The sequence below is a fragment of the Melospiza georgiana genome, chromosome 3 (genome assembly GCF_028018845.1).
Source record: "Melospiza georgiana isolate bMelGeo1 chromosome 3, bMelGeo1.pri, whole genome shotgun sequence".
NCBI classification, from domain to species: Eukaryota; Metazoa; Chordata; class Aves; order Passeriformes; family Passerellidae; genus Melospiza; species Melospiza georgiana.
Window position 1 is genome coordinate 84083932 of NC_080432.1, and position 1153433 is coordinate 85237364.

The window sequence follows — 1153433 nt, forward strand, 5'->3', positions numbered from 1 at the left end:
GGGCAGGGCTCGCTGTAGCGATGGTGCCCGGCGGAGCGCTCCTGCGGGGGTCTCGCCGGCCTTTGCCCCCCGTGTGCCCGTGCGGAGCCCGAGCGGCGGAGGGCTCGGGGCGTGTGCGGGAGCGGGGGTACCGGGGGTGATGCTGCAGGCGCGCCGGGCACACAGGGAAACCGAGCGCCGCGCTTCAGACCGTCCAGACAGCAGGACGCGGCTGAGTGCGAGCGGAGGGTCGGCATTTCCCGTCACAAAGAGCCATGGAGGAAGGCATCCGTGCTCGCACATTACGTGTGCACACTGAAGGGAATGTCTCCCCGATTCTGCTGGTGAGCGGCAGCATCGGGGCAGTGGTACCCACCGCTGGGCAGTGGTACCCACCGCTGGTGACTGACCCCACACTGCAGCAGCAGCAGCGGCAGGTCTCCAGCAGGCTGGCAGTGACCTTGAGATTCAGTGCAAAACAGTTTTTAAGTTCTTGTTCATACCCACGTTTTAAATTGGAAAATCTATTTATGTATGGTGTTCCCATGATGTGAGATTACATATTCAACCTTGCTACAACTACTTCTGTGGAGTGCACCTGAAATAGACAATTTCCTCATGCACTTACAGTGTATTTGAATCTCAGGAGTTTCCACTGCCTCTAAAGGAATAGTTCTGTTCGCAGTTCTGTGTTTTCTGAGTTAAAAATAAAAATGGAACCACAACATCATCAGTTTCCCAACTGAAAGAGCTGTCTATAGCCATCTAATTCCAACCTGCACTTCTCTGACATTACTTCTTCAATATTTTTATCTGTTACAAGCTGGGTTCTCTTCAGGCAAAAAGATCTTCCTCTATATGGGCAGTTGTCAGGATGACTGAACTGAGGAATTACTGTGCTGGTTTGTAGATGTGATAATGTGGCCCTCGCATGCATGCTCTGAGCTACCCTGACATCTCCACACAGCTTTTCACATTACTCTCATCAGACTGTTCCTTCACCCGGGTGCTCGATTCTATCTATCTTTCCTCGTGGGCCAGATACTCTGAAATACCAGGGCTGGCTGCCTGAAGTTCCCCAAAAATGGGCAAGTGAGGAAAATCATGAGCTCACACAAGTTCAGAAGCAGTAATGAGGCTTGAACATGGATTCCTTTCACCTGCCTCCCATTCTAGTGAATTCTGCATCTTAGGTAGCATGTACAGAATGAGCAGGCACTTACTGCAGTTTACAGAGGAGGTCTGTAACAGTGGAAATTCTGAAAAGGGATTCTCTTCCATTGCCAGTGTCAGAGTGTTGTTTGATTTCTGATCGGTAGAAAGATACTAAAAATGCATTTGAAAAATAGGAAAATGCCAGGTAGGAGGCAAGTGGCACAGAAGCATTAAGAACACATGAACATTGCTAATTCCAGAGGTGCCTCTGAGTCATTACAGAGCAAAAAGGACAGCACAAGAAAAGCTGAGTGCATGAGGGGAGTTATAAAGGGAAATTCTAGGTACATGGTGTCCTATTCGCCCTCTTGACTTTACTAGAAAGGACTGCTTTCATCCAGGCTCCAGGTAGATGTCTGTGTCCTCTCAGATGATCAGAGCATCAGAAGGCATAAATCCAATGAACAAAAGCAAATGATTCTTTGCTGGGTTCAATTTAGCTTTTATAATTACATGTTTCCTTTGATCAGGCCACACATCTCTCCACGATGGGAGAGAAGCTGTTCTCAAGTTGTGTCTTGTGACAGGAGATTGGACCTAATCACATAATAGACATAGTTCAGACAGGATCACAGAATATCTGCTGCAAGTGTCATCACAAGTAATAGGCCTTAAAGGCAGACCACAGAATCCTCAGGCAGACTGACAATCATCATAAAAGAGCAAAGACCACCAACAGCAAAATTCAGAAGGGACAAAATGGGATTAGGAGGGACCAAGCTGTGACCGAAGTCAAACATGCTGCATCTACAACCATCCTATCCCACGGCCTCTTGCCCCATGGTGAGACTAAATGTTTCTTTTGGGCATGAGGCTAATTAGATCCCCCACACTCATATTCCCAAGATTATGGAAAGAAAGGTAAGGCCAATTTCCAAGACAGAAAATAAGGATCTGTAGAGAGCATATCAAAGTTGTTGGATGAATATGTTAAAAAATCTTTGACACCACAGATATTGAACCAAAAATAATGTTATTTTTCCCCTCACAGTATTCACTAGAGGCATCAAGATCCTTAAATATGTGTTAACAAGTCTGCAGCACATGAAGATTTTGGAAGAGTAGACTGAAACAAGGAATGCCCACATCTTCGAAAAGGCTCTGAAGTACAAGATGAAGTGGTTTTAAACTGGCAGGAATTGGAAGGGAAACAGAAAGGACAAAGGGACTAAGAGGGAAAGTTCATGACCAAGGAAATGGCTAAAACCAAATTATCAAAGCAGACCAGATTAGTGTATTAAGAATGCTCTTTGAAAGTCATTGCATGTCATCCACCTCCATCACCTTTGAGATCCAGAGTATCTGTATAAAAACATGTATCAAGGGCAAAGTCCAGTGGTCTCTCTCTCCAAAGCTCTGTAGAGATAATGTTCCTGAAGAGTTGTTTACCACAAGACCTTCCCATAGCATGTTTTTCTATTCTGGCACCAGAAAGACTGGGCTGGAAAAGTGGGGGGTTCTCTTGACACTCATTCCCAAATGTTTTGATGATGGAACCACACGACTCCAACATCTAAGATTACTCCGTGGTCACAAAGAGGACAATTTGCCACAATCATTATGAGAAAAACCCAAAACCTCAAAGTTTAGCAGGGGTTTCTTTAGTTCAAACCCCTATAGCCAGCACTGTTTACAAAATATTTGTGCATTTCCACTTTTAGGAAGACAAACAAATTTTCAAGTTTTCAAATTTTTTAGGGTGTTTTAACTTAGTTCATAGTTCCTATATTGTGAAATCCCATTCTTCATTGTTTTTAAATCTACAAAGGATCTACAAATCATGTGTAATAGATTCCATATGCACACAAAGAACACACCTGGAAGGCAAAGGACTAAATTGCCCAAAAATGGAAAGCACAAATTCTGAAAATGTAAAAATTCAAGGAGGCCACAAAACGCCCCCAACAATACACATTTCCCTCACCAGCATCCATGGATAAAGAACCAGCATTACTTTGAAATCCGACCAGTGTGATATGAACAGTGAAAACAAACTAAAAATGTGTTACTAATACTGACCTTTCCATCCAGTGAACCAACATGTGCAACCAAGTAATTTTAATCCCAAAGTGTACAGGTCATGCAAAATCAGCACCTCACTGGAAAAAATCCTGACCAAAATAAACAGCAGCCTGCAGAGCTCAGCAGGTCATGTCACTGCGAATGTTCCTGTGCACATGAGCATTGACAAAAGACAGTCAACCAGAATCCCTGATTCCTCTCAAAGCACATGCTTAGGGTAAGTCTGACAGCACACCCACAGTGACAGCCATGTGATTGACAGATTAAACCAAAAAATCTCCACGTGCCTGTCTCACTTCTCACCACTGCTGGTTACCACAGGTCTGCAGCACAGTCACCTCCTCCCAACTGATACTTGTTCCAAATGCCTCAAAACAGAATAAAATTTCCTCCTGAAGCAATCCTCATCTGCCTCTTGGAACTCCTTATCCACATCTGTATCTATTGACTCCTCTTGCAGCTGTAGCTCTGAGTGCAAAACGGCAGCTGGATTTTTTTTCAGTAGCACTAAAACTGCCTTGAAAGCCACCACCTCTCTCACCAAGCTCTTCCCAACTCAGATATTCACATATTCTCTCTCACTTTTATGTGAGTCATTACAAAGGTCTTAGATCTGATCTTCAAAGCCTTTTACAGGACCAGGTGAGGTAACCTCAGGTATGCACAGGGAAGACTCCAGCTCAGAGTCAAGGAATTGGTAACTTGTGTTCTGGAATGGAGGCAAAAATTCCACAAGCCCAGGATCTTAATAATGGATCTTGCTTCCAGAAGAGATTAGTGCAATTCAACACTTCCAAACCCACATGAGTTTCAACAGATTCATGGTCTCTCAGACTTGTCTCCCCAGTACAAGAACATACTAGAGCAAGCCCAAGCATTCCAATGTTGTTACTGGCTGGAGAGCGTGGAGAGGGGGATCTGGGTTTGTTCAGCCTGCAGAAGACAGAGAGAAGAAGCATCTCAGTTACTGTCTAAAACTACCCAGTGGGTGGAGAGGATGGTGTCACACTCTGCTCAGAGATGCCCAACAAAAGGACAAGAAGCAATGGACACAAGTCATAGCAAGGGAAATTCTGACTATATATAGATTTAAAAATCTTCACAAGATCAGTTATCAAACAAAGCCTTAAGGAACCAGAAAAAACTGATGTTAGCCCTGTTCCAAGCAAGAAATTGGACCATATGGCCTCCAAAGATCCCTTCCCCTAAACCGATGTATGAGTCTGTAATATTTTTCATGCAACACGGAGAAGGACATTAAAAAATGGTAGTGAGGTTAACCACAATTCCAACATTGACTGCATGATCCTAAATCACCTTGGATCTCTTTGCAGTGTGTAATGCTCCAAAGTGGCTAATACACTAGCTAGCACCTCAGATGCAATATAAATATGAAATTGCAGAATCCATCCAGACTAATTAGCACACATGCAGATTGCTGCAGTGATATTGCTTCACTGCCTACTCTTTCGAAGGCAGCTGGCTGAATTGAAGACATGTTCTGAATTGCTCTGTGTCTCAGTATTTAATTCATATAAGAAGAATGATCATTCTACCTCGTTTAGATTCCAAATACTTCAGGGGAAGAGATCCTCTTTTATCACAAATAAAAGAGGGCAAGTAACACCTTAGGGCAAGTAGCAGAGCCTAAACTCAGGGTCACGCAATGCAGTCTCACAAATAAAATTTCCAATAATAACAATATCTTAAGCAGACAGTCCAAGAGGATTTGATTTTCTCTTCCACCCAATATTTCATAGCAAAAAATTGATTAATAAATGTAAGTAAATCTATCTTTCAAATTGTGGAAGAGTACTGGAATTACATATATTGCATCTATTCTGTAAACTAATTATTCTGGCTCTGTCATTTCCTTGCCATGGAAGTTACAGAAAGACATCAGTGACTTTGAGAAACTTTGTATTTACAGGGCAACACATTTGCTGCTTTCTTCAGTAAAACTATTTCTCTGTAATTTTGGTATTTATTCTGCTCAGTGGAGAAATGTCACTGGCAAGACACATTGGAAGCAGTTCAAACAACAGGAGAAAACCAAACAAGCTGCAAATATTAGCTACAAGCTTTTGATTAGTCTTTCTAAGATTTTGGAAAATGTAACTGTGGAAATGAAATTAACTGGTGTTCTCAATCCTCCAGATAAATGAATCAAGGGAGTTGGCTAATGGACTCAGAAAATTAAGGTTGTATTTGTTTTCCTTCATTCTGTATGTGCAATTATAACACTATTTAATGAGTTTCTAGAACCTCCTGACCAAAATGATCTGAAGTCATAACAAAAAGTTCAGCAGCCAGAGAGGCGGATTGTAACATACCAAGGCAGCTACAAGTAGCAGAGCACAGAAAGATTGTAAAAAGTTGGGGTTTTTTCTTTGTGATACTCCAGGGACAGCTTTAATTCCAGGTAAGTGTCAACAGATCAGTGACAGCCACTAAAAATCTCAGAGTTTTTACAATTCATCTCTAGGAGAAACACAAACACTAATCTCTCTGGTATTCAGCCCCCCATCAGGGTTGACCCAGCATTTGGCCTTTAGCTCTCCTAGAGAAAGACAAGGCGGAATCAGCCATTTTAGATTGTCTACCTATGGTGGCTGAATCCTGGAGAGCAAGCATTTAGGCTTAAACTGACCAAATGGAAACATTTCTAATCCTTCCTACTAGGAAAGCAGGAAAAAGTATTTTAAATTTCATTTTCCATTATATTCGAAGGCCTTATCTAAGATAAAAAAGAGGGACAAAACAGAGACATCACAGTCTTTCAGTAAAAATGTAGACCCCACTGGACCTTCAGTACAATTCTAGCTAATGCTTCTGCTATCTTAAGGGCTGTGGATTAAAAATATCATCCAGTATTGCTCAGTTTCAGCCTACACAGACAGTTACAGGTGAACTACTTAAACAAGCAGGTGGATAGCAGCACAATGTTACCACTGTTTCATTTTAATTAGCAGGTTTGTGTTAGAACACATTCACCAATATTTTTGTCTATATCAGGGAAATAGGGAGATCCTATTCAGTATAACTATCAAGAAAATTTCTATGGGGGACAAAGTTAAAGGTGTTTTATTACAGGGTTTACAAATACAGCAGGGATTCAGCTTTCTTCAGACACTTCTGAAATTGTCCCAAGTAGAACCAGCAACGGCAAATTATTCAACTGTCTTGGGCACCAGAAGATAGTATGGGGCGTGTTTTGCTCAATGTATGGGGTGTGTTATCACCAAACACACCCCATACATTGAGCAAAATAAGAGAGACCCCACAGTCTTTCTCAATCAATATTCTCAAACACAGTTTAACTGCCTGAATATATGCTAGAACCCATGTGATTCAGAAGTAACCCATTTTGATATATTTTATAAAATTTGCTTTCTAGTGCCCTTTCCAAAACAGGTGTTGCTAAGAGTTTGACTCTGTCATTGTCAACCAACCAGTTTGGATACAGGATTATGTCCAGCTCATGCTGTCCTGAGTTCCTTTACAATAATAAATTATTTTCCCAGAGCTGACAGAGTTTAGTGACCTCTTCAACTTACCAAGCTGGGACAAACATGAATCTGCTAAAAATATTGCTATCCTTTGTTCTTCTTCAAGTCTCAGTGGGTTTTCAATTGGGAGTGATCTAACTGAGTATGCACACTGTGGCAAAGAGCATTTAGCCATGCAAGAGGTTCCTGAGTTATCTGATGTGTCTGCTGGGAATTATAAAAATGTCACTTCAAGGGTATAAATTTACATCATGTAAAAAAGAAGGTACTAATAAGAGACCTCTTCAAAAACAAATACATTTAATGTCTATGAAGAAAAAGACTGTCATAATTTGGAAGCTGAATGTTGACTTACAGATGGAAAGACCCATTAGATCATTCATTCCCTCTCTTTGCCAAGACAGAAATATATCCTAAAGAACATTTCATACTCTTCTGCCCAGTATAATTTTTGTAACATAAGTGCTAGAGTTTCTATTGAAAACCTGATTGCTTTATAAAGTGTGCACAAGAGATTGGCGTGTGCATATGGGAGCATTAAGTCAAAAAACAGTGGTTTGAGACAGAGAGGGCATTGAGACAGAGAGGGTGTGAGCAGAAATCATGTAGCTCTAGCAAGAGCTATTGGTGGGCTGATCACTGACAAATGTTCTAGTTAGAACAGATGCACGTAATGACTACACAACCATTCCTTGGCATTCATCTGTCCATACCCATTTCCTATCCGAGTACTTCAGCTAGACTCATAAAGCAAGAGTTGTTAATCTATTTTAGGTACTTTAGGAGGGAATGAATCATGCCCTAAAAGTATCTATTTCTCACCACTGACTTTTAAGTGAATCAGGAAGGGTCTGACTTAGACAACTGTAGTGTGTATGTGCAGAGATATGTTGGAGAGCTGAGGCTCCATGCTGTTGCCTAATGGGAGCTTGGTACTACCTTCATGTAGATAGCTATACCAATTTACTTTAATGCAAAAATACTAATTTGTGGGATGAATCCCACACCTACAATTAAATGAGGCATGAGTCTCATTCTCTGCGACCATGTTTGCATAATCATCCTAATTGCTCACCAGTTTTGCTTTAGCATTGTGAAGGCCCAAAAAACATTAAGCCCTTGATAAGAGTGAGAATTAAATGGCCTTCTGAAAAGATTTGGTTCTCTTCTCTCCACTCCAGTGGACTAGAGTGTCACTCTAAACTATAAAAGGGAAGGCTTGGGTAATTAACAACTGCTTCACCAACTTTACTCCCTGCAATGTGCTGGATTTCTGTGTTAGAATTGCATATTTGCCTTTCTGTTACAGAGGAAAGGGAGTTCCAAGAGCCACAAAGATCAAGAAAGTTGTTGAAAACACACCTGCAAGAATGATGGACAGCTCCAGTTCAAATGATGGAGCATCTCTGGTGCCTTCCCTGAGACCCAGAGGGATCTCAGAGAACCCAAGGTCCAGTGTCAGAGTGGTCACTGCAGTCAGTCATACACGTATGACATGTGGAGAGTTGCCATCTAGCAGCATATCCCTGAGAGTAGAAGTGAGCTCACAGAATTTATAAACTTCTACAAAAAGGCAAAACTTTTGTCTTGTTGTAGCAGTGTCTTGTCCATCATGTGTGTCCCCATGCTAGGTGCCTCTATTTAGAGATGACAGATGAAGCCAGCCTGGTACCTTTGGCCCAGGCAGTTGCTCCAGAAAGGTAACAACAAGGGTCTGCACATATGAAAAAAAACAGTCTTAGAAAGAAGTGGTGACTTTCCTGCCTGAAGTCTCCTCCTGCCTCCTGAATGTAGCCCACATAGAAAAGATGAGGGACTTGCCTTAACAAAATAATTTGCATTTGTTGTTTTTTATTAATTAACCAAACTTCTCAGCAATTTCTTAAATAAATGTATGTAAAAAAAACAGTATTTCATTAGGTGTTTCCCACTTTACATGACATACATACAAAAAATGTGCAGTTGGTGAGTAAAATCCTATTCTGAGAGCGGGGAGAGCACACAGACATATCCCTGTCAGAAGAGCCCACAGATATATCCCTGTTCAGATTTACAAGGCGTGGATCAGTGGATCTGCTCTGACAGATTACGTATTTTGTTTCTTTATTAACTGTGCATAATTTTTACATTCTGTTCAAGTTAGCTTATGACAGATAAGTACTTTTTAAAATCAGATCTTGAGGCAAAGAAATGTCAGTGTGAAGGAATAGAGACATTTAGTATGCATTTATTACGTAAATAAATACTCAAGCTTCTCAAAAGTGTTGAAGTAAATGACACACCTACTTAAATTGGTGAATTCATGGTGAGTAGCTTTAAACAGACTTACTTTTGAAGTGAAAATACCACCAAGTATTAGACATTTCATGAAGCTGAGCTAAATTAATATTAGAAAAAATATTACTCTTACATTTTTATTACATATTGAGCTGAATCTCTCTTCCTCTGAAGTCACCAGGAATATTAACATCTATTTAATTAACTTGAAGCAAGATTTAGCCTGGAAGAGTTATTTTACCATGACTAAAGGAGAAAATGAAGTCTGAAATTCAGCTTTTCCAGCAAGGCACTGAACTCGGATCCACAGAAATATTTAGACATCTAAATATTCAATCTCCCACTGTGATAGACAAGAGATAGGTAAATATATTTAAGAACCTGGAATTCATTAACTCTAATCCATTTGGACACAAGAAATTTTTACACTCTCTCTGAATAGCAAGTAGAGCAATGTGTAAAAATATCAATATAAATCAGTATTATAAGAAAAGGCAGCTCACCCTCTGCAATGATGAAGGCTGGATTAATTTTCCAACACTCATTATGAACCATGACAACTCATATCTACCAACTGGCAGCCATGTGCAATTCAGTGTTCAATTTATGTACTTCTAAAAACCATCTCCTCCAAAGCACCAAGGACTGGCTGGAATTACTCTGCAGGAGAGAGCCAGCCAAGGTGCCACCAGTGAAACATCTTGTTTAAGCCAAAGGTGACATTCTGATCTCAGTTACACCAGACCTAATCAGAGGCTCAGAGATGCTAATAGATCAGAATCTAGCTTACTGTAGGTGTAAAGACTGTGGTTGCTCACTGAAGTGTCTCAGATTTCTAACTGTGGTGTTTCCAGGACAGTTTTCAATTACAGGCCTTTATTTTGAGTATGTGCTATAGAGATCTGTGCGTACCAAGGTGATGGGATTTTTTTTCAGAAAAATATGCTAACTGAATGAAGGGAACTTCTTTTTCCCACTCTTTTTAATCCTGTTTTTTAAAAAATGATGTTGTGCCAAACGAAAGTTCAATGCCTCTTTTATTCACTTTGTGCCTTCTTTGATCCCCAGTACAACTTGTTCAAATCCATAATCATGACATAATTTAGGATTCATTCCCCATTGTATATTTTACAAGTCTTCCATTATTTCCAGTTTTTTAAAGATACAATCTGAAATATAACCTTATCTCAAATTCATTTTCTCATACGTGGTGTTTATGGGGGTACCAAAGGATTCTGTTCTCACAGAAGTTCCTTCCCCACATTATTGCCTCTCACCAGACCCACAAGAGGAAATTCTCCTTGAGATTCTCAAATGTTATCCCAAATGGATTCTGAAATTCCAACTCAATTGCTACAGAATAGAGCTTGCAGTGTGCCTAAACCCTGCAGATTTCAACAAACACTGAGCCTTAGAGAGTTTTGAAAAGGCCACAGCAAATTCGTACTTACTTGACTCCCCAGCTCACTACCATGCCAGTGGCAACATCCAACTTTGTGGATGTTGCCATCTTTGTATCTGTGTATCTCAGATAATTAATTAGAAATAAGTATGTTTCAGATGAAGTACATCTTCATATGTGTGTTGTAAGTATGACTTCAGATGAAGTCCTATTTCCCAAAGCCTTCAGAGATAGATGAAAATCTCACTGTTGCTCTGCTGCAAATATTTTTCAAGACTTCAGTGTTTCTGAGATGACCTGAAATCCAAAATTGAGGTTGATTCTGACAAACTTACTGGCAAACCTCACATATTCAGCCTTGTATTATCCTCTGATAATGTGACAGACACTGCTGAAGAGCAAATGTTTTACGAGATGATGAAATTAAAAAAAAACCCAACAGCAAATCAAGTCCAGTTTTCCACACAAGTAATCATTCCATGCTCTCAAGATGCCAGCATAGCTGGCAGAATACACATTATCCCTAGCAAAACATCTGAGCATTTCAGTCACACTGAGGCAGAAGTTTCTGCATCCAAACCACATTTAAGGTGGCTAGGATCCAGCTGTGACACAGTTTTGTTAGGATATTAAAAGCACAGTGGTGCAGAATATAGATGAGATACTGTGCCAAAGAATAGCTTTATCAGTTTCAGCAAAATACACCCAGGAGACAACAAAGCAGTGAAACACCAATATTTTAAAGTAAAATAAATATATGTTATACAGACTCTGTCAATTTATGGAGCTGCTGGGATTGCATTTTAATGCAATCTATTCATTAGAACTACTATGAGTAAGAAACTTTCACTAATATAGAAAAAAAACAACAATCCTGCTACAACTTGGAGGAAGTTGTCAGAACTCCTGGTGAAACAGGTATGGCAGAGTGGCCTCTGTGCCACAAAGGGTAAGGTAAAATCAGACAGAGACCAAAGAATTTATGAGTCTTGCGTAAAAAAGGATCTTCTAACCTGTATATTTAGCTTTTTAACTTTTACCTATTCCAGTCATCCTTGCTGGCTTGTTCTTGAAGAATATAAAAAAGGGGTTTTTTTTAATGTAGTCTTCAATAAATAATTTTAAAAAAAAGTAGCTGTGAATGAGCATGTGATATAATTATACCAATTTGGGAGATCTTTAGTGGTAATAACCATCCTCAGTAAATACACATGGAAAAAGGGTATTAAAAATTCTTACAACAGAGGTCCAACTGCCTTCAACTTTTTCCTCAGGTGGTAATATACAAATGCATGATGTATAAATGAGTTAAGGAGGCAGAAGGTGTATTGTTAAGTCTTACATCTTTAACCACAGTGATTATATTGATAGCTTGTAAACCTTTGCCCAGGTTTAATTTATTCCCTTTTTGATAATTTACAAAGCAAGAGACACAGGTTAAATGGAAGCTGAAAGGAAATGCACTGGCAAAACAAGAATTACAGCAAGATGCTGAGGATGGGATTCACTTACCTGCTTATAAGCTTCTAATGCCATCTTAGGCAGCCCAGGGACTATCTGGGGATCATCTCTTTGTTGCCAGCTGCCACCCTAGATTGGCACTACTCTTCTCTAAGTCCTGTATTGTACCTGCCAACTCAGTGTGGCTGTCTGAGATATCCTGGGGCGCTGAAAATAGTAATGGTTGCTTATATTTAAGTTAATTAATCCCACCCTGACTATTTCTGCTCAGCCATACACACCCTCTGTCCAAGCTAGGCCCAGGGAGGGCTGTGCTGAGGAGGGAAGGATGGAGACACCCAAGTCCATCTGGCCCAGCTCTGGGCCTGAAACAACACAGCCCACCCAAACTGCTGTATCCTCCCACAGCCCCACTGCGCTACAGCAATTTATTGGTTTGGTCTTTTGGTCTTTGACAACTCAAGGATCTTGCATGATGTTATGTTACATATTGTGGAAAATGCAGGGTTAGGAGAAACAGGAAATTTTTGGATTCCTCTCTGCATTCTGTCTGTATAATGAGGGAACAGCCCTCAGACACAGGTGGCTAGGAAGACCAAGAAAGAAATCACTATATATTTGTGGCTAGGAAGTATGTCCCAGTAAAATGAACACTAATCACTAATCCGCTCTCTTTGCTTCTAGACTATGTATTTGGGGCTTTTTAGTTTGGGTGTTTGTGGTTTTTTTCATGTCACCTTCCTCTGTTCCCTTGTAACTACTAATAGAACAGAGCATGATTTCCCTTTTCTACTTTCCTTTCATAGCCATTTCAGATCTTGTCTCTTTGAAAGATGCTGCCCATCACAGATTGCAATCTGCCTTGTACAGTTCTCAGTTATGTTTAAATCTTCTTTCATCCTTCAAAGGCTGGCTGAAAGAAGTGTCAGGTCATTATTTCAGGCTGTAGCTTAATACTTAGGCTTACCAGTATATGATCTCTCTCTTTGGTAAAGACCTTCATTCACTGAAGGTCAAGGTATTAGTGTTATTTTTAAATTTATTCCCAGCACCGAAGAGTTAAAAATAGCCTTCTACGAAAACGCACAGTAATTGGTTAAACCTTGTTAGCAATCACATGAAGATGATAACTCCTCCCAGGAAAAGACATAGCCAAAGCAGCTTTGACATGGATTTATACTTAGAAGAGCAGCTGCAGGCCTCCTGAGAAGGAGTTCACAATATAGACTCTTGGATTATTAGCAGAAAATTAGCAGCTTGATGCTGGAAAGGAAGGGAAGGAGACGTGAGAAAAAAACTTTCTCATGGTGATCTGCAAGCAAATTCCATGGATTCTCTATTTTGGAACTATCCTTATTAGAAAGAAAGCCTAAAAGATGGATCTGGGAAAGGCAAAGCTGCTGAGAACCGGCCTCAATGCTTTATATCAAGCTATCCACCCTGTGCATGGAATTGCCTGGACAGATGGGAAGCAAGTGATACTGACTACTTTATACTATCAAAATGGAGAGCTGAAGTTTGGAGACTCAAGCATTCTTGGTCAATTTGAACATGTGCATGGGCTTTACTGGGGCCCATATTGCTCTACGGACACCCCAGCTCTGCTCGCTGTTCAGCACAAAAAGCACGTAAGCATTTGGCAGCTGGTCTACAGCAGTGCAGAGAAGAAAAAGCCCTTGATTTCTCAGACTTGTGAGGTTGGTGAGCCATTTCCACTGCTTTCTCAGGGCTGTGTCTGGCATCCTAAGAAGGAGGTCCTGGCTGTGCTTACAAAAAGAGATGCTTCAGTCTTGCATGCCGTTCGTACTGACAATACGCGGGTTAAGGCAGAGATCAAAAGCAGCGGAGTCATCCACTGTGCTTGCTGGACTAAGGATGGTAATCGTTTAGTAGTTGCTATAGGCAGTACCCTGCACTCCTACATATGGGATAATGCTCAGAAAACTCTAAATATCTGCTCCTTTTGCCCAGTTTTTGATGTGGGAGGTTATATCTGCGCTATAGAAGCCACTCTGGATTTCCAAATTGCTGTAGCTACTGAGCTTCCTTTAGATAACATCTGTGGTATCAATGCAGGCATTGCATTTGATGTGCCCTCTGGTACAGAAGCTGGTTCTTTAATCTCACAGTCTGCTTTGGTGCTTGGTGACGAGGAATACTCCATGGACACACGAAGAAAGTCCATAGATTCAGATAGATCAGGTGTTGATTCAGTTGCCTCTTCTTCATCAGGTCCTGTGGATTTGACCCATATCCTTGCAAACCACCGTCGGTCTGATCCCAGTCCTCTCATTACTCTGAAACGCAAAGACTCTGCAGCAGCAAATGGTCAAGATTCTTCTCACTTGATCTTGGTGACTTTTGAGAGGAAGGTAACAACCACCAGAAAAGTCACCATCCCAGGTATTTTGGTTCCTGATATAATGGCTTTTGATCTTAGAGCTCAGATTGTGGCAGTAGCCTCTAACACTTCTAATATTGTTCTGGTGTATTCAGTAACCTCTTCCTCCATGCCTCACATTCAACAAATCCAGCTGGAAAAAAATGAAAGACCAAAGGGCCTATGCTTTTTAACAGATAAACTCTTATTGATTCTGATTGGCAAGCAGAGGTTCCCTGATCCTAATCTCATTCCATCTTCAAGTTCAGACAGGTATGTAATGCGTCTTATGGTCAAGGAATTGATGCTGGAAGAAAATTCCTCAGCATTGCCTGAGACTAAGCAGAATATGTTTTATAACTTTGAATCCTCTGTTAATATACCTGGGAAAAGAAAATTCTTTGAGAACCTTGCCACAGAAGACCAATCTCAAAGCAGGGAGTTGATAATACCAAGAAGCACAGTTATTCAGTCTCCAAGTGGCAGGAGAAGACTCATTGAAGAAGTAAAGAGCCCTAGTTATGAGCAGAGCTCTTCATCAAGCGTGAGTGACCTGGATGAAAAAAGGCTCCCAGGTGACTCCTCGGTGGCCTTGGAAACATTGGATGCTGAACCTATGAATCGCTCAGTGTCTCTTCGTGGTTTTGGATCACCCAGCAGGATTTCCAGCAGACCAACATCCCCTAAAGTGCAGTTCAACGTGATCCAAGAAGCATCGAATTCTCCTAAAAACAACAATTTGCCAAGTGAAAGGGGAATGAGTCACATATCTAGAAATTTAGAGAGACTTTGTGGCAGTTTCAATGAGTTACAGCTGAGCCTTTCTGAAATAACAGACTTGGCTAGGAATGGCAGGAGGATTTCTTTAGCCTACCCGTGCTCCCAGGAACCACCTGTCGTGCATGTCACCTACCAGGTAACTTCTTGTCAGCTTAGAAATACTGTGATAGGAACCAAACTTTTAAACAATCTTGCATTTATTTAGCTTTAAGTCAAGAGGATGCAGTTTATTCTTATTAACCCATAAGAAATGTAACCTTGGTTTGGAATCAAGCTTAATTTAAAATGGAATTATAATTTGTCATTGGAATGACAACTCAGGATGATGTGTATAGTTTAGAGGATACTTAACATGGGAGATTTGTCTGTTTATTCTTTGATCATGTACAATTGTCTTGGAGACTGGGTGATTTTGTATGCATCTGTCAGAGAGAACAGAGCCAGAGTTGTTAATCTACAAAAGGCTTATATTTTTGTTTAGTGCAGCGATAAGCTGATGAATGGAGGGCTACAGTAGCTCACCAGAAATGTAATAAATTTAAACTTGAGCTCAAATACAAAGTCTGAAGATAGCCAGACTCACAGGAAGACTGAAACAAAGTATTGAATCTCAATTTATGGAAAATTTAAATGGATATGACATGAATTTGGCTTATTTATGCTTTGATTTCTCAACACTATTCTTTGCAAAATGAGATGTACTCAATTTGTAAAACACATAACCACTTAAAATTTTCAGAAAAAACAATCCTTAAACAAACAAAAACCTTCTAATCCATCAATATGTAATTATGATTTCATTAGACAAATATTTCAAACCACCATGTTCCTATTACCCTTGTTTTGGCAAATTTCCCCCTGGCTTCAATAAGAATTTCAACTAAGGAATGTAGGTTGGGTAATTATTTCTATCTACTGTTTTTAATATTATTCACAGGAATACTAACATTATACTGATCAGATTTTTGAACATGTTGATGGTAGTGATAAAACTGGTATCACTTTCAAGGTGTAAATGCTAATTATAAATGCATCCTTATCTACTGCAACATAAGCAGCATTATGTCAAAATAATACACTGCATTGTGAGGATGCTGAAGCAAATTTTACTTCCTTTAATTTGAAAGGAATCTATGTAGACATCTAAGTACCACTCCTTAGAAAGTCATTAAGGGAATGGTGACTCAATTCAATCATGGTCATTACTTTCTAGCAAGTGTCTACTTGGCATTTAAACAGATTCTGATGTGTTTGGTTTTCTGGATAAAAGGAATGCTTTCAATCTGAATTAGTCAATAACTTAACTTGAACACATTATACAAATTCTGGTGGAAAAGTAACATGTCTATTTTAAATAATTTAGGATTTTATTGGCCAAGAAGCAAGCCCTTCTGTTCTCCAGTATGTTCAAATTAATTTTGATTTCTTAACATAAATCAACTTATTTATTTAGCAAGCAGCCCTGTTTCTAGGAGTCAATTGGATTAACCTTTCCCAAGAGAAGTTTTATTTGTGACACATAACATTAATCTAAGATCTGAAGTTGCTGTGCACGTGCTTGCACTAGAAGTAAGAATTAGTTAACCTGCTATTTTTCTTTGGAAAGAACAACAAAAAAATTAAGTGCTTCTAAAATACTGCTAGAAAAACTATGTTTAGAAAGGAATACTTATTTATCTGAATAGGTTAGTTTCACATTAAGCCAGCAGCAAGCACTGCTAGCACCACATTACAATGACTCAAAAAAGTGCCACTAATGCCTTCCCACACACAGCTTTCCTGGGGAAGTCTCCACTAATGCCTTGTATAGTTCAGCCCCTCTTCTGAAATCTAACAGGATCACAGCATGATGCCAAAAAATAATGAAAAATAGACTTGGCAGAAAGGTCTACAGACAGACAGGGAAATATTTGCTTCATAGGCAGCTAATAATTTTCAGAGAAATAGTTGTTTTGATTAGTTTATATTCAGACATCTGAACCTTGTTCCTCCTTCAGGAGTTGTTTAGTGCACTGTGAGCTCAGAGACCAGCTGGGCTGTGAGCTCCAGCCAGACTCTGTGTTCACAGAGCAGAAAGTCAGGAAATAACTTTTTTGCCTTATGACATAAATATCAGCCAGTGGAAAACTTTCTAAACTTTAGGAACACTGCAGTCCAGTCAATAATATGCCCATTATCTTCCAGCTCTCTGTGCCAAGTGCATGTCTTCTTAAGTGTCTCCATAATCCCCAGCACGGCAGAGGCTCAGTCTTGATTGAGCAGTCTATTGCACTAAAGAATATAATTATCAGAACTGCATAACCATATTTATACATTTAGAAAATAAAATGAAAGTTTAAAACATAATGGTTAAAAATGTAGCAATAATTAATGATCAATTATGAACACTTGTGCAGAAGCGTTATTGACATATTTATGTGTACTTCCTGTTCTGCTTAGGAAACTTAAAAAACAGAAACATTTATTACTTAATAATTCATAATGTTTGCTCATTTAACAGTCTTCAAAACCTTTGTCTATCATGTTAGTGCAAGTCTGCCTGTAACTCCTCTGAAGTCACATCTATACAGTGCTACCAGAATTTGTATTCTTTGTAGCCCATAGCCATAGAAGAAAACCATGATCATTCACACTTCGGAAATGTCACTGCACTATCACTTTTGCAATAGCATTCAGCCACCAGAGGTAACTTGATCATTCAACCCTGAAAAGCAAATATTATTGCTCTTTCATCACAGGCAGGTTTGTGATTCAGGGGAATGTGGGAGGGCAGACAGATAAATGCAATAAGAAGACATTATTTAAAAAGAAAAAAAATAAAAGAGGATCTGTCACAGATTTTTTTTCTGTTTTGCTTTGCAAAAAGATACTTATACCATCCCTTTCCCCCAGAAAAGAAACAGCTGCAGAATATTTAAACTAGTCTCATTCAGAAGCTAATTACAGTGGAAATAAAGCCAATCTGGATCTCAAATTAAAGGCATTTAGGCAAACCTCTTCAGGAGGAATAACATTCATCTTAATCTGAAGAACATCTTTAAACTCCTACATTTTGTTCACAAGCAGTATGATGTCAAAAGTTTATATCACTGATAGCATATATTGCATAATTAAATAGGAAATAATATCTTTTCAGCAATTAGTCACAATTACTTTCTTTTCTTAGCACAGACCAATAATTGTACATAAGTCAATCTCTACTTTTGTACTATCTTCATACAATTTGCTATGGGAAACTTTATTGCCAGCTACAAAGGTCAGCTACAAAATAAACGTGGGTATTATATTTTTTTACACATATCTGGGAGATGAACAGAAAGGATACAAACATATGGCAGTAAAACTCTGATGAAAATACATGATGTAAAGAAGGGGAATATAAGGGGGCACAAAAAAATGAGCAAAGACCGGCTGAAATGATGAGCTGTAATAAGACCATGAACCCTTCTGAAATCCAAAGGGCAATTTTGACTCGGGTTGAGCAATAGAAAGTAAGTCATGAAAATGATGGAAGAGGAAGCTGATATGACTGCTCCCTGGAGTAAGAAACTAGTCAGCTACCCTGAAATTTAGAAACAAGAGATTTAGGATGACTGTAAAAGAAAGACCTGCAGTAGTCAAGAGAAAGTGTGATTAATGCATGGATAACATTTTGAGTAAAGGTTGAGGAATTTGTGTGATTAATGCACGGATAACATTTTGAGCAAAGGTTGGGGAATTTGTTATGAACAAATTCTGTCAACAGTGTTCTGAAACTGATCAATAGCAGACAAGCAGGGTCTGTAGAGGAGACACAATTCCTTTTGTTAGAGCGGATGATTTGTTTGTTGGATGCACAGGTACAAAAGGAAAGAAACACGCAATGTCAAAAATAGAGCCAAGTTATCATACTGCACAAAGAAAGTAGAGATCACACATAAAGATCATGGAAGCATAAAAGGTGTATCTTAGATGACAATACACCTGAAACAGTAGCTGCAGTGAGCCAGGAGGAGAGAAATCCCAGCACTGTGTCACCAGGAATGCTGATGTGCCCTATAAATGCAAACTGCACTGGGATTTAAGCACCTCTGAGCACCTCAGGTCTCTTCCAGCATAAACATTTTACAGGCTTATGTGTCTCTGCCAGGTTAATTAAGGTTGCAATTGGAATGTCCCATATGAGGGTAAGGAAAGGAAAGATATCAATATCTCCACCACAATAAAAACAGAATCTACCAAAAAGCAGGCAAGAATCACAGCAACAGTAGAAATAATGACAGGGAAGGGGAGCAGTGCAAGCTGTCAAACCTAATGAACACCACCTGTGGCAATGCTGCACGAGGCACAGTGAGAATGTAAATCATAATTCTCCTTCCTCTTCAATTCTCTCTTCCTTAGCTGTTTAAGCATCTTTTCATTGTCTTCTGGGACAGAACTCCCACATCTAGCTAATCCACTAGCTTTTTCTCACCCTGCAAGGTAAAAGGTAAAAGCAAGCTGACTAATGGGTACTAAGGTATCAAACCTGAAATCACCAGTGGAGCACAAGGCAGTTGAAATCAAGGGTGTAAAAGAATGAAAACAGAATCCTAGACAACTACAGCACTATTGACTGTACAATGCATGTGCTAACCTGATACCTTTCCCTTATAAAACAACAGATTATTAACACAAAGGAGATGAAGAATATTTAAAATACCTGTAATTCAGTACAGTACTTGAAATATGCCACAGGGGAAATTATTTGTTCAACAGCAGAGAGTAGGGATTAACAGAAGAAAAATAAGATGGTTAAGGAATTAGCTGCAATGGAGATAGTAATAGTTATATCAATACAGAAGAAAAGGGAAAAAATTACTGGTGGATTTTCTCATGGTGGATTTTCAGTGTCATCTGAAAGTTTCGTCAATGACTTGCTGAGTTATGCTTAAAAAATCTGCATATGACATAAAGTCAGTAATATTCTCAGTAAAGGATCAGGATTTCACACTTGTAAATTGATGACTATTATGTAACATCTAGAATAAATTTTAAAAAAGGATTGAAATTAATGAAATGAACTAATATAAAGTGCATAGTAATATATTCCAGGATTAAGAGATGAAATTTCTGCTTCTGTACATGTTATTTGACTGCAAGATGACTGTGAATTTAAAATACAATACTGTGGCAAAAAGAACAAAAGCAGCGTGTGGGCACATCCGTGAGGCATATCCTGCAGCAGGTGATGAGCACTGGGCACACAGCTGGCAGGTCTCATCTGAAAAACATTTTACATTCCTAGACACCCATGGGCAAGAAGAACACATTGAGACTTCAACTGATCGCTAACCCAGCGTCAATAAAAACAATTCTGAGTGGTAGCATATTCTCATTTACCTCACTGGTTCATCAGTTGTTAAATTTAAGTTCATTAAGATGATCTCAGCAGGCAGGAGAGTGTAGGCAGTGCATTAGGAAATACAAGACAAATGAAGAAAAGGTCAAGAGGCAGAACCAGCTCCAGCTGACTGCTCAGTGGGGTTCAAAAAAGGGAGAGAAGGCATGTTCACTTATTGTGCAGTATGAAAACTGCAAATATGTGAGATATATAACATGTCATCCAGGAAACCTTTTGCCTTAGTAAATGATGCTTTTCTCCTACATATTTGCAATCTGAAATGTGAGTTTTGAAAGACAGCCTGGCACTGCTGTGACAGGCTGGCTGCTGCCCAGAACACCCTTAATAGGCTGTAAAATCTGATCTGGGCAGGCTGACATGGGTGAGGGAAAACAATTACTGAATTGTTCATTTCTTTTTGCTGGGTTTTTGTTGAAGAAGAGTTGCACTTGACATACTACAGGAAGCTGGCTCAAGAAACTTAATCTGAAAATATACAACTAATGTATGTGGAAATATATTTGTTTCTTCTGTGATTAACATGTTCTTTATCTACCAATAAACTTTGTTCTAGGATAAAGCAACTAACACAAGGGATTTTAATCTTGGAATTTCAAATCCTTTGATTCCTATTGAGATAAATAACAACATAGCAAAAACAGACATGGATTTTGGGAAGAGGTATATTAAATCTAGATTTGACTAGAAAATTGTCTTTGGGTTATGGCATGAAAGTGGGAAATACCAAGGCAAGCTTTTAGTTGTACCTCTAGCTCTGTCACAAATTACTTCCATGACCTTGACTAAATCTCTTAAGCACCCTGTGTAATGGTATGATCATCTATAAAAAGGGGATACTAAGAGTTACCTGCCTCACAAGAAGGTACAGGTTTAAATCAGTTAATCTGTGAACTCATTCCTCCAAGAGAAGGCACATTATCACCACTTAAACTAAGCATTAAGCAAAAAGGCTAAATAATGAGAAAGTTATAACAGAGAAAGATTCTTGACCTGACAGAATTTGTAAAAAGTAAAAAATAAATGCATAAGATGATTATGTTTATCATTACAAACAGAAGCATGTAACAGAGAAAATAGCTCATATGAACACTGACAAGTGATGAAAGACAAACAACTGAGACTTGATCTTTCAGGTCTGTCCTTGAAAAACTGTTTAGGATAAAAAATAGGTGTTGTGCAGTTTTGAGTATACAAAAATGTCTTCCACTTCCAATGGCTGTTCCGATAATAATGTGCAATGCTATACAGGAACCAAACTAGAACAAAATCATCTTGAGTACACATTTTCATTCAACTGATTTCAAGTCAAGACAGACAGAGCTAGATTATTTTCTGATAATTCTTTAGTTGAAGCATATCTATGTGGAAAATGGACCCCTTGGGTCAAGGCAATGAGCTTGTCTCACATGCAGTCCATTTTTTTCTATAATTCATGAACTGAAGTTCCAGTTTGAATAAACTCTGTTATTCCAACCTGAACTCAGGAAAATGAAATAGTTGTTAGATGTGCTAGTCCACAAATTGCAGCAATGACAAAGCTTTGCACAAACACCTGCATAGGCAAAGAGCACTTTTGCAATGCCTATGCAAAGCACAAACTCACTGCTGAACATTCAGCCCATTGAGTTTCAGGTGTGTTTATGTTCAATAGAATATAGTACTACATAATTTGGAAATACCAAGTTTTTGGTAAATTTCCAAGTACTACATAACTTGGAAATACTTAAAAATTACCAAGAACTTTTCTTATATAGTTGCAGCTGTAACAAAAAGCTCCTATAGGTTTATGACTAAGACAATGATACTTCTTTGATGTATTCCTTAGGTATATCCTTTATTAATTATGCACCAACAAATTTCTGGTTGTTTTGCACATGGAAAAAAGATGAGAAGACATTTGAAAGGTGGAAAGTTCACATATTTAATGGAAAGATAATTTTTATGGTTTTTATTAATAAAATCACTCACAATAAATAAAAAATTAGATAAACAAACAAACAAATAAATAAATAAATAACAATCAGCCACAGACTATCTGCATGAGTAAATAATAGCAGAGTGGGAGAAAGGACATTTGCAACAGTCAGCAGACATTCTGATTTACAGAATTCAATGCAGTTGCATGACAGCACAGACACTGTATACAGAAAAGTGAAAGGGATTGATTTAGAAACGTTGTTACACAGCAAAAAAGCACACATTCACAGAGAGCAACTGTGAAAAGACAGCACAATTAGAAATGAAGACAAGCATTACAAGAGACATTTATTTAGTCAGAGGTTAGATTACTGTGCACATAAATTGAAGATGCAGTTGTGAATTCATTCAACTGTAAGTTTTACATTAGCAAGAAAAATTCAAGGGTGTGAAGTAGACAAAGACAGAGTAGGACTAGAACAGGAGTTAGGATACATGAGATCCTGTCAATCCATTCTGAAATATTACCTTGGATCCCTTCTGAATGTATGAAACAGAGGGGTCTATGAAATAGGGTAAATAGACAGTCCATTCATAACTAATATGTAAAATCTGGGGGTATTGCAAACGTAAAGATGCCAAAGAAAAAGAAACAAGCAAAACATAACACATGGAACTACACAGGGAGAAAGCATGGAAAGAACAAAATTCAGTTCACAGGACAAAGTATAGAAATATCATTTAGCAATATTTTTTAGAAGAAAATGTCCCATCCACATCTATTTCATAACAACATTTAGTCATTGGAAAATTTTCAGTGTTAAAAGAACTTTTAAATGGTAGCAGATGGGAAAATGTAAGTTCAAATATATATCCACTCCATTACCATAGTAGCTCAGCAATTTTTTTTCCTTGCACCTTGCAGTAACAAGAAAGATGAAACACAAAGATGTTGATTCTTAGGGCCACCTAAATTTCATGAAACAGAAACAAGCCACCTTTATTTTCAAGTGTGTTCTTTCAGTGAATATCAGAGCAAATTACAAGGCTGTAAATCCATACATTCTCTCGCTCTCAAAGCAAGTCACAGGATTCCCAAGCTACCTTGATGTTACAGCTTTTCAGAGACTGTTGCTAGGTCCAGTCTCTCTGCAATACTCCCTGTGCCAAAATAACCCTGAGGCTATTTTAGCAGGGTGGAATAGCTGCCCAATGGCTCTCAAACCCACCCACACATACAGCTGAAACTGAGCAGAGTACTCATTTACTCGGGCAGCATCTGGAACAACATTATTCCAGGTGTGATACATGCCCTTCCACTGAACTGGCTTCAGGCAGGGAGGCCCCACAGACACACAGATGCCCAGCCCAGGACAATACATGTACAGGGCTGAGGCAGCTTTGAGCTGCAGGAGCTCACAAAGCAAAAACCAAAGAGGCATTTTTATCCTCCTCACATGGGGCTATGAGATTGTGTTTAGAATGGTCCTGCATGATGATGTCGTCTATAAACCGTAGGAAAGACAGACAAAGAAAAGGCAAAATGACTAAAGAGCTGAAAGGAGTAAGAGCAGAAGAATGGTTATGAGCACTAAGGCTCAATGTCTCATCCATTAACTAGATCTTTTCTTTTACATACATGGATATGAAGAAAAGCTTTTCAAATGGATCAGTTACTGAAGAAACAAAAGACGTTCTCCTCTGTGATGGCAAGATCTATTTGAGTTTAGTCCAGCAGCTGTTTGATCTGCCTGTTATTGAAATGAAACACGGTATGTTCTTTTTATTTCTGCTACCTGGTTTCGCCTGAGATTTTTAGCATATAAAAGAAGCATTTGCAACAGAATAATTACCCCAGATTTAATAAACTGAGCCAACTAACTTCTTTTGGCAAGTGTGTGTTTTCCCTTGTCTGAAATACAGCAGACTCTTGAAATAATTTAAATGCTAAGTACCTGCAAAACTACCTATTAGCAGAGTAATATGTTAGGTGCCTCTGCAAAGGAAGGCTGAGAAAATAATCAGTACACTGTGTTACCTGGAAGGAGAATAGTAGAATTGCTTTCCTGAAACCTTTTGGCATTTTGCTTCACCTGTCCTTACTAGCATGTCTCAGCCCGGACAACAGAGTATAGGTTGGAGAAAAATTCACTCTCAGAACATTATATATATATATATATATATATATATATATATAAAGTAACATGTGGGATTATTTTAATGTAAGATAAAAAATGAAGCTCAATGTTCCTATTTGCCAATCTCCCATTTTTACCACCCACCACTGATTAACTCATAAGGACAGATGCAAAAGGGGCCCCAGACTGGCCTCTGAATTGCCTTGTCCCTGTCTGTTCCTTTGTGACACCCTCACAGCAACACACAAACTGCCATTTCTCTATAATGTTTCTGATGGCTTTTCTCATCACAGGCTACCATGATCCTCTTTCTGAGGTTGTTCCAGAAGACAAGGACATGCATGTTCCATATTTTTGTCAGGAATCTTCCTTGACTGTGCAGTGCAGTGCAAGCATATATGAAAAAACTCTACCTGCTTTTGAGACCTGAGCTATTTCCCAGCAAGCTTTGGCAGCAACATGATGCAGAGCTGCAGGGCAAGAAGGAGCCCATTTTTGGCCCGTATTTCCAGCTCTTGATTTTGGAAAGAAATGCCCATAATAAACAAGGGAACTGAGAAAACAAATTTTCAGCTCTATAGAGCAGTTGAATATTTAATTAGCAGAACACCTTTCCTCAATTTTATGTATTAGACTTCAGAGATATCAAAAAGATAATGTCTCAAAATCATCCTAATATGTCCCTCTTTCTGCTCGGATTTTCTGATATTGAGTCTGTATGCTTTCAACAAAAACAAAAACTGAAACAATCTTTCTAAAACTCACTAAAATCCTGCAAAATTATAAGGTTTGGAGCAGAAGCAGTTGTGTAGCTCTTTATTCAATTCTAGATGGTACTTGCTTATATTCCTACAAGTTTCTTTTGACACACAACATAAATACTAAATGTGAAGTTTAAAAATATCACTCCCATCCTTTAATACTATATAATTAAAGGGTATGTAATGAAGAGCATGCTTGTATTATAATGACAGCCTGGCATTTATTACAATGAGTAAACACTTAAGAATTAATAGATTGGAGGGAAAATCTTTGCAACTGTAAGTCAAATTCATGTCCACAGCAATACTGTTAAGATCATCAGAGTTAAAAGAGCAATGAGCTCGGCCTCATTGTTTGCCCTTTAAGCCCAGGACTGTAATACCATTACCTGTGCTAAACAGAGTCTGTTGTGTAGTGCCCTGGTAGCAGCACACAGGAGTCTCTCTTTTTGGCCTATCATCATAATAATTGTTCAAAGTAAAAGGGTACTACACTCTGCACAGAATGGTTTTCCCATTGAAATATTCCATGGGATACGCTTCCAAGAAAGTGTTATCAATGACACTGAGAACTTCCAGCATTTCAATGCATGAAAATAATTTCAAGAGTCTGACACAAAAGTATGCTTCATCAATTTGATCAACAATGGAATATCCATTTGGACCATAGAACTTTCAGGGCCACTGCTCACAGAATCTGAAGTCTGTTCAGATTTAGAAAGAAAGTATTAAGAGCAGAAGATTAAAGATCCATGGTTTGGAAAGACAATCTTCTTATGATGTAACAGGTGACATGACAACATACAGCCAGCCTGGAAAAGTGCTTTGTTAGTGGTTAAAAAAGGAGAGATTTACGTTCTCCAGGGGCATGCTTTGTTATGACTGACAAAAATAAGGATGGTTCATTTCGATTTTCTACAGTTCCTTTTTTCACATTCCATTTTAAAAACAGTTTTAAATCCCAAAATATAAAATCCCAACACAGAACCTATCAGGACATTTTTCCCCTCATATCCCAGCTAATGCCCCTGCTCAATAATGACAGAATCACATGCTCTAAGGAAAGTGTGTCATATAAAGGCTCCCTCAATGGTTTTAAGTTGCCACAGATTTTTTTTTTTTCCATACAGTGTCAAACTAGAAAAAAAAATAGAGAATTCACTTTTTTTTTTTCTATGAGAACTGCAATATCCAGAGAGAAAGAAAGGCAAATGAATCACTAAAGAAAATAAATACAGCTTCATTTTTAAGCCAATTTGCTAAGAAAAGTAAAAAAAAAAAAGAGTGGAAGGAGGTTTATTTTCTTCTATGCAATACAGAAAGAGAACCTAAAACATTTTCAAGTATTTTGGTTTTTAAATCTTGTTCCTTTTTTTTCAGAAAAAAAAGGATTAAAAATGTCATCCATATTTTGTTCATTCTCTTTAGGAGAAGACTCTATAAATAATTAAAAGACAAGAAATGTTACTGTAGCAGCTTTTGTAAATCATCTTTTGCAAATCACCTTCAAAGTGTAACTTTCTTCTATTTGCTATATGAATTTGAAAACATATGGAACAATCTTGGTTTGATAGTAATGAGACGGAGACCCCTACTCCTTTCTAGAGCAAGTACAGCAAAATCATTTTTGCTGGCCAATTTTCCAGTTTTTATAATCTCTTTGTCATTTGGGCAGAGCAGATGAGTGAAAATCAGAAGTAGATGTCATTAGAACAAAAGCCAGCTGAAAGGCTGGCTGAGTTTTCAGAAGATGAAGATACTTTTAGTTTATTAGAACTAGCAAAGATGTCTTGTGTTTGAACTTAATTTAAATAAGGGACCAAATGCCTCAAACCTTGCAAGACCTTTCATTTAGCCCCTCACTGCTTCTGCACAAAGGTGTGTTGAGCATGGATTGTCAGACCTTAATGTCATTAGTGTAATAAGGCTTTAGTGCACAAAAAGAAACCCTGCTCTGCCTGCGTGCTCACTGGCTTTTCAAAACGTGCTTCTACATTTACGTAACCACAGCAGTGCACTCATTCTCCTTTTCTTGCTTAATTTTTGTAGGCTCTTCTTGGATTGTGCTCACTGCAGACAAGGACGGCTTTGTGCCATTAATATTCAAAGCCACACAAGAGATAATCATAAGGGATGGAACTGACAGTTCAGAAGTCTGTGGAAGTCGCTCCTACAAAAAAAGCATCCCAATGCGACCACCAAGCAGAGTGACATAATTTCTGAACAAAGAACCCCAATGACCTTCTTTTCTCCTACACCACAGAGACATTCTGTGCTCTCAGACACTGAGAGACTAGAAAGCTGTCTTCACTACTTTCTGTGTATTGCAACTGCAAAATCTGTGGCTTGGTTACATTATAGCTGCATCCTCGGGTTGGCTGCACCCTCACTATTCCTTTGGACCTACTACAGTGAAGTTCACCACAGCTGCTGTTATTAATGGCTGGAGCCAAGGGACTTTTGTCTACTTTGAGGCCAGGATGTTCTTGGAGGAACAGTATTATGCTAAAATCACACAGTAACAACAAATCTAGCTGGTGCTGATGTACAATTTAACATAAAACCCAAAGAAAATACAACTAAAGAGCTTTTATATTCATTAAGGAAAACCAGGATAGGAAAAAAAAAAAAGAAAACTGTCTCAGCCTCTTTTCTGTTCGAGCTGGATCCCATGGAAACCTGCAATATTTTCAGAAATACCTAATTTTTATATGAAAAATGTTTAATTACTAAAAAGGCTGCATCACTGTCTCCTGTCAGTGTCTTATACAGCATGTAGATTTATACATGCACACAGAAGAGAAAGAAAAAATCTTGCAAGATAAATTGAGGATCAAAGATGTTGAATGTAAATTTCATTTGGCTAAATGCAGGTGTATACACTGAACATTTCATCTACACTCCTGCATGATCAGTCAGAAAAAGAAAAGCACTTCTACAGCAGATTATTTATGCCCTAACAGAGATTTCTAAAACGGATTGTGGTGAACTGCCCCTGTTAAATAAGTAAATAAGTGCCTGTTCCTTTCCACTGACTGCAAACACAAGCTGAGGGACCGGTTTGAACAGAAACATTTGCTTGTAGCCAGGTGAACCTCCCCCTGAGAGACAAGAGACAATACAGACACAGGTGAGAGTCAGGCAGGCAGGTCCATGGGAATGAAACTGTCGTGACTGTGGTGATAGAAATAGGCATAAGGGAAGAAATTAATGAGCTCCCTAACTTTTCCTCATTGAAATGCAAAGAGAAGGATAAAGTAGAGTGAGCAGCCATGTGTGCAAGGGCATTTTGTACTGGAACCATGGAAAGTCATGCCTGCTTCACCCTGTACAGCCAGGGAAACAGACAAGGAAGGACATTTAAGCTACTATTAGGAGTTATTTTTCATACTGTGCATTTTGGGTCTTGTTTATACTCCTGGGGAGCCTTTTTTCTCTCCCTGGGAACTATGTCAAGAACATTCATAAGGCACAGATACTAAAATCCAGTTATAATGCTTCACCCCATACAAAAGCTGGATCAAGACAGTAGAGCTATGCTCTGAAGGACCTTAAAGGGTTTGGAGGTTTGGCATCAGTACCATTGCAGTGATGCAGCCAGGAATCTCATAAGGAACTATTTCAATTCTTGAAAGAAGTAAACAGTTTCATTTCATTGAATTAAATGTCTTCTTCATGCAAGTATCTTCCCAGGGACAAAGGAATCATCATTCTAAATCACCAATAACCACAGGTATGCAATACCACGGAATATATTTGTACTATCTTGTTTGTAAAGATATCTTTAGGCAGCCTCAAGAAGCATTCCTGATTGTAAAAAAAAAATACTAAACAACAAATAAATATGACTTTTTAAGTATTAAACACATCAGTTACTTTTTAGTTATTGGGTTAATTGGATTTCCTGCTTCTTTGCATTAGAATTGTGTTCAAATGAGTATTTGTATTACTACTGCTTTAAGAATTTGATGTAAGTCATGCTTTCCTTCATTGAAATCAGCACAAATCACTGAAATCAAATAAGTAACACAAAGGTTCACAGACATAGCATGGTGAGGGTAGACATGATCAGATTTCTAAAGGACACAGTACATTTCAAGGCAGCAGATGTATCTAATCCTGCAAATACCCTTGAATAACATCCTTGTGTCTCATAAGTCTCGGGTATTTACAATGCTTATGTTACGGCCAAGCAAAACAAAACTTAATTATAACTAACTAGAGTGATGGAAGGATCTATTTTAGTGTACTACTTAGGGACAAATAAAGGAAAAAACTACAATGAAATTGTTTTCACAAATATTATCTATTATGGGTGCTAATCTCATAGTTTGGTCCGCTCGAATTGAAGCTACTGAAACACAAAAAATGTTACAGGGGAACTCTAGGAAGGTGGAAAACTGAACTAGCAGAGATCAGCAACTATCCAGGCATTAAAGATCCCTCAGAACTTATAACCAGGCATTTATTTGTCATTCTGTCATATTACCATTTTAGTTTTTCATGCATTACTCTTCTATAAAACAACCTGAATGTTGAGGAGATCAGAAATCAAAGGAGATTCTTTGAACAGCCATCAAAGTTTGGTTTGGTTCTGTTTGGTGGAGCTAAAAAAGAGCAAATATTCAGATGACAAAACAGTTCATTTCAGGGAGTAACTAGTTATAAAATTCAAAACTTAGTTCTGGATTTGTTATATATTGGTGACATTGTTTTCCCTGCTATGATTCAAAGACTAAGTAGGAGCCAAGTTCGTTACCAGACTATTTTCTGCTGGCTGATGATGACACTTTCTACCTGAAAGTGCCATCATCAGCCAGCAGAAAACAGTCTGGTAATGAACAAGGATTCCAGTTTATCTTGTTGGACACTTAAAATTTTATAGGAAGGCTTAGGAAAAATACTGTACATCAATTAAAACTGTATAATCTTAAAGAATAGAACTGCTCCCACATTTATGAATATGCTGTTATGTAAATATGCTTGAAAACAAGGGTTTAAATCATATAGATACATTCAAAAATGGACGACAATTGAGCAAAGAAATATTTGTTTTCAGATAATAATTAAGGAGAGCAGCACAGTGCAGAGTTATCTTATCTAGTGTCTATAACAGGGCTGTAAAGTTAAGATTGAAAGCAATAAAAGCACTGGAAGAAGTGCTGAAGAGATTTATGCAAAGCAGAGGATAAATTTTCAGGTTTGGTTTGGATGGAGAACAGATGGAGAATCAGTGAAGTAGAGAGATAAAAGACGATTGTTCTATTAAGCACAAGCTGTACAGAAGATATTTGCAAAAACAGTGATAAAGGCATGTGGAAAGAGAGAGAGTTTGTACTAAACAAGTTGAGCAGAGAGGAGATTGTGAAAAGGACAAAAGCATAGACTGAGAAGCCTTCACCATCCTCCCCAAATGCTATTTTACAGGACCAAAACTGATCAGTGTAGGAAAGGGGAGTTGTTCAGATCATTCAAATGTCATGAAGCACCAACCCCTTTTTCAGCTCCTTCTTTCACCAGCAGAAAGGACAGTCACCAGACTAGACAGTCACCAGACTAGACAGTCACCAGACTAGACAGTGCCCCCTGGAAGAATAAGGAGACTACTGGTGTTAAGCTCGTGTCCAGAGCCACCCAGCAGGGAAGTCTGCAGTCTGTAATTAAACCAGAGGAAAGCCAGGAAGACTGGGAGCTTAAATTAGAAGTGGAAGCAAAATGACAACACTCAGTACACCAAACCAGTGGCACTCAGAAGTCTAAATGGGGTACCAGCTCCTCCAAAACATTTCCCCTGTGGGGAATAAACAACATACCACAAAGTCTAAATTTCCATTTTAATTACTCTGCATCTTTAGTCATCACATTTATATGCATCCCAGTATATTTTTAGGAGTTGCTACAGTTTTCCTTAAAAGTATAATCTGCTTCAAAGTTAAAACTCACACTTTCCATAAGTTGCCTGCTAAGCATGCAACAGTCTGCTTTCTTTTCATGTTTTTTTTTTTTCTGGTACTGGCCCACTTCTTGAGAAAGTGCTAACTACAAAAGTTCTGTATTCCACATGGACTTTTTCTTTTTTTGATTTTTAAAATGGTTTCATGAGAACAATAATAAAACAATATACAAATGAAACCCAGCAAAATCAAAGTAGTCTGAAATTCTGCTGGCCAAATTATGATGCTGACTATGCACAAGGAAATATTATTTTGTTATTCTTTATAGTAGCTAAAAAGTGAGATATCACAGCAGGAAGTGTATAAAGGAGGCCCTGCATTACCCTCAACTAGTTCTTCCATTCTTCCCTCTATTACACTAGAATAGTATTTTCTATACTCATGTGAATTTCTTTAATATATTTTCAATCACTGAAATAAGTATCAACAGTATCATCAAGCCTAACTTCCTTTCCCCTGATTCTCATTTTCCTCTGTATTTCCAAGCTTGGATGATGAACTTATTTTTAGCTATTTTTACTTTCAGGTTTTCCTGAAACAGAAAACCACAAGCCCTGGACCCTTTTCCCACCCAAAATGTAGCTGAAAAGACTATCTCTCTAACCCAAAACAGTGCCAGTTATTCTGAAGTAACTCCTGTCAGATGTTTGTCTAACTTGTTAAAAAAACCAACATACAATACCTGGTAGCACTGACCCATGCTTTAGAGCTGAATGCATCTGGCCTGACTTTAAAGCACATGAGGTTAGGCAAGGTAAATCCCAGGAGTTATGAAATTTCACACATGCAAGTATTACTTTATTTTCTATTGTCACACACAACTGAAATTAATTTATGTATTAGTGGTTTAATGTTAATAGTAATTTTATATATTTATATATATATTTATTAATCAATGTCATGGTTTCATTTTTTTAACAGACTGAGGTAATTTCACAATCTTGATGTCAAATGCAAACTCACTTTGCTGAGGTTCAGTAGTTCCTGACAGTGTTATTATCTAATTGATGAGGAGAGAGCTGCCATTACCCCCCAGCTAATGACATTGGTGTACCCCTCATTCGAATCTCCAAAGTGGGAAGGATCCACCCCTCTTGTGCAGGTACCATGGCATCTTACCATGCCAGGAGAGCATCCAAACACCACGGGATGACACTACAGACAAAACCAAACAAACTCTGGGCAAATGCAAACCTTTAGGTCACTTCAGAGGCAACAGTCACTTCCTTCCTGTCAAACACACTTAATAAATTTAAAAAACATAAAAGGCAGTGTAGAAAGACACAGTTCTCAAACATTATTTTATAAAAATATTACAAAATTCACAATGATTTACTAATTTTAGCCATCAAAAAATAAACTTTTGCTGTGTAAGAAAAGGTCTGATGCCCTTATGGAAATTTAGCTGGAGGTGAAGTTTTCCAAAGCAATACCAGTGATAGGAGTTCTCATTCTCCACTGGACCCCTCTTCATTCATCCTGCAGTCACCGAATGGAAATACACAGACCCAAACATTTATGGGGCTAAAAATACCAACCAAAACACTTTTAAAGTGGATCCATTTCTCAATCCAACCCACAGCTCAGCTGCACAGTTGTGCCAGCAGAGAAGGCAGACCAACAAATACTAACCTGCCTCCTGCTATCATAGCTCATTCCTTTTATCTGTCAGTGAATTCCATGTCTCTCTAAATATCAATAAATTTCTTTTTAATTATAGCACTTCAGAGCATTTTCAATATGGCTCATTGCATTTATTATGTTTCCTACCTCAGACAGCATAACACCATCTAATTTGTGTAATGCTAATTGCTTCCCTTGCTATCTTTCCCTCAGAAACTTAGTTCACCTAAGTCAAATGAAGAAAAGTCAGAATACTGGTTCCACTGCAAAGCACTGTCAAAGTTTCCCTTGAACTTCAAACAAGTCACGATTTCATTCAGTTTGTAAATATTCTTATGCTCATGTAACTTGTACACAGCTGTCATCTCCATTTCCACGCCTCCCTTTCCTCATTAACATTTTATTTAGATATCAATGATACTGTTATCAGCACAAAATGTAGTGACACTGATCTTCATTGATACACTGTTATCTCAAAACACTTGAACCTCTTAATAGCATAAAAGAAAACTGTGCATGACAACAGTGTGCCAGAAATGCAGGATTAACCTAAGCAGCAGCAAAGATCAAAGAAGTACTTTTGCAGATTAGCAACATATAAGGAAAATAGAAAATTTATGTGTAGGAGACAGAAGTATCTAGGACTGAATTGTTTACAGGCACAAGGAAGGGTTCTCACAGCAACATTTACGGAGAAGGAGAAAAGATGTGTATATATGGTGGCACAAGGAAAAGGGAATCCAGATGCCTACCAGAAAGATTAAGATTTGAACAATCTCTTTCACAAGATATTGTTAAGTATCTGTAATTATGTGATTTGTGTATCAGCTTGGTTCAGGATTCAACCCAGTTACAAGGATGTGTAATTTAAAAGAAGATACTGTTTGCTCTGAAGATGTATGCCTGGAAATGCCCTTGCAAAGATTATTCCAAAGGAACACTGTCATATCAAAAATCCTTGTTTACAATATGGCTGATTTACACTCGATTTTAAAATGGAAAGACTCTTAAGAGGATATCTTATTTTCAACATACATTATGCTATTCTGGTTTTGTGTGTTATTTATACAGCAAACAGAGAAGCCACAAGACTGATTTTTACTTTGTAGTACTTCCACAGCAGCACAAGAGTATTAGATTGGCATAGAGCTTTATTCCAGGGTCTTTACTCCAGGTCTGGAGGGTCTGTTTTGACTATTCACAGTTTGGATCTTTGTTTGGGGCAGCTGTCTGTTGAATACTTGAAAACTTTTCTGTCCACTAGGTCTCCCTTGAGTTTCCTTTTCTCTATGCAACACCGCTCTTCAGCTCCTCTCACAGATTTCCACCCTGGATCTCATTTCTCTGCCCTATGCCAGCATGCATTGTCTTTCCTGAACTGCAACAGAGTGGGCAGAACTCAGCTGAAGGCCTGTTTCAGGCACTGAAAAGCACTGGTGCAGGTTTTTACACACAGAAAAAATAGGCTGTCACAGCGTGAACCACTGCAGGGGGTGATAAACATTCCTGTGTGAGTTTTGTACATTTCCCATGCCTTCTTCCCAGTGTAGGAAAAACCAACTGTTTGAAAACTAATATACACAACATTCTGAGTGTCCTTTGTCTCTACAACAACCAGCAAAGTGTTGTACCTGTGCAGTACAACCTGCTAGGGCAGGCTTCAGGTGACCTGTACGGTAGCTGCTTTAGGAGAGGTGTGGTAGCTACAGCTGCAGAGAAAAGCAGCAATTTCCACCCTGCCGCTGTTCTAACCACCAAAATTTGCACGGATCCTCTCAATTCCTCAAAGCAGGGAGCCACAAGGAATCCCCTGCAAGACTTCATGCTACAGAGCACAAAATTCATTTTTTCCTGTGCTGTGGAAATCCTGTGACCCCGTCTGGCTGTACTCAGACAAGCCGAGCAGACACAATACAATGATCCTGTTCACATACCCCCCAGCACTGTCTGACTTCTTCTGACAACATGATATTGACTCAGAATGAGGCAATTTTCTGCAAAATTGCTCATCTTATATTATTTTCATTACTAATCAGCTCCCAGAATGAAGAAGAAAAATTTTTAACCTGATAATAAAAAACACATAAAACATCTGTATCTTTTAGCTGCTGATCCTAGGCTTTACTATATCATATTTTAGAGGTCTAAATTACATGGTAATGCCTCATTAAGTTTTCCCATTAAGAAATACAATTATGAGATCAATTTGCTCATTCAGTAGTGTCCATAGACTAGATTAAATATATTTATGTTTTAAATTTATGCTTATGAAGCTAAGAGAAAGTATCTTTAAATTTTTATTTTTCCTTGTAACATCATGTTCTTCAAATGTGTACAAGTTCAGTAAGAGCAAAGAAAAACTCTAGATAGCAAATCCAGCAACTCTAAATATCTCATCACAACCATTTCACCTTCCTTCCCTGCCATTCCCTCCCTCCAGAAGGTATTCATAACTCTTCTGTCTCTGACTCTCCTATATTCTTATTAATGTTGTGTTTCAACTAATTCAAAAAGCAGACACCCAAATGATACAACAAATTAGGTTATGAGAAGGCAAATCTGCTCTCCATGCAGGGCCTGAGAATAGATTTGTGAGTCTGCTCAGTGTTTAAGGATAAGCCTGACTCGATGCAATCACATGTTTTTAAAAGCCAAGACGTGTGCTTTAAATGAGCATGACCACAGGAAATGATTTCTCTAATTTCAGCCTTTTAAAAACACTTCCTTTCATAATTTCATTGAGCCATTTTCTACCTTACAGACTTACCCCAGGGGGTTATAGGTTGTTATAACCCCCAAAGTCACAGCCACATTGTATGTATCAGCAGTGAACAGCTTGGAAAGTCTGGAAAAGAAAGAAAGAAAACCAAAGATATTTATTTGCAGTACAGCTGCTGAGGAACAACCACTGTGCCTATGCATATTGTGGCTGTGTGACCAGCCATGGCTCATGGCTGCTGGCCAAGCAGCCTCCAGCCTTTTTCATGCTGTTTTACATGTCAAAATAACCAGGCTGTGGTTACACAAATAAGACACACACTGTAGGGCATGGAAATAAACAACTGGTGTAATAATAACTACCTGCACACCATTCTGGCACTCTCATAGGTTGAGTCAATTCCGTTTCAATGGAAATATTATTTTGCAGATTTTCAACTAACTCTGAGTTTTTGTCATATTTTCAGTTCATTTGTTGAACTCTATTAGCAGTTTACATATAACACAAGTTACATGATGACAATAAGTCTTCAAAAGTACTTAATTATATAATTATATGCATAGGAAACAAAAATAGACATTTACCATGAAAATGTCTCTGAGGTATTCTTAAACTGTGGTCTCTGTGGTTTAAATGTTTATTTCTGTTTATTAATATGGATGGTCAATTTAAGTTTTATATTTAAAAAATAGTGAAATCATTGCTGTTCAACAGAATTCTTTGTGAGACTAAAAGTATAGTCAGAAAACTGTTTTTGTCTAATAAAGCCAGCTGGTGGCTCAGGGTCCCAGACACCAAGGGACAATCCTGCTTGCTCTGACTAACCACTGAGGAAAATGGATATTATGAAGGTAAGAACAGATTACACATTTGTGTAACAGAACTTCTTGGGAAATTGGCTTGACTGAGCTGTTCAGGTAAGCCAGTGATGGAGAAGGGGGAGGTGGGAATGTCTTTTGCCAAATGGTTTCAAGGCCAGGCTGTATGGGGCTGAGAAACCTGGTCTAGTGGAAGGTCTCCCTACCTGCTACAGGGAGTTGGAATGAGATGATCTTTGGGGTCCCTCCCAACCCAAACCATTCTATGACTTACTATTTAAAATTGTATATCTCTGAAAATTACCAAGATTTAATGTGAAGATGCTCTGATGGCAGTTTGGCCAGTCAGACCCACAGATGTGTCTTACATATTTGAATCTGTCCACAGCTCTGTGTTAAACCTTCCTTCATTAACTTCAGAGCTTTTTTGTGCTGTTGTTTCCCCTCTGTACAGGCACTCATGCTATATGGCCAAGTCACCACCTAGTGTTCTTCTTTTGCCAAGTTGGAGCAACTTACATATTTGACCTTGCAACTATTTTAAGCATTTTGTTTTTCCCACACCTTTGGCAGCTCTTTTTATGGCACCTTTTCCAGTGTTCCAGCATCCTAGCAGGAGTGTGGGTTTCAAAACTGGTACAAGGATCTGGTACACTGCTCTGCAGTGCTGAGGAGTGGCAAAGTGGCACAGTCGCACAATATAATTAACTTTTTTAAGGGCCTCAGAGACTTATAAAGAGCTATGCTCAAAACAATAAATCAGGACCAGGTAGGTTGTATTGCAGTAGTTCTGCATTGAATTCAGATGGCTTCTCACTTCAGTGTGACCACCTCATGGGGTGGGATACACAACACCAGGGCCTGGATGTTCTCGCTCTGGAGGCATCTCTGCTCTTCTGTGCCACTTCCACAGGCCTCTCCAGGAGCCACACGGGGGTGAGCAGGCTGTGGGTCCAATGTGGAAGTGTCACACCGTGGATGACCCCTGGGGGCAATGGAAATGACAAGAGCAGGACTATCACCTTCTTAGCCTGGCAGGTGATGCTTTGCTTGATGCCAACCATGCTCGGGGGTGCATCAGGCACAGCACTGACTGCTGGTCAAGGGAGGGGACTGTCCCTCTCTGTTCTGCTCTGGTGTGGCCGCACCTCGAGTTCCATGTGCAGTTCTGAGAGCCACAATATAAAAAGAACATCTGGAGGAGGGCCACAAGGATGGCAAGGGTATGGAAGGAAAGTCTTATGAGGAGCAGCTGAGGTCACTTGGGTTTGTCTAGCCTGGAGGAGACCGAGGGGACATCTCATTGTGATCTTCAGCATCCTCATGAGGGCCAGCAGAGGGGCAGACACTGATCCCCCTGGCAAGCAGTGACAGGAGCCGGGAGAATGGCATGGAGATGTGTCAGGGGAGGTTTACACTGGATATCAGGAAAGGGCTCTGCACCCAGAGGGTGGCTGCCCACTGGAACAAGCTCCGCAGGGCAGCGGTCCCAGCACCAAGCCTGAGCTGAGGAAGCGTTCTCTGGCACACGGTGCGATTCACGCGGTGTGCTGCGCACAAGAGCTAGGCTCGATGGTCTTCCTGGGTGCCTCCCAGCTGCGGACATGCTCTGATTTGAGAGCCCCCATCACCTCCCGCCGCCCGCCAGCGCCCGCGGCCCCTCAGGGGCGCTGCGGGGAACGGGGGCGGCACCGCTGCGAGGCGCCCACCCCGTGCAGGCCCCGCCCGCGGGGCCATAGAGCGCCGCCGCCGCAGAGCGGCCGGGCGGGCGGAGCGGCGCCGGCGCCCCCCGCGGCCGGGCGGAGCTGGGCTGTGCTGGGCCGGGCGGTGCAGGAGGGGCGGGCCGGGCCCTGCGGGAAGGCGGTGCCCGCCACAGCCCAGCGCCGCCGGGGCTGCAGGGCCCGGGGCCGCCTCAGCGGAGCCGGGCCGGGCCGCCGGCAGGGCGGGTGAGCGCGGCCGCGGCGGGGCGGAGAGGCGACGGGCGGGCCGGCGGGAGGCGGGGAGGAGCGGGGCGGGCGGGCCCGCGCAGGCAGCGGCGGCGCAGGCGGGAGGTTTGTGCGGGTTCCCGGGCCGCCGCTGCCCTGGCCGCTCCGTGCAGGGGGGTCCCTGCAGCGGCTCCTGTGTCCCTGGGGGTGGGACGGGCACCGCGTTTCGCCGACACCCGGCCTGTAGTGTGACACCTGCCCTGCGGTGTGACACCTGCCCGGGGAGCTGCGGCCGGGCCAGGCGCTGCAGGAGGCGGTGTGGCTTTGGGCACAGGAATGCACTGGCCACTCTTGCTCTATTTGCTTTTCCAGGGCAGCTGGGATAGTGAAAACGCCCGTTGTGACACAGGAACCTCTCCAGACGGCCCAGGAGGCTTTAGCATCTTTCAGTGCCTTGTGCGGCACGTTATCTCGCATCTCCCTGCCATCAGTAAGTATTGCCCAGCAGTGTGGGTTCTGAGCACAGGGAACATCCAATGTTAATTTTCCTGGAACTGGTCACTGCTTAACATGACTGAGTTTGGTTGTAGAGGAGAGGCCGGGTAAATGGTGGAGAAGTAGCACTGGAAGTATCTTGAGTACTCTCCTGTGAGGCAGGATTCAGTGTACTTAAACTTATCCCTGACAGACATTTCCTTAATTGGCTCGTACAGATTATGAAATTCATGGAGTACCTTCCCCTCCTCTCCAAGGTAACCTGCTTCAATGCTTAGCTGTCACATATAGTCAGAATTTTTCCTTAATAGCTGACCTAAATCTTTGTTTAAACTAAGCTGATTATTATCATGCCCTGTCCGGAGTATACCTGGAGACCAGTGGATGGATGTTCTGTCACTGGGCTGGTGAATGTTCTCTGGTTCCCACTCACAGTCTTCTCCAGACAGAGAACCCACCTCCTGTGTTTCTCTGATCCCTTAGCCTTGTTGGGCATTTCTATCGTCTTGAACTCAGAAGTAGGTTCAGTGGAGGTGCTGTTAGCAATGAGGAAGTAGGGCAATTATCTCCATTGCGTATCTCCATCCCTCTTAAAACATTCCAGAATGAATTATTCTTACTTTGCAACATATCTCACACTACTGAAATATTCAGCTTGTGTTTCATTGTAAGCCACATCCTTTTTTGCTATACCTCTACCTACAGGTTTTGTTTTTTTTTTTACTAAGTATATTGTTTTGTACTTGTTATTAGGTTGAGAAGAAGTTACTTTGGTCATAATAACATAACTTTCTATACAATTTTTATATTTGAAATCCATTCTTGCAATCCTCTTCCTACGAGTTTAGATTCATCCACAAATAATTAAAATACTGAGTGGTGCCAAGGCCCTGCACATTGTGATAAACTTTTCCAGTTCGACAGTTTTTAGTCTCAAACAACTTTCTTCTTGTTCTTTCTGTTTCTAACTAAAACTGCAACTCATCCTGTGCCATGGCTTTACATCTAAACCAAATTTTGTGGAGATCTGAAATTAGGAAACCATCAATTCCTTTGAACTGCCTTTTGTGCACAGAGTAGGGATTGCTCACAGCTCAAAAACTAGAAGTTAGTGTAAAATCCTGAAGTTTTCCCAAGTGTTGATGCCTTGTGTATGCCTTCTTTTAAATTCTTTTTTCTTTTATTTCCTCAGAAAAATCTGCTCTCCTCCTAATTCTCTTCAAAATTGCATTTGCTTTCTTAGACAGCTTTCTGGGATAACCACCCAAATGCCTCATTCTCACATGCTTAATACAGGATCAGATTTGTAGATAATACATTAATGCTTGGTTATACTTGTAAGGGGTGACTTTATCTGACCACAAGTGCTCCGGGAAGTTGAGAGTGAGCAGCAATATTTTGAGAATTGTTGATATTGAAGTAAATAGAAAATATTCTGAGAACAGCAAGTTACTGATTAGAATGAAAGGACTGGTCTTGTGATGAAAATGCAGCAGAAATCTGACAGTAAGCCTATAGAAACAGCAAAGTTTCTTCCTCTTAAAATTGCATTTCATGATGGAAACATCATAAACAAAAAAATTACTGGGTTGTGAATTAAGCATAGGTGAACATTATGTTTATATTGACTTCACTGGAAGGAAGAGTCCAGCACTGGCAGGGTCATAAGCTAAGTAATCATCCAGGTACTTTCCTCTAGAATAATTTATTTTTCCTTCTCATTCTGTGTGTGTAGATGTTCCACTTTGAAAGCCATGGAGCTGGGAAAGGCGAAGCTCCTGCGCACCGGCCTCAACGCCTTGCACCAGGCCATCCACCCGGTGCACGGGCTGGCCTGGACGGACGGCAAGCAGGTGATCCTGACCGCGCTGCACCTGCACAACGGGGAGCCCACCTTCGGCGACTCCAGCGTGGTGGGGCAGTTTGAGCACGTGCACGGGCTCTACTGGGGCCCCTGTCCCGCCGAGGCGCCGGCCCTGCTGGCCGTGCAGCACAAGAAGCACGTCACCATCTGGCAGCTCTGCTTCAACGGCGCCGACAGGAACAAGCTCCTGGTTTCCCAGGTGTGTGACATCAGCGAGCCCTACCCCGTGCTCCCCCAGGGCTGCGTGTGGCATCCCAGCAAGGAGGTCTTGGCCGTGCTGACCACCCGGGACGCCTCCGTCCTGCCCTCTGTCCACCTCGACAGCTCCAGGATTAACGCGGACATCAAAGGCAGCGGGCTCATCCACTGTGCCTGTTGGACCAAGGAAGGCAACCGCCTGGTTGTGGGGGTGGGCAGTGCCCTCCATTCCTACATTTGGGACGATGCTCAGAAAACACTCAGCGCTTGCTCTTTTTGCCCAATCTTTGATGTGGGAGGCTACATCTGCGCCGTGGAAGCCACGCAGAATTTACAAGTCGCTGTTGCCACCGAGCTCCCTCTGGACAAGATCTGTGGCTTAAATGCTGGTGTTGCCTTCGAAGTTCCATCAAGCGTTGAAACCGAGTCCTTCCCCTCGCAGTCCAGCTTGTGTGGGGAGGAAGAATATTCTTTGGATGGGGGGAAGAAGTCACTGGAGTCTGAGAAGCCCTTGTCTGTAGTTACATCTCCTGTGGATCTAACTCACATACTTTCTAGCAAGCAGAGTGCTGATTCCAGCCCTCTCCTTCACCTGAGGCCCAAGGATTACCTGACGGGAAGTGGCCAGGATTCCTCGCACCTCATCTTGGTGACTTTTGAAAGAAAGGTTACCACTACTAAAAAAGTGAGCATCCCAGGCATTCTTGTTCCTGATATAATGGCTTTTGACTCCAAAACTCAAACTGTATCTGTTGCCTCCAATACTTGTAATGTTATTTTAGTCTATTCACTGACTTCATCCAATTTACCCAATATTCAACAAATTCAGCTAGAGAAAAGTGAGAAGCCGAAGGGGTTATGCTTCTTGACCAATAAATTGTTACTGATACTGGTTGGAAGACAAAAATTCTCTGACCCTGCTTTTCTTCCTTCCTCAAGATCAGACAAATACATGATCCGATTGATGATTAAAGAACTGATACTTGAAACGTGTCCTTCAAAGGCTGTGTCAGCTGATGGCAGCTCCAGTGTGAACCTTTCCAGTGTTACTCATGATCCCTCTAGGGATGTCCACCCACTCAGCCGTGGGCTCCTGATTCCAGATCGCTCTGCCCTCCAGTCCCCCACAAGCCGAAGGAAGCTCATTGAAGAAATCAAGAGTCCTGCTTATGAGCAAAACTTAGTGTTGAACATCAGTGACTTCAAAGAGAAAAAGATTTCCATGAATTTTCCTCCAGCTGTTGAGACTCTGGATGCTGAGCCAGTTAATCGGAGCGTGGCACTGTCTAATGCTTCAAACAGGCCAACGTCCCCAAAAAGGCAGCATGAGGCAGCTTCCAAAATATCCAATTCTTACAAGAATAACCTGTTCAGTGAGAAGGAGGCGAGTTACTTTTTGAGAAATGTGGAAAAATTGTCTGGTAACTTCACAGAATTGCAGCACCATCTTTCTGAATTAACTGAGCTGCTAAAATCTGGGAAGAGAAATCTTCCAGTGTACCCATCTTCTCAGGAGCCATCATTTATTAAAATCACCTGCCAGGTAATTTTAATATTGGAAGCCTTAATGGTGAAACCTGTTTATGGCTGTATGTTCTTTGTAATGCTCAAGTAACAGTCAGTAGGATTAGATTTCCAACCTGTTCCTGCAGGTAGTTATATATGGTTATAAATCCCATTACTCTGCAGGCTTCCAGTGTTTTTAAAGCAGTGGGATATCCTGGAATGTGCAGCTCCCTGCCCCACCTCACACTGGGCCAAACCCCTCAGCTCTGCAGTGAGGCTGCTGGGACTCCAGAGGACTCACATATTGCAGCCCAGCTGCAGAATTAAAGCCCTTTATAGAGATCTAGGAAGGGAATGCTTTTCCTAGGCAACATCTAAAGCTTTCTGTATAGAAATTTAGACAAGTGAAGATTTCCATGTGTGGGAATTGGTATCGATCTCCCGCTCTCCTGTGAGGAAAACTAAAATAATGGAGACTGAAACAAAAGCAAATTGCCCTGGCTTTGAAACAGAAATGTTGCTAATTAGCATTGAGAGCACCATCCAAGGAGGAAAGAGACCTTTAGGGACACAATAGATAATTCCATTAGCATGGCTTAAAAATGGATTTAAAGTGAAATTTCACATGAAAAACACATTGTTTGGCTGAAAGATTTGCTCTTGCAAATCTCATGCTAGAAAGGGTAAATCACCTGATTATCAAAACCTGGCAGAGATCTACTATGTCATTTCTAGAATTCAGATTAATTAACTTTAGTCAATATTCAAAGTAATTTAACCTGCCATTTTCCTTTTAATTACCTCTTACTTTTAAGCTTTATTATTGAAAAAAAGTCCCAACTTTTGTAGCATTGAATTCAAGTTCTAGATCATATTCCCTCACTCTCTTCACTGTTTTCCATTGTAAACATTTAATAATTGTAATAACAGATTTAAAGAATGCCTTCCTGTGCCCAACTGGGCCTATTCTTTGAAGATGCTTTTTGGATTTAAGGCTAGGGGCAGTGATGGTTGGGGTGGGACAGATAAGCCCTTCTGACTTGTGAGTCTGTTCCTCACCCCAGCATTCATGAGTAGGAGTTCTCACTTCTGAAGTTTTGGATCAGGGATGGGTGGGGAAAGGTGGGGGTAGAAAACCTGAAGCTTTACAAGCTCCCTGGGGAAGTCCCTCACAGATGGAAGGATGGGGATGAGGATTGTGCTGTGGATGAAGCTCATGGTTTCTCCAGCAGCAGTGCATGATTTTCTCCCCTGTTCTGACGTGCTGGATAAGGGCTGTTCCTTGCTGCTGTCACTCATGAGCACTTTGACAGCTGAGACTTCAAAGGATAAATCTTGCAAATGGGCCTAAATGTGTGAAGCATTTGACTTTCTGTAAATAATGCCACTGAAGACACGTCTGTGATCCTGTTGTGATTAATGCCATTTTAACTATACATCACAGTAGCTAATGACTGTTGCTTGCATTTTCAGAGGCAGCTTTCCAAAAGTGATGCAGATGAAAGTCGGGCTGTTCTCCTCTGTGGTGGTAAACTCCGCCTAAGCATCGTGCAGCAGATATTCAACCTCTCCCTTGTAGAAATGCAGCACGGTATGTTGGGATTATCCAAGACTAAAACACTTCATACACCTTACCAGAGAAGCTGGGCTGCTCCATCCCTGGAAGTGTCCCACAGCCAGGTTGGATGGAGCTTGGAGCAGCCTGGTCTAGTGGAAGGTGTCCATGCCCATGGCAGGGGAGTGGAATTGGATGAACTTTAAGGTCCCTTCGTACCCAAACCATTCTGTGGTTCTGTGTGTCATTTTTAGTGATCAATAGCAATATGCACATTCCATCCAGGGAAAAACCCAAGAAATAAATAATGAAAGATGAATAAAATTTTGCCTTTTGTTTTTTTTAATAATGTGAAAATTCTTCTCTGATTCTTCTTTTACTGAGAAGAGTCTTTTCATTATTGAAAAAAAAAGAAGGGCAAACTTACATATTGATGCCTTTATCAAGTAACTAGTTATACAGGAAAATTGCTTTCAGCCAGTGTTTTACTTGTTTTCAGCTGCTCTATAGAGAGAAGTCTGAGTAGCAAGGAGAGTAGGGTTGACTGATTTGGGAGTACAGTGTTCTATATTTGAATCTGTGGCTTCAGCATCTAGACTTGCTGTAGGAAATCCTGTAGCACAGAAGCAGCTCTGTACACTTCAGCAGTGCATTTCACATCAGGTTTTGCTGTGAGGAAAACTGCCTCTCCTCCTGCCGTGTTCTCCTCTGCTGTTTCCAGTTCATGCTGTGCCCATTCCACATGTCTGTGTACATGTCAGTTCTGAGTGGCTCACTCTGGGCAGAAGTAGAAAACACACTTTGGGGTATGATTTCCCACTGCTCCAGGTATTCCCTGTGCTATATTCCATCTACTTGCCCCCTGTATCTGCTCTCCCCCTGCTTGCAGATCGCTGGGCAGCCATCCCAAAGCCTAAGGCTGCTGTTCTTGCCATTGTCCAAGTTTTATTTCTCCTAAAGAATTCTAGAGGGAGTATCTTTGTTTGAAATATACAGATGCAAAGTAGAAATGGTATTTTCAAATCCTGAGTTGTATTGATTTTCAAGTTTGGTCCAAATTAAGCCAAAAGATTAGATGGTTGTGTGCTTTTAAGCTACAATCTTCTTGTGACGTTACTTGTGACGTAAAGTTACATAATACAAATTTACAAACAGCTGGAAATGCTCCTCTGAATTCCCTTGCCCCTCGTGAGCTCTATTTTCTTGCTTTATCAGCTTAATGGATAAAAATATAAAAATTTTCTAGTTTATTTATGTTGGCAGAAGTCAGGGTTTCCGATTCAAATTGTAGACAAAAAAAACTAGTGATGAAGTCAAATAGCAAATGGCCCAGAGGTTTTGGGTTTGTACAGTATTGTGAAGTGTTCCTTCCTTGTATTTCTTGGAATTAAGTATAGGGAAATTATGTAATAAAAGCAATTTCTAAATTGTCTTTATTACAATAATTTGTCATTTAATTTACTAAATCTCTGCTTTTTATAGTATCTGCATAGCTTTAGCACTGTGAAGTAGCTTATCAATACCTAATTAAAATCAAGTGTGGATGCTTATGAATTCTGCTCAGAATTTCAATCCTCCTCCTCATTTGAAGCATTTATTATTGTCTCCTTTCCTAATGTCAAAATCCATCATAGTTGCCAAGTGTCCTTTATTTTTGAGATTGTACAACCTGTATATTTTCATACTTTTTCTTTTCTACAAAGTTGTAAATATACCGAAGCATTTAATTCTAGAAGAAATTTGATTTTTACCGTAAAGGTACCCTAATTACACAAAGATTTATCAACAGCCATGTGCTTGTCTTCCCAGGTTCCTCTTGGATCGTCCTCACAGCAGACAGCGAGGGCTTCGTCCCGTTAATGTTCACATCCACACAGGAGATCCTCATCAGAGATGCCACTGCAAAAGGCTACAGTGCCCGCTCCTCCAAAACTCTGGACATCATCAGTTCCACACAGGGGTGTAGATCCACTTCTTCTGAAAGCCTGGACATCACCAGTTCTCTGGAAGTACTGAGGGACTGCTCCTCCAAGACCTTGGACAGCATCAGCCCTTCAGAACAGCCCAGCAATAAAATGTAGTTTTTGGCAGTGGTTTTGCAATACCTCTTTGATGATGGGAGGCTTTTATGTTTACTGTATGGGACTGCAAATTATTAACAACAGTCTCAAATGTCTGTACAATTTCTATAATTTTTGTTGCATTGTAAATTATTTATTTGATCCTTGGAAATGTTAACTTTTTTTTTATACTGAGCACTGTTTTTTAACTATGTCTCTTGAGGTACAGATGAGGTTGAAAATGTGCATTCTTACAGGTTTCTGAGCTCAAGTTTCCATCTTGGTCTTTAATACATTGGTGGTTTTAGATAATAGTAAACTTGGATAATAAAGAAATCTTTGAAAATGCTGCATTGTCCCCCATTTCCTCTTTTCTGCCAAAGCCTGAAATATTGCGCAGATGTTGTTTAGGAGTGCACCTGGGTTTGCACTGGTGTAAGCACCAGTGGAAGGTCATGGAGTTTGGGACAAAATAGGATTATGAGAAATATCCATATTGTGTGAAGCAAGATCCTTTTCCCCTCCTGCACCTGTTCTCTGCTTCCATCTCTGGATTTGGGGAAGTGGTTGCCACATGTCTCATCCAGCTAAAGTCTGACAGAAGAAAATGTTCTATGGGCTTTTGTAGTGAGACCAAAAATGCAATGGGGAGATGTAGAAAAAGTTTATGTAAGCACAAGTTTATGTAACATGATTGCAGCGCTGAAGAAAAGACTAATCCAAGATTGCTCCCCATAAAATCACAGCATGATAACTTTAAGCAGTTTATCAGGCTTTCACAGTGGCACTTACTGTGTGAGAAGGCATCAAGCAGCTAGATTATAGAATTGGAGCTCCTGTCTCAGGACAAAGATAATCTCCTTTTTTTTTTTTTATTGCCTATTTGGAAATTTAGCCGCTGTCAAACAAAATATATCCACAAAAACACAGTATTAAAGATACAACACTAGCAAAAACTGCAGAGAGCACTCAGCATTGAGTGGTGAAACTACAAGTTAGAGTTTTGATGAACGGGGAAGAAGGAAAACAAAGTGAAATATTTTGGCAGTTTAGGACTCAATACTTTACATATCATGTCTTCTCAGTAATGGTCACTCTTTCATCAAAAGGTGGACCATGATTACACCTGTCCTTACCAGAAAGTCACTGACACCTCAGCACTGAGTGTGGGTTCAAAGCAGGCTGGATGCTGGGGACGGCCCATGTTTCTTCACAGCTGCCTGACAGTCCTTTCTCATGCCTGTTCCTGATTCCAACATCCCACTAACCCATGGGAGGAGAGGGTCAGGGCTGAGCACTCTTGGCTCTGCAGAACACCTTGACTTTGAATTTCTTATGCCTCAAATGCTGCTTCTGTAATTTTGTTATGTAGCCAAAGAGTGTATAAAAATCAGCTGCTTATTTTGGAATTGTTCCTATTTGTGTTAGGTTGACAAGAGAAAGTCTCCCACCAGAAGTGTGTTCAGTCTCAGATTGCACCAAACAGACCTGTGGAGTTCTTCCAGTTCCCCAGGTGAGCACCAAGGGCTTACCTGTGCACAGGGCAGTGCCGTGTGGGGTAAGTGGAGCAGACACAGCAAGGGCAAGACACCTGCTAAAAGCTGTTAATAGTTTGGTCAACAGATTACGCTGGCTCTTCATGATATGCTCTGTGCACATGGACGAATACCGCATTTGAAATATAATCCTAGGAATCTTGGAAGAATAAAATTCTTATGTTGAGGGACTTGCTTATTTAATGAAATCACAGAATCATGTGGGTTGGAAGGGACCTGAAAGATCATCTAGTTCCAACCCCTGCTGTGGGCAAGTGTAGGGGGATAGAATATAAGAAAATAAAGATAGTGTAGAAAGTAATCTTACCCCTAAGGAGTTGCAGCTGGGCCAATTAGCAAAGATTAGGAACAGGCCTGACTTTAACAGGCCACAGCTGTAACCAATGAGAAGAAGAGTGCTATAAAAGAGTGGGGTGGCTGCTTGAGAGAGGAGCTGAAGTCAGTTGGCTACTTTGTGAAGAAGGAGTCAGTGCTCTGAGGAGATGTCCATGAGAAACAGTAAGAAGATATGAAATTTTGCAATAAGGAGACAACATTATGGAACCCCTGCAATAAGACGACATCAGGCAGGGACACCTTTTACTAGACCAGGTTGCTCCAAGCCTATCCAGCTTGGCCTTGAACACTTCCAGGGATGAAGCATCCACAGTTTCTGTGAGCAATTTGTGCCAGTGCCTCACCACCCTCACGGAAAATATTTCTTTCCCAATGTGTAAACTAAACCTGCTCTCTTTCAGTTTAAAGCCATTTCCCCCTTGTCTTTTACCATGTGCTCTTTTAAAAATTCCCTCTTCAGCTCTCTTGTAGGCACTGGAAGCTCTAAGGCCTCCCCTGCTTCTTCTCCGTACTGAACAACCCCAACTCTCTCAGCCTGTCCCCACAGCAGAGCTGCTCCAACCCTCAGAGCATTGTCATGGCCTCCCCTGAACTCACTCCAACAGGTCTGTGTCCTTCATATATTGGGGCCCCAGAGCTGGACACAAGAGTTCAGGTGGGTTCTCACAGGACTTCTCCCTCACCTTCTGTCCATGCTGCTTTTGATGCAGCCCAGGACATATTTGGCACACTGATGCACAACAAAAGCACATTAATGCACATTTGGCTTTCTGGGCTCTGAGCACACATTGTCAACTTATGTTGAGCTTCTCATCAACTAACACACCCAAGTATTTCAGGGCTGCTTGATTTCAAATCAAAGTGCTATTTCTAAACTTATGGGATGATTTTCACCAAAGCTGAATGTTAAAAGAAGGCCAAATAGTTGGAAAAGGTACCAAGCCTAATCCAAGAAACCTTAAGAGAAGTCTGCAGGTTTTAGCAATCTCTCTTCTCTTATGGCTTTTCCTTCATGCCTACAAGTCCCTTTGAGAATTCTGGAGTTGCCCATTCCCTCTGCTAGGCCAGCTCAGTACAGCTGAGACTTTGCCAGGAGTCTGGGGTGGCTGCAGTTCTGCTTCATCCCACACTGATGTCAGCAGGTACTTCCATGCACCGACACTCACGATCCAACATGTCCAGCAACTGTGGGAATTGTTGAACCTGCTGGATGTGGAAATGTGCAGATTCTATTCTATGACTTTGAAGGTGACCAGAGGGCGAGTTTATTTTGGAAACACAAGGGAAGTTAAGTCCTCATGGGCTTCAGCCAGTTTGAACAGAAACTTCTCAGCCAATGTAAACCTGTTACATCATCACAGTGACAAGCCCTAGGCAGACAAAAACATCCTCTAGGTGAAACAGATGAAATTCCATGATGGAGAAAGGTGAGAGGGAAATTCTTCTGATCCTTTTCTGAATGTAGATGATGCCACGTACATCAGCAAAAACAGGCTGGCACGGGATGGATGCTGGGCCTCCAAAGTGGAGCTTTATCAGTGAAGCTGAGCAAACGGCCATCATCAGTTCCATGAGACCTGAGCAACTCTTCCTCATCATGTACAGCAGAGCACAGCAAAAGTGAGGACAGACATCTGAATGGTGTACCTGAAATTCAGTCTCATCTAAGATAATTTGGAGTGAGAAATAGAACAGGAAATAAAGTTTATTTCTGCTTCCACACTTCCAGAGCAAACACATGTTCCTCTACCATCCGGCAGTTCTGCTGCTCTCCAGCTGGGCTTGGAGGCTGCCTCTCTGTAATGCCTCTAAAAGTGGTACTGAGGACCAACCCCTCAGAAAAGCACCACAGCTTAAAAGTGTCCTCTCTTTGTTCAGCTCTGTCGTGTCAGTTTGTGTCTTCAGAGACTGTAAATTCTCAGGTGCTACATAGCAAAAAGTTTCGTCCTCTGCCTTGGGACAGATGCTGCTGCTTCATCTTCTGAATGAAGCTTCTCAGTGAGTTAGCATCTGGTTTGTGCAGCAGGTTTGCTGTTTGTGAAGTGAAAGCCATCTGATTTCATACTTTAGGCCTACAGCATATACACATTCTTGTAACCATAACACCCAGCACTCTTTCTGAGTAGCTGAACTTTCTGAATTGCAGAAAGTTAAAAAAAACCCCAAACATTCAGTGAAATTGCATGAAAACAAAATTCCCTCCTGCACTCACCCGTTGTATGAGTCCAATTGAGCTTTCTATCAGTCCAGAAGATTTCTTAAGGAAAAGGCTACTGTAACACTTTGAGACTGTTTTTACACAACTATGATATGAAATTCATATGACGTATGTGATTGACCACTAAACTGCTGTAATCTATTGGATGGGGCTTTGAGCTAACCTGCCCTCTCTTCTTCATCTTACAGCTGAACAACAGATACCAGGTCTGAAAGGATCCAAGTTTCCTTGGTGGAAACTCCTCCTCTCAACAAGATTGATTTAACTCTATGTTTGCTGTCTACAGCCCAGAAAGGCAAGAAGAGAAGTAAATGAACAAATGGTACTTGGAAACAAACTCAGAACTCAAAAGCACTTTGCTTTGAAACATTTTCCTCTTCAACTACTTTGCTTGGAATGCTGAAGGTGAACAAAGATGAGAGGATGCAGCAGGGATTGAATCAAGCAGCAATTCAGGTTCAGGAGTGACTTAAGGAATTAGTACTCAAATCTTCAGAGCTCTTCCTGAAAAGCCAGTGACCTGACACAGAAGGCCCTGGCCTTCAGAGACTCCCCAGGGACAGATGTCCAAGGTGGTGCCCACCTGTTAACGTGGGGGACTCAGCAGAAGGGATCTGATCCAGCTAAGCCAAGGTCGGTCAGCGAGCTCAGGGGCAGGCAGGGGACAGTGAGGCAGCAGGTGAACACAGAGGCACAGCTGGTGGCCAACAGCAACCCTCTCCACCAGTGCCTGGTGGGAACAGCAGCTTGGGTATGGAGTTACCTGATCACCAGCAGGAACCTTTGGGGAAGTGGGGTAACCTTGGAAGGTGTCAGCATTGTTGTTAGGCAGGAAAAGCAATGAAACTGGAAGAGAAGACTGAGTTGATGGTTAGACTTGATGATCTTCAATGTCTTTTCCAACTGAAGAGATTCCATGATTCTTTGACTGGTGACCAGCTCAGCTATTGACTGCCAGTAACCAGCCCAGTATGGAAGATTTGGGCTGCCCTCACTACACTTCAGTAAGGAATTGGACATGGTTTGCTTACAGAGCAATACCCAGTGACACACCACTCTGTTATCCTTGTCTTTCTTCCCATATTTGCTGGAATTGCCTATGTGCAGGTGGGAAAGTGCTGTCCCTTATGCACCCAGCTGGTTTAATCCAGTCTCCCATATTCTTATTAATGTTTCTGGATATTCCCTGAAGGAGAACCCCTGGGAATTAAACCTGGCCCCTGTTACTGCCAGTCAGCGGGAAGGCAAGAGGTTTACATTAGATTAGCATTTAATCTGAATGCTTGTCAACATAAAAAATTGCTTATTTCGGTCACATGTTCTGAACATGCATAAGGCATACACATCATTTAAAACTGACAAGAGACATATAAATCTCTTTCATTTTACTGCACCAACATTGAGTCTAAGAAAAGAAACGTACAAAAATAATCTTATCCTGCACTTAATCCTCCATTCTTCTGACTTGCAAAAATACACCCATTTTCTCAACAAAATTACATCAACGTTATATTTCTGATAATGAAATAAAATAATGAGATTTTCAAAATATAAAAATAGTCTGCTTCACTTAATCTACAGAAGCTTTATCTTTTCTTTTGGCAGTTCCTGTTGGTACCATATGCAAAGTGAGGACTGAGTATATTTCAGTGAGATAAAGATCACCTTGTCTCTCTGGAGAAGAAGAAAACAGTTTACAATCAGCCAAGTTTACCTTCCAAGAGTCTGAATTCAGACTGGGTGTTATGCAATTTTAGAGGCAACTGCACAACTGATCTAGAAATAGTATTGCAAGTCACATTCAAACGGCTTCACTCAACCCCAGCCAGCATTTTCTGCAGCCCTTTTATCACTGGGCTGAGTGTTCAGTTAATACCAACTGACACAGACCCACTGCCTTGTAGCTACAGGTTTATAGTAGCCGCAAACATAACCCATTAAAAAACATTAACAGCCTTTACTGAGCCTTCTGGTTATTTTTAAACGTGGCTATTCAGAAATACACAAATATTACAGAATAAATTGAATGCCCCAAACTGTTCTCTGTGATGTTTTGGAGCTATGTGATATTGCTACATAACTTACCTACTTCAAAGTGCAGTAAATCTGCTATTTCAAATTCCATCAGACTCAAAATTGTACACAGGCTTATGGTTTTTATTGTTGTAAACACATATGCCCCAGGCATACATATCTTGGTTTGTCCAAAAGCTGAAACAAGGAAGAAAACAAAAACCCCCAGCTCTACATGGCAAGTCAACAGAAATCTTAAATGAAGTTAACTCATACCCACACACACTCAAAACGTACCCTTAGAAGCTCCCTCATAATTAAACATTTTGAGGACAGTTCATAAGGCCTTTGACTTCAAATTTGCCTGACAAGGCTTCAGTATCAAACACGAGATGCTCCGTGGTTGCACGCTCCGTGATTTCACATCCCAGTGTCCTTCAGCAAAATCTTTCCCAATTTTCCAGCCCAGCACTGTGAGCCACTCCCAGATGGCCCTGAGCAAATCTCAGGTGGCCCCTTGCTGCAGGTGTTCCTGAACAGCAGCAAGCCCGTCCTCCAAAGGCACTTCTGGTACAGCAAAAAGGCACTCACAGAGTCACACAGGGAAGGCAGTGGGATGAAATTCGTGTCTTGTCTTGCATTGCTAATTTCTTCAAGGTGAACTAAACTCTTGAATTCCTCACTCTCCCTTCCAGATTTAGATATGTCTTCAGAGTCCCACCATTTTAGCTTGGAGCCAGTCTCTGGAACCACCACAGAAACCAAAAATGAACAGGTCTGAACTTCAGTGCTCCAGAAGGTGCCTGATATTAGGTGTGTCTTTAATTTAAAAGTGCTCAACAGTACAAATCTATAGTAGAAATGAGTTGATGTATCTAAAGCATGATAACATCCATGACTGAAAAAAAAAATCACCATTTAAAAGACTGGTGGAGCCTCATTATTACAAAATAGGTGCAAGCTGAGATTAATACCCATGCCATGTTTTTTTTTTGTGAGGCAGAGAGCCTACACCATGTGAGAAATGGGTATGGTGGTTAGTTAAAGACCAAAATTTAAAGAAAATTGAATTACATAATTTTTGGAAGGGACTTCTGATTTTTCATATCCTCAGGGGAGATGTTGATTTTGAAAACGCAAAGTTCTCATTCTCTGACAAAGATCAGTTTACAGGTTTCAGAAGCAAGAAACATCAGTAACAGGAAATTCAGGGTTCTATTTCTTATAGCATCTATTAACTTAGATTACCTCAAAATCTCTTTCAAGAATATAAAAAAAATCCGCAAAATAGGTCTGCATGAGTGTTTGCTTAATTTCAAAACAAAATAAATCCTAACTTCATATAGTATACTTCAAGTTCCCAAGTGCTTTCCAAACACAAGAGTGTGCAAGTTACAGGTAGAGATTGTGCTCAAAATCCACCCCAGCCCCCAAGGGTGAAGTAAGTATATTGTGAGTTAATATTTGTATGGTGCATCATGAATTGGACTCAATGACCCTTCAGAGGGTATTTTCCAATTCAGAACCTTCAAAGATTCTCTGGTCTTTTTTCTTCCTCTTAAGTTACAAATGCATAAAATCTCCCATGAACAAGATCACAGCTTCCCATTAATCATTGAAAAAAAAACAATCAAAATACCCAAGCCTTCAATAGCTTGCATTTCTGAACGCGTGTAATGTCTTTTTTAGCACAGTGCATGGGGTTAGGTGTATATTTGCACAATGGTGCCCTCTCTTCATTTTATTACTGGCTATGTTAGAATCATCCTTTGTCCTTTTTGGTAAAATGTGAGCAGAGAAATGACCTAGAAAACTCTCACAGAGTTGTTGGTGGGATGTGAGTCTGTATTTGGAAAGCCACTGCATTCAGAGCTTTCAGACAGAGGTGTCCTTTTCATGGCTGTCCAAGTTCTCCGTGCTTTGGTGGCTCCTCCTGGGAAAAGCAGAACAAATGAAACATGAACACACTTGTGGCTTTCACTGCTGACTCACTGAGCTGAGTTTGGCAATCTCAAACAGCTGAGAGCCCCCAGCAAGGTGTGGTTGCTCTGGACAATGACTGAAGCTCCCGAACAGAGGAACCAGTCCCATTTCAGATTGTTTACCCTGTCCCCTCCAGTCTGCACAGAGGCCTTTGTCATATCTGCCAACTCCATGCACATATCTTAGATATTTTAGGGCATGAAGTGGTCCCAGACACCCTTGCTTAGGTCCTGGAATGGACCTCTTAGCATGGAAATCAGTTTCCAATTCCAGTAAATCGAGATAATAAAACCAAGACAAAGGAACAACCTATTTATTGTTATTTTATCCATCAGTCTGCTAAGACTCTCCTTATGGATGTCCTCAAGAGTTGACAGAGGTGAATGAATTTGAGCTAGACAAGATTTTCCTTGGAGAAGGAGCAAAAAGGAGGAAGGGAGTGACAGAGTAAAAAGGGAAAGAATAGCTCAAAGCTGACCTCTTTTTTTCTCCCACAATCTTTTCTGCCTACACTTCTAAATGGTTTGGATGTTTCTTGTATCCCATAAACACCAAGAATGCAGTCAACAACATAACATTTTCTTCTATATAAAAGTAAATTGTAGCTATTCACATTACCCCCACAAATTTAATCTATGTAGAATATTCCTCATTTCTGGCCTGAAACAATGTACCACAATAGTGCTTTGTGAGCCACTCCAGAGAAAATGTAAATACAGCAGCTGAAATTTCTGATAAATAGCCCTCTAAGCAGGTTGTAGTGCACTACTAAAAAGAGATACTGGAACGCGTCGTGGTACCATTCTGTTAATAATTTGACTAAGAGCACATTGTTTTATTTTGTTGTAAGGCATATAGGAATTCATTACAACAATAATTTTCCCAGTATGATTAAGAGCTGCTGTGGGGGTGTTGCTGCTGTTTTACTGCCAGTCCAAACTTACCTTAACTCTTCAAGGGCAAGCTTTGTTTCTTTCCGACTTTCTTCAGTGATGGGGTAGAAAAGGAGTATGAGCAAACCTAAAAGGATGAGGATGGCAGGGACTGCTCCAATGAGGAGTTTCAGTGTGAGGATCACATCATCTGACTGTCTGCATATCCCTGGCTTGTACCCAGTAAACCTAAACAAATGGAAACAAGTGGTGTGTGTATGTCCAAAGCTAAAAGGCTGTTGTTCACCTGAAGGCTTCCTTCTCTCCATTCCCCCCACTCTTCAAGACTTTTCTCCCATTTTCCCTATACCTCTCTTTTTTCCTTCTCCCCACTACATTTCAAATTGTGTTTTTCAAACCTCATTTTTGTGCTCAACGTCAGATAACTGCATTATCTCTGTATTTTCTTGTTATTATATACAACACTTAAGCTAATTATTGCTGTTGAAATTGATCAAATTGCTTGCATACTTTTAAAGAAAGGATTGTGGAATCCCATGGAAGGAAATAAACCAATGCCCGGCAAGTTCCACCTGAACATGAGGCAGAACTTTTTTCCTGTGCAGTGACTGAGCCCTGAACAGATTGCCCAGAGAGGCTGTGGAGTCTCCCTCACTGGAGATATTCCAGAACCATCTGGACACAATCCTGTGCCTGTGCTCTGGGATGACCCTGCTTGAGCAAGGAAGGTTGGAAGCAGATGAGCCACTGTGGTCCCTTCCAGCCCTACCCATTCTGTGATTCTGTGGTTATGTGAAATTAATCTGTTATGTGTTTCCTATTAATATTCAGCAAAGTATTCAAGCTCTGTTTTAAAAGCATGGAAGTAATTTCACCAATTTCAACAGCAATAATTAACTTTAATTTAAACACACACTTAAGCACTCGTCTCAAGATAGACAAATTTACTCAAGTGCTCAGAGTTAGGTACACTTCACTGGTTCAGGGCTTCCATGCAGTCCCACAACTGCTGATATACTCAAATTCCTACTTCTTATTTGTGGAATGAGTTTTTCTTCTGAAAATCCACCTAATAAAAACTCATTTGGCATCACTCTGTCTTCTGTGTTCTCCCACAAACATCTGCCTTGGCAAATTGCTGGGACCCAACTGGAATGTAATTGAAAAGGGGCTAATTGGGGAACAGCAAATTGTTTGAGGCTTTTAGCAATAAGCAGTCAAAATTCCTAAGCCCAAAATGTTCAGCCAGTATTGCCTGCTATTTAGCAATTTCAGCTCCAGGCCCCGAAGCAAAACATTCTGGTTACCAGAACCTAATCTGGAGCAGAGGGACAGATTTCCATTTTAAGTATTTATTGTGTGCTGTAGCAGGGACAGGCACAGGCCCTTTCTGCCAGGTCTTGTGCAAAGGCAGGGCAGAGATGTCACTTACTCAGCCTGTCTGGTCAGAACAGACAAGACCAAATGGGAAGAGACCATAAACTCTCTCCTAAAGTGACATGGTCTAGGTGACAGGCAGAGCTGTGAGAAAGGCTGTTCCTGACTCTGATCAGTATCCAGTTCCCTAAAATGGTGCAGGAATTAGTGATCCTTTCATGCTGAACAGGTCTCTGGCACCCCCAAAAGCATTCCAGTCCATGTAAAATCCTACAAGCTCATAGAGATAGTCCAGTTCAGGTGCAACAGGGAGTGCACAAAGCACCTGTATCACCTGTGGGGGACCTTCATCTGCTGCACTTTTGTGTTTGGTTCTTTATTCATATAAGCCACTAAAATTTACATGAGTAATTGAAAGGAGGAAAATCTGAAGGGAAGTCAGGTTTTTCTGAATAGAACCATGTCAGGGCAAGTAACTTAATGCTCATTTGTCTGGCCTAGATGGCACCAATCCTGTCTTTAGTGGTCAGCCATCTGGAGCTGCTGGCGCTTTCAGGCTCAGTGCAGTGCATGCAATTAACTCCACAGGGTAAAAGTGTTGTAACCTCAGAATGCTTTCAGAGTAGATCCACTAAGTGGAAACATAGTGTTACTTACTCCAGTCCTGCTGCAGAAATTCCTAAGCCAATCCCTGCTGACATCTTGGTAAAAAAAACATAAGAAGAATAGAAAATGGTTTCATGCCCTTTCCCATGGGGATTCTGCAGGCGAAAGTTATCAACAACATCAGGCAGCATTGACCTAGAAGTGAGCAAGATAAAAGAAAAACTCAAGCCAAAATTTCTTTTCAAAGTCCAAATTTCATGAAATAGAGCAGAGCCCTCCTCCATTTCTAAGCTGATTGATGTAGCCATGCACATGAAAGAATCCAGTTCAAAAGGTTCTACTCCTGGAAAGAAGGGCAAAAAATGTGTAAGAAAAGCATGGCCATATATTGCAATGTGGAAAATCACTGAAAAGCCATCAAACACTTGAGAGGTGACAGAATTTCCTAGTCTGCCTGTCATTCCAATCAGAAGTTGTGATATTAAAAAAGAACAACAACTCCCCCCCCAACATTTCTTAAGATTTCAAGGGACTCAATGTCTGAATAGTTGCACTCTGAAATAACTCTTTTGACAAGGTAACAACATTTTCAGAAACTAATGAAACCTATTCTCTTTCTAATTCAAAGAGACTGAACTAGGTAATGGGGAATTAGAATGGAAGCTGCTTGAATGTTAATTGTGAATTGACTTTTTTCCAATATATGTAATCATTTACTGTTGGAAAAAGAAAAGTCTTCTCACCCTCTGTGCAGAAAAGCTTACATAGTCTGACAACTAATTTCAAACTATGTATTCCATGATCTCTTGGAATTTTCAAGGCATGGTACAAACAAGTTATGAAAAAAGCAGTGCTCTCAGCAATGGTCTTGCTTTCTGGTTAATGTGATCTTAATAACAATTATTCAGTCTGAAGAGGAAATGTCCTGCCATGCTCATCCTTGAGGTGTTTTTCCCCCATTATTTTCAGTCCTCAAGTGCAAAAGACCTTGAATTTTTGGCTTCTTATAATCATAACCTTGTGTATTCGATCCATTAGAATGGACTACTCAAGCAGGGACACACAGAATCATGGAATGGTTTGGTTGGAAGGGACTTTAAAGCTCATCTCATTCCAGCCCTCTGCCATGGCAGGGCCACCTTCCACTATCCCAGGTTGCTCCAAGCCCATCCAGCCTGACCTTGAACACTTCCAGGGAGGGGGCATCCACAGCTTCTCTGGGCAACCTGTGACAGGGCCTCCCCACCCCCACAGTAAAGAAATTCTTTCTAAAACCTAATCTAAATCTATAATCTTTCAGTTTAAAGCCATTACCCCTTGTTCTATAAGTACATGCCCTTATAAAAAGTAAGGTTAGACATAGTTTGCCTTGTGTCCTCTGCTACATTCTTAATTGCTCAGCATTAATTGATTTGCCTAACTTCATAATTCCTGAGGCAATGTTATCACACGTTGTACAGCTACTTAGATTATTGATTAATTTACATACTCTTGTGTACAAAAAGCAGCTACAGCTGCAGTGGATGTTAACAACAGGGCAACCAAGCTCGTATCACTGCATATAGCATCCCCTACAAAACCAAAAAAACATTCTTAGAAGAAGTGACTCTTGCCATATTCTGCCTTTTTCAGAGGCAAATTCCATGCAGTAGTACATACATGTAATGCAGAAATACATCCATTCTCCAGCTCAAATGTAAAATTCTCCTACCATGGCAACAGAAGAGATGCTGCAATGCTCAGACCAGACACGAAGGCCACGAAGTAAGCCAGGATCAGGTTTGGAATGGTCACTAGCATGACTGCAAAAGGAATCATCCACTGAAGAAGAAAAGCATTATGTCTAAGTTACAGCATGCACTGCTCAATGTCATACAGATTGTTCCCTTCAAAATATAAAACTGTGTTTCAGAACAGTACACACACAGCAATGTCTCATACTTCAGTATTTTGCTCAAATTGCATTTCCAAAAAGCCCTGAGCCAATCTGTACTTAACTACCCAAAATAATTGGAGAAAAGTAGGACAAGTGATAGTAGTGTTGTCTCTGTTAGCAGTATTAGGGCTACAACTGAGCTGGTAAATTAAACAGACCCAAGAGCCTATTTACCAGTCGTGAAGCCAACTCACAGATCCTGGCCACATTTATGGTTCTAAACACTCATGATCTCCAAAATACCCAAGGCCATATAAATACTTTGTGTGAAGAGCCCTAAAGCGGTTGATTCCCAGACTGCACTAGGTAGAATAATAGAATGGCTTGGTTTTGGATGGAACCTTTAAAAATTATCTCATTCCAGGCCCCCTGCCATGGGCAGGGACACCTTCCACTACACCAAGCCGCTCCAAGCTCCATCCAAATGTTCAAGCCCTGGCTTTGAACACTTCCAGGGACAGGGCACCCACATCTTCTCTGGGTGACCTGTGCCAGGGCCTCTCCACCATCAAAGTAAAGAATTTCTTCCTAGTATCCAATCTAAATTTACCTATCTGTCAGATAAAAGTCATTCCCCTTCGTCCTATCACTCCATGCCCCTGTAGGGAGTCCCTCTCCAGCTCTCTTGAAGCTGCTTTAGGCACTGGAAGGGGTTCTAAGTTCTTCCCAGAGTCTTCTCTTCTTCAGGCTACACAACCCAAGCTCTCTCAGCCTGTCTTCATAGGACAGGTGCTCTAACCCTCTGATTATTTTTGCAGTCCTCCTTTGGACTCACTCCACCAGGCTCACAGCCTTCTGAGGTTGTAGGTCCCAGAGCTGGATGCAGCATGGCAGGAGGGGTCTCATGAGAGCAGAGCAGAGGGGCAGAATCCTCTCCCCCAGCTGCTGCCCACACTGATTTTGAAGCATTTGGTTTTGTAGGCTGCAAGTTCACATTGCTGAACAATGTCATCTCGAGCATCTTGTCAACCAACACCCCCATTTCTTTCTCCTCAGGGCTGCTCTCAATCCATTCACTGCCCAGACTAGTTTTGTGCCTGGGATCCCCCTGACCCAGATGCAGGATCTTGTGCTTGGCCTTGCTGAACTTCATGAGGTTCCCACAGTCACACCTCTCAGGCCTGTCCAGGCCTCTCAGGATGGCATCCCTTCCCTCCAGTGTGTCACCTGCACCACACAGCTCAGTGTCACCAGCAAACCTGCTGAGGGTGCCTCAGTCCCTCTCTCCGTGTCCCTGACAAGGATGTTGGACAGCACGAGTCCCAGTGCAGACCCCTGGGGATGACACTCCTCACTGGTCCCAGTACAGACCCCATGGGATGACACTCCTCACTGGTCCCAGTGCAGACCCCTCCTCACTGGTCCCCACCTGGACATTGAGCCATTGACCACAACTCTTTGGGTCATTGACCACAGCTCTTTTGCCATCATCCAGCCAATTCCTTATGCACTGAGTGGTCCATCCACTGAATCCATGTCCCTCCAGCTTACAGACAAGGATGACATGCAGGACAGTGTCAAATGCTCTGCACAAGTCCAGCTAGACGCATTCAGTTGCTCTTTCCTTATCCATGAACACTGATAATTCTTGGGAGATTGCTAATCAGCTTGGGTGAAGATTTTTCTGCCAGTTAAATAACAGAGATGATCAAATGTCCATTTCTATTCTAGGCCACTGGAACTATTTAATTTATTATTAGAGACAATGCCTTAAAACATTCTCACACTGCATTTCAAGGGTAGTGGCAGGGCTTCAGTGGTCATTTTAAACTGTAAATAGATCATTTCACAGATCACCTTCAATCTTGATGAAGAGGAATTTGCTTTCATTTCCAATCACCTCTTTAAAGCCATACACATACTCAGCAATAAAAAACAAACCCAAAAGTCTGAGTGGTTCACTCCACTCCCCACAGCCGGATCCACTGGAGACATTGCATGACAAGCCACCGAGGTTACCCTCAAAACCAAATTAATTTGGGATGCTTGGGATTTATTTTCTGGCAGTAGTTATAGTCACTAGATTTCTTCAACTTCAACTTGAAGCAATGGCCTTACAGGACTGAAAATCCACTTTTTAAAATGCTGATTGAATGCCACTGCCCAGCTGTCCTATACCCGTCACATGCTCCATCTCCCACGCCTGTGAACCACAGGCACAGCAGCACATGTAGAATCCAGAGCCAGGGGCTTATCTACAGGGCTTTTTAATGATGGGGATTAGTTTAACATTAAGTGTTTCAATCCTCTATACGTGCAGCTTGGGAGCTGAGGGCATGAGAAGAGCTTTCACAGAGAGTGATTCCCCAAAGCATTGCTATTTACAGTTCTGTATGATAAGTGATTCTGGGAGTCCTGCAGTCTAATCCATTATGTTTATGTTTTAAATGCATTTCCCATCTAAAGCATTTGCTCCCAAGCTAAGGAGGCAGAAAATAACCTTTCCTGACTGCAAGTTCCCAGCACAGGCAGATAATCCTTGCATTAGCCCAGTGTTGTGGCAAAATCGTTATTTCACCACAAGAGAGCACTCCAGCAATATCAGATTTTATGTTGTCTATAAGCAATTTTATGACTGCCTTATGCTCCACATGGGGCACCCACTCAGAAACCAAAGCACTTAAACAAAATTCTAGATCAATAATAATAATAATTGTAACTGTAATTTCCTAGAGAAAGAGAAGCAGGGCAAGCAGGACTGAGGTTACAATGCCCTAAAGCCTCCCTCATGCAGTGGCAGCGCAGTCATGGGGCCAGTGCTCCCACTGCAATAAACAGCTAATGCAGCTCCTTCTTTCTTACTTGTAAAGCAAATACTCTGTTATTGGCATCTGCTCTCTTGCCACAGGGCTGCTGCCCTCTGAGTTATAAACAACATCCCACAGCTATCCTGTGCCTTCCATCCGTGCCCTGACAGCGTCGTGCAAGGTGACCCTGCTGGGATGCAGAGGCTGGCACTGGTCTCTGCAGCAGCACAGTATGAAGGGCAAATGAGGAAAAGGTGCAGGGAAACAAGATGGGAGAGTGGAAATGGGGCTGCAGAGCCAGGACTCATCCAAAGGCATCTCTCCATGCTGCACAGTGCTCATAGATGGCAAATAAACAATTGCATATCTGTGAGGAGGTGCTCTTATTTTTACTAGATCCTGCAAAACCCATGGCCAAAAGATATTATTGGCCAGGATGGAAGCTAGATTTGTGGGAGAGAGCCGTCTTTGCTTTTAGTCACATTGCCAAAACTATGAACCAAGAAGATGCCACACTTGTTAAAATTTCTCCTGACAACTTCACCTCCTGTCACCAGCTGAGACTCACTGAGTGTAAGTTCAATATTTGCCCCGTGAGGGCAGAGCAGACACCTAAATGAACACAGCACCTGGAAGCTGAAGGAAATAAACAGAAGAGAATAATTTCCAGCTTGTGCACCAACCTGGTTGATAGCATTCTTTCCATCCTCCCAAGGACCCTGCTTGGGAGCAGGCTAATTCCTGATAATTCCAGAAATTCTAGGTTTTAAACTTCTAGAAACTCGAGATACTTAATCAGTAGTTAGACTTGTTGGTCATCTCTTTTGGGGAAATGGGTAAAAAGGGAGAAATATCAGTGGAAGAAACCCAAGATTCTTGTTGCTTATCTACCGGTTTCTAAACTCTTTGAGGGCTCTCTTCAACATAGACTCACCTTAACAGGACGTATTAGTCTGGAGCCCTGTGACTTTTTTTTCCAGGAAACTGAATTTCCAATCACATGTTCACCCTGAAGGCTGAGTGAGGTTTTAGAGAAAAGAAAAAGTTTTCTTCCCTGTCTCCCCTTGCAGTAGAACATTCCCCAATGACAAACTTAGGAGCCTTAAATGATGTGCTTGTATTTCATAGTGGGAGAGTACAGATTAGTTGTACAGATCGCACAAGGTGGTAGGGTAGGAAGCTCCTGTGATACATTGTCAGCCACAAAATCCATCACTGAGCACACACTGAGTCCCCTGAGAAATGTCTCCAAGGTGAAACAGAGAGGTGGCTTTTTTTCAATCCATCCCCCACTTAGACCATAACAGTCAAGCAACTCAACTGTAAAATTAAGTTAAACCATGTTTACAGAGGTGCTGACAGGCTTTCCAGTCATGTAAAACTAAATTTATAGAGCCAACTTGGTTGAAGAAAGCATTTTTTGTGGCCAAGTAGACAGAGGAGGAGATTTCCTAAGGAGGAAATCTGCATTCCCAGGTCTAGTCAATGGGCCAATACTGCTTTTGGCAATTCTCTTTGTTAAAGTGGTAAAAAGAAATAAGAATGGGGCTCGAATTCCAGATGCCTACTTCAAAACACATAACACAATTCAGCATATTTGGAACTTGGGTTTTAAAGTTACTTCTGATTCTCTGGAAGTCATTACAACACAGCTTTTAATTCCAAAAATTATAATTGTTCAACTCTGTCACCAGACCTAAATTTTTCAGCTTTGTTCAAATTTTCACATATAGCTTTGGTCTGGATTTTTCAAGTCCTCCTGCTTTGTTGTGCACAAGGCAATTTTTCTTTCCTCTTTCATAAGTAATTGAAGGTAAACAGGGGGAAAATGGGGAGGAACAGGCCTATACAATAACTCACCAAGGATGATGACAGAAAATTGCTGCTGTCTGCACTAAGTAAGGGACTTCAAATAATCCATCAGTGACAAGGGCAGGCTCACTGAGCTGGCTTTGCAGAGCTGTGTCAGAGTTAAACTAGGCTTCTTTTCTCAGGTAGGTCACCTTTTTCTTTACTTCACTAATAACTGTCCCTCCCTATTCAGAGGGATGTGGATGCTCCTAGAGGGGGTGTCTAACAGACTTTTGTTTCCTTCTGTGAGACTGAATTACAGACACCTCAGCACCATATAACAAAGACAAAACAAGACTTGCACAACAGGTAACTTGTCAACACTAGGCAACTCAGATTTGAATTTATAAAACCTCATTGAAGCTCAGTTCTGAGAGCTTCAAATGAGGAGAATTTGTGGAGATTCTTAAATAAACTGGGACCTCCCCCCAGCATCAATCCGTTTCTTTAAAGTTTCCCTTGGAAACTTGGAATCTGTATGAAATTTGGTACAGTGATTTAAAACAAACTCTGGAACAGAGCAAATTTCACATAGATTGATGTTATAAGCACTTGAAAGAGCTCCTGAAGTGGCTCATTGTCAAACGAAATGAGCACAAACAGAATTTTTTTTCTCAGAGGATTTGCTTACCGAAATCCCACATGCTGCACACTTCTTGCCAAATCTCTGCAGAAACTTCTGCCAGAAGGGAACGCTCACCACTGCTGATACCTACAAGGACAAAAAGCCATGTCTGTACTGTGCTTACTTCCACTGTCTTCTTCAGCTCTGAGCTCACAGACTTCTTTTTGTCTAGTACCTAAAAGCCTGAAAGGAAGGTGAACATGCAGATTCTTGTTTCTCCTCATCCTTTGACCGACTTTTTAAAATTCATTGTTAAGCTATCCATCAGAGGGTTTTCCATAGTCAAATCTCAGAAGATAGTGTCTTAAAATTTCCTTTTCTAGTGCAAGCCACAGCAGTCAAAGCTGTGCTCATTCATTAAGGTTCAAACATACTGCAAACAGCCATACTTTGTGCTAATGCCTCTTGCCGCAGTGCCTGAACCTGACAAATGATGAGTGAATTTAGCTCTACCCCATGGTACAGGAAGAAAGCTGAAGTGCAAGATAAACCTATCCTAAGATACATTTAAGAGTACATTCCATACTGTGTGTCCCTTCTTAGGAGCAATCTGTAAGAGAAATAGCTGCTTGCAGTTGACATTATTGTTTCAAACACTGAAATACTCCCCCATAGCAGCAACAACCACAAGCAATGTCATTCACCTATGCACTGAAGTACTGCTACTAATGGCAGCCTTACACTTGACCTTTATTTAAATGTCATCTAATTGTTAGTTATATTTCAGTCTTTACTTACTTTAACTCTACTGTCTCTTGTCTCTCTTCTTGGTGACCATCACTTGCAGAGCCTTAAGATACCCAGCACTCCTCTTTTGCTCTCCAACATCTTAGTTTTAATTGGTTTGGAAAAGATATGTCTTATAATGTGGGAAAGGATAAGTATCACCTAAACAAGCAGAAGTCTATCTCTGCATATTAAGAAAAAAGATTCTGTAAAAGGATCTTTTTGTCACACTGCCAATTGCTCTAGAGAGGAATCTTTGCATTTCTGGGTATTTTAAATATTTATCCTTGCAAGCTGCCTAGCCCAGAGGAGTCGTGTGTATGAATATGCAAATTGAAGTTGTTTAATTTTCAGCACATAGGACTGGGGAAAGGGACAAAGGAGGTAAAATTCCAAACCTCCTTTCTAGAAGAAGCTTTTGCCTTTTATAGAAGCTGTGGCTTACAGGTAAAAACAACAAGGAATGAATTAAAAGCTCCAAACCACTATTTTTTTAATAAGTGCAATAGGGAACACCAGCTTTATTTCAAACAGACAATGAAGAAGATAGTGTAGCTTCCTAACAGCTCTGCTGAGACAAAAAACTCTTCTTGCCTTCTGTAATTTTGTGCCAAAGCCCAGATAATATTTGGGAGAGAAGTGCAACTCACCAAGATGGTCATCACCAAATACTGGAAGTGATTGCGGAGGCCGGCAGCGTGAGTGCAGAACAGGACAAAGTTTCCCTGCTCCAGCTGTCGAATTTAAGATATTTGGTGATCACCAAAAGACAAAGGAGAATTTTAAAAAGAGAAAAATTGCATCACACTTCATGTCAGCTAAATATAGAGGGTGACTGATTTGTTAAATGTAGGGTTTAGGAGTCTCATTCTTCCCTTGTTTGCAACAACTTAAAGAAGTATTAATTGTCCCGTTATCACTGGAATAACATGCCAGCAATGCTGGGCCAAGCAAGAGGTAAGCCACACCTAACAGAGCATAAAACTGACCAGAACAGAAATGGCCCTATGAAAAGATTCTGTCTCGAGGCTTTATTCCCCATGTCCCAGGTGCCTTGTGTTGTCTCAGCTGCAGGCTACTGCAAGAAACTCCCCTTTCTCTTCCCCAGCAAGGCCATAAATCTTTCTCCAGAAGCTCTGACTCCAAAACAAGTAACATTTCAGCTGTAATAACACTCCTGCCAACTTCCTGTAGTAAAGCAGCTGGTTTTATATGCACCCTCAGCTATGGAGAGCAGCTTTGGGTCAGATATCTCCCTACATCTGAATCCTCAGCAGATGGGAGGATCTAACTGCACTGTGTTATATGACAGGTGAAGCCACTGCCACCACCATGCCTCTGCAGAACTAAGGGGGGTTCTGAACACCAGAGTATGATAGAGGGCCAGCTCCAGCAATTCCACAGAAGCAGAGTGACAGAGGAGGATTTAATAATCATTCCACAGCAGCACGATCAATTCTTGCTCCCTTTGTATGCTTGTAGATTACAGGTGGCCAATCACCTGTTTACAAATTAGGATATCCAAAAGGTTGTATCCTGTCTCTATTGCCACAAAACCCTTCCCTAGTCTGTGTCCCTGTTTATGCTGCCCTAATTTTAGACACAGGATATCACACTCTGGAATTACAGCCAATGCATCTTTACCTGCCTATTCATTTTGCAATCCACTCTCTAATTTCCACACAATTAGTGTTGCTCCCTTGAGTAACAGCAGCAAGGGTTGCTCATACTTGCTCCACTGGAGTAACTGAGCTTCCAGCTTCTGCCTCCCCTCACACCTTCCCTTCAGTCTGCACAAACAGCAAAACAGAGAGACATGAACTGACAGATGATCTCTTCCTCTCTGGGTGCTGTCAGCAAGTAGCTGGCTGCCAGCAACCAGATGTGCTCTGTATCCCTGCTGGCTGAGAGGATGCTGGAAGGATGTGGACAATAAGGGACCTTTCATCTTTCATCTCCTCCCTGTCTCTGCAGTTGCTCACAGTACCTGCAGATCCCAGACGTGAGCAGAAATAGCTTCTGTTATTGTTTCTCACCCTTGGGTATTCCAGCAAGGACTAGCAGATGCTGTGCCCAAATCCAGGCCAACAAAAAAAGTTCAGTGCTTCTTTGGCAAACAAACTTTTAAGCAGTCCTTCCAAGGAACTTAATAACTCACCAGGACTGCTGGTGAGCACAGCACTGCTCTCTCACACGTCATTTTCTTGCCTTCTGTCCTGCTATTCCCTTGATCAATGGTTCATGTGACTAAGAGTTTCTTGGTAAAAATGTAATAATTATTTGCTTTTCAAAATAAAGCAAACTTCAGCTGTTATGTACAAGTTCAGAGTAAAATAATGTATTTACTGAATTGAACGTGTGCTAAAAGTCAGGCTTAAAAAGCCTGCTGCACATATGGGGAGTGAGGGTTTCTTACTGAGTGGCTTTTCTACAGCTCCTCTCTTTGGGAGGATGCACCGCATCTTTTCATGAGAACCACATCCAATTGCAGGTCCTCATTTCAAAATGAGCTCTACCTAACTCTGACACAGGTGAGACCTCCTGCCTCTGAATGTCTTCTTACTCTGACCTAATGCCTTCCACCACAAAAGACTCCACAAGACCCAGTTCAGCCACTACCTGAGAGCAGTCACCTCCACAAAGGAGAGGGGCAACAGTTTAAACAGGGCACACAGAGAGAGGAACAGACAGAAGAGAAAAAGCATTCTCTAAGCAACTGAAACCACAGGAGACTGTGCATGGATAACACGGAATGACCCAGACTGGGTCACTAGGACTAGTTCTTCACCTTTTATGAAAAAAAAAAAAAAAAAGAACAGAAAAGGGGAAAAAAGTCTTTAAACGGTCATGACTTTGGCTTTGCCCCTCCTTTGTAAGAACAATCTCCAGCCACACAAGACCCCAGGCACCAGAAGAGGACTTGGTTCCCTACTGATTTACAGGGGAAAGCAACACCCCCCAGATCACCCCTCCAGTCACCAGCCAAAGGTTATTTGCATTTCAGACTCTCCCATGCTGGGAGTGGAATGAGGCCAGCAGACAGACTGAGAGGGTCTGAAGTTACCTGAACTGCTGTCGAGATGAGAAGAAATGAAGCTGTAAGCTTCACATATGGACCGTGCTTCATGGTGAGTGCAAGCCCCTTACAAAAAGGAATTGCTCTGTCTGAATTTAAGGCATAAGGATCTAAGAGAAGCAGAATACATAAAATAAAAACCTTTTCAATAAAGGAATTTGAAATAACTATTATTAAATTGAGGCATATTTAAATATAACTTACCATCCCTTTCCTTTACTCCAAGAAAAAGAACGACAATTCCAAGGAGATACACACCTGCTATGACCCCTGCTGCAATCATGTAAACTTTTGCCTTTCAAAAGGAAAAAAAAGACATTGAAATTTTGACAGGAGAATGACAAATCATTAGGAAAATTTCAGTCCCTTTTTGGTAAGCCACCTGCAAATGAAGAAATGCCCATCTGCATACAGCCAAATGCATCTGCTGCCAATCTGAAAAAATGTTCACTTCTGCAGTTCATTTATAAACCACACCTGCCTTAGGATAAATTCAGGGCATATAAGTATATATTTCTTGAAGAAAAAAAGAAAAGAAGAAGAAGGAGTGAACAAAAGGGTTACTGTGTTGGCAACCTGAATGTTTTAAAAATTTGCTTATGTTGAGACTAACCACAGACATACACAGTCACCTAATCAAAACCATGCATCATCCACAGAGACATTCTAATTTTCAGTAAGTCCAGTTGATCTGGCTACACAAACTGCAATCTGGAATTTCATGGTGCATGGGAGAGTTCTCAGTACTGAGGTAAACATAGTTACTACAGTTTCTGCATTTACACATAATGATAATAATGGCACATGATGATAATAATGAATTGTAGAAATCATACTTACATGCCAATGTTTTGAGAGTATGGTACCTTGCATGCTGGTTTTCCCAGTTATTTAGAGACATATCCAAGCAAATTCAAAATCTTTGCTTCCTTTTAGCCAGGGAGGCAAAGCCTCCAAGGATACCTCCCACACCACCAGATCACATTTACTGTTTCTAACTCTGATTACACTGACTTTGAATTAAAGCTTTAAAAAATATTTTGCTTTAGTATGATGCAATAATTTACCTTATACTGTGTTATCAAAGATAGCTAATAGGGCTTTATAAAACAATGATTACTTGATATGAAAACTGAATTTCAAATTATTGGTTATATATTGTAAATGAAATTATTATAAGTCTAAGAAGAAATTGGCAAAAAAATGCAATTACAAGAATGTAGTTCAAAATATAAAGACAGTATAGGTGCAAATGCATTCAGATGAACCATGTAAGAATATAAAATTTTCAAGAAAACAGCTTTTGTTAAGATGTGTACATTTCAGAAAATAACTTGGTGAGATAAAGGATTGCAGGACTATTCTTTATATGGAATAAAGGTTTGGGTTTTTTTATATCAGAGCTATAAATTAAGTCACAGAGTACTTTCACACTGTTGGTTATGGCTTGCACAGAATACAGACTGCAGTAGTGGAGATATCTGAATTCACTTAAACAAACCTATTTCAGCCTAAAATGAAGCTGGGGCAGGAGAGAAGGGGATTAGAAAAAGGGATAGTAACAGGACTCCTTTATGATTTTCATATTTTGTTTTTATGTATGTGTTGGTTTGCTTGAAACATTTGAATTAAATGTTGTGTTTCATAGGCCATCATTAAATGAGCTTAAACTACCAAGGGTATTCATGGTCGGCCAGATAAGATTCTCTAACCCTGAACAAAACTTGTTAGCCTGTTCACAACTCCATCAATACCCATGTTTGGTTTCCAGTAATAAAGATCTATTCATAAGCTTATAGTAACAACTTCAGGAGAGCTTAAAAATTACCATTTTTTCCACTTCCTTTTTTTCAGTAAGGAGCAAAATAATGCCAGTTGTTCACTAAGTGCTTTTTAAAACTAGGTGTGCTCTTGAGCAGCTGAGAATTAGTCCCTGTGACAAAAAGAGTCAGGGTCATATTTGTGAAGGGCACTAAAAGAAAGTCAAGATTTGCCCTCTTCTAAATATTCCCTGATGGAGGTACTTCAAGTTAAATTAATCTAGTCTTGTCTTGCCTCAACTTGTAACTTAATGCCCATCAGCCATACAACCAAAATTAGGATCCATCAAGGTCTCCTCTTAACTGTGCAATTAATTAGGTGCATATTCTGCTGTGTGGTGTGAACAAAGGGCAGGTTTCCAGTCACACTGCAACTTCAGGATCTGAAAAATGTTTGTGTCTAAAAGCTTTCCCATAATTTCCCAGTTTTAGTATCTAGTTTAATGGAAGATATTGCCTCTACCTACAAACTCTGGCTACTTTAGGCTATGGATTTTTGTTAGTTTTTCAAATTAGAAAACTACTTGACATTCAAGCCATTGTGAAGTTTCTTTCTCCATCTCCCTCTGAAAAGGACAGGAAAACACATATGGTTAAGCAGAAAGGAAATAAATCAAGATTGTGTATTTTTTCCCCTTGAAAGCCATTTCAGAGGTTTCAAAATATAAATTGGGGATTTTAGTCTGAAGTAGATTCAGACAGGGAATCTGCTGTACAATGAAATTCAGCTTGCTCGGTGACTTTTCAAACTTCTTGTCTTGACAATTCACAGAGGTGAAATAAACACAGTAGTGCTCTGCATCAAACCATTGTCCCAGAAGCTAAAAAGGAAGGCAGGATGCAGTTCTGTGTCTCATTAAAACACACACTACAAGTTACCAAAAAGGCATCTCCAAAAACACATTATTCAACCAAAGAATGGCATGGCCACCTAGAGAAGCAGCCCAGCTGTCCTCAGACTGTTGCCCAGATCAGCTCTATGAGAGGCCTGTGCCAAAAAAAACAAGGATCAGGTGGCACAGAGGCAAAGAATAGTGTCTGGAAATGGGGGGAGGCAAGGCTTTGACCCCTCCCTGGGCCACCAGTGCTGATACCAGACTATGCAAATCCAAAACATAGACAAAAACATGCCTTAGCCTGTGATTTTACTGCTAGTGAAGCATGGTAATAGGAGCTACTCCACTGCATTAGGAAGAGCACAAATATGTACTTCCTCATTTGCATCAAGCATTTGAGATTAGATTCATGTCAAGGAATCTTCTTCATAGGGTATTTTATATACTGGTTGGTGCTTGCACTGACATAGCAACAGATGAAAGTATAAAAAGAAAGGATGAATCCAGTAGTTGGTAAATTGGAACCAACAATCTGCTGATTTCACAAGTGACCTAGGGAAAAAAACCCCTACACCATGTAATTGTTTAATTCAGGGCCTGTTTCAAGACCACTGCAAACAATGGAAGACTATCAAATTGTGTTAACTGAGGTTTGGATCAGATTTTAGGTTTTCCTCCCAGATACAAAACCTTCTTTGTTTCTCAAAAAATATAAAACTCAAGTATGAGGAGATTAAATTATTTGTGCAAAATTACAGGAAAAGCCTGTCATGGAAAATTAAATAAATAAGCATGGATCCCTAGGTTCATTCCACATGTTAACCACTGAGATCTGCCCCCACTAATGGCATGTTACCAATCATTTGCTTTCAACAGTGCTTTGTACCTTCACAAAAGTACAGATTGCAAATACGACTTGGTTTTGTTCACAAAATTGCCATTAATGTGTACAGATCTCCAGTGGTACCTCCTCTGGAAATCAGTGTTGCTGAACTGAAAGATCCTGCTGTAGCCACACTTTTTTCATGGAATCATAGAATGCTTTGGGTTGGGTGTGACTTTCAAAGATCATCTCATTCCAGCCCTCTGCCATGGGCAGGGACATCTTCCACTGGACTAGATTCTGAGCCACATCCAGCCTGATATTGAGCACTTCCAGGGATGGAACATCCACAGCTTCTCTGGGCAACCTGTGCCAGTACCTTGTCACTCTCTTTGAAAAAAAAAAATTTAAAAAAATCTTCCTAATATATAATCTAAATGTACCCTCATTAGTTTAAAACCATTCCTTCTTGTCCTGTCATTACAAACTCTGGTCAAAAGTTTCTTCCATCTTTAAAATCCCCTTTTTGTACTGAAAGGCTGCAATAAGTTCTCCCTGGAATTTTCTCTCCTCCAGGCTGAGTCCTCCAACCTTCTGATCATTTTTGTGACCCTCCTCTGGCTCTGCTTTAATAGATCCAAGTCTTTCTTGTGCTGGGGTCCCCAGGACTGGATGGAGTATTTCTGGAGGGGTAAAATGTGCTTTTCTTACTAAGTTTCTACAAACTGTAAATCAGCCCCTAGTGAAAAGGAAGGGTGACCAAGTCCTTCCCAGCTGCTTTATGGGTTTGGTGCCTCCTGCAAAGCTCCTCAAAGAAATTCTGGTGTCGCACTGAGGAGGGGTTGCAAGGACAGCAGAGATGGAAAGCATTGTCTGCAACAAGGTCATTGCCTGAGCTCCAGCATCACAGATTCCAAGGGAGTCGTGTTCACACTCATCCTGCTGGACATGATCTGGTATTAGAGAAACATCCCCACCCTTCTCCATAGGATATTTTAGTGTGTTCACAGACACTTACTTGATGAGACAGAAGATCTGAGGGGTCTGGAATGCTGGGAGTGTCATGCCAGGAGTCAGTGGTGTTTACTGAGGGATTCACAATGCAGTGGGGAGAGACATGAGCACTGGCCACAATCTGCCCCTGAAGTGAAGCTCCAATCAAGGTCCCAAGCACTTCCATGGTCATTCCTAAAGAATGAAAGCACAAATATGCACTGAGGATGGGAATCTTGTTCATCTGTCTCACTGAAGGGAAATGTTATCAAATCATTTCCTCTTACAGGAATGAGCAATGCCAAGAACAGAAGAACTGAAAGGTCAGTAATAGAATGGTTTCAACGGCAGAGTTTTGTCATTTATTTTCTCATCAGGTTTGAGAAGAAGCATCCATGAAAGAGCCTTTTCTATACAAGCTTCATGAGAAATGTGAATGCTGAGATTGGGAGCCACAAGGGGATAACATGGAGATCTTTCATCTTGAGGACCAGAGTGGAACTACTTTTTAAATGCCATTTCTTCCAAAGTAGGACTTGGAGTCATGATATCAGACTGTTCATCTCAAACTTGGCAGCAACTTGTGAAACACTTATCTAATCAGACCTCTGAGTCCTTCAACTGTAAAATAAAGTGATACTTGCCTCAGGTTTATGGAAATAGTACAGCTACAAAGCTCTTGGAAACAGCGGGTGCTGTTCTTAATTGCCTAAGGCCAGAGTCAGGCAGAACTATCTACCTCAACCTCAGAGAACAATTCAGATCACTAATTCTCACCAGAAAAAGGGATCATCTAACAAAAAACAACCAAAGCCTTCACTTAGGAAAACAAAAATCTAACTCTGGGGATCATCTTGTGAAATCGATCAACAACCTGACCAGGTGTTGCAGCTGTGTTAAGGCAAATGGTGAGAAATTTGGGTTCTAAACCCTCCTCACCCTGAGGGATTTCAAGCCTGCTGTGCCTGTTTCCCTGCAACATGACCATATCCAGCATCCCCATGGCCAGGAGATAAACTGAATTCCTATCCTAGCTCCAGAGACTTTTTACACATTTTGCATAATGATACATTAGGGCTGAATGCATGAACAGATTAAAGATGGGGAAAAAGTCTTCCCATTTGTGAGGGAATGCACTTCTCATTGACCCAAACTTCAGAGTTTTTTTTTCTATTTTTTTCTCTTTCAGTGGCTCCCAGGGTCATAATGTTCCTTTCTGAGGAGCACCATGGAGGATTCTGAAGGGATGCTCCCAGAGCAGGTTGTGTCCTGGTTGTTATCGTGCTCCCTCTGGGATTTGACAGCTGTTTCAAAAGCTCATAGGTTCATGTTTATTCAAGTCCCCTGATCTATAACAGCCTTCAGTGACCTCAGACACATGACTTTTTGTGTGTCCCTGTAAAGGAATAAAAATACTTCACCATCTAAAGGGAGGGCAATGCACACAGATTGTGAGGGGTTCAGACACTGCAGCAATGCAGGCTGTCTGTAGCTATGCAAGATCCAGTAAGGAGAAGAGAAGAGAGGCTCCCTAGGAGACCTGGACCTTTTAAACTATTGTTACTTTGTTCCCTAACTGAAAATACTTTTGAGTGGAAAATCGGAGGCGCCATGCAACATTAATTTAAACCAATGGGAAGTAAAAAAAGCCCCTTCCCCGAGCTTCACATCCAACATTACCAGCAATGTTGCAATTCAGTCCATGCACACATAAATCCTGGCAGATGGTGGAAATCAAACTCCAGCCTGGTCTGAAGTGTTTGGACACAAACTGGTCTCAGTTGGGCATTGCAGAGCTTCCAAACTCAGTGCAAAGGCAATGCACTCAAATCACACCTTTCATTCAAACACCACCTACACATTCATCACCTTTGTCTAGGGCTCTACATCTGCATTTTATCAAGAACTTGTATAGAATAAAACCCAGAAGCATCATTAGAGGCACCAGAAATATAACCACTGTGAAACTATTTTCTAAGTAGTGGCAAGAGCTGAGGAACAGGTATCCTTCAAAGTTCTTGTGTGCCCAGAATTTATGATGTATTATTTTCCACATCAGCCAAGAAAGCTGATCTGCCAGCAGATTGTACCCTGAAGTAGGTTATATTTTGGCCAGAATGTAAGTAGGAGTTATGTTAAAGCAACTTTGGAATCCAGTATTTCTACCTTGCATCAATAGCAACAGCAGAATAAAATTTATAATAAGCAGTTCTGCTTGTCTCCAGCAGAGGGTAATGGATCCTCTGATCCCAACCTTATTTTTAAGCGCACCCTTCATATGACACAGCTGTTTTTCTTTTACAGTTGAAGAAATGCCTGAACAACTGACTGCATCCAAGACAGTGTATCAACAGGAAGAATTCTCTATGAAGCCCAGAGAGAGGCAGAAGTGTTTAAGTAAAACACTTACCAAAAAAGGATAAGGTAAAGAAAAAGGTTCTCACATAAGCATAACCATTACAAGAACCCTTTCCTCCAAACAAATATTATATCAACATGCATAAAAATACCAACATTTGAAAAGTCAAAACTATGGTTCACTCCACCACCTTAATTTGGTTTAGGAGAACAGCTGCACACTCAAAAGTTAAACCCTTTCTGAACAATAAATGACATGGAGTCATTTTCTGGACTTTCAGCCATGGAGTTCAACAGCTTTTATGAGTACAAGTTTCACATGCCTGTGAAGCCCTGCATGGGACTAGCAGATCAGAAATCACATTTATTTGGATCAGAGCCTCTGAAGACATAAAACCAGACAATAGAAAACACTAGGTACATAGATTTAGTTAGAATTTAGGCCAGATGACTCAGAATACAGTCAGTGCCAAAGAATATAACACAACTGGAATCTCCTGCTGTTTAGTCCTGTCCTGTGGCTGTCAGTCCAGAATTTTTCTTAAAGACAGTTGATGATAATGCAAATTACAACAGTTCCTATCTCTGGAGAGGGATTGGGTTTCTCAGGGGATATCATATCTAGAATTTTTGACATTACATTTTCAGTTCTTCTCGTTATTTCACTGTGCCTCTGTGGGTCTCAACATAATCAAGGATGTTGAGAGTTAGAAGGACTAATGGAAGAGAAAAGGGATCTTGCCAGGAAGATAAAACAGATGCAACAAAAAACCCTAAAAGGTATTCTAAAGCAACACTTTCAGGACTAGTTAAGACATAGAGAAGTCTTCCATGTAATATTTGACTTTTTTCTTTTTATCTTGCTTAATGCAGTTACACAGTAAAGAAGGCATGAGAACAGAGCTGAAGAGAGTAGGAGGGGAAGAAACTGTTCTTGCATTCAATTTATGATCTATACAGGAAATCTTGAAAATATTTTCACTGCACTTTTTGTGGTCTGATTGATTTGCTTCAAAGCTAAAAGTTTGTCTGGTTTTGGTAGTTGAAGAGACAGAGATATGGTCTGGAAAGCCTCATTCTTTTAATTAATACACTCAGAGTGCTAGCTGTATTACAACAAGATCTGCCTTTGAACTACCTGGTGTATGCCAGAATTAATTTAAAAAACACAGATTAAATGAAAAAAGATATTTCAGTTGGTGTGAACATGCACACAAAATTACTTTCCTTTTTGGTGAGGTTAGGTGTCTTGGTTCTATGACTTCTCAATTTTTTTTCTGAGAACTCATAGAACCAAGAAAACCTAACCTCAAACCTGAGAAAACAGGTTTGGCATCTGAATTTATAACATGAAACACATAAATCTGAGGAAATATGAACTAAAAAAGAAGGCGACAGAACAAAACAACAAACCCCAAACAAAACCTAAACAACAAACTCCTCAAAATTACTTTTATACTTTCTTTAATTGAATGTTTCTTGGTTTTCCCCCTACAAATCACCTTGAAATTAAACCATTATTCCTTACCCTGATTTGGTTAGGAGTGATTTTTTTATTGTTTCCTCTGGCTAGCAATAAACCAAAAAGAGTTTATAGCTGATCAGACAATTTGAGACAATTAAATATTAACGTCTCCTATTTAACTAGAAAAATGCAATTCCTTGAAGACAAATTAATTTTCATCACATATTAAAACATTCTTATAGAAGTTGAGTTTAGGGACACAAATCACTAAGAACTTCCTATAGATTAAGAAGTATTTTCCATAAAACTCAGCCCAATCCCCAAGAGAGAGCCCAGATCACACTCACTATATGCTGTTGCAGAATCTCTGTCCTTCTGGTCTGTGCTGAGAAACATGGTGAGGGCAGAGTATGGTACTTGGAATAACTATGGAAAGAAAGAACATAGGAAATGTCAAGGTAAAACTGCTGTATTCCTTTGATATCCAAGAAAATGGTTTAATGGGACCTTGGAATTAATTTAGAACATTCATTCAGAACACTAAGAACCCTCAACTAATTTTTGTGCACACAGTCCTGCCTTTTCTTTCTGGTTTGAAAAGCATATAAAAGGAAAACAGTATATTTCAGAATACAAATAATAAATAATAAAATACCCAGAGGTATTTTACGTCGATGTTGTGCTCCTTCAGTTTCGTTGGGAAAACATCCTTCACTGAGAGACTCAAAAGAACTTTTCTTTCTTTGCACTAGGACACCATTGTGCTCCTAGTTCGAGCTAACTAACAAGAAGCCAAGCCATAAAGAAGAAATACAGTTTTTCACTTCATTCAAGCCAGAAGACTATACAAATACCCAAAATATTTCAAACATCTGTCTAATTATGTAAATCCAGGAGATAATAGTGAAAACTACTCTTTCAGCACCACTGTGTCACACGCTCCTTAATTTAAGCATAAGTTAAGACCACCACTGTGTCACACGCTCCTTAATTTAAGCATAAGTTAAGACCACTGCAAAGTGGAACTGGGACAGGAACCTGCTTGAATAACCAAGTTCTCTGTGGTGTTCCCACCACTCCAGAAATCTGTAGCCAAATTAAGTCTTGCACTCTGCATCCCACAATGTTTGTACAAAACGATTTTCTGTTCACCTCCATCAAAAATGGTACGTGTGTACATTTTCAAAACTGCCAGGGAAACTCTGTGTTTCTCTTTCAAAAGAAAGAGGAAAGAAATTATTTAAATTATTTAAAAGAAAGAAATTATTTAAAGAAATTATTTAAAACAATTATGGATGCCTTCTTTCTACTGGGAAAATAAAGGACTTAGGGAAATATTCAAGCTTAACATGAGAATACAGAATTCCTAATCTTCTCCTGAGAAGTTATGAGAAGTTGGATGTCCAAGTGGAATTAGGAATCTGAACATCTATACAAGAATGAGTTGAGGGCACTGGAGGTAACCTGGATGAATTAGCAGTTCATTTACCGGAAAAAGCATTGGCAGAAACCACCAACCAGCAGAGTTTGATAAAAGGGCATCTGCTTGTCCCTTAAACTCACTAGAACTAGAAGTAAAATGTGAAAACAAGTTTACCAAATATGAATGCTCTAATGTAGACAGACAACAAGCAAGTCCCTGCTGAGAACATCATGACCTGTAATCTACTTACTGTGGTCAGTGCTTGAAAAAGGCAGTGGAAAGTCAGGTACCAAGCAACTCTTCCTGAGACAAATGGAGGTAGGTACCACATTAAAAAATAGGAGATTATTGTGAAGGGTGTACATGCCAGCACCCTGAGAAGAAAATTAACACACATCAACAATCTTAAAATAATGATAGTAAAGCACATTAAATTTTCCTGCTAATAATGAATATAACACAATTTATGTGCAGTTTTTCTAACTGCAGTAATGTATGCTTTTAAATATCAAAATTTAGTGTGCATTAAATACACAGATTAATATAAAATATATTAATATTAATATAAACTATATAAATACACAGATTAATACTTTCATAAAGAGGAAAAAACCCCAGTGAGTCTGAAAGAAAAGAGCTACACTTAAATTAATATCCCACTCAGAAGCGACAAAATTTCCTTTCACATGCACTGTAACAGCACACCTATATTGCCATTCCTTGGCATATCTCTCAGATTACACATTTATTAGAAAGAATCACTAAAAAATAAGATCTCTCATCATGTCTTTGCATACTCCAGAAATTTTTACATGAGTTTACTTATTATTGAGATTCCCCCTTCTAATTTTAGTGTCTTTGGTTTCTCCCTGAACTTAGTCTCTTCACTGCTACTTCAAACAAGTGTAAATATGTTTATACACTTAAACACATTCAAAAAAGCAAAAGAGACAATGGACAACCCTTTGTGAATGCTCCTACACTGTGTCTAGTTGGGTAGATGATAATTTCCTCCATTTAACTCCTAATCACTTCAAACACAAAAGGATCATCTTCAGAGAGGAAGGTGTCTTAAAAAGAAAAACCACAGAAACTTATACTTCAGACATTGCCATTAAACAGCAATTAATGACATTAGTCTAAAACCTATTTCAGGCAAATAGCATTTGTTAAACTCCATGATACAGAACTGGTCAGATGCTATTATTTCCTAAAAGTCTGAGCTGCAGCATCAGGCCTGTCCTGTATTCTTGTAAATCAGGCATTGAACAATGTATTTAGATGACCAAGATCCTGACAAAAAATTTCCAAACACATAAAAGAGAAAACAGATTAATCCCTTCACAACAGCACTACTGACATTGGGGGTCAGCTGATTATTTTGCAATCGTGAACTGAAAACCTGGAATACAAAAGAGTAATGTGGGTAAATAGTTTAGTAAAACAATGGCTTTCCCACACTGCTCTTTGGGATGGACAGCATCACTGAGAGCTGAACATTTACCAGGAAACTGCCAGGTTCTGGTATTCTCTGCCCCTCTGGTCCCCAGCCCACAGTTCACCCACAACAATGGAAAACATAAACAAGGGTAAAATCCTAACACATCTCAGGGAATCTACCTTCCACTCCAAAAGCATGAGCTCTTCCAGATGGTGTCCAGGCAGTCATCACACTAAATATCTTCACAGTCACTTTTTCATGCAACTTTTGGCAAAAACCCTCTTGGTATTGTTCTCCCCTTTCCCACATTTTCCTTTCCTCTCTAATGCCAGGGAGTTTTCAAAGCCTTGCTGGAGTTGCTGAATATCTGATTGTCAGCTATTATCTCTTTTGACAAAATGTTAGACCAGTATTTCAAATCAATGTCTGCTTCTGTCTTTTAAAGCCATTAAATAAGTGATTGATGACTTTGTGTTATAGTGAGGACAGTATTAAGCAATAGTTAAACATTCACCTCCCTTACTAAGGTTCTCGCTTTGCTGACAAGCTTTTCTGACTGAAAAAATCCATTGCTTCATTCTAGATTGTTAAGAAGTCAGAAAAAAACCAAAATGTTAAAGTGTTTTTAAGCTAAGGGAAGACACATTTTTTGCTTTGTAAAAAAAAAAAAAAAAAGTCCAGACTCTCAAAGTCTAGGAACAGAATTTCCATGAAAATATTAGTGTTACCAAAAAAAATCCAGAGAAAATCCTCCTGTAAAGAGCATCTGTTTGATGAAAGGTGGGGTTAGATAAGCACTTTTCCTGTAAGAAGTGCAAGATGTGCTGGAGCTGGTTTACAGTGAAAAGGGCTGATAAGTTCATGCTGGTGCTAGGACAGGAATCATTCTAACATCAATGCAACAATGCAACACTAACAATAAACACATGCACTTGCTGTGTTTTCAGAGAACTTTAAAAAAGGGGGGAAAAGCATCAGAATACTTCTAATGGCATTTGTATAAAAATTTCATTGTTTTCCTTTTGGATAGATTTTTTTACTTGGTTAATTCAGTGGTCATTAAAAACCACACCACTTATCTGGCCTCCAACCAAATCCTGAAAAGAGAAACAGCAGTAAACTCCTCTTTTCCCATGAGTCTTGACAAAAAGCTTAACTTCAATCTGAAGACCCTGTTTACTGGGCCAAGAGCAGCTGATCTCAGCCTTTTTCCAATGAGTACTTGCCTTCTCTATTTTGTCAGATATAAGCTGCCCATGGACAAGTTTCTGTAGCCATAAAATTGTATAACATCAAGAGAACCAGCTAAAAACTGTGCTCATTTTCCCCTGAAATTTCAACTTCCTTGCTCAGGACACATTTACTCTTAGATTTTTGTTGTAAATCAAGTTTGTTGGTTATATCAATTAAAATTTTGCAATACATCCATATAATGTATGAGATAAAATGATGAAAGACTCCCTATTTCACAAACTCATCAATCTCCCCTTGGCTTCCAAAATACTAAAATCCAGCAAACACATGCCCTGTGGCATAGGTGAGTTCCTCTAGCATGGCTCAATCTTTTCCAATTTTTCTTGCTTCACACCTGTCAATCTCATTCCTATATGACCAACACTCATTGCTCCAACCTCTCCTTGGAGCACATGGAGAGCACATGCCCGTGGGTAAGATGTCACAGTGAAACATCACACACTTCCTTCACAAAAAACCAAAACCTTGCAGCATCTCATGACTGGTGAGAGTCCTACATGACTCACTGTAAGAGTCATGGTGGTTTTTTAATTAACTTTTCTGACTATGGGGTGTAAGAGAAGCAGGACTCTGATAAGTGGTAAGAACCCCACACAGCGCCATGGCAGCGCTGGCTGCTGGGCCCTTTGGTGCCATGGTTTCACATCTGTTCCACACCCATGCACACATCTGTTCCACAGCTGTGCATGCATCCTTCCCTGAACTGAAAGGCCCGGGCAGGAGCTCCTGGAAGGTTGATTGTGACATGTGAAGGCACTCTAGGACATAAGTAGAAATAAGTTCCAACTTATTGGAACTTATGGAAGTGAAAGATTGAAGTCAAACTAAACAAATCTAGACAAATATTAAAATTCAACCACAGACTTAAGAAAGTTTTAGAACTCAGCTTCCAGTTTTGCTAAAAAGAGTCTCTTGGCTTCATTTATTTGCATCTCCAGTGATAAAAAATCTCTTCTGTGATTTCTTGTGTGAACAAGAATTTTTAGTTTTTAGGCAATTTTTAGTTTTTATTTTATATATGTGGAATGAATACAATCCATGAGTCTAATTCAGTGGGGGGGCTATATGATCACAACACTCAATATTCACATATATATGTAAATATATGTACACACTTATACTTACCAAGGCATGAGCCGGCCAATTTTTGTCCATCTACTTTTGCTAATAAAAAAGCCAGCAACAGGATCAGTAACTGCACCTGAGGCTTTGCCAATGAACAGCACCAAAGAGGCATGAAATGGAGTAATCTGAAAGTAGACAGAATACAGTAAACAAGAGCCATTGTTTCACAATACAATGAAACAGCATAAAGCAACTTTCCAGAAAAAAACACCTCAGTATTTTAAAGAATAATGATCATTTACAAAACACGTCTGCTGCTGTCATAGAAATTCCTATTGGTTACCCATAGCAAACAAATGAGACATTGAGATTGGTGTTGTGAATTAAAGGATTACAAGGGAAAAATGCAAGGAAGGAAACATCCAGAATGTGCTTGGGATGAGGAAAACGAATCAGTCAAATAGCAAAGTTCTGGTTTTAGTCATACAATCTGACAGAGTCCCTCTGTAATTACCCTCTTGCTTTCCCCCCCGCCACATCTCCATCTCCCCATATCGTTATCTTGACGTGATCTAAAAAAATGGTAGAGGGGGCTGTTTACATGCAGCAATGTTTTTTCCTCTCCTGAGATCACAAGGCTGCCAACTGGTGGCATGGGGCTGAGGAAGAGGTTGTTGCACAACAGACTTTATCCACCTGGGACTGAGCAGTGACAAGTGAATTGCGTAAGGCACATCTGCTCAAGCCAAAGTTGCCAGCACATGTCCATCACATCTCACTTCAAAAATGTTCATGGATTACATAAAAATAAAATGGCCAAGTAGAAAAACCTCTGAAATTAACCCAAGTGGATCATACTTTTGTGCTTCTGTAGAAATACAGTTTATCCCAGGCAAGGCAGTTATTCTTTCACATGTATCTGTACAGAGCTTAGGAATTCCTATCACACAATGGTTAAAACAGGTGGGTTCTCTTCCCAGAGTTCAGTTCATGTCACTGCAATTACAGTCCCGAAAAAGTCACTGAAATCTATATAAATGTGAATGTTCCTCACATCAATTATTGAGAGAAGCTCCTGAAAGAGTCTCTGTGGCTTAAACAGCAAGAGCAGACAAGAGCAGTCCCTTCATCTCTGTGCTTCACCATATCAGTGCTCCAAAGGCCTGGAAAACAGCTGACACAACACCAAGCTTGAGCAGGTGTCCCCTGCTTTCCTGCAAAGGATGATGTCTCCCAGGCAGCAGCACCAGGAATGCAGCTGGTGCAGGTGCCCTGCCTGCAGAATTTGCTGTAGGTGCTCTCTCAGAGGTGAAAGAAGGAAGCAGTGATCTCTGAATGTCCTGGATGACCAACACAAAAGGCAGGTGCTACAGACTTCCAGCATCACGCCCCTTACATTTTAACCCAAATTAGGTGAAATTGCAGTGGCAGCCAATGTTCCTGTCACCACCAGCTCCAAGACACCCAGTCCACCCCAGAGAGTCTGTGAACAGGGAAGGACTGGGAATGGCAGTGTCCAGCAGATAACAACAGTGGCTCTCCATTCCACTGCTGCGTGGTGGGATGGAGCTGGGATGAGCACAGGACTGTGTCCCACCTTCTTGCTGATCCACCCGAGCTGGCCTGTGCCCTCCCTCAGCCACCAAAGGTGGCGAGCAGCCCACCAGCCCTGAGACAAACTCGCTGTGGGGGCTGCACCAGGACTGCCCACAGGCCACTACTGCTCCTCAAGAGACAGGGCAGCCAAAATAAGCACAAAAAGCAGTCAGAAAGATACAGGCGTTGAAATGCTGCAGTTATGAGGGGGACAAGAACAAAAAACTACAAATTAGGTGAGTTCCAGATTTGTATTTTGTTCGGACATTTTGTGAAAGAAAGCTTTGAGGAAAAAGCAAAACCTCTTTCATGTTAGGAGTGGAATCTGTGTGGTCACCCTGTCTTCATCATTGGGATGGGCTTATACATCCCTTGGCTGCATTTTCTTATCTCCTAAATCTAGACAATATCTGTCAGAAACAATGCCAGAAACTTCTCAGTGTTAATAAAATACAAGCTAAAATATGCTAAATTCACCCATCTCAAAAGGAAGAAAGACCAGAATCCTTTAATCAGAGAATTCTGGTGTCCTCTAGCAATTTGTCTCAAGGATCCCATGTGGTTTGGAGTTCCATTTATGTCTGTAGTCTACACAGGTAACTTAGGTGGAACAAAGAGTTTAAATTGAAAAACTGGAAGTTACAGAAAATTAATAGAAAATACAATTTTCTTAGGAAAGATCCAGATTATGCATGAAAGATTACACTTTGTGACTTTTACATTCTCTCAAGTAGCTAAAACAATTCTGCTCTCTAAGTGGGCAAGAAATAAATCCAGGTAGTGACTATATAATTACATTCTTTCCCCTGAAAATGCATGGGAAAGAACACAGGATTTCAGACCTATTTATTAGAACTTGAAATAAATCCTGTCCCTGCAGGACTACTTTAAAGAACAAATTAAACCACCAGGGAACAAATAATTAAGCTCCTTAATGAAAGTGTAAGTATATCACCACCAACATTAAGCAAAATTATTTGGTTTCAGTAGAAGCTTGTTAATAAAATAATTATTTTGTTGTCACTTTTTTAGGTAGTGCCCAAAGATGCACGGATGGGATCCCAGCTTTCTGGACACTGCACACAAACACAGGAAGGATCAGTCCCTTGCTTCCAGAATTTTCAGTCTGTGTGGCAAGCAAAGAATGAGGAAATTGCCATACTTCTAAGCACCCTGGGGAAATGGTGTTAGAAGCTTTCTAATTTAGTTCCTGCTTCATCATCTCCAATGGTTTGCACTGCCATCCTTCATGTCAGTGTGCAACAGCTTTAGTTAGAGCTGCTCCACCTCCCTGCTGTACCCCCAAGCTCCTTTTTCCACCTCCAGCTCCTCAGTTTCCACACCATCCACTCAACATCTTGGGCACTGCTGTCCAAAACTGGCTGCTTTTCTACATCATCTACATCTACATCTGCATCTGCATCTTCTACATTCTACATCTTTAATCAAAACAATACACTCAAGATGATCTCAGCTGTACAACACAACTTATTGTGTTGAAAATTTTATCAAGTTACAAGTCAACTTTTAATACCAGATTTTACAAGAAAACTATAAAACCTAACTTTTGGACACCTGCAGTCACAATATCATGTCTTTAGACAGCAAATGGGTAATGATATCTGACCCAGAACATCCTGGTTTTTCCTGCAAATAGGAACAGTCATCAGTGCTGAAGTCCCACGTGTAGTTTCACAGCTGTTCACACAGTCCTTGCAATTTGACCTCAGCTCCCTAAAATCCTTTTTTCTATCCTAGTACCTTGTCCTAGTTACCATGCATGCATACAAGAAAAGACAGAACAGTAAAAATTGCTTATGGATTGATTTTCTTTGTGTCTCTGCTGTTCTGAAATCTAGCTGGAGCAGCTGAAAGTCAGATGAATGGGATGACTCCTAATGCTTTGTTTCACCAGGTCTGCTTCTGCACCAGAGAACAACTGGAAGCAAAGAACCTTCAGGAAGGATAACTCAGCTTTATTTGCCACAAAATAACCTTAGACAAACAAAATAAAAATTGTGTGAAATTATCACAGAATCACTGGGTTGGAAGAGACCTTTAAAATCATATAGTCCAACCCAGCCCTAACACCTCAACTAAACCATGGCCCCAAGTGCCATATCCAGTCTTTTTTTAAACACATCCAGGGATGTGTTTAAAGACCTCTGATACCTCCCCAGGCAGACCATTCCAGAACTTTATCACTCTTTCCATAAAAACCTTTTTCCTAATATCCAACCTATATTTCCCTTGGCACAGCTTAAGACTGTGGTGGCTACTGGTTGCAACTGGAGTGATTTTTAACCTAAACCAATTGAACAAAACTTCAGCATGGTGCCGTTAACGTTTTCAGATGTCTCCTGTCTGACACACTTTGACTCCTGACACTGAATTTTGAGAACTGATTTTCCTTGTGTCTGCAAGTGTGTGAACTCTACAGCACCCATACTAAAAATGAACAACAGACATCTCAAGACAGAAAGAAAACTAGAGGGAAAAAAATTAATTCTGGACAAGTCAATGCAGTTTCCAGGATGCTGAACAGCTAGAGGCAATGACAATGAGACAATTTAAAATATTTATTAACTAATTCCTCTTTTATCATTCCGGGGACATGGCTGACAATATCAGAGTGAAGTCTACAGTCTGCAAATGTTTCTTGTGCTACTCACATGGGCTATGTCTAGCAGGTAGATCTGCAGGAAGAAGGAAGCAGCACTCCCTGCCACTTGGTTTGGGGCCCCTCCTATGGCGTAGCAGATCTTGCTGCACGTCGAGAGCCTGTGGCCCTGTGTGAGAGGAAGCAGAACAAGCCATGAGTAAACCAAGGTGCACAAGTCAAAAGCTACACAAGTGATAAGGTTAAAGTCTATAGTTAACACCATTTTGATGTATTTGCTTCACAGCTATTCCACTAATAAATCTGTATGCCCTCAACCCCTATCATCAACAAGCATTTGGGTGCTCGTTACTTTGATTTTTAATGGGTTTGTTCTCTAATTCAGCCCCTGAAAACAGATTACAGTGTTCCTAAAATTGAGTTGTGATGACCCTCAGGCTTACCTATCTTCCTCTCACAAGTTATTAAGAGGAAACAAGCAAGAAGCAGCAGAGAAGTGCTATACTATTGTTTACTATTATTTGAGCTTAGTTTTGTCTTTGAATGCTTAATTCATATTTTAAAGGTTGAAAGCTTGTACCTTAAAAAAATATTTCTTTTATTAACCTTTCAGATAATAATTGATAAATACACTCATACCACAGTAATTATACATCATTCACAGAAAGTTCCACAGACCTAACAGATCCCAAACATTTGTGTTTTGTTTCTTCCTTTGTCACAAAATGCTGGTGTGACACTGGCAAAATCACTTGACTTTGCATATCTTCCTTTTGACTTGACTTTTCTATATCTTTGTGAAAATTGGCATCATATGGTAAGTAATTTTGGGCCCAAGATTTTTTTAGAAAATCACTCCATGTGTATTTACAACATTCTGCAAAACTGTGCTCTCTCATTTGTCATTTGATGTTTGAAAAGTACCATAAGCATGCAAGAATATTCTCAAATACAATAGGCAAATAAAATAAATGTTGAAAATAAGGGTACACACCAGTAATTAAAATACAAAAATTTCTACAGTTTCTAATAGAGATTCTAATGAAGAACATAGGGTTTTTTCCCAACTGTAGAAGTCCGGGATACTGGAAAGCCCTTTAAAAAACGTAAGATTTAATTTTATGCCATAAAATTCAAAATGAAGAAAGAAAATGACTCTTTGTGAATCTGTATTCCTTTCAGAGGGACAACGCATCAAATCAAATTTTTAACTTTGAGGCTTTCAGTCTCTCTTTAAAATTTGCTGCCAACAGGAGCCAAGAAACATGAAGAGGAGCAGCAATATTAATCCTGGGTCTGTTTTCTCTCTGAACTGAGTACACAAGCCCTTAATTCTTATGTTAGATTGGGATAAAAATAGAGATATGGAAATGAAATCCACCACAATGATATTCTGACACATTACCTAATTTCTGAACATTTTTTAATTTAATAACCCATCATCTTTACTCTGTAACATTTTTGAGAAGTTGTAGATTTCTAGGCAATGCCTTTCATCATCTAAAGATTTCCCTTTGAACTGTTTTATCAGAGTGGGTGTGAACAAACAAGCACAAGTATCAGGACTCCTTCCTTTTTGTGTTTTCCCAGAAAAAGACAGGGTGGGATCCCATTACTACACCCAAGGAAAGTAGACACTGTGAGGGCATGAACTGCAAAATGTTATCACCACAGCAGGCCTCACTTTACACTGCAATTGGCAATTTTCTTCTTTGCAGGGGAAAAAAAGTGATAAACAATCACAAGACAGACTTCATAGTAACAATTATACTATTTAATTTGATAATAGATTGCAAACAAAACAAACAGACTATGTATTTGCTGTCCAAAGTAACTCTTCATTTTCCATACGTAAGTACTAATAAATATGAGCTTTCCTAGACTTGTGGGCCCACACAACTTGTTTGACTCATTCCCATGCCCTTGAGCTTTGCTCTAGGGGCTGTGTACTTTAAAATTTTGTCTCACTTTTTTATTTTTTAGGCATTCCCTTTTTTAAGTTTTATTTTTTTAGTCATTTAATTACTTTAAAAGTTTGGTTCCCTTGATACTTTCCCTCCTGATCTCCAAGCATTGGCAAGATGACTTTCACCTGAAATCAAGAGATATAAACCACTGCTATGCAAATCCTTATCCTCTGTCCTATTGCAACCTCAAAAACTGAAAAACCTTTTAGATCTGTGGTGCTGCCTTCACACTCACTTTCACTAGTAATTTTCATAGACTCACAGAATGGTTTGAGCTGTAGATCATCCAGTCCAACCCCTCTGCTATAGGCAGGGACACCTTCCTTGCTCTGACCCCATCCAACCTGGCTTTGAACACTTCTAGGGACGGGGCAGCCACAGCTTCTCTGGTCAAGCTGTGCCAGGTCCACAACCCTTTCATAGTGAAAAATTCTGTTCTTACATGCTTCTTTTACTTCGAAACCATTGCCCCTTGTCCTTTCAATAGCTAAGGCTGTGGTGAAAGAGAAAAAGCAAATGCCTCTATAGAACATACATGATTCCAAAATGTTTTTAGAAGAATGTGAAGTTCTTATGAAGTAATCTAATTAAAGCTGTGGCACACAAAATGGTCAACCAAAATCTAAACTTACAGGCTGCAGGTGGTACTCCTGTCTTTACAGCAGTTTCATGGTTAGAAAATTGGCAATCTTAGTACATATTTTTGAAGTCTCACTGCAATTCCACACACACACAGAATGCTGCTCAACTACTCCTCTGAACCGTGCTCCCCGATCTCCTTGAAGCAAAGTTAATACTTTGGTCACAGCAGTAGTTAAGTTTTAATTAAATTTTGGTTATGAATGTTATTTTCAGAATAAAACAAGCTGTCAGATGGAAACGGCATACAGAGGTGTCCTGTCTGGTCACCCACAGAAACACAGGGAATCTGCAGTTCATGAGCCCCCTGGAAGGTAAGTTACATCCTGATCACTGTTCCATACCTGTTTTCCTTTTATTTTGCCTAGTTGCTTTTAGAACTTGTTTGTACATTAAGCTGTAAACACCACAGCAGTTCTGCATGGCAATGACACGTACTGTGAAAGGAAATGCCACTGTCACTGCAGATCTGCTGCCTGCTAATTTCATTGAGTGTCCCCGAGCTTCTAGCTGCTGAGAAGCAATCCCTCAGAGTCTACATTCTGGAGTGTCTTTCAAAAAGAATCAGCCCACAGTAGATTTTTGCCTCTCCATGTTGAAGTCATATGATGATGACCACATTCTCTGCCTCAGTACCCAATGGAAAGTGGTAAAATGAAGGTAGGACCCTGCACCAGTAAAGCTGGCACATTTCCTTCTCTCTAACTTCCTACAATTAAGGGCACACAAAATGCATATGGCAGCTGTCTGCTACAGGATCTACAGCAGATGGCAGCTGTCTGCTCCAGGATCTAGAGCAGCAAGTCCCCGAGCCTTGGTTGGGTTTGCATGATACTGCTCACAGATGCTGACAGCAGCAGGATAACGCTGAGCAGGGCAGAGCTCTGGCTATCAGCAGCTCGCAGGGCTTTCCTCCAAGGGCTGGGTGTCCCTGCTGCATTGTTTCCTCAAAAAAACACAAATGCCTGATTCCTGTGAAATCCAGTAAAAGCCTCTTCATCTGTGCAGGTTTGTCAGCAAGCTGAAAGTACTCCACAAATCATTAGAGATAGAAATGCATAGGTCTAATAAGGAATGAAACATAAAAGTACTACCAAAATTTTGTTTTGAGACCCCTGTGGCCTAATTGAACATCAACATCAAATTGCTTCTACAAGCTTTAGTAGAAATGTGAGATGATGGAATGAGAGGAAAGGGGACAGAAGGTCAAAGAAAGTTACAAGTTTTTTTGTTCTCAGATTAACTTGAAAATTTCTCACTTGTACACACTCCCATCATATCAAATTTAATTGTGTTTCACAGCAAACCAAGAAAGCATAATAGCTGAGAGATTTGATTTTGCTCCTTAAATAGAAAGCTTAAACGTTGTTATGGAAAATTAATGCTTCTCCTACACTGTAGTTCCTTTATTTTTAATTCTCTTGTAAGTTAAAACCATACTTGTAAATTTTCCCTTCCCCAACAGAACAGAAATTGAATACAATATTTACAGCAGAATATCTTATTTCTACAGAAAGTGTTGCAGCTCCTTGAAAACAACTCAGCAACTGTGTTACAGGCATAGGGAGCAGCCGCAGAGTTTTGTCCTGAGCTATTCGTTATCAGTGGAGTCCAGAACTGAACCAACAAGTAATTTAAAAGCAGTAAGAACAGAGAGCGAAACCTGTGACTCAAAGATAAATGCTAGTCTAGGTTTAACTGAGAAACAATGAAATGTAGCTAGCGAGGAGCAGCTCTGGAGTCAGCTTTTCTCTCAACGTGGAATTAACACTGGTCATGTTTCTGTTCTGTGAGTGACCAAACCGCTGCCTCTTGAAAGCGCGAGTGTGGCCCCACGGGTGGCATCCCAGGTCCCTCACAAAAAGCGAGCATCTTGAGGACTGGTTTCAGGTTAGTTAGTGACATCAGCCCGCCCTTGAGTGGAAGAAAACAGGAGCAGGGCTTGTGAGCAGACACCTAGGAAAGGGAGTGTGAGTAAGGTGGGATACAGGGGTGCTTTCTCTGGGTAGTCTTTCAGCTCTGGCAATGCAGCTCTGCGGAACTCCATGAGACAAAGATGGTGCATCTGTGCAACATCTGCAGACTTATGCCGCGAATTCACCCAGATGCTTTCCAAACACAAAAACTCAAGCCCGAACAGAACATGCCAGGTGTCTGAAGAGCTCCATGGGCTGAATGCCCCCAATATGCTGTGGAAGGCTTCCTTATCCGCTCCGTTTGGAAACTGCCCCTTCCCAGTTTCACCTGGCATTCCCTCAAGAGCCATGGAGTGGGGCAGTCCTCGCTCACCCTCACCTGCCTGCCGCTCCTCCCGCGGCGAGCAGCGAGTCTGGGCAGGCAGCGTGGGATCCCCTCGCTCACATCCCAACACACCCCTGAAAATCGGGAGTTTCTGAGGCTCTGGGGGAGCGAACCCACCTGCCTCCCGCATCCCACCTGCCTCTGTCCGGGAGGCAGCCCTGGATGGGACAGAGGTGGGAAGCAAAGGCGCTTTTCCCTGGCACCGCAGCGGCCAGCGAGCGAATCCCGTGCGGGGCATTCCAGGGAAAGCGCCGGGGTCGCGGCGCTGCCCGGCGGGCGCAGGGGGGGCGGGAAGGGTCCAGGAGTTATTCCAGGCCCTGGCTGGGGCCGCGCACGAAGCCCCGCACAGACCCGGGCGGCCTCAGAGCGTCCGGGCTGCCCGGTCCCGCCGAGTGCCCGCGACCCGCCCGCGATGGAAGCGGAACGCCGGCGGGGCGGGACCCCGCTCTCGCCCAGGGCTGTGTCCGAGGGGCTCCCCAAGCCCCCCGACGGCCGCCCTGCCCCTCGCAGCCCCTACCTCCTGCTCGCCCGCCGGGGTGTCCCTCGCAGCCCCCGCCATGGCACCGCGGACATCCCACCCCGAGCGACACCTGCGCGCCCGGGGCGGGGCGGGGAGCGGGGCCCAGGGACAGCGGGCGGTGTCCTCGCCGCCCTCTCCCAGCGCCTTGAGGGGCGAAGGCGTCGGCGCTGCCCTCACGGCCCGGGACGGGGATCCCCCGCCCCACCGAGCCGAGCCCCACAGCCCGCGCCCTCGGTCCCTCCGCGGGGAGAGGAGCGGGGCAGCTCCCGGCGGCCACAGCTCCAGGGGCTCAAGGACGAGGGCCGGGGGTGGAGGGGGCCGGGGCTGTTTTCATCCAGCCCCAAAACGCCTCCTGTGCCCCTTGAAGAGATGTGCGGTTTCCCGACGTGCAGGGATGTAGAACCACGCCGGACAGAACGCTGCCATCACACAGCAGCCGCCCTTCAGCCGGGACACTGCGGGGACAGCGGTTGCTAATTCTGCCCTTAGGGTGGATAGAGACGGCCAGGGGCTGCCCGGGGAGGCGGTGGAGGCACCGGCCCTGGAGCTGTTGAAGGAAAAGACTGGATGTGGCTCTCCGTGCCATGGTCCGGTTGACAAGGAGGTGATCAGCCCGAAGTCGGACGCGATGATCTCAGAGATCTTTTGCAACCTCAACCTCATTGATTCTGTGATTCTGCTGCCCCCGAGCCAACACTCTTATCTAGGATACACCAGCTCACTACCACCCTGCCCCTGGGAAAGTGCTCTTGCATGCATGCCCTGCATCAGAGGAAATACAAATTGCATTTTGAAGTATGAATCCTTTCAAGAGTGAGGTAGCCTAAGAGAAGAGGGTTTAACGAAGCCAACAGGACTTGTGACTAGCTTGTCTTGGGGAGACGATGACTTATCAATCTCTACACCCAGAGCTCTTTGGTGTGACTCATTCGAAGGGCTCTGCTCCTGACAGGGTCACCTGGTGGGTACTGGGCAGGCACTGCAAACCATGCCATGAACTACTAACTAAAATCCTGTGCAGCCTCGTTTGGTAAGAATAATTACAGCATATTCGCAAAATTCTGAACAGGATATTAAAGGATTTTCTAAAAACCAGACCTTTAACAAAAAACTGAGATTGTGGCCCTAATACACCTTATTGAAAACTTTCTGAAGGCGGTCTCTAGAGGCTGACGCTAGATGAGGTTCAGAACAGAGACAGACTGGCCAGTACCAAGCTAAATACAAGGTATGCATCTAATATTCAAATTCAACATTTAGGTTGTTTTGTCTTTACACACTGTCTTCATAACACATTAAACACTTTCTTCCTGCATTTGCGTGTTTCTTCATAAAGGGAAAACTAAAGAAAACATTTCCTTTTGCTGTTCTTCTCTTGGCTGTTTCAGTTTTAATGTAAAATATCTTCAGGCAAGGCTTTAGTCAAAATAGCAAAGGCTTGTGAAGAAACAATGAATAACTGATGGTATTTGTGTGTTTCACAAATTCTAGCACTGATCAAGCCATTTATGCTGTTGTTTGACCAATGCACAGTTGCTATCTACAGACATACTGGTAGCTAAACCAAAACCAATTAGATTTAGGAAAGTCTTCTATTAATTCCAAAGATTTTGTCCAAATTAGGAAATAAGATATTTAATTACAGTTTGTTGCCTTTAAATAAAGACAATTTCTAATCTAGCATGGGATTAATGCAACCAGCATCACTTCAGACTTCCCAAAGATTTTCTCTCATTTTGTAATTAGGATCATAACACTTTCAAACTGCAAATGCACTCTCAAGTACACCAAAGCTGCAGTCAGACAGCTGGTTTCAGTCAAGCGCCTAACTGTCCAATCTCTTAAAATGCTGGTAGCAGACAGGAATCGACGTTGAAATACAAAACTTACTGCTCCTTCCAATGGATAGCAAGCAAAATTTACCCACTTCAGAATTTTACACTCCCCCCTTCAATTTCAAACTTACACTATTTATTTCTTCCAATTTTTGTGCTGCAAATGCATGAATAGTAGTACACTGTTACTTTTGACATTTCATGAGCCTTTTAGATAGAACAGCTGAACTCACAATCAACCACATGTGCTTTTCTAATACTATGTTTTATATACTAAGATAAATTTGAAAGCACTGATTAAAATTCCCTGTTCAGGAAGCTCTGGGTACTGAGGTTTGGAGCTGTGTCTGGACACGGTTTGTCTTTTCAATTTTACTAATGTATTTGTCAGCACCTATATTTTTGTTTTTCATATAGGAGTCAGTGCAAGAACAAAGAAAATTTAATTGTACCACTTGCTACATAAACCTGAATGGCACAGTAGCACAGGAAGTTTATAGCACTGGAAAGTGTTTAAAGGCATAGTTTCCAGAGAGTTCTTTTCTGAGGACACTAAATAGATATTTGCCCAGTTGACTTTCATTTCAAACACACCATGAGAGATGCTAAAGCAAACCAGTTTTATATATATCCCTGGGAAGGAAGGAGAGTACATCTCTACTTTGAAGTCTCACTACTTTTTAGAATAAAAGTTGCTCCAATTAAGCAATTTTCTATTTAGAACAAAACCAGGAAAACCCAAACCCAACTTTCACTTAACCACACAGAAGAAGTACAGCCCCAACAACCATCCTTCAGCAGAGGTAGCACAGAGGAGCCAGGACTTGCTGAAGATCCTGGGATATGTCTTACCTGGAGATTTTAGTTCCATTCACAAACCCACAGGCTTAGTAAACATGGTACAAAATATTTAAGTCTTTCCACTGCTTTCTCTTTTAGCAAAACATGGAATAGTTCGCTACAAACTTTATTCCTCAAGTACATGAACAGCAAAATAAAAGATTTGGATGGAAATGGGGCAAAGTGGAGAGAAAAATGTCAGTTTTCAAGTAAGGATTTTCAACAGCTTTGAAACCTGGCCACATGCAATTAGTGTCTCCATCAGCTGGGCAGTTCAGGACAGAGGCAGACAAACAGTACAAAAACAACTGTGTCCCTCTCAACTACTACTCCTACTTGGTGATAGCCAAAACAGCTGAAGTTTCTGTGTGACAAAGCTACAAGTGGGTCCCTATGCTGATGAGCTAGGTAGTTTAACATCACCTGATCTGCAAGACACCCAGAGCGGCGCAAAAGAAGCAGAAACCACTTCAACTATTGATAAGAACAATTCCTTCAGAGCTTACTTTGAGGCACTTCATATGCAGTATGCACCAAACCATCTCGTTTGTATCTTCTCACACATGCACCTACCACCATGTGGAAACTTGACGGACCATTATTACACTGCAGATCTTGTGACAAAAGTTACATCCTGAAGATTTTCAAGGTAGAGTTCAAATGTGAGCTTGCTTGCAGTACTGGTTGTCAAAGAGTTACTGTGAGAAGAATGCAAACTGCAGCAGTTTACACTACAATGTAAGTGAAATGCTTCACTTTAGTCCAAAGTGCAAAAATAAATACTATTTTTCCTTAAAAGGTAGTTAAGTATCAGTAGGTAGCTCTCAGTAGTTAAGTCTCAGATAACTGTTCCACCTAGACCCACTTATTAAATACTATGAAGCTTTTAACCTAAGGAAATTCTAAGGATGATCTGCTGTACAGTTAGCTCTGCTACATTATACAGCCAGGCTCTGAGTACCCAATGTAGCTGAAAATACCTCTATTATAGCAGATGACAGCACAGCACCCATTCTGCTCTCTAAGAGCACAGTGCATGAGGATGTGAGGGCATCCACATATTGCTGGTTACATTTTTGGTTTTGCCTAGTTCCCCCTGCAGATAATTTTTGGTCAGTTATAAAGCTAATTTGAACGTGTACTATTGATAGCATTTTTTTGCTCATTCTTGAGTTGTCCATTAGGTGTAGCAGCACTTTTGTAGTCGTTGTCAGGCGCTTTTATCACCAAGAGTCTGAAAGGTTCAGTTGTTTTCCGAAGTCTCTGAACAACAACGGCGTTTTGCAACTTTGCTTCCTCAAGCGTGAGTGTCTCATCCTGCAGCTCACGAAAAGGCAGGGAGGTGGTCAGTGTGAAGGGAACACTTCCCTCAGATCCTTGATACTTTGTTATGAAGTCTCTGACATGGCTGATTCTGAGAAGAGAGAAAAACTCAGTGTTAGAGTTTTGGTACTGCAGTCCCTACACACGTGCATAACACACACAGCCACCATGGGACAGAAATGCAACACCACTGCATGCAATGCCTGACAGCACAGAACTGCAGCAGTACAGATGAGGTGGCATCTTGAAATGCCTGATCCACTTGGGAGGCAAGGACCAAGGTCTGCATGCCCTGGGTAGTCCCAAGGGGCCGAGCATGAGTATCTTATTCTGAGCACTCAAATGCACCATTGTGGCTCAGATGGTAGTTATACACACCTACTATTTCCTAACCAGCTGGTGGAGCTCTGACCTGAGGGTTCGGTAGCCAAGAGCGAGAATAAAGATGCCTCCAGTGCGTGGTTCATGTGGCAGAACCACAAGAAAAATTAAGAAAAAGGCTTTGCAACAACTATTCGGACAGCTGACACATTGACTAGGTCTAAGCATGGTCCCATCCTCCCAAAGCAGGGGCATGGTGAAATCACTACAGACTCAATCTGTGAAGAGCCTTGCAACAGCTGAGCAAGACACAAGTTTTGCTGCGGAAGAATCAGGATCGACTCATTTCATTAGAAAATGAAGATGAGAAGATACTATGTTAACTTTATTCATACAGATGTATCAATGTCCATTCTCTGGTCCTGAGGCCAGACTGGCAGACTGTCTGCTGGCAAATTCCTAGCTCATCCTTCCTCTCCCCCATGCACAGGGTCTCCCATGAGGTTTACTGTATCCTGGGAATGGTCCACAACCTGAGCTAACAGCTGAGCCATGGATGGTTAGGTATTGACTGAGGAAGTGCTGGCTGGCTTGGGGCAATGACATCCTAACATTTTAGCAGTACAGATGCCTGACATTTTCCAAGCCTTAGCCACACTCCCCAGGACAGACACAGCCAGCAAAACAAAAACTGATTCCTGTGCAACAGACCTCAACACAGAGACACTGCTTGGTCTTGTAAGTCAAGAGCCTGAAAAACCTCAAGCAGGACTAAAGTTTTGGTTGGACACTTACAGATGTCTACATGCATTGTATCAAATTTCATTGGGTTCTAAGAGCAACTCAGGCAATTAGCCACCAGCTCTCTGCTTCTGGGTGAACAAGTTCCTTTCAGGCTCCATACTTGATGCTCCAAACATAGTTAGTGCTGAAGAGGGGACACAGCTCAATCCAGGACACAGCTCTGTGTGCTGTTCCTACAGTTCTGCTCTCCTAGCTGCTGCACTCTCATGTCTCAATTCCCCACACTGCAACACTACAATGCTTCCTGTGCTTCTGCTCCCATCTTTCACCAGTAATCAACTCACATCTAAGCCAGCACCTACACAATCTAACTGCCAAGAGCTTTAAGTCATCAATTTACCCAGACACTGGGTAATATGCTACATATGTGTTACATGCTATTAATCTATACCTTAGTTAACAAATAGCTGTCTTGTGCACTGAAAGGAGTGCTGTGTATGCAGTCATCATTCTTAAGGGTATTGCTCTAAAAGGATTTTCCCCTGGTTCTTATCAGGCTATACACAAGTACTGTGTACAGCACAAACGTGCTGGTCTTGTGGCAAGGGGCTATGTTATGATAGAATATTTATTGCACAGTACTTCAAAAAGAGCATTACACCAGTAAAGTTGTTTTCCTGCTTATCTCAGATGTTTTTTTCCTCTCAAAAACACTTAGCAGCTGTTCAAATGGTTATTTACTGTGAAGACAAAAAGCTTCTAAATACACTTAAGTGTGTGGGACCTGGAATAATTGAGATATGAAGCCCTTCAATGAAGTATTGATAATTAAAATAGCAATTTACCCTTCAGCAGTACATCACAACAGTGTTTCAGTTCATAGATCAGGCTGCTAACAGTAATAAACTAGTACAAGCCAAAGAAAACACTACAGTCATTAACCTTCAAGAGCTGAGCTTTCCTTCTGACCAGCCACGGACATACAGAGTTTATCTTGACAGCAGCCTGGGTTGTATTAAATCTGTAATACCTTTAAACTGCTTCACAGAGAAGCACAGGCAACATCTCCTTTCCACATGACATGACTGCACAGTACTCCAGTGATTTCTCAGATTCAGAACTGAGAAAGGTCTCTAAAGACAGTAGCTCTGCAATTTAATGGTAAGGTGTTAATTCCACTTTCTCAAAGCTCCTGCATGCATGTGCCGTGCTGATACCTTCTGACATTATCCTCATTTCTAAGCCTCTTTGGGAACCAGAAATTTTATTAATTAAGAATTAAACATACTGTGTGCATTCTATTCTGTCCATGTTGACATGCAGGGGATGAACCTCCCTGCCCCAGTGCACCAACTCCAGCCCTCCCCAGAGGTTTCTCTGGCTTAACTCTAAGTCCCTTTCTCCAGCTCTCACATGTGGTGCTGCCTATGCCCAATGACCAGCAGGCTTTTTACTATGCCATTTGTTCCAGATGTATTTGTTTTGTGAGAGATCTATCAGTTAAAAGCCATTTATTCTAGTAATGAGCAATATGTACACCTTAACTTCCACTAATCTACAAAGAACTCCTACAGTTTCCTCAGATTTTCCTTTACACTCAGTTATGACCTGACTTTTCACAGTTCACATTTCTCTTATGCTTGCTTGTCAGCTAAAAGATTTCTCAAATTTTCAAAGGTTTCTCAAATACAACTGAAGAGCAGTCCAATGCTAAGTAAACTCAGGAGGCAGACTAGTAATAAAAATTAAAGACTTAAATGTACAGGCATTAAGATATATAGTTCAGATGCAAATATATATGAGAGTGGTTAAATAAATCCTACCTGTGAGAAACATTGAATTTCTGAATTATCCTTTCCCCATCAGCTAACCAGATCTGGACATTGGTGATAGGCTCCAAATCATTCAAGGGTACTAAAGGCAGGTGTCTTTTGTCATCAGGTCCTGGATGATCGTCTCTCACTTTAGAGATTATCTTTGGAGTAGCACTGAAAAGAAAAGTCACATGAGGTTATGGCTTCTGTATTCACATGCAAGCTCAAACTTCCCCCCCAGACCTCTGCTTCTGGAGCTTTCTGCCCCATAGCAGAATGTGCTGATGACTTTTTATTTTAACAAATACAGGAACACTAACATAAATATCAGCTTTTTTCTTTCTTCCTTATTTATTTCCTATATGTATGCCATTATTTTCACTTACAAACTAAAACATGCTAAAGAATTTCAGTTTGCTTGTGTTTAACATTTTTATAAGATGGAAAGGAGTTTTAAATGTCAGAGGATTAAATATGAATATACAAGAGACAAAACTCTGAAGATTCCTCATGCATTTTTGCACTCAAATCACACAGGTGAAATTTAAAGGGGGTTGAGTATTGAATTTGCATACTCAAAGTTAATTTTCAGGGTAATGTGATTACAGTAATTCAATTTAACTGAATGTTGTTAGCCTTGATTTAGACTCCAGCATCATCTATCTCAGCTTAGAAGAATTACTCATCTATCAGAAAAATTGACTTAATGTGAAAAACCCAGACTGATGCACACAGCAGTTGGATTTTTTTTTTTCTAAGGCATTTTCCACAGCTGACCAAACCACAGGGGCAAAGATTCATAAAATGACTTAACGGAACACATCAACCTCAGTCCAAGTGCATAGTCTTAAAATACAAACAAAAAAACTGCTGGCAAAAAATGTTATGCTGAAGAAATGCCTAGAGCTTAGTGCTTCTTTCATGACTAAGCTTGTTTAGCATGTACAGCTTAAATCCTCACTGGGTCTGATCCAATGGGCACATTCTCAGCTCCCATGAGTATAACCAGATGTTTGCTTGCAGAACAATAGCAGTGATTTAAAGGAGTTTCTCCTCTGAGCTCAGCTGTGGTCACAGACTACATGAGCACTACATGGCAGTTCGCAGAAAAGCTCTCTTGGCACAGAAAATTGGTTGAGTTACAGCTTCTTGAGAGAAACTGGGTAACTGAAGTCCACAGAGTAACAGTTGTAACTATGTTGCACACCTGCTTTGCAGACAAACCCCGTTCTTACGTTCTTGTATCTGTATTAGTTTGTTCATAGGGGATAAACGTCAAAGCTAATTTATTATTAGCTAAAGACTTAATATGTTCAGGCTAATAAAGCTGGAGTCTTAAGTGCAAGTTCAGTCAGAGCTATTTCAAAAACTTTTATTGCCCATTTAAGTGCTGCCCTAACTTCTAGGTTATTGGCCAGCAGAGGTGCTTTTTTTGTATCTTCCACAGAAACAGCAAAAAGAATGAGAATTGAGAAATCTCATTTCCAAGTGAGCAATAAGAGATGTTTACTGTGACTGGAGACAGGTAAAAGTTATAGAACTGTTTTGCATTACACATAAATCAGCTGGGGCACAAGGACTTGGCACCAACAAATTACAAGAGGCACATCTGTAAAATATTCTGGCATTACTAGTACAGGTGATGTACTAGCACCCACCTGCCTCACAAACAGCTTCCGTTCATGCTTGACCTCAATGCGAAATAAAACTTAATTGCCCTCCAGATCAGGAATAAAAGCTTGAGTACCAGCAAGATAATGTTAAACAGTTTTGCAAGCAGAGATAAAAAAATAATTTCAAGTCATACTTCAGTCCAGCCATGCCCAGCTCTTGCTGTTCAGTTGCTGGTTCAGACACTGCAGAACTCCTGTGAGTGAGCTGCCTCCAGGACAGCAGAAGTGCAGATGTGTCCAGCTGTAGTGTCTGGCTCAGGCTGGGCTGGACTTCATCAGTCTCAGCTGTAGCTCACACAACTGCCTTGAAGGACACAGATTTTGGTGTCATTCCCAAAGCAACCTCCTTCACAGTCACATCTCCATATGCAGCAGGCACTGAAGGTGATTCTTTCAATAACAAGTGTGTGTGAGACTGAAGCCAGCACACTAAATTAAGCTTTAAGAGAAAGAGCATCTGTATTCACCAAGATCTAAAGCACTTCTATTTGTAAAAACTTTTCTCTTGCAGAACTGACAGATAAAGCCATCTAGTGGTGGGAGCTTTGACTAAAGCCAAAACCCAAGAACCTAATTCTTATTAACCTGAGATCGAAGCATTGTAATTCCTTTTAAGGCTTATTCTTTTATAAGATTATCAACAGAAGATGTAAACTAGAGATCAAAGAGACCTAAGAGCATCCTGTCAATTTTCTGACAAGAAATAGCCCAGCAGTTAGGTGTCATGCCTTACCCTGACTGATGGTTAGGCAGCTTGACACACAATGCCTCAGCCTAATGAGGTTACAGAGCAAGCTTGCTTTGCTACAAGGGATTTCAGTCAATAGTTTAATTAACATGTTTCTGAAGCTGTCTCAGAGATGCATAGATCAGCTCAATAGAAAAGTGGGGTTGAAAATCTAGTCATAAATCCCAAACTATGAAATTCAGCTGGACAGTGATAGATAAAACAGAGCATACCCATTAGTTACACAGGTTCATAAAGCACATTGGAAAATTTTGATATGTCTTACTTATTTCTCCTGTAGAACAAAAAGGCAGAGGATCAAGCTTGTCTGAGCTATATCAACATATATGTTATTTCCAGATTCTCCAACTAAACTTTTGAGAACTAGTCAATAGACCAATTCAAAATGGTTCATCCATTACAAAATCCCTCCACCTGGCATGACTTGACAAAATATACAAGATTAATTTTATAAGTCTATTTGCTAAGCAGAGGTTTAGGTGGGCTATAAGCTAAAGTAAACTCTTCAGTCATTTGTCTCTCTCATTTCTGACTAATCACATGAATGCAACTGTAGAAAAGGAGTTCTATAGCTCAAAACTTGTTCCAGGTCTCAGTCAGCTCTGCTGCTGCCCCACAAAGCTTTTCTGCTCCAAGTGTGGCGTATTCATGCAATGAACATTTATCAACAGCAGAAAGTGAGCACTACTTTATGGAGTAGGAATACTTATGGCTCATGGTTCTAACATCAGCACTAATATCTATTTGTTTTTAAGGAAAAGGCTTTGATAGCACAGCACAGAATAGACAAAGAAGAGTAGGAAAAAAATAAAAAATGCTGAGCAAGTTGCAGAATGCCTCAGTGTACAAGACCAGTGAACCGAAATTCACAGATTAGCATGTTTCTGAAACCTAACTTGCCTACTGGGAAGCAAGATCATTACTTGCTGTAGGCAGGGCAGAGCACAAGAAGTGACTGAACAACCTAGCATTTAGCACTGCTTAGCAGCAGAAACCCAGCACACTGAAGATCTTTTTGGTTTTGTTATGAACAGCTCTACTTGTAGATATAACAAGGTTAAGTTCTGACCCCTGTTTGCTCAGGATTTCCATGCCACCAAAAGCAAATCTTCCAGCATCTCACCTATCTCTCAAGGGAAGGTTTTCCCATTGTATCTACTCAATGGTCTGTACTACAGAAACAGGTGAAACTCATAAAACAGATACTTGCTTCTCTGAGTCAGCCTGGAACCACTCACCCTTTACCTTTATCAGTCTTTTGCTCTGCACATTATCATCTTCCCCTGCCTCAGCTGTTCCTGCCCAGGTCAGGCTTTCCCTCAGCACAAGCTCTGGGCCTTAGCAGCCAAACCCTTCCCACTCAATTCAAAGAAGCTGTTCACCTAAGGCTGCACCACAGCGTAGAACTCCAGCCTGCAGGTCACTCAGCAGTGCCACCTGGTCACTGAACATGTCCTGGTCCCTAGGCCAAAGCCTGCTTCTGTAGGCACACAAGTCTTGCATGACAGGATATATCAAACAGGTAATGTGGCTGGAGTAAGCAAAAGTCACAGGGATCAAATAAATGAACTCCGGGCACGTTGCCCTACAACAGCCTTCCCAAAGACAATAGTTGTTTGGTTGTAAATCAAGTCCAGTTTCAGCACTGGCATGAGCGGCTGACACACTCCAACTACATAAAGACACGGATCACTGTAGAATGCTAAGATGCCTTACTGCAATACATGCATGATTAATTACTGAACAATTTTAAGAGAATGCAAAATAACCTCTTACTTCTTTGGTTCTCTCTATGGGATTGCCATACTCTCCCCTCTTCTCAAATTATTGCCAATACAGCTTAAAAAGAGATTATTTTCTCTAAAATCATGGAATAGAAGAGTGACAGCATTTCAGCTGGAAACAATTCTGCTAATATTGAGACCTTGAACAAAGAAAGCCAAGAGCTTCCTGGCTGTATCAACACAGCAACACGTCCAGTGGATTGTGGGAGCCAATTATCCCCCAAGCTTCATGAAGAGACACCAAGATGCCTGCAGGATGGAGCACTCACACTGTCAGCAGATGCTGAGCAGCTTGCTCAGCCTGTGGAAGAGATGGTGGTCGTTGTGGGGCACATAAAAGCAGCCTGCCATGGTCTGCAGGAGGAGGTGATGCTCATTATGGTGGACAGAAATTTTAATGAGAGGCATTCAGACAGGATATAAGGAAAACATTCTTTCCCATAAGGACAGTACAGCACTCAAGGCTGCACAGCCACTGCACAGCCTCTGCTCTTATGGGATTTCAAGACCCAATTGGATAAAAGCCTAAGTAACCTCATCTGTCTCCACAGATGACCCTGCTTTGAGCAGGAATTTAGACTAGAAGACTCCAGAGATTGCTTGCCACCCGAATTTTGATCCTTCACCACAGGTATAGCTCCCTTCAGCTACTCAATCATAGATCACACCAGGCTACTCACCTTCCTAATCTGTAACCATGTCCAGAAAAGGGATGAAACATTGGCTTTTTTGATGACAAATACACCTTATCCTTTTTATCTTCCACTTTCACTTCTACCTCCTCCTTATCAAACACTTTTTGCAGCTCAAAAGGCAGTTCCCTTAAGAAAAAAAACAAAAGGTCAAAAAAAAGAGTACTATGCTGTTTTCAGTACACAAAATAGAGCAATGATTAATACCTGTTAAGCATTTGACCCTTCAAGGATGATGCTTTTAAAAACATCTTCACAAGTATTTACTAAGAGTTAGGTTAAATGCACAGCATACAAATAAGTTCAAGTTCCTGAATAGCAAATTAACTAGAAAGTATATAATTATAAAAACCCCTATGATGCAAGCTGTTGAATGGTGTTCAAGTTTACTCAGCAGTTACCACTCTAAACAAATAATGTGTAGGAAGTTCAGTGTTGCCATACACTGCTGCAAAAGGTTCAATTATTTTATCTCCATAGGACAAAAAAGGAAAAAGGCTTTTAAAGAGGAAGAACTGAGTATACACACAATGCATTTAATGACAAACACAGATCTCAGCTTCTAAAAATGATATCATCACTTACAGCTCCACTCTTTAGTGCAGTAACATCACCTTGGTAATGCTTTAACTGCATGAAGCAGAATACAACAATGCCTTTGTCTCTGAGCTCTGAGGTAGATAGTACAATTTTGGGTGGTGGGGCTCAGCTGGCACAGAGGCTGTACTGAATGCTTCTCCACCATCAATGATTATGCAGAAACCATCTCATAATTAGCATCTTCACAGGCAAACAGTGGAATAAAAGTGGCAAACTTTTGATGAATGCACACAAAGGGCTTTAAACAGTGCAGTTAATTGCTATTACAACTAACACAGGTGACAGACATACAGGAGAAATAGTGTAAATTAGTATTTTGGGTGGCCTAGCAAAATACGGAAAAGAAAAATATAATGACTTAGTAATTTCACATGCTTGATAAGGAGGTATTAAATTACATTATCCATAAAATTATATTCTTCTCTCCATTTGTACAGGGTGAGGAAACAGACTACAAATTAAAGGCTCAAAATAACACTGGTTACTATGGTCAAACTCCTTTTTTAAAGCAACAACTGCAAACTAGCAGAAATCAGGACAGCACGTAAACTTTTAATAAGGAAAAATGTAAGATGGCTATTAACACAGGAATTTATATAAGATTGTTATATATACACAACAGCAAGTTTGTACTTGGAAAATTTTCAGAAATTTAAGACTGATCAGAGTTGCTTGATGATACACAGAACATCTGTGCCCATTTAAGGCTTTTCATCAACAAAAAGACCATAAAAGCAGAAATGCTCAACCCCTTTTGCACTGAGTTCATTAGTCAAAATACCATTTGATCTGTAGCTCTTATTGGGCACTGATTTATTCTTTATTTCATTGTGCACCTGCTGTGCCCCCTGCCAACACTGGCTTTTATCTATTCATCAGCAACTGTACAACTACTGCCACTGAGAGCTATGTTAAACCTGTTGATGTTCCAACAGCCATTAGCACTGCAGGAACAAGACTGGCAGGGCCTGCGCTCCTACAGGGACACTGCAGTGCAGCAAAGCCACGTAAAAAATTTAGAGCATAAGCTAAGTGCTGCCCAAAGCACATTAACTCAGGCTGGTTAAGAACACAAAACTCACTTACCCCTTTTTAATGGACTCCAAGAACTGCTGGTTTGCAACATCAGCGTAGCTCCGAAGTTCGCCGTCATTTACCGTAAACCCGTTTTTCCAAAGTTTAATGATTACATCAACCTACAGAGTAAGAACAATTCTCATTGTAACACCGATGAAAAAGAAGCTTGGTATACACACATACCCTGTGATTATAAATCATCCACTTCATGAACTAAAAATACTGAGAGCAGGCTCACTGTAATCTGCCTTGGCCCCATGCCAACAGGCACAGCAACTGCAAGGGCTAAGTGACATTTCTAAGTATCTTGTGTCAATCAGGGTTATAAACAAACCTTTCCCCAATCATTTTGGCTTCCTAGATCAAGAACACTCCTTCAATTCAGCACAGGAAAAAAAATAAAATAGCTGGACTATCCCAGCCAGCTGCAATTCTTCAAGAGCTAATTTGAGAGCATACATGCCTGGTGTTGGAACACCAAGTGCCAGAATAGTCCAGCTGGGGACTTATGAGGGTAAAGCCTTCTTCCAATCATTCAGGAGGATTTTCTCAAAGTAAAGGCATTGAGATTATGCATGCAGAAGCCATTCACTCAGGAAATGAAGCAAGTGTCAGAAACTTTACTTTCAGAAAGTCATATACTTATATTACCCTAGAATTCCTGGGCATATTCAAAACCTTGGTGGTTAGGGGAATGAAAAAATAAATTCTCAGTAATTGCTTAACTTTGCCAGAAATCATCCACTACTCCAACCTGCAGCCATTGCAATGTTTATTGAAATCTCTCCAACTATAACATGAATATTTGAGATTGTATTTTCATATTAATTCACCATGCCATTTAAGGAAGTATTTGGTTATCGAGGTTTGATCCCTGCAATAACACTGCCTTGGCAGAGACTTGGCCACAGATGAGGGCACAAATGCAGAATTCACCTCAGTTGAAATTGAGTTTGAATGAGGCTTGATAGCACCTGACAAGTTTGTTGGTTTTGTTTTTTCCCAGTTTGACTTGTTAGGTGATTGCTACATAAATAAACAGCATGTGCAAACTGCTGAATAGAATTCCTTGTCTTTCCACTGGGTGATCTGTCAATAGAAGCAGACAGCACTCAGCAAGACTAGATTCCATCAAAACCTCTTGTGTCTCATGGCACCAATGCATATGGAAAGAGTTCTAATTTTGGGAAGGTTCTTCTACAGTGAGCCAGAATGCAAATTTAACATGGACTAATTATTCCACACCAACTTCCCATTTAAGCATTGACACAACTAATGCCATGGAACACTATTTCAGGACTGCAATTTAAGATATTGCTCTTGACATTTCATTTCTTCCAGGGTCAATTAAGGATCTATGAACATAATTTCTAGCAATGCCCACTCCAAATTTCTTCTTGTCATCTTTGTCCTACATAGCCTTTTCTCTCTCCCCTTACCAGTCACTGATGAGTAACAGAAAAACACGAAAAGGACAGAATCACTGAGATACAAACCCACACTGAACATCCCACTACAACCATAATTATATGAATAAGACCAAATGAAAAATATTTGGGCTATGCCTCTGCATAAAAAGGCTGCAGCTCCTTAAATAACTTCTTATGTAACAGTACTTGTCATTCCTTGAACTCCTGCTCACCTCACTCCTTCCTAATAAAGCAGAAGTGCATTAGCCAATGCCAGCATCAGTTCTAGAATGACTCTAAACCAACTATAAAGCAGTGAGAGCCAAAAGCCCAGCAGCAAAGGCCTGGCTGACTGGGAGATGGGAGGCTGTTCCTACAGCTTTCTGAATTCTGTGTATTTTTTTTACCGATGGACTGGAAAAGACTGCTGGACTTCCGGTATCTGTTCTCCAGAATAGTGCTGGAGTGCTGTTATAACAAACATGACTATTTTTTCTTCACTGCCTACCTGGTTCTTGACTGTAGTTGGGGGCACACACATGGCACCAACCTTCTGAGCTTCTTCAAAAAGGTTATCTACAAAGTAGTCACAGTTTTGTTCTGTACCGTTCAAAATCTGATCATCAGTTCCTGATTTGCACACCCTGCAGAACAAAGACAGAAGCATAAATGACTCCTCAGAGGACACATTAGAAGACAAGTAGGTACCTCAGAGTCTCATTACCAAGAAGTATAGAAGGCACACTCTGCTGCACCCACCTTACTCAGTTTACTGAGTATAAAACATCAGGTCAACTTTGCATTGTGCCTTCTCTATAAACTTCTTACCAATCTCTAACTGCTACAATTTGCACTTCAAAAGCACAAGCTAAAGAACATCATCAAAAAAGATGAACTAATCTATGCAAAGCTTCTAAACTTGGTATCAAAGCCAGGACTGCAAGTTAAATTATTCAGACTTCTAACCATCATACACCTAGCTGCTCACCAATGAAATGCTTTCCTTAAAGCAATTCTGTGATATGGCTCCTTTGCCATAAGTTAAAAAAAAAAAAAAAACAACAAAAAAAACCCAAGAAAATTGCCCTAGGATTTACTCATCAACCCCAACTTAAACTTCCCATTCCTAGCACCATCCCAGAACCACCATTACTGTTTTGGAATGTGCATTAGGAAAACTCAAGTAACTCAACACCACTGGAGCACGCTGAAGAAATACAATGGAAGCCTTCAACACTCTGGAGACTGCCAGGATATTAAAAAAGATGCATCAACCACATCTTTTTATAGAACACTGTATATGTGACAGCTGTTTGTAAGATTTTCACCAATCAAAATGCAGAAATATGCAACTGAATGATTATCTCAGTATAGGTTCTTTGCATAGTAAGAAGATAATGCAGCTTTTCATAAACATTGCAGGAATTACTCCTAAGGGAGATTCAGAAAAGTCTATTTTCAGCAATTCAGAAAATAAAAATCCCAGCTCTTGAAAAATTATCCAATTTTACATAAAACTCTGCATTGAATTCAAGGGCAGCAATACTTACTGGAATGCTAATTAGATACATTTGCATAAAATTGAATTGTTTGCAATGCACCTATGCACCACTAAGAATCCCTGGAGATTAACATCTTACACAAAAGAAAACCTCAATAACTTTAAAGAAGAAATTTCAAAAGTATGCTGTCCACATTTTAGTTTTCTAATAGAACAAAAGAAACTTGAAGCATTAATGTAGGTATTCACTATGCTTTACCTCAGAAACAAAACTGGAAGAGCAAACACCTCCACATCAGATGCAGAGCTGCACAGTGAGTTAGCAATTTGAAAGGCTGCCTTGCCTTTAAATATTTTAAATTAAAATATTTACACAGCTTCTTGCATCTAGGAAACATTTCAGGTATATGAAAAATCTTTTAGCAAAACAACAGGATTTTTCTGAAACTTTCTGTGTATGTGGAACAGATGAATACAGTAAAAATACTTTATTTTAGAATTTAACATAAAGTTTGAAAAGTAATGACAGGACACACAAACAGAAATGGGAAAGGAAGACAAAAAATAGGGAGAACTGGCACCTACCATTCTTTCTTTACAGTTTTGATATTGTCCATGTCTTTCATTCTGGTGCTTCCCCTAATTACAAAAAGAAAATCGTTTAAAACCAAAACAAAACAAAATGCCTATCACACTTTGTCTCCTTTTGTAGCTGAAGCACTCTTTATATTTTTTCCTGTGTTGGTAATACATTTAACCAGAAACCTCAACCTTGCCCCCCACCAAGTCTCCAGATGGTTCTTTGTTTTCCTGCAGTTTCTAATTTAATGACACATGAACCACACATCTGTTCCAGACGTTCAGGAGCAAGGTTACTTTTTCATAAATGTACAAAATACATTTCACAATAATACCAGTATGATGTGAAAATACATGCCCATACTTCTGTAAAGGGAGGGGAAAAAAAATCACAATCCTTTCTGAGTGGCATGGTTTAAAACTTCCCTGATTTTACAGAGCATTATGAGATGGTTGCAGAAAAACTGCACTGCCACTGCAGGCATTTGAGTGACCTTCACCTTAACTGTGCATTACTTAAAGGGGCAAGATTTGTCAGGGTACCCTTCCTACCTTACCTCAAGACATTGTTGCAGCAATTCAGAAACTGTGAATTATCATTTCTGGCCTACTGTCAGCTGGAATGAAAATCTTGGATTTGTAAGTACTAAATATGATACAGGATTAGTCTGCTGAGTCAAAAGAAATGAAGAATCCCACACTGATCTCATTACAGTCACTTTTGAATGCTCTGAAGAAAGTCACAGTAAGTCACTAAAAGCCAGAAACTCCCCAAAACACCCTTAAAAAATAAAATCACTCTAAAATTGGAAAAACCCACAGGAAACCAGAAATTTTCAGTTGCAACTGTGCTCAGAGAGTTAACCCTGACAACCACTGCTGACAAAGATGATGGTGTGCTCCTGGCAGGTTGAGGATTAAGTTATGACATTGTGTGTGGCATCAAACTAAGCAGTGATAGCCATCACACTCCTGAACAAAGCAGTATGCACAACACCACTAATATGAATTTTACGTGATTTTGAGATCTCTTTTAACAAGATGTGGAGTTTAGGGGAAAACAACATCCACTGCAGCACAAATTAAAAAAAAAAAAACAAAAAAACAAAAACCACAAAAAAACCCACCACATGCAGTACTAATTCTCCTTGGTACTTGAATACTGGTATTCTCTCAACTTGAAAGTTAAAACCCATGTAAAGACACATTCTGTAGAAAAATATGTAAGCCTCCAAAAAAACCCAAAACCAGTCAACATTAAATTTAACTGGTGCTGTTACACATTAAGTCAAAACATATTTTGCACACCTCTGACATGTCACACAAGATGAGGTATAGTCTTCCCCCCCCCCACAAATGTTCTGCCAGAGCCCTACATCTATCAGGCAAGCCTGTGCTGGTACATGATGATGTTATATGCACATCTATTTATTGCTCTTGGAACTCCCTAGTGCACTTGGGAAAAAAAAAGAACTCTCAGTATCAAGTGAGCAGAGTGAAACCAGAATGCTTAAAAAGTATAATTTTTTCAAACTTCTCTCAAATTCAGTTTTAACATTCTGGCATGTAGGGTTTTTTTTTGTGTTTAGCCAAAGTAATTCTTTGTGGTTTATGTTAATGTGCTTATCTTCTAATCTTTCACTCCAGTAGGCTACTCCCCAAAGCAACAAGAGCCACCTCCTGCCATCTGCTTTTGTTGATCCTCTGTGACTTGTCATCAGAGCTGTTAAAAAGAAACAGACACAATGAAGCAGCTCTTCAAATTAGCTCTTTGGCTACATTAGGCTGGCCTCAAATGTGCATGAATAGTATTCAAAACTGGTCATCTGTAAAAGCTGCTGTTCCTTCTAAAGTACAACAGCAATTACACTTAGAAGAAATGTTTGTGCTAATCTCTCTAGGTGAAGAATCATCTTATACAGCATATTGATGTTTATTATGGCCAAAAGCTGTTAGAACACAGCCATCAGAACACACTGCAAGCACTTTAGCTCAGCATGTCAACCCAGGCAGCACAAACCACCTCCTCCCACAAACTTCTGACAGACATCCCTAGCTGCTGCTGGAAATGGTAAGAATTTTGGTACGTAATTTTTGCGTCAGTGGCAAAAAGTACCTCAGAACTGAACTACCACCTCCAGAAACTAAATTTAAAACATAGGAAGAAGCTGCAAATGCCAGCAGCCCACCACAGCTACATCTATTAATTGGGGTTAGGATACTCCTGGCCATTCCCACACAGCCCCAGGGATTTCCAGCCCCACCACGATGGGCCACTGACCCAGCAATGGCCTTTCACAGCCAGGACTTCCAAACAGACAGCCCTCAATAGGCATACTTTTCCGGCCAATAATTTTATGGTCAATACTTTTGAGCTCACACTTCCAGTTATTTTAACACAAGAGAAACAAAACAGAAACTATCTATCTGTGAGGATGTCCTTGCTGTGAAGGGCAGAAATACCCACAGAAGCACATGCAGCCCCCTCCCCTGAAAGCCTGCTAACCCCTTATTAACTTTGGCAGAACAAACTGTCCAGTTGAGAGCTGCTCACTGCACAGCACAGAAATTACAGCTGAAAATTGCACTGTACCATGCCACAGAGAGCTGGGAAGCTGCAGAGAAATAGCAAGTACAAATTAATAGTGAGATGAGGATCAAAGCTAATGGCCTGAACGTGACTGATGTGCTCAGGTACAAACCACAGCATTCATGCTTCCTCTCCAGCTGGAATGGAGGAAGGAGCTGTGCTCAGAAAGAAACCTGTCCCCAACCTTGATGTCCAGGTGTTAGAAAGATAAATTATTTGTCTGTAGAATTGCCTTGTTAAGGTTTAGGACTTGACATGCTTCAACTGTCTCAGATCTAAAGGGGAGGAGGCTAAACAAAGCTTGGGAAGAAGGATATACCACTGACGGTGGACACAAAGAATGCACAATTTACAGGCCACAAGGACATTGGGCAGAACTTCCACGATAAAAAACTAATAAAGCCAGCTCAGTAACTGTGCTGAAATCACTTCCAAGTGGGTAAAAGGTAATTCTGGCAGGGCAAAATCATGACAAGCAACTTACAGATCAGCAACTCAAGAAAATCATCTACCTAAAAGAAGAGAAAGACTGAGCACGCAGGCTACTTAGCATAAGAAGGAAGAGAATAATTTAACCAATAAAGACAGAATACTCACTAATAAGAGAACTATGCAAACTTGTAGCCAGTGAACATTGAAGTCTATGCTTGCTAACACGTATAAAGCGTGAGAAGTTTTGATAGTCGCGCTGGCTTTGTGGATTTACCACCCAGTCCTTCTTTATGCTCAGAACCACAAATAAATCAAGTACCCCGGCTCTGTGTGCGGATTAGCCTCATGCACAGCAGGTCAAAGAACCTATTTTGGGAGAACCCCGCGGCTGCGACACCTGAACTCACCCGCACCCCGAGAGCCAGGCCGGGCACACGCTCCGCGCCTCCCGCCGCTGCCAAGCCAGCCGGAAGGTATTTTTAGGCGATGAGGCAATAGCACGGTGCGGACGCGGAGGCGAAACGCCCCGGGAGCGGCCAGGCCGGGTCCCCCGAGGGTCGCTCCTGCTGCGGGACGCGGCCGGTTCGGAGCAGGGCGAAGCCGCAGGGCGGAGGCAGCGGGGAGGCTCAGCCCGCCCGCCCAGGGACGGCCGCGGGCAAAGTCCGAGCGCCGGCAGGAGCCGAGGGAGCGCCGGCTCTGCGGAACGCGCTGCCCCTGCCCAGCCTGTCCCCGCAGAGAACTCACCCGCCCGTCCCGCAGCGCCCAGCCCGGGACCGACCGCCCGCCGCGGAACTCCTCGGTGTCCCGCCTGGAGCGGCGCAGGCGCGGCGGCGCCGGGCGGGGCGGGCAGAGCTCCGCCCTGGTACCGCGGGGGGAGCGAAGGGGTGTCCGTAAGGATCCGCACCCGCTGTGCCGGGGGAAACGCGGCTTCCCCGGGGATTGCCCTGAACTACACTGCCCTGTTCTCCGGGGAGAGGCGAGGGCTGGCGTGTTTGCGGCCCAGCTTTACGAGCCGGAACCCCCGCGCCGCTGCCCCTGCAGGACCAGGCACAGCACAGCAGAGATAAATATCTCTGCCCAGCCTGAGACTACGAAGGCAGCTCTGTCCCGACTGCGGAACAAAGGACACGGTCTGCGTGTCCATCTGTCAAGCCGCGGCATCTCCAAGAGAGGGGAATGGTGCCTGTGTTTGGGCACCTGGCCGGGCCCCCGGCCCCGGCGGGAGCAGCCGCACGCCGAGCCCTTTGCAGAGCGCCAATGGCTCATTGTGCGGCGAGCGCTAATTACGGGCCAGTGTTGACACATGTGAAAAGGAGCTCAGCCGAGGCCTCGCACCGAGGACAAAAGAGTGGCGCGATGTCTGGGAAGCAGAGCTCCCGAGGGTGAATCGGACGGGGAAATGGGATAGGATCCTCGGGGAGGGAAGAAGGATTGAGCTGAGTTCCCTGCGCTGAGTTTGGCCTTGTCTGCGGGACGAGGAGGTCCCGTGGTGGTGCCAGGAGCTATGCAAGTGTCCAAGGCCAACGCCGCGGAGAAGCTGCCAGCCCCTAGAAACACACACGGAGCAAGGTGAACGCATCCCTTGCACCTGCGGGCTGTTTAATACGGGTTGGGTTTTTGTCTCCCCCAATAATTAGTGATGCACCGTAAAACATTTAAAATTAACCTAAACTGAACAGCCACAACTATCTAATTCACACTAATTAATGGGAAATCCACTGCGAATTTACAAGTGCGATCAAAGGTAATTCTAAAAGCAGAGGTAATACTTCATTGAGTGTCGTCTTCACGTGGGACACGCTTCTGCAATCCCTTAATCACAACAATTAAAATCACATTGCTCAGAAATATTAAAATAAGATGCTTAGTCTCAAAGTTCAGTGATGGGTGAGTAACAGAAGTAAAATCTGACACTTGACAGCTATAATTTCTTTCTCTTTATAATGCACGTCACAATGCACTGATCCTTTTGAAGACAGTTTGGATTAATTGTTAAGTTTTAACTGGATGAGATCTAATTAGAGCTCCTACTTATGAATCTTCAGGGAAGATACTAAGAAATTTGCCTTTTGTTTCGGTTAAAATACATGGAGTTTTATATTTCAAAACACTGACTGCAGAGATTCTATTCTCCCTGGTTTTGTTTAGTGTTTAAAATACTTTGACATTTTAGAATAGAAGGTACTTCTTTGTTACAAGTGTTACTGATTCTATTAAACAGGTTTTATATATTTAGAACTTAAACCATGGATATCATGACTGTAGAGAAGGAGTTTACAAAACCCTGAGCTAAAACATCATAAAGTTGTTTTGCAGTGCTGGGCTGTTTTAAATTTTCTTTCAGTATTTTAAGTACACTATCTCCATTTCATTAAACACACAAGTTCATTAATATGCTTAACCCTTTCCTGGGGGCCCTTTCAGCAACAATTTGACCGACCCAAAGGTAAGCATAGAAGGAGGTGAGATTGGACTTACCTGGTGTAATGGTGCAGGTGTCCTGGCTGCAATCACTTATTGATTTAGAAGATTAGGTCTATTACTGGAAATCAGAGTACAGCTGGAGACGTGCTGACCTACTACAATAGGAATCCTAGTGAATTTGGTTTCTTAAAAGCTCTTCTAAGTAGTGCTGTCCTCCCTTAGGAGCCAAACTGTTGACAAAGCATAGGAAGAAATCTTAAGAAAGATCTGCAACTCTTGTATAATGTAAAATATATTTTCTTTAAAGCTGGAAATTTTCAAGTTAGAGTGTTACAATCAAGACATCACTAAAATCCTTTTAGACTCTGTGCATTTAATACAGCTTATTCTCTGGCAGTACACTAGATGAACAGAAGCAAATGGTCCTTTTCTTACCGTGTGGTGAATAGAAGCAAACAGCCCAGACTGTGTCTGCTGAAAAACCTCTAACAGGGTATTCATGAGATGAATACAACCATCTCATGCCCCTTTGTCAGACGAGATCAGATGCAGTGGCGTGGAAGATAGTGACAACCCCCAGACTTGTTTTATAATGTAGGAGTGAATCTCAGTGTTGACAAAGTAAAGTAGGATTTTAGCTGTCACCACCAGACCTGCCAAGGTCACAGAAGAACCAGCACACACAGGGCATCTAAAAACAAACAGAAAATTAATTTTGAAGGGATATTTTTAAACCTTATATTTAACAAGGTTAGCCTATGCCAGAGGACACTGTCAGCTACCTATAATTAAACATCAGCCGTATTGATTGACCTTAACTTGAGAGAGGAGCTGTTGCCTGAAGCCTTTTCTAAGTGTGGGCACACAGAGTAGGAGCACATTGTAAGGGAACCGGGACTGCAAAATAAATAGGAGAACAGGGTCTGCTTATCCTGTAAATGGCAATTCCACTGACTAAAACAGCACATTCCTCTGCATAGGATGAGTGGTCCTTGAAGGAATGTTAAACCTTCTAGGCTGCCACACAGAGGGGAGTAGCTTAAGGAACTGATGTTTCTAGGAAGTCAGCTATGCACTGGAAAAGCAAGTCATTGTTTCATGGGTGAATCAGCTTTCATGCCAAGGGTATTATCCCCATGCATTGAAAGAAGTATCCACACATTGCTGGACTCTTGGACTGTAAATACACAAGAAAACTGAATATAGCTTCAATTTTAAAGTTTGTGTGAATTGCATAAGCCCATGAAAAATTCAAGGCAGCCTGAGCAACTGTTTGTTCCAGATAACACACATTTGGAAATAATGTATGGTGAATATTCAAAGACACTTTTAAGTGAAAATACAATGATGACATGGTGGTGTACTTTATGAGCTTGTTCTTGGACCAGTGACAAAAAACCACACTTCGAAACCTAAGATTGTGTGTGAGGACTAGAGAGATTTATGAACCAATAATGTTTTTGATGGACTTGCCATGTGATCCTAATCAAGCCATTATGCATTTGTATGATGCTGAAGCTTATCTACACACGTGTTCATAAATGCCTATTTTTATTGTGAGCATTTTAGGACAGAGTCTGGTTTTTACTACAAAGCTATACATCACCCAGCATAGTAACAGGCTGGCAGTGCTACTTTCATATGATTAATGATTATAAGCACCAAAGTGAGATGATTTGCCACTTTTGTCCAAGATGGAAGTAATTTACAGCCTGAATGATAGTGAAAAACAGACCCTGCAGATGCCTGGCTGCAATATCATCAGCTTATGAGTTTCACACAATTATTATTATTAGAAAAACTATCTACCGTGACCTTAGCTCAACAGGAAAAATATTATGGAAGCTAATGGCCAGATGTGATGGCAAGATAATTTTGAAATATTAGGAGGGAAGTTTTACCACTCCTTTATCTAAGAAACCTACTCTCTGATCCCTCTTCAAGTTGCACTCATGTTATCTAGTGTGGAAAACAATATTCAGATAGGTGTGCTGATAATGGCACTGGACATTAAGTGTTTAATTTGAAATCATAACTATTATCCATTTTTAAATGACAGTGGTAGTCTTCAAATAATGAGCCTTCTATAATAACATAGCAAAATGCTTGCAATGTGGAGTGATTGTATCATGTCCTCTGTTCCAGATCAAGGTAGTACCAATCCTGATTCCTGGACACTGCTTGTTTGAAGTTTCCAAACTTATATCCCATGGACCTTTCTTCATAATGGACAATTCTCAAAGGAGTAACCGCACAATCTTAATTTCCTAATATGCCCCTCAGGAAAAAACTTAGGGTGCATTTACAAAAGCAAGATCTCTTGTGAATCTTTTTTTATTTCAAGATTCAACTGAAACCAGGAGGAGTTGACAGCATGATTGAGAGGCACACATATGAGCTTATAAATAGAGGCCTGAAAAGATGATTTGATTTCCATTCTTTGGAATGTTACTGCTATTCAGAGATATTGCAAAGTAATCTCTGGTAAATTGCCTATGATTGAAGCAAATGGTAATTCACTGAATAGAGCCCTCTGGTCCTTACTAAAAAGAAACTCTGCAGAAGTTCTGAATAAGGGAGGAAGGACTTTTTCTTTTGTTGTAATTCCTGATTTCCTGGTAAAATAGGGACATGTGACAACAAAATCTTCCATCTCCAAATATTTCTTGTGTCATGAAATATCATTCACGTAGCAAACAAGGTTTTCCATCCTGGGTAATTTTTTAACATCTTTTTACATCATGATGTCCTGATATGACTTCATTCCCCAACTCTTTTTTAATGGAAAGGGACTCTTTTGCTCAAGTAATTTTTCATATTTTTCCAATTTCCCAGCGGCGTACCTGCCTTGGCAGATGGTGTGGCTTCTTCTTAATACATTTTTCAGATCCCTTAATCTCTTTTCTGAACAACTGGAAGTAAAAGGGCATTGAATACTGCTGTAAGCTTCAGCATTCATTATAAACTGGTTCCATTTGAAATATGGTCCTTCCCAATGGCATTTATTTGTAGAAGCATTTAGACATCAGTCTGTAAGACCAAACTACAGATATAGAAACTGAATGGGCTCTACAGTTTTATTTTAATGTAATACATAGTGGACTGAAGCCACCTTCAGTCCTTCTCCCCCTAATTTTTTCATTGTCTCTCACTACTCAGAGTTCTTACTTTTTCTCCCCCCAAGCATTTCCTGCACGTAGAGTGCTGAAGGGAGTCTGAATAGATTTCTAATGCTGTTCTGTCTTCATATGACACTTGAACCAACAAGAGATAGAAAAAATGGGAACAAGTAAATTATTGGATTAGTGAAATTATTCTAAATCCCTTTCTACAGTAATTCATCTTTCATTGTAAAACCACATTTAAATCTCTAAGTATGTGTGATATAAAATATTAATCCTATGTTACCATGTTCTCTGCATTAAAAAAAAAATCCAATCAAAGCTACCCAAGCAAACCTTGTAACTTGTGATTGATTTATTTATATTGTCAGTACTAAAAATGGTGATGAGGCTGACATGGAAGCTATAAAGCCATAAGCTATTTCAGTCAAAATAACCAGCCACACCTTCTAAGAGGAACAAGACAACTAAGAAACCTGTAAATAAAACCATCTGTGAAAAGCAACACAGGGAGTAAACATCCAAAATGAAGCATGTCTTTCCATGTTTCCTACCATGCTAACATAATGAGAATGAAGCACTACAAATGTTCAAAGCAGAGATCAGGAATTTTTAACTACATCAATCTCTCCACAGTAGTCCCTTTGGCGTTGTAAAGAGTGCTCTCTGGGTATCGCTCACAGGAACGAGATCAGAACACATACAGAAAAAAAACCCAACAACAAAAAAAGGACATAACTATGGTATAAATATCTAGCAAATTTGAATAAATAGCTTTTGAGTTGGGGAATTTCTGTTCTTTCAAGCAGATCTGGTCAGGCACCCAGGAAAATCAGTTTGCTTGCATATTGACTAAGTTTATTTTACTTCTAAAAAGTCTTCACTGTTCACGAGAGGAAGAGTGCTGGTTTGAATCAGGCATGTTGCAAGCAGATGTTATGCAAGCTTCCCAAACAGCCCTGCCAATGACTGCAATCCTGAGTTATGACATTCACTGTAACTGCTGCAGCCTGGGCCCTTTTTTGGGCCACTCATCTGTTGGTTTTCCCAAAATGGGGATATTTTTGTGACGAGTACAAAAACTTGAAGATCAACATTTGTTTCTAGACCAACAGAATTTGAAAACCGTAATTGAGTTTCACGGCCTATCGGTACTACAGGACAGAAATGTTAAAGTTTACTATTTATCATTATATATATGATGTGATACTGTTACTGAACGTATCTTCTGGTGTTTGGTAAGGGGCAGTCTCTTGCAGTTTCCTTCTTTTGAAGGCTAAAAGGATGTGATTTCCAAATATCATTCACAAAACCCCTTGTAGGCTTTTAATTAAAATACTCATTTAGCCTGCAAGTGTATGAAATTACTACATCCCTTCATACCCTTGAACAAATAAATTTAGAAACAAAGGATATAAAACCTACCAAAACCAATCTCATGGAGTAGAACTACTCTAATTTTGAAAGACACTGGAGATTCTGGGACAGGAGATGAAGCACTGTTGTTAATATAGATTACAAGCTCTAAACAGAGAATGTCAGATGAGACATTACAGTTCCCATCCTGAAACGCACTGTATTTTGGAGTATCTCATAAAACTAAAAATTTGCTGCTATTCACAGTATTTTTTTGATATTTAAAAAGCTGATTTTCTTATTATAAAGCCTGATGTCATTGTTGCATATTTTCTATTTTTAAGCACACATTCTACCATACTTTTACAGACTGTAATCTTGAAGAGAAAGATGTGGGAGTATGCAGGTAAAACAGAATAATAATTTTTAAAATTTATTGTTCTTTACTAAAAGATTATCACACTTTCAATCTTTAAACGGTAAAAATACTTTGAGAAAGCTCGCTTGAGCCTAACAGTCAGAATCACGTGCTCAGTAATTTCATGATCTATTCTTTTTGGTTAAAGAAGTAAGAAGCACTGAAATGACTTGCCCAGCAGTGCCAAACCAGTCAGTGTGAAAATTAAAAGGTCGAGACTTTGTCACCTACAGCTGTATGCTTGTGTTCCTCAGCTACGTTTCTTTCACAAAGCTTTTGGTTTCCGGGCTTACGTGCAGGTACTAAGTTCTGTATAGGGCAACAAGTGGAGAGAGAATGATTCTTACATCGGCGAGAAGGGATTGGGTTCGTGAATAGGCTGAAGGGTTATAGTTTGTGAGTAATTTGAAAAGCATTTAAGCATCCGGTGTGGAGTAATGCATTGTATTCTTCGCCCCTCTGACCTGTATCTGCGATAATGGGGAGAAATGAGCTTTCCAAGGACCGAGCAAGGAACATGAAGCGCAGGTTGAGGCAAAACACAGGGGACGCTGCCGGTGGCTGGCGCGATGGGAGAAGCAAGGGCGCACTCCCGATAGCCTGGATAGCAAGGTGACTTCTTAAAAATGAGGCTCACCAGACTGTGAAAAGACTTTTCCACACGGAATTATGGAGATCTCGTCCTCGGGAGATCTGCTCGCCCAAGCTGTCCGGTCAGCTCCTGGCAAGAGCCTCCCTGGGCGAGCAGAGGCGACGGCTCCAGCCCCCGAGGACGGGCGGCCGAGCCCCTTCCCGGGTGCGAGCGCTGCCCTTGGCGCCCCGCGGCCCTGAGCAGCCGCTCCCCCTGCCCTTGAACTCCCCAGCCCTCGGCTCAACCCTCAGGGGGTGGCGGCGGTGGCGGCTCCCCCGCCCCACGGGGTCACGCCAGGCCAGGCCCGGCCGGCGGCTCTCCAGGCCGCGGCGGGGCCGTGAGGCTGTGTGCGCTCTCGGTGCCCGCCGCGGAGCCGGGGCCGGAGCAGCTCCCCAGAGACCCGCGGCCGCCGCCGCCGCCCCCGGGCCGAGCCGAGCCGGGCCGGGCCCATAGAGCGCGCGGCGCCGGGATAGAACGGCCGCGCCGGGGCCGCAGCGCCCCCCGGCGGCGACTGGCGGGGGCGGCGCGGAGCGAGCAGAGAAAGGGAGCAGGGACAGTAATGGCGGCCAGTTAGAGCCGGGCTGAGCCCGAGAGGCGGCGGCGACAGCGGCGGGAGGAGCCGGCGCGGCTCCGGTTGCGTCTCTGCCCGGCAGAGCGGCTTCCCCGGAGGGCTTTTCTTCCTTCCTCCCTCCTCCCCCCTTTCCCCCCTCTCCCTCCCCTTCCCCTCCCTGCCCGAGCCCCCGCCTGTCCGTCCTCCCTCCCTCCTCCCTCCGCGCCGGCGGCGGCGGCGGCGGCGCCCCCCGTGTCCCCCCTCGCCGGGGCCATGGTGAACACCAGGAAGAGCTCTCTGCGCCCCCTGGGCAAAGCGGCGGCCGCGGCGGCCGGGGCCGGCAGCCATTTCATCTCGTCCCGCACCCGCTCTTCTAAGAGGGGCACCAAGGCAGATGCGGCCGGGCTGGAGGAGGCGACGGCAGCGCGGGTGAGGACCGGGGGCTCCACGGGGGACCGGAGGGAGGGAGGCGGCGAGGCCGGGGAATCGCTGGGGACAGCGCCGCTGGTGCCACGGCGGGGGGGGGCTGCGGGCACGGGAGCCGGCGGGGGGCGGGTGCCGAGACCGCTGTCGGAGGGACGGTGGGGCCGGCGTCCAGCCCGCGGCAAGGAGGCACCGCGGAGCCGGCAGGGACGCGGGGGGCAGCTGCGGAGAGCCGCAGTCCCGGCGGGGCCAGCGCCGGCGCGGCGGGAGCCGCTGACAGGGGCGGGGGCGGCGGGGACACGGGCGGCGCAGCGGCCGCGGTGCCGGTGCCCGGCGGGGCCGGCGGCGGGCGGGGGTCCGGCGGGGTCCGGCGGTGCGGGGCTCCCCCTGCGGCCGCGCCCGGCGCTGCCGCCGCCAGACAAAAGTTGGGAGCTGCGCCCGCAGCAACTTCGCAGTAAACCTCGGCCCGGTTTGGTTTGTGTATGTGTGTGCTTTTTTTTTTTTTTTTCCCTTTTCCCTAAATGACCTCGATTCGGCTGGCGGCTGCGACGGGAGGAAGCTGGTGTTCAGCAAAGCCCCCAGCCCCGTTATTTGTAGCACGGAGGGTGTGATTTTTGCCGTCAAGTTTAAGTTGAATGCTTTCCCAGCCGAACTCGCTGTGATTGCTTGGGTTAGACGGGCTAACTGCAAGTTAAATTCTACAGCCCGATTTGGAGAATTAACATTTGGTAAATTGTAACTAGAAGAAAGAATTCGGGAGTCTCCTTTCTTCCTTGTCTCTAAACAGCTCTGTTGACAAAACCTGTAATTTTTGTTTTTAATTATCGAAGAATCACAGAATCAATGAGGTTGCAAAAGACCTCTGAGATCATCGAGTCCGACCTATGGCCGATCACCACCTTGTGAACCAGACCATGGCACCGAGTGCCGCATCCAGCCTTTCCTTCAACAGCTCCAGGGCCGGTGCCTCCACCGCCTCCCTGGGCAGCCCGTTCCCAATGTTTAGTGATCCTGTCTGTGAAGAAATTCCTCCCACAGGAGGAATTGTAGGCAGGACTTTTTCTGTGGTTGATGAAACTTCGCGTATTGCTTTAAAGGGATCTTTCAATAAAAGCAATAAAAATCAATAAAAGCAACGCAAATATGTAAGTGAAATTTGAGGGTCCGAGTGTTTGACAGTCGTGCACCAACTGACCATGTCCCTGCCATGCGAAGGAGGAAGTCAATCAGCCGATTAGAAAAACAGCAGCAGCAGACAGAGGCATGTCAGAAGGATGTCACCTGGAATTCTCAAAAAACCTTTTACCCCATCTATTTGATCTAAAATATAAAGCAAATACAAATCACTGATGAGATATGTATGAGATTGTACCTTCTGTGCTTCTCTTTCAAGTCTTTCATACTTCACAGTTCTTCCCTTCCCCCATCTTACTTTTCCTTGTTCCCTGTTTCTTCCTTGTTTAATTTCAGTGGACTCCTGGGGATGCAGCCCCATAGCTGTAAAAAGCTGTTCTGCTTGTTCTAGTTTGCAGTTTCTGTTTATTCATATCGTGGGTCTTGTGGTTTGTGAAGCAAAGTTTGAAGTAACCCTTACTGGCTTACTTCTCAAGGAGTTTACTGCTGCTTAGAAAACTGGCTTGGGCTTCTTTCCAAGTATTTTTAATTCATAACAGTGGTTTTTTACTACAAATCATTAAAACATTGAAATTATATTAGTGTCATGGTGTAAGGAAAGGAGATTGTGCAAAATAGTGTAAAATACTGTAAACACTTCTCAAGATATTGCCCACACTTCTAAAAGAGCATTTATTCTGAAGTTAAATGTAAATTTTGGTGTATGGGAATGAACTTGTTTCGCTTCAAGTACGTCTCATGTGTTTGAGGTGGATTTTTTCTTCCCTTTTAAGATGTAATTGCCAAAAATGAGCAGAAGTTATCCAAGAAGGTTTTTTTTCTTATTTCCTCCATCCAGTGTGTTTTATAAAATATGAATATCTCACTGTATTTTAAAGTTGTTTTTGAACAACTCTTTTTATTCTTCAGATGTAAGTACTGTCAGCAATACAGTGTCTTTCTGAGCTTCTGAATCTTCTTGAAGTAGTGCCAGAGAAGGATCTTAGTGATTAGGACATGAATAAGTATAGCAGTAGGGAGACAAAGCCTTTGCTTTTGGAAATGACTGTCGGGAGACAGATAGTGAGGCTGTGTTCAGAAAGCGTGCTGGGATCGTCTTCTTGCAGTTGTATTTTTTTTCTTTCCTTTTTTTTTTTTTTTTTTTTTTTTGCAGTTGACTGAAACAGTCTGTCCTTTCTAAATCTTTTGGGTGTCACATCAGGAAACCAGCCTTGCTACCAGCAGTTAATCGGGTTAATGAGCAGCTAGAGTTTGGAGCTCTGGCAGAGATGGGACACTTCTTGTTTGCAGTGTGTGACTTAATTTTCTTGCATGGAGCTTTTGACTGGGACTCCCTGAGAAATGTTCTTCAGTGGGAATGTTTGCAGCCACCTTTCAGAATGTGTTTTAAAAGATCATCTGTCTGTTCCTTATTAGCAACAAAAACCAAGTTAGTGACCTAATGGCATCCTGTAAGCTGCTGAGTAGACCAGAAGAGAGGATAGGACTTCTCTTCTACCTCTTTTGTATCTATTTCCTTCTTATTTTTTTCCACTTGGCTTTTTCTGATGTACTTTTTTTGTGTTGTTTTGTTTTGTTTTTTTTTTTTTTTTTTTTTTTTCATTTGTTTGGGTTTCTTGCTTATATTTATAAGGATAGGCTTGACTCTCTCCTTTCCCAAGAACTTGACTTAAGTTTCTAGTCTTCTGCTTCAATATTCTGCTGAGTTGTATGTGAATAGTGTCCTTTTCTGTTTGATCTGAATCTGGAGGCAACATTTGTGGGAATGGACTGTAATAGTCTAAATGCCTTTATCATGTTCATTGTATTCCCTCAGTAGTACTCACTCAGCTTGGAGAAAGCAATGACGTCAGGCTTTGAAAAGTAAACTGGTTTGAATTATTGATTGGCGACCACGCAGTCAGTGATGGAGATGAATACGTGTGTGTCTGTCTGCTTACCAGAAGCCAGATTAAAATGAACAAAATCCCTCACTAAATGGATCAAGGAGCCAAGAAGTTTATTGTCTGAGATGATGTCATAGCAGAGTGCATAGGGAGGGTACAGAGGGGAAAAACTGGGCTTTGTTTTCTTCCCGTTTCCAGGACTGATGTTTAGTATTGCACTGTTCAGTAGATTTTGAAGCTATGCTTACATAAATATATATTCTGTTGTTACACAAATTGTACATATGTGTATAAAAATACAGATTCTTTTCAGCATTAAAATTTGGGAAGTGTTCTAGCTTTATCTTAAAACCTTCTGACAGGAAAAGCTCATCAAAATCTTCTGCAGAGACACAGAATTTTAACACAAGGCTTATAGGTTCAGTGGACTTTGTTCACACTATGAAAAAATTGAGGATCCTGTGACCATAAGTGGTTAAATTTGCACTTTGTGTCTACTGAGGTCTGATGTTTTCAGATACTGAGTTGTGATTGCTGGTAACACTTCTTTGGCAACTGAAATGATTTTTCTTAGTCATCTCAAAGCACAAATCAGAAGTGTTGATCAAGAATTTACTGTGTAATAAACACTTAAATCATGTCAGCGTACTAGTTAGACATTTTAGCAATGTATACAAGGTTAGCTTAATTTAATTAGCCAAGAAAGCATTAGCAGTGCCTTAAGAGCTACTTGAGGGCATGGTGATAATTGTAAGGCATGATCCTCGCTAAAAGCAGTGCTGCCAACATTGTTCAAGTTGCGCGGTGCAGCCCAGAGCTCTCCATTGTGCTTAATCGCTGATGGAGCGATCGGGGGCTGCGGGAGTGACACCGGCACTGCAGCGAGGAAGGGTGCAGAGAAGCAGCGTTTCTGTGCCCTGGGATCCAGCGTGCTTCAGAGTCTCTCACTGTGGTTTCTCAGTCTGGAGCAGTAGAAGTGTTTTCTGATTTCTGGGTGATCATTTCAGCTTTTGTAGCATGAACTTGTTGCTACATTTTACTCTTCGAAAAGCGTTTAATGGTCAGCAGTTGAAAACATAGAAAATGTAAAACTTACTATGATTTCTCTTAAATTACAAGTTTTACACATAACCAGTAGAGCTTTCTAAAAATCAAGTTTTCCCTTATGAAAGACCCTGATTGGCATATTTATTTTCTACATAGTGTCTCATGGTGTTCTGGATGCTCTGGTGTTTAGAATAACACTATAGAAAAAGTTAGATTTTCCTCCTTTGGCTGGATAAATGACACTTGCTGGCCACCTGTGTAAAGCTCTTCAAGAAAAAAGCTCCTGTCCAATATCTATGTTTTAAAGAACTGCATTGCCTTTGTGTTCGAGTTTGCAATAGCATCAGTAAAGGTGCTGAGGCTAATGCTTTTACAGTTCTTTGAAATACATCCTGAAATATAAAGCCTTGTGAAGTTATTCCAAACAATTTAATTTAAAGGAGGATTCCCAGGAAAGCTCATCTTTTTGGTGTGTAATAAAATCTCTGGTTCTTTCTGTTTTAGTGGTCTGCTGCTCTTTTGGGATTTAGCAGGGAAAAATCAGTGTTCTAAAATGAGTCATGCAGGCCATTCCTTGGCTGTATGGTGTTAATACAGCTGTGAGCAGTGGGAAATGGAGCAATTGTTGGAAGCAGTCTTTGTTCAGGATTCTGTCAAGATACCATACAGTTGGCATTTGTGATCCTTTTGTGGTTCTGAAGGGCTGTCCTGAATTTGAATTCTTACGTATCGTGCCAGATCAGTCTGGGCCCCTCTCAGCGGTCAGGACATGTGAAGTGTCCGTGGTTTGTTTTGGGAGGCAGTGGTGCATCCTGTTCAAAGCTGGCTATCCTTGCTGTCACACTGTTGCAGGGCCTTCAAAGGAAGCAATCCAAGGGCTAATCCAGTGGATGGATAAGACCTCCAAAGAGTACTCAGGAAATGGTGTTGATGTTTTGTGTGCTGCATTGCTTCCTCTGAACATTGGGCTTGTCCCAAAGTATTATTAATAAAAGCTGCTTCTCCGACTACTGTCTCTGTCTGAACTTCAAACAGAAGGTTTGACCCACGGCTGTGAGACAGCCCATGACAATTTTGCAAGAGTTGCATACAGCTTGGGGTTATGCAAGATAATTAGCTCAGGTAATTATATTCTGATCACCTCTATCCCCCTCAGTTTCAGTTGCATGTAGTATGGTTTTGCACATCCTGCCCTAAATTGTTGAATGTTTGCTATGCTGTGGAAGAGTTTTAATTCCAATCTAATGATGCTTTGAATGATTTTTCTGTAAGACTTTATGAAACCCATCTTGAAACAAAGCATGCAGCAAGTAGACATCAATGAGCTGAAGCTTTCATTGCTGTGAATTTTCAATGCTGTGTGCTGTTGTGTAGCTGTGACCCTTTGAAAGATTGCTGATTGTTTATTAGATGTTTTAGCTCTAATGGATTACTTTTTTTGTGGGTAGTATCACTCATGAACCCATTTATTGCAAAGGGAACTGACAATATGTTTTTATCCTTTTTTTGTGTACACTTCATGCTTTGCTGGTTTTTCAAAACAATTTTTCAGTCTGACTTCACTCTTGAAATATTGTCTTCATTACCTTTGATGGGATTTTCATGGTTTATTTTAACCATTAATTCTGGTTTAAATTGTTCAAGTGTTGGTTTGCATTTATACGTGCTTGGATTCTTTTTCTGAATAAATTTAGTTTCTTTTCGCTTGGTAGTTACTAAAACAGGCAACTTTTTCAACCAGTTGTAAGACTAATGTGTACTCTTTTGTAAGCCTTTTCATTTTGCACTGGCTAGGTGTATGCTGTGATAGTTTCAGCTCCAGCTGGGCTAGTTATGAAAGAGGCAGCTTTAATTCTCCTACTAGAAATACAGAACTTAGAAATGTCTCCAGGTTCCATAGTTCTTGTAGCCTGTACTGAACTTTCTGGTTTTACCTTTGTGCTTCTAGTAGTGTCTGTTGATGGCCTAACTGATGTAAAGTTTGTGTCCAGTTGCACTTGGAGCAGATGCTTTGGTTTGGTTGTTTTCCTAATGTGGGAAGGGGGCATTTTGCTTTTCTCCAGCCTCCAGTCAGTTCCTTCATTTTCAATGAATAAATAGTTGAGCCAAAACTATTTAAATAACCTGAAATGAAGAAGCTGTTCATTCTCTACATGTGGAAGAGATTACTTGCAGTGAAATTTGTTGCTGTGCTTCAGCAATCCCTCATTTCAAATACTTAATAGCTATCCATTATTATTTCTCTAATGTATCGTTCAGGCTTAAAATTTTGATTTTTTGATGATTTCAATTAATCATCAAGTACATTAATCTAAAGATTTCTATCACAATTGTACGCAATTTTAATTTTTTTCTCCTTTAAAAATACTGTCTTCAAGTGCATTGCAGCTAGAGGTGCAGAAGTGTTTTTTAATCCCATGTTTTTACCACATGGAAGGCCACCTTCCTAGTTTCTCTTGCTACAGACACTTTTTTGCTTAGCTTACTGAGTCTATTTCCTGGTCATGTCCAAACCTTGGGGAGCAGTCTGGTTCAGGGCTTCTCGCTCTATTTTCCTCTTTGCTAGCCTCATTTACATAATTCTACATCTTTATTTAGGTTTATAGTAGTATTGAAGGAGGCTGTGTCCTATAAGCTTTATTTGGGATGTGACTGTTAAGCAGAAACAAGATGGATTTTCGAGGACTGAGGGTAGGAAAAAACATTTGAATGTTTTCATTTTTTCCACATTAGAATTGTAATCATTCTTGATTGTCAATTCATCACATAAATATAATTTCTACTTTAAAAGTCTTTGTTAACAGAGTCTAGAAACTCACAGAAATGGGTAATGTAGTTCTGACTAAAAATGTGTTGCTTTTATTATTCCTTCAGTGTTGAATAAGGAGGATCAGTGGTTTTAAAAACTTCCCTTAAGTGGATTTACTAGAAATACTTCTAAGTGAGGTGTGGACCCCATACAGCAAGTAGAGAACTCTTCTCAGTGGACTGGCTCTTCTGCAGGTGTGTGATTTCACATGTGCTGCGAGCTGTGAGCTCTGGCTGTGAACTGTGCAGTTGTGAAAACAACAGACTCGCCAATATTAATGCTTGCCAGGCCATTTGATCAGCGGGATCAGGATCACGTTACTGGTCCAGCTGAAACTAATCCTCTTCTCCACATCCCCTGGCTTCCCCTTGCCTCCCCTCCATCCTTCTGATTTGATTATCAGCTGAAATTTCACAGTATCATCCTAATTTTGGTGAGGGCACAGAGAAAAGAGGAGCGCTCGTGGTGAAATGCTTGGAGCGGGCTGCTGCTGATGGGAGGATACACCTCAGCTCACAATTTATGGCCTCTGTCACAGCTTGGCAGGGGCTGCTCTGTGGGTCACTCTCCCTTTCATTGGTGAACCAAGTAACCTGTAGGTTGCAAGAGTTTTTTGTGTGTCACACTAAAGCTGTTGACAGGCACTCACTCAGTATGGATGTCAGAAAGCAGGTGTCTTTTTTCTGTAACAGACAGAGGGAATGGTTGCAGGTGTGAAAATCCCTAATTAACAGTGCTTATATTTTTAACTTGTAAACTTTTAGCTTTTCTCAAAAGCTTTCACATTTATTAAATAACCTGAATTCTAGGGTTGAAGAGTTTGAGGAAATAAAATGGAAATCTGTTGAAATAATAAAGCAGATCTTCCTGTGGAAGAAATACGTTTGGGGTTTTCTTAATCTGAACAAATGGTGAAGAATTTATTATTCTGAAAAGGTCTAGATGATGGTATTCTTTGTGTTCTTAGTGGCTATTATTGACGTGAGCATTGTTCACTAAAAAAAAACCAAAAACTGAACCTGAATGTTAAAAGGATTCAGATCATCCTGCAATTGAGGCATTCTTTACTATCATTACCACTAATGAAATACATCGTTAATAGTTGTTTATTCCAAGATCATCAAGCACTTAAGCATGAACATTATTTTTCCTTAACACCTGTGGAGAGCCAATGTCTGATAAATGACTGTGTGCAAACAAGTGGAAATTAGAGAACTGCAACCAGAAGATGTGTTCTTTTAAGCTGATGTTGTTTTTTTTCAAGCTGTCAGCAAGGTTAATGCATCAGGGCCTTCATGCAACTTGGAGTTCTCACTAAGGTAGTTAATGTGCTCTAATCCAAATACATTTATTTCTCAGCTTCTTGTCATTTGAAGGCTGAGGCAGAATGAATTGATTTGGAAGGGATGTTGAAGATCATCTCTTCCCAACCCCTTGCCATGGGCAGGGACACCTTTCACTAGACAAGGTTGCTCAGAGCCCCATCCAGTCTGGCCTTGAAGTAAAAGTGCTTTCACACTGGATTTTTAGGACACAAAGGTAGGTGTTCATCCTGCAGCAGTATGTTGTGTACCATCACAAATACAGGGTGCTGCATTATGCTCGACCTCAAGTTCAGTCATGTTCCCTTCTTTCCCCAGACAAGTGTATCAGGTCTTACCTCTTGCCACTAAGCAGTCAGCCAGTTCTCCCCTACGTGAGGGGCTGGAGGCATTTGCCAGGAAAATGTGCATTGGGGTGGGGAAGAGAGGAGCTTGTGAGGATGTGTTGGTGCTGGAAAGAGTGGGTAGTGTGGTGTGTCATCCTGAAATTAGGGCATATTGTGGATGTGTAAGGCAAGGTGTGGTACCTGGTTTGAGCATGATCATGAGAAAGTTTCAGCTACTTGAAATGTTTGTATCAAACATAAGGAGAGTTTTACTCCTTCCCCCCCCCCCCTTTTATTTTTTGTTAGAAAACTCTAAAACAAAATGGTGAACTTAAAAAAAAAAAAGAAATAGGATTTGAAAGGATTTATTAGATTCTGGTCAGATGACATGATCACATTATAAGAAAATTATTTTGATCTAGTATGTAGAATTTGCAACCAAACAAAACTTAAATCTCAAAGAGATTATGAAGCCTTCTGATTTTTTAAAACTGCTTAGTATGCCTAGCCTTAAAATGCATTAGCTTAATGTTAGCAAAACCTAGCTCTTACCTAACTCTCATCAATAAATCTTAACACAGATCTTTAATGCAATTACATTTTTAGGATATAATGTTTAAATCCATATTTTTTACCTTTGCAGAAACTGGATACACAAAGGAACAAGTGTCTTTTCCAGAATGACTGGACAGACAGCTAGACAATGTTTTGGATGTATTTTTTGGTGTTTGAAATGCATTATAGTTTCAGTGAAAGCAAGTTATTTTTAACTGGATAGTTATATGAGGGCAAGGATGAGACATGAGCTTAACTAATTGGGGCACATTTTTTTCATGAATAACTGTTTCAGTTTGGAAAGACAATTTTATCTTTTTATACTGTAGGATATAAAAGTTTATTAAATGCAGTAAAGAGCCCTGAGTGTTTCAAATCTTTTGATGGACAGCTTATTTCAAGAACTTTGCAGGAGCTGGTAGGAGAAGAGGCACACCAGTTTTTTTCACATGTGTTTTTAAGATAAGAATCCGGACTAATAATCTGGGACATCCAAGAAGAAGTGTTGTTAATCAAAAGATGTATTTTAAATTAGAAAATAGAAAGTTAGAAATAACCAGGAGACCTGGATTTAGTTTCTCTAGTGTTACTAAAAATAAGATTGACATGTCTGAAATTGTTGTCTTTTCAGAGAAGTGGAAGTTACATTTCAATATCAGAAGTTTGGATTTAACTAAAGGTAGAAGCAGAGGTTTTTGAAAACCTGTGGCTGAAACATTTTTTGAAAATGTTTATTTCATTCTTATTAAGAGAAAGTAACTTTCAGGGTCTTTTGTGCTTATTTAGTGGGTTAAAAAGAAAAGCTATTTATGCATTTAACAGAATGCAGAGAAATAGGATTGGTCAGTTGAACATTGAACGTCAGTGCATTAATTTTGTGTCTTAGACATGGGAAGAGGCCATAGAAAAAACAGTTGCTGCAGCGCTGAAGAGAATGGGTTGAAAAGTTGCCTGAGTGAGGAGCTGTGTGAGCAGTGGTGTGAGTGTTCAGGGTGTGGCAGACACTCAGCAGGGTGTGCCCCACAAACTGTACAGCGAGGACGGCAAGTTTGACCATGGTGGATAACTCAGATATTCATGTCTGCATGCCTGTGTCTGAGTACAGATGAACCTGTGGCAAACCAGACAGTCTTTTTCAGAAATTGCAAGGTGTGGTTGTGGTTTGAATGTTATATCATCTCTTACTTGAGAACTCTGTGAACTTGTGTTCACATGCTTGAAGATGCCAGTGGTAGAGATGGTTTGTACTCATTCTCTGTGTCCAAGACTACTGGATTAGGATTATTTTGGGGTGTTCAGACCAGCAGTTTAAGAATACTTCTTTGGTTATTCTCTTAGCCAGGAAATTCGACTTAAACAGAAGAAACACCCCCCCCCCCCCCTTTCCCTTCAAAGATGCTATAAGTAATCTTTGTATTTTCACTTGGGAATTAATCAAATGTCATGCTTTAGCCAACTGCTCCCTGTGATACACCTGAAGACGCTGTCAGTGAGTACTGCCCTGCTATGTGTGTTCTTCAGTCTTGCTGAAAGACTCTGCTGGTATAGTTGCTGTTCTAAGAGGATAAATTGAGAAGGAAAAGGCCAGTTTTATTAATGGATTTCTAGTTTGTGTTTTCCAAAACTGAAGTACTTACATGTTTTAAATAAAACTGTTAGTATCAAATTAGTGTCTTGAAATTTAGGGATGGATAGAGAAGAGACTGCAGGTAATAATGTATAGCAGTGTATTCGTAGCTTGCTCATGGATAGGTATTAAACAGTGTTTCTGTCTTTCTCCTTTTCATACAAAGCAGAGAAAGCATAGAGATAATAGGCAGCTATATATGTTTGCTTGCTTTATTATTTATTTTAACTTTTGTTTCTGGATATATCAGTACCATCGTTCAAGTGCCTTCAGTGAAGCTGTGTTACCAGTTTGCCCCCACTGCCTCTGCCTAAATTGACTCTTGGCTCAGCAGCTGATTTGTGGTATTCATTCAGCTGTCACATTCCATTTTACTTTTGAATCCAAAGATAAGACTGTGTTTTGCCAGTCTAGAGCATGGATGGTATCCTGTTAATGCCAGTTATTTCCTTACTGATTTGTAGCAAGAGTGCTTTCTGTAAGAGGTGGTTCTGGTTGTTCTGGATCACAGCTGGAGTTTGCTGGGTCCCTCTTTTCTGTTGGATCAATGCAGTTGCACCAAATTTTGTTTCTTTCTTGTACCTTCTGACACTATGTAAAGTAATTTTTTGATTTTTCTCTGCTTGCTTTTTCTTTGTTGCTTTGGTATGCTTGAAGGCAATTTCTGACATGATTAAGATTTTATTAATTCATATTCTCTGCATTCTCTCAGCATGTGAGTGTGTTTGCTTCAGTGCCAGTGTTTCATTAGGAGCTTTGAGTGCAGTGCCTTGGTTCCTACTTCTGCAATTGCATTTTTAATTTCTTAATTTTTAAGTTTGATGCTTGTATCATATTTTTCTAGTCCCTGAACATTTTCATGATATCTAATCTGAAGTAATAAGTTTCTGGGTTGAAACTGAAGTGCTATTTTTAATCATTAAAGGTATAAATGGTTTGAGACCCAGTTCCTTGAGGGAGCAAGCTGACTGCTGTGGAATCGTTAGACCTGTTTTGCTATAAATGGGAGGAAGCAGTGGATAGACTGCTCTCTGTAAAGGCTTCCCAAACTGAAATTAATTTTCTTCTTTGTTCTAGCATATCCCAGTTTGGATAATCTCTTGAGTGTTATGAAAACTATATCTGTGTTTTACTGTGGGTAGTGAAGGTTCTGGATAGTAGTCTGATTTCATTCCCCAGAGCTTGAATTTTTAAAATTGTCTGTTAACTGGAAAATGGAGCTTGGATTCTTGGTAATGTATTTAAAATTTTAGTGATTTCAACTTTGTAGTAGCTTTGTCACTACTTCATGATAAAACATTTTTTGTGTTAGTGCATCTTACACAGCATGTACTCCAATTTGGGTTAATATTTGGACTTGAGTATCTTAAGATTTAACTTGGTTTATACTTGCTGAGTTTGTGCATAGAGTTAATATGCAGGCAAGTGAGGCTCAGCTGAAAATAATAGCCTAAACAAAGAATAACCTAATTAAATAACCCCCTTAATTGCTAGTCTGGTTCCTTAGGCATCTGCAAGGAACTGATCGCTCACGTGATCACACTGACAGCCTGCTTTTCCAGTTTCTGAAGCTATTTGCCAGTATATGTTCATTTGACAGCATTAGAGTTCTCAAAGATACTCAACTTTTATGAATTTTATGAATATTTGTAGCAGAGGGAGACCTGAAATAGCAGAATTTGTCTCCATTGTCAGTATTTTGTTTTAACTGCAAGCTGACAGGACAAGATCCTAGCTGAACTTAAGACTTGGGACCAGAGGCAAGGCACTGGAGGAAATGCAGAGAAAGGTGATGATAGGGGACTCTGAGGAGTTTGGCTTTTTGCATGAAAAGGGGTAGAGATGGGATACAGGAACCTGTGCATTACTAATTTCACTGCTGGCAAATAGTTTTTATGTTACTGCTTGTAAAGCTTTGTTACATGCTGCTTCATCTTTCCTAGTTTCATTTTCTCTGTCTTGTTTAGCCGGTTTTAAACTGGTTCTGTGGCTTACCTTGAAACTCTGCTTCTATCCTTCACAGGGGAGCTTGTGTAGTTTTGGAAAGTAGTTACTAAGCAGGGTTGTATTTCTCTAAGTTCACAAGTAAACTGATAATAAAGCAGGAAGTATATGCACAAATACTTACAGTGTTCAGAAGTGAATATGAAAGCTACTAAAATTTTGTACAAAGTTGGTATTTTGTAGTTTCAGAGTGTTATAGAAAACAGCCAGGTGCTGCCCATGTATTTTGTAGGGCTATGCAGGGTGCAGGTGTTTTGCATTTAGGAGTGGTGGTAGTTATTATCTTTTGTACTTGTGTGATCCCTCAGTGAAATGATTAAGATCACCAACAAGGTAGGAATTTCATCTAAAAGAAGGAAAGTGAGCTTTTGAAGCTTTAGTGAGCTGGTCTCTTTATGGATGGCTCAGAGAAACATCAGAAGAAGATCCGAGGAGGTTGGAATGGTGCTGTGTAGTCAGGCAAGGGAGTGCATGGGCTCTTCTTGTGTCACAGTGATGCTGAGCTGTCTTGTCAAACTGCACCCATACATTTGGATTTCACTTTCTAAATACTGTGCTGTGTTATTCTGTCTTCCTCTCTTAAAAGATAAGCCTTTTTTAAAGTTTTCTGAGTATGTGCCATGTGATGTTGAAGTATCTGGAGTACGAATCAGATTGTTGTTGTTACTAAGCCTGATGAACAAATGGGACTTCTGTGGTTATCTCCTCGTGTTTAAGTAAAACTATCTCTTTGTCATAGTTCAAGTTCTTACTAACAATTCCTGGACCTTAATATTTGAAAATTGGTTCTCTATTGTTGCAATAAAGGATGTTCAGTTTTTGAATCATAGAAGGGTTTGGGTTGGAAGGAACCTTAAAGATCATCTAGTTTGAAAAGCCTTGCCATGGGCAGGGGCACGTTCCACTATCCCAGGTTGCTCGAAACCGCATCCAACCTGGCCTTGAACTCTTCGGGGATGGGGCAGCCACAGCTTCTTTGGGCACCCTGTGCCAGTGTCTCACCACCCTCACAGGGAAGAATTCCTTCCTAATATCTAACCTAAACTTGTCAACTGTCGGTTTTAAACCATTCCTTGTCCTATCAATACATGCCCTTGTTAAAAAGTCCCTTTCCAGCTCTCTTAGAGTCCCTTTAGGTACTGGCAGGTGCTTTAAGATCCCCCTGGAGCCTTCTCCAAGCTGAACAACCCCAATTCTCTCAGCCTGTCTCCACAGCAGAGCTGCTCCAGTCCTTGGATTATCTTTATGACTTTCTCTGGACTCGCTCCAACATTCCCATGTCCTTCATATATTGTGGGCCCCCTGGCTGGACACAGGACTCCAGGTGGGATGTCAGGAGTGGGGGCATAGGCAGGGAGAATCCCTCCCTTGACCTGCTGCCCATTTTGCTGCTTTTGGCACTTTGGCTTTTTGGGCTGCAGGAGCACAATGTGGGGACCTTCTTGTCAAGCAACACCCCCAAGTCTTTCTTTCCTGGGGTGCTCTCTGTCCATTTTCCACCCAGCCTGTACTTGTGCTTGGGATGTGCTTGCCAGACCCAGATGCAAGACCTTGCGCTTGGACTTGTTAAACTTTGTGAGGTTTGCCCAGGGTCCCGCTGAATGGCATCAAGACTATTTTGATGAGCTAAAATTTGTAGTTAATAGAATCCTGGTTTTATGTTTTGTTGTGGTAGTTCATCTAAATAGAAGCAGATCCTCTGAAGTTTGGTGTCTGTCTATTTTTTGTGTACCTTGCTACTGTCTTTGAGTTTCTGTCTCTGTTACCTTTGATAAATGCAATGGAAAAAAGGCCCCTTTTGGTGTACTGTTTAGGCGCTTTTTAAAAGGTGTTAAGAGTAATGTGGTTAATGTGCATAATGATGTTAATGAACATATTGGACATCTCCTGGCTATGTGCTGGACAGTTTGATGGGTAGAACAAGGTACTGGAAAACTCTTACAGAAGGAAAATATTTAAGCATTTTAAAGACAAAAACAATATCAGCAGAATAAATCATTGCTGTGGTTTTAAGTGTCTTAATTTTTCACAGTCCTTTTCTCTCTTTATGGCTTTACTAGCTCTTTTGCAAGTAAGGTGAGAATAGCAGTGTCGTGTATCATACATAAAAAACAGAAGTTATACAAACAATACTTATTCAGAAATACAAGAAAAGTGTTATAGAAGTTTAATACTTGAAATGAAATATTTTCATAGTTTCTGGTAATGTTTTCAGAATAAACACTTTTAATATTGTACACAAATTGGTCACTGAGAGTTTGACAGACACTTTCCTTTTACTGAGCTCTGAAGTTTACCCTTTTTCTGTAAGGATATCTGCAAATGAGCCAAGTAAGTATGATCTGATGCTTTTTTTCTTTTCAGAAAGATGAAGGTAGTGATGCTAGTTTGAGTGATAGCCACATATCTCCTCCTGCTAAACGTACCTCAAAACATGCTGATCCTGTGGGCAAAGACAAATCAAAATCACGCGGTACTGGGCAGAGAGAGGAATGGAGCATCTCAACTGGACAGTCCAGGTAATTGGTGCCAAAAGAAGAAGGAACTTATACCAATTTTTTTCTGTGTTGTTATCCCATTTATGCTAGTTCTGTAGTCAGCTGCAGCTCAGGAGTGTACTTTTGAAACATGTTATTTTTACAAAATTTTTTTCATTTTAAGACTCCAGGAATGTGGATTGCATCAATTGTCTCATCTGTGTTTCCTTTCTGTGCATATTTGTACAAAAAATATAAAGTAATTTTATTTGAGATGCAGTCTGAATTTTGGATTCTTGGTGCATCCAAATTTAGTAATGTAATTGGTATTTTTATGTACTCAAGTTATAAATAGACATGAAATTTTAATTAGGGAATCAGTGTTACCATCTTTAGGGAATGGGTAACAGTCAAGTTTATTTCTATTGTTCTTCAGCCTAATAAGTAAATTTTACTGAATATAGCCTCAGTCTTGCCACATTTTTGTAACTTGGAGCAGAAGTAATTAATTTTATTTTATAAATGATTTCATAGTATTTTACAAAGCATTCTTGTATTCATAAGGTTCCTCACATGGTTACAGGTAACTATGAGACAATGTACACAGTATGTTCCTGATCCATGAACTTTCAGTTAATACTGATTATTTTGCAGATATATATTTCATATTTGTGTACATGTCAAAATCATTCTTGAAATGATTTGTATGTTAGAGTGACTGTAAGTCACTACTCCACTTTTGACTGCTAGGATGAAATTTGCTTAAAAGCTGTGTAAATCTCAAGATAGATTTACCTCTTCTTATTCTTATTTTTCTCTGTTAAAACAGAATGTATTAAATCTAGCATATTAATGTGCCATGGTAATTGGGAATGTATTGAAACTTGTGCACCTTCTGTTTCTTTTGTTTCTAAGAGTAGACTTGTACTGGAGCTCCTAGAAATGTCAATATACAAAAAAATATTTAATGCAGCTGGGAGAATTTAGATAGTTATGTCAAATGAAATTTGACCAGGGTACTGAAAATCATACTGTTGCTCATTTAGAACCCACTGCAGTGTGTCTTTGCATCTGAAGTTTTATGTTGGTTCTGCCAAAATCCAAAGCACTGTGCTTAACAGGGATCTTCAGTCACTAAGACTTTTCCCAAAAGTTCTGTTACTTCTACTGGTTTATCCAGAGTGTTAGAATGATGGTTGCCTTTGGAGAGCTATACCAAGGTTCAGTTCTGAAATTTAAGGAGAGAGTTAACAGCATAAGGGCATGAAGAAGGATTAGGGAGATTAATCAAAGAGGTGCTTTGACCGTTGTGGGGATTCGTACAATTGGTGTTGAGCAGTTTTGTCCTTACTAAGGTATTGGGCATGAAGTAGACTCTTCCAAGGCTTTGTCTTGGAGAGGTTTTGAAATCAGAGTATCACAGAGCATTTTACAGTCAAAGTTCTGTTTTCACTGTGCCTTTTGCTTGGCTAAAGAATGTTAACGTTATTTGTATGTCTGATTGTCCCATAGGCTAACTTCTCAGCCTGGTGCTACACTACCAAATGGACGTAGCTTATGTAAGTAAATTATAGCAAAGCTTTTTCTATCAGCTTTTGCATTAAATAGTTTTATGTCAATGATATTCAGTGGCATATGTTTTTGATAACTTTACTGATTCCTTTGACTGTTTTGACCAGAAAAGTTGCTGCTCAGTTTTTTCCTGTTGCCATCTTGGATACTCTCTGTGGATATGGGGAACATTTTTAGATGAAAATCCATTTCTCTTCTCAATTCAGACCTCTTGGCCATGATCTTGATGTTTTCCTTAATTCCCAAATTACTGTTATGAGCTAATTTTGGCCTTCCTCTCTCAGTTGGTCTCTTTAATTTACTTAGTCTCTTTGCTCATCTGAAATTTGGCCTTTTGTGGTTCTTAACATTACTTAACTCTATTGCTTTAGAGAGACCTGCCTTGTCTGCAGCTCCTGCTACCTTGAACAGTCTTCTTAAAAGCTTGTACCTTAAAAACTTGCCATTTCATTGCTTATCTCAGCTAAAATCACTTTGTCTTTTGTGTCCCTTTTTCATCAGTTCTGTCTTGTTTAATTTTGTGTTGACTCTATGTAAAGTGTTATTTCATTAGGCATAATTGGTATTTTATTATTTATTGTGGTGCCTAAGGAACAATTAGCAGTGGGATCTCTTTGTTTGGCATTGTACAGAGTAGCTGGTATAGATTTGCTTGTGAAGTCAGTATATTGTATCTGGTGTTTTGATACTATATTTGAAAGACTAAGAATTGAAACTGTGGGCCAAGTGTGCATTTTAGTATTGATGTTAACTTAAAAATATTGAATGCTTAATAGAATGCCAAATTTTCATAATAAAATAAAATTATCATCTAAGGAAACAAGCTTGAATATGCAGAAGTAACTTTTAAAATAACTTTGATAGGAATTAAATACAGTTCTTTAGTTCATACTATGCTTAATAATTTTTGGTTTATTGTCCTTGCTAAGTATTCTCTTATTAATTCTTGTTTGTGAAAATGTTGTTTCCTGCATTTTGAAGTAGTAATACAAATTTCTCTTAGCTCTCAAAAGCCACCCCCTTCGAGGGGAAAAAAAGGGAGATGGGGACCATGCTTGCATAAACGGAGATATAGAAGTCAGAAAAAGTTGTCGGTCCAGGAAAAACAGATTTGAAACTTTGAATCAGAGTTTATTGTTTGATCAGCTAGTAAACAGGTATGTGGGGATACTACAGTTGTATTCACAAAGCACCTTAATGATTTTTTAAAATTAGAAACCCCTGTGTTCCAGTGCCATGTCTGTGTTTTACTGTGGGGATGCACTGAGACAAGCTAGACTGTGGTTTGAGTTACAGCTGGGTCTGTGCTGTGATTGCCATGGTGTCCATGCTCTAAATGCAGAGCAGCTTCCCAGGCTTTCATTGAGGAGTAAGTTACTCTGTCCTTGCACATGGATAAAACTGTGTGTTGGCAGTTACTGCAGAGTGCCTGACGGGCTGTAAATCCACACCCTAGTTTGTTTCTTGGTAACCTGTTTATGTAGTGATACCTTAAATGTCCTGTAAATTGGTGATTAGCAGCGGTGCTTGGAAGCATTCTAGATTTTGCTTGTATGATTTGATCATAAAATATCAAAAGTTTGTAACTTTCTTTTGTTTTTGTTTTTTACCATTTGTTAATAATTCACATAGGGTGGGTGTCACTTTTTGACATTTACTGTGCAGACAAAGTAGGTCAGGGAGGCACGGTCTGGTCTGAGCATAGGAATGGGAGCCAGAAATGCTTTTTCTGAACTATTATTTCTCTCTAGCCCTGGGCAGGTCATTTAATATGTCCTGATCTTCCCACCTGTAAAACAGGTTTTAGCAGTCACATCTCTGAAAGACTGCTTTCTCCAGAGCTGGAAAATGATGTAAACATTTAATTGTCAAGTATGATCTTTATTTTTAAATGTATTCTGTTGAATCTTTTATTAATTTAATTTTTTTTCCGAACTCAGTAACTACTTGGTATCAGTGTGCAAACTTATATTGAGTTACATTTATTTTTCTAGTTGCGATTGAATCTTCCTCTCCTCATCAACAGTGGGGAAAAGCCTACCATGAAGTTGTAATTTGATAAGATCATGGTACTGAAGTCTGTATATGAGCTTTTACTTGTAACAGTGTGTCCCATAACCATTGGAGGTTTTTAAGAACAGGTTTGACAAAAGTCTGTCAGGAATGATTTAGGCATTCTGTAGTGTGCTCTTGCCTGGCAGAGCATGTTGACTTTTCCAGGTCCCTTCCAACCCTATTTTCTTTGATAGCAAACTGCAGCATGATTTTACTTGAAATGGTTCTGTCACTCATCACAGATATTTTGGAAGAATTATTTAAAATGGAGAGGAGCTCTCATAATGAAAGTGTGGCCTTACTGACTTACATCACCAGAACTTCCACTGTCTTCCTTTTAGGCAGTCTTTGACTGTTTAGATTCACTTTTAAACAGCTTGAAAAAAAGGAAATGGAGGTTTCTGTCTTCGTACAAATATTATACAAATATAGCAGAATTCCAGTTAAAAGCTACTCTAATCACCATGGAGAGCAGTAATATGGTCTTCAGGACAGGTGGCCTAATAATTGACTTGGCCTGGCTAATACTGTGCTGTTCTCTTCTTTAGCAGTGAAGCATCTTGGCCAGGGTTATCACTTACATACCACTGCTGTTTTGACAGCTGTTTACAAATACTCCAGATAATGAAAATGCTAACTAAATAGTAGATGAGAAATGATCGTGAGGTCAAATACTGAATGATGAGATTCTAGATGTTACTGATTTAATAAGAATCCTATATGTTCTAAAGTCTCTTTGAGGACAGGGTAAGAAACTGTAAAGCTTATGGGGTGGAGGCATTAATTGCATTCCCATTATTATAATTATATAGGTGAAAATCTTTACTTTCTTATTTTTCAAATTTAATCTTGCCTGACACCTAATCTAATGTCTCAGCAGTTGCAGATTTATATGCTACAATTTATACTGAGCCAAATTATTTTTAAAAGTTTGTTAAAATACTACTCTCTAATTTGAACTCCAGACTTAAATAGCATCAGCATTTTTTCTTTTACATACTTACTAGTTTATATTCTTTCAATTTTGTTATGGTTAGGTTTGTAGTTAATTGATAGACAACTTAAGATGTTGAATGCTATGTCCAAAGTTCTGCATGGCATTGTTTAAAGACTGATTTTTTGTGTGTGTTAACTGTTGCATATATTTTAGTACTGCTGAAGCTGTCCTGCAGGAAATGGATAATATTAACATCAGGAGGAACAGGCGATCTGGGGAGGTGGAACGGCTGCGGATGTGGACAGATACTGAATTTGTAAGTGCACAGTTTCTGAGATCTTGGATAAAAGTCATATCAAGGCAGAGCATGTTTTTTTTTTTGCAAACACCATACATTTATCCATAGCTCTGTCTAATTGTTTATGATTTTCTTCGATGGATAACATTAAAAAAACATGATAAACTAAAATTCAGAACTAAATTAGCAGATATACACTACATTGTTTCCTTTATTGATAAATTCATTGTCGTGCTCTCCTGATGTGCTGTGGTGGTTCTTTGGTTTGAAGCATACTCTGGTAGCCTGGAAGCAGCAGGACCAGGGACTATCATCTGCTTTTTTCATGAAAACTTGATATGGATGTTACTTTGTATTAGGTGGACTAGGTACTGTCTCAGAGATTTACTTTAGCATCTATTATATAAGACTGCTTTTGTAGTCTACCTATGGAGAGCTCTGCTGGAAAAACACTTGAGAACTAGAGATTGTGTAGAGCATTATTTACTGCACTGGGACTAATACTGAGTGACATGGGACACTACTGATGGAAGTGCATGTGAATTTTATTCCAGGAAAACATGGATATGTATTCTCGAGTGAAAAGAAGGAGGAAGTCACTGAGGAGAAATAGCTATGGGATTCAGAACCACCATGAAGTGTCCACAGAAGGGGAAGAAGAAGGTAGGGATTGTAAAAAATAGTGGAGGTTTGTCCAAAATACTTATAAAACAAAGTAATCCTTCCCATAAGATAGTAATATATTGCACTTCAGAAAAAAGAACAAAGCCTGGTTTCTAAATGTTTGTATAGTAAATTTCCTTCCTTCTGTTTTTCTTAATACTAAGTAATTGGAGCTTTCCTTCCATTCCATGTAACAGTCCTCTGGTGGAAATCAGGGTTTAATGAGTGTAGTCTACAACTATGTGTGTTCTAACTGACTTGGTGTTTCTCATTTGCTGAGTGGCAATTACCAGAAAGAATTTGTAATAGTTAGGCCTGCATCCTTCCTTTGGGGTAAGGTATTAATTAAAGTCTCTTTTCTGTCCACTGACATTTTAGGAGGCTTGTAGGTGCACAGCTGTATTTGAAATTCTACTTTGCTTTAAAAATTTGAATGAAACTGGTCAGTGGGTTCAAAAATTACCAGGAAAGAAGGGATTGTGCCTAACTTTGATTGCCTGATCAGCATCATGCTTGGGCTCCTTAAAAAATCCTATTTAAACTTCAGGCATCCATACAGGTTTCAGCATACTGCATCTCAATTTTTAATTAAAACTGCTGTGGAAGGTATGGTTTGTCCTAATGAATAAGAATGCAGTCCTAGTTCTGAGATCCATGGATGGAAGTTCTGATCCTGTTAACAGATGTACCTATGTTGTGCCTTTACACACAAAGTACATAAAGTGTATTTCTGTGTTCTTGGCTTTGTTTAAAAATGATGCTGTGAATCATAAAGTTGTACTTATTTTCATGCTGTGTCAAATATTTGATTTATTGAGGCTCCTATGGGAAAAGAGATGAAAGAAATTATCCTTAATTTGAAGGATAGTTATTGAAGGAAAAATACAGTGGATAGAAGTGATAGTTGAAGTATTTTACAACTAAAACTGTTTTGACTGCATTTATTTTTCTTTCTTTTGCCTTTCCAGAGTCTTGTGTAAAAAACTAGAACGACGTTTGACAATGTGCTGTAGATTTATCATGACCTTCAAAATTTCCGCTGATTTGACAATTAGTGTTAATTAATAAACGGGCAGTAATTCTCAGTGACTATTGAAAAGTTAATTTTTTAGGATGAAGGTAGCTTTGACATGAAGTGGAAGTGTTCTGAAAATATTTTTACCCCCCAACAGAGTCTCAGGAAGAAGATGGAGATATAGAAGTAGAAGAAGCTGAGGGGGAAGAAAATGATCGGCCATATAATCTCAGACAGAGAAAAACTGTTGAGAGATACCAGGCCCCTCCAATAGGTGAGGAACCTGACAGTGCTTGACCTGCAGGAGTACCATGGATGTGGGGAGGGAATAGTTGGATGGCTGTTTCTCACCCGTGACAGAGTAACAGGGATGCAGCGCTGTGTGATTTCCACCCTGGCCTGTTGTGGTTCACCATGTGGATGGGACTGCTGAGACACAGTCTGTCAGTTTGTCAGTGGTGGTGGCATTGCTGCCTCATTGAACTCTGCAAATACCACCCTGTGCTGGCCTCAGGGCTGGGGGTGCATGGGGTTTAGGTCAAGAAATACTTGGAAGAAAGCAATATAATAAATTAGGTGATTCCATAGAAAAAATAGTTACTGTTATGCCTGCTTCTCTTCTTGAGTGGTAAGCCTAGTTCATAACTGTGCATAAATGGCATAACAGCAGTTATCACAAATGAGAAATCTCAGGTATTTCAGTGTTCATATGCCTGGCAGCTTCAGGGCTGACAAAAAGCATGTTATTCAGGTCATTGCCCAAATGCCTCTTATGACAGGCTTGGGGCATCAACCACTTCTTTGGAAGCCTTTTGCAGTGTTGGACCACCCTCTCAGTAAAGAAATGCTTCTTCCTGTTAAGTTGGAGTTTTTCCTAGTGCAGCTTTGAACCATTTCTGCAAGTCAGAGGATCACAGAGTATGATTTCTTTGATAAAGAACTGCTGTGGTTTATTTGTTCAGAGAAATTTCAAGACATCCCATATTATCAGCTCTGAAGAGGTTTCAATGTCCTGCAAATAAACTCAAAATGATAGTGCCCTGGTTGAATTACATTCTGTGCCATCACAGACACTGCTCTAGTAATTTGGGGAGGGTGAGGATGAAATTCCTGTGCCTGCATCAAGCCAAGTATGGTCATAGTGACAAAGCCCCCTGCCCAATTCTTTCTTCAATTTATGCTTTTAGAGAAACAATGATAACCTTATTGATGAAAATTGATAATCCAGCACTTCTGTGCTGCATTAAGGTTACTTTGTTATTCTTTTGTAATTGATGTTACAGTGCCAGCTCATCAAAAAAAGAGAGAAAATACACTGTTCGATATTCACAGATCTCCTGCAAGAAGAAGCCATATCAGGTAAATGTCAATCTTCTGGTGTGTAATTGTTTGCTTTCCTTTGGTACATTTTTGGTAGCTTTTGATTTTCAAACCATTCTTGAGTTAGTTGCACAGTTCATTCACACATGTGAGTGGCTCTTGAATTGTATCCTGGATTCAGATCCTGATCAGCATCCAGACAGGGGTGTCATGGCACTCTATAAACCTGCTAGAAGCTTTGTGCTACACAGAATGGAACAGGTGTGCTGCAAGCACTGGAAAGAGTTCTGCATGGCACACTGTAGCTTTCTCTATAAGGCCATATATTAAATATTTAAATCCAATGCATCATTTTAACAAATAGCCCTTTTCTGTTCTATAAAACTGAGCAAAGCAGGTTAATGTTTTTTATTTTCTTTCTGTTCAAATTTCATGCAAGAATTTTCAACAATTTAATAAAATATTTAGCAAGCATAATTTTTGACTCTTATGTTTTGTGTCAGAGAAGTCTGGAATGTATCAAGTTGTCTTGGAAACTGTCAGTAGGCTTTATGTAACAAAACAGATGAGATTACAGCTTAAAACATTTTTTAAAAAATAGACTTACTCAAAGCTTCAAAAAGACAAATCTGTCCATGAGCAGAATCCAAGTAAATGAATACTAGTCATAGCTGAAACTCTTGTCTTATTGCTCAATTTCATGGCATAGTGAAAATATATAAAGTAAATAAAGTAATAGCTGAGTCTTAGGATTCTAAAGTTTCTCTGTAATACAGATAAGAGTTGGTGGTTTGATTTTTTTCCTTGAGGAGCATATCACATTTTTTGGGTAATATCTGGATTTGTACTTGTACTTACTATTCATATGTGAAGAGTGTGAAAGTTATTTTCCCTTTGGTTTTAGCCTGCTCATTACTTGGCCCTCATTTTATCCCTTCTTGTCATAAGAAATCTTCCCAATTGCTTGATATTCTCTTTGATATATTTTGAAATGTATCTCATTTTTGGTCATTGAACAGTAAAATTGATAGACCATGTTATCCATTGGCAAAAAACAGCTAATTCAGTGCACTATCATGTTTATACAAATAATGCAGCTTTCCATATTCACTTAAAATCCAATAGTTTTTACTATTAACCAACTTCTTCGAGCAAAAGTTCTGAGTATTTCAACCAATACCAAATTCAACACTTTTTTGTACAGAAGATTTAGTGTACATTCTCTAGTATTTCTGAAATACTCCTTTTTGTGAAATATTGTGATACTAAAATAAGAAATGGTTCACTGAGATTTTGGATAGTAATTTTACTTGGATTCAGATTAGAAGTAAAGGTGTTTTGAGAGCCTGTTCTGCTATTCAGAATTAATAACCTCGTAAAAAGAGATTATATACTTTGTGAAGTATGGATTTTTTTCAAAGAATATGTAAAGGAAGCATCAAACTGAGTAAGGAGACTTCGGTATGTTTGTTATGTTAGAGGTGGCTAAAGTAGTTGGAAATTTTCTTAAGTACAATCGCAGCTTATTGACTGAATATTCAAATCACATTGCTGAGGTAGCATGGACTGGACCACACATTTTATAGGGCTCGGCTGTTCTAATAATGTTCATGTTGAATTCACATAATCACTGTGGCAGTAAGAGCTATAGTTTCCCTCTCAAATTATTTTGATACTTGATGAAGCTAGAATTTGCATACATCTCTAACCTGAACAATACCGTACTTAGCATTTCAGTTTCATTTTTATAGAAGGACCACAACATGCCATTCCACTGCAAAAAAGACTGAGTTTTCTGTTTGTTTTGCCACTTCAATAGGAGAAAGAAGCACGCCATTCACAGCAGTGATACAACCTCTTCAGATGAAGAACGTTTTGAAAGAAGAAAATCTAAAAGCATAGCCAGAGCAAGAAATAGGTATCAAAACATCCTTGGTTTTTAGAATTGTTTGATCTTATTATTTATGAGAAAACAAGCAGAACTACTTTATAATGTTTTATGAGTTCTGCAGACTTTTGATTCTGCTGGTAATTACCTGCAGATGTGGTTTAGGAGGAGTGATGGTTATATATCAATTCAAGTTTTGGAGTCTTATGAGTAGGTACTTAATGATAGTGATAAAAAGATGGAAATATAAGAGTAGCAGTTTGATTCAGTTGGGTTATAAAAATCAACTCCTCTTGGTTAAAATTGGTGTAACTTGGTCCTAATTAATTCAGTTGTACTCTCAGCTCTTCACTCGTCCTGTTGTGTAAGAGTTCATGCATTCTAAACACCTAATGCACATTTTTTTGACCTTACTTGTATTTAGCAGTAATCTAAAAATGGAAGATCTGTAAGTAAATTTGTTCACTCATAATAGGTAGGAAAAAGGTTCCCTCATCTTTTTTCCATCTCTTCCTGTCTGCCACGTTGTTCCCTTTCCATTGCAAGGAATTCAAGCAACGTACAATGACCAGAAGTGTAGTTCTGAGTGTAACCTGTCTCTTACTAGTTCCTTTCTTCCTCCCTTTAACTATGTGTTGGCCTGATGTAGTATCTGTGTAGGGGCTTAAAGGAAGCAAATATTGTTTCTTCTGTGTTCAATCAAAACAATCTATCCAGCCTAGTTCTTCAGATTGAAATATGTGTATGGATGCATAAATGTTAAGGAACTTCCAGATATATAGCCATAGTTACCACAAAAAAAGATGATTAGTTTTGTTTACCAGTCTGTGAAGGTTATCTCTTTATGCAGTAAAAGGCATTTAATCTCTTGTTTCTTCACCTCTAAGCAATGAAAGCAGTATTTATTTGGTGTTTGTTTATTGTTGAACAGGTGCCTGCCTCTAAACTTCCGAGCAGAAGACTTAGCTAGTGGAATCCTTCGGGAACGTGTGAAAGTTGGGGCGAGTTTGGCTGATGTTGACCCAATGATTGTTGATAAATCGGTAAGTTTTGTTAGAGCTTTTTATCTTCCTTTCCTGAATTATGCATAAGCAGAATTCTCCACAGCCTTTTATTGATGTTGAAGTAAATTCATAAAAAAGCTCACTGATTTTTTTAAAATATTATTTTATTGTTACCAAAGCTTTTGTCTCCTTATTCCTTTGGACTACAAAGCATTTGCTCTGGGACTTAGACTGGATCTCTGTAGATGTCCAGGCAGCCCTTGCACAGTTAACTTGAAAACCAAATGAGCCTCATGTGGGCAGCCAAGAGTTGACTTTCTTAGGCGGTTTTTCACACATTCAAAATTCAGGGAAATCCTGTTGATCAATGCAAATTTTTTCTAATTTGTTTTCAAATGTTTTATAAGTAAAGGTGCTTTTGTGGAAAGCTGTTACAATGTAAACTTAATATGTTTTTTTTTTCCTAAGGTGTGTTTTGATAGTATAGGGGGATTGAGCCATCATATCCTTGCACTTAAGGAAATGGTAGTGTTTCCTCTTCTCTATCCAGAAATATTTGAAAAATTCAAAATTCAGCCACCAAGGTAGGTGTATTTACTCTCACTGTTGTATTTTTTTAATTAAGCTCTGAGGAATTGAAAACACATAGGAGGTTGATTCTTTCCCTGAAGTGTTTTACAGTTCAAATAGATTTACATGTTTGCTACCTAACTTGTGTATCAGAATATGTAATGAGCAGGGTGAAGAATTAAAAAAACCTAGTATATTTTTCTTGTGGGGGGAGGTAACTGTGATTTGGTTAAAGAAAGAATTTTCATGTCTTTTATTTAGGAGTACCTTGCCTTTTTTTCCCATTATGTTAGTAAATATTTTACTAGATCAAGGAAAAGGCTGATGTTTCTCTCAATAATAGTATACTGGGATTATACTATTTAATAATGTGGCATCTTGGTATGTGATTTAAATGGTGTTTAAGTCAATTGAAAAATTGGGGGTATTTTTGTCACTTAATTACTTCATTCCAAAGAAGTAACAAATATTGATTAAGGTATTACTTAAAATCTAATACTTGAAGAGGTGGTATTTAACTGATGTAGAAGAATCCTTTGGAAACTTAATATGCCTTTGATTAATGTTCTTTACAAATCAAAGTTTTACTGATTTGAAAGCATAAAACAAACTTAGATGTTATGAAGTCATGTTAATACTACAACATTTGTATAATACAATACTACTATAAAATAATAATACAAGATCTTAAGTCATTCTTCTCCAGGCTCCCTGTCTTCATTATAAAATTTGACTTGGAGTTTTTCAGGAGACATAAAATAAGTTTGTGACTGTGTTGATCCATTTATCTTCAGGGGCTGTTTATTCTATGGTCCTCCTGGAACAGGTAAAACCTTGGTAGCTAGAGCTCTAGCTAATGAATGCAGTCAAGGAGACAAAAAGGTGGCTTTCTTTATGAGGAAAGGAGCAGACTGTCTCAGTAAGTGGGTTGGTGAATCTGAACGTCAGCTTCGACTCCTTTTTGATCAGGTTAGAAGAAAATGCATTTTTCTTGATATAATTTCTCTGTATGTTGTGTTTTGTGGTTTAGGTAGCCAAAGGTATTTCCAATTCAAACTAAATAACTGTGCATTTTTGTAAATTAAGTAGGATTTTACCAAATGTCATATTTGGATGAAAAGAGTAGGGGAATGCTGACAGTAGCTTTTCTTGCTCTGGAAACTCGGAGGAAGAAGTCTCTTGATTTCTTCATTAATGAAGCAAAGTAGTTTGGGTAAAAATTGGGGAAAAAAACCCAGTCAGTTTGAGTTTGACTGACATGTTCAAGATAAATGCTACAGAGGGGAGTGCATGCTTGCCTTGGTTGTGTGTCTATTTTAGTGTTCTTTTTTGGCTTAGAAGAGATTGGACAAACAGAGTCACACAAAGCAGTAAAGCAGTAGCTCAAAGAAAAGTAGTTGTCAGACAGAGCTGTCTAAACAAACAGATTGAGTGGATAAGATCATGTCTTCTGAGTGTCAGGTGTGTGTTTGTGTTTAACCTGTCCAGCACACAGTAAAACTGGTACACTGGTGCCATCTTGCTTACTCAAAGTAGACTGCACTCTGCTTTGCTTTGAAACACTGATGGAGTTGGAAATTCAGTTTTCCTTTCAGACTTTACACTTTCTAACAAAGATGTCTCAATATATGTGTTAGTTTAGCATGTTAATGCTTTCTAGTGAAACCAGTGTTCAGTTTTGATGGATAAATTAGGAATTAACAGTGAATTCAATTTTTGTTTTGTTTATTGCATACCAGGCGTACTTGATGAGACCCTCTATAATCTTTTTTGATGAAATAGATGGTTTGGCTCCAGTTCGTTCTAGCAGACAAGATCAGATTCACAGGTAATATTTCTTCTATGCTGCCATTATCTTGGTATAGGGTATATTATCTTGGTAAACTCTTAAATGTAATTTTTTCTCATTTCACAGGAAAGCTTGGTACTTTTTCTGAAGCCCACTTATACTAGAAAGGACAGATTGGTTTTTTGGTGTTGAAAGTCATCTTTTCAGTCCTTCAGGCAAACTGTAATTTGCTGGGAATTGAATTGCAGTGACAATTACCCTTCAGCCACATTATTAACTACAAGATTTCCACAGCCATTCCTTGATTTGCTGTTTTGTGCTGTAAACAGATTGTCTGTTACCAGCCCAGTAGAATAACCAGTTGAAAAAATGTTACTCTAGCATGTTGAATTGTAATGTTCTATCAATGAACTGAGCTCACCTGTGACTTTTATTCGTAATGGTGTGATGAACAAACTTATCTTGTATTGCTATCTTGTAATTTTTTAGAACATTTCTTACAACAGTTTGCTGTTGGCTGATTTTTTTTGTGGCTGTTGATCTCAGTTTTGCTGTGCTCTGTATGGCAACACACTTGTACCTGTCATTCTATAGGTGGTGGTGTTTATGTGTCCATGTCCCTCCACTCTGCTGAGAGAAATTTGGGGCCAGCAGACCAGGAGGCCAGTGGAACTTAGGACACCTGAAACTGTTATGCACCTGTTTGTAGCTTAGCTTTTTTCTTTTGAATTTTTTTATGTTGCATTTGTAAATGCAGAAGTTCTTGCAGTGTTCCTAAAACTTTCTTATTCTGAAAACTCTCTTGTAGCTCTATAGTGTCTACTCTTCTTGCCCTCATGGATGGACTGGATAATAGAGGTGAAATAGTTGTAATTGGTGCTACAAACAGACTGGATTCTATAGATCCTGCACTCAGGAGACCTGGTCGCTTTGACAGGGAATTTCTTTTCAACTTGCCTGACAAGAAGGTAAAACCTGGAAAGGAGATTTATTAATAAACATCTGTAGTATACTAAACATTTGAATGCCTGACAACCAAGCTTATGAAATATAAAGATTCATTCTTGTTTGTAAGAATGTTTCATTTAGGAAGACATTTTTAGTACAAACAGATTGTATATATGAAATTGTATTGAGCTTCAGATCTTCAGGATATAGCTAAAACTAAACAGAGGTAAATTATTCACAATTAGCTGTATTGCTTATCTCAAAACTAGGGATTTGTATAATGAACCTTAACTATCTGGGGGCTGGAAACTTATGGTAAGACAAAATAACTTTAAATCTTGTAGACTTCTAAGCATGTAAAAAATGTAGATGCACAGCCAGGCATTACAATGCTGGCAACAGGAACATTTCAGGTTTTTTTCTAAATTTGCATAAACTCAACCATAATACTTCATGAATTTATACCTAAAATTAAATGTGCTTTGTATATGGATAGGTGAAAAAAGTACTGCATATATATGAAATTAAAAAGAAGGGAAAAGCTTTGTTCTTTGGAGTGCTAAAACTATGGAGTGCTAAGTTCTATTTTACATGTCTCAGGTACATGCCAAAAGCAGGTAAAGTAACTATAGATTCACACAAATGAAGAATATTTTTTCTATGATAGGGATTTGATTTGCTAGTTTTTTAATCTTTTTTTTTTTTTTTTTAATCAGGCACGAAAGCACATTTTGCAAATTCATACCAGGGATTGGAACCCCAAATTGTCAGATCCTTTCTTAGGAGAACTGGCTGAAAAATGTGTTGGTGAGTGCTACGTTGTTAGTACTTTTACTGTAGAGTCTTTCTCTTCTGTGTAAAACTTGGAAGGTATGTTAAATGTATCAAGATTTTCTTATCTCTGCCTTTCTAAACTTCTGTACTTTGAACAATACTCTTTTTGTAGTAACAAGTATGTTTCTGTCTTACTAAAACACAAAATGAGTAGCTAGTAGTCATTTAAAAATACAACCACGTTTCCTTTCTGTGATATCACTGTCCTTATATAAGATGCATACCCTTAAAGAGAAGCAAAATGAAGTTGGAATTGGAATCTTTAGGTAGACTTCCCATTGAAATGGTAAATTACAAAAGAGATAGGCAGACTTAGGTTTTTTTTCACTCTACTTACTGAGAAAAAAAAATAGTACTTGTGTGTGGGGTTTTTGATTTTTGTTTGTTTTTTACTGACTGGCATGCTGTCCTCTGACATAAATCCAACAAACTAACCAGCCTTTCTAAAGATGAATTTTTTTTCCAGATTGCTAGCACAGAACAACCTCAAAGTGTAGACATAGGTAGGGGAGAAAAAATGCACTGCAACATGAATACATTAAATACACTTTTGGAGCTCACAAAGACCTGCTGTACTGAATGGAGGTTGGTTGTTCAAGATAAGCCTGCTGTTTAAATCGAATCGGAAACAAACCCAAATATTTGTACAGTGAATTTAACAGAGGAAATGACCCTAAAGCACACACCACAATACCTTCTCAACAACTTGCATGCAAAGATACATCCTCTGTAAGTCATCTGCTTGGATGAGCACTGAAGTTTTCAGACAAAGAGCAGATTCAAATATCTGTGCTTTGGAATCCATCATGAGGGAATGTAAGAACTTTAAACTGATCATCAGTCCATTCAGTCAGCTGCAGTACATCCGAATTATCCTCTTCATCTGCAGGGACACCTCTCATGGAAGCAGCATCCCTCCGCTTTTGATGCACAAAGACCTCAACATCTTCTGGTGAGGAGAACACATAACTGTCCAGCAAACTCCAGTTTTAGCTTTGCCGGGTATAGCAGCACACAACAAACCCCTTTCATGTAAATTCTGCTTGAATTGTGCAAACGTGTGGTGCTGCTTAGTGGGAGAGAGGGGAATAGGTGGGAAAAAACCCACAAATGTTTCTTTAAAAATTCACCATATTTTTTCACTGAGAACACAGTATTTTAAAATTTTAGACAATAGGGAAAGCCATTTGTACATTTGGCTGGAAGACATTCTTTGTGCTCCATAAAGCCTGTCAGTTCTGTGGAAGTCAGCTAACAAAAAGAAACATCCTTTTCTGTTTTCCTTGGCTTTCCTGCTCTCCAGCTACTGCACACTTGACAGTCTCCAGTCTGTATCTTGGAATGTAAGTGTTTCCATACATCCAAGATGAAAATCTTTGAAGTATTACAAAGTCTTTTCAAAACAGCTGAAGTAAGACTGGTGTATCTTCTTCACCTTGAGAATGCCTCATCATTTCTGTATGTGAAATCTGCAACAGAGATTTAAACAGACTTTTCCAGATTCTTTGTGGCCATTACCAGTGGGACTCATTGGCACACATGTATGTCTGTGATATAGTTTATACCAGTCTGATATTTCTCTTGTGCACAAGTTTTCTTTAAAAACAAACAAACAACCTTCTCCCCCAAAAATCAACACCCTCTCTTCCCCACGTAAAAGCTGCCTAGACTTGGCAAGCTTTTGGCACATCATGGTTGATACCTCTCTCCAGTTCATCAGACTTGGCAACACTTAACTCCAAGGTTTTGGATCCTAATGAAGAAAACTGCTGAAATACTTCCAAAACAAATGCCTTTTGGGAAGCAGGTGTATGTGCAACTCAGAACTCCTTACGATCCAGGGGTGTAATTAGAAGGAAATTGGAAGGGAAAAGCCCCAGGACTTGCAAAAAATAGGTTATTTCCTGAGGGTTGATTTTTGTCCCAGGTGTTATGGATTACAACCTTTTAGTGGATTTCTGTGTATGTGAGGATTAAAGACTCCACTTCCCTGAACGGCCTGGTGACTGCAGTGTGTGTGAGACGAAGCAGCTTGGGGAGAGCACAGCATTGCTCAGAAGACCACACACTTCTGTCCTGTCTTTCAGTAAATACACATAATTACTATGTTTTTTCTCTTTACTGGAGATGGGTCCCAGATACTCTTAACTTTATAAATCCCGTCTTATCTCTCGTGCTTATTCCCTTGTTTGGGATGGTAACATTCTATAGCTAGAGAGACTTACCTATAAACTCAGTCTTGCAGGAAACAAAACGTACTAGCAACTGAAAAAGTGTGAATTCCTCCATCTGGCATTTTGCAGATGAATCTTTTTACAATGTAGTAAGGGTTATTAAAATAATGTTGTTTAATGGAATTATAAAGAAACAAACTATTCTGCTGAAAATGCTTGTTAAAAATACTCTGTGCTTATTATTGCAGGAGTGTTTTGTGGTAAAATGATACCATTTAGATTTTTCATTCCCATCCTCATGTAATGATGGTGGGGGAGATTTTGGCATTAGCATTCCTGTGTTTCACAGTTCTTTAAAATAAACCTTGTAGTTATTTTTTGTCTGTCATCTTGCTGAGTTGTTTGCTAACTCTTTTTCCCTGCAGTCAGTTTGAGAGTTTTATAGGGAGTTGCACAACATAAAGTGGAAGAAGTGGTCAAAATTGTTCTAAATGCTTCGCCCTGTTCAGTAGCACTTTGTTGTGGGGTTTAGGGTGGGTTTTAGGCAGAAGACATTTTAAAGAGGGCACAATTTCTGCACAGTAGAGGTGGCTGGAAAATTTTGGTGATCAAAGTGCATTCTTTGGAAACCTATGTAGGAATCCACTTATTTGCTGTCCTGCTCTTTGAAAATTGTACTTCAGAAATGTTCAGCAGAGTTTGATGGTGCTGGGTAGAAGAAAATGGGTTGTACTTCAGAAATGTTCAGCAGAGTTTGATGGTGCTGGGTAGAAGAAAATGGGCTACTTGACAGGAATCCTCATTTTGTTCTAAGTTGAGGTGTGCCAGTACCTTTTACTTGGCAAATTGAACATCTTTCCTGAGATGCTTTAAAAATGGAAGCAAATGCACTGAACCCTGAGTTTATGTTACAGTGTCAATTTGTGTACAATCTGCATCAGGTTATTTACTGTTGGCATGATACATTTTATTTTGTTTTGACAATACTTCACTTATGTTTTTCTTCTGCTTAATCAGTGTGCATTTGCTTCTTAGCAATAAAAAGCTCTTTAATGTTTCTCAAGGTACAGGATTTTTGCAGTTTTCTTGTCACTGAAATGGATGTACAGTATGCACAAGAGAGTCCCTCAAAAAGAGACACCAATTATTAGTCTTCAAATGTAATTGCTCCTGAGAAATGAGAGATAGAAATGGAGACTAATTGTGTATTTGATCACCTGAGAATTTAATTTTAAAAATAGGCTACAGGCTATTATTTCCTAATTTTGCAATTCTTTGGAGATGTACAAGCGGTGATTAAAATGACTATTAGAAAGTAATGTTACAGCATTTGTTAATAGAAAAGTTGGGAAGGATCTGGCTCCTGAGCTGCTGATCTTTTCACAAAGATACTAAACTAGCTTCTAAGGTGACGGGCATTCAGGGTGCTGCCTATCTTCAGCACATCTTTGATTTAAGCTTTGGTTTAGTACTCCCCTCACTCATTTTTTGTTTAATCTAGTGTGGTTTTTGGATGAGAAGTGGACCAATTTAAATGGGAACTTGACACCTGATACCTAAAGAACAATGCAAAATTTAGAACCCTGGTTTGGTTTTAATGATGCACCAGTAGCTACTGTCTAATAGTTTCATGTGGTTGGAGTGTCCCTGTATAGTTTTGATTCCATGTTAAATGAAAGCTAAAAAACCCTAAATAACATAACTTCAGTGCTGAAAACAATTATTTGTCTATTGATTAATATAGTGGATATATCTGAACATATTTGAAATGTATTCTTTATTTATTTCAGGGTAGCTTGGGAATGTGAATTGCTATGTAAGTTTTAGGTAACAGTCATGATGTGGACTCACCAAATTTATACAAGAGTAGCTACTGACCTTTTTATTGCAAAATTGCAAAGCTTTGTTTAAAAATTGCAGGAATTATTCAATATTTATGGTGATTGTCCATCTGGGTTTGTTTTTGTTTTTCTTTTTTTTTTAATTATTTTCACGTATATATAAGAAAGGTGTAATTTGAAGTCTTGTCCAATTTAAGTCACCTTTATAGCTGAAAAGTGTGTATCTTTTATTATTATCCCCCAAATTAATATATCTGAAAGATGGGGATGGAAAAGTGTCTGCAGTCCTCCATATTAATTGCTTCCTTTTTTATTTTTAAACACTGTATATGGAATTACCTTTGTTTCTTATTTCTTTATGGATCTTGTAAAAATATATGTGGGCACTGAAGGAACATCAGAGGCTAAAGAGAGAGAAGGAAGGCAGGCCTCAGTTCTGCAACCTGGTGCTGCCAAAAGACCAATCCTGGAATCACAGAATGTTTTGGGTTGGGAGGGTCCTTAAACTTATTCCAATTCCCTGCCATGGACAGTGACACCTTCCACTATCCCAGGTCACTCAGAGCTGCATCCAGCCTGGCCTTGGACACTTCCAAGGATGGGACACCTGCAGCCTCTTTAGAAAGCCAGTTCAAGTGCCTTATAGTAAAGAATTTCTTCCTAATATCCAATCTAAACCTGCCCTCCTTGTTTTTAATACAAAAATAGAGTAGAAAAAATGCAAGTAATGTAAGACTTTGTGAGGAGGAGGAAGTCTGGTAAAACAACAGTTGAATGAGAATTAACTAAAGAATTGATTAATTACTTTCTATAAACACTTCATTACAAACCCATGAACTTTTATATGGCAGTACCTCAGTGCAACACATTTTCCTATAGTGACTCTAATTCTCTAAATGACTTTTCTCACTGGAATACTGTTCCACAGTTTTTGAAAGATGGAGCTATGGTGCCTCAAAATATAGAGGCATATTGATGGGTCTTGCTGAGAGAGATGGAAAAACTTGAAATCTAATTTCGAGCTCTGGGGAAAACCCCCAAACCATTAGTACTGCAGAAGACTCAGAGGTATTAAGTCTCTCTGTATTTCATAATTATCTGATCTATGTTTTTCACTAATGATGATTAAGCAATTATAGGTAGCCACCTGTAGATACTTATGAAGATAGGCTAAATTAAAATTTTAATGCATTTTAATTTCAACCTTTGGTTATATTAGTAGAGTTATGAAACTCTTAAAAGTCTGAAACATTTCTCTTCATAGTAGAAGTTAACATTTTTCCAAGAATTCAGAGTAATGCTTTTTTTAACAACAGATTCTATCTCTTCCTATTCTACTCATGAAACATTTTTCTTTATACTGCTTATTTTCTCAGACTGTAAAAGTTAAAAGTTGGTGATGTTCAGTGTAACAGAATTACTTTGCTATTAAAGATTATATTCATGTGGAGGTATTACAGGAAAAAAGGAGGAGAGGAGCTAGCAGGTTAAAATTGCACACATACGTTAGACAATATTAAGGGGAAAGAAAGAGCAATAACAGACCTATAACCCAGGACTGGAAATACACTATATACCAAATGATATAGTGAAAATGGAGGTGATTTCAACTTCCAGTGGAATTAATTACTTAGCATTCCTTATAAACATGTCTGATTTCTTGATATACAACACTGTCATCAGATTATGACCCGATGCCTTTTGTTAGATGCTTTGTGGACCTTGACAATTCAATACTCCTGATTTGTTTTTAGCTGGATGCATGTTTGCTGCAGGTGTGGCACAGCAGTGCTGTTTCACGGACGGTATTTGTGTTTCTGTGTGCACTAGGGTACTGTGGAGCCGACATAAAAGCACTTTGCACTGAGGCTGCCTTGATTGCCCTGAGACGCCGCTACCCCCAGATCTACATGAGCAGCCAGAAGCTGCAGCTGGACGTTTCCTCGGTGGTTCTGAGCGCGCAGGATTTCTACCACGCCATGCAGAACATCGTGCCGGCCTCCCAGCGCGCCGTCACCTCCTCGGGCCACGCGCTGTCCCCCGTCATCCGGCCGCTCCTGGAGCGCACCTTCAGCAAGCTTCTCGAGGTCTTGCACAAAGTGTTCCCCCATGCTGAGTTCAGCCAGGCTGACAAAAGTGAAGGTATGTGAGGTGGGGTTCTTTTGCAAATGCTGTTTCAACTTGCAAGGATTTCAGCTTCTCCGCCTAGCCTTAAGTCTGGTGTGTATTTCCTTCGGTGTTGTCAGGGTGTAAGTACTATTTGCTTGGATGTTGCATGATTATTTTTGCTGATTCCAAGCTGTTGTAGAATCTAATGACCTGACCTATACAGAGCAAGGTCCCATAGGTGTGAGGGCCATCCATAAAAAGAACTCACAAGTAATTTGCAATTTAAATATAAGAAATGATGGGCATAATTAAAGGTCAGATCTAGGAAAAAAAGGTGAGACAATGTTGCTGAGTGTAACAGGACCTAAAATTGGTGCTCCTGTCCTCAGCAATGGTTAGCTATCCCAAGTCCTTTGCTCGCTGGTGGTACAGAAGCTTTGGGGGGCTCATAGCTCAGCAGGTGTTTAGTGCATGAACCTCTGTAATGTTTATGTGCTAATTCAAGAAGAAAGTCCTGAGTCTTCCATGTCCTTGAACTGGCCTAGTGCGCTCCTGATCCTCCAAGCTGATTCTGTCAGCTTAGCAAGTAGAGAACTATTTGCTGTTTTGTCAAGTTGGCTTTTTTTTGCTGAATTAGTGAGTAAAATGAACTCACTAAGGGGTCAGTGAATGCCAGGAACCTGCTGTAGTGGGAGCAGTGTGGGTGCACCAAGGAGGCAGGGAATAAGACAGACTGTGACCGACTGGCTGGCAATGAGTCAGTAGGTTCTGGGGTTTTTCTACCCAACTCTTCTCTCAGACATACTTTAATAATTACTGTGGTAATTTTCTTGGAAGTTAAATGTTGAACAAGATACCTTGGGTTTGAGATTTGTTTATCCTGATATAGTCTACTGTTCTTATCTCAGATCATTCTTACCCCCCCAGCTCTGTAAACTGTGCTTGGGCTTGTGTATGATTTACTTGAAAACAGCCCAGTCATAAAGCAAATCTGTGACAGCCATGACTTTTCTCTCATTCCTGTTCCAGGGCATGCTTTCAGCCTGCAGCCCAGGCAGCTTAAGCTGATCCTTTTGCTGGCTGCTGCAGTTCTCCAGCCCAGCTGTGCATTTTTGCTCCATCTTGCCACTTTCTTGAGTATCCCAGGTCCTTTGTTAAATCATTTTAGCCAGAAAACTCATCCAAAAATGATGTATTTATGTGTTTTCTGCTGACTATGGGGTATCTGGAGGTTTTAACAAGTGTTGGAGTTGGCCAGAGATGGGCCCTGTGAGCACGTGGTGGTGGGTAGAGGGAAATGAGCTGGCTTGCAGCTGCAGTTAGATGCTATTGGGCTTCTTCAGCTGAAAGTTATTTATGATGCTTAAGTCTCTGTGTACTGCTAACCTGTTAGTTGCACCCAATTTAGAGATTGTCATTCTTGTTGAAGAATTGGTTTAAGTTCACAATATTTTCTTTGGTTATATTTTTTGCATTCCTATTTATTATTGCCCATTACTGCTAACAAATTGAGTTGGAAGCTTAAGTTGATTTAAATAGTAGTTTTACTAGATCATTTGCTGCTATGGGTACTTTTAAATGTAGATAATTGATTTTGAAGATGCATGAACTGAGTTTTCTTTTAACATTTAGTTTTTTCTTCCCCCCTTAAATCCAAGAAAATAGGGAATAACAAGCTTTAAGCTTTGTTAAAACCAGAAAAATCCACTTTGAGGTACAATGATTATACATAAATGTAGATTATACAATAGGGCTTCAAATGTTCTTGAATTCAAAGTCATATATGCAGCTATACTTACAATCTGCACATCAGGTTTTCTACATTTCACTAAAAATTCCTCTTTCATGTAATTCAGTGAGTCAGATGCTTGAGCAGAGAATGTCACAGAAACCTGATGCTTGGGATTAAAAGATGGGCTACCTTTTAAAAGAATTATGTATTTTAGGGAGAGAAAGCTTTGTCCAGTGCATGAGCATAGGACTTATCTGTGTCTGCATTTGGTATTCTGGAAATTCTGTCTGTTCTAGGGACTGTCTGTTTTAGTGAGCCCAGAGATAGAAGGCCTATGTCCAGTTGATTTGGAGGTCTCCATCCTTAGCTTTAGCTAAATATCTAGCAGCTTCTGTGCCATGTTTTCTGGCTCTGGATTAGCTTTTGGCCACTGCCTGGGGTCTGCAGGCCTTTTTCATCTTTGCTCCTGAGGAATGATTGTCAGGTGGGTGGCTCCATCACATCCTCATCCCATGGCAGCAGAATATCATTCCTGCCCAGCCTGCTCTGAATTTGGTTTCTTACATCACACAGCAAGCTAAGGGAACCTTTGTTGTCTCTTAACAATTTTTCCTGGAATACTGGGACAGTTTTTCCTGTGGCTTAGATGGCATCTCCATCTGACACTTAACACTGCCTTGAAGGTGATTCCTTTGTCCCATGGTGGTTATCTGGTCATGGTGATGTGCCCAGACCTGTGCCATTGCCTCTTGAAAGTCCAACAAGTCATGCAGGGGTTTGGGAATTTCAGAATAATACTTGGATCTCTCTATTGTACACTTTTCATTTCACAGCAATCCCTTTTCTTAAATGGCTGTGGCCAACTTGAGCTGCTGTTGGGATGTCTGATGGTTGTTCTGGGCAGCAGTGTGCTGCAGTGACTCTGGGCTGCTCTCAGGAATGCTGCCCATCCATTGCAGAGCATTTTCTTGCTCTGCAGTGCTCCTGCTGCACAGCTGAATCATCCCATCACTGCAGACTTCCTTCCCTGTGGAAATGAGAATGAGTGCCAGGCATAGGGCAGAAGCAACTCAGCTCCTTTCCTGGGGCAAATAAGATCTTGCAGCAGTTCTTTCCTATTATCAAATCACACCAGGTAACTTTTAATCCCATTGCAGCTCTGGGAGATAATGTAGGTGATTTTCAGCTGTTACCTGGTTGTTCTGTTTTAGTGCCATATTAGTATTTTTGCAGCTTTTTGTCTCTGCAGTGTGTCTTGTGAATATGAGTCCTTGAAGTTTTTATTTTTTAAGGTCTGTACAGAAAGTGCTTCAGCTGATTGTGCTAATATATTAGCAAGGGAATTAAAATAGGTAAAGGTATAGTATATGAACATGGGCTGCATTGAACTGATTTTGATAAAAAGTAATTTGATACTCTTCAGCAGATTATCAGAAGGTGGAAAGCAATTCTTCATAAACATACATTGTCTAGGTAGTCATGCTGAGAATAATTTTAGAAGAAGTTTACCTATGAGAATTTGGACACTTGGAACAAGTAAATAATTACAAAATTCTATGTAGTCTGAGGAATTACAAATTTTATAGCTTCATCCTTGAAAAAACCTCTAGCTGTGAAATAAACCCAAAGGAAGCATTTTATAACAAGTTAAACTTTTTTGTATTTGAGAAGTTGTTTATCTTGATTGTTTAAAAAAATTGTAATTATGATTAGACTTCTACAGTATTTAATTTGTTTTGGTTTTTGAAGTAATAAGTCCTTATTATTCTGAAGGCTGATACTTAGACAGTTTTAACTAATTTCTTCTACATTTGAGGATTTATTATAATTGACACAAAGAAAATTGTAATATCTTGTCTTGTTTGTTGTACTTGTACTTGGAAGTGATAAAGTTCTAATTAATACATCTCTTGGAACAGATGTACCAAGTCTAATATTAGATGATAGTGAGGATGAGAATGCTTCATCAATTTTTGAGACGAGCTGTCACTCAGGATCACCAAAGAAACAGTCATCAGCTGCTATACATAAACCCTACCTTCATTTTACAATGTGAGTATTTCTCTAAATGCATATAATTAGATAGATAAACCCAAGAGATTCTTACATCAGGAGAGCTAAAAAAGTTGTTCTTTTGCTTTGGGGTGGCAGTGGTGTTCTGTAATGGAAACATGTACGTGCACAGACAAGAGTTTTAGATGTGGGGGTGTTCTTGGGAAAGGCCACATCCTACACACTGGAATCCGAAATGTTTTTCAATATATAGATTAAGAGTAAAGATGCTAACAGTAATTTTCAGTTTTAACAAACTACTTTGATTTGAAAGATTAAGAACTGAAAAGAGATGTATGTAGAAATATTTTGGAGGGGTTGTGTGCTTTTTCTTGGTACAAAGTATGGTTGAGCTTCTGTGTATGCAGCTGTTTGGAAGCATCATGTATAATGATTGTATTCAGCATTTCTAATGTGCTTTTTCATTGTTTTTCATAGAAAGTTTCAGGAAAACAGGAATTTAGAAAATATGTGTGAAATTTGGATGAGTGTTTCCTGTATAAATTTGACTTACTACAGTCATTAACAATAATTAAAATTTCTTAATTTTGTGTTAAGAATATTTTTAGACTATGTGGTAGTTTCTGCAGGGAGTTTGCTGAATGAAGAAAATGAAGTTAGAAAAACTGTTCATTAGTGGCACTGTTTAGTAGAGCCATCTTGTGGAAAACTGCTAAATTTTTTGTGCTAAATAATGCCAGAACAGAATTTGTGGATATCTATGCTTAAAAATGAGGCCTAAAGTTCAAAAAGTTGGAGGGACATAGTTAAGTATTCTAATGCTGAATTTAAGCTTTTGTTGCAAGGTTGGAAAGGGGGAAGCCAAACCCCAAAAAACCAGTATATATTTGTATGGATGTGTGTCTTTAAATAAAATAATTTCAAGACTGTGTTTATTTTTGCAAAGTATGTAAGCATCTCTCAGTCTGTTTTCTGAGCATTTCTGATTGTTACCTGTGTGTATAACACCACCACCAGAACTGAAAGCCAAAGGTCAGTGATGTTCCTTGCTGTCCCAAAATGTTTAACATGAAGTAATACCAGCAAGTCTTGTTCCACTGCCTGAGTTCACTGATGGGCAGATAGAAATGCCTTAATGAGAGAAAATGCAAATTCATTAAAAACTTTCTGGTTTTATAATCAGTTTTCTATAAATGGGAAAGGCTTCTAATGGAAAAACTTAATGCATTTTTCTTCATGTATCATTTGTCCATAAAATTGGGCAAAAACACCCAAGAGAAAGAAACAAACACAAAATCCCAAAACCCCTTCCATGGGCTTAGAGGTTTTTCTCAACAACAAAGAACCAAAAAATAAGTTTACCTTTGCAGTTTTTCTTTGAAGTATTCCTTCTGTGCAGAAGTCTACTGACTAAAAGTGTCCAAATAGGCTAAAATACACAGTGCATAGTGATGTTATTCAACCCTACTTCAGGTCCTTTTCCTTAAATAAGGAAACTATTGAAATGTTCATTGGTTCTTGAAAATCTTGGGCAGCACTTAAGGGATAAAAGGATTGACCTGGGATTCCTGAGGCTACTGAGGAGATATGTAAGTAGTTAGGACTGAACTGGAATGATTAAATTGCTGTCTTTACTGGATGTTGAGTAAGTCTTTTTATGTGATCAAGGAATTAGTTTTAAATAAACTGGTTATAATGAAAATTGTAATGAATTTAATATATGCATAGCTTCCCACAGATGAGTTTGAATTAAATGGTTGTGAAACCAAAGATAAGAGAAATCTTGAGTTACTGGCACCTGAAGCAGTATTCAGGGGTAGTCAGGTTAGTTGATCTTTTAGGCTGTTGTAGGAAGCTATTACCCATTACTGAAAGTCTAATGGATTCTAAATGATCTCCTATATATCCATCTGTTGATAATACTGGTGTGTTAATTGGCTGTTGGTTCTGTTCTGTTGCAGGTCAGCTTATCACCAGCCAACCTCTTACAGACCCAGATTACTGCTCTCCGGGGAAAGAGGTTCAGGTCAGACTTCGCACCTTGCTCCAGCACTATTGCACACCCTGGAAAAATTCTCTGTACACAGGCTGGACCTGCCAGCCCTTTATTCAGTCAGTGCCAAAACACCTGAAGAGTCATGTGCACAGGTGAGATGTCAGATTCCCCTGTAATGAGTCAAGTACGTAATTCTGCTTGTATCAATATAAAGGCAGCCAGCTGGAATGTAACTTTAGGTCCAGGTTTTTATAGGCTCCTTCTATTTTCCTGTTTAAAGTAAAGAGGTCTCTAGAGGGTGATGGAAAACTCTCTAGTGACTAGTGAATGTAATTACATTTTTAACCCGCCCCCTCATCACATACCTAGTGCTAAGTAAGTTTAATCTGGGTATTCAGTGCCTGATACTCATTTTATTCACTTGTGTATGGATTGGTGTGCTATGGTTCTAGGTTCATGTGCTTAGTTTTAAGTGTTTTACATTTCCAACTAGCTTTTGGTGAATATTGCATGAATTGTGAAACAGTTTAATTTTCATTTTGATTGTTCAGTCATAGCAAGTTTTTAAAACATATATATTTTTAAAACAAAGTGGTTGCTTTGTAGTCTCCTTGGCTCATTGACACAAAATAATTGAATTCTGTAGCTAAGAGTCACAAACACTTGTTTAAAAAGTCTTTAGATAATTCTATTCTGCTGGAACATTTGTCTAGAAAATACCACAAATATGAATCATTCTCTAATGTGCAAGAACTTTGTTACTCACAACTGCTGGTAACAATTAGTTGAAATACAACTGTTTCTTTTAATTAGATCTTTCGTGAAGCTCGAAGAACAGTACCAAGTATAGTTTACATGCCTCATATTGGTGATTGGTGGGAAGCTGTCAGTGAAACTGTGAGAGCTACTTTCCTAACTTTGCTGCAAGATATACCATCTTTCTCACCTATATTTCTACTGTCTACCTCTGAGTCCATGTTTAGTGATTTGCCTGAAGAGGTAAGTTTATCATGGAAGGAGGCATTGATAGGGGGTTCTGTGCTCTTCTGAATGCTTTAATAATGTAAAATAATTTTGTTATGTAGTGGCTTTCTAACTTAATTTAAAATATGTCAGACATAAAATGTAAAAATTACTGAATGTTAGTAATTTTCCTTATTGAGGGATGTATGTCCGTATTACTGATTTTCATAAGCTCCATGCCACTCTGCTGAGAAGACAAAGTTGTTCAGTATGCCAATTGTTCTTTTTGACAGATGACTCCACTATAATTAAATGCAGATTTCGTTTAAAGGCCTGACCTTGAACTTTACATTTTCTGAGGCTCTGGATAGGGGAAGGATTCCTGGTTTATCTCCTTAACATTTTCTGTGATTTCTTTTTCTCCCTTTTTACTCTCCTATTACTGCAGTGTTGGCCATTGTTAGGATCATGGGATACTGCAAGTTTCATTACTATAGAAAATTCAGTGAGAATTACAAGTGTTTATTTTCCCTTTGCTGTGAGCACAGCTTTAGGTAGAGTTTACCATCTCCTGTCCTGTGGCTGATTTGGAAAAGTTTGTTACTAGTATTACAATATGGTCATTATTCATGTGTTTTTCAGTGGGGGCTCATTTTTCTTATGGCTTTTTTTTTTTTAGCTGAAATGTATTTTCAGAATCCAGTATGAAGAGGTTTTTTATATTCAAAGACCAAGTGAAGAAGACAGATTGCGATTTTTCAAAGGCTTAATCCTTGATGAGGCAGCAATGCCCCCACCAAGAAGGAAACAGGCTGGTAAACTAAGTTACAGTAAAACCAATAATAATGTGATCCTAATGTTTTATTTTGTGTTACTTTCCTTTTTAAAGAGGTGTGGGTAATTAACAGTTAGTTTAATTACCATGTGACAGCATTAATCAGTACCCAGAATAAATTTCATAGTTACAATTAACAGTTGTTGAAGATGGAGAGCTGTGGGGTCAAGCATGCAGTGACAGACCCACGATGCATATTGAATACATATAATGAAATTTAGGGTGGCATCATGCAAAGAGCCACTCTGCTGTTGACGTTTCCATTGTCTGATTTCTTGTTCTTTTCCCTAGCTCTTCGTGCCCTGGAAGTTCTCCCTCTCGCCCTGCCGTGTCCTGCCCGGGAGCTGTCGGAGGCGGAGAAGCAGCGCATGGAGGACCAGGAGGAGAACACCCTGCGGGAGCTGCGCCTGTTTCTCAGGGATGTCACCAAGAGGCTGGCCACCGACAAACGCTTTAACATCTTCAGCAAACCGGTGGATATTGAAGAGGTCTTGTTTCAGTAATGTGCAAACAATGAAGTTGAAAATACTAGAAAAAATGCAGTTTTAAAAAAGGAAATGGTTAAATTAAATAGAAAAATAGATGTTTGATCCATGATCTGTCCAATCTAAGATTTTTAGCTGGTGGTACAGTCACAGCCTCATCGTCCATGCTGCAAGAATTTGGAACATGTTCTATTGCCAATGACCTTTGGAAAAACCTTGTGCATTCCTGTCCATTTTATAAATGAAATGAGCATTTTAAAATGCCAACACTCCTACCCTTGCCAGTGCTTCTGAAATACTTGAAACCACAAATATAATTCTTTAATGAAAGCTTTTACAGCATTGTAATCATAGACATGATAATATTGGGAAAGTGATCTGTGTTCTGTAATGCATTCAGCATTAATAGTGTTGTTGCATAATTTCAGCAGTAATGCTTGTGGATGCCATTAATCACAGATGGTAGCACATTACAGGGCATTAACTGGTCAATTATGGACTGTACACACCTAACTGATGAGACAGTTCGATCTGCAAATCTGTTTTCAGGGGTTGCTGTATGAATAGGATTGTGTTTGTTCTGACTTTGAGATCAGATGCTGGCCCCCTGCAAGCTTTGCAGGCTTACTAACTGAAAAGAAATCCCTAATTGCTTCTGAAGAGAGAAACATCTCTTTTGGAAGACATTAAAAGATGAATATGAGACATCAGAAGACCAGCATTGTAAAAAGCAGATTTGGAGTGTAAATTCCTTGCAGGATGGAACATCTTTTATGGGCTGGTGCAGTCCTCTCTTAATTTGAATTTTCCATAGTGTTCCATAGCTGACTGGTTTTGACAACCTGGTGAGCTGTTCAATGTGGCAACCTACAGTATGAGCATGGTCTCAACAGTACCTTGGTTTAATTTCTCTTGTGAAACTGGGAGGTCCATTATTGTGGAAACTCTTCATACTTGTAGTGTAGGTAGTTCCTTTCTGTCAAGAATTTGTGGTCTAAACTTACATGAATAAGGGCACATAGAGAAATAATAAGTAACTGTCCATGTTTTGTAGATGAAGAGAATAAAAATGTGAATTTGTTATTTGAAGACTTGCCAGAACCCCGCTAATATATCACAGCACCAGAAATCAAATGTAATCCTTTTCGTCCCACCTGCTGCATTTAAGCACAGGACTAGCCTTTCTTTTTCTACAACAGCTTGTCTGCTTGACTTCCTTAAAAAATGTGTTAGGTTTATTTCACTCCTACTTGCATTGCAGAGAATGCTGCTGTGTGATAAGTCAAGAATTTCCCTGACTAGAGCAGTAGCAATATTTACAGCTTCCAGTGAAGATTTTCTGATGCTGTGCTAACAAGAAAAGGAAGCCTGTGGCTTAGCTTTCCAATCCCTGAACCAGATACCATCATGTTTCTATAAAGGGAGACAAAAAGAGAATTTTTGCCATTTTCATTTGTCAATATGAATTTCAATGTCTGTATTTAAGGAATTAAGTGACACATTGCTGTCTACTGAAGTAATACATTAATGTTATAATATATATCTCTATATATATATGTAGAGAGAGAGACAGATGTAATATATAATGTTGTAATATATATCTGCAGGCACTATATTTAAAAAAAAATCTTACAGAGCCAATATGGCTTGACCTGAATCTGTATTTAACCCTTAAGTGCTTTGACAGTGACTGTCATATCTGGACGATTTCAAAAGAAAAATTGCAGTACTTCTTTTAGAGGCTGCCAGTGTGTTTAATTAAGTGTAATCTAAATCACACTGAAACATTGATACATTTTTTTTCTGTGAAGTTAATAAAAAATTTATTGATTTTTTGGGTGAACTTCATTACAGCAGCTGTGCTGATGCATTTGGCTATTAAGGCTGGGACCCTTATGGTATCATGAATTATGTTAAACACTTTTTAGTGTGCTCCACTGGTGGCTGAATCTCCAGTTATGATCTAAGCTCATAGTAAACCGTGACACAAAGCTTTTTCTTTAGATTTACCTTCTGTACAGCCAATCTAACATCTGAAATCAATAAAACCTGACTTTTCTTTGTTTAACAAGTGATTGAAGAAACTATTTAATAGAAGGTATTTAAAAGCTGATAATTTGGCTGTTAAGTTTAATGAGAACTTTACCTACAAAGTGAAAAAAAGTAGAGCTTCCCTAATATTTTCTAGGGCTTCATGTTAGATTGATGGATTTTGCCTTTTTAGTTCCATGACAGTGTTATAGCACCATAAAAATCTATAACTAAATTAGTCTAAAATGAAAAATGCATTTACATTAAGTTGTACTGCTTCAAAAATACTGTTTAATTAATTTTGAAAGATAAATTGGTGAGCTCCTGAAGGAAAAGCAGATTTGGAAGTCTTATGTTTTTAGCCTGATAAAACTTCCATTTTTAACATAAATTTGCTTAGAAATCAAGATGTTTAGTTAATGTCTTAGAGCTAAGCATGTGGAATGAATCCAAGTATAAAGAAGTGATTGCCAGTATTCAATAGGTCCTGTGTCATTTTTGTGTGCTGTTTGTTTATAGGTTTCAGATTACCTTGAGGTTATCAAAGAGCCAATGGACCTATCAACAGTAATAACCAAAATTGATAAACACAACTACTTAACAGCCAAGGATTTTCTAACAGACATTGACCTGATCTGCAGCAATGCATTGGAGTACAATCCAGACAAAGATCCTGGAGGTAAGAACCTACTTCTTTTTGGCCTACCTAGACCTGAAAGCCTGGTACTTAATTCCATATTCTGTTGCTATTCAGGCATTTAGATAAGCTGCATGCTTTGTGATAATTAGGATAAGCAAGTCCTAAGGGTCTAAGACGTGGAGTGCACTGGGGACATTAGAAGAGCAGGAAAACTGCAGCATTCAGAGCTGTTTTCTAATAGATGATGTTTCATAGTTTCCTTTCAAATTTGATAGCTCCTTTTGGGTATCTAGATTTTTATAGGCAACAAAACCCCACCATGATTTGGAGAATCCACGCACAATCTGGCGGTGGTCTGCTGTATTTCCATGTCAGCTTAGAACATGAAATTCATACACAGAAATCAAAATCTTCATATTTGGGGATAGAAATAAAACAGGGTAAATCACCAGGCAAGGAAGTGAGTTGCAGCTGATTAGGAGAGATTAGACAGTATTGTCTTGACAAAGTGTGATGGGATGCTTTCAATTAAAAAGGAATTTGTAGGCTGAAATGCATGTAAAAGCTGTTCACACTCCAAACTAAGGATAGAAGATCTTGTGTGCTCTTTGCTAGGGCTGTCTTACAGTGCACGTTGCCAAAAGAAAGCCTTTCAGCTGGCAGCTTCAAGAGTCATCAACACAAAGCACCCTTTTAATGTAGAGTTAATATGTGTGGTACTTAGAGATCAGGGTCCATCTACAAATGTAGTCCAATGTGTTAGAAAGTTTTTCATGAGGTCTTGTGAAATTGCTTTTGCAGGTTAAAGCCTGATTTTTCTGTATTTTTGTTTTCAAATTTTTGGTTTTGTGAGGCATTTTTCAAGTGTCTCGTGTGGACCAGATACAGTATAGTCTGCTGTACTGTACAGTCTGCTATAGATTGCCTTTTGAACCCAGTTCATATTTGTAGAAGATTAACTTTATTTCTTCAGTTTATGATGCACTATTTTCTTTCAACTAGAAAAGTCCATTTATTTTGTGTTGTGTTCTTGATAACACAACACAAAATAAATGGACTTTTTTTTGAGGATTTCTAATGTGCAGTTGATGTGAACTAATTAAAGCCCTTGATGGGCACCTGGCATTCAGAGTTTATCTAAAGAGAACCTGTTTAGGGATATTTTGATTTTCCTTCCTGTCAGAACTGAACTGGGAGAAATTGATCTGGCTCTTTCTAGGCTCAGTTTTGGATAGGAGGCAATGAAAAATTGTTCTGTCCTCTGCTGTTAACTGCTCTTCTGGCATGCAGGATTTTTTGGGCTGTTGTGTGAACACACCTAAAACAGCACATTATGGCTGTTCAGAGGAAGCATTCCATGCATTCAGATGCACTCATTAAATGAATATTAATCTATAAATGTTCACATTCTTTAAAGCTGGACATACCTGCTTGCTTGTGCTTGCAGAAAACTCACACTGTACCTTCTTTTGTCCTGTTGTTAAGTTGGAAAAGCAAAGGGCTGACCAGACTGGCTCATTTTATCTGCAGTCTGGATATCAAAAACTGGCTGCTTGGGATTTTTTTTTCCTGGTACTTTGCTGTAAAATTTCAGACAGGTTCTGTAGTGAGACAGGTTGGGGTTTTCTTGCTCCTTTGTTTGACTGGGAAATGTTTTTGAAGGCACGGGAACATAACCACTGTATGTTGGACATGAGTGTTTGCCTCACTGAAGCGCTGTCTGGGGGAAAGCCTTGCCCAGCACAGGGTTAGAGGAAGGTAGTGGTTCAAACACCTCAATTTGATTCCTTTTTATTTCTCTCCCCTCCCATCCCTTCCTCCTTTGCAAGGGCTTCTTAAAATTTATTATCTGACCAAAAGTTTCAAGTTTAATATTTCAGAATTACATCTGGTACTAATGCAGTGTGGGGGTTTTTGTGATCATAAAACATAATGCTTCACAAATATGTGGGCAAAACCTTCCAATATTCAGTGGATTTAATGGGCAGTAGTTCTCCCCAGAAAATGTTGGACTCTTTTGAGCTAGATACTGGATAGTCTCTTTCACTCAACAGTTTTTCCAGCTGTAAAACCTGCTGTTTCTAGAATTACAAATATTGTGAAATAAGTATTTAGTGATATTCTCAATTGTTGTCTTTAAGAATTATTAAAACATTAAATCTGCTGGTTGTAGAATATGTTCTAGCCATTAATGTTGATGGTTACTGTTGAAGTACCTGCAACAGCTGGAAAAAGTAATTCAGTATGGATGGATTGACAAATTAAATATGTTTGTACTGAAGTCGAACAATGACTGTTTTAGATTTCATTGAAAACCTGTGTTCTAGATGTCAATTTTCTCTGCATATGGGCTTAGTTATTAAGTTATGATTACTTTTCAAATTTCAGTGGTGGAATAATTTGTTTTGTGTGTTTCAAAGGTAGGGGAACTGGTCTGGTTTTTCCTGAGTTTCATTCAGGCTTCCAGCGTGGGCAATTTGTTCTGTTCCCCAAATAGGCCTGAAAATGTAGCACACTCGAGGCTTGTTTCTTTCCCTTTTTTTTAAAAAAAACGAATTTAAATGAGAAACAGCTATTCAATGTAAGGATTAAAATAATGTGTTTTAGCACAATTTTGATCAGTTGTTAAATAATAATTAAGCAATAATTTCAGGTTAAAGAAAAAAACAACAGGGAAGGAATGTAAGTGAGCCAGGTCTACCTTACAGATGCAGATGATGTCCAGTGTGATTGTGTAGGCAGTATAACTGTGACTATTACTAGAACCTAGAGGGTAAATTAATTCTTGGACAAGTCTCCTGTTACTTTGTGACTCTTTGCACTCCACTCCATTATACTGTGTAGATCTGCCTGTGGCAAGTTGATTTAGGTGTGTTCTTCATTCACTGTTTACATTTGTTTATAGTTGCCACCATGGATTAAAGTACCAGTTTATACTTCTATATCTCTTCAGTAGCTGGGTTGTGATTTTTGAGTGATATTGATTAATCTGCATTTTCAGGCATCTGTAATTTTTCCCACTTACTTCTGTTTGTATCAGTGTTGTAATATGCAATACAAACCAATGTAGAAATGCTAAGGAATTATTGTGATAAAAAAGTGTGCTGTCCTGTTTTCTAGATAAAATAATTAGACATAGAGCATGTACTTTGAAGGACACTGCTCATGCTATCATTGCTGCTGAACTGGATCCAGAATTTAATAAGATGTGTGAAGAAATCAAGGAAGCAAGAAGAAAAAGAGGTATGTTTAACTTCAGTTATGATAACACAACACACATAGAGACCCTCTACAGACAGGTAGGAATGGGTTCATGTTCACAAGCCCTGGGCCTTGTGGGGGGCTTCAGCCACCCCAGTATGTGTTGAAGGGACAACACAGAGGGCAAAAGCAATTCAGGAGGTTTCTAGAAAGAGTAGAGGACACCTTCCTTCTCCAAGTCGTAGAGGAAATACCAAGAAGAGATGCTGTGCTGGGCTTTTTTCTCACCAACAAGGAGGGGAATGTGAACCTCAAGAGCAGCTGGGTTGCACTGACCATGAAGTGAAGGGGTTGGAGATCCTAAAGGCAGCAAGAGGCATGCACAGCAAAATTCAGTACCTTGGACTAAAGGAGAGCAGGCTTCAGGGATCTATTTGGTAGAGTCCCACGGGATAAAGCTCTGGAGGGAAGAGGGGCCCAGGACAGCTGGTTAATACTCAAGGATTGCCTCCTCCAAAATCGGGAGTGATGTTTCCCAAAAAAGAGAAGGTTAGGTGAACACATTAGGACGCCTGTGTGGATGAACAAGTTGATGGTGGATGAACTTAAACACAAAAGGAAGGCCTGCAGAGAGTGGAAACAGAAGAAGGTAGCCTGGGAAGACTGCAGAGGAATTGAGCAGCCTGGGATCAAGTTAGGAAAGCTAAAGCCCTGAGAGAATTCAACCTGGCCAGGGACAAGGGCAACAGGAAAAGCTTCTGTATGTATATAGGATAGAATTTACAGGCCTCTATACAAAAATTTATATTTAATGTGAAATAATGAATGCATGTCAGATTCAGACAGTGCAGGTTAAAGGGTGAGTGACCTTGAAACCCCTCCACATTTTTCCTGTTTTGTGAGCTGATCTGATAGGACATCATCATCCTTTCCAGAAGAAGGATGCATTGCCTATTCTTACAGACAGTACTACAGAACCTGGTGAACAAGTAAATGCTAGGGTTGCTATACTAACTTCTGATGTGGATGTGGTGGAACCAGAGCTGTGTGCCTGTAGTAAAATATAATAAGAATTATGGTAAGGGAGAGCAGCCTTTAAGCCACTGGACTTTTAGTTCACCTTGGCTTGTGTACAAGTGTTGTTTTGGAGGTAGCATATTGATTCTTTTGGTTAAGAAACAACCCTTGTAAGTCTGTGTACAGCTTCTGAAGTGACCAGGAAAAGTTATCAAAAGTATGTATGATACTCCTGGTGTGGCAGCAGTGATCAGTTTACATAAAAAGAGTATACCTCCATGGAAAAGTTTTAAACTTTTCAAAGTTGAAAAAGGTTGAAAATCACTGAACTATAACATTAGAGCAAAATTTCATGCTGATTTAGGGATCACTGATTTCAATAATTCCAGCTTTACCTTGGCAAGTTGTTTCCTGCTTTGGTAAAAAGCTCCATTATTTGATTTCTAGGTTGAATTGGCTGGTCTTACCTTTCAGCTGCTGATTCTTGAAATACTTCTGTTGGTAGATTGAAGACCCTTTATTAATAATCTTCTTTGAACTATGCAAGTATCTATAGGCTTTCTCTCCTTCAGATTAAAACAGATAGAATTCTTTGTATTTTCCTATTCAGTCATGTGTGTTTTTGTCTAATTTTGTGCAAGCTTCCAATGTGTGTCTTGAATTGTGGATAAATGAACCAATTGTAATTCACTGTGGCTGTAAAACAGAGCTAATATAATGCCTTCATTTCTCCTCTGTACTTTTCTATTAGAACTACAAGAATATTCACAATTCTGGCCACAGCATCATGCTGTGAGCTGTGCTCAGTTAATTATCCAAGTCCCCATGACTGTTAAAGGTTATTGCTTCCGAGGTTAAAGTAAATGTTTGTAAGAGCTCTTTGTTACAGAGAATGACTCTATGGCTTGTAGTCCTTTCTTGCAAGTTTGCAAGAACTAGAATGCTGCCCTCCTTTTTGTGGCAGTGGCCCAGTAATAGATATTTCTGGAGACAAAGCCTGCAAACTCTGTTGAAAGAAGGGCAGTGTCTTAAGTCATATTTAAGGCTGATGGCATCATGCAGTGAACTTGTTAAATCAGAAAAAGCAGGTACCATTGGTGTGAGAGGGCCTTGAGGTACAGGTACATGATAAGCAGCACTGGTTTGTGGGACCAAACAACTCACAGATGGGAATGGGCAGGATTCAAAGTGTATTCAGTACATTGGCATGGAAACCATTACAGTGTCACAGGTACCTGCAGGTGACTCTTAAAGATGCTTGTGCTTCTGGCCCACGCTTGGTGGTTTCAGTGACAACTGAGCTCTGCAGTCGGTCCAGCTGTACAACGTGCAAGGCTGGGATCACTGACTGGGTTAGAAAGGAGTGCTAACCAAAGCAAGCCCAAAAGACTTGGAATGCACGGAAGAAGCTGTGTTAGATGAACTGTTTATGGACAGAGGAAAATGTATCAAGCTCCTAGAGTCTGAGGAAGCCTCCTGCTGGGAGGCAGTCACAAGGCATCGGGAGTTGTGTGAAAAGGTTATGGTGGTGCAGAGCACCTGGATGATGGCACTTCAGGAGTGTAAGTCTTGGCACTGGTCCTTGTAGTGGATGGAAAGGATGTGAATGCTGATCAGTTCTGCCATTATTCTCATTTTGATGTAAAGAACAGCCTCAGCAAGACAGCAGATCAGGTCAATCCCAGTGCATCTGCTTGTCTAGGCTTTGACATGTACCCTGTTTCGGAGCAGTTTGGGCACGGGATGGAAAAAGCTAAAAAGCTTCATATCCATTTTCTTCACAGTTTTGTCAGCAAGTTACTTAGCAATCTTTTGTAGTTGTAAAATGGAAAGTATGTTCTACATGGCTTTTTTGGGGGTGTGGGGTTGTGGTTGTTTTTGGGGTTTCTTCCTTTATTTTGCTTTGTTTTGTTTTGTTCTCTACACATCTGTCACTTTTACTTAGTACTCCGGTGACCAGATTCAAAAATACTGCACATAAACTGTACAATAAAATCAGCATGTAGAAGTCAAACTAGAATTTCTTGTTCCTCTGTTACTGAAATGAGGTGCTATTGTTGAAAAATGTTAAGCCTAAGGACAGCAAGTTTTAAGATGGTAAATAAGAACCAACTGTCTATATCTTAGACTATTGAAATTTGCAACTACTTGTGGAAACCAGCTAATAAAAAGGTAGAAGTGGTTGTTGTTTTGAGTAATGAAATATGTTTGATATGCAGTTTAAAATTTTTATAATAGTACCTAGAAACCTATGCTGTAATTATTAATTGTGAGATGAGAGATTCTGTGTCAGTATTTTAATTTCTGCATCCATCAGTTTTGGAGCTTATTTTCAGCTCTTGATTGCTTGGTTCTGGTTTCTATTAGAGATGTGTTATAACATTTTGAAGACCATTTTAGTGGATGGATGGGAAATTCTAGTTCACAAAGACAGAACTTCAGATATTCATTTATGTCTTTAAAATGTGCTTAACCAATATGAAAGTTTGCTTTTTTAGAATTTAATTAAAAAACCTATGAAGCAGTAGAAGCTATGAGATGAAGTTATATTACAGGAAGCAAACCACGCTTTTTGTTAAAAGCAGAATTGCATTTTCTTAATTTAAGAGCTCATATTGACTCTGAAATGGATCCATTTTACATAACACAGATGACAGTGACAATACAAGGTTCTTATTCAGATACTCTTTTTGATACAGCATACAATGCCGTTCTGAATTGCCACTTATTTTAAAACTGTTTAAAATAAGGAAAAGATTGAAAGGGTCAGTAAGAATTTGCATGTAGAGGAAATATGAATAGAAGGGTCAATCTTCTGGGACCAGTGGCAGTCACATTTTTCTAATCCATCAGAGCTGACATTTTAAGACCATGCAACCAGTAAGTTGTTTTGTCAGCAGAAACCAAATAATATTCTTGATGCAAATCTTTATTTTGAATGTCCAGCTAAACATTAATGGATGTATTCCTATTGCAGTATGGTGTTCCAAGTTTCTTTTTTGATTCAGTAGATTCCTGCAGCTTGGTTTATTTAAATAGGTATGGTTGTCTTTTGCGTGCAGGCTTCTCAGTGCCAGCAGAACAGGTAAATCCTCATGGTTCCACTGTACGGAAAACAGAAGCCAGAGTTGAAGAAGCATTTCGGAGCAAGCAAAAACCCACCATGGCTGTGTGGCCCAACTCTGCAAATAAATGTGCTTGTAAGTACCTTGGGTGACAACTGTGCGAAATTAGAGGTCCTTTCAATGCCAGACATTGGAAATGTGTCTCTACTGCTGCTTACTGATTATTTCCAGAAGTAATTTTAGGCATAAAACACATGGAACTAAGAAATGCTCCTTCTAGGAGTACATAAAATCCCTGCCCAAGAAGTTGTAAAGAAGCAGGATTTCTGGTTTTGTGATAAAGAATAGTTATTTTTCTAATGCAGCATGAGTATTTTGCATTTTTTGTTGTAAAACATGGTTTTCAGTATAAGACAACTCAGATCCAAGAACACTTTTCAGTGGTTTGATGAGTTTTCAGGTTTGTTTACTGTGTGTATTAGCAGATAAATACCTCTACACTGCTTAATAGTTTCTCACCTGCACTGCATTGAATTCCTGCCTTCAATACATTCAGCGTCATGCTGAAAGCTAAAGAGGAGATTGCAAATTTAACTGTATTTTCCTTTATGGCAATGGTTTTCAACAGTCAGTAACCATTACTGGAGGATGTTAAGATACACTTCCTGGAGCCTACTGAATTAATCCAGTTAAGTGATCAGAGTCTCTAGGATTGTGAGGTGTTATTGGGTAATCAGAGGCACTGCTAATTATTTTCAAGAGGTCAGTTGATTAGAACAGGTGAACACATAGCAGATATTTTCATTATAAAGCAAGTAAAGGCTATGAGAGGCAGTTAGTATGGGAGTATACTAATGGTTGCACCTGGCTTTACTGCTGAAGATGTGGAGTCCAATATTGATATATTATTAGTAGCATTATCAATTATTGCTGATTGATAGCAAACTGATGGAAGCGGTCAAATTTTCATTTTGGTCTTATGTGCTTCTCCTTCATGGTGCTTTTCCTTGATGAGAAATCCTTTTCTAGGCATGGTGATAACTGCCCAGAGATGAACATTGTTTATATATGAATGATAGTGTTGATGTCAAATGGTTTAATTAATTAGAGGTGTATGATTTTATTTCCCGAAGCTGTAATTTCTTCCGTTAAAGGAATTAAAGTCAATCGTACAGAATTATGGTTAGAATAAATTGTTATATAATAAATTGATGATGTGGATCCAAGCTGTTCTTTATTCATTTGGCAGCTCGTGCAAAACAGAGTGTAGGGAAGGGATTCCCAATTAATTTTTTTTAATTTCCTGTGAAGTCCAGGATGGAGCTTTTCCCTCTGGCTGCCCTGCAGAGCACTTTGCTGGCTGTGCATGCTGAGCAGCAGACGCTGGGGTTTATAGACCTCCAAGCTGGACATCCCTTGGGAAGGGGCAGAGCAGCCCTTGCTGGTGACTCGCATCCAAAGCAGCTCCGGTACCTCTCTCGCTTCCCCTCTGTTGTGCAGGCAGCAGCAGTTGTTTGAAAACTCCAACCATCAGCTGCAGGAAATTGCCAGTGTCTCTGTGCAAACAACAAAGTTACTGTTAAGGCACTGATCCTGTTGGTATTTTCATGATCTAGCTTGGAAGGCAAGAAAAATTGAGGCTTAGTGGTTTTTGGGTGTACGATCAAATGAAAATCTGCCTTTTAAGGCTGAGTCCAGGAAAGGTAACTAGTCCAGGAGGGATGTGATGCATCTAGTAATCAAGAGAAAGAACCAGGAATTGATGAGCAATCAGAAATCTGCAGAAAGGATTCAAGTAGTACACGGGCACTCTTGAAGATTGATGTGGTCAGTTCAGCAGAGACTAAAAATGAGGAAGAGAAATGGTCTTAAAAGGGTATTTGGAGGATAAGCTAGAAAAGGGTGAGAGCAGAACTGAGCAGATTGTGGGGAGCTCAAATAGCAGAAAATGAAACTCCAGATTGTGATTGTTTAAATGGAAGAAGTAAGTTTGGAGAAGGGATTTCTGAAGAGGGATTATTTTAGGGGGAGAGTGGAATTTTTTTATGATCATGAAATAGTATTTTTTTAAAAAATAAAATGTATTGCACAATCAGAGTAACAAGAAAAATTATTAAGTATTTTATTTAAACAGGATAAAACCATACTTTTCAATAATTCTGAAAATAATTGCATGTTTTCTGCTGTTCGAAATTGAAGTAATGTTTTCCCTTAGAAGAATCTAGAGAAAGAATGACCGATCATAACTTTATTTTCCTGATCAGTTGTTACTATTTTTAAGGGCTTTGTTTTACAGTATTTTAGAAAAGAGCTGCACAAAGATTAATTCAGATGACAAACTTGAGAACTCTAAAAGAAATTATTATCAAATATCTTCTCTAAAAACAGAGAGGACTGCAGACAGTGCAGCAGCCTTGCCAAATTTAGGATCCTGCTCAGGGCTAGTACAGTAGAGAGTGAGAGTTGGATTAATATTTGTTGGTTTGTTTTCTGAAGTTTTATATTTTGTATAAAAAATTATATAGTTTTTTAGTTACCTGTTATTTTGTGATTTATTTAATTTTTCTGATGCATTTTAGATAATTTAGCTATTTTGTTAATTTGATTGGACCAGATGGGCTGTTGGAAATGTGGTAAATAAGTAATTTTTCTGTTTGAAGGCATAGTGATACACATTCCTGAGTTACATTTCATCTGCAACTCCCATTTCCCTTGATGAAGGTACAGCTGTGTGGATTGTGTCTCACAGTATAGATGAGTTTTAAAAGTATTGAATTACTAGAAGTTGCTGAAAACCTATTTGGAGAAGTTCTGCCACAATTTAAAATATTTCCATTATCGACTGTGTATTTTGAGGAAAGTGCAAGTATTCTGGTGGGAACTTGGAATGGGACAGATGTCAGAAGGCTGATATAAATAATTTTATGATTATAGAATCACAAAATTACAGTGGTTGGAGGGAACCTCTGGAGATGTTCTAGTCTAGCTCCCCTCAGAACTGATTGCTCAAGGCTTTGTCCAGTTGTGTTTTGAAAATCTCCAAGAATGAGGGCTTGGTGTCATGCCCGAGGAACCTCTTGTAGTGCTTGGATACAAACAATAAATTCTTTTTCTTAATTTTGAGTGTCTTGTATTTTGGTCTGTGCCCATTGGCTCTTGTCACTGGGCACTGCTGGGAAGAGTTCTTACTTTGCCTTTTTATGGAGCTGTGTGGAAAAGGAAACTACCAGCAGTGTGCAGTTCAGTGTGTTTGCTAAATTAAGTGCTTTAGATACACATTAGCTCAGAAAGCATTAGCATCTCTTGAATCATTGGGATCCTGTATAATAAAACTGTATCCAGCTGCTCCGTCTTGCCAGTAGATGGGGCATGGTACCTACCATTTTAATGTCTTGCACTTGCTTCCTTTAGTGTTACATATAAATAAACTCTGTGGGGAAGATTTGGCTTTGCATTCTTATCTTTTTTTTGCAGCATTTAATGATAATATATTGTAGTGATAGACTGCAGATTTTATGTTTTCTTCATAGAGAAGATGTTTTTTATGCCATATGATAAATATCATAACTGTGAAAATGGCATTTGGAGCAAATAAAGAAAATTTAAATCCTTTGTGCTATGCAAACTATTAAAAATACAAGTTTTATATGAAATTCATTTTATGAAATATGAAGTAAACACCCTGCTAACTTTTCCCAGTAATTTAAGTGATTAGTGGCCTCTCTAGGGAAACCAAGCAAGGATCTAAAAAACTATGGCAGAAAACATTGTTTTAAAATAAGTAATATTTTCTTTGCCTTTTTGTGTTGGATTTTTTTGGTTCATTGGTTTTTGGTTTGCTCTTTTTCACCCCCAAATGGGTGATCATTGCTGTCCTGTGGAACACTTTGTTTCTGCTTTATAATGGAAAAGCTTTTGTCTTGTCTCAAGATTTTTAAAAAAAGATTTTTAGAAAGAAAAGGTCTTTCATTTACAGTCTTTCTCAGAAACTGTTTTGTTCTCAGTCTTTGTCCGATTTTCATCTGTTTAGTGTCTCTTCTTTGACCTTTCTGTGACAGTGGTGTCAGTGATTGCTGTTCTTTAGGCTTCTGGGACTGCAGCAGTGCCTTATCAAAGGACATGGCAGACCAGATGCCATATGGTTTTGATCCTTGGAACTATTTTCTCCTTTTGGTGTGGCTCTGAGTTTGGATTCAAGAATTGGATATTAGCAAATTAACAGTCATTCAGATGCTAACATGAAAATCTTAGTGGCTGCTGTTTTGTCACTTACCCTGTATTTGCTACTGTTTAGTTTTCTCCTCCTGCTTTCCAGATTTGACTTGGATTAATTCTCACTTGAGACAGAGGCAAGTGCTGTTACTTGATAAGCACCATCCAAAGAGATTTTCTGGAATGTGAAGATATCTTTACTCAGAGCTGGGACAACTGTCTCTTTTTGTCTCTCTGTCATTTTGTTTTGGGTAGCATAGGAGTTGGTATTCTGGTTTGGACTGGTTTGATGTCTTGTGCTGCCTTCAACCAGATGCTTTAAAAGAAAGTTTCAAACATTTGAGGAATAATTTTTTTTCATGCCTGATTTTGAAGGAAATACCAATGTAGCTGATGATTCCAGGTTGGTTAGCAGTTCTTTAAAACCCCATAGGCTTTTAAATTCTTCTAATTTAAAATGTAATTTAGTGAATTTGTGGGAGTTCTAATAAATCTTGACTGCCTGTTCTTTTTTGAGATCCCATCAAACTTTTGAACTCAGTGATATCTAGTGACAAAGAAATTTTCTTTCATCACTATTAAAAACCTGCCTATTGAATTAATCAAGTGTCTTTTTTCTCTGACAGAGGGCTAAGTGGGTTCTACAATTTACCTGATCAGAGAGTGACTTTTTTATATTCTCTTGTTCTCATCTTTATAACTGAGTAATGCAAGATGGCTCAACCCCTTTTAAGGTTTCCTTGAAAGCATTATTATCACCTTTCTTGTAAACATGGTAAAACCATCTTCTGAAGTAGTTTGAAGTTTTTTTTTCCCTCTAAGTGGTATGCACAAGTGATGTCATAAAACCAGTTTCCATACCAGATAGATCCCTTCCTTCCTCCCTTCTGAAAACTGTGACAATGTTTGCTTTAAATTGTTTTAAGACACAGTGTTTCTGTCTGCAGACGTAGTGGATTTTCTTGGGATTATTGTCCATTTATTAACTTCAGATTTTGTCTTCTTGACAGAGAAACCACCCAGTAGCCATGATTCTTTCTTGTGTTTGTTCATGGCTCTGTTGCAGCAGGAAGTTGTCATTCAGTTCTTAAGAGCTAGCTGAAGGTACCAAGGATGTGTATAGCTGCAGTAGTTGCTGTTGTACAGAGCAGAGGGGAAATAAGCAGATCTACAGAGATGAAAAGTCTAAAAATTATCTCCACAGATGACATATAATCTGATTGTCTTTTCTCTTTTGACTTCATTTGCCTTTTTAATTTTCCAGCATGACAGTCTTGCCATGTATTTTACTAATATAATTACTCTGGTTTCATGTAAATTATATTTTTATCTTGGTTTCCCAAGAAAATCACACCTGTGCTCTCTGTCCATCTCTGCTCCCCTAATAACTTCTAAATCATTTAGTAGAGTTCAGATAGATTTGACAGGAGCTGAGAGCTGAAAGATTAGATTCCTGCAGGTTTTGTGAAAATTGGTAGCTGGAAAAATGCATGTGTCTACTGCAGGAAAAGGAGGTAGATTTAAAATGGTATTTGAGCAGGTTAAACCTGGTATTGACCAGGCATGGCATGCACACCTCAGACATGGAGTGTGTCCTGTGTCCTGTTCAGCTGGGGTGGGGAGGAATTGGAGACACTGGGATAGTTCCATGAGAAACCCTGGGAAGAGCTTGAGTGGAGAACATAATTGGGAATGGTAGGGGAAAGCAGTTGACTGGGAAGAAAATACTGGGAATGTTGCAGTCAAGTTTGGTTTTTACTTATTTCAACTCCTCCTTATGAAACTTGACTTCTCCGTGTTGAGTAGAAACGTCCAGATTCTTCAAGTATTTGCTTACAAAACATAAGCTGTTATATAAGGTGATAAAAATAATAAATATGTGAATTTGTTGCATGCATTTCTTTTCATGTGTTTGTCAGTTCTGTGCCTTGAGTGCGCTCCATCTAGGTGAAGAAAATGACACCTTTTAGGGATTGGTTCTTCTGTCACTTTAAGGTAGTCAAACTGCAGGTCACTACTAAAGAGGCTGTCTTGCCTTGTTGCTGGTGGCATATTCCCACCGTGTTCCCTGTGCCAGCATTGTCATTCATGAGTTGGAAAGCTTAACCAAAGATGTTAAAAACTAAGCCAGAAAAAACCCCAACAACCTAATGTTTCAGATGGATTTAGTTCCCTTATCTGTTTTACTGCAGGAACAGTAGTGCCGGCACAAATGAGGCAGTGGAAATGCTATAGCTGGCTTTGGAGGGAGAAATGGCTTTGTTAGTGGAAGCTGGCACCTCACTTTGCTTTTTAAGCCATTGTGGAACTGTGATCTGTTCTTTCTTGCTGCTTATCTCTGACTGCAGTTTGGGACTTTGTGAGTAGAAACTCCAGAGACTTTCAAGTGGACTATTTAGTGCCTCTTGGTAAGGAATGTGGAGCTACTGGAGCTAAATTACTCTGTCAGGTACATAGATATCCTGGATGCTGTATAAGAGAGTGTAAGTTGCTGGTTATAAGTGATTTCTCAAGGCTTTGAGTTACTTTACACATCAGAAAGGTGTTGAGGGTTTTGATCATGGAAGAAAAACTTAAAACACGTGAATTGCTTTAAGTGGTTCTTGATAGTGCAGACTAAAAATCTAGATCCATGGTGATCTTCCTTGCCGTGAGAATCTTCTTTGGGTTTTAATCCCCAGGAATTCTTCATGAAATACAGTAACAACAGAGAAATTACTGTTTGATGGATGTCAGTTTTATCATTTACTGACAGAGGATTCACATTCTCTGATGGATTTTAAGCAGTGTGGAAGCATGGAAGGGTCTTCTCTGCAGCATGAAGTGAACTTGTTAGCCTTGAATACTGTACTGCACTCATGGCACTGTAGTAGTCAAACTAAAAAAAATTCAAGAGAAAGATCTCTGCTGCATCTTGTTAGAGTTCTTCCACATTGAGAGAAGCAGACTTGCTTGTTAATAATTGACAGTTCTTGAATAATCTAATTATGCCTGCTTTCTTTTCCACTGTTAATTTTATTTCTCTGTAGTCTACAGTTCTGTCACTGTACTGCTGGATTTGGGGGACAGCAACAGTGCATACCTCAGCCCTGAAACTTCTGTACTATTCACCCATTTTTTTGAGATCTCTTTTCCCGAGACCGTAAACAGAAAGGTCACAGTTACCTCTGGGTCTTGCAGAAATGCTTCGGAAAACTGGGAAGGAATTTAATTTTTTTGTGTCGTATTTTTTAGGATGTTTTTAGTTTTGGAGGTTTTTTTTGTACTATTTCTGTTCTTTAATAGCCAAGAACAGTGCTCTGCTCTGGACAGGGCTGGTACTTATGTCACCAGATGATGTTGTTATTACTTAGTGTATCTGACTGGAGAATCTCCAAGCAGCACCTGTCAGTGGGCAAGAATTCAGAATTTCTGAAAGTCTGCTACAGGTTTCATTTTACTTAACTTCATCTAGAGGACTAGTCCTTCTGAAGTAAGGACATTGCAGAATTTATTTTTAATCATACCTAGGAGAAATGCTGTCTGCCTTGTTCATGGGTCTTTCAGATGACTCTGAAATTGTCTTAACATGGGAATGGAAGAATTGACGAACCTCATACTGCTTAACAAAATGTACAATAAATCTCTATTCAGTGATTAATTGCATTGTATTGCATAGCACTTAAAAATGCTGTCTACATAGATTGTGCATGTTAGGAAAAAAAGAGCAGGCAAAATGTAGTTTTGATACCAACTTCACGTGAACCTGAGTGAAATGTTAGGTGTGACTTGTGGTCAGACAGGTATTTATTATTAAAAATGCTTAGTAGTGATTTGTGAAAGAGCAAACCAGACAGAAGCTCGAACTAAAATTAAGATCCCTTTGGCAAATCTGTAGAGGTTATGTGAAGATTATAGAGTGAATAGTTGGCCAATTTAGAAGGCAAGTGAATGTATTCATGTGTGAATAATTGCTATTATAATAGTTTGAGTTAGAGAAACTCAGTTCTATAAAGCAGGATTCTTCTGACAATAGTATTTCCACTGCCTCTGGCACAAATACTGCCAAAAGACTGGGTATCAATGAGGAGATTTCTGATGAGTAGTTTTAAAAGGAGTAATTGAAAAGGTGTTAAGGCATTAAGTTGCCTTTGTATGTACTGTGTTCATTTTTAAAACAAAGTTCACTCCAAGCTTTTCTTCTGTAAATAGCTGTCCCTTTCTGTTATGTGCTGGAAGCTGATAATCATGAATCATACTGAATAAAAAAATAAAAAGTTTGGCATTCTGCTCTTGATAGTTTACAATCTTCTGAAATACAAACATTAAGGTAGTTGAGATGGGATTCCAGGCTTATTTTTTAGCAGCAATCTGTTAACCCATTAGTTCCTCCCCAATGGCCCTTTGCATCAGTTTTGCATCAGTTTTACCTTGTGGTAGCTCCTTCATGCTTTTAAGGTCATAATCAACTGTCCTGTAGGATTCAGTTTCCTGCCTCTTATGGCAGCTTCTCAGATCCATGATAGTCTTGTAGTAGTGCCTTTTTCATTTCCAGTAACTGTAAAGGGGACCATAATAGGTGATGAAATCTGGTGTCAGTGTCTGCAGTTTGTCACATGTTTCTCTGGTCCATTAAACTCCTCCTTGTACCATTCCCTTAACTTAACTGGGGAATTAAGCAGGACAGAAAGACTGGTGCAGGGTTTTGTTTTTAGATGTTGTATTCCTTGCTCAACTTTTCACTAATTTAGAGGCTTGACTCTATGTAAAAGAAAAATCTGTGTTAACAATGCTTTGGTTGTTAAGGATCTGGAACCAGAATTTCCTCTGTCATCCCAAACGACATTGCTGTCTCACTTTTTTTTTTGTTGTTGCTTTGTCCTAATTAAAAACAGTAGTAGAAAACAACACCCATAATGTTTGTTCAAAAATACTGGATGAGACACTGAGTGAACTGGACTTACTGACTCTCAATTGGGAAAGACTTGAAATTTAATGAGATGGGTAATACAAGGATTAATTCCATTTTGCTTTAAAGTGATTTCTCTCACACGTAAGAATTTTAGGAATGTACTTGTGTGTTTGGGGAAATTATGGATTCTCATGCCAGGTGGAATTCACAGTGGGGATGCAACAGTCAATATTTGAAATGCAATTCACTGATGTAAAAGATGTCAAATATACTTCACAATATATCTTGTATATCTATCTGAATTACAGCAAAGTGTGCCTAAACAGCCAAAAATCAGTGTATCTTTAAAATTTTCAACTTATTTATTTATACATTTAGGATGTACTAGATTTCCTTCAAAAGACTTCTGCTCTGCTTCTGTGTTTTATTTACCCGTCTTTGGAGTTGTGCTGAGGTTTAGTTCATTGGCTAATAGAGTATTATTTTTATTTTCGTCTGTAAGTTTGCATTTCCCTGTTTAGTTTCAGATTTGTTGCTTCAGTAATTAATGAAAATCTCTTGCACAATCTAGGGAAAAAATACATGAAATCCTGAAAAGTTATGTGATTAGGTTGTAGTTTGTCACTGTAGAAGTCACTATCAGGTATTGAATATGGCTGGAGAAAGGGGATTTCCCCCCCTCCCTCAAGTCTTGCAGTTCTCCAAAGATTATTTGTAACAATAAATACACATTCCAAGTGAGAATGTTTTTATTGTAGTGGGATTGTAACTTTAGATAGCTTTAAAGCTAAAAGGTGAGGATTTACTCCTAATGTAGTTGTTAAACTACCTGCTTACATACAGCACTCATAGGGAGAAGTTCTGAAGTACAACTGTGCTTCTGAGTGGCTGTGAATTAATTCTCAACGCTTGTACCTGCATAGTGCTTGTATCTTCAAAGCAAGATCTTGGTAACTCAGTGTGTGCTTGGCAGACACAGGTGTAGGACTTAATACCCATAAATCAAAGCAACTTACGAATGTAAAGAACATTATGGAGGTGCTCAGCATAAGAGTTCACTTTGGAAGGGATGGAAACTTGTCAGTCCTGGTTACTGTTGGCTGCGATTTTCATTTATTGTAGTTGGCCACAACTTAAGCAATTTTGCAAAAATAGAGTAGTCTTTATCATTGCTTGGATTTTAATGTAGAAGCTTCACTTTGTCCCAGTGTCTTCCTTGGTCTTCCGAGCTGTGTCTAGTTAGTGCTTTTGAAAAGGATATTGACAATAGCATTAGGTTGGAATGGTCTTCCTTCTGCATTTGCTTATCAAATTACAAATGTGCCCCAAAGCCTTCAGATCAGTACCTTAGTTGTATCTCACTGCAGATAGGTTAATAAAATAAAGTGACCTTTCTGAAAAATAGTTTATTACGTAATTTTTCAAAGGCACAGAAAGTAAAACTAAGAAATAAGAAAAAGTAAAATTTCATGGAGAAATAATGAAAAAAAGGGAATAACGTGTGTATATTGCCTGAAGTTAAGTAGCACAATGTCGCCCTCACAGCTGACTCTGGCTGGAGTAATAGTTTGAATTAGAAGCTTCCTCATGTCCCTTCCAACCTGAATTATTCTGTGAATCCATGGATTGCACTTCAATTTGTTTTATTGTATAATCACTTCAAATCACTGAGGAGCTAAAAAGGGAAAATGAGAATAACTGTCTTTGAGTCCTCATTTACCCAAATGAGCTACCCAAATGACTACACCATTGCTTAGTTCTTTTTAGTAGGAATTTATTGTTTCCGTAGTTTAGGAATTGAGTAGGTGACTGAGTGTCCACTCCTTATACTTCTAAAATGCTTTGTTTCCTCTAATTTGCTCACATTCAAATCAACAGACACCTTATTTTTCCTTGAAGAGTGATGGTACTTGATTGCCTCACACAACACCACATTCTTATATGCTGGTCTCTGTACTGAGGGGTACATGTGCATCTAAAAGTGTTTGTTGGTGTTTTTGTTTTCAGTTCGAATAAGGAGAAAATCAAGGCGGCGCTCCCAGTGGGGCAAAGGTATTATTAAGAAGAGGAAAGTCAATAATTTAAAGAAAGATGAAGATGATGCAAAGTTTGCTGATGATGAAAATCATGGTGAGGACAATAAATTACTGGAAAATGGAGAGCTAGAGATCAGCACTGACTGCATTGAGGAGAATGGAGAGGAAACAGGAGACCTCTCTGTGACAAATGATGAATCCTCTTGTGATATTATGGATATCGATGCAGAGCAGAGGCTTAACAATGGGACATCAGGAAAGGAAAACAATTTTGCATCCACAGAAGAGGAGAGCTCAAATGAATCGCTGTTAATAACTGACAGTATTACCCTGGGTGCTGAAAAGGAATTGAAGAAGGACTCTACATTGAAAGGGGACTGTGTGAATGGAGAGACATCTGTACACAGCTCTGAAGGTGTACCTGCTCCAGCCTGTCATAATGGTAAAGTAGAATCACTTGATGCTGTTTCACCTTGTGACAACAGTGATTGGTCTAGTAACAAGCAAAAATCTTTATCTGAAGATCAGCCAAAGGAGAAAATGGAAACTTCCAGTGAAAATCAAGGAACTGATCTGGTGAAAGCCGAGTTACCACATTGCAGCAATAACGAGAAAACACTACAGAACACGGACATTGAAACTAAAGATGCTGAAGCAGATAAAGAAGGTATAGCTTGTTTTCCATGTTTCTGTCTTTATCTCAGTGTCCAAGTTAATGTGTGTATTTTTCACTCTAATATGTTACAATTATATATAGTAATATTTTATTAATTGCTGGCTATTTATTTGAACTCTTGGTATGCTTATAGCATTTAATTTCACATATAGAAATTAGAAGTGCAATCTTGACTTGCTATATTTTTATCCTAAGCAAGAAAGTGTATCCCCACACTAACACTACTCTGTTCATATTTGTTAGCTTTGTAGGAAATACTGAGATAACATTAAAACAATAATTAAGTATTTAAAAATATTATAAATAGCAATAAATACAATACATATTTTGGTCTGTATATTCTGCCTGATTTCTATTTTGATCTATGTGATAGATATTGACTTGTTTTGTTAGAGAATACGATAACAGTATCATTGACAGTGGATAAAAAAGCATAGAAATAAAGAATGCATTCTTTTAATAACCTGTGCGTAGCAAAAGTTGAAGCAGTTTAACTCATCACAAAAGCCAGATTGTTGTTCATCTGTTGGAGAAGGTATCTGGCTTTGGAGTCACAGTGAACACAATAACCGTGCAGGAAAATGATAAGAGAAGGAGAAGGAAAATCCTGCTGGTGTATAAAAGAAGGGGCCATGTCCTTTGAAGACAAGAGAGAGAGTTTCCTCAGGGAACAGAAGTAGAAGCCTTGTGCATGATTGCCTTTTTAATGAGCTTTCAGAATTATCTAAAAGAATGGAATCTTTACTTCAAAAGTTAGTGCTGAGATTTACAAAGTAAATGAGCTTTAATGAGAGATCTAAATTATGAGAAGATTACTGTGTACAGGTTGGCTGTGTTTGTACATACACATTTTCTCTAAGGGTAAGGAGACTAATACAAGAAGGGTCCTAGGAATATCACAAGAAGAGCATGATGCGTTAAGAGCCTTTACATTTCTGAATTTGGTGGGTGAATTTTGTATGCTTTAGGATGGTTATGATAGCAGGGGTCCTCAGAAGAAAAGGTGTTTTAAATAGTTGAGGAGAAAAATAGTGAATGAATGTAGGGAGAATATAAGGAGATAAGAAAATATTTTGGTCAATAGGTTGAATACAAAGGTGGAAGAAAAGAGAAATGTGAAACAAAAGCATGAGGTTTGGAATAGAGCAGATGTTGGAATACTGTGGTCATGAAGACATGGGATGCTTTAGAGAGAAAAATGAAGATTTGATTCATTTGAGCAGAAAGAATTTCAGCATTTGCTTAGTGTGTGAACTTGTCTTTGAAGCTGTTTAATTTGTTGTTGTTGAATAGAGATATGATGAGAAAACTCGTAGTGGGATTCAGTTTTCTTTCAAAGTTGGCACTTTGGAATTGGGTTTTAAGGATTGCCATTTTGTGTGTGCCTTCTGAACTGTGGGTTTGTGCACCTGTAAGCATTAGAATTGGCAAAGCTGATGAATAATGTGCACTGCTACAGTCTTCCTTGATTCCAAACAACCCAACAAACTAAACAAGCAAAATCAAACTGAAGTGAAGAAATAGGCTGTATTTTGTGAGTGTGACAGTGGGAGTGACAGTGCTGATAATTGTTTTTCAAATTACAGGTTTGTTCAAAAGCAAGAAAACACGAAAAGTCACTGTGGAGCAGTCAAAGCCCACTAGTTTGGAGCAGGTTCCAGAGGAACCTTCAGATCCCGTACCCTCTGTGGTTGTTGACCATGACAGACTAAAGGTAACAGAACTGAAAAAATAAATTGAACTATTAACAGACTCCATTGAAAAAGCTTTCTGTGTTCTGAAGCAACATTTCCTTTAGTTTTGACTGCAAACAAGTACTATGATCAGAGTGGCTTCTGGAAATGATTTGTCAATCAGTGTTTTTTGGATGAAAGGTTAATAAAACTACTGAATCCTTACTGTCCCATCATTACTACCCTTATAATCCAGTAATGACACTGGATTCCTAGCAGTCCACTCTTTTAATTGCCCATTTTTGCAGGTACTCACATGTGTTTATTGGCCGTCCAAGGTACCAAGAAACTGCTGGGTGCCTGGTAATAGGGAGTTAATATCATCTTTTCCTGTGTGTACCAAGGTATACTTGGTAGAGAAAATTCAGTATATTGGAAAGCAAATGGAAATTTGTGTGGATGTTTTGGCATTATAAACTGCTAGTTAATTTTCTTCCAGTTTTTTTTAAGCTTCAAGGTTTTTTTCAGTTAAAGTTACAAAAAATTTGCTGTCTTCTGTTGTAAAAAGTAGCTTGACCTACTGTGACCTATGAAATTTAGATCCCATTTTCTGTGGAATACAGATGATGATCTCTTCAGAAACCACAGAATTGTTATGACAGGAGAAAAAATAATCTTAAATGTCACTCTTTGCTACTATGTAAAATACTTTCACCTTTGTTATGAGAAACTTTGCATATGTTGTGTCCTCCTTCTCTTTTGTTGTTCTGTTTAACAACATTTGTGGAAGACCAAATGTTTTTCTGTGGTGGTACTTTTTTTCCCTGCCAGTATAAGTGCTTAAAAATGTCTGCGTTGGCCATCAAAGCAGTTTATAGGGTTTGCTTTGTTACGATGACCAACCAAGATGAAATAGGATGCAATAGCATTCCATAAGACCAAACATTGCCCCAGCTGTACTGAGTAAAAGAATCTTAAGACAAGAAGAAAAGTGGGTATAAGCAGAGAAGTGAAAGGAGGCATCAAGTCCTTTTTGTATAAACATGGAAGCAGTGGCCTTGCTGATGCCCAGGTGTGGTTCATTTCATTTCATTTGTGTGTATCCCTTCGAAGGAGGGCTTCAGAAACACATTGCATTTCTTATTTGTCCTTTAAAAAAATTAAAGAATTATTCTAGAAACCCTCTTAACTTCTCCTTTTGTTGTTCCAACAGAAACTGCTTGATTTGGTGGTTAAGAAAAGTGACAACCTGACTGTTGACCAACTTGAGAGATTGTATTCACTCCTCAGTCAATGCATCTACAGACATCGTAGAGACTATGACAAATCACAACTTATAGAGGTGATGTTGTACAGCTTCTTTTATTCTTTATCTGAATATTGTGAGATAGGCTTTTCAGAAACTGTTAATCTGTCAATTTATTGTTCTACTAGCAGGCAAAAGCCTTTAATAGTCTTTGAAGAAGGTATCTATAAAAAGGAAAAAGCTTAGTGTGGTAACTTAGAAACTGGTGGTTGTTTCTAAGAACGCTTTCTGCAGAAGAGGATTAAGAATTTACCTAGAAGAAGAGAGGAAAACGAGGAGAGAATACAGCAGCACGAAAAGCACATGCTAGCAGAGTAAAATTGAGTGGAAGCAGTTTCCGTGTTTGTGGCATGACTAACAATGGATCTAAAGAGGTGATTTCATAGGTACCCTGACCTGGCATTGCTGCTGCTGCTGCCCTTAATTGTGTTGGTGTAACTAGGCCAAAACCAATTTACCCCCCTCTGCTCCATGCAGTTGCAGATTATGACTTTCATACATGACCTTAGAAGCGTGAACACTCTCTTGATCAGTAGTGCAGCCTTAGGAAGGTCAGTGCAGCATGGTGGAAGCATGTCTGCCTTGCCATCATCCTTTGTGACTGAAGTGTTTGCCCTCCAAGGCCTCCTGTACATCAGCAGCAAATTGGTCATTTCACCATTGGCACAGGCTGGTGCCAGCTCTGGGTGTGCATTCCCTCCATCACCACTGTTGTAACTGCACAGGGGTTTGGATTAGCTTGCTGATTCAACTGATAACCAGCCCTGCTGAGAAAAGGACAACAATTGTTACTTTCCAGTTGGATCACTGAGCACTAAATATTTTTCTCCATGAATAATTTACAACAAAACCTGGAAAAGCCATAATGGGGGGTTTTGTAGAGTTCCTACAGAATACTTTTCAATCTGTTTTCATGCTATTCCCTGCCATCTTCACCTTAAAATGTGTTGAAGGTCTGAGCAAGATGTTAGGTAGATTAAAAAGGCATTTGTCCAGCAGGAGTGTGTAGAGACCAGTCTTTACTTAGATTATCCAAACTGTGCAGACTTGTGATTACAGCTGGGTCACCAACTGCAGAAGTGTGCAGTAAGACTTGAACTCATGCATTGTGCCACTGCAATGCTTTCCTAATATATATTGAGCACATTAATTATATAAGTGACCCTAATAAGCCTTGATTTTTCTCATGGACTGTCATTGTAGAGGGCTTTTCTGCATTAATGCTTCTCTAATAAGTTCCCTCTTTATCGTATTTTACTAGCAGGTAGCAGCTAATAAACAGAAGTGTCTGTTTTCATATATTTATTTGTTCAGATTAAAAATAGTATCACAGTAAGTATTATTACATAAAGTAACTCTATTCCTGTCTCTATATTTATGAATAGTTAATGGTCTGTGTCTCTTGCAGGAGATGGAAAGAACAGTTCATGTGTTTGAAACATTCCTGTGAACTCGTCAAGATGGGTGGGTTTATCCTCTCAAACTGCTCATGGGAGAGCAGTCCTCTGAGCCATTCAGTTTCCATTTGCACCAAGTATGTGCAGAGCCTTGGTCTTAAGTGCTCTCTCTTTTTGTTTCTGTTGAATTTGGTGCTATTGTCTCAGGTACCTGAAACCAACCAGCCTACAAGAACCAAACGGAACTTCATATAGTTGTATCTGATATAAATAAAGAATACAATGCCACAGCTTGGAGATTTTTGGTGCTACAGAAACTGTTCTCATACCTGCTCTTGTTCACTCTACATGCATTATCTATGGGGAAACTTCAGGCAAAGTGAAGACCAACACATACAAGAGGACTGGAAAGAGCAGATCTAAGTTGAATATTTTTAAACAGGCAACCTTTTTTATTTTTTTTCCAGTTTTTCTCTTCTCTGGGGTTATGGACAAAAAAAAATCTGTCCTAAAGAAGGCAGTGATGCATTGTGGTAGGAATCTTGAGTAACTGGATGTACAGTAATTTGAAGATGAGGCTCTCTAGAACTGCCTTTAATGTGCCTTTTAGTCAATTGAGAAAGATAAGGCTAAGCAATTTGTTTGGATTATAGCAAATGGCAATGTTAGAAAGCTGTCTGCAGAATGAAGATCTCCAAAAGGATGAATTGTATTCTCTTCATTGGATGGCAGCCAGTATTATGGTTCTATAATGCCTGTCTTACTCTACAGAACTAAACTAAGACACACTGAAAAAGCCACATACTTTACCAAAATGGTGAAATTCCTTTTTCATTGGTATATATTTTGTTTTAGAAACAAGTTACACAGTGAAACTCTTCTGTGTTGCTAAAAATGAAGCATTTTCTCACCGTGTCCTTGTTTTCCAGTGTGAGTTCTCTGAGGAAAGCAAGGTTAATACTGGCAGGTTTTGTTGGGAAGGTCTGTGATTGTAATATAGCTTGGACTGTGCAATGCAGGCAAGAAGACACTATAGTTGGTCAAAGTCCTGGAGCCCAACCTCAGCTGAAAATAAAAACTTCTCTTAGGTTTCACGAGTTGTTCTGTGCAAAGCATTGTTACTGTGGGGAGGATTGGAAGAGAGCCTTTTGAATCCATCTGTGCTAAGAGTTCTCTGGGTCTGAATTGCGTGGTTCAACACCTTTCCTTTCTGGCAGCTGGAGAGAGCAGTCTAGGCAGTTTTTATGTTTTATCACATTTAGAACATTACCTGGGCTGGTTTATTTCACTCCCACATGGAACTGTTCTAGAGCAGTTGGCTGCTGTTCCCATCCTGAACCGTTCATCGTGGCTGTCCCTATGTAGCTGCAGAAGTGTCTGTGCAGAAATATGCAATGCAGTGTGGTTAGTTTTTAATAGACAAAACAGACTACTGCAGAGATCCTGAGCTACCTCAGCTTTTTGTATTTTAGTTACCAACAGTGTTTATGGAGGACTGTAATCACGCTGCTCCCTGTACAAACCCAGGCTTAGGGACTCGTCTCCACCCTCATCCCAGGGTAGTGCTGCAGAGAGAGAAAACACGGGCCTTGGGCTACTGCAGTGATCCAAAGTGCTTTGTCCGTTGTGGTTAAACATCAGCCTATCTTAGATTTTTTTCACCCCTGAATGCCACTGTTTTTCTTCATAGGTGATAGCAGGAAAAGGTTTTAAGCATTCATGTACATCTAGTTACACCGAAATGCAACCCATGCAGAAACACTGTATTTTTTAGGTGGGAAAGTGCGATTAAAAACAACAAAAACAAGCAGAAAACACATTTGAAATGAGATTCTTTGATCTCAGATTTGATTATGGGATTTTTTTCCATGTTTCATTTAGTATTTATTAGCATCATACCTGTTTGAGATATTTATGTGTCTGGTACATTAACAGCATTTTGTATTTTGATGGAAATTGTTACAAACTTTAAGATTTGATTAAATGAAATGTAGCAGAATTTTTGTAGCAAGTTTCTGATAAAAGGGTTTTTTGCAAGTCTCAGGTTCTTGCTGCAGAATTTTTTAAAAATATTTATTCCAGTTTCACTTATTCAAAGAAGTTTTTGTTCAAGTAACAGCAGCACTTGTGGAAGATAAAACTGCATTCATTTTTAAGAAGATAATAAATTTATATAAACTAAAACAGTTGAGAATTTTAGTCACCAGTGAGTGTAAAAAGCAAGTTTAAGCTAATGCCTAGCATTAAAAAAGGTTCTAAAAGGTCAGGTTTCTAAAGGAAAATTTTTACTGTCAGTTGTTGATTGGGAAAAATCATTAAGAGGCAACTTTACTGATTGAGGAGCTGCCATGTTGTTTTAGAGAAACGTAGCTAATATCAGATGTTCTAGTGGACAGCTTACCTAAAATGATATACTCGCCTTCTTAGCCCAAATAACCACACTTCAGTTTTTGTTTTCCTTTACAGATGTCTGGTGGTTATAGAGTTAAAACAGCTGTTAATCTATCCATGTGGTCTAAACTTGTTTACTCTTTGTATGTTTTTAATTTTTTTGCCACATAGCACTGGCAAGAGTTTGTACAAATTGACCTCTCTTCCTCGTTTCTTGTTGTGAAAATTGCAAATAAACTCCTGTGTGAGTCCTTGTCCTGGACTCTGTGGAATGTGGCCAGCCAGGAGGAGGAGGAGGAGGTTTCCCTGGGGGCTGGGGGGGCTGTTTTGGAGTGATAGAGTTGCTCTTGGGTGATGACTCTGGAGTTAATTGTATTTGCAAGCTTGAATCTCACCTGTGATTATTTTGTTTTGTTTTGTTTTGTGTCCTCTGTATTGTTACTTGATTTCCTCATATGCCAATGTATTTATAGGATTACTGGGTTTTGTAATATCTTGTCTTCCTTTTTTTTTTTTTTTTTTTTTTTTAATTAATTTGGTGAGTCAGCGCTGGTTTTACCTTCAGTCTCGTGAATGGCAGGTCCTGCAGCTGATAGTCCTTTATTCTGTTTTTGTTTTATTTTGCAATCACACCATAAGCTTGAATTTGGGCTTGTACTTGCATCTTTTGTATCTTGTACATTGGGTTATTTAGACATTGGGACGTCCTGTTTGGTTTCATTAACGTGTGTCTACTTTGTGGATTAAGTAGACTTCCTTCATCAGCTATGGTATATTTTGAATTCTATAGTTTTATTCAGAATTGTGTTTAAATTGATGTTTTGCATTTTGACTTCATTTTACATTAGTTTGAAGTAAGTTATTTAATTTTTTTGAACTTCTGGAAATTTTGAACATTTTACTGTAATTTGTAATATAACTGCTGTGAAATACTTGAATAAAGATGACAAGAAAACACAGCTTTAGCTCCTTCAAAAATGTATTTAAAAGAAATGGCTGGAAACAGTCTTTTCCTTACTGGACCTCCTTGGTTTTGCAGTTCAGATGTGACACTTTGGGATCTTGCTGTTCAATTATTTTGAGCAGTTTGGTCCAGCTTCTGCTTTCAGTGCTTGTCCATTAGAGAAATGACTTCTAATTAGAGGGTTTTTTTAAAGGAAAGACTATTTCCTTTCTATTTATTATATTTAGCAAAGCTGTTCTTATAGCTTTGGCTTGTTTGTTTTTTGGTTTTTGATAGATGAACTCTTGAGGTATAGGACATGGAACACCCCTGGACATTTCCTTCTTTTCCTTTCTGTGTCCCTTAAACTGTGGAGCTCCTGGGCAAAAGAGTAGATGAGGAATTGGGTAGTAGTAACTTCATGCCTGACTCCAGTTCCACTTTTACATGCAGCTTTGAAAGCACAATTAGATATGAAATTCAATACCTGTTGTATAATGATGATTGGTGAGAGCCTGAGCTCAGCATGGGCTGCTGTGTTTTCACCTTGCAGGTTCCAGCACCAGCTTGGGTTTGCAGTGTGAATAAAGGAAGTGGAGTGTGAGGTCTTGTGTCTCCCTTTGTCTTCCAGGGGTGGGAATGGCCATGCTAACAGGGAAGAGATTCAGGTCTCATTTCTGACAGTGGCTGTAAAAATAACCAGTGGAAAGAGACAAAATATTTGGGAACTCACAAAAGGATTCTTGTAAAGATGCTTAGTGAATTTGGAGTGGTACTTCAAAAGCATGATTTAGTAAGAAATAGTTAGGGTGGGTGTTCCTCAGGCCTTTGTAGATGTTTGTGCAACACTCATATTTGTCAAGTGTTCACTGCTTAATGCTGCTTTCTTCTGCTGTTGGTTTCTGCCTTGAATGTAGTTTTGAAATCCAATTTCCCATATTTCCTTAAATTTGCAGTTCTGCACATTCTCTGTTTCCTCCTTAAGCCCTTCAGGTAATTTATTTAAATAAATTAAAAATGAGATTCTTTTCTTCTGTATCTTGGGTAGGATTTGGACTTGTAATGTATGGGGTTTTAAGCCAGCACTGCATGTGAATAAATTCTGCAAGGTAAATCAGTAAACTTACGAACTGATTAATGAAGCCAAACACTTCATTTTTTTTCCCTCCTCCTTTTATGCTTCACTTGTGGTCATGTAACTATTATGTAAAAATGAGGGATTATAAACTTTAACACTAATTAATTCAGCCTCATTCCATTTCTAGGTGAGTTATTTTTTTCCAGTGTGATAATTTGCATAGGAAGTATATTTAAGTTGAACCCACTGCCAGTAGATGGTTGTGACTACTGTGAAATTCCATTTATTTTAGAATTGCATTTGAGTTACGCTATGCTAAGCCTTACTTTTATATCAGGAAAAATCCTTTTCCTTTAAAAGTAAGATAAGCAGCTAAGATTTGAAATGGATTCATCACTTCTGGTGGAATGTTAGTGTGAACCTGGCCCTTTGCATTGTGATTGGCTGGACTGGAATGCTGATGTGCTGCTTTCAAGGCTGAGGTGCAAAAGGTGATGTGGAGTTGGGTTCAGAGGCTCCTCACATCCAGGGACAGAGGTGGGGCAGGGGCTGTTCATGCTCCACATTTGGGGTGTCAGTGATGCAGCCCCCAGGATGTGTTGGCCAGCAGATGAAGTGGGGTTGGTGCTGCTGTGCTGGACTCCTCTGGTTCGCTGGGTTTGCTTCTGTCCTCCAGCAGTCTGGATTTTGGCAGAGTGTGCGTGAGAAATGTGCAGGTCCCTCGGCCTGGGTGGCTCTGGGAGTGCTCACACCATTTTGTCATCCTGGTTTTGTTGTGGACATGAGAAAACCCTTTTGCATCAGTGTAAAATCTGATTTGTGCCATAGTCCAGAGATGCTCAACTGTGTCTACAGGAAAGTAGGAGTTTGTGGGAGGTGACCTGTCCACTTCGGGACTCTGCCTTGGGAGGAAGGAAAGACTTAGGGTCAAGTTTCAAAAGGACTCCCTTTGAAGTATTTATTCATCAAAGGGAGTGAAAGAATATAGAGGATTGATTCATCCTAGAAAATACATTAAATTTCAACTCAATTAGTTTTCTAAGAAGGAATCTTTCTGCTGTAGAAGGAAAAGAAAATTATGTTTTAGCCAAGAACCTGTTTGTGAAAACCCCAGCCACAGTTTTGTTGTAAAGATCTGGCATTCTCCTGCTGACTTTGTTACACCTTACAGAATCCCTTCTGTGTGGAGGCTGCCTGGAAGAACAGTGATACCTGATTTTGATGATAGGAAAGGAAAATTGCTAATATGTTTTAGGTTTCTAATGAACATAATTCCAACATGAGTTTTGAAGTGATACCCACTGTATTCTCTGTGACATTACAGAAGGTTTAGTGTGAGAAATGAAATGTAACATGGATAGTGGCATGTTGAATGTGGCTAACATCAGTTTAGTGATAAATTACTGTGTCCTATAGACATTTGAAGTATCATAAATAAAAGCATGTAAGACTACATTTTCATAAAGCATTGGAGATTTAACTGGTATAAAATTAATGTCTCACCTTTATACTGGGGCTAGGCTGCTTCAGAGTCTTGCTCCAAGATCTAAAGCTTGTCCAGCAGGAAAAAAAGATTTTTTTAAAAAGCTTCCTTTTCACAAGATTCAGAGGACAGCCATGAAAGCACAAGCTGAGCATAAATTTTGCACTGTTAATCTTGTCAATGCATGAGAATAAATTGTGGAAATGGAAATGAGCTGATATCTAATGATGATTTAAATGTTCAGCAATTTGTTAACAAAAATTTGGGTTTATTCACAGGGAATAATGCCAGCAGAAAACACTGGTTTGTGGAATCGGATGCTGTGGCACGTATGATTTAATCTCCTGCATGCCCAGGGCCTGCTGACATCTGAATGGCTTAACAGTGTTTTGGGAAAGGCATTTAGTCTGCAGAGTACATCTGCCCTGCTCTCTGAACTTCCATGGAGTAGTTAAAACTCGTGGGTAGAACCATGTGCCTCATTCCTCGTTTGTTTTGGCCCAGCTTCACCTTCCCGGCTCTGCTTCTTGTTGTCTCTTGGTGTTTTAGACTATTCATGCCTGTTTCTCCCTCCCATGAAGACACTAATGCACTGTGATCAAGTAGCCTCTCCATCTTCTTTTTGCTGAAGAACAAGGTTTTTATGGCTCTCACTGCATTTTCTCCAGCCTTTAAGTCAATTTTGTGGCTTTATTCTGCAGTAGGTCAATTTTTCGACATCTTCTAAAACATTTGTTCACAGAAGAAATTGATGTGATATTCCAGCATAGGTCCCACCAGTGCCATTTATAGAGGGAAAAATCACTGATTCCTATTCCCTGTCCCACTTTTTGCACATCTAAAGATCAATTTAGGCCTTTTATACCATGAAATTGGGCTGGGTACACTTGTTGTTTGACTCTTCACAGACTTGCAGCTTTTCATGATGCAGTTCTCCATCCTGAATGTCAGTGTTCCCCATTCCCACCTCTCTGAGGTCCTGCTTAGCTTTATGAAAAGAAGTTTTATGGGTCCCAGGCAGCCAGAGGAGTCAGCATCATATGTATGACTTGTTCAGGCCTCATTATCTTTCCCTTGGCTAATCTCCTTTTCCACAGGTCTGTGACTTGTGATTTATGTCAACATTTTCCTTCAAGAACTTTGGGAAAAGAGGATTCCTCCATTAGAAACACTCTGATAGTACCAAATTGAGAATTACTTGAGCAGATTGGATATTCCTCAATTAATCTGCCTTTTTTTAGCCCATTTAATATTTGCTGTCTGAATACTGTACCATGAGGAAGTTGAAGTGTTTTGTCACATGCTGTTGAAAATCTATTACCTTATCAATCAAATGTGTAATCCTGTCAGAGAATGAGATCAGCTTTGTGTGATACAGCCAATTTTCTAGAAAATCATTGTATTTCTTCTTCTCCATTTGATTCATGATCACTTTAGTTAGATATCATCTTTCCATTTTTACTTGGGCTTGATGTCAGGTGACTGCCCTGTAATTACCCGGTCATTTCACTTGCCCTTTGATAACTGTCACATTATTGGCACTCTCTGAAATACCCCCATGTTATTAAAAATGAATGTCAGCAGGGCAGAGACTTCTGGGCTTTCTGGAGATGGTTGAGTGTTAGGTTACCTCTGGGATTAAAAACCCTTTATCCAGTTGGGAAAGTCTCATGTTCTCTCCAGGTAGTGAGCAGTCTGCATGTATTGACCTCCATAGGGGATACCTCTTGCCAAGCAGTAAACAGAAATATGAGCCATTCCCAAGCTGCCACATTGCCACTCTTAATTTTCCCCAGAAAGGCTGTGTGTGACTTTTTTATTATAGAATCAGACAATGTTAGGGATTGGAAGGGACCTTAAGGATCATCTAGTCCCAATCCCCTGCCATGGGCAGGGACATCTCCCACTAGACCAGGTTGCTCAAGGCCTTATCCAACCTGCCTTTGAACACTGCCAGTTGGGACATCCTGTGCCAACGTCTCACCACCCTCACAGGAAAGAATTTCTTCCTGATATCTAATCTAAATCTCCCTTCTTTCAACCGTTCCTGTCAAAGAGTGCCTCTCTAGATTCCCTCTAGGGAATCCCTTCAGTTAGTAGAATGTTGCTATGAGGTGATCTTGTAACCTTCTCCAGGCTCAACAGCCTCAGCTTTCTCGGCCTGAAATGTTCCAATACATAAACAGGGAACTTGCAGAAAAGCTGGGCCTAAATTGAAATAGGTAGAATTGAAATTGATGTAACAAGTAATGGAGCACTGCATTCGCTGGACACAAAAATATATAACTTACTAAAAGATTATCTCTTTTAATGGAAATAGCTACTAAAATTCCAGTGGGTTTGGCAGTGTAGGCTTGCTTTGTGAGAGCTGATTATTGTTTCTGTGGTAGAAGGACAGTGATTCTGGTGGAGCATCAGGCTTAGGATACTCTTAAGAGCATTTGGTTTGTCCCCTTCCCTGTTCAATTCCCTGATCCTTATTTAGATGCTGTCCACCAGCACAGGGACATTGCATCAGAAATTAGAGACTGCTGCAGTTCCCAAGATGTGGAAGAGGGATTGGCTCATTTTTATCTGCAAGACCTACTTTTTATTAACATGTATTGTTTTTAATGAGGTGAGAAGCAGATGCTTCTTTAGGAATGTCACAGGTGACCTTAGGTAGGTGTCCACTCTTTAGCCACAAAAACACAGGAAAAAGTCACTGATGCTGGACAACAGCAGAGTTTTGATATTGCATTTTGCCATTATGAATCTTGCTGTGTAAGATCTGAGGTATGTGTGACTCCAAAGGAAGAAAGAACTCTGCTCAAAACCAGCAGATTATGAAATTAAAAGCAGGAAGCCTTTCAAACATTCATTGTACAGCCCACCACTAATGAAAAATGCAGAAGCAGATACGGCTTGATGACACCACTGGAGCTTCCTTCTCCCAGGTAGTAACTGAGCCAAAACACTTAATTCTGTGTGTAAAGCTGCTGCCGACTGAAGTAGAATTTGTTTAGATAAAGGAAATTGGAATTTATTACTCTGTGAGAAATCTACTGGCTAAACAGGACTTCCTGAAAGTAGTGTGTTATCAAAAGAAGAAACGCTGGTGACCAGCAAAGGGAGAGTTGTTTTCACTGTAGTCTGCCACTCTGGTTTTTGTTTCCAGGCTTCCAGAGCTCGGCTGAGGAGCCCACAATGTCAGCTCTTGCTCTCATGAATCCTAACCTCAGTGAGTGTTTAATCATGCCTCAAACAGCTTGGCTTTTTGGAGGAAAAATGGTGTTTCTGCTCTGGTATTGCTGTCCAGCTCAGTGTAATGAGTGATGGGAACACCATGCCTGGGATGCATCCATCTGCTTCCCTCCAGACCACTTTCTTTCTGGCCTTCTCTGCAGTCTAAAGTTATCAACACAGAACACTCACTGATGATGGGAATTTAGTGCTGCCTTCTGTACGTGCAGGCGTCTCTACCTCAGCTGAGGGCACGCTTCAGCTCCTGTTTTTGAGCTGACTTCAAATGGGAAAGAAGGCATTAAGGGGTGAGCTTAAGGGTCTCATCCAATTTAAAAAGCTTGTATTAGCATTACAAGTTAAAAATGTCCAAGTAGATACAGAGTCAGTGTCTTCTTTCAGACCTGGCACAGGTTGCAGCCTGCCCAGCCCTGACTGCATGTGCTGTGTGTAGTTTTATTTGATATTGCATTACACCACGTCATGTTTTTTCGGTGGGGACAGAGCAGCAGTGTGGTTCTGAGACCATGCCCTTGCACTGGAAACTGCAGAGAAAAGCTTTGGGATCCGCTCCCTTTTTCCCAGACAAATCCTTCACGAGAAGCCGGAGGGTGGTCGAGTACCTGGAGCCACTTGTGCTCCAGAGTTCCATCTCTGCTGATTGAACAGATCTGTGCTGCTGGAGCCGGGTGGGAGCAGCTGCTCTCCTGGCTAATCCCCGCAGCTGCAGAGCGCGGGGCTGGGCTGGCTCGCTTTGTCTGCCCCCTCCAAGGGCAAGCTGGAGTGTGCCCAGCGCTCCTAATTAAGTGCTGCTCTTACACTGTGCTAAGCTCAGCCTTAACACCAACCTGCAGTTAATTAGAAGATGGGGTTGCTGAGGTTTTATTAGTACAGTGTGTTTGCTGCTGGATGAAACAACAGGAGAAGGGAGATGACTTGTGTAAATTGTCAGGGGTGGGTGATTACCTGAGCACAGTGAGTAGCCCCTTTGGAGATCACTCTCCTTCCCAGGTGGGCCAGGGGAGGGTCACACCAGCGGGCCAAAGAGGCTGTTGGGCCAGCCTGTCCCCCTGAATTTCTTAAAGCTTTTAAGAAGAAAAATCTCTGAGCAGATATGTGCATATGATTCATTTGGCATAAGCACTCAGCCAACTTCCCAGAAGGGTACTAAAATAATTTCCACATACAAGTAAAGTAAATAGTCTGTGTCTTGTTCATCCTACCAAGTATTATTGACTAGTGCTGAGTAAGAGATCCGTGCAGAGCCTCGATGAAAGGTTGGCAACTCACCCCACTTGGTCTGGATTATTGCAGCATGGTTTTGTAATATTGAATTGCAAGGCTTTTAGTAATCTTCACAGGCTGTTCAACCTCAGCCACTAAGCCTAAACTAAAATGTTGAAAAACTGCAGTTCACGCTCTTAAATACTCTGTAAGAACTGGAGACAATTTCAATAAATGTTAGGCTCTTTCTGTTAATGTGCAGAACAGAAATTACCTACTCAGATCCAGATGAAATGTTCCACTGTGGTGGTATTTGAGACTAGTTATATTTGGCTCATCTTTGTTCCAGATCCAGTTTTACAACTACCAGATGACACCCTAATGAAACATCAAAGAAGCCATGAACAGTTGCATGGAATTGCTCTCTGAACGATGCATCCAGTGAGGTACAGAGCTCCCACACTGGATATGAAGGAATTTTGACCATAGGGCAAATGCAGCTTTCATCTTTTAGACATTGCAGCAGCAGTGCAGCACAAAATTTTGCTTTCATGTAAAAAAATGAAGAAGCTGTTTATCAAGGGTTTTCTTCAAGATCGTTTCCTAAACTATCTTGAGCCCTTCTGTTCTTTACTTAATAGTACATTTGGGAAAATAGATGAACAAAAAACCAGTCCTTCTGAATAAAATCTAAAATTACTTCGAAGAGATTTTTTCTGAAATGAGAATGAAAACACTTTGGAAGCTTCTGAGTGTTTAAGTATTAGCAATAAATTTTTGGATTTGCAAGAGAAACTAGACAGAATGAATACATTTTCATCCCTGGCTGGGTTGAAACATGAAGTCCCCATTTGTGCAGTGTTTTTCCTTGATCAATCATGACAAAATTAATCCAATCTGGATGCTGAATCTAGATCTATAAATATATTTATTATAATATAACAAGAACTTAACAGTAAACATAAACTATATACAATACCATTACAGATAACCCTGTTTTTAATATTATTCACAGAAATAGCCAGTTTTGTTCCAGTGTGAGAAATGAAGAAATAAGCTAAATTGAAAATGTCGAATGTGTTTCAGTCTTGTTGACAGGTAGCACCTCCTTTGGAGGTAGACACACACCAACACTAAAATTAGTCCTGCCCCAGGCAGTTAGAAACTTGTGCTCCAATCTTTAGGTTCACACTTGCACCCTGTTTGACATAAATACTTTAAATGACATACTAGTATATAATTTTGTTGTGCTTATTATTTTTCTTTTCTTTAAAGAATAAATAAAACAACTGCATAACAAAGGCTGGAACCTCACTGTCAAAATGAGAGGCTTGAGTCACCCTATAGCTTGACTCAGCTGACTCGAGCACATTTTCTTTAAATACTGCAAGATACAAATGTCTTTGTTTTTTTTTTTAATTTTATTTTATAAATGGTTATTAATAAAATAAGATGATTAGCTAAACATCTGCATTGATTTCCCCAAAGCTGTAGGCAGACCTCCCTTCATATAAAAAGGCTACTGTATTTGGTATGAAATTCAACTAGATATTGAATGCGAGATCTCACCCACACCCTGTACAGGACACTCCTTGAATTACTGGTATGGCATTTGGGATTTGAGTCTGCAAAGGCAAGTATGGCAGATTTTTCCCTCTGCTTGGAAGGAAACCAGACAATCCTTAGCTTGGGGTTACTTTCTACTGCTGAATTTTAAGATTCTTTCCCCGGTCCCCTCTATGTTACCCAGTCCATCTCCCATTTGTTCCTTTTATGTATAAATTTAAAAAGAATTTCCACATCACAATGCTCTCTGGATAGACAATATTTTAATATATATAAAAATATAACCCCTGTGCTGTGCATATACGTACAACTCTACATAGTAATAATTTGAAGTCTCTTACACTGGGCTTAAGTCTATGCATTTTTCTACCATGGGCTTTAAACTCAAGTGTTAAAAATCTGTAAATAAAAAGTATAAGGCTTCCACACCTAAGGAAGGAACTTGAAAAATAAAGTAAAATAAAAAACTTCTCAGCCTTTACATAAAAGATAGTGGCGTGTATCCCGACGTAAGGAATTTTGGTTGAGAGCCAAAACCGAGTGCGCAACCACAGGAGGCATCTTCTGTGTTTGATGAGCACGTGGCAAACCCACACTATGCTGTGCATTTTACTGTGATTCCAGCCAGAAGTGAAGAGTGGGTTTATCAGGAGAATGCCTCTGGAATCCAAGCTGTTTCCATTTTGCACTGAGGGAATTCACTGCCAAGTGCATCAGCAGAAACCCAGAGGAAAAGGTTTAGAAGCCTCCCACCCGCCACTGTGGGCACAGCCACATGTGCCCACACGAGAATCACCAGGAGCAGAAACTCATCCAGCCCAACAGACCTTTTGTTTTCATCATTTTACATGGAATTTATTACCAATGGCTATTCTTCTTCTCCCTAGTCCCCACCTCACCCTGCTTTTGGGCTCTTCTCTAGAGAACTGAAATATTTGTTTGATCTGATGGAAGACTGACACCAACATAAGCCATCTGTCACACAAAATTTCTCTCAGTCATTGGTATTGAAAAGCATGTATTAGAAACAAATGTAGGAATCAAAGTGGTAAGGACACTTTGACCTTTCAAATAGACTGATGCCTAAAGTGTAATAGTAAAACTAATCTGCATGGTTATTTCAAGAATCAAGCTTGAGCTCTAAAGTAAAATGCAGATTATTTTTTTCCTCTCTTCCCCAGCTTAAAAAATATGAGAAATTCTATTGCACCTGGGTTGACCAAAAGCCGATGTCCAGAACAAGTGCCACTATAACATCTAGTGACACCCTTGCATTATTAAGTTACAATATCTTACATAGCACGGAGCTCTCTGCTCCTGGTTCACCAAAAGGTGAGGATGATTTTTCTACATTCAATGTAGACACTATTCAAGACTTTAGAGCAATATGTTCACTGGCTGGCTTTGCTGCTTTTGTTCCTTAAGTATTCTTCTTGCCTGCCTTCAGCAGGTACAAACAGTTTTCCACCCAACTCCTGGGGAACATCAGCCGCTCTGAATGTACTTCTTGATTGCTACGCAGCCGTGTCGGAAAACGGGGCAGGGCATATTTGGTAGAAGTGTCCACGTGTTTGTTTTAGGGTCATAGGCTTCCATGTTTCCCAGGGCAGGTCCTTCACTGCTGACAATCCCACCAGTAGCATAGATTTTTCCATCCAGAACCACAGCACTGTGTTTTTCAAAAAAAGAAAAAAAGCTAGAGTTAGTTGTCTTACTGAGCAATTTTCTTTTTAGGCTTAAAACAAACCCAGTCTTTTATAATAATGGGTAAACAATGAATACAGCTTTTGTTCTTATCTGTATAAAGAAAGCTGTGTGGGCATTTCTCTTCTCTCTCCTTTTCTCTCCCCAAAATTAATCCTTTTTGTGTTCCTGCCAGGTCGGTAACTGTTGTCTCTAATGTAAACAACAGATAAAAGTCCAAGTAAGATCTTTCTCCAGCCCACACCTGGGATCTGCAGCAAAAGTGGCGGGGTGCTGTGTCCCTGTAATACTTTGCACATGCAAAACCAATCCAAACAATTTGGGATTCCCACCACCTCAGCTGGAATAAAATCTTTCATCAAGTTACTTCTTTAATTGTTAATGAATGCTGCAAAATGGGGAGTAAAAATCTTCAAGTGTGTTCTGTTTCTTCGGCCCCTTCCATGGTTGTGTCCTGGCATGGGCTCCTGGAGATCCTGCTGGCTTTGTCCTTGTGTACCCTGGAGTTGTCCAAGGGAAAGTGGATCTGGGGCACACAGGTGTGGTGGCCGGGGCTGTGTGGCTGAGGGTATGAGAGGGCAGCTCCTTGTTGGCATCTAAAGAAGATAAAAGACCTTACTGCTTTCCTAAAGTGAAAGTGTTTGACTTCAGATACCTCATGTAAATCAGGAATAATGGGGCTGGACTAATCCCATGGTCCATAGGCCCCTGGTAAGAAGGAAGGTGCACAGATGTGGAAAGTATTTGAAAGAAAAATTGTCCCTTGGTCTCATCTCTTCCTCTTCCTTCCATTTTGTGCCTTGGCCTCCTGAGCACACAGCAGGACACTGCTTTGGGCTGAAGAAGATGGGGCTGGGCTCCCATGTGTGCATTTGGGAATGTCAGAGCATGGCAGAGGCCTCTGGGGGGGAAAAGCAAATGCAGGGCCTGCCGTGTGCTCCGTGCTGCCTTCACACTGTGTGGGGGGAACCCAAAACTGAGACTGTCTGCTTTTCATCTGCCAGGAAACCCAAATTTGCCTTGCAAGTTGATTTAAAGATGTTGTTAATCTGGATGGGGTTGGCAGTGGTTTTTCTGCTCCGTTTGGAGAGCAGCTGGTGAATGATTATGTTGGGAAGGAAAAGGGAGACTCGGAGAGTATGTACGTGGCAAAGGATAGCAGGGAGAACAAGAGGGGGAGAAGAAAAACTAATTGCAACCAAGAAGGTGGCCTAGATCTAACAAGGCGGAAAAGCTTAGTGAACTTCTACTCTTGGTAAAAACAAAGTAATTTTGTCTGGCTAATTTGGACGTACTGGGAAGAGAAAAGATAAAAAGTGATAAAGGCAAAAGCCAGAGAGTGCTGGAAGACACAGGATGAACTGAGACTAAAATGGCACTGACAATGCCACGTGCTTCTGAAGAACACAAGACTCTGATGTCCTTGTGGAGAAGCAGAGCCTGAGGTTAAAAATAAACTCACAATGACAACAGTAAGGACTCAAATAAGCCTAGTCCCTGGGTACCGCCAGGAAATAGGAAATAATGAGAATCTTGTCAAAATAACTGTTAATCTGAAAGGAGGAGGAAGGAGAGGGAGACTTGAAACATTTGATTAGAGCCTATCCACAAATCAGCAGGGCTGGATGATGCATAGCCCAGGCTCCTGAGGGAGTTTGCTAATGAACTTACTGAACCACGGGTAATTATTTTTCCAACGTCAGGGAGAAACAGGGAAGAATAAGGACTTGAGTAACACAAGTGACGTCCTGAAAGATGGCTTTGAAAGAGAAGGAGCTCACCTCCAAAGGAGCCAGAGCTGGTGGCAGAGAGGCACTGCCTGGCAGAAACTCCTGCCAAGGCTCAGTCTCTATGCCCAGGAGGAAGCAGAGGTGGCAGGACCAGCCGACCCAGTAAATCAGAGAAATGTGCCAATTAAACAACAGTTTTGGACTTAGGATATTTGCTGAGGGGTGGAAAGCCCATCTCTGGACACGAAAAAGTTACTCTTTAGGCAGGCTGGGAATTTCAGCTTGCAAAATGTGGCCTGAGGAGGGGGAAGGATTGCCCCACCCCAGGCTCCTGATGTGATGGAGGGGCTGTTGAAATGAGCAGAATCAGAGTTGAGAGATAAGGCTCTTGGGCAGTAGTCACTGGTTTTGCTTAACTCTTTTTTTTTTTCTGGATTGTGAAGCTGAAAAAGATGGAAGCTAATTTGTTTGGGATATGCTTTTTGGGATGTGGAAGAAGGTCTAATGTCAGAGATGGACTGTTGTACAAAGCAACTCTGCTGCCTTGGTTCTCTAATGAAATGCTGATTACTAATTAAAACAGTACTTCTTCACAATGCTTGATGCAAAAAAAGGAAATAAAAATTAAATGAGTGATAAGTTTTGTTTGGTTAAGTGGGAAAAACGAAACAACTCCAAAAGAGCCCCAGAAAAGATCTGTCTAAAGAGCTATCAATAATGGGCAATTGAAACAAGTATTAGTGTGGAGCATGGAGACTGGGGCTGGTTCCATCAGTGCTGATGACCAAAGTCTGCTGTCCATGAATGGCCTTAGTTTTGATTTCCTGGTGTGGACATGCTGGTGTGGATGCTGGTGGAGGCAGCACCTCCACCAATATAGAGAGGATCTCAGTCCTCAGTCACCACTGATGTACACGGCTGGTCCACCACTCCCTGCTCATTAACTGATGAAATTCCTCTGCATGGAGTCATTCATTACCAGAGGGAAGACTCTACAGGTGACCACAGGAGCAGGAGCCAAGCAGGCACCAGCCCTTCCTTGCTGGCTCTGTGCTGCTCAGCTGAAACCTGGCCCTGAGTGCTGGTGTTCCCTCAGACATCTCACGTTAGGGCTCTAAACAGGGACGTGGGTGCTTTACAAATTCTTGTGTTGCATCTTAGCCACCCACACTCCTTGCAGTGAAATCTTCTCTGTGGCATGTTTGGTAGGAGCTACTCTGAGCCAGAGCTGCTGCCACATGAGAGCTGAGCAGCCAAGGAAACCTTCTCAAAATGATCTGGGTCTGGGCTCCTCCCCAGCCCATGCTCTGGATTTGGGGTTACAGAAAGTGGGCAAGTGCTGCCCCTGTTCTCTGGAACCTGGGCTACAGCCCTGGAAAGAATTCCTGCCCAGCTCAATCCTGTACCTTCCCATCATGGTGCTAATACAGTGGGGAAGAACTGGATGCTGAATTCCACCCTCTGGAAGACTGTATGAATTTTAAATGGTGATTAGAGCAACTTCTGCTCCCTCTGTATGCAATTCCCATAGATAAGATTGGCATAATGCTTGTGAGTCATGCCTGAGGTTAAGCAAAGCACTGAGCTGCTCCTGCCATGAAGAAATAGTTCTGAGCACACAGTGGATCCTCATGAACAGGGAACTTTGGAGATATTCAGCCATCTCTGGAGCTAAAGTGGCAGGTAGATGCTTAAGATAATTAGGAATTTAATCCTAAATTGCTGCTACTTTGTAGTATTAGGACAATCACTGCTAATTTCTAGGACCTGAGAGAACAGAAAACTCAAGTGGGCTCTAAAACCTTAAGAAAAGTGAATGGAAAGGAGTATGCTCATTGCTCTTTCTTCTTTACTGTGACAATATTTCGTTTCTCCCCTCCCCTCCATCCCATCAGCTGTAAAAACATCGTTACCAAGGCTGACATACAAAGAAAGAAATAATTACAATAATTAGGATGCGAGTTTATTGCTTGGTGCCATTAATCCAGAGAGATAAAATGATTACAGGCTGTCAGAGCCTGGGAAGGAAGGAAGGAAGGAAGGAAGCTCTGTGCCAGAGAGCCTTGCTGCAGGGACACAAACCCTGAGGGCTTTGGGGCAGTGGCTTCCCTGGCTGGGGAGCAGCCAGACCTCCACCTCTCCAGCAGAATGCCTGGGGAGAAGGTAATGGGCATCCAAATCCAGATCACTTCAGCCACTCCTTCCAAAAATATGAGTTACAGCAAATTATTACCATGCAGGCTAATGAATGACCCAGCTTTCTACTCTGCAGGTAATTACTGCTGTTCACTAGAGAGGCTTCTCCTGCCCTGTGACTGATTCTCCTGAGGTGCTTGGGCATCCTCATTTCCCAAGCAATGCTCAGTGTCAGAGGATCATGCTGTGACTGTCCCCTGACACTGCCATGGGTTGTCCGATCCATCTGCTGACCTCCATGAAGCTCTGGATCACACTCCCAGGAAAATCCCAATGAGGCTGAGGTGTGCCAAGGGCTGGTGGGGACTTGACTGGTGTGCTTGTGTAATCTAAACACCCTTTACATCTCTTCCCTGCCTATCCACCTTTCAGTCCCTGCCCAGGCTGAACAAGTCGCAGAGAAGGTCCCTCTCTGACAGCTCTCTTGATGGACAAACTGAATCACTGAACCAAAAAATCCAAAAACAGCCCAGGCAGGAAGAGACCCTGAAAGATCATCTGCTCCATCCAACCTTTATGGGAAAGGGGCACCAGATGAGATATTCTTGCATCCTGTCCAATCACATCCTGAAAACCTTTGGTGATGGGGACTCCACCACATCCCTGGGGACGTTGTTCCAGCGAATGACTGATCTCACTGTAAGGAATTCTTGCATCACGATGAAGCCTCTGTTTGTGCAGCTTTTACCTCTTGCCCCATTGTCTTCTCCCCACAGCTCCTTGTCAATAGAGAGCTTCCATCCTCCTTGTGGCTGCTCTTTTACTGCTGGAATACTCTCCGAGAGTCCCCTGAGCCATCTCTTTCCAGGGAGAAAAGACTTTTCAATCTTCCCTCATCAGGCAGGTTCTCTAGTCCTTTGAACATCTTTACAACCCTCCTCTGGACCCTCTTCAGTCTATCTGTGTCTTTTTTGAACTGTGGGAACTGAAAGTGCTGCCTGACAAGAGCTGAGTAGAGTGAGAAGATGGAAGTCTCCTGATGGGCAGTAAGATTTGGAAGCAGAGGATCACTGTCTTTATTCTCTGTGTTTGAGAGGTGAATGCCTGGGTGCTCTTGCTCCAGCATTTATCTCTCCCAGTGACATGCTGGACATAGCATCAAGAGTGGGACGACAAGAAATGGTAATTTTATTACTTCTTTAAAATTTCCTGCTCAGTCCTAAATATCACATCAGCCTCATCAGGAAATGTTAACACATAATTGTTAAAAATTCTGTCTTTTAACTCTCAGGGCTGCAAAAGATTTGACATGGCTGAATTAGTGTACTGTTTTGACTGCCTGCAGCTTAGTATCTACTGAGGCCTCAAACAATATTCTTTTCCCTCCTCATTTCTGGCTATGCATGCAGAAACACACATTTATTTCAAGCAGTTCCATGAACATTATTGAGTATTACCAGTTAGGTCGACACAGGATCTGCTTAAAAGAAGGAAAAAAAAAAAAAAAATAAGATCCCTGCATTTATTAGTGGATGAATTTCTTTCCTGACCTAAGATTTCAGGAAGGCTTTACTGGAAGTGGAACTGAATGATGCTGATGGGATTTTTGAGGTTGTCCTGTGCAGGGACAGGAGCTGGACTTGATGATCCTTGTGCATCCCTTCCAACTGAGGATATTCTGTAATTCCAAGATGCTTATCAACTGGATGGAGCTGGTGTTAGGACCAGGGAAGCCTCCAGGGTCCCAGCCCCTGTAGGGTGTGGCTCTGGGCAGTGCCAGGCAGAGCTGCAAGTGCTCCTTGAGCTTTCTGTTGAGCCTGGGATCTTTCTGAGACACCTGCACGGTGGTTTGAGGCACTGGAGCAAAAGGCATTGCTGGCCCTGTGTCCGTGGGTGGTGGCAGTCAGGGAGCCAAGGCGCTGTCCCTGCTTGGTGGCTGTCCCTGCCTGGTGGCAGTGCTGACAGCCCCCAGTGGTGGCAGCCAGGGTGTTGTGTCGCACAACGCTTGAGCTTGGGTGGCCGTGTCACGCTGCCAGAAGTGTCATCTTTACAATGAGATGGATAAATGAGGGTCCAGATTAGTCATGGTCAATTAGGAGGATATCATACCCCTTCCTGGAGCAGGATTATTAGTGTGGGTGTTCTGGCCAAGCTCCAGTTATATTCTCCCCTACTCCACAAGCACTTTCCCTTGCTAATGATCCAAAGCCATCACGTGGCACCGTTACTTGTTGCTGAAATCCAGCAGTGTTTTACTCCACAGTCCACAGCACATCAGTAATGGCCTGAGTGCTCTGCCTGTATCAGTTACGCTTTAATGCCCACCACAATCCTTCATGTCATCAGTTCCTACAGAAATTACTGCCTGCTAAGTTAGTCTGGTGCAACAGCTCCAGCAGCTCTCACTGCTGTCTGTGGAGCAGAGCCCCAGACCTATGTCTCCTTCCAGATAGGCTAGAAGGTTTTGGTTTTCCCTTCTGGACTACAAACAGCTCCAGCTGCAAGTGCTGCTGGCTGAACACACCAACCTTCCTGCCTGTAGGTTCGGGAAGCCCATGGCCACTGAGGAATGTTCCATAACAGTTTCATAATAGTTGCACCTGGGAACATCCATCCAAACAAGCTGTGCTCCAATCCCTTCCAGTGCCTGGAGTTACCATGAGCTTTACAAGGCAGAAAGGAGCCAGCCTGGGGAGGTTGTAGCTGGCGCTGTAGGTCAGCAATGCCTGGCAGGTCATTACAGGAAGCACCATGCTTTGCTTTTCAAAAACAAGTCCTTACTTGAAAAGAAGAGGTGGGGGTGGGGGGTGTGTGTATGTGTAAAATAATCCCCACAATGACCCTGGTTTTGTGCTGTTCAGCCTGAGTCAAAGTTTTATTAAAGATTTCCATTCAGCAGAACCATCTAATAAATCTTACTGGTTAGCAGTCAGAGGAGGAGGAAGAAAATGCTTTTCTGGTGTCTGTTGGGAATTGCTGGTACTAAATTAGCTTCCCTGGAATTATTGCTGGCACCACCATGCTGCCGCGGTTGCCCCGTGGAGGCTCTCTGTAGCACAAGCCTGTTTGCACGCTGCCTGCATTCTAAGCAAGCAGAATATGGAATTTTTAATCATGCACAGGAATGCATTTGGTATTCTTTTCACTTGAGGAAAAATAAACCCTTGAAGGGCACTGCAGGAAGGGAGAACTCCCACCTGCAGTGCCACGCTGAAGGGGAGGGATATCTGCAAGTCTTTTTGGAGGGAGGTGTCTGGCAGAGCAAGGTGTCATCATCTCATCCTGGCTTTTCATTCCTGTTGGCTGCTGTCCACCATCTCAAGATCCTGCAAATAAACAGGGGCTGCCAAACTGAGAAAGGGTGTGTGGCAAAAAGCTCACACTTGCCTGATGTTTGGGAAATGTCAAATATTTCCCTCACCTGTTGTGTGGAAGGTGTTCAAGCTCTCAGTGAATTTTAAAATGCTTCAGGCCTGTTATAGCTCTTTTCCCATTTAGCACCATCTTTCAAAGGGTTAATTCTACATCAGCATGAATTTCTTATTGGCTTCCATCAGGCTAGGCTTAATCTGAAAATGATCCTCAATTTGCTCTTCTGTTGATTGTGAGCTGGAGACCGAACCATTTATTTTTCATTTTTCATTAAAAGTAATTTAACTTGATATTAAAACCATTTGAATGGACCTTTAATTTTTCACAGGCAGGGAATGTCACACACATTTCTTTTCCCTCTGCTTGAGGCTATCATGCTCCCTCATCACTAACATGTAGAAACAAAGCAGATAAAAATAAAAGTGATGCGGTCAAGATTTTTCCCAGCAAATTCAGTATTGAGTGATTCCTGGTGAGAGGAGATCAATAGCATGCAGTTAATTTTTAAGTTGTTTATGTTGCTGCTTTTAAACCATGCTTTTTGTGATCCATGCTAATGAGTGGAATGAGGAATTTGTAGATTCACAGGCTAAGGTCAGAAGGGACCTCTGCGCTTAGTTAATCTGTGCTTGTGTATATGCAGGCCATGGACATTTCCCCAGGCAGCATCTCTCCTGGAAACGTATCTAATCTCCTCTTAAAAACAGCGCGTGTTGGTGAGTTCACCCCTTCCCTTGCTGCTTCTCTGTTTAATTATCCTTGCTGTTGGAAAAGTGCTTCACTTACGAGATGTGTAACTTGACTTTCCAGCCCTTGTGACCTGCTACGCCTTTGTCTGCGAGACTGAAAGCTTCTCCATTTGCTCCCAGTGATCAAGTCACCTCTCAGCCTTTCTTTGATAGACTCCTTGAGTTTCATGTCAAAGGTTTGATTTGCAATCTGGGGTCATTTTGGCAGCTTCCCTTTGAACTTCTGCTGGTATTTCCACATGTTGACGCAGGACCCAGGACCTGCACTCATCTCCCAGCACTGTATACAGCAGCACTCGCTCTACCCAGCTTTAGCTTGTTTTCATTTTGGTGTTGGGACATGTTTTATATCCCCAATATTGCACTGACCTTTTATCCAGAGGAGTGTGATGTGAGCTCATGTTGTGCTGCTCTGAGTGATCTCATTTATGTCCTCCTCTGAGAGCCTGGCTTTCTAAGGGAGCAGGGCTGCTATGAGTGTGCTTGCTCTGTGTCTTACTTTGTATTTAAAATACCACTGCTGGCTTGAGACAGTTCAACAGAGATATTCAGGGAACTGATAAAATAGCTCCTTCTGTAATGTTTTGTAGCCAGTAAGTGTTAAGCCCCCTGCAGCCTTATCAGGAGAGATTTTCTATTACCTGGATTGTTGATAGATGTATTAAATAGCATTGGAGAAGAAGAAATGCTTGCTGCCAGTAGCCTTGCTGAATGATACCTTCTCATTAACAACTACATTTTGAGATCTGTCAGTGAAGCAGATTTAATCTCTCTGCCATGTGCCTTGGTAATTCCATATAATGCCAGCCAAATACCTTGGAGAAATTGCAGTATATTACAGCATCACAGTTGTCTTTAGCAGCCAGGCATGTTGTATTACAAACCAAAACAAAGAACCAGGCTTCCCAACACCTCTGGTGGACTTGGCAGTGTCAGGTTCATGGCTGGATTTGAGGACCTTAGAGGTCTGTTCAAATCTAAATGAGTCTGTGATAACAGGGTGGTTTAACAAGCTTCATTTTCCAGAAAAGTGCATTGATTGATCTTCATTATTTTATTAGCATCTAGTTATTTGTTGATGAAATCCCAAATTAACCACTCTGGTATTTTGCAGAGGACCAACATGAGGCTAAGTGAGACCACTTACCTTGATGCTGGCACTTTGCAAAATTAATTGCTGCACTGAAATTCTCCTTTTCACCTTTTCACAGTACAGAAACACTCTGGCAGTGCCCTGATCCATCCTCAACTTGAAAAGTTATTAAAAATCAACATTAGTGGTTCAATCAGCTTCTCAATGAAGTCTCTAAAGACACCTGTGTCTAAGACAGCTGCATTGCTGGATTTGAGAATAAAATTTCAGTTTCCATCTTTCCTTGCTGCCAGCAGTAACTGCTTTTGGTCCCTCACAGCAGAACACAGACCCAAACCTCCTTGAATCCTTCCAAATACAGATGAGAAACACCTACCCAATTGGCCGGTATTTTACTTTGCTACCACATCAATCTCACCAGCAGTGGTTTTATAACTGACTCAAATTACAAATTTTGTCCCCAAAATTTTTAAGTGCCTTTCTTTTTACTCCCATTAGCCATCAGCACTGGTTCCCTGAGCCTCCTGTAGCAGCAGCAGGTTTTAAACCTATTTGTTACTGCTGATCACCCATCTTCCCTATGGCCACACACAGATTTATTTAGGTTTTGTCACAAGCTTTACATGTCTTTAGGCTGAAATCGTTTTCCTTGACTGTTTCCCAGTGCGTTCAAGAATCTTTGAAATGGTGCCTTTTTTGCTTCCAATTGTATGTATTTTTTTTTTTTGTTTCCATACATTCCACTATAAATGTAGGTTTCCTGACCACCGTTGCTTCCGGCATTAGAAAAAAATGTCATTTAAAAGTTTGAAGTTACTTTTAATGGATGGGTGGCAAATTCTACTTAAACAAAGCCCATTATTATGGAGCCCAAGCACTAGGGAACATTTGGGTCACTGGTTCAATTTCCTTGGTCATTCTGTATGTAGGGTGCAGAGCAAAGCATCTCTTCATGTCAGAAACCCTGGGAAGTTTTCAGGTGAGGTGCTCAGCCAACAGCTGAGATCAGCCATGCAATTTCCCTTGTATATTTAACAGACTCTTGCCACTTTTTACAAACCCAAGATGTTCAAAGAGCAGCTCATCCCTCTCTCTATGATGGATGGGAAGATGCAGGAATGTATCAAATGTCCAAATCCCTCATGTTTCATTGTACAGCTTAGGGCTCTAATACTGTATGGTATTGTGCCTGTTATTTCTAGTTTTGAGGAGAAAAATATCATTCTATGCTGCCTGAGCACTGCACTCCTCCTCCTGCTTTGCCTCCTGCTGGAGTGGAGGGACTGGGAGGATGTGTCCTTAGCAGGGGAACAGGGCAGCAGCCACTGGGATGGAGCTGGCTTGGGACAGAGCTGGTGCTCTGACCCCTCTGCTTACAGCAATATCTGCTCCAACAGCCAAGAGAGGGTGCCCCTTAAATTAATAAAAGGAAGGGAAAAAGGTGAAAATGAGAAAAAAAAACAGCAAAAAGAGAAAAACTGAGCATGATTTCTTAAAAGGCATTTTCTCATGTGCATTCAAGTGAAAGGCTAAATCCAAGTTAAAACATGGAGGTGTTTTTCAACAGTAGGATGGGCGCCAGGGACACTCCTGGAGCAAGGTGCAGTGGCTGAATATCTGGAAGAAGTGGATCTGCTGTGGGCCCTGCTGCTGCCCATTCTGCTCTTCCTCCCACCCCAGCCAGTGCTTTGCCAGGACAGTGCCTGGCACAGCCCCTCCACCCTGGCTTGGCTCAGTGCCTCAGGGTGCTGCTGCATCAGACATGGATGACAAACCCTCACCTGGTGCCCGTGGCAGTGTCTAGAGCCCAGCTGTGGCTTTTCCAGGGAAACCAGCAGCTCAGCCCTTCCCCAGCCTGGGAATGTGCTCTGGGAAGGGCTGGCTGTGCACAGCGCAGAACAAGCCCGTCTTTCAGTAGCAGCCATGTAAAACTATTTAAAAGGCCTTTAAGAGCTGCCAGTACCTGCAATGGCTGCCAAGTTTTATTTTTGTCAGGCAATTGGTGAAATTTGTTCAACTTGAGACCACAATCAGGGAAGGGAGCCCGAAAAGCAATCACAGGCACCTAATAAATAATAGTAATTAATACTCGTGTGTAGTGCTTACTCAGGATTCTTTTTCTTTCAAGGAACTTTCAGCTGGTTAGCAAAAACATTCCACATTATGATGGTCTCTCCTACAGAAGGTATTTATCATCCTCTAGTTGCACATGGCAAACTGAGAACAGCATTCCTGTAATCACTGGAGGAGCCCAACTCACATCCCACCCCATGATCCATCGTGCCTGAACGTGAGGAGACACGTGAACCATAACAGACTGCTGAATGGACACTTTGGGAAATGCTGTGTGCCTGAGCACGTACAGAAAAGAGATGAGGAAAAACCCCAAATGGTTCACACCTCCCTTCCCCTCTCCCCTTCACTTGTAGTAGCTTATTTGTCAACAGAAAATGTTAAGGCACCGGTAATTCCATTTTAATGTTTTTTCTCACCTGCAGAACTGCCTGGAGTGGTTCATGTTGGGACCTGCTTTAATATTGCCTTTCTCTGGGTCATAGATGGTGGTTGCTCGTGCATAAGCTCCTCCAAGAATAAAGATGAACCCATTGAGAGTGACTGCAGGAGCATATTTGTTATCTGTCAATGGAAAGCAACACTGAGATCAGTTTTAGGCTCAGGTTTGGAGACTGTTTTTTTATTTATACATTCCCCTTATTTATAGATAAGTCACGTTTCTCTAAACCTCCAAGGCTAGGGAAAGAAAAATGAGAAAACCTTTCCTGGTTTTGTTCTCCTCTCTCCAAGTTCTCAAAGGCACTTTTAAAGTTCATTACTTCTTCATCCCCCAGTATGTGCCTCCCTCTAAACTGGTAAAGAACAATTATCTTCTCCTGAAGCCTAATGGAGTCACCAAGAAAGTTCCACAGTTACACATGAAATTAAGATGTCAGATTTTTTCAGAATTTTGCATTGCTGCAAATTTTAGCTCAGGTGGTTCCCATGCCTGTGCAGCAGCTAAGTATAGCAAAAACCCATAGCACAGAGACCCCCTTAATAATATCCAATAGTTGATACTCTTTTATATTGTGCTTTTGCTTGTGGGAATGTCACCTATGCATTTTCAGAAGATTTTCTGAGACCTGATTTCTTTTTCACCTTTATCTGTCTCATAAATTCACCTGCATTTTTATTTTCAGATGTGTGTATATCTCCAAGCACTCCTGTAATTTAGCAACAAACTGTGTGAGATTGGGAGTTTGAAATTAAGCAAATCTCTCATCCTGCAGCAAGTTCAATCAGATTTTCTGAGGACACTTTAAAATTCTTGTTAGCTGTGGCATTATTAGAAATATTAGTAAAACTAATCATAAATTATTGAATAAAATAATTCTAATCTAATTAGTTGGCTTGTCCCTTATGCTGCTAGCACACCATATGCACATTATTAAATATGAGCCAGTTGGGCTGAAATTTCTCATGATGATGTCTGTCTTGATGAGATACAGTTTTTTAATCAACATTTCTGTGGAACCAGTCAGTAGTGCCTAGGAACAAAAGATGGGACAATACATTCTTTGAGTTAAAATAAGCCTCACAACCAGTTCTCTAAGAGGCAGGTGGCTCAGCCCTTTGAGGTGTGAAGGGCATGTTTCCTGGGAGGCCATCCAGGGGTCGGGGGACACACAAAAATTCTCCATTTGTAGTTATATATAAGTTAAAGCTTTTCCAAAATCTGCATTTTCATGTGCTCAGGGAAGGTTGATCCCGCTGCATCTCCAACAAGGAATCAGACTGGACACAATCCTGCTGGTTTCAGCCCCTGCAGCCTCCTCCCAAGGGGACTTGCAGGTAGAAGCTGGAGAGGAGGTGAGATACCACCTTTACTGTGCTTTTACATCTCTGATAGCAGCCTCTACATAACACCAAAGGGGTTTATATGTTCCTCCCAAAGCTACAGCATTATGACTGTGTCCTTTTAGGAACACAGAAAAGGATGGACTTAAACCAGATCTGGCAGCTTTATTTTGGGATTTGCTTACCTCTTGCATGGTGTGTTGTAACCCTGACGTTCTTGTAAAACTACCTTATTCCATTAAATATTTAACAGAGATTTAATTTGACAGGAGTTAAGCAAAAGCTGATGAACATCTCCAGAAGAGAGGTATCTCCTTAACTGCAGTTTCAGCTGGGAAAACTAGAATGAAAAGAATGGTTTTGTGCTGTCTGCTTCTGTCCCAGCAAGGCCATGGTGTGGTGTGGCTCAGTTCATCCCACCCCACACTGGCACGTGCCCAGGGGGACCTAGAGGGGTGAAGCACCCAGCAGGGAAACAGACAGAACCCGTGTGATGGGTTAAAGTTGAGCTCCTACTATGCCGAGTATCTACAGGCATATGTCAAAAAACCATGGCTGTATTAGGAAAATGTCACTGATCCCTGGGAACAGATGGCAAGAAACTAATTCATCCAGAAAATAGAACAAGGAGTATTCAGTTTCTTCACTGTGCCACTAAGCCACTGTAATTCATCAGAAAGGCTTATCTATCCCAACAACCCGGCTCGCATCCCTTTCCAAATCAGACTTGCATATGTGACATTTTTTCCACTTAAGACACTCACCAGAAATTTTCCATATTTAATTATCACATCTTCCTGGGTGTTTTTTTTTTTTTTCCTCTGACTAGCACTGTTTTGAAGGAGAATGAAGCTCTTGCATTAAAAAAATTCCCTCAGCTCCCAAATCTCACAGGGAAATTATTTGGGGCTCCCTCACGGCAGAAACAGGGACTTCTCAGGGGACTGAATCACTGACTTCACATTTCTTTTTGTTAAAGAACGAGAGGAAAACCCTTGAGTATTTTTATAGTGTCTTTTTTTTCCTTTTTGAATAGGCAGACAGTCTGATATTCTTTTTCTTTCTTTTTTAAGAGGCAATCGTGTTTGATACTCATCAATTTTTCAATACATCTCCTATCTGTTGTCTTTTTACTGCTTTTGTCTTTTGCTCTAATTTCATAAATTGGTTATCAAGTAAGTCTGAGACACAGAAACAGAAAAATCTTTGCTGTTTCTTTCAGGAAGAGAGCTGTTCAAAGAAGTCCCTAGTTACTGATGAAGATACAGCAAAAAGACATGAGGGACAACCCGCCAACAAACAGGTAGAGAGGAAGCAGCTTTGGGGGTTTTTTGTTACCCTGGGGAGAGAAATTGTTCATGGATACCAGGATTTTGGAAACCTCAAGTCATCATTCCAGATACTTTGGTGTGAATGACCACCTTCAATCTTTAACCTTACTTCATCCCAGGTGCAACCCACCCTCCTCCTGTGGTGGTGTCTTTTTCAGGGCTTGGTATGCTCATGCAAACTCTCAGGAGACTCCAATTTCTGTCAGTGTTTGAAGTCCTTAACATGGTCCCAGTGCAAGGTAGCTGCTGGGGAGCCTAGTTTGGCAAAAGCATGTTCTGGTTGGGCTTTTTGGTCCATGTGCAGCAAGCTGGAGAGGGGCTTCTATGTGTCAGAGGTTTCTGTGGGATACAGTGGGACCACTGGGTATTTCAAAAGGCTGCTGGAGAAAAGGAAGAGGGGGGAGAGGAAGCATGGAAACAGAGAACCAGCCTCCTTTCCTCTCCAAAGTATTGGAGAGAAAGTGTTGAGGCTGTTTGATATAGTAATCGATTTCACACTGGAAAATCTTAAATGGGATTTGTCCAGGTCAGCGAACACACTGGAGATTAGAAGGCAGAATAAATGTAAATGAAATAATAGGTAAAAGGGTAATCTTCTCTCCAAGTGGATAACATGGTAACATCCTTCTCCTTTTCTGTTGCTACAGGAAGATTAGCCAGTTGTTCTATTCTGTGACAGGCCATTGGAGGAAGGAGTGTGCACTCCATGACAATCCTTGAGCCAGAGGTGTCCTTCATGTGGGGCTGATGATCTAACCTGCTGCTGTGCTCCTCACTTAGGGAGGACAGGCTGCCCTTGGGATGTGTTGGTGGCTCTCACATCTCTCCTTACATTACATGGCCAAGCAGCACAGTCCTGTTTTCCCTTCTGTGATTGCTCAAAGATCTTACACCTCCTCCCAGTAATGCACTCAGTCAGAGACTGAAGGGGCACTGCAGTGAATGACAGCAGCACTTCATACAGAAAAAGGTTGTTATAACCAAGCTGGTTAAACGTTTTTATTGGGAGGAGGAAATGCAGGAGGGACACCAGTCCAGGCAGAACTCCAACCAAATTGTCTCCTGGCAGCTCTGGGTGCCCAGTGGGGAGGTTGGTGCACTTGATGGAGCAGATTAGAGAAAGGAGTTTGGTTAATACAAACTAAGCCTGCCTTTAACAGCAAGTGCCTCCTCTCCTCCTTGAACACCCTGCAGACAAACTCAAGAATGGCACAGCCACAGGATAACCAGGAGACTGTGATCTCATCCTGAACACAGCTCGTGAGGCCCAGGTGAAGCTGCTGCATGATCAGTGAGGGCTTGGATGTCACCCTGCAGGCTCAGAGCTCTCCTGGGAGCTGATCTCTTCCAGATACACAACTGGCTGCCAGCCCTATGGATTCCCCACTGACCCTTGAGCAAACCCTCCTTGGAGACCCCACAGTGGAGTGTCCTCACTTGCAAATACCACATTTTGTGTATGTGTGGTGGGCATGGACCATGCAAAAGCAGGAGGCTTCACCTGCCACCACAGGGCAGCCTTAGCCTCAAATTTATGGGCACTACGTTGGTGACCTTCAGAGTGTTGGAAAAAGAACAGCCATGGAGATGAAGGAGAGGTACGAGTGAAAGGGACATTGAATAAACAGCAACACAAAAATACTGATTTTGCAGGGCAAAGGGCAGAGAACAGGTAGAGAAACAGTGAGGAGTGGAAAAAGTAATTCTGAAGGGAGCACATGGCATGTACAGAGGAGAAATGGGTGATAAAGACATTAAAGCTCAGTAGGTTGAAAAACACTAAGAACTGGCCATGGAAAGAAAAAGACACTGAAGAATGAGATGAAACACTCATTGCTGTGGGACTTTCAGGTGAAAGGCAGCCATATTCCCCTACAAAAATACCAAACTATTGGCTTTGGGAGAGTGCCAAGACATGTATCTGATTTTTCCTGTAAAGTCAAAAAATAAATTATTATTATTATTCATTTTAGCCCAAACAAGCCATGGAACAGTGCAGTAAAAATGTGCAGATGCTTCTAGTGCTGTTTTCTAGATAGGGCTTGCATTCTTGGTCTGTGATTGTCCCACTTTGGTGGGACATCTGACATATCACTGCAGGAGTAAATTGTATGGTGAGGAACTAGATACTGGGATTAGAAACCAGAAATACCCACAGATCTTAGATCTCTGTTTTCTGGTTCTCACCATATTTTAAAAATTTAATAATTATGGTAATTAAATACTGGTTTTCTTACAATCCAAAAACGTTAATAAAAACTTTTAATTCCACACCGACTGTTCAGAGTATCAAAAAAAGGTATAATTTATTGCCCTGTCACGAAGGCACAATGTGAACTAAAAGGCAGTGACCAAGTAATTAGACTTACTTAAAATCCCTGACTTCAGCATGTCCATGGCCATCTTGTTAAATAAGACAAAGCTCAGGAAGCTGGGCATGGAATACATTTTTAGCACAGCTATATAGGACATCTTGTCCAGAAATGGAAAGGCAGATGCTGCAAGTACATAGCCCTGGTTCATTTACTCATGTAGGACTTTTGTTTTCACATCTAAAAACATGAGATGGGGATGTGCAACGTGGTTTACTGCAAACATGCAGTGTGAAAGCCCTGTGAGGCTCCCAGTGACATCCAGCTGTGGGCTGCACTGCTGCAGGAACATCTGCCCACTCCAAGGTGGGAAGGACTGACACAGGGCAGAGGATGGGGCATTGAGGAAGGCCTTCTCCTCCCCAAATGTGGATGTGTGTGACCAACACTTGCCCAAAGATTTCCACAGCATCTGCATGCAGTGTGTCAGTGAGCCTGGGCTCATATCTACTGCTCACAGGCATCCATGTCCCAACACCTCCTGACAGCTGAAGCATAAAGAATAAATGGGAACTGAGAGTGAATTCACTGCATATTCCTAGAATTCCAGGCAGAAGAGCAAGGGCTGAGCTACATGGACTTGCTATCAGTCCCCAGTGTGCATCTGTGCACAGGCAGGATGTCAGTGTCCATCCTGCTTTACCTCCACTCAGACTGGACAGAACATGAGCCATGGTTGATACCAGTGCTGCCTTGGGTTAGGCTGGTACATGATGCTTTGACAGAGATGGACCTTTTGGGTTCAAATGTGTGCCACACTGCATTCAACTCACTATCATAAAATACCACAGTGAACTGAGACAGGTGCTACTGGTCTAAAAATCTCCACAGACCTTGGGGGCTTTCAATACCTGCAGCTACTGTTGCATATCTGAGCATGCTTGAGGCATTTTTAAATAAACTGTTGCCCTATTTGAGGTCAAACAGGTTTCACTGATCTTTGGGGTGACTTTGTAACAACTCACCATTAGACATCTCAGCTTCCTGAGCTCAGAGGTACACCCTAGGAACTCACAAATCAACACAAAGAGCCTCTGATACTGTCACAGGCACCCTGGCAGTGATCATGTCAGGACTGATCCCAGCTCCATTTTGCAAAAGGCTCCTTCTACTTCCTCTTTCCTTTAGTCTGTACTGTACCTGTCACTACATCTAGTTCTTGGGGAGATACTTGAAAAATACTGGTGACACTATAGTTTCTGTAGAGCTGGAGAAATTAAAATATATTTACAAAATTCCCACTGCCTTGTAGTGAAGATCAGGCATTACACCAGTTCACATTCCCAGACATTCACCATGGTGGTGCCATTTTTCAGACTTTGTGTTATTTTAAGTTATTTGCAAGTAAATTGACCTTATGCATTACCCAACAATGAACTCCTTGTTTTATCATTTATTTTATGCCTTCAGCTTAACTAACCAACTTTGCTTACCCCAAGAAAACATAAATACCATCCTTTAACTTCACGAGTATCTTTAATGTATCTTTGTACTATTAAGAAATAATAGTACAACTCAATTAGAACAATGGGTGATGAACCCAACTCTGGATGGTTAAGATGATTTTTTTTAAGCACACATAGAGTTGATACTTGCTAGATTCTAACACGCCCAGGGGATGATTCCTTAGCTCCTGTGGCACTTGTACTATTACAGTAAGGAAGAGGAACATGACTTTACATAAAGCACTCATTTTTGCAGGTTTTTTTTTTTTTTTAATTAAAGGAGCAGCAATAGCTGTAGCCATGTGATGGAAAAAGCTGGGCAGTGGGGCTGTTTGTGCTGCTGTCTTACACAAACGTGCCTTTGTCTGGCTAACACCCTCCTGTTGGGTGCCTCACGCTGCATCCTGCGCACGTCACCCAGCACGTGGGACCGGCAGCAGCGGCGCCGTCCGGGCAAGGGAGGCTGCAGCCACGGAGCGCCAGCTCCTCCTGACCTCATCTACCAGGACCCCAGCAAAAGGCTGGAATCATTGTAACAAGCTGCAAAGGAAAAAGCAGCTTATTCTAAGTTTCTGATTTTGCTTAGGACTTACCTGAATACCTTACAGCTATCCTTCTATGATTACTTGCTATTCCTATTGCTCTAAGGCTCAGTAATTTTTTTTAAAAATGAAGTCACAGTTTCAACACAAATGGGGAAACACTGGAACAGGTTGCCCAGACAGGTTGCCCATCCCTGGAAACTTCAAGGTCAAGTTGGACAGGTCTCTGAGCAAAATGAATTAGTGAAAGATGGCCTTGGTTATTGCTTGGGTTACGTGGCCTTTAAAGATTCCAAACCACTGTATGATTCTCTGAACTAGGAGGTGAAGGCAAACCACTCTGAAAGCAGCTTCTCTGCAATAATTGTGTGTGACTTGTTTCTTTGGCCACTTGGGTGCAGCCAGACTGAAGGCTGGCAGAGCCCAGTGCAGAGCAGATGACCCAGGTTCAGCTGTCGCCTGCAGGAGCATCCTCGCCTGGCTGAGTGCTAAACCTCATGGCCAAAAGCACCCGAAACACGCAGGGTGCAAATCGACACAGAAAGCAAGTAAGTTGCAAACTTCTGAGTGCTGTTCTAATTTTGGAAGGAAGTCACCACCTCTGACATTGGCTGGCACACTGGAAAACCTGGTTTTTCGTCTTGCTCTTTATGTTTTGTGAACTCAAGGGCTTAATAAACTAATAAACAGAGTTTTAATAAACTACATCTTGAAGCTGTCAGCCTCTGAAGCACATATGACTGTGGACACCCCTGATAAATCCCAGTCACTAAATGCTGCCTGTCACTTCCCACAGGACAGGCAGCATTTTAACAAACCCATGAGTGATAATCCACTACTTGAGCAGTGCTGTGAGCCCACATGGACAACACAGGATGTCTGCATGAAGTTTCACTGCGCTTGGAGATTTTTAAAATCTAAACTGGCTAATTGTTCATATCTAGTTAACTGATCTCTTTTCTTCTCTGCTTTGAACTCATCACTGCTGTTTGGTAACTTGCGTGTATTAATGAATGACAATTGCCTTCAGCAGAAATCCAGATAATTGCTTCTCTGGTATAATACCCACACATTCCTGCCAGTATATTACAGGGATATCCCCTCCCACCCCACAACAAGGCATTCAGACACCTGTAGCACAGAGATCTGCTGTGACACCCCACACACTTACCAATCATTGGGGACTCTATGAAGCTCCAGGAGTTGGTCTGAGGGATGTAGGACTGCAGGACCCCCGCGGCTCGGCCGGCCTCGTTGACCCCTCCGAAGACGTAGATCTTGCCCCCGCACACGGTGGCCGCAGCCGAGTGCACGGCCTTGGGCAGGGGGGCGATGGTCTCCCACTGGTTGGTGATGGTGTCGTACCTGGGGACGACAGCAGGAGCAGTGAGCTGAGCTCAGCAGCACTGGGCAGCACAGACAGGCACAGAAAGGTGGCTTGGCAAGCAGAAGGAAAGCAGAGGTGGAAATTTTTTTTAACATCTTGCAAATTCAGCCACTTGGTAAACGGTGTAATGAATGCTTTTCTCTAAGATTTTAAAACATGGATAGAAGTCCAGAGAAAGCTGGTTCTGTTTTCTGTATATGCCTCTCAAATCTCATTACAGTCTAAGGTGTAGAAACTCAGGACATCTTTGTTGAGATGTCTTCCACTGATTAATTTCTTTTAATGAGTATACAATGAGATTATTCTTGCTAATCAGTGCAGAGATATCCAATAGTGACTGTGGGCAGGCAACTGTTAATATACTTCAGTTGTTCAGCTTGTGGAACACATCTCACCTGCAACATAATGCAACATGATGGCTCCTTTTACTCCAGTTAACTGACCAACAACTCTCATTTTGTGCCAGAATAAGTTGCTTCCATTTAATTTTCAGTATGCAAACCAAGCTACTGTGCTTCATTTCAGGATGCTGCAGCTGTTAATGCTGGAGTAAGATTTTACCATTGCATTTGTATTTGACATGAATCAAACAGAAAAGAGTATGCATGAAAGTGCTAAATTAGTTTTAAGGTCATCAGTATCTGATTTAATTAAGCCATTGACCATAAGGGATGTACAGTTAGCAATCCATGAATGAAGATTCATTTTAGACAACATCACAAGTACAGGCATCCCTTTTTTTTTAAAGATAATGTGGCAGGGATCCAAATAGCTGTACTAAAATGAGTCTTGGAGACAGTGGAGAATAATGTGATTTTTAGGTTTCTGTATTTCCATGTAATGACAGATGCAGTCAAACAGGAGTTTCCTGCATCGTGATTTTTCAGAATTGTTGACTGTCAGAACAGAAGCCCTCACCACCCATTCAGGGCTTTTACTCTTAAAGGCAGTGATATGCAATATGCAAACATGAAATGAATTGATGAACATGAACCCATCTGCAAAATATCATTTGGCAACAAGGGAATTCTCCCTATGTAACATGTCCCTCAAATTTTCACTGCTCAAACTTAGGGAAAATATAAGGGAGGAATGATAAAAATGGCATAAACAGCAAAAAATAATGTGCTTAATAAAAATGCACTAATGAGTTTCTAAGTAACATAACTGAAAGTAATTAACACATTCATAAAACTGAAGCAAAAGCAAGAGGGAGGCAAATTTTTACAAAAAAAAAATAAGGAAAGTCCCTTATAATGAGCATGGAGAACTGCCTTGTATGATGGTCTAAATTAGTTACAGAGAAATTAAATTCATCTACAACAAGTGATCAAAGGGAAGAAATATAACAAGATTAAACAACATGGTGCTGGGAGCATTCACAGTGACACACCTTTGCTGGGCTGATTCTTGTACCAAACCTGAGGCTGCAGATGCATTTTGACTGCACAAGCAGCTCCTCCAGGAAATCACCACATGGCTGCATCTCCTGCATTCACTCACAGCACTCAGAGGGAGCAAGACTCACATCCACCCGAGCAGATATGCAAAAGAATCTCACATAATATAAAGTTTCACACATTGCTTTTGGGACATACTTTGCTAACTCAGCTACTGCAGTAACTGGTAATTTAATTCCTGATGCCTTGTTAAAAAAATGGCTATAATTGGGTATAGAATGAGAAAAACAACAGAGCTGCGAACTGACCTAGTGCTCTTTCTCTTGTTCCCCCTTTAGGACCATTCCACCTGTCAACTGATACATTTTGTCTCACACCATCCACTCTGATTTAGCACCAGGAACATTTGTGGGCAAAGTGGTCTGAGATGGGGGTGGTGAGCAGCCAAGTCCCTTCCCTGTTGCTGGCACAAGTACCTGGCACACTTCAGCTCCCAAGACAAGGAGATTTTTGGCAACAACATTCTGGGTGTCCCAATATGTTTTTGGGAAGAAGGATTAAATATACGCTGGGGGCTGGGTGTGGCTGAGGCCTGCATCCATAAAAATACTAGAGAAAGGTTCAAATTACAAAAACAATCATCTTTTTTTTCTGGATGAATGTCCTTGCCTCAGGTCCCACAGGCCCCATTTTTAACCCACTTCCACTGCTGTCTGTTTATGCTCTGTGATGACAGAGTAGATCTTTCCTTCCCCTACTGTCCTTCACCAGCCACTGAAAAACCAAAAACGACGAGTCCCACTTTATCTGCTGAAAGCCAAAGGCTGAAAATCTACTGGATACAGGTGCATGTGGTGAAGCTTAAACCCCCACTCTTTTCTTGAAGGTCATTTGGTTTATAAATTCAGTGAACCATAAAGCAGGTGGATGCAAGTCCTTGTTTACCTAACATGGCCAGCTAATCTGGGTTGTACATGGGCTGCTTAGTGAAGCAACTCTCTTGAGTGTCTGCCCTAGTCCTGAGGCTGAAGAGGAGAAATTGATGCCTTCAAGGCTTCCTGACAGCTGTTCACCAAGTCCCTTCATCCCCTGGGAATTTATTCCTCCAGTTCACTCCATCCTTGCAGAATGGGTAGACTTGATTTCTAGTCTGTTTTGCTTCAGCTTCCACCCACCAGAAAGTTTGTTTCTTTTTCCCTGTTGGATTATAAAGCTGTCTGCTTATCAAATCTCTCTCTTTCACATATGGACGTGCAGAAAATAATAAAGTCAACTCTTCACCTTCTATGGGATAAACTAAGTAGTCTAAGCTCCTTAAGTCCCTGCAAGGCAGGTTTCCATCATTTTGGTCAATCTCAAGTCAGCTCTTAATGTGTTCACACAGGGATTTGCACCAGATTAACTAAATTGGTTTAAAAATGAATGAAGGTGAACCTTTGTAACCTCCCAGGACAGAAAATACTGACACCTGCTTTACCTCCCTGCCCTAGGGCTTTTCCATCTGTTGTGTCATCCCTGGCACTGTGATCACACCACGGCCACTGGAGCTCGTGGGGCTCCTGGCTGCCTGTCACACCAGCCCTGCTCAAGGGCCAGCAGGGAGGAAACTGATTTAAAGAATAATCACTTTGATCTCTTTCCATTAGTCAAGCTTTGCATTCGAATCCCCTGTTTGAAGCTGTAGATGGAGACATAATGTGAGCTGGCTTCAAGCCAAGCCAAGGTTTTTCTTCCCTCTCCTCCGCTGCTCCCTCCTGGTGCGTCCATGCTTGTCCTTGGCCGTGGGCCTACCGAGCCCATCCAATTTGCTGAACTTGAATCTTCAAAGACATCTCCTTTCCCATGGCTGACTCCTGGTCTGCAGTCCTTGCATGCTAGGGACTCATGTGTGGTTTTACACACTTGCCCTCACACTCCTTCCTCTGCCCCAGCAATCTGCTGGTCCCCAGCCCTGCAGGACACGTGTCCCCACCTGTCATTCATGTGTCACTTGCTCTGGGCACAGGGATCTCATCTGACCCTTGTGCACTCACTACCTTCTGATTTATGTATTATTCACACATACCTGATATATTTTTAGATCTCTTATATATGTGTATATGCACATTATCTGTATATATAATGTATATATGTATGTATATGTATAATTTATATACCCATGATACAACAAATGATCCGAATCCAGCAGAAAATACAGCTCAGGCCTAAAGAGAGCACATGCAGAAATAAAACCTTGCTGGTTTCCACAACTCTTCACTCTTAGGATTTTTTAATCTGCGGGACTGATCTTCCCTGTCCTTCATTCATTTCATCACCTCCTCCTTCCTTGCTCTTTCCCTATCACTTCAGTATTACCAGCAGCAAACCTTTCATTTCAAGCTGTGCCACTCGCTTCACTGCCTTCTTGACTTTTGATCTCTTCAGTACCTGAAAACAGTATTTTTTTTCCTCCTCAGTCTCTTAATTTCTCTCCTCCTAGGTTAAACAGCAATATGTGTATCTTCATTTATTCACATAATAAGATCCTTACATCATGGTCAGCTGCTTACACACTGACCATTTCTGTCAGTCTGCAGGAAATCCTTCAGTTATTTAAGCATTATTTAATTATGTTTGCAAGAAAGCTTCTATTTAAACTAAAGCAGTACAGTGTCTTATTGAACTGCTCTTCAGATAATTCACATATTTAAAATCACAGTAATGGATTACTATTTTTTGCCTTTTTTCTTTTCTTCTGACAGGCTTAAGAAACTATCCTAAGACAAGACAATATATGCGATTTTCTTTCATCTACATAAGATCTTTTAAAATCATTGAGTCCAGCCACTAACCCAGCACTGCCAAGCCCACCACTAAACCATGTCCATCAGCACCACATCTACATGAGTTCTAAATACCTCCAGGGATGGTGACTCCAATGCTCCCCTGTGCAGCCTGTTCCAGTGCACGGCAATCCTGATGAAGAAATGTACACCTTCCTTGGGGGAGAACCCCTAATTCCTATATGATTCTAAAACAAGAAGTTCTGAAGCAGGTTTTAAAATGTATAAAGCTTATTCTTCACATGGATTTTTTTAGGCTGTCTTCAATGTATGCACTGCCATAAAAGTAATCTCCCAATTTTAGAAAACGTTATTGCAAAAGTGCTGTCAGGTCAAGGGGATTCATCTTCTTCTGTCCTTCAAACATATAATAACCACAAAGCACCCACATTTCCACACTTCCAGTCACATACATTGTCTTGTCAGCATACACAGCCTTCTCGGCTCTCAAATTGCATATATTACAGGGCCCATCCATTATCCAAAGACCTAGTTCGTGGATCCACTTCATTTCACCAGCTCCCAACTCAACTCATATCTCAGAAGAAGACAGAAAGTGTAATACCTTCTTGCCTAACACCTAATGACTTGCTTCCTGTCACACAGAACCTTGCCAGAGGGGCTTGATGGAGAACTGCAGCCATGCTGTTATTTCCCTAAACACTCATTGCAAAAACATAACTTTCCCTGAACATATACCCATGCTCAGGCACAAAAATGGACTTATAACTCAGCCCCTCTGGCACATGCATATTATTTTAAGATGAGTAACGAATGACTTCTATTCATCTGTTCGTGATTGATAGTCCCATATTATCCATCGAGATGGAATTTTTGCTGCCTCCTTACAGACAAATGGCAGATAAAGGGTAAAGAATCTCAGCCCTCTTGAATTTGATGGGAAAACACCCGCTGTTTGAAGTGGCACCAGAATTTCTGGGTGAAGCTGCACCCTTCAGCATCAATGACACAACTGAAAGCACAAAGAGAGGGACACAGGAGCTGATGCCATTAATCATTATGAGTCCAGTGGTCCCTACTTGCTTTAATGCTTTGTAATGGTGCAGCAGATGTATGAACTGCAGGCATGTGGCATCATGTACAGCTAAGGTGGCCTGACATTTGCTTTTAAAAAGTAAGATGCTGTAAAAACCATATTTGTAAGATTTTAACCATTTAGGATCAAATATTACAAGAATTCCATGAAAAACATGTGGAGAACAAGAAAGAAACTGGGAGAAAATGCTATGTTCTCTGTCTTCAAAGACCCACTGCGGTGAGACACCCTGTAGACATCATCCTCTGGGTCTGCTCACTGGTGAGGTCAGGGTAAGTCACTTTGGAGTGGAGACATGCCCTTCACCACGCCAACAGACACACGTCAGAACCTGGCCAAAGCTGGGCATGGTCACGCTTGGGCTGACTGAGCAAGCAGAAAGCAAAATGTGGTTGGGAAAGATAAGCTGCATGTGCACCAGGGGAGGTGGTAAATGGTCCAGCGAGGGAGGATGTTCAGTGCCTTGCCCTTCACACTGTGGTACATCCCAGGACTGCAGGGTCAGGCCTGGATAAGCCCCTGCACCTCCATCTGGGGGCATAACAGGGCTATAATCTCAGAGGCCTCCTAGAAGGTGAAAAACTACCCCAAAACCCAGGAGTGTGTGTCTGCAATTCCACATTGAGGGGAGGAGTGATAGAGGTAAATGTAATTTTTGGCATTACTTGACATAGAGCATATGACCACGCCACATTATTTTAATTTAGTGCTTTTATATGACCTGCTGAAATGACACAGAGGTTTACCCCTTACTTAGAGATTGTATCACACTGTCCCATCCAAACCAACACAGTATTTGAAAGAGGAATGTGCAATCCACACAGAAATATGTTAGGAGAAAGTTGGTTTCTTTTAGCTCTAGAGGAGGAGAGGGAAGAAAAGCAGAAGCAAAAAGTGGGCATTCACTGCTCGTAACACAGCAGCCAACTCAGCAATTAAAAGTAATTTTAGTTTGTATTTTAGTGAGTTTTTTTCCCAAAGCTGCAATCCAAATTCAGAAATCCTCACTGCTTGCAAAAATAGGTACAGCAATTTAAATTCCTGAACCCTGCCTTGTCCAAATGGGAAGGGCTTTTGTGTGAAAAGGCCTGACTTTGTTCAGCACTGCTAGGAGAGTCAGCCTTCCCTCACCTTCATTTCTGACAGCAGACCCTGAAACATCCTTTCCAAAACACAGCTTCAGCCATGCTGTGCTTCACTTCTGTCACCCCCTACTGTCATTTTAATATGAAGAATAAGAAAGGAAACATCCCCAAACTTCTCTCATTTCCCAGCATAGCCCAAAGGAGGCCATGTTGCACTTTTTCCATGGCTCTGTCTCACAAGCCACTCTATAGACAACAGCAGATTAATTATAACCACGGGTTTAGCAAATCCCCATGACAAGACATCCTTATTGTGGCTGAGACAGTGTGCACTGAAATGATAGTGAGGAAATCTGCTCCTTTCCCACATCCAGGTCTCCTGGTGGGCTTGCTACAATGGAAAACCAGCACTGCTGCTCTCACTGAGCAAAGCAGGGGCCACCAAGGGCCTGAGTGTGACTTTGCAGGCTGCAATGTCATCTGTGGTGAGGGCTGGGTGACTGACATGAGAGGGGAAGGACTGGCGGGGACTCTGCTTGATTTAGGGTTCATTCTGCTGACCAACATTTTGGATGCTTTAACAGAGACAATAAGAATCAGAGCAGAGACAGAAATCAGGCCCAAGGAAAACTGAAAAGAGATAATTTAATCAATGACAACTATCAAGACTCTTCAATAGCATTCTTTTGCTGCTCATCTTTATCAAGAGATGGAATGAAACAGCATCTCTTTCCTGGGCCCTTTTTTTCCTGTGCTCACAAAAATAGTTCTGCCAGTTAAAAATGTACTGACTTAAATTATGGGATGAATACCTACAGATATCAGAAACAAATTTGCTGAAAAGGATGAGATTTGTTCCAAAGCAAGTTCCATGGGCAATGCCCACCTTAAGTTCTGGGTGAAGGAGGGGAGCAGTGTTCACATGCTGTGTTCACTGTTATGAGTTACCATTCATTCTTTGCTGTCTGCACTTCCCTGATGTCTGAGAGCATCATCACCAACACCAGTTCCCAAACTTTTGAAAAATGTGTTGTTTTTTCTTCCCCTGAAATCCTTTCTAATGGCCTATCTCTATTTGTCTTGACTGTTAAGGCAACTTTTACTGGAAAATGCCTGCTTCAAAATGTTACTGAAGAAGTATTCATATTCAGCATTTTAACTGACAAAAATACTTTTGGTTGCCACATTCACTTAGGAAAAACATTTCCCAAATATATTTCCCAATTAAGTGTTTGGGGAAGGCTAAGACTGTATTGATATTTTTGGAATAGAATATTCCAAAATAAACTGCATTTTAAAGTGAATTCCATTTTTTTAATGAAAACATTGATATAGATATAAAATCTATGGCTTTATTGAATGCTATGGGTGACAAGAAATCAGTTGGTTTTGGAATTTTACTTAGTGAAATATTTTTGTTGCACTTTTGTTCCTTCATGTTTTTTTAAGTTCCATGTGAAAAAAATGACATCTGGAATCTACTTGAAAAGAGAAATTTCCATTCTCTCCCATCTTTGTTCAGCCAGGAATTCAAAACTGTTTCCATTTATTATTGGTTGTTTTACTGTGAACTTGGCAGGTCCCAGCCCCAGGCCAAGACCACCAAAGGGAGAATCTTCCAGCCAGGTCAAGGCTGAGGTGCTACACCAGGAAAACACATACAAGAAACTTGCTTTGCTGTTGGTTTTTTTTTTGGATTTAAAAGGAAAAAAAAATACTATTGTGGTCTGTAAAGACTTTCATCAATACTAAATTCAAAAGGAGTTTATTAGTTCATTGTATAACCTGGAAAAATGTCCAAAGAAGCTTAATTCCTCTCTTCCCTCCCCTGAGCAAAGAGAGAAGCTGGCAACTTTCCTCTTTGGTTTTGAAACAATGCTTTCCACTGAAGCTTTTAAATGGAATCTAATCCTTCCACTTTCCTACTTTCTTAGCTGTTATAAAAGGTTATTTTAACACATACAGTCCATTTGATGTGTCCTTTAAAAGGCAAACAGTCCTTTAGCGTAGCATGAAGGAAAAGCTCCAGCAAACATCACATGGCTTGGTTTTGTGGGTTTTTTTTTTCAGGTGTGGGTATGGTTGTTTTTTTACCTTTCCACATGGTCGACATTGCCTGCCACACCGACCCCTCCAATGGTATAGATCTTCCCGTCGTACACCAGGCTGTTGTGTCGGCACCTCGGGACGGTCATGCGGGACACGAGGTTCCAGTTGTCCAGCAGGGACATGTAACACCAGACATCGGCCAGCGTGACACCCGCCTCCATCCCGCCTGGCACCCAGAGAAAAGGGAGAGTTACCAGAGATCCTGCCACGGCAGCAGCTCTGCGCACAGCAATCAAAGCCAGTCACAAAGTAAAAACTCTTCAAATGACATTTGACTAATTAAAATAAATCACCCTCAATACTGAGCATCTGTTCCGATGATGCATATCTGTGTCATTTATTCATGTGCCCCAAAGGCTGAGGTTTTTTTAATAAGATGACATACAGAAATCAAGATGTCAGACTACGAGAGACACATACATAAGGGGATAGACCCTTCTCAGTGTTCATAAATAACTTCCAGTCTATTAAATTACTGCAACACTTGCAAGAAGGTGTCAGGAGGCTGAGTGAATCTTGGCTTGTGAGACACAGGCCAGCCTGAAACCTAAAATGCTTTAATACAGTGATGGATTGAAGCAGCACATGTATGGGCACAATAAAGTCAGTGCTTGGACTGTAGGCCTAATTTCTAATTTTCGGGGCAAATTTCTTATTTATTTTCATTTGCAGATAAAAGACAGAACCAGCTGTACCACTCCTGTAAAACAGTTCAAGATGATCTCATGAAACATTTGTATTGATCACTTTTTAACTTCTGCTTGAAGCTTCCAAGGTTGCCACTTAGTGGGTGTCTTACTATCCTGTTTTGAAGCAAAAAGAGATGAAATTATTTGTTTGGGACCACACTCAGAGTCAATGGTCAAGCCAGGAAAATGAACTAGACACAGTTCCATGGTTTAATGAGAAAACCAGACTTCCTCCTTGGTATTTTGCTCTCCAAACCTATGCTATGCAGTGCAAGGTCCAGTTCTTGGAGCTTGCAGCAGGCCATTCTCACTTCTGTTGGCTCCCCTTCACATTTTTCCTGTGTCTTCTACATCTGAGCAATGCAAAATATCAACTGACTCTTAGCTGCATTTCCAGCTATCCTGGTTGCAGCCACCAAACACCATCCAGTCACTCATCCAGATTCAAGGGAAAGAGCTGAAATGAGCTTTAAAGTTAGGACTCTAAGCTTTCGTTACTAGGTATGGCACAGCCTAAAATGGCTGTACATATTGGAAAGCACCTCAGCTAAGAATAACTAAAAGCCAACATCTGACAAAAGCCTCCCCAGAAGACTTTTGCTCCAGCTGCTCTCAAGCATGGGCAAACAAGCATGGGGAAAAAAACATCAAGAAATAATTTCCAATCAATTCTTAGGGTCTCTATGCAGTATTAATGGAATTTAACACCACAGGCAGCAATTTACTGCAGAAAATGCACTGAGAGAGCTCGGCAAGGGAAAGGCAACAGCTGTAACCCCTTACTGGTACAGATGCCAGGTGCATCTGTGCTCCCAACGACATCCTCGGATCACACACATCCGCACCTCCCTGCCCAGCCTCCTCTTCTAATCATCCAGCCCCACTCAGGTGCCATCAGAGCATTCTTGTATTGTCTGGTGGAATTGCTATTCCCCCTCTAGCCAAGCAGAGGTACCAACAGACTGCAAAAATCCAGATACTGTGATGCTCAGGGCATGGTGTTGTCAGATACTTTGGGAGTTAAAGCCTTTTAAGGAGCATGGTCTCAGTTTCACCAAAACTAAGAAGATTATAGGGCTAGTGACTACTGTCAGAAGAGAAGTTTCAACAAGTACAAAACATGAATGCTCCTGTAAGCAAATACTTTAAGTGTAGGTCACATATTCAGCAGTTCAGTCTGTCTGTCTCAAATTCCATAACCTACCATTTAGATTCAAATACAGAGAGTATTTTAAATTGTGTTTCTATGGCACTGAAATCTCTTTGCATGCTTGATGGATGTCAGACCTATTTTCTTCACATTGCAACTGTAAAATATTGTTGTTGACTGCTCTGAGAGTAAGTTAACACTGCAGAGACATGAAGAATGATAAAAGCAGGGGAATTCCTCTCTCCCAACATTATTCCTACCTTTTTTTTTTTTCCTCCCCAGGAGCAGCTGGGTAAAACTCTGTCAGGTCCTGCTTTGTCTGGGCTGCCTGTATTGTAACTTTTCTCCCAGCCCAGTAAATCTGGGGGGGGTGTAAATGGATTGAGAACAGCCCTCTAGAGGAGGACTGGGGGATACTGGTGGACAAAAACCAGCAAATGACCCAGCAAAGTGCATTTACAGCCCAGAGAGTCAGCGTATCCTGGGCTGCAGCAAAAGCATCAGGACCAGCTGGTTGAGGAGGTGATTTTCCCCCCTCTGCTCTGCTCTTGTGAGACCCCACCTTGAGTACAGTGTTCAGCTCTGGGGTCCCCAGGGCAAGAAGGACATGGACCTGTTAAACTGAGTCCAAGGATGGGGTGTGAAAATAGTCAGAGGGCTGGAGCACCTCTCCTACGCCAACAGGCTGAGGTTGTTCATCCTGGAGAAGAGAAAGGTCTGGGGAGACCTTATGGTGACCTTTCAATACTTAAAGGGAGCTTATAAGAAAGATGGAAAGAGGCTTTTTATCATGGCCTGTAGTGACAGGATCAGATGTAAGAGTTTTAAACTGAAAGAAGGGAGATTTAGATTGGACATAAGAAAGAAATTTCTTACATTGAGGATGGTGAGGCCCTGGCACAGGTTGCCCAGAGAAGCAGTGGCTCTCCCATCCCTGTTGAAGGCCAAATTGGATGGAGCTTGGAGCAACCTGGGCTAGTGGAAGGTGTCCCTGCCCATGGCATGGAGGGATTGTATTAGGTGACCTTTAAAGTTCCTTTTGAATCCAAACCCTTCTGTGGTTCTGTTTCTATGGAATCTGCTGCTTACCTGAGAGATAGATGTTGTCTCCAGCGCTGACCACGCTGAAAAACTCTCGGTCATAGAAGGGCAGGCTGGCCAATGGGTACCACTTGTTGTTTTGAGGATTTAAGCAGGTGACTGCTGTTAGAGCACGTTGGTTCATGCCAATCATCTGGCGACCCCCAACTAAGACTATTACCTCGGCTACTCCTAGGATTCAAGGAAGAAAAATAGTATTATAAAAAAGTGGCATCTCTCAACCAGGCAGGAACCCATCCAAAAATACTCATCAGTCAGGGAAATTTTAATGTATCGTATATAAATCTGTTTTAGAGTCTGCAATCAAACCACGAAAGGTGAGAAAAAACAGGAATGTGTGTGTAGGGGGAGTGGTGGGTGAGGAATGACACTATGAACACTCTTGGGAGAACTGGGAGGGAGAATGCCATCTGGGCAAAACTTGGCGGGGGGGAAGAAATAAAAAGGCAGTTCCATGTAAAGATGTCCATTCATTTCAACAGTCTGTGAGTGAGACTTGCAGGTAGCAAATTTCTCTTCCATTGAAGAAAATGGGCATTTTGTCAAGGATTGTGGTAGCTTTGGAGCTTGGTCATTATCCAGCAAAAGCAGGTTTGTACTTTAACCTAAATAAAGTCTTCTCACATTAAAAGCTAATGTCTGGAGAAAGTGAAGCTATGGTTATGGATCTTCATCCTGACATTCTTTCTGCACGCAGTCTATTAATATATAATTTTCTGGTGGGCTATTTGTTTTGTTTTTTTTTTTCTTTTCCCGGGGAAAGCAGATTTTCCAGACCCGGAAAACATGTGCTCAAGTCACAGATCATGGTCCTGATCTACCAGGTGCTAGGAAACATGACAAAGATGGCCCCTTGCCTTAATATAGTTATTTACTGAGCTTTATCTGTGCTGGAAGAGCTCCCCCAAGCCCATAACACGCAAGGTGTCCAGCAAGCCAAACTGTCTGTTCATGCAAAACTTTCAAGTCCACATCTCTGAGGTTTTACTCCCACTTCACAGCCAGAGCTGAGTCATATCTGATCTCTGTGTTACTCCAAACTCCTCTCCAGACTCATTCCCACAGACATGGGTCACAGTATAACCCTGGGATGTTTTCTGACTCCATCCAAGAGTCAGGCGCGGGGGATGGTTGGCATTTAGCTGAAGTGCTAAAAAACCTTTTGTAGCAATTGGAAGCCCCTGTGCAATGTGCTGCCAGGAGAGGTAGGCTCAGAAGAAGGACCTGGAGGCCACAAGCTGGAAGGCATCACCGTTTCAGGAGCTGTCTCCTGCCTGGAGCCATTGCTGAGATGTGTTACAGTTCCCAGCCCACAGACAAGTGTGCACAGGTGCGGGGCAGGAGCGAGACTGCCAGCGAGAGGGATTAGGAGCGGCAGCGGAGAGAAATGCGTCTGCAGAGTAATGGATTATCGTCACTCTTCATTAGCATTTTCAAAAAATACATTTGTGTCATTCAAGCAAGGTTACTCTCTTAAAAGTTATTAAGATTAAGTGCTGTACAGTTTAAAATAAATATTTCTCAGTAACAAGAGATCATTATTTTTGCGCCGTACCAGAAAATCTAATCACCTGTGCAAGACATAACTTGATTATAATCAATGACCTCGAGAGGGCATGTGACATGCAGCGGCGAGTCCACAAAGGGTGTTTAGAGATCCTTTGTGCCTCCATGAATGCTGTTGATATGCAAAATAACATGATTCTATATAATTAGAGTCTGACCTAAAAAACTATAATCACCCTCCTTTACCCTGAGAGAATCACTTTTCCCTCATCAACAAGCTTCTGGAAATGGATCACATTACACCTACAATTTTATATACATAAAATAAGCACTTTTCAAAAATCCCTTCAAACATCACACCATTAGTCGTTTTCAATGAAAGACATTTTAGGGTAGATTGTTATTGAAAGTCCTCTACACTTCGTCCTTCTGAAAGGTGCCTTGATGAGGCAGTCTCCTGAAGCTGCAAATGCCGTGGTTTGATATGCCATCTCCGTGCCACATTAGCATCAGTGGCAGTGACAGAAAGTTTTGTCTGGCTTTCTGTTGTACTTATGGGAGGCAGAAGTACAGGCAGCATGTTAAAACAATTCACCTGCTTCATCAGACTCCGTCTTGGATGAAGTTTTCCTATGTGGCATCTGCATTCTCTGTTCAGCCAATATTTAGGACATTTCTCACATCACCGTGATATGGGCTCAGCTGGCAAGGTGGGCACTTAGGGTTCTTCCATGCATTTTTCCAAAAAGGAAACGTGTGTGAAACTTTTTAAGAGGACTTGGTTTTTCACAGCTGCTGTGTTTTTAAAAGGGAGCATGTTATGTGAGATCCATTTGTTCTGGAGGCATTAAACAGTCTGATCTAGTACTCACCAGTATAAAAATAACATATTTACACCAGCCTCACCATATAAAAATATTATACTTACAAAGGGCTGTGAAAGTGAAGGTGTTTGATGAAGATCAGACAGATGCTCCCCACAAGAGGCTCCATGGCAAAAAAATAAAATTTTACACCTATTTCTACAACTAGAGAAACTGAGGCAAAGGGCTTATTTTCAGGACAACAGAGGAACGTTACAGTCTCTGTCAAAGACAATAATTCCTCAAATTTAGGCTCCTTTTAAATCCCAGTTCAGAAGCATATTTCTGAACATCCATGTCCACCTATTAGGAGAGGCTCCTAAATTCGGAAGGAAAGTAACAATGGAAAATTGAGATGGAAATACCAGCAGATTCTGGGAAGGAGCCAAGGTCTGTGGCCTGTACCAGGGCATGTCCAGGAAATGTGATGGGTTGGTGTGGTTGAAGGAAGTTTTGCTTTACCTGCAGAGAGCCTGGGCCGGGTCCTCGGTGTCTGCATCTCCTGGCGGGCGTGTGGCAGCATGTGATAGCGCTTGGCTTCGTTCACCAGGTCCCGGCAAGCCTCCGAGGACTTTATCAACTCCTCATTGTCAACAACATTCAGCAGATAGCTGGGATGGATGAAGGGCAGCCTCACCACTGCCAGCAGCTCCGCAGCATACTGTGAGAGGGGGGAAATAATAACACATGCAGCCTTCAGGTCAGACTTCAGCCACTTGGCATCTCCACTTCCTTGCTTGTAAACCATCCCCTGTCATCCAGCCTGGAAACAAATGTGTCATGGATGCTGCATACAAACCCTGCCTAGTGAATGAGTAGGACAGAGACAATGCAGCCCTCAGGGCTCCCTGGCCCAGGCTGGGCTTGGTCCCAGAAACTAAAAATAATCTTCAAAAGGTGGCAACTCCTTTTATACAGCACCGTATGGAGGAGTTTTTGGAAATAAAAGCTCATTCAGAATTCAGGCTGAATGGAACACCTTATGCAGTGGAGACAATGGAGACAAGGAGTGAGCATTTGAGTTATCTGAATTAACCTTGAAATGTAAGTGTGGTTGTTGCACTGTAATAAAACCCCCAAACAAGTCTTTTCTGGCACTATAAATGTGAAACAGAAGTCAGTTAATAGGGTAGATTTCAACAACTATGGTAGACCCTGAATGATGTCAACCAATTGCTAAAAATCTTTCAATTAGCAGAGCTTATTTGTTGGTGAAACAAATTATGTAGCTCTAGCTTTTTGGGAAGTCTGACTCCAGAGGGTGCTATAGAAATACTGACAGTAAGTTTAATCTCCTAAACAAATACATTAAACCTCAGAGGGTAAAGGACATCTGAGCAAATGAAGCTGTCTGTCACCAAACACGGCTTAAAGGACAAAACAAAACCCCAAGAGAGAAAACTGCAATCGAAAAAACAGGAGTCCATCCCCAGATTATACTTTTTATATACAGTTGGGTATGTCACAACACTGCAGGAGAATACAGTGAAAAGCAGAGGAATGGGAAAACATACAACTCCAGAAGCAAGGCAGACAAACAGGATGCAAACTAAGGGTGAGAAGCAAGAAAAGATAATCATCTGTTGCAATAAATATTCATACAGCGGCAGCATCCAAAGGTCCCAACAGGGATTGAGGCCAGGATGCAAATAAATATTCCTGAGGTCCGAGCTGGTCCCAAGAAACTCTGGGCACCAGCAGCATCTGCTGGCCTGCAGATGCCTCTGGTCTTCCAGAAGCCACTTGGCTCTTACTTTCTTTTTCAGCAGCATGCCAGTCCCTGCAGTGTGTGAGAGCCAAGTCACAGCAGGAACAGGAGCAGGGATGAGAATGGAGCAGGGGCATAGTGAGAAGGGAGGGTAGGGATATGGCCTGAACTGGGTAATGGGCTGGCCAAGCAGGTGGAGGATGCAGTGACAGCTGTGGGGGCTTCCAGGGCCTTCCTTTTCCCCACCCAAACTGAAGAAGCAGGCTTAAATTTAGAAGAAAAACAAAGGATGTCTCCTCCAAATTCACACCGCTCTCCTACTGGAGAGCCACATCACCATGGTACAAGTTCTGCCAAGGCAAAAATGCAACAACTTGTGGGGTTGCAACAGCTGAGCTCCCAACGTGCCTGCAGATCTGTGGCCTCGAGGAGATGAAGGGTGTCAGGCTGACTCCCAGTCCCCAGCTTATCAGCTCTCCTCAACACTAGAGCTGACAATTTTAGGTACATCTTAAAGACTTGAAGCCTGGCTACTCTGCAATTGTTTGGGGATAAAAAAGTTGTTTGGTGATATAAAACGGATGGAAAAGTGACAGTGCTTCTCTTCAGGGGAAAAAAAACCCTGTGAGCAGTTCATTCCTGACTCCTTGCTACTACCTCTAGTGTGGCACAGAGCCAAGTAGGGCTTGAGATCACTTAATCAACCTCAAAACATAAAAGAATACACTCCTCCCTTGCTGAAATCCATTTCTGAGGTGCTTTCTAGGAGGTACAACGGCTGCTCCTTCCCCGGAGCCACAAATGTCAGGCACTTGGCTCCAGATATCTTAATGTCATTACCTTGTAAGAGAGGAAGCAGTGGACATATGGCAGTGGGTGGCAAATCTCTGACTTCAGGAAGCGCTTTTTTTAAGAAGGTTGGAGGCGTTTAACCTTACACGGGAGCCAAAAGGAAACGTGGCATCGGGACAGGGGAATAATGCGGAGAGAGCGTACACTGCCAGTGGGCGAGACAATCCCACGGGGGAGGCTAATTCCCACTACAGGCTGCTCAGGAAGCAGTATAAGTTGCTAAAGGCAGTTTAAATAAAGTTGTAAAATGTATGGAAGGAGCCAGCACCTTCCCTTGGTGCAGTGGGACATGCCCGAGCCTCCCCTGACAGTCCCAAGGCTGGTTTGCACTGGAAGCAGCCACAACACAAAGCGGTGCCAAACACCAGCACAGATGGGTGTGCCACTACATTGTAGGACCACACATCAGCTCTTTGAGAATGGACACCATTATGCAAAAATTTAAATATTTATGTTTAAAATGCTAGGAAAGTTTTTGAACACCATCAGGACTGGTTTTTTAGGTGATTTGAATGAACCTCACTGTAGCTCCTGTTGGGCAAAGGGAACTGCTCAGGTTTTGCACCAGCAGAAGATCTCATCCATAAAGTCCTTGCTGAGAGATGCTGCCAGATAGCCTGTGCATGGCCAGGGTCATTCTGCAGGAGCCAGAGCCCTGCTGCCACATGAGCAAAGTCTTTGTGGACAGTCACTGGGGACACAGGAGAGCAGAGGCTTCTAAGAGATGCTATCTGTCCTGCTTCAAGGTACATATTTCAGTGATCCTGAACAGAAAGCAGGATCTTCAACCAGTCTGTAATCACAAGTGCATTTCATATGAAACAGGAAGGGAAAAATCTTAAGAGATCTTTTTTTTCCCTAATTAACTAAACATTTCCGGGGAGAGATTCAGCTCTAGATTCAGACACCTAAATGGGTTCCTACAAGCCAAGTATTTACTTGTCAGCCAGACATGTGTAAACTCATGTTATAATTAAGAGAGATTTAGTCAACACACTTAACAGTCCCCAGGGCAATGTAAGCTGAGAGGATGCACTGAGCACCAGGGTAAGCAGAGATTATCAATGTCCCCTTCTGGGTCAGAACTGTGAGCCATCAGCTCCTGGGAAATGGATTGTGTTCCTCAGACCATGCCTCACACCACAGCATCCTCAGATGTCTACAATCATACGTCAATCCAAATTGGAGGGCATTAATTCTACCCTCTGGGCGGAATTTTTGTGTCCGTTTGTCCTGGGTGTGTTTAGAAGGTTGTGATCAGGCTGTGAGGAAGCCTGAGTGTTACCACTGGGTCAGTGTTGACTCTGAGGAACATGTGATCAACATGACCAGTTATACCTTGAGGCTGACCCTTTCAAGCCTTTCCCTAATAATCTGTTCACATACAAGTTACTCCCATCTCATTAGGCAGGCCAGTGCTTCAGCAAATGAGACAACAAAAGCCTCTAATGCTTTTTTTTAATTCCTGACTGGTAGTTTGAGTGAGAACATTTACTTTGTTAAACTTTTTATGACATTTCTTCTCTACTGATTACATCAGTATTACGAATGCTTGCTTACAAGTGGGCTTTGTTCTGGCATCTTCAGTTTCAGTTACAAAACCCACTTCACTATCACATTAAAAATAATCTTTTTATTCTCAAATCTTTAATCCAGTAAAATCCTCAAAAGTATTTTCCAAAAGGACTCTCATTGTACTGCACAGACTTGGGCCACAACAGTACACAGCTAGATTTTAAAGGAAGTATGTCTACTGCTAGAGTCGTATTTCCTGCTCCTTAAATGCTCCACTGGAAAGCTCTCAAGATTTTTAACATTTTTGAAATAATGCCTAAAGAGGTCAAAATAATGTTTCCCTTACGCCCTATAATTCATCTGTCTCTCTAGTTTACTGTTCTCCCTACAAACGCCCCTTTGTACTTTCTGCCTAGAGAAACAGGCTTCAGCTAGAAATACAAATACAGAAGGTAGAGTATCCACATTACTATAGGGTTTTGCTCCAATAAAAGGGCTGCTGTTTCAGCCCTTTATGCCTAATTGCAATAGTTTTCAAAACATTATGAAACAGGAATGGATATGATTCTCATTGAAGGAGATTTATGCTGTCTCATAGGAACCCTCTGTCCAGACTCCCTCACGCTGTGCACTGTGCCAGTGTGAGAGCAAGAACCTCCCTGGATGGAATAAGCCATCGGAGGCAGATCTGAAGCAGAACCAAGTCCCCACTGCATTAGATTCCTTCAAATGAGGACTGGACAAGCTAATTAAAAAACACCTGGCTGTGGCCAGGTAACAAACTGCCCAGTGGCTCATGCTAATGGTGACAGCTGGGGATGTGGCATAGTGGCCTTTCAAGCTGGCATGCTGGAAAGGCAACATGAGTGGTCCCTCCCTATCACCATCTCCAGCCCAAACCAGGCTTACCCCACAGCTCACCCAACCTGATATTGAAAATATTGCCATCTCTGAGTTGCCAAATGCAAGCCCAACAGGGAACTGGCTCATTTGGGGAAGCCAAAGCTGTGGCTGCACTGCTTTGCCATTCTCAGAAGTAAGTGTTTTTGGGCTAGATTTTCCAAGTGCTGCCCTGCTACTTGGTAATGAAGGGACTTGCTCTGATATATTTAACCCCTGGGTATTACAAAGACACACTGTGTTTCCAGTAAACTCCTGCACATTCCTACACCCAAGGTCATATCCAAGCCCAGCTAAGCTTTCTGCTGCGCTTGGAGTACTTACTAATCACCCACACTGACTTCTTGGAATTGCAATGCTGCCTTCAGATTAAACCCAAAGGCTTGGTAGCACGTCAGCCAACAGCCTCCTAATATCATGAGATAAACATGCGGCAGAAAATCTGGTTTGCAGGCACTGGGTTCAGCTGGTGGCTCGGTGGCAGGATGCCATGTGCATAAATCTCATGCCCAGCAAGAAGGAAAGAGCAGCCCCTCTGTCTTCCTGCAATCAGGTTTCAACATGACATCTTTATGGCAGCACAGCTGACTAAACACTGTAATGTCACCAGCAAGTGGCTGTCCTGGTCTCCTGTCTGCAAAGCAGCTCTCAGGTTGGTATTTCCAGCAGTAATATGATGAGAGGCTCTTAAATGCACAGGAAGATAAATCACTGATCCATCATATTTGGAATGTGCCTGATAAGGATTAAAAAGAGCCTCAGTCTTACCATGCATTCTCTAGCTTGCTGACTAAACTCTATGAAATAACCCCTCAAAGTTCCCCCAGATGATACCAGGGGTAAGTGCTGTTTATTTTGCTTATGGGCAGTCACCTATTCAAACACAGCAAACAATGCCCCTCAAAAGCACATTGCCAAAAACAAACCAGCTGCAGCTTCTCAGGAGCTTCATAGAACCAAGTAAACTTCTCCGTCCCTACAATACACTGGCATGTGAATCCATGTGCCATAACTCTCTAAAATGCTTCTTGACTAGAATATAAAATTATTTTTTTTCTGGAGGTTGGTCCTGAATGCTGGGGCCACATGCAGCACAAGGCAAGAGAGCACTTGTGAGGAGCTGCTTGTGGATGTGGGTCTTTGTGAGGCTGTTGCTTCAGCAACAGCGAAGAAAGATTTGTAAAAAACAGGAAAATGTGTTGGAAAAGACACAAATGAAGAGACTGATCAGACTGAGAGACAAGGGAGCTCCTCCAACCAATTAACACTTTAGAGAAATAATTCTGTAGATTTTCTGTCAAGGGTATCCCTTCAAAAAAACTGAAAAGTTCAGTAGAGAGGGAATTTCAGGAGCTGCTTATGTCACCTGCATCTTCTTTGTTATTTAATGCAGTTTCTTCCTCCTATATATAGCTAAGGGCATGTTCCTGGACTGATTCCATTCTGCTGCTGCCTTTTCTTCTCCCTCTGTAAGCTCGTATGGGAGCTGAGTGTCTGCAAAAGCTACATTCAAATTGGAGCTCTTTGAGCAGCCCATCCCCAGGAAATCACTGGGGTTACTACTCATCCCTTGCATTTTTCACTTTCAGAGAAATTGAAGCTTCTTGTACTTTCATTATGGCATCTTTCTGTATTTGTCTGCTCTTCCCACAAATGGATTTCAAAGCACCAGGACAGTGTGGGCTTTTCAAAGAAGCCTAATTGAAGTGTTACAGAGCGTTAGTGCCTAATTCACTTAGGCTCCCTTGGAAGCATCCTTTTTCATATTTTTTCCAACACTCTTTCCTGAAACTTAATGCCCTTGAATACACTGATTGATCAATTAATTTCTTATTATGATGAACTAAGTAATTTGTACATGCTGGTATTGGCCATCAGCTTCTATCATAACCTCCTTGTCATCACAGAGCAGAGTTGGAATTGTCATTGTTACCTGTCAGATTCTCCAATTTCCTGAAGCAAACTGCTCTTCTGCATGGAGGCTCTTTAAAATGTGTCTGAGAAATAAGGGATCTTCCATGTGCTCTCTCACAGCCACCAACCCTTTCTCCTCTGTAGCATCCTGCCTTCAAACTGCCACTCTCTGTCACTGCCACAATATAGCTCATGGGCATTTGTAGCTTTTTTGACATAAATCCTCTTCTCCTTCTCTCCATCACTTTTCCTTACCCTCACTGACAGATACAGAGCTTACAGGTGGGCTTTGTGTTAGACTAATTTGCCAAGTCTCAAATTCAATTGGTCCTTACTGTTGTTATTCCCATGCATCCTTCCAGGCAACCCCCCTCCTTGGGGCTTCAAACACTTGTAGACATTTATCCCTCTTTAGCTGTCATTAGGCCAAGTCATGCATATTCACATCTTTTAATCTTTTTTTTTTTCTCACATCAGTTCCTTCAGTCTTTTAATCATTTGTGTTGCTCTTCTCTAAATTACCTCAAATTTGTCTATGCATCTCTGGTTCTCAGACACCATGAAGATGCTGTTTAGATAAATCTGCCTCTGAGGACTCAAGTTCATAAAAAGCTTGTTAATGCCTTTATGGGGGAGACATTTTGCATTGCTGCTGGTCACCAAGATTTTAAAGGTTTGGAAAAAGGGCACATGATGGTATCCTTGCAGAGTGCAATGAAAAGTGGCTGTCATTCAGCTGAGCCTCTTGTCCTTCATTCATCACTGCAGTGTTTGCCTCTCTTCTAGCACTTCTCTGGGCAACTTGTTGGAATATTTGCCCTCTCCTCATGTCTTGTCCCTCCTCAGGTGAGAGGGAAGCTTCATGCAATGGGGACTCTGCCAGGTTTTCTGTCATTAATACACATGGTAGTGTGTTTTTTTTTTTTTTGTTTCAGAGTAAACATACAACTTTGGACTTGGAAGAGAAAGTGGGAATGTTTCCAGTGAGATGGGATGTCTATGGTTTGGACAGGCAGCAAATTGCTATGCATCCAGCAACTTCCCATCCTTCCCATCCCATGTGGATGCTGGGCATGACTCTGAGCAGCTTTGGCAGTCATCAATACCTGCGGACAGTGTGGCTCATTATCCACTGAATCCTCCCAACAGCCCTCATGGAAGACCTCCAGCTTACAAGGTAAGAAATGGGAGCAGAAAGGTGAAACAACCTGCCCAAGGCCATGCAGAGAGCTGGGGGATGTGCTCAGGTGAAGACTGTGTGGGGCCTGGCAGAAATCTTTCCTTGTTTGGGCAGCTCAGACCGTGCTGGTTTCAGACAGCAAAGCCTCCATTATGTAATCTATTTTTTGCATGAGTTTGCTGGAGTTGTAATAAGCTTATCAAGGGGATAACTGTTACGATAAAACCTACAATCTCATCCATCAGTCAAGAAGAGAAATAAATAGGAAAAAAAAGAGTAGATTCAGCTTTCTCAGATGTGTCAGTCAGATGTAGGCTCTGCACTCAGTGACAGCAATCAGAAGGACTCCTGCAACCAGTGCTCTGTGTCCACTAGAAATTACCTACTAGTCCTGACCTCACCTCACAGGCTGCTTTTTCTGGCCAGACCAATTTTAAAATGCACTACCAGCAGCACTAAGCCAGCTTCATAAATGTTACCATGTGAGCTGGGGCATTGCTCCAACATGCTAGGGGGACACAATTATTTACCAAATCCTGGTATAACATGCCACTCTCTGAACTGCCTCTTTGTCTTATGCAGATGATCAGCAACCCTTAAAGCACTGCTGTTCTCTCTCTGTAACAACCTCAGGTGCTGTCTTTTGTAATGCCACAGAGCACTTTTATGAGCACTGCTCATATGAGCACAATGTGCACAATTACACATCAGCCAGAGCACAGCTTTTCAACTTGCCTTCCAAGAAAATCCTGCTGCCTTCCCTGTCGCTGCCCTCCAGCCTGGTGAGAAAGAATTAACAAAAGCAGAAACAGTCAGACATCTGAAGAAAAGCTTTTAGAACGGCAGAGAAGAGCAGGTAGACAGCAAACAACGCCTTTCCAGGAGAACAGGAGGCTCCGTTGAAAATCTCCTTCCCAGAGGCTTTCAGCAGGGGATCGGGCAGGAGGGGAGGCAGTGATGGATAAGTTGTTGTAAGAGCACGGCATGAGGCTGCAGTGGGGGAGCACAAGTGGTGAGATTTACTGTCCCCAGGCACTGCAGAGTGACACAAAACCATTACAGCACCAGGACTTCTGGAGGGCTGCAGCTGCCCTGGGGGCAGAGGGTGCTGATTCAGAGAGAAGCTCCTCTGTGGGGATGTCTCTGCTGAGAGAGCCCCTGCCAGGCTTGCCAGGGAAGATGGACATGCAGGTGAGATGAAGAGCACAGCCCTTTCCTGTTTGTGCCAGACCTCCACCTTTGGGAGAATCACCAACGCAGGACTTGGAAGAAGCTGCCAAAGAGGCATTTTAGTTACCTGCCATTGGAGCTATTGAGAATAAAAATGTGACAAGAGACCCTGAACTGTCAAGGTAAAGGGAGATGGGGAGACAATGGAGCAAGGGGCTCTGGAAATCCATGCCTGGAAGGATTTAACTGCCAGCACGACTTCTGGGAGTGAGAAATAAAACCAGACCGGGTCACCTGAGGAGTGCAGTAGAGCTGGAGTGATGTGTTGGGACTGCTGCAATTCATGGCATCCAACAACCCTCCCAGGACACCCCAACAGTCCTGGTGTCCTCCACCCCAAAGAGTCTAAAGGCAGCTCATAGAATCTACCTCCAACATGTGAATAAAATAAAAATATCCAGGCACAGCTCCTGCAGGAAGGTTCATCCTGTGTTCAATATTGCCACAGCTGCCCAGTTCTGCAAAGCTTTGAGCAGCCTGTGTATCTCACAGGAGCTTGGGCAGTTCTTGGGATGGTGGGCTGTGCTGCACATCATGCACAAATTTTTATTCGTCATCATCTTCATTAGAAATAAGATCTTTTAGGTCTATCTTCCCTCCCATGCACCATGGAAGCTACTTGTTCCCAGGCTCTGAAAATGCAGAAGTCATTACTGTAAAGATGGTACTTTTCATGGTAAATGTGAACTCCTACTTTAAAAAAATAAGTACCTATTTAACTAAGAGCTTTATAATAGATCAGCAGTGCACAGAGTACTAAGAAAAGTGAGAGCTACTATTTAAATAAACTAGTTTAGTGGTAGGATTGGGGAGGAAAATAGTTTCTTCTTGGAATCTTTTAGAGTAATTTATTCAAACCCCTTATCTCTGGATAAATACAAATTAAAAATTAAAAGCTCCTGAAAAGTAATGCATGAAACTAAAGCACCACAGAGAAATTTGGAGAAGCAAATAGAACTGCCATCATAAACTACAAAAAGCACTTCAGAACCAGGGCAGAGGGCAAGGGAACTTGGGAATAAAAAAAACCCAGAAAAGCAACTCAACTCCAACACAAAAAAAGAGAGAGGAGGGGATGGCAGTGGTGGCAGCAAGAAAAACCACCACTTAAAAAAACAAATTCCCAACATTGCCTCAGCAGGATGCAGAAGGAAATATTTAAAACCACAATTTTGAGAACATAACCCAGACTGTCTGGTGAGTGACACCTTCTGTTGGCACCAGGCAAGGAAGCTCCTGCCGCAGGGCTCCCGAGCTCCCTGGGAACAGTCCCTGAGGTTGTGTTAAGTTCAGAGTGGCACAGAGCCATCCAACTTCAAGCACTCAGGGAAACACTCTAAAACAGTGTGTTTTTCAAGGGCAGCAAGTGCCAAGAAGGCATGCATTTCAGTGAATCCATGGTACTGTGCGAATGTTTTAGGCAATAACAACATTGGGCAATGCTAAATGGCCCTGCTGGCACATGGGGTGGGGCCCAGCACAGGACTGTCCGGCTGAGCCACAGCTCCTGGGCACACAGGGCAGCAGTGAGGCTGCAGGCTCTGGCAGGACCAGGAGCTCAGCTGGTGAAACAGCACAGGCAGCAAGGCTTGGCCTGGCATGCAGTACCCCACTGTCCTTAATGTCCTTATCCAGCAGCCTGGGGAGAGCAGGAATTACTATTTCTCCCACTTCAGAGGTGAGGTGTGGATGTGCAGCTGCTCTGGATCACGTCCAATGACACATTTAACATCCAACTGCACGTTCAGGTGCTTGAATTCACATTTCAGTCAAGAAGGTACAGATTGTCACTATGTGGGACGGCATCAGCAACACGGCCAAGTGCCTCCCTGAGATACAGTGGGGTCCATGAGCAACTGCCCACCTTAAGACAGCCAAAACTGTGACTGGGAGTCAACAGAAAAAACTCTGGCTTCCAAAGAAGGGGAAAACAATCTTCCCCTTATGGGGTCTGTGCAGAGAACTGGCCTCCAAATGGAGAGGTTTGGGGTTCAGACCACAGAGTTGACTCAAGGCAAGCAGCAGGTTTTTAGGTATCACCAGGGATGACTTCTGATCCCAAGGACAATTACCAGCCTCCAGTCACTATCTCGAGACAGTGCCAGGAAAGTTACAGACTACGTTTCTTTAGACAAGAGCAGACTGCATAACTCATATGGCAGAGGAAAGGCTAACTCTAGTAAATACATAAAACTCAAGGGATCTAAGCAGCCAATAAAGATAAAGAATCTTTATTTTATGAACTGGAGTTATACTCATTCAGTATGTGGCATCAAAAGAAATACAGATTTTCTGACAGATTTTTTATTTCCTGCTGTTACTAAAATGCATCCCCTTAAAGCAACGTCTCACAAAACTGTAATTCTTCTCAATTTATCTCTGACTGAGCCTCCAGTCAACAACTTTGTACCATGCATGTCACAAATGAGATTTTCATTCTAAATGATCAGATATAGGGATCAGATTTTTAAATTACATACATTTTGTGCATAGCTTGCATTCCCTTTGCCTTTTTTTTTATCTGAACTGCCCATCCCATCTCCCACACACTCATATGGTTAATATTGCATGAAGATGGTTTCTATTCCAAAAGAGACATTAATGGAAATGGAGCAGAGTGAGGCTGCTGAGATTATTTTTACCTGAGCTCTGATGGCGGCGTCCTTCTTAATCCACTTTATCACTGTTTCATACACCAGCTCCTCTGCTTTGGTGTTTAGGCTGTCATTGGACATGTAGGAAATGAAGTCATCTTTGGAGATATTAAGGATCTCTTCTTGGTTTGCCACCTCTGGGAAAATTTGCAGGGCATAAGCTTTGGCCATGTTGTATAGTTCAGTACACTGCATGGCTTCAGCCATGGCTAATATTCCTAAGCAGTTGCTAGCAGTCAGCTGTTTTTCTAAAAAGGGCAAAAAACAAATAAAAAAGGCAATTGAGAATTATTAAAAGCAAGATTCACATTTGTTACAGGATCATGAGAAAAATCAGTGTCATGGACAAACCTCCAACCCTAAATAATTTCAAGGGGTTAACTAGAAGCAGCACCCTGGGTTAATTTGGAATTGGGGTTTAAAGTACAAAAAGTGAGTTGGAGATGGGCAGAGAAATGCACTTTCTGAGTCTGCTTTTTGTGTAAGCCTCCACAAAGCACTGGGGAAACCTACTGACATAACAGTATCTGGGGCTTCCCAAGGGATGGGAACCCAGCCAGGAGACTGCTGCTGTTCCCACCGCCTACAATGTTGCTTTAAGGAGCAGCAAAGATGTAAACGCCAGTGCAGACACTTAAGAATAAATGCAAACAGCACTAAGGACATTTCTGAGAATGCTGCAGTCATTTTATGATAATTTTTGCCCTGTTCAGCTACTAAGCTACTTCAAATAAAAAAAAAAATTCCTCCCCTCTCTTTTTTTTTGTCAAAGGAACTTTGTTGCGGCTGAATGTGATGACATCCCTTATGCAAAACACAGATTATACTAACGCCTTCTGTTAAACGTTGTGTAGTGGGTTTCAAAGAAAATCATGCACAGAGGAGACAGCATTATCTCCTTCCCAGCAAACAGAAGCAGCAGCACAGTGTGTAGCTTTGCCTTAGAAGTGTGCTACACCATACATTTGACTGTACTTTTTTTTTCTTTCCAGCTATTTGGAAGAAAAAACCCACCAATTTTAGACATTTATAAGAGGAACTCTCAGTTTCTTTGCAGCTTTTGTTAACCAAGCCACTACTAATAAGAAGAATATATTGTTTTAAGATATAGAACTGAAAAAGAAAAAAGTAATAAGCGTGAGACTGCAACAGATCACAAAGGCATGGGCAGGCTCCAGTGCTGTCAGAGAAGTCAATCACATTTGGCAGTGTCATATCCTAGTGCACTGTGACAGAGCAATGGACAGGAATGTGCAATAGCCCCATATCTCTTCAAACAAAACTCTCATCAGATTGCTTCTGCTGGAAATGCTCAGGGATTCTTCCCTACACCCAGTGTCTGCCTTCATCAAATTGAAAACCTTCACACTATCTATATGTAGCTTTTAATAAAATGGGATTATGAACCACCTTTTCCTATTTTATTTAAATCTGACATGAGATTAGGAGTTTTGTGGGTTTGTTTTGCTTTCTTCCCCTCCCAACACTTCTTATTTTCTTTTACAGATCCAGCAGTCTCAAAACTAGGTTATCTCATTTTGCATCAGTTGATTGTACTGACTCCAAGGAGCCCATTTCTCCAAGCTGACTGCAGTAGCAGCACTGTTTGCTGTCAGTAGATTTTGTCACTCAAAGACTGCCCAGAGATGGGGTGTAAACTGATAGCTATGAAGCCCAAAGGTACCAATGTTTTTTCTTGAGAAAAGGGGAAGGGGAAGGGGAAGGGGAAGGAAAGGCAAGGGGAGGGAAGGGAAGGGGAGGGAAGGGAAGGGAAGGGAAGGGAAGGGAAGGGAAGGGAAGGGAAGGGAAGGGAAGGGAAGGGAAGGGAAGGGAAGGGAAGGGAAGGGAAGGGAAGGGAAGGGAAGGGAAGGGAAGGGAAGGGAAGGGAAGGGAAGGGAAGGGAAGGGAAGGGAAGAAAAGAAAAGAAAAGAAAAGAAAAGAAAAGAAAAGAAAAGAAAAGAAAAGAAAAGAAAAGAAAAGAAAAGAAAAGAAAAGAAAAGAAAAGAAAAGAAAAGAAAAGAAAAGAAAAGAAAAGAAAAGAAAAGAAAAGAAAAGAAAAGGAGAAAAACGAGAAAAACCACAAAACTCCCCAAAAGACCACAAACATCTTCCAGATTCCTTGCTTCTGTCTGCTGGCACAGTTTCATGGTGTACATACGGCTTGGGGTAAAGTAATCATCTACCAGAGCCCAAAACTCTTATAATTTCTTGGCAAACTATCAAGTCAAAGGCCAATCTGCCACTGTTCCACCTTATCCTCACAGGGTTAATAATGAGGGGAATAATCAATTTGGACTCATTAAGCAGCACATCATGGTAAAGACTTTCAAGTCTTTCTCTTCAGAGGACTGGTTTTGCCTCTGTCAGGAGAGATCCCCACAACATTTCCTGCTGAGCCCATGGTGTGCAGCAGAAAAAACTGCTCACAACTGATTTATTCTGATCTGGACAACTTCTCTAGCTCTAACAACACCGGGTGCCTGATGCAGCCTGGTACACTGGTCCAAGCAGCTCCATCTTGGCCCCTGGAGCTTTACTCCCTCCTCTTTCCTGAGAAACCCCTCGGTGGCGGATTCCAGTGATGTCCCTGTTTGGATCAGGAATTGTTGTGAGGCCCTGTGTAGAGGGGTCCCAGGGAGATGTGGGATGTGGGATTAGGGGATGTGCAGGAGGCTGGTGTGCAGGACACACTTCTCTGTACTTCCCTTCTGTGTGATGAGAACCACAGCAGGGTGGGCACAGCAACATCTGTTGAAGATGAGGACTGGCATGTGAACTAGAGAGATTCACTGCTGGTGAGGAAGACAGACCGTGGGACAACAGCTGTAGGTGATATGGAAACATCTCTATCCTATGAAAATAAAGACACCACCTCATCCTCCCATTTTTCAGTTCTGACTAAAAATTTGGCAGCAAGACTGGTTGACTCTCAACTTCAGCTATCGTGCAACTCTGCATTCACAATTTGTCCTGGTTTGAAATGTCAAACCATGACACAATTATATGCCTGCACACCCATAAACAAGCAATTCCAAGTAACAATTTGGTAATATTCTGGATTAATCTGGTAACATTTTGGATGACAATTCCAGAATGAGCAGAACCTTGCCTTACTAATGTCTATTAGTCCTCACTGGCTACAAAGGGCATGACTACTCAGACATAGACTTCTGCTATATAATACAGCTAATTCCAAATGACTGCAGTCCAGGGGTACTTGTCAATGCTGGCATGACAAAGACAGCAAAGGATCAGCTAAGGACCAGTTCTGCTCTGCCTGCTCCTGCGTTCCTTTGGACACTGGCATGTTTACAATAATTGTTGTTTTGCCACAGTGACACTGGGCTTGTAATGACACATTTTTTTGAAGTTTCACCTTGTGTCTGTTTAGAACACAAATGCTGACTACAAAGCTACTCTCAATGCTCAAGGACAGTTTATAACAGAGTCATGAGTGGACTTTAGGGATATCAGATGCAATCTAGTTGGTTCTCTCTGGTTTGAGACAGTGCTGGATAGCAGATTTGTTGCTACGTGTGCCACAATAATGCAGATCAGCAGCTGGTATTTTCCACTGTGTTAGATGTGACTTTGGAGCAGGATCCTGTGCACATCATCAGGAGACAATCAGCCAAGGAGACTGCTCCAACTGCACTTCTGGGAGTGGGGAGACTCGAGATAACACCAGAGATAAACGGTATGCAAGAAGGGTTACTCAGTGAGATTGTGGTAACAGTATGATGGAAACTCAGTGGTGGTTGCAAATCCCCTCTTGTGTGCATTAAGCACTGTATTTGCACTCAGAGACGCTTTCTAGATGATGATTTGGATATCAATTATAACAGCACCAAATGTGCACCTGGTGATAACTCTGTGTACATTCTGAGGGGAAACTTACTCCTCAGGTATTCCTACTAATGTCAAAAATCATGTGGAGATGGGGGCTGGGGGAAGACTATCAGATGCATTCATTGTCTAACGAATTGTCCAAAATATTTCCCTTCCCTGTGAGAGTCTTCTTCCCTCCTCCCATCTCCAGATATAGTTGAAGTTGATACATAGTTTATATGAAGTGCATATATTAGGGTTTCTCCAGGAGTGGGCAGTGCAGGTCTCCAGCTGGATCAAAATTCTCCACCTTGGATGAATAAAAAAATTGCCCATAATACTTTCTCTTGAATTCTTAAAGACCATAAAGGCCTCTTTTTTCCTCAGGTGCCTGAGGAATGCAGGTCCCATCACTGGTATATTGTTCAGTTTTTTCTCATTGCTTCCTCTAATACTCTTTCCAAACATTGATTTTGTGCTCTTTGCTCAGGACACTAAGAAAATTCAGAGCTCCTGCTCTTTCCTAATCTGGCCATGAAACTACCAGGTTCCACCAGCTTCTTTAGGCTTAAGGATGAATATTTTTACTTTATCAGCAGCAGGCTGAAAGCTCAGAACGTGTTTCCTCCCGTGATGGGTGTCCATGCACCATGGACTGAAACCATGATACTGGTGAATCACCTGAAACCCAATTAAAGCCATGACTGTGGTGATAGCAAAAAACAAATATGGAAAAAAAAAAGGCTCAAGTCTCCAGCCATATGGGTGGAGGAAATACCTATGATATCCTGACCAGTTTGCAAACATTTGCCCAGTTATCATATGGTGCCTGCATGAACCTGTCACCATCACTGCATCAGTCAGCACAAAACTGTTCTCATTTCTCATGGTCTACACCAAACCTGAGGAGACAGCATGTGGGGAAGAGAGAGAACATGGCTATAATTATCCCAGGGAAGCCAGTTAAGAAATCTCCCACTGAAATGAAACTACTTCCCTGACATATTTTGCCACATTTTTTCACCAACAAGTGCAAGAAAATTTGGGATGCCTCTTCCCAAGGCTGCTGAGAGGGCCAGGATGGACACAAAAGCTGCTTGGACATCACCACGACAGGATGCTCCTGGATCTTCATGGCCGAAAAAGGATGACCCCAATTTCCTCTGAGATTGTGCTGTGCTATGCTGAACAGACTTAATATTTTGCGTCTTTTACTTCTTTGAACTTCCCTTCTCTCCCTATTTAGACATGCACTAATGGGAAAAAGTCACTGTTTATACTGGTCAACCCTCCAGAAGCCCTGCAGGAAAAAAAACCCTGATTTTTACCATATTTTTGCTTTGTATAGCACAGAGGTGTCTGAGGTGAAAAATAAAAACACAGCCACAGAGAAGACAAAATGCATTTCCCTAAACTTTTCAGATGGCAAATGCTCTGCTGTCTCTGTAGTGCAATCAAGTCACAGCTATAAATAAAAATAAGCAATTACACTCTGTGAATTCTCCAAATGAGAATACAAAGTTCCAGTGACTCTCCATATATCACTGAACTTATAACCAACTCTACTATTTCACACCATAACATGGTTCACTGAATTAAAATATTAACTATCAGAAAAGAGAACTCTCCCAGTGATTCAGGGAAATGAATGTATTTTGGTTTTGTGGCTGAATCTTCAGTGCTATCAAAACTTAAACACATCCTGTATTTCTGGAAAGGCTGTAAGATCTAATCACTGTAAGAAGCTGGTGAAGGGAAGCTGGGAGCAAGCAATGCCAGAGCCAGAGCCTCACTCAAATTGCGCAGTCTACATGGTGGGATTGCAAAGCCTGAATTTCACATCACCAGTACACTCCCCATTTTAGAACAGACTTTGAAATAAGGGGCATATAAAAAGTTGGAAAGAAGACTACAATGCCAGGGATTCTGTACTGATGCCTGCATTGTACCAGCCTAGTCACACCACTCATCTTGCCAGTAGGCTGGCTCAGCGGTGAAAATTAACACAACAGTAAACTGGACTCATTTGAGAGATTTTTGTTGTTTTTTGAGCATAAAATTTTCTAAAGTCTCATTTTCCACATTCTGCAATAGTAGATGCGAATTTCAAATGAGAATTGCCCCGGGAAAACTTACAATTTATTTGGGTTTCAAAGAGAACAATGCCTCCCACACCAAGATGGAAGTTGAGGAAGCCCAAGCAGAAATCAGACGTCAAAAAAGGTTATCTGGTACTTACACCTGGGAAGTACATCATATAACATCAAGATGAATTTTTTGGTATTAATAAATTTATGTTGATTTTAAAATTATTACTGTCTTATGAACTGATATTACAGCTATGCCAATGAAGGAGTGGCTTGTGGTACAGGCAGGAATTTGAACCATCGTGTTTCAGTTGAGCTCCAGTTGTGTCTCCTCTTCTGCCATGCCAGGTCTGTCTGGTTCCTGTTCTGGCCAGTTAAGTTTAGCTGAGTTGGAAATCTTGGACTGTTTTGAAATACCCTCTGCTGGAAAGCAGAGGGACAGTGGAAGGAGCAGGATAACATGGTAAGTCTGGCAAGAAGAGTAGATTTCTTGTGGCCATGAGAGGATGGGCTGAGGCACTGGCAAAGATGTTGCTCTGTAGACCCTCACTGAGACAAATGCTCCCTGCACACACAGGGCACACCAGTCACAGGAGTGGGCACAGCAACCTTTCCTTCTACCCACCTTTGTGATGACATTAGGCCATAGCTCTGTAGGCAGCAACAAACCCCAGGAACATTCAATCTGGATCACTGGACATGTAAAGAAGGACTTTCTCACAAATGCAAGAAAATTGCAGCTATTGCAATGCAGTTCCTTAATTTTTTGGCAGATTTCCAGGAGTTCTTCCTCCACTGGAGCCCACCTCCAAACTCTTTTGGTGTTTGACCAAGCTGGCCTAGTGTAGAACCCAAAATATGCTGTCACAGTTATAAGTGACCTGTGTGTTACAGCCTGGTATCAATGCACATATCATCCTCTGGGAAACAAAATGTCACCAAGATTCCAAGAGTCGAACAAGATTCAACAAAATAGGTTATAGAAGATGTGAAAGCTGTTGCCACTCAAGCAACAAACTATACTTCTCCAGACCATTTTCCATTGGCCATCATGTAAGCATTGGAAATTCAAATCACAAACCAAATTAATGTTGCTTTACTTTATTCTACTCTATTTCATCTTGGGTTTCTTCATTATCTTTCAAGAGTTGTTCAAAGACAGGTTTATAAACCTTTACACAAGATTTTAAAAGCTCACTAGATGCAACGATTCTTACCTAGAAATGAAACGCAGACTTTACAGAAAGTATGAAACTGGAACTTGCTGGCAGCTTCCAGTAGTGTTTTTGCATTGGCTGAATCTATGATCAAAGAACCTGTATAAACAAACTCCAGGAGTAACTCCAGGACATCCGCAGTGAGGTTGGACATGGCCAGTTCCAGCTTCTCCCCGCTTCTGCTGCTGTCTCGTGGTGACCTGGTAACAGCAGACAATTAAATTATGGACATTACACCATCCCCATTTTATTGGCATTTATTGATTAGTGAGGGCTAGAAAATCGCTTTGCACCTCATTATATTTCTCCATTATTTTTGTTTACGGAACTGAAGAATATGAATTTTAAAATAACTGAACTTAAAAACTTTAACTGGATCTGAAAGAGAAGAGTCTTAAAGCAAGTCTTACGAAAAATCTTTATTGCTACTTTGCATTTTCATGCAAAAACAGTTGCAAAAGAAAAGGAAAGGAAAAGAAAGAAAAAAAAAGAAAAAGGAAAATGAATGATTCAACATTAATGAAAATGAGGAACAGGATTAGCTTTCAAAGGGAAACAATACATTTTAACATCTTGGTTAACATCTCATCTTCTGTGCATAATATAACTGTTAAGGAAAAACCACTCTCCAATTTCGAGAGAAAAGGTCATCTACTTTTTCAAGAATCCAGCACTAGAATAATTTTAGATGTCATGTACACTTAAGCATACATTTAAAGACCTTTTCATAAAAAATAGTAATAAAAATTACTAATTTCTATTTAGCTTGAACTTCTCAGTATGTTATATTAAATTACAGATATGATCAATATGATATCTGTGGTACACAGACAGCCATATCAAATATAATATATGCTTATTCTAAAAAATCTATTGTTCCCTTTTAGGCACTAAAAAAAGGAAGCCCTTCATGGCAATTGCTTTGAAAACTGAATACAAGACAAGCTAGACAGACAAAATGGTTAGAGCAAAGAAGGGAGAGGGGGGGGAAAACAACAACCAGCTCTGCCACAGGAAGCCAGCAGCCATCCTCTAGGAGTTTCATGACTGTGGCCTATGGTTTTTCCTGCATGAAGTGCTGAACAATTTGGGGATCAAAGTATCTCCTGCATTTGAAGTGTGCATTAGTGCTTGTGAAATTATTGGACAAAAAGAAAGTCATACTGAATTATAAAGTAAGGGCCCAGTTCTTAATGCATGGCTGATGTGTCTGCAACACTAAAGACAGGTTACACCTGAAAGACAAAAGTGATGATAAATTTGGTAACATCAAGGAGGGGAGGGGAAATCTGTTGGAGTAAGAAAATAAACTCTTTTAATGGTTAGGACCATCCAGCACCTTCTCAAAGAAACATGAGCTTTTTGTTTGTCACTGGAGAGTCAACGTCTGCTTGCTCCAGTTCTGCTCGAGTACTTGCAAAAGCCATGGCACGAGTGACACAAAACCGGCACACGATGCAGCGCGACAGATACGGACTGGCCACAGCATCACTACTCACAGGCAACGCCAGCTTGAAGCGTGAGCAGAGACTACCATGAGCACTACCAACCTCCTGGGTTCACACAGATGCCTAGAAAGGTGATGGTCAGACCTCTACTGCCATCACAGAGGAAAAGTAAACAACACACGAGGTTCATGTTTTTTCCCGCATGACACCGCAACCACCTGTCCCAACAAACCTAAATCATCTGGGGAAATGCTTAAAATTTGCAGCGGATGCTTTGTCACTGGTCCTTCATTGACCAGCCCTGGTCAAGTCAAGGGCACAGCTTTAATTCATGTGAATCTCTGACGGATCAAAACTTTAAAGAGGTTTCATTTTCAATGGAGGAGCAGCTAGCAGTGCCTAATTTCTTAGTTTTCTCTAAGGTAGTGAACAATGGTTACTCCCATTCACAGGAGGAAACTGAGGTACAAGGAGATTAAATCACTTGGCTATGATCACAGAGTCAGGAGTAAACCAAGGAATTAAACGCAATTTTTAGAATTCTGAATACTGAACTGTCCCTTTTCGTAGCAACACAGATGGGTTAGACCCTATTCTTCAAGTAGATGCTAAGAACACATGCTGGTCGTGACACCTGTTGTACCCTACAAGCACAGGTCTATGCTACCCTAAATCCTTATGCTTTATCACACCACAGTACTCTTTCTGAACACTTGCATATGAATTCAATTCTGCATCTGAGGCAGAAATCCTCTGGTGGCAAACAGAAGAGTTGCCATTTCCTAGATCCTCAAGAGGATGTCGCAAAATGTTGGTTTTTTTCCTTTCTCACACTCCCAATGATATGCCCCATATCTGATTTATCTCCAGTTTACATACATCTGGTGCTGCATTCTGGGCTGTCAAATACCTCTTGGTACCGATGTAATTCTTGCTGAATTGCTCCCAGAAGTGGTTTGTACCTGACAGTGAGCTCGTTTTCACATGGGCTGGTTAACAAACACACCACCTAAAATTTCAGGGAGGTTTGGAGGTACCCAGCAAGCAAGAGTCGGGCTCTTTGCACTGTGGGACTACCATAAGCAATTCTTTATTTAATGCCACTACTTGCACTGTGCTGGTGCCAGCCATGGGAAGGACCGTGCGTGATCTACTGGGAATCGCACAATCGCGCCCAGTGTGGAGACCAGGAGCAGCAAGGAAAGGATGATGTGACACCAATGTCAGCACAGACACATACCCATGCTAGCAACAACTGCAAGCTGCTATTTTTCACAATAATTAAGTAATAATCTCTTTTACTTTGTAATACACCGAGCAATAAACTGCTGCTGCAATTGATTAAATGCCAAAGAAAAGCTAAGGTGTTTAATCAATCACTAGAGCCACTTACGGCAAGTATAATACAAAGCTACAGAGATTATTGATATTACACAATGAGCCAGAAATGGGAAAGAAAATTATCCCTATTCCTGCTTCTGCAAGGTCTTGAATGTGTTGTGCTGTTTTCCTTGTCCTTTCTAAGCATGCAGCCCTTTGGCTCCATGTTTGGCTGGATCAAATACTGAGTACAGGCTGGATTCAGCCTGCACAGGGAAATCACAGCTACCCCGGCTTCCATGCCAGGGATCTGGTTTGGTAGAGGCTGGAGAATGGGCAGGGAATTGGCTGAAGCAGGCCCTAATGGATCAAACATTAAATGTCTGAAGGATAAGAAAATGATAACGTCAGGAAACAGACTGATGTCACTGAAAAGGGAAATTCCATGGACTTCTTTATGAAATTATTTCAGTGATTTAGGTTGAAGCATTCCCCTCAAAGCCTGAATAAAGGTTTCTGTGTTCCTTGTTTTCACAAATCTTAGAATGTATATGCCCTGTGCAGTTAGAATTCATTTATTTGGGACAGAGTCTTCTCTTAGCTCCTCTAGAGGAATTGCAATGAAGTGGCTAAAGCCATATTACAAGAATATAATTTAGTCCTGTAACTGCAAATGCAGTGGAATTGGGAAAATCTGTAGCAATATATAGAGCTGTTCCCCAAATAGCTCATCCTGTGTCACAACAGGAGGAATTCTGTTGGTGACAGCAGTAAATGCAAACATTTAGAAAAGTCTGTTACCAGAAAAGCCCTGACTTCCTGCCTTTAGAGCTGGGAGAAGTCACAGTTCTACCTGGTACATACACTGCTGTTCCCCAGCCCCTGGCACAAACAAACATGAGGTGTTTTTGGGGATTGAGAGCCTGCCTCCTTCATGTTTCAGTCTCACCAGTCAACGCACCCTTATCGTCCATGGACATCATTAAATGTGGCACATTCTGCTATTTGCCCGGCGAACTCTAAAGTTTAAACAGAATGATGTCATTTTATTGGCCTTGTAATCATTGCTCATATTATAAAGGTCACACATTTCACATTGTGGCAGAAAATCAATAGCTCTCCCAACAGCCTCTGGGGGAAAAAGTTTTGCTTCTGAAGAATAATATATAATAAACAATTTTAGTCCTTACTTTATCATGGCTATAATCTTGGAGAAAAGCTACAGTAAAAATCTGGCAAAGGCTGATATATAAACTCATTAAAATTGGGAAGTGATTTAGAACAGGACTTTTAAAAAGATTTATCTTGAGCTAAACAGCAAAGAGATTTGTTTAGGTCTACATTTAAACAAGCTCCAAGAGCTCTTTAACAGCTTAATTTTATGGTAGCTGTTGGGGAATTCTTTCAGATTTACAAATCATGTATTTCTACAGCAAGGTGATAGACCTGAGCAATGTGCAAGCAGAACTGAACCTGCAGATAAGCAGGAAGCACAGATATGCTCTGAATGGTAAGGGGGGAGTTACTGAAAAATATTCTGCATTGTCTGGAATAATTAAATCCAACAAAATCAAGTGAATGCCTTTGAACATAGTTTGGCTGCCTATCCTTCAACTAAATTGCTTCAACTAGAGAAGACAAAGGCACAGGGAGCCCTTAAAAGCAAAAGATGGTTTGATTACACTCTCAAATAACAAATCAGAATCAATGTCTCTTTCTGTTAACTAATATATAGGAAAGAGAAAAAATGTTTAAATACCTGATAGCAAGAAAAATAACCCTAATACTTCATCTGCAAGATCTAGTAGTGAAACTGACAAAAGAAAAAGTAGAGAAATCTACATTTTTTCTATTTATTTGTCCTTGAAAATAATTTCCAAACATGGAATACACACATACAAGAATCAGCCATACTGCTTTCATGTTTAATAGTGATGCAACTGAAGTTTTCTGCATCTTGAGTTATAAATAGATGCGTATCTATGCATTTTTCCTGCATTATTTGTATCAACACGTTCCCATAACTGAACGTATGTGTGACTCTGTTCAAAACATTTAATAGTGAGATGCCTTGAATTGCAAAGCCACATTGAGAGGCTGGATAAAGTAGCTGTGTAAGTGAAACACCGCGAGCGCATCAATTTGTCAATTTATGGACAGCGCTACCGCCTCTCATTCAGCCTTCCCTCATGGTTTGGATATGCTGCCTTTAACTGGCTTGCAACATTATTTTGACTGACTAATGGTTTGGCTACAGCTTCACTCAATTTTAGATCAAATACAAAAAGCTACCTATACCCAGTGCAGATGTCAGCCAACGCTCTGTTTACAAGCTACAGTCACAAAGTCAAAACAAATTCTGGATGTTCAAAATGGAGCCATCTGCACAGAATAAACATGAAAAATGTGAAACATTTTATGTAAATGTACATTACTGCCTAGGAACAGTTGGTTCAGCTTCCACCCAGGCTGCCTGGTTGAGAACAGGAGGACTGACAGAGTTTGTGACACCTATTTACATTCGATGCCATATGACTCACCATGCCGTAGACTCAGAGGTATGACGTATATTTAAGCTTTGTGCTCCAAAAGGGCACTGAAATAAATGATTAACATTTAAAATAAAGACACACTTAGAACTGTTATTTCCCTGGACAAGTGGGACTTGGTGTGTAATTGTTTCATTTTTCCTCTCCAAGGTCCACCTGTGAGCCTACTGCCACAACCTACTTCTCCTAGCAGGAGACAGCAGGAAGGAGCTGCCTCCATAATATAACCTCAATTTTGTTCATATTTCACTCAGAATTTATCTTTAAGAAATAGGAGAACACACTCGTTCTGGCAGTGTAAGAAAAAAAATTGTTGTCTTTGACTATCTATGGGTCAGGGTTTTATACAACTCAGGGATCTGAATCTTATCCACTAAAAGCAAGTGTATGAGCTGACAGGAGGCTGCAGGATTGCTGGCAGCAGGGAGGAGCTCCAGCTCCACCCTGGACTGAAGGGGCTGATCCCTCCCTGCATGGACCAAAGCAATGGCCTGTCCCATCACCCAGCTGCCTTTTGGTATCTCCACCCCAACGTCTTCCCAGGATTTGCCCTATCAGCTCAACATGCTGATCTTGCTGGCTTGTTTTCATAATCAGGAATATAAATGCTTACCCTAAAGTAATTGTGTTCCCATTATAAGAGAGCTACATATTTTCTACCAAGATAGACAGGACAATAAAATAATCAAATTGAATTGCTTTGTTCCCTGGACAGTATTTAGGACTCCAGAAAACAGGAAATCCAAGATTTTCATGTAAGATGAAGCACTTAACCAAAGAAAAGCTACTTCTTTTTATCTCTGTCAAATTATTTTGATTACTAAAGAAAGGACTGCAGACTGGGGTAGACAGCTTCTCATGAGGCTTAAGAGTCTGTTAGCTGTGTGCTCATTAGAAACTGCTGCTCAAGTCGACACAACTTAGACTGAACATCTTGTTTATTGTGGAACTTTAACTTTTTACTTTAATCCTTAAAGCACTGAAACTTCAGGCAAAGAAGAGAGTGCAATGATGCTGCATTTTAACTGTCCACTATTTGATTCTTTTATCGTCTTCAGACTGATTAATGGTTCAAAACCAGTATGTCTAGGTATTTTGGAAAAAGCAGAAAAGAAATGTTGCTAAATTATAGCCAACCTTCAGCTATGTACAAATCATACTCAGCACTCTACATAGAAAGTTGTATTTTGTACTGAATATCTTGATTTATCGTAATTATGGGTTCATGAGATATAAAAGCTTAGATGCCCAAACATACAACATATATTTCCCCGACATGCAGCAAAAAACATGTGCATACTGAGGTAATAGGTTATTTACCGAGATATACAAGTTTATGCAGCTGCAAGGTAATCAGTCATGTAAATGATGACAGGAAGGGACATTTATAGAGCAACATCATTGCAATACGTATGTCATAAGTCACTGAATGTTTTATTAAACAGGATAAAAAAAAATACACCCCAACATTGCTTCTCTTTTGGAATTTTTTTATCAGCTCAGAATGTATTAACTTGCAAATCTCTGCCTTCGTTATTCTATCTTGTAGATAAACATTATCTTTGAGCCTCAGTCACTATCCATCTGTCTCATGAGAGAAGAAAACATGTACTGAAATGGTTCTATTGTATGATTACAATAAAGAACTAGTAAAATCACAAGATTAAATAAATTACATTGTTTAAACACAGGCTTGCAAATTCGTCAGGAAAATTCACCTGCCCAACAAATCCATTTGCTCACTTTTTATCAGGATGTTGATACAAATAATGTTCCTTGTTCCAGGCAAACAAAATCTGGCAAGACTAGTGTAACTTATTAGGGTCAAATGCTGCCAGTTTGCACCTGCTCTATCAGAAGAAAATCACGAAAATTAATGGCTGTGAGCTCGGGCACGCACCAGCAGCTCCTGCTAATTCACCATCACAGAAATGATCATTACAAACCAAGACGAGCAATGGGATTAAGAGCAAACGCTTTTGTTCACGGACAACATGGCCAGAATAAAATAAAGCAAACAAAAGTCCCACGTTTCCTATATACCCTTAATGCCATTCACTGATGGAATACAATCTAAATGCTTGGCCAGGACCATTTCTAAAGGCAGGATCAGCAGCAGCCTGTAACGCTACGGTGTCGGGGATCACAGTCAGAGGCACAAATCTGGCTCCCTGCTGAGATTTAAGAATGAAGATGACGAGTTTGAAGATGCTGGCCTAAACGACTGGCAAGTGAATGAAGAAGTGAATAGCAAGTGCCCTTGGAAGAACAGTGTTTCATGACCTAGACTCTTCCTAGGGACTGAGAATAGACTGTGTCTCACAAGGTAGTAGAGGAGAAACAAAAAAACTGGGACAACTTATTAATAGTGTGGGATCTACCTTGTTTGCAAGTATGTCTGGCAGCCTAATTCAGTGGTAAAACAACCTGGGTGAGAGCTACTATTTGTTAAAGGTAAATAAAAGATGCAAGCAGGTTCTGGGGGATTATATAGGAAGGAAGATTAAAAGTAAGTTGACAGAATAAAAAATATATTCTCATCAACCTTAAAGCTCAAACCCTTACTCAACTCCTATCTGATTTCTTTTAATGATATTTATTACACCATCAAAAACTAGCTTAGCACAAAGCTGGCATGCAGCTAATAAATCTATTTCTTAGAAATGTGGTGAAATTTATACAAGTAATTATCTAGGTAGTCTATCCAAGACTCTTTCTCATCATTGCAATGTCTAGAGGGAAAACAATAATAAAATAATGATAACCACCATTATTATTTATTACTACTACTATGATTATGACAGTGCCCAAGGATCTCAATCAGTATTACAGTAATTAGAATTAATTCTGTCAGGCACTGGTTCTTTCTCCTTCAGCTAAAGGGTGTTGCTAGTGCTTTTCTACAGTATTTATAGATCCAGAGACATCAATGAATGAAAGGCATGAAGCACCTCACCTATGGCCACAGCACAGGCAGGAAAGGGCATGTGGCTCTTCTCATCCCATCAGTCCCAGCCCATCCACCCTGCAGAACTGCTGTGAGTATTTCAGACACTGAAGCTCAGCACTGTGCAAGCAAAATGAGGGCACCACAATCAGATATGATCATAGCCTGGTCATATTAATTCAAATTCATTATTCCAATCCAGCAGTGGCTCATCCTTGATGATATAATTGAAAGGAGTGAACTACTGATCCCTGGAGCTACCTACAAGCAAATTGGAGTTGGAGATTTGGTTACCCTCATTTAAGGGCAAGACTGGCTTTTGGAATTGCCCCCAAAATGACAGTTTTCAAGAATATGACTCCTGTTACTATGCTGTGGAAGATTTTTTTGTTTTCTTTGATTAATTTATCTTGAACTGCACATTTTTAGGTAACTGTTCTCTTTCAGGCCAGTATTTTAACAACAGTTAAGCCTAGGCAGGGCTGTGAGATGTAAGCAAACACAGGTAGGTCACTTGCACTGGCGTCTTGAGAGATGTTGCATGACAGCTGGGTGGCTTGTGGATGGGTAGAGCTGGAGCAGGAGAGGTGATTAGTCTGTCATTCCTTGGGTAAGATTTGCAGAATTTGTGTTTGAGTCTAGAAATTATGGGAGCAAGAAGTCCCAGCTACAGTAAACAGAGATGCTGTCAGTGAGGAAGAGGAGTGAGAACTTCAGGGATCTGCTCGGTGCCTCAACAGCTGCCATCACGGCAGAATTTTACAAGCAGAAGATTAATTTCTGTGCTGCATCTCAAGGCTTGAAAAGGAGCCCTTCTGTCCTCCTTGCCAGGGCTTCTCTTCAGAGCAGGGCACATTGCTCTGCCCCTCCTTGCAGAGTGGCATCCAGCCCGAGCCACTCACCCTCCAGATCCACAGCCATGCGTGCGGGGCAGGAAACAGCCAGGCTGTGACACCTGGGATGGGTTGTGTGGCAGTGCAGAACAACACTGAATATTTGTGAAGTGCCATTCATTTATGTAGAACACCATACATTTTTGCCTGATGAAAACACATTTCCCAAGGTCTGGCAGCTGAGAAATTTGAAGCCCAGCAGGGAGCTCTGAGGGGTGGGCAGGTGGCTGCTTGAGCAGGCAGAGTGAGCGCAGCACTCATGGAAACAGGCCACTGAGAGCAGGGGGCTTGTCCCATGCCAAGATCTTGAGCCCAACACACAGCAATTATCACTGCCTCATTTAAGAGAAAATCCTTGTCCACAGCACAATTTACACCTGCCCCCTTTCAGTAAGGGGTGAAGGATATTTTACACTCCCATGCGACCTCCCATTCTCCTGGTCTAAAAGGTTTAACGGAAACTCCTGGAGCTCTTTCTCTAGGCACAAGCTACCTCTCCTGGCATCAGAAACAAATATTGTATCTTTAACTCCCTATTTCTCTGTTTTCAACTACGTGCTATAGTTTGTTTCCACATTCATTCTGTTCTACAATGGAGCTGAAGTATGCAGATGTGGAAAGCTGCTTGCTTCTCTCCCAGAGTTAAAAGCAAGACTCTCAATAAGCAGGAAAACATGAAGAGGTCACTAAGAGTAGATTTTTCTTTCATCCTGCTGTTTCTCATTTTTGGCTTTTTAGAATGTAAACACAAACCAGACAGTCTGTTTTCCAGACACCTAAACGCTTTTGCAGTTTTGTCAGGCTGTTTCAGATGGATAGTGGCAGGTTTCTCTGTTGTGCATCCAAATGCTTCCTTTCCACACAATGGTGTAAAATGCAGAATGACATCTTCGTCTTCTGCGTAGGTGTAAAGCAAGAGGAATTTGGTCTTCTCACCCTAAATGTTTTACTTCTCCTGCCCTGCCTTCAAGCCCTCAGAGAGTACTTCAGGAAAAGAAAATCAAAAATCTGAAGACTTGAGAAAAAGGCAGAGTATTGTGGAAAAGCAATTTGGCCGTGAAGTCACTGGGTCTGCTTTGTAGGAAAAGAAGGATGAACATAGCTGGGCCAGATTACAGTGCATCCAAAATACTGCTTCTTGTGACAGAATCTCTTTGTACATAAGACTTAAGACTTCTACTCTAAGCCAGTGGAATCAGACACCCAAGATGACTTAAAGATTAAAATCTATCTTGAAAAGATAAAGCTTGTAGGACAAGATCTGTGTATCTTTAGAGACTGACCAGAGAGAAATCTACTTGTAAAAGCTTGCTTATAAAAGCAAGCATTTTGGCCAAGAAGAGACTTTTATGTCAATTGCTTCCTTTTAATAATGTCATATTTGGTAGAGATTCCAGTACTCTGGGTTAAGAAGAAGAAAGTAGCAAATTAAAATGTTCCGGTGAAACACTTTTTTGTTACGGAAATATCAGAAATTCCAGTTCTAGTTATTCAGCAGCTGCATTTGTCTATCCCAAATACAGCTGGAAATAAAAAAGATGGCTCTTTGTGGGATTTTCCATTCGTTCCTTCCTCCTGCTACATACACCCACACCGACCTTCCACCATTTCTTCTAGGGCAGATACAAAAACAGAGCTCATTTCTTTCCTCCCCCAAACCAAGAATGTTTTAAATAAGAAAATCTGTGCTCTGCAAGAGGCACATTTTTGGAGAAGCGTTTTTTGATGGATCTGGATCTGTTCCTTTTTTTTTTTTTTCTGTGTACAGATATAAGCATAAATATGTGCCATTAAGAAAACCACTAGTTGCCATAAGAAATCATTCACGTCCTTTTAGTTAACTATGATTCAGGCTGGGTGACTGGTCTTTCTCTCTGGGTCATGAAAAATAAGCACTTCAGAAGGCAAATCGTGCTATTTATTGTGAGATGGGATGTATCATCCTACAGACATTCCCATCTTTAAGTTCACTGTCTATGCAAATCACCCTCTCTTTTATAGGAAAGGGGGATGGCCTCCTCTTTCACCTCATCTCTTAGACACCTATTTTGTGGGGAGAGGTCCTGTCTCTTGGACAGGCCTGTGTCCCTCTCTGCAGACTGCAGTAACAGTCAAGTAGGTGAGATTAGACTCAACCTGCCTTAGACACCAGCCTTGGACCTAAATGTTGGTGAGTTAACACAAGACATAAACATCTTTCATTGATCCACGGGCCCGATCTGCACACAGGAATCAAAATTAGGAGAAAAAGATCCTTCAGGAAGCCTTCAAGGTTCTCCTTTTCATTGTCTGTATCATAAATTAAGCCCTTGTTTTGAGATGGCTGATTCCATGAGTAGCAAAGTCAAACAGGCTGGAGTCAATGTGGTTGGCAGTGCACTCAAAATATGTAAGATGGCCTTTAAGGGACTGTGCCCCAGTCCAGTTGCTGTTTATCATCCATGTTCTCCTGAAGCCCTATACTGCAGTAGTCCTGTATGGATCCTCATCCTTCCCCTGAATCTCACCTTTTGCCCTTTGTGGGCACAGTGATGTGGAGCAGGTATCAGGAATATTTCACACCTGCTGTTCCTAATAGACATGATCCTTTTCAGATGATTCTGCACTACAAAGGGCTGAGATTGTTTTCCATGGTCAATTGCTGTTGGGAGGGAGATGAACACCAAGTTCTGGCTTAGGCTTGAGTGCTGTGCAGCTACTGACAGGGATGACCTGTTTCCAAAACAGATGCCTGGTATGGTGCTGAGCTCAGGCTCAGGACTGGACTAAACCAAGCTCAAAAGGGCTCATATATTTGAAAGATAAATCACATAGAATGGAGAATTTTCTGGATGAGGAGCAGAATGCTCAGCACAGGATTAGCCATTTTCTGAGAAACTAAAGGGGTTTCAAAATGCACTCTCATTACCAATTTTGTTTAGTAAATAACTTTACAATTGTTTTGGACAATCAAACCTAGCTATCATCTTTTTATCAGAGAAATAAAAATAACATATTTTCTTCCCTGCTATGACTAATTCTCATCAAATAGCGTTGCTCAAGATGAGCAATAACTCTAGTTCTATTATGTTTTTTATCTGTATTTTGGTTTTATTTTGAGAAGGAAATAATTGATCTTATTTGATTTTGAACATTTCTCTTTTATTCTTTTGAGACACTACTTGCTATTCTACCATCAGATACCAACTTGAACACACAGTGGAATCAATGGCAGAATATGAGGTTAATAATAACCAGCCCGTGGCAAATAATAAGCCGAGGTAAATACTCTGAAAGATTCTATTTCTGCATGTTTCTATAGAGGTACATAGTACCTTCATGAATAGATCATATTCTCATTGATGTTTCTGGTGACACATCAGTGCCTGTGGATGGAATGACACTAGGGTTTAACCCTGGCTTGCACTGATTGAAATGGCCTTTCTATTATATTTAATATAAAGAGATCTCTTTTATTCTTTAAGAAAAACTGCCATTTCTTGTTTTGATTTCTACAATAACACAAGGAGTGCAATATAAATCACATAAAGCTTTAAGTGCTGCCTCAAAGGAGCTGCTAACAAATATCATAGAGGATTCTAGATGTATTGTATCTGTAAACATTCTAACTCTATGAACTATAATGATTGTGTATTATTAAGGGCATGATACCACAAAAAATTGAGTGCCTCTTGCAATCTGAGCCCTTGACTTCCATGGGGTTTCATAAAAGACAAAGCTTTACACTGCAAATATCCTACAAAAAGCAAGTCTTTAGAAATTCCACCCCATAGCCCTGAGTTTATTGTCTCGCAAAGACACATTTGCTCAGTTTACAGGTGAATATTTAGTTTTCTCACCTGACAGTTTTGCAAACTCAACTTGACATCAAGCTGAATTTTTTCTTATTCAAGCATCATCATCAGTAATAAAGGCATTTTTGCCTTGGATACACCTGTGCAACTCCATTAGCCTCCATCAAGGTTACATGTGCGCAGCTGAGGTTATATATGGAAAGCAACTGGGATGGAGAGACCTGATGGTGGACACAAATTGACCTCTGGAATATTTATTGCTGCTGATGATGTGAAAGAAGGCAAAAAGTGGTGAGTTTAGCAAACAGTCTAAACCTTCCACTATTTTTTTCTTGTAATGCATGCAAGCCTTATGTGGGCAGCTAAAAGACAATACATGCTAAAAACCAGGCTTTTGCTTTCACAAAATCTAGGAATTTAATTTTTATATTGTTTTCACTAAGTTCATAACAGAGCAGTGTTCAATCTAATGTATACCTCCATTTAATAACTAAATAGAAAAGCAGCAACATTCGTCAGTGTGCTTCTAGAAATAGATGCTGCCTGGTGACTTCTGCACACAAGCAGATGTCTTCACAACAAAATCCAAATGACAGTCTTTGGACAGTCAGTGATTTTGTTTCTCTAAGTTGGTTCTATAATTTTTCTTTTCCTGTAGACTCTACTCCTTATTACCCTGAAAAGCATATACTGTAGCCTTAACGATTAAATAATAATGAGCAGACAGAAGAGAAAGGACAGGAGAGATCTGGCATAGCTACTGCTAGCAATCATTAGATTTAAGAGGGGAAAAGACATGCTTCCTAGGCCAACATATTTTTTATGAATAATTGATAAGGCAGTCAGTACAGTTATATCATAGAAATGTAATATATATCCATAATTATAGAACCAGCTTTGTGCAAAAGGACACAATACACTGAAAGGAGATATCAGCCAATATGCCATCCTGAAATAAAATACAGTCACTATTGTGTTAGTTGGCAAAATTTAAATACAGCATTTGAAGCAAGCAAAATGTTCTTTAATCCCATTTTTTAGCACAGTCCAGGCTCAGTCTGCTCAGGAAAATACTGCAAGGCAAAATCAGCAGCTGCATTAATTTGCTGATGATTGAGAGAAAAATGAAAGTTATCCTCGTGTTTTTTTTTCTCCCTACTTGCTACTCTAACTTACTAATAATATGAGAGTACCAAATTATTCCTATGCAAGTATATGAAGCATACAAATTGAAAAATCAATGTAATGGAAAAAAAAAGATTATCATGCACTGTTTAGAATCAATCAGCTAGAAACAGAGGGGGGAAAATGTGAAGGTGGAGACATGATGTTTAGAAAATGTACATACTGTACCTACCCTAAGCTGAAGTGTTTGTGTGGAAAAGCTACTGTTAGTCCAACATGCAGACCGAGCTACATTTTGACCACAAAATCATCTTATTTCCGATTATTTTCTAGAGAAATTAATCAGTTTTTTCTTCTTTTAAAAGTCCCCAAATAATAAAAATATCAATCCCTTTGCCCATAAAAGCCACACAAAAGCATGTAACAAAGATTTCAGGGTGAAGGGATTACAGTACTCCAAATGCTTTATTTGCACGATGTCTCAGCACCGTTCACCTGAATGCTGATGGCTTTCTGCAGCCTGAAGCACAGACTTTTGTCGTGTGTGACAGAGTCCCTTGCAAACATTGACAGCAGTAGTTTTTAGTTGTGGACTGAATCACCATTAGCAGAGGAGTTTAAATCTTAGATCTCTCAGTGGTGGAACACTGTCTTCGGCCAAAACCAGCCTCTACTCATCAGAAATAATTACACTGTACGAGTCAGATGTGTAACAAATGGATCTGAGCCTCAGTTTGGAAATACATTCAGAGGAGGTGGAAAGAATGGCTACTGGCTCTGTGACAGGAGATTCAATCTTCATAAACCTGCAAGAGAGGGGAGGAAAAAAAAGCGACACAAATGCGCCCTACAAAAGAACAGAGCAGATCACAGCTGGAAGGAAGGCAAACCTTTTAATCAGGTCCTTGAAATACAAGCTGCAGGAAGCTAGAACATTTTGGTGGACTTCAAACTCTTTGCCTTCAACAATAATTTTCAGGTCTGTAAACTCTTTCGCTCTGCGTTGCTGGTTCAACTCCTTCAACATTTCTGCAGAACAGAGAAGACAGACAGTGCCAGGGTTCCCATTAAGAGTTTTTTATTTTTACTTTTTACTTTTCATTTTTTTGTAAAGAAGTAGAGAAACAGGAAATAATTGATATTTTTGTTGGTAAGATTGGCTCAACACAGACAGTCAGAAGTTATGAACATAACATATTAAAATAAAAATAAAAAGAAAAAAGCAGGAACCAGTAGGTCTAAACAACTGAAATATATATACACAGAAAAAAAAAGCAAAAACAATTCCTAAATTTTGAAGGGTTAAAAATGAAAATAAAATATTCCAGCATTAGCAAATCAGAAACACAGAGAATGCATTATCACAGAAAAGTTAAAATAATTTGTTATAATCAAAACCAAGAGCTAATGAATTTCTATCCAAATGGAAATAAGTTTTGAACATACTAGAATAATATTAGTAAAAATGGTATTATGATGCAATATGAACTGGATATGGGTCAAAATAATAAAACCACAAGACCTGCAAAAATAACTTATCCTTAACATAGTAAAAATGTGTTAAGCCTCTCAGTTAACATAAAAAATAGCACTTGTAAATAATATATAAATTACAGTGCATATAAAATTAGCTAAATTATCAATGCACCTTTCAATATACCTCAGCTATATAGACTACAATTGTATAGGTTTCAGAATTAGCTTTAAAGCATCCTTATGATAAAAAGAAATCTCACGCAGAGAATAAATTACTCCCTTTTATAGCAATTCCTATTTTTTGCACTCCAAGGATTTTTACCATCACAGCATTTTTATTTTTTAGCCTTCAATGGCTTCATTTACAGCAACAATCAACTTTCACACATCATGAAAGAATCATAATGATTAAAATAACCTATGAAAGTGTTTCCATCCTGCCATAAAGCACCTACCTTGTGTGATGTCTCCTTTTATAGAGCCTATTGGTGCTAATGGAATGAAAAGATAGCATGCCATGTCTCCATGTGGGGATGTGAACTACTAGGCAACCTACATGTTTTATATGCTGCCTGGACTTTTAAGGCTAAGACTTCCCTCCAACTTTGCAGACTAAAGTGGCTATCAAGATGAATAATATACTTTTCACCTGGGCAATAGCCTGGTGGTTCAGAAGCCAGTGATCAAGATGACAGAAGAGCTGATTTTAAATACTAAAGGACTTTGGGTTTATTTTATGTTTGCAATAGGTCAAGGTTCTCATTTCCTCAGTGTAACACCCTGAACACATTCCTCTTCAGACAGATCTGTAAATCAACAACAGCTCCTTACATGGAGTCCTTACATGAAGTAAAAGGGACCTCAAGGGTCTGTAACTCTAACTGTGCTCAAAGCCACTGACAGGCTTGAGCAAGAGCTGCCAAAACTGCCAAAGGGTCTCATGGTGAAACCCAGACCCAAATAATCCCTCTGTTCCCCTGCTTCGCCAAGGAAACTCAACAGGAATAATTTCAGTCAAGCACTACTGTTTAATGACACAAAAGCATGCAAATATACAACTGTTTCATGAAAAGAAATTGAAGCTCTCCCAAGCCCCAACATCTGTGGTGCATATTTTTCAGGCCTAAGTAAATAAATGTCACCTTGCACATTTATGTCTATTTAATGGAAACACAGTAGTGTCTGAAAGGCTAATTATTCTATGCTGAAATGGGTCAGTGCTCTCCAGAGAGCAAGCAGATCATTACAGAGGGCACAGAAATAACAGCAGGCTTTTGTCAGATCTATAATGGGGGAAAATAAACCACTTTGTCCTGTGGGTGCTATAGCAGGGACTATTTTTAACAAATTCAGCTGAGGTAAAGCACAATGATACATTTTGAGCAAAACCTAAGATGGATCTGAATGTTCACTCTGGTGCAGGGGAATCTCAGGCTTTTGCTGCAGGTGTGATGCCTGAAGTCTCACTGCACAAGGAACACTTTGGGCCTCAGCCAAAGATCAAGCATGGCTTGGGCACAAGGGGTGTAGTACTTGACTGAGGGCCAAAGTGACTGAGGTGTCTGGTTTCACAGGACCAGCAGCAGGTGCTTTATCAGTTGCATATATTTATGGAGGAAGCATTTTTCTGTCCCTTTTCACATATGAACAATTTTCCCCCCCATTCTCTGTCGTGGTCCATTTTCCCACTTTCATTTACAGCAAGTACATTTTCCTCACATCAATTTTCTATCATTTCATGTCTTAAAGACTGTTACTTTTCCCTCTAAACTTTCTGATACTCTCTCCCCTTTTTCAAATTTACCCAACCACTGTCCTTGACCCCCATTTGCACTTTTCCTAACGTCCTATTCAAGTTCTATTTCTCTTGTATCTGTGACTTTGGAACCTTCCTTGCAGAGGCCTTTCAGGACAAGGGTTCCATCCATGACTAAGTCATACAGGTCTAAGATTACCCTTACAAAGGGTCAATCTCCACCTCACCTCATTCCATCTCCCTCTTTTAAAGCTTATGATCAATTATTACAGTGGTCAAAGGGCACAACTGTATGAATAGCAACTGCACAGATGGATCCTGGGAGAGGAGAGGAGAGGAGAGGAGAGGAGAGGAGAGGAGAGGAGAGGAGAGGAGAGGAGAGGAGAGGAGAGGAGAGGAGAGGAGAGGAGAGGAGAGGAGAGGAGAGGAGAGGAGAGGAGAGGAGAGGAGAGGAGAGGAGAGGAGAGGAGAGGAGAGGAGAGGAGAGGAGAGGAGTTGTACTCTTGAATGGGCTGGGGGTTTTAGGAAGTGAGCTCAGGGAAAGCAGATCAGTACAGACCATCCTTGAACTCCTGACTGTGGCCAAGATTGCTGAAAAACAAGACACAAAGCTCAGCCACAATACCTATTGATGCTGTGCTCTTCGTGCTGCTTCCACTATTGTGAGAGCTGGTTTGAGCATCTAATTCCCCAAGCAGCTCCCACAGGTAATGGGCTCATTATTTGGACTTGCTGAGCACCCTTTAATTACACTCAGTCCTGGGCACAGCTTCCATCTATGCTCTTTACACACTTGAATGTGCTTTATGCTGCATGGTTTCATTAAGGGATGCAAACCAGAAAACAGGTCTGGAGCAGTGAAGCAATTTGGCTCACAAAACCCCAGAAATCAGAATAAGTTCTAATCAGAAACCAAAGCTCCTCTTCTCCCAACAGATACTTGCAAGCTGTGATTTCCTCCTTGTTCCCCTAAATTGCTATAGTGCTGCCCACAGAGAGATGACTATGAACTGTCCTGAATTTTTGCAGCTCAGTATCTGAACTAGAAAGAGGAGAGGCAGGTGGGGAGCAGAAGGAAGTCAGGAGACCGCATTGATTCATCGATCTTCCTCGCTCAGGCTCCTTTGTATTACTAAATAACTAGCAGGCATTAGTATTGGACACAAGGTTGTATCAGAATGGGCCCTCATTCTCAGAGAATTTGTAATGCTCACACTGTGCTTAGCCAGGCATTAATGATTTATGAGGACTCAGGATGAGTTGCAAAACAAATTTTTTCACCAGGTAATAATGCCTGCCGATGAGTTGTAAAAGAAGAGAAAACACAGTGCAGTCCTGGCAGTGAAAAATGACCTCAGCTGTCTCCTGCCAGGCCCTCTTCTGAGCTCCTCCTAATTTTCAGCATTTCCTCAAACAAATGGAATTTCCTGAAACCTTCAAAAAGGGATGTGCTGGGAATTTCCTACCGGATTGTTTATTCCTCTCACTTCTTTGTTCTAATGGACTTTATTTTCTTTGTTTGGTTTTTTTTTTTTTCCCTCATTTGACTATTTGTTTTATTAAGAGATCTAGGCAAAAATGAAGTGCAAGGACAGTTAAGGTGCAGAGTTTCAGCAAGATGAGCACTGATGTTTCTTCTCCTCAGGGAATCACAGCCACTGCTCTACCCTAGTGCCAGGGATTTTTCCTTCCTGACAGGTGCGTGCACACACACACACACACACACACACACACACACACACACTGGAATGAGATTTCAAAACCAAGCCAGTCCTTTCTGTCCCCTCCTTCCCTAGTGATGCTAAATCATTCTCAGTGAAAGACTGGTTGAATACTTTCTTCATAAAGAGCTGCAGAAGAGACCACCCAAAATTACATGAGCTACGTAGTGGCTGAACCTGAAGGGGGACTTGACCTGAAACCTGCAACTGAACATCTCTTTGGAGCAATTTCTGTCTTGCCATTATCATTGCTTGGGGGCATTTAATATAATTATATTGAGAGTCCCAGAGACATTATAGGTCAGAAGGTGTAAGTGACTTTCCTCAGGTCAGAAACAGAATCAGGAAGAACTCAGAAGTTTTGATTCTTGGTCTCCCTAGCTTCAGCCGTCATACCACATCTTACCCTCTTAATTAATGGACAAATTACAAATTAAACTAAAGAGCCCACAAGCTTTGGATCAAATACAGGACCAAGCACAACTGTGTAACAGTGTAGATCAAGCAAAGGGAAAAGAAATTATATAGTGAGTATTTTTTAAAAAATTATCTATAATCAGAAATAAAAAATGAACAAGGAACTTATTCCCAAAGTTTATTTATTCAGTATTTTAAGCACAGTGAAGACTGGATACTTAAAGACCCTCTCTAATGGAGATTCCCATGGTACAATGGAAGCTCTCAGGTTTCTTTGCATTTTTAATAAAGTACTCTTTACTTAAATTCTAGTAGATAAAGCTTTAAAAGAGTGCAGCAAGAACTAAAATATAATGAGCTACAAAATATGGAAGAACGAATTTTACAAATAGCTTTTAAAACAATTTACTTGGGAAACCTAACCTTCTATAAAACTGCAAAGGGTAATTGATGAAACATCACTAATTATTCTAGTGAGGAACGTGCAAGAGACCAATGCTTGCTCACACAGCCTCATGCTTTCATGACTGGGACAGAAAATGTGGGAAAGCCAAGAAAAGTTACCAGGAAGAAAATCCAATTACCTTCTTCTCTTAATAAGTATGGAGATTAATTCCCAAGGTTATGCTCTAGTTATGCAAAACAAAAATTTTAACCATTAAGCGCCAGCACTGCCCACGCTTGCTTATTTTTATAGTGGTAGAGTAGGGATAGATAAAAGAAACTAAATCATGAAGCAGAAGATCTAGAAGCCAAACAGGAGCTGTGAGTGACAGAAAGGAATTTACCATGGTGAACTCTTCCCACGTGAACCACACAAGAACTCAGGATTTTTTGCCACTTTGACAAGTCCTTCTCATCACAACATCCACAGACACACAGAGAACCCCAAAGCCTGCAGAGAACCCCAAAAACTTACTGAATACACCCTTGTGCTGTTGATACATGGCTTGGAGCAGCTGCAGAGAGGTAACAGCTCCGTGCCCAGCAGCCTCATTAGGCCAGGCTGATGAAGTTAAGCAGACAGACTTGGCACTGCCGTGGCTGATGTTGCTCTCCACTCCTCCAGACACCCTGGCCTGGCAGACCAGGATGAACATCATCCACCCCTCAAGGTATCCCCTGATGTTCAGCATGAGAGTTAGTTATTTCCCAGCTGACAAATACAAAAATCAGCTACATCATATTTCTTGTGATGTGAAGACAAGAACACACCTCTGGAGAACAGCTTTTTACTTGGGACTTAGGGTAAGGAATAGGTCCTTTAATCTCTTTTGGCCTGAAAGGAAAAGTGAAAGGGAAATAAGTGAAGCTTGGTGAGAATCACTATCAGATGAGGATGTTACAGGTCATAGAATAGCCTGAGTTGGAAGGGAGCCACAAAGACCATTGAGTCTAACTCCTGGCTCTGCACAGGACAGCCCCAAGAATCACACCACGTGCCTGAGAGCATTGTCTCAACATTTCCTCAGCTCTGTCAGGTTTGGTGCTGTGACCACTGCCCTGGGAAGCTTGTTCCAGTGCTCAACCACCCTTCGGGGAAGAACCCCTGTGATCTTCAGTTTCCTTCCTGGACCCTGAAGATTATACATTCAGTTACCTGGAGCCTGTCTCAGGCACAACCCAACCAGTTCTGAGTGCTTGGACATGTAGGATGTTCTGTCTCTCCCCAGGGATTTCCAAGACAGATTAAATAATTAGCTGGGACCAGACAGTCATTTTATTTTTTTATTTTTTTTTTTTTTTGCAGAAGGTGAGAACTAATCTGTTGCAGATAAATACTTCCACTTTTTTTTTTCTCTTATTGGATCTCAATTTCAGTTGAACTCCTTTTCCAAGAGCAGAAGGAGAAGGGGCGTAAGAAAGCTGGGACTGCCTGTGCAAGGATCCTTTATGGGAGAGATGGGGGAGGCAGACAAACAGTGAAGCACTCTCACTCTGTACCGTACTGCACTGCAAAGAGCCAGGGCTGCTAAAGGCTTGGGATGGAGTTGCAAAATACTGTCACATGATACTGGTGAGCCCAATCCTCCTCTCCCAGTCTTTGTTCATTATGGAGTTTTCACAGGACACCATCCTGCACCCAAGGCACGTGAAAATGCTCGACTGGTTCTGGATATCTCCTGCACATTTTGCTTTCCCAAGCCCTTAAGCCAGATAAAAAGAACTGAGAAAAGCTCAATACTAAACATGAGCATGGCAAGGCCGTGCCCTGACGAGCCTGTGCTAGCCAGCTACACACCCTGGTGAAGATGGAGCATATGCTGATGGAGAGGTATCACTGCTGGCACAGCTACACCAGCCCCTGAACAAAGGCAACGAGAGTCATCTTCTGCTGGGTTTTGTCAGCACAGCAATGTGAAATGCAAGGTGTGAAGCTGTCATACTCCAAGCTGGTACAGCCACGGCAGTAGGACTTTGTAGTGCAGACCAACCTGTCTAGATCTTGGCTGTGTTGACACTGTTAGACACCTGTGCTGCTAAAGAAAACAGTAACAGATGCTGGAGAGTTGGAAAATATTTTTAAATCCTGCTGAACAACACGTATGTGGTTGCATATGATAATTCTATCCAAAGGATTGTTGGCAATGAGATGCCCTGTTGTGCTAAATAAATTTTTTTGTTCGCATAGGCAAATTCTTCTCACCTTATGATGAGAAAGGGTCAGTAAAGTCAGCTGCAGTGATTATTCACTTGAGGAAGACAACTGCAGCCCTATGTGTAAATGGAACCTTTCTAAACATACTAAAAATTCAAGGAAGTCACCATATCATGTTTTGAAACTAATTTTCAGGCTATTATCATCACTGGAACTGACATTAGGAGGTACTTCAAGGCTGCCTTCACATATTACACAGTTGATATACCCCTCCATTAGGCCATAGAACTATTTCAACATACTTTCTGATTATATTCAGAGATGAACTACACCCTTAATCTCTAGGGGGGAAAAAAAGCGCTTTAGATGCAACTTTGGAGAGATTTTGGTACCAGAGTTATGCATTAAAATAATAAAAAAAGGAGTTCTGGGGGCTAGAATACCTTTGCTGCTTTGATTTATGAGGTAAAGTCTTCTATGGTATCCATGCCTGCTAATTTATAATCAAACAGGGTTACAAATGCACAGTGAGCATATGTGAGCGGGTTTGAAAATGAACTGCATTTATATTACATATATGAATGCAAAGAATGAGAAAAGAATATGGTGACAATTTGATCTCTCTCATTTTCCAACACACACTGTGATCCATGTAAGGAAAGGCAGCAAGACCAAAGGACCAAGCATAAAAATACCCACTGAGATGTTGAGATAAAGATGTAGCTTCCTATATCAGGATTTGCTGGGGTTTTTTTTTCAGGATTCACCCCTGAATAAATACAAAGTTGGCTGCAGTGTGTTCTATATTGGCCAAGGCAAACAAAGCCCAGGAGATCCCAGCAAACTGCCAGTCTGGTCCCCTCTCCACATATAACATGCAACTATGTCAGTTAACACTGTAACTTGATTTCCAGGCAGACAATAATTTTCTCTGGAGACAAAATGAGAGAGACAGGCAGAAAGAGAAGAAAAAAACCCCCCAAATCTGTGAGCACTGGAAAAGCAGAATAGCTCAGATTCAAATGGAAATTTAGTTCTGATTTGTTTTATTTACCAGGAGGTAGACCTGACTATCAATCCAGGCTTAAGGGAAGGCTAAAATATTTATTACTATGTGGTCTGGGATGGATTCAGTATTATCCTAATTGCTTGTAGCAGAAGACAAAGGGATAGCTTTTGGACCTTTTTGATCTCTGTATGTAGTACAAGGCATTAGCTAAACGTTTCCCAGTTTTGAAGGCTTTGAACAAGCAGCACCCATCTGTGAAACTGATGGTGCGATCACCAACAGTCTCCTGACACAGCAGCACCAGTGAAACACTGACCAGTTTTGGTGCCAGTTGTGTGTTAACAACAGCCACAGGCACATCTGCACCACCAGCCAGCAAAAAAAACCATGCATGCTCCAAAAAAAAAAAAAAAAGAAGAAGAAAAAAGACAGGCTTCTGAAAACAAGAAAACAAGTCAGTGATGTATCCAGAGTAAATTGCATCTATTAGAGCAAAAAACCCCAACCCCCAAGATGCCACAGCTCTGAGGTATAACACCTGACAATCAAAGACTTCAAAGCACTTAGCATACATTAATTAGCAAGGACCAGGCTGCTCCTCTGCCCATTTAAACAAAGCAGAGCTGCCCAGCTCCAACAGGGGTATGGCTTAGGCTTTTCATGGAATGTATGTAAGTGTAATCAACATAAATCTTTGAAATACATTTTTACTAGACAGTGGTAATGCACATATTTTCTAACATTCACATACTGCTGTACAGGATGCCTAATGAAAGCAAATAAAAGCATTCAAATCTTGGGCATTGAAATTTCACCCTTTCAGAAGATATTATACATCACCTATAAATAACAAAGCATTAAATCTCAGTATTTAGGCCTATATACTCTGCGGATTGTTTACTACCAGGCATGTGTTATGCACTGGGTTAAATGCATGTGACAGTATTTCTTGGTCCAGTGGACATCTCATATCATAGAGAACTGGTTTTTTGGTGTGTCCCCACAAATAAGTCTTAGTGATTCATTACACTATCAGAACAGATAAGTGTAATCAAATATTGCAAAATAATTTTTAAAAAATTAAAAAAAAAAAGAGAAAAAATGCTCTCTGTCAAATCTAGGCCCTCCCTGGGGTATTCTGCAATCCAACAACTCCACTTCAGCAACTGGTTCCCTGCTGTGTAGCTTCAGCAGCTGTGGGGGGCTGCAATCATGACTACAGAAGTTGTTGTGGTAGTTAAATATAGGGCTGTTAACTTACCTAAGAATCATAAATGACTATAAGTTTGGAAAAAAATGATAAATAAGCTAGATTTTGGACCCCCTTGAGCTTTAAGAACATGGTATTTTATGTTTAAAAAGCCATAATTTGTGTCAAGATTTTGTCTGAACATCATCCTACTTACAATAATTTCAAATCTCTACATCCTATCTGTCCTGAAGATGTGAAAAACTTTATAATTGTTTTTTCTCGCCTACATTTTAAAGCACTGTAAAGTTTTCAAAGTCTAACAGCATTGCAGCTGTTTATGAAACATTTTGCAAAATGTCCTTCTCACTTCTGCCTAACTAACGATTTCCTGTGATAGGGTAAAATCTTGATTTTTAAGCCTTTATTTTAAGCAAACTTCTTGAAATGTATTTCTGTTATTATTAAATATTTTTGTATAAATCCTAGTAAAGTCACTTCCTAGTATCCATGCCTGAGCAGGGGGTTTGTACAGTATGGCAAGAGAATATGAGCCATAACTAGCTGATAATGTAAGAAACCATTTAACTGCAAATGTTGTTTCTATTCATAGAGAATTAAATTATCAGGATGTGCTTAAGTAGCTGCCTTACCAAACTCAGAATTAAAAAAAAAAAAAAGAAACACTTTTAAGAAGTAGGTTGAGATTAAAGGACCCAGATTTATTTAATGAGTATTAAAATTTATGGGCTCTTTAAGAATTAAGCAAGCTTATAAAGACTATTTTGAGAACTGAATGGCTTTCACATAATGAAGATGGTTGATAAGACTCGGCTAAAACATTTCAGAAACAAACGAAAACAAAGGAACACCTCAGAAAACATGGTGATTAAGTCAAAATTTCAACTGCGAAGGCAATATACAAATTTCACAATCATTTCATAATCCGAAAATGCTACTCAAACCAACCCGCAAAGGTGCTGAACCTATGAAAGGATGACAACAGGCAATTTTGAATCTAGACAAGCATGAAAGAAGCATGTTTTTCTCCTTCTGTGTAGTTATGGCAACAGAGAGATATAAAACCCCTCCTAACTGAACAAGGGCTTTTTTCCCTCTCTCTGCTCCCATCCGCAACTTTACAGCTGTCACCACAAGTCATCCCGCTCGCTCCGGCACGCCAGCAGGCAGCGAGCCGGCATCTGAGGCGAGCACAGAACAAAAGAGGCTGCAACACAGCTCCAGTTCAAATGACAGCCTCACCAGGGCTCCAGCCTGCACTGGGAAGACAAAGTTATAAAGTTTCACAAAAGAATTGAAGTGAATTTCTTCTCTGGATGTCCTAGTGGGAAATCAAAGATCTATTTTAATTTAAGGTACTTGCGGCTTTTCTCGCTAATGACCGAAATATCTAGAACAAGAGCTGCCCAACAGTAGTTTGCAGGTTTACAGGGGTCCATAAAGCCACTTGCACTGATCTGAAAAGCCGCAAACACAGGAAAGCATTTACTGTTTCCACTTTTGAATGTGGGCATTAAAAATGTGGAGGGCTGGGTGGTATCTTTGAAAACTATTGTTGAAACCATGAGGATTCTGGATAGAGCTTTAGGCAAACAGAAAATAACAGGATTTAATTTAAATAGAAGATTCTTGATGGGGATTTATAGAGGTTCATCCATGGGCTACTTCACTGATCTGTGACACACAAAACCAGGACCTACAACCAAGTTAGAGGAGGGCTTCCTCTGAGGTACTCACAAAGGGCAGCCTTAAACTCAGTGATAAAAGCTCCAAAAAGGAACATACAGGATTGGAAATGAAATAACAACCACTTATTGTCTGTGGCCTTTTGAATTTTTATTTTGCATTCCTCAGGAACAGAACAGTTAGTGATCATTTACTTTGTCTTCAATGGTATGTTGCCCTATGACACGGTAGAACCTGGTGTCTCTAATCAGTGTGTGCTGTGGGTCTGAACCAGTTTCAGGGGAGGTAATTAATTATACATTCATTCCTTTTTTCTCAGGTCTCCAAATCACACACACACACACACAATGAAAATGGTGGTACTTTTACTTAAGTATGTAGCAATACAGTTTATGTGTACAAATTAACGACCCTGGGAACAACCTCATTAAAAATCTATGGCTAAACTTCAAGGGCTTTGTGATTCCACCTCTCGTGTACTTGCCCTCCCCGCTCTGACAGCAGAAGGCCAACATGTATTGAAGAAGAACAAACATCTACCTGTGCAAAAGCTGCCCTTTATGTTTCACATGAAATGTCAATATTTCAAAAGCTGGTTTTGTCTTTCCAAGTACCTGTGACCCTTTCAGTGGACTGAAGATTTCATGGACAGAGTTTTAAAAATGAAAATAGTTCTCAATTTGTTGGTTTTTTTTTTTTTTCGCTTTGTATGTACATTTTTACTTTGCTGTAGAAAATGTCATTAATAGTGACAATATGGCACAACTGTCAAGTCTCACAGTGCTGACGTCTTTAGGTTAGTTTGGAAATGGTTTTCCTAGGTCATTATTTTTAATTAATACAATGAATTAGTACATTTTTATTCAAAATGTCAAACTGTTTTAATCATAACACAAATATGAAACATTGACCTAGAAAATAGGACATTTTTATAGTACTAAATAGCAACAACATAATTAAAAGCATGACATTCTAAAATGAAAATAGTGTATTTGACCATTTTACATCTTAATGAACTATCATATCAACTTGCTATTTAAATTTCATTAAACTGGATAACAAATATAAAATACATTTTGAAACAACATCATTTCTCATAAGAAATTCTGGAAATATGTACCTTGTTAATGATGGTTAAATGACTTTTCTAATTAGTGTGGTTTGGGAAAAACTGATTAAAATGGCATTTTGCAGGAAAAAATAGTTTCAAGGACAATTTATTTCACTGAAGACACTATCAATACTCCATGAAGCAGTACCTACTTTGCTATAATCAGAGCTTGCTTCAGCTGTGTGGCTGTGCAGTGTCTTGTGGAGTTAAACTGACACAAAGCCTTTTAAAGTGACACTGAGTATTTCCCAGTTCTAAACCAGCACATCCCTTCAACCCAGAGCAGATTCTGGTCCCCATGGCTGTACTGTGTAATAATTACAGTTATAGACACACACTTGCAATACCACCAAAGAAACACTGTTTCTTGATTTCCTGATTTTTAATGTTAATTTTCTGGTCAACTTAACTTCTGTCTTTTGTTTAGTCTTTCTCTTTTTCTTTAACTGTTACACTTTTATTCTGCAGCTCCTTCTTATACACTTGTGATTTTCTCCTAGCAATAATTTTAAAGGTAGTAATATATCATTGAGAATGTGATTAAGATAATTCAGTGCATTCCTAAGGACACCAAATTGCTCAGCTGAAGTGTAATTTGGGTAGGCTGCAACTTATTTTTAAAGATTCATAATGCTGTAAATGTAAAATAAAACTGAAGGTGAAGCAGCACGTCTGGAGTCCTTGTCTGCAAGAACTCTGAGAAATGAAAAAAAACCCAACAAAACCACTGAAAATGTAGATTAAAATTTTCAAAATGCCTAAATAACATCTGAGTCTGGGACTTAACAGCTCTTGAAAATTTAACCTATCTGTAATATGTCATAGAGACAAATAATGATTTCTCTTGAAATAATAGGATCAAACTGCTTTTGACTAACCAAAGTAATGTCAGAGGTTAAAAAGACAGAGCAGGAAGGCAAGAACCTACTCTGTAAAACAGCCATTCATCAGAGCTTCAAATCTCTGCTTGTTCTCCAGGAAACAGCAATGTCAACTTCACATAAAAGCAAGACCCAAGTCCCCCTTTGAAGGGGATATATAATTCTTGTGTTAATCACACAAATTTTACATCATTTTCACAACAATCTTTAATACTGATTCAAGTAAAAGAAGTCAAAGTTCGGAACTCTGGAAGTTTGGAAGTGCAAACTCTAGCTATTCTTATGCTTTTGTTCCTTTGTAGTTGATGGACCCAAGAAATAATTCAAACCATTATTTTGTGGTTCTTAGTATTCATTGTATAAATGAGAAAAATTTATATAACTCCTTAAAAACAACTGTACAGTACTGAATAGAGCTTCAGGAAGGAAAAAAAGGACATTCAAAGAAGGACTCAATTTGAATCTACTTGAGGTGCAATCTTTTCAAGTTCTATTTAAAAGCAAAAAGATAATATGGTTGCTGTGCACCCACTTATTTGGTGGTGCACTGAAACAATGCCTTCCTTTTACCCAAAAGTTAGGAATCCACAAAGATTTCCAGTATGATGAACTTTTAAAAAAGTTTTTTTTTTTAATAACTAGCAAGCTAGCTGCTATAGATTTGTTTGGAATCTACTGACAAACAAGACTGCTGACTATATTTTTGGGCTACTTTCTTTTATTTTTCTTGGAAGAAGAAGGCCAAGTAGACTTAGAGGCAAAATTCAGATGAACAAAGCTAGGAGTAAACCTAGTGAAAAGACATCTTGGAGCAGAATAACCATAAATAAAGTAAAACTGTAAAGCAAGGGAAAAAAAGAAAAAGAGAGGACATGGAGTTTTGAAGGCTTGTGCCAAGCCATAGAAAAGGGAAGGCATGCTTTTAAGCACCAAAGGTAGAGATCAACACTATAAGGAAAACCTGACTCTGTTAGCTCTACAAAGCATAGCTGTTTCAGGACTGTGCCAGTGGCAGAAATCAGACTGCAAATTATCAAAGACACTGTTATATGTTGTAAAAAAAATATACTACCTCACATACACATAGTAAAAGTGATCCACGAACATTAACAGCAGTTATTCTGGAGTTAAATCCTAGTGGATCAGGCTAACTCTAAAATAATGCAACTGTTAGAGATCTTTAGAAGTTACAGAACTTGCTAAGTGACAGGTATGACGAGAGAAACCCTCTGCTACTTTGGACCTTCCTCAAAGAGATGCTTTTCCTCCCATGAAAACAGACTTATAACTATGCAGATGTGGCAGATGTTAGTATATGAATATTTATAAATCCAGAGGATATTTTGTTCTACCTCACCAAGCATGTTAATATTTGAATAGATTAATCAAAGCACTGAGTTCACAAAACAAACTGCCCCCTCACCTCCTCCGAGATGGAAGTGGTTTCTACTCTGGATGTGATGCTTGAGGTACTCAGTCCCAGAGCTGTGCCTGTATCACCTCACAGGGCACTTGCAGACCTTGGAAGGGAGTGTAAGGCAGCAACACTGCATTTCCAAAGGAGCCAGGGCATGACAGAACCACAGCCCAACACAGAGTGGTGGTATGTGGGCTGAACTCAGGCTGGTCTGGTGGGGCTGTGCCTGACCTTACATTTCATCCCTCTGGGAATGACTTCCAGCATCCTCAACAGATCACAGTATAACTAGCCTGAACTAGGACCTGTAACAACAAAGGCTTCATGGCACAGTACAGCACAGTTTGACCCAGTATCTTCAGTCTCCTTGAACTCAATTGCAGTAAGTCACCCCCCTGGCACCTAAAGCCAAGCACTACACATGGCCTCATGCATTGGACATGATAAACTGGGTGGAAACTTCACCACTAAATCTGAAATACATTTTTTTCATGGAACTATAAAAAAATTAGGGCTTGCATGAATAGTAGCAGCACAATAAAGCATTTTTATCAAGAACTGAACTAAGTTTCTTTTATAGAAACGTTATGTATGTGGCCACACAGACATGGAAGGCACTGACGTTGCTGTGGGAGGAATCAAAATGGCATTAAAGCAAGACTACATCTCAAATTGATTTTTGTGCCTTAAAAGCCATCAGAGGAGAACAATGTTCTCTACCTGCCTATTCATTTCTACTAGACTGGAAAGTAACACACCTTTTGCCATTTTATATATTTCGTATGTATTTTGTACACCCGTTTTCAAGTTTATAATTTCACATAAACACTATACATGCACTGGCAATACATAGTGTTAACTCTGTCTTATTTTCCAGTATTAATGGTATCCCATGTGGATCAATGTTTTTAGTAAGAAGAATCACAGTGGTCCTCGAGTGATGGAAAAATAATGGCATTATCCATATTGAAATATTTTTCTTTTTTTTTTTAATGAGAAGGGGGCTATTTGTGGAAAATCTGGAAAAAAAATAAGAAAAACATCTGAGTAGGCTGTCTTTTCTCAAGGCTGTGAAAAGCTAGAAAGATCTTTGATGTGTCAGCTTTGACAGTTGTTTCAGTCCACCTCTGTTGGCACTGCAGCAGACGGCTGAGGATGTGCTTGCTCTCCTCACCGGTCCCTCAGGCAGAGGACGGGAGAGCACTCCTCAAAATACTGCTTATTAAAATCAAATTAAGATAAACACACTTGCATACTTTTACAGAGGGTACATATTTTGGGCTGAAATTTATCAAATCCACATTTAGATGTGTAAAAGGCATTTGGCCTTAATTTCGCTCTCCAGGCTCTTTCTGCAGACAGAAACAGGCTGCTCCAGTGGGAGAGTCTTCTTGCTTCCTTGGACATCTGTTTCAGCACAGCTGGGTTTCCCTCAGGACTGTCCATCTATCCCTACTAAGTACAAAGGAGGGAGAGCTGATGAGATTTGACTACCTGTCCACATTTTTCAATTCCTTTGATCCCCCTGGGTTGATGCTCACCTACCAAAAAGGCAGAGATAGCTAGGGGCTGGCCCCATTGTTCCCAGTGGCCAAGGAGCACCTAGGACAGGAGCTACTGCCATGAAAGACACCATGCACATGCTGGCAGCTGATTAGGACAAAAAAGAGTTCTCCTGATCTTGGGAAAATCAGCAGGTGATTTTTCACTATTTGGGAAGTCACTGTGAGAAATTGAAGAGGCTTCTGAAGCCATAAATGCTCTGAAAACTCTGAAAGAAAAAGAATGTGAACTGAATGCAAAGAGACAAATGGCAATCAAATAGAAAGAGGAAGAAATTTAGGGTTTATTTTAGACAACCAAGCTGTTGAACCGGGCATAACTGATGTGGAAAACTGTTATCACCCAAAGGTTGGATGACTGCTTTTGAATGGTGGTTACATAAAAGCAAACCTTAATGGGTACTGTTTGGCTCCTGGCCTATTCTACTGTAACTTTCATTACAAAATTGCCATTCAAGGCCTAGGAATAGTTCTCATCCAAGATCACACTGGAGAAATAGACTAGTAATTCATATATCCATAGAGACTGAAAAACTGCAGTAGCATTTCAAGAAGAGGTGAGAGCTAGGTATGGATAGAAAGCCATTTATTGTTTTGAAAGTATTCAGGAATGGTTGTCTTTAATCTGAGCTACTTCTGCCAAAAAATAGTAATCTGAATGAGCACCAAAGGAAAGACAACTTAAGACTTTGATCTCCTTACATGTTTGTGCCGCCCCATTTCTTGATGGCTTTCCCATCCCCTCTCACATGCTACTGGCTCATTTTCTTCGGAGCTGTTGCTCATCCCTTTCACAGTTGGACTGCTATCCCAGAGCTGCAGACTGAGCTGGCACCACAGCCCCTCCTGAGACATTTAGGACAAGTAGAACTATTTTAAGATGAAAGAAGATAGATTTAGATTGGATATCAGGAGGAAATTATTTGCTGTGAAGGTTGGTGAGATTGGTAAAATTATTTACTGGCACAGGCTACCCAGAGAGGTCGTTGACACCCCATCTGTGGAAGTGTTGAAGGCCAGGCTGGATGGGGCTTTGAGCAACCTGGTGCGGTGGAAGGTTCCTTGCCCATGGCAGGGGATGGAAGGAGACAATTTTTAATGACCATCCGACCCAAAGCATTCTATGATTCTGTGATTTCCAGGACAGGCACAGGGCAACTTCTGCCACCTCATTTGATGGTGAAGTTGACAAATGACCTGTTCACTCTGGCTCTGGAAGTCCAAATGTGTCCTACATGTTTTTGATCAGCAAAGCAAGGTGTCTCTGTGCCTCAGAAACCACCATACATCATCTGGAACACTGAGAGCCCCAGCCAGTCTGGACTTAGCACTCCAGCTTTATCCTGCAACCCGAATCTCCCAGCTGACAATGAAATGCTTCGCTGCTGCTCTGCCAGGACATAATTTTCCCTTGCACCCAGCAACTGGCATGAAGGCATTTGAAATTCCACTGTAACCCTGACAGGTGCCCAAAGACTTTCAAGGTCAGCAGAAAGAAAAGACAGAGAGGGACTGAAAGAAAGACAGAAAGAGTATGCAAGGATGGGGAAACTACACTGAATTAGAGTTAATTAAACCCAAGCTTTGACAATGTTTAAATAACAGGATTCTACACCTAGCCCTGGAATGCCTCTATGAGCTGTCATTTAATTTAAAAGAGCACAATAGCTAAATGTCAGTCTCCAGGCAGATCTTTTGCATCTTTCTGATACTGTATTAAAAAGTTATTATAAAGCAGAAGTTCAGGATCTTTTTTTTCAGAGTTTGATAATAGCCTTCTCAAACTTCCCATCGCAAACACTCAATACAGTATTTGTTCCTATGAAACCAGAAGGAGAGTTAACCTGGATAGCTCTAGGAAACCAAAAACCGAAATCTCCTCAGCTAAATCTCACTCTAATCTGAATGTAATAAGAGGAGAGTATTTTCCTAGCAAGACAAATCATCTACTAGTAAAATGCTCCTACAATAAAATCAGTTTATAAAAAGATCTGAATCATCCTCCATTTGTAAAACATTTGATCAAAACTTAATGAATATTGTATTGCATGTTTTTAAAGAATAGTGCTAATACTCATTCAGGCTTTCATTTTTCGACCTGCTTTAAGAAGGATGGCATTAATTTTCCCGTATCCTATTCAGTGATGATTCCGGATCTCTTTTAACTGCTAGTTTTCAAAACTGTTTTCTCAGCTTGAATTTATTTGAATTAGCATTTCTAATAGAAATTGAAACAAACAGAAATTAAGTACCATATTTTAATATAAATGTCAATAAAGAAATATTTCATATTTTAAGCTACTTTCTTGAAAATTGTGTATCTTCAATGATATTGGGCTATTATTTCTTCAGTAATTAAACATCTGAAAATACACTATATTCCTAACTTTTTAAAATAATCAATCTCATATAACTCACAAGAACTCAAAAGCAGAAACATGTAAAGTTATACAAATTCTCAAATCGGTGCACAGGAGCTATATGAAAGAAAAATATTTAGTCTCTCAATAATGATCTTAGTGTATTAAGAACAGCCCTATGCGGTCTTGATAACAAACTTGACACAGCTATTTGAATATGTTTTTGATGCAATAATTAAAATAAAGTCACAGAGGTAATCCTTGGTAAAGGCTGCAGTTTAGAAGAGATGGTACTTTAGGAGCTCCTGACTCTCAAAAAATAGAAAAGAACCTTATTTTGCACTAGTCAGCTAGAAATATCACATTGGTGGGTGCCCTCCAGATATGAAATAGAGAATGGCAGCTGAGCTTCAAGTACAGATAAAAGAAACAGGATACCTGAGTTCAGTCAGGACAAGCAGAAATGTCATTGCCAAGGAGAAGATTCAAGTTGCCTGGGGACTCAGGTGGACACAAGCTCTAGTGTAACACAGAAAGTGTGTGCATCAGCACTACCTGAGAATGGAGCACCCAAAAACTCACTGGGGATTTTGCTTCTGAGGCTGCAGCTCCCTGACACCAACCCTTCTGCTCTCATTCCCAAGTCCCTGCCCAAACCAAAACAGTATGTCCCAGGGCCAGAGGAGCAAAGTCAGGGGGAAACCTCTCTAAACACAATGAATGATCAATTTCTGGCTGAATACTGGAGACTGCTTCCGAAGACAGGACAGGCTTAAAAAGCAAGACTTCTGCAATGGTTGTTTTTGATATTATTAAAATACTAGCAGAAATAAGTCAAATTAAGTGAATCTGCAGATTGCCTGATGGCAATACAGGCTGAATTTCACCCTTCCAGAATCCATTTAAGTGCATGGATAAGACTCCCTTCCTTTTGGAGGCTGTCAAATGTTAAATAAATGATGGGTTGAAATAGAGAGTGCTCTTTGTGGGCGAGTGCAGCAGCGAACGCTTAGTAGTTCTCCCTCTCCTGCATACCTGAAAGAATTTCAGTGTTGTACTATAATATGATGGGGTCACTGACACACAACATTATTCCCACTGCGAACCACAGAGCTGAGCAAAAGGTGCCAGGAAATCAAATACTGTGATACAGGACAAATGACATTTCTAAAGACAACAAATAACTCTTTCTTTCAATCTGGTGGGAGCAGAAGCAGAAAGGGACAACACACTGGGAAAAATACAGGAAATGAGAAAAGCCTGGGCTATTAATAGTTTCAGTACAAATTAAAACAGCACAGAGAGAAATATTTTTTCCCCTCTGTTGGGCTCTACTGCCCTACTAAAAATCTTATCCCTTTAAGCAGTAACCTTCACGGATCCTAACACGGGTCTAGATTTGCTTGTGTGCCTCTCTCTTGCTGAGAAATCTGTCCTTCCTAATTACTTCTAGAGCAGTGACAAAAACCTTCTTGATCTGACCAGACAAATTCTGGCAAGTAAAACATTCAGAAGTGTAACTATGAACATGCCGACTGCTGAGAGACGGGGATGATAATAGCACTGTTGATAACAATAAAAGGGACATAGGGAAGGATGAGAACTTAATTTTTGGCCATGTTCCATTTAAAGCAACTACAAAAGACATCGAAAAGAGATGTCAGAGGCAGACACTCTGACAAGACATCTAAGAGGAGATGTCAAAGAGGTAAGGGGCTGCTTACAGAGATTTCAATACCCAGCTGAAGCAACACAATCTTCCTTCTGGACTGTCTCCCCAGATACCAAACATAGGTGTAATGATAAGGAAGTTTTCTTTATATTAATTGAGGAGGCAGGACAGCTCAAAAGTATCTCGACATTATGTATTTTTCTTGCAAAACGTCATGTTAGGAAGTGTGTTGCCATCAGGAGCAAGTACTCTTTCTCTTTTCTTGAGGGAAAATATGGAGCAGTTCTGTGGTTTATTTTGGGCAGACACACTACTGGAAATGCTTCAGTGATTTACTATTTATGCTTTAAACAAAAAGAAAAATTTCCATCTCTTTACATCTTTGAACCTTGGATCAGTTGCGCTTGGTCTGTCCTCTGCAGTCTGTTACAGCATTGTAAGATTCATGCTCAAATACAGGTCCTTAGGATCATAGCCTAGATCTCCTTCCTCTCTGCTTCTTCCCCATCCAGAGGCATTGTGGCTGTTGTAACTTGAATATTGCCCACATTTCAGATGACTCTTCATTTTAATTTATTGACATGATGTCTTTTTTGTTTAAAAATAAATGCATGAATACCACCACCCTCTGCTGCTCTTCCAGGTCACCATAGTGCTATCAATTTTTAAATTTCTCTCCTGCTCTCTATCAGAATTCACCTATCTGAGATGACTTTAATATTTATTGATGAGGAGAGTGAGACTAGGGCATGGATATGAGGGAAGAATATTGAAGAGGCTGTTTGTGAATCTCACTGTACTGCAAAAAGCCTTCGTCTGCAAGAGACTCAGGAAGGCCTTGACTGTAACAGAGACTGAGTCCCAGGACTATCAGTGGTTTTGGGATTTGCTTCTCAGAGTTAGATGATTTGTAATGACTGGTGCCTTTGTGCATATTTGACTAGTACCTTTTGGGAAGATTAAGAGTATTTCTTGCCTCTATTTGCTCTGGAATGAAGATTAGTCTGTTTCCAGGATGAAGCCAATGCCTTCAAAAAGTGCAGGTTAAGCTCTTCCTGCACAGGAGGGACTGATATAACCTCATGCCAGTGCCTGGGTGCAGACCAAACTGATAAGCAACAGTATCAGGAACAGTGCCAGTAACAAGAAAAGCAAATGTATGTCCCAGAAGATGAGCAGTCAGGGATACAGAGCTACCTCTCACACGTGACTGCATTCTGGGGAATCTCCCTTGCATTACAGAGACTTTGTGTGTCCTTCATACACCTCAGGAAAGAACAACTTCCTCTCCTATCTCCAGAAGAGTTTTTATGTATACTTTCAGTGTGTGTACTATCATTCTTCTACTGTCTTGATCCTTCCAAGCAAATGTTGATGCCTTCTGGACTGTTCTACAATGACAGTGCAAACAGAAAGAACAAGTTTCTTAGAAAATCCAAGGAAGGTACTGCTACTCTCTGTTCTTCACTTGGTACAGTGAGAAAACCCTGTGATATCCACTCAGCTGCTCTAACAGAGTTTTCCATATAGTACAAATGTACAATGTACAGCACATGATTTTTACAATGAAATGGTCTTTTTTTTCAAATACCATTTAAAAATTAAAAATATGCACCCATTTAGCACAGATTCTGTTACTAACCATAGGAATATGCAGCACATTGGGGAGCACCACACCACAAAGAACCCTTTTTGTGTTTTTTCTTTTCAGTAATTCTCCAGTTGCAACACAGAATTCAGTATTTCAGAAAATGCAAATGCTGCTGAATTAGTGGTTCTGTGGCACTGAAACACCCCCTGAGCAGTATAACAGAGACAGCCCCCCACAAAGACATTTTCAGTAACTATGCTTTACTGTAAAGGAGTTATAAAAGATGCACTGCTTGGATTCTAGTCTTTGCTAATAATATCCAATATATATGAAGAGAATGAAACGTTTAAACTCAGGGATGGGGGATTAAAGGATATCCATGATGAATGAGCTGTAGAGCTGAAGAGAATTTGTTGTACATCCTGACCAATACAGCAGTGAAAGTAATCAATCCATTACCTCTCTACTGAGAGAAATGGAGGAGAGATAAGAGGATAATGAATGCCAGGCACAATACTGATAAGAAAGACACTTAAAATGACCAGCGAGAATATATTCCATAGTTAATAGTGCTGACAAAAACAGTGACAAAGTAATAATTTATTCATGGAATAAGAGCCATTCCTGTGAAAATTAAGGTAGCATTTTAAATTAGGGCAACTATTGAAATCAGACCAGTCTTATTAACCAGTAGCCATAAATGAAGTATTGTAGGAAAGAATACTTTTAAGGGCTTATTTTGCCATTAACACATGGGCTAAATTGCAAAATCCTGTTACTTACAAATGCAGATTTTTTTTTTCTCCACCAAACCCTTCTGGCTTTTTCCTTAACCCTTTTCTTTAATGTAATAAAAATTCATATGAAGCTCTGCATATTCACATGCAGCTTGAATGGCTAATGCTTTTGCCCATGCTGACATGCCCTCATCTCGGAATCTTCTGAGAGGCTGACCTAGATTTTGAGTCCTAATAATAACACTGAGTATTTCCAGGACTAAATTTAAATATATTTGATGATTTAAAATGCAATCCTTAATTAAGAAACCACACCTATCCAGAAACTATTAGTTTTTCTCTCTCTGTGCCTGAAGATTGTGCAGTAGGAACATACTGTGCAACATGAAGTGTGGGAGATATATAAGGAACAGCAGTGACTGTGTTGAATGACATAAAATCTGCGTCTGCCTCAAATGGCTGAGGTTATGACTAAGAACCAGGCTGTTCCATCCTGATTTTCTTTTTAGATTTCATTTTACCATTTCCTTAATGGCTATACTATTCCTAAGAATACTTGTGGTAATTATCTACTTGGAAACTGAACCTGTGGTTAAGTATCCTGGTTTTCTTGGTACACAAACCAGGTTTGTGTGTTGTACACAAATCACATAACCTTCTGACCTAAAGGCTGTTATTAAAACTTGAAAATTTGATTTTCACCAAAATATCTTTGAATTATTTCAAGAACGTCTTTCTCGTATTTCAGTTCTGGTGCCAGACAGAGATGGGTTTAGAGGGTTTATCACTTCCCACAGACAGTAATTTTCTCCCTCTATGTCCATAATAGATACACAGCTGTACTGTCAGATTTTTTTGTCTCATCTTAGATAGAACTAAAACATAACTTAAAGGGATTTAACAACACTTTTAGAATTCTATTTTTATATAAAAGCAATTTTATGTATCCATTATAGATACGAAATAATCTATGCTAATAAATGTGCCCATCACAAATCCTGTCCAGGCAATTACATTTTCCTACTTCTTTCCAATAACGGTGGTGGAAAGATATTGTAAGCCTGAAGTATTACTTAATCAGGTCCTCGACTAGAAAGTGTTTCAGGGAGAAAACAGTCACTAAATTAGGTAAAGACTTCTTTGGTGGGCAGCACTGAAATGTTTAGAGGACAGGGAAAATAGTGTCTAATGTACATACACACAGTATCTCCTGCTGCAGTAGAGCTCACAGAGCAGGCGGCTGCAGGACAGAGCAAACAGGCTTTAGATCCCCAAGCTGACTGTATTAACCCCCAGCCACTGAAAGCAAAAAGAGGGCTCACTGGCTACTCTGAGCACAAAACAGACTTTTATTCAATTCCATCAGAGCTCACGCAGAGATAGTGACAGTTTTCTCAAAAGGGAACACAACTCGCCTCCTCAGCTCCTCGGTGTCAGTAACGAGCCGCTCTAATCGCCTTAGAGTGGCTCAAAATAACTGGGCAAAGGAAGTGCCGCTAAAAACCTGCTGAAGTAACCCCTGCTTTATGCTGAAACTGTGCTACTTTGTCGTGCTCTGTTCAGGGTTTTCCACACAGAATTCTGCCATGTTCCCATGGGTAGATGGGAATTTTGACAGACCTGGTAATTCTCTTAGGCTCCCAATACCTTGCCTGATCACTGGCCCCTGTGGCTACAGAGCCTTCAAAAACCTGAACATTTCATACATTTGTACCCTCAACTGGGGGTTCAGAAAGCAACTGACAGACCCTTCCCACCTTCCTTCCCACACCCCTCTTCTCTCCCTCCTACACACCTTGTTTCCTGCCTTTCCCTATTTTTTTAGAAGAATCTTGTACAACTTTTGCAGCTCTTATCCTTTCTTGTAGTGGCAGAAGTTGGAAATAGGGGATTTTGTGGATTCCATCAGTTTTCATTGTGTTGTGGGAATACTCCCCACATTTTCTAAAGAAGACGCAACCCTTCACCACAATGATTGCTGCAAGGAAATTCTGTCAAGAGCACATGTCAACCATCCTCCCAATAAAAGACTTGGAGTAAATCATCTCTATGAGGATTATTTCAATTTATGAGGAATGAAATCAGGTCTCAAAATGAATGTCGCCTATTCTGGTTTACTTTGAATGTAAGTTTTGATTGATTGGGAAGAATGTTTAAAACACTCAGTGCTCATCAACACCAATTCACTGACAATGGTTTCCAGCTTACAAAGCAAGACATGGAATATGAGGAAGAAATTAAATGAATAAAATTAAAATGTCAGCAGAGAAAGTAACTAACCTCCATCAAGACTCTTATGTAATCCAGACCATTTTGCTGCTGTTATTATTCAAAACCCTTAGGGAACTAAGGATCTAGGTCATCTACAGGATAAAGAATGTACTATCCAGGAATCAATATTCACAGTAGTAAATTAAATTACAGTCCTCTCCATGCAAAGAGTTTTATTATTACAAGGAGCGTTGACAATTTAAACTCAACAGGAAAAAAAAACCCAATCTAACCCATCACAGAACTTTTTCACTATGGCATCTCCTTATATACCATGCTGTCATTTAACTGTCAATAATTCTTTAACTTTCTGTGAAATAAGATACTGCCCTTTCCCAGTGAGCATATGGCTACCATAATGATAGGCTTAGATAAGCCACTGCATCTGTTAATACTGACAAAGTTATATTGCCATTAGCACTAAAGCAACATCAGCACCATGGATGGGGCATCTGAGACATCCTACAACAGGCAATTGCCATTTGCAATGGGAAATTTAACCACAGCAGTATGATTACAGAATTTCCAATGCCTGAAATCTGATAGAGAAGTTGATTTACAGGAACACTGGTAAACCAGGCCTGACAGGTTTAGGAGCTGACATTAGCTGCAATGTCTCAGTGTAGTCTCCTACTGTTTCTTCCACATTTCAGTGGTCAGATTGTATTTACCTATGACCAACACACTAATTTTAGACCCTGCCCAGATGCAAAAGTTAAATCTTATAATAGTTTTCAGCCTAATTGAAGTTGATAGCATATGATTTGGAACTGAAGGCAATTGTACAATGTGTATCTAAGCAGTCACATTTCTGTTTTTAAACCTCCATAGAAAAGCTTCTCATTTCATGGTACATTATGGATCTCATTCATTGCATTAACTGATGAGGAAGGCAGACTGGTTTGATTGATTGCTTAAACTGGCAGAGCTCAACTCATCTTAACTGCACACTCCAGGGCACTCATGTGCTGCTCTGCACTGCACCCGGGGCTGGCACAAGCCCTGCAGCCTCTTCTGGGCCAAACCAAAACACAAGATACAGAGCTTCCACCTTCCCTCCCTAACAACACGTTGCTTCCTTGTCTAGAAATGGCCACAACTTTTTTTTATACTCAATTTCTCTTTGTAATTTGGTGAGAAAAAATGAAACGTAGATAAAGGAGAAATATTGCTAAAGAAATGCAGCACTATTCATTTATAAGAATCTGCTGATTCCCTTTCTCAAATGTATATAATCCCACACAAAAGCCTCTATTAAGCCACATAACAATGCCACTTTGGGGAAACTTCAGAAACCTGAAATTCAGAAAACTGCAAATACAGTGTTAAGATCAGACTTAAGGAAGGAGAGAAAGAATCGTTTCATTTTTAGCTCAGCAGTCATGCAAGGTTCCAATGCATCCAAGTGCCAAAGTCACAGTTTGCTGGTTTATTACTGAGCACCCGAGGCTCAGCTTGCACAGAAAATTAGGAAGGTTTTCCTTAATTGTTTCCCGAGTGTACGTATGACAACACATAACTACAATTAATATATTCTTCTGCTTAACTTGGGAGGTGAAAGACATTACTATGAACCACTGCTTCTCTTGCCAAATGAACCAGCAGATGCAGCAGGCCCAAGAGATGCTGAACCTTCTGATCCCACAGACAGCCAAGTTGTCATGATGCTTCAGCAACATCAGATGCCTTTGAGGAACACAAGAGCACCAGGCACTGCATATCAACACGTGAAATGGGCTTTCACATGCCACTCCAGCCAAAAGCATTTGGGAAATAAACACATGCCTGTCCTTCCAAGTGTGTGTTATCATCTCGCTCTTGTTTCTGTAGTGCTCCTCCACCATTCCCTGAAACTGCAGGACCCACCACACCTGTTAGAACAAAGAGCTTCTATCAAGTGCCTCTGCTGATCATAATTAAAGTCGGACAAAAGAAATATTTAGAAAAATGGAGAAAGGATGGAGCAGATGGATGGAAGTAGGAGCGGGCAGCTCACTTCTGGCTGCTTCTCCTCAGCAGTCAGATTGCAGCCATAATGATGGCCTTTCCTTCCAGATCTGATCCTAGCCAGATGATTAAATACCCCTTTTGGCCACTGCAATCTCCAAGTGACTGAGATCTCCTCTGGTTATAGATGAACTATTCTTTAATCATAGTGAAAAAAAATCCCCAAAGCTGCTACATTCTACAGCACTCTGCATTCACTTATTTGCTGAGAGCAATGCAAAAAAAAAAACAAAAAAAAAACCAACAAAACTAACAAACAAACAAAAAAAGTAAAAAAAAAAAAGCTCTTGCACATTAACCTACCTGGCCCATGAAACACATGTTTAAAAGACCATTTTAAAGGACCATTATTGTGTTTGAGCAAGCAGCACAATATATTGCCAGAAGACAACTGATGGAAAAAGCTGAAGAGCAGCCAGAGCTGTCCAGAATCCAAATCCTACTTCTGTTTTATCCTCTCTTTATCAAACTCAAATCACACTCCCTCCAGCTCTCTCCCTCCCTGTCTCTACACACATTGAGTTAACAAAAAATTTCTTGTAGCTGTTAATGAAAGCTTATAGCCTGCAATATACTGTTGAGCTGCCCTGATTCTATCTAATACACATTTTATTATTTCAGGATTAATAACATGAACAACCGACAACACTACAATATACTTACACGGAACCTTAATTTGAAGATTGCAAAGGATATTACAAAAGACTGAATAAGTATTAATATGTCTTTGTCCCTGGCCAGCAGAGAACACTGATACACACACAAACAAAATTCATTTGGGATCTGAACAAAGAATCCTCAGCTCTGAGTGAGCAGGGTGTCCATAAGCCTACCCGCATGCATAACTTTAATTATGTATTAAATACGCCTCTGCCCCATGGCTGAGGTCCTGGCAGGAGCTAAGCAGTCCTGAAGTCAGTCTGGGGTGGCTGCAGTGGGTCGTGCCCCACAGCAGCAATCCTGTGCTCTACAGCAGTGCCAGCTCCTGTCAGGCTCACCTTTACTGCAGTAACCCTGGTTTGCATGTTTCCCGAACATTTTATGGAGTTATACAGTTGAAACCAAGGTTAGACTACGGCTTTACAGTCAGGAGTTAAATGTATGGGATTCATTTGCTCTTCTGTGCTTTAGGTTTTATCAGAAAGGTCTGATTACTTATCAGTGCTGATGCCATGTGAATTACATCAAGATGAAGAATTCACATGAAAATAAGTCATCAGCACTTTGTGCTGAGTTCCATATGACTTCACAGAAAATTATAACCTTTTTTTATAATTTAAAATTTCTTCTTTAAATTTTCTTTACAGTATTCTACAGGACAGATGAAAACATTTTCCTTTCCTCTTCTCACTCTCCCACCACCAGCACACAGAAAAGGGTGTTATTCTCTGTTAAACTAGGTAACCGGAGAAGTTTACAAAAGCACATACATATTTAAAAGAAAATCGTAATTCTTATAATCGAATTGGACTGCAACAATGTATAATTTTATAGACCTTACCTATATGATTTTATACATTAGCTTAAATGTGAAAATACTTGCAAGCTAAAATGACCATTTTGAGCACACAAATTGCAATATATTAGTATAAACTTGTATCATTATATGACTGAATTGCAGTTTCCTTTTTTATGTGTAAAAGAGAAATGTAACTTATGTTCAGAATTTGAGTGAAATTATCCAATACTGAATTGTACATGTGCGTACAAATATATAATTTCATTATTTTTACACTGAATTTCTTCATCTTTAACAGCATTTATATGAGAATTAAACCCAGGTAATTTCGGAATATTTGGAAACACTCTCCCAGGATGATGAGACTCAAATGTGTTTAATTGTGCGCTTTGCAGCCCACTTTAAGTGAGCATTTGAAGTTATTGTCATCAGCAGATCTCCCATTTCCAAAGAAAGGCAGCCCCATAAAGCACAGACTCCATGCTCACTGGCTGCTCTATGGGCACATTAAATATCTGCATAAATCATTGCAGGATTAAGTTCCAAGTCAGTTTGGAGTTCAATTACTGACTGAAAGCTTTCTTTTCTGCAATAAACTAATGCTCAGTTCACTGAAAATGAACCCCAAACCAGACAAACAACATTTGGAAAAAAATTCATCTGGTATAAACCTGTTGTTCTGCAGGTTTAATGGCCATAGGGAACATGGACCATTTGAAAATGCATCACTATAAAGCAAACAAGCACCCACTCTACAGGCCAAAGCCCTGAAGGGAGGTAATTTTTTGCTGAAACAATTATAAATAACTTAAGAAAAAAATGGGTCTTGTATGAAAATGCCTCCTACACAGCCATCCCCACAGCACTGCTAATGTGCTGCTGTAATGCTTTCTGTGACTGGTTATAATTTCATCTTGGCATACCCGCCGAGTTCAGCCATTTACTTCAATTAATTGAAATGTGGCTACAAATAAACATTTGAAAAATATAGGTAAAATGCTGCTTTATTTCATTTTTCAGTTTTATACTTTAATTTTGCCTTTATGCACATCTTCCTGTTCTTCCCCCAGAGAGACACATCTTCTTCTCCTCAATTTTCTATGAGACTTGTCACTCTATTGCTCTTAGTCTGGACTTGGGAGATAGATAATAGGGCAAATTTGACAAAACCTGTGCAGGAAATGAACACTTATTCATTTATTAGTGAGTCTCACTGGGCACTATTAAACTTGTAATAAAAAAGTTATCGAAAAGAAGAGAACAAACCTACTGAATTAGAAACACAGATGCTGGTGATGTCTTCAGTTTTTTCATTAATTCCCCACAGGTTGTTAATGGACAGCATTGCTCTGAGCCACAGGGAATCAAGGAGTTAACACTTAAGGCTGACAGGGAGAAATTATGATCCCACTGTACAACATTACTTGCTCAGTATTGCTGCCAAGGGGCAGCAAAGGTTGGGGACCAGTGCACTAGTCTTACTGCATAATTATAATATTACTTTTCAACCTGTTTCTGGGAAATCCTGAGGCTCCACACAAGGTGTAGGTGACTGTACCAATCTGGAGATAAGCACCCCTGACTTTGGGAGTCTCATTTCCCTAGCCTAGGAGTGATTACACAGTGTAATTGGAGATGGTTAGTGGAGGTATGTGAATCTCTGGTAAATTCCTGGTGTAGTACTGCATTCTCAATTTACAGGATGAGTACGTGAAATACTGAGACTAGGTACCTTGGGAGATTTTATCAATATCAATAAACAAAATATAGTTTGGAAAGCAAGTTTGAAAACAGTTTTCATATTCAATAATAAATTAATTTTTAAATATTCATGCATTTTATGATTAATGCTATTAGCTGTTAATTAGCTAAATAAATATGATTAACTGTGTGAATTTCTCAACCTTCCTATCAGTTGCTTAGATAAACAGTTACATAGTGAGTGCTTTATTACGTACATAAAAAGGTCTCATAATGCATAAGTACATATTGATGTTACATTTCTTTGCTGTGATATATGCATTAAGTCCCAGGCCACTTTGAAAAGAAACTACAAATCTTAATAATTTATGTTCTAAGTTTTAGCCAGGATTATCAATGGTAGATTTTGAGCTTTTTCTTTTAGTAACATAATATATCATAGTAAAAATGCACAGACAAGCGATGTGTCAGTTTGATTTTTTCCACCTGATTCAGCAACCCAAAATTCAGACACAGCAGTTTAAGCGGAGTTGCACACTGAAGAATTTAAGTCTAAGCATTTAATCTGTTCTTTCCATAAATTTCTGCTGCTTGTGCTATTATAATGATGTTACCAGAGGAAGTTTATTTATATCACAGATTTTCAGCATCAGCACATTCAGAATACAACAGCAATCATTCATTCAATAGCTAACAGCAATGTAATAATATCATCACTAACACTCTAAATATCAAAAGAACATTTAGAGAAAAGACAATGGAAAATAAAGTCACTTTGAACAATCAGTAACACAGGATTCACTAAACCCAAAATGTATGTTTTAAATACATGTACAGAGAAGCCAGCCCAGAAATAAATAGCAATTATGTGCAGCTATTTTGGAGCAACAGGTTGCATAAATTAAACAATAATAAATAAGGAGATCTTTATGGGCCCATTAATAGGAACACACACTCCAGAAAGCAGCATATAAAGATCTTAAGCCTTTTGCATCCCAACACACCTGAAGAGATTTTGTTCATGAACAAACTATAGCCAGCATGACTGTAAAGCTGCAGAGGCAAACCTGACACCGATCTGTCTAGACTGTGCCCAACAGGATCACCCTATGCAAACATGAAATGCCGAGCCCAATGGTGACAGATATGAGTCAACCCCTCCTTTTTTTGAGACTATGCACCATAGCTTCTTTTTTTAACAGCCTCAGATCTATCATGAAAGCTCTTCTCCCCGCTGTTCCTAATATATATTGTAAAGAGCTACCAAGAACAGCACTTTAAGAAGTCACTTGTCATTCTCTCTTCCCTCCCCTGCCTGCTTCCCCAAGTATTTAGATAATAATGGACCTGGTTAAAACCATAAAGTCCATGAGCATACTGCTGAGGGTTCAAAAGGCTAGACCTGTAAAAGCACAGAAAAAGACTTCTATTGAAAATGATGTTAACAAAGCGATACTCTCAAGAGGTGAAGAAGTGGTCAATCCTTCATGTTGCCGTATTTTAAAAGAAAAAGTAAATTATTTCTCCTTATATTTTGCAGCGTGTGTGGGTGCAGAGTGTGTGGTGGAGGGAAATACTGCTTTATAGCATGAATGGGTGAGCACTGAGAAGGGCAATGCAAGTCACAATAAAGTTTGTTCAAACAATGGGAAACATGAACACCAACCTTGTAATGGAGTCCTACAGAGCTTCAGTTAAAATTGAAGCATAGATAAGGACCCCTGCATGGCTGAAAGGCAGCCTGGCTCAAGGGGAGCAATGCCTATGATGGGACTTTTCCAAGGGAAATGGCAGCTCAAAGGATGTGTGCATTAGACCTGGGATGTGTCCCTATGGGAATGCAGCTTGTGTCTAAGCACCAACCTACAGCTGCCTGTGAGCCTCTGCTAAACATGAAGGAGGAGAGTTTTCCAGATGAACTGGCAGGACAACTATGTGGTACTCTTAGGCATGTTTAGTTTCCTGGTGCAAGAAGCAGCATGGGAAAAGTGCTGGGTTGAAAGCAAAAGAGATGGTGTCTCATGTATGTCTGAGCAAAGTAGCTTCTTCATTGACCAAAAATTGGTAGACAGGAAAGACAGAGGCTTCTAAGGACCTTTATTGTGAATGCAGGTGACATATTTGATAGGGCAGAATAAAGTGAGGGCAATAAAAGATTCATCAAGTTGGGCAACCTGATGACAAGTCCAGTCTTTCCAGTCAGCTTTGTGAAAGCTCTAAAAGGAACAAGTCTGGCAATGTCTAAGTCAAAGAACATGAAAATTTGGTGGCTGAGATATAAGATGAAGAGAGACAGGAGAAGAGCTCAGGCTGTGAGAATGACCTGGAAAGCCTGTATCATGGAAGGGCAGAAAAAGCAGCAAGACTGTGATTCAACCAGACTGCAAAGAAGAAGGCACACATGTTGAACATGGTACCTGGAAAGGGCAGGTGAGAAGATGTTGTTGCTCACAGCAATAACTGATGGTTAGACATCTGTAGAATTAAAGGCCAAGATTTAAGTAGGACACACAGACTGTGACCCATCCAACTTGGTATAGATATCTCAAGCTGGGCTCTCAACAGAGGAGACGTAGTCAACAGAGCCAAAGGAGCCATGCACAGTTCACATTTAGCAGATCAGATGAATTGCCACAAATCCCCTTGATGCTCTTGTCTAGATCTACACTGATGGAAAAAAAAGCTCTGATAAAATACCTCGAATATTAACCTCCACCTGAAGCAAGGTGTGATGAATCTTACCCCAGGAAAAATGCCTGGAGCCAGGGGAGATCCAAAAATCATTAGACTAGATACACCTCTCAACAGTTTTTCAATCTTACTGCAATGTCTTCTTGGGAATCTGGAAATGAGGTGGATAGCTACATGTGGATCCATTATTGTAGATGGCAAGGATGATAGTATATCATGACAGAACATGAAATTCAATATATTTCGTGTTATGTCTACTTAAATGATATGAATAAATCAGCCTGGCCTAGCCTAGGTACTTAAAACTACAGAACAAAACAAATATAATTGTGTCCAGAGAAAGCAAACTGCCTGGAAGGTGCGGGCACAGTCACATTGAAAAATGCCACCTCATAAAGGCTGTAATCTCTCTCAGACAGATCTTCATTATAGCTAATCACTATTTTGCCAAAGGCACTCATGGCAACATATTTCTAGGGGAAGGATCAGGAAGGCAGCAGGGAAAAGGAAAAAAATTCTCAAGCCCCTGCCCTCTCACCTCAAAATTGAAGCCCAATGAGAAAGTCAAATATTTCACTTCAGCTGGAAAATTTTAAGAAAGAGTTCAAATGGAATATTGTAGCAGGTGAAATTGAAAACGGGGCAGATAAGTGGTTGCAAGGCATATACTCCCCTCTGGCAATTTTTAATCAGGAATACAGGACTCTTAGGTGGAGGCAATATCATATACTTACACAGGGTTATATGGTCCAAGCAATAACCTTGCATTGGTAATAAATTAATTTTTTTCCTATAAAAGTTGGTTTCACTTTAACACAGATATCTCCACTGAGGGGTATGGGTGGATGTTTCCACATCAGCACACATGCTCAATGCAAAATGAACAACTCTGCTCTCCCACTCCCTCCTGATGAAGCACAGACAGTCCAAGACAAAGCCTGGTTAATAAACCAGTTGTAAACAATCAGGGGAGACAGGCAGTGCACTGAGCTGTGAATTGCCTTCATACAAACTAGGGGATTGCAAGGTAGATACGGTGTGAGAGACATCTTAGAACCAAGATAAAAGAGACAATAAAAGAGAAAAAGATAGAAGAGAGCAGACAGACAGAAAGCAGCAGGAATATAATTTCCTTTAAAAATAATTGCATTCAATTTATTCTCTTACCTTACACTCCCAGTACTAAGTAATCTAATCAGATGCATATGGTTTTATTCTACAAGGTACACACGAAGCATGCAATAAAATCCCCATAAAACATGACCTGTGGTGACTCACTGCAGCTTTCAGAGGATATATCTAATTTTTTCTTCTCTTAACGAAGATCTTTTGCAGCCTTGTTTTCTTCTTCCACACTCCATCTTACATGTAAATCTCTTCCCTTGGTTTTAAATGTAGTTTGGCTTGTTTGCTCTTTTAGTTTTTTTTTTTTTTGCCTTTTTTTTTTTTTTTTTGTTTTGTTTTGTTTAGAGGCACTAGAGTCGAATCTATTTTCTTTAGACTAGAAGGTCTAGCTGAAGGACCTTTGCTCATGGCTGTGAAGTAGCCATCCTTTCTGAATCTTAATTTTGCACAGCTTCCCAAGACCAGCTTTTTACAACACTGACAAGTCCATTTGATTCTCCCCTAATTCAGTCTTAATGTGGGAGAATACACAAGCTTTCATAGGGATCTAACAGCACCTCTAAAACCTTTGTTCCCTTTGCTTTGCCAATATGAACAGGACAGTTTCTTCAGTAGCAACAGTAATATCTGAAGTGAATGTTTTCCTGTAGGAAAGCTGGACAGGTATTTCATGCATTTGTGATTTAGAAAGAGAACTCAGGAGCAGCCAGGGTAAGACTGACACTCTGTGAAATAAAGGCAACAATATTGTGAATTCACTTATTTATTTATCTCACTTGTGTATGATATATGAGCAGATTTTAAACCTTAATAAGTTTAAATTACGAAAAGTCTTTAGCAGAAAATATGCAGGTCAGGCTGTATTTCCCAAGTTAATTTATAGCTCTTTCAGATTGCCTGCAGTTGTTCAACAAGCTCTGTACCAGACCCATATTAGGAGGCAGGACCTGAAAGCAGCCCAAGTACAACCCCATCACACAGAGATGTGACATTTTGATCTCATTTACAGCCAATATGTTCCAGAAGGCAACGCTTGAGGCAACCTCCAGTGTGCCAGTTTTCTGCCTCTGAAATCTTCACCAGAGGTGCTTCCCCTAATTTCAGCTGTGATGCCCACACATAAAAGAAGGGTCTCCTTTAGACCTGTAGACCACAAATCACGTAGGGCATCACAGATCACTAAGAATGCTTTAACTCACTCCTACAACCAAACATTTTTAAGGAAATTCACAAAATTTGATTCTTCCAACTGCGCTTGCTGAAAGCTGCAGGCCCCTCCTTGTGCTGCTTAGCAGTTCTCTTCATGAGTAGCCCCATGTGTTTGTTTTATTTACTACTTTGGGTTATCTATTAACTTATACAAGACCCCAGACACCCTAACACTATTAAATGTATACATGTATCTCATGTTGCATTAATTATACAATATATGTAATTAAAGTAAATCTTGGCAGCCTTAAAACTGCCAGTCTGACAGGATCTCAGACAGTCACCTAGGAGCCTTTTTCATCTTCAAGGAATGATAGCCTTAGCCTTTCCATCAAATCTTTCTTGCACAGAGAACATCACCAAGAAGTTCAGATAAAAGAGCAGGAGAGTTATACCCAGACTCCTCACAGACCATCCTGCCAGCCTGATTTATGACAGAGGGACTAAACTGGGCACACATCCAGCACAGATACCCCAAGGGGTCGGAGCCTTAGCCAGGGTAGAAAAGGGAAATGGCACCACAGTCACAACCATTAATAGGAACCAGCAGGATGAGGATGCCTAGATCTAGCCGAAAGCATGGCTCCTGGATGGCCAGTGGGAAGGGCCCTGGCTGAAGGCCTTGCTGCTTCCCCATAACAGTACACTGTCCCACATCTCCGTACCTCCTGCCATCTTGTCCCACTGCTCCAGGACACTCCTTGTGATCTGCACTTGAACTTAGGCCTGAGCTTCTCTCCTCTGCTGTCAGCCCTGCAGCTTTCCTGTTTGCTTCTGCCACGAGGGAGGTCCTAAGGGTGCAGCTTCCTTGTAACATCTGTTTTCCACAAACCAAGTCCAACAGCTCCAAAAACGGCTCTCTCCTACCCTCACACATGGTTTAGTGGGCCACAATGGATTTCTCTACTTGATCTTCTAGCTCTGTGACTGCCACACAACAATCTAACATCCACAGAGTGTCCACCCTGAGACTAGGCTGGCTGCTCCCCTGAGAGATGGGAAACATGAGTGTCTAACACAGAGGAGGATACTGTGTCTGGATTTCCTGTTTTTCAGGCAGTGTCTACCAAATAACTGTTCTTCCTTGCCACCTCCCCTCTACTTGGACATTCATGAATTAAAGGTCCAAATGTGGAGCTTGAGGGTGTGAATCCAAGTTTCCAAAAGGAATCCATGTCTTCAAAAGCAGTGAGATTTTAGATGTACCAATTCTTTTGTTCTTTCCTGTTACCTGTCCTACGTGTGACACCCTGCTGTGCCTGCTGCCCCTTGTGATCTCTGTCCTTTAAGCCCGGCTCAGAAGTGCTCAGTGCAGCCCAGAGCCTGACTCCTGTGCATTGGTGTGCTAATGCCTAAGCCTCTCTGGGGACAGAGAATGGTCAGGGTAAAAGAAAATGAACACAAGCAGAGAGAATTGCTGTGCCAGGGCTGGAGGGCAGCAATGAGACACACTGAGGCTGGGAGGAAGCCACAGCAGCTCAAAGGGATTGCAGAAGTGTGACAATGAAAAGAGGAGGCAAGGCTCTATAGGGACTCGGGGAACAAAGGAATGCTCTGTAGGGATTCAGGGAACAAAAGAATGGGCAGAAGGGTCTGCTTCAATATCTAGACCATGCAGAAGTACTACAATCTCTTTTTCTTTGCTGCTACATACTCAGGGGCTCTCTTAAGTCGTGCATTTTCTTTCTAGGCTGCCTAATACAGCCCATTTCAGAGGTAAACATTTTTTTATCTTTAAGTAAAAACTCCTTTTATAGAAAACAACCCCAATCCCATACCTTTGCAAGGATTTTGATCCCTTTTTGGCATGCCCTTGTAACAATTTTGATCCCTTTTTGAAATGTGATGGAAATGTAGTGCAGTATCATTCTTATTCTGAATTTAATAAACAATTTTTTTAATAAACGATTTTTTTAAAATATGCAGAATTTCCAAGTTTTTTCTTCTATGCTGTTTTACCCACACACATGATTAAATCCACAGCACTCTTGGTAACAGTAAAAGTTAGAGGAACCAGAGGAAAGGAAGTGTTTGTATAATGAAAGCATGGACACAACCCCACAGATTTGTGAGTGTGGCTATTACAATACCCAACTGCTGGAAACTACAGAATGGCACATGTTTCATTTCTAGCTCCACTCTGGGAAGTAAGGGAAAGCAATCATGGAACACCTTGAAGAGAGCTCTCTGCAAAGCAGACTGTGGTAATGGGTCTGGAATTCCTGAGCAGTTCATAATTCAGTTCTTACGTTAAACAAAAGGAGACAGCAAGACATAATGAAAGGGAAAGCCCACGGGGAGAGCTGACATGGCATGGACATGACTGGCCACTTTTTACTCCTGCTGCTCTCCACTAAGAGAAGCTGAATGCACTGTTTTAAATTTATGAGTAAATATTGGTATTTGTAGAGGTTAAACAAGATGCTGTACTAGAACCTGCCAAGCCTTTATTTATACCTAGCCAGGGGACAGGATGAGCATGCACTGACAACCTCTTTTAATCCAATCACAGAGAAACCACCATAGGAATGAAAGTAATTTAGCAGGCAGGCTTGTCTGACTAGTCCTCATTCTCTACACTGAAGATTGTTTTATTTGTTGTCATTTTAGAATAAGAATATAAGCACATGGTAACAACAGAATACACTAGCATCACAGAACAGCAGAAATTGTGGTATCAAACCTCAGAGAAAACATTTTCAGAGACAGAATAATGAGCACTCATTCCACATTCAGGATTACTCAAACTAATGCAGCTTCCAGAAAAATTCAGCAGGATCCTGATGGGTAGTTTGCAAAGGCAGCTGGAATCATTTGGTCAGTAAAATCATGAAGTGTCACCTACTTCAAGTCCGTAATCCTCCACAAATATCCATTCCCTGCAGAACTCCCAGGTGCCAAGTTGAATGCCTGCAGAGCTATTAGGGTGTGAGGCAGGACTGTGATGGTATTTACTGTATCCTAACTGGGGGAAAAATGGAGCATGTGTGGCAATAATGTGAGGAGAAGCTGAAACCCTGTTGGTAAATCAGCATTAGGGACTGTGATCTAAATGAGTGTGAGTGAGCATGGGCTACTCTCATTTCAGAAAAGAGGAGCAGACTGCTGAGACCAATGGCTGTGATTCAAAGCTGTGTGACAGATCTGCTTTGTGAACCATACCAAACCACCACAACTTTGGGCCTTGGCTGCCCTGTCTAAGGAGAGGGGGACTGAGTGGGAAGGGACATGTTCCAGCCAGCAAAAGTGCTGGGGACATGCCCAGTGTCAGCCCTCTCAAACTGTTTGCCAACTAAAAAAATGATGGCCCATACAATGGTAAAATATTTCCTCTGCAGATACTTAACTTTAAGAAGCTGCATTGCTCTTCCTTAAGTAAGATTTCTTGGAACCTTCGCAATTAATTGTATTTTATACTTTATAGTCAACAAGCCAAATGCTTCACTCAGTATATCAGTGTAATGAAGTGGGGAGCAACATTTGACCACTAGACATTCAGCCAAGAAAAACATGTTGGTCTGGGAGCATGCAAGGATGACTTTCTAGGGACAGAGGCTTGTGGTTTCAGTTTCCAGTTTTCAAGAAGACTCTGCTAGAAGTGAGCCTTTACTAATGCTACTGAGATCTTCCATATTTCCAGTAGAACATATGAAGCAGTATTGAATTCTCTCTTCTCTAGTCATCAGGTATTTAGTAATATTGGGAGAAAAATTACAGTCTCTGAGAACTCTTTGCAAACTACGGCATATTACGGCTAATCAAATTAAAAACAGTGGAACAATAGTGAAATACACTGATGGTATAAGTTTCAGATCTTACAGAAGTCTTAGAAGTCTCTTTCAGTTGTCAATACAAAATGAACTGCTTTTCGATGAAAGTGAATATGATGAAATGACAATAACAAAGAAAACCTTTATAAAAAAATCAGTCAAATCCTCCCTACTCCCAGAGAAATCTTACTTACTTTTCCAGCTACCTTGCATAAAAACTAAGAGAAAATCCTGCTATTCTCATCCTTCTGCCATAAGGATTTCTTTCTACTCTGAAATTATGAAATATTAATAGAAGGAGATTTCAAATGAAAGCAATAAGCTATATAAGCCTAGGAAAGGTCCTACAAGTCTCCTGCAGATTTTCTTCTACTTTTTTTTCTAAAAATCAGATCTAACTACTGTACAAGACATGATGCCAAGGCAGACAGATCAGAGCACTGTTTCAATTTAGCTATTTTTACTCTCCTTTAACTTTTTATGTGTAACACAGGTTGATGAAATAGAATGTTTGTTTAAAGAGATGAAAGAATCACAGAATCACAGCAGAGTAAAACCCTGCAGTTGCCTCAAAGGATATCAGTTCCACAGGGGTGGTAGTTAATCTGGTCACATCATAGTGTGAAAACTGGGTCTAAAGAATCAGTAAGTAATCTTGCATAAGCAAGGTACCCCTTAGGTCTTTAGTCTTCTGCCACATGCATTACTATCAAGTTTACACACATAATTCTTGTAAATCATGCATACATTTTGTGCACATCTGCTTCTGAGACTTATACCCATATATGTCTTGCTTCCTTCAGCTAAATAAAAATAAAATATTTGTGTCTGTAGTAGTATTTCTCTCCTTCTTTCATAATTTTAAGCGAGATCACCTGTAAAATTAGGTAGGACTATAATAGCTCTATGCCTTGTAACATAATTTTTGTAGTAAAATGCTCCCTTAGTTTCAATAACCCTAAAAAATGTGGCAGAAAGACATTGTATTTATTCACTCAGCTGAATTTCCAGTGCTATATGCTGAATTCCTATCACTTCTTTGTGATCTGCTTATATCCCACTGGCATTCCTGAGCCTCTGGTATCCCGACAGACTGGGGCCTTCCAGAATTCTGCCCCCATTAGTCTATTTCTGGAGACTTTTATTGCAACCTTTGATGAACAAGGACATGGAAACTGTAATCTGAGAGCTATCCAAATCTGTTTGTAGCTGGTGGCATGATGGGTTCTAACAAAGTAAAAATAATGGCAGGGAAAAAGAAGGAGGAGGAGGACAAGGAGAATGAGGAATCCACAGTCAAAACTCTCCAAATTAAGTCAGGAAATAGTCTAGCACCCCTCTGCTTCTTCAGGAACGTTTGTCAAGTTGGGGGAATATTATTATCCCAGGCCCTACAACAGGCATTCAGGGCTGGTAACATCAGCCAGATCTGCCTGTAGAGCTTTTCATCCTAAGTAATGGCAAACTGAAGCAGCAGCAGCATCAATGCCTTTCCATGACAGTATACTGGGATTTCTAGGAAGTGGATGGGCTAAACCAGGTGGCAGATGTATCACATTCCACATTTACCTGCACTTTTCCTGTCACTGCATTCCAAAAATAAACTCTCATATTGGTGCTGATACACATTCATTTCTCTCCAGTCCTTGCATGTTGGCCCTCAAGAGAAAAGCTCTTTGCTTTTTAAATGCTTTCACGTTTGCCTTCTCATACCGGGGGATCCTCAGATAGCTCAGCCTTCTCTGAAGTTCTTTGTAATTTTCCCAGTTGGAAATGGCTGTTTATTTTAGACTAATGGCAGTCTTGAAAGCTTAGTGGATGGGGAGAGAAAGCTATCTGGGCACAAACACAGGTTACAATTAGTTTTTCACAGAGTATATTTTAATTGCAAACCATTTTTTATTTATCTTCATTAAAAGAGAAGCTTTGTTTATGTTTTTCCCATGTACCCATAGACCAATCTGTGAAAAACTGAGTGACTTTTCTAATAACAGCTAATTGCTACAGAAGTACCAATGGATTTACTTCCAAAACCATCATCTTAATTCACAGACATAGAATGTTCTTAATTTTAACAAGGAAAAATTGTTCTTATTAAACCTTTCATTTGTCTGATATGAGGTGGAAGACTGTCACACTGACACTAAAGAAAACTGAAGATGTTCTTCAGGGAAATTTTTAGAATCAAGATAAAGCAATGATAAGAATTATTTTTTTTGGTTCAAGTGAAAAGTCAAGTTAACCATAGGAAGGGAAATAGCAGGAGCTGTCAGAAATTGCTCACATTCTGAAGTTTAGGGATAATCCTCTAATGACCTTTGTAAGTACAAAGGTAATAAAAGGAGAAACTTTAATAGAAAACAAAAATGAGAGTTAACCCAGAGATTCAAAGGAATAGTCACTAAAGGGGTTCTGAATCTATACTGAGAAATTCCAAGATATGTTGGCTCTTCCTTTCAGATGTAGAAAGATCTAAAGGTCTTTAAGGCTGTATGATAAAACCTCTTTGTGAAGATGAAAGAAGTGTACTTTATATTACATTTTGGTTTGCACATGCATCATCACGGGCCATGCTGTGAAGCTGAGAGCCCTCAGAAACCCCACCACACTTTCAAATGCCTGCCTCAAGTTTTAATGAACTGGGTGGACTTCTAAAATTTGTTTATTATCCATTTGCCTCAAATAACTTGGGACTAACAAATCACAACCCAAGCTTGCAGACTTTTTATCTATCACTAGCACTAGCCCAGGGGAAGCAAGAGAATGTCTTTGAACAAGGATTGATAAGATGTCTATTGACTGAGGATAAAGCTGAGCCACGCTGAGAAAGCAAAGTAGTTCATGGTGATTTCGTACAGCTAATGTCTGATTGGTGAAAAGGCACTTCTGAAACATTCTAAAATTAAATCTGTCTCAGTGGCATAGATGGATGCAAAGTACCATTAAACACAAGATCCAGGCAAAGCAATGTACCCCCACAATGGCTTCTATAAAAAAAAAATCACTGAGTAAATACACAAATGCTTTGTCTTAGGTCAAAATTATTTTGCCTCCAAGACCTGGATTTTGATGATAAGTAATGCAATGAGATTGGACTGGGACCACCAAATTGTTTTCACTCAACATTTTTTGCTCTTGAGTACTCATGTACTCTATTGCTACAAAGCTCTGGCAACTTGAGTATTTGCTTTATTGAATAAACAAATTTCCAAACTCACAGTGTTGCCATCTACATATTTATATTTTATTTTCACTGGTGATAGCAAGCAGGAAGAGGCCAAGTGTTATTTTTGCTTTTAGTATATGACAGGCAGTAGGAGACAAAAGATAAATTGAAGAAACGAGGCATTCAGGACATGCTCTGCAGCTAGAATGCATATAACTTCCTGACTTCAGGCTGTCAGTAACCCATTAACTAAGAGAAAACTGAGTTTGACATAGATATGAGAGAGATTTAACTTGAGGGACTTTTACATTTAAAACTGTAACTTATTTAATTTCTGGGAACAAAAGAAGCCCAAAGGAACAAAGCCCTGAGAGTGGTCACCAGTGTTCTCATGCTGAAAACAGGTGTTGAGGACTAAAAGAAGCATTTTAACATCTTTTCAAAGATAAAATAACACATTAAAGATTTTTTAAGAAGTCTAATAACATATTCTGGAAAAATCAAATGAGATATTAAGACACATATGTATTTTCTTGGGGAAAATCCCCTCAATCTGTTTTCTCTAATGACTTTGTCCCACATCCTCAGGGTTAGTGCTACAGTACTGTCAGCAACTCCAGAGCTGGGGAAGGTGGGGAGGACTAAGAACAGACTGTGCCTGTTGTTTCCCCTGAGGTAGAGACTGAAGAACATGCTGCACCAGACAAAGCTACCTGGAACTCCGGGTCCCTCAGCCCCCAAGGCAAATCTGGCTGTGCACCTGATACCAACTCCCATGTCCAGCTTGGGTTTCACTCAAGGAGTGGTGAGAAGGCTGATGAAACACAGCTTCAGCCATTTGTCAGTTTTAAAAACAAAACAACAACCCCAACGAGACCAGCAGGAGTAAGTGAGCCAAGTCAGTCCTCATTCTGGCCTTTTATTGTGAGGTTTATTGCCCTGGTAGCTCAGGAAACGCTTTTGAAAGTGGTGTACTTTAACATATAGCAAAATAAAAATGCTAATCAATAGCCTCTCTATAGGAGCAACTACCTTATGCCAATTAAAGTGCCTTAGAGAAAAAGAGACTTCTAAAAACCAATTTTATATCTTACAGTGGGGTTTGAGGTTGGGAGAGGGGCTGAAATCCAATTTCCCCTAAGGCAAGATTAGCTAAACACGATTTAACAGCAAGGTCTGCATGTAAAAGGATGCAGCTAATATGCCTGTCTAGCTGCCATGTTGCAAGCCAGGCTAACAGCATTATAGCATCTATTAGGGTGTTGCACACAAATGTTACAGTTTGATCAATTCCCACTGCTGGCAGTGGTTTTTTAGCTTCGAAAGCAGGAAAAAAAAAAAAACCCTTACATGAAATAACATGCCATTGCAATGTTTGACTGCCTGTTTCTGCTGTGCTTAAAGCTACGGAAGAGGAATGGTTGGAGAATTCTGGCTGAAACGAACCCCAAAATCCTCTATTTCACACGACCTTCAGATGCAATATATTCTGCAAACATGGTGACAGTTTATTATATGCCCCATAAAAACAAAGCCATGAGACAGTGTCTGTGATGAACAGCCCATAACCAATGCCCCAGTAAGGATGTAACAAGTGAGGGTTGTATAAAACTGGCTTTATTTTATGGAAAAGGACTACAAAAACTGAATGGTAAAGTAAATAAAATTTTGTACAATACAAAATCTGTAAAAATAAAATAAGCTAAGTCTCTCCTGCCTCCCTCTAGCGGTTGATTCACAGAAACCATGGTGGTCATTCTACACTTGATTATTTAATTTGGGCAAAGAGCCAGGATTGGAAGTTAAAGGTTCAGCTTCTCTACTGGCAGATGGTACTACAGAGGATGTTGTCCATCTGATGCTGTCCGTATGTGGGCTGAGGGAACAGCATGCTGTCACTCCTAGTCCTAATGAATTAGGAAGATTTGACGGAAAGCATCACAGAGACCTTATGAAATAAGGGGCCAGAATTTGTAACAGAACAAAAACCAAACCATTTTAACAGTAAATATGGGAGAAAAACAAAACCAAAAATACACAAATGGAGGAAACAACCCACAAAAGATTCACAGAGAAGAGGGAAGACTGTGTCATTACTTGGAACTCATGAATAGGTGTTTGTAAGCTTGGGCTCCCTGAAGATATATCTGAATTAGTAATTTCACTTTTGCTAGGGAACACTCTTCTGCACTAGAACTCAGTTGTCTCTGCCACTCATATGGTTTTGGTCTCGGCCAAATAACATTCTCCTAACAGGACACGGATCATTCCCAAGAGACCATTCACACTCAGGCACCCTCTCTCGATGAGAGCATGATTTTAAGAAGAAGGATGAAACTTGTTCAGTGCCAGCTGGATGTCTGTACCAGGGACCTCCTCACATACATCCTTAATTTATTAGTGTAGGTGTGGTCTGAGGGGCTTAATTAACCCAAAAGATCCAGGTAGTACTGACTTCAGCGTCCAACCAGCTCACTACAGGAACATATAGGAAGTCTAATGGGCTTTCACACAGGAAAGCAGTGTCTATTGGATTCTGGGTGTCTATTAAATTCTGGGCAGCAGGCTCCCCCCCTTCCCCTCCAAATATTCCCATCATTTTTTTCATCTCTAAGAACCTGATTTGCCAAGAGAGAGCAAATGGGTCCTGGAGGGCAAAGTGCGCAATTCAGAGAGCAGCTGGGGAAACTTTCAAAGAGGAGATTTAAACTAGCTCTGTGACTAGTTGAAAGTTATACTTTTCCCCACCTAATTTTATTTTTAAGGAACTCTTCAAAAATTTAGACTCATAGAACTGCAGAATAATTAAGGTTTGAAGGGACCTCTGAACTGTTCAAATAACTTCTAATAGAAATATGGAAGTCCTTGCATTTCCAAAGAAGAACTTGAAATCTAAAATAACCATAAAGCACCTCTTCCCCTTAACTATGGATAAGGTGAGGAAACTGAGATCTGCAAGACAGTCTGCAAGAAGTACCAAGCTTGTAGCTCAGCATCCCAAATGACACACCTCTATCCCAGGCCAGGTGCTAAAATTTGCTGTCCAATCAAGAGAGATGGCCAGTCCTGTAGCAATGCTTTTGTCCACTGATGATAGATGGAGACCAGTCGTTGAGCCACTCAGGAGCTAACAGTGTATCTGGAAAAGCTAGGACCAGCACTTAGAAACAGATTCAAGGACCTAATCATAATTTTCCTTGCTGTATTTGAAGTAGTTGAAGTCTTGTATAACACTGTGGGTCCTGGCTCTGAAAATGCTTTTGATCAGGTACAGCAATTTAGGAAGGATATAGTCCACCAACTTTAGTGAAAAGCACTATTTTTGGCTGCAGAACCAGAGAGGCACTCATAATTCACAGAGTGTTTGGTGCAGCCACCTTTTATTTTCTCTTTTTGTGTTATAAATGCTATCTGTAAATTATTTGTATGTAAGCAAAAATAATGCAGCAACAGTATAAAAGAGCAGCTGTACAAAATAAACAAGGTAACTTGCAGGAAAGGTGCAAAAGTAGGTAGAAGCTGCAATTCTGATGTCCCTGCTAGGCATTATTAAAAAGAACTTTGTTTGAGTGGCTTTATATAAAAGCTGCTAAAACACCATTTTACTGAAGTTCTCCTTCCTTTCCCTATACCTGGTTCAAAATATAAAGTTCACAGAATCACAGAATATGCTGCACTGGAAGGGACCCAGAAGGATTGTCAAGTCTAATTCCCTGTTTTGCACAGGACCATCCCTAAGAGTTACACCATGTGCCATAAAATTGTAATATAACTCTTTTTTCCATTGTTCATGGGGTGTCTGAGATTGTTATGTTGGAAACAATGAAAAAACCTCTCTAATAACAGAGTTAGAAGCCAACTCTTTCACCATTTTGCAGCCAGCATCCAAGGTATCAGAAGACTAAAAACTATGTATTTATAAAAAGTCTTCTCTAAGGCAAATTTAGGAGAAAGATAGCAAAAAGCCATTCTAAGGAAGTATTTTTTACACATTCTGAAAATCAAGCTGATGAATCAAGCTTGCAAATGCAAACAAACCTCAACTGGGTTTATTTAAGCTTCTAAGCAGACAGACACATGCAGGTGCATCCGCCTTTGGAGGAACAACAAACCAGAGATTACTACTATTTGCATATGGCAGTGCCTTGAGGTTCAGTCAAGGATCAGATGCCCACTGTGGGAACTGCTGTCTGGACATGCAGCAGGAGGTGGCCCATTCCTCCCAACATTTGTGATTTATTGGCCCAAACTTGCAGCAGATGCTGAGGCAGTGAATGGTGAACATGATGCTTGCTCAGCACTGCTCATTCCTGGGCCTGGGTTACGCTCCACAGCAAGGTCAAGTCAGGGAATAAGGTAAAGTGAGATGGTTGTATATAAAACAGAGATGGAGTATATTAAGATGAGGAATTTTTATGCCCATTTAAGTGTTGCCCTTGAAATGGAAAGGAACACTTATTTTGAGCTGTGGAGGGCTGAACGGCCAAGAGGCACTTAGTGAAATCCTGTATGGGGACAAGGGATCTGTGCAGGCTTTTTGGGCTCCTGTCAGCTCAGAACCTCTGTGTTAAAGTGAACCCTAAGGCACCTTTAGGACCACACCCACTACTCCCTCTCCTTGCATGGTGTTTCACACCTAGTATATTTTTCCCTCTTTCTCAGCTTCCCTTTTTGTCTCCTGTCTAACTAATTCCAAGCATGACCAGCTTTGGAATTAATTTAGCTGCATGATATCATCACCACGACAGGCTCAGCCAGCTTGAGCTGCTGCAGCCCAGTGTGAAGGAGAAGGGGTGGGAGGAGAGGAGTGTGTGCTGGCCAGACGTCCTCCTGGAATGGAGAGGGACACCAGGGCCAGGGGCTTTGGATACTCGTGTGTCCTGAGCCTCTCTCTTGTATACAAGTGCAGCAGGTGAATAAAGCAAAACAGGAGTGTTTCTCCCTGTTCTTCTTACTTTCTTTTGCTTTGTTCATCCAAAGAACAGGGATAATCTTCCAATCTGCAGCTAAGCCTCCTTGACTTCACACTGTTGTCTTTCTCTGTGAGGATATCTGGCACCACCTTGAAGGTTGGCTAAGAAAAGAGGTTTGCTTTTCTGCTTCTTTTTAACAGTCCTTCAGCTAAAGCAAAAGGAGCACTCAGACTCTTCAATAAGGGGCCATGTAAATGCCTCAGTGAAATTAAAGTACTCCAGATTATCCCAATGAAAAATATTATCTTTCAGGTTGTCCTTCCTTATGCTTTACTTGCTGATATCAGTTGAAGATTAGAGAAGGTTGAATGTCCTTTTCAAACTCCATCTGTGCTAAATCTGTATAGCTTCATATTCAAGCTCTTCACAGCATTTTTGCTATTAAAAGTGCTACAAAGAATCAAGTCAAATTAAGGACAACATATCTCAGCAACTCTATGTGGCTCACAGCGAGAGACAGGGCTCTCACATGCTCCTCCAAAACATTTCAGATATGACACTCATTAGTACAGTCAGCACTAAACTATGTTGGGCATTATCTGAGGCTGATGTAGTGTGTGAGTGTAGATGCAGACACAGACAAGACAGAAAATAGAGGGTGTAAATGCCTCAAATTCCTGATCACTGCAGGGCCCTCCTCACCAATAAGAATTTTCAGAGCTGCTAGATTCCTGTTTCCCTGTTTTCCTTTCCAGTTGGGTGTGGCATTCCTAATTTCCTATATTTAACCACTTCTGCCCAGCAGCTGCTGCCTTTTCCCCAGGAGCTGGTCAGCTGCATGGATTCTAAGAAAAGTGTTTAGTGTCCAACAGGTGCTGGATCTGGACTTGCATCATTCAGTGCCAAATGGCTGCGGGCTGCTACCCAGCTCTCTAGGACAGGCACTTGCAATGCCACTTTGATTTACAACTCTCTGGTTTGGGTGGGCAACTCAACAAAACTGAAAAAGTTCCCAAACAGAAAATGCTTAATCTGCTGGTGATGATCTGGAGTCAGATCTGGGATTTCTCCCAGTTTTTTTGGCACAGTACAGCACAGTGCATTTCCATCTTTCACTACAGGTGAGAGATTTCAGAGAGGAAGGATACTGTGGCCCCTGGTATGCACTGGAATGTAAGGCAAGTGATCCTTGGACTCTCCTAAGAGATGTTTTGCACAAGGTTACCCATGACTGCAGAAGATGGGACACAAAACCCCAGGAGGTCCCTTCTAACCTTGCACTTCTAAAACCCACTGCCATCCAAACAAATAAATAAGAATAGTAACTCAGCAGCTTTGCAGCTTTCTCCAAAAGAAACAATACCTGGGTTTGTATCCTTCTCTCCTATTCTTCCTGGTTTGACTGGATCCATATTTATATAGTCATATATTTTAACATATATACAGTCTTTTAATGAAAACTCTGTCCTTCAGCCTATTTCTGGCATCTGCATGATGCTTCCCACAGAGCCACCAGCTGCTTCCCCAGCTGCTTTAAACCATACATACTTGGGGCCACTAGAGCTATGGTCCTCCCAGCCATTCCCAGGATCCACTACAGGAAGGCAGTCGTTTTGAGTGCCTGCTGGTTTTGGAGATGCTACCTAAAGACGAAAAGAAACTGTGTTTGTATATAAGGGTCATTTTTATCAAGGTAAGTGAATGAGCACAGGTGGCTCAGAAGAAACTGAGGCCAGATAGTGGCAGTTCCACCAGGGATTCCTGGAAGGCAAATTACAGAAAAGGAATTCCAAGTAAGATGAACTATTTTTTCATTATAAAGCAAGCTAACAATAAACACAGCCATAGGAAGGCATATGTTTGAACAATTTGGAGCAGGCAAGATTCTCAGCACAAATCAGTGAAGGTTCATTGCTTTCATTACATCACTGATGGTTTACACCAACTGAAGAGCTGCCCACTGTGCATAATTTCTCAGGACTGGGGTGGAAAAACCATTAGGTTACATGCTCTTTTAATTGCTAATGAAACTGCAATCAAGACTACTTCCAAAGGGATTTCAAAATTATCTGGTTCCCTTTTCAACACAGAAAAGGAGAAAGGAGCTGGACTCTTCTACCACCACCAAGGAAAGTTTTAATAGCATTAGGAGGTAGACTGCAACACAGCAATGCCAAACACAGCAATAATTTAACATAGGAGAAATGTTAATAATTCTATAATTTTTTGAAGTAGAAGTCTACCATCATTTAATAAGGAGGTTATGTTATTGTACATATTGACTGCAGTTTCTTCTGCATTGCTATAGATAGCTACTGTACTTAAAGTGGACATTAATGCAAATTTACAGTGAAACGCTGGCTGAATTACATATCACATCCCCATGAGACTATAATGAACTCCCCATAATTAATATTATTAATCATGGGCCTAGCACAGAGGGCACATATCATGCATTTCATGTCAAAGGTTCTTATTAATAAACATTCCCATTTTCCCAGATGGTGAGAGCTAGCAGCCTGCCAGAACTCCTTCTATCATTCAAACCTCTCCCAGATTTATAACCCATAATAGAGCTCAGCTCTGTGCAGGTATCTCTTCCCTCAGACTTGGGGCGGTCAGCACTTTGTGGGAGTCACCAGGCAACCTGCATGATGTCTCAAAGCTGTTTTCACTGAAACAATTCCACAATAAATCTGCATGGGGTCAATGGGGCTTGAGAAGTGACCTCTACAACCCCACACGGTGAGACATGAAATGCTGGGGATCTGCTCAAATGCTGCAGAAAAAGGAAGTTCAAAACAGAGGTTTCACTTTGATTTTAACTCTGGCTGATATGCAGGGGTCTGTGCAGTAAGTCAGCAGCCCAAAGCTATCATGTCATCACAGCCATACTAATTTCTGAGATGCAGTTTTGCTGCAGCAGATAACTTTTAAACTGCTCCTATCAAAATCTTTCAATGCCAAGAACTGAAAAAACTCCAGATTCTTTTCTCCTAGCTGCCTGTAGTTTCCATCAGAGGTGAACAATATTTTTCATGTAAAGCTTTTTGTACTTTATCTTTCTTCTGGCTTCCTCTTTACTTTTCAACGGTGATGTGATGTCAAATAATAAAAATGTCACTAAATTCCATGTTCTCTTATGAAAAATCATAGTAACTTCTGCTAAAGATAGCTCTGCACTCTGAATCATTGACAAGATAATAGTTTCATTAATGGGTACTTTGGGACCCTATAGTTATGTATCTATCTGCATGCATTCCTAAGTTACTATGGCCTATGTCAATGCCTCCTTGAGGAGCTTGGCATCTATGGAATCCAGAACAGCTCTGTGCATCAACTTACACAAATTCTATATCAGAATTCTATTTCTTTTACCATGAAGGTATTATTCCAGTGTGCTCATACTATCTTTCTCAATTCTTCTTCCTTTTCCTAAGACAGTGTGCTTTCCCCCTTGCTCCAACCTGATCTTTATTTCCTGTAATTCTCTTCGAGTGAAAACCACCAGTGGGGTCATCATGAATGTGTCTGGTCATGGTGGCTGCATCCAGCTTAAAGTGGACACAGATAACAACACAACAGCCAAGGGCTCATTGGAGCAGTGCACCCACCTAACCACAGTGATGAACAATGTCTGACTCCAGGAAAATTTGGGAGAAGTTAACATGTGTGGTTGGTATGCAAATATGACTATGAGTCAATTATCATGCTCCATAAATAGTGGAAAGCCCAGGGCCTGCTGAGCTCCCCTGCTTGGCAGCAGGCTGCACACCAGGATCTCCCCTTGGGTAGGGACACCTCTCAAGGTTACTCCTCAAAATGGAAAGATTTCTTGCCACAAGAGGTTCTTAGTAAGTGATTAACAGCATGCTAAACTTCAAAATCTTAGCTACATGATACAAAGAATTGGTTGCACACAGATAATTCTTAAAGACATAAAATGCTGGGACTAAGGCTGGATCCAGCAGCACCTAAACTCCTTTCTGAAAAGGAGTTTAGAATGCAAGCAAGTCCTTTCTGATCCTCATGACTGAAGGACAGGGTCTCCCTCACAATTTTGTCTGACCCTGTCCTCTCTACAGTAAATAATCAAGTGTATCTTGTCACCAGATTTTGTTTAACCACTGCTGTGTTTACTGTCAAACTTTCTAAAATCACTGTTTTATATCAACAAACATATTGGTGCTCAATCTTATGAGTGAAGCTTGTCACTCATCTACAAGAAGTCACTCTAAGTATCTTTGTAACAGTACAATTGCATCAATGCTGAGGAGCTGTGCTCTTCTCACTACACAAATGCAATTAATTTAAAACTTCTAGAAGACAGATCCCAACAGCCCTTCTCAGTACTTGAATACCAGAGATGGAAGAACTATCTTTTTTTCAGCGCAGTCAAGGAAAGATCAGCCTGCCTCTTAACTAAGCTGCAATAAACAAACCAACAGTTTCATTTCTGAGCCTGTTTTCTGTCTGCTCTCCATATTTAAGATGCTGTTTTTTCACAAGCTGAGAAAGGAAGGCTGGCCTTGCTTCCCAATCCTAACTTTAAATGAAGAGGAGTCTGCTGCTGAGAAACAGGAGAGCTCTGATCTCACACCAGCTCTATTTGAGGAATCTGTGACGATTGTTAACTGCTGGGACTCCTGCATCAGCGCTGAAAATGATCTGGCAGGATAAAAAAGCAGCCAGGACTAAGGAAGTACAGTCAGCCAGGCTCAGACTTCATCTCAGGCATGCATTTGCTCACGGTGTTAAAAATGGCAGCAACCCAACAAGTGGCAAGCTGAACTGCCTCCCTAAGGGCCACTGCTGACAGCTGCTGTCACCCTCCTACAGCACAAACCTCCTGGCCAGCACCTGCCTGCCTCCTCCTGCTGACCAATGCAGTTTGCTTCAGAGTTTTTGGGGCTATTTGCAGAGTTTCAAGAGTTCAAACTGACCATTTGCTCTACTCTCTGAAATCCTTCCAAGAAGCCAACTGGGAGAACAACCTAAAATCTGCCAGAATATACTGAGAGTTTTCTAATCTGTCCTGCATCTCCCAAAATGCCTCTCTGAAATAAAAACCTGTTTATAGGGAGAAAAAAAAAAAAAAAGAAATCCAATGTTGGCAAAGGGAAGTGTGAGAAAAGGGAGGGAGAGAGGGAAGTGGATGAAGACAAGCTGTCTTTTAGAAAGTACAACTGTTATTCCCTTTTTCTGTCCTCCTTTATCCTGTCCTGTGGGCATGTGGGCTAATTACCATGACTTGTTCATGCCTGCTGCTGTATTACATGGGATTTATTACACAGAAGTCTTTGCTGGGAATTCTGCCTGTGTGGGAAGTAGTTGGATTAAAAAAAAAGCAAACAAAAGTCAGAACTTTCAAAATCTAACTTTTCTTACTGTACTAGCATCTAGCGCCAGCTGCACAAGTCAATGAAAATTAACCTTCCCCCCTACCCCTCGGATATCCAGTAAACTCAGATTTGATCCGGATGTTCTGATTTCCACGGAGCTAAAATGCAATCAAATGCTTGATTTTGGGGGATAGATTTGCTTAAATTGTATTAATTCACAAGGATAAACACAATTAGTAGAGCTCATTAGCTTGCAAAATGTAATTTATTTTCTTGAATATACCCATTTCCTTGGATGAAGAGCTCCATTAGGTTTATTATATTTGCAAAGCTTATATAAAAATCCAAACCATGGCAACAAAGAGAAAATTGTTACTACACAGTCACAGCAGTCACTTTTCCATGTTAAATAAGTTTGGCATTTATTTATATTTAAATGAGAATATCTACCACTATCAAGACCAGGATATGGGGCAAGTTCTTATACAGAATATAATTAAAACTAATTCAAGCAACAAATGTGGCCTGAAATTAAAATAGCCCCCAACTTCTTTAACTGAAAAATGATTCAGTGTTCTCTCTCAAAACCCCTGTTTGCAATTGCTTAATTATCATAAGCAGCAATAGTAAAGGGACGCTGGCCATTTACAGGCTCATCAAATGGGTCTGCATTTAGGCATGTCTGCTCTGCTTAGTGCTGTGCTTTAATTTTGCTGTGATATAAAGGCTAGAGAGTGGAGAAAATGAATACATGGCAAAGTACCTGTCATTACTTGTATCATATTACTGAGGTATTCTACGTGCACAATACGAAGGCGGCTGGTCCAATTTTCACACTGTTATCATTTTTGATATTATACTGTCTAAAAGCAGTGACACACAAAAGAAATGCTTTTATCATTCTCAGTGCAAGGATGATACTAATTACATCATCTGTCATCATTATACAGCTAAACAAAACTTTTCTTTCATAGGAAACTGCCATTTAGCAAATTAACGGGTAATGACCCATAATATACAGAAGATTGAAATTTGGGAATTACACTCACATTAGTTTGTTTTCTGCTTTCCCCTCAATTTTAGTCCCTGATACATCATGAAAAGGAAGAGAGATGGAGAATTTCTTCAACTATTTAATTTGCCAATAGCCCTGTTGTCCTTTTGGAAACTGATGCAGGATCATCTCTGTCCATATCAGTGAATAGTTTCGTTCTACTTAATGATAAAGCGAGTCTGCCAAGCCAGTAAAAGCCAGATGTTGGTACAGTGATGCACAGAAACCTGCTGCTGAGGCCAGATTTTCAAAATCAGACATGAAACGATGAGCCTGTATTTGCTGCCAGATAGTGGATGGATGCTAGGAAATCAGGTCCTGGGATGTGAGTTGCCTCCTGAAGCCTGACCAGGTCACGTAAGATGATGGCATGGAGTAGGTATCTGAGGTGTCCCAGCAAGGAGCCCCACAGTAAGGGCAGGTAGGGTGAACATCCCTCCAAGAGCCCTCCTGCTGCCTGGACTCTGCTTCGAGCCTGGTGTAACACTGCATTGAGCTGTGTCTGGGGAATGTTCAAGTGCCACTACTGAAACAGAGATCTACAGGGATTACAAGACGCACAAACCATTGCGGATGAGTCCTTAGTGCAAACTCCCATGCTTCTGGGAAAGAAGAAGAATAAAGAGACTTTATTTTTGATTGTGTCTGATCATGCTATGTTCTTTACATAGAAGCGAATACAGATTTTAGGTGTCAGGTACTTACTACTAAGACAATGTAGCAAATCCATCAAAATCCAGGGAAGTACATTTTAGACAGATCTTTGCTCAACCTGAACTTCTGTGGCCCAGATCAGTTATTTTCTTTCATCATGTACCAGCTACAATGTGGGGAAAATAAAAAGGGAAATTCCACAGTGAATTAAGAATAAAAATAATGGCAAAGACTAGTGAATTTTATATGAACCAGCCATGTCAGTGGAAGATTCAGTCACCAGTAGGTGCTTCAGATACAGTAAGAGCAATTAAGTACTTGGCCTTCCATTCCCATTGTCCGCATCAGGGTGTTTAGGACTTTTCTCTTGCCCATAAAATGATTTCCTGACTTAAGTGAAATTCTGAACTGAATGTATCTGTAAAGTAAGAGGAGTTCTCAGTTCCAATTTATCATTGTTAAAGTGGATTAAAGGATTTTTTATTAGTAACACTTAGAGCTCACTTGTTCATGCACTTGGAGACTTCTACCAGAGGAAACCTTCCCCAGCAGACAGCCAGGCCAAATCAAAAGCTGAAAATGAGCGTGTGATGAGCACATTACACAGGCTGATGAGGACTGTGATGAGCTGGGAATTAGTGAGGAAGCCTTTGAGGAAAGACTGAGCGCTGGTGGAAACCCGAACACGGCTCTTGTCCTTTTCTGAGTCACTGCTGAACGAAAAGCTTAAGCCCCCTGCGGGACACCAATGATGGCTCCTCAATGAGGTATGTAAGCCTCTCTCTCAGCATTAACCCTCTTAGCAAGCCTCAGTATTTTAAACAGTATAAGACAGCACTGGAAATTGTGTGAGATAACAGTGTAAGTAGAAGTTCAACAAATCCTGAATCAAAACTGTTGACAATATATGCCCAAATTGGCTTTAGTGGTGCTAATGAAATGATGCTTGGTAAATGACTGGATGTATCACATCCACAAGTAGCTCTCCACAGGCAGAAGACGAAATCCATATTGATCACAAAAAGGGGCTTGATGTGTTTGTTTACTCAACCCAATAGGCAAATACTGTATTAATTTTAGGTAATTTGAACCAACATTATCAAAATGCTCTCCTAATACACAGGCAGTAAAATAATTTAATAAAAATTGTACTTTGTTATAATGCCAGCTCCTCTGACAGAGGAGCTATGTTCATGCTGAGCTGTCCATCTGCTGAAACTCTTGACCCTATCCATGAAATTTAAAACAGGATTGATGAATCCAAGTTGTTAAAGTGTATAAGTACCTACATCACATTTATGGAAACCTAGTTAGTGCAGTAAAGAACCAAGAGTGATTCAACTGGGCAACCAGAGGAGCCCAGAGCAGCTGTTCCCACACTGGGCCCTGGTGACCTCCAACATGTTCTGGGATGGCCAAGTGCCCCCAGACAGCCAGAACCTGTGGGAAAGCTCTGTTCTCCCAGTACTCAGCAACCATGTCAGATGTAGTAACACATCTAGGATCTACATGGCCCCAGCTGCCTGTCCTTTAATGAATGAGTGACATTCTCACTTTCTCAATTTAAGCAAGGGAAGGAATTTTAACAGACCTGATTGCTGGGTAGGGCTTTTATAACCAAGACTTCAGTTTTGAATAGAAATTATTTATCATTCTCATTTATTAACCACATAATAACAATCCAAGGTGCTACCACTGCCTTTTCTTTATTATAATGTCTTTTTTAACATATTCTGTTTTCCATTTAAGGTTTTAAGTAAATCTCTCATCATCTGGTTTTGGGACATCAATTCAAGATTCAAGGGAGGTTCCTTGAACTCTCCTGGTCCTCAGTTCCTGGCTGACAATTACCAACCCAGCCAAACACTTTCCTCCCTCCAAACTTGAAATAATGATTTCAGTGTCTTTGCACAGGCCCAGACTATGCAATTATAAGCTAGATCCAGTCTAGATAATTATAAATTATATCTTTTAAATCACCTATTTCACTTGGAGAAAATATAAGTACCCTTTTTTATGGGGTACCTGGGTTATCCCACTCCAGGGCTGGCTACCTCCTAAGCCAGTGAGAAATTACATTAAACTCCCAACATTCCCAGGGCATTTGAATAGGTAGAAATGAGACAATGTTACCAACCCAATACATGTAAAAGGACTTAGCCTTTTTTATATATGTCCCTTCTCTCATTAAAACATATTTTGATATTTAGAATTCGTCTTCTATATATGTTAAAACATTATTTCTTGATAGTTATATAGATCTTCAGTACATAAACAGTCCTTCTCTACTTTCTTTACAACACAAAAAGAAGGCTCCAGTCTCAGGAAATACCAAAACTTACTGAAATACTGAATTTACCACCTCAACATCCAGAAATTTGGACAAAAATACATGATAAAATAATTTCCTGGTTTTAGTAAAATTCTTGGTTGAGTTCACCCTTAAAGCCAAGAGGTGCTGTCAGCACCACTTTATCTCCCCAAAAATGAGTGAATTAAGGCAGCTCTGACTGATAACATTGAGACTCACTGCACAGGGTTTACCCATATGGCAGTTTTGAGAGAAAGAAAAAAAAAATAATAAAGCAATGATGGCTTATCCAAAGACATGAGGGCAGTTCCAGCAAAGGGTTGCTGAATTCATTAAATTTCTCAAGGAAGAAATTCTTATTGGTGTGGGCTTTTCACAGACAGGCTCTTGTTGAAATGTAGTGAATTTCTGCTTGTGAGCAGATTTGACTGTCCTTGAACAGCTGATCCTTGGACAAGATGTCAAATTTGCTTGTACTGTTCCAGCAAGTAACACACAATGAAGAGTTAGTTTGTTATTCTGGAGCTGAAGGAATATGAGCCAATGTTCTTGATACATTTCTACAAATGAAAGAGAGGCTCATGTATTTCTTTGGAGTGTGATGGTTCTTTACATATGGATGATTAAATATCTGCATCTGTCTAAACCTGAAATCACTTGAGTGATTCCTGTAGGAGGTACCTACTATCCATATAGAAAAAATTCTTCTAAAATGCTCCTAAAAAGTGCTTCTCTATTTGGATGTTCAACAGGGGTTCCAAATTAGAGCTCTAACCATCCTACAGAAGAACAAACAAAACCCTCAAAGAAAAGGATTGTTCTTAAAATGGCACAGTATGCCCATGATAAGAGAATATCTAGAAGAAAAACATCTTAACTCAGCAAATTCAGCCATCTAGAGAATCCACATCTGTAACAAAGTTCACATAGTATGCTGGAAAGGGCAAAGAGCAGAATCTTGTATTTCCTAGGTTACAGGCAATGGAAATCTACTACCACTGCTCCTCCTTCTGTTTTCCACAGGATGGTAGTGTTTTGTGCAAAATGATCCTTGGTTTAAGGAAACCACAGCTTGGGGATGCAAGGAATATTTCCCTCTTCCTTCACAAGGAAAAGGTCACACAGACGAGCTGAGTTTTATATTGGATTTGGATACTCTGTAAGTCAGTCAGACTGAACAGGAGTGTCAGCCCACATTTGCTCTTAAGATTTCTTTTATTTTCTCTGTATTTGTCTTTTTTTGTTCCATCTTCCTCACCCTCACCCAAATCCTTCCATGTGCAGGCTGATGAGCAAAGCACATTTTGTCTCCCTTTGAAACCTCAGAGGAATCATCAATAAAAACCATAATGTTGTCTTTAATCCTACATTCTTTTTTATTTATTTTGAGTAATGTCAATGAGCAAAACTGTGCAAAATATAATGCACAAAGTCTTGAGGGAAACCCTCCATTCTGTTCTAAGTATTGCATAGTCATATGGTGCAAACTTGACTAAGCATATTGGCACTTTCTCTAGGCAAATGCTTCTGACTTAAACTGGCCTGGTCAAGTATTTCTCTTGAACTTACAGACTTTTTCTGCAGCCCAGAGATTTTTCCAGTACAGCAGTATGTACATAAAACACTTAATGCTGTGATTTTCTGAATTTAATAGGAAAAATATTCAGGCTGCTTTTATTTGCACATCTAGATGGTGGAAGTTTTGTCTATGAGTAATCATCTCTGCAAGCTTATCTACCCTCTACCTCCTGATGATTTCATCCCCGATGATATTTTTCAGAAGATTCGAGGTGTTAGGTAATCCTATATTATTATTATTACTGTTGTTATTACTGACCATGACTCAAAGCCCGCCTCACTGTGGGACAGTGGAGCTTATCATTAGCAATCTCAAGGCACAGTAAAGTGAGGAAAGTCACTGTTTGGAAATGTTTGCATTTCACAAATTTGTTCAGATTTTTTTAATTTAACATGGGACAGAATAATTCTCATTCTGAATGCAGCGAGACAGAAATTATTCTTTTTCTTTCAGAATTTAGACACTGCTCCATGGAGGACTGCTGATTTGAAAAAAAGCATTTCCACTTTCTTGTAAGGAAACCAAAACTCATTTGCAATTTAATAAATCTGCTTCTCTGGAGATCTCCAGAGGTCACAGAATAGCCCATTTTGGGAACATTTATGTACATACATAAATGCACAGTCTGGTGCTGGATGGACCTAGCTTTTTGAGTTTGGACTGAGTGTGAAGTCCCCATTCTCTGCTGACACTGTAGCAGCTATAACTTGACTGTCCACATTTTAAGTCATGATATCAAAAAAGTGGAATTATGCTGCTGTGAAGAAGAAGAAGAAATGTTAGTGGGAAATTTTGGGAAAAGCCAAACTTATGGAGCAAACTAAATGCTCAGGAAAGGTAGCTTTAAAGCACCTCCAGGCACAGGAGGACAGAGTGAAAGGGAACTGGTATGTTTCCTGTTGTACCTAAAGGGATGGATGCAGATAAGGTTGCACCTCAGTATGTGTCAAGAGGTGAATGAGACAGATGACCAAGTGAAGACAAGGTCAAAGAAACCAGATATGAAACATGAGTTCTGAAAGGAGAATGGCAACTCTGCAAGTATTTTGACAATTAATAACTTCTAGAACATCCAAATGCAGTTCCAGCTAACTGCAATGGATTGCTGGACAGTATTTGGAAGGATGGATACATGGATGGATGGATATATGTATGGATAGGCAGACTGCCTGAAAATTTGGTCTGTATTTATAAAAAGTTGCCACTTATGCATTCTGTGCCAGAAGAGATACTAGATTTTGGTTATCATCCAGCCCCTGAGAAATTTTGCACCTTGTGAATACAGTGTTGTGTGGACGGGAGAGAAAATAGTAATTCAACAGAACTCTGCCGCCTCTCAGACTTATGTTGAATGCATTTGATGGCCACTGTCAAGGACAAAACTATATTTGGTACAAAACCACATTCTAAGCAAACTTAAAACTAGGGAGTGGGAAGGAATTCAAGACAACTTCAAATGTATCACTGTCTAATTAACTAGGTGGATCTGCAAATGATGACATAATATCTGCAACAGTAAAATGAAACTTCTTCAGCTTTGTATTTGTAACACATAAACTACAGTTGCAAATCTGACATTTATTTAAAAAACAGACCTACAAAAAATAGCAGCAGGGACCAGATGACTTTTAAAAGCAGGTTCAGGGAGTTTTGACTCACTTCATCAACGCCCCAATTTTTATTTTTATTTTTTATGATAACCCACATAAAACATTGGTGGTGCTGAGTGAGAAGATCCTCCTCCAGTTGAAATGTGAAATCTCAAGACACTGACATACTGAGAGATGTCAATCAAAAGATAATTCAATCACCTTTTTTATGCTGTATGTTTAGCAAGGCAATGTTCTAGGACGATTACAAGTCCTCTTTGACTCTTCAGTGCAGTTAATCTCTGTCTGTCATGACCTGACCGACAGTGACATTAAAAGGACAGGAATTATGAAAAAGACCCTGCTTGGACCACAGAAAGGGGAAATGTATTTCATTTTTACTCAAGTGATGGCTTAGATACTCTCATCAACTTCGCAGTCCTGTTAAGACTATTTTAATCAAAGAAGATGGTAACTAATATTGATAAAAATTTGATTTTAGAGGACCTGTTTGCTTTAAGTTTATCACTGCGCATGAACAAGCTAAAACATGAGCCAGCAGCATGCTCTTGCAGCTAAGAAAGCCAGTGGTATTCTGGGCTGGCTGAATTAGTCCAAATATTGCTATGAGATCATAGGAGGTGGCCCTGCTCTTCTACTCAGCACTGGTGAGGCCTCACTTCAAGTGGCATGTCTAGTTCTGGGCTCCTCAATACAAGAGAGATATACTTGGAGAGTCCAGCAAAGGACCATGAAGATGATGAAGGGACTGGAAAACCTCTCCTAGGAGTAGAGGTTCAGACAGCTGGGGCTGCTCAGTCTGGAAAAGAAAAGGGGGCTCAGCAGGATCTCATCAATGTATATAAATTGAAATTACATAATTGTTTATAAATTGCACCTGAAGGGAGGGTGCAAAAAGGCTGGAGTCACTTTCTTTCATGACCCTCACTTGTCAGAACCAGAGGCACTGGGCACAAACTGAAATACAGAAAGCTCCCTCTGAATATGAGGAAACATGTTTCCTCAGTGGGGGTCACTGACATTTGCTCAGGGGCTTTGTGCAGTCTCCATCCTTGCAGATATTCAGAAGTCACGTGGATGTGGTCCTGGGCAAACAGCTCTAAATGGCTGTGCTTGGCAAGGGAGCTGGACCAAACAACCTTCAGAGGCCCCTTCCAACCTCAACCATTCTGTGATTCTGTGAACTCGTATGCATCATTACCAAGCTGAGCTTACAAATGACCACTACTCATCAGTGCCTTGGTACCATTTAGGCCATCCCAGGAAATCACCACTGTTCTAAGGAAAACACAGTAAGAGACATGCACAATGCTAACACTTCCATGCTAACCTAACTCTGCTACAAACAATTGGAGAGAATGCAGTAGATTGTAGATTTCCTTCCCTACAACTATGTGGATACATATCCATATATATGTATATACACATACACATGCCCCCCATAGAATTTTATATATAATTTTATACCTATAATTTTAATACTCTATCTCTCTACCTTTCTAGACAAAAGGGAGGTTTTCCTAAGGTTACACAGGCCATGTATTCTGGTGCAAGGCAGAGAATGGAAAAGAATCTTTCTAGAGTGTTTATCACACAATATCCTTTAAGTACTGTTACTAGAATAACAAATGCTAGGTTACGTGAAGAATTTAAACACTCTCCACCCCCCAGCATTCATGTCTGGAAGTAGGTCCACTCACAGAAATGCAGGTCAAGCTGAAATCCCTTTGAAAATTCAGCCTTTTCTGAAGAAAAAGTTGACAGTTATTGACAAAATGTTGTACTCTGCCTTGTTACTATTCATGATTAAGGAAAGTAAATATTGTCTGAGGCCTAATGAGAATTCCAATGCAATAAAGTCAAGTGTGAAAGGTGCAATCAATAAGTGATGATGCAACAGTATTCCTTTGTAGTTTTGTTATTGTTTAGTTCATGCTATTTGCTGATGCTTGAAAATGAAGTGTTAAGAAATTAGTGTTACAAGGATTAACATTCAGATTTTATTTCTGATACTGTTATGTTTCTACAGTCATTACACTCTGAACACTAATTAGCATCTGCTTTCTTTTCCCACTAGTTAAGGACTGCAAACCAAAGAATTATAGAACACAAATACTATGGAAACGAACATCAGTATTTTCCATTAACATCCACAAATTAAACCCCATGATGTCCATGGTTAATTTTACACTGCAGGAGTAAGTAGTGCAATAAAGTCCTGTATTTTCCTCATTTTTTTGTGTTAGAAACTATGCTTCAAAGTATATCAAATGTATGAAGGTAGTGTATTTCCAAATGTGTAATAGATCTCAGAGCCCCAGCTGGAATGTTTATGTTCTACATGATATCATAGGTATCCACCAAGGGCTCAGTTTTGGATTTACAAGGCATGTCTATCAGGAAGCATGTTGCTCCAGGAGACAGACAAGGACTGCATCTCAGCTACTCAGTTTCTGCAAGGAAACCAATCTCTTCCAGTCCTTCATCAGACTGATTAATTCCTCTCTGTTTAGCTCAGCTGGATTGGCAGGCACATTTACATTGGTCTCTGCCACTGTGCCATAGCACAGGACACTGGTACCTTGTGTCAGAAATTGAAGGGATGATTTTCTCTCTTCCCTGCAGGCACATTGTACTAGTGACAATTTGTGCTGGCCACATCACATAGCCTAAAGATCCTGAAAATCTGTTTGAATATTCTTTGCAACTCTGTATTTTCTGAAGAAGCCACGTAAAAATTTGGCAATGAGAACTTCAGTGGATTTTCACCGAATACATTTACAATTAACATCTTTATGTTTCTGAATATTCTGCTGTATCAATTGCTCTGGAACTTTAGCTTATAGAGCAAGATTTAGGACATGGATGGAAAACAAGGGCTGGTTCTGTCCTAAAATAGTTGGTTACATACCTGTGTTAAGGTGTCATGGCTTTTGAAGTCAGCTATGAGTATTTGGCATTAATCCTTTCCAAAGGGAAACTACAGGTCAAAGCAGACGCCTCCCAAAACTCCTGTTCGTTGTGTATGGTAAAAGACCCCATGCATTTCACAAGGCAGCTCTACAGTTCTTCATACATTGCTAAAAGCAATAATTCTTTTGAAATTTTATTTCTCTTGTAATGTAACAACTTTATAAATTCACTAAGTAAATAGATCATGTAGTTAACTTTAACTCCTGTTTAAAGAGCATAACCTATTCTGACCAAGATGATTCTCTAATCCATGCACAATTTCTCTTACAAATAGTTTCAATGGAATTAGGTAAAAAATAGTTGTAACACTGGAGAATGACATATCTATTTTATATCATGGTTCTTGTTATCAAAATGCATTTTTTGCAAAGCCATGGAAATGACTCTTTCAATCACATGAGATCTCTTGACCTATTGCAAATAAGACAGCAGTGCATTTAACTTTTGGCAACTTATTTGTTTATGTGTATTTAGAAACAGCTGAGGAAGAAATCTAGTTCTGCATGAACACAGTATAAAATGGCCCATACACATACACAGCCAAAGGAAAGATAAATATGGGAAATAAAACATGATGTTTCAAATCAGCTCCCTAAGAAAATCTAAAAATATAAGAAACCCTATCATATTAACCAGAAAGAACTGTTCTTTCACTTAAGGGATAGTTGGGCAATTATTCAAACCTGGACAAGACTGGATTGTCAAGTGAAATAATAATTCAGAGTTCCACAGGATAATGAGATAGATCTCAAGGCCATTAGCAGTGGCCCTTATTATAATACTGGCCAAGGTTCCCCAAGAAAGAGAGAGAATATTTAAATGAAACTTGTAGGGAACTAGTTTGAACTTGTATATTTGAACAGCTTAATACTGTCTCCTAGTTTCCATTCATTATTGGAGAGAAAGGTATCTACCATGTAAGACTGTGAAATCAGTCAGTCTTTCGAGACTGAAATCCCTGAGGGCAGAAACTAAAACATAAAATAATTGGATAATCAAGCCACATTGAAACTCCTGGAGCTTATATTAAGAATCTTATTCTAGTGAGATTTTAAGGTCTGGTTCAGCACCCAGTTGTCTCCTCTTTCCTGATTGTTTCTCTCTCACTCAACACAAACAAATCCAACATATATCTTCTCTGACTTCAGGTGTGTCATGAAGAATTACAGCTTTAGATGTAAGGGCTTTCTAGGTTGGAAACAGAGGAAGGGATTACTTTATCTCTATAAAATAGGTCCTGCTTATGAGACATTTGTATATGCATGCTTCATTCTGTTCTGTTTGTTTGCTTTTAACCACTATGGGAATAACTCAATAGCTGGTGGTCACAGAGAAGCTCTCCAATCCCTGGAAAAAACAGTTGTCTAGCCTGCAGTTTGTGAGGTACAGTATGGGTAATGTGTCAGCAATTACCATGGATCAGAAATACTGCTTGTTTTAGTATTCTCCTTCTGATCCTTCTCCTAAGTACAGGAATTTCCAAATACAGGAGCAGATCTAGGTCTGGCATGCTTGGTATCCTCCAGTGAGGAACTCTGCTCTGCACCTTAATGAACATCTCCTAGGCTGACTGGTCTCTGGGGCACTTGGACTATTAGGCCAGACCGGGGTTTACAGCAGGTTAAGCAAAAAGGCTGACTAAGAATTTGTAAATCAAATATTAAAGACTGATTAAATATTTTACGATCTTTTTACTTAAGCTTTGATTTGAAGTTTACTTCATCTGCTAGCCAGAGATCTGCTGAAGGTTAATTGATGGAGGAAGAGTAAATAACAGCTCATGCTGCTGGCCCTAAGCATGCAAGGCATTTAGGAGTATTCCTAACCTCTAGTGTGCAGTCACTGGCATGCTCATTTGTCTCACTAGGTTAGTGTCACTAGGGCTCAGATATGTGATCAAATTACTGCCCTGAAAGTGGTTTAAGCTTATGTGTTTTCCCTTGTATTGTATATTTGCACATGTCTCCAGTGACACCAAGTAATCCCTTAAATTGCGTTAATTTGATCATGCATCTGAGTACCCAGTGCAGAAAATTGGGATAGGTGGCTATGGAAAGTGGATATGATGTTTCTTAGAAGACAAATAGTTCCTATGGAGGAGAGAGACATCCAGCAGAACTCAGTCTACCAGGATAGAGTATAAATCTCTCCCCCTTTCTTTCTCCTTCTACAAAATCAATGGTTTGTAACATATAATCATGACTTGACAAATTGCTTTTGTGGACTTTGGGCTTTTTTCTTCTTTTTTAAAGGGAAAGAACTAACAATACCCTTATAATTGTTGGTTAATTTTTGGCTATCCAACTGGGCCAGTGTCGTTTAAGGCCCATCTAGAGAGCTCAAATAAAAATTCAGAGGCTCATTATCCAGCAAAAGCCCTCACCATAGAGGTTTAGAGTTGGAAACTTAAAAGCAATCTGAATATCTGGTTTTACAAAAGTACTGCTGAGATTCTATCTGAGCTCCTTTTCAAGGGAACTTTGGTAAGGGTTTACACATACCAAAGTACAATTTATGTAAAGAGCAGGAAGAGTTATTGGACCAATCATTTTTAATAGAGATTCCTTGTCTTTAATTCAGAGCTACACAACAGAACTTAATAGCTTGTGGCAAATAAATAATTTACACATGGATTGTGTCTGAATAGAAATGCATACATAAAATATCACAGACTTAATGAAGGTGCTGTTTTTTTACAAAATCAATTTAATTGATTTTGCTGATAGGTCTGCATTAATATTTTTGGAAGCTCCATTTTGCTTCACCTGAACACGTGGCCCAATCGTGATTCGTAAGGGAGGAAGGGAAAACTCTCCAAATGCAATTAGAAACTTGTAACACAGAGAGCATTGGTAGTTTTGAAGTGTCTGGGGTAAGACACTCGGAAATAACACTCCACTGTGACCTGGTAGAGGGGCTCATTTACAAAGTACTCCTCAGAAAAGGTCAGAACGCTCATGACTATTCAGTCATGTGTTTTGCAGCATTTGAGCCCAGTGAAGATGGTAATGAAGAGTTTTCCCCTTAACGCTGAACATGTTGGGCTGTTGAGCTGCAGTCAGCTTTGACTTATATTTGGCCTGAGCTCCTACCAGAGTGGGGAGAAGACAAGGGCTGGACAAGGAGGTTGTTGTGGCAGATGCACAACTGCAGCCAGGAGAACAGTGGTTGGATGGAAACATAACATGGGGTGTCTTTCACAGGGAGAGGCATGGGATGATGGCTGCTTTACCCTTGGGAACACCAGCTTATCTGATGGGCCTGAAAGCTGTTTTTCACTGCTTTTCGCCCACAGCCTGTCGTACCTCCTGCTAACATGTTGCTTTTTGTCGTCAGTAACTCACAGAAGCTCTGCATTTTAGAAAAGCGCGTAGGCAGCCGCCGTAGCCGGCGGGCCCACAGAGAGCGGCCGGGACGCCGAGGGTCGGCCGCCGCCCGCCCCCGCTGCGCGCCTGAGGGGGCCAAGCTGGCCCGCCTTACCTTTGGGGTGCCAGGGGTCCGTGAACTCGTACTTCCCCACGCCGATCGTCCGCAGCATCTGCACCCCGTTGGTGTTGTCCGGGCCGCCCGCCGCGGCCGCGTTGGGGGGCAGCGGGGCGGCCGCCTGCCCGTTGGTGGTGGGCGCGTTGCTGGGCAGGGCGGCCGAGGGCAGGGCCGGCGGCGGCGGCGGCAGCATGGGGCAGGCCAGGTGGCCATTGCCCACCGCGCCGGGGCCTGGGTGGGCCACTGGGCCCACGCCGCTCATGGAGGGCATGCTGAGGGGCTGGCTGTTGGTGTACAATGGCTGGCTCTGGAGGTTGACCACCATGTTGCTGAGGGGCTGGGAGGGCTGCGGCTGGAGCTGGTAGTGGCCCGGCATCAGCGGGAGCTGGGGGGTGACGTGCGGCGGGAGGGAGGGTGTGACGCCGATGACGGGGGCCTGGACGTTGGCGGCCGGGCTGAAGGTGGGTGGCTGTGTCATCCCATAGGAGTGCGTGATGAGGGCGGGCTGGCTGCCCGCTGCCACCGTGGTGACCCAGGGCGCTGCACCTGCGGCACGAAGGAAGGCCGGCAATGACGGTGGGCTCGGCATGGGGGAGAACAGACATCAACACCCTCATCCTACCCCTCCCGCACTCGTGGACAGCACCGACACGCCCTGCTGCACTACACCTAATGCAGTTTGGGATCTGGAGCCCTTCCCAAGCAGTAAGTGCGTAAAATTGCTGCAGCGATATGAGCACAATTGTTAAAATACTCATCAGGTGACATGCGGCATGTTTGCGGTTTTATGTATTTTGCACTTTATGCAGCTTAAGCACACGCTTCCAAGAAAATTAACCTCTTTCCCTGCTGTGCTTTCACGGCTCCCTGACAAACACTCTGTGTGTATAATAATGGTGCTCCAGCCACTACAAAGACATTGTAATTAGGCGTCTGGCATAGTAGCACAATGTATGATATGTGTCTGGAAGCTGGAAATCATTTCAGGTAGTTCTGGACATAAAAGAAGTCCTAAAGTATTACAGAGCGCCTTTCCCTCCAGTGAAGGCAGAAAAGGATTAAAAAAAACCCACTCTAATGAACTTGCAGCATCTTAATACATTTGTATCAGCCCCAGCACAGAAGAAACTTGAGGGGTCTTTACAATGAGGGAAAACCCCTGCTAAAGAATAAAGAAAGGGCTCACAATGAAGTCTAATTTACAGAGGTAAATGGAGATAGTGCATTGAATTTGCTTTGAACGATTTTCCCTGGTAGAATTACAAATAAGATTAGAGACATACCTGGGTTTTCATTCTCCCTCATCTGTTTAGATGGAGGCTCATCAGTGTCCCAGGGCGTGGACTGATTGATGGGTGTCTGTCCCCACCTGACGCTTGTTGCAAGTCCTTGAGGCTGATTTTCAGTCTTGGAAATGCAAGGTGTCTACCAGAGAGAAAGAAAAATACAGAATAAAAATGTTTTGACTATTGGGATTAATTATGGTTCCTCATAACTAGTAGCTTGCTTGTTTGTTACAGTCCAAGAGGATATCCTAAGATCTTTAAATATCATTCATTTGGGGGTTGGACTACATGATCTCCAACAATTCTGTGATTTTGTGATTCTGTGATTGTCCTCCTGGCTTGCATGAGATGTCTGTATGGAAATACAATATATTTGAAAAAAAATTGCTTCTGGAAATTTAATAGATCTACCTTAAAAAATCCACAACAAACTAGTATTTTCAGAAATAAGTCACTTCATTTGCCATAAAAATAAAAAAAACCCCAACAAACAACAACCCAGATATGGTAATATCTACTCAGTGGCAGCTACATAAAATGGAACAATCTTCTGTTTGCTCAATTTCTTCCAAAAATAGCGAGTTTTGTTTAGCAGGAGGTAGAACAAGAGAGACTTATTTACAACTGTAGGACAAATTACTGTAGAACAGTAAAGAGAAGTCTTCGCATTTACTGTCTATCAACCCTTGAAATTGAATGCCAATAAAAAAAAGCATAACGTCACTGGCTGCTAAAGTGAGTATGTTGGCAGGTCTTCAGAGAGGTTAAAATAACTGTAAAGGAGGGGAAGGATTTGGGTTGAATAATCATCAAAGCAGACATGATCTGAAAGAGATCTCTTGATGAAGAAACTATCACATGGATTTAAATGCTACACCAGACCCCTGCTGCAATTTCAGGGGGCCTTCCCAAACAATCACGCCTTTGCTGAAGAAAAGGCTTCTAGAAAACAAGGGTGCTCCAACAGGTCTCATTTATTTAAGTCTGCTGTGTATTTCATTGCTGGAAGATTAAAAGTTTTTTGTTTTGTTTTGTTTTTACTGGTGTCAGAACCTCTAAACCAAGCAAACGGAACCAGCTGCCTATTGCTGAATGAGTATTGAGGAGTGAAGCCATAAAGAACAGGAGACCAGTCTGAGTGATTGCTTGTTTGCCTCGCATCTGGGAAGTAATTTAGCTCAGAGATGGGGGTACAGCAGCTCCATAAATGCCCTGGGTCACACTGTACCAATGAAATCTCTGTCAACACCAGCAGCCTGTTCACCCATCACCAGTACCTCAATCAACCCATGAAAGGAAGTTATTAGCAAACCCATTTATGCCCTCTGCAAATACATGCACACCTTCCCCAAGCCAATCTGTCATTCCTCCTCTCTGCAAACCCACCAGAGGCACCTGCTTCCTCCTGCCCGCCCTCCTTCCCCACCAGCACCCCCACAAGCACCTGCCCTGCTCCAGTGTTCCCCCCTTCACCCAAGAGCCTCTGATCTCTCCTGACACCCACTCCCTTTTCTACCTGAGCTTTATCCTCTGCGGGCTCCTGGACTCAGGAGTTGTGTGTGCAAACCTCAATAGACGACCAAGGTTTTGCTGTGCTGCCCTCTTTGCTCCCAGAAGCCACAATGGGATTATTTCCCCCACTAGACATGCTATACTTTGTTAAATGCAGAGGTTCACAGGGAAATGTGATTTTAATATATATTTTCCTGAAATTGTTTTTTAAATTTCCAAAACTCATGAATTTATTATTTTCCATCATTTAGGGGTTATGTTTTTTGGTTTTTTAATGTAATTTCTCTGGATTTTTTTTCTATTTTATTTGCACCAAGGACAATGATAATCTGGTTTTAGATTCACATTTACTTCTGTCTCCACCATTCTGACTACCTCGATAACTTTTGCAATTGAAATAAAAATGAGTCAGAAAAGACATAAAGAGAGGACATGCAGACAGTCAAGAGCTTTAAGAGCTCTGGTCTATTCATGGTGAAGAAAGGGCAGGAGGGGAAGAAATAAGTCTCGGTTTTGAAATGCTTTCTATTTATAAATTGTCCTGAGAAAATGATTAATATGAATACATTTAGCTTTTACATTGTACAAGGTCTTTGACACAAGAGGATATAACACTGCTGGTGGTTTACCAGTTCATTTTAGCAGTATCCCTTTGGGTCTAGCTAAACTGTTTAACAGCAGCCAAAGCACTCTGCAGTAGAAAAATAAATAAATAAATGAATATATACATAAATAAATAAAAAACCCACCACCATTCTCTGCCTATATATCAACTAAAACACGCCCCCCAGAAATACCAATATTTATTCCAAAGCAAAGCTTTAAAAAATGTACATGCACTATAGAGAAATGGACATTTTTAGAAACCAAAAGGAGGATTCATGACTCAAATCACACCCTGTGTGCTCCACGTGTGGCATTGGTGTGTTGCATTTCTTTGTTGTATCAACTGGGTCTTACCAGTGGGTTTGAAATATACAGCTGTCATTATTGTGAGGCATTGTCAAGACAGGCAGCATCTTGTTTAACTTTGTTACATTCCCAAGCTGCTTTAAAACTGTGTTGATACAAAATAAGAAAAAAAAATTTCCTCTACCTTAAATAATACAGAATGACACACATGCGACAATTTTAAAAGAACCCGTATGTTTTGTCCAGAATGGGTAAGAAGGAAGTACAGTTCTGCTAAATCCTACAAAAGATCCAGTTGCTTATTTTGGAACTTGTTTTCCAAAAACCCTAGAGCACCACACCAGACAACACATGTGAAAGTGGTAAAGTCTGCAGCCAAAACTAGATCTAAATTCCATACTTTGAGCATTAAAAAAGAGGAAGGAGGTTATCAGGTTTGCCATCAATAAATGCTTCTCCTTCACTTTCACTATATGACCGATTTTATTTTATTAAACATGCTCACAAATCCTGCTTCTTAGAGGCTCAGTGGATTTAAACATACAAATCCAGTAAGTTGCTTTCAAACTGCACTCCTGAACTTGTGTTCGTTTGATCAGAAAGTGCCAGAGATCAGTTGGTATGAAATCACAACACACATCCATGAAACACAGACAGTAATGGCGGTGGAAAGAGAGGAACAGCTCACTGAACTTCCTTTTAAAATGTATACATACTTCTGGTCTCTGATCTAATTTCTGCTTTATTTTTCTTAATACATGAAGGGTTACATTACAAGTGCTGTATGTCTCTGATCTGATTGCAGCAATTACCCATTTGCGTCTCTGGAAAGTGAAATTATTTCCAGCGTTATCAAACAAAGGAACTTTCTGTCCATTCGCTCAGGCCCACGACAGTGCTCTATTTGATGCTTTTAATGTACAACACAAATGACCAAAAAATGGCCTGTATTATGCTAGTTGTGCAGGGGGAAGAGCTGTGTTCCATTAGTGATCCACAGACTTCACAGAAACTAATTGTACTATGTTACACTTTTATCTTTAGCTTTCATGTCAGATGCTTGTTTGAATTAAACATGGAACACATGAAAAAAGGAAATGCATTACAAAATCTACTGGGTATACATCTCTGCCAAAAGTCTATTTACATGAAACGACCAAAAGGTTTCTAAAAGGTCTGTTAAAACCTGGCTAGTCAACAGCAGCATTGGCTAGTTAATTGCCTGAAATTCCTGGCAGACTACAAAGACTACTTAAGGAATCATCAGCATCTTTCTAGCACCTGTAAAATGTTCAGTTTGTGCTCTTTGTCATGGATAGAGTACCCCAAAATAAAATCTCAGGATTTTTTTCCCTCTTTAGTTGAAGCCACCATTAAGAACCAATAAAAACGTTCAGCTGAAGTCTGCATTTCACCACCTGCCACTTTGAACTCCAGAAGGGAGCAGTCTCCCAGTTTTAAGGAAATAAACTGCAATACAGATGTACAAGCAGAAGAGAGCAAGACAGAACAATTCTGGAATTACATGAGACTAACACAGACAAGTTGCCAGACTGTCAATTTTTTGCAGCTCAAGCAGTCATAAACCATGGCCCATAGGCAACAGTAATTGTTGTACAGCTGGTCGACTGAACCTTATTATATTAAAACATTAAAACCTTCAGATTCATGAGGCTTTTCAGAATATCTACAAGAAAGTTCATGAGTTCACAGCCATCAGATGATGTTAAAGATTGGGAATTAGTGATTTGGTCTATATAGCATCATGGCTGTATATGGCTACTCTTAGGTGTTGAGGAAGCATAGCTACAACTAAGTCTGACTTTAAGCCCTAAGCTTTACAAATCTGTAATGAAATAAGATCTAAATGTCTAGTAAGACCTTTTTTACATCAGTAGAAACATAAAATCTATTGTACTACTAAGAGCATCAAAGAGTATGCTAGTGGACTTAAAGAACTCAACATAATAAACACAAAAATCCAACAACAAAAATTCCAGTAGAATCTTCCCCAGGTTCAACACCACCAAGCACCTCCTGGAAAGGACTTACAAACACATTTTAGCAAATTCCCCAGAGCTTGTGGAACCACTGACATACATCCTGCTATGGCTCAGTGTGTTAAGTCCTATTCTAACAGTTTCGTGAGCAAAAACAAACTAAATCTGGAAAGAGAGATACTATTTGTGATTCCCAGCAATCAAAAGTGTTTTAATAAGGCATTCATTTGAAGTGATGGATGAGAAGTAGCGAATCTCTGTTCCAATTTTCCAAAAAAGATTGGGAATGGCAGCTTAATACCAAGGTAACGTATCCAATATGCAACCCAGTCTATTTTTCTTCCCATTGAAAATAAAAAGGTTGAGGAGCATGCATGCACAGAGGCAAACATTCCCTCCCACAGATTCAGGTTTTATGGCCTGTCATGGGTAAAAGCAACTTCAGTTTAATGAGGGAATTCCTTTTAAAGCTGTTCTCTATGCCTCTAACTGGTAATGACTGGTGGCCCTGGTTGGGTTTGAAGTCTGAATGTGTCTGAAGCACTAAAAAGTTCAGTGGTCTCTGCACCAAAGAGTTTATGGTCTAATTTGTAGTTCACACTGTTAAATATTGCATGAATCAGGTATTATTTGTAGGTGTGCATGTAAAATCTGACCATACAGGGATAAATCTTTATATGGAGCAAATTCCTACACGGTGCTGGACAGGACCCAAGTATATTTCTGAGTTTAGTCCATGGCCAAAGTAGCTCTTAAGGATGGAAGCAGAGCTTTTAAAGATGCACTGATGACAGCAATATCTCCCTAGCACTGGCTGTGTGGCTGGGCTACAGAAATTAAACTGTTGTTTTAAGAGATGAATGTACTGTAACATATTAAAAACCTAAGAGATATTGACAGGCCAGCATATAAGAGGAACAGAAAGAACAGCCCTGCAGTAAAACCTCATTCAAGGACTTGCTCATGGGTGGAGAAAAGAACTCATCTACCTTACAGTTCCCATCACCAGGCAATTCTGTGATGACACAGCGTTGTTTTTCTCTTCCCAAAACTAATGTGGGAGCCGCAAGAAAGAGAGTAATACAGTTAACTCATAGGAAAAATGTTACTACCCTGCATAAAAGACAAAAGAAGTCTAAGTTCCCTCTTGAGCAGACAGAATAATTCAATACTTAGACTCCTTAAACACCATCCAGCGAGGAGCCACCAGTCAGGGTGAGCTCCGGAGTACCATGCACAGACCAGAGACACATGGCTCAGCAGTGGGGTAAAGTCCTCACTTTGCAGCAGATTTAAAAACACTCCCCACCTCAAGGTTAATGATACAGGCATGGAGAAACCCATGAGTGCAGCGGGCCCACATCCCTGTGATGCATGCATTCCACCCCTTGACCAAACTGGGGTAGTTTGGTAGAGGTTGCAAAGGAAGTAAAGGTCTGATCCGTGTCCAGGCCAAGAACTTCTCTAGTGTGAACTTGTTCTCTGAAAAACCATTAAGGAAACAGTGACACAGTGAGCATCAATGCACATGAGCTTGGAACACTGATCGTGCGATTAACACATGAATAGCTGGTGGCTTTTCCAAGACTCATTAATCAAGGAGCAAAGAAATTTGTTGATACAAGAAGAGACATGCATACCTTTTCCATCACATGCAATTGGACTATAACCCAACCGGCTTAATTCCAGAAAATTGACAGCCTAAGTGAGCCTTCTTGAGCTCTTCTGGCCAGGCAGCCTGGATGCATGGCGGTGATCCTTCCTTGAGCTGGGACAACTCTTAAGAAGGCTCCTTGAGATAGCAAGACCTTTAACCAATGGCTGATATGTCAGGAACCTAAATTAATACTAATGAAACATTACTAATTCATGTAGCTACTCAATATTAATTATTATCAACTTATTATAGATCATTCCATTAGATGTAATCCGTTGTCCAAGTCTGAAACCTTGATTGGATCTAACCAAGGCTCTATAAGGAGTTTAGAATGCAAGTGGGTCCACTCTGAACTTTGTGACTCAACAGAAGACTCTTCCTCACTCTTTGTGTTTCTTTCATTAGATACAGACCTTTGTCTGAGACTCAGACTGGACCTGGCTGCACCTAAGTTCCACCATGTTGTACCTCATGACTCATCAGGAGAGTCTTCCTTACCATTTTCCATCTCCAGTCGCTGTGCAAAACATTCTGCCTTGATTCTAACTCAGTTGCATTTGTGCCCTTCTTCCATGCAGTAATTAATAAGGTGAACCTCACCATCAAACTTACTTAACCTTTGTAAGCCACTGTTAAACTTTGTTAAATTCCACTGAACTTATTGAACTAATGAAACATATTGCTGCTTCTCTCTTGAGTGAGGTGCATTCCACATATTCACAGGAGTTCCAGACGAGCACAGCATCAGCACCTTTACCCAGCCCTGATCCTGGCTCCACGCAGAGCACAGCTCACCACTCAGTTTGGGAGCTGATAAGAAGGCACATGTATGAGCATGTCCAGCTTCTTCCCAACACCAAAATCAACCCAAACTTTCTGGGACCGAGCCTTGGCTACTCTGATAAATAAGAAAGCTCAAATTCCCTCGCTTTGACAATGCAATGGAAGATAACTCCATACTGGGAAAGGGTCAGCTGCTTCTGTCTCATCAACTTTTTCTAAGGCTCACATCCACATTACCTGCAGGTTTGTGAAGGAAAGAGAAGGAATGAGATTATGGAAAAGAACAGAGAAAGATGGGATAGAAAAGGGTTGTGAATTGACCACAGGTGGTGTCTACTTCTTTCTCATGGCTGACTGCCCAGTACAACCACCACTCTCACACCAGTGCTCCAATCATTAGCTAGGAATGAATGCAGGACCATGAAATGACAAGAAGTGCTTCATAAATGCTACTTTGTATTCTGTCTTGGCAAATTGCACCAGCAGAGGCTCAGGTACTCACCCAGCTGCCTTCATTTCTCAGCGAGAACATCAGGGAACGGAGCTGAGGTATCGAACCAAGGTCCCGGCTGCGACACTTGCTGCTCCAGGACACCAGGGACATCAGCGCACGACACTGGGTTCGAGCACAGAAGCCCCACTTTAGCCTGAGCAGAACCTCCTCTACTAACACGGTCTGCATGCAGATCAACCCCAAATCAGAGCAAAGCTACGAACGCAAAATCATCTCACGACGGAGGAGAAAACGCGCGGCACGGGGAACAACGCGACAGCTACAGAGAACATGCACTGCGCAACGCGAGAGGGCTCTCAGAGATCCTGCAGGCATCCCATGGCACGGGCACATAAATCCACTTCATCATAAGTGCTTTTTGTCAGAGGGCTTAAGGAAATATGGGCAGTAATGGAGTAAGTGCTTGTCAGACCAGAATCCCAAGGGCGCACAAAGGATGTTACCCTTATGTACTGGCAAAGCTACTGAAGAAGAACCTAAAGGCTGACTTCTTGAAAACTAAACATTTATCTTGAATGCAAATGCTGGCCATTGGTAGGCTCAGAAGTCACTCCATACGGCATTTTCATGCCAAATTTCCCATGGAATTCTTTTAATTATCCAAACAGGACCCCAAATTTCATTCTGGATGAGGGCCTGAAGCATCAGAAAGAGAGGAATACTTAAGAAGCAAAATGCCCCAATCCCAGCAGTAAGTTACTGCTCTAAAAGTTCCTTTTTCTTGCATTGGATGCCAACATTCAAGCCCTCTGAACTCAGTATTTCAATTGCAGTACACAGTCCGTGGCAGGAAAGTGCATGTTCTCTGCCTACACAGCAGGCACATAAAAAGAAAGGGGAAAAAAAAAAAGAAAACCAATATAAGCCTGTGAGTGTTGAACAGTGCTGCGTGATATTAGTGATTTATTAACTTGGCTTGATCAATAAGGCTATCATCAAGGGCACATTTAGTTTGCACATATATTTCACTTTCTAACAAGCACTTTTGTGTGCTCACTTTAGTTTCCATAATCTGATCCAGGTTTCAGGAAGCTTTCTTTAAGGGAGAACAGAGAATTCTTTTTCTAAAAAAAGGATCAAAGTATACTCAGTCAACTCTCAAACAAAAGGACAGACAGTACTGTAGAAACAGCATGCTTACCTTTCACAGCAAAAAGAAAAATAAGCCTATAGGTTGGGGTTTATCACTGCCTTAAGTTCACCAACACCAATTAAGCTATTAAATTGTGGCTGAATTTCGATCACAGCAATTAAAAATTTCAACTTTCTTCGAGTGTCTTCCATCAGTAACATGCTAATTTAATGCATAATTTAAACTCTGCTGTCCTTTAATTCAGCATTTGTAAATAATTAAAAAAAGAACTAAAAATCCTTTTGCACTTACAAAGCTGACCCCCTCCCCCTTTTGCTACTGCAAAACAAAAAAGACTTTTCAATCAAGAATTTATTTAATTTTTTATATCTGAAAGTAAAAGCCATAAAAAAGATGAGAAACTGATTTACAAGATAGAACAATTAGCTCTGGGATATGTACATTAAGACTAATAAATTTCACATCATATTTTAAGAAGTGGAGGAGGAATCCCAGATATATTAGACTTTATTCAAATTCTATTGAAATGTTCAATTAAGAGCATCTTAGAAAGGTAAGTTATGCAGGCACTAAAATTAAGATGTGAAAAACGGCATTAGAGTGCTATTTCTCTCAGACACTATACGCTTTAATAATCCATCCCTTTTTCTACATCCAAGATAACATCGAAAATCTGGGTATTCTTGTAATTGCTCTGGTCTTGTTAAAATTTTTTTTGTGTAGAGGAAACACAGATGTATTTCACAGTGAAAAACACTACAATAATATACTGCATTCCCGTTTAACCCAAAATCACAGATCTCAATGATTCTTATTAAAACTTTTTTCCTCTGCTATAAAGACATTTTCCTCTGTGTGGACAGATGAAAATGCCCTTGAAGATTCAAACAAGTTTGTGCAAAACCAGCTCAAACCCATCAATATCCCACTGGTTCCTAAAAGAACCTAAACATTCCCCAAGCTCTTCTGACCAGACATGACTGGCAGATGCTTTTTGGGAATGTCTCAAGACACAACCCTATTTCCATTCAGATTCAGAGCTTTATTAACACAGGAACTTCAGTGCAGGATCAGGCAGTGAGGTAGACATTTAATTTGATTTACAACAGACTGCTAATATATGTTTTTTCTGGAAACACAGTAACTGTTTTGTTCAATTCTTCTGCTCTGTAGGTTTTACATCAAAGCGTTCCTGCTTGCTTTGTTTCTGTATCTCTGTGCTACCAATAGGAAGCTGCCCAGTTCTCCTGTTTTCTTTCAGCAGAACGGGTTCGTGGACTAGCATGACTGCCTCAGGTGCCTCAACCACCATCCTTCTAAAAGATTTATGGCAAACACATTGCATCCCAAGATATAAATCTACCAAATGGCTATTAGACATACTTTGCTGTCCACAGCCACATGATTTAAAGCAAAACTGATAATGGTATAGCTTGGTCTAGCATTACTGGTACACCTGTCAGAATTGTGCTACATCACCGCACATTTTTTCCAGATACCTCATTCTCATTTTGGGTGTGAATCGGATGATCCTTTAGTATTACTCTGTTCACAGCAACTTGTGATGCTAAACACTCCTTTGTCATCCAAGGATAAATGGGTACCATCAAGATTAGGCTCTACTTACATCTCTTTCATTGATATACACTCCTTTACTTTTTATTCTTTTAAGATTAAATTATTCTAAGCATCTAGTCCAATTTGAGCCATTGGACTAATTAAGAAGAGGAAATCCAGCAAGGATGCAAGTTTGGCCAAAGACTTTTCTGTTTTTGAAAACCCCCTGTTATGTATCTTTAAAAGAAAATTCATGTTACAAAAAGTATAAAACCTCACACTCTCTTTTCTCCCAGGAAGTTAACACAAAGTAAACCACCTCTAAAAATAATCTCCCGCTCAAGAAATGTCAAGGTGACAGGGAGAGGGAGAAAAGGCTTATTGTGAGCACTAAATAACACAGGTTAGTTCGGTAAGCCATGAAGGGAAGGACAGACTAAAATTAAATGACCTTTGGTAGGGATACCTCACCTACAACAGCAAGTCGTTATCTGATCTTCCTAATTCTCCTCCTCCGCTGTTGCAGGTCATGGTCCATCAGAAGCTGCTATTCCTGCTAGGATGGGTGCAGGGCAGACAGTGCCCTTGCATTCCCCCTGGATGGACTGCCAGGGAGGCCAGCCTGGGGTCACTGCAGGTAATACCCCTGAAGAGGCAGCCTGTCCCCTGCTGAACTTGCTGTGGCCTTCAGAAGAGCAAGGAGAGTTCAAGCGGTTCTTGTACAACCTTTGCCTCCAGAATACAAACCGAGCCTTGGTTTGTTGTAATAAAGGTTCAGTTAGAACACAAATCTATAAATATCTAACAGTGCAGATCAAAATGGCCAACTTTGGTCACAGCTATTGATCAGAGTGAGAGAAGCAAAATGGGACCACACACCTACTCTGAAAAAAACCCCAATAGGTATGCTTTGCACACAACAGGTGGAAATCAAAGTCATCTTTGTTGAGAATCCAAAATCTCCTTTCTGCCCATATCACAGTTTTTGGAGTGACTGTCAGCTTCAGTCACTGGCTGACTGGCTCTACCAGATTTTCCAGATGTTATTAGAATAAAGCACAGAGCCATATTTTGGTTTATAGTGATGATTCTGTGCCAAATTCAAACATAGATCACATGCTGAGTTTCTTAAAATCACTGAGTTAACAATAAAGTTGAGCCATTAAGCAAGATCTTCCACCAAACACGCCTGTCTCAGAAAGGGTCACAGAATTTGTGACATTTAGATGCTTTGAGAGGAGATATGAAGTTGGACTGAATGATAACTGTAGGTCCCTTCTGACTTAACTAATTCTTTTCTATTCTATTCTATTCTATTCTATTCTATTCTATTCTATTCTATTCTATTCTATTCCTATTCTATTCTATTCTATTCTATTCTATTCTATTCTATTCTATTCACAATTAAATAAGCATATGTACATAGATACATCTGTATGTCTTTCCCTTTCTACTACTGAGCTCTGGATGCTATAAAAAAGTTCATCATCTTTTTCTAAAAGTAGTCCAAGCTTCATATACTGGGGAAGAAAAACAAGAGGTAAAAGCTAACAGACTCACTGAGGGCCTGCTTTTCTAATGCTGCATTTGATTAATTATATGATTTACTTTCAATGACTGCTTCAATCAATCCTGATCAAATTAACAAAGACAATGATCAGAAATACCAGACTAAAACACAATACAAATTATTTGGTTCCAGGGGATCCAATCAAAGGAAACAGGATTAAATTAACCAGTGATCGGATTAAGGAAAAGTTGCTGTATAAAGTCAGAAATGTATTAGTACTTCGGGCCATTTGCTGTGTCTGTAGGTTGCCATTTCCTGCTCTTTACCTGGAGTTCTCAATACACTTTAAACAAAATTGAGTTTTCTAGGTATTACAAAGGTAATGTGGAAGAAATAAAATAAAATAAAATAAAATAAAATAAAATAAAATAAAATAAAATAAAATAAAATAAAATAAAATAAAATAAAAATAGTTATTATATTACTACTATTTCACAGTAGCATAGTATATGGGGGTCTGCCACAGTAGGCATCCTTTAAAGAAAATATACACCTTCATACACCCTCCTTCCCCAGGAGTCTGTACCTCAAGGAGTTTCTAGTCTATGTGCACTACACAGAGATCAAAACATGACAGAGTATCAGGATACAATCAAAAAGACAGAAAAACCCATTTAATTCTACAACGTTAGTAAAGTACAAAGATGAAAAAGCTACTGTTCAACAAGGAGCATTAATGAAAGTTGCCAGTGATACAGCTGAAAATGTAGTTCTTACCTAAAAATGAAAGTAAATACAAGTATCACAGGAGAAATACTTCTATTTGCTGTGTACTAAGCTGAACCTTGAGCAGCTGACAAGGTCCTACAGCACTGAACAGAGATTTACTTTCAAATGCCTTGGGCTCAGGCTGGTTCAACTGGACTAGTCAGCGCCGAGCTGCAAAGGGACTTTGTGTCCAATGTGAGGCAAAAGAAAGGCTGGGGACATCAGGAGCCAGCTCACTTGGAAGTAATTCAGAAAATATAAATGCTGAGTTACAGACTGAAACCAGACTCAATTCCTGCCCTCTTTTTCTGCTAAAAGATTCACTTAATAGATAAATGAGGGATGTAGAGAGGTAATCCCTAAGGACTGTTAATAAAGCTACTTTAGAATGCTGGCACGCTGTGCTGCTTGTAAATCCTGGCCCCCCATGCTGCACGGGATGAGGAAGGACACTGGACTGGATGTGCTGCTCACATGGCAGCAGTCCTCAGCAGCACAGAGACAGAAGAAACCTACACTGCCACTGATCCCGCTGTGCACATTAGGGGCCAAAGCAGAGGGTTCACTCATCTTTCAAAAATGGTAAGAAAAGGAGCTGCTGTAATCTGAACAAAAACAAAAGGCAAAGCAGGTGTAAGCAGGTCAGATCCTAACGAACAAATCCAAATATTTGTCTCTTATGAAAGTATTCAGGAACTGTACGGGAAGACTCCTTCACTATCACCTGGTACAGTGCCACTTCCATCTCTAAGTATGTTCTGTTGGTAACTGCCGGCAGGCATCACGCCCATCCAGGCACCTGAAAGGACTTTGGCACTTGTGATGGCCCCAAGACTTTGCTTGCATGCAGGGAACAGACCAAGCTGAGTGTTGTGGTAGCTGACCTGAGTGTGAGATGGTCTTTGTCCGAAATGAAACCACAGGAGACATGAGACAACAACTGCTGGTCAGCAAGGCAGATATTCACCCATGGGATCTGGTTTGTATGGCCATGGCCACGTGTCCTTTCCTTGCAGCTCACTATTTACACCAGGTATTTGTGCTGAAGGACTCTCCTTGCAAGACTGAACATTGGATGAGCTGCTTTACTTCCTGAGCTTGAGAAAGTATTTAGGGAAACATCCATCTCTCCTTTCCCACAACTTAAGGGGCTTAATATTTTGTCTTTGTTTTCAGCTATGACAGTGAGTAAATTTTAAAGCATCAGCTCTTCTCAGCCAAAAGACATTTGCCACTATGATTAAGAATGTATTATCTTGTCTCTTCTGTCCCCTTAAAGAGTAACTTATTTTTATGTATGGCTTTTTCTCATGCTGTGCATTGCTACACTCTTTTTTCAATCTCATCGCAATTTTTTTCAAGAGTATTCTCAGTTTCATTTTCTTACTTTATTTTCCTCGTGTCTCTGTCTCTCTCTTCACCATTTCTATCATGCTCTCTTCTAAGTGAAATCAGAACCCAATTATACTCCTGTTAGAACTGAACTTTCAAATCCATCATGTGCTAGTGGGCTCAAAATTAGGCAAATAAATTCCCTCAACCCTACAAATTAAATTGAATCTTTGCATATGTTCTTTTAAGAGCACAAAGATGTCAAGTATTCACCCAGCTGTCACAAAATATGATAAGCAGGCTCTTTGAATTCATATAGATTTTCTAAATCGTTTGTCAGATTTAACCGAAATGCTAATGGATCCAAAAGTAAATTCTAATCTATCCTAAATATCTGGTTATTATTACTATTACAGTAGGACTTGGAATTATCAGTTGAGGATCAGGGCACAATCTCTATGCATTTCATACACAAAGACAAACATCATCATAAAACTTTCTCAAGTTTTATCTCATTATTTTACAACAGCCTCCTCATAGCTATACTCAATTTCATTGAGAACAAAAGTACCAGCAGCTTGTAATGTGTTGGCTGTTGAAACCTGGATCTTACATTTGGTAAAGCCAGCAATTGTCTCCCAAATGCAGAGTCTGAATTAAAAAAGCTGTCATGCAGGTCGGGCATTGCTCAGGTTTCATTCTGGTCAAAGCTCATGATGGAAAGGGAGCAGAGCCAGATCAGCCTCAGCAAAAGGATGGGCACCTGCACAGAGCTGCTGATGCCAGGGGGTTGGACATTCCACAGTGCACCTGCACCTGCTCTGCGTGGGGCCAGCACTTCCCAAAGGAGCAGGACTTGCTGTCCTGGCACCAAACACCTGTACAGGACTTCTCTAGGGGCCAACCCAACACACTCAGGGAACCTGTGATGGGGTGAATGTATCCTGGGAGTTGTTCTCTCCATATATCCTGGCTGCTTGTCCAAAAACCTATTAGGGCACTGCTTTAAGCGGGAGGGCAGCAGATCCTGGCTGTCAGTGATAATCCACTGCCAAAATCAATATGGTTGGCAAGCTTGCTTCACAGATATTTACGATCAAAGAGCACATTTCCCAGGAATGTGTTGTCAGTCCCATTGTCTTGGCCCAGATTCAACTCCAGTAATTACATTCCAGCCCACCTAATATTCCCCTCTTGCTTTGAGGAGCTCTCTCATCCAGTCCCACACTGTTTCACTGCATCATGGCCACATTCAGCACCAAGCTGGACACATGAAGACAGCTTTCCCTGTTCACATTTTATACAGCAGGTGCTGCTTAAAAAAGCTTTGTGATTCCTAAAGAGGTGAGAAGTGTAAGATACTCTTGTTGCTGTTATTTAAATATATATTTTTTTTTGCCTCTGGAACTAGTAGTCTAGAGACATATTTTAATTTCCTTCTCTTTCATGAGTAAATTTTTACATTGCAATTATTTACCAAAGGTTGAACTAGGTAGGTCTCACATTTGCTTTCTTTTTTTTTTTATTTCACTAATAAAAGTAAAATAGCTATAAAATGTGATTGTCTGAAGCTTTTCAATACCAAGCTTGAGGGAGTTCAAGCCCTTTCAGAACTAGCCAGGAGAGCTAACTCCACCGGCAAACTAAAAACCTGCCTTTCTCAGTGGAATAAAATTCCTGTTTACAGCTGTATAGGGCATAAAATGGGAGGCTTTAAACTTGTGACATTTCCATGTCTAGAAAAGCTGTCACACACCCAGCACAGCATCTTAACTTGAGATGTAGGCCCAGGGACATCAGTAGCATTATCTGAACTGGAAGAGTACCAGAGGGAAAGAATGGTGTATCTAAAAACCTCCCCAAATCTTTTTTATATTCAGAAAACAGGTGTTTCTCCCTATGGAAAGAGAGCTCTATTTCCAGCTGTATGTGCTTCCAATCTTGCTTCTCAAAAACATCTTGGTAGTGCTCAACTGACCAACTCCTTCCCATTAGAATTTTTCTTGAGGAAGATCTCTAAATGCACAAAGTGAGAGAAAGCACTGGGTTTAAATGTTTTTTAAAAAAACATTTTCAAGACTAAACAACTGTTGGAAGCTGCTCTGAGCGAGAAACTGGTCAGATCAATGCTGTAAACATGGTTTTGTGGACAAAGGAAGGTGTGCTACCTACAAGTCATCATCAGTCGCCTTTGTCTGCATTCCCTGCACTCCTCTGCCTTCCCAAAGGGACCATTTGGAGTGTTTAAACAACTGCAGTTTTAAATAGACACCCTTAAGCATATTTTGCATTAAAATGTATAAAGAGTGCCAAACAAAACAAGCCCAGCAGAAAATAAAAACCAGAAAAGTATGCATCTGAGAAAGACTAATAAAGTATGAGTGCATGAATGTATTCTGGAACATTTGCATGTGTCAGAAGGAGTGGAAAGGAGGTGAGCATGATGAGAAAACAAGAGATGAAACACAAGGTGACAGGAAAAAAGCACTGGTTTGGGAAAAAAAGAAGCAAGGAGGGAAAAGATTTTCTTGCAGATAGGCAAAACCTCTGTGTACAACATGGGGGGAATTTTTTAAGACTGAGCTTTCATCCACTAACATCAATAGGGTTATTATAACTAACTTGGCAAGATCTAGGGGCAGCAGCTAAACAGTGTAATACAGGTACCTAATTTTGGTGTCATGTCTACTTTTCTCTGTCGGCTCTGTTAGAAGCTGCAGTCTGGCAGCCCTGGATAACAAGTGGTCTAAATTACTCATCACTCTCCGGATGGTAGGAGCCATTGTAAACTCTCTGACTGTGCCCCTGTGTGCACTGCAGCAGAACCAGAGGGAAAAAGGGAAAAAAATGACAAAGAACATCACCCAGCTATATTACAAGGAGAAGAAAGAAATTCAGGAACTCTATGAAGAGAATGATGACCTAAACCAAAGAAGATGGGATATTGGAAGTTAAATTATCTGTGCAGAGAAGCTGAATGTAAAAAGATTCAAAGGAAAATACAGTCTATGTAGCTGCAGTCTAGTGCATCTACAGGGAAAAAAGCCAACTTTGTCCCCCTGCAAAAAACCCTAGAATAAACTAAAGGGAGTACATAGGAAGGAGGGACATTTTTTTGTTTTGAAGTATCTAGTTCCTAATTTAATCTTAATCCACTCTGACATTTATCCTCATGGATAATTCAGTATACAAATTTAAGGCAGAAAAAGAATCTATAAAAATAATAAAATAAGAGCTGCTTGCAAGGACAGTATCAGCAAAAATTGCCCTTGGGTAAAAATAGTTTCTACTGCTTTGTGTCCCTTTCAGCTTTAGGCAATGTACCAAGATCCCAGGAACTACTTCTTTTCCCCTTGTGCAATCATTTGTGGCTCTCATCCAGTCTCTGATTATGCTAATTGTATTTGATGGAATTTGTATGTACTCTCCTTCGCTCTCGTCTCAGCTGAACATACACAAGATGCATTTTTAATTTTAACTCTTCAAAAATAAATATATAACACAACTTTCTCCCCAAGGTTGTGTAAAAGTCAACGTTATTACTACTTCTAAACAGCAAATATACAGCCTTTATTACTAGCAAAACAAATAAACCCTTCTATATTAATATGTTGCAACAAAGCTTTTAGTTAGTGTGAGAGGAATGTCATAATGTAAGAGTTTGCATAACACAGTCTGATCATGTCACCTAGACACAATTCCGTTTGCATTAAATTAAATCCACAATCATAAGAAGTGCAACTTTAATATAAAGAAACAGGCAAGTTGGCTAGATCAAGAGCCTACATCATTCTGAGAGACACTCAAAACCAGAGAGACGGTGAGCTGTTGTAAAACCATTCCCAAGGGTTAGCGATAAAGCCCAGGACTTAAATTCCTGAATAAATTACTTCTTTTTTTCCCTTTAAAAAGCATTCTTTACCAAAATGCTAAACATCAAAACCCACAGGATTTTGCTGAGACAAAACCAGATGACCTTAATGGCCTCAATTGCAGTTCCTTGACTGTCTTCAAGATCCCAAAAGCAGAAGTGGCTGGGTTATTTCATACTTCATGGAGCTCCTCTGAACCTCTAAATTATTCTTTCATTTTACAAACTGGAAGCTAAAGAAAAATGTAAATGCAAGAGTAAAGGACTTCCTTCCTCTTCTAAATCAAAACAGGACTGGGTTTCCAGTCTTTATTTAGGTGAATTTTAGTGTAAAATGCCCAGTGGGCTATCCTGTGCACCACAGCTCCACTTTTCCACAGCTAAAGCCTCCCCATACCCGAGTCCCTCCTCAGGGACAGGACACTGACCTCCCAGAGCACCTCAGTGTGGGACCATCCAGGCTGACCACCACAGCTGGCCCTGCCTCCTAGGGCCACACTTCTGGGGTAGGCAGGTGTCTTCAATAACACAGGGAAGCACTGCAGGGATTTCTGTAATTGCCAAGGCAGAGAGGGCTCTTGATTTCTGCCCAAGTCCAGAGAGATGGAGTTAGGGTGGCCAAACCTGAAGCCTGACAAGCCAGAGGTACCTGAAGGCCCTTGAAAGTCAGACTTAGAGAGTTTGTTACCTCCAAAAACGGGACCTGGGGGCATTGAAATATCAGCAGAAATGAGGCAGGAGATGCAAATTGTTCAGGGGGTTTGGGCACATTCCCTTCTGCCTCCCAGCCCCAATATCTCTACATGCCCACAAGATTTGGTTGAAGTCTGAAGGAAGCAGGAGTCAGCCATCACCCTGCTCATACTAGAGCTTTGAGCAAGTGTTTTTGTTATTGTCCAGGCATCTGATGTGCCTGTGCACATTACTGGTGTAAATATGAGTCCTGGAGGCTGGGTCCCCAGCCACTCACAGTTATGGACCCTCATAGGAGTAGTCAGCCCTCCTGAGATGGGCTCCTTGAGCTGTTTGATAGGAGTGAGAGCTCTCTGCACGTCAGAATCTGCCATGTGAATCTCTCTGTGGTGGAACTGGCTCTTTTCCTCAGTCTCTGTTTCTTCATTCTCCACCCTTGTACAATGAACTGATTGTCAACCACTTCTCTTGCAAGGGTGGCTGCACTTCACTGGTAAAATGTATATCATTTATTTGGAGTTCAGAATAAAAGTAACTCTATTAAACAAAAAAATAATAAAAAAAACAACCCCCAAAAAAACCAAACAGAAAGAGAATCTTCAGAACTCTTGCCATCCCTGACATACTCTTAGAACACAATACCACAGCAGCTAAAACACATAAATCATCCAAAATAACAGAAACACTTCTCTCCACCTCATGTCTGCTGTTACCTAAAGTCTTTGTGATTCTTTAGGCACAGTTGTTATATACATGCAAATTTTAATTAAGGGAAAACTTGGCTGAATACTAGATAAAATTATGTGTTGTATCATATATTTGAAGAGCAATGCATCATTCAAATAGATTATTCAACGGATATTTCCGAACTTCTATAGAAGTGTTTAGCTAATGCAAAAAAGAAAGATTAATTGAATAATTTATTTGATGGACAACAGCATTATTCATTAAATACATTATTCAACCAGTAGTATTCAAGCAATACTGATTAATTAAAATGAGAGAGACAATTGCTTTTAAGTACAACTCATTCAGATCCCAGTTTTGGCTCCATTAAAAAAAGGGTTTTGCAGAGCACTGTCTCAGTGAGACTGTAGATGGTGCAGATTTTCTTTGTGCTGAAGGAGCCCATGTCCTGAATCACAGTGTCCTTGACCAAATTTATCTGCATGACTGTGGTAGGATTTGCACCTCTTAATGAATTGCCTGCCTATACTGGGGTTGGATTTGACCATCCTCAGTTGTGGAGGTATTTTAGCACACGGAATAGATTAAATGAGATTATTTAATTTGCAACCTGCAGAGAAGGTCCAGCTTGCTAACTGCTTCTGCTATGCTCTTCTTGGGAGCTTTCAGATATGAGAAAGAAGTAATCTGGCAGCCCCTTTGCTACTTGGTTTCCCAAGTGTTTTGCATACACTCTTCCATCCCACGACTAAGACCTCCAATTACCTGATAAAGGCCCAGCAGTGTCCTTACCCAGGCTGGTGACATGCCATGCCTATGTCCCGTGGTGCTGCAGGACTGCAGAGCATTCCAAGCATCACCTTCCCAAGCTGCTGTGTCACCAGCCATGTCCCCAGCACAGCCCATGCTGCTCTGCCCTGCCAATGGGCCCCACTGGGACAAGTCAGTGAAACCACCTGTGCTTCAGACACATCAGCTGCTGCTACATCAGCACAAGCATTTTAGCAAGTTCCATTCAGCAAGGAACAATGAAGAACATCAGGCCTTAAGAGCAAAAGGATGACAACAGACGAGTCCACCAGATCGTGGGAAAAGGCAAACACCGTAAGTTTAATCCCAATAATTACCTCCTAGCAGCACACAAGAATGGAAAAATTCTCATTCCCCACAGATGAGAATACCACCATCTGAATAAAACCAGCCTCATGATCGTGACAGAAGGCACATTTAACATAGTCTGCACATGACAAGGAATATATATCGTGCTAGGACTTTATAGACATAATAAACCCTTGTTAAGTGCCCACCAAATGCACCGTGGAGAAGGCAGCCATAAAAATTGGCAAATAAAGACCCTCTTAAAGTTTAGCAAGCTTCTAAAAATATTTTACTATTTAACCCAGTATCTCCCCTATTACAAGGGGGTTCTAGGACAATTTTCAGGGAACAAGGCTCAAAACAGTACGAGAAGAGTTAGGATCACACTGACTAAGTATTAACTGAAACAAGTTTGCTAGCCTAATTAACCCTACTATTTTAAGTAGAGTCTCTTTTAATGATTCAAGACACATTTCCACTCTAATCCCCTACTCCCGTTTGGAAGGAAACAGATGAATGCGATGAAATGCAATGAAGATGATAAATTCATGCCACTCGAAAAGTGGCAAATGACATTTACTGGTCTCTCAGTTCCCATTTCATGATTGATATGGAACTATAAACAAGAAAATAAGTACTGTTAAAAATCTTTCTATACAGTGGCAAGTAGGGTTTTAATGGTGGCTTGCCTGTGCTTATTAACAAGCCATGGCAGTTGCTGCACACTGATCAGTAACTGCGTGAGAGCTCAGCCTACTGTGGAAGTCCTGAGTCTATGTACTTTCAATTTTAGAGCATAACCATCATACGCTCCACAAACCAATGAAATTTCTAATAATACAAACCAATGATGTGTTAAATTGAGACACTTCTAGCTTGAATGCCAAAAACTTCACTATGATTTAAAGGATCTGCGCTTACCTTTCTCTATCAATTTACTGTTAATTTGCTACCACTGGAGCAATTTACAAAAAGGAAAAAAAAAAAAAAAGGCAACATTTTATTTAATTTCTAATACCAATCCTGGTCATTTCCAATATACACTCAAATGCCATTTATTGTACAAAATGCAATATAGTCATTCAAGAGGAATAAGAGATGCAATGAGAAGTGCTGGGGGGGAGCAGTCAAAAAGAAATCACTCTGCAAAATATCTGCATTTAGAAATAGGTGGCAATCCTCACTGCTCCCCTTAGAAGAGGCTGAGGCATTAACAAAAGTTTAGGTCATAAATGTTTGGCTGTTTCAATTATAGCAGACATTCTATATTTTGTTTATTATTTATTACACACTTTTACTGCTGTGCTGGTTATCATCAAATTGTAGCTTCACAGATAATCTGTATCAAACAATATGTCAATGGCCTATGAAAATGTGGGGTTTCCTAAAGGTGCCTGCCACCTTATTTCACCCCAACTTCTCAAGACAGAACCTAACCATTTATTTATGATTCTGTTTGTACTTTACACCAAAATCAGACATACACCAGGTTTTTCCTCCCCCCAGGATCTTGTTCCCACTTCCTACTCAGATACTAAGATATATTGTAATGACCTTGCATGAATCACATTGACGTCATGCAGGCTAGTCCGTGGAATAATTATGAAAATACTGTTCAATTTCTGTCTCCAGGGGCTCTCTAAAAGTCCCTTAAAATCTTTGCCACATCTTTACACAGGCAGATAGTGGTAGGACAAGGGGGAATGGCTTCAAAATAAAAGTAGAGAGATTTAGATTAGATGTTAGGAAGAAATTCTTCCCTGTGAGGACAGCGAGACATTGGAGCAGGCTGACCAAAGAAGCTGTGGCTGTCCCATCCCTGGAAATGTTCAAGGCCAGGTTGGATGGGGCTTTGAGCAACCTGATCTAGTAAAAGGTGCCCCTGCCCACAGCTGGGGGCTTGGAACTTGATGTTCTTTAAGGTCTCTTCACTCCAACCCATTCTATGATTCTAAGATCTTTCCCCTCTCCAACTGGCTTCCGGAGTAAGTAAAAGGTCACAGCTTCAAAAAGAATGGAAACTGCTCAGGGTGAATTCGGGCACCTTAATACAGAACATTTAAAATTGACTTTGCCATTAAACTACTGTTTGGCCAGGTGAGATGTGGCCTTCAGCAAAGCAGGATACACTGAAACCACTGTAATCCTCTGTGCAGCAGTTGCACTGCAGAGCAATTTCAGAAACTCCAAACTTTGCTGCTAGACAACAGCAGAGCATAGCCCAAGCCAAACCAATCCCTAGCAGAAACCTGGTGAACGCAGCAGCTCTACCAAGTACAGATCTGACCCTCGGGGTTCAGGTACAAGGTTAGAAATTGATAAGGTAATTGTCCAACATCAGAGCCTGCAGTAAAAGCAGTTGCAACAATTAAATGTTAACTTTTTATATTGAAGGACAGCAGGAAAAATACCTCACCCATCATCATCTCCTCCTGCCCTCCAGCTGGCTCGGTATCATCACACCCCGACTACCTTGTTATGTGCCAAATTCAGTGCACAGTGGAGAGAAAGGGCAACCAAAGATCTCAGACCTCATTTTTGAGCAGAAGGCTCTAAGCACTCAGGTTGCCTTATGGACATAGTACTTAATAAGCTACCCTGGAATGCTGCTCCATGTGTCCATGGTTCAACACCCACTCCCTGCACTGCTGGGAAGTCCATTAGAGCAGCACAATTTACTGCAAGAAGGAAATCTGCAGGAACTGTGGCCCTGGACACAAAAGAGCAGAAGAGACTTTAAAATACATCCTGCTCTGCCCCAAAGTCAGTGTTAAGCATTTTAAAAGGCTACTGGAGGTGTTCTTAAATATGATTTTTGTCCTGTGGTTTACAAAATGATAGCACAACTTAAGATGGAAGGGTCACTTTAAGGCTGTTTGGTCCAACCTCCTGCTTAAAGCAGGGCCAATCTCCAAGACAGATCAGGTTGCTCAGGGCTTTGCCCAGTGGAGTCTGGAATATCTCCAAGGATGGAGATGCTACACCTTCTTTAGCCAGCCTGCTCCAGTATTAGACCACCTAATTTTGTTTTAAGCAACTGACTGAAATTTCCCTTGCTGCAGCTTGTGACTGTTGCCTCTTCTCCTCCTGCTGTGCTCCTCTGAGAAGAGTCTGCCCCTGCCAGACCCCTAGAAAACTCCCACGAGCCAGTCACCAACTTCACGCCATGATCACAACCATTCAAGACTTGTCCTCCAGTTAACTTTTCATCCACCTTACAATATACCACCTACCCAAAATCTAGAAATAACAGCCCCAATTTGCATACAAGGATATTATGTGAGACCTGTCAAAAGCCTTGCTCAGGTCACAGTGACTGTCTCTGCTCTCTCTTTGTCTGGTCCAGTGTTCTTCTACCATGGATACTAATTTAATTCTCCAAACTCTGGCATTAGGAATGGAGCCAGGAAGACCTGAGAGCAGAGCTTTCTTGGATGTAGTGCCCGATACTCATGCACCGAGAGTATGTCCTTGTGTGCGAGTTTCTTGGGCAAAATCTGAGATTAGTCTGGGCTTGATGAGCTCCTTGATTTCTAAGAACAGAACACCATCTAAAGAGACAAAACTACTGGTGTTTATATCTAAGGAAAGCCACTATTTATCTGCTGCCTTCTGAACAGAAATAAGCACTAAGGGACACAAACCTTTCAGCAAATCACTTGAGTATGGGGTAATGTGGTGAAAGCCCTGTATCACTTGGTCACATCTATACCATGGGAAATGTGGGCACTAAGGCATAAACATCCTTTATGTCTTTTATCTCCATCATGCCATTTCTTTGGCACTGCAAAGGTGCAACCCCTGTGGGACTCTAGGGGAAAGCAGGGCTAGGACAGAGTTGGAGAAATCAAAACAGGAAAAAATGCATAACAGGCTCTTTAAAACAAAGTAGTCTATGGCTATGAATGACAGGGATGAGCTTAGGTGACATTACCTGATCTTTCATGAGTTTTGGATGCTCCACAATTTAACTGAAGGCTCCCCTACTCCTTTCAAGAGGAGATACCTTTTGGTTTCCAATGCTGTTTGCCACTTCTGCACACACTTCTGTATTTATGCATGCAAATGTACCCTAATAAGTCACCCTTTTCTACAGCAAATATTCCTTCTTCATCACTTATAAACTTGCAACTACCTAAATATTGATTCCTGACCAATTTCTCACTATTATACACAACAGTTGTGCTGCCTGTATTGCTTTTACCAACTGCCAAACTTTTCTCTGGAAACAAAAGGATTTAGAGACACAAATAACAGTCACTGGCTGCAAAGTCTTAACTGTACCTAATATTTTCTTGTCTTTCTTTTTTTTTTGAACACGAACAAATGACTTCTTTCAGGCAGGGAGGTGATGCTGACTGCCTACTGTAAACTTTGATTCAACAAGTTTAACTGCATGCTCTGCCTCCAGCTAAATGGTGAGATTTTTTTCACAAGCTTCAGCATTCCAGATGTCAATGCTTGTGTTTCGACACACATTCTGACAGATGAAAGTTTAGTCACAGAAGAATAAACTTCTTAAATGGCTTTAGTTGTGTCATGAGCCACAAGATTTGCCACTAAAAAAGTTTCTCTTCTATAAAAATAATACTAGTAAAAATGCTAAGAAACAAACTGTTGGTTGCAATACAGTTCAACATCTCTTTCAGGTTTTTTTTTAAACTTAAAAGTGCTTTTCATTTGCAATGAAATTTTCATCCATCATACATCCCCCCGAAGTCATACAATCATTAAGGTTGGAAAAGACCTGCAAGATGGAGTCCAGCCGTTAACCCAGCTGTGTTTACCACTAAACCACATCCCCAAGTGCCACATCCAAGCACTTTCTGAACATTCCCAGGGATGGTGATTTCACCACTTCCATGGGCAGCCTACCCCAATCCCTAACCATGCTTTAAGTGAATGAATTTTTTCCTAATACCCAATCTTAACCTTCTCTGGTGCAACCTGAGGCCATTTCCTCTCATCCTGTCACTTACTGTGGAGAAGAGACCAACACACACCTGGCTATGACCTCCTTCTAGGGAGCTGTAGATAGAGTCCCCCTGAGACTCCTTTTCTCCAAAATTTCAAAGTGACTTTGAAATAAGATCAGCCACACATATCACTGGAAAAAAAATCTTAACATTTTTTAAAAGAGGAAAGAAAAGTCCTTATTTTCCAATGTCTTTTTGTGTTAACTTTTTTTGTTACCCCCTCTAAAGAAAGCTATGGAGGAACATGGGTGTCTTGCTCGAGCAGTGATAACTGTGATGCAGAAACAGAAAATATCCAGCACTTCAGCAGAAACACCCTGGGATGTTTCTTTGAATGCCTTTCACACCTGTTCCATCAAATACTTTTCATCCCATTTAAAACAGAAAGCTTCCTTATAGCAGGTCTTGCTCCCTGCAGACAACCAACCAGTGGCTCTGCCCTCCCTCCACTCTTCCACAAAATGACCTGGAGCTAAAAATTCTCTTGTTTTCTCATGGAGGTGAGAAAACTTCAGAACATAACAAGTTCCTAAATACCTTTAAGCTAGCTTTGAAGTAATCAGTCCTTACTAAACCTGTCTGTTCTAAAAGGTAAAAGTGAAAGCTAACACCAGCTCTGCACCTATTGAACTACATAAATTCTTTTAATCTTAATGACTGTAAACACAAACTATACACTCCCATGCCATCCTCTTCTCCATCACCTCTTACACCTCTCTAGATGCTCTTCTTACCTTGATACACATCTCCTGAGCTCCTGTCTCCCTCCCTGTATTTAATAGCAGTGTTCATTGACCACCCCATCATGTCAATATATCCACAGAAAATTTCAGAACATTAGACACATTGCTATTGCTTGGACACTTTGCTTGAGTACTTTCTTGCCACTCATCATCTCTTGGGTTTTTTTTGTGCATAAATTACATTTTCAGTTGGATCAAGGCAAAACTGTCTTAAGAACTACTGAGACAACTGAGCATTCATGCCACAGACCAGGCTGTGTCTGTTCACTGGCACTGCTTAATGGCAAACATGCCACCTGCTCTCACTAAAGAAATACATTTACAAGTAGTCTCTACCCACAGGTTTTTGCCATGAAACTGTTTTTTTCTACCACAGATATTCAATTGCAGCATCACTGTCATTTTCAAAAATGTAAGCTCTCAAAATGTTATCTGCTGTTAAATTCTAAAAATGGTCTAAAGTAATAGCTGTGTTTGTAGAAGTTCATCTTCATTTATGGATTCTGAAAAAGGATGTCTATACTTCCAGCTGCCTGAAGTGACAAAAACCAAAACCCTGAAACAAACAGATCTGTGAATTCTCATTAGAGCACCAAGAAGTGAAAGGACTGAGGTGTTGGCATATTTGAGGTCAGGGAAGGCACAAAGGAAACACCCCATGAGCACAAGGACTGTTCAGACTCTGCAGAAGAAGCCCAGGGCTGAAGAAGCTGAAAGAGTTTTAATATGAGCAGCTAAAGACTTCCTGCACTGAGCTGGCTATGTCTTCCTAAGCTGGAAAGGCAGAAGGGCAGGCAGTTTATGCACTGTGCACCCAAAGACTAATTCAATGCCCCACATGCTTCCCCACAGCCATTTCAATGACTCCAAGGGAGCTATTTTGCCAAAAGTGTTATGAGAATATTTTTATTTCAATAAAATGGCTACCTTGTCAGAATTAATTCCAGCAGATGTTTCAGCAATTATAAAATCACTTAACTAATTATCTCAAATACCTTTTTGGCTATCTCTACTATGATAAACACCTCTAACTAAATTATGCTGAATAAAATGCAGTGGGATTGTACAAAACCTTGGCTTTGGGAGAAACAGGATGGAAGTTAGTGCTTGGCACTTAATGTCATCAGCATTATAACAATTCAGCTAAAGTATATATAATTTTGTTGCTGACCTTACATTATTATATAATTAAGGTAATTTAAGTAATTACTTGCTAAAAAGACTAATTTTGTTCATCAACGTAAAGACTCTCAAAGCACAGCAATATGAGGGAATTAGATTCCAATACAGCAATTTGGGAAGAATTAGAACCTCCAGTGAATAAAGTGAAATGGGAGTAAGCAGTAAAAGGGAAGAAAGGACAGTAAAAGTTCAGGAAACTTGGTTACTACTCTGTATTTTGACACAGACATCCCCTGAAACTCCCAAGTACTCTAAACATAGTAAAAATTTTCTTGTCACATATAAAATATCCACCATGAGACTTGAAACTGTAAACTTAAATTTAATAAGGTGCTAAAACTCTCCCAAGCCAGACAACCAAAAATATTTCCTTAGGGATGTCTATAATCAGAGTGATTCTGTGACTCTACTCAAGACAATTTTGTCTCTCCCCTTTAAAATATGATTATCCTAGAAGATGCCAACAAATTAACTCTTTAATTGAGCACACTGAGAATGCAGAAACCTCAGTTATTTCAAGCCATAAGCTCATCCATAAAAATATCCCACCTAATTCCTTCACAACAATGTAATTGTAAACCACAGAGCTTTTCCTCTGAAGAAATGTCTTATTATAAATGATAATATAAATGATACAGTAGTGTCTTTTGCAAACTTAACAAGAATTAAGAGGATGTAAAAAGAATGGTACATTTGAGAAACTTCAAGTGAAGCTTTTTGGATTAATGTAAATTCATTACCTCTTTTAGAGGTGACAACCTCCTTGTTTACCTGTGTTCAGACTATTTTCAAACTTTTTTCTATCTTTCAACTTTGTATTAAAAAAATCCTGTAACAGAAAATAATATATCCAGCTTTAAACTTTCTTGTGGTTTAACCTTGATGCTGTTTTGAACTGGATGATGGCAGGTACCTGCTTTTATGACAGGAGGAAGATTCTGTTACAAGTAATCAGTATTTTGTTTGTTTAATAACTAAGGGATTGCTTAAGTATATAACTGAGGAGTTAAATATTTGGCAGGGCTATGAAACATGTTAATTAAAATTTTAAGTTACATGAATCCTACAGAAGGATTTAATAGAAGAAGCTACACTTGAAGAGACTATTTTAGTACTTCAAGCAAGCATGCCATGCTAATAATATAAAGTTTCAAAGTACTTTATCTATAAAGCCAGGAGACTTTGATATACACAATCTATATTTTCTAATGCAAGTGAGAGAACTTTCAAACACTCTTAAGAACGTCAAGCGTAAGAATTTATGGGACTGCAATGATATTGCAAAGGATACAGTTTTTCAAAACAAAATTTCAAAGGCATTCTAGAACCTGGTGAATTAGGAATGGCAACTACTGTCCAGTTCAAATACATCACTGCACACAGAAAAACTCACCACTGATCATATTTTTAAGATAGAAGAGGAAAAAGGAGGATCTCAAACAGCCCCCAAAGTATCCAGCTGCATTTTTGAAAACAAGCTGCACCTGCACTTAGACATGAAGAAATGACAGCACTTGTAGAGTTTTACCTGTAATTGATACTGGTTTTAGTTGAGCATTAAAATGTTGTTGTAACTTGAGTTTTTTTAAAGGCTTCTTGCATTAACCCCCAAACAGCCAGACAATGAGAGCCAACAAGGGTAAGACAGAGTCCATGTGAGATCTAACTTGAATTCAAGATGCTTGATTTTCATTAAACTTTCTGTCTCAAGTAATTACTTAAACAAACTGGAAGTTAAACGATATTGAGGTTTTAAGTGAAAACTTTCAGAGTTGCTTCATCAGGTCACAGAATTAAAGCTTTCCTCTCATTACAAAGCTTCCTGTTTCTCACAACATTTTCAGTTTTGCTAGGTCAGAAAAAGACCTTTTTAAATAGACTTGTCCTTAGAACTAACTGGGTTATCTATGATAATTATCTGTGCTCCACTTTAGGATTTAATAGCACTTTCCTCCACAATAAACACAGGTATGATTTGCGTGGGTGATGCAGTTCGCATCTTTCTGGGGGAATAACGGAACAAATGACAAGTTTTATCGCTTTTTTTTTGACACCTTTTTATATGAAGAAAGAAAAAAACCCATAGATTTGTGATTAATAGCTTTGTTTGACTACTTCTGTCAGGTTTTCCTCCAGGGCATAATAAGAATCTTTACAGTATGACACTAAAAGGACTGTCATGTCCCCAAAATTGCATTGCATAAACAATCACATGTAATTCAGCTCATGGCTTCCTCAGAGGCTTCCTCAAAGGCTACATTATTTGGTTTCTGACTCTAAAATATCTTCTCTGTCATGTTTTCCAACACTAAAAATGATAAGAGGAGACTTTATCAAAGCATAGTGCTACCTTACAATGGGAAAAGCCTTTTAATTCTTTAACATAGGGGACAAAGACTGAAGGGATCCATTTGTTGGGAGCTGCAGAATGGCACATTCAGAGGGGAAATAAGATGAAGATTTTGCAATTAGCTAACCCCTGGAACATACTGTCAAGGAACAAAGAGAACCGTCCATCATGAATTAGACTAAGAATGAAGGATATTTTCAGGCCATGATCTTTGTCCATCATTAAGTATGGGATCTGTTCCAGGACCACTGGATCAAACTATTGCCTTTCAGAAGGCCACAGGTATCACCTGCGGCCCCAAACTGTACAAATATATGGAAGAACTAAATCTCTTATATTTTGGCTGAATTGGTTATGAGGAAACAAAATGTGTCATAGACGGCAGAAACAGTCAATAGTAAAAGGAAAACAGCAGACTACTAACAAACACCATTGCCTGGCGTGGAAAGAGATCATCTCTAAGTGCTTTTTATTGGAAAAATGGTGGATAAGTTTGGCTTTGGGCTAATAAAATACAGTGGAAAGTGACAGGTGTGAGGAGTAAAAAGTCTGGAGAGCTTAAAGCAAAGGAATACTGAGGAATTAACTTCTGATGTGGAAATAGTACCTTTTCCTTGACCTCCAAATATTTTTTAGCAATTTTAACATTTATGTGAAACAGAACTTTGTTTATTTGTCTTTACCGTCTTCTTGTGAAGCAGTGTTGCTCAAATATTTCCTTGTGTATCAGTGTCATCACCCAAAGAACATCCAAAGATCCTGTCTGAAAGATTCAGTCCTTTCATGCACAACCGAAGGACTGAAATGGTTTGAGAAGTACAACCAGGTCTTATGGCTCTGAGCTCCATGTCAGCCATCTACAAACATTTGTGTCCCAGTAAATGATAGGCAGCATTAAAGAGAAAACGAGAAAAATTGTGTAAAACTCATGCAGTCCAGGTTTTCAATGTGAGCATTAATGTGCTCATCATTCTTCAGAATTGAGCCACTTCTCAAGGAAGTTCAAAAATAAAATATAGCAAGCAGGATGAAATATTTTCAGTCATGAAATATTTCCACTGCATCTTACAACCAGAGAATTCACTGGTTGAAAAATGTATTTCGAGGAGTAAAATAAAATAATATGACAATGTGAGAAAATGATTGTTGTAAAGTGTTTACTCCCATCCCTGAGCATGCAGGCTCCTGCTGTCCTTGGTGGGGATAAATTTGACAACCACTCTAGCAAGTAACGTGAACAAAAGGTGTAAAGGTGTATCATATCCACCAGTGTGAAAAAACTGTCTTCACGACCCACAGCCACAATGTCTGCTGATGCTGATTTTTTCAGCTAATTCTGTATTCTCCAATTGACACTCAACTTGTTTCTTTCTGGAACTATTAGCATCCTCTCTACAGCTTCAAGGCTATTTCCTGAAACTATCCTTTTTATAATATTAGTCTAGGAAGACTGGCACGAAATAAAACCCTGACAAGAAATCAAAGAGTAAGTTATTTCTAAAGGAATTTCCCTGGAGAATCAGGTCAAAAGCCTACTTCCAGCCTTGAACACTTGGAAGACATGAAAGCAAGCTTTGTTTTAGAAGCTCAGATGTCTACACACAAAGATGATAATTGTTTTCTCTTTTTTTCTGTTTATTGCTTTTGAAGAAATTCAGTTCGAGACCTGGGATACATCAAAGGAAAATGTGTATTTGGATGAGCTTTGTTTGATGGCAGGAGCTTTCCTTGTTAAGTCATCAAAACAGCCTGGAGTGAGAAGGTAGCAGAAGCTCTTCTGGAAAAAGAGTACCAAGCATCACTGAGGACAATCACGGGCACAGAAACTCAACTGCTTTTATGTTCTCTCCTTTTATGTGCACACAATTAGGGAGCTGGATGTCACACGTGTGATGAGCCAAGGCATCTGATCCAAAACTCATCAAGTCAATATAAGCAAGCCCTTTGACTTCGGATGATCTTGGGATGAGCCCTCAAGGATTTTACGAGTCAGAGCTTTTCAGACTTCATTTGGATAACCTTCCAGGTGGGGGTGGTGGAGGGTGGTTTCAAAAGCAGACCTGAGCTCTGCGTATTGGTTGTGACTTGATCAGTCAGGGATGGCTTTTTTTGCATTCATTATTGCAGTGCAAAGCCCTTTATGGGAATACCAGCATGTACTCACCAAACGAAATTCTTATTGCAACAGTCTAGAACACTGATAATGTGTTTCTGTGTTACAACAGACTCTCATGGCTTTTGTTCCATTACAGCCTATGGATATTGCCCATGGAGTGAACAGGGACATGCTGCCTATGACCTCACTGCCATTACTCAGAAGGACTGGGTTATCTCCCGATCCTCTTTAGTCTTCTGTGCCTTGTGCATTAAAACAAACAAAAATCAAACCAACCAAACAAACAACTCCCCCCAACTGAATAATCCAAACCACTAACTCACAGTTGCACAGAACATTTCTCTCTGCTGCAATCAAACCTAAGCCAGTTCAGCTTGCACCAGTCCATTTCAGGGACATGTAATGAAAATGCAAAGGTGTCCTTCAGATTGTGCAGATAGAAGGCCCAGGCTGGAGGTGCCTTTCCCATGAAGGCATGGTGTCACCGAGCTCTGTGTTTCATGCAACATTCTTATTTTTATTATTTTGTTTTTGCTTTTGAGAGATAATCTCTATTATCACATTAATTCCTGTTCAACACTTTTTAATGCATGTATTATTTATCTTCAGAAGATCCTTTACGCTCTTGTGTGAATTCCAATTGTTATGGCTGGTTTTAATTTCCTTTAAGGCCCTTGGCCACTTTTTCTGTTGCAGTATGGCTGGTTCCACTTAATAGAAGCTTTGTTATGCAGATACATGAAGCTTCTGTGCCCCACCTTTGAACTTCTGAATAAACTGCACCACTTCATCGGATATATTTTATCCAGTCAAATACAAAGGAGATGACAGAGCCTAAAGCATGGGCAAAGTCATGCTTAACTCTAGCATGTACAAAAAAAAGAATTTAATTTGGGATAGGTGTCAAACAATTTAATTTTTGATTTATTTTTCCTTTTGTCTGATTCGGATGCAGATCTATATTGGTGGTGATGTATATACATCTATCATGTGGCTGTGCATCTGGCCCAGATAAATCTTGTTATATCCAAAAATCTTCATCAGAGGCACACTGTAAATAACAAAATTCTACAGCAAAGGAAGATGCTTCTCAAACTCAAGTCAGTCTCAGAGGATTTGATCTCAAGACTGCTTCTGACGAATACTGATTTCTGAACATTAGATATTCAAGCAAATGGTACTGTTTGACAATACCACTAGTAATTTCAAGTGTTTTCTCCTGTGTAATTTTTTTTCACAGTTTATCATATCAAAACAGTTTGAAGAGAGAAAATAGCCATGACTTTTCCATTTAACCAAACCCTTGTTTTCTCTCATTTATTTGTTGCCTCTAATCATGACACAATGAAGTCAAGTATTTGGGTAAAGGCCCTTCCTTTCATTGTGTGTAACATCATTAGGGACTGTGTGATTTGGATTTCCATGTCTGAATAGAAATAATTAGAAAATATGATTTACACTTTTTATTTTGTCTGGGAAAGCTATTGGGATAAATTTTCCCTTGCTCTGTGTGTGGTGAGAAAAATTAAATTGGGTAAAGGGCTCAAAGGCAGTTTAGAAAGCTGTATCTAAACTTTCAATTAGCTCCAATCCCTCTGCCACGGGCAGGGACACTTTCCACTAAACCAGGTTGCGCGAAGTTCCATCCAACCTGGCCTCAAATGCTCCCAGGGATGGGGCACCCACAGCCTCTCTGGACACTAAGGACAGGGGTGAACCAGATAAAGAAGGTTATATTTGCTCAGGTTTTAAAAGTTACAGGATTTGAAACACAGAGCTTTTACAGCCACATGCCTGCCTATGAATGAGGAACCAGTCAGAAGGCAGATGTAATGCTGTGAAGCATCTACTCCTTATCTAAACATGTGCAAGTTTAGAGCAATTATGTTCTCCAAATTGACATCTAAAATATTTTCATAGGTGCCCCAAACCAGACAACTGAATATACTTTGTTCCCCAGCAGAGGCCAAATTTAATTCAGTATATTCTTGGTGATCTTTGACCACCGCAGTCACCTCGCACCAGAGCAGAACAAGAAAAATAAAATCATGCCTCAAATCCCTGAGATTTCATCAGAAGGAAAAAGATCACAGCACTACTGAGAGCAACTTAAGTGTCGAAGTCAGGTAGAAAAGATCGCTCTTTGGGAGCCTTCAAAGCAACTGTTTCTCCCCAGTGGCTTTATAAGGAATTTATGCACTTGCTTTACAGGGACATCTTCACCAGAACATAAAATTTAGGTGCAAATTAGGCATCTACATTGCTTCATATGATGCGTCGTTACTGGCTTGGCATAGAGATTTGCAAGAGATTGAATAAAAGAGCCTGAAGGATGTACAAAATACATGCATATAAAAATACACAGAGATAATGAATGTTACAGCTATATGCACTGACTCCTAAGACAAAACTGACTGCAGCACAAATGCTCACAGCAGCCAGAAATAGGAACACTCAGATTTGGAGTCAGGCTGGACATATCGCTCTGCATGCTGCACATGAGGGTGGGGGGCACCAAAACCCTTCACAATACTGTCTGATATTTGTTCAGTCCAGATAAAAGAAAGGGTTTGAAGCTTGGGATTCTGCCCTTCTCTCTCATGCTCAACCCCAACGCTGCTGATTTTATAAGATATCCAAAGACAGATACCGGAGAATGGAGGGAGGAACTTGCCTCAAGGCTACTGAAATGTTCTTGGTAATAGGTTAAAAATGTGAAACATTTAAAGTGTCTGATGTTCCTTTTGATATTCTCCAGGCAATTTCCTAAATCAGCTTCAAATTTTAGTCATTTTCGGCTTTAGAACAAGCAGCAACACAAATGATTAAAAGAAACAACAACAAAAAATTAACACACACCCAGATGGTAACTATTATCTGAGCCAGAAAATAGAGACAAATACATCCACTTAGGGCAAACTAACATATTGTATTATATCACTATGATGTACTGTAATGGGATATGATTTACATTAAAACTTGTGAATTAGAGATTTAACTTATGGCCTTTCTCCACAAATTACAACAACAAACAAGAGCAGGAAAATCAGCTCTAATAACAGTATGCATCCCATCACAATTTGATGGATTATTTCTAGACCAAAGCCATGGATAAAATATTCAAAAGTGCAATTTTGTAACAGTATTCCAGAAATATGATTTTAGTGAAAATCCTGATTCCCTGCAGTCAGTAAAGTTTTTATGGCAATCTTCCCAAGAATTGGGGTGTTTTACGTGAGAATTTGACAACAAAACACTCCAGAAGAGTAAGGCAGATGGTGTGACCATGGCTTATTATGTTAAATGTAAAGGTCTCAGTTGTGCTCCCTCCATCTGTTCGCTCATCCACCTCTTGTGTGGTATCATAACATCCTAAGATACTGATTTCAGGGACTATCTTCTAGCTCAGTGTGCTGAAACCCCCAGCACAAAAGGAGACAGTGCTTTGGGTTTCTCTTTGTTAATGCAGCTGAGCTAAACAGATAAACAACTTGACAGGGATGAGTTTGCCAGATTTATTCTCTGTAGCAAATTGTAGTTCTAATTGCATAAGGTTCTCTTCCCTGCGTGCTGTCATCTGGTTTGTGATGTGGTGCACCTCTTAAGCACTGCAAAATCCCCCTCTGAGACAGCTGCATTTTGTGATGGATACTACACAAACATACACATAAACACAACACGTTTCAGTTCCCTAATTTATATAACTGCTTCTTACAAAGAACCTAGGACTGAAAGTTACTCTGAGAGGGAGAATGACATGGTAAGTGGATTCCAATGATTTGAAGTTTTTTTTCTCCCTAAATGACTTGCCAGAGCCAAGCTCATCTGTATGCACCAATATTCTCTAAATAATAAAAAAAGGGGATAATGTTTCCTCTTCTGACGGATGTGCACTCAACTTTATCCACACTGTGCTTTAGCAGCTCTGAGAGAATGTAAAATAGCAATCTAATATCCTGCTTAAATTTGCTAGAAACAGTCACCGAGATCACGGAAGGCAACTTGTCCCTGCTGAATGTGTGCCTGCCTGAAAGCTTGAGACTGGGAGGGGAATGATGAGCATCCACCTCAGTTAAAACAGCTCTTTTCCTTCCTGATCTGTTGCAAAGAGGGGGGAAAAACCAAAGAATTTATTTGGATGGTAACTGGGAAACAATTACAACTGCAGCACCTCCAGCAGTACTGAACCAATGTTACTCCAGCTCCTTGGGTACCAGGTGATGCTGGATCCTCAGCCACACAGTGAGCCACAAAGGGCATTTACCCTGCTGCACCTCCCCTGTTTTTGTTACAAGCTGCTGTGATTAAGGCTTGGATGGTGTCCTGACTTGTACCACAATCACAGCTCTGTTTACAGCATGGACTGACCTTTGCTTACTGACTGTAGAAACATGAATGATGTATCTCTAAATGTTAGGCCTTCAAAATAAGAAAGATAAAAAAGGAAAAGGGAAAAAAGAAAAAAGGATATAGCTGCCTGTGTCTCCTTGGCTTTGGGAGAGATTCTCCCATCAGTTAGTCCTGATTCCTGAAATGATGATGGTAAAGAAAAGACATGTGCAGAGAAGGGTGAACAACATCCCATTTGGGATGGGTGTATCAGATAGCCAGGCTGGTGAGACTGCTCTGCTTGGGAAAACAGCTGAGATAGCTTTCATTTCTTTGAAATTCGTGCTCACTGCCAAAGGAAAATAAGGGCAACAACAATGAAACAGAGATAACAGTATTATAAGAACTATGCCAGCAATGAAATGACAGAGGAAACAGTAACTGGAAGCAGAACATGTCAAGGAGAGGTGGCAGATCATGTCACTGTGGTTTATTCTGTGGCAAAAGAGAGATCAAGTTTTGCAATGCTCAGGGTCAGGCAGTAATGAGGTAGGAAGCAAAGCCACAGAAGTGACTCACAAGCAGGAGGTTACACTCTCCTGTGAAAACTGGAACTTCTCACAAATTTCATAGTGCCAAATCCATTTTTAGCAATTACCCTGCAGACTAATTTCTCCCTCATTTGCAACTGCCTAATGTGCTTTTAGCAACTGCAGCTATCCACAAGTTAAAATAGAGAAGGCAGAGATTGTTCTTGCTAACATTTTTAGAGTTCTGTCCTTTTTGGATGAGATGAATCATAATGTTTACTATGGTCTTTCATTTTAGTCCCCTGTCTTATACTCCAGCTGGAAGTGGGTAGGATAACCAGCACTCTGGCCCAGTTAACTCACAGTTGGTGTTAAGAGAGGCATAGCACCTGAAACAGGATGGAAAACACACGTAGGAAGGCAGAGAGACATGCCATGGGGATTGCTCCTTTGATGTTATGCTCAGAGGGACAAACTCCTGCTCAGCAGGGTGATGGAGACCCACCAGCTCTGCTGCTGTGGCTCCCGCCAACCCCAGTGTGAGTGTGGACCCTGCCAACCTCCCCAGGGCACCAACCTCACCCCTGCTACAAGAAACTGAAAGGACAAAACTCATGTAACATTTGGCTCTCACACAGTCTCAATGGCAAGCTTGTGCCTTTCCCCCACAAACTGAGCAATATCCGTCAGGAGAGCAAGGAGTAGAGTGTCATGACAAAGCTTTGTCACAGAGCTGAACTGCCAGCTACACGTGTGGAGAAAGCATGAGTGCCAAAGTGTTAAAGAAAAGCAAACAGAAAGCAAAATGATATGAAAAAGAAAGAGTAATGGTAACAAGAGTTAAAAATATCTCATGTAACTTAGAATAGCAAGCAGGATTTAATGCATGCTACCCTTGTTGGTGCTGTATAAATGTCTTGTTCTGTTCCATTCTGGTGCTATTCCAGGATCAAGTATATTCAGTGTCCTTTATAATCAAGCTGTCAATATACAGTCTTGATGTTATACATTGATTTTGTGCCACAAGAAAGAGGAAGTTATCCCTTTGTGTGCAGCACTGTCACAGTGACTTAATATTTCTTAGCCCACAGTATTCAGTATTACCACCAAGACCAAGGTATCTGCCTGGCCCCACACATTTTGCCAGCAGTTTATACACATGTATGTTCATCACAAACATGTTGACCATGTAATGTAGCAATTTATTTAAAAGCAATGGGAAATCTGTGAGGTTCCAATTTGCACCAATAAACTAGTTATACAAACTTCTGTGAACTATAGGGAAAGGGGAAAGAAAATGCTCCTGTAATCCTCTTAAGGAAGATATAAAAATGTAGCACTTAAATAAAAAACTGTGCACAGAATAAATGAGAATAACAATAATATTTAGCACTTACATGGCTCTGTCTCTCTTCATTACTCTAAAACTTCCCAAGAGAGATCAGACTGAGCCTCAGAGAGGCTACATAAAGTGAAGAGTTGTATGACTTGCCAAACCCAACTTATAACACAGCCAAGAAAATCTGCACTTTCAGTCTCATTTCTTAACATTAAGCAGGTTGTTTTCTTGCCAATTTCCCCATGTCTTTTTAACAATGAGCAGGGATGATGCAAAGGCTCTTCCACCTGAACTCCCAGCTACATAAACAGAAATGAAAGCTTGTAATGTTTTTTCTATTTAAATGTTAGAAAAAACAGATGTTGCCAAAGCAATTCTAAAAGCACAAAAATTCCATCATAATTGTCAGGCATGTTTCATTACTTTATATCCAGACAGTATTTGTCATGAAATAGGTTACAAGTTAAGGAAGATGAATTCAGCAGGAATGGAGGTGCAGGACTGAGCTTGCCCAGTGCCAACACTCTCCCATTACAGACTGATATTGATATGAGCCCAGCCTGAGAGGTGTTATCAGAAAATGGAACAAGTAGAAAGCCAGAAGGAGCTCAACTGGACACCTTAAAGGTGGTACCCACAAACACAGCGTGACCCTGGTGTACACATCTCATCATCACTGAATCATACAATGGTTTGGGTTGGAAGGAACCCTACAGATCATCTACTCCAACACTCCTGCCATGGGCAGAGACACCTTCCACTAGACCAGGTTGTTCAAAGCCTCATCCATCCTAGCCTTAAAAAACATCTACAGGGAGGGGACATCCACAACCTCCCTGGGAAGCCTGTGCCATTTCCTCACCACCCTTAAAGTGTTTCTTCCTTCATCTAATCTAACCCTGCCCTCCTGCAGTTGAAAGCTGTTTGCCAGTGTCCTGCCTCCATAAGTTTTTACAAGTCTCCTGAGAAGACAATTCAAGACCTTGCCAAGGAGCCCAATTCAGTTCTTAGCTGTATTTGTCACCACACTTTCCTACCATCTGACCTAAAGCTCCTATTTCAGGTATCACTTCCCAGCCCCCAAATTCCCTTTTTATGTCTGTGCATTTTGTTGGGGTTTTTTTCCCCTCCTACTTCCACATCTGTTTACAGAGTTGCCTTGCACTGATAAACCAAACAGTCAACAGAAAGTCACCTCTGTACTCTCCAAGCTTTCCTCTCCTCCCCCTGAGGTGATCATCCACATGTGAATGCCCCTGAGACAAGCAGGGGACAGCCAAGCCTTGGGGCCAGCCCAGGCCTTGGGGTTGTCTTGGGCTGCCCTCTCAGCTTGACCACTCCTCCTTGTTTTACTTGAGAAGATGTTACATGTGTCCATATCACCGACCTTATTGCCTTAGTCCCAACAAACCACCTTCACCCTTTCCTTCTCACCTATCAGAGGGTGCCCAACACCCTGCAACATGCAAGCAGAATTAGTTGGTCTTTTACTTTGTCAATAAACCCCAGTGAATAATGTTTAAGTTACTCTCAGTGAAAGGCTTCTCACTAAACAACATATTTGCTTCTCTCTCTCTCTCTCTCTCTTCTTTTTTTTTTTTTTTTTTTTTTTTTTTTTTTTTTTTTTTTTTTTTTTTTTTGTGTGTGTGTGTGTCTGATAACCTGAAAGGTTTTAAGTTCCCAGCCCCAAATCCTTACGGAGCTGGCTGACTCACAGTCTTCTTCCAACAGGATCCTGTAGGTCTCTGGATATTTGTCATAGGTGGTTCCCATTCCCAAAATAGACAGGGAAACCCTTTGAACAAGATCCACAGAAGAGTAAGATCCATCTGCCTGAATAAGGTCCAGCTGAACTGTTTCCAGTGATTACCAGATATGTCTGAGACATTTAGTGGCCAGTGTAACCTGGCTTGCAGATAAATTGTGAGGTCTACTTTTGAAACAGGAATAGTTCAGATGATGGATTTTTATCATTTTCATGAATTATGAGAACTACCATAAAAAAGAAAAGTTGGGAATACATGTGTATATATTTCATAAAACAGGACCACACACTGGTAGCCTGGGATATGTGACTTCTTCAACTACCAACTACTGACATGAAAGATGAGCTGCTTTTCACTGGGGCTCTTCTATTCAGAGCATGAAGATGTTGGTCCCCAGGTGCCAAGTTACCCATCCCATCCTCCCTCAGCACATTTCTCCTACACCTTTTTGACTGAAGATGAAGTTTTCATCACCTTTAGATTAGGCATCATGAATTGCAAGTGATCACCATGCATGCTGAGTGGCACGTTAAAACTACTTTTTAATGTCTCACTATTAAACTTGCTTTCAATATCAAACAAAACATTAAAGATCCATTATTTCTCCATACCAGCTAAAGACTTTTTAATGAGATTAATTACAAGAGAAGAGAACGTATTTTTCAGATCAGTTTAATAACACATCTAACGTTTAGTAACTTTAAATATCATCTATTAGATCTGATGTTATTTGAAAAATGCCTGCGAATATTTATAGTATTTCAAAGGTGTGAGACTAAACACACCCTAAACCTGCCCAAAATAAACCTTCTGATTTTTTTTTACGAGCCTAATAGAGCTGTACAGCCGGGAAATTATTTGATTTTCCAGAAACACATAAATAAAATGTCCACCACGATCTGTACATAAAATCTGAGATAAGGGAGAAGTCATCAGCATTCATCCCTTTTGTTCTGCTCACAGAAAAAGACAATTTTAAAATGGCTTTGTAGGATGATGGCTCTACCACAATAGTGACAGGCTTCCTGCATAAATGACCAAATAGCAGTTAAGGGGCTGTGAAGAAAGAAATGTATGTGAAGAGTGAAATTTAGAAACACTATATGCGGGCAGCAAAGAAAGAGTATTTATGAGTTTATTTCTTAATCTCATTTTAGGCAGGGAGAGAAGAGACCAAAGAGAGGAAATGATGCTTCATTTGCTCACTGGATCTCCTTGAGGATACCACAGACTTCTCCAAAAAAGATCAGCAGAGATCACCTATTTGGATTTCTAACCTCCCCTCATCTTTCTTTCTTGCTAAAGGTCAATGACTGAGTGAAAAGGAAAATTGACATACTTCTATAAAATCCCAAAGTCAAATATAAAGGGCAGTCTCAAGTGAACCACAGGATCACAGAATGGTTTGGCCTGGAAGGAAGAGACCTTCAAGATCATCTTGTTCCAATCTCTCTGCCATAAGCAGGAACACCTTCCACTATCCCAGGTTGCTCAAAGCCACATCCAACCTGGCCTTGGACACTTCCAGGGATGGTGCATCCACAGCTTCTCTGGGCAACCTGTTCAGGTGTCTGATCACCCTCATAGTGAAGAAGGTACTCCAGCCCTTGGACCATCTTTGTGACCTCCTCTGGACTCACCCCAAAATGTTTCACATCCATTCTTCATTCAGCCTAAATCTGTGCTTAGGACTTCCCTGATGTATGTGAAAGATACTTTTCCAGCCAGAAAAAGCTGCTGCAGAACAAGCAGAAGCACCAAGACTTATTTTTACTGCTATTTTTATTATTAGAACAATCTGTATCTGCATGAAGAGTTCTAACTTCGCCAGAGATGATAAATGAGAGAAAAGGAAATTATTAATGCATAAGGACTAGGATAAATCAAACATCTGAGCACAGGGAACTTTATGCAAAGCAGCAGAGGACTCTGCTACAGTTCCTGGGAAAAAAGGAAAGTAGCCTACTTCCTACCTGCCCAACTAACAGAAAATGTGGCAAATCTGTTCTCATCAAGATTCAGAGCTGCAATGCAAGTTGGAGATGGATGGCAATGGTTAAATGCAGTAAGAACATGGAAAGCCCCAGTTTGGATTCATCTATACAGTCAACTGGGCAACCATCCTTGAACATGAAAGAACAGCAGACATCTTTGTGGGAGGCTTGGCTTCAGACCTTGTGACACAGCCAAATGTGATGGGTCCACCAGGCTCCCTGGTACCAAACCTGAGGCATGGATATGTATTTCTCTGCACATGCAACTGTCTTTCCTACTTATTTCAGAAAAAACCCATCATATTCAGGACACTTCTAACAGACCTTTGGTATTAGCCAGCAGGAAAAAAAAAAAAAAGGCAGCAACCAAACATGTCTCCTCACAGCTTCACAGTTTCACAACTGAGGTTTTCCCCTTTCCAAATCACACAGTACTGCAAAACTTGCAATCAAATCATAAGAACTGGCAAACTTGAAGATATTTACAACATTACAGAATAAACTGTATCTCAGAGACTTGAATATCTGGGAGAGACATGTATTCTACAGCCTAAGGACATGGAGGTGACCTTACTTTAAGAGAAAGGACAATGCCACAGTTGATAGATCCCTAAATTAAAATCTAGTCCAGAAAATATATTTTTCTAATGGCCATCCGATTCTGATAAAATCTATCAGTCTGCCAAAGCAAGGGCTTCAAGATTATTGGATTATTGAAGTGTCAACTACAATTTATGCCCAAGATACTTTGCTGGCCTTCTCTCATGTCACACGCTGCCAAGACTCTATGTCACCCATTCTTCGGGGTCTCCCAGTTTATTCTGATTGAAGTCAGGTCTTCTCACTCCAAGGACTCTGATGGCAGGGCCCCATCCCAGACCATGCTTCCCAGCTTCTTGCTGCTTTCTTCTTCAAAAAATCAGCATAAAATCAAGCCAGGTGGGCTATTCTTGCCTATTTAAATTTTCTTTTTTCCTTAATGCCCGACTGCTCTGTTCTGGGGAGTTGCAAGAACATCTGCTACAGGAGCAGACTTGTATTAATTTCTGCTTTCTGCTGTATGATGCCACGTATATGTACAGGATGTTTTATGTGTTTGCTGCACAGCAGAGCTGATGTGAAATGGGAGAGATTAAAGGAAAACAACTTCGATATAGTCCTCTTGAGAGGAGGGAAACAGTGGGAGCCTTGCTGCAGCCCAGCTCTGAGGCAGATGCAAATCAAGACCTCCACTTTCCAGGAAGAAGTCCAAACTCCCCTGTGGCTGCAATTCACTTTGTGGAGTCTGTTGGATGGAAATACCTGCACTATTCATCAGGAGGGAGAATATGAAGGTGTGAGTAATGTCATGGTGGGGATGTCCCCCTTGCTGTCTGAGCACCCAGACCCGTGGCTGGGGCAGGATGAGGTGCAGAGTGGGTGCACAAGGCTGGCCACTCACAGGGGGATGGATCCAGGCTCTACCAGGCAGGAAAGGGATGGGAACTCTGGTCAGTGCCATCCTGGGCGCAGAACTGAGTTACCAGGTGAAAGGGCAGCCATGCACTTCTCCCTCTTTGTGAAGTCTGCCTTTCTCTCCCCACTTTTCAAGAAAAGGAAGCCTTTTCTTGAGCGCATTGGATTCCTTTGTTTGACGGTAAAACCTCATTCTCCTTGTACTTTCTTTTTCCTCTTCATTTTGCAGCCCTTGTGCTGATGAGAAGAAATAGGCCCAGTGCTGTTTAGTCATCTAGGAGCATTTAACTGGTGTTGGTGATGATATTTTTCAATTTGGCAGTCTACCAGATGGATCAGTTATTTGCCAAGCCCTAATTTTAAAGCCATCCACTGTACAAATTGCAGGTCAGGACAGTAAGGGTTTGTTTTGCAATCAGCTTCTGGGCAAGAGCAGGATTCCTCAATATTACAATACTCTAGTGGCTCTTGAGCAGAGAAGCAGCTGTGATGTGCAGACACACTCATGAGCACAAACAAACCCAGAACTCTCAGGTGGTGCTGTTGGTTGGTCACCTCACAGATTAGTTGCTGTTATAAGTAGGCAATGTCCCTTGGAGACAGCAATTTTTCATGTATTTAAATATCCTGCTTGTTCAAGAACATCAGGGACAACAGGCAGAAAAGCAGGATGGTGAAATAGGCCTGTGGGCACCTCTAGCAACACAGTGCTGCTACTGTAAATTTACAATATCCCTTCTTTCAAGCCCCCTCAGAGCCCTGTTTGCTTCCACACACACCTGCCCTGAAAGTGCCAACAGTGCTGTATCAAAAGCAGCAGACTCACGGACAGAGCAGGGCTGTCTGGTTCCACTGCAGCTCACGCTCTTCTGGTACTGCCTGGATGTCTTCCACAATGCCACTCCCTTAACTGCAACAGCTACCTAAAGTACCCCATTTTGCTTTATTTTACTCCCAGTGGGCAAAACCCCCCAGGATGCTTCATGCAACTCAGTGGAAAAGAAACAGCAGGGATCCAGGTGGGAGGGGAGGAGGAGGCAAACAGCACCCGACCAAAGTTCCACCTCACTGCTCAGTGCCCTGCTACTGCCAGGGGTTTGGGCATGTCAGAGGCGAGCATGGCAAGAAAGCTGGGGGGAAACAGCCACATGGAGCTTACTCAGATTAGCCCTGCTTGGCCCAGCTGTGTGTCAGAGCACTACAAGTCCTTTCCTTCCTTCTGGGGATGTTGTAAGATCCCCCACACCCATGGTGGGTTCAGCTGACATGAAATGCATCAGCCTTCTGCTCCTCACTTCACCCTCCATCTCACCCAGTCTCCAGGCTTAGAAAAAGGAAGTGGTATTGGAGACCACGGTGCCTTCTTCATCAAAAGAAATTCCAGCCTTTCCAGGAAGATTCTCCACAGGGAATCTGTGGTTGATTTTTAGCCTGATTTTGTGCAAGGTGAGCTCTCACACACTGAAGAATGCAATTGCAAAAGCTTAATGGAAGCACAGCAAAAACATAATTTAAAATGCAGAGAAGAAAGCAAGGAGAGACAGTCTTCAACTGTGAAAAGTTTGGGGTTATTTTGAAATTTTACTATAGGATGCAGCAGACAAATCTGGTGCTATTATTTATTGAGAAGTGTCCCATGTGCACAGTAGGGCTTTGCAAACAAATGAGACAGTGTCTGCTCCAAGCCGAGACACAAACAGTTTGACATCTGAATACACCAGAGACAAGCTCTCTGTGAAGTGGTGTGGATATTTTCAGAGATCATTGCTGGAAGTCTTAAGGGAAATGGGGTGTTTGCAGGCAGAAGGCATTTTGTAGAGCAAGGCATTTCTCACTGAATACATAATGCAAAGGAGTTTCAACTGTAAACAGGACACAAAATGGGCAGATAGCAGACATTTGGGGGAAAATGAAACATTTAGCACAAAATTGTTAACAGAGGGAAATTAGGAAAGAAACTACTTAAAGGACATAAGAACAGAGGGCATAAATGAAAGAGACATTGGACAAGTCAGTGTGACATGACTGAAGTGGTGGCCAACAGTGACCATGGAGCTCAATTCAGGTCTGATGTCGCCCACGAGCCAAGTGTCCCATGGGTAACACCACCCCAATACCCTCATGGAGATAGGCTGGCAGGCTTTCCTATTTGTGAAGCTGTGAGTGCTATGGACAGGAACATGGGGCCCTGTCCCGTTTAGAAACCCTCTGGAGACCAGGATGTCATCAACATCATCTGTATATAGAAAAGGCACATGTGGAGGATCACTTGTGAGCCCCCCATCACCCCTTGGCCCGCAGTGGATATGCCCAATCATGAAGCAATTTGATCATTTAGGGGTTAAAAACTCTACAGTGCAACAGTCTCTCTTGAGTCTGAGTTTGGCTTTTTCAAATTCCAACTGAGGAAGGTAAGAGCAAAGGCATCACATGGCAATGCTACAGGGAGACTGAGACACGAGTCCTGATCCATGCAAGGATCTGGTTTTGCCAACTACTTGCAGTGGAAGGAAATGCTATGTGAAGTCAGGCTGTTGCTTAAGGATGCAGAGGACAGTGGTGTGATGAGCTGACAACTGCCAGAAATTGCTTATCAAATGCTTGGTGCCCAAGTCAGACCACCCATTTTGTTCTGAAAGAAACTATTTGAACAATTATTTCTTTCCAGCAAAGTCCCTGTCAACCCACTGAAAAGACACTCCCAGAGCTAGCTGGATTTTCCAGGCCCTGATGTGTGGGGAAGTGAGGACAACCCCTGCCATCTACCACCACCTGCAGAGGACCCCCAATTCACAGGATGCACTATCAACAACCCGACTTCTTCAACCCCATAAAAATGAAAACCAAAGAACAGGAAAAGAGCACGGGAAATTTTTCTCTCCACAGTGAACTCCCTTGGAGCTGGACATTTTAGCTCCCATTTCAATTTGTCTAGTGTGTTTATTAGCCATAAAGCATACACATTCCTTTTGCTGGAGAAATGCAGCACAATTGGCTCATCAGGGTTTAGTGGAGTGGCTGATGCTATTGAGTTGCCTCAATCTGCTTGCCTGAGAGGTGTGCTCAGGCTCTCCCAGCTTGCCTCATCATCTCCAGGGCTCTGAAGGTTGCAGCCATGGGTATGGAGCCTCAGCTTGAAGAGCTGCCTCTTTGCTATTAAGCAATCCACGAAACTAAGGGTGGAAACACACAAAAACACACACCTCCAGCCATCAACCCAGCTCAGTGAGTTGTGTACTACAGGCTTTGCAAAATCCTGTTCTTTAGGATAAAAAAATCCCTTTAAATATTGCAGCAGCAAAGACTGAACATCTCAGAAGGACTTTTTGTTTATTTGGCTTGGCTCCTCCTTTCTTTGGGAGAAAAATCTTTGACTGATACAGGCAATTCTTAAATGCCAATATACAGTTTCAAATGCATGGTCCACTTCCGTGTTACTTCAGGGAACTGACAGGACATCAAGTATTAATGAGTATCGATGTGTGGACATGTGCACACACACAGAGTGATGGTGCAAACCTGATGGCATGAAGCTTTGAATAAATGTGCCATGAAAAATAATAAATCAATATTTAAGGTGGCAATAAATTATTACATGTCTTCTATCTTGCTACATCTGGTAGACCTAAAAGCCAGCACAAGAGTGACTTTTCTCCTCCACTCCTAAATAAACCTCAGGGGCTAAGCCCCCCAAATGTAGAGTTAGAACACCGCTTCAATAAACATAATGAAATGCAAAGCAGAATAGTTATGTACAAAAGTGCTGAAGCTGCCCATAGGAATCATGAACCAAAAGTCATGTGGGTGGTCAGCTCCAACCATCCTGATTGAAGTCAATGCCAAAGCTTCCTCATTTCAGCTGGGCAAATTCTGTCCTTAGTTTTTATTGAAGCAGCAATTTCTGTACTTGCTGGGGTCAGAAAGAAATAAAACAGAGAAGAGGAGCTCTCCTGATATCTGCACACCATGCCTGTCCCTCTTTTAATGGCTGCACAACTGCAAGTGGAGAAAGTTCTTCTGAGACCGAGCAGAAGTCTTTCATTCCCTCTCATTTTGGAGCTTTTTTTGGGCTGTGGAAAACATGGCCAGCGATCTTGGCTGAACTAAAACCTTCAAGTATTTTTTGACGCTGCCCTGGCGCTGCCTTTGCAGACCTCAGAATCCCTCTGTGTATCATTTATAAATAACCCTGTCCATTACAAAAGGCAGGCACATCACCCCGGCTGCACTGGGAGCACACTGACCAGCTCCTGGCCTTCCCTCTTGACCTGACAGTTAACTTGGAGCTGCTGCCTGCCTGGAGCATCCCCTCCATGCTCTGTTTCACGCTGAGAGCAGAGGAAACTGAGAGCTTTCAGCTTTCCATTTCAGCATGGGTGGGAAAAAGGATGATTTGGAAAGGCATTCACAAGCCAGGCTGTAAGCAAGGTATTCCCACAACGCTGCAGGAGCATATGCAAGTTAAAAAGAGATGGTGAGGGATGTGACAAGGCATTTTTACCCAGAGCAGCTCCTTCTGAGTGCATAGAAATCATCATATAAAGACATGGTTTCTAAGGCACCTTCAAAATCACCTCATTCCAACTCCCCTGCTGTAGACAGGGACACCTCACACTAGGCCAAGTTGCTCCACGCCCCATCCAACCTGGCCTTGAAAACTTCCAGGGATGAGGCATCCACAACTTCCTCCATGTGCCTGCTGCGTGGTTTTGCTTCTGCTTCTTTGAGTGAGCCACCCCACAGCTGTGCTCACTGGCATGCCCCTGTATTTACAGGGCAAACTCAGCAGGGTGTTAAAAGCCAGGGCTGGAATAGACAAAGGAGGAGAGGACATGCTGCCGGCTTCTTAGCCTGCTCTTGGGTAATTTTAGTCCTTTCCTTGAGCACCTAGGTGTCATGACAACCTCAGACTATGGCCACCACTGTTAGCACAAAGAATTAAGTACATAAACTACATTAGCTATAATAGTGTTATAATGTACGTAACCTCTTACTAGGGAATTGGAAATTTAAGCTGATGTTTTCTTTTGCAGCAGAGGTAGAAAGCCAAGACAGCATAGTTACGTGGTGAAAGTTAGAAGGGAAAAAGAACAGTTTTTTTCTGACGCTTACTGCAGAGTGCCTACAATATTGTACAATAATAAGCTGAAAATACAGACTTTATTTCCCTTTGGAATTCAAACGCTTGTACATCAACAGGGCATCTCTAATATCTAAGTAATAAGCATAGCTGCTCCGTAAGGACACTATTGAAACCCAAATTCCCTCAATACAATTTCAGATTGAGAGTGTGAGCTCGGGGAAAGAGAACTTTATTACATTTCATAAGGTTCTCTTAAGCATTTTCTGAATTTAAAGCTAAAACCACGACCTCCAGTGGGAGAAAGAACTGCATTCTCCTCAATCTGCATTCCTTTATCTGATATGCTGGACAAAGTAAAAATGCTTTTATTGTATCTGCAGACCTTGAACACTACATTGAAGAGTTCTGAGGACAATGACTGAGTAATATATATGTATTAGGCTACTATTAAGATGTTCAGATTTGTTTGCTTTGCTTTGGTACATATAATGCACCAGCAAAGCTGATAAAAATTTGTATATTTTTCCTTTCTTCCTGATTGCTGATTACACCAGGCATGTTTGGACAGAAAGCATTTGCTACAGTGCTTGAAAAACCTAGGTACAAACAATTTCTGGGCCATTAGGTGATGAGATTTGTTAGTGAGTGGCACCAGTGAAATGAATGTCCACACAGCAGTAACTGAGGAGTTAATGTTTTTCAGTTGTCCCCAGATGAGTGCAGTATTTCTGTATCTTCTCAAAGTTTAAGATTAAACAAGCTAGTCAAAATAAACAAACTGCCTAACCAAATAGCAGATGCCACTTATTCTCTAAATAAATACTATAGCATTTCATACCACTACCTCCAATAGTACTGAAACTCCTTTATTTGTTTATGGTATCCCTGGTTCAAATGGCAGCACCTTCAGATCCCATTTAAAATGCTGAAGAGGTCACTTAGAATTGTTGACTGCACACGGATCAAACCATAAAAGGGACTTTGTAATGAAATAAATATTTACTAATCAGATTATCTACCCAGAGCAACAATCTTTGTTGGTAGGCTGCCATTTATTACGCTTTCAATCAACCCTGTGGCTTCTAATAAGCTGTGTTTTCATGTTTCCCTTAATATAGAACTGCTTGTCATTCAGGGCTGGACAAGGCTCTGTTGTGTTCTGGGAGAGCTGCAGTGCCTGGGGCCAGGCAAAGGCTGACGGAGCCACTCAGCTCCTTCTTCTCCCAGACTCACTCTTCCAGCAGCTCCACAACAAGCTTTGGCAGGACCTCCAGCGTGCCTTGGCAGAGCTCACGGTTGGTACAAAAACCCATTCCCAAAATAATGTTAGGCCATTTTAGAGATGCAAAGGGGGAAAAAAAAATGGCTGCTGTGGAGAGCATCCTTTCACCTGTGCAAGGATGAACGTGTTATTATCCATGGATGAAAGCGTTATTATCCACACGAGGCAGGGATGGGCTGCTAATTAAGAAAATGAGTTAGAAAAAGGCTTCATGAGGTGCATAGGTAACGATCCAGGTGCTCCTAAGTATAAAATATGCTGAGAAAAATGAGTCCTCACAGAGTTTGAGGAGATGGAGTATCAAAAACACACAGTTGCGCTGACAAAACATACACATCTGCCTTGCCAGTACAATCAAGATTTCTGCACTCAAGAAACAGGGAGTGGGATAAATAATTACACATCCTTATGATTACTGCTGTAAGAAAATACCTAATACTTTGTATTAGTTCCACTTCCACAGTAAATGCATCCATCCATGACATGGCTGCTGGCTGCAGCTGGAGGATGCAAATCAGGCCACCTGAAAATTTCTGAAGTCACAGACCTGCTAGAAAATGACTCCCTACCAAAATAAAGTGCTCCTTACCCAGAGAACTTAGCAATTTTATACATCCACGATTAGTAGCTTCACAGAAATTCCCTGCATTTCTAAATCCTCAGTCTGTGTATTTGAATCCTGCCTCGTAAGCCAGGCAGAGACAGATCCAGCAAGGCAGGCAGAAGGCTACAGCCATGTCCTTAACTCACCGCCACGTGTGTCAAAAATCCTACAAAGCTCATCAGCAGTTAATCCGTCCTATCGAAAGTGCCACGGTACGCTGACAAAATTAGAAATACAAGTTTGTTATTTTAATGAGTCACTGACATCTGCTGCTTATTCTTAGTTTTCAGTCGCACTCCCCTGCTCTGACATCATGGCACACGTGATTTTATTCAGATACTGCTCTCAGACTGGCTCAGTTCTTTGGCTTACTTTGACAGCATTTCTCCTCACTCATTATTTAACAATAACTTTTGCTTACCGAGCACATTTCAACGCAACTAACTAAACTAATAGCATGTCCTAATCCTTAATGAAGCCCAAATGCTTCTCCTGGGGGCAGGTAAGTATCATCATCATTTTCTGGATGGGAAAGCAGATATTAAGTAATTTGCCAAGGTCATGTGGCCTGTCTGTGCCACAGATTGGGAATTAAGTGCTCTCAGGAGCTCTGACTGTCTGTCCCCAAGTGTAAGCAACAACCTTAACCAGCTCAGGCTACTCCAGACCGAGAGCAAGTGCACAAAAGAAGAGGTTCTGCAGTAGGGTCATCTCATCAACAGAAGGCTGTGAGCCTGCACAGTTGGCCAGTGACAACTTTCATTATCAGATCATTCTCAAACAAAGAAGTCAGCGCCCTACTCAGGAGCCCTAAGGTTGAGATATTAAGTGTTTTGGGTTTTTTTTGGTTTTTTTTTTTAATTCCTTCATTTCTCAGTCTCTTTTCAACCCCATGTTTTTAACAATGATGTTATTTAACACATGCCAGTATGAATAAGTTTATTCTTTATTCTGAGCTGCTCCTATAAAAGGAGCTTGTGTTACACAGACTGCCTATAATTCATTAAGCCAAATTCCCTTCCATCTGGAGGCTTATACAGTTGTTGAAAAGCTGTCACTATAACCTATTGTCACTGCAACTTTTTATGAACCAACCTACATTTTTATGTCAAAATTTATCTCAACAACTTTGCTGTACTTACTTTCAATTATTTCTATATCATCAGCCTTTAGGTAATGCTGCATTCAAGATGCTGGGATTAACTTCTCTGGCTCTGCTCACACTGAAAATAAATATAGTTGTGGATTTCAACAAGAGCTACACAGAAGCAGACAGAGCTTCATGTGAATACCCCAGTGGATGTACAAACCAATAGCACATACTGATTTCACCCAGTCTCAAATGAAACAATCACAAATAAATGCAAGCATCTATGTCAGAAAGTAAGAATTTCTGTAAAAATGGATTTTTTCTAAATGAGAAGAAAATGAAATTAGGATGTCCTCATTTCATTTTACAAGAAAAAAATCACATGAGCATGAAAATTCCACATGTTGATTTCTTGAAGAGCCGTCTCTGTCTGTTTGTTCTTCAGTACATTTTTAAGATGACTGGTGAAGATACATCCAGACAGATAAAGGGTTACAGTAAATCCTACGTGATGGACAACTCTAGGCTGTGGCTGCCCCATCCCTGGAAGTGTTCATGGCCAGGCTGGATGGGGCCTGGAGCATCCTGGTCCAGTGGAAGCTGTCCCTGCCCATGGCAGGGGAGCCGGAACTGTGGGATCCCTTAATGACCCTTCCAACCCAAACCATTCCATGGTTCTACAGTTATGTGATATTCCAGAGGGCAGATACACAGAACAATGCACAGAGGTAACAAGGCCAAAGACCAACAGCGGTTGCTTCATTTATCTCAAGCTACAGTTTACAGAAAGACCTATTTTCCTCCTGTCATCACACGCTCTGCCAGACCCACCTGAGACTTAAGAGGAGATTAATAATTCAGCATGCAAGGGACCAAAACATCCTCAAGTTCTGGCCAACTTGGGAAAGACTACTGAAATTCCAGCAGCTAGGTCATGGCCCTAATCCTAGAACTCTGTAATAAAGTCCTTCACACCACTTTTTCTGACCTTTCATAATGGCTTTAAAACAGACTATGGCACTGCCTATACTAGAGGCTTGTACTGACATAAGCTGTACTGATATGACCAGGACTAATTCTGTAGCAAAGAGAAAGCCAGAATGTTCACATAAAAATTAGAAACAACACAGAAACAAGAGCTGATGGGTAGCAAAACAGGTTTTGGCACGCCTCTCCATCACTGGATCAGCCAAGGGTGTATCTGTGTTTGTAATATGGCTTCATCCCAATATCACTATGTTTACTAATAAAATAAAAATCACAACCTAAACTGGCATGTAAGTCTTGACTAAACCCTTGAATTAAAATACAGTATCAAAATGGGGTGAAGCATCAGCCTTTTCCAAAAGCTCAGTTTTGTCCAACTGAAATAGTTTAACAGGCAGGACTGGAAAAGGAAGTGTCAGTTTTGGAAACGACAAAGATCAACACGTCTCCAATATGGTATATCTGGCAAACTGCTGTGCAGTAAAATTAAGCATGACACATAACTGCTGAAGCAGTCTCGGGCCAAAACTCACGATTCTTACTCATCTCGCAGTAAAACAAAACTCTGTAATTGAAATGACGGCGAGAAGCTGAGCTGCCTGGGAACAGTAGGGCTTGGCTCATGCAATATATATATATATATATATGTATGTATGTTCTGTTGGTAGCTCAGCTGCAGACCACACAAGTAATTTGAGGTTTTATTTCTTTGGTAGAAGTATGCATGTTTGGGTGGAGAACAGAAGCAGATGGAGCCAACGCGATCGCTGTCAGGTCGTATGTTCCTAAGAGTATCTGTCTGCATATAGACACAGACACCCTCCCCACATACTGCACTTTCTTCTGGTAGCACCTACTACCCTATGAGCTCAGGAGCAAGGCAGCATTACATGAAATCCTGCACCAGCCAACAGCAGCAGGATGGCCTTGTGTCCCTGTATCTCTAAGGAAGAACAGGACAGCTCAAATTCTCTTGACCAGCCCTGGAACAGCCTACAAGGAACAAGCAAAAACCCAGTAGCTCAAATCCTGTTCAGCTAGGTTACACTAAAACTGCAGGGATTCATTTTATCAGAAATGGAAATAGAAATTCCTTAAATCTATGGATCAGGGATATCAGCCCCTCATGCTTGCCATGGTATTGGTTATGTGCTCAAAGGCCTTTCACCCTGTGCTGGCTTGGGCTTAATTGCTGTGGTTTTAGATCCACTTTAAATGCTGAACCTACAGTGGTCATTTCAAGGACTGATTGAGCTACAGAATCAACAAATGGGACTGTAATAGCACCCATGGGGGTACCAGGAGTGTGCACACACACCTGCCTTGACCTCACAATACCTCCCCCACTCGACAAGCTCTCCTGGCTGTATTCTGGATCTTGGCAGCAGACATGCAATGAGTTTGCTTGGTTGCTGCACTGAAAGGAGTATGAATAGGGAAGAGAAAAATACCTCAATGATCTCAAAAGTGCTTCTCTTGTTTCTGTTTTTGGGACAGTGCTGCTCACAGTTGCAGTTCTAAGAGAATTACACTTCACCTTTTGGCTGTGTAGTAATCTAAAAGAGAGCACGTTCAAAGTGGTACAAGTGGATTTTTCTCCTTCTGTCTTCATCCAGAGAAATCTCTATGCAGGACACCCTGGGCAATTTTCTTACCTTCTTAACATGCTGTAGCTCTCATGCTGTGGGCTCCTTTCAGGTCCATTTTTCATAACTCTGACTAACAACAAAACTGACAGGATGTCAACAGGAGGAAGAGAAACAAACAGATTAGATAATCTATTTAATATCCTCCTGGTGAGCTCACCAGGTCTAAATAGCAGTGTTTTTTAGCAGGCATAACCTCAGTCTAAAAGCTACAAAACTTATTTCCATTGGAAATAAGTTCATGGTCCAGTCTGTCACCATGGAAGTTGGATCTTGCAGGGAGCACATGGCAAGGAAGCTGTCAGAAGAGAGATAACAGTGTGAGGTTGTATAATTGCTCCCTGCTAATAGGGAGGTAAACAAAAAATGAGGTTTTTCTTTATAGGAAAAGGTCATGACATGCCATTGAACACACCAGCAGAAAAGTGGAGCTTTGAAAGGGCTTCCTTAGACAGTGGTGGAGACTGAAACTCCTGGTCACAGTGCTTCCAGTAACATGATTCCATGCAATATCAAGGGCTTAGATTCAAGGAACAAAGATCCTTTTCAGGTCATCTTATTGGTGGGGGCGGGGGGGAAATGCTGTATTTCAGAACACTTTAGACCAGTTTCCACATAAATAAATGGAGGTCCATGACCACAGGAGCAACTCCCTTTAGATGGTTTAATACTCTTAAATGCTAGAGGAAACCCAGCTTGGATGTAATGTGGCTGCAGGCTGGCACAATAAGCATATTTAGCTTTTTCCAGCTAGTTCATCTCACCACAGAATTTTTGCATAGTTTAAAATAAAAAGACATTACAAAAATCTTCTTTTAATTAGGGTAACTGATGTTCTGTGACCACAAAACCCACAGGTTTCAAAAGAACATGCAGACCTCTTTGGATGCATAAGGGAAAAAAAATCCAGCATGTGCTCTCCAGGGAAGGTCCTTTCTGGCAATTTAACTTCAAAAAACCAAGATCAAGACCTTAAAGGAGCACAGGGAAGCCATCACCCACAGCCTTCTCAATGGAACAGCCTTATCTACAAAAAGATAAAATTGTTCTGCAATATCTGAAGGGGATATTCAAAGGAAATAGGACAGAAAGATTTTAAAAAATATTTTCTTTTGCTTTAATAATGAAAAGATCTGAAACAATGAGAATCTCTGAGTTGACCCTTGCAGGCCAGGAGCTGTAGTGGGAGCTTCTGCTGCTACCACAAGAGAATCCTGCTCATCTGACAGTTCAGACACTCTGCAGGAAATGGAAGGTCCATTATGAAATGAATGTCTGCCTTTGGCACCCTCTGTGTGTTCTCTACAACTGCCAAACTGAGCTGCACTCCTTGCAGGGACACTGGATCTTGGGAGGAGAAACAACTGGTGGAACAAAGAAGATGATTTAAAGTAACACTGGATTTTGTAATATGTGATGGCAACACATCAGCTTCTGGATGTTCTAAGGAAATGACAATCAGAGATTTCTTTATCCCTTGTAGCCTGCCCTCAGTGTCTGCTGAAGAGTGAAGAAACTCAGGGTCCTCTGGGGGTCTCTTAACATCTTTGACCTTTGGTGAGACCAAGGTCTCTTGGAAGGTGCAGTTCAGCCTCTGCCCCAACAACCCAGATCTAATCTTGGCTTTTGGCTAAGACTGTGGGATGAAACTCTTTTGTCTTCACCAGCATCCCCCTGTCCTTTGCTGCCCTGAGTTTATACTTCTGTTCCTGTGATTAGGCAGCTGCCACCAAACAAAGACATCAAGAGGTACTGACTGTAGAAGAGCCCAGAAGGCAAAACCTTTTGCTTGAAACTCTCTCATGAGACATGACCACACTTCTTTCCCATGCAAGGGAAAATGCTGTGAGACTGAATTAGGAGACAAAATTAAGTGAATTCAGGAGGCTGGCAACAGCCAGCTCTGTGTTCCCACAGCTCAGAGATGGTTCCCTGTGATGTGCCTCCACTGACAGCCTGCTGCAGGAAGGCAGAAAACGGGGAACTTGTATTTTCCTGTAAACACCCAAAGAGCCCAGGATGAACGAACTTGAACAATGGAAGAGTATTTCTCCAACTGGTTTCAAGAGGAAAAGCTGCCTAGCAGAAACCTGCCTGAAATGGAAGCCTATCCAGCATTTTCAGAGGACAGTGTTTGATAAACGTTAATGGTTAACATTCACTTTTATAGCTAATGAGGAGTTTATAAAAATAAATGCCTTTCACGTAGCTTAGGAGCTAACCACTCTCCTCCTCAGCCACAACGGAAACAGCTCGGACCTTTCCATCTTCAGGGCAGACCCCAAACCCCATCAATTTGTCAGGTGGTTTCTAGAGGCATCTGAAGCATGGAGAAACTTGGTTAATTATTGTTGCTTAACAGCTCTCCTCCCTTCTCATCTTTGGATAGAATTTGTCTTTATTTTTGCTATATTGTTGTTTTCTTTGCTACAGATTTTGCTTGTGATGCCTGCTGGCATGATTCAAACATTGAAGACATTTTTTAAAATGCTGAAAGGAAACTAATAATCATAAATAAATAATTCTTTAATTTCTCTGAGGAGTTGTCCAGCAAAAGGAGAGAAATTGCTGAAGTAGTTCAAATGTACAAAATAAGACAGGACGAAGAAAAATGCATTGCAGAATGTCCCTCCGGGCTTTCTTTCAATGACCCATTGCAATAAAACCAGAGAAAATAAAAGAGTAAAAAATCTGATTTTTCGTTTATACTGTGAAGGTGATCTACCCAAGTCCAAATTTAGGCTTGTTGTGTATGATAGAAAGCAAACAGAACCCCAAGATCCCTTTGGGCTTATGCCTTTACAGACTGTGTTTGCAGTCAAGGCACCAAGAGGACAAAGCCACTGTGGATTTGAGGGGAAAATGAAGCAACTCAAATAGAGAGATGCTGCTCTGAAAGCCCTCGGATGTAAAGGTGATAAGGAACATGTATTACTTTTACTTCACTCAATATAGTTAGTCAATACATGTTTCTTGTTTCCTACAGTCTGCAACTATCACTTAAAACTTTGCAAAGAAAAAAAAATTAGGCAGAAGTCAGAAGTAAAAATAGTCTTTTGCTAGAAGACTTCTACTATTGCCCATCATTCAGAGGGACATCTGTTTACCTCCCTGCTTCAGGATGAGCAGGGATGGGACGTGGGTTAAGCTGAAAGGACGTTAAGGAGTCAGCGACATGAAATGAAAACATACTTCTCTGACAGCTGGAAGCTATATTTTTTTTAAGTTGTGCATTAAGATTTTGGTTACCAAATCTTAAATTCTATGTAGCGTAGATTTTATGGCACTCAACATTCAGTAATAAGGATTTTTTTAGCTATAAAACAATTTGTGTTTTCCTTGATTTACTCAAACCAATATGTCTCATTCCAGTTTAATTCCTCCATGTCAATCCCCTGTTTTTTTACCCAACTGACAGCACAAACACATGAAGTTAAAATGCTAAGGCCTCAGGACTGACACACAATACAAGCAAAACAGCACCATAACAGATGTAAAAAGGCTGAACTAAAATGAGAATTTAATGGAATTCTTTTGAATTACAACAAATTCTTCTACACAGAACTAAGGTTATACACAGATGACCACAAAAAATCAAGTTACTGTAAAAAAACAAGTAACAACCAAGCTGCAGTAACATATCATTGTTTTCTCTTAGTGTGCCCCTCTGGAGAAGCAAAAGGAGCTTGAGTCACATGTGTACATTTGAAATTTAAGCTAACTTGTTTGCCTTTAGAAGTGAGGCAGGTTAAAAAGTGGCTTTTAATTCCTAAGGGAGCTGAACAAGCCTCAGCAGAAAGCGAGTGAAGCACTGAATTAGGAGGCTGTGCTATTGGCTCATTATTTAAAAAACCCTTTATTTAAAAAGGTTTGCTTATCTGTAGTCTTTATATGTGTGAGCTGTTAGAGAGCTCTTCATTTTTTATTTATACATGTGCCCGTGGCTTCAAAGACTGTGAAGAATTACTGCAGCAACAAAGGATCTTCTTCTCACCTGAAGGGAATGGGCTATTGTCTTTCCCTTTGGAGAACGATGGCTTACAAAAATCAGCCCAAAGTGAACAAAGCAAATAAGCCAAAATAATTAATATGTGCCTTCCCTCATTCAGGAGCTGCTTTCTTGTTTTGTTCAAGTTCTCCCAGCCCCACATTGTTCTGATGACTTTTTCCATCTACTCAGGGCTCAGACCTCACTACTGAATTTCAAAAAGTATAGCAAAGACACTTTGGAGAGCACAATTAATTCTGCATGTCTCTCACTGAGACGTGTGTTATGGTTTGTGTTGAACAATTTTTCATTCCTTTACTGGACAACGTAGACTAAAGAAATTCCAAACTGGTAAGAAGACCAAGGCCATCTCAAAACAAATTTTATACCCTGCTTAAGAAACCTGAAGTAGTTTCTCAAAAAAATTCATGAAGACACACAATCTCTTGTCCTAAACGTGCACTATTTAAAATACATACAACACTCTCTCTTCTTACTGGCATGAACAACTTCTATAAAAATGTAAATTAATATTTCAAGCTTCCAGAAGGTTTGTCAAAATAAACAATGAAGTTGTTTACTATAAATTTGCAGGAGTTATCTGCAGCTTACATTATGTTCATTCAATGTTTATAAAATCATACTATTTAAAAATTATTGCACTTAATTGCTACATCTTATAACCACTGTAATCAAATTAACTCCAGATTTATTCTTCAAGTGCCACTGAGCTATTTTAAGTATTCTAAGTAGGTGTGATAAAAAACCCCATGTATGAGGACACTGATCAAGCAGTAGGATATTGTGGGTGAGAACAATAACATCAAGAAAGAAAATAAGACAGGTGAAGCAGACAATAGCAGCCAGCTTATTTTTTGCATTGCCTGAAAAGGGAATCCTCCAAATCTGATAGTATAAAACAAAGAACATTTCTGCCATTGTTGAATTCTGAAGCTTACAGAATTCATGTAAAAGAATTCTTTGTACCCTGAAGTTGGAAGGAAAATGTTCCCATTCACAGAATTAAGTGATTTGCTGAATTACAGTTTTGCCCAGCATAATCTCAGTTTTCATTTACTACAGTGCATGATAGTGTTTCTACTGTGAAAATTATTCTTCAGGAACCTTTCTAAAGATCATGCAAACTTTCCATAAATGCAGGTCTATTAAGGGTATGAACAGGTGTAGTCAAGGTAGAGAGTCATTCTTCCTACCCTGCCACAGCAACTCAGACTTTGAGGGGTCTCTCTGTGCTAGCCCAAACACATGGGATGAAATTCTGACTTCTACCAAGTCACTGATTCCAGCTGGGTTGGCACTGCACTTCTGCAGGTAAGGGCTGGGTTTTGTCTTAGCCTGAACAAACTGCATGAAAACAACAATGTATATATAAATCCTTAAAGAGCCTTCAACCCACCCTAAACCATCCCAAAAGTTCAGCAGTCTTACACACTGCACCTCTCTGCACAGCTCCCAGCAGAGCATTCAGCAGCGCCTCATATTTGGTACAGGCAGGTGGCACAGCTCAAGTGAAAGATGTGTGTGCACTGGTACATCTTTGTTTACTCTGAGTGTGGGGGCTGGTTTGCGGAGTTTATTTGGTTTGCTACATTTTTTCCCTTGCTCTTGGATTTCTCGCGATTATATTTGTTGCTATGCTTGTTTACACTAGAAAATGCAAGCAGAAGAAATGCACCTTGCACTGCAGGCAGGGTACAAATGACCTGATATGTATTGCTAAGGGGGTATCACCTCCCAGCTCGGCCAGCAAATCCAGCCTTACTGATGAAATAGAAGTAATATCCTTCAGAGCTACCTCCAGCTTTTAACTCTACCCACACAGAGGTCTGAATCCACTCATGATGACCTTTAACTTTTTGGGTAGTGCTGAAGTGAAGGTGTATTATTGCTAAATAAATATGCAAGGCAAAAGTTCTCTGTGCATTTGCAGTAAACATCCTCTGCCCAATGCTGCTCCTGCAAACACAGGATATCTTCTCCATCTCCTTGTTTGCTTTGCATTATACAAACAAGCATATACCCTTCCCAGAGGTTCACTAGATGCTATCTTACCTATGCAAGTGCTTTTGCAAAAAGGACAGGCAAATTCCAGCAGAGCCACGCTTATCAGTGCGAGTCTGGCAAAAACCTAAAGCTTGAGGGGCATTTTTTTTCTAACACCTATGTGTACACAGCATTTTTACAAAAACAAAACATGTTAGCGGGTGTAAGGACAGAAAGGTGTTTGTTTAAGTGCTGCTCCTTCTGCAAGCAAAACCATAAATATTCACAGAAAAAAGAAAACACCTGAAGTGAACTTGTATCAGACTTCTCCATCCTGCAGGAAATGTGCGAGCAAATGTATTTTCAAATACAACTATTCTGAATTATTCTTATGTTCTAGGGAATTAGCCCTGTGTCAGCACCCCCTCCTGCAGTACTGGGGTCACCCACTTTGCGTTTGTGGGGTCATATAAAACCTTTAAGCTTTAAGTGGGGATCTCTTGCCACCAACCTAAGACAGATCACAAGTACCAAAGACCACACATTCTCCTTAGCCTTAATGCCAGGTTTCTTGCTACAGCATGAGATTACAGAGGACCCCAAATGCAAATTTGGGATGAACAGTTTGTAGTATGCATTTTTTTACACCTGACCTTAAAATACTTGTTTGTCTCTTGGTTACCATGGTGCTTTCTGTAGATTACTTCATATGAGGCATCCTTAATTACAAATCACACTGCAGCAGGCAGGGACTCCAGAAATCATGTTGACAATAAGCAAATAAATCAACAAGGGCATCTTATCAGAAAAGAACCACACAGGCCTCATGTATAACACAGTGGTTTTGTACAGATTATCATAATGATTTTTTTAAAGATGGGTGTACCTTTGGAAAGTACCCGGTGATGAGAAAAAACTTTAGGATCCTGGTAATACTGAATTATTGAGAAGGGGGTGATGCACCAGATAGACTATTAGAATTATAAACTGTCTTTTCTTTCAGCAAGGAAAAATAAGCCTCCAATTTAAACCTCAAAAAACCTAACCCCAAACCCAAGAAAAAAAGACCAAATCTCCCCTTAATTATCCATGTTTAAGCACTTTGTGTTTCTACAACAATTAGAAAAACATTAATAGGTGTAAAATTGTACTTAGGGGGTACCAACCACCAGTGTTTGCAGTGCTAAGGATTATGCAAGTTCTTCCTCAGATGCATATTTGCAAACACTTTTATTTGGATACACACTTTCCATATTATAACTGCTTGATTACATTTACACAAATGCTAAGATGTTTTATGCATGTTTTTATTTGATGCTATAAACAATTTTTAATATGAGGCATCTGAGCATAAAACACTGTGTTAACCGGGAAACTAAAACAAGGGACTAAGAAGAGAAGGAACTGAGACTGCAAGGCACTGTAAGGAAAAAGGGTATTAAAATACTGAGTAATTAGTTGAGTTGAAATTTGGAGAATTCAGACATCTTACTTTCAGAGATGCATGCTTAACTCTTGGGAACAGGAGTGGAGTTTGATTGAGTTACCCCTGACAGAACCACAAAGATAATTCTGAAAACGTCCTGATTAAACAAAAGGTGGAAAATTTTCCACTGAAGGAACCAAGGCAATCCCAACCCTGCTGATGTCTCACCCTCCCAAACCATATCCAGGAGTGGAAGAAGCTTGCGAACCAAACCTGAGAAGAGGAAGGGCATGGCTAGGTCTGAATTCAAGCAGACAAGTGACTCTGCAGCAGAAGTTCTCCCTGAGCTGGGGCAGGAAACAGCAGCTGCCTCATCAAAACTCCCCTTGCTTGGCTCCTTCCAAGCAAATGTTCTGCAGCAAGAAACTCTCAGAACAGAAGACCCAATGGAGCTACCAGGAATCTGCAAGTCCAGCACTTCTGCACCTCCTTAGGAACATTTAGGCTTCAGCATCACTGGTGAGAGGCACTTACCAGAGTACTTCTGCTTAGTTTGGGTTTTCTTTGCTTCCTCTTTCCCCCCCACCCCCCTTTTTAACAGCTTTGTAAGCTCCAATAAACCATCTACTTTTAATTTCTTTTTCACTGCTTTTATAATGGCATACTGAAATATCTTTGCAATTTAACAGAGTAGCAGCTTTTGTTATTCTCTGTCAAATCCCAGGTTGCACAGATTATTACTTCTCAGAGAGGGAGGAAGAGCAGGACCTATTGAAAAATAAGATTATTACTATTAGCACATTTACTATCTCGAAGGCTTCTTTTGGTGCTTCCCTTGAAAGAGTTCTTTCAGTCTCTGTAAGTTAGCTTACCTCTACATGTTTATAAACTGATTAAAAAAGAGAAGTTCTGCAATGAAATTTAATCTGGGCTAAACTAAAGTTGATTAAGAAAATATTGACCCAAAGGAAAAAACAAAGTGAAATTCCATTGTCATTCTTAACTAAATTAATAACTGTGAGTTATTCTGAGGTGGCATTAACTGCTGATTTTGGAAATAAGATACTTCGATCTAATAAAAGTTAATTTGGACGCTGCTTAAGGAATAATCTCTACTGAAGAATTTTTAATAAAGAGATGTGAAGTGTCTCCAATGAAGAAATGGGAATGCAACAAACTTCTGATCTTCCAGCTGAAAATCCTTCTCCTTCCTTTTTTAATAATAAAAAGCCATGTTTCAAGCTGTGATGAATCTACTATGCTTCAGCCAGTGAGTCACCAGAAGGAAAAACATAAATGTGAGTGATAAATAGTACAAACTGCATCTTTTAATTATAACCAGAAGGGACAATTATTGATATTTAGTCAACCCCATCTCCTACCTCTGGACCATGAATATCCAGAGCAGTATTCTAAGAGGCTTAAGCACGTGGAGCTCAGCAGCAGAGAAGCTCCTGATGTCTCACACCACCTTCCTTGAAGAGGGGGCATTAACTGGAACCTCAGATCAGCAGTGAAAACACAGTTTCCTAGAGAAAATTCAGTTTAGACATTGGCTCTTCCACTCTCACACACGATGAGGACTAACTCCCTCCCTTGAGCACTCCGGATTTTCAGAGTGATAAATTCCACTGACTCAAGATGCAAGGTAGATGTGAGGGCCACCCCTTGGTGCAAGCAGTGGAGTTGATACATCCTGCTAAAATGCATATTTTTAGAGATGTGGGGCCCTGTGTTGTCTCCTGGGGCTGTGGAGACATGGAAGGACTGAATATTAAATCAAAAGGCAGCAATGTTTATGTTAAAGGATGTAGAGTGCTGGCAAGCTGAATTAAAAGAAAAGTGGAGGCTATCAAGATTATTAATATTCAGGCTATGGAAATGTTTTTGTAATCCAACCTCCTGACACACCTGAAAGGCTAGCTTTGATCTGATAGAAGTGGGTGGTTAAAGTGGAGAACAAGCACATGACCTGGAATAAATGTGAAATGGACTCTCCTGGAGTATGACCGAAGCTGTAAATGATTGTTTTCATTTACATGGATGAGCAGCATTAAACCTTCACAAATTTAAAAACAATACTTTATTAACAACATGTACAAAAATGTAAAAGTTCAGTTGCTAGCAGCTATCCAGAATTACATGAGTAGCAGCAAAATAATTAAAACTACTTGTGTTTCAAAAATAATAAATATATGTCATGACCCTAAGCAGCAAAACAACATAAAAATCCATTCTGTATGTAATTTCACTCAAATGATAACAAGTCACATACCCCAAAAAAAGAAAAGGAAAGAAAAAAAGAAAAAGAAAGAAGAAATTATTTATTACATAAATTACGAAAAGAAAATCAAAGAATGTAAAAAACTCAGTTGTGTCTCTGCTCATTATTTTGCTTTAATTTCATCTAACTTTCTGAAATGCCCCATGGGCTAGGGACATTAATTTCTTGCTTTTGCTGTTTTACTAATTCCTAATGGAGAATTACAAAAGTATTTCAATCATGGGAAGAACTGGAATCATGGGAGGGAATGGGAGAGAAAATTGAAGGAAACTGCAGGATATCTAGAAAGCTAAAAATAAATTAGTATATTCTAAATGACTTTCAAAAAAAGAGGAAAAATGCCCATGTCACACACACAATCTGAGCTGATTTCAGCACCAGTGAGACAGAAAGAAAATAATCTAGAGGAATTTAAAAGCAACAAATCTCTAGGACCAGATGGAAGTTATCCCTGGGTATTAGAGAAGATCAAGGAAGGAACTTTTGGGCTACTGGCAGACATCATGGAAAGGCTGATAAGTTCCAGATGGAATACAAAAATCAGTAAATATGGCACCAGATTACAAAGTGATATGGAATAACATTTTAGTGTGAAATTAGCAATAAATACGGTTTGTAACACGGCAGCATATCACAATTTTGACATAATTTGACAAGTCGCAATATAAGACACAGTGTCAGAAGCTATCAAAGCAAAACAAAACACATCTCCCAGGTGGTTTGCTGGGAGAAAAGCAGTTATTTCACTCCAAGTTTTCACACAGCACTTCCCAATTTCCTCCTGCCTAGGCTGGCAGTGTATTAAAGTATTACTGCTTTCAACATGGCTTGGGGTCCAAATGTGATCCCAGCTGTGCTGGGCACTGGCACAGCACTGCAGGAGGCCACCCAAATCTAGTGACCTTCTGTCCTAAATGGGTGAGATGGACAACTCCCAGGAGGAGGTGGCAGTGCCAAAAGTCCAGCAAATTTTTCAAGGTTACAGAGCTGGAGTGAGGAAAAGAACTCTTATTTTCTCAGTCTGGATGACTGTACCCAAATGCCACTGCCTATGTGAGCATTCAATGACAGCCCTTCATTTTCTCTTTTTGCAGAACTATAATCCTATCTCACTCCTGGCACTCTTTCCAACTTAGCAACTTCTCCTTCTGAATCAGAACACTCAGAAGAAAGACGGTATATGGAATAATATTCCCATCTTTATAGTTTTTCCCTTGCAAAATCACTCCCAGAAATCTGCCTTCTTTTTCTCCAGCTGACTTCTCCATCTCTCTCTGCTCATCACCTGCCATGGTCGCTGGTAGCATGACAATATCACTGCTTCCATTCTTCCTCCCATCAAGGACAAGCTCTCAAACAACACAGTGTCCACGAGTCTCAAGGGCACATTTGATTAATTCACTGAAGTCTGTAACAGAATTGATGTGATGTTCAGCTGAGGGACATATATGTAAAAGGACTGCAAAATAAATGACCAAGAAACACAGCAATTGCATCTACTCCAGTATTTGAAAGTGGGAAATTTTGACTTGGATTTCATTCCCTAGCATGTGAATGAAGTGTCCCAGGCATGTTGTTCCCAAAGCTCCCTCTCTGGTCAGCGATGAGATGGGTCAGACCTTTGCTGGGCACCCTCCTCTGATTATATGGGGATCATCCTAACTTTGGCACCTTAAGTGTCTAATTAAACAGGATGCACCTGAGTCTCTAAAAGCATACTGTGAAATTCACACCAGAGTATGATATGAATCATAGAGAAAAGTATAAAAAACAGACTTGAAGCAATTATTTACTGCCATGATAACCATGGGGTGTAGATTTTTCATCCTAACCCTCTACCCTAGGTTGTGATCAATGCCATGTCTATAAAAAAAAAAGTAAAGAATTAAGGACTTCAGTGTTTGGCAGCAGAAAGAGGGACAATGAAGAAGAATCATAAAGTTTTTATGAAACAAAGTTTGACAGAAATATAAAGCAATGTACTGTGGTCTCTGAAGTAGGAAACACATGTCAAAAATAAATGGAATTGAACTTGACCACAAGAAGGACTTTGAAAGCACCCTGGAGTAATAGCAGAATTCACTCTTGCAAACACCCTGGCAGCATTAGAAAGAGTCAAACAGCAGAGCGACCGGGAGGCAGAGGGCTGAGGCACCAATGTCAGACTCAAAATAAAAGCCAAAAAAAGCAGTCCATCACAAAAAAGCACACTGAGAATAATATTATGGACAGCATTTAATATGCAAGAAGGAATCCAGAGCCAAGGCTTATAGTCCTGCTCTCAAATCAGCTGGAAGTCATATTTTTCAAGCTACTAATTTTGGGACAGAAGAAGGTAAGACATGAACCCTAATGAAGTAACACTGATGGACACCTCAGCAGATTCCCTCTATCTCTTCTAATGGAAGAAGTTGTATCATAAAACTCCACACTATCAAGGCAAGACCTTCTAATCAATCATCATCCTCTCCTAGATCTGCCAAGTCCTAGCCTTATTTTCAGTCTGAAACCTTTCTCTTCCCCCTCCCAAGAATGTTTTAACTGATGTTAAGGTATAAGAGAGAACAAAGCTGCTTTCAGGATTAAAGAACAGAATCTATGAAAATCACTCCAAGAAGCTTAATTCATGTAGCTGAGGAAATAAATAGAAGATATAATAAATCTACTTAATTAAAAAAGTCTTAAGACCCAATCCTGAACCATTTGAAGACACTAGAAAACATATAAGGAATATATAGGGATCAATCAACCTGGTAATAAACAGAACTGTGATCTGCATAAAAATGTCTTTTTCAGTGATTACCAAGTAAAGAAATTGTGACTGACTGAAAGAAAAATGCAGGGGTTAGGTTGTACCAAGCCCCTCTTCTCTTTTTCCACAGGAAAGGTAGGGAACTTGCTCTTGCTCTACTGCAACAAGAAATGCTTGATGGAAAGGAAAAAAACCCCCAAGAAACAAAAAACAAACCCTCCACAGTTATCAGGGGGCTCTGAAAAAGTGAAATGTCCATGTGGAAAGAACAGTTACAGCTTCAAGATCTACCACAGCCACTTTCAAGTCTTTTTATCTGCATTGGTAAAAATAAAATCACAAGCAGCCATCCCTAAAATGTTTTAAGTTTGTGACTGCATTAGAAACACTGAAGTACTGCATCAGGACTAATGTATTACACACTGGCAAAGTGTTCTGTGTCTCATGTCAGTGCATCATAAATTTTACTTAGTTACAGGAGTCATTCTGAGCTTGGTTATGCTACGCAATATAAACTTTGCCTTTTCACAATGTGATACTTATTTTCTGGGTATACAGACATTTTTCCATGCATTAGGCTTTAAGATATTCTTCACACTTCTCAATTAATGTATTTTATTAATTGCAGCTGTCTTGGGAGCCTGAAAATCTGGCAGCTGAGCACGCTTATTTATTTTCCTTCGATGACCTCTGTGTAAGATTTGCTTAGTTTTCTCTCTGTCAAGCACCTTGGGATCCATATTTCAAGCTGGATACTTTTTCTTCTTATCTCTAGTTATTATTATTTGTTTGTTTGTATTACAGCAGCCTCTTACAATCCCAGCTGGGGCTAGACACACTAGGAATACATAAGAAAGAGTACCTGCCTCAGGAGGGAGTCTCTAGCTCAAAAAAATTACAGAAAAATGAAGAGATGGGGAGAGGATGGCACAAAGGAGATGCACAGAGGTGCTGTGACGTCCCTCATGTGATACAAACATAAGAGCTGCATGGGCCCCATCCTATCCCATACCCACTGCATTATGAACCTTCAACAACATCAATAAAAGTAATTAATTTTAGACTTTCTCAAGTACATATGATTGACTATTCTATAGCAGTGTGTCCTGCAAATCAACAGAAGAGGTGCTATTAACCTGTACTCATGCATGAGAGAAATAATCACAGTGTCTTCACTTAACTGGTGATAAAAGTCCTGAATATTACCTATCCCAGTTACTATGGTTTTTGTCTCTAAGAAAAATGTCTCAAACAGGAGCCTTAGCCCACATTTCTCTCAGATCTGAGATGGGGTTTCTGAACTGTCTTCTTCAGCCTCCACAAAACTGTCTCTAGAAAATATGTGTTTGAGGGACCAGAAGAACAACAGGACTGAAGTAAAAACAAAGAATAAAATAAATAAAAAACATAAATAGTGTTGCATTGCCTAACCTTTTAGGTGATTACAGGCACTAAAAGCAATAATTAGAGATGCTAGGGCAGCACCATATATCCTGCTTTGTTCCACGCAGTACATTTCTGGAGGTGCCACAGCTTTGCAATGTAGAGTGACAGTAAAACCACAGGGAATTCTCCTGTTCTCCATCCTCCACTCACCCTCAGGCCACAGAGCAGCCAGGACCAAGGCAGACCACACACTTTGAGTGGCCTGCAGCCACACAAACTGCTCCGTGCTGGGGAGCAGCTGGCTCAGAGCCCTGGGCACACGGCACAGCAGCGGCGGCTGCAGCGCAGGTGGTTGTGCACCAGCAACACCAACCAAGCATCACAGGCATGGCCCAGCACATCCTCTCTGTGGCTCCTGCTTCTCCTTCCCAGCAAACTGCACTTTTAATATGAGGTCTTGGCCGCTGTCTGAGCTGCTCCGGAGCCCTGTTCCTGAAAACTGGAAAGACTGAGCCAAGTTGTTGAATGAGGATGGCAGTCAACCACTCAGCTCATCAGGTGAAGGCAGTGGCCAGGCAGATGCAAAAGGGAATCCCGCCCCTCTCCAGAGCAGTAAAAAGCATCACTACTCACCCCACAGCTCCCGGTGGAGGCTAAATTTCTTTGACTTGTCATCACCAACAGAGATGACAGCAAGGTAAACCAAACAAACTAACCAAACAGCCCACAGCCCTGCAGAGTACATGCTGCCCACCACTACAGTGCCAGCTGTACAGGAGATAAATGAAAGAGCAATTCACAGGTGAACTAAGTGACATAGGACTTTGGATCTAACTATTTTAAAACTATGTCCTCAAAGACATCAACAGTGAGATAAATTGCAACCATGTGGGTTATGAATGCATATTTAGCCTGCCAGAAACAAATTTTATTTTCTTAACCTTACAAAATACAGTGTGTCTCAGTCTCCAGCACAGCTGCAGTTTCTTAATAGTGTTTTGAACAATCTGTTAGATTCCTTCAAACATGCTTTTTCAATTCATTTAGCACCAGGCAAGAGGAGAATTGTATTTTATATAAACTGTGATTTTTTTAATTTTTTTTTTTTTTACAGAGAAGGCCAGAAGAGACCTTTTGAAATTACCCAACATGACCTCTTGCATAATAGAAGCCACAGAACTTCCCTGAATTGATTGTTGTTTGATCTTTAGTGTATCTTGTAAAGAAGCATCTAATCTTCATATAAAAATCAACACTTATGGAGATTCAGTGCAAAAAACTCCTCATATGTTGACCTCTTGGTCAATTTTCCTCACTGCTGAAAATTGAGACTTAATTTCTGAATTTATCTGCATTTGTCGAGGTTCAGTCTCTCAACACTTTGTTTGGCAGACATATTACTTTTGTTTCACAAGGATAACACATGCATTGTTTATAACAAACAAGGCAGGCAGAAAAATGCATCCAACAGCTATGACTAAATATGAATAAATTCCCAAGAGCTGACTCATTCCCACACTTCAGTCAGGGCTGGTGCTAACAACTGCCTCCCTGGAATTTCATGCCAAATGATCTGCTGTATCAAACTGAAGACGTGGTTCCACTGTGGTTATAGTGCCTCTAAATGTGCTACCCTGGTTCTGGCTGCAGCCTGGCCCTTACACACCGGGCTGGTGGAGGAGGGAGGGAGGGATCTGCTGTCTCAGACCAAATGTGGATGGACTCTGTGCCCGTGCACACAGGAATAACCCAGGATGCTTTCTACAACTCAGCCCAAGGACCCTGGCAGCAGCTACAATTCAGCCATACCCACGGGCAGGGAGGAAACCTCTCTCCCTGCTCTTGGCACCTTCTGACCTCCCAGTCCAGCTGCAGAAGCCCAGGGTCCTTCAGTCATGGGATGCACGCCCTGACTCTCCTGGCCATGGAGATTTCTGTAGGTGTGAATACATCAGTACTGAGTGGCACTGGTCTGGCAAAGCTTGTTGGGAACACTTCCATCATTGGAAAAATTCTTAATAGTCACCATATTGGTACCTAAATAGCCATATCCAGTACAACAATTAACAAGCTACAGTCAAGAACAGGCCTTTGATCTTGGCCAAGTAATACTTTTGTTCACTGCTCTAAAAAGGTTCAAAATTAAGCCTGCCTTTACCCATTGCTTATCTTCAAGTGATAACTGCTCTCCTCTGCTGAGTTCAGAGTAATCTTCCCTCTACTGCTTTTATGCAATACTTTTCTGCTGTTTCGGTTTTTTTTTCCATTGGAAATCTATTTTATTTTCCAGGATTAAAAGATGAACAGAAGGCTCTTATGCCTGACCTGACCAGAGTTCCAGTTTATTTCCCCAGAACCTTCTGATGAATCACTAACACCTAAAACAAAGCCCGACCTGGATCCTCTGTTCAGCCTTGGGCATCGGTGATTCATCAAGCCCTGCACAAGATGCAGCATCACTTTCAAGTCAGGACTTTACAAACGCAGAAAATGCTGTTTAAACAGTTTGCTTTAAAACACACTTGAGAAGTTCAAGGCTACACAAATATGCTGCTAACAATCCAATGCATTAAAGTATTATTTTAAAAAAGAAGTTATTTATTGAAGCGATTTCACTACACTGCTAAGGCACTGGCTGGCTAGTTTCAGCAAGGCTATTTTTCTTTGTGGATGTGCTGGTTTATAAATCACTCACTCATTGTGAATCCTGCTGGATACCAGAGGAATCCTATTTAAGCTTCTGGTAAGCAATTTGCTTGGTTTACTATATTTTCCAGTCACACGTCTATGCAAAAGCCGCTTTTGCTTCCCACCCGAATCCTCCTCTCTGCCCGCTATTTGTCTTTGCCACATCTGTGTTTGTTGTGTGGCACAGGTGATGCCATGCCCAGGCAATGCCTGATAACCACCACACATCCTGGCTGCATCTCAAGGCTGACCTGCCAATCAGGCTGCCAAATTTTTCCATTCATTTCAGGCCACGTGAGCCAAAGCCCAGCAGAAAAGCAGGCGGGAGGGAGGCAGTGCCTTGCTGCAGCTTCTCCTCTGCGTGGGTGGCAGCTTCCCCCAGCCATGGCTGCCTGGCCCCGCGTCCCAGAGCGTCCCAGGTGAAGCCTTGAAGTGCACTGCAGCCAAACTTTCAGTTTCCTGCTTTAGTTTTCTCCTCATGCCGTGTGCTTCAGTGTTGACAGTTAACTCGCACCTAAAACAACCCTGTGCAACAGAGCTGTCAGCTGGAAATGTATCTGAGCCACACAGACCCTTTAAAATTCTTCCCTGGCTGAAGGGACATCAGTCAGCCAGGAGAGACCCTTACCTCTGGGTTAGGAGTCTGAGGGAGATACACAGCATAACCTTTTTTGTTGTTTTTTTTTTGAGTGGGTTTTTTATTCCAGTGTGACTATGCAGAAAAGCTTGAAAGCAAACAAAATCAGGCAAATGGAAGGGAGAACATGGACTGTGTTCCTGAGAGAAGGCTCTGCCCTCAGCCCACCACCTTCCCCCAACTGCTGTTGATCAGCTCCAAGCCTTCTGATGGGGTTTGAGGCACCTGGGCCTTCTGCAAGGGTCATTATTTTACTGAATGGGGACATTTTCAACCCTCTTAACATAGTCTATTCCTGCAGTCAGCCTTCAGCCAGGGTTCAACACATAACCCCAAAGTAAGAAACTTGCAAAAGGCATCTCGTTTGAGAAAGCAGCCCAGAAACTGAGAAAAAAACTGTTCAAGCAAGCTTTTGTCCGTGTATTAGAAGACACATGGACAACAACTACTACAAACCAGACTGGCCATATCAATAATTAAATATAGGTTTTTTTCCCCTCCAATTTTACCCAGCTGAAAACAGTTTGATAAAGCTCTTTATGAATAATCAACAGCAACAACATTAACCCTGCAAGGTATAAATAAAATAAGTGAAATAGAGATTCCTCTGACACACATGCCACTTGGGAATGACAAACTAAGACAAAATCAGAATGCAGGTATTTCTATGTGAGAATATAACTGCATTAAAAAAAGAAAAAAAATAAAAGAGAGAGAGAGAGAGAATGTAATACAGGGAAACAACAGGAACACCTCCAGCTATCTTTCATGTCAGATCTTGTCTTGTCCAGATACAACAGGTGGCCTCACACTTATCATGGAGCGTCCTGTAACCTTCCCTGACGTCCCATCCCAGCCCCGTCAGGCAGCACTGGAACACAAACCAGCACTGACAGACACTGTGGGCATTTGCTGAGCGGAACAGGAGCCTCTCTGGAGCGTCTCATCTACTTAGATCAGGGCTCTGTGCTCTGATTACTGCTTCTTGTTGCCTCATCCACACTTCCTGAAGATTAAGGAATAGAACCAAACACCCCTGAACCCTCAGGAAAACAAACTCTTGTTAAGCTAAAAAAAGAGAAAACTCCCACAGCAAAATGTTGATGGTGCTTTTTGCCTGTTTGCCTTTGAACATTCTTTCTTCATCAAAACACAGGGTGAGATAATAACTGGGTCTGATTTTTAATATTTCCAACTATTTGGGTTATTTTAGATGTGTATTTGATAGGTCAATGTAGAGTTGACCTATTCCCATATCAAACCCCACTTGATGCCCTATGAATCTGACCTGACGGAAATCAATCCCCCACGGTTTTCCTGTCAACATTATGTTAATTTACCAAGCTTATCTCTAAGAATCACTGAAAATTTCCAAATGTGAAACACTCTTTTATTCCCTGTTCACCAATTATATTCCAGACCACGGCAGCTCCACACAGCATGGACTATGCAGCACAACAGGAGCTCTGCCAGTAAACTAAAATATTCATGAGATGTAGGGTTGTGCAGGACTATTAACATGACTTGCCTCTCATTTAGCACACCACTGGGCTGTACTGATGGCAATGTCACCACTTCCAGATGACTCTTCCAGGAGCCAGAAAACAAGGCAAGGAGGGAAGAAATCCTCCATGTGCAAGCACAGGGCTCAGGGAGAAGAGTGAATGGAGACGGGTGTGTGGGAATATTTAAGGGATGCTTCCTTCTCTTGGTACTTGCAGACCTGCAGACATGGATCACCTTAAACCCACAAGAAAAATCAATTCCCTACCTAAACCCCAACAAAGACGATTAGAGGTGCTGAACACACAGCAGTGAGATGGTATCAGCGTTTTGAAGACTGCAGTGGCACAAAGAAACGCATCAGCAGGAAACATTGGGGGAAAAGCAAATGTCTATAAAAGTCACATTCTGCTGCAGATGTAATGGAGGAAAAATAAAACAACTGAACTGCTGGTTTCCCAGTTGGCAGGTATTTTAGAATCTAAATGGCCCTGAAAACTTACTAGAGTATAAAATTGCTGTAATTTAAAAGACTTCTAATTAAAAAGCTATAACATTAACTTTTGGTCCTCTCCCAACCCCCTACTTCTTTTCTTTAAATATTTGCCTCACCAGTACAATAAAAATGAAATAAAAAAATGTATGTAAGAAGCTACATCTGGCTGAAGACTTAGAGCAAAGTAAAACATGCCAGAAAATACACAGAGGTTTACATTTACTCAAGACTGCTAAAATGTACAGCAACCCAAAGCCTTAATTTTCCATGAAATCCACTATGTAATTTCTTCTTCGCTCATTCCAGCTAGAACATCATTAGCTTACCCAGTTGTCTCCTAACTTGGGTTCTTCAGCAATAACCCACCCAATTCTGCAGTCGTGAGTAATAGGGCTCCCTCCACATTGCAGTAAAGCTCACTATTAGCAGCTTTCCCCTTGGCTTGGACTGAAGTTGCCCCCTTTCCAATTTTTCTGCCAGTCCTCAAAATGCCACCCCTCCCTGGGGGAATCTGCTGCCCCTCGGTGAAGGACAGCAATGGCCACGGCCGATGGCTGGTGCAGGGGACACACAGGTGCCTCAGTGCCCTGTGACTCACTCATCCCCACAACTGCTGACTGGCTGCATTTCTGCTGCCTTTGCAAAAGTCTTCACAATTTAGTACTAAATAAATTACCAGTGGTGGAGGCTCAGCTGCCTATACTTTAGTGTTTAATGCTGATTTAAGTGCCTGAGGTAACTCGCACATCTGCAGCAGCCTGGATGACACAGCACAGGTCCTATAGGAGATCTATACCCTTGGGAAGCTGAAGACCTGGTGGGTTTGCCTGCTGCATCTCTAATATCTATAGAAACTTGTTTTTAAGGAAACTGAGTGTCATCCTTTCTTCTGAGGCAGAAGAAAGGTTTATTTCCAGTGAAAACCTCAACAGATTATCTGTTGAGTACATGCTACACTAACCCAGAGCTCCTCGGAGGTACATGATGATACAGCCCACAACTGAGATCAGCTACATTTACAGGCTGGAGAGTCACCACAGCTGTGGACTGCACCCCTTCTGGTGATTCGTGGGGTTATTCCCCTGTTCACACTCATCCAACTTGTGTTGCATTGCCCTTTTGTTGGAAAAGAAATGAAATTTAGCAAAATATTTAATTATAGTGAGTTGTGTGTGAACTGGTTTGTTAAAAAGCAGTTTTGTAGCCGTTGAAAAGTGTGTTGAGTTTTGTGTGTAACCTAGCAGGTAGTCTTAGGGATTTAATAAATAATTAAACTAGTGCAAGAAAGTAAGAATGCTAACCTGTCTAGAGGCAGCATACAATGCTCTTAGAATAAGATAAGCAGAGGATTAATGATCTTGTTTGTGAACCAAGGAATGTATCACAAGGGGTCTGTGACCAGGCAAGGGGAACGGGGAACTGTTCCTTGGAGGCTAGGCAAGGGGAACGGGGAAACTGTTCCTTGGAGACTTTGTTGTGAATCGCATGTATAAGAGGGAAGCACCCATACGTGAATTTGGGGGCTTGGACTTTGGGACGTGAGTCCCCCAGTTCCCCGGGCCCTTAATAAAGCACCCACAAAACTTATCCGAGTTTTGTGTCATTTATCAATCGGGCAACAGTTTTCTGGCGACCGCGGCAGGACTCCGAGGGCTGCTGGGGCGGTTCGCGTCCCGATCCACTCCAAGCCGGCACCGAGCACTTCTCGGGGAGTCATCGGTCGTGCCCGACCCCCCGCGCCTGTCGGACAAACTGCATTAAGGTAAGCCCGAAGGTGCTTTATATTGGAAAAAAGGTGATAATTGGATTTGGATTTGGTGGTTGGTAAAAAAAGCCTAGGCTCCGGCCATAAGACGTCTAAGGACGCAGGACCGGAACTCGCCTCCTGTTTGTTTTAGGGAAGGACGGCGAGAAGGTATATTGGTTTAAGGTATATTGGTTTATTGGGATTAATAGTGGAATTAAACGTTGTAATATGATGTCTTTTAAAACTTTTAAAACCTTAGTGCAAGCCAATGGTAAAATACCTGGAAATACACCATTAGGTTGTATATTGAAACGGTGGAAAAGTGAGGGGTATTATCAAGAATTGGATAAAAGCAAAATGATAGATTATTGTAATCATTGGTGGCCTGAATATGAGATTGGGGAAGTGGGATGGCCGGTGAATGGTACACTGGAATTGGGGATAATGGAATCTTTGATGCAATTTTTAAGGAAGAATGAGAAATGGGATGAAATACCATATTTGGATTTGTTTTTCGTTTTATATCGGAAAGAGGAATGGCAAAAGGAATGTGGTATTTTGGTTTTAGAAGTGAATGATGAAAGGGAGTGTGTGGGATGTAAAGAAAGAAAGGAGCGTAATTTGTATCCTTCAATCGAGGAAGATTTGTCTTATTGTATAGCACCTCCAAGGGTTCCGGTTGCTCCTAATGTGCCCCCTGCTCCCCCTGCGGATATAGCTATAAAAACGGGATCTAGTGAGAGTGATAGTGATGGTGGTGATGGTGAAAAGAATGAGAGTGTTAAAAGAACTCCGTTAGCAGGGCGGACGCGCAAGGGAAGGAAGGGGCAGAAGGGGCCACATTTAATTGCGCCGTTAAGGGAAGCTGTGGGACCACAGGGAGAAAGAATACTTATAAAGGTGCTTTTCTCCCCCGGGGATTTGGTAATATGGAAGAAATCAGCGGGGAGTTATCGGGAGGATCCTGAAAGGGTGGCAAGGGTGGTTAAAATGGTAATAAAGACTCAGGATCCGGACTGGAATGATTTACAGGTATTATTAGATACTATAACATGGGGAGGTTGGATCCAAACCAGTGTGCGTTTTGCCAACAATTGGGACACTGGAAAAATGAATGCCCGGTTAGAGGAGGTATGGGCATGGGAAACATGGGATTAAGGACAGCCCCAGTGGGAAATGCCCCTGTGGGAGGATTCACGGGAGGACCAGCAGAAGTCGCTCAAGCACTAGTTTTGGGAAACTATCAGAATCAAAGCTGACTAGAAAAGGATTTAAGGGTAGTTTTAGAAATAGATGGAAAGGATCAAGAATTTATGGTAGACACTGGAGCTACTTATTCTGTACTCAATAGACGATTGGGACCTTTGAGTGACACAACGGTACAGGTGGTGGGGGCAACAGGGAAGCTAGAGGAACAACCATTTTTACAACCTTTAAATCTTAGGTTTGGGGGGAAGGAATTAGATCACCAATTTTTGTATATGCCAAACTGCCCCACACCCCTTCTTGGCAGAGATCTGTTGTCCCGACTTAATGTGAAAATAATATTTGAAGGGGGAAGGGTGAAATTGGAAATACCTGAGGAACAAATAGCAGGCATTTTTGTAATCAAGGAAGTGGATGCCTCTCCTATTCCAGAAGAAATTGAGCAGGCTGTAGTACCCTGGGTATGGGAGTCAGGGGTCCCCGGAAAATCTAAAGCCGCGCAGCCAGTAAAGGTGGAACTAAAGGAAGGGGCCCGACCAGTGAGGATAAAGCAATACCCCTTGAAGCTTGAGGCAAGGAGGGGAGTAGCCCCATTAATTAAACAATTTTTGGCTCAAGGAATATTACAGGAATGTGAATCGGAGTATAATACTCCAATTTTTCCAGTAAAGAAACCTAATGGTAAGTACCGTTTGGTACAGGACTTAAGGGCTATTAATGAAATAGTGAAAGACATACATCCAGTTGTTGCTAATCCTTATACTTTGTTAACATCTGTATCAGAGGAGTTTAAATGGTTCTCAGTGATTGACCTTAAAGATGCCTTCTTCTGCACCCCACTGGCAGTAGAGAGTAGGAAATATTTTGCCTTCGAGTGGGAGAGTCCTGATTTTGGGAGAAAGAAGCAGCTTATGTGGACGAGACTCCCACAGGGATTTAAATGCTCCCCTACTATTTTTGGAAACCAACTGGCCAAGGAGCTGGATGAATGGAAGATAACCCAGGTAACAATATCCCCATCCTTGTATGTAGTTCTGCAGTACGTGGACGACATTTTTCTGGCTACTAAGGAAAGGGAAATGTGCGTGGAATTAACAATTAAATTACTCAACATGCTTGGCCAAGCAGGGTATCAGGTTTCTAAGGAAAAAGCTCAATTGGTCAAAAATAGATTTATTTACCTCGGTTGTGAGATCACACAAGGGCAGAGACGTTTGGGAGTAAACCGAATAGAGGCAATATGTGCTATTCCTTTGCCTCGTAACCATCAGGAATTGAGATCTTTTCTAGGAATGGTGGGATGGTGTCGACTGTGGATCATGAATTTCGGTCTCCTAGCCAAGCCACTATATGAGGCCTTGAAGCAGCATCGGTTGGAGTGGACGACACAGCAAAAGAAGGCCTTCCAGGAATTGAAGCAGGCACTAAAGGAGGCCCCAGCCCTAGGACTCCCTGACGTGACCAAGGAATTCCAGTTGTACGTGAATGAGAGGCAAAAACTGGCATTGGGGGTCCTCACCCAGAAGGTGGGATCCTGGAAGAGGCCTGTGGGATACTTCTCTAAACAACTGGATTCGGTAAGTTCCGGGTGGCCCTCGTGTTTACGAGCCGTGGCGGCAACAATAATTCTTATTCAAGAGGCCCGGAAATTGACTTTGGGGGCAAAAATGAAAGTGTTTGTTCCCCATATGGTCATGGCCGTTTTGGAGCAAAAGGGGGGTCACTGGCTATCATCCAGTCGAATGTTGCAATACCAGGCCATCCTGAGAGAACAGGATGATATTGAAATAAGGACTACTAATCATGTTAATCCAGCAGAGTTTTTACGCAGTGACCAGGAAGCTGGGGGACTGGTGCATGATTGCGTAGAGGTAATTGAACAAGTATATGCCAGCAGACCCGACCTAAAGGATGAACCATTGGAAGAACCTGAATGGGAACTATACACTGATGGATCCAGTTTTGTCGAGAATGGGACTCGCTATGCCGGGTATGCAGTGGTAACATTGGATCGGGTAATAGAGGCAAAGGCTTTGTTACCTGGAACTTCGGCCCAGAAGGCAGAGGTGATTGGACTCACCAGAGCCCTGTATTTGAGCAGGGACAAAAGGGTTAATATCTGGACAGATTCTAAATATGCCTTTGGTGTGGTTCATGTACATGGGGCGTTGTGGAAGGAAAGGGGGCTTTTGAATTCACAGGGAACCAACATCAAGCACCGGGAAGAAGTGCTACAGCTACTGGATGCGGTACACAGTCCCAAAGCAGTTGCAGTAATGCATGTTAGAGGACATCAGACTGCGGAAGGAGACGTTTACAGAGGAAATCGATTTGCTGATGTTACAGCTCGGCAAGTGGCACGGGAAGTATGGACTCAAATGGCATTGGTACCGGTAAGAACAAATCCGGCTACCCCATACCTGAATCAGGAGCCCAAATATTCAATAGAAGATGGAAAACTAATAAACTTGCTAGGGGCACAGAAGAATCAACTTGGGTGGTACGTTACACCAATGGGACAAATAGTGGTACCTACCCGCATAATGAAATTTATTTTGGAATCAGAACATAATAAATGTCATTGGGGGGCAGAAGTATTGGTAAAATTTTTGAAGAATGAGATAATCTCTAATCAGATGTTAACAATGGCAAAAAGAGTTAATGCAATGTGCCCAGTATGTTTGAAAAATAATCCAGTAGTTAGGAGACAAATACAAATGGGAAAGTTGCAAGTCGGGCCACAACCAGGAGATTACTGGCAAGTTGATTTTTCTGAATTGCCTAGGGCACAGGGATACAGATACTAGTTAGTGTACGTATGTACATTCTCAGGGTGGCCGGAAGCTTTTCCATGTAGAACTAATCAGGCTAAGGAGGTGGTAAAAACCTTGTTAAAAGAAATAATACCAAGATTTGGAGTACCTTTAGGATTGTCATCAGATAGGGGTCCACATTTTATAGCCGGGGTAGTGCAGGAATTAGCACGAATGTTAGATATAACCTGGAATTTGCATACCCCCTGGAGACCTCAGTCTAGTGGGCAGGTGGAAAGGATGAATCAAACCCTGAAAGGACAAATCAAAAAGATTTGCCAGAAAGCTAAACTGCACTAGCCTCAAGCTTTGCCTTTGACCCTACTCAAGATTCGAATTAAACCAAGGGAAAAGGTAGGCGTAAGTCCATATGAGATATTATATGGCAAACCATATCATGCAACTGTATTAAAAGGGGAGGTACATGTGAGTGGGGACCAGGCGATTGCAGAGTATGTTATGTCACTTAATAAGATCTTGAATTCTTTAAGAAATACGTTACAGTGGAATAGACGGCTCACGCTGGAGAATTCTGTCCACGACATCCAGCCTGGGGACCAGGTGTACGTCAAGAAGTGGATCACGGATCCGCTACGGGAATCATGGAGCGGACCTCACCAGGTGATGATGACGACCTACACGGTGGTGAAGGTCCAGGGGATGGATGCTTGGATCCATTACACCAGGGTAAAGAAGGCACCGTTCCAGTGGGAAACCCAGATAGTGTCTCCAACCCGGATGATCTTCCGCGCAAAGCTGCCTTCTTAATTATATTACTGCTAGTGATCATGAGACTATTACCCGTTCAAGGGTCTACTCTTGTACAGGTTGAAGAAACAAAGGTTACAGTCATGGAAGGGATGGATGTTCAATTAACTTGTGTTATCTTTGACAGCCAGAAAGTTGAGGCCAGTGAACTTATTGCAATATGGCAACGGGGGGCTGAAAGAAGCCGAGGCAAGATAGGAGTTGGTTGGGATCAGGATAAACAACAAGGAAACACGGTACTGAATCTTACCAAGGTAACCACAAACGATACGGGAGAATATACATGTTTGGTCAAAATACGGGATAGTTTTGATTACAAAAGAGTGAGTATGAGGGTTTTGCCATGGACAGGGGATCGTGCTGAAAACATAAAGGTTAATCCAGTATCAATGGCAGTGGACATGTGGGATGGGCCACCTCTCAGAATAAATTGTTCCTTCCTAGTAAGATCAAGATATCAAAGGAACCTTTGGGTCAAATGGTGGAAGCAAAATAGGGAACTGACCTGGGACAGAATAGAGGACGGGACCAATTGGTGGGGAAAGGAAGGCAAAGGTTGTGGGTGGTCGAGTGTCACTAATCCTAGAATAGGAAATGCATGGTGGAGGCATGACAGAATGATGTTATCCTTACAGAGACACGGTAGGAGTAGACGGGAGGTTAATGATACAATAGAACGAAATACTGAGCAGGAAAATTTAGTGGTAGGATTAATCAGAGATTTTGGGATCATGCAGAATGTGACTAAAATAACAGCTTGCCTGCCATTGCCACAGGCTGCAGGTGAACCAATTCCCTGGGGAATAATACCAGTAACCAAAATGCCTGAAACATTCAAGAATGTTTCATGGTCCTGCCAGTCAGTTCCCAAACCAGTAGATGTATGGAGGGATTTGTGTATGACCACTCGGGCTATGACTAGAGAGGAATGTGAAAAGAAATCCAATCATTATGGTTGGATTCAAAATACCAGGAGGTGTTTAATTGCAACCCCAATAGATGAGCCATGCAATACAGTACGAATAAGAACGAAATCCCAACAAAATGAGATGAGTTGTCAGAATGTCACACAGAATTTTGACACCTGGAATAGTTGGAAGACATTATGGGGACCTAGTGTTTTGGAACACTATAATTACCTTGGGGAAGTACAATGGTGCATCCAATGGTCAGGAGTAAAGAATCAGTCACATTATAGGGCCCTTATCACGTCTACATCTTCCCGAGAGTTCAGACCGCAGAAAGAGGATTGGAATTGTACTGAGGTTTTTACATGTGATACACCGGAAGACCGAATCGGATTGGTACCGGTGAAAATGGCATTAAAGTGGGGATGCGAGTGTAGGGGGTATGATCACACGGTTAGCAGAGAGTCCATGGATGGGCCTATAGATTGCAGATATACTACTGTGCATAGCCCTGGAAATCTAGTCTGGGTGTTGGGACACGGACAGTGGACCACACATTTACCTCTAGATGGATCAGTAACACAAATCACCCTAGGGGTTCCCACATTGTGTCCATACTGGAAACAGAATAGATTGATCCAACGGAGAGGACTCAGAAAGAGGGAAGAATCCCTAGAGGAGCAGTGGCATGAACCTGGCTCAGGAGTGCAATTTGGATGGATATTGGAGTCATTATTCCCTCCGGTAGCGACATATCGAAACAGGGAAATGCTCAACAATTTGTTAGGACAGACAGAAAGGTTGGCAGCAGTTACTAAGAAGGGATTTAAGGATCTAAATTTGCAATTGCAAGCTACATCAAGAATGACCCTACAAAACAGAATGGCATTGGATTTGCTACTGTTAAAGGAACATGGAGTTTGTGGTTACCTGAGTAGGAGAATAGATCATTGCTGTGTACACATTCCAAATGTTACACTTGAAGTTGAGAAAGATATTTCTCAACTGGCAGAAGTGGAAACAAAAACCAAGGAAATTGAAAGGGAAGCACAGCATAATTGGATAGGAGCAGTATTTGATTCTTTGGGGCTTCACCTGTCTGGCTGGATTACGTCTGCTATACAGTATGTACTAATGTTTTTAGTATTTCTAGTGACTATATGGATTGTATATAGATGCCTCTTAGGTGTGATCGAAAAGGAAAGGAGGCGATCTCTCCGGTTGCTGAAGGCGATGACCCGTGGGCGGCAGAATGAAGAACATTCCCCACCTCGTTATGAAGATGTTACTGTCAATACTGTTGATTGAGCATCCTTGCAGCAGGACTGAAGGATGCTCAAAAGGGGGGAAATGTTGGAAAAGAAATGAAATTTAGCAAAATATTTAATTATAGTGAGTTGTGTGTGAACTGGTTTGTTAAAAAGCAGTTTTGTAGCCGTTGAAAAGTGTGTTGAGTTTTGTGTGTAACCTAGCAGGTAGTCTTAGGGATTTAATAAATAATTAAACTAGTGCAAGAAAGTAAGAATGCTAACCTGTCTAGAGGCAGCATACAATGCTCTTAGAATAAGATAAGCAGAGGATTAATGATCTTGTTTGTGAACCAAGGAATGTATCACAAGGGGTCTGTGACCAGGCAAGGGGAACGGGGAACTGTTCCTTGGAGGCTAGGCAAGGGGAACGGGGAAACTGTTCCTTGGAGACTTTGTTGTGAATCGCATGTATAAGAGGGAAGCACCCATACGTGAATTTGGGGGCTTGGACTTTGGGACGTGAGTCCCCCAGTTCCCCGGGCCCTTAATAAAGCACCCACAAAACTTATCCGAGTTTTGTGTCATTTATCAATCGGGCAACACTTTCTGACCTGTCCAGGCACATTGCCATTTATTAACACAACTGCATTACAACTCACCTTCTAATGTCGGTCCTGCTGCTTGGGAAAATATGAGACTGGCTGCTGTAAAAACAATGCAGCAAGATGTCAATTTACTGTCTTTACTGCTCTGTCCACCTCAGTCCTGCATCAAACTTATTACTAGTCCCCTGTCTTTTCTGTGTGAAAAAACACTGGATTTACCAGTGTTACCAGGATTACGTACAAACTGCTTAATATTTTCATTTAGTGTTGCATTTTGATGGAAGGCTCTGAAGATTACATACTAAAGTCTGGATCCAGAATAACCAAGTGCCATATTTAGGTACCTAAATAAATAGTATTCTCACCATCTCAACCTCATAACATCAAAGACTTCTAGAGTGGGATGCAACAAATAGTGTGCTTCTACAAAGCATAGATTTCTCTGCACCTCAGCAGATGGGCTTTCTCTGAGCTTCCTCCAACCCCTATCTATTACTTCAGCTATAATAAAACCTTTTGGTGAACCCCAGAGTGTAGGACTTGCTTGAATAATTTTGCATTTAAGAAATATTGACCATGTCCCTCAACCAGTTCAGCTACCATATGTAACCTGGACAGGTACACCGAGATATTTGTATTAAGTGATTGTCCTAAAAGTTTGGATTTTTCCCTATTGCACCAGAATTTTATTACCTGACAGTGTGTGCACATGGACCCTTGCCACCACAGAACGACAGAATAGTTTTGGTTGGAAGGGACCTTAAAGATAATTTAGTTTCAATCCCCCTGTAATGGACAGGGACACCTTCCACTAGACAAGGTTGCTCTGCCAGTTGCCTCCATTAATAGAGATGGAATTACTAAGAATTGTAAAGACAGTAAAAAAATCCAACAGTCAGGACTTTTACACTGTTCTTTAAAACACAGATAGAAAGTGAATGAGAAAGTACAGCTCAGGTAATTTCCTACAATCAAAAAGTAGAAAACTGACACTGATTAATCTGCTCACTTTGTGGAAGTGGTGACAGCAGCAGGATAGAGGACTAAATAATTCAGCTTAACTTGCAAAGTAACTTTCAAAACACCACATTGTAGAGTTTTTAATAAGACTCAAAGACTTAGTTCCCATGGCCAGAAATATGGACCAAGAAACAGATCTTCTTAACATCCAATTAAAAATATTCTCAAAAATCCCTCTAAATAAATCCAAGAAAGATCTGAATGGAAACAATGCAAAAAATGAGGCAAAAAGTCAAGCTCACAGATCTTCATCCTCATCCGAAGAAACAGAAATTCAGAAGCAAAAGTATTCTTAACCTTTACCTTCACAGTAGCACCATTAATCCTTATCCATTCTCCCCTCCTGCATCCAATGCCCAGTGGCTCATGTCTTGTCCCAGCACCATGTCCTGCATCTGTCAGCAGGGTTGAACTGGGAGCCACAGACCACCCTACAAATATTCTGATGTTTGTTTCCAGTCCCTTCTAGGCACTCTTGATACTGCTGCAGATTTTAACCAGAAATGCTCTGAAACCAGAGCTTTAGAATTTCACTGCTGAAGATGTGCAGGACTGAGAACTGGAGATTATTTCTGTGGCTTCATCTTATATGGAAGGACACAGGATTTTTGGACCATGCTTGCTTTATCCATGTTTTCCTTATCCAAGAAGAGCCCAGAACACCATGTCAGGCATTTGGACTTCATGTACCATCTGTATGTATATTTATAAGTGCATATAGATGCATGTCACGCAAAACCCAGCAAACTGAGATGAAAATTCCCAAAAGGCAAGAACCTCATTAAGTATCTGGAGCCCAGCAGGAAAGCTGGGGGAAGAGTGAGTCTCAAATCCTCCTGCACTTCATTTAGGGTTGTGTGGCTCTGCAGCCCTGCTGTGGGATGGGAGCTCAGAGGCCCAGGTTTGTATCCTTGCTCTAGGAATACTGAATGTTGTTCAGAAACACTGCTGTGTTATAAAACAGCCCTGGAGAATTAGAAGTGTAAGTCTGAATCTCCTCAAACTGAGAAGGCAACTGAAGTAGGTCTTCTATTTCATAAGCTAGTGGTCTGATACTGTGGTTATTTTATAAAATTAAAGGATTTTTTTACGTACTGCTTCAGTATTTGTAACAATCTGGGGCTTGACTGGTGCACTGAGAACTTCTCTGCCTCTAACAAGAGCAGCCTGGCTGCTATCTACAGGGAAATGCTTCTCTCCAGGGCCCAGCAACTTGTGCTGCCAGCTCTCTTACAAACCCTTGTTATTCAGATCGAGATAAACCCACCTCCCAGGCTGGCAGGTTCCCTGACGCATGCTGCTGTAATTGGATTTTTCACCTCCAAAGGACACATGCATCCTGGATTTGCAAGCTTCAGTCTGACTTTTAATAACTGAGACTGACTCTCACTGACTTGAGAGTGAAAACATCACAAGGATATTCTTGAAAGACCAGAAGTGTTATTCCATTATTTGTGAAGTCAAAACCGTATCTATAAAAAATCAATATAACCCCGTAAAATTAAATGTATAATTAAAGCAAAATCCTTTCTTAATATTATATAACAAAGTTATGTGCCATATCATTTTGACTGACTGAGGAACTTTTACCTTTATTTTACTGCCCATAGGATCTGAACCCCAAAATTGCCCTGCAGGTCCTGAAGCCTTATTCCCAGACTTTGGGTTTTGGCAGACTACCTTTTTCCTTCTTTTGGTTTAATAAAGGATAATTTGCTGTTGTTTTTGTTGTTGCTTGGTTGTTTTTTTGTTTGTTTTTGTTCTGTTTTGCTTGTAGCTGGGCTTGCCTTCCTTTTGTCAAATGCAGGACATATCCCTTCATTCTTCTTCAGACCTTGGCTTTTTCCTTTCCCTTTTACAAATAAGCAGAGCATCCACTGCTAGGTCTTGAGGGAAAAAGCTTCTCCAGAGAGCACACATCTGACTGCAGAGCAGAGATGATGAACCTGCCATTGGAATCTCTATCCAAAATTCTCCTTCCCCACCATTTTTGACAGTTTTAAGATCTCCTGGAGCTACGCTGTTTGCAAAACAAGACAGCTGCTGCTGACCTGAAGTCTTGTACTCAGATTTCCTTAAATCCCTTATTTTGTTTTTTGAAAGGCATACTCTGAGAAATGCCACTTTGTTGATTTTGTTAAAGGACCACTTGGTTCCCACATCCCAGTAAATTTAACTCGAAGGAAGGGACAGGTCTTGCACATACAGATTTCTAGCTGAAGATGTCAGGAGTATTCCAGATTTTCAAAAAGTAAGGCATCTGCAGAGCTTCCAGTTATCCCTTGGGTTAGGCAATAGGAAGATTTAGGGTTAAAACTTTGGATTTTGTTCTTTGAACTTTACTTCCCTCATCCCCCTGGGTGCACCTTCTTTTATGGCTGAGTAGAAGTGACATGGCTACAAATGATTCCCAAAAGCCACCTCTGTTTTCATTCAGAAAAAGACAAACGTTTTCCAGCCTTGATTGTTACAAGGAATAAAATGAAATGCAACCTGACTGTATTCCAAAGTCTCAGAAGCCATAAAGAAAACAAAAGCAACTCTAAATTTATTATGCTGTAAAAAGCTCAAGACTTTGAGGACTTTGTCACAACATTGGAACATCTGGAGCCGGCAACACTAGAAATCACAAATGCTAACAGGATGAAAAATGTTATAAAATAGATAAGCAAGATGTACCTCAACAGGGCAGATGCTTGAGTATTTTATAACTATGTAAACATTTCACTGTTATGAGACTAAATGAGATTTGTCACGACTCAAAAGTCCATTTTTTTACTGCTGTCACAATACACCTACCTATAAGGCTCTCAGAAGTTTGAATCTGAGAAATGCCAAATACTGAGTAAAAACAAGGCAAAATCCAAAAGCTGAATGAAGCATTTTGAGCCCCAAACTATACCACCTTGTATGGACCTTACACCGTATTCACCATCAGCTCAGCAATGTCACCAAATGCCTTCACTGCCACCTTCAGTGATGTGACAGTGCCTAAGATGTGTCATGCAGTGTGTGTTCACCTCCCTCTCCTTTTGTAGCCAGGTCTTACAGAAATATCTACATGGGTTAACATATTGTCAGACACAAGAAATGGTCTCCCTGGTGCCCCACTGTGGAATGATCCTCAAACACTCAGCACAATCTAAGTAATTGTGCCTTATGTTAACAGTTTACTGAGTATAGTCTTAGTTATGTTACTGACTGTTAGATAAAATGAGCGCTATGATTAAAAGAAATATTTACGAGCCATGAAGGCAGGGGGAAAAAACCTGGGAAGAAAATAGTATTATAGAAATAAAAATGGTGGAACAAAAGGAAGAAATCAAATGTGGATGTTTAGCAACTGAGGACCTTGACATTCGCAGTAGGTCTTGAAAAAAAAATTGTGGTAAAGTGCGAAGTAGGATTAACACAGCAGTAAGATTAACACATCTTTCTCTAAGCATAATTTTAGATCCCAAACAGTGCTTCAGCTACAAGAGTTAAATTTTCAGCCATTTTCCCTGCAAAGACTTTCACCCACTGACGTTGGCTTATCCGGTCAGAGCATGATGCTAAAAATCCCAAGGCCACAGGAGTGATGCCTGTATGGGCCATTCACTTAAGAGCTGGACTCCATGATCCTTGTGCGTTCCTTCCAACTCAGAATATTCTGTGATTCTGTGAGGTCACATCATCCAATAATCTAGCGTTACAAGAACATAGCACTCATGCACACACTGAAATATACAGAAGGAACAGCAAGAAGTTTAAAATCAAGAGTTTTCATGGCAAAAAGTTTAAAATTTTTAAAAAAGGAGAAATATATATATATATGTATCATATATATAACTTGCTTCCCCCTCATTTCTGCAACTGACTGTATTTCAAATGAATCAGCTAAATATTTATTACTACTGCAAAATACATCTTCCAAGTGAAGACCTACTCAACTGAAAACCTTTCAAGAGGACATCAGAGGACACCACAGTAGCTAGGTGGAAGACTGTGGTCCTTTAGTAATTTAAAAGTGAAGTTTTGATCAAGTGTTCTAGTTCTTTGAGATTCACAACCTAAGGCTGGAAGAAGGGATCATTTGGGACTATTTGATTTCCCAGTATCATCTCACTGTTCCTCAGAGTCACTCAGTATTGTTTGCAAGGTTTACATGTTCTCCACTTCAGCTGTTTTTCCATTTGTCAGCTCCTAAATAATCATCTTCCAACCTCCCTCAAGAAACTGAATAGACTGAAACACATTTTTATGGCTTGCTCTCCAGGCCTGGATAGTTTCTATGGTCCTCCTTGAGAACTGCTTTAGTATTTTTCCATCTTCTTCAGTCATGAATGTCAAAATTGGGCAGAGTATTCAAGCATCAGCCTTACTAATGGAATGGACTTTGATTAAAGAACTTTCACTACTTTTACTTGATATTTCTCCTTTTATGCAACCAAGGTCTTTGCTGGCTCTCGTTAATTATACTGTTACACTGACAGATAATTTGGAGGTGATTATCTAGCAAGTTCTGGTGCCCTTTCCCGAGGGCTTTAAGAACAAAGCCCTGGTGGTTTCAGCCATGAGATCCTAGGCACTGCTGGTTCCAAAGTGCATCCTATGGGTTAGCAAATACAAGGTGCACCAAAGCTTCAACTGCAGCAGCTGAGCAGATTGGCTCTATGTAGAAAGATGGGTTTCTACTCATAAATCAAACCCCAGCATGGGCAACCAAGCTGGACTTACACATCCTCACCCTGCAGGCCTTGCTCCAAGGGAATCCATGGCAAATGGGCAGAGAGCTGACAGTTCTGTTTAAAAATGGTCCCACTGTGCCTCCCAAAGTTTAGAAACTCTTCCCAAAGTCTCCAAAGCATAGAACCATGTTCTTGCAAACAGAATCATCCTAAAGACATCACAGTGTCTTGGTTTCTTGCTGTCTTATTTTGTGTTCTCCTGGACCATTTGGTATTCCCGATTTCATCCCTTTATTTTCCCAACTCCCTTCAGCAAGCTGTAATTTTTTTCTAGCAAGGTGATATATTACCAATCTATAACATCTGGTAGAATTTAAATCAATTTGCCTTCACACTGCTTAGCACAATTTGGTTTTGCACTGTTCAAAAATTTAAAAACATTGGGGGCCCATGTCCTGTCTGACTGTTCAGGGTACAAGTATGGATGAAGCCTTGGAGTCCCTTGTCATCTCTTATGTGTATATCCCCACAAGCCTTGAATGGCTGCATTCCCCTCTCTCACAGGCACCAAAACAAAACACTGAAGTCCAGCTCCAGAGTTGTCCACACCTGTATTTTAGGGAAATCAGGTTTCCATACATTGTGGATGATTTACCCAAGACTGAGACCTCTGTGAAGGACATATTCAAGAGGTAAACACAAACACCTCAGATCTCCTCAGCCATTTGGAGTGGTTCTCTCACCACTCCACGACTGCAGTGGTCACAACCCTTCACTACCAGGTAGCTCAGATGGAAAATGTTTACCTGCCTTTATAGTGGTGCAAGTTAGACATTTAAAACAAACAACTGCACCTCCTGCATTATTCAGCATGGTGTCCTGTCAGATAACACACACTGGAAAGAAGTACAAGCTGTGATTGCTGTAGCTGAGCTCCCTCCTTAGTATTTCAAAGCCAATCCAATGGTCTGGCTTATTTTTTGTCCCTTCTCAGTTTGAAATCAGTGTCCCATCCCCTCAATAGCCTCAAAACACCATTGTTCTTTTTTATTCACTTTCCAGCTCCCCATGGCATCTACAGATTCTCCTAGTCCTTTAATATATTCCTTTATAGTCTTTCCACAAAACTGAAAATGAGCAATTTGGTCAGAAATGGTGAACTGCTTTATTTGTGTGGTTTTACCTCAAAATCTTGAGGTTGAGTGCTGTATCTGCAGAGAAAATAGTTTTCTAACAACAAACTCCAATGTGATAATGTCAGCAACAACCCAGAATGAAATTTCCTGACACTTTTCTGTTCATAAGAAAGAGCAAATACCTTGTTTATGACCAAGCCATGTGTAATGGGCCAAGCGCTTCCTACTAGCATCACAAATGAGAAAAATTTGCATTAATGAAGAACAGCAAAAGGAAAAGCATAACAAACAGGGGAAATAAATGTATGCAGTGAAACACTAGGCAAAGTTTCTGGCACTCGAATGATTCAGTATAGGCAAGATGTTATTTTCTGTTTCCCTCAGAAGGTGGATAACAATATTAATACTGATATTAATATTTACAGTATCAATAACCATTTATAGAATGTGCATTCATTTCACATTTAGATCTTTAAGATCTAGAGATCTTTAGATCTTTAATAGCTTTTGCTGCCACAGATGGATAAGATGATGAAGAATGTGAAGATGGGTTTCATTTCAATATCAGATTTCCAAAAGTGATCTACAGGGTCCCTCTGTATCCAATGGGAACAGAAAAAGATACCAAAGTAGACCTCCAAACCACCTACTGCAAGGTGAGAAAAATCATCTTTTGTAGAGTGCTAATCCTCTCTGCTGAATAAAAAGAGGGGCTACAAGCCAACTGCAAACAGATGCCTAACATTTGGATGGATAATGATATATGAAATGAATCAAACTTCAAAGATTCAACAGAAGCTGTCAAGTGAAACAGGATCAGGCTCTGTGTTTTCCTAAACTTGTTCTTATGCCTCATCTGCTTAGCCTGTTCCCAGGAATGCAACAGAGAGCTTTCAGGTACCCCACACTGCTGGAGGTAAAAATAAATGAAAATGGAAGGAGAAATAAATGGAAAGGCATGGAAATAGATGAGAAGCAAAAAAAAGTGCATTACATATGACAAATCTGTATAGTAGGCACAAAAAAAAAAAAAAGCCTTCCAAGATCAGGGAAAAAACAACAGATGAGCCAGTTCATTTATGTCTTATCTATTTCATTTTTAGTGCTTAAGTAATAAAACAAAACAAAAAAGATCAATGAAGCAATTGGAGATTTTCTGATCTCATACAAGAAATTTCATTAAAAAGAAACAGCTTTTTCCATTATTTTTTTTTTCATTATGAAGAGCGCAAATACAGCTGAAAGACTTGCTGAGTCAGGAGAAAACTCAGCAGAGAGAAGGGAGGTTTGTCAGGACCAGGAGAGAGGACGCCGACATGCCGAAGGCCGAGTGAGCAGCAGAGGGATTGCTGTCTGCGGGAACGGCGCCTTTCCAGGGCAACACTGCCAATTCCTGCCACGAGACACAGCCCACGAGCTCAGCCCTTCAGCTGACAGACACAGCCTCGTGGCCAGGCCTTCAGGACTTGGTCTTGATGACACTGTCAACTTCTCAGCTGGCTTCTCAACTTCCCAAGGACTGACAAGCTCGACTTGGGCAGCGGAGCACGGCACGGAGCGCTGCTGCTCTGCTGCTGACCTGACATCGCTGATATTTCCCCATCTGAAGACAAATGGACTTGCTGCAAACTTGTACTTTCGCAGACACTACTCTCAAAGTATCTCTGTTTAGTTTTAGATGAGCCTTTTCCAAAGCAAGGCTGCAAAGTCTATACCAGTACCCAAACGGAGAGAGATCAGCATACAAAGTTACGTGACCGTGGTCCTGCCCTATGTCAAGGAGAAGTTTGCCTCGTCAAGTCAATTTTTCAAAACACTCATGCTTAGGCCAACTCACTTTTCAGGCTCTTCAAAAGACCTTCCAAGATGGAAACACCTCAAAATGGTCTGAATATCAGCAAGAAATGGCTCTCTCGCTATGCTTGAATTTCAAAGGTGTCCCTATTCAAATAGCTCCTAAGAGCTGCTCAAGCAATCCAACAGAGCCAGAATAAGGAAAAGTAAATAATATTAGTCCTGTATCTGCAGGAGGTGGAAGCTAAAAAATATAATTAGTGGGAGTCCTCAAGGACAGTCACTAGCTACTTTCCCTGAATCCTGCTGCTCCAATATTGTGTTGTGTTGCAAATGTCATTGATTTTCATTTTCTCGGTCTGAAACCCCAAACCTGTAATATTAAATAAGACTGAGGGAATTTCATTTTGTATCCAGAATACACTAAGCAGACAGCAACCCACTACTGTCTGTCCTAGCCCATTAACTTTATTAAAAAATTCAACAGAGCCGATTTCTGAAAAAGCAATTTATCAGTCTGCAGTACAAATACAGTACCAGTTCAAAGTTATTTTATTTGGATTTAGGTGTTCCTTGCCCAGCATGTACCATCAGACTTTTTAAGCTTGTCAAGATTGATAAAAAAACAGGTCACAAGTGTATGATAGGTATAATTGCCTTACTCTTCCTTAAGCCCCCTTTAAACAAAATGCATAGGCTTGTATTGCATTTCTTTACAGAAGAAGATAATTATTGCTGTCACTGTCACATTCACTTCTCAGTCTTGATAACAAATGAATTAAACCTGGCACATGACCAAAGGTCCTTCAGTTACCCTGTCAGTGCTAATTCAGGATACCATACATTTTGCATAGACTGGAGAAAGAAAGGAAGGATGGATACAGCCATTATAAAGTTCAGAATTTGTTTAACAAGGAAGGCTTTGGCCCCCAGTTACACTCTGTGCTCCAACACAGTAGGTGAGTCTCCAGAATGAGGGAAAAAGAATTCAGATGACAAGATCCCCTGGACATTAATGGGTATCCCATTACCAAATCCTGAAACTCAGCTGATGTACACTGCCATAACATTGCTTGACCTTTTTACACCTAAAAGTCCAACAGGTAGGTTTTAGATTCACAAAAGGAGACAGACTGCAAGAGCAGCTTGAACTCATTTATGACTTACTGTGGTTACAACAGCTAAAATAGACTAGAGACAAAAATAATCACAGCTCATGCTTGAGAGTACTCATTAAATTGACAGGGAAATCTCCCTTTACTCAGTTTGCTGCAAATTTATTGAAAACACTGCAAGTTTTTTCCCAAAAACTTACAGTTTTACATACAAACTACTTAGATGAGATATCACATACAGTCTATCAATATTCTGTCCAATACACAGCAAGTTCTAGTTTTCTGAACATATATTTATCTAAGCTTTTGGCACTGGCAAACTTTTTAAGCAGCTGCAAGCTTTACTGACAATGTAGAACCAAATAAAGGTTTGCCTAAGAACTCCAATTCATAACTCGATGCCAAATTAGCATAAGTGAAATATGAGTATTTAATATAATAAAACATGAGCCGCAAGCACTGAGCCCATCCCAGGAAAAATGTGAAACCAGAAGGTATTTTAATGAAAATCTGGAAGCAAATATCACAGTCTAATATTTAAAAGTCATAAGAGTTAATTTTAGTTTGAAAGGAAATCATTTTTCAAAGTTCTGTATTCTGTTTAAAAACAGATTGAGCACGTTTATTAAATTAGCAGACCACTGCACTTATGAAATCCATAAGTCAGATCAATGGTGCACAGTCAGCTCTACAAAGTAATTGCTGGCTTCTCTCAAAATGGACAATCCAAAAACTTCCAAGGACTAGTTTTTCCCTTCATTATTTATAACGAGCAAAACATGATGCAATAGATCGTAATTCATAATGCTTTTTTAATGTTTTTATAGCACAACACTTGGACTCATTTCTAATCCTTTTGAATGACAGGTTGCCATTATTGAATTTCCATTAATATGAATTATGAGTACAATACATTTTACCTAATATTTTCTATCCCAGGACTAACGTGGTTCTACAATAAAAAAAATCCCATAGTCAGCAATTTTTTTTTAGAAATAGAAATCACAGCCATCAGAGATTAGTCTTCCTGCATCACCATGTATCTGACCTCAATCTTGCATCCATTTGACTCCACAAACATAATTTACATGCACATTTATGGTCACAGAATCATAGAATACCTGGAGTTGGAAGGGACCCACAAGGATGATCAAGTCCAACTCCTGGTCCTGCACAGGACACCCCAAGAATCACACCATGTGCCTGAGAGCTTTGTGCAAACGCTTCCTGAGCTCTGTCAGGCTGGTGCTGTGACCACTGTCCTGGGGAGCTGCTCCAGGGCCCAGCCACCCTCTGGGCAAAGAAAGCTTTCCTAATATCCCACCTCCTCCTCCCTGACACACCTGGTTGTTAAAATACCAGCACTTAGGGAAGTGTCCAGCTATGGCTCCCAGGCAGCAAGGCAAGGCTTGCTCAGCAGGCTCAGGAAATTACTTGGTAATTTGGCCAGGGAGTACAAGATGGACAGACACAACCAAGTCCTGTCCCTATGCATGCCTCCAGGCACTGATGTGAGCCTGAGGAACTCCTTCTCCCTTATGGAAGCAGATTGTAAGGATCAGGCAGATTCAAGCACACTTCAGATCTTTTTGTTTTGCTCACAGCAGCCACCTGCCATGGATATCTCTCCCTAAGAAACAGCAATTCATCTAAATAACGAAACCCATACTAAACAGTAGGGATGAGGACAGCCATCCTGAGCTCAACAGGGCTACTTGCCTGCTTGCAGGCAAGCCAATGCTTCATGTTTTATCACGTGGCAGAAAGACAAAGATACACGTGGTAAATGAAATCCCCAGGGTGCAGCTGTGGACAGCACATTCTGGGGAAGGATGCACCCAGTGTACCTGCAGTATCAATCCTACTGGAGGCAGAGTACTGAGCTGTATGAATGCACAGTCTAACCTACCATGACTGTTCTTACCTTTTATGAACTGATTTAGCACTACCACCATAAAACATGCTTTAACATTATCACAGTACCAGTGAAATATGGCAGCTGCTTTGGACAAAAACTGTTTTTTAATGGTCACCAATGAACTTTGCACAGACTTTGCGGTACCAGGGCAGAAAGGCAACACAGCATTTTTCTTTGATTTTCTAAACACATGTAGCAATAAAAATCTATCAAATGAAACAAAGAACTTCTCAAATGCCAGGAACGGTCCAGTCCCTGCCCTGCAGAGCTCACATCCAAAAATCACAAAGAGAACGACATGTGATGAAAGTAACACAAGAAACAAGCAAGTAGATGACAGGTAACAATGTCGAGTAGTACCATATGTGTTTCTGCACACACACTCCCAAAAAAGTATTCGGCAAAGTCTGCTCCTAAATACAGATGCATTCAGAAATACTCACAATCCAGCCATAATCAGAGGATTAGTCTTTGCCAGCATCATGGTGATAAATAGTTCTTTAGGAGAAATCCTCGTACAAAGAAGCCGAGGGGCTTGCAAACAATCTCTGGAAGCACATGCCAGGCATAGAGGATAAACACAGCATTTATCAGAAATACAAACAAAAAGGTAATCAAAACCAGAGTCCTTGGAAAACAGATGGCAGGACTCAGGACACAAAAAGATACATGGGTGGAAGCTGAATAGGGGGTTGCTTGAATGCTTCTGACATTTCTTTAAATGCCAGCTCATAATTACAACATCTTCACTACCACCTTGGAGGTAATACAGCCCCTCCTAGCAGAGGCCCCACGTTTTGTGGAGAGCTGCACTTCAGCATTTTGAGCTTCCGTCGTGTTCTGTCTTTTATTCTGGTGAGAATGAATAAGCAAACAGCAAACTCCCACTGAACACCTACTACTTCTGCTTCCATTCCAAGGTTTCCTCGTTGTTCAGTTCAATCTCTGGGTTCATTATACAGATTCAGATGAAGAGTTACACACTGAGAAGCACTGGTAGATAAGTGAGAGAAAGGGCAATATTTAAAGAAGTTTGAAGCACACAGCATACTCCATAAACACTCCACCGGAGAAGGGGAAATGAGTGGGGTGTAATCTTCTGCATAAGTTTACATGTGTAAAACCTATGCTAATAAAAATCAATCCTCATTCACTATTTGAACACAAATCCCATTAATAATTCCATTAAGCTATCACTTCAGCTCATTATTTTACCAGTTTGCAGTTCACTATGTTCGCTGACAGGATCTGCTGCTTTCCCTGAGGAAGAGGGGGGACAAGGCCACGCAGTCACATTCCTGTTCAATGCTCTCCCTCTGGCTGGCTAGTGAGAGGCACTCAGAAAAAGGGCATTTCCACTCTGTCCTACCCAGAAACAGGGTACACGGCCTTCCAACACACCCAGCACCCATCCCACCACTTGCCATCCAACATCCGTGCCCGAATTCAGATTGCCCAATTATCAAAGCTACTCAGCATGCTTGCTCTACACTTTACTAAGTAGATGCCTTAAAAAGCAGGAGGGAGGGAGGGAGGGAGGGAAGAAAATCGGAACTGACATACAGACAGTAATACATAACAAGCAACACAGCCTTGTATTTCACACGTAAAAGCTTAGAGGGTACTGTGGACACAGGACAGATCTAGACAAAAAGAAAAACTTCCCTCAAAACCAAGTCCCACAACACAACACTTAAAACATGCTAAGCATTCAGGGAGGCAACAGATAACATAATCACAATGCACAGCAGGGTCCTCAGTGAAAAATGCGTACACGACTCTTGAAAGGTTATTACAGCAAATTTAAGCAAACCAATTGCACAAAGACCAGAGAGCAGCCAAACAGAGGTTTTCAGGTCTTGTGTTCTGATCACCGAAGCTCATTCCACACGGCTCAATTTGATCTAACAATCAAAAAGTCAAATGATATGAAGAGAGATATTTCCTCCAGTAAATTGAAAACGGTGGAGTGGGAGCTTATTTAGATTTGCTTCTTGCAACAGCATTTCTTTCCTTCTGTCTCCCTCCAAGCAGTGCAGCTCTCATAAAAAGATTTCAGCAGTGGAATGCACATTTGCACACTGGGCATCTCTGTACTCTCATTCTGTCCAGGAACACTCACCTCCAAAGGGAAAGCAAACAACCAGGGCACTGAACACAATGAAGCAGAAACACAAAGGGAAAAGAGCTGAGAAAAAGAAGCTCATTTCCAACAGTACTGAACAACTACCCCAGGCTAATATTGTTACATTTGACTGAACCTGACTGGCAAAACGCCCCACTATTAACCCCTAAGCTCTTCATCAAATAGACTCATGAACTGTTCTTCTACAAAGTATGATAGATTCAGCAGATTTTATGGTTGATTGGATGAAGAAAGTGAGTCCCCCAGAGGTCTTCAAAATCTAACACCAAAGGTGAGGTGCTCCAAAGCTTTGTTTCTACAAGCTTTGTCTCTCTTCTGAGGGGAACTATCTCAAACATAACATATGGTCATGGATTTCTATCCAGATGTCATCACAAATGGACCAGTAGACATTTCCTATGAGAAATGCTTCAGATAAAATATCTGGCACTACAAAGTCTCCAAATTTGTCAGTACTGGTGGAAAATCAAGGCCAAATCCACTCCACAAGAAGACACACTTACTAACAGTGCTGCTCTAATTTTGTCTGCCCACGCTGTGGCTGTGCTAGAAGGAGTGTGTGGTCTGAAACAGCCACATGTGGGAACACTAATTTTGGTTCATATGATGACTAAAATGCTGAAGCTGAACCAAAACCTCAGGTCTTTCTTGTTGCAGTGCTAGTAAGATGTGCCAGGAAAGTGGTCTGGAGCTCTCTGCTCATGGAATCAGGCAACTTCCATTAATAAAAGGCATTCATAATTCATCTTGAAAAAAATCAAGATGCATACATAACTGTACCTCAGGCAGCTGGAAACAGAAGCATGAGGATGAAAACAGGGCAGGACAAAAGGATACAACCACATTTCTGGAATTTACCCAGTCCTGGCAGCTAGCATAGGTTTATTGGGCTTTCATTGGTAGAAAGCAGTACTGTTTTCTATTCATTGCTGTGGTGAGAAAAGAAGAGACAGGCTACTAAACAAAAAAACAACTTTGCAGGTAGTGAGAGGTGTTTCTACTTCAACACTTAATGGCTGTCATGATCTTTCATACCAGATGTATGTTAACATCTGTCCAATATCTAACACAATCTCTTATTTCCAGATACAACTGAAAATACCAAAATAATTTCCCGGCACAAGGCACATCTACAGAATGTATTCATTTTGATGCAGAAACTCAATTTGCCAAAAACTGGTGGCCCATGTGCAAAACCTTGAGAAAAATTTCTGAAAACCAACTGACAAAACTCCGTAGAAGATACATTTCTAGACTCCCTTAGATTATGCATTTCCATTTTTTAATTGAAAAGTGAGTTCACAAACTATTCAAGTTGCTGTGACAATTTTCAGTAGGGTCAGACTTTATCATTTTAGTGCACAGGTACACTGCCCTAAAGCAAAGACAAAGTGGAGATGTGCTTGTGTGCTCCTTATTGTTCAGATACAACTCAGTCAAGTATGAAACTGTGGAGTCAAGTAAAACCAATTACACTTGCCTCAAACACAAAATTGTCCCAATAACTAGAAAACAAAACAGAGCCAGGACCTGTTATACGGCTCTAAGGCCAAATTATATGGCCTGGCCACGTTCACAGGATTATACACTTTTACCCTCCAAAACAAGGTGGCTATATCCAAACTGCCAGTTGGGAATGGCTGCTGGCTCTTGCTAATCCCTAGGTCATGCCTGGGAATTGTTTATGACAGCACTAGCCAGTCCAGGCTGAGCACAAGGCAGAGCCTGTGCTAACAATTTAATGGTATAGATGGTCAAGTTCCAGCTCTTGGGCTTGTGCCCTGGCACTGCTTGATCTGCTCAGGGAGACCTCGCCAAACACAGTTGTACTGTGAGCAGAGCTGGCTGGAAGACAGACAAAAAAAGAGCATCCAACCAAATTTAAATCTTGAAGCGTTGTCATGATTCCCTTCGTTATTCTTCGGGTTTTGTTTTGTTTTTGCTTTTTTTCCTTTGTTTTCCAGATAGCCCTATTTCCACTGAGGTGTTGCATTTGCCAAAATAACAGAAGGTCAAAATAGTTGTGATACGTGCCCAGTGCGTTTCATTTCTTACCATGATTCAGTGGCAGTAGCCAACAAGTGATGGTGCTTCCAGTACAGTCAGGAATGCTGTGGGAAGTGTCAGAAGAGTTTAAATCAAGTGTCTGATGGAAAATGGGACAGGACGGGAAAGATGTCGAGACTGAAGTAGAAAGGTAAAAAGATAAATGAATTAAATTAATTGGTCCACAAACTTTGCAGCATTGCCTAAGCTTTGCTTTGTGTCCCAGTTCAAAGAATTGGATGCAAAAAGCGCACTGCTCAACAACTGCTCTGACTGCCTTATCTCTCTCTGGTTTTGAACCACTTTCTTTGATCCATACCAAAAGAATGATACAAAAGGTCTTTCCTGCAGAGCAAATTCACTCCCTTGCCAACAGCTCAGAAGGTGAGGTGAGCAAGACTGCCTTTGCAGACTTATAGCCAAGGTCAAGGTGACTTCCATAACTACCTTTGTGTGGCACGTGCCACCTCTCTCTTCTCTGAAGGAAAAATTTTAGGAGAGTCTAGCGTGACTTTCTTCCAAGACTTTTCCACAGCTTTCACCACCAAAAAATAACCAACCTGGTTTCACGGGAAGGGGCTCTGGAAAGTGACCATGTATAATTCCTCTTCAGAGCAGGCAAAGACAACACTGGATTGCACAGGGCTTTGACCACTTGAATTTTGGGTAGCTCCAGAGTATGCAGCAACATCTCAGTGCATTTGCGCTGGTATCTGGCTATCCTCAGTGTGAGCTAGCTTTCTTTCTTTCTTTCTTTCTTTCTTTCTTTCTTTCTTTCTTTCTTTCTTTCTTTCTTTCTTTCTTTCTTTCTCTCTCTCTCTCTCTCTCTTTCTCTCTCTCTTTCTTTCTCTCTCTCTTTCTCTCTTTCTCTTTCTCTCTCTCTCTCTTTCTCTCTCTCTTTCTCTCTCTCTTTCTCTCCTTTCTTTTCTTTCTTTTTCTTTTCTTTTCTTTTCTTTTCTTTTCTTTTCTTTTCTTTTCTTTTCTTTTCTTTTCTTTTCTTTTCTTTTCTTTTCTTTTCTTTTCTTTTCTTTTCTTTTCTTTTCTTTTCTTTTCTTTTCTTTTCTTTTCTTTTCTTTTCTTTCTTTCCAGAAATTCCTTTGCTGACGTTTGTGTGCATTGTCTTTTCTCTTTCCACTTCCACTCCTGAGAAGACTCCACTGCACTATTTTATAGGACAGCCACCTAGCACAACCTGAGGAATAACATAGTCCACAGGGAACTGAAGGGGAACACAAAGTAAAGTTGGGGTCTCTCTGGGTCAATTTAGAGTTGTCACCCTCTACTATTTGACTTCTGGTTATTTTAGAAGGGTCCTCTGTCACCCCACTTGGTGCACTGCATCCAAGAGCACCCCCCAGTCTCTAAAGAGCACTGACACCAGACTTGAACTGCCCTGTCCCTTTGCCAAGTAACCACTGGCAACTTACAGGAAAACTTGGGAATGATCCACTTAACACAGAAATGGAAATGAGCACTAAGAGAATTGGGATTGTTCAGCCTGGGTGTTATTTAATTGCAGCATTCTGGTACCTGAAGAGAGCTGACAAGAAAGCTGGAGGGAGACTATTTTACAAGAGCGTGGAGTGACAGGACAAGGGGGAATGGCTTCAAACTTAAAGAGAGTAAGTTTTGATTAGGGATTAGGAAGAAATTCTTTACTGCGGGGGTGGTGAGGCACTGGGTGGTGAGTTGTGGCTGCCCCATCCCTGGAAATGTTCAAGATCAGGTTGGACAGAGCTCAGAGCAACCTCCTCTACTGGGAGGTATTCCTACCCATGGCAAGGGGTTGGAAATAAAAGTCCCTTCCCACTTAAACCATTCTATGATTCTATGGAATGAATTTATTGTAAAATTTGTAACAGCTGTACAAATCATAGCTGAGATGACAATTTGAAATATCATTATCCTGCAGCGCTCCTGAGCTAAACTTTATTGCACAGCAGTACCATATTTCTAAGCAGACTGAGAAAACAAGGTGAATGGCAGCTTTGCAGGTTGCAAACAATGCATGTGTGATCCATATCTTCAAAACCTCTACACATCTGTGTCTTAATCAAAGCAGTGCATCTGAGATAATTATTCATATGTATGATGACCCTAAAAGTCATCAATTCTACACATCAGACACTTTGGTCACAGGAAAACTATCAGTAGGATTATTGTGAGCAGTAGAAAAAATGTTTATGAAATGGAGTTTAAAACTTCATAAGCAAGAATGGAATTAATACACTCAAATTTTCCTCTATAATCCAGCTTGAAGAACCTTGCAAAGATAAATGCTAGACCTTTAAAAGCAGGGATGATAAAGATAATTAATGGAAGCTTAGAAAGATAATAATGTCTCAAATTCATGTGGGGTATAACTATTGCTCAGCTTTTGAGGAAAAGGAAGATAAATTATTCAGTCTTACTCCATCCCAGCATGAAGTAAAAATTCTAAAGGAAACAAGCTGTTCAAAAGCAAAACTGTGATGACTATGCCAAGATAGGAGTTAGGCTCAGAAGACCTAAAATAAATCCAAAGTTCTGGAATTTATTGGCCAATGAGGATTCTGGGTATTGTTTTAAAGTAAATCAACAAAACCTCTGCCTCAGGAAATATACTGAAGAGTTGATTCAATTCTAGGATTTTGTCAGGATATTATAGAATGCTTTTGATTGGAGGGGACCTCTGCAGATCATTTGGCTGTCTCCTGCTCAAAACAAAGCACATTTTGATGTTAGGTCAGAGCATTCCTTGTCATGTGCAGCTGAGTGTGCATAATGTGTGCATCTTCCTATGGAGATTATGCAGCTGTATTGGGACTTTCCTCAGTTCTGGACCCTGCACCTACACTAACGTGTAGCAAACAGGAGGAGCTTGTAGCAAGGTGGAGATCAGTCTCTTCTCCCAGCAGACAAGCAATAGGACAAGAGGAAAGTTGCACCAGGGGAGTTTTAGACTGGATATTGGGAAACATTTCTTCATTGGAAAGATTTATCAAGCATTGAGAACAGGCTGCCTAGGGAAGTGGTTGAGTCATCACCTCCAAAGGTATTAAAAGATGTGCACATGTGGCACCTGGGGACATGGCTGAGTGGTGGCTGGGCAGTGCTGGGCTAATAGTTGGATTCAGTGATCTTAAAGATCTTTCCCAACCTAAATATTCCTGTGATTTTATAAACAGCAAGAAGCACTGTTTTACTGAGAGGATGACAAAGCACTGTCGCAGGTGGCTCACAGAGGATTGGAGTCTCCTTCCTTGCAGATACTCAAGGTCCTCTGAACATGGTCAAGGTGAACCTGCTTGAGCAAGGGGGCTGGACCAGACAATCTGCAGAGGCTCCTTCCAACCTCAATGATTGTTGTGTTTCACTTGCCAGCTGACAAATGTTTCACTTGATGTATTACTTCAGTGGTTTTGAAAGCAGGGGCTTTGTATAACCCTTTAGAATTAAAGGATAACATTAATTATATATAATATTATAATGTAAGCAGTATATAATCTTAAACATTCAAATGATACAGCCAAGAAAGCTGCTTCTTCTGGGTGTGTTTGTGCAAAAACTTAGACATAGTAAATATTATTCACATACTTCCCAGTGCTTTGTTTCAGGATTACCACAAAAGACCTGGGATCATAAACAGTAAGAAATAATGCTATGATATGAAGAATTTATTACTAGTTACTATTCATTATTTATACGGTGGGTGCATATCATTTTACACACAAACACCAGTTCACAGACAGCATTTATTTCTCTGCAGAACTTCTACAAGCTCTGTTTTCCACAGTGAACCAGTCTGGTCATGCTAAATTGTAGTGGGTAAGAACCACATATGTTTCATCTTGACAGGAGCAGAGAACAACCAAAACCAGCAGAGGCAGACCAGCCTTCGGGAGAATTTGGAATAGTCGGTTCCTCCAAACCAAAGCAAACGTGCATTTTGTTTCCTGAAAAGTGCCCACTTCATCCAAGAACAGCGTGTTACAGCAGCTAACCATCACTTGAACACTCAGTAATGCCTCAAATTCCAAGAGAAACCCCAACAAAATAACTTGGTTATCCTTTTACACACGCTCCTTTTAAAAGAAATGTGAGATTATAAATCTTCATCAGAGCCGCTTCTACAGAGTGAAACCAGAGTCAGGGAAAAGTGTGAGGAATTCCTTCCATGGTCTCCCTTACAGTGCTCTCACAGGCATTGACAACTGTGTAAATCCAGGGCATTGGGAATATTTCTCTGTCTGCTCTGGGGTGCCCTGACCCCCAAGGGAGCACTGACTTTGACCCTCATTCATGAAGAAAGTTTCCTAGACTTCAAGATAGACTAGAATCCACAAAAGTGTGAAATGGATTACAGAGATTAGTGTAGGTCTATCACTTAGTAAGAAATTTAAGTTTTAAGATTTTTAGTATGTTGTAGATAGAAGCAAAAGAGAGATCACAGAGTGTCATCCCAGGTTTCTTCTTCATGCTTCTTCATTCTTCTTCATGGGTTTGGGTGGCATTTTGTAATTAAGCAGAAAAGTCCGCATTGCGGGCTCTTTGAAATCAGTTATTGAGTTAAAAAAATAATAATCTAAGTGTCAATTATCAATGAAATAGTTTAGTCTTAAAAGACCTTGTAACAAAAGATTGTTAACCATTTTGTGCCTTCTAATAAAAAGCTGCCAAACTTGCAGTAATGAAACTGTTTTGCTAATAAAAAATAATAAACACTGAAGTCCAAACACAAATTACTATCTCAAGTGCCTTCAATCCAAACCCAGAAAAACTGACTAATACCCCCAAAGACAATGAACCTGTTTGGTCCACTCCCAAGGAAGTGGGTCCGTGTATTTCCATTTCTGCAGGAGATGTCTGCACCTCGTGGCACTGTGGGGACGGAGGGACATCGCAGCTGTAACAGGACTCCTGGCACTGCCGCCCTCCCTCGAGCAGCCCAGCCTGCCCACACCTCACGCCACAGAGTCACAAGATCCCCACGCTCCTCCTCGAGGTCTGGGCATTTTTTCAAGAGGATTTTCAGGATTGTAGACAGGGCAGTGGTGATGTTTTACCGTCAGTCTGGAGTGTCAGCCCTGGCTGATCAGAGCTCCCCGGTATGCCCGGGGCACTCCAGCCCGTGTCCGGGTTTGAAGGTGCAGCACCCCCTGTTCAGAGTGCAGAGTTTAATGTCCTGTTTATCACTCCCAGGGACACATTTATTTTTGTGTCTGTCAGCTTCACAGACAAGTGCTGCATCAAGGAGGAACTCAAGGCCCATGGAAATCACAGGGAGAAGTGAAGCTTTTCTCCCTTCTATTTCTTTCTTTCTTTTTATTCATTTGGTTCATTTGTTTTGCAAGCTGAGGAAATCGATGTCATCAAGAAAATACTACATTTGTCATACATATAATGCATTTTCCTTCTGCTGTGCCTTAAAACTGCGTCTTATAAAAATTACCATTGTTTTCCTGTTGTAATAAAAATTATGGTATGCAGACATCCCACCCAAACAGTTGAACAGCCCTCAAACTGTTTACATCAGGCTCCTTTATACCTCAATCAAGCCATCCATCCCCTCAATGATTTCTGACATTACCCTCTTCATGCAACGCCAAAATCAGAAATTACCTTGCTGAGAAAGTATCAGCTTTCTTGAAAATAATTTCCAGGCCCTACCTATTAAGCATTGACAGCCAAATAATAGGAAACCACCAAGTGATTCCCTGCAAAATTCTTTTTGCGGCCGTGTTTGATGCTGACAATAGCATTACATTCCTAAATTACAGCAACCAACCTCAGGATTATATGCACCTATGACTCAGAGAACCTGCCCTCCTTTAGAAGTACTGCTCCTTGGAAATAAACCCTCTAGTAACCCACATCAAATCACAGGCAAGGCAATTCCCAGGCCTTTTTATCTTGACAGGAGGCTGGGACAAATTTTATAATGAAACACCCATGACTCCTAAATGACAGAAGTATATATTTTGCTTTATTTTGAATGGACAATCTGAAACTAATACATGTGAAAATGATGCAATGCTGAGAAAGAAATAAAAAATAACTCTTAATAATTTCAAAGAAACAGGCACTTAAATCCTGGCCAACACAGATTTTATTTAGGTTTTATGACTGATATTTATTCCTTTTGGAAGTCAAGAGATTTTTTTCTTTAAAGTGCCAAAGCCCAGAAATACTCCTTTTTCTTTATCCAAAGCTGTCGTGTTTATGACCTTGTAAGTATTTGGCGATGTCAATTAGTGCTTCAAAAATGCTGCCTTTCATCTTCAAATGGAACTGGGCCTAGAAACTGGCCAGACCTCTTAGCTCTTTCAACAGATGATAAACACACTGCAAGTAAAAAAATCCCAGCAGCTTTCTATGACTTTACAGATTAATGAGCATGCCAGGGCTTTCCAACCTATTTTGGTCCAATAACGTATTTGCTAAAGTTGACAAATAAAACCTGCATTTTGTATGTTCCAATTTCTACAGTACTAAAAAATATGTACAGATGCATCTGAGAAAAAATCCTGAAATGAGAGGGTAGGAGGAAGTGGCAGATCATCAGCACAGTCTAAGCCCTAGGGCCACAGATCATTAGGAACAACCTTTTAGAGAGGAGACTGGAAAACACCTAAGACATCTCCACTTCCTTCAAAGGGAAGAATCTGTTCCTCTGCTTCAATACCTTCATCATATCAGTTCTGGAACCCATCACCAATCTCCCTTTGCTCTCTTCTGCCCTGGTGGTATGAATACAGCCCAGGAGTTGTAACTTTTCTGTAGTGGCATAATGCGATTACTTCAGCAGAAGTCATTGCTCAGATCAATTCACAGACATTTTTTGTCAATTTGTATTTAGAGGAAAGAAGAATGTGTCCTGAGAGTCAATGACCAAATCTATCTGCTTCCTCCTCTCATTCCTTGTTCATGCTGTTGATTCCTCAAATGCAACTCTGAAAGTAACTCTCTAGTTTGAGGATACAAATACGATACCATAATAGGCTTTTTTTTGGGGCACTGCTGGTTTCAGCCTTGCTGGGCTGGTGTGATGGCACATCATGGCCAACGTAATTCACTCTGTCTCTCTCTCCTTGCTTGCAGACTACTCACAAAAGCCTCAGTCTGGCAGCTGCAATCCAGTTAAATTGTGTGTCAGCCCAAAATGTAAATTTTACAAGCTTAGTGAGTTTTCAAGCCTAAAGAACCAGGAGAATGTGATTTGGGTGCCAGAGAAAACCTGTCCTTTTGTTCTATTACAAACCATCAATGTTATGTACTCTGGGCATTGCTCTGATTTCCTAAGCATTCATGTCATAGTCTGCCATAATCAGAGCTTCATGAGCATCAGAAGTCTCTGCTTAGGTGGGAACAGACTTGCATCTCATTGACCAATGAAACATGACTCTATTTTAGAAATGTGTCCAGAGGTAAAAATGTGTTTCTTGAAAACAAAAAAAATCACTGCTACAATTTTACATCCAGCAACTGAAGCCTTGTGTACCATCACAGTCATTTGCCAAAAGAATCTGAGGATCTTTAAAACAGCTTTTGCCACTGGACTGTGCTTGGGCTGGTCAGCTATGTCATGTCCACATCAAAGAATCACCAGGCTGTTATCTGAAATGGTGACAAAAATATGCCAGCTCTCAGTACAAACCCTAGGGGAGGGGAAGAACAGCTTTCACAGAGAAGCTGGAAGAGCAAATCCCATCTATTTCATCACTGCATATTTTGACTGTTTTCTAGCAACTGTTGTATTCCAATATTTATAATCTCTCTCTTTATGCAAGCATCTTATGTTTTATAATAAAATGAGTACATAAATTTCAGTTACTGTAGCAAAGCAAATTGTTGTATGTAATTAGTCATGTACAACATAAGGCGTAACTTGAAAAACAATTCGTGTTTATTCTTCCTCTGCTTAATCAATATTTTAAATATTTGTGGAAGCTGTACACCAACTTTGCAAATCACCACCTCCTAAGTGAGAGAAACAGAACACACAACACAAATCCTGCAACCTACTGCAAATCATCAGCATCTGACAGGCTGCTGTTCAGGGAGCTACATTTTCTTGGCCCGTGAAAGAAAGAAGAATATAACATTTTACTTCTGAGTTGTTTCCCTTTATTCCTTCTTACAGTGCATTCCTCAGCCACACTGACTTGTTTTTGCTTTACCACAAGAATTTTCTTCCCTCTCCACTTGTTTTTAATGCTATTTAGTTAGCACTGATGCACAAAGTCAGTGGTGGCTACTTCTCCGCCTGCAATTCTTTCCTGACTTTCCAGAGAGGTTAACAAATGTTTGATCATCACTGTCTTCCCTCCCACTGCATAACCCGTGGCTAACCACAGTGGGATAAACTCTGGTAGCAAAAACACACAAGTCTTAAATACTAAAGGAGTACTGTGAGAACAGGAGGCCACAATCACACCTCAGTTACACTATTTAAAGACTTCAAACTGCACAGCTATCCCTGAGCTCAGCTAGAGAAAATTTTATCAAAACTGAAGACCGGCGTTTTTGTAAAATTTGTCATAGGTTTAACCTTGAGAATAACAAATCATTAAGTGTTGGGGGACTGAAGAATCAATTTATGTTCCAAGCAAAGGGTTTTTAAAATTAAGGTTGAAAAAAAATTAGATATCGCCTGGTGGTGCACAGATTCTGTTGATGTATCAATCTTTTCAGGCATTTAAAAATAATATAGAGATGATAAAAGTAAATGTTCTATAACCAAAAAATCTCTTGGTAATAAAATTTCAAATTACAGCCCATGACAACACTTCTAAATTGAAGCTGTGATACAGGAGCTTTGATGGAGAAAATTGTACAAGTAACTCGCAAAGTAATTCGGAAAAGCAACAAAGAATGAAGGTGCTGCTGAGATGAACAGAAAACATAGCTGGAATGGTGTGCAGCATCCTTAAATGAATTTCAGACTGTTTTGTTGCCAATATCTTAAGCAGTGCTGTAATCTTATAAGGATTTCTTGGATAGTTTCCATCGACCAATAAATAACCTCACTACAGAAAAAAACCCAAACCCCACCAAGTATAGAACCAGCTCTGAACTTAATCATAATACATGGCTGAGCTCAGAGCCTGGAAGATTGATCCAAACACAGAGTTTATTGGTGAGATTTCCCCATTCCTATGGACTACTGGTAGAGGGGTTGAGGAAATATCTCTGACTCATCCCTCCAAACTGTGCTGCCTCTGGGTGCCAGTCTGTGGCCCAACCCTTTGGGTACAGAATCAGGGTAGAAAAACCTAATTGAGTAAAAGAGTTGAAACTTTGCTCATAGTGGCACAGAATGAGCAGAAAACCAAAAATCACTACCTCTGGGTGCCTCACTTTCCCTGTCAATATACTGGCTGTGCAGCATCAAACTATTTCTTAGAGGTTGATGAGGCTTAAATAGTCTTTCTGATATTTTCTGGCAGTCTCCAATGAAATGTGTTATAGCAGTGCAAAGTATCATTTTGTTCAGCAAAAAAGTTGGGAATAGACAGCCTTTCTGTTTAAATAACTCAGACCAAACATCCATAACCACTTAAAGGTGGCAGATCCACTAAATGTGATTTGTACCAAAGCATCTGTGGTAAGAAGGTTACAGGTACGCTTTGAGAATAAATTTCAAAGGTCTGCAAAGTATAATTAGTTCTAAAGTTCTCCTACACATTAATAATTAGTAATAAAAACCTTCTAAAGTCCTCCACAGAAAGTAAAAAGCTCTTCCAGAAGCCTGAGAACACAGACCAAGCCCAACCCCCTCACAGCTAGTCTTACATATCCTAAGCTTCCCCTGATGATGACTTCATTTTTTTCTCTCCTTTCCAATGCTTTTTCTATTCATATCACGTAAGTCTGGCAAAGTCTTTAATCTTACATACATTTACATAATTTTAAAGACCATGGTTCAGCCAGATTAGGTAGACTAGTGGTCCTTAAAACAATTTATCTATAAATTCCCTGAACAATTCCATCATGCAGCAAGTCATACAGTCCAGTTACATGTCAGAGAGAAAAGAAGTTTTTTCCCCCATTTTGAATTTGTCACTTTAGGATTCAGTTAACCTTGAGCTGAAGGATGGGAACATGACCAATATCTGCCAACGCAGGTACCCAGAAGACAGATCCTGTCAAACAGACTTCGCTTCAGTCTTTGACAATACTATGGCTGTTTGATAATTCATAACTGAGGACAATGCCATGTATATGTATTTTTAATAACTACTGAATTAAGCACTTTGGCAAAAAAAGTCTGAAGCAATTATTGGCTATAAAGACATGGAAACAGAGGAAGGGAGCAGTTTTATCCCCATACAAAGGAATGGTGAGTCTGATGCTGAAAGGATGCATATGGTTTGGGTATCTAAGTTTTAGCACCCATATGTTCAAAGGCAAATGAAGAATGGAGGGGATGCAAAAGATACAGAGTTATTTGAAGGCTACTGAAACTGGTCAATAGAAGGAAACAAGAGGAATCACAAAAGGACTGAGAACAGACTAGTTGATTTACAAAAAAAAAAAAAAAAAACAAGCAAACTTTTAACTGGGAAGATAACAAGCAATAAGGAACCCAATCTGAAGGGCTATAGATGGTAGCTCTCTGTGGTTCGAGACTGTCAAACCAGCTCTGGAGGATATAATGAAGTCAAAACTGGTACCTGCATGGGAGAAAGAGCCCCTTCTGACCCCAGCCTGGGGCAGCACTGGTGGCTGTACTTATCTCCTTGGACAAAAAGTCAGGGAGAATCAGGCTATCAATCTTCTGGCTTCACGACACCTATCCAGTGTTCACCTCTTGTGTGGGGGCACACCCTCGCCGCTGAGTTTAATGACCTGCCATAGTGCTGGGGGAGGTCCAGCCTGCAGAAGGGCAGCTCAGCAACCAAATATCTCACTCCCAAAACAGAACTAACAAATCCAGCTGTTAGATGTCACCGATCCCCCATGACCTGGTACCCAATAAAATTACTGACACAAATTGTTGCAAAAGGTAGGCAGGCTGTGATCTCTCCATAGCTCAAGGCAACTAAGCACATGCTTGGTTTATTGTTAAAGTATTGTTGCATTTTTAATTCTTATTTTTTATTTTTAAAAGAAAGCAAGTAACCACATTGTTTTTCTAACTTGTGATCTCTTCAATATATAGATGCAATTTGTTGTGCCTAGCCATTAGCTGGATTCTCCCAGGGAAAAGCCTTGGCTGGTTACACTGCTGACCACAAGCGTAAGTCTGCTGTGTGTGAGGGAGAGACACAGGCAGGCAGGGTGAACAGAAGTGTGCATGTGCACCTGATGTTTTTTGTGACACCATTTCACATTATTAGTAAGAAGCCTGCTAGGCACCATACCCTTACATCTCTGTTTACCCTACCTACCTACCTACCTACCTACCTACCTACCTACCTACCTACCTGCCTACCTCTCTTACTTCTTCACAATTTTTCCCTATTCAATACATGCAAGTTTGAATTTTTAGTTAGAGCTCCTTAGTTGATTGAGAGCAGAAGAAGCTGGGGCAAAAACTCTATGCATTTTTATACACTTATTTTATGGGAGATTACACAGCTGATTAACAGTTCTCAGAATAAAAAGTGTCTCCGGTTACCTCCATTCTTGTCTATTTATTGCTTTTGATCTATTCATGCCAAAACATTCTTACTAATCAAAGTCATCAGAAAATTGTCTAATAAGGTAATTTAGAAGACAGTTCACATCTAGCATATGATCAAAAGGCACTTAACTTGCTGTTCCTGCCTCCTCTCCCCCAATAAACACATGGTTTACTAGCACTGATAAGCTTCAAAATGGTTTTGAACATCTGGGAAAAGGGCTGATCAGCTCCAGACAATTGTTGGACTCTAAGCAGACCCAGGAACAAAGGTCATGATAAATGAAACCACTGCTTTAGCTCCAAAATTGCTTCAATCATCTCCAGACAAAGCATGATTGAAATGCATCTATCACTGGATAGCATCTGGAGAACACTAAAAATGTTTTGACCAGAATCTGAGTAGCTTCTTCCAAATGATAATAATTTTAAGATGCCATGGCAAATTTTTACAACTACACTTTAGGCTAATGTTTCCTTCTGTAGCATTGACCTTGTTTTTCTAGTGTGAAAAAAATCAATATAATAATGGTACTGCAGCAAAATTTCAGCTTGCTCTTGGCTTACTTTAAATAACTTCATTGTCTCCTTTCCCTCTGTCTACATCTGCTGCATTTGGCACTTTCAGTTATTAAAATGAAACCAAGTTGAAAGAAAATGTTAAATATCATAAAAAGAAACCCAGCAGTGCTTCTGTCTCACTTTGCCAGCACTGTGGTCACCTTTACCATTTGCCAGGTTGTTCTGTTTCCAGCTGTTCTACTTGAATCTGCATGCAAAAAGAAACCCCAGCTTTCTCCAAAAATACCAAATGTACTTTGCAGTTCTACAATGAGTTTGTTGCTTATTTTTTTAAAGGAAAATGCACCCTCTTCCCTCCAATAATATATTGGAACAAAAAAGGCCAATAGTTTACGAGTGACTTCTGTTCTTTGGTGCTTAACATTTTCTCACTCCCTAGTGTGCATTTTTGCACAAATGAGCGAGACTGGTTAGAGCAGTTCCACAGATTCACTCCAACCTGCATTAAGAACGAGGCTTTGAGAACCTTACAGGAAACTATCAGCTAAAGGGAAAACACCATTCAGCCAAAATGATGACTTTTAGACACTTTCCACTCCCTCTGGATGAGAAGCACATCCAGTTGCTGTCAACCACAGCTCTGCCTTGGTCAACAGACAAGAAGAGCATTCCCAAAATGGGAAAAAGGGAGCATTAAGTTCCAGGGGAAGCCAAAGAAAGCCCAAACGTAGGCAGTGGTGAAAGGAAGGAAACATTTGCTCTGCCTGGGCCTCTCAGAAGCATGGAGACACTCAGTCTTGGAGCAAGAAAGACCTACTCTGGTGTATGTACAACACAGAAAAGAATTAAAAAGACACAGACTGCCGAAATAAATTCATTTTCCTACTCTTGGCTATCCCATGAACGCAAGCCTTACAAAGGGACAGACGACGCTCCATCTCTAACATCCCTTCAAGTTATCAACCCCGTTTAAAAAAAATAAATAAAAAAGGCAAAAAAAATAAAAAAATCTGGATTCTTACTTTGGTGCTGGAAGCTGGGGAGGAGTTGGCCACCAGGCTGGTGATGACCTCGCTGCTGCCGGTGGTGCAGGCGGCGGTGGCGGGCGTGGGGAGGCGCGCGGGCACGATGGGCAGCGGCAGCAGGCCGGGCCGGGAGCTGCTGGTGGTGCTGGCGGCGCTGCTGCAGCTGGTGCTGCCCACATGGGTCCCGTTGGAGCTCCAGTCCCGGCGCTCCCAGCCCGCGCGGTAATCTCGCTCGAAGCGGCTGTGGTGCCGGGACATGGCGCTGGAGGGCAGCTGCGGCTCGGGGGGAACTCGAGAGCCTGCCTGCAAGGGTAAGGACACACAGGAGTTAGGGATGAGGGCCCAGCACAGGGACTGCGCTCTGCAACCACCAGGCACCACCCTGTCGTGCCTTCTCTGCCTCAGGAGAGCACTGCTTCTCCTCTTTTCCCAGCAGAACAGCAAGACACTATTCACAGTGCCATAGTGAATATTGATCTAGAACACAAATGAGAATTTAGACAAGTACAAGGACACAGTGGAGAGCTCAGTCCCATAGACCTGAAGAAACACCATCTGCCTCTTCATCAAAATAACAAGCAAAAGCACACAAATTGTGATAAGCCAAGTTAGAAGAGAGTCATAACTCAATATTCTGACAACAGGAAAACATTCCCAGCAGCTCTATCTTTCCATTTTCTCAGTAGCCTTCACATTTTTTCTGCAGCTTCTTTTCTGTACCTCACACACGACCAAATACAGATGCTAAAGATCAAAGAGAAAAACAAATCTACCTGCTAAATCTACCCATTACTTCTCTATTTTCAAAACCAATACTGCTTCACACAGCCCCTTGTTTGCTAGACTCCTCACTGGAAGCTCCTCCAGGAATATTTCACTCTGTGACACCTCCCCACAGCGAGGATGTCCTACAGGAGGCAGCCCAAGATGTTCTGTCTCCTCCCGTGTTTCTGGCTAGACTTTAAACTCTTAATACACATAGGTGATCTATGACCAAGTTGTTCTATGATCACTCTGTCCTTATCACCCCTCAGTCTTTGTTATCTACAGATTGTATCTGCCAGGTGAGGGATGTCTAAACACAATGTTGTGGGTCAAGACTCCCAACATCTAATCTTACTTCTCATAATTATATGTTACATAGCCTAGAGCAGTTACTGAAGTCTTCCTGGCAAGGTCTCCTAATGTGCAGAATGGTGGCAATAATGCTATTTTCCCAGCAGAGCTCTGAGTAAGTGAAAGTTTACAGCATTTGCAATAGAAGAAACAGTATAAATAAATTCTAAATGTATTTATTTCCATAAATAAATAATGAGTATCTAGGTCACTGCAGCACCTGATTTATTTTATTTGCATCACACAATCCACTAAGTTCTTTGTAATAATGATATCAGGTCAGTGGAAGCAATGTTGTTTCACGAATTCTTAGATACAAAAATGGATGGTAAGAATATCTGTTTATAAGGATTGTGGAGGGAGCCAGAACTAAACTCACCCAGAAACTTTAAGGTAAGAAACTTTTTAAGAGAGATAAAAAACTTAGAAGTGTTATAAAACAGTGTGCCTATCGCCAACATTAGTTATTCACCTGGTAGAAATTAAAAAGGCAAAGAAAACCAATCATTATGCCTAAAGGATGAAAGATTCGCCTGGTTCACTAAACAGCTGAGAGTAGCTGAGAGCTGGTTCACTAGCTGAGACAAAGAATACTCTTCCTCAGTTAAAAATTCAATAATATAAATGTATATTACCTAACCAAATCGCCCAATAAGCTGCATATCTGATGTCCCTCTCCAAGAATGAACACCTCCAGCAAGAACCTACACTGGAGACCACACCATAGTGTAGTTGGTATTGACCGAAAAATTAACATTCCTCTTAACCCAACTATTTTCTTCTCTAATAGAATGTGATGCAATGTTTGCCTTGATGATTTGAGGGCTGATGGTTCTGGTATTTACTTAGATTCCTCTGTCTTTCATATTTTTTTGTAGCCATCTGATACTTTCGTTCAGAAAGCTAATTCTGTATTTTCCAGAGGACCATGTGAGCTCAGCTGTACAATGAGCACAGGAAAACCCAGAGACACCAGTGCTGTGAAAGCTGCTGTAATGCAAAAAGAACCTTTTCTTTTAGTAGAGGTGAAGAAAGCAAACTTTTTCTCTAGTGAATACTATCTCAGAATAAATTCAGTACCTAAACACAGTGTCTTTAAAGGTTAGAAATTCCACAGGTATATAACCACTCTTTCATTTGTTTTATAACCATTTTGCTAAGTCAGGCAAAAAAGGAGCCTGCAAACTGCAAGCTGCAATTTCAAAATATCCTTTATTATTCCTTGCCTTCAAAAGAGTTTCTTTTTAATCCCAACAGCCTCCACTGCTGTATGAAGCTATCTTTTGTGACTGTTTGGATGGTGGCTGACAACTGAATGCCCTTCTCCTCTCGAGCCCGAGGATCTCCATTAGCTGTATTAGTGTACTCCTTGACAAGGCAACCAGGGAGAACCAAATCACATCTCCCCCACCCACCCACCCACACTCCTGAGCACATCTGACATTTCATTCAGCGGAGAGCAGCGGCACACATGCACACAAGTCAATAGCAAGCAGTTTTTGCCACACGATCCCAGGCACCCTGCCCCCAGCAATTCTTCTATCAGATGAGACTGACAGGCAAGCACGTCAATAACAAGCAGGAAAAAAGCCTGTGACTAAGCCATGCATTAAGCAGTTTACTTAAAACCCAACACCCTCTTCATGAGCAATTCACTTCTCAGTCCAGCTACTGTACTTCATATTTCCAATGAAAAAAAAAAATAAAAGCTGGGGCTAAACATCAGAACAGTCTTCTTTTTTTTTCTTCTTTTTTTTCTTCTTCTCCCCCCCCCCCCCCCCCCAAAATACATGGCATTAAATATACACCACTTGTTTCAAGATGTCATTTTTGTCTGGGTACAAAGTTACTTGACAGTGACAAGATGTGCAGAAAAACCGGAGGGGATAACTATCTAATAAATGAGTATTCAACTGCTAGTGCTTGCTATTTAAAATTAGAAAGAATAGAAAACATTTTCATAAATAGCTGCTGGGTGAGGTAAGAAATGGGTTGTGAACAGACTAGCTAATTTTTAAGTGTATTTTTAGATCCAGAGTTTATGCTTTGTCTAGACTATTGATGTTGAGGATCACAATCATAATAATAATGCTTTAAACACATTCTGTACTCATAAGAAAAACTTCTCCAGCAGTGTGTCCCAAGTCAAGTGTAATCATCGCATTCCTCTGCACAGAACTTGACACAGGGCAGCATAAACCATCGGGAGAAACAGCAGAGACAGAGGCCAGTGGGAACCTCACTCAAACAGCAGGGAGGGCAGCAGTCGCTGCAGTCAGAGATCACAGAATCCTTAAGGCTGAGAAAGATCTCTAAGATCATCAAGTCCAGCCACAACCCTAACCCTGTCACTAACATTTCCACAAGATCTGATTTTAGGCTACAATTTTCCAGACAGGTTCTTTGACATTTTTTTTCTCTAAAAATAAACAAAACAAAATAAAACAAAAAGAACCCTTTTTGAGGGTTCTTTCTGTTTCTCCTTCTCTCTGTCGCTTTGCAGAGACAGAGAGGAGAAACATCAATGCCTAATACTTACGAACACCAACATCAATAGTTACAATTAATTCATGTATTTTTACCTTTTTAAGGGAAGCTTTCCTCAACATTCATGTGTAGATGTTTTCTCTTACCTAGTTTTAGACCCCTCTAAACAGCACAGAGGAAGAGAAAGAAGATTTTTACCTTGTTTTTGAGGCACTGCACCAGCTAAGCCCTGGCTAATTACAGATCTATCAACCTCAGTTGTGGGGTTGATTTTTCAGCTAGCATGATGCTCCACACTGTCACATGCAGGAGCCAGTACTAGAGCAGATAAGCTCTGAGCTATCTCAGATATGTCTACCCTACATCAGAGCCACAAATGCAGAATGCAGACACAGCCAGCAGGAGAGAGAATGTATGATTTGTGCATCTCAGACTCGTAGTCCATGAGGAGGCACACTGCACCCTGTTATTGCTGAAAATCCCTCTGTACACCCAATTCAGCTGACACACTGTCTGGAGAAGGTGGTAAAGTCAGTGAGACAGGCTTTCCCTCACCCTCTACTCAAGATGTAATCACTGGAGTAGCTGAGTCTTTAATCTCTACTAGAAAGGAAATGCGTTCCCGTTTGTCACATAGAATCAAAGGATTTTATTGTGCAGCCAAAAGGAACAAAAACTCTCTTAGAGGGGAAAAAAATCCCCCACTCTACTAAAGAGAGAGGAGAAAAGAGAAAGAAGCCCATAGCAGTTACTGGATAAACTGATAAATTCAAAGCAAAAAAAAAGAGATCAAATTGGTATGAAGGGAGGGCTGTGGAAAGGGCTATAAGCTGAAGAAGAGAGATCGGGCAACCAGAGGTAAATACAAATCCCATGACAAATGTAAAATGAGATTCAGTGATATGGCAAGGCAAGAAGTCCCCCAGACTGCATCACTGTGCATGTGCTGCAAAAAGATTGCCAGACCAGCCCACTTTGTTTCAGACAGGGGTTATGCAGGAGCCAGGCATAAGGATTATACATGCATCTGGGCCCTTCCTCCATCATTTACTCTCAAAGAAAGATGGCTTTGGCAGGGTAGACCAGGAGAGGGTAACAGACTGATGAAACAACACCAAACACCTCCTGAGTGATGGGACAAGGCCAAAACATGCAATGCACAGGTGAGAGAGAACATAAAAAGGAGTTACTTTAAACCTATCCCTCTCAAGGCAAAGTAGAATGTGAATGTACCCCTGCTAGAGAACATAACTTTTTCTACAACTAGGAAATTTGGACATATCTCATACTAACAGCTTTCTCAAAAACAATATTTAAGAAAGTTTTTTGGCAAAACGAGAGTGTCTTCGGGACTCAAATGTAGAGCACTTACACAGATGACAACATCTTGCCTCCAAATTTACCCTGAACACTTTGGCCATTTGGAAATCCTCCAGCCTTCTTAGCACAAAACCACCCTCCTCCTGGTACTCATTTTTCACCACATCTCTTATGCAAGCTCGTTTGTTCCTCATTTCCACAGCTTACACACACACACACACACACACACACACACACAGAGGAAAGGAAAAGGCCAGCGGCGTGTGAGATAGCAGCGTGCTGTCCTCAGGGCTCTTACCAGGTTCAAACAGATCATTGCTGAAGATTTATTAAACTCAAGTGCTTAACATTTCATTTTATGCTCGATACATCTAAACACAGCCCTTCTTCCCCCAAGCCCAGAACACTCACTGTTCTGCAGAAAAAATGCTTCCTATTCATGTTCCTCTAAATGACAGTCCGGGCTCGAGCCTTGGAGCAGCTCTTTCCCTGCTTTCCACGCTTATCTAGTCAAGGTCTCCTTAAAGTGTCTGTCCCCACAGATATAAATATAAGGAAAAACAGGCTTTCAGCCAGTCTGAAGCTAGAGAATCAGATTTCTTAGACTATTAGTCAACTTCATTAAGTGACTTCAAAAATAAAGGTCAAGCTTTTAATTTAAATTTTTCCTGGGTAAGCATTTGTTTCTAAATTTACCTTTTAAATAATAACATTACAGAAACATGATAGGCGAGAGACGTTGGGAGACAGTGACGGAAGTGGAGACATGGTCATTAGGGAAATGGCAGAAAAGGAGAAAGAAAGAACCTGAAGCTTTAAAATAGGCAGCTAAATAATCTTACGTGTTTTCAGACAGGATAAATGGAAGTACAGGTAAAATAGCCCATCAGAGAGCTTTAAAAGCAGTTAAGTGCATGTAATGCCTTTTTTTTTTTTTTTTAATGCCACACATTAAAAAAAAAAAAAAAAAAGAGGAAGAGAGATTTGCTGGAATCAGATCTAGCATGGAGCACTGTAACTGATAAAAAGGAAGATGTCTAAGTACCTAAGCTTGAATGATTTCACATATATGCTGCAGGGGAAATGTTACGACATGCAGTTTTATCAGAGCCTACCGACACAACAACCTCTCCCCAGGCACAGGTCTGCAGATGTAATTTATGCACATGGCACCAAAATCACATTGAAATATATCAGCCTTTCCATAAATTCTGGATATAACTCAGTCGTCAGGTAATATACGTACACATCTTCAAGAAAATCAAAATAAAACAAAGTACTAGCAGTCCTGGCAGCTTCAGGAGCAACTCTTCGGCAATGTGCCAAGCAAAAGGTTTTATTCAAGCTCACCATTTTTATAACCTACAAAGACTTTCTTAGACACATATAGAATCATTGTTAAAAGACTACATGGATCTGACTAATCGATTTTCACAATTTTTACTGAACTACTTTTTTTTTTCTGTTTGGGTGACTTCAATGAAAGAACTCTGTTAGACAAGTGCAGAAAGAATGCAATCAAGAGATTCTGTAAAGCTGAACTACAAGCAGCTGTGTAGAAAGATAAGATCCAGAAATATTTGAGAGGCAAGGAAACAACTTTATTATCTAGCAAGGTCTACTTTTGTAAACCCCTGATTTAGTCTTGTAAACAGTTGTAAAGCTCTTGTAAAATCCAAGACAAGGCAGAGAGACTTGAGCTGCTTTGCTACAATCAGATCTTAAAGAAAAAAAAAAAAAGAAGAAAAAAAAAGCCCAAATCCTAACCCTGTAAGTGATAAAGGAGCAGTAGATTAAAGAGATTATATAGGATTTAATTTTCCAAATATATGCTGGAGGTGGTGATGCTTTGGGACATATTACAAAAAAAAATCTGAGCATGAACACAACGGTGTCTTCTCAGCAGAAAGCTCACTATGAAAGAAACAAAAATGAGATTTTTGCTTTGCTATCTCAAAATATTGTAAGTAAAAAGATAAACTAGACTATCCAAGTAAAAAAGAAAAACCCAATCATGATGCAAGTGAAACCATACCTTGGAGTTTCTTTCCTTCACAGGTGACAGAATATAACCTTCCTAAATCAGGGGTTACTAAAAAACCTCTAAGTGTATGGTTTATTACTAAGCTTCTCGGACATTCATCTTCACTGTGATAATTTCCTATCTATAGTAATTTGCTTTTCAGACACTAATATTTTTACAGTCTGAGCAGATTGTGTAACACATCCTTCAATTCATGGATCCTGAGCACTGGCAGGGTGAGAAAAGCTCCCAAAGTTTCAGGGTGGTTGGGATGCTCACACTGCTGGAATAGAAGGTGAAGACGAGTCCTGTCTTGAACCCTGTTGCTTGCCAAACCTGGACACACACAAACTCATGAAGTTTACACCACGTGCAGGGGTCTCCTTCTGCAGATGCTCCTGACCAAACAAGTTTCTTGGACTATTCTAGAAGGCCTCCATCAGATGTACTTATCATCAATTATAAATTGATAGAAAATATGTCAAAATATACCGGTTTGGGATACGTATTTGGGTAAAATTCCTAACTCTAGGAGAAAACAACTAAATCTACTTCTCTCTCTTCAAGCCTCTGTTGGAAAGATCTCATATGGTTCTCCTCCGTGGCTTTGTTGCAAACCATGCCCACAACCTTACAAAAAAACTCAGCACAAAATTCAACCCTCACCACCCTCCAGCCCCCAAAATAAATTCTAGATGCCACTTGCTGCAGATTCTTGGTCGTTCCAAGGACCTTCTACAGCAACAAGACTGGAATTTTATGCAGAAGTTTCATAAATTAAAATCCAACAGAACTTTACACAAAAGCAAAATAACTTCCTCAGATGTCTCTGCAGGGTCCAGGGTAGCTGGCAGTGTCTGGAACCCAGCCTTGTTAAAAACAGAGAGAGAGAAAAACGATTTCCCTCTGTAACACTCCTGCTTGCAAAACACTGCCCAAAACATTGTCTTCCCTAATTAAATTATCTCATTAGCATGAAAAGCAAACGAAAGGAAGCCAAATGCCAAGAGCTGCCGTGTTAAGGGCCAGTCCGTGCAGGGTTTGTGCAGCAGGACTCGCACGGCAGAGCCGGTGGCCAGCGCCTTGGCACGGGGGCTGGCAGGATGACAGCTGGTGGCCAGGGTCCAGGGGTGCCTGCTGGGGACAGGTGGGGAGGGGAGACAGGGACACGACTGCATTTCTTCTGGGGAAATGGGCCATCTTCTCAAAACGTCTGAAGTGGCTGCCAGGACCTGACATACCTAATCTTGCCTAAGACTTTGTGGTTAATAAAGCAGAAATGTAGAATAAGCTACTGTCAGTGTGGCCAAATGTCACAAAATAAATCCCACAAAATTTAATTAGCAGGATTTTGGCTCTTTTGGGGATGGTTTCCTAGGTGGGTGGGAGGGGGGGGGGGGTGGGAGGAGAAGGGGACTAGATCTTCAAATTACATTTTGGACAAGGTAGAAGAAATTTCCTTTTGTTTACTGCTGTTCTATATTTTCCAGACCCTAAAGGAAGATGATCAATCAGTCAAAACTATTACAGGAGAAAGCTCTCTGCCCAGGTAAGGGTTAAATGCAGTGTATTTTACAGCATAAGATATCTGGATCACTTGCAGTGCTGCAAAATGTTGTAATAAAGAAAACGTACTTCAAATTTCCCTCTTAGAGGATATTTTTGGGTCATCCCACCCCATCACTGTTCACATTTAAAAAGCTTCAGCCAGCACCAGGTGATATAATAAATTTTCTCTTTCAGGACTGATGTTCCTCTGACCACACAGAATCTTCTGACACACATTTTGTTAAAAGGAGACATGTATCACTCCCCCAAATCAAGAGCACACGTACACTTACAGCACAAAACAGTCCCTAACCATCTGGTATATAAAAAGAGGTTATTTCATGAAAAGTGCCTCAGGAAAAAAAATAAAATAAACATTAAATCATAGAATCAGAGTCATTTAGGTTGCAAAAGACCTCTACGATCACCAAGTCCAACCATTAAACAGTGCCAAGTCCACCACTAAGCCCCAAGTGCCACATCTACATGTTGTAAATGTACAATGTTTTTTACATTTACTGAACATTAGACTAGCACAGTCCATAGTGACAGGCATCCAAAGCCCTTCAAGGCTTTAACATGACTTGTGGCATCTGAGGTATGAAGGTGCAGTTATCTCAATCCTCCAGTAAATAAGTGAATTCCCAGAGAAAATACAGCATCTCTGACCCAGAGAGAATAACTAATTTTTCCAATTTCTGGTGCCCTAAATGTGTGACTGCCACTAGCCTCCATTCAGAAAGCTTGCTCTTCACTTCAGGAGACACCTGTATTCTTGCTCTTCTTTCAGAGATAATGGAGAGTCTGGAGAGGAGTTTCTCTGCATATTTCTGTGCTTCCATCTTTTTGCTTAATGGCACTGGTACCATTAGCGCCAGTCCATCAGCACCCAGCACCCTTTTATCTGGCTGGAAATACTGGGCAGACACCTGGGGCTTTAGGATCAAAACATTCCCACCACAGTGCATGGCACTGGAGTTGGCCAGAGCCCACGTTATCTGTCCATCTGCAGTCACAGCTCATCACCTCTCGTGGCCTAACCATGTTTCATAAAATGGACTGACTTTATTTTCAGCTGGTTCAATAGAGTAAGTATCACTTACATCCACTTGCTATTTATGTTTTGTTTTGAAAGGCGATGCGTCAAGAGCCAGAGGGACGGTGCCACCATGCTAATGAATTAATACCACAGCAGTATCAAAGTTAGCTGCCTCTCTGCTTGCTCCTCTGCCTGTTATAAGCTATTCCTGTTACCATTTCTTCCACCACCCTTTCTTGCATCTCATTTAAATTTGGCCCAAGTGACTCATGTTTTATCTTTTCAGCTGCTGGATGAAGGCTGTTTGCTGAATGCAGGAAATCAGCATCCCACCTTTTCTAGGCCAGAGGTCTGCAGCTTTTAATTAGCTGCTTTAGAAGTAACAGGATCAAATAATAAACAGATCATGAACCACTCACCATATCCCTCTCAAGATATGTTAGGTGATGTAGAACCTTTCAATACTACAGAGAAATCAAATCATGTCTGCCAAGCACCTACTTAAATACGCATTTAAGAATACCAAGAATCTAGTTAAAAATATAAGTTGAAAACTGCTAAATTTGCAAGCACTCGCCAAAATGTTTTGCATTTTATTCTGAATAGCAATAATTCATTTTCATTCCACCAAAGCTGTCAAAAACTCTATATGCAGTCTTGTACCAAGGCTGTTATATACATGCCAAATGCCCGTATAGCAAACATCTGGACTTGCTTCTGTTCCAGGATTTGCCAAACATAAGTCTATCTATTGTTTTTTCTTGAGACTTTTGTTTTTTTTTTTTCTCTCACTGCTGTGCCTCAGGTCGTTTTTCTTAAAATGAAATCATTAAAACAGGCAGAAAGAGCGGAGGAAGGAGGAGTAAGAAGAGCTCTAGCATCTGAGTAATCTTCCAGTGGGACTAATTTTACTAAGTATTTGTGCTACTGCTACCAGTCAATCACTACAAGTATTATTGAGAAGCTAACAAAAATAAAAATTAAACCACATTTAGGAAAGTATATTGGCAGAGAGAAAAGGAAAAACACATATGCTGTTCTATAAACTAGAAGCTCCGTTTACTGAAATATCCTCAATATCAATATAAAATGTATTAACATAAAAACCCAACTTGCTCTTCCCTGATTTTGCATTCATTTTACATCCGTACTTCTCCGAGGCAACAGATCAGAATGGTGCATTGCCTTCCCCTCAGGCCAAGTGTAATAAACAGGCAGGTGTAATATAAGGCTGCAGTGTCTCAGCTCTCCTCCCCAACAATTGATCTTCCAGCCCAACGGTGTAATTCCGTCTTGGTAGCTCCTTTCATATGCCTCACTCCTGATCGGTCAATTATTTCAAATCAAGCAGAATTAAAGTGTTATTTTTGTGAGGGAGGATGATATTCACCAGTGACCAACGTGAAACTAATAAACTAATTTCCCTTTACTGCCTCGGGCAAAACAGAAAAATCCAGGTCTATGGGAGAAAGACAGCAGCTGCTTCATCAGTCTGTTGCCCAAATGTGTTTGCCATTTACTATCTTTAAATTGAATTTTTGCTCACAGGACAATTTTGGGAACAGAAGACAACAAAAAGAAAACAACAAAAAAGGCAGTGGTGAGGATGTATGACTGTTCAAGACAGAGCTGAGAGGAGGGGACAGCACTCTCCTGTTCTCTGAAACAGAGCATATTCCTCCTGTCAGTAGCAAATTTATCCAGTAGATGTCAACACCAGCAAAAAATATGTGTAAAGCCAACCTTAACAGCAACAGTACTCACTTCAATTTACAGTAGCGCATCGGGGGACAGTTTAATATTTGGAAGCACTGCATATTTATTTGCCACCATCCCATCCCATCCCATCCCTACATCTTCTTGAACGGATCTGGCCTGGCTCATCTGTCCATAAACATGCGTAGAGCAAAATAATTTGGTTTTTGCTTTTAGAATAATTTTGTCTGGTCTGCTGAAAAATTGCTGATGAGTACGTGATTACTTTCGGATTGGATCGGATGAAATTTTTCTGAGGAGGCACAGGAAGTTGGGGGGGGGAAAATACTGTGCAGTGCAAAGCACCTACTAGGAGCAAAATCTTCATAGTTACTAAATATAATCTGAAGAGGTCTGTTCCTTTCTGACCTTCCACTTGCGTGGTTAAGCAATGCAATGATTTCATGGATTTTGCTCTTTCCTCAAGAAGCTTCTCAGCCTACAAGAGTGACCTGCGATTGCCAGGCTGACCCCAGGTCAACAGATACTTGTTGTTCCTGTGAGGTTTTTTTGTTTTGCAGTACACCAAGGACAGTCTGTTGTAAGCCTTTTAGTGCTATTATCACTCAAAAGACTGCATTTGCTGACAAGTTTTAACCATGCAAAAACACAAGGCCATTGCTGTTGACACTTTTAAATCTACTATTAAGATCTTACTGTTTGAACAGCTTGTGTGTAGAATCTGAAGTACAGATTTCTGTTTCCTTTTTGTTTATTTTTAGATAAACCTTGTGTTTCTACTCTGCAATGTTTGCATTTGGCTGCTGAGCATGCAGTAACTGCATACATTATATGCATTGCTTAGAGACACTGCCTCACAGCCCATCAGGTTTTTGGAATAGATGAAAAGAGAAGGGAAATAACAGATCATTTTCCTGATTGATTAATCTTTCTTCACGTTGCCATTTCCCCATACACATAAGAAGGATAACCAAAAGTATGTTGTGACATCTAATAGTGAGCTGTTGAAACAAATTATTTTACTACTGCTACAAAAACTTACTATGGCGTTTGTTTTCGGAGATCCAAAACATAACAAGGAGACATAAATGAAAATATTACAGAGACATCACTGTGAGCATTTATTCCTCACATGCAAAACCTTACAGCTTTTATGAGAAGCATCCATCCAATGATGCTGTTGCAGTTTAACTAATCAGTCTAGCTTAAAATTTAGGCTCTCTGTGAAGGCACAAACAGTCGTCAAAGGCTGACACTGAGAATTACCATCATCTAAGCAATTCTTAGGCATCGACAGAAGCAGGCAAGGGAAGATCAGGCACAGGTACTGCACTCCCAGTAAATAATCCCAATAGATGAAGGCACTTGAGAGAACAAAGTCAGCCTCTGGACACCAGGGGAAAACATCAAATGCCAAATCCAGCCCCATGAGGCACGAGGTGCCAGCAGCACACCCCGCTTTGGGAAGCCACGTCCTGCTCCACAGCTCTGGGTGCCAGCATGCACTACCCAAGACAGAGCCATAAATAGTTTGGAGATAAGACGCATATCTTATGAGGCACACCACAGCTTCACAGCCAGGGATGAGCAATTCTTTTAATTACCGTCAGCATTTTCTCCGAATCTCCGTCTCAAAGAAGAGATGGAAACTTTTGATTTGCTGTGACACCTTGATTGCTGCACGGATGAGTCACCACACCACTCCTGTAAGTCTTATAAAATTATAGATTTTTAGGCCAAAAAGCGCAGGAGGCTGTTACAATTGCTCTGCTCTCCTGGCTCCTCCAGCAGCCTGCCTGCCGGGCACAAACAGGGACCAGCAATGTCGTACATAAAATTATAACACATGCCTAAGCTTGCCTGCGAGCACCACAACAGTTCCCTCTCAAAAAAAAGGAAAAAAAATGTAAAATTACTGATCACTGAATGTACACTCATGTATTCCTTTAACACCTTTCTTCCTTGCAGTTTCTCTGACTGGGAGAAGCTGCAGGGATTCTATAAGGGGGAGGCAGGGGTGGCCCTGTGCTGCCCACAGCCAGCTCCCTGTCCCCACTGCAGGGAACCACAGAGCCCTGCAGCCAAACTGGTGGGGCCTCTGTGAAACATTCCTAAGAAGAGGGCAAGAACACTGCACAGGCAGTGAGGATTAAGGAAAAAAAGTATAAGAAACAATCCTGCTGATATCAAGATCAAAGAGGGAGGAGGAGGAGAAGGTGCTCTCAGTACTGGAGCAGGGGTGACCCTGCTGCCGATGGAGATGACCATAATGGAAGCTGACCATAGGACCCTCATAGAATGGTTTAGGTTGGAATTGACCTCAAAGACCCTCTATTTCCAACACCTCTTGCCACTGACAGGGACACCTTCCACTAGACCAGGTTGCTCCACTCCCCATCCAACCTTGAACCCTTGTAGGATGGAGCATCCACAGCTTCTCTGGGCAAACTGTGCCAGTGTCTCTCCATCTTCACAATAAAGAATCTCTTCCTAATATCCAATCTAAACCTCTTTTATTTTCAAGTCATTACTCCCTGTCCTATTACTATGCCCCTGCAAGAAGTCCATCTCCAGCATTGGTTTTTTCCCCCCATGTACCCACACTACAGCCCATGGAAGACCTCTCCTTACGGAGAGGTATCCACTCTGAAGCAGGATTCAGGCAGGAGCTGCAGCCTGTGGAGAAGGATCCATCCTGGAAGAGGTTTATCTGGAGGAACTACAGCCCTGCCGATATTTAAGTTTCTCCCAGAATCTCCCAGGGAAGTTCACGCATTCATCCTCTGTAGAGGTAGAGAGGAGGGACAGAAAGGACTGAGTATTTCTGTATCTGCAATATATTAGTGTATTTATGAAAGAAACCATGGAGAAGACCTTCTACATAATTTCAAATGCTGGGGTTTGCTTAATTTCGTGCTTTGAAGACATGTGCATTCCCAGTTTCTTTCATTTTTTTCCCCATGCATTCTATTATTATCTTTTTGTCTATCCACTTGTAAACAATTTCTAAGATGATGAAAGTGAACGAACTGCTTGGAATGATCTTCACAGATGGAGTGCTCTTCCAGTTGCTTTCCTGAATAAAGTACATAGCCATACCATTTCCTTGATCTTCTAGGTAAGTAATCACATCCACTGAGGATGGATTAGACATACACTTCGAAAGGATGCCTGTCTATAACTAGATGTCTTATTTCCCAGCATTCCCATAACGGCCCCATTGCATGCTTGATTACTGTGGCAGGGCTAAACAGAGCCATTTGTTGAGAACTTTCCCTTCTTTTCTTCTTTATTAGCAGGAAAGTCCAACTTGCTGAATCCTATGATGTTCTGAAAGTATTTTCAATGTTCTTGAAGACTGCCTCTGCTCATTCTTTAGAGACAGACTCTCCAGTGCATTTTGTAAAAAATTCTTAATACTCAATTTTGTAAGATGTCCCTTCTTCTCCTGCTCTGGTCCTCATTTGTAAAGTTACAGTATCTAGCAAATTTCTCCCACACAAGGTTACCCAGTTCATTGTATTTTAAGACAATGATAAGCATTTTTGTGGCACTCTTTGTCTTCAAAGCACTTTACAAACATTAAATATTTAATGCTTATGGTATCCTTCTTACTCTCAACCCCATTTTACAGTAGGGAAAGAGACTCACAGGTTAAGTGATTTTGTTTCAAGTCACATCACAAGTTACTGACAGATGTGAGACCAGAATATATGAGCTCAGATTTCCAGTTCCGTACTCAACACTAGACCAGCCTTGTTCTTTCACTTAAAATATAAATAATAATGAGAATTCTTGCTCTTGTTCAGAGAGAACTTAGCTCTTTGGAGGTTCTAAATACAACAACAACAACACGGGCAAAGCACCCCAAAATTGCCCAGGAGGGCAGCTACCAGCTTCATAACCCTACCCAGAAGCTTTGTCTTCCTTTTCCAGTGTTTTAGAGGGAAACCCACAATTGAACATTATCAGGAAAGGGGTCAGCATGTTTCAGGCATTTATATATAGCCAAATGCACACACACACACTCTCAACCACTGCCTAAACCAAGAACACAGACCTTCCAGCCAGAGAAGAATATGCAATTTAAAAACTGAAGTACATTTCAAAATGGCATCACTAAAGAGCTTCAGTATTTGATAAGAAGATTACAGTACATGCAATTGCATACAGCAAAAGCCTTTTAAAATAAGGTACAGGAATAGTGAAGCCAGGCATTTGCAACTAGATAACATGGAGCTAATCGGGCAGTGTGAAAGGTGTGCCCTGCTGCAGGGAGCATGCAGGAGCCAGGCAGCTTTTGGAACTCAAATAATGAGGGGGTTTTTTTAGCTTTAACATTTTTCATAATCTAAGCAGGAGGTCTAAACACAGGCTGTATGCAACACTAACTGTATTTCCCTTTAACAGGCTCCTATGGGAACAAATGTTCAGTGTCAGGCTGATACTATACGTCCATTTAATTGAGCTGAGAGAACTCTACTGCCCTCGAAGAAAGCTCATCTCTTCTCTCCGTGGATGTGACTATAGAGCTAGCAGATAATATCTCACTCATTATTTATACAACCACGTAATTATCTCCCAGAGACTCCCCATTTTGTAGAAGTTTCTTTTTTGGAAACATCATCTGTTGGCTGAATGGAAAGCCAAATCCAGCCTCAGATACTGTGACATCGAGTGCCAGAGCATCCTCTGCTAACACACGTGGGAAACAGCACAGGGAGTCTGCAGTACCACTCACATGGGGGATGTGCTCCTGGCATTACACTGGATCTCTTTAATTCCTCTGCAAAATGCAGGCACATGTGCAAGACCAACAGTACACACTCAGAATTTTAGAGAAACATGGTAATGGTAAGAGTCAAACATAAACAAAAAATAAATCTGCATATTACACAATTGCCTCCTCTGTGTCACTGGATTCTGTCTCACTGTTTACACTGCTCCGGTGCCACCATAACCAAATACCCTTGATACTTGTTTAAAACTGACAAAATCTTCGGAGGTCAAGAAAGTTATCCCTCCTCTTCAGCTGATGAGATAAGGATGGAAAAAATATGGACCAAAACTAGAAGATGCCCTCAGGTAGAGAGAGCAGAGGTCAGACATTATATCCAATTCAAACATGTGCAAAACCCCTCTAGGCTTATGTACCTGAGAATCTGCAGGAAGCCACATTATTGCTAACAAAGCTATTTAGGTGCCCAATGTCCTGCTGTTGCATAAACCAAAGGGAACATCATTTGCCCATTTATCACTGCAGGATTGCTGGAAATTCCCAAATGAGGTACCACTGCCCAAATCCTCTGGTGTCATGTCACTCCCAAACACAGGGATGCTTTGAGTTGAGCACCAAGGGGAGGTAATGCATTGTGACTCATCCTGCTGAGGGGTCTGCCTTCCAGCTTTGGCTCCCCATATAACTGAAGCACAAGGCGTCACAGAAATCTGCTGGGCTCAGAGTTTCCGTGCCAGAAACCGGATGACGATGAGCCCAGCATGGCCATGCTCAGCACTGGGGCTGAGCAGTCTTTAAGGTGATGCTGCTGGCTTTTAACTCCAGCTTTAGACCCAAGACAAGGAGTGGGTATAATCCTCTGCTCTTTCAGATGTCCAATGTCACTCCAGGTTTGGCTCAACAGAGCACCGGAATTCGCTGGAGAGACATGAGAAAAACAACCAAGGACATGGAAAATGAACACCACGTCCCCATCATGTTCTAACAGAGCTTTTGGGCAGGCTTAGCCAACACCCTCATCTCAGCCAAAGCTCATGAGAGAGGGCACTGGTGTTTTTGCAGTTCAGCAAGCCTGCCACTACCTTCCCCAGGCAACCCCATGCTCAGCTACTACACGAGGTACAGGTTTCTGCCTTCCTGCTTCCATGGAGGCTGGTTTGTTTTTTTCTTTTTTCCCCATTTAATTTTGAAGATTATAGGATTTACACTTATTCTAGTAAAATATTTTGTAGCACTGCCATGAAAGAGCAGAGTGGAGGCAACACACACATATTATGAAAGCTCTGGCATTATAAATGTAGATTTTCTCTTATAAATTACATTGACCAGCTAAAGTACAGGTTACAGTAAAGTCTGCACAAAGTCATATGGTGGGAGTAATGCACATATGGAAGAAAAAAGAATCAACAATTTTCTTGTGCATTTTAAAACACCTAGAAAAATGGCCAAGATTGAATTCCTCGTGTAGGGAAAGCCAAACCTTACTCATGAAGTCACTGTGGTTTTGGTTTTTTCTAATGAGAAAAACAACCACGCAGTTGTCACAACTAGGGAAATACCACACACCACTGGATTAAAGTCCTTTTCAGGAATTACAAAACACAGTTCGGTGTTACTGCCTTTTTTTAATCTTGAACCACTTGTCTTTCTGAAGCAGCCAAGGAAACATCAATCATACTCACTGGCCCTACAAGCTCTCTAGAAGGTACTGTGCCCATCCTTTCACCCCTCCAATGCCATGACTTGGGGGAGCTCAGGGCTCTCTACCCTGGCAGCACTGGCTCCCCAGAGTGAAAGGAAAGGCTTGAGGAAAGCTCAGAAAAGGACATCCCAAGTTAGATTGGAGGAAGGCTGGGAGGGCGAAGGAGCAACAACAACCCACCTTCAGACACAGCTTAAACCCAGGACTCTGCAGCCCCCAATGCCTTTCCCACTTTTCTCCTCCAGTGTTAATTAAGCTTTCAATCAAATTTTCCCCTTTATTCTCACCACATCTCCTATTTCTACTCACCACCTTCTACCACATCCAGGTTCCCTTTCTCTCTTTGCTTCATGTCCAAGGGAGAGTTCCTCCAAGACCTTCCCCAGTCCTCAAACAAGACTGACTCAAATAGGTGATTTGCAAAACTTCCTTTACTTATGTAATTAGACCTTTTTCACCTTGTTTTATCCAACTTAAAATCCCTAAGCGAAATCATTAGGTAAGCAAGAGTGACCTGATGTACCAAGAATTTGGCAAGTTCACAACATTAAAAAGAAACAAAGGACTCGTATCCTATTCTCAGATGAAGAGAGGAGAAAACTGAGGTGAAGAAGCAGGTGTGAATGTAGCAGTGATGAAATGGAAGTGACAAGCTTATAATTTATTAAGTTTTTAAGCATAGTTTCATCCAAAAACCAGGGGCAAAAGAAGTTCCTTCCTAAATTAGGTATTGAGCAGAAACCTTTAAGAGAACCAGCAACCCCATTCTGTTCCAATTCAGCTGTCTACAGCTAACCCCTCATAGGGGACTTTAGTTTTGGACAATTAATTTTATTAGCTTAGAAGGGAAAATGTAAGCAACCAGCAGGAAAACCTGCCAATCGACCAACCATTTCTATTTGTGATGGAATTCATGGAGTTAATCCCACAGTGCAGCTTGTTCCAGGAGCATCCCTGCCACATCTCAGTGCTTGGGTGCAAAAGAAGGGCCAAAACAGGGGATTATAAATTTGTAAGTAAAAACAAAGCACTGGCTCTCAATAGAATCGTTTTAAGGATGGCATACATTAATTTATTCTCTTCTGCACTGCCTCTGCATACCCGCTGCTGGCAATGTGACAACATATAAGCACTGAATGTTGTGCTTAGTAGCTTAAGAGCTCCAAGACAGATTGTCATTTTGCTCATTCTTCCTGGGCCAAAATGTGTTTTCCCAGAAAAAAAATAAATAAATCCCCTCTTCCCAAAACAAATACACCCCCCTTCCTCCCCCGCAGTCATCTTCAAATTTCGAGAAGAATTGGAGTGGCACCACCCTTGGAGGAGGCAAAGTAGGGAACGCATCCTCAGGAGGTTTTTATTCTAGACAGAGAGCCTCTCCCCAAGACAGCGTTTTGCCAACACATGGAGAGTTTTGAAAATGAAGGCAAAAGCCTTCCATTTGAGTGAATTCAATGGGAAGGCAGCACGGCGCACAGAGCACCGGGGCAATTTGCTCTTGGCAGCCTCTCTCGCTAAGTAGGTGGGCTGCGCTCAGCGCCAATTAGGGCTGACGCTTTTCCTCAGGTACAATGCGCTGCCACACGGCTCGGACTGCTCCTCCCTCCCTGCATCTGTGTTTACTGTGGCTGCTCATTTTCCCCCTTGGCAAGGGGGATGTTTAATAAAGCAGGCCATTCCCCAGCTACAAAGGCGCTATATCATCCTTGGGTGTATGTACACATATGGTATGAAACTGAATGCAGCTAAAAGTCAAAGCAACTCCTGCCAGAAATTTCTGATGGCAGCGCTGTAAAAGCGGCGTTGGGCAACGATGCAGTTCTCTGTTTTCTGATACTGGGTGAAAAGAGGAGAGACAGCACGGTGGGTTTAGCTCCAAAGTTAAAAGGGAATCATATGAGTGAAGAAAAAGAAGCAATATTCAGATTTCTAAATCCCCTGTTCCCAGTTCAAGGTCTAAGTTTTCTTTTGGCTTGTGCTGCTCTGCAAATGGAGCCAAAGAGGTTCTTGATCCAGCTTTTGATTTCCTGCTGTGCTAAGCTACAGGAATGTTCACATCTAGGCTCTGCTTTGGTCCTGTCTTTAATTAAGGCAGCTTATTTTTTCAAACATGGTACCTGAGACCTCCTGATGTTGCTCCAGGTCATGCAGCCATGCTTCAAACTGCTTTCTAATATACCTAATAGTGCCACAGTGATATGTTCAGCTTATTACTGTTACAGAAGCAGTTGGGTCATGGTATTCTCTGCAAAATACTTCTGTAATGGAGTGGATTAATTTAATGAATGCCATTTACTGCAGCAGAAGTGACAATGATTTGATGTTTTGTTACAATTAAGACTCATTAGCCAGTGACTTTTTTCTTAGTTGTCTGACAACCATATTAGATGTAGCACATCTCGGATACAAAAGTTCTGAACTTCCTTCTAGTCATTTTTAATAAATATGAAGGAAGTGAGAATGAAAGGCTTGGCACTGGGCAGATTGAAGTGACCTGTTTGAGCAATGCCACGTACACCTCCCTGCCCAAACTACCGAGAGGAAACTGCACCAGCTTCCAAGAAATCACTGGATCATACCTGGAACTGCAACTTTCAACCAAACAGCTCCAAAACATCTCACCACCTGGCTAAGACACAAAAAGGCTTTGGAGAAAGCAGAGCCAGGTCCTGATGCTTTTAACAAGATCCCAGAGCTCTGCCAAGACAGGAATCCCTGCACTGGAGAACCTGCTGGTGGAGGGCCCAGTGTGCTCTGCCACAGGACTGATGGTAAACTCAAAATCAATTTTAGTAACAATCTCTCCTTTCTCAGTCAGCATCTGAATGCTGAGGAATGATCCCCACGCTCTTCCACCAATGCAAAATCTTTTGTTCCTTGGGAGCACAACTCCTTTTCTTTTGCAAATCCTAAACAGCAGTATGCAGAACATGAAGAAACAGAAACAAAATCCCCTGAAAAAGAAAAAAATGCATTGCCAAGTAAAACCAATATTGGTCAAACCAATGTCACTAGACTCCAGGTTAAGTTTTCAGGCTACAAGAAGCCAAAAGCCAAAATAATATTTTTGCAGATGCAGCATTCCCTAGCATTGTTGGGGACAGAAGATCATGCTCAGCTGTACAACCTGCAAATATATCTTACTCAGCACAGAAGTGAAGGAAACTACAAAACTAATTTAATTAGTTGTCTAAGTCAAAAGCATTTCAAATCTGGATAGCACAAACAGTATACATATTATTTTTAAACCCTCAGCACTTTATAAATATCCCCCAAACCCTCAGAAAGGCCCAAAATGCAAAAGGTTTAATTAAAAAAAATAAATTAGGTAATATTTGAAGAAAAAAAAATCCTAAAATGACAAATTATATATTATTCCTTTAATATTCAGCAACAATATTTTCTGAATGTTTTCTGAGTCACTCACACTGATACTTTTACTTTAATAAAAAAAAAGGAAACCTAAAAACTTTAACTTTTAGTTAAATCAAAGTAATAATTTGGCTTCCCTAGATGCTGTACAGGAGATGACTTCAGAATACAAGGCTGTGAGTGAGTAATCCAGCAACAGCAAAATGCACACACTCCAAAAACCAGTGCAAAAATGAAAAGTGGCTTATTTGCCTTTGAAACCTAGAATAAGAAGCATGAAAAAAATATAAAAGCTGGGAAGTCAAGGAAAGAATCAATAGCATGTGTTATTGTTCTTGTGCAAATTCAGTATCATTCCCTCCCCATTGTACCTGGGATGGACACCTACAGAGACATGAAAACACACAGTGTGGCCAAAATCCCCAGCTCCTCAGGAGTGACAGGTCGAGCCCTGGCAGTGTTTAGATGTAAGAGGATAGCAACAAGTAGGAGAGAGGGATGAGGTGACTCAGCAGGCAGGACTGGAAGCCTGAAACCCAGATGTTTGACAGCAAAAAGCATCATGTGGGGTGTGTTTTAAAGCTTCTCCCACCCATGGCTTCTCCAGCTCTTCTGAGCACGACTTTGGCAGGAAAGATTCTCCCTAAAACTACTCGCAGAACCTGACATTTAGACACTGCTGACTGCAGCCTGAAAACGAGCCATTCATGCAAATCCCCAACTCGTTCCCACCTACCTGCAATCTCTGTTAACTCTCCCTTGCAGAAGCAAACCTGAGCAGTAATGAGCAGTAATGTGCTAATGAAAGGAATACAAAATCTGGTTTTCCCTTCTATTGTAGAGTGAGGATAAAAATCACACTCCTGCTCCTTCATCCCATGCCAGAAGAGTTATAACCCCATGAAAATCACTTGAGTTAAAGATAAGCTGGGAGCTTCAACTTTATATTCATTTTTATCAAATCCTTGAAACTGCTTCATGGGGTTTATTTTAATAGGTATTTCTACTAACAATAATAACCCCCCTTATCTGTACTAAGGAAGAGAAAAAAGCAGATTGCATCATAAATCTTAGTCATGCCAGCTAATAATCTTCAAAATCATCCTTTTAACACGGATGGCACCTATTAAGTCAAAGTACTTTTATCCTGCCGGTTTAGGAATAGAGTCTCATCCCAGCTCCCGTTATGAAAATGAAAGATTTTCAACAAACTGCACTGGCAGCTGCAGAATCATAAAATCCTTCAAGGGCCTGTGAAGCTGAGCTGTAAGCATGGCACCCCTTATCTGTAATTAGGGAAAGGAGAATAAAATCTCTAGAATGCTCTGTATAACCCCACAGCCCCTCACTGCAGGGCTTTGTACCTGGGTTTTTCTAATAAAAGAGTTTTAAGTATCAGCTGCAATGTAATCTTGTTTATTAAAAGCAAAAGACTTATGGCAATGACTGTGTCAAACCTGAACTACAAAAAGGAACATGTATTTGCAGTCTTTTTACATAAGGTGCACTGATAAACATCATTTACTTCACAACTGCCTATGATATGCCATACAATGTACATTTATATATGTTTAAAGCAATTTTATTCTAAGAGATGTATATCTGATTTCAGTGAGGGTATGTTTTCCAAGATGCATTAAGGTCTAACTAAATTTATTTTTTAAAAGAAGAAGTGGAACTTATTACAACAGTGCAAACTATTATTGTCATAACAATGTAAAGTACCCATAGATTTAATACTACAAGGCTCTATTCATCACAATCTCATTTGGCAATACTGTCATTTCACAGTATTTTATTATCCATACATTTCTCCAAGAGTGATGCCATCTCATAGCAGAGGTGCAAAAACCAGGGCACGTTCACTCCAAAGTATCTGAATTGTAGTTCTTTATCAAATTCTTTGAAAATAAATGCAATCACTACTCTAGCATTTCCATTCTTCTTCCAAATATAGCAAGGATGCAAAGTTTTCAGCTCTAGAGTACAGAATATTTCATAAAAGCAGGGTAGATTATGATCTTGGCAAGATGGAGAAATTAAAGCAGGGAGTAAGTGACCTACTCAAGTCCCAAACTATGTCATGAACGGATTGCCATAAGAGGTTTGAGATCCAAGTGCAGCCACTGGGCCATGCTGCTTCTTCAGCTCTCAGATGCTATCAGCTGTATTTCCATTAACTATTTCTAACTAATGCATTGGCACAATGGACTAACATCAAAATCTTTGCTGTAACAGGGTGATTTGTTAGGCCATAATACCATGTAATAGGGTGATTTATGAAGGTTAACAGGTGGTATGTGACACCACTATCAAAACTTTCATTGTTTCCCTGGCTCTCTGTGAACTGACTTTCTCCCATGCCACAGCATGAGATACTCAGTATCCCTATGAGGATCACAGGGTAGGGACTGCATTCACAGCCAGGCATAACCTTGGGAATTACCACTAATGCTCAATGCCTGCTACACCCCAAACTACAAGTCCCCCCAGCCAATAAAGGAACCTGAAAACAAGGGAGCAGACTGGGAGCCCCTCTCCAGAGTAATCAGGTGAGCAGTATCTTTCAATCACTCATGTAACTGCCCAAGGCAACCCAGATAGCCAGGTCCAAACAGGATCTTATGTCAAAAGACTTGGATAATTCAAAAGAAATTTCCACCATGAGAGAGAAAAATTGCATCAACACATACTAATAGAAATGTGAATGCCAATATCTGAGTGTGAAAGGATAAACTCTGAGATATCCTTTAAATGTTCCTTTTCAAAATCCTGGGGGTGTTCATAGTTCAGGCACTGAAATAGTTAATTTATAGCACTTAAATTATTAAACTGGATGTTCTCACCACCTTTCTTCCAGCCTTAAGCCCCCCTGACATATATGCCAGGCATCTCAGAGCTCAGACCATGCCACCCTCTCCTGCAAAACCCTCCACGAGGGTGCAGCTCCCCAGCCTCACCTTTGGGGACCGGCACTCTTCACCCCCACCCAAGTCTCCCCCTCTTTCCCTGCTCCCTGGCTGCTGCAAGATTTGCAGCTCTCCTGCAGCGCCCTTCCCACGTCTCCCTCTCTCAGATCTCGCTGCGATCATGGAGCCTAGCAACGTTAATCTGCCACTCATTTATCATATTTCAAGCTCAGATATACAAATCCGCTTTCCTTTGTCCGTTCGGATCATTGTGATTCCGCTTCATGGTCTCGATTCCTCTTTTCTAGTCCTTTGCTTATGGGCTGTTGTTTATTATTATTTTCCTATCTGGAAGTTAATCTCTCTGAAGCCAGAGTCCTTGCCGCTGCCTTGCTCCGTTCAGCATGAAGCGGGTGCTCTGTCAGGGCTTGATAAACCATTTGTCATTCAGGCGGCGGATAATGCGGCTGCACACATGCCCATTTTAAGCAGCATATACTAAAAGCACTGAGAATAAAAGTGTTAAAATACCACTGAAAGATTTATAAATATATGTGGATTTTTTTTTTCTCCAAGAGAAAGACTGAAGGCAGGAGATGCTTTGCTGGGCCAGGCTTGAAGAGGTATTTAAAACTTGCAGCTCCTTGTTCCAACAAGGGCTTCAGTGACCCTGGACTTCTGTAGAAATCTCCCTTTTGACTCCTTCAGCTGGACAACAATAATTAGAAAGACAAAATGAAAGCCAGGAACTTCAATTCTTTCTCAGCTTCCTTCTCCATACTGTAGAGTTAATACTTCTCTCTGTTGTCCACCCACGACTGGAGGTCAAGTTAGTGAATGGTTGGGAGGAGACAAGCATTAAGGACCAACCTTAACTACAACCATTTCTCCCTCTACGTCCTGGCAGCAGCAAGGGTGGCACTGGCAGCTCCCTGCAGTTCAAATAGAAACCTCCCTTTTACACAAATAATTTGGTGTTCTCTGTATTTTTTGGACATCACACTGTGTGTCATGTCACTGTCTGAGGAATTAGTTTTACTTATACACCATCATATCTGCTATCTGATGTGGTCAGTGTTTACATGTTAAGTATCTCACAACCCAAGGGATATTTAAGAGACAGGAAGAGCTAATTGCTTTAACTCCTGCTGGGCAGGAGAATTACAGTTCCATTCTGAGATTTCTGAGGTGCCAAAAGAGGGAACTTTCTAAAACATTTGTTGAATACTTTCCTAGCAGCTTGGCCCAGGAGGAGCTGGAGAGAAACCATCCTCCCTTTCCACCTCGGTTGTCTGCAGCCGAGTGGGGAAGCTAATGGGCTTTTAAGATCATTTTAAGAAAATACAAACCAAACAAAACCACCTAACCCAAAGCAGAAGCAGTGTTTTAAACCAGAGTTTTGATGTGTTTTAAACCAGAGTTTTAACTTGAGTTCCCTCATCACTTTTTCAGAGGCATGTTGGGATGGCTATGGGCAAACACAGCAAGAAACTAGGATACAGAAATACAAAACTTCATTTTCAGAGATTTCAGGAGATTTGTGGTAAGCAGAGGCTGCTCAAGACCCTCAGGGAGGAAAAAAAAATTTAAAAAATCAAAACAACTGTGTTCAGGTGTTATGAAGTTCTCCTTGATATTATCACCAACAGGCAGAAAGAAACCTTCCAAAATCAGAGGCTGTGAGGAAAGTGCCTGTGGGGTCTGGAAAACACAGAGAGACCAGGGCAAGCGCAGAGTTAGCAGGCATTTTATAACATCCCCTTTAATTTCACCAGAAAAGAGTCTGGGACTTCATCAAAGCAAGATATACAACATATTTGAGTCTTTTTTGTTTCTTTTTTTTTTTTTTTAATTTTTAATAAAGCCTAGCCTTTGCTTTTCCCTTTTTTACTTGTGACAATCTGAGAAAAAAGTGACAAGCAGGTCCAAGAGTTTTTCTCTGTGTTTCTAACATTTTACCTGAGGGAGTAAAACTGCAAATGCCTGAAATGGGTTTTTCAGTTAATATATTAGAACCAGTATTAAAAAAAAAAAAAAATTTGAAAATAAACAACCTCCCACCTGTATTACTGCCATGTAAATGTATGTGAACATTCAGATTCCAAAACCAAATTTGCCACAATTTTTTTTCTTTAGAAAGTGGACTTTTACTATCTCAATACAGGCTATATTTATTCTGAAATTAGGGCCATCCATACAGAAACTTGCACAACTATAATTAAACTAATTTTTTTTGAAGTCCAGTTTAATTACTTTGGTGACAATACCAGCATATCAGCTTTTAGTTTTATAACTAATTAAAAATGAAAAATTTACCTTTTAAAAAGGTCTTTCCTTGAAGTAATTTCCATTTACAGCAGACATCCATTTAGAGTTTCTAGTATGGGTTAGCTATCTGCTTCTGGCATGGAGAAAGACTAAAAATATCTGCTTTAAATGAAAACTAAACCATCCCTCAAACTATTCTTACATGCCTTTTCATAGGCATTTTACTTTGTATCTGGAATATTCCCATATATTACAACATACATCAGAGGCACCCAGAGGTTTGGACGGCCACTCTGGTTGACATTTATATGATACTGAAAGCTAAACAATAAAGCAAATGAAGAAGCAAATATACCCCACTTTACCCTCCCTCCTTGCAGGTTTTACCAGACAACTGGACTATAAAACTCAATCTGTTTAATTTTCTTTGAAATCTCAAAACAAATTCTAGTAATTTTTAGGAGTGTTTAAAGTACTTTTTTTTTTTTCCTAGTAAAAGCTGTGTGACATTGTGGAAGAATAGGGTCAGATTTGGTTTGTGAAATCTGGATGCAGCTTTGGCTTTAACAAGTCTACTCTCTGTATCACACCAGTGTATCTCAAGGTTCCCTCCCCAAGTGCATTAAAACTGAGGCTCATGCTACCACTATGCTGTGTGAATTATGTGTATTTTGTCCGAATGCTGTGAAAGTCATACTGCTACTTCTGATCTGCTGAAGTGGTTTTTAGTTCCTACTCTTCAATGTAATCCTATGCTGATTTCTCAGTACTTGTGAAACCCAAGGTAGGGGAGAAAGGCTGGGGAACAGGTCTAATGTATGCACATCAATTTTTAAATAGTTTTTTTTTATGTTCTCTGGGATGAAAGCGCATGCGGCTTGGCTCATTTACGAAAGTCACAACATCCCCCAAAGCCTCCTTCCCCCAGCTGTGTCACTGGGGCCATCTCACTGGAAATCTCAAACCTTATCAAGGTCAAGGGCTGCAAGGCAGCAGCCTGGTGATCTCTTCAAACGGCTGCCACAGGGATTATTTTCCAGACTGCTTGCCCTCCCCATTCCCCACTGTATCTGTGTATGCATCTCGGTCTTCATGCCCTTTTGGGTTGTTATCCCCTCTGTGCCCCTGGTGCGCTCACTCCCACCTTTGATCAGCCATGCCAGCCCTCATCACCTCACCACAGCACTCCAATGTCACTCATCTGTCCCACACTCCTGCAACATTCACAGGACAACTTGTGCCAGGGCACAACCAACCAAAACCTCCCCCTCCTTTCACAATGCTTGGTGCCATGCTCAGAAGATGTGCCCATCTGACACAGGGTGTGCTCCAGCTCCTGCTTATCCCTCGGAATAATTGCTTTGCTGTGCTCTAGCTCACTGCCACCCTTGGCCATGCCCAGCCCATCTTTCCAGCATTACACTTTGCACACGGGATGCTTGGAGGGAGATTGAATGCTGGTTTTACTCCACATGCACACACCTTCTAATATAACAAACCCATGGCCTGGCTTGGGGCACTTTCTGCGGGATTAAGTAAAGAAAATACATAATCAACTACATTTACTACTAATAAAAACAATGTTGAACAAGAGCAGCCGACACCTTCCTCTGACCTTTTTGCACCATGTTGTAACCTTCTTCTCTGGACACAGCATCCAACTTGGCAGTTGGGAACTTTGGCTGCTCCAATTCCATCAGCATCTGACTGACTACAGTGATCTCTGCTGCTCAGCTAAATGTTACTTTGTGCTGCTCCCCAGCACTAAACACCTTTTATCATAGAATCATAGAATATGCTGAGTTGGAAGGGACCCACAAGGACCACAGAGCTCAACTCCTGGTCCTGCACAGGACACCCCAAGTCACATCATGTGCCTGAGAGCATTGTCCAAATGCTTCTGGAGCTCTCTCAGGCTTGGTGCTGTGAGCACTGCCCTGGGGAGCTGTTCCAGTGCCCAGCCACCCTCTAGGTGAAAGGCTTTTTCCGGATATCCAACCTAAACCTCCCCTGACTCTGTGTCATGGCTCATCCTACCTCAGGAGTCACTCACTGTCTATTGTGAGATTCATCTACAAAGTTTCCACACTATGCTGGGATCTCCTGCCAAAGAAAGGAAACCAAGAGGAGCTGGAGAGCTTGGGGACCACAGTGGCACCCCAGTACCCTAACTGCTGCATGCCACTCATCTAAGTAGACTGTTCCTATCTTCAAAATAAAGTCAAAAATGAAAAAAAAGTGGAGCAGAAATTCATGAGTGAATGGAAGCTTGTCTGTCTCAGTACTACACTGTGGCAATCAAAACAAACTCAGATTTACTAAATAAATATAATATTGAGTTCTTATCTTTAAAATACTCTGGGGTGTGTACACACATTAAAAGTAAGTATGATTCTAGGGTAAGTACTGATTAGATGTTTCATTTCTGCATTTCATTCTGCTTGGAAAGTACACTGCTCTGCTCCAATTCTATTCATAAGTGGTTTCAGTTTCTGTCTTTCATCCAATGGCACAGCTCTACAGTCATTATTTTTTTAAATATTTAATGTAGCTGAAGTGCTATAATATGGAAGAGGTTTCCAAACTGAAACAACAATTGTAAATATTTTCCTAAAGGAAACTGGAGCTTTCACTTGATCAGAGAAGGCATTTCTTTAGTATGTGGAAAAACTGCTAAGTCCAAACAAAATTTCTTCCATTGGTTCAAATTTTCCATTTTGCTAAAAAAATTGGTTTTAAACGGTGAGTTGGAAAAGGGACTTTCAGTGATTAAAACCAAACTTGCAGGCCAAAATACTGAACACGGCTGTTTCAATACTCCAGCATAGACATCTATTTTCTGCCTCCCCTGCTAAAGGAAGGAAGGCTCTGCTGGATTACCACAAAAGCATTGCTATGGAGTGAGAAAGGGGAAGTTTCTCCATTCACAGCTTAAAACTATTTGTGAAAATGAGGTGGATCACTGCAATTCCTGATGCATTCAGCAGATGCTGTGAGAGAATTATACCAAAGATCACAGCATCTTTTGCAGGAACTGAACTCCCTAAGTCTGGACACAGAAAAGCTTGAAATGCAGCCACATCGCTGGAACGACCTTTGACACATGGCAATAGCAGTTAAATTCCAAATTCTTTATTTGACTAAGCCTTAAGGGTCACAGAGTCACATAGAACACAGAACTGCAGAGGCTGGGAAGCACCTCTGGAGAGAGTTCAGCCCTCCTGTGCCACAGAAGCCAGGTTATGTACAACAGGTGTCCAAGGGCTATGTCCAGTCAGGCTCTGACCATCTCCAAGGACAGAGACTCAAGAATCACTCTGGATAACCTGTTCCAGCATTTGACTCTCCTCATAGTAAAAGGCTTCTTCTAGGTTCAAATGGAATGTCTCAGATTTGTCAGTAATCTGGATCTGAAATTCAAATTCAAAGATGTCCTTTATGTTGAGAATGTGAGAACAGCTCAGATTGGCTGCACAGCTCTCCAACAGGAAGGGCTGATTCCATTGCCTAAACACAGGCATTTAGCACCACTTGTGACCCTCCAGGGTATATGAGACATCTTCACAGAGCCAGCTAGGCAAACATGACAACAGACCTACAGGAAACCCATACCCATATGGCATGGCAAGCTGGAGGCACCACAGGAGACCCTGAGGCATCTTAAATGGCACTGGATGCCTGTGTTGGGCCAACTGAATTGGGACACAAGCATTCCAATTCAGAAACTACTCATTTATTTATTTCAAATGCTCTTATGCTTATACTATTTACAGGGTGACATTTTCAAGTTCCACTCCATGTCCACATGGCTACAAACCAAAATTCCCAGCTTTTACCAATGCATTTTTAGCACGAAGTCACAGGAATCCAGAAGAGTGAACAACAGCAACAAATACACAAAATATTGAGACTTAGTTTAGGCATCCTGAGCTGGGTCCTGCAACACATTCTGCCTGAACACGGTTATCACTACTATATTTGGCTTTAATCAGCTTTCTGCAGACTGCCTTTTGAGCAAGCACCATGGGCTACCAGCAGGCCCTGCAGCCCACACTGCCAGAATCTGTGCCTTGTGACTTTTTCATTCATTCCCTTCAGGACCAAACATCATGGAAACCTGTAACACGATTAGAGAGCTACACGCTGGGAAGTATTAGTTATAATACTCACAACCTTGCCTTCAAGTTCGTACATATCTCCACATTTAGATACCATAGGTCTACATTTCTTTTTTTTCCCCCTCCATTCTAAGTCAATTGAATCTCTGTGATGGAGTGGATAATAAGGCTGTGTAAAAAAGCAGAGGATGTACAGGAGGGGTGAGAGGGTAGAAGAGGAAGGTGGACAGGCTGCAAACTGCAACACAGGAGCTGCAGGAACCTCTGAACCTTCCCTTGAGGAAATGCAATGCAGAATTACATGTTAAATAACACTGCAGAGCTTTGAGACATTTGAGTTTGATTCACGATGCTGGCTTCTTATGGAAGGGCTATGCCTTCCTCTGTAAAACATACACTCAAATGTACTGCTCCCAAATTATAATATTTACTTCTCAGTTGGATGAAGAAGCTTTTTTTTACTGTGCTCCTGCCTGGAGATATTTTTCCCTACTCCACCCTGTGCGTTCTTTTTAATGTAAATATTACTTGAAATTATTGCAGTACAGATGAACAACCATTAATTAAAAGTGAGGAAGATTTATTGCATTAGGCAGTGCTGCTGCAACAGATCAAACAGCAGAAGGATATGAGGCACAATGTGTTGCAATTGAAAGCTTAATGCCTTTTAGATCACAGCCCCACAGTGTTTCATGGGTGTCAGGGTGGGCTTGCACCCCACCACGTCTGTGTTCCTTGCCTGCTTGCAGATAAACCTATAAAATAAAACCACAGCTTGTGAAGAAGGGTCAGATAAAAACACAGTCTTACAAGACAGCTGCAAGAAAAAAATATCCAAGCTGATTCTGGAGCAATTTCCTGGCCTTGTGCTCACTCTTACACTCGGCCTTAGGAGGCTTTAGCAGACGATGGTTTCATTACCAGGGGTTTCTCAGCACTGTGATCCACCCTGTGCTGTGGAGAGCTAAGGAAGATTTGCTCTGAGCTCAAGTGACAGATGCTCCAAGACCAAAAGCACAGGGCTTCAGAGCTGTAGCCCTCGTGCTGCTGCTGTGCATTTGCAAATAGCTCTGGGCGCATGTAATGAGGACCTGGTTGGCACTCCTTTGTGAGGCTTTTTACTGTGCTGTTGCTGCAGAACTGCTGCAAGACCTACCAAGAGGTTTTAAGCAGCCCTGATGCCTGCAAACATAGAGAGTGCTGGCACTTAAGACCAGTCATCTCTTTGCAAAATGCAGAGGGTACCTCACTGTGAGGAGTCCAGTATCACCCGAGTGAGATCCGGGCATGAAACCTCAGGAACAATCATCAACCTCCACCTACAGCAGCATCACAGAGGAGAAAACAAAAATCCCCAGATTAAGCATTTATTAATCAAACAGGAATTCAGATGATACAAGATTCCTGATTACATATCATGTACAGAAGCAGTAAGCCACATGGAAAAATCAATTTCTGAGATTAATAAAATGATCAATCCTAGTCATTAGCAGCTGTTAGGTCTCTAAGACAGATACTGAACTGAGACCAAACATATTACACAAATGTTACCTATCAACCATAAAATAGGAACAACCTGTTGTTGATTCAGCTCAGATCTGGGGTAATGATTTGGGGGTTAAAGAGCCATCAGTCTCACAATGAGTTCATTGAGCCAGCCTCTGACAGTTGTGTGTGTGGGGGGAAAAAAACACTACAAAAAGAAGTGGAAGATCTTTTCTACAGCTGATTAGTTATCTGCCCTTTTTTGCCTGACTAACACCAAGTGCTGAGAAGCCGAGACCTGTTCCCAACTTGTGTGCTCACATACTTACTGCGGTGACAACTCTGAGCCTCCTCTTCTGAGTGTAAGAAAATGTCTGCACATATGTGAGGCAAAGAGTTATTAATTCTTCACAGCTTCAGCTTCGCTATTTTAAAGCTCACACCAGCTTCAAGCTTGGGCATGCTGATGGGAAATGAGAGTTACATTTCTAATTATCTGCTTCCTCACCAAAATAAATAAAATTTACAGATTCAGGGCTATGTATGCACAAAAAAGATACTGCTATTAGAGACAGGAAGGCTGTGCTAGAACACCCCTAGGCAATCAAAACAATTCCTTTCTCAACCCTCTCTCCTCCTTCCAAAGACCTTCCCATTTATAGCCTGTCACTTACAGACACACTTCCAGCATTTAAAAATACTCCCGGTGTTTGTGGAGCCATTTTCCAGAACAAAACGTTATCATTCATCAGGAGCAGAGCTGTTTGCAGTGTGAACAATTCGCTTTCGTTAAGTACCATATGGCTGCCCGTAGGAAAATGCCAACATGTTTCAACTCTACAGCTGGGCCACGCTTCCTTTATTCATCGTGCAGATGGTTGTAATTGACACCACTACTAAAACAGGTCTCGAGCACTTCTGTAGGATCATTAGAGTAATTAGTTATTAAATACAGTTACCATTTTTAGAAGGAAGGTTTTAAGACTTGGCATGTAAAATGCAATATTTTGTTATAATGAAAGAGACAGGCTAAATGTTACAGGGAGGGGTAAAGCTTATGTGATCCTTTTTAGTATTTTATCCGAGAGGCTGTGGAAATTGCTAGAGCAAAGTGAAGCACACAAAATTATTTGCTAAGGAAATCAGCTGAAACCAGGAGTATTCTTAAATAACCTCCTTGCACCACTGCATACTAAACTTCTGCAGAAAACAAACCCAAAATTCCAGGGGGGTGAAGTGAAACACAAAATTTCACCACTGAACCCAACCTCTAATGACGTATGTAAAGCACAGAAAAGATGACTACTGATTCTGTACTCTTGATATTCTGATGCACATATTTTCAGGATTAAAATGCATTTTTTAATGGAGTTGCAGGGTCAAATGAATACATATTATTATATAATAGGTCTGCAGAGTAGCAAGACAAGATTGGCTAAAGCTCCTTTCACTTGTAGACCAGCAAAAATTCCTTGTAATAGGAAACTAGGTTTGTTTTTGAATAAGATGTTTGGGTAAAGCCTCACAATAAATCTCAGTGGGAAATGCTATCATTGGAGTCACAAAGTCACATCTCAGAACTCAAAACTTCAGCAGGAAACATGCAGCCCTAAAGAGTAGAATTATACATGGCTTTTGAGTGCTGCTGGTCTTCAGAGACAAGAGGAGTCAGAACAAGCAGGCTAGGGTAGCAAAACTGTTACCGGTAATTGCAGTAGCTTCTACTCCAACAAAAACTCAAGTTTTTCATTACAAACTGAGTACTGGGTGTTCCACACTCTATTTTAAACATTCATTGGAAGCATAAATCTGGTAAGGGCTTTCAGACATAACCCAGTATTTTCTTTCATGGCTGATGAAAATAATCTAGAATTGAGGGCCCCAACTGTACACTACAAAAGATACTGAAAAAATAACATTGAGAGATCATGTTATAAACCTCCTCTAAAAAGAATTAGGTTAGAAACCAGAAAACTTCTAACCACAAGACAGGAGAAGAGGGAAATAGCTTCCAAAAGCAGTTTTAAGCTGAAGAGTTTCACAAGGGAGCACAGTAAGTTCACGACATGGATCTTTCTCTTAGCCAGGACTTGGAGGCTCAGGAGCTCTTTTGGGCTGCCTGTTTCCATGCATTCCACTTTTCAAATCAGATTGAATTAAAGCACATTACATACAAACTTCACAATGAGTATCAGAAAACCTCTATATAGCACAGCAGAAAGTAAAGCCATTTGCTAAGGAAAAATAAATGCTGTTTAAAAGTGAGGTTAGTTATCCGAGGTGGCTTCTCTTGAGTGCTTGCTACTGGACGGGGTTTTGCAGCTCTTCTTCAGAGCTGTTCAGCAGAGATTGTGAGCCCCACAGTGAGACTGATGGTAATTATCCTGGGAGCAGCAGCACTCACCCCAGCTATCCTGGTCAAATTTGGATCATAACCTTCTGCCCACCTGCATTCCTCACAGAGGTTCAGCTAAAGGTGGGGTTCCTGCAGGGGCCACCCTGCACAGTCCCACAGGGTGACTGGGTGCTGCTGCAGGGAATGTTGTGCTGCTCCTCTGTGGGAGCTCAGTGTCTGCCAAGCTAAGTGTCTGCCACCAATACAATTCATACTGTTGGTGCACATTTTTCTTTAAGTTATACATTTGCTTATTAAAAATTGCTAATTTTTTTGTGTCTTTGCATAAAAAGGACTTTAAAATGTAGATTTTCAGCTTTGCATATTAAACTTTTTCAGCAAGTCTCAATTCCCCAAGCAGAAAATTATGGCAGGATTTTTAGCATAAACACATATTTCTCTCACGCAGGAGCTGAATTGCCTGATGTCAGAAATATCAGTTCTGGGTATTCTACTATTTACTTGGAAGCTATTATGTGTTTTTCAAACTTTCTAGCAACTTTCTATCAACTAGATCTCAAGAGTTTATATGGTTATGATAATCAATATTAAACAGAGCTATCATGGTAGGAGAATTCTAATATTCAAGCCACCCCTTCTTCCTTTAGAAGAGGCTGGGGAAATCAATACTCCATTGCTAAGAAGGGGTTATCATAAATTACCAACTGAGCATTAGATTTCTATGCAATGTCGCAGTTATGCAGTTGAATAAATCCTTCAGTATATAGGAAAAATATAAAGGATAAGTAAAGTCTGTACTGCTATCTCTACTATAAAGTACAGGAATTAAATCAAAAAGTACTCAGTAAATAAGATCTGAAAATGCACAGAAAACTTGGCTTACAAAGAACAGGCTCAAGAAGCACGATGGTATCAAGGAGGAGGTTAACAAGGTTTTTGATCAACATCTCTAAACACAGGTCTTTAAGCCATTGGAAGATTCAGTGGGAAGACAAAATCAAAATTAAAAGTAAGACAGAAATAGTTAATACATATTAAATACCAGTTGTTTTCATGTAGTAATTAATCACTGGGAAAAAAACATAAGGATGGTGTGGACTTTTAATCGCTCAGAATTTGTAAACCAGACAAGTTAATGTCCTAAAAGATCTGCTATAGCTCAGACAGAAATTAAGGGTTTGAGGCAGAGATTACCAGGAAAGTACATTAGACTTTCTAATCATTAGGATGTTGATTAGGTTTGTGCTTTGGGATTTGGATCAGGCCCTCAAAAATAGATTGAGAGGCATTTTGTTGTTATTGGGGTTTTTGGGTTGTTTTTTCCTTTTAGTCTTTATTATTCCTATTGGGAAGTTAATGTAGAAACTTAGTAAAATGGTGCTTTCAAATCTGATTTCCCATTTCCAGTTTGAATTTTATTCAGGATACATTTATACACATTTGTGCGCTGATACCATGGAGATCCACCAGCAGTGACTGGACATAGTGAGTGAGAGCCCTTCCAAGCCTGGCACTCCCAAGCCTTACAGCCTGAAAACTGCATGGAGAACTTCCAACATCTCTCTGCTTCCTTAAAATTATGTTTAATCTGAGACACAAAGCAGTGAAGCATATTCACCCCTGCATATTCAGGTTGCTGAGGCATAACTGACAATTTGACTACCTGCAAAATGTTTCTTAGGCCATGGACAGGAAATTAGAAGGGGAAGGAAAAAGATAATGTCTCATCTGAGCAAATTAGTACAGGAAATAACAGGGAAAGGGCCCAGATTTAGACCCTTGTTACCTGAACATTCAAGGCCTTACTATTTTGACATTAATTCCAAATTTGAGGTCTAACTGACCCCAAAACAATGTAACTTCTTAACTGATTATAGTGTGAACACAGCTTGAAATCAGCATGGAACTTGAAGTGTTAACACAAAAGAAAGCCAACTTAAAAAAAAATAAATAGTACCATTATGGCCCCTTTATAATGTCAGAAGGAAGTTGTTAAGCTGTCATTCCACAGATGTTCATCCACACATATACAAGAACACAAACAATTCTCATGGGATCCCTAACTTCATGTGTGGCATACATAAACGTTAAAACTCTTCCATCATCACACATTTCCCCTTCCTCCTGCTGCGATAACAACATGGGGAATAAAAGCACACCACTTCCAAAAAAAGGATTAATCGAGCTCAGAATATACGGACCAGCCCAAGAAGGAGCTAATGAAAAAGCACAGCCAACCTGGAAATTCACAAGATAAACTACACTGAAATTACAGAGGGAAAAAAATACTGGCTTATATGGGTACAGCAATTATTCTAAACTACTACAGGTCTGCATATTCACATCTGTTCTGATGGATGTTTCTTTGTCTTTAAAAAAGAGAATAGCAAGAATTTTACTATATAATTATCTTTTTTCCCTTCAATAAAAGTTTTTTTTTTTTCTTAATTGCAGGTAAAATGACAAAACTCTGCCATTTAGGCAAAACAGCTTAGAATTAATTTCCTGGTTTGAAACACTAGCAAACAGTAATAGGCTTCTCTACAAAACCTTCTGAACATCAACATGTTTTTGTCCTTGTTGGTGATACCACAAAGATCATGAAAGAAACAGAATGCTTCTCATTTTTGTCAGGATACACGTAGTAAAATTTGGGAGAATTTCTCATCAGGAGAGTTTGGAAGCAGTTTGGGGGTTTTTTTTTGTTTGTTGTTGTTTTTTTTTGTTTTTTTTTTTTACTTTTTAATGTAGGAAATTAATGAGGAAAGTTGGAAATTGTATCTTCAAATTCGACTATTTCATCAAGTTGTGGCTGCTCAATGAGAGCAGACTGCAAGGCTAAGTCCTCAAATGACTTCAGCTACCCTGTCATAAAAATTATTATTTCTAGATAACAAAAGATGCTCTCATCAGTGAAAGAGAACAGCTGTAGCTGAAAAAATATCCCCGTAGGAAGATTCAGTTGACCAGAAAACAAGACATGTATTTTGATGAAGAAAAATCCCCATTGCCTATGATCAAAAAGCAGCTGAACCCCAAACCCGATGGCTTCTTTCGTTTACATATTCCCAGTATTCTGCTGCCTGTCATTTTGAGCCAGTACAAATTTTGCCTCTCCTTAGGTGTTTATTAACTTCATATCCTGTAGCAGTTGGGACTGTATGAATAACAGGGGTTGGACACAAAATTGGTGGCTAAGCAAAATAAAACATAAAGCACAAAGCAAAAGAATGCTTTGTTTATTAATAAGAAAATGTTTGGTTTGGCTCACTTTTAGTAAAAATGGAGATGCTCCTGTAAAATTCCCCCCTTTCTTGGGTGGGTCCTTCCCAGATTTCTGCTTTGGAAGCATCTCTGCTGTGTGCAGAGGTGGGGGGGCAGCCAGCAGCAACACCAGTGGCCCTAATCCTGAGGCTGAGAAGTCTCTCATTCGCTCCAACTCCATAAATGCAGAAACACTGCACGGAAACCAGAACAGCTTTACTGGCAGAGACTGACAGAGGCTGTCTGGAGCTCTGTGAGAGGTGTGAGATCTCCCTTCACATCCCGTCACGGACCCACAGAGAGCAACCACCACCGTCTGGCTCTTCGGGGTTTTTTATGAATGGCACTAAACTGTCCTTTTATCAGAGATTTTAGTCAGCCCAGTGCTGTCAGCAGTATCAACACTGCCTGACAGAGGTGTGAGGGCAGCAGCCTGGTTAACCCCAGCAGGCAACTCAGCCCTGCACAGCCACTGCCCCCCGTGGGGTAGGGGAGAGGTCAGAAGGGTGAAAGTGAGAAAACTCGGGGGTTGAGATAAAGACAGGAAAAGCAAAACCCATGCACACAAGCAAAGCAAAACAGGGAATTAATTCACCCCTTCCCACGGGCAGGCAGGTGTTCAGCCATCCCCAGGAGATCGGGGCCCTTTCACGTGTAACAGTGACCTGGCAAGACAAATCCCATCACTCAGAACATCCCCTCTTCCTCCTTCTCCCCCTTGGAATGCTGAGCACGACACTCCATGGTCTGGGATACCCCTGGGGTCAGCTGTCCCAGCTGTGTCCTGTCCCAGCTCCTTGTCCACCCCCAGTCTCCTCGCTGTGGGGTGAGGCACAGGAGTGGCTCTGACTCTGTGGAAACCCTGCCCAGCAATAATGGAAACATCCCTGTGTTATCAGCACTGTTTCAGCACAAACATAACACAGCCCCATACCAGCTATTCTGAAGAATATTAACTCTATCCCAGCCCAAACCAGCACAGCCAGCTAAGGAGTGTTGCCCTGCTCTGCAGCATCAAAGTCAAATTTATAGCCTCCCTCCTCTCAGGGAGAGCATAGAGCTGTGAGCTCAGCATACCCTCACAGCAGGTGGGAAAGCTGAACATCCAACCAGCCCAACATCTCTAACAACAGCTAATAAGACCTTGAGAAACTCTGATGTGAGGATGGTGATGTTGTCCAAGCTTTTATCAAAGGGCAAGTAATAGTCTTGTTGACTGAGATGCTCACAACACAAAGGGAGCAGGTGAATTTTACTTGGTGAGACTACAGAGGAGAAAAATCTTTCCTAGTGGCTCATACGGCTGAACAAAGCTTCAGCAAAAACAATGGGTTTTTTAATGTCTCATGATAAAATAAAAATCTGTTGTTCCATGTCAAACTTGCAAAAGTGGGGGAAAAAATGCTGGAAAAGGAGATTAGAAACTGCAGTCCTGATGTAATATTGCCTAAAGCTATTTGGAAGTTACAATTGTAACTAATCAATGAATGCAAACAACTTTCTCCTTAATAAGAATTACAAGCTCAGGAGAGCCAAAAATAATGTTCAGATATTTTATATCTGAATTTTCATTTTAAAATGCCATTACCAAAAGTCAGTACCATACAGACCAGAGAAAAATCTTCACACAGTCTAACAACTTGATGAGCCTTTTAACAAATGACCAAGTCTACTGTTCACTAGAAATTAAATCTTCCTTTTAATGTCTGCCTTTTCTTGAAGCTGTACAGATGAGACTGAAAATAACAACTGGAGGAGGGGGAAGCAAAACAACATAGTATCTGGGAAAGATGAGGAAGAGAAAAACTACTGGATATTCCCCTACTTTTAATTCACATTAAAGTATTTATAGACAGCAAGGGCCACTGGTAGTCTCACTAGTAAACAACAGCAGGTGGTTGAAACTGTACATCTACAATTTCATTCATTTTATTGACAATGAATAAATTCAGTGAATCAATGCCAATGTAATACAGTGTCTGCACAGAAATATGAAAAAAAGAGTTTACAAAAAACAACTCTCAGGAATTACAACAGGAAAATGCCATTATGACCATATCTGAGTCCATCTATACCACCTGGATTTAACTCGCTCTATATTTAAAGCCTTTCTGGTAGAGTTTTCTGCCTTGCAGCTGGTTTGGTTTTTTGGGTTCTGTTGTTTTGGTTTGGTTGTTTTTAAGCAATCACAACAATAAATGTATTTCTGCCTGTATTATTTTGGTACAAGGATTAAACCCCCAGTGTTGCTGACTGTTCCCTCCCTGCTTACTCAGTGGTATGTCCTCATGACCTCCCTGTCTCCCTCACACCCGAATTAGCAGCACCGCGTTATCTGACAGGGAATCTCATGTTTCACTATTTAATAGGTTTGTGCTCATTATCCACTACAGCCACTTGCAGCCACAGTGCAAGTCCCTTCTGGAAGCACTCAGCCTCTCAACAGTGAATAAAAAGCCTGCACATCTGAAGCACCAATAAGTGAGTAAGCAAGTAGTGCAAGTGGTGGCTGCCATCACAGCCATCATAGCTAAAGCATGTGAAGATGATGGTTCAACAAATATAGGATGCCTTACTCTGCAAATATAGGATGACGATGCTCTGGAGGTTTCTGAAAATTATCTGAAGCTTAAAGCACTTGTTCTGAGCTGCAGGAGGAAAAAAACCACTGAAGAGCCCCACTCCAGTGTAATTTTCTTGGTAGAGTTGGGGTTTTTTAATATGTATGTCTATGTGTATGACACAAGTAAAACTAGAAGTAAATAAAAGTAGCTATTTACAGAGCCTAAAGTGGCTATTAAAAAGCAAGGCTCCTTTGTGTGGCTTTATCACTATATGTGTGAGAAGGAGACTCTGGAGCGGGTCTGACCACCAGTCAGATCCCAACTCAGCTCAGGGAAATCTGATTCAGAAGCTCAGGCAAGATTATGGATCTCGTCTGTCCTTAACAGAAGATTTTGCTCTGGAAGCAGCAAAATCCTTCATGGCAGGACACCATCTACCTGGAAGATGTTGAGCAAATGGATACTTCTCTTCCACATGAAAGAAAAAGGTGCTTCAGTGTTATGTGAATAAACAGTATGAAAGTAAAGGTCAGGTTTGGAATTTTAAGCTGTGAAGTCTTCCAGAGCACTGAAAAGGTTTCCTGGGACATCCAGAACAAACCAGCTCATGCCCATCCCATCCCACTGGCTGCCAGCTGGGGTTAACCACGTGTGGTCTGGCAGAAGGCAGAGCACAAACAGAAAGCCTGGCACCAGGAGAACCTCACAAGGAACTGGCACAGCAGCACAGTGCTGCATATCCCCAGAGCTCTCACCTCTCTGCACTGCTGCCCACCAGGGAGAGGAGCAACCATGCCCTATCTTACTTCTGTACACACCAGCTTCTGGAAGAGTCTGGCATCATCCTCTCATGAAAGTCACCACTGGAATGTGGCTTTTTTTTGTTTGTTTGTTTTTATCCTGCCCTTCCCAGAGCTAATACTTAAGAGACTTCCGGGAAAGCAAGGTTTGCCTGCTCACAAACCCGACACTGCTCTACCCAGCGAGTGGGCACAGATATACTGGCTTTACACAGCTGGGGCAGAGCAGGGGCTACATCTGTTGGCTCTGCACAGTTCAAGCCATGCCTTTAACTTCTCTCTTGTGTAAATCTGGCAGGTAGGGAAAAGCAGCAGCTCTGCTGAGCTCCCTGTGGCTGTGGCCCAGCAATCCTGCCTTGCACCACAAGGCACAGTGACAGTGGGAACACTTCCACAAGGATAGAAACTAGTCTGGCTTGCACCAAGCAAACACAGGGCTTTCCCCTCACTCCTGTGCAGCAAGAGCCCTGTAAAGGCAGGCTCTGGGCACAGGCAAGCAGCAGGGAGCTTCAGGGCTGCACAGCTGTGCTCAGCCATATGGCCGCGGGTCCCCAGCGCAGAGCAGGCCGCAGGACCTGGGGGCACAGGGAGAATCAGTGTGTCACTACAATTAGTCCCCAGCTCCCAGGATTTCAGGCCACTGGAACTCTCTGTGTCTGGTATTTCTGAGCTGCTCCTGAGCTGGCTCGAGGTCAGAAAGCACACGAGGTTCTTGGCTTGCAGCAACCAGCACAGACCAAGCACCAGCTCTGCACCACACCCATAGCAGTGACCTCCCAAAACATCACTCAAATTGAGAGACTGGGGGTGGGGGGGACGACCAACAAAACAAAAACCCCACTCTTGGGTAGCCAGATATGAGTACTGAAATACAGCCAGTACTCAGAAATCATTACATGGCCCAAATATTGTAGCAGCTACTTTTTGAAAGCATAAATTAAAGAAATGAATAGGATTCTCAGTCCTTTCTTCCTCCCTTTTCCCTGTTCAAAAAGAAGCCCTGGGTCAGTGACCAGCACTGGCCACACAGAAACTACAAATGCAGGGCATCAGGCTGCTTACAGAAAATGTACAGACATATTTTTAAGAGAACAGTACCATTTTTTTTCATCAAACAGACCTGCTGAAGACCCAGATTTGCTGCACATTTTCCACTAGATCAGGATGCTCAAAGCTCCATCCAGACTGTCCATGCACATTTTCATTATAGCAATGGCACTGTCCTGGATCTGACACAGCCTCACAGGTCAGACATGCACAATGATGGGAGACTACAAATATGATCAACACAATCTGTGATATGGGGTAATCAATGTAAAAAGGTGTCAATTGCAAGACTTTTTCTATCTTTTACTCAAATAAGCAAAATTCCAATGCAAATACCCATTTTTGTGCTTTTCACATACATCACTGGTTGCACCCATGAGCTACAGCTTCTTCTGGACTGTGGGAAAATAGCTGGTGTCACCATGTGTCCCCAGTGGACACCCACTATCAGGGTCCTTGTTCTTGTGCATGGAAAACATGGCACATGATGGTGAACCCAGTGTCAAGCCACCTCCACAGCAGGCACTGTACGCAAGAGCTAGGAAATGCTACTAAATCCAACAAAACAGTGCCCAGGACAGCTCACTGTCATGTCATTTCAGTCATGTGTCTGTTGGCAGCAGACTGGGGACTGTCAGTCAGACCAACCCTGACAGTGGAACTGTTTGCCTAGTATCCACAGCTTCTGGTGAAAAGCTATGTCCTGTAACTTGAACAACAACCCTTCCACTTGGAAAAAAAAAAATTCAGGCATTTTCTATTTTATTCAAAATTCTGCCATATGCACATTACTTATTTATTGGTTTATTTATTTAGGAGGTATAGTATGAAGCTGGAAACTCTGTGACCTGTGTTCCCCTGCTAGAGAAACACCTATCACAGTCTCCCTTGTGCTGTTCCTGGCTAAGCTGAAAGGTTGTAATTCACCCCTACTTTTGTTGACCTTTCTGCCACTTTCCTGGCTCTGATATTTTCCTCTCCCTTGTCTCGCTTCCCTTTCCAGGGCTGTCTTTTCAGCATCTTCTCAAAGAGAGAAGATAAACAGGGGAGGCTCTTCAGAGCCAGAATCCAGGGTGACTAGAGGGGACCAAGAGCAAATCACAGGCAGCCAGCACAGCTCATGCACGGGCTCACAGGCTCAGTGCTTCCAAATGATTAGAGGGGATGTCTGTAGCCACAGCAATGGGGTATGGGATGGCTCATGCATATGCAGCTCCCAGTCTGTGTGCACAGGAGCCAGGTGTGTGCTTCAAACCACACTAAGAAGGACTTCATCTCAAGGACTCTTATTTTTTATTTCCCACTGTGCCTAACCCCAGCAGGGTGAGTGCTGACTTCTCATGTTTATAAGGAAAAAGAGACAACAGAAATACAAATGGCCACTTGTGGGATGCTTCAAAGCTACCAGAATCTGCTTTTATATGGAAAACACAAAAAAAGGATGACAGGTTGTAAGAGGACAGTAAGTGGAAGGTAGCAAAATCAGGAAAATGGAAAGAAAAGGTAAAAAACCAAAGTCAGGAAAATGTGCTAGAGAGCAAAACATGAACTGCAGCTGGGTAGAATCCTCCACGAATCTGTGAGAGCAAGAATCTGAGAGAAGTTACTGGAAATCACTGAAAGTGCAGGGCTGCATGTGATGAAAAAGTAAAACTGTTGTTAAAAGTAGCTACTAAGAACACGAAAAGCAGGAAATCAGTGGGAGACCTGTGGTTTGTGCCTCATGGCTTCACAGCAACAGGGTAGCAGGGGAGGAAAAACAGGAAAATCCCACTTAGGAATGACTGTGAAGGGAAGTTATAATAAGCAAAAAGGAGAAAAAGAGCCTTGGATGGTTGAAGTCACAGAATATGCAGGAAGGAAGCCTACATCATGGATCACAGAAGGAGATCAGAAAAGAAAGTGTGCAAAAGCACCGAGGTGCAAGAAGATGCCACTTTCAAAGAAGAGAAAATTCATTACCGTTTGAAGGTCAGGTCAAGGTCAAAGCAAAAAACCAGAAAAAAAAAACAGGAAAGAAATGGCATACAAAAATCAGCAGAAGCCATGAGGCTAAGTGCTCCCAATGGACAAAGAAAATAAGAAGGAAGAGGAACCAAGCATAGTGCTGAGGTGAAGGAGAAATGGGATGCTGAAGCAAGCAGCAGTAGGAGCTGCTGAACAGAGCAAGAGCAGAGAGACAGATTCTCACCAGCATCTGCAGGCAGCACAAACCTCAGCTTCTTATGCTGGAGAAACATTTCACTGTTCCAGAAGAAAGAATTTCTTCTGGTACTTGATATCATTTCTTCCCTTTCTGAATACAGAATAGATGCACTTTTAAATAGGATTTAAACCTGGCAGCAGCAAGTGTTAATATTTATATAACTAAGTGGCCTTAAGACAATGGAAAAACTATACACCGAAAAATGTGTGATTATCTGATATTTGATAAAGGTATTAGAGGTTACCAAGTTTTTAAAATGACTTTATGTCATTAAGTAATGATTCTTTCAAAAGCAATGAGGAGCAGGCACTAGCTGAGGGCAGTAATTAGAAAGGCCCTCCTTAAAGGTGTGAAAAAAATCCCAAGGTCCACCTTGCAGGACTGGCCGTGGTACTCACAGACCAAGCAGCTCCAGGGGCAGCTGGCAAGTGCCCAGCAAAACCCAGCCAGGCTCCCTGGAAGCTGGACAAGCAGCAAGCCTGCTGTTAGTCCTCCTACAACACTGCACTGCCCCAAATGCCTGCTGTACTGTCCAACCTTGGGGATCTGGATCTAGAGCAAATTGCTACTGCAGCAATATCAGCTTGCACATCTGTGGGAACTAGGAAAAAGTCAGTCTTCCTTAGCTTCTAGGAAAACAAAAAAGCTAAAAATTTCTTAATAATAGATACAATTTAGATGAAAAAGCTCTCAACTTGCCTTTGGATATCCCTCTTCATCTTCTGCATAAACTCAAGCCCATCCATGCATACGCTCACCAAGATGTTTTGCAGGAGGAGATGTGTGAAGAGCTTTGCCTGGAGGGACCAGGTCTTCAGCTCCAAGCCAGATCCCCTGGCTCTGGCGTTGTGTTTCCCTGTCACAGCGCTCTGCTCTGCTAGCAGCTGAGTATAATGCACTAAAATCCTAATCTCTAAAGCACTGTGTGCCAGGGCTTCAGAGATCAGCATTTCAGTCAGTTTTACTTTGCTGCTGCCATTGCACACCAGAGAGTGACACAGCGGGGGGAAAGCAACACAATATGCAGTGATGGAGAGGCACGCTCGGCTGGGAGGGGCAGGGGCAAGAGCACGGTAATGCAATACAAAGGCACAGGGAAAATAAAAGAAAGAAATGGGGGGAAATAGGACTATTGTGCATGAACAGGAACCTTAGGCCCTCTTTTTCCCAGCAGCCCTAACAGCAGGATGTCTCCAGCCTCAATAAATCCAGCGTTTTCTGAGCAAAGCCTTGAATGACCTGAAGGGTTTTTTCCTATCTCTTTCCTTGAAAATGGAAAGATTAGGAAATCTCTGCTACAACCCGTCTGTGCATGTGAGTATCTGTGAATATTTTAAGATTACTCCCTCCTGCCTCTACCATGTGCTTTAAAATTAAAAACAAAATGATACTGCAGAAGCTGGAAGAGCTGAAATCTGACCCAGGTACTATCAGGGTGCAGGCTATTCTGTCACCTAGTCTGGCACAGTGCACACGGGGACACAAATACTCGACTGACCAAGCAAAAAACACTTTCAACTTCAAGGCACAATGGTCACATCTAAGGGAAAAAAAGCAAGACCTCAAAGTAATAAATTCTATAACCAAACACTAAAATAGTCAGGAGAATCGAAAGTAACTGGGCAATAATTTTAATATCACAGAGTTCATGGCATGTTAACTATTGAAACCTGCTTGGGGCAAAGCCTCATTTCCATCAATCAGAAGAGCAGTGTAATTTAAGAAAGTCTTTCATGCTATCAACTTTGACAGCATCTTAATGTCTTTGCTAAACCAGCATGGCCAATCCATGCCACCAAAATCTACTTCACGGTACCTATGTCAGGCTGGAGTACCGTTACATGGGATTAGTGCAACACACTGATAATGCTCTTTGGAATAAAAGCTGATTGAACTTTGTCCCTTAAGAGTGTTTAGACAGTCTAGTGGTCTGCTAACCCACATGGGCTTGTCCATGGTTCCTCCACTACAAACAGGCAGAGAGCATCTCCGAGCCTCTTCTGCAAACCCCTCCTCATCCTTACTTATCTGTCACGCATGTAAGAAAATGCTCATCATCCTCACTCCAGAAGCTGTTTTAGTCACTGATTTGGAAGTTGCTGTGTAAATTCTGTATCAGTTGATGTCCCTTTTGTAATCCTGCAGAAGGATATTGCCTTTTATATTAGAGTGTTCTGACAGATATGCTCTTGCAGATTTAGTGTCTGTGGTTTAAAACATTATTGCTCTGGCCTTCTGCAAAGGTTACTGTTCTCAGATCAACAGTAGCCACACGGGATGTGTGTCTCTCCTCCAGCACTCACAGCAACTGCTGGTAAAGGTGGGTTTGAAAAAACCTATCAAGTACAGAACAACAGCACGGAGATACCAGAAAGCAGCTGCTGCAAGTGTGGGAATTGTCATAGAGAGGCATGGTGAGAACATCTGAAAACTTCTACAGCAAGGTGCATCAAAAAGCAGATGCCAAGTCTGAAGTCAAAATTCCTAGGGGAAAGATATTTTATGGAGTTCCTACATCTCCCCAACTCTCTACTGTCTTGTTCCTATCCTTGTATACCATTGTGTCATCCCTTGGTTTGAGCTGCAGCAACCACCTGTGGGTCATCCTGCAAAGTGATGACCTAAAGCAAGTAGGAAAAAAACCCCAGCACCCCTCCCATCCTCCCTATGCTGAAGGATTATTTTTAGCCCAGACCAGTTCATAATCTGTTTCACGGCATGTCTCAAACTCCAGCATCAGCACCACTGAACAGGCAGCCTGAAAAGGCTGCAGGGAAGAAAATACACAGAGAAAAAGGGTGAAGTCTTTAAACCACTGCTGCTCCTGGGGCTTTCAGACTGCAAAGTCAGGGTACTTCACTGGTACCTCTAAACTGCCAAATAATCCATAATCCAATAATAATCTAAGCAATCCAATCCAGAACTCCCAAATTTCCTCAGCCCTGGTGCTTTTCATTCCATGTAAATGTTTTTGAGATCAAGACTACAACCAGTGGTGGAGACAGTAAGCCCAGACTGGGATGACTTTATAGGGAAAGAATTAGCCAGCAGTCTAACACTGCTGGAGATGGATTTACATCTGAAAGCGTCACACACGTGGTATAAATGTCACTCCTTCCTTGCTGCCCCCATTCCTCCCAAAGTCACTGGAAAACAAAAAACCCACAAAAAAATTTGGAGAGAGGAAGCTAAAAGTGGAATCAAACCAAACCAAAAGTAAATAAAAATGTTTTACCTGGCTCCCCTGGGCACGCAACAGCAGGCCTGGCAATAATGAGAGTGAGGAATGAAATTTTAAAATGAATGCAAGAGGGAGAAACTGCAGAGAAAATTGAGACAGAGTTTCAGTGTTATTTATCCCAGACAAAGCATACATGCTCAGCTCTGAGCAATCCATGGCACAGGAACAGCTCCAGGATGGAACTCCAACACAACTAATCTTCCTTTTCTATTCCCTTCTGTGCTTTTGAGAAGGAAAGAGGAGAGAAAGCAATTTAGTGTAGTGATGCAACTTGTTTACTTCTCTGTACCTGCTCAGCTGTGTTGCCTGAAATATACTCTGGGAGGTGCAAAGGGAAGAAAAGAGAAAGGGAAGGAAGCAGAGAGGGAATTACAGGAGTAGAAAGAAGAGCTAACTGTAGGACAGGCCTCCAATTCTGCCACTGCCCAGCAGTCCATGCAAGCAGCATCCATATGGCCACCAGCATGCCAGCAGAATTACATGGGTTAGTTATCCAAGCCTTGCTGTGCTTGAACCGTTTAAGCTCTGGCTCATTTGGAGGTGATGGAAATGCCCAGGCGAGCTCTGATGGGACTGGCCTGATCTGCCACCCCTGCACCCTGGGCTCCTCCTGCTGGGACACGCTCAGGCCTTGGGAATTCAGCTCAGGGAGCACAGGGGCACCCTCAGCCTTTGCCATGGGGAACACAGAGGGGGCCGGAGGTCACTGCTGCTCCCTGTTCGGGTCCCAGTGGCTGCAGAGGAAAGAAGGATATGCAGAATATGAATACAGGGGACATTTATTAGCAAACGCTCTGTCATTTCTCCCATCGTTCTCTAAGGCTTTTGGCTTCTCCCTAATAAAAACTAAATGTTATTAGAAAGGCAGAAGTGGTCTCGTAGGTGAAGAAAACAATAAAACCTACCAAATCACCAACTTCTGATCGCTTTGGAAGACCCTCAGTAGACCTGATACACCAACATTTACATGACAGAACCCTTTTTATTAGAGGCAAACCATTCTTAAAATGTATTAACAACCTACATACCCAATGGGTCTTTGTAGTTTGCCTAACACTTCAGAATGTGTTAAAATCACATATAAAAGTTAAAGTAGCCTAACATTCAGGAAATAAGAGTCCTTTAAAGGTTTAATTCAACCACTAATGGATTTTTTCCCAAGTTAGAAAACATTTATATATTGCTGATTTACTGCAGGTGTGGTAACTGAATTTGGCTTTACATACACCAGCTGCAAGCAAATCAAGGAAAAGGCTTCATAAATCAGTTTAAGGCACTGTAGGCTTCATGGTGCTTGGACTGGGACAGAATTTCCCCACACAAGCACACAAAACAAATGGGAGTTTATAATTTTCTCTGTCATAGCTCATAACTTCTAAAGGTTAGAAATCAAAGCACCACACAGAGTAATTTTATACAACTGAATGGGATGGACATAAGGCATCCCAGAAGATGATTTATATCATCCCCTCTTCACACAACAAAAGAATGAAAAATGCAATGGTGACAAAGGTATTGCCTAATCATGTTACTTGGTAAATACCTTCTCTTGAAATTTCTCTGGACACATCAAGATTTTTAACTTTCTCTTTGCTTTATAGACCGTTCTCCAGCAACTACTCCACCTTTTTAATTGCATCTTCCGATGCACACTATATTTTGCAGGTTTTTTTTTTTTTTTCAACAAGTTACACTGGCTCAGAGTCAGATATTGTGAGACAAAAAGCCACAGTGACTTTATCCAAGAAATATGAGGTGGCAGAGATCCAGTACGCCCAGCACTCAAGGTGAAAGAACAGCATGGAAAAAGATTCACAAATTAATTGTCAATTACGGAAGACTGCCGGAGTGAACACTAGATACATGCATGGGATAATTTAGTCAGGCACCTGCACAACTGAGCTGTGGATAGTGCTGAAGCAATTACTCAATTTTTGAAAAGAATGAGATATCATCATCAGAAAATGACATAAAGGAAAAGGAGCAAGTTTAATTTTTTTCCAAACACATAAAATCAGTGCAGTTAAGCATCAAGGACCCAAGTGGATGATGGTCCTCTGGAAGAAGGGGAGGTCAGAGTACCTGACTGAAGGAAGCTGCCTGTAAGAAGTGAAATTAATTGCTTATACAGTTTTTCCACAGCATGCAGGCAAGCCAGAAGATGTTGTTGTACCCACAGCTCCAATATGGGCATCCTGTGGCAGCAGGTGGAAAGCACTAAAGTCTCATTTCCCATACTGCGTCACAGGGAAGTCACCAGGTGGTGAGGGCTTCCACCTCCTCTGCCGCAGGTGTGGCTCTGACAACGAGCCTGGGTGCGCTCCACAGCTGTGTCACTGCTGGACATGCTGCACAAACTTCAGATCCTTCATGAACAAACCTAAGTGAACCATTTCTTGGCCTCAGGGATGACACAGATTCAGATTCACTTCTGGATCTGTGTTCTTCACACGGCTCCTTGGTCCTAGCTCCCACTGGCATGGCACAGGAGTGGAGGAAGAACTAGAGAGATTAGAGGCAGGAGAGCAGCTGCTCCCCTGGCTCTCTGAATACAGGGAAAATAGCTTTTGCCCAATGCATGGGGAGTGGTATCAAGTTAGCAAGCCAAGAACAGAAGGACTACATCAAAAAGGAAACAGGAACAAGAACTTCCTCTTTCAAAGCAAAACAGTCTTGCTTTTTTAGAGCAAAATCTTTGCCTAAAAAGCTCTCACAAACACCTCATGGGAGGTTTAGACCATTTTCAAGGGCTGAAAGAAAAACAGTCCTGGAGTTAGAGTGGTAACCTGGATCTGAGGAGACCCACTTCAGTTCTTTGCTCTGCCAAGCGTTCTTGCATGACCTTAGGCGAAAACACTGAAGCTGTAGTTAGCGGATACCTTGGCTTCAAAGGCAAAGTCAGCCTAAGAAGTTCTTGCCTGCCCCCGCCTGTCATTTGCTGCCTCCACACTCGAGCTGCCCCAAGAGCCCACAGGCACTATCCTGTAAACCAAATTACTGAACGGGATGATGTTAAAAGCAAGTTTTGGTTGTCATTTACAGGCAGAAGGGTAATTTTGCATTGGACTGATGAAAGGATCCACAATCAATAAGCTAGAGCAGCTGAAGAGGTGAAGCTGGGGAAGCCCATCCATGGCGGCACAAGGGCTGGAATAAGCAGGAGGAAGGCTGCAAAGACAAGGTGCTGTCCAAGACTGGTGAAAGAACCTCCTCAGCACTGCCAGATGCGTTTGGACAGCGTCAGCCACTGGTGCTTGTGATGAATGTGGCTCCCTCTCTCCAGCTGCCTCTCCAGCCCTCTTGGCAGGGATGGCTGCCCTCCTAGCAAGGGCAGCAGAAGGAATGATACATCAACACTTCACCTGCTGCTGTCTGGAGGAAGAAACAGCCAGGAATTTGCTGAAACCAGCACCAGCACTGGATGCAATGCACTGTTTAACCTCCTCCCTAAGCCCTGGATTCCCAGGCATCACCTAGCTGGGGATGGAAACACCCTTCATGTGCCCAGGCTGTTAGAGGGGATAAATAGAGTCAAGGTGCTGAGACACCCCAGGTAAATGAGGGTCATGGGGATATCAACAACAGAAAGCAGCAGCCGGGCTCATTTTGATAAGCTCCCATTTTAAAAGCTGACATGCAAATCTCTACTTACCCTACATAATATGAACATTCTTTTACAAACCCAGCTCCTGATTAACTCAGTACATCACTTGCCAGCGCTATCTGAATGAGCCTGTGAGCCCAATTAGCAGCAGATGCAGCACTAACACTCCTCACCTGCTGTGCTTACCAGTCTTCAGATCAGGAAGGGAAGGGAATATATCAAAGACTTGCGAAGGGAAGGAAGCTTAGAAAAGGCTCAGAAAGGATGAGGGAAATAGATGTCTGCAACAGTTCCTCAGGCAAGGAAGCAGAGCCCTAGACAAAAGGGAAAACATATGGGCCAAGGGAAAACACTGCTGCAGATCATGAAAAATATCCAAAGGGTTGCTGGAGCATCCCAGGGGCGTGGTGCAGAGTGTAGCCAGGAGTGCTGCTGGGGCTCGGGGGACCTTTGCCTTGCCTGAACCCCGGGGAGCTCTGCCACATGCAGAGCTTCTCTCCACAGGCTCTGGTACATCAGCACAGGAACCTAAGTCATCCTACATTTTCCATGAGTTTTCCTTCACCTGTCAGTTTTTTCAGTGCCCCAAAGAATAAGGAAGGAGCCTCTCATGCCTACAGCTGCAATATTATTACAACCCAGACAGGAGCCACCTAACTGAAGTTATGTGAACTCCCGAACTTCACAGCTGCATCTGAGTTTCGTTTCTGAGCATCTCTACCAGTGAACTGACTGCTCCTACCCACCAAAGCACCTGTCAGCTTTTGTACCTCAACTGCTGGCACTGGTTTTGTAACAACAGGAAAAAAGAACATCACATGCCAGTTTGGATTTTTGGTCAGAGGAGTAGAGAGGCTGCCTTTGGGAAAGGTCCAAAAAATAAGATTCGAGTAGATGGATGTGAATGCCTGAAGCTTTGACATGTTGGGGGAAATGGATTTAGTGCTATATTTAATGCTATGGTTTTCTGGCAACCAGCAGAAGGCAGCCACATACTCAAGGCAAGAAGCCTAAATCTCTCTGTTGGGTAAGGAGAGCCCGGGCATGACACGTAAACCATCTGTCCCAATTTATCAGCAACTTCTACATGTCCATCTTTTCTAAACCTCAGCTGTTCCACCAGTAAAAGGAAAATGGATTTCCTTTTTTTTTTTTTTTTTTTTGTTTAAATACTAAACATTTCTTTTACATATATAGCCCATATTTGGTGAACCTTTCTTGTTGTTATCCTCAAGACAGTTGTGGCTGTAGGATATAGATATAACAGAAACACTTTGAAAGTCCTATTCAGTTTTAGTCAAACAGCCCATCTAAGGATCCTACACTTTTACAATTTTACTGCTCTCTAGACATTAAACTAGTGGCCTCCAGTGACTGCTGACCAGCTCCCAAGTGCTGCCCACATGTCACCCACTGGTTTGACAGCAGTCTCAGTGGAGAGGCATCACCTAGAGCAAACTGGACTGTGCAACACAGAAAAACTTCCTGCAGTTACTGACAGCTATTTCCACAGAAAGTTTTCTGGTTTCCAAAATATACCACAAACAGGCAATGTTTCCAAGGAATGCTCCCAACAGAAACACAGTGAACGAGATGGTTTAGTTTTCTATGGATGCATTCTATTATCTTTGAAATGGGAATGATGGTGCATTTTCAGAGAGAGAAATTAATGTCTCTGTCACTGGGCTTTACAACTGTATTTGCTTTTCAGACATTTATTACCCATCTTCAGCATGTGAAACTACTGCCACAGGTTGGCAAAGAAAGCTGTCAGAGACGACCATGCCACCAGGGTGAGACACTCTAAACCACATCTGATTTTCACCCTGGCAGGTCTGGTACACAGATCAGAGGTAGGGACACAGGTGTAAAAGAGCACAAGCAAACAAAGAGTGAAAGAGATTTTTTTGGCCAATAGAAAGACATTTTAAAATTACTTTTTTTTTTCTAGCCTTTCAAAGCAGAAAGAAGAATGAAATTCTAATTTAAATTGAAAGGTGAAAAGAAAACCCTGTCCTTAATACTGAAAATAAAGGAGAAGAGCTGATGCAGCACCCTGCTTTTTAGTTTCTTTAGAGTACAAGTAACAATGCACAGCAGGTCCAGCTCAAGGTCTACCATGGATCTCCCAGCTGTTCCAGGAGCCTCAAGACTTGGCATGACCATGAGGGCTCCTCCTCTTGGCAGAGGGCAATGGTGTACCTTGGTTTCAAGTCTTTATGTTCTTCTAAATTATTGGGATAAATTTAGCAGCTAGTAGCATGGAAGAAGGGACAGAGAGTGGACACCTGCAGGCCTGTGTGGACTGCATGTGTAAGACAGCTGGTGCCTGTTCTTGTACAGTACTCACGTGATCTTACATTTCTTGGCATACCTGTCATGACCTGAAGAGTCTGACATTTTTAAAATCCTCTTGACCAACTACCATTTCATTTTTATAGCACCAGAACATGCACAAGCATCTGTGAAATGAATTCCACCCAGCTGAGCAGATAATATCATTGTTCCATGTCTCCAACCTAGACCATTAGCTTTCGCTGCAATTTTGAAAGACTTAAGTAGGCTAGTCAAGCTTGGTGAGAGTCCAAACCAGCCTGCTCCTCTTGCTCTTGGACATGCTGGTACATTTTTCTTGACTCAGCATCATAATCACATGATTCAATATAATTTGTGTTACTACCAGGCATGTGTAAGTCTAAGGGACAAATACAGGAAGAAAGGATTTCAAAGATCTGACATTCAGATTGTGCCATTCCTACAGGCACATTCTGCAAGACAGTGAGCATTTATAGTAAGGTCCAGACTTAAGACTAATTTAGATTAGTCTTCTCATTTTAAGACAAGCTGTCACAACAGTCCAGACTTGTATTATACAAAGTATTCTGAGTTCAAAGGAATTTGGGTCATAAAATTCTGAGGAGCAATATTTTCTTTCACAGGGCCTACCCTCCATTGCTTTTGATTTAAAAGCAGAGAAATGCTTTCAGTGTGTTCCCAAAATGGTCCTTTCAGATGTGATCCTCCCCTTCCCTCCCCTGCTTTTGGGGAGGTTAAAGGTGTAGCCCTTGTGGCTGTCCAGCACTCACCACCACTAAGGTTAGCTCCTACCTAGTCAAATGCCTGTACCCTGACCTTCCCAGTACAGATGGAGCCTTAACAGACAAAACCCACAGAACAACTCTCTCTTTTGGTAACCTCATTCCTCATCTTGCAGGGATTGCAACATGCAGTTTTGCCCCTAACTAAAACCATCTCTGCTGGACAACAGTGGGCAGCTCTCACTGAGCCAACATCTCAAATTCTTAAGGATTCACTTCATTGTGTCTGGATGGTATGAACATGGATGGCTTCCAGTGGAACATGTCCCTGGCATGGCATGGGGGGGCTGGAACTAGAGGATCTTTAAGGCTCCTTTCAATCCAAACCATTCCATGACTTTATGACTGAGGCAGCTGGCAGAAATGTCACAACCACGAGCCTTGGCCAGCATCACCAGTACAAAAAACAGGGCAGCAGTAAGGCTCATCTAATATCAAATTAAACCCTGGTCATGGTGGATCACACTTCTCTGTTCTTGACTGTTGTGACTGCCAGGAGGACTGGGTTGTTGACTGCTCTGTTAGCATGAAATGTGACACTACTGGAGAAAATCAAAATATGAAAATATTATATTCATATTTTTCTATCCCCACAAAAAAGTTAATATATTATAAACTGTAAATAAAAAATAAAGACACAAAGCCAAGCACACCCAAAAATATACAGCTGAATATATCTGAGCTGAGATTTCATAGCTGCAATTTGGGATTTTATACATAATTTGGGCTTTTCTGTTCTTCATTCCTCATGTGGGAAATAAAAAAAAAAAAAAAAAAAGAGCTCTAAAGTGGACTGCTAGAACATGGAAAAAATGAACTGTATGATCCATTTGCACTTGGCTTGTTGATTGTTGTTTTTTAATCACAGAGGGAAAAAGACCCAATTACTGTTCTGAAATGAAAGATTCACTTTGGAGAGTCAATGACACTTGTCAGACTGCACTTTATAGCTTTTCTTCATGACCACCAGCACAATAAGCATCCACTGTTTGACTTTCAGTGAAAACATTTTGAAACGTTAAGTACATGGAAACATTCTACACAGAGTTTGTTCCTTATATTTCCTAAATGTCCTCCAATGTTATTCAAAGCAAAATATTTGTTCCAAGATATGTAAAAAAGGGGAAAATTTGATGTGATGCTACTTTAGATTAAAACCAAGCAATTTCATTTTATGTTTTATATGCTCTCCAGTCCCACTAAGTATAATTATAGACTTCTGTCTACTTACAAATCTCTCTGTACAATGGAAAAAGCAATAAACACAGGTTCTGCCAGCAATCAGATAACACTTATCGTAAACAATAGCTTTTACGATCTGTTTGAAATGGGTTCAGCTGCTACAACTTAAGATTTGGTTATTTTTGTTTTCTTGTTGGATTTGCAGCAGGTGGTAAGGACATGATAGAAGTGTTTAGTCACAAGAGATTTCAAAAAGGGAATAGCATTGCATTGCATATGAAATATGACAGAGATTTATTTTACAAAATCAGTTTTTCCTCTCCCAGGGGTCTCTAACTAGTTTGTAGAGGCTACTTCTGAAACTTTGTTCTTCTTCGCTCTCAGCTCTGCCAGCACCTCATACAGCCTGATGCCACACAGAGGGTGACCCACATTCAGAAGTGATTCCTTATCAGTTCTGTGTGCCAGTTTCCCATGCAAGTGGAAAATTGTACAATGCCCTGAAGTAAACACTTGCTGATAGAGGCCTAGCAAAGATGGATCAAATTTCCTGTAAATTGGAGAAGTGGGATTTATTGTAGCTCTGGAAAGCTGGGAAAGAGCCCTCAGAAGTCTGTATGTCCTGCTCTGAGTGGATACTGCCCCATGAAAATGCTACACATCACAACTGTGTGAGTGTAATATCACAACCGTGACCCCAGCAGGAGATCAGTCAGCAAGACAGGGACAGATCTGCAAAGAGCACACAGAACCTCAAAGGCTGGGGGCACAGGGTAGTCCCCTACATGGATCTTACCTCTTCAGAGATGCAATGCTTCCAGCTTGCACCCCACAGATGTGTTCTCCTACTCATCTCCCCATTTCCAGCAGCCCCAAAAGTGTCCTACATGGGACACAAAAATGCTTTACACACTCTCCAAATGAAAAACTGCTTTCTATCCCATTTTCTCAGTCTCAGGGAGAGCAGATCCAGTAGGTCCATTCACAACTTCCATGAAGACAAGGGATGTTAGCACCAAAATTAGTGGTCTAGGATTCAACACTGAAGGAGCCACAAAAAATTATTGCAATCTCTCTCTCCCTCCGAATACTTTGAGTTGCAAGATACTTACAGTTTGTACTTTGTTTATTTTGCTAAAGCAGATTAGCAAGAAAATGGAAGGCTAACAGAACATTAAGGTCAAGAATTTAAATGAAGTAGTTAGGAAAAACAAGGCTGTAATTCTCCTAACCACTCTACGTCAACCATCTTGCACATATACAGAAATTAGTGTTGTTGTAGAGGCTGGGGAATTTATGCTGCAATATACTTGTAACAGGAGAGTCACATTTATTGCAGGAACTTTTAATTTCCTAACTTGCACATTAAATTCCCAATAAAGCTTCATACTAACTGTCTTTTGGTTGTGGTGTTTAGGTTTTTTTTTTTTATTTATTTAAAAAAAACTGTTATTTCCCATGCTTTTAAAATAAATGAATGAAACAGTATTTGAATACTGAAATAAATGCAGATACCTTTTGCCAATTTTTATGTACAATTTACAGACTAAATGTATCAATCCACCTCACATCTATACCTTTCAAATCAATTACTGAAACAACCACAGTTAGTGTGCAGAATCCAACAGCACATGTAATTGGAGCCTTGCATATTAACACTTAGAGAAGCCTTATGGATGTGTGACTAGAACCTCAACAACCTCCAGAATTACTTCACACAGCTCAAAAAGACACAACACAGTTAAGGTTCAGGGTGGGAGAAGGGGACTTGGAAATCCAAAAAGCCCCACCCAGAGAGAACTGGTTCATGTTGTTAGCCTTCCTTCCCACCCTTCCCAAAACCCCTCAGAATCATGACTAACACAGTTTCATTTGACAATTTTTTCTGTAACTGAGTTAATAAAATCTGTGGGCCAAGAACACAGCAGCAGCTGCCCCAGCCAAGATGCCACCTACGCCTGCTTGAGAAGCACTTGGTGCCTTTAGTGGCCACAGCTTTGACTTGAGTTTTTCCCACCCAATTTGAACATTTATGCTTTTTCATTATATACTTAGCAAGGCATTTCTACCCTGATTAGAAGTTTTTGAGCCTCCTACAAAGGGCCAGCAAAATTTAGTTTAAAATGCTCTTTTTCTAACAACTCAGTGAGCAGGCTTTCTTCAGTAAGACATCAAATGCAAATATCTAGCACAAACTGTTTCACCCTAATTCATATGGGTAAAGGGAGAGAAAGCCCTACAGTTCCCCCCATCCAGGTCTGCCTTCAGGTCAGCATCTCTGCCAGTACAGAATCCTCACTCCCACACACTCCTTTCTTAAGTTCACATTTGCTTCAGGGAGGAAAAGATGCATTAAAAGAGGGATCCAGGACAAACAAAAGACCTCAGAGCTGACATAACCCAGCAAATATCTTCAAAGTGTTGTCCTTCCAAAACTAGGACTAAGGTACAAAACTATTTAAAAGCTCTTCTTCTTCAGTCCAAATTTGCAAGCCAGTCCAAACAGCAAAAGAACAATGACACTCTCACAGCAAGAAATTATTTCAGAAATGGAGGTTAGCAAGTGACAAACATTTCTATTTTGCAGCCTCGAGGTGCAGAGCAGATCCCAAATACCATTTAACATTGTTCATAGTTCAGCCCAGTTTCAAGAGAGGCTCTGTCTTTGAAATGACTGCTACGACTCATCCTACTTTCCCAGACCAAGGTTTTAAAATCCCAAAATAGCTGTAGCGAATGTGCTTGGTACAGTCGTGGGGAAGGGCAATCTGGGTCGTCTTCTCCTCCCAGAACAATGCTGAAGTCTGAAGTCTGGCCAGACTCCAGGAATGCACATTTTCCTACAGATGGCTACAGGAACATTTAACAGTAGGAACCATAAAAGACTTCCACTTCTAATTATGTATATTATGATTTTATTTTTTTAAGAGGGTGGGCTTCTCCCCTCTACCCTTTTTTTTTTTTTAAATCCTATTTAATGGTAGTCACCACATGCTCAGATTTCCCCTTTTAGAATTTATTTAGCTTTAAGATACCTCAGGCCAAAGAAACTTTATCTGTTCACTATATTAAAGTCCGGTACACTTCAGGGCAGACAGAACACTGCCACAGTACTATGTAAATCAAACCCTCATGCTAAGGAAAACAGCAATGCATGCAATGAGTGCCAGTCCACAGCCATTCAGCTTTAAGTGTCACTCCCACGTTTATCATATGAATAGATGAAGATTCCCTCAAAGCAACAGAATCTTAATTCTCTCCCCAGATTCAAATGTATGCATTCAGGAAACACTTCAAACACCAATATCTTTTCCTCCTAAGGCACACTTCTTGTCTGTAATTAGTTTCCATTGGTCAAGTGGGTTTGCCTCTATATACTGGGCTATAGGAATGTTTTAAGTGATGCTTTATGATTCATTCTACACTAATATGATTTTTTTTTTCCCTGCTAACCCAAAGTAGGAAGAAATGGAGAGAAAAAGGAGAGAAGTGAAAAAAAAGATCACCTGCAATCATATTGTTACACTGTGCACAGTTTATGGCTGGCTCACATCCAGTTTGTGGTTGTGATAAGAAATGTGTAATCCTATTATACGGAGAGGAGTCAGAATGTACAAATAGGTCCTGGAAATAGGAACTTCTCCTGTAAGATTATTCTTCTCCATAACAGTTCTGCAAGTAGGTCTAGACGGGAGCTCCTTGCTCTTCTCCCCACTGCTTAATGGAAAGCCAACTGTCAAAACAATTCTCAGCACAGGAGCGTAGATTTTTGCAGAAGACAAAAAGAAGTGGTTCTGTGCATTGGTGTCCAACATCAGCGTTAATTAGAGCAAGGGCTCCAAGCCCTCACAGGCTGGCACGTCAGGAGTGGATCCCATCACATCAAGGGAGCCCAGCTTGCTCCAATGCTGTCACGTTCTCTGAAGTTGCCAAATCCTGCACATTCAGCAGTTTTAAAGAAACATTAACTGCTTATCAGTGACAAAATCTGGTTCTCATGGCATTTTGCATTGCAGCTCCCTTAAAAGGAGCACAGGGCACTTGGGCTGCTAGAAATATGCTCTTGCACTGGAAGGAGGAAACCAAGTGCCACCTGTGCAAGTCAGGATCCCCTGGAGTTAAATTCCTGAATAACTCCAGCCCGATTATCTATTTTTCTAATTTCCTTTGTAAGACAATATTGCATTACTGTGGTTATGATTCAAAAAGGGGGTTATGCATTCCCAGGGTGCCCCACAGGCATAAGTGCTTTTGACGTAGGATAGATAAATTAAAATACAGGACAGTGCTCTCCTCAAAGACTCTCTTCACAAGGACCCTTGCAGCAGGGATGTGATGCTATCCATGCCACAAACAGCTGTGACCCCTAGGGAACCAGGCCAGTGATTAACCTTACTCCTGTCTGACCAAAATACACATTAACAGAAATAAGGGCTTTTGAAATGCAAAACGTTAAGAAAGAAGGGCTTTTCCTAGGAAAAGGAATAAATAAAACAACCCACCTCCAAGTATGTCATGCAGGAATAAAGGACAAGTAATAGAACAAGAGGTTTCAAGTTGCACTAGGAGAGGTTTAGATTGGATATTAAGAGAAAACTCTTCACTGAAAGGGTGGTCAAGCATTGGAGCAGGCTGTCCAGGGAAGTGATAGAATCACAATCCCTGGAAGCATTCAATAAACATCCAGATGTGGCACGTAGGGACACAGGTCAGTGATGAACATGGCTGTGCAGGATTATTGGTTGGACTCAGTCATCTCAGAGGTCTTGTCCAACCTCAGCAATTTTATGACATGGTCATAGGGTTGCAAGGAAAATACAAGCACCATAAATCAGCTGAAGCAGCAGCAGGGTACACCAGCTTATTATGAACCCCATCAGACTGTGGGTAGAGTAGTACAAGCTTCTGAACGAGCTGGTTTGATGCATTTGAAGATACCAAGCTAGACTGGGTGTATTTGCATGACACTGCAATTCCCTCTGTGACTGCAACATCAACCTACTCAGCAAGTACCAACAAAATGCCTTTAGCATCCTGTTTTCCAACTTGCTGCAGCAGCAGTGCTCACAGGTAGAAAATATAATTCTCTTCTGGGTAAAAAAGGGAATCTGAGATGAGAAAGAAAATACATAGTAGTATGAAAATCAAGATACTCTACAGTTACAGGCATAAAGGACAGTACCTAAATGGTGTCCTAGGTCAGGGGACCACACATTCATTTCCCTGAAGGATGCAGAAGGATATATGTGTAAACCAGAATTTAAGCATTTTAAATAAGCATGGTATATTTTTTAACCTTAAATAGTACTCTCCCAATAAGATCACTAAATTCTGGATTTTCTCAGCCACTCCATGAACAAAGCATTAGGCCATACAGACACAGGGCAGCCTCAGGTTGGACTGGATATCAGGGGCCTGCCAACCTCAGTGGTTCTGTCAATCTCTGATAAACTAAATAATATTTATTCCTTGGAAAATAAAGGTTGAATGTCACAAATTCTAAGTATAAAATAACAGTAAAGGAATCAGATTTAAATGATTCTGTTGAGTTAAAGGGAGCAATAATGCTGTGTTGAAACCCAATTAGCAAAGAAGCTCACCCAGATGTCATTAAAGTGCCTTTTGCACCAAACTACCTTCACCTGATCTGACAAATGGCAAATTACCTGATGTAGCTGGACTCTGTTGCACATTAATTAGAAGAAAACAGCAGAAGAAAGAGATGGAAGGGAACTGCACAAAAGCTGCATAATTTTCCTATTAATATAAAGCTAGTGTATTAATATGAACCTAGCAGTCTGCAAAATCTTTCAGTAAAAGGAAAGTGATGAGTAGTTCAAAGTAGTGAAAGACAACAAAAAAAATTAGAAATCATCCTGTTAAAAAAAATCATGAGACTTATTAAAAGTGAAATATGGATTCTTTATTTCTTCTGTGATTTTTAGGGTGTTGTTTCATTTTTTCCTAGCTTTTCCTCACCACACTTAGAGCTGGTACTGCAGAAAGCAGCAGCAGACACTGATGCATGCTCACAAAGACACAAATCCTCAGCCATTATTCAGCAAACAAAAGCAATGTCTTAGCTGCCCTGTGTGGTAGGGCAGGGCACTTAATCAAAACAGCCTTTAAGAAAAAAAGAGCAAATCATAATCATCTCCTGGGGCTCAGTCAGGGTTTCCCGAAGGCACCCATGGCTATCTGTTAATCCATGGCACTGTGGGGCCAGCTCAGGAAGCCCAGGAGGGTGCCTGCAGCCCTGGAGGGAGGGCCAGCTGACTCAAGCGGTCACGGCGCAGAGTGAGGGCAGCAGGGTGGCCCTGCCCTCCCTGACACTCAGCACCTGCTGTGGGAGTCACACACAGCCCACAGCCCGGGGGAAAACAATGGCACTGCAGCTCCCAAAGTCCCGACCACAACCCCCAAAGGCTTCAGACTCAAGCTGTCCTCTCCCCATCCATGCAACACCATCTCCAGTGCACATCCCTGGTACTGCCATGCATGTGGCATTAAATAAAGGTGTGCAGCTAAGGCAGGTCCCCTACCTCCCTTGTACAATCTCCTTGCAATAATGACCTCCTGGAGACCATCCTGTAGCATCAAGAGGCACTGTCATGATGACAGGGAACAAGCTGTCACCTGGGAGGTAAATACAGTTGTATTTTTGGGTGGAAACCACTGTACTTTGCAGATGTGCTTTCTTTGAAACGCTTCTATCCTTGCTTTGGAGGGGTAAGGATGATTAAGAGTCATCCTCTGACTTCTGTTTTCTGTGCTGAAATTACATTGCTGGTTTTTGATATCTGGCTGAAGTGTAACTGTCGTCATTATCAAAACAGAGCTATAGAGAAAATGGAATCCACCCTTTTGCAAAATCCTTCAGTGAGGATAAATCACATTGCCTCCATGTTTTTTACACATCAAAATGTACACAGGCAGAAATAAACCAGCAGCTGGGGCTCCAGCATAATGCACTCACAAAGAAAGATCCTTCCACATCTTTTCCACCATTTTCTGACAAACAGGCAGGCAGGTAACTGGGAAATTTTGTCTGAAAATTTCTTGATGATTTGGAGGGTGTTCTGACACCTTAGATGCTGCTTAGGCTGTGGAAGAACAAACACTCTCCTTGTACAAGCATACATCACCACAATACCCCTTTTCCATGTATGTTGGAATGGAAAAGACCATTTACGTAATTCTTAGTCCATATAGAGGACTAGAAAAAATAAAGATGTTTGCATAATTACAGGTCATTCAACAAGCCATGTTACATCAGGAATGCCTAAGGAAAGGCAAAAAGGATTTGCAAGCTTTAAGGACAATGTACATGATTTTTCCCTCCTCTTCCATTTGGTCCCTATTTCATTGTATATTATACAATCATGCATTTTGATATTTGTTTCAACTGCACAGAAAGGAAAAACGAAGGGAGGACAAAAACGTAGAAAATAAGTAAAGGGTGCCACAAGAAGTGTGAGGTTAGAAGTTAGTAGTGGAGTGAAAAGGAAAAGATTGTACACTGATCTACCAAAAAAAAGCAAAACATACATGAGCTAGGAAAAATTAGAGATTAATAAGAATTAGTCAGTAATTGACAGCAGGTTTCCCACTGACCAGTTATGATCTGGACAATTATGGTAGAAACAAACTTAATTTCTTCATTTATTCATTTAACAACTCGAAATACGGGAAAAATCTTCAGATGGAAGCAGTTTTTTACAAGATCTCTTTTCTCTGAGAAACAGTAAAAGCCGAGCTTGCCTATTAAAAAGCCTACTCCTGTTCAAATTGCCAATTTGAAGACTTCAGCCCAAGAAAATTCAAGTATGAAGAAATGCCTCCCCACCTCTGCAAGCCCAGCCAAGTCCCCTCATCAGTCTCCAAACCAAACAATGCCGTGCGAGTCTACCCAGAAGAACGCAGCTGAAGTCCCAGCGCAGTTTTCATACGGCTCATTGTTTGAGCTAATTTAATTAAAAGAGGGTCCAGATGATGATTATCCTGGCAAAAGGAAACTGCACAGACAATAAAATGGCAGACTGCCATGATCACTGTATCTTAGCTCTGAACAGAAAACAGAACTAAAGGAAGAGGATAAAACAAGCGCACCTTGCTAACCTTTAAAGCTGACATACTCCTACCAACCCCACAGGCTGGAACAAGACTCAGCTGTTGCCCAGTGTGCTAATTTTTGGCACTCCATTAAGTGCTGTGAACATGACCATGATCAGTTTAAGCAGGAAAATCTACCATCACAGTGTGCTGCAATGACAGCTTAGTCACACACACCGTCCATGCCAGGCACTGAAGGGGGCATTATTTATGGTCCAAGCCCTGGTGGGAAGTTCAGGTGGTTTAGGTTCCACTCCCAACACCATGGTGCAATTTCCCAGGGAAATGCAGTGCTTGCCTCCACCTACAAGAGCAAGGTCGTGTCAAGCTTATATGGTCTATATAAATATTTAAATATAATAAAATGATAAAATTTTAAGAATATATAAAAAGCTCAGGGACTGAACTTCAGCTGTCTACAGAGCTCCACCCAAATCAGAAGCAGTAAGCCTTCTATGGATACCTTTCCAAAAACCATTCTTGGATTAGGAATATTTCATAAAACTCTGTAGGGACATAAATCATTGCTGCTGATCTGCACACTCTCGTAGTTCAAAGTCTAGTAGTACCAAACTGAATTTCACTGGCTGAGAATAACTATTTCCATGAGCAGACATTTCTAAATTAGGGACGCTTTTAGGTTTTTCATAATGACTGGAAGATATTTTTTGCATGCAATTTCAATTCTCATCTACACACTCCAAACCAAAATTTTTTCCTGTTAATGTTGTACAAGTATATAAAAAGAAAAGGATTAAACAAACAAATTCAGCCTCTGCCCAGCAGATGTATGTTTTTTAATAGAAAAGCAAAAACGTAAGGAAAAAAAAGGTCAAATTATTCGATCAATGCCAAAAAGCAAGCTAGTGGGGAACTGGGAGTGAAGGTGAGCACATGATTTCAGCTATAGATTTCAGAGTTTGAGGCCAGCAGCTTACCTGATAGACCTCCTCTTGGCTCTTGGGCGTCTAAATGCATAGTCCACCTTTATAAATAAATAAACATACCTAAACCAGAATGAAGACACTTTGGTTTAATGCCTGAGAGGAAACTAGTTGCTACATTGAGAAGAGGTTCAAACCTATTTCTCTCCAACAGCCTTTGGGATACCACACAAACGATGAGAAAGCCAGAGATTTCAGTAAAGCAGCAGCTGATCACTTTGTCTCAGGTACGTCTCTGAAACAGAGAAAACAGATCACTGCTCCCAGATTAGGCTTTACAGGAGGCACACTGAGCAACTCCAACATGATTGTTTTGGAGGAGAGCTACTCTAAGCACTGACAGAGCCTAAAAGACACTGCATGATGAGGCAGAGGGAGTGTTCTATAAAGCTCTAACAGAAATACAGTCCTTTCAGATTGGTGTAGTCATCCTGTCTGTTTATCTCAGGTTAGAGGAACATGTGGAAGAGAGACCATAAGGCAACAGGAGCAGCCATCAGTCATCTTCACCTCCCGCCATTCTCCACTCCCAGTTTCAAGTGCTTTCTGCACTAACTCACACACCATGGGCAGCTGCTGAAGCTGCTACACCATCAAGTAATTGTGAGTGCTGGGAGGAGAGCCTCCTGCAGATACATCCTTTCCCAAACACACCTTTCTAACAGCAAGAAGTTTGAGACTTTTCTAGCTCAGACAATTCTTTGACACGGAATGATAAAACCCATCCACACAGCCAAGGATCTGCCCTCAGCCAGCAGTAATTAAAATTAATCATTCACAATTATTTTCATGGGTATGTTCAGAAAGAGACACCACACCGCCAGCTCGCTGACTCCTCAAAGCTGACAGACCTTGAAATAGGCTGTGGTCAGGTACAGCGTGTCCCTGGGTTTCAAGCAGTTAAAAACATGCTTTGCATATTGATTCACCCCTCCACCCTCAGTGCTGACAGCCAGAGCCACCCCTGTCCTCCAGCCCAACACCTGAGCTGGCATCAGCGAGAGGGATTGGTAAGAAAAGTGATTTTTCAAGTAAGTACTGCTATCATTATTGCTGCCCTGCTGGAACTCAGGGCCCTGTGAGTGCTAAAATTTCTTATTCTTGAATCGCAGTATCTTCTGAACTCAAGATTCTTCCCATTTTCCACACCTCTGTATTATGTTTTTAATCACTATCTTCTTTCCTTTCAGCTTCACTGGTCACTGCCTATGCTATTCTAAGGTAGAGAGGTTTTGAAGGAACAGAGTAGCCTGAAGGTTATCAGTTTCCATGCCTCAAAAGCCACTGAAGAAATTAAAGAGGTAAAAGAATTAATGAAATTCAACATAAGGCATTAGGACTGTCACTTTCTGGAACACTGTTTACTTATACAAGCAATTTTTATGGGACTGAACATTTACTATTCATGATAGCAGCCTTGATCAATTCTGCTTATTTGAAACTTACTGCAGAAACATAAAAGCATCTGTCTTACGTATATAAACCCAAAACGTGTAAGCAGCAAGACCAGGACTGTAACCAGTGCAAGGAGGAAGCAGTCTCACACCTAACAGACTGCAGATCCCTCAGCATCAACCTGCATAGTGCTCCTTCCTTCCCAGCAACTGGAATATTGATTTTTACAATATCTACCAGAAAAAAAAAGGTTTTCAGCAGATATAGAGAAGGAGGAGCAGGGTAATGGGATTGTCTGCTTCCCACACCACATGTGTTCTGTAGTTGGAGCTCAAAGCTGAATTAAAAAAAGAGATGGTGGAAGATCCAACTTCTTACATAAATCAGCTTGGCATGGCTTTCAGTCAGAAGACTTGAAAGAAACATATTCTGCCTTTGCTAAAATGGAAAATTGTCAGATAAATACGCTTGCCTTTTTAACTAGAGTGGTCTTTGTAAGTAGGTATACTGTTGTGCAGGAAACAGGAGCACTGACTGGAGAGTGGAGAGTTATGCAGGCAGGGCTCAAGAAATGTCTCTCTTTGGGAAATTATAAAATTATGTAAACAGTAGAACAACAGCAGCACTCAAGCTCAAGAGTCTCTCTGGCCATCAGCAGCACTACAGCAAGTCTGCAAACATCACCCCTGACTTCTTTATGTTTTATGCAGGGTACCCACCAACCTTATTTTTCCTGTATTGTTTATTTACCCCATGCTTCTCTTGTATTGTTCATCCCAATCATTAATCATCAGTTTCCTAATTCACACTAGACTCTCCTTAAGCCACTTTCTCACTGAAGATGGTATTCAAGGTGTAAGGACACTAAAATTTGGGGCTACCCCTACAACCTCTCCTTTCTGCACCAAAAGCCCTGCACACTTGCACTTGTAACTTAAGACACAATATTGTGCCAACTCACAGATTGGCTCTCACTTCATCCCCTCCTTCCACAGCCATGAGTATTCTCAGCTCACAAGAGCAGTAGGGATCAGTGTCTCCTGCCAGGCTGCCAGGGAAAGTCCCACCAGCGTCCCAGCTTCTCCCCTGTCAGGGCATTTGACTAAAAAGCCTAATTTTGACTTGTGCAGAATTTATATATTTTTATATATTTTTGCCCCACCTCACAAAATTTTGAAATTATCTGGGAGAAGGAACTCAAAGGTGTGAATCAGAAAAATAATTTAAAAGGGCAGGAGCCTGATTTCATAATATATTACAAGCACTTATCCCTTTGGAAAGTCAAGACTAAATTAATCACAGTTAAAATATTTTACAAGCTTGTACAAACTCAACAGGGACCTTGACTGAACTCTAGAATATGGGGAAAAAGAAAAACAGAGAAAGTGGAGAGGGAACTGATAGAAGCAGCATGAAGAGCTCCAAAACAACCTTGGGAAACCAGAAAGGGCACCACAGAATGGTTTGGATTGGAAGGGACCTTAAAAGACCACCTAGCTCCAGCCCCTCTCCCTTGGGGGACACCTTCCACTAGACCAGGCTGCTCAGGGCCCCATCCAGCCTGCCCTTGAACATTTCCAGGGAAAGGGGCAGCCAGAACCGCTCCTCAGGAAACAGCCAGAGCAGGGAGAGCAGTTGGGTAGGCACACATGCACATGGGAAAGACGCAGCTCATTGAAATTTCCTGGCTGCTCAAAGGAAAAAGAAGAGATCCCAGATGAGCAGGCATGGACTCACTCTCCCCCCCAGAGATGTGGAGCAGCTCTGTCTGAGTAGAGATGAAAGCCCTGTATCCTCTTCCAGCAGCCAGACAATCCTGCTAGTAATGGATTAAAGTGATTTAAGTAACTATACATTTAATAAGGTGAAAAGGGCAACGACACAATTACATTTTGATTGTTTTAAACTACATATTGCTTTGCAATTCTGCTCCTGTTTTAAATAAAAAGGCAACACTTTTTGCCAGAGCTGACATGGTATGAGTATATAAGCAAGGCAAAGAACACAAAAGAGAAGTACCATCTTCTATTAGTCAATTGACAGAGAATACAGATGAGCTTTCAGACACCAGGACCAGCAGACAGGAGATCTTCACAGAGCAAGGACCACTGCTCTCTAAATACATAAACACAAATGGACATGTTTGTATACACACATATATAAAAACTTCCTACCTTGCTTTAAAATCCAAAATGCTTTCTCAGTGCTGCCAATAACAAATAAAGCTCAAATTTCCTTTGGTTGGAGAAAGAAAATCACAACTAAGAAAAACAGACGACGGAAGACCCCAGCAGCAGCAGAAGACGCCATTAGCTATTACCTACTGTGATTATGGAAAAATGCTATTTTTGTATTCTGCAGCCTCTCTTTGCCATTCTTTTCATCCACCTTGAAAATGATTCCAGGATTTACGTAAATACGGTCATCTGGGGGTTGCATGCTCCTGGCTAAACCTCCCTGGCCCCTCCCATGGGAAAAAAATAAAAAATTCAAGCAGCAACAAAGAAAAGTTTTCAATGTTCTGACAATTTCTTCCCCATTTCCTAATGTAAACTCTGAGCAGTTTCTGTAAAAAACTTCACACCAGTAAATCTACATCAGCAATTTCTTTACCCTTTCTTTGAGAAGTTGCTGCATATAAGATCTATTGCTGCCTCATGGACAAACACACACAGAGCCTTTGGCACCAGAGAGAGATGTTTCAGGGCAGTGTGAGGATTTGATGGCTGTCTTAGCTTTCCTTGCACCCTGAGCAGCCTGCATAGCCTAACAGCATTAGCTTACTAACAGATATATTAATAGGTGTGGGGGGAGGGAAAGGAAGAGGGGAAAAAAAGCCACTAAAACACATTCCACCTACACATCTCACTACTAATCATAAACTCAGGTAGAAAGCAAATTGCTTCTCCAGGACCAGGAGAAGAAGAAAAGAACAATAAGACAAAAGAGGGGAAAAGCAACTATTTTCATCTTTTTCTGAAAATATACTAGTTGCTGTATTTATCAATTCATGATAAGGAATGAGAAAGTAAAAAGAAGAAAAAAACACAACCAGCACACCAAAAAACAAACAAACAAAACAAAAAAAACCCCACAAAAAACAAAACCCAAAAAACAATGGAAGAACTGCCACAACATCTTGCTGTTAGTAATTTCAGAGTGATAAATATAATGTTGGCCTCAGACTGCTAGAAGGATTAGATTTAGCTGTAAAACAAGTAGTGCAGTTAACAGTTGCTGTTGGGTCTGGTGTTAGGATTAGAAAGCACCGCTAATCACAAGAAATGTAAAAAGATTAAGAGGTGATGGTTGCCAGTAAGGTTTTAAAAGCATGTAAGTGCTGGAATTCATTTTGGGATTAAAATTCCTCAAGTGAAAAAAAAAGTAAAGGATAGATCATAAATGGCAGCCAGTTCCACCTGCACTGCCCACAACCCTTTCCCAAGCATTAGGAGAATTAATTGTGGAAAAGTGAAATGCATGCCATGGCTTATACTGAATGATCCTAGGGCAGCTTTAGAGAGGAGAAGCAAGTATTCCTATTCTGGTATCTATGAATGAACTATGGCAATCTAAAACCTGTTTGAGTTCAGAGATTTTGCTTACCAAAATCTTGCCTGGACACTGGAGTTGCAATTTTTAAAGGCATGGTAAAAGGAATGGTGATGGCATTTTGTATCTGCATCCTTTCAGCAGGCAGGATAAGACAACATGTTGATCTCCTAGTTTGCTTCCAGCTTGTGTAGATCCACCTCTAAGATCAGTTTATGTTCTTAGTTACCAAGGATAAACAAAGCTCCCCATGTAAAATAATCTGGAGTGTGCGAAAGAGAACTCCCAGAAAAAACAAACAAATAAACAAAAAACAGAAAGGAGAAAAAAAATATCTTGAGAAGACCTCTAAGTAAACACGAACTTTTAATAAACAAATTTGAATTCTGGATGAAAAGTTTTACTAAAAAAGCCTTTTAAACAGTGCAGACCACAGCATCTTGGTCAGATTCCCTTATGACAGAGTGGTCTCCATCAGCATCAAGTGCAAAGTTCATTGCTGGCACCCCCAGCCACCACCACCCCAAACTGCACAGTCAGAGTACAACACCTCGAGGAGAACACAGACTTCTGCCAAGCCCACCAGGTTCCCAACAGGCCTGATGGACAGCCAAAAGCTTCCTGGTGGTGAGGCCACCTAAAACTTGCCTCTCTCCCAGAGTGTCCCACATTTATCCAATGATTCAGAGTAAATTTCAAGTTTATCCAGGACATTCTGTGAGCACTGCCTCTGCACAGCCCTCCAAGGGGCTCAGACGCTGATTCAGACCTGCCTCTCTCCAGTCATTACTTAACCCTCTGTAAATCTCAACCTTGCTATTACAGGGGTTGGGGAGCAATAAGTAAGATCACTTCATCATTTTCTACACACCTTTCAGTTAAGTGTTCCTGGTGCATCTTCCTGGATGATTTTCAGACTCCCTAAGTCTGTTTTCCCTTCTGTTGCCCGAAAATGAACATTTTTTCCAGATGCTCGTAGCAGCAGCAGAAATAACCATCTTCCAAGAGTTATAAAACAGTTGTATTTAATAATAGAGGTGAAAGCATTGTGCATGATTTCTGCAGAAGTCTCTTCAGTAGAACAGATGAATTTATTCACTGCATTATGGAACAGTTTGAGAAAACAAGATCATACAATGTACACTGCCTCTATTTAAATTGTTTCATTTCTATTCATGAGTGCTCTGATTAGATACACTGAAAATATCATCAGTAAGAAATAAATAATTCTGCCAAATTAATAGTTGTTGATTTCTTTTACCTGAAAATGTAAGTAGCATCTCATTCACACTAGACAAAGCTACTATAATTTGGATATATCGATCTTGTTGGTTCAAGTCCACACAGCACATAGAGGCAGGTGTGCATCTACATTTTCTTAGCATCGAGCAACTTTATAAAATTGTGAGTTCTTTCATGAGTGGAGAAAGGCTAATATGCACTTTGCATGGAGAGGCTTTGTAGACAACTAGGGTGTTTTTTTTCCTCTAGCTGTTTTCCCCAAATAGAGGGTTGAGAGAAATAAATTGCTTTAAATGCAGAAAATTGTTTAGAAATGGTATTTCAGGGAATACAGGTGAATTTTCTGTATCACACAAAATTAATCCAAGCTCAGCAAATGCTCTTTAATTAGAAACACCTTTAGAAAGGAAGCAGCCAGAAGTAACCCTCACAAACATCTGTATATTAAGGGAGCTACTAACCAACCCCGAAACAGCTTCTCCAGGACCTCCCTCCCCATGAAGTATTCTCCTGGAGAAGCACAGAAAGGGGTGGATTTGTGCAAATGGAGCAGAATGTATTATTTAGCAGAAAGATCTGACTAATATTTTCTTTAGGAAAAAACAGACTAAAAACATAGAGTTAATATTTTGTTTTAGACATCGCAGAATGATGAATGCCAAATGTCCGCTCAGCTTATGAACATCTGAGGAAAAACCCTCCACAATCTGAAAAATTTTTCCAGTTTGAGTCAACAATGAATTCATCTAAGAATCAAATATAATTGCTGTAACATTTCAAAAAAATTTAAATGCACAGCTCAGTACCTTAAGAACAGCTTGTTTGCACAGCAGCCAAGTGATACACCTCAGAGAGCTACTGTTAGCTACTGCAGGGAAGATAAATCAAGAAAATGCTGAGTTGAGGTGCAATTTGACAGTTATTAGCAGAACAGGAGTAATTTGATGAAGGAAAAAAAATCTGACAAAATCTCAGTTCACAGCAACAGATTTTGGAAGCCTATTTGCACATAAATTGGAAAAAATAATTCTTGCATTAGAAACTGATGAAGATGAAACAATATACCCTAAATCCTAACATATTTGAAATTATTTTCTTTGATTCAAAGCCGATAATCCTGTAACAGGCAGTAACTAAACAGGAGCTTTAACAGACTTGCTCTGCATGTTGAAGCGACTGCACAGCCTGATCTTGATCTGGGGCCATTCAACTATCAGAATAACTGGATTTACTGCCATTCGCACCTTTGTTTTTGCCATTTGAAAGCATCTCCAGCACGCAAAACACTGGGCTGTGTTTTAAGCATTAGCAGCATAAATATCCCCTGGTGTACCGTATGCTTCACCACTGCTGCCTTCCCGTAAATCAAGCACACAGCCAATCATCTTTTTTATGTTGGGACTCTAATGGCAACTTTATTATTCAAAGTCAGGCTGTACAGAGCCACGTCTCATGGGGACACGAAGCAGCTCAGGAGCAGGTTTATGACTGAGCAAAGGAAGATTCAAATCTGGCCATGATCTTCCCACTACAACCCCACCACCTCTTCCAATTTATCTGCATCTTTCCATTTATCTCTTCTGTGTAAAAATCTTTTTAAAAAAACCAAAACTCCCGTAAGCAGGAAAAACAAATCAGAAAGCCTTTTCTGCTCTTCAGGAACCACCTCTTTGTGTCCCCATAAATGCTCAGCGTAAATGTTTTTGCTCACATACTTGTAAGCAGATAAGTTGTTCTTTACTGCATTCCAATTAAATACATAGATTAAGAGATACCTTTCATGTCATTATATCAAACTCTTCTACAAACATACAAAGGCATTTTATAGACTGTTGTCTTTTCTGCTTACTACTGAATTCTCACACTCAGCACAAGACGCAGTAAAAGTGAACGATACCCTTCCTGTGTTTACTGTGCCCACCAAGAACCATTAAAAAAACCAAATAAAACAACTTAACTATGATTTCAACAGCACAAACTGTTCTCCCATGCAGTTCTTCTTTTTCCTCTCTCCCCCCACTCGTCTTTCAGTTCATGAAGATAGGGAACATGAAAACTAAATGGATTTATGTGTAAATAATTCATCTTTTCAGACACATCAAACTAATACCTGAGTTCATCCAAGGGGTTCGCCAGATGTAGCTGATTCTAGTGGTATTTTTAAACAGCATTCTGGAGAGCTGGTCACAAAAGGCTGCAAGGAAATGCTGAACAGCTGTGTTGATAGAGTTGTTTTTAAACAACACGTGTTGAAATTCTACCTATCCTTACTGAACACAGCTGACAGGGACACATTCCCAGCCGTCCTGAACTGCCACTGCCTTCTGGAGACTCGTGCCTGCACAAGACAGGCTTTGTGAGTGGGGTGAGCTCTGGCACATCTTGGAAGATGAAGAGAATTACAAAGGCAGAGCATCGTTTTCCTGCCAAGTAGCAGGAAAACATGTGGCAATATAAAGCATCTTTAGGAGCACGAGTCCCACAGGGCAGGCATCCACACAAGCTGAGCTGATCCTGTGAGCCAAGCTGCCTTAAACCAAGATCCCATAGGGACTGGGAAGTGAAGTGATGGTAGTAACTCTGCTTCTCTTTAAGCCATGAAGGAAAGTAGAAAGTATTTTGCGCATTTTTAAACATCCTAAGTACAAACAATGGATTAATTCTTGCAGGAAGTCCAACAATTAACCTTTACTATACTTGCACGTCAAGTCATGTTTCTTGTGCTAAATAAACCATAGCAAACTCCTGCAGCTAAAAAGGGCAAAAAGAAAATCTAGGGACTTGTGGTTTTTGTTTTTACTCTTTTAAAAGCCAAAATCTAAACCGTTCCATTCTGCTTGCTTTAATAACACCAGTGATCTCTCTCCTGCACATGTTAGAAGAGGAGTCTGCAAAAGAGGAGGAGGGAAATAGGTCTTGCACACAACAAAGGTCTGTTCCTCTGATTTACAACAACTTCTCATTGTACAAACTGAATTAGAAAAACCTGCAAAGAAATACAATTAAATTTCAGAATATAACAACCATTTTAGCAACAGTGCTTTGTCTGTGCAGGAAATGGTTCCTTAAAGTGAAGAAATCATTTTGCCATTTGGAAACCTTGAGCAGGTTAGCAACCCACTACTGTACCAGAGATTAATTTCTGCAGACAGCTTTGTATCTTCAAATTCACTGAAGTGGAGATTTATTGTAACAAAAACAGAGAAAACCACTGGAGGGATATGTTGCAAGTGGAGCAGGGCAAAAGGAAAACTAACACTGAAAAGACAATATTCTTGGATTTGCAGTACAACCATCCCTGATTTATTCCAAGAGAGTTTGTGTTTCCAGTCTAAATTAACATGGCTACTACTATAACTTATAACACACAGAGATAAGATGTGATGAAGAGTAAAGTTTTGCACAATGTTCTTTAGATAAGTTTCCTTAGAAATAGCTCAAAATAACTTTAAGAATTATCATCTTAATGACATGCTTACCCTTGAGGGGAAATTTTGAGCCCTTCAGCAGAAAGCAACCTCACTGCAAGAAGGATTTTAATGGCTATGAGTTACTGTTTATGCAGTGGAAGCCCTCTTTAAATCAAGCATGTTTAAAAGTGTCCTTGTTCTGAAGCTGCCTGTATTGGGCACCCTATCACAAATTTATGCCCTCATGCTTGGCAGGGCAATTATGTCCATGGACCCACATAAAATGTCTGTGAGCAACATGGACTCTTCCACCCAGCTAATCTTCCCACATCACATAGAAAAATTAAGTGTTTCATAGTCCTTGTGTATGGAAGCCACTCTAAACCCAAATGTGCAACATTTTCTGTCTGCAAGGTACGTATAAAATACATGTGTGATGAGGACACATACATTAATTGATTATGACAAAGAACCACCACAAAGCAGTCCATCATCATAATGAAATGCTTACAGTAATCCCTATGGAATTATAGTCCTGATCTTTGGTGACGTGGAAAACAGTATTTATTCCCTACTTCAAAAACTAAGAACACTTGCAGCAATCTCTTGCTTGGAAGTTCAAAACTGAAATTCTTCTTACTCTAGCACAGCTGACAGCATTAGCTGCGGAGAAGCTTGCTTCCAGTAGAAGTGGAATGTAAAAACAAAGTTGCTGTGACCTTAACAATAATCCTGTTTGCATATTACAATACATTTTCCTACTATAACAAGGCAAAGTCCCTGGTGTTCCGGTCAGAAAAAGTCATCTTCCAGTAAAAGCATACTGTGATCAATAACATTTTCTTAATATATTATATTATCTCCCACTGAAACACTTTTTCACTTGGCATTTCAGGCTGCCGAGTAGGGGAAATTCATGACAAAACTAAGATAGTAAATGAGATACTGCAAATTAATTCCATCCAAGAACAATCTTTTCGTTCGTGAGCAATTTGACAAGCCAGTGTTGTCTGACTTCAGCAGAAGCTTTCTCAGCTTTCAAATACACAGGAAACAGAAGAATCTGCTGCACTACCATACCCAACTTCACTTCAGCCTGCATAATTTTGTGTTAAAATACATTAGACTTTCAACAGCCAACTCTGAGAACAGAATTAGTGGGGCATACTTTAAATATTAGTTTAGAAAATACACTGAGAAGTCTGCCACATCAACCCTGTGAATTTCTGTTTTCAAGTTACAGCCCAAAGCATGGCAGGGCACAGGAATTCTGCACTTCCTTAGAGGATTTGCCACAAACTCTCCTGCAACCCAGGCCCAAGTGATCACAATGCCAGGTGAAGGATCTCAATACAGCAAAGTTCAAAGACAGCTTTGTCACATGGGCATTACAGTAAAATACTTCTCCATCTGCACATCTGAAGTCTCTTTTGCTGTGATGAGTAGCAGCTTTATTGCCCCGTTATTGTCCTCCCACAGGCTGAAAGGATGACCTGGTGGCACACAGCCAGGAGCAGAGCCCGTCACGATTTTAACAACAGCAGTTGTGGATTTATTGAGAGCAGCTGGTGTTCAGTGTGGCCCAGGAAGGTGTGATCCCTCAAGAAGGCTGGGCTGTGTGCAGGATACTGGGATATTGTCAGTAGGATTACTGACAGGCACCTGATCTTGGCACGATTAGGGGAAGAATCACTGCTCTATTAATATTTCAGCATAAGGAATAAGGGGCAGGCAGCTGTTGAATATTCATGCTGTAGCAATGCTCTCTGTATGAATTCTCTAGCAGGCACATGTAAAGGCTGCACCATTACCCCAAAGAGTTTACCATCCAAAACCCCAATTAAAGAGATACTTTAGCATGTACCCTGCTTTAAGCTCACAGGGCAGGCTCACTGATTAATTGTATTCTTACAGTGAAGGATGTGCTCCATTTTTTTATTAACTCAAGACTCATGTTGAAAACAACATAAAAGGAGTGGGAGAAAACAGATGAAAATTTAATTTACATCTGCAAATCCCAACACATCATGAGATCAGAAACATGTAAAGGGCCAAACAACTCATCTACCCAAGAAGTCATTCATAAAAGATAAACATCCTTTTTAAAAGTGGAGGAAACTCATGCAGGGAAGATGCACAGTACTCAACTACAAAATAATTCCAAGAAGCTTCATGTATACTTCTGAGGAAGAGGAGGCAAAGTTAAGATTGGTGCCACTGATAAGAATGAGCACAGATGACATCTTAAGCAAACTAGATAGGAAGGACAAAATAATCAAGGCTTTGAAGGACAGGACTACGTTTATGCAGGTTCCTGGTTGTGGAGTTTTGTGGGGTTTTTAAATTTTTTTTTAAAAACAAAATAAATTAGGCAGAAAATCTTCATATAAATGAGTACTTATAAAAGACCCTTTCTAAGTGAATCATTTCTTTTACGATTAATAAAATCTGCAATCAGAGCAACAACATTCTGATGACTTTTTGCCATTTGCAATTATCGCTCATCCCAGCACCAAAAAGCTCATTATTATTAAAGCTGACAGAAAGAATACTTAACTGCTTTCATAAAAGAACTTACTTTTTTAAAAAAGAATCAAGTTTCTAAGCTTTCTTTCTACTTCCAAATCTTCTGTGTGAAAAAAGGCTATCCTAACAACCCCTGTGTGTGTCACCTTTGATTTCCAACACATAATTTGGATAAAAGCATCCAATTTGTACAGTAACACAATGCATTGCAGAATAACACTTCTTAGGTTTAAAAGCAGCCTACAAAGAGTATAGAGTTAACATAAATCTGTAAAAGTACAAATATATAGTTTATACCATAAAAATACATATTTTAACCTTTTTTATAGCAGTTTTCTCCTAAGTAACTAAAACCATTAAAGATACTGTAGGACTTGTAGCATTCCTACAATTCCTGTGAATAAGAGTGCATAATCTCTATTTTAAAGGCATGGAAGTTGAGGCACAGCTATTACTAAGACAGCTGTGGAAGAGACAGGAATGGGAACCATATCCAACCCCAAGCTCTTGTGACTAAATCCATGTCTATTTGACATGTATTATCTATAGGCAGAAATGAACACAGGTATTTTTGTTTTGGCATCTAAAGAAATGTTAAGAGTGAGTCTTGTCTGTGCCTCACTCCATCCTTGCTCCCCGACATAACAGCACAGTAAAATCAGAGTTCTCTTAAAAAAAAAAAGCAAAAAAACCCAAACAGACAAAAAGCCACAAAAACACACACAAAAAAAAAAAACCTCCAAAAAAAAACCCAACAAAAAATCCACCAAACCCCCCCCCAAAAACCCACAGGCCAACTCCCTCTGAAAAACAACCAACAACAACAAAACAACCAAACAACAACCCAAAAAAAAAACCCCAAAAAAACCCCAAGAAATGGATGCAAAGTCAGAAAATACTGCCTGACTCATAGATGCTTGGGAAGCACTGATTTGAGCTTTTTATTATCATGTATCCCCAGTTTGTCATGATTTAGTGGATGGTTAAAGGTGTGGAGCATGTGGTGAGCCAGAACCTCCCTGGGGTGTGCAGTAAGAGAGGTAACAGGTGCAAGCTGCATCAAGGGAAAGTCTGGGAAGGGATAAGGAAGAGGGACTGAGAGCAGATGCTCAAGCAGCAGAATGGCTGTGGGGAGGCTGCAGAGCCCTCATCCTCTGGGATATTGAAGGACTTGCTTGGACACGGACACAGCCCTGAACAACCTGCCCTGCCTCTGCAGTTTGCCTGATTTGAGCAGGAGCTTGGGCAAGATAATCCCTCCAAGGTCATTCCCAAACTGAACTGTTCTTTCAACACCATCCCAAAGACAAGTGAGGTTGCCGTTTGGTTTCTCTGCTGCATCCCAAAGCTTATCACAAATTCACCCAAGAAGTGTGACCCTGGATTTCTGTGATTAACTTTTTTTTGCTTTATTTGGCTTGCTCCTTCTTCTGAAAGGGATAAAATGGAACAAATCCAAATCTTTGCTTTCACTCACTTGAAAACTGTGAAAAATGAAAAGCAAAACACAATCACTCTGCTCAAGCTCCTAAACACACGTGGTCATTTGAGGTTTTGCTTAGAGTTTACACACCTTCCTGACTTCTCCTCCTAAGAAATACTCCAAAAACAATCAGTCTGCTGCGTAGGGAGACCCACAGTTATTAAAATAACTTCATCACCAAAACAGCTCTCAACATCATTTCAAATTCCTCCCCACCACCCGTACTATTGTAAGAGATGCTGCATATGGTGAAAATTAATTCAGTTTGAACCAGAAAACACTGGGGTTAAGTACTTCTTCAACTGGAATACAAAAACTGCAACCACACGTGACTGTCAGGATATACAGGGCTACAGTCAACATGCAGAAATACTATTTATATCCTTCAGAAAAACTAAGTTAAAAGGCTTTTTAAGGGGAACAGCTGAGCTAGGAATATCCAAAAATGGGTGAGACAGACAAGCGTGCAACTCCTACGTGCAACTCACTACCAGAAGGAGACAGTGGGAGCCCATCCTGAAACTCACAGCCTTTTCCAACAATTTCTCTCCTGCAACAGAAGCCTCGAAGAGGAAGCCTGGACACAGCTGGCTTCTCATTTCCAAATTACTAGTTTTTAATTCTTTTGTTACACATATGTTATATAACCAGATCACAGCCACCGTGGCAGAAACGCCCATGGGCATCCTACAGCTCAACAAAATCACTTTGCAGTAACTGGATATTCAGCCTAAGATTATCCCAGACACTTCATACTGATGTGACTAGGCAATGTGGCAACTTATCACAAGCCAGATTTACTAGACATTCCCCACCACAGAAAGTGAATTAAACTGTCACTCATCACCGTATGAGCTGCACTAGTGTAACAACTACTTCATGAGTTGAATAACACTCCTCTGAATTAAAACCAACACACTTTCTTGCAAGTCTTTATCCTCCTTTCTGCACATTTTCTTTTCCTTTCCACTTCTCTTATTTTCTGCTCAATTTTTTCCTCCCCTGACTTAGTATGTTTAACCCTCTTTGCTCCACTTGCACTCCAGTGCATTCTTTTGTTATCCTTGGCGGATACAAACAGAGGGATTTGCACAGGAGCTCCAGCCACCCTGGCCAAACTAGTAATGAATAACTCAGCACTGGACTACTACTGTCCTCTTGGTGCTTCCCCTAGGGAATCAGACAGCAAAGCTTCCAGGAAGACAGGACTACATCTCCTTTCCCCAAGAACCATCTGATCATCATGTCAAGCTAAGGCTGAGACTGTATTCCTGGGTGTTTCTTCTCTGGTATATCTCCCAACATACATGCTCTACTAAAATACAGAAAAAGCAGATGCATTACTCATCGTGAGGGCCACCAAAAAAAGAAAAAGAGCAGAACGTTTGATTTAACCACTACTACAATTACAGTTGTTGCCATCTGCAATTTGTAGCATCACACACACGCATGCAGGGACAAACATAAAGAAGGAATATAAAGTAAGTCTTGTTCATAACTCAGACTTGATTTCCAGCAAGTTTCATATACATATTATTATTATATACACTATTTATGGTTGTGTACTGGCAGTAGAGAAAAAAGGATTAAATACACTCTCTCATGCACACTTGTACACACCCAAGCATACACACAATTTCCTGATCTATTGTGAATATATTAATGAGAGGAATTGAAAAAGAATTTTAAATTATTAAAGTTACATGGAAAGCTTTAAGCTAGCTAGCTTCCTTTAAGCTAGCTAAGCTTAAAGAAATAAACTGATTTCCAAGAGAGTTTCACTATTTCCAAAGTGTAGCTCATGCACATTTATGGGAAGAGGTTGCCAGAAACATTGTGATGAAGGTGCACTGGGGATACCAAGGTGTTCAATAAGGAATCTTGTGAAGAAAGAGCAAATGCTGGAAGTAAGGAATGCATGACAGTGTATAAGAAAGATCAAACAAACTGAAAATATTAAAAATAATATGGGACTTAGTAGTCTTGACAGACAGTGGGTACAATCTGAGCCAGCAACATGCCCTTGGCACAAACCCAAGTGTGTCCATTCTGAGCTGTGCTGGTGAGAGCACAGCCAGCAGGCCCAGGGAAGCAATCTTCCCCTTTCCTGAAGGATTTGTGAGCCCTCCAGAACACAAAGGCTTTGATATACTGGAGAAAGTCCAGTGGAGGACAGTGGTGTCTGGAACAGAGGTCTCCCTCAGATCTTACTGCGTTTTCTAATTCCCCAAAAGGAAGGTACAAAGAGAACAGAGTGAGCCTATTCTTGAAAGGGCAGTGATATAACAAGTACAAAGAAGCTACAATGAAAGTTCAGGTTATAAATGAAGAAAATATCCTTCATGAGGTGGTGAAATATGATAACAGGGGTCTAACAAGGTTTGGGAGTCTGCATCCTTGGAGATATTCAAAATCCAACTGTATTTGGTCCCCAGCAACCTGCTTTAAAAGTGACGTTGCTCTGAGCAGAAGGCTGAACTAGACAACTGCACAGGTGTTTTCCAGCCTGAATTATCCCCAAAAAATTACATATCTGGATGGAAGAAGCAAGAAAGCTGGTTGAAGGAGGCCAAGAGGACAAAAGAAACAGCATAAAGGCACAGGATTAGCTCCATAATGAAAAAACAGAGAAGTGCAAAAAGAAGCTAGAAAAGGGAATAAGCAAGAAAAATAGCAGGCAGGATCAAGACTGAGGAAGAAGCAAAAAAAAAAAAAACCTCAAATCTCTGTTCACAAAATTTGAACTTTCCTCCCATAGGCAGGAGGTGAAAAATTCCACAAGAGTCATTCAAAAATGAAGTCAAGTATTTAAGTTTCTACTGTAATGTGCATAGTAGATTTGGATAAGAGAGGGAATCAGTTCTTTCTTTTCCCTTCCCATGCCCCTAAGAAACCAACTAACCTTTAATCTCCCTTTTCCAAATATTTGAACTTAATCTTGCAAACTTCACAGATATTTTAACTATGTACATTATGAAGAATGTTTCATTTGTAATATAAAAATACATGCACTTTTATCAGCTTAAAACTTAAAGTTCACTACACCCAAATAAACCTCTTACAGCTTTTACAGTTTTATAAGATATGGCCCCATGAGTCTAGGCCTATACACACAGAAAACTTTGCTCTCTCTTGGAGCTACACCACCAAATTAAAACACTCCTGATCAGGTTTACAGCATTAACATTTATCATATTACAATATTTTTCTATTATAACACAGATGCTCAGTTGCATGTGCTGCAATAGAGACTTGCTGCAGCCACTGAAATGGAGAGCAATGCCCAAATTGTGTTTCTGTAAGCAAGGAAGAGACCGTGAAAGAAAAAGCCACAAAAAAAAAGAGACATCTGCACACTTACCCGGCGATATCCACAATCTGTATCAAAATCAGCCTCAGGTATAACAGTCAGTAAACAGGACAGCAAACCCTTGCATTGAGCAGAAGACTTCTGGGAAGCCAGATTACCTAGAAAGAGTTGAAAAGAGTTACTTTAACACACAAAGATGAAATCACCAACGTGTAATGAGAATAGGCTTCAAATGAATCACAGCACCAGAATAAAAAAAAGAAAAAAGCTGCTCAATGGGAGACCACCATGATCAGAATAGAGAACGCAAACCCCAGAAGGTGACAGAAATTTGTTCCAAAGCACAGACAGTTAGATGCTGGTAGGCACTCAGGGTTTAGCAAAGAACAACCGATACCCAAGATAACATGGTGTTAACCCTCTAATCAAGGATGTGGAGGAGACCAGAAAGAGCACGATATTTTGCTTATTTAGTTGCTATCAAAGAGAGGATGAGTTCAAGCACTTGCAAAAACAAGGCAACCTAAGACTATTTAAAAGTTTAATAGTGTTCTAGAGTCTTTGGTAACACAGAGTTTGCCCATGAAATCAAAATAATCCCTGGAGATAAATTTAAAGGAATATATCTCATTTTAATGCACAGAGTAAAATGACTATTCATTAAAGCAAAGCAGTTTTATCCCTACAGTCTCCATCTCAGATGCAATATATATTGAAGTAATCTTTATGACAGGAAGTGGCATGTAATCCTGCAAGAATGAACTGCTGTTGTTATCTGCAAATCAATACAAATTTTTTTTAAGTGGATATAACTGTGCCTATTGATTTCATGTTTTTAGGCCTAGAGTTTCAGTTTCTACCAAGAAGATTCTTACAATGACAAGATTGCTGCATACATGTAATTGAGTTGATACAATCTGAGTGTGAAATTTACAGTGCACTTCCCTCTGCAATGCAATTGGGGCTTCCATCCCATTGCCTCAGCTTAAGCCTTTTTTCCTTTATATAAACTTTATGTATTTATAATAATTTTGAAGTGGTAGAGTAACACTTCACTAATCCAACCTGCCAGCTCTGGAAACTTTAGCACACAAAACATACCCTTGGAAGTTATCTCCCTACACTGCTAGGATATTATTTCAGAATATATGCATGACTTTTGCTATGTTTAAATAGCCTGACCAAATAATTTCCCTTGTGAAAGCCTAAAATTGGTTCAGTGCTGAATATTTACAGCCCAAAGAGGTGGGGTGAAGGTGAGGATGGTAAGGGTACAAGCACATAAAAAAACTGAATGACTTATTCAAGGTCACTTTGTAGATCAGTCAGGCAATGAGCTCCATTAAGAGTTTAATAAAACTGCTAAATTCCTACTATATTTCTGCAAATGAAGCATATAGCAACTTTGGCTTGACTAGCTGACCAAATGGCTCATGCTGCAATGAATGATCTGTAATGAGAGCTGGCTGAGAGGCACAATGCACCATCAGCCTGAGAAATGGGGGAAAAAGACGGAACCACTAAAAAAATGTTTAAAAGCATGGGCCAGATGAATGACATCCCAAATCAGGTTAGGAAAGCTGAAGTGCTGATAGAACTAAATCTGGCCTAGGACATCAAGGGCAACACCAAAGGCCTCTATAGGTACTTTTGTAACAACAGAGAAGACTTGTGAAAATGTTGGCCCTCTCCAGAAGGAAATGGGAAACCCAGTTACTTGGGATATGGAGAACATTAAGATACTCAATAACATTTTGCCCCAGTGTTCATCACAGGTGCTCCACCCACACTGCTCAAGGTGCCGGCAGGGACTGGGGAAATGAAGAACCACCCACTATGAGAGAAGATCAGAGCAAAGACCATCTATGGACCTGAAGGTGTTCAAGGCCACCTTTGGGTTGGAAGGAAATTTAAAGGTCAAACAGCTCCAAGCAGAAAAAACTCTGTGCTGTCTAAGCACTAGCCAGCTGCAAACTAGTTTCTTGAAAACATAAGATGATGGAAGAGGAAACACATGAAAGGCTGGGCAAAATGTGGAAATGTAAACAACATTATCCCTCATCATTACCGTTGAGTCCATCAAACAGAGCTCCATGCTCTTCCTGAGCCTGTCTTCTTTACAGGTCTAGACTCATTTTGGAGCTAAGGCTTTTCTAATAGCTGGTCTACTTATTTATTTATTTATTTAACACTACTTGAATAAATTGTTGCAACTTTTTAATTTAGTATTTCTGACTTTCACAAGATAATGAAGGAATATACCATGGACTACCTAAAAATACTGAAACAAAAAGGGAATATTATCTTTGTTTAGCTTTTAGTTTGCTGAAAACCAGCACTGTTTTCATGAGGCACTTTATGGAAAGAAGAAAAGGGAAATTACTCGAGGGAGTAATTTCTGTTTTGCATAGTGACTCATCATATCATAGTTACCCCATCATCTCCAAGGGCAACACTAGGCCAGAGCAACTCTGAAAGATCTCCTTAGGGAACCACACGCTTCTCAAAGCCATCTCAGGACTCTTGTTCCAGAACTTCACAGAATGGCAAAAAACATTTGAGACTAATAAAACGAAAATGGGTTTCAGATAGGGAAGAAGCCTGGGTAGCCAATGACAGTTTTACATGAAGGAAAGCTTTTTCTCTCTCACCTCAGTAATGAAAGACATGAAGAATACTGACAAAGCACATGGCAGGCTCTAGACAGCAGTGTGATATAGAAAGGCAAAACAACTCACAGCTGGATATGGGACACCTGAAGAAAGAAGAATCAGAAGGAAATGAAGGAACAAGAAAAGCAATTACTTGTCACCATGAAAATGGTACGCAAAGATGGGCCAAAGTTCAAAATCTGTTCGCTTACTCTTGGACATACAATTCCAGAGAAGTGTAAAAAACCACTTGGGAAAATACAAAGGCATACTTAATGGTCTTTAACATACTGCAACTTACATGATTTACTAGCATTTGGGTAAGTTTTCTTTCCCCTGCTTTAGAAAATCTTGGCTCCTTATAGGAAAGGATTTTAAGCTTACCAGAACTTTACTGCAGTTACCATTGTGGGGGAGCAACACCTGCCAGGCAGTTCTGAAGCACTAAAATAAAATATTGAAACTGGAAAAGGCAGAAGCACAGCAAGGAGCTTTAACAGCAAACCCAGGCTGTCTCTCATCATAGTGCACTACCCTGCACAGAGGTAAAACCTGCATTCCCTGCATTAATTCTCATGAAGCTGAAGGTGCCTTACAGGCAGCCTTATCTCTCCTTTGGGAGCCTAACTACTGCAAAATAGACAGGTTAAGGATTCTGTCCCGTGCCTACGCTTCTAAATTAAGTGACTTGAAGCAACTGGATCTAAAGCTATCTACTTTAGATACTGCATCTCCTCTTTTCTGAAGGAGAGAGCTCTTTCTTCAGGTTAAATCAGCTGCAGGCCATGGTATGAAGAGTTGGCGTCAGCTCACCTCTCATCAACACAAGTATCTTCACAAAGAGATGGAATAATCAGAAGTGCCTTTGGCATGAAAGACCTGGTCAGTGAGAAGCAGGTCTGATCTTTTAAAGGGAGGAGCTGCATCTGTTGGACTCCCCTCTACAGTTGTGGGTTGGCCAAAGAAGAGTTCAGCTGCACCAGCAAACAATGAGATATGGGAACAGCACAAGGAGCAAGCAGAAAGCTCAGCTTTAAATAGTAAATTACAAAAGAAGCGCCCAAAAGGCAAGAGAGGATGAGGGAGACAATGATTTCATACAATGTCAAGCCAAAATCACAATTTTCTTACGCAGCAATACAGTCCTTCAGAGCTTCTCTGTCACAGACAAAATATCCAAAAGCTATACAGCAGATCTGAAGAAAGGCAAGGAGCAGGCAGCAACATTTGGCAACTCAGTACTGCAGGGAGGGACTCTTTGTTCCAGAGCCTCCCTGAATAAGAGATCACTTTCCCTGAATAAGAGATCACTTAGCAGCAGAGCTGCACAACATCAACCTCAGTGAGGATGCAATGCTCCATGCAGTGCCCTCCCATGTCTCACCTGTGGTTGAAAAACGTATTTGGACAAGAAGAAGGATGAAGCCAAGGATGTGGACACAGTTATTGTAGGTTAATTACCCAGAAAAAGTTTAAGACAAAAATATTCTATGAAAGCCTGCCTATGCAGACAAGCTATAAATCAACTCTGAAGCATAAAGTGCTTTTAAAATGCCCTTTACAAGATGCTCTGCCCTGCAAACAACCTCTCCTAAGTCAGGTACCACAGCCTGGGGCAGGGGCTGAAGAACAGGAATGAAATACCAGACACAGAACACCCTCTCTGCAAATAAACAAGGCAAAGGAAAGCAAATCAGAGGGAGGGGGAAAAGCCAACTCCAACATAAAGTATGAGCACTTGCTAGGCAGGCTAAGTGGAAGCTTTACAGGCAGCAGAAGGGTGCTATAGGCTTTGTATCTGCCAAATCACATCAGTCAAAGAGCTGAGCTCACATGGCTGGGAAGTTGTATGGACACGGGAGGTAAGGACAGACCAACACACCCAAAGGTGTCAGTGCTGCCAGGCTGGGGACAACTGTGTGTTGCTGTCTTTATCTGTTATCTTGAGCATGTTTACCATGAAAAGCTCTATAATGCCTGGTAACCTGTTGTCCTACTGCTGCCAGAAGCCAAGCAAGTGGTTTGAGAAGGGAGTAATTACAGATCCCGTAAGAGCTACACAGGCTCTGAAGTTCAGCAGAGCTGCAGTCAAGAGTTGCAGGCTGGGATAAAAAAATAAAACACAGGGCTGGAAATGAAGGATGCATCCATTTTCACAGTCCCATCTGACTTTATGGAAAGGAGTGACTGCTCTGCACCACGATGTCTGCAGAATACTATTGTTCTGTTTACCCTAATATATTATTTATTACAGAATTTACAGCTCTCTCTTTTCCCCAACTGACAACCAGCCAACTACTAATTTGCAAGCTAAAATGCTGCGAGGTCTGCAGATCCCAGGGCATTTGGAAGCCATAAGGATTCTGAAATGCTTGGGGAAAGCCTGGCAATGCTGCCAGTCCTCACTAAGGTCCAAAGAATTTAAGCCATATCCACCTAAACTAAGGAACTACATGAGAAAAAACTACTAGAGAAGGATGTCTACACACACATAATGTTCAAATATTTATAGAAAACTTTTTAGCAGCAACAAATGAGAGCATCACTGTACCATCAGCTCTGGGTTTGAAATGATAATTGCTAGACACCTAAGGCTACTTGCTATGTTTTACTGAGTTTCTCGCAATCGTGCTGATCTCTCTGAAAACATGCTGGGAACTATGAACATCTCTTTATCAAAGATTTAGACACCCAATAACCCCTAAGGTCACTCTGTGCAATAGTTGAGGTCCCCAGACTCAAATGCTGGCCTGTGTTTTGAAGGGTTAACAAGTGGAAAGGGAAGAGGAGAGTAATATTCACTCAGTATTCCCCCTGTTCCATAACATCGACAAATTAACTCCTCCTGTGACATCACATAAATTTTGAGAAAACATTTGTGGTTTAGAACTGGCTGTTGAGTTTGTATTCCTGCCTGGATAATCACTTCTTTAAAAGGAAGTATACATCAATAATATTCATGGGGAGCTTCATAAGAGCTTGGCAAACAGTTCTGACAAAACAAAAACCTCAAACATAAGGATTACTCATAAAATGCTACATCAACAACTCTTTTGACAGACATCTGGATTATGCTCCTTTTTAAAGGGGAAAAACAAAGATGTCACTTCGAAGTTTAAATGGAAACAGTGAAATATGCCATTAAAAATACCACATCATAAACAAAGCTATTTTTGCAAACTCAAACGCAATGAGCAATTATGACAAAGTTTGCCAAGATGATTTACAGACACATTTTCATTTTAAAAAATGCTTTCAAAATACTAAAAGATGTACAGATATTACAGGTTAGTAGTGAGTTTAGAGACCTAGAAGATCAGCTAGTCAGCATTAATAGTCTGTCCAGTCCCATCCTTTTTTTTAAATGGCCTTTAGTTGATGCTGCAAACGAAGTTAAAGAATACACACCAAACCAACTAAACAAAATTCCAGCAAGAAATGCAGACAGACACTTTAGGAGCCCATCCTTAGAGGATGTAATTCACTATTCCTCCCCCAAACCATGTTAAACATAGAATTGCTTTATCCAGATGACATTAAGTTCTGTGGTATGCTGTAGTTAAGACTCAAAATGAGATCACTCTTAGGATGCAAGTAAAAACTTCTAACTCATTCCCAGTTTATTTACTTTTTAACTCCCATTAAAAGCTCAAAAAGAGCTGCTGATATGTCCAGGCTTCAAAAAGGGATATGTAAAATATTCCCATGTAAAAATAAAGTACTAAAAAGATTGTTTATTCAAAAATTATGGAGTTTTAATGGATTATAAATGTTCAGTTAAAAATTCCTAATAGTGAAGGTTCTTGAACAACAAATACATACACTAGTGAAAAAGTAGATTGCCCTGAAGTAGAGTCAACTTCACAATTCATTGAAGTCCACTGGATTTGCTGGAGATTGGAAGAAGGTCACAGAACCACAGAATTGTCTGGGTGGAAGGAACCCGAGAAATCACCTTGCCACACCCCCTGCCATGGGCAGGGACAGCTTCCAGTAGACCAGATTGCTCAGAGCACCATCCAACCTGGCCCTGAACACTCCCCAGGGATCCAGGGGCAGCCACAGCTTCTCTGGGCAACCTCTGCCAGTGTCTCACCATCCTCACAGAAAAAAATTTCTAACACTTAATCCAAATCTGCTCTTGCGGTTTAAAGCCTTTCCCCCATGTCCTATCACTGCATGTCCTTGTAGGAAGTCTCTCCCCAGCTTTTTTACTGCTGCCTTCCAGTACCTAAAGGTACTACCCCAATTCTCTTAGTCTTTCTTCACAGGAGAGATGTTCTAGCCCTCTGATCATCTTCATGGCCCTAAGAAGATCCTTGGTGACTTTGCAAGTGCACATTGTTGGATCCTGTCCAGCCTCTCATCCACAAGCACTCAACTCCTTCTCCACAAGGCTGCTTTCAATCCATTCACTGCCCAGACTGTTTTTGAGCTTGGAGTGACCCTGATCCAGGTGCAGGACCTTGCACTTGGCATTGTTGTAACTCCACGAGGTTCCCACAGTCCCACCTCTCAAGCCAGTCCAGGCCCCTCAGGATGGCATCCCTTCCCTCCAGAGTGTCACCTGCACCACACAGCTCAGTGTCACCAGCAAACCTGCTGAGGGTGCCTCAGTCCCACTGTCCATGTTGCCAACAAAGATGGCAAACAGAGCCAGTCCCAAAACTGACCCCTGAGGAATGCAGCTCATCATCGCTCTCCATGTGGATGCTGACACACTGACCCCAACTCTGAGTGCAACCAACCAGCCAACTTATTATCCATCAGCCATCAAATTCATGTCTCCACAGTTTGGAGGTAAAAATTTCACATGGAACCGCATCAAATGCTTTGCACAAGTTCAGTAGGTTACATCAGTTGTGCTTCCCTTATCCACCAATGCCCTTAACCCCATCACAGAAGGTCACCAGATTTGTCAGGCATGACTTGCCCTCAGTGAAGTCATGCCGGCTGTCACCAGTCATCTCGTGATTTTCCACGTGCCTTAGCATAGTTTCCAGGAAAATCTGCTCCATGACCTTGCCAGGCACTGAGGTAAGACTGACTGGTTTTATAGTTCCCCATGTCCTCCTTTTTCAATGGGAGGTATGTTTCCTCTTTTCCAATCAGTAGGAGCTTCATGACACTGACACAACTTACCAAACATGATGGATAATGGTTTAGTGATGTCATCCACCAGTTCCCTAAGAACCCATAGACACATTTCATCAGGTCCTATGGACTTGTGCCCCTGCAGCTTCCTTAGACGTTCTCAAAGTCATAATCTCCTACAGCAGGTGGTTCTTCATTTTCCCAATCACTGCCTTTTCCTTCTGCAACTCAGGCAGTGGGGTTGGAACACCTGTCAGTGAAGACCAAGGCAGAAAAATTACCTGTCCCTGTCCTCCCTTTAATCCTGCCCCATAAACTCTCAGTCAGCTTCTCATCAATCCCCACCCAGGCAGATCTCCATGCACTCCCCCTGGCCACTAACACTTCCTCATTTCCCCCTCCTGCACTTTGTGAAGAGCCTACATCCTTCCATTCAAACATTTCAGTCACAGGAACCATCCTGGCATGTCTCCACCAGGCCAGTAAGACCACAGCCCTGCAGGCACACATGTCTCTATCTCTTGTTTATTCTCCACTTCTGCACAGTGGCATTAAGCTGGGCCCCAGAGGAAGCTGGCTTGGATTCAGGCACTCTCCTGCAGACCTGCAATTCCCTCTCCTGGCTCTGGGCATCTCCTGCTGGCATTGCCATCACACTGATAGGAGTGTGGTGGATTGAGATTCCCCTCCACTGACAACTTTAGTTTAAAACCCTCTAAACTTTTAGTTTAAAGGTAGCAGGCAAGGAAGTACATTTGTTGAAGTATCTTTTATTTCTTTGTTGAATCAAAGACCAGCAAAGATATCTTCTTCTGAAATACCTTGAAGGCATTGAGATTAAAAGACTGAAAGTTTTGGGACAGCTTGACTAACATATTTTCTCAATGTCAATGCTTCACTGAAGCAGCTGGAGAGACTCACATTAAAAGCACTGAAACATTCGAGACTGAGAAGACCTCAACTTATTTGACACCATGAACTGACTTTCTGCAGTTCAATGTCTTTTCCAGATATTTGTCAAAAGCCAACAGAAGCAGAACAAAACCTGTTGGTTTGCTATTTCCTGATGGTTTTTAATACAAAGCCCTACTCTTCTAGTAAGACTCTCAGAGAGTGCTGGGGAGTCAGGTAACACAACCAACTGCAGGTGATGTTAAGAGCAGCCAGATCCTGCCTTTTGTAGTGTGGGAGAAATGCTATGAGGCAGCTGCAGAGCAGCAGGATAGGATCAGGCTGCTGCAAAAAAAATCAGGATGGTGGCAAAGTAAGTACTTGGCTCTTCAGTGTCTTTGTGTCCCCCCTGTCTTATCTGAAGCCTTGCACAATGCCAAGAAACCAAGCAGGAACTGCACTTGGTTCATGATGTACCGGAGACATGAGGGATGATGACAGCTCATTCTGTTGGGTCTGATGCTACAAAAAAGGGAAGGGGGAGCACAGTACCATAGCTTGGAAACAACAGCCTGTGCTCAAAAGGGCAAAAGCAACCACTTCTGCTACGATGTGAACTAACACTGCCATATGCCAGGAGAATGCAGCATCCCTACGCAAATAAGGCTCTGAGAAGCTGACCAGACCAGGGAAAACCATATCCTCTTCACAGGGACCAACATACTTTTAACAGACTGCATAATCACAGCAGTCCTTTTTTGACTTCAGTCTGATTCTCTTGCGCATTATAAGGCACATGACTTAATTTGTTGCTTTTTTCAGGAAGAAAAAACCCTCAGACTGGAATAGTTACCAAAGTTCTAGTGAGGCCTTCTGGTGCTGGCAAAAGATTTTAGTGATTAATTATTCTGGCTGTCAAAACCTATTTGGGTTTTTTTTTCATTATTTATTTTGAATTTTCTTGGCTTTCATTTCTAGACAAGGAATCTTGCTATATTTTTTTAAAGAGACTGAAGACTTTTCCTTTCTAGAAAATCTAATAAATTTATTCTTTCTCTTGGATTAGGGTAATGAATGTCTGCAAGAAATCCCAGTGGCTGTAATGTGTGTTTTTCCACCCTTAGCCACCATCATCACTCTTCACTCTACATCTAATCTCCTCACTATCTCAGCCACCTCCTAGAGGTGCAGACAGTCCTGAACACAACATTCTGGGAATGTCTGCAGTATGGACAGACCCAGATTTAGCACAGCCTCCCTGAAGTTCTCCTATGGACCTACATAGAGATTGTTGACACAGGCAACAAAATCTCTTTCTACAAGCTCGTGTTCCCCTACTGTCAACCCGGGGTGGAGCAATGGCACTCTCTCCTCTTCAGCGACTTCAGAAGGAGACCGGGACAATTGACTTAGGAGAGGATGCAAAACTGAAAAGTGAAGCTGGGCAATCTCAGTTCCCATCCCTCAGACCCGCAAAACCAAATTATACCTATGTTTCTATACTGTTCTTGTTTCTTAATCAAAATGGTTTCACCAAGTCAAGTTTCACCAAGTATTTATGGCTTCACCTTGCAGAAGCCATAAATATCAAACTTGCAATCACATTAAAAACACTTAATAAGTACCAGCTTAGTTTGACAACATCTGTTTTCCAGAAGCTCTTGTTGACCTGGCATTAATTATAATTCTCTTAATTCAACCCTTTACAAACTGTCCCATTTATTACATCCTAATTCACTGTTAAAATGAAAAGAGTGAAACCCTCACAGCATTAAGGCACAGATCTTAGCCACTCTTCCAAAGGAATGAACCAAACTTCCAAAACTGACTGCCAGTAGCACACCAGAGTAGTGGAGCCCTAAATCCCCTCTCTCCCCCTCCCAATGGCAACACTATAAAAAGACCTGTGGCTTAATTTGTCATCCCCAAAGAAACAGCAGAACAAGCAGATCACTTACAAAAGATCCCCTTGAGAGAAAACAAAAGAAAGCAAGCAAAGACAGAAAGGAAGTGTGGGAGGTGCGCAGGTTACAGTCAATCAAACTTTGGATTCCATGAGAATAATTTGAAAAAGAAGCAATTCCTTCACAGTGAGAACTTGTTCTCCAGATGTAAATTGTTGAATTTAGCACATATGACCATCACAGAATTCATTCAATTGTGTGAGGACATCATGCTGTTAAAATTGAGCTGCTAGATTTAATTTAAGAATTAGGTTATATAAAAACATAGGGTTTAGGGTTTTTACATATGGTGCCAAGAAACTTGCAGCAGTGGGTAGCCTGAGCACTAACCTTCCCTAAGGAGAGTCAGCACTGCTCACAGTCATCCAGATGCCTACATACAAGATAAGTGGAGAAAAATAATTTTCCTAGAGGATTTATATTATCCTGGCCATCACATATTTTCAGTTGCACACTAGGTGGGTGACACATCACTGCTACCTCCAGTACCTCCCAACTAGCAAGCTTCCTCAATAAGCCTGGACGACACAAAACTACTTTGAATTGAGGCATTACAACAAGTAATTTTCCATCATTAAATTATTGCCATCTTCCTCATGCTTTGCCATATCTGTGGAGACAAAGTGCAGTGCTTCCCTTGTAAACTCCTGTTTACAGCTCTGACTAAAACACGTGCAAGTTCAGCAGCTGCACAGGGAGCAGAGAGCTTGCCTGTGTCTAACAAACCAGCACTGGCACAGGCAGGAAGGTACTCATTTTTACAAGTCAGATAGCACCCATGGAGAAGAGCACTGTTATTTGTCTTACAGCCTCAGGCAGTGTCCTGCAGCCTGTCATCAAAGGCTTTGAATAAGACTACCACACTCCCATTTATTGACATAGAGAATATGCTGATGACAGAGAGAATGTACAATGATCATGCTCCAGCACCAGGGATGCTGCTGTTTACATCCTCATTTTTTAACTCATGGCCTAACAGCAATGTCAGGATTAGTAAAACGGCCTTCATTCCCCAGCTTCAGCTCTCTGGTGATGTACTTTTCAGGTGCAAGCTCTCCATCTCATCTGTTGCCTTCATCCAAATGCTCCCCCCTCAGTCTCCTCTCTTACAATCCACATTTGTCATAAGTATAATTCAGAGACTATCAAAACACTCCCTGCCTTCACATGACTAATCCAGACAATTCTCTGGTCCAAGACAACTTCCACAAATGCCATGCTAGAGGTACACACCATTGAGAAGAAAGTCTATCAAAACTGTTTTGCTGAGCTGCAGGGCTTCTGTAATAACTAGGATTCAGAGATGTGCAAAATAATGAATTTCCTAACAGTCCATGGATGTTGTCTATTCTTCAGAGAACTTCAAATATGCTGGTCTCTCATGACCCATCAAACAGGAAAATCTAGTTACCAGTAAAAGAGAAAATGCTTCTTGTCTTACTTTTAACCAATTCTTCCCTCTTTCACATCAAATCCCACTTTGGGTGTCAATCCATCAGTTACTAGCTGCTGAACAACATGACAGCATTTTTTATGAAAACATGGACATGACCTCAAGCCTCATGGAAAGAGTCAATTTATCTCTGATATCTCAAGCACAGAAATTACAGTTGGACACCAGGCCCTCAACTAAGATGCAGTGTGAGTAAGCACCCATCACCTTCAGAAAAAAACACTATTGTTCCAAATTCTAGAACTGTGACTAAAAAATGGTCATTTTAATCAAAATATCAAGGACAGTGCAGGATCTTAATCTATAGCTCAGTTTACACAGATCTCTGTATGATTCACCCATTTCTTTGGACTCATTCTCCCAAAGTGCAGTAGACAGGCCCAGAATTAATCTTTGTGATTGCAAGGCTAAGTTCTTACCAGGAGAACAGCGTGGCCATGGGTTATTAATGAGTCCTGATCAAGTACATATTCAGTTCAAATCACTTGCTAAAAAGTTATCCTCCTATAGGCTATATAAATACATAATATATCTACATTAACCTGGGTGACACTAGAGCAGCCTTTCCAGCAATCTGGACTACTTTATCTCCAAAGTAGACTCTTACAGCTCATTTGAGTGAGTGAGCACACATTTTAAATAATGACGAGAAACTCCAATTTTCACATTTTCATGGATGCAGTGTCAAATCTATTTGTAATAGGATCATCTATTATCTGTCAGTACTGAGCAAACTAGGTGAGAAAATAATGGTTTGTACTATATTGTCTGGAATCTTGATGAAAATTAGCAGGAGGTAAGTGAAGTTGTTGAAAAACAAAAGTGTTACTTGTTGATTGCTTAATGCAGCCTGACTTGACTTCAGCTATTTCTAATAGAAGATCAGAAGTCATTGTTGGTTTTTTTTGTTCAGCAGAAGTTAATTTTCTCCACCCATTCAATTTTAAACATGGAATATTTCATCCACTGAAGCACTCTTGTTCTTCACACAGCAGATCTGTTTCAAGCAAAATTTAGACCACTGCCAGAGAGGAAGAAATGTTGCTATCAACTCATCAGAGAAGTACTGAAGTTATGGGTCTCACTCATTTCATCCCCCTTTTGTGGCCTCCATGTGGACAAACACACTACTCTTTATCCAGACTCCCCATAGGTTAAGAGAAAGAGCTGGAAAGCTGGAGTATCTATCTCCTTGTTCATTTTCTCATCTCCAGCCTACAAAACCAAGGTGAACACAACCCAGTTAGACTTACTGCCCCGAGGTTTTCCTTCTTGGAGGAAAAAAAAATAAAAAAATATATATATATATATCAGCACATATTTGTGTGTCTACATGGGGATTAGCAATATAGCAGATTACAGACCACTGTAATCCCCAATGCAGCATCAACTTCTCTGAAACCAGGAGTAAGAAATACTTGGTGGTAAGGACACACATAGCTTGCTTGGTCTCTTATCCCTTCTTCATTTCCATAAACTGTGTTCAGGTGTGAGCTTCAAATCAGTTCTGTGGCAAGAGGACCCAACAATAACCTCTGTCACCTCCTACCACAGCTCAAGTCTTCAGTTGCTTTCAGGGCTGCTGCTGAAAGCAGCACTGGAAAAGCTGCTGGGAGCCAACACAGACCGAGGAATTGGGATTTGCTTCCCTCAATCCACTCAAAGCTTGTGCTGGCCAATGGGAAGAGGGTGAGGAATCCACACTGAGGGAGAGGACTGGTCTCCTGCTGAAGTTACACACTGGAACAGTGGAAACAGGACCTGAATACACCCACATGATCTTTTCTTTGGTTTGCTCACAATACAGTCAAGGGTTGGGGGGAAAAAAAAGTAACCAAAAGAAAAACTGTACAGTAAATGGAAACATGCTGCTTTGGAGCTGATATGAAATTTTAATGGATATTTTTTGGTCAGGGCCATTAAGGCAATCCTCTGAGTTACATAAAAAATACTTTTATTTTTAGTAGCTATAAATTAGACAGCCCACTAAATGGAAATATTGTTATGAGACAGTGAAATGATCTTTTATCCCTTAAGAAAGCATAATTAAATTCATACTATGTTGTATTAAAACAAATATTTCTCAGTTACATGAGATTAAAATGCAATAATTTCAGATTTAATTTAAAAAATGAAGTATTAAAACTTTGGTTTAATATAAGGGTTTAAACAGATTAAGGTTTAAAGAAAATTTTATTGGATGTGTTTTATGATCTTTAAAGTCCCTACCAACCCAAACTATTCTGTTATTCTGTATCAGTGAATTCTCTTCAGATTATGACCAAAAAGATCACAACTTGAAATTATACATCTAGTCAACTCAAGCATGTTTGTGTATTAAAAAGTAAGTTACTTTCATAACTGCTAATATATTTGTCTTTCTCTTTGGTAATCTTTCTCAGGAAGTCTTGTTTTTTCAGCCTCAGCCATCCACAAGTACACTTTTATTTTGTTTGTTTCAACACAACCAGCTGTTACACAGAAAGTGTTTTCTTTACTGGGACCAATCCACTGAGCATAAGACCACGGCAAGTTAATTTCTCAGTCACAGGCTGAAAAAGGGAACCAACTGGGAAAGATAACGCAGCCTAATATCAAAGCCTTACAGGCAGGAATCCCTATAATAACCTATTTACGTCCCTAGAACTAAACTACATGAAAGCATTTTTTAAAAATCTGACTACAGCATCTCAGTACACAGACACCGGAAGTTTACATAAATGTAATTCTCTGAAATAAATCAAACTTAACTCTAAAGCCTAAAAACACACACACTATGGGCTAGGTTTTGACCCACGGAGGACACTGGTATCCTACACAATTTTGGCATGTTTTACAAGTTTCTATCCATGGTGATTACAGTTCTCATCCCTCTGGAGTATTCCAGAAGCCAGGATGAGATTCTGGCCTGTGGTCTGGTGCCATAACCATCCAGTCCTGTGAGTCATAACCACCAGTTCTACTTTATTCTGCATCTCTCCTATCTCTACTCAAAACAAAGAGTTCCACTGATTGTAGCTGCATAAAAAAAAAAAAAAAACTTGCCATAGATTAATCTGTTAAAAATTTAATAAAGGTACATTGTTTGTTACTTTGAGAATATAAAGCTTTAAAACCTAATAGTGTGCAGAGATAAAAGCATATTACTACAATTAGAAAAGAGTGGTGTAAATTTAATATATTTAGTTGCAATTCATAACATTTCAATTATTACTAACTGGAGTATATTATGAAAATAAGTTATATGCAATACAGAACAAAGAGAAATCAATTACTTCTATGACGATTTCTTTGTTTTAACCCTAAATAATTTAAAGCCTAAAGACTGCAGTAATTCTGATTTAGAGCATTTCACCCTGACATACATTTGGCGTAAAAAAGAGATTTGTAGTAAATCATCTCTAAAGTAACTGGGTATATCAGGACAGAGAGAGAAAGGAACTATGCTAGAGATCAAAAACACTTCAAGAAACTATCAAGGCAAAGAGGAAAAAGCTGGACAGGATATCAGTAAGAAGCAGCTTCATGCCAAGAAGTACAGGAGCACCTTAATCAGTGAAGCAAGAGCAGGAAGGCAAGATGATTCTGGGTGAGCTGCACTGCAGCACATGTGGCCTGTGTCAAATTCCTGGGGTCCATCACCCTCTTAATGACCCACCAGAGGGGAACAAAATGTGCTTTTGCTGAGTGCATAACACAACTGACAGGTGAATGGAGGTCTGCAGCTTTATTCTGAATGTTCACCTGAATGCTTAATGGGTCGGGGAAAAAAAGCCATTTGCGGAGTTCTGCATTATTCAGTAATTTCTCTAATTATAAAGTGATTTCAAGTACTGCTATTGTTGCAACCAGTCTTTTCCTATTAAGGCCCATTGTTTAAGAAGCTGTGTGTGAGCACCGAGAACCCCCGCACAGTGGAGTGAGCATCTCCTACGTGTCACTTCCACCCAGCCATCACTCCTCCAGCAGGTAACGCACGCATTATCTACGCTGACCTCTGCTTAATTTATAGCACCTCTGTGTCATAAAACAATTATCCGCATTTGACACGAGCAGCACTTGGTAGCTTGAAAAGCAATTAAAATTTAGGAGCTGTCTCTTGCAACAAAAAGGCACTCGGAGAAGCAGCGCTCCGGAGAAGTTGCGGCACGCCAGCCATCAGTCTGATTCTGCCTCTATCAATCACGCGAGGCCTCGCTAAACAGTGAAGCGCCGGCAAGCAAACAGCAAATGTTTACGAGGTGCAGCTGGTGGTACTTACGTTAACAGCAAAAGCAGCATCGGTTAAATTAACATTCTTCATTCTTTCATTGCTCATTATGGTTTGACAGACATACCCGCAGTCCACATAAATGACTTAGAGCAAGAGAGCTGTCGAGCATCCTGCCATGAAACAAGACCACCTAATGGGAGCAGCCACTGTAATTAAAACTCTAAAAACCAAGATTTATACCAGTTTAAGGATGCAGTGGTGGGTATTATGACCTACTTTAAATTTATTAAAGGAATCGTGAAAGCCTGAGCCGTTACTCAAGTGAAAAGTTAAGAGCCTACCATTTATGATATTTGTCCGATAAAAGGGACTCAAGCGGTCTTTTGATCTAGGAATCATTTCTGTTGTTTCAGGTCTGGAGATGCAGGGGGAGAGGAAAGAAAAATGTATTACTCAAGTATTAACTAATCAGCTTCCCCAGGAGAATGCTCTCTGTAAGTCTTACTCGTTCAAGTCCACAAGATTTTCTTTGATGGAGAATTGCAGCAACTGGTTCTGCTTAAAAATTTACAGCCACATTTAATCTCTTGGATCAAGAAAAGTTAATTTCATTAACTTAAGGCTGTATTTCATGGAACTCTTTCAGATATTAACACCACACTAGAAAAAGGGGGTGAAAACCCACCACTATTTTTACAAGTATCTCCAAAGCACCAGAATGAGATTTGACCGGGTAACAGAATCAGCTCAGAGTACTGTAACTCAAGACCATTAAGGAAGAATTAACATAAACATCAGGTAAAGCACGTTTTTAAAAAATAAAAACCACACTGATCTGTAGTTATATGCCACCTTTAAAACAGTATGAGAATGCAACTTAATACTCCTAGCTCTTAAAACAGATCACAAAAGATGATTCAGTGTTTGCAGAAAGCAAACAGCAGGGAGGCAGGGCTTGCCTTGTGGCAGGGCAGTGCTCCACTCCCCACCAGGCACCATGTGAGGCACATCAGGGCAGGGCTTGCACATCATGGGATACTGGGTGGCCAGGAGACTAGCATAAGCCCAGGAAAATACTATGGAGAGGAATAAATAATGAAATCTGACCTTTTGCAGGTAGGTAAAACCCTCACTTCTGTTTTTTAGGAGTGATCTCCCTGCTGGAATTTGCTCCATTTCCTCTCCCTTCCCCTCTGCCAAGAGCAATAAAAAGTGGAGATTTTTTGCCTTTTCCCCTTACGCAGTTAGAAAGCATTGTTCCCTTTCCCTTCAATGCCTCAGTGGCTAAAGCATTTGCCTTAAACACAGAGATCTGTGCTTCAAACCTCTCCACTGACTGAGACCTGAAATCCCACCTGAAATCAGCCCCAGGAGCCAGCTACAAGCACCAGGCTATCAAAGCATGGTATGGGATGTGAGTATGCATGTAAACTCTTCCCAGTTCTCCCAGCAGAGAGGAAAGCAAACCTGCTCCCCACCACAGCTCTCCCACATGGGGCAGAAACAGCTCTGCCTCTCATGTCACACACCTGCTTCTACACACACAGGCTTGTGAGCTCCAGGCATCAAAAAAAACCCCTAAACAGAACATCAGAAAGGCTTCTTGACTTTAATAAATATATGACACCAGTAAGATGCATTTAGCAGATCAGTGCCAATTCTCTGGTACACTGCAGCTGCCACTCCAGTTGCCCGAACTCTCCCCCAGGATGCATTTCTGTCCAGCCTGTTTCCACAGATGTGGCCACACCTGGGCATGATTTAGGGAAAGCCCTCACCCAAAACCCAGCTCAAGAGCATGTGGAAATCACCCAAATGCACAAGTACACTTGAGCCTGTGCCTTGGCCCTCTTTAGTCTACTAATATAGAGACAGCTATACAGAATCAAACCAAAATAAAATTACAGCATTTAAAGTACCTTCAGGAATTCAGAGCCTAAAAAAGGACTGTAACAGCAAACATCTGGATGACCTAAGTCACAAGTGAGGCCTTCAGCCCATGCTGCTTTAATTGCAGCTCACAATCACCAAGGCTGGAAAGGACCTCAGATTGTGGAGTCCAACCATTAACCCACCACTGCCAGGACCACCACTAAACCTAAGCACATCTACACTTCTTTTTAAAACACTTCCAGGGATGGTGATTCTACCACTTCCCTGAGCAGCCTGTTCTAATGCCTGCCCACCTTGTCGGTGAAGAATTTTTTCCTAGTTTTCAATCTAAACATCCCCTGGCACAGTTTGAGGCCAATTTCTCTTGCCCTACTGCTTGTTAACCAGGAGAAGACAACACCTCACCTGGCTCCAGCCTTCTTTCAGGATCTTGTAGAGAACAATAACATCCCTCCTGAGCCTCCTCTTCTCCAGGCTAGATACCCCCAGCTCCTCCTCAAAACACTTGTGCTCCAATTTAATGAGGTCAGTACTGGGTGAGGAACGAAACCCCTCAAACCCCACATTTGCTGTGATAGCTGCTCTATTTCCTGTGAAACACTCCCAACTTCTTGCAAGACATACTAGGCAGGGAAGGGAGTTAATTACAAAAGGGCATGTCTGTGTTTAAAAGCTCTTCTGCAAGGACCCCACTGCTTTCTCCTCTGGCTCAGCTGCTTCTCACCCAGAAGAAGACTGGTTTACAACAATGCAAGAGGGCTGAGCAAAAGCCCCCTCGGGAACTTGTTAGCACCAATCTTGTTTTCTTCCCTGGTATCTCCAAACTGCTGGGCAAAGGCTCTGGTTGCCCCAAGGGAGAACACACAGCATCTCCCCAGCAGCTAGGGTGACAGTCTCTCATGCCGAGATGGAATTCCCAGCCAACCTTCACATAAAATATTTGCAACTTAATTCACCAAGAAAAGCTTTCTTTTTTTTTATTTCCCCTGGGAAGTTCAGCAAGTTCCAGGAAGTTTCTTGCAATATTTGCCTGAGGGCTGCAGAGAATGGATCTAGAGTGACTTGCTCCCACTCATTTCACTGAGATCCCTTCATCAGGGACTTTGCTGCATGGGAGTATAGCTTTGCTTTTCCACAACGAAATGACACGAGTATCTGTAGATGAATGCCATTTGGGACAAACACGGGGAGAATGGCTGGAAAATACAGAAGTTTGTGTTAGTTTTGCAATATAGCTCATCCATAATTTAATATAGGTAATTCTGTTAGAAGAATGTTGCCTGTCACAGAAAGATATGAAGAAACAGTGCTCTCCATCTGTTTTATTACATTGTTGTGGTTTGCTTTCTTTCCCCAAGAGATGGTAAAGAAGAACTTAACCTGAACAACTGACATAGTACAACTCCTCTTATATATTCCTCAGCCAGAACAGATATACTCTGCTTCCTAAAAACGTGTTTACTCAGTGCTGGAACATGGAAATGCTACTTATTGTCAATCAGAAGACTAAGAACAGACTCAGATATGTAAACTGTGGAGACTTATGTTTTCTCCAGATGACACATTCAAATTTCAGGGGTCATGTGCTAGAATGCCATTCAATTTTTTTTCTCCCCTCTCCACATCAGTTTGTAATATTAGAGTTTCCCCAAATTCTGCTTTGCTGGCATCTTAGAAGCTCACAGAGATACTACCAAGAATCCTATATAAACTCAATATACTTTCTATCAGCAAAATTAATAACCCAAACTAAGTGGTGGGGTGGGTGGTGGGGAACAAGAAGAACACAGGCCAAGTTTTTAAATCACTTCATTGTTTCTAGCATCATAGGACCAAGTCCAAATTTCCCAAACATAAAACATCCTTCTCACTGATTTTAAGGAATGTTTCATTCAGCTTTATCAGTCCTTTTCTGTCTGCAGAAGAGCTGCTATGAAGGACCTCAGTAACTGCTCCATGGATATTCAAAGTTGATGTAATAACCCAACCTCTAATCAAACAATTAACTCATCACAGCTACAAGGATCCTCCAGCCAGCAAGCTTTACCTTTTACCAAAAATCCTCACACCTACAGTGGCACCTCATCTTCTGCCTACCATTTGTGACAACTGTCCACCACTACTGTTTAACAGACAGAAGATACCTGCATTTTAAACTTCTCCAGATTACTTAATTTGGTAACCAACAAACACAACAATACATGTTTCAACTTCTTTGAGTTGCAAAGTACTGAGTACCTCAGCACAGAGCAAGAATCAGCTATTCAAACTGAACCTCACAACCCAAGAAACAAAGCAGCACATGCTGGTTTTTTTGTTTTTTAACCAGGTGCAAGCTTGTGGAAATGTGTTAATGTGTTGCTAATAGCAGTCACCAACTGGGATTTCATAAAAGGAGAACTAGGCTTCATCTACCCCAGAAAGGGACTCATGAAAAGGCTGGATAAGGAAAGAAAAAGTACTCAATGTAACAAACAACAAGAGAATTATCCCCTGCAGCAGAATCTCAACCTGTGATTACATGTGTTATTATTAATCTGTAACACTGTCCAACATCCCAAGGAAAGCTGGAGATGCATGCCTGCACATTTTTTCCACTGCAATTCCCTGTCACATAAATGAAAAAGACATTCAAATAATACTCCTGCTACATTCAGGAGACACTCTCTGTTTTTTAAATATATGACATACATATAGCTTTATATGTATTTACAGATTTAAAATGACAGCCAAGAAACCTGCATGTGGTACTGGACTGGAGATCAGCATCCTCTACTACATGACAGCAAGTCAAGTATCATTTCTGACTTCCTTAATAGACAAACTTCACAACTGCAACATGAACACGTACTTTCCTGCCACACACACAAAGCAGGATCTAAAAAAACAAACAAACAACAAAAAAAAAAGAAAAACAAACAAACAAAAAAACCCCACAGCAACAACACAAGTATAAAAATTATGCAATCATGGCCACTCCTCAAAAGTGCCTACTTTTTGTATGAAAGGACTGAGCACAATCAGGAATAGGAAAGCATCCATCTCTAAGTAGAGAAAGATATAATTTAGAATTTAAAATCACGTGGGCCAGTGGTATCTTCCTGAGGATCTACACGTGGACATGCCAGAAGAGACCACAGAACATCTTGGGAATCTCCCAAGCTACACCAAGAGCTGCAACTTTCTCCAGTAAGCCAAGTCAGGTAGGTCAAGAAGAGCAAAGATCACACAAAAAAGCAAGTCATTTTCTGTGTTTCAGACCCACCAGGTTCCAATCACCCCCAGGAATGAGCTGACCTGATAAGCCAGCAGAGGCACCCAAGTAGGGCAGGTTAACTCAGTAAGCCAAACAAGGCTGGCTCTGCAAGAAACCATGCTACAGGAATATCTCAAGGATTGAGCCTTTAGAGAAATTATCTGGGTAAGGAGGCTCTGACAAGTCAGTTGTGCCTGTGGACATTCACAAGCAGCTGAAGACAGCTACTGTGCTCTGCCACTCATAATAGTTACCTGTCAAGTAATGTTTTCATCTCTACTGCACTTTGCAAGCCTCTTCTCCTTGCCTGGCTTAGTCAAATGCCTTTCAATGACTTCTCAGGCAAGGCTGGCTGACAAAACTGGATGCTGGAGTGCACCCATCTCCCCTTTACTTGCAGCAGAGCACCACACAGCTGGGGAAGGCACAGAGGAGAGGCAGTAACATATTCCAAATGCAACAGCAATTTCCAAAATGAGTGGTTCTCTACCAGCTACAATTATAGTTCTCTGGGATGCTAGAAATCAGCAAGGTCAAAAGCCATACAAGTAACAGAAAACAGAGGAGTGTGTTCTCAAAATCCACAGCTTATGTTGATGTTGAGGAGTAGGTTAAAAGATATAGCTAAATATAAGAATTCATTATAGACATGATGAAACAAAATGGGAAAATGGTTCTCCCTCACTGCAGAAAGAACATTTAACTAGGACTTCTAATGCTGAAATGCTGCTGGTGGACTGGGAGCCAATTAGCAGCCAACTTCTGCATTTCACATGTTTTCACAGGAAAACAACAATTACAGGATTCCGCACACTGAAAAATGACTGCACTGCTGAATCTTACAGCAAACTGTGTCTGGTCCTCAGCCATGACACCTGCTTACACTGGAGAGGCCAGACAACAACCAGCATGGAATTCATAAGCACACTTGGAAATAAATAAGTACATAAATAAATAAAAATAATATTTAAAAGTCATTATGGCAAAAGACTGACAGAATCGCTCTGGGGTTTCTTGTTGGTGGAATATTCATTCCTCTAGTAAGATATCTACCCATAGATCAGATTAAAAACCCGTCTACTGGAATGAAAACGTAGCTCAACTTATCCAGGATATTAAAGTGTGTAGTGCAGCTGACATCTGATCTGATTACCTTTCATGCAAAGCAAGAACAAAACCCCAACTTTAAAAAGGCAAAATAAAAAGTACTGAGAGAAATCCACGTTGGGGGACTAAATACGATTACAGCAGCAATTTCAGATCAATATCAATAAAAGATTTTATGGACTGCAAGATGCATATCCAACACAATTCAGAATTGACATGTTTTAGGCTGTACACCAATCACTTCCCACAATGGAAATGAATTTTGGAGACGCAGAAATCAGAGGAAGAGATATCTCTGTAGGAAAGATGATACAACATATTCAAATCCTCATGCTCAAGTTCAGAGAAATCTGCAGCTGACACAAGGAATAAATTGAAAAGCAGAAAATACAGCCTGAAAATAAGAATTAACTACACTAAACTAGTAGTTTTTGAAAGAAGCTAAAAGAAAATGCCTTCTAAATTCAGGGGCTTGACCCAGACATCTGCTGTCACCTAGAAAGTGAAAGCCTGCATCAAAACAGTAAAGGGAGGATGTCCACCAACTTCGGAGAGGTGCTAAGCAAGCCAAGTCTATTCAAAAACATCAGCTTTAACAGAGAAATTAAACAGTCGTGGCTAAGCTGCTTAACATTTCGCAACACAGACAATGGCACAAAAGATACAATAACAGCAGCTTAAGGGAAAGCTGCCAGTGGAAACCAACTGGAGAAAATGTTGAAACTCTGGGATAAAGAGATGACTGATAAAAAAAAAAGTCCCCAAATTCTTCCAGATCTGGAAAAGCACACACAGAAAAAAACAGGAAAATTAAATTATACTCAAAATATCAAACCAAGATGACTTAAAGAGATATAGGCTCCTTCCATGAGTAAACAAGACGTTTCCTTCAGCATCATCTTAACCACTGAAAAAGGAAGCAGAAACCCAGAGTTAACCTACAGTCTTCCAGCTCAAAATCTAACAAGTGCATACCAAATGGAAAACTCTCTTTTCTACAACTAAAGAGACAGGATGACCCCCCCATGATGCCCTCATGTTGTAACATGGAACAAAAGTAGAAGATCACAGTCTGCATTTATCCTGTATGGTTAATCTAAAAGAAATGGTGTTAAAACAGTTACTAGTGCCAAATCCCAACATCCAATCAGTTCCAACATGCCCTTCTCACACCAGAAAGGCACTATTACCCCAGACCTCACTCCAAAATGTATGAAAAATTACCCACTACTGCACCTCAATAACATCTTGAGTGAAGCCCTGGCACAGGTTTGCCCTGGCCCAGCAAAGGTGTGGCTGCTCCATCCCTGGAAGTGTTCAAGGCCAGGCTGGATGGAGCTCTGAGCAACCTGGGATAGTGGGAGGTGCTCAAGGCAGAAGGGTTGGACTAGATCATCTTTAAAGGTCCCACCAAACCCAAACCAATCTGTGATTCTGATTAGAAGAATGCAATTTACTCATAAGCATATCTTCTCTGAGTAATGACTCAGCCAGTGCAGAATAAAGATTGAAGTATGCAGGGAAGGGGAACCCATCCAGCATTAAGTATTAAATGAATTTACTTTTGCATTTGACTTTTTAATATTTTTTAACATTAATTAGCTGCAAAACGCAATGATCAGTCTCAAGTCAAACATTTTGAAAGAAGGAAGAAGAATACAAATGCACAAACAGTTCATCACCAAGAAGAAACAAACCCTTGCAGCACAGACAGGACACATGCTGGCATGATCGGATCACTGGAGGAGGGATAAGGGTGATGACTTTAAAGTTATTTCCAGCTTACTGCCTGGCAATGAAAGGAAAATCTGAAACTACAGCTGGACATTTGAATACCTTCAAAACAAATCCCCTGGAAAGGATCAAGTATTAAAATAAGTGAAGTCAATGAATAAACAAGAGTCACCATAACTGGTACTTCCCAGGCAAAGATCAAAATATTTCAAATCTGTCATATTGATATGGCCACAACATCTGCCAATATCTAGATGGGTAGCTAAGCCAGTGTGGAAGAATGCAGAAATGGCTGGTAAAAATTCTGTTGTACCTGAAAAGTAATTGTTATTTGGCAAATTGAGACCAGATCACATCAAAGACTGCTGGCCTTGGTGTCATAAGAAAGAAGCAAGCTTAGATAACCCAGAATGCAAGGCAATTAAAAGATTCACATCAGAAATATATACAGGGAGCTGAGCTTTAGGTATGTGGCATTTTTCTGGTTCCCTGCTCCATGCTTTTAATTTGCCCATGTGGGGCAGGATGGCTTTCAGGAACTTGAGCTGGAGATGGAATGGACAGCGGGACTCAGTGCTTGCTGACTGTGGTTCCTCACTGCTTTTCTGATACACACCAAAACTCTTTGAAGAAAAACCAGTAGCCTCCAGTACCTACAGCTCACATTCACACCAAAAACAAAACTAAGAACACATCTCTTTTAGCATAACTTATTTTTAGCTGTCAACAACAGGGAAGATAAAAAGGGCATTCCTTGGCTTCCAGGAATTTCGGTTTATAATTAGTGAGCAGATACCAGATCAAATTTAATAACTTTCTCCTAAGATTGATGCAATCCTCAGCATTTCCATGGGTTTCCATTCCTATCAGGATATCTTTGTCAAAACATATTTTGTTTTCATGTTAATGTAGAACTGTTTCTTTTGAAAAACATCCTGAGCTGTTTCCTAACTAAATGGAAGACAATGAGGCCAGATATCATCTCTCATCACTGAGCTATACCAAGTAGTAAATGAGAATGGCAGATTGTTCGGTGAAATCTGTTGCATCAGAAGAAAGTCAGTTGTGAGGAAGTGTGAGCTCTGCAACCTCTCAGATACAGGGTACACAATTTTTTTAGGATAAGAAAGCAACAGAAAAGTACTTTATTTTCTGCTTTAACCCACACCCTTCCCCTTTCTCCCCTCCATTCTTCCTGCACCAGTTTATAAAGTGGAAGATGGGCTGAGGTGCAGGCTGGTGCATCCTGCACCATGCAGAGCCCAGCAGCTCACGCTCCACATTTGCTGATTGTTATTCGGCGGCATCGGTGACAGGACTCCATTTCCAGCCTGTGATTATTTGTTACTGTTGAAAATTATTTTCAAAAAAGGACAGGTAAAGCACAGACCCAAGTGTTGTCTGATAAAATGATTGCTTATAAAAATGGATCAAAAGTTGAAAAAAAGTAGTTATCTGTGACAACATAGTGGCCCATTTCTACAATTTATATAAGCCCTTCCAAAGATTTTCCTCTGAGCATCTCATTAAATCTAGGTTCCAAAGCTAGAATTGAGTGCATTTATATATTTCAGCTGTTGAATGCTGTCAGGATTCAAAGATAAACTACTTTTTCCAGACAATTTAGATTTTATAATATTTGTTGTCTTCACCAAAGATGAAAGACAGTTGTTGTTTTAAATCATTGCTTTGTACAATCTGGTTTGCATACATTTAACAGAGAGCCATTTACAGTCCCATCAATGTCTGGAGCATAGCAAGAGAAAGGTAAGCTGCAGCTGGGTACTTTATGAAGAAGAGCTTGATTTTCAGATAATCTTGGGTTTTCCTGGCTTTTTTCCCCAATTTGATTATTTGGAAGAAGGGAGGATTTTGCTTTAGAGTTCCTCACACATCTGCTTTACTGAGGGTATGTTTCAACCATTTTTTCAGTGCCATAAACTTACTATAGAGCAGTCTTAGCAGGTACCAAAAAACTCCACCATATAAAACCACAACTCTCCATCCTCCTCTACAAAACAGCATTTCAGGCCAAAACTAATCCATCCACATACCACTTGCACTCATTTAAATAGCAAGTGACAGGCAAATTTAACTGTTTTTCAAAGGACAAGTAGCTATAGTCTGCTGTATCTACTCCATTCACCCAATCCACTTCCCAGCTGTGGATGTTTTTGAGGCAGCTCTGTGCTGAACCACTCACACCTCAAGTCAGGCAAGATGAAAACAAGCCACAGGCTACCAAACATTTTCCTTCTGCCCTTCCAAAGGAAAAAGCAGTGAGGGCGCACTCGATACTGTCTCAACAACCCCTCTTAATGACAACTAATGTGAAATAATGATTATATGAAAACACAGGTGAGGAAAACCCCTCTGCTTTCCACCTCTCACATTACATTTTTCCAAACAGCAACCTCCCAAGCACTCCTCCCTTGCTTCTATCTGTTCCCTACAGCTGCCAGAGACAAACCACAGTGCCCAGCTGCGGGACACAGAAGAACTCTTCCCTCTCCGTATGACAGGCCTGAAAGCTGGGCTGGTGGCCAAATTCCTACCAAGTGCCTGCTTTTCCTCAGCAGCACATCCAGGGCAGGGCTGAGGCAGAACTCAAGGAAAGCCTCCTGTGTGCCCATCCTTGCAGGACAGCTGCCCCACACTCCCTGCACAGCCGGTCCAAGGCTGCAGCATTCCACCTGGGCACCTCCACACCGGCGCCCTCAGAGATTTCAGCACTCAAGCAACCCCCTTGTTTGGGAAAGATGAGGAAACACAGCCATGCCAGTGCCTCTTCTGGCCTGACTGAGGATTCCCTGAGCTGACAGAGCCACAAACCCCAGAGAATGTCTCCCCAGGCCCCTGAAAACCAACACCAGCAGCTCCCAGTCACTAACGAGCACTCACCCACGAGCCAAAGTGTAATGTTTGATAGCCTGTGAGAGCAGGGAGATTAACTTCTTCATTTGACCAGCTGCCACTGAGGGACTTTCTGTACTCAGCTGAATGCTTATCTAGGCCAGTTTCAAACATTCTTTTTTGATACTGCACAACTTTGGTATAAACAATTACAAAAACCCCAAACTTTTTAATTTTTAACAATTTCTGTTAAGCCATTCCCAGGCTTTAAAAAAAAAAACCTCTTTTCAGCTACAGGAAAAAAAATTATGTTCATTTTTACATCCATAAGTCTTCAATTTTTATTTATCCTTGCAAATCGGTCAGCATTGTGATATGGGTATGCCTGGATGGCATCTGCAGCTTTTCAGTCCCAAAGATTTGGCTGAAAAGCTACAGGGCCTTTTCTGGTGGACAACAGAACTATCATTTTTCCTTTCTAGTTTATTCTGCTTAAATTAAAAAATATTCCAGCCTTAGTTAGTCTACCCACTTTTACTTTTCTTGGATGGTTACTTCTCCTCTTTTATAGAAAATCTTATTGGTTCATTCACGGAGTCTAATGTGGCACTACACTGCATTTCATAGTTTTAATTAATAGCCTAACAGAGCTACTTGATTTTTTTATACTGTGAGAAGCTACAATTTTCCTTCTTTCATAACTGTTGCTGTGATATTTACAGTACATTTGAAGGCAACTTCCAACAGCATTCTTCCTATGACCTAAATATTATCCTTTCTCTATAAAATTCTAGGAACTGGCTCACTGAAAATAGCTGGAGGAAAGAACAATTTTCACATTTCTAAAAGGAAGAAAAGTCCAGACATTAAATTACAAAGAGCCTGTCTTTGAAAGAATTATGCCAAAATCTCTTAAAAAAAACCCAAAAAAACCCACAAACTAAACAAATTAAGCACATAATTCTCTTCAGTGCAATGCATTCATTTCAGCTTGCACTTCTGGTGAGAAGTTGCTCTCTCCCCACTACATATATCAATAGAAATATATATTACATTAGCATTATCTGAATCAGAAAGATCAGTAAAAGGTTACCACTCTTAAAACAATGCTCATCTAAAACAATGAAGTCAAATACCAGTAGCCCTTAAGAACTCCAGTGATTTTGCTGCAATATCCTTATGCATAAAACCCAATCCTAGAGAAAAGAAACATACCCAGCAACCAGCCAGGCTTACTGTATATTTACTACCTACGTTTCCACTCAGACTTCATGTCAGACAGATGGGGTGTTCACAGACCCAGCAGGATCGCTCTCAACAGCCTCAGCAACAAGAAACCTAAACAACAAGCATCTGGACAAAGTTAAATTATCAAATTAAACACAGGATTTGCAGGACCTCCCCAGTGACCTTGCAGATGAGTAGGAGAAGTTGAATTGAGAAGAGGCAAACATCACCTGAGAGGAACTGCCTCTTGTTCTTTTATGGGTATTTAGATTTTAGTAAGGTTAGCACGCTGCACTTACTATTCTCATGTTAAAATCATTTGGGACAAACCACTGTCATAGCTTTATCTGCAATGCACAACTGGCACTGCCTGCTCTGTCAAGCCCATCAAAATAGCAGAGATGGCAGCAGGTGCAGAAAAAGAGGCAGACCCTACAGGAAAAAAAAGGCAACAAGGTTTATGTGAGTGATGTCATTTTTCAAATCCTGTTTAATTTTGTCTTGATGTTTCTAAGGCAAAGAAAAAACAGGAGGAAAAACTGACATAGCAGGGAGGATGAGGGAAGGTCTAAAATCCATGTTAATAAAAGAGCAAGCAAAGGACACTGTGTGGAAAGACTGGAGAAAAGGGCTCCAGAGAAACCCACAGCTTCCCTTTAGCCCCTGCTGGGAAAGGCCACCCCCAGGACATTTCTCCATCCACAACCTCCACACTTTTCTGTGGGACAGTGAACATCCTGTAGATCTTGGTCCTTTTCTCTCTTTTTCCAAGGACCTTGCTGCAGCATCCTTGGAACGAGTGCTTCCCTTGGGTTGCTCTGCCATGGAACCCTTCCCAGAGTTTCCTCTGGAAGGGATTATGAACTTGCCCATTTCACAGCTTCAAAGGCAGGCAGACAGAAAAGTTAATGAATTATCATAGGCAGTGGTGGATTAAGACTCATGACCTAATGTCTCAGCTCTATGCTCATGCCATTAAAATGCAGAGTCCTGTTTAATATTAGAACCAGCCACATCCAGAGATTTATGGTCACCACCACATCTGGAGGTAGGTTATGGAGGAAGACCATGCACTCACTCCCTTTTAACACCATTATTCCCTCCCACAGGCAGTATGCTTAGGGCTTCCATGTGTTGAAATAACATCACACAGCTGTAGGAAGAGCAGTGTATGTTACTTTAATTCTGTAAGAAAGTTCAGTATCACTTATCTCATTACGCTGGCCCCATGTTCCACCACAACTCCCAAAAACAAGGTCGGGTTGCTTATCAAACCACAGCCTAAGGTAGAAATACAAACAGGTGGCACCTGCACAGAGCAAGTCCTGAGGAATCCTGCCTGACCACTCATTTTGGATAGAGGCAGCACTGCCTTCATAAGCTTTACCACACCTCCCATAATGTACTACACAGAATGAAGAAAGAGACCACTTCTCACATTCCTGAAAAATTATTATGAGTCCCCAGATGGTGGAATCATCAACAATTTTTTTAAAAAACCTTAAACAGAAGAGGAAGACTGTTAAAAATCCCATGTTCACAAAAACACTGTTCAGACTTATGTATTTGGGTGCTCTTCTGCAACCTGCAGGATACCACTATTGTAGGTTAAAATTAAAAAACAAACCTACTTGTAATTGCTACAATGAATATTGGTAATTTAAGAAAACAATTAAGTGAGATGATGAATTTAGCAGAAGTGTCTTTTAAAAAATACTAGTTATTTAAAAACTCCAATGTTTTCCTTTGTTTTTTAATACAGTTTAGGCATTTATTGTCAAAATACTGCAAACATCTATCAACCATCATAGCTGGAGAACATGCTCTTTTTTCCATTTGAAATGTGGGCTTTCAAAGCCTCTGTTTATGCTTCCATTTTGGCAGGTTCTGCAGGATTATTTTATTTCCCCAGTTACCACAGCAGTAAAATTATTCCAACTTAAGAAAATATTTCCTATGCTTTGGCTGAAGAGATAGTCCTTCAACCTTCCAGCGACATTTTAAATGAACAACCACAAAATTTCCAAGCAATGACTTTAAAATAGGATGCTACAAACTAAACTTCATGTATCAAGGGGGAGATGGGACGCGAAAGGGCATTGGAGACACAGGTAAATGTAACAATAAATACATATTTAAGGCTGTGGTCCCTCTCCGAGCTGTCTGCAGACCCTTAAAATTACAACCTAAGGGCTCAACTTCTTTGTTACCTTGAGAATCTCAGCTTGGCTCGATGACATTCTTTTCTTGTCCTAAAGTTGTGTCCTACTTAAAAACTACTTGGTTTTGCCCCAGAGACATCTGTATTTCAGTTTTCTGGCTAATGACCACAGGGACTAAGTTGTTGTATGACCTCCATTTGCAGCTCGCAAAGTGCTTTGGGCTTGTTTAGAATAGGCAGAAAAAATAAAAGGAGGAAGGGGCCTGTGTTTAATTGCTACGTCTAAGTTTTCAAAATCCCAATATTTAATTGGATGGGTAGATTTCTTTTTATTCCTTTTTTTTTTTTTTTTTTTTTTTTTTTTTTTTTTTTTTTTTTTTTTTTGCTTCTTGAGGGAGAAGCCTTTAAGGCACAAAATGGCCTGAATTCACAGAGAACTTGTTCCGCAGCCTTATCAGTTGGAGGCAATTTTCACAAAATGGAACATTCCACATAGAAGAAACTAGTTTCAGCTTTTTTTCTTGTGCTCTTCCCATACTCCAAGCAACCAGCTCTCTTCCAAGTGGACGGAAAACAGTACTTCATTTGAGTGTACATGGACAAGAAGAGGAGGTAAAAAGAGACTTGAAGAGGCTATGTGATATTCCAGATTGACTGTGCTTCCAGGTTTCTATCTCAAGTCTCAGTTTACAAGAAAAAGATGCTCTCTTAATACCCGCACAGCACGCTCCTGAGTCATGCTGGACTCTTTTCTCACTGCCCATCACTCCCAGCAGTGCTGGGAGCACTGGCCAAGCCTGGGGACACCCCTGCACACCCTCTGTCCCCACAGGATCACGCAGCGGCCGCCAGGCACAGCTTGTGTCAGTAATTCCAATTCCTGCACCTGCCATTCCCCCTGGATCAGCGCTCTGCTAGCTCTGTGAAACCAAAGGGAGCACAGCATGCATCAGGAGGAAGGGGGAGAAGGAAGCAAGAAAAATAAATTCTGAAATACAGACTAGAAATTTAGCAGGTCTGCTAAGACCTGCTGGGCAAGACTTCCCCTTTTTACAGTCCCTTTCCTGACAGCAGCTATGTTAACACTTATTTTCCACTTTCTAGAAACTAAAGTTACTTTTTTTTTTGTTTTTTTGTTTCTGAACAATTTAAGCCTCTGGATTCTAAGTTATCAGCTAAGCAATTTTACCAAGGACTTTTATTATTTTCCAACTTTAAAATATGCTACATTTTCTGCACATTACTGGGACTTCAGAACATACATATTCACTCTGCTTAGATTTATCAAAGTTGAACAGCATTTCATGTATAGCAAAGCTAACTTTAAGAGTCCTTTATAGGTCAGCAGGTAAAATCCTGCTTTGATGGAAGTAAACAACAGTACACTTAAAGCTATTTCTGCCTTTAAGGCAGTAACTAAATTATGTATCAGGAAAGAGATAGATCAAAATTACAGAACAGGAATATATTTTGGTATCAACCAAATAAATATAATTTGTTTTGCACAACTGCTCAAACTGAAATACCCATGAAGGAATAAAAGCCCACAACTACCTCCAGCTTCACAAAACTTACAAAAACATTATTAGCATTGCAGTATAAATGACTTAATTTCTCCAATCACACAGATTCTTGATCAAGTCATTGCAAGTCACTACATGATAGCAAGACAAGTTCCGAGCTGTACCCTCTTTGCTTGCAGGGAATAAGGTAAGTCTTTAACTGCTGTCTTCTGACTTTAATTCCCTTGACTGTGTGGCAAGTTGTACATGGAACTGTCACAGGCAAGGTGTTACTGCTGCCAGGCCTGGGTAACAGCCAGGATCACCTGAACTGTGTCAAGACCAAAGGATACCCACGGTGTCTCAATGCCATGCTCCTCCACACATTGGAGATGTTGTACATCCTGTTTCCAACCAGCCTGAGAGGAAACAGAACTCGAAGCTCTCACTGCCTCTTTTACCAGGGTCTCTGGGATTTTGGGCCAGGCCACCATCTCCCTCCTGGCCTCAAATTCAACTAGTAACAGAAATACCTCCTTAACATCTCAAAGGATATGCTGATATGCTCGTCCACTTAGCAATGTCAACCTATAAATAAAAACACTCTAAAAGTTCCTATCATCCAAACATCTCACAGTATTTCCTTTCCCATAAATACACATTTTTAAGGCAAATCAGATCAAGTAATTCTCCAGACATTATGTTCTGTGTTGCATTTAAAGAGACATTGCTCTTTAGACTCTGTGGTAAGGAGAGGAAATGGAAATAACTAGTGTATCATCTTCTGATACCAAAGGACTAGGAGAGACAGGCCCATATATTGCAGAGATACCAGCCTGCCAAAATACAAATATTTGCAAGTTGCTGTATTTGGGTTCCTTATTAGAGAAATTGATATCATTTCCTGCAATGAGAGGGGAAAGTTGGAAGCAGTGATCCTATTAGGTTGTCATACTGGCACGTAACAACATAGTGTGGTAACATTTTTGTGAAGACAAAACACTGATGTTAATTCACACTGCAGACAGAGGCATGAGCCAGAGGAAGTATTTATATACATACTCTCTCATATTGCGTTCAAAACAGAAGCTCTGGAAACTGATATTTTTGTTTAAAATGAAGTGTCAAGCTTTTACCCTGCCGAGAACACCAAGAAGGCTCGCTGGAAGCAAGCGGCACCACAGAGGCAGCCAGAGAAAGTTTCATGCTGAATTTGTACCAAATGCAGCAGCATCCCTACATCCCGTGGAACCACAGACGGACCCAAGAGTGATTTTCTCTAAATCACCATTTTTTCTCCCCGTCTGAATCTTGTTTTCTTTCCTTACATGCAACCTAAATTTGCTGTCCTTCAGTTTTAAGTTGTTATGCCTTGTCCTGCCACTACAGACCTTGGTAAAAAAGCCTCACTCCAGCTTTCTTGTACATCCTTTAAACACTGAAACACCACAACAATATCTCCTCAGACCAACCCCAAGTATCTCAGCCTGCCCTCAGAGGAAAACCCTTCTAGCCCTCTGACTATTTTCATGGCCCTCCTCTGGAGCTACTCCAAGAAGTCCATGTCTGTTTTGTACCCAGGATCCCAGAGCTGGACACGGACCTCCAGAGAGAGCAGAAGGGCAAAATCCCCTCCCTGGACCTGCTGTCCCTGCTGCTTTTGATGCATCCCAGTGGGGTTTCTGGGCTGCAAGCCCATGTTGCTGGGTCACGTCCAGTTTTTCACTGACCAACACCCCCAGGTGGCACCACCCAGTCTGCACCGACCCTGACCCATGTGCTGGACCTCACAGTTGGCCTGGATGAATTTCATGAGGTGAACAATAGGAAACAGTTACATCAGCACAAACCAGCCACAAGAGAGAGACACTGAGCCCATCTTAAGCTCAGCACCAATAATTTCACAACAGGCACATGGTCAGGGCAATCTATTTCTTTCTCCTGTCCATGCAGGCACCCTGGGGCAAGGAGATTAAACTTAGATATCTGAGGTAAGGGGAGACAAATCCCACCCTCACTGACTCAAATCCAAACAGCTTTTATTTTAAGAAAGGTGATCAGTGCTAGAATGTGCTTGAGTCATTCTCACAATCCAAGGCCACCTCTCAAATTCTCCTCCGGACCTCCAGCATTAGGGCAGACTCCCTCAGCCTGTCTGTGCTTCCTACCACAAGACATTATCACTGTCCTGTGCATCCCTGTGACCACCACCTGCTTTACCAGGACAAACCTCCTGCAGCTGGTGCAGAATGCCAGAAAAACTTTTTTATAAAAAATTTTCTTTTTTTTTTTTTTCTGATCTGTCAGCTACAAACCTGTAAGCATCATTTATGTGGAGTGTTTACCAGAGGCAGGAGAACAAAGGAGCAAGCCCTCACTGATACACAATTTTGAAGCACATTATTTTGAAGCACATTATTTACTACTAATGATAGCTTTGTTTCTTGCAGAAGTTTAATTTCTTTTCCCATTACAGAGAAAGACACACTTTCCCCAGGCGTGTCCCTATAATCTGTGCTTGTGGTGCAAACCATGGCCACATGAAAGACCCTGCTCCATAATAACATTAGTGAGATCAGTCAGGATGACTAGGTGCATCTGCAAGACTTCATTCGTGCAGAAATCATTCACTACTGAGGAATGTACTTCAGGTACACCTTCATTTCTCCAGGTATAGTACCAAACTGAATTGCCCTCAAAAGCCAAGTAGGGCATACACAGGTTTGCTGCTACTGCTATGAAGGTTTTGGACCTTAACTGGAAGAGGTGCTGTGTTGCTGTGTAGCAGATGCTCTAAAAAAAAATTAAAAAAAAAAAAAATTCTTATTGAGACTTAGTATAGAACTAGCCTGAAAAATTACTAAAATCAGTCAGAGCAGGTTGGGTAGCCAGTGGTCCACCCTGCCTGGGCAAGGTGAGTGCACCTGCACTCACTCTGTGCAGCCTCTTGCATCAGCTGTTCCTCCATCAGGAGCAGCACAGCACGCCCATTTTTATACATTCCACTGACCCTCAACCAAAAGCACCACCACACCCGCTCTGCTTTCTGTGCCACTATTTCCCCTCACCAGCCAGCAGTTTCCTGTTGTAATCCTGAATCTTTGCAGGTATTTCTGATCATTTCTTTCAGCTTCACACTCTTCGGGGGGGCCCAGGGGGGAGGAGATGAGAGAATAAATCTGCAACCTAAATTGCGACGGAGTGAAGAGGACACTCCAGTTTGGATTGCTTTTACCACTTAGGAAGCTCCATGGCAGGTGGAGCTGTCATTAATCACACACAATGACAAGCTGCTACTCTCAATCATGCTTTGTGATCAAATTCTGCACTAATCAGGAGCTTCAGAGCAGGCTGGCTGTTCAGCAAGGTTAAAAATTCAGATGATATTTTCCTTAAGATTCCTCTAACATTTAGTAACAGAATCAGAGAGACAAGAAAAAAAAATACCCAAACAATCCCACACTGGCAAACATCCTACATGTGAAAAGGAGCAGCTACACCACATGCTTTCAGCTGGACTGTTTTCTATCATGCACACAACGTTCTTAAATGGACCAAAATTTGTCTTGTAGTTTTAAGGGTAACCAACAATCCTCTGTCAAAGCAGTTTTACAGCTGCACTTAAAAGAATAAACAGGTTTACTTAAAAATATCTTTGAAAAAATGCCACGTTCTTATAAATAAAAATTACAACCAAAACATTTTTTGTCAAGTCAGTATAAAGGGACCTTTATCTGTTATTTCAAGGTAATTAGGTATGTCAGGAATCATGTGTAACACAATGCACAAATACACAGTTAGCAAGTTACCTGTCAAAAGGCATTTACTTGTCTCGAGAGGGAGAACATGCTGTTCTCAATGTAGGGCCCCATTTTAGTGGATGAGCTGCCTGCAGGAGCAGCCTTGTTCAGATTTCCCATCACAGGCAGTTTACAAAAACTTAAGACTATACAGGTTTTTGAAAGATCAATAGCTAAGTTTCAGAACTAGCTAAAGTAAAAAGAAAAGAAAAAATTGTCTAGGTATCTTCACTTGGGGGAAGCACTCTGACAAAGCCCCTCTAAAGGCACTGCTTTGTTGGCTGTGCCAACCAAGAGCTCGTATGTGCCAAAAAACCATTGTAAGCTGAGCCTTCAAAGAAAACAAAACTTTACTAAATGCACACAAGGAACAAGAGCTCAAAATGGCAACATGGATATGCATGCCATGACACCACTGCTGCCAAAGTCATCTTGCAGGTAGGGATGTCACTTCACTCTTCCTTTTTCAATTCTTCTCTCTGCCACTGAATTTGGATCCATCAGTGATGTAACACAGGAAGAGACTAATGTCTTATAAATGCTATTTTCTCTACCCATCCACATAAAGGGCATCCTGCCACTGTTGAGCCTCTTACCCACACAACTCAAAAACAAATGACAGAAAATGTGTAGCTTAAAGAATTTTTCTTTTTCTGAGAAAGCACAGCTGAGTCAGAACAAGTTTTAGAACAAACATTACCAAGGTTTCAATTATTTATTATCTCTAATTTAACTGAAAACTCAGAAATTAAGTGACTTACTCTTCATTAATAGCTGAGAAATATAATTTAAATTTGGCTACTTACTTCTATATAGGGAACATAGTAACATAATTAAAGAAGATGACTACAGTGATTGTAAAAAGCTGCCTGCCCAGTTGGGGTTTTTACCAAGTCACACTAACGAGTTGTAGGTTAAAACCCTCTGCAAGATCTCGAGTGACCACTCACCAACTCTTCTTACCAAGCAATTAAATTAAAGCTCTCCTCCCACAGAGGGGAGAAAAGCAAAACAAAAACATCACAGACAGTAATGTCATGAGATCATTTACCTCACCAGCCAGTTACTGTCAGCTAAGACAGCATACAGAGGACTAAAGGGGAAATAAAACCCTCCAGCAATGAAACTGCCAGCATTTCAAAATAAAAAATAACAGAGAAAGGACTGTGACTTCATTTAACTCAACACTCAGCCCTTTGGTTTGCAAAGCCATTGCTGGTCACATCCTGCTGGTTTCGCTCTTTATTTCCAGCTACCAAATTGCATTTAGAGACTTACTTAGCATGCTTTCTGTTTGTGCATCCTCAGGAATTACTGACACATTCAGAGATGGAAGAGGAACAGAACAGGACTTCAAACACAAAGACCTTATACTACAAACATGGAGATTAAAAAAAAAAAAAAAATCACAGAAAAAAATCACAGGGTAGGGAGGAAGACACCAAAGACAAGGCCAGGCTGGATAAAGCTCTGATTTTGAAGTGTCTCTTCTAAGCTAAACCATTCTATGACTCTGTGAAAGGAGCAAGCACACAGCAACACAGAGAAATAAGACATAAGTGTGAGGATATAAACACCTTCAGAAATTTGATGCCACTAAAATGAGTTGATTTTATTTAACTATATTCTTTTTGCCCCAGGAGCAGTGATGACTGAATTCCTAAGACCCAGACAGCTTTACATTCATGCAGGTCTTACTGCAATAATGAATAAGCTTGAGTTTTCCAAACTGCAATAGCTTTAAAGTCCTGCTAGGGGAGAGAATTCCAGGAAAACAAGGCAGAAGGCAGGAGCCAGGCTGGATGCGTCCTCTTGGAGAAATAAACTGACTAATTTGCACATGCTGCATACACAGCTCTTCCACAAGGGATTTACATCTTATGAGTAGGTACTGCTAACTTGCATTTTCAAAAAACCCTAATTCTACTTCAGACATTCAGGCTTTCCTTCTATTTCAGGGGAGTTTTGTTACAAATTGTTTAAGACATGGAAAAGGGATGAAAAACAAAAAAAAATATATGGTTCTACACACAATAACAATGACATTGCTTAAATGCCCAAGGGAGTTCTAAGCCAATGAGATACCAAGAGATGCCATAAAAGATAGGGGAGTAAAATGTCTTAAAACTCATCTTTGTGACTAAGTTTCCTTAGGCCTCCTGCAAATTGTTCTTGGGATCATCAACAATGCAACACCAATGCAAGGTTCTACCTGAAGTCTCTGAAATACATGCAGGCTCCCTTCTGCTCTGCAGAACTCCAATTAGTGTCTAATCAATAAGTTTATTTGCCTGCCTAAAAGTAAGATCCAACTTCTGGTTTATGCAGGAAGCATTTTTAATGAGGCTGATGCAGGTACTCTTTCTGGAAGGTAAATTGTTCTTGGAAGCTTTCCATTAAGAGACAGCAGAAACTCCACCACTAACTCTTAATTAAGTGCTCTATTGCTTTGGGTTTGTTTTTAATTATTTTTCTTTGTAGATAAGTCATTAATAATTGAGTATCTGCTTGCCTGAGTCATGACACTGAGAATGTAGTAAGAAGAAAACCTGTGGCAGTTGTCCATCCGAGCAGCAGTCAGTAGAGCTTTAAAGTGGTCTAGAAGGCTTCTGCTCCTCCAAACTAACTTTAATCAGTTTTCCCCCACCCTCTAAAAATAAGCAGAATGGAGAGGTTTCTGCTTTGGAAACAAACTCACCTTGTCAAGCAATGCACACTGCCACAACTGTGTACTTATTTTTGCCTCTATACAACAACAGGCATCCACGAACTGCCCAAATGCTTTGAAGATAGATGTGCACACAGTGACATCCTCACATCAGCCACCCCAGAGGGTTGTACCCACAGGATGTAGCATGTGCTGCTGCTGCATGAACAAAAGTGCACCTTGTTCATATGGCACCACTTCCCTTGGTATCCAGATTTTAAAAAAATAAAAATCTCTACTTAGGGCCTAAGCATCTAGGTAACAGAAACATTTCTTCTCTTTAATAACCTACTTCCAGACATAAGTCTATGCAGGATTGTACATCCATGATTTGATCACAAAATTGCTCTGCAGCAGAAATGGTGGAGCTGTCCCTTTGTAAGGGACAAAGTGGATTTTGGGAACCAATGCTTTTGAAAATGAATATTCTCCTACGAGTAAAACAGTCTCAATCTCCAACAGACAGAAAAAAAAAATCTTTTCAGATCTCCTCTTCTGGTCAGCCCTACTAAGCTGTTGATGCTAATGATTTCAAATGGCCTCATGGAGACAAACCTGCAGGTTTGGGTAGGGCAGGGGGAAGATGCTGCTTCAGTCACTTCATAGTGGCTGTATCATTTGACACACAGTCAAAATGCTATCTATTCAACACAGTGTGCAGCTAATCTAATCTAAAGCAGCAGGCAGGCACTGCTGTGCTATGGAAACATTCAACAATGTAAACATGATTAGCCACATAGGTGGAGCTTTACATGCAGTTGTTTTGGGAGAGAGATTTAACACTGCCACAGCGGCAACATGGCCTCCCTCTTCACATCTGTCTTATCAACACTCACTTCAGACTAGACTTTAACCTTGCCAGCTGCAATTTTCCTCCTACTTCCTCCTCATAAGGTGCTCATCTTGCATCAATTATGGCAATTTAATAAAGAGGAAAAAATATTAATAAAAGCATTCCCTGCTTGTTATGTTTTAGGTCAGTCAAGTTGCACTAAAGAGTGCTTAGATTGTATTAGGAAGCTATAAAGTACACATACTAACAAAAATTCTTTTGTCCTGTAACAGCAAACGTGAATCAAAAAAACTAACAGTAACCCACAACTCAAAAACCTCAATCAGACCTGTAAGTTAAACAAGTATATTAAATAAAACAGTCAAAGCTCTGAGTCAGGAATGCCCCAGAGGTATGGGAGAATTGAAAAATTTCCTTCCAAAAAGTTTGACTGTGGTCAAGGATTTCCAAACTCAGAATTTCTAAGAACTAGTATTCCTTTTGCAAGTGTTTACCTGCCACCATTCTGAGATGTGCCCATCTCTGCCAGCTCTCAGGTTCTCTCAAATTACTTTTGTAAATAGCATCCAAAGGGTAGGGTGGCCATAAGCTCAGTCCACTTCAGCCCAGCTAAGGCAATGATGTTAGTCAACTCCAAAGTACCAGCAATAAGCCCTCTGGCACACCCACTGGCTATTTCCAGAAGTATGAGCAGCTTTATGCAAGGTGAATGTGTGTGCATTTACAGGCTGCTCCTAAGGGCCAGCCACCCTCTACGCCAAGGGCTGGCTAACCATGCCACAGTCCAGATCTCAATCATCACAAAACAGGTTGTGCTCACCTGCCCAAAATGCAAGTCTCCCTGCAATTGTGAGCAGTCTTGTGCTGCAAACTGCCTTGAAAATATTAAATAAAAAAGATTAAAAGTTCTCAAAGAGGATTTAAATACAGGCAGCAAGTCAGCACTTCACTTCCTACAATCCCTTCCGAGAGAGATTAGGGCACAAGGCTCAATACCTTGAAAGTAAAAAAACTACAAAGAATGTTGACTTTCTTTCCTAGAACAGTGGCCACAGAAGATAAGAGGCACAAGTACTTATGTTTTAAAACTGAATATGGAAGTATTTAAGAGATACTGCCAGTGAAAGCATTAAAGTGACACCAACTTCATATCTAGATTCTTAAAAAAATATTAAAACATCCAACTAGAATTTGGGTCTTTTAAAATTTATTATTAATTTTGTGTGCCTTCAGTTTATATATTTACACACCCATAAATATATATAAGTATATACATAAGTAAGCAAATATATGCACACACACAAATTGGATCAATGATATCTCTGGAATGTAAAATAGTGTCTCTGAATTTTCACAGAAACAAATTTCAAGGATATCAATATCTACTACTTTATGGTTGTTGCTTATTTATAAAAAAGGGCAGAAATGAAAGGCAGTCTATCACATTACAAATTAAATGGGACATTTGTCTAATATAGGAGACTACTGTAGTCACTGAATGTCCAATGAAAATAATTGAAAATATTTGCAGAGTTCTACCAACACAGCATTAATACTGAAGCACAGCACTCTTTTCTTACTCCCAATCCTCCCTTGAAATCTCTGCCATTTGGACAGAGCCGTTCACTATTCTTTTATGTCAACAGACCCACACGAAGGCGCTTTAGAAAAAAGGTGACCTAAAACATCTTTCCCATTTTATCCCTCTGCACTTGAATGACTCCCCAGCAGCAGCTCCACTGGCCCCATCCCTCAAAATGTGTCATCAGAACTCCAACCCCCTTCCTCACTTGTGCCACAAATAAAATAAAGCAGGAATTACACGTTCCCTCTGCCATCAGACTAAGCCTGCGGCAAAGAAGTTCTAAGATACCTTAATCCTTTTGGCTGCCTTCCGTCACGCTGTGCCTCCTCCATGCTCACAGCTCTCCCCTATCACTCTATAATAGTGCCAGCTGGCCTCTCTTAGCCAGCCTTTTTTTTTTTTTTTTTTAATAAAAAACCCTCACAAATTAAAAAAAAAAAAAGTGCAGAAAAACAAACCCTTGAATATAGTATTTCATTCATGGGTTGGTTTTTACCAAGTTGTGACTTGTACAATTAATGATAATTCACCGTAGCATAGCATAGGAACAATTATTTAAACATTTAAAAACAAAGTGGGTTGCTGGGTCTTTACAATGCTGACATATTTAACACCTAAAACAAATCCTTTTACTGCTGTCTTTAAAACAAAGGGACACATTTTTTCTGCAAAGAAGATCTCATTTTGCAGCACTTTCCACCCTCCTACAGGAAGGCAGCTATTTTCAGTATTTCCCAATTATAAAAGTGGTTTTACTGGGTGAAAAAAAAATATAGTTGTGCACCCAGTTGCCGACAATCCCCGTATGCTTTCAAACAAGAATTTTCAAATAAAGGATGGGGGGGAGGATGGGGAGGTATAGAAAATTGATAAATATTTCCCTTTTACCCACCATGCAACATTAGGAAGGGGCATACTTATTTTTAGCTTATTTTCTTCTACTAGCAATTGTTCTTTGAATACATTTCCTAGTGGTTAAACTCCCATTACTCCAGCTTCTATGCTCATACTGGCAACTATTTATTTAGGCATTCTGTCACCATGGGAAGAGAAGATCACTATTCTTCCTTGCATCACAGAGCCTTCTGGAGCAAGCATGTTTATTTTATATCCCATAGGGCCAATCATGAAGAAATAAAAAGTTGTGGGAGGGGGTAGAGGGTAGGAAGGGAAGAACACATCATGTACTCCTGCTGATAAACTCAAAGCACTCAGCAAGATTTAAATGACTGCGAGAAAGTCTCAACTTGATATTCCTGGAGCAGAAGTTGAAAGCATGATTTTAGAAGACCAGAAGCACTATGCTTAATTCCATAGAGTCTAATAATTTCCTCAGAATGAGTCTGGTCTCAGTTTTGGTTTTAATTTACACAGAATAAAGTCAGCTTAAAAAAATCCAGAGACTAGATCAAGACAGGAACTGATGTGCCCCTAGTGTATGGGTTTTAAGAATCCCAACTCCAATGGCTTTTACTAGAATAATCCTGATATAATATTCTTTCAATTATGTCCTTTTTCAGTGTTTAAGTTTTTAATGACAGGTACAAAAATCAAAGCCCAGCTGAGTCCAAGTGGTGCCAACAGGCTGATGCTGCCCTAGTGCATCCCCTGGGAGAGCCTCACTTCCACTTCTTCACTTATCAACTGGACCAAGACAGGCACTTACAGTGTTTTCACAGCACAACAAGAGAACTTATTTAAATGTTCCTACATCCAGTTTATCTCAAGGACATGAGCTCAGGAATTCTTATGAACTGAGAGAGAGGGGAATCTGCCCCTCTGCTTCACCTTCTTGAGGCCACATCTGCAATGGTGCATCCAGCTCTGGGGCTCTCAGCACAGAAAGTACATTGATTGACCTGCTAGAGCAGGTCCAGAGAAGGCCAAAAAGTGACTGGAGGGATGGAACACCTCTTCTGTTAGGAAAAGCAGAGTTGGGTTGCTCAGCCTGAAGAAGATAAGGTCTCGGGGAGAACTTATTCTGGCCATTCAGTACTTGAAAGGGGCCTATAAGAAAGATGGGTACAAACTTTATAGCAGGGCCTGCTGCAATAGGAAAAGAAGCAATACTTTTTGAAAGAGTTTATTTAGATTCAATATAAAGAAGTTTTTTATAATGAGGGTGGTGAAACACTGGCATATCTTTCTCTGTAGAGAGATGGCAGGTGCCCCATCCTTGGAAATGCTCAATGTCAGACTGCATGGGGCTCCAAGCAATCTAACGTAGTTGTAGACATCCTTGACCATGGCAGGTGGATTGAACTGGACTTTAAAGATCCCTTCCAACCCAAACTGTTCTGTGATTCCTTGAACTGCATTCAATATGAAGGTATCTAATTTGAATCTTTGTATTTCAACTGTTGGTCATACACAGCTCAGCCTTCAAACATTCAGCTCTGCACAACCAAAGATGCTCTGGTTAATAACCACTGGCCATCAATCACAGCAAAATAAAAATACTCATATGGAAATAATGCAAGAAACCTTCTCTAAGGCAGAAATATTAACCTTAACACAGCTCTTGGCTTTGCTGATAAGCCTTGCTAAATGAACCGTGTTTCCAGCATGCCTGAAAAAATTCTCAGCCAGAGACCAGAAGGTCCAAGCAAGTTGCAGCCTGGAGTTGATCCAGATGATTCCCCATGACAACAAAGGGGAAAATCTTTCTCTGCAGACTTCAGTGATCACAGAATGGCTTGGGATATGACATCATTCTGAGTTCAGACACAGACACTCTCTCTTCCAGAGTTATAACATCCCATTGCTCTTCATGCTCTAACTGCCCCAAGTTACTAATCAATCTGCTTTACCACAGGTTCTGAAATTAACTTGCACCTCTTTAAAGCCTTTGGAAGTACTTCAGCATTTTAGAATGAGGTTGTAATACCCTGAAAATAAGGGGTTTAGCATCAAAGATAGCTATTTATATCTTCCAAACCTGTCAGCAGTATGCAGCTAATGCTGCACTGGAGACCAAGTATAACCAGCTCCTTCAATCTGGTTTTGCTCATCATATTTCTCTAGATAAAGGAACTTCTTCAAAAAACATCACTAAATGTATATGCCAATCATATTTCTAATAGAAGTAAGAGTTTGGTGACAAAACTTAGAATATTAGAAGCACACTTCAGGTGAGATTTAATGATTTAATTAAGAGTTATATGAGAAAGCACCAATACTATGCCAAGCTCACCAGGACAATATAAAGGAATACATCCCCGGCCACAGATGGCACAGACACTTATACCAGGCAGGAGACACTGATCAGTAAGTGCTTCAAAGAGAGCAGCAAGCTTCTTCACCTGCTACCTAGGACAAAGAAACAACATTCAGGTATGAGTAAAAATGGCTTCTTCCTTGACATTCTGAATGTTAAAAACATTGAGAAGTTTCTGCTACGTCACGTCATCAGTATCTTTGTCACGGCAGTCTTTGCTAAAAATCTCTGAGCATCTTGGCTCGGGACCACTGTACTGATCTCCTCGTTTGAGTCCTGCTTGGTGAAGCAAGAAGAGATAAGAGCGGCTTGATTCGTGTTTTACTTTTTACTGTTACCCAAAAAAACTGCTGAGATACCTAGTAAGACATATGGAACAGCAAAGTGCTAACATCTGATTAAAACACGGTTCATGAATTACGCAGTTTCTTTCCTGTACCTTACTCATAAAAAATTAAACAATCAGGAGAGAAACCTCCTTGATGCAGAGGGGGAAGAGCTCCATCCTGCCTAATCATTCTCCAAGAATTAACGCACTTGCCAAAACAGCTCCTGTGCCACCTTCAAACACATGTAGAAGCCTGCTCTGTCACAGGGATTTGGCTTGTGACTGTGACACAAACCAGTGCCTCGTTCCTCACGTCGGCAGCATGGAAATCCTTCAGACACAGCCATTACCTCTCCCAACAGCAACATGAGAATTTCTTCTACAGTCAGCTTTCACTAATGGTATTCACAGCCTCAGAGTCAGCAAAGGATTTGGCAAGACTCGCCCCAATTTCGCTTTGTACCTTCTGGAAAAGCTGTGCTTAACAGGAGAAGCAGCTGCAGCTCCAAAGGGTGGAACACAAGAGCAGCTGAGCCCCCAGCACGACAGGGAGAGGTGAAGGCCAGACCCTGGCCCAGGCCTGCCAGCACAGGAGGGTCAGCAACACTCTGACATCTTCCAAAAAATCAAATCTGAATCACAGAGCAGCTGGGCTATGACAGACGATGCAAGTTTGCTGCCATCCTGGCGGGCTGCAGGTAGCTGGTTCTCCCGTTCTGAAGGAAAGTTTAAATAATACCTTTATATTCAGAACAAACCAGAGTACTTAGCAGTTTACTGGGCCTGGTCCCAATAACTTGTTTCCTTTTCTTTCTCTGTTCTCAAACTTGCCAATAAGTATCACAATAGAACCTAATTAACATTCACTAATGAGTGGGACACCAATTACTAATCCTAAAAAATTTGGTTACGTGCAAGTAAGCAAACAAGTTAATGTACCATAAACTTTGTTTTGTTCATTTATTTTGACAAATGTAGCTTACTTTTAATTATGACACTTCCCAGCAGACTACGCTGCCTATTTTGCTGAACTCCCATTGCTATTACACTTCTCCTCAGAGCTACCATAAAAAAAAAAAAAAAAAAAAAAAGAACAAAAAAACTATCCCAAAACAAACTGATACAGCAAGCATTGGCTGCCCCCCCTCATAAGTAATGAAGTAGCAAAGGACTTCAAGAAAACAGCTTGACTGATGCTCCACATTTTGTGTTTCTGAACTTCCACTGTGGGGAAGGAAGCACTACTGATACTTCATTGTGTTGGAGAAGTTTTCATTTCAGGAATCTTTCCAGTGGGATGAACAGCTCCTTGCAGAACAGATTTGGTATCTACCTATGCTGCTGATTTTCTTTTCAGGCTAAAAATGTCCAGCTGGGTTCAAAAGGAAAACCCTTTCTGTAAAAGAACACATTTCAATATTTTCATCTGACTTAAGTAAAGATTTGACCATTTTAAGTTTTTAAATAGTTTAAGCAAGCTCTCCATCAGTGGGAATTTCCCTACTGCTGCCCTGCTTAGAATATGGCTTAACTACTGAACTACAGAAGTGCCCTATGCCAGTAACACACAGCATTTCTGGAAACATTCAGCACTTTCTTTCCCAAGTGTGCAAGAGGCTTTTTTGGACTGCTCAACATGCTCTAAGGGATACTTGCTTAAGAGCGTTAACTACTGATTTTAGTTTGTTGATTTTTTGGGTTTTTTTTTTTACATCAAAAGCAAGGAGTTCAGTCCATAACCACAAGCTTTTATAGGACAGTGTAAACCCTGACCTTTCTCGTGTTGAAAGCACAAACCTTTGCCTCTCAGTTAAGATATAGGTGAAAGCTTTTATAGACAAATACATTAGATGTAGGGTGCACTACTTCAAGATTACCAGCCAAGCAGCTGGTAACTATAGAGGACCAGCCCAACTCCAGGGTTTGGCTTCTATTCTACAAAAAGATTTGGTCTGGACTCTGGAGCTACCAAGTACACACATAGTTTGGCACATACAGCCTTGCTGGTTGGGTGAGGTGTCACTGCCAGATGAAAGAAGCAGGTCACTTCAAGAAATGCTGCCCCATGACAGCCTCTCAGTCTAGTTCTCAAGTGGCAGTCAAACACAAAGAGCCCAAGAGGTAAATGGGACCTCATGACCTCTCCATCCTCAGGTCAGAGCAAGTCCTGCCAGATCACAGCAGCACTGGCTTGGTTACATTGACTAAAAGAACGTGGCCCATGCAGACTTTTAGAAAGAGCACGTTCCCCCAAAAGGGTGAAAGAAATTAAAATGTTTTCTCCCACAACCACCATTCAAAGCTTGAAGACTTGTCCTAACACTCATATAATTATGTTCATGACTGATAGGGAGAAACCTCATCAAGTCAAGAACTAGGAGATAAGACATTTAAATAAAGTAACCAAAGAAAGGGAGGTAATTGGCAACATATTCTCAAGCTAGAAGCAGGGTCAACTTTATGAAAATACAGCTGGAAGACAGCTGGACAGTAATTTCCTTCTCAGATGGTTTTAAAATATGGAAAAACAATTCAAGTAACGCAAAGACTTGACAGGTCTCAGCACAAGATTAGTTATGAACAAGGTCTTCAGTTGCTACTTCTTCCTTTCTTGAAAGTTCTCAGGATTGCATAAGCAATATTACAACCTGTCTTTAGGTGGAACTCCCAATTCCATGCACAAAGGAAGAATTTTGCTATCTGTAATTGTTCTCCTACTCTCCACAAGCCAAGTTCTTCCTTCTTCCAAAAGGAGTGGTGTTTCCACTTGGGCCATCCATGGCTGCATCCCTCTATCAGCAGATGGCAACCACAGGAGCTGGGCAAGGACTGGGGCATCACTAAGGCAGAAGGCAGCAGGTACATGGCAGCTGCCATAGCAGATTATCCTCTTAATTCTCCTTTAAGTGCAAACAAGAAGAGCTCTATCATCTCCCTCCTGCACAGCCGACTTTCCTTTAGAGGACATTTCCCTTCTGGACAGCGCTTCAGATTTCCAACACACCGTTTGCTCAGATATTCCCCTTACAGCCCTTGTCTCTGCAGCAGAGTTTCCTGCTGCTGCTCTGAGGGCTGAGCCCCAGCTCAGTGCTCTAAGGATATCCTTGTGCTGAAGCTTCAGTGCTGCCCCACAGCCCCAGCTTTTCTGTGCTACTGAGAAAGAGATGCCTGACAGCTGCTGCTCCTGTCTGGGCATCAGACACCCAGAATGGTGTAAAGGGCTTTTCTTACCTCATGACTCAGTTTTTACAAGCAAAAACCCCACCTCTGGGAAATACAGAATAATCCCCACAGCCATCCAGCAGCTATAGGATGAGGACTACTCATCAAGACAGCTTCTGACAGACCATGGCCCTGCACACAGTTCCAGCAGCTCCATTCACTGCTGTGCCAATGCACAGGCTCCTGCACAGCACTGGTGCCAGAGGTGTGACTCTGCACTGTACTGCAGATTAGTCACCCACGTTCTTCCAGGTTACCAGAACATTGCTGACTCCTTGCAAGAGGCACCTCATTTAAGGAACTGAGCAGTCTGGAGGAGCTGCCTCAATTCAACTACTCACACTAGCAAAAATTATCTAAGACAGCCAAACCCTTTAGGACCCTATGGCTCTAATCCATGCTAACATCCAAGCCAAAGACCATGAGTTCCCTTTCAGCACGACGACAGTTCCAAGGCAACCTTCATCGCAGCCTCCTTTGCCAAGTTCAGAAAAACTTGCCTCAGTCACAGCTTTGGAATATTTTTTTTGCTTGCTAGGGCTCAATTCCGTAAGTTTTTTGCCACTTTTTTGCATACTGTGTTCAGCAGCTCCCTGGTAAGGTCTCTGGGACTGTCAGCCATCACAGAAGCACACTGGGGCAGACTGAGGGCATTGCTACAGGAGCCTAACACATTCTACGACCCTGTGTACAACTGAAATAAAAACAAGTATTCCAGAAAATAAAGTGGCAAAATTCAAGTGCTGAAAGCCACAGGCATTATTGTGGCAGTACATGACAACGAAGATTTCTTGAGCTTTTTGAGGGGAAGGACCATTTTACTTTTGGAGAATTAAAAAAAAAATATTAAAAAAGCACTGGCCAAATCTTTGGCAGTGGGGCAGATATGGTTTTATTATCACCACTGCAGCCTGCTCAAATCACAGGCAAAACTTCACCTCCCCACTGCAGCCAAGAGCCACCAACCCAGCCCCGAGGGCAGGTCACCTTCGAGACTGCCCAGGCACAAACAAACAGTGCTGCCCTCCAGGACAACAGATTACTAGAGCCTGGAGAGAAATGTGCAATTTCTGCCACCAGAACTGGGAGTACATTTGATCTGAGCGCCTCGGGCAAATCCCTTCTCTTCTCTGCATCTCAGCTCCCCGGTTCCTGGAGCTTTGCAAAGCCTGACATGAGACACTGCAGAAATGCAGAAACGCAGAAAGTCGTGAAGCAGAAATGCAGAAAGTCACAGAGCAGAAACGGCACGACAAAGGCCAAACAGATGCAATCACCTCAGATTGTTTGAAGATGGTTATTTATTCATTCTCACGGTGTTTCAGGAGTGGTGAAAGTCTGATGCTGAGAAGCCTTAACTGTGATAAAGGTCCAATGGTTGCCAACTGAGTATTTGCTTTAATCACATTTGATGTTGTTCTTAAAGCTGCCTGCCAGCTCCTGGAGTCATTTGATTATATACAAGTATTACTTCAAAGCAAACAAGCAATGGATACATTTTTATTTGTTTGTTTCACTGTTTATAAGTCATATTTTCTTAGAATTTGCAGCGTGAAGGAAATGCACAGTACTTACGTTTGGATCTAATTTTCATGAAAATTGAATAAAAACAGAAAAATACCAGCCACCAAAATCATTTCTACCCCTCAGTAATTAAGTTCCCATGAAGGGAGGGGAAAAACAGAAAAAGAGAGAAAAAAAACCTTGCTATTCAGCCAACTTTGTTTAAGATATATTTCATAAATCAGCCGTGTTCAGCTTAAATCAGCACAAATGAACAGAGAAGCAGAAGCCTTGAGGCAACTGTTCAGACACCTGAGAAATGACAGCCAGAAGTCAAAGCCAGTGAGGGAAGTTGGGTGTCAAGTTTTTTTAAAGAAATTCAACTTGACTCATTATAAAGGCAACAGAGGAAAATAGGTGGGATGGGGATGAGACATACAAGCAGAGACGAGCATTGCTCAGCTGGGGGAATCCATCACACATGGATGCGAAGACCTGGAGGACTCAAACACAAGCCTGGCTGCACTAAAGGTACCACTGCTCTGGCCTGAGCTGACAGGAACCTCAGGGACTGCACAGCTTGTCAGACAGAGAGGGCATGCTGCACACTGAGTCATACTGCTCATCCTTCCCCTCCTCTCCACGATCTGCTCCTGAGAGTAAAACCAGACAGAGACAAAACTTAGCATCTAATCCTGAGCACAGTAAGGGAACAGCCAGACTTCAGCAAATCACCATCTCCTACGGAGGCAGAGCTTGGTAAAGAAAGGAAACCTGTGGAACTACAGGACCCTTGATATGCACACAAAAAATGAGAATTTCTTGATGTTAGCCTAGTTCCAAAGACAGAATAAGATCCAATTCAGATTCCCCAAAATCTGTAAAATCATTCAGAAGAGCCACTGATCTTAGTGAAAGGGAAACCCCTAAAGTTAAAAACATCAATGATAACCTGTACTAAAATAAACAGAGTATATCAACTAATTTCATCTCAAGGAAAGCAATTCAGACTTTCAGTCCTTCAGCTAAATTCCTATGGGCAGCAATCTGGAGAGGTCACAGAAAACTCTGCAACAACTGCTCAGTGAGGCAGGGAAAACGATACCAAGAAACCTTCAGTGTGTTAGCTTGAGAAATAATGCAGTTTTGAAGTGCCACTATCAAATTATCAGTATTGCTTCCTTACTCTGTGCTAGGCACCCAAATCCATGGGAAATACTGGAGACTCAGAGAATGCTCAGAGGACCATAACAACAGTATTATGGATGTGGAGAAGCTTATTTGAAGGCAGACTGAAGACTGGATAGCAGACTTCAGGGATGAAATAAAAATGTAAAATCATCACTAGCAGAGAGAAATCATAACTTCAGTTTCTCTCTTCTTGGTTACATAATAAAGGGAAATTCAATAAAAGCTACAAGTTACAGAAGAGATAAAAATAAGATCATCTCAAAAATGTCTAACCCGACTACGGAGCTTGAAGCCAGAAGTTGTCAAGGCCAAAAAAAGCAAGAATTGCCCCAAAGCAGACACATATGACTAAGAACATCAATAGATTAAAGAGTATAGGATAAAACAAATCTTGGTACAAGGTATTAAACTTCTGGGATAACCCCTGAAAGGTATTGTGAGACAAAGATAATTACAACAGCCCAAATCAAAATATCATTTCTCCTTTTATAAATGGTTCCCCTTGGGAACTTCTGGGAGTAGGTATTTCATTAAATGGACCTAAAGTCTGGCAGCTCCATGGTCAGTCTGTTTTTAAGCTTCATCTGGACACAACACATTAAGACCTTTAAAAGCACTGAATATCTTTTTCCAAAAAACCACTAAGTTAAATATCTTTTTAAAAGAGGAGTATCACAAACTTAAATTCAGACAAAAAAATATCATATTTCCCATCTTTCTGAGGTCACAACTGGACCAATAAGATCCATGTGATAAACAAGTTCATTCCTAGTGTATATCAATTAACCGCCTTACCTGCTCAAGAAAATATAAAAACTGTATTATTAAAAATTATGTCCTCAAAACATATCCATTTCTCCAGAAGCAGAACTTACTTGCTGTTTCCTAAAATAACAGTTTATTTTAGCAGTCTAAAACCCTGCCAAATACCGATAATACTTATAATAACAAACAATACATGCAATCACCACCATATAAAGTTAGTTACTTTCAGTGCAGAAGCTATAAATCAACCCATATAAAAAATTCTTGGGTTGAGTTCTTTTGGTTGGGTTTGTTGTTTTGGTTGGTTGTTTTTTTCCTTTTTGTTGATTTATTGGTTCTTACATTGTTTTGAGGGTTTTCTGATCAGCTACACCAAATATCCATCCACACAACTAGTTTTCCATTTGCAAAAGAAGATCAAAAAAAGTTCAGATTAGACACTAGGAAGAGGTTCTTCACTGAGAGGGTGGTTGAGCACTAAAACAGGCTCCCCCAAGGGAAGCTGTCACACCACTGACTGGAGTCCAAGCAGCTCACCTTCTGCACCATCAGCAGGCTCTCCTCCCAAAAGAGAGTGCTGGTCAGACAAAACATTGGAAACAGCTAGTTTGGTAATTAAAAACACATGGATTTTCTCCCATCCTGTTCAAAGCTGAATGTCCTGAAAGTTTTATGCCCTCACAATGCTGCCAATTCCTTAGTTTATTTGCTGCCTCAAAGCGCAAGTACAATAACAAAAACAGTGAACTTGGTTTTTTGCTTGCCTTATTTTGGAGTTCACAAAATGCAAAAACAGTCTTTTGCTGCTCAGAAACAGATTTCAAGCAAGGCAGTCACCTGGCTCCAAGGCAAGCATCTCCTCCCCCTCCTCTTCCAGAAGTGCCTTAAATCAGTGTTTGACATCAGACTGAGAAAAGCAGCAAAGTAAGCAAAAGGTGACAAGTCGTTCTTTTTAATATAAAAGGCTTCTGCTGAGGCACATTAAAATACTAATTCAAATGCAGAATAATCAGCATCTTTATAAGATTTCAGTCTGGTATTGGCTAAATCTGTCAAAAAAACACTACTGGCTATGTAGTCCTACGAACAGAACAAATAACTCAAGAACTTTGCCACAGACATGCATGCCTCAATGAAAATATGTTGAGGTTACATATGCCTTTGAACATACCCTGGTAGGCAAAGGAATTGTTTCTGATACAATAACAATAGTGCTAACAAGTCAGCACCAAGATACAAACAGCAGTCAGGTCAAATCCTTAAGTCACTCTGCAGGAAACCTAGATATGAGCTTGTTTTGGCTCAGAGTTACACTGAGACCTCACATGGTCCTTCCTAATGAAATGAGAAGAAGCAGTAGCATCTACTCCCAACATAACAGCAGGGAAACCAGATTGCAAGGTTCTTTTGCTAATATGAGTTGCTATCATGTTGTGGGAGCTCTGCACTGTTGCAATAATTACAGATTTAACAGGCTTTTTCATCTTTCCTACCTTCAGATTCTCTCTCCTTCACAACAGCTTAGTGCTGCCATCTACTTTTTTTTTTTCATCCAAACAGATTTGGGGTTTTTTATGCTAGCAAAGTTCTTAGCAGAGTAACTCACCCACTACAACAACACTCCCTCACTTAAGTCTTAACAGTTGGGTCCCCACGTTTATATGTGGTCCAGCTCATCACCACAGGCAAAATTAAAACCCAAGGAAACAAAATACAGATTGACATCCAAAGTCCTTTTAACACTAATTTACACTCAAGCCCTCAAATAGTAATAAAACCCCACAACTCTCTCAAGTCTTAACCACAAGATATCTTTTACAATCCTTGGAGATATTAAACTACTAAATTCAGTGATGACAAGGTGGCAAAGACATAGGTCTTTATCAAATCATCTGGACAGTTCTAGAAAGCAAATTTATCTAGCTAAAAATGTTATTCAAAGTTTTAGTCCTAGAGAATTAATAAAATTCTTTTATAGGTCATTTATTTGCACAGACACTAACTGCTGGAAAAAAAAATATTTCCAGGCTGAAGGATATATCATCTGAAAAAAGAGGCTGAAAAACATTGAGGTAGTTTAGTAGGAGACTGCCTGCTGCTGATGAAGCACAGCTAGTCTTGATTAATCCTTCACCTCACTTTTTCATTGCAATCATCTTAAGGTCTGAGCAAATGTTTCCACACATCCCCGCAGACACCGTTTGGTTGAGGGTCTTCACCCCATTTTGCATAGCAGAGTGTTCACACCAGAGCCCCATGAAACCCTTGGGATCAGGGGGAGCCAGAGCACTCTGTGCCTCCTCACTAGCAGCACACACAACCAGTGCATCCATCCCTACTGCAGGCACTGCCCAGAGGCTGTGCTCCAAAGAACTAGGCTCCTGCCTTGCATCTGGGCCTCCTTCACCCCAAACAAGATCACTGTGCATAAGGGCCACATTCTCAAAGATCACAAAGTCTCCAAATCTGCAATCAAATCATTCAGAGCACATCCCACACAGACACAGAGAATGTCCTGCAAAAGAGAAAGGCTTTTACCACTGCTCTGTCTGCATGTCCCTGAACAGCACATGCAGGCTGTTCAGAGCCCTGCCTGGGTTTGCAGCTTGGTCTCAGATGACCCCATGCCTCTGCTGAGACTGCAAGCAAGTCACAGGGGCTCTGCTGGAAAGGATCTATTTATCCATAGGGAATCGAAGGGAATTAATCACATTTTATGTGCTGTATCAGGCCCACGAAGGTCGCACATTTGAACTAGGGCAGCCCAACCTTCAGCACAGATGTCAGCTTCATGAGGAAACACTCTGAAAACTGGCCAGAAAAGGTATTTTCAGGAGCAGATTTCTTTTTTTCCCTTCCTACAGAGCTTTATTTCATAATGGAAAACAGATGAGTAAAAAAGCAAAAACCAAAATCAAAACACAGTTTTTAGAATAAAAATTCATTTCCTAGCTGTCATCCTTGTATTTTGCATATCATGCCTTAGCATTAACTGCTGCCAAACACAAGATGTCAGGTCCATCTGGCAGATGTACACTTCCCCAGCTGCCAAGTGCTTCCTTTAGATCCAGGGGCTTTGCTATGAACTATATTCACAAATTCCAGCCTCCTAAATGAGTAGGGCTCCTGAACAGCAGCCTCTGCTTCTGAGTGCCCTGGAGAGGGGGAGCAAGGCTACGCTGCAATCATCCAGAGCATCTGCTGCACTTGTGTGGAAGGGAGGGCAGAGTCCTGGTAACCAATGGCTGTGGGAGAGCTTTAAGGAATTCCTTTCTCCCCCAGATTATCCCTAAGTAAAATTAGAAAGTATTTAGAAAGCAGAGGGGAAACCCAACCATTCAAGCCTACATCATTACTTATTTACATATAAATACAGCCAGGAAATAAGCATATGTATTTATATATAAACAAAAAAGCTATCTGTACAATGTTTCATACATTGCTTTCCCGTCCAATATTTACTACTTTATTCATGACTTCAGGAAAAAAACTTTTTCCCCAAGAAACTGGTGATAAAATGCCCTCTGGTGGGCGTGACTGTGGACCTCTACATCAACAACCACCTCCGAAATACTTTGGAGCCTTCAATATATTCCTGGGATTACTATTTTTAATGGAGTGAGACAAAGCACATACTTGCCTTCCAGAAGAAACAGATACAGCCCTGACTAACAAGCCTGTCTTACTGCTCACTAGCTCTGGATTAGAATAATCTCAAAATTTTTTTTAAATCCTGTTAAAATAGAAATCATAACATTTTGCAACATTTCATTTTACCTCTCTAGGATATATTTTCATCTTAAAAAATAAGTAATTAAGAGAAAGAGAAAACTTCTCCTTTGCCTCAGCATAACAGAATCTTTGTCGACTGAACTGGAGAAAGGAGGGGTGGAAAAGAACAGCATTTTCAGAGTTTATGAATCATTTTTGTGCTGTTAAAGCACCAGGCACAACCAGGGAGGCAGCTCTAACTGTACAGGCAAAAAAATAACAGCCCTTGTTCCAGAAGAGCTTATTGCCTCAACAGAAAAATCAAAGATTGAAAAAAAAACCCCTCAAATATAAACTGAAGTTAACATTATGTGCTTTATCCTTCAGATGCTCAATAATTGTGGGTGGTGCTTTCATTAATCTGAAACAAGATAAATCTAAAAAAAGAGAGCTGAAGGTTTAAGAGGCAGTGACAGAGGAGATAATGCAGCAACTTGGGAGCAGAGTGCATGTACAGCTACTCTGAGAATATTTATATAGATTTATGTAAAGCAGACTGCTTTGGCAAACCAGCCACACTGGAAGAGGAGAGAGCTACCAAGCAGATGGGACTGCACAAGCCTGACCCTAAAGCAGCCAAAAAAAGCTGCAGTTACACACAGAACTCAAGATGACCCCACATAGTTTCTAGGGATACTTTTTCTGCGTGTGTGTGCAACAGCAAAGCTTCAGAGTGGCAGCTAAATAAAAAGCCAGTCAAGAACACTGAGGTCACATGAAGGAAAATGGAAGAACTCCGCTGCTTTCCAGATTTCCCTGGAAGGTCTTTGTGATTCCATTTCATACAGAATATGGCACTTTCTTGGTTCCTCAGGATGGTTAGGTATTTGTTTCCAGATTCCACAGTACAATTTGCAGTTAACTGTTGCTTTATGGCAAAAATGCTTGCAACTTTCCTCCATACATAGAATGTAAAGCATTTCTGTCTTTTTATAGATGTTTCTGGGCAACAAAACTTTGCTCACAAAGTTGCTCTGGGGTTTAAAGAAATTGTATGATTTAACATTCATGCCCTCAGAAAAAAAACCCCAAAAAACTATCAAAACCTCACTCATTTATTTGACACGTGCCTTTATCCAAGTCCTGCATCCCTGCTCTGTACAGAGCTCCTTCCCTCTCTGGTGGCAGACAGGCCAGATACCAATACTTAGAACCTGCTCCAGGCCTGGCGAAAATCAGAAACTTTTCGTGTAAAATTCTTCTTGGCCAACAGCCCACACAGAGATTCAGAGTTACATTTACCATTTTTTCCTGAAGACAGAGTTTCGCAGAGCAATGCTGTCACTTGGTGTTCTCCTGTATGAGCTGTCAGATAATCATTCTTGTAAGCATCTCTAAACATTATGGTGACTGCAAGTTACAGTGAAACATATTCGTTTCATTAGACAGAGCAAGCCAAGATTAAACGGTCTATTTGTGCATGTAATAGTTATGCACACGACACCCAGGCATTAATCCTAAATTTTTGCCTGAAATTAAAAGTAATATTAGCTAGGTAAAATGAGCACTGACATTTCTTGGATCCTATCCTGGTGGTTAATCTTGAGGTTTTATAATCTTTCAATTTTCTAATCAAGATGGCCCAAGGCTGAACAGTTCTGACTGTTGTTAAATTTGCAATCTCTTTTACATAAAAATAAGGGTTTCATGCTTTGTTTGATAGAGTAAAACTATCCACTTAAGCCATCCCTTAAGTGGCTATAGTCAAATTCAAGAGATGACTGGTCTACTGAAAGCCATGAACTGATAGATTCTAATTTCACAGGATAATATTCTGACAGGAAAAGACTTCTACTAAGTCATGTGTGATGCCATTTAGTAAATATCTTGAGGATGTCTGAGCCTGTTCACGTTTTCCTAAAGTTGAATAACTGCCTGATAAACAGCGCAGCCTAAAAATGGGAAGGCAATGGTTAACGATGACTTCCAGCAGGAGACTAATCAGACCCCTGGCCTCCCCAGATGAGTGCCTGATGATGCCCTGGTTAACCATCACCTCCAGCAGGAGATGCCTGGGCTCAAGCTGCACCTGCACTTCCATCATAAATTAGTGTTTAAGCCTCTCAACCTGACCCAACTGGGTGCCATTCTTGATCTCCAGCCCACGCTCCCTCAACTCTGCCATCAGAGCACTGCAGCTGTATGCAGTTCTTTGAATAAAGATGCCAGCATGGCACAAAGGTTGGGCTTTTTGTTTTACTTGTATTATTCTTGAAATACAATACTTCAGTAACTTAGCTGCTGCAACAACAATATTTGTCTAAGAATAGTTTTTAGAAGGCTTGAAGGATGCTGCTGTGAACTGTTCAAGTGTGATATTGAAACAGTGAATTTAAGGAAAACTTGCTTCAATTTCTTTTTTAGCAAGAACATACCCTATACACACACAAATAGGCTTTCAAAATTTCTCTCTGAGACAGGAAAACCAAACCAAAATAAAGAGTATTAGGGCAATCATAATTCTCCCTTCATCTCTGGCTGCAGCTCTGTATCCAAGTACCACTTCAATCTCACCTGTTAGGGACTTCAGGCAAGCCTTATTATTTTCTTAACTCCTACACCATTTCTAGGCTTTTTTTGCCTTCTCCAAGTAACTCAATTTCTCATTACCTTTTAGTTCTCAGAGAGATGAGGCTGTAATGTTGCAAAACTCAAACTATCCAGAAGTTTAATCATAAAACTATAAACTTTTCTTTCAAAAAGGAAAAAACATACTAGGAAGGAAGCTTTATTTCAAAGACTCAATAAATTTAAAGAATTTATCTAATGTTTTCAGGATACCAAATGTAACATTATTTGACTGCATGGATCTAGGCCAAGGACAAATTTGGCCCATTTTATATAATACAGAACTGAGGGGAAAGAAGAAAGGGTACTGAAGCAGCTGGACCATACACATCAGAAACTAGCAAATATTTCCTTCCCCCTCTCTTCCATTTGCTGTCATCTACTGAGATTTGCAGACTTTTTCTTCGACCTCAAGACCTTCACAGTTGAATTTCACAAGTGATTTGTTCCTCAGGGTAGAGAAGCACGATGCAACATCAGATACATACTGGAATATGTCAGCTCCACAGGTGTTAACTAGATCGGGATTTGGTCCACAGTTCAGCAGCTCCTGTGACAATTCACACATCAAGATCAACTGAGAGGTTCCCCAGGAGGTCCCACGCAGCCACAGCCCACACTCTTATGTGCTACAGGCAGCTTTTAATCACATCTCATTACATTTGTTTGCAGTCTTAAGGCTCAGACCTCGGAAAGCAAGTGGGAGGTTTTTACTTTCAGTCTCATACAAAGACCGTAAGGCATAAAATGTTGGCACAGGCAGCCAAAACCTCATGAATTCTGAATTTGAGAATGGGCATTCAATCCAGCCTGCAGAAAATCTAGACTAGCATCAATGTAGAAGAGATAAGAGTTAACTCACCAAAGATCAAACCCAACTTTCATTTACGCCTATGCAACATTGATTTCTGTTAACTACATGTGTGTAACCGGGGGCAACATTTGATCTGAAGCCTAGTACCTTGATGCCCAGCTATTGTAAAACAGAAGCAAAAAGGTAACTACAAACATTTGACTGATGTTGCCTGCAAGCAGGGCATTGCAGACAGCTCTACTAGCAATTCATATTGACAAAATTAAGATGGGGCATGGCAAACCCCACTACTAGCAGTAATTGCACAAATATTTGGAGTGTTCTTAAAAAAAAAAAAAAAAAGGAGAATATGACACTGGGGAAAGGCAACACAAAGCCACAGACCAAGAAATAAGCTACTACATGCAAATACATGCAAGCTTCTCCCAAGTTAATTCTCCTCTTAATGGAATATTGATTGGTATGCTCAATGTTTAGAAATGTGAAACAGTGTGGGGGTGAGAAAGAAGGGAAGACAGAGCAGTGACTTTTGTTTAAATGATACATACTTTCCTCATATGATCAGCCAAAAATAGCATAATAAAGAGGGCAGTGCAGTATGTTTAACATTTTGCCTTGCATTTTATTAGCAAGTCTGTCAGAGATGACCTGGGAGTGTTAGTCACACAATTTTTGTGCCCTTCTACAGGAAGAAGGCACAGCATTTTTCATAACCTCTCATCACACAATATCCTCAGTGTTTCTGGTATTTCTCTTCTCTGAGTAGGATGGATTGCAAAGTGTCTGTGGTAGTAGAGAGGCTTTTCAGATGTAATCTATTGAGCTGTTTGCACAACTGGGGAGAAACCCACTGTCTGGGGGGGAAAGCAGGGCAGTCCACTGTCATGAGGAACATCTGGCTAAGCTTCGCTGCATCTACTCCTATCCACAATTGAGAAGAGAGGATGAGAAAGAAACAAGACGCATCTTTGAAGTAGATATTTATATGATCCAGTTTTTAAATAAAACCCTTAAAATATAACCAGTATTTCATAATCAAGAAGTCACTTACTCCAACCTTCCAGAAATTTCTCCCTACTCCAGTAAATTTTACTGCCAGTAAAATTTTAGGAAAAGTGTTTCTTCTGTTATTTTCCTTCTTTCATTCATGGAGTCTTCAAAGATATCCCTTATAACCTCCAACTAGTCTTTTTAAAAAGCCACTCAATAAAAGGGCAAAAGTAAAGAGCCTCAACCAGAAGAACCAACCTCCAGTGTCACCAGAGTTCCTGGCCCTCACAATCCAAGCAAAAACTTCATGCCAAAGAGCTCTACTGAGCCACCCCATATTAAGGATGCACTTAAGAATATAGGCACTGCCAAGGAGCCATTTTATTGTGTATAGGTCAATAGAGCTGAAATAGTTTATACATTTCACATACACGTGTATTTTTGTGCTCTACTGCTTGTATTAGAACATAAGAAACTTCATACAGAATTAGCAGCTTCTCTGCCACTGCTCTTCCAAACTTTAAGAAGAGTTAATGAATAAGCTTAAAAAGATATTGCTTAACTTCATTCTGCAACATTTCATATAGTTTCAAAAGTATTTTCCAGACATTTATATACCCAACAACATTTTGTAACATGAAGTGTTCCAATTTGGCATTGTTCCACCCTTGGCAGGCAAGAGACAATAAAAAAATCAAGAGAAAGTGAAAAATGAAGTTTGTGAAGTATACAATATGTTAGGAATCATTTAATGAATTCAGGTGTTCAACAAGCTACAAATCAACCGAACTCTGCAATACATATAGATTTCAAAGCACAGGTAAACACAGCTGCATCCACTTCAAAGCTATTCCATGTCATGTGATTACTGTAATGAACTTCCTGAACTCTTTCACCTCTCCTTTTGATCTGGGGTTTACCTGTGGCTGGAAAAACTAACTGCATTTAAATTCTTCTCCCTCTAATTAAGGGAGAAAGCATGTTTAAGCCTCAGACTGAGAAAATAAACCTTCCTCTGAGTGGCTGTAGCATGCTGCAATCTGCAAATCCACCAGCATTGCTTTTGCAGACCAAAAACAAAATCCTACAACAAGGTCTGACAAAGCAGATCTTAGGGCAGAATTATCCGATTTAAATATTAATTACTCATCAGCATGGACTTTAGGAAGTATCTGAAGCAAAAGGGCTTAAAACACACCTTAAACCCAGGATTTTTGAAGTCTGCCCTGTCATGCAGATCTTGGTTTTGGGGTGGAGGTTTTTGGGTTTGCCTGGGGGGGGGGGTTTAAAATAAAAAACAGGAGTGGAGATTGATAATGAGTCTCTCTCCAAGATTCAAATATGAAGAGCCATATGAATAGAGTCCAGCTCAACAAATTAGCCTCTTCTGAATTTGAGTCCTACTACCAAACATGGTTATTGTCTCAGATACCGCCATATCAACTTGAAGGATTCTTCACAGTATCTCTCAACTACTCTGAGAGTCCAAGAAACACTCCTGCCACGGCATACTTAACAGCTTTTAGTTAACAGCAATGTTGCAGAGGAATTTTATCAGTGGCAGATTTTCTTGCAAACTACTGCACTGAACGAGTTCCATTGCACACCTTGAGATATAATCTGCTTCCCAATCAAGCTGTGTACTACCTGTACTTATGGAGAGCTCTAAAATTGGAGACCAACCCAGAAAAAACCAAACCTGAACAGAAATCCCAGCTCACCATTACCCATCACATAGCATATTGTAATGAATGGCAGGGAATTAAAAACACAAATCACAGAGCACTACAAAAGGAACACTGAGTTCATTTTAAAATAAGTCTTTGTCTATATTTCAGCAGACTCATTCACAGAATCAGTATTATTATTGCAAACCAGTACTATACCTGAAATTTAAGACCACCAAAAAAAGGCAGGCAGCACATAAAAATTAGACAAAATGGTCCCATGTTCCACATATCCTAATCCACAACATAAAATTATTTATGGAAGAGTGTGACTAGGAATTCGGTTACTGTCATTTATCAGATGGTCAAGACAGCACAGAGGTAACTGGCTGCATAACAACAGCACTGGGAAGGTTTCTGGGCACCGCTGGCACCAGCTCTGGTTTCACTGTACCAGGTACATGATGCATATTCACACCCTGGGACACACCGGTGATTTGCAAAAACCTGACGAAGGCGTTCCCATAAGAGATTTCTAATCTATTTCCTTTTAATGTCTTTATAGCTGAGGAGGAGTTCTTTGTACTTCTGGTAACAAAGGAAACACAGAAGTGACAGAAGCATGTCAAAGCTGTTTATATTTCATACAGCCTCACACTTGGATTTGCTGTTGGCAGTTTACTTCTTGGGACGAGCATCTTAAGCCTCCATGTAGGAGCTCCACCTTCCTGCAAGTAACTTTATGGAAGAGTTAACTGCACAGAGGGATGTTGAAATTCTCCACACTGAGTAAGCCAACATAAAACAAGAGAAATTATTTTAAGAATATGACAAAGGGTTAATGCAGTAATTCAGTTACCTGCAGGTATATTCAACAATATCTAATTTGTATGTTTATGGGCTTTAGGATATAGGTTTCACACTGTCTTCTGCCGAGAGGCGAGTACATTAAGAAAGTGATTAGATACACAAATCACAGAACCTAACGATACTATGCCATATTTAAAATTACTGAATCAGCAAACTGTGCAAAATAGAAGATCTGGAAGGAAAAACAAAAAAGCAGAAGGACCAAGTAAGTCACTAACCCATGCTGAGATTTTTAGCTAGCTGGAATCTCGACTGCGGCACAAAGAATTAGTGATGTGAAGACGACGCAGATTTCAGTGCTGCACTATAAAGTTGAGGCTCTGCAAGCAGAGCAGCTTTGGGATCAGGCCCTCACCTGCGTGGGCTCCCTGGGTCCATGGCCTACAGCAGCAAATCCAAGTCATACATGGAGTTTAGTGGACAAGTCATTACAAGAACTCAAGTAAGACCATGCTCAACCTAAAGAAGGGATGATAGAAAAACTCAACAAAAATAATAAAGAGAGACCAAAGCTTCAAAGTGCAGCAGAAAACTCCAAATGAGTTTTAAGATAAAAAAATATTGCACAATAGGGGTATGATGCAAGTTACAAGGGTTGAACAAGGTGGGGCAGCCAGGAATGCCTCTCTCCATTCACAGATCATGGGGTACTTTTCCCACCCTAATGCTGTGTGTGAGTTTTCACCACAGCACACAAAGACAAGAACAGAAGGAAAAAATTAATTATTTTGGCCCTTTATTTCTTTAATTTTTTTTTTCTGTGCTTCAGAAGAACTGGGTCCATCAGGTATCGGAACTAAATTAAAAGGTCAGGAAAACAAGTAGGCATGGACAAGACTGAATTGCAGATGAGCGCGGAGAAGGAGAGACACGCACTGGGATAGGCGCCAGCAACTGCAAACACTCACAGTCCGATCCTGGCGAGCTGAGCAGCTCCCAGGGACACCACGGAGCGCTACCTGGCACAGGAGGACGCGTGGGAGCAGAGCAGCATCGCCGGAGAGACTATCACACAAACCTGGGCATAATGAATTCTGCTCCCAAACAGGCACTGAAAGTGATAGCACCAGACACGGCGCTCAGTAAACCCAAAAATCACATCTAATTCCTAGATCCGTGCCTCCCTCTCCTTTCATTGAGAAGATTTCCAGTCAACATACACACCATACACTTTTTATTATTGTTTGAAGAAGAGCAGCAACGCCAGCAGCATGCTAATCTAGAAACCAAGACAAAACAGAGCTGGTTACTTTCTTCCCTCAAGATTTCTGCTTCAAAAAAACCAATGAACAAGGGTTTGTTCCTGCACACCACCACTTTTTGTTTCGTTTCAGCAAGACTTTGACAAAATCTAATTCGCTGTGCCATGTATTTAATATATTGGGTATCTGAAGTATGACCATCACTCAATAGAAACGTAATTAAAAAGTGACAAAACTAGATCCCCCCTCCCCAGCATGCAGATGAAAACCAGTAACCCTGCCTCTATTTGTAACCATGACAACTATAGAATATTTTATTTCCGTAATATAATTCACACTGAACATTTGCTCATAGGTTTTGTTGTTAAGGGAAAGGTTGACACACTGTGCACACATTTCATAAGCTACTGGAGACAACAAATGCAGGAAAGTCAGGCAGTTTGAGACCAAGAGCCCAGCTTGTATTTCAGAGTTCATTTAACACCCTTCATTGTATGCAAAATGAACACGAACAGAAATTCATCCAAATTAAGTGTTACAGGTCATTATTTGCAAGACAAATACTTGGTATGACAGGATGTTTTTCCACTTTTAAATAAATCACAGTGATACCCTCATTTTTTCAGAGTTAGTTATTCAAACACCAAATATTAATTTTCCATTAAAATACCTTAGGCATTATTAGGAAATAGCAACATGGATGTTATGGGGGAAAAAAACAGCTATGCAAAACAAGGAAATGAAAAGCACAGTTTACATATGCAGGCTAAGTCTCATTCTGGTAGGGTCACTAAATTATTTGCATAGCTCCAATATTTCATCCTAAACTGAAGTCAACTTCTAGAAATACACACAATAGGAACAGGTTATAAGAATAAACAAACAAAAAGCCACAATCCTGAACATTACTCAGAGAAGATTAAACAACCTCCCGAGCATAACTAAAGTTTGACGCAGATAAATGTCAGAGTAAAATACTGCTGTACTTGATTTTTCTCCACATGGGCAAAAAAAAATAAAACTATTAGCCGTTTAAGCTGGAATACAACAATAAGAGACACTCTGTTGCTTTGGTTTGGAGGCAAACAATAATAAAAAAAGAATAAAGCTTATGGAACACTACCCTTTTTCTCACACAGATCCTATCTTTCAAGGAGGATTTAAAGTTTCAGCAGATTGCTAATTATAAGAAACAATAACACTTATCTGCAGTCACCTTAAACCTACAGTAGTTTGGGTTTTTGGAAGTACCCCAAAAGAAGAACCTGGTAAATGTGTCTAAATCGGTGCAAGAGAGTCACACGTGCCTATACACACACACTGCTCAGTTATTTTCAAGATTACCAGGAAAAAGAAAGTTTCTCCATTTATCGGAAATATGCTCTATATAATCTTCCATTTAAACAATAATAAGCCTGCAGCAAACATGCACGGCTTTTTCCTTCATTGATGGAAAAGTGATTAAATCCCCCTTAATCTAGTTACCAGAATGCTGTGGTTTTTTCTATGCAGTTTTCATATACAGTAACAAAAGATAAGCAGCCAACTACATGACCAGGGCTCCATCATTTTTGGTTGTGGTGGGGAGATAAATCTGTCTCCAGCGTTCAAGGGAAATTTTCAGTTTAATAAATGAAACCAGGGGAGGAAAAATAAAATAATCTTGGAGACGATGAGCACACACTGTTTATGAAGTGTACGACAAACACCACCATCCATCTCCACAAGTCCCTTCCTCCAGACCTTCCTCCACCCTCCGGGGAGGCACAGAGACATGAACTCAAAATCCCGGGGATCACAGACCTGCATCCTCACACGACAAGGACAGCTCGCCACGTCCACTCAATGTCAAAACAGAAAGTAGCTTTTCCCTCCCAGCCTAAGCCAGACCTTCGGAAAACCGGCACCCAAGGGATGCACCTCTGTGCTCCGAACGGCACCAGGCAGCACTCGGGTGCGGAGATAAGTTACAGGAAAACAACCCTCAGAAAAAGAAAAAAAAAGAAATTAAAAGGAAAAAAAAAAAAAAAAAAAAAAGAGAGAGAAGAGAAGGAAAAAAATAAAAAAGCAAGCATCAGTGGAAAAGCACAGCAGCAGCAAAACAAACCTAACACCGGCGAGGACATGTCATCGGCATGGGAATCGTACAAAATGCATTAATATGTATATACACACAAATACATATATATATTTTGTAAACATTGTGCTGAAAAGTTCCTCGTATGTATCACGCGTGGGGATGTGGAGAAGCAGAAGGGGGATCGGGAATGCATGTCGGGCGCAGGGAGAGGACGGGGCTGGCCGAGGCGTTTGAGAAGCAGGCAGGGAGGGAAGCAGGCTGCCTGCGGGGAGCGCGCCGATCCGCGCCAGGCACTTCCGCGGCGGCTCCGGGAGCGGGCCCGGGGATGGGATGGAGGCTCCACCGGGACAGCCGCCCCCGGAGGGACGGGGGTCTGCGGGGACACCGCCGCCCCCGGGACCGGGGAGGGTGGGGGGGAGGAATTGCGCGGCCGCCGCCGCTCCCCGAGCGAGCGCCTGAAGTTGTGGGTGCGCGGCGGGGGCGGAAACCCCCACGCCAAGATGAAAAAAACCCGGAAGAAACCCCAAACCACCACAGCAACATTATGAGGGCCCGCTGGCCCCTGCACGGCACCCCCCAGGCAGCGGGAGGCACGCAGGAAGTTTTTAATGCGGGCAGCGAGCGCAGGCGCAGGGCAGCCCCAGCCCCGCGATGCCCGGCGCGGCGGGCGGGCGGCGGCGGGGGCTCGGCGGGCGCAGGGCACCGCCGCGCCGCTTACCTCCCTCCGCGGGGGCGCAGGCGGCCGCGTCCTCAGGCGGCGGGAGGATGCGCGGCGGCGGGAGGCGGCAGCGGCGGTTTGTGCATCGCAGCCTCCGCCGCTAACGCAGAGCCCCGCGCGGCTGCGGGCGCCGGGAGCCGCGCTGGAGGCCGGGCAGGGAGGCGCGGCGCGGCGGCGGAGGCTGCCGCGGAGCCGCGACCATGCTCCCGTCTGGCCGCCTTCCCCTCACCTACTGCCCGCTTTAGCCAGAGAGGGAGGTGGCCTGGGCGCCGGGGCGAGGGGCGGGCCGGGCCAATCACCGCGGCGGCGGGAGGCGGTGGAGCCCGGCCCGGCCCGCCCCGTCCGCCGCGCCGCCCCCGCGGGAGGGAGGGAGGCATGGAGGGAGGACGGAGCGAGCCCTGGCCTCGCCGCCGCCTCGTGGGGCCGCCCCGCCGCGCTCCCGCCGCGTTCCCCGGGCCGGGCGCAGGTGCGGGCGGCGCCGGGGCCCCGAGCGCTGCCCTCGGCCCGCGGCGGGGACGTGTGAGGGGACAGCGCGATCCAAAGGTCACCGCGCTGCCGCTGCCTGCGGGAAAGTAGCGATACTTGGAAAGAAATATTGCCCCGCTTTATGAAATCACCGCTCCCCCAGGTCTTGGTCCCGGGCCTCTCCAAGTCCACAGGAGTGTTGGAATACGTTGATAGCATTCTTACCCAACAACGCGATTTTTTGTTTTTAATATCCATCGCGTTCGGAGTCACTAGAGATTTTCCGCGTGGAAATCTGCATCTGTCTCTCTCTTCTGTATAATCTTGTATCTGCGTGTGCTGCTTTGTAGGGATCTCTCTGATGTGCACACAAGCTGCATATGCTGTAGTTTTAAACATAGAACACTTTGTCTTTTATATTTCCTGTAAGCATAAAAATAAGCTTAATCAAATTCTTTTCTCCTTACTTTGCTGGTTTAAAAAAATGCATTTATGCTCTAACGTGTTAGAAGTAAGGCAGTTGTGCCAAATGCCAGCAAAGGGAAGGGAAGGAAGCACACAACCCAGAGAAATGGGCAAATCTATGTTTTTATTGGAAAAGGGACACATGCTGCCCAATGCCTGGAGGAAGCACAGTGCAGCACTAACAGAGCAATTTCACTTTCTCTCTTCCCAACCTCGTAAACAAATGAAAATTATTGCAGTGGACTAAAACAGTTCTAAACCCTACCGTCATCATTAATATTAGAATGCTTTTAGCTGAATATGGCCTCACACTGGAACAGGCAGGCTTCATACATTTTTGTCTTTCACATATCGTGGACTAACATTGAAACCTCCAGTCCTGTACATCACAGTGGAGTGTGAGAGTCAGAAGTTCAGAACAGTTTAAAGCTGAATTATTTAGCACGTGCACACACGACACACTCTTCTGATTTCCACACTGTTATTTCCTCCTCCCCCCCTCGATTTTCTCCCTTTCGAACAGGAGAGCCCTGCCCAGTGCTATTTGCCCTGGTGGAGCATTATTTGCCCAGCATGTATGGTTGGCCCAGGATCTGACGAAGCCGATGAGAAGAAGTCTCAATGGGACTGTTGACCTAACAAGTAGCATGTCAGTCTCCTGGTGGCATTTGAATGTTCTCGCAGCCAATGCTTTGAGACAGGAGAGAGCATAAAGCAGAGAGTCTTTGGAATCCTTAATTAGACACAGTGATTTTGGAGTACTGGCTTCTGCTGCTATCCTCCAGTGCCTAGTACTTTGTTTTGTGACCTTGAGGTTAAGGATACCAACCAGCCCTGTTTATTTTTAATAAAATCTTACAGTTATATGAGACAGTTCTAGGTTTTATTTATTTTTAGCATAAGTGCTTCCATCTTATCTGCCTCACAGGTTTATAGTAAGGATTTAGCTAATATTTAGACAGCACTTTTAAGCTATGAAGCTCTATACATCTATTATACTGACCATTTTCTGCATTTTCAGTTTAGAAAGTACTTCCATACTCTCACTTCTGGAAGATAGAGTTCAAATCTTGACTTTAGTTTTCCCATCAAATTTTGTCAAATACCTGATTTACAAATGCTGACATTGGGTCAGATTCTGCATTCAGTTGCAGGTAATGAATTTCAGAGAATTTCTTGATCCTCAGTGACTTTGCTCTAAATCTAAACCAGTTCGACTCAGAATTAGCATCACAATTTCATATTCATGAAGAATAAGCATTTGATTACATTGAATATACCATTATACTTTAATTTTCTTGCTCCAATTTTATTTTAGTGACTTCAGTAATTTAAGAAGAAACTGCTTCATTTTTTTCTTTAAATTCCTTTTTTTCTCTGCTCTGATTCTGAGACAAAAGCTGGCAGGTTTTGTAGAGAAGGTCAGGGGGCTGAAAAGTTTGGGGGCATCCTGCTCCTGACAAAGTGAAGAAACAGTCTGCAAGTTTTTTAAAAATTAAGATGAATACCTGGATCTGGAGAAATTCCCCATGCTTGGCATGCTATTCCTGGCACTGGAAAAGACCCACTGCCACTCTCATCCTTTCTCAGCACTCGGGAAATCCTGTCTCTACTCTTACGTAGTTTGAGTTTTAAGGGATGCAAACCTCTGTCCACAAAATAACAGTGAAAATAAGAATTCTTCCAATGCTAATGAAACAAAATACCTTTTTCCAGAAACACAGATATTCTTGGATGGGGCTGTGTTTTTTTAATAGAATCTGTTAAAGGGTTGTGCTTGACAGGTTGAGGATTATTTGAAAGAATCCCAATTTTGGATTAGGTAGCTGATAGCCTGCAAGACTTTGGTGGCTGGTAAAGCTTGCTCCTCTGAAAGAAGAGATTTCCTCTTTTAGCAATAGATCATTATGTTACAAGGCGTGTATTAGAATGAGAATAATACAACTTCCCCTGTCTTTGCTGATCATATCAAAACTAATGGCATCTTGAATTGTCAGAGCATCAAGTCCATCTTCTGATAAAATATTGGAAGACACACAGATCTATTCATCTTATTGGAGATTTCATTTTAGTCTGAAAAATATTTGGTGGCAATGCTATTAGATTAGCTGTAGGCATGTATCACAGGGACCAGCACAGTAGTTGAGTACTAGGATTTTGCAAAGGGGTTCCTACAAATATTTCCTACTTTGTGGTAAAACTTATCCCCTAGGTTTGAACATGCTTAAGGGAGTGAAATTATTATTTTAAGGGAATCAAAATACAATTCTTTAGAGTGCTACTAAATTATTTTTTTATGCAGGTTAAGCCATTTCAAAGGTAATGAAATTTCATCTCCGAAAGCATTGCCTGAGATTTTTTTAAGGCATAACCAAAGAGGAGTATCTGCTACCCAGACCTTAACTGGAAGGTTTCACTTCTGTTTTCAGCTATTGAAGATCCCCTTAATTACAGGTTTACAACATAGATTCTAATGTCAATGCATCAATTTTCTGCTGTCTGAAAATGCTAATAGAGCTGGTAGAATATCTAGAAAGTACGGTAGTAGATATTCTGTATATTCACAGGGTTTAGGGGTTCTGATAAAGTCAGTGGAGATTTGAAAGATATCTTAGGGGTTTTTTCAGTCATCTATTTTTATTAATTGAAGTGTAAAGACTCTTTGCTTCTGCTTTAGCATTCATATATACATATCTGTTACAATTATCCTTAGCATTTAACAGAAAGATAATGCCCAAAGGAAGCAGGAAACGACATTTAAAGTAATTTTTATCTGCGCAGCTTGAGTTAATTGCCAAAATATGAATTTAAGATGGATTAAAACTACTAACCTGTGGAATTTATTGAAAAACAGAGTTGACTTCAGTGGGCACACCATGTTAAATGAAATACTTCCTCCTCTGAGCAAATCTTTTATCTTTGGCTGAGCAACTAAAGCTGCTCTCAGGGATGGGAAGGCAGAGGTGGCAGGTACAATGTCCTGTCACCACGAGCTGCTTAGAAAAGAATTCTGTCCTTCATACATTCCAAACCATGCCCACATCCATGTCATTTACAGGGTAGTCATCAAGGCAGGCAACTGTTGTGAAAAGACTCAACCTTCAGACAGGAAGAGGAGTGTCCAATCATCACTGTTTGGTTGATAACCTATTGAGGGAAATTATTGTACCAAGAGATGAGGAAGATATGTGATCATCCCCCTAAGAGCTCACTGTATTCCTGTATTTTTTTTTTTTTTGCAAGGGGATTATATTCTAACTCCTCTACATTACATATCCCTGATTTCCCCAGGCATTTAGCTCTTTAACCTGACCACAAACTGTTTGCAGACACACTCTGCCTGTCTCTGCAGGCAGAGGTTATGAAGTCATTTGCTTGGAATTGGTGAAATAAAGATTTGTGTGATTTTAGGTGTATGAGCCAAAACGTCCTTGTCCCTGACTTGTCAAGGGAATGAGAAGAGTCTGATCCTCTAAGAGCAAGCAGTATATTGAGTTGATTTCTCTTAGCCATGACAGAACCATTTGCTAAAACTTCCCCCAGAAGACAGAAGTGGGTTCTGCTGGAGTTGTGATTGTGATTTCTGATGGGCAGTAATAAAAAAGTAAGATCTATTTCACTATACTGGCAGAGTCTAGAGCACTGTCTTGAATGATTTGAAAATCTCTAATCATTAGGGATAGCAGAGAAGCCAGGTTTTTGTCAGACTTCTTGAAAGTTTATGAAGGTTCTGTTTAAAAACTTTATTTCCAGTCACCTCTAGTCCCACTCAGTCACATGGAAAGGCATTTTCATTGCCATTGAAGTCACTGCATCAGCTGCTTGAGTTTTATCAGAGTAACTCCACTACACTGGTTTATGAGGGAGGATGTGGGAGGAATTGGACTTTCAAGGTGATTTTAGAGGGAGTTGTGTTGTTTGATTTGTTTGTCTAAAACAGTAACAATATGTTTCCACCTATTCCTCATAATTATACAGGGAGAACTAAAATATGTGCCATTTTGAACTGAATGTCTGCATTAAATTGGTTTGACTTCTATTTTTCTACCATCTGTGGCATAACTAGAACAGAGAGTGAGAACAAAAAAATATAAATGACTCAGTCACATTTCCTTTAGGAGAGGCATCATGCCCCCCATTCTTGTCAATTCCAGCTCAGAATATTCTGTGATTCTGGTAATTTTAATTGTAGATAAAAATCATTGCAGCTTTGAATGAAGCAGTGATATGACACTCTGGGCACAGAGAAGAGATGTTGTTGTTCTATCATTTAATAGAAGGACCAAAATATATGCTATAATATTTTGGTTCCGCATATACACATAATTTTTCTGTATATTTAGATGGCCTCCCAAACAATCTCACCAAAATGCTGAGATGTAATTCAGCTTAATTAAATACTGATTTTTCCCTGCAAATGTTAAGTACCTCATAAACCTGACTGTGGAAAGAACCAGAAGCAGGTTCACAGAGAGGAAAATGAGACTAGTAGGTGCTGCTGAAGCCTCTCAGAAGACTTAGTGACGACTTGCATTAGTTGCTACTGATAATATAGAGAATCATATCCAGGCTCTGGAGTGAGATGGAAACAGTGTTACTCTCCACAGCCTTTGTTTTCCCTCTATGCAGAATGACCAGAGAAGGTCCCTTCAGACCCATAGAAAATTGATAGGGGAAGACTGAGGATATGTTGGGCTCTCCTGGGGATGGAACTGAGGTACAGCCAGGCTTGCCAGCATACCTTGGAACCTGGAGGCACTGAAGGTCTCACATACCTATAGACACCTATTTTAGAAGGCCTGATTTACCCCGAAGTTTACATGTGAGTTAGGTGTTTGAGGCAAACAGATTGTCCCTTCGGTACCTTACAGAAATTAGGTGAGTTCATCCCCACCCTGGAAGGGGGTGGTATCATTGCTCTGATTATAAAAAGAAATTTTCCTTCTTTAATGTCTTGTAAAAGTCAGTTTAAAATTACAATGATGCTTCTGGTTTTTATTTGGTTAATGCTTTTCACAGATTCTGAACATTATATAAAACTCTTTTTTAATGGATTCCTTTAGGAATCAAGTTTTGAGCAAAGGCCAAGTGTTTCTATCACTTATCAAAGAAATTATACAGAATCACGTTTACACATAGCACAGGTTAATGGTGAACAAATGGAAGAATAAGTAATAAAGGGACAAATTATTATTGCTGAGTGACCTGAAGTGCTTAATCATAGAATCATAAAATGGTTTGTATTGGAAGAGGCCTTAAAGATGATCTAGTTCCAGTTCTCCTGCCATGGGCTGGGAACCTTCCATTAGATCAGGCTGTGCAAAGCCCCATCCCTGGCCTTGAATAGTTCCAGAGATGGGGCAGCCACAGCTTCTTTGCGCAGCCTGTGCCAGTGCATCACCACCCTCACAGTAAAGAATACTTTCAATATCTAATTTAAACTTACCCTGTTTCAGTTTATGAAGAGGTCAAAATAAAATGAAAAAATTCTGAACATTAGGTTAGTGCAAGGCAGTATAGTAAAGCATGAAGACAAGAGGCTGTGCGGGATAGGAGCTCTTTTTGGAAAACAAGGACTATGATAAAGATTTGGGATTCTTTTTGAATAAGCACCTCAAAATGGAATCTCACTGTAATTCTGTTGCTAAAAGGGCAATGCAATCCTGAGATGTAAAAAGGAGTAATATCAAGCAGATAAGAGGATTTGATGTTGCTCACATGCACAACATGGTAAGGCTACTGTTAGGAACCGTGTCCAGTTTTGGTGTTTGCAGTTCAAAAGCAATGTGGAAATAGTAAGGGAAGTTCAAAGGAAAGGTATGAAAAAGGATTCAGAAAAGAAGCATGACAACACAAGGCATAAGCAGCTCAACTTATTTAGCTCATCAGGGAAGCAGCTGAGAAGTGACTTGGTCACTGCAGGTAGGTACTGACCCATGGAAAAGATACCCAAGAGGGAGGAGCCTCTTTATCTACCTGACAAAGGCATTACAGGACCCGGTGTTGCCAACTTAAGTCAGACAAATCCACTCTTAAAAGAAAAAATGTTTTCCTAGCCTGCAGAGCCCTAAATAATAACAGTGTTTGCCCTGCAAAAGCTGTCACAGGTAGTGATGTTTAAGAGGATGTTAAATAAGTATATTTAAATACTTCCTTTCATATGCCTTGTGGAAAAATCTGTACATCTTTCTGCGCATGTGTGAGTGGGAGCCCTGTCAGGATGTTGGTGGCAGTTCCTTGTCTCTCACTCTGGGAACCTGTTTTTCCTCCTATTCCTCAGTCCCTTGTGAGGCTCTGGCCACCAGCACTGCCAGGGTTGCTCTCACCATCCTTGTAACACCTACAGTTTCAAAATAGAATAATTATTGGCAAATAATTGCTATCTCATTTTTTTGCTTTAGTGAGGTCTTGCAGACTGTCAGGAAGGATTTATTTTTTCTCTTGGATGAAACTGGCCACATATTATCTTGGTTATTTGGGAATTGTTTCATTTTTCTGCATTCATCTGGAGCATCAGAGATGCCTTGGATGGCTTTTTACCACTGTTCTGCACTGGTGCAGACCCACCCTCCTCTCATCATAGGTGCCTCAGTGCTTTATTTTCCTTTCATATTTATGGTAAAATTAATTCCAGTAGTTAAACTGATTAGGTCTTTTGCCTCATGTCAGACTGGCTGAAGGTTACATGGTGTCTCCAGTGTGTAGGGCACACTGTTCATACTGGGATCACCTAGATGTTTCTCATTTTTTCCATTTGTGCTTTTGCAGAGGTCTTGAGATTGTTCACAGGTTCTTTTTGTTTCATACATAGATGTACTCTCCCAAGGACTAAACTGCTGTGTTTTAATTTAGGGGTTTAAAATAGGGAAAAACATTTTGCTTGGAGATATATAGAAAATCAGGCTCTCAGCTCTGTTTTTAAATGCTGAGAAACTTTCTATATATGGTTTGTATAGTCAATAAGGATATGATTAACAATGTTGTGATGAACATTCTGCACAAAATTTTTGCATTCAGAGGCTTTTGTATCCTAAAAGAGTGATGTGATCATCTTTCTGCCTTCTTTCTTTGAACAGTCTATAGAATTTCCCCTGGTAATTCTTGCATGGAGCATAAATCTTACAGATGAGCTAATGAGAACATTTACAAACAAACAAATGCAAACACTCAAATCTTGCTTCTCTTATAGTATTTCCTGGAGACTCTATTGCATTCCTGTCTCAGTTATTTGGAGTAATAATTAGCCAGGTTGATTTTCATAATGTTCTCTAGGACTAATCACAGCCTCGTGAGCACAGACTAAAATCCTGGCACCGACTGAGCTGTATGAGGGTTTGGTTATGAATAACCCTATTCAGTTATATCCCTTGTGCAGAGCATGGGTTAGCAAGCTGGGGTATGTACACAGCTACACGCATGTTAATAGTGAGAACCGTGCCAGGGAAGTAGAATTCCTCAGTATTTAGGAGAGGAAAAACATTAGCAAGAGGATTTTTTTTTTTCTGCCTACCCCTTCTGAAGCTTTGTTTCATGGGAGCCAGAGGGAGAAAAAACCACATTATATGAGTAAATTGTCTGGAGAATGTAACCAGAGCCCCAGTAAACACTGAGAATGAAAACCCGTGTGAGTGAGTATTCAAGCAAGTATGTGCAAAGATAGTGTTTTCTGTGAGTGCACTCTTGGACAAAAATTCTGTTTTGTAACTAAATAACTGGGGAGAAGCTGGGCTTTGGCTGAACTGCCTTGTGTTGGGATTTTCATCAAGGTCCCCTGACTTGTCCCTTTCATTTCTCTTCCCCTCTGCCCCAGCATAATATGTGTGATTGTGCCCAATACCCTGAAAAAATTCAGTTGAAATCTGAGATCCCTGATGACCAACACTGATTTTCAAAGGATCAGACTCAGGCTGTGTGATTTTGGAGTGGTGGAGTTGGGATATTTTAAATTCTATTCTGTCAAAGGATGATTAGTACATTAATTTGGGCCATATTAGTACATCTCCCCTGTGTTGATGGGAGGATAGACCCCCTTTCATGTTTAATCTAAAGAGGGATTGATGACTGGCGAGGTTGTCTCACATAGGGACATCTGCCACTGAAATAAATGATGAGCTCAGAGAGTGAAAATGTTTAGGCTGCACTCTCTAAATGTGGATTCCTTCTGTGCCGAAGGCAATGAAAGCCCTTAGGTAGCAGCTCTGTAGATTTTTCTCATTGTGGGCAAAAATAAGGGGTTTTTTATTATTTGTTAGCCCAGGGCTTCTTTCTTGAAGTTGCTACGGGTTGTTGATGCTGATTTCACGTTTCATAAACAGCCAAGTCATGTTCAAGAAGCAGAAAACTGACCTCAGAGATGACATAACCACTGAAGGCAGAGGGAAAGGCAGCATTGCTGCTGAACGACGGTGAAAGAAAAGGGCACCTTTCCTGAGAGTTTGCCAGCAACTTTTACTTGATGTGTGAGTTTAGTGCTTCTGTGTTAGAAGAACAGTAAAGTACCTTTGAATTAGAACAGACTAGAAAAGTTGCTTAATGTGCTTTTTTCACTCTCTTACTTTTAACCCACCACTGCAAAATTCCTTCTACCTGTAACGAATAATTTAATTTGGAAAGGCAAATAAGAGCTCATTAGTTGATGCACTGCTACAAAGTAAGTGAGCAGGTTTTATACCTAGGGACAAACTTTTACAACCATTTTGAAATGGCACAATACAATGCAATAAATCCCATAGCCTGTTCAGTGAAGAAGAAGGGAACATCCTCCTTCCTGTTTTACTTGGATGCAAGTTTTCTGCATCTTGAAACCCTTTGTATTTGAGTATTAGGGAAAGGGATACATTCCAGGGGATCACATACAGATAAATTAAGCATGAATGCTGCCAACAAGTAGTTATGTCCGTTGTGTTTTCCATTAAATTCTCTGTGCATTGTGGCTGGACAGACTCACCCTATCTGAGTATTCTCCATCATACTCATCAAAAAAGAGGCAATATCATTCCTGAAAAGTATTTTTCTTTACACCTCATTCTCTGTCTGAATATTTTGGGAGATGTTTCCTTCTGTCTCAAAAAGATGAATTGTTACTAGTCTCACTGTTATAGAGTGAGTGTTTAATAGAAATCTGTCTTTTTACTTCTATAATAGACATTAGAAGAAGCAGACAATAATAACAGATCGAATTGGCATTAGAAAGAACTTCTCTATTGTGAGGGTGATGAGGCCCTGGTACAGGTTGCTCAGAGAAACTATGGGTGCCCCATCCCTGGAAGTGTTAAGGCCAAGTAGGATGGGAATTTGAGCAACCTGGTCTAGTGCAGAGTGTCTCTGCCCATGGCATAGGGAGGTTGGAATGAGACGATCTTTAAGGTCCCTTCCAACCCAAACTATTTTATGACTGTATGATTATTTTCCACAAGGAATCTGTCTTTTATCCCAAATATCTTAGTGATTTTCAGAAGTAATCGAAGTTACTTTTGTGAATACCCACCTTAGTTTCTGGCAATGATTGCATATAGATGTAAAGCCCAGGCAGAAAACTCTCAATAGTGACTGGAGATCACAGGACAGGACTTTCAGTATTTTACAGCATCAGGTCTGTACATGTTATAGCTAAAAATTTCAGTGCTCAAAGAATAGATCTAGAAGGTATCCAGAGGCTCAAGAATCATATTAGTGTCTTCTAAAACTTTAGATTCAGTAATGCATAAAGTATTCAAACTACAGTAACTTAACATTGGCAGTGTCTGAAATTGTGCCAGTTTCCACCTTCAGTGGTTGTTTTACTGTTACCCCAGATCCACATGAGCAATGCAGATTTATGACTTGTGAATCAAATATTAGCATGGAGTTCATCAGGCACTTGGTGCAGCTTGGAGCAGGTTTTCTTCCACTTGGGAAGCCAAACAGGTATCGTGGCAGGCATGACTGTGCTGACAGGTGTCGTCCCTTTGGCTTGAATGGAGAGTTTTGTGTGTGAGCAGGTGTTTGCTGGCAGGAGCCCAAGGAAGAACCTCTGGGAAACCTTTATTTCACATAGTCCTGGGGCTGTAGGCTTGCAGACCCTCACTCAGCATTAAGAAATAACAGCAATAAACTCTCACATTCCTGAAATTGGAGCATGTTTGGCTGCTCTGGCAGGCATCATGATTGGCAGCATTTCCAGGCAGGTGACAGCATCACCTCTGCACTTGGGGCCAGCACCGGCAAATCACAGGCACTGGCTTCAAAATAGCCCAAGGGAGCTCAGCTCATGATTTGTACTGGGCAGCCTCTCAATGCAGGACATGCACAGCACCGAGTGCACTGAATGCCAGGAGTTTGTGTGGTTCAGAAAGGGCTGGGATGAATTCCCAAAGGCAAAACGTTGGTGGAGAGATGCTGAACACAGAGGCACTGTCACTGGCCCAAGAAATCCAACTGCTGCAGTTATCTGGAGTGAGGGAAGGCATTCCTGCATAAGCTCCCTGTCTTGCCTTCTTCTCAAGGCATCCTCCCTTGGTCCCTGGCGTGCCAGGTACAGACAGACTTCTGATTTTAGATGGTAACCAAAACCTTAGGAAAGCTTTTGGTGGTTGGACTCTTCTGGGGAAAATGTAACTTTTCAACCCAGTGGTGGATACCCCATCCTTAGAAATGTTTAAGAGCAGATTGGATGGAGCAACTAGGTCTAGTAGAAGGTGCTCCTTTCCCATGATAAGGGATTGGAACCAGATGACCTTTAAGATCTCTTCCAACCCAAACCATTCTGTGATTTTATGACTATCTAGTCTTTCAACCAGCATTCCTCAAGGACAGTGCAGGCTGTCTGGAGGTGCAGGTGAGGCAGCAGGTCTGCACTGCAGGGACATGGGATGCAGACATTTAATCAAGAGACATCAGGGAGTGAGGGTTTTTCCTAGCTGAGATGCTTGGCAGCTCTAGAAAAATGCTAATTCATGGACCCAACTTTTACTTCTGGGAAAGGACTATCACCACCTCTAAAGACATCTCATTAATTCTTAGTGGCAGAGATGGCCCCTTCAGAGACATTGACATTTTCTTGCAGACCCCTCTAGCACAAATTGTGACTTTTCTAGAGATACTGAAGCATAAGAAACTGAGGCTTCCACCTATATTAGGCTATATTAATATCAATATATCAATATATCAAAATATTAATATCAATATATAAAAATTTATTCCAGAAAAAAAACCAATGAGGAATATCTTGAGGTTTATCCTTACTTTAAGGTCATACCTGCAATGTACTTTTAACTGTGGGAAAAAAACCACCTTCAGTTTATTTCCCGTTCTCTGAGAAACTCAGCATATGAATAACGTACTTAAATTACTGCGGAAATGCAGCTAGGGACATACTGGAATAACTGCTTTGAATGTGATTTGATTGGAGTTACACAGTGATTCTAGTTTAAAAAGACAACTTTAGCACAGTTGACGAAGGAAAAAAGATCACCTACTTTGATATTTGTCCTATGTCAAAATCTTATTTCCTTTCTCTTCTGCTCCTCTGTGACTTCTTCCCTTGCACCTTGGCATCACACAGTTTCCAAGTAATCCCCACCATTTTCAAAAACTGTTTTAAAATGGGAATGCTCAACTCACTATTGAATTGTGAACTCACAATTTGAGGCTGAATCTGCAGGCCTTAACAGAGATAAAATCCATATTGACTCCGGGTCCTTTGATGGCATATGGCAAATGTCACTTGAGTTATTAACAGCCAAACAGTAATGGGCTCTGTTCTGTATTTGAGGAAGCCTTTACCAATGAATTGGAGGAGATTTATTCCTAATCCCAGATGCCAATTAGTTTATATTCTGATCCACACAGTTTGCTAACCTTTATGATTTTTATACTTGCTAAAATGAGTGCAGAAGGCGTTATTCAGCCTATAAATGGCTAATAATTTTTGAAATTTAAGATTAGAAATGTACATTAATATGTTGAATTTAAATCTAATCCTCTGTTCACTTATCAGCACAGACTATTTCAAGGTATTTGTTACTACACAGAAAAAAATCTTTGTCTCTCTCAGAATTGGCATTTATATTTCCTATTCCTGTGCACCAATGACTGCTTTAAAGAGCAATATCTTGTTAGGCACTAGGGATGAAACCTAATCCTTTTGTCTGTGAAGCTGGGATTCCTTCGTGTCAGAAACCCTCAGCCAGAAAAGCACATGTTTGTCACTTGAGTTTCAGGAGTAATCTCTTGGTCTTTGGCTACTCATGTGGAGTTAGGCACATGGGTTAGCTTGTCCAGGGCTGGAGTTCCAAAATTAATTGCTTCCAGCTTCTGCTTTTCACAGGACAGTGGTGTTGGTAAAAGCGAGGTGCTAACGCCATACTTTCTCCAACATGAAGCAAAGTGAAAAGGAAACATTTTGACATTAGGGTCAGTGAAAAATACTGTGTTATCTCTTCCTTGTGACATTAATTACTTATCAAGACTTCAAATCAGGCTCACCAGGGATTTTACCTTTAACACAGCTATTCCCTTCCTGCCTGATGTGAGGGCTGCTGTCCTGGGAACTGCATTAGCTGTAGCCCTGAGCTATTCAGTCATTCAACCAAACCTTCGGGTTTTCTGCCAGCTCCTAGTAGTATTTTGGTAGTCACTAATAAAAATGTTTTACAAACCAGAGTGTTTCAGTGCAATGTGTTCCAATGGTGCCCCATGCTCAACTGTGAAGTGTGAGACTGATCTGATCACAGACAGTGGATCCTGTAGACATATATCAGGCCCCTGAGCTCTAAGTGGTCTTCTGAGCAGAGATGGGAGACAGTGGTTGCGGGGAAGGAACTTCATGTGTTGCCCTCCCAGCAACATCCCACACTCCAGCAGGTCAGAGTGCTAGCAGAAATTCCCAGCACCCCTGTTGGGGTACCTTGGAAGCATGCTGTCTTTGCGGGGTGTGCAAGGGGTTAAACCCAGAGGAAAGACTGTTTGTCTGCAAAACCCTTTGGTGGATGGGAATCCCTGAGGTGAAGCCATTCTGCGCGAGGGTCAGCAGGAATCCCTTAGGTAAGTTACGCTTGTGCAGTCGATTTTAAGTCTCTTATAATTGTATCTGATATACAGAGTATTTTTCCATCATTCTTCTTTGAACCCACCATGTGCACAACCCTGCCATGTGAGGTAGAAATAGACTTGTTCTTTCTCTGAACAGCAGGATGTGAAATGCTTTTGTGATCTCCCTTCCATAATGGACAAATGCCCTGCGTAGAGTTTCAGCAGCTTGTCGTTCCTTCAAAGTAGTCTACTGGGGGTGGGAAAAAAGAAAAACCTGCTGGAGATACTGAGTTATAAAATATTTTAAAACCAGAGAATTAATTGAATGTTTTTTAAAAAACTGGAAACATATGTGGGCTTTCAAGATGCTTTCTGTCAGATTCCAGTGAATCCAGAGGGAATAATTTGGTAGTAAATCATATTCACAAAGCAATAACCAAATGTTGGGTCGTTACATTCAAGGAAAGCCAGATGTGATCTGAACCAAAGTGTGGCCTGATCCAAATCCCTGAATAATGTAGCCTACCACAGTTGTACTACTGCTTTCTATAGGAGTTTTAACTGCTGAGAAATTCTCTTAGGTGCATATATATTTTTTTCTTCTTTTTTGGGGAAAGAATAATAGTGGAAGGGTTTCATAGTTATACAGGTATTGAAGTTTCTAATTAAATAATTCATATCTAAGTCAAAGATGAAAAATCCAATAACTGTAATGGTATAAAAAGCTGCTGAAAGGTGTTTTAAATACATGCATCTATAAAGCTTCATAGGTGGATGTCTGGTCCAGCTTTCTGTATTCAAATAAATCTTTCTCTTTCCTCTATGTGTTATCCCATCTTATGTCTGTCACAGAGCACTGGGCTGACTCAGGCACTGGGATCCTCCCTATAGACACAAGCAATAAAAGCACTAATATTCGACCTTTTTTCTTTTTATTAAGCCTTCAAAGTCACAGAAATTCTAGTGACTGATGAGTAAGTGTATGGTTCCAAAGATGGTCTGTTTTAAAATACTTTCCTGCCTTTATTGTCAGTTTAGAATTTAATCATGTTTGCTAATGAAAACAATTTTTGACAGAAAAATGCAGTTTGAAGTGAATGGGGAAGTATCTTCTTTTGTCAAAACTCTCCTCCCCCCCTCTCCCCCCCCCACCAGCTTTCAGCATTGACAGACATGGAAAATTTTCCAGTCCCCTTCTTCAGAACATTGTTATGGTGAAGACTATATAAAAATCGAAAGTATATCCTAAAAGACAGGTTTTCTTTTCCTTTGGTATTTTTCATCTGCTGCAATATACTGTATATCTCAACTCCTTTGAAGTCAATGGGAGCCTTTTCATTGATTTTAATGGCAGCTGGATCAGACCTTTAGTGAAAAGCAATGTACAAAGGCGCTGTGCTAACATCAGACTAGAGACAAATCCTTTCAGGTGAGTAGCACCTAATGGCAGCCTGAGCTTTGCCAGGGGAGGATGATGCCTGCTGGGGCATGATTTGTTTCCACTTTCAGTGCTGGGCTATATGCCACCAACCTTTTGCTGCTCAGACCCTGCTTATTTAGGATGGGAGATAGAAAAGACTATTTTTTTACAGCAAGTTGAGAGTGAGTCTTGAAATAAAATAGACGCAGGAGACTAGTAAGGTTATGGTAAGGCCGGCTGTATGGGGAGAGGCTGTCTATAATTGAGAAAGCTTTGCCACATTTGATTCTGGGAAGGGTGTTCTTTCAATGTGGTGTGTTTTGATAAGCGGTATGAGAATTTTTAAAGTCAATAACTTGGTTTATAAACTTCAGCTCAGCTGGACTTAATCCTGCAGCTAGCAAATCCACAGACCAAGTAGCCCAGCTGTGTCCTCATTTGTTAAGATCTTAAACCCAAGAAGATGTCTAGGATGCTGAATTATTTTTTTTTTCTTACACATTTATAAAAAGCTTAATAAAGGCAGATAGGAATAAGATGTGTGGCAAACCCAGCTCTTTCAGCAAAAAGAGGGAGAGGAAAGAGGAAATATTATTTAAATAATATTTAGGTTGGCCCAAATTTGGGACCTGTGTCTGTAAACCTTATCTCTGCCTCAGGAAAAATACAGCAATCAGGCTGATTCATGGAAGCACATAAGCACATGCCTAGGGCTTCTTGTCTTAGGTGTATTTTCCTAAACAGGGATACTTTACTGATTTAAAGCCTGTGCCACATCATCGTACTTTACAGAATGAGACTCTCACCCTGTCACTCCTGAGCAAAATCTTTGGGGATAAATCCCAGGGCTTGTGTGGTTCTCTGTTAAATGAAACTGTGCAAATTTGAGCATACACACAGGCCGTGACAAAGACGGGGCTATAATGAAATCTTTCTCCTGGCAAGGCTGAAAAATTGTCAATAATTTTAATTATTTTATACTGCTGTCTATATTGTTATTATTACATATTGTTTGCTGCAATATATTAATAAAGGCAATAATCATTAAAAAAAGAGTCTCAACATGGACTGTTTAAGAAAGTCACATATAGTACAGCTGTAACTTCTTTTTTTAAAGCTATCCATTATTTGTAGCACCTTTTAAAACTATACATCGCTTTTTATTTAGCAAATGCTGGTATATTCTTCTTTCCTTCTGTTTCCAGCTATGTTAAGATGGCATTTTTTGTTTACTTTGCTGCAGATGGTAAGATTTAGAAGGACAGCTTATACACAGACCTTATTCTGGTTCCCTGTGAGATCCATATGAATTTTGACCACTGACTAGAATGACAGCAGAAGTGGGCCTGGCATGAGAGATTGCAGTATTGCTTTGCATGTAAAAGAGAGACTGAATGCAGATATTTATGACTTCAGAGAACATAAATAAAATTGGAGCAGCTATTTTATTTTTTATCCCCACTCTTTTTCTAAGGGGAAGAGAAAAATAAGTGCATTTCATTGAAGTATGCAACATATAAATTTTAAGTCAATGAAAGGAAATATTTTCTCATGCTGTACTGTAGACTGGCTGTTAAGATAATGGCTGCTGTGGGTCAGAGACCCAAAGTAATTTTCAAAAGCATTCAGTAATTTTGGGGCTCGTGGTCCCAAAACAGTCAGGTCTCAGACTGAAGAGCCCAGAAAAATTCCTCTGGCAATAGTACAGTCTTTCTTTGCTTTCAGAAGGTACGTCACACACTTCTTCAGGAACCTAGGATGAAACCTGGCTCCCATACAGGTGAAAAATTCCCCTATTCTCCATGGGATAACACTTTCATGCCCAGAAGTTGCTGTTGCAGGTTAGAGTGATATCAGTATAATTTGTTGGAAAAAAGCAGCAAACCATGAACTAGGTAGTTATGGATGATTTAGGATTTCTGTCTGAAGCTGTAGGGATGACCCCGTGAACTTATTGAGTAGATAGGCAACTAGCTCTCTGCTGACTGAATGTGCTTCCATTAGATTAGGGACTATAATTCAGCCTTAATGATTGCTAGCCAGGTGCAGGCACCTGTTTGGTGAGCTGAGACTCTCCCAAGGTAGGATGAAAACTACAATTCTGGCTGAGCTCTTGGAGTATGCTGCTGGAATGAGTCAATAAAACTGTGCAGAGCCTTGGTTGAAAGGTGTTTAGTCAACTTGGCTGATAATCTTATCTGGCCAACTTGGTCGATAATCTTTGGCCAACTTCACCAAAGCTTGAATAAGTGGTTGTTGCTCGTCTCCTCCTGCTCAAAGAAGCACTGTGGTCCAGGGTATATTTATGTGAGGAATGAGGCAGGCAGAGTTGTCCAGACAAGGCCAGTGGAAAATGATAGAGCAAAGTGGCCTTCAGCAAGGACCAGTGGGTTGAAAAAGAATGTTTGGGTTTAGCTGGAGAATCCTGTACTCATTATGTGATGCCCCACTGCCTTCAAACACTAGGCTCTGAACCCTGAGAGCATTAACATCACTAGCATTTGTTAGAAATTGTACTCTTCATTGCCTACATCTGGAAAATTGTTTGAGTCAAAATAATTTGGGGTAAAGGTTGGGATCAACATTTTGGTAACTTCTGACACAGGGAGAAAGGGAGGTGAGCAAGGTGGAGGTGAGTGCACTTAATCCATGTGTTGTCTGTGCATTTGGTCATTTTAGATTGTCAGCAAAAAAAAAAACCAGTGGGTTTATAAAGAAGGGAGAAGGAAATTGCAGCATACTGTTTGTCAGATTATAGATATTTATTCAAGTAGGTCAAATTTTGCGACTTATCTGCTTATCAGTGCCTCTGAAAAATTAAGCATAGCTTTAAAAGTTACAGTATTTACGCTAATGTAAAAGTGACTGGAGGATCACTGGCTTTTATTTCACCACCTCACAGAAATGATAATTGCCACAAGACCCTGCTGTCTCAACAAGTCCTTCCAGTACCTTGTTACCCTGTTCTCAGTACGGCCACAAGTGATGCTCAGACAGCTCTCCTGGGAGCCTTGCTGAAATCCATGTTTGTGCAGGAGTCCGCACACAGGGAGCTCATTGTAGGTCTGGGGTCTGAAGACTCATTATGTTTCAAAAAAGCCGAGGTGTTAGGCTATTAAATATCAACAGAATGAGACTCAGCTATATTTCCCAGGATAAATGAGCACATTTGCTTTAATATTGCCATGTTCACATTTAGATTTTCTTTCTGCAGTTTTATTCACTTATTTTCTAATTCAGAAAATGCACTAATTTGCAGGTTTGCCAATTCCTGGTATGAATTAGGGTGCTTTTACTGTGTAGTAAAATTAAAAACCACAGACTAGCAATAATATCTGTCCTGCAAAACACCCTCCTTAATTAAGCAATAGGACATGAAAGGCTGTATATTTCTGAGTCATTATGGCACACCTCATGTTGTTTTATAAGGCATGAAATCTAATGCAGAGTGACCACCCAAGAATTGTAGTAATTGCCCTAAAAACACTGCCTGGAGTGCCTGGTTACTATTGTGAAATGCAATCAAGATGTAAAAATAAGGATTAAAGAGAGACCTGTGATGAAAAGAACCCTCTGCACTATGGCTGTTGCCCTCCAAAACAGCCTCTGACTCTGTCTTGTGGAAAGTTTTAAAGAATGTAACTGAATGAGGAAAGTGCAATTAAAGATTTGTAAATTCCTTGTAAACAGCAAGGTGTTCTTGACATCAAATTGTTTAAGGGAATTAAACCTCCTTATAGACAGGATCTCACATGCTCGCCTGAATTCTTTAGGTTTTTGTTTAGCTTTTTACAGACCCTCCTTGTTTTCAAGTTTTAGCTAGGAATTTTTTTTGGCATTTAGTTAATCACTTCTACATAAAAAATAATTAAATGGTCATCACCTTAGAAACTGGTTGCAATGTTAATCTTGAACTCAAATATAGGGTCTGGTACAGCCAATAAAACAATTAACCCAATTTGTTCATAAATACAATAGATACAACATTAAAAATATCAAACCTTAGTAGAAGCAAACTTAAGCCATATTTTTCAAGCAGTTATGTTCTCTGCCAGTCCAGGGAGTGCTCTGGTTTTCTATGTTGATGTGTATAAAGTAATCAGTAAACACCTGTTCTTCTGGGCTGTTCGGTTTAGAAAAGGATATATGGAGTCCTGTGTACTTGTGGTGGGTACCACGAGGTGTTTGAACCAGACCAAGAGTTAGGAAAAATAGTGATTACAGCCTGCTATGGATGGAATAACTGCTTTTGATATGTCCTAGTAGCATCCTGCAGTGATGCAGCCAAGGGGGAATACAGGTAAATGTAGTTTACCCCCTTCTAACTTGGGCAGTGCTGAGTTTATACCAAATGGGTCAGGATATCTATTTTTTTATTTATTGCTACACCACTGGAATGATGCATTAGGGTTCCTCCCAAAAATTCTGCAAAACACATCAGTTTAAATGGACGCTTTAGACTTCCCTTCAGGAGCTAGGAAGAAAAAAGAAAAGTGACAGACAGCCATAAATACCTTTGCTGGAAATTTTCAACCCAGCCTTTTTTCTTCTTTTTTCCTTCTCCATTTTCGTTTTGAATTTTCTTTAATTGAAACCTCTGTGGCAATTCTAACCTTCATTGAGCATTGAAATGCCAATAGAGCTGCTCTATAATGGAGGGCTCTGTAGCAAGACTGTACAATAATATCCTGGTACAATATAACAGTAGGTAGCTGGGGAATGTAATCGATTTCCAAAAGAACTGGAATGACCCTCCTCACAGACAGGCAGTTCTCCCAAACTCCACTGACTCCAGCTCCGATCAGTTCTGGTTCACTTCCCTCCTTAAGAGAAGGATGTTTAATCTTACCGAGGGCCAGCATGCAGCATTTTTCCCTCTTTTTTTGCTTTAAATAGTGCATGCACCATTATGTCATCATCTTTATTTACCTGCCACACTTCATCCAAATGCCTTTATTGGGTATATTTATATAGAGTTGTAAATGTCAATACTGGAATTATTTTTTGGGGGGACGGTGATTGTGGTCTGACACCAGATGCCTTCCATTGAAAGAGAGGGGAAGGAAGCAGGTACTGAAAAGGGAAATAACTGAATTTAAGAGAATGAAGGATTTCTGCCACACACATCCTACATTTCTGTATGAAGGAGTTCCAACAGGAGAGCTGTGCTTGCACGAGGAAAGGCCCTTGGCTGTGCATTAACTTTTAACCTTACTACCTATAAGCAACAGCTACGAAATGGTTCTGCTTGGGTTTTAAATGTGTCTTTCAATTTTTAAGAACTTTCCTTCTGAGATCCATTTGCTGTTGGAGACACACTCACATGAATATTTACAGTTCTGGAATGAAATTTTTCATCTCTGTATGTATCCATATATAGAGGCAGGATCTAAGTAAAGTTAAGGGACTATACTTTTGTTGTCTTTTGATTCCTGGATCTCTATACAACCTATAAAGGTCTTTGAATGGGCAACACAAAGCAGGGCTTGATGTTCAGAAAAAATTGACAGAACTTAAGATGTACTTTAAAATATTTCTTATTTGAATTATAGGTAGCAATGCAAAGGATCAAAGTGGTCAACTTTCTCACCTTGTAAATACCTCTTTTTTTATAGCCATATAGCACCGTCTCTCTTTAAATTAGAGACTTCATGGAATAGGGCTCCTGATTTAGCAAGGATTTTGCCCTTACTTTCTGTTTCATAAACCTGATCTTCAGGTTTCTGAAATCTCCCCTGGCAGGCAGAAGCTCTGTCAGTTCCCTTATATAGACAGTTAAATATATTTTCATTTCAGATAAAGCTGTGAGACAAACTGAACTCTTCTCTTTAGATCCCTTTTATGCTGCTGCCTGTGATAAATACAAGGTTTATTATTTCCTCTTTTTTTGTTGTTTTCTCATTTCATGCCACACTCACCACTACCTGTGTCTGCACTCTGTTTGCTTAGCCTCTGCTACATTCACTGACATTAAAATGACATCATAAGTATCCACTTTTATAAAGCCCATTTTAGTCGCAGACTTAAAATTCGAAAGCACAAACTTTAAGTGATCAAGAGGAGCACCGTTTGCCTTAATTTGGCTTCCTCGATATCTCTTACAGTCCTACTGAAGTATGAAAATGAAAGGATACGTGTTTTTTACAATTTGGAGCCATTTCAGAGTATGTGAAAAGCTCGAGTTCTAACGGAAAAAAGTGTGAAACACTAAGGAGAGAAGGGCAGAGCAGCCCTAGCGCGGCCTCAGCGCGGCTCCGCTCTCCCCGGCCCGCGCCGCGCTGCCCGTGCGCACTGCGGGCTGCGGCCGCCAGAGGGCGCGCTGCGCTGCTGCTGCTGCTGCTGCTGCTGCTGCCGGTCCGCCGCGGGGCTGCCGTTCCTGTCCGTCCCTGTCTGCTGTCTGTCCGTCCCTCTCTGCTGTCCGTCCGTCCCTGTCCGCTGTCCGTCCGTCCCTCTCTGCTGTCTGTCCGTCCCTCTCTGCTGTCTGTCCGTCCCTCTCTGCTGTCTGTCCGTCCCTGTCCGCTGTCCGTCCGTCCCTCTCTGCTGTCTGTCCGTCCCTGTCTGCTGTCTGTCCGTCCCTCTCTGCTGTCTGTCCGTCCCTGTCCGCTGTCCGTCCGTCCCTCTCTGCTGTCTGTCCGTCCCTGTCCGCTGTCCGTCCGTCCCTGTCTGCTGTCTGTCCGTCCCTCTCTGCTGTCTGTCCGTCCCTGCCCGCCGTCCGTCCCTGTCTGCTGTCTGTCCGTCCCTCTCTGCTGTCCGTCCGTCCCTGTCTGATGTCTGTCCGTCCCTGTCTGATGTCTGTCCGTCCCTGCCCGCCGTCCGTCCCTGTCTGCTGTCCGTCCCTGTCTGCTGTCTGTCCGTCCCTGCCCACTGTCTGTCTGTCTCTGCCCGCTGTCCATCCGTCCCTGTCCACTGCCTGTCCCTGTCTGCTTCTCTCCCTGTTCGCTGTCCATCCATCCCTGTGTCCATTGTCCGTCCCTGCCTGTCCTCTGTCAGTGCCTGTCCTCTGTCCGTCCCTGCCCGCTGTCCGTCCCTGCCTGTCCACCATCCGTCCCTTCCTGCTGTCCATCCCTGCCCTCTCTCCATCCTTGTCTACTGCTTTGCTGCCGTCACTATCTGTCCCTGTCCTTTGTCCATCCCTGCCTGCCTGCTGTCCATCCCTTCCTGCTGTCCATCCCTGCCTGCTGTCCATCCCTGCCTGCTGTCCATCCTGCCTGCTGTCCATCCCTTCCTGCTGTCCATCCCTTCCTGCTGTCCATCCCAGCCTGCTGTCCATCCCTTCCTGCTGTCCATCCCAGCCTGCTGTCCATCCCAGCCTGCTGTCCATCCCTTCCTGTTGTCCATCCCTTCCTGTTGTCCATCCCTGCCTGCTGTCCATCCCAGCCTGCTGTCCATCCCTTCCTGCTGTCCATCCAGCCTGCTGTCCATCCCTTCCTGCTGTCCATCCCTTCCTTCTGTCCATCCAGCCTGCTGTCCATCCCTGCCTGCCCTCTGCCTGCTGCTCGCTGCCCATCACCCACAGGTGCTGATCTCAGCGTGTCCCTTGCCAGGTTCAGCCTCAGGGACATGGAGCCACCCCTCAGATCATCCTGGTGGCACCCTGAGCCTCCCTCCCCCCTGCCCCGCTGTCCATCAGGCACTGATGGGTTCATGGTGTGTCTTTTCCATAGTAAATAAAGCGTTCAGGGACTGAGGATCTTTGCAAAACTCATCACCTTCCATTTTCCTGGGTACCTGCTTCTTTCACCTGCCTTCTCCAAAATAAGAATGGACAATTGTATCAATCTTCTCCTTTCTCCTGTGAAAATCCCAAGTCCTTTTAAAACAAAATGTTATGCTGCACACACAGTTCACCTTAATAACAAGAAGGAGAAGATGAATGATACCTGAGAAATATTTATCATGTCACTGGTAGTGCTATTGGTGAGCAAGGGGCACTACAAAACTACCTTGACTAGAAGAGAATTAAAATGTGCCAATTTCCCTTTGTTTAGGGAGATGGGGGAGCTTCTGGACAGTGTTTTAACAATCTGTTTGCAAACAACTGTTAGAATTGCAGGTACATATTTAGTAGCTTTAATTCAGTCTTTGAATCTCCCAGGATTCATGGGTCAGTTAATAAGGTATTCTGTGTTTATCTTCAGAATTAAAGCTGAATACTGAGGTTTGGGCACTTCTGTGTGGAATGGTCCCAGTCTGGCACCCAGCTCATTGGAAATGGAAGTTCAGAGTTGCACAGAGCTTGATGAATGTTGCTGTGTAGGTCTTTACTGATGATCTTTGTGCTACAAACCCAGGGTTTCAGTCCCAAATGTCCGTGTTGTCCAGATCTTCCTTTCTTTCTTCAGGTGGCCAACACTCTGTTTTCTGTTTTTCTGTCTTCTCCATCCAGAGATGCCCTTGTGGGTATAAAGCCTGTAAAGCTTTTTTTGGAAATGAACACCATTATGCAAATTGTTGCTTGAAAGAGAGCACAGACCTACGCAGTGCAGGTTCAGACTGAGCTCTCACTGAGATCAGCTGTAATGCTTTTCTAAATACCAGGAGGGTTTGCAGAACTGGACAGGTATGCTGCATTTATTGATATAAGATTTTGGAGATCAAAAGATGAATTTTGGCATGTCAGATGGCAGCGGAACCATTTCTGTCTGTCACAAATCCTTCTTTGGATTTAAATTATTTCTGTTTAGCTTGCCCAAGTCCCTTCTCAACCTGCTGGAGCCCCCAGGTTAGCTGACCACTAGGATGTGGTCCTTATGATGTGACCACTAGAAAGGACAGCTTGGTGGATCTGTGAGGAGGAGGAGGAGGAGGCATGAAAATGAGAGGCCTGGAGCACCTCCCCTATCAGGGAGGGCTGAGAGAATTGGGATTGTTCAGCCTAGAGAAGAGAGGCTCCAGGGAGACTTTATAGAACCTTCCAGTACCTAAAAGGAGCTGACAAGAAATCTGCAGAGGGACTTTTTACAAGGGCAAGGAGTGGTAGGACCAGAGCGGGTGTCTTGAAACTGGCAGAGGGCAGGTTTAGATTAGGTGTTAGGAAGAAATACTTTACTGTGAGGCTGTGAGGCACTGGAACAGGCTGCTGCCAGAAGCTGTGGTTGCCCCATGCCTGGAAGTGTTCAAGTCCAGGTTCGATGGGACTTTTGGCAACATGCTCTAGTGGAGATGTCCCTGCCCATGGCAGGGAGTTGGAATGATCTTTAAATTTCTTACCACCCAAACTATTCTATGATTCTATGTGAAGAACTACATCTCCAGGTAAGAGGAATTTTAGCCTCATGGGACAAAAAAGACATAAAAAGTTTCTGATGTTATTAAACTAAGCAGCCTTAGTCATCATGTGGCCGGAAAGCACCTGCAGGAATTGAGTTTTGAAAGAAAACAAGGTTAATAAAAAACATTTGAGGTAGGACATACAAAAGGGTAGAGGTTATACGAATTAGAGGTGCCTGTAATCTTGTATCAGTGCACTCAGAGGAAAGGACTGGCTTTCATATTTCTTCAGCTGAAGTATCAAAAATAGAGCATCCGTCAGTGGGTATAGCTGCAGTAAGCTGAAAATCATGTTTGTATCCTAAAGGTGCTGCCAGTGACTTCTTGTGAAACCATGCCTGCTTAAAATGATGAAGAAAACAATGTTATTTGGGGAAATGTAAATGTTTGGTGAAACAAAACCTTAAAATATTGTGCTTCTGGCCTTATTAATTTACATAGTATCTCTTCTCTGAGTCATAATCTTTATTAACAGTCCAGGTGCTAATTTTATCTGGATAGAAAGAGTTGGCATGGAACAGTCTGTCCTGTTTTGGGTACAGGATCTGATGTAGTAAAGGCCAGGACTATGTTGGCCAGAGAATGTCTAAAGCATGGATAGGCACTGGGATTGGCTTTGCCTTAGCAGTCTAACTAAAGTGATTAGTTACTCACCTCTAAAGCAAGCTTACATAGGGCAGTTCCTGGATATTGCAACAGGTTGGTCAGCAAAAATAGTAAAGTAGTTTTTAGGTCATTGGTTGACTGCACGTAGGAAAGCTTTTGTGAGGGTGGAGTAGGTCTGCTTTTTGTGGACTTGCTGGATATATTGCCATTTACAGTAGTTGATATAGCTGATTTCCATGGTTACCACACAGAAGGATGATTCACCTTGTTTATAATTTTGGTTGCATGTTTAGAGAAAGGGAGGGATAAAATGCATAGTTGAGAAGTGTAGCCTGTACTTAACTCATAGGGGTCTTGTAAGGTTGAATTAGCTAATATTTTCTGCTTTGCTTTGGAGATGTAAAAACTACTTATGCTTTATTACTGTTATTTTATATGTTTTTATGTGGACAAATCTTGCCAGGTTTAAGAAATCACATTTCTTAATAGCTTAACCTTTCAGACCTGCAGGAAGAATTTGTATTATGGAAAAACCTTCACTTCTAAGGAGAATACAAGACAGATGATTCAGTAATTAAGGTGCTGAGCTGCACCTTAAAAGATCTCATTTAAGTTTCTGGCTGTGAGGAACCCTTCTTCACCGTAAATCACCTTATGTTGGACTCAGTTTACCCGCAGTGGAGGGCAACATTTTCTTTTTTCACCTGGTCTACTTAGATTGTAAACTCAGAGCCCAGAGACCACCCTTGACTACCTCTTCACATCTAGGGTGGCTATACTAAGAACCTGGTCTTGCCTGTGAAGAATGATCAATTTAAGGATGAGATAAATATTTTGCTTGAGGTGTTTAGCTTCCTTCACTGGACAGTGAATAAGGCAAAGGAGATGTCATTGTAAATTAACTACTTTTTCTGACTTAAGCTGTACAAACATTCATAGTCAACGGACTGCAGTTTTATTACAGAGCCATGGGAGCTATTTTACTCTGGAATCTTTAAATTAACCAAGGTGTTAACTAGGGTAGTACAGATAATGACTCTTTTAGCCTTACTGGAGCTCCAATGGCCAGTAAGCCAGACCCTCTGCTTGCAGATGCTTGTAAGGCAACAGTGTCATCGCTTTCCACCACTTTAAAACCTTAAGCAAAGTGGAGAAGGAATGTCTCAAATAGTCTGATTCATCTTGAGGTTGAGAATCAGAAGATCAATGAAAGGTTTCTTAGATGTGAATGGGAGGGTGTGTAGAGAAGTAAGTTTCTTCCAATCCATTTTGTGATAGAGTTATGTTAGAGGGCCACAAGCCATTATCCTATCTTGGAGATGCTGGGCAGGATTGATACGAAACATCAGGAATACAGTGTCCCAATTCCACAGGGCTTGCTTATGATGAGCTCTAAAAGGTAAAATACAGACAGAATACAAGCCAGCAGCTCAGGGTATAAATTTTAGGCACATGGGATAAACTGGAAAGCATGTGAACCCCCTCTGCCATGCAGAAGGGTTAAAAGTATCACAGAAATCCAAGATGAATGCTGGAGGCCTTTTCTTCCTTTTTCTCCTAAGCAGATCTCTGGTAAAAATAATTTCTGTGCCACCAGAGTTCTCCAGCAAAAAAAAATACTCTAAAAGCTGGTCTGGTTGAATATATTAATTCTTGGAAATATTTAAAAAATATTATTTAGTTGGCTTTTACAAAAGTAATGTGAATGTACTAAGTGTTTTTTGTCTCTGACATCTAACCTTGCCTCTAGACTGTGCTGACCAAAACAGTTCTACAAAACAAAGATAAATACACGCATGTGATCCCTCTAAAAAGCATGGATGTATTATCCCTGATGCAAGTTATTACAAAAAATAAAATCTTTTTTTCTTATGTTGGTAGGTATAACATTATCTATGGCACTCCTAGTAAGAGTGTCTGAAATAGCTGTGTTGCATAAAAAGGTGAGAAGGACGAATAATGAGGCAATTAAAAACATTAATCTTAGAGTTGCTTCACAAAAGAAATGACATCCCAGTTTTAATTTGTCAGCAAACTGGACAACTGTACAACTGGATGCCGAGGGATCACTCTCACAGAATATGGATAGTCCAGCTACCTTTCCTTGCACACACTGCAGTGAAATTTGTTTTCTTCTCCCTGCTACAGATGAATTAGAGTCTTTGTTTCAATTACATTTTTTTATATTAATCATGCTTTTGAAGTTCTGTAGACAAGAAACAGAGGATAATCTGCAAGCCCTATGGATGAAGATATTAATATTCTGCATAAATATTCTCTGCTTTGTGCTGAGGAGAAGGTACATGATCAGAGTGTTTCCTTGAACTGGAAAAAGAATTCCAGGCCCTTGTCAGTGCAGTGATGTCTGATCACTTGGCTTTGATGCCTTTAGTTGTATCTCAGGAAAGAGGTGCCAGAAGGTGAGGTAGGGTTGAGAGCAGAGAGAGGCTGTTTGGGGTCCTCTTGTTCTAACTGGAGACTGATCCTTGCCATTTGCCATACAAAGCCGTGGTTTTATGGTCAGTTCCAGGACCTTTGGAGCAGCAGAGCAGTGAAAGGATGATTGCCCCTGGTGGGTCACTGGTGCTCCCCTCTGCAGCCCAGCTCCCCTTGTCCATCAGCTCAGCCAGCTGTGCCACCTTGGGCACGGAGGTGTGGAGGCAATTCCAGCTTGTGCTGGATGCCTGTGGTGTGTGACCTGTGTTTTAGCCCAATCTGTTTCACACTAAGGGTCGCCTTCTAAACACTGAATTAGGTGGACTCTTTCAGAACTTCATGGGTGATAGCTCTGGAAGTAGAAAGTCTTCATGACTCACTGAGCATTGTCTGTGAGGAATGATTGAAGCCATCTACTTGCAATCCCACTAATCCCTGCCATGTCCCTGAGACAGAGCATCAGAATTTCTCTGACGACTGTATCAAATGCCATGCTCAAGTCCTGCACAAGGAGTTATTTTTCAGAGTTCTGATAAAGGAAAATGTAAGTTATTATGAGAAATGGATATAAATTTAATAACAAGGTCTGATATAAGCAGGAAGGGTTTTTTTACATTGTCTGTTCTCCTAAGATTACGGGCAGCCTCTATAATGTGATGTGCCAGCAAAGCAGGAAAATGCTCTTTGCTATTACAGCCTGGCGTTAGGAGTGTGGATCTTCCCTTTTCAGACATTCAAGTGTAGTGGAGAGATATTTGTGTGCAAATAGCAGAAACAAGCAAACAAACACAAATTCAATAGCTGGGAAAACCTTTGGGTACTGTAACTGTTTTCCCAGAGAAGCTGGTAAAGTGTATCAAAGAAAATGCTCCAAAAATCTAACTGTCCTTTTTGAGTTAATTCAGGAATGTCACTGATTCAAATAGAAAGCTTTGGAGGTAGGACATGGCCTCTTAATATAGGGCTTGAGAAGTTTGCTATCTGTGAATATTTGCAGCTGTGATGAAGTTATTGACAGCAAGAGAAACAGATCCTGTTAGAGTGTTTGTACAATTGGCTGTTTTTGAGGAAGAAATACTGTTGAAGTAAGAGGGAATAGCACTCCTTTTGTGAAAAGGGTGATTTACATTTAAATCAGTAGCCTTTGCGCTGATGATTGCTACAGAACATAAATGTAGCGGTTCTGCTGAGTGTAGAATTATTTAGCAAAATCTTTCAAGGTTTTGTGGTACCAGACCAGTGTTTCTGATTTGAATTCAATGGATTCTGCAGCAGAACACAGCTGGGTTCGATACAGGAATGAATCAACCTCAAAAACACCAAAATAAATGATGACCAGACTTCAAGCAAAGCGATTAAATGGGAGGCCTTTTCTAAATACGTGGAGAGACTTTGCTGTTGTACAATGAGTTGGGTTTTGTGACCACCTAAAAGAGACAATAACAGAACATTATACAATTTCATACCAGAGGAACATCCCAGGGTATCTCAAAAGGATTTGAAGACAGCAAGGTGAAGTACCCACCATTTACAGCTGGCAGAACTGTTCCTTCTGGGCCTTGTTTTTATTATGTCATGCTTTCTTCCAGCAGGACCCATTTTTCAGAGTGTGTGAGGAAGTGCACAAGTCACTTTGAGGAGTCTGATCCATAAGCATATCCTCAGTGTGCAGGCTAAGGTCCCCATCTCATGTACTGAATGCTAGTCAAATATTGTTTCAGAGTGTTTTCCCTGCCTTATGGAGGGATGTTTGTCACCATCGTGTCTGCGTGGCTGATGTATGTTGACAATTTTACCCTTTCCACATCCCAGCGAGCACAGGATGTGGTATTAAGAGCATTTTGTATATGAAGGACACAAACAGTGAGAAGGGAAGTGATTTATGTGAGTCCATCCAGGAAGTCTTCAGCAAAGTTGGAGAGAAAATACCACTGTGTCTGTGTTTACATTAGCAAGTAGTGCCGGAACGGGCTGCAACACTGACAGCAGCAGTGCTCAGGACCTGTCATCCACACTAAAATGGGTTTGGAGGATTTACTTTGGACTGGATCAACTCTCACCCAGGGAAATGAACTCTTGTTGGCAGCTGCAATGCACCTATTGCGCATCCTTTGGTTTAATCCAACCATCCAGGAGTCCAGTTTGCCACCTCTGAGACTACTCATGATATGAGCCTACAGGTTTACTTCTTATCAGATTTACTCCTAGCACACAGTCCTGAATGGAGCTAAAGTTGTTCTGTAGAAACACCCTCTGTCTCCTTCCATGCTCAGTTCTTCTACAGTATTTAAGGTGAATCCCAGGAGGCACCTCCTACAGTGTCTCTGACATGACGTGCAAAACCAGGCAATTACTTGCAGATTACTGATACTGTCCTTGGCTAATTTTCTCATTTAAAACCCTTCTCTCAGTGAGCTTGCTGCCTCACATGGCTTCAGCTATCTGCTTTGTATCAATGACTTACAAATCTACCTGTTCTTTCCTGACCTCCCTGCCTCCATCAAGCCCAGCACCTTGTCGTGTTTCTCTCTGAAATTTCCCTCTGAATGTCTTGCCCTCCATTTAAACTTCATGTGGCAAAAACATCATAGCTCACTGAGCTGCTTGAAGTCATTACAGCAGGAGCCCAGACAGCCATTAAACATAATAAAATTTTACATATGTCTTAGGCTAGCAGTAGAAAGAATAATGTTTCAGCTAATTGAGCTAATTTTTTATTAGGTATTTTATTACAGTATTGTATTATATAAGTGTACTTCAGTAACTATTCTTTCTTTAAGTGTTTCATAAATGACAGAACCAAGCTTATCTGATATAATGTTTCAGTTTTTGAAATAGATTTCTCCGGCATCACAAAAGGCAAACATCCATTCTCATACTTGTGGATCCCTCTGTCATGTTTGACATTGTTGGCCACTAGCTACATTTTCTTGTCTCAGGGAGGCTGTGAGCCCCAGGGTAATGAGCTTAAATGGTGTGAGACCTACTGCAAGGCTCAGTTACAGCAGGCACTGACAGGAAACAGCACTGCTGTCAGGAGACCTCTGATGTGATCCCACACAGATTCCTCTCTCTCAGTGGTATTATTAGTGATTTAGGTAGCTCTGAATCTGGGATCTGGGGTGACTAAATCCTCATTCCTGCAATGCTGACCAAGGTCATGTTGCCATAAAAAGTCTGTGGATAGCATTTCACCAGAGAGCAGGGCCATTAAATGACTAAAATGAAGTTATGTATCTTCATGCTGTCAGTGGTAAAAGGCATGTCTGGGGCAATGGCAGCAGTTCTGTGACTCACTATGAGCCTGGAGTGGAGATCAGGAGGGAGGATACAATGCAGAAGATGTAGTGCTAGGTCCAGGGGCAGCAGCTGTATCCTGCCACCCAACTCTCCTGCTTCCACGGGGAGCCCTGCCACAACCTCCCAAACCCACCTCCCTTACTGCCAGTACTGGGAGTTGTGCAGAAGGTGTATTTCAGGAATTAATGATCCTGCACAGGCCCTGTCTGCTCCACCGGCCATTGTGTTTAGGGCCTGAGAAACCCATATGTTACTGATATATTCTGTAAGTTATATTTGGGACAGGAAACTCTATATGGATCAAGGGGTGGATGGAATATATCGATCTTGACTGGGAGGCAGTTGCATGTTGTGATAGTTGGCGACCCATACAGCAATTGCCTGAGCAGCCTGTGCCATGCTGCCTGTGCTGCACATCCAGGGTGGCCTCCAGGCTGTGTTGTGCTGCACAAACCCCCTGGTCACAGGACAACCTCAGCCAGATCACTGTGAGTGATGCCACAGGCAGCTCCCCCAGGTACCAGCAATTATACTGCTTGCTCAGCTTTGCCTTCATTGAAAAGTACAGTGAGAAGCTGTCATGCAAAAGTTCTTTGTGAATAGTGTGGTTTTCTTTTAAGAAAATTACATATTAGCTGAAATGACCAAAATGGTGATATTTATTTCCCTGGATGGAATCCACTCCAGGGTGTGTGAGATGTTGCATAAATACAGAGTGCTGGGACAAAAGGGATGTAAGGTTTATTTGTTATCTGTATTCCTCTTCTTATTCTGTCTTATTAAAGCAGTTATTGATCTGCCTTACCCAGCAGCCTGATGATCACTGAAGAGCTGGCCATGGGAACGTGAGCTGTCGCCCACATCGTGAAGTGTCAGGATTGTCAGTTTTGGACAACTTCTGTAATGAAAGATTTCAGGCAATTTTTTCCTGTTCCTGAATAAAATGTGGCCAGTTAAAGCAGTTTCACTTCACCACAGGGGGCTGTTCCCCACCAGTCCCCAGGAGACATAACTAGTCCAAGTATCCCAGGCAAGGCATGTCTGGGTACTTCTGTTTTTCAGTCCTCAACTTGCTGGCCTTTGCCTCAGTAAGAGAATGTCTGCTGTGATTAGTACAGAGAAGAGTGTAAAAATCTCTGATTTGGCAGAAGTCCTCCTTGATTGATTTCCAGATCACAAAAGACAACCAGCTGCCAAGCCTCTGGAGCACTCCAAGTAAGTATTCACACAAGCAGACACCACACGTTTGACAGATGTTAGTCACATTGCTTAATGCTCCACTAGATGCTACAGATGTGAGCGTGGTATAAGAACCTACAGATGAAAAAAGAGGATAGAAAAAACCACAAAATGACAATTTCCCTGAAGAGATCGTTTCCACACTTCCTCGTCTAGATTCTCAATGCAGGTTCTGTTCTATAATTAATAGCATATCACCTTTATTCCCATACCAGTCTTACACCTTACAGGCTGTCATCTGAAAACATAGGCAGAGATTTTGTGCTGTGCTAGGTTTTAGCTAGGAAAAGGTTATGGGAGAATGTTAGATTCAGGCAGAGAATTTCAATTCCAAATTACTTATGCATATATTCATTTATTTATATTTATATATATATATATATATATATATATGCATGCATAAGTCTCAGCTGACCCATGGTCCTCTCTAAACCTTTGCCTGCTAGAGGCACCTATAATAATTTCCCTTAGTTACAGGCAGGGAGGTGAAGGAAGGCAGGAGCAGATTGTGTCTACTTTGGTTAGCAGAGTTATATGGCAAGAAGGCTCAGCCACAGGAAATGGGTTTTTACCTGTGTGGTGGGCTGGCCCTGGATGGACACTGGGTGCCCACCAAAGTCACTCCATCACTGCCTCCTCAGCTGGGCAGGGCAGAGAGAAATGTAACAAAAGGCTTGTGAATTAGGGGCAGGGAGTGTTGTGGGCAAAACAGACTTGGGGAAATTGCTTTAATTTATTGCAAATCAAACCAGAGTAGGATAATGAGAAGTGAACCCAAATCTTAAAGCACTTTCCTACTCTGCCCCTTCTTTTGAGGCTTCACTCCTGATTTTCTCTACCTCCTTCCCTCCAGCAGCTCAAGGGGACTGAAAATGGGGGCTATGGTCAGTTCATCACACGTTGTCTCTGTGGCTCATTCTCCTCAGGGGGAGAACTCCTCACCCTCTTTCCCTGCTCCAGTGTTAGGTCACAGTAAAAAACCTCTACAAACTCCTTGAGTCCTTTCCAAAGGCTGCATTTCTTGATATGCTGTTCCATGGGGTGCAATTCTTCAGGAATAGGCTCCAGCATTTGTCCCCCACAGGGTCACAGGTCCTGTCAGAAGCCTGCTGCAGCGTGGGCTTCCCATGGGGTCACAGCCTCCTTTGGGCATCCCCCTGCCCTTTTGTGGTGTTTCCCAGGGGTTGCAGATGGATCTCTGGTCCCCTGTGGGCCTCCATGGGGCACAGCTGCCTCACCGTGGGTGGCACCAGGGACTGCAGGGAAATCTCTGTTCTGGCACCTGGACCATCTCCTGCCCTTCCTTCTCCACTAATATGGGGGTCTGCAGGGCTGTTGCTCACACAATCTCACTTCCTTCTCTGGCTCTAACTGACCAGTTGTTTTTTGTCCCTTTTCTTAACTCTTTTGTCCCAGCGGTGCTTCCTTTATATCCGGTCATCTCAGATGGGCCCGGCCTTGGCCAGCAGTGGGTCCATCCTGGAGCTGACCTGCACTGGCTCTGTTGGACAAGGAGGAATCCTCCACAGCTTCCCACAAAGGCAACCCCTGTAAAACTCCCACTAGCAAAAGCTTTGTCATGTAAACCCAATATAACTGATATCCTTTCCTGGGATTTCTTTGAAGGTCCACACCACAATTTATACTCCTAAGATCATGGGAAAAATCTGTGTTTCCTGAAGACAGCTCTTGGCATTCTCCAGTTGCACTTGCCATACCTCTAGACAAGCACAAGCTGTGAACCCTATCGTGCAGGACAGACATTTCAGGTGTTGGTATCCAGCTGTCAACTGCATCCTTTTGTTTCTGAGCTCAGAACAAGGGCTCTAACAACATAGCCCAGGATGTCTGGAAGGAAGGATGACTGATATTGTATGTTCAAAAGATTAACAGGTTTGGGAATGTAAGTTCTGTTTTATAAGTATTCCTGGGGGCTGAACACATCCCTAAATTTTTTACCTCGTACCACCATTACAAAACACAGTGAAATCTCAGTGTTAAATATTTTGCTTGGTTATCAGCATTACATAAGGCTCTGGAATAAAGTCTCAAACAATTTCACTCGCTTGTGTGTACAGAGCAGTAAATGCATACAAATTCAAAAGGAAAAGGAGAAAAAATGCCCTCAAGAAAAGTATGAATGAGCTTGAAAAGGGCAAATAAATAGCAGAGACATTTATATTGGTCTCTCCTACTGCTCTGAACAAAACAATTATGAGATAAGAGAGGCAAGAATGGGAGGAAATTCTTTCATTTTTCACGTTGGAAGTCCGAAGGATCCAATAGCCTGTTTATGAAGAGCAATAAAGAAGATACATGAACTCGGTAAAGATGTTGTTACAAATATATTGGCCTGTTTGGAAAGGCCAGGAGTTTGGGTTTTTGGGGACTTTTTTGTTGTTTTTTTGGTAGTGTTGTTGCTTTTTATAAAGAGCTATCAGCTAAGGTTTTAAGGGTGGAGGTTTTTTGTTGATAGAGACTAACTGACAAGAACTGCTTGTTTTAAGTAGCAGAGAGGACTAATACTTTTATTTAGGATTCAGAAATAGTATGAAAAAAGGAGAACGGAATGTGGAATTTAATGAAGCTTACATAAGCAAATATAACCTTGGCCAGCTTTAAAACAAAGTTTAAACCAGCTATTCCTTGTTTCTAATGTGAAGGTCTAAAAATCAGAATGCATTTGCCTGGTACAATAAAAAATGATGACTGGTACTCAGAAGGGAGATTTATTACTCTCCCTGCTTTCTAGTCTGAAATGTGTGTTCTTTTGTAATGGTGTGGGGAAGCCCATCTCTCCACCAGTTAAGAGATAATGTTCACAGAATTATGGCACTTTAAAAGCAATGAAATTAGTGTGTATATTTTACTGTGTATATTTTTTTCCTGATTTTCCCTCTCTTGTTTAAAAATAATGAAATAATGTATTCCAGTGCAGAAATGTGAATTTGTTACCAGCCTACTAGTGACTGCATTATCCTCTGGAAGAAAATCCAGGCTTAGGAACAATAGTAAGGTTTCTGCTACTCAGCCACTCTTCCCTCTACCAAGAAGCTTTTTTACTTAGCAAAATCTAGCAGTCTAAATAATGTGAGTGCTGCTGTAAGTTTTATTAGTGCTCTATTTCTCTATCATAATTAGACATAAAAAAATGTTTAGACCAGAAATCTTTCCAAGTCAAGAAATAAAAAATTAAATACTTCCATAATCTTTAAAAATTTTTATTGGTGTAATAACCCCCTCTGGGGATTAAACCACCATTGCAAAGCCTGTGATTAAAGTTTCTTAGTCCTTATCATTTTTGAGTTCTGTTTTCAGTGGTTTATAAGTTTGCCAGGCTGTAAAAACTTGGATTAAAATTTTCCAAAAATATGAAAAGCGCCTGTGTTTAGCTGAATATTTTAGGAAGCTTTAAAAAAGTGAATCAGCACTTTTTAAAACTGGGTCAGGGAAAATATGTTTTTCTGCCAATATTAAAACAAAAATCTCACAGTTGTTTTATTAGCAAGTTTTTGCCAGTTCTGCTTTTAGTTGTTAATTCAGGCAAGGGCTTGAAGTCTGGCAGATAGATTGCCTGTGTGTCAGGGAAGTGCTGTCCTTGCATACAGCCATACAGCTACCTCCATTTGGCCAAACTGTTAGTTAATTAGTTTCTGAAAAATATTTATATGCCTTTTTTTTTTTTTTTTTTTTTTTTTTGTCACTGGAGAGTGGTTCTGGGTCCTAAAGATTTCAATCCCAGTGAGCAAGCTGGGTGAGAATAGGGGGCAAGCTGGGATCTGCTGCAGCATGAATGGCTGGGACATGAAGAGCAGCAGGAGGAGAACAGACATAGCCATAGGGGCTAGGATTGGGAGCTCAGAGGTGGGCCTGTGCTTTGGAAGTGGAGAAAAGTAGAAAAATCCTGTTTAAAAAAAGGGAAAGCTATGCGAGCAATACCTGGAATCAGCAGAGGAGCATTGGGGGAGGTATTTCATAGAATTGTGGAATCATAGAATCACAGAATGGTTTGGGTTGGAAGGGAGCTTAAAAATCATTTTATTCCAACCTTCCCCAACCACAGGCAAGGACACTTTCCACTGGGCCAGGTTGCTCCAAAACCCTTTGTACAAGGACAACCTGTTATGCCTGCAGGTCAGTGCCAGGTCACATGGAGTACTGCAGTTTATTTTGTTTTATTTTTTTATCATAGGCCCTGGTACAGTTTTGGCCTGCATAAATCATCACACTCCCAAATGCTGCTCAGGTCCAGTGTTAGCCTGTGTCAGGGACTGTTTGCAAGACATATTTTTGTGTAGGTCTCCTGGTTTGGGGTGGTGGGGAAGGTCTGCTGTTTTGAAATGAACCATCCCATTCCACCTGTCTTTAGTTGTAAACCATACTGGAAAACAAACAAGCAAACAAACTTCATTTATTGCCCTTCATCTCTACCTAGAGGATGAAAAACAGGGACTACTGTCAGCTGGTCTCTTGCCTCTGCTGGCAGGCTCTCTAGAGCAGATCTCAAGGTTTTTGCCAGGCTGGAGCAGAGTACAGGAGGCAATGTGCTGCTGTGTTGTTTTACAGTTCTTCTAAAGACTCGAGTTCGCAAATGCTTCAGAAGTTACATACAAAAAGAGCAACCCACAGGAAAAGAATATTTGGCTGCAAAAGGGAGATGATGTGGCAGGAGAGAGTGAAAGAGGCTGTGCCAAGCCAAGGATGGCTCTGACTCTCTCCTCTCTGCCATTTAGTCAGAGTTGCCTTAGGACAGCAGAAGCAGGCAAATGCTTGTGCTTTTGTGAGCTGCAGCCCTCAGGAGACACCCTGAGGAGTCTGATGGGTGTGTTGGCCACCAGCTCTTTACTCCTGGCCCAGACCTGGGCCCAGAGAGCTCCCTGGGCTCTATGCTTTTTGTTGGGATTGCTGGCATGGGCTCACAACCTCCTGGCAGGGCTTACTTCAGGCACTGAGGGAATGGACCACAAAATGAGTGGCCAATAAATAAGAGAGTGGGTTGGTTCTTGGTTACTTGGGCTTGGCATCTTCTTCCCCAGGCTGTACAGAGATCTACAATTGACTGTGTATGCACATGTAAATAAGATGGCCAAAGAGGTGCTGCCCTAGGAGTCTTTTGGCTCATTATATTTTTGAAATAGCCCAGAGGAGAGATGTTATATTTCAAAATTTCTGAACAGTCTAAATGGGTGTTCATCTAGTTTAAGGAGAACTAGCTTTAAGTGCTAAAGCAGTGGTGGCCCAGGATGGATTGCACGGGATGAATCAGTATTTTGTAAACTTCGTTAACTGTAAGGTGTTTCTACATAGAAATTTGTGAATCCAGAGATGGATTTCAGCTTTGCTTAAGGAAAAGTTGTTTTTGTTTTTGTTTTTGTTTTTTCTTTTCCTTTATCAAAATCCAGATATTCCAATCAAGATGTAAGTTAATCTATTTCATGCATTCCCAAAGACAGAACCTTTTACACTTTGGTACATGTTTTTGTTTGTGGTTAGTTTGTGACAAAATTTGCTGAAGTCTCCAAGAGCAGTAGAATTGAATAAAAGATGACAGAGGAGGTGAAGCAAGGAGGCAGGAAGAGAGACCCTATTGCTTGCAGTGATGGGTGGAAATGAAAGGGTTTGGACAGCAGGTCTGTGCTTCAAGAGGAAAGATCTTACCTTTCCTTCACTTTCCTTAGATATTTGTGAGCAAAATAACGTTGAGGATGAGGCTGGAGTATAAGCAAAGCAAATGAAATACTTTTATTTCTGATGATGATTGAATAGGTCTTCTTATTTCCAGCAAAGTGGGAGGTACATCAACACAGATACAGAATGGTTTTGGATATTGACAACATGTGTGCTATTAGTGCCAGTATTGCTTTGGGTTAATTTTACCTGTTGGTGGGGTTTACGTCTCCTCTGACAAAATGGGGACAGCAGCGTCATTCCCATCTGTTTTATCTATTTGGATTTCTAATTATAAATTATTAACTCAGATCCTGGGTGCCTGTTGTGTGTGTGCATGTGCATGCCAGTGCAAACACATCTGACCATCTTTCGCATCAAATCCGAAATCAGTAAACTTCTGAATTATTTAAGATTAAAGTACAGTAGCAATATTTTTTGAAATGTAGTTGTGCATAGAAAGGACTATAGTGCCAGAAGTGACAGCAGAAGAATTAATGCTTTCTCCAGGCCCTTTTTATCTTAGAAATGATTGACAAAGTAATTTTCTTCTTGTATTTTAATAGAAGTGTATACATTATACACACCAACAAATCCTCACTGGGCCAATTACACATCATATGACTTATCTTGTCACAGCACCTAATATCCAAACAATAAATTAAAAGGTATGCTTTATATGCAAATTTGCATATGAGGATGTTTTCCAGTCCCCAGACTCAATTGTCTTATGAACACTACAACATACAAGAAAAAGAAACAAGCTGGCTAGGATTTGTGACTAATAAAACCTGCCTGGTGGAACGAACTGCATCTGTATGACTTACAAGGGTGTGCTGTATAAGTAACATTTGTTTTACATATTGAAATTATATTGGGAGATGAAATACTGAGCAAATATTGAAGCGCTTCCTTTCACACAAGATATTCTGCACACATGCAAAGCTATATATATGCAACACAGTATTTTTGATACCTATTCATACCACTGTGCAATGTAAAGGGACCTTTCCATAAATGAGAATCTCACTTGTTTTTCATTTTCAAGTGAGGATTTTAATGGAAGGTGGAAATGCCAAAATTTGCTTGCATCCTGATGGTACCTGCTGGACTTTTAGAAACTTTTGATTAGATCTGAATGTATGGTTTCTTAGAATTATTCTGATCTAAAGGCACCGGCACAGTGCTAGGTTTTCCTCGGTGAGGGCTATCAGCCTGATCTGTCCTAAACCAAACAGTTTAATAACGTGGAGCCAAAATGGAGGAATTAATCTTTGTTTCCACTGTCCTAAACACATTTGTTCACAGCATCTAATGCAACAGGTGCAGCATTCCTCCCATCTTCTGTTGTGGAATGACCCATACATTGCAGAGAGCAACTTCATAGAAGGAATGACCTCCCTGTGGACACGGGGAGGTGATGGATTATTGTCATGGTTCTGCACTTCTGCAGGCTTGGGCGTTGCAAGAGCCTGAGGGGATAAAAGCTGTTCAAAATAATGGAGCTGAGATGGTTGTGCTGGAGGGAAATGGGGAAAAGATTGTGGCCTCTGAAAAACAGTCCATTTCCCTTTCCCCTCTTTGGCAGTGAATTATCCCACTGATCATCCCCCAAGCTGCTGGTGAAGTTGCAGTTTAGTCCTTTGTGAGTCTGTGAGTAGAATTAACCACTTAGATGCAGTCCTGGTGGTCAGATAGCTTGCCTAATAACAATAAACAATAACTTGTTGACCAAGTTTTTGGGGTATGCATGAGAGAAAAAGTATGTAACCATTTGGTATTGAAGTTTAGACTTTGCTGAGGAAACATAGGAGCCCACCTACCATGTCCCCCTTCTTATCAATAAGTACTCTAGAGAGCCAGCCACAACAGATTAATCTTCTTATTCTTGCCCCTTTAGTTGATCCAGTCTGCCAGCTGAGACTCAAAATGGGTTTAGAGCCTTGCAGTTGTTTTAGACCCGTCAGATGAATTCTTCTGGGTTTAACTATTTTATTTAAACTACTGTTTTCACAGCTTCAGGCCTAATCATTTCAGTGCAGAAGGATCTAGAAATAATTAATTGAAATTAGTTGGCCTGGACACTTAGTTCCCAACATTTTGTTGGTTCCTTAAAACTGTAACAAATACAGGTTGAGCCCGAGTTATGCATATGAGACCTCACTTTTCATGAATCATAGATCAGCATGGCTTGAGCTCCATTTTAACAGAGCCAGCAAAGGAAAACATGGCCAACTGATAGACCTCCTTCAAGGTGCAAAGGAATATGTGATGCTGGTTTTAAAGAAGAAATAAATGAGAAGGTTTTGCTTTATGTGCCATCAGAGAGAAGAAAAAATGGAAAGGAAAAGTGTCAATAAACGCCTGTCTTTTGGCAAGCATTTTAAAGGTTGATGGTGCTGCTATCTAGCTTTAGATACCAACATTTGGAGCTTAAGTTATGAGATTAATAACAAGCCTCTTCTGCTGATCAGTAGAGAGTTGAAAATTCTTTCAAAGGATGAATCTACATGGCAGCTGATTTGAGATGCTCTTCAGACAAACCAGTCTTTCTCCAGCATCAGTAGTGAGATGCTTGGATGACAAGCCTTGTAGATTGGGCACCTCCAGCAAGGTGTCTGACTTCATAACAGGTGAATATCACCAAAGAGTTCAAGTGTTTCAGGCCAGGCTCAAAGAGGAGGTCTGGACCTACATTTCCTATTTGTAATGCCAACCACTGGATCAGAACAAGAATCCATGTCAGGTCCTACAGACACTAATTTATGATGTTAGTTTCCAACACTTAATTGAGGGCAGTAAATAGAGTTATGTTACTAACTCTGCAGTGTGTCACTTTCTCATTGCACCATTGACTTTGACCATCAGTCAGTTATGAGATTGTGAAATCTCATTCCATTGTGCTTGGCAAGGATAACATATTTTTGTTTATTGTGAGAGCACTGTAGAGTTTATGATGTCTTTTGCACTTCGTTTTCTTGCTTTTAAGGTTTGGTATTTTTTAGCCAAATTTCCTAAGGAAATGAAATTGATGCCACCATGCTGTCAGCTCCCTCGTAACTTCTGAACCTGGGGGTTAATTTCAGCTCTATTTGACAGAGGAGTAAAGGTTTCAAAGATACCACATGCCTATAAATTTTGTGAAAATCAACAGCTTTGTAGATGTTTATATATCTTTGCTCCAGCTGAAGTCATGTCAAGGAGCATTCAACCCATGGTTTATTTGTTACATCTGGCAATGGCTAATTGGACATTCCCTGTGCAGAAATGCTGAACTAATCACAGCCCAAGTCATATTTCACCTCCCTATTACACAAGCAAAGTTGAAAGAGGTGGCTGTGGGAAATTGAGAGGCATATTTTGCTGTAAGAAATGGTGGGAATTGTAGTAGTGGTATGCTTCAGGAAATAAGGAGGAGCAGCAAATAGTCTGATGGGAGGGATTTTGGAACCATGTCACTGTGAAATTCATTATTCAACAAACTTCTCATTCTCCTATGTTTTATATTGTGTAATTAACTGAAGTTATAATATACTGATGGCTTAAAAATGGGGTAGGAAGGACAATCACTGCAATATAATGAGATACCAAATTCTAACAGTTGCATATTTGTAATAAAAAATATCTTTAGGAGTGCACCGCAAGCAAATTTTTACAATGATCCAATGATCTACTGGTCTATCATCTTTTCATTAGCCATAGATGAAATTAGCAAATGATCCATATGGAAAATAATTCCTATTAGGTTTTGCTTATTCTTTTGCCTCCAGTAATGATCTCCCATAAGTTTTCTAACAGTGGCATGTTAGGATCAGAGGAACAGCAGCACAGGACCTGATAAATTATTAGTCTGTTCTAGTATCCACACTCCAAAAGCCATCATAATGAGATACGTCTAGGGAGGATGCAGCTAATCTCCTAATGAATAACTGTAACAAGCAGACCTTTGGGGAGATTTCTGCTTAACCCCAAACAGTCAGCGGTGTGCTTGTGCCCTGCAGCAAGAGGGCTTATGTCCATAATGAATCTATATTTCATTTATTTGGCTGTGGACAGTCTCATTAATAATATAATTGCAGTAACTCAATGTTGGGGTTAAAAAAAGGAGAAGAAAACGTAGGAAAGAAATTTTTAGTGCTCATTGAGCCCAAGGGTGGAAAAATTGGAGTTTGAAGATGTGACAAAAACACCAGCATCTAATAAAATTGCTTTTATTAGCTTAATTTGCCACATATAGCGCAAATATTTAACTTGAATGAGGCATGAATTAGTAGAGAAATATGTGCAGTGCCATTTGAAGTGCTATACTTGAATAAAATAATGTATATCTTTTCATATGCAGTCCTTGAAGTCACACTACATACATCTTTAATTTCTTCAATTAAGAAAAAAATGAACAAATGGAGTTAGATTTTAATTATTCATAGTTCATTTGAGAAAACTCTTTGTAAATGAGAGGAAGGAGAGTTGTGCTATCTATCACGTTGAGAAGAAGAGAGAAAATTCACTCTATGAACTATTTGACAATACAAAAGCTTCTGCCTCACTAGGTGCTGCACTCTGACATGTCAAGGGAGAAGCATCACAGGAAGGACTATTTAGGAGCCATATCATGGAAACTGCACCCAAAAATACAAAAGTGCTCCTTGGCAAGTAACCACACTGCACATTTGCTAGAATACTACTGAGAGTACTACTGCAGGCATGTCCTTTAATCCTGTTTTTGAGAAGATGGGAATATATGGAGCTGCCCTATTAGATCAGACTTAGGATCCATTCAGATAATCTTTGGCAAATGGCCAAAGCCAGCTGAGTCAATGTTCCCCCATGTGGGAATGCTGCAGGAGAGGTGTTCAAGGATGTCCATAATCACCAGAGTTTGATTTAAACCTTGGAATATTCAATCCTTCTTGCATACTTTGCCAAGCTCTTGAAAGAAGGGACATTTTTGATGTCAGTAAGAAAACTGGTTCTTCTTTGGGTTTTACTGGGCCATTGATCTCATGACTGCTTTGCTGCAGGGAGTAGCACAGTCTTAACATGTACTGGATGAAAAATTATTACTTTCTATCAGCTTTGAATTGATTATCTTTCATTTTCATTGAATGTCTCATTGGCTAAGTAGAACAGAGCCAGGAATCTGCCTTTTTGAGCAAGTAATTATTTTATATGCTTTTGTGTAGGTTTTCTTGGTTTTCTAATTTGCAGAGTCAACAATCCCGGTCTTTTCATTTTGATTTTATGTAAGTGACCTCTGTGCTCGTAATGATTTTCAACCTGTCTCTGAACATGTAATTTTTAATAACTTTTTTGAGATAACAGGGTCTGTTTGGATACAAGATTATAATGGCACATCATTATTTCATATACTGGTATAAGGAATTTCTTGTTATTAAATTGCATTTGCTTGTTTAATTGCAAGTGCAGTCTTTGTTATATGATCACAATTTCAACTGATCTCTTTCCTAACATAGTTTAAAGCAGTGTATGCTGTATAACTCAATTTCTTTCAGTTTGATATGTATCACTTTCCATTTTTTAGTGGTGAACTTTTTGGTGTTCATTAAGCTAAGAACTGTATATATTAAATTTCTTTGAGAATCCCTAAAATGGTAGCCAGATTTCAGTTATGTAAATAACATATTGTCATTTGCAAATTGATATACTTCACTGTTCATCTCCTGTTCCAGGTACTAACAGGTATGTTAAATAATGCCAGAGCAAACGTAAAATCTAAAGGCATCTGCTCTTAAATTTTTAACTTGGCCATTAATTCTAACTTTGTCTTCTGTCTCTTAGCCATTTCTTAATTCACAGTGGTACTTTGCCTCTGTATGACTTTCTAAGTTCAGGAGTACCATGTTGTTGGCAACCCTGTAAAAAACTTTGTGTAATCAAAGGAATATTTTCTCCTTTACCTGCTAATTTATCAACACATTCAAAGAATACCAATAGAGTAGTGAGGCATAGTTTCTCTCTGCAGAACTTGTGCTAATTAGATTTTCTTTTCTTGATTTATAAAGAAACATGTTATTCTACATGCAATGATTATTTTAAAAAATTATCAAGATATACCAGTGTGTAAGTCCAGCCTTTTCTATAGTATAGGTGCATTGTGTGCAATCCCACAAAAGTGTATTAGAGTAGCTATCTTGAAAGAGAGGTTGTGTATTTTGCTATCAGCTCAGTGACTTTATTCCTAAAATCCTTGGAAGATTTGGACTATAACCCCCTTTGCCCAGGAAGCCAATCTGTACAAAGAGAGAATCAGTACAAAAAGGGGTTTAAAGCAATGGTTCCCAAAAAGCAAAATGCACCTAAAATACAGCTGAGGCCTTGAGTAAAGCCCAAGACAACAAAATTATTTCCGGATGAGATGAGTGTGATCATTTCTCTGACACATCCAGTGCATCAGCCACCTCAAGGAAAGGTGATTGTGGCATCTCCTGTGGGAGCAGCTGGGAACAAGAGCTGGTGAAAAATGCACAAGCCCACTTAGGAGCCAACACAGCTGGAGCAGGTGCTCTGCTGCCCTGCAGGCTGCCAGGCTTCTACCCTCGGCCAAGGAGAATTCGGAAACTGTGCCAGCAGCGCAGCACTAACCTGTTTCCTTGGGAGAATGTTTCCTCCTCACCTTCCCTGAACCAGGCAACTGGGGTTAGCAATGAAGTTCCATCTGGATGGAGCACCCTGTTTGCTGTTTTTTACTCTGATCCCCTCTTCAGCTCAGATTTTCTAATCTGCTTGACCTCCTGCACTGGTGTTTGTCCTGGAGAGGCCCAAGAGCAAAAGCTGTAGTTACTGTGAATGGTATTTTTGAGAAATGTTTTAAGATGACCTACTGGACCCAGATATTTGGTCTAATCAAAAGAATTTTTGTTGAATTACTTCTTAATATTTCTTTTTTAATTTTAATTAATGTATGTGGTGCCTAGAGCAAAGGAGGCCAGGCCCTTCCAATTAAATTAAAATTAATAGTAATAAAAGATACAGAAGAAGACCAGAATTAAATCAGAAGCATAAGGATTGAAATCTATCACATTCTTCTTGGCTTTTTCTTACCATATGTAGGAGTGCAAAATCCATGTCCAACTTAAAATATATTCTGGAACTCTGTCAATTTTCTGCTAATGGAAAATTGCAGGACTCCCAAACTCTGTGCTGGTCCTGTAGCCACATCAAACTAGATAATTATGGCTTTGTCCAGCTGAGCTAGCCACTAGAAGGAAGGTACAGCTGTGTCCCTGATGACTTCATTTTTGACAGAAATGATGCTGTTTTCAATCTAAAGGCCATCTTCATATGCCTCAGAAGAGCCTCTCTTCTGAGTGGATTGTCTTGTATGAATAAGAACATCTCTTACAAACATTTATTTGTCATATTGCATCTTAAGTGTATTGAAGCAACAATTGTTCATATTTTGAAAAGACTTGAAGTAAAGTAGTGGGACAAAAGAGGATATAAAAATAGAAAACCTTCTGTGTGAAATGTGTGTGCCAGGGGATTATTGCTCCCTTTTACACAGGCCTTGACTTGCACAGACATGCAAACACACAAATGATCACTCGCATTGTCATAAACCAGTGGCAATGGGATGCTGAAAAAGACATAAAGAAAAATTAGCAATAGCACAAAAAAACCCCAAAAGGTTTTCAGAACAACATACTGTGAATATTGTTTCTCAATAATGTAAATTATGAGTCTTCATGGCCCAAAGTAAAAGGAAATGTTAATTTTGAAGTCAGTGCAATAGAAGTTTTTGCACATCTTAAGTAAAAGGCAGTGGTGACAGGCACTACAAAACAGTAACCTATTTTGAAAATGGTCATATCTCACTGCCTGAAATGATAATAGATATCTGTTTTTAGTAATATGGATGTAACTGGTTTTTTAAAATTTGCTGAAAGTATCACATGAAATGGAATGTTTCTATATGTGTGTGCAAGTGTTTTCCAGAAAAAAGCACAGCAGCTTTATGTCCTGAAAGACCATATTCCTTCATGAGGAACATAAATATCAAATCACTGCATCTCAAAGCAATGTCCCTCCAGAGTATGACACTGATCCCTGCACATACTGGAGCCTGAAAAGCTGAAGTTGGGCAATGCCTGGAGCAGAGGCAGATGTTGTAGGAGGGGTTTGTAGGTTCTCCATACTCTAACTGATATTGCAGCTATTGGTTTTAGATATTTGTAACTCCATCACAGACTGAGAAAACAAAATACAAAAATAATATCGTAATTTTGGTCTCCTTTATATGTTTTCTATGTGCACACCTCTGAATTTTTTCTGCCTTATTTACATCCTCTTTCTTTCTTCAAAGCCTTCTTAAAGTCATTTCATGCTGTCTTAGCAACACAAACATGGGATTTTTTGTCTCTGTAGCTCTTGTCATTTCAAACATCCTTCCTTATATCTTTTTGTCTTCTTGTTGCTTCAACTAATTGTAAAAATATGTATTTTCTCCAAGCTCAGAAAAGCCCATTGTTCAGCCACCCAGGACAACTTAACAACCAGCCTGGACAAACGTAATTTAATTACTTCTTGCTCACTGGCTAAGGTGCTGAACTGCATTTAAAGATCTTGTGTGTTCTCCAACCTCATGCTGAAAAGAAAACTAGCTTCCACCTCAGTTTCTTTAAAGTGTTACCTAACAGCAGGAAAAGAAAGGATGGCTTTGTTCAACCAACCATTTTCTCAGCTTCTACCTCTGCCTTGTTCACCCAGTGTGTCTGCTTAGCAAAATAATGACAGTGCTGACATATGTAACAGAAGAACCAGGAAAGCTCCAGTTCTTTGCCAGAAAGCAAATTTACAGATATTTTCTTTGGGAAAATCACCTGAAAAGAAGACACCTGGCTTTTAACTGTTCTTTCACTCTCTTTCAAGATGCAGATTACTTTCACAGTTTCATTTAACTCTACAACAGGTTTAAAATCTTCAGCTCCTTCTGGCCCTCTCTGTCTCTTGTGATGGGTCAGGGACCTTGCCTAGGGTTTCAAGGTCTAGTGGGAATAAATTGGTGACCACATTTCCTTTCTCTGTCAAATTCACTAAGGACCCAAAGTTTTCTGCTTCCCATTCCTGGTCCCTCTGAAATGAAGGCAGCAGTTCCAGGGTACTTATTCCTAAAATTTGTACTCAAGGTTGTTTGACAATCAGTTTGACCGTCTCTTGAATAAAACATATTCCTGAAATGAAACTTAATTGTGGTAACCACTTTATTTCCAGAAGCTGCAAGACAACTTCTTTGGTCAATTATCATCAAGATGGGAAAAGGGTATTTACAAAATTCTGATTCTCTGATTCTGCTACCCAGGAGGGAAATTACATCTAGAAGGAAAAAACAGCTTAGAGGTTGCAGGGTCTGCCTTGGAGTTTCTGGAGAAAAAATGGCTTTCCCTGTCAGTAATGTCCTGTGTAGCCTTGGTCAGTCCCTTGGGCTTTGTCAATCCCAGAGCTCACACAGACAATTGCACTCAATCTGGCACAATTTGCAGCTACAGTGGGTAAGCCATCTCATGTTGTGATCAGATCCAGCTGTAATTTAAAAACACAGATCTGTGCCTCAGCCTGGGTTAGTAGGTGTGTTTAAAATCAGCCTTTCTGAAATCAGTGGCATTTAGTTTTCCCAATGACTTGGGCTTGCTGGCTAGCTCCAGGCAGACTGAGAAATGTGCTCTGCAGTGATCCTGGTCCCTCACCCCCCAGATCTGGGATCTGGATAGGAAATGCCACAGCCCCTTCCAGCCTGCAGGCTGGGATTTCCTTTGCAGTGAGGGTACAGGGGGCAAGGGGCAATGGGACCATGCAGGGCTCTTCCCAAGCTGTCAGGCTCCCCTGCTCAGACACAGGTCTCAGTGACTGCTGTAAAAGGGCGATGCTAACACTGCCTTCTCAGCCTCACAGCTGGATGGGGAGGAAAAATCCATTAAAGTTTGTGATATACTGGCATACTATGGTTCTGGGAGACACAGAAGTACCTAAGATAGACAGTTAATTGTTACAATTTTGGCAGTACATCCCATGATGAGGCACACTGCGAGCTCTCCAAAACCTCTTTTTTTAATAGATGATTTACTAAAGCTATTCAAAATATACAACTTTATTGTTTGGTGCATTCCAGAAGCCTAGAGGCCCAAATTGAGAGCGAGAGCCCATTGAGCTTCATGCTGTCCAAAATGATATTAAGAGATGTTCACACACTGCCCTGATGAGTGAGCATAATAGCTGAGAACTGAGGGTGGTTTGTCATTGCAGTTTTATTGATGAGCTGAGATGCAGAAATATGAAGTTCAAGTCCCAAGGTCACAGAGCAGGACTCAGCACAGGTAAGACCTGTATCCACCGCTGTGCCAGATCTGTGATCAGACACAAGACTCTCTTTCCAGCACTCTTTTAATGTTTGGTTGTTTTGGGTTTTTTTTGGTTTTCTTTTTTTGTTTTGTTTTTGTTTTGTTTTTGGGTTTTTTTTGGTTTTTTTTTTTTTTTTTGTTTTTTTTTTTTTTTTTTTTTTTGGTTTTGTTGTTTTTTTTTTTTTTTAATGCAAATAAATAAGTTCTGAATTGTAGCGCTCCCAACTGTTGCCAAAAGTATGCATAATTAATCACTGTTTTTCAGTGCATTTTACTGGTTCTTTTGCCTGGAGCATAGTGTGTGATGTGTCAAAAAGCATTAGAGAGGCCTGTGGTCATGCCATGATGACTTCATGATGTGGGTCCATCTATCTGGCTGTGGATAGGACATGATAGTGCTGGTCCTTTAACATGGGGAGCTGCATCTGATGTGCCTGCTGGGAATGGGCCATAGCCAATGCTAAGTCCTAAACTATGTCTGCAAGTTTTTTTTGTAAAAAGCGTGCCATGTACTGTTCAAACCATTTAACAGGACAGCCAGTTGGGCTCCCTGGACTGTTTAATTTAGAAGTACAGATGGAGGCAGTAGACCGAGTTTGGGTCTTGTTAATACAAATTCTTTTAGTCCTACCCATATGCCATCCTCAGACAGCTCCTGTTGTGTTTGTGTACTTTACATCAAGATAATGGCTGATGGGGTGAATGCTGAGATTCATCCATATTCTCCAGGTAGCTTTGAAAATCCAACCCCATTCTTGGGACAGAAAAAACAATCTAAAGAGAAAGAATATGAGATAATTTTAAACCTTCAGCACTGTGATTGCTTCAAGCAGTGCAAAGCTGTAATGAAAACCTACATTTTCTTGTGCTCACACACAGGCATAGGAACATGCAGAGAAAGCATGTAACAGATATATCAAGAAGCCTAGTGCTAGTTGGTAAAAAATGTCACATTTCATAGCTTTCACATAATAGCCATCTTTTGAAACTGAAATACAACATCTAAATGTCAGCCTATTCTGATATTTTTTATGTGCTATTGTTCACTATATTGCATTTTTTAGTTTCCATTTGCTGTGATACCATAGCATTTGATTTTGTTCTGGCCAAGAGGCCAAAAACTCAATTCAGTGTCAGATGTCTCATTGGTCCACGGATTTGCCACTGAGACACCATGGATGATTGATACAGCCACTGTCCCACCTTGAATTCAACAGGAACCTGTAACCCTCACTGAGTAGGAACTCATTCTCCACCTGGTTTGGGGCCAGAAGTACAAATCTGTTGTCATGATCATGTCTTCTGACTCTTTGACCCAATGTCAAAGTAAATCTTTGTATGTTTTTTTTGGCTTTTTGGAGGGTTAGTTTGAGGGGGTTTTCCCCTTTAAAATTTTAAAGAATGGGGCTTTCTTTAGTATATTTCTTTTATAGGTGAAAGACATGAGGTTCTTATTTATTTTTATGAGGTTTTTCATTTTCAGTTTTTAAGCACTGTCTAGTACCTTTATATAGAAAGCAGTACATCACTCCCTTTCTTCTGCCCTTCTTAATGGAAAAGTAAATGGTTATTCTTTCCTTCTAACTGATGTATGCCTTCAAAATACTATAAAGATATGAAACTGATGGAGTTTCTAAATTATAAAGCAGGAGTTCTTTTATATTACTGTGAATAACAACTGGAAATCCAGTTCTTTATAATAAGTTATTTATTCTCCATTTTGAGGTTTTATCCACACCCCAGGAGGTGGCCATGTATTTTTCAACAGGTGCTGCATCAAGATTGCAATGATACTCTCAAACCATATTAGATTGTATCCAGTGGAAAGAAATGAATTTGAAAGCAAGACTTACAGGCTGATGAAAACCGAAAATCTTTTCTCTTGTTGAATACAAAATCTTCTATTAGGTTCATAGCTGTTATCAGCATCAGCCTCATGTAAATACATATTTATGATCTAATACAGAGCACCGACAGTGTGTCTGGGAGAACAAGAATCTATGTAGTGTACTCTGGCCAGAAAACTTAGAGAAGCTTCCCAAATCTTCTGAAAACTGTAACAATGGAATTCTAAAGGGACAAAGGTGGTGGGCAGGAGGAGACATTGCAGTAGGATCACAACACGCCATGGTTATTTACTTGCTTTTAAGGAAAAGTGAGCACATCTGTTTCTGATTCATGACAAGAAGTCAGGAAGGAGAAAGGCATGAAAAGAAATGATGATTCTTAGAGGAAAGATGGGATGTCACACCAGATGAAACTTTTACTAGACTGACTGGTTACCAATTTCCTGCAAATGCAATGCCCTGAAACCATGACATTGTAAAAAGAAAGAGGATGAATGTGATTTTCGAACAGTTTCTAATGAGATGTGTGTTAAAGTTTCTGTCTTTGGCTCTTGCAACACAACTTACCTAAGTACAGAAACACTTCATAATCTTCAAGGCTCTTTGCCTTTCAAACCTAGGAAAAGCTTTTATCCTCATCCCTGCAGATGAAGCACACAGACAGAAGGGGCTATTTCCACGCAGTGACTTCAGGTGGGGTATCTGATGCCTCTCACCCTGTCTCCCTCATCCATGAGCTCTCTTGGGGTCCCAGATATCTTCTTGTGAAGTATCTCATGGAAAAGACTCTTGCAAAATGAAATGCCTGGGACATTTAAGTCCTTCACCCAATGCAGTAAGAGTTTCTTCTCTTTGTCCTTTTATAATTCACCACATTTTTATATAAACATATATCCACGCATATATAAAATATTAAATATATCGTCTAGTTTTGATTTTATTTTTGTAAGTGCAGATGGCTCTGTTTCACAACAGCTAGGATCACAAGAATGGTAATAGTAAAAGCCTTATGTCTCTCTCTGTTTGACAGTGAACAGGAACCACCAGTGTTCCTGTAGACCATTTTTTCCAACTCTTTCCCAAGAAACTGTATTAAACAGCTGGGGCAGATTTGGAGATTAGAAATCTGCATTTATTCACCTGTAGGCAGATCCCTACAGCTACTAGACCACCTGTAGATACTTGCTACCTATAGATACAGACCTGATATTCAGAAAAGAAGTTATAATGCGGTCAGTGCAGCCCACAGAGGCTTTGAGATGGCCACTGGAAGTGTGACACTGTTGTCTGTGCAGTCACTCAGGGACATCTGAAATGCCTGCAGTATTCTATCTGCATGGGAAGGCTGTGAGACTGCTTTGGGTCTTGTGCCACCCAGCGAGGCTCTCTTACATGGCATTAGATGCCCCTACGTGCCTGCTCAGCTACCTAGGTGTCAGTGTCTGGTGTCATCCCAGGTGTCATGGGCTACCCTGAACTCCTCTTCTTGTCATCCATCTTATGGGGTGAGGGTCCTGACCCGCTTAGATGGTTGCAAGGAGCTGTCTGAGAAATAGGGAATGCAGCAGCTCCCACCCTTCTCCTAGGAGCAGCATTCTAGTAGTCTCCTCTTGGCCTTTGCTGACCTGTGTGATGGTGAGCAGCCATGCCTGTGACTGGCAAGTTGCCCTTCTTGCTCTGCTGTCATCCCTGCTCCCAGCTCCCCTTTCCTTGCAGGAACAGCCCCAGCCCTTGCTGTTCTCAGGTGCTTGTGCTGTACTGAGTCCCTGGGATGTTTTAGTTGACACCTTTTTTAGTCAACTGAGTTGAACCCCTCTGCCTGCTTTGGGGTCTGCTAAAGCAGTTTCTAGGTGCCGTTGTCTGTACTCGCTTAGGGAAATTTCTGGGTCCCTCTGAAGCTGCAACTGGAGTTTTAACTCTTCAGGCATTTTAAATGAGAGTGGAGATTTGTCACAGGCTAATGAAAAAGCCTACAGTGCTGGCTGACCAGGAAGTTATTACAGGTTGTCCATAAAAGTGGGCAGGCAAGATCAAATATAGGAAATGACTGGAAGGTGACAAGCAGCAGAAGCTTAGAAGTGACTCCCTTAGAGTAAACTGGACATTTTTGAGATGACTTTAAAATTAATTACAATCTTTTGTTCTCTTGCAACACATCTAGAAGATTTGATGTAACTTTACATAAATGTTATGCAGAATCAACTTTTTCTTGGGTCAAGGAATCTTTTTCCCTCCTTATCTGAAATGTACACAGTAATAAAATGTGGGATTAATGTGTGTTAACGAAACTTCAGGCATACATATTTATGCATAGATTTTAGCATAATGATAAACAAAAGAAAATTTTCAGTGAAATTATAATAATAATTAAAAAATCAGCTAATCTTTGCATTGTTTTTCTTTCCTTTTTGCTTCTCTTTTTTCTTACTTTATTTTCTGTAACTTGGAGCACTTATCCAAGCTATTATTTAAGCCCCATGCTTATTAATGTCATTGCAGCTACTCATAGGAATAAAATGAAGTGAATACCTAAATGCTTTTCAAGACCGAGTTTTCAGTAGTCAGAGCCCAAGATGCATGCACATTTTTCTGATTCTGAGCATCTACTCTGCTTGGCCACAGCATCACCCAAAACATTTATAGGAAAGGTTTTTCCTTTGCTAGAACACTTGAGAAGAGGTAATACTTTTTGAAATGCTGAGAATCTATTTTGGTTTTGACAGCTGAAGAGATATCCAAACAACTCTTGAATGGCCATACATGTGGAGCTGGTCTGGTTAGGAGCCGTGGGCTTAGTAAAGCTCAAAACATGGGGCAGGCATGATTGAGGCAGTAAAGCACATCTGCTTTGCCATGAATTACAGCCTCCCCAAGCATCCAAGAGATTGAAATTATGGGACAAAAATACCTGGGGCTTCCTGAATACTAACCTTATGGGAAAGTGGCAGGGTGATAATGTCCCACCATCCTGTTTATGGTCTGAAACCAAACACTACCTTCTTCTCTTTCCACACTGGAAATTGTGGACACTTCCAAAATGCTGTTCTGTTACAGGTCCTAAAGATTCTGTTCTGCTTTGTACTCCTTTACATACCCCATGTCCTGTGGGGCATATTTGAATGCTCTTGTGCCTTTTTGGATACTAGAAAGGTGTAAAAAGAAGCCTAGAAGGAGTGTGCAATGTGAAAAATATTGTGCAATGTTGAAAAACCCAATAAAATCAAATAGAACCACCAAACAGCAGATTTCTAGATAGGTCTGCCTTGTAAAGCAGAAAAGGGAGGTGGAAGAAAGCTGAGGATATGAACTGGAGGTGGGCACTTGTGAACGGGGCAATGGTCAGGTCAAAATCAAAGTAAAATTTGGTTAGGTCCTGGCAATTCCTTTTTTATGTAAATACCCAGATCTACATGCAAAGAAATATAAACATAGCTGTTTTTCACCAGTGAATATTTTTTTGGCCTAATTAAATTTTTTTTAAAAGTTAAGGCCATCCACCAATGAAACAGTGTTAAGTGATGTAAGTGTCCTTCAAATTCTGTGAGAAAAGAGATGCAGGTAATGAAGAAGCTACATCAGCTTTCTTCATCTTGGGCATCTTTTTTCACTGATGTGACTTAGAGAATATTTGCCAATAATGGAGATGTATGCAGGAATCAGGAGTCCTTTGCCTCCTGTTAGGAATGATGCTCACAAGGCTGACTGAATCACAAGGATCCTGTTTTCAGTTTGTGGGTTGTCTCCCATGAGCTCTGCAAGTGAAGATGATTTACTAGATGAGTTCAAAAAATAATTCTGAAAACCACTGGAAGGTTTTTTAAGAGTGTTACTTTGCATTTTATCCAAAGCTTTTTTCAGAAGGCAGGAAAGAACTGTGATAGACTTAGCTGTGCTGTTACACTGGGGCTGTCAGGGTTTAAGCATTGCTGTAATGTATCATGAGGAACACTGTACCACTTGCATTGGATATGTGTCAAAGCTCTTTCTTTCTCTCTCTCTCTCCTTTTTTTTTTCTCTTCAGCTGCAGAAGACAGGAGCATTTGTAAGCCATGAAGCACAAAAGACAAAACAAAAGCATTTTTATTACTATAATTGAGAATTTCGAAGAGAGGAGTTAAGTGCTTGTACCTAATTGTACTGCAATTACCCTGTTTAATCCAGCAACAGGCTTCTTTCAAGCCTCATCACTATACCTGTGTAGAAGAATCTCATTTCACCACTTACAAAGGCTTGTCACTTTGGATATTAAGCACAATGAAGCTTCTCATTGTCTCTGCCTCAATTTTCCATAGGGATCATTAGAAAGATAAAGGCAGACAATGCAGAATGTGACCTCATTAATGACATTGTACCAGGAATGAATGGGATTCAATGTCTGTAATATTTACAAACTAGTAAGACACAAGTTATTAGTGTCTGATTGTTTACCTTACCTTCATTGCTCATGTGTTCATTGCTCCTGGTGTAAGCAAACACTTCATGGGTTTCTCTTCTTAAAATCCTCACAGAGTGCTGCTATCCCTGATTTTCAGATGGAGACATGACATTAAGAAAGATTATTTATGTCTGGTCTTTTGAAGATATTGCCGTCTCTTTAAGTCAACAGAAACAGGGTGCCCATGTTGTCCTGTGGATCTGAGCCCAAAGTCATGTATAGACTGAGTTCCAAGGAAGTTCTTTAATGATGAGTTTGACCCTCCTAGGTATTATTATTTATACAAGATCCTGTTTTGTTTTCACTCTCTACCGGAATAACACAGTCCTCCTCCTCTCCCTTGTCTTACGTCTGTTTAGGAGTACCTGATATGATCCGTGCTTTTATCCCTCCCTTCTGCATGTGAAGAATCTATCCCTTCATGGTTCCATTGATGATGTGTGCTATCACCCTCCTCTCCTGGGCTGTGCAATGTCCTCACTCACTCTCCAGAGGCTGCTCCAAGGGACTCTGAAATACTCTGCTCTCTGTATCATGACACAGGCTGCTGTCTTTTCCTCTTTCTAACAGTTCAAATTATTGTGGCCTCTCAAGATCACAGTGAAACTTGAGGTATAAACAGGGTTTTCCACTACTCAACTTGAATACTTTAAACCCTTTCTCTTTGTGCTTAGTCTTGTTAGATAGTGCTCTGTTTCAGCCTGGTGGGATAAACTGTGATGTTCCTCAGCACTCTACTCTGGCTCCTCAGCTATTTAGCATTCATGTGCTGGGATCCCGCTTCCCTGTCTTATAAAAGTTTGATATCACCTAAGTGCTGCTCCCAGCTCAGAAGGCAGTTGGTCCTTTGTGGTTTTGCTGTGCTGGTATAATCCAGGCAGTGTCATCTTTAGAGCTCATCGATGAATTCTGTACATTTGAGGCTGCACATTTGAAAACTGGCTCAAGATCAACTTCCATAAAATGTGGATTTTTCTTATAGAAAAAACTCTGGTTGTCCATTCCCAATTTCTACATTTTAATGATAATTTGGTTCATCACTTTAATGATAATACAAAACCCTGTGGTTTTATAATGTCTTGTTTCCCAAAGGATAAAAAAGCAGTTAATAAACTCAGTCTAATCTAATCCATCTCTTCCTGCAAGAATGGAGTGCAGACTCCTTTGTAGTGGAGAGAAGTGAATATATAAGAATGTGGAACAGTGCTACTGAGGAATTTGAGATGGGAAATCTTTCTAGGCATATCAAGAATTACCCTATGTTCAGTGCTGTCTTTTGATGGGAAGTGGAAGACAAAGTCACTTGGAGAAGCAGCTGAGGTTTGGTCGCTGTTGGTGATGACAACACAGGTACTGCAGGAGCAGGGAGAGGACGATGTAGTCTGGGAGGAGGAGAGGGGACTGGGGGTGAAGCTGATATCTTGATCCAGGGGCTAATCATGGGAAATGCCAAATATTGCCAGTTTCTGAAGTGCATCTTGGATATGGCAAAATATGCTGGACTAGAGTAATTTGGAATAATTAATTGGAACATCCATTCTCTGCTTTGAAAATAAAGTCCCTTTTTGTTCAAATTAATTCCAATACAGTAATTTTCCTCTTACCTTCTCTCCTAGGGGAAAAGTAAACTGCTGTCATTTTATTTTATTTTCTATGTTCCTTTGCACTGCCAGATACTAGCCAAACACAGCCTGTCTGTGTCTAACTCACTTCTATCAATATGCTGTATTTTACAAAGAAGACCCATAGTTCAGAATTTGGGTAAACAATGATCTTACACTTTATCAGAGTGATAAACAACATGATTGAACTGATTTTCACTCTGTAGTTTGCAGACAGTTTACTTCTCATCACTGTTCCTTGAAGCTCAAATTTAATATTGCACATTAGAACTTAAAATGTGTGGCTTTTTCTTGCCATATAAAAGAGGTTAATGTATTAGTGAATGATGCTCCAAACATATGTTTAGAATGTCATTTAGTATAGCTATAGTTATCTGCCCAAGAAAATATCAACAAGCAAGATAGGTAATCACTATTCACCTTAATTACTGTAATAACACATCCAATATTCAGGAAGAGTCAGGCTGTACTGTCCGTATTTATTTTATTACTGACACAGATTTTGAAGTTGTGTGATTAATTAATGCTTTTAACAATAACTTCAATATGTCTATTGGTGGGAAGAGAAGTTATGACACTGAGTTTTTGATCACTTTTAGGTTCTGTGATATTTTTCTTTTCTTTTTTTTTTCCCCTCTTTTTTCCTTTTCTTTTAGCCACAGAAAAGCTTTCTAACTTTTCTAAAAATTTCCTTCTCCATTTTGGCATTAGGGAAAAGTCTGTGGTCTGAGCCCCAGAAACCACTTGGCATCTTTTACACAAAATGGGCAATGAGGAATTCTGGCATAGGAACAGGAGGTGCTGTCCAAAGGTTGGTTCTCAGGGACAGAGTCCATGAAGTTATGGGGCTTCTGACCAGCTTACAAGGAGCCCTGGCTAGTCCAGGCAGTCCTAAGTCTATTTTAGATTGCACTTGAGATAGCTCATATCCCCATCCATCTCCCAGGTGACATAAAATCATTTTTACTCTATCATCAGCTAACAGAGCATATAGTCTGCAGGTCTGTAGCCCATCCACAGTGTGTTTTAGAGGCAATTAGATAATTTTGCCTTTTCAGCCACACTCTCAGCTCCGCCCTTGATGCTTTCAGGTGGTTATGTATGCTGCTAAATGCACCCAGCACTATTCCGTGACTTGGCAGTCAAGCAGAAGAGAACAGACCATGGTTGCACTATCAGACTTGTAACCACCCAAAATAAGATCACCCTGTCCAAACAGCTTTCCAGGAGTGGCTCCTGATTGCTGTTAATATCTTCACTATGCTCTTGAGTTAATGAGTTGTGAGTTCAAGCCAAAACCATGCAAGCAACTAGTGTAACAATTTAAAAGTATAGATTTAATATCACAGGTAATTATTGTAGACAGTCATTAAGTGCATAGAGATAATGGTCAAGATTTATTGGTATAAATCACTCCATTGCCTCAAACATAATTTATAACAAAGAATTTGGAGCAAAATAATCTTCTCTGTATGGCCAAGGAGGTAAAATATGCAGGAAACCAGACTTACTTAAGGATAGTTTGGGTGAAAAGATGGTATTAGCACATCAGGAAAATGTACAGGGGGCTGTGGTAAATGTCACAGGGCATGTGGTCATCCTTATCATCATCTAAGTAAGAGTATGGGTAAAATTAATTTCTAGTACAGACTGCACCTAACTGAAGGGATTATCAGTGAAATTGGTTTTTGGAAAGAGGGGCTATTTTGTAATAAAGTCTTGTTTTATCTGAAAAGCTGAGCTTTGTGAGATGGCATAGATAAATGCTGTCAGTCTGCACACGTCCTTCAGTGCTGGTTGATGGCCCCACAGGAGGAGAAAGTAAAGTATCAATGCAGAACAGAAAATGGCATTCATTAGTTTGTAATTAATGACAAGTGAGATAGGATAGCAAATGGAAGTGTGGGAGTGCTCAAGGGAATTCTTCTACAGCTCTTCCAAAAATATCATTTAGGTATTTATGTTTCTGTATTATAGTGGAGCTATTGCATTGGTTAAATCACCAAATTTACCACGATGTTGATAATTCATGATAGGCTGTATTGAAAGAATGATTAGGAGCCTTGACTAAAATTTGTTCCCATTGTGGTTGGCCTTTTATGTAGGAAAAGGCAAGGTCAGCAGAAGGGGAAGAAAAAGCATTTATTTCCTAATTTTATAGATCCACGAGGAGAGTAATGTAGTTTTCCCAAGGTCAGGAAGTCTATGGAATTGTTTAAGAGAGTTTTTCTCTTTGGGGACTCATTCAGTCCCTTTCCTGTAAGAACATTCTTCTCTCCTACACTAAGGGTTGAACACCACAGCCTGTATTTTCAGTGTCACACCAAGAAACACTGACCCAGAAAAGTGAAAAAAACCCAGAAAGGTGCCTTAGAATGATTGAAGCTGAACATTATCTTTGTCTTGATCAAGGACGAAATGTAAATCTTCAGTGAAGGTGTGAATTCTTAGCAACAAACAGAGTGAGAAAAGCATTCAGGAGATAAATGGAATTTATCTGACAGTGTAAGTTCAAACTAAAATCTAAAGTAATGCAGTGAACAATGTTTAACAAGATTTCAGTGACTCCTGGTGCCTTTATAATCTGCCTAGCCTTTTGAAAATGTTTCCTTTATAAATGTTTATCCCAGCTGTCTAGTGAGATTAAGAGCTTTTCTCCTTGAGTTCCATGTTCGCCAACAGTTTGGGATTTATTTGCATTGGCAGTTGCTCTGGCATCAAAGGTGTGGTCACTGCCCCAGGCTGTCATCTTCAAGGGGTCATACAGTTAATTCCCACAGGATCTGCTGAGCCTTATCTCTTCATTTTGGGAGAGCTAAATCTCAATGCTGAAGAAAGCGCGTTTGGTCAGCAGTGGGTCAGGCCTGCTGCCCTTTACGGTTTGTTCACACACTGTGTTCGAATCCTGACCTACAGAGCTGGTGGCCTTGCATGAGGCGCTTTCTGAGACCTCTCACAGCATCCACAGCTCCTGCACAGGCTGGCAGATGTGCTGCAATCCACAGGGAACCAGTGGATTCTGGGCTGGCAGGTGGACCCCTGAAACGCCTGCAGTAGCACAAGATGTTTAAATCTGTGTGTCCCAGGGGCTGGGCATTCCAAGATCTGCTTGGGCTTCCCTGATTGCAGTAAATAGCATCATGATTCAGTTATGTGACCAGGACACATAGTCACATACTGAGAGACCATAGTATGTCCTGACTGTTTTCCAGCTGCTTCTCCTGACAAAGGGGACTCTTGTAGATCAAGTGAGGAAAAAAAATCAGGATTTTATCCCAACACTGGATACTTTCAAGATTTGGTTGGATGGCTGGCCATCTTGTCTAGACCATGATTTTCCCAAGAAATATTGAATCAGATGTTTGTTGAGGTGCCTCTCAATCTGGCATTCTGTGATTCAGAATCAATTCTGAAATGTCCTTTTTACAAACTACTGTGGAGAGACTTCAAAGTTGGACTTGAGCATAGAATTTTATCACTTGCATAGGACACCAATTGAGTAAGAAAATTTAGGCTCATCTTATGTCAGTTGTCCTCCCCTATTGTGGCTGGACAGCTAGTATTCAAGAATAAAATACTGTAAACCAGAGTTTCACATAATGAATGGAATATTGAATAATAATCAGAAATATAATAATAAAATTCTTTGGGTTGAAAGCAATCTTTAGGAAAAAATGTAGTTAAACCCTCCTGCTATGGACAGGGACCTGTTCTACTTCTACTAGACCAGGTTGCTCAGAGCCCCATCCAACCTGGCTTTAAACACTTCCAGGGAAGTGTTTCAGTTTCTCTGGGCAGCCTGTGCCAGTGTCTCACCACCCTCAGCACAGAAGATTTCTTCCTTGGGTCCAAAGTAAACCTACTGGCTTTTTAATGTGGGAGATAAGAAGCTTTTATGTCCATGACTGGATGGAAGCAAATCCTTGGCTCAGGTATGAGATATTGGATCAGATGCTCAGCTGGTGAATTAAACCGATATACAGTGTTTTAAGTGGGATGTTGAAGTAGATTATTGCAATCTTTGCTCTGCTCCAGCTTGGATAGAAGGTGAAATCAATGCCAATGTAGATACTTTTAGCATTGCAAGTGGAAATTTGCCATGCAAATGCAAAATGAAATCAGTTTCAATCATGTGCTTACATGAAGGCAGACACTTAAATGTCAAGGTTTGATGTTAGCAAGGTGGACAGGAAGACTACCCATGAGTATCATAGCAAAAATCAAATTTTAGCTCCCAACCACAACAGTAAAAAAAGACTTTGACAATGCCAACAGCTTGGTAACTTAGGGCATAAATTGATTTATGACCTATATAAGAAGGGAATTCACTGGGGCAAGTTATAACAGCAAAACTATTAAAAGATTTATTTTTCTTCTTCCAAAATTGGTGATGCTGTTTACTGCTATTGGGAAGCCAGGATTAGACGGACTTCTGACTAGATCGGGACAGTAATTCTTCTATCAGATATTCAAGATAGAGAAATTTTCCTTAGGCTTTGGACAGAACTTAATTCCTTAAGTTGAAAACGTACTTTTTCTGTGTTATGAGTTAGAAATTGACTGTTGCCTTCAGAAATAAGACATTGGTGCATTAATCAACTCTGCTTTGCCAATGGCATTTACAGGGTTAATGTTTTCTGACTACTCCACCTGGTAAATTACTGCTCCTACACTCAGCTCAAACTCAATTTCCTTCCTTCAAGGTTTCAGTAATCGTATCACCAGGCAATAGCTGAGTTGAAGTTTCCTTTGAATCTGAAATTGTATAATTGAACTTTTGAACTGAAGTCCACCCATCACTTTGTAGCCAGACTCCTTGGAAAGAGAGATATTTTTCTTTAGTTTGATGATAGCTGATTACTAAATCCTTGGCTTTTTCTTTACTTTTAATGCACCACACATTATATTTGTTTGTGATTTTACCTCAATCACAGTAATCTATTATCTGTGGTACCACTTCTTGCATTTACAACCCACCTTTCACTGCAGGCTTTCTAAGCACTTGAGAAGCATTAGGCTCAATGAGAGGCCTATAATGAAGATAAACAATTACATTGTTATATGTCTGCTGCAGAGACTGTAATTTTCCATATCTTACCAAGGCACCATGGAATGCTGAGCTGGTTGGCCTCTAGGCACTGTTTCTCTAAACACTATTGCTGTATAAGAAACAATAATGTGCTAACAGAAAATGGATGAGGAAACTGAGGCACTAAGAACCACTACAGAAATTTTCAGAATCTGGACCTTCACAGATTTCTGATGATTAAAGTCAACTCATGTAAGGAGACAAAGCAGTATTTGACATCCTGTATAGATACATTTCCTCTACTCCCAGAGTAGTGTTAAATAAGGACCTGTCTTAGCCTAGGACAATATATTGCTTTTAAGCTAAGTCTGTAACAGTTTTGTATCTGTTATCCCACTTTTATTTTAGTTCATCAGTTTCCCTTGCCTGTCATTGTGAAGATCAGAGTTCCCTGGAAACAAAATAAACTATTTGTCACAGGTACATTATATTAAACCCTGTTTTTGCTTCCCAGTCCTGTTAGACATTGTACTTAAGAAGAGATGTTTTTCTTTCTACATAGACCATAAAGATGACCAAGTAGGGAGCAGGGGGAAGGTTGCCTGACTCACACCTTAGAGCCCAGCCTGGTCCATGTAGAGACCAACATCAGAAAATCTTCCTTATTCTGCTTTGCAAAAGCATTTCATTCTCAAGGAAGAATAAACACAGAGATCATAGGGAATTGGGGGTTAAGATCCAGGTGCAATCTCTGGCTGAGGGAATCAGTGCTAATAAATAATGCACTTTTTGTGGGTTCTAAAAAATATTCTGGGTTTATTTGTTTCAAAGCATTTGCAAAAGACATCTTCAGCTATCACGTGGTTTGCTTGGTTTTTCTCCTGGGTTATACCTGGTATAGCACACTGAGCACAGGTGAGAGCTGAATAATGCTGATGATGTCAGCTGCTGCTTGGGGCGATTTTAACCCTGCTGAGTACCATTTATCCAAAAATGGTTCTTTACAACACAGTAATTATTGCAAAGGTTCATCCACAAAGGTTTTGCATATACATAAGGGAGCATGATCAGTGACCAGGCGACCTGTGAAGGAAGCTATTGATTACAGGACAGAGAGATGATTGTGGAAGAAGTGCCCTTGTATGTGCAGTTGTAGTCACAGAGCCCAGGTACAAATAGGCAGTAATGGAATGCCAGGGTAAAGGCAGCTACAGGACTCTTTAGAGGAAAAAACATTGAAAACCAGCAGCAAAAATGTTGGCTTATCAACATGATGTTGCAAATTAGGTTATGCTTAACACTTGTCCTACTTTCTTATTTGCATCTGCAGCTGTCTTTTGTCTCCATATACATTAGTTTTATGGGACTCAATGGGATTGGTGAGCTCCAACCAGCCTCCTCTGACTTAGTTACTGGTTTGGTGATGATGGTGGCTAATAGATGAACATTTTCTTTTGCTTCTTTAAATTTACTTGAGTCAGGTGGAAACCATGAAATCATTTAAATGAAGAAGAACTCTGCTGATTCCCCAGAGATGATTGCTTTGAATTTATACAGGTGCACTTAAATGTTACCTGGCTTTGTGCTGACTTTGTGGACAGCAGGTGATATGAAACAAAAAAACAAGCAAATCAACCAAACCCAATTCAAACCCCCCAACCACTACCTAAGGAATGCAGCAGGTCATATTATACTAGCCTTTTTAGGCCTCTAATATTTTTGAGTTGTATATGCAAACATAATCTCTTAAGAAGGGACCTAATTTGGCTACTTAAGTCTTTCAACAAATCTCTCAGTACTTTTCTTAGAGTCAGTGGAGAGAATGAGACTGCAGAGCACAAATGAACACAGTCTCTCTCGGGAAAAGCACATCCTAAGCTTTTGGTCTGTGTGCCATTTGTTTGTGTGTAGAACACCATAAAAAATGCCTTGTTCCACTTGTTGTCCTTACATCTGTAGGAGTAGCTAATCCCAATGATTCACTGCAATCCATGTGTGCACCCATTTAAATATTTGGGTGTGCAAATGAACTGTGGTGCCCTGCTAAGATGTCAGAAGTGGACTTGATTGTCCTTAAAGAATGCAGCCTTTCAGAAATATTGCTCTGTTGGAGCATCATCCTAACACTCCAACAGCTTTAACAAATCTTCTTCCCTTTCTCATTATTATTAAATAGCACACTTTCCTCCCTTGATCAGGGAATAGCCCTCTACATTTGACTCCCTCACCTTTCCGACTTCTCCACTACTGAAGGGCAGAACGGCAAGTTAACCATCTGTATTGGGAATTTTCCTTGCAATTCATGGTGTCCATATTCTGTTCTTTTATGAATATAAATGCCATAGAATATCTGGGTCAATGATGTCTAAAGTTCTTTTGCTCGCTTCTTTAATTGACTAAACTTAAAACAGGCCCTTTTATGAACTTCTTTGGGCTGTATTGACAGCACTTTCTTTTAAAGAAAATGTCAGGGAATCTGGCTTTCAGGATTGAAAACAGTTTATGTCTTATATGTGTCTTAAACCTTTTTACTGGAATGGGGCTTGAAATGCACACACTGTTCAAAATTTGAATGTTTGGATCTGTTCTCTACTTTGTTCCTCCTTGTCTGTGTTTTTAAACTTTTGAAAGAAGAAAAATTTTATGCTCTCTCTCTGGTACCATTTGAATTCATTTATAGACTGCTAGGATCTCACAGAGATTTACAATACTAATTAATTAACTTTCACATTTCCCTTGGGTTGTTGCTAAAGATTATTATCCCCATCTTACAGGGGTCACCAGTGCTCTCCTCTTATTCAACCTTGTGTAAATCAGCAATACCACCACTAAAATCAATAGCCTTATACTGCAGCAGAATTGATATGAGTTGGGGAGGAATCTGGTCCAGAAAATGTCTGGAGCTTAAATATGCTTAGTAATGTGTTTTCTCATGGGGCTTCAGTGTTTGATGGGAAAACCTACAAGAAGAATGGAGAGAAACAATTTGCAAGAGCATGAGAGGACAAGGGGAATGGATTCAGACTGCAAGAAAGTAGGTTTAGATTGTATTTAGAAAGAAATTTTTTACTGTGAAAGTGATGGCACACAGGTTTCCCAGAGAAGTTGTGCATGCTCCATCACTGGAAATGTTCAAGGCCAGGTTGAGTGGAGCTTTGAGCAACCTGGTCTAGTGGAAGGTGTCGTTGCACATGGCAGGGAGGTTGGAAATAGATGAGCTTTAAGGTGTCTTCCGCCCAGACTGTTCTATGATTCTTTGATTCTATGAATCTATGATTCTATGACTTTGAGAGATGAACAGGAGGGAGGTCTTTGTGGGGGCTATGATGGATGTGGTCTATCAAAGTCTGGAAGAACCCTCAGGGACACCCAGGTCTTGCAACATTCCATGGGGACAGAGGCACACTTAGCCAAGGTGCTCCAGCCAGCTGTCTGCACACAGCCTGGGTACCTGCAAGCCCTCTAAAGGGTCCATGAGCTGGGATACAAGATCCACAAGCTGAGTGCAGAGAGACAGAAGTGAAGCCTGGCAGAGGAATTTTGTAGAAGCCTGGTCCCCTTCTAGGATTTCAGTGCTGTTCCTGCAGATGAGATCTGAGTGTGATCAGCCAGTGCCTTCCCATAGTGCTGGTGTGATTCACAAGCAGTGCAAACACAGCTTTGAGAACAGATGCCACCCTTTCCATTCATAACAGAGTACTTTGGCAGGGTCTGCCCTGGGATGAGAAGCACCTTCTCCGTGCCTGCAAGAAACAACAGTGTTGGCAAGGCATGTTTCTAATGGCTTTGTTAGTTTGGGAACAGACTGGTCATTACTTTTCAGATCTAAGTCCAAAATAACTTGTCCAAGGTCAGATAGCAGAACAAGAAATAAATATCGGCTCCCATATGTTGGCTCTTGCTTTTGGATTCTTTCCCTAAGTCTTTCATTTAATGTGCTTGGTCTTGAACTGTGCCTGGTGGTGCTTTGTTTCTGGACTCTCCCATAGCAGCTGTATTTATGGTGGCTCCACAGGCACCTCTTGATCTGTCTCTCCCAGTGGAATTGTCTATTTTTATGTACCTCTTGATTTAGAATATGTATTGCGAACTTTGTGAGCACTCTCTGGACAAAGACTTGTTTATGGTGCTCACGTCATTCTTAGTTCAGAGCGTTTATGAGCCCAAGTCTCGGCGTCACTATATTACTTTGGAATAATATCAATCTTTTCCTCCTGTGTTCTAGCATTTTCTTAGCCATGCAGGAAGACTATCCAAGCCTTAAGAATTTTCTCGCTGAGATATTTTGCACCTTCTTCACTAAATCTGGCCACTACAATAAGGCAATTCCTTCGATTTACATGCTGGACATGCATCTGGACGTTTTATCTACTCTTTCCATTAAATTACTGTTGCTTTTGCCAGATTATATTGGTGCTATCTCTGACTTCTTGAAAGATAAGGCTGGCAAATAAGATTAAAAATAAACACAATTATTTTTAAAAACCCTTTGTGCATACATAGTTTTTGGAATCTCAGTACAATTAAGCCCTTTTTTCTTCAAAAAATTCCATCTAAGGCACATTATCATTATTACTTGAACTTTACTGAGAGCCATTCTTTCAGCTGGCAGTCCCCTGATGTGAGGTGCTGTATGAAGAAAGGTGAAAAGACATCTTGAATAGACAGAGGATATTTTGATCCTTGTTTTACTGGTGGGGATGTTCCCCAGATTGCCAGGAGACCAGAAGCAAGACAGTGAGAGTCTTCTCGCATCCCAGTCTAATTCCTTAACCATTTGGCCAGGCTCCCAGTTAGGAATGGGAGACAGTGGCTTTGGTGGGTCTTGTGCAGGCTACATCCTTGAAGTTGGTATAGCAGATGCTGCCACTTGTTTTCTTGATGTACATGATTTGAAGGAAAGAGATGCAGTAATATTTTCTACTTCCTTCTCTCCACAGCTGCAGTTTCTCCACTGTCTTGCCTTTGTCTTTGTCAGCTGTCCTGCCCTTCTTATTGCTTGTCCACACAGTACATGGCCCTGTTTGTAATCTTTCCTTCTTGCTTCCTTTAGAGGAATACATCTTGCAGTCCTTACCACACTGTGGCTTTGTGACCCTTTATTTCTGTACTGCAATAAATACCTAGGAAAAAAAAAAGAGCTTTCCCTCTGATTATTTCAAAATTAACATTGCTACTCTCTGTGCTCATCACTGACATTTTGATCCCTTTTCAGTCAGCTCCTCTATCTGTTGCCTTCACCTCTCGTTGCTCGCTCCTTCTACTTTCTTCTGCTCTTAGTATTTCTACTCACATTTCACTCTCTCTGAGGGGAAACTGAGTTAAGGAGACATCAGTGACTGTTGCAAAGCCTGAAGGAGGAGCAGCAGCAGGAGGGATTGTACTGATAAGCACCATTTCAATGGGAAAAGGCAGTTCCCAATCTAGCAGGAGCAATACAGGCACCTGCTTTTAAGTGCAGTGGCTCTGGGATACAGTGAGTATCCCACAGTTTTTGAAGTTGCTTAAAATTTGGCTTCCTATTTTATTTTACCCACTGAAACTCTCTTAATTAATTTCCCAATTTTCCAGCCTCCCTTACTGTTTCCACTTAAGCATGCCAATGAAGCTACTTTCCTGCACACTGAAAACCTTAGGCAAACAAATTCTCTGAAGTTCAGAGGACAAAATGATGACTCTTCAGGGCTAGCCAAAATAATTTTGGACAGAACTCAGCACCATGGTGTCATAATCTGTCATTCTGGCTCCTGTGCAGCAGGTCTGTGGCTCATTTCATCTAACTTTTAAGTATCTAAAAACTGGCCAGTGAATTATGACCTAGTCATCCTAGGCTTCCTTTGAGAGACAAGGCAAGTCCTCTTATCTGCTTTGGAAACCTGTCTACTCTTGGGATAAATCATTATCTGGGACCTCTTGTTATGTTGGTTTTTTTTTTAATATTGATGGAAACAAGTTTTATGACTTCTTGTGTGATTATGCCAGACATTGACTTTCTGAAGTCTGTGATGTGCAAGGTATCAAGGTAGAGCAGGATCTAGGTCAGTAACAATTACAACAACAACGGTGATACTGTGCTAGGGATTGGAACAGTTTGAAATTAGATAGTCCTGAAAGTAGAAAGACCTCAATAAAATAGGAAAAAAAAAGAAAGGAGAACAAAACAAAGGAAAAGAAATGCAAAGTATGGCTCAGAGCTTGGGTGGGGAGGGGGACACTAGTGAGGTTTCACTACACAGTGAAACAATTTATTGCAAATGATCAGGGTTTGATAGTGCTCTGCTCACCAAGGCCCTTCTAAGTGTTAAAAGGGGCTGTTTTGGGTAAATCACTCAGCTGATGAGGCCTCTGGGTCCTCATCATTAATGCTGTGTCCTGTGTGGTTCATGAAAAGCTAAGCCCATACTGAGGCCTGGGAGAGAACTGAACTGTTGTGTGATTGAGAATTTTTATGGTGTTTACAAAATACGGCAAAATCGAGAGAAGATTTTACAGTGCATATTAAGCTGTCTGGTGAAAAGAATGGCACTGCTAAAGCTGTGGTTAAAATGGCTGCTACTCTGGAAACAAACAAGGAAGAATGAGAAGGCTGGAGCAAGTCAGAATTCTGACAGAGAGCTCCTAACAGCCCCTGCCCCAGCACACTCTGTGAGCTGTGGAAGCTCTATGGCTGCCAGAGAGCAACTGAGGATGCTGTCTGGAAATAAGAGAAGGAAGGGAGTGCAGCAACAAATCTTGCAGCAAGACGAAAATTTGAGGAGAGATGTGAGCAGAGACATTGGGACAGCCTAGAAAGGAACCTTCATTCCTTTGCATTACCTTGCTTCCAAATTTGCTGAGAGTTTTATATTCTGCTTTTTGAGAATAAATAACAAACTAGACCTATACTAGTTATCCCAAAAGCTCCAGATCCTCAAGACTAACTTTCCTTCAGACCTAATGTTGGTTGGGACACATCCATACCATTCCTGGGCTCTGGAATTTCTCTCGTTCCCAGAAGAGGAAAGCTGCGCAGAGCCTGAGCGTCTTAGGGGGCAGTGGCTGAGCATGCCAGGGATCTCACAAATGGTTTAATGTCACAGAAAGCCTCTGTCTCTGTCTCCCATGCACAGCTGAGTTGCAAGATGTAGCAAAAGTGATCCCACTGGACTTACTGCAAAAGCAAATCCAAGTGGACAAGCTGCATCTTCTTTGAAGTATTTTTTTAAGTATTAAATTAAAATATATCATGGAGTTTGAGCAACTGTTGGGACATCTGAAGCCCACAATGACGTTAAGAGATGCAAGAATAGCTCCTGTAAACCAGAAGCATCAGTGAGACCAATGCTGCCCAGTACTCCCTGGAATGGATTTCTCACTGCCAAAATGGGGACCACTTTGGAGGAAACTGGCTGATAACTACAAACAGATAACTACAAACAGATAACTATAACAGATAACTACAAACAATCATCTGGTTCTAGGCAAATCCCAGATTTGTTTGTGTAAAGGGGCATAGAAGAACACAGAAAGGACAACAGGGAACATACAAAGCCACCCTGGAAAATATTAACACCAAGGACCTGGAAAAACCAAAAGGAAACAGAAAAGGAAAAAGTAGTATAGTGGGCAGAAAAATGTTTAGAACTGTGAGCACCAGAGCTGTTCAGGGAAATGGTATGTTGTGTGCTAGCTTTGGGAAAAAACCCAGGCCAAAACATGAGTGCATAAATGGTATGTGATTCACCATCATTTTTGCTCTTAAAGGTTCAGCCCATGTGCCCTGAAATGTGAACTGCTGTTCCTTCTGTTCCTGGCATGATCAAAAGGAGAATTGAATGAAATGATGTGGAATGATGTGGCAACTGATAATTATAATTAATGATATATCAGGTCTTGGCAATTTTTTTTTTTTTTTTTTTTTTTTTGGTCAGGCTTAGGGACTGTATTTCCTGAAATTCATGTCTTGCATCATCTTCACAGAAATGATGCACTCCCTAAACACTCCCCAAAATTTTATGTGATGTGATAACATCCTGTTCTCAGCAAAAACATCTGAGCTTTACCAAGTTGTGGATGCTGGATATGCAAGGAGAAGCAAAAATTCCTGTCTTTACAGCAAATGTCTCCACTGGTCCCAGGGCTGAGTGTTTTGTGGACTTGATCAGTGGTGAGGTGGATCAGAGGAGAAGAGAGGAGCTGACACATGGCATAGGAGCACATGCATGGCAAGTCAGGGCTGTTTAAACTTAAATCCATGTCTTTTTAATTTTGTATGATGCAATAAATCTGCACCTTTTGGCCAATAGAAGGTGGGAAATTGAGCCTCAGTGCTGCCTGTTGTAAAGCAGATTTAGTAATAGTAATGAAAGAAAAATTGATCCACTTGTGTTGCAAGATTTGGTGGTTTGTGTAGGTGCAGAGATTTAAGGATATAAATGTTGAACATTGTTATTTAACAATGAATTCCAACAGGTTTAATAAAACATTTGCTTGTCAGTTTATGGCAAAATTTCTTATAGTAATGTGCAGTGAAAAGCCTTGCATTTCAGGGGTATATAATATTTTAGTGTTGTTACATTTGAAAAACTCAGCATAAACTTGTCTTTAAAATAACTGCATTTCTAGTCTGGCCTCGGTTCTCAGTGGGGACAAATGTCTCTGTCAATTTTGAGGAAATTATGAGAGAAGAAATTATGAGAAACTGAGGAAGCTCCTAACAAGCTGCATAGGACGAACTGGCTGGATCCATTAATTAGCTTTGCTTTCTCTGAGCACAGGTATATACGGAAATATGTTCACTTTCAGGTACATTCAATATGCAACAAAAAAGACTGTGTTTTTGAGTTGCCTGAATGAAAAATGCATCTTTCACTGTTAAAGGACAAACATATTTTCCTAGTGTAGTCTAACTTAAATACAATTCATCTACCTGCCTACCCTGCAGTAGTTCACCCTTGTGCTCCGTCAAAGCAGTGAGAAAATGAAGCCTGATAGGAATGGGATTTTTTAAAAGTTATGAAGGATAAAATAGAGATCAGCAGAGCATTAACTTTGTGGTTAAGACATTGGTGTGAGAGCTGGGAAATTTCTCTTCAGTTCTAAGCCTGGTTACCTCAGGCAAGTGAATAAGTCGTTCTTTATCTCAGTTTCGCATCCCCAGCATCCCTCTTTGCTCGCTCCTTGGGTGTATTCTATATTTAGGCTGAGGTCAGGTTACTTCTTTTTGTTAAACATTTGTACACTGAGGAGTTATGTCTGTCTTCTCAGTGTTATTTTAACATACCTGAAATAATTGTGGTAAGTGTAAGAAAAGTGTAATTTTACTGCAAACATTCATTCAGGACTGCCATTTGTCCTGATGTTTCCTTGGGAGAGGAACCCCCTCCTGAAGGTACCTGGGATTTCAGTTTTGTTGACTTGTCAGGGAAGTTTATTGCAGTCTTCTGAAAAACAGGGCTTAAAACTTTTCAAACCAGGTGCTTTCCATTTCTGCAGACTGGCACTTTTGCAGGTGTCACAAGCCTTGCAGCTCTTTTCAGACTGCAGTGGGATTGGATGTGCTCTGCATTATTGGATGTGCTCTCTGCACTGAGCTCCACACCTGCTTAAAAGCACTGAGAAACAGCAAGATCCTTCTGACAGTTTCATTCTGGGAAGAACTCCAAGAATGGATAGCAGACTTTTGGGATGTATTTTTCCTCTGCCTCCCCAAGTGTTTTAAGGAACAAAGATGACCAAGGAGAAGAGTTACATTCTATGTGCACTATCTTCAATAAGTACTACAGGTTTTATCTTCAGAGTTCAATGCTGCAAAATGATTTGACATTTCAATGAAAAAAGCACTTTTGGGAAAAAATCACCAAATTCTGTTTTGATCCTATGGTAAACCCCAGAGGTTTGGGGGCAAACCTCCAACTTCTTAATGTTTCCATGGCTCATTATCCTTTGTAAAATTATATCAATAAAAGTCTGACTAATTTATTGAATAAAAAGAAATGCAGATGTTCTTTTATAAAGCACAAGTCTAGTTCTGAAATGAATCTCTTGACTTCAGTGATATTAAACTTAATTATAAGAGAATTTTTCATGTGTCTAAAAGGTATATTAATTTCATTGTTAAAAATGAAGTTGTAAGAAGAGATCCTATATGAGGCCTGACTTTATTTACTGTAAAAGCTGCATGTTCACTTCTGAATTAACATATAAAAGGTGTGCTGTATTTTAAAGTCTCTCCACTAGAACCCCTTTGTCAAAGCTGCTAGAAACTAGCTGCCTGTGTTGCTCGCTTTCATCTTTATCCTACCTCTGGTCTTTTTACTACCGCTGATATTTCTGAAATAATTTTGTATTGGACCTTCATATCATTCCTCATCCTCCAAATGGTAAATTCTGAAGTATACTTAATCTTTTTCCAATTCATGGTAACATAACAGAAATATAGCCAAAATTATCACACCACTTGCTTTAAAATGCTCTTTTAAAAAAGTATTTTCTGTGGTGCCATCAAAAAAGGGATGAAGGTTTGACTTTATTTTCACTAACTCCATCTTCATTTATAATTAACAACTTCTGCCTTATCATTTCCCTGCGTCCTTCCATCAGAGAACACCCATCTGCTGTCTCCTCTTTTATATTCTGATTATAACCTCTTTAACATGGAACTATTCCTTTCTCACTTCTTTTAAATTATCTGGTACAATTTTCTTCTTGTCTGCAAATAAGACTCAAGTGTTATGGAATGAAAATATAGTTATTAAGATGGTTTGAACTTAAAAATAAAATCATAGTTAGGTAGGTGTCTATTTCGAGTGTATTTCAAATTTGACTTCGGATCAAACAGGTTATTATTATGTCTGGGCTTACTGAGAGGATATTGAAAAAAGTCTCTAAACCCCTTTTATTTAGGAGACATGCAGTCTGATAGAAATTTCCAGGTAATTAAGGTGGCTTTGCAAGTACTGGGCTGAATCATCAACATTCCTAAAATAGTTGACATTACTTCTGTCTTTTCTCCTCAGGATTTCTTTAATTCCACTCTTTGAGTGGCTATTCAGAGAGCTTTGATTATAGCACTTTTTTTCCTCGCCCAAGGGGGTTTTGTTCACAAGGAAGAAATTGTATCAACAGAAGTACCTAGTGCCATATGAGGTGCCCAGGATACCGGTGTTCATCTCCAGCTGATGGTCTGGAAGGGGGCAGGTCTCCCACAGGTCGTTGTCTTACCTGAAGTGACTCATCCAGTTCTGGGTGTCTCAGTAGCTGAGCCTTGCTCTCAGTGCTCAGTGGCTCTGTTCATGACCTCTGGTTGCATTTGTGTTCATGATCTGTGGCTGCATTCATGTAGGCTTACAAAACTTCAACTTTTGTGTCTTTCTGACGGTCAGCACTTCACTCTACAAAGTGAAACCATGAAAATCTCTCTTTCATAACTCATAGAATCACAGAAATGTTAGGACTGGAAAAGATCTCTAAGATGACCAAGACCAATTGTCAACCACCTTGAATGGTGTTTCACCACTAAATGTTCACCATTAAACCATGTCCACAAGTGCTATAGCCACACATTTTTGAGCACTTCCATGGATGGTGACTCCACTACTCCCATTGGCAACCTGTTCCAGTGCCTGACAACCCTTTCCATGAAGAAATTTTCAGTGTTCAAGAAGTGTTTCAACACCACCTCCTGGCTTTTGGATACATGGCTTGACTTTTAGCCAGGCCTCAAGGAGCCAGGAGTTGGACTCAATGATCCATGTGGGTCCTTTCCAACTCAGAATGTTCCACGACTCTGTTTTTTGTTTACTAGCTGAGATATCTGCTCCGACCATTTCTGTTCTGCCAGGAAAAGCCTACTGGCCAGGCAGGTCCCACCTGGTTACACTTGTCTTTGTGTGCTCTTGGCACTAGCAGCACACATCCATCCACTGGTGATGCACATTGAAGTTTCTACAAATGCTTTCTATCTCCTGTACTCCTCTATGATTTCAATTTTCAAAAAATTGTATCCTCCTAGCCAAGCTCTGAGAGAAGTTTGATTCTGAGCAGCTGTGATGGGGCTCTCAGCTGGCTGTCCCAAGCCAGTTGTTTCCTGCCACTTGTGGGAAATGCCATCAGACTTCTAAGGAAATTTTGCTTATTTTCCATGTAAGAATTCTGCCTCACATCTTGAAAATGTGTATGTGTTTTTGCCTCGTATCTTCAAAAGCAGGTGGTTTATTTCCTTTGAAATGTTTAGTCAGCTGGTTTATTTACTTTGAAATGTTTAGTCAGGGGACGTTGTTTCCTAAACATAAGACCTTCAGTGCTTTTCTGCTCCCTTCTTTTCTGTTAGGCCTGGCAGCATCTGCTCCTTCAAGCAGACCTCGGGGTACAGTGAGCTGCTTCCTCACCAGCCTGTCTCATTTCTTGCAGAGCATAAGAAGCGTCCATGGCATCAGAAATGGAAACCAGGATGAGGGTAGTGTTTTTATTAACTCATCTGGAGGGGTTATTTACATAATATTGGAATTTAGCAAATAGAGAAGGCAAAATAAACGCCAAACTTCTTGAAAAGTTGATTTCCTGCTCAATGTTCATGTTACTCTTAATAATGTCTGGTATTCCTGTAACATCAGTGATTGATTGAGCTACTATTTTATGAACACTAAAGGTCTCAGAAACCAGATGGGATTATGTTTTGGTTTATTTATTGGAAATTTGTGGTAAAAATATAGGCAATAAACCAAGACCACATGGGAAATAAGTGGCAGAACAAAAATATTTTTTGAAGTTCCCTGTTATCTTTTCTGATTTAAGGTGTTTATTCCCCCTTTCCTGTCTTAATAGATATTTCTTGCTCTGCAGCACTTCAGGATGTGGCTCTGATAGGTGGAATTTGAGATAGTATTTAAAATTTAACCTTCAGTGAAATTTGTTCATTTTCAATTTCAAATATATTTGATTCATGATTCTTATTGGATGAATATGCAATCAGACACACTATATTTAGAAAAAGAAGAGGAGTACATGCTCTGCACATAGCCTGAGTACCCAATACCTTTAAAAGAAAAAAAAAAGAAAGTTTTTTTATCTGGAGGGCTTAGGATTTTATGCTCCTTAGCATCGAGTGTGTGATCTAAGCAACTGTCTCATGGTGTCCCTCTGAGAGAACTAGCAAAGTTCAGCTATTTATAGTCTGAAATAAAACACACCTTTACTAACTGTCTTTTACAGTAAATGGACTTTTGTAAGCACAGGGATATGAAAGAAGAATCATTTTGAAACTTTTACTTATTATTTTCAACACAATAAATATTCTTTTAGAAATCTATGTGAATTTCATTTGCATACTTAACAGGAATAAACCTCAGGGCTAAACTCTGTTCTTTTCTTTGCTTGTTTTTAATGTAATTTCTTAAATAATGGCCATGAGCTACTAAAGCAACATAAAATGTCCCATGAATAACCCTCAAAACACTTCTGTGTTTAGTGAATTTCTCTAATTTTCCTTTGCCAAGTCAGGGTTTGATAAAACACCTGAGAAACTTGAACGGTAAATCTTTATTTGTCCCGACTCCATTCTTCCCTGTGGAGTCCTCTGATAATTTATTGCCTTTTGAAGAGATGTCAAGGTGGGTGTGAAACAGTGACATTTGGTTTAATCATCTTTTTGATCCAATTTGATTTCCTTTTATCTGGCTGCAGATGCACAGGCAGGGCGCCTAACAAAAGAGAATGATTATCACATTGGGGAGAAAAAAAAAGGGATTTGCATACTCCAGATTTGGCAACACCGGAGTGGAAAAAAAATGGTGAGTGACTGACCTGAGCATTATCTAGGAAGAAGACCTGGGAATCAGGCTGCATTAGAGCAATTTAATTGAGAACTTTCCAGAGGATCTATGGCTGGGAGCTGCTCAGGTCCGGCTTGGTCCAGACGGCATACACTCGACAGTGTGACCTTTTGATACAGTCTACCTGACAATTTACAGCACTGAAATCAAAATGAGGAGCAGAAAGATACAGTGGACCAGCTTTTAAAATGACTAGGCTAAGAAAGATGCTTGGAGTGCAGAAAGAATAGTACATTGGCACAAAATTCTCTGGTTTTGAACAGGAGGAGGTGACAGGTACAGGAGTCTGTGCAGTGTGTATGTGTGTGTGTGCTCAGGTTTGAGGTATTATCATTTTGAGGAAAGGTACAATATTTTTGCAGACTTTAGTCCTTCTGGCATTTAGATCAATCTGAAATTGCCTCTTAGACATTTTTTGCCTGAGAGCTGAAATTTCCAATTTACCTTATTTAGTTTATGTAAATTACAAACATTACTTTTAAGACACATACATGGATGTTTATGAGAATGCCAAGATTTTTCTCTCATAAACCAGCCAAAAATGTCTTATATAAATTCTGTGCTGTAGATTGGCTATTACAATTGCAAGATCAAAATTATTCTTGGAGGTGATAGCTAACACGGCATCCAAAGACCTTTTGTTCTGTTCTGTTTCATTTTCTTACCAATTATAATACTTAATAGAGGAAGTCAACATGTTCCTACCACTGCAGAAAATGGATTACTGAAAATATTCACAGCTTTGGTGTATTTAGGGACTTAAGCTTAAAAGCAAGAGTTCTTATAGTTTTTCTTTGATTTCTTTTCTTCCTTTTTTTTTTTAATTTAGATAAAAACTTCAAACTCCTACAATACCATGTAATTGTAAAATAGAGTCTGATCCTGCAGAACATTTCAGATGGAATTCATTTCAGCTGAGTTTAGCTGTCCAGTGAGTCATCTACAGTCTACTGAAATATAGGTGGGTGGTTCGGTTTGTAAGATAGGTGTCTAGGATAAACAAGATGGATTAGATTCTGAAGGTGGTCTGGAGTGTGTCAAACCTACAGATATTTCTCTCCAGGGGAGTCAGAGGATGGAGGGAAATTCCCAAGTTTTAGGGAGGATATGACTGTGCCCAGTGTCAGCCCTGAGACTGTGCAGAACCTGCTGGATTCAAGTAGAGATGCTGTCTTTTCATTAACCATAGATAGAGCACAAATATAGTCCACCAAGAGACTGAATGCTGAACTTGGCTGTGATGGCCACATTTTGCTACTGAACAAAGTGATGATTCATTCCAATCACTTCTCCACTCCTGTGGTTCTTCTCTTGTAGCCCTTCCATGTCCTAGTGCAATGCAGAGAAGCTCCACATGAAGTGGTCTGGGTCTTCTCACTGAATGGCCACGCTTACATACAGAATGTGCAGACAAAAATGTAAACTTGCTCCCACATGAGGGAGAATGCTCCTTATCCCATCTAAGGAGCATTCTCCCTCATGTGGGAGCAAGTTTACATTTTTGTCTGCACATTCTGTGGGATAAGGAGCATTCTCCCTCATGTGGGAGCAAGTTTACATTTTTGTCTGCACATTCTGTGGGATAAGGAGCATTCTCCCTCATGTGGGAGCAAGTTTACATTTTTGTCTGCACATTCTGTATGCTTATGTGCTGTATTTGTGTGTGTGTGTGTGTGTGTGTGTGTGGGAAGGTAGATGTACTCTCGGCAGAGGACAGATGTATTGGGCAATGACTTGACTGATTCCAAACATACCTTTAGGAAAAGAGTAACACAAAGGCTTTACAAGTCTGCATAGGGATCTGAGTAATTTTTAGTTTTAAGCATGGGAAAGGCAAAAAATATCCACTCAGAGGGGCTCAAATATTTACAGCTTTGACAGCATTGCTCAGAAATCTCTAAATAATGTAAGTTGAATGTCCAAGAGCTTTGGGTATTTCTATAAGGAAGTAGAAGTTCTGTGGCAGGAATCTTGACTTCTTTTTATTATTCCCCCTTCCATGAAGAGGATTTTCCTTATAGGTGTTTTCCAGTACCTGAAGAAAATCCACAAGAAAGATGGAGAGAGACTATTTACAAGGACCTTCAGTGATAGGGTAGAAAATGGCACGAGTCCCTTAAGATATAAATAAAAATTTGCAATTGTTTTCAGGTGTTAATCAGTAGCTATAGCTGGCCAGTTATGATTAAGCAATTGCATTGTGAATGTTGTTTTAAGGAATAAAAAGGCAATCCCAGGACAAATGGGCTGTCTGGACAGCAGCCACCAAGAGTGAAGGCAGAGAACTGAACCATAACTGAGGGAAAGTAATTCTGGCTGCGGGAGATTGCAACCACCAACTCATTGACCACCTACTCAGAATGGCCTCCTAGCTCAAATGGAGAGAAGAACTGGACCTGTTGGTTAATTAACATGAGAAACAAGAGTCAGAACCAGAAAATACGGGTTTGGGGTACTAATTAATAGAACAGTTATATAATTTGTAACCAATGAATGATTATGCCTTCATCAAAAGGCATAAATAGTGTAAACTTTTAATAATCAGGGAGCCAGCGGGGTTACCACCAACCTCCCTACTCTGCACAAACTGGAACAAAAATAGAAATACCTTGCCTTGGTGTATGAACTGGTGCTTCACAGCAGGTAGCTGGTTTAAACTGAAAGAGAGTATGTTTAGATTGGATATTAGGACCAAATTATGTACTCTGAGGGTGGTGATATGCTGGAACAGATTGCCTGGGAAGTTTTGCCTGCCCCATACCTGGAAGTGTTCAAGACCAGGTTGGATGGGGCTTGGCATAACATGGTCCAGTGGAAGGTGTCCTTGCCCATGGCAGGGGGTAGGAAAGAGGTGATCTTTCAGGTCCTTTCCCACACAAGCAATTCAGTTATTCTATGATGAGTTTGACAGCCACAGAGCAGCTGGAAATTGGACTGGCTGTTGGAGAGAGGTGTAAGTGCCAGAGCTCTGGTAATAAAACCGTACTAACCCCCTACATGTGTGTTGTTCCTGGATTTACTACTACAAGAAAATGCACCTATTATACTACTAAAGTCTTCCTTGGTTCTACCTTCATGGTAGCCCAGACAAGAAAAGGTTTACCTGTACTTCAGCCTGCTCCATGCTCATTGTTTCTCCTGATGAAAGCAAAAAGGCTTCAGCTTTTTCTTTGCAGAAGAGAAGGTCTCAGCATGACTCTAGCTGTAGCTCTGAGAGTTTGTTCAAACTGCTGTGAGGCCTTTCACAACATATGTTTGGAAAAAATTAAATAACCCCAGGAGTTGTTTTTTTCTTTCTCCTTCAAATAGGAAGAGGGCTAAGCTTGCTTTGTGTCAATGACATTGTGAAGCAGTTAGTACTTCATAAAACTGATAGTTAATGCAGATGCTGGTGGTTGGAGGCTGCTTTTACAAACACAGCTTTCAAACAAAGCATCCTGCCAAACAGTCTTTAATAATGGAGTGCGTGGATGGCCAGCTGTCTGTCAGACCCCTCTCCCTCTGCCTGCTGTAATAAACTCATTCTCTTTGGTGGCAGGCCAGGGAAGTTAGGCTGTGCTCTGCCCCTGTATCTGGCCTGAGTTCCAGTGGGACAGTTTCTTAAAAGAAATACTTTTCCTGAGTCTCAAGCTGTGTTAGAAGGGGAGAAGGGTTCTTAAAATTCTTCTGAAATTGAAAAAGGTGCCCTACCTTTTTCTGTAGGGATTTGAGCTTTAGCTTTACGCAGTCTTCTTGCAATTTTATTTTTAGCTTTGGTCATGGCCCACTGGTCTAATTTCACTTGAATGTCCCAGTCTGTAAACAGGATGATTGCAAAATTATGGCATCAGAGTGCAAGCTGGAAATTTTTTTTTTCAGGACTTCTTACTTTTAACAGCTTGCCTGGACCAGTCATCTGAACTCTCCCTGGTTTTCATCTCTGGGGAAAAAAAAACAAAACAAAACAAAGAACAACCAAAAAACCTAGAAATATCTGCTTTTATTTGAGAATGCAGGATTGTATAATATGAAATTAACAGTAGTCCAAAGAAGCAGGTTGACATAGTACACAAATAAAACCCAGCTGCCTTTTCTTTCCAGCTTTGTTACAGGCCACTTTAGAAAAAAATTAAAAGGGATATTTAAATTCACATCTATAATTATCAAAACACACATGTAATTGTTAACCAAAATCATTGATGAGTATGGAGAGATAGTAAAGGACTAAGGAAACCCAGAACGAACCCACTGCGATACAGAAATGTTTTCAGGATCCCAGTTGTTCTCTCTTCCTACAGGGGCAAAAGGGGAGCAGAAGCAAATAGTAGCCCTGGTCTGGCATCTCTCCAACAGATGCTTTGCCCCTGTGCTAATACAAAAGGTGCTGTGATTTCCACCTGGGATATGGCCACATCAATGGGCTTGCCAGTAAGCTGACATTAAATCTGTTTTGCTTTGGTGGAGTTGCATAATGCAGGTTTAAGAGATTGAGCACTCAAAACCTTCCACCTATAATCCTGCGGGCTGGCACCTGGTGACAGGCATGGGCAGGATGCTGCTCTAATAACCTCTGCTCACGGGAGGTACAGCAGAAGAGGCTGCAGCACATCCACTGCCTGATCAGGAGCCCCAGCCCTGTCTGGGGAAGGCTCATGCATCTGTCAAGGTGCCCCGTTGGTGTATTGTATGTTCAGCACTGTAATGATACACAGTCATTGCCTCAGTCATATATTTTATACCAATGACCTTAATAAACAACTGCTGTACATATTGAGTCTCCCATAAATACATTTCTATAATTTTAGTGGAGACCTTCACACTTAAATGGTATAACATTTTTTACAGTTAATCAGAGAGCATAAACAACCAATGCAGTGGTGTGTACGTGTGGTGAATACACAGCTCAGTCGCGCTTGTGGAAAGAAAAATCCTTCCCCCCAAATCTAGTAATTCAAAACTCTCCAGATATAATAATCAAAATGCCAGTTCTGTTCCTACCTGCCACATCCTCAAGTGCTTCCCTTGCTACATTTCCTCAGTATGTTGCATAGACATGACAGAAAATTGATCTAGGCAACCATGTATCGATTTACCTTCTGGTATGAAAAATTGTGTATTAACCTGAACTGAACTGGTTCATCGTTCCTTTCCTTCTCTTGCTGACATTCCAGAAAGAGGAAAGACCTTGCCTAGGAAAAGAAGTCCCTAAATTTCCCTAATACGTCATCTATTTGTCATTCTTTTTTCTGATTTTCTATTGTTTGCATGAAAATGCTGACCGGTGTTGAGCCTGGTTACAGAATGGTGGGAATTTCAAAACAGATAAGACTTAGTTGCAATCTGAATTAGGGAAAGGTTCTGGAGTGGCCACAGTAGAGACACATGGAAGTCACATGGAAGATTGCCTTCTATGCTCCAAAACAGAACCAAGATCTTAGCTGGAACCTGCAATTCGTTACACATCAGGAGGTACAACCACAAGACATGATTCCTTAAGGAATAAGGCTTTATTAGTTTTAGTGTTCATAATATTAATAACTAACATTAAAAACAATTGTTTATAAAAACAGATTATTAAATAATAAATAATATCACGGAATGGTGCTTTTTGGAAGATGTAGATACTGTAGCCTGAGGGAGTTATTTGTCACAGTGACATGTGGATAAAAAAGGGGAATAGTGGAATTAAATTGGGTTTTCACAATTTTTTCAGATGACCCTTTAATTGAAAGAAACATATGAGCAATTAACCTTACGAGCATGGAAGATTTAATTGATGTGGAACTCACATAATATCAAAATTTTTGATACAGTTTTGGCTCCTCTTTATGTTCTAACTACAATCAACTTATATTAAAGGTGTACATGGCAGATTTTAAAAGTTCTGAGAATAGCTCAGACCTTGGCCATTTTAAGGAGACTCAAAGCAGCCAGGAAGGTTTGTTGAGAGACTATAGGAAAGTTCTCCTTGATCCAGGATGCTCCTTGGGTGGTGCAGGTGGAATCACTTACCCTAGGCCACCCTCCAATCTCAATGGAGAGATGTGTTTCAAGACAAGGTGAGTACATAACTTTGCTGCTTTGAGAGCCTTCAGGTTGTTTTAATTATAAATCTGATGCCCTTTCAGTAGAATTGGGCTTGGGAGACGAGGAAAATACATGAGCTGCTGCTCATACTCCTCCTTAGCTGTGTGGAGTGTAGACGACAGCATCATGATCAAACCCACCACCTCACTCTTCATTACTGTGTTGGTGGGAGTCCAGAACAGAACTTGCTCTCTGTAGTTCTCCCTGAAGAATAATGATTTTCACAGATATGAAACCACAGTGGATGAGACTTTCTGTTTTATCACTATGAGTGCTTAAAATAAATCAGTATCTAAAAGGTAGAGGAAAACAAAAGCTTGATTCTCATCTGATGTAAATTGATTCAACCCCATGGAAATAAGTGGAGCTCTGCCAAGCTGCACAAAAGGACCGTATTGTCTGAGCCCTGTGCATATTCCAATCTCTAGTGAATGTACAAAGGAAAAGAACACTTACATGTCCTTTAAAAGAAAACACTATTTAAAATTAGTAAAGGAACCTCATGAAACCTGGGGAATTGTAAATCTAGGTTAGTTTATAACCACAAAATGTTAATTTCCTCCAAGTATTGAGGTTTTCTTACTATAACTACTATTCTCTATGTGGCACATAATATAATTATGTATATTACAGTAATTATTATTAGCTATTATGCTGTACATAGTATTATAATAACTTCCAAATTGAAAAGACTTGCAAGCAATGTATCTGGAAACAGAGGCACTGAGCTGGCACAACCAGCCCAAGAACACAGAGCAGATCATTGACAGAGTTGGGACTAGAAAAATGTCCCCTGGCTGCTGGGCTAGTGATGCTTCATACAGAAGTGTTACTGTAATAATAATAAATAGGGGTGGGATATATGCCTCTGGCTCTGGGAGATGATTATTTTCCTTGGAAAGGTGAACATCACCTTTAGTACAGCAACTTTTCAGGAGGCAAATATATCTAATTAAGTAAAGTGATTGTCAAGTGTATTTTAAGTTTAACAAAGCTCACATCATACTTTATTTCCCTTTTATATTTTGTACAGTAATTGTGTAAAGTGCATGATTTACTGCGGCAGCATTATTCAAACTTAATTACAGTGTTAAGAAGCAACCATATCTTGAAAGAAAATAGCTCCACTGCTGTGGGGATCCACATGGCAACTTGATTTTTGAAGAAATTTTTTGTTTTGTAAAGAAAATAAATCGCTGACAAAAATTTCTGGCTCCCAAAATCACATTTAAGATCAACTTTCAATAGCCTTCTTAAAGTATTGAAGCAGCTACTTTGTCAAGAGATTACAGATCTTTCTTTCTTTATATCCACCTTGTGATTGATCCCTACATATACACCAGATGTTGTCCAGTCCTTAGGGGTATATTCTCTTATATGTGGGGCTGAATCCTAAGAAGGAAATAAAAGGATTTAGAATAGTATTATATAGCAATAGCAAGGTGTCTCTGGTGGATCAATGTCTGTTCCCTAGAATACACAGCAGACACCATTGATTCAAAATACCGCTTTTATACTAACTAGGGAGAAAACGAAAGAGTTTTGACCCACATTTTTCCCCTTTTAATAAATGAAATTTTTATTTATGAAATTTAATTCCTCCTTTCCCTTAGCCTTCTAAGGTCTGCACTCTGCAGTAAATGACAGATCCTAGGCTCTTATTTGTACTTTGCAGGGTAGATGTTAAAAGGGAGACCAGGATATCATCCTTGCCCCAGCTCCAGAACTGAATTTTCATTGTTTAACATTTTTGGTGTTTGGAATCAATTGATTTTTTCTTTTTATGAAATTGATACATTTATTGTAATTTCAAAAGACTCCAGCTATCTGGAGTAGTGCAATGAGGTGCTTATGGCTGAGGTAAAGTGTAGGCTGCAGAGCCATCTGCAGTTAATAGGCACTGTCCTGAAAATCAGGACCTTTGTTGCACCTTTCAGATTGCCATCTTCAGGTTATTATTAAATCTTTAATGACACAGAGGTGTAGATACCTTCCTTAATGAGGCTTGTGTTGATAATTAGTGGCAATGAGATCTTGATAGCAGTATACAGTTACTAATGCTTTCTCCATTTGATTTTTGTTGTGATTGGAGAACTGTTCTGGGATGAATATCCTTTTTGTCCCTTATGATGTCATATGAAGGGAGGGGATGGATTCAGCAAAAGTGAAACTCAAAAAAGTGTGTTTTAATTTGGGCTGTTGCATTTAAGAAAATGTGAAGTGCTATATCTTAAATGAATATATCTAATATTAAGGCTTTGGGCATCCATAGGATGTCTCCTTCTGTGATCAGATTTCACTTTTGAGCTGTCCCTGTTCCATCTTATAAAGGATCATTTGCTGCTTTGGGTTCTGCTTATAAGTTATAGCTACTCTCATCTTCTTTGGAGAATGATGACAATGTGGAAATTGATCAAACCCCAGTTTAGGTCAAAGTCATATATCTGCAAAAGGCCGTAAAATTTGCTTTTTGAGTTGGGCTGTGCTCATCTCCCATAGTTTTCTACCTGCATGTTTCTGTGAACAGACAAAGAAATCCATACGAGTGCATATACAGTGCATTACGTGCACTTTCTTGATATAATTAGTTGAATCTTTTTTGTCTTGAGAGAATTTTTTCCCTTGAAGAAAATTGATTTTTTAAGTTATCTGATTTGTATTTAATAGTGTATTCAAATCTCTTCCTCTAGAATCTATAGACCAACCTACATCAACAATGAACTTCTCAGAATACATTAATCAAATACAGTTTCCTTGAATTAAGTGCATTTTTCCAATTTCTTTCTAAAACGAGTGACATTTGGTCTGTTTTTCCATTCAGCTGAAAGTCAAGTCCTCAATTTCTCTGTTAGTTAAGAAGCTGAAAGTGCAGCATAATAACATTACATAGGGAGCAGTTCAATATGTATGTACTGATGTATATCTTTTATGTGCATGTCATCCCTCCTGTTGTCTAAGTTGTCATGGCCAGACAAACATTCAAGAAATGCACAGGTTTTTTTTCTTGCAGAACCAAAGGTCATTTGTACACTTGGCAAAGGCACTTATATTCCCAAATTCACAAGGGAATTTCCACTGCCAGGATTCAGGAACCATAGGCTCCTGATGCCACTTAAAAATATTTCATTTAAAATAAATGTTGGTACTTTTTTATCCTCCAAGTAATACCTTTTCCCCTCATCAGTGCTCCTGTGAAATGCATAGGATACTGCTCCTGGAAAAGGATGCTGCTGCCTGCAAAAGTGGCAGAGGGACATGTCTGTACCTTGTGGAAATCAGTTTTCACAGCGGAGACGGTGGTGTGTCAGTGCCCCATGCAACTGCCACACAAACATCACAGAAAGGCTTTTGTTCCAGGCCATTCCAAAACTCTGTTTTTAATTACTCTTTCCCATGGTGTTCCTTAGGTGTGGCTGGCATTTCAGTTACTTAAGTTCAGCTGTCTAAAGCCTAGGAATTAAGCCCAAGTTGATTTTCTAGCTTACTCTTGCAGTCACTAAGGAGAAGCAGGGACATTCAGAGAGTGGAGTCTCTTTTGACAAAGGCGAAGTGAACTGACTTCTGGCACTGTCAGTCCCTCTCCTTTGACTATTAAGGAATGAGATAGGTAGTCTGAACAGGATCTCCAAATCTTTAGGTAACTTAGATAAATTCCATTACTTGTTTCACCATAATTTATGTCCTAGCAATTACAGATAAAATATTACATGTAAAAAGCATTTTCATATAAAGAAGAGTCAATTTGAATTAAAATCCATTTGTTCTCACAGAATTAAGCTCTTTACCCTCCTAGTTTTTTCCTATATGCTTAAGTTCCTGTTCCTCTGGTCCCTGCAGGATATTTGATCCAGCAATGAACTGGTTTTAGCTGGGATATAGTTGAAGTTCTTCACTGCAGCTTTTAAGGTGCTGTGCTTTGGATTTGTGATAAAGATAGCATTGACAAAGAGGAAATGTTTTTGTTACAAGGAGTTGGGAAGGGACACAGGCAGGACTGCTGACCCTAACTGACCCAAGGGACATTCCTGACCATAAATGATGTGTTCAACAATAAAAGTGTGGTGGTGGTGGTGGTGGGAGGCGGGGGGAGGATGTTTGAAGATTGTTTTTGTTTGAGGCTGATGTTTTTTGGGGACTGGATGGGCCTTGGTTGGTTGCTAGTAAGCACTTTGGAGTTTTTTGCATCACTTGGTTTTGTTCTTTTCTTCTCTATTTATTAATTTGTTTTTATTTATTAAATTAATTTTATCTCAAATTGTGAGGTTTCTCACTTTTACCCTTCTGATACTCTCCCCCATCCTACTGTGGGGGTACTGAGCCCACCAAGGTTAAACCATGAGAAATAACAAACTCATCTCCTTCTTCCTTGTATTTCTTCAATGGAACAAAATGTCTCTCATGTCCCTGCCCATGGCAGGGGGATTGGAACTAGATTATCTTTAAGGTCACTTCCAACCCAAGCATTCTTTGATCCTATGATTCTGTGGTTCCAGAGCTAGAGTCACTAAAGCATTTTGAAAATCAGCCTCTGAAAGTATGAGAAGCCACTAGGCACTGTACATATGCTCATATAAGCCTTCACACAAGTATTCTGAATTTCAGGAGCACTGAAATTGGTACTGCCATGTTGTGTGGTTAGCCAAGCTGTATTGGCTGCATTGGCTCCTTGGAGGATACATGGACCTCTGTTGAAGAAACACAGAAGGGGCAAGCCCAAAAAGCTGAAGATTGCTTTCCATTAACTACTGACATCTTCTTTGGAGTGGCTTAGAGAAAAGTAACTGAGAGCTGCAGAGAGGGAACATTGTTTAACCCTCTTCAAGCATAGAGATTGCAGTGCCTCCTTTATTCATCCTTGAAGTCAGGAGAAGGCACCAAACCCCCTGTATCCGCATTGTGCTCCTGTAAAAGGGGACAGAGAAAATGCCCCAGATCATCTGCAGGGGAAAGCTAAAGGCAAATGAAAATGACAACCTTGTTCACTTAATATGCAAAGTAATTCAGTGGGTGTTGAATTCATTTGAATAGATATGATGCAGTGTAGACACCTGCTGCAACTGCACCTCGCATCCTTGTTACATGAGTGATTTCTCCTAGTGAGAGCCAAGAACATGCTTCAAAACCCTCTGCTTTGAAGTAGTCGTGATATGAGGCTCCAGTACGCAAGAGGTGCTTGTTGAGGAAATATCTTAATGTATTTAAAATGCTTTCATGAGGAAAAGAGAAGCTTAGAGTGTTGTCACTGTCATCTGCAGGGCTGACATTTACATCCAAGGTAATGGGTTTCCATTTCTTGTCATGAGGTGCATGCGCAGGATTTATGATTAAACTGGTTTACGCTTGACTTTCTTTGTGCCGGACCAGGTTATCAAGCTGGCTTCTCCTCCTTTTAGATTGTTGTCTGTATTCATTATCAGATGGCACTGGAGAGAGCAGATAACTTTTAGGTGCCATTTGTGTCACTTCTTTGTCGTTCATTCTTTTTGAGGGGGAGTTATGGTGCTGCTGTTTTGCAGTGGTTCAGAGGAATCAATCTGACCACCTGAGAACATCCATCACCTGTTCGATTAGACAATGCACTCAGTGAGCAGGGAAGAGCATTATGTGGCACACATCTCCTTTTCATGAATCTCCAAGAAAAGAAGAGCAAGCTGGAAAGCAGAATGTGTCAAATATAATTGGTTCACTTTTCTTGGAAATGATACAGCATGAAACACTTCCATTTTTAGAGCAGAAGTCAGAGAATCTGAAAAATTTGGTTATCAGTGTAGCCCTTCTCTCAAAAAGGAAAATTTCACCTGCATTGTAACATCTATCAAGTATTGCAGCCAGAATGAAGTCTATTTATATTTAGATTCGTGCAGAAGTCTTTTTAAAAAGGATTTGGATGAATTTTTTGAAGAACTCAGAACTTGCTGTGTTTAGAACTCTGATATTTAAATCAATTAAAAAATAATTTTGACATAGCTGTCTGAGAAGGTAACACTGAAGACACCTGTCTCATTAACTATATAGAAAGGGTAGAAAATTAGCTATTCTGCTATTTAAATGGTGATTCTGACATTTGAGTTCAGAAATTTTAATTCCATTGAAAGCCAAATTCAAATGTGCACACAGTAAACCTTAGAAGTCTCTTTTGTGCGTATATGAATTTTTTCAGCCATATGAGAATGAAAGGGTTGTGCAGATATATTTTATTGCTGGTTGTTGCTGGTAATTTCACTTAGCATTAGATACTTTTCTTGCTAGTGTTTATGGAAGAGACTGTGGCTTTATATCTATTTCAGACATACAGTGCATAGAAGTATTCCACAATTATCAAAGATTTACTGGCTATTGTTTCTCCTACAGTTCACATGGAGCATATTTCAAGATGCTGTGGAGGAGGTGAGAAACACTTATCCACACAGTTCATGGTTGTCAGGTTTATGTTTTTGTGGTCCCTGTTACAAACAGGTAATAACAAGGAAATTTAGGGAGAGATTCAGTTTTGATTCTTTATCCTTACACAGGCAACTTTTCTGCCAAAACAGGAGTGTCAGCTGGCAGAGGATTGGGAGGATGAGAAACAAAATAGTAAAGGGCAGTCGAGGATAATGAGGAGAACACATCTCTCCAGCTGACTTTTGCTTAATGTTCCTCTCTTTCTCAGGCTGGGATAAGATAATGAGAATCCCTTCCTTTGAAATCTGGACCCTTCACTGAATTAAAAAAGGTGCAATTGGAGGAAATATGACTGAAAGATGTGCTTTTCTTTGAGTCACTTGGTTCATTGCACTTTGAAATACTTCAGGATTTTTCCTTAGCGGATGGTGGCTTGTGGGATTTACTGTGTTCAGCAAAGTATGGCTGAGCCAGCCAATGGAGCTGCAGAAAGATGAAATGGTTTTGTATATTCATCCAACTTTTCATACACAGCCTTGTAATTGAAGTGAGAGGAAGTGCAGTCTGACAGACACGGCGTGCCCTGGGGTCTGATTAGAGCTTTGGGCATTCAGCATCTGGAAAACTATTGTCCCCTGGGGATTTTTTCCTGTCCTTGGATTTTCCATTATTTTTGTTTTTCATAATTTATAATATGGGTGAATCAAAGGTCTTGGTGAGAATTGGAATCCCACTGTGCCTAGCAGTAATTAGATGTGCCTGCTTGTGTGTTTGTGTTTGTGTGTGTGGGCACCTGCACATATGGAAGCACCCCTGAGTGAAGGAGTCTGGGTCTAACAGACACAGGAATAACTGAACAGTAGGGAAGCAGGGAAATGATGTGGGAATTAATCATCTGGCACTGATTAATACACTTACTTAGTTGCATCATGTTTGGTTGTTTGTATTGATATATCTACAACAAGATGGTGATGTTTAAACATTTGTTTGGTATTTAAAAATGTACCACAGTGTTTTGCACAGACAAATGTTGATACCACTCATTCAGGGCACATTTAGTAAACAGGGAGACTATGGTGAATGACTGAGATGGAAAAGACAATTTTTCAGTACCTAATTCCAGTGAAATGGATTTTGACCTGAACATAAAGCTCTGCTGGTCATGACTGAGATAGAGCTAATTTTCTTCACGGTAGCTGGTATGAGGTTGTGTTTTGGAATTTTGCTGAAAACAGGGATGTTTTCATCACTGCTGATCAGTGCTTATGCAGCATTGAGGCCTTTTCTGCTCCTCATCCCACCAGCGAGGAGATTGGGGGTGCACAAGGATTTGGGAGGGGACACAGATGTGGCAGCTGGCCCCAAGTGACTCAAGGGTTATCTCCTACCATGTGGCATCATGCTCAGCAGATAAAGCTGAAGGGAAGAAGAAGGAAGGGGGATGTTCACAGTGATGGCATTTGTCTTGCCAAGTCACTGTTACACGAAAGGGGCCCTGCTCCCCTGAGCGTGGCTGAACACCTGCTGGTCCATGGGAAGTGGTGAATGAGTTCCTTGTTTTGCTTGCTTATGTGTGTAGCTTTTGCTCACCTGTTAATGTCTTTATCTCAGCCTGTGAGTTCTCTCACTTTCACCCTTCCTGTTCTTTCCCCCATCTCACTGTTGAGTGAGCAGCTGGGAGGGCTGAGTTACCAGCTGGGGCTGAACTGTGACAAGAGCCCGATTCCAGTTCTTGGGTTGCCTTGAATTTGCTCTGCTGGGGTCACACTCCCACTTCAACCCCTTTGCTGCTGCCAACAGCTGATGTTTTGAAGAGCTGCATTAGAGTAGATGTCTCATCTAGGCTGGAGCTTATCCTTAGAGACTTACCAAGGTTTCCACAGCAATTTTATGAAATATCAAGGATTTAAGTACAATCAATTCAAAAGCATTTAAGTCCCTAACTAGTGCTCTAAGAACTAGAACTGGGTCCTTTGTGCATTCAGTAGATATGGTCCTGTTACACGGACTGAATCACACTTCTTTCCTGCACTGAATGGTGTCATCCTGGCACCATCTATACTTTGAAGGGCATTGCTAACTCCTGCTTGCCTCAGGGAAGAAGCAGTTGAGAAATGGAAAGGGTTTTTTTTTCTTAGTCTGCCTTTGGATATTGCACAGAGCAAGTTAAAGGTTGATACAGGTTGTTCTTACAGCTCTAGAAAGGATATAATCTGCTGAGACATGTCTTTAGTACAAATGTGCACTGTTCCTTGTACGAACAACAAAGCAAGATAAGTCACAGGGGATGGGCCTAGACTGTCCTAAAGGATTGAAGTGCCAGCGAGAGTGTCTGCAGACTTGAAACTGGGGACTAAAAATATAATTAAAATGCTAAGTGCTCTATTGCAATATACAGTGCAATGAAAGCCAAAAAAATCACTTCAGAAACACATGGAGAGCATCATATATGTGCAGAGAAGTACTTCAGAAAGGCTAACATGTTATTGAGACATTACTGGTGGAATAACAACACCCTTCCCCCATCTTTGGAGTATCAAAAGCAATTTCTGTTTCCCTGGGCAGAAGACCACTGGGTCAGCCTGGGATACCCCAGAGAAATGTTTTGCACCATCACATTAAATCATGTCTCATTGTCATTCGTCTATGAATTGTCACATGGAGAGTTGAATCTGAGTTCATTTGTCTTAGGTTAAGGACAGTTCCAACTTTGGAGATTTATAGGGCTTTCTCCAAATTTATTGCAACTTTTTTTTTCTGCAATGCTACTGCACTGAGATTGAATAACACGGACTCAGTAATCTTTCATAGACTCAAACAGTTTCAAAGCTGAATATTCAGTTTCCTTCTACTTTTCAGCTTTGATTACTATACCTGGATAACACAGGCTCTCCACAGAAAATACGTCAAGTCATTTTCAAATACTGCTGTGCTCCACACTGACTGCAGTGTGGTAAATCCTGACATAAATCCTCATCTCTTCATGATATTAAGATCATGCTCAAACTGTGTACAAAAATCAGGCTACTTAAAACAGTACTTCTGCAGTAAACCTTTTCTGTGGGTGCCCACTGCTGTTTTAGGACTGAGAGTTTTTTAATGCACAATTGCTGTATACGTCTCTGGTGGCACTATGTCTCTACAGAAGGTGAAAACTTGGGGATTGTAATCATGACAATGCAGAGGAACCACCATGTGGGGCAGTGCCACATCAGATGCTGTGCACATGGGATAAACCTGTGGTTGCTACTCTGAAACAGAGCTAAAAAAAGATAGATAAAATAATCTTGTCTTAAATGGGTTGGAAACATGTTAGGAACAAATGCCAGGAAGTGGATCTGGGTTAACATTTGGAAACTGCATACATGTCTGGAGGGTGGTTTAAGCAGTTCTATTTTTGCTTTGAAGGGGAACAGAAGCACTTTCTCTGTCCATTCTCAGCTGACAGGATCACAACTCTTGGAGGAGGTGGGGGACGGGAAATGAATGGTAAGGCTTATTAAATTGTTCCAGTTATGTCACCGTTTGGATATGGCAGAAAGCTGAATTGAAGTAATTAAGATGCCTTTGAAAACTTTTTTTTTTTTTCTCCCGGTGTCAAGTTTTAGGGCAGATTTCTGGGCTGATTTACCTTTCAAAGGGGACAGATATTTCAGATAGAACCTGATATACAGTTTCCCATGACACCTTTCCTAATGGCAGTGTTTGGGACAAATTGGGATGGTTGCTGGCAGCCACCTACCAGCTGTGGATCACAGCAGGATTAGATCCCAGATAACAATTTTGCACCTGAATTCTGCAGAATTTACAAAGATGTTGCTATTAGATGAGGACATAGGCAGGTCTGTGCCTTATATTTATGCATGTTGTGTTCTACTTTGCTCTCGTTGAAAAAAATTCAGGCATGAAAAGTGTGTTGAGGTTACAGAGAAAACTGGGTGTTTCATGTGGGCAGAAAACAGAGCTGCTCTACTCCATTTGGGTAAATGTCAAAGCTCATGGGTTAGCAGTGGGTGTGAGCAGGGATGAGGAAATGCAACATCTCACTAAGTCAGAGACATCCATTCCTTGCTTAACTGAACAAAGTGATTTTTCTACCTACAAGTTGATGACTTTGAAACCACATACTTTTCTTTGAAAACAGTAATTGTGGTGCAAATACAGCTGGTGGACTTTTATCATAGCTATATCATAGGTGTATCACTTGTCTCATCTTAGTTCATGGGCAATATCTTTCATGTGGCTGGACTTCACAACATGATAAACTCTAACTCTGCTTTTCGCACTGTCTCATTTGTAGTGACTGAAGTATTGCAAAGCAAGGAGTTGTCAAACTTTTTTGGTGAGCAGTCATCCAACATGGGGTGAAGAGTGTCCTTCCAATTAATTCTCTTGCATTCCTATTAGGCACAAGCTGTTGACTTTACTCTTTGTCAGCTGTAAAGGTAACTTGAATGGGTCTGTGAAATCTATTTTTAATCATATGAGCACAAAGCACCAGATTTAGCTCTTGCTGACATTGGTTTAAATTGGAAGGATATCTGGTAAAGTCATTAAAACCTATGACAATTTGGGTTAAAACCTAAAATGTAATGAAACTAGGCTAAAGTCAAAATAGCACGGACTTATGTAATTGCAGACATAATTGTTCCACTGAATTTCCTAAGTCATGAAATGTGCTACTGTCTGAAGTTTTTCTGCAGAAAGGTATCAACACCACATATTATCTGTAACATATTTATTTTTAGAAAGTCATAGCCTTTTTCATTCCTTTGACACAGTGAAAATCTGGAAGTCTGGGTCAATTTGTCTTAAAATCAGGGCACTGAGCCCAGTCCTAAATTTTGTCTCTCTTTTATTAGGCTAAATAATCCTCCTTCTGCTAGAAGTACAAATTTACTTACCTGATTTTCATCCATGCATCCATCCATATGCTAATAAACCTCTCATCAGTGCAGGATTTCAGGGCTCCACTGAATATTTCTACTAGTCTTATAAATGAAGGAGCTTTAGTAACCCCATGTACTGTAATTTCAGTGCTTAACTGAACTAGATTCAGCTCTGTGTTTTCCAAAGAAATTTGATCACATCTGGATAAGGGTAATTTAAAAGGTACTTTTCCCCCCCTTGCTTCTCCTACTTATCTGATGTTGTTAAACACTCAGATTTGTTCTCTCTTACTACTCTGTGACTTTGTGGCTGTAGTGACAAATCACGTTATATTTCACCTTCTCCTTTGGTGTGGCTTTCTGAAGGTTTGCTTTCTTCAGAGCTCCTTGTTTTAATCTTTCATTATGCCATGTGATGGAAGGGGAAAATTATAAGGAAGAAACTGTATTTAAACTGTCCCACTGGTGAATTTTTGCCCATCTGTTTTGAAATATATGATAGTGATCAATGCCTCTTTGCCTAGAATCTCTGTACCTGGGCATTTTGTACTACTTTATGTTTATCTATTGCAAGATAACATTGGATAACATACAGTAAGACAGTAAGATAACATTAAGATGGAACAATAGATGTAGAGATAATACTAATTATTATTTATTTTACATGTTATATAAAACCACAGAAAGGAAATGCAGGGCTTTCTCACCATAAAAAAATGTTACTTTATTTGGTTACTTACTTTGTAAGAAGTTTCAGACTCTGACCAATATTTTTGGAGCTGTATGGACATCTAATGGTGTAGCAAAGGATTGGTGAGTGTGTTTTTCAGCAATATTCCCTTGTCTTTTAGAAAACATCCATAGGTTCTTAAATCTATTTTTAGACTACCTCCCACTCCAAATAAAACCAAGGGCACATAATGCAGTGAAGAAGTCAGTGCAAAGATTTACCACCCTAGATGGGATTCAGGTGTGTTTTTACATGAAAGCATATCTGACCTGTATTCCAGCTGTTTCTCCACTGGGTTGTCCTGTTGGTCATAAAATGCCTTTGGTCTAAATGCCTTTGGTCCTGTGTCATTTCTGTCACACTGCCAGAATCCCCCAGACTCCCCGGGGCACCTGTGATTAGGCAACTGAATTGCTTACAGAATTCACTCTGAATTGCCCTGTGGCAATTTCTCAAAGCCAGGAGCACACCTGAGGGAGCTTGGGGAATATTTAAGACCAGCTTTCATGGAGGCAGAAATCCACAGTCAGGATGAAAAGCACAGTTCTTGAGCTTTCAGTGACATTGGAGGTGGAGTAGGTATGGGTGCCTTTGTGGTCACAGTGACTATACACTGGGTGCAAATCCCATGCAAAGAGTTGCTGACGTTTTAATTGTAAATATTAGGTGATATAAAGGAGAACTAAATTCTGCCCTTTGGACTGAAGAAAATTCTGATCTAGATGTACATAGACCTGAGGAGAGAAATTGGCTCTGATGTGCCATCCTGCCTGGCTGAGTAGAAAGAGAAAGCAGCCATATGACTCATAATTTCACTCATCTGCTACTAACCAGATCTCCCTCTAACATCACAGTGCAGAGCAGCCTCTTAAATGGAAGGGAAATCCCTCCTCTGGCATGAATGGCCTCTACCATTTAGGTCCTTTATTTGAATACTTTTCTCTGCAGGTTACTCATAATATAGGGCACAAAAGAATGTTTTAAAGCTATCTACAATCTGAGGAGGCATATAGGGTTTGGTTCCAGGTGCCAGGAGACTTTTCCAGCCCCAAATCTCTCATGACACTGCAGCCTGCTCTATGAGAGCAGGTAAAGCAGCACTAACTCACTGCCATGGTGGGACACAGCAAATGTCAGCAGCGGGCATCCGCACCCTCCCTTAGACAACCCAGCTTTGGATTGCCTGAAATGCTCACTTGTGAGGGTGAAGCATGTCCTGCTATCCCGTGCTGTGGGGCCGTTTATTTCACATGCACAGTGACACCGTTCTTAGGTGCTTATCATGCTCAAGAATGTAATTAAGTCTTAAAATCAAAAGCAACTCTTCCAGGAAAACAAGTCTTTGGATATATCACAGAGCTCAGAGTTTATCTTGCTTCCCTTGTTTCTGCTAAGCACAAGCATTCTGCTTGAGTTTTCAGAGCAAAGCTGATTTTTTTGTTTCTTGAGCATCATCAAAAGCAATAACAGCTCTGGTGGACACATAATATAATAGCAACACAATGTGCTCAGCACAGCCTTAATGCTGTGTAGTCGTCTATACCCGTGTGAAAAGTGGCTGCAAACTGACTGTAAAATTCTCCTCTGACCTTATGCATACCTGTGGGGAATTCTGCTTTGGGAGCTTTTTATATAGTTTTCATGGAGTGGAGGAAAAGTTCAAGGCAGTTGCGTGTCTGGCTTCTCTTCCTCCACAGCGTTATTTTGCATTTAATCATGCAACTCTGTTGTCTTGAAAGCACAAGGGACTCTGTAAACAAATGTATTTATGATGCACAAGTACTAATAGATTCATTCCCATTCTTCTTACTGTGCTGCCTGTGCAAAGCTGAAGGGAGTGAAAAGCAGCAACTTATTCTTGGCGACAAGTAGATGCATAATCCCTGAATGCACTAGGAAAGCCATCCATTGAGGAAGAAAGCAACATGTTTGCAGACTCCACACCCCATTATCGGGTGATTTGTTAAAGCTGTCACTGCATACAAATCTGTTGCCATCCTCCTCGACTAAGGGGAGTTTTCCAAATAGTTGGCTGCAGACTTTATTCTGTCTGAATGGAGAATTTTTTTCCCCTAAAATATGCTGAAAGCCAAAATACAGGAAAGTTAAATTGTGGTAGCAAAGAGCCCTAAGACTCCATTTATTTGCTTCCCTAAATAATTACCTATCTCATTTTTAGTAGCATGGCTCTATTATTGATTGGACTGTAATATACAACCCTTACCTTAATGAAGAAAATGAAGATCATTTGTCATTACTTCTATTAATGCTTGCAGCTGCTGGAATTTGGATTTTGTAATGCTATACACAGAAAAATATCTATATTCATCTGTCTATGCTGCATTCTGTTTTTTAGCAGCAGTAGCCTAAAAGAGATTGGAAATAATTTACATATACATTCCTTTTCAGCTAATAATTTTAAAACAACTCCCTAATCATAAATTAATCTTCACAAGTTTCTGGTCAGTGGGGAAAGACTTCTCCTGACTTCACCCGTGGTATAACTGAGGAATATAGAAGATGTGATGCTTGCTAAGTCCATAAAGAAAGTCTTGTGGAAATGGGGATGGAATGCAAATATTTGGGCTTTCTGTCCACTTTGTTAAACATAAAACATTGCTTCTTCCTAGAGGCATGACTATTAATACTCTGAGGTTAATGGCCAAGTGAGTGCAAATCATAATTATATTGTGAAAAAGATGGATATCACTAAAATATTTGTCAACAGTTGTTTCATTTCTCTAAAGGAATAAAATAAAACCCACCAAAAACCTCAGCAATTCATCAAGGACTTGTGGCTTCTCTACGTAGTTATGTGACATTAATTTTGTTGTTATTGTCTTTAGGGTGTTTCTAAATGCTTCTGACAGCACAGGTTGTGCTCTCTTCTGATCTGTGTTGACATGACAAATCTGGGGAGGATTTCCTGTTGGTGTAAGTCAGAATAGCTCCAGTTGGAATAGCTTGAATACACAGATGTCAATGTGCATGATATTTGGATATTTTCAACATATTTTCTCATCCCACATTTTGTTTCCAGATGCCAACAAATAATGTTAGATTTCTAAAAAATCTTTTAGAAAGCAGTTTCATTGCTGTATTTTCCTTGAGACTATTTTAAAAGAAGGTTGGCAGTCTGAAATTTCATTAAAACAGGAGAAAAGAAAAGGGAATGTGTTCTTTTAACAAGTTAGAGAGCAAAGAATCTCCAGATTGATACAGAACTTATTGGTTTCTCTGATATAATTGATTGGACCACCTGGTGCCCAAGGGCATCTGCTAAGCTACAGAGTTGAACTAACTTTGATCATGCAAAAGCAAGATTGGACTGTGCACTTTCCTCCAGTGACTGGAAAATGGTTACCAAGAAGGGAGGAATTGGCATATGTGATCTGTTTCTACTGTGCTGCTTGACTAGTTACTGATAATTCAACAATCTGACAGGCTATGGCTTGGGAGAAGCTCAGTCATGTTAGATTACCTCTTTTAGCCTAAAATGTAACAAGATGAAATGTAAGAAGTTGTGACTGAAGTGAAAATAAAATAAAATAATAAATAAAAGCATAAATGATATCACCCTCCTGAAATGAAAAGCTCTTCTCATTGTATTTAATTTGTGAAGCATGAGATAAGAAACCTGGGACTGCCAAGTTAGTTCAGGAAAGAAGTGGGAAAATGGACTGAAAATTTCAGAAACTTTTTTCCATGCTGTAGAAAATGACATTTTAAAGAATGACAACAACAACCAAAAAGTCATTTTATGTGATGTGCAGCCATGGCAGTGACTGGAACTGGGACCTGAATGATTTTGATTCATTGCTCTCCAGGTATTGGGGAGCCCCATAGGAACACTTTGGAGGACAGTGCAAAAGCTAGGGTGGTATTATCCTCGCTGACAAATCAAACTTCAAAAAGACAAAGTGTTCTCTAGAGCACAAGGGTCACTGGTTTGTCCTGAGTCATCATTGCAGAGGCAGGAGACAGCTGGTGGCACTGAGAAATAACCAATTCCTTTAACAACTGGCTGCTGTGTGCTTAGTTTGGCATGCATATATGGTCACATAAGTATACATTGCAGTATTTTAAAATCTGTGTATGTCTCTGTTGTCTGTGCTTATTACTGTCATCTTGTGAAATCAGTCCTTTCATGAAATAATTAAAGGTTTCAGGCATTTTTGCCAACTGACTGGCATTACAGGTGTTCTGGATCATATGCCTGTTTCACTTGGTTTCATAAACTGACAGAAGGTGAATCCTGGCATTATCCATGTGCTTTCACACTGTGGTTATGTGGGAAATAACGTCTCCAGCCACTTCTTACTATTCAGGGAATTAATAAACAACAGCAGTGATACGGAGCAGAAGAGCAGTCATGCATTTTTCAGTCCTTTGGAAATTCCCTAGCCATGGGACCACATGCCCTTTTGTTGACTCTCCTTCTGGGAACTTTTTTACACACTGAAAATATCTCCAAGTAGGTTGTCTCCTTTTAATATCTGTATTCCTCATAGGCTATTTTTTTCAATTTGCTCACTGGAGTGTGAAGGAGAAACTGTTCTTCAGGTGGAAGTCTCTTCTATTTGACTCCCACACAACACCAAAATCCTGCTTATATCCAGGAGTGCTTTAGGGCAGTAGTGGGTTCATTTTCAGTTTCAGATCAGGACATATTAGGATTAGAAAATTCTAGGAAAGGCTGTAACACAAGTAACTGAGCTACTGAGGTACTGGAGAGAAGGGCAGGGAAGCTGATGAAGGGTCTGGACCACAAATCAGATGAGGAACAGCTGAGGGATCTGGGGGGGCTCGGCATGGAGGAAATCAGGATTAGGGGGAGTCTTCTTGCTCTCTACAACTCCCTGAAATGAGGTTGTAGCCAGGTTCAATCAATCTCTTTTCCCAGGGAACAAGGGACAGCATGAGAGGAAATGGCCTCAAACAGCACCAGGGGAGGTTAAATTGAATATTAAGGAAATGTTCTTAGCTGAGTGACTTGTCAAGCACTGGAACAAGTCTGCCCAGGGAAGCGGTGGGATCATTGTCCCCATGGGTATGTAAAGGGCCTTTAGGTGTGGCACTCTGAGACATGTTTAGTGTGGACTTGGCAGTGCTGGATTAATGGTTGGACTTGATGGTCTCAGACATCTTTCCCAACCTCAATAATTCTATGATTCTGCGAATTTGTGAGATTATGAGATTGACCTGATTAAAGCCAACTCACTCTCTCTTTTCCAGGTGTGCAGCAAGGTCTCAGGTCACATCTGTAGCTCCATTTCTTGTCCATAATAAGTTAGTAATAAATAATAATAATAAAGGAATCATAAGGCCTGAAGTCTCATCAAATCTGCATTGCTGTTGCAGTACCTGAGTCCACACCTGTTTTCCTTCCACTCCTAGATTTTCCCTCATTTTGACAGGCCATGAGTATTCTGCCGTAATAGCAGCACTCTTCAGAGGTTTTTCAGCTGGGATGGACCATGGTCTCCACCTGATTCAGGTGCTCATTAATGGAGTCCAGCACACCATCAGCTGCTCTCCTGGGTTCCTCATTCATGTGCTGACAGGAAGGGTTTCCTTAGCAAGTAAGTGTGGGCTGCAAGTCCCAGCACCAGCAAGAGTTAAACTGTATGGTTATCACCAAAGGTGGAATGCCTGCAGCAAACTTCCTTCCCCTGTAATCTGTTTTAGGGTGTTTTTTAAAAAGCATTTACTTTTTTAAATGGACAGAAAGAAATCCCTTTCTGAAATAGTCTAAGTTTTGAAAATAAATGTTAGCTCTGTGATGTGTATTGCTGTGTAGCTTCATGCACAAATATGAGTATTGAGTATATAGCTTTAAAAAGAAACAATAAAAATATTGTTTCATTTGTCACATGATCCAAGAGAAACTAGCTTTTGGCATGTCCCACAGTGTCTAGCTATGTTATTTGGTAATTTTCTGAAATAATTGAAAATTTTAGTTGTGTCTGGGATTGAAACAGGCATTTCATGAAATGACTGAATATTTTAGATTTTTTTTAAAATTACTATGTTACTGACTATATGGCTACAAAATACACACATGCAGATTTATTGAGGAAAGAAGGGGGTTCAGTGGTTTCAGTCCTCTGATTACTCCATTTTCTTCTCTCCATCTGCCCCAGCCAGGCCTAGTCTTCAGTGGTGTGCTTCACAGGAGTTTTCTTTGGCTTCAGAACAACAAAATGCTGCCACTCTTTGTGGATCTTGTGATAAGTTCTGCTTCCACTTACACAGAGACTGGGGCCCACAAGCTTTTTGCAGCTTTTTTCTGTGGAGCACAAACTTGTACCTCACTTTTACTTATTTATGTCAGACCTGCCTCTGTGCCTCCTCACTGCCTCTATTTCAGCAGATTGTGCAACCCTGGTTATGGATGAGTAAAAACATAGGGATTATTATATTTAAACAAACAAAAAAATTGTGGGATTTGGATCTGGCCCATAAGAATTATTTCAAAATACTCTGTTCCAAGAGGTAGTGTGCCCACAGACAAAGGGCTTGACAGCTTGAGTGTGTTTCACTGTAAGGCTGATCCATTATAGCCCAGGGCAAGATATGATCATGGCCACACCTTATTTGACAGACTTTAATTCTGTAGGGTAGGGAAATTAATATTTTGACCAAACCCTTGTATCATTTTGGATAGTTGTTTACTTCAAATATTTTCTCATGGGTCCTGGAATGTAGGGGAATTCAGTAAATTGATCAAGAATTATTTTCCAGACTGAAGTTCTTTTGCCTTAGTCTTGTTCTAATTCTGGATATCCGTGTATTTCAAGTTACAGACAGATTATATAAATTTGACATCCAGATTTAGTAAGTCTCTTGCTTGTATTGATTTTTGCATGAATTTGAAATGCAAATTCAATGTCTTTCTGGTCCAAACACGAGAAATCATGATTCTACTTAACTGAAGAAGGAACCATATTTGGCAGCATCTAGGAAAGATAATGCATTCCAGGTAATCAATTCATGCTTCACTGGCTCTTTCCAGTAAGATAATGAATAAAGGTGCAAGCTTTCTTTTTCCTGAAGCTGATTAATTATCTCCACAAAATTTACTTTATTCATGTAGTGATCATCTGAGGTTAAACAAATCCCTGAGTATTCAATGTAGTTGTAGTCCATTAAGAACAGATCTACTATGCATCCATCCACCCTTTTAAAAAAAATATGGTATTTTTGTCAGCAACATTTGGGCTAGAAGCAATTAATCTTGTATTACAAGGCAAGATGAAACTGAGGAGAACCAAAAAAAAAAGACTTCACTAACATAGGGTAAGACAAGATCAGTTAGATAGGAACTAATAATCTCTGCACATTTTTACATTAGTGTCCAACTCCTGATACAATGCTGTAGATACCTGAGACCAGATCTACAAGGTCATGTAAGTTTGTAATTGGTATTGATTTAAATGGAAGCAGGAAAATCTACATAAATTTCTGGATGGGAACTCTGGACTTTAAATTATTTTCCTGTGACTGATATAAAAATGGACTCCAGGTCCAGCCACTCATTGCAACTTGTTGATGTCACTTGGCCTGATGATCACCCCTGTCTTTTTTTTTCAGGATGAGCTCTGTAATGTCTGAATATCTTGGAGAGACAATTAGCACAAAAGATTAGCTTCAGACTAAAACACTCTTCCCAAATAAAAAATATTTTAAAAACTGCTCCATTTAATACAAACAAATATTTACATGATATGCACTCATAAAAAATAGATTATTCTTCATTGTGGCCAAAGGAGTGCATTGGTATTATGAGTAGCTAAGTCTTATATATAATATATTCTTTACAGTCATAATGCAGCAGAAAATTTAAAGGAGAAACTGTGGTAAAGGACTTGCAGTCTTAAAAATCCTTAGGGATTCTGAAGAGTTATATCAGTTATTAATTTGACTGCCAAAATTTTTGCTATGGTTTTTATATCTGGATTGTCCTTATTACATGCAGCTCTTATAGACCTTTCTTGTGTAAATCATCAGTTAAAATTTCAGGATCTTTTGAAGTCTGAAAGAATCTTGCAGATGGGGTGTGCGAGCTTAAATGGACATAGTTGAGTGAAAATCCAGAGAAGGAACTCCTGAGTCTTAGGGTTTTTTTAAATTCAGTTGATGCAGACATTAAAAGAATACACCCTTTGGCTAGATCTGCAAAGATGCTCAGGCTGAACTTATAAATCTCACAGCAATTCCAGGAATACAAATCTAAAATCCTGTATTAGTTCCTTCATCTGAGGAAATGGTCTCTAGTTGCGCCAGGGGAGGTTTTAGTGGGATATTAGGGAAAATTTCTTCACAGAAAGGGTTGAAAAGCATAGGAATGGGCCGCTCAGAGAGGTGTGGAATCACCAAACCTGGAAGTGTTCAAAATGCTGTGCATATGGCACTTGAGGATGATGATTGAACTTCTTGCTCTTAACGGTCTTTTCCAATGTTAATTGTCCTATGATTCTGTGAAGGATGAGCAGAAGGCTGTTTATATTAGTGACTCTGTGTCTCCACAGAGAGAGTCAGGGAATACACCTGGGTCAGTAAAAATTGCCTGGTGGAAACATTTATGTTCCTCTGTTGGCTGTGATGCTGCTGTGTTAGCACTGATACCTAATGTTAAATTAGGCAAGATGCATCTGTGCTTCTTTCAGAGACATCTGCTATACAGACATCCAGATTCCTCCAATCCAAAATTTGATGACTCTTTACAAACTCTACTGGTTTGTAAAACCATAAACTAAAACTATCCTAGGTTTGGGTTTTGGCCAATGGAAATGATAACAGGGTGACTCCACCCAGCAGAGGTTCAAACTACACTTTTAAGCGGCTGTGGATCAAAGAGGGATATCCTCATCTGAGTGTCAGAAATTTGGAAGGATGAATCTGGCCTGAATTATGATGTTTGTAATAAGATAATGGCTAACAATTCTGCCTAGAGAGGTAGTTAAATCCCCTTGAAACCCAACAACAGTGTAAAATTATGACCAACTTCCCACAATAAGATGGTCCTTATTATAAACTTATTAAATTGCTTTTTTGTATCTTACTTCTATGCTGACATGTCTTACATGGATGATCTGCATATGTGTGGTAGAAAGAGAGTGTCTGAGGACATGACTCTCCATGGAACTCAGCATCCACCTATATATTTCTGTCGAAAGTCACAATCTGTACTGTGGAAATGGTGAATTTCTGGCAAGTGAGGGAATGGAGGTGGGTGGAACACACACTCTGAACCTCATATAGCAGTACAAAAAGACAATGACATAAACATAAAGTTTTTTAAGTTTTGGAATATGTTACCTAGATATTATTATATCAGTACAAACCACCTCTGAATTCTTTAATCTTCAGATAAAATCCAAAAATGACATTTAGACCTAATTGAAATTACCAATAATATTATCAGAGATCTAAGATTTTGTATGGTGGGTTTTCCAAATGCTCAGCACCTCTCAGATTATGGCCTGTGTATCGAGTTGTCAACAGACTAAGGCATTCTCTCCCAAATACATTCATGATGTTTTTTAAGTGAAATTAGGTTTTAATTTAAAGTATTTTCTTTTGAATTTGAAATAACAGCCATTGATTTTTTCTTCTTTTAGGCTTTGATAAAGAAAAATCAGTAGACAAAGTCTGTGTACAATTAACTACAAGTGAAGGGCTAGTTGACCTCAGCTGAGCCATTGATGAGGGTGAGGCTAATGGGGAAAAAATTGATCTCTTCATAATTTGTCAAGTGAAGTGTGGTTAGCTAAAAAATCTCATTATCAACACTGTTCTTGGGAATAATAAAAAATATCTGTTAGTCAATTTTATTATGCTCTTCCTAGGTAGAAGGTAGTTGTCAGTCACTATATACCCCAATGATTCTGACATGTAGGTGTCACACAGTGATGTCATTCTCAAGTTTCTAGCAAAGAAATAAGTAAATCCATTTTCTCAAAATAAAGAGATGCAATTTAATACAGGGCAGTAAGGATTGCTCTTCAGGGGAGACCAATGAATTAATTTGGGAACTCACATGTTCTTTGGCCTCTCACAAAGTACAATGGGCTTTTACTTTCTTTTTTGGCCATAAAACATCTATCATAGGACTCATTAAAAAGTCCTATTAAATTATTTTTCTGTTAGTTGTGTCCCTCATGCACTTGGGAAAAGTGTGAAATGTCTTTTAACTGAAGGCACTCTTTGTTTATACGTGTAATACTTTCTTGCCTGGGGAAACAAATGATGTCTCCATAGGGTGCCTAGCCCAGCATGGAAGCACGATCTCTATGTAAACCTGATATGTAGGACACCACTGGAGAGTGTGCCTTGGATATCAAATGCAAAACCTCTGTTGATTGAACCCTCCTGGAGACAGCTACAGAAAAAAATATTCTCTGTAGATCAAATGAAGGCAAACAGTAAGTCTTGGATGGAGGTAACACTTCTGTATGGCAGAACATGACGGCTGGGGCTGAGCTGAAGGCTGTCCATGCTGTTCAGTGGTCCCTGGCCACCACTTTTGTCCTGACCAACTATTGTTATTACTAACAATTATATGGTCAGAGCTTTTAGAACATTCTCCTCATGGTATGGGTTTCGCTGTCATGTTTTGGAAAGTAAGAGAGTTTAATGACATGGGGATGGCCAGCCCTGATTAGATGCCCTGCAGGAACAGTCTTATGCTAGCAACAGGAGTAACACATACAGCCTTTTCAACAGAAAAAAAGATATTGTTGTCCATACTGTTCTGGGTTAGGACTTCACTTATTACATCTGAATTCCCATCCAAACTCAGCTGCTGCCTTTTGGCTTTGGTCACATCCCTTCAACAGCCTTTATCAGTTGACTTCCCTTGCATATTTTTGATAACTGAAACAAATGTATTTCACAGATCTATGAGAAATATATATTTTATATCTATAGCTATCTATTTGTATATATGCACATATGCATGAAGAAATTAGGTATGTGATTAGGTATGATAATTGGAATAGTCTGTAATTTTCAGTGTAATTATTATTTTGTCCAGTCATTTATTACAAGCAATAACTCTTTTCTTTTTTATGTACAGATGTGCCCATGGATCAGATGCAAACACCATTCGTGATTAACAGTCTTGTTCTTTGGAAGCATTGTACAAGTTGAGGCTTTTAATACCTTTGAAGAGGCCAAAATAAATGATTTTTTTAATAATTGAAAATATTTAGTGAAGATTTCTTATGAACATACGTAAGCCTATGGGTACACCTCTGAGCTCTTCAAATCACAGGTAGCTTTAGATATTTGACTTCTTTAACTTGGGTAAGCCTGATCATTTGTGTCACATGGCTTTCTTTCTAAGTTGTATTTGTAAAATTAACTAAAAAGGGACAGGTGTCATTTGTGGAACAGGGTGGTTTGCAATAAATTGTGTTCTGTACGTATTTTATAACTATTCATGTTAGTCTCACTATGCCAATATTATTTTAAATAACATCTGTTAAGCTAAGTCAGTGATTATCTAAAAGAACTTTCACAGATGCCCTTTTTTCACTGCTCAAATGAGTGGGGCGAAGTAATGAGAATTCCTGAAGAAAGGATGGCATTGCTTCTTGTTCTGTTCACAGTGTCCACCAATACTCCCTAAGGGGACTGGTAAAGTTGCTTAAACTTTCTCAAAAGGCAGTAAAAGGGATCTCACTTTTAAAACATAGCCTAGGGAAATACAGCAGCACATAAATTCCTTTGGAAATTGCTTGTCAGGTTCATTTGGAATGGTAAAAGCCAGAATGAGCTTCCAGCTAATAATTATTTCTGAGTGGGAGGGTTGTCGGAACTCTGGGGAAAAACAAAAGATTTGAGCGCTAGCAGTGAATTTGTTTCTGGAATGCTTTGCAAAACATTTGTGATTTTTTTTAACCCCACCCACAACTTTTAAAGTCTGCTGCAGCACTGGGGACATTATCATTGAGTTGCCAGGGTCCTGGATCAGGCCTGTGGACTCCTCACAGTCAACAAGGGAAAAAAGATCTGATTTTTCGGTTAAAAAGTTGTGTGACCTGTTACAACTGGCTGTTTAAGCATTACGTGTATGCAAATGCCATTAAGAAGCAATGCTATGTAATTATCAATATGCAAGACTTAGTGACCTGGTATTAAAAAAACCCCCAAAATAAACACACTTAACGATTTGGGAGTAATAAATGCGGCTAAATGCTTCTTTAATGGGCACTGATTCCCTTTTGGTGCCCAGTGAACTCAGTAGACAGTCACAGTGATTTCTCTGGGCTTTGATGGGTGGGATTCATCAGCCTAAATGTAGACATGTGCATCTGACCTATAGCTTACCTTCACTTTGTAGTCAGGGATGGTAAGGAAGCTATTTGTTTATGTTTGGGGTAGAAAGCAGCTTGGTTTAAGATGCATTTCATCTCATCCTAATTTAGATGTTTGAAAGAGATTTTGTGAATTCTTTCCTAAAACTAATCATTTGTCTCCATTGGCTCTAAATGGAGCCAGAGTGACCAGTTGAGATGGAGATGAATCCCCCTCTCACTGAGTGGAAAGGTCAGCATCTGCTGTTTACACAAGCTGCTTTTTGCATGAGTTGTGCTATAAACCCACCACCATGAGATTCTTCTCCTTACACAAAGTGCCTCTTAGTGCCCCAACAGCATATATAAGGCAAACTAATGCAAATGAACATTTTTCTCCTGTCAAAGTTGTGCCATTCTGTGGTAAATGATTCTTGGAACACACAAAGATACTTGAAACCTGAAGCTCAGCTGAAAAACTAAAGCAATTTTTGAAAGTGTGGAAATAATTAAACACTGAAAAAAAATTGTGATTTTCCATTACAAAGTGACATTTCAGTTGGAAAAGTAGCAAACTTTGGTCATTTGAATTTACTTCAAATCGATGAGTAAAGCACCTACATAGTCTATTCCTTATTTGAAATATCTTTTAAATTTTTGTAAAACATATTTTATGACCTTGTATTTTGTATTTTTTTTTACTCCACGAACAAACAAAAAAAGGGCCCCCGAAATCAGATCTTCTTTTTCCTCAGCGCAAAGTAATTTGTGTTACACCCCAACAGGATGCTTTGTCTAAAGTTCATGTATTTGTAAAACCTGTGATGTGTTTGCTTTATCTCCGTATTTCAGCACTTGTGTAGTCTTTGCCTAGGGGCAGGTTTTCATCAAAATTTCTTGAAGTGCTGTAGCAAGGGACAACAGACACAAATGCCTTTTAATGTTACTGTCCTCAACAGGCTGCTATGGAGCTGGAGCAAACCCACACATGTCAATGAGTTACCTGAAGTCAAAACTTCTGCAGCAGTTCGGGACATTAAGTATGGAGATTTGCAGATACCCACTTGGTTCAAGTGGGGACAGCAAATAGCAGCACATCCACTGCAGCTAACAGAGCCACACTCTGGTAACACTTTCTGCTTCTCACTTCGTGGCAGCACAGTTCAGCCTTTTCCGCTCCTTATGCCAGGGCCTTCCCTGATCACGCTGTTGGCAGCCAGGGGAAGCTCCTTATTCTGGAGAGAGGATGAGGTCTCCCCTGCTTGCCTTCTGTTCAGCATTGCTCTGTGGTGCATGCAATGACTCTAATGTATTCACGCAAGCAAACTTCCCAGGGAAGCCCATATATCTTTGAAGTCAGGAATTCTTGGTTTATTTTGGGTTTTTTTCCTTCTTATTTTTTCCTCTCTTTTCCTTTCTAGAAATAGATTCATTCTCTGGTAGGCTGAGAACAGCCACTGACCGTGTTCCTGTGCTGTTGAAAAATTGCTGTCAGAAGTGTTTGCTGACATCTAATCAAGGCAGGGATGAGGGATTTCTTAAAAACAGTACTGATGCGTGTCAGCTTGCTTTGCTTGGTCAGTTGTTGTCACCTCAGCTTTAAAGAATTTTAATTACAGTAGCTGTTATGAACACATTCCCTTAGGGAAATATCATTTTCTTATATTTGAATTAATTTGTGTGAGCACACTTTCCTTTCTCCTTAGAGCAACTTGTCTCATGGTTTGAAAGCTGAGCTATCCAAACTTTTCCAAATTTGTGAGCAGATGCTACTGATGGGACTCCCCTGTGTGCCAGTCATTTTTTTTCCCCAGAAGGGTATGTGCACACAGGCAGGCTGTGGGCTCGCAGCTGTGCACGAGGAGGCTGAATCCAGCCTCAGGAGCAGGCAGCTGGGCGGCTCCAATGCAGCCAGAAGGGAAAATTCTCTTACTGAGTTGTCATCATGGCTCTTAGACAATCCCCGGTGACCTCAGGGCGTCTGCTTCATGCTAGAAATTTTGGAGTGGAAGTTTTTATGTAAAAGTGCATAAAATGAATTCTCCTGTTTGCCTGAATTCCTACTGAAAACAGGAATTTCATCTCCAAGTTCTCTTTGGCACTTCTGAACTGTTTTTGAAAGTTACTATAATCACTGATATATTTGCAATACATCAGAGCTGTGTCCCTGTGGTAGTTACATCAAGTTGTATTGGTAGAAAGTTAATACGACGGTGCGTTGATTTAAGCATTTGGATATTTTCCATACACTTCAAGCCATTTGGCAATAGTGTTTACTTGGAACCAGAAAGAATGGAAACTTGCTTGATATGGGAATGTGATTTTTCATTTTAAATGCCTTTCTTCACATTTCTCTCGGATCTCAGTTGCAGATAACTGCCCTCTAAGGATGGCTTTCCAACAGCTTCATATTCTTTATCTGTAGAAATTGCAGTAGCTCTTTGGTTCTTAAGCCAATGACAATAATAGTCTGATTAATTTCTCTTCTACTTTGTATCTTCTATAATGCTCCTGTTACCATGATCAGTACTTTTATCTCAGGGGACAGATGAATTTCTTGTATTTATGACTGTTTACTCTGCATGGCTTTTTTTTTTTTTAGAGAGCAGAGAATTGCATTTCCAGTTTATTCACCTTCTCATACCTTCAAAGCTGTAAGCCATGTTCTATCAACCATAAATGCACTTGATTCCTTGGAGTACATGCTCTGAATTTACAACAGTGTGGTACAGAAAAGTCTTTTGAGACATTAATTTCGCATTTCAGTTTATTCTACTTGAATTATGAGCCAAGTAATAAATCTACATTATTTATCTGCACTGGTGATTCCCAGCCAATTGTGTAGGTTACACTTTGAGGCAGCTGTCTTCGATGCTGTGTCTATTAAAAGATATTACAAAGTTTTTCCTTTCCCTGATTGTAGAGTTTATGTTGTTTGAGAGGTCTTGTTAAGACTTATAATTGTATGTATTCCTACAGTGTCTTTAAAATTGTGTAAGCAACTTGTCCTTATCCCATCAGTGTGTACTTTCTCAAGACAGATTGAAATCTCATTAGAAGTTTGACTTTTTGAGACCTGAATCTTCTTCAGAAGGGAGAAGCACCATAAATATGGGATTATGAGTGTCTAAGCACAGATTATAGCAGATCTTACTATAAAGATTTAGGATTTTGGGCAGTTTTTCCATCAGTCTCCATCAGAAAGATTAGACATGAAGAAATGGCTGGCAAATTAACAGTAGCTAAGGGGAAGAACTCGTGGGGAAATGGAAAAAGACAGTTTAGAGGCCGTTCAAATTAGATCAGTTGTTCTTGATTAAATCTCCCGTATAAGACCTAAGAAGTATCTGTAGTTCTCTGACCTCTGAGGATGGTCATTGTAGGATAGGTAAATTATAGGCCAGTTAGGCGATCATTCATTACCAGGAAGATACTGGTGAAACTAACAGAGCTAGAAATCTAACAGTATGATAAGCACCGTGTCAGCATAATTTGAGAAGATCAAATTATATCCAACAAAAATAATTTGCATGTATAATTAGGAAAAAAAAAGTGACCAGGAGAGGAGAAACTATGTAACTTGACTCTAATGAAAATTGATCTTGTCTAGCAGGACACTCTTAGTAGCAAATGAGGTTTATAAATCTGCCATAAAGTGAGAGCAAAACTACTAGGGATAAAAAATAGATTAAGGGATTAAGGGTCCATTCTCAAAGTGAAAGAAAGACTGCTTGCTCTAGGGATTCTCCTGCCTTGGAGTGTATGAAATAGTTTCATTAATCACCTTGCACGGCGGAAGGGGGAGGAGAGCTGTAATATCTGCAGACTCTACCAACGAGGAAGGGGATTGCAAGGGGGAGACTGAAAGCAAGATTAAAAAGATTCATGTGTGTCTTGACATGCTAAATAAAAAGTCTTGGGGAAATATAGGACACAACTCCTCAGTGAGGAGAGGTGCAGAGCACTATCCTGTGGAATAATTAATTGCATACACATAAGAAAGAGAGCGCTCTTGGCAAAGCAGAAGTTCAACAGATGCCACTGAAGCCCTAACTAAATGTGAGTGAAGAAACTCATGCTGTGAAAAGTAAGCCACATACTAGAGTATATGGCAGACGTACTCTAAGTTTTACTCCTTCTGCTTTACTCAGCATTCATAAGACCTTGTTCTGTTCCCAGTTTTGAGCAGTGCACAGTAACAGATGGACCAACTGGAGGGAGTCCAGCAGAGTGAGTGCTGGTAATCCACAGATGTAGAAAACATGACCTTTAAGGTGAGATTGGAGGAATTTGTTTTGCTTAGCCTAAAGATGAAAATACTGAGTAGGACGTGGTAACAGTGCTCTTTAGGACTGCCAGCAAAAGGAAAGAAATGATCAGTTCCCTGTGTCCACAGACATGACAGGAAATAATAGCTTAAAATGTAGCATGGGTTATTGAGGTAAGACATTAGATAAAAGCATGTCACTCTAATGATAGAACAAGTCTCTGTCTGGAATGATTTAGATATAGCAGATCCTGACTTTGGACCAGGGCTGGATAAGACAAAATTCTCAGCCAGAGATATGTTCCTTTGTGGTGAAAGCATTACTGCAGCAAATGAGGCATGAAGCACCTCTCTGTCCCAGAAGTCACACACTTGAAATGAGGCACAAAATAAAATGTGAACTAAAAAGTTGAAAGTCACTGGAATAGTTGATGGCAAGGGTCCTTTCAAAGCCCTCTTTCTCTGACTTTAGAGTGGGTTTTTACATAACTGGATTAGGAGTGCTTATCAAACCTGATTTTCTTTTATAACAAGGTAACCTGCTTGATCAAGAGAATCCAGTTGATGGAATCTCCTTGGATTTCAGTAAATCTTTCTATATGTCTCTCACAGGATACTTCTGGACAGCACTCAGCTGTATAAACACATCATGCCATGGGTGAGCTACTGGCTCATGGCTCAGGCATAAAGAGTAACATCAGACTGGTGACCTGTCAGTACTGGGGCTCCACAGGGCTCCATCCTCAGCCCGGTGCTCTGCAGCAGCTTCATTGATGACCTGAATGCAGGACTGGAAGAGATACTGAGCAATTTTGCTGACAATATAAATTTGGGAGGAGCTGTTGACTCCCTTGAGGACAGAGAGGCCCTGCATAAAGACCTTAACAAATTAGAGGGTTGGGCAATCACCAATGAAAAGAAGCTCAACAAGGGAAAGTGGTGGATTCTGCACCTGGATGTACAGACAGACTGGGGAATGTTGGAAAGAGGTGCCACAGAAAAGGACCTGGGAGTCTTGGCTGTAGCAAGCTGAACAAGAGCCAGCAGTGCCCTGGCAGCCAGGAGGGCCATCCCTGTCCTGGGGGGCACCAGGCCCAGCACCACCAGCCAGGCAAGGCAGGGGATTGTCCTGCTTTGTTCTGCACTGGGACAGCCTCACCTCCTGTGCTGGGGGCAGTTCTGGGTGCCACAAGATAAGAAAGGTATTAAGCTGTAAGAGAGCATCCAAAGGAGGGCTATAAAGATGGTGAAGGTCCTTGAGGGGGAAGCCATATGAGGAGTGGCTCAGGACACTTGGTTTGTTCAGCCTGGAGGAGACTGAGGAGAGACCTCACTGCAGTTACAGCTTCCTTGAGAGGGGAAGGGGAGGGGCAGACATGGATCTCTCCTCTGTGGTGATCAGTGACAGCACTTGAGGCAATGTCCTGAAGTTGTGTCTTAGGCTGATGTTAGGAGAAGGTTCTTCACCCAGAGAGTGGCTGGGCACTGGAACAGGATCCCCAGGACAGTGGTCACAGCACCAAACCTGACAGGATTGAAGTTGTGTTTGGACAATGCTCTCAGGCACATGGTAGGACGCTTGGGGTGTCCTGTGCAGGGCCAGGAGCTGGACTGGATGATCCTTGTGGATACCTTCCACAAGGTATCAGCATATTTTGTGATTCTGTGATACTGTGAAAAGTGCCATACAAAATAAATAAAATAAATAAAACCATTGTGACCATAGAATATACAGACACAGTTTGTTTTCTGGCTGCACATTCTCTTTTACTGAGGAAAAAGGAGGACTGGACTGGAATATTTCTTGCTTCTCTCACCTTTAGATTGTGCTAATTAGGCTCTTTTATGCATTCTAGAAATTTTAATTTTGCTTACCAGATTCAAACCCCAATGATTAGATTTTGACAGTTTTGATGTTTTTCTTTTCAGAATATGTGTGCAGATGCAATGTTTTTAAGAATCATATTTTTCAGAGAACATTGAGTGTCACCTTTTACAAAACACTCCTACTTTGCACACAACTAAATCTTGCCTGTTTCAGCCCAAGGATGAGAAATGTAATCCTTAGAATTTTGTAAGAAAGGCTAAGAGAGAATATAAACTAATAAAATGTTATTGTTATATATATATAATATGCCATACCTATTATGATGGTATAAACATTCTGTCCTTAATGCAAATTTTATTAATTTTCTTAGCTTTTGTTTAAAGAAAGTTATTTATTCAGACTTCTAAATATACTGATTCCTGTAGGGTTGTGCTGGATGACAACCTAAATTACAGCAAATACTTTAAAGCTGCATATAGCAAAAAAAAAGTAAGCCACAACAAAAGTATCTGTTTGTCAAAATATTACTTTATGCTAGGCAGCAAAGACAAGCACAGTGATTGATAGATGATTCTCCCTTATAAAATTAGGATGTATTTTAATAGATTAATTTTTTGTAAATACTTTTGCATAAGGGGAGAATGGTACATGCACAAGCGGATTGTAATAAAACTGCTCTTGGAAATGCCTGGAAATACAAAGATAGGTCTGTTAATGAGCAGGAATTCAGCATAAGAAGAAACCAGGTAACAGTGACTCATTAGCAAGTCAAATATTTTCTTTAAGTTTATGACTTTTTCTGTTGCATATGTCTTTCCATATGCCCATTTCTCTGTTCCCCAGACATGGCCTAAGTTATATAAGGTTCATATGAAAAACCCATTCAGTCCTATATTCATATAAATCAAACTAAATAGCTTTTCTAATGCTTTAAATGAACTGCTGGTAATCTGTTTGTAGTCACTCATAAGGGTTTAACATGGATCTGTAACTGTTCAGCTTGTTCTTACATCTGTTTCTGCAATTTAGGGAGAACATCTTCTTGTGCTGTATGTGAAAGTAATTTTCTATAAACAGAATGAGCTCTCTATTATGGGGCAATCATTTGGAGAAGGAAGGAGAAAAGACATAATGGCTATTAGGTAGTTTCATGGTGTATTCATGAGGAGTCAGTCTCTCATTTCCAAGGTTATAACTCAGAACAACATTAACACACCTAAGACAACTCAGATTTTATTCACTAGATTGCTCATTTTTTCACAGTTAAAATCAAGTTGTTTTGTCCCACAGCCTCCAAGGGCAGTATGTATACAATTAAGAGTTGGTTTATGAGAAAATATCACTGGTCCTAGACTATTTTATTTTCCCAATGGGTTCTTCAAAATGTGATGTTCCATGCTGTCTCTGAAACCTATAAGCTGTAACTCCACTATATACTCATTTGCTACTTAAAAATTGAATTTTTCAGACCATTCCTACTGTGGTGTAGATGTTACTTTTACTCAGCCAGCAGGCTGAATGAACAAGTAAAATGGGCTTCTACTAATATGAACAGCTTTAATTGAAAAAGCTGTCACTATTAGAGCAGATTATATTTCTTTATGCAAAAAGATGTCTTTTTCATTTCCTCTTTCTCTAGAAGCACAAAATAACATCTGTCCAGCCGGCAAGTGATTATGAACTCACTTTTAAAGAACTCTCCTAATAAAAAATGTATTTACACTTGGCAAATATAAAGTCCTGAATCTTTTTTATTCTATACATTTTTTGAATGCTGCACAATGAAGTGAGTAGCACAAGCAATGGTCCAGAGTCCAGCTTCTGACTGCTTCTCTGTGCTCTTTTGCCATTGATGCCAACATACTGCATCGATTTTGAAACAGCAGAATTCATTCTCTCTAAAATTAGATGTTGGTGCAAATCCTGGGGATGCAATCTGAGAAAGGAGTGGTAGCTGGTATCAGTGCTGGTGTGGGATCATCTTGTTGTGTGCTCCTTGATCAACTAGACACAGAGACTATGGTCTACAGACCTGAATTTTGTTATGCTGGTAAAAAATCTGAGCTGATTTAACAGGAACTGAATTTAAGTTCCAGTTGCAGTAACTCACATAAGAAGAATATTGCAGGCACAAGTCTATAATATGAGCTGTTTTCTTGAAGAATTCTATTTATTTTGTGCTCAGCCCATTTCCCTTTTTTTTTTTTTTTTCATGCAAAGGATATAATGCAGACTCCCATAGCTTAATAGTTTTCCCCTAACAGCCATCTAAGGACACAGATGATTTTGAACATCTCTGGAATTTTAGCACACAAGTTAGATGGATTTGTTACAATGTTCAGCAGTAAAATAGCTAACAATGCCCCATTGAAATAGAGGTAGTTAGGTTTCAGGCTTAACATTTTTTTGGAAAGTAAGGGAAAAGTCATATCCTCAGAGCTGTAATTTCAGGTGTTTATCTTTGCAATGTCCCATATTTCACTCTCATGTTTTCACAGTCATGACGATTACTGGTTTCATAATAATACAAAAGAAAGCTGAAACTCCTCTATAGGAATGTATAGCAGAGCATGGCTAATTTTGTGGATGGGGCTCTGCAGAGCGTAGCTTAGGCTGGGAACAGATGTACTTTTTCAGCCCAGCTCTGCCTGTGAGGAGATTACTGTACGTCAGTGCTGACTTGCTCTTATTTTCTAGTAGAACTGATTGTGTGAGGGCTTCTTCACCCATTTCAGTAACACAAAGTCATATTAGCTTAAGTAATGGGAATAGGTCATGGTTAACCCAGTTTATTTTGTTGTTGTTGGGTTTTTTTGTTTGTTTGGGGTTTTTTTTCACTTTTAAAAACAAAATAGGTCAAGGAATGTCAGGAACTGACTTGTGGAAGCTGTGACTTTTGCTATGGAAGAGACACAGAGGATCAAACTGATTTCCAGGGTGTGCATCGGTATAAAACTTTTCAACAATTTTGCATGTGAAAAAGGGAGAGCTCCCTATCTGCTTCCTTAGATGCTCTGTCTGCAGCAGGAACGAGAAGTGAAATTTCACTAAAATGTAGCCCCTGCTTGAAACCTCAGGACAGGCACAGATCATCCACCTTTTTCATCACAGAAGACATGCTGAGCACAGTGCTGAGGAAAAGTGAACCATTTCATTCATTTGAATGCTTCAGGACAAATGTTGAGATTACAATGATAAAATTAGGGTAGTGAAAGACTTTAAATGAAAAGAACAGAAAAATGTTAACAAATGAAGTGATGAAAAAAAATGATGCGGCAAGTGAAGATATGCTCTAACAATAAACAAAACATCCAGTTGCTCAAGCCAAAAAACATGCTTTACTAGAGTTAGAATCCTAATAGCAATTGTAGAGTATTCTCAGTATCCTTAAATATAAATACACAGGAAAGTTTGGTCATATTCTTTAGATATTCCTTTGGTAGGTGCAGTGAAATGAAATGGTTAGGAAAACGGTCCACATCAAAAATTCTTGAAATAGAGAATGACAGCTGAATACTTTATTTAAAGTGCTATACTTCCTGACACTTGAGAAACAGACCAACACAGCATACAATCTACTTCACAAGCAGTTTTGGATAGTAAAACAAAGCAAAGTAATTCCAGACTAGATTTTTTTCAATGAGTAGTAAATCTACTGAAAAATGGTATTTGTGAGAGACTGAAAAATCATCTAACCAGGTAGAGCTCCCTTTCAGCCTTTAGCTAAAAAGAATAGAGAAAATTAAACCTGGGGAAATGCTTTGCCCTGATATTTTGTAATAGAATATCTCCTTGAGGAAAGGACGATTTTTTTCTCCTACATTTTAAAAAGAATTATGTGACAGTTATAAATATGAAGCTCAAATTCATTCTGCATCCATGGCGCAGCTCAGTCCTGTCGCTGTGCAAACCCAGTGCACTTTAGACATGAGTTCCCTGGGTGTCCCAGGAACTCCTCGTCCAGCTGCACAGATTAGATAATAGACTGATCTGAATGAGTGGAGAGACTCAAGACAAGGTGAACTTAACCCCTACCCTGGTTCACCACAAAGCATCTGATTAGCTGGCACAGGAAGTCTCCAGGTGGGAATTTCAGCCAGTCTTTTCCCAGCAGCTCCAACTATGCTTGGACCAATCTCTATGTTCAAATGTGCTGATTAACACTGAAAGTGGAGAATTTGACCATTCCTGAAGCTTCTTGAGGTGATTCCTGGTGCAGAATTGATCAAATTGGACATCGATAAAGATTTCAAACAGCCCGTGAAAACACCTTCAGTGGGTGCAGAAATGGTCAAGTGGTCTCTTGCCTATGGTAAAGACAGGCAGGTAAGAGATGTTTTTATGTAGTAAGACTAGAGGTTGAGTGGGTGTAAGAACTGAGTATCAGATCAGAGGTTTGGAGACTCTCACTCTGAGTAGCTGAAGGTGACATTGCAAGGACCCTCAAAATTGCATCGCCATCCAGGCATTGACTAACCATCCTGTTCAAGATGTTTGGTTCCCCTTGTGAACATTACCTTGTTCCAATAGATACAACAGTTTCAGATTCTTTTAAAGGTTCTGTCTGTGAATTTTCAATAATTCCTCATTTCTAAGTCCATTAAATAGTGTGGGGGGGGGAAAGAAATAAAAAAGCTAGGCAACAGAGATGAAGCATCTTGATGTGTTTCAAATCCATTTTTTTTTCATTTTGTTAGTTTTCTCCCTTTTCCCAAAAACAAGCAATTGTAGAACCACAAATAAAATGAAATCCCAATCATATGGGAATTTTTAAAATTAGGTTCTAATTCCCCATCTCCTGTTTCTGTTCCTGCGGTTTGTGCTCTCAATTGATTAACACACCTCCCCTGAAACTTTCAGATCTTTCTGTTAAATAGCTGGGCTTAAATAGAGTAAATTCTACATGCAAAGCTGGGCATTTTATCATAGGTTTTGTGCTTTTGTGCCCAATGTCATTCTGTTCACTAAAGGGTGAATAACTGTATCCATATGCCACTTTTAGAAGGTCAAGAGGAAGATCAAGGGCTTCCTCCAGGAAGCCATATATTCACAAACCAGGTATTCATAAACATTGCTGTCTTCTGGCACTTTTGCCTCACCATAACCCATCCTAATCACGGTAATTGCAGCACTTGAGAAAATATCCCACAGATGTGACCCATTCCATTGTGAGTTTGTTCTACACATACAGCATATTACATTTAATAAAGTTGTATAATATAATTTAACCAGCTGTTGATTATATTTGGTTATATTGAGCACTGGAGAAAAATAATCTGTTTCACGGGATGCAGCAGAGGAAATGAGAGAAGGAAGCACCTAAAATTTGTAGATGCCTTCCAAAAACTGGGCAGGCTCAACACACCTTCTCTGGGGTCCAACACCTTGGCTTCCCAGTACAAATGCCAGGCAAGGTAACTGCTTGGGATGTGCTGACTGCTGCTTTTTACTGACTACAAATACAGCTCTGTCTTCCTGCAGGATCTCTTTCGTGAGCTCTTGTTGCCAACATCTCCTATTTAGGGAGACAGGGAACTGACAGCAGGATACTGGGCAAATGTTTGACCTAGTTGAATTACTCCTAGGGGTTCAAGAATTGTTAAGAGAAAAAGCACATTATCAAGTACAGCAAACCTTTTCAGTCCTACAGAGTCAGCACACAGAAAAAAGCCATATGGACTTTTCAGCTCATGGTGATCTGGAAGGACCTTAGGTACTTATGTTTATAAAATATTCCGGGCTTTTTCTCAGCTTAAATTGCTTAAAAACCATTTGGGCATAGGAGACAAAGACTTCAGTAAGACAGGAAATACAAACAAAAGCCTCTTCAGCTTTTAAAATATGCTTCCAAAATAACAATAAACTGAGGCAGCAAAAGAAACCCAGCTTTTAGGCTACAATTCACTCTGCTCTTACCCAAAAGTAACTAAAGTAAAAATCAAAGTCAGATCACATGTAACTACTTTTTTCTTCCCATGTGCTTTGGTTTTATTTAGTTCTTACTCAGAAAGCTGCTGTGAAGAAAGTGAGAGAACAACTTGTGATTTACACCAGGTAATTATAGCTGCTGCCCCACTGTTCTCTGCACAGTATTCCTCATGCCCTGTGTGGATGAGGAGGGATTCCTTTCTTCCTTGCATTCCTATCCCAGACCTGGCTGTATATCAATGACTGATATTATCTGTGCACAGCTTTCTATTTACATTTGTATCCTCTAAACCAATGAAAACCTTGAACAATGCCAAGTGCACACAATAATCAGCATGTAAAGCTTGTCGTGTGTCCCAGGATCTTTGGATGAAAAGCTTTCTATATGCATCATTGCTATTAGTTTTTCCTGCATCATTTGTCAAGATAAATACATAGTGTTGTTTAGCACAATGTACTGGAAACTTCTGACTTGCAAATTAATCTGAAATGTAGAACCATATAAAAACATTTTATGCATCTAGCACTGATGATTTAATTTTTGCTCTTGAGAAACAGTCGAAAAGGAAAGTTAGCAATACATATACACAAGTTAAAAGAACACATGTAATGAATTAGAAATCATTGCCTTCAGTTAGACATCGATTGTCACTATGGAGCAGTGACTTTGATGGGAATTAAATTAGATTAACACAGCCAACACAAAAAGCTTCTATTGCTGATAAAAAGAAAATATCAGGACCTTTCAGAATGCAAAAGCAGATTCAGCCATAAAAAATATTGTAGAAATCTAATTCTAGTACTTTTCATGGAGCTGAGCATGTAATGTCTGCTCACATGTAAAGATACCCTTGAGGAGAAAAAGCAGGAGGAGGTACTTTATGTTTATGCTTTGGGTTGTCTCTGTGGAAGGAAACTGAAGAAGTTATGAAGTTGATTAAACTTAAGCTGTGGTTGGCAGTTATGCACAGAGCAGGAATGAAGGTTGATGCTTCAAGGTCTTTCTGGTAGCAGAGATGATATTTTAAATAATTTCTATATATTCCACTTTACTTGGAAGTGTCACACCGTAATATGTTACACTCTCTCATGCCGTGTTAAGACATTTTCAGGAGATCCACATGAGATAATATGGAAAGAAATCTGAGACACATTATTGTGAGGAATGGCCCTTTAGGCTCTGTGAGACAAAGTAGATTTGCATTCTGGGAATTTCTGCAAACTCTTTGCTGCGTTCTTTATTCTATCCCTGTGAACAAATAAGCTGGGAAACAGCTTTTTTCCCCTTAAGTCCTGCTGCTTTCATCTGTCACAGAGATTCTCCACCCTTTTTCCAGCCTTGGCTCCTGACCATAAACAATGAGCCCCTTGGGCAGTGCAAACTGATTGTGGACCCTAACTATAGGTAGGGAAAAAAAGAGAAAAGCCCTCGTGCAGTGCCAGTCACTGCCCCTGACTCTGGCCAGGTGGTCTCTTGGTGGCCTGCTGTCTGCACTGGATGAGAAGCACCTGCTGTCCCTCAAATGGGGTATTTGCTCTGCATACAGACTAAACATAAAGCAGGAACAACGTCCCAGGGAGACCCCCAGAGCTACACCCAGTGAAAAGTAGCTGAAGAGCTGCTGTTTGGGCTTGCTTATCCTTTTTGGGTCAAGCTGTCTGGGGAGATGCACAGGACGTCTGCTGAGTCTGGGCTGGGTGGTGAAAGTGTGGGAACACTTTCCCTCAGTCCCCACAGCTGAACATGCCCATTAGCACAGCAAGCCCACACAAAGACTGGACCTGACCTCAGGGGCCCCTGTTTAATTTCTCCTTTTTCCTTCCTCTCTCTCAGGGGTTTATTTTCTCATAAATGCTCTGACTGCTGGGGTCAGTAGATAGTCTTACAATTACACAGACTTTGTTCCTCATTTTAAACAATTGCCAGCCCTTTAGGAGCCAGATTTGTCAATATAAATCATTGGAGTTAAAAGTTCATGAAATGGTGGGGAGATCTTTTGTGTGTGTGTTTCTAAGGGAAGGATTTTGCCTCTAAAGTGGAACAAGTAGGAGGATGTGAAAACTGGAGAGGAGACACCTGGCAAGTCTCCTGCCAAGCTTGCAGCAAACCTGCCAAGTCCTGTTCCCTAAGACAGGGAGCAGCTCAATTGTTAACCTCAGCAAGGTACCCCAGATGTAAACATTCATTTCACTGGTTCTATTCTTGTGCTCCCATAACTTTATTATTATCAGGATGTAATAGTTGTTTGGATCTCAATAAATCCATAGAATGAGCAGTAAATTTTGCAGGGGACTACTTTGAATTAACTTTAATTATTTGAAACCAGTTTATATTGTAACATAGAGGTCTAGGCCACTCCCTGCATAAAATGACTCAAAATAGGTGCCTCAAGCCAGGAAAATGGTCCTCGAGTCAGCCTTCAGTGAGCATAGAGCTTGGGTAGATAGTTTTGAGCAGATCCCTTATTTTTATATGACTAAAGTTAAGATATATATTTCACACAGTAGTAATTTCCTATAATTATCCATTCAACCTCTTTCATTGCTGACATGGAAAGAGTATAAAATGGTAGGATGTTTATCCCTTCCTTCTATCTTTTTTTTTCCCCCCATGTAGTGCTAATGAGGAATATGATCCAATGGTGGTGGTAACTTTTGAATACAGTGGTTGCTGGAGTAAGATAAGCAAACTCACTTTTCATAGCCAGCCAGATACATCAGCTGGGAGGAATAGAAGCAATTTATATTCCTTAGATAAAAAATATTCTGTTAAAAACACTTCTGAAAGATATTTATATGAAACTTCTCGCTGACAGAATCCTAGTCAAAAGTCTATTCATCTTTCCCTAAGAGAGGTATCTAAGATAGGGCAGATGAATCACCTTCTGGAGGTGCCTGTCTCTGAAGACTTCTATTCAGACATTTTTCTTTGTCTGTGTTGGGTGAGGTAAAGCTCTGGCAACTGCTGATTTTAACCCCAGTAATGAAAGTGGCTGGTGACAAACTAGAAAGAAGAGAGAAAGTAAAAGTTGCTTTGTTGCAGGTGACATGAAAATGCCAGAATAAACTTAGAAATAATTAAAAATTAAATCCTACCACCTGGGAAATTATTCAAGAAGAGGTCATAGGTTTTCAGCTTCCTGAAGAGATAAAGCTCACTATTCTGGGAAATCTAACATTAGTAAGAGTTTTAAATGACAGAAAAAAGATGTCCTTGAAGAACTCCATAAAAATATTAAAAAAGAAAAAAAAAAGAGAAAAAAAAAGAAAAAGAAACACTTCAGATTAGATTCTCATTTACACTAAATTTTTTTTTAGATTTACAGTATGGACTAACTTTGCAGTAGGTGAAATTCCACCTACATCCCACTAATTACTAAAATGATGTCAAATTTTTTTTTTGAGACTGGGCTTTCCTACTTCCCAAAAAAGAGACTGAAAATATGAATTGAATCTATGAATGAGCAAGTATTTATGAAGACTCACAAGAACTCAAATATATTCAGCAATTACAGCCGTCTTTTGTTACTAAATAAAAACAAAACATTTTGTTTGTATTTAGTACAAAGTAGTATAGTCTGTTCAACCTAAGCTGTCATCATGTAAGTGTTCCTCATATGGAAACAAATGATTGTAGGTTCCAAATATTTTCATAATTATCTTCAAAAAATATAATATTCAACAATATCCAGGATAATGTTTCAGTTCTGTGAATTTCTACCCAAGAAGCCTCAGAGACCACAAAGAAATAATGGGACACAGGATGAGAAATGAACACAGTTCAGCACTGATTTATTGTGTCCTATTTTTAACCTGGCTTCCTAAGAAATCAATGCCTATGCCTTCATGCTGTGTATGTGTGCAGGTATTAAATTGGGCTTACTGGACAATTTCAACTACAACTGTGTGGAAAGGAATCTCAACCACAGTAAGGCTGAGAGTAATCTCATGTAACTTGGGATGGCTGAAAGTGTGGGTATGTCCCTTTGAACTAAATATCCCAGGCTCCCTTCACAGGCAGTGGAAGTGAATCATCATTGTGTATGGTGATCTATGTAATCTATTTTAGACATTTATTGGAGGAAGGGACAAATTTTGCTGCAGAAAGAGGGATGCTGTAAACATGGCAAAAAACAAGCACTGAGGCTTCCTCCTAGCATCTGTTTTCTGTGAGGGTTCTCCAAGGTTTAATAGGAGTTGGGCTCATACTACATCATTTCAATTGGTGACATTTTGTGGTTAAATTGGGTTACAAAACCACTTTAATCTTAGAGATAAGCAATTTCAATAATTAAACAACTCCCTTGTGATGTGGAAGAGGTGGTGTGATCCAGGTGAAATGCCAGAGGGGTTGATGTAGTGGTTCCAACTCTGCTGTGCAACATCCTGGAGCAGGGTTGCAGGTCCTTTATGGTCTGTTCAGATCCCTGTCTCCTCCTGGAGCTGCAAAAATAGTCCCAAATCCCCACTCCAGGGATGCAGAGCCACTCATAGTCTCTCTGGTTCCCAAGTCCTCCTCCAATATTCTTTATGAGGGTGGAGAATATCTTTCTGTTAATATCTACTGAGGTTTTCTGATTCGCTGTCAGAAAATGGATATTTCACTGTTGTTAGTGCTCATAACCTGCTTATTCTGAACATGGTTGCCATTCTTGACTATCAAAAGGTTGTTGCAAGGTTTGGCTGTTTCCTTGAATCCAGTGAAATTATTGAAATTCCCGTCTGTTCTGAGGTACAGGAGGTTGTTCAGCCCATTATATTATTTCATACACTTCTGTCTAAACAAAAGTTTGGTTAGAGTTTGTCCATTCCTACCAAAACATAAATTTGGTTAATGTCCTATCTTCACAGTTCTGCTGACTGGGTTTTACTCTTGCTATCTGCTACATGATGTCATGCTGATTTTTTTTCTCCCACTCCTGCACTCACCTGACCACCTTGCTCTCTTCCAGCGCTGCTTGTTTCTCATCAGGCTTCATTACCCCAGGTGGTCAGGGAACTATTCGCCCAAGTAGGACAGCTTTAAAAGTAAGGCCTAACTGGTTTTTGTAGTATACTGGAGGAAAGAGAAAGAGCTATTTTCTTTATAAACATTTCTTGCAGCCATTTATACAAAAAAGCTGCCAACATGACTCTACAGGAAGATACAGAGGTAATCTTGTTAATGCTTTAAAATGGTCTTCAATCATACCTGAAACATCTTTTCTCAAAGACACTTGAATAAAGCTCATGACATTTTGACTCAAAAGCCTACATTATGATGTAGTAATAAAGGTGCACAGGAGCTCAGTTAAAATCTATCTCACTGAAATCTATTAATGCAGTAGCTCTTAGGAAATAGGAGAGGAGTTATTTTCATTGGAACTACCCCAGAATACAACCTCTTCCTAAAGAGCTATTTAACATAATTTATTAATTATCTAGACTATGATGTGAGATGTGATAGATTGGTAGAATGGAAGAAACCTTAGGTGTTTCTATGGCAAAACTAACTGGCATTCTGAAAAATATGTTTTGCTCAGGCTGTGTGAAGAAGTTCTTTGGCCTGGGTGAATGACAGCTGGGAAAAGGATTTGCATTCCCTGATCATGCTTCAATTCTAGGCCTGTGCAGAATTGTATTAAGCCAATGATTACAATCAAAGCTAATGGCTTTTGGACTTTACATGATTATCTGTAAGAGTCAAGGAGGAATTTTTCCCCTGCTGCCAAGTTTTTAGTCCTTTTTCATTTGGTTTTTTTCCCCCCTCATAAGTAACAGAAATAAGCAGCAGCTGGGTATTGGATAGGCCGCTGATTTGGTACAGAGAATTCTCACAGGTGTCTGAGTGGTTTATTTTCTCACACACTCAGAGTCATATTTGTTTTGAGATGTGTAGTTGAGAAGGAAATTTGTCCTAGATTATTCTGCAAGGACCTTTTTGCTTTTCACTTTCTTCTTCACCTGCAGATATATCTTTTTAGCTGACACACAGTTTTCTTCTTTCATGTGGACCTTGTCCACCTTGATCCCTACACTGTCATACCTCTCAGGTTGTTGAGGACTAAAACATTCATTAAAATTAATTATGTAGACTATTGAGATAAAATATAAATTTCTGAGGGAGACCTGAAAACAGGTTAGGTGGCCTAATTGTTCCCTTTGGCTTTGTTTTCTGTGGAATCGTAGACTCTACAGAATGTCTGCATATTGGGAGGGGAGAAATTCAATCCATGCTCAGATTTAGTGGAGAACAATGGCTAATCAGATCTACTGATCTGCAGGAAAGCAATCCAAGTACTTCAGAATCTTGCTATTAAACCAGGCAGGGACTGAATTATACCAAATGTTGTAAATGAAGACATTTCTTTTGACTCAGTGAATTTTGGACGAGCTCCCAGGTCTTAAAACCCCACAGTGCTATTGCATTATCCTGATCTTTGAAATAGGTAAAATTTTTTAATTATGCCATTTTTGTTCCACATTGCAATTTCTGCTGGAGAACTAGTCTGGAAGAGAAAAATGATTAGAAAAGCTTCTTAATGATGTTACCTCTAGACCTTGTTTATTTCTACTGAATCAAAATCCTACAATAGTGTGCTCTCAATAGTGTAGCAGGTTCTTGTGCTTGGTGTTCCATTTCATTGAAGATATGCTAAAATCACTCTTTTTTTTCTAATGAAAATATTTTAACTACACATACTCAAAACATTTCTGGAATAATTTTCCAAATGAATAAATTGTATCTTCTTCCTCATTGAACTTCAAATTTGAATTTGTATGTTTCTGCAATTTCCTGCCCTTTGTTTCAATGACCCTCTTTCAACCTATCTTACTCACCATAATTATTTGCCTTATTTGCCAGTGAGAACTCATCTTCTTATTCTCAACTGTAATTACTTCATTGAGCATTAAAGTGAAAAGGCCATTTTCCTCTTGTTGTTCATCTTTTTCAGATGTCAAGTTATTTACAAAGCCTTTGCATTAGTAATGTTGTGATGAGAATTTTGGTAAATTATATGTGAGAGAATTAGGCCCATTATAATCTTGAATTCTCATTTGTCCTGAAACATTTTTTCTCTTCTCAGTTTTCTAGGCTTTGCAGGAAAGGTTTATTACTGTTTCAAAGTGTTCTGCCTATGACATTCTGCTTAATGATACCAGGAGATGTGACCCAGCCAATGGTACATTTTTCTGACAAGCTACTAGGATTTCAAGTGTTTTGATCTCTTTCTTTTTTAAAGACATGAAACTAAATTAATATGAATGTGGCTGTAACTTCTATCACTCTTAACAGGACTTAAATCTTTGATTCCTCCCAATAATAAACAAAAAATGGTTTCTTTGAAGATACTCTTCAGAGAACTGTCTGAAATTTGCTCAGTTGTATCAATTTTATAAATTTACATTTACTCAGTGAAAAAAGCTTGAATTTTGGTCTCATATCTGTTAATTTTGGATGCCTATTTCTGTCAGTCGGAAAGCTAAAAGGTTATGGAAAAATCTGTTTTCTGTTATTTTAGACACTGTGATTTTAGTCACTAGATTTATCCCACTTAATTTTAAGCATGTTGTAGACGTCTGTCTTATCTCTCTGACTGCTAAGGAGGAGCAGCTGACACCTCAGGTATGAACGTGATCTCAGCTGAGAGAAATTGCTTTATCCTGACCATAAAGAGAGCCTACAGCTGGAAGTATCCCTTCTTCCCAGCTCTGCTGTGTGCTTGCATCTAGGTGGGATGAGTTTGTGTACAATGCAGGAAAAATCCTTATGTACCCTTTTATTTACTCTTTATCTAGCATTATGAGAAAGATCTTAGGAATTTCCTCTGGAAAACCTAATTGACTTGTAGGAATAGTTATGTCCAGAGCACTGAAAAAGGTCCAAAAAGACAAGTTACATAAAAAATAAATTACTTTTACTTTTTTTTAGCAAATATATATATGTGTATATATATATGAAATTCATCTACAGGCAACTAAATGAAAATTACATGGTTCTGGTAATTTCAGTTGTCACTGTAATTGTCCAGTGCCACAAGATATTTTTAACAGAGTTTTTACCCATAGGTTGAACCTTAAATTATGGATCTTAGAGTGTTAAAAGACATTTGGTATAGAATAAAAGACACGTGCAAGAATTAGGTATACACGCTAAATTTTGTTAAATCAAATGTGGTAATATTGTGTTTTGGTGCTTAAGATACTTCCTATCTGTTTTTGACATTTCTTTGATGACCAAAGAAGTTCTTGCCATCATCAGATTTTCTAACCTGGCAGTGGAAGGCTTCCAGCTACACCTCAAGAAAAATATAATTAAATGGCATGAGTGCAATTGTTTTTTTCTAAAATAAAACCATAAAATCACAGAATACTTTTGACAGTAAAAAATTTAAATAATTGTGTCCAAAGATCTTGGTAGTTCAGAAGCAGAGCTGTAGCTCTGCTTTGTAGTGAGCCTAGGAACTGTCCTGCAGCAGTCCTTATTTCCATTCCTTACTTCTACAGGGCTGGGAAAGCCCAGTCTCTTAAAAATGCACAGTACCTCAGAAAAGGGGCATTTTCTTTCTCCAGTCATACTGTAGTGTTCATTTGTTAGGTTATGTAACTGCAGAGCTGCATTTTAGAGCTTTAGTCAACAGCATAGAATCACTTAGATTAAGTAAAGAGAACGATTTTGAAAGCTCTTTGTAATTCCCTAAAGACAAAAGAGCATGGACATTAAGGATGAGACCTACCCAGTGGAAAGTCTTTGCCAAACTTCAGCAGGTTTACCAGTACTCTTTGGTCTGAGTTTTCATACCGCATCTTGTGATGCAAGGTCAGACTAAATGTGTACCTCAACAAACACACACACGAATTATAATGTGGCACCTGCCCCATGGTGGGCTGATCTTCAGAGGAATGTGCTAAGCTGCTGCCACTTTTTAGCATTTTCACAATTTTCATTCCATCTGTCCCCCTGCTGTTTTTTTTCACTGCAGTATCCACTCAGCAACATTTCCTGGAGCAATGTTTTTCTGACGTTCCAATGTTCCATCACAGTCACAAGCACGCATCGAGATGTGTCGAACTAGCAAAAAATCATCAGGCAGCACAGCTGCTGGATTTTCCTGATACGCCTGGAATGTTGCAGAGTAACAAGAGACTTGGAAAGTTGCTTCCATAAATCAGCTTTTGCAACTAAGGCACGTGGTTTTTGGTATTCTTTTTTTCCTTGATTCTTTACTTTGCAGCTCGCTGTGCTGTGCAATCACTTGCTCCAAGGAAATCAATTAGTGCAATCAGCTTGGACTTTCTTTGTTCTGATGATGGATGGGTTTTTTTGAAACTGAGAATTAAACACATGGAAAGAGTGGCCTGTTTTATATGAGAACTATGGGGAATCAAATCTCGGAATGTTTTTCCATTGTAATTTAAACCTAAAATTTTGAAACAAACTGTAATCATAATTCTTTTATCTTTTGAACCAAAAAATATCCAAATATGGTGATTTGGACAAGTGACTGATAAAATAGATACCTTTTTCTTTTGGCAAAAGTTCACAGTATTTTCAAATTCATAAAGAAAGACTATACAATGTTTCCTGATTGAAACAATAGAGGCTCCTAAGAATGTCCTTACAATTGCATAAATGCATAGCCATGCTGAACAGAGTACAAAGTTCTATACTCAGTAATGCACTTCAAATACAGAGTTTTAAACTTAAAAAATTATTAGGATTTTGCTCTTTTTCAATGGCAACTTTTTGTGTTAAATGAACATAATTTGATCTTGAAGGCACTGTATTCAAGTGAAAAGGTTTAACCTCTACATAGTACTGATTTCAAACCATGTAATAAATGTTTAAGAGGAAATAGTAAGCTTTTATTCCAGAAATAGAAAATTGGCTCGTCTGTGGTATTGGCTTGGAATTGACACTTGAAATTTTTAATCTACAGCTCACAGCTTGTTTAATTTATACATTAGTGTAATGTTTGAGTGCCTTGCCACCACCAAGGGTTGGTAACTTTATACCTATACTCAGAAAGGGAAAAAAAGAACATTCTCACACTTACAAACTGATTGCTTTCATCATGTTTAATTACTTGTCTTAGCACTTGCATAAGGAATTGTATCTGGTGTTTAACTGGTTGGGTAGCTTACACCAACAGTAAGAAAGGACTGCAAAAAAGGGAAGGTGCAGCAGCTGCTTGAAATGGAAATATTTAATTCTCTTGTGATAATAAAATAAAGCTCAGCATGTTATTAATTTTTTGAAAAAAGCAGAGTATCCTCTTCTGGAATACTTGTGCCATCTGCTTGGGAGTCCCTGTGCTGCTTTCAGGCTGTATTCTGGAGATGAGACTGAAAAGTTTAAGTGGTCAGGTGTTTGAAGGGAGAGTTATTGTGCAAGAATAATTTGTACCTTTTGAACATACCAGCTTTTATTACATACATCCATGTCTGTTTATGTCATGGAGTAATGTGACATTTCCTCAATATCCTGAAATACACGTGGCTGAAGTCCATTTTATGTGGATTTATGTGGATTGTTTGTACATGGACATACATACACAGACATAGTCAAAAGCCTTACTGTTATTGCAAATAATAAAATCAATTTCAATGTTACAATGGTATAATATCCTAAGCAAAATTAATCTTTTCTATTTTTCTTTAAATAGTTCAAAAGAGTGAAGAATTCTCTTCTTCATTTCCCCCATGGAGACAGAGTGAAAATCCTCTTGAGCCATCAGTGAGAGAAAAGAGCTTTCTCAGGAATTTGAAATCCTTTTTTGGCCTCTTTTTGGCTGAATCTGGGCTACAAAACATAATGGGGCATTAAGACATGAGAACTGCCAGTCAGGACGTCCTTGCCATATATTCCCTGGAGTGCAAAGGAATACTGGCTGCAATGTTTTATTTTAAATCAGGTTATCTAGAGTGGCACTGAAACTTTTGAGTACAGAAGTATTAACCTCATCTAGATGTGGCCTCAGCTGCAGCTATTAATTCTGTTAAGTCAGAAGTAACTGAAGCTTGTTACAATATGATATTTTCAGAAATGTTGAAATTAGCTTGATGATTGGCAGAAAGACCTCATAACAGAAAACAAAATGTAACTGAAGCTGGTCTGGAGAACATATTATGCCTCTATCTATGTAAAATGTTCCTTTATGTCAATATTACAGCATTTTGGTGGAGACTTCTGTGGAATCTTCCACTGCTGCTGTGTATGATTTACTTTTCTTTTACATGCATGAAAATAGTGTTGCTCAAGGGCAGGAAATTTGGCATAATTTTATAAACAAGCATTATAAACACAGAAAAAAGAGATAGGTCATTTTATACCAAATTTAGCTGCTCATTTAGGGAGATAAAAAAAGACTAAGTGCTTATCCATTAAAATCCTACTCTGTTGTCTCAATCATTTGGGAGAAAGAAGTACAAGAAAACCATTGACTTTGTTGTTTCCTTTGGGAGAAGCACAGATGTGGAAGAACAATTTTTAACACCTAAGTGAGGCAGCTTATGAGCTGTGTCTAAGTTCTTTCAAAGCCTTCCAAAATACGGAGTACATTTCAACCCAATTCACATAATAACTCAGGCTATGATTCAACATAGCTTTTAAAAATGTAAGTAGTTCCTCATCTGTTTAAATTATATTTGTGCTATTCACTGTATTTCTCTGGGGTCTTATTTCAGGTTTCACTTGTCTCATAATTCTTATATATATATATATTTATAAAAACGATGAGTTTTATTTCAGCTCATTACAACTTTCTGTGTGGAAGCTTTGTTTTTGAAAGATGTGATGGCAAAAGGCAATGACAGCATAAGATTTTTCTCACCTTTCTCTACCACCTGGATTTGTCTGTGGTTTGGAAGGGCTGCCATTCATTCAGGAGACTGATGTGGCCTGATACAGTCTCAGGGCTTGTTGGATTTTACCCTGTTTACTGAGGTTGTGGCATGTTAGCAAACAATGCCATTTTTTCCATGGTGCTTTTGAGAGCTGTGTGTTCTCACTAGGAAAAGAAGCTCTGAAAGTCATCAGGGTGTCAAAAAAGCCAGCTTTGCTCTTGTTCTTGCATGTGGTCTTAACTTCAGAGTCTCTGGTAGTCTCAAAGATGTTGATTTTTTATGTACAGGTTTTTAGCCTGCTTTCTATTCTGCTGTAGGAATTGTGACAGATCTAAATAATTGTAGAGAGAGATTGTAAATCTGAAATATTCCCAAAGTGTTTATACCATTCCCCCCTGCCCTTCAGCCAGGGTTGACTGCAACAAAATGCAGTAAAAAGTGATTTTGCATAAAAATTAGAATCTCTGCATACTTTTTGGATAAAAAGAAAAAGGTAGGTAGACCCAGTCTTTTCCAGGCACACGCTGGGCACCCATTGCCTTGTTTTAGAGCTGTGCCCTTCCCAAAAGTCTGAGAGTCACATAGAATCACAGAATCACAGAAATTCTAGGTTGGAAGAGACCTTTAAGATCATTGAGTCCAACCCATGTTATAACACCTCAACTAGATCATGGCACCAAGTGCCTTCCCTTTTATTCTTACCCATAGACATTCAACTCCATCTTCCTTAGTTTCAATTTCGATGGCATCAAAAGTTTGCTTAATATAAAGGGCCACCCCTCCACCTCTTCTTCCTTTCGTGTCTCTCCTGAAGAGCTTGTATCTATGCAGTGCAGTACTCCAGTTATGTGAGTCGTCCCACCATGTTTCCCTGATGGCAACTACATCACAGCTCTGCAGTTGCACCATGGCCTCCAGCTCTTCTTGTTTGTTGCCCAAGCTGCGTGCATTGGTATACATGCACCTCAGCTGGGCTGCTGATTTCACCCCTAACTCAGCCTTGCAATTCTTGGGCCTGTTTCCAGATAGCTCAGCTGGTTCCCCTTCCCCCTTCAAACCTAGTTTAAAGCTCTCTCAATGAGGTCTGCCAGTTCATGAGCTAAAAACCTTTTGCCCTTAACAGAGAGAGGTGTACCCCATCTGGTTCCAGCAGAGAAGATGCTGTAAAAGTTTCCCCATGATGAAAGAATCCAAAATTTTGCCGATGACACCAACCCTTGGGCCACTTGTTGATGATAAGGATTCTTCTGTTTCTTTCATCATTTTCCTCCGCCACCAAAGGGACTGAGCAGAACACTACCTGTGCTCCTGCCCTATCAACTACCTGACCCACTACCCTGAAGTCCTTTCTAATTGCCTTGACACTCCTCTTCTCAATCTCATCACTGCCAGCCTGGAGTATCAGCAGTGGGTAATAATCAGAGGGCTGAATCAGCCCAGGAAGTCTCTCAGTGATATTTTGTACCCGGGCCCCAGGGAGGCAACAGACTTCCCTGTGGGATGGGTCTGGTCGACATTTGGGGCCCTCAGTTCCCTTCAAGAGGGAATCACCTACTACGATTATCCTTCTTTTCTTCTTGATGCTAGAGATAGTGATCTGTCTTGCAGATGAATCATAATTGGGGGGTTCACTGGGCAGGCAATTCTCTCCTAAATCATCTAGGTGGGTATCTCTATCCAGGATCTCATACCTATTCTGAAGTGGTACTTGACTGGATGATGGGGAGGGGGAGGACTTTTTGCTATTACCTCCCTGAATGGGGACCCGTTTCCACTCCTCTTCCTCTACCAGGTGCCCTTCTGTTACCTGAGAGCGAGAGGCATATAAGTCCTCAGTCTCTTGGTCAGAAGCCTCCCTTAAAGATGGTAGGGCTGAACTCCACCAGTCTATTTCCCTTTCACTTTCCCTGATACTCCTTAACCTTTCGACTGCCTCCCTAAGCTCAGAGTCAAGCACAATGCAAAGAACACAATCAAACCCATGGCCACCATCACCATTTCAGTAAGAAAGCAGACTTACTTAGAGATTTCAAACTCTTCCCTCCATAAAACCAAGCTATTAGCACTTTATCCAGCATGGTAAGAAAACCTCCAAGAAACTGGTAGGTCACTGCAGTATACATTTGCTGCTGAGAGGGTTGAGGATGAACATTTCACAGGGCTGGCATTATGGAAATCATCAGAGGCTGCTGGAATGTGTGTGGAGGCAGAACCATCTGACTTTCATACAAACCCAAGCAATCAGGCAGCACTGAACTATTTTTGTGGAAATAAAATATTATCCATTTATGAATTCCAGATGGGAAGGGACAGCTGTCGAGCTTATGACATCATTCCCCTTGACACTGGAGGATGGAAAGGAAAAATTGGGAGTCACATGTAAAGTATGTCAACAGTGATGACAGAACTGGGCAAAAGAATGTGGGGATGTTGGGAAAAGCTATTGGCATAATGGCTAAGACAAATAAGGTCAAGTGCACAGTAAAATGAAGAGTCTAAGAAGTTAGTTTGCAGAATATTATCTGTCATACTTTGTGTTCTAAACAGAGAAACCAAACAACAAGGTTATTAGGACATTTTATGTAACAAGGAAATTATTTATGATTTTTGTTATTTTCAAAAATGCAAAAATCACTATTCTCCTGTTTCCATAAATTTTGAGAACCTCATCAAGACTTTTTTAGATTATTTTCTAATTTCTCAATATCTAGTTAATTTCTTGATTTTTTTTGTGGTTAATTTGTGTTTACAGGGTTTTTTTGTTGCTTGTGTATGTGTGGTTTCTTTTCTTTTTTATAACATGTTAAAGAATAGAAAGTCTTAGGGCTGAAGAAAGTGATACATTTTTGAAGGCACAAGGGGATTGTGGAAACTTGTTTGCTCTTAATAGTAAGAGGTAAAAGACAGTCAAAGGATTTGGACCTGAGATAGACTGTTACATTAAAAATGCAGTAGAATTTTATGTGTCATCCTTACCCAATGGTAAAATATTCTGAAGATCCTGAACATGGTGAAATGTAGGAAAGATTAATATTTCTTGCAATTCAATTATGAGAACATGAATAATGTTCTAATTGCTGAGGATTTTCTCTGAATAGCAAGAAATCTTGGATAACTTGTCGTTTTTAGCTGTATTTCAATATCTAGTTCCCAAAGACAAGACTGGTCCAAGCGATGATTCAACGGAAACTGCATTTCTATGGAATAAGAAATGAAAGAAAGATAGGGAGAAGAGAAAACTTGGAGAAGATTGCTTTGCTGAATGCATTTTGACTTTGTCACTAAACTTCTGTGAGTGGCAGACCTTTAGAGATAAAACAGTGTATGAAGGTACCATCTGCAGGAACCGGGAGGTTGGCAGGTGTCTCTTATTGAGCTGCAGGCATCAAAAGTGAGGCTGACAGTCCTAGAAGCTGAATTTTAAGGAATACTTTTCTCCTGCAGGCACAGACAAATGGTCTCTTGCAAATGCTGTGTTGCAGGAAGGCACCTCAGAATGTCAGGCAAATCCTTGAGTTTCTTTCTTTTCTCCTGTCTCACATCTTCCTATCAGCCTTTGGTTAACCCTCTCCACAGCTCACACGCTACAGTTTTTTACCCTGGAATTGGCTGGGATTTTTTATGCTATTATAATGCTATTAGAGAAGCTGTCAGAAAGGTGCTGTGACAATTCTGTGTTTCATTTTCAGTTCAGGGCCACTCCAAAGCACAAACAGGAATTTTTATCTTTTTAACAAATATTTCAAGGAATAAACACTGTGTCTATTATATACAAAACCTGAATATAGGGCACACTTTTTAAGGTACTTTCTTATAGATTAGTAAATTCTTGCTAAACATACATAGGTTTTGTAAACAGCCAACAATATTATTTAAAAACAAAAAGTGCTTGCTTATGCCCACACTAATTTGTAAAGTTTACCAGAACTCTTTTGTCAAACACATAAGATTTCCTTCAGCTGGGGTACTTGCAGGTTTCAGACCATATAATTTCTTATAGAGGCACTAGTTTTATCCAGTCATCAACCCCATCTCACAAACTCGGTAAATTTGTTGGTAAGCCTCCTTGATCAACTTGCCATAGACCTCTCTGTTCTGTCCATGACCCTGAACCACAGTGTAGCTCTGCACAGAAATTCTCACCCACTTTTTTTCTGCCTTAAGCCTGCCTGCCACATGCCACCATGTGCTGGGTCTCATCTCAGGGTGATGATGGATGGTTCCAGGCACAACTATGCTGAACTGTTTGTAATACACTGTCAAGATGGTTGTACTGTTGGTATTGTTGGTGCCCCAGCTTAGCTCACCATATAGATGCTGCCTTCTGGAAGTAAATTGTGCCAAGCTCTCATCAAGCCATAGCACAAGTGATATGCTGACAAGCCATGGTAGTGTCAAAAGTTGCTGATAACAAGTCCTTTTAAGCAGTAGCATAATATGTAAATATATTGGCTGGTAAATTGGTGTTATTGCCACATGAGGAATCTAGAACAGTACCAGAACATACAGGAGGAAAGATAATTACCATAATCAGAAGAGGAATGATTCCTTCCTCCTTTAGGAATGATTTAATATTGGTGGTGCTGTGCACTAATTATCCTCTGTCGCCAGGATGCTGTGGTCCTGCTGTAATAACTTCTCTATGTGCCCCCAGCTGACTCAAGGTCAACTGACCCTGCCTGGTTGTCTGGTTTGACACTGGTATGGAGAGCACTGCTGAGAGTGGCCTGTTTTGCATTTCACAATTTGTTTGCAGGACAATGAGGAATTCAGAGATTTTGTGTTAAAACCCCCTTCAGGAACTATCCAAGGATGCGCACCAATTTCTTTGTGATATCCTGGCCCTGTGCTGGTAAAGAAATATCATATGTAAATATAAAACATTGTATGTAAATACAAACCAACAAATGTAAATACAAAACATCATATGTAAATGTGAAACATCATATATAAATGCTAAACATCACACATTTCCTTACATTTGCAGGTTCATGCTTCAGCTACTACTTCTGCCCAAGGATAGGAGAACAGATTTTGGCACCCCTGAATTCAGATTAAAGGTGGAGCTGGGCTGTTCACCTGCTTCCACAGTCAACTCACAACCTACTGCACTACTTGTCATATCCCAGAGGCAAATCTCCTCTCCAGCCTGTATTCTCCTTATAACATCTCCCACATATATGACACTTTCCTCTAAGAATCTGTTTTTCCTGGGATGTAAATGTTATGACAGATTGATATTTTTACCTGTCAGGACTACTGCAAAGGATAAGAAGGACTGATATAGTTCTTCCTGTCATACATTGAACCCCTAAAACAGATACAAACTACTAGGAGCAATAATACTTTTCTGTTGCTGTTAGTGAAAACTATTTAGTAACAGCACCTGCAAGCATAATATGTTGAATATTGAGGCAGGTTATCCAGGGTATGGGTAAGCCCTGAAATCTAGGGGTGTATGTAAGAGCACCCCAGGGACTACTTGCTGCATGAGGAGACCAATAACCAAGAGACAGTCTGAACAGGAAGGGCAGCTACTCTAAGAGGACCCATACCTCATTATTTGTGAATCACAGTTAAGAAAACAGTTTCATAGAGTACTGCTTGTTTCCTGGGACCATCTGGAATCCCTCAGAACCTGCTGAGATTAAACATATCCCCTTTAGACAGTGATGTGTGTCAGGTTTCCTGCAGTAATTGATAGAGAACACAAATACAGTTCTGGTTTAGCTGTTAAAAGCATCCTGGCTTAAACATTCCTGTGAGGGTGGGACTGTTCAGCCATTTGGGCACAGTGGGAAAAAGGCATTAGGTGTGTTCTTGTCTGTCTGGAACCATGGACATGGTGACCTCTTTAGTGTTATTTATCCTGCCATTGTCCCCTGTCATGATATGCCTAGATGGCGGTGTTAAAACAGTTTTCTTTTAATTTTCTTTCCTTCTCCCCCATCTTTTGAGAGAGAAGGTGTTACCAACTAATTTCTAACACCTAATTTCTGAGGCAGGAGTTTTACTTCCTCCTTGCCTTCCTCAGATTGCTCTTGATGACTTTTTATAGGCCTCCTTCAGATTTTTTAACCTCAGTCTTGCACCGTTTTCTAGTCTTCCTATAATTTGTCAGGCAGCAATATACATCTGTGGCTGTAGGTTTTAGAAATATTGCAGATATGCTAGTTGCATTTCTGTCCACAGAGATAAATACACAGGCATCCTCTGGGGACCAGGTCTTTGGTAGGGCGGTGCCATTGTGTTACAAATGTGAAATGCTCTCAAAGTGCAAATGTGGAAGATCTTTGTTCTGTTTGACTGCTGGAAATTCTGAGGGTCTCTGTGAATAAAGAGAAATTTGGCTTGTGCTGCAGGGGTGATTCACAATAGAGAAGCTTCTGGGTGACAACTTGGCTGTATGAGGGAGCACTCTGGAGGCACTGTGAGGCCTGGGTGCCTCGGAGGTATTGTTCCCTGGCTGGAGAGAGCACTCCCTCTCAAGCAACATTGACAGGCATTCCAAGGAAAATACAGCACGGGCAACAGAAAATAAAACAAAAAAATGTAGATTATTTCAACTGGTATCCTCATAGAAAGCTTTTTATCTGTGACTGCTTTGTGGCTACCATGAAGGTTGGCAGTAAGTGTTCCCTTGACAGCTACAGCCCTGGAAAGCAGTATCAGCTCTGGGTTTGCAGGAGCCTGACAAGGAGCCACATGATAGGAAAATAAAAAATGTCAACAGCTGTTTAAAGTGAATGTATATACCCCTGTTTTACTTCTTGATTTTCCTGCTCTTGATTGCAGATTGCTGTTTAATCCTAGAAGACTTTTCATCTTGTTCCTGGACTGATGCAGACATTGGTTTCTTTGTTCCTGACATTATATCTGACTCACACCAGGTCCCCTGCTTTTTCCTACCCTCAGGACCATAACATTTGCTGTGAGTGAACAAACAGTATATATTGAGAACAAAGACCTTCTGATAGTTTAGAAAACATTTTTGTATTGCAAAAGTCACATGAGTTTTGGGGTTCAAATCTTCCAGGGCCCAGTGGCCCTACAGAGGCACCCAAGCCTTGCAGCTACCCCTGCCCCTGCAAGTCTGCTTAAAATGTGTCTATCAATTAAAATTTCCTATATAACTTCAATAAAAAAATTCCTGACAACCTGCTGAGTACATCTAATAACTACTGCACTTTATATCTAGTTCTTTATAATTGAGTTGCACTGCACTCTGTAGATATATATTGGTAGGGTATTATTTGCAAAATACATGATTTCCTGCCAGCACATAGTTTCCTCTTTTAGACTAATCAAAGTCAAATATATCAGAATAGATACCAGGGTTTCACAAAAGAAGACCTGGTGAGATATGTACAGGCAGTTAAATACAAAGGGACCAAGAAAAATACAAATGTTCTTATATTAACTTTTTGAAAAACTTAATAATTTGAAACAGCTTTTTTCTGCTATAGATTTAGTAAAGTTAGATTGTGGAAAGCAATGAAAATAAAGTCATAGCTCCCTAAGCATTCTTATTTTACTTTGGGTTCATATCTCACACTAATATAACTTTCACAGAATCTGTGTCTCTTTGGGCACAACTTGCTCACTAAAAAAATGAATTCTCCTTGAGTACAAGATTTGCATAGCATTTTCATGGTCAATTGCTTTTGGTATTATTAGAACAAAGATGTCTTAGCAGTGCAGGGTATTAGTAGTCACTGAAAAATGCACTGCTTTTCCTTGTCATCATGCTTTTCCTACCCATTTTGTCTAGAGCTAAAGAGGAAAGAAGCAACTGAGTTATGTTCTAGTTCATTCCCTCAGTTCCTCCTCTTTTGAGAAAGATGGGGAATAAATACATAATGAAAGGGAGTGGTGAAAGGTGGTGCTAAACTGGTGACAGGAAGCATTTGTAACACAGGGCCCACAGTACAGTAGAAAATTCATCCTTAGCAGTACTGGGTGGACTCAGCTGGGAATACAGGTTAGGAGAAGGTGAAGGAAGGATGCTTGCTCTTTAAGGTCTGCCCAGGAAAGTAGTTTATTTTTGTGGTTACAGTCTTTCTGGTAATGTGCTTCAAAGTGCTTTGATCCTGATCAAACCCCCATAGAAAGGCTCTAGGATCACCACCCTGCCTGCATCATCACATATTACTTTTCTGATGAATACCATATGGCATATTAGAAAAACAGAAAAGCTTTTTAAAATGTGTATTAGGTAGCATGGGCTGAGATGAGTTGGCTGGAGTTAGAATAAAAACATTTCTTGCCAGAAATATGTGATATAAAGGGGAGGAGTGGAAAACCCAGGAAGGCTTAATAGCAAAGAGGGCAGTCACTCTAGACAAGCCATTGATTCTTCATTTGTTTTGCATTACATCAAGACTCTTATACTAGTGTATTAAAAGAAGAGACAGAAGTTTTTCTACAGTCTGAGTCACAGTTGCTATAAATGCGGGGCTCTGAGATTCTGTATGTCAGCTGAGATACTCCAGCACCGGCAGACAGCATACAGTTAATAGGGTAACAGTATATTTTATATTTATATTTATAGTCATGTTTTAGCACTTGCAGTCTCTTGTATCTGACAATTTCTATTACTACCCACAGATATTTACCTTAAACCTAAACCCTTACATCTTTCATTTGTTTCCCTGTGAAACATGTCAACCAGGGTCAAGGTGCCTTGTCCTCACAAAGACTTTGGATCAGTGTGGAATTCATGTTCCCCAAAGAACATGCTTAAGCAGGCAGGCAGCAGCATGAGGCTGCCTTCTGAACCCCAAAAGAGATTGTCACCCCAGGACAATGAAGTATCAGACTGCACCTGAGGCTGGAGGCAGCGAGCACAGGTCTGTGAACTAGAGGTGAGGCGTCTCCTGTGTCAGGTCCAGATGCCCAGGAAGCCAAGGACTGCAAGCTGCTGTTCTAAGAGCTTCCACTGGTTTCATGTGATTGACCACATGGCAGTCCTTTGGTTATCATCCTTTTATCATGGGGCTGTTCTGGGTACTGTGATTAGTTAATTACTTAATTTAAAATCTAAAGCATTCAGCACTCAGAGTGAATAATTATTGACTTTCCCAGTTCTGGCCACACACTAGGCCACATAACTTTGAATTTTGCATTTTTATGTTTCTAAACTAATACTTTTTTCTCTGTGAGATGCATTTTCTCTGGCTAAGTCAGATCCCAGTATCCCTTGCTGAATAGCTTGCTTAGTCATATTTGCAACTAAGCAGTTTTTCAGTTTGTGTGAGTGCCTTTCACCTAGTTATTAGTTATAGCACATTTATATCACATTGAAGGCAACTAGACTTCTTGCTTTTCAGACCTTCATAGTATTACCCTGTCTGCACACAAGGATATAGGCTGCCCAATCCATTAAAATGTGATGGGATTAAGAAGCATGACTTTTTTAGACTCTTTTGAAAATTCAGGCCATAACTAAGTCATAAACTGTGTATAACTGGGAGCATTGCTTTCAGATGTAGCAGCCTGAATTTTTTTTGTCTGCACTGTTATAAAAGTGGGCTTATCTTTCAAAGACATTGAGCTCTACCTAGCCCCACACAAGTTAATTAAAATCTTGACCTATAACAACAAAAACAATGACAACAATAATCATCATCATTGTCATCATCATGATTTTTGTGCTTTTATTTCATCCTGGATTGCTGTAACAATCATATAAACACACAAAAAAGAAAGATCTCTCCCCAAACATAATGTCAGCAGCCTCTACAGATGTCAGTTTGCCCATGTAAATCTGAAAACATGTTACTTATGTATAAAGTTTAAAAAATGTAATTTTGAGCATTGAAATAATAAACAATTTCTGTAGTGCTACTGAGAAAATGTGCAAAAGCAATACCCAGGTGTCCTCAAGAAAGAAACCTGAACCAAAAGAGATTTGTATGCAGAGTATTGATAGGCCTCTTGTTATTAATAATGTAAACTTCTTCGATATGAATATACTGCACATAGCTCATTTTCCTTGTCCATTACTCAGGCCAGTTATCACAAACGCATAAAACGTAAACATGATGTATTATATTTTGGTTTGGATGAACAGTGAGGGTTTTTTAGTCCTACTCAATTTCTCTAATGCAATACCTCTATTGAGGTTGATTTGGCCAGCCTCCTCTGATCCTGCAAGATCGAAAATGAGTGGATGTCTGGACTAACAGCACAGGTGTTTATAATATGCTGATAGTGTGCTGTATTTGAGCCACAGATTTTTTACATCACAAAAAATTCCTGAGACCAAATTATTGGGCTGGATTGGCGTGATCCATAGAAGTTAGACCTGGAACTAGGTTTCAAGAAACCTCAATGTATAAAGTAGTTTCAGTGCTGGTTTCAACTTCATATCAGTTTCTTAAAATCAGCTTTTGGGATAAGCCAGAATATGCACCCAAAGCCAGAATGTGCGCCCAAAGGTTTTGGGCAGGACCCTCTCCACACTACAGGATGTCGGGTTGCATGTTTTTCTACCTGACAAAAATAATACCCTTACTCCCTGAATTTGAGGTCTGCCAAAGGGAGTAATCAGGGCTATATGGCTACATCAAGTGCACTAATGCTCAGTTAGGAGTAGGGAAGACAAAGTTTCACTTACTTTCTTAGTTCAGAAAAGATTCCTGTCCTCTTGTGCACCCCTAAACATTGTGCAGCTTTGCACTATCCTGAAAGTCTTGCTTTGCAGACTCACTTAAGCCCTCTACTAACTTTGGGAATGTTTTTTTTCATCCTATAATTAAAATACCAGATTTTGCCTTTTGCTTGCATCTCATCTCCAACTGAATGAGAGGCAGATTTATGGATTTAGAAAGCCAAGTGTTCCAGGTGATGGCTTTTCCTGAAGATATGGAGAATTGCAGATGCATACCAGTGAGAGTACTTAGAGCATGCAAGTCATGTAAGGAGAACATTGGTGTAGGAAGCTTTCTGTGACATACATTTAATGTTATGCTCCAAAGGGCAGTGGAATACTTTGGGTTTGGACACCAAGTAAATGTCTTAAATTTGGTTCTCAATATTCATCTGTGACATCTCCTTGCCCAGAAAAGCTACAAAGATGTTACAGACTATATTATGAAGAGATGTTGTATGCAATGTCATGTTATACTTTTCAGTTATATGGGAAACTCTCAGACATTGCCACTAATGCTAAATGTCCTACCAAATTTGCCTTATGCCACCAGAGGTTCTACTTAAATCATTGTTTATATTTAGAGAAAAAGATATTGATATGAGATAGCCAATAAGAACTTATCTGTTAGGAAAAAAAGTAAAGTTATTAAAGCCTGTATAATTATTAAAATAATCACAAACTGCATGTTAATGAATAAGCATCATATGTACATACTTTTCTGTATCTCTACCTCTGAGTATTCATTATAAGATTAACTGCTGTAAGCAGAAGAATAGATTTATTTGGTTTAATTGTTTAATACAGAATATCAAATCCTCTCTGAGCACTCTGCTGGAATTGAGACTATGGAGTCCATTGACTTGAACTGGGACAGAAATTCAACTATTATTCTTAGCGTTTCTCTCTCACTTTTTTTTTTAATGGATATAAATTGGTCACTTCTGATACGAGTTGGCACAGAGGGTCTTTCTTGGTTAAAATGTAAATTTTAGTCAGTGGAATAATAATAGAAATGAGACCTTTGTCTCTTGAAATTAAAGTGCTGGTAAAGCTGAAGCTGCCAGCTTTGTATATTACAGCCTGAGGAGATAATATATTGAATCATTCATTTCCTTTTCCTATTCTTTTTGCTCTCTTCAAAAGCATATTCTGTTTCAAGTAATTTCAGTCCAATAATGAATATAACACTGACAGACTCACCGTCATACAAGATCTGCTTTGGGATATACTTTATCGTGTTTTGTTTCTAAGCTGTCAAAGTACTTAGAAAAATGGAAAAAGTAACTTACCATGTGGTGAGCTTATGCTGCTTCTTGATGGTTTTAAACCACTGGGCTTCTGTGTGATGAGAAGCCCACCTGTGTGTGACTAAATTACTCTAATTTTGGCTTCTATCCCTTATTACCTGAAGAAAGCAGCTTTCAAATGCTAAGCCTGCACAAGAAGAATTAGTTAGATTTATTGTTCAAATTATTTTTGCTGTGATAGAGGGCTGTCTTGGTTCCAATGCTCTATTTTCATTAATAAGTAGTGAATAAGTAGTGAAGTAGAAAGCGTCTTTGTTAAATTTTTCAGATGGCATTCTACTGTTGGTATGCTACAGGACAGGCTTGCAAATGAAAATGTTACTGCCAAACCTGGACACAGCACAGAAAAATGGATCTTGTTGAAAAAATGCAAACTGCTGCACACAGGAAGAAATTAGTTGCACAAAGGCTAGTGTGTTCTGACCGGAAAGAAGTGCTGTTTTAGGAGCAGATCTGTGTAACATGGAAAGGGATGGAGGGCTTAAGGTGCACGTTAATATTACCTTAATATTATTGCATGTTCTGAAAATATGTGCAAGATCAAATACAGCTCAGAAACCTGATTCTTTGACCTACTGGAGCCCATTAAACTTTAGACAAGAGACTTTGTCCAGTTTGAACACTGCAGCTCCAAACAAGAGTTGAGTCAACTGAGCACCTTACAGGAGAGATTGGAAGCCTGTGGACATGACCCAGGAAGAATCAGGGGATGAATATATTGAGGTTTGTCTTAAAATGCTTTGTTGTGTTTGAGTGTCAAGGGTTTGGTTGGGGTGGGGACAAGGGGTGGCTTCTGTTAGGAGCTTCTGTCCCCTGCTGAGGCACTCCCACGGGAGTGTTCCAAAGTGAGGGGAGGGCTTGAGGCATGCAGGGGGCTTTCCTCCAGAAGCTCCAGAAGCTCCAGGTGAACCTCCAAGAACTCCCAGGAGCTGGCAGCTCTTGAGAGAGCAGCTGTCAAGATGTGTGCAGGGCCAGGGGTGAGGGTGGTCACCCTCCACTGCTGTGAAGGACAAACCTGGGGAGCATGCGGAGAGATCCCAGGGCAGAGGGTGGAACCAGGAGATCTGTAAAGTCTCTTCCAGCTGAAACTGTTCTGTGATTCTCTGATCTTAAAACAAAAACTGTGAGCTAATGGGCACTGTGAAGAAAGATTCATTGGTGAAGTCAGTATAATTGGGAGTTTTCTTAAGATATGTGGATAAGAACCAGTTTATTGTATATTCTACAGCTGTACAAGATGTAATCCACTTTAGTGGATTGTGCTTGGCCAAGCAAAAGAAAGAACAATACTGGAAGCTGTCATTAATTTGCACATGCGTTAGAGATTTCTAGTGCTATCTCTCTGTATTGAGAAAAACAGATGTGCTGTATTGACTTGATTGCTAAATGGACTTAACGTTGCTCTTAGAAGCTGAGTGCCACTGATGAGGAGAGCAGAGAGAACTTTGAACAGACTTTCAAAGTAAATTATTATATAATAATCCACATATCTTAACTTTAATAAATCTCTAATAGATGCTGAACTCCAGGAGATGCTGATAAGGGTGTGAGTGTCCACACGTGTTTTGCAGTATTAGATCTGCGCAGAGTAGATGACTATGTTTTTCCAGAGTGAGGAAAATGTACAGGGGAACATAGTTCACTTATCACAGGTAAGAGCATGAATTGGGAATGATACCTGCACTGATTTGGGAGAAAGCTTGACAGGCTCTGAATTAAAATTTTCCTTAGGTTTAAAAAAGGTGAATGCTATTTTTTGACTTGTGAGCATTTTTGTTCATTTCAGAGCATGATTGCATACAAAGATGTGTCCCATTTTCATTCATACTTGTCACATGATCTGTTCCTATAAAAACACTTCCAATTTGCATGCCCAGCTGATGTGAAATAGCAGCCATGAGCAGATTTAGAAAGCAATCTCTGAAAATTCAGCCAACTAGGTTTGCCCTAGAGTGTTATTGAGAGTAATATGAGAACACCATGAAAAGTTACAGCCTTATAAAATATAGTGGACTTTACCTTATTCCATATTTATGAGCTGCAGTGTTGATACAGCACCATTACGAAGTTGAAATGGTACAAACATTCTTAGGGTTTGACCCTGTCTACAGTGGCTTAATATTCTACTAGTGATATTTGTCATGTACCTGTGCATGTCCAAGATTGGGTCTTTAATTTGTGTTTTATGTTGTTAGCCAGTGGTTAAAAGTAAAAATGCAGGTGAAAGGGAGAAATTTAGCAGGTACAGTGTTAGTCCAAAGGTGTACTGCACTAGAAAGTTTGAGGAAAATTGTTTCAGCTATTTTTGAGTTAGCCAAGTGTTTTTCAGCTGTTAAGAAAATTGTTTCAGCTATTTCATGCTTGGGTAACTCGGTCTTGTTTAAAAACATCAGACCTGGTGCTCATGTACCCTAAAGTAGAAATGGGTATTCTGCATTGTGAGAAGAAATATTAGAAGTATTTGAGGGAATAATCATAAAACATTCAAGGAGAAGGTATTTTTCCCTCCTATCTTCCTCTAGAAGAAGAGTGCAGCAACATCTGCTCCCTCCAAGCTTCCCTATCTGAAGGTTGCCTATAGCTCCTGAGGAAACTACCAATACTTCTTGCTAGTAAATGCAGACCTAAGGAACATGGATTTCAAAGGTCTGGATGAATTTGTTTTGTTAGACCTGATTTAATATCCTGTTAAGGTTAAATGTTGCTGGACCTGGCCTATCCATGATATTGAGAGCTGCACCAGATAGTGCAATGTGTGTGTGACTATCTTTTGGACATTAAGTCAGTTCTTAAAAGTCTCAATCAGGTCTCAAATATTCAATACAGACTGAAGAACCAGAGTTTCTTATAATTCAGGGAAGAAAGCTATCTTTTATTGATATTGTTTTTAAAAGTATATTTTTTTAGATTATATATTTTTATAGACATCTACTATCTTGTAAAAAAATTATGTTGTGGGCTAAAAGTTGTGGGCCAAAGCATGCTGTGCTGAGCCAGAGGTTACTCTGCTCAGAATGTATGCAGGAGGTTTGATAGCATTCCTCTGCTTTCCTGGGCCATGCATGAAAATGAATCTTAGGTATTCTAGTGAAGGAATTATTCACTGAAATCCTCCTCTTAGAAGGGAAGTTAGAGAGAGACAATGCATTGGTGCAAGAAGAAGGTCAGTTTTAATCGTCACTATTCAAGAAATAGGTTGAGGTTTATCATAGGAGTGTTTCCACACAGTGAAGAGAGGTACAAAAGAGGCCAAAGCTATTTCTTTTTTTTCTCTATTTTTCAACCAGCCTCTAGGTATTTTAAGTTCATGGAATTAACTTGGGCCTGATATCATTTGTCTACTTAGAATTCATTAGTGGAGCCTTCACTTGAACCCATATATGTACAACTATTAAATTTTTGGAAATTTCAGAAGAATCACCACCTTTGGAAATAACCATGATTATTTGCTGGCTTTAAACATATTTCATCTGACTTCTTTGGATGACTTCCAGATCTTCAAGTGACAGTTTCATATTGGTACATAGGGTGTTCCAATCTGCCCTTCCAGGACCAATCATGATATTGTGAACATATAAGGAAAAAAAAGCCTACTCTTCAAAACTATATTGTGAATTAAAAATTTGGTAAATAGATTGTCTTCATAAAATTGAATTTTTTATAACTGTAGATGCACAAAAATAATAGTTTGTATTTTGTACATGTGGTGACTGAGGTTGTAATGATATATATTTCTAAATGTGTCCAGGCAAAGACATGTTGTAGTGATTGTAGGGGGTGAAACTTAAATCTTTCAGTTTTGTGCATATAAACCCATATTTAGGGCCATCTTTACTATTCATACTGAAATTAATAAGTTGTTTGTACCATGTATAACTTCAGGGAAAATTTGTCTATGAGTAAGTGGCTATGGCACTGAGTCTTTGTCTTTCTGTATTGCATGGCCCACACTGTGGATCTTGTAATTATTTTTCCAACATCCCACATTTCCCAAGAGGAAATGGAAAAAACCTAGGGTTTTGGAAAATTTTTGTAGGTATTTATACCATCTTTGTGGCAGTACATATCTGTCTCAGGCATCTAAGTGACCAGTGTCAGTGTTTTTTCTCATGGGAGAGGGATTTGCTCCCTTTCACGTGGGTTTGTTGCATAGGCAGCCAAAGTATGTGCTTGTATGTTGAGTTTCAGTTGACTATTTTGGGGGGAAAGAGGGGATATCCATACATAAAATAAGTGATGTGAAACCCTGTTGTACCTAAGGAAAATATTTTGAGGACTATGGCTTGGGGTTAGAGGGCCTGTAGCCTCCTGTCCTGAGCAAGTACAGGTCTGTGACCAGCACAAGGAGGACGTGCCCGTAGTTTCATGGATTAGAAGAAACTTGAATCCTCACACTTGAGTCAGGGAACTGACCCTTAACTTGCTCGGAAGAGATGAAACATTTCATGTGGGTGCCCACGGGAGGACAGATCTGACTCCCTTTTACAGAGACCAGATCAAGAGTGACATAGTTATTTGAACTGATCTGAACAGGTCATTCCCATTCTGCTGCACAGGAAGACATCTGCATTTTGCTTCTGAATGCCTCAGAGACAAGCTGAACTTCTTTACTCATTCTGGAAAATATGAGTGTCCTTGAGCATCCTTGTAATTTAAATGGGAGCAATCATGAGAGGAGGTACTAATCAGTGGGAATATAAGGTATCAGACTGGCCTTAATCAGTATGGTGAGAGCTGGGAAAAGAAAAATAAAAACAAAAACATTAAGCCTAAGATTTAACAATGTATAGCCTGTTACAGCGTTTTAAAATCAACCATGTGCACTCTTTAGTCAAAAACATAACAAAAAGCACTCTCTGTGATTATTTTTTCTTCTCTGCCTACAGTGTAGTCCATATACAGCCAATCTGTGTGGTTACAGACAGCTGAGAAAATTTAGTGCAATTTCAGCTTCAATGCTCAAATTGTTTTTCTATAGGCCAAGTAGTTTAAAACAGCTTTACCTCGGGTTCCAGGTGTTGCTGAGGCAGCAAAGTCTCTGTGAACCCCCACAAATCAGCAAGGAAAACTGCTGAAGCAAGAAAAATCTTTAATTGTGCAACCAAAAAAACTAACAAAAAAATCAAACAAGCTGATTTTTTTTCCCAGTTAAATGTTTCTATATTCCCATCAATGAACACGTGAGAGTTTTTGATATTTTTTCCACGGTACCTGGCTTTTAGGGTGGTTATCTTGGATCTGTGTTGCAATGAATCTTTACCTGCTTATTAGAAGTAACATTATGGGAAATCTTGGATGGAGTGTAAAATTCCATATGAAATACATTTTATATTTCAATTAAATACTTCAATTTTGTGCGACCACTCAATGGGACAGTAAACCAAGACTCTTTTCTGGCACAAGAGTGTCAGATAATAATTTGTCATTGGTTGTAATTGTCATCAGTGAAGAGACCTGAGACAGGTAAGAAACCTGAAGGATGGTGGCAGTTCTCTAAAGGGTCCATCCAGGCTGGAGATGGGAAGCAAAGGTGAGATAGAGAGGAGGAGATGTCACAAGTGCTGTTCCATCATTGCTCAGTTCAGAAAGAATGAGTAAAGACCAGTTTCTCTGACTTTTGTTTAGCAGTTTATATGAACAATGAATTCACTTCTCTCATCTCCAAGAATATATTACAGAGAAATCTATGCAATGCTGCCCTTTTTTATCATGTCCCATAGTCTTTCCACCAAATGCTTTGTACTGTCATGAGGCAAAAGGAATGTCATGTCTGCTCTCTTTTTTTATCCAGGGAAATAAGGATCTTACAAAGCAGACAACAGGAACGATGAAAAATTCCATGTTGGCTAGCACTGCTGGTCCAGTTCTACAAGACAGCACTTCATTTTATGATAAATGGATGTCATGCTGGGGGTGGTCACCGACACCAGGGACTCTAAGGCAGAGCTAGAGACAAAGAACTGGCTAGAAATCCATTTCTTGGTCTTAAAAACTTGCCTCTAACCATTCATCAGGAAAAGAAACAAACACCCTCCCTCTTCCTGCTTCTCCTCCAGCCTTCAGTCCTTCTGCTCAAGCAGAATCACATGACAAAACTCTTCCAACTAACTTCAACTTCCCTGGTTTTCATGGTATCATTCCAAATTTCCATTTCGGGTACTAAGGTATAGGTTTGAAGGATTCTGCCAGCAGAACAGACCTTCAAGAAGATCTAACACTGGTGTGAAAATATTACCCACTAAACCTGTGTCAGACAAAACATAGCAATATATTAAAAACCAGGCTGAATAAAAATAATTGTAGTAGGGTCATATAGATGAATTAGTGTACTTTCTGATGGCGTAGAATCTCTTGAAAGCCTACTAAAACAAAATTAATTTGCAGTGTATTTTATTGGATGTATTTTTTGAATAAGAGTGTGTTTCTAAAGGTGGTGAAAGTGCTTTAAAAATGCTTTGATATATTGGTTGTTAATTTGTCACCTGCACATTGTTATTTAATGTTTCTGGCTCAGTTAATGTTTTTCCTGAATATGAATATTTAATGGACTTGTATAGTGATCATTATGTTATTTTAAGCTTAACAAATTGTACAGACCCCTCAAGCCTTTCACAGAGATGTTTTTGCATTCAGACATAGCAAAAATAAAGTACTGTCTAGCTGCTACTCAATCTTGGTATCACTGTAAGTGGATTTCTGATAGGCATTTCACAACAAATGGATAACTTTTCGAAGTGTAAGAAAGCTTCTGGGCTGCCATCAGCACCAAAAGGTGTGGAAAGGGAGAAAGGTGTTGGGGTGACGCCAAGTCTCAGCTGTTCCAAGAGGATTTTGTCATTAAATCAGCTGATACATTTTCTGTATATAAGAATGATGAAGGTTTTAAAGGTAAAGTGAACTGTGGGCATAATGTCCAATTTTTATGAATGGGTCATGGATAACTTTGGGTTGGAAATTAGAGAACACTTTTTTACCATATGAAGCATGGCTTAAGAGTTTTGATGGTATTTAAGCTCAATCCTGCTCATTTTGTTACTTTGGACAGCAAGATACCACACTTGGTGTTCCTGGTTGTCCTTTCATTTCCATCTTATGATTGAAAGATTTGCACCTGAAGGACTTAGATATAATTTCATGTACATGGCAAAAAGTCTTAAAAAAGTTAAGAGAAAGCATGATGTCTACAAAGAAATTAAATTTTGAACTCATTTACCAAAATAAAACACAGAAAGTGAGATTAAACTCTCACAGTTTCAGATGTCATGATATCTGATATATCTATCATATATGTAGATATAAGTCTACATATCCACATATAGATATATATCCACATAGCTACTCTCCCAGTGATTCAGAAGAGTCAGTGGTGAGAAACAAACAATTGCAGGGTCTCATTTTTCTAACTTATTTTAGTTTTCCCCTATAGAAAGTCAGCAATCATATAATAGAAATAAAAAAATTGCTCAATTTTCTTTAACTCTCCATTTGGATAACTCTGCAACTTTGTTTTTGTAGAAATCTAAACTATGGTCAGACAGAATTTACTCATAATAATTTTGTCAATATTATCTGGTGTTATATTTTAGTGTTATGGTCTATGGTCCTGGAGGTCTTTTCCAATCTTATGATTGGAAATCATTAATTTTTAAATGAATAATTGTTTGATAATTAATTGGGAGATAATAAATTATCAAAAAGAAAATAATTAATTTTAAATTATTAATTGATGATAATTAATCGGGAGACCAATTCAATGGTCTCCCTTCCCTCGTACAGGAATATTTACTCCATGGCAGCTACAATCACAGCCTGTCACAGCCGTGTCGTGGTTTCCCTTTTCTGATCTTTGGACCTTGCAGAGATCTGGATCCCTTCAAACAACACTTCTAAACTTGCTCTTTTGAAGCTGATTTCCTTTTCTCAGGGTTGCTGTCCTGGCATACTCTATAAGAGTTTGGGATTCCAGGAGGACAGAACTGAAGTGATTTCCTACCGTGGTAGGGTCTGTACCTTGCCATCATGGGGAATCATATACAATGGTCACTTTGAAAATAATTCAGTTAAACCCAGAAAATATCAATGGAAATGAGTTGGAGGGAAGAACAGTAAGGCTGTGCCTGAAGAACAGTGTAGTCTCAGGTTTTCAAGTCTGGCATTTGCACTTAGCATGACTATTTGAAATGATCTTGAGTATCTGTTCAATAAATTAAATTTTTCATAATAAATACACTAGAATTATTTGTAAGGATCAGCGACCTCATAAACAAGTAGATTTCCTTAACTGAAATCAGAATCTTCTTTTCCTTATGCTTCAGAAACATTGAAGGAAACCATGAAAATCTGAGAGCTGATGAAGGAGCACATTCTTTTTCTGGTTTTACAGAACTTTGCCCATTGATATCTTGGTGTGTGACAGCAACACTCATAATAAGCATTAATAGTAATTAGTTTCCATTTTTCTGGACAATGAATCGTTTTGTGATCACTTTTTGTGATCTCTTTTTACTGATGACTTAAAATTATAGCACTTGATACTGTTGCCATCTCTGAGGAAAAAAAATATTATTTAACTCATGTTAAGAAATCAGTTGATTAAATTTTTTTTGAAAAGTGCTGTCAAATATGTTCTAGGCACAGACCCTTTGAAAGGCAAGTGGCTTCTTAAGAGGATATTCTGTTGCTAGGAGACCTTAACCAAAAAGTTTCAGGATAAAGTATTTTCTTATTTTAAATAAGAAATGTTGATTAATGAACATGCTTAACAGGCAAAGAACAAAGTTATCACAGCTATCTCTATTATAATAAAGACCAGTAGAAGCATTCAATGGATATTTTAAGAAGTATAAAGAGAAGGTCTTCAAGGGAAGTCTTGCCAAAGCTAGAGAACCAAGGAGTCCAGAGCACAAAAGTGCCCAAGTATCTGTGGGGAATATTAAATATCACATTTAATGTTTTTAAATTTATCTCTGCCAGCAATGAAAATTAGATTTACCTTGTGAAAGACAGATTCTTTCATCTGCATTTTCTGAACAGCAATGTTTGAATGAATGAAATGGTCTCTTGAGATTTCTTCTGGGCCTGTCCATCTGGATTTTTCAGATTTCTGAAACTTCTCATGCTACTCATGAGTCAAGAGTAAATATTGGCCTAGATATTTGGCTTCAATCCACTCTGGAAATTCCTAAGCATGTCAACAACAGCTACCTATGTAGAAATTTAGAAATATTTAGAATACACATGAATAATTCCAGACTCATAAAGTATTAGCTGATGGTAACTGAGAGTCCAGTATTGATCATCGAGTAACACCTTAACCCACAAAAAGGCTACTGAAGTCTCAGAAGGTTTCTTTTGGAAAAAAAAGCCCAAGTACAGGCATTAAAATCCTGCCCCACTGGCTCAATATTTATCTAGTTGTTTAATCCCACAGGTCTTGATCTAGTTTACAACTGCAGAAAATTGACTCAATAGTAGGCTAATTAATAAGTTCATAATAGTATCAAAGAGCAAGAAATCTTTAAAATGGCTATTTCTGCAAGGAAATCAAATTGCTTTCTGAGAACTAGTAACATGAAACAAAATGCAGATCTCTTCAAAGAGAGTTACATCACTTTCAGCTGTAAAACTTTGTGACTGTGTTTTCTGTAGATGTCCACAAAGGAAATTTTAGAAAAGAATCTTCTCAGCAGGTAAGCTTTGGTTTCTGGAACAACTGAAAGATCCTGGTTAGGTGGAGCAGAACAGAGGCAGAGGAAGAGAAGACAGGTATTATTAGGAATCCTATGTATACTATAATACCATATATATTTGGCCACCTTTACAAAAGCAGCAACTCATCTAGGAATGTTCTGAAACACCAGAAAGAAAACGTTTTAACTGTCATGCATTCTCAGTAGCTTTTATTGGTAAGGTTTCATTGGGAGAAATCTCCCTGGCAGCTCACACATGGTCATCCTCTGTCCTCTGAATCAGTCGAGATACAAATGTACAAATTAAGATATAAAAGGCAACTGTGGGACCTGAATGTCTCCATGACAAAGGCTGAAATGTGCCTGTGTAGAGAGGCAGCGCTTGGAAGCATTTTGCTGAAAGCTGAGGACTGATCCCCTGTAAACCACAGACCTGTGCCTTATTGCTTGTTTGCACTTAGGGTGTGTTATAAATGATCAGTCAGAAATCTGAATTAATAAATGCGAAAAATTTTATTTTTGCTACCAAAATACGGTCCTCAAAAACCCACAGGCAAAGAGACAGTGTCGAGCCCGGGATCGGCGCTGGGTGAACCTGGATCCCACCTCTATTGCATCGGACCTCTCTCTGTTCACTAATGCCGTTTCCAGCGAGGTTATTTTGTACAGTTATTTATGCCTGAGGCAGAGGTGCCCCGATTTCTTTTGTAACCCCGCACACGCATGAGAGTTTCTTTCTCTGTGCAGGGCTGGACAATCGCTGTTTCCTGAGTAGAGGCAGGCGCTGATCATGTCAGGGGAAGTCCCGTGTTCAGATGTATCTTTCTGGGGACTTTCGTTATCTTGATTGATGGCTTCTATCAAGCGATGATCACCCTTGGGTGTCATCCTGATGGCCCCATCGCCCTGGCCAGACCTTTCATGGGTAAACAAAGCATTGTTCTCCTGCTGCCTTCAGGAGTTTCGAAATTCCAGAGTAGTTTTCTGTCCCTGGGCTGTTCATGGTCACAGACTCGTTGGATTATACAATTTTTATAGTATACATTCTCCCCTTAAGCATGAATTACTCTGTAACATATATTACGGGGCAGGAAATCCACAGAATGTTGCAATTCTCCTCAGACTTTCAGGGGAGCCAGGGACACGCTGCATTTTCCTGCCACCTCTGGATCAGAAGGGAATATGTGTATATTTCTGCTAAAGTATAGGTATGAGTTGTATGGAAGGCTTGCATTTCAGTGTACACAATAACAATGAAATGTAGAAATCGGTCATGGATAGAAGATTTACTATTTGATAATGTTCGTTTAATGAACAGACACTGTTTACTGTGTTTCAGACTGGTTACAAGATTCTAAGGATGCCTTAAATTTTTGTTTTACTGAAGCTAATATGTTATTTTCAGAGAATTATTAGCATATCCTTATCAGAAATTTGCATGAATTAATCCTTTAAAATGCTTTGAAAATTTCTGGCTACATGAAAGTCTGGCTTGTGATACTACAAAGAGTTAATCTCAAATGCCAGACTGTAGAGAGTAAAGCAGAATTTATGTATCTCTGAGTATATAAAATGCCTACAGACTGTTATATTTTTATTTCAAAAATTTTGGGCATTTTTTTTTGTTTTTGTTTTGGAAACCAGTGATAAAGTTATACTCTTCATCAAGCAAAAACTGAAAGAAAGTGCAGGATTTTGTCTCTCCTCTATGAAAAAAAAGGGTTCCAGAAGTATAATTCTTGCTCTGACAGAGAGGCCTTGGTGCTTTACACAAGAACTGGATCATGTTGATCCACAGCAGATTTTTCAAAGAGAACGACAGACATCCAAATGCTTATTAGCCTCGCATAAAAGAAGCTTAACAACTTCAACCGATTGTTTCCCACAAGGTGTAAAACACCCAAGCAAGTTGGGAATGAGAGCTAAATCAGATTGCTGACTGATAAGGATCCTTCCCAAGGCTAATTACAAAGGCTTACCGCAGGCAAGCAGCGGATTAAGGATTTTAAACCTCTCTATGACTACCGCTAAGGAATCTGGCGTGCTAATTCTGCAATCTGTGGCTCTTTGGGTTGCTATCAAAAATCGTGATGAAGAAACCACTTAGATATGAAAGGTAAATGAGAGTTTGGTTCCTCTGGAAGCGGAGGCTGAGGCTGGAGAAGAAAATCCCATTGGTTGAGGTGTAGTGAAGAATACAATGAACATGAGAGGAGGAGGAGGAGGAGAGACAGCTCGAGAGGATGGGAAGAACTGTTTCCCTTCATGAATGCTTTGCTGTGCAACATGTTTAGCTCCCGTGTGGGGGATTAATGGGTCCTTACATAAACTACCTTTAAAAATGATACGGGCTGAGTGTTTGAAAGCTAATAATTTACTTTATAGCTGTGTGTTGCCTGATGCACAGTGGCTGCACAGCTCTGAGCACTGTCAGGCAGCTGTTTCTGTAGTGAAGCCAAATGCATGCTATAAAACTTGCTTTTCACAAAGCGTTCGAAGGAAATGGAGTTTTCAATGGACTTACGTGATACATCTTCATTTGGGCTTCATTATTTAAGAGATATTTTGCATGACTTGTAGCTTCTATGTGATAGCGTTTTTCAAATCCAGTTACACTGATTAGACATAATCTACACTGGAAGGGATATAAAAATGACTGATTGTGGCTGGCTTCTCTTTTAAAAGAACTAAGTATTTTGATAGCTAATGAAAGAAAAAAAAGGCAGTTATTGGCCCTGTACTTTTCTACATGACCTCTGTCTGAAAACCATCACCTTCCTTCTAATAGTTTGATTTGTGTTTCAAATAAATTATTCAATAATTTCAAGCAGAGAAAGCTCTCTGTCTCTTTTGGAGTGTGACTTCTTTTTTTTTACACCCAACTGAGTTGCAGCTAAATGCTTCACTGTACTCTGAACCAACTTTGCAATTTATTTCTGAATTTCTATTGCTTTCACCACACGTAATGGCTTTCAGAGGCAACAGAGGTGGTCCTGCAACTCACACAGTCTTTGGCTTCATCTTTTAAGGTAGCAACAGATAAAAAGGAGGAGAGTAAAAAGTTATTCAGAGGTTAGAGAAGGGCAGCGTAGATTAAAAAATAAAATGCTCACAAAGCAAATCCTACAGCCCCAGTTAATTGAATAGTTAAAATATCTCTACTTCCATTTGTAAGTCCCAAAATACAGTCTTTTGTGATGGCTTTATTTTTTGCTTCTACAGACTTCTGCTAAGCTTGCAAGTCTGGCAAGCTGCTAGAAAGCTCTGGAAATAAGTGATTTCTGTTTGCTCTGTGGATTTTTCCAAGATACTCCAAACTTGCAGTTTTATTCTGCATATAAACCTTAAGTGCAACCGGGCTGAAAATAGTGTCTCAGACCTTTCAGATTTTCCTGTGTCAAGAAACACAATAAAGAAGATACCTGTCTGTGCCCATACCCCGATTTGTCTCCTGCCTGTCACTTTTAAAGTAGCAATGGTGGAATAGTGCCTTCCTCTTGAGAAATTCTCTGGGCTCTTTCCCTGTGGGAAATAGCACAGTATTGTGATGCAGATTTCCTGCCAAATCTCACAAATCCCTCACTGTGGGGATTTCTCTTTTCAGTCGTCTATCCTCCTGCCTGTAGAGCACTCACATTCAATACAGAAGGCTTATCACTTCCTTTTTAGAACTATAAGAACCAACATCACAGCCTGCAAAAACCCACCTGATGAGCTAGATCTCATTTATTCAATTTTTGAATCTCACTGAGGACTGCTTTAGAGAGGAAGAGCCTCTGTTAAGTTATTTGCAATTTCCTTTAAAATATGCCTGCCTCAACTGAGTTTCAAGAGACTCATGCTTTCATGCACCACCAGATAGAGCATAATTATATTTGTTGCTAAATGGATAGCTGTGATGGCCGATATTTAATTAGTACCACCTGTCTAACAGGAAACGTGCAAGACTGCGGCCTTAAATTATGTCAGTGCCTCTCAGACATAAAGAAGGGAAATCCAGGCAGAGCTGTCAGGTAAACAGACAGATTCATGGCTTGACTCTGGATTGAGAGGCAGATTCTCACTGATCGTTCAAATTAACACCCAACCAAAGCACATGGATGTTGACATCCACTGAATACACTCAGGCTTCCCATCTGTGACTTGTGCTTTGTGTAGAGATGCTGTGAGGGTACATGCCCAGATTTGGGTGTTCAGAAGTGCTGCTGAACCCACATTTCAGACAGAAGCCAAGTTGTCATTGCAATACATTGGTCTCTGCAGCTGTTAATGGGATCACACATGTGCAAGATATCTCATCATGCATCAAAATGTTCTTACGGATAATATGCCACAAGCAGCAGACCAGAATTGAGAGTTAGACCACTGAGTTGGCCACTGTTGGGTCATTTTATTTTTTTCTTTTAAGTATTTGCATTTTTTCCCCCCAGAATTTCAGGAAGGAAGTTGCATAATTGTGAAAACAGAATGCAAGAGCCTGAGTGTTGTGAGGCACTGCAATAATATGGCAATGAACAATGTAAGCAGTTAAATTCAGCTAAAAATACACTGATGCACAAATTCATTTATGTCTTTTCATACCCAGGGAATAAATTAATACTTTTTGTTAGGATAAGCCCTAATTTTGACTGAGAGAAAAAACAGACTAAAACGAACTGAACATAAAATGGCTGATTGTTAATGAACATAGAAAATTTTACTAATAGGCAACAACAGGATGTACTTCATAAGCTAATTATCCCAGTTACAGTTTGACCTAGTTGCTAAAGATAGACATAAGAAAGTCAATGACTTCTTTGCAGACCCCAAACGACCAGGATCTAGACCTTACAATTCAGCAGGTGAGTAACAGGGATATGGAGGTCCCCTACTACGACAGACAGAGCTCTGATTCAGCAGAGACCTGGTATGTTTCCTGATAAATTACTGACATTTGCTAATACCTGTGCAACACCCAGGCAGAGTCTACTGTTGGAATGATTCAGTTTCACCTGGTACATGCTGCAGTTTAAGAAGAAAAGTGATCTGCCAGCAGTAGTAATAACACTGTCATAAATCTGGCAGTCCTAGAGCTTGGTGTTCTATCTTCTGCCTTCTTAAGTTTGCCAAATTATTACTATTATATCTAGGGGTATTTTAATATAGCAGGTTTTTATGGGTGGGTCTCTGTTTAAGTGGGCCTAGATAATATGAGAGCAGTGTTTTAATTCTGATTAGGGTCTGAATACATTTTAGAAGCATTTCAGGCACTTATGCAGGCATCCCTATTTCAGAAACTATGTAATTTTTGCTCAACATCCTTTCTTCTCCTCTTTGTAATCGGGCATTTTAAGTTTGTTTGGTTTTTTTGTTTCATTGGGTTTTTTGTTTGTTTGTTTGTTTTGTTTGATTGAGTTTTGTGTGTGTGTGGTGGGAGGGGCATTGTTTTTAATTATTACTTTCCTTTTTTCCCCATGGTTCCTACAACTGTGTTAAAAACATTTTCAGAGAAGCTGAGTCTGAAGTTTGAATATGAGAGCTGAGAGTGGGGTGCTGAGGGAGACACTACTGATTTATTTGTAATGTCTTCAATGTAGCATTATAATCTCACTTTATTTTTACAGGGAAGACTGCATAGGAGCCTCCCTTTGATAGTTTGTACTATCTGTGGTGGTCCAGCCTTTTCTAACAGCGAGGGGAGATAACTGTTTAACTACTTGACCTTTCTGGCAATGGTCTGGTAGAAGATTATAATAATCTTTCAGCCTCCAACAGTGATAAGCTAGTATCCAGACAGTGTTTTGCACTGTAATATTTATGAATGATCTGTGGCTAAAATTTCTCTAGGAGAGAAACCAACATATTTCCCATCTAAAGGATGTACTCAGATGACATGAATATGTAATAATAACTAATTTTCAAACCAAAGAAGCTTGTTTTTACTGTGCTTCTGCCATGAAAGAATGGATAAGATGATCCTTGAGACACCTTTCCCACCTGATATTCTATGATTCTGTTATTCTGTTAGCTGGTTTTTTTTGGACCAATAGTGAATAAAGTATAATTTCACCAAAGGTAATTGTTCTGTCAGGCTCCCTAGCCATTTCTTAAACTCAATATTTTTCTTGTGTGAAATTTTTTTTCTTAGTGGAAAATATCCAGAAGGTGATATTATAAAGAGAAGCAAGTGAACTTTAACATGATAAAAATAGGGAGTAATTTACACAAAAGGAGACTACTGGAGGTAAGGTGCTGAGGCAGGTTGATGTCCTCTGCCCATGATTTCAGCTCCAATCTTTAGAGATTACTTGTATTTACCAAAGTTTTTTCTACCTGTTTCTTAATTTGCTACTTCACAAGTGCTTCTTATGGCCAAAAGTCTATTTTTCCTTTTTAATTTTTTAAAATGTGTTTACATGTGTGTATGTTGTGAGATTACGTGTGTTTATACACTGAAACTTTCTGATAGAGTGAAGAGAATTTTGGATGGAATAAAGAGCTACTTCCACATAAAAATATCTTCATTTATTCCTAAATGCTTCTTAGCAGCAATACTTTTATAGTGTGTCAACAGGTGCCCCTCTGCTGAAATGTTAATTACGAATTTATTCCATGAAAAGAAAAACCTCAGACTAAGAAAATTATGATGAATTTGAATATGTTCAAGACTCCATCATGAATAAAGCAGCCTTGTGAATAAGATTTTCTCCATGAGTGACATGCTGGAATACTTGGTTTTAATTCGCTTGAGTTAAAATACAATTAAGGCAGTGCACACTGTTATGATCTCTCTCCCTTTTATGAACTTAAACTTTGACTGAATTAATTTTTCTGATTTTTAAATAAACACATTTATAGAGAGATATATCTACCACTGGATTCAAAAATTTCTGAAATCCACTGTATTGCAGTGAGGTCTGAATGAGTGTACTTGCCATAATCCTGCAAGATCCTGCAGGGGAGGGAACCTCTTGAAGGCTGCCATATAATTTCAGAGGCCATGATCCTTACTGACAGTTCAGCTTAGACAATTTGAACAATTTAGACATTATCTAGAAAGTGGACTGCACTATTCATACTGAATGTATCTGTGCTTCTTACATTTGTAAGTTAAAAAGTCATGTACAACACCTTATTCTTGGTATTCTCATTCCTTCATATGGAGTTTGGAATCCTTAGAAGGAACTAAATCTTGGAATCCTGGAAATACAGGACTGGAAATGATTTCTTGTTCTTCAAATTCAAGCTCCTGACATTATGTACACAGTGTCATATATTTACTTTTATAAGTGTTTCAAATAGCGTATTGATAGTAGCTACATGTTTTATCCCTGGCACTTCACCTGGAAGATGATTTCAGAATATCCTCTCTTTTGTCTCTTACTGCACTGCAGTTCAGGTTATGGCCATTTATTACTGTATAAAACACTCTCCTTGTGTATAAATAGCTCCTTTATCTCCCATATTTGTGCACTGGTTTACATGCAGGCACCCATCACATCCCTTTGTGCTGCAAGGTGAATTCTTCTCTTGTCTGATTAGCTGCTGGTGCCACTCAATGGATAATGAGTGATCCTTCTCTATGCCCATTCCATTTCATATTTTCCTTGAAAATAAATGACCAGAACTGTACACACTATTACAAATTAAGTCTAATTGAAGTTAAGTATAGTAGAATTTATTCTTTTCTATCCAAGCTGGAAGCACATTCACTGATGTATTGTAGGATGGCATTGAGTTTTTCCATGCCTGCCACCCCTCAATAGCTTACAGCCATCCTGTGATCAGCTTGTACACCTGTGTCCCTCTCTTCCCAGTCACTTTAACTGGCAAGTTCCTAGTAAATAACAGAAACTCCTATTCATTGTCCCTGATGACCTTACCTTTTTTATTTTAAATTTAATTTAACTTAATTATGCTCACTCGTCTCAGGGCCATGCCATTCTTTCTTTGAAATACCGTAATCCTCCTCAGTATTGACAGTACCTTTTAGCTTTTCATCTAAAGGATACTTTTTGTTTTTTAATCCACGTTTTTTTACACAAAGAATCAACAAAATTGATCCAAGGCCAAGCATTTGTTACCTCCTTTTTATTTTTTTTCACTTTCAATACTTTAGATACTTCTCTAGCAGCCAATTCTTTGCTCACCTCACTGTTAGAGTATTAATTCCCATCTTCCTAACCATAGAATCATAGAATATCCTGAGTTGAAAGGGCCCCATAGGGATCATCAAAGTTCAATTCCTGGACATTAATGACTCCATCCTTAACGCTTCTTCATATGTAATTTTATTTACTACATTTATCACGTTTACATATGACATCAGTATTTTACTGAACTCTTAATGGATTAGAACTAATGTCTCTTCCTTGTTTGGCTGACTTAGCCAAAGCAGCAAGGGTGAACTAGCCTAGATGGATCTTTGTTGAACACTGGTTGCACATTATTTTACTTTTTTACAGCTTTAATTATAGTAGCCTTGAAAATGAGTATTGCATGATTTCACGGCTTTGAGATGGTTGGATGCCTTTTTCTCTAAACTTTGTCATCCTAAATGCCATGTTGAATATTCAATAAATGTTTTATTACACTACTTAAGCATCATATGTCAGTGCTCTCAGACCTTTTGTGGGTTCAAAGTAATTCAGCACACAAAGACCCGGTTTCTTCAGCACTTCCTTTGAAATACAAAAGTAAAAACAAGGCCTTGAAAAGAAATATTTAGACTGAAATAATTCTTGAAGTAAAGGACTAACTTAAAACTTTGAAAAATGTTTTTTTAATGCTACAACAGCAGCAGGCAATTTTTCAGAGCATGGTAATGAGGATTGTACCTAAATGTTTATTCTTTGGAAGCAATCTGTGAATGCTTTTTGAGATGAGATGAGCATCGTTCATTACCAAACATTGAACAGGATTAGACCAACAGTGAAAAAAGTACAATTTTACAAAAGGTAATTGTTCTGTCAGGCTCCTTAACCATTTATTAAACCCAATGTTTTTCTTGCATGGAAATTGTTTTCGTAGTGGAAAATGTCCATAAAGGTGATATTATAAAGGAAAGCAGTGAACTTCAGCATGTTAAAACTAGCTTAAAATTCTGTCTTTAATATGTTTAATTTCAGACAGCTTTCCAAATTAAAGGAGTGTTATTTTTCCCTACTGTCCTGGAATATACAGTGCCTCTTTGACAGTGGTACAGCTGAAATTCATTGTTATTGCCTCTCCTTTTTAATTTGCAAATGCAATTTTAAAACCTCTGAAAAATGATACAGCAAATTTCAATACCTGAAAAAACAACAGGATTTTCAATGGCAAATACTTTGCAATAAATCAAACTGAATAGACAGAGGAAAACAATACTGTCATCGGCATTAACTCATCTTTCTCTTTTCCCTTTCTTTTATTTAATTTTTTTACTTTTTCAAAATGTCCTCAATTACAATATAAACTGAATAAGTATGTAAAAGGTTGGTTCAGAAGCTGGGTTATCAATTTATTACAGAAAGAAATAATAAAAGCTAATAGATGACAGGTATATGACCTTCACATTGGATTAGTGACCAGTGTAGTATAGTAGCAAAATATTGTCCATTTTACTCAGCAACACAATAGGATATTTTTCTTATTATAATAAAAGAAAAAAAAAAGTAATACAAATATTCATTCTAGCCTGCCTTATCAGGGATTTCCATGTTGTATTTCTAGCCTGGTCTCCTGCTTAGTGGTCTGGTTTACATAATGGTCTAAGTGTAAAATGAACTGACTTTTGAAATGAGAAGGACTAAGGTAATGAAGGAGAAGTAGGGAAGGAAAACAAAATAGACAAAAGGGAAATGGGGAAAATTAGAGAAAGGGAGCAGAAAGTGAGACAGGCTATGTCCAAGTAGGAAAGTACATAGGAACACATTAAAAAATAAGAAACATAGAAGGAGAATTATTAATGCTTTCAGTTCTTATGCCAATATTTGAAGTTAAGATCCAATATTCAGTTCTGGCTGAACAGATTTCAGCTCAGGGATTGGTGTCTGCACATTAAGATGGCCTTTCCTCATAGTTTCAGCAACTTGCTTCTTGGAAAAATCTTTACTGATAGAAATTGAAGTTGGTGCATCATTTAATATTGGAATTCAGATTCAAGTGCTGGCAAGTCAGATTTGCTAACATAAAGTTTGTTTAGGACTTAATGGAAACCATGGCATGTTTTGCTTATGCTTTTGGCTGTTTGAATAGGACAGCATTTATACATTGATAACGCATTTATATTAATGCAGGCTGACTACATCAGTGATTATTTGGAATTACTCTATTCTCACTGAATAGTACTTTCAACAGTTTAGTGGCCATCTAAAACTAACCAAATACTTATAGGAGTTGGCACTTATTTTTCTGGGAGTGTAATTGGATTGATTGCTTGTAGTCTACATCTGCTAACTAAAAGAAAGAAACAAAACCTCTGTATATATTTTACTTATATTTAGATGGAATTAAAACTGATTAATTTATCTTCTGTGTTAAGTCCTCATCCCTCTGGTGGTCATGGATGTGGAGTCAATAGATATTAGCTCTTCCTTTTCCTGAGGATCAGATCTTTGAGTCACAGCGCTATCTTACATGGATGTGTATGAAACATGGCCAAATGGGATAATAAAAGGGCCACCATCAGTATACTAATCTGTCAGTCTACAAAAATCAAAAGCCTTCTTATGCATGTGCATGAGTTTAGCAAGAGAAATGTAGACATCATATATGGAGCCTTTGGCTAGTGTGTTCTTCCAGAATTTCTGTAATATGCAAGACAGAGATTGAGTGGTTTATAAATGTACTTATGATGTGGAAGAAAGTTATTGCTAGCTAATGAAAAAGGAAAAAAACCCATTTGTTTGAAATGTTAAAACTCATCTGTTTGCTTATTTTCACAATTGTTCCTCCCTATCTTGCTTACAAGTTGTCTCACTTTTACAAATGCCAAACACAAGTGGTGGGTCCAACACCTGTGTTACCAACATCTCATCTAAACTTCCTGAGGTTTTCTAATTGTTTGACAGAAAAAAATCCTTACAGAAGTGCTGGAAAAGGGTCTTCGTTAATAAGGCACAATGGCATTTTTCTGTCTGTGACAACTGCAGAAGAACCCACTACACAGAACCTTTTAGGCAATTATTTGTGTTAAGCTGTTCAGGACTTGGAGCCAGCAATTCTTCTGTTGGTTCAGGAAAATCAGTACTTCATTCCTCCTGTTCAAAAGCATTCTGTTCAATATCAGATAGTATGTGTATAGCCTTGTTATACAATTCCAGCCCAGTACCAGGACATCTGCTCTTTAATCGGCCCTGATGGGTGTTTATTTATTTTGTTCCAGTGATGGTGAGTTGAGAGCTGCCTTCTGTAATCTGTTAGTGTGTGTAACAATTCTTTCAGTTTGAGAGTTCTTCCTAATAACTTATGAACTTGCAGCTATTCAAGTCAATTAATTCTTGTCCTGTTTCTAGTGGACATAGAAATCATCTGATTAATTTAATTTTTGAACCATCTGTTTACACAGTTTAAAACTTAACATGTCTACCTTCAGCGGTCTCTACTTTGTATTAATTAAGTAAAATAATTTATGACTGGCTTCAATAATTTTGCTTTCCAGATTTTTCTTTTTATTCTTCTTCTCTCCCTTAGACCTCTGTGAAACTGAGCACAGGATCGAAGCCTTTGTCTTTGGCAATTGAATATAATGAAAGCAGCACGTAATTCATCTTATGTATGACATATCAGTTTATCTGCCTCAATCTGACTGCTTTCTTTCAGCAGGATATGTTGAGAACCCAAGTGAGGTTGGAATGTCTTACTTCCAAAAGCAAAGCTGTGCAAGGACATTAATGGCATTGTCACAGTGCTCTGCATGCACTAATTAACCCTGCACTAGCACAGCAAAACTGCTGCTCTTTATTTCACAGTTCGCATGAGTATCTCCACAGGACACTGCTTGAAATGGTACAGAAGCAGTTGTTTGGAAGGCACTGTGCACACTTCAGGAGGGATGGGTAGGCAAGAAGTATCCCAAAAAGTGTAGCTACTTATTTTTGTAACTTGAAGTATAAATAAAACTTTATGTATTTAGAATAATGAATAGTCACTCATTACTCATTAAACGCACTGTCCTCCCCTACCACTTTCTTAATGAATGCGTTGCCAGAGGGTAGATTACATAGCAGTTTGAAAAATCCCTATTTGCCTAATGAGTTTCACTTATTTCACAGTAGTCCTAAAATTGGGCTGATACTGGTTTTAGTCATGGTATTTGTTGCTTATCCTGGCTAAAGTTTCAAAAGAATTTACATGCTTTTTGAGAGTCAATAAAAAATAGATATCTAAATCTTGTCAGAATACTTGGGAATTTTACTAAGATTATAATTTATTCAGGGGCCAGTTACACCAAGGTCATAGTTTCCATTTCTGTAAACAAAGTAGTTCCAATAAAAAAAAAAATCATCCCTGAACTTTATTCTATTGCTCATAGACCCAGTTTTAGAAATAACTTTTTCTCTTGAATAATGAACTCTGAAGTAGGGTTCACAAACTTGCTGATACTCCTCCACAAAAGTCCATTTGCATATTGAATATTTCTTTTGTTTCTATTTTTAAATACTGGGTTTCTGCAGAACATTTTGCTTTAATTTTGGCCAATTACCAGTTACTTATGTAGCAAAGGATGTCAATCTTCTGGATGTCCCTATTCTGCAGGAAAGCATCTCTGAGTCTAGGCAGAGCTTGGTGTTTCCTAATGAGGGAAAAGTTGTCCATTTGTGTATTCACACTCGTGCATTTCATCCTGCAGTATGAACAAACCTCATAACAGCAAACTGAACCAGGAACTCCCTGAAGTGTCTGTGATTTTCAATTTTAGGGATTAAAAAACAAATAAGAAAGAGAGGAAAATGGATATTTTAAAGGTAATTGTTGAACGCATGTCCTTTACAGTAACAGCATTTTTTTTCATGCGGTGTTTGACAAAGGATCTGCCCGTGCTTAGCAAAGGCTGCAAAAGTCATTTCAAGCTGCCTGAAGCAGCCTGTGCTTCTGGTGAGGTGAGAGCAGAGTTCAGAGTCATCTGTTACAAGAATGAGAAGATGCACATGGTTCAGGGGGAAAGCAGATGAAGAGGGTTTTCTTTCCACTCCAGTAACTCACAGCAGGTAGTACAGATTTATTTCCCCTTCTCATGTTACTTTCATTTTACTGGACTGTTCCAAGGCATTGCAGATACTACAAATAGGGATGTACTATCTAACTCTGGGAGTAGGAAAAAGACCAATGGTTGTTACTTCATTCAGACCAGTAATTTCCATTACAGTATTCACATCCAGTTAAAGGAAAGTGTAGAGACACTACATCGCTGCATAGCAAGTAATTTGAAGGTAGCCTCTGGTGATTGTAAAGTTTGTTGGTAGACCTCAAGAAAACCTAAAAGGCTCCATTATAAATCCTTATGGTTGAATATATAAAACTTCTGCCAGGGATCTAAAACTTACCCATTACAATTTTTTCTTCCATTCTTTCAATTCCATCCCTGTTTCTTGTCCCAACATATAGGGAAAAGAGTACCTGGTCACACTTGTAAAATCCCTTCACTGCTCACTTTCAGGCACCCCCTTAAAACTAAGACTGGTCAAAAGATGAGTTCTCGCTTTTTGCTTCCACTTCCAGTCCCCTTTACCCTCTGTCATCTCTTACTCTGCCTCCACCATACTCTACTATCATTTTCTCTCTTACATCCTCTAGAAAGAGGGTTGGAGTGAGCTGAGAAAACAGAATGAGAGTCTAGAGAAATTATTTTGAAGTAAGGAAAGGAGAAAAAAAGGGGAAGAAACTTGAAAGTAGAGGAGCAAGAGGCACAGGAAGTTTGTGGTAAATGTTTGCTGCATCAGTTAGACAAAAATTTCTCAGGCTATGTACTATTGACAAACTCATTAACTTTTCGTTGGCTTTTATTCACTATTTTTGTGCTATGGTAACAAATATTTTCCTGCTCTTTGGCTGGATGCTCATGGTTTTTTAAGCATGGGTATACAATAGAATAAACTTCAAACATCATCCTGTGCACTGGCAGGTTTTGAGTTGCCTCCTGCTTTAGCAGCTACAACAGTAAGAAAATCTATCTGAAGCTACTTCTGTTCCAGCAGGTGTGTGTGAGGCTGTTCCCTTACTGGATGGCCAGCTGCCTTGCTTTGGTAGAGTTTGTGCCATTACATCCTTTTAGCCTCTAAAACAGGGTGGTGATATCCACCTTATCTGTTAGAAATGATTCCTGATCTCAGCATGCTGCCAGTTTGCATCTGAGAGTCTGCTAGAGCTTGGCTGGTTGTCCAGGAACCACAACATCCCAGGGACTGCTCTACCAATTTAACAGTCTGAGAAACTCCAGGAGTGCTCCATGCCACTCACTGATCAATTTACTAATATAGATTTAGTTCAAGACTATTTTTTCTCTAGAGCAAATGAGAAACTCTTTGCTATGAGAGGTCTGGAATTTAAAGCTCTACAGATGCCACATCATACCATACTTCTGTGTTAATTTTTTCAAAAGTGAATGCTTTATGACTGTTTGTCTAGAACTTGGCTTTTTCCAGTTTTCACAAATAGTCATGAAACTTGGACATACCTGGAGTTCTCTGCTGGGCTATATTGGCTCCTTTTTCATTTCTCAGATGCCAGGATTCCCTGAAAATTAAAAAATTTGAGAAATTGTTGAACATTTGTATGTACAGTATGAACTGCCTGTAACTGGAGCATTTACACTTATTGATTCTATAGAGCTGGAACAATGATTTTGAGGAAAAAGCTGCTTAGAAGAGGTCTGGATGTGTGGGTGTGGGTACTGGATGTGATCAGGCTGAGTTAGGCTGCTCCAGTGTTTTAGATTATGCATGCTAACATGTAGGGAGATACAGTATGGGTAAATGAAGGTAGTATAGAAAGTAATCTTACCCCCTAAAGAGTTGCAGCTGAGCCAATGACTAAGGATTAGGAGCAGGCCTGATGTTAACAGGCCGCAGCTGCAGCCAGTCAGCAGAGTGTTATAAAAGAGTGGATTGGTTGGCTGAGGGGAACTGGAGTCAGTGGCTGCTGTGAGGACAAGGGAGAGTCAGTGCCTGGAGGAGCTGCCTACAAGAAACATCAAGGTGGTGTGAAACTCTGGCAATATGGAACCCTTGTAATGTAATATAATAGAACATTTGCAATATAATGACAACGCTAACATGTCTAAACTGCTTCCCAAATCCCATTCAATGCATGAAATTTTACTGCAAAAGTCTCTACAAGGCATTTGCATTCTGTCTGGAGCAGTTACATTTCAAATAAAGCATTTTTGTCTCTACACCTGTTAACTAGATTTTTTGGTGATCCTAACAGCAACACATGGAAAGAAAACCATCAGTTTGTAGCACTTGTTGGTGGTCATATTCAGACAAACTCACACAGATTTAAAACTTGGTTAAGAATGAGCCTAGTAAGTAGTAGAGAAAGAAAACCACCCTTGGGAGTATTGTGGATTTTGCTTCATCATTTGCAAAAATAGATACCTGGGAGTTATCTGTCTCCTACATAGACCTTATTTTGGGACAGTAGAACTCAAGCTTCGAAATGACAGGCAACGATAGGATTTTTTGTGGTGGGATGGATGGGGTTTGGAATATATAATTCTGTTCCATGTCAGTCTGTTCTGCAGTTAATAACAGAGCGGCCATCCTAATTTCTTGAACTTCAGGTTTTTATATTGTCTTACCTTGAAGATTTAGCTGGTAGCTGTGACACCTTTCCATATGCAGATACAATTTCATTATAAGTCATCTACCTATGGCTGGGTCAGCATTACAGTAGCCTCAGCTCTCATTACTGTGTGACAGCAGATGTGAGATGCTGACATTAGAAAGACAGAACTATTTTAATCAAAAATATTTTTTTTTCCTCTTTGTTACCCTCCTTTCTCACTGCCAACTCTGTTATTTCTACTCTGGTTTTTTTGTGCTTAAATTTCCCCTCTGTGAATTTTTAATCTTTCCTGTGTTACCTTGTTTTTCATTTGGCATAGGTATCCTCTGCTTATTTCTTTCACATTGTTTATATACATCTGGAGAAATTACAATACTGTAATTAATGAAAATAATTGCATTTTAAGTACATGAGAAACAAACCATATGATCCTTCTCACTCTTGCCAGAAATATTGGAACAACTTGCAGTCACGCGTTAGCAACCAGCCTCCTGTAAAAATTCTGCACAGAAATATGTACAGTGGCCTTTTAGACATTATTTCCTGTGTGTCTGTGTAGTTTTGAGCAAATTTATATAAGGCTACACAGATAATTTGGTATGCATGACCTCTTTGCTGGCTTGTTTCTTCAACTCCACACACAATGCATTTCTCTGCTACAGAATTATTTTTATATTAGTTTTAGCCTCTTTTTGTTGAGGACTCCTGTCCAGCCATATGTCACACTATTGAGACTGCAGCAAGCTGGTGAGAGTGGATTCAGACTCAGATGTTTGTGGATGCCAAAGCATTTAAAAATATTAACAGATGCGTAGCCTAATTTGTATGAAGGCTGTGGAAAAAGAATGAAGGAGAGAAATTACTTATTTCTAGGACTCAGAAGAAAGCTGGTACAAAGAGTGTGAAAGCTGTTGGGTATCAGGAAAGCTCGGTGGGACTGAGATTTCAGTGCTGTGCCCACACAAAAAGAACAGAAACTGGAGGAAAAAACTTACTGGGATTTTTTTATGATCTTTCCTTTTTGGTTTTTTGTTTCTCCTTCCATTACCTGTTTCTTTCCCTTTACATCTTTCACTCCTTTTTACTCTCCTCAGCCTAAAACACCTCAGTAAGAATTCAGCTGATGTCAGCACATCACACTCTGCTCCCAGTTATGCTTTTACCTGCTCATACAAATGGAGAAGAATGTCTGATGCCTTAAAGTCTTAGAAGTTCACCTTTACATAGAGAAAACAAAAAAGAGTACTTAGTGACTCTTATGGGATGACTAGCAGTATCCAGCTGCTGTTGGGCTCTGATGCTTCTGGAAGCAAGCTGTGTGCCAGGGTGAAACCTGAGACTTGATCTTGTAGCTCATAGAATTGTCTTATGCACAGTAATTAGTATTGATGGGGTACTTAACCCATGTCAATATAGGAACGGAAAAAGACAAAGGTTTATTCTAATTTATTGGTGACAACAGTTTATACTAATAGCAAAGAAAGCAGAAGGAGGAAGACTCTTAGAGATTGGATCATGACTGATGAAAAAAAACTACCTGAGGAGAGTGAAAGGCAACCTGGGTGACCAATAGCATTAAACACTATATCCTTGATTCTCAGGAATACAAGGAGGGAGACTGATAAAGTTTCCAAGGAAGAAGTCTTCAACTGACTCTTCAGAATGGTCTGCTGGAAAACAAGTGTAATAAAAGGTCATCTAGAAATATTTTAATGAAATAATTATCCCATCACAGCATCACTGGAGGGTAGGGATAATGACTTAGAAAAACTATGAAATCTTCCAAAGCATGAACATTTAGCAGTCATCACACACAAGAAAAATCTACTTTGTTATTGAGAGCAAATGGAAAAGCAATGTAAGTAGGGACAAAATCAGAAAGGTTAGTACACAGGCAGGAAAAAATAACCAATGAAGAAAATAGCCAAGAAAAAACCTTATTTGTTGTAGATAAAATTATCATGTAAAATAATTCAGTGGGGAAAGTTTAACTTTCTACAGTAAAGCAACTATTACTTTGAGCGCTGTAAATGGGAATATTGTGTCCAAGCTGTAATCATCTCCTCAGGGCTGATAAGCTTCTGATAGGACGCCACTCTTCAGGTAAGATGTGGATCTATTAAAGAATATCCAGAAGAAAGAAATGGAAATTTTAAAATAAGCCTGCAAGCTTGGAAAAATTGGTTTGCCTTATCTTGAGAAGATTGATAGGGGCTAAAGAGATGATCTGAAAACAGCCTTCCCACACATGGATGGTAGCTGCAAAGGTGAAATTAAATAAACTTTTCTATGTGCCCAAAGTTGTTAGAATGAGAACTAATGATTGTAAATTGCAACAACAGTCCTTAGGAAAACATGTCTTATCTGCAAAGGAAAATATTATCCAGAAAGCTGGACTCTCTGTACCACAGGAAGATTTAGTATGATCCATTCCTATTTTCAGACTTGTGGTAACCAGGTTTTTCTTGAGAACTGAAGGACTGAGGAGTAAAGAGGCAGAAAATTGCAGGTGTTTGGGCAAAGCTACTCTCTAGTGTGACTTTCATAGTCATGGAAGTTCATTCACAGAAATGTTTGAATACATTGGGAACAGATGAATTTTGTACTAACTGCTGTAAAGATGTCAAAATAAAGAATCATTTCTGGTATTTAAAGGTATTGGTTAGTGCTCTGGCATTCTGGTACATAGTTATATCAATACCTGCAGTGTCTGTGTTTCTTCCTTTAGAATGAGGCTGTTCCACTGGATAGTTTATTTGTCTCAATGGCCGTAATGACAGTGCTAAAGAAAGCACAATGAAAATTGTGACTTGCAGACCTGTTGGCTTAGTCTGGCTCATGTCCACGCTGAGAAAAATCTCATCAGAAAAAGAAGTGTGGCTATGCTCTATCTGTCTTAGGAATCATTCCTGGTCTGTGCTATTCCCCAGAGCATGGCCAGGAACTGGCTGTGAGAGTATTCAGTTGTCATGGGCAAAACCATGGCCAAGTGTGGGATACCTGTCAAGTGCCACAGAAGGAGAGGGTTAGAACCATACTTGGACTCAAATTCTGAATGTCCCTTGATTACTTATATTAAAGTAGCCTTAAGAATTACTTGAGAAAGCAGTTTAAAGTGGTATAATTATCAGGTGTTGGGGGTTATCTGCTTCATTCAAATACTAAAATTTGAAGCTGTGAGTGCTACTTGAAATATACTCTCCCAAAAAATGCAGGGGAACAATCTGGGACATTGCACAGAGCAGGGCTAATCCTGACAGGCAGTAGAATATGATGACTCTGCTTTTTTTGGGAATAAAATGAGATTTTGCTGATTACTAAAATGCTTTTTCTTATAGACCAAGGAGCCAGAAGGTTGTATGACACATTCAGATGCAATTTTAAAATACAGTATATTTATAATGCTTCTCCTTCTAAAGGAACTGGTGAGGGAAGGAAGAGAACTATGTTTACTAAGTTACAAAAACTATAGAACTTAATTTTAAAGCCAGTCTTACAGTTTTCATTGCTTGACTCATGATTTTAGAGAGCTTATGGTTGGAAATGCTTCAAGATTTGTGAAACCTTTTCGGCTAAATATTATTGTATCTTTAATTTATAAAGCCAAATCCTTACCCAACAAACACGCTTCCTGCTGAATCTAACAGAAGCTCCTGGCTGCAATCCCCTTGGGAATTTGGCTCTGCCTTCTGATAGAAAATATGGACTTTATCATGATTCAGGAATTTTAAAAAGCTATTACTTAGTAGGATGCTTGACTGGGACTGAACGACCTTACTTTGATGACACTGATCTCATGTAAAACACCTCACGTGCATATTTTGCTCTTACTGCCGCATCTAGGGAAATTAGGCAGAAATCTCTTTCCAAAAATAACAAGGGCTGTATGAAATGCATAGGCTGACTGAGCTCCTCCAGACCTTGGATTGCAGAATTGTGATAATATACAGCTGTTCAGTGGAATTGGACCCTATTGCAGGGGCTGAATTATGCATCTGTGTGTATATTTGTAGATATACATACATATACATGCTTTCTTTCTATATATATGTAATTTTATATATATAAACTATCTTAACATTAACCTCAAGAGGTCTTCACCCATTATACAGTGCACAGCAGACTGCAGGCCACTTGTCACTGGCATTTGGATGCTACTATGATGGTACTGATACTGATTTTCATGGTTATTAATATTAGTAGAGTTACTAGTGGTCATATGAATTAATAGTTTTGGTAATCATGACACTCCAATATCTATGCCAACAACCGAGTCAGGACTCTTCAAGTAGTACTGAAATGTTAAAATAAATGTAACTTTTGGAAAAATGAAGGCCAACAGAAATCAAACTGGTGTTTGATAGGTATAGCAAAGTCACATTCTGAATTGAAATTCCCATTTTTACTGATAATATATTGCTCTAGAGATATGATTCATGTAGTGCCTCAAAAGTTTAATAGTGTCACTTCTGTAACTATAACCAGAGTTCACGTTTGAAAAGCAGAGTTGGCACTTTTACCACATACCTGCAAACATCATTAAACTTGATACAACCTCCACTAGATTTTTGTCCCCTACTAGACTGTGTTTCTATCTTCTGCTTCTAAAGGTACAGTATATAATCAGGTAGCTTGTTAAGGAGCTTAACAAGGTGAAAAATATCACCCCTCTTGTTTACAATGCCTTCACCATCCTGTAAAATAACAACACAATGCCTGTCCTCATCTGCTGCACTGATTAGATCTATTAGAGCTTAGCTGAGAAAAATTCTGCTAAAAAAATGCTGTTCTGAATTCATTTTTCTGCCCACAATTATTTTTTTTAATCAGAAGAGTTTGTGCTTCCACTGTGGGTCTTTCCTGCCTGTGTTTTCTAGTTAGCTGAGTATGATATATAATCACCTTCTCCAATTGGATTATGAGCTGCCTTGTTCATGATAATTTAATTAATTTATTCATCCTCCTTGCTCATTCTAATGATTTTTCACATGCTTCCTCTTCCGCACTGACAAACGATGCAATGATAAAAGAGCGTGGTGAGCCCTATTTAAACACATCTACAGAACCCCGTGTCCTTTTTATCTTCAGATGCCCGATACAATTCTTGTGGTTGTGCAGCCCTGACACTAAGTAATGGTTTTGAAGCAAATTCAGGCAAGTCTGACAACCACCATCTTATCTGACAAGAGTGGAGCAGACACCACTCAGCACTGTGTATACAGATAAATTAAACATGCCTGGGACTGTTCTCGGGTGCAGAGGCCAAATGGGAAGAAATGCTGTTGAACTTGGTTTCCCTCTGAAACAGGGTTTGCATCTGGCCTATGCATCAGGAGGGGTTCCTTTGTTTCTATCAGGCTCTGTTCTGGAGGATGTTTGCTGTCCTTAGCCTAAACCATCACCACTGATCTGCTCATTTTACTGCCTGGTCAGTTGAGTTTCGGTGTCTTGGGAGGCTCCCTGCCACTTTCAGGGTATCAGGTCAGACAGAGCCCGAGGACACTTCTCTCTGAGAGCTACTCTAAACATAGCCACAAACATTTCTTGTGACTCAAAACCATCCAGTTCAATGTTTTTTGCTAAAACTCCATAAGTATTCACAAATATTTGCCTACTGGGCCTCCATAACCAGAAGTTTTAATTAGGTTGTGGCATCCTTGGTTCGGCATTATTGAATGATTCTGTCAGCAGTGCTGAACCACGAAGTTGACTTGAAAATAACAGAAAGGCTTTTGTTTATGCTGAAACACGAACATCACTTTCCTGAGAATATTGTGCCTGAACCCTTTTGTGTTTGTTTATTTGTGTTAAAATCACCAAAATTGAGGCAGTGTATTATTAGATCAGCAGATGGGAGAGGAGCCCTGATAAGAACACATTTTTGTGACGTGTATTAGAGAACAGCAATAGCGACACAGGTTTAATGACAGTGCGATAAATAAGATGGAGAGGAAAGTTGAGCACATACCGGGTGTTCATGCATAATAGAGTAGGAATGCATTGTCTGCTGTACTTTTTGTATGCCAGTAAATTGCCTTTGGATAAAAATACCATGCTTATCTACTCTAGAGAAATACTGATGGAAAAGTAATGCCAGTGGAAGGATGTGTGCATGCAAAGAGCACCAGCTAGGCTTCTCCAAGTCTTTGCTGATCTTTCTGCTCATTACTATTAAAAGTAGCTGAGAAGCAAATGGTCACGTAATGAAGGAAAAAGGAAACCAGATTTCTTCTTCACAATTCCCATTGGCCTATGAGTGCAGCATTTCAGGGCTGGGACAAGTCGGGAAACACTGATTCCTTTTCCATAATTTAAAGCTACTCCCTAATGAGGAAAAACTGGGGGAGGAACGCGGCATTTATCTTTGCTAGGCTGCATCCATTTCTCCAGCACAAAGATGCAGGCTGGAGCAGCGAATCTGGTTCCATGTTTGACACAGAACTGGATGCAATCTCCCCAGTGTTCAGGATTGGTAGATGTTAATGTGAAACACAGGTAACAGGTGATTGGGATTTGTGGACACTGTGTTTAATATACACATTGCTGTGGAGCTGAGAGTGGTTGTGGAATAATTTTCTATCAGCATTTATTAAAGAAATAAAGAAAGTTTCATTTGGATGAGGACCTTTACTTTTGTCTTCTATTCACCTCCAAAGTGCGTTGCAGGAAGGAGTTTGCTGGGAATAGAATGCGGAAGAACTTGAAAATTTAAATGGAAGTAAAATACACTAGATAATAACTATCCACATTTTTCTTACATCATATGGCCCCTCATTTCTTCATAAACCCCATCTGGTTTTAGTGTGACATGGAAATTACACAAATTGCTCCATGAATAAATGTAAAAAATGACATAGGGTTAGTATTCATGAAACGGGTAAGAGTCCCGACAGTGTCCCAGTAGGACTGCTGGGTTCAAGAGCTGTCATGTAAAGCTTACTGAAAGGAGTTCATTGGTACAGCTGGCCCACATTCCTAATCTTTGATTTAATATACACATATTTTTATAGGACTTTCATAGGTGCTTTTTCTTCTCTTCCATTTCCTTATCATCACAACTTTTATTTGTGGAACTTCTCAAGCCCATTTCCTTCAAAAGAAAAGCATTTTTAGGAGTAGATAAGTTCTTCTGGGTGCAGTACTGTCTATTGATCCTGATGGAGCTGTGAAGAAAATAACTGTTCTTTTAGGATGCTGGAGAGCTAGGGCAAAATACATCCTGCCTGACCATTGTTTGCTTGGAAAATCATAAATAATGCCACAGAATGGAAATAGCACTTTCTTATCCCCATGGGCCCCTCTGAGAAATAAGTGCGCTGATGTCTTCAAATCATTCAGGTAGAGTATAAGTGTGCACAAGTAGTTTGTGTCTGAATGTTTGTCTACGATTGGGGGAGGACCAGCAAGAGAAAGAGATGTTCTCAGGGAATGTCAGGGGCTCAGTTGGCGCTCAACTGTTTTGTTGTCACTGTTGGACATTTTCTGTGGGACAACGCTTCAGCAAGTTGTCACTTTTTATTTCTTACTGTCCCCAGAGCCTTTCATTTACAAGGCAGCCTACCTTTCCCTCCCTCTCTGACTACCTCTGGTGCTTGTTCCACAGAATCTGAGTATCATCTGTATGCACTTAATGACCAGATGTTCTCTGTTGCACTTCTTCCAAAACTAGGCTGGAGAGTGCAAAAAAATAAAGGACTCAAACTAAATCATCCAGGGATTACACTAACAGAAAATGATGCTCTTGGTATGGAAACTATTAAAGAAAACTTGATTTTGTCTTTATATACTAGGGTTCATTAACTTTCTCTCTGGTAGGGCTAATGACCTGAACAGAAGCTGTGGTTCATTAGTGATCTTTCTCTCTCTGCCTGGCAGTTGAACAAAAAAAAGAAAGAGCTGGAAGGAGACATAGAGACCAAGTGAGGCAGAACAGCATCACGTGTTTTCAGGTCAGGAAGCAAATTATTTTTCTTTTCCTGTCCTTGTAATAGGAATGGTTTGATACTAACAGATTAAAATATCCTTTATGCTAGAGTTGGTTTAGTCACCTAAAGAGGAGTTAATTTATCCTCTCTTTAGCAATTTCTTGTTCTGGAGCTCCTGGGATCTGTTTCTATCTCTGGAGCCTGTAACATCTTAAGGTTTGTCCTGCCTTATGTGTGACAGCTCCAGGGGTCACTGGCAGCAGGGAGGAGCTGCAGGGAGGTTCAGGAATACCCTGGCCTGATCTGCTCTGCTGTCATGCAGCTCCTGCAGGACATACCTTGGCACTTTGCATGGGTGCAGGATAAGGAAAGGGTGGGCAGTACTGCTGCCTGTGTATCCAGCTCAGGTGTGGTGCTGATGGAAACCAAAGTTCAGGAAGCCATTAAATGTGTTTCTGTTTTCCTGTATGGAAAAATTTCCATTTTTTTCTGTGCTGCTTGTGAAAACCTCCTTTGTGGAGCTGTGATTGTCAAGGAAATCTGTTCCTCTTAAGCATGCTGTTCTTATAGCATGAGAAAAGGTCTTTAAATTCTATTGAATTGTTATTTCATTTGAAGGGGGAGAGAGAGAAGTGGGATGAAGAAAAGAAACACTGCACCCACATTGCAATGTTATATAACTTACAAAATAATATACTAAAATATTCAGCCACTCGTCTTTTCAAGGCTGTTTATTTTTCCTAAACACCATTGTTGTTATTTTTTAATGTCACAATACAATTGATTACCTCTCATCACGTGTCATGTTTGAATTCAACTTTCAGAGGAAAAGATGTGCGGTTTACTGTGACTTTAAAATGAGCATTATGAAATGTAGCATGTGAATTCTAGGCAAGTAGCCAGTGAATTACCTGTCACTGAAGGTAATTTTCTCTCTCCCTACTTTTTTTTTATACAGTGCTACACTAAAATAGAAATATTAAATATTTTTAAGGGAAGTGTTTTTGTAATCAAATTAAAAGAAGTAGTATGTGAAATAACTAATACTTGCAGATAGTTATTGAAACAATAGATCTGCAAATGCAAACTGTGTGCTTTGATTTGGGTAGTTAATGCCTTCAGAAGGCTTGAGGTGAACAAAAGGATGAGTACGGGGACAAAGAGTCAGTGACAGACATTTTTTTTACTTGAAAAGGAATCCTGAGTCATACATAATGCTATCATATACCCACCAAAATTAGACATGGAAAAGACATATCAGACAAAGCAGTCTGTTCCTTTTTTAGTGCAGAACTGTTCCCTGAGTGATATTGCTTTGTCCAATCTAGTTTTAAGTATTGGAAGCAGTAGATCATCCCCATGGGAGATTGACACAGTCTAGTAGTTCTCACTATTGAATTTTCTGTGATGTTCATCCTAATTTTCTCTTTGTTTAATTTCTTGCTGTTGTTCCTACTTATATCTATATTCTCAAGTCTCTGTTTATTTTCCTTTAATTAATTTTAACCCCACTCTGCTCATGCTCTTTCCCAAATATGCCAAGTAAAAGCTTTGGCATCATTTGTCCTACAGGCTCTTTTGGGATTCAGAATGCTTGTGAGGTTGCTCACAAAGGAAGCCTTGTGGTACCTAAGGATGAGGTGCTTTGCTCCAGATGTCTAGATGAGTTAGGTCCCTGGCACCCATCTGCACCTGAGGAGGGATCAGCCTTTGAAGGGCTAAGCTGAAGTACTGAGGAATGAGTTATCCCTTAGAGCTAACCAAAAGGAGAAACTAAGTCCCCTAAGAGATGCTTGAGTTTATTCAACCCATCTTGTCTCTGTTCACACCAAATGCTGTTATCTGCTGCTTATAATTTAGAGGCTATGCAGACCAGACGGAAAATAGAATTAACAATCCTGTCAAAAGTCCTTGAATTATTTGTCGGTTCCTATCGCCTATCTAGAACATCAATCCCTGTTGTGGGCTGCTCTTTCTTTAGGTCACAGATTGCAGGAATGGCTCAAAAACTGATGTTCAATGCACTGGACTTGTAAAAGACAGCGTTAGTCTGGATGGCTGGACAAGGACCTTCCTGGAAACCAAAGACATGAGACACTGACCTTTCTGTAAGGGTCTCATGGTGGTGGATCAGAGAGCTGCAGGAAAATGTTTCCACGATAAATTTTTACAACTTGTCTTTAGTACTGTTGGAAAGGATCACTTAAATCCTGTGTTCTCACCTACATGCTCAAATCAGGGCCAGCTTAGAGCACTTTCCTCAAGGCTCTGTCCTTCTCAGTTTTGGCTGCCTGCAAAGATGAGGTTCTTGCAGCCTCTCTGGGGAGCCAGTTACAGTGTTTGACCACCTCACAGTAAAAGAATTAATGTATAATCAGAATTTTCTTTGCTGCAACCTGTGCCTTTGCATATCTTTGTTGTTCATGTTCTTCTGTTTATTCAGGTCTCATAAAAATAAAGCCATTTATGGTATGACTTAAGGGGATTTTTATGCTCACTACATTGCTTTGTTAGGAGAGTGTTGTCTTAGTGCCATGGTTTAGCCCCTGCCAGCAAACAAATATCAGGCAGTCACTCCCCCACCAGTGGGATCAGGGAGAGAACTGAAAGGAAAAAAGCTGGAAAAACTCATGGATTGAGATAAAGACAGTTTAATAGGAAAAGCACAGGCTGTGCAAAGAAGCAAAATAAAAAAAGGAATTAATTCCTTGCTTCATATGGACAAGTAGGTGTTCATCCATCCCCAGAAGAGCAGGGCCCCATCACATGTAATGTTGATGTGAGAAGACAAACATCATCACTACAAGTGTCACCCCATTCCTCCTTCTGCCTCCCACTTTATACTCTGAGCATGATGTCATGGTATGGAATGGCAAATGTCCCCTTGGCCAGCTGGGGACAGCTGTTCTGGCTGTGTCTCACCCACAGTCTCCTCACCAGCATGGCATTGCAAAAAGGTAGAAAAGGCCTTGGATCTGTGTATTACTTGCTCAGCAATGAGAAAAGAACATCTCTGTATTAACAGCCCTGTGTTCAGTGCAAATCCAAAACACAGCCCCATACCAGTCACTGTGAAGAAATTTAACTCAATGCCAACCAAACTAGCACACACGTCAGTGACAATAGTGTCATAATCTTCCATGCAAGTGGAAATTTGGGAACCCTGGTGTTGAAGTTCTGAAGACTTTATCACTCTGTTTCCTCTCTGTCGAAGCTGTCAGAGTGCTCTTCAAGTGCTGACTTGGCACACCCACATACACCCTCCCACCCTCAACTTTGATTGCATTATATAGAAATGCTTCAGGCACTGGGGCTTCTCCTTGTGTATATTGAAAATAGCAGTACTGGTCTTGTTTGTCACTGGCCAAGGACCTGGGAAAGTATACATGGAGAAAAAAAAAATCAGCAAGGAGAAGGTGCAGAAATGCCTCTAGTTTGAAGGTGAATCTCCATGTGCAGCTTACTGGCAGCACAGCGATCTTTGCCATTGTCCACAGCTCCTTGAAGGCCCATCAATCTGAGAACAGGGTGTCCTACTTTCACTGACCTTTCTCGTGTATCGTGTGACCTGCACATACTGCCTGTGTCTGGGTTGCTTCAAAGAGCTGCTGGACAGCAGTTCTCCTTCTGGTGCCTCAGAGCACCAAGTTCATTATAAGCCTGAGCAGCAATTCCTGGTTCCAGGAGCTAGTTACATAAATGCCTTTCTTATAGGGAAAGGTGATGCATATTCATAATTGAAAAGCAGAAACAGTTAGAATATTGTCTTGTGTCTCTGCTACTACAGTATTATTCATAAATAACAATAATAGGGACCAGGCTGGAGGATGGAAGGTGAGCAGGAGTCTTTTGGAACTAGCTCTAATAAGGATTAAAATGAAATGTGGTGTTGTATGATGTTATAATTGGCCAGTGCAATTACATTTTGTTTACGTTACGGTAATGGAATTTATTTTCACAGGTACACTTTGAGAATCATAAATGTTAAATGTACTGCAGAAGAGACCCTGACTGCACAGATGTATTTCCTTTGGACCTCTGTGGGCTTGGGAAAAACAGGGTTACATGCAAACAACTCTTGACAGGTTTTGTGGCATTGATTTGTGAAAGGGGCTGCTCTTTCATTTTCTGAGTATAATTACAGAATCTCACTGTTTTCTTTTTCTGTTATTGATGGCTGAAGGGCTTTCATAGCTGTGAATTTCATCACAGGAGAACTGTGATCTCTACCTTTCTAAATTGTGGTGACATGTTGCCATTGTCATTTGTACTAACGGCTTATACAGGTGGCAAGGAATCACTGCATGAATAAGAAAAGAAATGCATCTTCATTTTATTAATGAAAGAAGAAAAGGAGCTCATCTGGCTCCAGATTTATAGCTCTGAAGACTGAGGAACTTCAGGGTTGTTTAATTCAAATGGTGGAAATTAAATTTACTTTATACTGTCCTAGCATGCATATTCCCTACAGGAAGGCTCATGTTAGTCTGTTGGTCAATAGCACCAACTAATACTAATACCAGTACTGGTAGTGTGGACAATTATCTCTAGTACTTGGAGGTGTCTTTGATCTGGAAAGGCTGAGTCCGAATTTGGAGGAGGTTAAGAACTGAAATGTGAATGTAAATTTTCTATTGCATGCTCTCTGCAGTTTGAAAAGAATGTGGATTTTTGCGGATGAGAGAGAGCAAATTTTTAGTTTGGGATTTTAAAAAAATTTCAGGTAAATGCTTTGTTTTCTTTCTAGCAGCATCTGAGCATGAATAACTCAGGAACTTCTGTTTTCCTTGGGTTGCTTCAGCCCAAAGATCTACCAGACTTTAGGGAGGCTGAGTGACTTGACACCTGAACTCCTTTCCCCACCAGGCACTGACAGGAGCTGACAAGGAAAAGGTTACATGGGTACTTCAAGTTCTTGTTGCCACATCCTTCTGCAAGGCAAGAGGAAAGGCTCTTTGACTGATAAAATCTGCATAAAATCCTCTTTGGTAGATGAGCACAGTAAATGTAGTAAGATAAATACAAATAAATCACTGTATGTCAAGTCAGCACCTTGCCACTGCTGGCCAAGCCCTCCTGCAGAGCTGCAGGAGCCCTTCTCCTGCTGGTTTGTCTTGTTTGCACACAGGTCACCTCACACTGTGATGTGGTACAAAGTCATCTGCGTGCCTGGGGCTGCAGGCGGCACATCCAGCCTGGAGCTGGCTGGAGGCCAGTCTGGGGCTGGGCTGAAGTCAGACCTCTGCTTGGTGACAGTTCAGGAGATGCTCATGCTGATTCTGGGCTGACAAAAATTGCACAATCCCCTGTGCATCTCTTCCCTTCTGATCCCTTGTGAGCTGAGCAAGTGGTTCCCAGAGTGAGGAAAAAATAGCAATATGTTTTGAAGAGCTCTTAAAGAGTTTTATTTTTTACATTGCTTGCAAGCTACTGCTGTGCTTATTTGCCTATCAATTCATTTTCTCTTTGCTGGTACATTTACTCTATATTTAGCACATTTTAAGAGGACAACTAGATTGTACAGACAGAAAATCACACAGTAGGGTCTTATTTACTATTCTCTAATAACTGTGTTCATAAATCCAACCTCTCTCTGGAAAACTCATATACCTGTCTTTTCTTTCTCCCCTTTGATTCCTGTCCTTGCCTCTCTCTCCGTTGACAGCAGCCAGTAGGAGCTGCACTCAGTACCTCTGAATATTATGGTCCATTTACTTAAATGTGGATGCTGATATTAAATTTAAGGCATCCGAGTTTGACTCTTTTGTCTTACTTATGTTTTTGTGGTGGTCTGTTGTTTATACAGTTACAGTGAAAGATATTTCCGTGATATTAAGATTTATGCCAGGGAGGAAAGCTGAGAGTGGCTGTTTATCTGAAATGCAGTTTCCTCGGTTATCTGGGTTTTGAAGGGGTCTTTATATGTTAAAATGCACTTAGACTAGCAGGTGATGATGTATTGAAAGCCTTTGCTGAAAAATATTTTGTAGGATGTTTTTGAGGACATACACCTAATTTTAACTTTTATAATTTACACTGCAATTTTATAAAAATTGTAATAAAATCTACATTGTATAATTAAAAATGAAATGATCTAATAAAACAATATGCAATTTATTCAAATATTTATTCAATGTATTTTAAAAAAATCATTACACAGATCACCTGGCATAAAGTAAAATTAAGAATTATGAAAATCAAACATTTTTGTTGCACTCAAACTTCTTGTAACTAGAGTAAATGGTGAGGCAGAGGGAACTCATAGAATGGTTTGAGTTGGATTCCACAGAATGGATTGAGTTAAAGTTCATCCAGTTCCAACCTCCCTGCCATGGGATGGGACAACTTCCACTATCCCAGGTTGCTCAGAGCCCTGTCCAATCTGGCCTTGGACACTTCCAGGGATGGGGCAGACACAACTTCACTGAGCAATGTGTTGCAGTGTCTCACCACCCTCACTAGAAAGAATTTCTTCCTAACATCCAATCTAAACCTATCCTTATTTTGTTTAAAGCCATTTCTGCCTTGTCCTGTCACTACAGGCCCTTGCAAAAAGTCTCTCTCCTGCTCCCTTATAGCCCCTTTAGGTACTAGAAGGTGTTATAAGGTCTCTTGGAGCACCTTCTCTTCTCCAGGCTGATCAACCCACCTCTCTCAGCATTTCCTCACAGGAGAGGTTCTGCAGCCCTGTTGATTTTCTTCGTAGCCTCTTGTAGACTCATTCCGTTCCAGATGGGCCAGACTGAAAGAACCTGAAAACAGGATTCATCATAAAGTTCTGTAACTGGTCTTGAATGAGAAGTCCTACACTATTTTGTAGGTGTGCTGTGAAGTGGTAGGTGCACAGCTGCTCCAAAAACTTTCTACAATTTCTCTTGTATATTCAGAAAAAAGCTTGGACGTGGAGTGGTACAGTTATTCATGGTAAATGTTGAGTATTGCCTTATTTCTCAAGATTTTTTGTGATAATGTTTCTATGTATTGAAGATCAAACAGCCATGATTCTGCTTTCTACTTTAGTAGCTCTATCTTTGTTATCCTGTCCATTAAAAAAAAGTGGAAAAAGCAGAATATATCAGCCTGATGGTGTGGAGAGAAACTGGTGAAGGAGCTGAGAGTTGCTCTGTACCATCCTTTGAGAAAGCCAAAGCATTTGTCTTTGCCATGCAGTACTAAATGTGTAGCTGCTTTGGGGTAACTATTACCTGTGAGATGCAGCTATTCCTGAGACTCAAGAGGGATAAGGTACCTAAACCCATTGAACTAATTTGGAAACACCAGTCTAAAAAACTGCATATTGTTTTACTATTAGCACTAGTGTAGTGAAGTATTTATCCTAGATTTTTTCCTGGAATAGCAATGGTTGTTAAGAAGCTGATTTTTGCATGCTGCAGGGAGGGAAAACCATACTCTTTTATTAATATTCTGTGTATGCAAATGTGCTCACTGCCATGAGAATGTTTTGATCATTCTATTAACCAAGCAATAAATACACAAAAAAGAGGTGGGGAACTGAGGTTGTATTTTTTTTCTTACCAACCTCTCAGATAATCTGTTTCATAGGGATGTATGTAAAATGTAGGCACAACTTTCAGTGTATTTCAAGTCCATCACCCGCTATTTTCCTTTGGTGGTCTCACCACACTCAGGGAGATAGATGGCCATATCAGAAAATTATCCACACATAATTTGTCATATTTGGGCTCCAGTGACAACAGACTCTATGCTTTGGAAGAGCCTGGGGTTAGCATGGTAAGGAAAAGAAATAATTCCTTACCCTGAGGGCTTAGTTCTTCCCATGCAGCACAGAGGGCAGCTGAAAGCTGTGTGGGGAAACTAAACTGCTGAAGCATTTTGTGTTTAACGTGGCATGAGAATACGGATGAGATGAGTTGCCCTTCCTCACTGCCAACCTTTGAACTAAAGACTGAAAGAAATCCTGATGGGATTATTTCAAAAAGTTCCCCTGAAGAAAGTGAAGAGGTTACAGAAACAAAATCTATTATCCATCATCCCGTCATTAACAAAGTGGAAGGACTGGCAGAAGAATTGTTGGCCTAAACTTGAGACGTCAGAAAATAGGTAAGAAAAATAGACTGGGGAAATATTCTCTGGGAAGGAGAAGGGATTGGATGGTGCTGCTAGCCCTCTTCATCTCTCATTTTTAGGAGTCTATTATGTTATTTTGTAGAGTGAAGAGTGGTTGAAATGATTAATGGGCTGCAGGGCTTGATGTGCGAGCAGGCGGCCAAACCAGTGAATGCGGGCAGCAAGCTCAGCTGCAGGGAGGGATTCCTGAATGCTGCTGGCTGGGCAGGCAGGGGTGCTGCACCCTGCAATTTAAGGAGGTGTAATTAGCTGAAACAATACAACAGTCAGCCAAGAAAATCTTTCAACACAGCGTTTTATTGTGACTACCTGTGGTCTCTGCCAGGAGTGACAGCTCGCTCTGTGCCACTCAGCTGCAGTGCTGGCATCCATGGCTCACTCACACTCTCCAATCCATGCCATCCCTCAGCACGGGTCAGGGCATGTGCTTTGCTCCCCCGTCTGGCTCTGTGGCCCCCTTTACCACATCATAGACACCCACTAACCCCCAGAAAGGCCAGAAGATTGTTGCATCCCATACTGTGTTTAAATGACAAGAGACCATAGGTCAAAGGGGAAAAGTATTGCAGATGAAAAGAATAGGCTGGATTAGACAGAAAAGGTGCATAATACTAATTTCAGAAAGGTCTCTGCAGGTATGAGGGCTCTGCTGACACCACCCCTGGAGAAACCAGCTGGGGTAGAAGGACTCCTCCTTCATGACCATCCCCTTCTACCTGCCGAGCCAGACCAGCTGCCAATTCAGCTGCAGACTTGGAGCAGGAATTGAGAGCAGCAGATGTTGCAGCCTGCTGAAAGCTTGCTGGTGGCTGAGTGTTTGAACTCCTAGAGAAGAACTCTTGCAGAGACGGCCACTGGCTGACTGCAGGATTGCAGCATGCCATAATTTTGGATGATTTCAGTGTTTTACTGTGAAACTTCCTCATGGAGGAAAATGTATCAGGATCTTCCTAGCACTCTGTGAAACCACACAATCAAAGTTGGTCCTGCCTCTCCACTACCTTGCTGGATTCTTGCTGAAGTGCTGCAGTGTTGTTGGTAGTTGCTTTGTCCTGTGCCGTTTTTGGAAAAGTGATGGGAATTTTTATATGTGCAGTTAGATTGGAGTCTATTTGATCTCTAAGCAAAGGAGAGAGGAAATTTTATTTTGTGAGCATGTTCTGTCCGAGAGAGGGGAGGGAATATATTTTTTTTAAAAAGGAAAGAGAACATTATCTGGCTTTTTTGCTTTTATCCTGTCACAATCATGTCCCATAAACCCTTAGATATGAAATAAAACACGCTCAGTTTACTCTTGCTTTAGGCCCACATTCTGTCCAAATAAATCTCACAGAATGTGAAACCACAAAAACTCCACTGTGTCACACCAGAGGCTCAGCTGCTCCAGCACTACCCTTTAACATTTCCCCATTATAGCTTGTAGAAAGGTTTCTTATCCACACAGCGGGTTTCAACAATGGGATAATGCTGTTTTCCATTTTACCCTCTGCCTTGTGCTGCTAATTATTAATAGTCTCTTTGTCATTCTGGCCACTGCTGAAGATTGAGGTGAAGTTTTCAGAAAACAATCTAGTGTGAGGCACTGCTGGTTATGTAAAGTTGTTCCTCACTGTGTTCATTGCTTGGCACTTGTTAACTCTTAATTTTGTCTGTGCTCCCTGTGGCTGGCTTTGGTTGATTGCAGGTTCTGCCTGTGATGCTGCATGATGGCAACTAAATTATTTGGTTTTTCCTTTTTCTCTATTTGCTGATGAGACTAATTAACTTGATAGAAACATGATAAAATAATATATTAATGTCATTGTAAATCTGTTTTATTCTTCTTTCCAAAAGCTGTGATGCTAATCTCCAAGGTAAATGAGTATGGTATTTTATTCTACATTGCAAAAGACGTGATGGAGATTGTGACTGTTGTGTAATATTAATACAAATAGGGTCAGCTGTACATAGTTTGTCTGATGCTCCTGTTTTGCTTCTCTGTCTTTTTTATTTTACCTCCTCAGACCTTGTAGTTATTCAGTGATTTTTTTTATTAAATTATTTATTGTAGCCAGATGATTAATGTTGTTTCACTTTGGTTCTTTGCAGCTTCCCAATTCTTTAGTTGTCAAAATGACAAGCACTCAGTGATTAATTAAAACCTTGATTTTGCTCTGTTATTGTTCATCTTCAGTCAAATACAAATTCTTATGTATTCCAGAAAATAATAAATATTCCCCAAATGCAGGTTTCTAAACTTTAGATCAAGGAAAACCTTCATTTATTTTTCATCATTAATTTTTTATTATATTTAAATTTTTATATATGCACACATGTATATATATAAAAAATTTCTTGTGAAAAAATGGTAAATTGAAATCTTTATATAAGAAAACTGCCAGCATGGACTGATGTTGGTTGATAACCTCTGTAAACTTCCTCATAGAACTCTTTTTTTTCTGAGAAAGCTGAGACAAATTAGGAATTAACTTGCCGGGACTGACAAACCCCCTCACTCTAACTGGAATTAATTTTAGTGCCATTTTTGGTACTGTGGACATACAGCATGCCTTTCTCTCAGTTACATTGAAGTGTTTGTTGTTGAAACATACATCTGAATTATTTACCTTAAGTCCTCTTTATAGCTGATTGAAAGAAATAAGCACTGTCAAAGGTGCAATTTGCCTCATATTGAAGGAGACGTCTTGGATGACTTGGATTGACATTTGGATGGATGGGCAGAGTCTAATGGGATGGAGTTTAATAAGTCCAAGTGTTGAGTCCTGCATTTTGGCCACAATCACCCCCTGCAATGTCATAGGCTGGGGATGGTGTGGCTGGACAGTGCCTGACAGAGAGGGACCTGGGGGTGCTGGTGACAGCCGGCTGAACATGAGCCAGCAGTGTGCCCAGGTGGCCAAGAAGGCCAATGGCTCCTGGCCTGGATCAGGAGCAGTGTGGCCATCAGGAGCAGGGAGCTCATCCTTCCCCTGTACCCAGCACTGGTGAGGCCACACCTTGAGTGCTGTGTCCAGCTCTGTGCCCTCAGTTTGGGAAGGACATTGAGACACTCGAACGTGTCCAGAGGAGGCAACGAGGCTGGAGAGGGGCTGGGAACACAAACCCTGTGAGGAACAACTGGGGGTGTTCAGCCTGGGGAAAAGGAGACACAGGGGTGACCGTATCACTCTCTACAGCTTCCTGAAAGGTGGTTGTAGTCAGGTGGGGTTGGTCTCTTTCTCCAGGCGCTTATTGACAGAACAAGAGGACAGAGTCTCAAGCTGCATCAAGGGAATTAGAGGTTGGATATTAGGAGGAAGTTTTTCATAGAAAGAGTGATAAAATATTGGAATGACCTGCCTGGGGAGGTGGCAGAGTCAACATCCCTGGATGTGTTTAAAAAGAGACTGGATATGGCACTTGAGGCCATGGTTTAGTTAAGGTGTTTAGGGCATGGGTTGGACTTGATGATGTTGAAGGTTTCTTCCAACCTAGTGATTCTGTGTGATCTAGCAAGGTGTGCTGAAGTGCATACTGTTGCCTGGTAAGAATGAGACAAGCTTTGACATTGGGTCAAACAGTTCCCACTCAGAGATATTGGCACATGGGCTAAGGTGACTGATCTATTTTGTGTAGCTGGACACAGAGCAAGCAGCATCTCTCAGTTCCTGTATTGGGCCTGGGAAAGGCTTCTCCTGTCCTATCCTGATATATGCAAAACTTAGTGGCAGTGAGAGCTGCTGGGAATGGCAGAGCAGATTCCTTTGAATGAAGTCAGACCATTCAAGGTGCAGAAACACACCAGCCCAAGCTGGTGCAGCCTTTTCAGTGTTGGGGTGGGACCCTGCGCAAGCTTTCTGAGGGTGTTGGAGGGAAGATATTGCAATGGAAAAGCACTGAGTGTTCGCCACGGGTGGGCTACTTGACCAGCATGCCAATCAGCCTTTATCCCTGGAGCAGCCACTCCTAATTCCTCTCGGGAAGAGCTGATGGGTTGGCTGGAAATGCTTTAAGGTATGTTTGGCTTTCTGGAATTGCTTTCACAGACCAATTTCTTTTTCATGGGGTCTCATGTGAGAATAAACTCATTAACTTTCTGGTATGATTCCCTGAATGGCTGACTCATGAATTCTTCTAAAGTTTCAAATTTTCCTGTACGTAGCACATCAGATTTTGCTGGTAAACTGAATTTAGCCTTCTTTTCAGTCTTTGTTTAGGTTTTTTATCTAATTTATGCTGGTGCTTCTCATTTCTTGCTTCCTCTGCTTAATGTTCCCAAAGATGTGATTGACTGCACCTGAAGTTACAGCTTCTTGGCCTGTTAGAAAAAGAAATGAATTTGCCCCAGTAAATTACTAAGCTAAAATTCATATGATAATACTTTTGCTGATTGGTTATAGTCTTCCATTTTGAAAAACTCAATAAAATCTTAATTAGGAAAAAAAACCAGATAAGTAAAAAGCAAGTAAAAAAATTTTAAAATGTCCTCAAGTTCCCTACTCTTTATCAATTCCTTTGATGGTATTGAATAGATACTTACCCTGCTTTGGAACTCTACAAATGTCATTTCTGAGCTACTGATTCTGCTAAAAGGATGAGGATCAGATGAGGAAAATTCAAGGTATGAAAGAATGTGTCCACTGCCGAAGTGAATACCTGTGCATATTCCATAAAAGAGTTCTGCATATGTGATTTTTAAATTTTTGCCAGCCACTCTGATGTCTTCCTGATGTATTGTTATACATGGAATGACCTTTACATGTAGTTTCAGTTGTAGAGTGTAAAGAAACCTCCCCACCATTCTGCATCGTGAATGTGCACAACAGAAAGGGATGAAGAGATTTCTTCCTGTTGTAAAACCTGTTTGACTGTATTGAACTCAAAAGAATGAGAGACAGCAAGAAAAAAAATTCGACAAGTTCCTCCCACCCCTTTTATTGCCAGAAAAATTAATTGCATGTTTCCTATGAAGCAAAGCACAATAGGGTTTTATGGTACATTTCCTGTGGTTTTGTTACGCTGCCACTGAAAATACAGAATTTTCTGCAGGTATGTTTACGTGGTTAAGCATTTCTTCACAGAAATTTGAACAAATGCTCAAGGCTCAGATGAAGAAGGGGTTTAGGTGTCATGAGACTCAGAGTGGCAACTAAGTAGGGGCAAGGCTTTGCTAAGGACTGGGTTAGGGGCCATTCTCTGTCCATGATGCCATGGAACAGATTATTTTGCTTAGATAAACCCAGGTTAAACACTCAATGTCACTTTCCAGTCCATATAGCAATATTTCTACTTTCAAACTACATTTGGGACCATCTTTAGGGCTGGGAGAGCTCCTGGGTGATGGCCAGGCATTCGCAGGGGGACAGGGAGTTGGCAAAGGCCATATCAAGGACATGTCTGATGCTTGACATGTCTGGATGATCACATGATGGTGTTTGAACCTGTTCACTCAGTTTGCTTTCTTTTTTCTTTTATTTTTATCTTTTCTCCTGTAAAGCGGACACTGTGTCATATGGATTAAATGGGAAAGGGCTCAAAAAGCAAGGTAGGGATGACCTAAAGTGGGGGGCACTGGGACACCTCAGCCAGCTAACAAAATCCAGCAAAGGGGTGATATCCCCCAAGGGTCAATACTATGTCTGTGTTGTTTAACTAATTCCTCAACGACCTGGATGAGGGAGTAGAGACCCTTCACAGGGATTTAAACTCACTCCATTTGCTGTCTTTATGAAAATTTGAAGCTGGATGTAGCTAAAAAACACTTTGTGCCTTCCCACCTGCTGCTGTGCCTTTTTGCAACAAATGAGGTTGCCTTGTCTTTTAAAATATTTGTGCTCTACCTTTATTAAAGATAATGGGAATTTTCCCCTTATGCCAGTGGAGTATATCTGTCAAACTTGAATACAAAGAGCATGTAATTCTACCCTGTAGGTGGGATCAGAATATTGTCACAGTACTTTACAAAATATTTAGATCAAAATAGTTAAATCCTGTCAGATTTAGCATGATGTTTGGGGATATTGTTTGTCTCTTCCACAATCAATAAGGCTGAGGTTTTAAAAAAAATTGTTACATTCAAAAATAATCATCCTTATGCACAAACAAAAATTGCATGAAATTTCCTAAGTCTAATGGCCCCAATGTTTGGGACATTTGATTTTTTAAAAATATATTTTAGCTTTAAATGGATCATTTTATATGTAATGTTTGGATACTTTCAAAGATTGAAAAATATTGTTGCATGGAAACTGAACAAACTTTTTAATGTAATTTTTATGAAAAAAGTTTGAGTTACAAGCCTTCAACACTGCTTAATATTTTCGCCTGAGCTAAAGGGGTAGCTAAGCTTGTTTGGTACTTCAGATTCTGTGGTGGATATCCCATCCCTGGAAATGTTCAAAGCCAGGTTGGATGGAGCTCTGAGCAATCTGATCTGGTGGAAGATGTCCCTGTCCATGGCAGGGGAGCTGGAAATGGATGAACTTAAGGGTCCCTAGCAACCCAAACCATTCTGTGATTCTATGGTTCTGAGTGGAAGCAAAAATGCAGGGAAAATATGATTCCCACATCTTGAAGTATCTTCTCTTAGTTGAAGATTATTGTTGGAGTCTGGTTTGGATCAATCTTGGTTCCTTGGAAACTGGAAGAGCTGAGGCAGATTTCCTGTGTGCTGCCGTCAGGAGTTTTGAGGGGAGCTTAGTTTGGCCATCCCTTGCCTCTCCCAGGAGAGGGCTGCAAGGGCTGAATCAGGACTCTTCTGTGCTGCATGTAATGAAGGCAGTGGTGCTCAAACTGTTGTCACAATTATCATCAATGACAAAGAGGAAGAAGAAAGAAAGGCTTGCTTTGAGTAAACTTAGAAATTTCTGATTCTCTGACCTTGATCAAATCCTGCTCAGGTTTGTGAAAACCATAGCTGAAGTAATCTCAGCAGTCTCTCAGTACATTTTGAGAATGTGTGGAGGTGGATTAAGTTTTGGAAGACTGGAAAAGGGCAAACATAAGACAAATTAAAAGAAAAAAAAAGTCAAAAGGGAAGCTTACAGAATGATGGGCCAGATCTTTTTATTGGAACAGGAGAGATAAAGAAATCCAGCAGTACTTTTGTAGGGCACCTAAAAGAACACCAGATGAGTAAGTAGCAAATTTGTTGGCAGTATGCAGTGAGTGTTAAATCATTTGTCAGGATTTAATCATATCAGATCAATCCAAAACCTTTTTATGTGAAGTAACATGCCTTAAGGGTATAGACATGGTATAGCTAGGCTTTGCTCAGGGTCTCACATAACTCAGGCAGTTGGGGTTACTTGTAGAGTGGGGACAAAGGTGTCTGGGGATGCTGCATTCAGAGCAGCTGCCAGCACTTCGCTGTCAAACTGCTATGATGAATTGAGGATCTAGGCTAGGCTTAGTAAGTTCAGTGTTTTCATTATAATCCAATACCAGGTCTCTGGAATATGCTTATTAAACCTGCAAGTGAAATGTATCTGAAAGAGCAAACAGATTGAAAGATGAGAATTAATTCAGAATTACCACAATTGAAAGAAATAGCTTTGAAAACAACACAGAATTTAATTAAAACAAAAGTATGGTTCTGGACTTAGGTGAGGATAAACAGCTGAGAAAATACAATAGGAAAAACAGAGATAAAACAGGTCTTGCAAAGAAGTATTTGGACATTACAGTGGGTCACCTAATGAATGTAGGTTAAGAGTATTATGCTGTGCCCTGCAAGGTTTGGGTGGCTGACAACAGGGGGGCTACAGGGGTGACTTTTGTCAGAAGCTGTCAGAAGGTAGCACCTTTGGGATAATGTATTTTAGAAGAGGGGAAGAAGCCTGCGCAACTACAGCTGGAGAGAGGATTGAGAATACGTGAGAGCAGCAGCTCTGCAGGCAGCCAGGTCAGTGGGGAGAGGCAGGGATGCTCCAGGTGCTACCCTGCAGCTCCTGGTGCAGCCCACGATGGGGCAGCTGTGCCATGGAGGCCCACGGGGGAGCAGAGGTGCACCTGCAGCCCAAAGGTGGCTGTGACCCTCTGGGAAGGCCATGCTGGAAGAGGCTCCTGGCAGGACTTGCTGCTCCATGGAGAAAGGAGCTCATGCTGTGCCTGACCTGCTGGCAGGACTTGTGATCCTCGGGGGTACCCACTCTGGAGCAGCCTGTTCCTGAAGGAACCGGAGCCTGTGGAGGGAGCCATGCCAGAGCAGTTTGTGCAGAACTGTAGCCATGGAGAGGACTCAGCTGGAGGAGTTCATAGAGGACTGACGTTCTTGGAAGGGACCCCACACTGAAGCAGGGAACACTGTGAGGAGGTCTCCCCCTGAGGAGGAAGGAGCAGCAGAGACAACGTGTGATGAACTGACCACAGCCCCCAATCCCATGCCCTTGAGGTGCTGGGAGGAGTAGGTGGAGGAATGCAGGGTGAAGCTGAGCCTGAGAAGAAGGGAGTGGTGGTAGGAATGTGTTTTAAGATTTTAGTTTTATTTCTCATTACCCTATTCTGGTTTGGTTGGTAATAAATTAACCTGATTTCCCCAAGTGGGTTCTGTTTTGCCCATGACAGTCACTGATGAGTGATTTCTCTCTGCCCTTATCTATGCCTATGAGACTTTTATTATATTTTCTCTTCACTGCCCAGCTGAGGAGGGCAATGACAGAGTGGCCTTGGTGGACACCTGGCATCCAGCCAGGGTCAGCCTACCACACAGCTGCATAGAGGTCAAACATCACACTGGGATTTATAAACAGCAGCATAGTCCATAAAATTTGCAACATAATCCTTCTTCACAGCATTGTTATGGTTTCTTAGAAGTGAACCAGCTGGCAGGAGTACAGAGGGAGGCTATGAGGAAAGCCTAGGAACCTACAAAGGATGGGGTGTTTGGTGTCCTTAGTACACACAAGATAGAAAGAAAACATTATATGAGTGTATAAATACATGAAAAAAGATGCAAAAAGAATGGCCGTAAAGAGTAAGGCAAAAGCTAAATCTCAAGCTGCAGACAGAGAATTTTACTTAGAATTTTAGGAGTGATAAAGGTATTCCTTTTCTCATAGTAGAAATTGGTAGGCATTTTGGATGCTTAAGAAAGTTTCACAATGCTCAGAACTTAGAAGTATTAAAGAATAGACTCAGCAAGCAGGGATAAGATAAATTGTGATTATGATGGGTAGAGTACTTCCTTGTTATAGAAAGAAAAATGAACTAGATAATCAGTTTGAGTGCCTTCTAACCGGTCTATGTTTGTGCAATTTTGTTGTCTGTCTAGATCTGGTACAGGGGAAAAAAGTACAACAGCAAATTCTCTCCCCTTTTTCTTATCTGCCTTATCTGCATCATTCCTTTTTCCCTGCAAGTCCCTAGGAGGTCCAGAGAGCATGAGCAGAGTTGCAGGTGCTCCTCTATCATAGTGATGAGTAATATTTCTAAGTGATAACAGTAATTATAAATATATGTATAATATATATATAGAAAGAACCAATCTGTGCTTGAATGTTGAGCTGCTGGAGGGTCTGAAGGCTAAAGAGAGGGATCTGGACAGGCTACATTGGTGGGTTGAGGCTGATGGTGTGAGGTTCAAACAGGCTAAGTGCTGGGTCCTGCACTTGGTTCACAACAACCCCTGCAGTGCCACAGGTGGGGGCAGAGTGGCTGGAAAGGTGCTCAGTGGCAAAGGACCTGGGGGTGCTGAACATGAGCCAGAGTGTGTCCAGGTGGCCAAGAAGACCAATGGCACCTGGGTTGTGTCAGCAATATTATGGTCAGTGCGACCAGGACAGTGATCATCCCCCTGTGCTGGGCGCTGGTTGAGGTTGTGGCTCAAATCCTGCGGTCAGTTTTGGACCCCTCTCTGCAATAAGGATGCTGAGATGCTGGAGCATGTCCAGAGAAGGGCAGCAGAGCTGGTGAAGGGTCAAGAACGCAAGTCTGATGAAGAGTAGCTGAGGTAATTGGGGGTGTTTAGCCTGGAGAAAAGGAGGCTCCATTATAATTCTCTGCAACTCTGGGAAAGGAGGTTGTAACCAGGTCAGTATTGGTCTCTTCTCCCAGGTAACAAGCTATAGGATGAGAGGAAATAGCCTCAAGTTGTGTCAAGGGAGGTTTAGATTGGATGTTAAGAAACATTTCTTTACTGAAAATGTTGTCTAGCACTGGAACAGGCGGCCCAGGGAAGTGTTGGAGTCACCATCCCTGGTGACTGGAGGTGTTTAAGGATGTGATGATGGGGCACTTATAGACATGGTTCAGTGATGGGCTTGTCAGTGCTGGGCTCATGGTTGAATCTGATGATCTTCTAACCTAAGCAATTCTAAGATTCTATATTTGTTGTTGGCCAATGGTCAATGAAGCAAACAGTTTATTCAGACACTATACAAATGTTCGGACTCCCAAAGGCTGAGCTTCTCTACTGAAATTACTGTGAACTTCAAACTCCTGAGATTTCTGCAGTTTAGATTCTTCTGCAGAAACCTTTAATGGTCTTTAAAAGGATAAATTATTTTTATTTTAGCATTGCTTATGTTCAAATCAGAGCTGACATTTTGAAAAGTCAATGTACAATGAAATGCCAGAAAAATATTTGTTAGACTTCTTGTCATTTGTGGTCATCCTACCCCTCCTTTTTTTTTTTTTTTTTTTTTTTTTTTTTGCAAAAACAGGAAGATATTAACCTCTTGTATGTCTGCAGTCAATGTAAGAACTCCTATTCCCTAGTGATCTTCAAAGCAAAAATACCTGGAATAAACATGAGGGCTGTGCTATGTCATAAAGAGTCATGATTCTTCCTTTAGCACAGACTTTAAGAAAAACAAGCAAACTGCAAACAAAGACCATGACAGCCTTTCTTCCTGATGTCTGTACATGTATATAGGTGGATCTTTCTTTTGATGCTGCAATAGTAAATAACAGATTTTGCTGTACACTTGGAAGACTTCAAAGCTTCCTGATGCTTTCAATTTTATTAAAATGTTCCACAGCCAGGTTTGTTCAATATGTTTTTTGAATTTCCTTGGCAATATCACTCACTATCTGTGCTTTGAAATGTTAGTGGGTTTTTTGTTTGTTTCCTTGTTTGTTTTTGTTCTTGGTTCCTTGTTTTCATTTGATTATTTGACCATACTACTACCATTAACAGCCAAAAAACTATGAGAGAAAACACTAAACCCTGCAAGGTGTTGCTGTTGCTCTGAAATAATTACTGCAGGAGCACTGGCGGCCACAAGGATCCTTCAAAGGTGAGTAGTTGGCAGCTGGATAATAAACTCTCTTCTGAATTAGTCTCTGTTTAGATTTCTGATGGACAGGGTGAAATGGGCTTGTTATTTCCCTTTAATGGTGTGTATGAGGGCCAGATACAGCTGAATTCTTTTCACACAGCAGATTGCAGAGACTGCTGCCTAGCTATGGGTGGGATCTGCAGTTATGATTTAGCATTTCTTTTCCCCAGTGGATGGTGGTGTACAGTGGATATAAATGTCTATTTCACCATGTGGAGCTACAAAGTGTTCCCAGCACTGGCTGGGGAATGAGTGCAGAGATGAGAGGCTCTGTGGTGGGACTGTGGCTAAAGAAGGCCTATAAGGTTTCTCAGAAATCTGCTGCTGCTGTCTGCCCTTTCCTTCACTGTGGATGCCACAGTTCTCTGGGTAATTGAAGACACCATCTGACATAATTCTGAAGTATTTTCATAGTAATTTCTCCAAATGTTGGTAAGCAAGAGTGAATTCTCACAACTGTTTTAGATACTACATCTTTTTTTTTGCCATCACTGCTTACTAAATCAAGCAGCCTGAGGGGTCAGAGACAGTTGTACAAGTCCTCATCTTTTACATGGAATGTCTTTCCTTTTCCAGCTGTTGCTGAAATCTTGAAATTATGGGAATATTTGTTTAGGGCAGGCCTAAACCACAAATATTTTTGTGGGTTTGGACAAGCAGTTTGTAATTTTGGAAATTCTTTTAAGGATGAGCCTGAATTCCCAAGCTTATAATTGTTTTTTTGATTTGGACTCATCCCTAAATTTTATTCTCACTTCTATTTTTATTCTCTCATGAAAGGACAGAATATCTAAAAAAACCCCAAAAAAAGCAAGTTCAGAAAAGAATAAGAAAAAAATTAGCCACTCTTCCCTTCTTCCAAACTTCCTTTTATGAGGAGGATATGTCTCTGAAAGTCTGCAAAGTCTTTTGTGAGCAAAAGACCTATAGGAATTCTACTTTGACTCAAGTGTTCCACTCTTTCTTCAAATCTCTTGCTATGGTGATGTCCAGGCCCTCCTTCTTCTGTGTATATCATACATAAGTATCTCATACAGTTCATATATGTCTTACTGGTACATGGTTTGATGTGATTCTTCAATCTGCTTGTTGTTCCTCATACTTCAGGAATAAAGACATTTGTTGAAATGTGAAGGTGATTATTTCAAAATGGGTAAAAAAAGGGAATGGACAAGCGACCCAGCATTTGAGGGTAGAACTCATGGAATTCTGAGCATTATGGGATAGATTCTCAGGATTATGAGATAGATAACAAGGACATCTAGGATACAAGCTCTTACTACCATTTCTGGTAATGGTAGTAAGTAACATTTCTGGAAGGAAAAAATAATCCTGCTTAAGATTTAAGATCCTGCTTAAACATTTAAGGCTGACTCTAACTCCAAGGGATTAGGCTGATATCTTTATGGAAGCAGAATATTTTTATCTTTTCTTAAAGCCTCCTCTGAAGCATCTTGTGATCGTCATGAATAGGGATAAGATATTGTAATAAATCAACGTGAGCTGAGGCGACTTTTACTGGGCTATGCAGTCCCTCCTATCACTATGGCTGATCAGAGAAAAAGAAAACTGAAAAGAGCCCTTGGGTACCTCTACTATCCCTTGTACAATTTTGCTACAAAATGTCTTCCCTGTAAAGAACAAAATGTTCCATTTTTCTCTCTCTTTTTCAGACAATTGCATCTTCTATCTCGAAATTATCTCTAAAATATCCCAAAGTGATGGTATTCAATATGGTGGTGACCAGAAGGCACTGTTTTGCAAGTGCAGAAGAAAACTGATTTGGAGTGAAATGGAATTTTCCAGACACTATCTTTTATATTTAACAGGTGATGTGAGCACTGATTCTGGCTGCTGACAGTGATGTGAAAGCATGGAAGATACAGAGTTGTTCCCCTGTCTGCTGCTGGGAAAGTGCTGGGAGCAGAACCTGGTCCTTGGAGAGCTCCAAGGGCAAGAAAACGAGGAGGTTCTGCTCCCCAAATTCCTTGACTATCTTGTACATTTTAAAAAAGTTCACAGAGAGGAATCTAAGGGAGAGGAACCTATGGACTCACAGGGTCAAAAGCACCAACCAGAGTGAGCACAGAAAACGAGCAGGGCAAGTCCCTGTTTTGTGCAAACCCTTGCCCCACCTCCTCAGAGGTTGTCCTGTCTACTGATGCCATCAGTATCTGGTTTACAGCAAAAGCATTGCTCTGTCCTCCTCACAAGCAGCCCATCACCAGAGCTGGGAGCTGCACATACATATTCTGGCCCTTCCCCCACAAATACTTCTCATTAAGTGTGACAGGCTTCTGAAGAAGTATTGTTACTTGTAAATAAAATATGGTTGCTAAGAGACACTATGATTAACATGCTGACAATACAACCTTCTTTGATTGTTTGGGCACCAATTGTATGCTTCTGTAATCTGTGAGGAAATAATTTTTTGGAGGAGATTTGTCAGGCTGAGAAAACTAGGTTTTTTTAGATTCTTTTAAAATTAAATTAGAGTCTAGTGTTTCCATACAAAGAAAGGGTCTCCAAGCCATAACTCTTCTTTTTTTTTTTTTTTGGCACATCACGAGTTTTGTGTTTCTGTTTATGTTAATTTTTCAGCTAGGAAAATAAGGTTAGCGTTAATAATGTATCTGTCAAAATATTCGAATAAAGAAAACTGGAAGCTTGGGCTCATTAAATTTTCATGTATAAATTCTATATATTAATTTTCTTTTTGCTGGTTCTAGTCTCATTTTAAATTTCTCCTCCTCTCAAATTCTTCCAGCTTTTGGGACTTTTGAAATTAACTTTTTTGATCTACATCTAGAAAACACTCACACCGTTATTCCTGATCCTGTAAGGGATTTGAGTCTTCTTTTCCATTAGGGGGAGACAGAAGATGGTGGTGATCCTTCTTTTTCCAGTAGATTGCCTCTGGTGCTAATGGGTGAGGCGTGGTGAAAGGAGATGAGCACACAGAACTCATCCTTCTCAGGCTGAAAATTACCCTTCTCACCTCCTGTAACTGGATGTGTAACTGCACTTGCATATGTTGCAACAGATGGTGTTTCACTGAAGAATGGCTGAAAACGGCACCTTCCTACCAGTGTTTCTGCCTGCTGTGTGTATTTAGAGTCATGTCTTCTTACTACAGTGTTTAAAAAGAAGTTGGATTGCCTATTAGCCTTGCAGAGCCAACTGAGAGATGATGGGTGGCATCTCTTTTCTGCTAATGTTAATGGTATTCCAAGCACAAAGCACCTGTGCTAGCACATGGAAAACAATGATTCTGCACAGGTTCCTGTGTAGGCACAGCCTGCAGGCAGTGAAGATACCTGCTGGAACCCAGTTCAGCCTGGATGCCCTCTGTGGTGGTGACAGATACAAAGATAAAAATCCCTCTTCTGAGACCTTGCAGCAAACGTTCATTTCCAGAACTTCAGAAAAATAAACTTACGGTACTTTTATTTCTATTTGGGGATGGACTAAACCATAAGTTTTGCAACACAACACCTGTGTGTTCACTGTTCTGTGTGTAATAAACATGGATGATTATGGCAGAAGTGAGAGAAAGGTGCCTTGGAGTAGCTATACTCCACGTTAAAAATAAACTTAAATGCATGGATGTTTACCTACTGTTTGGAAAGCACTATGACTTTCAGAAGGAGCTGAATGCCCTAGAAGATAAGCAGAAGAGTAAAGAAAATAGGTGATTTGTAGTCTGTCGAGCCATACAAAGAAAGGTAATGGTTTTGCTGTTAAACACACAGACACAAAATCAAATTTCCCTTTCCACCAAGTGCAAACAGATTACATCTAACCAGCATAGCGTTACTGAAATAAATGCTCCTGGGTTCTATTGGACAGTTGGCTGAAACCCTGAGGTATGATATTTGAGCACAGTCATTGGTGACGTGCATATCTGCCCACGCAGTGATTGTGCTGAGGAACACAGGTAATCCTGGTTATCGTATGGCACATATGCATTGGGAGTAGAGAAGATGGTGCTCTCGGTTTGACAGATTTCACCACAAGAAGGGTGGCCTGTGACTGTCTAATCTAAACCCCTCCTCATGCTGAAGATGTAATTTCTCTGAAAAGCTGAATTATGCCACTTCAGAAAGCTGTTTAAACCCATCTTAACAACTCAGACTAACTGTGAGCTGGTACCTCATAAAATTTCATTTTCTGTGTTGTGTCTTATTTAATTTTCTATGCTATGTCTTATTTCAAGGTTAAATTTTCTAACTCCAGCTTCCAGTCATTATGTCTAATTATGATTTTGTCAGCAGGTTTGAGAATCATGCTACTGGATGGTGTTTTCATGTGTGAGGATCTGTACAAACACCTCAAGTCAGCTTTCAGCCTTCTCTGTTAAATTAACAGAACTATTTAAGACTCGTAACTTAATATTTGTTTTCCAGTCTCTGGTTTAACTTGTGTGGTTTTTCAAGTTTTAGAACAGCAGTAACACTTCCCTGCTTCTATTTGACAATCCCATTTTATATAACCAAGGATCATATTAACCATTTTGTCAAAGCATTACTTTGAGAGCCTATTTTGAGATGATTATCCACAATGACTCACAAGCCCGTTCCTGAGATACTGCTTTCCAAAAAGAGAGTCCCACTGTACCTATAGTTTGTATTCCTGGTCCCCAGATGCATTGTTCTGTATTTGAGTGTCCTTAAATTAATTTTGTTGGAAATTAACTGTTTCAGCAGAGATTTCAGGTAACTGCACCAAAGCCTCCTCTCTACTTCCTACGATCCTGCTCTGTTTTCTTCATATGTTCTTTCTAGTCCACTGCTCCTTCTCTAGATGGAGCAATGGCTATTTGGGGGAAGCTTGTAGAAGCACTTGTGCTCGCTGATTTCTTTATTACCATTTTCTGAACACTGTGAGATATTTTAATTTTTCTAATGTACAACCTGTTAATTCTGCACAATTCAAGATTTTTTTAAAGCCAAAGTGTTTTGTGGCGCTAAGTCAAATGCCTTAAAAATGAAGAATGCTGTGCCAACACATTCACCTTTACCAACAGGGCCTATAAGCCTGTCATAAAAAAGTGTTTGTTTTACAAGATTTACTTTCTACAAAACCATGTTGAGTGGCACAAATTATGTTTAGCCACTGTTTGTTGATAGAATCCTCATTTAACTGTTCCATGCACATCAGAGAAATTTTTCAATGGTCCCTAGGTTATTTCTTTTACCCCTTATTAAACACTGGAATGACTTTGTTTTCTTGAAACTTTCAGTATCCCAACTTTAAGCTAGAAATATTATTCAGCCCTTAAAAAAATTGTATCTAAAGTATTAATATGTGTTGAAATTTTTTATTTGTATGTTATCTTATGCGAGTATTTTGATGGAGATGAAGTTTAGTTAGAAAAGGTATAGAGCACTTCTTTGTTTTAGATATCAATGTGTATTTATGACAAATGTTTCACTTTCCTGCATTGCTGTTGAGAATTCTTCCATCTACATCTGAAATCCAACTTACAGCTGACCTAATATCCCCTTTCCTCCTAATACTTCTGAACATTAATCCTCATTTCCCAAAGCCCTTGCTATGCTTAACATTAAAGTTATTCAACTAACTTTCTGAGAAGTCACCTATATTTTAAGTTGTTCACCATTCATATCTTTCCTATTTACTCATTTTAGATAAAATTTGTTGATATTTCAAATCTCATTTTAAAACACTGGCTTTCTTGTTTTAAGAAAGAAACTTGTGAAATTGTCTTAAAGAACCAGGAATGGGGGTTCCTCTCCCCTTTTAGATTTATCAGGTTTAAAGTCCTATATTTCAGTAAGCCACTCTGAAATTTTTTACTGAGAGAAATAAGAACTACTAGGGGGCAATTTAATTGATTTATCTTAGAGAGATCTTTTAGGTTGGGATGAACTGCCTAATGGAACTGCTGATTTCTCCCCTGAGGTACCTAAGTTAGATCTAATGCTTCTGAGTTTTAGATATCTGTGTTATGGTGTACAAATCGCACCTTTCTTTTTAGTAACAAGCTGAACCAGCTGTCCAGAAAACATCCCTGAAGTTAAGGTCACCCATTATAAATCAGGCTTTCTTTCTACATCCTCGAGAGAGGATTTTAGGGAGGCTGAGTGAAAATGCTTGCCCATCAGTAATTTTTCTATGCTAATCCATAATCATTCAATGTTTTGTGACTCTGAATCATAACAATGAATGACAGCCATCTCCACCTCTTCCCTAGCTGTTACTGAGCCTTTCAAAACTGGCATAGAAACATTGATCCTTTATAAGCGCAGTTCTGTGACTCTGGTTAGGACATGTCAGTGTTTTTACCATGTTTGCAGATGCAACCTGTCTGGGCTGTCCATCTGGTTTAAGCAGAGCAGCAGATGATGCTGGGATGTATCACTGGACCTACAGATCCTTTCAACCTGTTCCTACTGTTTCTTATCATGTGGCACAAAGGTCTCAGTACATGCATCCATGAGAATTTTACATGGATGGTCTCCACATGCTTGGATGCAGTGGAGCAGCCATGGTAGAGGCTGGGGTGTGCTCCAGCTGATAAGGCCTGCAGGGGGGCAGGGTTCATTCTCTCAGGCTCAACTGGGGGTAAATACAACTTCTGGCTCCCAAATCAGAGCTGGCCCAGGGGGTGAGTACACTGAGAAGGCTTCTGCCAGGAAAACACTATGTAGACACAGTCCATGCCTGACTAATGAAGGAAGTGACGAACCTTTGGTATTTGATTCTCCCATAGATACTGGTAATTTGCTGTTATTTCTGCTCAATCCAACAAACAAGCAGTAAATGCAGCAATAGTCTTGACCCTGAGAGAGGATGCAGAACACCTCCTTCTAACAAGAGTTCTTTTTAAAGTTGTTCAATTTTGATTTCTTTTGATCAGCTAACCCAGGATCCTGCCAGCTCTACACTAGTTACACAGTTTTGGTGCTGATAGTTCAACAGGCTGCTGTGTTTATTTCCCAGTACAATTCTGACTAAGAGTTTCCTTGCCTGCTGTCTCTGTAGCCAGCCCTTCTGGGAAACTTTGTTCTTCTACATATTTTATCAGTTCTACTTCGTGACGCCTCTGGTATGACTTTTGAATCCCTGAATGTAGAAGTCATTCACGCACAACCATTTTCAGATCCTTGACTCTCAGAAACCTTGATCAATTTAGGGGCAAGTGGTGTTGGAAGAAAATAGACACATGGATTTAATAATGTTTAATAATGAAGTGCAATTTTTGAAATCACTGTATATTTTAATAATGTCCATTAATTTGTTGAAGTTGTTTTCCTCACACTACTTCTCAGGCATGTGGTGTGATTCTGGGAACTGTCCTGTGCAGGGACAGGAGGTGGACTTTCATGACCCTCATGGGTCCCTTCCAGTTTAGCATAGTCTATGATACTATGATACTTCTCTTATTATAGAACTCTTTTGAAAGTGGACCCAGGCATTGTTCAGAATCTGTCTGACTGGTCTGGATTTGTTCCATTAGAAAAGGTGTTTATGTTCTGTTGCATTTTTTTTTATGTCCTGATGGCTCCTTAAACTCTGTTTTCCTTATTGTATTTTATACATCATTTTTCTCTGGCTAAACTCTGGAAAGAATGTCAGTCCTCTGGTTTATTAATGGATCCAATTATAATTTCTAGCAATGGACACACTCTTTCTCAAATAAGCTGATATTTGTCAGGTAATAATCAGTACTCAGGTCTGATAGCCAAAACAAACATAACTGGTCAATGTGTTGTCTTTCCTGGAAAAATAACAGGATGCTTTTCTCTGCCTCTGCATTTCATTGATGCTGACCTGTTGCATGTCTTAAAAACACATCCATCACATATCAGGTCTGCTTTTTCATTCTTTTCTTGACCATCCAAGGACACTGGCTAGGTATTCCACATTCCGACATGGAACTCCACTGCCTCCCCAGGTATAGCTCCCTAAGTGTAGAATAGAAACAAAAGTATCCTGCCCTCTGTATGCAGGAAAGTAAGATTTAACACTGAAAAATATTTACAGATGTTAAATGTGTTTCATTCCAATTCTTACCCATCTGATTCTTCACAGTGACTTTAATATAATCTCCAATATACTCTATAGTTACATTTTGGCAAAGAAATCTTGTCTTATGCATTCAACAGCACCCTCTAATTTTTAGTAGCCTAGAAGATTTTCCTCTTCTTCAGTCAGAACATTGAAATCAGTCATTCTTCCAAATCTAGTGAGTAATCCCACAAATCATGTTCTCATAATCAAAAGTAGATGCTAGGCAATATGCAGAATAAACACAGTAGAATTCCTTTCCCTGACTCCGGAGGGATTGGTTTTTGTGAATCGTGAGCTACCAAATATCAAATAATTATTTGCTAAATAATGAAAGGGAAGATTAAGATATCCCTTAAGCTCCAAAGAGCCTTGGAGCACAGTGCCTGGCTATTAAATACCACAGTGTTGGTGTGATGATGCTTAAGTCACTTTGTGAATCTGCCCCAGTGATGGTGCTGTTCCTGATGTCCCTCTGAACATGTTTTTGTCCTATGTCCTGCACATGAATAGAGAAATGGAAGCTTCATAAAGGTTGAATTGTGTAGACTTCTAGTAGAAGACAGGAAGGTCCTCAGAAAAGAGCGAACTGGAGTTTGTGGCTCACTTAGCAAATTTGGGATGCTCTCATCAGGCAGTAAAGGTGAAGGTGAGGCTCAGAAAGGGGATGTTGGAGTCCTGCTACAGACTGTGACTAAGTGGCATGATTTACTCTCAGGACAGTGAAAATACTAATGTGAGCCCTCTGAGGGAAAAAGGAGTTCTTACATCATTGTAGTATGCCACTAAAAAGAAAGTTTTACTGCTTTCCCCTGTCTCTGTCATTGGGGCTGGATTGAAGGATGTTATCACACTTGTGATCCCCCGGGACCCAGCCCACTTACAGACACATTGGAAAACTATTACTGTGTGGTATGAGCTTTCCTACTCTGACTGAAGACTCTGTAGGGATAAGAACTTGAGTCCTGTGGGGATCATCATGTCTCATTCTTTTTTCTTCCCACATTGTCTGGAAGGCCATGATATTTCTCCCTTCTTGCACAGGAGATTTCCCCCCACAGTTGCTATATTTGTCCCCATAGGCAAACATTTACACAGCAATTTTTAAGCTATTCTCCAGTCACCCTTTGATCCTGTGGCTCTGGAATAGTCTATCCCATCCCTTAGTCCACACTCCCATGAGACAGGGAACTTGGGTCAGATGAGGACTGAGAAATTTGCACACCAAAAATTAACTCTTCCTGTTGAAGCTCAGGTTAGTGTCTTTGATGTTGAATTTCCTTGTTCTGCCTATAATTTCCTCTGGAGGGAAGGTCAATGCCATGTACTGCTTTGGATAGCTTATTACCTAATAGGGCTTGTGCTCACCTACACAGAGCCATCTTTTCTTTTACTGCAACTGTGCTTACAGTGTGATTGGCACCATGTTGTAAATAATTAGTGAAAGTAATGATATAACTCCCTGTGGTAATCTCATCCTATTTAGGATACAACTACAATCTGAACTTCAATAACACCTTTGACATAATCAAACATCCCAGAGCCCTTTACAAAGCCATAAATTACTCACCTGTAAAGTAATGACTGCAGGGAATTACAGCAGGCAATGAGTCCATTGATCGCTGCTGGTACAAAATGAAGGAGAGGACGTACAACAGAGGCCACTCTGCAACTCTCTTCCTTTGGAAATTTCCATAGTGCCTTTAATTTCTGCATGTATCTCTTTTCTTCCCGACAGGGATACAAGAGGAGGAAGACCACCTTGCTCTGACAGTCAAGGACACCTTCATCCATGCTGAGCTGTAAATCCCATCTGAAAGTGATGGGATTTTAGGCAGGACACAAATGTATGAGCTTATAGCCTGCAGGGAAAACTGCTCTTTAGCCAGTGATGCAAATAAACAAGTAAGTCACTTCCTTAAATTTGCATGGGCCCTTTCTGAAAGGAGGGTTTTACTGCTGCTTTTAAACAAAAAATAGCAGTGATTGCTTTGGACACCTCAGATGATATACTGCACGCAAAATCAGGGCTGCATCACCTCCTACCTCCTAAGATACCCCCTCTATGGTTCAGAGTTGTCCTCACATTATTAGGTCATTAGGAATTTTCTCTTTTATCAATTTCATTTAAAATGAACCCTAGTTCTAGAAATCTTAATGTAAGAAGTCCATATGTCCATAAACACTCTGACTGAAAAAAATGGAATTATTTTGGTAGGCAACTCAGTGTCAGAAAGAATTGCTAAATCAAGAATTCTATTATTTAGATTACGATAATGAAAAAGAAGGATTAAATTGTTTCTGCAGTTAAGAATACCACTGTGATTAGGAAATGTTTTGTATTACATGAAAAATCTCAGAGTTTTTTTTTTTAACCTGAAGGAAGACAATGGGATCAAACTTTATATTTGTAACAGAAATACATATTTCTTAGCACCACCTGGAGCTCTTCTTGGTTTTGTTGTGTTCTGGGGCTACATGTTTATTATAGTCCTATTCTGGATTCCCAGAGTATTACTGCACTTGTTATTGTGGTGCCAGCTTGACACCAGTGGGACTACCTTATGGATGCCATTGAGTGTGGATGTGAAAAGTGCTGCCTCTGAGATAACAAATATTTTGGCAAGATGGGAAAGTTACAATAGCAAATATTTTGCCTGGTTCTCAAAGGTATACTGCAGTTTTATAACTTGTGCCTTAGTTTTAAACTGTTTCGTGTTCTTAATTACTTGTCTTGGGTATTGGACATGTTGATGGACTGAAAGCCGTGGGGACTTCTCATGGAGAAAGACAGCAATGTTTGGTCCCAAAGGCTTAATTTTGAAATCCAGCAGAACTGTTGTCCTTGCTCTTTGGATATGACAAGTTAAAAAGGGATTCATGCTGAATTTAGAAGGCATGTTTTGATGGAATAGGGCTGCTTTGGAATAACACACAAATAGAATAGTTTAAACAATCATAATTTTAAAAATAGGTTTAATTGGATTATTTCTTGTGGTCTGATCCAAGGAATATTGAAGCCTGCAAGACCATTCCTATTGGATTTTGTGGGCTGTGTGATGGATCCTTAAATGTTTGTAGAGGATAGGGAATATTTCAGGAGCTCCCTGCTGAGCTGTGTACAGTGTCTCAAAGCAGGTGCAGAAAGGACAATTAAGCTTCCACAGGACAGGATGTAACCACTGTCTTCCTCCTTGGGCTGTCCTCAAAATTGCCCCTTGTTTTGGCAAAAAACAAGTGAAAAAAATGAAACTGCCTACTCTTCCATCAACTGATGTGTGTTTTTCTTTCTCATTTCCAGAGTTTTAATATTTTATCTTATACTCTATGTCAGGTACATTATAAACATTGACAGGAGCAGGATATTGCAATTCCGTGGCATTTTGAGGATTTTTGTTGTGTTTTGCTAGCTATGAATTAGTCACAGCACTTACAAATTTCCTCATTCAACAACTTTGCCTTTATTTTTTTTAAATATTGGTAAATTTCTTTTTCTCTGCAGTCTAACGTCAACGGAACAGACAAAAATGTAACCCTTTGAATACTGACTGATAAGCATTAAGAGCCCTTGTCTCCTGAAATCATTCCAATGAGAGCTTTAAGTTCTAGCTCCTGAAATGTGGTAATGCTCTTTGCAAACTGCTTGGTTACATGTTGGTGCTGGTTTTGCATTCTGTAAGGAACCATGATGTTGCATTTATTAGCGTCTTCCTAATTGTCCTGAGTTAGTGTGCATTTGGCATCCTCCGTGGGGAGATCTAGCTAATTAGAATAGCACCAAAGAGTGATTATTACTGTGTTTCATATTTAAACAAAGAAGCTCAACACCCTTTTATATTTCAGTGAAAGTGATTTAGAAATTATTAAATCCAATGAAATAAGATAGATACAATTTTTTTTATCTAACAGGAAAAGAGACAGCTATCAAAACTAGAAAAAGGATTGCTTTTGGTACATGGGAAACAGATTTAAATTGCTGTGTAGTATAACAGTTCCAATTTTGCAAGATGAAAAATGATTGTTTCACTATTGCCTTGTCTACTTTTGTTTTTTTCCACCTGGTCTATCCAAATTTATGTTTAGAAAGTAGTCTCTCTGGGGCAAGGAATTACATTTTTTTATTAAATATATGTCAGGCATGCTGGACAGAAGGGCCCCAGTTCTATACCCTGCAGCTTTGCACGTGTAACACAAGTGATAAATATAGGCCTATATCATATCAATCAGCAGTATTGTAGAAATATGATTTATTATTAAGTCCTATTTTTTTTTTTTTTGCATTTAAGGTGGGGGATAATCAAATGCAAAATTATGGTATGGAGAACAGCTGTTTAGGCAAAATGATGTATTAAAAATTAGCAAATCATGGCACATTGCTGTGAAAATGCTGTATTGGAGCAATGAATGCTTGCATCTGTTTCTAAATTCAAGACAGCTCTTTCACCACTTACCTAAATTAGTTGTGAGACAGGCGGGTACCACATTCATCTCCAATGAACAAGCATTTCTAGGTATGGGTGGGTGAAAAAAGTTGGAAGGGCCTTCCAAGGGGGAAAGCCCCCTATCCAGGGCCTTCCAAGCCAGTCAGGGAGATCTCTGGTGATTTTAATAGTCCATAGATTGAAGCTCAGGAAATGAGTTACACTTCATAGCTGTCATGTTCTTGGATGGCTTTTAGATAAGCTAGACCTCATTCTTAGAGGACTGACCATGAATAACTTGTGTCAGGACAAATAGTGATCCTGTAGAGAAAACAGGGAAAAAAAGTGATCAACACAAGCACTGAACAGCGTTCTGTTGTCAAAAAGAGTGGCATGACTGACCCTTTGAGCATAAATAGCAACACTTAATGGGAGAGATGAGGTACACTTGAATTGGAAAGAGCACCACATACAGCAGGCACGCATCTGTTTTTAAGAGAATGTTGAATAACTAAGATATAACTAGAACAGACCCAGAAAAATGAGGTGAAAAAGCAGCTGGCCTACTACTTCATGAAGTGGACTGAACAGCATATGTTCAGCAAGGTAAAGAGAATGCCTGATATTATGGGTCCAATGGCTCTTACAAAAAGGAAAAAAAAGGTTTTAGATGTTCTTGACTGAAATAATTTTTGTCATGGATGGGTTCTGTGATCCATTAAATGTTTTTGTGGATTTTTGAGGCAAACAATTGGACCAAACAAAGGCATTCATAGTGAAGGGATAAAGAGAAATTTTTATGTAAGTCAGGATATTTAATCAAAAGGTATTTTTTTGGTCTGAAAGCTGTGGTTCTGATAAACCTCTCAGAAACCACAAACTGTGTTTGGACCCACAAATTGTGGATACAGAATTCTGTATCCTACTAAACATTGCCTTAGCTAATCAGCTCTTCCCACCCCTATTTTTAATCTTTAAAAATGTTAATTGATCACCATTCTGATAATTTCCAGACTAAAGACTTTTTTTCTTTCCAGTGGACACATAGTGATTAAATGCTCAGGAGGAACAAAATGCAATTATGCAGGTTTTCATTCCTCCATACATGCTAATTAGAACAGATAAAACTTTTGCTACAGCATTTATAGTATTTGTGGGGATAATGTATCTGAGCGATAAGAAGGGACAATATTTCACAATAATTTAAACATGAAGTATTTTCCATAATGCATCCATGGGGAATGGTTCAGTTATCAGATGCTGAGGCAGCAGTGTATTTATGAAGCATTGTAAAAACACATACAGCAGTGGCAGACTGCAAATCACAGCAAGTCACCCAAGTAATGTCATAGCTCTTGGTGGAAAGCTATCAGGACTTGGTGGGTCTGAATTGTGACACTACCTGGAGATGCACAACCAGCACCTGCCAGGTCATTACAAAACTTGTCTGGAAATTTTATGCTAGGTATAAGAAGAAGGAATGGGAGAGAATTGTCAGAAATTATGATCAACTTTCAGAGTTTTGTCATCTGTGATAAATCTCTTTCTATAGTTAGAGGATCTCCTTTATTGTAAGGATTAAAAAAGGAGAGGAAGGAGCAAGAAAAAACCCTGGGAGCTGATGAAGCCTTATGAAACTTAACTTATGCTGTATTTTCTTTTCACTTCAAATCTACTTAAATTCATGGGATTGCTGTAGTATCCTTTAATTTAGTCTGACTGTGGGAAGATTGTATTTTAGACTGACAGTTTAACTCTTGAATAAAATGAGACATGTTTCTTTCGGACATTTATCTCTAAATCAATGAGGTTAATTGAGCACTTGTTAGAAAAACATAAGGGAAATCACTTTGCAGTATTTTACTTTTATCCATGAAAACACTAAATGAATACATGGTCTTGTTACTCATAAATCCTGAATTGGAGACATTCCATTGAACTGTTAATTTCTATTTTGAAGTAAAACTCCTCCCCCTTTTGTAATTCAAGACTGTTCTACTGGTGAAATGAGAGAAAAAAATACAATGAACGAGAGAGAAAAATACAATGAAGAATGACAAAGGAACAGTAGAAATGTGAATTGGGAATGCAGTGGGGAAAATTACAATAAAGGAAAACATTGGAGATTCTTCTTAATAGTCCTGAATTAAATTCATGTGGTAATGACATGAAGAAAAAAAAACCCCATATTCTCCTTCAACATGTGTGAAAAAAACCCCAAAACCAAAGAAAAAGTAGATATTGTGTGTACTCTTAGGCTGCCCTTGTTTGCCAGATTCTGGTACGCTGTGACCCTTCACAAAAAACAATCTATTGCAATGTTTTGAACATCCAGTCTTGGCACTCTGTACCATACAGAGCCTTTCAACCCTGTTCCCACAGCTCTTGCAGGGGAAACAACCCAAATTGGAAACCTAATGGAACCTAATTATCAGAACAGTACCTAAAGGGGTTCTACAAGTAAGCCAAAGAGGAACTTCTGATAAAGGCATATTGTGACAGGATAAGGGAGAAGGGATTTAAACTGAAAGAGTTTGGACTTAGATTAGATATTAGAAGAAATTATTTGCTGTCAGGCTGAGGCCCAGAGAAGTGGTTGCCCCATCCCTGGAAGTGTTCAAGGCCAGGTTGGATGGGGCTCTGAGTGACCTGGTCTAGTGGAAGGTGTCCCTGCCCAAGACAGGGGGTTGGAATGAGACAATCTTTAAGGTCCCTTCCAATCCCAAAAATTCTGTGACTCCATGATTCTATGCAAATTCTATGGAAATACTTCTGTGCTGCATGACAGACCACACAAACACTGCTCTGATCAGCTGCAGAGACTGCATGTCATTCCATGCACTTTGAACTGAAAAAACCCCAACAAACCCACAAAATATTTGTTATACTTTTGCACTGCCATGTCCTAGTGCTTGGCACCACTGAGAAGTTCCTGCCTCCATTCTCTGGACAGCCCTGCTTCAGCTACTGGTATATACTGATGAGTTCCTCTCAGTTCTCTCTTACTGAGGCTGAACAGGCCCAGGTCTCCCAGCCTTTCCTTGTAAAGGAGATGTTCCAGTCCCTCCGTCATCTTTGTGGCCCTTTGCTGGATTTGCTCCTCCTATTGAGGAACAGGACACAGCACTCCAGATGTGTGATGGTAGGCACACAAATGATGCCAAAAATGGTGGCAAGCATCAGAGCTTTATTATTCTCCATTTATATTCCCCAATTTTATACCTTTTTCCTCACATGCATAAAACCTGCATGCCCTTCTACTCTTTTGTGATTGGTCAGCACACATTAGCATTCCATGTTTCTTCTTCTTCTTCAGTGCTGTTCACCTGTTATACAGCTGCACCCCACAAGGGATGAGGCTCAACCACAGCCCATTCCTATTCCCCCCAGTCTATTTTTCCACAGATGTGGCCTCACTAGGGCTGAGTAAAGGGGCAGGATCACCTCCCTCGACCTGCTGGCACTACAGTTCCAGTGTTATCTTTAAATACCCAAGAGGAATGGATCTGGATTCCTGCTTCCTTTCCTCCTCCTCAACCTGCACTCCACTATTGTAAATTAATATGCTTAGAGATGGTAGTGGTGTCAAGAATTAATTACATTTCTTTCAGACTGTCTTTCTCAACTAAGCATGATGGAAAAATATGTTTCCTAAAATAACTTTTGGAGTCAATAAAAGGAAGTGGTAGCAGTGGTTAAAGTTCTGGAAAGGTACTGGATGGTGACAAGATATCAAGACTGGATGACATGCTCAGGGAATTTAAAGAAAATGCTGTCAAAATAGACATAATCCCTCATTAAGTTAATCAACCTCAACTGAGGAGTTTGATGGAGAAAGTTTAAATACCTTTTAAAAAAGCATTAGAAATTTTGTATTTCAGTTTTTCTCCAGTATTAAAAGAACATCTGAATTATAAGTGGAGATTTATTTTGTTTACAAAATCCCTTGATTGGTATAAAAAGGTAAAGCTAAAGAAATATGGCTACCATAAAAGAAAACCACGCATCTCTGACAAGTAATTGAACAGAACTGTAGGCAGAAAAAGGCTGTTATTATAACTAATTTGGAATTTCAACAAGCCATTTATGAAGCTCTTGAAGAAGGCTTTCAAGGAAATGAAGTAGCCCTAATACATTAGAGGTGAATGGCACTTAGGTGCCAGAAACTGCTTAAGTGACAGAAAACAAGGGGCAAATCGTCTTATCCTAGAGGAAATGACTCACCTTGTGGAAGTGCTTCATGGAGATCCACTCTCTCAAAGGATCCTCTGTGACTAATCTGGACTGCATATACCACTTTTAGGCAGGCAAAACATATGATGAGTTAAACGTCACCTCTACCTTTGAATATAGAAACTCACCATGTTCTGCATAGTTTGATATATTGGTTATTAATGAGCTAGTGAAGAGATGAACTGTGTAAAATGATAACACTTGAATGTGATGCAATTATTTCACTGGAGAGAAATGAAGAATTCAACATTCAGGACTGTTTGTTTAGGTATTATAAATGTAAATTAAATTTCAAATCCAATTGAAAAAATATAATAATTTGAAGTAATTATAAGTTAAAAATTAATTCCCCAAACAAATAAACCTGCTGTTGTTTCTGTAGCTCTGTGATTCACATCCAGTCCTGGAACAAGAGTTAGTGTGCTTTCCCTGTGTACTGATCAGCTTTCCATCACAAAACCCCCATTGTGCTCTCCCGACACTTCTCACCACTTCCTATTTCAAAGCCAGATGCTTTTTTCCTGCTCTCCCTGCTCAACGTGGTTTTTTGCACTTCCTCTGGCCACTGGAGCTGAGTTGCTGTAGGGATTTCTGGGACAAACCCAGGGTGAGGTGAGTGGGTTGGCCAAACACCATGTAGGGGTGGGACAGCTGTATCTGAACGCTACAGCTGGTGTTTTTCCTCCATCCTTGTTCTTCTCTCAATGTTCACTGAAGCTAAGCGTAAGAACAGCAAAAGGCTGAATCGGCTAAAATGAGAGCAGGAGGAGAAATCTCTGATAGCAAACTCCTGCAGACAGTGTAGAGAGATCCCCTGTTGAGAGGAGGGGTAGCCGAAGCCAAATATCCCATCTTGTGCTATGTTGAAGACTAGGATGTACAACAGTGCTGACTAGAATTTCATGACATAGTATAAATCATGATTTCCCTCATCTTGGGTGCTGCAATCTCCTGGTCATATTAGTGAAAAGTCAAATAGATCAGTCAGAAAACAGGACTGAGAAAAGTCATGATAGAAGTATATAAATCAATGTATGTTATAAGAAAAATAAATAAGTCCCTCATTTTTGGCCTTTCATTACCAACTAGAATGATCACTTTTCATATGATGGGCATTTCTAAAGGCTCATGGGTTTCTGTGTATAAGACAATCCTTGTGAGTACCTTCTGGAGTATCCAATATTTATTAATTTCATTAACAGTACTGTTGTATTGTAAAACTTTGCATTGTAAATCAAGAGAAAAATGCAGCAAATTGAAACTACCATATCTCAGGTTAATTGTTATGAATAGGCAGTACTGGGGTTAACATACTCATATAATAGCTTGAAATACTTTGTTGCTGATCTTCTCTTTTTATTGGTTCTCCAATCAAACATGAAGAGAATTAGATGTGTCATATATGCCAGTTTGTATATTTTCAAAGGGAAGATTTTTCATGTTCTCTAACAAATGTTTCATATTTGTTAATTTGGTTTTTTGCCTTTCATTCAATTCTGCATTTCATTCAGGAAAGAGGTCATTTTATGACATTTTATCCTCAGACATGACCCTGGAAATGGAGACATTGGCCAATCACTGGTAAGTATTTACAATGGTTTCATTATGTGTTGTTAGAATATTTAAATCAAATTATACTGCCTTTGAAGGCTGAAATCCTTTAATGCTAGTATTTTAATCTGAAGTCAGGCATGAGTAGCTATTTTAAAAGCATAAAAAATTAAGCTTTGTGATTGTGATGTAAGCTTCTGCACACATGACATTTCTCTACCAATTAATGTTGAAGGTGCTTGTATTTCAGTGAAGACACAGTATGAAGTAAGACACAGAGCAGCTCATTAGGTAAAGCTGGGATGGAAAGCCTTTAGCTATCGATGTTAAAAGAAATATAAACAACTAGAAATTTCCCAGGTCTAGTAAAGCAGTGGCATATTTATATGAATAAAGGCATCTTTGCTAACAACATACCTGAACTATAAGCTATATCTGAATGAACTCCTTGAAAAACAGAGACTCCTAGAAGGAAGTTTAAGTGATTTAAGTTTTCTACAGTCTACATGAAAGCATTAGAAAAAAAAGAAAAGTAAAAGAACTTTCAACCTTCCTGTAATATGCCAAACTAGCACAAAGAAAGATTTTTGCATAGCTTGCTTAAAATATTCCTGAAATAGATGAAAAGTCAAACCCCAGACATTTGAACAGACATAGGCAAATACTGAAAAAATGATTGGCAAACATATTGGTGAATCTCAAACATTGGTGGATTTCCTTTTGTTGGTAACTTTTGTAGCTGAACTTTTTATTCTTCAACAATAGTATGAATTGAAGCTCACAGATGTTTATGAAAAGCAAATTTTAGATCAAGAATCAAGATTTACTTAGGCTCTGAGACAGCAGACCACTTGAATATATGCTTGACTTGAAGTCTGTGGAAACATTTACATACTTACAGTAAAATCTATTCTTATGTATTTCACTGTGTTGGGTTTTGAACTGGAAAATCAAACTAGGTTTAGGGTTAAATGAGTTACATGGTGGGAAAAAGCAGGTTGTAAAGTTTAACTCAGAAATCCTTCTAATAGCTAACCAGTTACTGTATAACACTATTAATTATTTCTATCTGAAGCAATTCAGAGAATTAAAATCATTGACACATGCCACTTGTGTGGTGAGTGAGGGTCTTGAATATAAAATTTCAGCAAATAGTGCAGTTCCCATTTCCAAGTGTTTACCGAGGCTTACATACTGTTAAGTAGAAAATTCTGGGACAGATATAAGCCATTGCCCCCAAATATAGACACACAATAGAGCAAAAATGAGAAAGAATTAGGTTTATTTTTATCAAGTCTGATGAAACACCCATAAGCCATAAATTATTTAATAAAACCTTTAGATTGCCAGTGACTGCAGTGAAGAAGCCAAAATTTTCCTAAGGGTTGAATGAGCAATGACAAGTTTCTTCATCAAATCAAACTGTGTTTTCCACAATGTACCTCATAGGCACAGAAAGAAATGCTTTCTGCATTCAGAACTAATAATCTTGGATATGACATTTGTCTATTTTTTAATGAACCTAATCTGCCTGAAGACAAACAAAATATTCAGATTTATTTTTTGAGAAGTATTTTATGTGTACAGAAAATATCCATTGCTGTCACACTATTCAAATGCATTGTGCTAAAACTTTCTAAAGTATTTTAATATAATGGTTTTGGTAGATTTTTGCTTTGTTTTTTTTTTTTTTTTTTTTTTTTTTTTTTTTTTTTTTTAAATTTTTTTTTTTTTAATGTAGGTCTCAATAAAACAGTGAGAAAAAGTCCCAAGCATATAGCTTTATTTTTCCTAGAGCCCAGTGTAATACGTTCATAGGAGGTGCAGAGTAAAGAAAACTAAGTCTGTGTTTTTCTCACCAACTTGTCAATGAAAAATGTTCCAGTGCTAGTGAAATGACACCTCTTGAAACTTTAATATAAAATCTTGAGTAACTTCTTATCCCTTGATGCTTTCTGTTGGAAGTATGTTTGGCATCTTTCAGAGCTTAATATCAAGGACTCAGATTTCTGTATTTGAGTCTTATCTTGGGAACTCACCTTGATAGCTGGCTTCTCTATATTTATCATATTCCTTTCCTGAACACTTTCAATTAGATCATGAAGTACTGCTAGACAAGTTCTGTTTTTCTCCTTTTGCTGCTCATTTTGGAATATTACATAGCAAACAAGAACAACAAACCATAGTCAGTGAATTGTTCTCCTTTCTTACAATAAATCAACTTTAGGATCTTGTATCTGCATAAACCCTTAAGAAGGTGCGCTTACATTTTCAAGAGACTTTTGATAAGACTTTCACCACCATAACTTTACACATGGACAAGAAATTTTCCCCCTAGACTCCCTCTATAGTCAATTTTTGACTCTGCAATAGTTGCTTTCAGTAGGGACTGTGAGCCCCGTTTAATGTACATTTAGGAAGTCTGAAGGGAATCTCTTAGGATAATGTGTATCTGAGCCTCTTTGATAATGCAGTGATGGTGCAATGTACGCCTCTGCACTGCAGTTCCCTGCCTCGGGTCACACAGATTGCACCCTGCTGTTAGATTTGTAGGTGAACAGTAAAACCCCCGCAGTATTATGCAGTTACACAAAGCAAGAGACGTGTGTCTTGGGAACTATGGTGTTATTGCACCATTGAAATTTGTTTCCAATGTTCTCTTCTAATTTCAACAGTGAACTTGTGTCATTTCAAGAACCATCCTATAAAGGACACTCAAAGCTTAGCTTGGTTCCCAAATGTGCATGTCTAGTGCCATTTGCAAAGTCCTAAATTTAATGAGGTGTCTCCACAGCATCAAGTACATCCAAGACCTACAGAAACATGACTAGCAGCTAGAGGCCAGTCAGGACACCCTAGAAAACCTCAAATTATCTTCAATTTCCATGTATGGGCAATTGGAGTTAACAAATGAGAAAAGTCAGGCTCAGAACATGAGTGTGTCAGGAGGTACTACCTCTGAGGGCTAAAACCAAATTAATATAATAGGTGAATTTCAAATATTTAAAGTAACAATCAGAGATGGCAATTTAAAACAGTATCTTCTGCTTGCCTTATGGGATCTGTCCAGAATACCCACAGAAGGGATTCTCTTTTCAGTGAATGAACTTTGACTTAATCAGAATTTGCAAATGCAGCCATGAGTTATTCACATTGTTGAGTGATGATACAACCTCAGGCATTTAGATTAATCTGCCAACAGCAAGCACTCCAAAAAGGCTATGACAGAGTTAAGTGATGCGACCTCCTCTTAAATTTAGAGATCTGATAGGCAGGATTTGGCTTGCAGCCCAGCATCACTACCTCTCTGGGCAACCTGTTCCAGGTTCTGTAACCTTCATTGTAAAAAACTCTGCCCTTGCATCTAATACAAATCTACCCTCTGCTGGCTTCAAACCCCTTTTCCTATCACAGCAGGTCCTGCTAAAAAGCTTATCTAATTTTCCCTGTATTCCCCCTTTAAGTATTGCAAAGCCGCAATAAAATCTTCCTTGGTGAGATCTTGATGTGTCTATGCTACTTTTGTTGTCCCTCTGCTCCCTCAAATATTCAGTTAGCCTTCAGACCTTAGAGCTGAATTTCTCTCCTTTTGGAAGGCTGGGCTCTGTGCGAAGAGAAGAGAAGAGAAGAGAAGAGAAGAGAAGAGAAGAGAAGAGAAGAGAAGAGAAGAGAAGAGAAGAGAAGAGAAGAGAAGAGAAGAGACCCCATATTGGACAGAACCAGTTCCAGACAGCTCAAGTGCAAGCCCATTGCAGGCCAAAGCAGAGTTTCCTAAAATGTCACCATGTATTTTTTCATTCCTTTTCCTAGCCATAATATATCCGTCTTCGGTAGTGTCAAAGAAGAATCAAACATGTTTTTTCTGGTTAAAATTGTATTCAAAATAAATAAGATCAGCAAGAACGCAGCTATAAAAAGTTAATTTAAACTGCTTTCCTTAGAAAATTGCCATATCAGCTTAAAACTGGCAGAAGGCCCATTAAACAAGATAAATATAGATGGAATCATATATATTCAGCTGGAAAGCGGAAGGTATTGGGATGCTCCAAAGCCATGAGTTTTAGGATGATAGTTCAGGGAAAGCTGATACTGCCAGTGTCATGGAGGATAAAGAACAAGCTTTATAGAAACACAGAAAAAAAATAGAAATGTGATAAGGAATGTTGTAAAAAGATTCAAACAGAGACACAGCTGTGGATCCTGTTGGGGAAAGCAATGCAAAATAAAAACTCAAGGAAAAAGAAATGAGGCTGAGTTGCAGGAAATCTATGTGACAATGAAAAGTATGAAGAAATGGAATAGTTCCCTACAGGGAGACATGGGAGCTCCTATGCAAGAAAGTAGAAAAAACTGGCAATTAATCTGAATTTGGCAGATGATGAGGATGGATTAATTGATTTCTTTGCAATAGGCATGTTCAAGCCTACATACCCCCTGCTAGGTAAAGGAACCTCCAAGTTAAAAGGTTTTGGTTCCAAGACGATGTTAACTGGACTAGAATTAAAAAAAGAAATAACATTATGAAATCCTTAATGGAAAAGAATATAAAACCTACCTGCGTCTCTTTTGGGATTTCAACCTTAGAAAAATCAAATGTGCAGTTTATTCCTGATGAAGACTGTTTCTCTTATTATGAGCCCTCAGAATGCTGTGTTAATCAAAACACTAGGCTGAACTCTGAAGCTGAATTACCCATTTCATTTATTCTTTATAATTTTTTCATTCCCCATGTGACCAGAGCATAAGAATCCCAGGCCTCCTCCCCCAATCCCCACCTAAGATTTTCTTTACAGCCTCACACTGTCACAAAGCTTGTCTTCCACTGGGGCTGGTGTTGACTGCCTTTTTGGCAGTTTTGCTATCTCATAATATTGCATGATAATACAGCAATACGATTTGTTTACCTTGCATCAGCTCTAAATTTGTTTCAATGCTTCAATACAGGAGCCTCTGTGACAGAGAACTTCTTCCAATGCAGTGCCTTTTCTCCAAAACTGCCAGAACCACACAACTCTGTCCTGCACAAGATTAGCAGGAGAACTGTTTATTGAGAAACCTGGAGCATCACCTCAAGGTTTTTGGGAATGCTCTTTGCATTTTGTTGTCCGTGTTAAGGAGACTAGGAATTCCTTTCAAATACCCTTATAAAGTAAAATTTACAAATCCAAACTGGCATTGAAGTAACGTACTTGCACTCATCCTCCAGGGAACATGAGGTTACTGCAGGTGTGGTCCCTGAAACGTCTTCCTCCCACCCATGTACCCACTGCCCACCCCCAGCTGCCTGCATACACCATCAGTGCATGGTATAAGTGTGCTCCATTTCCAGCACAGTATTTGAATTTTTGGCCTGCTTAACGTTTGCTATCAATATGCTTTGCCACAGCTGTCAGATTAGTCAGGGCTGGGTGTTTTTTTTTTTTCTGTTTTATCTGAGTTGGCTTTATTCCCAGATTCCAGATAAAAGTGATAGTATTTTGCTTGACCATCCCATTCCAAGCGTTAAACACTGTGACTTCAGGCTTGGATGCTCTAATGGTGTGTTAAAACTGTCCAATTTTGAGTGCCTGCCCTCCCCTCTGCCCACACATGCACACATAGCAAGCCGCAGGAATACATTGCTGAGGTAAAAAATTGTGTGGAGCCTCAGACTGGGAGTGTGTCTAGCTGGCAGTCGTTGCAAGCTATAAAGTAATCACTAGAGTTAAAATAACCAAAATGAAGAGTCCACAGAATATGGTAACTGATAGAAATTGAAACCAAGTGTTTTTCAGGATTTTCCCTTAAGAAGTGGTGGGCCACTGACCTCACACATTTTGTGATGAGAAATTCCTGAGAGCCAAACTACTGGCTCTGAGATGAAAAAGAAACTCCATCTGCTGGGAAGTTTATCAGCAGAATGATTTTTGATAGACTGCTTGCATCATTTTGGGTTTTATTTACCCCATTTAGGTCTCTGTTTGTTTAGTGCAGCAAATCTGGTGTGCAGGACTCTGTTAGAAATGAGATATCTATAGGTCACTTCACAATGCAGTGGAATTCTGTACCTCACATGCTGAACTGCAAAACTGCATCTCTCTGCGTCTGGATTGTTTTAACTTTCATTCTGTTGATGCCACCTATGGTCAGATATATAAATGGCCCAGTTTAGGCAATATTTAATTCCTTTACATATAAATAGTCCAGTTTAGGCAATATTTAATTCCTTTACATATAAATAGTCCAGTTTAGGCAATATTTAACTCCTTTACTCAATTTAGCTGTTAAAACATAAATTACAGTGCTGTTCTACTCTCCTGGCTTAAAAATCACAGATTTTTTTCCACAGGCATGTCTTTGATATGAGCAGCTAAAACTGTGATTTTGGAGGGCTTCTTCCTCTCACCTCAGTAAAAAGAACATATTTGAATGCAATTTTAGCTTTAGCTTTTTCTTAAATCAGAAACTCTACATTTCTATACATCTGTTCCTGAGGCAGAAGTCAAGGTACCCAGTACAGGCACCATTATTTGGAAGATATTTCTTACATTTCTGTCACCATGTGACATGAAACATGGAGAGAAGATTACGATAATTTCGGAGCCCCACTCAAAAAGATAATGACAAATGAGAACGTATTTAGTGAAGGGTGATTAGGATGGTTAGGAAACTGTGGACTATGACAGGTGAACTGAGCCTGATTAAAGTAGAATGCTTAACCTGGGGAAAAGAAATCTAAAGGGGATCTAATTGCTGTCTTCCACAACCTGCAGAGAAAATGGAGTCAGGCTTCTTTCAAGGGAGTGCAGTAACAGGACAAGTAGCACAGGATGGAAGAGGCAACCATAGATAATTTTATGTATGGAGAAAAATATTCACATAAGTGCAGGCAAATATTGGAGTAGGATACCCAGAGATGCTGTGAAATCTCTGCCCTCAGAGATGTTCAGTACTCAACTGGTAGAAGTCCTCTTCTACCTATTTTACTTTTGCTCTGCTTTATATTTGAGGTAGGATCAGAAGATTGCCAGACATCCTCTCCAACTCAAATTATTCTTTAAGTGTATAATTCTATAAAAATTATCTACAGTGCAATAGCAGTCAAAATATATGTGGCAGATCCTCTAATGTGGAAAGGCAATGTAGGAGCACATTAGCATTTCTAGCTTGTTCTCCTTTTCTTTGGAATTCCCCAGAGCACTGTCATTTGCTACTTGTCGCATTAGAACAAAACAGTGCATCTTTTGGCACGTGTAACATTTTATAAACAAAGGAACTAAGTTGTTTGGATTCAGCAGAAAGCCAGAGGGACACCAACACAACACAGCCATGCAAAACAGTTACAGGAGTCAAACTTCTGAAAGAGCATCTTAATCTCAGCCTAATCATGTATTTCAGCGAATATTATGAAAATAAGTGTTGATTATAGAAAATCAAAAATGTAACCGGAAGATTTTTTTTGTCTGTTTGTTTGCAAATTCTGGCCACTGCTAATGTGAAAATGTTTTTCTCTGAAATTCTGGCCTCCATGACAGTCTCTGTATCTGTCATTTTGATTCCTTTTCATTTCAGATATCATCTGAAAACACTTTTTTCACTCCCTCAAGCCAGTGTCTCATTTTTTACCCCCATGCAGTTACTAGGAATGAAAGATATGCATGAAAAGTGAAAAATGATCACATGATGAAAGCAAATTAAAATCCCCTTAGAACATATCATACTCAAATGCATAAATCCAAGGCTTCTTCAGAGCTGGATTCTGGGCTGCAAGGCTTCACTACAAGGTTAGGTTCTTATATCAGTGTTGGATTTGACTTTAAAAGAAGAATGATTTACAGAAAATGATGAAAGACAAATAAAGAGACCACATGCTAGTATATAAAAAGACAAAGACAGAAAATTGTTTTTTTATGAACTAGGAGCAACCTGTTACTTTACATTTGAACCACGCCACTCTTAATAGATCATAAACTGTAACATCTCACCTCTTTTTTCCCTTACTGTTCAAAATTGATGACCAAGGTTGCAGTTTGGCTCTTCAGTCTCAATCCCCCAGTAAGTAGCATGTAGGCCACATGAATTCTGGCTTTTGTGCATGCATCTCTTTCCTCACTGAAAAGATGCAGCGAAGCTGTGTTGGAGTTGACATGGCACAAGGTCAGCTGGCACCACCAGACCACAAATACCTCTCTCCCAAACATCCTGCTGACTGACTTTCTCCTTCTCTCTGGACCTTAGGCTGTTTTCTCCATTATTTTAGGGTGAAAGTTTTCACCTCATCTGCAGGCTTGGCCTCACCCCCTCTTGCTGGAAGGCCATTCTTTTCTTTTTCACTTGTCTTCTGGCTATGAGGGCCATCATTTTGCTTTCCCTTTTGTAATATTTACAATACCACTATTTTTTCCTTCTGATACTACCTGTGCCTGCTTTCCCCAGTTTTGTCAGGCCCGTTAAGTGGGAGAGATGGGATCGGATATGGGGGATTAAACAATTTATGCCTTTTCTTTGCTGACTGGCTTAAATTAACAGGTTTGGAATTTGAGGTCTTATAAATATGAGGTTTTAAAAATTCCCCTGGGAAATTTAAGAAGGCCTACAGAGGTTTAGCTGAATCTGAAGATTAATGGCCTACATATTTTTTTAACTGAGTTGTTTATTGTCTGGAAGTTGATTTATTTTACTGAAAATACAGAGAGAAAAAGAAAGGGGAAGAAAGGGCTTTTTTGGTAGGTGAAAGTACTTTATAAGTTTGTATGATTCTAAGCCAACAAACACATCAGACCTCTGCCTTTCCAACATAAAGTTGGTCTTCATTTTAATATTTTAACACAGTATATAATGCCTATGCCACTATATGGCTACCATAGTAGGAAAGACACTTTTATAGTTAAGTGTATTAAAATGTTCTTCTCTGGAAGTTAATATTTTGTAATATTAGACTTCACACGTGGAATGTTCAGTACAAGCCCCTATTTTTTTTTGTGTGTTGGGCAAAAATCAATTTTAATGCTAAATTTGCTTTTGATATGGTCCAATAACAATGCAAAATGAATGAAGACTAATAAAATAACACAAAGTTAAATGCAAGTCTGAATTCTAGCCTTCACTATCATTATACCTGGATTTGATAAATGACATTGCCTGCATTCTAGACAGTATGAGTTGTCATATTTTTCTAAGATCTTGTCTAGCAGAAAAGTTAATGCATTTTCTCTCTCTCTCTCTGAATTTCTCAGTGTGGTAATTGCTATGTATTTTAATTTAATTTTATTCTTTGAGATGAGAACTTTAAGTTGTTCTGTCAGGATGTCCTTTGATGCCAGGTGCATGTCAAATTTGTGGACACACACATGGTTTAGAGACTCTATTCATACTTTGCACATTAACAAATGAATCATCTAGAAGCCATATTATCAAATTTTCTTTGACAGCCCCAAATTCATTTACTTGACATTAGCAGGTTTTTTTTCTAAAAGGCTTGCATGAAATTTTCCCTTAATCTACCCATTTCCTATGAAAGAAGAACGTGAAGAATGTAAAGAATTCAAACTTGCTGACTTTTCATTACTTCTTTTCTGTCTCTTCCTTCTTTGTTGCAATTATGCAAAAGTTGTTTTAGCTCTATATTAACATTCAGATTCTAAGATTTTTTAAAATACTCCTAAAGATTAAATATACAAATTAAAATATATTAATAGAATAATCCTGTGTTATTAGATTTTTTTTATTTTTCTACCATTTTGTGTATTTTTCTGAATAAAATTTCATTGAGAAAATAAATTTATTTATGTTTTCATTTTGAGGAAAAAATGCTGACTAACCTTGTAAAGAAAATGAGGAGGAGGAGCTAAAAGAAGTGTGACACACAGAAAGTGAAGGTATGAACAAGTTTTGAATGGGATATTAATTTTCTTCATAGCAGCTTTTATGATGCTATGTTTTGGATTTTTGACTAAAACTGTGCTAATAATGCCCGAGTGTTTTAGCTATTGCTGAATTGTGCTTACACAACATCAGGGTCTTCCCTGTTTCTAATGCTGCCCTGCTAAGAATTAGCCTGGGGGTGGACAAGAAGCTGGGAGGGGTCACAGCCAGGACAGTTGACCCCAGCTGACCCAAGGGACATCCCAGGCCATGTGGCACCGTGCAGATAAAGCTGAGGGTCAGAAGAAGGACATTCAGAGGGCCCTTTGTCTTCCCAAGTCACTCTTGTGTGTGATGGAGCCCTGCTCTCCTGGGGATGGCTGAACACCTGTCTGCCCATGGGAACTGGTGAACTAATTCTCTGTTTTGCTTTGCTTGCTGCTTTTGCTTTTCCTATCAAACTGTCTTTATCTCAGGCCACAAATTTAGTTACATTGTCTTCTCAGTGGAGGGTCACATTCTCAGAGCCAAATTGATTACTAATTTTAAGAATTTTACATGAGAATTTTATGTCACATAAGACTGAAAACAATAATTTCAAGGGTTTTTTTGCCTCTTCTCTAATGATTTGTGCCATACTTCTTCAAACTTTTTGGAAGCACTTCATCTTGAGGACTTGAACACTTCCCTCATCTCTCCTGTTCCCTGCCTGCAGGTATGGCAGTTCTTCAGTCTTTCTCAAGGTTCTATATATGACTTGGGGTGCTTGGAACCATTTATTGCCCAGATACATTAAGACTCCATTTCCACCAATGCCCTGCAGAAGTACAAATAGCTAGGGTAAGAGTAATTGTAAACTGCTGAGGAAAAACTGAGTTTGAGACATATGAGTCTCCCTTGGTAGCTGCAATTATATCTACACAATGCTTCTGCTGCGGGCAGAGCCACCTGACACCACTGTTTCTCCAGGGTATAAATTCTTTAATTGCATACATGACTAGAAGTGGGAATTAACCTACATAAGTGTGAGGCTGTTGGAGAATGTAAGAGGAAAACTACTGCACATCACGCATTTTTTTTCTCAAAAAACTGGATCCTTTTTCTTCATTAAACCAAGCCGCCACACTCTTTTCATTGGGGACTTCTGAGAATGCTTGGGCTTTATTGCTGTTTTTTCTGTGTTTCCATGTTTGGGTGTTGGGTTTAATTGCTGTTTTTTCTAAGTGTTTCTTTTGCACCGACACCTCTGCAGAGAAGCATTGCCTGCATTTGTGAAAGCTACTTCCCTTGCACAAGTTTAACAAAAAATTTACTATTAGAAAGAAATTAATTACTATTCTAATCACCAGTTTGCTGGTGCCTATCTGATCCCTTCGGAGTCATACATACTTCTAAGATGGGTTCTTTTTCTCTCCTATAAGCCAATCTTCCTTCATAACTTATGCACTCAGACCCTTAATAATTTTGCATGGCCTTTGCTGTGCATTTTCATTATCAGCAATGTCCTTCCTATAATAAGTAGAGTTGATTCAGCTGATACTCATTAGATATGCTGTCTCCTCCAAATACCAAATGTTCCTGCAATATTCTGAGGGATTTCAGTGAATGTGGTGTAGGAAGATGAAAGTGAGTGAGACAGCCATCTAATCTTCCAAACTTAAGTGTCATTTGGTTTGCAATGACTTTGAATATCAATTTACCTAGCTGTGAATCAGCTGTCATGTTTGGTTGTATACTCTGCTGACTCCATGTATGATCATGTATCATGTCCCTTTCTAACACCTTCCCCTCAACATAATCATACACAGGGAAGAAAATTCTGCATTTGCTTGATACAGTGATGTGAGCTGATGAAGCCCCTTTAGTCCCTGGAAATGGATCCCAGTTCACTGTGTTAGGAGATAAATGGGGCACTCATATCAGCTTCTGCAGATGCTCACTTGTTTCTCTGTACATGGGCTTGAGCTATAACTAAATGGCATCTCAATTTGGGCCAAATTTCTTTAGCAGTGAGATCAGCACTAACAATATGAGGCCAAAATATGGCCTCTGTAATTCTGATGGCTTCAAAAGAGCTGTGTTGAAAGGTAAATTAATAGGAAATTTGGCTTAAGGACACCAGAAATACACATTATTCCTAATGTAGTCTTATTACTGACCTATTTAACAGAAAAATACACTGATTATATATACAGTGTAAATCCCAAGGCCTTTTCTGCTTCTGCCAAACACTGTAGAGAGGGATTTACTGCATTATCCATTATCATGTCCAAGTCTATTCTTGGTTTGTATTGTGCTTCATTTTAGGCTATAGTCTCTGCGGATAGTTTTGATCCTCCCTTCTCTCATTACTTTATGCTTCTCTATGCTGAACTGCATAAGCCAATTATCAGACCATAAACCTCATCTATCCAAAACATTTTGAATGCGTATGCTCTGTGCCTTTGTGGCTGCTGCCCTCCTACTATTTTGTGCCATTGTCAAACAAAGGCATATTTTAAATATTGTCATACACGCCCCCTGGCCCCTTTCAAAGTAATTCTTAATTAGATAATGATTAATTAGATGTTTGTAAAGTACTCTGAAAAAACAAAGTGGTATAGAAGTGCAAAGTATTATTATTAATATGCATCATCAGTATTATTAATACGGAGCTTTGCTGCGGCAGCCCTGTCACTGCATTTGTCCTCCTGAATTGTCCACTCTTTTCCAGAACAAACGATTTCCTCTTTACAAGGCAGCTTTTAATCCAATTCAGAGCATTTACCCTTTGTAATGTGCTCTCTGACTTACTAAAGAAATCACTCGGTAGTGTCATGCGGCACCAGGAGCAGTTGTGAAATGCAGACGGATTCTGTGACCATCCTTTTCCCATGCATTAACAATCCAGCAATGTGTTCAAAGAATTCAAGCCAAATTGGCACACATGCTTTTCTTTTCAAGAATCCATGTAGTATCACCCTTACTGGGGGTGTTGCACTGTATTGTGAGTACCCCTGTTGTGCAAAAAAAAAATGCAGAGAACAAGACTGCTGACCTCGTCAGATGAAGCTCAGCAGGAATGCAGAAGATTGGCTTGGTTAGTTTCAAATGCTGAATTAAAAGAGAGAAAGGAGGGAAGACACATTTAAAAGGGACAAGGCATTTTTTCCATGATAATGCCCTGTTCCATGCCAAGACATCTACCTGAAAGTTTACAGAGATGCTTGCTTGAATTTTCCAAAAAAATCTTCTAAAAGTCAATAAAATAGTTCTAAGCCCAAAGCCATCTAAAGTGTAAATAGCCTTTTCTGCTGAAAATTATGCTTTCAGTTAACACAATAGATGCAAATACACTCACTTGGCAGTCTCTGCTCATCTACATCTGTTGGAACAGTGTGAGATCTGCTTGCCTGTTGGTCAGAGTCTTGCTCCAATGTACAGGTTCCAGGCAATTAAAAGTTTACACAGACAGACTTGAAAACACTATGGAAAAATTCGCTTTTCTTCAGGAAGCCCCTTCACTGTGCCAACCCAACAACATTGGAAACATATGCCAGCTAGAGTTAATTACTCTAGATTATACTAATATGACATGCAGAAGGAAAGGGAGGCAGAGAGTCCATAGTTCTTACTAGCTGCCAACAAGAAAAGCTGTATTGCCCTAGGTGCTGCAAAGCCTGTATGGACCACATTGGGGTATGAGCATTAGAGCCAAGTCGAAAGAAGAAATATTGAAATGGCTAATAAAAGAAATTGAAATTTGGAACTTGTACCAAGGAATCCCCAAAAGTCTACCAGTGGTAGTCAGCAGCAGCCCTACAGAACCGGGGAGTAGAAAACAAGATCTATAGTCAATAACCTTTACCTCTAGGAAAAGATGCTGAATGGGACTGTGCATAGTGCAGTTATAGCTTTGCCTAGCAGGTTAGCCATCTGACTCCTAGTCCACAGTCTAAACTGAGACAAAAATCAATAGCAAAAACCCCTATAGCTACATGATCCAAAGCCAATAAAGCTGGAAACATTTTATGGAATGAAAGTTGTTTTGCTTTTATGTTGCTGACCTTCCCAAGGCTAAATACGTAATCAGTGATTCTATTGTTTTCTGTTTTTTTTGTTTGTTCTAGTACATGTCAGGCTCTTCACAACTGAGTCTTTGTTCCCTGTATTTAATAGTCATAATAAATATGACTAGACGGCCTTTAAAAAGACATTCTAAAAGACACCCATAGCTTTGCAAAAACAGCCTAAAACCTCCTAGAGATCTTATATATATGTATATCAACACGTGATGACCAATAAAAGCTTCTAATACAGATGTCCCAAGAGAATGAAAATCTGTGTTAGGTAAAATCAGCACATAGGCTACAGCTCCAAACCATGTGGTCATAGCTTTTACAGCTTGATATCATAACACCTAAGCAGGGAGTCTGGGCTAGGTTGCTGATTTTCTTTTGTGTTTTGTTCTCATTAAAAATTCAAAAGAAAGTAACAATCCTGGACTTTCCCAATGAAGAAAATATGTTTATTACAGACTAACTGGTTGTGAAGTGTTTCAAAAGGATGCACATCTCATACTTTAGGACAGATGAATGGTGATGAAGTTAGCTGTGCCTTCAGCTGGTGAAAGCTTTCTGGTCTCTGGTCTACAAACATATCTCCCACACTCATTAAAAAAAGCGCCACAGAAATGTAACACCTCTCTGCTGCTGATTGAAGTAAATGATATTTCTTTCTTGTGGGAGCTCTACAGGAGCAAATATCACAGAAAGAGATGTGCTGAAGTCAGCTGTTGCGTCCAGGATGGTCAAATGGACAGAATTTGACTCTTTGCCTGGGATTTCCACTATAGGAAAAAAAAAAGAAGAAAAAAAAAGGAAAAAAAGAAGCTGTGGCCATCTTCAGTAAAAACTGGTTTTCGCTGAACTTCTCTATGACACCAAAAGACAATGGATAGAAATTGTGCAAGTCCAGGTGTGTGCATCTGTTTGAGTGGTACAGCCTAGTCAAGCGTCATATATCTATATTGGAAACCTAGTTAACAAAATACTCAACTGCTAGGAACATCTGTTTATAAAGAACATTGGTCTTGTAAAATGAAGAGTGAGGATGAAGGTCTTGCTCTGCATTGCCAAGACAGCTGTGGGTGAACTGTGCCTGGAGCAGTGTGAGGGATCACACACATGTAAATTTGCAGTGGGGTCTTTATAAATCAGATTTCTTATATCTCCAGCTTTATTTCTTTCACTTTATAGGTTCTTCTGCTTTTTGTCTACACATGTAAAGTCTCCTACTACTACCTCTTTCTGGCATTTTTTTGCGCTCTGTCCAACCTTTGCTTAACCAATAATTCTGCAGTTTACTTGAATATGCCCAAATTAAAAATCCACATTAATTTGCTTACATATTCAAAGCTTATATGCATATGCCTGGATATGTACCTCTTTTTATGGGCAAATTTTAAGGTTGGTGGAAATTAATTTCCTCATTTTTTTCAAAAACCGAAGTTTTTCCTTTATTTGAATAAAGGGAATTTCAGGCCATGATTAATTTTATTTTATGTGCATCATATTCAACAGCTGCTATTCAATTATTTCTTTCAGACATTAAAAAAAATCCTTCAAAAAACAAGAATACATGAAAAAAAATCTCTGGGATCACAGCTGGTGGTTTTGACTTAGATAATATAACTGGGTTCATTAGATATGAAGTGTGGTACAGGTACAATGCAATGTCTCTTGAAGGAAAAATATTTCCTGCTGCTTTCTTGCACTTTTGGGCTAAACAGAGTGAAAAAATTTCCTTTAACGGTGACTAAATTCATGCATATGGATAGATCTTGTGGCAAAGACAATGCACATCTTGGTTCTCACAGTAAATTGATTGTCAAAACTTTTAAATGGCCATAATATGTAAAATATTTTTACTCAGATGTGATTTTAATGTCTTTAATTTTCTAATTTCTAGTGTTTCTTTAGTGTCTACACTGCATAGTTTCCTCTAGGCTCTGTTTTGAAAGGTATGAGGCCTCTTTCTCCACATTAAATAATAGAGATGTTTGTAAAGATATGGATTTAATGAAAAAAACCTCAGATGTAAATGCTTGGCTTAAAAAAAAGTATAAAAACCCAGTTTCTTTGACACTTGTGAACCATTCTGATTGTTATCCAAATAATAAAAAGAAATGCACAATAATGCATGAAATTGTGCAAAATAATAATTTTGGTAATGGTTTTAGGAAAAGCAAGCATTTCCCAATATTTTTCCAAGAGACAGTTTTATAATAGATATAATGGAAAAAATATGAGTACATTTAAAATATATTTAATAAAACACACTATAATTTCCTAACTTTTAGTTAGACATTCTAATATTTAGAATATTTCCTTTGTTGAGCTACCAGTGGCTGGGATTTTCCGTGGTAATGATTAAACAAGTTTATTATTTCTCATTCTATGTCAAAATCATTTTCATAAACAGGTCTTATTGTATAGATAAGAAGAACATATACTTTTATAGACAACAAGGATACAATCTGACTGCTCTGTCTGAACAGGATAAAAGAATTTCACATAATAGGATTATCTCCATCTCACTTAACTTCATCCATCCAGAAATTAGATGTCTATTGGTGGGTAATTGTGTAGCCTCTCTCTGTTGCCATTGTAGCCAGGGAGGAAGCAGAAGGAACCTGCAGGCAGTTAAAATTTGTTTCGATAAAAGCACTGCTTGAAAATTATTAGTTAAACAGAATAATAGAGATCAGAGTAATTTCTGAGGCATTCAAATAAAATGGCATTAGATTGTGTTGAAGGAGAACACAGTGGTCTCAAGACAAACTGCAGTAGGCATTTCTTGGGGACTGGTTTTTAGATTAATTTTATTTAATATTTCAACTACTCTTGACAGTGAGAAGATGCAGAGATTGTTAAAAATGGGCTGATGACCAAAGAGAGATGTTGCTATACTGAGCAAGATAAAAATATCTCAGAAAGAACTGTCTGATCTTGAGACAATTTGGCCTGATGATAAATGTACAATGCAAATTAAAGTTATAAGTCTACTGGAAATTCTAACAAGAATATTTTTTTGAAAATGAGACGCACATCAGCAAGAATTAGGAAAGGAAAGGAAGATCCTGAGAGCAGAAAATTATTATAGAAAAACTGAATGATCATTAATGTGTGATAATTACATTAAAACACTAAATTTCTTCTATGGAATAGAATAACATTAAATTCTATTGATTAGAAAAAACATTTCAAAATATTTCAGAGAAATATTCCTGATATCAGGAATTATAATAAGGACTCTCTATCTGGAATTTTACTCAGATCTATAGTTGATCAAAATAAAGCTTACATCTACACTTAAAAGAAAATTAAACTGAAGCCAAAAGATGCTTAAAAGACAAATAAGTTCTCCTGGGGCCTAGATAAATTTAATCTGGATATTAACAGATAGATTTTAACCACCAGAGATGTGAAGTTCTGACGTAGCCTTCCCACAGGAACAATGAGAAGAAAAATGCAAAATAATTTCATAATGGAATTTATTATGCTTTTAATGAGATTCTATGACATGGTCACCTGAACAAGAAGATGCTTCAAAACTTTAGAGATCTCTTCCACTCCTGTATTTTTATGTCCCTAGACACTTGTTGTAGGCTGCGTTATGTTTTATTAGAAGAACTGGGAATATTTTAAATGTTGTAGTCTACTTTTCCCATGCAGGAAGAATACATTGGAGATTTCTCTCCTAGGTCTGTTTGACAAACAGACTGAGCTCACTTACAATGGTTAAAAATAGGTATTTGTCAGATAGGTCACCTGTGACTTCTGTGGAAAGAAGCACTCTAAGGAAAAAAAGTAATTGGGAAGAAACATTTTGGTTTAGAAAAATGACTAGAGAGGTATGAGTGACATAGTAGATGAAGTTGAATTTCTCTTTTTATCCAGTCAAGTTATATTCAATTTTTTGCATACTTCATATGATTTTTTTGAACTAAATTCTAAAAACTTGGAGTTTAAAGAGGAGAGATTTTCCTCCACCTATAGTCTCCTCGTGGAAGGTGTGGCAGGAAAGTCAAAGGGAGTTAATCCAACTGCTGAAAATTTGGAATTTATTCTCACACAAATCTTGGATAAATTTTGTCTAAAATACAGATAAAAATTAATTGTTTGTAATCATACATAAGAGAGCAAGCCCTTATCCTCAGGTAACATAATTGTTGTGGGTTTTCTACATGTGAAAAGGAAGAGAATGAAAACAGTATTTCTTGCAAATATTTTAATCTATGAGAGTTTCAACTAGCCAGAAGTTCCACAAGGCAATTGCATAAATAAACAATTGCCTTTTAAAATAAGGCTTAAGTAATTCAATTGAGCCATGGGAAATCCAGTCCATGTTTTGTGCTAATGAGGAAATGTCATAAATATTCACATTTTCTTGCCATTAGCTTTATAATTTACTACCTACAGGTATAGAGATAGATGAGGAATCTTATGCTTAAACCTTCACTGCAGAATAATGAAGAGGGTAAGAAAGAAAATTAGCTTATCCAGCTACATTTTTAGTGAGCAGCCACTAAGAACAATTGTGCAGGAATGTCATTGATCTTGGGCAGACAGACCAAGAAACTCAGAAATAGAGTGATGTAAAAAGTGGAGCAGTGGAAATATAGAGCAAATGGCTATGCTGGCAGGATATGCTGTTACTGTGAGAGGAACTCTGGGGGTGTCTATTTATTATTTGTATATGATATCATCGGCTCAGAGTTCACAGAAATTAAATTTACCAAGACCAGAAAAATATTCTATTTCTGTGTCGGCACTGCTGAGGCCAGCAACTGAAATAATAATTTTGTCTTGACCCTATGCAGTCTGCAAATGGTTTATGAATGGGAATTATACAGACTCACTGTTTTGCATGATCATTCACTCCCTTTGTTTGCACACACAAAAAATAGTGATGGACTATCATTATCCAAATTGATAGCAGCTGTGCTTACTAAAAAAAATGTTTTCCTCAAATCTGTTGACATGTCAGTGGTAATAAAAAAAATAAAATATGTCATATGGTACACTGAAACTCCTGAATTACTTGTCACAGACCATTTAAATGTGCGCTGCACTCAATCCAAGAAATCTTCTGTTAAATTAATATATTTATTAGGCCCTTTAGTATAGATTCTACCATCCTCTGGGGAAGTATTTTGAAGTATATTCCTTAAAAATCTAAATATTTAACTTCCTTTCACATTTGCATAATTTAATTGGAAGTTTTCTTTTAGCTTGTTTTTTTCTCTCTCCCAAATTTCAAGTTCTCTACCATTTTGTTTCTTGAAACTAATGTACTGTCATATAAACTCACCAGGGACCAGCCCATGGACTCCCTCTGTAGTATCAGGGGACTGGAAACTTTTTAACAGTGTGCTTTGCAGCAGGAAGCAAACGTGCTCTCCTTGCAGCCAGAACTGACCAGAACCCATGTGAATGAAGGTCCCAGCTGACAACCTTTGCTGAGTAGCTGGGTGTATGAAGCGCTGCAGACTGTGTCCTGCCAGGCTAATCACAGTCGTGGCTTCAATAGCTGCTATTAGCTCTCTCTCAGAGGCCATCTGCAAAATATCACACCCCCAAAAAAGCACTCAGCACCTCAGCACTGCTTGTAGGCATTTGTAGGGTTTCTTTTTTTTTTTTTTATTTTTTTTTTATTGTTTTGTTTTGGGTTTTTTTTTTTGTGTTTTTTTTTTTTTTTTTTTTTTTTTTTTTTTTTTGTTTTTATTTCAGGTTAATACAAATTTTTTGACCTTATACTTCTGAAGGTTGCATTCATGATGTATTAAATTGGATGCCTATCCTACTTTCTCCACAGGCAGAACCCCGGGTTTCTGGTGAGATAAGACATGGCCAAAGGAAAAAAACAAATAGAGGAGAAGATTTTTAGGGGTCATGTTGCAACCTTACAGAAAGCATAATATTCCTTGAAGACCAAAAATTGTGCCTTTTCTGAAGAAATAATTAGCCTCTACATAGGAAAAGCCCTGCCTTGTTTGGGTGTCATTTGATGGCATGTCTGATTTGATTGCAGGGTTCCTAGAGACAGCAAGTGCAATTGAGACCTTTTTCCTAATGATGCTACAGACACAGGCAGCAGATGTGTGTCCCTACTCTGTGCAGCTGACAGTCCCAGCTGAGCAGACAAGGAAACCTCAGGGAGATGAAATAACTTACTGTTGTTCAGAACCTGAGCCAGAGTTAATGCTTGTCTTTCAAACCTCAGTGCAGTGATTTGTCTAGTACATCGCCTTACCTCCTGTTCTCACCAAAAAGCAAAATAAAACGTACAAAACCAAGTGTTGTAGATAAGATAGACTTAAACGAAGAGATCAGAGAGAGGCAAAAAGCCATTGGAAACCTAAGTTCAAAACAGGGAGCACGGGGGAAATACAGAAGGTCAGAAGCAGCAACAGAAGGAAAGAGAGAGATATTGTAAGACAGAAAATAGCGTGCTTATTTCCTATCCTGAGAACAAAATACCTGTCTGCTCGCTCTGCCCTCTCAGAGGTTTAAAACTTCAAGTAACAGAAGGCACCATTAAGCCAATTTCACTGGCTACATCATGATGGACTGGCCAAGTCCTCCCTTCACAGGCCTGGAAACTGTGGCTCCCTGCTCTGGGAACAAAATCAGGAGATGAGGTCACTTGTTACCTGATCTCTATGGCAACAGGAGGCACTTCACTGTCTCATCTGCTCCTTCTGCTTCTCCCATTTTTCCTGGGAACTGAAACTTCTGGCTGTGGATTTATACTACTACTGATGCTGGCATTGCTTCCAATGTGTTCTGGTATTGGCTAGGATAGAGTTAATTTTCTTCATAGTAGCTCATATGGAGCTGTATTTTGGATTTGCATGAAAAAATCAGAAGTGACTCCCTTAGAAAGAGTGATATGAAAAATTCAGGAGAATGACATTTTCTTTCACTAAATAATTGACAAAAGAAAGGAGATGGCTTAGAAGGGAAGGGGCTGAAGACAGAAGCTACCTGTTTTTGTCAAGACAACGTATAGTGCAAAGATATATGGAGAAAGTATAATTGTCAGTCACTTTCCCATGAAGGATATTTTATGCGGTAATAAATGAGACAAACAGGCACTGAATAGGGCTTTATGGGAAGCAGTTTTGGCTCAGTTGTACCTCTGCCTCTCAGGATGTTTCCCATTAGTCACTCAGCTGATGAATTTGCTCAGCAGTGGTGGCAGTTTCAGGAAAAGAAGAAACAGCTCTCAGAAGATTCAGCAGTTTAGTTTAAATACATTTCCTCTCCCACGCCTGCTCCACGCTGAGCTTGTGTCTCTCTCCCTGCAGCTGTTGTTGCCTGTTTCATGGGTACCTCTCCTTCATGTTAATCACCCCCATCCATCCCTGGAGGCACAGGAGCCAACAAGCACCATCATTTCACAGCTATGTCATGGGAAGATACCAAGGTTTTAGAGCACTCAGAGTTTAATCTGAACCCAGAAAATGCCCAGATTTCTATTCAGGATTCAGAAGTGTTCAGTAATTTCTTGGGATTCAGAAGTGTTGTGTTCAGGTGTGATATCTCCCTTGAAGTTGTGGTTGCACTCTGGTGTGCCTGGCATGGTTACCTGGTAAGTGGAGCCACACCTGAGTGAGCTGGTTGAGCGTGAGCCAGCCAGAGACTGCTCATGCTAAGGAAAATAGTGCTGAAAAGCTCAAGATGGCTTTGCCCAGAGCTTGCACCTGAAATCTGCATAGCTGCAGTGCATGGTGCTTCCTGTAAGGCAATCCCAGCGTGAGTACTCCTGTACTCCTTTGGCTTGAGCTGACAGCAGTTGGAGAAGCTCTGCTCTGCTTTCTGCTATTTGTAATAAATACTGTTTCCCCCTATTTAAAGTGGAGATAATATTACTTGCAAAACATGCTGAGATATGTGCTGGGATGTGAATTTGAGGGAATATTCCAATTCCTCTAATGGCTTCCTTTCAAACTCTGAAGCAGGGCCATGTGAATTGTTTTGTCAGCTGAATTGCAGGATTTGTCTATTTTTGTGACTGACAAACCTTAATCCCTCACAATACAATAAATTTTCCCATTTACCCCTGACATGGAATTTGATAAAGTAAGCTATTAAATAATAATTGTTGCAGTCAAGGGCAGTGTATTTGGCCACTCTTAGAGATTTCTGAAATATTAATACATGAAGCTATTGCTGCAGCTGTCTCAAATGTGCCTGCCCTGTTTATGGAATGTACTGGATGCTTTAATTAAACCCATTTTCATTTAGTCAGTGGAAAAAAACCCAACAAAATTGCTTTTTACACCAGGTTGGTTACTTAATTGAGATGGGGAAAATGAGGAAGCAGAGGAAGAGCAAGTGAGTTATACCCTGCAGGATACTGAGAATAAGCACTTTTTGCTTTGAAAAATCATTGATATCTGTCATTGTCTTGAAATTACTGTTACTTGCTAAATTTTGGTCACAAGCTAGTAGTAGGATCTGAAGATGCTGTAGGAATTACAGAGCTGAGGTAAGATGAAGCAATTTCTTCAAAGATAGTGGTTTCCACTGGGACTTGGACAGCTAATGGGATTGAAGAGTTTGCCCTCAGGGCCTTTGGTTGCGACTGAGCACATTAAAATGAGGGAACAGCTCAGTGGCTTATGTAAAATGAGATGGTGGCATGAGTCCAACTATTCAGTTCACAGGTATCTCCATCTACATGCTAATATTGAGGTCTGGGTTTAGTGCGCCATGAAAGAGCAGAGAGACCACCTCTGATAATGGACTGCAAGACTCCAGCTTTCTAATTCCAGTGGCAGGGAGGATCTTATCTTTATACAACTGTCTCTATGCACACAAAAATATTTAAATGTTAATAAAGAAGAGATAGGAATCTATGCATATCTCCCAGAAAATGATTCCCATCTTGAGATGTAGAGTCACCTTCCCATTATGGTGGTCCAGGGAATCCCAAGTCCTATCATTGCAAGTGAAACAGTTTCAAAAGCTGGAGTGAGACAATAGCCTCTATCCTGGCCTCATAGGTGATGGGAGATGACCACAGAAGCTCCTGAAAACCAGAATTACAAGAACCATCAAAACCACTTTAAATACCTAAGCAGTCAAACTCTACTGTCTTTAAGTGAGAAAATCAGACCTCTATGGGCTAGAGTGAAAAAAAAAAATATTATTTCAGTTCTGTCTAGAATTCTGTAGGAAGGATAAAATACATATCAATATCAATATATACTTTACAAAGCACCTTATGATAAGGGTCTTCATTAAATTTTTAGAGTTTTCTAGAAGGGCTTGGAAAGCCCTTCTAGAAAACTTTTAATAGGAAGTTTGGAAATGTTAAATCACCTCACTTGTGAAATGCCTTCTTCACTGCACAGATTGGGGAAATATTTTCTGCTGAATCTGCATGCAGAACCATGGACCTCATTCATTTGCTTGGTTAAAATTATGTTGTTGTAGACATGATGATTTAAGGTTACAACTAAATAAAATTTTATAAGAAAAGTAATACTCTTTGTTAGGAGAAACCTTCAAGCATAGTACAAGTTCAGTAGCCAATGTTCTGAAAACATAATATTTAGTAGCTATTATGTCTCCTTTTCCTGCTCCACAGGTATAAACTGTTTTTCTCTCAATGGATTTAACTGGTTAATAAAATAAAGTAAAACTCAAAACAGTTCTTCTCTGCCTGTATTTAGCTGGCAGACTAGTGTCTCTGGTTCAAAACAGGAAAAACATACTTAAAACCGTGATTTTTTTCCCTCTCAAGCTACTGCAGTTAGTTGATAAATTTAACACACCAATGAGAAAAACCTCTTCTTGCAAGCAAGACCTTTTTTTTTTTTTTCTTTGGTAACTGTTCAGATGTGCCACTTTAAAAAAGAAGAATAAAAATGCATTTTAATGCCCTCAGATTAAGGTCAAAAGCAGCTTCACACTTTCTCCATTGACAGAATCATCTTTCTGACTCTGACCCTCTAGAGGCAAACCATTTCTGAAATGTATTGTGTTTACAGGGCTTTTGGAGAAGAGATGAGGCCTACTGTGTAACTGCAATTTTGTTGGAACATGCAACTGTCATGTAATGCAGCAAACAAATTATGAAGCATATTACAGGCAAGGACTGGAGGCTTTTTTGAAGTCAAAATACGACTTTTTTTTTTTTCCCTTGCTTTTTAAGTGGTTCTCTGTGAAGTAAAAGGGCTTTAAAAATGTAGAAACTCTCAATTTTATACGGCCTCACCAGAGAGTCAGTATCCTTATTATTAATGCTCTCTCTTCTTTCAAAATATTGATTAAAACCTCATCCATTCCATTTGACCTATCAGCTATAATATCACGATCTCACACCTGTTCTGAATCTATATAGGTATGCACATATATATGTAAAACCTGTGGATTAATGACTTTTTGGGATGTGGTTCTAATTTTGAGGGGGGTATATATTACTCCTTTAGAACAGAGCTAGTGTTCTACACAAAATGAAGCAAGAGCTGCATTTTAGTTCAGTGCTTAAACCAATCCAAAAGAATACATTTGCATTGACCTGAATTGACTATGTGGGAAAAGGAACAGTGAAAGAGAGAAAGGGAGAATTGCTCCATTCCTTGCTTTGTTAAAGAAATACTTTACAGTAAATAGAATTGGAGAGATAGGAAAAATCTGTACCTTGATTTTGGCTTGCATTTAATCATGAAGGTGGTAAATGGCAAAGATCATTGATTCAGCTTGGGAGGCAGCTTAAATAGTATAGGAAAGGCTTAAAATTATAGGAGAGCATATAAAAACTTCTCTATCCAATTCTTAATGGCCTTGTGAAAACCATCTAAAGTCTATGGCTAATCTGGCTTGAGAAAGCAAAACATTTAGAGCACATTAAAATGAATCATATTGACATTTTCAGAAAACAATGCCTGTTCTCAGTTGAGTTGGAACCATTTGCTAAATTAATCATTAGTTTCAGTACAGTACAAAACTGCATTTTTTGATTAATCCATCCAAACCACTGTCCAGACATTTTTCTGGTGTGAGGGACGAATGTTTTACCCTAACTCTATCTAGCTTTGATGATTGCTCACATCATTCACACACTCTTATTGACCAATGATCCCAATCAAGGATTTGGAGATGTGTATTTCTAGGCAGTGTGACATCTTCCCAAAAAGACCTTCTGATTTTATCTGTGAGCTGAGGAACAATATGGATAGAGCAGAGAGATAAGGGAGAAGGCAACAAAATGCTATTAACATTAGTGTAGTAAGCAGTGATTAAAGCACAGGAAGATTTTTCTCATGTCAGAGCATATCCCAGCAGAGGTGACTTTTAAAGACCTCAGCACAATTAGGCAGCAGATGCCCCACAGCTCTGCTCAAAGACAAGGCTGTGGCTCTAATGTCCACATTTCCTGATTTGCCATCTCTCCTGCTGCAGGGATGGAGGAAGAGAGGGCCCTTTTCAGGGGGTGATGGTGGATTGTGGCTGCTGCAGGAGTGGGGCTGCACTGGGGCTCCCCACAGTGCCGGGGACTGCCAGGAGCACAGGCAGAAGGTGGAGCAGGAGATCAATGTGCTGCTCCCTGCTCCTGAGACCACTGTGATATCTCATCAATCATTGGCCTTAACAGAATAGAAAATAAGCCATTATGCACTTTTTATAGTCTTTTATTAGCTCCAAAGCACCACATAGGTGTAGGATGTGATTATAAAATCACAATATAAATGTACTTTCCTAGATGTTAGACTTTTTATTTTTTGAATAACTGTGCAAATCTATATTTCCCAACATAGAGGTTTTATTTGTTTTTAAACTACATCCATAGGAAACAGGATGAAATACTTCCAAACAAAGCTAAAGAAACTAGTTCTAATATGGCTAACAAATGAGCTAAGACATAAATGCAGGACAAAGCCACCCATAAACCTACAGCAGCCTAGAATTAAGGAGAGTAAGAAGGAAGTTAAAAGTCTAAATAGAACAGACTATGTCAAATCAAATTAATATTTTCAGTCATGCACAGATAACAAAGCAAAAGAAATCAAAATTGAAATTAAAAAGTGAAAAAAACCCCCAACATTTGGAGATGAAAGGAAACACTTTTTTATTCAAAAGAACATAAACTTGTGAAGTGGCCTACCAGGCAACATTCTTGAACTTAAACACTGGAACTACTGAAGACATGACGAGGTAGTGTCTCAGAGGGATCACGGTATTGAAAATGTAGTGAAACGTTACTTATCCTCAGTGATCTCTGATCTTACATTACATATGAAAGCTATTCTTGCAAAACAGTAGCTGAGCCTGCATGCAGCCTTGCAGGAGCATGCAAAGGCGAATCCACACTCTCTTTGTTTGTGTTGGTCTTTAAACACTGCTTATTTGTATCCTGAGACTTTCCCTGCCAGCTGTGCAGGGAAATTGTATGTAGATTTTGTCTCTGGTTCAGCTTCATGTACAGTTTTGGCAGTAGGTTCAGCAGGTTAAGAAGAATAGATGGAATCTTAAAAGGGAAGGTTCAGGCAATGCACATCTACATTTTTCTGATCATGCTGCTGCTGAGGCTGGAGACAGGATTTTGTGCAAAGAAAAATTCTGATCTATTTAAGTGTAGAGAGTCAGAGATATGATAATAAAACTCTGCTCTTGTTAATGTGGCATCCTGTGATTTTGATGCTGATTCTTCTCATGTTCTGACATTGTGAAAAAGGTGTAGCCTGTTTAGGTTTCTCTCTCTTTTTATGGTGGTAATGATGATGATTATGATGATGATGATTATTATGTTTTGTTTTGTTTTGTTTTGTTTTGTTTTGTTTTGTTTTGTTCAAGCTGGCTTTTCTTCCCCTCTTAAGATCTGGATGGTGAGCAGCTGGCTGAAGGCACAATCTGCCCTACCCTGAGGAAGGATAACTTGGAGACAGGGCGTGGATTGGGGCAGAGGTAGGGCAGGGAGTCAAAGTCAGAAGGGATCTGGAAACACAACATAATTGTATTCAGATCCAGGAAAAACAGTGCCTCCTCACACTCCTTTGCTCTGCTGTTAAAGAACAGGACAGGGATATAAATGCATGTTCTGTCTGTTAGCTGAGTTACCTGTAGGATAACAGCCCACTTCTGCTGCCTGGATTAAATCAGAAGAGGGAGGCCTCTGCTCTGGTGTGGTTTTTATCCATGTATTGCACTATCCCCAGAAATGAAAGGTAAAATCCAGATTGCCTCCTGGTAGAGGCATAGTATCCAAACCCTAGGTAGCAATGTGGGATTTCTTTTCTTCAGCAGTTTCTACTCTTGTAAGACTCAGTGGGTACCTTGTAAACATCCTTTATGGACAGTGGAGGAAAGACACCACTTTACTACCTGTGTTTAGTTGTAGCCCAGATTTAGGAGTGCCATTTAGCTCCACTTCTCCACAAGGGAGGCCACACAATGTTCAGTCCTTTTGATGTCCCTGCTAGCACAGAGGGATATGTTCAGTCCTGTACCCAGGGTCCTGCAGTCTGGACCTTTCTCTCTTTGATGGGCTTTCAACCCACAATTTTTGATTTCCAGCACAGTGTTTTAACCACCACATTGCAGACCAGCCTTGGGGGAAGTAATTTCTGTCTCCTCTAATGTAAGAGTGACTCAGACACAGATCAATGGTCCATTAAGCTGTTTTTCTTATTTGCAACATTACTCTGTAGTGACTGCTCAGGGATGACCATAGGAACTCAACACCACTGTGAAGCAGTTCATTCTCTAATATATCATCCAGCTGAACAGCAAATGTGCCAGGGGGTTTCTGAAGTGGAGTTTTCTTTCAGACCATGAGACTTAATTTTTCAAATCTATATAAAAATATATATATTTATATCAATTACTTCTCAACCTCATCTCATGAAAAAGGGGCCAATATTTATTTGCATGCCATGTAAAAAAAAAAGTGGGTTTTTTCCTTAAATGTGTTGTTTAATTGTTTCACTGGTATCTCTGTAATTTTTATGTAACCCTGTTCATTCACTAGAAAACTATCTCATTTTTTACCCACATAGAAGTCAGCTTAGTCTGTTGTATGGAAGAGACAGACCATACTTGCGATTGCCATTTTTTTGCCTTTTTCTCCATCTTTTCAAGCCCAGATGTAATCTTTTTCAGTTGGGTGGCTGAAACTGTGCATAGCATTCTAGATGCAAGCGCAGCATGCATTTACATAAAAACATAAAAATGATTTCTCTTTTGTTCTCTTTTCTTTTCCCAATACTTCCTCCCATTCTGTTGCATTTTTGACGGCTGCTGAACACTGAGTTGCTGTTTTCAGAGAACTATCCACAGTAACTCTAAGATCTCTTTCCTGTGTGGTAATGGCTTATTTACAGCACATCATATTGTACATATAGTTAGGGCTATTTTTTCCTATATGCCCTTATCAACACTGAATTTCATCTTCCATTTTATTGCCTATTCACTCAGTGCCATGAGCTCCTTCTGCAAGTCCTCACAGTCAGCGTTATATTTAAGTATCTTGCATAATTTTGTACATCCCCAGCCTCCCAGCCTTTTTTACCTCTTTATTTAACTCCTTTTCCAGATCATTTTTTGACATGCTGGCTAGCACAGGTTCTCTAGTAATCTTTCTCCATTTTGAGGACTAATCATTATTCATATATTTTTGTTTCCTGTCTTATGCTTGATATTAATTCTTAAGAGGACGCGCCCTCTTACCAAGACAGCTCAGTGTCTCTAAGAGGCTTCTGTGAAGGATCATGACAGTGGTTTTTGGAAATCGAAGAGTGCTGTACAGACAGAGTTGTTGTTTTCCATGTTCTTTCAGGCACCCACAAAGAACTGCTTCTGAAACACAGCTTCTCTACACAGAAATTATGTTGACATTTCCCAAGCATGACATATTTATCACTGTCATGATGTTTTTTTCCTTTTCAGTTTTTAAAAAATTCCGGGATACTTGTTACTAGTCAGTTGTTCACTTGATCACTCTAAAACCCCGGGTAAAGGCTTCTACTGGAATTTCCACCTCCTGTTTTTCTGCTATGGGAAAAATTTAGGGATAAGATAGAACTGCTGTTAGTTGAGAAAGCTCACATTGAAAACCTTAGCAAACTTAATTTTCAATTCTTTCTTTCCTGAAGCATCTGTTATTGTCCAGTCAGGAACAGTGCTTTAGGCTTATTTTCCATACATTTCTGATGTTGTGCTTCCTGAGGGGTATTTGAGACACATTGCTCACCCACTGATGAGCATTGGTAAACTTTCCACCTCTGATATGTCCTGTGGTTAGCATCTCTGACTTCAAGTTGTTCTTCAAAACATTTTCTCTCTATCTTATTATGCTGCTATATCCCGTTTCCTAAAGCTTATAAACTTTTCTATTTTTCTTAGGTAGAAGAAAATCCAATTTTGCTAAGCATGTTTATTTCTAATAATCTCCTCTACTGTTTTCCTTGCAGAGTTTTTTCCTGATCCTTTTGGAGTTGGATTTTTTGTTTGTTTGTTTATCTTGAGCTTCTAGTATATTGGTTTTAAATACTCCATGCTGCAACTTTCAAACAATTTATGTTGTTACATGCTCTTTATGTTTTCAGAATAATCTCCCCTTTTTTGTAATTCCTCTTTAAAAGTAAATACTACTGTTGCAGATTTTTCTCTTTTCTTTTGTTCCATTTTCTTTGATTTATTTTTATTACTGATTGATTTTTTTTTTTTTTTTTTGTGTAGTCTTATTTTGAAGCAGATCCTGAAAGCACATGGGAATGCTTACTGTCATCTGGATTTCTGGCTCCAGAAAGCTGTTGTTTATGATTATTGCAAATGTAGTCTTCCAGTAATATGGGAGTTTTGGATTGTTGTTTTGTGATGTTTCGTTTGTTAATTTGTTTGGAGTTGAGTATAGTTTTTTTGTTTGGTTTGTGTTTGTTTGGGGGTTTTGTTTGGTTGTGTTTTTTTTTTTTTTTTTTTAATCTCAGTGTCTTTTGTAATCTCTTGGCCTTTGCTGTCAAACCAATGCAGTCAGTAGCACAGCTCTAGTAATCTGCTATCTGAGTAGGGAAATTCTTTCCTGTTATTTCTGGACTATGGTTTGATCTGGCTAAATTATTTGCTTTGGATCTTCTTAAGTTATTTACTTTTTTACTCTACGTCTTCATGTGTCATTCCTGTCCCTCAAGCCACGAGCTGCCTTTACTACACACATAACTGGTTTTCTGACACCCATGCAAAATGCCTTCAGTGTGACCACTGGGGCATCCACCACTGTCTTTTGGCTTTTGAAAGTTCTTAACTTTACTTGCAGGGTTTTCTTGTCTGTCCTTTGCTTTCTATGTATCAATTTATTTTACTTTCATCATTAATATGCAAGGAGTTTCTTCAGTTGACCTCTCCCAGTATGTCCAAAACCTTCCTGGTCTTGATGACTGTCATTCCTTGAGCAGTTAAGAATGCAGGAGTGAGGCTAAAGGACACCAACTGAAGGAAATACATGGAGCTCTGTTCTGGGCTTTTAGGATGCTTATTTCACATTAGACAATTCCCAGGAAAACTGAACACAAAATCCTTTTTTCTGTGGTTCCTAAATCTCTTCTCAGAGAAGAAAATAAGAAGTCATGAAAAGATGAATGAAAACAGAAAAAAGATTTTAAGTATTGCATTGTCCACTGTCTGAAATTTTGCTCTTGCTTTAAAAATTATACAGATACCCTCATTGCCAGCAACAGTTCCCTGAAATTTACTTTAAGTTTCCCTTTTTTAACTTTGACCCACTATTTCTTGGAAATTTTTTCTGGCAACAGAGGAAGTAATTTCTTTCATGCCTAAAGGGAACGCAAACATCTTTCAAACATTTGCAGATGGTTTCATGCCCCCTAGTCATCCCTCTGCATGCTACATATTATATCTTTTTAATCCTAAGGCACAGGTTGGTCTATAAAGCTGTAAACTCACAAGAAAACTAGGATATGTCTCTGTCTGTCTGGCTTTTAATGTTTTTTTTTTGGGGGGGAGGAGGGGTGTGGATTTTTCTTTTTCTTTTTCCTCTACACAACTTCATTCATTTTCATTAACATTGGCATATATGCATCTACAGACAGAACCTGTTCCTATGAATATGAGAGACTCTTGAGCCAAATGAAGCTTTTAGTCACACCTGTGGGACCCTGTTGACTTCAGTTTTACCTTCAGGTAGTGGCCTTTTGTGTGCTGGATGAAAAGATACAGCTCAGACAGCTCTTAGAAATATTCTGCTCTGTTCAGGGCAAAGTGCCACAAAAGCTAAATCCCAAAAAATTGTGTAACTTGTCCATCTGGAACAGGTGGTTACAGTCATATAAATAAAATAAAGATTTTTTTTGCAGACCTAGAGTCAGCCCTCTACTAAAACGTCTGGCACTTACTTGAAAACCAAGTAAAGAGCAAACAACAATAGGAACAATATGGGAGTTGGAGGTAAGGGAAGAAGGGTGGTACTGCAATGAACTGAAATGTACTGAAAAGCCTTAAAGATTCAAAGAGGGGAAAATATCCTGAATAACCTAAATCAAAACTTCCTGTTAATAGCACTGCAATTTCTAACTTGCAGATTTTTACCTTATGATAGTATGTACAATTTGTAAAGTGAAAGTGAAGTCACGTCACACAAAAAATCTTGGCTTTTTAAGCAATCGAAGCAGGATATCCCATTTTGTGGAGGCAAAGAAGGTTGGAATAAGGAGTGATGTCAGAAGAAATTATTTTTGCCCACTTTTATCCAACCAGGCATCTCCTCTCTTCTTTGGAAAGGCACAGGTCCTATCGCCTTCAGCGGATCAAGCTCTTTAATTTGATCTCTTTAATCTAAGTTATTAAGCACTATTTTCTTTACCATCCCTCTTGCCAGTTTTTAAAATACTACATGCTATTTGATGCCACAAATCATAAAAGCCTAGCAAAAGAAAAAAAAAAATGATGTTCCATATGTGGAATGTTTTAACACACTGTAACAAAGGAATAATAGATTCGAATATTCAGAGTTCTGAATTTTTATGACTTGTCCATGGTTACAGATTTGGTCAGGCATTAAATGTAGGTTTTCAAGGGATTATTAAAGGGAAAACTGGGAGTGGGAAAGGAAAAGAAAAGAGTTGAGAGACAAATAAGGGCACTAGAGGCTGAAGACAAAGAGAAGACAGTTTCCTGAAGAAGTGTGGACACAGTCACAACCTACAGATAATGACACACTAGAGCTGGTAGACTGAAGATTGAGTGTGTCTCAACATCTTATTTAAATTTTGGGCATACAGGTCTCATGAATTTGTTTTACAAGTTTACATCTATACACACAAAAGGATTTAAGTAAGCTTGGAATTTTTTTAAGCTTCAAAGGATTCACCAAATTGAAAAGACTGGGGACTGGTAGTTTAGGAACATGTCTACAGATACCACTGCTTTTACAGCCTCACCTCAGCTAGCTTTAAACTGGTTAATCCTGGCAGGGTAATGCAGTTGTGATATCAGTTGATTGTAGGAGGATCATGCTGAGGTATTTACCTGGATGTCAGTCAGGCTTTGCAGCCTGAGTCCAGCTTGGTGCTGCCTGTCTGCAGCAGGTACTTAGTTTAGCTAGTTTAGAGCTATTACGGTTTAATCCATCTGCACGAGACTGCAAAGTGGTTGTAACTACAGTAGCCGAGCTCTTAAAATGTCTTTAACCACTAGGATGCATTACTGTGTCTCTCCCTTTTAGCTTTAATATGTTTTTCTGTAATGATGCACTTCTAAAGTAGATCTACTTTGGCAACTTTTAAGGCAATGTCCAGCTGAATACAAAATGTTTAATCCCAGCTCTTCATACTATAGTTTATATAGGGTTTTTCCTCCCTTTTTTACCACCTTGACAGCTGTATGAATGAGATCAATCTATTCACTGTGGTCTACAAATCCCATAACATACTAAAATGTCATGCAAATTTCTCATGATTTCCTGTTACCTGTATTAAATTATACATTAAAATTACTTCAACACGGTCCCTTAGAAATATTTCCAATATCTTTCTCTCAACTGAAATGAGACTTAGAAGACTTGTCCCCTGAATCTTCCCTTGATTCTTTCTTGAATCTGGGGATAGCTTTAGTACCCCTTAAGTCCTTGGGTATGACTGAACTCCTTAGTGGCCTGTCAGAAACCTTTGCTGAAGGCTTTCTTATTTCCTTTGTTACTTCCTTCAGGATTCTGGGACACAATTCATCTGAGCCTGGTGCTTTGTCAAATGTAACAGTCCTAATTGCCTTATTATCTTCTCCAGCGCAATAGCAAAGCCTTTTAACATTTCACTTTCCCCTCCAGGAGAATGTCTCTCAGTCACAGAGATGCTACATACCTATTTTTTTAAATTTTCTCCCCACATCCCCCCAGTGAATAATGAGGTGAGGAATTCATTTAGGCCTGCAGCAGAATCAGACTCATCTGTCACTAACTTTTCACTTATGTTCTTCAATGTCTCTACTGTCTCACTGCCTCTTGTAGAATTCTGAATATATATTTAGAATCACAGAATCATAGATGTAAGGAATGGAAAAGAGCTATTAGGTCATCCAGTTCATCGCCCTGCAACTGGAGGATTGTTCTATGAAATATATTTCTCACATTTTTCTTCAATCATTTTTTAACATCCCAGATGTTTCCTTTGGAGTCACTTTAATATCTCTCACAAGCAGGAAGTTTTCCCTGATGGTTAGTTGTTTCCTCTTTCTAAATGTTAAGAATATCATCTAAATTAAATGTTTCACTTCCATTTTTTTCTCTGTTCATCTTTTCAGAGAGATGTAGAACACCCTCCTCTTTTTGGGAGACATTTTGACCTTATCTTCACACTAGCTTTGGGGAGCCTGAATTTCTCAAAGCCTCATAATGGCATAAAGATGATAATGGTTTAAAAGATCTTAGAATAGGTGGAAGTGACATGCCATTTCCAGCCTGGGTGAAAGCACCACGATTGCATTTAGAATATCCTGCTCTGTAGGTGTCCCCTGGTTCCCATGGTCAGCATGAACCACAGTGAACATGGTCAGTGGACCAGCAGTCCTGAGCCAGGCAAAGTGCTGTAGGGCCCACTCCAAACCATCTTCCAAAGCCCTGAGCTATGAAGTTGTGTGGATGCCAGTTAGCACAGATTTTGTATTTATCTGTTCCAGAATCAGGGCTCCTGGTGTCCAGCCAAGGGCAGCTACCCAAGGCAGTGCAATACAGAGCTCACCTGTGACCCAGAAGGAAATTGATTTCTTTCTGCAAAAGGTCTGAACATGAACTGTCTATCGTAGATAATCACAGCTGGACTTCTGCCTGTGTTACAGCACCTTCTTTACAAATTGGGTGTCTGGCTCAGACTTCCCAGTACCTAAGGCTGCAAGGCACAGGCTCCTTACACAGAGATCACCAAGTAATACTTGACATAAAAACATAATTTGATATGTCGTGGTTCAACACGGCAAATGCCAGGCACCACAAAAATTGCTTGCTACCCTCCTGTGCCACAGCTGGACAGAGAAGAGAAAAAAAGTAAATGAAGGGTTCATGAATTGAGATAAGGATAGGGAGAAAAGACTCCAAGGGCAAAACAGACTCAGCAGTACAAAGTGAGTTTATTACTAACTGAATCAGAGGAGGACAAGGAAAAGTAAAATAAGTCATTTGAAACATCTTTTTTCTTTCAACCCCTCTCTCTGCATCCCCTGTGGATCCCTATGAGCTGTGGGTGGATTTCTGGATCCCCTGTGGATCCCTAAGAGCTGTGGATGGATCTCTGCACTCCTCATGGACCCATGGCTCCTCATGGGCTGCAGGGGCACAGCTGCTTCACCACGGTCTCACCACAGCCTGCAGAGGAATCTTGCTTCTGGTGCCTGGAGCACCTCCTGCCCCTCCTTCTGCACTGACCTTGGTGTCTCCATGTTGTTTCCTTCACATATTCTCATTTCCTTTTCTTCTCCGACTAGCAAGACAAACTGAGCCCTGGCTTTGTTTTGATTTTCTTCTTAAATATGTCATCACCGAGGCATTACCAACCTCTCTCATGGGCCCAGTTTTGGCCAGCAGCAGGTCCATCTTCAGAGCCATCAAGAATTGGCTCTGCTGGACATGGTGGAAGCTTCCAGCAGCTTCTCACAGCAGCCCCGCTACTAAAAACCATGCCATGCAAAACCAACTCCTACATACAAGCCCTTTGCTGCAACTGGAATAATGGACTGTCTAAACCACTCTCTGGAATCTGTATAATGTACCAGAGAAATCTGTTGTAGGGATGAGACTGCAACCCCAAATCCTCTGGCCTTTCTTGGTCTAGCTCAAATTCAAGTTATTTCAAAGTGAACACAATATTCTAGGTTCCAGTTATTAGAGCCCTATTGGCAGCTTCCTGCAGGCTATGAGATTCTGATAGTTATAGAATGTTTATTTTAACTTTCTTTGCTATTACATATAATTTATTACTCTACTGAACCTCATTCCTTTTTACATTTCATAACTTTTTCAGGCTTTTCCCCATTTATCTTTTGTTCTTTGATATTTTCAGGTGTTCAGTGTGGTTCAGCAAGGTTTTAATTTTCCTCATCAAGCTGTGAACTTCTTCCTTTTTCCTTCCAGCGAGCTTAATATGGTTTGACATTTCCTCACATTTTCAACAGTCAGTAGCTGCTTCTACATGTAGCCAGTGTGATTGGAAATGACTACATATGATTATTGTTAGACACAATAATATTGTGCTCTTGGGCATTGCTTTGAATGAATGGGAGCCCAAAAGAAAACATATTCCGCTCCCAAACATTTTAGTCTTAAAAACAAGTCCAAAGCATGAGCCAAGTAAGCTTACCATGTTTCAACAATGACAAAATACTTAGCTGTTAAAGACCAGGCACCCAGGATTACATATATCTTTAAAAGCATTACAGAGTCAACCTAGTACACTTTTAAAGTAGGAAACTATGAAAAGCATATACTCTGCATTAAATTTTTGACCTTTTCCAATGTTCCCATACCAAATTTATAATCATTCTCTTTAAGGCATGTCCCAGCCTGCGCTGTATGTAAGAAAATTAATTATTCCAAACCTTATGGTGTTTGCATTGCCCCTTAAATGGAAACCAGGTGGTTACCTGCACCACACATTCTCATTTCTTCTTTTATTTCTTCTTTTTATATGGTAGAAGATAAATTAGGATAAAGTATAACCCAGCACAAAATGTGCTTGCAATTTCCAAAATTATTTGCATATTTCCTATAGTCAGATCCAGTTTTTCTGGAAACATTGTGAGAAAGTATTGCCTTGTTATGGCAAAGAGTTTTACAACTTAACCATGTACTTAATGTGAAAAAACTGATTGGTTCTAAACACAAAGCCTCTGAGTCTCAGTTAGCATTCCTTGGCTCATGTCAAGAACACATAGTCAAATACCTTTTCTTGCTCACCTTTTCTGTATTTTCCATCTATTTTTTTACAGCTCTGCAATGTGTCTTCATTATCATGTGCTAATGTTACTGTAAACAAGTAATTTAAACCATTTTATATTAAGTCAGGGATCTTTCAGGCAGGAATAGTTTAAGTATAACTGGCCTGTGTTGGAACAGAGGGACCTGGGTCTCCTGGTTGTTGGCCAGTTGAACACGAGCCAACAGTGCCCTGGCAGCCAGGAGGGCCATCCCTGTCCTGGGTGGCACCAGGCCCAGCATCACCAGCCAGGCAAGGCAGGGGATTGTCCCACTCTGCTCTGCACTGGGGCAGCCTCACCTCCGGTGCTGGGGGCAATTTTTGACACCATGATATAACAGAGGGCATCCAAAGGAGGGCAGAAAGATGGTGAAGGGTCTTGCAGAGAAGCCTTATGAGGAGCAGCTAAGGTCACTTGGTCTTTTCAGCCTGGAGAAAAGGAGACTGAGGTGAGACCTCACTGCAGTTACAACTTCCTTGTGAGGGGAAGAGGAGGGGCAGGCACTGATCTCTTCCCTGTGACAGTGACCAGTGACAGGACCCAAGGGAATGGCCTGAAGTTGTGTCAGGGAAGGTTTAGGTTGGATGTTAGAAAAATTTTCTTGACCCTCAAGGTAATTGGACATTGGAACAGGGCCATGGTCACAGCGCCAAGCCTGAAAGTTCAGGAAGGGTTTGGACAGTGCTGCCAGGCATGTGATGGGATGCTTGGGGATGGTGCTTGGGTCAGGAGTTGGGCAGGATGATCCTGGTGGTCCCTTCCAGTTCAGCATATTCTGTGATTCTGTGATGTGCTCCATGATCAGACTCCTTTCCTGCACAACAGCTGGGCTGGTCTGTATGGGGATAGGCCTGGGCAGTGGTGCTGGAGTGCAGCTGGTGCTGTGAAGTCAGAGATTCCAGTTACTTTGTGCCAATTGAATAGCAAAACGAAGCTGAGGTAACCTACTTCTTACTGGAATCAGAGAAAATTTCCAAAACCTGCAAAAATCAGTTGACTCCTGGAATCTGTGAGTTAAATTTACACTGGTGGGATATATAAAGGAATTGATAGGAACACACAGGTGCGGAAGCCTGGTGCTGAGAAAAGGTTTTATCCTTGAATGCCATTGGCAGGCATTTGAGGGCAGAGAGAGTGTACCTGGTGTATGAGGAGTGCAAAGGAAAAGACAACATGAGGCTTATCAAGAGGAGGAGTTATCAAAAGGGGGATTCCAGCTATAAAAAGCTTTTTAAGAAGAATATCTGAAGAGGAAAAGACAAAAAAATGAAGACAGACTGATGGGGTAAACCCAAACCATTCTTTTAGAAATTTAATATGTTTTACTTGGTGGTTTCTGTTAAGAATGGAGATAAGCACACACAGCTGCAGATCAAAAAAAGACTTTGAGCTAGGCATGCTTACTCTGTGCTTTGCCAGACTCTCTACCAGAGAAGCTGCCAGTGCTGTGAGTAAAACACATCCACTTTGTACATACAACTCAATTTAGGATCAAACCCATTTAACATCCTCTGCAACAGGGACTCAATGCACCTGCACAACATTTGGTTTTATCAGAACCATTTAGCCCATTTAAGCTAAGAAGACAGAAAAAACTCAGAGTCCTTGTGTTCAGACCCATTCGTTTTTATTATGGATAGGCTGTCAATTAGCCTTGCCCTCATCAGCATCAAAATTAACCTGGTAGTGCTAAAATGATGGAGTTGAGAAAATTAGCTTTTACCTGCTATTTTCATGTAAGTGAAGCCAAAGGCAAAAAAAATCATCAAAATCTTTCAGTGTAATTTGGCAAAGATTTAGCTACATTAGTTTTCAAAAAACACTTTCTCTATTAAAAGAAACCCCAAAACAACAAACAGCAAAACAAACAAAAACCCCCGAACAAAACAAAACCCCAAACTCAAATACCTCCCTGCAAACACAAGCAGAAAAGTAATCCAAATACAGCTATTTAGCTCCATATTCCAGCTAGTGAATCCAAACCAATTCAAATTTAATCCGAGAGTGCATTCATGCCAAATTCAAATCCTTTCCTCCCCTCTATATTTGATATTTTCTGTTCTAAATGTCTCTAAGTGTTCTCTCACCACAAATTCTTGCCACAATGGCAGCTGTTTAGCAAATAAACTAAAAAATAAAAATGTTGTCATTGTGAAATAAGATATATTTAATTAAATAAGATAGAGAAGTGCTATTACAAGAACATAAAACTGTAAGGCACAAGATAAAACTAAATTACTACATGGCTGCTCAATTCAATCTAATCCTTGAAGATAAAGATGGAGCCAGAAAATTGCATGTATTGTGAAATCAACATAAGCCCTAAGCAAATATTAACTAGGGATATATAAACTGATTTATTATAAATACAAGTGTGAATGCTAGGATTAGTTAAGGAAATGCAAACTGAGACACAATAAGGCATAAAATACTCCAGTATTTCTCTAAAATACTGGGAAGTGTACACAAAAAAATGTGCAATGCCCAGGACATATTTTTTTTACCTGATTTGACACACTATGGAGGGGAAATTATGGACTAGAGAGAAAAATGGTACATTTTTTTAGCAATTTTTGATAACATTCGATTCATAGAGTTTCTTTATGTATTAAATAATAGAGTATGTTTTAAAAAAAGTATTCTGCTTTGATTTTAACTGTTTTGTATCAAAGTTCTACTTACTAAATAATCAGGAGTGCATATTACACATTGAAGACTGTGTGAGATGCTTCTCATTATCAGAGGACTCATATTTTTGTATGGTATGAACAGAAGACTATCTCAAGCAATTTTACTTACTTCCACATCTTTCCTGGGAAGACTGCGGAATATGCATGAACAAGAGAGAGATAAGGGTCCTCGGTGTCCATGATAATAGTGGTTGCATACTGCAAATATCTATATGTGCTCACTTTAAGCTTAGGTTTTATCTTTTGGAGAGGTAAAGATGCAAAATCCTTCAGGCCAGATGCATCTCAGTCACAAAATGCTGTCAGTGGTCTTTATTGCTTGCATTATACTGACCCTCAAGGGAGATTAAGGCCTGTTTAACTGACCTTATTGTGTCTACAGTGAGTGAGAATTGTATGTAGTTTGCAGCAGATCTTTCCTGCCCTTATTTGTTTATTTTTTTATGGTAATCTTCTTGTGGAAGGATAAAAATAATAAACTGGGATCTTTAATGGTGTATCTTGGTATCTTATATTACCGAAGAATATCCTGAACTCTTTAGAAGACCACTGCTTTGTTTGTGAAGCCAAGCCTGCAGAAGGCATTGCCACAGGCCATACAGGGCAATGACCAGAATCAAACAGGCATAGGGTATCAAACAGGCACTATCCATTCTTAGTCTTGAGCAAGGCAAAGTTTCCATGAGAGGTGGGTACCTGAGAGCAGGAGGGAATGAGGCAAGCGGGTACCATGCTTTATAGCAGGGCTGGATCCTGCAGACTTTCTCTTCTTTCTAAGTGGAACCATTAACAAGATCAGCTTTTCATAGTTTGTCCTCCCAAGCTCCATCTGTCCCTGTTTAACCCTACTGTCCTGAATTGTGTACAACACTGGTCTGTTAACTTACATTCAGGCTCTGAACTACATTAAAGAACTGGTTTTGGCCCTTTGGCACTGGGCAGTGGGTAACACTGATAGCTGACCTGAGCCCATATTCAAGCCATATTTCTGATGTGGACAGCCAGAATTGTGATCTTCAGGTGCACAGCAGCAGCTACATGCCAGGCTATGTTTGCTACCTGTATGCTACCTGTCTGTCTGTTCCAAAGCTGTCCTTAGAAAGTCGTGTTCCTCTTTCAGTTTTCCTTTTATTCTTTTTGTTGTTGCAATTATGCAGCTTTTAACATTTTTTTTCTAGGTAAAGACTCTTTTCTTATGAGTCTTAGGCTTCAGCCTCTTGGCTTTACAGTCCAACCAAAGGAATCTAATCCCTCCAGCCAAATTGATCCCTCGCTCATTTTTCCTTCATGAGATTCTGGTTTGTCTTTTGTGCCTTCAGTGTTATTCAGTGCTGGTCTCCTTGCATGATCACTCTTGGCCAGAAGTTTTCTTCTCTTCTCCTTATTCATCTTCCATGTTTGGCTGGTCCATCCTGTCCCCAAATCCCAGTATTCTCTTTCTCTCTTTCTACCATCCATCCTCTCCTTCCTGGTCTGAAAACAGATCTCACAGGAGCACTTACTTGGGTGCCAGTTGAGAGGGGACTAAGGCAGTCACGTTTTCTGTTCTTAGTTTCAGTTTTCAATCCTATTCAGATTTGTACAGCCTTCAGAGGGACAACCACGACTTCCTGGAGACTTGATCATATTTAGCCACTTCATGACATCATGACTTCTCTGATGTGGAAAATTGGAAAAGAGTAGAAGCAGTCACCAAAGAGGGAATACAGTCTCTTACTGTTATAATTGCAGAAATTCCTTATGATTATATGAAAAATAAGTTATTTTTTAAAAAATTAGTTTTGACATCTTCTCTGGTAAAATTCAGACACATTTTTCACAGAAGCATCAAGAAGCACATCAGACATAGGATACAGTCCTTCCCAGTTTAAATTATTTTTCTTCATCCCAAAGGATAATGAGCATTTCAAAGAAGGGTTGCCATGAGGATTTATATGTTGATGAAAGATATATATACTTGTGCTAGTCTCATTCTCTCTATTAATTTAATTTTGAATGAAAATGAATATGCATTTAGAATGGCACAGATGATGTCAACACGATAGCTGATATTTATATAGCTTTGAAAACAGAATTTTAACGTGAAATTTTGGACAACTTTTAATGGTGATGTGGTATGGATTTTATGTACTTATTTTCCTGATTTTGTTTATGACTGATGAATTTCACTTTCTATTCACCATACCGCTGTCATTCTCTGCTTAATATATCCTGAACATTATCCATAAGGTTATTCTGGAAGTCCTTTCTGTAGCACAAAATCAGATGAAGCAATTCAACCTTTCCTCTAGAGGTTTTGCTTCACCCTGGTTTAACCAATGTACAATTCACTGCTGCAGGGCAATAAAAAAGTGATAAAAAAAAAGAAAAAAAATGGAAGTAATGCCAGATGGAAAATGAGAACACTTAGTGAACATGAACAGATGCAGATCTCTTGTCTTACAAATTTTTCACGTCTTTTTACTGCTGCTCTCCAATCCTGATATCCCCACGCAGTACAGTCTTAATCTTTTCTGGTTTCTCAAGTTCAAATACTTTGACACATCTTTCTTCTCTTTCTCCTCTTTCTCTCTTTCCAACTGTCTGTCTGCAGATAACTTTTACTTTCAGGATTTCTTACAAGGCCCCTAATTCTTTTTCCCAGTCAGTTCACAGCGTGCTTTTTTTCATTTAGCCTTGCTTTGGAAGACATCCCTTTGTCATTACTATGCTTGTTATGATGAAGATAAGGCAAAATACTCTACTAAGAGAAGTTAGAACTAATTGGTGATTTTTAGCTCTATTTTTTTAAACAAAAGAGAAAATAACTGAAGAATAACAAACATCCAGGAAACTTCACAAATGGAAGAAACAAAATGAAGCTTCTACTGTTTCATTCTCCTAGGATCTGCAGCTTTGATGTTACATGAGGATTACCTGGGTTCTTTTGTCCCAATTACTGAGAGCAAAGTTGAAGAACTTCAGTATGCATTAAGTCTACCAACTTTGATGTTATGTTGAACATTCCTGACTCAAATTTGTGTTGTCAGAATTGGCCTAGAATAACTGGATGCACATCAAAATACTCAGAATATAAACAGTGCAACATCAAAGTATATATGATGATGTTATTTTCAAGACCAAATAAAACAACAGTTAGAAGTGTTGATCAACTAGTTACCACGGGATTTTGTGACAAAATTGCAGAAGCCATCTCTTTGCTTCTGTCTCAGCTGGATTGGTACTGCTATCACCCCATTCAAAATACTAACATGTAACAGGAATATTTTGCAGGCAGGATACAGGAAGGGACTTGGGTATTGGGACACAGATACTGAGATGTCTAAAATTTGGATTTTGAGTTGTGGGAATGGAGTGGAGAAGCAAGTCCTCTAATTTGCATGCACATCAACTGGCACAGAAAGAGGTGGAATTTAAATTCTTAATTTCTTTCTCCATTTACTAGGGTATGAAACCTGAATCCAGAACCTGGGAAGTGTTCCTGTGACACCATCACCTTGGATAAAATCAAGACTTCTCATGCCTGGTAATGCCAGTAAGGTTGCATATTATTTCTGTTAAATTATTATATGCTGTGAAGTATTCAATAAATTCTGATTTACCTTCTGATTTCAATTAACTTTAGAGTTCAGAACTATGACTGAGTAAAAAAGAAATATCTCTTGTTTTTTGGTGTTTTTTAGAGCAACCTGTTTTGTCAGAACAAATGTTCCAGCTTTCATACACACATGCTGCTTGATTTCAGCCTTCTGTGTGAATTTATTTTCTTTTTAACTTTAGATATTTACTGTGAATTGATTCAGTACATGTTGCACCAAGCAATATAAATCTTGAAAAATCTTTAGAAAACTCAGACTTTAACTGGACGGAGCCTGGTGTTTTTTGAAGTACAGTTTTGAAGATGTGGTGCTTATGGACATGATTTAGCAGTGGTTAATGGTTGTACATACAGAATTTAAAGATCTTTTTCAGTGTAAATGATTCTGTGATTCTATGATCAACTTCTTTAGCAAGCTAAGTTGTCCCATTTTAATCAAAACCTGCAAAATCTTAGAATTAATGAAAAAAATTGTAAAAAATTAATGTCTCGTGCTCATTAAATTGTGTTTTGCATCAAAAATAGTTTCACTTTCTTGAATCTTGCAATATGTACTTAAAGAAGGCTGAGTACAGCTAAGGAGGACTTGCATTGCTTGGTGGACTCCTGATTTCTGACAGTAAATGAGAAAACATCATTAAGACCCTAAAATTACATTATAATATGTCTTATGTAGCCATTTACATTTTCATTCAAATTCTGTCTAATAACTAGCATTTTTCTGAGACTGGCTAAGAATTACAAAGACTGGCATATGGGATTAAAGTGGTTTCGTCTAGCATACCACTTCTGAAAGTGGGCTATATCAGATTCTTGACACAAGCACAGGAGGAATATTATACAAAATTATGGAAATTTTCTCTATATGCTTTCTTATTTTATTTAGCCTGCTCTATTAGAATTTAGGTTTTGAGCTAAAGCAAAAGGATTTTGAAAATCTGGCAAATATTTTGAAAATAAGTAATTCTCATAAATGGGTCTAGCTGCTTCACTTCCAAAGCTATCTGGAGTGCAGCTGAAGATTTTTCCCTCTGCTTGTCTGGACTTTTTCTGTGCTTACTGCATCCAAAGTAGTTAACACAGACCTGATGGGTTTGTTGCTTCAAACCATTGCTGTTACTGGCACTTTTCCCTGGGTTTCTTTAGAAAAGAGTAAAAATCAGATAGTGAAAAAATTAGTTACGTCTATTCTTATAATTCTGTGTCTTAGTTTTAATAACCTTGTTTTATCTTACTGTAGTTTTACTCAAACTTCTGCACTCTGCTCCATTTATAATGGAGCCTCTAAAATAAGTTCTAAAGAGGGATTTAGTTTTTTTAATCACAGAATCATAAAATGTCTTGGGTTGGAAGAGACCTTAACCTTAGTTCTAGTCCCCTGCCATGGACATGGATGCTTCCCACTAGACAAGGTTGCTCAAAGCCCCATCCAACCTGGCCTTGAATGCTTCCAGTGTGTGGTGTGGGGCATCCAGAGCTTCTCTAGCAACTGATGCCAGTGCCTCACAGTAAAGAATTTATTTCTGATAGCCAATCTAAAGCTACTCTTCTCAAAGTCATTACCCCTTAGAAAAGGTCCCTCTCCAGCTCTTTTGTAGTCCCCTTCAGGTACTGAAAGACTTCATAAGGTCTCCCTGGAGCCTTCTCTTCTCCAGGCTGAACAATCCCAATTTTCTCAGCCTTTCCTGACATGTTTTTAGAGAGTTGTCCAAGCCAAACCCCTGCTCAAATCATGGCTCACTGCAATGTTACATCTGGTTTTGCAGGACTGCTTCCAGCTGAGGATTGAACATTTCCAAGGATGGAAGTCCCACAACCAGTAACTGACCACTGTCTTTGGAATTTTAAAAATAAAAATTTATTATATTCACTCTTTAGCCTAACTCCCTCTTTCTTATACACATGTCAGCTCTTTGATAGAAATTAATGTGGCCTAAATTCTATCTCTGTCCCCATTCATGGTATTTCCTATTGTCTGGCTGCAGACCTTCAGAGGCACATTGTCAATAGGGAACAGCAGGGGCTGGTCCTTGGTTGAAATGTAGGGCACCTGAATCTAGACTTTTGACTCTGTCATACACAGCTGCAACTTTCTACCTTCCTGCTAAATACCAAGCACTTTGTTTCCTGTCACATAAATCAGACAGAGCCAGATTTTCCTATTCTAGCTGGGTTTGTGTGCCTTCCTCCTCACTGGGTGCCTTCCAGGAGTACATTAATCAATGTGACTCAGGGCTGTCTCTGGTGTTTTTGCTGTTTTCAGTCAGCTTCTCCTCAGAGGCTGTGGCCTGGCCACCTTACAAGGAGCACAGCTTTTCTCGGCCTTTCCCAGTTGTACGACGAAGGGAGCATTGAGAGAGAGGATGAAGTTCTTTCAAGAGTGATGAGACTTTTTTATTTCAGTGAGAGATGAGACTTTTTTATTTGAGGCAACTCTTTAGTTTGATCTACTCCTGTCATTTTCAGTGTGAATTTCTGGGTTTGCGTTATCTGCTAGAATGTCAGATCATTGTGATGGAAGCCAGATATTGAGAGAGCTACATACATATATGCAGGAGTAAGGGCATTTAATTGAGACCAGCATAAAACTAATGTTGTGGTAATATTTAAAAATGGTAGATGGGACAACCCAAATAATTATAGTCCTGTCAGGCTGACATCGATCCTTGGTGAAATAAGGGAACATCTGATATAGGGCTCAGTTAGGAAAGAGCTGAAGGATGGAATTAATGCCAATCAACATAAGTTTATGGAAAATAGATCCTGTCAAACTAAGCTGATATTTTTTTTAGATTACAAGCTATTTTTTAAAGTAATTGTATTGATGTACCATACTCTGCAAGCTATTTGACTTGATAGTGCATAACGCTTTCATTAAGAAACTAGAAAGATATAAAATGCACATGACACACATTAAATGGATTATAACCTTTTCTTAATGATGGACGATATGATCTAATTGTAAATGCACTGTCACCCTATGGTAGCATTTTTCAGAATATTTGGTCCTCAACCTCATGTAATTCAACACTTTTCCTGCATCTTAGAAGAAGTACAAGATTATCACTGATGAAGTTTACAAATGATCAAAGCAAATTTTACTGGTGAGGAGCATAGTTCACTTTTCCAGTGAATCTGTGAATGGTTGATGAACTGAACACAAATCCGGTCTAAGACCAGCTGTGAAGTCCAACAGCTAAGAAGAAAGCGTTTACAGTAATACTATTTTTGTATGTTTAACGGTCAAAAGCTTTAGAGAAAGAATAAGGTAGATGTAATAACCTTTAGTAGGTCAAAAAAATGCAGTTAAAAATGTGGCCTATCTCCCTAGCTAGGCGTGCATCTTCCCTTCATCTAGACCATACAGTTTAATAAAGAAATTTGCTGTTATTCTTGATCTTTCCTTGCAAAGAATGCGGGCCATATGAAGTTAAAGATTATCTCAGAGCACATCATCTTTGAAAAGGCCAGAAGGTTAATCAGTAGTTAATCTGTGGTTAATTAATCCATCACAGTCTGGTTAAGTGAGTTAATCTAATTCTCAAATATATAAGCAAGAGAGTCCTGTGTTGCTATTCCAGCAGTTAATTGTTATTGGTTTTGAAAAATACATTGAAAATTTAGGGTGAAATAAGGTACAGGAACATTTTTGTGTGGAAAAGCCCAGCTAGGGCTTGGATGACAATTTCTTATACAGGCTGGATGACTTTCTAATGCAGATCCCTGAGAAACAGAAACTCACTCAGGGCAGTTATGTACTTATTTCTTACTACACACCTTCTTAAAAACCTTTCTCACTCTTCATGAAACCCCAATATGTCAAACTGTTTTCCATCTATTCCCAGGAGAGAATGTTACAGACTGGTATTAGGTTTTCTTCCTTTTATTTACTGACTCTCCCAAATCTTCATGCTGTGATTTCCATCAAAACCATCCCCAAGTAGCACTTTTTCCCCTTTGTCCCCAAAAGTATGTGTTCTTTTGTAGCCTTCATTCAGCATTTGGTAGTAACCACTGGTGCTGTGGCTTCCCCTCAGTACATCCCTTCTTACTAACCAAGGTTTTGCCTGTGACATCTGAAACCCTTCACAGACATTTTGTAACCTGTCATGCCAGGACCCTTGCAGCACAAGCTAGTGTTTATGCAGCATGGCAGTGAAGTAAATCAGAATATATTGCAATATTTGATCTTAAGAGATGCTACCACATGTGTGCCTCAAACCAAAACTTTGAAGAAGCCTTTAAAAATTTTTTTAGACCTGGATGAATCAACTGACTACCGAATATTTCTATTACTTTGGCATTTCATCAATGTTTCTCTAAGGATTTGTCTGCAGTTGCAAGTTAATTCGAGCTAAGGTGGGCTGTGAATTTAAAATGAAACCACCACTCTTGAGTAAATGCACATACTCCTCTGCTGGAAAAACAGTGATATACTCTTATTTAGTACATCCATCCAGAAAGTTTCCTCTTTTCCATCTGAAAAAAATTCAATAAGGCATTTCAACAGCTATGGTGTTTGGCAGCAAGACAATGATTTTGGTCTAGTTTCATGAGCAAAAAAGCACTTTTTTTACTTCAAAGTTCAAATCTATCTACTGGGCCTATCTCTTCTCAGTTCCACATTGTCTTCCAGTCCCACTGGAGGTTTCTCCAGAGCCACTGGTCAAGTGATTTTCTCTTACAGTAAACAGTAAGAGCTCTAGGAGATACCTTTTGAAAATACTCTAGCAAGTCCCTTTTTAGCTTCTCTAGCAGCATTTGCTACTGAGATCCAGGGAGCTTCTACTTTTCCATCCTGCTTTATGCCTTCTATTGTAAGAATGTTTCCCCTAGGATAATTTCCCAGTCTTTTGTTGCACTGAGTTTTCACATGTTTCAAAGACTTTTTTTGGGAAGACTTTCCCCAGGTAAGTGCATACTATTTTGTTGTCCCTCACTTGCATATCTGAATTTCCTCTGACTTAATTTATTCTCATGCTCATCATCTCCTACCCTTCCCTGGGGCTAATTTTCTTTAAAAGTTTATGGACTGGAGTTAGCTCTCTTTTTCTGTATATGGACTAGTTTTGAAGTTATGATATTTTTTGTTATAATTGCCCCATGGAGCAATTTTTCAACATGAAGTACAGATCATCAGTGTGTGTCAGATATCAGGCTTTCATAACTCAGAGTAAAATTGTATAAATTGTGCCAAAGTATTATAATTGTGCCCAAAGGCCAAAGAGATAAAAAACCAGACTGGTGTTGTGTAAATGGATGGATAATAATTGCTTGTGTCCCAGAGGTCTTACAATCCAAATTTTTTTTTTTTTTTGTCTTTTAACTTAATTGGAAATAATTAATATTTATCACTTTTAACAACAAAATCCCAGACTGGGATCTGTTTTCTCCACCCCACTTCCCCTTCTATATTCCTGTCTGCTTATTCAGTCCACTTGAGAAATAGTAGGTAGAAATAGTGCTTTAATCAGCCATTTTAGGGCACACTAAAGAGCACTTCTGACTGGGAATGGTAATGACTATCAGATTCAAATATCTATTACCTGCTATAGAGCAATGAGGCTGATGAAGTTTATGCAGGTACTGCAGATGTATTTGAGATTATCCAAGTTCAATTGAGTGAAAGGGGCTATGGGTGATTTTCCCACTTAAGCAAAGAAGCAATTTTTTGCTCTTCCTGTGTCTAAGGACTCCTTGGAACTAAATTAGCACTTGTATTTTGGGTTGAATTAAAAGTAATGTTTTTAGTAAAATTATTTCTTCAATATCCATCTAGTATTATAGCTATTATAATGATGATAAGAACTTCTACCCAGTGAGATGAACTTCCACAGATCTATAGCAGTCTTTTTTTGTGTGTGTGCTCTTGCAATGTGCTCTCCATCTAGAGAGAAGCCATTGTAAAATATCCCATCCTGCAAAGCATCATCCTTGGGTTGACTGGATCAGGCCAGAGCAAGGTTTTTTAGAAGCTAAAACTGAGCTGTGGTAATACAAGGCAGAAATGAGGGGAGTGCTTGTCTGATGGTGCTACAATTCCATGTTCCCTGTCTGCTGGGATTGTCCTGATATAGCAGGTCACCAGCCTACATTTCACTAATGAGGTTAATCAAGACCCTGGGAAATGGGCACAGACACTGCTTTCGGGGTTGGGCTATACTCATGGGGTCTGGTAACAAACCTCTGCAGTGACACTTGCAAAACTCCTCTGGCAAATCACAGATCGCAGACCATTTATTTCTATCCTTTTTTATGAATCTATGAAGGACTCAGATTCTTTAAGAATTATTTTAGTGAAGAAAATGTTGTATTTCTACTTCTACAACAAAAGGTTGCAATTCCCAAACATGCTATTTAACTTTTTGTTCTTGTTAACTCATCATCAAGTTATTTTAATAATGATAAAATTATTCAGCCTTTAAAGAAAGAGGAAAACAATCAATGCTGGACTGTATTGGTAGATTGTGTTCCTTCCTTCAGTAATAAATTGCTTAAAATGAAAGACATATCCTCTTATTTTATCTTAATTTTAACAATCTTAACTATTTTTTAGGAGTCCTATACTTTTCTACCATTTCTCTCCACTTTTCTACTGTGGAAATTAAAGAATTAAAGGAATTAAAGAAAGAGGCACAGTTTTTAAGGTGTTGCCAGTGTTCTGAGTTTTCAGTGAAGGCTAATGTAATGTTATTTGTTAGATTACTTTGATGTGTAGCAGTTCAGATCCTTCAGTCTTCTAAAGAAACAAAATACTAAAAATCCCATAGATATGGGTTTGTGGTGGAAATTCTGTATAATTTACAAAAACTTTTTTATGCTTCTATGGAACCGCCCAAGTTCCTATGGGATCAAGAATTTTGAACTAAGGGTGGAAATTGTGAAATATATTTCTCCTTGTGCTGGAGCAGGAGTATTGCTAGAAAAATATTTCACCTTGTGGCTTGGAAAATGTGATTAATTGTCAAATGAGAATCATCAAAAAATTGTCAAATGACATTAATCATCAAAAAATTGGACTGTGTATGAGAAAATCCACCCTAGATATAAATGCAAATGTATAAAAATCTTGCTATGAAAACCCAATAGAGGAAGACAGAAGAAATGGCCTGGTAGGGGGTTTTAATAGGACTTCATTGTGCAGATGTGGAAGGATGGATAAGAGATCAAATGATATTAATGGAGCCTCTTGCCCTTGCTAAGGAACAGCCTGAGTGGTGCAGTCCTGTGCTGGCAAACATTTGTGTTGTTGCTGGTGCAGATGATGTCAGCTCACCTGCATGCAGCCTGGTTCTGGAACCACTGGCGGCCGCCACAGTGTGAGTAAAGCAGGCTAAAGATCAGATAATTGCCAGCACAGCTTGCACATGCACAGATATATTCCCTCAACCCTTGAAACAGAGTGGCTGTGGCCAAGCTTCAGTTTGGGGCTGTTCCCTGGGCTGCACTGGCCTAGGCATTGTCCTGAGAAAGTCTGACAAGCTCTTGAGGTTTGTGGCAGTGAATATTTCAGTGAGGCATCCATGGAGTGAAGCTGATTCTGCATTAAGCATTTCCCAGCTCACTTTCAATGGCAGGCAAATTCAGAATAAGCAGAGTTTGTCAGTAGGTAAATTATAAACAGAAAAAAGGACTACTTTTGTCAAATTTGTGATTTTCTACTGATTCCCCACTCGTCTCCAATGTTCAGTTATATCCCAGCTGTCCTGAGGATTAATTAGTTAATATTTATGGAGCACTGTGAAAATGAGGCCTGCTAGAATGGTGCTAAATGTTTTATTTACATGGTTTATAAAGAGCTGCCAGCCGGTCCCACATGGGGTTCAGCCCATCACGGTGTTCACAAATTTCCACTGCAGGTTGAATCAGGATGGCTTTTATCATGATGTAATGTATTTTTATTGCTGTAGTAGAGCAAATGTATCCTTTAAATTATGTGATTAGTTTCAGTACAGCTCACTCTCCAGAATAGCTATCATAAAGCGTGAGACTTTGAAAGCATTGCCAAATTTATATTTAGACTTCAGTGTATGATTTCATGTCAAAAATTTATGCACAACCTCATTTGTCAGGCAGCATTATTGATTTTATAATGTGTAATGTTTTTCTTATTGAAAAAGTGTTCCCAGGCCTGAGCTTATTAACACAGTGTTTATTACTCTTTGGGGGCAAGCAAGTGTTTTTTCCATTTATTAAAGATGATAAGAAATGGGAAATCCTGGTTTTTATATACACATTATTTGAATGAAAATGATGGTTACTGATTAAATAATATGAGGCTTGAAAATTAAAGTATAACACAATGCTTTCCCTTTATAAAGTTGTGCAAGGTACTAGAAACCCTGTCTTTAAGAGACATATTAGGAGTGTTATCTTTCCCTCTTTTTTTATTGTGAACAAAGTTTGCACCAAAGCACAAAGTTGTATATTTTTTTATCAATGCTTGCATCAACTAAAGTAACTAGACTCTGCTTGAGATAATATGAATATGAATTCATATGAGGTAATATGAATATGCCAGAGGATTACAGGTCTTGTAAGGAATAAACATCAAGAGTGCAGATGATTGCTAAGAAACCTAAACCTGAAGCTTTTGGGGGGAGGTGAGGAATGTTGCCATCATTTTGGGTTTGTTTTATTTTTCCTTTTCTTAAAGACAGTAATAGGATTTAGATACCCAATTTTTAATTTTTTTTTCATTTTGATGAAAATCGCAGTTACAGTGCTTAGTAAATAAATAAAGAAACAATCAAACTTCTCTCTTTCCAGCACTTCCTATAGGATTATAATGATAAAATCTGTATAATGCTGTAGTAGTGTAACATGGCATATTTAATCAATGAGGTAAAGATCAAGCTTCTGGCCTTATTGAAATATTTCTAAACTCCACTGACTTCAATATGGCCAAGACTTCATTACTTATTTCCCATGACACTGCTCAGCAGGTACTCAGTCCTTGTACCTTGATACGTGCTCAGTTCTCACTTCCTCAAATGAAGATTTAGATAGAAGAGATGCTCAGTTCATATTTTTCCCTAAAAGCTGTCTTATTTGCACATTCTGGTTTTCACTAGGGATATTGCTGGCAGGAGCTCCCCTTATGTTGTGTAAACACATAAATAAGCTTTGCAGCAATTAATATTGGTCCACTTTCAAGACTATCCCCACATCTCCACTCCTTTGGAATCCATTATCAACTTTTTCATTATTAACATACCACTCAATTTGGCTTTATAGATTGCCTATAAACTCCTTCTATTATGCCATGTTCATGTTTATATCCCAAGTCTTTCTCTGCCTCCCAGAGGAGTCTGGGGAAATATGTGTTACTTACAAAACATGAAGCACTGGGCTGTTATGTTGCTGGGTTGATAGTGGCTGAATAGTCAACTTAGAAGTAATTCTTCATGTCCTCTCCTCCTTGAGAGCTCAGAGTCTTGCTCTCCTCTGGAGATTCAGTGGTAGATGGTGGTAAAGTTGAAATTAGCTGAAATCTTGCACTCTTCCAATTATTATGTTCCTCCATGGAATGCAAAGCAAGAGTAGATATATTCTTTAAAGGAAACTGATATGGGTCTTGGGCAGGCACAGCAGGGAATTCATTGCAGTATATTCTGGTGAGTTTTCGGCCTCCTCTCCTCCTTGAGTCCACTTGGATTTTTAATTATCTTTCAGATCCTCTTTTCATTTTGCTTGCTCAGAAATGCAGAATAAAGCCTACCCCTGTTTTCCATCCAATTCACTCACAGTCTTCTGTCGCAATTATTGTACTATAATCCTCTCTCTCCATTTTAATCCTTTTCCATAGTCAGTTTATTTCAGAATTAGGGTTCTTATCCTTTGATCTATTAATTTAGAGTTTAACCTTATGCTCTCTTTCTGCTTTTTATTTGGGGCATTGCTGAGGGTTGTTTAAGTGGGAAAAAAGCAGAGCAGGGCCTTCTTATTAGACATTAAGGATCCCTTAAAGAAGGCATTAGGGGAGTCCTCCTAAGGGATGGCTACTGGGAGAAAAATGCAATTTGGATTTGGATCTGAAAGCTAAGCAGGGTGGAGAAGCTAGAAATGAAAGATCTGGGCACCATTACTCTGATGTTCTTTCACTGATTGAAACATCTTATGGTTTAATTTGCTGACTAACTTCAAATAAAGTACAGCTGATGTATTTTTGAGAAGTAAAAATCCCCCCTTCCTCAATACATACACCTGCACGCACACATACACACACATCCTGTAAATGGTTTTGATATTTTTTCCAAAGTGAATATCTTGCCTTTGGTATGAAATGCTTGAGAATAAAAAAAAAAAAAAAAAAAAAAAAAAAAAAAAAAAAAAAAAAAAAGACAAAAAGACAAAAAACCACCTTTTTTTTTCCCCAAAAAAAGTCAAGAAATACTTGGGAATGAAGTGAAACTTTAAATTGAATGAAACTTTTTCTTTCAAGTTGAAAAATCTATTTGTTGCAGGAGCCTGTTCGTGTATTGGAGGTAGCAACCTTAACGGCAATATTGTTTAATAGAAAATGGGAGAACACACAAAAAGGGAAAGACAGAATGCTTGCCTGAGTGGACAAGACAGAGAGAGCATTGCACAGTTAAATAGGTGGGCCCAGCACAAGTACTGAGCCATTCCAGAAATTTGTAGCTATTTTTCCTCATATTCTTTTAGGTACTGCTGTATGTCTCATCTTTTGTGGGAAAAGGGGAAAGGAGAGAGGTTGGAATCAAGGAACTCATTCACATTTGGATTGGCAGAAATGTCCATGGGGAAAGAGCTTCAGGAGCCCTGAGGTGAAATAGTTCTTTAGCTTCATAGTTCCTACATAACTGCAAGGAAGCATGCCCATGATTCAATTCCTCTCCTGCAAAATGGGAATAATACATCTCTTGCTCAGAGAGGGGCTACAGAAGGTAAACCCAACAATAGAAATAAGGCTTTGCAATGAGAGACGCCACTAAAACAATCTGCTCAGATTCTTAACCCCACTTGGACTCAACCACAAGCTCTTCAGGGTGTGGGGTCTTCTCACAGCAGTGCCCAGGTACAATGCTGAAGACTCAGTTATGTTAATTAAGGGTTTTAAAAATAAATAGTATAATAGAAAAGAAAAAAAAAAGGAAAGACTGCAAAGATTGCATGAAAATGAGAGCAACAGCTTCTTTGGAGTCTCTACAATCTGTCATGTAAATAGAAAAGATTCAGACATCTGCAAAGTACTTCTTGTACATATGGGGACACATTTCAGATTGTCTATCCTGCACCCAAAACATTGCACTGTGTTCTTTTGCATATTTGCGGGTTTGCAGCAAGGGAAAGTGAGAAAAACTGCAGTCACCACCCCCAATTTGTCTGCACAAATTAAGTGTATTTCAAGGTCTGCCCTTAGTGTCTTAATTTTTTGTCCACCTGACACACAACATTCTAAAAGTGTGTGCCTAGAGGAGAGCAACATTTACCCCTCTTTAAAGGGAAAACACAGTTTGAAAAAATTTCAGAGAAAAAAAATCTGTTTCAAAATCAGGTCTTTGCAGGCTGTGACTTTTGCCGAGGGGAAAAATAAAAAAAACATGCATTTACTTATCCAGATAAAAATAGTGCCATTTCCAAAAATGTAAAATCTATAAAAAATGAAAGTGTAAGAACAGGATCAAATCCTTTTAAGTCACATCTTCCAATCTGAAAAATGTTGCAGCTTAATTTTAAAATGCTTTCCCTGTAGTGAATTGTAAATATTTTAAATAACCACAGACTATTCTAGTAGCATCTCTTAATTAGCTGGTGCATTCTTACAAATCACAAATGTCTGAAAATTCTGGTGCTGTGATGACTGATGATACTACTATATGTATATATGAAAATTTATTGTCAGATTGTAGCCTCATGTGAAATTTTGCTGTAGTGATGCCAGTGGCCAGCACACAGTAAAAGCGACCTCTATTTATCTGGACACAAACTGCATATTGTTTTACATATTTTTTTCAAAGTTTCCATAAAAATTAAAGCAAGTCCCCAGACTTCAAGTGCTTGAGAACTGGCAGCAAAGACAGAGGATTCTGCTAAGTCTAAAGCCAGCTGTGGCTTTTAGTTTTGGGCCAGGTTGTCTTCATGGGCACAAGGAGGCATTGCTCTGAATAGCACTTGCTTTTTCTACTCTGAAAATGTTGGTGGTCTGCTGAGTTCCTGCATATTGTTCTGTGACTAAGGGAACATTACTGGTGCATACACCTCTTCTTTATAGCATATAGACACTCAAGGAGACAGGAAAATATGTCCTGTGGTCTAGCCCATTATTAATATGTCTGCTTTTTTAAAAGGTCAACATGTTTTAACAAAAAATTCTGTGCAAGAGAAGTTTTTGAAATCTAATTTTGATTCTCTTAACCCCCCTGAAAAGTAATAGAGGTATAAATATTAAACATCCCATTTCTTTTACAGCTTGGATTGATTGGGAGTGGAATTCTGAGGGCCAGTGTGATTCATTCCACAAAACCAAAGAAAATCCCTCTGTGATAGAATAATAGAGTACAACAGGACAAATTAGAACACATTTCATCACAGGTACCAGCCCAAAACCTAAATTGCTATGGTGTTAGGATTCAGACACTTGTTCTGCCCAGGGAAGAACTGTGGATTTGTCCTCAGAGATAATGATTTCTTCTCCTTACTTTAACCTTTCATTGTTATGCTTTCCAGTGGTATATTATACTTAGACCTTGGTTTTGCATCTGAGGTCCACATAAACAAAATTCCTCAGTGGAGATCCTTTAGGCTCAAAAATGTGTTGTGTGGGTTTGATTGTGAACTAGGAGCTAATACTGAAAAGAGTGCTTCCTAGAGTGATTGTAAACCTGAATGCTGAGTTGGTTCATTCTTTGATAAAGGATGTATTTGGTCAAAAAAGGGAATGATGCATTTTTCAGCAAGTACTAATACTTTTTGATCTTTTTTTTGTGCTTGTTTGTTGAAAAAAAAACAAAAAGGCTTTGATGGCTTAGAGGCTTTGAGTGGAGAGTAATTTAACAGTATTTGTCCTATCAAGTTATGAGAGTCTCAGGATCAGGTTGCATGCCAGGGCAGCAGTGAAATTGCTCTAATGAATACACTTATTCATCTGTGGGCTTTATTGTACAACCAAATGGTAATTGTCTGACTTCCAGAGATTGTCTGACAGACTGAGTTGTTTGAAAATGTGCTTTTCCCTCTTTTATTCCCAAATTTCTTGTCGTGAACATTTTTTATTTTCAGCTGCTTGTATGACAAAGCCTGGGGGGAAGGCTGAGGTACTTAATGCCTTCTTTGCTTCGATCTGTAACAGTAAGACCAGATGTTCTTCAGATACCCAGCACCTGAGCTGGGAAATGGGGACAGGGAGCAGAATGCAGCTCCATACTTCAAGGGGGAAATGGTCAGTGGCCACCACCTAGACACAAACCTAGACACAAACCTAGACACATGGTCCCAGATGGGACTCACCCAATGGTGCTGACAGAGCTGTGGGAAGAGCTCGCCAGGCCACTCTCCTTCATTTGCCATCATTGCTAGTTAACAGGGGAGAGCCCACTTTACTGGAGTTTAGCCAGTGTGATTCCCATCTATATAAAGGGACACAGGCCTGTCAACATGACCTTGGTCCTGGGAAAGATCTATGAGCAGATGACCTTGAGTGTCATCATGCAACATGTACAAGGCTACTGGGGAACCAGGCCCAGACAGCCTGGGTTTCTGAAAGACAGGCCCTGCTTGGTCAACCTGATCTTCTATGATAAGGTCACCTCTTGGTGTGTGAGAGAAAGACTGTAGATCTTGTCTACCTGAACATTTCTGAAGGCTTTTACATCATTTCCCACAGCATTTTCCTGGAGAAACTGGCTGTTCATACACTGTTCTGGGTAAAAAGCTGTCTGAATAGTTGGGCCCAGGGTGGTGGGAAATGGAATCCAGCTGGTGGATAGTCAGTAGTGGGGTTCTCCAGGACTCAGTACTGGGGCCAGTCCTGTTTTATATCTTGAGGAGATCAAGGGCATCCTTAGTCAATTTTCCAATGACACCAAACTCTGTATGAGGTTTAACAGGTAAACTGCCAGGTCCTGCACTGGGGTCACAACAAGCACAGGCAATGCTACAGGCCAAGGAAGAGTGGTTGGAAAATGCCTGGCAGTAACAGACCTGTAGGTGCTGGTCAACAGCAACTGGACAGGAGTAGCATGTGCCCAGGTGGCCAAGAAAGCCAATGGCATCATGGCTTGTATTAGACATAGTATAACCTATGGGGTTAGGGCAGTGATTGCCCTCTGTCTGTCAGAGGAGATGTTTTCACTCTCTAAAACTACCTGAAAAGAGATTCCAGCAAGGTGGGGATGTTCTTTTTTCCCGTGTAACAAGCTATAGGGTGAGAGGAAATAGCCTCAAGTGGTGCCAGGGAGGTTTAAATTGGATATTAGAAAAAATTTCTTATGGAAAAGTTCTCTGGCATTTGAAGACTGCCCAGGGAAGTGGTTGTTGCCACCCCTGTAGGTATTAAAAGATGTGTCAATGTGTTGCATGGCTTAGTGGTAGACTTGGTAGTGTTAGGTTAATTGTTGAGCTCAGTGAACTTCAAGGTGTTTTCCAAATGAAAAAATTCTAAGATATATGTTCCTAAATCTCTGTCCCTAGAAATATTTTCTTACTTTAAATGAGTACATTTTGAGTATTTATTTACTTGAGACATCTGAAAGTAATATACAAAGATAAAGAAATATTGTTCATACTGCAATTTGTTATACCCAAGGAAAAAACAACCCTTGTAAATCTTGAATGGTTTTACATACTACGGCTTATCTGTTGGGGAAAAAAAAAGATCTGACTAATAGTAGGCAGGGAAGAATTAAAAAACAATTACACAGAGAGCATTTTTCACTATTGCTCATTATGTGTGTTTATATGACAAGGACATGTTTAAAACAAACACAAGATGATTCAAGGTGTTCTGCCAAGTTATATTCCTGTTAAAATGCATGAATGGTCACCTTCATCTAAACTAATGGGAAAGCACATATGAAATCACTCCAAATTTAGAGTATATCTAAAGTTTATGTATGTCTATGTATATGAATGAAACAAAAGATATAGTATCTCTGTCTCACATACCCATAAAACCCTCACAATACACATACTTATGTAGATATACATGCCTACACAGCTTCATACAAAAGGTAATTTATCTTAATGAAAACTTTTTCAATGTAGCCAAATAACTTTTTCTACTAAGGAATATGGTAAAACATGGCATAAATGGTATGATACAACATTGCAAGATTGGTGGCCCTTAATAGTTTTTCTCTCCAATTATTATGTCTGCAGAATAGTTTGTTCTTCTAAAGACTTAGTGTCCCTGGCCAGCCTGTGAGGAAGGAAATTGCATGTTGATAATGTGGTTTGGGGGCTGAGATGACTTGCTTAAAATTTGGATTCAAGTCACCTTTTATTTTTCATGTTATTGCCCATCAGAAAGGTGTTACAATAATACCTTTAAATCTCATGAAAATAAATACTAAGATGGAAATGAAAGATTTCACGTGTCTCTACCATTCTTTACCCTTCACTGCACCTACACAGTACTTAGAAGTATTTAATACTAATTAAAATGAGGATTGAACACAGTGATCTGAGAAAGAAAGAAAGAGTTTCAGTCACATTCTTTTTTATGATTTCTCAGTGAATCTCTGTAAGGTCTGTCCTTCCTAGAAATATAATGGAGGGATAGCTGTATTGCTCTGGGATTGGTAATATGATGTAGAGTCTTTTATTTCTGCATTGTCAGTACAATGCCAGTCTAAGTCTGTGACTAAAAGTTGTTACCATCTGATGGCTCTTCAATGGGCTATTGGAAATGAGTTTCATGGTTCCAGTTTCCAGCAGTGAGGCATCCACATCAGAAAAGCCATCATTGCACTTGGCAGTACTAATTGGCACCCTTGTCACCAGCCAAGGACTATAATGGGCTGATGGTAGTCCCTTCAGATCAGAGCTTAGGAACATTGCTGTTGAAGCTTTTATTCCTGCTCCCTGTGCAGTACATTTTTTGTGGACAGAGAGACATTTCCAGAACTGTCAGTCTGATACTTTTTTCCACAAGTTACTACACTCTAATAAAAAACATTTTGTCAGAAAATTTTTGCAGAGATTTACAGTGTTCCTCTGTTTTAAATAATTCTTTTCAACAAAGATATTTAGAGCATATTAGGACTCCCTACATTGTTCACGTATATGTTAATAGTTTTGGAGAATATAATTAAAATCATCCACTATCTTGGGTACCCATGTTGCTTCCACAGTGTCACAGAATTTTTTCTTCTTAATATATTCTTGCTGTAGCCTTTTAAGGTGAGAACACCTAGTCTTGTCATTTCAGAAAAGTGAATTAAGGGATGTGGACAGATATCTTTTTCCAATTCCAAATGTTCTGGTTTGTAGAAATCTGTCCTCAGCTGCCCTCCTCCTAGAAGTTACTGACTCCTCCACTGCTCTGGCAGAGCAGTTTATATGAATGTCCCCCATGTTGCTCCAGGGAAAATCAGACTAACTCTTTCAGACCACACAATTATTCTACTAGAAGTAGCCTTGCAAATTTTGCCTGGAGGCACTTGGAGAAATTTCATACAAGTTTTCACCAGTGTTTATACGAGCTCAGTTCTCGTAGTGTATAACAATGAGGCCATAATTTCCTCTTCTGACAAAGATATGACCAAAAGAGAAAGGTTTTCCAGGCTGGAGGTACAAGAAACCTTACTAGTTCTTTAGGGCAAAAACTAACTTAGGTAAGTGCTAGGCTGGCCAAATGACACCAGCATTCAGCTACCAGATCAATAGTTAAGAAGGATTAATTCTATTAACAGAGCCAAATTGCAGAGCCAAAATAAGGCCTAGTTCAGTAGAGCACATGTTTTCTTTAAAGATATTAATATTTCTTTCAAAGGCAACAGAATAATTTACATATTGATTCTCAGGTTCTTGCTTCCACACCTTGATGAACTGAGCTTTATGGTAATAGCAACATTTAAAAAACTTTGAAAAGGATTGAATGAACTTGGGACAAGGACAGACAGAGAGCAAGAGAAAAAACAGCAAAGAAAGGGAAAGAGAAAGATGGAGATAAGAAAGAAAGGAAAAATAAAGATGAAGACTTAAATTTATATTCTTTTGCTAGAGCCAAATATAATTTAAGATTCTGCAACTTGTTTAAAAAATTACTTTTACCTTTTACTATTTTCCTGTGATCAGATCTGGAAGTGCCAAAATACTATGAGAAAAGCTGTTTTAATATTAATTTTGTCCATGGACAGAAGCAAAAGTGTGACAAATCTCACTACAAGCAATCTTTCACATTACATTTTCTTCTAGTTTGAAGTCTCAAGCAGTTAGAATTTACATTTGATTTTGGATCGTAGTCGCAATTGAACCCGAACTTTGAACTACCTGAATTGAACTTTTCAGGTACTGTCATCACTAATTAAGAAAGCTGAATCCGTGTTTACATAACAATAAACAGCTATTGAGAGTTGCCTCTGAGAGGATATGAGATTCAATGAACTTCCATTATGTCAGTCCTTCAGCAAAGTGTGATAAATTAAATGGTAGAAGTCAATACCATGGCTCTGATCAGGGTGAAAATTTTGTGGTTATAATAAAGTCTTCTGAGTCTTGAGAGTTCTACACTCAAACTGCTCAGGTCCTTTTTCAGTGCTTATAACTGTGATAGCTGAACAATGCCATGATCTCCGCAAATCTTCTTTTCCAGTCAGTGACATTCATGAAGAATGAATCTGACAGTTTGTATTCTAATAATTATTAGAATTAAAGACTAATTATAGATTTTTCTTATTAAGCAGTCTGTGTTATTAATGAGAATAGCAGCTGTGACAAAATTTATGAATTATCTGCATATTTATTTGAATAAAAGAAAGAAAAGATGGCAAGGAACTTCTTAAAAACAGAGGAGCTTTCTGGTATCCATGGTTTTACAAAGTTGAGATGCTAGATATATGCTTCAAAGTATTATTTGTAAAGAAAACAAGATCTGTAATAACACAAAGTACCTTAGAAAACTGAGAAGTCCCCTCTTATAGTAACAAGGCTAAAGGAAAAAATTAAAAAGAGGCTCTCTTTTTCCACAAGAGAATAATTAAGATTGTAAACTCTCTTTGTAACTAGGGGTAATGTCTGAATTTAAAAAATGCTAGAAATTGGTGTCTCCCTTTTAATAAGAAATAAACAGTGCACTTGCAAGCCAGAATAACTATCTGTGCATCTAGATCTGTTTTTCCTCTAAATTCATCAGTTGAAGGACAATCAATCATCTTTTGTCATTCTGAGTCAGGTTCACTGCTGTTGCTGATCTGGATGGGCAGTTGTGCCTATATGTGTATATGTTTTGAAAAAGTGTAATGTATATATGATATAACTAGTGGGAATACATTTTGAACTGTGGCACCAGATAAACACCAGAGATGAGAATGGCTATTTTTAGAGAGGACATTAAACATAGGCATAAGAAAAATGTGGCTTGGAAATCTGACTTTAGATTTTGATGATTATTGGTGTTATTCTGTTATGCTATTCTGACACTGACAGTGATGTCAGATGGGGTTTTTTGGTAGTCTGGTCTTAATTTTTGCTTATGTTCTCTAGCTGAGTAGAGTTACTGCAAGATGATTGAAAAGCCACAGATGTGAATACATAGACTTACAGGAAAATAGTAAAGCCAGATATATGGACTTCATGTTCTTTAAGGTATTTATTTTCTGAATGCTGTGTGCTTGCTCAGTCTTTATGTCTTTATGGAACAAGTATTTTACTGCAGAACACTCTGTTGAATTGTTGTGTATCTCTTCTCACATGAAAATCCCTGAAAACTGCAAGACTTGTGTTTTTGATAGAATTCTGGAGAGTATGATAGGACAGGAGAATCTGGGTGGATGATACTCATTTCAGAGTTGGGGCATTGCCCTATTACAGCCACAGCTACTGCAAGCTGTCTTACTCTGTGGTTAATGCAAGACAATTCAGGGCAGCTTATCTCAAGATTATTTGCCTTGAGTGCTTCATTTTCACAGTATTGTGAGAACAGCTTTTGTAAGAGGTGGATACTCCTATGAAAGGTGGGTTTTTCTTGTGTCAAAAGTCTCAGCAAATTTCTGGTGAGTATTCACCAGAAAGATTTGACAAGATCTCCAGTAATGACACCCTTCAAGGCTCTTTCCTGAAATAAAATCACGTGTTGAAGGTCATGGTCTAAATGTTTAATATAGATATGTGTCTTTTACAGTGACTCACGAAGAATTATGCAAAGCCAACCATGGTTAAGGGAATCAATGAAATTACATGATTAGAAAGAAATCTTGTAAGCAACGGTGGCATGGAATAGATTTGACTCCAGAGGGTGGAAATTCCAGGCATTTTCAGACAAAACGATCCCCTTCTTTTGGATGCTGCTCTGGTTGTGATGGTCAGATGCAGCACATTTTCAGAAAAAATCAGTTATTATTTCAGCAAAAGAGTAAGTGTCACAATGTGATTTCACTTTGTCCCAGATGAGCTGAAGATATGGAGGCACTAAACAGCTCTTGTGAGTGTTGAGCATCTGAAAATTGTAAAATGAGAAATTCTGAGCAGTATCTTTTCCCTTATTTCTGTAACTCGTGAAATCGTTCTGAAAAAGAAATACATACTTTTATAGTAGACTAGATAGTGATAAGCAGAAAGTTTTTGAAGAAAATAGCCCATTGGGAAGAAAGACTTAGATAACTCCAAAAGGTTTTTGTGGACCATCTTCTCTTTGCAGGGCAAACAGAATACTGTGCGAAGAATAAAACATTTTTTCAAAATAAAACATAACCACTGCTAGAGAATGCACTTCCTATCTCTCCATTTACCAAGGATTTTCTTCTTTCTTTATTTTGCTTATAACTGCCTCACCTCTTTACTCCTTGTATTTGAACAGAAACGTAAGCCGATGGATTTCCTTGAAGTATGTTCTGCAAGCACATTCTTGGGGACACTGCATGGACCTGTCACATGCTGATGAGGTGACCTGGGCAGAAGATAACTTTTTCTACTTTGTTAGCACATTTCTGGTGGAAGTAGTCACCTGTTCTGTCTTATCTGACACTGCAATGACACTGCAGACCAAGTCAGGCACTGATCATGCTTCCTGTTAGATACTAGCCATCTCTTAGGGAATCTTTTATTATTATAAGATACCACAAGTTTTCCACCCCATGTTACAGGCTACATACACATAAAATTATTCCCTAAGTCCTTTCTGAAGATAAGAGAATCTCTTGTTCTCAAGCAGCTGACATTTATCAGTGTTTCTCAATGTGTGCTCTGTACACTGCCATCAGTTTGTAAGATCTGAGATGGAGTCTGAAAAAGGCACTAGAACCTTACATTTTAATAGATTATAAAAGTATTCCTACACAGGTGGGTGAGCAAGCAAACAAAACCACAAACTAAACAATAATAATAATAAAAAAAAAAGCTCAACAGAAAATGCAAAAAAGGATTCAGAAACTAGTCAACTAAAAATAAGACTAAGAAAAACTATAAAATATGATGTATAAGTAATTTTTTAAATAATAAAGATGGTTTCGTTTAGAAAAAAAAAGAGAAGCACAAATCTAGATGATACTGAGCATAGTAAGCCATGTCATATAAATTAATGCAAGAAGAAAGAATGATTTTCCACACATAATATGTGCGTTCATGTATCTGTGGCTTTTCTCAGAGGTCTTAAAAGGTAGTCACTTAAAGGAAATATTCAGTAAGTTACATTCCACAACCCAACGTTTGACCAGTGCTGGAATTTATTTAGAGATCTATACATTGAGCTATACCTAGTCATGTGATGGCTCCAAAGCCAGCAACTGGCTTTCTCTCTTTTTAAATATTTTTAAAAAAATAATATCTTATTGAGAAAGATAGTGACTGTGAACCAGGGAAGAGAAGGAAAGCAGAAATACCAAACCATTGACCCCAGCTCTCATGTGATACTGAAAGATTATGATCAGTCAAAAAAATTCTCCTGTTCTGTTGTTGTGTTTGTAGTTGTCTTTTGTTGCAGTTTTTGTTTTAAATTCATAGTGATTCCTGCCACCTGCCAAAAGCCTGGCATGGCTTCCTTGCCATTGGTATGGAATATCTGCCATTGTGCTTCATGACCCACTAAAAAAATGAGCTTTTCCTGCAAGGATATCAGGAGTTGTGTGTTTATTTCACTATCTCACAAGTTTTGCTTTCACCAAGTAAGAACAGTTCTGCCCCATGGGCTGTTCTCCTCTTTAAGGCAATAATGCCCCATGTGTGCTCCATCTGCAGTGCTGCTCCCATGCACAACTGGCTTGACTAAGGATAGGGATGGAGGGCCTCCCAGCAACAGATAAGACACAACATGTTTGTTTTTCTCCTCATTGCAGTGATTTTTATCTTCTCTTCCTTGGTGAACAGTTTCTTTTCCTTCCTATTAGCTGAAATTTCCCCTTCCATTTCTCTAGTGATGGTTACCACCCCAGGCTCATGGAGGTCATTCAATTTCGAGAGCTTTTTTTTTTTTTATTTTGGAGCTTGCTTGCCAAGCAACTCTTCACAATTTCTCAGAGCTCTGCAGGCAACTAAAGTAATTACAGGATTAAAGTAATTAATAATACGCAGAGAAAAATCACTCTTCTTACAGAGGGAGCTCTGGAAAAGGGACAGTATTTAAATGTCACTGATGTAAATTTCTGTGTACATCTCTGTGTGCATGTAGACATCACTAAAACAGGTTGCCCAGAGAAGCTGTGGCTGCTGCCCCATTCCTGGCAGTGTTCAAGGCCAGGTTGGATGGGACTCTGAGAAACTTGGCCTAATGGAAGGTGTCCCTGCATATGGCAGGGTGGTTGGAATGAGATGATCTTTAAGGTTTCTTCCAACTCAAGCCATTCCATGACTTGATGATTCTACGATTTATAATACACGTGTGCACTTCTATCTGTGTAGGTCTGATGCCTACATACATTGTTGTAGCTGCTATTACAGTGTTGTTTCAGATAGAGCATTACTGATAACCACTCTAAACCTCACTTCATATACAGTAAATTCTTTTAACATCTGTGTTGTTACACAGCAGATTGTACATTCATTACCTGATGACACATGAAACAAGACAGTGATAGCAAGATTCAATTCTCTCTACATTCACCTTGTTTTCCTCTCTTTTTTATAACTTTCTTTTTCTGTGGATTTACTGAGTTTGTTGCTGTGAGGCTTGTATAAAATACACAATCCTTACTGTATTCAGGATAAACAGTGAGGAAATTCAAATAATCTCAAAAGCAAGGAGTGGGAAGCAAAAACTAATAGTTACACAGGGATATGCAGGCAGGGGCAAGCAGTAGGACTCCACAATGAGTGCTGAAAATTGTATATAACTTTGGGCATGCATGCATGCATACACACAGACAACACTCTTTATTATTGATGGGGCCATAATAATGATTGCAAAGAATTTTAATAATCAAGTAAAATTAGACGTTTGTAGCTATAATAATAGCCTTAAATGTAACAAAATCAAGCCAGCAAGATTGGATTTTAGTTATTCATCTGCTCTGTTGATAATATACCACTGCATAGAGTGATGTTTCAAAAAGGGTTTTGTATCATACGTCTATTTTGGTCTGTTCTCACCATGATGTCTCATAGTACCTTCTTATTAAGTCAATTTTTTTTCTTTTTTTAATCTCAGACTAAATGTGATTTAAATATTCCTCACAGGTGTTATCTGAATTAAAAGAGATGACTGTTGCTGGTAGCATGCTTTCTTCTTAATAGCACAATGCACACAGCTTCTTCTGCTCTCCATCTTTATGCTGCATGCTGCTTAACTGTGGCTTTTAAGGTTTCATCAATTCTTACTGACACTTTACTGATAAATAGGTCGTTCAGAAATTCAACTGCATCCTAGTTTGAAGGGTTATGAGGCTGAGAACGTACTGAATCATTTTCTTGTTCTTTCTTTCACCTCCCACAGCAGGAAAACCCCACCCAGTAAATCTTTGATGAAGGGATTATAAATATTAAGGAATTCACAGAAGTAGCTTAAATTTTCCATGAATAAGAGAAAGAGTCACAGCTGGATGTTCTCCCTATTTGAACTCAGTGTCAGCAATGGCCTGGGGTAAGTATTGACCATTCCTGAAATGCAAAGCATGAAGAACCTCACCTTCCTTAGCCACGCAGGCTATAGCTGAGCCAACACTTTCTGGGACTGCTCTGACAAAGAGTGGAAGCAAGCAAACAGGTGGTCAGTGCATATCCTGAAAGAGCTGCCTTGAGATGTGAGCTGAGGGAGGGACAATATTTCTCATAGCGCGGTCTGATGTCCATGTCGGTGGGAAAAGAGGTCACAGGAGGATTGCCACAGCCTTGGTGCAATGCCAGCCTCACATGTTGCCCCTTTTTCTTATCTTCATTTTTGGAGCAGCAGTAATTATACCCCTCTGGAAGCCTCTCCTACAAGAACAACTGAGGGACAATGCACAAGTTCATAGTGCCACAGTGCCAATACCTTCTCCTTCTCAGAGAAGGTGACAATCCACTATGGGCAAAAATCCCACCCAAATTAGTTTACAATTGAGTAGTTCACAGAATTGTTAAGGCTTGAAAAGACTTTTGACATCATCAAGTCCAACTGTTGACCTAGCACTGCTTTCGTCACTGCTAAACCATGACCCAGGTGCCCCATCTAAATTATTTTTGACCACTTGATGATGATTCCACCACTTCCCTGGGCAGCCTGTTCCAGTGCCTGAATACTCTTTCAGTAAAGAAATTCTTCCTAGTAACTAACCTAACCCTTCACTGGCGCAGCTTGAGGCCATTTCCTCTTGTCCTGTCACTTGTTACCCGGGAGAAGGTATCATCTACTGATAAAACTTGCATCGCAGTCGCAACACACAGAATTGAAGCTTACCTCATGGTGTCTCACTGGCCAAGAATGTCCAATTTCTTTTGGTTTCTGTTTCTTTCCATGATGTAACAGGATGTTTCTTGCCACAGCATAGTTCCTAGGGGATTGTCTAGACTACACTTTGGCAGTGTGCCATATTTTTCTGCCAAGTGGGTCATAAATTGTACTGAAACCTTCTAACTTCTGATTTTTAATGATCTTTAAAGCTAGTTATTGGACTTCTGCTTTTTGAGGAATCCACAATTGTGTTTTTAGGTGCAGACCTAAACTGACCTGAGTTCACTTGGATAAACACGGATAGTCCAGCATATCATAACTTTTAATCAATTACATTGATTTATTGCCCTTATTGATTCACTGATGTACATTGAATGTTTTGATTTCTTAGATTTCTTTGTGGGTTGGGAGAGAGAGGGGAGGAAACAGAGGCTTTTATTAGTATCAATTTTTCTGTGAAGCTATAAATGGTAAAATGCCAGGATGCAATATGTTCTGGTGATATATTGGACACAATTAAATTGAACAATGACTTGCTTATAAATCAAAGCAAAGGAGGAATCATAAACCATTCCTAACCAAGTGACCAGAGAGATTTTGAGATGAAAGGAGGAACAGTTGTTTTTCCCACAATTGATACTCAATTATTTGTGCTCGGTCATGCATGGATAACAAATAAATCTTTAAATCATTTCATTTTAATATGTTCTTTCTTTAACAATTTTAGAATTGATTTTTCAAATTTGTATTTTATTAAGTAGTGATGCATATTTAAAAGATAAATCATACATTATAAAAACAGTAGCAGCCTGAGACAAAAACATAAAAAAGTAAGGTGGGTTGTTTTTGCTTTTTTTTTTTTTCTTTCTTTCAATTCTCTGTCAAATAACAGGCAGAATAAGAGAAAATCACATTTATAACTTATTCAGCAGATTTGATTCTCAGGGACAATATGTTCTAATGCAGTTGTATAATCAGTTCTTTGCTGCCTCTCCTATAAGTGCAGCATTGTGCTGTGATATAGCACAATAAACTGGTAAAAAAACTAAATGACTCTTTGCTAGAAATAGTCTATTTTAAAGGCAGGATACCATTGAATTGTGTCTAATGGTACTACATAAACTTCATAAACATTAACGTGCATAATGTTCACAAAGTAACACATCTGCTTGTTTTATCAATTCCCTTCTTTATTAATTCAAGACTTTTTAACATACTTGAAAAGAACAAGCATAGATTTGTGATAAAAGCATCAAAAAGAATGTCAGTCAGAGGACCCTGGGCTCTATTCCTGATCCTACTGAAGATTCACTGCAGAAATATTACCTAAGCCACTATCTTCAAAGTTCACAGACATTAAGTTTGGATCACTTTTATGATCATCTCATCCAATCTTCTATATAACATAGGCAAATAACTTTTGCAGGATTTCTACTTCAAGTCTATATTGTACTTGAGCTGGAGAAAATTAGACACTTAAATCTTAGGCAGAAGGGGCCAAGGATTTGAATCCTCTTTGCCGAAGTGATGAACATCTTCCATTTTCTTCTTGAAGTTAAAGACAGCTGTGCATGTTCAATACCTCTAAAAATAAGGCCATCTTGAACAACCTTTACCATCTTTCAGTAAGGTTATTTATATTTCTCTACCTCTCATCGTTATGAATTCACTGCTATTTGTAAGGCACTTGAAGGAAGGTGTTATAGAAATTGAAAATATAGCCATAGATCATTTGCATTGACTTGAATGTGCTCTGAGAGATAGAGTGAGACAGAAAGAGAAAGAGAGAGAGAGAGAGAGACAGAAAGAGAAAGAGAAAGAGAGAGAGAGATATCTTTCTAGATATGGAGACAGAGCAAGTATAAGGCTGTTTTTCCTGTCTCCTGGTCATGTACTTATCTGCAAGTACAAAATATTTAGAGGTATCAATGTCGTGTACAGAGGAAACTAGGATTTTCTGGGGAGCAGAAAGAGAATAGGTTAATAAGAAATTAGAAAGGTAAAATAAACTAAATAGACTTGAAAATGGGAAGGGCACTGCTGAAATGGTTTTACAGAGGGCACTTTTTTCTTTTGAGCAGAGGCAAAGCAAAAGAAAATACTTGGATGATTTAAAATGCAGCGTTGAAACAGCCTTGCTTCTTGTATAGGTCTTCTGAATGGGATTTGGTTCTGTGTGAAATTAAATGCATTGCATTTCTAACACCCGGGACATATTAGAAAGTGATCTGCATTGCCTTGGGATTTTTAGCTCACACACATTTTGAGTATATTACCACAACAATTAAAATTCAAACATATTTTTCTCAAATAAATACTTAATTTAATCTTCCTTCAGGACAAAACCATTTTATATATATAACATATATGCATATATGTATATATGTATATAAATATTTGGATTTTTGTTTTTGCTTTGTTTTGAGGAGATCATACGAAAAATATCTTTCCTTAACGATGCACTACAAGTAAATCCCCACAGAAAACATGCCAAAATTGTCAGGCAATGCTTGGCATATCTTTAATACAGAGCAGGACACATAACAAGATTTACCCACTGCCTTGGAGACAGAGAAGGGGTTGTCATGAGGACAGTTCTTCAGAGTTTTTACAAAAATGCATGGCTCCATCTGTCTTCCCTCTTTTCCTTGGCTACGAGAACAGCCTAGCAATTTCAATAACCCAACAAGGGACCTCATGCACCAGGAGAAGTGAGGAACAGATTTTTCAATTTGGCACCATTCTGATTTATTTTTTTTTTTTTAATGGCAGTTGAAATAATTATCCGCAGCTACAGGCAGCTGATGGATAGCATGTTTAATCTATGGATCCAGCTTCACGCTCTGCACTGTGTACTGAGGATAAACAGGGATGTTATGAGTGAGAGAGTTGTATGAAATAGTTCAAATACAAATCAAAGCTAGAATGGTTTGTCTTTTTACTGACTTCACAGAAAGGAAACTACTGGAGCTGTTTTACAGACATCACCTGATTTCACAGGGTCTAAAAGAATAAACAATAAGATGCTGATGTCCTGACCCTGAAATGCTCATGTTTAGAGCCACACCCACCGTCATTTCTAAAATAGAAACATATACACACAATCAAAATATGTGCATATAATCAAAGGTCAGCTATATTTTAGCATGAATGTATAGAGAAACTCTGCTTACGTATTGGCTAGGACACATCCCACTGTAAATTTCAATACTCACTATATTTTTTTCTGATGGAGAAAAATGGAAAGCTTCAGTACACTGAATTTGCTAAGCCAGATAATACTTTTAACATAGTTTTGTGGCCCAATGGATTGTTTTTAGAAGATTTAACATGTCTTAGGATCCATCCCTTTTGATATTCAGATATTGAAGGATTTTATAGCCTGTTTGATGGGGTAGGTGGTATGGGGAGCATCCCCAAGCTTCAATCCCAGGTAATTTGTTTGAGATTTGTTTATTAGACCAATGCAAGAAATCTTATTTCCCTCTCCAACTGATCCCACTGCTCAGTTTTTTGCCTTTTTTTTTGTACTTCAGAGATGATGTTTCGTAGTCATAGGCTTAAAGGACAGACTTGCCCAATGGCTACAATTTTCTGACAGTGAGTTTCCTGGTAGCTTTGCAATAACATTCCAGAAACTTTAGCTTTTTCAAACAGTTCTTTGAGCACAGGGCAGACGATGCAGTTGCACACATTTTGGCTAAATTTTGACCTCCAGGTAGATTTCCTTTATATTGTTCTGCTGCTGTTATTATGATTTCAGCTATAGCAATACCTACAAGATCTAGTCTTGGACCAGACAAAAACCTAGCAGTTATTGAACTATGAGTTGTACAAACAAAGAATGAAATTAAGTCGTCTCAAAGCTTATAGACCATGTATCAGATGAGAAGTGTAAAGGACGAGTGAGCAGAAAAGTATAATAAAAAATACTGTTTATCATGATAGGATCTGTATCAAAATCTTAATTCTTGCAACTCTTTTCGTAGGCAAAGGAGAGTTATAAGCCTAGATTTAAAGGAAGGTAAGGAAACAACTCTGTTCATAGGAAATTCCTCCTCTGTGTGAAAATAATAGAAATTATACTTAAAATCCAGCCGTAGTAGATGATGGAGACTGGTTCTATAAACTGATCAAAATAGACATTTTGTCACTTTAAGATGATGGACAAGTTGGCTTTGAAAGTGGAACTAATTAGCTGTTATTGGATGAAATATTGAAGGAGGGTACAAAAAAAAAAGTGATGAAGAAGGGAATGAATAGTGCATGGATAAATCTGAGGCACTGTGAAAATAATCTTTACCTCAGCCTTAACAACTGTTTGCTGTGGGACAAAGCTGTTTGCAACAAAAGAAAATAAGAACTTTGCAGGAGTTGAATTTTAGAAGGGGAGTATCTCAGCCCCATGGATGGAGGGGAAACCTGAGGCTTGGCTGTGGTACTGAGGTTGCACCTGGAAGACCCAGAATCCAGTGCCTCACTAGGTTCATGTCTGCACTGCAGGGCAAGCAGAGTTGTTTATGAGCACTGGGCATGTCCATTGCTGCTGAGGAAAATGAGCTCTGACCCCTCCTTACAAGCACAGCAGGATTTGCATAGGCAGAAAGGTGAGAGCCACCCCTGGGGATGGTGGGTGCCTGCCAAGGGCTCTGGCAGTCTGGCTGTGTTTGCCTTTTAAAGCCTTCACATCTGTGCCCCTGGCAGCATGGCTTTTAATTATCCTTTTAAGCTCTGCCTCTCCCCACTTTAGTCAGGAGAGCACAAGAAGAGATTTTCTTGCTACCTCTTCAGTGTCAAGAAAGGCTCCTTTGCTTTTGCTTTCCCTTGAATGTACTGATCTCTCAGACACTTCATAATTATCCCCTGTTCCAACCTTAGCTGATGCTTTTTTCTCCTCTCCTTTTTTTGTGACTGATTTTATTTTTTGAATTTCATAAAGAATGCTTTTTAATTATGTTTTTTGTTGCATTTTAATCATGGTTTTATTGCCCCTTGCAGCACCTTGAGCATAGCATAAATATTATCATAGCCTTTCAATGTTTAAAGGATACCATGTCTGTTATGATAAAATATGTCGTTACTAAATGTGTCAGGAGCAGTCATGGTTTTTTTTTCTCACATGGTCTTTGGTTGTTGTTCTGTAGCAAATATGCTTAACAGCCCTCAGCTTAGCTTTTCTGTGTGAAGAACTAGGATATAACCAGTTTCTGTTGTTTTCAAGAAGAAAGAAAAATCACAGCCTCTGGTTCAGTTGCTCAGCTAACGTAAAATGGCACAGTGTTATTAAAATCAATGAGACCTGGGCCAGATTGGTCTAGCCAGGCTATTGAGTGATACTAATATATCATACAGTAAATTGCATTTCTAGACTAATAATATAGCTAGAAATTTCCAATGGTGTCCCAAATTTTAGGCTGATTCACTTACAAATTACAGTGCTGGATGAAGGGCATCAGAAACAACAGTCCTGGTGCTTCTTTCAATGTAAGTGCATATTATTTTTCCCTGGGTGAAATTCTGGCAAATTTTAATCTTTGTTGGATCCAGCAGGGCTTCAAACCATGTTTTTAGATATGTGAGCGTTTTTTAGAAAAAATATGTTGATACTCCATTCCTGGTGACTTTTGCACTTCATGATAGTATTTTTTGAGTTATTCTTCCAACTCAAACGTGGAAGAACCAATGACTGAGCTTTGATTTGATAGCTGAGAGCATCTGGACAGAGTGTGATGTGTACATGTCATCTCATGAAAGGTCACACTAAGTGTAACACAACTTTATTCAAAAGCAGAAAATTGGTAGGGGGTCTGTGTGGCCTCAACAACTTAAATGTACACTCCTACATCACAGGATCAGGATCACACACAGGATCACTAAATCCTGTGTGTGAAAAATTCCTTCAAGAAGATAAAATAAGGGCCATCACAATGGAAGCATTTTGATCAACAGCACAAAAAGTAGCTACCTGCACAGAATCACATGAACACCTGAGACCACAGCATGGCAATGGCTACTCCCTGCTGCACAAAAGACAAATTACAAGCACGTTTTCTGGAAAATATGTCCCTGATGTTGTGCAGCATTTTTTGATGCTTGCATTTGGATTTTTGTTCTTCAGAATTTCATTATCATATGGATAATATTGCAGATTTTAACAGTTTGATTTTAACAAAAGATTCTGCACAGTTACTTCCTTGGTGGTGTCTGGGACTTTAAATTTATTGCATGGATTAAAATGTCAAGCAGTTTGGAAGTCTTGAAAACACTGTCCCTCACTGTAAGGCTCTGCAGGATCAATGTCCAAGAAAGGACTCTGAATGGGTCAAGTTGAAGAGACTTCAGGGCAACCCCCTCTGTATGTAAGCAGCAGAGACTGGATGAGATCCAATGATTAAAGGAAGTGTTTAAAGGTTAGTGGTCCTAACAGGAGTAGCAGGGGATCATTAACCAGATTCCAGAGATCCTGGAAATGTGGAATTTCTCTACTATTGGAACATTCAATTTTTTAAGGAAAAGACTTTGAAGCCACCAGTCACAAAGCCTTTCATGAAGTGACATGTTGGGGAAAGAAACAATTTTTACAGTCAGTCAAGCCATTCTTTCTCCATCAAGGAGACTAGGATATGCTACTATTTTTGCAATGGTTTCTGCCTTATTTCAAAATAAGTCATAGAATCATAGAAGGATAGAATGTGTTGAGTTGGAAGGCACATACCAGGATCATGGAGTCTAACTACTGGCCCTGTCTAGGCCACCCCAAGAATCCCATCATTGCCCAAAAACTCCTTCTGAACTCACACCAGCTTGGTGCTGTGACCTCTTCCCTGGGAAGCTTGTTCCAATGCTCAACCACCCTCTGGATGAAAACCCCATAAAATATATGTTACGAACAGAAAAATAATTCTATTTAAAACCTGAAAGCCAAAATATTACTTTTCAACACTGTTAAACTATATTCCAAATAATATTATTGGAAAAGATGCTTTTTGTTCTGAAATTAAAAGTAAAAACTGTAAAGAAGTCAGGGTTCAAAGAATGGACATTTTCTAATAGTTGCAGCACTGAGATATTTTTCATCTGGTTTAGTTGCTGAAGTTTGACTGTCTTTTGTATTGAAACGAAGAGTTATGAAAACTTTCGTACACTACTTCTTGCCTTTCACTGGTTTTCCAAGAATTCACCATCAGCCAGGTCTATGTACACACTGCATTCTTCTCTGATGAGGTTTGTTTTAATGAAAGAAAAGAGAAAACAACTCATGGGTGAATACAGTTCTTCAGTAATATCTCTTGTAATGATAAATGCCATAATTTGCTCAAGTCCCTGTGTACCATTCTTCCCCTCTCACTGCTAAGAATCTTTTGATCTAAGGAACATCCATGATAATTTAAGAAACAGTTTTTCAGATGGCATAAAAATTTAAATTATTTTTGAAATTAAAATTAAAAGCATTTAGCAAGCAATCCTCACTACATTCCAGTTAACAATTATGTAAGATAATCAAACATCATGCTTTAAAATTCTGGCAGTGGGAGGCAAAAGAGGATTTTCTTGCTTTTGCATTTTACATAATTATCTATCTTTGTTACAGATGGATTTTTAAAACCTCTTCTCCACTTAAAATATCAAATACTAGTTGCAGGGTAGCAGAGGGGTGGCTAATCCTGCGTGCTTTCATGTGGCTGTAAACCATAGGACACATGGTGAATCAATGGGAGAGATGATTGAAGAGCAATTTACAGACGGGAGATGACAATGGCTCATCATGGATCCTATTTTGGGAATTGGTGGGGCTATACACACAGTCTTTCAAGGTCACCCGGAGATATCAGCTTCATTAGCCCCTTCTGGCTGGGTACTGGCTGTCAGCAGGAGAGGCTGATTACACCCACGGTCCCTGTGCCAGCACGGCCCATTGCTCAGCCCTGGCAAGGAAACCTCACTTCAGCAGCTCGAGAGGTGCACATGGCTCAAGAGCCACATGTTGCTCACTCCTGGCCCAAGCCACTGAGACACAGCACTGGTTTGATTGTCTTAACATTCCCTCATTAGCATGTATCTGCAGATTGATTTTTAGCACTGTTGACGGAAATTATTTCTCAGAAAAATCAACAGTTGTTCAGAGTAAATCCCATATGAGAAAACTTGATTTCTTCTTTATATGCTACAGATCATGGGCTCTTTGGGGCAAGATATGTTCCAACAGCTATTTGTATAAATGAGCCCAGTTCCTGGTGGCTTTAACAAGGAGGGGATGAACACATGCTCAAAACTTTCTTTTTTTTTCTTTCTTTCTTTTCTTTCTTTTTTTTCCCTTCCTTTTCTTTTTTCTTTTTTCTTGCTGTCTTCTGTTTGTTTTTTTTTTTGTTTTTTTTTTTTTTTTTTAATGGGTAAAATGGAAAGGTTCCCTCATCTATCTAATTCATCAAGGGTACTTTGGAAATCCTGTCACTGGCAGGGGAGGCTTAGATGCTCACACTGAACAGCTTTATCCTTCACTTGAAGCCATTTGTTCATGTAATTGTGTTATCAGCTCATTGACCAGTACACAATGCATATGCAAATGTGTGCTCTTATATTGTAATGACAAAAAGTATAATTCATCTAAAAAGTAATTTGAAAATCACATACTCTGAGTATGGTCTGTTGCTGTGGAGACTTGAGGGTGCTTGACTGTCTCTGCTCCACTGCTGGTGTTAAACCAAACCTGTGTAATCCAGGACTGAATTACTCTTGTGTCTTTGGTTTCCAGAGGGACAGAGTTAAATGCTGCCTGCCTAAGAAATGCTCAGCTGAATAATAAAGCATGGAAGCTCAAGCTGCAGTGAACAGTCACTCATGTTTTTCCTTTTGCATGACCATCACCAGCTGAGTGGAACAGTCATAATCTCTTTTGGTAACACTGCTGCTGCTATTGCACCAGGAAGGCTGATATGATGGATGTACACAGGAGTCTCTGATCTTCCAGTGAGCGTGTGAATACACCACTATAGATACAACTCTCTTGGCTATCCAGGGTTAGGACACAGAGGGCACAGTGTCACCTCTATGGGCCAGACTGTCCTGTTACTCACAAAACACATTAGCATTGCTGCTCCCAGCTGCAGCATTGCTGATAGCTCATTGCTATTCAGAGATTATTCAAGTGTTCAGAGTCAAAGCTGCAGGACACATTTTTGGTTGGTGTAAACTGACCAGGTGCCCATCAAGAGTTGTCTACTATTATAAGTTTGTTGGTAGGATGATTCTGTATGGTCTGCTCTGGTCTTCAAATTCTATAAATGACACCTTTGACATAGCAACTTACTTAGGAAAGCTAATTAAAGACCACGTGGCTTTCACTGGTGACATGCACCTGTCCACAGATGTTGAGAAATTTTTAGGCCTGTTCTCTATTTGGATGGGAAAAGAGCTTTGACAAAAGCAGGAAACTTAGTTTGGCACCCTTTAGCGACCTGAGAGATAGGAAGGAAGTTCCTGATGCACACCATTCAGATCTTACTCTTGGGTTCTCTGCTTTGTTGTATCCAAAGGAAATAAATATATATCTATGCTTGAACAGTTTGGGGTAGAACTGTTCAGAAGTCTACTTTTGAAACAATGACTAAAAGGAAAAATCAAAGATAAAAACAGGTAAGCAAGCAAAGAATGAGCTGTAGCAGGTTGCCAGATTTAAGTCACAGCCATGAAGTCCTGCAAGAAGCAGAAGTGCTTTTTTAATCTCAGGAGCAACCTGAGCCTAATTGTATAGTCAGCACAGCACAGCATTGAATCTGCTTGTAGCAGACATGCCAGGTTTTGTGCTTTGCCTGGAGTGAACTGTGCTGTTTACCAAATGAACACATATATTCATACTCACATACACTCTGAGTTGGAAATACTGGCCATTGCAGCCAGCGGAGGTGAGGAGTAACTGTGGAACAGCACAGAAGGTGCTCAGTGAGTAATGTGGAGACTGTTCTGAGCAGAGGGTGGCATATACAGACAGCACAAGGATGCCTGGTGCAGATAGATGTTAGTGTCTGGGAATCATCTGAGAGCAAGCTGGGCAGAAGAACTTCACAGAAAAGGTGACTGGGCATTGGAATGGACTGCCCAGAGAGGTGGTGGAGGCTCCATCCCTGGAGTTGTTTAAGGAAAGACTGGATGAGGCACTCAGTGCCATGGTCTGGTTGACAAGGTGTTGGTTCACAGTTTGGACTTGATATCAAAGGTCTTTTCCAGCCTCATTGATTCTGTGATTACTGGATGAACTTATTTAAAGTTTGCTGAAAGGAGTCTCAAGGTGTGCAGAACCTGCTGAATGTTCAAGAAACAGCTGGAAAATATCTCTGTCACCTTTCAGCTCTTTCACTTTTTCTGTTGCTTGGTACTGACATCTACTCCTCCTTCCTTACTGTAAAGTACAAAAATACAACTTCCTTGTTTCTTTTCCAATAGGTATTGTAAGAGCCCCTGATGGCCAGAAGCCTTAATTGCAAGCAATTATTGAAGACAAAATGCATGTAAACAACAACAACAAAAAGTTATAGAATGCATAAGATATATGCTTCCTAGCAAGGTTTTAGGGCAGAATTTTACTGCTAATATTTTCTTTAAGTTGTATAACTTCAAATATCTGTCATGCAGTAGGCAGTCTCTTCAAATTACTATTATTTTAATTAAATGCTGAAATCCTGGCTAGGAATCAACACATGTTTTTGAATTTTCAGGCTTTTTTTAGGGTTCTTAAGTAAGATCTCAGCATTGTAATTTTTGACAGGTCTTTTTGAAAATCCCAGTGTGGATAGCGTTATCTCAGCCAAATTAATTCCTAGAGTAATTCAGTTTGATTCATTAAGGACTTAGCCCTTGTGAGATTTTTTTTGGCACGTCCATTGCCTTAGAGACAGAACTGTAGAATTACGAGTATGTAAACTTTTGATCACCTACAAATTAAGTTTTATCCTTACCAGTGTTATTGTTGTTTTCCAAGCATTTGATAATTTGTGTAATAATGCCACTTGAGAGAGATGGGAATTTCATGTATGTGCCTTTAAAGAAGTTGTGTCTTTTTCACTTTAATCTCTGGAGCAACAATTTTCCATTCCTGAGCAAGGCATACATTCTAACTAACTTTACCTACTGATGTTTTTTGAAACATTAGATGTTAGAATTTTGTTTTCATTTTAATGAGTCTTTATTTGCTTTTCTTTCTCTTCTTCATGGGGCCAGGGGCAAGGAGAGAAGGTGAAACTCAGCTCTGCTGAGGGATTGGTAGGCAAGCTCCCATCCTACTAAACTCAGTGGGAGGGTTGCTACTGATGTGAATAGGTCTCTCTCTGATGCACGCAGCTCCCCTGTAACATTCAGCAGGTATCCCAGCAAGTCAGTACAAGCTTTGGGCAGAAATGCATAATAGAGAAGAATGCATTTTTAAAATATTCCTTTATTTTTACTCTTTTAAAATTACATTGCTTATGGAAGGCAGCAGACAGAATATACAGTCTGTTCTATGTGTCTGTGAATAACTGCTGCGATTCCTGCTAGAAGCACTCATGCAACAGAAAAGCAAGAATGCCCTCATAAAAACTCTTTAATTTCCCTTCCCTCTCTTTTTTCCTCAGAGTGCCTTTATGTTCTTTTGATGGAAGCTAACTGGAATTAAATATTGAAAAGAGTTAAAAAATGGGTAACTTCTTTTCTCAAACTCATAAAAAAAGAGATTTTAAATCTGTGAAAGATGATTTTGACCATCTAGCTTGACCTTCTGCAGAGTACAGAATATGGCATTGTCAACCCTGTAAAGGTACCTGTAACCTGTGCTGGACTAAGGTAGAGCTTCCACAAATACATCTTGACTTTATTTGGAGACATCAGACAATGCAGGATCCACAACCTTGTTTGACGGCTTAATTCATTATTCATATTGTTAGAATGTGGTACTATGTTGTTAATAATAGCAGATTCAGCCATTTGGAAATACTGTTTATATACTCTGCTACATGACTGTCTTCCCTTGGAGTCTGAAGCCTTAATTTGAAAATATCTGTGCCATGGATAATCCATTCAGGACAGGATTTATGGAGATCCTGTGGGGTGCCAGTTTCTGCTAATTAGTGTAGGAGTTAGAAGCCAGAGAAAACCACGGGATCTGCCTGTCCGGCTGCTGGAATAGAGAATATCCTTTTCTTCACATTGATGCTGAGCTTCTCCACTCCTGGAGACTGTCATTACCAAGTTAAAAAAAGTTTCTACCTCCATAGCCTAAGATCTTGTGAAAATAGTTCCTTTGGCATATTTGCAGCCCAGTGAAAGAGCTATCTTGTTTCACTTCCTGCTGATCTGCACTGCTCAGAGAGAGGGGGTAAAAATGACCTTATGGTTGGCCAGAAACAATGGAGTTTGGAATAACATCATCTACCTGATTCCTAGAACCAGTACTTTGTAGTTCCAATGGGGAAAATAAATTTTGGAAATTAAAGGAGAAAAAAATGTTTTATAGGCAGCTGTGCATGTGTTAAGATCCCAAAGGGAACAAATGACTTCTGCAAATCAGAGAAGAAATGTATTTTTCAGGCTATAGTTAAGAAGAAAAAGGGGTAGAGAAAACCTTTTTCTCCAGCCGAAAAACAGTCCACTTTTCAGGTGGCTGTTTGGAGTACATGGGAAAACAATTATTTTCATTCAAAACAAACCAAAAAAACCCGCAACAAAGCAGGAAGCAAAACAGATATACTTAGGAAAGTGCAGTAGTAATGGAGTGGGAAAATACTTAATTTTGAACTGAATTATGAGGACTCACCTCACCACTGCAGAGGTGATGGGGATGGCAGGCAGCTATATCAGTGAGACCTCTTAACTGGCACAATGCAGCACAGAACAGGAGCTGCACTATACTTGCTGTGCTTGAGGTAGCCTTATACACCAACTGCAGAGGAAGGCTGCCCGGCCTCATTCCCTGGGCTTTTCCATGGAAAGGAGATAAGATGATAACATTTAGTCCATTAGTGTGTGGTGAGGAGGAGGATGCCATCCTCCCAAGGCAAAGTTGGAAGGTAGTTTTGATCTGTTTGTCTAAAACATTATATCTTATGCAGCATTTCAGGTACACCCTCTGAGCTCTGGGCTGTCATACCAGTTTTACTTCCAGCCTGTTTTCTAGTATGATGTGAATTTTTTCCCTGTTAAAACATAAACTAGCCAATGAAATTTTTGGGTGGATAGTGAGTGATGTGAAGCTTCTCGTGTTGATGTTATTGGCATCTACTGGTGATCATGCTTCCTTTGCAGTTATTATGGTGCTCTTCTGATGCCTTAAGTTTCAGCTTTCATATTTCCCAGATTCTGTACTTCATTTGAGTATAACTCTGGACTTCATATAAAGTGTTAGCAAGTACTCCTAACAGCTTAGTCAGACAAAACCATCCTTTTGAACCAAGGACACCATTGCAGCTTCAGGTCCAAAAAGTGTAAGCAACAACGAATTGAGGAGAGCGATCTGGGAGGATGGTACTACACAATCTGAAACTGTAACTGGATAATTAACCCCAATATGTAAATGGATCAGAACTTATAAAAGTTTGAACTTGACCCAGCATCCATCTTGGGCAGAGCCATGGCCAGGCTCTTGTACTGCCCAAGGTGTATCCTTTGAAGGCCTTTTAATAAACACCTACTTTATTCCCTTAACACTGACTAAGTAGCCTCTCAAGGCATCAGTTTTTGGCAACCTTGCCAGGACTCAAACCTGGAACCTTTGAATTAGAAGTCCAATGAGCCAGCTTGTTTGGCAGTCACTTCTTAGAGGTTCAAGTTCAAATATACTCACATTTGTCTCTCCATTGGCAGGAGTCAGCTCTTGCTTCCATCCACAGTTAGATGAAGCTCCCCTTTCCTGTCCTGGTTCTTCCCTTCATTGCTTCACAGTTGCTGTTGGCAGGTGACATGGAACTTGCAGGTGCAGCCTGGGAAGGTACTCCTTGCTGATGTGGTAGTAAAATACTAATAGCAATGGAAGCAATTTGTTCCATGGTATGATTTACACTCTTTGTTTTTGATGTTTCTCCTGGTGTCACCTTGGTCTGTGAGCATGTGGGTGACCTCTTTATCACGGCCTTTGAGATAGCGATGAGACTTACTTAATCATCAGCTCCTTAATAAAACTGTCTTAATAACGCTTCTTATAATAAGCAGTCTTAATAAAACTGCCCTGTAGTGATATACATATGTCCCAGACATAACCAGGGCTCCTACTATGTGCATTGTCATTGCCAAAGACTTCTTCAGCAGAATACCCTTGTGATGGCTGGGATCACGCTCACCACTCATGGCACCTGCCAGGATATTTCAGCAAGTCCTGCTGATGAGACAGAATTCAGGTCCAAGACAGTTAATAACAGGGACACAGCAGCCACAGGGGAGTGGGCATGGCAGAAGAGGCAGACCTACAAAAAGAAATCAGAGTATTCAGTGGGTGAACAGGAACTGGGGAGCTCAGGGGTTGGTATCAGTCAAGATCTATCAGTTAATAACAGCTAAAGTAACCTACAATTTATTTTTCTGCGTTTACCACTAAACCAGCCTTCACTCTGTTACATCTGTTCATCAGACCCTTTCTGTGTTCTGCAAGGCTTTTCAAATTTGGTCAGTACCGCAGTGGTTTCTAAAGGTTATCCTCTGATAACCGTCAGTGAGTTATCAAACCACAGAGTAATTTAACTGAGAAGAAAAGGAGTGTGTTGTAGCAGTGAGGCACAGAACAGTATGGAAAGGCAGGAGATGGGGTGAATGATTCATCAGTGGCACACATCTTCTAGGGCAGTACTTGGACTGTGCACCTCCTAAACACTGCCACACACCGCTTCTTCACACAGACTGGGATAGCAGGTGATTTGCATTGTCCCTAACTACAGTTTATTGCTGCCTTCCCTTCTGGGGTCTTGAAAGGTCATCCCCCAGTTTCTACAGACTGTATCTCCTATTGCAGGTGGGAACTTGGTTTGGGGCCTCTGTTGCACATGCAGCCTGGGAGATGGCTGGTGCTCAATCCATGGTCTGGACTCAGTCGCTCCTGCTGTCACTGCCCCTTGTAAAAGGGAAAATCATCAACCACCTCTTCATACTGGAATTGTCATATACATTCCTGAAAAAGTGCCTGAAATACAGCTAAGTAACCTTTATTCTCTTTGCTCCCTATCACTAGATTTAATGACATTTAATATTTCTGCTGTTATCTCTTGCAGAACAGAACAAGAAAGCAGCATAATGCTATCTAAGCATGATGCAAACAGAACACATTTATTTATTTCTGTTCATTAATTAGACTGCTGTAATGCAGCCAGTTTCTCAGCCAGTTTTTCAATAGCAGTAGGTTTTCATTCATCTAATAATGATTTTATGACTTGCAAAATGGCACAGAGTAAAATTTCACATGATGAACGTGTCTGCCTGTCTTCTTTGGTGGCTTGAGTTTCTGGACACACAGGAATAGAGAGAGCTCAGTGGAGAAATAAACTTGAATTATTGGGTCTTGGCTGTAAACACGGAGCTGGGAACTCTTTCTATCTGACTTTGTGTGCCGGCATCATTCTTTCTGGTGCCCACTGGATAATGAAATCAAAGCAAAATCTCAGCAAGCCAGAGAAAAGAGAATGAATGGAGGAGGGAGATCAACAGAAGAGCTGTTAACACTTCTTTGCATATTTTAAGGGTAAATGGCCTTCGTTTGACTTCTTATATATTGCAGTTGCATTTTAGCCAAGCATTTTACGATTGAATCCAGGAGCTACTGGTTTGAGCCACCTTTCAAAGCACATTTTCCACAAAGGAAACAACAGGTCTAAATCTGGTACCCTTCATAGTTTGTTCCAAAGGCTAATCACACTCACTGTGCTTTATTTCTCATTTGAATTCATCTGGCTTTAGCTCTCATCCACTGATTCCTGTTATGACTCTCTGCTAGATTGGTTTAATTTTACTTCCCACACCCTGTTCCTTTCAGATTTATTGGCCAAGTTCTTCTAAAAATAGAATAAAAGCAAAAACAGTTGGCAGAGAGAGGAAGAGAGAGAGCGAAGGGAAAAGGGAGGGAGGGAGGGAGGGAAAGGAGGGAAGGAAGGAAGGAAGGAAGGAAGGAAGGAAGGAAGGAAGGAAGGAAGGAAGGAAGGAAGGAAGGAAGGAAGGAAGGAAGGAAGGAAGGAAGGAAGGAAGGAAGGAAGGAAGGAAGGAAGGAAGGAAGGAAGGAAGGAAGGAAGGAAGGAAGGAAGGAAGGAAGGAAGGAAGGAAGGGACTCTCTTTATGTCTTCCTGAAGTAGAATTCATTGAACCATCTTGACAGTACTCAGGACATTCAAACCTAGAGTTCTGACATGAGTCAAGATTAATAATGCCATCAAAAGACTCATAAATGTCTGTCACATCTGTCACATCTGTCACATCTGCTGTATTTGCCTTAGAGTGCCCATTCTAGAACAGGAAGTTTGGCTTCTAGGAACTCATAAGGTCAAAGTATTAAAAAAGAAATGATAATGACTTTAAAGATTTTTTGAGATTGGCTCATTATATCCCTGCATTCATAATTATTTTCAAAGCCTCAGAATTTTTTTGAACGTCGCATATTTTTTAAAAGAGGGCTTTTTGCTGGGCAGGTTAAGAAGGAGTCATGAAGTTTTGAACAGCTATCCAACACCAGTCCCAAGTCCTGTTCAGTGCCCTTCTTCCCCCTTCTCTGATAGGTGTCCAACATGATGTGTCATCCCTGTGAAGTCAGGGCTCAATATAGCCCATAGAACACAGCTGCTCCCCCAGACCTTGTCTCCATCTCTTAGTGGATTTAACCATCTTCTCTTGATCTCTGGACTGAGGACAGTGGTGGAAGGGCACACCTGAAGCAGAACCCTTCATTACCTCTGTTTATAACAATTTTAATGGTTAAGGTACTGGAAGAGACTGTGAGATAAGCTGTGTATTTTGCTACTGTCATGTACATAAGCAACCATATGCACTTGAAACAAGAGTCCAATGACAATGGCTCTGTTCTCTTTGAAAGCTTTTAATGAGCTCCATATGTCTAGCAATCTGCAGCACAAATTCAAGGCACAAATTAAAATGTGGCTTTTTATCTCAAGGACTCATTGGCTTATTACTATGGGCCATGTTCTGACACTAGGAGGTGGATGTCTCTGGATAGTGTGACTGGATCCTGATCTGAAGCCTGTAGCAAGCCAAGGTTTGCAGAGATAGGTAACAGCTTTTATTAAACCAACTGTTGGAAAAAGTAGAGGAGGTGTCAGGAGCACAGACTTTGCTGCCAAAACTTGACTACTTTTTTTCCCTGTTTGTGTTAGTTTCCTTAATAAGGCTTCTCTTTCCAAATTTTCTAGTCCTATACCTTCAGATCATTATGGCTTCAGTAATAAGGGTTTCATGAAAAGAGATGAGAAGGTCACACTGTCATTCCTATAATGCTGTAAACATCTAGCCTTGCATAAAAATAGCCCAAGTTCCATTCCTAAAGATAAACTTAGACCAATGACTGTTTTCTCTGCACAGTTTTGCAAGACTACATTTGGAACCAAATTTTGTTTCTGGAGTTCATGTCCAATTACAACAAGGTGGAATTCTGTTTTGCAAATCTTACAGCACTGTCACGAGCAGCCACAAGCTGCATGTGATTTCTAGCTTGGAGTAGGTTATTTTAGCAATCTACCAATTTCACCAATCTACATGGAATTTGATACAACATTTACTGGCAAAGTCTTCTCTACTGGCAACAGAGGTTCATTGTTTCTTTGGCCACCTTCAGTCACAGCATCCCAGTCTCAAGCTTTGGGAATGTTAAAGGGATGTCAGCCCTCTTTGTGAGGTTATGTCCTCACAACACTGCTATATTAAAGCTTTGTCATTCTCATGGCCTAGCCAAAGGCACAAACAATGAGAACTTAGCCGAGGATGTCCATCAGTCTGGAATAATCTTTGGTTTCTTCAGAAACAAAAGAAGCCACAGATATTTAAGCCACTGGCTTCCTTGCAGTGGCAGTGGCTGCAGATTTTATCCAGTGTTTTTCAAGTAGAGAAACTGGTGAAATCTGGCTATTTTGCTTGGGCATTTAGCTTCAGCCAAAGGCTAAGTGACCTCTCCTGCTTCTTGTTGATAGGGTGAAATAACCTCAATTTGCTTTATACAAGAAATTGCCTTGAGATTATCTAATGAAGGTATTATTATTATCATTATTATGAAGTGAATGGGAAAAGTGTTTGGATAATTGGCAGAAGAGAAAATGAGAACAGTGAACAGTTACAACTCAGAGGCCCCTTGGCAACAGATACCTTCTTAAGTGTATGTGAAACAGGCAGCTCCCTTGATCAGCACAGACCTCTCTGCTGGAGAGGCAGCTTCCTCTAGAAGCATAATTGTGAATTTAAATGCATGGGAACCGAGAAACAGAAATAACAAGGTTCTTGATTTCCACCCCTCCCACTAACTAATATGCATTTACTGCTAATTAACTTAGAGGTATAGACTGCATTCCCTGGCAGGAATTTGTCTCCTACTATTTGTTATGATGAATAGCAAAAGGAAACACTTTTCCCATTTGAATTAATGTATCCCTGTTTTGTTTTGCTCTGTGTGTGGTTTTTTTTTTTTTTTTTTTAACTCACCATTTGTTTTATTGCTGGAAAATATGTTCAGATTTTCTATGGAGGGATTACCTTTCTGTGGCTCCGCTGAAACACAGGAGTAAAAGATGAAGCAAATATTTTAGGATAAATGCTTAAAGCAGTCAAGCCCTTTCTGTGCAGCTGTCCCTCCACTCTCAGGAGCTGAGTAATTGCATCAGGCAGGTGACAGCCTTTCAGTGCTGCTCTGCCAGGGAGGGTGATGACTGGTGTGAGGTCAGCTAACATCCCAGCTTGCTGAGGCTGGGTCCTTGCTGCCACTAGTGATGCTTTTTTCCATCCTGGGAAGCTCCACATGTGACAAGTTGTGAGTGCACATCCAGTATTTTTTGTTTTACTAATTTTTAAAATTTTCTATTTATTTTGTCTGACTTTTAAACATGGGGCTCATTTTTTTGTCCATGTATTCCATCTGGCCTCTGACTGCTGTGCCAAGAGGTTATAGAGCTCCCCATGGCCCCATGTCATGTCAGCAGCCTGGTGCAGATCCACCCAGCACCATTCCAAGACTAAGAAGGAACCAGAGGCACCCATTTAGATAACTAATTTTATTTCTCTAGGTATTTTTCTGGTATCAGATATTTATCCTTCCCAAAATATTCTTGTTACTTCTCTCATAGGCATAGGGACTAGGTTTTCTGTAGAAAATGGAAAAGGCAACCTGATGTCAATATTTCTTCTTATAAGGAAATATATATTTTTATTCTTAATAAGGACATTGTTTATAAATAGGGGATGTGGACCTAGCAGGCAAACTCATTATATATTCCTTTCCTCCTCCTTTCATGTTCTTGTGATTTTTGTTTTATTCAGAAAGCCTTTGTTGTCCAAAGTTACACATTATTACACTCCTAGCTGAAGCCTGGGAATGAAGGACAGTAAATTTTGAGTCTTCTAATGAGATAGGAAACATGATCGAATGTGTAGGGACTGTGGCACTGCATGGTAGCTGCTGAAATGACTGCTAGGGAAGGCAATTTTCTACTTCATGTCCCTTTTCTCCATTCCTACCCATTTATATAGGCTGTAAGTTCTTACCATGTTCCTATGAATCTACACAATGCCTTATACAACATCACTTCGGCAGGGTCCTGTAGAGCCCCTTGTCAGAACATATAATATATGCCTGCAAAGAAATGGCAATAAATTCTAATAGCAGTTAGTGCTGCATGAGTGTATCACAGAGGCACTGATTGTTCTTTCAATACACTGAGAAAAAGAAACATCCAGTCAGTCAACCCCGTGAGCTCAAGGCCTGGCTATCAGCACTAATAATGTCACTTGTTGCCAAATAGAAGCAGAAACCTGTCAGAGGAGGAAAGGGTGGATGGCTACAACCCACCTCTAAAGTGACCCAACATGACACAGCCCACATAATTTTTCCATATGAGCTTTTCAGAGTGCTTTTATTAATTAATTCATTTATTTTTGTCCCTGAGGATAAACCACTGTTAAAATAAACCACTAAAGCCACAACCCTCGTAGCTCTCATTTGCCTCCTGCAGTCTGATCACAGGAATAAAGTATGAGAGCATGAAGCACCTCTCTAGTCAAGCTGAAAGAGAAGGAGCTGACAAGCCAGGGAAATGTTCTCCTGTAACCTTGAACTTGTATTCACTTCCCTCTGAAAACAAGATGTCTCAAGGCAGACAGAGGTGGAGGTGAAGTACTTCACAACATCAATACCATGTTATAAATACCTCAGAACTGTGGTAGCCTGAAGGTTTTGTGGGCTCCATGGAATTTAAAATCAACCTACCACAGAGAGGTTTTTTTAACAGTAAAAAAAAAAAAATCCAAGTTCAGCTTGTTGCAATTATAAATCGCTGGAAAAAGAGGACTGAACAAAGGAATAACTCCTGTTCAGTGATTCAGTACTTCAGCTGACAGAGAGCTGAGCCAATAATCCTGGTGATGCTCTGGAGAACTGGGGTAGAACTGAGGAGCTACACTCAATTCTTGGCACATCCACAAACTGTATAATAGTGGACAAGCCAGTAAGTCTGATTTGTTCCTCAGTATATCCTTTCTGAAATGGACACACTCCTTCTGTACTTTACAACATAGTTTTGGGAATAAAAATCTTTAAACTCTGCTACAAATGATTTACACAGACAGAAGGACTTCTCACTGCTCATGACACTCAGGCATCCTGTCAGTTATTGGATAGAGGGAAAGGAGATTTGACCCCAGAACTTTGGTCTCTCCATCCTTTACATCCTCCGCACATTATAAAGTGCCTGGAAAACCAGGGTAATTTTGGGAATCTTGTGAAGGGTGGATGTGTAAAGCTAAATACACTTTCTGTAAAAAAAACCACTTTCTGTTGGGTCTCTTAATATTTTTCTTCAGCTTTTCAGACTATCCTGAGAGAAAAAGGGTTAAAATAAATATAAACAAATGCATAATTTTTCAACTTTGCTGTTAGGAAAAAGAACACAGAGAGAGAGATAGATAAATAGATTGCAAGAGAGCTTAGAAAACACAGACTGTGGTGAGAGCCATACAAAGGTAGGGAGGTAGCAAAAATCTGAAAAACGTCCATGTCTCTGGTGGTGTGAGGAGCAGATGGGCTCCAGCAGCTTTCCTGCTTGGTTTCATTGCTGCTGGTGTACACAGAGCTGTTCCCCCAGTAGGGTTAATTGAAATCCAAGAGAAGAATAAAGCAGGATGGGTTGTAACAAAAAGCATCAGGAAAGAATAGTGAAATAAAAATCTTTTTGTGCCTCACACCACAGTGGAGTTCATTAGTGTTTTTTTTCCAAGCAAGAGCAATCAATGAGGATTACAAGACTTTTTGGGGAAAAATGAAAAAAGACACAAAAAGGGTTTTGGACACAAGTTGTATCTAGAATGAAATAATAAATCTTAGGCATAGCATTGAAAAAGAGAGGAATGAGAGGACAATTTTAATTTTTTTTTTAATGAGCAATTTAGTCAAATCTCTGTCTAAAGAACAGGACAGAAACTTTGAAGGTAGTAGGATCTTATTTTAAGATAAGGAAAATAGTAGTCTGCACATTCTCAGCTTTCTTCAAAAACTACTTTTAGACAGCAAAATTAGGTGAATTGAATCTTACCTATGGGACAAGACAGCAAAGTACAGTACCCATCCAGACATTTAGCTATAATGTCCTTTCATACGTTCATGGAGTCCTCCTGCTTTTATCATCATGAACTCAAAGGATGTTTCTTAAAATCTGATGGTCTAACTTTAGAAGAAGTGCTTTCTAAACATAGGTCACAAAATGCATTTCCACAAGGCAAATATAGTGAACAAGTCACTTCTTTTGCCTGCTGAGGCTTTGTAGAATCCAGGAATAGGATTAGTATAATATCAGGGGCTGGCTGCCTTATTGCCATTCTCAAAGTATCTGGCACTGATCTAAAAGTGAAACTTGGATTTTAGGAAATTCACATACACTTTTATTTACAGGGGAAAGAAAGACAAGGGTAAGAATAAAAGCCAATATAGTGCCTTTTGTCTACATTTAGCTTCTTTAATGAAGTTCTCTGAAAAATATGGGTTGGTGTTTGTCTGCTGTTCCTATGACAGTGCTGCACAGAAGGCATGTGATGGGGAGACTGAGACAGGTGTCTAACACAGACAGACCTGCTGCAGATGAAGAGTGGTTAATAAGCAGGGTGCTAACACGCCTCGTTCAGATCCATGTAATCAGACCAGACACATTATCAAAACCAGGATGGAGCTAAAGGCTTCACTTTTCTAGGCATCAAAAAAAAAAAAAAAAAAAAGGGGAAAAAAAAAAGATGTGTGAATGAGAATGTATGCACAAAATCAAAATATGTGCACCCCCCTGTTGACATGAAAGAGACTAATTAATTATCTAACTTGTCACATCCCCAGCTTGTCTGCATTCTGTCTCGCATGCACATTCTCACTCCATCAGAAGTTGTTTTTTTCTGGGTATATAAAGCAAAATTTAAATTAAACACCTTTAATGCTATGATATTAGTCTGATATTAGCGATCACATAATTTTAAACACAGTGAGAGAAGGTAAGAAGGAAATATAAATTCAGAGGGAAAAAAACACCCCCATGACAGGAACCCAAACCTATAGAAGGAAAAGTCAGGGACATGTATAAAGTCTCCCAAAAACACACAGGTAGAAATGGGGAAACGAGGAAAATAAATAGGTGACATGAATGTGTGCAGACACATGCACATATTCACAAATATCTTCTTGGGTTAGTACTACTTTACAGATACATCCAACATTTCTGGTAAACAGCTACTCTCTACCAATTCTCTTTCTCTAAACTTCTAAACAATTATTCCTGAAATAAATGGAGCCTGGCCAGCTGTCCTGTCTGCTTATTCATCTCTAACCATGAGCTGAAAATTAGTAATTTCTAAAAATATATAGGTAAACCTTTTGATTTATTGTAGCTATGGAATTTCATTCTGATGTAGCTTTTTCCCCTTATTTCATCAAATTTCTGTATTAATGTCCTTATCCTCTCCTTATTTCATATCTTGCTCACTATTTACTATGCTTGGAATTGTGAACAGCATCATCACAGACATACAGCAGAGCCCAACAGCTTATACTCCTAATGACTAATGTGCAAGGATTTGTTACTTTGACATCAAATGAAACTGAAGACAGAAATCAACCCAGGATTTGCTTTGCAAAATCCCAAACTTCCTTCTTCAACCCTTAGTTTGCACTCAAATTCACCTGCTTTGGTCACAGGAGAAAAGCATTTGTGCATACCAAAATTAATAAATTTTGTACAATTTTTTAAAATGAAGAAACAGAAATTACAGAAAGTGCAAAATCCAAGGAAATTAAATTGAAATTTTCAGACTGCAAATAAAAACATAAATAAACACTCTTCCCAGACTGTAGTGCAAAACAAGTCCTTTTTAAAGTAATAAAAATGAAAAAGACCATCATGGAAAATGGAGATATATAAATATGAGGAAAAAAAAGCAAAATATTTTCACAATGACCATTTTTAAACTATTTTAAATGAGCTCTGATGTTTCATGTGTCTTAAAAAGCAACTGTGACCAGTCAAACACTGAACAATTAATTTTGCTTCATAATTCCTGTCTCAAGCCAAATAATCCAAGATGGAAGTAAAATATATGTCACAGAAAAATATTGATATTTTTAATGGTTTCCAGAGGCAGGATGTCTACAATAGCATATGATTTGACAGTTATTTTCTTGAATCATTAAGAATGAGCACCTTTATTTCCACTTTGAATTTCCTGTTCTCCATCTTCCAGTCGCTGGTTCTGACTATACCTGTCTGTGAGATTAAACATCTCAGCTAGATTTGGAGGCTGTCTTCCCTTGTAAACATTCTCCCTGTTTTGATATACATGACTATGTCTGAAAATATCCTCTTTATCATAAAAAAAGGATGAAATATGATATAGCTCAAAGGCAAAACCAGATGACTTGGTGACAATTTTTCATAGTGTCTCCAGCTGAAGAAAATAACACAATTTAAAAAAAAAAAGGAGAGAAAGGAAGTGAAGGTAAAAAGTTAGCCAAGAGTAAGAGGAATTGGAAAGAATCTTGTAAGCATATTAAAAAAAAAAAAGGAAAAACCCTCAAACACAGGCATTGGTGCTCATTCCAGCATCCCTGCATGCTGCCCTGGCTGTCCCTTGCTGGCTGGCTGCTGTTTCCCTGCAGCATTCCAGGGGATGTTCAGCCCAGACTGGGCAGGGTAGTGATGCCATGAGGCAACTTCTGGCAGCCCCAAAGCTGACTCAAACTGCTGCTTTTCTTGCTCCAAGATTGCTCCCGACTGTTAAAAGAAATTTATTCTATGCCAGTGTGCTCCTTCAGGTTGACTTCTATCTTTCAAAAGCAACGTTGAAATTCCCTGCTGAATGTCCATCCAACACTTATTTATTTACTACGATGGGGTTTGGCAAACACACTGCAGAGACTGCTGTTCGTTTTATCCCCGTTCTTTTGCATTTTCATCCTAACAGGGGTTGTTACTCAGGCCATTTGCCAGGATATTTGGTTGCAGGGAGTGAGCAGGCACCTGCATGTGGCCAAGTGTCCTCTGCAGCCTGGCTGAGCACAGGTGGTCCATGGGCCTTTCTCCATGTTAAAATACAGTTACAGTAGATATGTCTGCCTAGAGAATACTGGTGTGTAGTCAAAGGATATTAGTGGGGAATAGTTGGGACAGAATTTGGCTTTCCTAATATCAGATGCCAAAAAATTGTTTGGTTATGTCTAGGCAGGACACATTTTATAGCTAATGGAGAGGAATCAGCATTGCTGGAAGCTTATCAATCTCAATTCTCCAAGAGAGTAATTTGGAGATGGGAAATATTTCTTTCTGTCAACTCTGAAAAAAACCTGTAAATACTTGCTTTGATTTGACCAAAAGCTGTTAAATATCTTAATTACTGTATTACAAGCTTGTGAGCAAAGGTATTAAAATTGTCCCCATTAGATTCTTTTTTCATCACCTGTTTTGTTAACATTCCTTTTTAATAAATTCCCAATTTTCTAGCTCTATTGAAAGAAACACTCTCAAAGACAGGGAAACAAGAAGGATTAGTAGTTTTGATAATGAGTAGGAATATCCTTGGAGGTAATATTTATCAAGAGGAAAAAGAAAAGATGGAACATAAGAGGTAAGTATTAATCATAAGGGGGTTGGACTGAAAAAGGGAGCCAAGATTTTTCTGGCAATAGCAGGGACTCTCTCATGGTGAGCTTCTGAGCTCTCTATGGTGAGCTTCACCATAGATGTGAACCAGGGATGGAGATCATTGCATTGCACTGTCCCATTATCAGTAATAAATTCGCAGGATATGATGACTTTCCCTAATTTTCTGGGAAATTGTTGAGTCTCTGTTGACAAGGTGATTTTAAAAGTATATGTAATACCTAAGCATGTACATTGCTTTCCATCAGGCATTTTGCATATAATCAAAGTTTAGAGACATTTTGAAATATGCCATATGTCACATAGTTTGTTTTGGAATAGCCAAAAAAGAAAAAGGGAGATCCTCGAGCATACACTGACACAGAGCCACACATGCACAGAAAAACAGAGACTTGTTATGAGGCAGAGGGCCTATGCTTTTGAAACAATCACCAGCCTGGCTTTACGTTTACATCAGAGCAAGAGAAGAAAAGACAGGGGAATCATAACAGTACACTAATCTGATCTTATTCTGGTTCTTTCTCTGCAAAAAAGAGACTTTCATAACATCTAAGAGGCATGTTTTTTCATATCTATCTAAGCACTCTTTATCCCAAGCCATGTGGCTCAATTCAGCTTGAGATGAGAAGCCAGCCACAGTAGCATAAAAGGGATTCATGCTTGGGAGGACAGCTTTAATTGCAAGACACACACACACACACACATTTCAATGGCTTGGGTACCACACAGTCATCAAATGTTGTCTGTGCTGCAGGTGTATTTTTGTGTATTTGTTTTTCCTGCCTCTGGATTATGAAAATGTTCTTTACGACTCATCTGATACTTAATCCCTGTTTTCCTGTTTATTCTTAAGTAAATGAAAGAAAAACATCAAAGCATAGCAAAGCACAGCACCCTGCTTTCACTGATTGTATGACACATTTAGAGACTTGGAAGAGTGCTGGATTCTACTTTATAGTAGAGCCCTGTAAACCAACAGACCAAAACCAAGCCCACTCTGAACAAACAGAAAAATTTCCAGGCTTTTCTCCTGGATGTAACCTCCTCCAAAAAGGTGAAGAGGAGATGGGCTGTCCAAGCAGACATCCCTCCTCTGGAGCAACTGAGGGGCACAGACATCTAACCTGAAGGAGGTGCCTGTAAGCATCCATGTCTCTTGGGCTGTTGTTTGAGTCTACTCCAGCCAGCTATGGGGACCCTGGCCCACACAGTCTTACCTGGACAAAGCAAAAGACAAGAAACGCTCTTCTCCACGTGGGGACGAGTGTCCTGTTTATTGGCTTGGGAAGAGACACTTCAGCCTCAGGCAGCCTCCCAGGTGAAAAAGGAGCGACCTTCTTGCAGGGGACCTTTATACCCGAGGAATGGGGGTGGGGGAACAGGACCACCGCCAAAGGGAGACCATTGAGGAGGGGAGAGGAGAGGAGTAACCAGGGCCCAAACCACCAGTGGGTACAGCAGAAGGGTGCATGAGGGAAAGATGGGAGAAGGGAAATAGCAATGTACGTGACATAACATACTCAGTACAAATTTCCAATCACCTGGTAAAAAACAACAACTAAATAAACTATTTAGTGCAATACAACAGGTGTCCTGTTTCAAACTTGCCTGGAGCTGTCCCACCCCTCAAGAATTCCAGAGGCTTTCTTTGAAGAACTGCTTCTTTAGTGCCTTGGATATTGCATCTCCAGAGGACACCAACCCTTCTCCAAATCAAGAAATGCAAAACCCAGCAATCGACTGTGAGCAGTGCACTGCAATTCCAGCTCAGCCTGGCTGTCATTGCTGTCTTGTGACAGGTGAACATCTAAGGCCGTGGGAACTGGCATCTGAGGGTCAGCTTCTCTTTCAGACAATCATTTTCTCTATAGATACAGATCTTTGAATTAACCATTCCTACTTTTCTTTTAGTAGTATGTGCTACATGGGGTGGTAGTGGCATCCTCAGTAGCAAGGTAGGGAGGAAGGTCCATTTTTCTCCCTCCTGGTTACCAGGCAGGCTGCACAGGGGCAAACCCCATCTATTTTGCAAAGCAATCATTATGCAGAAAAAAATGAGATTTTGTGTAGGAAGGGGACAGGAAGAGTCAAAAGACCTACAGTGGCATTTATTTATTCCTCAGGTGTGGTTTTGTAACAGACTACTAGCAGTTTTGAGAAAAAAGAGATTATAAACATCACACTTAATTATTATAATGGAGGCTGAGAATTTTCTGCCACCTCTAGGAAAGCATCATTCTCTTCAGAAAGGGTGAATTTGCTTCCTCCTAAACTTCCTAATTAGATGAACGAATATCAGACAACAATAATTTCTTCTAATTACAGGAAGTCTAGAATAAATTAAAGCAGAAAATATCTTTTTCTCTCTCTTGTTTTGTTTTTTTGTTTTTTTTTTTCTTTGTACAGCAGCATTTTTAGTGTTTATCAACGTTGCCCCTAAGGCAGAAAGAGAGTAATGCATGATCAATTTGTCTTACAAGTCTTCCAAAATAGTTCCCTCTCTCCATTTAGCACTGTCAAGGTTTGTTCTTATTTGCCATTTCAGACAAGATTTAGAGCTTCCACACTTTGATTCTTGGGATGAAGGAGGATTAAAGTTTTCATTGCTTGTTTGTAATGAGGCAAATTGTAACTCTAATTATGTAACCAATTTGCTGCAGTTAACTCTTGAAAAGAACAGCCACGGTCCTGGCAAAGGTTCATTTTGCACTGATGAGGTTTGTAGCCAGTGTACAAAGTGCAAGTTGAAAGGCAATAGGATCTGGGTGCCTAAAATTGACATGGTTTTGAAAAGTCCAATCATAATCATTGAGTGGTTGGAAAAACAGTACAGATAGCAGTGACTGCTTAAAGCTAATGCAAGGAAATCCAAATCTCTTCGTGTGTTTTTCTTCACATTAATCCTGCTCTGAGATCAGAGGAATTTCATTAAAAGATCCAAGCTAGTTAAGATCTAGCCTCCAAGAAATGCATTAATCAGTTTTGAGGGAAAAGGGACCTTTCTGTTCACCTGCATTACACAGGAGGCAGACATGCACACTTCACTTTTTATTGGAACCAATAACTTTATGCCAAATTCATAATTTCTAAAAAGATAACTTCTTATCTTCAAAGAACTCCTAAATATGGAAAGTTCACTGGTAAGTTGCCCCAGTTTTTAATTTTACTCTCACTAAAAATGAGCAACTTACTTTTCTTTGCTTGTTGCTTGCTTCAGCCTCCTGACTTGGAGTTTTCTTTTCTTTAATGATACAACATTAAAAGGACATGCATGTTATTGGTATCTTCAAAGGTCAGTATTCTTACATTGAGGTCCAATTGTTTCTCTACATTTTCTGTCACTAAATAAATGTAGGCTGTATTTTCTTTTCAGCTTCTCATTAGAAGAGTATTTTTTCAGGCCATGGGAGAGAATTTTGGAGAAAAGAGAGCATCTGGCAGGTCCTGGTACTTCTTTGGATCAATATTGTGGCCAGTTTATGTTCATATCCCTGTCATGACCTTTCTGGAAATCCCTGCTCTTTCAAGATGTGGGCCCACAGTTGACACTGTGCATCCTCACTTTCAATCCAGATGGATTATGCTTTGCTGTAATACAGTACAAGTTCTTTGACCACAGAAGACTTATAACATTATTGACTCAGTGTTGATGGCTGAATAAGACTCTTAGTCAATACTCAGCTCTTTAGATTATCAATGAAGCTTCTTGCAATGATATATTTTTTCTGTTCATTGACCAAAATTATCTGTGAAAAATGTGTTATAAGACCTGTAAATGATTTGTGCTACGTCAGTGGGCCAGGCACATATGTGTGTTTCTGTATCTGTGAGCACTTTCGCAATATACATTATTTTGCTCTTGTTGTTTGAGTTTCTATGTGCAGAATCAAGGGCTTTGTTAAAGTACTTTGCAATGTGGAATGAGCTTGTTGACTTGTGGGAAAAAAGGCAATGGCAAAGTTAGGTTTGCTAGCAGCTAAGAGAAACTCTTCTTTAATTCAAGTGGTTGGATGGTGGTAAATATTCCAGTGCTGCAAGTGAAAGGCTTTTGGAGCATCCTTGGTCACTCTTGAGAGTACAGAAAAAGAATAAAAGATTTCTGAGACCAGTGCAATTGCTTACATTTCTTCTGTTTGTTGGCAGCTTAAAACTGCAAAAATGAAAGTCACTGTTGCATCTTTGCAGAGTTCCAGTGTGCTTCAGAGATTCTTCCCTGAGACAGCCAAAGTAATTGCATAAATATATTTCAGCCCAAAATAAACTCCACAGTTCCACACTGGAGTTATTTCTTCTTGTTGAGGCTTCACAGACAACAATTTTACTGACAAAAAGAGTTTAGTCGTTTGAGTTGGGGAAGTCGTGACTCTTATTTTGAGATCCAGAGCCTTAGACATGCTTGGGGCACAAAAACAGGTAAAAATGAAAAATCTATTCCCTCAAAAAGGAAAAACAAAAAAGAAAGAAACAAAGGGAAGCATGAGAGATTTATAGTAGTTTATCAAGGAAGATTTGGGCTACTTTGCCTGTGGGTTAGTAATCTAAATTCGTATTTTCTGGCAGCAAGCATAAGGGGGAAAAGAAAAAAGGACTAAATATTTTTATATTAGGCTGGAAAAAAACTTATTAATACCCAGAAAGCTTCACTCATTTAAGAAAACTTGATAGGATCAGAAAAAAACAAGCCAAAAAATAGGAGCCTAAAGTGCTTTTTGAATTAAATATACACACTGACATTTAGGAAAGTGAGTCAAGTGATTCCTCACTGCAGCTTTTGGGGTCCTGGGAGTTTCTTTCTCAGATTTTTGGGATTCAGAAAAAGAGACATCCTTAAACTAATTTTCCCTGTGCTTGTTGTACTACATTGAATTCAGCTGAAATTAGGGAGATGATGTTGCAATGTGCCATGTTATACCAGATTAATTGATCATGAAATCTTCAGGTAAATGGGAATCTTGAGATTCAAACATTCAGTTCTAGATTATTTCTAACATTCACTGAGGATGTGCTTAAATACCCTTGAGACTATCAAAGCGACCTTTTTGTCAGCCTGCTTTGCAATTCTCTAATTTTAATTTCTTGCTTGCAAAGTGTCCCTTCTCCGACTAGACACACAACGACACCACTGTCCTGGACTTGGGAAATGGTGGTTTCAGAACACCTCCAACATCAAGCCTTCTCCTTCCTGCTCAGGTGCTTCTTACTGAAAAGCCATCATAACGAACTAAAAGGCTAAATTTCCTTGTGGATACTGTCCCCATCTTCCTTTGAGAAAACAGTAGGCTTGAGCTATATTTCACAGAGGTGTGTTGTGGTAGGGTCCACACCTGTGTTCAACTTAGAGAAAAAAAAAATCAGTCATCCTTGTGCTTGACACTTCCTAGTGCTGCCAGCTCTGAGCTGCTGCTGGTTTTGCTTGCCTGCTGTAGGCCTGGGTCTGCAAGCAAAGCCCTCCCTCCCACACAGGGAACAGACTTCAGCACAGCAGCTCCCACCATAAGACAGAAAGTTTAACTTTCTGAATGTGGACCATGCCTCTTAAATGTCCAGAAAACAACCTGTGGAGGAATAGGAAGAATCTATGGAAATAAATGGCAGCTGCAAAAAGTAAGTCTGAAAGCAGGGTGGAAGGCATATAGGAAAATCATCCCAAATTCAGTGGTGGTGTTTGTGAGAGCAGCTCCTCAGTATTGCTGTGCCTGTTTATACCAGCAGTGTATTTGTCCTGCTCTGTGCACTGAATAGGACAACAGGGATTAGCATTTAGAATACAGTGAAGACCTTTCCAGCTCTCCCCAGATGAATGTGTTGATTTGGGTGCTCCTGTAAAGTCTACTGCTTTTTTATGTTCCCAGATACTGTATTTTTTTTACTGGTACGAAATGGCTGTCTATGTCAGCTCAAGTTACAAAAACAAGTGGGATCTTTTCTGGCAGATTTTTAGGATACAGTCTGTGATTGATGTAATATACTAAACCACAAAGAGCATATGAAATGGTGAATGTGAAATGTGAATTCTCACTACTTCTTTACAAGGACTGGTTTTCTCCCCATAGAAACCTTGCCATGCAAGAGTGAATAACAACATTTGCCTTCCAGTGGGTGAAATAGAACACTGATCACCTGTGACACTGGCAAGCAGTGCAGCAGGACAGTGCTTTCAGAGTTGTTGACAGAAAACAGGAAATAGTGATTATTTGTTTGTCATTGGTTCTTTCCTTTATGGATGCTGGTCACTGGGGCAATATTTACTAGCTGGCTGTCATCAACCTATTATGTTTCACCTAAAGCTTTTTCAGATACATTACAGTCTGTGTTTTCTTGGCTGATAATATTCCTCTTTAGCAGAGTTTCTGTGTTATTTTTCCCACTGTTGAAATGTGTTACTTGCTATGGCATTGCTCCTCAAAACCAACAGCATATTGGTTGTGAATTCCCCAGCCCTGGAGGTATTCAGGGTCAGGCGGTATGGGGCTTTGAGTAACCTGATCTAGTGAAAGATGTCCTTGCCAGTGGCAGGAGGAATGACCAAGGTATTTAAAAGGTCCCTTCCAACACAAATTGTTCCATGATTCTGTGATTCTTTGATATGTCTGCAAGACAACAATAAGAGAGAACACATGAGTGTACTGTCTCACATGATTGGTCCACATTGCTGCTTATAGGCTGTCTGCAGAAGTGGAGCTAAAGCTCAAATTATTAATGCTGTATGATGGAAGAATGGAGCTCAGTTTCTCCTAGGTGGATGTCATCTTACCAGGGTGCACTTGTCTCACACTTACTGCTAATGAAGGAGAAGGGCAATTTTGGTCTGATCTGTGGACCTAGATTTGTTCACTGGATTGGAGAGTACTCCTCAATTATGTCTCTCTCCCATGGGTGAGTTCCTCAATTCATGCTGCTTAAGGTTTTTTGTGAAATTTTGTAGTACCTAGGATGGGTGGGTCTGATCATCCTCTGAGCAGCACTGAGCTGAAAATGCAGATATAACAAAACACTGCTTTTGGGAAGTGGAAGCTGAACAAGGCTAAATATCTCTCCTGAAAATGCAACTCATTTGTAACAGTTTATCTCTAATGAATTTCAAGAATTATAGTGGAGTTGGAAAGTGATGGCTGTTATCAGTCCACAAACACATCTGAAACCTAGAAATGTTGACAGTGGATACATTTCTTTCAGGCACTGCCTTTTGGCAGCAGATCAGATTATCTGTGTGAGCCACACAAATCACAGGCTTTCCCAGGTGGGCATTAGCAGAACCATCTGGCAATTAGAAGTCTCTGGGGCAGTCAATCCAACTTTGAGCTGGATTAACTTGGAAGTTTCAAACACTGTCATTGCTTTTTGATAGTCAGAGAGGTTTTTGGCCCTTGTGAATAAGACAACCATTTGATCAGGGACAGAAAGGATTATTCAGTTATTTATTTTCAGTTCTGTTCAGTTTTCCACGAGGTCAGTCTAAATCATCCCTCTTAGAGCACATGTATAGAGGAAATGTATATGCATGGCTCAATTCCAGCCAATTTTGGGGATGAGTAAGTTGGCTGAGCATGCAGAGAAGATCTGCAGCAATCTTGGAGCTTTATTTGGTGTGGCAGACTGTGGGTAATTTTGGACAGAGAGTACCCGGTGCTCTTATTTCACAAAAACTGTTTAGCTTTTGCTGTATTTCAGCAGTGACAAAAGCTCCTACAGCCTCACAATAGGCCCTCTTGATAACAACTGAAAAAATCGGTATCTTGCAAATACGTTATATCATTAGATGAAGTGGACAAAAACAAAACAAGTATGTTTATGACTTAGCCTGAGGAGATAATTAACTTCTGAGTGCTGAGATCCTTGATTGCATTCCTAGCATGATCTTAATTGGAAGTCTGAACTTGAAAAAGGTTGTAGTGTTTGGAGGATATCTGAAATGTTTCACTGAGAAATTGTTTGTTCATAAATTTGAAAGGTAATCCAGATAAATACCTTTTACTTTGCCTTTGTTGTAATTGTTGTGGTTGATGATGATGATAAAAATAATCTATTACAGCGGCAGCAAAAGCACCAGACTATTCAAAGAGAACATGTATCAAAATGTATTGAGCCACTTCAGGGAATTTCAAAAGAAAGAAGTTTTACAAAAAGGGCTGAATACATACCAAATGATAATACTTAGAAATCTGTATTACTGCTCCCAAGTGTGGTACAGTACTTTGCTGAAACTATTGACCTCTTGTGTGTTCTCAGCAAGAATTGTCATGATCTAAGTTTTCTTACATGGAACTGTGTTGTGTTGCACGTGCGCTACAGTAGGTTGCCAGTAGAGATGAAAACTAGAAGCTCTTTTGTTATGCTGTCAAAATCTCTGCCTTTTACCCATCCCAGTTATGAGCACTTGGCTAACAGGAATTCCAGTTCTCTGTGATCAGTGAGGGCCACAAATTGCATCCTTCTGTCTGAAAAATGATGAATCCATACAGTGTCAGAGAACATGTCCATCTCACCTGAGCTTAGTTTTTCAGAGGCTGGGCATAGAGGAACACTGTCCTTGGTGCTCCCTAAAGTCAGTGTTGAAAAATAAACCGCAGGCAATTTAACATGTCTAATTTAAATTTGACAGGGGAGACCTTATTGTGGCCTTTGAATACATAAAGGGGGCCTAAAAGTAATGTGGAGACAGACTTTTTAGTAGGGTCTGTAGCAATAAAACAAGGAGTAAGGATTTTAAACTAAAAGAAGGTAGATTCAGTGTAGATGTAAGGAAGAAGTTTTTTACAGTGAAGGTGCTGAAACACTGGCACAGGCTGCCCACATAGGTGATTAATGTCTCACCCCTGGATACACTCAAGGTGAAGTTGATTGGAGCTTTAAGCAACCTATTTCAGTTGAAGATATCCCTGAATATTGCAGGTAGGTTGAACTAGAATATCTTTAAAGGCCCTTTCAACACAAAGCATTCTATGTTTCTATAAGATGAAGAATTTAAATAAGTATCTAAAGAGGTTGTTGAATATATGCAGAGCCCCGCTCTTGACCAGGCTAGACTAAAAGAACTGAGTTTGAGATGTTCAAAAATTTAGGGTAAAAATAGGATAAAATAAGATGAAAAAAATTATTTGATAATTCCTTTTGACTCTTGAGGAAAAATGGCAGCAGAAAATTGGGCAAGTTTGACATTACCCGTGTCCAGGCACCTGGATCATCAAGCTCACTTGACACAGAAGTCTACACTAAGATTGTCTGCTCTTGTTATCTTTCAGAAATCACAGAATATGCTAAGTTGGAAGGGACCCACAAGGGTCATCCAATCCAGCTCCTGGCCCTGCACAGGATGCCCCAAGAATCACACCATGTGCCCGAGAGCTTTGACCAAACGCTCAAACATTGGACTTGGTGCTGTGAGCACTGCCCTGGGGAGCTGTTGCAGTGCCCAACCACCCTCTGGCTGAAGAACCTTTTCCAAATATCCAGCCTTACCCTCCCTTGACTCAGCTTCAGGACATTCTCTTGGGTCCTGTCACCACAGAGAAGAGATCCATTTCTGCCCCTTCAGCTGTAACTGTGACGAGGTCTCCTCTCAGTCTCCTCCGGGGGGGAACAGACCAGAAGGATAACACTGAGCTTTCAGATGAAACAAATTAGCACCACTGATAGACAACTAACTGGAAGGATGGAAGCTATTGGAGCAGAAAATAAACTATGGGGCTCTCAAGGAAACAAAGATCCTGTGAAGATTAGCTCAACAATGTATTGTTTTATAGAAATCTTAAAATGGAAGAATTTGTGCATCTCACTGAATGCAGCAAGTTCTGTCACAAGGATTTGCTACAACTCAGTGTCCCCACACAGATAAATGAGATGGGACACAGTAGTAGACCTAATTGAGTTGGATTAACCCAAGGAAATCTAACTGTAGTATCAATAAACAGAAAAGATCATCTGTGGTTTTTGCTGTGGTTCAGAAAGTCACAGCTATTATTATCCAGAAAACAAAGAAATTAAAGAGACTGGGACATATGCAAAATAGAATAGTGGGATAAAACAACTAACTTTCATTTAAGAGCAGAAGAAATTATTTTATAGACAAAAAAACTACACCAAAAATAAAATTAAATGACAGATACAGAAAGTAACCAATCCCCTGCAAACATGGGACATGTAGAGAATAGTAGATGTTTTAAAATGTTACAGAACTGTGCATTCAGAGGTAAGAAATATCCTTTGAGAAGAGTCTCTAATGAATATACAAGTTTAACCTTCACTTGCTGCTGCTGCCACTGCTGCCATCCAGGCTGATGGGGTGAGGGAAATGCTGTTGGCTGGAAAACACCTTAGGGAAAGCAAAAGGAGAAAAGACATTTTTTTATATCTATTTACTTTTCCTACCTATTCCTTGATGTCACCTCTCTCTGTTAAATTCAAGGCCACAGCCTAGACTTTAAATTGAATAGCTTTGTTTCCAGTCATGATATTGGGGTTTATTAAATTCCTGTTTTGCTGCGGTGGATAGTATTTATGCAATTTTCCTCAAGGAAGTTAAAAATAGCTTTCTGCTCCTTAGGGTTGCAGGGGCTGCTTTTGCCTATGCTGTTAACTTGGTTTGTATTTTTAAACACAAGTATAAAAAACCCAAATAGAATAGGGAAAGTTTGGCTTCTCTCTCTCATACTGTTTTTTTGTAATTGGACATGAAATAAAAGCTAGTCAAATTGGCAGATAACATTGTGTTCTGGGTGGTGTGAAGTGCCAGAAACAGTGTTTTGCCTGCACACAACTTGTTTTTTAATAATCCTTTTTATTTTTCACTCATAACAACAGAAGTGAACTATTAAAAATCAAATGTTGAGATGAATTGAACTAAACAAAAACATGCCGAAGGCGACAGGCAGGGTTTAACACTCTGTGACTTTTATCTCTCTGGTGTCTCTCTTTGATGGCTGACATGGCAAAAGAATTCTCACAACACTTCTGAATCCTGATCACTTTGCTAATAACAGCAAGACCGCCACTGCATCGTTTCTACTCTTGAATGCCTCTAGATACAATTCCTTGCTTACCCACTTGATATTCACAAGGCACTGTTCAGCAAAGATTTAATGAAGAAAATGAAGAAATTCTTATGGAATCAGCAGATGATAGTGTGTTACTATTATTATTATTATTATTATTATTATTATTATTATTATTATTATTATTATTATTATTATTATTATTACTGCTCATTTGATCATCAGTGGTGCCAAGAGAAACCAATCAAGGATCAGTGCTTTGACCTAAGATGTGGCAGATAGATCCTCAGTGGGACATAGTACCTCATAAATTAATGGAACTGGGATGGTTTAAATCAATTAAGATTCTATACTTCCAACAAGCCCCCAGCAGTGGTGTGAGGTGCAGAGAAGTAAATGAAAAATTGAGCATGTTTCTATAACCATTAATACAGTCTTTGCTCCACAGACTCCCTCGATACTATCAGTCCAAAAGATTGCAGGGACTTATAGAGGAGTAATGAAGTCAGGGCTAAAGAGATTTCAGATGTGCTAGTAAAATTCTTAAAGGTTTTGTCAGTTTTCTCTCTATGGGGAAAAGGTCTTTTGTGAAGGCACTGAGCTGAGGCTCAAAAGATTTGCACTTTGCTCCTAGTGCATGGTGGACTCCCTCTTTGATCTTGGAAAATAACCTGTTTTGCTCATGTGAAAATAGGAATGCTAATAACAAGTCCTTGTCTGTCCTGCAGGACAAGGTAAGATGAACTCTGTGGGCTATGGCATCCTACATCTGTGTACAAACAGAAAGGGATTGCACTTTTCAGCAATCTTCATTGACTGCTGTACCACAAATCGTCATCAGAAAATTAAAATCACAGAGTAGCAGAATATCATTAAAAGGAGTATTTATCTGCTACTTATGTTATATCCTTTCAGTCCAACAAAAGCAAACTTTTACTCCTGTGTCTGAACTTTTCTAAAAGTAGAAGTGAAATCATGGTCAAAGGTAATAGGATTTTATGATTCAAGGTGAGCCAATATTTTCAAGCTTCTAAAAAATCAGTTGCTTTCTGTTTTTTTTAAAGTGTTAATGATTAAAAGGACAATAATAATATGCAGTTCTGAAAGGCTGTACTAGAACCTTACAAGTCTTTTACAGAAGGAAAATCAGATATTCCTGTTTCACATTGCTGCTGTGCTGGTATATAGACATATAGGTAGGGTCCACAATCTTCACACAAAATCTTCCCTGCCTTACTCCTGATGAGCCTTTTGTGTCTATTTGCAATGGAGTAAGGTTGCAAGTTTTTGTACTCTTATCTCTCTGCTGAAGCTCTGCTTCCATTTCTAGGCAGGAAAAGCAAATCAAGGGCTATATTTTTACTGGAAGTTAAACAGAACAAAGCACAAACCTGAGAGCTTGTATATGATCACCCATGTGCGAAACAGTGAACAAATTGAAAGCGCTGAGAGGGTGGTCAGGCATTGGAACAGGCTGCCCAGGGAAGTGGCAGAATCACCATCCCTGGAAGTGTTCAAATCGTGTGTGGATGGAAACCTGGGGACATGGTTTAGTGGTGAACGTGGCAGTGCTAGGTTAATGTCTTTCCTGACCTTAGTGATTCTATGATTCAAAAACCCATGGCATGGAACAAACTGGTGTCTGGTAGCATGCCAGCAAACATTGCCTAGGTGCGGTGAGTGGTTAGCACAAGTGAAAAATCATTCCCAGTATCTACTTTGGGGTCAATCTCTTCCTTCCTGGTCAGGGTTAAGAGGTTTAGCTATTTGAAGGTGAGGTGTGCCACACTGTATCCCAGAACACTGTTCTTAGCCTGTTTTGTTTACTGATACAGAAACAGTAAGGTGTTCATTAGTGTCTGGGGAGAGGAAACTCCTGAAAGATTTGAGTAGGGAAATTGTCATCTGGGCATCTGTCAACTGGTAATGAAGTCAGATTAAATATTTGTGTAGTAGAGCCATAAAACATAACTGTGGGAGTGACACGGGTCCTCTTCTTCATCAAAATCAAGTGGAGTAAAATTGTAGACAGATGTTTCCTTAGGTGCTTCCAGATGGTTTTAAATGTCTTCAATGATGAAGAAAGCACAAACTTCCTGAGTAATCTATTCTAGAGCTGAATTAACCTTTGAGATGGACATTTTATTTCTTGTAATTAGTAGTTAAATTATTTTTTCATTCTTCATGTAAAGAAGAATGTTCTTGGAGTTTAAAAGCTTGGCTGTCTACTGACACTCGTGTGAGCATTCAGGATCCTTTCCGTATAGTTCTTTCTAGGATAAAATTTCAGAAGAATAAGGGAACTGGAAAGTGAAAAAGACTTAAAATAAGGAATTGGAAGGATGTCAGCTTGTAATTTGTAGTAGGAACCATGTATTATATAAGATAAAAATAAAACTTGGACAAGGCTATATTTTGGGATCCTAGTGGCATCATAAAATACTCTTGTTTTTTGCTTTTATGGCTTATTTTGATGTCAGCAGAGTCCTGAGATATTTATGTAGCCTTGAAATTCAAAACCATATTCTCTTTAAAGCATTTGGTTTTAAAAGGGGTACATTTGTAAGTGGTAAAAAACAAATCTCTCCATTGTGAAATATCAATTATTTGTAAGTGCTTGGATTAATTTATTGGATTTTATGGGTAAAAGAAATGGAAATTGTTTTTTACATTAAAAATTAATATTTTACATCCAGCTGTGTCTGGCTGGGCAATAAATCAGCTCCTTACAATTACTTATTTGTCAGTCAGCATGTTAGTTCAAAAAGCAAGGAGCTTGCCTGTGGATCCTGCTCTACTTGAAAGCAGGGAGAGTTCAGGTCAAATCAATTTCAGCCACAGTAATTAAGAACAAGATTGAAGATCCTTCCCTACCTCTGTCGTGTAGCATCTGGAGTTGCATTTTGGAACTCCAGAATGGATCCACTTCTAGGCTGCAGTGGAGAGTATTGAAGGTAGAGAACACTACTTAGGAAGAGCTTTTTTAAAATGCTTTGGAGAGTTATATATGAACCAAATTCTTACACTTTCCTCTGAATAAATCTGAGTACTTCATATTTGCTAAGCAGGGAAACATTTGTCTTTTCAGCTTGTCTATTTACAGATGCATATCACATAACCTTCAGAAGATGTATTTACAGAGTCTCTCTCCATAGGAGCAAATTAAACAAGGCTGGGGTGAGGTAGTGCCCCATGATCATCATGATCATGTCAATTGCTGGTGCTGTCTGTTGAGATTTTTGGCCACTACTCCCTCTGACAACAGCTGATCATGTTTCAGGAGTTGTACCAGGGATCATCATCAATACAGACTTTGCGGACTCTTATTTTAGCAGGTTAAAAAGTTCATCTGTGTTAAAGGAACATTCTGCCCCCTTTAAACCTAGTGTCAGAAAATGGACACAGGCTCTTTTCACTGGTGTGGATATAGCAAGAAAATTTGAGTTTATGCCAGCAGAATAAAAACCTAATAGAAAACTAGTATCTTTATCAAAAGTGATAAATGAGGCACAAAATTACATTAAAATTTAAAAAAACAAACTCATAGCTACTGAAAAAACTTCCCTCAGTACTTCTTTAGGGTCTTTTGATTTGGCAAGGCAACAGAAAATCTTGTTTAAGTTTAATTGAGTTTTTAAAGTTTTCCTTGACCATCAAGATGAAAAATTAACTGTAACCAGAGCTCTAGTTGTACGGCATTCCTAGTGAAGAATTCTGTCATGACAGGAAAACGAAGTCAATCATATCTAAGAAAGATTGCACACTTCTGTTGCACACTTTTGGCACATACAATATTGTATTCAATTAGAAGTAAATTAAATAGCTGTGGAAATAAGGTCACATGAACTCCTACTATACAAAAGAATCTCAGACCTTTGGAAGTTGCAGAAGGCAAAGAGAAAGCTCAGACCTCTGCCTTCCCAGAAACCTGCTGCATTAGCATTGCTCCCTTCCTCCTGTGCTGGGATTCTGCTGTAGAATGCACAGGGTGCATGGAGCTGGGGACTGAGTGACACATAAAGCCCGGATGCTCAAATCAGGGCCTGCATTAGAAAGCAGGTTTTCACCAGCAGCACTACAGTAACTCCCATGTCAACTCACCCTGTGTCCTGTGCCTGCACATCATGTCCCTACACCCAACCCTCTCATGCAGCCATTTGTCTCAAAAAGTAGCATTTCTCTAACTAAAACTACAAGTAATATTTGGCACATAATGAAGTTTTACTGCTTCTATAAAACCTCTGTATTTCTGAGTGTTAGTCTCTGGCATCATTTGATCTGATATTTATGTGTGCACAGACAATCATTTACTGAGCCTGGTGTAATGAGGAAAAAGCTGGCTGGTGAAAACACATCATCCCATCACCCACCTGTAAAATATAGCTAACTTGAATGCATTTGAATGATTATATACAAACTAATTAAGGACTGAGTGAATGATTTGTGACATTGTGGATAAAGAGTCCAAAACAAGGTGGTAACAATAAATTGGCAGTGTTTATCTCAAGGTCATGTTAAAGCTGTGCTGTCCAAGTGATAGCATTAGCTAGCAATGATCTAATTAAATACTGTACACGGAGTTATAAAGAAAGAGTTCAAGAGTAAACAAGTGGCAGAGTCTAGATTTATTTGCCATGCAATGGAAACAATCACAGCATAATGTTGAGGTGTCCAGCACAAGGAATTAGGGTTCATAAATAAAAAGCAACTTTTGCAAGGCTGTGTATTTCAGTATAAACAATAATGCAATAGCAAATGCATTTTAGGCCACGCAGTTGCAGGCCCAAAGGCATGATGATGAAGATGATTAAGAGTCACAGTTCTTTGAGAGTTCCTTATGAATTTACAGAGAAATGTTCTGCAATGGATTGATTTGTGAGACCAAAGACAAATGACTGAATCAAAGTGAATTTTATCAGGGGCAAAAGGCGAGTGCAGTAGGATCACAGCAAGTGTAAGCAGCAGGAACAAGGCAGAAAAAACCACTGTGTCACCCATGCAGGGAGCAGGAAACAGTCTGCCTTGGCTGTGTCTGACAAGATTATGGCACATGCACACAACCACTGTGTTACAGTACAAGCTGGCTTGTAGTGGGCAATTAATTTGGCTATAAATAAGAAACCCAGCTGGGTTCCATAAAAAAATCCCAAGATAAGCAATGATGGGATGGGTTTGGATACATACAGGAACTTCACCCAATCCTGTTCCACCCTAAGCTGCAGACCTCTCACTGGCACAGGAGCTGGGCTGTGTTTAAGCCAAGCCAATCTCTCCAATCTGGACAGGGAGATTCAAACCCTCATATTCAAGGAGGGTGCAAACAATAAACCAAGCAGCTGTCACATGTAATCTGGATGTGTGTGTTGTCCCTGCCTCCAACCACTGACTCCAGGTAACACCACAGCACAGGGAGAAGGGGAGACAGCTCTGCTGTGGAAGTGGTAAAGGGCATCATCCCCTTCAATTCAGCAGAGATCAGATGTTTTTCAACACTCTAGCTAAAGACTGTCTGGTTCATTGCCAATGTATAGCAAATTAAATGGAATTAAGAAGATATTAAATTACAAGGGGGTATCTGTTTCTTTGGTTTTTAATTGTATCTGATTGGAAACCACTTTATTTAACCCTGAGAAGCTATTTCCTATTTTTGAATCTGTCTGAGAATAAACCCACAGAGACAGAAAAGAAGAAAAGGACAATTTTCTTTCTGATATAAATGTACAACTTTCATTGGCATTTTAGTGCTGCATTCTGTCCTGCATGCATATGATCATGAATAAAATGACTTGCTATAAGATGCCAGATTTTCAAATTTTCTGATTTGTCATATTACCTCAAACTATGGTATTAATATTTTCTTCTTCAATGAGAAATGAGTACAGATTGGGGCTGACCAGCACCAGCTTAATTAGACCTTTAATTTTTATTCTGGATTATTTTTGTAATAAAACCAAATATTACATCTCACTTTTTTTTTTTTCCTTTGCCTGTGATTTTCTTTTTGGCTGCGATTTTGAAGGTTTTCTTTTCTCCATTAGCCCTAAATAACATTTTTGTCATTGCACTGAACAATTGAGCTATTTCTCTCAAATACCACATTTGTCATTGAACTGAACAATTGAGCCATTTCTTCCAATATCCCAGAGATTCTTCTGTTGGTTCAAGAATAATTATTTCACAAAGTACCTGTGGGGTACTTTTGTTCCCCACAGGTCTAATCATCCAAACCATCTGAATCTAGCTGATCTGAACACTTTTTCTTCATTACTTCTCTATACCTCCAAGGAAGTAAGTGTGACTCTATGGTCTCGTATTTTTGTACATTTTTTGCTGTATCACACATCATTGTTTGTACGGGTTTTTTTTAAGAGGTTCTTCATATATATCTTCATATATATATATATATATATAATTTACTGATCAGTTTTTTGTTTTTTAATTTTTCCTGAAATAATCCATGTTTCATCTCGCTATTAGACTTTCTTCTTCAAATTAGAGTGAAAATAGAGTAGTCAATTTGGAGAAATTAGTTCATATATACTTTATTAAGACCTTTTTAATTTGTCTTTTTTTTGTGTTGAATAAAGTATTTCCATTTAAAGTCAGGCTAAACTGTGGGAAGCTAGAGGTCTGATAGGATTTTTCCATTTGTCTTTAGATTTGATTGCCTTAGAAAATTATGGGAATATCAACACTGGAAAATAATATTTTTATAGAGGTTTCCTCAGGTTTTGAGTGTTCTCTGGGACTGAAAATGTTTTCAGACTGCACAGCCAATCTGAACAAGAGAGATGCAAGACAAAACAGGTTGGTGCTTTCTGTGCCCTCTTTAAATCTCCTTTTGCCTAAGGCTGTGAGACAGGAAAAGTTTGAGCTTTTTTGACATGTATTAAGAGCCTGACTTCCAGTTCAACTAATTCTTCCCTCAATCCTCTCTCACAAGTGAGTGATAACATGGTCTAATACTTAAGCTTTTTTTAGTAAGGTGAGTGGGTTTAAAAGAAAGCTTAAAAATATGGTAAATTGAAATTCATGATTTTTGGAACCAGTGAGTTCCCCAAGAGGATACAAAGTGTAAAGGAAAATAAAGTCAGAAGCTGGAGGCAAGAACAGTAGTTTTTGAGCATTTAGAGCATGAAGGAAGTTGGTAATATTTAAAAATAGCTACAGAAAACAGTTTTTAGAGAGAAGTTAGCAGTGGGAACTAAAGGAGATAGTGGTGGTAGCCAGGAAAGATGCCTGAAGGCCATAACAGGATAGGGGCTGCTGTCTAGGTAATTATAGCTCATCTCAATAGAAGCCCTGCATTAAGAGGTAAAGGAAGGAAAGGCACTGAGGGTGGCAAGGGGACAGCAAGACCTGAAGGATGAAAGAGTCCTGTAGTTCACTGACAAATGCAAAATTTTCTGCCTCAGTATTCCTATCTGAGTGAAGGCAGGATCAAATTCTTATGTTAAGGTGGCAGAGGCGACCTGAGCATACTGAGGTTGTCCCCAGCTGTGAGGCAAAGTGTGCTAAGTGTGGCTATTCCTCATTTCTGCATCCTCCTTCAAATGCTTTTGATTTTAAGGGCTGGATGCTACATACATGCTTAGAGTCATCTTTGTCTCTGGATACTACAGAGGTTTTTGAAAGTATTTTGAAGCAGTATATTTAATGATGGACGATACCACCCGGGAGCCTAAGTGAGACTTCAAACTGCCTGAGCTAATTGGATTTCTATTATTTGAGCTAATCTTATTGGGATGCTTGGAAATGAGTTTTATTCTTCATTAAAAGGACAAAGGGCTGCGTCTTTAAAGGGCAACACTAATGTATGCACAGAGGGCAAAAAATAATGTTCTCTAAAGCTTTCTATGGGCTTCTGCCAGTTGTGACTAATGTTGGGGTAGGTATTAGGAAAACACAGGCCAGTGTGATGATGAAGAGAAAAGACTGGAGATTAAAAGAAAAGTGGTTTGAAAGCTCTACTCATACTACTGTATGAAGAATAATACATAATGTGGGTGTAATAAAAATGATAATGTGTTCTGTCATTTGAGATAATTAGACTTTGATCCTGGAAGATGTTTCTTGTGGCTGCAGCACTGTATCTGGTTGGAGTTCTGCTGCATTTCTATTTTATGTTTAGATTGGATGTTAGGAAAATTTCATCACTGAAGGTGTTGTCAAGTATTGTAACAGGCTGCCCAGGGCAGTGGCGGAGTCACTGTCCTTGCAAGTAGTTAAACAATGTTTCATGTGGTGTTTAGGGAATGGCTTCAAACAGAAAGAGGATATGTTTAGAATAGATATTAGGAAGAAATTCTTTATTGTGAGGATGGTGAGGTGATGGACAAGTTTGTGCAGAGAAGCTGTGAATGCCATATCCCAAGCATGGATGGGGCTTTGAGCAACCTTGTCCATGGCAGTGGGGCTGAAACTAGGTGGTCTTTAAGATCCCTTCCAATCCAAGTTGATCTGTGATTCTCTGTTTTAATGGTGGCCTTAGCAGTGCTAGGTTAATGGTTGGACTCAGTGATCTTAAAGGTCCTTTCCCAACTAAATGATTCTATGATTTTATTATTTTCTGTATTTTCAGAATAGAATCCTTTCCCGGTGCCTAGTTTGAGATGGAAGGGTCTAGGCCTGAGGAGACATTGATGTTGTGATGTTCTCTTGGGACACAGTGACAAAGTCCAGGTAAGGTCCCCTGGTGGTTCCCAGATGTGTGGAGATCTGGTGGGAGACAACTGGCTTACCATGCAGGAATAGTCAAGCACAGAGGAAAAGGGGCTGGGTCCACTTAGAAATCACTTCTAACCAACACAAAGTTGCTGCTGGGAATCATGCAGGTTGTGGTAGAAAATTGTAACACTGTTCTGGTGTCATCTTTTGCAAGGCTTTTGGCACAAAAAGATCAATTTTGCGTGACTGTCTGCAGGAAAGAAAGGGAAGTGGACACAGAAACCTACAGGAGGTCTAACTTCTGTGCAGATGTTTGTCAAAATAATTCTCTATAAGCAAAGAATCCTTTCAATGACTTTTTAGAGGCTATTTTTCTCCACAGTAAAGTCTGTCAGTTTGCTCATCTGTATTTTCAGTGCTTTGCAAATATCTTCAGCAGAAGAAAACATGATACCATGACCCTGAGTATCAGAGCAGTAACTTGATTCTCATCAAAGAAAACAAAAATAGAGAGCATGTGATCTCCTCTCACCATCTGAACAAAGCACTCAGCTCACAAATAACCCAGTGCTTTTAGGTGCAGAGAGAGAACTCCTTGGTGAGTAACTGTGAATAGCAAATGAAGGAGATTTTGAATCAGCCTGTGGGAAATGCTGGAAAAGACATAGTGGGTACCTTTAATAGTCAAGGTATTTGCTAACACGCCTTCCTTTGTTTTTCTTTCTGTCAGATGCCCCATTCACCTGTGTCTGAACTGCTGACACCAGCAGGAGCTTGGCTCCCTATCCCTCTGCTGAGATCTGTGGGGTATAATTTGCCTATTTGGCTTGATATAGTGGTGTCTTAGACAATATATAGACAACTGGTCGTAGTGGGTGATGAATATAGGCAAGTGGAATTTCAGTCTGCAGGTTCAATATAACTAATGAAGTGTTACTAAAGCGTTTTAAGAGAAACTGGTCCCTGCATTTACAATGTGGTGTAATGATTTACTTAAGAGTCTCCCTTTAGACTCAGTATACAAGTAACAAATGATGCAAAATGTTGCTGATCAGAGATATTGACAATCGCTCATTGGTATTGACCTATGGAAGATTCTCCACTGGGTGCCAGTGCAATTATGAACTGGCTTTAAAACTTGCTCTTGGTCAAAGGCTAAAAGAAGACATTATTTCTCATCTCATTTCAAAGTTTCTCCGATTATACTCTTCTGTTGTTTCCTCCAACGGATCAACGTAATAATGGTAACAATAAGAATAAAAAAAATTGCCCCAGTAAAAAAATCCTTCTTTATAATGAGATATTTAGAAATAGACTCAGATTATACATTTGCATATGTTCTTCAAAAGAGCCTAAGTGATAGAGGAAAAGAATCTCATCAGCTCTCCCACTGAATCCATGGTTGCAGACTGAGCCAGCTGGATTTTTACCTAAGTTCCTGTGTCCCATATTTCTTTTGACTACGAATATCTGAAAATAACATGGAGCCTTGAAAATAAAATTTATTCAGTATGTTGGAGAGGTTTCTAAAGTAAATTAGCAGAAACCATCTCTCCACTTAACTAAGACAAAAAAATTACTTCATGCAAACAATAGGCCAGAGAATTACAGTGAAAGCATCTCTGAAATGTACTGAATTTTAAAATCAGTAAGATTGGAAACATCCTGCTAGATGATTAAGTTCAACTATTAAGAAGGTAAATTAGGGAAAGCAGGACTAGTTAAAAAAATTTAGTCAAACTGCACCTTTCACCTGTGCTCCTGCTTGACAATCAGGGTGCAAACTGATCAAATTTTGCTGCTGAGATCTATTTCCTTTTTGTTTCACAGGAGTATCAAGCAGGGACTCTATCAGCTGAGGTGCATTATTCTTGACACAGTCTGAAAGAAAGCATTTGCTCCTTGAGACTGTGTGACACACAGCATGCAGGCTTCTGCTTCAGAAACTCTGTTGCTCATTATAGAAATGTTAAGTTTACTCTCCACTCTGGCAGCTTTGCTTCGGCAGAAGAAAATAATACATCCAACAAGTTATCCTAACGCCTATGGACTGGCACCAATAAACAAATCTCTGTCTCCTTGTGCTTGAAGCAGCTGCTGGTGATTACCCTCCTCCCGTGGAGACAGAAACACATCTGGTGTCTGCAGAGCAGCAAAGAAGCAGAGAGGAGATGAGCCAAAGCAGCCGTCCCTGGTATGCACAGCTGCATCAGCTCAGCACTGCTGCTCCACCTGAGCCATGGCTTGTGCAGGCACTGGGTCAGGGCGGTTATTAGGAGGAGGAGGAAAATATAAAGGGTTCTTTTCCTCCTTCATGCTTCCCCGCTGCAGCTGAATCATTTGGCTTTGCCTTAGATTTTATATGTGGCCATTGTTCCCATTCTTCCGCATTCCTCATGATCACATTAAAAAGATGACCAAGATGGCCTAAATTATCATGTTTGTAATCTTTGATGAAAATTTCCCTATGCGAAGAAGAAAAATACAACATCCTACCACTCATCTGTTTGTCTAATGGCTTATTTGTGACCTGTAGAAATAAAACTGTGGAGAAGTTTTCTTTCTGTCTGAAATGTCATTGTTTCAACAAATACATAATACCAGAAGCCCAGACTCTGTAGGTATGTGGTGAGTTTTAAAGAAGAAAATGTAAAATGTACAAAGCCCATATGTGCATTGCTTCATTTGTTTTTAGCTTTATGTGGCAGGATTAAGGCTTAACACATTTGGCAAAATATGAAAGGCAAAATTCTCACATGCTTCCCCATATTGATGCTAAGTCTCATGAGAAAAGTAGAAAAATACTAAATATTGTGGAAGAATTGGCAACATGTTTGTCTACTGCAGTTTATGGTGGAACATGTCTATATATTTGAATTGTTTTTTCTCTTACGCTTATGAGTTGAAAATAAGTTTTAAAATTGACTCTTCTTTACAGCTGACATGAGTTGTACCATATTAAAGCATATTCTAGCTGGAGCCAAATATATTGATGCAAAATCAATATAGGCTAGATGCTGGCAAAGCTGCTGCAATCTGGTATCAGCTGTCATCAGGGTGAACCCACTTGACTTTACGTCTTCATATTTATCTGTTTTCTTCAGTTCTTCCTTTCCACTTCTCCTCCCCTGTCAGCATAACCTGCTTGGCAGTTGTGCAACTTTTATTTTTGTAATTCTCTCTTTTAAGCCTCCCTCATATTCCCATTAGGGAAATGTTTTTCCTTTCCAATTTTTCTTTCACTCAGGTGCGGAAAGCCCTGATTTTATTAGATTAACATTTGTTATCATGACAAAAAAAGTGAGTAAGTCAGAGAGAATGGCTCTTCTGCAATTAATGTCAACTGTGAGAGTGATGAAGAGTATTGAATAACTTCAAATGCAGGAAAGAGAGGGATACAGCTGTATGTCTAAGAGATTGTGACTACAGACAGTGTGGAACACTACTAAATAAATTCCTGTGTTGTCCTATGCTATTTGAAATCCAAAGTGAGAATGGGTGATAAGGTATATTGCTATGCCATATCCCATAGAATAATATTTTGTTTTCATCATGATTTACTTTTGTCCCAGTAGTTCTCGTTTTAGTCTTTATTCTGCTTTCTCTCTCTTTCTCTCTCTTTCTCTTTTTCTCTCATCCTCTTTTTCTTTCTCTTTCTTGTTCTCTCTTTTTCTCACTCTCCCTCTTTCCTTCCTTTTCCATTCCTTTCTTTCTCACATAATTTCTCTGTTAATGATGACATAAGGCATATCTGTCACCGTGGAAGAGGAAGAGCTACCTCTCTCTCTGAGCATGGTGTGTTGGTACTGGCTTATTTTGCTTTATTTCTTTAAATTACTATTTTCTCTCCAAGTGAATGCCCAAACTCCCTCAACTGAGAATGTGATAACCGTTGAGGCTAAATGTTTGTAAAGGAGAGGAATACAGTAGGCTCATACATTTTCTGAAGAATTTTTATGAGAATCACTTTTTACAAAATTTCCCAATTGATTTCTTGCGTTATTACTTCTCCGGCTCCCAATAATGTTATTTAGACAGAGAAATATTCTGACAGCATATCTTCCCATTTATACTTTGCTTACAGCAGTGGCCTATAAATAGGCCATTATAGTCTGGAAAAAAATTACAAAGAGTAAAACTTTCCCTTCATGTGCAAAAATGCACTCTAACTAATAGTTTTCCAACATGTATCTGCTGTTATAATTTAAGATTTTTCTATGCTAAGCATGCAGAGGTGGACTAACTTGTTTAATAAATAGGCGAGAATAATAAGCAGGTAATTTTATATCCACAGTGCAGTCCTGATTACTATGGAATATCTCTGTGTTTTCAAGGAAAGAGCTATATGAAACAGCAGTAGGAGCAAGCCTAGCAGACCCATTACCATGGCATGAGTGAGTTTTAGGTCAATGAGGTTAAAAAATCTTGTTTCAGACAAACCCAAATCTTGCTAATTGGTTTAGACAAGGTAGCCAGTTGGTACTAATATGACCCCCAATAGAACTAAGGTGGTAGTTCTGGGCCAAGTTCTCCCTGTCATGTCTGTGGAAAGTAGTCCCATTAGCTTCAGTCATAATGCATATGCAGGAGGCAAATGCATTAGTAAATTTAATCAGAAGATCTCCTTGGAGGAGGCAGCAGGTGGCAGATGCCTTGAGAGCCTGCTCTGGTTAGCATCTTGCCCCACTTCTTCTATTCAGAGCTTTAGTATCCTCCTGCACCAGAAAATATTGGAGTCAGGGACACCTGCTGGTGTAAAAAAAGGACAAGGTTTAGATAATCGCAAGTATTCCATTAATGCAAAGGTCCCCTTCTATTTGTGCAGGTGGGGGAGTCCTGGGTGTTGCCATATTCTGGTTCTCAACCTGTCATGCCTAAATGTGAACTCTTTGGGCACAGCAAATTTCAGTTCCAGGTGTATCATCAGTGATAAAAGCTTATCTAGAATGTTAAATTTATTTTTGTCATGGATTGGAGCAAATTGTAACAGAAATTCTTAATCTGCTCTAACATTCAAAGATTGTTTTAGCTGTAGCTACATAATTTTTCAGCAACAGGAAGGAAATTAGATAGGCCTGCTGGCTTTTGGAAAATTAGCAGTTTTACTTCAGTGTCAGAAAATCTCAGTATGTTCTATGGTGATCAACTAAGAGACTTTTAAATGGAACTCTGGATAGTGGTATTAAACACGTTGCATTCACTGAATGAATGGTAAAATTTCACCAAGATATCACTCCTTACAGAATTACGTGGTAGACTGCCAAAAGGATGTGTCTTCTGTGAGGTCCTGCTAAATAAAACCAGTAAGGGCCTAGTCCTAAGGGGTCACTTATAATTACATTTTTCCCTGAAATTATTCCCTGTTGCATGACTTGGAGAAGAGCAATACGGCAAGGTCAGTCAACAGAAGGCAGTCGCTCCTCTTTTGAGAGATGCAGGGACTAGGTGGAAAAAGTACACTGAGAAAATTGAGAAGGGCCGTGCCAAAGAGCCAAAGAAAACATTTCAAGGCACAAAGGAACTTTTGAAGGAGAGGAAAAATGACTGAGTAATAACTGAGCAATGGCAGTGAACTCTGTTCACTCTCAAGCCGTATGAGGCATCAAAATAAGACATGTTCAGATGGAAAACAAAGATAAAGGCATTGACTGTTAAACACAGGGTTATGGTAGACATTAAGAGGTGAAATGTCTGTATAAACTGATATTGTCACAATAGCAACATTGTATAAACTTTCCATGAGCAAATTAAGTTGCATAATAAAGTGTTCCCAACCACCATGGCGATGTCTGAGCAGCCATCTCATAAAAATAGTTGAAGCAAGAAAACATTTTCTGAGGGAACTTGATAACAGGATTATGTGATGAGGTTACAAGATAAGACTGGCAAGATGCAATTATCTAGATCCCTTCCAGACCTATTTCCCTGGGAAAAAAGAGGAAATCAAAAGTAGTGGCTTACAACTGCACTGCAGGTGTATATGTGGTCCAGTTTATAACCTCAGTTTGCCAAGGCAGGATATTAATCCAACTACCCTGGAAGTGTTATAATGTTCTGTTCTCCCCAATAGCCGTTACATAAGCACATAGATATTCAACAGACTGTCAAAAGATATGGAATAATATGCAGTTGATGCAACTACTATTTCCTCACAGTATCAATCTTTCTACCTCCAAAACAGTCTTATGCTTAAAAGACTTGAACAATTCATAAATACTAAAAACTCAAGTAAGATGGCACTGATGCTGCTAGAGAAAAGACAGCATTGAGAAAATTTTTCAGCTCCTTGGCCTCTTCCAGGTTTTTGTTTGCGAATACTTATCAGCAATTCATCAACTTGTCAATTTGCCCCATAATCTCTGAGTGCTCTGGTGCAGCTCTAGCCTAGCACAAGCAAAACCTTCTCTCCAGTTGCTAGGTAACTCCTGTGTCTGCTCATCTGGGGTGCCTGTTATCGGCTGTTCACATCTCTATTTACTTTTCATCTTGACCATAATAATGTGATATAACTGGACATAGAGCCTCCAAGACTCATTTAAAAGACTTCACAGAGTTACCAGTGCTGCATCTTTGGCAGCCTTCCTCACAAACGTATCTGCAGTTCCGCTCAAATTAAAAGGTGGTTTAAGTTCTCGGCTTTGTTGGTTCTGTGTATTTTAGGACTGCTTTGAAGTTGTGAATGGAAACCATCCTGTAAGAGATGTCATGATCTAGTGCAATGGACCACCTTGTAAACTGTATATCCAGTCATCCAATTCTGGGGAGGAAAATAAATAAGGAAGCACACAAATGGAAATAAAACCTTTCTTAGAAACTAGGGACCACAAACTCATCATTACCTGCTAAAAGTAAGGCAACATCAGTATTTTCAGAACTTTTAGACAACCCTCAGCAAATCCAACTACTTTGCACACCTCTTTTGAGAGCTAATGAGAAGACAGAGAAGAATATGCATAGCCAGGTTGCTTACTGCATTAAGAATTCCAGTGAGAAAAGGGACATAAAGTTATATGCAAACCAAAGAAGTAGAAGAACAACTGCCTTAATTTGCTGAATTTCAGTAGATTCTTACAGTCTTATTTTGTTCTTCTAATAGAGGAAAGCACCTATCACACACCACAGTGAAACATGTTACTCTTGAAATAATTGCTCTGATTACAAATGCAGCTATAAGGGTGCAAAAAACAGGTTGGTTAGAAGGTCAAGGCAAGTTGTAGACAGCTGTAAGAGATGGAGTAGGAAATGATCAGTGTATCAGCTCCCTGCCAAGACCCCAAGGTTTGGAGGAAAATTTTTGACACATCTTTGCTCACATTACTGTCTGCCAGAGGAAAGTTCAGCTGGTAGTGTCTTTTACATAGAGGGATCTATATATGTCCAGCTGTCTATATCTCTGTCTCTCTATAGAGAGAGACATTTCTCAACTAAATGCATACAGAATTTATTAAATTATTTATTAAGGAAAGAATAAGGAAGCAAACTCAGAATGCCTCTGGCTGGAAAGAAAAACAATCCTGCATCTCCCTAGTCACTAACAGATGACCCTTCTTTGCCTTACTTGGAGAGTGAATGTGCAGTATTTAACAGATTTCCTTCACAGATTTTTTTGGCAACTAGGAAAACATAATGTGCTTCAGAAGGAATCATCAAAATACTTTTAAAATCAATGAATCCACCGATGTAAATATACAAATAATAGAGAAAAAAATTCAAGTGGTTTCTTGCAAGGTGCTCTGAGTGACAATAAGATACCACTCTTCAAGTGCTTCATCAGTTACTTACTATAGGCAATTGACTGAATTTCCATCATAAACCAACAGCCTTCTCTATGGAAAATGCACAAGCAAAAATCTCTACATAGACAACACTTCAGGATGCTCTACATAGTTAAACCCCGTTGGTTGGTGCTAGAAAATCCCTATACCTTTTGATATTTAAATCTCCTCAACTTGCACTTTTCACACTACTTTTCCTGGAAAGCTAGAATGTTCATAAGTCTTGTTTAAGATACTACACATTAGAATACCTGGAACCTTTATTTCTGTCAAGGTCTCAAAGCTATATTCAAAACTCACAGCACATGTGAAAATTATTTTCACACAATATTGTTTCCTTCATGATGGGAAAAAAAAATATCTTGGAGAATGTTATCTTTACTTTTAGACCATTCATCCACAAAATCCAGGGTTGCCCTCTGACCAGACAATATATGTAATATGATCTATTTAAATTTTTGATATGCCAGATATGCATGGAGCACTAGATGTGCAATAGAACTTAAGGTACTTTATAATCTAAAGGCATGATTTTATCAGATGATTGAGACCATCCTGGCTTTTCCCACTAGGTCTACAGGAGTTGTTCTTCAACAAGTAGTTTCTTTCACTGTACATTCTTTCATCCATTTCCATCTACCTTATATACTGAATAGAAATGAAAACAAGTTTATGACAAATAAATCAACATCAGAGACACAAAAGTAAGACTTAAGTTGTACAAGCAACCTTAAAAAAATGGTTTCAGATTGTTGGGGTATTTGGCTTTGTATCTTTGGCAGACTACTAATGCAGTGTTCTTTTATCCATGTACATGAATGCAAAGGTACAATGTATCTGAGGGCAAATCAGCCACATCTTAGAAAAGGAGACAATTTAGTAGGTTCTGGAGAAATATTTAATTTCTCTGTGCTTTGAATGAATAACATGTAACCTTTAAGTAGACAATGGGATTGATAAATCATATTCAAACTATCTTCTGGAGTTGCCCCATTTAAATGTTGTTGTACCTGAAATGATGTTTCATCTAAGCCTCCTGTGCACTGCCTTGCAGAATAATGATTTTATTGCTGTTCCTTTTTCTCACATTCATTTATTCCATGTGACCCATTTGCAGCAAGAGGACATACCTGTGTTTGAGATTAAGTTATTCTTTTGGGAGACAGAGCCCCCAGAGGATGAGAAAGGACAAGAGTTAAGTTCTTGAATATTGTTGAAGGCTTTAATCATCAGAAAATTACATGGAAGAGTCTTTGCTTCGCTGCTTTTGAGTTGAACTCAGAGCTCTGTAGGAGTAATAAGGATAATTTGTGCAGGATTAGGTGGTGCTTTTGAGTTGCATTACAATACAAGCAGCAGTACAGCTCAAACTGGGAAAAGGGGTTGCAGAATAGATGTCCTGTGGAATATGTAATCTAATATAGATGGTAGCACCACTACAGTCAGATTGTCTCTGACAACAAATGAACTGAACTGTTCTTTAAAACTAATGTGCTTAAAATGCATCTAAGATTGTTTTGATAGTGGAAGCTATGAAGAGAGGTACAGGTGATTTGTAGGGTAAAAAACCCAACAAACCATGAGAAAAGTAAAGTGCTCATTCAGACATCAAACCATCCAGTCCAGAAGGAAAGGAAAGAATATTCTAATTGAGAAAAATGAGATGGTGTGCAGTTTTGTCTTAAAAAAAAAAACCAAAAAAGTAAGAATAAATTGTTTACACCTGTACTTTTATAGTACTGAATGAAATACATTTAGATCTGTGAAAAGGAGTGGGTTGCAGTCAGGCTAAACACAGGATTCTAAGTAGTTAGTTTTAGAGGAAGAAAAGAGCTAAACAAGTCAAATCTGGTGGATATCTTTCCTGGAAATACCTAGGAGGTAGAGGTGCTTTCCCTTGCATGAACCCACAGCAGTGTTTGTCATACTCAGCTTCATGGAAAAGGTATTGTGAGCAATTAAATGCAAAAGTACTATCTGTGTCTCATGATTTCCCTGAGATACATATCACTGGAGGCCAGGAGAATTTCAGGTAGGTGTTACTGCATGTGTTTTGTGGTTGCTCTGCCATCTGCTTGTGTTCTCAAGTTAATATGAACCATCTGAAATGGTAAAGTCTAATATACTCTCCTGGACAGTTTGCTTTAAAGGTGAATACATTCTCTAGAAGGAGATTTGTCCTACCTTAGTATTTTGTCAAGGATAAAAGAGTAACTAACTGGTACTGCCTGTCCTGCACTATTGACCTGAAAAAGAAGTAAATAACTACTTTAGGTGGGTCATTCAACTTTCAGGTAGATAAATTCAGGTAAAGCAATTCCTGCTTTTAGTATCTGGTGAATTTTGTTCACTGATCTAGTTTTTATCTTGCCAGAAACAAGAGAAAAACCCTAAGATGGCTCTTTCTTCTTACTTTGACTTACAATGATCGAATTCTCATGACGATGCCCTGCTACAAATCACTTTGCTTTTCACACCCATTGTTCATATATAGACATGTATCTTCACTTATCTTAATCTAATACACATGGGTTGCTTCTGTGGGTTTATCTACCCAGTCTCCTGAGGACCAGCATTGCACCTGCATTTTTTTCCTCCACTGGCTGCCTTCTCCTAAAGAGTCTTCATGGATCTTTTATTAAAAATCACAAAATCACTCTCCTTTATTCTGGGGATTGAATTTTTTTTTTTTTGTAATGTCTGAGTGAAGTCCAATTAAAACCATAGTACTCCTTGGGCAGAGAAGTCTTGGCAAAACAGTATTTCTTGCTGTTATTCAGTGTAGAACTTTGCAAATTTGGATGGCGAGATTTTTACTGTTATTGGGTGAAAGATGATCTTTGTCCTTTTAATTGCAAGGAAATATTTTGGAGTTTGAAAGGAAGTATAGTAATTTTACGAGCCATTTCCTCAAAAGAATATCTGTATTTTTAACTGAAAATAAACCAGTGAGTAAGTAATGCCATTAATTCACTTTATCAATTCAGTTACCTCATAATATACCTAAAGAGAAGATTTCTAACAGAAATCTTTGACCTTTGCTCACCACAATAAAAGATGTCATCTTATGTATATTCTCTAAATTATTAATTTAGCCTTACATCAAATTTCTTCTCTTCTCACCAGCCATGTTTCTTCAACTGTGTGTTAAAATTCAATGAAGATCACTCAGTTGTTATATTTGAGTATTAAACTAGTTGAAGAAAAATAGTGGCACATTTTTGTGTTTGTCTTGCAGACAGTATCTATGCTTTGTTACTGCTGTTAACTGGTAACATCTTCAAGTTTGAATGTCAGTCTCAAATGTTGACTCTTCACTATGTAATAAAATGGAATACTGGGAATACTGTCATTTGCTGTGTTGCTGAAGATACTTGAAAAAGCATTAGGCTTGAGCAGAATGTCTACTCTGTGCTTACCACACTGCCTTTCCTGTGATGAACACTAAAATGCCCTAACACAAAATAGTGATGGGTTTTTAGTTAGTAGCTAGCAAATAGATAATCTGCAAGGAGAATGAGAGGCAGAACACAAATATGCTTATAGGAGGTACTTAATTTGGAGAGTGACCAGCTTCATCTATTTTAGTGAATTTTCTAGGAACTTTGTATGTCTTTCTCAAAGCTCAAAGTACATAAATTCATAGGGTTCTGGTGTTCAGAAGCAAACAAACTAGAGTCCATCACCAGAGGAAGATGAAGAAAAATGGCACCCAAAAAAGACCACATTTTTCCTTCAAAAATATGACTTTAAGTGATACTTCTTAAAAATATTGATTAAAAAATTTAGACCAAAACTTCGCTTAGGCCAGTTACCCTGGGCAGGCTGCGTGCCCAGGGTAATAGCTGATTAATGATCTGTGAGTGTTTCTTTCTTCTGTAACTTGCTCGAGATCTTGATCAGGAATCAGAAATAGATTCAGAGGGCAAGACAATTCCAAGCCTTGCCCTCCTCCTCACAAGGCTTAACAAGCCCATTCCACCGACTCCTTGTTGGTGACATAAGGTCCTAACTACTTGTCAGCCTTGCTCAGACTCTCTCCAGTTTATTCTCATCTCCTTGAGCTGAGAGGGCCCAAGCCAGAACTAGCACTGTCTTCCTTCCAGCCTTCCTCTTGATGCGCAGCTCAGGCTTCCAGAACTTTCCTCCACAATCCTGGGCACAACAACAAGTCGAGCACTGTTGGTAGCACTGTCATGCTGCAATTGCCCCTGCTGCTCTCCCCTCCTTCCTCCCTAGACATGAGTTTCAGGAATTTGGCAGAGACACACTGCAGTTTTTGAGGAACTCTCACTGCCAGCCTTGACTTAAATGTGTTGACTTTATTGTGTCTGATTTCAGAAAGATTTCTGGAAGTCCTCCACTGCAGAGCAAGATTGAGATTCTGTTTTGGCACAAAAACTTTTTAGTCGTATACAATAATTCTGTTGAAGAAAATTTCCCCTCCTTTGGTGAAATACAAAAATCTGTGTCCCATTGCATTTCATTAAGTTATTTTTGCTACTATGGAGTTTGAATTGGTGCAGGATTGAGCAATAGCAGTTAATCTTCTGTGTTTCTCTCAGTGAAATTGTGCTAATAAGGAACCTAAATTTTTTCAATTTCACTATTTCCTCAAGAAAAGTACTAATTGTATCATCATTCCCACCAAAACATAGTCATGGTAACTATAATTATACAGTGTTAGATCAGGAAAATACTATATATCACACAACATTTTCCAGGAAATTAATTGGAAAAATCAAATTAATTTTATAGTAACTGTGTGAAATGGGTGGAGTCAGAATGTGTTAAAAAAGTCGTGGATACAACCTGAATGACTTTACATCACTTTATAGTGATTTAAGACTCTGTACCTGACAACCAAGAAACCTGAGATATTTGGTAAGAATAAGGCATTTTTTTAGATTAAAATACCTTGAAATTTCTACCTTTCTGACATATTTTGTTACTGGCTTAAAAATGGTAGCAGCGCTGGAGCACCAAGTCTGCTGTCTCTTCAGGTTCGGTCTGAAATGTAGCTGAATTGTCCTCATATCTACCAGATCTACTTGTTCAGACCATCTTAGTGGTGTATACGTTAAAATTGTATGCACAAATATGCTGAAAATTTCCAAAATCAATTTTTCCTAGGATTAAAAATATGCATTCTGACCCAAGATAAAAGGATATTGGCAAGAATATTTGTTAGCAATCAACTAAAAGGGAGTATTACAGTGCTTTTGGAAATATGGTTGCTAATAGAGAGGTTTCCCATAGCTGTTTTCTACAAAGACAACAATAATCTTCATCTTCATTCCAGAAACATATTTCTCAGATACATAAATAGAAATTTATATTAATGTTAATTTATAATTGGTCAATGATTGCACTGTTTCAATGAAGTTAAAGGCATGTTAATCTGGTAATGTATTGGTTTCGCCAAGCAAAATTTTGGTAGCATAGGGGTACAGGGATGCCCTCTGTGAACTGCTGCTGGAAGCTTCCCCATGTCCAGCAGAGCCTGTCCCAGGTGGCTCCAGGAGGGACCTGCCACTGGCAAAGGCCAAGAACTTCAGCAGTGGTGGTGGAGCCTCAGGAATGACAGTTTTAAGAAGAGAAAACAGGTATTGCACAGGAGCAATTGCAGCCAGAAGAGAGAGAAGTACGAATGAGTGTGAGAAACAGCCTTGCAGACGCCCAAGTCAGTGAAGCAGAGGACAGGGAGCTGCTCCAGTCCCAGGAGCTGAGATTCCCCTGCAGGCCCTGGTGCAGCCCCTGGTGCAGCTGTGCCCCTGCCTGGAGGCCCATGGGGAAGCAGAGATCCACCTGCAGCCATGGAGGAGCACAACAAAGCAGGGGGTTGCCTAAGAAAGCTATCACCCCATGGTAAGACTGTGCTGGAGCAGTTTTGCTGTTAGGACCTGTGACCCTGTGGGGTACCCATGATGGAGCAGCCTGTTCCTGCAGAATTGCACCCTATGGAATTGCCCCAAGCTGGAGCAGTCTGTGAAAAACTGCGTCCTGTGGAAAAGACTGTCTGGACTGACTGGAGGAATCTGCACATGACTGTCTTCCACAGGATGGACCCACACTGGAGCAGGGGAAGAGTGTGAAGAGTTCTCCCCCTGAGGAGGAAGCAAAGACAAGGTGTGATGAACCATCCACAGACCCCATTTCCCTCCCTCTGAGCTGGCTGAAGGGGAGGACATAAAGAAAACAGGGAGTGAAGTTGAGCCTTGAAAGAAGGGAGGGGTGGGAAGGTGCTTTAGGTTTGGTTTTATTTCCCACTATCCTTCTCTAATTTCATTGAATAAGTTAAATTTATGTCCCCAAGTTGAGTCAGTTTTGCCCATGACAGTCACTGGTGTGTGATCTCTCCCTTCCTTTCCCAGCTGAAGAGGGCAGTGACGAAGTGTCTTTGGTGGGCACCTGGTGTCCATCCAGGGTCAGCCTGACACAGGCAGCTGGAGGAGAAAAAAATCTTCTGATGCTTAAAAAAAGATTTTTGAGTATGAATGTATTCCGGCTGTCTTTAAATTAGCAATATACTCAACATACACATCTTTGTTATGTGTATGCTGAGTATAGCTGTCATTAATTTAAACAAATTTATGTGGAACAGAACCCAATTTAATCAGAACACTCTGGTTTCTCATTTTTCAATTTCTATTTGGTTAATAGTTATGGAGATTAATAATTAGTATAGTATTATCATGAATAACATAATCAAATATTCTAACAAGATTGGCAATATTTATGAGAGTGTTAATAAGTCACATTGTGTGTCAAGTCTGACCTACCTGGATATACTACTTTTTGTTTAACTTCTTATAAAAGTGTAACATTTTACATTCATATTTTACATTTTTATAAAGGATTTAAATTTTAATGAAATATAACAAGAAGAAATGGGCCAAATATGATCCTTAAGGTGACTCAGTTGTCTTGAGATAAATTTATTTTGGCTTCATTTATTTGTTCTTATTAATGTACCTTATATTTACAGTTTAGCTCTCTTGTTTACCAAGGATTTTTTTTCTGTTTCCTTAGTTCCTGCTGTTGTCAGGGGATTGATCCTACCAACAGATGAAATTTTCTTTTTTAATGATAAATAGATGTGACATTTTACTTTGGGAGAGGCCTGAAACATTTTAAAGCTTTTGAACTTGTTTAAATTGCTGAAAGCCCTCAGCTACCAATCAATGGGAGGTGAGAGTGACTAGCTGAAAGCAAAAGGCTCTTGGAAGGGAGCTTGTCCTGCTAGTCTGTATGTGTAAGTGGCTTAGTTTATGTCCTGTATCTCAGTCACCTAGTGAACAACTGGAGATTAATTGCAAGTGTCAAGGTCTTCAGTGAAAAATAGCTGGTACAATCTCGTTGTTTTCAGTTAAGTAGAACTATACTTACTCAGTGATACCTTTCCCTATGCATTCCTTCCCCTTTTCAGAATACCTTTTGTGTCTTATCACTATCTATCAGGTTTTCTAGATCTTATTCTTACCTTTAATTCTAATGCTGGGTTCTATGCAATGCAGCCTTTAGAGGCTGCAATAGTTTCAAAATTTCTTCACTGCCCAAGGACCAGCTGGGAAAAACTCAAGAAATCCTTTAGCAAAAAGTTTTGCTAGAAGGGAAAAAACCCAGCACTGTGAAATATCAGCATGCAGGTAGGCAACTGGAAAAATGAATATGCAGGGTGGAGCAAATGCAGCTTTGCATGCCTTCACCAGTGACCCATACTGAGTCATCTGAATGTTGACTCCCAGTCCTACAAACAACCTGGGTAGGAGTGGATATAAGCTAAGCACAAGGTCCTGCCTTTCAAGACCCTTTCCAAAAATAAAGTTCACTACTTATTTGTATTGGTTGTGTTCTAGTCTTTATGATAATTCTTTTGAAAGTACTACCTTAAGACTTTTAAACTGAGTGCTTTTGACATGTCATCAATGGGCACGTTCCCATAAAATAAAACTTGTGGGAGTAATTTAGTGTTAGTGACACTTTGTATTGGGTATATGTGTGGGGAGACTGATGTCTTTTAACTCTGAGTGCTCAATACACTTGGAATCACAGAATCGTTTAGGTTGAAAAAGGACTTTAAGATTAAGTCCAACATTAAACCTAACACTGCCAAATCCACCCCAAAAACTTGTCCCTAAATACCATATCTACACTTCTGCTAGGCACCATGAGGGCTGGTGACTCTCTTTCCCTGAGCAGCCTCTTCCTCACGCTGGAACCTGGTGGCAATTCAGACAGAGATCCTCTGCCTGATTTCCAGTTGCTGTCCCACAAGCCTCCTTCTAGTCCTGTATCCTGTCTGCCAGTTCCATGCAGATGTCTCAGATACTGCTGAAGGATTCAAATGTATCTGAATGCCCTTATTTAAACAAGTGAATTGAACCCTTCATGAACACTTGCTCTTCTACCCTGGACTTTACAGTTGTGCTCTTTCAATGAATAATGGACAGGAATTGTGTACTTGTGAGGTAATTTTCTCATGTCATCCTGAGAGGAGTCCAAAATATGGAGGATTAATATCTGAAGGTATTTCTCTTTAGTGGTGGTGAGTGACAGACTTACCCTCACAGTCACCTCAGCTCCAGCCATCTCCAGTACCCAACATATTCATCTGGGCTGGTCACCCCAGGGTTCATAAATCACCACTAAGGAGAAATGGGCACTTTTGAGAAGGAATTGATTTTACCTAATTTTTATTGTCTAGATGATGTGAAGCAATAAATCCCACCCTAGATCCTTAACTTTTGGAAACCTTGAAACTTATGAGAAATTAATCTTAGATATACTCTTAAGAGAAAAACTTTCCTTCATTTGCACATACAACTCCCACTGGTTGAGCTCAGTGCAGAAAAAAATTCAGATATAAGACCTCAGATTACAATGACTACATAATATTCACATAATGACAGGTTAATAATACTGTTATTGAATATAAATTCTGAAGGTATAAATAGGACAGTTGTGTTGTATGGTCTGTGTCCCAGCTCTGTCTAGAGGGGTGAATTTCACCTTGTGGATGAAATCTTGATTATACAGCTCCTCACAGCTATGGGATGAGAATTATATAATTAACACTGAGTGCTCAAATCCCAACATGTAGCCATGGATGCACACCTGCCATGCAGTAATGGGAGTGAATTTCCTTTTAATATGCACGTGTGGGCTAATGTGGACCACACTGTGATTTTTTTCCTCTTTCCATTTGCAATGAGAAAAGAGGAGTGGAAGAAAGTGAAGTCTTTATTACTATTTTTGCTAGCAGTACTCTTCATCTGCCTTCTTAATTAGTCCTGCTGTGTGGTTGAGACTCCACATAGGCTGTCATGCCACAGGGTAGACCTATATATTATAATATAGCAATTATATTATTTAACCTCACACTTTCCTGCATGAGTGACTGATTCTATCTCTCATGCTGCAAGTATTTGTATCTGGCAGATACACGGCTGCTGGTTTTTAGTGACTGAAACTTGCATGTTTTGGCAGGGTTGTCCAGTCCCTCCAGACATAAGTGGAATGAAAAAGGTGGAAGAGGAGCAGTAAATGAAATAAATATTCTTTATATCTTTTTTTACACCATATACTTTCAAGATTCAAGTTCCTGGTGAGTGGGGAAATTATTACAAAATAGAATTGACCTTTAGAACTTGAGGTTTTATTTCAAAAATTCACAAGTTCCTGCCAGGACTATTTGGCATGGTGTTTGGTATATGTCCTTTGAGATCTATCACTTCCAGTGGTCTCAAATATGCATGAGATAACTAAACATTAATTACTATTATTTCTGATTTTCATCTACTGCATTTTTTGCACTGAAATTAATAATTTATGAGTCAGCTTTTGCCATAAAGAGCAGAGATTTTACTTTTTCTCTGGCTTTTTTTAAATATAGCTTCAGACTAATAGTGTCTCATACTCATGGTCTGGATGCTGAACAAATCTCTGCCATGAACTTCGGTATTCAGCTTTTGACAGCATGAGAGGATCTTCATGATTGAGTAGACTGTAAACAGCCACTAAAGAATTATGCACATCAAGAATTTATAAAACCATGCAATAAAGTTTATCAGAAAGTCATGGTTAACACTTTTTATCAAAACTGACTATATAAAGGTTTCAACGTGAGCAATATTCTTAGGGGATCAGTGAAGTGTTTAACTGATTTCAGAAAGTCAGGTTCAGTCTGGCTGACTGTCACTCACATGTATCCATGTATGTTAGCACAGGATATGTGTTTTGATTTTAAATTACTTTTCCCCTCACTAATAGAAAGTGGGATATCATGTTTCATCTTCCTAAAACCCAAAGCGAGGGAAGAGAGCAAGCATCAGTTCATATACGTGGAAGCCATGCACTGAGAGCATCGGCTTCAGAGTATTATATGTTTCTGTCCTTTTTCATTTCTCTTAAAACTATTCATTAATTTTCTGATTCTCCAGATTCCTTGGGATTATGTGTGAAGCTCTGTTTTATTGCATCTGTAACGGTGTACTGCAAAAGGGTGAGGGTTGTCAATTCAATGTTAAAAACCATCTTGGGTTACAAATATTCTTTCCTCGTTCTGCTCTCAAATCTGAGCTTTCCTCTGTGCCTTTCAAGCTATTCAAGTTACACTGCTCTTTTATTTGGATGCATGCTCAACATGCCATCCTCCTGCAAGAAACGAGATACTAATGTGGCATTAATAGGAGATATTATCATATCAGAGATCTATGCACAAGTCTAAACTGCTAAATTGTGTTCTTATCATGTCATTGTATAAGCCTTATGCTTTGTCCACCTTTAGGTGTAAGAATGCATTGAATAATTTTTAAAATGAGGAAAGTAAATTTAAATACTATTGAAATAATGCTGTCTACTTATAGAAGCATAATTCAATTTCGAACTTCACTGAACTTAGTTTAAATACCATTTTAAGTGAGAGAATGTGACTTTTAAAAGCATTTAAATGCTTGCCATTATACTCTCACCTTTCTCAAATATTCTCAATAAGATGTCTAATTTTGTTTGGTTTACTCTCTTCCGCTTAAATAGTTTCTTTAACGTAATCTTTTGATTTAGAATGTTCTTTAAAAATGTCTTTCATTTTAATGTTATCATAAACTATTTCTGTTTGCTCCAGATTGACCTCATATTAATGTTTCAGTTCATGTAAAAATTTGAACTTTTGGCTTGATTCTGAATAAAAATGACAGTTTTTCCACTTTGAAAAAGTACATTGACACTGCAAATTTATTTTTTCATCCCGCTCCTTTTTTTGTGTTTGTTGTGATTAAAGGATTGCCACGTGTTCAGTAGGTTTCTACTTCCACACTGTTTCCTACTATCAATTAGTCCAGAATGACTGGCAGGCATTAAGCATATATCTAGTGGGTATTTGAAATCATATGAGGAGAAATTTATCCCATCCCTGTAGGAACTGGAAAATGTCAAGTCTCCTACTGCCTTCCATGGAGATGAGGAAGAAACCTGCAGTATGACAGAGCTGAATGTGGCCAGGGAATTTGGTTTCTGTTCACTCTTTGACAGAATTCAAGGTTTTGATGTGGAGTCCACCCAGCTTTTCTAGGCAGAGGCAATCTGAGAAGGCAATGGATCTGAAGGACCCTGGGAAGGCAAAAGGAATTGTCATGGATCCAGGCCAGTCAATGGCAGGCAGAAAGGGGCTGTGTAAATTTACAGAGCAGTATGGTATCCATAGCAAGGAATTCTTTGAAAAGTTCCCAAATTACATCTGTTTTTGTGACCTTGTGCTAAATCACAGGGTCTTAGACTCTTGGTGCAGACACTGACAGACATTAGTAGGGAATTCAGAGCCGCGTGAGGGTTCAACTGCAGCCCTTTCCACCAGGTGAGTGTTTTATCCACCAGACATCCATGCAATGTGTTTGGTGACTTATTCCCTCATTTGACCCACAAAGTAGTCAGACAAATCCTCTTCTATTCCTTCAGTGTGTCCACCTGAGCAGCATCTTCCAGGCACTGGCATTTAAAGATGAAAATCACTTGAAAGGAACTGTATTGTGTATCTTCACCATTTCAATGGGCTTTTTCCAAAGAAAGCAATGAACTCCTTTATATGGATCATAAGGATGAAAAATACACAATGTGTTTTTGTGTGCATATGTGTGTGTGGGGGTAGCTGCAGAGGACTGAATAGTAAATGAATATGTATGCAACACTGGGGTGACATCTGATTGAAATCAATTCCAAGTGAGCAGTGCACTGTTCCATATCGCGGGTTACTGATGCACATGCTCGTCCACGGGCAGAACATTTTGTTCATACAAGTCCCATTTGCTGTGTGTATCTATCAGCTGATCATCCAGCAGAGACTGCTATATAAATTGCTGATTTCTTTTGCTGGCCAGTGGGCCTTAACAACCTCAGGACAGAAAGTGCTCTGTATTTTGTGCTGTAATTTTATATACAGGAGACACATGTTAACAAGAATCATTTCACTTCCTATCTGTAAGATTGCATGCAGTTGTCACTGGCACAAAAAAAAAAAAAAAAAAATTGCTTCAGGGGCCTGATCCTGAAAATGTGAACTTTCCCTGGGATGAATTCAATGCTTGTGATTCCCCTTTAGCTCCAGCATTTCTAAAAGTCAGCTGTAGTGCTGTGAAGAACACTGAGCTTTGCTTTCCAAACCTGAAAAGTACAGACTTATTTGCCAGATCCCTAGAAATGAATGATAACACTTAACATGATATCCATTCTAACTTCTGAGAAAATTTAAGTAGGCAGAATACATTTTCTCAAATTGGAGTTTGGCTAGGACACTGGGGATATATTGTTGTTACAAGGGCAGTGACATTTTTCATCCCACCTGAAGACAGCAATCCTTTGTAATAGCTACTCACATACATTTTTTTTTCAAAAACTGTTCTTGAAAACGCTCCTCAGTAGTGTCCCAGTTGGAAAAAAATCCAAAAATCCACAAGATCAAGATTAAAAACAAAACCAACTCTCCAAATATTGGAGATTTATAAATTGTCATCTTAGTTACGTATATACAGTGCTTCCCTAGTGCTCAGCTGGTGTTGTGTTCCCTACCCTACTGTAAGAGAGTAGTTATGGAGTAGTTTTAAACATGGAATTTCATTTGTGAGAAATCATGATGTTTCCATGTTTTCTCTTCTGAAATAAAATAAGACAACATATAGAGCCTTCTAATGGAATGAGAAGCTCAGAGTAAAAAGGTTCCCAGGCAGGTGTATCGAAGCAAAAAATATGATCAAGGCTATTGAATCAGAAGTAGCCATTTTGGTTTCTTGATAAAAATTGAATATTTTGTTCAGACTGTTCTCTGTGTCTGCCTGAATCTGCTGAGCCATTTTAGAATACAAACCGAGTTGCTCATACTTCCATTTTTTGTCCAGGTTCTGTGTTAGTGCTGAGCAGCATTTCTGAGAATAATTTTCATTTTTGCCTGTTGACACAAGAGATCTAACTTGGGTTGGCTTAGCCATAGCCTATGAACTCCAGGTCTATCCTCTCCATCCTGTCATGGCTCCTGTTTTACCTTAGGAGCAGAAAATAATTCCCATTTTCACAATGATTTTTTTTTATAATGGTAACACTTCCATCCTTTCTTTCATGATATTTTTGGACACTGAGAGCACAATGGAGCCTTTTCGAAGTACAAGGAGTTGGTCAGCCACCTATATTGGTAGAACAAAGATAAAAAGGACTGAATACATCAACGTTCTTCAATGTTTCAGTATTCAATATATTGATGTCTCCTTAAAAAGGGATGTGAGACAAAAAAACCCAAACCCAACCATAATGAATTTCAGTTCTAGCTGAAAAAACAATTGGACAGCTATGATGAATCATCTCCTATAAAAAGAGAAAAATACTGTAACTTTTTATTGTTTCCAGAACAGACACAGCACTGCTACTCTGAAAAATCTCTGAGCTGGATAGGTATTTTTGGGGGGTAATGACATGTAAATAAATCTACTGAATATTTTCCTCTGCTCTGGACTTCCCCACAGTGGAATTGCCATGCAAAAGAGCTCTTCAAGAAGAAAAAAGAAATCAAAAACCCCACATTTCTATGTTTGAAGCTGCTGAGTTTATTCAGGATGGAGCCAGGTCTAAGGAGACCAAGCCCTGCAGCCTTGTGTCCAACCTGCCTGAAGACAACAATCTGTGTGTCCTTTTATCTCATGAAAGCTGCCTCATTAGTGCTCTGGGCAAAGCCTGCAGCTGGAATTGCTCTGCAGTGTCCCAGGGTTTGAGCACAGCACAGATCTTGGGGCTGAAGGGATGTGAGGAGAGATCTGACTGATATCTTGGGTCCACCTCTGCTGTCCTTGGATCTTGGTGATGCTGCTGTGGAAATGGGATAATGCTGGATAATCTAATCAGCAGAAAGTCACAGAGTGGGAAGGCGTGTGGGTAACTCTTAGATATTCTTTTTTGTGAGTCTGGACACTGGGACTAATGATGGGACAATAAATCTCAGTTTAGTCTCCCAATAATTCTTAACCTCTTCTGAGAGGACAAGATTGATTTTTATTGCTATTTCAGATGCATGAAATTCAGAAGCAACTCCAGTAAATCCAAACACATAAGCTTTCAGGCACTGAAGTCAGTATAAAACTGGTTAAAGAAAGAAAATATAAAATCTGTAACTCTATACTGTGCTTACAAGTCATAAATATACAGATTTACTACTTTTTGACAAGGTAGTGCTAATGCAAAGAGATGATATTGAAGTTTTCATCTAAATTTCACTTTTATGTAAGCAGTTAACTTACATAAGCTTATCAACCTGACTTCCTCTGGACTACTTGAACAGTGGAATTAACTCCTGTAAATTTTTTTTATATTAGTTACTATAATGAACACACTTGAAAAAATCAAACAGTTAAAAATTTACTGAGAAAAATAAGTTTAACAGACCTTCTGATTTGAAATCTTCAGGTGAAAAAGTCAGTATTTTTACCAGATTGAATTTGTATTTCATTGGACTTTAAAAAAAGTTGTACATTGTCCCAAAAGGAAAATAGAAGAATGTTAATCTTGTAGGAATACTATATTTTTGTATATCATAATCAGGTGGGAAAAAAAGTTTTGGTCTCTGAAACTCACAATTCTCCAGCATTTTTATGAATACACATTTGAATAATGCTGGAGAGATCCTGTACTGGTTGGAAGCTTGGTGTAGATATGCAGTGATTCTCCTATGACAGCTTAGCACCCTTATACACATATCAATACTAACACTAAGTACTAAACCATCCAATTACTCTATTTAAAGTATCTCAGTAAACAAATGGGAATTCTGGAATTAGAAACTCTAGAAATAGTAGTTCCCAAATGTTTTTGCATGCTTTTCATGTGTGTGTGAATGCAGAATGAATGTAAGTTCCTACACTGAAGATAGCTTAAAGATAAAGGTGCATGAATCTAAGCAGAAAAAAATCTCAAGAGTGGAGTATCACCTGCCATATTAACAAGTTCAGTCTGCCATTTCTTTGTTTCCAAACAGATTATTAAATATCTTGTTAAACAAAGACAGATTAATTTTTATTGGATGCCTAATTATTTGGAAAGGAGGGTGATAAACAGGGAGCTGAAGTGGAAGGAACTTCTGAGGGCTCATAAATTTAAGCAAAATAGAACCCTAAACCACTTCACTTTTCAAATTTCTGTGTCACTTACTAACACTTTGAAATTGTGAAATAACCACAGAAATGAAAAAAAAAAAAGGTAACAAGAAGCATTCATTCCATATAACACTCACTTCTGAACCACAGAGCTACCCTTGAATTTGATGTGCAACTATGGATGGATGAACAAATATATTTTTAGGACTAAAGGGACCTATTTTCCTCCATAGTTGTCATATAGAGCTTGTTCTATATATTTTTGTTCCAACGTTCACTAAGAATTCAATTATTCAAGAAATATTTAAAATAAAATTAAATATTCATTTATTTGCAATTCTAGCCAAACAAGTGGTTATCTACACACTGTATTTGGTACCTAGTAATGCATACAGTAAATTAATATAAGAAAATCAGTTAAATCGTGTTAAAATAAATTTTTATAGTATCTTCTGCTTATGGAGTAAGTCAGTTTTTTAAAGGTTTAAAAGAGTCTATTTTGCTATTGAGATCCCCTGCTCAATATTGACCTTGCTTTTTCTTTGGAGTAGCAGCAAATCAAAATGACTGTAAAATATTAGGAATTACTTAAAACTGAACATCATTTTTGTCTTTGACTACTCATCATGAGGTCAGCCTCTCTTCTACTGTTCAGCATGTTGCCTGAAGATTTATTTTATTTATATTTTCATTGAAAATCTTGTCTTGTTGACACAGCAGTACTTCCTTTAATGAAGATCAAGCTATTTTCAATGTATTTTCTCAATAAGGTTATTTTTAGTGGTGAAAAATGCCTCTCTTCAGCTGAGAAAAAGTTACCCTGCAAGGTAATAAAGAGAATAAAAATGTATACTGATAAGTCCTTGTGTGGGTAATAGGCTACAAAAATGCAGGTATTGCTCCTGTGAGTGAAAAAGAACCTGCACTTAGCAACCTGCTCAAGTCAGGAGACTTATTGAGTGTTGCACTAAGTTATGATTTGGAAAGGCATTGATCAGACTCAGTGCTAATTCTTTCACCGTGCTTCATGGGAGTAGGATAAGTTCTCTTCCCATTGAGCTGATGGTAGCTCTGCCATTGATTTCATTTGGAGTAATAGCATCAGTCCAAGTGTCTGTTGCAGGACAATAAAGTACAGTTTATTTAAGTGCATGAGAGGATTTTACGAGACAGCAAAGCACATGGGCTACAGAGAGTAGAAGCAGCAAATAAACCAGACAAGTAAGACAAACATTCCAGGCTTTGTTCTTTGTAATCCACCAGTTTTCTGTATCTGTTGTTTACAAATCCCAGTTTTTTCATCTCTTCAGTTAACTTCCCACATTTCTTTATTCAGTCCATATTCCTTGTCTAAACACCACTTTTCTTCCTAAATAAATTTGTCATGTTTTTACTCTCAGAAGCTTGATCTTTTCTTTCTTTCCTTTTTCTTTTTTGCCTATTGGGTTGTTCCACTTTCTACCTCATCAGGTCATACTACCTGCATTTTATGAAATAAGGGCTCTCTCACAGCAGTGTTCCTTCTGAGCTTGTTCTCATTTTTGAAAAGGGAAAAAAGGAAGACCAGGAAGATACATGCAGGTCTTCCCCACCAAGGTCTTGCCCAACAAGATCATTGAGAAGATCCTCCTCTAATTTATGCTAAGGCACAGGATCTTCTACAACAGTTACAGTGTTGGCACATAAGGAAAGAGCAAATGATATTACCTACCTCAGTTACATCAAATAGCTTTGAAATTCTCACCCCCCCTGCCAATTTTTGGACAATGGTGGAAAAATAGAAACAAGAAAATAATCAATAAAAAAACCCAGTAACAATAATTAAATAAAAACCCATCTTGCAGAACTTTCAGTTGCAAGGAAACAAAGAAGTGCAGTACAGCAGATTTTGAGTTCTCTGATGGTATCGTAGATATTAGAAATGAATACTGACATGTAAGAAATGTGTAATACTTCTCCCCCCAAAATGTTTAGATCACCAAAATCTCTAATTGGCATTTGAGTGTTTCCTAGTCTTAGTGAAATTCTGAGAAACAATTGTAGTAACACAAAATATTTTCTTGCTTTTGATGAGATAACAATCCATTTCCTAGGGAAGTTGGATTTTTCATGGTCACTATCAACAAGGAGAGAAAGGAAATTTTATTATGGAGAGTAAATTTCCCCTTTGTTTTTTCCTAGTTTTCATTCGTATTATATCCTTTCCTACAGCCTTCTGGGGCTTGGTTTGGTTCCTAGTTGTCTTTAATTATTGTACTTATTGTGATTAATTCAGGCTATTTTTTAGAATTTATGTTTCTAATCAAGTAATGCATTTTAATTCATTTACCATTCTTGTTTTAATTGATACCCACCTAATCTCTTTTTCAAATATACATTTTGTTTTGTTCTGAAAAATGTCTGAATGATGATTTTTTTGCACTTATGAAAAAGCATAAAATATTACTGCAATTAAAAATTAGCTGAAACTCCTGAAAATCCAGGAAAGGGTCAATGTTAACATTATTTTATTTTTAAAGAGTTTTTTATATATTTACTCATAAATATTTTCCTACAGTGATAGGATAGAAGAGTAAGAAAAAAAAGAAAATAAAATCATCAAATTATCTCATGGTGAGCTTTCAGTGTCAGATAGAAAGTGATAGAAACATAATGGGAACAATACTGGGTGGCATTGGTGGAAATATGAACAGATACGGATAATTAATTGTATTAGCAGTAACAAAATTACTTTCAGCCTACTTAGTTATTACAAAAATGGCCTAACATTTATGTTTTTCTCTCTTCCTGAAAACTTCAAATTAAATTATATTCAGTAGAAGATATTAAGAAAGCTATAGATCATTAAGCTGTTTTGCCTTTGCTGATAGTGAGATCACAGCAGAGCTCACTCTGAAAATATTTGAGTCAAAATTATTAAATAATTTCATGACATCATGTGGGTTACTTTGAATCCTAGAAGTAGAGAACTGTGATTAAAAGTATGGTACTATTACAACAGCTTAATTTTCATATGTCTTATTTATATATCATTGGTAGGAATTTTAAAAGAGTAGTTCTGAAGGAGTACATGTATTAGTTTCAAGGAGATGCATTTGAACTAGAACATTTGTATTACATTAAATCAATTTTCTGATTCTGAAATCATCATCAGCTACAAATGGCTTTGCCAAAACAATTTTTTTACTCTACCCAAAGTTTCGGACTTTGAGAACATCACAGCTCCATCTTGTTCTATCCTAATAAGGTATTAACTAGTACTTCTGTGAGGCTGCTTGCAGGAATTTAGGAGAAGTTCCCTGAAGAGCCCTGGGACAATGGTCCTCACACAGGTGCATACCCAGTGATACCTTCGAGCACATTTCACCCCAGGACATTGTTAACTTATAGAGGGAGCTGGTGGATTGAACAAAGTGTGCTGACACAAATCAGTGTGCTCTAGTCCTCCTTGCAGAGTAACAAAGAGGGCCAGGAACAATTCTACCTCAGTGTCTTGATGAGTTTATTGAGTTCTTTTTCTACAGCTGTAAAATTATTAGAAGGAAGCATGAGATATCATCACCACAGAAGAAAATAATTTGAATGCATGCAGTGATGGATATTGCTTATGTTATGTGCCAAAGAAACTATTTCCTTCTTGTGATAGAGAGCCTGTTTGAAGCAACTGTCCAAAGATGAATCGAGGTAAGGCAGACATGAAATTAGTGTGAAGGATGAAATATTGCAAAGGACTAAAAAATTTAAAATGTCCTTCAATATAGGGAGTATTCTTTTTTTTCTCAAAACCACTCTTAAACTTCAGGCCATCCTTTTTTTTTTTCTGGTTTCTGTTGTCTTTACTTTATATAGCATCCAGCCAAATGGTGTTGCCTCAGCTACAGTAATTATTAGAGAATTGCAGCACTGGTAGTTGTGCAAAGGGTGATGATATTGAGAATTGCAGCTAGATTGAGATGTGGCAGTCCTGCTAAGGAGCAAAGAAGAACAAGACCATGTCAGGCAACTGCTTCATTCTAGCCAGTGACTTTGTACTTAATCTCAATCCAGATCAACTCCAAAGGTTTCAGAACAGGAGTTTCCATGTACCTGTAAAATAAGATGGTAGAAGAAAAGGTAAGTTTTCCTAACTTTTAAACTACTAATGAACAATAATATCCAAGACTGTAATATGGCAGAGGAAGGTTATGTGGCAATTCTTGGACTGAAATTTAAACAGGATTTGAAAATCCTTGCATGTAATGCTTCCATACTGGGACTGATTTAAAACAAACTTGACACTAACAATGTTGAAGCTAAGGCTGAGTTGGTTTCAATAGATTTAAAAAAATATTTCTTAGATTATGTTCATGCAAAAATACTTTAAACTTTCTCTATGGATCATTCTGCTCATTTTAAACTGAAAGAACTTGTCAATATTTATGATATTCATACATATAATGAGGAATTCTTTTAACTGTTATTGTCCATTCTGAAAATAAAAACAAAATCAAGTCTAGAAATACTGCAAATTGTTTTTCTTATTATGTGACTTCTTCTCTTCAATGTATTCTAGTTCTTTTTTATTATATTTAAGGCAGAAGCAATAAAAAGCAATTGTTTTCATGAAAGCTGTGACTTATATACATTTCTTCAGAACTGTATTCATGAGAACAATGCCCAGGAGATGGTTTAAAACCTACATAATTTCAAGAAACACGCACCTTCAGTTTGTCTTGAATTCAGTACATTTTGCAGACATTTACTTGATTTAGCTCCACTGCTAATACACTTAAATGAGGTGTGTGTATGTGTGTGCATGTGTGTGTGTGTGTAACATTTGCTGCTAATGAACAGGGACTTTTCTACTGCAACACTTGATTATAGAGAGCAATTACACAAAGAGCATGTCAAATATTTTATACTTTTAGTGTGAAGATACAGTAAATCAAAAGGAAATCTTCCCCATCTTGGGTTCTGGACAGATATTTTGAGAGATTCCCAAAATAGATAAATGGAACAATTATGAAGAAAGTGGAAAATAAGATTTGAAGGTAAGAATATTATGTTTTTTGTATATGGGACAAGGAAACACCTTTTCTCCAGATAAATCAGCAGTACCTTACAAGCTATGAGCCTTTTGAAGAATCTATAGATTCAGACAGATCTGATATAATTTTTAAAATCTTGTAAATATTTGACTTCCACTGATTTTACTTGGACCAGATGCCTAAATTTCTTTTGAGAATTCTGCACATTGCATAGCAGAGTTTTAAATGATTTTTCTTCAAATAAGAAAATTATGTTAGTTGATCGTATATGTATACATGTGTGTAGATAGATAGATAGATAGATAGATAGATAGATAGATAGATAGATAGATAGATACACACATTCATCTTTTCAGAGCTGGGGGCCAAAAGTTTAATTTACAGTACATTTAACTAAGAGAAAAAAACCATACAATTTGCATTGAAATTCAATGTATGCACATTTGATCCATAGTTCTTAGTAGAAGAATGGAGACTTTTTCTTTGTACATTACTTTATTAGTTGATCAGACAGAAAACAAACTGAAAACAACATATTTCTTATCTAATAAATACAAGTTTTAAAACAGATTATGAAAAATTAGTTGAAATGTTATAACAATTTATTATAAATGCTTACAGAGTCTTTAGTTCTGGCCAGATCCTATTTGGTCAATTTGGAAATAAATAGCATTAACAATTGGATTTATCTCAGTACAGGCAAATACCTACAATATTGACAACTGTACTTGAGTGAGTGTCCATATGCTGCTTTTGAGAGACATGAACAAAACCTCTTACTTGAACTGAAGACATAATTAATTTAATCCTGAATGGACATATAAAAAAGACTGCAGAATATTTCTGCCTATGTCTCTCCAGTGACTAAAACAGGACATCCATGTGACAAGGGTAAAAAAAGGGTTAGGAAAGATAATTGACAGCATCCCCTGACAGAAGTGGGCTACATTTCCTTAAAATCAATCTGAGACGCCTAATTAGCAATGCTTCATGGGAGCTCTCATTTTACCATTTCTTTGCCTGCTTGGTATGTGCCACTTCCATAATAAAGCTGGACTGGACTGTTAGATTTTCAGTAATTTGCATATAGAAATACCTTGGAACAAAGTTTCTGGTAATGTGGGACAGAATTCGGTTTATTAATGTTTATTTTTTTAGGAATATAGGAGAATTTAGGAATAAGGAGAATTTATTATGGTATTGTGTTTCAGAGACTTCTTTTATAAAAAGACACCAGTATTTGGGCCTAAAGCATTGTCTTTGCCATTTTCTATATTAACTTAAAGGATACCTGTGCCAGGCAAGAAAAATCACTCACTTCAAGATGCCAGTCAATTGCTTCCAGAACTGCTGGAGAGTTTCACTTCTGAAGAATTAACTTTTTGGCTCTCAAAAGTGACAAATTGCCTAGCATGTAACTTGAAAGATCATGTGGGAAAGTGAAATTTAGCACTATTTAAGATATCCTACCTGGAAAGAATTGATTTTTTCATTGCTGTAGAAACTGAACTGAACACCAGGTTCATGTTCCAGGTTGAACATTCACCATATACTCTGTTATTTACTCTAAGAGTAGCATCAGAGAGAGTCTTACTAGAGGTTGAAGATCCTGTTGTGCAGGGATTAGCTCTGCATTTCCATTCTACAAACACTCCAGAATTAGATAAGAAAAGTAAAGGATGGCCTTTATATAATTCCTCTGGAGTTCCTGATTGCATTTACGAAAGGAAATTAATCTGACCATGCTCATCAGAGCAGACCAAGATCCTCTCAGGTTTTTGCAGGCACTTCCTACAATGTTGATGGCTATTCCAAAACCAATCACAGTAGTAACCAAGAAATCAAAATACTAAATAGCTACTTTAGCTAATCACAAAATTTTCTAGCGTAAATATTGTCTACAAAGTAGAAAGTTAAATACTGAACCTTGGAATAGCAATTCAAGCACTTTAAAAATGTCTCAGAGTTTAGAAATTGGCAATTCAGCTTAAAAATGTCCATTTGACATGCTTTTGACTCTACAGCAGCACTCTCTGAAACATGAACATTATAGATTGACTAGTTTCATCTGTTGTCTCCCAATATGTGACACACTATGTTCAGAAACAGACTTGATGATGGTGATGGTGATAGGCTGGGATTTGGAAATAATTTTATTGAATGCTGTCTGAAAAAAAATGCCCTTATTTTGTACATACTGTTGGCATTTTCATAGATGAAACAAACACCTGCATGCACAAACAGTCCTAGCCCACAGAAATGCAAAGTTTATGAGTTTGGACATCTGTGTTTGCTAACAGTTGTCACCATTATTTAGAGAGTCTTGGAAAGTGAAGGGTTATGAAATTAATCTTGACACATATTTCTGAAGGTGAGTTTTTTTTTTCTGTAGACTGTCTGCTGTATGTCAGTGAATGTGTATATATTTTATTAAAATGTACAATATATTAAGGCATAAACTATTATAATTTAAACATGCATATTATTTTCTATTTGTACAGGTCTAAATTTAGGAAGACATTTAAATATTTATCTATCATACCTTCAATTATTTCACTTGCTGTATGTTAAGTAATTTTCCAAAGCAAGAAAAGTTTTTCTGTCTCAGGATCAGAAAGGCAGCCACTAGCTCTGCAGTTATTTCTTTCTATCAGTTGATACAATAAAGAATGCATATTTCTTCAAGGTCACAAAATGTTTTTCTATAAAATCCAGTGAATTCATTGGCAGGTTAATTGATTTCCAGAGGAGAATCAAGAAATGACCAACTCATTAACTAGCAGAGCTTAACAGCCAAAATCAACTGGTTTGGGCAGAGGAACAGAAAAAGTCACAGATGGAAAAATACAAAAAACAAGTAAACAGGAAATATTGCAGCCAACAGCTCCAGTCACTGTTCAGTTTTCTCCAAGTTTTTCTTTAAGGCCTTAAAGAAGGATTTTTAATCTCATCTCTTTTCATTTACAGTGGCAGGTAAAGCAAATATATGAATGTTACATTGGTATGAGAGCAGGTTTTTTTGTTTATTAAGTCAAAGTGAAATGTTGATTTACACTAAGAACATAAAAGCAAAGGGGAGATGATTACAGGTTTACTTTGGCTGCTCAGTTTCTAATAATCTTCTACATGTAATGAGACTAGAGAATGGAGAAACCTTTTCCTGACAATGCTGACAGCAGAATAACTTCTACATGCTATTGATTTTTCTTCATTGATTGTAATCTTCCTCTTCCTGAGCGTCTGTCTTTGCTTCTCTGACATATTGAGCACTGAATAGTCCCTGAGTAATTCTTGAACAGTTTGGGATCATTTTTATTTTCACAGGACAGTTGAGACCAATGGAGTGATTTATGTGTACTTTGGAAGGCAAAACAAAACAGTACTTCTCTGTGAATAACTACGGACACAAAGATTATGGCTTTTTTTTAAAGCATCTCCCTCTTCCCTCCTGTCCAACCCCCCTTTACTTCCACACTCCAATAATTTCATAAGTATCTGCCAGATCATGTAGAGGAGAACACTAAAGCGTAAACAGCTCTCACAGCTGTGATTTCAGCCATGATTGATGATGAAATACCGCTGGAGAGATAGTAGGAAAATGAATATTTATTAATGATATAAAGTGCCTCTGGTTTAAAATCCAGCAAGATCCATCATTTTATATCCATGGGATGTATGCATTGAAAGCAGAATGTTCAATAAAAAGAGCCAAATACCTTAGTCAAAACATAAGTAATTCCAGTGGGCTGCTGATTGAATTCCTGTCTTAAAGTGAGCTAACCATAGTGGTTTTCATAAAGATTTTATTCCCACTTTAGCTGCCATTAAGATTACATGAATAGTAGATCATGTAGGCCTAGCCTAGAAAAAAATTGCAGTAGCAATAGTTTAAGCATATTATAAAAACACATAGCTATCCACAACTATCATCCACATACTAACATGCAATTTACAATCATTTTCTGCAAAGGCTCTGCAATTGTTTGATGTGTAACAGTTGGCTTTTTCTGCCATGACTTCATTAGCTTTCATTTTATGAAGCTGATAGGTCAGATAACCTGTACCACACCGCTACAGGCAGCTTTGCATATTTTTTTTTTATTCACAGCAGAATTTTGCTCTGAATGATCCCAGTCTTTCAGAAGTTAAATAAGGCAATTTCTGGCTTATCTGATATGCAAAAGAGATTTTTTTTTAAATTTTGTTTTGCAAAAGAAAAAAGCAATACAAAGCAATCCTCGTGTCTTTCTCTTTTTAGTGCAGGCACGATTAGGAAGTATTGTCCTGTGTTGATTCTTTTTTCCCTCTGATGTTTTTGCAGTCTGTTATATGGGATGAGCCTGTTCAGACAGTAAAAAATGTAGCTGATGTGTTGACAGCAAAGGAGAAATTGACTGATGGAATTCAGCTGCATAATTTAACATACAGCTTTCAAGTCAGGCTGGAAGTTCCAGAATGTTAAACTTTGGCTAATGGATAATGCTGAGAAAGACAGGGTTCAGAGGAAGTCTAAAAATAGATCAAAAACATACTCATGGCTAAAAATGCAAGAAAAAAATGTTTATTTACTTTGTTTGGGGAAAAGAAAAAGAAAATAAAGTAAGCACATAATTGTTTCTGTTGGCACATGGACAGTCAGAAACAATGCACATGCTCTACACACAAGAGGAGGCTCATTACATTGAATTAAATTAACAGCAAACAATGGAGAGCAAGTCATCTCTTCCCTTGGGTCACCACTGGCCTTGTAACACAGCTTCACCAGATCCTTGCTCAGGTATTCAAGTTCATTGTTGTTTCACATGTTCACAGCCCTCAGTGGAAAGCCACCTGCCTTTGCATTTATTATTGTGTTACCTGGGCTGTACAGTTCCCTGAATAATGAGCCCAGAGGACAAAGGCAGGGACTGGGGCAAGAAGGTGGGAAAAGGAGAAAGAGCTTTGGTAGATAAATCCCTGGACATGAGATGATGTCTCTTGTGCTCAGTGTAAGGATTAGCAGCTTCCACTGCCAAGACTTGCAAGGAAAGGTCTGGTGCACCTTTCTGGATTACAGGTGGAGGAAGAATGTGAAAGTCACATTTTTTTAAAATAGACCTCTTATTTATTGATCTTTTGCCATATAGTCTCATTAAAAAAAAAAACCAAACCAAACCAAAACAAAACAAAAAAACAACAACAAAAAAAAAAAGCAAACCAAGTCAACCAAAAAGAAAAAAAATGGAGCTAAAAGAATAAATTGTTGTAGCATAAAGAATTATGGTAAAAGCAAATGAACCATTCACAGCTTTACTTGTCCTGAGTGCTGAGCAAGCATTTTGCCATTGCTGCTTTCTCAAGGTATTCCTTCTATCTACAGTGTGCAGGGAAGGTTAGAAGTATATTTTCTGAAAAACACCCACTCCTATGTGAGATACAGAATTAAGTTAGCACTCATTTAGGGAAGAATAATGATGGTGATCTGTTTTCATGTAAGGAGATCAGAACATTTCCTTCAGGCAAGTAAACATATATTGCAGGTGAACCGAAAGACAAAAATTAACCAATATCATAATGACAAGGTTTCTGATTAATTATGTCTAATGCTGCTGCTGGGATTCGGATTGTTCTTCAAACATCTGAGTCCCACTCTGTTTATATGGATATCTGCTGCCAGGTGAAATGCCCTAGAGTATACTTTGTGTTTTCCCACTGCTTTTCTGGATGGACATACATCCTTAGGCTGCTCTACTGCTTCTGTGTGCCCAGGTGGGGCCCTTAGAGGTAGATTCATCAGGTAGCCCCAGGGGCATTCCTCCTTCCTGGGCTGGTGGTTGCAAGGTTTCTACAGTTCTGTGTTGCCAGGTCAGGTAGGTGAAGGGGTACATGTACACACACAGGACTGGCCACACAGGCACCAGCACAGAGAACAAAGAAAACATCTGCCACATTCAGCACTTTTCTTAAAGTGCTTACACTAACACTTAATATGTATGTTAGTATGTATGTTAGTTAAAGCACTTTTCTTAAAGTGCTTTAACTAACACTTAATATGTATGTTACATGTTAAGCTTTGAAGCCCAAATTTAGGTTTTTAAAGCGCACCATGACAATTTCTTTTCAGACCAAAAGTCCACTTCACTTGCCTCCCATACTTAGTCCTGTAGAAAATCATCTCCATTAGCATTCAAAATCCTCATGGGAGAATTTCAATGCCTGTTCCAACTTTGAAGGACTTTGGCACATATCTGAATATTCCATCAGTTTGAATCAAATTCAGCTTGCATCATTCAGCAGCTGTCTAACCCTGGAAGTACCTACAGTCACAAATGAGTCTTTCTGGTCAGCCAGAATTTCCTTCAGTTCCCTTATTGAATTGTAATTTGGAAAATGTGTCCCACCACTATTTGCATCTCAGCTGAGGAACTTGGGGAGCTTGTACAAAATGATTAAACTTGAAACAAGGAAAGAGTTCTGAGTCTGATTTTATAGTTATGTGTATCAGGCTGTTTTTATTAGGTGAGACATTGGTCTGGATCCTTGTGCATTTGCAGATAAATGTGCAAGGAAGTGTAAATTCCTCAAATTCTTCTAACTGTGCCCCCAAAATGAATAGACTAATTTGCTGCCCTTTCAGACTTCAAACTCTTGCATTTTTGTCTGCAGACTTAAACAGGCAGGATGAGAAGAGATCCATTGTGCTCTCAGGGACAGATAATTATTTCCTGTCCACATATCCTTATGAGAGCAGATTCTTTTTTTGAAGACAAAAGAAGGGTATAGACACTTTTCCAGGCTGCACTCCTGCAGGAGGCTGGAACATACCTGCAGAGAGGCTGAAACTACTTACTGACATAGATGGTTGGAAAGGTAACTGTTCAAGGCATTTCAGCATTTCCAGAAATATAACAGAAAGAGAGATGGGCAGTTGACCATAAGGGAAATGGATACTCTAGAGGCTAAAGGTCTGCAGTGGAAAAGCGCAGTGCTAAACTATTTCTCAGTCCGGGCAAAAGATGTCTAGCTAACTTGGGATAATTTACTTTTCTATGTCTATATCTCCACACCTACTAAGGCAGCTGTAGTAAAAGTCAGAGAAAGACAAGTATAGAGCAAATCCAGTAGAATGCAAGGTCTAAAGATATTAATACTTTCAAAGCTCTAATAATGAAAATCTGGCAGATTTATTCCTTATGCTTACATATGAGTATGAAATATGAGATTCCAGTAATGAACTGGTTAATAATATCAAAAATAAAGCAATGGAGAAGTGAAAATAATGAAGCTGGTTAAGATTCTGTTGCTTCTCACAGGGGACAAAAGGGCTTTATTGTGATTCAAGCAGAGCAGCCAGATTTCAAGCATTTGATACTAGCAGGTAATGGGAAATTACCCAGGTTTTTCCTCTCTTTCTGCTCCAGCATCTTAAATTGAGCACCCTACATCATTCTATTTCATGGGCTCTGACATTTGGTAAACGGGTTTAAAACTTTAAAAAGAAGGAAAAACCCACATAAATTCCTTTTGTTTTGAGCTATTATAATCACAATTTTCTGAAAGCAGTATCTGTATCCTGGGCTGAAGGTTTGTTAAAATGGCATGTCACATCTGGATAGATCAACCATATAATATCGTTTGACTGGCAGCAGCACTGCAAGTTTGAGGAAAGGCACCTCTAACTGAGGCAGTAATTCCAAACACATTTCTTCTCCCAGTGTATTACATGTGCACCTCTGCCTCTTGGGCTCTATATAGCTCCTTTGGCTGGTGGGTTCATAAAAAGCAGGCTTTAGTAAGGGAATATCCACACTGCTGCCAAGGTCCCCAGGAACAGAGCCTTTATAGAAGTAGCTTATCTATCTTTAATCTAGATTTCTTGGCAAAATCCCTGGACTGAATGCGTTAAAATAGTCAAGTTTGGGCAGATAGCATTAAAACCATCAGTAAAGTTGTGAAAACTCCCCGAACAAAAACATGCTTGTGGGGAACTGTAGAATCTTCCCTTCATTCAGTGCACGAGGGTTAAATATTTACACTTCACCAGGAAAACAGTCTGATCTCATCAGTGCAGCTGCCTGTGTTTACCATGACCCTTTTCTCTAGCATGTTTCTTGCTGCACACTGGCCACCATCATTTGCTTTGAAGGCAGGTAGGGACCATTTATGAGAACCATTCCTGAAAGGAACCAGACAAATCTTTTTATACATTGTGGATGCCACAGTTACCTTTTAAGGGGCAAGCTTTAAGCTGGTTTCACTTTTACTTGTGGAGTTGACACAGCACATTAATTCTAGATGCATGTTTTGAGCCACTGTAGCCAAAACAGGGGCTTCTGAAGCCATTAAAAGTTTATTGGAAAAAAACCACAAACCCACAGTATCTTTTTAAGGACTCATTTAAACAATGATTTAAGTATTTCAAATTATTAATCTTCAAGATAGCAATATAGTCTTAAAATTTAGGAAGTATATTCTATGTTATTCCTTTATGTGCAAAACTGTTCAATCAGTTCGTCAATGCGGGGAGCAGAGTGAAACAATAGAATTTAAGTGACGGAGACAAATTCCTAAAAGTAAACAGTCATGTTGAAAAGTCCTCACTAATCCAGATGATGACAGATAAGCCAGACCACTTGGTGTATGATGAATAAAGTCTGCATTCCAGCTCATAATTAACACAGTGAAAATGCAGGAAACGTTGACATCCACTTGGGGTAAGATTCATCTCATCTGACTTTAGACACCTACAAAGCAGACATCTCCATCTAAATGGCTGTCTAGACCCCTTCTTTAGCTGATGAAGAGGAATAAGAGGAATAGACACTTCCAGAGCTTTTTAATTTTTTTTCCTTGTCATTTTGTCTCCTTTCCAACATAAAGATGAAATTAGCTGAGCTCTAGATGTGGCAATTTTTCTCAATCAGGTATGAAAGGAGTATATTCAGTGGCATCATTGATGCAAATGTCTGCACGGCAGGCATTTGTATTTAGCCAGATGAATCATACTGACAGTCTGTATGATTTTAACTCCTCTCCATCCTTTCTGATATAAAATTATTTTTACTTGCATTGACACAAAATGAGAGAATTTCATTTCAGAAAGGCTTATGCATGGCTGTACACAAGGACCAAGGCAAGAAGCAGTGGAAATGGGAAGCACCTGCCGTATTCAGCGTTACAGAGTTTCTGCTTTGGAGATGTAAATAAAAGGGAAATTGCTACATTTTTTACTCTTCAGCTCTCCTAATCTATACTGCTAACAAATCAGATAGTTGCAGTAAGACAGAAATAAAATGTATGTACAACATATTCCCAATCAAATTTGGAAATCTTGACATTTAAGGAAATTACATTTCATTTCCGTGCCACTGTTTTAAAAGTGCAGGTGAAATTTCTCAGTTTTATTTTTAAATCAGAAGGCAAGACCTTACAAATATGTTTCAAACAACATTAGTTTTGCATTTAAACAATAAAAACTGACGAGTTAAGACAGCTAAAATAGCAGGATTCAGTGGTGACCCCTCAAAATTAGTAAATGCTTGTGCTATAATTTCCAGATAAATCCTATTCTGACCAACATATATGTGCATCATAATAGCATCTTTATAATTATCAGCATATTTTTTACTTTTTTTTTTTACAGTCTTTCTTTCCATCTCCTTCAGGCATTTATACTATGGATTTTATGTTTCAAATACATTGATAAATCTGCAATTTGCTAATTTTAATGATATGCCTGGGAAAATTTAAGTAAATATGTTCATAATGAATGAACATTTTCTGTAAATTTTAATTAAAGATTTGATGTCCAGGACCTTCAAGTTTTTCCTAATGCCAGTGAGGCAGCATCTACTCATCCCACTCTTTCTCTGCAGAGCTCACACCATGTGCCACCGAGCCTCAAGGAACTGCCTGTAGTCATCAACACAGCCCAGCTCAGAAAGCCCATTTTGATATCTGACAGAATCCTCAGATTTAAATTTTTGACCGAAAGCATGGAATTTCAAGGATTTCACTTCTGGGTGTTGTTTGTGGCAGAGACTTATTTCTGCTCGGAAACTGAGACGAGTCTTTCCCTGTCCCTCAGACGAGCAGGGCCAAGACAGAATGGTGCAGCTTTCTTCTCCCTGTGTGATAAGTACAGGTGGCTAATAGGAAGATGGCAATTATAGCTGCCTTATGGACAGATATTTTATTTTAATGCTTGCAATGTGGTCAGATGCCATGGTATAAATAACAGCACGAACAAACAGCTAAAACAGCACTAATGACCTTGTGAGACAGTTTGCAAATTGAAAGGAATTTCAGCTTGCTCCTTATTCAGTCTTTTAAAGAAACTGCACTTACCTTCCTTCTGTGAGAGAAAGGAGACAGCAAGTGTGCTCTTTATAGGCATCAGGACCCTCATGGGATGTAGAAAATTATGCATAATGGAGCTGTCAAGAATCTTTCATATTTAGACAAGTAGTTGACGTATCTTTGGCTTTTTGCCAGATCTTAGGAATGCTATCATTTAGAAGGTGAAAAGTATGTGGGTTTTTTCTTCATATCCAATGGGTTTCCTTTTTTTTCAGCTGATCTTTGAATATTAAATCATCTGGGAAAAAATATTTCAATACAAGTAGGACCAAAACATCCAGTAATTTTCCTTAGATAACATCTAGTAATTTTCTTTGGACAACATCTAATAAAACTGTATGCTCTGTTCTCCAAGCCAAATTTGAGAGCCATAGCAGAAAAAAAATGTGTCATGCTCTGTTTTTTCACCAACATGCTGCAGAAATGATTAATTTTTTCAGACTGTTTAGCTCTCAGTTTTAAAGAAAAATATTGCCAGCACTTTTCATATTGAGGGGCTGCAGGACAGCTCTGGGTCATCTTGCAGCCATATTGCTGAAGATTGATATTAATTGTCAGTCTGTTACCCTGCTTGTGCTGCTCAGAGATGTCTGATGGCTGGAAGTTCATCGTGCAAATAGAACTACTAAAGAAATATCTTGATAACTGCAGAATATGATGTTTTCTTATGAAGTCTGAAAATTCAAGGCATTTTCCTTGTGAGGATGCAACAGCCAGCCTGTCATTATGACCTGATTGCATTCACAAAACGTTTCTGCCCTTGTCTCATTATTGGAGAACACTTTCTTGGCTCCACACAGTTCCCTTCCCATGTCTAGCACCTTCAATGAGATCCAAATCTGGTGCAGGTACTCCAAAGCAGTCTGAAATACTCTTATACTCCTTTCCAGTCTGTGTTAGTCTGTGGGGACAGCAGTGAGTGTGCTGTGGTCCAGTAGTGCTGGACTGTGCTAGAAGATAGTGTTTGTTCTCTGCCTCCCCTTTGAAATAAAGGAATAGCACTGTAATCCTCATTCCCTTCTCAAATATACTGTTCAGGTTTCAGCCAGCAGCTCTGCCTCATGGCTGTTATCTAAAGAAAACAGATTTGGGATGGGCCTTACATGAACCTCTTCTATTTACAAACCAGATGCATAGAAAGCCCTTGGTTTGGATCATTGCATGCTTATAATCACCACACACAGAGCTCATGGTAGCAACCGCTGAAGGACATTACTATATTTTAATTGATTGTCTTTGTGTGAATCACACCTGCCTATTACTAACTCAGCTTCATAACAGTATTTGTTTTCTACAAAAAGAAAGGAAGATGTCATGCCACACAATTACCCCTCGGATAAAACCTACACTTATGGTTCCATTGCTATCATCACTTCCTATTGAACTGTCCAGTCCTGCACAACTGGAACCAGAAAATAAGAGAGCTCAGTAGCACATAATATTATCTAAAATAAAAAAAAAAAAATTATGGTCAGTGTGATTCAAGATTTTGCCCAAGTTATTTAGGTTTTTCAGTAGGATATTTATGCTTTTGAATCTTTTACTATTTATATAAGAGTTTTTGATAGAGGGATTTTCCTATCAGTAAAATTATATAATACTTTCTCTATTTAATCCAAAAAGTAAATTTACAGTACTTCACTTAGTTTAACTCCTTGAATAATCCTGTAAAGTTGGGACATGTTGTGCTACTGGTTAATGTACTGCAGTTGGAGTGAGACCATTCCTGATATAGCTGAAAGGCTTGGTATGGACAAAATGGAAATTAGGACCCCATATTACTAATGCCACTGTTCACACCAGCAACTGAAAGAACACAATAGAAGAACAAATTTGGAAGCTATTGCTTTAAGGTATCTGGAAATATTCCTCAAATGTGTTCTCTTCTGATGCTTCATTATACACAAGCAATTTAAATTGCTACTATTAATATTTTCTATACAATGTTATTCTCTGATCCTTGTCTTCCTTTTGCAGTTGCTATCCTTCCTCTGATAAGGAGGTATGTGTTATAATTCTGTTTAATATATTTGCATTCTTTATAGTTCATGGTTGGTAATTATAGTTTTCCTATTAATAGAGTTCTTTAGTCTTTCAAATATTATCTCATTGGATTCCAGTGAATCCTTTTAGGCATACTGAAACTTTCAGGCTTCTGTTACCTAATCTGTCTTCCTGGCTAGTTTTAAAGTACTATTTTTTTTTTTCCCCTTAATTTTTTTCTTTTCTGTATTTCTGGAGTAGTGAGGTATTTGAGATTGCACTTCCCCTAGGTAAGATGCCATATCTAGCTATCGACTTTTGCTTAATGATTTGAGTATTCTACGTGCACAGCTTGTCAATACCTCATAGCTACAATTTCATATCACGTTTTTTTCATTTGCCAGTCTCTCTTCTGTATAACTAAGAAACCAAAGAAATATGGGCAACTGGGGGTAAGTGTGTGAACTGTTTCAGGCTTTTCTGAAGGGCTGTTTGTACTGGTTGGAGTCATTCACATGGTCTGCAGCTGTATGGTCTTGTGAGTTGAGACTATAGCAAGGCCTTCTTGAAACAGCTGCCACAAATAGATTGTTGGTACAACAAACTGAACAGACCTACTCTTGTTCTGAGAGAAATAACCATTACAATTGGTGCTTTCTGGTCTGTAAACTTCTGGGAGGCAAGGACTTTCTTCTCAAGAGAATTCTCTAACTGTTACACCTGGGGGCTGTGTGTATGTCATGACATAAAACACAGTCTGAATTAATTATTTAGTATGGTGCAGCCCACTTTGACTTATAAGCTATAAAAAGCCCGCCCGAGAGAGAATTAATTATTGCTGGAAATAACATATAATTACAATGTTGCAGGGAAAAGATAAGAATTAATGTGCCAGGTGTAAGTAGATTAGACCAGCTTGACAGAAATGAGCAACTAAAAAAGAATTTATAGATGAAAGCTTACAGCCTTGCATCCATAGTGACTGGAAAGCATTACCATGTGATGACTGCTTAGTGGCTTATGTGAAATGAGATATTGGCTTCAGACTCATTGCTCAGACAGGTCTCTATGTCACAAATCTGACAACAAAATGGAGTGAATTGAACATCTCATCAGAGAAACGAGGACAGAAAAAGCTCAGAGGCTAAATTAAACTTATTTGCCTTCTTGAAATTATCTCCTTGGGCAGGAATTGAGGAGTCATGTGGCAGAGAAGGACTTTGTGAGGATACACATTTCTCTTTGTATTTCTGTCCTGACTAATGTCTTACCAATTTTCTGCTTAAGAAGGAACAGTTATAACCTGCTCTTTGACACCTAGGAGGTGTGTCAGGCCTTCTTTGAAGGCCAGTTTGTGAGAAGTGATCTTTGCCCACTGTGTGGAGCCTAATCAGGAGCACCAATACCCTGAATGAACATGGAAGGCGATTGTACTGACTGCTTTCTTCTACCTGGGGTTACAACATAGCTTCACTAAGTCATTACAGATAAGTCAGAACTACATGAAACCAAAATGTTGAAGAATTTCAAGAACTGTTGGAAAAGACAAAAGATGGGTGTTTCAATATAAACAGTCTATGGAATATTATGAAAGATATCTATATCTCATCAGAAGGGGATTACCATCCCTCTAACTACATCTTATTCCATCTGATGGACAGAGGAATTTTTCAGAATTGTACATAATTTGTGTTCTTAAATTATTCAACTCTTGGCAAAAAGTCAGTAGGCTATGCACCTGGGTCCATCCCCAGGATGAAATAAAATTCGAGAATTTTTTAAGGATCTTTCCTTATTTTCAACCCTAACTTACATGCAACCATGATTTTTTTTTTATTTTGGTGTAATAATCCAATATTAGGCACATGGTTACCTCAGCAGCTGGTCACAGTGGCTCCACCTTGCCTACAACTTGCCATCTTTTGCTGTACTAGCAATTATGTCTGGGGATTATTTCAGCTTCTCTAAGCAATCATAGTTTTGTAGAAACAGCACTAAAGTTACCAAATGTCTAGATATTTTTTACTATTTTAACAATGTGTAGATAAATTTGAAGCTTAACCTTCATTTTTCAATAGAATTCTTTGGATCAAAATTGTTAAGAGTATTTCCAGGACTGGCTAAAATAACTCACAGCCAAAACAAAAAAAAAAACAAAACCTACCAAAATGTTATTTGAAACATCCATGTATCCATGTCACTGTTGATAGTCATTTGTTCCCCTTACTTCAAAATGGCATATTAGTGGTTCAGGTTAAGTAGCATCATTCCATTTAATTTACAAAATTTTTCTGACTTTTATTCCATTTATGTGGAGCTAAAACTAAGAATTTTGGGAACATGATTCAGTAGAATAAAATGTGCTAGGTTTTTTGGTTTTGTTTTGGGTTTTTGGGTTTTAGTTGTAATGAAAAGACTGTCTGGCCTTGTGCTTTTGAATATAATTCTTAGGAGTTTTGGGGATATGAGTGTAAAATCAGTTAGCCTGCTAATGTGAACTTACGTGAAGTGGACCTCTGGAGGTTTGCTAACTATTGCTTAATACTTAAATAAATAAAACACTAATATACAGATCTAATTTTTGGCTGATTGCCTCACAGAGATTGCTAGAAGTAAAACACTTTACAGCATGAATCGATCCATTTTTTTGATTTCAATTATATTGGGCCATGCATAATTATGATTGACTCTTGTGATTCACAAATTCACATAATGAAGAGTTTAGTATAGCAATAAAATCAATAGAGAGTAAAGCTTTGTCAATGTTATGAAAGACTTTACAATTACGATCACAAAAATATCTCAGAGAAGTTAACGTTTCAGTGCCCACATCAACATTCCCCAGTCGCTGTTTCATTGGCATTCATTTTATAACAGAAAGAGACAAGAATATAAATAAGAAGAAAACCAATATACGTTCATGCTTACACCCACGTGGTAAGTGTTCTAATTGTCACTCATGTAGAGATGATGAGTTAGTTTTAAAGTTTGCAACAACCCTGTTCCTCAGGCCTGAAAGGGAATATACCTGGAAACAAGCACAGAGAATCCATATGGACGATCATGGCTCCTCTGTGTTGCTTCAGTGGCTAAAACCACGCTGATACTTGTTGTCTTTCTTGGGTGACTGGGACACAACTGGGTGCCTGCCCTTCCCAAACATTTCCAATTCACAGTGCAAGAGTCAGGGAAGGACAGGGATGAGTCTCACTGGGTTTCTTCCAGAGGTTCTCATATTTGGTAAGTTATAAGAATTCATTAATATGGATGTGGGTCATTCTGTTGCTGCAATACTATAAACATGTGGCTTTACTAGAATAGCTGTAGAATGTCTAAATACCAGACAGTTTGGCTTTCCCATCTTTATTCCTTGCCTCATTTGGGTGTGAATTTTGCCTCTTTATATGTTTTGAAATAAAGGATATTTTGTTTTCTCAGTGCTTTTTTGTTCAAAAATGGGCAATTAAATGGGCAAAACAAACAATCAAACAGACAAACAAAAAATGTAGAAAAAGCCCTGTGTTTAAACATGCTCCACTAAAATAAGAACACACCACTGGAGGCTTTCTGATCATCAGTTCCAGCCCCTGCTGCCATGGGCACAGACACACAATCCCTTCTATAAACTGCTCAAGCTTCAGTTATTGCAGTTTGTCTCTGAAGTCCTCAGCCCATAGAGTCAAACAGGTCGGTTCCCTGTCTCGTCACTGTCAATATGCGACAAGGCTGTTTTCTGAAAGTTCTCGAAATAAAGGAAGTAGAGGAGGAGGGAAGGTAAAAGCACATTTTAAAATGGAAGATTGATTTTGCAGATTAGCACAACTCTGGGAAGTCACAGGGAGGTATCTTCCATAACCACAATTAGTTTTTTGCGAATCATATCAGAGTATTTGGGGATGGATTTTGTAATACATACTTTGGTGAATAATATTATGTTCTTTTCACAAAAATTGTCTAAGCAGAAGGTTAAAAATTATTAACTACTATAAAACAGATATAGTTTTTAAATTATTTAATAATTATCAGATGGATGTAGGACTAATCTTCAAAATCTGTGAGTTTCAAATTCTTAGTGGGAAGTGATATAGGTGTGTACCTATGACTTGCATTTATATAGTTAATTACAGATATATTTAAAATGGAATTGTGATCTCAACAATACTGGGCATCCTGTTGATTCCATTTTTACCCTGTTTTTACATTTCCCTGCTCATGTGCACTATGGAAGGAGTGATATTGGACTGTACAGATCTTGGATTTGTCCAAGTGAGACTATTCTTATATTCTTCCCTACTTTCATTAAATTCTTCTAAAAATATAATCACATTCTCACTGCACAGTGACATTTTCTCATTTATTACCTAATTTGAAACTGCTTCTACCTTTCAAGAAACATTTATTTCTACTCCTAATCTCTAAATGAAGTTGATAGGGTGTTTGCTTCACTTTAAGATTAAGAAATCTAAATTTTCTTATCTAGCACAGATGTCAACTGTTGCACTAGTTGTCTATGATCCTGTTGCAATCAATGAAGACCTTGTCAATACAAATCATAGAGTCTTCTCTGCTCCCTGGTCTTTATAGATTGCATTGATTGCATCTCCATTAATGATAATGGGAGCTTGTATAATGATCTTGATTCAGTTTCCTAAACATAGATGCCTAATACTTTTTGAAAAGCTATACCATATCCCGTGGCATCTTCCTGCTGCTTCAAAAGGATGCAAATCTCCTCCAGCAGGTTCCTTGTCAGTTCTATGAACCCATTTGTGGGTCTCTTGAATGAACTGGAGAGTTTGGAAAGGGCAGTGTTGAGGCTGTAGAATGGAGCCTGTTGTACACAGATGGATATCTGAGTTTGGTATGATAATGAGAGTCTTATCTCAGGTTTTATTGCCTATAGGTTGGTATTGCTGCTCACAATTCAGTAGAATTCCTTAATGTAAATTGAAAAATATATCATCCCCTCTTGGGCCCTGAATGAAATCTGAGATTTCATTTTCTCAGTTCTCTGAGTGTCTTCAGTTCTGTCATAGTAGCAAAGTGATAATGAAGATAACTGAAAAGTGAAGACTAAGAAGGGCTTGGTGCATATGCTGCCTTGCTGCTTCATTTAACTGTTTCCTTTTTCATGTATTGTGTTTGCCTGGGGGTTTTAACTGGCAGGGTAAGCAACTGTTCTCTCTAAATGTTTTTACATTTTCCCCAAACACTGGACTCAGAAACCTTATGAGTAAATAATTTCAGTATGTATTCAAGACCATAATAATTTAAATATTATCCCTCAAGAGAAACCACCTAAAGCACTGTGTTGGCAACAAGCCCAATATTCAAATATAAGAGAAAATCCAATCTCATGATTTTGGAAATGAGAATCAGGATCCCTGGAATTGTGTACTGCTGCTGGTTTCTATAGGAATGGAGGATTTAGGTTAAGAAAAGGCAACTGCTGTGAATATTACATTAAATTTGCAGGCTCTGGTTGCCCAGTTCTGTCCTGGGGAATACAAATGAGTATTCATTCTATCTGAAGTCCCTATGGCTGACTTCAGTGGTCCAGCTGAGGGATTTCTATATTTAATCGTACCATATGTCATACGTTTTGTTTCTCAAGGGACAAATGTAGAGACTCTAACAAAGACTTCCCCTATGAAGCCAGGGGGAAGTTCACAACTCCATGTGAATACAACCCCTCTTACTGAGCAGGACTGCAAGGCCAGAAGCTGAAGCATTAACAAATAGAACTAGTTTTGCTTTTCCCTGTCATTTTCTAAAGTACTTATTTTTCAGAGAGTGTCTAGCAGACTCTGAAGAAAACCATCTCAAAAGTTTTTGAGAGCATTTAAGCCCAGAGAATTTCCCCTAAAGGCTGGGAGAGTTAGTGGTTAGGGAGGTGGGTTGTATTTCCTATTCCACCTTGTTACTGAATGGAGGGGGAAAACCAAGATATCTTCTAAACAGCAATGGCCTTTAATCCTTCAGATAAGAAGTCAAGCATTAAGAACAGCAGTTTTAGAAAGGATATAGGATTAGTTACCTGAAAAGGAAAAGTAATTCTGTCAATGTGCAAAAGCTGGGGGAGTTTGCTGCTCTCACAGCAGACAAGTAGAATTTTTTCTTTCTTTTATTCTGAAAATTGACCTTTCAGATGAAATAAAAAGGCGGAAAATGTCCACATCAAGGCCTATTTCCCTAATAGGTGTCTATATCTTCATAACCTCTTTAAAATGAAAATTCTTCCTTAAAAACCTAAAAGATAACAGAAGCCGCACTAGATATCTCTAGGATTGATCCTGTGGTAATGAGACAGATGAGTCAGGTACACATTCAGCGAGCAAGGTAAGTCCTTATAATAATCTTCCTCTTGCTTTGAATCATTGCAGTTTTTCAGATTAACCCCTATCCTGCCAAGTGAGAAGAAACTTCTTTTCAATTATGAAATAAAAACATAGATAAGTTCAGCAACCTTTGTGTCTGGCAATATCTAGTGCCAACTGTTTCCACCAAGAAGCCAGGATACAGACAAAAGACTGCTAGACATCGGTTTTCCTCAGGATACATTTCTGCTTAGCTAATGATGGCCCAAGACTGTGAACAATTGTATTAGAATTTAAAGGACCAGCAAAACTTGCATTTATGGTCTTAATAACTTTTAAGAAAAATCCAAGTTAGAGTAGGAAAGAATTGTTACATATTTTTCTGCCCTTCCACATAGAAGGGTTCGAGCTTTGCTCCAAGCTGACACAAAGAATTACATTTAATAAGTCCAGTCAGAAGGAGGTAGTCAGTCATTAAGATCTGGGAAACGAATCTACCTTGTCACATCATTTTCTTGGCTGTGAGAACTGGTACACCCTGAACATCCTAGTCTGCTGTACTGACAAGTGTGGGACAGACTATTGATTGTAACTCTGACCATTCTTATTTTCTAGATGAAATGTCCATTCCTGCTAAGCTCTTAATCTCAATGTGGATATGGCCAGTTTAGCAGTGTAATTGTAAAGAAGCTACAGTGGTATAGACAGGAGAATGTGATGTCTTAATCAACAGTACACATAATATTTCTGGGAACTGCTGATCAATATGGGTTAGTGGTGGAAAACATATTGAGAGAGCTGTGGAAAATAATGTCTGCAAACCCTCTCATGGTCATAGAAGCACAGGCCAAGAAGAGTTGTAATAGAAACAGAAGTATGATCAGAACAGATAGGAAATGAGCTAAGGCAGTTGCTCCCTTCAGAAACTTCTTAATTTCTTTAAACTATTTCAGAAAAAAAAAAGTAATGTAGTGTTGAAAAATGCCCCTTTGGTAAAAAGCAAAACAAACAGCACTAACCAACAGCAATTTAAATGTCCTTAACCAGCTGCAGCGTCAGTTATAGTTCCAAAGAGGTAGTTGAGGGGGGTCACTCTGAAACCCATACACTGATGGCTGAATCTCCTACTTCCAGGACTTCACAGATCCTTGCTGATCTTTTGTGGCATTCACAATCTCTGAAAAAATCCCTTTGCCCAGGATTTTTCTCCTGGGAAGCTGAGAAGCCTCAGAGAAAACAAAAACAATTATCTCATTTGCTTCTCCTGTGTTTTGCTCCTTTGGAATGTGTTTGGAGATTGTTTCCCCACAGGTGATTGTTTGATTGGATTCTGATGGGAGTTGTTTTGACTTTTTGGCCAGTCGGGGCCAAGCTGTGTCAAGACTCTGGAGTCATGAGTTTTCCTTATTATGTTTTTAGCTTTTAGTAAGTATCCTTTCTGTATTCTTTAGTATAGTATAGTATTCTTTAATATATTATAGTATTATAAAGTAATAAATTAGCCTTCTGAGAACATGGAGTCAGATGCATCATTCCTGGCTTCCTTGGGACATTCCCTGCAAATACAACAATCTTTGCTGGCTGAAACAGGCTGGCTCTCAGTAGAAGGGAAGCTGTGACAAACAGCCTTTGCTTTGTCCCAGCAGGACATCTTCTCTGCCACTGAAGAGAGATTACACCATGGAAGGAGTACTGGTTCAAAGTGGAACTGTCTCTATTGAGTTTGAAGACAGATTTGTTTTTCTGGAAATGCTGCAGCTGTATATAATAACACATAAAGTTATTTCTACAGATAAAGGAGGAATAAGCAGTTAATTACTTAGCGAGTGGTAATAAACATGTCATAAGTCAATCAAAAGGAAAAATTGGGAAGTTTTGTCCCTATAGGTCTTATTTAATCATTGGGTCACGCATGTTTTTCCTTATCTGGTTGTTTATCTGACCTTGTCCTTGACTGAGTATTTCAGCATTGAATGTGCTGTGAATTTTGCACAAGAGCATGCATATTACGCACAGAGAGGAGCACTGTCTGCTCATTGCCAAGATTTTGCCCACAAAGAGGAAACATGGAGGGAGCATTTGACAAGTTTTCCCCATGGTGCCAGTATCTTTTAGCGATACACTTTTGTGTGAGATCACTTTGTGAGGAAGAGATGGAGAGAGGTAATTCTGAAAAGCAGTAAACTATGGTATGATAATGACAGGAGAAAGAAGAGTGGGTGGAGGAGACTCTTTCACTCTTCAGACTTGAGATGTCTCCTTTAAGGCGTGTACTACTGGTGGATAAAGAGACAAACTTGCAGTGATGTGTCTGTCAGCATTGCTTAGCAGTGAAGAAGCATGATAGAAAGAAATTGCACAAGAGTCTATTACTGTTGCTTTTTAGGTAGGCTGTAGAAGAGAAAGAGTGCAAAGGGAGAGCTGCAGTTAACAGTCACAGTTTGGCATCTATTCCCATCCTGCCTTTACATATTTAAAATTCATTTTACTGCAAGCATATGAAGGATCACTCTCTTTCCCTTGCCACTGTGACAGCTCCTTTAAGGGGGTAAAGAAAAAAAAGTGAATAAATTATGTGTTCTCCTCTGTATCCATTTAAAAAGTTATGTGATCTCACATTCCTTTAAATTTTTTTTTATTATTAAGAGAAAAATGGAGAAATCAGTTTATAAACTCAGACTACCTTCCTGTTAACAACTAGCTCCTCTCTGTTTACTCATTATCCCTGCCCTTCACCCATCTGTTTCCATCTCTGTCAATAATTACACCCCTTTGAGTTCCTTAGAAAGTTAGATGCTGTGAAGCTACAAATTGCAGCCCTTCAGAAGAGATGACCATCTACATAAGAAAGAGTGAAGCTTTATGCATAAAACCAATTTTTACTGCCTTATGAGTTTCTGTCTATACTGTAGCTGTGAAAGAGGCAATTTCTGGTGTTTAAATTGGGACACAAGCTGAGGCTCTCCTGATTCCCAGATTTCCCACTGTAGTTGCTGTTGGAGGAGAGGCTGCCTATCCTCAGCTCCATGGTTCTCCAGAGGGGCACAAGGGATTAGAGATCATGTCATTTTTCAGTTTGAATCAGATGAGGGCTGTAGAGGGGAAACAATCTTTGGTCATTCCGTCTGGTTTTTTTGCTCATCAGTGTCTGCTGCCATCAAGCCTTTGGAGCACTTTGGGGAATTTTGTTTTTGTGTGTCCAGTAGGAGCTCAGTAGTATTTCATTAAGACACTGATAAATGGGAAAACATATTTTGCCTTATTTTTATTGTTCAAATGACATATGAAATAATTTAATAGAATTGAAGTATTTTAATGATTTTCAATGAATGTAATGAATTAAAGCAGTTTTATGCTTATAGCAGGTATAAAATGTTGAGGGTTTATTATGTTTTGAGTAGTTTCTAGTTTCTTTTTATTTTAAATTGAATTTAAAAGAAAAGTTCAGGTTTTTTTGGTGTGAATGAATTTTAAATCCTCATATTTGACAGTCATACTTAAAAGAATGGAGAAGAAATTTAAATCTAGCCAATACAGTCTTACCTAAATAAGCATTACACAGCAGGTGTGAGTAAACAATGTGTGGGTGATATTATGATTCAATAACTTCCCTTTTTTGGCTTGATCTCATGCTTTTCTCATCTGACTCTCACTATGGGATATTTGGCAAACAGATCAACTTCTGGTTCAGTGAGCTGCTGTGAAGAAGTTGTACCTTTGCACCAGCTGGATATGCAGCTGATGTCAGCAAAATAATACCAAACTGCTAGAAATTTTTTTTTACAATGGCGAAAATATGGTATTCAAGGCCTCTTCTATCCAAACGTTTGTATGAGAAGTTGGGAGCCTTGCTTGAAGCTAAGAAATTACCTATGCAGTTAAACCATAAGGTTTTTCAGATTAACACCCAGGTACAAAGTGTGGATGAGCAGCAAGAAGCTGGTAGCTGTAACAATCAAGGCATTTAGTTGTGTTCTGAAAGGGGCAAGCCAGAAAATAAATATTGCCTAATATTGCTGGAAATGTAATGCTCTTCTCTGTCCTAGAAAGAGATGACTGCTGTTCTTGCTTCTGGGTAGTGGTTGGTCACAGGATCACAGCATCATTCATGTTGAAAGGGCCACTTTGGACTACCTGGTCCAGTCTACTTGTTTCAGAGTAACTTGAAGAGTTTTCAAGTGACATGAATAGAGAAAATGTGCCAGGACAAAACACTCCATCTTTAATTCGGTTTTCCCATGAATTCTTAAAAAGACAATGCACAGAAATTTCAGTTCTTGACTGTTCATAGAATAGCTGTTCATAATAACATATACCTTTTTTTCTTTTTATTGTCCTTGCCCATTTTCATGACTTTCTGAGTAAATGTCACACTTAGAAAGTTCTGAAGTTATGCGAGGACAAAATTCAGTACTTTTGAGTAAAGATGATTTGTGATTCTGGCTGAACTGGTGAGTGCTGTTTAAATAATTTTTTAGGACAGGGTAAGAGAACGAGGATATCACAGTATAGCTTTCTTCTACTCCAACTAATAATTAGCTTCTTCCCCTCTTCCACCATTGGTCAGTAATTGCAATTTTTGAACCTGCCCTTCATGTTTTGAAATAGTAAGATATGTGTCCACTCAGTCCCATCCCTCCTCTGGTGTACTATCACACAGGTCAAATACCACTCTCTGATACAGCAATTGCATGTCTGGACTGTTATGCAGACACATGTTAAAAAGTCCCAGAGTGCAATGAACCTTAGCAGGAGGAAGAATCCAAACTTTGAAAGTTAATTTAAAACATGGCCTTCTTTCTGCCTCAAAAGAGACAGCAATTCTTCCATCAATTTATCATAACATTTATAGAGCCTCTAATACTCCAGTAGTTGATTACTTCACTGTCTTAGAAGAAGTTATAACCAAAACTTCTTTTTTTAAGACAGAAAACATTATTATCACCATTTTTAAGATAGGATAGCTAGACACAGACTAAATAAAGAGAGCTAAGCAGTTAGAAGGAGTTAGGCACATATGAGAAGAGATCAGACATCAAGCTGAATGTTTAGAAACAGCTAAGTAACACCAAAATCTTATCAGGAGCTTACTGTCATCACTAAATGTCTAAATACCTCTAAAATTCTGTTGCCACTGTTCCACTTGCTAACAAATTACAAGCAGGAAGGCATCCCTGTATAGAAGGCAGCTTTCATGAATTGATCTGATACCTCCACTCAGAATAGGAACAAATTAGTTTATCTGTTTTTTACTCCCTCTCAGACCCCTCCCTAAACACTTTAAATGTCACTGTTTCCTCAGGAACTGAAGGTGTGCCGAACAGCATGTCCTGCACAGAAATATGATAATCTCTCTTCAATGTTTGGCAACTAGTATCTATTAATTAAGAATCCATCATTTTTACTCTGTAATTATATTTATTATACCCTAACTCATATCCTAACTATAATTAGTTCCTGCTAATTAATTTTATCAAATCCCTCTAGATTCATATCTAAAGTAAATATTGAGTAGCCCTACACTAATTATTTCAATCAACGTGGAATGCATTTCAAATGACTGTGAATAGTTTCTATTAATTAAATTTAGTAAAAAATAAATGTTCAATACCATATGTTTGTAAATGTTAAGATTTTAAGATAAAAGAGAATAAAAGACTTGTATAATGTGAAATACTCTTTTGCATATTAGACCAAATTAAATAAGACAATTCTGTGTAAGTCAGAATTTTTAATGGGAAAACAAAGAATTTCCTATACATGAAGTATATGAAGAATTATGGCTGAGTACTATAATGATTTACCTTGAAAATCTTCTTTATATCCTTTGAAATAGATGGGACTCCCTATGTTTAAAAAAAAAGTTATGAAAAATTCAATAACATTTATGTAGCTAATTTTGCAAGTAAAGAGAAAGCTGATAGTGAAACACTTTTGGATGAGGTTCAACATTTTTGTCAGAATGGACTGGGAGAATCATCCTTACCTACCAGCACTGAGAGACAACCTGCTCGAGTCATAGAATCCTTGAATAACCTAAACTGGAAGGGAACTGCAAAGACCATTGCCTGCAGCTCCTGGTTCCCTTGCTATCGAAAACTCAACTTGGTCTATACAGCAAATGAAATTATGGTATCAGTTTGGGTTTCTTAAAGCAAAATGATAGAAAATATGAGGTAGTGACAGGAAGTTAGCATTCTGATCAGCCATTTTGGACTCCATGGGTTGTTCTTGATCTTTAGGTAGAAGAATACTGTAGACACTGTCTTGGATCTTCCATACATCTACAGATGCCTCAGATATCCCAACATATCTAAAATGGTCCTTCACTTAAGCTGCTGCAATCTGCTGAAAGTGTCAAGCTACTTGCTGGAGTTAAAATATAAAGATTTTTGTCAATGCTTTAATCCAAGAAAATGGTATGTCATATCTCCATTTATACACAAGGGTTAGAAAACTCCTAAAATACTCAGAACTCTGTTGTTCCAGAGAGGGGCAGAGGGGGTACACATCCCTCTTAATATTAGAAATCCATGCTGCATTTTCCTTTCTTGTCTTCCCCTAAATGAAATAGGCACCTTCTTCCCTATTACAGAGAAAAACTACAAACCAGGAAGAATCCCATCCTTAAAGCGTTTGTTTCTTTCTGCTCTGTCTAGGTGGATGTGGGGTGACCAGCACAGACAGAATAATTTCTAATGCAGGTGCCTTTGATAACATTGCTCCTGCCTGTTGAGACTGTGGAGGTTTTGAGCAATGCTGAGTAAACAGGACTGGAAATAACACTAGTTTTTGTTTTGGTTTTGTCAACTGTTTTGGCTTTCTGGAATTACACCTTTCATAAGATTTAGTGACTGGTGAGAAGAGCCTGTATTATTTTTGAAGGATGACAGTTTGCTGTCATGGGCAGTTACAGAAATTGTAGCATTTGGTGGTGAAGGGAAAACAGATTTCAGCTCTGTATCTGCCATGGGTTAGTCTTGAATTCAACTAATGTAACACAGGTCAATTGTGTAAAGTAGCTTCCATCTGTGGATATTTGATTTTAATTAACAAAGAATACAAACTAGCAGAAGTGAAATCCTAATCCAAGCAAGAATATGTGGTAATATATTTCAGACATATCATGCTATACAATTTTAATCTTTTGCTAATAAGTCGCAGTATCACTCACTATTTGGCACTGTGACAGTCATTTTGCCACAGAGATCATGACAACACTAATTTTTCTTTTTTTTTTTTAAAGTTTACAGAGGACCACAAATATGTCTTTAATTTTAAAATCTTATTTAAACATGCATATTCACACACATAAAGGAAATTCAAATATTATGGTCTGTTTCATATCCCTGTGCATATTGGTAACAATTACTTGTTTTTCATGTGCCATTTGACACCTCTTCATCACCCCAAATATGATCCTGGGAAAGATTTACAGATTTCTAGGATAAAGAAGCCATTTGTACAACTCTTGTGATGACGTATATTTTCACAGACTTTAGATTTCCTGCAGCTGCTTCTGTTTTGAGCTCAGTAACATGTGGTTGTGTAAAATATTTATTTTCCAGAGAGATATACAACCTTATTTTTGATAGTATCAGCAGATGGTGAGGCAATAGTTTATTCCAGTGGTTTATCATTTATACCATATGTTTAAAATTAATGCCACATTTTCCATCTGATTTTGTCTGACTTCAATAAAGCTACATTAATTTCCTTCAGTTGTTTACCCATCTTCAGGCCTTTGGGGTTATTCAGGGAGAATCCAGATTGTCCTTCACACTTGAAGCATCCTCAGGTGTGCCTTGTTGCTGAAAACCATCTCCTGCTCCAGCAAGCAACACTAGCCAACCCAGTATCAGTCAACACTCTGTTTTTAACAGTTTCAGTATTTTATGTTTAACTTAATTGGTTTCTTCTTCTGGATCTTTTAGGTATTTGTCTACCCTTCAGTTGCTTCCATCCTTCAAAAGATCATATTTATACTGTTTCTGTTGCTTCAGTCATCCATCTCATAGATGGGTCTGTTTCTCCCATCTTCTTTTTTGTTCCAATCAAGCTATATTGTAAAGGTCTTAACTTCTTTCTCTTAGCATTGCATTCAATGCACAATGGAAAAAAGTAAGGCTGCACAAAAAGACCTGAGGGCTACTGTCTGTTACTCATTCCTTTCCCTCTACCTCACTGCTATTTCTGCCTTTGTGTATGCAATTTTCCTCCCATTCATTTAGCTATGAATTCTCTGGATCTGTTTGTGTATTTGCTAATTGAAGAATTTGGTAAATTTGTGACTATTAGGGAAAAAAACCGCTCAACAATCAAAACCAGATGAAACCATAGTAATTTAATTTTCCTTGGTTGGTGACAAGCATTTGTAAAAGTTCAGTCTCTATATGGAAAACTTTTGTTTTTCTAAATTATTGATCAAAACAGTTAGGCTTTCTTCAGACATTTGGTCCTTTTTCTTTCACTAATGGTAAATCTGGAATCCCAGAGTTTCTGTCCTGAGGAAGAGGAGGTGAAAGAGGAAGATTGTGATCTGTATGAAAGAAGTGTGAAGAACTGACAGCGATCTTGTTGGCACAACTTCTGGTCACCAGTTCTTTCATACCCAGAGATTTTTGCAGCATTTTCACAGCATTTTTTTTTTGATCAACACTCTCATGTTGCGTGCATACAGAAATGTTTCCTTCTCTGCTAGCCATCCCTGACACATTGCTAGCAACGCTGCCCATTGGCTGCAGCACCATTTTAGGTCAATCTAACCTCGTAAGTAAGAAAGTCAAAGAATTTTGGAGAACATGCAGAGATGATTCTTAAAGTAGTCACTTTTTTATTGTATCTTCAGTGGTGGCTGATAACTTTGTTATAAAAGTGTCATCAACCACTTTGAATGACTGTGGTTTTCAATGCTTTTTGCCTGTTATAACATCTACCTTTCACCAAAGGTAGCCCCATCAGCACCAATAGTCAGTATGAAAAAAGCATTACTTTTCTTAGTAGGTTCAGGAGAGTGTTATTTTTCTACTGTTATTGATCCATCATCTTTTTTTGGCAATGAGATTATAAAGTGTTGGCTTTACACATTACAGAATTATTTTAAGTTATAGCAAACAATTAGCAAAAGTACTGCTAGTGAAGGAGGGAGGCCTATTGAATGTCACTTCACATGTACAGCACAGATTCTGGAATTCCCTCTGGTTTGACATACTTAAGAAAACTACCAGGATGATAGTGAATTTTACACAGATCCTCATATTGTCTAAGACTTGAGAAATGAGTGGGCTGTGCTAAAGATATGTACAGAAAAGTGCTGAATTTGCATAGATGGCATCTGCATATTTCTAAGGAGGGTGATGCATGTGCTGTTCAGGAATAATTCAAAAGTACTTCTGCACTTCAGAAATGTGTTCACACTGCTTTCTCTACCTATGTGTAAATGCAGGTACGGATGTTTTTGTTGCAGGACCATTTCAAAGTATGGCAAACCAGAGGCTTCCCTTCCTTCTTTCTTTGGACAAATTAGATTTTTATGATAGTAAGAGGAACCATGCCTGAAAGTCAAGAGCTCAGCTTGTTGATGGCTGAAGTGAAAATTACATTGGGAAGACTTGTTGCTTGAAGACTGTTCCATTTATTTTTGCAATCTGCTGGGTTACACATAGGTTGGAATGTCTAAGGATAAAACTGAACAAATCCATTCCATCTCCTCAGTCCCTCAGAGGCACAATTTCAGCGGTGCATTACTATTTGAACAGATATGGTATAATCCATTACTTCTCTTCTCAAAAGGAGAAAAATACAGTATTAGTTAACACATAGAACAGAAGCTCTGACTAATATTATATTTAGCTTGTTGCTTGTCTCTTAATTATGATTACTGTTCAGCACATTTCCTTAACAGTCCTTAGGTCATCGGATATGCAATGCAGCCCTTCTTGTAGCATCTGCCCATATCACAGGAAGTTCCGTCTCCTTCTGTACTCTTCCCTTTTAAATAATAGTGGGGCTGCAATAAGTAAAAAGGATTAGTGAAGCATTTCCTACCTGACAGTGAGCCTCTTCCTGACCTACTGCTCACAGACTTGTTTTCATCCTTGTCCCTCCTGATGCTCTGCTCATGGTAGTGTGCATACTGCGCAGATGTTTCTGTCATGCTATTACATGGCTATTTTCAACCTGTTTCTCGGAACAGATGTTCCCACATTGAGCTCTCCCCGCTTTCTCTGCTGACACACTCTCTGTATAAACAACAGTGAGCATTTCCATAGTCTTGGTTTGTGGAGAGAATGAAAATCAAAACTAGTGATTTCTAGGCTGCTCTGTAACAGGACACATTAGCCTGGTCTTCTTCTAGTCTTTCTCTCACTAAGATACTTGAACTCTTGATTTGTCTGATTTAAACTCATTATTTTATGCATTTCATGGGACAGTATTTGGAAGTGCCTTGTGTTTTGCCATGTAAAAACTATCTCCTTCAATGTGCCGTCTAGTGGTTGTTTCTTCTCTTTAACCACAAATGGCAGGGTAATTTCAACAGTATGTATTCTGGGATTTAATCTAAAAAGAGAAACATCACAGTAATAAAATCTTATCTCCTGCCATCTGTCTCCTGCATATTTCTTTACAGTCCAAGTGCATTATATTTGAGCCCAAATGCTTCAGTGTTGGCAACAGCGGCTGGTTATGGTAAGAAATCCCCCATGAGTTGAAATGCAGAAAGAAGTTGACATATGGACAAAATACACCAGGGATGGTAAGGGCTGGATTTTTTTTCCTAATGCACTGGCAGTCGTTAAGACTCCTAAACAATGGCATTGCTGGATAATAGCAGCACTGACATATTTTGATGTATTTTGCACATTGCCTTGATCTTGTAGCCCTACAACTGAGAACAAGTGGGGAAAAAAAGAACAAGTTGGGAAAATGTAAGGAAGGAAGGGAAAGAAAACCAAGCCTCAAACTGGATTATGTTCCAGATCCTCCTGAGAACAATTAATTAGGAGCGGACACAGACAAATTGATTTTCTTTCACTGAGGAGGGATAGAGGACATTCACTTTCAAATCAGGCTTGTTGTTCCTGAAATGGTGACAGTGAGCAATGTATCACTTAGAAATGACATGACTGTACTTTCCATCTTGCTCGTTTATTTGGAAGATATTGCTTTTCCCTGTTGGGATATATGCTTTCTAACATGTAAAGAGGTTTAGAAACTGGAGATTGGTCAGTCTTTGGTCATGTGAAGTCTTAGAATGTCCCAACATTCCACCATATGATGCGGTTGCTAGGGATAATTAAAATTATACATTCAACACAAATTAATTACTCACCTAATTATTATCTGTATTATTTGGGCATGATCTATCAAGAATAAACATATTGATTCTAGTATTTAAAGCATTTGTGTTTTTTTGCTAAAAGCAAGCTGATGGTTGGTATAAGCAAAAGAAGTACAGCAGATCAGCAGTGGACTTTTTTGCTGCCAAATTGTGAACTTGTTCCTAACAAGAGAAAATGCACTGGGAAGAAAGATTGTAACAGTACTAACAAGGTATTAGTTTATCTGTAAACATACATTGTGGAAATTTATAGTGTATATAAGATAAGACACTGCAGGGAAGTCACATGAGGGGGGACATGTTTGCTCTACTTCATATAACTAAAAAGGAGACATGCAGCTATGTTGCCCAATACTTTGGTTAAAATCTTGCCCGATTTTTTTTTTTTATCAATTTCCTTGGTTAATACATGCAAGAAAATCTGCCATCAGCTCTTGGGATCATTAAAGCATATCTTTATTTCTGATGGCAAGAGGATCTGAACTGCTTTGATTGTTAGATGTCTAAAGTGAGATGAAATAAATCACATTGTAAATCTATCTTTCTTTTTGGGAGTTCAGTTGAGTGACAAACTTGGCCAACTGGGCCAAAAATTCAAAAATTGTCAAACCACGTGTGATTAATTTCTTTTCTCTTATACTTTTTAAAAGTTTAGCATCAAAGTTTGTCTCTTAGACAGTCAGAGGAGAAAGATAAGTTTGTCCAGAGGGCATGTCAATCTATTCAGTCTATATTGATGTTAGGTGACATGAATTTTCTTTAGAAAATGAATATGAGGGCTGCAGGGACAGTTTTTTTTTTTTTTTCTTAACAGAGAAGTCTAATCTTTAGATGACCAAAAATAGCTGAGATGAATCTTACCCTGCGTGGTTTCATTAATTATTGTTAGCTGCAGAGGTGATTTCTGTGGTGGTAAAGTGACATGGCAGGACACTTTAGAGTCTATTTGAGAACCAGTGGGAGATGACTCGCAGTGTATAAATAGCCTCTGCAGCCATACTGAAGTTCTTATGAGAACAGAGACCTATTGTAAAGGTTGTTTTCTAGGGACTCGGCTGATTTATGGTATTCTGACAGCAGGTGCCCCTGCCCAATTGGAAGAGAACAAGAGGAAAAGAGGATTCAGCTAACTGCAGATTAAAGGGTGATTGTTCAGCTACTCTTTTTTTTCTCTGCTTCAAGAAGCCGACATTCCTCGTGGAGAATTTGGAAACTGATCCATTGAGACTGGGAAAACTAAATCCTATCAAAGAAGATCTTTGAGACAGTTCATGAAGGTTTTTAGCACCGTGATTGTTGCATTTGAGATAGAACAAACACTTAACAATGAATCCTTGAAAAGAGAAGGAAGCAGAACAGGAGAAATATTATCTTAGCATTACCACTATAACATGAGGTTTCTGTGTTTAGATCTGCAAGGAAGAGACACTTCTTGCAAGTACATTTTAAAATCAGTGCAGAGTTTGGAAGATATTTTCATGTCTCTTCAGTCCATGCTCAGGAGTCCAGTGTAATTTGCAACAAACTGGACTATGTCAGGCATTACAACAGGGCTGGCAGGTATCACACAGGACTTGTGGGAAACCTTGTGCCCTCTAGGCATGGAGCAATGACTCTGTGAGCTGCTGAATTAACCTTCTAGTGACCAAATATGTTTCTAATGTTCTGCATCTATCCCAATGCTGTTATTCCCCCTCAAAAATAGCATCTGCAAACAATTAAGGCTCTTAGGATCATAGAATGGTTTGGGTTGGAAGGGAACTTGAAAGAACATTTAGCTCCAATCCCTCTGCCATGGGCAGGGATGTAATTTACTGGACCAGGTTGTTCCAAGCTCCACCCAGCCTGGCTTGAACACTTCCCGGGGTGGAGCATCCACAGCTTCTCTGAGCAGTCTTTGCCAGGGCCTCACCCTACTCACAGTGAAGAGTTTCTTCCCAACATCTAATCTAAGCCTTTTCTCTTTCAATTTAAAATCCTTAACCCTTGTCCTGTCACTGTCTGCCTATATCAAAAGTTCCTTTCCCTCCCTTGCATAAGCCCCTATAAGGTACTGAAAGGCTGTAATGAAATCTCCTCAAAGCCTTCTCTTTCCCAGGCTGAAGAATGTGTTTACTCAGCATGTCTTCATAGGAGAGATGCTTCATCCCTTGTGGCCATCCTGTTGTAGTAGAGCCCTCTTTTTGTGTTGGAATCACTGTAAATTGATGTGACCTCTTTTGTGCAAATAGAAATACCATTCTGTTGAAGGGTGCTAAGAGCTTCCTGCTCAGGGGTCTCAGATCCACAGACAATCAGACATTGCTAAAGGCTGTTGACATGTCAAACATTCTGTTTTGAACACAAAGTGCTATACACCCCCTTTGGACAGCAAAAACTAGCTGTAGGCAGCAAGAGTGACCACCTGGAGAAGCAGAATGTGTCAGACAGCAGAGCAGCCAAGGTAACTCAGGCTGACAATGTGCAGGCTATACTTGTTTGTAAATGCACTGGTAAAGGTAACAGAGTTTTAGAAAGCAAAGCCAGGAGAAGGAAGGGAAAGCTGGATTTTGTCTCCAAAGTTTATGATTAGAACTGATGAGACCACACTTTTTTAACCTTTGGACTTTGATCTACAGTAGGATTGAGCCACCCTCATGCTGTGCTGAACCTGAGCTGGCAATCCTGCCTGCTCACAGGGCATGTTAATTCAACGAAAAATCTTCAATAACTGCTCAATTCATTGATTGTGAGTTGGAAAAGAAGCATTGCTCAGTATACTCTGGCATTCCCATGAAATAAAAAAAACCCCCCAAAAACTATTTATTGCTTTGCTCTTCTGTCTTGTATGAATTAGCTTTTCCTCCAAATCCTTTTTGGATAGGCAAGACAATACAGTGTCCAATCTTTGTTGTCTCTGCTGTGGTAGAAGTGCAAAAGAGACCAATATAAATGGAAGATTGCAAGTATGACCAAAAAAATGATTTTATAATCAATTCCCTGATCAAATTTTGTCAGTTTTTTGCATGGGATTTACCAAGCATAAATATGCACATTTGGAATAAACAGAGGGCTTGCACTCTACACTCTCACTGAACTGACCATCTTGCAGACATTGCAAGTCTGACAGGTTCTCAAGGCTTCAGATTTGCTGAATTTTAGGAGCAGAATTCAGGAGCAGAATTTAGGAGCAGGAAGGCCAAAGGCTCCCTCTCTGCATCTGTTCTCTAAATTTGCAGCGTGCCTGCACAAGACAGGCTGTGGGAGCCTGCACATTCCTGGAGCTGGTGCTTCAACCAAGCTGATAGATGTCAGGAAATCCTGGAGGAAATTGAATCCAAATTCCTTGAATTCCAGTCATGTAAAAAATTTAGGGAGAGAAACAGGAAAGACCAAGGATCTGCTAATGCTACCTCGACTCCAAAAGTTAGATTTTTCTTAACCTGATTTTTAGTTTGCATGAGGTTTTATTCTGTTCTACTTCAGCTTTCTTGCTAAGCAAAAATTTTAAGATCCACAGATGTGACCATGTAGGTACAGTTGCAATAACTATGAGCTGGGAACTCTGCCCTCACAAACAAAAAATGCAATTTTCATATTTGTCTGTCTAGAGATGTTGGTAATCTGATTATAAAGTGTTAGATATTTTGAAATAATAAAAGAAAATTAACCTATCAGAAGTTAGAAAATGCATATTAAATTATCTAATGAAAGGATAACTTGCATTGTTTGACCTATGCAGCACAGGGAGAGTAACGCAGGACATAGTGGAAGCATTAACAGCAGAAGCAGAAGTAGTAATGCCAGCAGCTGCTGGGAAGGCAGCAGGAATAGCCTCACTGACAGCAGAAGACAAAGAAAAGCTGTTTTCTAAACCTGAAAGTGTGAGGCTATATATTTACCTGCTTTATTTACAACTGACACAATGTATAGATGCCAGACTATTTACATTTTGGAATGTGCTAAACATGTTTGGGGGCAAATCTCTGGTGAGGATGGATATTTTCAAGCATTGTTTTTATAAATCTTACATATGTGCTTGCATGTTGGACTTGTTGGAATAATAATATGTGCCAGGTTTAGACAGCAAGTTAAGTTAGTCTTAAGAGAGAGAAAAAGCACTTTACAATTATTTTCCATACACATGGTTTCTGAAAACCAAACAAACACATGCTTTCAGTCATATGCTATGTAGCAGACACACAGAAAAATCAGATGGTTCAATTCTGCAAGCTGCTGAATGCTCTCAGCACTCTGATATTAAAACAGCCTTGTATTTCACAGGTTTATGCTTGGGAAATGCAGATCAACATGAAAATAGGCATATAACGGGCAACTAATATTTGTCTCCTGAAATTCCTCCTGCCTCTGTGAGTGGCTCTTGTCTTCCCACATCTCATCCATTTGAAGACTGGCCCCAGTGGTGCCTTCCAAAATGTCCAGTTTTGCATCCATGAGTTCCACTGATATTAATGAGGATTACAGATGTATGCTGAAGGCAGAACAGCCTTTCAAGTGTCAGAAAGCAATACTGCTGTTCAGCACTGCTTTAAATTTAAGCAGTCCACAACAAAGTGCTGGGAGAAAAAAGCAAAATTTTCAAGTAAAAGGAAAATTCCAGGTGGTTCCCATGTTAGAAATTCTTTGGGATTTTTCATGGCTGCAGATATGATTGCCAGACTTTGGAACATTCACTCTTCAGGGTCAGACAAATATGCTTGCAGCATGGAGGAAAACCATCTGCTTTTCTATGATACAAACAGAGGTTTCTTTCCTTCTTCCTGGTCCTCTGGGAGAACTGGCATCATTAATTCCTCTCCAGTGTAGTATTTGGGTAATTTTCATCCAATGCATTGTTCATTGTTAAAAGAGGATGCAGCCCTGAAAGAAATTGGAGATATGTTTCATTCTGTAAGGCAAGACTATACCTTGGACAGTGAAGGTCATATTAATCATAAAAAATAATAGATCTCTGCAGCTTAGATATTTAGATCTGAGATAATAATCGACTTTCTTTTTCCTTTGAAGAAACAAGCACGTTGCTAAAATTGATCTCATCTCAGGGTGGATCTCTAAACAACCCAGATGACTCATGCTCTAGAACTGCTAGTTTCTCTCCACTGGCTATAAAGGGAACCTGGGCCATTTGAAAGTTGAGGTGGTTTCCATCCACATCCTGAAAGCCTTTCAGGACTGTAGGAAATAAGCATTTTTTTTCTCAGTGGAATGCTGTGGCACAGAGGGCTGCAGTAATTTCTAGACTGTGAGTAGGAGCAATTCCAGAAGGGATGTGCTCCGGGATGTACCTAGTAGAAACCTTACCAGGGCTGTAGTACAGCTCTGGTTTTGTACTCCGAGAAAAGACCTCAATCAGTTGATGAAACATATTTGTCTTGTACTGATGAAACATATTTGTCTTGAGATGCCTTAGGATGTCAAAGAGATGCAGACACAGATGATGCAGGATGGTAGTGGTCTCTTGGCTGCCTAAGATGGCAGCTGGAGGCCAGGGAAGATACCCTAGGATGTTTTAACTGGCATAAATACCAGTGAGCTGTTCATTTGAGACCCTATTCAATAGTCATTAATTTAAGCAGTGATTCATCTCACCCCTTTTTCAATTACCTTTTTCTTTAAGTACTGTTGACTACTTTGACCAGATTGTTATTGATTTTTAAGGGAGTTTAAAAATACATATGAGATACATGTGCACATGTAAGATGTGTTTTACACATGTGTGTGAGATCATGAAATTAAGTTGAATAAGTCTGGAACCCTTGGGATGATTCCTTTGACTTAAATTTAATGTCTACTGCCGTTTGTTCTGCTCTAGGATTATGTACCTGGACTCTAATTTCCTGTCAGAAGGGCCACATGTCTTTTCAAAGTCCTCTTGCTGCAGTGTGTTATGTCTTAGATGCCTGTAGATATCACAATAGTGCTAGACATTTATAAAAATGAGTCAAGTCACGTATATTTAGCTGGAGATGAATCCTGCCCTGTCCTCTGCTTTAAAAGGGATATTGAAAAATTGCAGAGATGGCAGAAACAGCTATCTATTTTTGAATTGGGGAAAATACAAAAGAAATTTTTTTTCCAGTCTATTTAGTTTATCGGAACCATGACCAAAGATAGATGTAATTACAGAGTAGAAATATTTTCAATAGATAGAAAGTACCTTGTAGTTCAAAGTAACTTTAAAAATGGAAGAAGAATGAGCAAGGTGAAAGCAAAGAGTTCAAAAATTTCAGTTTATATGATAGGTGGTAAATGTCTCTTATTAACTAATGAGAAAAATCACCAAGGGAATTGATGAAGTCTATGCTCCTTGAAGTCTTCACATGAAGACAGGATACCTTCCTGAAGTTATAACTTGCCAAAAGCAAGATTGTGAACCCAGTGCAAGGGTAACTGAGGGAAGTTAGCTGGCATGTGGTAGGCTGGAGATTAGACTCAATGGCCTACTGATCTATTCTGGCACTAGGCACCATAAAATGTGCCAAAATAAGAAGAGTATGACATGAATTCAGCTGTGGTTGCTGCAAACGAATTATTTTTCTCTCACCAGAAACTGGCAAGGACAATCTTGACTTGGATAATCTTTATATCACTTCCCTCCTCCCTCTTTCCATTAGTTATGAGAAAATTGCAGAATTCTCAAAGGTGTTTTTTGTTTGCAGTTATTCGAATACTACACAGTCACATCTGTATTTGTTGTTAACATTCTTTCAAACCCTTCTTGTTGCCTTCTTTACCTTTTTCTTTGTTTATTCACCTGTTGCACATTATCCAACACTCAGATTTGTGACTCTCTGGATAAATACTGCCTTCATGCTAGTTCTTTATGTCTGTTTCAGTGAGGAATTGATTTTTTTCTTTTTCCTTTTTTTTTTTTTTTTTTTTTTTTGGTAACTGAACTTTCATTAATAATATTAATTCAATTCTTTTCTTTGAAAGTAATTCTTCAGCAAATTGGAGAGTGAGTATGAAGATTATTCACAAACAATTGATTGATGATGAAATCCTCTATGTGTCATTCAGCTGTGTTAATGAGTGCAGAAAAAGAACCTCCATTAGCAGATGAAATATGCAGCTTTGTCTCTGTTCTCAGACTGTTAATTTCTTATTCAGTGATGCTAGTGGGAAATTATGTTACATCCCTCTAAAATGTTTATCTTACTCACAAGATTTTTAATTTAGGTGCCTCAGCCTGCATTTATCACTACAGCAGCATAAAAAACTGCAAGGTCCTCCTTATGTGTGGTACCAAGGGTGAATTCATATTGCCTTTTTGGTACTATTATTTATTCTCATACGAGTCCCCACTACTCACTTTGCTTTGTGCTGTGATTCAGCAGCTGGTTGCCTTGCTAAAGAAACTCAAATATGAGTTTAGGTGTTTGCACTGAAAATGGTACAAAGATCTATCTGGAAAATTTTATGGTAGTTATACTCCTTAAGATATCATCAGGCTTCTTGTGAGATTTTCAGGAATATCAAGGGTTCTGGATCCAATGAAATGAATATGGAACTTGAAAACTGCTCTCTAGGGGCAGAATGAACAATTTCCTCATTTATGTTTTACTCATGCCCCTCCAGTATTTAAGCACTCTGAAAATGTTAACTGTTCTTGATATTCCTATGGGAGAAGAGATGGTACTATTCAATTGTACTGCCAGTCAGGAAGATGCAGCACTGAATAAGTTTTTGAAAGCCAGTAAAAAAGTTCTGATTGATTTATTTTCAAGAAATATTGCATTTTACTGTATGTTCCTCTTTCAGTTAAGCAAAATGAATCCTAGCATCCTTAGCTAACTTTTGAGTGATCCGTTTTGCAGTGGTAGTTTTTCACCTTCTTCAGGAGATATTTGCTTTTAAGCTGCAGCCCAGCAACATCCTGACCTCTCCCCACATACCTATTCCATGTTTTATGTCTTGCCCTGGTCAGTTTCACTTTTTTTCTCTCTCAACTCAACTTCAATCTCTCTTTATCCTTTCTTTTGCTTTTATATCACATTCTCTGGTCTTGTATGTTATCTCCACTGTTGCTATATCTGTCTTCCTCTTATCGAGGTTGAATCCCCTAATCATAGTGTCTCCAGACTGATTCTTTGTCTCAGTCTACTCTCTTTGCCTTATTGTACTTTTGCTGTGGTTTTGCTGTTTCCTTAGTGTTTTCTAGTTTGTGCAGCTGAAGAATCATTGAAGACTCATAAGACACAATAACCCTGCAGCCATTTCCTCTGGATGACTTTAGGGGGAAAATTGCCATAATTTCAGTGAAACCTTCACTCCCTCAATGTGCACAGAGCCATCAGAGTTATTTGTAGGGAAGCTTCAGTATGTCTGTGGTGAACACTCATTTTTTCCCCCTAGACTGATTGCTAACTTGTAGATTTCTGTGTAGTGGTAGAATATGCAATTTTGGTCTCACAATCACTGCAAAAACAGTAAGTGATGGATAGAAAACACTAGACTAGCAGAGTATCTTGTTTTGTGGTTTTTTCTGTTTTGATTTTTTGATTTTTTTTTGTTAGTTTGGGGTTTTTGTGGTTTTTTTTGTGGTTTTGTGGTGGTTTTTTTTCTTTTTTTGGAGAGTTTTTTTTTTTTTTTTAATAACTAAAAAGATCACAAACTTTCTTTGCAAATAAACAGCAAAGAATATCTAGTATCTGCTCTTATTCTGGCTTAATTCCAGAGCAAACAAATACATTAATTTCACGTAAAGGAGTGAAATTTTGGCAACTTAATATATTCACTTCATTTAATATAGTTAAATTGTTAAATTTTGGCAAAGTTTTCAGCAAGATTCTGCCAACAAAATCTTAAATGGAAATTGCTAAGGAACCTTACTAATAGTCATTGTCAGCAGTCCTGTCTATAACTTGGTGTGTGCAGAAAATCTGCATGGCTTGCACCTAAACCTGTAAAGCTCTTTGGAGACAATAGCCATAACCATTATCTGGCATTTAGCATAGTGGGAAATATTCTGACTGAAATTTTTTCACAGATCTTTAAATATGGAAGACTACAAACTATTAATGTTGAATAGTTTGAAATGAAAATAATATCAGCAAGAGATAGAATAAGAAAACATTACATGTCCCTACCAACTCTGCATTGCATGTGGATCAAAATTACTTGTTCTGACCACAATACAGGGAAATTAAAAAAACACATGCTCTGTACTTCAGACCTACTTGCTGAGTTGTGCTGTGCAGAATGGATTGGTAAAAGCATGTTTTAAAACCTTTGAAAGCAATGGATTCTTTGTTAAGAAAACTGATATACCTGGCATCATTGATAAGTCCTTTTATACTTAGTGTGCTGCAAATTTCACCCTCTGCTTTACCTCACCTGAATAGGCAGCATTTCTGATACCTGGGACTTTTCCTGTGAGTCCACACAATTAGGTAAGAAGATGATTTCTGTGTCACACATTTAATGTGGGTCCTATACGGCCATTTAGTTTGTTCTTAAGGTAAGCTAGAAGTTAAATCTCCTTCACAGTGTGTGTGAAAGATACACATTACATCTGATTTGCTAAAACCAAATCTAAACTTAGTAAAAAAAACCCTATAAAATGAAACTAAAGATTCCATATGCATCTGTATTGCATAGTTTTTGTGCACACCAAGTTCAAACCTGAATCTTTCAATCTATAATAATAGAAACAAGTGAGCATGAGGTGATGATGATGGCTACCTAACAGTCTTCTCCCTGTTTCAGGAGCACCTAGTTTCATTCCTTTTACATGCACACCATTCAAACATCCATAGGTGTTTGAAATAAGGTGTAAGGTGTAGAAATCTATCTTCAAGAGCTAGTGTGAGGCCTGTGTTTGCTATTAAACTTGACACCATTAAACTTGGGAGCTCAGTTTGAAGCCAAAGCAGGAACATGCAAATAGCCACATGTGGCTCCTAAGTTTTTTTGAAGCCAGTAGCTCTGAGTCTTAGGCCTGAAGATGGTAGTGACAAAGCAGGTACTGAAGAAGAGCTGAATGTTTTTTGAAGGTAGGTGGAGGTCAGGGCACCAAAAAGAACTTAAGAAAGGCTTCAACTCTTTTGAGTGTGTTGATCCAACCTATTCCTTATCTGCTGAGTGGTGCATCTGTCAATCCATGTCTCACTTTAGTGACAAGGACGTTGTGTGGGACAGTGGACAACTACAGCCATTTCCAATGTCCTGTGGTGTCTCTAAGCTGTCTCCAGAAAGCATGTGTTTCATGTAGCCTATGCAGTCTATTTACCAGCCCCAAATGCCTTCCAGGAATCTGACAGCCCCTAAAATGCTGTTAGATGATCCTACTAAATATTTTAAATAGACAGACAATATTTTAAAAGTACAAAGTGCATTCAGTCATCTCTTGATATGTCTTGTCTCTTTTTGTCAACAACTACCATGACCCTCACCAGTGACTGTGACCAAAAGAAGGTGTTAATTCAAAGTGTGACTTAGAAATATTGTATATTTTTCAATATATTTATGGTGTTTGTACAAAAGGTAGTGCATAAAGAGCTGGTCAGAGTCCCACAGTGTATTTCAGAAATAAAGATGCCAGGGAAGGGGCTTACAACATTTTAAGATATATCTGGACCTCATAGTTTCATCAGTGTTACTGCATTAGCCACAGTAGGGTTGTCTGTAACATTTTAGTCTTCTGCTCTTAGAGAAATCTGCTGCAACTGAGGTGAATGAAAGAGGCGCAGTATCAGGCCCCCTGTTCCCAAAAATACTGTGGAAAGAATTACCAACAGACTTCTCTTCATCCTTTGGCAGTCCCTGTATCATCCTTGAATACATTGGAACATGAGCAATACTGGGGGAAGACTAATTGTGTCAGCACAGCTTTTTATTTGCTCTATAAACTGCTTCTTCCTTTTACTGATACTTCTTGGCTTCTCTCACCCCACTCTTTATCCCTTCATTTTTGTTTGTGGCATCACACACTGCAAACATGGAAAAAGGAAATGAAATGGAGAGTGCTACACTCATGATGCCTTCAGGAAGCTCAAGGGAGGACATACTGCATTCACATTCACGGCAAGGCAAGGAAAATGTGAGAAAAATATTTGCACCTGATGAGAGTTTCCTGAAATAGTTTTGTCCTGTGCTGACAGAAAAGGGGCCACAGACAGGCATCTTTGCTATTCCTCTGGCTGCTGTGGGAACAGGTACTTGCATGTTCACCTTCAGGATGGGCAAACATATCACACTCTGTGAGTCACTCCTTGCAGTGTCCCCCATGGAGCTCTTGTTTTGTGAAAAAACAGGATTGTTTTTCCTGCAAGTCAAAATCTATTACAAATGAATAAGAGGAAGAAAGAAACAAACCCAACAACAACAATAACAGCTAAAAAACCCCAACCCAAAACATTATTCTCTTTGTATTTTTAGTTCAGCCAAACTGGAGACTCATCAGATAAATTATAATTTGTCCCTCAAAAGGTTTGATCTTGCAGACTTCTTTTACAAAGCCTTTTCCATTATCCCCTTCTCCAACATCTGGCATCTCATTCTACTGTTAACAGTTCCAATTAGGGTAATCACTCAAAAACTGTAGCAGAAAAAGACACACTGAAAACAACTGCTTTATCTCTTTCAGGTATTTCTTCTTTTGCATAAATACTTAAGCAATTTAATTTTGCCTGAGTGCTTTCTCAAAGGAGAGTTCTATTGAATGAGGACAACCATAAATCAATATAACCCAGCTTTTTTTGGTCGCCTCTTCTTTTTAGTGCTCACAAGAATGAGATATAGCTGAATTATGTTAACAGTGATTTTTATTATTATACTCCCCTCTAAAACACCTGTTGGCATGGTAGATGGTCATTCTACAAGGTTAAAAATAAGTCAGCAAAATCCTATGAAGAAGAGTCCTCTCTTCTTTCTCTTGTCTCCAGTTCATCATTTTATACTGTTCAGATAACATTGGATGTATGAAGTGATGTGCTGAGTAACTTATTGCATGGTTTATTACAAAAAACAAAACAAAAATCCCCCGAAACACCAAGAAAGGAAAATAATCATTATAGTATAATAATAATAATAATAATAGCGTATTGTGCTCTGCAAATACAAAACCTGAGCTCCAGGTGTATAAATGCCATTGTAGTGGCCCTTCCTGGGAGAAGACATGATTACTGACTCATTTGTAAAATTGAACGTGAGCCTCTCCAGCCAAAATTTATGGTGTGAGAAGCAACTAAAGCAGCAAGAAAGCCTGGCCAAAATGTTTTAGTCTCCTCTATCATGAAACTGTTAATTCAGAAGTGAATATGTAAAAAGACCATTTTTTGGCTGCTCAGAATACACCATGAGATAAAGATAACGCAAATCCAGACGTTAGCAAGCATGGACCATGATTTTTTTCTCTCTTTTTTTTTTTAATATATATTGAGGAGTTAAAAAGAAGGAACACGTTCTAGGTCTAGCAAGCCCAGTAAGGCTTCCATCCATTAGCAGGCATGATATTTACAACACTTGATTTTTCACAATAGGGTGGGACAATAAGAACTGATTTATTCTCTACCCTTTAGCCCAAAGCATCATTACTTTTTGCATTTTTACAGAATCTTGTGATTTAGCTCTGTGTATCATCACAAACCTGATGAAAAACTAAAGTGTGGAAGTCACGTTTACATATCACTTATTACAACTCTGTTCTCAGAAACATGTTTTGCTATACTTGAGCAAACTCTGAAAATACAGGCTAGACAATCTCGCCTCCACACCCAGCAAGATTGTGGAGCAGGATCATGGAGCACATTCTCCTGGAAACCCTGCTCAGGCACATGTGAAATAAGGCAGTGACTGATGGCAGCCAACAAGGCCTCACTGAGGACAAGTCATGCCTGACTAATATGGTGGCATTTTGTGAGGGGATCACAGCACTGATGGGTAAGTGAAGGACTTGATGCCATGTACCTGAACATGTGCAAAGCATTTGATACTATCCCACACAAGATCCTTGTCTCTGAACTGAAGAAAGTTGGATTTGACAGATGAACTTCATGGTGAATGAAGAATTAACTGGATGGTGGCACCTAAAGAGTTGTGGTCAATAGCTCAATATCCAAGAAGGGGCCAGTGAGGAGTGTCAATCCCAGGGGTCTGTACTGGGACCAGTCAGGAGTGTCAATCCCAGGGGTCTGTACTGGGGCCAGTCAGGAGTGTCATCCCCAGGGGTCTGCACTGGGACCAGTGAGGAGTGTCATCCCCAGGGGTCTGTACTGGGACTCGTGCTGTTCAACATCCTTGTCAGGGACATGTAGAGAGGAACTGGGGCACCCTCAGCAGGTTTGCTGGTGACACTGAGCAGGTGACACGCTGGAGGGAAGGGATGCCAACCTGAGAGGCCTGAACAGAACTGAGAGGTGGGACTGTGGGAACCTCATGAAGCTCAGCAAGGCCAAGCTTTTGTGTTTTTCAGCCGTCTCACACAAGCATAGCATCCACATGCAGGCACATTCATCACTGCATCTGGGTCAGGACAATCCCAGGCACAAAACTAGTCTGGGCAGTAAATGGATTGAGAGCAGCCCTGAGTAGAAGGATTTGGGTGTAGATGGTCAGCATGGTATGGCAATGTCCACTTGCAGCCCAGAAAGCCAAGTGTATCCTGGGCTGCATCAAAAGCTGTGTGGTCAACAGGTTGAGGGAAGGGATTCTGCCCCTCTGCTCTGTTCTCATGAGACCTCACCTGCAGGGCTGCATCCAGCTCTGGAGCCCACAACCTAAGAAGGAGATAGACCTGTTGGAGAGAATTCAAAGGAGACCGTGAAGATGATCATAGGGCCAGAGTATCTCTCCTCAGAAGATGGGCTGAGAGAATTGTGGCTGTTCAGCCTTGAGAGGAGAATTTGAGCAACCTGGTCAGATTGAAGCTGTTCATACTTATGGCAAAGGAGTGGAGCTAGATGACCATCCTTTCTAACCCAAACTTTTCTATGATTCTTTGATTCCATGATTTACCATTCCCAATATATTTGTGTGTAATCTGTTTCTGAAAACCTCCACCAATAAATATAAAGGACTGAAATGACTATTCAAGGTGAACCCTCCCAGAAGGTCAAAGTACATTTTTAGTGCTCACCACTATTAAACAACCTTGACTCAGATACCACGGTTAAAGAGCTCTTGCTAACAGGTTTGCCACTTGCCCATCAGTCAGCAGACTGAAATTAGTGTCAGAGGAGCAGCAGGCAGAAGGGGGTCACACAGCTCTCCTCCCCTGCTCTGCCAATTATAAACACAAAGACTTTCCTATTTCAGAACATTTAACAGGATTTTAAGACACTGTTGCTGACACACATACCTGCTGCTTCACTCACCACATCTGGGAGAGATGATGTGTCAGAAAAATATGGAAGAGTAAGGGGAATTTTGGAGTATTATGAGTAGTCACTGTCCTAATTTACGTCTTATTTTGCCCTTGTGCTCATTTCAAACCCTCTTCTTCTAATAAAAACATGCACAAATTAGACATTATAAAGTCAAATGAGTCCTTTAAATGCTGCTTTGTGACAAACACTCTGAACCATGGCTGTATAGCAATTCTAATGGTTTACAGAAAAAGTTCTCTAGGGATGCAAAAGCATTGTAGCAGTTATCCATGTGCTGTGTAAACTTTTCAAGTCCCATGGAGCACTACATCTCCAAAAGTACTCATCAGTTATTGAACAATGGCCAGAGAAGCAACTATCAGTAGAAAATGAATTATCTTTTTTAATTTAATTTAAAATTTTGGAAAATATGGAAAGAAAAATCAGATCAGTAATAATAAATGGACCTTAAAAAGAGCAATGGTTACAGTCTCTGTGATTCTGACATTTGAGATTAATAAATTAAAATAATTTCTGATCTTCTTTTTTGTTAGACTCTCCTATCCCTCTCCACAGACACAGATAAAGCCTCATTCTACAGCAATATGCAGCAGCACAGGCATTGCTAAGTCAATCACAGGTTCCCCAATTACTAGAACCTGTCAAGTCTAGCAGACATCATTTGATGCTTGAAGACATCAGTGCTGTTATTTATATCACTGCTCACTAGACTTGTATAATTTGGTTATGCTAAAGACTGAAATCTGCATTTTTTTTTCCTAAGTACAATAGAGCAACAGTACTAATAGAATTCATGAACAAGCTTCTCATTGTTGTGAGCATAAAAGATTTATACACACCTTACAGGTTTACCCTAGAGGCTATAATTAAAAAGGGAAAAATTTACCCGGAATATTTGGTGGGTTTTATCCAGGTCAACATTCTTACTCACGAAACAGTCTTTTCAATAGGTGTGTGTTGCTGGGTCAATTCAAATGTGAGAACAAACCTACGTAAGGCCAAACAAATGAGCAAATGCAACTTGCTCAGAAAAGACACTAGGAAAACAAGACAATACAATGAAAACAGAATGTATAATCTGACATACGTGGACTGCCTTGATCTTATGCCTTGATGCATTGAAATAACAATGGGGAAAGGGATCTGTTGAACCAGGGAGCCCATAAGCTAATGCCCACAAATGTGCAGTGCTTGGAAAGTCATCTGGGAGCAGCCACATGCTGGCTGCTTTGTTCTAAATAAATCTGCACCTAGTTCAACTCCCGGTGGGAGACTCCTACTGAGATCAAGGATATATTGATCAGGCATCTTGGTGATAAATCTAAATTTCAGAAGCTGGGTTTTTGCCTATCCTGTGCAGTCTTTGAGAAAAGAAATGGGGGAGGAACATACATAAACCTTGGTTATGTCTCCATGAATTGTCTGAAAGTGTTTCTTTCCACCATTCTTCAAAATAATGAACAGCAACAGTATGAAAAAACCATAAAGCCAAAATCCAGGTGAAAGCAAACAACCCTTCTCTGCCCAAAAAAATGGATAAAAAATACCTTTGTATATACAAAACATGTGTTAAAACATCCAGTTTTTTAATAGAAAAAAGACAAAGAATTCTTTTAAGCTCTTATCCCAGGACCTTATTTTTTCCATCTTCAGAGCTTGAAACAATATCCACAAAAAGGCTCATCTGCAGAAACTCTTTTCATATACTCCAGCCTGAACTAGATACACATACATCTCATACATCCCTTACACAATATCAGTGATCAGCTGCAAGTGATAAAGCAGTCTTGGGGCCTCTGCAAGCCCTTTGACTCTGACCTAATTAGAAAAGACATGGTTTACACCTCCACCCAAATAGCTGCTTTCCTGTTCACAGCTTGTGAACATTGTTCTTTCTGCACTTTTTCATACGCTGGCTTGGCACACAGGTGTCGACATTGCTGTCCTATACTGCCTGAAGAACATTGTGTTCAGCAAACATCCTCGCACTCAGGGGCGAGAGCAATGCGTGAGCATTAAAACTTCCCTTTCAACACCACAGAGGATGTGGGAGGCTTATGGTCCCCCATAAGCATTGTATATGTTTACTCCTACAGAAGCATGTGCATAGTATGTTAGATTATGATTTTCAGTGATTCTTTCCATAGAGATAATTGATGTTGCTCTTGTACATGATGGAAGGATTTGTTTGCATTAGAATGTATAATGTAGAATTTTAAGGAATTGCTAAACTCTCTCAGCCTTGAAAAAAATCACACAATACCCTCTACAACTTCACTACCTTGCAGATGTTGTAAACATGAGACTTGTGAGTGCTGAGATATTAAACCTCAAGACCTGTGGTTAACAGGACAGAAAGTACAATAAATATGCTTTTCTATGGCCTCCTTTCAGAAGAGGAAAATAACAGAGATACTGCAAATAGTTCAAGCTACAAAAAAAAAAAATGGTCAAATAACTGTACAAGTATTTTTTTCTTCAGATAGTTTTGAACAAGAAAGGTTATTACAAAGAAGATTGGCTGGAGTAGCCTTTCTAATACAACGTTATTATTTTGCAGAGTTTGCCCCTTCAAACCACTCCAGACTGGCTGTCAGTGCTCTGAGGAAAAAAGGGATACATTTATTAGCAATATCATATGAAGTACAATTGGTCTACTGAAAGAGAGTTTCCAGCTTTTGGTAGGACCTTGGACATATCATCCTTCAGCTTTCTGTAATGTTTTTTAATTACATGAAAAAATGGATGCATGTGTGAAATTAATTGCTTATGTTTAAGAGTGCCTTGAGATTGGTAAGTTTTAAATAAATATAGTGTGATGAATTAAAATTCTCTGGAATTTTAAGGACCATAATTCCTTTATACATATGGATAAGAACCTTTGCCACCAGTACAACCTACCCCCTCCCAAAATAAAATCAAATTCTTCAGAAAGCACAACCCATTTTCAAATAAACTAGAAATATTCAATAGTCCTTGAAATGAAAGACTGGGATTTACTTGGTGTTTCAAAGAATTTGTCTCCACATGTGCTTGTCATCTCCCTTCAGAGAACCTATACCAGATATAATGGAAACAGTATTGAGGGTGATGAAAACGCCAGAGCATCTGTCAGTGGATCACCTTATGACAGCAAGTGATAAGCCTCCTAACGCTGAAGTGATGAATGTGCCTGCGTGTGGATGCTATGCTTGTGTGAGACAGCTGAAAAACACAAATATGAACAACTAGACATGAGGACATGCCTCTGGGGAGACCCCACTGGTTTTTGTAGTACTTGACTGATTCTAGAAAGCAGGACATTTTTACCATGAAGAAAGATAAGTGTGTCTTATCAATACAGCTCCATGGCTCAGAAGAGGAGCAGCTGGAATGCAGGGAAGCATCAATCCTATCTAAGTATCAAATGTGACCTTTTGTATATGTTCTCCTTGCAAATGATCTTTCATTTCTGTACCTTCAAAGTTTTTATGATGTATTTGGAGTGCTTTATAACGGAGCTGTAATATAAATGCAAGTTGCCATAGGCTTATTTGAACAAAAATTGTATACGTTGAAGTCAATAAAATTGCCAAAGTACAAATTATTTCACTTGGAGAAAGGAAGCACAGGGCTCCTGCTCATAGTCACAAACAAAACACAGTGTACAAGTAGGGTATGATTTACAAAGTGTGAAGATCCAATGCAGATAAACATGTTTGCATAGGAAACTGGAAATCTATAGGGGAGGAAATCAGTTTTTGATATATAATGAAAGGTGGGATATTGATGGTAAATATGAAAATATATTTCACAAGCTAGTTAGTAAAAACCCCATAATATATCTTCCTTCTAAATGTTTTTCAAAGCTTTTTAAGAACCTTAAACACTGAGTTTATTAAGCTATTTCACAGGATATGCACACAAAATTATGAATCAAAATTATTCCACAATTTTAATGACAGTAAATATGATAAAGAAAAAACTACCAGCTGAACTCTCACAAGAATAAATATTAGTAGATTAGAGATGGATGCAGAAATCTATTACAAATGGTTATAAATAAATTCATTTGTATTTCTTTGAGCAAGATGTTAAAGAAGGGAGTAATCCATATTATTGACCTGACTTTAATAATTTTTGCTTTAGATTAGCCCAGTAAAACCACACATCTCAGCAACACGTCACAATAAGCATTCTAACTTTTGGCTAAATATTCTGATCAATACCTTCTTATACACTAAACAAACAAACCCACCACCTGCAGTAGTCAGGTCTCAAAAGGTAACGGGCATTTTCTCAGTTTCTAATAAATGAATAGGGTGGTATCGACTGGTTGGTCATTAGCGTGTTTGAACAGACAAAGCTTATTCTTTGTTTACTGCTGCATCTTATTGCACACAAAAAGGCTACAGCAAGGAGAGGGGCCAGATGCCAGAAATGGGCAATATTGAGGAAGCACCTAAGGAGGATTTTCTCTCCTCTCAGATGGATGGAGCAGAAATCAGGCCCTTTTTCAGCTAATTCAGGAGAGAGCTAAACAGGAGAGGAAGGAGAGAACTGAGGCTGAGATTGTGTCTGCACTGGTAGGTGAACAGAATTGTTCTAAAGTAAAGCCATGGAAGAGGCATCTGTCTAATCCATGGCGACAATATTCTGCTCCTCTGCCAGGACATAAGCAAGTGGTGTTTCCAGCTGTTGCAGGAGCAGCATGAGGAATGAGAGGGCACTGTGGGAACAGCAAAGTGCATGCTGTGTCTCCAGGGTTAGGGAGGGAGGAGCTCATAGAGGGAAGAAGGACAAACCTCTGGGATGATGGAAGGGCAGGACAGGATCTGATACAACACCGTTCTCCTTCGTTTGTGCTAAAGCTGCTGACAAAGTAACTCCATCATGTCAGTACACAAATCATGGCTGAGATCCTGACTGTCCCTAGGACAGCCTCAGCTGTCTCCTAGAGACTGTCCATCAGATAATTTTCATGGACCTAGGGGAGCAGGTCCTTTCCCTAAATTCATTTCTAGATAAATGCACCCCTGCATGAATGGCACCTCAGCATCTGGCACAGGCTGTGTGAGCCTCACTAGCTGTGTGTTTTCCACCACATGCCCGATCTAAAGCTCCCTTTGGAAACCCACCCAATCTTCAGGGGAGGCAGATGTGGGGCGAGTTTCTAACCCATGTATCAGCTCAGTGCTCTTAGCCAGGGCTGTGCCCAGAATTTACCACTGACATATCAGAAACATAACTACCCAAGCAGGATCAAGGTGACTTTTCTCTGCACATAGACATAAGAGATTATTTTATGCAAGTCTGATCTTGAGGGCAGACAGAGCAAAAATGGGCCTTGTTTTGCCCTATTTAGCCTGGGACCACTTTTTCTGCTCAGTTCACACCACAGACTATTGCTCAGATATCTCCAAGAGTGAAAAGCCGCTGTAGAAACACTGAAAATGGGATGCCAAGAGCAGCTGGGGGGAAAAACCCCCAAAATTTAGAAAGAACTTCACTGGTTTAGTCACCATTCTTCCCTTCTTCAGTCCCAGTATTGTCCCTAACCTATTTAGAGCTTCCCAAGTCATTCTCTGCACTCAGGGAGACAGGTTTCTCATCTGCTTGAACCACATTTTTCACCTTCTTGATACTGATACACACCAGCTGCTCAGTCTCTGCTCTCGTACGCACTGAAGGCAATTAATCAAAAGTAAAATTTAAAAATCACTTCCCCTTTTTTGCTCATTATCTTAAAAAAAGTGTCTGACTGAGAATAACTATGAACAATTTCACTTGAAAAGTAACCCTTTCACAAAGTTGTAAGCCAATTCTGAACGTGACCTTTCAAATGGAAAGCTATGCAACTTTAACCAGGCTTCATGCTGGGTCCATAGAATATTTCAAAGACATTTCTTTCAGTCTAGCCCATTTTTCCACCAGTCTGTGCCATGGTAAGTTTGATTTCATATTTCTTTGATCTGTGCAGCAAATACTTTACATAGTTTAAAAATAGATCCATGAATCTCCATCTATACTCTTTAGCGCTGAAAGGAAAGCGAGTTAATAACCACTGTAACAGTCTAATGGCAGTGTACTCCTCGTGATGCTCTCATTGGAACAAATTCATTCCCACTGTAACTCCACTGACATTAACAGAGCTACCAGCTGAGATGAATTTGCCACATTTTTGTAAAGTTCTTTAGAATTTGATGTCATAATTCTCAAAAGACACCCTAGGAAAGATATCTCTTTGCCTTTCTTGGTGTATGTTCATGCACATGCCGGCTTTCCCAGCTCCTTGTGTTCCTACATTTCTTTTCACACTGTCTCCCCACACTCTTTGACACTCTCCTTTTGAGCAGGTATAATGCACCAGATACTTTTTGAAAATAAGTGCCTTGAGGTAACGATAACTCTGGTGTTGTTTTTCATATATGAAGGTGAATTTAGCAGTAGAGACTGAAGACTTGAAACCTGTTTCAAAGACCCTCATGAAAAATTGTCCATTTTTAAAATGGCTGTGTGTCCTGTTGCTCAAAATAGGTATTGTGACACAGACTGGACTACAGCACTATTTTTCAAAATGTTCATTGCTGAAATATTGATGATTTGAAATTAAATTATGGTATTACAGATCAGAAAACAACTAAAGCAGGTTAGACAATTTTGGACAACCTTTATTTGCTAGAAAGGGCTGATTTTCTGGAACTGAGTACATTTGCAGAAAAGTGGTTTAGACTTAATTTCTTTAAAAAACCTTCCACATTCTTTCAAAATCTCCAAGTTTGTGATTTCAATTCACCTTCTGGATTTTCACTTTGAGGTGAATGCAGTACTTTAAAAGTTATTATAACTAAGTAAACAATTTCAATCAAAGTAAAGATTACAATTTAGGTTTTTAATTTTTTTTTTAATTTCTGCATTTTTATTCTGATTTGGGAAAGAAAAAAAAAGATAAAAGCAAAACTAAGATAAAGAAACTATTTCTGCATAGATTTTTTTTTTTAATACAGGTTTAACACAGTTAGTGTTTAATCTTTTTACTATCTATGATTAGAAGCCACAGATTTTTGTCGCCTTTCTGACTGGCTCCCATTATGTGGCTGTGTTTGCAGCAATAGAATGTCTCCTCAAACAACTGCAAAGGTCAGTGGTTTTTGAAATGCCACTTATTGAATGTTTTGTTTATTGCTTTTTTTCCTATTAATTAGACCATTTGATGTGTAGCTGTGAAAACTATTTTGAAGACATAGTATTCCTGCTAAATCACTAAATAATCATTTAGGCTACTAGAAAGATCTCCTTTTTAGCCTCAGAGGATTGTACAGTAGTTCCCTTAAGCAACGTGGCTGAAAACAGGCTATATATTTCATATACTGCAGGCCTGGAGCAAATATTTTCTGACACTATACAATAAATCACGTTTTCTTCAACAGCAAATAATAGAACTGTACAGTGCATTATATCTGCAGCAGCAACAAACAATTCATCATCTCTGACCTTTCCATAATGACAACAATTTGAAGAATAGAGACTAATTTAAATTTTTATATAATGTTTAAAATTTAAGGACTAAATCTCCTTTATACTAGATCTCTTCACACTGCTCAGGTAATAAAAAGCCTCCTTAAAGTGAACAAAAATGCAATTTTTTTTTTCTCTTCAAGCTCTTACAAATCAAGAGAGCAGAGGTTTCTCAGAGGGCTTGGACCTAAATGCAGCTCAGATGGATGCACCCAAGCTAATTTCTAAATGACAAAACAGTAAAAAAAAAAGCATAGCCTGCAGGACCTGAGAACTTATGGTTTGTACTCTGTAGTTGTCTATGCTGTTTCAGTCACAAATCTTTGGTAAAAAAATAGCACCATGCTGATAATGGGCTCCTTTTATCTCCTCACACATAATCTACGTGTTTCTTTGACTATTCCTGGGAAGGGTGGAGGATTTTCAGCTGGCAGACAAACCAGCAAATTATAAGAAACTCCCTCCTTGGCATTAAACCCAAGAAACCAGAGGTGCCAGTTGAAATAATGCCCCTCACTGCCAGTCCTTCCTGATGCACATCACCTCTGGCCTTTCTGAAAGCTTGGGTTTGAAATTGCTCAGATTTTGTCGCTTTTGTGGCTAAGGTCTAGGTCTTTCCAAAGAAATCCCACCTCATTCCCTCTACTTTTAACTGGCCTCATCTTTTAATGGAAAGAGACTTCATCCTGAACAACAGATATGACTCATGTTCTTTGCAGAAACTGTGGGGAGGGGTCACAAAAATTTGTTGTGAGAGAGATTTTTCAACCTTCCAGTTTCATAAACAATTGCATTCCTAATACTACCAGGAAAGGTGAAGCAATGTATCTCAGGATCTCCACAGCTAAATGCATATTCAGGATTAGCTACTGTGGGACTGGAAACATTAATTGCTTCTGGTCCTTAGAAATTGCCTGTTCAATACTGAAGTGAAATGGTGATGCCTGCTCTGCCCCTCACTGTAAAGGCATCCAGTGCATTTTCTCACCCTGCACCTCATTTCACCCCACAAAAGAGCCACCAGTGTATAAGGGAGCAATCTGTGCCTTTTAGAACAGATTCAACACTGTCTGATCCTTTAGCTTGGTTTGAGGTCAAATGAGATGATTCCTACCATTAAAACAGAAAGAAATACTTCTGGCAACCTGAATGAATTAATATTTTTCGTGTGTCTTTTTAAGTCATCACCTCAGGATATTTTATGGATGCTCTCTACAGATGGTGATACACATGGCCCTACCTCGATTAGCTCAAATTCTTTCAAGTACTCTACACAAATAATGCACAAAATACATCTGATGTCTGTAGCTTTTTCTCTAATGAAAGCTCAAATGCCCCTACTCCTCATTATTGTGCATGTCCTTGTGCAAAAGTTAGTTTCTTTGACTGCTATAGAAATAACCCCAGATACTGAAGCCAAATATTTAATTGTCTTTATTGTTGCAAGAAAACAGAGATCAAACCCACAGTTATTCAGAGAACTTTGCCTCACAGAACATTCAAACAAGACAGAAGAAAAAAGTCATTCTTGATTATTGTATCTGTAAAATTATTTGGAATGTATACTATATAATTAAGACTGCTTAACAGCTTAAATTTCTTGGCTTTGCTTTTTGAGAATACTGTCTTCTGTGGACATGAGGTTACTGAAACAGTACACTAGTGAGGGAACAAAACAAAACAGATGGTGCATTAATAATGGAAGTATTAGAAAAAGGGTACTCTTCCAGATTTCAATGTATTCATTAATATATTTTAGACAATTTAATTGCTTCCTGAAACACTAATTGAAAGAGTTTCATTTGCAAAAACCTAGTCTTGGTAATACAAACTAGGCACAGCGCCACAAAGAGCTTGAATGCTATAATAAGGTAATGAATAGAAGGGTTTGGGGGTTTTAGTGTGTGTATGCTTTTTTCTTTTAATGAAACCTTTACAAAAGCATAGAAAACACCAGGAAAAGAAACATTTACAAAGAAGAGCCTGGTTTAAGAAATAATGAATGTTTAGAACATGTGAAGAGAATTTTTGGTTTTTTAAAGTCAGCCCACATCAAGGGAGTGTGAATTGGATTCATTGAGCAGAAGAGCCTAATGCAGTTTAATTTTATCAACATTATGCATACCTTGACTTGTCATATCTATCAATCTAAGTAGAGGATACTTTAAGAAGATTTTCTTCTGAAGATGTCTGCTTAAAATGCTTCAGTTTCTCTTCTAAATACCAATGGGAAGGTAATTTTTGCCTGATTTTGAACCTCCTCACCTGTTGCATGTTGGAAAATTTGAGTCAAACTTTCCTGTGATCAGTCTCTTATGCATCTCCAGGAGACCGGAGATGAAGAGCAGACAGAAAGGCTGAAGAAAACAAACTAAATAAATGCACTGGAAAAAAAAGCACTGCAGTCTGTCAAAGAGAATATATAAAGAAAAAGACCAACAAACATGCAGAGAAACCTGAAAGAGAAGATCAATAATAAAAAGAGAAAAAATCCAAACAGAAGAGCACAGTTTCTAGAGCAGCTACTTTTCAAAGTCTTGCAGATTGGGCACAGTCTAAAGATGCAGAAGGTGGTAAAAAGTAGTTTCTTTTGGGGGCTGTTTTGACAGTTGCCCACAAGAAGTGCAAATCCCACTTCTACCATACTTGGGCGCAATTTTAATTCCCAGTTACCAAGGGTCCACAGCTATTGGGATCTTACCTGTCTAGTTGGAAGGAAGCTAAATAATTCATTAGAAGTTTCACCAGCATCTAGAGGATGAGCACAAAGTCAGGCCAAGGCCAGACACGTTTCACAGGTTGTATCTGAGCTGGATAGAGGTGCTACCATCTGAACATAACTCTTCTCTGTGTGGGGAACAACTGCTCCCTTAGACCTGCCTGCTAAACTATGCTTATGTCAAAACAATACAAAAAACCCATCATCGTTGATATTAGTCACAGTGTCACTGGGTTTTCACTTACAACATTTTAATAAGGGGTAGCTAGACATGAGGGTTTCTTTCCAACAGATTGCATAGGTGATTGTCTTGTTGGGGAAGTAAGGGATAGCTGAGGAATATATGGGAACGTTTTTCTCTTATCTTGACTCATCAGTGTTCAAAATCACATCTAAATGCAGGCTCATGCTTCAATAGACCCTGCCCACTCATTGATTGTGTGTTAATATGATGATATTGGTCAGTTGTGGTACTTTTCCTAATTATGTGGTTACAAGGGAACAGCTCACTGTATGGATGTCATTATATCATTGCAAAAGTGCCTCATGTTATAACAGATGGCATAACTATATGAAAAGGTAAGAGACGACCTGAATGTACATTGTGTTCCCTGCTAGGTGGTATTTCTCTTCTCAAATATTATGAGAGATTTGTGAAAATCTTAGATAAAGTTTTCCTTGTTCAAGAAAACAACTTACATCCTAAATATTCATACACATTTAACTATATAATAATCATGTTTGTTTATATATTATATAAAGATTCCTTACATTGAAATTCCTTTTTGTCCTGGAGTAGAGCACAAAATCAACATATAAAATTATTTGTGAATGATATTATTCTAAAGTATTGCTGAAATAGTAAATAACAAAATGATTGCTACTCATTGCTGAAAAAAAATTAAACATTTTCTATTTCCTAAATTGAGAGGTCTAGGTATGCTGGATGAATTTTAACTAATAGAGTAGAAACGTCCTTTTTTCTTTTCAGTTTGTCTTAAGCCAGGAAGGGAACTTTCTAGACATCAAAAAATACAATCCGTATAAAAAATTTAGTCTAAACCTGAAAGAGAATGGGGGTGTGACACATCTAAATTACAGCATTCAAAAAGTACCTGGTAGCTCAAACTGGAACTGCTTAATATCACACTGATTAAGGAAAAACAAACAAAAAAATATCACACAACTCCCCCCTTAAATAAAGGCAATACCCCCAAATACTAGAATTTATGCTGACAAATTTTAAGAGATTTAGCCTAATGCCATTTTGAAATATCCCTGAAGTTTACAAAAGGTTAAACATAGAAATCTAGATCTACTTTTTCATTTGAAGGAGTAATTTTTCCCAGATTTGTTTTCATCTACCAGAATGATCATCTGTAAGTAAATCAAGGTACAGAGTCATTAAAACCTGCACCACAGCTTAATTGCCCACAGTAGGCTACAAAATTACTGGCAATTTTAATATTTAATATCTGGTTTTGTATCTATAGAAGCTAAGGGCTTATCTACCTCATCTAGAAGAGATTACAAAACTAATACAAAAACATGTCTATGCCCTCCAGAGCATTAGCAGCAGCTTGTTTTATGAATCATTACCGCCCTTTCCAAATTACTGAGGAAGAAGCAGTACACTCTTTGACAAATGCAGCATTTTAAAATGATGGTAAGGAAATAGAAAAGTTTAACTGTAAACATCTTTTTCCCCCTAGGTTCCTTAAGGACTTTTGCTAGAATTACATTTACTGTTAAGTCAGATCCTAGTTGAACCAGGAAATCTATTCCAAAGCAATGGCTTGTTCTTGCTGTTTTGGAGCTCTCTCCATATGTGCTAAAGGCCAGCTAAACTGTGTTTTGGTTGGTTTTTGTTTGGTGGTTTGTTTTTTGTTTGTTTGTTTGTTTTCAACCAAATATTGCAAAGTGTGAGGAGTCTGGACTGTTGCCAATGGCCACATTTCATCTCAATAAGCCAAATCCCAGTTAAGGGCCTCTCTTGGCTACTTAATTTGTAGGCATGGTCCCCAGAGTCTGACTAAGTGCCAAGTCTGATATTTGTGTGAAATGCCTTAAACCACGCAAATAAATAAAGCATTTTGTATTCTAGCTCTTAAACTAAGCAAATTGAATTTGTTCGCTCCTAATAGTTCAAGTAACATGTGGAAGTTGTCTGCTGTTTGCTGAATAAATGTTATGAGATGAGGAGACCTCTGAGGAAGGCTGCAGAAATGTGGAGGTAATAAACTGCTTGCCTAACATTGTTTTAGATAATGAGAGAGCAGAAGAAGGGATGAATAAGAACAAAAAACTACCAGCATGCAGAATGCTCCTATATAGCTCTAGATACTGAAAATATTTCTGTAGTAGATCTGCTGAGTAAAAGGTACAATTTCTGAATGTCCTCATTATCTAAGGAGGTCTCAGTGCACCCTATGTGAGGGGAACACTGTGGTAAGCTAAAAAAAAATTGGAGGAATTGGAAATAACATTTCATAATGGCACTTCAAATAGAAAGAAAAACCGTATGTTAACATTCCCTAGCATTGTAAAATTGAGCTGTGTAATCCTGATTGCTACTACTGACCTGCAGACACTAAAATTCGGCCAATATGTATTTGGAATGATAGGAAAATTTTCATGAAATGGCAGAGTTGCATGTACAACAGAAAATGCTAAAACTTTAAACTGCAGAAAGTATTATAGCTAACAACTAACCATGTACACATTCAAATATATTTGCATAAAAATAAATGAGAACAAAGAAATAAGGTTAAAAAAAATGTCTCAGGGTAATACTACAAAAAGTCTATTATCTTTGGGTTGCTTAGTTTGTGATCTTTCCTCTTCCGTATGAAGTCTGCCACTCCATCCATATCTTTGCTACTGTAATCTGGATTACTGTGACAAACCCTAACTTTTGGGAGCTTTTTAATGATACAGAAAATGTATCCTTCTGACTGAAAACTTGGGATATGTGTTTCTGATGGCATGAACTAGTTTTTGTTGAATTTCTGCTTTTATTCACACTTGCCTATTTTCTGATAAAGCAGGACTTTAATTTAGATTGCATTTTGTAGATGTTTCATATGGAAGGTTGTGCATTAAAAAGTAAAAAAAAATTTTCAAAACCCCTTAAAATAATGAAAGATGAAATGATGGGTTGGATTAATTGTTGATTTGGGTTAACCCCAGCTGAAAGCAACCATTTGCTCACTCCTCCAAGCAGTGCCAAAATCCCTGTATCATCATCACCTCTTTGGTCAAAAATCCAGAAGATGGAACCATGCAAGATGCTATGAAGAAAATTAACTCACTTCAGCAACCCAGAAGAGTTGAGCATAAAGAGCTGATTCACTTAGCATTGTCTTTGTTCCTACTAGCCTGTCTATAATGATGATTGTGGGTTGCTGCATTCACAAAATTGTATTTTTTTTTTGTTTTCAGTAAAATGAAAAATTATATTGGCTCAAATTAAAATTAGATATTAAAATATTAAGAAACAAAGACCTTTAAAACGTCTTTGTTTAACAGTTAATCAAAAGTTTCCTCTTTTTGATCCTCTGTTGAGGTTTTGTCATTGTAATTAATAAATGGAAAATGACTGAGTGACATACATTGTTGGCACTGCTTAGCCTTTTCAAGTGCTAATGGACCAATTTGGCTTTTCACATTTCTTTTTATTTTAAGCCTAGTTGAGAAGAGGCAGAAAGTCGATAACAGGTTTACTAGTTTTTAAATTAAAATAATTTTATTCCAAAAAGGAAAATATTGACAATGTTAATAACTTGAAATATATTAACTTAATTTTTAAAGGGAGGACAACTGAGACAAAGCTTAGCTTGGAAACACTGCCTGGATTTAATGGCATTTTAAATATAACAGTAACTGTGAGGATAATAAAAAGCTACTGATTTTGAAAGACCTTGTAAGCTGTTCAAGAATCCAAGAATGTGATAGCTCAGACAATTCAGGTTTTTTTTCACATATCTTCAGAGAAATTTTGTTTGAGAATATGAAGCAGATTAAATTGCAGTCTAAAGCTGATAGTCTTTTTCAGCTGATAACACATAAATAATTTTTCATTTATGTTTAGTTGCTTGTGGATACCTTAACTTAGATAGAAAATAATGATACAGTTTAGAACTGTCATATATAGAGAGATATAGCAACAGTATAGACAGGCAGGCAGTTCACACAGGAAACCTCCACTGCCACCTCACTCACAGCAGAGCAGGGTGACACAGGTTACAGCCAAGAGCTGGGCTAAAAGGCTCTTGAACCACAGCCTCCAGCAAGTTCTGCAGTCATGAGAGATGAAGTTTAATGATCAACTGGCTCAGGGAAAACATCTCACTGAAAGTAAAATATTTCACATGGAAAATTTTGTTTCACTGAGAATTTCTGGCTTTTACCTTGTTATTTTCTTTCATGTAAAAATTAACAAAAAGCCTTAAATACTAGTAAAATGGAACTGCTCCAGGAAAGATATTGTTATTTTATTTAGCTTTATTTTATTTTATTTTGTAAAAAATATCCCACTTGTCAAAAAAGTTGAATTTCTCCTTATTCGTCTCCTTCCATATTTTTTTGTATTGAGGTTTCTCCACATCTAACAGAATAAAAATTATAATTTGATTCACTCTGTCATATGCCTTGCTTTACAAAATATCTATTTACTGTACTTATTTGTTGAACATATAGATGTTTACTGTATCATATGTGGCAATCCGCACTAGTTTCTCCTCTATTTCCGGCATTATTAAAATGCTCTGAACACTGAGATGAGAGAACTGAGCAGTAGCTAAAGACACTAGTGTATTCTATGTTCCTATAGCTTGTTGGGGTTTTCTCCTGGGAAATTATTGCTTATTTCAGGAATATGGATATGAGTATTACCCCTGCTATCTCCTCTTCTTTTTGTGTCATTGGCTGTCTGACTTTTTACTCTTTCATTTCCTTCCTTACGTCCTGGATTTATCTGTAAGTTGCTATGATTTCTTTCAGTGGATGAGGATGTGTTCGGAGTTCTGGCTCTCGGAACTTGGGACTCCAAGAACTCTTTTTATTTCAGGCTTCTTCCTCACTGCATTTTCCCATCTCCCTGTGCACAGTAGCTGTCCATAGGCAAATCACTTGGTTTAGAGCTACAGTGATGAGCTGGCAAAAATTGGATGAGGCAATGAATCTACACCACTGCAAGGAACCATTTTCAATGATCTGGGTGATTTCCTGCAGTCCCAGGTTTCAGTTTTGCAAGGCAGTATTTTAGTTCTTCATTTCTTGCCATCAGCTTTCAAGCAGATTTCATTTCTTTAGTATCATTCTTTCTTCTCTCACACCCTCCTTGTCGATATCCCAGTAATTTGCTGCTTTTCAGCTGCTACTGCCCCTGTGTGTATTATACATTACATTGTAGGAGATTCTGTTCCTAGGAAATTGGTTTTGGGGAAAAGCAGCCATTAATTTTACAAGTGACAATTAAAAATATTTGGGTGATTTCCCGCCACTTTTCCTTTTGTCTTTCTTCTGAAACTAGCAGAAATTCATAAAGAAGTTCTATGGGAAGGTCTTATCAAATAAATGAATTTTACTTTCAAAGCTGGAAAGACTTGGAGCCATACAGACCTACACCTACATTTAATCTGAATTTTAGCACTGAGAACATTCTGTTGTATAATTATTTTCCTGGGTTTGACCAGACTTCTACATATAGGTGGACAGCAGCAATGTTGGGGTTTTTCCCTCGCTGCTTAATTTCTGCTACTCAGAGTTAGTTTTTACCTGTTCTCCACAGTCATAAAATTGTCTTAAATTAGATTATTTAAAAAAAAACCAAAACATTTTAAGTGTTCTTACCATACCAGAGTCTCTGCAGGACACTGATGAAACAAGAAATTTCTCTCAATAATTTCTTTTTTTTCCTGAAGTATAGTCAGTTTTGAACACACATAATTTAAAAAAAAATTACACCTAATTAAAAAACCCAAACAAAAAAGAACCAACAAAGAATGCACCCTTCCATTGCCAATTTTTATATCTGTAAAATAAAGCATGCATGTGGTTTACAAGGGACTTAACTTTATCAATGTTGTACTAGTTGAGATTGAAATCAGCATTTTTTGCTAGCTTAATAATTTAGGAGCATTCACTTTTAAAATATTATGAAACTTGAAAAAATGACAACAAATGCAAAACAACAATTCAGAGATTTCATAAGCTTTCTCTTTACTGACTAAAAGACAATTTTATGTTTTAGTGTCACAGATTGATGTTGGTTGCTGAAGTATTTGCTTTAAGCTGGACTAATAACTTGGGAATCTGTGGCTTCATTTAACAAAGTGGTATCCCCGTCTGAAGAACTCTCCCAGGAAAAGTTAGTTTTTATTTATGGATACAGAGCAATAAAAATATGCAATTTGGTGTTCCCAAAATTTTCTATAATAGGGTGTGTGAACTTAATACATGTAATGTGTTCCAGTATCACAAAGTTATATTTTAAACTGATAGATTGAAAATAACTAATAGAAAATCTGTAAGGCACTTGCTGACTAGAGCTGTATGAGCTTTCAGCAACTAGAAATTAAACTAAAAACAAATCTGAAATGTTAAGAAAATAAAACAACTGAAATTTCAAGAAAATAAAGGTCAATAAGATCAATACCTAAACCAAGTCTGCCTGATCTTAGGTATTCTTCCATTAGTGTAATCAGGACTCGGTTCTAAGACATGCAGATATTCCTACAATTCTGCAAATCATAGTCATAGACATAATTACAAAAGCAAGAGAGTAATCCTGCTGAGCATAACTGAGCTGAAGTCATGCTTAATATTGAACCTTTTGAGATGGATTCAAAGTATGAATATGGTTATATAGCTATATAGCTATATATATATATATATATATATATATATATATATATATATATATAGACTTTGCCAAAAGAGTAGAGGAATCTTAGTAGGAACTAAGTGTCAAAAAAAATAACATATATTTTTGACTCTAATTTTTGGTGTGACTCTTGAGCTTCACATTAGGAATGTCCCTATCCCAGTTTCTAGTATTGTGCCTTTTCCCCTACTTTTGATTTCCTACCATCAAGACAAGCATTGTAAAAACAGCCCTCACTTGCTGCTTCTGCTACAAAACACTATGTTTTGAATGGAAACAAAATAAGTGTATCAGCTATTATTTACACCCTTTGTTATGCTGTTTTGAGTTGGTGTGCTGACACTATTACTTCAGCCTAAGTGACCTATTTTGATATAACTTAAATCTGATTCCCTTCCAATTTAACTAAATTGATATAAAAGCACTCTTATTTTGAAACAAGAGTCTCCATAGAAAACTTCTATCCAAAATAGGAAAAACTCTGCTTTATTATTGAGATTGTTGTTATAGTTTCACTCGTGTCATAGACAAATCCAAAGTCATTAAATTGGGCAATAATGATGAATTGCACAAAAGGAGAGCACAGCTGACAGAGGCTTCATGGGATGCAGTGCTCTGTTCCTCATTGGAACTTTCCATCGATGTAAAGTTCCACAATAAACTGGATCAGATTTTACCACATTTCAATTTATTTGAAAAAGTATGAATATTTACTGATAAATAAATATTTAATTTATTTTGTGCCAAGTGCATTGTTATAAACTTGCTCAGCATTTGAGTAGAATAATTCCTGACTGATATTAAGTTCCTAATTTGTGATTCTCAAATATTATACATGAATTTCACAATTACCTGAGTCCATGCAGACTAAGACATAAAATGTTTTATGATGACCATGCAGTTCTGTCCTTTGAAGACTCACTAGTTGCTTTTTCTCATGACAATTAAGTATGTGAATTTAGGGAACGTGGATAACCTTTAGTATTTGAATTTTTCTGCTGTTTCCAATATGATCCTTGCTACTTAGGAGCAAAGCTAAAGTAAATTATTTGTCCTGCTATGGCATTAATTCAACCTAATTGCCAAAAGGGTTCAATTTTTTTCTCAACATATCTTATTTTTGATTTATTATATTATTGGAATTCCAACTATTGATTCTTGAACTGTGTGTTCAAGATTTATTTGCAGGTAAAGATTTCTGTTAAGGTCTCTAGAATCTCTTCATGTGACTAAAGGGCTTGTGGGGTAAATATTCTTAGATTTCAAGTTTTGGAGTTGGTTCTGAGCTAGGAAAGAATGAGGAAGAGGTGTGCATTTCATGCTATTTCAAGTAAAGCATTATGAATGTAGCAGTCAATGAAGCTGATCAGAAGCAACGTTAGACTTGCCTATAATGATAGATGGGGAAATAAACTGTATGATGGATACCCCTGAACTATGGCAGAAGCAAATATATTAAAAAGTAGAAAAGTCAGATGCTTTCGTATTGGAATAAGACACATACATACACACACAGAAAAAAAATCATGAAAGTTTTAAAAGGAAGATAGAAAAGAAGGAAAAACAGTTAAAGAAATAATCTGAAGACCCAGTAGGGAATATCAAGATAGGATATTAAATTGGGTTTAGAAAACTGTACTCATAAGATTATGTGAAGGCAGAGATTTGAGGATCAAAAGAAGTAGAGTTAAATGGCTCAAATGCTTTCACTTGATTCTGAATCGACTCAGCACGAGCAGCTTGCGACATTCCGTCTGCCAATCTTCCCTGGATATGTTCATTCTCTTCCTAAAGCCCTCATTGTGATCTTTGTAAAAGAAATTCACATACTAATGATGTCCCTTAGTGTACCTTATGAAACATTCAAAATGGACTGTTATGGATATGGAGTTTAACAGGGAGCAACTAATTGTTTATGCTGAGCTAGCCTGAGGGGGTTTCATTTTAAAACTTTAAAATTATAAGACCTGAATTTCCAGGGTAAAGTTTCTCTAATAGAGGATTCAATAGCTCATAGCTAGTCAGTGAGAAGCATACTGTGCCTTTTTCTTTTATATATATATATATATATATATATATATATATATATATATATATATATGGAACTCTCTATAGACTATATTCTACTTATTTATGAGGCTTAAGTCTGACTATGCTAATAGTACAGAAAGAACCCCATCCAAAAGCCACCCTACCTGCTCACATACTAGAATGCCTGTTGTGCCACCTTCCAAGCTGCTGTTTTATTAATGATCTTGAAACAGAAATAGTAGGGCATGAAGAAGAGTTAAAATGACTTACTGATATGTCACAGACATTTGCCAAGAAAATGAAATGCACTGAGAGGAAAAAGCACCAGGGAGGCCAATGAGGAACCAAATGTTCCATATTCTGATTTGTCTGACCTTCGCCTTCCTGAGATCTAAAGAGAAACGAAGCTGCCTTGCTTGTGCTGGGCAGACTTGATATCTGTGAACTCCAGAACTGTATAGAATATGTACAGCATTCTATTATTTTCATTAAAAATTAATATTCTTTAAATCAAACACATCATTTGTTGTGTTATAAGGAAAAGAGCAGCATAGATACTCCATGTTAGCTCAGACTCATCAGTGCTTCATACTAGTTTCCTTGCATGTCTAGTAAGAATTTTTTAGACAGGAATGTATTGGGAAATGCAGATGTTGAAGTCCATCACAACAGTGGAAGAAACAAGACGTGTAAGCAATTGTGTAGTTTCAAGCAATGAACAACCATTTTAACATTTTTTTTTTGTCCATGTAGCGATTCTGTTGAGCCTAATTCTGGGGTTTTTTTTCCAGGTGTAGTGGTTTTGGTTCACGAATCCAAGTCACAGCATCAATTAGTGTGGTGGGTTGAGTGCTGGCCAAATGCCAATGCACCCACTAAAATTATGTACTGCTAAATTATGTACTACACCCACTAAAATATTTTCTGCTATGAGATAAGAATTAGGAGGAGAGCAGGCTCAAAACTTTAAAATATAAAGAAAGCTTTATTAAAAGAATTAAAAGAAAAATAATAAGGAATTGAAATAAACCTGCAGTACACTTCTCCTGTTCCCAGTTCCTCTTTTTTTTCCCCACTAACAATGTCAAGAGACAAATCCTGGTATTTTCAGTCAGTTTACCACCTCTAAAATGATCTTTCTTCAATTCACTTTGGGAGACGAGTTTCTCCTGCCATGCTATGGAGACCTTTCCACAAGAAACACTTCTCTTGTGGTTTTAATTTTCATGAATAGCTGCCACCTGGAAATCTATAGTTGTGAAGTCCCTCCCATGTTTGGTAGTCTTCCAACTACCAAACATGCGTCATCTCTGCTTATTGGGGTGCAATTTTAAGGATGAACTGTTCTAGCATAGAAACAAAAATTCTCTTCATCCATCTGTAGAAACTGAGGTTTCTTCTTTATCCCTTGGGCAAAGTTCCTAATTTCTCTCATGTCTCTCTATTCAAGCTTCTCATCAAATCACAACCACTTCAACATCTGCCTGCTTCATCACTGGTGCCTCTGCTCATGGCTGTGGTTAGATGCAACATTCCCCCAGTGCATTCCATGAGTTACAGGGAAAAAGAATCTGATGTATTAATTCTATCTTCACCAAAGCCTTACAAGAGATTTTCAGCCCAAGACTAAGCTGTCTCCCATCTGGGCTTTGGCTCTTCCTTCATCACTGATGTTGGTGTCTCTACGTTGTTGTCTTCACATGACTTCACCTTTCCCTTTCTCTTATTTGGGAGAAGTGGTGCCCGCAGGTTTTTCTGCTTTTAAATGTAATTTAACAGCACTGAAAGAGCCATTCTTAGCTGGGCCTTGCATTAGGAAATGGCCTTTCGCTGCTGGTTGCATACGTGATCTCTGCTGGGCAGCAGCCCATGGAGCTGCTCACGTGTTGATTTTGGCTCCTGTCACTAAGGGGCTGGGCCAGAATGGCAGTGGCCAATCTGGCTGCATGCTGCTTTTCCCTGCTGTGTTCAGTTCCAGATGCAGGAATAGATTCTGTTTTTCTGCATGGGCAGCAGAGCTGCTCTTGGGCTTAGCCCTCGATTTCCCATGATGCTGTCAGGATGGCTTGGCGGCTCTTGGCCGGAGCAGGGCTCGGCCTGGCGTGGCGCGGGAGGCTGTGCTGGGCTCAGTGGTTGTAGGATTTCTCAGCAGTCACATGGCAGCCCAGCCCTGCCCAGCCTGGCTTAGCAGAGCCAGTCCAGAGCCCACTGGAACTGGCCCAGGTTGCTTCCCCCACCCCATCCCAGCGGCCAGGCCGCATGGGCCCAGACTGAGCTCCTGCTGAGAGGACGGATGGGTGGGGGAGCTCCCTCCCCGGGGGGCTCCCTCCCCCTTACTTCCTGGCTCCAAAACACAGGAAGTAAAAAGAGAATTTTCCCCATTTTTTTCTTCTCTTAAATATGGTTTATAGAGGTGTGTCCAGCTTCTCTCATTGGTTCTGTCAGGCATGAAGGAAGTTGTAATATTTCTACAGAGATGGTCACTTCTGTGGTTGACCTTTTTTCCTTACCAAAAATTTAATTAAGGCAAACCCAGGACACTGGGCAATAACCTTCCTGTATTATGTCACAGCACACAGTATATTAGTTCTGCGTCCTTTGCAGGGATCCTTTGGTGCTGAATTGAGGTCTGTTTTTCTAGCACCATGGCAAATGAAGACTTCTTCTCATAGCAAAAAGCAGTGTTAGCAGCTAATTTCCTACATCAAATCTGATCTTTTTGAGTAAATGGGGATGGCAAATTTCACAAGAATCTCAATGGGGTTGGAGGCATTCTGGATGAATCTGGAGGAGGACTTCTGCCCATGCCCTTTGACCATTTGATCTCTGAAGAAACTAAGAGAAAACCTGAGCAGGACAGATTTTCTCAAGTGTCCGAACTGATGAAAGTGTCCTACTTTGAACAATTTAAAAATCAGAAAGAGGACTGGGAAATGCACATAAGCAAAGCAGACAATCTTGTCAGATTGTCAGAGAGAACAGAAATCTTGAAGGATTTTTTTCTTTAGAGATGAATTTTTCCCGTACTATCAGAAAGCACTTGGAAGTAAACAAGTCTGTTATCTTTATCTTTTGTGGATTACGCATTTCATGCCCTTTTTTTGCTAAGGTTTCCCTGCTTTTTTTTTTTTTTTTTTACTTTTGCTTAAAGATTAACATACCTGAACTGCAGAAGAGCATTTCAGATGAATGGGTGACTTCATTTTGCTAGTGAATGAAATAATGCTTGCCTATGTCTCACACATGAAATGCTCTTGGGAGCTTAAATGGCTCTTTATAAATATGCTATTTGAAATTATTGCATACCATAATGTCTGTGTGGCATCCTGTAGCTGAAATGGGAGCCGTAACTCTGAATCTCTGCAGTGAGCAGATACTAGAACCACTAAATGATTCTAAGTTGGTTTAGACTCTTCTGTTTGTCAGATAGATTCAGTGCTTTTGGAGAGCTGTGGGTTTTCTTTCAGAGGCAGGAGACCTTTATCCACAGCTCAGACAGAGGATGGATGGCAGTAGTACCATCCCACTCTGCCTTCCAACAGCTTGTGGCACCAGCTGAGTAGGTCTGTTTGAGGATGGGGAAGATGAAATCTGCAGCCGCAGCATCCCTGTGGAGTTTGCTCACAAACATGACTGACGCCATGTGCTGTGTGCCTGCATGTCTAAACAGAGCACAGAAACAGGGTTTAGAATCCCAGCTCATTTCTAATTGCTTTTCAGTTTGAAGACCAAATTTTAGAAATGCCTGAATTCCCACAAGAATGTTTGTTTTCATGAGACTCTAAAACGTAAAAGTCAGTGCAGACTTTAGCCCTCTGTCATTACTAATTTAAGCAAGGTTTAGACTATTAACTGAGAGGTCAAAGGTTCACTCTGTTATCACAACATCACCAAGCCCTCCAGCCTTTCTCTGCCTTCTGATAATTGTGTTTGGTTTCTGTTAGAGGCCCAGAATGCTTGTTAGATGCTAAAAAGGTGTAAAACATAATCCAGTAGCGTCTCCAAACTAGTACCCTGGCAAGCACAAACAGTGCATCTAAGACCATGTTAGTATTGATCTTGAGTCAGATTGCATTAGCCCTTCGTACGCTACCTGGCTCGAGCCTGCCAGGGAGTCAGCAATGCAGAGAAAGGCAGACCCAGGCAGCCAGATCGATGGATTAATGACGTCTGTCTCCTTTCTGCAATTTTACTTCCTACATATCTCTCTTGATTCCCTTGTGCTCTCCCTGGAAATGCCCTTTCTAAAGGTTCAGAAGACACATAACACAATTTTGTACAAGTGATGCCTGTATAAAAGCAAATATTAAAAAAGGAAGCATGACAACAACATGTGTCTAGATCTATGTATGCACCTACACTCATACATAGATTTTTCTCTCACAGTAAAGATTTTTCTTATGAATATGTTGTGTTCTCTTACACCTTAAGCTGATATGTAGAATTTTAGGAAAAGCAGGCTATGTCTGGCAGATGGTAATGTTTACATTATACAGAGAACTGAATAGAACAATTTTTAAAATTTCCAGTTTGTGGATGAATAATAGCTGTAAACTTTCCTAGAGAATTTTTAGCTTTCTTCTCATGTCTCTTTCACATCTATCTTCCTTTGAATTATTAGCATTTCTCATTACTTACTGGCAAGATGCACCCACCTTCACACAACCATGGGTGGATTGAAAATAAGTTTCTTACACTATCAATAAATTATTATGTCATTTTTTCTAGTTTTTACTTTATAATTTAACACACAGTTTTCAAAAATAGCATGCTGTAGCTAAATATTTCACTGCATGTTACCCCATATGCCACTTGACTATTTCTTTTCAAAACAAATCTTCTTTTCCATGTGACCATACCTTCAGGTTTATTCTACCCCTCCTCTTTGTAATTTTTTTTCCTAAAATGATATTTTCTGGTTGAGTTACTGACAAAGCAATATCAGATCTTTCTGATTTCCATTCTTCATCAGAAGGGATCTGTCAGGGAGAAATGTATATACAGCTTCCTGTCTTCAAATGTCATTCTCTTTTAAAAATATCTATTTGGGGTTTTTTTTCTCCCTATAGCATTCTACCACCTTTACTTACCTCATTCTTCACCATTTTCCTCACCAATTTCCAGTCTGCCTTATTTGACATCATTTACATAAGTTTTACTGCCTTAAACCTATTTTTCCAACCCCTTCTGGGAATCTCAATCTCGTATTTGTGATTATTTGTATTACAGAAACAGCTATGGGACCTAGATGAAACCAGAACTCTATTTTATTAGCACAGATTCATGCTGAGAAACAATACTCAGTCTGAAGACTTGATAATAGTGGGATCCAGACTTGGACACCCCAGAGAGATATGCATTTTAAGCATGTAGTGAGGCAGGAAAAAAATACCTGACTACCTCACACAGGCAGTGGGAATTACCATGAAAACTGGAGCAACCTCCCCAGGGTGGGAGAGAGACCCCACTGCTGAAGTTGTCATGATGTGATTGGATGGGGTGCTAGATAATATGGGCTCCCTTTGCCATGGAAATGGACCAGATGATCTTCCAGGGTCCTCTGCCCTGAGCTGTCCGTCCATGATTTTAAGTAAGAATCTCTCTGCTCCTCTTGGAAGACTTTGAGGGCCTCCATCACCTTCACTGGCGACTCAGGTACATCAGGCTGATTATTTACCTTCTTACATTAGTTTGGACTTGTCCCCACACCAAAGCCTAAACCCCCTGAGCAACAGCACAGTCTGTAAGGCTCTTGCTTGTCTGTCTCTGGTTTGATGCAAACTGGTTCCCTCAAGGGGAAGTCTCCCAGCAGATGTGGGTGGTGGGTGATGCTGGATGCCTGTTCCTACTCAGGTAATAAAGCCCAAGTCCTGAACAGTGAAGCACAGCAGGTAAGGTGACACAGACATTGCTGGTGGCACATTGCTGGGGAGAAAAGCTTAATTAAAATATTTTTTTTTAAAGCACAGGTCAGACATTTCAGTTGTGAAGTCTGGATGTGACCAAAAATCACTTAAGAAAGTACTAGCAAAGGAGACAGAATGGAAGTGATTCACCCTGTGCTGTGCATCTGGTCATAGTCTAGCAAGGATATGGCTGGACTTCCTTGCCTCCAATCTGAAGAGCAGTTGCTCATATTTACCAAGCGCCAGACTGGAATACAATCTTGTCCTTTTTTTTCCCCTCACATATTTCCTGGTGGTTTTGTTTTGTTTCGTTTTGTTTTTCTTTATTTCTTTCTCTCTTTTTTTAAAATTTGTTTGTTTGGTTTTGGTTTGGAGGAATTTTTTGATTTTTTTTTGTTTTTATTTGGTTTGGGCTTTTTTTTTTTTTTTTTTGGTTTTTTTTTGTTTTGTTTTGTTTGTTTTTCTGGTTTTTTTTCCAGTGATCTAAGCTTTTCTTTTGAAGATTCCCTCCCTTCTCTGGGCAGAGTGTGATCAGACTATTTAAGACTTTCTGAGCCAGCTGGGAGAGAGATGTGGGACTAGTGCAGTGTTCCCAGACAGTTCACCAAAAAGGGATGGGGAGTAAACTATGGCAGAATTCAAAAGCAAAACCAATGCCTCTGTGACTCAAAGGTCCTGCTTTTAGAGGTGCCATGAATGTTTTTCTATCCTGTGTGGGAGCTGCAGTGTGGTTTGTGGACTGGCTCATAAATTTGAATAATAACTCTGGCATGCTGCAGAACTGCTTGGGTTTTTGTCCCCACAAGAGCTTCATGCAAGGAAGGACAGATTCTGCCCTCAGTTATGGCCATGATTACCTATGGCTTCATTACATATGCAACAGATTCAGCTCCTTTTCCTAGGAGAATGGGTTCCTATAAGTATAACTATAAGCCCACAAAGTTGTTGAATATTTTATGAAATTGTATTTTAGTTTGGAAGGGATCTGCTAGGAATGTATTGCTTTCTTCCTGCTGAACTCTCTGAACACTCTTAAAAAACTTGATAATGTTCCTGACAAACCTTTCAAGGCTAAGCAGTTTGTTTCAAAACAGGAAATAAATTACGCATCTGAAAGTTGTTCACACACTTGATCTATGCTGATCAAAACCCCCATCCCTCAAAACTGGACAGGTTTTCTTTGAGGCATTTTATACTGCGTTCAGGTTCTTCTTGTTAATTTAAGAAAAATGCTATAGGCCAACCATTTTTTATTATTTATGACTATTTTCAAAAACTCATTTCCCCTTTCCTATCCTTCAATGAGAACACTGGTGACATTCTATTTTATGGAGCTCATGTTGACATTTCTGCTAACTCCATGTTCACACTGTGGGGTTTAAAACTGCTGCCCATTGCCACAGTGCTTGAACACTCTTTCTTCAGGGTCTTATCCAAAAAGCTGCTCCTTGCATCAATTCAAAGATTCTTTGTCTCTGTCTTTACACATTAGAGTTACCTTGCAAAATTTACAAATGTAGAAAATTTAACATCAGAAGTTAAATAAACTCCCTAGACATTGGGATTCTTAATCCATGCAGCATGCCCTAATATCCATGTTTTGGTATCAGAGCTCATGTGAACCACAGTATTTTAACAAGTGAAGGGGTGCACTTTAAGTGCTTGCAAATATAAAATATTCATTCTTGGTAGTGATAAGTACACAATTACAGACTATCCTGAGAATAATGAATCTGAAGAACTCCTATATTTCATATCTGTTCATCATGCAGGAGTAACTGTACTATTTGTCTAGACCAAACATGAATAAATCATTTGATTGTAAAGATAAATATAGACGTTTTTCCAAGCTATTTGTGATTAAAGCCTTACTGTGCTAAATACTGTAGAGACATGGAGTCAGTCTGTGCCCCTGACCTGAAGACAAAAATAGAAGAAAAACTCTGAAAAAGGAAAGTTGAATCAGGCTTGATTAAGATTACTTAGAAGGTGAGCCACCACAGTAAGAGTGAAACTATTCTTCTAATCCAATCTAGGCCAAACCTCCGTTCATCAAACCATGTTGCATTTTATTCCAAATCATTCTATGTACTTGCTGCGAGGACCATTTCATTTTCTGTAAGGTTGCTTCCTACTGTGCAGTACTTGCAAGAGTATTCGTTACTTAATGGAAAAGGAAAAGAAAGTATATTTGGTGAAGTTGAAAAACAACTGAAAGTACACAAAATGTATTAGAACTCAAAGAAGACATCCATTTTTTTAAATGGACAAATAATATTCTGGTCCTGTCATTTAGGCTTGTGAATAAAATTAGAGTTTTTCAACAAAATAATTTTATTTTCCTAATTTTATTTGAAAAAATGAAATCATTCGAAGTCATAAATCAGTTGGAAAAATGGGGTTTGGCTTAAGAAGAATTACAATTAAAAACCTTGTAGAGAGAAACAAGAAAAATGAAACAAGAAAATTTTGACAATCACAATAGAGCTTCTTAAAAATATTACGTGACAATATCTTGGATGGTCTTTTAAAGCGAATATTTTTGTTCTCTGACCAACTCAGTATCTGAAACTTATTACTTATTTTTTACTTAAACCCAAGAGCACTATAAGATTTCAGTCAAAAATATTAACCGGGATGTAATATAAATTCCTTTTGTACTGACTGACTACAGGAAGGTTCATTACACCTGGTAAAAAAAAAACAAAAACAGACAAACAACTTGGAATTACTCTCAAATTTTTATGCAACAGTGATAATATTTGTACTTTATGAGTCTCAAGTCCAAACCTGAAATCCACACAGAACTTAGTCAAGAGAATGAAGTTCGAAAAGCATTCTTTTGGTTTTGTTTTTTTCTTTTTTCCACCCTCAAAACTGTGTAAATGTTTGGTTTTTTTTTAATTTTTAGATTTATATTAAAAGAGAAAAAAATATTTATTACATGAAATCCCCCAGAACTTCAAAGCAGTTAAGAGGATTTTACTCTTACTTTCCAGACGCATTCTCTAATGAAGTCCATTTCAAACCAGAAGTAAGATAATAAAAAACTTCTAAGTTTCTGAATAGATGGATTGTTAATAATTTCTTTGCCAAGCTTAATTATGGCAGGCTCCCATGAACAATACAGTTGGTCAGCCAGCATATCCCTCAATTTGTGTTCATCACAAAATACCAAAACTCTGAAGGGTGGTTTACAACTGTGAACATGGGAAGACCAGGGGTGGATCTGGGGAGACTTTGCTGTGGCAGTGGTGGTAATTCAGACAAAGAACTCTGATAAATTCAATTTTGACTAATTCCATTAACATTAATAACTCGTTTGCCATGTTTTGTGACCATAGGTAATGAAATTCTTTGCATTTGAAGATCAATCTCTGTTGTATGGAGAATGAGACAGAATAGTTTGCCCAAAATCACCTTGGAGTCAAGGGGCAGAGTGGAGGAAATATATTCTGAGACTTTCCAGGCTCTGTTGGCAGGCATTGCACAGCACTTGGCCATCTCTCCACTGCAAACCACACAGCTGAGTGCAGGAACAGAAATTTGGAGACTTATGAATATCTGAAGTGGACAGGCTGTGCATTCTGTAAGGATGGGAGCCTTTTTCAGTTCTAACAGGGAGAAAAGGAGCCTAAATCCTTATCCTGTCCTGTTCCTAGTCTCCAGTCTTAAAGCTTAAAATCTCTTTTCTAAGCTGTTACAGCTTGCTTGAGAATGAAATGTTGAGAGAGAGAAGCACAAAAATTTCCTAGGGAAAAAAAAAAAAACAAAATCCTGGTACATTGCTGTATATCAGAGGCAAGATTAAACTCACTTGCTGTGAATAATAACAATCATAAAAATGAACATGGTAATGTAAAAATCCCAAAAAGATACTCTACAGCTATGACAGAAGTTGTACCATGTTTGGGCTAAGACATGACTTTCCATCAGTCAGCTTCTGATTTGTCCATAATATAAAAAAGACCAAATCCTTCAAACCTCTTTCTTTTAGAATACTAATGAAGAAATAAATACAGCAACATTTTTGTTTTTACCAAGACAAGGAAGGGAATAATTGAAAATCTATTTTAAAATACTTGAATATCTTCATGCAAAAGCAAATTAAATATACTAATTTAAGTAACATTTAATCTGTGTAGATTTAGAGAAAAAAAAAACTTAATAAAGAGAAGAATAGTTTTGGAGTAATATTCTGGTACTACCTGTAAGTGTGCAATTTCAACCCTGGTTAATATTTTGTGCATCTGAATTATTCTCTAAATATGTGCAGATAAAACATTATTTAGACAGATAGATTTAATTTTGGAATTATTTTACTAGTTACAAATTACAAGCTAATTGTGTAAGGCAGAAAGTTATTCCTGGGGTCCATATTATCCTTTTTGGAATAGGTATTCCCAGACAATATTATATACTCAAATAAAAAAGCTCAGTGCTGAATCAATCCAAGGTCATCACAGTTTGTCTGTTATGAACTTATCAAGCTTGATAAGAAAGCTACATTAATGAAAATGCATTATATTAAAAAAAAGACAGAACACTGCTAAGTTCTTGTGTTAGTGATGATAATTTTGCATTTGACATGGAGTTAAAAAGAATTTCTCTATTTGATGGTGTGTTAATATCTGTACTGACAAATCCTTCAGCACATACTATAGCTGCCATTGCCTGGAGGAAAACCTAAGGACATTCTAAAGAGCACTGTGCAGGGAGGTTGTAAAGAAGTACTCAGTTTGGAGTTGTTAGACTGAAACCGAGCAGGAAGGTTTGATGTATTGCCAGAAGGCTTTATCTTCTCAAAAAGTTTATAATCAAGCACAAAGGAAAGTCTACTGCACATTTTGTTGTTCAGCAAACATGAAAAGTTGTTTTCCTTTCATTAATACATCTTTACACTCAGACATCCAAAACAACACATTCTGTAGATATTGTTACCACTCAAAGTCCAGGATTAATTCACTTCAATTAAGTTTGATTCCTTTTAAAATTGGTTTTTAAACTATTTGGCAGAGACATTTGAATCAGAAAGGAAAATACAAGTTAATACAACTTTTCTCACATTATAAAATCTCTGAAATATTTCACACAGATTATGGACCAGGTCCCTTAGAACAATCTGATTTAGAAGGGTAATTATTGCCCCACTTCTCATGGGAACAATGGGGACTAAGGAATTAAAGTTCTACATATATATTTCAGAGAGTTGAACAGTAAATGGAATCCATACGCCATTAAGTCACCAATAAATTTCCACTGAAATATAGGATGACACTCATGAACCCACACACACATAAGTGCTCCCCCTGCCCCACTGACATTGTTTGTGAATCAGGCCTTATAATATCGATGTCTACAACATGATAGCTTTGCCTTTAGACCTTGCTGCAAGTTTCTCTTAAAATTAATGGAGAGTCAGTTGTTTTTTTTTTTTTTTTTCTCTCAAAATTAATGGAGACTCAATCTTACTAGGTGGCAGCTTTAGGAATGGTTAATCACAGTTCCCAAATGCCAATCTTTCTCTACTGATGCTAAATAGAACCTGGACATGTAGCTCAGAAGACATACATTTACAAACCTCTGCCCACAATAAGCACTGAAGCATTTCCCAGCATTTTCCTGTGATTTTTTCATTAAAAACAATTGACAAGTACATGGCTATGAATATTAAGCAACCTTTTAAGGTGCTTATTCTCTGTTTGGAATGCACATAAATCAGTTAGGGCTACAGTTTTAAAGGCATTTAGACATTTAAAGGTAAGATGGAGATTATGTATTATGTGTGTTTTCTTACTTTTCAGCAATAAATAAGAAATGTTAATGATATTAATGATTTAGGGGGGAAATGTGACATAGGAGTATGAGAAAGAGTCAAGCTATAGGAATAAATTATTTGTGACATATATTAGCCCCAGCTGAGCTATGCTGAATAATATCACCTTAGCTAGGGGATAAAATTTTTCCTATGGCCTTACAAATTACTCACTAACCTGCTGTAAGTATGCACCTGGGTTTAATCTGCAGCCTTGCTCTTAAATGTCCACTGAATATTGTTGTATTATGCATAGATGAAAAACAATCAACCTCACATATACTCAGTGCTGGGTAGAAAACTGAAAGATCTGGAGTACAGCTGATATCCTGGCTACAGAAAAATCAGTATCAGAACCCCCATGGAGCTGAATATGGAGAGATTGTCTATTTCATCCTGAGTGTCATAGACCAGCAGATGTGTTGGCCAATATATTGAAAGAGAATAATAAATTCTGTCAGTGGAAAAAAAGAGAAAGAGAGAAAGAGAGAGAGAGAGAGAGAGAAAGAGAGAGAGAAAAGAGAGAGAGAGAGAGAGAAAGAGAGAAAGAGAGAAAGAGAGAAAGAAAGAGAGAAAGAGAGAGAGAAAGAGAGAGAGAAAGAAAGAAAGAAAGAAAGAAAGAAAGAAAGAAAGAAAGAAAGAAAGAAAGAAAGAAAGAAAGAAAGAAAGAAAGAAAGAAAGAAAGAAAGAAAGATTATACTTTTTTTTTCTCATTGATTTGAGTGTTGTCAGGCTGCAAAAGCAGAAACCATTTAGCCAGTATTTAAAGAATAGGAAGAATGAATAAAAGATGTATTCTGGGAGACAAAACTAAAAGAACAAAATCCACAGAGTGGATCTGAGAACCTGTATGGGATAAATGGACAAACAGTAAGTCACTGACATAATTCAGTATTTTTGCACTGTTTTCCTGCCTCTTTACAGAAGTGCAGAGCACAGCCTGAGCAGAATCTCTTCTGCTCAGTGTTAGCAGAGCCTCGTTTAAAGTATCATAATAGAAATTAGGTATAATGGTGTGAAGAAAAGGAGAGGTAACTTCAAGCTGAGTATTAAGCCAAACTTTCAGCAGGTGAAATCTGTTCAAACATGCCATACGATAGTGCTGGAAAAGCACAAGGAATCATGGTCCTGGGAGAATTCCAGTATTGACAGATATATTACTATATGACTTTCCACTCTCAGTATTGATGATATTTCTTCAGTTTAGCTTTTTCTCCTTGCTGGTGTTGCAGTTTGTGTTTTTATGCTCTGTTAAATATGGCACCAGGAGGTGCCAGCTTCCTCAAGTAATGACAGGGCATGCATTTAAAAAGAGATAAGCAATTATATGGTGGGGGGCACTGAAGGATTAATTCACAGAGATGACACAGGGCATGATTTTGCCCAAATGTGCTGTAGTTCTCCTATGTGGCTGTGTGCAAGTGTTGCTGGGACCATGCTTGTACTGCCATGCATCACCATGGCTATATCACAGCATTTATGGTCTAGGTTCCCAGAGGGAGTCCAGCATCCTGTGTTAGGTTCTTTGTCTACCTGTACAGTGCATATGGAGAAGAGAACATACCAGAGGGATATCCTTTAGCAAGTTGCTGCCCAAATAAATACTGGTTTGGTAGGCATTATTTTGCTAGATGGATAATTGCTTCTTGAAAATATGGGTTTTACTCCATTTGGGTTTACAGCCTAGTTCTTCTGACTGAAGTGGCCCTGTTCACAGAGCTCAAGAGGAGGTTTTTAAACATATTAGAATAGTAGTTAGAATGCCAACCTTAAATATTTATACTCTGGTTTTATAAATGAGCAATTGTAAGGAAAGATTGGAAGTCCTTTTACTTCCTTCTGCTTCTCTGCATGAATCCACAAAGTCTGAAAAGAAAAAAGGACGACATTTTTATTTACTCATGATCCAATTTCTGTCTGCATGACATGAGTTTTAAGGGACTGGTTCTATTCTGAATATTTCTGCAATACTTTAGCTCAGTGAAGATCTTTTTCAGTTAAAGTGTATAAGTGTAACTTTAATGCAAAAGGACCAAAGTAATTTTCATATTTTCATAGTGTTCATTACCTTATATAAAGAGAAACCACATCTTGTGTTTGTTGTTTCATTATTTTGGGTTCCAGAAATAAAGAGTCAACCTATATTTTTTTAATAAACACGTGACAGGACTATGTAAAAATATAGTTTATTTTGAATTTTCTTGCTATTGTCCTTGCCCTGAGTGACATTTCCTTAATGCCCTCAAATATTTGAAACACAAAATATCTTAGTGTTCCTTGTCTCAAAAGTGTTATTAAATGTTTTTTTGCATTAGCCTCAGAGCTTCTTCAAAAGTCCACATGGATTAATTGTAATGCATTTCATTTTCAGGGAATATATTATATTATATTATATTTTGAACAGTCATACTGTTTTTCTGACTAGAACTAGAGAATACTGAATGGATATCACCAGAGACTTAATGAACATCTTTCTTGTTGGAAAAGACTTCTTCCTTCTTCCTTGGTTTTAATCTCCTAATTCCTGTCTGTGGCAGATGGCATTATGCTGATGAAGAAGAGACAAGTCTGGATCTCAACAGCTCGTGCCAGCAGACCAGCAGTGCCTTTCCCTGCAAAATTCATCTTATGTAATGAATAGAAGGCAATTATTATTAAAAAAAAAGGAAAAATAAAAAAAATTTAACGTTCATCTGTAAAACATACTCAGGAGAAACAAAACATAGGTACTGCTGAAATACTGATATGCCTGTTTCTTGTGAAACTCTTCATTGTGGTGAAACTCTTGTTGATTCTGTAGGGCCCTGAGTGCGACGTATAAAATACTGCAGCTGTGGTGCATGTGGGACAGTTATTCTGATCAGATAGTCTAGATTAAAGCTTTTAACTTGTCAATGAAATCATTAAATGCTGCAGGGAAGTAGATGCATATCACAAATGATTAAGCATGCTGTTGGATCAAAAGCCTGGTTTTGCATTAAAAACAAAACAAACAAAAAAATAAAAAAAAACCAGCTTTACTTTGCTTTCATATTAAACAACAAACTTCAAGCCAGTGAGACATTTGAGCAGGAGTCTGCTATTGGCCAGCATTATTATCTGGATGCTGCCAAATATTAAGTAGCATGACATGGGAAACCCAACAGGATATATTTTTCATTTAAGGTTAGATGTTCTCATGTTTAGTTCTAATCAGCTGACTTTTAGGAATATTGTCTCTTGTTCTAAATTTTAAGATTAAATTAAAAAAAAAATCACCAAAAATTGCATTAGACACTGACTAATATTGACTTTCAAGACACAGGGTTTGTTCCTGTGTGCTGAGCTTTTTTTTTTTTTTTAAAGAAGAAATCTAATCTCATAATTTTATGGACAAAGTTTTCAGTTTTTGGGACAGTCATTCAGTCTGCAGATAAAAACATTTAAAAAATAATCATATGCAATATAATATTGTCTTCCAGAAAATGAATTGCTAACTTCTTATGCTTAATATAGACCATGAATGGGTTTTTTGAAATAGCATTTTCAACCTGTGGTAATCAAAATACAGAAAGAAATGTTTTACACTGATACCAAAATGTCATATTTATTTAGCTTATTTTATTAAAAATGATTCTCATGTTATTTAAAGCCCAATAACAAGGCTAGATTTCCAAGAGAAAAACATGGAGATCCTGATGCTGGAACCACAGCCTGAATTTAGGATGAGAATAGATTTCCAAGTTGGGCTTGACACAATACAATCTACTGATTAGCATTTATGTTCTATTGACTTGTGGAGGATAGAGTGTTGGGCCACCCAAATGCTGTCTGATAACAATCCACTATATATGATGACTTTCCAATGAATTTCTGACATGCTGCAGCTAAAGAAGCTTTTAATCTCTTCCACATGACAGAAGGCTGTGAGTTCAAGTGGATCCCAGGTATTACAGCCATGGTATTTTGTCATGGCCATTGTATTTTGTAGTGGTTGCGGCATTTGTGATGTGATTGTGGTATTTTCCCATGTAAAATGTAACCAATGGATTTGCTAAGAATCTTAGCTGATTCTTTCTTTTATGAACACCTCCCCAAACAAAAAAGGACCCAAAAAACAACAAAGCAGTCAACAAACAAACAAAATCAAAACCCCAAACCCAAACAAGAAAAAAACCTAAACAAAAAACCAAAAAAAACAAGCAACAAAACCCAAGATAATTCAAACAACAAAACAATGTTCTCAGATTTTAAACCTCTCACATGGCTGGGATTTAAGTTTTACTCTTCTCCAAAAGATTGATTATGCTCTTGCCACATTCACATGCCAGAAGTATACTGTATTGATTGGATGTCTACTGCTTTTAGCAGTTAATAAATCCCAAGTTAGTGTTTACTGGCTTATGAAAGAGAGAGAGACACAACAACATTGCATATATTAATTGTGCTTTTAAAATTAAATGTCGGTAGCATATCAGAAAGGTGGAACTATTTTCATTAATGCGCCAGGTTGACAGCAAGTTGTGTTAACAAAGTTCAGCAAAATGTCTTCGGTGTCCCTGGGATGTTCATAAAAATAAATTAGCCTGTGAAGACAGCATGCCTAGGGGATTTCTAACACATCTAATTGTACCAGAATGCAAAGCAAGCCAACAGGTTTGCTGAGATGATTAACAGTTAACTGGGTATGGAATATGAACAATTCTTCTGCATACTCATAATTTATTGTAATTTCTTTAGGTTGACTACAACCTGAGACCAATTCGGGGAAAAGAAAGCTTATTTATCTTAGTTTTCGTTTGGATTGTGAATGAGATCACTTTTTTTAACTACATGGTTTCTGACCACTGACAGCACAGCCCAAAGTAAAGGTGCTCACTGATGCTGAATAGATGAGAAAAGACTGGTTATTACATCTCAAAGAACTGCACTGCAGAGTATTTGACTCTGGGCATTGATGTCAGTAGTCAAGATGGGAAAGGTAATTGCATTAATTAGCTTAACAGGAAAAATCTTCCAAAAAACTTCTGTCTCTTTCAGAATGAGATAAAATATTTTCAGGAAGGAAATATGTGGATCATTTGCTAAGTAGAAATCTTAGTTGAAGGCTAAAACTTTGAATCTCAGTTAGCAGAGCTAGAGTCAGCAATTTAAAAGTTGGGTACCCAGGGAAAGGTGATCAGTGAGGCTCTTTTTAGAGACAAGACAGATGTCTTGGACCATTATTCATTCCCTTTCTGAAATAGGCATGTAAGGAGGGTGATCTGAATTACATCAATTGTTATGCTGTTCTCTTTGTCTTTAAGTACTGTGGCAAGAGCGTAAGTGGCTAAAGGGGAACGCTCAACTCCTCTTCAGTCAGATGACTTTCATCCTCACATGGGTCATTGATGCATGAATTATTGTAGCATTTATTGCATCATATTGCAGGACACATTATTCCACAAAGGTGGATGAGGATTAAGTGACTTCCAGTGATCTGAGCAGGTTTACATCATTACTTTTGACAATATTCTGACCTGGGTATAATATCCACTATCCTTTATATCCTTTTCATTCTGTTGTCTAGAAAGTAAGATAGAAGTAAAAAAAAAAAACCAAAAAAACCAAAAACAACAAAAAAAAAAGAACCCAAAAACCCAGCAAAAACCTCCCAAATAAATAAGCAAACTAACAAAAAAATCCAACACAACATAACCAAAATCCCTGCAAAAAACAACAAACAAAAAAAAAACCCACTCAAAAAAAACCCAAACCAAAAAACAACCAACAAACCAACCAACCAATCAGCCAACCAAAAAACTTCCCAACTACCCCCTGCCAAAAAAACCAACAAACCAAAGAGGCCTGTAATCCTGTGATTGACCCAGGGATCAAATATCAAAATCATACAGTTAACACACACACACACACACACACACACAGCTAAAATGAGATCAGATTACCAGGAGTCAAGAGCATCTAGGAGCACAACAAACAGACCAGACTGCAACAGACCCATGATGGAGAGTATCCTAAATATATATTGTTAGAACAGAAACTGTCATAGCTAAATTTTTTATATTATTGCACAAGAGGATGCATTCAATATGCATTCGTGATGCATTCAATATCACGAAACTTCTATTTTCACCAAATTCAAAGTATTCATAGTTTTGGACTCGTAAAGTACCTGACCTGACAAAGAGAGTAAATTGTTATTGTTAACAGTGGAAATTTTGCTCTTCAGAGTGAGAGATGACCATGGAAGGAAAGAGATACAAGCAGAAAAGGAAGAGAATACATAGAATAATAATATACAGTATGCTCAGTAAATATGGAATTAAAGGAGGGGAGGGGGAGCCAAACAGAAAAATCATCTGCATTAGAAAAACTTATGTAAGGCTAGACTTTTCATTGACCAAGGTTGTGTCTAGAATATATACAATTTCATAAGTCTTTATGTGGAAGACATTATTGCAGCAAAACTCAGAAATTGTGCCAGCAGTGATGTTTATCTCATGAACATAGTACTAAAATTGAAGAAAATTCTGAAAAAGCCCCTATAAAACATTCAGGAGCTGCAGAAACAAAGTTACAGACCTGCTAAAATGCTCAGGCCACTACGTTATCCATGAGAATGATGAGAGGTGGTTTGATCACACTATGTATGTTCTTCCTAAGACTGAAAATATCAGATATTAAAGAGTTTTTAATGTTGGAGTCAATGGTTTGAAACTGTACCTTCATGGCTTTTAATTTAAACACATTAAACCATGAAGATCAGGAAGGAAAAAACCCAGTACTGAGTGGAATTTTTAGTTTATGAAGGAAAATTTTGTATTTGATGTGAACTTGGGTGCTGAGGAAGGAAATAAAAAAATTTATTTCCACTTTAATGAAAAACCCTTGCTTCAACAATATTACGTGGAATCAGACAAACAGCCACAGTGAGGCTGATATCAACTTCCTTACCTTCTAGCCCAAAAGGAATGAAAAAAATGCCTCTAGCAATTTTTAAAAGTTTGAGGCATTATATATATATATATATATATATATATATATATATATATATGTCATTAAATACCTTAATTTCCCTCCATTCAGCAAATTTGAAGATATTTTATCAGTGTAACGGCAGAATGCCAATTCATAACAACGCAAATATGTGGAAAAAATTGCTTGCTGAAAGTACCTCCTCTTCTCTTCAGCTGGCTAAAATTAGCTGCCCAGTTCCAAAATACTGTAATAAGGTGGGATAAATCCTATCATAAAAAGAATTCAGTGGAAAATAATCCATGAGAAAGGGTTTACTCTGTGAAAAAAGCACTTACCATCATGCATTTGCTGTAATTATACTTAACTTTTCAAACTGTAATGAGCAGTGGTTCATATAAATGGCAGGTTAAAAACATGGATAATTTATTGTTTTTTCCTTTGGCGATCATTTTGATGCATGTGTTGTTTAAATGTTGATATATTATCTGCATTGAATTTGCATCTCTGGTCATTGGCCACTTTATTGCTGTTTCTCAACTGGAGACATTAATGCTTGGAGACATCCAGTAGAGTAGTATCTCTACTTTTCTGACATTTTTTTCCCTCCTCCCACTTTCTAGTTTCCAAAATTCCAGAAAGAGTTGTACAAGAGGCACATGCCTAGAAAAAAAATCTTCTGAGTGAAGATACCAAATGGGGCAAAGCAGGAGCATGAAGTGACAGAAGCATACAACTGCTTTGCTGGTTTTCCAAAGCTGGGGACAATGTCAGGCTGTAAACCCAGGTAGGCTGCACAGGAATGGCTGCCTTTTGGGAGACATGGGATTCTAAACAGTTCACAGTTGGAGTGTTTAATACAAAAGGGAAACAATTTGGTTTATAATCTAGTAGACTTTTTTACCTCTTTCTTGGGATAAACACATTCCTCCCAAGTGGGGCTGGAACTAAAAGAAATTCTCTGAGTCAACGACATCTGGCACGTGCTCATGGGAGAAGTTGTGATGTTGGGCTGCTGGGAAATGCATAGGATCTAAGGAAGGGTGTGCTGAGAGAGGATGGATGAGAGGCAGATGAGATGAGAATATTATTGTGAAATCTTCTCTTGGGTATCATGAAAGCTTCCTACAATTTTGGTTCTACGTATGAGCTTATTTTAGTGGAAAATGAATCAAAGTGTAAAAGACACTGAAGGCTGGAACTCCCGTTAGCATCATGGACTCTAACTGAAAATGGTTTTCTTTCATCTCTTCACTTCCTGAGAGTCTAACTCTAAATAGTTAAGAAAAAAAAAATAAAATTATTGTTTCCCTATCTGAAATTTCCCTGCCTTATCTCTTTCTTTGCTACCCTTTGTAGCAGGATGTAAGACTGTGTTTACATTAAGACTGTCTGTTTAACTCATGCATTGGAGACATCTGTGTGGTGGCTTTGAACTACCTGCTTTCTACAGCTGTTAGGAAGAGAGCCATGGCAACACAGAGTGTGCTGTAGGCTTTAAAGTGTGCCCTTGAGATAGAAAGGAGGACAACATAATAAACCTTGACTACCTTCCAGATTGGAGTCAGAATGGATGTTAATTTGTCTCTTCGTATATTTTCCTGCTGCTAGTCACTTGTAATTGCTGTTTACAGACCCAGGTTGGAATGAGGTCATCACTTTGCCCCCAAGCTTTGGAATATTAAGCAGGATTTCTTAAACTAGGGTTGTCAGGGATGCTGTCACCAGCTATCTTCTACCATGCAGCACACGTCCGTTCTCAGTCCTATATCTCAGGTCTTAGACTTATCTGCATAAGCTAGGTAATAAATACACCACAGAAAGGTTATTTGCTCATTTCTCATCCACCTTAAGAGTACCCCCACCATATTTTAAGAATGTCTTCAGTGAGTAGCTGGTGCTTTTTTAAATTTTCTTCAACATTCTCCTCATTTTTCTGATCACTTTAGGCTCCTTGATTCCTTTTCTAGGGTAAAGTGGAGTTAAACTAAAATCTCTTATGTGATAAAGAAAGAAATAATTCTAGATGTTAAAATAGGTTGTCAGAAATGTTGACAAGTGTAGATAGAGTGTGATTTATGGACTTTTAACTTTTTAAATTAAAATTTTATATCCTTAGGTAATATAGTACTGCTGGTGTGCATTGAATTCTCACACTGCATTCCAAATTATCTATAGTACATTAATTTACCATAGATCTGTTTCAGTTGTTTGAGTAAAATGGACAAGATAAATTGAATTAGTCTGAAGTATAAAGTCTGAAGTATAAGATTGGGAGGAAAGTGAAAGTCCATGAAGACTGTCAGATGTAAGAATTAACTGCTATCACTTGAAATATTACTTGTGGAAAAGAGACACTGGAAGACAGAAATTTGGATACTCTGCTGGCTGATACAGTGGATATCCTATTCAGGGACATATAGCTTACAGGGATTTGTAGCATAGTTTCCTTTAAGTCTTAAGTTAGAAATAGAAGTTTCAGAACGTAACAGAAGTCATATAAATTTGGGTCAATAACCCATAGATCTTGATCCTGCCAGGCTCATGGCAGAATTCAGAGTTGTAGGCCAGAAACCTCAGGAAATTTAAATTTTATAACACTCTGCCCACTAAGAGTTTTCCTTTGTATCACTCTTAATTGTGAACTTCCTACTATCCTGAAGCATGACAAAACAAAAAATCTTGATTATTCTAAATTTTAACTTTTAAAAATTCAAAGCTATGATTTTTAAGTTCCAGTTTTAAATTTCATGTGCTTATGCAGTCTAGTCATAGATACTGAAGAATACTTGGAGAGGCTGGTTTTGATTTTTTTCTCTGCAAAGTGGTCAATAGAGAGCACTTAAAGTACTGTGGAAGGCCTGGAAGGCCTTTTTGCAAACTACTTTTAGCTTGGGGGATCAATAGTTTTGAAAAGGGATACTGAGGAAAAATAAAAGTCATTCAAAATTATTTTAGGTTCTGAAATATTTGTTGAAATTAAAATTTAAAAAGAAAATTACAAACCAGTGAAGACAGAAAATATCTCTCTTTTTATGGTTAAGTCCCATAAAATTTTGGACTTGACCGACCATGATTTTTGAAGCTGTTCAGAGGAGAAAAGAAAACAAAACAGATAAAGTATTATTTTACAGATTGAGATTTGGAGTCGTAAGTACTTTATATGGCTTTTTGGAAAGTTCCAATGTCCCTACCAAGCTATAGCATTTAGATGCCCAAATAGTTACAGAAGAAAGTTGAAATTCTTCTACAGATTAGAAACTGGGGGAGCCGTGAAGTGAAATAAAGGTAAAAAAGGAAAAAATCCCAAACAAACCCAAAGCAGGTCACAGCTGGATACCTGAGGATTTCAGCCAAGACTGCATTATTGATCATGCATTGTTAGAGAAAGCTGGTCCCTTAGGCTGTCTTTACAGGGGGTAATGATGAAGGCATTTCACGTCTCAGATGTATGAAAAGGCTGTTCAGAAATACTTACCTGTTAATTTCTACTGAAGGAAGTCAGAAAATTGGGTTCCTAACTTAGACCTCACCAGTGCACCAGATTGGAGGGATGAGCTGAGGTTCAGGTTATTTATTAGAGCTAATCTTCCAGTTTAACTGGTTTGATCTTTCCCATTGCTTTCTTTCAGAACAGCTACACTCTAAGTTTCATCAGAAGTAGACTCCTATCATGTTACATAATTTTCTCTAAAGGCAGGTAGGAAAACCATGAAATAAGCATGATTATCTCTGATATTTACATATTTTAGTGGGGAAAATAACAGAACACACTAAAAGAAGCCCAAAGAATATGGAAATGTGTCTAACATTTAACGCATGCAACAGTTTTTGAAGCCAAACAGAAAGCATTTCATTGGGAACACATCTTTCCCAGTCAACCCAAAACATATTAGAGACCAGAGCGAAGAGAGATGATAAATACAAGAATTAATTTTGAAGTCAGTTTAGGAACTACTGATCTATATAAGATCCAGCAATGTTCTTCTGTGACATCTGAATCCCTAAACATGTAATTTCAGCTTCATTTCCCAGTGTGGTGCTTTGTTAGGTTAGTGTTTGTCTCCTTGAGATGGAAGTCTGCAGGAGGAATATTGGTAGATGTGCTGCATAAACTTTTTATTTAAATTCAAATTTAGGAAAACAGGCTCCTCTTCCGGAATCCTCAAATGTTTTTACTTTCTATTTTAACTTTCTAAGAATGTAGGTTTTAGGAACTCTCTAGAGGCCTAAAATTTAGGTATAAACCTAAATTAAATGAAATCTATATGCTAGCAATGATCTAACTATGTATATATTTCTGAAATTCTGGAAGATGAAGAACCTACCTGTGCTTCAGTAACCACATAAAGTGAGATATAAGAATTGCCTCTGGTTTGCATTTCTCAGGTTTTGTATCTCATTTTATTTGTTTAAAGTGTAAGTAGTTAAAAGTATAATTGAAATTATAAATTCAGAAATCTCCTAACATTATAATATTCTGATTCCTTTCACCCACACCTTCTCACATGAATCAATCTACATTTTGTATGCTAAAAGGAGAGGAAACCTTCACTTTGGGAATTGTATTGGGATAAATCTCCTTCTGCAACAGGTGAGTTCTCTCTTTTGGAGAGCTGGTTACATAACCTAAATGTTTGTGCCATGGTGGCCTAGATTGTGAGGGCTGAAAAGAAGTTTGTGGAACGCTGACTTTCTGCAGTGTCCCTCCTCTCACAAAATCATGTTTTTTTTCAGTATGGAGGGAGGTAATCATTAGTGCAGAGCCCACCATCCCACACTTTTATCAGCATTATCAGCTTTTATCATCCATGGATGTTTAAATTTAGGATCTTTCCATTTTACATAACCTGAGTGGAACAAAAGGACAAGAACTTGAGAAAGAATTTGGCTTCTTGTCAGCTCAGGTACCTCAAGACTGTGTATATGTTCAGAATTTTAATATCTGTTATCAGCCAGGGTTAGACACATTTTTCCCTTCATCTAAATCTAAAAATGCTGAAAACATCTTGAAAAATGTTTTGCTATTTTACTTTTGGTTCAGAAATTATGCATTGCTTGGATTTGTGTACCGACAGATAATGAGGGAACATCACACAATATATGATAACAATAACACTGAAGTAATGTGAGAAAGTCATTTATCTTTCTGTTTCCACTCTGCCTGGGAGAATCTGAAAATCACTACCATTCCTATTTGAATAAATATTTTGGTGGAAAACATTCATTTGAATATAAAGGACTGAAGAGTTCAGCTATTTCCTGTATGCACAGCAGTTAGATGGGAAGGGAAAAAAGATATGAAGTACTGCTACTTATCAGCAATATAAGCTGCATCTTTTGAATGTTTTGTCAGTATTAAAATACCTTATGTTTATTGATAATCTCTTTGCCAGACACATATTGTAAGTCTATTGCTCAGAAAGGTGTCTCTTATTTTCTATGTCTCTCTTCCTCTCTTCCTCTCTTCTTCTAAATTGCTTAGCAGCTTGGAGGGATTTGTCAGAAATTTCATTAAAATTTCAATATTTGCATGTGCAGATAGAGCTAATTAATTTTAGAAGAATTATTTTAAAAACTTTTTTTTCTTTTTGTCCTTTCTAATGTTGATATAGGAATTAATAGTAATTGATTATGATCTCTGCTCAAATTACATTTAAAAATTTTAACTCCAGTAATGCATCTAACTCAGGCGCTTAAGGCACATGTTAAGGATAAAAGATCTCAGGGTCTCTTGTGAGAGATCAGAAACAGCAAAAAACCTGTCTGTTATGTCTTTTCATGCATCAGTTAGCATGAAATTAACAGGGATCAAGATCCACTTCTATGGATGTGAAAATTCTATTGGAAAGAGGACAATAAGGTCTTTCTATCTTACATCTGGGATTCATCAATGATCTAGAACATCTTTCTGAAGTAAACACCTGACTTTCTGAAAAAAATCTTCCTAATGGTGTCACAGAACTGGGGTGATTTGCTCTTCTTTCCTGCAGTGCTGACAAGCGGCTCCACTCAAGGTAAATGAAGAATTTCACCTGACCTTACCCTCGATTCTGCTCATTTCCACATCCAGCAAAGCATAGATGAAAAGAAAAAGGATGCCAAATTCCCTTCTCTTCCCAAGTCTGGTAAACTTTATTATTGCTTTTTTCCTTCTTTATATTTTAGCTCTCCCAAAATAATATTATTTTGGAATGTAAGAGGGAGCCCAAGACCCCAGTAATTGCACTGGTTGGGGGACTGAATGGAGCCAATGCAGGACTGTATGCTACTTACCGGTCCAAACTTTACAGGCTAGAACACTTGATTATTGTATATTTTATCCTTTATCCAAAATTTGTGGGCTGAATGCATCACTTTTAGCTGACAATCTGCTCTGAGTTTCATTCTAATAAGAAAATATTTTTTCCTCAGTTCTCTGGTTCCAACCTGCCAAAGCTGTGACACTATCTTGTCTGATCTCACTTTGCAAGGGTAGTGCCACTAATTTGCAATGGCAAGACAGACTACAAAACAAAAAGTGATGTTTATAAATTTATCAGAGAAATCTCAGCTCTGATAATATGGTTTTGTCCTGCTAAATTTGAGTGTGCCCTTTGAAGCTTACATGGAATTTACTGTCTCAAAGTGAAAAAAATCCCCAAAAATGCAAAGAAAGACATGAGCAGTGGCACATTTCCTAGTACTTTGCAGGAATTTCTCATCTGTTTTAGGCTAAATTCCTTGCTGAACATGGTTTCTCTGATTTCTAAGGACACCTTGTATTGGCATTGAGAGACACAATTATTCTGCCTGTACTTGCCTAATTCATATATCACCTGACAACTGCAGATGCATAAACAAAATGATATTCTTAGGTAAGCTGATTTGCAACCCAAGCTGCAGCCCAAATTATCTATAGATAGGCATATAAATAAATTCTAAAAAAACCGTTAATTTTCTATTTCAGTGGATAAGTAGATTTACTTTTCATTCATAAGTTCTAACTGTAGAGACAGCCATCCCCCTGTGTGAAGGACTTTCTTGCGGGGAGCAAAATATATTTAAAAACAAACATCATTTTCTCACAAAAATACCCTGAAATCTTACAGTGTTCATGACTGTGTTCCTGTTCAGCTACCTTAAAATATGAAGCTTGACCTGATGCTTTGAAACACTTCTCACAAACGAGACATGAAGGTGGTATACTGGGACTAAAAGCTAAATGAAGTGGTGGTGGTGGTCCATTAGTTAGCAGTTTCTTCACTAAATCTACATTTGTGACTCAGAATGAAGTAATGTATTTTAGATGAAAAGTAAAACAGAGGTCCCTGACCATTTTGTTTCATTAAACATCCAATGACACTTTTAACCAAAGCAGAGGATGTAAAGTTCAATGTTCTTACAAAATTCCTACCTGGATAATTACATCCTGCTCTGCTAAACTTCCCTCTAGAGAAAATTTAATTAAAATGATTTGATGTCTCACTGGTGCAGAGTAGACAGGTGTCTGTAACACAAAAGCCACCAGCACAATTGACATAAATTGATGTTCTTCTGTGGCAGGGAGAGCAAGGATAGAGGCATTACTTGCTCCTTACCAGAAATGGACATTCCATTTTAGGCACTGGGCACATCCACATTATGCTGCTGATAACAAAGTGCAAATTTTTTTTTATATCTGCTCAGAACTTCTTTTAATGAGTAGGAACTTAATTCATAGCTCACAGCCCTTTTGGCAAACAACTAGATTCTTTACTAGGTTTTATTAATGTTATAAGGAGTGATTAAATAGATATACATAGGAGAGGATGGGGAAGGCACTTCTGCAATGCAGCTGGGAATCTGCGACACAGACATTGAGAAAGTCTTTTGCATTAATAATCAAAGAATCACAGAACCACTGGGGCTGGAGGGCACCTTGGGAGATCACAGAGTTCAACACCTCTTCCAAAGCAAGGTGGTCAGGACAGAGTCCACTTATGTTTGAGTATCTTAAATGATGGAGAGTCCACAACCTCTCTGGGCTACCTGCACCAGTGGTTGACTGCTCTTATAGTAAAAAAACCCTTGTTTTTCTTCTGTTTAAACAAGTCTCTGTGCTTTGACATGTATTTCTTAGTTCATGTCCTTCCACTGCGCACCACTGTACCTGTCTCCAATTTCTTTTCTCTCCCATCAGGTATTTATACACATTGATAGTTATTCCCTGAACATTCTCTTCTTCAGGCTGAGAAGTTCCAGCTCTTTCAGTCTCCCCTTTCACAACAGATGCTCCAAGCCCTTAAATTGTGGAGATTGGCTGGACTTGTTCCAGCACATCCATGTCTCCCTTGCACTGCCACGCCCAGGTCTCAACCCAGAGCTCCAGATGGATGTCCTTAGGGCTCAGTAAAGACTGATAAAAGAATTTACTTACTTGTACTTCTTTCAACTGGACAAATGAGCATCCCTTCTGTTGTAAATACCTCTGCACCCAGTGACAAAAGCCAAATAATGTTTTTTTTGGAGGAAAAGGTTGATAAAATCAAGGACAAGATGGGCATATTCTCTGGAACTCATATGTCTTGCAAATATTTTGCTAGATACTCTTCCATACAACTGTCATTCTTTACCAGTTCTTAGCAATAGCTTAGCCTTTTAAAGCTTTAATTAAACTGTCTCGCCAATGGACAGTTAATGATTTAAAAGGAAACAATTCACCAATGTCATGTCCCTCCATTATACAGTACACATTTTAATGGTTTGTTGAATCAGTTGCTTATCAAGACCTTGAATATCTCAACAATCGTACTACATTTTCTCAAAATAACATAGCATGATACAATGTGGTTAAAGTAGAGTGACAGCAAGAGCTGTGGCTTGAATGTAAATGCTGCGTTATACCATGGCAAAAAAATGTTCCACAAATGTAATGAGTCAGACATAGCCTTGAGTCTGGATGATATTCAGCATAATGACACGACTCAAAAGTAATTGCCAAACAGTCCCTCATCACTCACAGAGCCTACTCAGTCATCTAGACCCTGTGCAAGCGAAGCTCCCTGTGACTTCAACAATGTAATGCCTTAGAAATGAACCCAAGATTTTTCAGGAGGAAAAAAGAAGTGAAAGTCAAACAGAAAAACAATCACTTTAGAATGTATACAGCTTCCATCACCATAATATCTGTGCACTTCACAATCTTTTCCCAAAATGCTATTAAGCATTCATAAAGTAGCTATTTTATGAATGGGTATCTGATGCATCCAAGGTCATGCAAGAGATGTGCCATACAGCAATACAGCAATCCACCCTGGGAGACAAAACTTATCCCAGGATGGAGGGAATTCCAGTAGTTGTCTAATAATAGCTGGAATTGGCTAATAGGTAATTTTATGCATCAAATTTTATCATTAAAATACATCCAATAAAGTCTGAATTAATATTGATATTCAGACTGATCTCCTTATTGTTATTGACAGTAAACTCCATCCTGAGATAAAAACTTTCCTAATAGGCAACTAAAATATGCTCTACTGCAGTGTTAGATCACTTGTGATTCTTTTGTTTTCCAGTTAATTATAATAATTGATTCTATTGATCCCACGCTTTTTCTGAAAATGTTTGTGCATGAATAACTCAACAATGAATAGTCAGAACAACCCTTCTAACCCAAAGATTATCTGCAGGAGATGACCAAGGATTAAAAATGGATATATGAATTTAGTGAATAACAAGATGACTCAGGCACCTTCCACTGGCAAAGTACCTGAGCCCGGTCTCCAGCTGGATGCTGTGAGTTAGCCCCAGGCAGCAGCCAAGCACCACACAACGACCTGATCACCCCCAGCCTCCTGCAGTGGGACTGTGGAAAGCAAGACTAAACAGCCCCCCATAATAAAAGTAGTTTAAAAAGGAAGAGGGAAGGGAAGGGAAGGGAAGGGAAGGGAAGGGAAGGGAAGGGAAGGGAAGGGAAGGGAAGGGAAGGGAAGGGAAGGGAAGGGAAGGGAAGGGAAGGGAAGGGAAGGGAAGGGAAGGGAAGGGAAGGGAAGGGAAGGGAAGGGAAGGGAAGGGAAGGGAAGGGAAGGGAAGGGAAGGGAAGGGAAGGGAAGGGAAGGGAAAGGAAGGGAAGGGAAGGGAAGGGAAGGGAAGGGAAGGGAAGGGAAGGGAAGGGAAGGGAAGGGAAGGGAAGGGAAGGGAAGGGAACAAAGCAAGTGATACAAAAGGCTTTCCCAAGCAGAATTCCCATCCACTTTCTGAGCAATGTCTACCTTCTTGTTGAAACCCTATTCCATAGGTTTTTATTGGTGAGCATGATTTTTTAAGGCACGGGATATCCCTTTGGTCAGTTTTAGTCAACTCTCCTGGTTGTGTAACGCCTCCTCCTGCTCATCCCCCCCAGCTTGTGGTGTGCCCCTAACACAGTTGCTGGCAGGGGGCAGATTTGGAAAAAAGAAAGACTTGACGCTGTGCAAGTGCTGCTCCACCATAGCCCAGTGCATTGTAAGAACTTACTCACAAAATCAAAGCATAGCACCACATGGAATAAAATAATGTCCATCACAACCATGTCCAGTATACTATTGGATCTCATCCAAGTCTATAAATTGGCCTAAGATTTAAGCAAGGACGGGTATATCCATAAATCTACTGGAAACAGTCAGTCAGATGACCTGTGTCAGTTCTTAGTACTGTTTTGGGTGTTTTTTTTTTTTTTTGTGTTTTTTTTTTTTTTTTTTTTTTAATTGTTGTTTTCGTTTTTGTTTTGGTTTAGGTTTTGGATTTTTTAATGGTGATACCTTTATTTGTCTACCTCTTTATTTCCTTTTAAATTAAGAGTTAATAATATTTAAATAAAAAATAAATAATTATTTAGTATATTTCTTTTGTAATTTTAAATTATAGGGAGAGGAAGTTAAATTTTCTATTTTTTAACTATTTTTTACAAAATATAATAATATTTCACTATAAATTGCTAGGATTTAATTTGTCCTCTTCCTGCTATAAATGTTTCTATATTTTATCACAGGTCTTTATCTTAAATTCTAAGCTTTATGACTTAGGCTGTTGGTGGAAAGGGAATTTATTACAGGATGGTCGCATCCCCTACTTTGTAAACAAATTGACTTTCTTTCTTGTTTCTGTTTTGTTTGGCTGAGTAATTGTCTGTTACTTTCTTGCAACAGTTCTCCTCATTGCAAAGCCTTGTTGCACTTTTTAAAATAAAATTGGTGGACTGACCTTTTTGTCTATGACCACATCCTTATTTCCTTTTAAATTGAGAGTCAACCCTTACATAGGAAAGAGTAATCAAGGAACAGAGTTTTATTTATTAGCATTGATTCTACAAATTACCTGGTGCAGCAAGCAAACTGTATGGGCAATACAATAATTTAACAATTCTCTTGAATCTCTGAGTCTGTCTTCTGACCCTTGCCAGTGGTACAAGGAAAACAGACAAAACAATGAGCAGCAATCACTTTTCTTCACCCTTTTGCTCCTTTATGGCTCACCACACAGCAATGTAATTTACCACAAGCAGGGAAATCCTCAGGGGACACTTTAGAGCATGGGATCTGGCCTTAGGCCTTTACGGGGTATTTTAAGGATACTTTTTTAAGGAGAAAAATTCCTTCAGTATTATCCTGTTTCCCCCTTCTTCTCTGCCTCCTGATATTAAAGCCATGGGTTGGCACCAAACCCACAACAATTAGCCTCAACTTGTGGACTGTGGGGCAAATGGTAAAAGGTATGGTAAATCTGGTCTTAGGACCAATGCAGTTTAAGATTGCTTCAAATCTTCATCTTCTTCTTCCCAGGACATTGACCTATTGCTTTGTGTGCTAGGCCATCTTCCACACAATTAGAAGCTGGTCTCTTTAAATGTCTCCTTACTCTGTGGAGAAAGATTAAACTCCTCCAGAGATACTCAAAAAATAAAAAGGCTCTAATGAGGTGCATCTTGGAAGAACCAGAAGGACATAAATACGTACATAAAATACAGAGCAAAATAAAAATATTTCTAAAACATGATACTAAGACTACAAAAATATTTCTTTATCAGTTGGATATAAAAGAAATCTATTCCATTTAAGTGTGAAACTATACTATCAGAAAAACTGAACTAAACACTATTACTAGAAATGAAAAAGGATTTCCAGTTCCTACAGTTCTGTATATTGCTGGAGAGGTGCTGGGACCATGCAAGTGGACTAACTGATATTTGTGGTAGGAATGGAAAGAAGCCTGGGGAGTTTCAGAAAAGCTTTTATTCTTAAATGGTAACACTGAAAAGCTGCATCATGGTGGGATGGTTTTTGTCCTTTAATGAGCATGACAACATTTTGGACATCCGTTTGCTCTCCTCATTTTGTCTATAAGTTGGATATGAGTTCTTAGTTGCAAGACATATTCAGGATATTTGATTTCACACTGGATCCTGTCAGGCTGGATTGACTAAAACCAGGCATTTCAGCACTCCCTTTGGAAAGCAGCAGATTAAGAGAAATCTTTTAGGGGCTTCCTGTGCAAAAGAGATACTCTACATAAAGTGGTAAGAATACTAGGAAGAGTGTTTTAATACCTGGCACTGCCAGCGAAGAGCATAACTATAACTGAATTGAGGAGTAGGAAACACAACCTAAATCTGAATCAGTGCTAACTATAAATCACTGAAGATGGGGAGAATAAAACTGGTGACAGATATGCTTTGGATAAGTGAAAGTGCCAATGCTATATAAAGACATGGACCTACTAGAAAGAGCTAGAAAATGCATCAGAACTGGTGAACTTTTTTTAGCTGATGATCAGAGTTGGTAGAAAGCCCATTGATTCTGTAAAAGCAACATTATAAAGAGAAAATAATGAGTGCTATGTCTAGAAGCCCTTTACCTTGAAAACTGAAGATTGGAAAACAGATCTGAAAAAAATAGTATTGAAGAAAATGAATTTTTTTATTGCTTCTTCTGAATGTCAGTAGTATAGTCAGTACCTAGAGGTTCCACTAACACAACCAAAAAGGGTCTAAACATTTACATGGCCCTTTGGACAAGGTTTTACTTTTGTCACAACTGCAGTGATCACTAACATTTTCAATAATCCACTTGAAAACAGCACTTGTTTGATTTCTTCTTCATCTGTGCAATTTTGAGAAGGAGAGGATTGGCAGAAAGATTTGAAGGGAAAGAAACTTTTCCCCATACTATTTATCCATCAGTGAAGAGGAACTATGACAATTGGTGAGGAGAAAAGTAAGCTCTGACATGACTTTTTAAAAAAAATTATAACATCAAAAAATTCTTTACAATACTCTTTTCTCTTTCATATGAGAGATTTTTGAAATGAGAAGAGTTGGCTATGAAGAGTTGACTGGTCATAAAAGAGAAGAAAAAAATTTTAAAATCAAGAGTCTGAAGTCTAGAAAAACATTAATGACAACAGTAATATCGAAAAGATGAGTAAGAGAAAAGTTCAAAAGAGCTGCATTTGGGAGGGAAGATCTTGTATTTATCTATTCTGGAGTTGGACGGCATCTCTGGAAAAAAAAGCAAAGATGGAGCCAAGCTTGTCATATTCCAGCATGATATGAGGATGGGAGAGAACAAACATAACTAAGAAGTCCAAATTTGATATAAATAAGAACTTTTTTATATTATCTGCCGTTTTTACCTCTTTTAATCACTGTCCTGTAGTGGGGCAGGTTGCCCAGAGAGGCTGTGCAGAGTTTGCCCATGTGAGTTTTCAATACAAAATCCAGACCAATTTGTTCTGAGCTAAGAGTTGCTCTCCAGAATGCCTCTTCCAAGCCTAATTGTCCTGTGAATCCTTGATTTTGTTACTGCAGTATACCTTAATGCAGAAGAATTAATGCTGGCTTTTATATTTTTTACTTCCTTTATTGAGACAAAGTATTGGATTAATGTAAAGTCGGTTCTGTATACATCCTAGCAAATATGTGCTCAGCTGAAGTACAGAAAGCAGGAAATTTTCTGAGAAGTTATGTTAATCAAAGGCAATTCTGTGTAGGTTTCCTTGACATAGACAGTCCAAACTGAGGCCATGGAAGAAACTGCTCAGGTAGTTTAACTCTCCCTGACCTGCTTGAAACTAACAAAACATTGGATAGCAATGTTTTGATCCCACTGGACTTGCTGGTGTTAAATCAGGCAAATCCTCTGCCATGCTCTGCATGCCACGATAAACACAGTAAATGAGAGGAAAATGTAATGAGGGATTGTTTGGCAAAGCTTAGCAGAGATGTTACATCATCATTACACTCACTGTGTTCTAAAATCACAGTTCTCTCTCTCCAAGAGCTGCACTGTCTTCTGGATTAGATAGGGAAAATACAGACTATTTTGAAACAGTCTTCAGATTTGTGGCCTGGGTAATTCTTCTCTTTCTGTAGTTAATGGAGGTAACGGGGGTAAGAGGCATTCTGTTGGATAGTTTTTCATTCTGAAAATATTTGGTGTATGTTAACTGCGCTACCAAAAACAAGGACAAGGAAGGCAACAGAAAAGCACAGAGGGAAAGCTTAGCAGTGGAGGCAAATAAACAGTGAGTAAGGAAAAAGGAGAGAGGGGGGAAAGGAGGTCCCAAGGATCTTGTGTGACACAAGGAAATAGGGACAATGAGCTAAAAGGAGAGAGAAGATGCCCAGTGAACAACAGGGTTAAATGGCCCCAAATAAATAATAAATTAAAAAATCCCAAACAGATTCACAGACCTTCCACTGTCACACCTGTGCAGAAAGTGAGTGTGGCACCAGATATTTCTGTATTTCTGCTAGATATAATTACTGCTGTAAGCCTGCAGCAGTGTTATACAAAAGAGAAAAGTTAAAATTGCTCAGGCTAGCATTTTAGGCAACTTTCTTTGAGACACATTTCTAAGCAGTGCCACAAACCTGAGGGCAAGCTAAGTAATACCAGACCAAGTTTGCTTGTGATTCACTGCTGACTGAAGTCTGGTAAAGTAACATGCCAAAGGCAGTCTAAAATATGGCCAGCCACAAACATGGGTTAAATTAATGTTGTTCAGCTAAAATGTAGTGCGTGAAATAAGAGCCGGTCTAGCCAGTGTACGAAAATATAAACTTTTATGACTTCACCTTACTGAATCTGACTATAACTGAAGTGAGGAACCTCTGATACATTTTTAAAGCCCGGAGAAATGTGACTTGAGGGTGATGCTTAGGCTTTAGCTGTATTCTTCCTGCCATCACTTTTAAAATGCAAATACTGTAACTTTTGGCTATTTGACTGACTGTGAAGAAAGTGGGAGAGGTATCCCTCCTCCTCCTGGGCATCGTTTACATTCCCATGCTGAGCATGGCCAGCACAGTGGGAGTGCGTCAGATCCCATAGAACAGATTCCTTGCTGCAGAGTTCCACATAGAGCACTGACCAACTTGTGTGAGGTGCAGCATGACCTCAGGAGTGCAAATACACCACTGGGATCTGCAAGCTTGGCTGGAACACACCACCACCATGGAGAGGTTTCAAGTAAGGACAGACTCCAAGTTAGCTTTGGGAAAGTGTCTCTCCTTCTGACACCCTCCAGACAAACCTTTGAGGAAGATGTCCATATGATCTCGACAAGCACAGAGTGATGATTTTTGCTTTCCCAACAAGCTGCAAATCCTACTTCTAGGGCAGCAGGAAACCACTGCTGAAATTGCAAAGAAATTCCAACATTAAGAAACAAAGTCGGCAGAGGGCTGAAAAGTAGCTGGCTTTTATTCCTCCAGGGAGAGCAAAAGGGATCAGAGGCTTTAAATCCACAATTATTAATGGAGTGATTATGTAATGGTGTGGTGTGTTACAAAAGGCAGAGCTACAATTTCACATAAAGATCGAAATTCAGAACCAAGGAGAAAGCAGCAGACTATGAGAATGAAAGGACTGAAATGAAAACCAGTTGTTCCATGAACTCCAATTTTACAGTGCTCCAAAACTCACTGATCTGTACCAACTGGCATATCATCAAAACTGGGAATAACATAAAACTGCCCACCCTTGAAGCATGACATGAGGAAATTTTGCAATTATGGAATACTGAATATATTCCAACTAAACAAAGTGCCAGGCAGTTCATCTCCACCTACTTCCCATGTTCAGAATATAAATGGTAAAGGGAGCATCAGCAAACCTGTGCTTGGATCCTTTGTTGCTGAAGGCTTTTTAAGCAACTGGAGATTAATCATCCTTTTAATCAGAAGAAGATTGAGAACTAAGGACTTATCACGAAACAACTTACTTGGGTAAATTACTCAAAGCACCTAATTAAATTGATATACTCTCTTACCAGGATGTAAACTTTAAAGTCTGGAACCCTGTAAACAGTAAAAAGGTGCTTACCCATTATCCATGATTCATTTCTCTGTTGGTGGAATGGATAACAATAACTTTCTGAGAGCACCATAAAAATTAATTTAAAGAGTGTAGTAGCCACATAAAGACCCTTTTCCTTCTCTCTTTACATCATAAATTGCCAGATAAGTCACAGGGATTTTTATTAGATATGAAATGGTAAACTAACAGCAATATTTACAGCTTTGTACATCATCTAAAAGACATGCCTTGAGCTGTTTGAAGCTTTGTTATACAGTTATTATTGCTGAAAAATAATTGCATCTGATCCAAAGTTTGCTCGGTTCTATAAAAGAATTAGAAAGTGATTAAGAACAAGATCTGAGTTCAAGACATGTTACTTTATTCTATTCCCTGAGTCGTCTTTTTAGAAAGTCTAATCATGATGGTTTTCTTTGCTGCTAATGGATAGCAACTGGTTCCAGATAAATCTTGTTCACTACAGAACAGAATTCAGAATCCTCAATCACGACTTTCAGTGAGCAAGTAAATTTGGGATAGAAGTCTTGAATAGGAAATCTTAGGTCAGATTGTGAAATTAATACTTCTTTCCATCTTTCTTTGAGAAGGGATCAAACCTCTGTTCCTGAAACAGATGTCTGATCAGAACATAATCAATATTAGCTTCTTTTGAACAGGACCATAAATATACTAAAATACTGTAATGAGCAGCTTTGTCTGGTGGAAGGTGTCTGTGTCTATGGCACAGGGGGACTGGAATTAGATTATCTTTAGGGTCCCTTCCCACTCAAAACATTCTGTGATTTTATAAGCATTTTGTAGCAGCGTGATGTCACAGAAAGTCAGATACAAAATGTAAACATTTTGCATAACCATTTAAGTAGAAATAGCCAAGTCAAGTGAAGATGAATGTAGCTTCTGACAGGAATCATTCAAACAATGATAATTTGCTAGACAAAGGAGAAGGAAAGCTCAAATAATAGTAAGCTGATAATCCAACTGAATACAGGGAAGATGACTGGCAATACCAGAAACCAAGATAAGCAGTCAGGAGCAGATAAGACAGATGAGACTGCTTCTTTTGGGAGGGGGCCAATAGCAGCCATGTCCCAGGGTGAAAGAAGATAAATCTGACTCAATCCTTCCTTCTCTAATCAAGTGGCTCTGCAGTCTGATCTCAGCTGCCACACCCGTCAGTGGCTGTAGCCTTGGTGTACAGCTGTGGTGGTGTGCACTCATCTCTGATTTAGGATATGGGTACCAAAGGCTAATAGCTCTGTGTGGTGTTAGTGATTAACAGTGTGTAAGGACTGACCATTAGCATCTGTGCTCTTAAGGAATAAATTAATTCAGCAAAGGTTTGATTTACACTGGACTGATATGTCAGTCTTCCAAGTGCTCCCAACTTAGCCACCTCTAATTCCCTAATGGATATATACTTATATACATTCATTGCCACACTTGTTTTGCCAGAATTCCCCTACATTATCTCTACCTCTAGCAAATAGCAGGGAATTTCCCAAGGGGAAATCTTGCTGTACTTCCTGTATGCCAGCATATAATCCAAACAAAACTGTCAGAATATCTCACTCATACTGATAGTGTTATAGAAATAATAAATATCAATAGCTATTCAAAGTTCTAATTTATACTTATCCAGCCAGACATAAATGGAAGAAAGACAACTGTGACCAGACAAACAGAGCTGTTGTATGAATTTCAGAAAGTGAATAAAAATCTTGTGTTTATAACTAGCATGTTTGATTTTGTTTTTCACTTATTTGCTTTCATATTTGAAAGAAAAAAAAGGGAAAAAAGAAACATAATGGACTAAATTCAACATCAACAACAACAACACAAATAGGAATATCTACTCTAGCAATGAAAACATACTGAAGTTCATTTTTTGGAAAAATATCCCATTGAGAAAAAGAAAAAAAAAAATTTCCTGGCTGTGATATATCCTGGGCTAATTATAGATCCCCTAATGGAAATCACACATAGTCAATAGCTTTTTACAACTGGATTGGAAAATGTACTGGACAAAATAGTACAGGAAAAGTTTGTCGTGGGAGAATGCTTTAGTAGGTTTATTCCATTCCTATCTTGTAAAATACCTGTAGTGGTTTAGTCTAGTTAAAAACTAAGAACTACATTACTGCTTGCTTAATCCTCTCCCAGCCTTGGATGGGGTGGATGACTTGAAAAAACAAAGGAAAACCTTGTGGATTGAGAGAAGAGCAGCTTATTAGTTGAAATAAAGTATTATTATTATTATTATTAGTAGTAGTAGTAGTAGTAGTAGTAGTAATAGTAGTAATAGTAGTAGCATTAGTAGTAGTAGTAGTAGCAGTAATTTTATTTTATGTCTTATATTTTTATATAATAATATTTTAATGAATTTTACATTTTACAGCTAATTAATATTTTAATATGTTATATAATAATATTTTAATATCAATAGTGATAAATATGAAATAATAATAATAATAATAATAATAATAATAATAATTATTATTATTATTATTATTATTGTTATTGTTATTATTATTATTATTATTATTATTATTATTATTATTATTATTATTATTATTATTATTATTAGATAATAATGATCATCTTCTTCATCATTGTAAAGAAAAGAAGAGAGATAAAACCCAAGGGAAACAAACAAGTGATGCTCAGTACAATTTCTCCCCACACACTGACCAATGCCCAGCCCATCCCTGAGCAGTGATTGGCAGCTCCCAGCCAACTCCCCCCAGTTTATGCACCAGGCATGAGGTTCCTTGGTATGGAATATCCCTTTGGCCAGTTTGGGGCAGCTGTCCTGGCCACGCTCCCTCACAGGCTCCTGTGAACCTCCTCACTGGCAGAGCACGGGAAACTGAAAAGTCCTCGGCACTGGGAGGGCACTATTTAGCAAAATCTACATCAATGTGTTGTCAAACTTATTCTCATACTAAATCCCAAAATACAGCACCATAACACCTACTGAGAAGAAAATTAACTATCCCAGCTGAAACCAGGACAACACTGGATTAACACAAAACTTGGTGGCTTCATTCTTATATCTTTAATTTCTTATGGTCGATTTTTGAATTTTGATGATTTTATGAGTGTGATCTTTAGCTACAGAGACAGATTCTGATTTTTTTTATCATTACACAAACCTTTTGTGTATTTTAAACCATGTTAAACTAACTTGAAACAGGGGAGAGGGTGCTATGCATCCTTTATGATTTGTTGCTCTCACCTGGGGAAGGGAGAGAGCAATATTTATGAGGGAGGAAGAAGACACATGGGTCTGTTGACAAATAAGTACTTTTCTGCACAAAGGCAAATTGCTCTGATTGTAAATTAACTCACGGTCATTGTCTTGATAGCTTGTAAATATAGCTTATTCCATTTCTGCTTTTATTTTTGTTTGTTTTAATATATAAAATGTGATAATATTTTAGAAAAAGTAGAGCCTGAAAAAGCCAATGAGAGTCAAGAGATCTCCCAAAGTGTGTTTACTTTGGCATAGGAAAGACAAAATTAAGTGTAAAGATTTCTGACTCTAATCATAATACACCAGTACCTGTCCAGACCATTGACTTATTTCATTCAGAAAATGGGATCTGCAGCAAATTCATATTGTTCTGTTTATGACCTTGCATTCTGTTAGAGCCAATTGTCATTATGAAGCTGAAAATTCAAGCTCAAAGATTCAATTCATGTCCTGACTGCAGGATAGCTGGCAAAAGAAGATGTGAGTACAGAGGACCTGGAAAAAAAGAGGAACAGATTGTTTTTCGGGAGCTTGTTCAGGGTAGCCCTTCAGGAGAAGCTGCATTAATTTCAAAAGAGGAAAAGCAAAGACTGACCTAATTTAGTTTAGATAGAACGGAGAAAGATGTAAGGTGCAGAAAATGTCCAATGGAACTATGGTGAAAACTGGTCTGTTTTTCAAGTTTTACACTAATGGAAGAAAATAGTTTGGTTTACATCAGACGATATTAAGAAGGAAAACCTGCTAAACCAAACAAAATCTTTGCCAGGTTAGGAGGTAGTTGCACTCTTCTAAAAAAGGCGCACACCTTTTTTTTCTTTTTTTTCAATAAATGAACACCAAAAATCAAAACTGATCTCACCTATGATTGCAATCTTCCAGGATACAAGGAAAATGCATGGGCTGTGTTACTAAGAAGGAGACAAGGTTTAGCTTTTAAAAAAAAACTTGCGAATTACCTGCAACAAGTCCAATGTAATAAGATGCTTTGAATAACTTTTCCCATGTCTGAAAATATATCACAAAATTAAAACCTTTGAGCTTTAATGACAGACTCTCCTCTGCTTGCTAGAAAAAAGAAACAACAAAAATGCCTATGTATATGCACTAATGAAAGGAAGTGGTAAAGCAATGGGCCAGTTTATCATTTGTTATTTTTTCTACATAATGACTGTAGATTCCCTGCTCACCTAAAAATCCCCAGCCTGTTTATTTTTTTAATGATGAGCTGCTACCCAAAAGAAACAGAATGGCATTCTGTTGACACCATATGGTGGCTGAAAAATGGATTCCATAGTATTCTATTTGTTAGAATGTCTTCTGAGTTTCTGTATCCATAATTTATGTTGGGGACTTCTCTGATTGCCAAAATATTCAAACGGCTTTCTCTTCACAGGGTAGCCTGCGTGGGGGGAAGAAGGTTTTCAAAACAGCAGGACCCAAACAATCTCCTACTGCTCAGAGGAGAAATCATTTCCAAGCTTCTGTCCTTCTGGCTGCTTTCATTGTAATAATAATTTACATCCTGTGTGAGGAAACTGTTTGCATTCAGAAGAAACCTAAAATAATAAATAAAAAGAAGGGAAAAAAAACCCCAACATTTTATGTGCTTGCATGCTAATACAAGAATTTGTGAATATTAAGCATCAATTTAAAGTTGCATTGACTCCTAGACTCTGACGTAAGTAGATAGCTTAGGCTTTCATATCTTAATGGAAAGCGATATGCAGAGGTTATTGAACAGTGCAGTTTCCAAATGATTGCCTCTGCAGCTGGCGCAGAGAGATCCAGAGTGGTTATGGATGAGCTAAAATAATTAAGACATATTTCTCCTGGTGTCTGCTTGGTTATTACTCACTTTTTAAGAGGCCATAATTTAGGCAAAGATTTAAGTATGACTGTGAATTACAAACAGATATTTCATATGGTCTTAATATGGTGTATGAGGCCACTTGCATTATGCAGCAGGATATGTGTGTTGCAAGCAGCAGGGATCCTGGGATCACATTAAAAGACTGAGCCAGTCCCTCCTTTCTCACCTTTCTCTTCTCCTTGATCTATCACAGTTTAGTGCTTTCTGCTGTTTGACCTGCTCTGTTTCCCTCTTGCCTCTGGGATGTTGGCAGGAGCACACAGGATGATGAATGGACACCTGAATGTGGGGAGAACTAAAACCAGCTGCAGCAGGATTATTAATGCCTAGCAGAACAGGATTATAGGAGAAGGAGACCACCTGTTGTAGGGATCTTCTTAAGAATTAGATTAGACCTGTTTGACCCCAAGGTACCCTGGTCTCAGAAGATTATTTATCCTCAGGAGTAAAACGGAGTTATATGGAGGTTTTATTTCATTCTTCAGACTTGGAAAGCATTCCTTCATTCTTGACCCTCTGGCTATCCTGGGCATACAGCTGAGGTACTCCAGTTGAGGTCTGAAAAAGTAATTTAGCCAGTAGCAAACTTGGATCCCATGAAATTGAAGTTTTTATAAAGAAATAGGATGGAAGCTGAATATTCTTCCAGAGCATCTGGCAAAATGCTGCTGACAGCTTTGCTTATTCTGAAAGAGTGCTGGTTTAAAAAATGTCTTCACTGTAATGGAGATTTACTGATGTGAATACATATTTATTGTATTAGTCTGTGTAATGACAGTGTCTTAGAAGTTCAGTCAATATTTAAATCTGATATATTCTCCTCCAAATCAAAAGAAAGAACATATTCTCCTATACGAAATGAAAGTAGAAAACCTGTGACCAAATTCAATTAAATTTTTAGAGAAGCATTATATGTGGAGGAAATCTTGAAATACTAAAAAGTAACAGTGTTTAATCTGGGGAGAAAAAAAAGGGAAATTTCATTCAAGAATTGCTTCTACATATGTATTACCGAAAGTTTCTGGAAAAAATAAAGAATGGGTCAAAAGTTTTAGCAACAGCAACAAGAGATCTAAATTACAAATTCCTTTGCAACTGATTTAAGACAGCTCTCTAGAAAGAGTTATCCTGGCCTTCAGAGCAATTATCCAGATAACCTGAATGTAGGATATCAGATAAATTTTCCTCTCGTGAGCAGCTCAGTTCATTTATGCTAGGGAAAAGATTGAGTCCCCAGTTTTCACCTGGACTAGTGACCTTACTAAATGAATTTCCTTTATTTAAGGTTCCATTTACCTTTCAGGCATATTGTCTTTTATATCATAATTACTAATCTGTATGTCTATTTTTGTATATAACTGCAGTTGAGGTTAAGCCAAATTGACTCTCAATTTGAAGACGGAATCATTACTGGAGAGCAAGGTGAGAAGACAGTCTGAAACTGGTTTTATCCCAAGGTGATACATGTAAAAATCTACCACACAAACCTCCAGAAGCATTAAGATTCACCTTCAGAATAATTTTGCTGTTCACAACGTTGGTGTTGAGATGTAATCTCTTTGTCTAAGGCTCCAGTGTAGTTATTGGGGTTCTCAGGTGGTTTCTGTTACCTAATATGGATCTCTGCTGCTGGCTGGCCTCTGAGGGTTTGAGATCTATACAGGACTTACAGTATGGCATGGAAGCTAGGAGAGCTTTTTATTCTTCTGACACAACACTTGGAGGCCAGAGAAAATCTGAGCACAGGATCCCATTCCAGGAAAATAACGTCAATGGAGGCTAAAGAGTTGGTTATCACGGCTTTAGAGCAGAGACACAAATTTTACCAGCTAACAGCTCTCTAGGATCCATGGACTGCACTGATGAGCTCTCTCAATGGGAGCTGGGACATGTCACACGTGGGGGAAACTTAGGTCTTGTTCAGCTGCCTGAAAATTGTTTACTTCATTTGAGATCCAGAAAGGTTCCTAGAGTGTGGAAGTACTGATGGCTGTGTATAATGTCTGAAATAGCACTAGGTACCTCTGTTTACAAAATCAGTTTGAGTTCATGTAGCGCAATATAAGAGTTTACATGTAAACACTTACTGTTTGGATTTTGAAGCTGAATTCTCCATGACGGCAGATGCCAGTACAGAAGTTCTAGGAGTACACTTTTTTCCCCTCCATTGGTGTGGATATTTTCTGTCTTTTCCAGTCATCAGGACTGTCCCTGCTTACAGATATTTGCCCTGTCAACAAAGTTTCAACAGAGCACATTTTGGTTCAGGTAATTGCAACTGTGTTTTACTCTCAACCTGTAGATAGATTAATTGCTGGAGAGAAGATTCAAGGCAAACAAAAAGAAGTGATAAGTTTTATCACTAAGTTATGTTTGTGTCTCCTCAATCGAACTTACAGAACTTTTCTCATATACAATATTGATGCTTTTGTTCCCTAGAAAAGCTGCAATAATTTGTTATTAAGGTGTCACAGCACTTCTAATTTTGTTTCTCCATTTTCTGTTCTCCTCTCTAATTCCTTTTGCATGCTGCACTGAGAATAGATGATGAGATGAGCTGTAACTCCCTTGCAAAACTTTCTTGTATGCAGAACTGTTTCTTTTTTTTTTTTTCGGAGCAGGACTATGTGCTCAAGCTCTTAGTTTCTTCCTCCTTTCTCTTTCTAGCTTTCAAGGTCATGTGTTTGAGTATTTCAGTTGCAAGTATCAAAAGTGCTACTTGATTGAGACAGAATTTTCCTTTCTTTTCGTATCTTCTAAAAACACACCATGATTTCAGGTATTAACGGATTAAGAAATGTAAGTGTTCTTGATTAGGGATTATAGAGATGACAATGGCAATACCCATGCAGCCTAACAATACATTCTGATCTTGGTATATTGATAAGAGAAGACTTGTAGGACTGAATTTACAAGCTGCATATGAGAATGCTAGTACTCTAATTTGGATTTAGTTTAAGACTGGAATGATGCAGGGAGGAGATGTCTACTCCTAACTACTGAGTTTCCTACCAAGCTGAGAACACAGAAAGGGACCAAGAAAATATTGATATGGTCCTCCTTAAAAATTGATTCATGCTTGTTAGGGGCTTTGAAAGTGAAATGTTGTGATCAGATGAACTGATACTGGTGTGGGGAAAAGACCTGTCTCTCTGGCTATAAAGCCTTCTGTTCATTTGGCTCAGGAAATTTCATAGGACCCACCTTCTTAGGTCTGCGGGTATGTTAAACACCAGGCCCTGATTTTCCTATCCTTTTTTCATCCATATCTGCTAGCTTGGTTGAGGCAATCACTGCCTCTCCCGTGCACCTCCACAAAAAAGCGTGGGGCAAATCAAGGTGAGAGATGCGCATACAGATTTTGCCTCTAAATGTTATAATTTCAATAATACCTAGACCTGAATAGTTCCTGACCTGAGATACTATACAAGGAACTCAAACCCATGATATCCATATTATTTTTTTCTATCATGAAAACTTTATATCAGCCTACAAAACTTGACTTGATTATGTCTGTAGGCCATTATATCCACAACAGCTCTGTGTTAGAAAATGGGAAATGCCCAGTGAAGGTTACATTTTACTCTTGGTAGAATATGACAACAAACAGATTTTTCAGGTCAAATAGCACTGCTTAAAAGAAAAATCACTGAGAGGATTATGTGGGTATTCAACAACTAAATTCTGAGCACAACTAAAGAGGATGTCTATTGTCAGGAGGGTCAGTGATAAAGCTGCAATATAATTAAAATTCTGGGATTTTTAAGTTTTTTTTTCAAAGGACTTGATTCTGCATTTCACTACACGATTTTAAGGCCAAGGTACTTGTCTTTAATCCAGTGGAGATCCACTGATGTTATGAAGACTTATTTCCAATATTATTAATTTCTTTTATCTCTTCCTTTTTTGTTATCTGGGAAGATTAGGAAACAAAATTATAATTAATTTATAATGATGTTGATCCAGTACACAAAGATATGCTTTCAATATAGTTTGTAATGTATTTTGAAAATAATCAGTTTATTAACCATTATTAAGAACTCTAATTTTTATGCAAAAAGACCATTACTTGTGAAATCCTGCCCCCTGACAGCAAAATTGTCATCTGCTTGAGCAGAGGCAAAATTTGCTGTCATTATCTTAACTTCAAGACAGTTATTTTTCACTATTCAAACAGAGGGAAAGTCTTGAGCCATAAAAGACTTACAATAAACCATTTACCAATAGGGAATACAAGTTAAGGCCACATTCTCCTTTTTGAGGAAGATAAGAAATCATGCATGCTTCAAGGACATCTGAAACTGACCTAAAATGTTGTGTTTAGACTCCACTTCAGAGAAATGCTGGGAGCAGGAGGACCCAGTGTGGTCTTCTCCAGTCTGGAGTGATGCTACAGACCTTGCACCAAGGACAACAGTGATGAATGGACCTTTCATTGTTTCTGCATCTTTCAAACCAGTTTGAGTGCTGCAAATGCTGCATGCAGAGTAAGAGAACTTGTTTGTGAAACATTTCTAGACAAATGTTTCCATTTTAAGAAGTTCATTTGTTGGACGAATTTCAGATACATATCCAAGCTCTTAGGTATGCACCCAAAGCACCAAACTCATCTGTCACTCTGGCAAAGCAATGATGGTTTTAAGTATAATCACTTATAATCAAGTATAAACACTCTCAGTGTTAGCAGCAGAATACTGTACTCACAGACTTGACAGTGTGCTATGTTGTGCTTTGTGAGAAAAGGTAAATATTATTACCTCTGATTACACAGGGACCAGAAGAGTTCCAATGATTTGTCCATAGAAACATTATTTTTCGTTAGTAATCACTAACCGATCTGTTAACGAATGAAACATATGAACTGGGCTCATCTGCTTTGAAAAGAGCAAGGATTACCTCTGTAATTTGACACTTTATTTTCTCCATTTTTGTAAGAATTACCCTATTCTTTTTCAACACCATTATCACAGTCCTTCATTTTGTGAATGCAAAATCAATGTGTTCTGAAGACAACACGCCAAAAGACAGGCTCATAAAATTTCGGACTTTTATTCAGGCGTTTAACTGCAAACTTTAAATACGCTAAATAATTACCAGTAATCAACAGAGAGATATATGTATGGAGGCAATATTTCTCATCTGAGGTCTACTGTAAAAAAGGAGGCAGGAACTGATGCAAAACCAAAGCTGAAATGCTTCATGTTGGTCTTATCAGCTTTCTGAATTTATGAGTGGAACAGGACTGGAAGAGGAGTGTCACTCCAAAAGATCTGGGCTTATTTGGTCTCAGATTAGAGGAAATAATCATTCTGTTTATGATCTGAACTGTTTTAGATCAGTAATTTATGTACAATCTGCAAAACTTCTATCTTCAATGTCTCAGCCAAACAGTTGCACTTTGAGGGGGGAGAGCAGGGAGGAGAAAGAAGGGTGTTGAATATAACCTTTGTTAATGATTTAGTTTATTGCCAATAATTTTGTGTTGATGCTGGCTTTTCCTTATCTAGTTTTCACACATTTCCTTCATTGATATTCCTGCATCATTCTCAGCTGTTCTCTTTTTATTTATTTTTTAAGAAGCTCTCCAAAGTCTGATTTTCTTAATCATGGTTGTGTTTACTGAAACCATGGGGGTTAAAAGCCTTACATTTTTTCATTGTCATTTATTTGAATTCTTATTTCACTAATTTTTGTGTTGCACATTTGCAGGTTGCTTCTTTAGAATCTTTTCACATTAACATTCAGATTCTTTGTAGTATTGTCAAGTACTCCATGCCTGACACTAATTGTCAATGCTGTGGGAATGAGTGGCAGCATTATATAAAAAATTAAGGACAGAGTTCTCCACAGAAAACAATAGTCTTACATTTAATAAAAAAGAATAAAAAAGATAGAAGGTATGCAGATGAACATCCTTGGCTGGTTAAAATAAAACTCTTGAAGACAATAGCATCAAATGAGTTTACACTTGCTGAATATATGGTTTGAGGTGTCTGTACACTGTATACCAAGGATAGAGAGTGTTGGGATGCTAAAGGCAGAGTGATTCCCCCAGTGATGCCAAAAGGTCTTGAAGAAGAGGCCCATGGTGTGAGACTGCAGCATCTTTCCAAATGGGACTCCCAGTTTCTGTTGCTGGGGCACTGTTAATGCCATTTTTCTAGGGAAAAAAAAAAAAAAAAAAAAAAAAAAAAGGGCAAATCAGAAAAATCTATTGCCAATTTTAGACCTGTGGTCCAAGGGGGAGATTTTAAACTGATCATTCAGGCCTTAATCACAAATACAAGTTCCATGTTTACTAAGATAAGAACCACAGCAATACATGCCATGGTTTTATTTTAAAAAGGAATGGATTTTCATTTTCTGACTGATTTGTTTATTTGTTTCAAGCCTAACTCTCTGAGCTACATAACACAGGTTGTCATCTGTGTTCCACTATCCCTTAAAGGCTGTTGGTCATGATGAATTTTTTTCTTCTTCATCATTCTGGTTTGAGAGAAGCATCTAGTATTCTAAAGAAAAAAAGAACTACTTCAAAGGATGCTAACTGCTACAAAGCATGGAAATACCATGTAACTCGGGAATCTAAATTCTCCTAAAAATAATTTGCAAATGTTAACCCTAATCATCAGACTGATGATGATAGCCTGATGATAGCTATCATATCCCAATGTTGTGATCAAGCTAATCAAAATATTTCTCCTGAACAAAAAAATAAAAATAGCGACTGTACTTATTAAAGTAGGTTTATGAGTTGTCAGCTATTTTGACCATGTGATAATGAACAATAAAACTGGGGAATAAACCATAACCTATTAGATGGCCAAGGCTTCATGTTAATGAGTAGCTTTAGAAGACTACTTCTTAATGATGTATTTAAACTCTAAAATAAACAGTTTTATGCCTTTTAATCACCATGCAATGCATGGCATTGATTGTCAGTATAAAGATATGTCAGGCCTCAGGCCATCCTTGTATATCTATTGCCATGAATTCTGCTGAAAACATCAGTCATGAAACATTAACTTCCTAAAACAAAAATCAAACTTCACAGGCATCACAGCAGATGTGTGAACAAAGGAAATCAACAGCTGGATTTGTTAAGGTAAACCCATATGAATACATACAGAGCAGTGATTCATTCTCTTTTTTCTTTTATTTTCTTATCACTCACCATCCTATCCTCAAAATTTCATTCTTCTTCTCCATGTTTCTTTTGGTTGTTAATCTTAGCAATTCTACATGCTCCAAACTTTTTCAGGTAAAAGGAGAAAAGCTATTTTTTACTGAAGGAAGTTCTATAATTTCTGACTACCATAACATGAGAGGTGCTATAAATGAGTCATACCCAAAGGAAGAGGCAGAGAAACCCCCTCCTCTCTTTGCTCGAGCCTCCAGAGGACTGTGGGGTACACACAGTGAATTTCTCATACCTGAAAGGTCCTTCTTTCTCAGATAATCCACTGCAAGTTACAGGATTTCCCTTCAGATCCACAGGGAAAGTAAAATCACCATTCTTTTCTAGAGCCACTCCCGTGCTCAGACAGAAGAAAAGTTGTCCCCAGTTTTCCAGGTTTCAGACACTAACACTTGTGTTGGTATGCAGTGTATGTATGTTTGTAGTCTGTCTAAACCTTGGCCTGGATTAAGCAGGTAAGGGGCAGATTGATGACTATTCTGCTACCATATTGATTTCAGCTGAAGTTTGTTGAGCTTGCTGCACTTCAGTATCTGTCAGAAGAGTGCCTTTCAGATAAACCTTCAGTTATCTCATTCCAGGAGCAGTATGATAATAATAAATCTTAGACATTCTTCAGTTTGTGTATGTGTCAGCTTTATACCTAATGGCTTGGATGTTCACCTGCAGTTTACCAGTATTAAAATTGCTTTGGGAGTGCTGTGCTGCCTGGGGGTGTTAAGGGATTCCCAGCACAACTGTTATCAATGCTGGAAGGGAGAGTATTCCTGCCAGTTTTGGTGACAAGCCTCTTATAAAAAGACAAATATTTTATAGAAAAAAAGCAGATGTCATGGATATTTTGACATGTCTAATAAACATTCACTTGAATTCTCTTCTAGCCCTGAACAGAAATTCCTGTTTTGTTCAATGAGCCTGGAAGAAAAGACACATGGGCAGCATGGAAACAAGGGCTCAAGGGAGCAACATTTGGACACCTGGAGGGGAATACTTGTCTTATTTATTTGCAGGTCAAAATGTGTGCCTTTAGCACAGAATTTGAAAGTATTGATGTCAATTTAGTTCAGATTTCATCTCTCTGTTTTGTAAGAGGGTCACATTTACAAACAAATAAAGAAAAAAAGGCAATTTAAGGTCAGTTCTGATGGACAAATAGAACAGATGACAGTCAGAAGTAGCTGGAATGATTCAATGTCCCAAATCTATATAGCTTGTAGTTTTCTATACTTTCATGTTTTCATTCCACTCACTTGACTTTTCTCACATTGCTATGGAGCACGTTTGAATTGAAAGACTCCAAAAGAAAATAAATCTGGAACAATTTTAAGGAGGTAATGATAACAATGTGGTCTGAATTTGGGTTTTTCTCCTTTCATTTTTTGTATGCAGAAGGATTACCAAAGTGAAATCAGATATGCAGCAGTTTAGAGAATTATACATTCAAGAACAGAAGCATCTTCAAATTAGCATCTCTCTATAGACTTCTGCAGTTGCATCACAAAAACAATAACAGCATCCTCTCACTCCATTTGCTGGCACTACACTTCTGTTTTATAGCCTTTCCAATGGTAGATGTGTGTCTCCAGTCAGTGTGTCTCATGTTATTGGAATATTATAGTCACTATTTATTTTAAATCTTTTCAGTGGAATTGGATCAAGAAACAACACAACTGAGGCAAGAAAGCTTTTGCAGGAATGTACTGTAATGTATTAATGCTTGTCCTAAAGAGACACAACCTGACCTTTGACATTTAGCCAGTGTGTGGAGCAAACCCAGGAGGTTTCAGGGGATGGAGAGGGCAGCATAACAAACTTGTACATGGTAGGTTGCTAAATTTAACTATGCCACAAAAAAGATAAGGACAATTGACTTTTAAAGAGATTATGATATCTTTGTAAAGGAGGATCAGGACAAAGAACATTCAATTTGAACAAAAATAAATGTGGGACCTGATGTGGTGTCCTCACAAGTGCTGGGGAAGTTGACCAATGTAATTGTGAGGGCACTCTTGCTGATTTTCATAAGATCATACAACCAGGAGAGATCCACAGGGATCAGGAGAAAGCAAATATCACTCCTGCCTTCGTGAATGTCGAGATGGAGGGTCTAGAAAACTACAGGCTGGTCATTATCACACCTGAGAAGCTGGTGAAGCAGTTCATCCTGAAAACAATTTTCAAACTCATGAGGGACAAATTGTTGGGAGCAATCAGACTGGATTTATAAAAGGAAAATTATGTTTGACCTGATAGCTTTCTAAAATGAAATTGCTAGCTCAGTGGATGAGGGGAGTTCAGTGGTTTTGTTTATTTTGATCTTACTTTGAATACCTTCTTGCATGATATTCTCATCTGTGAACTCATGGTTAGTAAATGGACAGTGAGATGGACTGAAAATTGACTTAACTTCAAGGCCTGAAGTGCTGTGGTAAGCAGTACAGGATCCCACTGGAGGATGGTCACTCTTGGTCTTCTTAGGGGTTGATAATGTGGCCAGGGCTGTGTAAAGTTTTCATTAATGTCCTGGATGGAGGCACACAGTGCAATCCCAGCAAGTCTGCAGATTATGCAAATATGAGAGGCATGGCTGGTAGGGCAGGTGAGTGTGCTGCTGTTCACAGAGACCTCCACAGGCAGGAGAAATGCATCAATATTCCTCATGAGAATGAAGGGAAATACCAAGTCCTGCAGCTAGGGAGGGAAGACTCACCACACCCACAAAGTCTGGCACTAGACTGGAAATCAGCTGTGCAGAGAAGGACCTGGGGTGTCCTGCTGGAACCACAAGATGACCATGTGTCAGAAATGTGTCTCAGCCTTAGGGAAGACCAGAATCCTCCAGGGCTGCAGAGAGGAGAGCTCTGCCAGCAGAACAAGGAGGGTGATCCTTCCCCTCCAATGCGCCCTGGCAAGAGCTATCTGAAGTCACAGGTGCAGTTCTGGGCACCACAGTACAAAAGAAATAGGCACACTGGAGTGAGTCTACCAGAGGGCCAGGAAGATGATTGAGAGCATCTGATCTGCAAGGACAGGCTGAAAAATCTGTGGCTACTCAGTCTGGAGAAAAAAAGGCTCAGGGGAGTTCTCAGCAATGCATAAATCTGATCAGAGGGTATGAAAAATACAACCAGTCTCAGAGGTGCCCAATTAAATAACCAGAGGCAATGGGCACAAATTTAAATGCAATGTGAATGAAATAAACCACTTTCTTTCTTGGGAGGTCGATACTGGAACTGTTTGCCCAGAAAGGTTGAATCTCTACCTCTGGTAATGTTCAAAACCTGACTGGACATTGTCCTAAGTAACCTGCCCTGATTTAACTTGCTAGTAGTCCAAACGCTTTGGACTATTTGATCTGCTGAGGAACCTTCCAGCATTAGTTGTTCTGGGATTTTGTGATGCAATATCTTTATACATGGCAGCTTTTTTACAGTTCAACTGCAAGTGATACTGGATTCATTAACTAAATGGAAGATTAAATAATTATCTACTCAATGGCTCAAGAAGTTCCCACAGAATAAAAATATTCTACATGATATTTCAAATTCATAAACTCTAAATAGCTGGTGATTTTTTTTTTTTTAAATTGTGATTTTAATTTTCTTAGATGCTTATGAAAAGTTGTCTTTGTTGATCTAAATCTGATGATTATGTTATACTGAGTAGTACTTCTGAATATATTTATGCATCAGATTTTTGTATCATGTACACAACTGAGGAAAATTGCTATTTGCCTCTATGAGAATTTAGTTACTTTATCAAAAATATTGTTTCTGTTCTGTTTGTTTGCATGGTTTTCCTTTTTACTTCTAAATTTAACCTTGTTTACAGATACTATTCTGTAAAGTGGCCTCTAATCACTGCAGAATTAAGTAGTCACTAAGCATCTCTTGAAATTCTAAAAATAACTGAAAAGCCACAGGAATGTGAAAAGTGATAAACTTGATTGCACAGTTGAAGCTGTGGGAGAAAAATATGGATATTTGATATGGAACTTGCCTTTTTCTCCTCTTCTATTCACATTGTATTAATAATTAATATTTTTGTGAAGTTTCTATACAAACAGAATATGGAGTCCTCAGAAACTTTGACTTCACAAGTGTCTTTGAAGGACCAAGCTGACTCAGTTAAACTGTCCCTATATATTAGTGCTGTTTGAGTTCTATATACAACTCTTTAAAGAGAACCATTGAAAAGTTTCTCACTTCAAAATGTGGCTGCAGTTTTTATACGGAAGAGATCTAAACAACAGCAGATTTTGTGGTGTTTAGAATTATCTAGGCAGTATAAAGCAAACTAAAATAGTGGCAATATTTGGAGTGTGGTTGAAACCTTTGTCCTTCATTTTAAGGGAAAAAAAAATTACAAAATACTCAAATTAATGACAGTCTTGTTGTGGGCGATATCATAGATATCACCCACGTCTCAGATTCATCACTCTTCAAAGTTTATGAAGGCTGTCAGCTGGAGAGTCAAATCTCGGGCCCAGTTCTCTTCATCTAGTGGAAGAGACACAAGTTTTCTGACATGCCCAGGGTTAGCCAGAATATTTATAAAGTGTTGTGGGTTTTTTTTCCTTTTCTGTACTCTCTGTAGCAAATTCAGGTTTTTTTCCCTGCTCTCTAGGTCTGGCACTGCTGGTTTGTGGAGTTCTGCAGGCTGTCCTGCACTGTCCATGGCAAATTTCTGCTGTACTGCTGTGATGGATCTATCTACCTTCAATTTGTCCTAGCACAAATGTGTGCTCTTTACTGTCTAGTGTCTCCCATGGCAGAATAGAAGCTTGAATTCTTCCACAATAGGCAGGTGGAAAATGGGGATGAGTTTAGACTAAACTCTCATCTTCTATATTGAAGGACAAACATTCAGTATTAGTATTCTGAGCAGCTCATTTTCCTTTCCATGCTAAATGATTAAAAACTGAAAAAAGGGGAAAGATTATCTCCTCAGCATCGATGCTGAGGCATTTTTCCATTACTGTTATTAGTTTAGTAATGTTTTCATCACTGCTGATCCCAAGGTTTCAACTTAAAGATCTTTAGCATGCTACACAAATAACTTAAGGGATTAACCAAGAATTTGTAATTGATTCTCTCTTTTGGGGAATACAATGCAGAAGAAAACTCCTAACTAAATAGCAAAATTTTTGCATGCAAAGCTTTACAGCAAGCCCTGAATCCATACTTTGTGGGGACATTTAGATTTTGAATGATTTAGGTATGGAGAATATTTTTTCTTTTACTCTCCTTGCACAGTGCTTAACAAAATATGGAGAGGCTACTACATGAATAATAAATAACAACAAAAAAAGTGACTATTGGAAGGCTAATGTGTTATCAGTGACGGAATCTTTGTTTGTTTCTTTTAATACTTTAATTCAAATCTGATTTGAGTATTTGTGGGAAGGGGGAGTTTGTTGTTGGGTTTGTTTGGTTTGATGGGATTTTTTCTTGTTTTTTTTTTCTGTTTGCTCATAATTGTGGAATTTTTTTTGCCTTTAAATTTTTTTTTGTTTAGTTTGGTTTTTAGGTTGATTTATGTGTGTGGGGGGTCAGGGTTTTTTTGTTTGTTGGTTAGGTTTTCTTTTTTTGGGATTCTTGGTGGGGGTTTTTTTGTGGTTTTTTTTGTTAGTTTTTTGGGTGGTTTTGGGAAATTTTTTTGTTTGATTTGTTTTGTTTTGTTTTTTTTTTTTTTTTTTTAATCTGGAATAATTGTCTACTTTCTCACCTGGAAAAGAATAGGAAAAGATAGCAATATGGAGAAATCACCTGAATTTTGTATTTAAGGAAGAAAATTATTCTTGCAAGATGGAATTACAGGTTGTACATTTTGTGTTTTGAAACAATAGTCTGTTTTTTTCCCAGATAATCTAAGAAAAGATATAATATACTTTACATCTAAAGATGTAAGGATCTTACTAATGATGCAACTTTAAGTTGCATAGGAAGGAAATTATACTAACTTAACAGAAAGAGATGAGGAGTATTAGATCAATGACAGGAAAACAGAGAACTAAAATCCTTGGTTAACATCTTGACAGTGAGGCAATTAATCAAACAAGATAGGCAAAGATATGTGACAGTGCCCTTTTCAAACAAGATTGTAAATGCAAATACCATGTATAATGGTGACAAAAGGTAATTAAGGGTGGCTTTCTGTACACTGCTAGTAAATTTTGGTCTAAGTGGTTTATGTCTCCCTCCTCAGTTAGTTTTATTATTAAAAATTCTTGTTTTTTAAAAATAAAAATGGAATCTAAATATTTATATACTCTAAAAGGGAGGACAGCTCTTAAAATAAAGCTTTATTTTACAAAACTATTCAGAACTGGACTCATTATCTGGCCCCGAGGCCACATGAATAATCCTACAACCTCTTTTCCTCCAAAACACAGTGACTGCATCCAAACTGCCTACTGAGACAGGTCCCTGGTTGTGTTTACTTCTGAGCTACAGCCAGGCACTCTTAGAGAAATAGTTTTGGCTGAAAAAAATGTAACTAGCTGAATAATTTAGCAACACACATAATCAGGCTCCTGCATGCAAGGCTGAAACCCAGCATTTTTAGTTTTCTAACTCTTGTAAACCGAAGAGCTTGATCTGGCTAGGAAGGAGTTAACTTTATTTATGTCATCCTGTATGGTGCTGTCTTGAGTGCATGACTAAAACAACGTCAATAGCACACTTTGTTTTGGCCATTCTGCAGCAGTGCTTGTGCAGAGTAATGGATTTTGTTTTTTCCCTAGAGAATAGGCTGTGAGGGAGCACAGATGGGACAGCTGACCCAAACTGACCCAACAGGATATTCTATATCATATAATATGTTCATCAATAGAAGCTGAAGAAAGGATAAAAAAAAGGGAACTTTTGGGGTTGCTGTGCTTGTCCTCCTTGTGAATCATTCTGGGTGTTGAGGCCCTGCTTTCCAGCAAATGGCAGACCCCTGCTTGCAGATGGGAAGAAGTCACTGAACTACTTATCTTGCTTTGCTTAAAAGCTCATCTGTGAGCTTATTAAACTGTCACTTATTAAACTTTCACTTATTAAATAGTCTATCTTCACCCAGCAGTTTCCTGACATTTGCTCTTCCCATTCTCTTCCCTATGGGCATTTGTGAGAAGTGGGAGACCAAGTGAAGGCTTTGCTGGTCAGTGTCAATCTACCACTAATATTCTCAAGAATAGGTCTAGTCTGCTTTCCTGATGCCTTTCCCTCAGATGCCCTCTCCCTTAAGACAGCAAAATTGTCATGCCTTTTTCTTACTTCTAGAAAACAGAGAGAAACATAAACAAAGCTGTATGACTTGGAGAACCCAGTCACAGGACTTGGTCATTCAGTTACTAAAGGAATTACAATGATATGATTGCCACCATGATGATTGGATGAGAAGAGAATGTTATGGAAGGGAGATATCCAGCAGAGGAATGAGGCATCTGGAGAGATGATATAGATGGAGATCCCTCTTCTTTTCTGTCTCTGAAGGTTGCTGTAATCCCAGTTTTGGTCTATTCATTGCTTGAATATAGCTCCCAAAGCCAAATGTCAGAAAAAATGTCAGAATATTATCAGATTCAAACAGTCCAAACCCACAGAATAATTCAAATATGAGAATAAAATCAATGTAATTATGAATAACAAGCATGAAAGGAACTGTATAATCTCCAGTGTGTGTGTGTGTGTGTGGGAATGCCCAAACCCCACCTGAGTCAATTTCAGAGCTTGCCCTAACTCATGAATGACCCTCTAATCGATAAATATTGTATCTTGAGCATTTTATTAATTTTTTTTACTCTCTTTCCAATAGTGTTTTTGGTGAATCCTGAAAAGAGATATTCATGTGCTAATTTGAATTTATCACTATATAAGAATCCACTGAGTTTCAGAGTAGTGTTAAACCAGCCTTATGATCCCCTACCAATTGACTTTGCACAAAGTCGTATGAATGACACCAAATCCAGCTGTTCTGAGCACAGATGTGCAGATTTTAAGAAGAACCTCATTGGAAATGCAGAGATGTCAATTGAAGCTTTTTGGTTGTGCTGGAAGGCTGTATTGAGACATCTATACCAGGAGACTTACTGGAGTATCTATGCATATTATAAAAAGCAGGACATAACTGTTGGGAAAGGAAAATGGTAATAGTCTTTTAAAATGTGAATTTCATTACAAGCTATATATGAATTGGAAATGTATTTCAGGATTTTTAGGGGCAGAAAATCTGTTAAACTGAAAGATATTTATTTAAACTTATTTCCTTCTAACTGACTTTGTTAGAACCTCTGCAATGTTGCTAAATAAGAAAGTTCACAAAGTTGGCACCTGCAGCAAAGTTGCAAATAGAAGTGATACTTCAGAATTCAATTTACTTTGTATTAACTTGAGATCTGATACTCATCATCTGCTTTAACTGCTTGTTTTATCTAAACTGCTGGAGTCACATGAACGGGAAAGAAAATTAAGAGATTTCAAATTTGTTGCTCTAAGCAAAATTGCTTCCTTATCTAATCTAATAAGAGGCCAGATGAGTTTCCCTGTTTTAATAATCACTGTGTTCTGAACTTCCGTTCCATTAAAAAAATTAACATAAGTTGTCTGGAGAATTTATCTTACTATAATCAAGAAAGTTTTCTTCAATGCCCCCCCAAAATATAAACTTGGCAGTAGGCTGACAAATTCTTGTTACAGATTTTTCTTAGCATAGTAGAATTATAATGATTCACTTAGGATTTTGGAATAAGAAAATGTACCAGAAGGACATAGACATCACAATGTCAGTAGCTGATGTGCACTTGGTGTGATTAGACTAGGAAAAGACAAAACTATATAAAGGCAGAGGTCTTTTAAAAAAGTCTGTAAGGAGTATTGTTGATTTAGAAGGCGATATTTGGCTACTAAGTAGGAATATTATGAAGTACTGAGACATAAATAAAGGTGTTTAAAGTTTTGGTGCTCCATGTTATGAACTCACATTTACCAGTTGGAGTCCAAAACAACCCTATTAGACTTTGGTGCTTATTCTGGAGACCATGAGATTTAAAAGTTGTTTGTTGCTTCTGCTGAGATTTAATCAGCTGCAGTTTTTAGCGTTAACAGCAGTCTATCACTCACAGAAGAGAGCTCATAAGTAAGATGATTAAGGGTAGAGAGGTCACATCCTTAGAAGAAAGGAAATAATGTGTCTCATAAACTTTGGAGCTGATTATTTTGATGGTACTGTATTTCTTTTGGCTTGGGCGTTTGACTGAGAATGATAGAGAAACTACATGAAAAATTAAAAGACAGGTCATGACTTTATTTTTCCTGCATATAAATTTACTTAAATCATCACCAAGCATAAGGGGTGTTCTCTGTCAGTGTAGGATTCCCTGCTATGGGAAGGTGCTAAATTCTGTAGGCCTATTTCAGCAGTTTTTTTGATCAAGCAATTATGACATTTGCCTTGTGCTTCTAATACTGCTGTATGGACACCCTTCTGCAGGGAATACCAGTGAAGCTGTGAATGCAGAAATATCTCCTTTTAGCAATGTGTGTCTGTAAAGAAGGTGGAGAACCAGCTTTATTCCTAAACAACCTCTCTGAAAGGAAATTTCTCTTTTGACTTCTGGTGCTTTAGTCAATGCCTTAGAGTGATTGTTATCTTCACTTCAACCTGATCAACCAGGTATTGAATGGGTGCTACTTTAGCAATTTCTTAGCTGCCCTCAAAATCCAAGTGAATTCAAAATATTTTTCCTGTTGCATTAGCAACTGTAGCGGTCAGTAACTCAGCGACCATCCTGCTTTAGTGTCCCTCTCAGCAGCCACTTGGGAAGAGCATACAATTCCTACTTCCTTACCTAAGCATGATTTTAGACTGGAAGCCTTCAGAGTCATGAGATGTTCCTTATTGACTGCTAAGTTCCTTTATGCCTTTCAGTATTACTGCTGAGCGATTTATCAATATTTAATAAAATTTAATACAACTTTTTTTTTTCATTATGCCAGTAATTTCTAACAATGGAAATTACATTTTTTAAAGATTTCTTCTACAAATCTTATATTGAATATCTCTTCTCTCTTTGTCCTAAGAGTCGTGCAACATACTTTAGTCCCAGACAGTGATCAGCAGAGTGATTCTTGTAATGACAGTTTTGGCTGTGATTCCTGGCCACACGAAGGCTAGATTATACATCTGTGGCACTTTAAAGGGATCTGAAAATGAGAATAGAGAGAAGTTGTGTCCACCAAATGGGCTATTATATTGCCATGAAATGTAAAATGGCTTCTGTGAAACTAAGAAATAGGCCTCTGTTGATTTTTAGGGATGAATAATACTTCATAATTGTAACATAATGTATTATTTTATGAAAGCATATACTGCATTTATGGTATGAAAAATCAAAAGGTTCAAAACTCATTAATCAATTTTAACATCTTAAGACCCAGATATATAATCACAGAATCATTTATGTTGGAAAAGACCTCTGAGATTATTGAGTCCAACCTCTGAAAGATCACTACCTCATCAATAAACTGTGTCATGTTTGTGTTGTGAGTGCCATGGAGAGTCATTTCCTTAATACCTCCAGGGATGGTGACTCCACAGCCTCCCTGGGAGGTCCATTTCAAGATTTAACAACCCTTCTGTGATGAAATTTCTCCTGATGTCCATCCTGAATCTCCCCTGGTGCAGGGTGAGGCCATTTCTTCTTGTACTGTCACTAGTTGCCCAGGAGAACAGGCCAGGTTCCACCAAATGCTAGAATATGCTAAATATATATGGACACGTTGTATATCTATCTTATAACCTATGGAAATACATCATGGATTTTAATATTTAAACAAACACAGATATATATTTATACAGTTTCACACACATATATCCTTTCCAAACCTTTTGTAATTCACCTACCAATGACATTTTCAAGCTAAACCACAAACAATTTCACGGTCTCAAAATTTTTCAGTCATGAAAAATATAGAAGGTTGCATCATGCAGTTTTTTGTCCCCAGAATAATATCTTTAAAGTCATTACCAACTATTATAAGACTTGAGAGAAAACTGCAATAATTAGCAGCATTGATTCATAAGGAGTATGGAATCAACTCAGCAGACTCTTTTGAATGTAGAGCAATCATTTAAAGATGCATCTTGATATACTTTAAAGGAAAATTCCTTCATGAATTGAAGCTGTTCAGTAACTATCTGGAATAGATCCAATTTGCTTTGAAAGCTAAATAAATGCATCAGAATTCAGAAGTGACTACAACGTAATGTGGATGTTTGCTGAAGAAACTTTCAGGTAAGAAAAAGAGTTAAACACCATTCAGGTTCAAGTGTTAAAAATGAGGCAAAATGTAAAGGACACAAACACCCTGAACCAGTGCTATCTTTCACTCCTCCTAAGGCAATATTCAGGATGAGAAAATGGGTTTATTTTATTGTCGTGTGGTTTTTCGTTCTTTACTTTCTCCTAGAAGGCTTAATGCTTAAATTCTACTCTTTATATGTTCAAATCCCAGCTCACTAATGCAGATTTTTGGATCCAACATTCAAGTACATGGTTTTCTATTGCATTTTGATCGTGTTGTAGTTTAGATGCAAAATATCACTAGGGAAATGTTCAAACTTTCAGGCTACTGACTCACAAAATAAACATTGTCCAAGCCAACTCCTGTAGGGATCCACACTGTATATATGTCTATATATGCCAATAAATTTTCCACTAATGGACTTTTATCCTGATCAGACAGAGAAGAGAACAGCATGAGACTGTTGGTACTTTTTGTGTTTGCATGAATATTGAATATTGTTTGTGCTTCTGTCTGTGTTGATCTGTGTGGCTGGCCATGTGTATATTTATATGTGTGTTGTTTACTTCTGTCTCTGTGTCTACTGGGAGCACATGTTGAGCCTTGTTAGGCTGAATGTGGGGAGATGAAGCTCTTGGGCTCACATTTCTTGGGCTGCAAAATTCAGCCACCCCTACAAAACCACAGGATAATTCAGCATGGAAAGGACAGGAGTTGTTCTCTAGCCCAGCTTCTTGCTCAAAGTAAGTTCTGCTATGGGATCAGTCTAACTCATTCAGGACTTTCTGAAACCTTCATTATGTCTCTGGGCAACTTGCTCCAAAAGTTGACTACCGTTGTGGTGAATAATTTTTTACCTACAGCAAGTCAGAGCTGTGAGCTTCTTTTCTCTCTGTGCTGCTCATTTTCTTCACATGAGCTGCCATGGGACTGTGTTTTGGAATTGTGCTGGAAAGTGTTGATAACCCAGGGATGTTCAGCTAGTGCTGAACAGTGCTCACACAGGGTCAAGGACTTCTCTGCCTCACACTGCCTGGCCAGTGAGGAGGCTGGGGGTGCACAAGAATCTGGGAGGGTCACAGCTGGCAAAGCTGAGCCCAACTGACCCAAGAGATATTCTTCCATCATTCTCAGCAATAAAAGCACTGTGAACAAGTGAGGAAGGAGGCATTTGGGAGTTTTGCATATGCTGTCTGTCTTCCCAAGTACGCTTTACACACGATGAAGCCCTGCTTTCCCAGAGATAGCTAAATACCTAACAATGGGAAGTGATGAATGAATTCCTTATTTTGCCTTGTTTGCATGTGCTAATTTCTGCTTTAATTTTTCAATTGTCTTTATCTCAACCCATGAGTTTTACTACCTTTACACCTCTGATTCTCTCCCACAGCCCACTTGGGAGGAGTGAGCAAACTGCCAGGCAGGGTTAAGTCACAACACTCTCCCATACAAAATTGACTGTTCTTCATAGAAGATGTCCTTTTTATTTTATTAAGTTTTATTCCAATGTTAGAATAGCTTGAAGTACTTACCAACAGCTGGCCCCTCTGACACATCTCCTGGCCTGCCCCTTGGACATGTTAAGAATAACTTTGCAGTAATTGATAGTCTGCCACACCGGCAGAGTTTAATATATGGCTTGAGGTTTACTAGATTAAGCCATAACATCCTGCAATTCAGGATTGCCCTGGACATTCAGAACTCTTTCATACATATGGAATATCAGCTAAATAGCATCTTCTCTCCTGCTTTAATGATTACATAGACATTCACTACACTGGCAGGTTCAATACAATTTTTTTGCTGGTAAAACAGTGGTATATGCCTGCAGGTTCAAATTGGGACTCCTTCCATTTACCTTTGTGGTTTGGGGCACATGGGTAGGAGGATCATTAACTTGTATTTGCTAGCTGGTGGAAAAAGAACACAGGAAAGAGCTCCTTTAAATATTTTCAGAGAGAGTCCTGGACAAGTCACACCTATTATTTTGCAGCAATTCACTTTAGTAAGCAAAAATAATAGAGGCCATTAATACTGTTTGAAAATAAACTCTCCATCAGCGGTTCCTGAAATTCATGGTCTAAAGAAATTATGTGATGAATGATGCATTATTACTAGAAATTGTTATTTCAGGTTTCCAAGCTAGCAGACAAACTATCTGTATTAAAAAAAAAAACAAAACAACCAAAACCCCAAAAACCTGAAGTTAATATCCAAGCCATTTTTCCCAGAGCTTTCTTTCAGTGACCCAAATACTTACTTCAGACAGAGTCATATAGATATAGATAGATATATATAATGTTGATCTCATTATATGTATCTATCTATATCTATATGACTCTGTCTGTTCTTCAATATCTACAAATGGAATTTTAAAAATACATATATCATGTGAAAGGGTGAGATTTTTCTCAATCCTTACTGCAGGGAGATTTCCTTAGTGTTTGTCTTGTCTGTCAGCTCCCAGGAAAGGCAAGACCCTCGTGCTTGTTCAGTCTGACAGCATTCCATTGTAGGGATCCTTCACTGGGCAGTCCTACTGTTTTGGAGGGCAATTTGAATTTTTCAGGGACCCCAACAGCATAAGGGGGACCCCTCAGTGGGTCCCACCACATTGAACTTCCAGAGGGCAGACTTTGGTCTCTTTAGGAGACGGTGGAGGGAGTCCCTTGGGAGGCCGTGCTGAAGGATAAAGGATCCAGGAAGGCTGGAGGTGTTTACAGAAGGAAATCTTAGAGGTACAGGAGCAGGCTGTGCCCACAGGCCAAGAGATGAGCTGACAGGGAATAACACCAGGCTGGTTGAACAGAGGGCTTTGACTGGAACTCAGGGAAAAAACAAGAGTTTGTGATCTTTGAAAGAAAGCACAGAAACTCAGGACTACAGGGATATCATGAGATTATGGGAGGAGACAGTTAGAAGGGCCAAATACCAGCAAGACTTTAATCTGGCTAGTGCTCTAAAAGACAATAAAATATATTTCTTTAAATACATTTGCAAGAAAAAGAAGGCCAAGGAAAATCCCCACCCTATATTGGATGTGGAGGGAAATGTAGTGACCAAGGCTGAGGAAAAGACTGAGGTACTTAATTTCATCTTTGCCTCAGTATTTAATAGTAGGACTGTTTGCTGTGGTTATTTGGCAAAATTTCTTTACTGAGAAGGTTGTCAGGCATTGGAACTAGCTTCCCAGGGAAATGGTTGAATCATCATCCCTGGAAGAGTATAAAAAATGTGTAGATGTGCTGCTTAGGGACATGGTTTTGTGGTGGACTTGGTGGTGCTGTGTTATTCTCAGACTCGATCTTAAATATTTTTTCCAATCTAAACAAATCTATGACTACATGATGAATTTTTGTGATTTACAAAAATAATGTGATTTACAAAAATGTAGGCCTACATTTTAAAGGATTTCAGAGCCTTTTTCAAGGAAGAGCAGAAGAAACACAAAAACAAGTGCTTGAAAGTTTGATATTGTAAGGTTATTTTGGCATTCTCTCCCTGTACTTTATTTTGTGAGCTTTTCGATCATTGTCTGAGTGTGAAGCCTTTGTTTTCCTGAAAAAAATTGTCACATAAATATAGGTATTACAGATGAAATAAGCTGATTATATCATTTCATCCCCTTGCTGGTGTATTGGGTCTGGCTGAGATAGAGTTTATTTCCCCACAGCAGCCCTCAAGTGCTGTGCTTTGCATTGTTAGCTGCAAAGGTGTTTGTAACACACCAGTGTTTTTTGGTTGCTGATGAGCAGAGCTGGCACAGCATCAGTTCTGTCTCTCAACTAGAGAGCTGGGAGTGGACAAGATTCTGGTAAGGGGACACAACCAGCCCAGCTGACCTAAACTTAGCAGAGGACTATTCCGTATCACGTGATGTCAAACCAGATATAAAAACTAAGAAAAGGAGGAGGAAGTGAGACATTTCTTATGTGTTTGCCTTCTGGAGCAACGACTGTACATGTTGAAGCCCTGCTACCTGAGAAGTGGCTGAACATCTCGCTGACTGAAAGTAAAAAATAAATCTTTTTTCATTCTCTTTGCTCATGCACATACAAACTTTCCCTTTTTCTTTAGTAAATTGCCTTATCTCAGCCTAAAAGTTGTTTTCCATCTTATTTTCTCTCCCCTATCTACCTGGGAAGCAGAATTGTGGAGTGGCTTGGTGGAAATCTGGTGCCCACCGAGGTCAACCCACTACAGTCCTTTTAAAAGGCCATAGTGTGTTGACCCTGACTGGATGTCAGGCAACCACAAAGCTCTTCTCTCAATCTACTCCTCAGCTGGACAGGGAAGAGAAAATATAACAGTGGGTTCATGAGTTGAGATAAGGACAGAGAGATCACTCAGCAAATCACAGGAAAAACAGACTCAAATTAAAGATATTAATTGAATTCATTAACAGAATCAGAGCAGGATAATGAGAAGTAAAATAAGACCTTAAAAACACTTTCCCCTCACCCTTCCCTCCTTCTCAGCTCTGTCTCCTCCCCCAGCACCTCAGGGAGACAGGGAATGGGGGCTACCAGTTTGTCACACATTGCCACAGAGCAGGGAGAGCAGTCCTTCCCCTGCTCCAACACGGGGTCCTTCCAGGGCAAGACAGTTTTCCATTAATTTCTCTAATGTGATTTCATCCCTCAGGCAACAGTTCTCCACAAATATCTCCATTGTGGGTCACTCTTCCACAGTGTGCAGTCCTTCAAGAACAGGCTGCTCCAGTGTAGGTCCCCACAGGATCGCAAGTCTAAAAATGCAGGGGATGTTCATGAGATGCTACACAAGTCCTTACAGGAAACCTGCTCCAGTGAGGGCTCCTCTCTCCATGAATCTGCAGATCTCTGCCCCTCTCCAGCACAAGCCTACCAGAGGTTCACAAACTCCTCTCAGTCATCTGCCTGCTCTGGGGTGGGTTCTTTCACAAGCTGAGGTGGATCTCTTCTGTTCTGTGGACCTCCATGGGCTGTAGGGGGACAGCTGCTTCACCATGATCTTCACCATGGGCTGCAGGGAAATCTTTGCCCCAGTGCCTGGAACACTCCCCTGCTCCTTCTTCACTGTGTCTGCATAGTTGTTCCTTTCACATATTTTCACCCCACTCTTCCCTGGGTGCAATTTCATCTGCTCAATACTTTTTTTCTTCTTATATGTTATCACAGAGGCATTGCCATCATTTTTACTTGGCCCAGCCTTGGCCAGTGGCATATCTGTCTTGGTGTCTCCTGGGATTGGTTCTGTTGGAAAAGGGGAATGCTTCTGGCATCTTCTAACAGAAACCACCCCCTTAGCTCACCCTTATGGTCAGCTCACACTTGCAAGGTGTATTGGATTTTCATGGGCAGGTACCTAAAGATGAAAATCCAAAACACCTTGTAAGTGCAAGTACATTTCCTATGGTAAATTATCTAGTGCAGGCCTAGACAGAAAACAAATCAATTTTGTAAAAAGAGCAAAGCAAAACAACACAGCAACATTCCCTCCCTACAAATATTTCAAAATTTACTTTTGTTCTGATTCAGAAGAACATTCAAAATTCATGAGAGAACTAAGAGGATAGAGAGAGACCAGTACAAAGCTAGTACCACTTGTGTAAAAACTCACTGGGAATTTGGAAAACTTGAATTTCTGTTTCTGGAAAAAGAAGGATTTGAATGCATTTATCTCATACTCTGGCCAAGTAAGAAGGTTGCTAACACTTCTGAACAAATACATCTCTCTTAGAATTCTTCTACTTTATAACAGAGTATATAGTTTCATATGTTTTTCCGATTCAATTTTACCAACATTAATTTCTAGTTGGTCTGATTTAAACTTGGCTATACGCTAAGACCACCTTAAATAATTTCTTTCTGTCCTTGGTGTTTATAGCCTTCAAATGTACGCAGACAGTTAACATCTCCCTTCCCCCTTTCCCCCTCCAGTCATTGCTTAGCAAGTTATACATATTTATTTCTTTTAATCTTTCACCGTAAGTCAATCCTTTCAGCCCCTCAATAATTTATGTTGCTTTTCCTTGAATTTCCTCCAATGTGTCAAGATTTTTTCTAATACTGTGAGGCCCTGCATACTTTATTCTAGACATACACTCAACTGTTACATGGGGAGAGATAGAATATCAGTAGTTTACGTTTGCTGCTTTCTTTAATTTGCATGCTTGGTGTCTGGGCTTTTTTAGGATACCATAAACAATTCTTTTTATTTTTCTACTTAGAGTGAGTCTCCATACCACATATATTTTCCTACCTATATATTGATCATATGAAAATGATTTCACGCCTTGTCCTCCTGAAAGATCACCTGACTTCAAAAATCTGGTACACAAATCAAAGCCACAAACACAACTCAGTCAGATATCTGTCAGCAGCATCATCTCCAAACACAGAACTCACCCTTACATGTCAGGGATCTTGCCAGTATTGAAATAGATGCTCAAGTGAATATGGCTTAAAAGTTTCCAGTCTTGGAAGGTGGTATGCACACAAAGGAATCTGGGATCTGGCAAACATAACACAATAGTTTTTACAGAAAAATGGGTTATGTAAGGGATTGAAGGCAGTGCTTGATTTCAGAAGGCAGTTTTGCAAGTTGGTGTTGGTGCTGGTTCTGATGGAATGGGATTCCTTCACATAGAGAAGAGTCTCCAGACCTTGGGGAGACTTAACAAGTGAGTTTAGGATCAACACAAGATCAAGCTTTTCAGCAAGAAGAGTTGATGCTGCTGAAGCAGTGTGGGGTTTGGTCCTTGTGAGTAACCATCAGCTGGGAAGATCTCTGGAGAGACTTAATCCATTCTCAGGTGACAAGACATGTAAGAAATATTGCAGTGTGAGAGACCAGCCAAAGAGATAATTATTGGGGTCTATCTGAGTGTGCTGGTTGTGTTCAGAATGGCAGTGCAAACATTACCTCTGTGATAAATGCTAGTTAGAAATCAAAGTTGTGCAGGGTAAAGGAAGTACCAGAATGAAGAGCAGGTGATGAAAATTTGTTCCCACTTTCAGCATCTTCATAGATGCCATTGCACCTAAGAGTAATTTAGTGGAATTCATGATTATATTAAGTAAATTGTATGATTAAAAAGAGATTCAACATTATAAATATATCATCTAATCAACTACTCAGCATCTCTGTTATCTCTTAAACAATATTATCATTCCCAGATGCATGAAGCTCTTAACAACAAAATGCTTACTGTTTCTTTGTTAAATTGACATAATACATTGAATATTATAATTGAAAATACATATATCTTGGGTGCTTTGGGAAAAGCATAATATAATCCACCATAAAGCTTTATTTCAGTAATTTTAAAAAGGAGTTTTTTGAGTTTCACTCTTCAGTTTTAAACTGTTTATAAGTCATCTGACATCAGTGAATATTTACAATTTTTGATTTGTAAATTATTGAAAGTAAATTATTAATTTGGAGGGGAAAAAAGGATTATTTTTACAATCATTCTTTCCACTTATACTATTACAATTACAAATTTTTTCCCAAATAATTTGAAATTTTTTTTTTGTTCATGATATTGGGCAATAATGAATGCATATTCAGTAAAAATATGGTTTGCACCCTTGAATGTAGAAAGAAAATAATCCACTGTCATTAGAGAGCCTCTTCTTTTTTTCAATAATCCATAAATCTTCTGTATTTGTTTTTTTTACCACATGAAATTGTCTATGTGCTTTAAATAGACACATAGTTTCCTTTGGTGAAATGTTTATTTTTTCAGTCTTAAGATTTCTCTTCTTTCCTGTTTGATTTGTGTTTGTTTATTTACCCAATGATTAGATTTTAGTGGATTATTTTGCAGCAATTAATGATTATTTTATTTTTCTGCAGTATGTAGCATATGACCATAGAATAGTTTGGGTATGTGACAACCTTTAAAGGTAATTTAGTCCAAAATTGCCATGGACAGGGACACCTGTAATTGGATCAAGCTGTTCAGTGGCCCATCTGACCTGACCATGAGCGTTTCCAGGGATGGAAACATTTATCTGGGCAGCCTATTCCAGTGTTTCATTCTCCTCATTGTAATTTTTTTCTTTATTTTTAGTCTAATTCTACCCTCTTTTAGTTTAAAACCATTACCTGTGTCCTAGTGCTACAGACCCTACTGAAAAAAAATCTGGCTTCCATAGCTTTTCTAATATCATGGTGAGGAGTTTGGCATGAGGGTATATTTTCTTAATTTGCTCTCTGACCCTGTATTCATTATGTTTTCAGTATAGTAAGATGCTGAATTCCAGTACTTATTTTTCTGCTTTTTAGGAGATTCAAAATAGGCTTCCATAATACTACTGTCCTTCTTTTTGCATAGTGATATCACTCTTAATTTAGTCCAATCACATTTTATTGTTTTACTGCCACATCATTCTCCTAATGCAGTTTAATAGATCTGCAGCATGCACGTAAATATGCCTGATATTGAATGTTGTGATGCTCTGCCACCCATTCCATTTATACTCCAGTTTCTTCCTTGAAGTAATATCTAGCCTTGCTTTTTCACTCTCTGAATATGTTCATTTCTGCATTTAATCTATTTCTCTAGCAAGTTTACTGACTGGAGAAATTTTTCATTTATTCATGAAAATACCTTTTTAAACAAGCTATCATACTTACAGGACACTTTACATTGTAAAGGATTTTACAGATAGTAACTAATTAATCAAAGATGTCTCCATGAAATAGAAAATAGGTTTTGAATATCCCAACTTTAGACAGACAAAACTGAACAGAGAGATTTAGGAGAGCTGCTCAAGGCAACATTGAAAATGAGTCGAAGATTCAGAATGATGACCCAGTATTTCACAGGCAACATTTCTTTGTTCAAACATTTGAACACTTTGTTCAACATTTCCTTACTGTGCTTTGATTTCAACCTATGATAACTTTCTTATAATTCATTACATGGCTCTGAAACATGGCTCATATACAATGATTTTTATCCTTGTCAAATAATTTAGCATTGTCAATCTACAGAAATCTAAGCTTTATGCTGCTGGAAAACAATAATTTGCTGGTCTCCTCTTGAGAATCATAAAATTTATGCACAGGTATAATTTTATTGGATTTAAAATATTTGGCATATGTAATATGAGCTATATATATTTTCTCTTTTGGAATTCATGTTTTTTTTTTTTGCACATAAATTTTGAAGGATGCAAAAATTTAACTAATGTCTTTCACAAAAAAACATTCTTCAAACAAATATGATAAATGTGATGTTGCTCAGAACACACATATGAGTTCAAGATATGCAAGAGAGGAAAATTTATCACTGTTTCCATAATATCAACACATAATTTTAAAAGCAGTACGTCCCTTCTCTCAGGAACTGTAGCCCTCTTGCTACAGTTAGCTGAACAAGTAACTCTTCCTACCAGTTAGTGAAGAATAAGAGCATAGGAATACCTTGCCTAATCCAATATTCTCTCTCTAGAAATGGTCAGCTGAGAAACAGGAAAATGCTTTAGAGTCTGTCTCCAGAAAGACTTCATTCTGTTAAAATTTCATTGATCTCTCAAGAGTGAGGATTATAACTGCTCTGAAAGCATTTTTTTTTTAGCATTAAACATAATAGTTCTAGCTCCTCTTCTTATCAATAAACCCAAGCATTTCTTTCTCTAATACTAAGTTTACACTTAAAACTGTTTTCAGGGAGGACTGTGACCATCTTAAATCAAGGTTCTAAGGGGAGAAAAAACCCCATATCCTAAGACAAATAAATCCCATTTAAACGTGTTTAACTGAGTAAGGAAACACTTGGATTTCCCTTCTAGTGCTGATTGCTTATCTATTACTGGGTTCAAACACTGAATTTAAATTGAAGCACAGTAGTGTAATGGTGGACTGAACAGCTATCATGGGTGTCTTCTTTCAGGGCAGAGCAGTGTTCCTGAAGGCCTACCCTGCAGTAAACTTCAGCCCCTCTTTTGTTGATTTCCATCCTAAGGAAAGGAGGACACAAAGTGGAACAGTGCACAAATTTCTTGTTCTTATTGAATATTTGCAAAAGGCCAAACTCTACATCCTTGTACATGAGACACAAAGCATTCACCCTCCCTGCCAGTACAAACACAGGATTTGAAATTCTGTGGCAAAGCTGTCCCCAAACTAAATAGAACGCATATGGAAAATATTGTGTTTAAAACTGTTTGTTTCAATAAATAACCTTTTGTTTTAGTTATGTGGGAAGATCAGACTTTTGTCTTAATTCTGTGAGAATACATACATTTCAGATGGTTTCTCTATAGAGTTTGAATTTGTCCATGGCTCACGGAAGAAATTTCCAGGCATATGAAAGGCATAAGTGTGGCTGGGAACAGTCAGCACAACTTTTGTCACAGTATGCCATAACAAATGTATGATGACTTACGGTTAATATAAGAAGACCATAAGAGGGGTGGAAAACTGACTGGAAAATTTTGCTCAATGTTTTGTGGTTAGAAGCAACACAAAGTTCTGAGCCTTGCACCTCTGTGGGACACATCAGCTGGTCTCCTCAGCTCACAGTGGTTTATGGAGGCTGCCCATTCCATCCTCTAGACTATTGACCCTGCAATCTCATTTGCTGAACATTTACAGATGGGTTATTTATGAAATTTTGTCATACAGGGCATAAGGTGATAATATATTTCCTCCTGTGATCTGCATATTCCCTCCTGTACCAGATATCTCTTTATGCTTCAAAACCTGATGGGAAATTAACCAAGAGTTAACATCTGGTCTCTACCAGAAGAGAATTACAGCCATTGCTGTATTTAGGTGCTGAGGCAGGCAACAAGTAACAAATATATTCTGTAGAAAAGCCATGAAGCAATGTCTTGGTTAGAAATGCAAGACGCGATGGTGTGTATTCCATTGCCATCTGTTGGAAGTGGGGCACTTTTCCTCTCTTAATTGGGCCACCTGTTAAAGCCAAGTGATGCAGTTTACTTTATCTCTTCCAAGACCACTCCCCCCTCCAGGAAATACCTTCTGTTCACAGGCCATTGAGTGTCACTGCATGACTGATAAAATTACATCATCCCATTGGCAGGAGCTCTGCCCGGGGAGAGGAGCCAAGCATTCCTTCCTGGATATAATCTGAGATTTGGAGCACCAGAGCAGCCTTTTCCCACTGGATTTCCAGACCCATCTACACCACTGCACCTTCAGAGGAAAACTCCATCCTTCTACAGGATCACTTCTCCAACAGAGCCACATCTGTCACTCCTGGAGGGCTGCAGCCACCATTCAATCAGATTGCTACCAACACCCTGACCCACAGGGTGTCAGGTTGTATTCTGACTCTGTCATATTGTTTTGTATTACTGCATTTTTTGATTTATTTTATTTTTTCCTTAACAAAGAATTACTACTCCTATTCCCATATCTTTGCCTGAGAGCCCCTTAATTTCAAAATTATAATAATCTGGAGGGAGGGGATTTACCCTTTCCATATCAAGAGAGGCTCCTGCCTCCTTCCTAACCTGTCTTTTCAAACCAAGACAAGCAACAAAGCATGATTCAGTCTCAGAATTGTCTCTGAAGCACAGTGTCCTTTGGGGCACCCTAATCAGACCTGTGGGGGAAAATACATATATAAATACATATACATAGTATGGCTTTATAGATGTGAAGAAATCACTATGTGATCTGATAGCTCATAATCTCATTGTAGAGAGATGGCTTTATTAATGAATGCATTGTATTTTAGTCACACACTGAATTTTTTAAGCAATTAACCACTGGGGGGAAAAAAGGAAATTAAAAGCAATTGCCTTATTTTTGTTTGAATGTGATTAACTGAAAAGATGATATAGTATACAGTATATTAACAAAAATATCCTATGAATATTTACCAGGCATCCTTAATCAACTGAGAATACATGCAGTCAATGAATCAGTCGTTTTCTGAGACCTTAGGTACTCCTAGAATAATGTACTGAAACAGACTGAACTATTGAGATGTTCTCTTGGGTCAATTATCAATTTATCATAAAATGCTAGAGTCTTCATGTGCACAATAGACAGCAAACTTGAAACCAAATTTTACAGTCTGTTGAGTATAAAAACAAATTTAGAAATGTCCTGAACATGATAGCTTTATAGATACCATGGGCAATAAAGATTTTCTTTCAACCTGGAATACAAAACACACACACACACACATTCACACGCAGAATCATAAAGCCATAGAGCAGCCTGAGCTGGAAGGGAGACCCTGAAGGATCATTGAGTCAGCTCCTGGCCCTGAACATGACCAACCCTAAAAGTACATCCTATGCTGATCCATGTACTAGACGATGATGTGTTCCAAAAATCTTGTGTGATCTCCTGGATGTTTACCACTACCCAATTACCTATTTATGTCTACCAGAGGAAATGCTGGTAGATGTTATGTGACCTAAAAACTCTAAATCTTTCCACTGTGTTAAATTCATGATCCTCATCAAGTTACTTGAACTTAAGAGTGCAATAGCTGGTAAAGGCACAACTGAGTACAGTTTGGTAAAAAGAAGGTAAATATAAGACCAGAGAATTTGTCACTTCACAACAGGATGTTGCCCTACAGATGAGGGCCTAGAGAAGCTAAAGCAATGCTCAGATGTTCAAATATATTTTAGTTTTATTTGCAGTTATGGGTCATTATGTGATAAAAACATGATGGATATTCATATTACAATTTACTTAATCTTTGACTTTGCATTCACCATCAGCTGCGTTTAAGTGGTGAGTAAAGTCAGTGAAGACCCAGCCCTGACAACTTTGGATGAGTGATGGTTCTTTCATTCGAAAAAATTTTTGACTCAACCCATCAAGACAGCTTCCATATCCCTTCCCACTGCTGAATCCTTTATTAACATATGAGAAGTTTTGGTCAGAGCTTTATCTTTTGAGCCTTAGTTTCCTCATGCTGTCAGCAATACCTATACCTTTGTAATACAGCTACATAATGTGGCCAATGGGTTAAGGACTACATTTATTAAACTGAGAGATAAAGGACTTGTCCCAGTGAGTACTTGCCTGGAGTAACAATGAAAATTGATGCCTTTCAGTCATAATGTTGATATATCCATATGCACGCATTAAGCTTTGAATCATAAATACCCTTTGGTCCTGCTTTATGACAATGAATTTCAAAATTGTATGTTTTCCTCTAGAGCTAGGATTCTAAACTGGAGTGGAAGTAAAAAGCTGAAGAAGAGAATGACAAAAAAAAAGAAAAAAGAATTATCCTCTTTTGATGAACTAACTAAGAAGCTAAAACTGCTTCTATTTTTTTATCAGATCATATCATCACAGGTGCATAATAATTTCCATTGCCTTCAGCTTCAAGCATTAAGAAGGCATTCAGTTCGTACATGAGCTCAAAAGTGTATATTTTACAAGTTTGCAGTAGTGTTCTCCCTTGCTGAGGGACACAACAAAACATGCAGTCAATCAAAAACCACAAAAAAAATTAAATAAGACGCTACTTAGAAACACATTATCATTTTTACTACCTGCACTCAGGTGTACTTTTTACAATTATTACAGATAATGAAATCAGTACAGGATCAGCATCTGAATTCTGACTTCCAGAAAGACCTTTCCTAATTCATATTTGCCTCAGAATATTTTGTTTCTACAATATTACCAGTTACAGATATCTCATGAGAAAATTGGATGTATTGGTAGGAATCCTTTGATAAAAGGGTATTTGCAGAAAAAAAAAGATTAGGAGATAGCAAAATTCCCATAGGAACTTCAGAATTTGCTTTATGAATTCAGAGAGAGAATTAAATTTAATGAGACTTAGCTGCTGAAAAGCTAGGTAGCAATAAAATTCCATTATCTTTGTTAAATCTTTCTCAAGTTATAGAATCACTAAAAAACAGGGCTAAAAAGGAATTCAAGGGATCATCCAGGGAAAAGTGCTCTTAAGCTTCCTGTGAAATATCTCTAATGTTGGAAACAGAACAAAATTTTAAGGCAATTAATATTATTATTAAAATATTTTCCCTCATTTCCAGTCAAGGTTTTTCTCCCAATTCCTTGTCTTAGCCTCCATAAACTTTAAGCGCAGGTTAGTTTTTTCTTTGTTTCAATACCTTGCTACCATATATCTCAGTTGAATTTTTTGTAGATGCAACAGAAATAGCTGGAGTTTCTTTCTGTTTTATTGTTCATGTGTTTTCATGATCTTTCTTTTTGCTTTTCTTTTCAATTATGTCAACTTACTGAAGTGCTTGACATCAGCTCATGATCAGGCTGAAGCATTCTCAGAGCTTTAGTGGGGTGGAGGCACAGAGTTTAAGCTTCCTGACTCTTGCGGTATATCACAGCTATGCAGCAGTATATAAATGCTAATAAAGAATTTATTGTCTGCTGTCATATGATGACTGCTTCCTTCTTACAGCCTTCAGATGTTCCTTGAAGAACTGCTGACTAATTAGCCATTCACCTTCCTCTATTTGCCCTTGTTTTCTGCCTGAAAATAGAACGGCATATTTTCTCCTGCCATTTTTTTCCCCCAGGTTGTTTGTTCAGTTTGGAAAGGTAATTTTTGATTATAGTTTTACCTTAAGCATACTTAGAGTCTCTCTCAACTTTTAATATCTGCATAATCAGTAAGTAGGCTGACACTGTGATTCAAATTGTTAAGTCTGCTGAACACCACAGCATTGGGATAGACCCTTGAGAAACCCAACCAAGACTGATATTAAGTCTCATATTGCCTGATTTATTCCATTTGTCCTACATGGTGTCCAAGAGGGATCAAGACCCTGGAATCAGGCTTGCTTGCTCAGGATTGTTCTCCTCCTGGAGCTGACTTTACAAATTTCTTTCCCAGCACGGCGATGTGGATGGATGCACTCACCAGCTGCCTTCATTTGCTGATCAAAGTTCTCCATTCTGCCACAGACCTCTCCTGTTTAATCAGCTCCACATTTCCCAGGGGTAATGAACGTGAAGCATGTGTATCTTCTTTAAAAAATGAATAGACCATCATCACATTTTTTCACGTGGATGATTTTTCCACCAAGGTGCTGGATGATCTGTGGAGATCTCAGATGCTCCCTTTGGACTTTTTTTTCCTGAAGAAAATTTTTCTTTTTCTTTTTTTTTTTTTTTTTTTTTTTTGTAAGGACACACGATATATTTAGTTGGTAACTGCATATAATTTCTTTAAACAGAGGACACAAGTGTCTTTCAAATTAATCCCTTTAACAGCATAACTTTTTAAAAAAAATATCTGCGTACCTCTGAGCACTGTTCTGTTCCTCTAATCACCACTTCTGCCATGATTTGGTGAAAGTAAGACAAAATCAATTAGCTATTACAGTCACATCATTGTAAAATACATATATGGAGTGACAGAAAAAAAAAAGCCTGCTAAATTTAATTCTGGTGTAAATGTTTATTTTCAGGAGATGAAAATGTTCTTTGGACTTGTTTTTTTTCATTCTACATTCTAGCTATTTTGAAAACATTTTTGAGGCAAAAATAGAAACAGGTATGTCTGGTCAAAAGTGTTCCTAAATTTTAGGTTTGATGTGTTTTATTTGGTTATTTATTCAGTATAAGGACCTGTTTACCCAGCAGAAGTGGAAACATTAACCCCTGTGTCAATATGGAAGAAGGCATTTATTAATTATCAAATATACAAGGTATTTTTCCATATATTTTCTTCATAAAGGCAGATCATCCTTTCTAAGTTGAAACACTTTTTTAGCTTAATACTGTAAATTTTTCAAGGTCAAAAAGTTCAAAAACTAGGCAAACTCAATACCATTTTAAAAATTGTGTTTCAATTACTTGAAACACAAGCATAGTAATAGTTTTTACTTTAGATTGAATTTGAATATTTAGGCATATTTTTTTTAACTTCAAGAAACAGTTATCAAAATTGATTTTAGATAACATGCACCAAAAAGCAAAATAACTCTATGAACCTATATCAAACTTGTACATAGAAATTTCCTCAGGAAATGTCCTTCATACAAATTCAGTTTTTAACCCTTTGGTGAACTTATAGTGGTCATGAATGTGGTGGTAAATATTTAAAGCAGCAAACTGAATAGCGAAAACAGTATTATAGTTAATTCTTGCAGTCTACATGATACAAAATAAATATTTGGGAAAAGCGAAAAAAACCTGCTGTCAGTATTGTGGGCTGATATTCATATCCAGGAGGCTGATGGATGTTATATTGTCTATGTTTGTATTCCTTAATCTACAGTTTCATGTTATGAAAACAGACAAGTTAGAGATGGGGTTGTAACAGGTCTTTTAAGTGACCTGTTTTAAAATAATGTAATGATTCTTTGGATAATATGTAGCATAGTAATTCTCTTGAGTGGCAGTTGATTATTACCTGAAAAAAAAATTAAAAATGGGGAGTTTTGTTTGAATCTGGTTGTCCTTGAATGGAGCATAACTCTTAAGCATATAACCTCTTCTGTCTGTGGGGTAGGTAACAAGCAGTGGATAAGCTGAAACAGATTTTGATTATGTTGAAGCTGTAAGGAGGTACCTCTTTAAAGGGGCCTCAAAATTAAAAGGGGAGGTGATTCATTTCAGAGGCTTAGAAAGAAAACAGGAGGCAAGGAGAGCTGGAGGAACAATAATTAAAGTGAAGAGCAGGAAGAGGCAGAACATATCCATGATGCATGGAATATGATGCATGGAAAAGGTGCTACAAGCTGAGATCCTGATCTTCTAAGTGATATTTCACACATGTTAAAGGAACTGGAGGACCACTGGATAAATCAGGGCAGAAGGGAACACAATTCTGTGACACCTGAAGTAATCCAAGTCCTTGTGATTTGTCATGTTTTTACATTGTATACTTCAAACTCTGTCAGTTTTCTGGGACTTAAAATGTCATTGGGTACTGAGCCCAAGTAGTCCCTGACTAGCTCAAATTACTTATGCAGATGCAGCTAGAGAATCTCTAAATTGTGCCTCTAGAGCACTCAGTCAATATATGCTTTTCCTTCATCTTCACACCTTAATATTAGGGGGATAGCCACAGGACAATTTGTTTACATTAATTATGTAAATCTCTAGTAGCTGAGGAGATAACCTTCAATATTCAGCTATGCTGTAGATGTTTAATAAGTGAAAAGTGTACAGAACATTCTTTTCAGAAACTCAGTGAGTGATTTTTTTTTGAGAGTTTATGAAGACTTCAGCATTTTCCAGATTGTCAGGACAATCAGAGATTTTAAGTACTTTGAGCATCTTTATATGTATTCCCTTGGAGTCAACATTTTTTAGCCAAGAAACAGAGGAAAAATGCTGAGTAAATGTAAGATGATATGTTCTCTTTGGATATTTTTGTGGAAGATATCTGCTTTTGTTCCTTTTAATCATAAATGAAAAGTAAGGAGAATAAATCAAAACTCACAGCTTGAGAAGAATTTCAAGGCTGGGAATAGACATCATTATAAAACTTATCCATTATCCCAAAACTAGAAGCTCCTTTTCAAGGCTGTTGTTGAATTAATTTCCCCCTCTGTTACTGTTAGTGGTACAGAGTGATTTTTGGCATCTTTTTGGCTCCATCATCTGTATCAAGTACACTGCTCCTTCATGCACCCAGCTTCTTGGCTCTAATTCCAAAGTGAGAAGCACAAGCTTTGGTCACTGCAGAGGGATTGCAAGCATGGAATCATAACCATTCCCACCCAATGGTTTGGGTGGGAAGGGACCTCAAAGATCATCTAAGTTTCAACACTCTTGCCTTGGGCAGAAAATCTTCATATAATTGGCTTCTGGGACTGTAACAGCAACTGAGTTTTATAACTCATAATTTACAATTTTGGAATAGTGATACCTGCTAGTAGCACTGTTCAACCTCTCCAAAAGTATGTGTGGGTTTTTTTCTTTTAAATGAATACAATCTTTTGCTAGAAAAGAGTGAAGGATGACACTCTTCTGTATGGTTTCTCTGAGCAGTTTGGGCATTTTTTTTCATTGCAATCTTATTAAGCTTTTCAAAATATTATTTTATGAAAAAAAATCTCAAATAAACTAAACCAAAACAGGAAATCCACCCAAACCCTTTAGAATTATCAAAATATTCTTACAGAATAGGCAAGATCAACATATATAGTGAGACGTCTTATTTTGAATGACTGATAAAGACAAAACTCTAGTATAATCTTGTCTGGTCAAGGGCTCTAAGGAAGTGTTAGTAAGAAGGAATGTTTAACTTTTTTGTTTTGACACATTTCCAGTTGCTTATATTCATCTGACCAAAACAATCCTGGAGGGTACAGTTTTGTATGACACAGTCACATATTTGTATATTTAAAACATTTGTAGAACACTTTTTGTTTCAGGTTGATAGGTCAAAAGGCAAGTATGCAATTTTTATTGCTGTGCAGCTAATGGCATAATTTTATTAAGGATTTCATTTAGAGTTGGTAATGAAACCAGTCTACCTCAAATACAAAAAGGTGATTCTCCTGTCTTCCAAGTGAAGTCATTAGCCAGTCAACAGAATATAGTGTTTTGAGGAAAAATGTTTTCTTTTTTACTTTACAATTTTTCCTCCCTAGGGTCAAGAATCCTGATGACAGCAACTGAAGATATACCTAAAAACAGTATAAATAGCTTAAAATTTGATGTTTAAAAGAAAATAAAGTACGTTCTCCCTGCCTTTTTGAAAAAATTATGAACATTTTGAGGGATGAGGGGGTGGGAATGTGTGGCATTATTGTTGTTTGTCTGTTACTTTGAATAAGAGCTGCAGCTTTTACCATTAAAAAAAAAAAAATCCAACTTTCATTAAATAATTTTTGTTCTCCTTTAAAGAGGTATTGGTAAATCAGCTGCTTTACTGCCTATTAAGACTGGTGATCTGCATGGCATATTTATGAAACAATTCACAACTTTAGACCAGATAACCACTGAAAATTAATCATCCACAGAGTGCTGAACTGAACAACCCTCTGAATCTCTAAAGAAGATCACCAGTCTATTAGACTTATATATTGTAATTACATTATATTTAACTGTATAATTTAGAAGCTTTAAATTAGATCAACCATCTATTAGGCTTTATAAAAATGAAAAGTTATTCATCAGATTAAAAAGTAATAAAAAAGAAATTAACCATATTTGGAATTTACCTCCCTACTAAATAGAGTAATTAGGATTTTAGACTTTTAAGAACGATGGGTTTAGCTGGTGTCATCTCATTGGATTTTTACAGTAAGTTGGATGGGGATGTACTATTTTCTTACAAATTCTGATGTAATTCACTGTGATATTTAAATCCTGTATAACTTTGGTTAATTTGATTTGTTCCTGTTTTGCACACATAAAAGTGGCAGATGAACCTAATCCAATAATCTTTTTTCACCAAATCATAATAAGAATACCAACATGTACCTTACACCATCAGGTACAAGGTATTGACAACAGGTACTGACAACATAAAAGTTTTCAATCCAATTTTTGACTCTTAGGAAGAAAAAAAATATTCAGTCTCGTTAAAATCCAAGCCTTCTGGCAGATATTAGGTTTTTGAAACAAAAAGTTGAGATACCAAATACTCAAACAAAACAGTAGATCTAAAGTAAGTGAAAAAAAGGAACTATCCCTCTCAAAAAAATGACTAATTTTTTTGATAATTTTATTTCAATGTTTCTATTACTATTTTTTAAAAATCATCTTGTGGCTAGGTACTTACTACTTCCAGGTGAATTACTGGGTTTATGTCTAGATTGGTAGAATTTCGAAGCCCCTAGTTATTGGTCTGGGGAATTTTAATCTTTTCCACAAGGACAACAGAACTCCATTTTCTCATTATTTTAAAATTCCACTCTATGAGAAGAGCTTCTTTTTAAACGTCTGCCAACCAAAATGGAAAGGACAGGAGAAAGTGAAGCTCTTAATACAATGTCCATGACAGAGCCAAGATACCTCAAGCTATGACAGAATACCTGAGAAAGGGCATTCCCTGGTGTCACATTCAATCTTTAGGAAGAGTTATCAACACTGATATCAATAAAAATTCCATGAGCATTAAACATCTAATATTTGACAGCTGTACAAAACTAACCGTTCCTAAGCCAGATAACTCACCCCTTAAAAATAAAAGTCAGTTAAATGGAGTGTAATCTTACTAATAGTCCCTTGTCATAACAACCAGATTGGTGAATATTGCTTCCCCTCTTAACAGGATAACCACTCAAGCAACATTCTAGCCTTAATTCAACAAGTTATTGGTAATAGGAGTATGCATGGGAATTTTTATTTCTTATAGAATTTATCTGAAAACAGTGCTGACAGGATAGTCCCTCAAATACTTAAAACAGCTCCTGGGTAAACAACTTTGCTGTCTAAAAGATCACACTTGCATATTTTTTCATGGGTTGGAAGCTGTATGCTTAATCTTGAGAGCTCATGTTGTTTTCACCTAAATTTGTCATGTGGATTTGAAGTGTAGCAATCTGTGTCACCTTGGGATGTTTGTATTCAGATGTTTTATTGAAACTCTCATCTGACAAGGAAGGGATGAAGTTTTATCTTAGATTTGTAGAATTTCAAGTCAGGAAGAATTCTGCAATCAGCTAAAATGTCTTCCTGTGTATAACACAGAACCTGCACAACATGAGGAGCTATAATTTGGGCAGGGTGCCTAATCTGGCATTGGTTTAATCTTGGCAGTGATATGACCCTCATGCAGCCAGACATTTTGCTGGAAATGCTATAAATATATATTGTTCAGAATTGAGACTGACAACATTCAATCACTTCTATGGCTGATAGTGAAATAAGGTTGCTGTCTTCTCAATGATAATGCAACACTTGAATGACCTAATAATTTTAATATGTTGGAATAAGTCTGCTATTTAGGTTACTTTAATAATTTGATATTGACCACTATTGTTTTGATTTTTTAGACATGCTTTATTATTTTTCTATCAACATAGATTAGTTAAAATAAGTGCAGTAATAAAATCTATATTTTATATGAATTTCTGTGCAGAATCTAGTTTGGAACCTGACATACTTCTGAAGCAGAACACTGAGGTAAGAGAGAACTCTGTGACTCAATTGGGTCATATACAATTGTCCTAATAGGTATTTCCAGTGATATCTATGATGATATTTTAAGGGCAAATGTTGTATATTGATAACTTTTCCAAACAACAAATAGAAATTGCAGACTACTCTGCTTATTTGTTCTCAATTTCAAGTTTTCACAATAGGATGCTCAAGCATTGAATTTTTATCACTCTACATTATGATTATCTGTTTAAAACTGATTTTAATTTTCTCTTTTTTTCCTTTCTGTATAATGTCTCATATTCCCAGTTAGAAGTGGTCATGCGCCTTATTAAAGACCAAACTCTTGATTAGTTCTTAAACACCACACAGCTGCTGGTTCCCTCCCACAGAGTGTAATGGAGGAGAATATTTGGAAAAAATTAAACTCATGGGTTTAAATTAATGCAGGCAGAATAGACCCCCTGCAATCCAGGAGGAAGTTGTTAGTGGTCTGCTGAGCTCAGTATTGGGGCCAGTTGTATTTAATTCTTTATCAGAGAGCTGGATGAGGAGAGTGAGGGCACTTACAGGTGGTTCACAGATGACACCAGTTTGGGCTGGAGTGTTGATCTGCTGGAGAGTGGGAAGGCTCTGCAGAGGGATCTGGACAGGCTGGATCCACGGGCTGAGGTCAATGGTTTGAGGTTCAACAAAGCCAAGTGCTGGGTCCTGCCCTCGGGTCACAACAACCCCTGCAGTGCCACAGGTTGGGGCAGAGTGGCTGGAAAGGTGTCCAGGGCCTGGGAATGCTGGGGACAGGGGCTGAACACGACCCAGGTGTGCCCAGGTGGGCAAGAAGGCCAAAGGCACCTGGGCTGTGCCAAAACCAGTGTGACCAGCAGGACCAGAGGAATGACCCTGGGCTGGTGAGGCCCCACCTTAAGTGCTGTGTCCAACTCTGGCCCCTCACAAGGAAAAACACATTGAGGTGGTGGAGATGGTGAAGGGTTTTACAAGGAGCAGCTGAGGGAGCTGGAGGCGCTCAGCCTGGAGAAAAGGAGGCTCAAGGGAAGATGTTGCTCTCTACAATTACTTGAAAGGAGGTTTTAGCAAGATGGGTGTTGATCTCTCCTTCCAGACAACTAGTGACAGGGCAAGAGAAAGTGTTTTTAACATGGGCCAGAGGAGGTTTAGATTGGATTTCAGAAAAAAAATTCCTTATCTGCCAGGGGCTGTCAAACACTGGAACAGGTGGCCCTGGGAAGTTGTGTCAAAATCTCTGGAGACGTTTAAAACATGTGCACTTAAGAGAATGGTTTAGGGATACATTTGCTAGTGTTAAGTTACTGGCTGGACTCTATGGTGTTAAAATCTTTTCCAACCTCAATGATTCTATAATTATATAACTTATTTCAAATAGATTACTAATTATTGTAATGTGCAATGTAGTAAATTATTTTACAGGTAAATCAGACCTCTTTGTTTCCTTTTTGTTGCTCTCAGCTTTATTTTTCTCCTCTGCATTTTTTTTTCCTATCTGATACCAGTTGTGAATCAGGTGTCATTTATTACCAGGCTTTTTCAAGCCTTTTCTGTCTTTTTTGTAATTCTGTGTTATAGATTATGATGGGATTATTATGATAATGTTTTAGTACTTACACTTTATCTTTGTCCTTCTATTTGTTCCCTGTTTGCATATATTTTGCCTTGATGTGTATTTTCTCTGTATGGTCTTCAAATATTGTTCCACAACACAGTTATTTGGCATTATTAAAGAAGACTTTTTAAAGTTATATTTGTATTATCACCCTGATATATCAAACATACCAATATAATATATAATTTTTGTAAGTATTAGCTTTGTGTATGTTTAAACATGATGGTTAGAACTAGCACCTCAGTGAATTCAGAGATTTCCTCTTAGAGACTTCATGATACTCTTTGTCTCAGCTTTTAATGTTCTATTCTAACTCATCCTCTTGCTTTATATTTGCTTTTGGTAGGTCAACCACATAGACCAAAAAATGCTCATTAACATACTTTATAGCTTTCCCACACAGTTTGTGATCCCACTCTTTTTTCTCTGTTAGCAAGATTTTGGTAGTTTGCATATTACTTGTAGATTCTGAATCCACTTACCACACACTTTCTGTTCACTGCTCATTATCCCAATAGGTCTATACAGATAACAATAGCAAATGTGGCAAGAAAAATAAAAGCTCATTATCTTCACAGATTGCTAATACTCAGAAAACTGTAGTAAAGCTATGTCAGATCCTGCAAATCCTTGTCACTCTCTTCTTCCCTTAACAAGTCATTCATTGAAGAGATCACCCATGACTGCAGTGTAGACATCTATGTTTCAGCCAGCCAGGCCAGACTCATTTTATAATCAATGCAGAAAAATGGGCTTTTCTAGCTATTAATGTGTCTTGACCTAGTTTAGATATATGAAGGAGGAGGATATGAATTACCATCTAGCAGTGCCCATTTCTCTCAGATCACAAGGACAGTGTGCAGAACTAATTGAGTGTATGGAGGTTTGCACTAGAGATATAACATTAGGGTGAGATAAATTCCCACTTCCAGCAGTAAATGGCAAACCCCCAAAACCCCTTAGAAACATATGCATATCCAAGAGATTTGAGAGAAATATCTTGGTTATGCACAACTTCATACTTTGACAAAATATAGTTTTCAAGAATAAAGAATGTCTCTCTTGCTTTATGTAATCTTCATGAGATTTTTGTTCCAGTTAGGTGCATGCTTTTATCTCATAAGTTTTGCAGGTAGAATGTAGTAATCAGGGAGATGACGAATTGAAATTTAGGCAACAAATGTATGTACTTTAACACTGTTTTTCACATATATTGCTCTGATGTGTATATCACATATTTGTGATGCATTTGCTTCTGCTTCTTGTAAACTAGAACATTGGGCTCATTTTTTAAATTGAATATATACTCATATGTTTCAGGATTTATTAATTTTAGTGCTAGAAAGGATAATTCTGTTCATTTAGTCTGATCTACTGCTTAATCTACGAGTTTTAATATTTTGTAAAAAAACAATACAAATTACAATACCCAAAAATAAGTTTGATGAGGAGCTGACTACCAGATACATAATTTTGTAGATCTTTATGCTAATCCAAGTATCCCAAAACAAAACATAACAAACACATGCAGTTGGATGGCTCATTTGTGTTAACTCCTTAAACAGTCTTTCCCTCACTCTAGGAAAAATTCTCACCCTGTTTACAGCTTGCTCTGCTACAAAAGCATTTTCCAATCACATGGATGAAGTTCATGCTACAGCTTTCCCTCTAACCCTTCGCCAACTCCCCATTCCCAGATACATTAAAAACAAGCTAGTGATGTTTGCTTCCAAGACTCTTGTATTTTCAGGCTATCTATCACTTCTGTCAAACAATCCCCAGAATTTGTCCTTAGACTGGTTCTAGCCTGTTTGAAAGACCTCCAGAGTGCAAGAACTAAGAGCATGCCTGAAAATATTCTTCATCTTTTGATATCTTCATAGCAGAAAACTGATATTTATTTCCTGTAATTTAAGCCAACTATTTGTCTCTCCTACCATGGTTATGGATTGGGAAGAGTGCTCTGGATTTTTGGATGTTTAGAGACTATTACTGTGTAATTTTAACAGTTGCTTCTTTAAAGACAATATCTAGGCCATATATTACACACCAAACTCCAGACTTTCTTCAAACAATTAAATGCTTTCTTTCTTACTGCCTTTTGAGGCTGGAAGAACTCCACGAACCATTAATCTCATTAAGAACTTCTTTTAGCCAGGCTATCAAAAAGTTACCAAAAAACAAGAACAACAGCAACAAAAACAACAAGAAGAAAATAAAATTTGGCTGCTACAACCCTGTCAGCTGCTGTACATCAGAGTAAAGAACATTTCTTTCCACTCATCTTGGTACCTAAAATATATTTATCTGTCCTTCATTGTTTCCCATGTAGAAAAGGAGTTCTCTGTAGCAAGGATCAGTTTAGTTTGGGTTTACCAACTAAAGGATCATAGTGCAATTCCTACAATTTTTCCAAAGTTCTTCTTTATGACTTGTGTTTTTCTAGGAGGCAAATAATCCAAAATATAATCAGTAATATTGATGTCTCTGAGCAAGTTTGATGAAGTTATTAAGATACTCCTAATGGAATGACATTAATACCACAAGAAAATTCACTGCTAGATTTATAAATGGTCATATATATATATATATATATAAAATTTATGTATTTGTGAAAAAGAGCCTGAATTTTTTCAGCATGTGTTAAATTTTGGTCCATTAACATCTCTGCTAGTATAAATAAATGATAATGATAATCAATTACTTTTTGCTTTCTGTCTTGAACTACTGCACAATAAGAACATTAAAAAATAATTTGATGTGAATTTGCACTTAGGTACTAATAAATGTACTAAAAAGGGGATTTTTTGATATTTTTAAAGATGTAATAAAGATTATCCCTGTCCCCTGACAACGGCTCATACTATAGCCTGATTGATTTAGTTGTACGAATAGAAAAATAATCCTGACTACTAGTTTTTCATGCAAAAAATAAATGAATTTAAAATGCTTCTAAAAAAATATGAGAAGAAGGTGTCAGCACTTTGTGAAATGTGAAAGCTTCCTTGGAATAATAGGCATGTCAAACTGCTGTTTCCAGTAAAAGAAGTCATAGATAAAACGCCATCCTGTAATATGTCACTGAAAGTTTTGGCACACTGTGCTAGAGCCCAGATTAATTTATGTGTGTGTGTGTATGTGTATATACATACATATACATATATATATATATATACACACATATACCTATGTGTGTAAATATGCAAGTAAATACATGCATGTAATACATACATATATTAAAAACTAAGGGCTTAATTCTGACTTTAATTATCTGCTTTCTGTGTTATCACCTTGAATTTTCACTGCTTGAATGGAAAACTGATTGTCCCTCATAGTATTGCTAAGAGTGTTTGGAGTAGTTTCATGTTTGAATCATGAGATGGAAAGAATTTGCCACAGCTTTTGCCTACACACACTATTAGGTTTTGTTCCCTGCATTTTGGTTGTCCATACCAGGTTTTCTATCCAGGTTGTCCAGATGCTGAATTTCTCAACTATATGTATTATTTAAAACTATTTGACAAATTCTGCAAAACATCTTGATCTGGAAAAAAAATAAATTGCTACAGGTGTTTTTTTTTACAAACATCCTGTCTATAAAGTATGATTGTAATTACATTGGCTTGGGTTTTATCTACAAATCATATGACTTTTATTTTTATCTTCTGATGCCTTACTGTATGGCACATAATTTAATTTCTGATTAGAAGCCTTTAATATGCCAGGAAATAGTTTTAACTCAATATTCTTCTTTGCAAAGGTCTTTCCATCAACATTACTTTTGGTAGGTACCTTTACCAAATTATTCAACCTTTACCAACTTTGGATAGCCTTTTCTGCTCCACCAGCTTTATTCACTGTGTGAACACAAGTGGAATGAGAAGTTAACCAAAACAAGCAAGTGTATTCCAGCTCTTAACAGGTGAAACCTGTAATTCTGACATTTTCTGGTCTGAATAAAAAACCTTGGAGCTCAGCGTTCTGAGGTCATATAATAAGACAGCTGGAGAGAGAGGATGTGTGTGATGATGTGGTCAGTACCCAAGTGATGCTTATTGTGTATTCTGTGGTAGGATGCTGAGGATACATCCCTTGAAAAATCTGTTATTTAAAATAAGCCACATGCAAACTTCCTAAACATTTTAAAAATTACTTGTCTTTTGGATGCATATATTTATATACACTTGAATAATCACACCCACATATGAACCTGGAAGTATGGTTATAAAAATAAATTTTTGGCCTACTAATTCTGCTTATTAAGGATCCTTAGTAATTGAAATGAGATTTAAGGTTCAAATCAGATTCACAATAGCTTTATTTTATCTTTACTGATCTATTATAGAAAGGCAGAAGGGACAAATAACATGTAAAAATGTTTCTGGACTGAGTAGTAACCCTGTTGATTTAATTAATCTCATTTAGGTATTACTATAATGGCACAGAAAGTGGTGGAAAGTTCAGAAACATTAATCTTCTTATCTGTCCACTGGAACTCACTCTGAAAAAGTACATGAAGGAGGACTGATGAATGCTGCTTCATTAGAAGAATTTTAAAATGCAATTTGTCTTCATGAAAACGAGGGATTGCACATTTCCAGCTCTCCCCTGTGCCTCTTAGAAATATTTTTTAAGCAATAACCTTTGATGCAGAATAGTCTTTGTGGTAGGACAGTAATTATAATAGAAGAGAGGTATGTCCTGGTCAATCTTTGTGAATCACTGCAGTGGAAAATCTTAGACCTGCAGATTCAAATTTCCTAAATATGATTATGTGGTATCAGAAACCAAAATTCCTTTTAACTTACTTGGCTCTATATTCAGTAGATTACACAGATTTTCATAGTGCTTAAGGCAAATGGTGCAGGTGATGAGCTAAAACTTGATTAATCCTTGAAATTTGCAGGAATTAAAGAGTTTTTTACCTAATAGAATATTGGCTGCTAAAATAACTTTGTAATAGAATAATGGATACTTTTGCTGTTACTCATACCTATTTAATTCCAGACTTCCTAAGAGCTTTATTATAGGACTGCGCAAAATGTGGAAGAAAAAATGAACTGAAAAGGTGCAGGTAGGACATCTGGAAATAGAGATCAAAACCTGTCTGGGCAAACGCATCTTGCTGGGATAATGAGATTTCAAAAAATTGCATTGACTGATTGCTCATTTCCTGCCTTAGCACGTATAACCCTTGGACATAACAGGGATTTGAAACCAAAGTCACTGAAGCCAATGGATAGATTCTCATTAATGAAAATATGTAATAGACTAGAACTTATATCAGAGTTTAAGAGGAGGAGTGGTGGACTTGGCAGTGCTGGGTTAATGATTGGATTCAGTGATCTTAGAGGTCTTTTCTAACCAAAGTGGTAGTATGATTCTGAGCATGCCCTTGTCTGGCATGATCAAAGTTCCCTGTTTTCCACCTTACCTGCACTTGCTTGGATTGTCAGCCTTCTGCTCAGAGGTATCCTTTCCACATTAATCTGCCTGATTCCACTTACAGTGCTCTCTAATAGAGTTGCAGAGGAAGAAAAGGCTAAGAGAGGAGACACTAATCCAACTCCTCTACTGGAGTGGGCTTTTATGTCCCTCTTCTGCTGTGTATTCTTCTTTTCTCTTGTTTTTGTTTTTTTTTTTTATTCCATCTTTTGTATGCTTCCTTTCAGTGTGCCAGTTCACCAAAAAAACAAAAAACAAAAACCAAAAAAAAAAGGCAAAAAAAAAATAAAACAATAAAACCACACACACATACAAAAAATCTTCTGGTAAAATTCACAGTTCTTCTGCATAGCAGAAAAGTTTATTCTTAAATAACCACACCATCTCTGCTTAGTATCTTCCTACTCATGGTGCCTTTTCAGTGAATTTGTCTTAACAATTTCCTACACAGGCTGAAGCCTTCTCTTCCAAAGACCAAAGCCCCAGTGCTGCTGACCAGCCTCCGCCTCTCTCTTGATTTCAACTCAGTTGGAAGCTCTTGTCCATGACTGCTGTCACCATGGCTGTCCCCAGGTATGTAAGCAGTGGGTCAGCATTATCCCTGACTGGCCCCTCATGTATTCATGTGTGGAAAGTCTCACTGGTGTGATCTAGGAGCCTCCTCAACCATCTACCCAGTTCTAGGTAGACAGAGACGTACCCACAGATGTTCAGATGGTTCAAAATCCTTTGCAATGTGAGGGCCTGGGAGCTGGACACTGCTGTTAGTTGTTCAAGTCCCCTAAGTCCTCCTTGTGAGGTGTTTACAATACATAACCATCTTAACATTCACTTTATGACATTTCATTGTTCTTCAGTTCTGGAAATATAAAATGGTAACCTTAATTCTTCAGATTATTTCAGGGGGGTTTTGTGTCAGGCTGCTCCAGACATCATTAACTGTACTGGAGAAATGAACTTGCCACACACTATAGTTTTAATATGACTGCATTATTTATCTTACCTTCACTAAATTCTTCCTCTCCATCTCACTCCTACTACTGTTCCCCCATTGTTTAAGCCTTGGCAGTGTTGAAAAGTAGGTGGGAAGATACTGCAAAAATGAATTCAAACTTTTAAATATAGGAAATAGAGTGTAGTATTGAATAGACAAAAATTATTCCAGGCCTAGGCAGAAAGAATCTGAAAACAAGATGTAAGCAGCCATGCATAAAATGTCTGAAACCACAGAGGAAATAGTCGACAAGATGAGTGGTAACAAGGTGAGCAAGGTATCAAAGTGAAAAAAAACCTCTCTAGAGAAGACAAGATGGATGAAGGAAGAAAGTTACTGTATTTGTAAGAGTGTGTTTAATATACTCAGCTGTGTAAGACCTTCAGGGAAAAGATCATTGACGTTATCAGAAAATTCACTTTTATTATGGACTAATGCTTCTATCAGACAAAGGACTGTGAAATTACAGGTGTATCCTTTCCCTTTCCACACATTCCATAAAATCTCCCCATGATAAAGTTTAGCTGAATCGTTCAGGTCTGGAATCATCCAGGGAGTTCAAGAAAATGTAGCATGTACAGGAAAATGTAGCATGTACACCTATGGAAGTGCTATAAATACACATTGGAGATGGTGGGGGCCATCTTTGTGTCTGTTTGCGAGGAGAAAGGCAGCAAACAGATCAGGATACTAAGACTAAGTAAAAACAGGAAGCCAGGTGAAGGACATCTCTCTTTTCTTTGCCCCATATCCTGCATTTTTATCTAAAATCATCTAATGTTGATTGTCTAAAGATTAAGAGGTTTTTTGTACAGTTATGCTCAACATTACACTACATAATATAATGTCTTCCACTTGCTGTGTGGATTTCAGCTTCAGAAACTGTGAGAATTATGGCAGGAGCTCTAAGAGTGTGTCAGCCCTTTGATTACATCACACTGTGCATGTATCATTTACTTTGATTAGAGACTTTTTCAAAGCTCCCAAGGTTTGACTTTTTGTGATGCTACTTCTCTAGAATGAGTCAACCTTTGTGAGAATTGTGACTCCTTGGCAATTATAAAATTAAATTTGGAGCCACATTCATTACACACTTCTTTTTCTCGTAATTTAGAAGGACTGATTTAGAAGTAAAGCAGAGGGGGAAACAGCTGACCTTAATCTTAGCTACTATGAAGACTTCTCTGTTTCTAAGCTGTTCAGGAAATATTCTGTGGAGGCATTCCACTCTTAAAATGGGCTGCTAAAAGTATTGGGTCTGGCTGTGATGGAGTTAATTTTCCCCATGGCAGCCCTCGTAGTGCTGTGGTTTGTATTGGTAGCTAGAAAGGTGTTGATAGCACACCAGTGTTCTGGCTGCTGCTGTGCTGAGGAGTCCTGGGAGAGCATCAAGGCACAACATCAAGGCTGTCCCCCCTCATCAGTGGCTTGGGAGTGGGCAAGATCTTGGAAGAGGTCACAGGCAGGACAGCTGACCCAAACTGACCAAAGGGATATTCCATACCATAGGATGTCTGCTCACAGTCAGATCTAAGAGAGAAGGAGGGGAAGGAGGGAGGACATTTGCCAGTATGATGCTTTTTCTTCCAGAGCAACCACTGCATTTACTGAAGCTCAGCTTCCCCAGAAGTGGTTGGACATCACCTGCTGATGGGAGATAGAGAATAAATCTTTTGTTTTCCTCTGCTTTCACATTGTGCCTTTGTATATGCTTTATGAAGCTGCTTTTATCTTGTCCTACAAGTTTTTTCCTTCTTATTTCCTCCCCTACCTTGTTATGATGAGGAGAGAATGATAGAGCAGTTGGGTGGGCACCTGGAACCCAACCAAGGCAAATCCACTATGCAAAGTTAGTGAGTTACCCTCTAGAAATTATTTTTCTCTGCTTCAAATATGGATCTAGATCATGAAGTCCCAACGCAAGGATCACTGTGAATTTAATTAAATATTAAAATATTGAAGTCACTGTGAATTCTTGGAGCAGGATTTTATCTGACATTGAAATATCTACATTTGAGTGTCCACCACAATTCAGCATCTAAAAGTGCTAGAAGTTTGAAAACTGTAGTAAATCACAGCATTGTAGAGTATCTTGAGCTTGGAAGGGACCTACAAGTATCCACACTCCCCACAAGTCCAGCTCGTGGCCCTGCACAAGTCACCCTTAAGAATCACATCACATCCTCACGTGTGATTTCACACCATGAAATCTGTGAAGCCAGAAGAAAGATGTGTCTTAGACCGAGGAGATAAGTAAGAGGTAATTTATTGGTTGAGATGCCCTGAGGTCACTGAGCTGGCAGCTCTGACACATGAGTTACAAAACTGCCCCAACATTGTCTTGACAGCTAGAGACCAGAAAATATATTCCATGATGGTGTATAAAAATGGACACTTGGGTTCAAGAAGCTGAATCCTGCCCCTAGCAACCCCCTAGAAATCTATATACAGACATTTTAAAGTAAGTATTTTAATCTCTGAGTAAATTCTCCCTCCCTTAAACTAAGGACATAAATCTTGCTTTAAACCACCAAAATTAAATTTAAGAACACAACCTTGATTCTAAACTCTGGCATATATTTTGCTTACATAGCAGCATATTCCCCATAATTTTAGCTTATGATATAAACTGAAAGCCAAAATAACACCTATATACTTAAAATTAAATTTATATGTAAATTTGGTAGCTAAATCTAAAGGGATGATGTCAAAAATCTCCTCAAAATGCTTAGACTTCTGAAATCTGAGTCCACATGCACCCCTTAAATATACTGCTAATGACCATCATTCTCTGAGACACAACTGTCCTGATATCACAAGACAAAGGAGCAGATCAAGCTTCATTTGAAATTAAAATGACAGTGGTGTGCTCCCAGTCTTCAGTGTGACAACCTACCTCTACAAAGCACATTGTCATCAGAACATTCTCTTAAGGAAACATTGCCAGAAGGACAGTGAGCAAGCTGGAAATCCATCTGCCTAGAAAAGCTTTGGGATTTTGTCAATGGGTTTTTCTTACTCTGCTGCAGATTGGCTGCAGGCACTCATGATCTACATATTGTTTACCTTCTGCCCATATGTCTGCCCTGTGGACAGCCTGAAGATCGACTGTAGACAACTTTTCCAAATAGTTCTGCTGGCATACTAGTGAGCAGTGGGCTCTACAGCATGTCTGGCCTTGCGCTCTGGATCGGCTTCAGGCTTGCTTCAGGCTTGTTCCACAGAGACATGAGTCTACTGGCGAAAGGTAGCCCCAGGATATTGATAAGTGGCAGCATAGGCAAATTGGATAACCAGCGTCATTTGGGATGCCCTGGAAGATCCCAGGCACTCACACGTGTCTGCAATTTACAGTACAAGATTGTATCCTTCTTGACCAGCCTCTGGGGGCAGCTGGAAAACTACATCACAGCTGAATATTAGACACCTCTCCTCAGGCAACTGTATCTCAAATGACCACAGTTCTTACAAGAGGTGGCATGTATAAAATTAGCACACATATTTGAAGCCATTATAGGAAGATGTAAAAAACATGCTGTGACCAACATCCACTGTCTCTCTTGCCTCATACTTAAAGATGGAGCTTAGCTTATTTGCTGCTGTCACCCCTGAGAGAACACAATAAGGTCTACAAAGATTTTTGGGGAGAGAGTGATAAAACAAAACAGAAACTTTAAAGCCTACGTCATCACTGGCCTTAAATATGCCACAAAACTCCTACACTTGCTTATCAGGCAAAATGAGAAAGGTGGGCAGATCCCAGTATATTTGAAATGTGTAGAAATAAATACAATTTCATATAGAAAATATAAGAACATTGGAATAATTTAATTGAAAAGTAATGTAGCTATCATAAACTAAGAAATAGCACAGCTGGAGAATTTTAAAAGTGATTTGGAAGCAAAATCCTCTCATTGAATTAGAGAATAAAAATTCAGTTAGGGACCTTGTAGAATAGCAAAGCTGGTAGAGCTTCTATAGCTAAGGGCCTGTCAGCATTTCTATTACATACCAGTACTTTCTGGGGATTATACTTCATCCAGAAGAGTTTGATGTGGAATGAACTTGGGATGAAATGTCTCAGCATTTGAGTAATGTAATGGTAACTCTATTATAAAAAAAATTCTGTATTCACTTTGTTACTGTTGAATCTACTGCATTGCTGCACTACGCATTTTGATTTAAAGATACCTGAGCTAATGCTGACCTAAGGAAATATGTCCACATAATGTAGCTCAGGTAAAGATTTTGAGACAAAATAGCTCTACTGGTATGATGTTATGTACAAGTTACTCAGCCAAAATTCTCAGCCTGGTTCATTTTCTCAGGTGAGGGTTTTTTTTTCACCATGGATATTTCCATTCAACTTGCTCCTAACTCATCTCTGCAGCTCATCTGTGTTCCTCCTCTGTGTGCTCAGATAAGTGGGATAAAAAGAAGGTTACCAGTTAAACAGTTTAAGGTTAAAAATCAAAAAGAAAGTCCTGGTTTGTTATGGATCTCTCTAGGGAATTAAAATGGAAAAACAAAGAGAAAATGACCACAGTGGGTATTTCCAATCCCATATTAACATTATTTAGTCTTATAAGGAATTAAGAGATGTAAAAACTAGTGCGCTATTCTCTTTAAATTTATAAAATCATAGAATCATGGAATGGTTTGGATTAGCAGGGGACCTTGAAGATCATCTCACTGTTTCCTGCAAATTTTTCTGACCTCAGACCTTTGCCTTTTGTGCCTTCAATTCTCTTCTCCAAACTGCTGTAGGGTAGGGGGAATAAGGGAAAGTGGAGTGAGCAGTGTGTGGTTTTAGTAGGAGCACTACATTGGAGTGCACTACATTCCTAAAACAAAATAGGTCTGAATTTATAATCTGGTTTTCAGAGGTTCTTCATGACCAAGCAAAGAGTTTGGTTGTCTTGGGAAGAAGCTTCCAGTCTCACTGGATTTGGGACAGCTCTGTCATGGAGCTTCAGGGGAGGCAGATGTGCAGCAATCATGATCAATGACATTATACAAGGCTTTCAAACGTATATTTGTCTTTGAAAACAGAGATAGGATGTGGGAGCAGAGGAAGAGCAAAAGATTCTATTTTTTCACCTCCTTTTTCACCTCCTTCATGATCCCTTTGTATTATAAAGTTTTAAGCTTTAAACGTTTGGAAGCTATTTAGAAATTTACTGAGGATGACAGGTGAAAGGAGGAAAGTATGGATGGACCAAAAAGAGAAGGAAGACAGGAGAAAACAAATAATTCCTACTGATGAGGAAAGTAATTGCATGGAAAGATGAATGTGATAACTTTAGTACATTCCCCTTTGGGAACAAAGTAGTTTGCTTTGGATTCATGACACAATGGTCAGAGAATAAAAAGTCCATTATTTTAAACTTTTTCTTACTAGTATACTATAGACTAACTCAGAAGTAAACTGCTTTAGCTACGAATTCAGTTTATTTACCAGAGATGGAATACAAAATATAATCTTACAGTGACTTATTAATTCTCTTTTACTTTATCCATATGAATTTTTCACATATTTTCTTTTTCAGCAGGTATTTTCACCTCCTGAACACAGATGAAATATCCCAGGCTAATTGTTACCAGTTTTCCCAGGAAGGAAAAGAATTTCCAATCAAGGCTGTCACAACTGTTAGAGAAAGCAACATTTAAAAGTAATAAACATAATCTGACTTCAGACAAAATATCTAAGAACTAAAATTCTCTTGGGACCTTAAAATCTTTCTGAGGTTGCCAAAATAGCCATGACCTGGGCTATATTATCCAGGAAGTAGTCTCATCTCTGCCTTTCATTCCTACCAGCCTCACATCTCTGAATCCCAACACTTTCTTCACTCACAACTAATATTAACAAGTTCTTGTCTTGTTAAATATGTAACATGTATGGTCTTCCCTGGAAACAAATGTACTTGTTTTTTTTTGCCAGACTGATAAAACAGCACTGTAAGTAAGGTGGTTTTATTTTGGGTAGGGGATATTTTGGTGGTGGGTTTTTTTGGGGGTTTTTTTGGGTTTTTTTTTTTTTTTTTGTTGTTGTTGTTTTTTTTTTTTTGGCATGGTTTTTTATCTTTAAGAAGGGCTTGCAAAGGTTTTCCCCATCAGAGTGCTCATTAAAGGCCTACATGTAGTTTTAGAGAATGGCATGACTAAAAAAAAGAAAAAAAAGAAAAAAAAAATCAATGTTTTGTTCCCGCTGTAAGGAAGAACTAACCTTTTCTTGCTAACCTTTCTCTATTTTGAAGGTTAGTGACTAGCTGAAGTAGCTTGAGAGGGAGTGAAGTTGGATTCCTAAATGACCCCTTGGTAAGAACATGCACTATGAATATAGAATAATTACTTAGGTTTAAAGGTAGATTTCAGAGCAGCCAAGATTCCAATCACGAATTAGTGTTGGAATCTGACCCTTTCTAGCCTTCTCATTTAATTTTTAATATGTAAAATAAGAATGTAATTTATTATCAGATTTAGCAAAACAATTATATTCCTCTGTGTACTGGCTGTTCAGCTAAGATGGGACAGATGCTCTCTTTGGCCCTACTATGCAACAAGAAATGCCACTATAAAATGGTTCTTTTTGAACTGTTGTATTTATACCCAAAATGTGGAGCAATTTCCACAGGAGAGAGGAAGTGTACTGTTTACTTGCACACATTCTCATTGCTGCGCAGTCTGCCCTACCAGAAAAGATGTAAAATGAGAATATTCAAGCACCTTTATGAGTAAAAGGACTTAAAGACCATATTTAGCATATTCTGAATGACCATTGTAAATCTGGAAGTATTTTGCAAAAAGATGATTGGAAACTCCTCACGTTTGATTCACTTCAGTTAGCCCCGGGAAGTCACTTGCTTAGGACTCTCTCTTCAGAAACACAGAATTCCTTCCATTTACTGTGAAAATAGTGGAAATACTTACTGGGCTGCCCAGACTGTGCCTCTGAGATAAGGTGCCCTGGCTCAGTACACAATGAACACATAGACCAAGTTACAGTGCCTAGAAGAACAAACAAAAATTCAGATTAGAAATAAAACCTATGTATCTAACAAACAGAACAATTGAACATGAGAAGAACTTCCCAAAGACTACTGTAGATTTTCCATCACTAGAAATTTTAAAATCACTGGTGTCTGTGTTCCTAAGACATATGCTCTACTTCAAAACAACACTAATTGGCAGTCTTTATAATGACCTGCATCATGCAGAATGGCATGCATCATGCACTGTTAAATCTCTTTTTGTTTTATACTTTGAATCTTTGAAGGCAGATGTTTCCATTAACTGGAAAAGTAGAAAAGAAGCTTTTGTCAATAACAGCAGCAGAACATGAAAGCAGAGGTTTAAATAAGCATAAATGGGACTGTTCATCTGCTGCTTCTTCTGTACTAAACATAGCAGAGAAGATGCTCATGTCCACTCTCTGGACCCTCTGTCCTTTACTCATCATGTTATATTCCTGATAAACTGAAGAGCATTCATCACCTCTGCCTGGGGGCAGAAGAATGCTTGTAACTTGTCCCCAAAACCAAGAAAGCAAGCCTTTTCCTTCCATCTCTCTCCTAAATAAATTCATAGGAAACATATACTGAATGACCGAAAATAAAATTATTAAAATGTGGAAGTTAAAAGTGACAAAAGCTACTACAAGATAGTATATTGATTATTCAAAAATATGCCAGTTCGTAGGAAAAATAATATTGTACAGTTGCCATGGAATAGGGAAGGGAGAGAGAAAATAAAGGAGGGAAAGAAGAGGGATAAAATGAAGGAAAACAACCTTGAATTCACAGTAAACTAAGATGAGGTTTTGTTAATTTGCAGAGGCCCTCAAAACGCTGCCCATTGACGAAATAAATAAGTAATTTACATACAACCATCAACAACTCTTATGAACACAGTGATGGGATCACCAGACTTTTAGCCTCCAAATTATAGAAGCGACAAGAATCCAGAAAACTATTTAGATTAAAACACCCCTTGACACAACAGATACTTGATCTTGCAGGTTTTGCAGAAGTGTTTGCTTTCTTTTATCAATGTCTATATGGTGATATACCAGATTACAATTACCTGGAGAGATATTAAAAAATTTATAGATGATAAAGCCAATATGCTTTTATTCATTGCATAGCAGAAACATATGTGTAAAGAATCTATTTCCAGGAAAAAAGCAGAAGATATGATTATAACTCCTAAAAAGTAATAAAGTGCCAAGCCTGGTTCAGCACTGCACGTACATGAAGGCATTAGTGAAGAATTATTAGTCCCTGTGGAAAATGGGTTTGGGTATATACGAAGCTCAAGATTCTATCTAAAGAAAAGTTCTTTTGTTCCAATTTAAAATCTGTGCATTGTAATCCTAAACAGGTCTGGGAAGAAATTTTCCTATGAAATTATTTTTGATGGAAAACCAAACTTAGGAAGAAACAAAATACTGCAGAATTTGCACTGAGTTCAGTTTAAATAGTAATGAATTCAGAAAATTTAATTGTAAATGACTGAATGAGGCCAATGGCAAGATAGTAGACAATTATAGATAAAATCTGTATTGATAATTTGTGGCTCCACTAAAGGGAGTTATTCATTTTATACTCAGCAAATTACTCCTTTAGACCTGCACTATTTCAGACAAAATTAGTAATAATTGTATATCAAAACAAAGTACTTTGGTTTCTTGACAAAATTCTTAAAAATCATACCCAAAAATCTTTCTTCTCCTCCTGCCCACTACCCTTCAAAAGTAGAGCTCCTCATACTTTATTTGAGAGGAAGTTGCTTTCTTGCATGCTTTCCTTGCATTTCCCTTCACTTAAAGAAAATACCTAGTTCTAGTGCATGGTTTGAATACTGCTGTAGTCCAGACTTTGAAAACTTCTCTATTTCCACTTTATCCTGCTGGGTGTATACACAAAGCAGAAGCTGTACTAGTGTTTGATTTAAGTTAAGGAAAAAAACTAAAAATCCAGGTTAGCTGAAATAAGAGAAGCAGAATGTTACTTGGATTGTCTGAACAGCACAATAGGTGCACTCTCCCACTCTGGGTCTGTGTGTGTGGCGCTTCAGCTCCTCAAAGAACACATTTCTTCTTCACAGAGAAAACAACTATTTTCTTCTCTGCAAAAAGAAAAGGTGGGGCAGAGGGGAGGTTATGCTTCAGGGAAGAAAACTCTTTTCTCACACTTGAATTAGTTTTGCAAAACCAGGTGAGAATAGATCATAATACTTCAGTGTTAAACGAGTCAGAGAACTGCTGAGCTGCTTGGATGTTGATAAATCTATGGGACCAGATGGAATCCCTCCCAGGGTGATGAGGGAGCTGGCAGATGAGCTTGTGAAGCCACTCTCCATCATTTACCAGCAGTCCTGGCTCACTGGTGAGGTTCCAGATAACTGGAAACTGCCCAATGTGATGCCTGTTCACAGAAAGGGTGGGAAGGAGGATCCTGGTAATTATAGGCCAGTTAGCCTGACCTCAGTGCCTGGTAAGGCGATGGAACAGTTTATACTGAGTGTCATCATGCAACACTTACAGGATGGCCGAGGTACCAGACCCAGCCAGCAGGGGTTTAGGAGGGGCAGATTGTGTTTGACCAACCTGTTCTCCTTTTATGATCATCAGACCTGTCTGCTGGATATGGGAAGGGCTGTTGGTGTTGTGTACCTGGACTTTAGCAAGGCCTTTGACACTGTCTCCCACAGCACACTCCTGGAAAAGCTGCAGCCCACGGCCTGGACAGGAGCTCTCTGTGCTGGGTTAGGAAGTGGCTGCATGGCCGGGCCAGAGGGTGGTGGAGAATGGTGCTGCATCCAGCTGGTGGCCAGTCACCAGAGGTGTCCCTCAGGGCTCTGTGCTGGGGCCAGCTCTGTTTAATATCTTCATTGATGACATGGATGAGGGGATTGAGTCTTTCATTAGTAAATTTGCAGAAGACACTAAGCTGGGGAACATGTATTCATCTGTTGGAAGGTAGGAGGGCTCTGTAGAGAGACCTGGAAGGTTGGATGGATGCACAGGGTCCAAAAAGTTGAAGATAATAAATCCAAGTGCTGAGTACTGTATTTTGGCCACAATAACCCTCTGCAATGTCATAGGCTGGGGATGGTGTTGCTGGACAGTGCCTGACAGAGAGGGACCTGGGGGTGCTGGTGACAGCTGGCTGAACATGAGCCAGCAGTGTGCCCAGGTGGCCAAGAAGGCCAATGGCTCCTGGCCTGGACCAGGAGCAGTGGGGCCATCAGGAGCAGGGAGCTCATCCTTCCCCTGTACCCAGCACTGGCGAGGCCACACCTTGAGTGCTGTGTCCAGTTCTGTGCCCTCAGTTTGGGAAGGACATTGAGACGCTTGAGTGTGTCCAGAGGAGGCAACGAGGCTGGAGAGGGGCTGGGAACACAAACCCTGTGAGGAACAACTGGGGGTGCTCAGCCTGGGGAAAAGGAGACTCAGGGGTGACCGTATCACTCTCTACAGCTTCCTGAAAGGTGGTTGTAGTCAGGTGGGGTTGGTCTCCTTCTCCAGGCAGTTGCTGATAGAACCAGAGGACACAGTCTCAAGCTGCGTCAAGGGAAATATAGGTTGGATATCAGGAAAAATAGTGCCATGGTTTAGTTGAGATGTTAGGACATTCATTGGACTCAATGATCTTGAAGGTTTCTTCCAACCTAGTGATTCTGTGATTATGTGAGTTCATTTCTGAATGCAGCTACTGGAGATGGAGGAGAATAGCCTATTGTAATTACAAAAAAGGACCCATTTTCTGTGGGGCATACCAAGTATTATCTTTATTAAATATTGATTTTAAAATCTTTAAGTCACTAAGAGCTTGGAGACACTGATTAAATTACTTGCTAATCTAGAACAAACTGGTTTGTTGTAAACAGAATCAATCGAAATAATGTCAGGAGGTCTCTTTATTTTATGGATAAAGAAAAGAAACAACTACATTTAGGCTTAAACACTAAATTAAGTTTTAGAACTGGTGAACACACAACATTTTGATAAATTCTTGCCTCACATTAATAGTCATCTGAATTTAACTTATAAATTTATGTCAGTCTAGCTTTACCTCTCTGTGTAAAGTAGATAAATTTGATTAATAATTAATTATATCACTGAAAAGTAAACACACATGCCACTATCTTCAACACAACATTAAACTAAGGCAAGTTCTAGCTTCTTTTTTTGCTCATGGTATGTTTTGGAGCAAGCTTTGGCTTACGCTGTTCACAATTTGTCTGCAGAGGATTGCAAACTGGGAGACAGGCTCAGCACTGACAGGTATTGTTTTTGAGAACTACCAGAAATACTTTTCTAGTACTTTAATTAAAAAAAAAAAAAAGTCATGATCCAGTATTTCAGACACAGCCCTCTCAAAAATTTCTTCTTTCTGGGCTTATGTACTCCATTCTTCACCTGGCTAACTTGTTAGGTGATTCACCCTTATGGTAGCTGCTCTAATCACCACTTTCCCTCAGAGGCATTTTTACAATGGCTTAATGAACTTCTTAATTTATTCTTCATCTTTGTAAGACAATAATATGCAAGTGCAGTTTCCAATATTGAGTATACACATAAAAATAATATTAAGCAAAGATAATTTAGAGTTGGGATTCTGAATGTTTATTTAGGCTCCTTTACAGTAGAAAAAATCCTCAGTATCTGTAGGTCCAACTTATGTCAGAAGCTCGGGTTTCTCAAGGTTGGTGAATTTAAGAATATATAAGACCTCTACACAAGGTCAACCAAAAAAACCCCCAAAACCTAAACTAAAACAAAGCAAACAGAAATAAAAAGAGTAGATGATTTGGGAATTAAATGCATTTGTACATGCATCAGTGTAAGAAAGTAGTCTATAAGAAATACTGGATTTCTTATAGAGGACATTTTCATCATAATCTATCTGACTGAAAATAAAGGCTTTAATCTACTGGTTTTATTGCAGATACTGAATATTTCTAGGAAATTATTGGTCAATTTTTCTTTTTCCTTTTTTTCTAAATTTAATCAGCAGTACTAATTAATTATTTGATCTAGTCAGGAAAGAATATGTAAATGAACATTTGGTGCTATTCTAAAGAATATAATCTAGTTCAGCACAAGGTCTTAAGCCAAATACATGGATTACTTATGAAAAACATACATTATCTAGAAGGTGAGATTTACCTCTATTGAGATATCTATGAATACATTGACTTCAAATTTTAATACATATTCACTGCTTAGCTCTTTTGAAGTCAAAGGCATTTGGATCATCCCACATAAAAACTATATATTATTGTTATTTCTTCCCATTAGCTGAGATCTCAGTGGGAACATAACTACTAATGTATCTCTAACTTAGACTGTTGTAAGTGAATTCAGAATTTTATCACCTTTTTCAGTACTGAAATGATCCCATCACCATTGCTTTCTGTCATGTCTGTATTCAGTGTGACTGTTTTCAGTGTGCACAGTACTGCTGTGATAATGTGTCATGAGATTCTGGTGCGCTGCAAATAATTGGCTTTATGCTTATTTTTCTCATGCCCTACAGTTTCTTTAGTTCCTGCCAGATACCATTTGCCATTTTTTAATTTAATTTTTAATTAAACAAATGATAAAACAGCAAAGTCTTTTCCCTTCCTTTATAAAAGCCCCATATTAGTTCTTCAATCTGCTTCATGAAAATTAGCGATTTCCAGTAGTCTAGTAGCATTTTTGTATCTTTCTTATCTACCATTTTTTTTTCATTTCTGACAGCATGGCGTCTCTTCTATTTTGAGTCCATAATTCCTACAAAGCTCCTAGCACTTAAGGCTCCCAGTTCTGCATTTTATATTCCTCTCTACTGAGTCTCGTTCATCCTCTTACATATGATTAGTAGGTTCTGGCCACATAAGATTCATTATAGATTTACATTTTTTCTATGATGTCTCTTGCCCTTATTTTTTGTGAGTGAGCTTATGTACATCCGTAATTGAACTTTCTGAGTAAAAGCTAGTTCCAGCTTGAGATACAAGTGTTTATGAATTTCTGTGTGTATACCTATAGGACCCTTCGGGGATTAATTTAAGTGCATACAAAAAAACATCCGTGACCTGTAGGTGTGCCTTGGTTAGGCTACACAAAGCAGCTAACCATGTACCATGGGGCTCTCCTGGAGAAGCAGGTGAAGGTCAGACAAGTTCCTTAGAGCACCATAAATGTTGTTGGATGTTCACATTCAGCCAGTGGTGGCCAGGTGCAGCTGGGGCCTCTCACAGAGCCCTTGAAACGGCGGGACACTCACGCCTGGAGGTACATCCCCTCTCACTGGACACAGGGAAGCTTGAGCTTTTCTGGAAGGAGACATCCCTGTTTTTGTCTGCTGTCTGAATTGTATACTTTCCATTGAGTATAAAGGGATGTTAGACATCTTATGAAGTGGTTCACACCTAAATCTGTCCTTAATTTTTTTTTCTCAGGTTTACATTCCATTTAAAGCTTGACAGCTTCTTTTGTAAATCTGTACATATCTCTTCTATCTCTGTTAATCATCTTTCCATTAATTTCTAACTACAAAACTCATGATTGTGTCTTTACAGTGACTTACTCTCAGTGGTATTTCATTCTTCTTTTAATGTTAAAACTTTATCCAGGATACATTAGATCCATTTTCAGTTGTTTTTAGAGTAGTCTGTTACAAGAAAAGCCTGCTCCAGGACATTCTAATTCACTTTCAGCCTATTGGGCTGTTTCTATGATCATTGAGCTTGTTCACATTAAAATCATAATCTGTACCTTGCAAAAAATTATAGATTTAGGCTTGCTCCTTTGCCTAAATTTGTTATACCAATACTTATGCAATGCACTACTGCTACAAAAACATTTGTGATCCAATCCTTTTTCACTGCCTTGACCATATGTTTCATGATTAATTTCCCATTTCCCAAGAACTGGCTATTTGTCTGAACTAGAATAGCCTTGGCATATCTTTATTACTTCATCAGAAGTTAAGTATTATTAAAAGTTTATAATATCACCTTGTAATGTTTCTACAGTTTTCTAGTCAACTATTTCACATAGAGTAACTCCTTTCCCATGTAAATTTGCTATGCAAAAGTAGTTCTACTTCCATTTCTTGTAGAAAAGTCAATAGTGGAAATTTGTCAAACTCAGCTAAGTGTGGATTACACATCCTTCCCTATGATCCCTGTTCAAATTTGGATTTTCATTAAATTTTTTCACCTTTCTACATTAAATCTATTATCTATTTTTATGATTTTAAAATAATTTATGCTGATGTTGTTTCAATGCACAGCCATATGAATAATATGTACCATTTCTGCATTTTCTGCTTTTATCCCTCCTTGGCCCTGACAAAACATGATGTGTTCTGTTGGGTGCCTAAGAGACTTTGGGGAGCTGTCATTTACTAATACCAGCAACATTTCTACTGCTCTGAACCCCCTTCTTGTGGCTACTGGAATTATTTCAACTGCTACCACTGATATTTTGTGAAGAGGAAAAACGCTTTTTATCTGTTTGAATGGGGACCATGCAGCTAAACAGCAGAGCCGGTGTATGTTGCTCACAAATCGTCAGAGGTCTAGAGAAGGAAGACTGAGGGTGACATATTTGAATACATCATCTGAGAAAACTAGTCCTCTTAGTAAAGTGAACTGTATTGAATAAACAATGGAAGGAAGATAATGACTTGTTTGTTTTCATGAAACCCAAATTTTTCTTTCTGTTACCCATGACAGAGTTTTATCTGACTCACCGGAGAGGACAGGTGTCTCTTCTGTGTCTTCTTTAATAAGTATGAGTGTGAGAAGGAGCTCGTTTTCACTGTATTTTTATCAAGGGAGGAATAAACTGCTGGCTGCTACACTTTATCTGAAAAGTGTATTTAAAAAGCAAAAAAACAACAAACTCATTAAAATTGTTGTTTTCTTAAGTGAAGAGGTAAAGCACTGGAACATGGCAATTATGTTAAATCAGGTTGCATTTTAAACTGCTTTGTGCTCTCACAGGAGAGACAGGGTTTTAAACGGAGTTCTGTAAATGGGCATTTTGAAACAGAACACTTTTAAAAACTGTCATGCTTAATGATACCTACAACAGAATGCCAAGAAGAAGATAAAAGATCAACTCTGTTATTCCCACTTAGGCTTTCAGAAAGAGTTCTGCAAAGTATCCTTCAATCTTTTAGAAATCTCTAGCACTAGCTGAAAAGTTTTCCACATTAAATAACGTGAAATAAGTTTCAGTTAAATTGAAGTGTTCCTGAAAAAATGTCTACTTTCATGAATAACATCTGCTTGGGTTTTCATGAAACTACATAAAACTGTGAATGGAATCCATTGTTAGAGGAAAAATTATATGTAATATTTATTATAAAGAAATAAAAAACCCTCTAATCCACAGAATGGCTCTCCCTATGCTGTGCACAAAAAATAAAATTTTCTGATCAATATGTTCTAGAAATTTTTAGAAATTCTATACAAAGTTAGAACTGGATATTCCTAGTTTAGAAGTGAACTGTTCCAGAATAATACCAGAAGATAATTAGAGCAATGGTGAGATAATTCTACCCCAGATATTTATGGGTCATATCAAAATCTCATTAAATTCCATAGAAATACTTCTGCTGAACTCTGATAATGTTTGATGAACTACATTTTATTTTTATAAGAGTCTATTAGCAGAGGTTTTAACACAACTGAAGAAACTGAATATTAGCTACAAGACAATTCTTATAAAAACAATTTATTTCAACAATTAGCTAAATAACTTTATTTAGAAGAATAATTTTATTTATTTTTAATTTTAAGACAATGGCTATGAAATTTTGGCACCTTCTTGTTTTTTTTTCCAGGAGTTGGAACAGAAAACCATCCAGATATGCAGACTTCACAATAGGAAGATTACATTTAGTGATTGCATTGCTAAATGCAAAGTTTTCACTCACTTCTAGCCAGAGTATAAGAGAAAAGTTGAGATTAGTAGAGGCATATTATTTTGATTTATTGGCTCACTGAGTTTATTCATTATTTGTGAATTATTATTTTCTGCTGCTACATAGTTCTAATTAATTGTTAGGGTACTAAGAGGGTTTCTGCATGAACATTTTTATCATCCTGTGTCACAAGAAATGAATTAGAAAATAAATATTAATAAATGGTTTTATTTCAGGGTTAACCTTGATGAAGGCAGTAGCCTTGTCATTTACTTGTCCTGTTTTTAGTATGGCAACACATCTGTTGTCAGCAAAATCTTTACTTTTGTCATTCTGTTGTATATCCTAACTGCTGAGGATTTTATGGCGTCATCAGGGATTTTCCTCAGCCTTTAGCTCACTGTGAGTGAGGTGTGGCCCAAACAGAGACCTGTCCAACAACATGTTAGAAGTTATTAAGGCAGTAAGAAAGATCAGCAACAAGGTGGCCATACTGCAGCTCATCCAAATCACTGATAAGCAATACAGGATCAAAAGCAAAGCCGTGGAAGGCTACTGCAGACCCTGACATCATGCTGCAACACCTGTGAATTCTGTTCATCTGGCAGTAAATCAAGCAAATGCCTTTTAAATGCGAATAAGAGTCACAGCACCCCTTGGCTCCACCAGCACCACAGTGATTTGGGAGAGCGTTGTCAGCAGTGTGCTCACTCTGACAATGCTGGTCAAGGGTCAGGCTGTCTGGAAGCAGGGTGCCAGGTGGTCAGACACCGGAGCAGGTTGCTCAGAGGTGATGTGGAGTCTCCATCATTGGAGGTATTTAATATCTCTCTGGGCACAGCCCTGGGCAACCTGGTCTAGATGACCCTGCTCTGATCACGGGAGTTTTGACTGAGGGATTTCCAGAGGTCACTGTCAGCCTCAGCTGATTCTGTATTATTTTAAGTATCTCAAAATAAATTAGAAGAGGTGAGTCATGACTGATTTTGAAAGCAGGAAGAAAGAAAAACATGCAGAGAAGCATAGCAAAAGATGACCAATGATTCATATTCTCAGGGCTATTTAAGTTATCTAAAACCATACCTCCAGAGATTTTCAATTTCTGTGATTGAAACTAGTGTTAATTAGATGCCTTAACACTATTAAGGCTCTGACCAAAGTAATCACTGCAAGATTAGCTGATGTAACTTTCTTTAGTTTTACAGCATTATTTCGATTCCTTATTAAGACACCTGTCTCTTTGTTGTTCATAAAAGCATTGCATCTCACTTTCTATCTTTCTTTTTCCAGTGTAGACTCCCAGTGCCATAATTTACTGAGCCAGAAGAAGACACAACAACATATCACAAGGTGGTATTATTCGGCAAAAAGAAATTTTTATGCTCATGGGAAGAGGGTGTAGTGACAATACATTTTTTTGCTTCTCTCTTTTTAAACATGATTTCCTTGAGTTCCTTGTTGGACCACAGAAGGGGCTTTACCACCTCTTAAGGAAAAAATGTTCCCTTTCATCTAATCTTCTGGTTTTCACAATATTCTGTCAGTCAGAGTTCAAGTCTGAGCTGTTGCCTTGACAACACACAACAGTTGCCTTTATGGCAAAACATTTGTCCACAGGCCCCTCTGGCTACCTGAGCATGGATTTCTTGGTGGGAATGGGATAGATGATGCCCATGGTTGATTTTTTGTGACACTATTGTAGAGCACTATGGCTCTACATTGTTGCAGATGGAAGAGAAGATGCAATACCGGCAAGGGAAACACTGAAAGCCACAGGAAGGTTTCCATTACTTCTGAATTGTATGTGATCCAGAAGAACTGTGTGATCAAAAAAACCCTGGGACTGAAAAAAGAGAAAGTACTCATCTCATCTATTCTGCAGCCCCAATACAAGATTAGCTGTCCTCAACTGTTCCTCACAGCTGCACTCTTTAAAACACAGCTTTCCTAAACTTAGTGACAGGACTCATAGATTTTCTTTCCTTGCAGTTGAAGCTGAATGTCTATTGAACCAACTTAAACCCATTACCCTTGCTGTAACCACAGGGGGCCTGAACAGTCTAGTCTTTTACTCTCTGCAGCTACTTTTTACGTTATTATGTGTGCTCTCAGTCTTCTCTTATACAAACTAAACTACTCCAATTGTTTCAAACTCTTCTCATCAGTTTTGCTTTCTAGATCACTGATAATTCCCGGTTGGTCTCCTTTAGCTTCTTTTGATACTGGTCCACACTTTTTCTGAAATGCAGTTCAGAAAATGAAGCACAGTGTGCTTGCTGAGACTGAGCACAGTATGCAGCACTGAGGAAAATGAAAGAGCTATTTCATATCGTACAAATGATATTGCTCTTTACACGCCTTAGTAAGTTGTACATCATTTTTTTTCAACTTATTTTTAAGATCATTACTCCAAATTCTCAAGAAAATTCTGGTCTGGTTCTCCAGTATATAAAGCAGGGAAAAAGAGTTACTGAATTAGGACCCACTCTGTAGTAAAGGATCTTGGCCACTCAATAGATCACAAACTGAACACAAGACATCAGTGTTAGGTGGTGCCCATACACATAAATGTGCATTCCATTCCAGGCAACTGGAAACACAGAGCAGCAGCAGACCCAGAGGAAGGCCTGTCAGAAATTTTAGTGTTGCATATACTAGTTTAGTTATGGCTAAAAAAAAGAAAATATTCTAGGTTTCCTCTTGAATGTGAGACAGATCAGACATTTTCTTTAAGTTTTCTTTGCATTGGTATCCAGATAATAGAAAGCTTCCATAATTACTTTTTTTAAACTTGGCAAATATAAAGCAAATGTGGTCTTGTTTTGCTGGCATTTTGAACAGGTTTAGGTTTGTTCTGGCTGAGCTCTGAGATCAGCCTAGACCTGTGAAGATGTTTTTGCAGAGTTTTGAGACCAAACTGATAAACCATATCCAAAGTATCAGTCTGGACTGGGCACCCCTCTAGCTCTTTTCACAGTTTTTAATTGGTTCAGTGTGAAAAGCAATTCAGTTTTGCCTCTGCTAAGGGAAAAAGCCAACAAAAATCCCTGCAAGGGAAAAAAGCAATGTTGTGATGCCTGTCACAGGGAAAAACTCTTCAGTTCACGTAGCTAAAGCAAGAATAGGACTGAAGCAGTTTATTGATTTATTAACAGCATGTAATTAACTTGCAATCAGTGAACTATGTATTCAGGATCTGTATCAGCAAAGCAATCGACAAACCACAATGTTAGATACAGAATGTTAATGGACACCTGCAAATTTCCAAACAATCCTATGAAGCACATCTCAAGAAGTTCTAATCACACCTGTACTCACACAAACACATGAACATCCACGTGGCTCCACGAGTCCCCCAGGACACAGGTCATGGGCTGTGTCCAGACCCCCTCTCTCTGTCTCTCTCTCTCAGGTGCAATTCCTACATCCCCCCATTTCTGAGGGAAATGCAGATGCGCCAGTACGACATGGGCCCATGCTGCTCCTTGCAACCCCTGTGCATGCGACAGGAAGGAACCCTTGTAGTGGTGAGTTGGGGTTCTGCTGGTGCTGGGACGACATCAGCACCCATGCTCAAAGTGCCAGTGTTTACACTGGGAAGGTTTGCAATGACACCAGATTTAAATTTGACTGATTTTCTCTAGGGGCCACACTTTGGTCATCATCTGTCCTTTGTGCACCTGAACAGATTAACTAGTGACTGTATTTTTGCCAGTCACTGGTACTCAATAGCATACTAGGTTGGCTCTTTTTCATTTCTGTTTGGGATGTATTTGAAAGCAGTTTCTTTGTGGTTTTCATATGTATGTTTTGGAGAGACATTTCCTTTGTTTTTAAAGAAGTGGGACAAGAGATTGAGTAATGGTTTCCTTTTAACCCCCTGGAAGTTGTTCAAGATCTATTCTTGTCATTGAAAGAAACTGCTTAACTAACTCTTCTAATTCCTTCTAACTCCTGCCAGTTGTATTAGGTCATACACAAAAACCCTGCTAACTCATAATTCTGTTGGATTGTCTTACTGAAAACCACAAGGTTATCTATAATCCCTCTTTTAAATTTCTTTTTATTTTTATTGTGGAGGATTTCCAGAAGTATGGAAGAGTTTCTGGAGGGTGTTTTTGGGTTTGTTTGTTTGTTTTTTTTCCTGGGGAAAATATATGTAGATAGTCATTAAGAAAAAGAAGATTTTTCAGTGTGGAAAAAAGTAATTAAGAGCATTTCCACTTCTCTTAGATCCTTCTTACCCTGAAACAGCACACCTGCTTTTTTGATGTTATTTCTAGGTTTTTTGTTTTCTAGGTTTTCTAGTTTCAGCAAAAATAATTTCTGCAGGTGTGTTACCTCTGATTTATCAGTTTTTTGCTTTTCCTTTACTCATCTATTTTCTTCTTCTTTTTCAGTTAGAGGTCAGACAACATTACTTGCAAATTTCTGGACATGCCATTGTGATTTTTTTTTAATCTTTCAAGTTCACTTTCTATCAGCATTCACCTTCCCATCAGTGCTTGGGTTAGACTTTTGAGTACCAGACATCAAAGAGGTACCTGCTGGGTTTTTTATGTTTTTGTAATGTTATTATCCATATGAAAAGCAAGCCAGGGAATGTAACCTTGGCTTAAGACATTGCTTTACTTCATCTATTTAGAGCTCTCTGCTTGTGATCATCCCACAGTATAATTAACAAGAATCATGCAGGATCACCTGGTGGATGGTAACACTAGAATTTACTGTCAGTGAAAAACAAACACAGAAAACTGCAAAAGAAGGAAAGTTATTGTAAGACCTATTGAGTGGTTTGATTTCTACCAGGAGAGAGAATCTCATAAGAGGGCTGGAAGTAGTCAGACATTTGAAACTGCTCTAAAAGAGTGTCTTAGAAAGGCTAGTACCCTGCTGACCATGTGTGACTGAAAGTAATCTTCTGAGATTAGAGAAATGAAGGTGTCTAAACCAATAAATGGCTCAATGATTTCAATCCCTACTTTCGTCATAGAGTCAAGAGGTCAGTTAAACTCAGTATTTCACAAATTCAAGATCAAACTTGTGGAGAAAAATGCTGCCACACATAAGATTATGCTATATAGCATGCTGTGAGATAAATTAAGGGCTTGGATATTTAGATAAATTAGGGCTTGGATGGTAAAGGAATATGTTGGTGAAGATCCCCAAAAAATTCTTATTTGGGGAATCACGTCATCACTATAATATTAGTACTTTCTTACATTAACACAGAAAATATTTGGAAACAAAATTCAAATATATTCACATAATTCTTAGAGATATGAGTGAGTGAATGCCTATAAAAACTCCTGTACAAATGCATGGAAAAAATCAGTCTCAAATATAAACATTTCACAGCCTAAATATGTGTGCTGGTTTTGGTTGGGATAGAGTTGATTTTCTTCACAGCATCTTGTATGAGGCTGTGTTTTGGATTTGTGATGAAAGCAGTGTTGATAATGCAGGGGTGTTTCAGCAATTGCTGACCAGGGCTTACATGGCATCAAGGCCTCTCCTGTTGCACCTCTCCTCACTGAGGCTGCACATGAATTTGGGAGAGGGTAAAGCTGGGCCAGCAGGCCCCTGCTCACCAAAGATGTATCTCACACCTTGTGACATTGTGCTCAGCAAGAAAAGCTCAAGGAAAGAAGGAAGAAGGGAAGATGTCCAGAATTATCAACATTTGTCTTCCCAATTAATGCACAATGGCGCCCTGCTTTCCTGGGAATGACTGCCTGCTGATAGGAAGCTGTGAATGAATTCCTTGATTTGCTTTGCTTGTGCATGTAGATTTTCCTTTATCTAGTAAACTGTCTTTTACTCAATCCCTGAGTTTTCTGATTTTTTGCCTTCTGATTCTCTCTCTGTCTCACTGAAGGGGAGTCAGAGGGTGGCTGCATGGGGCTGAGCTGCCTACTGGGAACACATCACAGCAATAAGATAAACTAATGAAAGTTTGATTGATCACTTCTTTAGATACAGGGACCTGAGAGCCAAAAAGAGTAAGTGTTTAAATTTAACAACCTAGATACTTTGTATAAAGATAAAATTATCAACCTTGGATTTTATCTGGTCATGTGAGAAAGGGGAGAGCCACAAAATTTAATCTTTGAAGCAAGGAACAGTTTAAGACATTAAAAAAGACAATGATGAAGATATAAAATATGAAAAGGTAAAGAGTAGGCTGCTCCTTTAACCTTGCATAAGAATTATTCAGCAGATGAGTCACTCATTCAGTGTGGGACATACAAATTCACAGAATGTCAGGATAACCACACTGAGTAAATCCCATTTATCGTACAAGTGGAAAGCCAGCACAGACCTATTGAATTGAGATAGAAGGTCCTCTGTAGAGCTATAAGGTTTGCCTTCCAGATTTGGTACTGATGTATCTTGACTATACTGGTGCTTTCACATTTCATTTGCAGTATCTAATCTGGTCCAAAGGGACATTTAGCAGTTTATAGCTGCCATGGGTTGGGGCTGTTCCTAAGCTTTTGGCAGTATAGTGATAAGATAATAGGCTAGAGAATGGGGATTTATGTAAGTACACCTGCGTGGACTGTGCTCATCCTAATCTGACAATTCTGGTTCAGAGACACTCCTTGGGACATGGAGCTGACTACAGATGAGCCTTGGTCCATGGTCTGTGCTGCTGCTGGCAGAGCCCCCATATGGCCCTGTGTGGTTCAGTGGTGTTGGGGTGGCAGAAAGAACAAACTCAGACAGGAGGACCCCTGACCCAGGGACGGCACCCACTCCCTTCCACAGAAAGGAGATAGATGTCTGTGCAAGCCAGGGATCTTCTGAGACATCCAGAGAAATCCTCATTTGTTCATGCACAGCCCTAACTTTTAGCTACACTGCTACCTAAAAAAAATAGCTGAATACTTTTGTTAATCTTTTGGGGTACATGGAGATTTAATCATCTTCTCAGCCAGTAATGTTGTTTATTTTGAAATGAGGATTCACCACCCTCAAAGGTTTTCTGAGATTTCCTATTCTTTTTCTTTCAAAAGTTAGAGACAATCATTCCTTCAATCAACATGCTTGTGGAGATACTGCCCCTCTTCTTTCATGCAATGTTTCAGGTTAATGGAGCACTAAAGATGTGGAAGGCTTACGTTCAATAATTACCTTTCTCTGATAGGGTACAAGTTCCATTTTAAATGAAAGTTCCAAACAATAAGTCTTAACTTAATTAGAAAGAAGTGGAAGTAATAGGAAAACTGTTCCTCCTTCAGAAGCTGTTCCCTTTTATCTCTGAACTCTGCATTCATTTCAGAAAAGTGAAAGTGAGCCCTTTCCAAAGGGGAGAGAAGTTTCTTTCATTAATAAAGAAAGGAGGAGAGCAATTTTCCAGTGCTGTTGTTTGTGTATTTTACATAAAACATTAAACAAATAAATTAGTTAACTATGATTTCAGGAAATGGATTTGTATCCAAATCTTCATGCTCGGAGCTATACATGCCCCTATCTATGTTATTAAACTTGCAAAGGCAGGAAATTTGTCTTACTCTTCTTGACCCCTTGTGTGACTAATTCTTCAGTGTCTTTCAAGAGAGACTGAGAGACTAAATTCATTCCTGCTTCCTGGCTTTAAGATATAGTTCAATTTCTGGAGCACTCTCTGAGAGTTAGAGAATTTTAAGCTCTTCAGACAAGGGAAGCCCCATCTTGAGTGCCTATTTTAATCCTTGAGTGCACAGATAAGCTATTAGGGAGACATCCCCTTTCCCTTTCCCCTTCTCTTTCCCCTTTTGTTGTTTTTTCCCTTACCCCTTTCCTTTCCCTTTCGACTGAACTTTTGGTTTGGAGAAGGAATAATTTTTATGATGTCATGAAAAGGTTTCAGTTTCAGTCAATGTTTAAGTGTCCAGTAACGATCAGAATTTGGATATATCTGCAAACCCACAGGGCTAAAAAGGGTTTTGATAACTACAGCATCAGCAAAGACTTTAGGTGATTTTTAGAAACCCAACTTCATAAATGGGACTTGGTGGAATTTTTTTTTTTCCTGTTAATTAGTAACTTAGAGAAAAGCCATAAAGGAAAACTAAGATATCAACAATTATACTCAAATTTTCTTTATAAAATTGCCCAGATTTTCCCATCAGGAAATATTTTTAATTCTAATTATTTAATTATTGTTGATCCTAGACAAAGCTAGACTAAATATGAATGCAATATACTGAAGCTCCAGTCCCAAACTTAAGTATTACTCTGTTAATCATTCTATCAATTTATGTTTCTTTTGTAAAATAATTTGATATGCTTTTTCTGAGAATGAAACTCCAGAACAAAAGAAGAAGAAAACAAGAGAGAACATTTTGCCCAGACTAGTTTAACATGGGCTATTTTCCCTTGGGAGTTAGAATAAAATAATTGTGAAATAGTGTTTATCAGTATCACATTGGATAAAGGTCAAATAAAAGCCAAGTTTTATTATAATAGCTTTATTTTTCACAAATTAAAGGGAAATCAATACAATTCATTAATAGTGATTTAGGGCTCTTGATCTCTCTAAGGTGCTTATAGGGCCTTGATTAACACAGTGCCTGAGCACTTACTAATCTAATGTATTTATCTTCCCAACACTGCTGCAAGCTAGATTTCTAATCCTTATTTCATTTTACATTGGAGCATATTCCAAAAGTTGTGGGGAGTTGTAAATGAAGGAGAGAAGTTAAACTCTCCTGTGTCCTAGGACCCTAGCATTAATTAATCATTGAATTGTACAGTGGTACACTAAAGCAGGTTGGAAAGATCCTCAAGAAGTCCAATGCCCAGCTCAAAACAGGGTCATGTCATCTTTGGGGTCAGACTAGGTTTGCAAAGCTGGATCTCGAAAATCTTCAAAGATGGACACTACACACCATATCTGTGTGTTGTGTACCAGAGCCTGACTGTTCTAATTCAGGAAACTTATACCAGTAGTAGACTCTGGACTGATGATAATGTCTATGATATCCCATATTCTATATAAGCCCTACAAGTTTAATGCTTTTTTCTCTCAGGAAATATGGTCAAAACTTACCTACATAATTGCATGGAGCTCTAGTAAGAGAGACTGAGATTGATTTTTAACCCTGAAGTTAGAATTACTCATGTAGAAAGCTCAGGTTCACAGCCTGAGAAGTAAAAAGATCAGTTTCAGCCATCTAAGTGTCATTGTAGCTGGGATTCTCCTAATCCTGGGGAGAATTTTACAAGTAAATCTCACATCATGGTGATCTATGTCTGTTTTACATCATTTCACTCGCTATTAGTTTAAGGTGGAGATGCTGCTTTCTGACTGCTCAAGATCCTTTCTTGAGGAAAGGAACTTTTGTTACCCCAGTCCTGGCCTCCTCTCTCAGGGAGGAAAATTACTCAGGACAATTACATCTGCTGAGATTGAGCAGACCAATGCTCAAGTACCCTGAGCTTTCTGCCAAAGTGATTTGCCCATGGGGAGGAGCACTGCCCACCAAAGCTGTTTGGACAAAGATGTTGTGCAGAAGCTCATAGTTCCCTGCAGTTGTGAGTCGGAAGGTTTGACAGAGCAAGACCACATTTTGCTGCATCATGAAGACAAGGAACCTTGGAAATACGTGTATGTGATAGCTGTAAAAGTTTTAGACATTGTTTCCCTTTGCATCCCCAAGCAAATGATACAACAAAGAGGAGGATAGTGAGGATTTATGATAACAGCTTACCGTGGTGTGTGTGTAATTTTTTAAAATGCCTCTATTACAAAGAAAAATGGATTGAAAACATTTTAGAAATTGAAGCAATATTTCTATTTCAAAATACAACCCTAAACATATGTCCTTCTATTTTGATTTTTATCAATTGCAATGATATGCAAGGAAAGGCAGAATACACACAATGTGAACAAAAGGTGACAGTACTACCTTAGGAATTCTTTATACAAGAATGAGGTAGACCTTAAGATGGGTGGAATAGTTGTCAAAGAACATACAGAGAATTTATTAACTTTAAGGTACACAGGTTCAGAAGCCAATATGTCACTGAACTGTAATAGCAGCCAAGGAATAAAGAAATAAAATAAATAATAATAAAAAACTCACAGAACAAATGTCAATAATAAGAGGTGAACATATAAAAAATAGGATTTAGTGACTAGCATCTCACCAAGAAGGCAAACAAGAGCTTTGTGTAAAAAATAAACTTGAGAAAAATGCATCACAATTCAGAATTACACTAAGAACAAAAAAACTCCATTAGGAGAAATTATTCAATTCATACTTTGTTCTCAAAATGTACACTTATTGTGGGGATAAAATAATTAAACAGAAGAGGAATAACATGATGAAATCTTGCTATGCAAAGAAGATTTCTGTAGTATACATTCAAGATCCTCTGTTTTGGGACTGTTTATATTTACTTACTTATATTTACTTACTTTATTTACAAATTGTGAGAATGAGATTGCAAGAAAAAAGTGTTTGGTGTCTAGTCCACTACTGATGGCCAATATTTGGAATCAAGATGCACTCACAGAACCTGGAACTGAGCAGATTAAAGATAAGATTTTGGGTACAAATAGGAGGAGAAGTCTGGCCCTGTGGCCCCAGATTTCACACACAACATGCTACGAGTCAGTCACAGTAGCTGCTTGGAGTTATTTTCCATGTCATCTGTGATATCACTACATCTGTGACCCTGTTCACCAGCAGTTCTTAGCAAGACTTAATTTCAAGAGCTTGGTTCCCAAACCATAACCTGGGAGCTGAAAAAAAGAATAAAAACAGAGAGAGAGAAAGAAAACCATTAGAGAGAGATGAGTAGATCTGGGATGGTTCCTGGGCCAGGAATTAAACCAGCGAAAATCTAGCAGTGCTTTATCTAGCCCTAAAATTTAAAATAAATTAAAGTCAGGTTCAGAAAGCAAAGATGGATGATCTCCTATGCGATATTCTTCTTTTCCTGAATTTGCACATATTTGATATCCCATTGGCCAGATAGTTTTCAGAAGGTCACATAGGGTTTTTCCAGCAGACAGTATGTTGCACATAAATGCAGTAATTTTTTGATGATGCAGAAGATAGCAAGATCAAGACAGATTATTTTTTTCAGGGTAGAGAGTGAAAAGCAGTAGAACATGACCAGAGTTACCTGTCAGCTCTGACAGGGTCAGATTTACTGGACTAGCACAAAACAATGAAAATTTAACATGTGAAATCCACCTTGAAGAGATGTTGACACAGCAAGGTGCACATAGAGATCAAAGGTAAAGTTCAGATAATCATTAATCTTGTCGCAGAAGGCAATGGAAGGATGCAAAGACTCTCAGAAAGTAAAAACAAAACAAAATGTTTCCTCTGCTGCAGAAAGCTACACAGAATGGCCAGGGAGATGGGGAAAGATTCTATTCTAAATATAGGGTCTGGGAAGTCAAAAAGTTTATCAATAAATCTGCAATCGTGAATGACTGTGAAATCTGTGTTGTCCAGAGACTCTGCTAAGAAGAAAACTGGCATCACCTTTTCACATTAATATAGCCAAAATTGAAAAGAAAGGATTTATGTATCTTTACTGAAACAGGATATCACAATTCTCAAGAAATGCAGAACTATTAAGCTTTAGTATATGGAGAAAAAATCATTTATTCACAACAAACTTGAGTAAGATAGAGTTGGCCATAAATTACTACAGTTTTGGTAAAAAAGATCAAGACAATAGGTTATGTTTATGACTATAATAAATTAATCACTTGGCAGTCTATGGCATATATGGTATTATAAATATGCTGTATGTTACATAAATATACAGAATCACAGAATCATAGAATAGTTTGGGATTGGAAGGAACATCAAAGATAAAGCTCCAACCCTCCTGCCATGGGCAGGGACACCTTCCACTAGACCAGGTTGCTCAAAGCCTCATCCAGTGTGGTCTCAAACATCTCAGGGAGGTGTTCTGCAACCTCTCTGAGCAACATGTGCCAGTGTATCATCACTCCCACAGGAAAGAATTTCTTCCCAATATCTAATCTATGCCTGCCCTCAGTCAGTTTAAAGTGAACTATTGATTACACCAATGGATAACAACTCTTACAGTGAATTTTTGTCTCCCTCATGGCTAATTTAAAATCCTCTTGTTTCATCTTGTTCTCCTTATCCATCTACTGTGCACCACTGAGGAAAGCTTGGTGCCATTTTCTCTACAACCCATCATTAGGTAATAGAGGACAGTGGTTACATTGCTCATTAAATTTCTCTCATTCAGACTAAAGCGGTTCAGCTTCCTCAGACTTTAAGTCATGTACTAATACCTCCTAAACACACACATACACGTTTTTTCCTAATAAATTTCAAGTTACAAACAATTTGGGGCTGACTGAAACTTGGTAGTTTCGAACAAAGACTTCAGCATTTCACTGAAGTGCTTATGAGCAGCATACATTATGCAGGAATGCAAATATCTTAATCCATTAATATAAAATAAAAACTAACATCCAGTTTAATCTGGTTTTACTGAAAACCATAATAAAAAGTAAGTCTCAATCTCTAATAATTACCAAGAAAAATAATAGGAAATTGCTTAATTGCATTGCTATGTAATTTCTAAGATGCTACAAGGAAAATATATTTGAGAGATGTACCAAGATTTTATAAATGGAAATACCTTAATAAATTTTCATTCATTTACAGCAATGAAATATTGTTAGAGCTGCTAAAATTGTTAGCAATCCTCTTTATTCTCTTAAGGCTCATCAAATAGCTGAAGACATTTTAAGATTCAAAACCTGGTCCAGCAAGAGAAATTAACATTTTTGACGTTTGAAAATTCTTTTTCTACTTTTTCTTGATCTTTATTCTCACTTTCTTGATAAAATCTAAGTAGAAGATAATAATATCCAAAGTAATGTCACATCTACAGTGGTTAACAAAAATAAAATCTCACAGTGGACCTTGGACTGCCAAGGCGACCATCTTTTTTGTCTGATTTAGTGAGCTTGTGGAGACCTGTGTCAGTAAAGTGTCTCCAAAAAAGAGTCTTAAACATAAAATTTTTCTCTTTAGCTTTTAGTGCAGGTCAAATACAGAATGTAAATAATGATGCACAAGTTGTTAATTAGGAAATGGATGGCAAGAACATTAAAAACTTTACGAAAACCTTAAAAACTGGCATTGAGTCTTGCAGATTTGGACAAAACATGGGTAAGATGCCAAAAGGTGGCATGTTTTAAGTTCATGGAATTGCGACCAATTCTTCAGAATCCAATTAGCTTGTTGGAAAAGTAAAATCCCAGTATCAGAGGATATCTCTCTTATGTGTTGTTCTTTGGAGAGAGACACATTGTGGAAGGATGGATATCATTGTCTCACAGCCATGGAAAAGGCATCAGAAGCTTTATGCCCTCTTTCACAGAAACTCTCTGGTAGCAGCCCAGTACCCAGGGCCTAAGTCAGTACCAAGACCTAAATTTGTGGAGAATAAAGGAGCTGGTGCCACTTGGAAGCAGCATTCCCCACATACTGGGAGAGAGGCAAATATGTTGTCTCATCTCCAACTTACAGTAGAGAATTTGTGAATGTTAGTTAGTGAGTGGTGTTTAATTTTGAAATATTTTCTTTCCCCAGTGTTTATGGTTGCCTGGTGACAGCCTTATGAGGTGGGTAAGGGCACCTTCAAGTGGTGGTCCTGACTGCTGCCTGGAGCTACTCTCCATTGCAAGGGGCCTTTTGTTACATGGAACATGAAGGGCATCCAGCAGATTCACTGGAGTCTCTACACATTGCTAGAATTACTGAAAAAGGGAAAAAATATAATTAAATCCAAGTCTTTGACCAATGCTTAAACTGCCACATAAACCTTCCTGCCTTTGGGCTTTCAACGTGGAGCATGTCCATGATAGGACAGCACTTCTTCTGTTCATACTTGTTTTTTGTATTACCCTGATGTATAAAATGAAGAGATGACATAAAATCCCTGCTTTTCCACTCATACGGAAGAAAAGGTTTTCCATCAAACTCTGCTCAGTGGAAAAGGGAGAATAATGACTCTACTCACTCCCTTTTCCCATGGATAAGGGAATAGAATAAGGACCTTGTCTAGGCAAACACAGTACTAATGAATACAACAAACTAGGAGAAAAACAAGCACAGAACTGGCAGTTAATTAATTTTTGTATTTCCAGATGAAGTGTCTAATGGGAGAAAATAACTAATCATTATCGTTTTGTTGTTTAGGATTAGAGATATGTGCAAATACTTGATTTAGTGGTGAAATTTTTGATTTATGTTTTAGTGAAGATAAATGCTATAACTTCAAAATTAGGCAGTATTATGGAAACAGATGGGATTTGAAATAAACAACAATAAAGTTAAGTTCCAGCATAGAAAGACTGCATGTCAGCTCTCTAGCTGAACTTTTCAGGACCATTAATAAGAATTACAACATTCTTAAATATGCAATTTTAATGCATCAAAATTTCCTATGGGCATCCTCTGCTATCCAAGCTTTATGGATCAAGCACTGGATTGTCTAAGAACTCTGCTGTTATTGAACAAAAAGTACAAGTTAAAAATGCAAAAATCTGCCTCTGATGGCTTAACCAAAGGTAAGACTGTCTATCCATGGATATTGGGGCTTGTCTTTCCACTTGACTTTTTTTATTGAATTAAACTGAACCACAGAATGAAAATATCTGTGCATGACCCACTGCTTTTGTTTACAGGGCTGGAAGAAAATCAGTCCCATTGGGTTCTCCTCAGATTTATTTCAACCTCCGTCCTACACACCATAAAATGTTGTTTAGCTTCAGTCCCACAAGCATGCCCATTATTTAAAGGTATTGTTCAGGACTCCAGGGGAAAAAAAACCCCCAGGAATGTGTCTTTGTGGAGGAAGGTTTTCTAGGTTCTCAGTCCACATAAAGAACTCAGTCCACATAAAGAAAGTATTTATTATTTTTCTAAGCACAAAACTTGCAAAAAAATAAAATCTGTGTTTTAGTATCTATCAGACTTAATGAAAATCAATTCTATCAAATGCAGTCACTCTTGAGCTTTTCCAAAAGCAAGAAATTGGAAGAAAACATTATTTCCTAAGATTATGTCTTTGGACGGCTGGAAAATATGACAATTATGTTATTTGGCCCTTTTTTTACAATAATAGCAGTAAAAGCCTTTCTTGAGTTTGGTATTACAGATACAAAGACAAGTATCACTCCCATTGCAAAATACTGAAGTTAAATTGCATCTTATGGGCAAAAATGGAAAATCCTGAACTGATAATCTACTGATATTATGAAAGATTAACAACACCAATAACAAAATAGTTTAAAAAAAAAAGGAAGGAAAACCCTAGCTCTTTAACTTAGTCATATAGGAACTATTTTTGAAAGGGTAGAAGAAATGTAAGAAACAGATCCAAACATATCTCTGAAAGAAGATCTCACTCTAAACGAAACAATCCTACTGGCAAATACAAGTAAAAATATGTCTGAGTCACTGAAGAATAATTTCAAGCTTTAATTTACTTTCTAGTAATCTTGCAGCCGTTTGAAATATATCTCAGCTAGATTCACAATTTGAAAATTACCACAAGGCAAAATACCTACAGATGCTTGAAAAACAATAGAATATCTTATGTCTCAATATATTTATGTGTATTTTTAAAGCAGATTTCAACCAATAGAAAATTTCAATATACTCTTCATGGCAGAAGTGAGCCAAGATACCTTAGTTTCCAAAAGTCTTAACTTTTCTTGCTACATTTTAAAATATACTTTCCTTATCACTGAGTTCATAGAGCTTGTTCTGATTTCCAAAGAATTCTTTTGGATGCTTTATGTGAATCAATTTTTTTATTTCTTGTTCTTCTGTAGTTATCATAAGTGAGCTTAAGGTTTTCCTTTGTTTCTATTTATTATTTGTATTGCAATTATATCTAGATGTCCCAATTATAAACATATAAAACCCAATAACATCCTTCATGTTGAACAAATACATATTTTAAAATTATGCCTGACCCAGAGGATTTTCAGCCTACGTAATTCTATTGTGTTTAAGACATTTTATATACATAGCTGGAGGATGATATTAGTCTGGGCTATATTATTGATTGAAGTACTGCTTAGAACAAGTAATTTTGTTTTCCTATTTTTTCTCAAAACCTGAAATGAGAATAGCATAATATTAACTCCTCTTTCCCAGGAGAGTGAAAGAAAAACATTACTGAATTCCTGTCTAGAGATTTAAACCAGCTAAAAAGGGTACAAATTTTAGGGTTTCTGACTATTAAGAGTTAATAATCATCTGTCAAAACAATTCATATGAGGCATGGATGAAAAAATAACAATAATTATATTTTGTCACATGTTGAAGTTTTCAAATTTCTTTTTGTTCTTTATGTTTATAATGTCTTCTTTTCTTCAAATAATAGAGCTATTCAAAACCCATGGGGTTTTGAATCTCAGTAAGCTGTGCTTCAGCTAGGTCTTGCTATTGTTCTTTTCCACCATTTTCTTCAACTCAAAACCTTTCATAAGAACGAAAATTGCCTCTTGAAATATTGCCTCTTGAAATATTTAATTTATGTATTTGTATTATTTTTTCCAGTTTATCTCCTTCTTGAGTGGACAAAATTTTCCTGTGATCTAATTTTAAAATCTGTTGTCTTCAGCTGACTCCAGATGCACCACATCTTTTTTTATCCTGTGCATTTTTGTTCTACTGCATTTATAAAAAGAATCACATTTATATTAAGGAAAGGATACAGTGTGTTTTATTTTGAATAGGTTATTTGTAGCATAATAATCCCGTGAATTACCAATATGCTGCAAAGCAAGGGGAAAATGTGATTGTAAAGGGCATGATGGTGATTCAATTGGGTTTGTGGTCATAATGCATCCTTTCCAAACAGCATTTCAGCCTTTGTTCTGTCTTTGTGTGTATTATCTACTTCTTCTGTATATCCAGACAATCTCTTCTGTAGCAGCTGTGCACTTTTCTTTCATAAGAATGGTAATTACCCACATTTGGAGTTTGTTAGGGACATTGTGCCTTTTTGTGTGATCCTGCTCTTGCCAGCAGCCTTGTGAGGGAGTAGTGAATTCACATCCATCACACCACCCCAGAATGAAGGACTTGTGTCGTTCCCCCTCCCTCTATATCTACTGTCTTGTTCCTTGTATTTACGGACAACTCAGCTCACCTCTCCTCAATGCATATTTTCTTCCTTCTCCAACAGAAAGTTTATGTTTCTGCACCTTGTTTCTTTCTGTTATATCATCTGAATTAAATCAAACTGCTTAAATACTGGCATAGTCTATACATTTGAGGGATAAAATGGGCCATGTCCAAGAAAGGATGTTAAACTACAATTAATCCCTCCTTTCACTGACTGTAGATGGAGTCCATATAAGCTCCTTACTCTAGAGCTAAAATGTAAATGAGCATGGCTGATTCACATATCCTATTCCCTTATTGTATCTCAGAAATGCATTTTAAAAATTAGATTTGGAGTTCTTTTCTGCTTCTCAGTCCTTGACACACTGTTTATATATTTAGGTAAATTCCTGCCCGATCAGAACTAAAGATACTGAGTTCTTATGGGCTTTACTGTTATTCACCTTCCTCTTGCCATTGCATGGCACCATCTCATTTTCTGTACAACCTCTGGCATTGGTGATGAAGCAACTCTAAGGAGATAAAAGTCACTGTTGTTAATATGGCTGAGGGTGTTGACAGAAAGAAAAACAACTGGAATAGAGACAGTCTCTCACAGCAGTTACTTCAGAAGCTGAGAGAATATGCATCGGACAATGGTAAAATCTCAATTTCTTTGTTGAGAGGATTTTGTTTTAGTTCATTTTATTTTTCTTGAAATGAGTTATTCAACATATCTTGAAGTTTCTGCATCAGGATTTGTGTAGTCTAATGACTGGATAGAAACTGCTGTGCTGCACTGCTCCTGTCATATCGTATCAGATATTTTTCTTTTCTTGGTCCGCTTGTAGGGGCTATGGATGCTTTTAATTTGCTCCTCTCATTGCAGGAAAGTGCCTAATTTCAAGTCAATATTCAGCAGTACAATACTTGAAAAGGTATTTTAATAAATAGCATATGATGATTTTCATAATTTCTATTTCAGCCTTTCAATTAGCACAGCTGCGTGGACAAGCCAAGGTGAAAAATGACAGACACAGAATGAATGAGGGAGCTGAGTTAGTCCTGCAGCTTCCACTAGCTATTTTTAATCAAATAAGAATGATTACATGGAGGGACAAAACTCATTGATTAGGTCTATTTAGTAGTTAAAAGCCTTTACAACTTATACACCATGGCACAGTAAAGTGCGAGGAGCAAATTGGCTTCTTGTTCTTGCAATAGGTGAAAACATGAATGTTGAGTTTGAGCACAGTGTTATTTATGCACTAATATCAAAATTACAGCTATGTGCTGCGTGTGACACTTCACAGTTGGAAATCAAATTATACTCCTGCTGGAATATTGGCACATTGGTATCAGCTATAGCAGCTGCTTTGCCTTCTCTGACTTTTCTTACTGCTGCTGCTAATGAAAAAGGAGGCTGCTGTCGCTGCTCTTAACAGCGCTGTTTTTCTCTTCACTTGAAAAGCAAGCAGACAGTCTGTGTCTTCTCATGGCAGAAAAGGAAAGGTACATTTAATTGCTGCTGAAATGCTTGTACAAAAGGTCACCAAACAATACAAGTTCTTATTTAGTACTGAACTTTGAAGTGAAGAATTATGGATTGTTTGAAGTGATCCAGCAGTTAGATGATGTACCAAATCTTCAGTACATGGAAAAGAAGGAGAGAAAGAGAGCTAAATTTGGTAGGAGTTTCCCAGCAGGCCAGGAACAAGCTTGCCATCCATCTGTAATGGAGATGCTCATGAGGCCTGTTTGGGGAAATCATTGTAATTCCTCATCCATGGCCTCATACAGGTACAGAAGGAGGAGCACTGAGTGACTGACTATCCAGCAGCTGTTGGTATTAAACCCAAAAGAGTTATGTATTGACAAATTCACAGTTTCTCAAAGGTGGCATAAGGCATTAACTTAAAAGTACCTAAATACTTATAAAGCTTCTAAACCCATCTGGCCCAAGGGAGTAGTGAATAGGAAGAAAATCACTGTCCCATTAAGTAAATTCCAAATGTTCTGGTGTTAAATCAATGATTAATTAAAAACATGGACTGACTTCATCTTGTAAACAGTGACAAAAGATAAATTGAATTTCTTCACAAATATGTAATTTTAAATTCGTGTTGAACATAAAAAGAAACCTTACCTGAGGGATTTTGCCTTCTTGATATTAATTAAAAAAAATCTGTGTAATCAATATCATGACAACACATATTTTGTCTTTTGGCATTGAAATTTTATCTTGAATTAAGGAAGGCTTCATTATTATTATTTTACTATTCCTAATATATTCCTTTGTCTCTGAGGCACTTTTATTGTATTGTCATTGCTTTTATTTTCCTTAGGAGTCGAGACACAACTGACATATGATTAGCATTGCATGTTTGCTATAGTGAAAGGATATTTTCAGAAATCAAAACTTATTTTATTTTCAGAGTAAATCAATCCCACCGCCTCTGCAGCTCACAGAGTTTGTTCTTTCTTTTTTACGTACTTTCCCTACTCGAGGATTTTGTGATATCTACTGTATCTTGGCAACACACAGAGAAAGAAAGGTAAAGTCTTAACTTGGTAGGAGAAAAGCTGAAATCATTGGCAATGTTCTGATTTGCACCAAGTATTTGATATAGGAAATTGAAATGGCTCTTACTATTTATTCACCATCCAATCTGCCATCAGCAGATAGGTTGATGTGATTCCTGCTTGTAGAGATGGCAAATGCTTAGCACTAATATAGTGCCTGCTCTGTGTTAGGAGACCCAAACCAGGTTATGCCTATCATTTTGTAGAGTCACATATTTTGCAGATGATAATATATTAAACATGACTTTTTCTCATCTTCTTTTTAACCCAACTAATACAGATTTTAGAAGATGGAATCAAGAATATGTTGTATTTAATTAAAGGTCTTAATCCTTTCTTATGACTGATCTGGACTTTAGTTCTACCAATTACTTTAGTAGAATATTTAAACCCTTATGAGCTTTGCATTTGCAGCTCTCTGCTCTTAGATCCACTTGATGAGTGGGAAATTCATCTTGATCTATGCTTGATAAAGTCATACAGTTTATAAGTACATAAAATTGTCCTCCTATACGCAAAATATCCTCAATAAAACATTTTTAGGCCTGAGCAGACTCATGAGACAACCACATGAAAAACAGCTTCTCTTTCATTCTGTTGAGGTGGGTATGAAAGGTATCTTCTGGAAAATGTGTAGAAAATAGGAGGATTCATTTTAACTATGGTGATGTAAATACATTTAAAATGAAATTCACATTTGCTCAAACCTTATATTAAATCTAAACCAAACTGAGTCCCTACAACCGATAAGTGTCTTTATTTCTAGAACTCATGGAGTTAATTCTGCAGAAAACTTATTTATTCCTCTCTTATTTTTCTCTATTATTCCTGCCTTCCCAACTTGAATAAACAAAGTTTCCAAGCAGAGAGTAATATTAAAGCACCAGTCAACTAAATAGCTTTATCAGCATCTCCTTCCCCTTACACCCAGGAGGATGACTCTAGGTGTATATTCTAGTGAGCTTGTTGATCTTTTTAATGCTAATTAGACGTTGATTAGAATCCAAGAATCAAAGTAACAGGACCAGATTTTCCCACCATTGATTGATGAATTAATTAAAGGCATCTGTATGGAATTTAATGCTGGAAGTGTGCCATGTTGATTGTCCTTTAGCATTTTGAAGGAACATTTTCAGCATTATCAATCTAAAATTGTTGTACAAGATTAAGTCTTTAGGGCATGGTTTGAGTGGTGGGCAGGTATCTGAAAAAGTTCCTCTGGGAGAATCAGTTTCCAGCACAGGAGAAAAATAGACCTGCAGAAATCCTTGCAGCGACCTGATTTTCAGAAAGGATGAAAAACCCACTGTTCTAAATGATTCTAGCACTGCCTTTTTGCATACTCACCTAGAGAAAACAGCACCAAGCACACGCTAAAGCATGATGAGAGCAAAGTGTGTACAATCTTACATGAAGAAAATACCTCTATTGTTGCATCCTGCATTGGTCTAAAGTCACATAGTTCCATCAAAGTTATGGATGCTTTGACAATTAATACAAGACTATAAACTTGCTTTATCAATTTTCCTGCTTGAAATTAACCTATAGGTATTCTATCATTCAGCAATACTTTTTTTCATCATACCTTTCTGAAACAATTACAAAATTACTAATTGCCTCTAGATAATAGAAAAATTTTGAGAAAAGATTACAGGTTGGAAAAACTGCAGGAATTACTTTTTCTTCCAGAGGTAATAGAGACAGAATAATTTATAACAAGAGAGGCAAAACAAAAGCTACATGACTGTTTTTAAAATTGCACATGTGGTTTTTCCATTTTAGAATAAAAAGATGTATCAGCAGGTGTTAATCTTGTACAAATAACATGCATCTTGCAACAATAGGATTGATTTGACTGGCATGGATAAACAGTCAGACCTAAATCTAATCTCATAAAATAAATGAAACCATTATTAAATGATAGGTGGATACACCATGGGTTAAAACTTTGCTGAAAAATGTTCTTCTGCTGCTGCTTTTAAAAAATCATAATGTTCTATAAAGTTGCCAGAAGAATGGTACTTTTTTCTTACTTGATTTTGTCTGGCTGTGACAGATTCATTCTTGGTATGATAACAAATATTTTTAGTATCCTCAAAGGATATTTTAAGAAACTGCAGTGTATTTGCTACAGCCATAAAACCCACACATTTTTTAAACATGACAGTTGGATACATCCCACCTACCTTTATCAGTGGGATTAATCTCCCCTATTTCTAAACATCTTCAGTATATCTGTACCTGAAAAAGTTACAGGAGATCCCATGTGTAGCCAAAGAAGAAAAATCAACACTGCTGGAGTGTTCCATCTGTTTTGTCTGTCCTGTTTTAGAGAACCAGTGGTGGATGGGATAAATTGTCCCTCGAGACTGAAGGGAGAGATCCCAGCCCAACTGCAAATAAACAGTGAGAGATACAAAACAGAAAGGTAATTCTCTCCCTTCAGCTTTTGTACTATCAAATATGATCAATTTTACCAAAATCAATCCTGTCACTGCAAGTGAGGGATGACCAGTACAGAGGTAGTTTGGCATAAATATGAAAAATCATTGATTTTAGGAAATTGGAAAGAAGTAACACATAAGTTTGTAGTGTTTTCTTTATGTTGGTGAAGAATTTTTACACAGCTTAAGCTATTGAGCAAAACTTGACTCTAAAAATATATGCAACTTTTTATTTTATTAATACTAAAATAAAGTTGGTCAAATGCAATTTATACTTTTGTGGTCAAATAAATAAAAATGGAGGACTGTTCAGTTTCTCTTGAACAGAAGCTAAAATGTTTTGGGTTTGGTGCTTGGGTTTGATGCTTTCGGAAGTCAAAATAAATTGGATAATGAAGGGTACTGTTTCTACTAAACCAACATATTTCATTTCACATGAAATTTGTGCAGAATATTTTCTCAGGTCTCTTTTTTAGTTTGGTTTTTGTTATTGTTTGTTTCTTGTTTTGTTTGGGGTTTTTTCCGTTAGTACTTTTTCTAAGCAGATTATGCCCTTTTGAAAGGTCTATTCTTTTAAAATGGTAAAGGTACTGAACTGACACTGTGTTACTTTTGGTGTTTGATGCAAACTGGAGAGCAGCTGCAGTAAGGTTGAAGCAGCTCCACTTGGTTAAGGGAATAACCATTCTTAGTACCAGCATTAAGGAGACTTTCTAGATGTTTCATCTACTTCCACGAGCCTTGCAGTTACTGCATGAGACTTGCACGTACTGCAAGGCAAAATTATTTTATTTTTAGGCCTCTTAGACATTGTATAATTATTGTTTTTAATTGAAGAGAACAAGACAGCCGTTTCACAAGGAGATCATAAAATGAGTGAGTTTGGAAGGGACCTTGGGGAGTCCCTGGGTCCAACCCTCCTGCTCAAGCAGGGCCACCCAGAGCTTTCCCAGGACAGCTTCTGAATGCCTCCAAGGAGCAGGACTCCACAGGCTTTTGGGAAACCTGTGCAGTTGGTGATTACTGAGGGGCAATATGACCCTCTGGAATTTGAGTCACTCCCACTTTTGCATAACCAGCAAATTTGTCCACTTACTTCACTATTAACATTTAATGTTTAAAGAATCACAGTGTTAAATTGTTTCTGTAAGTATTTTCCATAGCACTATTCCTGAAAATTTAAAAAAAAATAGATTTTTTCATCCCATTGAATAAGGTTTTTTTATTTTATGGAATGATATATAATGTAAGAAACCTAACAAAACAAAATAGGGGAACAAACAATATAGTGGAATGGAACATGGGAAAAACCCCTGAAGTTGAGGTTTGGACTGGTTACTTAGTTCATTCAGTCAGTTACTTCCCTTTCAATCATTTTTTTGCATGGCTGCTGGAAATGTCTTGTTACCTTATTGAACATTGTCCTGGAACAGCTGTTAAAATCTGAAGCTTTTCTATTACTATTTTTGCAATAAAACTCCTTTTTCATAAAATCTTCATATTGCATTAGCTAGAAATGAATACTGGCAGCACAGTAAAGATGACACATTATAATGTTTCATATATTAGATATCCTAAGTGTGCTACAGATTGTAATGTAGCAGCAGTACCAATTGGCAATATAAAATGAAAGATAGATAAAATAAAAAATCTTGCCCACATGAAATGATAGATCTCTCCATTCTGTAAGGATAGAGATGAGGAATTTCATAATTTTGTGGCTGAAATGGAGAAAACTTTATGTCTTGGTTTGCCATACTATTTTGTTAGCTAAATTTTATGCTACATTACTAGTAATCTAAATATATATGCATATATATATATATATATATATATATATATATATATATACACACACAACCATTGCACAATGGGTTAACAACAAACATTAAGCATCTTTTACATTTACTTTGTTATGTTCCTTGTTTCATCTGTAAACTCCCGCCATTACTGAGGTGCAGTATGTTGTCTTTTATTTTTTTCAACCATGTCAGCAATTAATGTTTGATATGGTGACTTAGAATATCAACAAATATTTCCCCTAAAATATCCCAGAATCACTGAATCTGGGTATGTTTTTAAAGTAATAACTTATTTAAATGCTCAGGTATGTGATTTCATAGTTGCAACTAAAGGTATAAGTTTTCATACTTCAGGAAGAATCTCTTTTTCAGATCATTCTTAGTAAAAGGAAGCATTCTATTTGCATCTAGTGATCAGCTATAAAGGTGATTACAACACAAAAACATAATACTATAATTAATTACAAAAATATGAGATGAGATCAAATACATAGACTTTAAGTTTCAAAAGAGTAACTGGCTGATAGTCTAAATCATCCTAGTAAACCAAGCAGGGCAGGCACTAAAATCTGTCATCCTCACAGAGATTAGCACATTACTAGTACAAAAGTGGCTCTATGTGTGGAGAATAATTTTATCATATTGCAATGTATGTTCTGACTCAATGATGCTCTTCTTTACAGTGTAATAAATCAGAAAGCAATGTAAATCATTTAGTCCAATAAAATTGTAAAAAGAAAAAGGACAAAACAATATGCAGGATGCATAAGAATGACAGAAATACATTTTATTTTGACGGATTAAACATAATAAAATATTTATACTGGAATATATCTGAAGTGTGGTATCTCAGAAGGAAAAATGATTTTCTGAGTCCTCAGGAAAGACCTTATTAGTTGCTGTGAAATAACCATTGAAAATGCCAAAATGATAACATTTTAATAAATATTATTGCATTAAACATATTTTGTTCTTTTAATTTATTTAGATTTATTTAATTTATTTTATTTATTTAACTTTTAATTTATTCAGATCTTTGTTCAAGAAATAAAGGTCAAGAAACTCTACTGTACTTCAATATACCATATGAAAGAGTTTAAACTTATCAATCTTTCTGAGTTTAATTTAAACATAGATTGAAAATCTGAGTTTCAACAAGATATAGTCCATTTAAGAACCTATCTGTTATCCAGCTATGACTTAAAAAATGTAAACTGAAAGTTTTGTAATAAGTTAAATTTGTTAAAATTCTAAATCTGAAACTTTTGAAAATATTGTACACTTAAAGCACAGACCTACTACCCTGGAAGGCAAGGACAATGAGGAGATTACAGGAGAGAACAGTGTTCCTTGGAGAAGTCAGGATTCATGATCAACCCACTTTTAAAGCATGTGAGAGATAATTAGGTCCTTCAGAGGACAAAAAATTGTGTTTGGAGATATGCAATAAAACCTGAAATCGTTTGTAATGCTTAATAAACTAATGTGACATCACCTTTACTTTTATGATTTACCAAGAGTTGGGATCTAAAACGCTATTATAAGGCCTTGAATCCCAAACCAATTTTTTTTCTGAATTGATTAACACCTTCTCTGAGATGGGTAATAGTTTAGACCACTCTAATTAGTCAACAGTTATCTCAGAAAAGAAGTTATAAAGTATAAAAATACTTGAAGACTTATGACTTTATGGTCAATAACATTTCAAGCCATAATCATCAGTAAAAGAGAAATAATCAATTATATATAAGATTATTATTTGAGAAACCTCTCTATAGAAACTTCTATCATTCCCAGGAATGTGATGCATAGAGAAAAAAGCTGTATGAGCTCTTTAAATACACTTGTGTTTGGAGAGTAGAAACAAGATTGGTAGAAAGAAAGTATGAAATAAAAGATAAAATACACAGAAGACAAAATGTGACTGTGTATAAGGAAAATTTTAGAATTATGAGAGCTATTATAAATTTCAAGTTAATTTTGAAGGAAGTGAATTTCTAGCACTGTAAAACTGGATCAGAGGCAGGGCCGAAAAGTATATATACACACTCAGATTCAAGCATGAAAGACCCAAGTGATGAAAAAATCCTTTGTATTTTGTAGCTAAAATACTGAAGGACTTAGATATCTTAGATATCAAGGACTTAGAACCATGCAGGAGAAGCACAACTGTAATAAGTGCTGGTGAGATCAGCCTTTGTCATTGTGGATGTAATCTGGGCTGGGGTTTGACAAAGAGGAAGTTCTGAGCAAAAACCTCTCTTTCTAAGGTGTGATTATAGTATTCCAGCCTTTTTTGTGTATTTTCCTTCCCTATAGCTATTCTTCCTAGGACTGTGCAAGACACCACTGTATGTGATGAAAGCAGTAGGGGACTGAAGAAACTGATTCTAAAGTATTTATATAGTGGGACTTTCATGAAACTAGTAGAAAGAAAAAAGTGATGGATGATCTGTTAAGCCAATTCCTCCTCTACCTTGATTAAGAATATTTATTACGGTTTTTGTTTCCTGCATGAAAGTGAAGAATAAAATTGAAAACAAGTCTTGTCTTGAGGCCTTTTGCTAAGAAAAGGAAAAATTATGACATCTTTGTTGTGCATGAAAGGTACTAAACAAGATGGCAAGAATACAACTGAACAAGTATATTGAAAGAAAAAAAAAAAAAAGAAGAAAAATACCAAGAGATGTTAGATCATTGTTCCAAAGATTTTCTCTTCCTATCAAAGTGGAAGATCAGAGAATAAGATAGATAAAATATTACAGGATACAATAGGGAATTAAAGTATAAAAGCTAGAAATACCCGAAGTCCTGTATAAAAGCTTTTAAAATATGTATTAGAACACTGAAATATGCTGACTGTCTGTGCTTTGCCCACCATGTATCCGTTTTCCTGCAAGGCACTAAACTCAGAAAATGGAGTTTTGAATACGAATGTGAAACCAATGGATCATGAGATCTGAGGGACTTTGCTGCAGAAAAGCTGAGTGGTGCGCAGAGGTTTGTTCTTTAAGTAGAGTTGTACTTGTAGAAGTGACTATCTGAAGTACTTACAGTTTCCCATTTCTGCAGTTAAATAGTACTTCACAATTGTTAATACTTTTAGTATCACAATATCTTGGAGAACTTGTATGGAAATCTTGTTATACATATATTAAGACAGAGAACATAAAGGTGAAAAGGAAAAGAAAATATTTAACCACACTAAGAAAATTTTATTTTGTGACTAAAGATACTATTTATAGATCACTGTATTTTAATCAGATTTCTATGATGGGTTGACCTAAGGCCTTTTGCCTACTTTAGCAGTAAAAATGTTGATTGCCTAAAGCTAGTTACTCTATACTTGTTCTACAGTAAATTGAGAGAAGTAATTTACAAAGGGCACTACCTGTTTCACTTATTCAGGGAAGTAGCACAGGTGGGATGAATCAGCCTGTGACTTAATCTATAAAAGGAACCTAAAATATCTATGTGTGATTTTAATGCCTAAGTTTCATATATGTAGAAAATTATTCAGTTTCTTTGGCAGAGGTATCTGGTACCATTTTAAATACCTGAGGGCATGCAAGACCTTTTGCAGATACAGCACAGGAGCACAGGATGCCATTGGGAACCAACAGCCAAGAGCTGACAAATGCTGCACTAACAAAGGCAGAACCAGCATTTATACAATTGTGTTTCTCCTGCACAGTTCTAGGTCCTTGATATGTTCTTCAGTATTTTAGCCACAAAACACAAAATGAAAGAGAAGCAAGAGCACAAATGAGTCAATGCATAAAACCATGTAACAGATTTGGTGTTGGGGACTGGAACCTGAGATCCCTCCTGTTCAAGCATCCCAGCTCCAGCTCTGGGAAGGATTGCTTGAATTATTCACACTCTCAGGTACAACTCCAAATTCTCTTGCAGTAGATCACTCTTTAATGTGGGTCAGCATAAGTGCTGAACAGGATTTGGTTTTGAGGCTCTATAGGTGCATATTCCACTTTTCCAGGAATACACAAAAATCTGGAGAGCGTGGCTCACACACCACATGCCTGGTTTCAGTCTGAATTCTAATAAGAGTTCATGAATTATGTAGGCAACACAATGAGAACATTTGAAATGGTGTTTGCATCTGCTGAGACTTAAAATTTAATGGATTTTTAAAGTAATTAGCATGAACTATTTACCACACTGAGTTATACTGTAGGAGTAGCTGAATATAAAAATAAATATGATAATTATATGCATAAAATGCTCATTTCTTGCTGCCTTATATTTTATTTTAAAAGGGCATCACTTAAGCAGACTATCCAAATTGACAGGGATAGTATGAAATAATGTCTTTCCTCTGTCTTGGGTTGTTTTTTTTGAAAAATAAATATTTTGTTATTTACAAGATGACAGAGTAGTTTTACAATATCTTTAATGTGACATAAGTCAGTACATCTATGATCTAGCTTGTTACAGCCATGTTTAATACACATGGTATGTGCTCAGTTAATCTAGAATGCTCAATGAATTATCTATTTTTTGCATTCTCCTGTGGGGAGCCCATAGCTCTGCAGTTAAGGAAGAGGGATGGAAGTCAAAATTGCCTGACCTTTGCGCCTCTGTGTGCCTTTAGCTGGTTTGAAAGGACCACTCTTTGTATGGAGAAAGGCCTAGCAAAAAAACACCAACTAGAATTTAAAGGGCATTTCAAATCAGAAGTAATATGTAAATATTTTTTAACTATGAACATGATAAATTATTAGGCAGAAGTGGAACACTGGTAAGTTCTCCTCCTTATGTGATAAGTGATTCTTTAAAAATGTCTTTTTCTTATGATGGGCTGTGAAGTCTATATAATAAATTACCAAATATATGATGAACCTGCCCAAGCCAAGGGGAAATTCCATCATTGTCTAATGATGGGCACTTGTCAGAGCAACACCTTCAAAGCAAAAGCAGGGAAAGACATCTGGAAAGTGGAAGGTCTTGATTCCAGTTTCCACTCTCTACCCCTCAGGTTAGGGTAAGTCACTGAGTTTCTTATAGCCATATAGAATAAAAAGTAACATATTTGACAGGAATCTAATATATGGGGATGTAGACCCTTCCTTATTTTTACAATTTGATTAGGGAGTTTCTATATGAATGATAAAAGCATAAATCAGCTCCATCACTGATCACTGAGTTGCTTCTCTAAAGATTGACACTAACAATTTCAACAAGAAAAGTTATAATTCACGATGTAATGTCTTCTTATCCACTCTTAGGGCACCTGATAGCAGAATGAGTGAAAACTCACTGGGGAAGAGACTGCCCCTCTCCCAGGAATCCCATTTCCAAAGCAAATGTGCTAACCTATTCTCCATGGCAGCAGAACCACCATGTTGTAAAATGGAAGCCACGTTTCCTAACTAGAATTAGTCAAAATATGATGATGATGATGATGATGATCACAGAGTCTGGGCTTGTGTAACAATTTAGATTTTGTGTAACAATTTAAATCAGTTAGGGATGCTGTTGGGCTTTCACAGTTTTCTGAAATCTTTCAGAAGAATTAAGGAAAATTTGTTAATTACTGAAGTAGACAGGAAAGTTTTCTGTAAAATTGTCCAGTTCTTGGATAGATCTTGATTAAATTCACAGAGAAAATTATTCTTTTATTCTAACAGATTTGATTCAAAATTTATCAATAAAAACAAAAATATAAATCAAACATTTAAAATGCACAAGTCTTCAATATGAACTCCAGTCTTCATCCTTAAAAAGATTATATAGTAAAAAATGGCCTTATGGAAGTTGAAGGAGAGTAGGAGAAATTCCAGAAGATTAACAAGAATTGCTTCTATCATATCTGAAGATAAATTCTGTTCCCATCGGTATCCAGTGCTCTACAGGTTCCAATAAAATTTGCTCAAACATACATTTCAAGGCATTTTGGCACACAGGTTTCCAATTTTGTGATGTTTATGACTTAAAATGTTTCCTTGTTTTTTTTTTTCCTTGGGCCAGCAGGAACAAATAATACAATGGAAACGTGTGCTGGCCTCAGAGGGCTAAATGCTTTTCACTCTTTCACAAAGACCTCTTCTGAGGGATGGTGGCAGTGACACTGGTGGGATCCAGGAGGAACTATTTTCAGCTGCCATTCTCGAGCTGTAAAGGTGGAGCTGCTCTGTAATAGTACATTTTGTTTAGAGAGTACAAATTATCAGTGATGTATTTGTGAGGATGCCACAGATTCTTTAAAATGAAAATTTATCTTCAGGACTCTCTCAAGTGCTAAGGACATCCTTAATAACTTTATCTTCCATGACCAATTAAATAATATGCCTGGAAATAATAATAAAATAAAATACTTGCCAAGGTCAAATATCTTGGTCCAAGAAGTAAGTATAAAATAAAGCATAGTAAGAATATGTATTCCAGATGTTGTTTTCTATAGTATTGTATTTTGAATTTGATGTGCATAATTCTTTAAAGAGGCAAGAATATCCCTAATTGCCTACCTAGAAAAATTGGCTTTGGATAGCCAAGTTGAACCAACTGGGAGGCCTGAAATTACTTTTAAAATAATTTTGTGATTTTAACATATTTCAATTTGTCAGCAAAAGAGTTTGACTCTTACAATGAAATGTGAGTGCTGGAGAAAAAAAATGGTATTAAATTACTCCAACATCTAAAAGATATATCATCATAACAAAACCAAAGGAAATGGGTGGTTAAGGGAGCAACTCCAGCCATTATATCATCTCTACTACCACAGGGTTTTGCCCCAGGCAAGCAGCAAACACCCAAACAGACTGTTTTGCAGGATGCTGCAACTGCAGTAAGGTGAGGTGCGGGTTGTACGTCACTGCCTTGGCACTTCAAGTTATTTCCAGCCAGTGACAACGAATTCAGACTCTTTCAGACTATATTTACAGCTGCAAATGAAACAAACCAGGGACAACACTGGCGTGTTACATTTTGACCAAGATCATGTAAAATGTTCTGGTTGTCTGCATCTGAAGGTTGCTGAATATGACATGGGAGGACAAGGAGCGTGGAATCAGGGAGTGGGATATTTCCTCTGCTCTGCAACATGTCCTCCCTTCCTGCAATCTGTTCTTTAAATCCCTATAAAGGGATTTAATCAACAGGCACACGTTGTTTTTCTTCTTTAGGAACCTATCTTCTCAGAGATCAGCTGACTTGCAACCAGAGAATATATTAATTAGCTAAAACCGACCTTTTTCTACCACAAGAGGCCACAGAGCAGAGCTCTACACTTTTGTTTGCAAACAAAATTGCAGCATCTGTCTTGTCACTTTGACTGGAGTTTTTAACCAATCTTTTTTTTTCATTACTACCATAGTTGCAGGCTGGTGACTTTTTGACCCATGAGAAAAAGACAAAGTGTCACAGTCGTGTTTAAATAGCTCCCAAGCTGAGGATTTGATTAATCTAGTCTGAGCTGGAATTAATTATTCCATTTATTAATGTTTTCTGTTTTCTCTCTGAAAGCTGAGGATCCTAAATTAATTCAGATTGAACACAAGACATGATTAAAACTGTGACAAGAAGTCCAGCAGAAAGAAGGTGGCAGCTGAACCTCCACTTGACAGGTCTGTGCAAATCAGATGCTGAATGTGGGAAATCTACTCAGGGAATATTCTGAGCTGTTTATTGTTTTGGGTTTTTTTCCCACCCTCACATGTTCATTAAAGAAATGGCACTATGAGGAAGAACATGATCCAATACATAAAGTTTTCTTTAAAAACCTGGGACTGTGGCAGTCCCATCAGTTTTGTCCTGGAAAGATAAAATAAAAAGATTAATATAGGAAATCCCTCTCCATTACAGTGAAAAATGTTGGAATGCTCTTAGAAGAAGAATGCTACTCCCAGTATAGGTCTCTTCATTTCTTATTTTGAATCTGTCTTACCAGTTTTTTGCATTTCTTCTCTAATAGACACAAAAACAGTTGCAAGTGTTGAGAGAAGTAATAAACCGATACTGTAGGGAGCCTACTTGACTTATCTCTTTTCTTGCTACCTATTATTCAGTACCAAGGGGTCAGCTCTTCTGATAGCTGCTCACATCTACTTGCTAGATTTCAAAGAAACAGTCCCTGGCTACCTCTTCAGCTTGGGAAAAGATCTTAAAGAACAAAGACGCTTTGTTGTTCTCCTTTATATCCCATCTTAAAACTTTCCTTTGTCACGTTGGCTGCGATGATGCTGAATGCAGTCTCTGGGGCACAGTAGATAATTTGCCTCAGCAATTAATACAGCCTGCACTGACTTGATTTTTGATAAAAGGCTTTGAAACCACGCCCATTTTTTGAAAGCTTATTTAAGTGTATCTGATGATCCTTTAGATTTCCTTCACACAAGCGCTGTTCTTGGTGCTTTCAGAGACAGACATTGTTTTAGGACTCTGGCTTTGACACTCCTGTGGGTGTTGCATAAGTTGCCAAGTTTCTAAGCCTTTGGTACTTGTTCACAATGTTTGGAAGAAGCAGTCAGCTTCAGTGGAGGCTCCTAGATTTACCAGCCTAAAGGTCTGGTCCCAAATTTAAGCAAATGTTACAAAAGAAGCAACAATTATACATTTAAATCAAGCACTGTCATGGGGCTTGGTCTCCTTTCCTCCACAGATATCTGTTAACTCTGTTAACGAATGAGTGTTAAAAGCTCTGTGATTGGTTCCTAGAGCCTCTTAAAATGACAACTGCATGGTTCAACCTTGCATGGGCCAGTTTTTAACTCAGTGCAGTAATTCCTACTTATGTAGTAAGGAGCAAGATAGTGGTTATTACCTTCCCTCCCCTCCTTGCAATTTTGCTGTGCTAACCTCATCATCAAATAACCAAAAATTCTTGAGCCCTGACATGCCTGATTATCAGCATGGTAACCATGATAGTCACTCAGAAGTTGTAACATTGGAATTTTGTCCCATTTAATCCATTTGAATGTGTCTCAAACTTAATGGGTTTAATTATGGAAATACATAATTAGTTAACATATTAAAGAAAAAGACACTTCCTTGAACTGCTTGCTATTGCTATACATTTTTAGAGGCATCTTTTCTGAGGCATCAGTGTGCAGAGTTGCTTAAGTGGGTGCCTTTCTGTGAAATCCTGGATTTTCATTATACTCTGTACTCTAAGAGCATACCTTGACAAGAGAAAAAATGATGTGAAGATTCAATATCAGCTCCTGTAAGATTAAATAAAACAGCTGGTATGAAAAAAAACACCCTAAACCTGCATTGCCAGAGCAGAAGGGGTCAAACAATAAAATACCCATCGTCTCCTGTCAAAGTAAATCACACTAACAGGTTGCTATGGCACAGGCATTATGAGATACTTGATAGCAATATTTTTAAGATGTGAAATCTATATTATCTAACAATAAAGGAGGCATGGAGAGAAGTGTTTATCTCGGGTTATGAACATGCATCTAGGAGAAGGCAGGTGAAATGTATTGCCTAGCATGTGACTTTAATTTCCTGTGATCAAAGTTAGGTCTGTATTTTTCTTCTCAAATTCTCTGATAAAAAATACTGCTTGATAATGTTGTCTGCCTTGATCCATAAATTTAGCACAACTTTTTACTAGTTCCTACAGGCCTCATGGTAGCAGAAGGATGGTCTGCATGGGTCCTGCTGGAGCTGGGCTACCAAATGGGCACCATCAATGCACTCTTGGCCCCATCAGTGCACTTGTGGCTTCCACAGATTTAGTAACGGGTCATGAGAAATTCCTTCTGTTCCCCCTAACCTGTTCCATGTGACAGATATTCTGTGAAGATGTGTACTAATCAGACCCCATAACGTAAGCCTCAGAGGGACCAACTTTATCTCTGATCCATGGAAGATGTTTGAGTAAGGGGAGGAAAAATGTTCATTCACTGTCAATTTGGCCTCATGAAGCCAAGCTAAGGAGACAAAATACCTTTTTTGTATGTGTAGCGGTGAAGGTACTGGTGTAAAGACAGAACAAAATTTATTACTTTCTGGATTAGATTTAATGCCATGGTTTGAAAAGATAGGTGTCTGCTTAAGGAAGGTCGGAGCCTCCCCTGAATGAAAAATGTAAACCCCCTCCATCCCAATTGTTATAATTTTGAAACTAAAAGGCTTTCAGGCAAAGATATGGAAATAGGAATAACAGTTCTTTACTAGGAAAACCAAAAAAAATGCAATTGTAATAGTACAAACAAAAAAAATGCCTATTGACAGAGTCAGAATACGACCTGACACCCTGTGGGTCAGGGTGTTGGTAGCAATCTGATGGGATGGTGGCTGCATCCCTCCTGCAGCGCCAGATGTGGTTCTTTGGGAGCAGCGATCCTCTAGAATGGTGTAGGCTTCCTCTGAAGATCCAGTGTAGATGTGTGTACAGTGTAGAAGTGGTGTAGATGGGCCTGGTCTTCCTCTGGGAATCCAGTGGATAAGAAAGCTGCTCCTCGGGGAATCCAGTGGAGAAGGCTGTCCAGGTGCCCCAAAATCTCAGATTACATCCAGGAAGGAGTGCTTCGCTCCTCCATCTAGGCAGAGCTTCTCCCAGTTGGATGATGTAATTTTATCAGTCATGCAGTGACATTCAATGGCCTGTTAACAGAAGATATCCCCCCAGAGGGAGAACTATTTGTGCAAGAGATAAAGAAAACTGCCAAATTAACAGAAGATAACTGCTCCACAGATAGGAACAGAATACACACACCCATTTCTAACTAAGACATTCAGCAACTTTGCATTTTGCTTCTGGGTAATGTTTATGACTGACTTTAACTTGCCAGGGGCCCAGGCTGGTGCTTCCTTGCTGGGGAAGGCACAATTTTGCCATATGCTTCTTGAGCTATACATACCTCACCAGTCCTTAACCCAACAAGTTGGTTGAGTCATTGGTTTCCTCTCTGTTTTGTTTTTACACACTCAGCATAATCAGAATCTGTTCTGGTCTTTTGGAAATGATCTACCACAAATAATTATTAAAGTCTTTGATTACTCTGCTGCCAATTACTCAATTGAGAACATCTTGTAAGGAAGACCTTAAGTAGGAATGAAGAAATGACACACAGGGAATAAAATTGATTAAATATTTTGAAACACAATGTCAGTTTAATGTCAACTTTAGACCTGGACCATTTCATTATTGTGATAGCTTTTTTTTTTTAATTAAGAGTATACTGATAGTAAGCAGGCAGTGAGTTTGCATGCACAGATTTCCTAAGTGAACAATTATTTTTAGATTTTGCTCTCTTTTCTTTTTTTTTCCTAACTTTTCCATTTTCACATCATATTTTTCACTGTTCTTCTAAAACTTCACAAAAACTTCTGAGATCTCCATTCTCCCATTCCACTCCTCTTGGAATCTGCATGTCTGAGCAGAACCAGAGTTTGCATTGCCAAAAGAGCAGACATGGAAATGAAACACTTCTGATTTCTCTCACCCAGAATTTTTTAGCTAGAGTCCATCTGCTCACCAGTGCCTATTTAGGAATGCACAACACCTTTTCCTTCTTCCATAGCAGCCAAACTGAACAAGAGTGGGTGGAAATATTAAAATGACACTTTTGAACCAAACTGTAACTTTTTATTAAATGAGGGGGGGGGGGGAAAGTGACATGTCTCATTTATAGTTTCTGAGCTGTAGCTGAAAAGGCAAAATCTATCTGACAAAATAGTCCCGGCTATATTTTCAGTAGTAAATAGAATTTTGCATCTGACATCAAAAAATAGCCTCTTGAGTAAACAGCTCATATTTACTGTAGTCCATTGCTAAAAAAAAAAAAAAAAAGGATCATTTAAAGATACAAATAATTTTTACAGGGATTGCAGATTTCTGCTTAAAGATGGAGGGCATGACTTGGTTCTGCTGAAGGCTAGAAAAGTGATACTTTTTGAAGTTTAGTTTTCAAATGATTTAAACGATAAAATTATTGCATGTGATGTTTCACCCAAATAAAAAAAATGTCAATGCAAAATTTGGCACTGATTATGAAATGGCAGTTAGAAGCAAGACAATGAGCTTGAATTTCAAATGTGCACAGCTTGAAGAAAGGAAATATTACTTATTCTCACATTTCTTTCACCAGTCCATTATATCACAGAATTCAAGCGCTTCCCCACCTCTGTAGTGAAAATTTTACTCCACTTACCTGGAATAATTTAACTGGCATTACACAAAGCAACTGCTAGACATGTTAATTTACTGTTGCTTTCGCTTCAGATTGCAGTGGCTGCTGTCACAATATGCTGCTTTTAAAGGTGTACCTGTGTTCTGCTGCTGCCATGCCTGTGCTTCTTGTAAGAGGTACAAACCATAAGCCTTGCACACATGTGGTCATAAAGAATCTCATTCAACCAACTACCTACATCCTTTAACTATTACTGTGAATGCCACAATAAAACTCTTACTGCTCTTAAATTTTCTGAGGTCCAAGAAAGAAAAATAAATTTTTTACCCATCACCTGAAATGTGGTGTCTTCAAGTTACCATTAGCTACACAACTGAAGATCAACATCCTCCAAATCATCAATCATTTTGATGATGTCTGTTGAAGATTAACAGCGATAGAAAAGTGAGATAGATTAACATATGTAGCACCTGTAACAACGATGAATACCAGCACCTGCTTTGGATACCTGCAACCATTTCAGATGAATAAAAAACCTGTTAATTTAATTGACTATTTTTGCCATTTCACCTTGAAAATTGCATCTGAAATGTTGATGTTCTTATCCATAGGCACCATAACATGATGTCTGAGTTTAAAAACAAAAAAACGCTTCCTCCAGTGCTTCCTTCCATGAGAAATGCTGTATACAATACATCCTCATATAATGAAACATTAAGTAAGGAATCTATGACTAGAATTTGAATTTGAAAGCACCTAGAAAAAGATCTGAGATTTTAAAGAAGAATGCAGAAGTTTATTAGTAAATATAATAAATCTTTACATTAGCTTTTTTTTTTTTTTTTTTTTTTCATGCAGAAATTTGTGGTATTAAGCCACTTGTGCTTAGCCAGGAAGTTCACTTTTGTAATTGATTTACACACCTGAAAGAATGACTCTAATCTGTTCTTATAGAATGAGCATTCAGCCACAGGAGACAGGTCACCCTGCCATGATTCTGGTTATGCTTATTTCCCTCCACTGGTTGGAAAAGAAGACAAGCTTGATTGGTCAGCAGATGGTGAAGTCTGCCAGGTCTCAATGGCAAAGCTATGGTGGTCAATCCCACCTACAGTGCTCTGAGTTTCCTTAGGTCCTTTTTAGCCAGTTTGTCTAGAAGCATACCTTTTCTTTGGCATGTGAACATCAAGCAGATCCACCTAATATATGTCAAAATTCGATCTCATTGTAAAATAGTTGTAGTTCTTCAAGTATCATTTATCCACTGACTCACCAGATACATACGACTGTATAATGTATTGGTTTTCCTCCACTCAAAGCTTGATCTTATAGCGAAAAAAAAGACCAGAAAAAGAAAAAGAATTCATTTTATTCAGTGGGCTTCAGACACCTTAAAGGACACTTTTGTTATTAAATAAACAATCCCTGCTGTTCTGGCATTATGTAAATTGACAGTAGAATTGTTTGTTTTGAACTGCCCTTTATTCCATTGTAACCACTCTTTATTTGCTCTTCTGCCTCAAATGCTGGGTGACAACTCCTTGACATACTTTGCATTAGTGACTAAATGATAAACATTGGAAGACAAATCATCTCCAGCCTTTCATTGTCCTTACAATAACCCTTTGAATAGGATGTTTTGCGTGAGTTCCTCTTTCTGAAAATGTTGGG

General features: G+C 39.6%; 6 protein-coding genes across 11 annotated transcripts; 3 read left to right on the top strand and 3 right to left on the bottom strand.

Moving 5' to 3' along the window:
* Positions 1-13241: 13241 nt before the first annotated feature.
* WDCP (WD repeat and coiled coil containing) lies at positions 13242-27440 on the top strand. Its single transcript, XM_058021162.1, has 3 exons — positions 13242-15161; positions 23977-24097; positions 27274-27440. Exons 1-3 carry the CDS (start codon positions 13242-13244, stop codon positions 27438-27440), a joined length of 2208 nt encoding a protein of 735 aa, XP_057877145.1.
* A 10768-nt stretch (positions 27441-38208) lies between these two features.
* Positions 38209-46282, top strand: LOC131081429 (WD repeat and coiled-coil-containing protein). Of its 2 annotated transcripts, none has more exons than XM_058020565.1 (5): positions 38209-38284; positions 38636-38753; positions 40494-42363; positions 43800-43917; positions 45691-46282. In XM_058020565.1, the coding sequence occupies exons 3-5, from the start codon at positions 40513-40515 to the stop codon at positions 45960-45962; spliced, it is 2241 nt and encodes a 746-aa protein (XP_057876548.1). In that variant the 5' UTR covers positions 38209-38284; positions 38636-38753; positions 40494-40512; the 3' UTR covers positions 45963-46282. The 2 variants fall into 2 exon arrangements, with proteins under 2 accessions (XP_057876548.1, XP_057876550.1); XM_058020567.1 differs by having other exon boundaries at positions 38232-38284; positions 38641-38753.
* Positions 46283-53939: 7657 nt separating this feature from the next.
* On the bottom strand, positions 53940-91044 carry MFSD2B (MFSD2 lysolipid transporter B, sphingolipid). The gene is made up of 14 exons (XM_058020926.1): positions 91003-91044; positions 85631-85747; positions 81423-81547; positions 77853-77976; positions 76527-76605; positions 72382-72551; positions 68089-68179; positions 67873-67994; positions 65459-65542; positions 64089-64169; positions 58635-58744; positions 56975-57118; positions 54992-55168; positions 53940-53997 (listed from the first exon to the last, which is right to left on the bottom strand). The coding sequence occupies exons 1-14, from the start codon at positions 91042-91044 to the stop codon at positions 53940-53942; spliced, it is 1524 nt and encodes a 507-aa protein (XP_057876909.1).
* Positions 91045-93767: 2723 nt separating this feature from the next.
* UBXN2A (UBX domain protein 2A) lies at positions 93768-113512 on the bottom strand. Of its 3 annotated transcripts, none has more exons than XM_058020352.1 (7): positions 113446-113512; positions 107952-108005; positions 106374-106509; positions 104466-104575; positions 102768-102908; positions 97892-98056; positions 93768-95094 (listed from the first exon to the last, which is right to left on the bottom strand). In XM_058020352.1, exons 2-7 carry the CDS (start codon positions 107990-107992, stop codon positions 94806-94808), a joined length of 882 nt encoding a protein of 293 aa, XP_057876335.1. In that variant the 5' UTR covers positions 107993-108005; positions 113446-113512; the 3' UTR covers positions 93768-94805. The 3 variants fall into 3 exon arrangements, with proteins under 3 accessions (XP_057876335.1, XP_057876334.1, XP_057876336.1); XM_058020351.1 differs by lacking the exon at positions 113446-113512 and adding an exon at positions 111712-111778; XM_058020353.1 differs by lacking the exon at positions 113446-113512 and adding an exon at positions 111375-111687.
* Positions 113513-119741: 6229 nt separating this feature from the next.
* ATAD2B (ATPase family AAA domain containing 2B) lies at positions 119742-193610 on the top strand. The gene is made up of 28 exons (XM_058021051.1): positions 119742-119897; positions 134966-135120; positions 136591-136637; positions 137654-137807; positions 139856-139958; positions 140495-140603; positions 141776-141892; positions 142902-142977; positions 144758-144856; positions 145758-145869; positions 146299-146414; positions 147195-147369; positions 148140-148228; positions 148998-149157; positions 149854-149944; positions 155817-156128; positions 159747-159879; positions 161802-161988; positions 162650-162835; positions 163479-163614; positions 163926-164122; positions 166670-166829; positions 169911-170033; positions 174071-174208; positions 185184-185879; positions 187475-187602; positions 188775-188903; positions 190276-193610. The coding sequence occupies exons 1-28, from the start codon at positions 119742-119744 to the stop codon at positions 190315-190317; spliced, it is 4326 nt and encodes a 1441-aa protein (XP_057877034.1). The 3' UTR covers positions 190318-193610.
* A 7983-nt stretch (positions 193611-201593) lies between these two features.
* KLHL29 (kelch like family member 29) lies at positions 201594-596627 on the bottom strand. Of its 3 annotated transcripts, none has more exons than XM_058019805.1 (15): positions 596524-596627; positions 530785-530891; positions 449554-449859; positions 346006-346119; positions 338637-338778; positions 337351-337899; positions 271721-271859; positions 256755-256954; positions 249611-249870; positions 238132-238330; positions 235289-235471; positions 232346-232526; positions 223672-223865; positions 215448-215592; positions 201594-203840 (listed from the first exon to the last, which is right to left on the bottom strand). In XM_058019805.1, exons 3-15 carry the CDS (start codon positions 449812-449814, stop codon positions 203657-203659), a joined length of 2751 nt encoding a protein of 916 aa, XP_057875788.1. In that variant the 5' UTR covers positions 449815-449859; positions 530785-530891; positions 596524-596627; the 3' UTR covers positions 201594-203656. The 3 variants fall into 3 exon arrangements, with proteins under 3 accessions (XP_057875788.1, XP_057875789.1, XP_057875790.1); XM_058019806.1 differs by lacking the exon at positions 596524-596627 and adding an exon at positions 595529-595590; XM_058019807.1 differs by lacking the exon at positions 346006-346119.
* Between the last annotated feature and the right edge of the window lie 556806 nt (positions 596628-1153433).

Bases quoted from the DNA above. Each gene is read 5' to 3' on its own strand.
- WDCP (XM_058021162.1), top strand. From the start codon at position 13,242: ATGGATCTGGGAAAGGCAAAGCTGCTGAGAACCGGCCTCAATGCTTTA. The intron at 15,162-23,976 runs GTAACTTCTTGT...ATGGATATGAAG, and splicing joins TCGTGCATGTCACCTACCAG to AAAAGCTTTTCAAATGGATC. The intron at 24,098-27,273 runs GTATGTTCTTTT...TAATTTTTGTAG, and splicing joins TGTTATTGAAATGAAACACG to GCTCTTCTTGGATTGTGCTC.
- LOC131081429 (XM_058020565.1), top strand. From the start codon at position 40,513: ATGGAGCTGGGAAAGGCGAAGCTCCTGCGCACCGGCCTCAACGCCTTG. The intron at 42,364-43,799 runs GTAATTTTAATA...TTGCATTTTCAG, and splicing joins TTATTAAAATCACCTGCCAG to AGGCAGCTTTCCAAAAGTGA. The intron at 43,918-45,690 runs GTATGTTGGGAT...TTGTCTTCCCAG, and splicing joins CCTTGTAGAAATGCAGCACG to GTTCCTCTTGGATCGTCCTC.
- MFSD2B (XM_058020926.1), bottom strand. From the start codon at position 91,044: ATGGCGGGGGCTGCGAGGGACACCCCGGCGGGCGAGCAGGAG. The intron at 77,977-81,422 runs GTAAGTATAAGT...TTTTCTTCTCAG, and splicing joins ATTGGCCGGCTCATGCCTTG to GGTGCTGGCATGTACACCCT. The intron at 72,552-76,526 runs GTGAGTGTGATC...TTCATTCTTTAG, and splicing joins AGATTCTGCAACAGCATATA to GAATGACCATGGAAGTGCTT.
- UBXN2A (XM_058020352.1), bottom strand. From the start codon at position 107,992: ATGAAAGACATGGACAATATCAAAACTGTAAAGAAAGAATG. The intron at 104,576-106,373 runs GTAGGCAGTGAA...CTTACTCTGTAG, and splicing joins CAACTACAGTCAAGAACCAG to GTTGATGTAATCATTAAACT. The intron at 95,095-97,891 runs GTAGGATTTATT...CTCTCTTCTCAG, and splicing joins AAATTCAATGTTTCTCACAG to AATCAGCCATGTCAGAGACT.
- ATAD2B (XM_058021051.1), top strand. From the start codon at position 119,742: ATGGTGAACACCAGGAAGAGCTCTCTGCGCCCCCTGGGCAAAGCGGCG. The intron at 141,893-142,901 runs GTGAGGAACCTG...TTGATGTTACAG, and splicing joins ATACCAGGCCCCTCCAATAG to TGCCAGCTCATCAAAAAAAG. The intron at 170,034-174,070 runs GTATGTTTAACT...TTTTGCGTGCAG, and splicing joins GGAAGCAAGAAGAAAAAGAG to GCTTCTCAGTGCCAGCAGAA.
- KLHL29 (XM_058019805.1), bottom strand. From the start codon at position 449,814: ATGTCCCGGCACCACAGCCGCTTCGAGCGAGATTACCGCGCGGGCTGG. The intron at 249,871-256,754 runs GTAAGAATCGTT...TGCCCTTTTTAG, and splicing joins AGTCTGCGTTTCATTTCTAG to AAAAACAGCTGACTGCTAGC. The intron at 235,472-238,131 runs GTAAAGCAAAAC...CTTGAATCCTAG, and splicing joins CCGGCCCAGGCTCTCTGCAG to GAGTAGCCGAGGTAATAGTC.